Below are 1,021,701 nucleotides of genomic sequence, written 5' to 3'. Positions count from 1 at the left end.
CGAAACTTCTGAATGTTGATAATAAAGGTGTTCTATACGGGAACTTTTAAATGATAAGGCTCGGTACCCGCTGGGTAGAGACGCCAAGGATTCACTGGCCTTGCGGCCTAACCGCTGTGTTACTCTTCTGCACAGCGTTAAAGCCTCAAGGCCAGCCTTTCTCAGCAGACCTGGGTATTTTTTTGTATGGCGCCTTAGCATCACTCATAAGCAAATGCTTTTCTGGGACATTACTATAATTTTTTTAAAGGGATTCTGACGTGTTAATGACAGAGTGGCACTTACTGATTCTGCTATTATTAAAAGTAAAGCAATTGCAGGATTGTAAAAACGGAAAATGGGTAGCACACTATGTGCTCACGGAGTAGAGCTATGCACAGAATGGCCATACATAGAAGACCATTTTTATGAATGGCTTTTCATAAAAGACTTTCCAGAATATCCAACTGACCATGAGAGCCTCCCGTATTACTGTAGTTGCTTTCAGGAAATAAGGATTGACTGTTGTGATGTTAGCAGATATCAATAATGATTCCTTGTATGTACAGCTCCCTATTCCAAAGTCCTATTCTGTCAGAGAATGTTCTTTGGGAATGGCCTGGTCCCAATATTCAGTATTGTAGTCATTATTCCAGTTCACACATATTCTATCCATTTCATAAAAGAGTATTACAATGGGCAAATATTTTAATAAAGCAATTGCTTTTCTGTTTGCAGTATTTTCCTTTCTCTGTATTCTTTGGGGTGTTTTTCACATGGCACACGATTCCTGACGATTCAATGACACAGTATGAATGATGACCTCTACGATGGCTTCAGGTTTCAGCTGAATACTATCAATGCAAAAGCACAAACATGTGTCTGCTCTGCTTCTGGGGTTACACTGTGCAAAACATGTTACTGGCGCTACACAATTGCTAAGTAGTACATGCATTCATAGGATTGCTGTCTGATGGGTCGGGGATTTCAAGGGATTAAAGACCTGCTCTTCCTAAAAGGCTCTCAGCCATCCACTTATTTCTAGTGATTTCTCAGTACCAAGAGACGATTTTCCCTGCATGTCAGGGAAAATGGACAAAATGTCATTTAAAATAATATTTGAAGTGCAGCTCACCCCCACATAAATATGTGCCTACTGTAGGAATTAGCCACATTGCTACACTCGCCCTTTCAGTTAGACCAGAATTGTTCTCAGCCCCATGATTTTGGTGAAGTGATGCCAGTGGCAAGCAGCCCCACTCTAAAAATTGTCCCCATACCAGTGAGTGGAGTTTGTCTAGGTGACTCTATCCTAGTAGCTGACAGAGGGAATCAGTGTGCCTCTTCTGTACAGATAGCATTGACAGATTAGAGCCGGCCATCTTAAACAACACTTTGCCCTCACGCAATACCACCAACAATGTTGTAGCTTCAAGGACTGGGGAATGAAAATATCAGTTATGATACAGAGGCAAATATAAAGCTAATGTTGCTGGTGGATTGCTTTTAGTGCTATCTGATTGTAATGCAGGAGCGTGACCTCTGCCCACTGTGGTTGTGATGGACCTAGAGAAGAATGCATACACTGGACCCAATTCCTAAAGATATGCACTGGAGCAAGTGAAAATCTCATAAGTGCGCCTACTACCTTATATGAAATTCACAAAGCCTAAAACAGGAGAAATTCTGAGATGCCTGGAGCTTCACTGAGATGCTCATCTGCAATTGTGTGTCACAAAGATATGCTCAAGCGCAGTTTAAAGATGCTCCAGGAATCTCCAGATTTGGTCCAGTTTTAGGCTTTGTAAAGGAAGTATAAGTAGCAGGTGCAAACTAGAGATGGTTAGTGGAATCTCCTGAATTGCGCCGGCGCAAACTATGTGAATCAAGCTCTCCCGAGTTCTGCTAGGCATAGATGGACCAGGCTACCTTAAAGAGGCGCAGGAGGCATTCCATTCATGTTGTGCCTATTCCAGAGTTGTTACTGATATCACTACTGACTTAGTAGTAGTGGGCGTGAGTCGGAGATTAGAGACCACTACTCGTCTGTGTGCTCCTGTGGAGCAGTTGTCATTTTGACACATAAAAGGATAGCAGAACACACAAAGTGGCTTTGTACATAATAAAGCATTGTTCTTCTGTTCCTTTCCTCAGATGGTAAATGCACACTCAAGAGCCCACCTCTGAGTCTCTCTAAAACTCTCCTGCCCTCTAATCCACCCTCTGGACAATATGACCCACAGCAACTCTCATTCCTTTGAAGTTCAGTAGCTCGGAGTAAAGGGGAAAAGTAAAAAAATAAAAATGCAGCTGCAGATTGTAAAAAAAAAACCTGAAGGCCATTCCAACGAGAATGTGTACACACCTAAAAACACATTATTTTCAATGTTTTTTATTGATCCTGCACTCAACAAGGGGATTTCATGGGTTTACAACACACAGCGTCAGGATAGTTACCCTCCCAGCAGAGATACTATCCAGTGGTTCATCTGGTATTCTGCTTCTGTGTCTCCTTATGTAGAACACAGCTGACACACCACAGGAGACACGCCTGGTTTTGAGGCACTCCTCACAATTGTACTTTCTCCCTGATCCCAACTGGACTGCTGCCTCTAGATTCCTTCATGCACTAATGCCCCATTTCACCCTTACAAATGTCACTGCATTGGAGAATTGGTGTGAAGGAGTGTGGTCAATGGCTGGACAGCCAGCCAAGCTTACCTTTGTCTTCCTAGTGGTGGGCAGGTTGGGTTGACACTTCCCGGGGCACCTTTTCTGCCTTAAAAAACAAGGACACATGGAGGTGTGCTGAAGGAGGAGGAGAAAAACTGAGGGAAAAAGCCAAAGGCTGAAAAGTCCCACCAGGAACAAACAGGTCAGGAAAGCAAAACAGCAAAAAGATAGTCAGAGTAGCAGAAGGCCAGGAAAAAGGCAAGGTATGACTAAAGCACATAGAACATATTGTTAGTAATATCACAACCTTGTGAGACACACAAAGGAACCGTCAGCTGTCCTTCTTGTACTGGTTTCCCTACCTTTAATGCCTCGGAAAAGGTAGTATGCAACCCACCATATGTGATTGGCTTGCTGCACTGCCTGTCTATTGGAAAGTCATCTTGGCATGGAAAAGGTAGGAGGGAGAGAAGAAACTGCTAGTCCTTTCCCAATCCATGTCACGCCCATTAGACGAGCACATGCCTGAAAGAAATTTAGCAGCGGTATCCTCCAAGGAATGTGGACAGACCCCTAGAGGCCAATGCAGGCCAAACTAACAACCAGTGGAGCCCAAGGCCCATGTCACATTCACTGCGCCTCAAATAACCAATAGGTGGGTGGACATTGGGAAGGCAGAGGGCTGCAGTTGCTGCCCATTGATGTAACACTGGTTGACTACACCCATAGATGGAGGTCTTAGACAACATTGCTCCAAAAGAGGATGTCTTCATCCTGCTGCCTTCACTCTGGCTGCCAAGCCTGAAATTCCTCAGAGAAAACCTGCCAAAACCGCTGTATCCGTTTATTTCCTGTAAGGAAGGAGGGGGTCGGTTTTGCCCCCATACATTGCACGCGAAAGGGACCACCTGCTCTCACACTAGTAGAGGGACGCCTTCCTTGCCCTTCTGTGGCCTCAGGGGATAAGTCCCTGGCACACACAGAGGTGGGGCTATTGCAAGACACATTTGGACTCCATTTTGTGTACCCCCGACTCCATCTTTGGACTAGGCCGCATTCTGGTATCTTTGAAGCCTTCTCTCCCCTCGGCAGCGCCGCGCACATCGAGCACTGACAGCCCACACCTTTTTCCTCCCACACCTGTGCCTCCCAAGTCCATTTATCACAGTTGCTCTCGCGCGAATTGTTGCCAGCAAACAGTGTATTCTTTTCATCCTTCCTCTGAGATCACTGCCCTGTGTGTGACCCAGCCGAATCATGACTTGTGGCATATCTATCTCAACAAATCTGCTCCTGCACCTCTCACCCCCACTGTTGAAAAATGACTACCTGATTCAACCCTGTGCCCTCCAAAGCTATTCTTTTGATGTAGCAGAAGTGTGACCCTTCCTTGTTGACCGTGCTAGAGTCCCCTCAATAAAGCCAAACACCTGTCACAGTATATTCTGTCCTAAACTAACATGTGTCACTTCACCCCCTCCCGCTCTGATGTGCCAGACCCGACAGTTATTAATCCCGCCCCCCCACGTCACCTGGAGGAGAAGAGCCCCGCACCCTTCACCTCGGCAATGATCTGAAGCGAGATAATGTAAAAACTCGTGTACAATTTACAATTTATAGGCCTCTCTTAAATATCAAAGGTGTAGTAATGGTCATTATTTACAGTGTGTCTTGTAATAGTGTGTAGCTAAGTTAGACAGTATCAGCTACCTCTCCTGGACCAAACCCGACCTTCACCGTGCACGGACCGGCCTAGATGAATCACGTGATGTCCGACATCCCGCCAAGCCACCAACCAATCTCGTGGAGCCGGCCCCTAAAGCAACAAACTCAAACCCATTCCCTCACCAATCAAAATGTAACTTGTAGACTGTATAGATAACGTCACTGATGACGCTGTAATCCTTTAAAATGTATTGTTTTTGTATTTTTTGCCAAAGCGCTCTCAAAGAAGCAGAGTTCTCTCTATGCTGAATCTTATATAAAGACTTTGTTGCCTCTGACAACCAAACTCCTGGTGTCATTCCCTACTGGGATGTGTCCATTATTTTGAGTCTTATTGGTAATGTGGTGAGTGAGTGCCTTCACTTGGTGAACCATGGGACATGATCGAGGGTGCACCGAGAGATAACCCTGTGCCGTGCGGCGAAATCCGGGATGCCTGCCAGCAAAACCATTGCCACCTGCGGCTGGCCAGTGAGCGCGCACAAGAGAGGTTCCAGGGGTCCCGGCCATTGCAAAAACTCAACTGCTCGCAAAGGCGGGTTACGGCTTGGTTGGGGTGCAGCCCCGATTGTGGATAGACCGTGAACGGAGGCTCTGGGATCACCCCAGGCACGTGAGTATTTGTTGCGAGAACCTCAAAGGAGGGGGATTTAAATACAAGGTGATGAGTATAAGGGTAATGCTGTGGGAATAGCAAGGATTCAAAAAACCTAGGAGTCTTGTGTAATGAACAGACTCAGGAGATATTAGCACATTCTTTTTCTTGTGTGCATAACTCTTTTACAGGTCAGCCCAAAAGGGGCTCAGGGAAGGGGAGCGGGGAGAATGAGTGGGGGAGAAGAATATGACAGTGTGATCCAGGGAAGGTCGGGGGTGTAACTAGAAGGATAGCAGATTGGTGTTTGTATGTTAATTGTTGTCGAGGTTAACCGTGTCAGTATGTCTAAGAGTATATGTAAATTTGTCATGTGTTGAATTTGTTCAGATTCTGCTTTGTATACATATGCTGGAGTCGAAAAGGTGTAAGTGAAAAGTTCTTTAAACTGTGACATCATAAGTTGTTGCCCATCAAGGTGTTATAAGGTAAACAGAAGTGTTTTTTGTTTCTATTTGAAGCACAACACATACGAGAGTGTACACAAGAGTGGAAGAGGAAGTTATGAGGGGAGATACACCCTTAGCCCATATTTGCAAGCACCTCTCCCTGTACATCTAGAAAATCCAAAAGTACCTTGACCAGTGGCTCACTGAGATAAAGGGGGAGGGATCGTCCCAGGGGTGGCCAGAAGGAGGCTTGTTTGGCAAAAGAATATTAGATCTTGTGACAACCCACTTGTTGGCCAAGTACCGGGGAAAGCAACTTCAAAATAGACGAGAAGTGTTAGATTTCTGGAGGATGTTTGAAGAAACATCCCCTGTGAGTAGTGTAGGCAAGGAAGCGCCGTCTGAAATGGCACTGGCCCCAGCAGGGGGGGGGGGGAGAAGAGGATGGGGGAAAGTGATGAAAACGGGGGACGAAGAACTCACTAGGCTTTACCCACTGTTAACTAGCCCTGCTGCAGGGTACAGTGACCCATTTTATTTGCCTGCTCCAAACGCACCCTCTACTCCCGCAGTGACAGCCCTGCCTCCCTATGCCCCTAGAGGGTTGTACCGTCTTACGTGCGCCCCTCCAGTAAATATTACACGCCTAACTAATGATTTAGAAAGACAACTTGCTACCACACAAATGGAACTGACACGGTTGAGAACACTATGTGACAGGGGCCAAATGTTGCCTGGGGGAGCGGAGCCGCCATCCGTCTCAGTGGGCGGGCCAACACCATCACCACTCCCACCCAGGAACCCATCTAGCCAGCCGGAAGACTAGTGCAAAACGGGGAGTTTTTCTTCCACCTTAACAATACCACCAATACCACCATAAAAATAGTATGAGTGGGACAAGAAGACAGCCAAGCAAGTAACAGCGGCCCTGCCTACTTAAAGACAGGGAGACGGGGAGGAGGGTTCAGGAGGTTCACTGGCAAGGATGGCAGCAACATGGTCTGCAAATGGACAGGGACAATGGGCTGGTGAGGAGCAGTACAAGGAACCCCAATAGCAGGGAAGGCCTGGAAGAGGATGAGGTGTGTACATGGGACAGAGAGGGTTTGGAGGACCAGGGCCTCAGGGAGGACGCCAAGGGACATGTTGGAATTGTGGGAGATGGGGACATTTTTCAAGGGAATGCCGCGCCCAACCCATGTGATATTATCAAGGGCCCCAACTATCTGGAAATGAGCAACGATTCAGCCACCCTCATCCGGGCAGCCCTTATGGATTACCGATGGGTGGCCATGGGCAGCAGGAGCAATATTACAATCATTTTCAACAAGGGACACAACCAATCCATCAAGGGCCACCAGCACAACAACAGGGCATGCAAACACAATTAGCCCGTCAAAACACCATGGGAAACACCCACACAAATGTTTTTGCTACTACAGCAAATGGCGCATCTGCGCCGTTCCATGGAACAGCAATGATCGGGGAAAACATTTTTTATGTCCCGGTAACAAAAACCTACCCAGGCTAGGGCAGCCCACAGAGAGCACTTGGTGTCCAGTCCTTTCAACTACCCTACGTCAAGACGAGGAACCACTGGTGGGGGCAGAGATGGGAAACAAGCAGTTCATCTTCATGGTGGACTCAGGAGTGGAAAAATCATGCCTCATGGAAGGCCGGTTTCTGCTATCGGGCTAGAATTTGGAAACGCAGGGATTCTTTTGAAGGTTCCTTACAGAAAAGATTTGGATATAACGGTTGGAGGAAAAGCGGTGCAGGCACCCCTGTTATACCACAAAGACTCGCCCATAAATTTGCTAGGGAGGGACCCCCTCAGTAAACTTAATATGACCATCTCCTTTACAGAACGAGGGATAGTGTGCTCCACTACAGGGGTATGCCCACTAAGAGCAATGCTAATGATCAGTACCATGGCGTGATCATACTGATGAAGAGCTGTTCACTGACAGTGACACTGATGGGGAGATAATCATGGAAATTTGTGTACGGTGCAACATAATGATTCAACATAGAGAAGTAAATAACCCCCTCATGGCCAGTGTCAGTGCACCACCTTCAATTTTTGAGGAAGACATGAAACAAGTACTGCCAAATTTATGGACAACAGGGCTACACGATGTAGGACTCTTACAGGAAGTAACGGCCATAAAAATAAAAATAAAACCCAGTGCCATGCCACCCAGTGTAAAACAATACCCACTGTCCAGGGAAGCGGAGGAAGGTATAAAATAGACAATAAATGCACTACTACAACAAGGCATTATCGTGCCATCAAATTCACTGTGCAACATGGCTATCTATCTGATGAAAAAAGCGAAGGGCGGGGCTTGGTGGATGATACAGGACCTTAGCCCACTTAATGACATCATACAGAAGGAGTTCCCCCTAGTCCCAAATCCTGCATCCAGTTTGTGCAGTGTCCCAAAAGAGGCCACGTGCTTCACAATGGTGGAGCTGAAGAATGCTTTTTTCTCAGTGCCCCTCAACCCCAGTTCCCAATACCTAACAACATTCACCCTGGGGGGAAAAGATATGAACATTGCAGATTGCCCCACGGTTATTGCGAGAGCCCTAGAAATTTGAACAGAATTTTGCACGAAGACCTTGGCTACATTGATGTAAGGAGCGCAATAATTCAATATGTAGACAACCTTTTAGTTTGCAGTGAAAGTGAAGAGCAATGTATAGCAGATTCAATAACCTTGTTGAACTTACTAGCAACAAAGTGTACAAGGTAGACAGGGGAAAATAGCAGTACTGCCTAGCAGAAGTGTTGTACCTGGGGCAGTTAATATCTAAGGATGGTAAGAGAATAATACCAGACAGAGCAGCAGCAATACGTGCAAAAAAATTCCCCAAACTGTAAAAGAGATGCAAAAATTCCTCGGCATATGCAATTATTGCCGTGCGTGGATACTGGATTACGCAGCATACACGCGCCCCCTTCTCCAGGCACTGAAAGAGGCTCAAAAGGACGGTGCCCCCATAAAATGGTCACTGGAGATGATCACACAATTCCTTAAATTAAAAGACACCATCGCAACAGCACCCATCCTAGCGACACCAGATTATGATCAGGAGTTGTATCTGTTCTCCCACTGCAATGGCACGCTAATGACAGCAGTACTTACACAGAAAACATCACTAGGCCACAAGCCATTGGCCTATTACAGTGGCACATGGGACTCTGTAATGCAAGGGCACTTCGCGTGCGAACAAGCCCTCGCAGCAGCAGCCTTTGCAATAGAGAAAAGCACCACCATAGTAATGGCATGTTCTGTGATGCTATTTGTAGAACACTCTTTGTTTACCATACTCGAAAGATCAAAGTCCACACTCACCACGCAGAGAGCCATTGCATATTAAATAATCATCTCAAGCCCAAACATACACATTGTACGCTGTAAGACTGCAAACCCAGCCACGTTCATCACAGAACCCTAGAAGACATGCAAGTTGCACAGTAGAAGACATGCAAGTTCACGACTGCGCCACATATGAGGGGGAAGGTGACAACATTTTCAAAGCCGGCGAAAATGCGCTAGAAGGAGGCGAGGTGTACTTCGTGGATGGATCAGCGTCCATTGATTGCGAGAGAGGAGAAAAACACGTAGCGACAGCAGTGGTGAGAATAGAAGGATACGAATATGAGGTGATAGTGTAGAAATGCCTCCTTTTGCATTTTTCCACACAGGCGGCAGAATTTATAGCCCTAATTGAGGCATTACACACAGCCAAAGGATGCGCAGTGACAATTTACTCTGACTCAGCATGCGTGACAATGACGGTGCACTCTGACTTGTCACGATGGTGAAGAAGAGGATTCAGGAGAGCAGATGGATCTCCAGTACAGCATGCACAATTGGTGAATGACCTTATTGAAGCGTTGGCTGAGCCATCAGTAGTCGTTTTGGTGAAATGCCAGGCCAACACGAATAACATTGACGACCATCTCATTCTGAAATGCAGCATCGGACATGTAGTAGAATGTGTTGTAAAAACAAACACGCAAAATGACAAGGAAGAGGTGTACAACTCCACGCCAATAGTGCAAATAATAGAATTGCAGAAGAAAATAGAAGAACAGGAAATATGGGTAAAGCACTCACCCACAGACCTCCTCTGGCATCAAGAAATGACAGGAAAAGTAGTGATGCCAGTAGAATTATTGCATGTGGCCTTCCAACAGCTCCATGTCGCTGCACACGTTACCAAACAACACATAGCAGCAGATATCCAGGAGGAATGGTTTGTTCCAAACCTCCATGAACACGTTACAAAATTAACAATAGAGTGCATTACATGTCAAACATACAGTTTGAGGATGACCCTTAGGACGCTGCAGGGAACACTGCCGTGCCCAACAGGACCATTCCGAGAGTTACACATTGATTATGCCGACATGGGCAAAAGGTGCAACGGAGCAAGGTATCTCATTGTGGTGGTATGCCACTTCACGTTGGGTAGAAGAAGGACCTTGTGTACACCCAGACGCAAAATGGTGGGAAATGTGTGATGTAATAAGTTCAGACAACGGCACTCATTTTGTAAATGACCTTTTCAAGGAAGTGACATCATTGCTAGATGTGAAATACAAGCTGTGTTCCATTTATCACCTGCAGGCTAACAGCATTGGTCGAGAAGATAAACGGCCTCCTCAAGAGCAGACTCTCCAAATTGTGCCATACCCTAAAAAAGAATTGCATGTATTTCTTGCCCGTAGCACTGTTTGAACTCAGAACGCAGCCTAGTAAGGACCATCTTTTGTCCCAGCACGAGATAATGATGGGGAGGCCCATTCAAATGCCACTATCTCCAGTAAGTAGGGCATCCAATGCTCACAGAGCTGCTACAGTGCTGGGGAATGAGTTTAAAGAATATCTCACCCAACTGACACGAGCTGTGCAAAGTATAGCCAAACAAATAGTGCCCCCATTTACATGAGAAAGTGAAACAGACACAAACACCCCAGCAGCAGACAGTCCAACGCTGCACTTAATGCCCAGTGAAAGCGTATATTTGCGCAGTTTCGTGCTGAGATGGAACTCTCCAAGATTCCACGGCCCTTATGAGGTAGTGTGGGTTAAGGGCCTGAAATACTGGATACACCTCACAGACGTAAAAAAAGCACATGATAGCACAGCGCCACATGGGGGACAGCCACAAGAGCAGGAAACATGGCGGAAAGGAGGGCCCTCACTAACAACACTACAAATATAGATAGCAATAGGGAAGAAGTTAGTGCTACTAGAGCTTATAATTACAAGTGCATGTTACATTTTGTGGCCATTGTTTTCCGGTAATGTTGTTTTGTCTAGGGTTATACTGGAGCCTCACTTTTATATTGGGTGATATAAAAAAGGGGGGATGGGGTAAAACTAATACAAGATGGATCGAGCCCGATTTGGAATGGGTATAAAGTAGTATGGGCCCACAATGCCTCTACAGATATTAATCTCACCACTCTGCACAAAAACCGAACTGTCAAAACCGCAACTCTTACATACGCTGCTATGGGTTATGATGTTGATGAAGTATCGAATTACTATAATGGTGACACTCCATTTGATGTAATGGTATAATCATATGTACATATGCACACAACCAGGGGACCTACCTCAGATGGCTAGACTATGCACTTTAAGCCCCATGTCTCAACCCCACAAACGTATCCAACCTCACAGTCTTTGCAGAGTGATAGTGAACACAATGATGAAACATGGACAGACATTTTTCCTATATGATATCAAAGGGTGAAAAAGGTATATAATGGTTTAGGGGGAATAAAAGACAGAAAAGGGGGTCGAAACACAAGAGGTACGATGCATACCATGGACTGGGATTAGATGCAGTAGAAGACCCCGCCACCCTGACCAATCCAATAAATGGTATTCAGATATGAGTGGCATGGCTAAACAGGCGACCAGCAAAAGTTGTTACGTCTGCTCTTTGATACCCCATGCCTCTGGAGCACCCAAAGTTCTCATTCCCCAAGAAACGCCTTTGTCGGATGCCCGGTGTCTTGTTCATTTATCCCTTTGTAGGATTCGGAGTACATTCCAGGCACACACCATAACAGTAGAAATGCTGCAGAACGAGAAAACATGTAACAGCAAACCTCAAGGAGTACTCTGCGTGAAGGAGCCATTCTTTATCATCAGAGGGACAATGTTCGCTGAAAACAAATGGCAAGGAGAGACAATCACATGTTAAGCTGAAGCGCTGCGAGGTCTGTCGGAAGAAAAATTTCAATGGGTCAAACGAACATGCAATACAACATGGTCCCAACACATTGCCAAACTGATCTGGGTGACAGCCCTTGAAAAACCAATCAAGATACAATGAGAAATACAGTACAAACTTTGTTTTCACAGAGAAGGTAAGGTGCCCATGGGTTCAAACAAACATTGCAATAAAACGACCATCCTCCCAGACATGAAGAAAGGCACAGCAGCATTAATGGACACTTACTGGGTATGCAGCAAGCAAGCGTACCTGCACCTCCACCTCATGGAGAGGTACTTGTGCCATGTCCACGTTGCATTCAACCCTGATGGTAATCCCGGAAAGTCATGTCCAGGGGGGAAGGGTGCCAATCGAAACATCTTCAGCACCCCAGCAAGCAACTGATGAACCCCTCACATACGACATCCTGTCCAGAGATAAATTGCAGGAAAGAGTGTCCCGCAAGAGGTGATCATCAAACTATATCTCCAGTAAATCCTCAGACCTCCTGGCAGAAATTCCTGACCAATACAGGCTCTTTAACACCGCAGAAACCTTCTTCGCCTCCCTTGTGCCAAGTATCCAAATGCGAGCGAATGCCAAATGGCTGCAAATCATCCGCTGGGAGCCAATCCAGCTGGCCAACAACACAGAAGAGGGATTGAACGTGATCAAAGTGGAACTTCGAGCCCTGCAGTTGATGACCATGCAAAACCAGTACATCCTGGACCTTCTCACAGCAATGAATGGCAGTGTTTGCCAAAAAATTGGGAGTGCATGTTGTTCATTTGTACGTTCTGCCGATGTTGACAATGGAACTTTATCACACGTGATAGCTGCAGTGCACAACCTCAGTGAAAGAATGAAGAAAGAAGGAGGGATCCAACCGAGCAACTGGTTCAATGACATCTTTGAAAGGGGCCCTTCCTGGTTCGAATCTATGATGAAGATATTTGTTACACTTATAGTTTTCCTGTTACTGATATTTTGTGTTTGCCAGGTAGGGGTTCGATGTTGCGCAAAATCAATGCCTAGTTCTACAATGATGATGGTGATGATGGGCAAGCCGACAAAGGTGCAAACTATGAAGGATGAGCAAATGCAGACCGGTGAACCTAGCAACCCTAAATATTGTATGACCACAGTATATAGTAACCCAGGGGACAGGGTTTGATAGCTTGTATCATACCGCAATCAAAGAACCCCAAGAGTTGTGTAGGTGCCTTTCCCCGGCTTACTACGTGTGAGAGAAAATAAAATAACCACCCCTGTCGGGGAAGGAGGCACTGAGACCCGGCTGCAAGAGTTCAAAGGATGGTTTATTTCTCCAGCTAGGAAATAACCCAAAAAAAACCCTACCCAACATTTACATCATACTCGTATATATATCAATTAAAGTAACACTAACAAAAAAGTGCTAAATGGACCCGATTGGCCAGGCGGTGTGGTGCTGTAGGTGTGGGTTGCATCTCTTCCTTCTGGTTGGCTAAGTGGCTGACGAGATGACGGATGTCAAATATCTTGTGCTCCACGCAGGTCAGGGTCCGGTGACTGTGGTCACTACCTAAGCTAATATGTTGCATTCGAAAAACACTAAATAACAAATTATCTAAAACATTTTATGCTACTTTTCATATTTCTACACAAGTTACACATAATAATTATTGTCAGTACAATTGGGTCATTCGTGGCTTTAATTAGAGGCTTTGACCTTTATTGTGCATGTAAAAAGAATCAAACTGTGTTTCACATATCTCCTAAACTTCAAACCTATTAGTATGAGAAAAAACATATATTGTAGTAAAATGCTTAAGGTTAGTAGTGGGTGTGTTAGGTGGGTTTCGCAGCACAGGCGAGGGTCTGGCACTTGAAAGAAATACCTTACAGGGAGCGCAGGGTCAAGATTGCAATAAATTGTTCTAAATGGATGTGGGTGGCTTGCACGTTTATGGGGGCGAACGAGCAGAAAGTGCTTAGCTCCTCCTGGTTCACATGCTGGTTCTCATGCTAGCAGTGATCTAAGAGGAAGAAAATTGTATCATATTGGTTGTTGCAACTTTCTCCAGCTTATGCGTGAGAATGGGAGCGCAGAGCTTTCCTTCGCAGGGGGAGTGCAAGGGTGGGGGCCAGCCAGCTGCCTGCGCGCCTTGTGTGTGTGTGTCTCTATCCTTGGCTGCTGCGGTGGAAGGGGAGCTGAGCATTGCTGTACTATCGCAGTGAGGCATGTTTACCCAAGATGGAGTCGAAAGGGGGCACAAAAGATGGATGCCCGTGTCCTACTCAGTAGTCCCATCTATGTAGCGGTCAACCGTGGTTAACTTCACATAAGGGCAAGGGCAATCCCACTACCGGAGGCACGTGGTCCAGGCCTTATACTGAGACCCCCCACTCCCATACATTCCCCCTTTCGTTACATCTAAAGTAACAAACTACTTATCTCGTTCTTTCCGTTCTCCCTTCGGTAGCGTTCAGCTTCAGCCACAGCCTCATCCAAAGCGGGTGTACCCTTTATTGGCATCCATGCTTTGCACGCACTTCTTAAGCTGTTACCTCTTCTTGCGTATTCTTCTGGGGTGACCATTAAGTATATCCCACCATCCCCATCTAAATCTATCCAAACCTCTTTATACCACAGCAAGTCCTTTGGTTCTTTAATGGTAGTGTGATGTAGACTATCGACCACGATAGATGGCAGTCATTCTATACTGCGGTGTGGTGTATTCTCGTTTGTACTTGGGCATCTATCATGGTAGCCACTGTTGTTTGTCGGCCCACTGTTACCATCATCATCGCTGAATTAGGCATATTATTTTCACAGCATCTTAGTCCCAGTTGGCACACACAGAATATTAGGAGAAGAAAGACAATAATGGGAATGAGTATCTTCGCTGCTATGTTCACCCATGATGGTATCCAGCTGAACAGATTGTCGAACAACGTGTTGTTGTCTGCTCCACCTTCTGCTCTCATTCTTTCTCCTAAATTATGCACTGCTGTTATCACGTGTGACAGTGTCCTGTTATCAGCATCTGAAGTTGGTACGAACGTGCAACACGCCCCCCCAATTTTTTTGCAAACACCGCCGTCCATCGCCGTGATAAGATCTAAGACATATCTGTTTTGCATCGTCATCAGGCGCAGTGCACGGAGCTCTATTTTTATGATGTTGAATCCTTCTTCAGTGTCGTTAGCCAGCTGGATGAGCTCCCAGTGTGTTATCTGCAGCCATTTCGCGTTTGTCCTTGCTTGAACGCCTGGTGCTAGAAATGATGCAAAAAATGTCTCTGCAGATGAGAAAAGCTTGTACTGCTGTGGGATTTCAGCAAGGAGTTCTGTCGATTTGGACGAAATATAATTGGATCTTTTGCTGCGTGACAACTTGGTTCTCAATGTTTCTTCTGACAATAGTTCGTATGCTGGGGGCTCCGTGATTGTCTCATCGGGCGCTGTCGATGGTTCAGCCGATTGCCCTGCTGCCGATATGTCAGCCGATTGGCCTGCTGTAAACTGAACGTGGCTCTCTGGTATCACCATTAGTGCTGAGTGAAGTGTGGCTAGGGCACAAGTGCCCGTCCAGGATGCTGGGAGATGCAGGTAAGCTCGTTTGACACAGATCCAGTATATGTCCATTAATGCAGCAGTGCCTTTTTTCATATCTGGTATTATTAAAGTCTTATTGAACTGCTGTGCAGTTCCCATATTCACCTTCCCTTCTCCATGGAAGCAAAATTTGTGCGGTATTTCCCTTTGAATCTTTATGGGTCTCTCCAGGGGTGTGACCCATGTCAGCTTGGTGATATGCTGTGACCAGATGGGGATGCACGTTTCTTTTGCCCACTCGTATGTTTCGTCTGGCAGCCCTCGAAGCCCCTCAGCTTTGCATTTAATCGTTTCATCATGCCATTTGCCGTCTGCATACCTTGTCCCTTTTATGATGAAAAATGGCTCTTGGAGGCAGATTACTCCTTGTCGTCTGCTGGTGCATGTTTGTTCTTTTTCCAATTTTTCCATGGCGACTGTGTGTGCCTGAAATGTCTCTTTTATTCTACACAGCATCAGATAAATCAAACATTGGGCCTCAGACAAGGGTACTTTCTGTGGAACTAACATTTTTGGGGTTCCAGTTGCATGAGGAATAAGTGAGCACACGTAGCAACTTTCATTACTTGCTTGCTTTGCTGCAATGCTCATGTCTGAATACCATTTATTTGATTGGTCAGGGTGTCGGGGGTCCTCTATTTCATCTAACCCCAGATTGTGATAAATATCATATCTGTTTTTTCCTGCCCGCCTTTTTCTCCTCCTTCTTTTGTTTTTTAATTGGGTACCAACTCGTTGATATTGCAGCGGGAATATTCTGGACCATGCATCATCAATGTTGTTCATGGTGACATGTGTGTATTCAGTAGTGGTTTCTGGTGCCGTGTGTGTGTGTATGCTTGTATTTCTGGAGTTAGTCAACCAATAGTAACCGTCATTTACATTCCATCCAAGCTCAATTTCCTTAGCCATAGTATTACTCAACAATGGAATAGCAGTTTTGTTCACGTGTAATTGTACATAGGGTGGTGTTGCATTTATGCTATTTGATTCAACATTATAAGTGTCCTTCAAAATGGTTGTTACTCCAGTCCATATTAGTTTAGACCCTGGTTTTGTCATATTAGCCCCGCTCCCCCCTTTGTTCATTTCATTTGCCACAAATAAAACAACATTATACCAAATAAAATAAAACATCATTATTGCAAATAGTATGGCAGCATATTTTATAGCGCATTACACATTACTAAATCTACCGGCCCTAGTGGGATCTCTATTTCTATCTAACATTTCAGACTGCTCAGCCGTTTCATCGCATTGGCTCATGTTGAACCTATGTGGGCGAGACAAATTCGTTAAGTCATCATGAAAAGAAACATATTTGCATTTGTTCATTCTTTTTCATCTTTTTGCTCAATTAGGCATTTAACAATTTCTTTCCATTTATCATGTAAACAATGAAGAAAAATAGAAATAATAACACGATTCATTTGAGATTTAAAAAGAAAAAAAAGGAAAAAGAGAGAGAGAGAAAGACAGAATATATATTAAAAAAACATTTTGCTTTTTCACTATTATTTCCCTGTCTTAGTTGCAGTTTTCATCTTGTCAGACTATGTTAGCGGTGCCATCCACACAGTCTGTACATTTTGGGGGAGTGCGACACCGCGCTCCCTTATCACATCTGAGAGGTGCACCCAGTATTTCAGTCCCATCACTTTAACTGCAGTTGGGGTGCTGTACGCCACTGTGTATGGACCATGAAATCTTGGTGAATTCCACCTTCTTACAAAGCTTCTAACATAGATGTGTTCCCCTGGCATTAATGGCCCCTCCGGGCTATCTGCTGCCGGCATGGAGGTGGCTGTTGCTACATCTTCAGTAAATGGCGGAGCGATTTGTTTTGCTCTGCTGCATACTGCGTGCGTTAGTTGTGCTAGTTATTCCTTAAACTCTTCCCCCAGCACTGTGGCAGCCCTGTGTGCATCAGACACCCTCCTAACAGGAGGGAGTGGCGTGTGCATTCTTCCCCCCATCACGATTTCGTGCGCGCTTAAATGGTGACCCTTGCATGGTTGATTTCTGAGTCGGAACAGTGCTAGGGGCAGACAATATACCCAATTTTTTTTCAACATGCTGCATAATTTCGATAAATTGCTTTTGAGCAGCCCGTTGATCCTCTCCACAACTCCATTGGCCATTGGATGATAAATCGAACATAGTTTATGTTTCACCCCCAGAAAGGAGGTTACTTCTTTGAAGAGATCATTCACAAAGTGAGTGCCGTTGTCTGAACGGATCACGTCACATATTCCCCACCGCGAGAATACTTCTCGCACAAGGAACTTGGCAGCACATTTTGCATCAGGATGGGGACAGGGGCCCGCTTCCACCCACCGTGAAAAAGGGCATACCACCACAATCAAGTATCTCGCTCCATTACATCTTTCTCCCATATCGGCCTAGTCGATATGTAGTTCTCTGAATGGACCTGTAGGGTGTGGCAAAGTACCATGCAGAGTTCGTAATGTCATTCCTGAATTGTAAGTTTGGCATGTAATTCATTCAATCACAAATTTAGACAAGTATTCGTGCAGATAGGGAACAAACCAATCCTCCTGAATGTCTGAGGCGATGTGTTGTTTTGCAACGTGAACTGGGAAATGCAGTTGTTGGAATGCTACTTCTAATAATTCTATAGGCATCACTACCTTGCCTGTCGTTTCCTGTCTCCAAATGAGATATGTGGCTGATTGTTTACATCCTCGTTTGCCCCACAACTCCTGTTCTTCCGATGGGGCCCTTCTCTGGAGTTCTATCAATTGTGCTATGGGCGTGTTACTGTATGCTTCTGCTGGTGGTTCTGCTGTGGCTGTTTTCACAACGTACTCTGATGTTGGTGTCTTATTGAAGTACGAGGCTTCCTTCGCTGCTGTGTCAGCTGCCGCGTTCCCCAATGAGACAGCGCCTGTGTTATTGGTATGGGCTTGGCATTTAACCACTGCCACTACCGATGGCTCTGCTAAAGCTTCTATTAGTTCATTTAGCAACGTGGCATGTTGTACGGAGGACCCGTCTGCTCTTCTGAACCCTCTCCTTCGCCAGCGTGATAGCCCTGAGTGAACTGTGGTGGTGGCGTAAGCTGAGTCTGAATATATTGTTACGGCACAATCTTTGGCTGTGTTTAATGCACTGATTAGTGCAGTCAGTTCGGCTGCTTGTGCAGAGTAATGTGAGGGGAGGCGCTTTTGAACAATCACTTCGTATGTGTCTTCTTCCATGCGCACTACTGCCATCCCCACATGTTTCTCTCCTGTCTGTGAGTTTATGGATGCTGACCTGTCTATAAAATAGATTTCTCCTTCTGTAAGAGCATTTTCTCTTGCTTTGGGAATGTCATCGCCCTCTCCCTGATACGTGCTACAATCGTGTTCCTGTAAATCCTCAGTTGTGCATGGCTCTGTAATGAATGTGGCTGGGTTCACTGTCTTGCATCTGACCACATGTACATTTGGACTGGATATTATTATTTCATAAGCAGATGCTCTCTGTGTTGTGAGAGTAGATTTTGATCTTTCCAAGATAGCAAATAATGAGTGTTCCGCATATAGCGTCACTGAACATCCCATTACGATCGTGGCACTTTTCTCAATGGCGAAGGCCGCTGCAGCGAGGGCCGGTTCGCAAGCGAAATGTCCCTGCATTACTGGGTCTAATATTCCACTGTAGTACGCTAATGGTTTGTGGCCTAGCAATGTCTTTTGTGTCAATACTGCTGTCATCAATGTTCCATTGCTGTGTGAAAACAGGAAAAATTCCCTTTCATAATCTGGATTTGCAAGGAATGGGGCGTCTGCAATAAGGTCTTTTAATCGAAAGAATTGGGCAATTGTCTCAGGTGTCCATTTTATTGGGGCACTGTTCTTCTGTGCTTCCTTCAGTGCTTGTAGCATTGGCCGTGTGTATGCTGCATAATCGAGAATCCATGCTCGGCAATAGTTACATATGCCAAGAAATTTCTGCATGTCCTTCACTGTTTTTGGTATGATAATGTGTCGAATGGCAGCAGCTCTGTCTGGTAGTATTTTTTTTCCATCTTTAGATATTTGCTGACCGAGATATACGTCTGCAAGGCAGTATTGTAACTTTCCTTTGTCCACCTTGTATCCCTTGGCAGCCAATACGTTAAGCAGTGTTATCGAGTCTTCTCTACACTCTTCTGTTTTGCTGCAGACGAGTAAATCATCTACGTACTGTATAATGGTGCTCCCTACATCTATGTTGCCGATGTCTTCTCGTAGTACTTTGTTAAAAATGCTTGGGCTCTCGCAATACCCCTGTGGGAGTCTGCGGTGTTCAGATCTGCTGTTTCCTAATGTAAAAGCTGTGAGGTACTGTGATTCTGGTGCAAGTGGCACAGAGAAAAAGGCATTTTTCAAATCAATGACAGTGAAGCAAGTTGCCTCTTTTGGTATACTGCACAATATTAATGCCGGGTTAGGCACTAATGGGAACTCTTTTTGGATGACGTCATTGAGTGGGCGGAGGTCCTGGACCATTCTCCACGCCCCTCCTTTCGCTTTCTTAATCGGAAAAATCGCTGTGTTGCATGGGGAAGTTGATGGCACTAAGATACCTTGGCTTAGGAGTGCATTCACTGTTTCTCTAATACCATCCTCTGCTTCTTTGGATATTGGGTATTGTTTCACTCTGGGTGGGAGGGCACCTGGTTTCAGTTTTATCTTTATGGGGCTCACCTCATGCAACAATACCACATCGTGTGGCCCTGTTGTCCAAATTTCAGGTGCTACCCTGGCCATGTCTTCCTCAAATATTGTCATTGGGCCTTGATGTTAGCCATGAGTGGGTTGTGTAGTTCTCTGTATTGGATCATAATGTCACATGGTATGCTTATTTCCATTATTATTTCTCCATCCCCATCGTAATCGGTAAACAATTCTTCATCAGTTATATCTTTTAGCATTATGTTTGGCTCTATACATAGCACACTTTCCATTCGCGTCCCTGCGCGTCCAGGCCTATGACCACAATGCGTTTGTTGGAAACTTGAACTGCCTCAATGTCTATAGATATAATTGTGCCTGGCACTACATCTGTTGTTGTGATTGGGCGGAATATGAAGTCTGATGGTATTCTCCACTCTTTTTGTGTTATTTCAGGCACTACTCAGGCTAATACCTGTATTCCATAGACGAACATGTCCATGTCAATGGGGATCTTACTGCAACTTCCTTTGTAATCGTGCTTATTATCAGGAGTGCTCGTACGGCGCATACCCCTGGCGTCGAGCACACTATCCCCCTTTCAGTAAAGGCTATGGTCATGTTTAACTTACTGAGCAAGTCTCGTCCCATCAAATTGATTGGCGCGTCTTCGTAATACAATAAGGGTGCGCGCACGGTTTTTCCCCCTACTGTTACATCAAGATCTTTTGTGTAAGGAACTTTTAAAATAGCCCCAGAGAACCCATGCGTCTCCAAATTTCTTCCCGAGAGCTGAAACCGCCCTTCTGTGAGACATGATTTTTCTGCTCCAGAGTCTACCATAAAGATAAACTGCTTGTTTCCTATCTCTGCCGCCACTAGTGGTTCTTCATTTGCACTTTGTGTGGTGGATAGGACTGGACACGCAAGTGCTCCCTGTGGGCTGTCCTAGTCTTGGTATCTTTGCTGACCTGGTACTGAAAAAACGTTGTCACCCATGACCGTTACGCCATGGAATGGTGCAGGGGCACCGTTTGTGGCCGCTGCAAAAGGGTTATTATTTATGTTCCCTACTGAGTTTTGTCTTGCCATGGGCTGTAGTGCGTTTTGCTGTTGTGGCTGCTGCTGCTGTTGTGGGGCTGGCTGTCTTTGTTGCATTTGGGGGTCATAGCAGTACTGATCTTGTTGTTCCCCTCTCCCCATTGGAGTTCCACAAGGGCTACCTGGGTGTGGGCAGCCCCACCCTTGTTCATTTTTCATGGGCTGCTGCTGTTGCTGCTGAAAATACCCTGATGGTCGCATTCTACAATTTCGTGAATAATGTCCCCATCTTCCACAATTCCAACATGACCCCTGTTGTCCTCCTCTTGGTCCTTGCCCACCATACCCTCTGTTTCCCATTCTTCCATATCCTCCCCTCTGCCCACGGTACCAACCTCTTCTTTGGGCCGGCCTGTTCTGCCACTGTGATCCTTGGCATGGCTGTTCCTCTCCGTTCCACTGTCCTTGGTCCTCTCCAACCCACTGCACTGCTATCCCAATGGGTCTTCCTCCTGTGTTTTCCTCTCCTTCGTTTCCTCTGTTTGCGGTTACGCTGTCAGTAAGGCCGGCAACCTTTACTAATTTCGTCTGCACTAATTTTGCTTTGTCGGCCAGCCTCTTTTGCGTGACCTCCTTTTCTTTCTCTTTCATCCTTCTCCAATGGTGTACAATTATGCTCTGAATTTCAGGCCACCCTTTGGCTTCGATCCTAGCTATTTTGTCCAAGTCCTTCTGCACCTCTTTCGGCAACCCCTTTTTAATGATAAAATAAAATAAAGCTGTTGATTGATTCCATGCCGTACCAGTTTCGCTTCTCCATAAGTCTTGCACTCGCAAAATGAATTGCGCAGGGTCCTCGTTCTCCTCCATCGTGCACTGCATCACTGCATGTAAATCTGGAACGTCTGGAAATGCACGCCGCAATGCATCCCACACTTGTGCTCGAACATTATTGAATGGTGATCCATCGTGGCGATCACAGCTCATTGTTACTCCCGGGAACCCTGCCCTTTCCCAGATGGTGTCTGCTTGGTCCCCGATTGCTGATACTAATAAGCTTTTCACATCACCTATAGCTAACGGCACGCCTGCCGTGTTCTTCTCAAATACATGTATCCACTTACCTGCTCCTCCCGTCAGCAGGGGGAGGAGTTTTAACAGGTTGTTTTTGTCCATTTGGGCCCACGGAATATAATTTGGCCTACCTGCTCCTTTATGTATCAGTGGCATTCGTAGTTTCTGTTTCTTTCCTGTTTTGCTCGTTCTCCCTTTTTTCGTTTTACTTACCAGTATGTTTCCTGTCCTCCCTGTTCGTTGTCGTAATCTACCTTGCCATAATGGTGGTGATAGTGTGTCTGGGTAACGACAGTTTGGCAGTGGGGAACCTTCTGCGGAAGCTGCCTCTTCGTATTCATCTAAATCATCCCATACTTCTTCTATCTCTGACTCTAGCTCGTTATTATCCTCCCAGTTTTCCTTGGGTTCGCTTCCTTGTCTTTCACCTAGATCTCCACTTTGTCAACTCTCCGGTGTGTTTGGGCATATAATTCTTACTGGCTTGTTATTCAATTGGAACAGGAACTGTCCTGATTGCCACTATTGTTCTTGTCTTTGCTGTGATGACGTCCCTTGCAATGCTATAGATTGCCCTGATACCGAGGCTGCTGGGGTTGCATTGCTTACTGCCCCTATCGGAGGTGTGAGATCTGCCAGTGACAGCGGGGGTACCTCCCCCCCCCCCCTGGCAACATTCTGTCACATAGAGCTCTTAACCGCGTTATTTCCATTTGTGCGTGTGCTAGCTGGCGATTTAAATCGCCTGTTAAATGTGCTATGTCCACAGGAGGCGCACTTGTGGGGCTGTACAGGCCTCCTTTGTCATATGGTGGAGGCTCGGGGGCTGTTGCCCCACCCTGAGCAGTGGGGGTGGGTGGTATATACAGGGGTTCACTAAACCCTACTGCTGGCCTGGTCATTAAGGGATAGATTTTTGTTACTTCGTTCTCGGTTGTAGTTGTTGAGCACTCCCCTTTTGGTGTCCCGCTTACTTCTTCAGGTATTTTCTGCTTTTCTATCATTCGGCCTGGACTTACCTCTGCCGTGGGGGTAACTTCCTCAAACATTCGCCATAAATCTAATACTTCTCTTCGGTTCTGTAACTGTTTCCCTTTGTATCGTGCTAGCAAATGTGTTGATACTAGGTCCAACACTCTTTTGTCGAATGACCCTCCTTCTGGCCCATCTCCTATTATCTCAGTGATCCACTGATCGTGATACTTCTGTATCCTGTCACTATATAGTGGAAGGTGCTGGCAAATATGTGCCAGTGGCGTTACTCCCCCCATGGCAATGCTTCTTTTCCTTTCTTGTGTGTTCTGGTACCCTTGAGTCCCTTCCCACCTCTCACTTGATATGTCAGTTACAATATGTGAAAAATACGTTCTTTATCAAAGCTTGCAATTGTGGTATGTCACATTAGCTGTTCTTTCTGAGAGGTGTTACCTGGTTACCTCTTACAATTTATTTCTTTGCCTATTCTTCATTAATCAAAAAAGTTACTTGTACTGAAATACTTTAGCGTGTTCAACAAAACATGTACACAAAGCAGACCGACAAACATATAATCATGCAACATACACATGCACTGCCTGCGCGCGTTTGTTCTTTCCCTATTCCCGTTACTGTCCCGGATTTTTCTTTTTCCCTATTCTACCTACTATTTCGCATTCGCTCCCCACCTCTTTCACCTTTATTATGTCTCAAGATTTCTTACTTCCACGGAAAAAGAATATTCTAAAAACTACTCCAAATCTACTCAATATACGAGACCCCTACTATTTTTCTCTTTATCTCCATTCTGCACTTGGTTGGGACAAATACTATGCAGCGCCGCCTTCTACCCCGTACGGGCTAGGATACCACTTCTCTTCTTCTCACTTCTTACAACACCTAATGGCCATATAAAGGATAGATCAGAAAAGCCTCACCATCACTCACACAGACCCTATTCTTAACTACCTTCCCTTTGTTTGCTAATTCCCTTCTTCCCATATTTTCCCCTTACCTTCCTTTGGGGTCTTTGCAACCGGGACTCCACGTGTTCAGTCAGGTACTCTGAGGGTCACCGCTCACGACCAGACCTCGCTCAGGTCCGTCCCCCAACCAAGCCGTGGCCTGCCTTGGCGAGCAGCCTTTTCGATCGGGTATTTGTCAACCAGGAACTCTTCACCCTTTCTTCTTGGTGTGCACAGTCTGGCGACCGCGGAGGCGATGGTTTTGCTGGGGGCGCCCTGGATCTCGCTGCCGGGCGGTGCAGGCCTCGAGGCACCTCTCTAAATCACGTAACGGGGTCACCAAAAATGTAGGTGCCTTTCCCCGGCTTACTACGTGTGAGAGAAAATAAAATAACCACCCCTGTCGGGGAAGGAGGCACTGAGACCCGGCTGCAAGAGGTCAAAGGATGGTTTATTTCTCCAGCTAGGAAATAACCCAAAAAAAACCCTACCCAACATTTACATCATAGTCGTATATATATCAATTAAAGTAACTCTAACAAAAAAGTGCTGAATGGACCCGATTGGCCAGGCGGTGTGGTGCTGTAGGTGTGGGTAGCATCTCTTCCTTCTGGTTGGCTGAGTGGCTGACGAGATGACGGACGTCAAATATCTTGTGCTCCACAGAGGTCAGGGTCCGGTCACTGTGGTCAATACCTAAGCTAATATGTTGCATTCGAAAAACACTAAATAACAAATTATCTAAAACATTTTATGCTACTTTTCATATTTCTACACAAGTTACACATAATAATTATTGTCAGTACAATTGGGTCTTTTGTGGCTTTAATTAGAGGCCTTGACCTTTATTGTGCATGTAAAAAGAATCAAGCTGTGTTTCACATATCTCCTAAACTTCAAACCTATTAGTATGAGAAAAAACATATATTGTAGTAAAATGCTTAAGGTTAGTAGTGGGTGTGTTGGGTGGGTTTCGCAGCACAGGCGAGGGTCTGGCACTTGAAAGAAATACCTTACAGGGAACGCAGGGTCAAGATGGCAATAAATTGTTCTAAATGGGGGTGGGTGGCTTGCACGTTTATGGGGGCGAACGAGCAGAAAGTGCTTAGCTCATCCTGGTTCACATGCTGGTTCTCATGCTAGCAGTGATCTCAGAGGAAGAAAAATGTATGATATTGGTTGTTGCAACTTTCTCCGGCTTCTGGGTGAGAATGGGAGCGCAGAGCTTTCCTTCACAGGGGGAGTGCAAGGGTGGGGGCCAGCCAGCTGCCTGCGCGCCTTGTGTGTGTGTCTCTGTCCTTGGCTGCTGCGGTGGAAGGGGAGCTGAGCATTGCTGTACTATCACAATGAGGCCTCTTTACCCAAGATGGAGTCGAAAGGGGGCACAAAAGATGGATGCCCCGTGTCCTACTCAGTAGTCCCATCTATGTAGCGCTCAACCGTGGTTAACTTTACATAAGGGCAAGGGGCAATCCCACTACCGGAGGCACGCCTTATACTGAGGAATGTACGGCGCGAGGGGGCCCGGGGATCCCCCACTCCCATACAGTTGGAATGGCATAAAGAAGTGTGGGTGGATCTGGATGGGGATGGGGCATATACATGGCATGCACCCCTGATGAATATGCTAGAAGGGGTCAAAGCTTACGAGGTGTTTGTAGAGCATGGATGCCAATAAAAGAGGCACCTGCTTGGGATGAGGTGGTGCTGGAGGCGGAGCACTACAGGAATTCTAACAATACTAAACAGTAGTTTGTTACTTTAAATGTAACGAAAGGGGGGAATGTAAGGAAGGAGGGGGTCGGTCTTTCCCCCATACATTCTACGCGAAAGGGACCACCTGCTCTCGCATTAGTGGAGGGACGCCCTCCTTGCCCTTCTGTGGCCTCAGGGGATAGGTTGCTGGCAACACAAAGGTGGAGCTATTGCAAGACACATTTGGACTCCATTTGGTGTACCCACCACTCCATCTTTGGACTAGGCTGCAGTCTGGTATCTGTGAAGCCTTCTCTCCCCTAGGCAGTGCCATTCACAGCGAGCACTGACAGCCACCACCTTTTTCCTCCCGCGTCTGTGCCTCCCAAGTCCATTTCTCACGGCTGCTCTAGCGCGAATTGTTGCCAGCAAACAGTGTATTCTTTTCATCCTCCCTCTGAGATCACTGTCCTGTGTGTGACCGGGCCGAATCATAACTTGTGGCCCATCTATCTCGACAAACCCGCTCCTGCACCTCTCACCCCCACTGTTGGAAAAGTACTGCCTGATTGAACCCTGTACCCCTCCAAAGCTATTCTTTTGATGTAGCAGAAGTGTGACCCTTCCTTGCTGACCACCCTAGCGTACCCTCAATAAAACCAAACTCCTGTCACAGTATATTCTGTCCTAAACTAACATGTGTCACTCCACCCCCTCCTGGGCTGATGTGCCAGACCCGACAGCTATTAATCCCACCCCCCCATTTGTCACCTGGAGGGCAAGGTCCCCTGCACCCTTCACCTCACCAATGTTCTGAAGCGAGATAATGTGAATACATGTGTACAATTTATAGGCCTCTCTTAAATATCAAAGGTGTAGTAATGGTCATTATTTACTGTCGCGGGAGGATAGCTCAGCGGCAACGTACTCGCCTTGGAAGCAAGACGATACGAAGCAACACAGGTTCGATCCCCGGGTCCGCGCTTAGAAACCTCTGTGTATTTAAGCGCGTTATAAATACGCAACTAAGAAAAAAAAATGACAAGTACGCAACTAAAAAACAAAACAATTCCTGTAACAGCCCGCGGGCTGTGTGAGCGCTTTAAAAATGCAAAAATAAATAAAATAATAAAAACTGTGTGTCTTGTGATAGTGTGTAGATTAGTTAGCCAGTCACTGTAACCCTTTAAAATGTATTCTTTTTGTATTGTTTGCCAGAACACTCTCAAAGCAGCAGAGTTCTCTGGATGCTGGATCTTATATGAAGACTTTGTTGGCTCTCACAACTAATCACCTGGTCTCATTCCCTACTGGGATGTGTCCATTATTCTGAGTCTTATTGGTAATGTGCGGAGTGAGCACCTTCACAAACAGGTTTGGTTCAAAAGAACCCAAAAAAGAAAGCAAAACAGCAAAAGGATAGTCAGAATAGCAGAAGGCCAGGAAAGAGGCAAGGTATGACTAAAGCACATAAAACATATTGTTAGTAATATCAAAACCTTGTGAGACCCCAAAGCAACAGCCAGCTGTCCTTCTTGTACTGGAGTCCCTACCTTTAATGCCTCGGAAAAGGTAGTATGCAACCCACCATATGTGATTGGGTTGCTGCACTGTCTGTATATTGGATAGTCATCTTGGCATGGGGAAGGCAGGAGGGAGAGAAGAGACTTCTAGTCCTTTCCCAATCCATGTCGCGCCCACTAGATTAGCAACATGCCTGAAAGAAATTTAGCACCCGTATCCTCCCAAGGAATGTGGACGGACCCCTAGAGGCCAATGCAGGCCAACCTATATGGCCAAGCAGCATGCTGAGAAAGAAGGTGAAGCGCTGTACTAACAACCAGTGGAGCCATGGCCCATGCCACATTCACTGTGCCTCAAATAACCAAATAGGCGTGTGGACATGGGAAGGCAGAGGGCTACAGTGGCTGCCCATTGATCTAACATTGATTGACTACACCCATAGATGGAGGTCTTAGACACCATTGCTCCAAAATAGGATGTCTTCAGCCTGCTGCCTTCACTCTGGCTGCCAAGCCTGAATTCCTCAGAGAAAACCTGCCAAAACCGCTGGATCCGTTTATCTCCTCAGCCAGACAACCAAAAGTCACATTCAATTGTTTTGCTGTTGCATGGAGCATCCCAGGCATAGAACCATGGGCCCCTGCACAGTAATGTTCCACGTCCCATTTGGCAAGGGGTTGCGTCTCCCTCCTATCTACTCAATGGATTACAATGTTTGCATGCATGTACATCATCCCAGCCAGGCAAAAAGGTTCAGGCTGAGAAAAACCTATTAGTAAGTTCCACAGTGTGAGCAGGTTAAGTTTGGCGAAACAGAAGCGCATGTATCACTTGCAATTAGTTTTGACCCATAATAGATACTTCATATAGCAACACAGGATGTGCAACAAATGTATTCATGTTGTGGTTGCAGATGTTTTAGATAGGGTGGTGTATTATAGGCCCTGTTTTTAGAAATAGTACACAATGTTATATTTTGTTTGAGGTGCGAGAAGGGAGCTGAAATAGGCGCAGAGAGAAGATGGAGTCATAAAAGTGTTGTGGTAAAAGCGAGGTCAGTGGGTCGACAAGGCAAGTGTGCCACCATATTGCTGCAGAGCTTGAAGGCGCTGGGAATGGAATGTTAGATGTGGAGAGGGAAGGCAGGGATGCATCCTTTGAAGGACAAATTCATGAGAACAGGGCACCAGGATTTGTGATGCCAACAGGCCAAGTGAAAAATTTAGAGCCCTACTGGCTTCACCAAATGAGCGGTCATCCCATTTGAATAACAAGTATTTTCTTTTAATTATTTTATTTGTTTTGTTTTCCATATAAAACACAGGAAACCTTTACAAAATAAAATTCATACAAACAGATAAAACCATTTCACAGAACAAGATACAATAAAAATAGCAAAGATTAGTCCATATTCCAGCATCCTGATAAAAAGATATTAAAAAACGAGCAAAAATTCTAACAACCAAAAACGTTCCTAGAAATTATATCTCATTTACAATGTTCATTATATATTCCTGTTCTTTAAGTATATAACTAAGCTTACTTAAAAAAACTCAAACAGATTTACAACTGCATAAGAATTCCCAGAAATCTCAGACAAATACATAATCATTTCATCAAGTTCATACAGTTTTCATCATTTTGCCCTAAGACATTCAATAGCCCACATGTTTCAGATAAGAATGCAGAGTGCATATGGCAAAACAGACCCTGTAAAACTTGTGGTTCTTTAGCCAATTTTTCAGGGTCTGTTTTGCCATATGCACTCTTTTCAGCTTTACGTCCCATTCCAATGAGCTGTTCAAGGTTCTTCTAATTTTACGTTTACACCAGTTTTTCGGTTATCTCACAAGAGGATTGTATACATGTGAGTGGGGGGTTACCTTTACAATCACTGGCATATAGTTGATGGAATTCATGAGGAGTGACTTTAAGTAATCCAGAAAAAATTAGCTATTGAAAACAGTTGGATCCTTTTATTCCAAGAATGTTTATGATGCTCGTGGACAAATGTCGCGTTTCGTTTATTTACATTACCATTATGCCATTTTATTCGATTCCCTGTAGAGTTGACTTCTAGGTTTGTATTCTAGGTTTGTATTTAATTTGTCCCAATCTATTGATGGGCAAACCAATTTCAGCTCAATTTCCAAAATGTTATGATCACTGATATCGGAGTCGGTAATTGAGAACTTTTCACAGGCTCCAAATAGTTTCTGCGATAATAAAATATGGTCAATACTTAACCTCTTCACCCCATTAGACCATGTGTTGTGATCCAAGGAAGAGTCTAGTTTAGCATTTGCATGTGAAAGGCCCCATTTTATTTTTAAAAAAGTTGTACCATAAATAGCCTTGTATTAATTTTCTGGACATTCCCTTGGGGACATCTTCAATTTGTTGATTAGCATCACTATCTCGGAGCGTAATAGAACTCATATATTTAGATATGTCTAGATCATGTTTTATCTCTGCATTTAAGTCCCCTGCAATCAATACATGTAACCCTTTATATTTCACCATCATATCAATTAAACAGTCATTAATTGAGATTAAAGTTTCAATAAGATTGTGGAGTGGGTACCAATAAATGTTTATAACAAGCACAAATGCAGTGACATGGTCAATCAAAGTCTCCATAATCACAGCCATAGCACCAGTTACGATATCACAGCAGTCTACCATTTTTGTGCCCATGTTATTTTTTACTGCAATCAATAGTGCCCCAGGGGGTCTACCTCGCACACCTTTTTTTGCCAATTGATGTTTACATTCGAAACCATCTAATTGGAGAAAAGTAGTCATCCATGATTCTTGGATACAAATAACCTTGCACAGGTTGAGCTTGGCACACAGGTCCTGTGATGTAAGGAGATTTGAATGGCCTCTTGAATTCCAGGATAAAATCACCCAATCACATTGTGAGTTATTTAGGTTAAAGATTTTGTTGCAAGGATTTTATTTGCAAAATGGACTCCCTGAGAGACAGGGCCAGCCATCTCCAACCTTGTTCATCCTCTGCCTGTGCAAGTAATCTCTCATTTACAGAGCCAATACTCTCAAGTTGTAACATATTTGACTTTGATGGAACACCTTCCCCTTCCGCAACATTACCATGGCATAATCAGATGTCATATCCCATGCCATTGAACTGGTTAGCCTCTCGCAAAATAGATACAAAAATCTGTCTAGAGTGGAGGACCTATCTTACATGGTCGTATCTTGTGGGGTGGACAAAATCAACAAGCTTTATATCAGCAGAGATCTGTCTCAATGCTAGTATCTCTTTAAAAAGGGCCAAGACACAAGAATGATACAAAGATGACGGCCCTCCCACATCACATAAATTGTATAATAGGATGCTGGGAAGCTTAGGATACATTGGTTTACACCATTGCACATTTCTCAGACCGCTATCATTCATGTGATTCGGTGTACACTCAATGCTTTTCCCACGATCCACGTTTCTCCCCAGCTCCCTAGAATTGACATCAGTTAAGCCTTTTTATTATACCAATTCTGCATTCTCTGCTATGGTTGGTGGCTCTATAGTAGGAGGTTTAGGAAAAGCAAGTAAGAGTTCCAGAACAGTTGCTTTACAAGACTAACCAAGGCTTTATTATTATGCTCCCCGAAATCAGCATTATCAGTCTTTTCCTGATTCGGGGTGCACACCTTGCCCGATATTACTTGTGTTTTGTTTTTTTCAGGCAAGGATCTACTCAGTACCACATTCATCAGTTAATGGTCTTTGCTTGGTAGCATTTCATCTGTTTGGTTCCTTACAACATCAATCAACAATTTTTTTGAAGTTAAAAGTTCCCTCTCCATTATGTTTTGCGGACTGCAGGGGTGAGAGGAATGGTTTCAGGCATAGAGATTTCACTTGGGCATTTCTGACCTTGTTTTTGTGTTGATTTTCCCACAACACGATAAAATGCTGAGTGTTTAATTTCTTTGAATTCACTAACATGTTTACTCTCAAGATATACTTCAGCGAGTTTACTACATAATGGGTCATTAGAAGAGTAGTTGTTTACTTCTTGCAAACTCTTTTCCGCCATTATTATTGGTTTTATTTTTAGAACCACAGTCGGGGTTAGTAACATGAAGTTGGAGGGCTTTGCGGCTTTCTTCACCCAACTGATCTAGATCAGAAATGATCACCTCATTATCAATAATATTTTCATTTATTTTAGTACAATTGTGTTGCTTATAATTTCTCTGAGCCTTTCTTTTTTTGGCCTTTAGGTCCAGACGTTTTTGCTGCCGGGATAAAAAGCAACCCTCGGAGTTCAAATTTGTATGTGCTTCAGATACTTCTTGTTCCGATATTTAATCTCCCTCTTTTCTTTGTTCCTCCTCTAACAGGTTTGTTAAAGCCATTGGACTATCCAAATGAGCATTGACGGGTGATCTCGTCCCCACCATTTCCTGATTATGCCCCTCTTTTGCGGATATGGTTAGTGTGGATATGAATTCCGATGTCCCCTTTTCCAATTTCACAATTTTTTCTGCCAGTTTATCCACCACTAAAAAAAGCATACCCAATTCGGTTTACTAAGTAGAGAATCTGCTGCAGGCCTTGCGTTTGCTACTTGTGCATATGATTTCTTAATCAGCAACTCTCGACTTAGGTGGTGCATGATTTTTTCCTGGCTGCAGAGGTTGTGTTTGGGAACCTTGGGATCGCATAGATGTTAAGGGCTGGATGGGATCCTTCACCATTCCTTGTGCTGGAACAGCTGCCTTGCCATACATGAAACCTTCCAGTTTATTTACTTTAGTAAGTATATCATATGAGGTATGCTTCAGATCTCTTATCTCCAGATGCGTCAGCTCATGCCCCTTATCTAATAAGTTCAAGGTTCGAGTGATTACGGGGTAGGAGCATTCTAGATGATCGTTATCCAAGATAATGGGTGAGTCACTAGAGGTGGGAATGTGTGAGGTTTCATGTCTGACCACAGGCAACTTTTCCTTAAGCACAGGACTCAAACACACTTTTGGTAACTGTTCGGGCTCACGTCTTCAATTAGGGAAGCCTCAGATCTAGGACCTTTAAACAGAGGGGCAGAGGGCAATGGCTTATTTTCCTGTGTATCAAACATCCAGTGAAGTAAATCCCTGCCTTCTAATCAGCGGCTCTGATGTAGATGAACATCATAAATCCCATTTCTATTGGCAGTTCTGGAGTAGAGGGACCCTGGGAGAGCCTTGATCATTTGCCCAGCTCCACCTAAACCGCAGAAGCCATCATGGAAACATCTGAGATGGGGTGGTTAAAAGATTCAGCACTCACTTCTTTGGTTGAGGGCTGAGTGGCATTTTCTCGGTCGCTTAAGAAACTGCTTTGAATGGGCAAATCATAATCACCTATTCCTCTGGAAGGTGAGTGAAGCGCCTCCTGCCCCTCACTGTATCGGGCCTGAACTTGCACATGGGTTTGAGCATGCATTAGCGCAAACTCAGCCTCTTGGACAATCCCTTCTTCCCTCACATTTTTGTCATAAGAGCTAACCTCCTGGGTTGGTAAGCTTGCCTGAGTTTTTATTTTGGGAATGGCTCCCAAAGCCACAGAGTCATTAGTTGTTGGTAATAAGTTTGTTACTAATAGCGTTTCATTATGTGCATTATTGAGGACTTTCATTACGGGTACAGTGACGGGTATACTGACTTTCCTACTTCTAAGCTGGGTTGCCATTTACCAGCAGTTGTTATCCCAATCAGCCAATAAACTAAATCTGTTCATGATGTTTAAATACTCTTTGCGGATGATTACACACCAGCTGGGAGAAAACTTCATTCACTAGTACTTAAGACGTGAGAAGAAAAGAGAAAAATTGCAACAGAGATTTCTATATAAAACAAAAAAAGTCCCAACTTTTTTGCTTACCCTCTTTACGCCTCCGCGCCCCCGCTCACCCAAACAGCCCAACAGCCACTTGCAGTACATTTCTGATGCGTGCACGCAAGAGCGCACTCTGAGTCAATATTGTATGCCGGGATGAAGTGGGAGGAGAGGGTCTGCCAGAGGGGGCGGGCTGCCAGAAAGGCCAGGCTGCAGAGGATGAAAAGAGAAGAAAGAAATTAAAGTTTTAACATGACGCTCTCAGCATGAGTCGCAGCATGAGTCCATCAAAGAATATAAGTCCCTTCAAAAGACTCCAGACTAGTTCCAACGAATCTCAGAGGGCAAAGTAATAAATAATTACTTTCAAGTAATGTTTTTTCCACGACGTGCAGCTTCACCTTTACGATGGACAAATGGGAATAGGATCAGAACTTCAAACGAGCAGCATGCTCAGCCCAACAGCCACTTGCAGCACACTTCCAATGCGCACGCGCGATGCACGTGCTCAGAGTTAATATTGTAAGCCGGGAGGAAGTGGGAGGAGAGGGTCGGCCAGAAGGGGCGGGCTGCCAGATAGGGCAGGTTTCAAGTAATGTTGTTTCCACGACGTGCAACTTCACCTTGCCGACAGACAAATGGGCGTAGGATCAGATCTTCAAACAAGCAGCATGCTCAGCCCAACAGCCACTTGCAGCACACTTCCGATGCAATTACAAGTAGATGTATAACCAAAGCAAATAAATCCCTGGAATTCAAACTCAAGAACGGTGTCCTGGTCATGTCATTACTATGCACCTGTGATCTAATGGAGATAATGGGACATATCATGATTTGGAATAGGAGGAGCAGAGGTGATGCCAGTAAATTTAGTACAAGGTTGAGGCTGAAGTTTGTGTGTGCCACTGCGTTTGGCATAATGAGAAGGCCCACTGTCTTATCAAAGCAGAGTTGGCTTAAACAGTTTTACTTTGAACGTGCCTGGATCGGAGGGTTGCACTTCACGTGACGGTCAAGATTTATTAGTGTATCAATATACCTGTTAGCCAATCATGTACTAGGATTCAATAGTGACAATGTAATTGTAACGCTCACCTGATTCCCGTAGAGGCGCTGGTCTTGACTGGGCGTATACCGTATCTGCAAAGGTGATGTGTAACACACGGCTGGCTCTTTGGGCTGGACCTTTGTGCACTGTATGCCTGACTTGAAGGGTAAGATGTCTGCAGATAGAAAATATGGGATTAAGGAACTGGGTTATTGAATGTCTCTCTCTTCTTCCCTTTCTCTTCTCCTGTAGAACCCCAAAGGTTAACGCTCTCACCTTAGGTAAGTGAACGCCGTGCTCTCCATCTGCTTCGGGGCAGGGTGCTGTAACCAGTTTCTTCACTGGATAAGGGGAGCAGGCCTCTTGACTTCAGAGGACTGCTGTCCGTCGTTTACTGCACGAACGGTAAGTTTCGAGTAATTCTAATGTCTTTAAAGTCTTTAGTAATGATGTTTCTTGTTTTGCAGGGTTCCGGCGATGGCGGATGACGGGCTGAAGTGAGTTGAAGATGGAGCCCGTGTGATGAATAGAAGCGCCTGGAAGCACGTAAGTAAGCGCTTGTTGCCTGCTTCACGATGCGCTCTAACTGTCTTTTTATTTTGCAGGTACAAGTTCGGAGCGGCTGCAGGGTGCCGGAATACCCACTGGGCTAGATGTGGAAAGGAGTAATGGCACGTGAGTATTAAAGTTCCCCAATGTCTTTAAACGCACCTTGTTTTGTCTTTCAGATGCGGGATGCAGCGCCGAAGGCCTCCAGAGCGTGCAAAGAGTTGGTAAGCTTTTGTCTTTCAGATGCCGGAATGCAGTGTGAAGACCTCCGGAGCGCACGAAGAGTAGGTAAGCCTTTGTCTTTCAGATGCCGGAATGCAGCGCGAGGCGTTGGTGACAGCCGATGGACCAGGTAAGTGAAGAGCTGTCACTGAAGACCGTAATGCTAACCTGTTCTTTCTTGTCTTTATAGGTGTTGCTGAAGACTGGATTCAGGATGGTAAGCCTTTTTCCTTAGGCCCAGGATCAGATGCAGAAGACACGATGAGCGTTCTGCTGCAGAGGATGCAGAATAACGCAAAGCAAGATTCATCCATCGGGTGTGGTTTAAATAGCCTCCTGTAGTGCTTAGGTGTCTCCTTCCACAGCCACGCCTAGGTAAGAAAAGAGTTCCTGCTTTCCAGAAGAGTTCCAGTGTTCTGAATCTAGGGAGTGGCTCCTGCCCCACCCAACAGGAAAAGTAGTTCCAAACAGAAGAGGATCAGAGGCTCAACTGGCAGGCAAGTAAGCAGCATGGTCTGCTGCAGGTAAGTCCACCCAAGCATTATGAGCCCGGCGCTTCCAGCGCTGGGACTGGGCATATTTATGAGCCTGGTGCCACTGGCGCCAGGACTGGGTCCAAAAGGTCCCAATTGGGACTGGTTGGCACTCGGAACCTGGGTTATGGATCTGCTTCCAAGGGAGTTGGGAAAACCCTGACCTTTTGGAAGCAGAGATCATGACAGTACCCCCCCTCAAGGCCCCTCCCAAACCGGGCTTCTCCAGGGGTTTTGGCTTGTCAGGAAATGTTCGGTGAAATCTTTTGATTAGGCGAGGAGCGTGGACATATTCAGCAGGTTCCCAGGATCTCTCTTGGGGGCCGTAGCCTTTCCAGTCAATTAGGTAAAATAGTTTAGATTTGGAGATCTTGGAGTCCAGAATGCTTTTGACTTCAAACTCGAGTTCTCCATCAACTAGGATAGGTTTTGGAGATTTAGTTAGTCGGGTTTGAGGTTGCACGGGTTTTAATAGAGAGACGTGGAAGACCGGATGTATCTTCATGTGCGGGGGCAAGTCCAACTTGACCGCTACTGGGTTTACTATGGTAGTGATGGAATAGGGACCAAGGTATCTTGGGTTGAATGTGCGTGGCCCTTTTAGAGGTAGATATTTGGTGGATAACCAGACTTGATCCCCTACTTGATATTGAGGGGCTTCCTTCCGATGTTGATCTGCTCCTTTCTTGTATTGTTCTTTAGCCCTTTGAAGGTGAGAAACAGCTTCCTTAAAGGCTTGGGTGATTGTAGAATGCAGGTAGTCTACTGCTGGTGTTTCAAGATCTTGGAGGGGATCCAACTCCGAGGTTCGAGGGTGACTGCCGTACAAAAGAAAAAACGGGGTTTTCCCAGTTCCCGAATGGACAGAGTTATTGTAGGCATATTCGGCTATCCAAAGGATGTCTTTCCAAGTTTTTTCAGTTTGTTGCAGCATGCAGCGTAAATACTGTTCCAGAGTTTGATTGGTCCTCTCGGTTTGTCCGTCGGTCTGAGGGTGGTGACTGGTCGATAGTCTCACATCAATTTGAGCCGACCGACAGCAACTTCGCCAAAAATGAGAAATAAATTGACTACCTCGATCCGAAATTAGAACCGAAGGAAAACCGTGCAGTCGGACGATGTTTTCGAGAAATTCTCGGGCCAGAGTTGCTGCTGTTGGCAAGCCTTTGAGCGGAATGAAATGTGCCATCTTGGAGAATAAGTCCACGATTACTAGAATCGTATTGTATCCGGAGCATGGAGGTAGATCGGTGATGAAGTCCATAGAAAGCGTATGCCAAGGGTGAGGTGGGATGTCAATAGGGCGTAAGAGGCCTGCTGGTCTTTCCTTTTGACTCTTGTTTTGGGCGCATACTCCACAGGACATTATAAAGTCTCTGATATCTTTTTTCCAAGACGGCCACCAGAAGTAGCGCTTGATCTTTTCTGAGGTCTTGGCCATACCGGGATGTCCTTCCATTAAAGAATCGTGATAACAAGAGATTACTTTTTTCTGTAAATCTGTGCTGGGTAGGTATAATCGTTCTTGGAAATACAATAAGTTGTCCTTTACTGCAAAGTCCTTTCCCTGCAGATGCCAATTCTGTATGTCTGCTGGAGTTACAAGTTGCCTGGCCTTATCCTTAACTTCCTCTATGGATTCTGTGGCGATTACACCCAGAATTCTTTGTTCGGGAATGATTGGTACAGGTTTAGGGTTGATCAAGTGTTCTTCCACTCCCATCCGAGAAAGGGCATCAGCTTTACCGTTCTTTGTACCAGGTCGATAGGTAATTATGAAGTCAAACTCGGCAAAGAATAATGCCCAACGGAGTTGTCTAGAGGATTGGGCTTTTGCGGTTTTCAAATATTGCAGGTTTCGGTGATCCGTAATCACAGTAACGGTGTGTCGGGCCCCCAGCAGATAATGCCGCCAAGCCTTAAAGGCAGACTTGATAGCCAGAAGTTCCTTGTCAGTAATCGTGTAATTGATTTCAGGAGGCGAGAATTTGCGGGACCAAAATGCCACGGGATGCAACTGATTGGTTACCGGGTCCTTTTGTGATAGAACTGCCCCCATGGCAAGGCTTGAAGCATCAGTTTCCACGATGTAGGGGAGTTCGGGGCGAGGGTGTTTTAAGATTGGTGCAGAGATAAATTTAGTCTTCAAATCCTGGAAAGCTTGTTCCGCCTCGGTAGACCATTCAAAACGTTTGTTTTTCTTTAACAAGGCAGTGATGGGCTGGACTATTCGAGAGAATTCGGGGATAAACCTGCGGTAAAAGTTAGCGAAGCCTAACATGCTTTGCACACCTTTTACGGAGGATGGTGATGGCCATTTGAGAACTGCATCGACCTTCTTTGAATCCATACGCACTCCGCCAGGTGATAATATGAATCCCAAGAATTCAACTTCAGTCACGTTGAAAACACATTTTTCCAACTTAGCGAAAAGTTTGTGTTGACGCAATCTTTCGAGGACCATTTTCACGTGTTTCCGATGTTCAGATTCCGATGAAGAATAAACGAGGATGTCGTCAATGTAAACAACAACACACATATCTATGAGCTCTCTGAGGACATCGTTCATAAAATATTGAAAGGCGGCCGGGGCATTGCAAAGTCCGAAGGGCATGACCTGATATTCAAATAGCCCATACTTGGTGCGGAAGGCCGTCTTCCATTCATCGCCCTCTTTTACTCGTACCAAGTGGTAAGCTCCTCTAAGATCCAGCTTTGTATATATGCATGCTTTTCTGACTTGGTCCAGGAGTTCAGGGATCAAAGGTAACGGATATCTATTCTTAACGGTGATCTGGTTCAGGGAGCGATAATCTATACAAGTTCTAAGGTCTCCTTCCTTTTTTGGAACGAAGAACAAAGCTGAAGAAGCAGGGGACTTGGAAGGACGAATAAACCCATTTGCCAGGTATTGATCCAGGTATTGTCGAAGGTGAAGGTTCTCAGGCTCGGTGAGGGCATAAATTCTACTACAAGGAGGAGTAGATCCAGGTATCAGGTCTATCTGGCAGTCATAAGACCTATGAGGAGGTAGAGAGTTAGCCTGATCCTTCCGGAAAACATCTTGGTATTCTAGGTATTCGGGAGGTAACTGGGGAGTCTCTGAAGAAATTGCTGCCAGTGCAACACCAGGTGGAGGGTGACAAGTAGAGACACATTCTGGAAACTGGACCGTTCTTGCTCGCCAATCGATCAGAGGATTGTGTTTCTCTAACCAAGGTATTCCTAGAATAATCTGAAACTGAGGGGCCTTGATCACATCGAACACGATCTTCTCATGGTGTCCATCTTGACTTACTAGCGTCACCTCTTGAGTGGTATGCGTTACTGGCCCAGAGGCTATCTCCGTACCATCCACCGTAGTAATGACGTCCTTTACAGCCTTGGGACAAAGAGTTAGATTCATCCTCAAAACCATTTCATGATCCACATAATTGCCGATGGCACCGCTGTCGACGTAAACTTCAATTGCATGTAATCGATCCGGATTATCAGGGCTAATGAGGACCATAGGTATCACGAAATGCGAGGTCACGGAACTGGTTTTCACGCTCGGCAAGAGGACCTCTATTCTTGTCGTGCGAGGTCGTTTCCCTGCTCAGAGTTTGTAACTTTGGTAACTGCAGCTCCTACTGCCTTCTTGGCAGGTTTCACTGGACAGTCTCGAAGAAAGTGCCCTGAGTTTCCGCAATAGAGGCATAATTGCAACTGTTTTCTCCTTTCCCGCTCCTTTTGTGTTAGAGGACCTTTCAGACCCCCTATTTGCATGGGTTCCCCGGAGTCTACTCCTTTGGAAGGAGTTGGCGGTTTGGAAAATACTCGAGCATCAAACTTGGAACGATCGGCCTTCCTGTTCTGCAGTCTGTGATCTATTTGAACGACTAAGTCTATATAGTCCGAACAATCTTGTGGGGGATTCACTACTTGGGCTAACACATCTTTGAGCTCTCCACGTAGACCTCTATAAAACAGCGTAATCCTTTTGTCCTCAGGCCATTGAGTTTCCACTATCAGTCTGTTGAAAGACGCAATATAAGCCAAAAGGTCTTGATTACCTTGTCGCAACGAAAGAAGCTCATTGTCCAAGGCCTGCCCCTGTGAATGTCTTGTGAACAGTTTTTCCATACTGAGCTGAAAAGCTTGAAAATCATGGAGGACCGGATCATCTTGATTTACTAGAGGGATCGACCAGTCTGCCGCATTGCCACTAAGGTACGAAAGCACGAAAGCTACTTTAGCTTGATCAGTTGGAAAGGCTGCTGGCCGGCATAAGAAATGCAACCGGCACTGATTGATAAATACTGCAAACCTCTTTGGGTCACCAGAAAATCGTTCGGGCGGAGCCAGAGGTACATTCCCAGGTAGGTTGATCTGCACTGGCTTCATAGAGGATGTAGAAGGAAGATTTCCCCCAGATGCAGGTAACGGGGTCTGTCCGGCTTGTGACTGTAGCAATTGTCTAGCGAGATCATCTGTTCGCTCCTTGGAAATAATCAGTTCCCTTCTTAGAGCGTTCGTTTCCTGACGGGCTGCATGCACTTCTGCCCTTAGTTCCCCAAGTAACTGGGCTAGCTGGTCGGTATCCGAGGTTTCCATAGCGCCTGGACGGGAGTTTTGTGGTAGGCTTTGCGTTCTGTAACGCTCACCTGATTCCCGTAGAGGCGCTGGTCTTGACTGGGCGTATACCGTATCTGCAAAGGTGATGTGTAATACACGGCTGGCTCTTTGGGCTGGACCTCTGTGCACTGTATGCCTGACTTGAAGGGTAAGATGTCTGCAGATAGAAAATATGGGATTAAGGAACTGGGTTATTGAATGTCTCTCTCTTCTTCCCTTTCTCTTCTCCTGTAGAACCCCAAAGGTTAACGCTCTCACCTTAGGTAAGTGAACGCCGTGCTCTCCATCTGCCTCGGGGCAGGGTGCTGTAACCAGTTTCTTCACTGGATAAGGGGAGCAGGCCTCTTGACTTCAGAGGACTGCTGTCCGTCGTTTACTGCACGAACGGTAAGTTTCGAGTAATTCTAATGTCTTTAAAGTCTTTAGTAATGATGTTTCTTGTTTTGCAGGGTTCCGGCGATGGCGGATGACGGGCTGAAGTGAGTTGAAGATGGAGCCCGTGTGATGAATAGAAGCGCCTGGAAGCACGTAAGTAAGCGCTTGTTGCCTGCTTCACGATGCGCTCTAACTGTCTTTTTATTTTGCAGGTACAAGTTCGGAGCGGCTGCAGGGTGCCGGAATACCCACTGGGTTAGATGTGGAAAGGAGTAATGGCACGTGAGTATTAAAGTTCCCCAATGTCTTTAAACGCACCTTGTTTTGTCTTTCAGATGCGGGATGCAGCGCCGAAGGCCTCCAGAGCGTGCGAAGAGTTGGTAAGCTTTTGTCTTTCAGATGCCGGAATGCAGTGTGAAGACCTCCGGAGCGCACGAAGAGTAGGTAAGCCTTTGTCTTTCAGATGCCGGAATGCAGCGCGAGGCGTTGGTGACAGCCGATGGACCAGGTAAGTGAAGAGCTGTCGCTGAAGACCGTAATGCTAACCTGTTCTTTCTTGTCTTTATAGGTGTTGCTGAAGACTGGATTCAGGATGGTAAGCCTTTTTCCTTAGGCCCAGGATCAGATGCAGAAGACACAATGAGCGTTCTGCTGCAGAGGATGCAGAATAACGCAAAGCAAGATTCATCCATCGGGTGTGGTTTAAATAGCCTCCTGTAGTGCTTAGGTGTCTCCTTCCACAGCCACGCCTAGGTAAGAAAAGAGTTCCTGCTTTCCAGAAGAGTTCCAGTGTTCTGAATCTAGGGAGTGGCTCCTGCCCCACCCAACAGGAAAAGTAGTTCCAAACAGAAGAGGATCAGAGGCTCAACTGGCAGGCAAGTAAGCAGCATGGTCTGCTCAGGTAAGTCCACCCAAGCATTATGAGCCCGGCGCTTCCAGCGCTGGGACTGGGCATATTTATGAGCCTGGTTCCACTGGCGCCAGGACTGGGTCCAAAAGGTCCCAATTGGGACTGGTTGGCACTCGGAACCTGGGTTATGGATCTGCTTCCAAGGGAGTTGTGAAAACCCTGACCTTTTGGAAGCAGAGATCATGACAGTAATAGGCCACGTGCATAGGGGAGTGGGCTTAGATAAGTTATGACTAATCGGTCCAGGGAATATAGGGGGTAGTAGCATGTCATGTGGGTGGCAGCTAATGAGATTGATGGGATGACTTTGTAACCTACGTAGAGTAATGTGTGGTTTTTCGCTGTATAACCTGTAACTTCTTGGGACGCGGAGAACGCTGTGTCAGTTTGGTTCTACAGGACCGTCTGAGACCTTTGCATGTAATAAACCTTGTTTTTCTTTGCAAAGCGGTGCAGTGTTTATTTGGCCTTTTTGAATAATTTTTATCGTACAGGTTTTGGGTCATGTCGCTCGACAACAGTCCCTAGAAACCTCACATCAAACCCTAGTCCATAAGATTTGAAATCACTGTTATGTAATGTTATCGGAATTTGTTAAGCTCTCATGTGTCTCAAAAATTTGTTTCTTTGCACTCAGACGGGAGTTGGTTCAGAAGAGAAACATGATTTAAGAGGAAGCAAGCTGAAAAAGCCTAGTCTCCAGTGATTTATAGAACAGCTACAGATCTAATAAAGAAAGCTCATACATTAGAGCTGATAGAGGAAGAGCTGTCTCAGCTCGTGCTTCTCTCACAGCAGGGATTTTTTATAAAGCACATATCGGATTAGTGGGAGCATCTAGTTGTACAATATGAAGTCATTCATGTTGAGCAAAAAACTGGGGGCACAATCATACATATATTTATGGGAGAACCAAAGGATCTTAAGATTGACCTGATGCTTGATATGTAGCCACTGAATGGAGAAAAGAACAGGGGAAATGTGAGCATTACGGTTAGTGTGCATGAGCAAGTGGACTTCTGAACATATTGCAGTTGATGAATATTGTAGTCTGAAAGATCAAGTTTGACCGTGCTGCTATAGTCCAGTCAAGATTGAACGATAGCTTTAATCACAGTTGGCCAAGAAGAGCAAGTGAGAAAGTGAAAGAACTATTTGAGCATCCGTAGGGGGGGAAAACAAGAGGTGGTTGTTTGAGAAATCTGGATGGAGAGGGGAAAATTTCCAAGTCTTTGTCAAGTTTGACACCCACATTCCTGAGGGTAAAGACCAACTCAGCCAGCTCGAGAATGCTGAGGATGGTGTTAGTGGGGATGGTGATGGGTTATATAGGAAAGCAATGAGAAACTTGGAAGCTCAATATGAAACACAGGTGAATATTGTTTTGAAAACGTATACATTCTTTTCGAGGAATCAAGGAATTGGTAAGTCTGTGGATGCATTTGTGGCGGAGAGGGTATTGGCTTTGTGTGAATTTACTGGAATAGAGGGGGAATACATCTGTGATCAACTAATGATGCACACATCAAATCCCTAAATTCAAGAACGGTTATGGCATGCAAAAAAACTGCCATTACAGTAGGCTTTAACATTAGCTAGAGGTATGGAGCTTACAAGTAGATGTTTGAATGAGGTGAATGCAAAAAGACCCAAGGAGAGTGTAAATGTTGTAAAGGATAGTGGGGGAGTAAAGGAGTCTGTTAACGAGGAGGAGAAAATGCGTGCAGTCAAAAATTTCAACAGACCAGGGGGCAGTCAAAATGCCCAGCAGGGTATCAGAAAGGTACGTTGTCCCAGATGTGGATTTGAAAAACATGCTCTAAACCCAGCTATGAGCGGGAAGTGTAGGAAGTGTGGATATGGACATTTCGCCAGGTTTTACAAAAACAATCACACTATGTATGAGGGTGAGTCCAGTGTAAAGTGTGTGTTTGAAGAAAAAAATGACTGGGCTAACAAGATTGTACACATCATGGGGGAGGTGGGAGAGGATGAAGAGGGATAATATAACCCACCTGAGGAGATCATTGTGGTGGCTGCGTGCCCAGTGAAAGCATTGGCAGATTCAGGGTCGCCATACACTATTATTATGAGAGAAATATGAGATTTGGGTTGGCAAGAGTCACGAGTTACATTCATCTGATATATGACACAAAGTATTTGGTGGTGGGAAAATCAATATTCAAGGTTTTGTATGGTGTAATGTTGCATATGGAAACAGACATATCTATGCCAAGGTGTAGGTTGCTGAAAAGGGGGATTTCATGTTAGGATGGAACACCAAGGAAAGCTGGGATTGGAATTACACTGAGTTAAAGAAATTCAAGTAAGGATGATTGGTAAAGATGAATCCGAGACATTTCTGCAAGAGGTGGGGAGGAAGATTAACAATGTATTCCATTTAGGCATTGGAAAATGGCATGGGTATTGCCACAAGATTCAATTGGTGGAGGGTGCCAGGCTGTGTGTACATAAAATAAGGAATCTGCCATTCAGGGAGAAGGTGAGATTGGAGTTGCAGGGTGCGTGGGTGAACAGGGAGTCATTAAATCCATTCAATGCAGCAAATGGTTGTCCACTATTGTGGTTACCCAACGCCCAGAACGAAGGATTGGGCTTTGCATTGATTTAAGAGACCTTAATCACAACATATTGGTAGATAGCCCTCAGGGCCCCTCGTCATCTACTTTGACCCAAACACAGTCAAGGAAAAACAGGAGGAAGGAGAGCCGTCGGCCCTTCATGGACAGGCGGGAAAGGAGTCAGAACATGGAGGGCCTGTCTTGAGTCTCCACTCCAGCGGCAAAGGTCGTTTCCACCAAATAAGGACTAATGATGCGCTCAGCTGCTAACAGGAAGAGATGATGGTAGAAAATGTTCAGGCCGATTATAAAATGTTCTTAAGCACCTAAAAGGGCATTAGGAATGCACGCCCTCTTTCAGGGAAAGTGCCTGATGTTCACCCCACACGGGGTAGTTTTGGTTTAGAAGTATTTGTTCATTGTTTCTATTTTTGGTTTTTTGTATTTTTGGTTTTGGTGCAGCTCAACAGAAAACTGCTTAATCAACGGTCCTGGGGATGATGGGTGGCTGGCTGGGGTTAGTGGCGCCCAGGTCTAATGGGAAAATGCATGGAAATGCAGGGTAAGAGTACTAAGATGTTTGGAACAGGATGCCACAGGCCTCACATTAAGTGCTATATGGGGATAGTGGATGTGAAGGTAGTGTCCCTAAATGTTCAGGGGCTGAATTCGCCAAGGAAGAGGAAGAGTGTGCTGTTTAGACTAGTTGACCTGAAGGTAGCGTTAGCCCTGATCCAGGTGACCCACTTGTTGCAGCGAGATTGGCAGCATTTAAGATCTTGTTGGTTCCCCCACCAATACTTTGCGTCTTCCACCCAGAAAAAGGGGGGGGGGTCGCAATTCTTATAGCGGGCTCTCAACACTTTGAACGAGGTATGATACTGAGGGACCAATTGCGCAGATACATTGGGCTGAAGCTACGGGTGGCGGGCAGGGATCTGACCTTAGTTTCAATATATGGCCCTAACCAACACCAAGATCAATTTTACTCCCACCTATTCCTTTGTATAGCACACTTTCAAAAAGGAGAGCTGGTAATGGTGGGGAACTTTAATGTGGCTCTGGAGGGGAGCGTGAACAGAAAGGGCCCAATATCACCCACAGAAGTAGCTAAAGCATTAACTCTCAAAAAGGCAATAGGGATATGGGGCTAGTAGATGTATGGTGACGCTTACTCCCCCAGCAATGGGATTAAACGCACTTCTCATACGTCCACTGAAGCTACTCTAGGAGCGATTATTTCTTGGTCTCTAGTCCCCTTCTCCCTGGAATAACTTCGACCACCATAGAGGTAGATTTTGTATCTGACCATTCTCCCATAACCTTAAAGCTAGACGGATATGGGTTGGGAGTGAGGAAATCCATGGGTTGGAAGCTGAACGACTCCCTGCTGGCAGATCAAGCATTGTGCACCACCATTACTGAGAGGATAACCCAATATTTCCTGGAGAACCACATAGGGGAGGTAGCACTGTCCGGGGTGTTGGAAGCGATGAAGCCTACGCTGAGGGGGGAACTAATCATCTTGGCCTTAGCCTGGAAGAGAGTCTTCATGGCCCAGTGGGTGCAGGCTGAGGGTGCGATTAAGGATTGGAAGCCCAATATTAAATAGATGGTGCACAGAGAACATATAGGCAGTTGCAGGTAGCAAGGGCAGTATTAAAACCTTTATGGGCAGATTATATCTCCCACAAGCTGCTCAAGACGAAGCATTTCTATTATAGCACCTCAAATAAGGAGTCCCGAGTATTATCCTATAAACTGCAGGCTCAGAGGAACAGTATGACAATCGAGGAGCTGAGAGACAATCAGGCCCAACTGCATGGCGGGGAGTCAGCTAAAATTGACGTACTGACTCAATTCTATACCAAATGATATGCAGCGCCGCCTCTTCATGGCCCGGCACAGGGCATGTTTCTGTTGGATTCTCCCATTTCCCAAATATCCCACACACACAAATAGCTGTTAGAATCGGCCATAACAACGGAGGAGGTCATGTAAGCTATTAGGGCCCTCCCCAGAAACAAAGCCCCCGGACCTGATGGATTTTCGGCCCTGTTCTATAAAACATTTTCAGGTGTCCTTGCCCCCCAAATGGCCGAAGTGTTCAATTCATTTCTCGAGAGCGGGTCAATTACCCCATCAATGGGGGAATCGACGCTGGCACTAACTGCCAAGCTGGGGAATGATCCCACGCTGAGCTCCTCATACTGGCCCATAGCAGTCCTAAATTACAATGCCCGTATATTTTTTAAGATATTGGCTACACAGTTGGGGGGTGTACTCCCGGCAGTAGTAGCAACAGATCAGACGGGGTTTGTCCCAGGCCGGCAGACATTTCATAACATTTGTCGGACGGTGGATCTCATGGTCTGGGTGTGACAACACAAACAGTTGCTGGCCCTTCTTTCAATCGACGCTGAAAAAGCATTCGATGGAGTGGACTGGGGATATCTGGCCACGGTTCTCACATGGTTTGGGTTCGGCCCGCGGTTTAGCAAGTTGATATTAGCCAACTTTGTTCTCCCCTCTACCCGAATAAAGGTGAATGGGGTCCTGACGGGCCCGGTGGAACTGCGAAGGGGGACCATTGTCCCCCCTCATCTTCGCTTTGGCGATGGAGCCGTTGGCCTGTCTAGTGCGCTCCTCGAGAGGCGTTAATGAGGTGGAAGTAGTGGGATACCACCACAAGCTGATGCTTCATGCCGACAACCTGTTATTTTATATGCAGTACTCCCTAACCTCTTTGCCACACATCATCTCTTTGCTGGACAGGTTTCGGGAGATATTGGGTTTCAAGATCAATTATTCGAAATCCACAATCCTTAATGTTACGGAATCAAGGGAGGCAGTGGAGCACCTGAAATCTAGCTTTCATTTCTCTTAGGCATCACACTCAATAAAATACTTGAGAGTCTATCTCACGGTGAGCTACACCGACCTATATGCAGCAAATATCCCACCATTGTTAGCGCAAGCCAAGCAGGATTTGATACAATGGCGAGCATCTGAGATCTCATGGCTGGGTAGAATAACAGCGATAAAGATTACCCTACTGCCGAGACTGATAAACACATTCCAGAGTCTCCCAGAGCGGCACTGAAGGAACTGCAGGCGCAGGTCTTCACAATCATCTGGTAGAAAAAGTTCCCCAGGGTAGCTAGATGCACACTTATGACAGCGAGAATAGCGGGTGGATTAGCGGTGCCGGACATTGAGAGCTTTCCCTTAACGGCCCAAATTACACCAGTTCTAGAGAGTCAAGTGGATTGAGAAAACCTGAAGCATTGTGTCACGATTGAGCAGGAAGCCTTAGGTTCCCCCATACATCAATGGTGCGGGATCCCCCCAAGTGCCACGAGATCAGGTAGGAGAGGGCTGCTAACAACGAGCACTACACTTGAGTACTGGGACAAAGCCGTCCGGCAGTATGCCACTACCACCTTCCCCTCTCCCATGACAGGGATATGGGTAGCAGCGATTCCCCCCACGTTTTCCAGAGTGGGCAACTCCTCCGATGGTCTGAGGGTGGGCTACACAGACTGGGGCAATTGTTCCAGGACAATCTCCCCCTCACACTTGACCAATGCAAACAATTGTTCCAGCTAAGTGAAACGGATAGATATGGTTATGTCCAACTGAGGTACTGGACATCCCGAGATTTATTTATAGGTGACCCGCCTGTAGCAAAACTGGCATCATTATACAAGATACTGAACTTCAAGAGGTTTAAGGCCCTACTTGGGTATATGTCTAAGTGGGAGGATGATGGGGGCAGACCCATTGACGAATTGATCTGGTACAACATCCAGACAAGAGTGGACAAGGTGTCTCAGGTGGTTCACCTTAAGGAAAATGGTCTCAAAATACTGTGTAGGTGGTATCTGACCCCGGAACTGCTCCACAAAATGAACCCGTATCTCTCCCCCCCAATACTGGTGTTGTGGTTCGTCCCCTGGCTCCTTTATTCACATGTGGTGGAAGTGCCCTCAGATAGAAGGTTTCTGGGAGAAGGTGGTTGCCCAAATTAAGGAGATTTGTGGATTTGAACTAGAACATGACCCGCTGGTGATGCTATTGGGCAACAAGGATTCCCAGGGTCATTATAAGCTGAGGGCCAAGGGGTCACGTTTGCTCACTTATTTCTTCGTAGTGGCAAGACTGGTTATAGCAAAGCACTGGAAGAGTAAGGACGAGCCTGACATTGGGGAATGGTGGGCAAGGGTTTGGTATGTGGCCGCTATGAGCAAAATCGATGGGGCAATGCAGGGGTGAATGGCGCAGTACCTTGCAGATTGGTCTCCAGTAATCGAATAAGTCAGTGGGCATGATAGCCCTACAATCCATCACAAACTGCAGGACATGTCATCATTTTCGTTGTTATAGTCCGTGACAAGGAATTTAAGGCATATGTGGAGGTTGCCCAATTTCACTAAAGAAATAATGGATTGTGCCTCAGGTACATAAGGAAATAGCTGAGGATTGCTGTGCACCCTACTGCAAGTTTGGATTTTGTTTTTATCACAATATTTATTTGGTTTGGGTTGTTTCTCTTTTTTGCTTTAGATGTTGTGTTTTATTGTTCTCTTACAGTTAATAGAATCAATGCACAGCAAGGATTTCTGGAACACGCTAACTAGATTTGACTATGAGGTGGCCTGGAGTGTCGTACAGGAAATGTGACAACTATTATCAAGTTAACTGTAGGTGTAATGCATTGGTCAAGGATGTATGATGAAAATATGCTTAATAAAGTTTAAATTGCAACAACAAAAAAAAAGAATATCAGGCACATTTCAGTGCCTAAAGGAAGGGGGCTAAGTAGTTAGGAATTTGTAAGGCGTATTTCTATGGTAGAATCTCCCCGAGTCAGGCTGAAGGGCGCATTAATTTCAAGGTTTTAATCATCTCTTCTTCAGATACCTGTGAGAATGCAAAGTTGCAGGTTTGTTGGTATTCGTTCTGTGTGTGAGTGCATACCAGTGATTTGTCGCTTCAGAGAGTCCAAAAGGTTTAAGTGGACAGATGCAATGTACCCTACTGCAATCCACATTTGTAGGTGTAAACTGCTGAAGTTGCAAGTTCAGCTTCTCGAAGCTCTGATACATTTTAAACAATGGGCCTCATTCCGACCCAGGCGGTAAGTTACCGCCTGGGTCGTACCTTTACCACCATGGCGTAAACTACGTTTACGCCATGGTGGTTGGCGGACTTACCGCCCCATTCCGAGGTTGGCGGGGCGGTAAGTCCCCAATCCCCATTTACCCTTCCCCATTCCCATTTTTGCCCCATAGGGCATAATGGGAGTGGGGGAGGCGTTAATTACGCCACCGTAAATTACGGTGGCGTAATTAACAACAAGGTCCCTTAGCGCCATGGATTTTAACACCTGCTAAAAGCAGGTGTTAAATCCTCCATGGCGCTAAGGGACCTCGGAATCAGGCGGTAAGGGTCGGCGCTGTTTACGCTGCCGTAAACCCCTTACCGCCTGGGTCGGAATGAGGCCCAATTTCTTTGAGTTGTTTTCTGCAGACTCAATTTCGTTGTGATAGAATTTCTTTTTGGCTTCATACGTGTGTTGTTTGTATGCATATTGCATTGTTTCCAGGCCTCCTTGTTTTCACATGAAGGTTTTATTTCCCAGATCTGTTCTAGCCTTCTTTTATTTATTTATGTCTTAATCCAGGCAGGGGATACAAAGATTGTTTGCAATTTTTACCTCAGATTGTTTTTAATTTTAGTTGGACAACTCTGTCTAGAAGACATGTGATTTGTAAATTGTAGGTGTTGACTAGTGTTTCCGGAGGATCCAAGTCATGAGTGACCTCTATAATCTGGTTGAGACTTGTTTCAAGATCTCCTAAGGTAATTCTTTTCAGGTTTCTGCTGTTTTTTTTTTTCGCAGGGAATATATTTCAAGAGGTTTACTGGGCAAATGTACCTTAAATTCTACAAAGAAGTGGTCAGACCATGGGCATGCTCTTGTGTTTGTGATTTCCAGAGTGTTGTTTCTTGCAGAAATCCCGTCTAAAACATTCCCTCCTACATGGGTAGGCTCTGTATTGAAGATTTTGAAGTTAGTGCTATTAAGTAGTTTTTTCAAATTGCTGCCATCCTTATTTCTGGTATTGCCTAGCCAGTGATTCATGTCCACGAGTAAAATAGTGGAACTATTGGGTTTATTTAGAGGAATGAGTAGTTGTTTTAAATGTTCGTTGACATTTAGCATTGTTCTCGGTGGCCAGTGAATTAATAGATTTTTTTTCTTTAAATCTGTTTTATTGGTTTTTGCTACAGGGTGAAAACAAAGAGGAAAAAAAAACCCAAGGAAAACATTGCTTAATACTATACTTTGCTTCCCCATGAATCCCCCTCCAAGACCCTCCCTCCCAAGCATCCCTAACCCAAACTTCCAACAAAACTACAAGAACTAGAACTTGAACACAGGAAGATGTTGACCGGACCCACCCGCGTCCACGGCTGAGTCACCGAGTATGATACTTGTTTGGCAGTCAATGTTCTTCTTTGTGACTCTTGTGCAATGCAACTCGACTGTCCTGCTAAATAGTATAGTCCGAAGTGCGGGAATCACATACCTTCTTCTGCATAATCTTTGCAGAGGGTCTCCATGGTGACTCTTCGCCTGCCTTTGCCCCATATGAAGCTGCCTAATATTGTATTGAGGTCTACAAAGAACTTCCTTGGAATGAGGAATGGCACGTTGATGAAGTGGTATAGTAGCCTAGGTAGGACTATCATTTTCACCAGCAATATTCGTCCTGCAACCGACAAGGAGAGTTTCTCCCAAAATTTGATGGAGGCCTCCACACTATTTTTTGCTTTCAGCGTATTGGCCTTGTGGGTATCTTCGATGGAGTGATGTATATGTATGCCAAAGTAGCGGAATGTGCAGACATTCCACTGAAGCTCCAGGCAGGGGAGCTGTTCTTCCGTTTTTCCAGCCCAACCTGCCAGGGGAAAGAAACAGGATTTGGTCTTGCTAATGGAAATTCCTGGGAGACGTGCAAAATTATCTAGCACTCCAGGATATGTTCCTAGATCATCTTCTGGATTCTGTATGTATAGGAGAATGTCATCTGCGTACAGGGATATAACATGTGTAGTGCCATCTATCTGCAGCCGTGTGTCTTGGAATGAATCTCTCATGAAGACTGCTAGGGGTTCCAGTGCCAGGATGTATAAGAGGGGTGACAGCAGGCAGCCTTGTTTGGTGCCTCTGTTAGTCGGAAATTAATCTGAAATGTGTTTGCCGTGCGTACCCTGGCCGATGGAGTGGCATAGAGCATGCATATCCACCTCATAAATCCCTGACCCATTCTATAGTGTTCTAGTGTGGCAAACATCCATTCCCATCTGACAGAATCAAAAGCCTTGACGGCATCTAATGCTGCCACTGCACAGGTGTCAGATCTGGTGAGTGTTCTGTCTATCACTGCTTGGAGGCATCTCAAATTTGCCGTTGTGGCTCTACCAGGGACGTAGCCTGTCTGATCTGAGTGAACTAGTGTGGTGATCACCCTCTTGAGTCGGTCTGCTTGGACTGCTGTGAGAATCTTAGTGTCTTGATTTATCAGCGCTATGGGTCTATAGGATTCGCATAGCTTGCTATCTTTGCCTGGTTTTAGGATGGGTATTATCAGGGATTGTTCCATCAAATCTGGGAGAGTGCCCATTTCATATGCATCTTGCAGTACTTGCAGCAGTCTCAGGGCTAGTATATCTACATATTCTTTTTAGAATCCCGATGGCAGCCTGTCGCTGCCGGGCGTTTTTCCAGTGGGTAACGAGCTGGTGACCCCTTGTATCTCTTCTAGGGTCAGTGGGCTAACCAACAAGTCATGCTGCTCTACGGTTAGAGTTGGTAGTCCTATGTCTTCTAGAGTTTCTAGAATTCCGGATTCCTTTGTGCATGTGGTATCTTCATATAGTTTGCCATAGAAGCCCCCGAAGGCCTGATTGATTTCTGATTGAGACCGCCTCGTGTGCCCACTTCCATCTATCATTTCTGCCACTTCTTCTTTTTAGTCTAATCCTTTAATAGCCAGGCTAGTAGTCTACCTGGTTTATCCCCTTGCCCATGTATTCTTTCTGCGTATCTCTGAAAACTGAAGTCTCCCAGCTTTTCCCAGTGTTTCATACATTGTAATCTCAATCCCATGAGGGCCTCTCTGTGTTTTCTTCCCGGTTTCCATTTTTCTTTAATTTTGTGATTTCAGCTTCTATTTTTGATATTTGGTTTTCCAGGTCTTTTTGTACTCCCCCTGCCGTGGCTATCTCAGCCCCTCTTATGACCATCTTATAGGCTTCCTACACTGTGTTGATATTATCTCTGAAGTTGGCATCACGCAGTGATTCCGCTCGTAGTTTCCATGTGGGAATGGGTTTTGGACAGTCTGTGAGTGTCCATTGGACTATCAGGGGGGAGTGATCAGATAGAGTCCTGCCTTCATATGATGCACTTGCTATGTTACCCAGGTTTTCTTTCCCAGTGGGGACATAGTCTATCCTTGTGTATAATTTGTGTACACTTGAGTAATACGAATATTCCTGTTTGTTGTGATTCATCCATCTCCATACCTGTTGCAGTTCGAGGTCGTTGGCTAGCGTCTGTAAGGTTTTGACTGAGGGGGGAAGAGTTGTCCTTGCACTATCAGATCTGTATAGTACAGAATCTAGTACACAGTTGAAATCTCCTCCCCATATCCAGTGTGCACCTCTGAACGGGGACAGGATGGGGTAGAGCGAGTGGTAGAATGTGGCTCCATTCTGATTGGGTGCATAAGTGTTTATTATACAGAACTCTTTTCTGTCCATAAAGCCATGTAGGAGTATGATCCTGCCCTCAGGCTCTAAGTATTGGTACAGGATGCGATGTGGGGCACCTGGTGCAAACCATATGAGAACCCCCCTTGCATAATTAGAATACTCCAAGCCATACCCCTTCCCTTTCCATTTACTGAAGATTAGTTTCTGCTTGTCCGGCGTCAGGTGCGTTTCTTGCAACAATGCTATTTGGATATTTTTCCTGCGCAGGTAGGACATTACACTCCTTCTTTTCACATAATGATTTAAGCCAGGTACATTCCACGTGACTATTCGTATGTTTTCATCCATTGGGGTTCATCGTTTGATTTCTCAAAGATATTCGTCTTGAGTGCCTGGACATATTACAGTATATTTGTATTCTCTCACCGTTTATTCTCGTCTCGTGGATTATATGGGCAGTGGTATTGTTCTTCTCTACTGCCGCTCCACTCATGCCCTGTCTCATTTGGCCTACTTTCCAGGCATCTTTCTATGGTCGCAGGTTTTCGGTCTCTGGCCTTTGCTCAAGTGTATGGGCACTTTCCTGTGATATGGTTTCCTCCTGTGATTTCAATGTTAAAACTGAACTACAACTTTGAACTGGTTGCCCATCGGTGTGGTTCCGTAGAGGCGTCCCCACCATCTTCCCGCTGGTTCGCAGGACACCGGTGGTTGTGTACCTTGAGTACTCTTAGTCCATCTTGAACTCGGCAGGGGTTCTGTCCCCACTGGGTCGAGGGCAGTACTAGGCGGTCTAGGTGTGAATGCCTTCGCGCCTTCTTGGTTCCGAGCTGTTCCTGATCTGGGTTTAATTGGATCTGGGAACTGAGTTCCTGCTATCCATGTCCATATTTTGTGTTGTCAGTGAAATTATAAGCACAGTGGGAGGGGGATTCAAGCCGATGAGTTATTTCTCTTGCTTGGGCGTCTCTCCTGGAGCTAATCTAGGTTGTGCTCATCCATCCATGAATTCACTCCTTCTGGGGTCTCAAAAAACAGAGATTTTCCGCCATAGATTATTTTCATTTTTGCCGGATATATGAGCATATATTTGATTCCCTGGCGTTGCAGCCGTTCTTTCGTTGGTACATATTGCGCTCGCTACCTTTGCACTTGTATCGTGTAATCTGTGTATATCGGCAGGGTTGCTGAATTTCTCTGAATCACCCCTTCTAGACTTGAAAAGGTGAGTATCTTTTCCTTGTCGCGGTAATTCAAAATTTTCGCTATGATAGGTCTAGGTGGAGCTCCTGGTGGCGGTTTCTTGATGGGGGCCTGGTGGGCTCTCTCTACTGTAAACCCCTGCTGCAAGTTTCCTGGCCCTATTTCTTGGAGCAGTAGATTCTCGATATATTCTGTTGGGTCTCTCCCCTCGCTCCCCTCCGGAAGGCCAAGTAGTCTGATGTTGCTTCGGCGCGCTCTCCCTTCTGCATCTTCTGCGCGATCTTGGAGTGTTTTTAATTGGGAGGTGAGCTCTTGGACCGTGCTTTCTAGCTCTTTAGTTGTGGATGTGTTTTGCACTAATTTCGGCTCTGTCTCGCCTACCCTGCCAGCCAAATTGCAAAGGTCCTGGCGCAGGAGGCCAATATCGCATCTAATTTCTCCTATGTACGTTTCCATTGAGGCACGCCTGGCTGCAATTACCTTGTACCTTGAGTATCTTGTTTTGCTCTTCGTTTGCTGGGTTCCTGCCAAGGCGTCTTCAGGTTGCTTCTCTTGCTTCTGAGGGTCTGCGGCAGGGTCGGCCTTTCTGGCATAGCTGTCCATTATCACCTGTCTAGGTTGTGCTGGTGTTTGCTTCTGATGTGTGGGTGCTTTCTTCTTCCCCTCTGGCATTTGGGATCTGGTAACTGGCACGTTTTCGGAGCGTGCCTTGGCTGAGTTGTTGCAGCTCTTCCGTGCTCTGGGCGCCTTGAGTTATAGGCGCATGTGGCCTAAGGAGCGTAGTTTGTAAAGCGTGGATGCTGGTGTGCTGGATCATGTCACATCTCTTTCACTGTCAAATCCCTGTGAGGGCTGTCGCTGCGCTCTACCCCCGGAGGCAACCAGTTGCACCTAATAGTATCAGTGGTGGATCCCTTTCGTATTTTGGGCTGCCTCGTGCTGCTGTATAAGGAATCTACTGCAGCACTGCCTTGATGATGGAGGAGATTCCGTGGTCTCTCAGCATGGGAGCTGTGATTTTTCTGCGGCAGCCGGATTGGGCATAGGTAGCACTGTTAGAGGTTTCTGTTAGCCATATGCTGCTAGGCTATGCCCTGTGGGGCTTTTCGTTCTTCGGGTTCAGGTTTCTTTCTCTCTGTGGGGACGTACAATTGTTAGTGTCAGTCGTAATGCAGGTTGCACATCTGATGCGTTATGATTGTGCTTCAGTTACTTCAGGGAGGGAGGGGGGAGCCCAGCCACCCAACCGGGCTTATCACTGCCGAGTTGTTTGTAGCTATGGCCCTGGGTTGCTTGTCTTGTGATTATGCCTCCTCACCGTTAGATTTGCGCAGCTCCGCCGCGCTCCCCGTCTGATGTGTGTGTCAGCTATTTTATCTCGCCTCGCTTCGCCGAGGGGATTCACAATGTTCTGTGGCCGTGCCTGTGTGACAGGCCCGGGAGACCGCTGGAGCCACACGGGGCTCGCCCACACAGCCCCTCTCCCCGAGGCTTCGCCGGTCGACTTGCGGGCTCAGGGGTGAAGGGGGATACTCATTGTCAGCTTCCTCCGTTTGTGGGAGGCGCCCCGTTTGGCAGAGGGCACCCGGGGGTCCCAGTACTTCTTATCAGTGTTCCGGTCTCGCTACAATCTCCAGCCACACTTTCTGGCTACTGCCTTTCGGTGTATTCCGCACCGCCGGGCCGTATCTATCACCTTGCCACACTTGCCGGTACTCGCGCCACCTCACGCTTCGCTGCCTCGCTCTTACCGTACTCCCCTCGACCAGGGGGGGCAGTCGAGTACTGGCTGGCATCTTGCCTCTCCTCAGGTTTGGTCTGGTGAGCTGCGGCTCTCTGGGGACCCTGTCATGGTGCCCTAACAACTCGTCACCTCCAGCGCTGCTTCACGACAATTTTGCGGGCTCCTTCTCACATCTCTGCTCAAGTGCTCTTTCTTGTTGTTTGACTTTCCTTTGGGGTATTGTAGTGAAGCTGCAGCAGCTAGTCGGTCTGGTGTAGCCTCAATAGGTATTTATTTGTCGAAATATCGCCGTATTCACTGGTTGCAGGTTCAATTTGACGGATCTAGCAGGAGAGCTCAGAAAGGCACGTCTTCTCTACATGCTAGCAAGCCACGCCCCTGCTTATAAAAATTAATAGAGATTAAAGCAACAGTTGTCTTTTGGGATTAGTTTTATGTGGATGATCTCACAGTTGGCACATTTGATAGGGGATTCATGAACCCACCATGAGAGCTACACCACCTCCAGTACCCTATTCCCGATTTTTGGAGAAGAAGTTGAAGCCTGGCGGGGTAGCCAGACTTAAACTTGGGCCATAGGAATCAGTTAGCCATGTTTCGGTTTTACACATTATATCCAATTCTTTATCTAGGATGCAGTCATGTATATTTATGGGATGCTTCGCAAGTGATTGAGTATTGAGCAATGCCATTTTAATGGTATTTGGTTGCTTGGTTATAGCAATGGGCGCCATCTGTTGCTTATTACGAAAGTCATTCTTTGTTTCATTATCAATGGAGATGGGGAGGTGTGCACTAAGTTCCCCATGAGTTGAAGGAAGCAATTTTCAGGACTGAGCGTGGATGACTCCACGGCAAGGAGGTCAGTTCACCATTCTATAAGATCAGGGATCAGTTGAGTAGTTCTATAGGAGGACTGGCTAGAGGAGAGAGATTGGTTCCTCCCACATCGCTTAGGGGGGAGCTGGTCGGATGGGCACACATTGGACATCTAGGAAAAGATTGACCAAACGCAGATTGGGGCAATGTTTTTGTGGCTTGGTATGGATGACATGGTAGATGAAAAGGTGGGTACTTGCTTTCATTGCGGAGCAAGTGATGAATCTCTTAAGACCCAGAAAATGGAGATTGGGAACGTGGACATCCCAGAGCAGGCTTGGGAGGAAATGGCCATAGATTTTATGGGACCCATAGTGTATTGGGTCAAGAAAATAGATTTGCTATTGTAATGGTTGATTATGCTTCAAGGTGGTTTGAGGTGGAATTTGTCGAAAGCATTTCTACCAAATGTGTATTTGATTTCATGGAAAAGGTATTTGCAAGAGAAGGATAACCCAAGAAAGTAATCTCTGACAACAGTGTGCAATTAGTGTCTTGAGAGATGTGGGAATACTTGGAAGGAAATGGCATTGAAAATCACTGTACAGCTTTGTACAATCCTAAGGCAAATGGTTTAGTTGAACAAGCCAAAGGCGTTATTAAGGAAACTATTAAACTAGCATTTTCAAATGGCTTGGATTGGAGGAGAAGTATACAAGAGATGATGAGGGTGTTTAGAGACACGCCACATGTATTGATGGGTGTCACACCATTCGAGAAAATGAGGGGTAGGAAGATGTGCACAGAATCATATTCCGCTTTGGATGGTTATGAAAAAACAGTGTGATGATTAGCAAAGATACGTGGAAGGGAGTGGTGTGGGTGTGTGGGTGATATGGTATGGATCAAAAACCCATTTAGCTTACCAAAAGTATGTTCCTGATATTTTGAACGCATTGAAGTGGTGAGAGTGGGCACGAGGCATGTTGTCTTAAGTGATGGGAGAAGGTGAAGTAAAGACTGTGTTGCCATCATGGGCAACTTCAAATGAGGGAGAGTGTTTATATGGAAAGACACAATGACTTATCAAGAGAAATAGAAGATGTTTGATACAAAAGTAATAATGATAAAGGAAATAATTTAAGGTTGAATGAACAAACATCTGCATCAGCTTGTGGCATAGATCCTGATGGTATTCGTGATGGTTCACAGCAAGGGACACAAGAGGGGCACAAGTTGGCTGTAGAGCATGATGGCAGGGAGAGAGGTCACAAAGGCACCAATTGTCATGTGAGAAGAAGACCAATGAAATGTGATGACTATGTGACATGATTGTGTTTTCTTTTCTCTAAAATATTCCAATTAATTCCATTGTCATCCAATGTGTAATTTCCAATGTATTTATTCATATGTATTTATTTATTGTTAGATAAACATCTAGCCAAAAGGCTTTGTATAACACATAAACAAACAACATTAATACAAAAACCTAAAAACATTTACATTTCCGATATATATCATTCAATACATTTTAAAATTGCCACAATCTGCAAGTAAAATACAACAATAAAATAAATCAAATTAATATCATTTCCACTCATAAAAGTCATCCACAGATCAGAAATCTCTGACATCACAATTCCATTGTTGTAGACTTTAAAACATACGGTTCTCAATTCATTTAGACTTTCACAACACATAATAAGGTGGTATAGTGACTCAACAACATTGTCTCCACAGAGACGACAATTTCTTAAGGTGTGTGGAATTCCCATACTCTGGCTCTTTGTCTCTAGAGCTTCTGTGATATTAAATTTCATTATTAAATAGGATCGAAAGGTACCTGTACTAGGATAGGCTAGGATATATTTAGGTGGCGTATCTCGATTTAAATACTCGTCCAAGTAGCCTCCACTGAAACATTTTGATGCCAAGTTTACAATATTTTGCTCATGCCAGAGATCATACACTTTTCTCTTTAATCTCATTTTGAAGGCCAACAGTGACAGGGTACCTGGGAAACATCCCAATGACCATGTGTGATGAAGTCTTTGTATGGTACCAATTGTACCAATCAACACATTCCCTTCAAGACTAAGATACGCTTTTACATATGGGGCAAAGATTGTGTCGTTGGATAGAGTCACTGCTTTTTCATAGGACAAAACACATTGACAGATGTATGCATACCAAATGCCTTTGATGTTAAACTCTAGGTACAGGTATTGAACACTAACATTTGGAGGCAAACGTAGTAGTTTTCTTAGAAGTTTAGATTAAAAAACCACAATGCGTTTAACAAATTTATGGCCCCATATTTCCACAGCATAAAGTAGCATTGATCTAATTTTCGCCATATAGATATTAAGGACGGCAATAGCAGAGAAACTACAATTTCTGCCTATGAAAGTACTCAAGACATTCGTGGCAACAGTACAGCGGCTTTTGATTGAAGACCACTGGTCATCCCATTTCAACCTTTCATCAACAATTATACCTAGCTATTTATACGATTTCACCTGTTCCACTTTTTTATGGGCGAGGTTCCAAGAATATTTCTTCAATTAACGTTTCTTAGAGAAGACCGTAATTTTGCTTTTGTCTATGTTAATGCTCAATCCATTTTCAGAAGAGTAGGCTACCAGGGAGTCAAGCATATGCTGAAGACCTGCTGGGGTGTAATCTAGTAACAGCAGGTCGTCAGCATAGGCAAGCCACCCTATAGTTACACCATTAACCCTCGCAGGATTGGCCTTCGGTATATTAAATGCTTTCAACATATCTGATAGGTAAAGGTTGAATAGGATAGCAGCGATCATACAACCTTGCTTCACTCCACAGCTGGTAGTCATAAATGTTGAGAGTTTCCCAGCCGCATTGAGTCTAATACGGACAGAGGTTGCAGAGTGTAGCAGCATCAACATCTTTAGGAGATCTTGTAGGATCCCCCATGAATTCAGTTTTTGCCATAATCGATTTCTAAGAATGGTATCAAATGCGACAGAGAAGTCTATATATGCGCAATAGACATCAAGGTTGCGTTTTCTCCAGGCGTGCTCAATCCCAGATGTTAATAGCAGCTGATTGTGTGTGGTGCTGGATTTATCACGGAATCCGATTTGATTCACTGGGAGAATGTTAGATGTACTTATCCATTTGTTTAGTGCCTGGAGCAATACCTTGGTAAAGATCTTAGAAGATACATCAAGCATTGCCAGCATTCTAAAATTTGCCGGGTTGTCCCATGCACCTTTCTTATGTACCGTTAGTATATGGCTTGTTCGCCATGACGGGGGAATTTCACCCAACATCCCTATTTGTTTAAATAGCAGCAATAGTGCAGCTCCCCATAATTCTGGCTCTTTTTTGATGACAAGATTACAGACCCCATCTGGACCTACAGCGCATTAATTCTTGAGATTTGCAATGATCCTAATAATATCGAGCTCCGAAGCTTTACAGACCCATGTGACTTCTGGCAATGGAATACTATTTTCGAAGGATTCCACCTTACCCAATGTATCATTGATGTGGCGGGCCCATGTTTCTTCAGTGATACAGTTAATTGTTAGATCACTTTTTTTTGTTTACTAAGCAAGTGCCAAATACTTTGATTATTGTTAGACAGCGCCATCAATGCAATTTTTCTCCACAATTTAGTCTCACATTCACGTTTATGCAATTTGAGCCACTGTTTGTAATTATTTTTAAGTTGTTTAATATGGCATGCTACTTCTTGTTCAGTCACCGAGTCATATTAATATTTCACTGTCATCCGTTTCCAACATGTTTTGCTGTCAATGTTCTAAAATGCTATATATAAGAGGAAACATGTTATGCCGGCCGCACACACGATAGCATGCTAACATTCCAGTTTGGAATGCCATTGCGTGTGCACTTGTTGTGATAAGTGACAGTTGGCCGCAACTGTCATTATGGGGCTGGGCTTGCTGGTATTTGGACCCAAAAGGGGTCTTGTTATCAAATAAACCTTTACTGTTTATATCTTCGTGGTGTATGCACACTATTCGCTTTCTGGTTGATTATTATAACCTTTTTGAGCAGCTTTGGCCATGTTTGGCTCATGCGTGTGCATGAATGTAAGTAAATGAAGAACTAATGCTGTAAAAATGAACGCTGACGTGATATGCCCCAAGGCGGCAGGGCGGCCCTGTCGGCAACAGCCCGCCGCCCAAATTAATGGCCCAAGCAAAGAAGAACCTTACCTTTTCTGCGTGGCCTGGCACCGTGCAGTGCTGACCCCGAAGTCAGCTTTCAGTGTTGAAGACTGTGACATCACCAACACTGAAAATGAACTTTGGGGACAGCATTGCACAGCCTGGCGGCACTCAGCAATGGTACTTTTTTTCCTTTTAATTCTGTATAAAAGATGAATGCAGATGAGTGTGTTTGAATGTGAGTGAATGGAGAAGGAATGCTGTTTAAATGATTAATGCTGATGTGTGTTTGAATGTGAGGGTGAATGAAGAATGAATCCGAAATAATGAATGCTGAGGCATGTGTTTGAATGTGACAGTGAATGAAAAATGAATTCTGTATCTTGTCTCAAGAATGATACTGTGAGGGTGGGTGTTTGTGTTTTGTTCTGTGTGGTTGTGAATGTGGGGTTGTTATTTGTGAATACGGTTTAACGGATATGTGTTAGTTTCTTTGATCGAAGCTTTAATGACAATTATTTGACAGTGTATTACTGATTCATCTGCTGTTTATACATATGTAATATTTTCATTATTGTTGAAAATGGAAATAAAGTTAATAAAAAATAAAATAAAAAATAAAAAAATAATTCTGTATGAATGATCATTGATAAATGCGGATGAGTGTGTGCCAGCTGTGCAGAATGCTTCTTATTTAGGGTGGAACAGTGGGCAGGCATGGACGTCATTTAGGGGTCGCCCTGTGGTCGCAACTGCAACCCCTGAGGTCTCCCTTGCTACCCCTGTGGTCTCCCTTGCTACCCCTAAAGATCTTTTTTTTTACATATATTTTTTTTTAAATTGAGGTGGCCAGAAGTGGCTCTTTGGGCCAGCAGCATTTGGCTCTGTTTCCGGAGGGGCTGGTTTTCTCATAGCTATAGCTGTAAAGATAGCTCAGTGGGTTGAGCGCTTGCTGCTGCAATGTGCGTGTGATCTGCAGGTAGCAGGTTTGGCTCCTGGCAAGGTCAACTCAGCCTTTCATCCTGCTGAGGTTGATAAATGAGTACCAATACATGTTGGCTCATATTGTATGTATATTTGTTCTATATGAAGTGCTTAAGCGTAAGTGCTGTATAATAACACATCATTATCGTTTGGCCCTGGACGTCTGCTTGTATTCACAGTAATTTGGTAAATGGTCCTATACGCGCTGATATTAACGATATATATGGTGATCCATTCACACTGATATCGTAACCATATTTTCTGTAGTGTACTTAGAAACAATGTTATGTGATGCCACTTCCTGATTTGTCAAGGGGTGAAAGGTTGTGTTCCATCGCTTCCAGTGATGTCACTTCGGGGTGGGGTCAAATTACATCACGTCCTGTGATGTCATCAGATGTCAAGTGTCGGGTGATGTCACTTCCGCTACCCCTGGCATTTTGGTGAAATGACGTCCCTGAAGGCAGGAGGACTTGTTTTTATTGGTGAGGTGAATATTTGTCCAAACTGGACACACCAAGTTGGTGTGTCTCGTTTGGACAAATATTCACTGTAACATTGCATTTCCATTACTGGGCAACAAAGGGAAAGGCAGCATAATTAGGGGTCTTGCTTGTACTGGCCCACATTGTTGTGTCCAGGCTGGACATGTTGCTTTAATGTTGCATGGTATTTTTTACTGGACATCAAAGATGAAGGCAGCATAATGAGCGTTCCTACGTGGTACTGGCCCACTTTGGTGGGTCCATTCTGGGCATATTTCTTTACTGTTGTGTGGTGTATTTTACTGGCCTTCAGAGATGAAGACATCACAGTGAGTCTTCTTACTTAGTACCGGTCCACATTTGTGGGCCCAGTTATGACACATTTTCACCGTGGCCTGGCAATATATACTGGAGATCAATGGTGACGACAGCATGACGACGTTTCCTACTTGGTATCGGAACACATTGGTGTTTCAGGTCTGGACCTGATTCTTTACTGTGTCAATGCATTTTCCACAGGTTATCAAGGGGGAGGCAGCATCATAAGTGTTCCTGCATCGTACTGGCCTATACTGGGAGTTCAGTTTGGACATATTAGCTTACTGTGTCATGGCATTTGGTCCTGTTTAAAGCCAACAGGAGTATGTTCTTATACAGTAATATTGCCATATATTGGTGCAGCCTCCATGGAAATGTATAGGGACAGACAACATGAAGATGTGTTTTATACTCTCATATTTTGTGTGGAGAAGCATCATGAAAATGAGCTGTAAAATGCTCCTGTGCAATGTTGATGACTTGCATCTATTGGCCTTTTTCATGCGTTACCCCTACAAAATCCATTGGAAAATGTAATTTTACCCAATTTTTCACAGGTGTGCTGAAAATGCATGATTTTCACCCAGCATTTCAAACATATTCTTTGGTGGGAGAACTACTCTAAACTCCCCTTTCTGTATTTGGGCTACCTCAAAACGCTTGGTCGTATTGGGTATTTTGTGGATATTTGGGGCTTTGCGGTATTTTCTTACCGCCAAAATACCTTTAGCAATAATCACTCTCTGTATTCATATTGGGTCACACATAACAATAATACATTGCATTATTTCAGAATTCAGACCTATTTAGATGACGTGCGCGGTAATTTGCGTGGTTGGTTGGTATAGTGGTTGGTTTATTTGTGGCCCCAATATCCAATATCCCTTGTTTTTTATCTAGATTGTTCTTGATCACTAGAGAGACCTCAGGCCTACATTTTAGGGATACCACATTTTCAGTGTTAGTGTTGTGTGCCACCATGGGCTATTGTGGTATTTTTGTGGTAATTTCCACTACCTTATATACGGTAGGGAGCTATGTCCAGAGAGTCTCTCTTCCCGTTGACTCATGTACCTCCAACAGGCTATGCTACAAACAGTCACTCACAACTGTCCATACTGAATAGAATCATGCACACATCTGTTTTAAAATGACAATTGCACTGTTTAAAAATCTACCCACGTTTAAACCTTTTCCCATGCAAAATGAAAGAGAGAATTAATACACACTAGCTATCTGTTTTCAAATATTTTTGTATTATAGAAATTTCTTTTAAACACAGTTTAACTTTTTTTACAGAAATAAATGAAATGGTACAACATTATTTGTGATAAAATGAACAGAGAGCTGTGAGAATATATTCAATTGGTAACATTAAATATGCTGATAAGAGACTTAGACTCCCTTGAATACACTGACTGAACAGTTTCGCACACTTTCGCACAGCTCCCACTCGTTTCTATAATTACCTTATCTGTTCAGCATGAGTTTTCTTCGGCTATTCTCTTTCTGAATTTGGCTCCCTTGAAAATCAACCCCAGTGAAAACAAGCGTCTGCCGTTCTCAAACCGGGGTTATTGCCTGGAACTCTCAGCTTTTGCAGCAGGAATGCCTCAGCCAGGAAACAGGTCCTACTCCCAGCTCTGCAAGATCTCGATTGATCTCCCCCTCTCCTCAAGCTTCTCCAGCAAAACTCTAATCACAGCCTCTAGCATGATACTTGCTATGACGCTGCTCCAATCAGAATCAATCATGTCATCTCCTCCCTCACTACACAATGGCTCACTTATACAGTGGCAATTGTAACAAACTGATTTCCTGTTCCTTCGAGCTCTTTGCTTCCTGTAGTTATGTGGACAGAGCAGCAGAGAAAAAAAATTAATGTGCGTTTAAAAGTTCACTTTCAGAGTAGGCCTAATTCTGCAGTGGAGACACATTTTTATTAGTGGGTTATGTTAAATGAAGTTTTATTAGTCAGGTTAGTTATTAATAAGGTTAGTTATTAATGTTCAAATGTGTCTCTTGCAACATAGGCATTTCAGGTGAAAAATAGTGTGCATTTTGAATGTGCAGATGTGTGCTTTTAACTGTAAAAATAGATTTGCATCTTATATGTAAAAATCGTTTTTGACTGAATAGCCTGTCTTTACTTATATGTCCATGTTACTCTGGCAACACATATAGCAATGCACCACACCCATGTGGTGGTGCTGCATCAAAAAAAAATGCTACCTGTGCAGTAGTGCTGTACTCTGTGCTGTAACACGCCAAATATCCTTACATACCCTCCTTTTGTTTTTAGAACTTGGCTACGATCCAAGCCAATTCCTAAAAACAACTTGTTCTTTTTTTTCTTTTAAAATGCATGTGTATTGGGATATCTTTCTCTTCCTGATGTAGCTACTAAAATCAGTAACATTTTCATTTTTACTGATAGCACAATCAACCATCCACCCATGATTAGCACCAGGACAGCCAAACCCACTATTGAGCGTTCCCCCCAGGTTCCCCAATTAAATCTTTCCACTTCTATTATCCCCAGATTACTAATTGTAATATTGTTTTTTCTCAAATTCATTTTTATAACATGTCTTTCTTTGTGATTCAATAAATATTCCACATCCGGATATATTGGAAAAGTATCCCTTCGAAAAAAATCGATATTTTCCACTTGGCTTTCCCAAACATCATTTGTTACATGAAACAATGTTAACCCCCCAATTGACACAATTGTATCCTTTGGAACCTGTAAATAAAAAACATTATATTTCACCTGTTTAACCACGTATGTTCCATGGTTTAAATGTACTACCGTCATGTTCTTTAAACAGCTGCTGACCAACCATTTACTTCTGACCATCTTAGCCTGTGCCAGTTCTTCACTCCCCATATTGCTAATAATCACTTCACATCCTTCTGATATACTTGGGTCAGATTTCAAACCAAAAATAGCATCTGTGGCATCAGGAACAAACGGTTTACCTGGACACATATAATTTTGTTCTTTAAATTTGACACATGTTTCCAGGTTTGATATTAAATAAACTTCAGGTTCCCATGACTGAAATGCCACCACTTCTGGAGTCTTAATCTTAATAAATTTGTCCTCTTGCCAAAATCCCACGTTGTGTACCCACTTCGTTTGATAAATAAGTTCAGGGGCTACATATGGGATGCATAGCAAAAATCCGATCTCTAGTCTTTCCAAGTCCACGTATAACGGAATTGCATTACCCATTTCGAATGCAATTTTTACCTGTATTATATAAATTTCCCTCCTGGTCAATCTTTCTATCATTTGACGAATAATATCCTGCGAAACAAAATAAAAGGGGATATGTCCTTGAATCAATTGTGAAACTGCAGTTTGAACTTCTCTCATATAATTCGTTAATAGTCTATCAACAGGACTCATTATGTTCAATATTTCATTTAAAGTTCTGTCTTGCTTAAGTATTATTTTAGTCGCCCGTTGCATCACATCTGCTTGTTCATTTAGAATGATTGCAGTTTCATTTATGAATCTTACTTGTTCATCCAGTCCCCCTCTAATCCCATCTAATGTTTTTTGTATTATTTCTAGGTCAATAGTCAGTTGTTGCGCTTTAGTACTCAGTGTTCCTACCGAAATAGAATTGGCTGTTGATATTGTGGTACCTATTATGGCTCCAACTATAGAAATTACCAATGATATCGCGAGCATCACCGCACCTCTCTTTCCTCTCCTCTTCTTAATGTCTGCTGAATTCACAAATGTTTTCTCCAACTGCATTAATATATCTCTTATTGACTGCTTAGTGTCCTCTTTTCTTATTTCCAGCCACTCTTTAGTCTGTTCAATCTTAATTCCGGTATTGTTCAAATGTTTTTCAATCAAAATCTCAGGATTCAATGGTATGTAGATATTTTGGAAAATCATCCTTCTATCACTCATGATGAATCCTGGTGCCTCTTCCACCGCGATACTAGATGCTGGTCCAGGTTCAATGACAACCTGTGCTTCTGAATTCTTGAAGATCCCTCCAAATATCATCATCATTAACCATATCATCGGTATCATCTTCAATGCTGATCGCTTTGCAGCCTTGGTCTTCACCCCTCTTTGGGGCTTTCCCGGAATCCGTCCACGTGGGCTCCAGGACTCCATCGTCTCCCGTGGCCTCTGATCCCGGAACCTCCGACCAAATAATGTTAATTTTCTAAATCAAATAGAAAAGAAACAAATTAAGTATATTGCACAATACTAACTTCACCCTTTTTCCAAAAATAAAACGTGCTTGGTAAAAACATTTTTTTTTTTTTTTTGCTCCTGAAATTAAACACAAGTTAAAAAGAAAACAAGCATATATAAAACAGCATTCAATATTTAATACATTTTCTCTCTGCACACCAACCATGAGCTTCCATTATATATATATACATATTTATTTATTTATTTATTTATTCATTTATTTACTTATTTTATATTATCTATTTTTACATATATTACAGTGTTTGTGTGCCATTATAACAATCAACTTTTTAACTTCTCTGTCACTGCCTCCTGATTGTACCCATTTATTTTCTCTTTTTGTGTTCAAGGGACTTTATGTTGTATTGTGTGCATCAGTGGGTAGTAGCCCCAGGGCTTTCTGTTTCTACATGCTCAAGCCGCCTGATCTCGTGTCTGGGATGGCATGGTTTGATCTGATTTACATGGACAAACTGCTCTATCGCCGTTTCACCTTCATTTTTCAAAATTTTATAAACCACAGGAGAGACCTTATCTATAATTCGAAATGGCCCCTGCCAGGCTGCTAGAAATTTAGAATTTTTCTGTTTACTTTTTCCAAAATGAAACTTGTACACCTGATCCCCTACACTGTATTCCTTTACTGATGTCTTTTTATCATAATAAGATTTTGCACTGTCAGCAGCTCTTTCCAGATTTCTCTGCACAAAAGCAAATGCATGTTGCAAATGCCTCCTCAGTTCATCAATATATTCATGAACTGTGGATGCACTCACAAGTGTTTGCTCATGTGTTCTGTATAGTAGGTGTTGTGGTAACACCATTTTCCTACCTGTCAAGACCTCATGGGGGCTAACACCTGTTGCTTTGGCAGGAGTTGATCTGATTGCCATCAAAACCAACGGTAAACGTAAATCCCAGCTGGAACCTGCTTCTGCCACGAATTTCTTTAAAATATCCACAACAGACCTATTGCTTCATTCAATTCCACCTGAAGAGGCCGCCCGATATGCAATATGTAGTTTTCTTTTCACACCCATTATTTGCCATACCTTACACATTAGAGTACTTGTGAAATGACTTCCTCTGTCTGACTCAATTCTTTGTGGCAACCCAAACCTTGAGAACACATGGTTCACCAGCAATGTGGCTGCTGTTTGCGCACTACAATCTGGTGCAGGAATGCATTCAATCCACTTTGACATCAAACATACCACACTTAAAATATAACAGTTTCCTCTGCTCGACCTTTTTAAAGGCCCTACATAGTCTATTTGCAAATCTGACCATGGAAGAGTTAGGCCTCTTTTCATTAATGGGGCTCTATGCATTGGTGATGCAGGTTTAAATTGGGCGCATACTAGACATCCTCTAGTATATAATTCCACATCTTGGGACATATGTGGCCAGTAAGCATAGTCTTTTAGTATTTGTAATGTTTTTCTGTGAACCTCTATGGCCTGCAGTTATAGCATCATGCGCATGGTGTAGCATTAGCCCTCTGAATGAAAGGGGTACCACCCACTGTATTTGTCCTGTTATGGTCTCTCTAATCATGAGTCCATCCTGTAATCTAATTCGTGTTTTGTTCTTTAATAGCACCCTCAACTCTTCTTTTCCCATACAATCATTTTCTGTTAAAGGATTTTGTTCAGGATCTATCAAATGATTATAATATATTCCCAAAATTCGATCATTCTTTTGTGCCTCAATCAAATCTTGGTCTGGCGTGTCATGACTCCACTGTACCACTGGTTGATCTACCTCCTTTGGTGCTTTAGAACGTGTTACTGCATCAATTTGTATTTCACCCATTAAATAATCAATAGGTAGCAATTCTCCCATCACAGCCCCAATCTTAGCCAGGTGGTCTGCCTTATCATTTCCCTCCTTATCCACTCCTGGTGTTTTTAAATGCCCACAAATTTTTCTCCAGTATATTGTTAAATTATTCTCTGACACCAATTTGTCTATGGCTTGTATCATTTTTCCATGTTTAAGTGGCTTTTTGTTGTATGTAACCATGCCTCTTGCTTTCCAACCAGGCAAATACTCCACAAAGCTATTCCGTGCATAGTCAGAATCAGTCACCAGGACAATTTCACTGAACTTTTTATCAACTGCATTAGCAATTGCTTTATAAATGGCTGCCAATTCCGCCACCTGACTGCTCCTATCTCCAATCCTCATCCCTATACTGGGGACGCCTTCACATTTCAACCAAACATTTCCTATTCCTGCCACTAATTGTTTATTACTGTCATTTTCAATGTGAAAAGCACAACCATCCACATATACAGTTGGCAAATCCTTGCATGTTTTTTCATCAAAAGCTTTGTGTGGTGATTGTTCAAATTCCTGCAAACTAGTTTCCACTTCCATTTCATGTGGTATTTGTTCAGCTGCACAGTCATGTAAGTCAGCTAACCCTTGAGCAATTGGGTTCTTTTTAGTCTGTCCATATCTCACTTCTACAGGAAAACCTTGTAATGCCAGCGTCCATGAAGTGATTCTGGACTGCGCTAGATTACCTGATCTAATTCTTTTACTCTCTAAAAATTGCAAAGGTTGATGATTTGTTTCAATAATCACCTTTTCTCCCTGAACAATGGAGCGGAAATGTTGTAGCGCCCACACAGTGGTTAATAGGGCCTTTTCACATTCATTAAATTTCATTTCAACTTGGGAAAATGCCTTACTTGCATAGGCAATGGTTTTGTGATTCAAATCGTGTTTTTGTGATAACACTGCTGACATACAATGTTCAGAAAAACCTATTTCTATAAAGAAATCCCTGTCCTTTATGGGATATGCTAAACATGGTGCCTTTACAAGACATTCCTTTAATTTACCCACTGCATCAGACTGCTCTTTTTCCCATTTCCAGGGAGTATTCAGTTTAAGCAGTTTAGTCAATGGTTGAGTGATTTCTGCATAATTTTCAATGAACTTTCTGTTATAGCCTGTCATCCCTAATAAACTTTTTACTCCTTTCACATTTTTAGGATCTTTTAATCTTTGTATTGCCTCTATTTTCTTCTTTTGTGGATTTAGCCCATGTTCAGTCACTTCATGCCCTAGAAAGTTCACTTTTTTCTTGCACCATTGTGCTTTTTGCAAAGATACTTTGGCGCCTGCTTTCTGCAATTGGCCAAGCTCATGTCTTATTTCATCAAAATGGCTTTTCAGGCTTTCATTTTTTATCAGGACATTGTCCACGTAAACTATTGTTCCTCTTTCCGCTGCATCCGGCATGGCCTTTCTCAAAAATATGCCAAATTCACTCCCACTATTGATGTACCCGAACGGAGCTCTAAGCCAGGCGTATTGAGTCCTGTCAAATGTAAAGGAAAATAAATGTTGTATCTCCTCTGCCAATGGCACGCACCAATATCCAGAAGTGAGATCTAATGTGGTAAATACTTTTGAACCATGTACCTGAGCTAGGCCCTGATCAATGAATGGCAGTGGCCATCTAGATACTGGTACTCTTTTATTTAACTCTCTCATGTCTGCACATAGCCGCCATTGACCATTTGGCTTTAACACACCTAAAATAGGTGTATTGGATGTGCTATGAATGGGCCTGATAATTCCCCGCGATTCCAAATTTTTAATAATCTCTGCCAATGATTCTAAACATGCCAGCGGTAGTCTATACTGGCGTACAAACACTGGACCTCTGCTACACCCTTCTGGTAGTGTGGCCACATGTAAATCAGTTAAACCATAATCATAAGCATCTTTTGCAAATACATCCTTAAACTCCATAAATATCTCCCTCAGATTGTCCCTATCCTCATTGCTGTCACACGCATCCGCTAAGGAGATCTCCTCTTCTACCATTTTGGAAAATTCTGGAAAATCTTCTGGTAAGGGAATCTTGGCGCTTTCCTCTAACTGTGTGGCTGTGTCTTTTTGTAAAGCTGCCACTTTTAAATATTTTGGCATATCAGCTTCCACTTCAATGGGCTGATTTTCTGTTTCATTTTCATTTAAATTAAATATTATGCAATCCTCTTGATGGCAGCACACTGTCTCATTTGAATCATAAGGATACACAGAATGAATTTTAAATATTCCTTTGGGCTGAGAGTCCAGGTGTTCTGGCAACTCACCCTTGGCATCTACATACTTTTCAGGGATATTTCCAATCACCATGTTATTTAAATCTACCGTATAATGTGATTTTTGTATGGCCATTCCTAATGGGGAGTTTTCCTCTAAATGAACATCCTGACAACCTTTATTATTTACCATAATTTTTACAGATCCTTCACCAATATCTACCAATGGAATGTATTCATAATACAGGCCTTGCTGTTTTATGGATTCATTCAGGCATACAAATGCATCAGAGCCTTTCATCTGCTGTCCATTTTTGCATTTCAGTGTTATTGCAAACTGTTTTGTAAATGCAGGAATAATAGTATCTTTCCTCATTTGTAATTCGATTGCATAAGGAACCAGTTGTGCACAATGATAAGCCCTTCTTTTGTCTTCAAATTCAGGTGCCGGACCACCTAGGCGTGACCATATTTTTTGATTAAGGAAATCTAACACCATACACATTCTGTGCATGATGTCATTGCCCAAGTAAAATTCATTTTGTGCTCCACTCACTATCCATACATTATGGTAAATTGTTTTCTGCCCAATGCTAATTTTAAGCATGCATCTGCCTGCAATTCGGTTTTCAAAGTCTGGACTGTCCAACCCAGAAACATATTGGTTTTTAATCCTAAATTTCGGGATTTCGTCCCTCTCCATTATTTTTTGCAACAATTTCTCATTAATGAAACTCCTTTCATGTCCAAGCGCTAAAGTGGCTTTTATTGTTTTAAAATAGTAATTTATACCAACATGAACCCATGGTTGCTCATCTTCCATGTGTATTTCTGCCAGAGTGGTAATGTGTTTTTCTGAATCTGTTTTAGGAGCAGTATTCTGTTTGCATGTTTTCTCTTTTAAATAAAAACGTAATGTGTGCTCATCTATGGTAGTCTGCCAATTTTTCCTTGGGTCCAAGTATATTTGTACAGGTAGTTTTTCATTGTCGCTCTGCATTTTGTCTTGACACATTAATATAACAGTGACACTAGGTATGCAACTATTCTGGAGATATACCTCCACAGCATCATTTGTTTTGGCAATGGTGTGACATTCATTTATGTTGCTGTTTTGTGATTTTAGTTTCTTAGGCCTCAATGGTTTTTTGGTTAAGGACCACAGCACTCCATTCACCCCATCTATGAGAGGAGACAATCTTTTCAGGCAATCTGTCCCCATCAGAAATGGAATTTCACAAATAGATGTGATCAATACCTCTTGTTTCATTCTGTGCTTTCCTATTTTTATGTCAACCTCAGTTACACCTATGATGGGCACCTCCTCCCCATTAAAGTTATGCACTGGACCTTGATTTTCCTTCACTGTGATCTGACTCTGTGGGGGTCTCCCTTCATTGATACTCTTTACCAGCTCCTTAGACATAATTGTGGCCTGTGCGCCAGTGTCAATCATAGCAAAGGTGTGGCATTTTTCTTCTACAGTGATGGGTGCATAATATCTGTCCTCAACTTCCTCTAATACACATAAGAAGTGTGAATTCTTACTGATTTCAGGGCTCACCTTTCTCAGGCCTTCTTCACTTTTGGCTAAGCACATTGGTAAATGGAAAGACATTTTTCCCTCCTTTTTACCCATTTCTGCTCGAGAGACTTTATTCATTTCTCCATGATCAGAGGTTTTTTGGAGTGTGGCCACTGTTCGCCTATCCATCTGGGTAACATCAGAGACCACACTACAACCTTCCAACTGAGCATGTGTAACAACATCATTCAGCAATTTGTCATTTTTTAATTCTGTGCATTTGTGATCATTTAGTGTGATACCAGCCCTTTCAGCCTCTTCAAAAATATGTGGCTCAAAGAATTCTTCAGGTGATTGACTTGTACCCTCCTTTTGAGTATTCCCTTTTTCTGCCTGTGTTTGGTCATTGTTTTGCTTGCCCAGGGAAGGAGCTATAGCATCCCCACTTACTCCCTGTTCACTGGTATTCCCCATGCATGAGTCATTTTTCTTAAATCTGTCCCTTTGTTCTTTTGGAATTCCTAATGTTTCTTTTTCATTTGTGCAAATCTTTACTGTTTTATTTAGCTCTAGGTTAAACCGTACCTCTTTTTTAGAAGTATTTGCACTTTCTGTCACAAGTTCATTTACTGGCACTTTCATTTTTAATTCATTAGGCATCTCAGAGTCGTTATGCAAAATTATATCAGAGCAATCTGTCATTTTGGCACTGCAGTTATCATGAGTCACTTTTCGGAAGCCCCCCGGTCATTGCTATGGCCATCAGCCCCCTCTTTGGAAGGTTGTTTTTGCGCTGTATAGAGCTTTCCTATTTGCTCAGCTAACATTTTCACTTGGGCCTCAAGGCACTGGAACCTTTCCATCTCTCTAGAATCCTCTTTCTGTGGCCTTGGTCGATATTGGTTGTTTTCCCCCTGATTGGATCTATTCTGATACCTCTCAGGTGATTGATGTCGGTTGGAATGGTTTCTGAACTCTTGATTCATTTGTGGAGGGGAGTGGGTTGCACCCATCCTTTGATTATAGTCCCCTGGTGGGGAATCATTGTGCTGACGTGGATTGTAGTTCACGTTTTGCCTCATGTCCTGTCTCTCAGATTGTGGGTACTGGCCTTTGTTGATTTCCATTATCAGTAAATCGATCCACATATTGGGGTCTATCCTGATTACCATATATCATGGTGTTGGGATCAAATCTGCTCTGTGTCCCCAATGACTGGTAGGGACCATCATTTCTTTGATCTTGATTTTGTCTCTGGTTATTGTTCATACCTGCCATATCAGGCCGATATCCTACCCGGGGTCTGTCCCCTAAATACCTAGGGCTGATGTAGCTCTCCCTATTACTAGGATCATGTGATTGGAACATTGGTACAGGAAATGGCGATCTTTGTTGATTACCCCTTTGTTCAGGTGTCACATTATTTTTACCTTGGCTTTGAGCAGACTCAAGGGACATTTTGGCTGACCTGATTTCCATTACTGTGGCTGAGGGTTCTTTAGATTTAGGTCTAGTATCTTTCATTTTATCACTTTCTCTACCCTGACAATAGAGTACCTCATATAGTTTTGTGCTTTGATGTACAATCCATTCAAGGGACTTGTCACGGTCAAATTCACAGACCAATTGGGATATGATGTCTTTCTGTAGCCCATAGATGTATGCAGTTTTAAACTCATTGGAATTTGGGTCAAAAGATACATCAAAGCGAGAAAATGCTCTTTTTAAGTCTTGTAAAAATTGGCGAGGGGATGTATTAGGTCCAGCAGTAATTGTGTAAGCGACTTTCTTTGCCTCCTGCAATGACTGAAAAGGAGAAAAATGACACCTAATTTCTTTTTCAAACTCCACCAAGGTCATATTCTGCTGTTCATTTAATCCCCTTATGATGCTGGCCGTCGGGGCATCTAAAGTTAAATGAAAATATTGTCTGTACTGTTCCTTAGGTATATGGAGTGCTTTAAAAATGTCATGCACCGCTTCTAAGTGATCCTCAATGCAGCATTCACCTCCCTTTTTAAATGGTTTGATCAGGGCTTTAATGGATTTCATTATTTTTATGGGGCTACTTGTTGCAACGCATGGAATTGCACTATTTTGTGATTCAATCCTGTTTTCAAGTGTATGAGATTGGTGGCTGCCCCCAATGGGAGTATCAAATCCCCCAAGGGCGCTGCAACCAAGTTCAGTCACCGGCCCAGTCACTGGAGCACTAGCTCTTTGGGCAGAACTAGAATTCACCTCCACTCCATTGAATGTGGTACCCTGCCGCCTCCCCTGGGACCTGGGAATGCACATTTGCTGTTCTAAGTCCTTACACTTTTTAAGGAGTCTGTTTGCTTCATTTTGCAAATAGTTGTTTTCATCACTCACCTTATTAATCACCTCCTGCATGTCGCACACTTGCATTTGGCATTCATTGAACTCTTTATTTCTCTTGTCTCTTTCTTGAGTCATTTTAATAATTTCTTGTTCTGCACTCTGGAGATCACATTCTTTTTCACAATGTTCTTTTTGTAAAATCTGCATTTCTAAAACAACCTCATCTTTATCCTGTCTAATGTGGTCCACTAAGGCTTTTAAGTGTACCAATTCTTGCCCACTATCCTCAAATTGTTTCTTGCTTTTGGATAGCTGAGCATCAAAGTCTCTGCATTTTAATTGCATGTCTTTTTGGCATACATCCAATTCTGCTCTTAACACTTCCTGATTTTTACTTGCCCCATCTAATTCAGTCTTTAACCTGTTAATTAGCTGGGTATCATTTTCCTGCATTCGCAGGGACTTATTCAAAATAAACCATATTTTGCCGCATAGCCGTATTAAACAGTCTTTCTCTGCACTTTTATCGGCTGCATTCAATAACCTTGTAAGGCAGACCTGAATTATGCTGCCTTCTGCAAAAATATTGTCTAGTTTTTCTTTCTGCACCTCACCCTGAATGCGGTCACGCCATTCTAAGGTGCTGTTCGACGACCACGTCCCATGTGCAAACAACTTTGCCTCTAAATATTGCACTAGGTCTGAAAATGTGGTTTCCCTTTGTGACATTCTGAAATTCGTTTTTAGTGGAACACTGCTATTATAAAATGGGTTCCCCTTAATGTGCAAATGGCAGTGTGAGACACGCTTGCCACGCCCAGTAGGTACTCTATGATCACTTTCCCGGCCTGCAACGCACCATAAATATGTTGGGTATTTTGTGGATATTTGGGGCTTTGTGGTATTTTCTTACCACCAAAATACCTTTAGCAATAATCACTCTCTGTATTCATATTGGGTCACACATAACAATAATACATTGCATTATTTCAGAATTCAGACCTATTTAGATGACGTGCGCTGTAATTTGCGTGGTTGGTTGGTATAGTGGTTGGTTTATTTGTGGCCCTAATATCCAATATCCCTTGTTTTTTATCTAGATTGTTCTTGATCACTAGAGAGACCTCAGGCCTACATTTTAGGGATACCACATTTTCAGTGTTAGTGTTGTGTGCCACCATGGGCTATTGTGGTATTTTTGTGGTAATTTCCACTACCTTATATACGGTAGGGAGCTATGTCCAGAGAGTCTCTCTTCCCGTTGACTCATGTACCTCCAACAGGCTATGCTACAAACAGTCACTCACAATTGTCCATACTGAATAGAATCATGCACACATCTGTTTTAAAATGACAATTGCACTGTTTAAAAATCTACCCACTTTTAAACCTTTTCCCATGCAAAATGAAAGAGAGAAATAATACACACTAGCTATCTGTTTTCAAATATTTTTGTATTATAGAAATTTCTTTTAAACACAGTTTAACTTTTTTTACAGAAATAAATGAAATGGTACAACATTATTTGTGATAAAATGAACAGAGAGCTGTGAGAATATATTCAATTGGTAACATTAAATATGCTGATAAGAGACTTAGACTCCCTTGAATACACTGACTGAACAGTTTCGCACACTTTCGCACAGCTCCCACTCGTTTCTATAATTACCTTATCTGTTCAGCATGAGTTTTCTTCGGCTATTCTCTTTCTGAATTTGGCTCCCTTGAAAATCAACCCCAGTGAAAACAAGCGTCTGCCGTTCTCAAACCGGGGTTATTGCCTGGAACTCTCAGCTTTTGCAGCAGGAATGCCTCAGCCAGAAAACAGGTCCTTCTCCCAGCTCTGCAAGATCTCAATTGATCTCCCCCTCTCCTCAAGCTTCTCCAGCAAAACTCTAACAATTGTAACAAACTGATTTCCTGTTCCTTCGAGCTCTTTGCTTCCTGTAGTTATGTGGACAGAGCAGCAGAGAAAAAAAATTAATGTGCGTTTAAAAGTTCACTTTCAGAGTAGGCCTAATTCTGCAGTGGAGACACATTTTTATTAGTGGGTTATGTTAAATGAAGTTTTATTAGTCAGGTTAGTTATTAATAAGGTTAGTTATTCATTTTCAAATGTGTCTCTTGCAACATAGGCATTTCAGGTGAAAAATAGTGTGCATTTTGAATGTGCACATGTGTGCTTTTAACTGTAAAAATGGATTTGCATCTTATATGTAAAAATCGTTTTTGACTGAATAGCCTGTCTTTACTTATATGTCCATGTTACTCTGGCAACACATATAGTAATGCACCACACCCATGTGGTGGTGCTGCATCAAAAAAAAAATAATGCTACCTGTGCAGTAGTGCTGTACTCTGTGCTGTAACACGCCAAATATCCCTACAGTCGCTCCATCATATTCTGGGTAAACATCTACACTCCTCCATTTAAAAAATTCACCAAACTAAGTGAACACCTTTTCTTTTTACAGTAACATAATGAGGACAGATGTTCACTTTTACACACTGAGCCAAAAAAAAGAAAGACATACTTGACAGCCACTTGATATAGGGAAATTACCCTTGCGCAGGATTTTTATCATTTTTTCTTCTGCTATATACTAAGATTGAGAAACATAGTAAAGATGGCTGCCAGGTAGGTTTAGCATGATTAGAGCTCATGGGCCGAGGTAAGTGTTTTCGCTTTAAATCTTTTTCCGGGACCTATCCTCCTCCACATGTATTTCTATGTTCACAATGTTTCTGAACAATTTGTATAGCATCACTTTATTTTCTCTTTCAACCGTTGTTTGTTGGCCAAATATACGACTTTGATGTAGCCTCGTGAGAAACGCAGGTGGTACAAAACAGTATGTATGCAACACAGGGGCAGTGGTCTGCCGGACCTCAGACCCAGGCAGTCTGCACATATCACAGCTTGCCAGTATTGTTAGGATGAAACTGCAGTTAGGCAAGGCCTAAGAGTCAGTGATAAAGAAATCATTTGTGTGGGCAGTGACAGCTGTGTTTTCACATTAGAATTATGAGAAATAGTGTGATTTAAATTTCAACTGAACTATAGGGAAAGGCGTGTCTTTGAATGGTCAGCAATCTGCAGAGCTGAAACTTTCCACAGCTCAGAACTCTAACACCCTTCAGATCTGTCAATCCTCCTTAGCGCATACCTTTACCCTGTGCTTGCTTTTCTGTCTACTCAGATAGAACTCTCGTATTGCAAACAACTGCTCTGGCCTCCTGTTTCCCTATACTTTACATTAAATTGTTTTTTCAGATTTCCTGGGACCAAGAAGGGGAACAGGAGGGTACTCCCTTCTTTGACCTGATACTGCCTTTGAGGTGCAACTGGCATGTGTAGATGTTATAATAAGTTAATTTACTTCATCATAAAACATTGTGTAACTGTTTTTGCCAGGTTCACGTTTACATCACTTTAATTGCAGTCTCTCTGCTTTGTCACCAGCTGTTCCATCATATACTTTGTTTTGAAAACGAGAGTTACTGCATCTTCACTGCAAGTTTTGTACTTGGTACATCCTTCCTGAACTCCAGGCACAAACAGTGTTAATAAAGGAAATTGCACCTGTATAATCGTCATCTTTGAAAGGTCATTCCACTTCCTAAAGGGGCTCCAACTAAGCTGAGAGCAACACAGAGGTCAACACAACAACACCAGAGGCACTCATTCCATCTGCCTAAGGCTAACTGCAGAGGTGGCTGCATTGTTGGCATGGCTCCCCACTGGCTTATGTTTCTAATCTGAGCAAGGCACCCTCCATCCAGCCCTTTCCCCTCAGCCCCATGCACCACCATCAAGCGATGAACAGGAGGCCCAGGCCAGGACTCCATCTCCCAGCATGCTCTGCTCTTTCGACATAGGCTGGTGGTCCCTCCTCCCCTTCCTGCCATTGAATGCACTTCGCCACTTCCAGTAGTTGATTCCTTGCCTTGATGATTCAGACCCGGGTAACCCAGCAAAGGGCAAACAGCTAAGGGCCAACCTCCAGCTTTTCCTCCACTGTCTTTGCCTTTCAGCTATTTCTTTATGGTGTCCTGCTACTTGTTTGTGAGTACCAATTATGTATTTGCTCAGCCCTGCCATCACCATACACTGCTCTTACAATCGTTTCCTTTCCCCTTCTGCTTCTTTCTTTTTCTTTCTTTCTTTCTTTCTTTCTTTCTTTCTTTCTTTCTTTCTTTCTTTCTTTCTTTCTTTCTTTCTTTCTTTCTTTCTTTCTTTCTTTCTTTCTTTCTTTCTTTCTTTCTCCTCTGCTCACAATCATTTCAACTGTCTGCCTATCCTGGTGCAGCCCATGAGACTGTATGTAGAATGGCAGCGCTGCTCATCTGGAAAAGATAATCTCTTTCTTTCTTTTGCTCTTTCTTTTTTATTCTCTCTTATCGCTCTACTGCTCTCTCCTCCACCTCTCTCTCTCTTGCACGCACACAGACATACACAAACACACCAAGCCTACCAACTTTAACATCCCCCACCCGTGGTAGACTTGACTGGGAGGGAGAGGTGGGTTTGGCAGGAGAGGGGTGGACTTGGGGTCCTGGAAGAAGGTGAGAAGACCAAGTGTAGAATGGAAGAACTGCACATCTGGAACAGGTAAGTATCTGTCTGTTACTTTTCCTGTCTCTCAATGTTGTCGCGATTCTGTCTCTACACACACACCCACGCACACTAACAAGCACGGACCACTTTCTCCTTTTCCCCCTCTGGCAGAGTCGGCTGGGAGGGAGTGGTGGTGATGAGAGGGCGAGGGGAGTTGTTGGGGACCTGCCAGAGAATTAAAACGCCAAGTCTAGAATAGCAGAGCTGCACATCTGGAAAGTTAGGCATCTCTTTCTTTTACTCTCTCTACCCACACATGCTCTCATACAACACTCTTTCACTCATACATACATACATACATCATTCAAACAACTACTTGCATGCACCTATACATAAAGACAAACACAGCAACATAGACATGCACATTTAATAAAACAATCCACTTAATTTACCAGCTCGATTGCTCAGTGTGCACCACCACGAAAGACCGGATGGCCTGCCCGGCCTCACCGTAATGTGAACATGCTAACAGTAAAGAACTCCTCTCCAGTCAGAGAGTATACAATGTGAGCGCAATAATGAGAGGTGGTGGGCCAGACTTCCAATTCCTGCCAGATTCTCATTGTGTTGCACTATGTTTGTTGCAGAGCCTAAAGGACTGTGAGTGGAAACAAACAACATGTTGCTCAGAGCCATGCACCATAGTTCATCATGCAAATAAAGAGCTTGGGTGGACTGTGCCGCCTGCCACTCCGGCTGGGGGATGGTGCCCCCTGCTCATAGTGGCAAGTAACCACTGACAAATACAAACACACCAGCCATGCTCCGCCACACTGACGGCTTTTCCGTATTGTATGTCATGTTAGTTGCAGAGCCCACAGGTGTCTGTGTACACACAAAACAAATAGTAATGCATTGTGGTGGACACACCGCTGCTCGGAGGCAGGCAGCGCTGTGCCTCGTGAAAATAAAGCACAGAGGTAGGCTGTGCTTGCCCTTGAGGTGAGTGGGTGGCACCCGCCTTCCCATACTGGTGAGCCACAACTGACAAATATACATACACCATGATTGAGAGGGAGTGATGGTGATGGCAGGACGAGGGTTGGTCTTGGGGCCACACTAGAAGATGAGAAGAATACCAAGGATAAACTGGTAGAGGCCACTCATCTAGAAAAGATAAGTATGCCTTTGTGTCTCTCAAATCTGTCTCAGTGCCTCTCTCTCTCACACACACAACACGACTAACCACTTCCTCCTTCCCTTTCTCTGGCAGAGTCAACTGGGAGCAGCTGTAGTTATCGTGGGGTTGTGGGGGAAGGGTGCTAATGCATGTATGGAATGGCAGAGCTGCACATCTGGAAAAGTAAATTGTCTGGCATGCTGTGGCAACAATCTGAATGTGTTTGTTTCTTGACTACGTTCGAGGACATAAAATGTAGGAACAATCCCATCTGCTGTTGGCATTAATAGGGGTGCTCTCCCAAAACATGGCGCCCGCAAAGAGCAGGTAATTTAGAAATAGAAGATGGCCGTACATGACTGCCATAGCAACGAATGTACACAATTGAGGTACGAGTTGGCTTGAAGATGTAAGTTTTTGAAATGTATGCAAAATACTTATTCGTTCAGCTGGAACTGTATTACTTGGAGTTGTTTGCTTTCAGGCATGGGCCCGATTCCTATATTTTTTTTAGCCACTTGTCAGTGGCATTCAGATCCTACGAGATATACTTTTGTACACATGAATTCAGATTTTCAACACATTCGTTACTGAAAGTCATAATTCTATTAAAGACACGGAGGCGAAGGATTATGCTTTCTCTACAACTTTACTGTTCAACAGCAAAGAAACAAACATCATGAAAAAAAATACAAAACTAATAAAAACTACAATCCCCATGAAAGTTTTTGAGTTTTGTAGTCCATTCCCATTGGTCTTTCAACTGACCACGTGATATTTCAAAAACCAATCCAAATCACAACCTCAAAGAACAAAACCCCTTGTCCTCTCTCTAATCCTCCTCTTTCTTTGACTCTGTGAGGTTGCGTCCAGTACTTGTTCGAAACTCCGTCTGCCTCCTGCATCAGATCCCGGATTGTTTATATTCTCTCTCCATCCCTATATCAAAACATAAGATTCAGAAAGGTGACTATAGACCGAAGAGAAAATGGGTGGGACAATCATATACAAAAAATACATATCAAATATAACATTCCATAAAAACTATTACAAAATATTTCCTCGTAAAACAACATGTATATCACATTGAACATTAAAAAGAAAATAACAACTTAACATTCATACGATTGATAGGGTGGGATAATCCTTCGCCTCTGTGTCTTTAATAGAATTATGACTTTCAGTAACAAATGTGTTGAAAATCTGAATTCTATGTCAAGACTGGAGGCTGGGATTATGCTTGTTCAAATCTTACTCACCACTAATGATGTTGCACTTTCCATAGGTTTAAAATAAAAGGTCTTAAAAGTCGATTCATTCGACCAATCTGCAACCCTCATAATATCCTCTACTCTGGCTGCTATATTAAACGCTTTAGTAGCCATCGCTCCTCGAGAGGAGTGGGCGCCATACCTCTCAACATCAATGCCCGCTTGTACCATCACCCATCTAAGCCATCTAGCTATAGTGGCCGGTGTCACCGCTTTATATGGTCTACAAATCGCTATCAGCAGTTGAGACACTCCCGGGGGTCTAATCTCCCTCGTCATCTCCTCAAATGCCTCTAAACATCTGACTGGACACAATTTTGGTTGAGTTGGGAAAGATTCATAGGAAATGGATCCCAAACCTGTTTTTGTCCTCTTAGTTATAAGAAAAGTCACTCCATTCGGAGATATACTCTTCCTGTTAACCTCCAGCGCTCTAACATCAGAAGATCTTTTGAATGTTAAAAGACATAAGAGCATGGATAACTCCTGTAAAATATTCACCTTTGATTCGTAGGAAACGCCCCTCCTGAGGTGAGAGATCTTCAGCCTCTGGAGCGCCCTGTAATGCAGAGGCCCTGGAAATATTGCATGAATCGATGCCGCTAGACGGCCCACCAATCTCGCGATGTCCCTCAATGACATTTCTCCCCTCGCTAGAGTATGTCTCAGCTGTTTCTTGATATCGTTCACCTTGTGAATGGGTAAACTGAGAGTTCCCTGAATCGAATACACTATGAAACCCAGAAACTCTATTGACTGAACAGGTACTATACTGGACTTCTCCCAATTTATCAGGAACCCCAGACTCTCTAGTACATCTATTGTTACTTGAATCTGTTCTATTAACGTTTTCTTCTCTTGACACATCAGACATATCTTGTCTAGATAAATTATCAGCCTTATCCCTTGAGCTCTGAGATGAGATACCACAGGTTTCATCATTTTGGTGAAACACCAAGGTGCTGATGCCAGGCCGAAAGGTAGACATCGGAATTCCCATATCGTTTTCCCCCAGATGAATCTCAGGAATCTGCAGTGTTCTTCTGCTATGGGAATAGTCAGTTATGCATCTTTCAAATCTATTCTGGCTAACCAATCTCCCTGAATAAGGGTATCTCTTAACAGATGTATACCTTCTATCTTGAAGTGTCTGTATACTATGTAACTGTTTAGGCCTCTCAGATTTATGATTGGTCTCGTCTTGTGTCTCCCTTTTACTATGAACATATTGCTTATGTAACCTCCTACCTGACCTGCAGCGGGCCGTATAGCTCTTTTGTTTTCCAAACCCCGTAATTCTCTTTCCAGTAAGACCTTGCCTTCCCTGTTCATTTCTAAACACTTTGGCGGTTCTCTCTGATATGGTGTTTCTATAAAATCTATATAAAAACCTTGAGCAGTCTGAAGTACCCTGGGATCGCCCGATATGTTCAACCAATTTTGTAAAAATTGAGCAGTTCTCCCCCCTACCTCTAGGGTAATTGAAAGTGGGAATGATATTCTCACCTGGGTTATTCTGTTGACGTTCCCCTCGCCAGATTCTGCCCCTTCCCCTTCTCCTCGATGGGAAGAAAGCGATTGTCTGCGCTCTTCCTGTTCGCGCCAATTTGCTCTGTCTTGAAAGGATTCATTGAATTGGAAGCGGCCAGCCGAGCGACCCCTGCCTCTGCTGGCCCGTCCAAAAATGTGCCTCCCGAAAACTCTCTTAAGAGAGGCTTGAGCCTTATCCAAGGCTGCGTATGAATTTACAAATTTGGTGAGCTCCTTGATAAAGGAGTCCCCAAATAACTTTCCCTTCGCCAATGTGGCTGATTCCCAGGAGGCTAATTCACTTAATTTAGGGTCGATCTTTACTAACAAAGATCTCCTTCTTTCAGTGGTTATAGCATGATTAGCATTCCCCAACATGCAAATCGCCCTTTGAGCCAAACCAATGAGAATTGCCGGGTCTATCGGCTCCCCTTTTACTTTTGCTTCTTCTCCCATCTGGAGAATCTTTGTGAGGGGTCCCATCATATCAAGCATCTTATCCTGGCATGATCGCCAGGATCTATCAAGACCCTTCCTCACATCTTTTGTAAACTTGCTCATGAAAGTTATCATTTTTTCATCTATAACCGGTGTATCGGCCGCACCTTCAGGGAGGAGTGGTCTGGGGCATTCCGCCCTCATCTTGCTTCTAGCCTCACAAGTTTTACCTGGGGCTGTGCCCGTATAAGTGCGGTATCTTCTGATAGCCTGCAGGGGCGCTGTTATACCCCTGAACAGGATGCTACATTCGTTCGAACGATGCGCACTGTTTCGAGATCAAATAAGCAAATAAAGATCCTTTACTGGAGCCCCCGTCACTCGCGTAACATTCATGAAACAACTCGAACTCAGAACGGAACGAAGAGGAGAGCGCTGGAACTACGTGGTCCCGTCGCGCTCTCCCTTCGGTTGCGCAGTGCCCTCTCTGATGGCTCCGAGGAGCTGCAGCCGCCGGTGCACCAGCCCCGTCGCGGCCGCAACTCCCGAGAGGTGCCAAATCTATAGCGGATATGCTCCGCCCGAAGCAAAAACACGCGCGCGTGTCAAACCAAAAGTATTATACCGTCAATTCACACACACACAAACATTCTGATCTATAAAGAGGAAAAAGTACTTAACTCGCTGCCGAGCAGCAAAGAAAGAGGAGGAATAGAGAGAGGACAAGGGGTTTTGTTCTTTGAGGTTGTGATTTTGGATTGGTTTTTGAAATATCACGTGGTCAGTTGAAAGACCAATGGGAATGGACTACAAAACTCAAAAACTTTCATGGGGATTGTAGTTTTTATTAGTTTTGTATGTTTTTTCATGACGTGTGTTTCTTTGCTGCTGAACAGTAAAGTTGTAGAGAAAGCATAATCTGAGCCTCCGGTCTTGACATAGAATTGACTAAGACAGGAAGTATGGGAATGAGTTAGCAGGCTAACATTATCAAGACGTTGGTCTTCCAAAATATGGTGCACATAATGTTCAGGGAACTGAAAGGAAGGACGGCCTTACATGGTAGCCATGGTAACACACGAACACGTTAGAATCACGAGTCGGCGCCTCAAGTTTGATTCAGAGCCTCACGCACTGGCACAGGAGAAGAATACCATTAGGTAAGCGTCATCAAAATTTTCTATAATGAAACAGACGTTGAAAAAAAGTGTTCAGTTAGGTTAAACAGTAGGGAAGTTTAATTGTCAGTAGACCTAATACCATTTGGATGTTACCAAACTTAATTTAAAATATGGTTTGGTATATGTATAGGTGTAAGCACGTCTAAGCTAGCAAAAGTTTAGGACTAACTACAGGGGTTTATTGACGCCATTGACTATGGTTAACATTGGTGATTGAAAGACAGTGGATATATAATGTTTATTACATGAAAACTAACGTGTTGTAGAATCTGACACATACCAGTAGAGGATAAATTCAGATTCAGTGAAAGGTTCACATGAGTAATGGAGTGGGTTGTTTGCGACATAGATAATCGCGTAAGGGAGAGGAGAATGGGATGACTGGGTGTTTAAAAGACTAGGAACTATTATGTACCAGGTTTATTTCAATGAGGAAGAATAATAATTTTTTACAGGTGGGATTTAAACCGTGAATCTATGCAGTGAGCAACCTAAGAAATGAAAATGCGCTTTCATGGTAAGATGCCCATGCCTATTTATTCTATATGTTTTCTAGAAAAGAAAGTATATGAAAAAGGCTGAAGCCACTTAGGGCCTGATTCACAGAGTGTTTCCCAATGGGGTTTTGCCATTATAAAACGCTTCTGTGAATTAGGCCCTCAATGTATAATCAAAGGCCGGCAGTAATGATGTTTATTAGTCAGCATTTGGGAGAGCGCGTTTTTGAGGTGTTATACATAAATAGTGATGGGATTGTATGAATTGACAATATCTAAACATTGATCAGCCTGGAGACCAAAACCTTGGAACTGTATCATTTGAGAATGCTATTACATTCATTCTACTGTAGACTCAAGACAAGAAGGAGAGGCAAAATGCTACATATTAAGTGACAATGTTACATGTACATGTTAACGGAAAATCATATGCTTATCTTCCTTTTTGTGTGTTTTTTTTCTTTACTTTCGTTGTTCGTCATTTCTACCAAAATTCACCCTAATAAATCCTGCCCTTCACCTTCCCCTTATCTCTGTCATGCTTTAAATGTACATTGTATATTTACGGTTTTTCTTTTTGTGGAATGAAGCAATGAATGTTTGAGACCAAATAACCGCTCAGATTTGAAAAAGGCACACGGTGTGCTGAACACGTGTCATCATATGGGCTCTCCCACGGGAGGAAAACTATGTTTAAAATAATCAGTTCAATACTGAATTAAATCTGTGGCGCAGTCTTTTGGTGAGAGACCTTGTTTACTTCTTATATCGGAGGTGGGCAATTGGTCCTCGGTTTTTCTCACACACGCGACACAAGGTAGACCCTAGACTACAAGTTAAGTGGTTGCAGGGCCTCAGAAGTTGATATCGATACATCCTCATCCTCACTTAACTTAGATTCTTCTAAGACATGAAACAGAGGCTCCTTTTATTTTATTTTTAATGTTTTATTTATTTATTTAATGTGTTATAGTTTAAGCATAAACTTTACACATATGAAATAACATAATACAAAATATAAAAAGTATTGCATTATACATATCAGGATAAAAACAGAATAGACAATCACTCTATTAACAATACAAAAAGACAAGCACACAATAATAATAATAAACTTTGAATGTGATCAAATAATCAATTAATCAATCAACATATTATTCAACATCTTCGAAGTATTCAAACGAATAGGGTAAAAAATAAACATAGAGCAAACATAGAGCAAGGATGATTCCATTAAAGTTCATACGCTCGTTGCTTTGCACTTCATTAATTAACTTCGTAGGGTTCACTCAATCCTATTGGGTTAATATCAACCATCTCTTTATCCAGTTTCTGAGTTAGCTGCACAGCCAGTATCTTCCATACCCTAAATAGAGCCATGTGTAGTCCCCCATTTAATGAGTTAATGCATTGCTTCCAAATATATTCATCCTGGAGAGATTCCATGTGATGAGTATACTTGCCCAAGTGCTTCACGTGTTCCGCCCCGATTAGGGGACATTCCGCATTGGCAAGTTTAGCTGTTTCAGAGTTTGACTTATTACAACAGAGTCGACAGAATCAATCTTCTTCTCTCAATGAGAGAGAAGGACCAAGAACACTTAATATGGTCAAACGATTTATACGCAATAGCAATATAAATCTCTGTATTTCACTAGATGGACATAGCTTTAAATAAGATAGAGCTTTCCTAAATACATACAAAACATCAGGGATAAAGGAATAGCTTTTCAGCGTCCCAAGATGACTGAAGTTTTCATTCCAGTCCCATAACCCCAGATACTTTTCAAATGTGAGACTAAGGGTTCTGATGTTATCTCCCCAATCTGGAGTCCTCCCTATATCACTGAATCGGATATTCATGCCTGTGATAAAGCTAGACTTGGGTCCCAGCCTACACTCTGCTTTATGAAGGCTCTTGAGCAGTAAATTAGCGGAGCCACTTATCATTATGAGGTACATAGAGGCTCTTCATTTCCGCACCATAGCCTTAAGGGGGAGTAGGCCCAGTTCCAATCGCAGTATCGCCATTGGGACACATTGCGGCAAACCCAGTGTACACCTCCAAAATCGACCTTCCACTCGCTGTACATTTGAAGTCAACATTGACCAGACTCTCAAGGCCATAAATGTCCGCCGGGGTCAGGCATCGTGAATACAGCCGCCAGCGTGTAGCCACCCCTTCTTTTATTGAACTGGACTATTAAAGAAAATAGCTGGTTTGCTGATACAGGTCTCAATAAAGGTTTATATCCAGGATTCACATCAAATTCTACTCCCCCATATTTATAAAGAGGAGTGTAAGAAATTGCCAGGTTTAAGATAACAAGTTTAGGATGAGCTACATGCTTGGCGGTGAACAGCATAATCTGCGTCTTGTCTTTGTTGATTGTGAGACCATTGATTTCAGCATATACTCAGAGAGAATTAGCCATAAGCTGCATAGCAGTAAAGGTATGGTCTAATAAAACAAGATCATCAGCGTATGCAAGGACTGTACAATGTGCTAATCTATTTTGAGGGAACAGCCTCTAATTAGGGAAATGAACTGAGGAAGATCTGGGATGTAAAGGTTATACAGGAGCAGGCCGTCACACACCCTTGTTTCACCCTCTTAGTTTGAACTACCTGTCCATCATGCTGCCTCCGGAGTCGATTCTGAGGGAAACTGTGTTATTCATGTGCAATAATTTAAGATAGAAGACGATCCCCATCGGGCAGCCTAGAATTTCCCATTTTTGCCACAACAGTGATCTTCTGACGATGTCGATAGCCGATTTGAAGTCAAAGAATAGGGCTTAAAGAGGAGGGGCATTTTTCCCCTGAGAGTGTTCAACTAGGAAATCAAGCGACCACAGGTTATGTGCTATAGAGTAATCCAGCCACTCTGTTATCTGTCTAGTATGCTGTCTAGTATGCCCTCACATTCAATCCACCTCTGCAGCTCTAGTAGGAGAAAGGAGGCAAGTAATGTCCCTGTGCAATCAAGCATGACCAGAAGGTGGTAATTGTTCAATATCTATACAGGATCCCTTTTACGGACAGATCAGTCTGAGGAAGAGAAAGGGGGAAATCAGTGGCATTATGTTTTTGAAGAAAAGCCACCCAAGTGTGTTTGTTAATAGGATTTATCATTATCTGTTTCCTACACCCTTTAGTCCCACCCAGCAGGGTTCAGATACTCTGTGAATATCCACTACTAACGGCTGCCACCATGATTTGCCAAGCTGCATCTCTGTTCTAACAGCGCCACCAGTGCAACCAATTATGGTTTGTGTTTTTAAGGTGTCTAACTTCAGCAATATAAACCCAGAGGCAGTGCACTTGGGTTTTGGCTCTACGTAAGTCCCCACACAACTTACGTTTCATGTCTGTGAGGATTTTATCATAACTGAGGTGAGTTCTGGATTCTCTGCAGATTGAAGTCATCTTAGTGGTTGTGTGAGCACCAGAAAATGAGAAAATCCGCCTCCCGATGTCCTCCACATTCATATTGTGGAAGGCATCAAGATCACGATCGGCCAGATATGCTGCAGTATTTCTAGCCTTTTGTATGTTAATTTCGGACCATCTGATGCAGCTAGCCTTGTGATTTGTCAACAAGTCCCCCAATGCCTGCATTGTAGACTGGAGAGTCAGAGCTCTAAGCCTCAGGACAAGGGCCTCATGGTCGCTCCAACTACTGGTGCTAACACAAAGCTCCGGGACCCTGAGAGATGCCTTCCTGTTAACAAACATATAGTCCAGAGTAGCATGTGTGCTGACTTTTGTGAGCCTAGGCTAGATAGAAAATGAGTGAAACCACGAGTATTCCATGACATTACTTTCCATTCTCATTTGTTGCCCATCGCTATAGGCAGTGACTCTGCTAGCCACTTCAACATTGTTTGAATGTCTGATATCTGGACAATCTCCTTCTCAGGAAGCTGTGCCAATGCAACTAATGGAGCTCTGCCAAGTCCCTCTGCAGCTGGAAAAGCAGGATTGGCCGCATCCACCTTTGCATCTAACTCGACACCCACTGCAAAAGTTGCTCCTGGAAAGTGTGCAAAAGATGTGCTGTTTCAACACGTTCACAGTGTATTGCGAGACGTTGGGGTTGGAGCCATTCAGTGGCTCAAAGAAGTCGAAGTCTTCCGACACCAGAACATGTAGTTGGTGTACTCGCAGAAGGCGAGCTAAAAAGGCTGTGCAGGAAAGCCATTTATCCTCTAATGACCACTGACTTTTTAGGTACAATCGGGGTACAGTTAATATCAGCACAGAATTTTGGGATATTGTTGAGTTTGAGCTTGTATTGTGCTTATGTAGCGTGGAGTGTACCCCCTCTTCTATCTTATCAGTTAGTATCCAGCTGGTGAACCTTTTTGCGTACCTTTTTAGATTTTTTGCTGTTATTTCAGTAGAAGGTAATGAGGCAGTTATATCACAAGGGATTTTGCGAGAGGCTGCCTGTCTTGCCAGCCTACGTTGTTTCCTTGAATAGAAAACGGTTGAAGAATCAGTAGAGATCACATTCTCTTTGGAGATAGATACTAAGGCTGGCTCCTGATGTGCCACAGCCGGAGATAAATTACTCAACTGAACATCTTATGAAATGAGCTGAAGGTTAACCATAGTAGGCAGGAACTACAAGTTGTCATGTATCAAGTCAGACAATTTTAGTAGAATTTTCATGGAAAACTGAATGGAAGCCATAAAAGGCTGCAGTTCAGAAAATGCTGCATCGTCCAAGATTGTTGGTCCATTCTGCACAGAATTTTCAATCTGAACAGCACCTGAGGAATCAATAACCATGTTGGGAGAATGGGAGAGGTGGTTGCGGACCGTAGGCGGGATAGAACTAGTGTCCGCCCATAGCATTAACCATCAACGGTTGCCCTCTCCCAGGCAGAACTGCTTCTGTGGCTGTTATTAGGTTCTGCTGTATAGTAAGAACCCATTATTTTAACAAGTTAATCCTGTGGTCTAAATCCCTATGACTAACTAAATGTCCGCATCACAGGCAGCGGAGCGGCACATGAAATTGGGCAGTCAGAGGCCAACATCGTGAGAACAAAAAAAGCAGTAGATAGTGAATCCACCACTCCAGGAATACAGAGTATAGTATATGGAGAGTAATGACCAGACATTTTTAAACACACAAATGCTGTGAAAATGCATTAACTGAGGTTTGGACCATGTACCTACACCAAGGATAGATCCACACTATATGAGAAGAAAGGGCACGTGGCCAGGAAGCCACGGACAGCATAAACCCGGAGAAATCATCCATAATCCACCAATGTGGACACACAGGACAAGAATGCATATCAGTCCTGTTCTTTCTTTGCTGTTCTGTTGATGATTATAATGTATAGAAGTCATTGTATGTCCTGAAGAAAGCAGGAATTTACGAGATATCGCTGAAACCAGTTGACGTTTAGGAGTGATGACCTAAACCCCGAGATCCACTAGATTAAATCTGTGGACGTGGTTTAGATACATAATTAGATTTTTTTAGTACAGATAGCCATAAAGGAATTACAGCTGTCTTTGATTTTTAGAATTTACTTGATCTTATTGATCAAGGACTTAAGAGAAATAAGACACACAGACCCAAGGCGATGACAATAAAGTAGAGGATTGACCTTGATGGAGTGTGCATTTTATTAGCTGCAGGAAAGTAGTGAGCGAGGATAGGCCTTGACAGACGGAACATCATTGTAACCGTAGAGTAAGTTCATTCACTCCCAAGGGAGGGAAAGAAATAAGACACAGGGACATTTAGTTAGTCATAGCGATTTAGACCATAGGATTAGCTTGTTAAAATAATCGGTTCTGTCTATATGGTGTTAAAAAGTGTTGGGCAAAGACAGGATGATATAGTCTAAGACTCCAATCTGTATATATATACCTGCTGTATAGTAAGACATAGGTCCAGGAGGGAGTTATTGTATGTCTTCAAAATTCATTGAGTCGCGGTTCGTCCCTGTTAAGTAGTGAGCCAGAGACAGAAAGGAGTGGTAACAAATATTTATTTAATGCCAGCAGTTATCACGACGCTCAGTTAAATATGTCACTTATATTTCATAAGGCAGAATCAGTAACATAGGACTTTCTCCATGATTTTAAACGTTCTTCAATAAAGTTCGTCAAGGGCAAACCAGAGCGAGCCGGGTTTCAACTTAAATGCAGTCCATAAAGCCTTTTGGTAAAAAAAAATTCAATTTGCACCTTAATTAATATGTATGGAAAACCTCTTCGAAGCCGAACATGCTTCGTACTGGATTAGAGCGTTTTCTCTGCACGCCTTCTACTCCAGTGCTTGTTTCATAACCTTTCCCCGTCTTGCTGATGGCTCTTCAGGATGCAGTCGTTACTTGCTGGCCTCGGGCTTGGAATTACTTAAACAAACAAAAACATCCGGTGTCTGTTTTCACACTGGAATCTCCTTTTACTCAGGAGCCTTCATCCGCTGAGCATTCGGTCTGCAAACCAGGTATGGGGCACTTCGGTGTGTTTTTCGTTTCCTTCTAATATGCCCACCGATATGGGGAACTGGCCTCATACCAGTCCGAGTTCGCTCCGTCAGCCTCCTTCCACTCCTGCAAGGCGAGAGACAAGTTGAGTTGTTTTCACCTGTTTTTAACTCCCGTGGCCCTCCTCCCCAGCAATTAACATCGGGCGTTCCCAGCCATGTGTTTCTCACCCCTGAGACTAATTCTCCTCCTCCCTGCTTAACCCACGCATAGCCTGCCTTATTTTTAAATCCTGCCTGCAAGCGTTCCTCGTTATATGGAAACGTGGTTTTCCGTCTTCCCCATCTCATTTCTTTACCCCTTTTCAGGCTTTTATGTTGGACATGCATCGGCTGGGGCATTCTGTGATATGTAGATTGGGTCTTTGTTTGTTCACTCGTGTCCCTTCTATTTTTCCTAGTAGTTGGCTGATGGGGCATTCTGGGATATGTAGTTTTTCAACTTTTGACTCTCATACTTAGTATTTTGGTATCTTGTGGGACAATTGGCTTGTCCTCTTCACTGCTATTTTTCCCCGCAATGCTGGCCGCTACTGTTTCCCCATCACAGTCCCTCGCTCTTGTGTTGGAACTTCTGGCTCAGCTATTATGAAATGTGGGTATGGTGGCCTTCTGCCGGAAGGAGAGACATTGACCCGCTGTACTCCCCTTTTTGTCCTTTTGGTGTTATCCTGAGCAGTGTCCAAAATACAAGCCCCTTCTCCTTTTTTCAGGTTGTACCGTGGGTTGTTAGGCTTTGTATGCTAAATCATAAAAGGTCGAAACAAAAGAGGCAGGGGACGAGAAAGAGCTGGCCTTACAAATTAATCCAACTCTAGCCTAGCTACAATAAAGTAAACTTGGTAAGATTGCAGAAAGTAATCGCGAGTGCGCCTGCCCGGGAAGAAGGGCAGCGCTTCCGCAAAAAGAACAGGCTGTTGGCGCCAAGCTTTACGATAAGGAGGGAGTACGCCTATAAAGCAACGGGAATGGAATATCAAATGTCAGTCTTAATATGAGCTTACCAGTTGATGCTACGTGTTGCCCAAGTGCATCAGCGTAGATAGACAAATAGGGTCACTGGTCACCCCGTCCACCACGGACCACCAATTATCACTCTGCTACAGCTCTCTGCACTGTTATGGCCAATTTAAATACTGATGCAGGGAATCACTCGGCAGGCTCCACCTCTCAGCCATGACAAGTGAGGAAACACTGTGTTCGCCTTCAGCAGCACCAATGACCACTCTGCTTATGCACCTATCTTATCGAATGTTCTACAAGGAACTCCCACACCCCTTTAGTCATTCTCTTTTATTGCTGCTTTACCAAACATCCAGATAAGTAGAAACTTACCTTAATTATTTTGGCTAGTAGACATCCAATCGTACGACGAGCAACAGAGAGAAGTGCACCATGAGACTGTGTGATGATTGAGTCTCCTAAGAGACTGGATGAACGGTGTGCTATATTGAAGGGGCACATTGTCTGCATGGCCTGAGTGCTTTCCATAATTTAAAGTGACCTGTCTGGGGAACTAGGGAGACACCTTCGTTGCTCCCTTCTCTCCCATACTTCCCCTTTGTCTTCCCCTCTTCATGTGACCAGCGCAGTGAGCGCAGAGTTGTTTGCACGCGTTGCATGCATACACAGCTGCCGAACGCGCAATGCCGGTTTAGAGGAGTGGACCTGGCATTGGGGAAAAAAAAAGGAAAAAAAAAGAAATTTACCAGTGAACATTAAAGAGGGACTTTGGAAAGGTTCCCTTTAGTTTTGTTTGCTTGTAGGCCCCTTTAGTTCCCTGTGTGGCATTGGGATGTCTAGGAGTAAAGTTAAAAAGTCTACTTGCAAACCTCATTGCAGCCTGAGTCTGCTTTCTGCTCTGCAGAACATCTGGACAATTTGACCACTTTCATTTATGGTACAACCTCCTAGGCATATTAGTGCACTGTGTGAGCACATGAGGGATCACCATTAAAGAGTCTTTGGACTCGATGAACATAATTTTTGGAGAATACGTGGCTGCTGTAGTGAAACTGGGCCAAGCAGAGAACTCTGATGAGGTCATGGTGAATAGGTTTGTTGATGGGGGGATTCTCTTAGGTTACATAAAGTGGCACAGAAATGGCACCATGTACAGATCAGTCGAGGCTCTGACATTGAAATGGATTTTCAGTATAGCATGCTGAGGACTATGGCTTTTGCGGGCGTACTATTGTACCAAAACATGCTATTTGGGCTGCCTGGCAGAGGGGATGACCAATGACCACAGAAAAGCACTAAATTGTATACTATAGACTTGTTGGAGGTGGGGATGACTTATTCATTTGTTTTATTACTTATATGGTGCCACACACCCAAGGGCCTCAGGGGGCACACAAATACAAAAAAAACAAAAGACAGAGACAGATAAAGAAGAGGCTAAGAAGGCGCTACACAAGCTGACTACTCAATACCATCATTGAAAAGGTATGTCTTCATTTCTTTTTTAAAGCCTGCAGTGCAGGATTGTAGGAGGACAGGTATGTAGGAGATATTTATTGGGCAACAATGAATGCAGAGTGTGCCCCCCAATCAAAAGCGCCACACCAATATTTAAATATTTGTGGGTTCTTCACTATCACTGTTTTGACTCATTTAACACCAATCTTATCCCTCACCCATTTGCAATAGGCAAGTCAAGAATGAGTGCGGTGTGCAGAAATAATATATATTTATTATTTAGTAAGCAAAATCAATATCATACAAGAATGATCCATAGACATGCCATCTCACTCTGTTACCCGAATGCCTTTCTTTCCTAACAATTCAATGTTCACACAAATTGAAACCACCAGTTGGTTTAGGATAACAAAGATCACAGACTCTTGAACCCAGGAACATGTAAAGTTTTCCTTCTTGGTTTCTTTTCCCTGGTTACATAGACACACAGGTCTATAAAATACTTCATAAATGTGGGTCCCTGTGAGAAACCTGAAGGTGTCTCACCCACTAGTCACTGGAAATCTGTCATCCAGGTGGCCAGGACATGGCCATTTCTATGTATCCAGTTCCTGGGGGTGGACCAGTGGGGGAGGATCACCAGGATCAGGGGTCTTCGGGGAGTGGAGGTGGGACATCGAAGGGTGAGACGCAGTACAGTGCCTCAATAGGCTAGATATGTAAGTGCAGGATGAATGTAGCTGGTTGGTATGTTTGTTTAACGACAGCTGAGAGTCAAAGAAGACTCCAAGCATTTTTACATAAGGGGCCACAGTGATAGAACAACTGGCGATTGTAAATTGCTTATAGCGAGGATCTAGTCTCCTCAACCTAGGCCCTGAACCAACAATTAACAGTTCTGTCTTGCTGTCATTAAGTGCCAGTGAGTTGTGGCCCATCCATCACTGTACCAAAAAATAGATCTTATTGATGGCTGTAGAATCATGGGCTTGTTCACCAGAAAGCTCTAAGAAGACAGCCCACATCCAAGCCCTTGTCTCTGTGGCATCTAACAACTAGGCCAAACTATTTAAAATCTGAAAAGGAGCTGGCCAATCCTGCTGCAGTCTCTACCTCTCCTGTTCCCTCCCAGGCCCTCTGCATGGCCCTGGCTTCTCATTTCATCTCTAAACCCCAGGATATCCTGGCCACCCTCGTGTCCTCTCCTCCTCCTTCTATTCTCTCCTCTACCTCTGGTCCCACTGTGGCCACCTCTCCTCCCTCTTTCTCTTCCTTTGCTCTGTTCTCCACTGACAAGGTTTCTAGACAAGTCCAATCTATGGAAGTCTCATCAAAACAGGTTCTTCACTGTCCTTCCAAAACCATCAAGGACCACATTGACACCCTTGCGCCTGCCCTGACTGACTTCTGCAACAACTCCTTCGTCACTGGGGCCTTCCCTTCCTCCCTGAAGCACTCTCTTGTGCACCCTCTTCTTGAAAAACCCTCAGCTGACCCCTCCTGCCCAGCTAACTATCGCCCCATCTCCATCACTCCTTTCCTGGACAAACTCCTGGAAAAGCTGTCCATCTTCCAGCTTAATCTTCACACTGAATCTGCTGTTTGTCTCCATGACCATCAGTCTGCCTTCAGAAGCACGGGAACTGCTTTCATGAACATCCGTGAAGACCTGCTCTCTAACCTTGATTCTAATCTCCCCTCTGTCCTCATCTTACTTGATCTCTCTTCTGCCTCATGAACCATGCCATCCGGCTCAATCATCTCTGTGATAACCTGGGTATCACTGATCAGGCCTTGGCCTGGCTGACCTCCTTCATCTCTGATCAGCCCTCCTAGGTCCAATTTGGGTCCTCCCTTTCCTCTATCTCACTCTCTACCTGTGGTGTTCCCCAGGGGTCTAACCTCTCTACCTGGTTCTTCAACCAATACCTGGCACCTCTCAACCACCGCATTGGCGCTCTCTGCTCCAACCTTCAGTGCGATGCGGATGACACTCAGCTAGTTTTCAGGCTCCCCTCTGCCAACGCTTCTCCTACTCTCTGACCGTCTGTCTGCTATCCAGGAGTGGTTTGCCACCAACAATCTCTGCTTTAATGCCAGTAAGACAGAGACTCTCCTCATTGGAACACCGGTACCCTCCTTTCTTGTCACCCTCTGGCCGGCCTCCCTTGGCCCTCTTCCTGCTCCCACCTGTGAGGCTAAGAACCTCAGGGTCATCTTTGACTCCACACTGTCATTTCCTCCTCACATCTCTGACTTCGTTAAGAAGTCAAACTACCAACTGCACCTCCTCAGAGGTATTCTTCCTTTCCTCTACTTCCCCCAGAAGTTCATTGTCTCTAGAACTCTGGTTCTCTCTAGGCAGGACTACTGCAACATCCTCTTTCTAAATCTGCCTGCTTCTACTCTCCACCCTCGGCAACTCATCCAGAACAGGACTGCGCAACTTGTCTTTGGCCTTAAGCCCAGGTATCGTGTTGTGTTGGAGGGAACACCAAGGTAGGGTAGGGCTACTGGGAGTCCATGGATCCAGAATTCATGGAAGGCCCAACACCTTCCCTTCTTTGCCAAAAAGGAATGCAGGTCCAAACAAACAGCAAGTTCAAACTGTGGTTTATTATGGCCAAAAGAATCACAGGGATCTGAGCAGGGAAGAAAAGTGTCCTGCTGACATCACAGCTTGGGCCAGGTCCCAGAAAACCTATCTCATTGGGGATTGGATTTTGAGTGATAGGCCCCATATAGCTCCACTACAAAGGTTATTATCATTGGTCCTACCGTGTCTGAGGGCTGGCCTGGCTTGCCCCAATTGTCTAACTTCTACAATCTTGCGGTGTGAAAGTCTTCCCATTTGTTTAGAGCACATAGCCCCCCACTCCTAAGGTCCTGAATGGTTAGAGCTGATCCCCAGGCCTGGGATAGAATTTGTTCTCAGCTCGACATGTACCTTTTCAAGTTGAAAATATAACTTTTTCATTGACATCATAACCGTGTGGGAAATTACCACTGCCTGAGTGCCCCACTCTTATTATCCAACATGCAGGCCCTCTGTTACAATTTGTGTCAAATCATATCTGGATTTTGCAAAACCGTCCTTCGTTCCCAGCTGCCGTTCTTGGATTTCTTTCAGCTCTGCTGAACCACGCGTGATGCCACTGTGCTTTGGGCCTTTGCTGCTCTGAATTAGTCGTATTTTAAGAAGAATTAATAATGCTGTCTGTGCCAGGGTTTACTGTCGTTCAACATGGGGAATGTTATCATTCAGCACAAGTCCTTGGCTGAGAGCCTGGATTTCAAGGTGCATTCCCATTGTTTGCACTGATCCCAGTGCTACTTACTTCACTGAGAACTGTACTTGGCTGTAATTTTCCTGAAGCCATGTATGGCTTCCACAGTGTGCCATTTTATAATGCATGAATTAATTAGTTACAGCGCTGTCAGGTGGTCCAAATACTTTTGCATTTCCATAAGGTTCTTTGCATGTCAGCATCTGCAAGCTTTTAAAACAGGATCTCTTGCACTTTGCAGGATCTGCATGACGGTATTGCTACATTTAAACTGGTGACAAAATAATAAAGAAATGCAATGTATCCTTCCTCTAACCACAGAACTGCGCATCCATGTTCTTCATGTAATCATGTGTATGTGAGTGATTCAGTGTACGGATGGCACGTGTTCTTCATGTCCAACGTGGCTATGTCATGAGGCCTCTTAACGGCACTGTGCACGTCTTCTTGGCGCTTTAGTAAAGACTGTCAATTGAAGTGACTTTGACAGCATTCAGATGCTCTTCATCTACTCTGTGCAAGGTTTGCGTTGTGTTAGGTTGTAGGATTGACAGAGTGGATACCCTTCAGCTTATTTGTCACACATGGGTGCACTGGGGACTGGTGCAGAATGGTGCATGCGAGCATAGTCCTTTCTGTTTTTCTTCCAGGTCATTTGTTTGGGGGAAGCAGGGTAGATTTCGACCTCCCCTCTTCAGTCCCACCTCCGGTCGACTTGTTGACCACATCACGAAAGAACCATTCATCTTCTGTTGGTCGCCATATCTTTGTCACTCCTCCGAGGTGTCCATAATGGTTTACATGATCATCAAAGGACCAGTACATGAAAGTGCATGCTCCTTCCTTGTTGCACCAAACCCACTTCCCTTCATACTTCCTTGGATCAAGGGGATTGTCCACCTTTGTTCCTGCTGGAAACGGGTCACACATCGCTATCTTTTCCCTCTGTCTGTCTCTTTCTTTCACAATGTCATCCATCACTCCTCCTATGCTCACATCCATCAGGATTTGCATTCTGAACGCTTCTTCTGCTGTTTTCTTGCATCTCTTGCAATGTAGATCCTGATCCCACACAGTGATGCTGCTCCTAGCCCAAGTGCTCCAGTTATCACCTTCAGTCCATCAGCCAGCCCTGATGGCATCCATGACCATAGATACACCAACCAGCTCTTGTCCTTCCCTGTTCCTCGTGCTTTGTTCTCCAACTTCACATGCATCGGTGCCAACTGTGCAACTGCATCTGAGAGAGTTCTGTGTCTTTATCGATAGCGGGTATGACTGTGCAACATGAACTCCTGATCTTTGCTCAAACTCCTCCTTCCATTGCTGTAAGGAGGTCCAGAACATTCTGGAGCGCCACCAACCTTAGTGCTCAGAGCTCTTCATTTATGGTGTTGAACCCATTTACTGTCAAATGTATGGTTACCATTAACTCCCAGCAGGTTATCTGCAACCATTTGGCATTTGTGTATGTCTCTATTTCTGGTATTAGTAATGCAAAGAACATCTGTGTCCTGCTGAACTGTCTATGGTGCACTGGGACGTCATCCAGTGCTGTTTCTGATTTGCTTGAGAAGCAATTACCCCTCTGTTCACTCTTCTCAGTCCTGCCTGCTTCTCTTCTTCCTTTATTTACGCTGTTGGTGCTATATTCAGTGATCTCTTCTTCCTTCTGTTGTTTTCCATCGGCGCTCAGGAGGATAGCTTAGCGGCAACATGCTCGCCTTGGAAGCAAAACGACATGGAGCAACACAGGTTCGATCTCCGGGTCTTCGCTTAGAAACCTCTGGGTATCAAGCGCATTATAAATAACCTATCATATCATATCATCATGGGGAAGACGTCAAGCTTGACGTCTTTCTTGGGTAGCACCCACAAAGGCATGTTGATGTGCACCAAGGAACATACTCCTCCCCAATTCGGTGGCAGTTTCTCATATGCTTTAGATCCACACGCCCAATACTGGTCCACGAGTACTGCTGTTCCCGCTCCCATCGTCAGAATGATCTCAACCGTCTTGCATCCAACATTTTCATCAACTTCTTCATCGCCATTGTGCTGGTAACACAGGGCCGATGTCGTCAGGAGAATTATTGGCATTGGCCCAGATTCATTCTCCACCCAAGTCACTAACTTTGCATTCCTGTCCCAGTCCTTCATGCACATGTCATTTTCTTCTTGTACGTTGCTTACTGATGCTTTAGCTAATGTCAGTGCTTTGCTTCCCACCACTCCATCTTCCCAGCCATTGTTAGTGTATACACATCCATAGATCAATATCTGTGGTCTTTCCCAACATCCAGGTTCGATTCCTATCTCTTTTACTCTTGTCCATGGGCATGGCAGTTCTTTCAGTGTGATAGTTTTTGTTTCTCCTTTCTCTGGCCCCTCTGTTGTGCACTGCAGTCCTTCATTGAGTTGCCAGTAGTTGTTCATTCTGGGTAACGTCATGATGTAACTATCTTCATATGGGAATGTTCCCTTGGACATCCATCTTAATGTTGCTATCTTCCTTTGGAATATTCATCGCGTTTGGAACATTGAGCGATATATCAAGCATTGGGCTTTTGCTGAAGGTATTTCAGTTGCAATGAAGGTACTTGAGGCACTCAAGGCATAGGGGATTAAAGACCAGACATAACAGCTCTCCCCGGTGGTATTCCTACCAACCTTAAGCATGTGTTTATACAAAATGTTGTTGATTACCCGTACTGCGTCTGTGAGATATGTGTTTACTCCGTTCATGTCTGCATCAACACTGCTCTTACCTCTCCTTACCTTGGCAGCAGTGTCTCCCCTTCCATCTGACACAGTAGGCCTTCCTGCTCGGGTCGGGGTAGTGTTAGTAGAGGGTACTGTGGCAATACTCACCATTACAGATAATTGCCACAGGACAACTCCCATTATTTGACTGAGGATGAGTGGCCTCACCATGACGATAACAGTCCTTGTTAGCTTGCCCATAACCACTTACACATCTAGATCCTTGCAGCTGATGAGACGATAAAGTTGCCCGCCTGAAACTTGCAATAAAAGGCGTTAATCGGTTAGTACTTGTCAGTAACTTCAAGCTCCCCAAACGAAATAATCACTAACTACAAAAATAAAGCTCTCCTCTCAAACCTTTCTTATTGAGGGATCTCTCAATGTGGGCAGGACAGGGAATGCACTGTATTCAAGTTAGGGAAAAGTTCGGGTTAGGTATTCAGTGAAAGCAAGAAAGTATTGAACTGGAGTTCCCAGCCCTTCAAGATGAGGTAGCAATACCCTTGAGTTGGATCGTGGATGCAGAAATTAATCAAACATCAATAATAGAAATGACTCAGGTAGTTGGCAAAAGGATAACTGTTTTAATATCAATTATCTAAAACAGGGAGAACAACGGACATCAGCAGACGTCCCTCATCACGATCTCAATGCATTTCTTAAAAAAGCTTGTTTATATAACAATAAATTGTCATAGGTGACGTTAACCCACGTACTACTAACGTCATCCTACGTGGCAAACTACAAAAACCTAGTGGCAAGTGTGATATGGTCTAACAGGATCATCTAAGTATATAATCCATACTTGTCTAGGGCAGTGGAATAATGTGATTTGCTTCTTAATATCAGGTGGGGCAACTAAGCCCTCCCTTCAAACAAGTCACTATGAACGTCACTAAATACACAACGTTCCATTGTCTAAATATCTATAGGACTCTTGATTGTGCGGTCCCCTCTCATTGGTTGGCTTCTAACCTCCATCAGTACCTTCCCACCTACGTATAGCAGCATGCAGGCTGGGCGTCCAAGTGCTGGTGAGCTCGTTTTAACCATAGCTTCCCACCAATTAATATATCCATCCACCATCACCTTAGTGGTCTGCTGTCAATTAGGACTTTGAACTTGTCCTTGGGAGTGTTCTTTGCTCAGGAAATTCAGGGGAATGAAGGCGCGCTCTGCCCTTGCACATAGGTGTGACCATCATGCTCGTCCAACTTCTTCTCCCCACGTGACTGAAGACCACAAATTCAAGCTTCTAGTGTATTAAAATACTATTTTCTAATAGACCTCTGACGTCTTCCTTGTTTTTGTCCATGCCTTCTGAACAGGAGCTCTATTCTTTCACACGATTTGTATCCAAGGTCAGCTCACCCCAGCCTGATACGGCCTTGGCTTCTTGGCTCATCCAGCCACGCCTTTCTGAGATTCACCTGTAATTCACTTGTTTTTCTAACTGCGACATACTGGAAAAGCGGCTTTACTTCTTTTGCTCAGCTCTGCTATTGTACGTAGTGAAAACATCTATTCTTTACTCACTCCAATATATTCATATATATATATATAAATATATATATATGTTGGCGCATGCCGAAATCTATTCACTATAAAGCTAGCCTCAGGAATACTTAATCTGCTTGCGTTTCTTTGCATATGTATACGTGTAAACTGCTCGACATTTTCATCTATCTGGTTAGCATAAGCTTCTTCATCTTGATCCCAGAAGGACACTTATCTTCGATACTTTCTTGATGCCTTATAGAATTACCTATATTCTCTCGTCTCTGCATCTCTTCTATGCACGTCAGTCTTGCTTTTTGTGATGTCACCATTCATCTTCACCATTCATTTGTCCTGTTTCTTCGGGAATTTCATTCAAATGACCATCGTATTGTCTCGTATGTAGATATGGCTTCCTCAATGGGAATCTTGCTTGCCAGATTCTCCTAGCTATCAGAATTTTCACTGGTACTGCATGTGTCTCACACTCTGGCTCCCACCATAAGGGCACTATGGGCGAGGTGGTTGAGGTGGGGCTCCTTGACTCCTTCTCTACACTCCCCCCTCTGGGCGATTCATCAACCACTCTCCCATTATTCTCCACATCTCGACATCCTTGTCTGAAAAAATGCTTCTTAGGGATCCATATTTTTATGACTCCCTTCAGGCATCCAGCTGATTTCACATGCTCATCCTTGTTCCAAGTCATGAGCATGCACTGTCCACTTGGACTGCAATAGATCCATCTTCCCACATACTTCTTTGTATACAAGAATTTCGTTCCCTCAGGTGCATGGATACTGGCCTTCACAAAGTCTCGGATCTCTTCATCTGTCAGATCATGATTTTCATCCCTATAGCTTTCTTTGCTGTCTTCCTGCACTGTGTGATTATTATCTTGATCACACAGAATCCCAGCAACACTAACACGATCAGGGCTCCAAGGAACTTGAACATGTCTGCCATCCATTGTGGAACCCAAGAAAAGAGCGATCCAAACCAGCTGTCATCAGCAATGTCTTCTACTTCATCTATCATCTGGACGTGTAGTTTCGTTAGCATCTCTATAGCCTCTGTCAAGGTTCCATTTTCGTCATTGTAAGAAGGTGTGAATGTGCAACATGATTCTCTGACTTTTTCACAAATACCTCCATCCATATCTGTGTTCATGTCCAAGACGTATCTATTCTGAAGAGTCATCAGGCGTATGGCTCTCATCTTTTCTCTGATAGCATTGAATCCCTTAATAGTGGTATTGCTCCTCTGATTCCCACGAGTGTCCTCTTTTCAGAAATGCATGGGGTTCCCAATTTTCCTTGGTGGCTTGGACACCCTTGGCCCAAGTCTGTATGGTGTGCACATGAGCAAAATTCCTGAAATTCTGCTGTGTGAAAAGACTTGGGGTTACCTGTGTTTTAGGCTTTTCCCTTTGAGCCCAGGTAGGTGCACCCACACATGTAAGGTACCGTTTTCATCAGGACACCTGTGGGAACGTGGGACCATTGGCCTTGCGTTGTTAGCGGCGTGTTTCGGTGGGTGAGCGGAGTGAAATGTGCTCAGATTATGTTTTTTTTTCCACCACATTTTGGACTTTGCCGGGGGTTCTGGGTAATACATTCTGGGCCGATTTGCGCAAATTAGACCTCTGTGGATTCCCACGGGTGTCCTCTTTTCAGAAATGCATGGGGTTCCCAGTTTTCCTTGGTAGCTTGGACACCATAGGCCCAAATCTGTATGGTGTGCACATGAGCACAATTCCTGAAAATCTGCAGTGCGAAAAGACTTGGGGTTACCTGTGTTTTAGGCTTTTCTCTTTTTGCGCCCAGGTAGGTGTACCCACGCATATGAGGTACCATTTTCATCGGGACACCTATGGGAACGCGGGACAGTAGGCCATGTGTTGTTGACGATGTGTTTAAGTGGGTGAGCCAATTGAAAAGTGCGCAAATTGTGTTTTTTTCCGCAACATTTCAGACTTTGCCGGGGGTTCTGGGTAATAAATCTTGGACTGATTTGCGCAAGTCAGACCTCTGTGGATTCCCACGGGTGTCCTCTTTTCAGAAATGCATGGGGTTCCCAGTTTTCCTTGGTGGCTTGGACACCCTAGGCACAAAACTGTATGGTGTGCACCTGAGCCAAATTCCTGAAAATCTGCTGTGCAAAAAGACTTGGGGTTACCTGTGTTTTAGGCTTTCCCCTTTACGCCCCGGTAGGTGCACCCACACATGTGAGGTACCGTTTTCATTGGAACATCTCTGGGAACGCGGGATGGTAGGCCATGTCTTGTTGGCGGCGTGTTTCTGTGGGTGACCAGAGTGAAATGTGCAGAAATTGTGGTTTTTCCCCCCCAAATTTGAACGTTGCCGGGGGTTCTGGGTAATAAATTCTGGGCCGATTTGCACAAGTCAGACCTCTGTGGTTCCCACGGGTGTCCTCTTTTCAGAAATGTCTGGGGTTTCCAGTTTCCCTTGGTGGCTTGGACACGCTAGGCCCAAATCTATGTGGTGTACACATGAGCCAAATTCCTGAAAATCTGCTATGTGAAAAAACTTGGGGTTACCTGTGTTTTAGGCTTTACCCATTGCCCCAGGAAGGTGCACCCACCCATGTGAGGTACAGTTCTCATCGGGACACCTCTGGGAATGTGGGAAGGTATGACATTTGTTGTGTTTGCGTGGTTTTCACAACATTTCGACTCATTTGCTGCTGCCCTTTGTCACACAACCCTTTCATTTCCCAAATGTGACTTACATTTAGTCGCTGCTTTAGGTACTATACACTTTTGTAAACTGCACAAGTCACCATCCCTTCAAAAGGTCTGCCTGTGCTCTTTCAGAAATTATATGCTTGCCCTTCCGCACCACATTTGTTTTCCTTATTTACACATGCTAAGTACGTCTGTTCAGGCCGTAAGCATAAAACCCCTGTGTACCATCGCTCCATTTTTGGCTTGTGGTATTGCTTGTTTTGTGAAACATTACAAAAAATGTGTGATTTCCTAACTGGAAGAGTCGGGGTAATGTAGCAGAGCATTGTTTTTCTCAAAATTCATAGAAGCCATTGCCATACCAGGCCAACCATGTCCACCACATACCTTTTCTTCTGTTATTTTCCCACTTTTTCCCCAAACTATGGAATCTTTCCCTACATAGTTGTTGCCTGACCTTCGCTAATCACCCCTTCCTACACTTGAAATTTTGTCCACCGTTCAGAAATGTATGCCTTTCTGTCCTCCTATTCAGCTTTCCTACCCTTTTCTTTCATTCCCTCCACGCATGTCCTATTGGAAAAAAGGCCAAAATCGCCTACCTCTCACAAAACGGTTGATAAACATATCAAATATTTTTGTTTTTGTTTCCACTCAACCTGTTCTTGAAAGCCAGGAAAATGGGGAATTCAGCACAGCAAACCATTTGTTCCTAGCTCTTACAAGGAAAAAAAACACTGGCTTCTTTGTACATCATTTTATTGACATTTTCTGAAAAACCCCAAAATGTTCTTGCTTTTTGGTTATTTTCTATCACCCCGCCCTACAGCAAACTAGGATTCCTGTGTGCCATTACAACCGCCTACATGTGGGAAAAAAGGGGCCAAATTTGGCCAAGATATCTCTTGTAACAAAAAAGTTACAAGGGATTGAATGGTGACATACCAAAATCACCAAAAAAGGCCTTGGCACTGGGGGGGGGGACCCATGGCACTTAAGGGGTTAAGCAATATCTGTCCACCTACGCATTCATGTGTCAGGACTGTCGCCTCATGATCTCTGCTACGTATTGTCTTCCCCACATCATCTTGTCTCAATTTTGCATGCAAGTCGCTGCGCTCCTTGTGCTCGCCACTGGTAACTTCTGCTTTTGTATTTGCTTGCATCGCGTCACTAAGTGTGTCTTCGCTGCTATACGCGGGTGTTGTAAAAACAGGATTGGTATATCCTCCTGCTGCTTTGAATTCCTTTAAAGGGTAAAATACCTGACTTCCTGCTGTCGTACCTGCGTCTGCAGTTTGAGGAGGAGGAGTCGGGCTATGGGCTATTCATCTCCCGCATCGCGCTGAATCAAAATCTATTGCTTTTGGGTCGGGTCCCCTTCCTCATCCTGAAACATTTTCCATAGCTCTAATATAGCCAATCGATTACTTAACTTCTTTCCCTTATAGGCAGCATGTAAATACGTGGTCATATGTTGCTGCACACATTTGGAAAAGCTGCCATCCCTGGGCCATGGCTTTGCCATTTTGCCCTCTGTATTGTGAGTCCATTATGCGCTATACTTGCATATTTTGTCTTAATATCATGGGAGGGACCTGCAGAAATGTTGAATGGGTGCATCCCTCATGGTGACACGTTACTTGGTAATTGTCAATACTTACTTGACCTCAAATCGGGATTTTGACACGTTCAATTATCCTTTGTCAATTCATAGTTTGCATAATGAACATCACTTTTCGATCCAATTTACAAAACCAAAGCAATCAAAAGAACCATTTCAACAGCCTCTCTGGCTCACCACCATCAACAAGAGCATGCTACACACCGCGCACACTGTGACTTTACTCATGTGTTCCTTGAGGTTGGCTCAAATGGCATAGCACTTTTCGCCACTTCAAGCGACAGTTCAACAAAATGGCCTCCACCACTGTCTAAGCACCGCAAGTCCTATTCGACAAGCTCACATGTGACCAACAACCTTGTATTGTTACCAACAACCCCACATTGTATTCTGACATCACAATCCATTCAAAGAAAAACCCTGAATACTTTGATAAACATCTCCACTTTTGACAACATAGACACAATAACAAACATGATATAACGCACAGCCGTCTTCCTGCCTCACCAAGACAGAGGGTATCCCAAAAAATCCCGTAGTCCTTCTTCTAATGTATCCATGGCTTGCCACTGACATATTTAATGTCAAAAATTCAACTGCATCATCCTACTCAAACATTTTGATCAATGATAACAAATCTGCTGGTTGTTTCGTTTGTAAAAACAACAACATGGGGCGATAGATGTTTTTATTCCTTTGGTCCCTGCTCTTGTAATTCTTTACCAGGGCAACTCTGGCAGACTGAGTCCTTATCCGTGTTCAGGAGGAAAGTAAAAACATATCTTTTTTTATAATTTGTCTTTTTCGGTAAGCATACACTTGACTGATAATAATTTTGTGGGGCCAATGGTTGGTTTTTAATTAACATCTGCGCCCAGATGCAATTTTCCTTGGTCCTTTGGGTATGTACGTTATAAATGTAAAATCAAATCAAATCTAATTCTATACCACCGCATATAGGAATACACCTCAATGAGATAAATTAAGAAACCACCATCCGCGAGCTAAGTAAGCACCTTCTGCAAATATCTAGACACTGGTAACCATACATAATCATCCTTGAACCAAGCTAAACTGCCCAATTCACAGGTATTCTTTTTTTTTTTTTATATTGTTCATCCATAAACCAAGTTAACTCCCAGATCAAAAGTAACCTTTTTATAGTATTTTTGTAAAATATTTTTAATCCAAAAACTAAGCTGACTGCCAAAAGAATGGGTAACCTTCCCAAAAAAACACAAAAACACAGAAACAAAACACTAAGTGGAACTTTCCCTTCCCCTATAGTGCTGTATAGCTGAGTCTATACTTACACTCTGTGATCAGCTGAAGCCCTTCGGACAACGACTCTCCCTGAATCTGCCACTCTGCCGTCCGGTCTGCTTGGCGTCCCATGGGGAGCAGGGAGGAATTTCTCCAAAGCAGATTCTAACAGCCTTCAATTATTCCCACGTGTGGTCTTGGGGGTCGGTCCTAGCAGGTTACTGGGCAGTCCTTCAGGCATGCAGCGGGACAACGTGATTTTAATGCGGAAAGGTCTTAGCGACCATCACTCTGCTACCACTTGAAAAGGAGTGGCAGGGACACTCTTAGCAGATACCCTGATTGCCAGCAAGAGGGTACTTGGGCACCAATAAAAATCCCCACCTCAAGAATGGAAGACTCAACAATATGGCAAAGTTTACTGTCTTTATTACCAATAAAAATTACAGGGATCACACTAGAACAGCATCTCATTCCAGAAGTTCTCATCCTACAAACGTGGGTTACACCGTTTTTAAGTCTAGTGATGTCATGAAACGAGTTACGTCCAAAAAACCTACCAGGGCCTGGGGATTGGTCAGTTTAGGAAAACTATATATATAATACATAGGGGTTAGCCTGGTTATTGGATCGCAATATCTGGTTGCTCCTCCTAGCACCACCTCTAAATGTTACAATTACATAGTTGCAGGTTAACAGGGAAATTAATTGCCACTGCAACATAGTGTGCTTAACATGAAAGGTAGCAAACTATTAAACAGAACAAGATCTCTCAGCCATGGGACCTTGGACAGCTGCTAGGCTGAGTAAAACGTCTGAAGGCAATGGGAACGATCACAAAGGTGCTGTATGTTCCCAATAAGTTGTCATCTCTGATCTCCTTAGCCCTGAGAGCGTTGTGAAAAACCAGAGGGTGTTTGCCTGCCCAGAGCCCGGAAATCGCTTACTCAGGTAGCCAGGGCACGACAATTGCCTTTGGATCCAGACCCTGGGAATCGACAAGGTGGGAGGATCACCTGGGTGAGGGGTCCTCTGGGAGTGGTGGAGAGACACCTGATGGCGAGACGCGGTGTCACCCTTTCCCAATACCCCTATCCAATCCTATTTTATGGGATATTCCAATTTCCCAGAACTCCCATTTCCTACACCAACACTGTGCCGAGAAGGAGGAGATCTACGGCTGAAAGGATTACTACGCATGCAATACACTGGACATGTCCCTCTAATGGGGTCAGGCACTTGACTTTAATCACACACTCCTAATACTTATTAACTCTCCCCACATGGTTAAAAGGTGGAACACTGAGAAACACTTTGAGCAAGATGGTGCACGAGAAGGAACAGTTCCTCCAGGGCTATGGCGAACCAGGCAAAGGAGAGCAACAAACCGAGGGGTTGAACTGAAGGGACAGGAAGTCAGAGACACCCCCCACCCCCTGCCACAGCAAGAGATTGTTATTTCTGAAAAGGCCTTGTGGATTGTGCACAACAGCCCAGCTGGATGGGAGAAAGAGTCTTCCAAGTGCTACAAGGTTACGAGTCACCCATCCGGGTGAACGGTAGTGTTTAATTGAAATGCTTGCAACAAATATCCGAGGGATGAAGGATACGCGAGCGCCGATGAGCTGCGAGAGGAAGTGAAGCCATTGTTAAGAACTGTGAATACGAAACACAAAGTAGCAGAGTGGTCCGGCGAAGTGAGATTGCCCAATCGAAAGTCTCTGTGAAATGTTTTAAAGCTGCAGTGGCAGCGGGAAGCGAGAGAAAGAATGTCCATACAAAACCGCATGTAAGAAAAGTTTGAAAGACTTGATCTAGAAGCAATTCATATTAAATCAAGTCATACGTAGCAAGTACATTTTCCAAGAGGCATTGGAATTGAAGGAACATATGCAAAGTGGAAGTAAAGAAAGAAAGGAGAGTCGAAGTGGTCATGTGGAGGGGAGAGCAAAAATCATCCCAGTTTTGAAAGTCTTCGACAGTGAAATCAAAATATGAAAGAAGGTATGAGCCCGATTGAGGGGGACCTATAGTGTGGAATGTGAAGAAAGCTTGGGGGAGGGAACCCCACCAAGGAGAAATGGTTTGAGCCGGATTGAGGGGAACCTATAGTGTGGAATGTGAAGAAAGCTTGGGGAAGGGAACCCCACCAATGAGAAAAGGTTTGGGCCTGATTGAGGGGAACCTATAGTGAACTGCAACTAAATACTATACTTACCATCTTTTTGTTGACACTGTGTAGAAGCTTGAAGGGTAACCTGGACTTGGGTGATGGGAACCTGAGAAGTTCTGGCTACCTCTTGCAATGTAGATCCTGATCCCACACAGTGATGCTGCTCCTAGCCCAAGTGCTCCAGTTATCACCTTCAGTCCATCAGCCAGCCATGATGGCATCCATGACCATAGATACACCAACCAGCTCTTGTCCTTCCCTGTTCCTCGTGCTTTGTTCTCCAACTTCAGATGCATCGGTGCCAACTGTGCAACTGCATCTGAGAGAGTTCTGTGTCTTTATCGATAGCGGGTATGACTGTGCAACATGAACTCCTGATCTTTGCTCAAACTCCTCCTTCCATTGCTGTAAGGAGGTCCAGAACATGTCTATTCTGGAGCGCCACCAACCTTAGTGCTCAGAGCTCTTCATTTATGGTGTTGAACCCATTTACTGTCAAATGTATGGTTACCATTAACTCCCAGCAGGTTACCTGCAACCATTTGGCATTTGTGTATGTCTCTATTTCTGGTATTAGTAATGCAAAGAACATCTGTGTCCTGCTGAACTGTCTATGGTGCACTGGGACGTCATCCAGTAATGTTTCTGATTTGCTTGAGAAGCAATTACCCCTCTGTTCACTCTTCTCAGTCCTGCCTGCTTCTCTTCTTCCTTTATTTACGCTGTTGGTGCTATATTCAGTGATCTCTTCTTCCTTCTGTTGTTTTCCATCGGCGCTCAGGAGGATAGCTTAGCGGCAACATGCTCGCCTTGGAAGCAAAACGACATGGAGCAACACAGGTTCGATCCCCGGGTCTTCGCTTAGAAACCTCTGGGTATTAAGCGCATTATAAATAACCTATCATATCATATCATCATGGGGAAGACGTCAAGCTTGACGTCTTTCTTGGGTAGCACCCACAAAGGCATGTTGATGTGCACCAAGGAACATACTCCTCCCCAATTCGGTGGCAGTTTCTCATATGCTTTAGATCCACACGCCCAATACTGGTCCACGAGTACTGCTGTTCCCGCTCCCATCGTCAGAATGATCTCAACCGTTTTGCATCCAACATTTTCATCAACTTCTTCATCGCCATTGTGCTGGTAACACAGGGCCGATGTCGTCAGGGGAATTATTGGCATTGGCCCAGATTCATTCTCCACCCAAGTCACTAACTTTGCATTCCTGTCCCAGTCCTTCATGCACTTGTCATTTTCTTCTTGTACTTTGCTTACTGGTGCTTTAGCTAATGTCAGTGCTTTGCTTCCCACCACTCCATCTTCCCAGCCATTGTTAGTGTATACACATCCATAGATCAATATCTGTGGTCTTTCCCAACATCCAGGTTCGATTCCTATCTCTTTTACTCTTGTCCATGGGCATGGCAGTTCTTTCAGTGTGATAGTTTTTGTTTCTCCTTTCTCTGGCCCCTCTGTTATGCACTGCAGTCCTTCATTGAGTTGCCAGTAGTTGTTCATTCTGGGTAACGTCATGATGTAACTATCTTCACATGGGAATGTTCCCTTGGACATCCATCTTAATGTTGCTATCTTCATTTGGAATATTCATCGCGTTTGGAACATTGAGCGATACATCAAGCATTGGGCTTTTGCTGAAGGTATTTCAGTTGCAATGAAGGTACTTGAGGCACTCAAGGCATAGGGGATTAAAGACCAGACATAACAGCTCTCCCCGGTGGTATTCCTACCAACCTTAAGCATGTGTTTATACAAAATGTTGTTGATTACCCGTACTGCGTCTGTGAGATATGTGTTTACTCCGTTCATGTCTGCATCAACACTGCTCTTACCTCTCCTTACCTTGGCAGCAGTGTCTCCCCTTCCATCTGACACAGTAGGCCTTCCTGCTCGGGTCGGGGTAATGTTAGTAGAGGGTACTGTGGTAATACTCACCATTACAGATAATTGCCACAGGACAACTCCCATTATTTGACTGAGGATGAGTGGCCTCACCATGACGATAGCAGTCCTTGTTAGCTTGCCCATAACCACTTACACATCTAGATCCTTGCAGCTGATGAGACGATAAAGTTGCCCGCCTGAAACTTGCAATAAAAGGCGTTAATCGGTTAGTACTTGTCAGTAACTTTAAGCTCCCCAAACGAAATAATCACTAACTACAAAAATAAAGCTCTCCTCTCAAACCTTTCTTATTGAGGGATCTCTCAATGTGGGCAGGACAGGGAATGCACTGTATTCAAGTTAGGGAAAGGTTTGGGTTAGGTATTCAGTGAAAGCAAGAAAGTATTGAACTGGAGTTCCCAGCCCTTCAAGATGAGGTAGCAATACCCTTGAGTTGGATCGTGGATGCAGAAATTAATCAAACATCAATAATAGAAATGACTCAGGTAGTTGGCAAAAGGATAACTGTTTTAATATCAATTATCTAAAACAGAGAGAACAACGGACATCAGCAGACGTCCCTCATCACGATCTCAATGCATTTCTTAAAAAAACTTGTTTATATAACAATAAATTGTCATAGGTGACGTTAACCCACGTACGACTAACGTCATCCTACGTGGCAAACTACAAAAACCTAGTGGCAAGTGTGATACGGTCTAACAGGATCATCTAAGTATATAATCCATACTTGTCTAGGGCAGTGGAATAATGTGATTTGCTTCTTAATATCAGGTGGGGCAACTAAGCCCTCCCTTCAAACAAGTCACTATGAACGTCACTAAATACACAACGTTCCATTGTCTAAATATCTATAGGACTCTTGATTGTGCGGTCCCCTCTCATTGGTTGGCTTCTAACCTCCATCAGTACCTTCCCACCTACGTATAGCAGCATGCAGGCTGGGCGTCCAAGTGCTGGTGAGCTCGTTTTAACCATAGCTTCCCACCAATTAATATATCCATCCACCATCACCTCAGTGGTCTGCTGTCAATTAGGACTTTGAACTTGTCCTTGGGAGTGTTCTTTGCTCAGGAAATTCAGGGGAATGAAGGCGCGCTCTGCCCTTGCACATAGGTGTGACCATCATGCTCGTCCAACTTCTTCTCCCCACGTGACTGAAGACCACAAATTCAAGCTTCTAGTGTATTAAAATACTATTTTCTAATAGACCTCTGACGTCTTCCTTGTTTTTGTCCATGCCTTCTGAACAGGAGCTCTATTCTTTCACACGATTTGTATCCAAGGTCAGCTCACCCCAGCCTGATACGGCCTTGGCTTCTTGGCTCATCCAGCCACGCCTTTCTGAGATTCACCTGTAATTCACTTGTTTTTCTAACTGCGACATACTGGAAAAGCGGCTTTACTTCTTTTGCTCAGCTCTGCTATTGTACGTAGTGAAAACATCTATTCTTTACTCACTCCAATATATTCATATATATATATATAAATATATATATATGTTGGCGCATGCCGAAATCTATTCACTATAAAGCTAGCCTCAGGAATACTTAATCTGCTTGCGTTTCTTTGCATATGTATACGTGTAAACTGCTCGACATTTTCATCTATCTGGTTAGCATAAGCTTCTTCATCTTGATCCCAGAAGGACACTTATCTTCGATACTTTCTTGATGCCTTATAGAATTACCTATATTCTCTCGTCTCTGCATCTCTTCTATGCACGTCAGTCTTGCTTTTTGTGATGTCACCATTCATCTTCACCATTCATTTGTCCTGTTTCTTCGGGAATTTCATTCAAATGACCATCGTATTGTCTCGTATGTAGATATGGCTTCCTCAATGGGAATCTTGCTTGCCAGATTCTCCTAGCTATCAGAATTTTCACTGGTACTGCATGTGTCTCACACTCTGGCTCCCACCATAAGGGCACTATGGGCGAGGTGGTTGAGGTGGGGCTCCTTGACTCCTTCTCTACACTCCCCCCTCTGGGCGATTCATCAACCACTCTCCCATTATTCTCCACATCTCGACATCCTTGTCTGAAAAAATGCTTCTTAGGGATCCATATTTTTATGACTCCCTTCAGGCATCCAGCTGATTTCACATGCTCATCCTTGTTCCAAGTCATGAGCATGCACTGTCCACTTGGACTGCAATAGATCCATCTTCCCACATACTTCTTTGTATACAAGAATTTCGTTCCCTCAGGTGCATGGATACTGGCCTTCACAAAGTCTCGGATCTCTTCATCTGTCAGATCATGATTTTCATCCCTATAGCTTTCTTTGCTGTCTTCCTGCACTGTGTGATTATTATCTTGATCACACAGAATCCCAGCAACACTAACACGATCAGGGCTCCAAGGAACTTGAACATGTCTGCCATCCATTGTGGAACCCAAGAAAAGAGCGATCCAAACCAGCTGTCATCAGCAATGTCTTCTACTTCATCTATCATCTGGACGTGTAGTTTCGTTAGCATCTCTATAGCCTCTGTCAAGGTTCCATTTTCGTCATTGTAAGAAGGTGTGAATGTGCAACATGATTCTCTGACTTTTTCACAAATACCTCCATCCATATCTGTGTTCATGTCCAAGACGTATCTATTCTGAAGAGTCATCAGGCGTATGGCTCTCATCTTTTCTCTGATAGCATTGAATCCCTTAATAGTGGTATTGCTCCTCTGATTCCCATGAGTGTCCTCTTTTCAGAAATGCATGGGGTTCCCAATTTTCCTTGGTGGCTTGGACACCCTAGGCCCAAGTCTGTATGGTGTGCACATGAGCAAAATTCCTGAAATTCTGCTGTGTGAAACGACTTGGGGTTACCTGTGTTTTAGGCTTTTCCCTTTGAGCCCAGGTAGGTGCACCCACACATGTAAGGTACCGTTTTCATCAGGACACCTGTGGGAAAGTGGGACCATTGGCCTTGTGTTGTTGGCGGCGTGTTTCGGTGGGTGAGCGGAGTGAAATGTGCTCAGGTTATGTTTTTTTTTCCACCACATTTTGGACTTTGCCGGGGGTTCTGGGTAATACATTCTGGGCCGATTTGCGCAAATTAGACCTCTGTGGATTCCCACGGGTGTCCTCTTTTCAGAAATGCATGGGGTTCCCAGTTTTCCTCGGTAGCTTGGACACCATAGGCCCAAATCTGTATGGTGTGCACATGAGCACAATTCCTGAAAATCTGCAGTGCGAAAAGACTTGGGGTTACCAGTGTTTTAGGCTTTTCCCTTTTTGCGCCCAGGTAGGTGTACCCACGCATATGAGGTACCATTTTCATCGGGACACCTATGGGAACGCGGGACAGTAGGCCATGTGTTGTTGACGGTGTGTTTAAGTGTGTGAGCCAATTGAAAAGTGCGCAAATTGTGTTTTTTTCCGCAACATTTCAGACTTTGCCGGGGGTTCTGGGTAATAAATTCTGGGCCGATTTGCACAAGTCAGACCTCTGTGGTTCCCACGGGTGTCCTCTTTTCAGAAATGCCTGGGGTTTCCAGTTTCCCTTGGTGGCTTGGACACGCTAGGCCCAAATCTATGTGGTGTACACATGAGCCAAATTCCTGAAATTCTGCTATGCGAAAAAACTTGGGGTTACCTGTGTTTTAGGCTTTACCCATTGCCCCAGGAAGGTGCACCCACCCATGTGAGGTACAGTTTTCATCGGGACACCTCTGGGAATGTGGGAAGGTATGACATTTGTTGTGTTTGCGTGGTTTTCACAACATTTCAACTCATTTGCTGCTGCCCTTTGTCACACAACCCTTTCATTTCCCAAATGTGACTTACATTTAGTCGCTGCTTTAGGTACTATACACTTTTGTAAACTGCACAAGTCACCATCCCTTCAAAAGGTCTGCCTGTGCTCTTTCAGAAAATATATGCTTGCCCTTCCGCACCACATTTGTTTTCCTTATTTACACATGCTAAGTACGTCTGTTCAGGCCGTAAGCATAAAACCCCTGTGTACCATCGCTCCATTTCTGGCTTGTGGTATTGCTTGTTTTGTGAAACATTACAAAAAATGTGTGATTTCCTAACTGGAAGATGGAAGAGTCGGGGTAATGCAGCAGAGCATTGTTTTTCTCAAAATTCATAGAAGCCATTGCCATACCAGGCCAACCATGTCCACCACATACCTTTTCTTCTGTTATTTTCCCACTTTTTCCCCAAACTATGGAATCTTTCCCTACATAGTTGTTGCCTGACCTTCGCTAATCACCCCTTCCTACACTTGAAATTTTGTCCACCGTTCAGAAATGTATGCCTTTCTGTCCTCCCATTCAGCTTTCCTACCCTTTTCTTTCATTCCCTCCACGCATGTCCTATTGGAAAAAAGGCCAAAATCGCCTACCTCTCACAAAACGGTTGATAAACATATCAAATATTTTTGGTTTTGTTTCCACTCAACCTGTTCTTGAAAGCCAGGAAAATGGGGAATTCAGCACAGCAAACCATTTGTTCCTAGCTCTTACAAGGAAAAAAAACACTGGCTTCTTTGTACATCATTTTATTGACATTTTCTGAAAAACCCCAAAATGTTCTTGCTTTTTGGTTATTTTCTCTCACCCCGCCCTACAGCAAACTAGGATTCCTGTGTGCCATTACAACCGCCTACATGTGGGAAAAAAGGGGCCAAATTTGGCCAAGATATCTCTTGTAACAAAAAAGTTACAAGGGATTGAATGGCGACATACCAAAATCACCAAAAAAGGCCTTGGCACTGGGGGGGGGGACCCATGGCACTTAAGGGGTTAAGATATCTGTCCACCTACGCATTCATGTGTCAGGACTGTCGCCTCATGATCTGTGCTACGTATTGTCTTCCCCACATCATCTTGTCTCAATTTTGCATGCAAGTCGCTGCGCTCCTTGTGCTCGCCACTGGTAACTTCTGCTTTTGTATTTGCTTGCATCGCGTCTCTAAGTGTGTCTTCGCTGCTATACGCGGGTGTTGTAAAAACAGGATTGGTATATCCTCCTGCTGCTTTGAATTCCTTTAAAGGGTAAAATCCCTGACTTCCTGCTGTCGTACCTGCGTCTGCAGTTTGAGGAGGAGGAGTCGGGTTATGGGCTATTCATCTCCCGCATCGCGCTGAATCAAAATCTATTGCTTTTGGGTCGGGTCCCCTTCCTCATCCTGAAACATTTTCCATAGCTCTAATATAGCCAATCGATTACTTAACTTCTTTCCCTTATAGGCAGCATGTAAATACGTGGTCATATGTTGCTGCACACATTTGGAAAAGCTGCCATCCCTGGGCCATGGCGTTGCCATTTTGCCCTCTGTATTGTGAGTCCATTCTGCGCTATACTTGCATATTTTGTCTTAATATCATGGGAGGGACCTGCAGAAATGTTGAATGGGTGCATCCCTCATGGTGACACGTTACTTGGTAATTGTCAATACTTACTTGACCTCAAATCGGGATTTTGACACGTTCAATTATCCTTTGTCAATTCATAGTTTGCATAATGAAAATCACTTTTCGATCGAATTTACAAAACCAAAGCAATCAAAAGAACCATTTCAACAGCCTCTCTGGCTCACCACCATCAACAAGAGCATGCTACACACACCGCGCACACTGTGACTTTACTCATGTGTTCCTTGAGGTTGGCTCAAATGGCATAGCACTTTTCGCCACTTCAAGCAACAGTTCAACAAAATGGCCTCCACCACTGTCTAAGCACCGCAAGTCCTATTCGACAAGCTCACATGTGACCAACAACCTTGTATTGTTACCAACAATCCCACATTGTATTCTGACATCACAATCCATTCAAAGAAAAACCCTGAATACTTTGATAAACATCTCCACTTTTGACAACATAGACACAATAACAAACATGATATAACGCACAGCCGTCTTCCTGCCTCACCAAGACAGAGGGTATCCCAAAAAATCCCGTAGTCCTTCTTCTAATGTATCCATGGCTTGCCACTGACATATTTAATGTCAAAAATTCAACTGCATCATCCTACTCAAACATTTTGATCAATGATAACAAATCTGCTGGTTGTTTCGTTTGTAAAAACAACAACATGGGGCGATAGATGTTTTTATTCCTTTTGTCCCTGCTCTTGTAATTCTTTACCAGGGCAACTCTGGCAGACTGAGTCCTTATCCGTGTTCAGGAGGAAAGTAAAAACATATCTTTTTTTATAATTTGTCTTTTTCGGTAAGCATACACTTGACTGATAATAATTTTGTGGTGCCAATGGTTGGTTTTTAATTAACATCTGCGCCCAGATGCAATTTTCCTTGGTCCTTTGGGTATGTACGTTATAAATGTAAAATCAAATCAAATCCAATTCTATACCACCGCATATAGGAATACACCTCAATGAGATAAATTAAGAAACCACCATCCGCGAGCTAAGTAAGCACCTTCTGCAAATATCTAGACACAGGTAACCATACATAATCATCCTTGAACCAAGCTAAACTGCCCGATTCACAGGTATTCTTTTTTTGTTGTTTTTTTTTATATTGTTCATCCATAAACCAAGTTAATTCCCAGATCAAAAGTAACCTTTTTTATAGTATTTTTGTAAAATATTTTTAATCCAAAAACTAAGCTGACTGCCTAAAGAATGGGTAACCTTCCCAAAAAACACAAAAACACAGAAACAAAACACTAAGTGGAACTTTCCCTTCCCCTATAGTGCTGTATAGCTGAGTCTATAATTACACTCTGTGATCAGCTGAAGCCCTTCGGACAACGACTCTCTTTGAATCTGCCACTCTGCCGTCCGGTCTGCTTGGTGTCCCATGGGGAGCGGGGAGGAATTTCTCCAAAGCAGATTCTAACAGCCTTCAATTATTCCCACGTGTGGTCTTGGGGGTCGGTCCTAGCAGGTTGCTGGGCAGTCCTTCAGGCATGCAGCGGGACAAGGTGATTTTAATGCTGAAAGGTCTTAGCGACCATCACTCTGCTACCACTTGAAAAGGAGTGGCAGGGACACTCTTAGCAGATACCCTGATTGCCAGCAAGAGGGTACTTGGGCACCAATAAAAATCCCCACCTCAAGAATGGAAGACTCAACAATATGGCAAAGTTTACTGTCTTTATTCCCAATAAAAATTACAGGGATCACACTAGAACAGCATCTCATTCCAGAAGTTCTCATCCTACAAACATGGGTTACACCGTTTTAAAGTCTAGTGATGTCATGAAACGAGTTACGTCCAAAAATCCTACCAGGGCCTGGGGATTGGTCAGTTTAGGAAAACTATATATATAATACATAGGGGTTAGCCTGGTTATTGGATCGCAATATCTGGTTGCTCCTCCTAGCACCACCTCTAAATGTTACAATTACATAGTTGCAGGTTAACAGGGAAATTAATTGCCACTGCAACATAGTGTGCTTAACGTGAAAGGTAGCAAACTATTGAACAGAACAAGACCTTGTTAGGATTAGCCTTCCCTTCTATGGTTTATAAGGGAAGGAGGTGTTACCATCACTCTTCCCTTCTATGGTTTCACCTTCTGAATGCTGTATGTATGTGGTGATGTCATTTGTGGAATGTATGAGGTATCTTGGAGTGTTTGTGTATGAATGGGTTCTAACCCAGGCAGTTTATCTAAGAAAGCCTGGGTGGTGGGAGCCAGTGGGTTTCTTTCTAATGATTTCCTCCTATCTCCTTATGGACTTGATGAGACCTGATTTGTACCTGTAACTGAAGAACCTGAATAAAGCAACCATTAAGCATACCTGCAACTGTATCCTGTTTATATCACTATGACCCAGACCGGGTCATAACAATTGGCGACGAGGACTGGTCTCCAACAGGACTGGTTGGATGGACCCTGAAGGCTACAAAGGCTACAAGGCAACAGGTACCTGTGTGTGTGGTCCAGGATAAGGAGAAAGGAGATACTGCTGCGGGGGGTGCAGAGCAGGAGGGAAGCTCAAGTGAGAGACTGTACAAGGAGAGGGAACCCACTGCCCCCATGGTCCAGGAAGAGTCCCACCACCCAGGGCTGAGAAAGTGACAGTGCCTTGGTAGGCGCAAAGACAGGCACCCAGGGCTGAGAAAGTGACAGTGCCTTGGTAGGTGCAAAGACAGGCACCCAGGGCTGAGAAAGTGACAGTGCCTTGGTAGGCGCAAGGACAGGCACCCAGGGCTAAGGAAGTGTTTGTGCACTGAGCAGGGCTCAGAAGGACTGGAAGTCCCGGTAGGCACCCTGGGCGGAGTAAAGCAGGCGGCCCTAGTAAGCACCCAGCTGCAAATGGATTGTTCTTATACACTGGGAATAAAGCCTGGGCTGCAGAGGCAGTTTTTAGTTGGTAAACATAAGAGAGAGTGCTAAACTCCATCTGCCCACGGCGCCAGTGAGTGGATGTGCCCACTAGCCAGAGACAGGTTAGCAAGCTGAAGAGGTAAACAGAAGAGAGGGAGCAAGTTCCCAGCTCCCCGTGGTGTCGTAGACTGCTTGCAGCCAAGATAATGGCGCAGTTCTGTCATGGAAGCGCTTTAAAATGGTACGAGAAATGGAGGACCTCAGCAAGGAAACCTCAGCAAGCTCCGAGCGAAAGGAGATCAGTCCCGTGTTTAAGACTTTCATAAAATTAGTTGGACACAGTAAAAGCAGTTTTTTCGTCAGCTGTGTGACGGTTGGTGAGCAGAGCTCAGAGCAGCTCTGCGCTTCAGTGAGACTGATGACATCAGCGCAGCTGGTGTGGGAGCTAGCAATCGTTTGGAACTTTCTGATTGTGTGGCTTTGCGGCATTCTGCGCGAGCTGGCCTTACCAAGGAATGTTGGGCGCTTACCCGGCGATCGCTTCGAAACCATTTGAGCTGCCGTGTTTCGGCATTGATTATCAGAATAAAGCACCCATATGCGTCCCTACGTGACCAGGAAGCAAGCAAGCAGTGGACCAATCATAGCGTCCATGGGCGTTGTTCAGGAAGCAATCCTGTTGTCGTCCATTCTTAGCTACAGACGGTGACGTGTCTGTGGTTAGCGGCGCAATTAATCTGCAATGGACAACAGCTGGAGTTGTATGTGCCTCGAGGCTGTGTTCCCAGGATACAACTGAATTCAGTGAGGTACAGTTGTTGAGCGGCTGTTAAAATTGCCAACCGCTCCGTGATCAAGTGAGAGTGGCCATGTGAGATAGTTGAAATGCACATGGTTTTTCAGTCGCTATGCAGTTAGCTCGGATCGGAAGTGTTTGTTTACCTTTCCGGAATTCCAATGTAACGTTACTTATGGAATGCAAGGATGTTATTAGAGTTGCCTTGTGTGCATGACTGAGATGGATGCCTTTTAAGTTTTACAGCTCTGTAGTTTAACGTGGAATGAGTTTAACAGTTTCTGAGGCTTTGCAGCTAGGATTCGTGGCAAAGGTGGCAACGTGAACTTTTAATATGTCACCAGGAATTTTTCAGAAAAGGTTGCATTTAAACTGTTTAGTTTTAGGCATGGAGAGTTAGTTTGACATATCTCACTAACATTCATAACAATGTTGAGAATTTTGCAGTATGCAGTATGTGAGTAATGAGTTATGTTGCAATTCATGTATGTTAATCCTATGTTCCATGATCTCTCTAGTTTTTAACCATTTTGAGGATTTTACAGCTTGTAGCGTTGTTTCCTGCAATGGACAACATGGACTTATAGATTTTGACACCATAGATATAATTTCTGAGTAATGTCATAATCATGTGTTTAGTTTTGCCAAAAGTATTTTAAGGACATGTTCTTTGATGTGGAGTGTGGGTAGGGCCCTGCCCACACCCCACTATTTCCACCTGTTAGTATCAACATGTCTTTTCTTAAGTGTTGAGTGGTTATGTTGCAAAACTGTTTGAAGATGCATGGCATGCATGTAACCAGTGTGAAGTGTGTGTGTGCTGACTGGTTGTGGCTAATCTAGTGACTCTGCAGAGTCATTGTGTATGTGACTAATGGTAGTCTAGTCAAGTGGCTCAGAGGAGTCTCGATAGTGATTTGTGTGACTAGTGGTAGTCTAGTCAAGTGGCTCAGAGGAGTCTTGATAGTGATTTGTGTGACTAGTGGGACTCTGGTCAAGCGGCTCTGCGGAGTCATGATAGTGAATTGTGTGACTAGTGGTAGTCTGGTCAAGCGGCTCTGCGGAGTCATGTTAGTGATTTGTGTGACTAGTGGTAGTCTGGTCAAGCGGCTCTGTGGAGTCATGTTAGTAATTTGTGCGGCTCTGCGGAGTCATGATAGTAATTTGCGTGGCTTTGCGGGGTCATGATGGTAAATTGCGTGGCTCAGAGGAGTCAGGGTAATGATTTGTGTGGCTCAGAGGAGTCAGGATAGTGTCTTGTGCTGAGCCATGATGGTGAGTGATTGATTATTATTGTTTTTACTTGAAGTGTTGCTTCTGGAGTCATCCTGGATTTTGTTCTGGGTGGTTCTGGGAGCATGGCAACAGAACATCTTGGTAGTGGGGTTACCTGTTGTTTTTAGTAGCTATGAGGGCTCGAGGTGTCTGGCCAACACCTCAAGGAAGTATGGTGGTATGGTTGACTGGTTCCCCACTGGTTGCCTCTGTTGTGAGTGTTGCTATGAATGTTGAGTGGTTGAGGATGAGTCAGGTGAGTGTGTTTTGGTTGATTGGAGGCGCCTGTCTCTTTAGTTGCCATGAGTCTATGGTCTGGTGTGGCCTGGTTGTCCAGCTGTTATATTCTTGGTCTTTTAGAGTGACTGGCAGAGTATTTGTGCTTGAGGCCTTTTGATGGTTAGGTGTGATGACGGCTTTAGGTCATGGTGTGTTTGAGGTGTGACACTGGACTGGTTGGGATTGTAGGGGAAGGAGGTGTTAGGATTAGCCTTCCCTTCTATGGTTTATAAGGGAAGGAGGTGTTACCATCACTCTTCCCTTCTATGGTTTCACCTTCTGAATGCTGTATGTATGTGGTGATGTCATTTGTGGAATGTATGAGGTATCTTGGAGTGTTTGTGTATGAATGGGTTCTAACCCAGGCAGTTTATCTAAGAAAGCCTGGGTGGTGGGAGCCAGTGGGTTTCTTTCTAATGATTTCCTCCTATCTCCTTATGGACTTGATGAGACCTGATTTGTACCTGTAACTGAAGAACCTGAATAAAGCAACCATTAAGCATACCTGCAACTGTATCCTGTTTATATCACTATGACCCAGACCGGGTCATAACAGACCTCTCAGCCATGGGACCTTGGACAGCTGCTAGGCTGAGTAAAACGTCTGAAGGCAATGGGAACGATCACAAAGGTGCTGTATGTTCCCAATAAGTTGTCATCTCTGATCTCCTAAGCCCTGAGAGCGTTGTGAAAAACCAGAGGGTGTTTGCCTGCCCAGAGCCCGGGAATCGCTTACTCAGGTAGCCGGGGCACGACAATTGCCTTTGGATCCAGACCCTGGGAATCGACAAGTGTGGGAGGATCACCTGGGTGAGGGGTCCACTGGGAGTGGTGGAGAGACACCTGATGGCGAGACGCGGTGTCACCCTTTCCCAATACCCCTATCCAATCCTATTTTATGGGATATTCCAATTTCCCAGAACTCCCCTTTCCTACACCAACACTGTGCCGAGGAGGAGGAGGTCTACGGCTGAAAGGATTACTACGCATGCAATACACTTGACATGTCCCTCTAATGGGGTCCGGCACTTGACTTTAATCACACACTCCTAATACTTATTAACTCTCCCCACATGGTTAAAAGGTGGAACACTGAGACACACTTTGAGCAAGATGGTGCACGAGAAGGAACAGTTCCTCCAGGGCTATGGGGAACCAGGCAAAGGAGAGCAACAAACCGAGGGGTTGAACTGAAGGGACAGGAAGTCAGAGACACCCCTCACCCCCTGCCACAGCAAGAGATTGTTATTTCTGAAAAGGCCTTGTGGATTGTGCACGACAGCCCAGCTGGACGGGAGAAAGAGTCTTCCAAGTGCTACAAGGTTACGAGTCACCCATCCGGGTGAACGGTAGTGTTTAATTGAAATGCTTGCGACAAATATCCGAGGGATGAAGGATACGCGAGCGCCGATAAGCTGCGAGAGGAAGTGAAGCCATTGTTAAGAACTGTGAATATGAAACACAAAGTAGCAGAGTGGTCCGGCGAATTGAGATTGCCCAATCGAAAGTCTCTGTGAAATGTTTTAAAGCTGCAGTGGCAGCGGGAAGCGAGAGAAAGAATGTCCATACAAAACCGCATGTAAGAAAAGTTTGAAAGACTTGATCTAGGAGCAATTCATATTAAATCAAGTCATACGTAGCAAGTACATTTTCCAAGAGGCATTGGAATTGAAGGAACATATGCAAAGTGGAAGTAAAGAAAGAAAGGAGAGTCGAAGTGGTCATGTGGAGGGGAGAGCAAAAATCATCCCAGTTTTGAAAGTCTTCGACAGTGAAATCAAAATATGAAAGAAGGTATGAGCCCGATTGAGGGGGACCTATAGTGTGGAATGTGAAGAAAGCTTGGGGGAGGGAACCCCACCAAGGAGAAATGGTTTGAGCCCGATTGAGGGGAACCTATAGTGTGGAATGTGAAGAAAGCTTGGGGAAGGGAACCCCACCAATGAGAAAAGGTTTGAGCCTGATTGAGGGGAACCTATAGTGAACTGCAACTAAATACTATACTTACCATCTTTTTGTTGACACTGTGTAGAAGCTTGAAGGGTAACCTGGACTTGGGTGATGGGAACCTAAGAAGTTACACCCGTAAACATGAGACTCAGACTTTAATGGTCAAGAAGGCTCTGGAGGCAGAGCAAGCCACCAAACTGTGTTCACAAGCCAAAGTGTGTTAATTCATCAAGTGTTCCATCAAACCCTGCGTTATACAACATGAGGACAACAATTCAAACTGATTTATATTGCCATTCTGACATTTCGTTTCAACACTGATTTTTCCTTTTTTAGATACATATCCCTATGTAACATTCGTTTGTATTAGAGTGAGGGCAGGCATTAGGTTTTTGTTAGTATAGGCCTTTATTGTTTGACTAAGACTGACTAGGACTGTCACTTTATTATTTGATGGTCGAGATTACTCCCATCTTAGTTATAGGGCCAGACAGGAGGTTTTCCAACCCCCTTGAATCATCTAACAATAACATTTTTGAAACTTGCAACTCTTGTGTCAGTGTCTACTTGTGATACCATGCCTCCCTTATACATGGTGTCAGTATTGGGATACAACTCAATTGAAGCAAGTTGGGGAACCCTAAAATTTCAGAAATTCAGTGACCGAGTCTCATACCCTACTACCTCCACAAAATAATCTATTGGCTTTGATATATGCAGCAGAGTCTACCATCCCTCCAGGAAAAAGAGGAATGATTCCCACTGACTTAGTTCTAATACCCCTCCCCCTGGTTGTTATATTAGGCTGGTGCCAAAATCTTGTTTAGCCTGAATATTTGGTCTGGATGTACTTGCAGGAGTTATAGACCCAGATTTTCTTGGAGATATAAAAATACTCTTGCAAAATCATGGAGAAACCCCCTTTGAAATCCTTTATTTCCCCGTTTTAAGGAAGAGATAGAGCCTGAGGAAACTGTGAGAGATGTAACTTAGGTTTTGGGGAGGGTGATGAGAAACTCAAAATCGGAACCAAAGTGGAAGATGAACCCACCATCCTTCCAGACTTAGCTTTCACCCAACAAAATAACCCAATGCTGGCAGAGGCTTCCTTGCAAATAATTCCTGACGGAGAAGGCCGAGAAAAAAGAAATTCCTTTTTCATTCTGAAATAGGGACTACTGTATCGAAGAGAAACCTCAGGGGATGGCATAAGTAAAACCCAATTAGTAATAACCAAAACCCATCGGAAAATTGTGTTGGAAATTGCACACTCTCACTTGAAAAGGGGACACTTAGGACAATCTAAGACTCAAGCTCACATTAGTGGAAAATTCTATTGGCCGGGGACACATGCTGATATACAAAACATTGTTCAGACATGTGAAATATGTCAAAAGACCCACCTCTACCACGTAAATCTCCTGAAAGAATGGAAAGAGAACCCTTCTGCTGCTAACTCTTCCATGTTATCCTGTTTGGTACCCCAGGAGAGTGATAACCTACAACTCATTCCCCAAGAACTACCTAAAGACAAACACAAAACATGTAAATGACCTTGTCACCGCTTTCCCCGATGTATTTTGTTAAAAACCAGGGAGAGTACATGGAACTTATTACATCAGAAACCCGATAGGGAAAGTTAATTTGGTTGATCTAAAACCATACGTACTCCCAGAAGCACGAAGGAAAATAGTAATGGAGGAGGTTGAGAATATGCTGAAGGCTAATAATATCGCACTCTCTTCAAGACTGTGGTCTTTGCCTATCTTGTTGGTAACCAAACCCTACCAAACTTGAAGATTTTGCATAGATTTTAGGCAAGTGAACGCCATCTCCGACTTTGATGCATATACTATGCCATGCATTGATGACTTGATAGATACACTGTGAAATTCAGTGTTCTTGTCAACTCTAGATTTAAGTAAAGGGTATTGGCAGGTCCCTGTATACGGACCTGATAAGGAAAAAACACCCTTCTCCACACCAATAGGGCTATTCCAATTTAAAGTTCTCCCATTTGGTCTGCATGGAAGCCCAGCGACTTTTCTATGATTTATGGACAGAATACTACAACTTTATTTGGATTTATGTGGGGCCTGCATTGACAATATAGTTATCTACAGTAAAACGTGGGAGGACCACCTTTGCCATGTTTATACTATGAGAGCTCTCTGAGAGGCCGGTTTGACTGCCAACCCCAGGAACTGTAAGTTGGCTCAATCAGCCGTAAAATATCTGGACTTCTTTGTGGGGAATGGTGGTGTACAGCCTCAGCAAAAAAAAAGTGAAGACCGTCCTAGATGCCCCCACACCCAAGACCAAAAGAGATCTTAGAGCACTCTTCGGCTTGATGTTGTATTATCGCAGGTTTATCACAACATTTTCAGACAAAACATCACGGTTCACAGATAAATTACAAAATGCAGAACCCCAGAAAATTCATTGGACCAATGACGATGATGTTTGTTATAACAACGTCAAACAAACATTGGGCCTGATTAAGAGATTTGCGTTAAAAACCAAACTTTACTGGGCTGGAGGTAATACCGCGTCCAGGTAGCAATGACGCCGCTAACAGCGGCCGATTACGAGAGTGCGTGCACGCGCATTGTGGCATGCCGACACCCCTTCCGCCTCCGTCCACACCTAAATAACGGGCCCGTCAATAATGGGCCCGGCAATACCAGGCCTGTTATTACCGGAATGGGAAGTTACGTCATCGCGCCAAAATGGGAAATGACACGGTGGCCATCTTAAAAAACACAATCCACTGCAATCCTAGAAATACAGGACCTGGAGCCACACACCACCAGCCACATCTGCACCCACACCTAGGCATAAAAAAGGCGCATCCCGCCAGAGAAAGGAGAGATTCTCAGAGGATGAACTTAACATGCGGCCAACACACTGGCAGAGAATGCAGACGTGGTCTTTGCCTCAGGCCCCAAGAGAGCTGCACAGCTGAAAAAGAAAGAGGTATGGGAGCTAGTGGCCCAGAAGGTCAGTGTGGTTGGCACCACCCCCGCACCATAAAGGACGTTAAAAAACGCTGGGACGACCTGCGCCTCTGAGTGCGCAATATTTTATCTGCTAATCAGAGCAAGGGTCTGGCTACTGGCGGTGGGTCCAACTCACCCATTAAACTCACCCGCTGGGAAGAAACCTGTGCCAGCACCATTGGAATGGAGTCCATAGAGGGAGTGGGAGATATGGAACGTGGAGCGACGTCATCGGCAGATGGAGGTGAGTGTCCAAAGAAAACAGTGTAATGCAAAGTATGATGATGCTCCACCAATGTGACCTTGGCATGAGGCAATGCATGGGCCATCACACACACATGGACACATACCTGCCTAGATGCTGTCCCCAGCACTGTCACATTCACATGCATGCAGCATGCCAATGCCATACCTGAGACACACACCACAAACAGGGAAAAGGCATGTGTCACACTGCACGCAGTCCACAACACAAAGGCATGTCACACAGCATACACTGCCTCACACATGTGTGAACTTAACGTATGCCTGAATAACCCCACCATATGGCAAGCAACCTGTATGTCAAAACTGTAAGGCAGCAAGTCATCAAATGTGTACAACTGCACTAATACCATTGTATGCATGATGCATGCCCAACCATCACTGATGCCGTCCCTCTTTCGGTCCCCCACAGGCCCTGATACCGACAGTGATGCACAGGTCTCTGCTGCACAGGCCACCACTCCATCGAAGAGGGCAAAGTCCAGGGAAGAAACTAACAGGCCTTCCACGTCCAAGGGCACAGGCAAGGCACATCAGCCACCGAGGGCAAAGGCAACACAGGATGGCAGGGAACAGAGGCATCAAAGGACAGCCACTACACCAACAGCGCCAACACCTGTGGAATCCACTGAAGTTGAGCCAGTAGCAGATGTCTGCAGCTAACAGCTCGGTAGGGGAGGCAGCTGCCACAGCGCCACAGAGTGGCGATGAAGAACAATCCCAAGGTGAAGTATGTGCCCTTGAGGAGGACAACTGCTCAATGGAAGTTGGTTGCACACCCAGCCCCGCCCAAACACCCCAGTACACCCCAATAAGCACACCCGATGGCACCTCGCACATTCAGTCTGGAGGAGAGGCAGAACCAGAGGCCTGGAGCCCCACAGAGGACCAACCTGAATTGGGCCCCTTGCCACACGTACCATCCACCTCCAGAGGGGTCTGGGACGAGGAGTTCAGGATGGTACAAATGGAGGCGCGGCAGCAGGAGCTGACCAGCTTGTAAAACAATATGTCTCTGATGGTGACGTGACGAGGAAAGAGGCCCGAGAGAACACTGCGGCCATGAAAGGGGCCATAGAGCCGAGCGCCTTAAAGATCTGTGAGGAGTTGTCGGCAGTGGGGCAGGTCCTTGCCAGGATTGCGGATGCTTTGGAGGCTCAGCGTCGTGCCACGACAGTAGAGCAGGCGCCCATGGGGTCATCGTCAAGCTCCACACAGACGAGCCCCCTGCGCAGGTCTGTGCGCACCATGCAGCGCACCAACATGCCGCCCCTGGAGTCCGACATAGGACACAAGTAGCAGGGTAGGCCTGCATGTGCAGACTTATGCAGACTTGAGTGGCATAACATTGCATGCCGTGTGTGGGGGTGTTGTGGGGGGAAGGGGAGGGGGTGGGAGGAGGGGGTCTGTGGGGGAGTTGTGGGGTGAGGGGGAGGAGGTGTGGGGGGAGTTGTGGGGGGAAGGGGAAGTGGTGTGTGGGGGAGTTATGGGGGGAGGGTGGGAGGGTGTGTGTGTGAGGTGGAGGGTCTGAGCATTGTTTACTTATTTCCTGTTAAATACACCCGTTGTGTACCAAAAAAATCACATGACTGGACATTCCTTATTGTGTATGTGTGCTTTATTGGTTTACAGTGCATAGTGTCCATGTACCCCTACACCCAGTGCCCTGAGTCCCACATTCATGGCACCCTCTGCATCCATGTGTCTTAGAAATATTGGCCCATCACAGACTGGCGCACAGCACGTTTCTCCTGTGCATCGCCACCTGGATGATGTGCAACCCCATCTTCTTCATCTTCTTCATCCTCACCTGGTGGTTGCTGTTCAATGTCAGCGGGCAGAGGCATGTTCCGTCGGATGCACATGTTGTGCAGCACGACACATGCCATGATGATCTTGGCCACCTTCTCATGCCTGTACTGCCCCGCCCGACCTGCTAAGGCAGCGAAAACGTGCCTTCAACAGGCCAAAGGTCTGCTCGATCACCACACGGGTACAGGTATAGGCACGATTGCAGTCCTCTTCGTGCCTGTTCTGTGGGTTCCGGACAGGGGTGAGGAGCAATGGCTTCAAGGGATAGCCACTTTCACCTGCATGGGTGCAAAATAAGGTATGTGTAAGTCAATTCCTGAAAGACACTTGTACTTATCACACATGCCAGCAGATATTTGTTGTTCACATGCACATGTCCCTGGATGTATGCACACATTTTACCTTGCCACAATGTGTGCTGTCCCATGGTCTAATGGTGTGGGTTGTGTCGTCCAGATGATACAGGGTGTCCACTCCCTTGCTGTTGTTCCTCATTCAGCACTTATTATTACCATGGTGACATGCAGCGCTACTGTTGTGGTGGCCCAGTGACAAGCAGTGTATTCCCTTGGTGGGATTGATTTGTGCGCACTCATGGATGCTTGTCCTGTGTTCGGTTTTGCTACGGACAATTACATTGTGCATACTCATAGCATGTTGCTGGATTGTGTTACAGAGGGTGAGGTCAGATGATGTGCAGTGGACGTGTTGTGGGATTTGGCTGGTTGAAAGTCAGGCATATTGTCATTGGTGTGCAGCTTCCGTCATTACTATGGGGTTGGGTGTGATGTTAATTTTGGGATGCTTTGAGGCACAGTGTTTTTCAGTATGGAAATTGTGCAGTCACCACACCAATGACACCAGGCTGGTGTATGCATCTCTCCCTCCATTATACAGACATTCCTCTCTGATAGTAATTGCATTACCCTGGCCAGAGCCCTCATCCTGTCGCGCCTGGACTATTGCAATGCCCTCTACTTAGGATCGACTAAAGCAACCATCAAAATATTCCAAACATTACAAAATAATGCCCTTAGAGTGGCTTTAGGCATTTCCAGAAGAGACCATATCTCAGAGAGCATTCGACAGAACAACTGGCTCCCAACCAACGACAAAGTCCTCCTAAAAACCTTGTTGCTTCCCCATAAATCTCTCAACAATGCTGCCCCTATCTACTTGGCGGAGAGATTCCATAAACAGACCTCCCTGAGACCATTGAGATCAGCCAACAGAGATCGCCTCTCCATATCCAGCTTCAAACAATCCACAATCGGAGGCAACAGCTTCCCTGTGAAAGCTGACAAATTATGGAACTCCCTGCCTCCCACTTTGAGAACAGACCAATCATACCAAAACATCAGATCCAGCATCATTATGTGGCTGAAATCCAATGACCAGTAATTATAACCCCTGCCTAGGAAACAACTAGGACTGACCGGCTACCTCAAAGGTATCCACTAAATCCCATCTCTCTGCTTGTATCCCTGTACTTATCTCCGCTCACCCAATTTTATTCTGTATATATTGCTTTCTGGAAATTGCCTGTATTATCTGTATCCGTGAAGACCCTAGGAGTCTATCTAGACACTACACTTTCCATGACAAGACAAGTCAGCGCCATCTCCTCCTTTTCTGCACTGACCACTAAACTCATCTATGCCATAAAACCCTACCTCACCACTCCCAACTGCCTCTCCATCGCCAGAGCCACCATGGGAGCCAGATTAGATTATTGCAATGCCCTCTTAGCCGGCACATCAGCCAAAAATCTAAATAAACTCCAAATAGTGCAAAACAATGCGCTCCGTGCTGCTCTCCACATCCCCAAATCTGACCACGTAGCGCAGGCCCGAAGAAACGCTCACTGGCTCCCGGTCAAGGAAAGAATCAACTTCAAAATACTCACACTCACACACAAATGCATCAATCACACCACTCCATCCTACCTATCGGAAACCATAACTAGGAAATCCTCCCTTCGTCCCAAGAGGAGCCACCATGACAATCAACTCCCAATCCCTACCATAAGAAGAGCTAAAGCTGGAGGCATCAGCTTCCCACACTTAGCACCCAAACTCTGGAATAACCTCCCGAATTCCCTCAGAGCAGAATTCTCCCTCCTCTCCTTCCGCAAGTCCCTCAAAACCACGCTCTTCACATAATCCCTTCTCCACCCTCTGATGGAACTCCACCTTACCGCCTTGCCATCTATATTACTAATGTATGTAAATAAAAAATGACACTGTAATTTAATAATTGCCATGTATGCTTAACAAACGTTCCTTTTGTAACCAGTCAATCTGCTGTATATGTAACAGCGCCACGATGACCACGGGCTGAGTAGGCGCTTCAAAAAAATGCAAATAAATAAATAAATGAATAAATAATATACTCCTCTTGTATGATACGCCTGTAAATAAGTACCATCTGTATATACCCTCCTGTAATTATTGCCTTGTACGTAAATTGTATACATTTTTGTGTAACGAAGCTTTGCATATACTTGTAACTGCTGTGCCCTATTACCTCCGGCTATGATGCACATTATAAATAATAAAACAAACAAACAAACTGCCATGTGCCTGTCATGCAATTTACCAAGCAGCCAGACACGTTGTCCTGCATGTCGTGCTATGTAGCGTGGTAGCGTGGAGTTCCGCAGGACCGTTGAGTCATGAGTTGATCCGGGAAATCGGGCACAACAATGTGTGATGATTTTCTGGAGTCACATACCGTCTGTACATTGATGGAGTGATATAGCTTACGATTGCGGTACACCACTTCCATGGCATGCGGGACCACCAATTCCACATGGGTGCAGTCAAGAGCACCAATACAATTTGGCATGCCTGCCAGTGCATGGAAGCCAACTTTAGTGTCAAATATCTCCTGGGCAGTCCGTGGTAGGGATATGTAGTCGCTTGAGTGCTTCAGGAGGGCATCCAGCACTTGGTTCAGCATGCGTGAAAATAAGGGTTGCGATATGCCATGCATCTGCCCCGCTGCTCAGGCGTTAGGTTGAATGGACTGGCTCTGATGCGAGGGATTGGGCTGCCTTTGTGGTACCACTGGCTGCACTGGTGGGGCTTGCTGGGCCTGTCTCACCCTCCTTCTCCTCCTGCGTCTCCTCTGTGATGCCTGTTGTTGTTGTTGCTGGTGTAGCAATGCAAACATGTCCTCCAGCACCAATATTGCAACTGCAAGTGGAATCATTTTGGTGTGGAAAGGGGTGTGGTGTGTGGGTGTGCTCCTTTTGGGCTGGGCCAGACTCCATTGCCTCCACCTGTGCCTATTGTGTGCACCAGTGGCAGTTGGGAACACTGCACATTTCTGTTAGCGGGTGATTTGTGATGCCGGTGATGCCGACATCCCGGTATCCCTTATTACTGCCTTCATGATGCCGGTATTTGCATGTCCGCATGACTTGTGATGTCCTCCTATAAAGCGGCATCCTGGTATTGCCGGCCCGAAAGGGCCACGTGCCCACGCACATGCCGGTACGGGGGTGCACGGTCTCAGCGGTGGTGCCAGTACCGGGTTGTTGACTCGTAATAGGTCGGAGCGGTATGCAGTGCCGGTATTCCCTTGCCGGCATTGTTTTTCCATTACCGCGAATCTTGTAATGAGGCCCATTGTGTCAGAACCCCATATTGAAAGTGGCAGACTTCTCAAAAGAGTTTGTTTTACATACTGATGCCTCACTGACTGGGTTAGGACTGGGACCGGGTTAGGAGCCGTACTGTCTCAAATACATAATGGCTCAGAACATCCTATGTTATTTACCAGTCACAAACTATTTCCCAGAGCGAAAAATGACTCTGTTAGAACTAGATGCCCTTGCCATCAAATAGGTGATCCTCCATCTCAGGTGCTACCTACTGGTAAGGAAATGGACCCTTATTACTGATCATTCACCCTTAGTTTGGATAAGTCAGAGGAAACAATCTAACCCTTGAGTCATGCAATGGTTCTTGGACTTGCAACCATACTTTTTTGGGTGGAACATCGAAAGGGTAAAGACCAGGGAAACGTTAATTTCCTTTTCTGGTTCACTTGCAAAACAGATCCTTCCACATCGCGTAGGGGAAGGTTATGTGAAAAACCAGAGGGTGTTTCACTGCCCAGACCCATTGCCTTTGCATTCAGACCCCTGGGGGCGGACAAGTGTGGGAGGATCACCTGGGTGAGGGGTCCTCAGGGAGTGTGGGAGAGACACCCGATGGCGTAACACTGTATCCCCCCTTTCCCAAGGGGCCTATCCAATCCTGTTGTATGGGATATTCCAATTTTCCAGATCACCCCTTTTTTACACAAACACTGAGCCAAGGAAGAGGAGGTCTAAGGCGGAAAGGATTACCATCCATGCAATACACTGGACATGTCCCTCTAACAAGATCAGGTAGGGTGAGGCACTTAACTTTAATCACGAACACCTAATACCTATTAACTCTCCCCACATGGTTAAAAAGTGGAACACTAAGACCCACTTTGAGCAAAGCGGTGCACGAGAAGGAGCAATTCCTCCAGAGCTATGGTTAACCAGGCAAAGGAGAGCGACAACCCGAGGGGTTGAACCGAAGGGGCAGGTAGCCAGAGACCGCGTAGCGAGAGATTGTTTTTCTGAAAGGCTGTGTGGATTGCGCACGACAACCCAGCTGGAAGGGAGAAAGAGTCTTCTGCTACAGGTTAGCAGCCACCCATCCGGGTGAACGGCAATGTTGGGCAGGCGCAGAAGCAGCAGTGGTCACAACCTTGACTCCTACATCAAAGGCGCGAAAGACAGAAAGCATCTTCACACGACCAGTCAGTTGAGGGAAGCAAAGAAAGCCTGGGCTGTTTAATTGAAATGCTTGCAACAATATCCAAGGGTTGACGAAATACAAAGTAGCAGAGTGGTTCGGTGAAGTGAGATTGCCCAATCGAATGTCTCTGTGAAATGTTTTAAAGCTGCAGAGGCAGCAGGAAGTGAGAGAAAGAAAGTAACCACAAAACCGCATGAAAGAACATTTTGAAAGACTTGATTTAGGAGCAATTGATATGAAGGCAAGTCATATTGTCGGGGTGATCTCCCGGGGGCCGGCAGAGCCATCCGCGGACCTCGGGGGCTGGGGAGGCCCCAACTCTTCCTGCGTCCCAAAAGGAGTATGAGGCACACACAAGAGCAAAGTAATTACTGCTGTTTATTATAGTAACAGCAGGGATCGTTCTCCGTCCGTATGCATCCAGGGAGACGCTCTCGTTCTTAGTGGGGCTCGCAGGCCCTTTTTACCGTAGTATGATGCGCTACTCGCGTCACTTGGAAAAACCGTCACAAAACCTATCGCCACTTCGTGTTGGCTCCCAGAGTGGTAGGGTTAGTATAGATGCTCATATGGAGGACTATTAGTGGATAAGGAAGGGTCAGGTGGCACACTTGGGTTGTTCCCCAACACTTGTTACAATAAATTGGTTACACAGGGACCCTTGGTGATTGGCTAACTGAAATGGCGTCAGTGAGGAGCCCCTCGTACTCTGATTGGTTCCCTCGTGAGCCCCCATGCCTGGGACTATTGCTGTTCCCATCCCGCGAAGTACCTGGTGTTAGCAACATTGTGCAACTATGTGTTAGTGACGGACAATGGACAGGTCTTTGCTAGTGGCTGATGATCACGCCTTTCCCATCGGTCTAGGTGTCCAACTTGTTGCTTCGTTGTTACAGCATGCGTCCCAGACGTGGGACCACGGAGACTTTCTGTCTCGCTAGCTTGGCATCTTGTCAGTTTGGCTTGGTCACGTGTGTAGAGACCATAGCTGGGGCAGAATTATGAGCATTTGATTTGTTTTCCCGCCCAGAGGAGTGCTTGGCGGCGGCAGGTGTAACCTTGGTACTGAGAGCTCGGCATGTGGGTTGCAACAGTGTGGCCTTGGCGGTGGGCTCTCGCTGGAACTCGTTCTGATGTTCAGCGCATTGCTTTTTGTCTCGAGAGGGTTTTTGTCTTAGAGGCTCCAGCCTGGGGACTCTTGCTTTGCGGCATACTCGGGCCTAGTTTCTGGGAGGTGGTATATAATCCATCACATGGGTGCCGTAGGGCAACAGAGTGTCACAAGTAGCAGTGGATATATACAAATGCGTCTCTATGAGGACAGGGTAGCATGAAGCGTCTGCAAGCATATACACAAGCTCTTCAGGCATCTTGCGTTTCTGCGGTGCTGTAGGAGGCCTATACAAAAAATAACAACGATGCATGTCTGTGAGTTTGTCAGTCCGCTACGTCATAGCATTGAGTATGTTCTTCATGTAGGTTGGTGTGTGAGTGACCAGTGTGCATGGTGGTACGTGTTTTCTTGTCTGTTGGCTATGTTGTCATGGCATCTCTAACGATGTGGATACTTGTGGCTGTTGTTTTAGTCGATCTGGTCCATATCACAGGCGTCGGCTTGGCCAGGGCATGGTAGTGGACATGCTCCTCATGCATGTGGGCCACGAACACATGGTACCTTATCATCTGGTAAGGAGGTGAGCGGGTCAAACTCCTCTCGCGGGGGGTGCTTGGGCCGTGATCCTCTGGGCCAGGGTCTGGATGAGAATGGGGGAAGTGTGTTCTCCCATTTTCCCACTTCAGTCCCCCCTCTGTTCGACTTGTCGACTACAAAATTATCCGCTCTCTTGTCTCCGCGTGGTCTCCATACCTTTGTTATTCCTCCTAAGTGTCCATACTGGTTCACATGATCTTCAAATGACCAGTACATAAACACACATCCACCACCGGGTTTGCAGTAGACCCACTTTCCAACATAGCTCTTCGGGTTCCTTGGGTTTTCTACCTTCACAGACGGCGGGTGCGAGTCATTTTCTAATATTTGCTTGCGCAATCTCTCCCTTTCCTTTATTATTATATCTGTGTGTCTGTCGTCTTCTGCTGGCATTAAGGCGTGCATGCCGATCATTTCCATCATTTCATCAGTCGTCCGTGCTGTCCGAGCTCTCCACAACCTTAATCCTAAAAGGGCAGCCATACCCATTATTATGCACCCAGCTATTATTTTAAGGCCATCTGACAACCATGATGGCATCCACGACCACAAGTAGGAAAACCAGCTGCCATCTTTCTTCACTCCTTTAGCTTCTTCTTCCATCTTGGCGTGCATCTTGGCAAGTTGTGATACTGCCTCAGTAAGTGTGCGGTTGTCTGCGTCATTAGCAGGGATGAATGTGCAACATGATTTTCCAATTTTTGCACAAACTCTCCTTCCGTTGCAGTAAGGAGGTCCAGCACATATCTATTCTGTAGAGCTACCAATCGTACTGCCCTCAATTCTTCTTTTATTGCATTGAATCCGTTGACGGTGGAGTATATTGTCATCATTAGCTCCAATCTTGTTATCTGGAGCCATTCTGCATTTGCATATGCCTGCAGTCCTGGATGTATTATTGATGAGAAGAACATTGCCGCTCTGCTAAACAGTCTGTGTCCCGGTGGAATGTCACTGAGAGCTGTTTCCGATCTTCCCCACAGGTAGTTTCCCGTCAGTGGTTCTCCTTGTCTTTTCACTCTTAACAATATGTTTGTGTCGTTACTTTCTTTTCCTCCTCCATTCATCACATATCTTTTCCTCCTTTAATCCCCTTCGTCCATGTTAGGGAAGTTCCCCAAATTGACATGTTTCTGTGGTATCACTAGGGATAGTACATTTATGTGTACCATTGTGCATAGTCCATTCCAAGATGCCGGCAAGCTGCTGTATGCCTTATCTCCGCAGGCCCAATAGTGGTCCATTAAACACCGATGTACCGGCACCCTCCTTAGTTATGGTCACTATCCTTTTGCAGTTGCTGTTCCTTCCGACATGGACGTCTCTGTTGTGTTCATAACATAGTGTCGGTGCAATTAGTGGAAGTATTGATGCCGGGTCTTCGTCCTTCTCTAACCAGGTCACCAGTCCGGCTCTCTTTATCCATCCGTTGAAACACTTGTTGTTTTCTTCGTCTATTTTTGCTATATTTGGTTTTGTCAGTGTTATCATCTTGCTCCCCACAACCTCGTCTGTCCATCCTTCCTTCGTGTATACTTTCCCACATATTAGAAGCAGTTGTCTTTCCCAGCACCCCATTACTCCAGCAACTTCACTTGAGCGCCATTCACAGGGTAGGTAATTCAACGTTACTTCCTTCGTCTCTCCTTTGTCTGGGCCATCCGTCACGTACTGGAGCCCTTCTGTTAGTTGCCAGTAGTTATTGTACATGTGGAGTGTCTTGATGAAGTTATTTTCATACGGGTATGTGTCTCTCGTCTTCCACTTTATTATTGCCATTCTCCTTTTGTTTGGAACAGGGCCAGGTATATCAGGCATTCTACTGATGTTGCTGGTACTTCAGTAGCCACAAATGTTCTGGAGGCGCTCATGGCGTATGGGATCAGTGAGCACACATAGCAGTTGTCCTTAGTTGTCCCCTTACCAATTTTGGACATGTGCTGATACCACATGTTGTTTGAGACGTGTGCGGAATCTGTAAGATATGTGTCAACCCCATTATTATCAACATATGTGCTACGTTTAATCCTCCCCCCATTTAATCTTGTTCTGCTCGTACCACCTGACACCGTACCTGTTGCCGCCGTGGTAGGGGGTTCATTAGTAGGAGGTGCAGCCATGACATAAGAAGCATAGTGTGCCTGCCAGACAGCGGCAGCAACGAGACCAGTGATAAACAAAAAACCTATAATTTTTAATACAATAGCTAATATCACCGGCATTTTCCTCTTACCTTTGCTGCGGTCCTGCAGCTTATTATTTCACTATATTGATGCCCGCCTGAAAATTTCTAAAAATAAGCATTAATTTGTTAGTTTTGTTTATTCAAGCTCTCCCTATCAAGTAATCGTTTAATGCCCAAGCGAAAAGCTGTTCCCACGCGTATCTTAGTGATCTATCTCTTAAGGCTGGTAAGTGCTCGTGGAGATGTGGGAATTATTGCTCTATGGCCAGAAGGAACGTGTTGTAATAAACACGTATTTATCGCTTCTTTAAATATTTTGGTCTTTTTATAACGTATACAAATTGGTGTGACAGTGCTTCAGGTGTGTCGTCGTCTGAGGGCAGCATTTACCTTTGGGCAAAACGCAACGTTAGTTACATCACTTTCCTTTATACGTAAACAGTAATACGCGGTACCTGCATGTGTGAGACAAAAGAGAAAGAGAACATGCATGTGTCTACAATTGTGGTGCAATATAACAGTTTGTTATACAATGTCCTTTAATTAGGTAGTGGCAGGGGCGGGGTTGGCCTGGGCAGTGTTTAGTTTGCTCTGGGACCTTGTGACCATGGGGTGGGCTGTGGGCGATTGTCCATTTGAGTCCTTAGGGGTGTCTGGAGTTTGGGAGGGGACAGGGGCTGTGTCACTGTTGGCTTTTATTGCTGTTGCTGCTGCGTTGGCCCTGTCATCGATGCAAGAGCGGGTCTGATCTTTGTAGGGCTTGATGTCGTGCAGGTGAGTCCAGACCTGTTTATCCCTGAGCTTCACTGCTCTAGTAGTTACTTTCTCGACCTGATGGGGCCCAGTGAACTTTGGGCTAGTCCACTTTCTATTAAAATTGCAAAGGAGGATGTGATCCCCCTCTCTTACTGTCCACTGTGCTGCTTGCTCCTGTCCTTCAATTGTCTTGTCTTCTTGTTGGGTGGTCTTCGACCCGCCCCGCGTCCTCTCAAGCTGTTGAGTGATAAAGGTGACACTAGTAATCAAGGAAGATATATATTTGTACATTTCATCACCAAAAACAGTTTGAACAGAGTGGTAATCTGTTATGGCCCTTGATGGTGGTGTCAGTGGGAGGTGCATTTGATGTCCGGTCACCACCTCGTGGGGTGTGAGGTGGTGATCCGACCCTGGCCAGTTTCTTAACTCAAATAGGGCTAAGGGGAGACAGTAAAGCCAGCTTTTCTTGGTAGATTGCTGAATGTTAGCTTTTTCTTCTTTTAGGAGGCCGTTGAGGCATTCACAAACGCCATTCGCCTGTGGGTGGTACGCACATGCAAACTTGTGCTTGATGCCAAGGAGAGCAGTTATGTGCTGAAACATTTCATTGGCGAAGTGTGGGCCATTGTCTGACCGCAATACTTCGCACACCCCCCATCGTGGGAACACCTCCCTCACCAGGAAATTTGCTGCTCTAAAGGCGTCTGCATGGGAGCATGGACCTGCTTCGATCCACCTTGAAAATGGGCATACTACCACAATCATGTATCTGTACCCTTGACATACGTTGATCATGTCAACGTAGTCAATGTGGAGATTTAGGAAGGGTCCTTCCGGCCGGGGTACAATACCTTTGATCACTTGCAGCGTGTGACCGGCCGTAAACTGTCGGCAAGTGAGACAATAACTAATGAAGTTTGCAACATGTGAATTTAGGTCGGGACAGAACCATCCCTCCTTAATTCGTGCTGCATCACCTCTTTTCCTGTGTGTGCGGGATGATGTAGTTGGACCAGGGCTGTTTTCAATAAGGCCAGGGGCATGACTATTTTGCCTGTATTGTTTTGCCGCCATAACGCGTCTGGGGGGGGCATTGTTCATCCCCTTTTGACCCAGAGCTCTTTCTCTGCCATGGGTGCTGCTGCCTGTATCTCCATTATTTCATTCTCAGGAATATGAGTGTACCCATCCTTCATCAGCATCTGTCTTGCCCCCACTCTCCCCTTATCTTTTTCTTTTTCTGGGGGGATCCAAATCTCCCCGAAGTACGCAGCATGTTTAGCATGTGCGTCTTCTGTTTCATTACCTTTGGAAATGTGTTCATCTCCATTTGTATGGGCCTGACACTTCACCAAGGCCACTTCTTTGGGTTCTTCAATCACTTCAATTAGTTCAGCAAGCAGTAGGGCATGTTGCACTGGGGTGCCGTCTGCCCTCCTGAACCCTCTTCGCTGCCACTTAATTAACCCAGAATGTACAGTTGATGTGACATATGCACTGTCGGAATATATAGTTACTCTTTTGTCATTGCTTTCTTTTAGTGTTAAAATTAGGGCCACTAACTCTGCTGCCTGGGCAGAGTAATGTTGTGGTAGCTGGACACATTTCACTGGGACATATGTCCAATCCTCTGTTAATCTTACCACTGCTGCACCTGTTCTGCAGGCCCCATCACTTTGGCCAATTGTTGAGGACCCATCAATGTACATTTTTTCTCCCCCCTCTAGGGCGTTTTCCTCAACTTTTCTTGTGCTTGAATATGTGTCGATAGCTTGTGTGCAGTCATGAGCATAGTTGCCATCTTCTACTACCTCTGCTATGAACCTTGCCGGGTTCACGTTGCTGCACCTTACAATTGTTAACTCAGGTCTGGACAAGATAACTACGTACCCTGATGCCCTTTGAATGGTCAGTGTTGATTTCGGTTTGTTCAGAATAGCAAAAAGGGCATGCTCCACGTACAGTGTTGTTGGGCAACCCATTGTTATTGAGGATGATTTTTCCACAGCAAAAGCTGCGGCAGCCAGGCTCTGCTCACACGGGAAGTGTCCTAACATTACAGGGTCCAGGTGTCCACTGTAAAATGCTACTGGTTTGTGCCCCATGCTAGTTTTTGATGTCAGTACTGCTCTCATCACTGCTGAGCTGCAATGTGAAAAGATGAAAAACTGTGTTTCATAATTTGGGGTGGCTAGTACTGGTGCTGTGGATATGGCATGTTTAAGTTCCTGAAATGCCTCTGTCATTTCTGTGGTCCATCTCAATTTCTTTTCCCCACTCTGTGCTTCGTTTAGTGCCTCAAGTAGTGGTCCTTTGTATGAGCTGTAATCAAAAACCCAAGCCCTGCAGTAATTGCATAGGCCCAAGAACTGCTGTAGTTCTCTCACTGTCTGTGGCGGTGGTGTGTTTGTTATGGCCTGTGCCCGTTGAGGTGCAATGTTTCTTCCATTTTGTGAAATGAGCTGGCCTATGTAGAGCACTTGTTCTTGGCAGTACTGTAGTTTTTCCTTGTCTACCTTGTACCCTTTTTCTGCTAACACAGTGAGCATCTTGACAGAGTCTCTCCTGCACTTCTCTTATGTTGTGCTGCAGATGATTATGTCATCTACATATTGTTGCACTGTGCTCTCCATCTCAATGTCTCCCAAGTCCATTTGTATCACTCTGTTAAATATGGATGGGGACTCACAATATCCTTGGGGCAACCTCGTGTGTTTCCATTCTGTGTTGCGGTATGTGAAACTTGTCAAATCTTGTGAGTCAGGTTATAGCGGTATTGAGAAAAATGCATTTTTGAGGTCAATCACAGTGAATCGTGATGCCTCTGTTGGTATTCCACATAGTATAGTGGCTGGGTTAGCCACTATAGGGTATTCTGCCTCTACAATGTGGTTGAGGGGTCTTAGATCCAGTATGAAACGCCAAGACCCTCCCTTAGCCTTGCACACAGGATACACGGCAGTGTTGCATGGAGACTCTGATGGTACTAGTATACCTCTCTCTATTAGTGCAGTTATTGTTTCATATATTCCTTCATCTGCCTCTTTTGATAGTGGGTATTGCTTCACTCTCGGCAGTATGGCCCCTTTTTTCAACTTTATTTTCACACCTCCAATGCTTTTGATGCAGCCCATGTCATATGGACTGGTGGTCCATAGAGATGCAGGTACTTTCGCCAGATCGTCCTCATAAAATGGCACAACTGTAGCGGCTGGCGCTTCTAGCGCCAGTGCCATCCTCTGTGCTACCTCTCTGTATGTTACTGTTGCCCTGATGTGGATGCTCATTTGAAACACCATCTCCCCCCTCACCATTATCATCTGAGAAGAGCTCCTCATCAGATAATTGTGTTAGTCGGCACCCCTCTGCCAGAGCTATAACTGCCCTCCATGCTCTCGCTTCCCTGTCTTGGGCATGCACCACGATGTAGTCCTGTGTTGCTGCAATGCTCTCAATGCTCAGTGATATCCTTGTCCCTTCGCGTTCACTGGTTGGTGTTTCGGGTCTGAAAAGGTAGGCTGGTGGCCTCCTCCAAACCTTCCCTTCAATGCCTGGCAGCCATGCTATTGCCACGTCTGTCCCATATTGAAATAGTTCTCCGTCTATTGGTTCGGCTCTTGCTACTGTTTTGCTGCAATAGGCCTGTAATATTTGTCGTGCTGTGAGCATGCTTATGCCTGGTGTAGAGCAAATTATTCCTTTGTCAGTGAAGGAGATAGTCATGTTCAATCTGCTCATAATGTCTCTACCTAGTATGTTTACTGGTGACCTTTTTGAGTATAGCAGCGGTAGTGACATATCATGATCACCTACAGATAAGGAGATGTTATCTGTGAAAGGAACAAACCCTCGAGCCCCAGAGAATCCTTGTGTGTTCATAGCATCGCCTGACAGTTGAAACTTCCCCTCTCTTATGCATGACCTAGTGGTCCCTATGTCAACTAAGAAGGAGAATTTTTTGTCACCTATCGTCACCTGTATGCGTGGTTCCTCCGCAGGGCTAGGTGTTACTGATAGGATGGGACACATCAAGGACATCTGTGGGCTGTCCTATTGTGGGTATAGTGACTGTCCATTTCCTGTGTATGGGTATTGACCCAGTATTGTCACCCTTCCAAGCTGTGTCTGGGCTACAGGCTTGTCAGTAGACGTTTTTGCATTGTCTTGTATTTGTGCCAATTGTTGGCCAGTTTGGACCTGTTGTTGCTGCTGTACGTTTGGCTGTTGCTGCGTTTGTGCGTGTGTTTGCATGTGTGGTTGTTGCTGCTGTTGTGTTTGCAGTGTCTGCTGTTGTTGTTGTGGCATTTGTTTGTTGTGGTGGTAGTTGTTGTTGTATCCCCTGCTGTTGGTAAACCTGTTGTTCCCCCATAGGCCCTTGCTGTCCCTGCTCCCCGCAGGCTGCCTGTGCTGGTCTCATCCTACATGTGCGCGACATGTGTCCTACTATCCCACATATCCAGCATGTCGGTGGTTCCCGCGCTTGCCATTGAAGTCCCCCCATGTTGTCCTGATACCCCTGCTGTCCCTGTTGATTGTAACCTCGGAACCCTCCCCCTTGCTGGTGGGTGGGTGGGCCATATCCTCTCCCTCTCATTTGTCCGCCCCTCCCTCTATAGTTCTTTGAGTACCCGTTTCCCATTTGCATATACCCTCCCCCATTTGTTGTGTGTATGTCAAGGGAGGAAGCATTTGCTGTGTCACTACTTGTGCTTGCTGTGGTGGTGCTACTTGTTGTTGTGTCGTGTCTTGTGTCACCGTTGCCTGTGGTTGTGCGGGGGCTGTTATCAGTACTCCCTCCATGGCATATTTCGATAACTTCTTCTGGACCAATTTTGCTTCCTCGGCCTTTCTATCCTCCTCCTTTTGTTTCCTTTTCTCCTGCCACATCCTGCAATAGTGTACTATTGTCAGTTGTATTTCTGGCCATCCTTTAGCTTCCATCCCCACTAACCTCTTTAACTGTCTCTGTACTTGCTCCGGGAGCCCTTGTATTAGTATATGGTAGAAAATTGCTAGTGTTTTGTCCCACGGTTCCCGTGTTTCCAAGCGCCACTTCTCCCGAATCTCCTGTATGTATTCAACAGGATCTTCATTCTCACGCATCTTTTGTGATGTAATTGCTCCTATGTCTGAAGTGTCTGGAAATTGTACTCTCAATGCTTGCCAAAGCGCATGTCTGCAATTGGCAAATGGTGCTCCATCATGTGCTGTGTCATGTATTGTCACCCCGGGGAATCCCACCCTCTTCCATATGTAATCAGCAGCATCCCCCAGTATGGAAATTAGGAGGCCCTTCACGTCTCCCACTGCTAATGTTTGCCCCGCAGTGTGTTTTTCCATCTCATGTATCCATTTTCCAGCTCCTGCACTCAGTGATGGGAGTCTGCATTTTATATTTTCCTTGTCTGCATGCTTCCAGGAGATGTATTGTGGTCTCGTTCCTCCCCTCTCTAGTAGTGGCATTAAATTGTACCCCCTCTCCCCTCCCTTCATCCTCCTGTGTGTGGTTATGTCACTATATTCATAATTTTCCTCCATGTCTGGTGGCTCTTCAGTGCTGTCAATGTTACAGGGGTTTGCTCTTTCACTCCCTATATCCCTCCTTCCCTTTTTGTGTCCTTCTGGTCCTATCATGGGCGTGCTTGCTCTCTCTTCCTGCCTGCCTCATGGGAGGTCCCTAAGCCTGCCAACATATGAGGTGTGCGCGGGGGTTGGCGTCAGTAGGCATGGTGTTTGTGCGGGTGTGGGTGTTAGTTGGCGTGGCATTTTCCCTATTGTCTCCCTGCTCTTTGTTTCCCCTGCGTTTGGTCCTCCCCTTCTCTTGCATGCCCATGGTGACTCGCAATTAGTGCGCATTATGTATAGTTTGTCTAAACTCTCCCTACTTCCATCTCTTCCATTTATGCTTAAATCCTCCTCTTCTTCACTGCAAAACCCATCAGCTAATGTCAATCCCCACTCTGTGTGTTTTCCCCCCTACTGTCACTGTCTTTAAATCTATCAAATCTTCATCTGTGTGCTCACCTCCTTTACCCGCAGCTACCTGTGTTGATGTTGATGCCATTTCCCTATCCTGGCGTGTATATTTCCTTGCTCCATTTTCCATCCTCCTATCTCTTCCCTCCCCTTCCTTCTTCTCCACTACTTCACCACCTATTTCCTCTATTTTCCTTTTTATTTCTTCCAATACTTCTGCACTTACCTTTGCTAATATCCTCTCCTCATCCTCCTGTCTCCCTTTTATTCCCCTTCCCTTCTTAATATGCTTCTATTGCCTTCCCTTCTTCATACTTCCGCGCGCTTTCAGCTATAACCCTCTTTTTCCACATTCCCATTTCCCGATCGTTCTCTTCCCTCTCCTCCTCCTTCCTTCTCATCTCCCTTTGTTCTGTGCGTGCCATTCTTTCTGCTATTGCCCTAATGCGCTCTTCTTCCTTTTTCCATTCTTCCGCCTTCACTTTCATTCTCACCATCTCTTCCTTATGTGCTTTCTTTTCATTCTGCCTCCTTCGTGTTTCTTCCTCGGACTGCCTGAGCAAGGCGCTTCGCACGTTCCTCAATTCTGCCAACCTTTCCTCCAGTATCTCTTCCTCCTCTTGTGAGAGTCGCCCTTCTCTTTTTCCACTTACCTCTAACCCTGTCTGTGTGTTTTCCTTCTCTTCCTTATTTACCAGTTTCACTGCGTCCTCCTCTTCCTTTGTTAAGGTTCCTCTGAGCTTCAAAAGCACCTGAGCTGCTATCCACTTCTCTGGCCCTGCGTCTGCAAACCTCCCCAATGGCCTCCTGTCATCCCCCTTCCTTACCTGCGTAGTTGTCGAATCTTCCGCACCTACCTCCCCCGTCCTCTTTTGGCAATCATCCGGGGGTGCGTATGGCGGGAGGCTGTATGTGGGGTTGGAGTATCCTTCAGCAGCCGTTAATTGCTGTCTGGCCACTTCTCTAAGTTCTGTTAGTGGGTACAGCCCCCCTTCCTCATTCTTCACTACCTTAGCCACTTGCGCGCCTTCTGCCCCTTCTTGTTTGACCTTTGCTTCTGCTACCGCAAATGATCCTTCCGCCTCTGCTTCACTTTCTTCAGTGCTAGGCGTATTTTTGTTTTTCTTATCCCCGCCCCCTCCTTTCTTTCTTTCTTCCTTTACCTCATTTTCCTCCCTTATTCCCTTCTCCTATTTTACCCCCTGCACTGTGTATATACCTGTGTCCCCAGGTCTAGTTCCCTGGAACATCTTCCAGAGGTCAAAAACTTCTAAGTGGTTTGCTAATTTCTTCCCCTTATAGGTATTGTGAATGTATGTTAACAAACTATGTTGTATATACATATCAAAGCTGCCTTTGGGCGGCCACGGTACTCTTACTTTGTTTTCCATTCCTTGTGTCCACTCGATACTGTACTTAATTATTTTTTCCCTGTGTGGTGTCAATGTCGTACAGATGTGCTGAAGTGGAGTGGAATGCGCCTCCCATGTTCCTCCACCCCGCTCCTGCCCCGATCCATAGTACAGGGCCATATTACAACTTTACTTTTCCAAATGTCCACCTTTTACCTGGCCCCATAAGCTGGGACTTCGACTGTCTGCTGAAAAGGAAAGCAATCTTTTAGATGGTACAATTATTACTTATAACTACGGCCCCCTTTGGCCCTAGCACACAAACCCCCCTGTGGTGATGTGCCCTGTGCGGCGTGCCTCTGGGCTGCCCTACCTTACTCTTCCTTTTGTACTTGTCACACCTTCAACGCAACTCCTCCTCCTCCCTTCCTCTTCTTTCTCCATGTGCGGCCGCCTCTCCCCCGTGGCCCTTCCCCATTTAAGCGCTGCCGGGGTTCTCTGTGCGCGGCCGCCTCTCCTCCCTTTCCACCTCCCCTTCTGAGCGCGGCCGGTGTTCTCTGTGCGCGGCTGCCTCTCCCCCTTGCCTCCTACCCATTCGCACCCTCTATCCCCGGCCACCCTTAGATGGACGCGGGGTATATCGCGATGTCCTATACAAACCATATGGGTGACGTCACCAACTTCTACAACACACTGTAAGTACTTATAAATTTCAAAACTTCACAAATGCGCTCTTCTTCTCACACTGTTATCCCCCATTAACGCCACAGCCGTCTTCTCGCCTCGTCTGGAGCAAGGTAATCAACAATCAATTTTCTTAATATAATCGGTCTGCGCAGGCTGCGTTGCCTCACGTGTGATACGCCCCCTCTCCAGAGGAGCTTAACCAGTCAATTATCTTCCGCACTCGGTAAACTACCTAGCTACCCACTGCGGGAAAACGTCATCTACTTAACGAGCTTTAACACTCACTTAGCAGGGAACCTCATCTACTCTTTGATCAATAACGTCAACGCATAGGAAAGCCACACCTCCTTCTTACACAGGTGTCCGCGATCTCAAACCAATCCGCAATCTCTAACAATCACACGTGGGTGCCTGAAGCCCCACCCAATCCACTTTGTGACGCTGTAGGGGACGGTCCTCGTGCCTGTTCCGTTACACCTCACACCTCTATTGCTGCGGAACAGTCAAAATCGATTTCCACACTTTCATGATTCCTGCCCCTCATGTCCCCAGCCCTCCAAGATGTCAGGGTGGAGCCAGGCCACGATCACCAACATGGCCCTCAAGGGCCTCTCCATCCCTCCAAAGACCCACTTGTAGACAGATTTGGCGCTTGTGGCACCAGACTCACTCACTCCCATAGGATAACATTGGGGATTGGACTTGTAGTGCATTGATGGGGACAAGATGGATGCCCCCACATATTTCGGTTCCCAGAACTGCATGTGCAGTCTAGTCTTTTGGGTGTGGTTCAACCCAGAGACACCTGGGATACCCAGAGACTATGTAAGCCACGCCCAGGTTGAGAAACATGCTTTGCGTTTTCTGCACCTGCAGCGTGACACTCACACCGTGTTCGGATCGGTCTCCGCTCAGCTCCTGCAAGAACAAGAACACTGTTAGGAACAGCCTTACCTTGCGGCGCTTCTGTCCATCATTCATCACTCCTTCTGTTCTGCGGGCATCTTCAGCTGTGTCATTCCCATCCCGGCACGCCGCTTCCTGAGGAAAAGGGAAAAGAACAGAAAAAAGGCATTACTAAGCATTCAGCAAATCTTCGCTTATTTTTAAAGACTGTACAAGCTTCAAACGCTTACCTGAATCCCAGCTGCTCTGGGGGAACTCTGTCTCCGGAACTTCTCATCCATCTGCAAGAGGGAAAAGACACTCCAGGTTAGCGTGGAAACATCTAGAGGCGCCGCATACCGCGCTTACTCACTGCATTTCTTCTTCATAACAGGCATCCACACTGAAAACGTTGCGGCAACTAAAAGACACAGAAAAAGAACTCAGTTCAATACAAATATGAAAGGGTTGCATCGCACATCGCACTCTCACTCACCTTCAGCGCTACTCATCTCAGAAGCACGTCACCATCCCCGGACGCCGGCCATCATCTAAGGAAGGAAAGGAACCAAGTTAGAGAACTGTTCAAAAGACTCATTATACTTACCTGTCAGACTCTTGCCAGTGAAGTAACTAGGCAGAAACGAGCCCGCATCAATCAACGCGCCCCTGCGCTGAAAGCAGGACGGAGAGCACACTTTCCAAGAAAACAAGGTGAGCTGTGGATCAAAGGAAAGGGTTGGAACCTGGGGAAGAAGGGGTTCAAGCACACAGAGACAATAGGGAGTTAAACTCTACCAATCCTTTGTTTGAGGCCCAGTCTCCAGTCGAGTAGACTCCAGGAAAGGGTTCGAGGTCGTAATAGGTCAGAACAGGCTGAGTGGCGTCCTCGTGGATACCAGGTGAGCGTTACAGAATGCAAAGCCTCACATCAAAATCCACCTGGGCATCATGGAAACGTCGGAAACCGACCAGTTAGGCCACATGTTGGGGCAGCTACGTTCCGAAGTACATGCAGCCAAGAAAGAGACAAACACCCTGAGGAGAGAGCTGATAGTAGCCAAAGAACTCACTGATGATTTAAGCCGACAACTTCTCCAGTCACAAGCAGGGCATGCACCATTGCCGGGAAGCGTGCCCTCGATGCCAGCACCATCAGCCAATCCCGTTCAGATAACCCTTCCTGGGGCAGTTCCCTTGGCCCCGCCCGAACGATTTACAGGGGAACCCAAGAGGTTTGCAACGTTCATGAACCAGTGCCGCCTGCACTTCCTTTGTAGACCAGGGGCCTTTCTGAATGACCAATCACGGATCACTTTTGTGCTATCCTACCAGAGTGGTAGTGCCACGGACTGGTCTGTACCCTTTTTGGCCCAAGACGATCCTTTGCTGCATGACTTCAGGGGCTTTCAGTAGGAGATGGAAAAGCTGTTCGCCCGTCGTACTCATGGGCAGGCATTAGACAACAAACTTCTGTCCCTACGCCAAGGGAATCAAGACCTATTAACATACATAGCCACGTTCAATAGACTCGTAGTTGAAGCAGAATGGCCAGTGGAGAAGAGAACCACGTTATTTCATCGGCGGTTGCGGGGGGAGCACAAGGATGTTCTCACACAAGTAGTGAACCCCCCGAAAGACTACTCAGAATTCATTGACCTTGTTGTTCAACTGGATCATAGGTTGCAGGACCGAAGAGCAGATCAAACCAGACCGGACCCTCGCCCTATGTATATGCATTCAAAGGACAATATTGCCCGCACAACGGAAGGTTCAGGAGAACCAATGCAAATTGGGGGGGGGGTCAGATCCCCCTTGACTAAAGCAGAAAGGGATTGATTGATTGATTTATTTATTTTTAAAGCGCTTTGCATCAAAGCGCTTACAAGGGATAAAAGGAGACAGCAGCAGTTATGTCTGTACTGTGGAAGGTCAGGTCATTTCCTTAAAGAGTGCCCTGTGAAGCCACCGAGGAGGACAGTAGGGGCCACGGACAAGTAAGATACCATCAAGGAATCGGAAAACTCCCCAGCCCGGCAAGTGCAGGGGTCCACTTGTCGAGCGAAGAAAGTGAACTACAGACCTGTCATTTTGCACTATGTGTGGTCTTGATCAATCACCAACAACCATCTCGGATGCACGCAGTAAGAGCGTACATTGACAGTGGAGAGGTTGGGAATTACATCGACCAGGATCTTGCGGCAAAGATGGGGCTTCCGTTACGCCCTAAATCAACCACCGACACTGTCACCACTGTCGACAGCACGGAAATTTGGTTAACAAAGAGGGGTTTGTTCTGTCGTGTAACATTATAGGAGCGGGACTACTTTCTGATTCTAGTAGGCCCAAGTAATTTCTATTGTGTCCAGGGAAATACAAAAACACTGTAAATGTGAAAATGTACATGAAGTAGTTCAGACAGAAATAGGTATTATATACAGCTTATAAGTTTATTTTGCTGCTTGGTGCATTTAGTAAATCATGCATCCATATTGTTTATACAAGACTGTTTGTACCAAGAGCCAACAAAAATGCAAAACAAGTTTTTCATTCAGAGATACTTGGTGTGCAGGAGGTTAGAGCACAGTCTTAGCCCTGTCCACACATCATTATGATGGCCAAATTAATTGGCAGAATGCAATAAAACAAAGAACAAAGTAACCATCACCATTAGTGACAAGTGATTATCATGTGTTCAGATGCGAGACAACCCAAAACAAACACATTAAATGGGAAAATTCTTGGTTGTCTGTAGCCAGGCTGAAGGGTGACCTAACACGTGGTCGACGTCTAGATTTAGATCAAAAAGGTTTTTGGGACCAGGAGAGGTATGCAGATATTGGTCCTAAAGACGTTTCGGCTGGTAGCCTTCATCTTGGGCCTGGAATAGGTCTCCCTTGGGGGCTGCGATGCTGCAAGATTCTATGGATTATTTGTGCCAAGACAATTAGGGTGCAGAGTTGGGTGGGCTTCTGGGCGTTGGTGGCAGGCTGTGAAGGGCTTGCTGGGTATTTACTGTGCCCAAACAATGCTGGAAAGTCATAGGAAGCCGGTAAGTCGGCCAAGGTCAGCAGAAGTCTGACTTCAACTTGAAGATTGCTGAATTAGGGCCAGGTTCGTTGTCTGGTCTTTGGTATGGTTCAGAGTGGGCTGCAGTCTGGCGACTAAGTTAGCGTGGGCAGCTTGCGAGCAAAGCGACTCGTTCCCATAGGGAAGTTCTTAACAATAAGTGGAGAAGATGCCGCGCTGTGCACAGCGGTACTTGGTGCGCATGCGGAAATAGACAGCACGGAAATAGCTTCTGGTCCAGTATCCCAATGCACTGCAGCTTTAACCCTTCTGTGCCAGGATTGACACCAAGCATCTATCGTTTTAGACCTCATTAAGGCACCACAGTTCCGGTTGATTTTGGGAATGCCATGGTTGGTAGCTCACAATCTTCAAATCGATTGGCGAGCAAAAGAATTGGCCTTTCCCGAGACTTGCGCCCACACATGTTATCACCAAGAGAAACAACCAATAGACACCAGAACCTCCACGCTTGCGACTGTGGCAATCGGCACCCTACCAAGTGAATACCAGGACTTTTAAGATGTCTTTCAGAAAGAACAGGCTAATACCCTGCCACCGCATAGACCATACGATTGCCAAATCGACCTGATACCCGGCGCACAAATCCCTTGTGGGCAAATTTACACACTCACGGACCCAGAAAACCAGCACCTGAAGGCCTATCTTGACCAATACCTGGCCAACAGGTTCATCCATCCCTCGAAGTCTCCAGCAGCCAGTCCTCTATTCTTTGTACCGAAAAAGGAGGGGGACTTGAGAACGTGCATCGACTATTGCGCACTGAATCAGATTACCGTAAAAAAACGCTACCCCCTGCCACTGATCCCTGAATTGCTTGATCAAGTCAAAGATGCCCAAATCTACACAAAACTAGACCTGAGGGGGGCATATCACCTTGTTCGCGTAAAACAGGGGGACAAATGGAAAACTGCTTTTCGCACCAAATACAGCTTGTACGAATATCAAGTAATGCCCTTTGGCCTTTGCAACGCGCCTGCAGCATTTCAATACTTCATGAACGATGTCCTACGGGAATTGATTGATGTCTGTGCTCTAGTGTACATTGACGATATTCTAGTATATTCCGCATCAAAGCAGGACCATGTTAAACACGTCCGATCTGTATTGGAGAAACTCTGTCAACACCAGCTCTACGCCAAGCTCGAAAAGTGCTCATTCCACGTCTCCGAGGTGGAATTCCTGGGCTTTATTCTCAGCCCGAATGGAATCCGAATCGATGTACACAAGGTAGACGCTATCCTGAACTGGGCCAACTAGACCAAAGATGACAGCTATCTATTGTTTAAATTATAGTAGCTTTCTGTTTATTGTACAAATACAAATAATATTATACAAACTTATATGCAGTGATCATATTCATATAAAATTTAACTCCAGATACCCAACAACACATCCCTCCATACACAACTCATTCACAACTTCTTCATGCATTCATCATGTTCACAAAGGATAGAAAGAACAGAAGTGATATCTTATTCATATCACAGTGGTAGAACAAACAATTGTAAATTAGACACTCAATTATTTTACAATGAGTCCCTCTGTCTGTATTCAGAGGGTTGGAAAACTGTTGTCAACAGGTTTCGGTTGAGTTCTCTTGGCGAGGAAAACCGATCTCCTCAAAAAATGACTTAATATTCAACCTTCTTCAGGACAGGAGAGCAATCGCTGAATCCGCGTTGCCTCTTGATGGAAACAAAAGTGGGGGGTGTGTTGCAAGGGAGCCTTTGATCTAAAAAATAAATAAAAAATAAATAGAATGTCATCTCTGTGTTAATTCAAAAACCCTTCACTGGGTAAGACATACAATTGTCTGGTTTAGCTGTATAGCGACCGCTCACCTCCTCTGAGACTTTCAGGGAAAGGTGAGCCGGTGGGGTGGAGTGGATCCCTTCGTGAATGCTTCCAAGAAATGGCGCTTCACGTTGTGTTCAGTATCCTATAAAATGAAAGGATGTATATATTCAGAAAATTGTAAAGTGGTAATTACAATTAGTGGATTGGTACTCACTGTTATTTAGAGTCTTGTGGCCCAGTGTCGTGCAGGCCTATCAATAGGGGCAGATGCGTGCTTAAGACGCCTTCAGAGGAGAAAACAAAACAAACCATGTGGAACGTGCATAAACCTGTGAAATTATCAGTGTTCATACATAAAACTTTATAAATGGGAAAAATGCTTACTTATTTATTGCGTCCACTTGCTGGGTCTTGGATGCCGCTAGCTAAATGCTAGATGCCTTTAATGGATTCTATGAGGCCGTGGAATGCAGGGACTATAATACACATGCCACACAACTTAAAGAGAGGCTGGGCACTCGGGGGTATCCGAAACGTCTGGTCAGAAACAACCTAAAGAGAGTTGACAACACAAACAGAGAACTCACTCTACAAGGCAAGGATAAAAAATCCAATGAGAGACTGGTCTGTGTAACAACATTCAACCCTATAAGCAATTCAATCAGAAAAATTATCAATAAAAACTGGAACTTGGTAAAAAAAAACCCTGGTACTCTGTCGAAAAAAACAATGTTTGCATTCAAGCGCAACTGCAATCTACGACAAAAGCTGGTCCCTACTTACCGTGAGAAATCCAAAGAAACTACCATCACGAACCAATGGGGACTTCCCCCTATCATTGGACACTATAAATGTGGCAACTGCAGTGTCTGCCCCCTAACTGAGACGAAACATAGTTTCAAATACGGAGATAAGACATGATGGATGAAAAGCCATACAAACTGTCGCACAAGAAATGCCATTTATGTTATATCCTGCCCCTGTCACCTACTTTATGTGGGTAAAACCACTAGAGAAGTGAGGGTACGAATTGGAGAACACCGTTCATGTATCAGAAACCACACTCCTGACAAACCCTTGGTTGAACATTTCAACAGGTACAACCATAAAGACACAGAAATGAAGTGGTTTGTATTACAAACATTAAACACAAATACCAGAGGCGGAGACATGGCAAGTGCTCTACATCTTCTTGAACAGAAATGGATTTATACTTTGGACACGGTACAGCATGGGTTAAACATTTCGGTGGAATGGAACGCACTAAATAGCAAATAACTCCTGAGATGGTTAAAAAAAAATTACATTACCATTAAAAAAATTTAAAAAAATACATTACCCATAATGCACTTCAAACGTGAGCCACCCTTACACTGGGAAGGAGAGTTTCCCGGTCTCTAAACTGGTGACTTTTCTAAGCACTTTATTTGCTAACTATAATGAAGCAAGATAAAGTACACTCAAGCAGAAGCTGTTTCCCACTCCAACAAGGGTTTTTACCATTTCCACCTCCCTTTGTGCATTTTTAAATAAGATGCATGTTTATAAATAAGAGGCATGCGCTTTCTTTCATCACATAAATGAACATTCATTTATATGGTCAGAGGGACTCGGATGTCCACTGACTAAATGGCCTGCGCATCTCATGGACTTCAAATCCCACAATCCTAAGGAGCTGCGCTGCAACTATAGAGCGCATGATCGTGTGCCTTCCAGGCAACACTGTCAGACGAAAGCAGACGGCCATTGAGGGTGTGTTCGGGTGTGATGAGGTCCTCTCCAGTGAATGCGGTACAGGTGCTTGTGGGGGAGATGCCGTTGGGGTTGAGGAGGGATGCGTTGAATATGAGGTGGTGGGTGAAGTGAAGTGCGAAGAGTGTGGCTCATCCGGTGCGTGAATGTATGAAGTATAATTGGAGGTTTGACTACTACAGGGACCGGTGGAGGAGGAAGGGGGGCACTTTGGGGTTTCACATGTGGGAGAATGGGGTGCAGTGGGGTGTGGGTGAGTTGTTGGCTGTGACGGGCACGGATTTGATGAGATGGCCGAAGTGGATGATGGGGTCTCCAAAGGTGTGCTTGGAGTTGGTGAATGTGGTGTCGAAGAAGCAGGGTTTGCGGGGTGAGATCAAGGTTTTGGGTCAGGCGTATGTGGCAGGGAAGGAAGGATGTAAGGTGTTCACGGATGGTTCGAAAGATCCTGTGTCTGGGAGAGTGGGTATGGCATATTATCTGGAAAGCACTGGGGAGTATAAAGTGGGACGACTGACAAATGATGTGTCTATTTGTACGGCTGAGTTGGTGGCAATTGCATTGGCGATTGATAGGGTGTGCGAGTTGGGGTATGTGAAAGTGGTGGTGTTCTCAGATTCATTGAGTGGGTTGCAGGCGATTGTGGCAGGGGATGGTGATAGGAAGGATGTGATTTTGGACATCAGGAGGAAGATTGATCGGTGTGTGCGTTGGGGAATGGATTTGGAGTTGGCGTGGGTCCCCAGGCCCAGTGGCATTTTGGGTAATGAGTTGGTGGATCTGGCAGCGGGTGAAGGTATGAGGAGGGGAGCGATTGATATGAGGTTGCCTTTGAGTGTGGATGAGGTGAAGGCTGTGGTGGTGAGACGGGTCATGGATGAGTGGCAGGAGAGGTGGGGGAGTGGGGTGAAGGGCAGGTAGATGTTTGGTGTCCGTGGGAAAGTGTCGGTGAAGGTGAATGCGGGGAGTCTGGAATGGAGGAGGGGGGAGGAGGTGATGCTGAATCGGTTGAGAATAGGACATGTGGGGCTGAATGACTGTCTATATCGAGTGGGGAGGCGTGAGTCGAGGGACAGTGCAGTGTGTGGGGTGCCTGAGAATGGGGGACATTTTCTGCTTAGATGTGAAAGACATGTTGAGGAGAGAGAATTGATGAGAGTTCGGATGTCTGCGCTGGGTGTGGCTGAGCTGAGTGGGAAGGCTTTGCTGGGAGGTGACGGGCTGAGAGGCAGGAGGAGGAGCAGTCTGTTGTTGGATTTTGTGAGGCAGACGGGGCGGTGGGAGGAGTTATGAGATTGTGAGGGCAATGTGTATGAATGGTGGGGGTAGGTGCACATAATCCTATTGGATGGGGAAGCGCCGCGTGGGTCCGCCCACGTATTCAGTAAATTAGAAGAAGAAGAAGAAAGCAGATGGAGCAGACACCATGACCTTGCTGCTTTGTGAATCATTGCCTGATTTATTGCATAAATGACAAGGTAAGTAAATAAATAGAGCCACAGGGAACGGCACAATTGTGCACAGTTTCTTGAAAGCGGATATTTGATGTGCCGCTGTGTGCCTGTGTTTACTTTGGCAGAGCCACGGCTTTGATGAGGGCCCTGCATTCCACAGCCTCATAGAATCCATTAAAGGCATCTAGCATTTAGCTAGCGGCATCCAAGACCCAGCAAGTGGCCGCAATAAATAAGTACGCATTTTTCCCATTTATAAAGTTTTATGTATGAACACTGATAATTTCACAGGTTTATGCACGTTCACATGGTTTGTTTTGTTTTCTCCTCTGCAGGCGTCTTAAGCACGCATCTGTCCCTATTGATAGGCCTGCACGACGCTGGGCCACAAGACTCTTAATAACAGCCCACTAATTGTAATTACCACAGTTGGCTCCACTTAACAATTTTCTGAATATATACATCCTTTCATTTTATAGGATACTGAACACAACGTGAAGCGCCATTTCTTGGAAGCATTCACGAAGGGATCCACTCCACCCCACCGGCTCACCTTTCCCTGAAAGTCTCAGAGGAGGTGAGCGGTCGCTATACAGCAAAACCAGACAGTTGTATGTCTTACCCAGTGAAGGGTTTTTGAATTAACACAGAGATGACAATTCTATTTATTTTTTTATTTATTTTTCAGATCAAAGGCTCCCTTGCCACACACCCCCTACTTTTGTTTCCATCAAGTGGCAACGCGGATTCAGCGATTGCTCTCCTGTCCTGAAGAAGGTTGAATATTAAGTCATTTTTTGAGGAGATCGGTTTTCCTCGCCAAGAGAACTCAACCGAAACATGTTGACAACAGTTTTCCAACCCTCTGAATACAGACAGAGGGACTCATTGTAAAATAATTGAGTGTCTAATTTACAATTGTTTGTTCTACCACTGTGATATGAATAAGATATCACTTCTGTTCTATCTATCCTTTGTGAACATGATGAATGCATGAAGAAGTTGCAAATGAGTTGTGTATGGAGGGATGTGTTGTTGGGTTCCTGGAGTTAAATTTTATATGAATATGATCACTGCATATAAGTTTGTATAATATTATTTGTATTTGTACAATAAACAGAAAGCTACTATAATTTAAACAATAGATAGCTGTCATCTTTGGTCTAGTTGGCCCATTTTTCTCTATCCCACTATAGAATTGCCTGAAGGGCCATAGACTGTAATCAGGATTCCCTTATTATCTCTACACCCGCTATCCTGAACTGGCCATCCCCAAATTCATTCAAGGGGGTTCAAAGTATGCTCGGTTTTGCAAACTTCTACCGCCGGTTCATCCCAGGATTTTCGCAAATCGTGCATCCCATCACGTCATTGCTAAGGAAAAGCAACAAAAAGTTCCAGTGGACAACAGAAGCCGAGGAAGCTTTCCAGGAACTCAAAGCAAGATTCACATCTGCCCCAATCTTACGCCACCCTCGCCCTGATCTCCCATACCTGGTGGAAACAGCCACCTCAAGCATGGCTATGGGAGCCGTCCTCTCACAGAAGGACCCCGAAACGGGCCAGTTACACCCCGTTGCCTTCTGGTCGCGTAAATTCACACCCCCTGAACTCAATTACACTATCACAGACAAAGAACTCCTGGCCATTAAGTCAGCCTTTAAGGCATGGCGGCACTACCTGAAATCCAAAACCTGATGAGTCCGGAGCAATTACAAGCGTGGAGTGCACAAGGAGAACATTACATGATAGAAGATCAGTTGCCCCACTTCAGGAATCGTTTATTCTTACCAAACCAAGAACTACGAGAACAAGTCATGTCCGGTTATCATGATTCCTTGATCGAGGACCACCCCGGAATCGCTAAAACCCTAGCCAAGGTAAAATGAAATTATTGGTGGCCCACGTGGCGTAAATACATTATCCAATTCATCCTATCTTGTGGATTGTGTGCTCAAAACAAGTCATCCAAGCAGAAACCAGCTGGGCTATTACAACCATTGGAAATCCCACCAGCACCTTGGCACACGTTGTCCCTCGATTTTATTACCGACTTACCACCCAGTCAAGGGTTTAACACTATTCTTGTGGTCGTGGACCTTTTTTCAAAAATGGCACATTTCATTCCTCTTAAGGGGCTCCCAAATTCTTCCACTCTGGCAAAGGTATTTCTTGAAGGCATCGTACGGCTCCATGGGCTTCCTTCAGTTTTGGTCTCAGACCAAGGTACTCAATTCGTATCTAACTTCTGGAGAAAATGCTGCTCTATGGCCCAGATCGACATCCGGCTATCCACCAGTCACCATCCCCAAACGGATGGTCAAACTGAGAGGACAAATCAGACGCTCGAGCAGTATCTGCATTGCATGTTACACCAAGCTGAAGGAAGCTGGTTCGACCTATTATGGATAGCTAAATATGCTTATAATAATTCCCTACACACCAGCACTGGGCAGACATCCTTTTATACCATGTATGGCAGGCACCCACGTACTTCCGAGTTGGAAATTCCTACAACCCTGGAAATGCCAGCAGTCAAAACTTTGCACACAGCCATTTCTCAAACCTTTAAAAGGGCAGCTGAACACTTACTTCAAGCTAAGAATCGCCAAAAGAAGTTTGCTGATCAACACCGAGCAAAGGCCCCCAACTACCAAGTGGGAAACAAAGTCTGGCTGGCGTCTAAACACGTGTCCATTAAAGGAACCCGAACTTTCCGTCCAAGATACCTGGGTCCATTCACCGTCACCTCCGTGATAAATCCTGTGGCAGTCAGACTAGCTTTGCCGTCAAACATGCAGATTCATCCTGTGTTCCACGTGTATCTCCTTAAACCTGTTCAATCTGGGACCCGGGTAGCAACGCCACCGCAGCCAGTAGTAGTCGCCGGGGAGCCAGAATTCGAAGTCAAGGACATCCTGGATTCAAAGTACGTCAGATCCAAATTATACTACTTAGTAGACTGGAAGGGGTATGGTCCACAAGACAGGACATGGGAGCCTTGTGTGTACATCCATGCACCTCGCTTACTTAAATGATTTCATCAAAACCATCCAAACAAACCAGGACCTGACAGAAGAGCCACCTTGAGAGGGGCCTTGGGGGGCAGTGCTGTCATGATTCCTGCCCCTCATGTCCCCAGCCCTCCAAGATGTCCGGCTGGAGCCAGGCCACGATCACCTACATGGCCCTCAAGGGCCTCTCCATCCCTCCAAAGACCCACTTGGAGTCAGACTTGGCGCTTGTGGCACCAGACTCACTCACTCCCATAGGATAACATTGGGGATTGGACTTGTAGTGCATTGATAGGGACAAGATGGATGCCCCCACATATTTCGGTTCCCAGAACTGCATGTGCAGTCTAGTCTTTTGGGTGTGGTTGAGCCCAGAGACACCTGGGATACCCAGAGACTATTTAAGCCACGCCCAGGCTGAGAAACATGCTTTGCATTTTCTGCACCTGCAGCGTGACACTCACCGTGTTCGGATCGGTCTCCAGTAGGCCTGCATCTTTCTTCTGCGCTCAGCTCCTGCAAGAACAAGAACACTGTCAGGAACAGCCTTACCTTGCGGCGCTTCTGCCCATCATTCATCGCTCCTTCTGTTCTGCGGGCATCTTCGGCGGTGTCATTTCCATCCCGGCACGCCGCTTCCTGAGGAAAAGGGAAAAGAACAGAAAAAAGGCATTAGAGAGCATTCAGCAAATCTTCGCTTATTTTTAAAGACTGTACGAGCTTCAAACGCTTACCTGAATCCCAGCCGCTCTGGGCGAACTCTGTCTCCGGAACTTCTCATCCATCTGCAAGAGGGAAAAGACACTCCAGGTTAGCATGGAAACATCTAGAGGCGCCGAATACCGCGCTTACTCACCGCATTTCTTCTACATAACCGGCATCCACCCTGAAAACGTCGCGGCACCTAAAAGACACAGAAAAAGAACTCAGTTCAACACAAATTCGAAAGGGTTGCATCGCGCATCACACTCTCACTCACCTTCAGCGCTACTCATCTCAGCAGCAAGTCGCCATCCCCGGACTCCGGCCATCATCTAAGGAAGGAAAGGAACGAAGTTAGAGAACTGTTCAAAAGACTCATTATACTTACCTGTCGGACTCTTGCCTGTGAAATAACTACAGCGCAACGAGCTGCATCAATCAATGCGCCCCTGCGCTGAAAGCAGGACGGAGAGCACACTTTCCAAGAAAACAAAGTGAGCTGTGGATCAAAGGGAAGGTTTGAACCCCGGGGAAGAAGGGGTTCAAGCACACAGAGACAATAGGGACTTAAACTCTACCAATCCTGTGTTTCAGGCCCAGTCTCCAGTCGAGTAGACTCCAGGGAAGGGTTTGAGGTCGTAAGAGGTCAGAACCGGCTGAGTGACGTCCCCGTGGATACCAGGTGAACGTTACACACACACCAAGTCCTTGTGAGTCGGGGCAACTCGACCGCGGGCACCCCTCCAAAGCGGCTCGCCACTGCCACTGCCCCTCGTCTGGACCACGTCTGGATACTCGCCAACCGCGGGCGGGATACTTTTCAAGTCCGCTCCCGAGGGCCAATGTCCGGATTGCGCTGTCCGGTCTTCTTGCAGTTCCGCGAAGGGTCCTGTAGTCCTCAAAAGGGGGCAACGGCAGAGGGGGCCACGCTGCCGGGTTGCCTCATTGCAGGAGGCCTGGTAGTTATGCTCTTGGGATGGTTAGGTAGACCTCGAACAGATCTCAGCGGTGCCTCCAACTTGTCGGGGTGATCTCCCGGGGGCCGACAGAGCCTTCCGCGGACCTCTGGGGCTGGGGAGGCCCCAACTCCTCCCGCATCCCAAAAGGAGTATGAGGCACACACAAGAGCAAAGTAATTACTGCTGTTTATTATAGTAACGGCATAGATCGTTCTCCGTCCTTATGCATCCGGGGAGACGCTCTCATTCTTAGTGGGGCTTGCAGGCCCTTTTTACCGTAGTATGATGCGCTACTTGCGTCACCTGGGAAAAACCTATAGCCACTTCGGGTTGGCTCCCGGGGTTAGTATAGATGCTCATATGGAGGAATATTAGTGGATAAGGACGGGTCAGGTGGCACACTTGGGTTGTTCCCTAACACTTGTTACAATAAATTGGTTACACGGGGACCCTTGGTGATTAGCTAACTGAAATGGAGCCAGTGAGGAGCCCCTCGTACTCTGATTGGTTCCCTCGTGAGCCCCCAAGCCTGGGACCATCGCTGTTCCCATCTCGCGAGGTACCTGGTGTTGGCAACATTGTGCAACTATGTGTTAGTGACGGACAATGGACAGGTCTTTGCTAGTGGCTGATGATCACGCCTTTCGCGTCGGTGTAGGTGTCCAACTTGTCGCTTCGTTGTTGCAGCCTGTGTCCCAGACGTGGGACCCCAGAGACTTTCTGTCTCGCAAGCTTGGCAACTTGTCAGTTTGGCTTGGTCACGTGTGTAGAGACCATAGCTGGAGCAGAATTATGAGCATTTGATTGTTTTTTCGGCCCAGAGGGGCACTTGGCGGTGGCAGGTGTAACCTTGGTACTGAGAGCTCAGCATGTGGGTTGCAACAGTGTAGCCTTGGCGGTGGGCTCTCGCTGGGACTTATTCTGCATGGTCAGCACATTGCTTTTTGTCTCGAGAGGGTTTTTGTCTTAGAGGCTCCGGCCTGGGGACTCTTGCTTTGCAACTGATACTGATTTATATTGCCATGCTGACATTTCGTTTAAACACTGATTTTTCCTTTTTTAGATACATATCCCTATGTCACATTAGTTTGTATTAGAGTGAGGGCAGGCATTAGGTTTTTGTTAGTATAGGCCTTTATTGTTTGACTAAGACTGACTAGGACTGTCACTTTATTATTTGATGGTCGAGATTACTCCCATCTTAGTTATAGGGCCAGAAAGAAGTTTTTCCAACCCCTTTGAATCTAACAATAAATGTTTTGCAACTTGCAACTCTTGTGTCAGTGTCTGCTTGTGATACTATGCCTCCTTTACAGCGTACATCCAGCTTTGAACCTGTGTAGTAACTGTATCTTTCCACCTCTGGTTCGATGGGAACAGCTTTCCTCCATCTGCCTCGAATTAATAGCCACTGTACTATTCTTCCAGGTAACATGTGTGTGGACCACGAAATGGAGCTCTCCTGCTTGTAATTATAGGATTGTTAACCTATATTCATTGCAGGTGTGTTAATGCCTCGGTAAACTGGAAACTTTCTGTCTCTGCTTGTCCTTGGCTAGGATGTGCACTGTGTCTGCGCTGGAAGCTCTTTCTGCCTGCCTTTAGCTTAATCAGGATGTCAGCCTCTCCATGAATTCGAAGTCTGTCTCGTTTTCCCCATTCGATTAAATGCATCTATGGCTTTCATCTTTATTCGTATGGCCATCCATGTTAGTCGCAATTAAGCATAAGCAAATTGATTGTACGTATTCTTGGCGTCTTGCTGTTTACGCTTAACAAAGGATATATATATGTAGGTGTGTGCGTCAGTCCTCTAACTGCGTGAGTCATAAGCCTTTGTTTTGTGTCTAGCAGCAATAAACTAGGATGCCTTCGTAGCTTCATGCACGGATGCCTACATGCGTTATGTCTAATGAATCTACGTTGTGATGTCAGTAGTGACGTCATCAGCTTTTCGAGATTATAGTCAGTCAACTTGTTCTATTGATGGCAACTGTATCCCTTGCATATTGTCAGGTACAGTTTGAATGGCTGTCTGAGCGAATAACGTTTCTCACATCTGCGATACATCACCGATGGCGAAGAAGGGCCCAGCAGTGATGTACATGTCCAATTTCTCTTCCTTCAGGCTGTAAGTCGAGTGCGGGTCACGAGGGACACATTTGGATCTTCTACTTAATAACTGCCTGTAAGGCCAGAAAAAAAACATGCCATGGTACTGTAAGAAACCATCCATACCACCTGCTCTAATGTGGGCTAGTATTGATGTGAATTCTACTTTTGGTAATTTCGACCTCCGGCCCCTCAAGAAGAATAGCTCTCATTCAAAGGCTAGGATATAAAAAATCTTTTTAAAATCCAAAAGTGCTTTTTATTTTCAATTTGTCTGCTTGACCTATCTGGGAGCTCTGCTCAGAGAAAAAGTCACAGACAGCCCAAACGTAAAATGTAGCTTTATCCAGCTGTCAATAAGAAAAATCAAGACTGGCGTGATTCAATGAGTTTGTTGTGTCTCTATTTCCTTTTCTTTACATATTGTTCCATGTTTCCTTCAGGATTTCCATTTTAATGGTTGGAGGAAAAGACTTGTCTTAGGATATTTATGCATGCATATTATTAACAACCAATATATTCATTTTAGCTCAGACACTGGACTCTGCTTTGAATGAGCTGCAAGAATACCCAGTTGTTATAGCATAAAGATGTTTTTTTATTAATATCAATCAATCTCTCCGGTTTAGACAACCATCGTTAGCAACATAAACAAAAACATCTTAGGTTCATTCACCTTCTTTCAAAAATACTGTACAATGTATCATACACATCCAAAACCTGTATTTCTATTTGTAATTGAAATAGATAAAAAGTCTGGTGCTCCACCAGCTTTGCTGTCATGTATTGCCTATACATTTTACAGGTAGATCTAAGTGCATTGGTCTCAATCAATAATGAAAAGTAGGCCTCACTTGGTGTGCCTATAACGTACGTTTTGAGTTAACAATGCTCCCTGGTATTTCTCAATATGAACTCTCAAAATGCTACAAATGCTACTGTAGGGAGGCCCAAAAAAACAGAATCATATTAAAATAATCCAATGGGCTAATAAAAGTGCATGAGAAGCAAGTAAAATAGAAGTTTATTACATACAGCCTTGGCAATGAATAATCCAAAAATCATTACACATGACATCATTAAATGGCATCTTAGAAAGGAAAAAAGGATGTCACATTTCATACTCTGTTTCAAGATACATGTAAATTCCCATTTGTTGATTGGATGATAGTTGCTGTCCTGTAGCGGAATTTATATATTGCCTAGCTCTATTGGCCTATCCTATTCCCCGTGACCATGCCAATGACTTCCTCTTGACAATGACCTAATAATGGGGTTATCCCGTTGCTCCAGTTTTAATTGGACGCTAGATATGTTAACATTTTGCAACATACAACTCAGTTAATCATTGGCTGTTTAGCCTTGAGTGTTCCTGGGTGGGTTGCTTCCACCTCAATTGACAAATCATTTTGTGAGGTGTAGACAGCGTGGCAACAAAAAAAGAATACCTCATCTAGTTTTCATGGGACTCAAAAGGCTGGCACCATCTGACCGTTCACAGCCTTGTGACTATTCAACTGACAGTTAATATTGCGACTTCTCATTAGAAACAAGTTGCACCTCTTTGTACATCCCCTTCCTTTCCCATGATAGAAGTACATGACTTTATTGGGCGTTCTTCTTAGCCCTTTTTTATTTTTATTTTATTGGGTTATGGTTTACATACAACCTTATACACATTGATTGATTGATTGTTTATTTATTATGCGCTTATACATAAGTGTTTCAAAGAGCAACCATGCATGGGAGGGGAAGACATAGGGAAGACAAGACAAACGATCTTACTAGGGATGGCACATTCAGATCATGAAGGTGAACAGAAAAGGAAGTGTGTGAGGGGCTGTAGGGACCAAGTGTGCCCAGTCCCATGAGAACATGGGTTAAGTGCAGAGAGATACCACTCTCATGGGTCATAACCGAGTGCAGTAGTGCTGCGGCAACTGCAAGGCCGGCAAGTGCAGGAGACTAGCGAGGAAAGCTTAGGACCTGTGAGGCTCTGAGGGTACACCAGGCAGCCAGTCAGGGAAACTGAGCAGAAGTAGAGGAGAGAGGCGAGAGAGCAGAAAGAGGTGCTGAGCAGGGGAGAGAGCAAGAGAGAAGGAGGAGGCATAGAGGAAAGTCTTGATGAGTTTCCAGAACTTAAGGAGATCCGGCTCAGGATGGAGAGAGGCAGGGAGGCTGTTCCAGAGGGAGGCACCTGCAGTGGATAAAGATCTTCCCCCAAGTCTCTGTTTGGAGAAGCGGCTCACCCGCAGAGATTTGGAGGACGACGAGCAGAGGGCTCGTGAAGGCGAGTATTTAGGAAGAGAGCGTTGTTGTCACGGACTCAGGCAACTGGCGCGTATGGAGGAGATGGAAGTTTGGCCTCCATTAAAATGTGCCGTTACGTTTCTCCCTTAACGCACACAATGGTCTAGTTGTTTGCAACATGGCCGCCGCCGAGTTTTATTTAACATCCGTTACTTGGCGGCTCAGCGCATTGCAACGTACTGGATTTCCCTTTTGTTGCGTGCGCTCCGTGTTTATTTCTCTTGGCGCTGGTCCACCCATACTTACTTTCTCTCCTTTGCTTGTCTTCTCTCACCCTTCGTTCCTGGCTCGTTCCGCTTTGTTTTTTTGCCCTTTCCACATTGCTGCCTTTCAATTGACCTCTCCTTCCGTCTCTTGTCTCTCTCCCTCTTTCCATGTCTTTACTTTCTCTCTAGGTCCTTCTTGCTTTTCTTTCCCCTTCTTCTGATCAGAGAGGCAATTTCCCCTTGCGGTACCCTGCTGCCTTTCCTCCGGATATCGTTCATTCCTCCAGATCCCATTTGGTTAATGCTTACCAATAAGATTCCCCGAGCTCTCCGCAGTGTGCTAGTCCATCTCCTACGACGGCAGCTGGATTCCGGGCATTGCTGTCCACTCCTCACAAGACTAGCAGGTCAGTTCTTCAGTGCTTGCTACTTTAGGGTTTTTTTACGCCAGAGGCTTTTTGCCCTACAACTTTCCGGCTGTGGCGGAAGAGGAGTCACCGGAGATTCAGAGCATTTGAGTCACGGTGGCTTCCTTCCGAGGCAGACCATATCTCCATAAAAAGAAGAAGGAGGTACCTCGGCGAAGCAGAAGGAAGAAGTCGGAGTCCTCTACAACCTCAGGTGAGGAGGAAGGGGAGGAAGATCAGCTCCTTTCTTTAAGAGAGGAGGAGGATATTACTGACCAATCTGATAGCTTGCAACGCCAAATTGAAAACATGGCTACCCCACAGCAGATTCAAAAGCTGGTAGCAGTGGTTCCGGCTTTAAATCTGGAAGTCCAGGCACTTAAGATGGAAAACGCGGCTTTACAGCAGAGGGTTGCTGACAGAGAACAACAGGCTTTGGATCTTCCCCCTCTGCCCCTGGTATCAGGGAAATTTGACCGGTCTGTAAAGAAAGTAAAGGAATTCTTAGAGGCCTGTAACATCCATTTCACCTTTAGAAGAGGCGCTTTTTCCTCTGATCATGCCAAGGTTGGTTTCATGATTGCTCATATGACAGGGAACGCCTTGGCGTGGGCTATTCCAGTGGTATCCCAGTCCGAACCGGTTTTGCAAGATTACGCAGCCTTCAAAACCCTCCTACAACAGACTTTCTTAAGGACAGAAAGTGCCTATGTTGCCAGTGAAGACCTGTTACATGTGCGCCAAGGTAGGTCCGACCTGCCTACATACATTTCTTTCAACCTTTAAGAAATTAGCTGCAGAGGCTGGTTGGCAAGAACAGGCCCAATATACCATATTTCGCAGGCGTCTGAGAGAAGATTTAAAGGACCAGCTTGCAAGGATTCCTCGCCCAGACACCTTTTCCGACTTTATTACAGCCATTTGAGAATAGACTTTCACATGACAGAACGAAAGAATGAAAGGAAGAAGAACGGTGGTACTGCATCCTGTTCTGAATCCAACCCCTTACCTTCCTCACCTGCCACGTGCCCTATTAGAGACGAGCCTATGCTAATAGGAACTACTCGGGCTCCGTTAACTCCAGAAGAGAGAAAGAGAAGAAGAGAAGGGAGTCTCTGCATGTACTGTGGCGCTTCCACACACCTTCTGAGGGACTGTCCAGATGTTCCTCATAGGAGGTCAGGAAACAAACGCCCTCGATAGTTAACCGGATGGACTATCGAGGGGCGTCCTCCAGTCCCTACACAACTCTTTCTGTTACCTCTGCAAAGACGTCAGAAGATTCGCGTCTCGTGGTAGTTGCCGTTAAGATCCATTTCAGAGGGAAGGAAGTCGACACACAGGCCCTGCTGGATTGCAGAGCCGCAGGAAATTTTTTGGATACCCTATGGGCCGACGAGGTGGGTCTTAAGAGAATTGCCAAGTCAGAAGATCAAAAGGTGGGAGGAGTAGATGGGAAACCTTTGTGTTCCGGACTTATCACTCATACCACTGAAGAAGTGAAGGTCATAATTCAGCAGCATACAGAACTGATTAGGTTTGATATCATCCGTGCTGCTCACTTCCCTGTCATATTGGGTATTGGATGGCTCAGAAGACATAACCCTACCATAAACTGGACCAACAATATTTTGAGCTTTCCCTCCCGTTACTGTAAGGAGGAATGCCTACCGGAACCAAGATTTGAAACAGTAAAGAAAGTCAGTTCAACTGAAATCAGTTCCATTCATTGCATTCCTGGCTATCTGTCTGACTTTGCTGAAGTCTTCAAAGAGCAGACTCCTCTTATGGTACCTCCCCATAGACCGGATGTTTGCAGGATCGATTTGGTCCCAAAGGCTTTGGTACCTTTTGGCAGGATGTACCCTCTTTCTGTGTCAGAAAAGGAGGTACTCAGACACTACCTCGACGACAACCTCGCTAATGGGCTTATTAGACCTTCTCGGTCCCTTGCTGGAGCTTCATTGTTCTTCATACCTAAACTGGACACCAAAGAACTAAGACCTTGTATTGACTACCGGGGCCTAAATAAATTAACCATCAGAGATCGCTACCCCATGCCCATCATTTCGGATGTTTTGGAGTCAGGTCAGGGCTATAAAATATTCACCAAACTGGATCTTCGGAACGCTTATCACCTGCTTCGTATCAAGGCGGGTGATGAGTGGAAGGCTGCGTTTCGCACACCTTATGGCTTATTCGAGTATCAGGTGATGCCTTTTGGGCTGGTCAACGCTCCTTCCATTTTTCAACGATTTATGGATCGCCTGTTTTCGGATTTATTGGGTCAATCTACGGTGGTGTATTTGGATGACATTCTGTTTTTTTCCCGGACACTAGAGGAACACCAACAACATGTTAGAGAGGTGCTACGCAGACCCCAGTTACATCATCTTCTTGCCAAACCAGAAAAGTGTGCCTTTGCTCAGTCTTCTATTACCTATTTGGGGTTTATCTTATCCGACCAAGGTGTCACCATGGATCCCAGAAAGGCTGAAGCAATATTGGCGTGGTTGTCACCCACTTCAGTCAAGGAATACAAAGATTTCTCGGGTTGGCAAATTTTTATCGGAAGTTCATACCAGAATTCTCCCAACTTACACTGCCAATAACTTCTCTACTGAAGAAATCCTCTACTCCGTTTCATTGGTCTAAAGAGGCCGAAGACAGTTTTATACTTCTCAAACAACAATCTTGCTCGGCACCTATTCTAAGACAGCTCCGACCAGCAACAACCCTTTATATTGGAGACAGATGCTTCTGCGGCAGCGGTGGGTGCGGTTCTCCTTCAGCCTAATGGAGACCTTAAGCATCCCATTGCCTACTTCTCTAAGACTTTGAGCCCAAGTCAACTGAATTATTTTGTTATCGAACGTGAGCTGTTGGCCATGAAATTAGCCTGTTTCGAGTGGAGACATTTACTCCAAGGAAGTCTTCATCCTTTTGTGATACGTACTGATCATAAGAATCTACAAGTACTAAGACAACAAGAATGTTACAACACCCGCCAAGCTAGATGGGCACACTTTTTTGCCCAATTCCATTTCTGTATTACGTACATTCCTGGCTCTCAAAACCAGATTGCAGACACCTTGTCTCATCGAGTGGACTTAGACAAGAATTCCACACAAGAAAAGGAACTGATGTTTCCCCACGCAAAGATCATCTCAACAGTATCTTCCTTTTTGCAACAGGTTCAGGAGGCATCTCGTAATCTGGAGGAACCTACCTCTATCTTAAAAGATCTTCCGGTTGAAAGAAAGGACGGGTTATACTTCGTACAAGGAAGGTTGTACATTCCCTCTCGCGATCTTAGACAGAGGGCTCTCAGATGGTGCCATGACACTAAAATCGCAGGACACCGGGGAGTAAGAGGTACTCTGGAGTTACTCTGACGGTCCTTCTTTTGGCCTAACATGAGAGCTGAAACTCAAGAACATGTACAAACCTGTCTGGTTTGCCTACAAAGCAAACATCTTACACAGAAGCTGTTGGGTTTTCTTCAACAAGAGCCGATTGCACCAGGTCCTTGGAAGCATATCACAACAGATTTCATAGTGGAGTTACCCGTCTCCCAAGGTTGTTCTTGCATCATGCTAACCGTAGACTCTTTCACTAATCTAGCACACTTCTCTCCTCTGGCAAGTATTCCCACCGCCTCTGTTATGGCAGAAGTCTTTCTGAAGGATATTTTCAGACTTCATGGCCTTCCTTTGAAGATTGTATCCAATCGTGGCAGCCAATATACCTCAAGATTTTGGAAGGTCTTGTGCGAAAGATTAGGTATAGAGAGAGCACTTTCCTCTGGATTCCATCCCCAGACTAACGGACAGACTGAAAGGCTAAACAAAACCTTAGAACAGTACCTCCGATGCTTTATCAACCAACAACAGGACAATTGGGTATCATTACTCCCCACCGTGGAGTTTGCGTACAACAACTCCATACACTCTGTGCTAGGGATGAGTCCTTTTCTCTGTACCTATGGTATACATCCCCAATCTATCACAGCAATCTTTTTGCCTGAATCCAACATACCTTCTATTGAAGCCTCTCTTAGCCAGATCAAAGAGGCCCATAACACCGCAAGAAAGAGCCTTCAAGAGGCTAGTGATCGCTACAAGGAACAAGCCGATAAGCACCGAAGACAGGTATCGAAATGGGGAATAGGCACTAAGGTTATGCTTTCCACAATGTCCTTACCTCGCTGGGTCCATCCCTCTAAATTGTCCCCACGTTATATAGGTCCTTATGAGATTAGTGCAGTGATAAATCCAGTGGCCTATCGTCTTCGATTACCTAAGAACCTACGACGGATTCATCCAGTTTTCTATTCCTTTCTCTTACAGCCTTACATGCCTGGTACCAGAACGCAGCCTATTCCAAAACAGCCAGTACCTCCTAACTCTACTCCCGACGAATATGAGGTTTCTCACATCAGAGACTCAAGATATCACAAAGGGCGCTTAGAATACTTGGTACACTGGAAGGGGTAACCTGATTCTGAGGATTCCTGGGAGCCTTGGTCTAACATTCATGCCCCTCGTTTGCTGAGAAAATTTCATAGGTTTCATCCCGGCAAGCCGGGAGGATGTGGCCTTTTGAGGGGGGCATACTGTCACGGACTCAGGCAACAGGCGCGTATGAAAGAGATGGTAGTTTGGCCTCCATTAAAATGTGCGGTTACGTTTCTCCCTTAACGCATGCAACGGTCTAGTAGTTTGTAACATGGCCGCCGCCGAGTTTTATTTAACATCCGTTACTCAGCGGCTCGGCGCATTCCAACGTACTGGATTTCCCTTTTGTTGCGTGCGCTCCGTGTTTATTTCTGTAGGCGGTGGTCCGGCCATACTTACTTTCTCTCCTTTGCTTGTCCTCTCTCACCCTTCGTTCCTGGCTCGTTCCGCTTAGTTTATTTGCCCTTTCCGTATTGCTGCCTTTAAATTGACCTCTCCTTCCGTCTCATGTCTCTCTCCCTCATTCCGTGTCTGTACTTTCTCTCTAGGTCCTTCTTGCTTTTCTTTCCCCTTCTTCTGATCAGAGAGGCAATTTCCCCTTGCGGTACCCTGCTGCCTTTCCTCCGGATATCGTTCATTCCTCCAGATCCCATTTGGTTAATGCTTACCAATAAGATTCCCCGAGCTCTCCGCAGTGTGCTAGTCCATCTCCTACGACGGCAGCTGGATTCTGGGCCTTGCTGTCCACTCCTCACAAGACCAGCAGATCAGTTCTTCGATGCTTGCTACCTTAGGGGTTTTTTACGCCAGAGGCTTTTTCCCCTACAACTTTCCGGCTGCGGCGGAAGAGGAGTCACCGGAGATTCAGAGCATTTGAGTCACGGTGGCTTCCTTCCGAGGCAGACCTTATCTCCATAAAAAAAAGAAGGAGGTACCTCGGCGAAGCAGAAGGAAGAAGTCAGAGTCCTCTACAACCTCAGGTGAGGAGGAAGGGGAGGAAGATCAGCTCCTTTCTTTAAGAGAGGAGGAGGATATTACTGACCAATCTGATAGTTGTAGAGAGAGTGGGTTGAAGCTCCAGAAAGCCTTGTGGACAATGCAAAGGGTCTTGAACTTAATCCTTGCAGCCACAGGGAGCCAGTGACGGGATTTCAGCGCCAGAGAGAGATGCAGCCCCTGGGCTTGAGGCCAAGGATCAGTTTAGCGGTTCTTTTCTGGATGAGTTGAAGAACACGGAGGGTAGAGGAAGGCAGGTTGAGAAAGAGGCTCTTGCAGTAGTCCAGCCTAGAGAGGGCCAGGGCTCTGGAGACGGTGAGCCTCTGGGGGAAGGTAAGAAAAGGTAGAATACCTCTGAGAAGGTGCAGTTGGTAGCAGGACTTTTTAGAGATGTCCATGATGTGAGACAAGAAGGAGAGAGTGGAGTTGAAGATGACCCCCAGATTGTTTACCTCATTGGTAGGTGGAGGCGCATGGCCATGGGAGGGTGGCCAGAGAGAAAGAGGGAAGGCTGGAGCAGGGGTCCCAATGAGGACAATCCCTGTCTTACTGGCATTGAGGCAGAGGTCGTTTGCAGCACACCACGACTGAATTGCGGACAGCCAGCTATGAGTGAGGAAGAGGGCAGCCTGAAGGAGAGCTGCATGTCATCCGCGTAACACTGAAAGGTAGAGGTGAAGGTGGCTATCATACGGGCCAAGGGGGGCATGTAGCCATTGAAAAACCAGAGGGATAGGTTAGATCCCTAGGAGACACTGCACATAGAGAGAGTTATAGGGGAGAGGAAGGACCACAATTCCACCCGGGATGGGCGGTCAGACAGAAAGGAGGTTAGCCACGCCACGGCTTGATCAGTGATGGCCAGGGTAACAGAGATGTGCGATCAGGGTGTTGTGGTTCACTGTATCGAAGGCAGAGGAGAGGTTGAGTAGAATGAGGACAGAGGGAGAGTTAGAATCAGGATTTGAGAGCAGACCTTCACAGGTGTTCAGAAGAGTAGTTTCTGTGCCTCTGGATGCTCTAAAGCCAGACTGGTGGTCATGGAAGCAACCTACATATTCAGTGTGCAGAGAAAGCTGAGAAATAGCCAACTTCTCCAGGAGTGTGCCCAGGAAAGGAGTGATAGAGATCGGGCGATAGTTAGCCCGAATTTAAGGGTCAGCTGAAGGTTTTTTCAAGGATAGGGTACACAAGGGAGTGCTTAAGAGCAGTGGGGAAACTCCAGTGGCAAAGGAGAGGTTGCAGAAGTCGGCCAAGGCTGTTGTCCTTCATGGTTTAGGAGAGACAGGGGTCCACCTGTTTGGAGGAGGCTTTCATAGACAGGTCTTGTCTTGTGACCGCCTCAGGTGTGGCAGGGAATAGAGAAGGGAGAAGAAGGGGAGAGGTGGGGGTGGCCAAGGGCGATACGTGAGATGTTGGTGCATGAGGTAGTGAGAGAGGATAAGATATCCTATGTTTTTGAGGTGAAGTGTACAGCCAGGGCCGAGCATAGGGCCTGGGAGGGTGCAATGGTGAATGAGACTGCGGTAGGGTTGGCTAGTTCCTTGCAGACTTTGACAAGTTTGGCCGTGTTATTGGATGCTGCGGAGGTGCAGGCTTGAATAAAGGCTTGTTTCTTGGAGCAGATGCAGAGTCTATACTGCCTTTGAAAAAGGTGGAAGTCCAGTTTCTCAGAGGGTGCGCCAGAGGATTCCCATTTCCGTTCGCCTGCCCTGCACTTGCATTTATGGGCAGCCACTTCGGAGTCGTACCAAGAGTTGCACTTTTTGGTAGGCTTCAGTCGTACCCTCAAGACAGGGGCAAGAATATCAAGAGTGTTGGAAACGGAGAGGTTCAAGTTAGAGAGGGCTGTGCCAGGGAGGGAGTCGGCCACAGGAGTAGAAAGAGCAGAGTAGGTAGAGGCAAAGGCAGCTACTAACACTCTTTTCATGGGTCAGATTACCTTGTAGACAGGGGGCAGTGCCAGGCTTACCAAAGAAAGAGGAGAAGAGAGCTTCAAGTGAGAAGAGGGTGATTAGTCCAGGAGAGAGAAGTAGTAAGAGGGATAGACAGAGGAATGTCAGTTGAGATGAGAGCATCCAAGGTATGGCCAGCGGTGTGTGTTGGGCCAGAGGGTAAAATGGAAGGAGAGAGTTGCAAAGATTGTAGAATGGTCCTGAGGAATCAGGTGAGTCGAGTTGGATGTTGAGATCACCCAGTAGTAGGAGTTGAGAAGAGGAGGAAAGGAGAGAGGAGGCCAGTTTGGCCCATTCCAAAAGGAAGAGGGATGGCTGACCAGGAGGCCAATAGAAGGTGGCCAGCAGGAGTGAAGAGCTAGGAGAGAGGGAGAGCCTGTAGGCCAGGTACTGAAAGGATGAGTAGGTCTGAGTGGGTATGACTGACACAGGGATCCACTCATGGAAGATCATTGCTACTCCCACAACTGGTCTGTTTGGTCTAGGCAGAGAGAATATATTGTAGCCTTCTGGGGAAAGTGTGTCAAAACTAGTAACAGAGGTATCCTTGAACCAAGTTTAGGTGAGGGCAAGAACATCAAGATACAGGAGTTCAAGGAGGTTGCAGATGTCAGAGGAGTATTTGACAGCTGAGTGAGTGTTAAATGAATGGTTCGGTCAGAAATGTTTATTGTCCCTACCGGTCGGCCATGTGTTTTTAAGCCTAAGTCGCACGATTTTAGAAACATTTCCTATGGTCCTTACCCGAGTTTTCGTCCATTAAACGCACGTGAAAACAGGCACCAGGGTGCTGCCATTTTGTGATAATCCTATCACTTGCCCCATCGCCCTGGATGACCTGCTTTTGCGGCACTAAATCATATCCCCCGCCCCTGAGCATGACATTATCAAAACATTCATATTCACTGCTTCTCTCCGTGACGTTACTGTGCTGCGTAGGCAAACGCGCCCAGTCGTCTTCTACGCGACTTCACGCAGAACCCGGAAATCAACACAGATCAACTCACAACACAGCGCACCACAATTCGGAATATGAAACTGTACTTTAAAATGAAACAGCAATACGGTACATTTGGTGAAGTACATTTATTTGACATTAAATGTTTAGAGAATATTCAGCAATTGGCATATTAAATCGTAATGGAATTTTTTTCCTTTGCTCTCGATCCGCAAATCCTCTAAAGTTTATCGTGAATCACGCGCCGTTCCTTTATGGTACACAGGGTGTTGGTTTTCGTTAAAAGAAGCACTTTGGTTGCACGGTTAACCGCAAGGCTGTTCCATCAACTAGGCCACCTTAAAGGTTGATATGTTGCTTCTAGCTGCTAGTACTGCGTAAGGGCATATGGGCCCTTGGCGATCGTCCCATAAAATAGTCAACGTTGTGCAGTTGTTTACAAGAAGCTGCAGCTGGCAATTAAGAAATCTGTCGGCCGGGGTCTGGAATAGGTGGCAGTAGCAGTACGGTAGGATGTACCTGTTTAGAAAACATAAAAAATGAAATTAGTCTCACCAGGCGATCTTTATTACTATTATTCATTTTATTTATTACGGCCGAGCTGAAACTATTTGCTTGCGAGGATAGTGCAATGGAGTATGTTCGGCTCTAAAAGCAATGTGAAAACTGACAAAATAAATCGAGGTTAACACACAATGGGGGTCATTACAACCCAGGCGCTAATTGCGCCAACTTTACCACCATGGTGTAAACTATGTTTACACCATGGTGGATGGCGGATTTACCGCCCCATTCCAAGGTGAGTGGGGTGGTAAATCCCCATTTCCCATTTTCCCTTCCCCATTCCCATTTTTGCCCCATAGGGCATAATGGGAGTGGGGAAGGCGCTAATTACGCCACCATAAATTACGGTGGCGTAATTAGCATCATGGCAGGTTAGCGCCATGGATTTTAACGGCTGCTAAAAGCAGCCGTTAAAATCGGAATAGGCGTTAAGGGTTAACAACGGCGTTAACCCTTAACGCCTGGGTCGTAATGAGGCCCAATGTAATGATTTTTTAGCGTTGAACCACTGAGAAACGACTGTTTGTCTACATGCGTGTCGAATGGGCACATGCATGCCCATGAGCCCGGTAGAAAGACGATCCCACTAATGTTTTAATTGCTCTTCAATCATTCATTCATTCATTCATTAATTCTTCATTCCAGTATAAAAGCGTCTAAAGAGTTACTTACATTATATTTTCCATTTCCATTGTGTCTCTGCGTAATGCAGTCCGTAAATCCCACTGTGTTTGTGCCAACGATTTTTATATACTGAACTATCATGAAACTGGGTGTAGTTTCAGAATTTTCATCCTTATCGTCTCTTACGTTATTGCACTCCTCCTTCAAATGAAGTGCATTCGGATGGTCCCTGCCTCTCAAGGTCAAAAAACAATAGAACCTTATACTGCCAGTGCGAGTCGCAGGCCTCTTCAGCCCGCGAGCAAAAAATCAAAGCCGCTGACCTTCACTCTGCATGAGCATACATTCTTACTTTGCAACATCCCGTGTAAAGCCATCTGTGAGAACTTGAATTTTCGACTCCATCTTTGTACTAGGCCTCAATGTGCAAATGCGAACTGGCTTCTCTCCCATCTGCAATGCCTTGCTTGGCGCGTTCCAAGGCCCCCAATTTTGTCCTCGTTGTCCGAAGCTTTGCAGCCCTAGAGAAACATAACTATGGAGACATTGACTATTTGGGGGAAGGTCAGGGAAAGTATAAAGTACCGCAGGAGTTGAGTTGAAAGTGAGATGTATTGTTTGTTTGTTTTATTATTTGCAATGCGCAAGCCTGCCCTCAGTTAACAGTGCGCAGCATTTACATGAGATTGCAAAACTTATTTACAGCAACAAAAATATATACATACACATATTCACAAGGTCAGCAATATGAGGTGAATAGAGAAGTCAAAGATGACACCCATGTTGTTCGCCACCCAGGATGGTGAAGGGAGGGGTTAGGGTTAGCACACTTTGTATGTACACTGTACAATACAATTTTTTTTCAAAAAGACAATCAGATTACAATGTTTTAAACCGGGATTTGTACTTCTCAACTAGCTCTGCTTTGGGTGGACATGGCACAGTGGCAATGTTTGTTGGCAATGCATCAGTGCTGTGCACAGAAACGCTCAAAATTCCATGTCTGTGCTTCTCTAGTACAGTAACAATAAGGCCTTTAACAAAGTCGAACTCCATTTCCTCATATACTGGTTTCACCACCCATTTCTTACTTCTTTTTGCAAAGGCCGTAGTGTAGCGAGGCATCCCTACATTTCCCGTAGTCCTGGATTGTTCACGGCACACATTCTCGTTATGGGCCAAGACCGCTAGTAGAGTCCTATGTTTCATGCCCTGTATGCCGAAATGCAATCGGTTTGGCCAGTACTTTAGGCACATATTGTGGAACACCTCCAAACCTCCTGTGTGACAGAATTCTGTCAGTCCCCTCAAATCTCTTGATAGAGTTTTATCGAAAACAATCTTCTCAATGGCTTTGTGTGTAGGTGAAGATGGAATCAACCACTTCTTCTCCCGTGCCTCCTCTGTGGACAAAGGGCCATGTTCACATTGGTGGAAATGTTGGTTTTCTGTCCAGCGGTGAACGTTGGTACAGTGGTGCATCAGTGACCGCCATTTTATAAGTAGGATTTCCACTGACCCATCACAAGTTTTGGAGCTCCACCAAAGATGGTTGCTGATAGACTGGGACCACTGTGAAATACTTTGTGAAATACTTTCCAAACCTTTTTTTTTTCCCTGCAGCCGAGATTTTCTTATTGATTGATTTAGCAAGATGCCATACGTCAAATTGATGTTTAATATGTGGGAACTGCTCTCTCGATGCCTTGGCTATTGAAACGTGTCTGTCCGTGGCTATGAGGTTGATGTGCATTCCCCTCGATTGTAGATATTCTAATGATTTTATAAATCCTAGTTTCTCCATGACCATTGAGGATTTACATTGAGACACCTGCACGACCACCAAACTCACAATTTTCTTACTATCCATGTCCTGAAAGTGGTAGGTGCAGTACTTGGCAGAAAATCCAGGGCTGTCACACTGTCCATCGCCGGCTAGCCTGAATCGTTTGCCTTTGAATGTACTTTCTAGAGACAATTGTTCAATTTTCCAAGCATCACTAATGGCCGGAAATAGATAATCATGTTGGAATTTGTAGTACTGCGTTTTAGAAATGAAATGTAGTCCCACAAACTGAAAGAAAGACTCTAACTTTCTAAAACTGGATCCACTAAAAAGTGAGGCAGCTGCACATAGTAGATTGCCTGCTGGCAGTTTCCCCAGCATCGGCTGTGCACACCATGAGAACGTATGATGTAATGTACAGGCGGCATGTATTTTGATGTTACTGCCTTGTGTTTGACGAGTCACATGAATCAATGGCTTTCCACGTACTTCCCCTCTAATAGAATGCCCACATTTCAGCATACTTGTAATATCCATCGAACAACTGTCGAATACTATGTATTTGCCCTGTTTCATTAGACTGTCATCCTGCATCACAGTTGTTTCGGACTGCATCGTTGCGGACATATCACCAGAATTGAAACTAATATCGCTGATATCAGGTTCTGATGCGTCGGTGAATAGTGCTGCTGGCTCATTCTCTGTCATTTCAACATCTGTTACTTCAACATTGATGGGAGAACACAAAAATGTCGACAGCTTTTTGGGTGGCATTTTTTTGCTGGTGTAGATTGTGTGAATTGATCTGCGACTACTTCAGAGCTATCCTCAATACATCCAGTATCATCATCTTGTGGTGGTGCAGTCTCACTGTAGCAATGGTCCAATAAAACTTTACAGGATTCTCCGCACCCATTCAATTCATGTTCTGGCCATTGGACATGAGCCTCTCGAGTCTGAACACGCCGCGCCTCAATTAATAGTTCCTCCATAGTGTAAATGGTCTGGCAAGCAACATCTCTCATTTGCTTCACTGTCTGTGTATGTATAGTTCGTACACCCACGGGTAACTAGAGGACAGATTGGAAAAGGGATGTTCAGTTTAAACACAAGATAAAGTATAGTACAATTGACAGAAAAAAACATAATATAGTCCCCAGCACAAAACAATTTCTAAAAATATGAACTGTTTGTAACTAACCTTATTTTTGTTTCTTTTCTTTGCAACTTTCTTGACTCGAACTTCAACATCTGCACGCTGTTGCTCCGATTTGTTTCCACATGTCTTCCCTTCCTCTTGCGCTGCAACGACTATATTTCCTATAGACAGCACGGAATGCCGCTCCATCGACTCCCTGAAACATAGTACTTTCATTACTATGTATTACATTATTGAAAACATAAAACACACGTGAGGACGACCACACAGGTACATCTCAATAGCTAAACACGAATGAAACATTGTGTAGAGCAATCAAACGACAAATATTCGAGCTCTGATGATCTAGTTCGATGGAACTGTCAGTATCCATACCTCTGGCTCCGCATAGACTGCCATGAATGATTTTATTGGAGAGGGCGCCTCAGCAACTCCCTGAAACACAGTACTTGCATTAGTATGGTTTTCAAAATTGTAAACATAACACACACTTGGGGTCGACGGCACAGGTACATATAAATAGATAACCACAAATGATGCATTGTCTAAAAGAATCAATGGATATCTAAATATGATCAGATTTAATCAACTTATTTCTCCGATTTCTTTACATCTGCATCATCTAAAGGGAATGTTGTGATTGTAGTGGAAGCTCCGTCGTCTCCCTGAAACACAGTACTTGCGTTAATAGGGAAGAAATTATAGCAAATGGAATCCCGTTATATGATCATGCTCGATGGAGGAGTCAGTATCCATACCTCGTGCTGCTGAAGAATATCTATCGATGTTGTAAATGTAGTGCGCACTTCCGAAAGCTGTTGCGCCGATTCGTACACGCATGGTCCCGCTTCCACTTCCCCTGGAATTACTTGAATGTCAGGCTCCCCATCAAGTGCAGGGGTTAACACTCCATCAACTGCCTGAAACATAGTACTTGCATTAGTAAGAATTACAATATTGAAAACATAACACACACTTGGGGTCGACCGCACAGGTACATCTCAATGGCTAACCACGAATGAAACATTGTGTAGAACAATCAAACGACAAGTATTCCAGCTCTTATGATCTAGTTCGATGGAGCTGTCAGTATCCATACCTTGTGCTGCTGAAGAACATCTAGGGATGTTGTCAATGTGGTGGACGCTTCAGCATGTCCCTGAAAGACAGTACTTGCATTAGTATGGATAACACTAATTATAACTGAAAACAAACACCAGGGGACAATAACTAAGGTGTATATCAATTGGAAAGCACTAACCAAAGATTCGGTGAAATAATTACACGATACATAAAAACTTTACTTGACATGCATAAAACAAGTCTGTAGCGGAATAGCCAAGTAAGATTACCTGATACGCGCTAGAAGTGGTTGATAACTGCGAGCACGTCACGGATGTAGAATGTTCTTGCTTCAGATTCAGTGGATAGTCAAGCAGTTGTAAAGGTAAATCATTGTTTGATAATGAAATGCCAATATTAAAAATTGCCATGTAAGGCGACAGAATACTTGAGAATAATGCTATTGAAAATGCGCAATATAGCACAGTTACCTGTGCCCATAAATAGATTTTGTTTGTGGGTTATGAAATCGAAAAAGAATATATTGATCAATGTCATTATTCAAAAAGCTATAGACTCATATCAATGTCGAAAGTATTACAAGGGACACAACAACTAAAATATCAATGAATCCATTCGGCTACCTACACACTACCGCAAGGCCTAAAGCTAAATCCAGACACTTGACTCACCAGTGACGGAATGTGGACGAATAGAGTGGGAATAGCGTTTGCGAGCAATTTTCGTGTCGTTCGCCGTTTATTCTTCTTTGTTACCCAAGATGTGGAGTACATGTTCGAGGAAAAGTGCCGGCTGCAGATGCGGAATCGATCACCCCTCTTGTCCTCTAAGACTTATTGGACTCTACTTTCCAGCTCATCCAGTGGATATCCGCAATGTCTGACCCATTCTCTTATTCGATCAACAGTTTTCAGGAATACATGCATTGTAGTGCCTTCAGATTTATCATGGGTCTTCGAAGTATACAATCTTGATGAATAAAAATGTGATAAAAAGTAAATGAACCATACAATGTTCAATGCAAGGTTTGTTTTGGTCGCCGGAACTATAACAGTTCATCATGTGCGGCTTAGTATTTGCTTAAGTTGCAGAAATGTATAAATTATGTGACTAAACTCTGAACATGTGACTCGTCCCTTGGATGTTCCGTCTTGCACGAGAAGGAAACATGCTTACATTACAGACAGGACCCGCGAAGGATACAATTCGATGACAATTGACACAGATGAAAATAAAAAGATCTATTGATAGCATAACAATTGAAACTCAAGTCAATAGCAATGAGACCAATGAACACAGCACTATTTAATACTCTACTCGCAAATAGAAATTTAAAAATCACCGAAATATGACTAGGATACATGGCCTTACCTTGACCAACAAACTGTTGGATTCAGCAAGCCGAGCAGTATGTTGCAGGAGAACAGGTAGATGGCCACAGGAAGCACACTGACGAGTTTGCTCGAAGCGGTCACAGAAGTTCACGGATAGCACGACAATGAGCAGATTAGCATATATCTCAGTGGTTCTCAGGTAGCACGTTCCGGAGTTGACTTGCAAAGCACAAAGATGTTCTCATGAGACATATCAAGTGGTTTATTAAGTATTAGAAACAGGGGTGTGTTTGTAAATGAATGACGTGTGTATGTCGTGGTATTAAGTGGTTTGCCGGGGGCCTGGCGAGAGACACGGGTTCTGAGGAGGCCATGTGAGCAATGGCCCCTGGGCGTGGGATACCTTTTGAAGTGTACATGGTGTTTGGCACCTTGGCCGTTATCGCCCCTGACAGCACACGATGGCAGCGCTCATCCCCGGGTGCAAACCTCCTTTGATCGGGGTTGGGTGGATGGGCCGGTGGGCGTGCAGGCAAGGCACAGGAAGACTGCTGAATGGAGACACACTTATGTGGATTGCAGGGGGGCGGCCTGCTTCAGGGGAGGCCTGCCTGGAGACACGGGGTCTGAGGAGGCCATGTGAGCAATTGCCCCTGGGCGTGGGATACCTTTTCAAGTGTACATGCTGTTTGGCACCTTGGCCGTTTGCGCCCCTGATAGCCCCCCATGGCAGCGCGCATCCACTGGCGCGAACCACCTTTGATAGAGGGGGGTGGGATGGATGGGCCGTGGGCGTGCAGGCAAGGCACAGGAAGACTCTTGAATGGAGACACTTGATTCATTTAAAAAATCGAAACAACCGTTGTTAAAATATATGTGGTGTTTTATTTTGTTTCTTATTTTGATGGCACAAAAATACAAAACTTTACACATTGTACAGGTCAGGTTGCAGCACAGCGAGGGAAAATCCCCTGTACTGACCGCTGTCACTGGGGAAAGTTTGTTTTATGGCACAAACGGCACAGGCGGGTATTACTCTTCGAACGCGGTGTCCAAGCCTCCCGTGAAGCCACCATGTAAAGGAACGATAGGCCACCAGCCTGTACCACCTGTAAAAAAAATGATATAAATTGTTTTTAAATGACCAAGATAAGTTTATTAAACCTTTGTTGTCAATGACAATTCTTGTAATTAATGGCATTCTGCTCGGACAAATGCTATCTAGACACTGCACACTATTGAACGGCTTTCATGCGTTACAATGATATGTAGATGTAATTTTGGATATAGGAGACGACCATGAAATAGTAGTGGCTTCACAACCAGAGTATACTTACTCGTTACTTGGATTACGAGGACGAACAGTTGCACAAAGTTCGTGCATAAGCACCATCATTATCATCAACACGGACCGTGTGAGGCAGGCTGCCCTGAAGTCTGGCAGCTCGGTGATGCATTGCGGCCGTGGATTGCCTTCCGAAATGTAGGCCATGCATCCCGGGTTTTCACAGCAGCAGCAGTTCTCGTCCTCGGTTGGCATTAGCTTGCACCGATTGCATGTGCACCAGGTGGAAACACCGTCCATGCGACTAGGTCCAGGGTCTTCATCCGTTGATTTGTCCTGCCAACTGTCGTCCGAAGCCCCATCTTTTCGCATGTTTCCCTTTCCAGTAGTTCCTCCTGAGTATATTCGGGCTGGTACATGTAGGGCATTATTGTAGCCATTGTGTGGTAAACAAACTGAAATAATTTATAGCGATGGTACAGGTGTTCACACGGGCTACAAGCGGCGAAGGTAGCTGACCAGAGCACAGAAACGAGTCACAGAATACTCAAATTAACACAGAAAGAGGAATGGAATAGAAAATCTGCTGTTGTGTGTTGTGAAACGGTCTGTTTATACTTATTGAGGAAAGCAGGTCAGCCAGGGCGATGGGGCAAGTGATAGGATTATCACAAAATGGCAGCGCCCTGGTGTCTGTTTTCGCGTGCGTTTAATGAACGAAAACTCGTGTAAGGTCCATAGGAAATGTTTTTAAAATCGAGCGACTTAGGCTTAAAAACACATGGCCGACCCGTAGGGACAATAAACATTTCTGACCGAACCATTCCTTTAAGCGTGGCAATGGGGAGCAGATTCCCATCTGTGAAAGACTTACGGGGGGAGCAGGGGACACTTGTCAGCCCCATAAGTGGCAAGAGTGCTTGGGAACAGAGGTAGAAGGGGGCAGAGGAGTCAAGGCCAGCAAGGGAGCCGGGACCATAGTTGTTGAGAGTGGAGCCAGTGAGGGAGGAGTAGCAGTGGGCAAGGGTGCCCCAGATACAGTGTTAGTTGGTGGCAGGTTCGCCAAAGAAGAGGAGGCCGAAGAGGTTGTCAATATGGGGGGGTGGCAAGGAGGCTGTGGCGAGGGAAGAAGGGTGGTTAAGGAGCTGGTGCGGAAGGAGAACGGAGGTTGATAAGATGGGGGATAAGATGGGGGAGGAGCCCATCAAAGAGTAGAAGGTTCGGATGAGCACCATGTACCATGATAGCACCATTGCGGAAGACATTGATGATGACCCTGGAGATGAAGAGGACAGCAAGAAGGACCTCCCAGCAGGTGCCACCATTGATGGGAGAAGAAGAGAAAAGAGAGAGAAGAGCCATCATATGGAGAGTCCATAGGTCAGGTGAGGGAACCACAAAGAGGCTGAGAGTCTCTCTGGCAGAGACAGTGACATAAGTGTCTGCATTTGGAAGGCCTGGATTAGAGCCCAGTATGTCCTTCTTGAGTTTCTTCCTGCCTGACTTAGTAATGGATGAAGGATAAGAGATGGAGATGCTGTTTGAGAAAATAGGAGGGATAGAGAGCGCCATAGCAAACTGCAGAGAGTGAGCTACACTTAACCAAGCTGAGGAGACAGAGGCACAAGGGGAGCAGTAGGTAGGGGTGGGAAACAGGGCAAACGACTGGGACAAAAACACTGCGAGCTGGGGGAGGTAATATGCACAGTGAACATGCAGAGGAACGGGGGAGCGGGTGTGGGACTGAAGGGAATACCAGCACAGATAGACAATGGGAACTGAGGGGGGTTGAGGGAGCAGGTAACAAACTAGAGCAGTGGGTAGAGGGTGTAACCAACCCATAATCCCAACAATGAACAATGTGAACCCAATGAGAGATGATGAGGGTGAGGGAATAGATAGCAGACTAGATAGTGAACAGAGGGGGTGGACTTGTCAACATATTCTCATGGTTGTGCACACAGCTAAAAACGAATTTAAAACAGCAGCAGGACAATTAGGATGTGCACACAGCTAAATTCGACTTTAGGCAGCAGCAAGACAATCAGGATGTGCACACAGCTAAAACGCATGTAAAACAGAAGCAAGACAATCAGGATGTGCACACAGCTAATAATTAATTTAAAACAGCAGCAAGACAATCAAGATAGGCACACAGCTAAAAACGATTTTCTTTTTTAGGTCAACAGGTATATAAGCAGGATAGTACAGGGGTGTCGCAGTGGGTGTAAAAGTCCAGGCAGATGTGGGTGTTATGGTTTGGTGTTTTTCAATCCAAAGAGAGAAGAAAAGCGTCTTCTGAAGATAGTTAATAGAGATTGTCAGGAGAGGCCAGAAGTCCAGAGGATGATGCAGGCAGTATAGAAATGGCCACACTTATGTGATTGCTGAAGAGGGAATCACATAGTGAAAGAGCACCAGGATAGGGTCCCCAGTGTCCAGGTGCATGATGGGGGCCCACAACGCCCAGCCAGGAAAGTACAGGACCTTTGCTGAATGGGCCGGCTTCCGCCTCCCGGTAGCCCTGATTGGCTGTTAAGGTGGTGAGGCAGCCAATCGCAGGGGCCAGACTCACATCACAATCATGACTTCAGTGCCACAGACCAGGGTGGCATCTTGTAGAGTGGCCTCGAATAGCAGGCCAAGGCAGGATTCAGAAGGGGCACAACCTTTATAAAAGCCTTCTTAGTCACACAATGTAAAAAGTGACTAACATTGATTTGCAAAATTCGTTACCAGTTCATTTAACTATTTTAAAGGCATATCGAGCTTGCAAGGATTTATTCTTTTATAAAATCCATTATTTTGCACCAGATGATAAAGAGTTTAGTGCCTGGACAATCATCAGTGCCCAAATGGGCCTAACTCTAAGGTTTGCTGCTCTGGTGGATTGTGGGGGTGAGGGATGAGAAGAAAGGCTGGAGGGAGCTGGATCAGCTGTTGCTCCTCGGCTGGGAGATAAGAAAGAGACTTCCGCCTGGGCCTTGATGTGGGCATTTGCCTAACGGGCAGGATCCCGCCTCCCGGCGGCCCTGATTGGCTATAGGGTGGTGCGACAGCCTATCGCAGGGGCCCAGACTCGCATCACAATCTTGGCTTCAGTGCCACAGACCAGGGTGGCCATTTTGCAGAGTAGACTCGAGCTGCAGGCCATGCCAGGATTCAGAAGGAGTACAGCCTTTATAGGAGCCTTCTTAGCCACACAATGCAAAAGGTGACTAATGTTGATATGCAAAATTCGAAACCACATTGTGTTCACTCGCTGTCAAGTCAACAATAGGAACAGTACTTCTAGGCCCCGTGACTGTCACACTCCGCTCAATCCGACATGGCGAGTGTGTCTTCCTAGAAGACATTTTATCTTCGCTGATACCAAAAAGGTAGTGATTTTAGACTGCTGACCCTTGACCAATTTAGAAATAGATATACCAGGAAGGGAAGACAAAGTCACGTCATGGGTCTGACCAGTGGTCGAAGTGGGCGGGAGCGGTGGGGAGCGGTGCTCCTCTACTTCTTTTAATTCAGTTTTACAGTTCCTATACTTTTATTTGAAAAGAAACCGTTCCGGTTTGGTTTCGTTTTAAAATAAAAGTGCAGGAAGAAGTTGAAATGTTCACTTTCAGTGCACTGCACTGAGCGTTCCCCTAAACAGCAGGATCATGTGTTTTGGGGTTTGTATTGTGCGTGGGAGGGGGCGTGGTGATGGGTTTGTGGGGAGCGTTGTTGGCCAGTAGGGAACATAGTTCCACTACTTCTTTTCGTACACTTCGACCACTGGGTCCGACATCTCATGCTCATCGGGTCACATTGAATATCACCCACATTTGAATGGATATCCGTTCCCAAATCACACATCCGAGGGTGTAATATGGTGGAATTATCTCCAGGAACAGAAATAGTAATCCTAGCTAAATTGCCCCCACCATAATTTGCTACTGAATATGTATCAATTGGCATATAGAAACCTTAATCCTCACCGCTCCTCCACCCCCTCCCACAATCCCACCCCCCTACTTACCTGTCCTTCTGTCTCGCTGGTCCCTGCAACGCCAGTTCCCTTTCACTTCCGTGATCGAGAACCGGCGATGCAGGGTCCTTTTCTTTCTTTATTTTTTTTAGTCTGTCAGCTGCAGGGGTGTCTCCTGCAACCCCCGCTCACTATACTGTATAGTATAGACACCTCCGCAGCCCCTGCAGCCTTTTTTTTATGTTGGTCAGGACAGCTGCGGGGGTGTCCCCCGCAACCCTGGCTCACTATACTATAAAGTATAGTGAGTGGGGTGTTGCGGGGGACACCCCTGCAGCCTTTTATTTTTGGTCGGGTCAGCTGCAGGGTATCCCTGTATAGTATAGTGAGCGGGGTGTTGCGGGGGATACCCCGCACCACCATATAGATACTACTAAATGTCCTACGAACATTTTGTCAGTAGGACATTTAGAAGTATCTATTGTAGGTCATTTGGTGGTGTAGGTCATTTGGATTCCGTCATTTTGACCGAATCCCTTTGTTAAGACGGATTTCTGAACTCTGTCCTGGCGGCGCAGAAGTTCAGAAGGCCAACCTAATTACTTGGAACAGGGTAACCTCTGGACAAGCCAGACCAATCAGGGTAGCGATCGCGGCGGTCAAGACTAGGTCTCAAGAGGGGTGAGGGTGACTGAAAGCCTGCAATGAGCACACAAAGCAAGGACACTTACAAACTACTCCAAACAGGTGTTATATTAAAAATATATACACATTTATTCCAAGGCCTTTGCAATAATGACCATGGCGAGAAATCACAGTAAAACTCTAGTAAACCAACACATACCAAACCAATACAATATATATACAAATACAAACGAGTCTAAAGCGTTATATGCACGAAATGTGTAGTCCACCTAGAAGGGAAGGAAAACAGGCAGTGCGAAATAATGCTTAGACCCAGTCCGCCTTCAGAGGCACCTAACTAAAAGGAAGTCCGAGCCCTACGAAGAGTGGAGCCTTGTGCTCAAAAGTACCTGCACACGCTGGTGCCAACGGGCAAAAAGGGAAGTCTCTTCGAGGGAATCAGGCAGTTCAGTTTAGTGCACAAATGAAGAAGAACAGAGATCCGCGACTCAAGCGCAGCCTCCACTGTGGGCAGAAGCAGAGCGCGAGTACGGAAAGGCGTGCTGTTTTGACACAGCGGGGAAAAGCTATGGGCTCCTGCAGGAGGGCGACCAGTTCCTAGCTATGCTACTCACCGGGCCCCGATGCAAGCAGACCCAGGCTTCTCCACATCAGTTTCAGTGCTGGCAGGTTCAGGAGAGCAGGGGACGTCTCGTCGACGTGTAGATTCTGCAGCAGCAGAGTTGAGTTAAAGATGTCCCAAACGAAGTGAACCCGCACAGTTTGTTACCACAGCAGGGCAACGGAGCGGCCATGTGTATCTCAGCCAAATGTACACTACTCACTTCAGACCTGGGAACGCCAAGTGTACGAATCGTGTGAGAGTGACAAGGACTAGAAATACAACACAGCCTGGCAGCGGTTACATAGCAAGACTCCTGGGTAGGCTGGTCAGTCTGCTGGATGGCCCAGAGACACTTCCGAAGGCTTACGTGCAGGTGATGGTGAAGATGCCGAGAATAGCTGTTCCCGCTATTCCAAGGGTCGAAGTACCAGTACAGGCCTTCTGGTTCGATCGGAGGTAAAAAGGGTTTCACAAGGCGACAGCAGTGCAGAGGAGCAGAGGAGCAGTCCTTCAGCGGGTCACCAGCGATTCCTCGGTTCAGCCTCGTGGTTGCAGGATACTTGGCTCCTGTATTCCTTCGTTCGTGAGAACTCAGGAGATCGACATGGTAGTGGCGTTTCCAGCCCCCTCTTATCCACGGTTCCCTTCGCGCCAAAACGGAGGGGACCCAATGGGAGATCCGCTCATCAACACTCACACCATACGTGGACCTATCACGACCACGGTGGTCCCAGGCATTCACACCACCCTAGACTCTCTAGCACCCAGGATGTGTATTGGGACCAGACATCCCAGCCCACATCCTGGAGGCACACACAAGGCCTGTAGAAGCCCGCGAAAGCATCTGTGTTTCGCGGGAAAGTACATGCCCAAATAAGGAAGGCCCCGGGTCGGCTCGACCTGGGGAAGGTGAAGGGAGCAAGACGGTCAGCGGACAGGACAAAGGAGCCTCGTGGTCTGGCCATTTTGGGAGCCAGGCCACCATTTTGGGCTAAGCGCGAGAAACGCGCTTAAAACGCCAAAAGGAGCTCAAAACACAAGAAACGATCGCTGCCACCCTTCCCGTCCGTGATTCACTTGCACTGATCAGTTACAATCCAAAAAGAGTATCTAGGGCCTGTAGAAGGCTAGAGACCCAAGTGAGCAGTAACGTAGCTTACAGTGCCCTCTTGTGTCATGTTGCACGAAAGCCGCAACATGATAAAGAAACTACGGAAAACAGCGTTTCCCGGTACTGACTGTCTTAAGGGCATGTCAGTTTCCCCGTAAGAATGGAGCGAAAGCCCAGAGGAGTGCGGCAGAAGGCTACACTTCTCTGGCAAAGTCTAGATCATGGTGAAAACAACAGCAAAAAGTTTAGGGGTTGCCACATGGAAGGAAAATTACCCACAATTAAGAAATCTTTCCTAATACTCGCCCTTCCCAGACTATGGACAGGGGGAACTAATCTACCCCTGGATGAGTCTCTTGTTCAGGTCGGTTAAACATTCTGGACAACCCATCAGCATTGCTATGTTAGGCACCTGGCCTATGCTCAATAGTGAAGTCGAAGCCTTGAAGACTTATGGACCACCTAAGCAACTTTGGATTCTCCCCCTTCATGTTCATTAGCCACTTTAAGGGCTTATGGGTAGTTTGCACAGTGAAGTGGGTCCCATAGAGGTAGGGCCTCAGCTTCCGTAGGGCCCACACAACAGAGAAACATTCTTTCTCCACTGTGGACCATCTGAGCTCTCTGTCCTTAAGCTGGCGACTAATAAAACCAATAGGGTGTTCCTTACCCTTCTCATCTACTTGCGATAGTACAGCTCCTATCCCAGTATCAGAGGCGTCAGTTTGCACAATAAAAGGTCTTTCATAATCAGGGGCCCTGAGGACAGGGGCCTGGCACAAGGAGTCTTTTAAGCCATTGAAGGCCTTTTCACACTCGTCGGTCCAAGTTACCTTCTTGGGTTTCTTCGGAGTGGTGAGGGCAGTCAGAGGGGCAGCTATGGTGCCATAGTCTGCCACGAAGTTTCGGTACTACCCCGTGAGTCCTAAGTAGGCTCTCACTTGGGTCTGTGTAGTGGGGGTAGGCCAGTCTTGTACTGCTTCTACTTTACTGGGAAGAGGCTGTATCCTCCCTCCACCTACTTCATGTCCAAGGTAAACCACTGAGCCTTGTCCAATCTGGCATTTACTAGCCTTTATGGTCAAGTGTGCTTTCTGAAGAGCCTGGAGCACAATCCCGAGGTGTTTCACATGGTCTTCCCAGGTGGCACTGAAAACTGCTATATCGTCCAGATATGCAAGACAGAATTCGTCCAACCCATTCAACACATGATTCACAAGCTTCTGGAAAGTGGCAGGTGCATTTTTCAACCCGAACCGCATTACCCTGAATTGGTAAAGGCCGTCTGGAGTCGAAAACGCTGTCTTCTCCTTGGCATGTTCTGCTAAAGCTATTTGCCAATAGCCAGCAGTGAGGTCAAACGTGCTGAGGTACTTGGAGGCACCCAAACTATCCACCAGCTCATCTGTTCGAGGCAAGGGGTGTGCATCTGTCTTGGTGACAGCATTCAGAGCCCTGTAATCCACGCAGAACCTCATTTCAGAAGTGCCTGCCTTTGGAACCAAAACCACAGGGCTGGACCAAGGACTACTAGAGGGTTCAATCACCCCAAGGTCTAACATCTTGTTGACCACTGTCTTAATATAAGACCGTACTTTGTCTGACATCCTGTATCCCCTACTTTTGGTAGGTACACTGTCTCCTGTGTCTATGTTATGTTTGCACCAAGGTGTCAAACCAGGTGACTGTGAAAACAGGGGGGAAAACTGCCTAAGCAAACTTTTCACCTCAGCCTGCTGATCAGAAGTCAGGTGAGGGGCCACTCGGACACCCTCAAAGGAGCTATCTGAAGGACCGCTTTGGAACAGGTCGGGGAGAGGTTCAGACTCCTCTTCCTCAACATCTGAAGCCAGTAGCAGTGCTGCGATTTCGACTCTTGGGACGAAAGCCTTCAGCCTATTTACGTGAAACACTTTTGGAGCCTGTCCAGGCCTTCCAAGGTCCACTAAATAGTTAACCTCACCCATGGGCTCCACCACTGTGTAAGGGCCTGACCATTTGTCCTGTAACGCTCGAGACCTTATAGGGTTCATGATCAGGACTTGCTGACCAGGTGTAAAGTTGATGAGGGAAGCTTTCTGGTTGTACCAATGTTTCACCAGCGCTTGTCCTGCCTTCAATTTATCACTAGCCAAGCCCATCAGAAGTACCATCCGTTTTCTGAGCCCCAGCACATAATCTACTACGTTGGTAGGGGGAGTGGGCATCTCCCATCCCTCTTTGACTATGGCTAAGGGTCCCCGTACAGGATGACCGAACAGAAGTTCGAAGGGGCTGAAGCCAACATCCTCCTGTGGTACCTCTTGGTAGGCAAACAGTAAGCATGGTAAAAGAAGATCCCATTTTCTTCTCTGAGGTTCTTCCAGAGCCCCAATCATGCTCTTTAACGTTCTGTTGAAACGTTCCACCAGACCATTGGTCTGGGGGTGGTATGCAGAAGAGAACTTGTAGGTGACCCCACATTCTTTCCACATAGCCTGCATATACTTCGACATAAAGTTGCTGCCACTATCCGACACAACTTCTTTAGGGAAGCCAACCCTAGTAAATATGCCAAGTAACGCTTTTGCAACTGACTTGGCAGTTACAGTTTTCAATGGGATGGCCTCAGGATATCTGGTTGCATGGTCGACCAGCACCAGGATAAACCTATTGCCCGAGGATGTTTGCGGGTCAAGGGGACCAACGATGTCGATCCCTACCCTTTCGAATGGTATTCCCACAACTGGGAGTGGTACCAATGGAGCTTGGATTGTCGAGCCAACCTTACCAGATAACTGGCAGGAGGCACAACTCCTGCAGTGACTTTCTACTTGCACCCCCATCTTGGGCCAGTAGAAGTGCATGGATAACCTTTGCTTGGTCCTCTTAATACCAAGGTGACCAGCAAGGGGCACTTCATGCGCCAGCTGCAGGAGGAAGGGTCTTACAGCAAGGGGAACCACCAACCTCCTATGGTCTCCTTCTGTAGACTCTGTGGGCTCACTATACAGGAGTCCACCTTCCCAATAAATCCGATGCGTCCCAGGAGGTTCACCCTCAAGCTGGGAGCAGGCCTGTCTCCTTAGGCCTTCCAGAGATGGGTACTCACGTTGGCCTTTACTGAATTCGTCCCTATCAGGACCACCTTCTACTAACAAGTATTTTAGTTCAGGATGGTCGTTGGGGTCAAATACTTCAGGCATCGCCACCTCCTCGTCAGGCCCGGGCGATTGACCAACTTCCTCCACCGCAGTGGTAGGCGAGCTCGGGGGAATATTCTCTTTCCCTCGACTTGACTTGTTTACTCCTTTCGCCTTGGGTTTCCCCTTCGGCTGGGGCGGCGTATTGGTCTTGGCCAATGCTGCCCGTGCTTGAGACCGTGTGTAGGGTCTGTCGGCAGTGTCTCCTACGAGCCCTAAAGCTCTGAGATCATTACCTAACAAGACCTTTCCTGGGACGTTTCTCTGAATGCTCACTGGAATCCTGACTGCTGTACCATTTAAAGTAAGATTTACAGGTATTACTGGGAACATACGGAGTGGGCCGTCAGCCAACTTAGTGGGCATCAGAGTAGCTCTGGCAACTTCCTCTGAGTCTACCAAGGTAGAATCCACTACAGTTCGACTGCACCCACTATCCCTAAGAGCTGGAGTATCTACTCCATTGATCAGCACACTGTCTTTAAAGTAGTGCTTGGTATTATCTGGAATCCTAGCATAAGCCTCTGCGACTTTAGGCTCTCAGGAACCCAGGGAAACTAAAACTACCTCAGCTTCTATCCCGCTGGGAAATGAGTCTGAGGAGAAGGATGCTCCTGTAATCTCTTCTTCCTCGTAGGAGGAGAAGGCCAGATTAGCGGAGTGGACCCCCAAAGGTTTAACCTTACACCGGGGATCCCCCTTCACGTGGTCAGTTGCTCCACAAGCAAAACAAGATCCATTGGGTCTGCTTACATAGGGAGGCTTATTGTAACCAGAGTTCTGTTTCGGAGGCTGACCTCCACTACCCTGTGAGTTCTCTTGTGTCTTACCCTTATTTTTCTTTTGTGGCCCTTTTGAGAAGAAGATTTATCAGATTCTCCACCCTCCTTATCTTTGGACTTTTTCCCTTCCTCCTGCTTACCAGGATGAGTTTTGTCCTTATGGGACACTCGATGTGACACCCATAAGTCTGCTGCAATCGCCAGCTTCTTAGGATCTATCTCCTTCGAATCGGCCAAATGCTGCTTAAGCTCCAGGGAAGAAGATGCAAAAATGTGTTCCAGCATGACAAGATTTATCATGCCTTCAAAGGTAGAAACCTTATAACCTTCGACCCAGCCAGTCAAGTTTTTTAAGGATACGGTTACATAAGATACCCAAGTACCACCTTCTTTTTTCTTGTACTCTCGGAATCGTTTTAAATATTGGGCCGGAGTCTTTCCAAACTTTAAAATGAGAGTTTGCTTTAACATTGCGAAATCAGCTCGCTCAGCCTTCGACATTTCCATAATGGCACTACAGCCAAAATGGGGCAGTCTGCTGAGTAACCAGGCAATCTTATCAGCATTGTCAACTTCTTGAACTTCACATGCATACTCAAACGTATTCAGCCAGTCCATAATGTCATTCCTTTCCTCATACACACTGAGCAGATCTTTCGGAAACCGTGGATGAGAGGAGGCCCCAGACCCATGTCCAGGACCCTTGGACCCATTTGCAACCTGAAGCTTGGCCAGTTCCAACTGGTGATCCCTGTCTTTCTGTTTTTCTGCCTGTTCGATTTTTAGTTTGGCTATGCTGAACTCAAGCTCCTTCTGCCTAAACCGCAGCTCTTGCTTCTTGAATTCAAGCATAGCCTCCCCATCAGCACTGGCAGAGGAAACATTAGACATCTCATCCTCCCTGTCCTCGTGGTCGCGGTGGATCAGTGCAGCGGCAGAACCGTTGGTTCTACCAGTGAGAGCAGCCCCACCTCTTTCCGCACTGTCCTCAGAAGTTATAGCGTCAAGCTGCGCTTCTTGCCACGCCACGATTCTTTGGATCATATCCAATTTCGTGCCTTGAGAGGAAACACCTCTCTCCGCACACATCTTTTTCAATCTTTCTGATTTGGAAGCATTTAAAGTTAACAAGGTATTTGTTTCCATACTGTTAGATAGGACTATGGCCTTTTTAAAGTTAAACTATAACAATTCACTACGTGTCCTGGTAGGAATAACTTGAAATGCCTTAGTTCGTACGCAACACTGGATACCTTCAGTTGTATCCCACCGCTGTACACCAATTTGTTAAGACGGATTTCTGAACTCTGTCATGGCGGCGCAGAAGTTCAGAAGGCCAACCTAATTACTTGGAACAGGGTAACCTCTGGACAAGCCAGACCAATCAGGGTAGCGATCGCGGCGGTCAAGACTAGGTCTCAAGAGGGGTGAGGGTGACTGAAAGCCCGCAATGAGCACACAAAGCAAGGACACTTACAAACTACTCCAAACAGGTGTTATATTAAAAATATATACACATTTATTCCAAGGCCTTTGCAATAATGACCGTAGTGAGAAATCACAGTAAAACTCTAGTAAACCAACACATACCAAACCAATACAATATATATACAAATACAAACGAGTCTAAAGCGTTAGATGCACGAAATGTGTAGTCCACCTAGAAGGGAAGGAAAACAGGCGGTGCGAAATAATGCTTAGACCCAGTCCGCCTTCAGAGGCACCTAACTAAAAGGAAGTCCGAGCCCTACGAAGAGTGGAGCCTTGTGCTCAAAAGTACCTGCACACGCTGGTGCCTATGGGCAAAAAGGGAAGTCTCTTCGAGGGAATCAGGCAGTTCAGTTTAGTGCACAAATGAAGAAGAACAGAGATCCGCGACTCAAGCGCAGCCTCCACTGTGGGCAGAAGCAGAGCGCGAGTACGGAAAGGCGTGCGGTTTTGACACAGCGGGGAAAAGCTATGGGCTCCTGCAGGAGGGCGACCAGTTCCTAGCTATGCTACTCACCGGTCCCCGATGCAAGCAGACCCAGGCTTCTCCGCGTCAGTTTCAGTGCTGGCAGGTTCAGGAGAGCAGGGGACGTCTCGTCGTCGTGTAGATTCTGCAGCAGCAGAGTTGAGTTAAAGATGTCCCAAACGAAGTGAATCCGCACAGTTTGTTACCACAGCAGGGCAACAGAGCGGCCGTGTGTATCTCAGCCAAATGTATACTACTCACTTCAGACCTGGGAACGCCAAGTGTACGAATCGTGTGAGAGTGACAAGGACTAGAAATACAACACAACCTGGCGGCGGTTACAGAGCAAGACTCCTGGGTAGGCTGGTCAGTCTGCTGGATGGCCCAGAGACACTTCCGAAGGCTTACGTGCAGGAGATGGTGAAGATGCCGAGAATAGCTGTTCCCGCTATTCCAAGGGTCGAAGTACCAGTACAGGCCTTCTGGTTCGATCGGAGGTAAAAAGGGTTTCACAAGGTGACAGCAGTGCAGAGGAGCAGTCCTTCAGCGGGTCACCAGCGATTCCTCGGTTCAGCCTCGTGGTTGCAGGATACATGGCTCCTGTATTCCTTCATTCGTGAGACTCAGGAGATCGACATGGTAGTGGCGTTTCCAGCCCCCTTTTATCCACGGTTCCCTTCGCGCCAAAACGGAGGGGACCCAATGGGAGATCCGCTCATCAACACTCACACCATACGTGGACCTATCACGGACCACGGTGGTCCCAGGCATTCACACCACCCTAGACTCTCTGGCACCCAGGATGTGCATTGGGATCAGACATCCCAGCCCACATCCTGGAGGCACACACAAGGCCTGTAGAAGCCTGCGAAAGCATCTGTGTTTTGCGGGAAAGTACATGCCCAAATAAGGAAGGCCCCGGGTCGGCTCGACCTGGGGAAGGTGAAGGGAGCAAGACGGTCAGCGGACAGGACAAAGGAGCCTCTTGGTCTGGCCATTTTGGGAGCCAGGCCACCATTTTGGGCTAAGCGCGAGAAATGCGCTTAATACGCCAAAAGGAGCTCAAAACACAAGAAACGATCGCTGCCACCTTTCCCGTCCGTGATTCACTTGCACCGATCAGTTACAATCCAAAAAGAGTATCTAGGGCCTGTAGAAGGCTAGAGACCCAAGAGAGCAGTAACTTAGCTTACAGTGCCCTCTTGTGTCATGTTGCACGAAAGCCGCAACATGATAAAGAAACTACGGAAAACAGTGTTTCCCGGTACTGACTGTCTTAAGGGCATGTCAGTTTCCCAGTAAGAATGGAGCGAAAGCCCAGAGGAGTGCGGCAGAAGGATACACTTCTCTGGCAAAGTCTAGATCATGGTGAAAACAACAGCAAAAAGTTTAGAGGTTGCCACATGGAAGGAAAATTACCCACAATTAAGAAATCTTTCCTAACACCCTTATGTATGCTAAGATCATCTGGTCTGTTAGATAAATTAATAGATTCAAACAGAGCAGGAGATACACTAAGCCATGTGATGCACTGCAGCAAATCTGACGGGTATCTGGACTCAGACCCAAATAGGTCCGTTCGTAAACCTGAATAACACTTGGGTCCGCTACCCTTACATTATTCACACCAGAGATGACAGCTACATTAATCACAGGTGAAGCCACAAGAGAGCACACCCCAATGTTGTCACCCATTATCAGAGATTTAACATTCTTATCCTAGACACCCAACTTATCTGCATTATTTGTAACAATTTCCTTTATGTTATCCTACAGTCTAAGCATAGCCTCCAGGTACTAAAGTAAAGCGGAAACTGAGTCTGATCCAAGTAAATCATTGTTAGTTGGTAAGACCATATGACTGTGCTGGTTATTATTTGTGGGCGTCAGGAAATCCACATTTACTTATGACCTATTGTAGGAAGCTGGTCCGTTAGTGGCTAGATACGTCCTCTCATGTCATGGGAAATTCCGCCTGTTGACGGGTCACTATGGATCTGGATAATTGCAAGATTTCCATGTTTTTGCATAATTTCAGAAAGGATTCAAAAAGAATCACTCAATCCTCCAGACTCAGCGATTTTAGGTCCTTGGTTACTGTTTATATCATGTTTAGCGTTTGTTTCATCAATACCTTAATTCCTGCCCATTGTGTTTATGCTTGTAGAGGTAGAAGTGTTCAAATATTCCAGCACAGACTCCACCGCAAAAAACAATTTGGGCATATGTGGTAGTTAAATTAGTTGAAATTATCCCATTAGAAACAGAACCATTATTTTCCATGCTTGTCTCTGCTACAGGAATGGTCTGGGCAGTATGTGGTGTGGACATCAATTCCTGAGATTGCGTATGCACATTTAATATCTGCCTATCAGTCACAAATTCCACCTGTGATACACACATAGTAGCTGACAAGATGCCGTATCGGTTTCCAAATGCGTCCTTAGCGACTCACTTCTTAAAGCCACAGCCATTTCCCTGTTGCACTGCCCCCACACTTGGCTGAATGGGTAGAGAATTCACAGGAATCCCAACCCCCACAGTCACTGTGTGTTTATTAATAAAAAGCCACTTATTGTTTTCATACGTTCAACTCTATATAGAGTAGACATTATACACCAATAAATTGCAAGACACAGCAACAGCACTTCAGTCACTCGAATCCAAGTTACTAATATCTCAAATTGAAAGGATTAGCGGGACGTCCTTACTGCTAATATGGTGCAGTTCAGTTAGTCACGACGTTGTTAATGACCCAAATGAACTCTGCATAACTGAACATGGGCGAGAGTGCAGCTGTCACAGGGTCCAGTTCCAGTACGGGTGTAGGGAGCCTCTGACGTCCAGGAACTCCTTCCAGTCTCACCCGAACATCAGAACACTTTGCCCGCTTTGCTTCCGATATTTAAGTGAAAATGCTTAAAGGGACAGTGTCCCATGCAGAAAGAAGTGCTCTCAGGTCCATAGCATAAAACAAATGCTGTCAGGGAACAAGGCAACACTTTAAACCTTTGCTTTGGGAACACGGGCAAACCTAAACTGTGCGCTTATGTGTGGGTGGGAGTGAGTGGCCCTAGCTCTTATGAACATACTTGGTTTGGTGAGGTATCAAAACAGTTAATGCATTCCCTATTGTATGTTCTACATTGGTCAAACCTCTCTGTGCTTCTATGGTATTGAATATCTGTCTCTTTATATTTTGAGTTGAAATAATCATGTGGCTTGGTATTTGTAAATCGACTCCTACGTGTCTGTTTTCCCGACAGGGGGGGCAGTGTGTGCCTTTTGTCGGATCCACTGTCTTGTCCACAACTATGTACGTTACGTCGTTCTCACCGAGCTGTGGCCTTCGTCTCATTAGTTTTTAAAGCATTGGTAAGATCATTAGTTGTTATATGTTTTAGTTGTTCGAGGCTTGGGAACCTGCTGCACTCTCTACTCCCAACCAATCTGTGCTGCTTTTCGCATCTTCCCTCATGGGATCTGGTCTTGTTCTTTGTCGTTTCTGGGACAAGGTGGTATAGGATGCGTTTAATCACTGAATATGTGAATTTTTTCTGCAGCCTAGTTTTCTACTTACTGTGAAGTGCTGCTTCTAAGAATGAATGTTGTACTCATGTCCTTCACAACATCTTATCAATATAAATTTCTATGTTTCCTACTATTTCTCTAATACCTTTGGCTATTATTTTCATTCTAATGTCGTCTCATGTGTCTCCTTTTACTGCTTATAAAGGTAACCCATTTTACTGTTGTGCTATACACTCAACTACTACCTTTGCTACCGTGCACAAGTTGTACTCCCGCTGCTAAATGCCTTTAGGTGTCTGATGTAGATTTAATCATTGAGCATTCTCAGAAACCCATCTATCCCTGTGTCGGCGGCACACGAGGCCTACATGTCGTGCAAATTAACAAGGGTACTGGCCCTCTATGTGGTTCATGTTTGTATGTTAGAAAGATTACCTTAGCTTGTACTTTTTTCACGTTTGGGATGTTGAATTGCATCCCAACACTCCTTTGTGTTTCCAACTAGGAGCATTCAAAATGCTTATACTGCTGCCTTGGGTTCCTCACTAGGAACTCTAAAAAATGTTTTCCATTGAATGCTCCCTTGTGTTTCTCAATGGGAATGCTGAAAATGACAATGCTTTCCATTGAATGCCTTCCCTGACACATCTTTGAATGTTACATTTTAATTGCATTAAAGTAGCACATGCATGCCTCTAAAAATAATAATTCAAAAATAAGTAGAGTCTATTTTTTGGCTTGGCTTGCTTGCTCATACCAATGTCTTCAGATTCTATGTTGGCTGTTTCAGCTTCCTTCAGATCTGCTAAGGTTCTTCAGATCATCTGGGCATCTTTCCTCTGCTCTGCATGTCTGGTTGGATGTGGGGCGGCACCCTTTCCTTTTTCATAGGTTCTTCTGAGGCTTCTCTGCTAACCTGCTCTTATGGCCCCTTGATATACAGATTTGTGGAGCTCATCAAAAGTAATCTCCAATGCCATTTGATGAGGCTTCCACTTCCTCATCCGCCACTGACATAGTTGCCATATCTTTATCTATTGGTCATTTTTGTTTATAAAAAATGCCCCTATTTAATTGGGTCTTGTATTACCTCATCAAACTCCTGATGCTATTCCAGTGTCTTATCTCCTGTTAACTTATATGATCAAAATTCTCTCTATACTAATCGCAACATTGGGCCTCATTAGGAATGTGGCAGTAAGGCAACAGCGGCCCTGGCAGTGCTACCGACGCCGTTGTTACCATACCGCCCCATTACGAGTTCGGCTTGCAGGTGAAGCTCTACACGGCTGGTCAGACCAGGCGTGCAGAGCGGCACCCACAAGCAGAACTCGTGATTGCACCGGCTCCGTTCTAAATGGTGCCGGTGCAACCATCCTCCCCACCCCCCTTCTGCCCTATGGGGTAGAAAGGGGATGGAGAGCCCGGCCATACCGGCACCTGCGAATGGGCAATTACCGGCCCATCCAACTCGTAATGGGCCGGTAATGGCCCATTCGTGGGTACCGTTAGCGAGTTTGGCAGTAGCGGTGCCCTTATTAAGGGCACGGCTACTGCCAAACTCGTAATGAGGCCCATTGTCTTTTCTTTGTCCTTCTAGTTCTTTGGCATATGTTTCATCTTGCTTGGCCTACTTGGTCTATGAGATTAGAGAAGATACTTTTCACTATCAGGGGTTTTCCTGACTGCACATCAGGAAGATTGCTAAATAATCTTTTGGCCTTCTATTGCTAAATGGCTTTATTTGCATGCTAGGATTTTCTCCATAAATCAAACCTTAATATACCTATCTAATATTCTCAATAAGCAAGCTCTTTCTAAGACCTTTAAAAAGGTCTATGTGTGTGCATTGGATGAATAGCATTTTAGGCCTTGCATAGGCACTTCAGTAGTGTCATATGTATCTATAGTGAATGCATAGCTACTTGATGCCATGTGGCCTTGTGTTAGTGATTGAGTTGTGATATATGTATCTGTAGTGAATGCAAAAGCTTAGTACATTATTATCTATATAACCACCTTTATTGCTCTAAACTGGCTCTTGACAATCTACATGTGTGAGTATGCATTCCAGGTGTTACATGTATTTTGTACACAATTCTAATCACCCAGTGGTTTATATATATATCCCTGTTTATGGTTCATATGCTGTATATTGATGTTTCAAAATGTATGTATATCCCAGAAAGACCTGAATGCATGACGATATTCTACACACAAACATTAGGGATGCTGTATGTGCCCATAATGTCAGTAAAACATGGCATGCCACTGTATGAAAATGCCCATACTGGATGCAGTAATGTGGGCCAGTATTCCATGTAAGAATGCTAGCCATGTTGGCGTTGACCATAAAGCCAATAAAACATGCCATGGCAATGTAAGAAAATATTCATGCTGGCGTCCCCAATGCAGTACTGCAAACCCCTCTCATAAGTAAGAGCACTCGGTGAAAGGGCGAGTCGTCTCTGTTGTGCTGCTGCAATTGTGCTGTGGATTAACGATAACGGCAACATTTACGCTGTGAAAATCCTTAGAACATCTACTTGGAACACCTACTGAGATTAAGACTGCGAGGTGCGTGTGCCTTTAAGGGGGAGTCAGCTGACTCATGCAGACGCCCTTATCAAGGCCGCTTCAACGCCCTTGCGGCGTAAGCCCTGGGTGAAAGGGCGAGTCGTCTCTGTTGTGCTGCTGCAATTGTGCTGTGGATTAACGATAACGACAACATTTACGCTGTGAAAATCCTTAGAACATCTACTTGGAACACCTACTGAGATTAAGACTGCGAGGTGTGTGTGCCTTTAAGGGGGAGTCAGCTGACTCCTGCAGCCGCCCTTATCAAGGCCGCCTCAACGCCCTTGCGGCATAAGCCCTCGGTGAAAGGGCGAGTCGTCTCTGTTGTGCTGTTGTGCGTGGAGTGCGGCCAGGCCAGGGGCAGCTGGCTGCAGGGAAGTGAGTCTGATTTGGTCGCAGCCCGCACCCGTCAATCCTGCGAAAGTTGCTAGAATGAGTCGCAGAACTGAAATATCTGGGAAAAGTCCACTTAAATGGCCGAAAACCCGAGCCCAACGCAAAAACTGGACTATGTTGTCGCCTTCACGGGAAGACACAGAAGAACTGGCGCAGCTGGTTGACGTACTTGCAGATCAGGTAAGCTATCCAATAAGCACACCACCACCAAGTAGCCCGTTACAAATATATGTTTGTGACACATACGTGATGGATGACGAAAGTCCAAGTGTTACGTTGCCAAAAGGAATCCATGAAAACTCAAAGGTAAATGCTATCCCGGTGACGTCAGCCCCGGTCACTATTCACAATTCTGCCCCATGCCCACACACACTGGTGAATGGTGAGAATTTAACTATTGCTAACGTGACTCAAACAGGAGAAGTCGATTATGACATATCTTACCCTCTTTGTGAGCAAGGGTCCACTCGATCCTTCTGTCACGCTGGGTCTGTTGTAATTGGAAATACTCAAACAATGGAGGGGAAATGTGGAAATAATGGCTACTGTAGCCAACTGACTCTTACTGGTAGTCCAAGTAGTGACGAGCATGGCAAAATTGCTATCCTTGGACAACGCAAGGTCCCAGCGTTAAAGACACTAGCTTGGTCCTGCTACAAAACCTTAACAGAGATGAGTGGTATACAACAGGAAGATCCTGTTAACCAAACACAACGACAAGATCTTGGCACACAATCTATGCACGTGATACAGCCAGACCAGATCAGTCTACTATAGCACAATGGAAAGCCAAAGTGATAAAGCACATTCAAAACGGACACTCAACGACGACACTTTAGTTTACTTAGATGAGGAGGTGTTTTTACCGTATTCAAATGTTCCAAGTACAGACACATCAGTGCCAAATAAGACGACAAATGTTGACGTCCACAGGCTCTTGAAACCAGGACGTTTCAAGAGCCTGTGGACGTAATTGAAAATCGTCGCAATTCACTTGATGTAGTAAACAAACTTCTGTCTGACCTAACTCGGATTAATAAAGCACGTGCTCTGAAGTTCGACACAAACATGACGTCAACAATTACATCACAACGCAAAGGAAACTCACACTTGGACAACTCTATATGTGAAGAACGGTCGTTATTCACCACTATTCAACGAATGGCGCTTACAAAACGAAGAAGAAAAGATGTAAGCAGTACAGAAAGCCTACGATGTTCCCAAAGAAAAAAATCGAAATGGGACAGCACTGTGAAGTGGTCATCGCCCTTCGCGGAAAGATTACCAAGGAACAGCAATTTAAACATTAACCTGGACACACAAGATTCGACTTCCTCCCCTGTATCCACTGACTCTTCAGTGGACGAACCTTATTTAAAGGAACGACCTCAGGCAAAGGGTCGCAGAACTAAATTGGCCACGCGTGAAAGGCGAGTCCGAGATCACAACAGGGTTCCCCCTGTAAAAAACACCAATTGGCTAAGTGATATTCAAGCAACCATTCTATCGTCCATGGCCATTTCCTTGGCCCCCTTTACAAAGCTATATGAACATTTAAATGAAAACACTAAAGATCTCTCAACATTGGTCGCTATTTTGAATACAAAAATAGTAGCCGTGGAATCAAATTGCGACCTGACAAAAGTTGCTCAACATGACCTAGCCCTTAAGCAAGATCACATGATGACTGCAATAACGGTTCAACTAAAAAACAACATGGACAAAAAACTCCTGGCAGAAGTGGCAAGGGAGGCGTTGAGTATCTTCAAACACAAACACACTACAGAGGTAGTGACACAATCACGCTGCACAGGCAGTGCGGTTTGCCCCACTGAGCCGATGGATTTAGAGGCTTCAAGTAATTATGACATCTTAATAACCACGACGAACAAACCCATTACAGTACTTGCTACACGAGTGACAAAGATATGAATAAAACAAAGGCTACGACAATCACCTGCGAGCAAGTAGCCAAATCACTGGAAGCCCAAAGCCAGAGTACTGAATACAAAGACGCTAAATCCCAAAAGCCTACCGAAATCAGCTCGTTTGAGGAAGCACTGAGCGCTAGTAAGGCCGCGGACAATCCGGCTCTCGTAAATCCCCAGATTGCCTCAACGTCAGATGATCAACATGTGGGTAGTCAACCACTTGACGAGAGGTGTGCAAAGAAAGACACGGCAGGGGCTTCTATCCGAGCCGCTCCTACATCACTTGCTGAGCCAAGGACACTGGCTATAGATGTACCTAGCTCTGGTCAAGCAGCCACTAACTCAGACACAGAGCACCCCACTGTATTTGACATCTTTAAGAACTTCCAGGGGCAGAGACGTCAAACCCTGGCACCTTTGGCTGTCAACAAGCAGACAACAAAGAAAACAAAGAACCAATCTTCGAAAAAAACGAAACAGACCAATAACTCAAGGAAATTGTTGCGCAATTTGAAAACTGTAAACATCACTGTGAACACAAATGACTGGAATGAGCGACCGCTTGCCTCATTGCAGAAAAACAAACCTGAGAATAACGTGGAGCCAACCGAAGAGCAGGCGGCTGAGCAACCCGAACAGATAAACTTGTCAACATATGACGACGACGCACTGTCCCAGGCTATCGAACTGTTAGAGACTGCAAAGTCTAATGCAGAAATGGCAGAAGAAGAGTGTTTTTCAGATGATGGGAAGATCAAACAAGAGGAAGTGAAACCCCAAAATAATCAGCGCATCTGTACAATTACTGAAGAAGCAGACATCAGCGCTGTAATGGCAGTGGCTCATTCACCTAGATTTCTAACAATGGAGGAAAAACGAAACAGGCTACTTAAATTCAGTACTGTATTAAACGCCACGAAAACTTCGCCACTTCTCTCGTCGAATAATCTGACTAATGGAGAGCATGCTGAATGTGTAGTGATCTCAGGAAATGCTATGAAGCTGCCTCATGAGAAATTACACATTGCCAACTACTCTCCTAAATTGACACCAAGCAGGAACACGAAGAGATGTGTGGGTCCGCGAAAGAACGGGCAGAAAGTATCAGTGGATAAAAGAGAACGTTTCAGTCTTCACAAAGTGACTTTGGAAAGAATCGAAAATGTGGACAACTTGATTCTAAACCGTCACAATGTGCTGTATTTGTTCCAACTAATTCCTAGCCTAAGAACGATTCATTCTGACGATTTAAAAATCGTGGAATTTTGCGACGAAAAAAGGAACGACAAAGTAACTCTACATATGCAGTCAAAAATAATCTCCGAGATCATACTAGAAGCTAGTTCTATTTTACTATCACTGGGGTTTGACATTTATAGGACCTGTGAGCAAGGTGATGAAGAAATGCCACAACCACAGTTGACTGTCCAAAGGTCTGTGTGTAACAAATCTACTCCTGAGTAATAAATGGTAAAGATAATTGCAAAGACGCACAGATAAATACCCCTAAGATTAACGACACGGAAGAAGTACGTCTTAAGCAAGGTCGCCAAATACAAATAACAATTGATGGGTCATCTATTGCTACGGGTGGCTCGGAGGTCAATCCAAAAAAGACCAACGAGAGGAACGAATGGGCTTGGATGGCGGCTGCCTTAAGCGGTAAGTCAAATCTATAATGCCAGGTGTCCGATAAAAAAGAGTTAATTAAACTGGGATCTTGGAACACAAGAGGTTTTAGTCACCTCTTTCACACACCCTGGACACAAGACCTGGACCTGATCTGTTTACAGGAAACGTGGCTATCAGACACCCCCACCTTGCAAGACTTTGCAACTGTACTTAATCCCGCAATAAAACAAGCCAAAGGAAGACCAATGGCTGGTTTATTGATTGCGGCAAGAAAAGCGACGGGCCTGCGAATTGTCTCGGCAACAAATGTTTCACCATTCATTCAGACAGCTAAGGTTTCACTCCTAAACGGCACTAATAAAGAATCAGATGTTTTGAACATCATTAATATCTATTGGAATCATGCCATGAAAGGAACGCTACACTTCATTGATCAAATAACAACTCTAATAGACGTCCTCTTTGAAGTCACAGAAACTCCAAATCTGATCATTTGCGGAGACTTTAAACTGCTTAAAGCGTGAAGATCTGAAAGATGAAGGGAAAGTAGTAACCAATGTCTGCAAAAAAATAGCGACAAAATGGCATCAGGAAATGGAAGCTAGAAGCATGTTTATGCTGAATGGAAACGTGACAGGTGACATCCCAGCGAGCGCAACATGGAGCAGACTAAATCAACAATCTGTTTTGGACTACATGTTTGTGTCAGAGGCCCTTCACCTACGAACAACTAGGTTTGAAGTTAAACCGATGGCCTATAGTGGCCATGAGATGGTGGTAATGAATTTAAACGTACCACGTATGACACTGCCTGAGTATTGGCCATGGCCTGTATCAGTTCGCTCGTGTAGAATACGGCTTGAACTTGCAGACGCAGAGGTAAACAAAATTGTGTCCAATTTAAACTTAGCAGTCAATGAGGTCGAATACTGTCATCTACTGACCGACTTCACAGAACATAAACAAGGTCTGAAGAATAAAAAATTTAAACACAGACATAGCTTTGACTTAAAGATGCAACAGCGCAAAAGACTGATGCGTTACGATCTGCGAAACATAGTGGTCGTGGATAAAGACGCAATGGCCTTAAAGAAAAAAACAATCAAACAAACTTATAAGAACTGGTGCAAGTTTTACAAAGCAACTATGTTTCAGAATGACTCGGAGGCTATGATGATAAACCTACGGAACAAAAATTCTGCGAACTTTTGGAAAACTATAAACAACAAATTTGCTCCGCAGGTCTCTATGCAGGCAAACCTTATCCCAGAAGAAACTTGGATTTCCTTCTATACCAACATGTTTAGTGCGAATGGGCCTGTGAAAGATGATGACCACTCAGATCTAGTGATCTGGGACTTAAAGTTTGATCGCCACGACATTTTAACCACAATAAAGCGAGCTAACGGATCGAGAGCACCAGGCCCTGATGGCCTCACGAACTATACCATCAAGCGCAATCCAGAGGCTTGGTCCGACTTCTGCATGACCCTGTTCCAAAGAGTAGCTGACAAGCGCCTATCTCCAACATCGTGGAAAAGTGCCATAGTGGTGCCAATATTCAAAAAAGGCAACCGAGCCAACCCTGGGGACTATAGACCTATCGCCTTGCTAGACGTAATTGGTAAAATCTACGCGACACAACTACAACAGATGCTGGTAAGGTGGGCAGGCGAAAGCAACCATATCGATTACAGACAAGCTGGGTTTGTGAAGGGTGTCGGGTGTGGTCTAAACTTGCTAATATTGAATCTGTTTAAGATGGAAGCAATAAGACTAAACGCAAAAATACATATAGCCCTCATAGACTTTTCCCATGCTTTTGACAGCATCGATAGGGGAATTCTATGGAAAAAACTAAGAGCTTGGAATTGTCCTCAAAGTTTGGTCGAAGCAATCAAGGAATTGCACTCTAACACAAACATCAGAATACGTCTGGACCGGCAGGGGACCCTATCAAAGCCCATAAAAACCTTTAAAGGCGTTAAACAAGGTTGTCCTCTGGCCGCAATAATCTTTAATTTGTTTTTGTCCGACGTAGGAGAAGCCTTTAGTGAAATCTCCTCTTTTCCACCAAAGATGAACGGCACTCATGTAAGCTGGCTTGTATACGCGGACGATCTTATACTCTTAGACATGACTTATATCGGTCTTCAACGAAAACTGGATGCCTTGGAAATATATGTGCGTCGAAACGGACTGGTGATTAACAAGCAAAAGTGTGAGACAATAACACTCCAAAATTTAAGAACTGTGAAGAAAAATCAAAGGAAACAAAATTGGTTTATTGAAAAGACGAAGTTAAATACTGTCTGTGACACACGATATCTGGGCATGAGAATAGGTTCCAAACTAGATGATGCACCTTGGGCAGATGTAGCAAAATCAAAATGCAGACAATTAGCATGCCAAGCAGCAATCATTAATAGACAGTTTGGAAAATTTTCGTTAAAACCGACAATTGACTTCTATCGACAAAAAGCTATTCCAGCGATAATTTATGGGGCCGAAAACGCTCTAGGATGCTCCCACAAGCTCTGGAATACTCTAGAAAACATTTTTTGTGTAAGAGTGCTACACTTACCTCGTGGCACGCCAGCAGTCTGTATTAGATATGAACTGGGGCTAATATCTATCCACGCCAGGGGGAGTTGGAACATTCTATGCCTTTTTAGGAAATGCTCAGTAAATATACCTGTGCTGCAGTACGAAATATTAAAAACAAAACAGGATCTCGGTTGTACCACCTTAGTACTGTGGAAAAAGTATTGTACTGAGATACTAGAACTGTATGACATTAAGCTAGCAACGTTATTGGAAAACCCGATGCTAGCGAAGAAAAAAGTATGGAGCACGGACTGGCACCTAACATGTGAACAAAGACGGAATATCAGAACGATGGCTGATGTCCCAGGAGAGGCCAGAGCGCACGGGAATTTGCAAGCTTATTTGATGCAATTTCCTAATGCGTTAGCCAGATCTACCTATCTAAGATTTAGATTAAACTTAATGGACACTAAAGAACGCTGCTATGTATACAACTCTACTACAGAGCTATTGTGTCGCTTTTGCAAAACCGGAAACAAGACGTTGAAACATCTTACGCTTTTCTGTTCTAACTTACGCACACTAAGAACTCGCATGTTTGGTCCGGTGTTCGCAAAAGTACAGACACGGTGTGCGGATGATTGGTGGAAAGGGATGTTCGAAGGATCTAACCGTCCACTGATGTTTGCTCTAATAACATTTCTCGACGAACTGAATAAACGTCTAAAAGCAGACTTGGAAACAGCAGTCTCAGAATCCCATATTCAATGACACTCCAAGGAGGTATCACTCTCACTTTCTGCATGATGTTAACTCGCAACAGTAAAAGGACTAATCAAAGGAGATTCGTAGATATATGGAGGGGGTTCAACTCGAGGTCAGCTGTTGCTTGAGTGCCGCTTCTTTGGTCTCTCTGGTTTGTTGTTCTTTTTTTAAAGGTTTGTATAAACTGTATAAAAATAAAAAAAAAAGTAAGAGCACTCAAGTTGGCTTTGCTCATAATGCCAGTAAAACATGCCATACCACTGTAAAGCAACACCTATGGTGATGGCCCAATTGCCACTATAAGGAAGCATCGACACTTGCAATACTAATACAGGCCCCACTTACAAATAAAAGCAGTCATCAAGTTTGCATTGCCCACAGTGCCAGTAAAACATACCATGCCACTGTAAGACAACATCCATACTGGCTGCACTAATGTGGACCAATATTGCACACAAGAACATAAGTCATGTTGGCTTTGCCCATAATGCCAGTAAAGCCTGTGGTGTCACTGCACACAAATGTCCTGACAAGCTCCCCAATGGAAAAGCACTCACCATGTTGGCCTTGCCCAAATGTCAGTAAAACATGCCGTGGCACTGTATGAAAATATATATATATATATATATATATATATATATATATACTGACTGCACTAATGTGGCCAGTATTCCATGTAAGAACACTAGTCATGTTGAGTTGACTTTGCCCATAATGTTAATAAACATGCAGTTCAACTGTAAGAAAATACTCATGCTGGCTTCCCCAATGTAGTCCCCATTCGTCTCTCCCATGTAAGAGCACCAAAAGTGACTTTGCCCCATATGCCTGTAAAATATGCCATTCAACTGTGAAAAAAGGACCATACTGGCTGCACTAATGTAGGCCACTATTCCAAGTAAGAATTTTAATGTTGGTTTTACCTATAATGCCAGTAGAATACGCCATGGCACTGTAAGAATGTCCATGCCGGTTGCCCTCAATGTAGTTCCACGTACATAGGAATACTCATTAAGTTGGGTCTGCCCATAATTTCAGTAAACCTGCCATGCAACTTCAAGAAACTATCCATACTGGATGTTCAAGTGCTCCCCCAAGGCTTGCTCCCTGGCCCACATGCACAGACACACATTCATAAAAGCTTACAAATGCAGTCACAAACCACAACATGCACACTTCTCTTCCTTTCACATATGCTCCCGCAGAACATTCCCACTGCTCTTTCATTCACACACGCACACATTCACACCCATACACAACATCCACAGTTCACTCTCTTTCATACATGCACTTACAGACACAACCCAACTGATGCATGCACACATATTTACATGCATACTCTTGCATGCACGCATACACATACACAATGCATTTTGTCTTACTTGCGCCACCAGCTCTGGACTTGATGCCACGTACAAGCTGCTCTTTAGCCCTCTGGCTCCTGTGCACCATGCAGGGAGCAACCAAGGCAAAGGGGCAGGCTCTGTCCAGTTTCTGACCTGTGTAGTCAAACCTGAACAACATAATGTACCACCCTAGAAGAACACAGGGCCTGATTCACAGACATGTTTTATAATGGCGCAATCCCATTGACAAATGACATTTGAATCTGGCCCTTAATGTGCAGGGAGGAAGCACAGGAGCGCTGCTTACACACATTTGGACCTTCATTTCCACAGCCTACTTGCCCATTGGGCATGCACAATGGAGAACTGCAAAATGTGAAGGAAAGGCATGTTTCTCTGCTATTGCTGGCTCAGTACTCCGTGGCTCCTAAAAGGGTGGTACTTTTGTGCACTATATCCCTTTGTGGGCGAGCAGCCAATGCCTCAACTGCTTCTGAACTGGAGACTGCTGCTACATTCATTCAGTGCAGTCCTCCTGTTCCCTTGTTTCATCAGCTCCTTCGGTATTCCACTCTTCATCTCCATTGCATTATCATTGCACTGCCCCTAATAGTCCTTCTTCTTCTACAGTAAGTTCCTGGCTTGGTCCAATACCCATGTCTTCCGGCTCCAGTGAACTTCCCCAATGTATGTTGTGACCTTAACATGCCTTTTAATCACCATCAAGTATTCAGTAAAGCTAGATAAAGATCAGAAAGCCCAAAGGGAAGTCTCATGAAAGAGAATAAGTTCCACATAAATGTCTCTCCCAACAACGTTTTACGATCGATACTGCTTGGAGCCATCATTCGTTCTATGTCATGCAGCAACAGTAATATTTAACATTTTAAAAAATGCATTCCACAAATCAAATTTTACTACAAAATCTTGTTGTTATTAACAGAGTTTCACAAAGAAGTTTTGAAGCTCACTAATACTGGTAACGGTAAAGAGCGACCAATTCAGATTGGCGACATGGATAGATCGCCATCGTCATCTGTAATATTTGACTTTGGCTTTCCATATCTGGAGACATTTGTATGACAGGTTCAACACTTGGAAATTGAGAGAGATTTATTATTTAATGAAACATGGAGATGCACACCCTAAGACTTGGAGGACAAGTCCCTAGGCAATTTGGTTTGTGTTATACAGTTGGCTCAGGCCTAAGAATTAGTTGACATTTCTGAACTCTCTCGTTCCACACATGCAGTCAGTGAAGAAGTGCCCTCCGCTGTCTCACAAGCATTGTTTGGGAGGAATCTTCTATACTCATTTCAGGAGGGGGGGCACTGTGAGTTGATACTTTTGTCTTGTATCCTTCATGTTGAGTGAGGGTGAAAAGTGAGTGTTTGAAAAGCAGAGGCACAACATTCATGACAAATGGTTTAGGCACCAGAAATACAGTTGGCGGTTGACAATAGGGTGACAATAGACATTCTGTACGAATTTCTTATTACACTGTTTTGATTACGGTTGAAGCTCTTTTTCAATGGCATATGTGAAATGTAACACACAAAATACTGCTGGGAAATAAAGTGTATCCTTCCTTAAAAAAAACGTGAAATAAATTTCTAAGCTACAAATGTGTAGCTTTGTATCAAATCGATTGAAGATACTATTGGTCCTGTCCTAAAAGAGGAAAACTAAGCCTCAAGTGGCACGTGCTGAGTCCATTTATCACAACTAGATGATGAAGGGGTCGATCATAAGTCTGTGGTGTCATAGCATGTGTAACTTATATTTAGTGAGAATCTACAACGAACACCCATTGAGGAATATACACAAGAGAACAAAATAGTGTTTACCTAAAAGAATCAGCCAATCAGTATGCAGAAAACATATGCCATTTCTTATTTGTTTATGGCTCGGGCACATGGGGTCAGAATTAAAGTCCTGCCGTGAATGTACAGCTGACAATTTGATTAAGGTAGGTTTGGTATAGTAGAGAGGTGAAAGCACAGGGTTTCCGTGTCCCTTCCTCCATCTTCGCATTTATGTTACCAGGCAACAGGCTCATATACAGTGTCAATGAAAGAGTACTGGTGAAAACAGAAGAGTGAGTTGCATGGAGCTTATTCGGTACAGGTTTACAATGGCGAGCTTCCTCCTAGCGAAGCTTAAATAAAACTGTAATTCTCGACTTTCTCCGGATCAATGTCTTCGATCGCCGAATGGTCTTTGACATTGTACAGGGCCATATATTTGCTGTAGCTGCCTTTGCCGTAAGCCTTCTTGCCTCCAGGTCTGGCATGCGGAAATTGCTTATCAAAACGGGATTTGCCTTTCTGTGCCCCCTATTTCAGACCAGCCTTTCCTGGAAAAAGAATGACAGACATATGAAATACATTATGGGTTCAGGACGAGCGCGCGCACACACACAGTCAAAGCTTCAGTAGTTTGGCTGTTCAAAACTGGAACATGTTTTTTTAAAATGTATACGTGTTTAGAACATGTAATACATATCTTACATGTGCATTGGTCTGCCCCAATTACAAGAACATCAATACAGTAAAAAACGTGTTCGTACACAGTCAATAAAAACATGAATAGAGGCAGATTTCGTACATTGTTTTTAGGGTGCAAGGCGGATTAATTGTCTAGGGGACGCCTGCCCTCACGCAATTTACCAAATCATACTGCTCTATCTGCGCAGGCGCAATGAACGAGCAGTGTTGAACATACCATCCAACCCCCACTCACCGTTAATTACTACAACCCTGACATTGAATCTGTCTTCCAGGTGAAAAAGCATACCCTTCTAGTACAACCCTAGTAAAAAAGAAATCCACTTTTTGGATTGTTTTGGGATTGCTTCTGGCTTGTTTTCAAGCTGCAGATTTTTTTTGGATTTATTTTGGATTTTTTGGGGATTTTTTCAAGCAAGGATTTATTTGCCTTGGGTAGGAGGATTTATTTTGGAGTTTTACTGACTTGTTTCTCAGTAAAAACAATCCACTAACACTAATTGGCAGGCAGGCATTTCTAAAGGATTTATTTTGGAGTTTTACTGACTTGTTTCTCAGTAAAAATAATCCACTAACACTAATTGGCAGGCAGGCATTTCTAAAGGATTTATTTTGGAGTTTTACTGACTTGTTTCTCAGTAAAAATAATCCACTAACACTAATTGGCAGGCAGGCATTTCTAAAGGATTTATTTTGGAGTTTTACTGACTTATTTCTCAGTAAAAACAATCCACTAACACTAATTGGCAGGCAGGCATTTCTAAAGGATTTATTTTGGAGTTTTACTGACTTATTTCTCAGTAAAAACAATCCACTAACACTAATTGGCAGGCAGGCATTTCTACAGGATTTATTTTGTATTTTTTTCATCTTGTTTCTCAATAGAACCAATCCAGCAACACTACACATTTTTACTGCATTTATTTTGGATTCTTTTGCAAGCAAGGCTACATTGGAAGATTTATTTTTGATTTTTTCCAACTTGTATCTCTGTAAAAACAATCCAGTAACATAGGCACACATTTTTACTTCATTTAAATGTTGGAAAAATAATGTGAAACTGCACTTAACTAATTTCTCCAGTAAATAATGCCCAGTCGCTATCATTCAGGGTGTATCAATTTGCAGCAATGGGCAGAAGGAATGCTAACACCTCGGCCATCCCATCTCCCATTGCGCCACCTTACTCGCTGGATGGTGGCTGACTGTCTCCTGCCTGCCACCCGGTACAGCTGTACCCCTCCTCTGTGCTCCTCTGTTTACCACCCCCGGCTGTATATCTGTTCTGTTACGTTTGAAAAAAAAGAATGCACCCGCAATTACTATTTTATTTCTTTCTTTTATTTATTGGATACTTTGTAAGTCCCCTACACATAAAATGGTGTTTCAAGGCACCTCAAGACAAAATAAAGGGGGCAGGAGAGTACAAGGGAGAAAGATAACAATATTCCGGCTATGCCTTGTGACATTTGGATCATTGGCAGCAAACCATGCCTGAATAGCCTACTGTCTCTACCCCAAACAATAAATACTATGTATGGTACTCTTAAATAATTTACATTGCTTATGCAGATGTAAGTAAACCAAGCAGAAAAGAAGCAGAAAATAAATAATATGATTACCAGGTGGGGCTCATGGCCGGCACTTGCTTCTGGCAGGCACTGGGCCACGATGGGGGGTTAGGCCAGAGTTCTAGGTGAGGCTTGTGCTGGCCCGAGCTCCGCTGGGATCTCCCAGCTCTAGTCTCCCCACCTAATAAAACACTCCTTTTGGCTTTAGCTTTAAAAATGCCATATCACAGTGAGAAAACATGTCCAAACTGGATGTACAATGTAGGCCAGTCTTATAGTCAGGCCTGGCTGAAGAGGTATGGGGGCCTAATTCAACATGATGGTTGGGGGACCCTTTGCTTAGAATGCAAAACAGTCTGAGGCACCTGTGGGGTGCATACATCATAATGGAGAGAAAGAAATACAGCCTTGAGTTAATAGCTGCCGATTTTCCCATTGCACTTGCACGATGCAAATGCAACGTGCCTGAAGATCCTCTGTCTGTTCTCCCTTGTCTTCTCCCCTTAATTGCACTGGTAAAACTACAAAATCGCTGACGGGCCTATTTGCAGTGTCTCAACTGTTAAATGTATATTACACACTTACTGTGCCTCTGGAGACTATTATCGTCTCAGAATTTCAAGGTATACTAGACTGGGGACAGCAAGATCAAAATGATTTTCCCATGATAAGACACTTTAGGGAAGTGGTGAAATCAGGATTGGAGTCCAGTCTTGCAATTAAAGTACTTAACCACATATCTTCCCAGCTACAGCTTGTGGACATGTCTGGGTTTTGATGGAGATGGCTTAAAAAGTATGCAAATCACATGATAAACCACACTGACAAACATTTCCTTATAGCAATATGTGTAACACGAAAAAGAAAAAAAGCACAATTTTCGTTGCCCCACCCCATCCTCCTCCCCATTTTCACTGGAAAGCTACAAGTACCAGAAGTAATATAAGCCTAATCTCCAAGTAAAAACCACTGAACAGGTTATCATGCCATGTTCATTCTAGAGAGGAGTGCCTGCTACCTTTTTTGTATTTTTTCAAGGAACTTGGGGTTGGTCATCCTACATTACCTGAGAGGACACAGACGTGGACCCCTTGCTCACTGTGCTCAGAGAGGCACAGCTCCACCTCACTGATGGGACCCAACAACGCTGAAACATGTGTATGGGGTTCCTGTTGGTACTCTTGTTCAAAGGAGGTTTGCCTGGCATTTTGGTGCTGGACTGTCCTTGTGGGCGGGACAAAGACTGATATGCAAATGGATATTCCTCCTTTGTGAAAAGTACAGTGAGCATAAAGTGATGGCTGCGGACTCTCAAGTGGGTAAAAACCATTGAACAGTTTATTATGCCATGTTTATTCTAGAGAGGTGTGCCTGCTACCTCTTTTTGTAGCTCCATGGGGTTTGCAAATGTGCTTAGACACACAACAAAATGTATTTTGTGGTAATAATATGGTCACCTACATTTAGTCATTGTTTGACTAATAAAGAGAATTTAATTTAACTGTGCTGCTCATAACAAAATGTGTTTTAAAAAAGAGTTTCTGAGGAGAGTGGGGTTAAATTTGCTGGGTATGCACTCTGTGTTCTATGTATAGTTATGGTATTCTGTTAAATGTCTTAATTTTGACACCTAACCACAGCGTTTTAAATGAATCCTCTTTCCTGCTTATTTCGTTCAGAGTCGGCTTGTTTTGGGCTTCTTTTGCAGGGTCATTCAGCTTTTTTTTCTCGGGCCTGGCAGCGTGGGCAGCAATGGCGGCGGAAGAAGAAGATACGGTGGTGGCCGTGCTCCTTGTAGGCACGAAAAACTGGATAAATACCATACAAGAGGTAAGTGTGCTCACGTTTAGGACACCTTTATTTATGTGGATGTGTATCTGGATACAATCTGGGGCACTGCGCACTCCACGAATATCGAGGGGCATGGAGGGGAGATGCAGGAAAAAAATAATCTGACTTCAAAGTCATGCCGGAAAGGAAAGAGGCTTTGACGGGCCTGTTCTGAGGTCCGAGGGACTGCCGAGGGAGGTTTAGAGAGGAATTCAGGAGGTGAGCCCCAGAGCAGTGTGCTGATCGAGAAACAAAGTTAACCCGTCAACACAAGCAGGCGCACTCCCCATCTAGCCCAGCACAACTATGAACTAGAGATTTATGGCACAGCCGGTTCCACGTATGTCTCCTACTCCCATTTCCAGGGCAGGGGCACAAACTTGCAACTGCCGTCAAAGGAGCCAACTGTAAATATATGTCTACTGGGCAAAAGAGAATGGCAGTTCAATCTCACTGCTGTCTTTGAACGCAAAGCTTATCCTGTGTCATGCGTTACTTATTTACTTCCAACTGTTCAGCGCGCCATTAAAACCATCTAAACGCTGCGCCTGAGGGTTGAACACTAAACAGTTTGGTACCACAGTGACCGGAGCTGGATCTTTGAAGAAACTGTGCACCCCCAACTCTGCACACAAACTCACAAGCATACACCATGCACCCATACAGACCCCCACCCCCAACTCACCATACAAACTCTCAAGCACATGCTGGGCTGTGTCTGGGTACCCATCTGGCTCCCTGCGCTGGTTCCGGGTCTTGGTAATTGTCATTAGAATACGTACTGTATTAAAATGTGTAATATTAATATTTGTGCTATTATTTCAGCATACTGGGACACAGTGGATTCCTGTCAGCAGGTAGCAGTTGAGCACTGCTTGGAACTGGCCCTTCAGTGGATATAGAGGAGGCGGACAGGAGCCACAGAAAAAGTTTTCCCGATGCAAATCCCAACCCTGGTCCATCAACTGCATCAGAGGTAAGTGCCATTAGTTAACCAAAAGTTGGTTTGTGCCCTTATGAAATAAATAAATGCTTTTTCTCTATCCAAATACTATCGGTTGTAGGCTTCTGTGTCTCCACCCCAATCTCAAACCCTCCTCCCCAACATTCCTATGAAGCCATAGGGCTTCTAGACGACTGTGTCAGAGGGTGGGAAAAGGTAGCTCAAATACTGTGGCTCATGTATTAACCGGTTATTGTCCATCACTCATTATACGCCCACATGCAAACATATTGCTTTGTCCATTACTTATGACCCGTTAAGCTTCAAATGTCATAGTGGTGTCCTATGTTTTTTTTTTAGATTGTTACAAAAGCAAGCACGCACATAGTTAAATTCCCATAGGTATATGTTATCGGCATCAGTTGGCCCGGGAGCCAAATTTAGCTCCTGGTAGGCATGGTGTAAAGCTAACCAGGCTCTTCAAGGCTACAAACAGGGCTAAATAGCCCCCAGCTCCGCTCAATTTCAAACCCTGTGTATTTGTTTTGCTTGTATGGCTCCTTTACCAATGCACTGTCCATGGGGGAAACACGAGATTGGTAATTTCTTCACAATATACCAATTATGCAAAGAAATGGGAAAGAAGATAAACGGAGAGCCACTTCCTGGGGAAGTGACACTAATCTATATTAAATTCTAAGGAATTGCCATGGTTTCATCCAGATTGACAGCTTTGAGAAATGTAGTAATTGGAATTACGAAAGCATATTAGAGGGTGTACAGTGAAAATTGTCTATGCTTTATTTCTCACAGCCATGTGTCAACCAAAAAGTAGTTTGCTTGCTCTTTTCAAACTTTTTACACAAATCTTTTTTGCATTTCAGAATGTATCCATGTTAAAGCCAGGGAAATGGGCTTTCCAGTACTCTCTGCATCCAAGTGCAGAAAAGCCCTCCAAAACAAAATTGGGAACTACCGGATGAAGAAGGAGCCAAACCTTGTCTTTTCTACACAAGTGTAGTTCCGCGTTCCCTTGCTCTTTTGCCTCGTCCTGGATACTAGTGTGACTCCCTGGACTGGTTCTCTTTCCCCTCTCAACCTTGCTCCCTGGGCTGGTCCCCACCGGACTCGCTTGCTCCATAGGCTGGGCCTGTATACTCGTGTGACACCCCTGGACTGGTTCCGTGTCCCCTATCACCCTTGCTCCCTGGGCTAGACCGAACCGGACTGGTTCTGGGTCCCCTCTCACCCTTTATTTTTAAATTGTGAAGCACCCGTGTTTGGGATTGCTACAGTTGTGTTTTTGTGCTATGTACACAGTGTCCGATTGAACCTCTGCCTCTTTTTAATAAATATAGTGGGGGAAAAAAAAACGTGTCGCTTCTTTTTAAATATGGTTTATATGCCATTACATGGTCTTGACTTTCATGGCCATTTTACCTAAATGACTGTGACCTAATTAGTCATCACTATTGTTCTAAAGGCAATTCAAAATGCAACTCTCTGAAATGGGCAGCAATTAAGCCACAGTGACGCTTTTAAAGCCCAATTCAACAAGGTGCACCAAATGTGTTTTTAAGCATTTCTTTTCAGGATTATAGTAAACATTATTTTTGTTAAAACTACTAAATTTATTTCCAGCTCATAAACCGAAACAATGCCTATATTGTTAAAGGATATTTTTGGGATTGCGTTGTTGTTATGATTTGTAAAGTATTATTTGGTGACTACATTAATTGCTTTTGGATTTCAAAAGGTTTATTTGGGGATTGCATTGCATTGCTTTTGGATCTCTACGAGGGTACATTTAGCCAAAAGGAAGCCAGCTGTAATCCGTTGCTTTTGTATTTATTTAGGGATGGCGCTGCTTTTGGATTTTTATAGGATTGTTTGGGGATTGCATTGTTTTTGGATTTATGCTGGATTGTTTGAGGATTGGATTGCTTTTGGATTTTTATAGGATTGTTTGGGGATTGGATTAATTTTTGGGTTTGTAGTGTATCGTTTGGGGATTGGATTACTTTTGGATTTTTATAGGCTTGTTTGGGGAGTGGATTTTTAGTGGATTGGATTGCTTTTGGATTTTTAGTGGATTGTTTGGGGATTGGATTGTTTTTGGATTGTTTGGGGATTGGATTGTTTTTGGATTTTTAGTGGATTGTTTGGGGATTGGATTGTTTTTGGATTTTTAGTGGATTGTTTGGGGATTGGATTGTTTTTGGATTTTTAGTGGATTATTTGGGGATTGGATTGCTTGGATTGTTTTGGGATTGCATTCCACTGAGGATTGCTAATTAACATATTTCAGGGTGCATGAAGCCAAAAAGAAGCCAAAAGCAATCCACTGAGTACAATGGGAGTTTCTGGAGTTAAATAGGATTTAAAGAGGATTTAAATGTTTGGGAAAATCCAGTAGCAATCCAGATTTTTTTGGTAGGGAATCTCCCAACTGTTAACAGAACTGAGACTGCACTCTTTTTAGCATGATTATTATTGATAGAAGCACGCATTACAGCGCAACGTGCATCCAGTTCACCTCCCTGACAAGTCCTAAGCCTGTGCATATTCATTGGGAAGGTTACAGGTGCCTGGGAAGAAACTGTGCTTGGTAGAGGTATCCGGGGATCCCCATGGCATTCTCACTTGTGCCCATTATCTGTGCAAGGGACTATCACCCTCCAATGCCCCAGGCACTCCCCCATGTCTATTGTGGCATTAGTGATAACAGATCTGGAAATGAAGAGTCCATCCACCTTGTTGGCGTGTTGCAGAAGCATTAGGAAAATCATCTCAGTTCATTGTCATGGAGTTGGAAAGTGCTCGCATCGTGCGAGGATGCTACTTCCCTGCGTGCTGGCTGCGGAGGAGTCACATGGTGGTGCAGCGCGAAGTAGGGGCAGGCAGACTGAAGCACAAAATGGCCGACAGTCCTCCTATGGGCTGTTTGCATTTCTCTGCAATGCTAAAGGAACAGAATGGAATCACCATAAAGTACTAAACAAGTAAACCTGCACCAAACCCTGCGCACAAAAAATAAGCACGATCGAGTGAACGTAGTTGTGCAGGAGAGTGACTCGGGGTGAAGCCACCATATTTATACATTTAGTTGGTGTTCAGAGTCGGGTATGGGTGTCTGGAGGAGACGGTTGGAGAGCAGAGACAGAGAGCAACAGTGGAAGGTAGAAGGAGGGAGAATTATATGAGGCCATTGGAGGAGGCGTGTGAAGGAAGGTTGGAGGAGCTAGAAAAGAGGTGGAACGAGTAAGGTGGTATGCTGGATGACCGCAGGGGAGGCTTAACGCATTAAGATTGGAGGTTGGAAGGAGAACACAATGAAGGAGTGAAAGATATGAGAAAGAGGCGTTTGGAGGACCTATAAGAACATATACTAGTGTGAAGGCATAGCTCTCAACCATTTATGTTGCAAAGGCGGGCGAAAACGACCAATTTTATTTTTGGCGGGTGAGAGGCCCATTGAAATGAATGGGCGTGCAGGAGGCTTGGCGGGTGAAGCAGCTGTTTACAAGGCGGGTGACACCCGCCAAAAGCATGTGAGTTGAGAGCTATGGTGAAGGAGGAGATGAGGAGGATAAGAGAACCTGGGGTTTGGTGGCAATTAGGAGAACACCAGAGGAGTGTGGAAGGAAAGCAATAGAAGGAGAGAAAGAGGAAGTCTGGGAAAATTAGAGGAACACTGAAAGGGCGGGGAGTGGAGAAGAAGAGAAGAAAGCAGTTGCTGAAAGTAGAGGATTGGAAAAGGAACAAATAGGGTACTAGAACGACTACCCAAGAGGGAAAGGATAGGAGGCTATGAAGGGAAAGTGGAGAGCACAAGTAGAAAGGAGCAGGATGATCAGCGCTTTGCATCTTAATTATAAGGTCATGGCAAAATGTTACAGAGGAAGTGGAGGAATGTGAGGAGGAGGTAGATAAGGGGAAAAGGCGGACTACAGATGGGAGACAAGCAGAGGTAGAAGGGAACCCTGGACAGTCCTTACGAACGAGAATGTTGCGAGCAATCAAGGAAGACGATGGTGCAAAGGAGTTGGGAGACAGAGCCAGTACCGGAGAGAGGGAGGTGGCGAGAGAGCTAGACAATGTAGGCACAGCATAATAAGGTCCCTGCTAACTTGGAAGATCAAAGGTCAAAAGAACTTTCCAAAATCGTTGCCTATTTTTGGTGAAGTTAAACCCTGGCCGCAGGAGGAGAATCAAAGTGCCTAATATGTGGTGTCCACGGAACTAAGGATGAGAAGCAAACAAGAGGTGTTCTGACAACTAAGTTCCAAGAAAAAGCCAAGAAAAGAAATTGGGGGTACTTTTAAATCCCCAAGGCTGTGAGTGATTCTGTTACCCAAGAGAATAGGATAGACATCAGGACCATGAGGCCTTCCGCTGAGAAGTTATCCCATGTTCCAAAGTGAACATAGATTAAAAAACAGAGACAGACATGGGGCCTCATTACAGGGTCGGCAGTAAAACCCGCCTGTTGGCTAAGGTATACCAGAGGGACTGGGGTTCACATTATGAGCTCACTGTTTGCTCACCCAGGGCCCAACAAACCCTCCCCCAGTACACAGACTGAAGACTCAGCCAAGGGCAAGTTATAGAACTGCAGTTTATTACACAAACAGACAGGGATCATACAGGACATTGAGAATCTACCGAAATCACAGCTCCTGAGCACATGCCGGCCAATTTTATTCAGATACTGCATCACAACATGGGGCTCTTCCCCAAAAACCTACAAGGGTACATGATTGGATAGTTGGGGTGGTAGTGCCTATACACGCAACCTATAGAGGTTACTCTATTGGCCCTCACATGTCAGATGGCTTGCCTGACCCTTCCCTAAAAACTATCTTTTACATTGTTGCACGGTCGCAAGATTACCATTGGCCCTTGCATTCTGCCATCCTCCCCAGGATTTGTGTTCCCTGATTGGCTGAAGCTGATCTCCCCAGGGCTGGAAACCAGCTCTGTTCCCAATGCACCTTCTCAAGGTGATGAGAAAGACTATGGGCCTCATTACATCTTTGACGGTCCGGAAACAAGGGTGCTGTTAAGCTCATCGGACCCTCGTTTCCAGACCGGCAAATTACAAGTGTGTCTGTGTCGTTGGGAATTGCTCATCTTGCCACTGGGGGTGAATGACCATTGTCTGGCTCGGCCGAACCACCTGGTGGAGGACCGCAAAATTGAAGTCCCTGGTCTGCAATTTGTGGAGGATTTATGCTAGTATTTTGCAGGTTGCTCCTTGTCTCTGAGGCCCAGGAATGTTCTGCTCATCACTGACCTTGGCTGTGAGCCCTGGCATGCTGCTTCGTACAGCCTAATTCTGCTTTTCTTCGTCTCTCGCCCCGAGGCCTCATGTAACCTCACTACAGTTAAACTATGATTTCTATATATCTATACCATGCTATTTTTCTTATAAGTTAGTAGTATTTGGCTCTTCCAGGAACCTTATATGACCCTGTAGTTCCATAGGGTTAGTTGCAATAAGCTTCTGCAAGCTTGCTCTGCATCTTTTCTTTGCCTTGTGTTTTGCGTTTAGCGAATGAGAAAAATAATAAAGGCTTTCGACAGTATGTACATGTATCTGTCCTCTATCCACAGAACTGTGTAAGTATGTTCTTCGTGTGTGCACATATGTGTCCGTGTAACTTCGTGCATGTGTGCAAGTTTGCTTCATGACTAACATTGCTATGTTGTGGTGTCACTAAAGACGTAAGCACAATGGATGGTCGGTATTTAGTCAATCTGATCCAGTGAGGTGTTTGGATCCACGATCAGTGTTGTGACACCTGTATCCATAAAGACGTTGACTGGATAAGGTTTGAATGGTTGTCTGAGAGAATATCTGTTCACATATGTGGAGGTCACTGGCCTCCTGGGGGCTGTCCAAACAGTGAGTTGCATCTGGCGTTCTTGACTCTTCGGACTGTCATCTTCATGGGGGTGAGGGAGGGCATTCCAGGGACCCTCTCTTCACGCCGGTAGGCAGTGGTCTACCGCTGCCCCCGTAACATTGTTTCCACTGCCTGACATCCCAGTGCCATCGGGATATCATAGGTGGCAGAGGAACGGTTATTTCTCATTCCCATCGAGTCCCATAAGACTCCCTGGGAATGGGAAACCTGAAGCACTGGTAGCTTCAGTGAAAAGCCTGCCAGTATGGGCCTGAACTCCTGGCAGGTCAGGCCTCCCAGGGGTTCTGTGCCCCTACGGACAGTCTCTGTGTTTGGTGGTCCGGAAAGGGTGCTGATACGTTGCTACCGGCATCCTTATTTTCGCACCACCAAACTTGTAATGAAGTCCATAGTCTTAATACTTATTTATTTTAAGACTTCTTAAATAGGGATACTTTTATTACTAAATTATGAATTGTTGACACAAACAACTGAGCTCTTCCTCACACCTTCGATTTTGTAAGGTCCCTTGTAGCTCTTTCCCTCCTGACTCTCCCGGGAATATGGGCTCAGAGTGGTGCACTGTCACTAATTTAGGCAGCACTTTGTATACATTTTTTAAATTTTTTGTGTTGTTATTTGGTTGAGAAAAAAATCAACCTTTAACATTTTTATACAACAACCATACATAAGTGAGACATACTAAAAGTACAATCAATTACAATATTTCATCTAACAATTCATATTAAAATAAGAATTACAAAAATTAAAAAAGAAAAACAAACATTTCATCCAGCTTATCAACAGAGTCTTCCAACTAAATTGAATTCACATCTAACTTAAATTTGATCTCCACCTTAAACTTTCTTCCTGTCTTACTGCCATTAAAAACGGGATGTCTTCTCGCTTTCTTTCCCTTAACCCTGACAAAACTGAAGTAGTTTTCTTCCCCTCCAACTCCCTTCCCCCTCCCTCTCCTCCTCCTTTCATTCATTTTCCTTCCTCTAATCTTACTTTCTCCCCCTACGCTCGCAACTTAGGCAATCACTTTGACTCCTCTCTCACTTTTTCCCATCATATATCTCTCACCTCTCGTGCCTGCCGCTACCACCTCTATAATATTCGCAAAGTCCGCCCCTCTCTTACTTTCCATGCCACTAAACTTTTAATCTCCTCCCTTATCTTCTCTTGCCACTTCTACTGCTCCTCCTTACTCTTTGGTCTACCTATTTCACATCTCGCCCCCCTCAAATCTATCTACCACTCTGCAATCCATACCCTCTGTCTCCTCACCTCCCGAGACTCCATCTCAGCTTCCCTATCCTCCATTGGCTGGCTTCCATTTCACTCCAAACTTAAATTTCATTTTCTCTGCCTAGTCTTCAAATCTCTCCATGATCTTGATCCCCCTTATCTCTCTTCCCTTCTCTCTTTCTACACTCCCTCTCGCTCCCTTCATTCTGCTGACCACTTCCTCCTCACTGTTCCTCCCTCCCCTTGTGCCTCCTCCCGCTTCCGCTCCTTCCAACTCCTACCACCCCTCCACTGGAACTCTTTACCTCTCTCCATTCCTACCTTTTCCTCATTCCATATGTCCCTTAAATCGCTCCTTTTCCATTCCCGCCATGAAACCCCTCCCCCTTCTCGCTCCCCCTCTCCCACCATTTCCCTCTTCCCCTTAATTCTCTCTCTCCTCTTCCCCCTCCACCTCCATCCTCACCCCTTCACCCCATCCGTTTCCCTCCTCCTCCTCCTACCTATCCTCCCTCTTCCTCCCAGCTCTACTCCACTACTCTCCCCCTTCCCTTCTGTCTAATTACTCTACATACTGTTTTGTTGGTCTGATTCAAAATGTGTAATTTGCTTCTACTGTTACTGTTATTTTGTTATTGTTAAATGTATCCTGTTGTTGTTAAAATGTGCAGCGCTTTGGTTTAAAGCACTATACAAACTTAATAAATACAATACAATACAATACAAATACAACTTGAGTGCTTTCAGGAAACCGTAACTGCCACTACGAGTGAAGTAGTGCGTCCCACTATACATTCTGAGCAATGTGGCTCAATACACAAAAGATACACATTTTCCATATTATTTGTTAAAATAAATCGATCTCAGATCCTGGAGGTTTGTACAAGTTGATAAGTGCTTGAACATTTCGCGAGTATAAGCCTCATTACAGAATCGGCATAAGATAGGTTCCTCCGTTAACATGTCATAAGGTACCAAAATTGATTTAGTCAGGATCAAGTTCAACCGGAAATGAAGAAATAATGACCTAATAGGTGTTGGGGGAGAGGAGGTCTTTCAACCCACTCTTACCATTCCCGCATGATCGCATCCCACCTATGCTGGAGGGGTGAGACGTCCCCCTTTCATGTGATCTGCATTATTACCCTCTAATTACTAACACAAGGCAATCAAATAACCAAGCTTTGTCGCAATCCAGAGAATCCATTTTGTGACACACAAGACGCCATCTTTTGCTAGCCCCGAAAATGATCTCTAAAAGCCTGCCTCTTCCTCTGCCCTGCGCCTCACACCGCATGCCCGGGCCCCTGCCCCACTGCCTCCTGCCAGCTTACCGCAAACCCTGTTCTCAAGGAAGTTCAGCTATTCATTGTTGCAACCTTTAGTGATGTCCCAAAAAAATGAGCTCACTGCGCCGTGTGAGACCAGAACAGGCCCCTGCCTGAGTGCCCATTCATCTCCACTAACCTGCCCATGCCCCTTTCGACCCCCACCCTGCCAAGCTGTAGTTCACCAGGCCCATGCCCCTCTGCTCTTTGATATAGATATACATCTGACCTCTCATGTTGACCAAACAAGGACACCCACTAGAGCCCCGACCCCAGACACTCATATATTCTTCCTAAACCTTACACTTGTCAATTCGTATCGTGAGGCATCAGGTAGATGAACACCCCCAAGATGAGCACCAGGGTTGAGGACTTTAGATTTATGGGTACTGGGGTGCAGAGGGTAAATGCGTACCTATAACTTGTCAGTGAACTCTGAGAAGCACCCTCATTCCTGCCAGACTTTTATGATTGTTATTTGTCTCATGCTTTCAGATCCTGTCATTTTACATTAGCTAGACAGGGAGTGTATCATTTTTGCTAGCACAACCTTCAACCCACAGAGATGAGCCCAGCTGACCCACGTGCTACGGGAGTGACACTCAAGCAACAGCCAACTTTCATGGTCATCGCCTAAACATGTATAATGTACTAATGACTTAACCCATTTGTATTGCAGAATTGTGTACTTGTAACGCGTCATCAATGATGTTTTTCCACCTTATATTGTGTTGTCCTTGTAATGTTTGGCAAAGCGTTCTCCGGGTAGCAGAGGTCACTGGCTGCACAATTTATCTTATATAAAACTTTGTTCAACTTGCAATCTATCTCCTGGTCTCATTCCCTACTGGGGTGAGTCCATTATTCTGAGGTTTGGATATTGTGTCGGGGAATGGGCGCCTTCATAGGCCTATCTGGATAAGTTTCTAAAAATGGGGCTAAACTCCCCAATTTCTTGTGTTCCTCCCAAAGATGGACAAGGGAAGAATAACCATGCATAGTCTCTATAGTCGATGTCGAGTCCATTTCGTACAGTTTGGTTTTAATCGAGCTGGATAATAAATCAATCTTGTGTCGAGTTTCACATTGCTTCCAATAGGATACTACTATTGTCTTTAATAATGCATAGCCACGTATTCGCTCTCTCCACCAGCATCTTTTTTAATTCCACATATAATGACAAATCAGGAGGACAAAGGATTTTCTGAAGCAGAGAGAGAATTTTCCAATCAGCTCTGGCCTAATGAAATCAATCCCAGCCCAAACCTTATGGATGAAGCTGAGATTGAAGATAGAAGCCTTAAAACAGCTCTCCACAATAAAGCCTCAACCTTTGACAGATAACCGATTACCACCATAGGATATGTATGAATCCCATACAGTAATTTAGAGACTACCTTCTCTTCATAGTAAAACAATTTGGGCCTCAGGGTAAATTTCCCAAATTTAGAATCCATCCTCTGAAGTTGCATTGCCATAGAGCTCACCTGACTTTTAATCCAAGAACAAATCTTTGGAACACTGATCCTGGAAGAAATTAGGAATGCCAAATAAATCAGATAGCCAACTTTCTCCACTGATTCTGATCCAGAGTGCATGTATGCTCTTACTTTTTCCCAGGTCTTCAACACTGCACTATTTAAGTTTTCAAGGGGTTAACCTTTAAAGAAAGTTCAGTTGCAAATTCTGCAAAAGTATTAACTAGGCGTTGTAGGCCCAGAGGTGTACAATCAATGAGAAGGTAGTCATCTGCATACGCATGCCATACTGGACAGAGATGGCATAATTTAGGAGAGACAAAAGTAGTTGGTAGTAAGACTTTTTCCTGTATCTGCCTTTGCCTGCCTGACACCCCAATATGAGTCTACACTAGATAAATGACCAAACTGATTCAGACGGACTTGGATCTTTGAATTAGAATATAATCCCACTATCATCCACAAAAGGTTCACTGGGATACCCCAATGATACAACTTAGGTCACAACAGATTCTAATCGACTGCATCAAACGCTGCTGTTAAGTCGACTAGGCCATGTATATTGATTCATACTTCCCATTCTCAACAAGGTGCTGAATACAATTTCATAGGAGGCCATTTAATGATGTTCCGATATTTCTTCTGAAACCTGTTTGCCAAATTTCAAGTCACCCCGTATCCACAGGCCAGCGTTCGAGGTGGGACAGCAACATTGAAGCAAAAACCTGTCCGCATCCAGTCCTGCTACGGGTCTATAATTTAATGGGTCTGATCTCACACCCTTTTTGTAAATTAGAATTATATAGGCGGTAGACCAAGTATCGGGAACGACTACGTTTTACAATATTTTGAAATAAACAGGATAGGATGCTGGCCCATAATTCTGGGTTTGATTTAAATAAAACATTCAATATCCCATTGGGGGCAGGGGCTTGAGAAGAACTCAGATAATGAATAACGACAAGCGATCTCTCATAACCAAAATCCATAGAGGCAGTCTTATTTGTTTCTTGAAAATCACATAGCGAAAAAGAATCAGCTCCCTTGGATATCGCAAATAATTTCTGGAAATGTATCACTCAATCAGCTTCCATTACAGCATTTACTTGTTGATGAACTTGGGAAACATCTAAGCCATTAATCACTTGCCGAAATGCAGAGGTTTTCTTATTCCTCAAGATGAACATCATCAGTTCGGCATCATCCTGAGATCTGTTTATACGTGCGTGGTGCAGCCAATTACAATATTTCTGTAGTGCTTTCCTACACATAGACCTTTTTTCCTCCATGTTAACATCAATTAATTTTGTAATCACTAAGAATATTTCTCATTTCACCCTATCGAATAACCAGATCCTCACTATAGGCATGCAAATGCTTTAAGGCTGGATTCAAAGGTTCCTTCATCTAGTCGTGATCGCCTCCTTGATGAAAGACCCAAATTGGTCCACTGAAGCGGGGTTAAATCTCCACTCATCTGAAGACTTTTTCATTAGTTCTATAACCAATTCATTCACTTTTGCCACTTTAGCTGTATTCCACAAAACCATTGTACCAGATGGAGTAACCATTATTTTACACCCCATTAGGCAATTTCTCCAAAAATATTGTGAACAATACCTCAAGCATTGAATGGTTACTCTTCACTTCAGATAAAGCCAACTATCAGTGAAGATATAAATAATCATCTTATGAGTGGCTATTTCCATTGGACCAAGTGGGCGGTACATCCTTAATCAGAAATGAGATGTCATGTAAAGAAGCAAGTCCCAGACCGCCTAACCATTCCAACCATTGCCAACCTTGTTTATGCTTGGTACCGTGTCTTGCTATATGTTCATCGGAATAATCCGCATGATTTACATTAAGGCAATCAGAATTCAGATCACCCATGAGCATGATTTGACCTCCTTTTACATTTGCCAACCATTCATTCATCACCAAAGCCAAAGTCCCAAGTATATTTCCCAGCTCATTCATACCTGAGTGCCAGTACACATTAATAACTAGAACTTCAAGAGATATTTCAAATGTGAATTTGACGTGAAGAGCAAAATCCCCAAAGCACACATCCAAAACTCTTAATCCAGAGATATTAGGGGACGATTTCACTAAAGTCAAAAGTCCCCATATGGACGACCCAAGGTTCCTTGTTTAGCAGGCTGGCAGAACACGCCATATCAATCAAAGGAAGGAGGCATTTTTAACCATGTTTCTTGAAGATAAATGATCTTGTACCACCTACATTTGGCTCTCACTTCCAAAGTTGAAAAAAGGTAAGAGTGCCCTCGGGTGTTCCAAGACAATACTACCAGTGGGTCCTTTTTGAGGGACAGAAGAGACCCCAGGTTGGTCATTACATAGTATGCATCACATGTAACAACCACCACCAATCTTTTGTCTCTTCGGATATAAATGGAAAATAATCAAAGTCAAAAGAACATTTTTTCAATTAGTTTCCCAAATCAGGGTCCTCCCCATCTCCCCCTGAAGCTGGTCCCTCTGGGCTAGTTGAGGTCTACACATTGTCAACATTCGTATTCTCCGGGTCTGTCACTTCTAGCTCTCATTGCTTGTGTCTTGTGTGGTGATGACGTGTTGGTTGGTCTAGGAAAACAGGTCACTGTTGCTATTAGGCTTGGAAATGTGACAGGTTTGGGCTGTGTGAGAGACCATCAGTTAGGCACAGTGGGCTACTCTCTATGTTTCCGAGGCCTTCCCTGCTCCAGGGTACTGGTCTTACTTCCCAACACAGGGCTACATGTCTTACTGGATCTATCAGCAGTGTTTGATCTTTTAGTTTATAAATGCCTCCTTCTCACTTTAAAAAAAGATGTTGGGCTATGTAGCCTGGATGCTATCAACTGGGTGCAGTCTTTTCTGCCACTCCGGATGTCAAGAGTCTGCTGGAGAGATGGTGCATCTCTGCCATCAACTATTGTCTGCGGTGTCCCCCAGGGGGCCTGTATGTCCCCTCTACTCTTTATTCTTCACATCAGGCCCTTGTGTGATCTCTTAGAAGAGCTGGAGGTTTTTTTCACCAACTACGCTGATGATACTCAGCTGGTCCTTGAACTCTCGGGAGACTACGAGCTTGACACAACGAATCTGGAGCAAATCTACACTCGGATTGAATCCTGGATGAATCACAATTGGATGTGTATGAACGGGAATAAAACCGAGTTACTGATTATCAGCTCACCTCAGGACAGGTCTAAACTTGAACATAGATACTAGTCTTTTTTCGATCCATGACTGCAGTATTCCCAGTTTTCAAGAAGGATAAAACTCTAACATCCATCTCGAGCCCTCATTGAAACCTGAAGTCCATGTCAATCAAACTGTAAAAAACTGTTCGTACTACCTCTGTCTGCTGAAAAACATCTGTCCCTTCCTGTCTAAGGCCAACTGTGTTTCTATCACACAGCAATAATACTCTCTAGACCTGACTATGGTAATGCTCTATTGACAGGCGTGAAAAAAAAGGAGTCTGCAAAGGCAACAAGTACCACAAAATTATGCTGTGCGCATCATTGAAGGACACACTAGATGAGAAAATATCACCAGTAGTCGACAAGATCTACACTGGCTTCCGGTCCAAGCATGTGCCCATTTCAAGGCAGCGTTGCTTGTTCATAGATGCCTTTACAGTATTATACCAGCTTCTCTTAAGAACACGGTGTAGTCAGATGAACCAACAAGATTGTTCCGCTCATGGACACTAGCGTTAGTCAACAATCCAAGCTTTAAGCAGGTTAATGGCCTTGGGAGGTCTTTCCCGGTCACCTCAGCTAGGATTTGGAATTCTCTTCCCTCGACCAAAGACAACTAGAAGACTGCAAAAGATTTTGCAGACAGTTAAAGACCTTGCTCTTTCAATACTACTCCTCTGTTTAGACTGAGCTTCAGCTGAATTCCTGTCCCATCTCTTTGTTGTACTTTTATGTTTGTGTTCATGGTGCCCTGATGCCTGTGGGATTTCGGTGCTCTACAAATAAATAAAAACCATCCTTTGCACTCAGAATCTAGATGTAAGGGAAGAAATAAAGGGTCTAGGCAGGATGACATCAGTAGAAGAATTTCATTTAATTTGATGTAGTTTATTAACTTCTGCCTAAAATGGAAGCTGCAGTAACCCTTTTTGATACATAAAAGCCTCAAAGACTCTTAGAGAAGGACACATTGCTGAAATCAAAGAAATAACACGTCAGTGCAGAGCTGTTAACTGTAAGCCTAAGTCAAGGTTACTAAGAATTTAGGGAGGGATTTTGCCCAGAAAGCCAGGTGCAGACTCTGGCAGTAAAATGTAATGCACAATAGAATTAAATAGTAGAAAATACAATTTCAGCAGTGCTTTGCAGAACTGTTTTATAACTAGACTTGGCACGAAGTAAGGGAACAGGTAGGGAAGGACCAGAGAACTAATCAGAGTGCAGGGGGATGGTTTTCTAGTTCTTTCGGCCCTGAGCACCATGCACTGCCTCGCTTAATCTTCAAGCAACACAAAATCTTGTTAAACCTGTATTTGCAGCTATTCTGCTGGTTAGCACATGGTGATGTAATTGAAAAGAGGGGGATTTCAAGACTGTGATGCCAGAAGTTGGTGGTGTTGATTTCAGTGCCAGGAAATATGTTAGCCAGTAATATTATACCAATGTATGGGGACTACGGATATTTGCACGACCAATTTGTTTGCCCTGCCCCAAAATGTAACTAATGTATTTTATATTAATTCTGCGGTTTATCATTATAAAAGTTGCTCCAATTGGAGGCGGAGATGAGAACTTCAAGCAGTAGAACTGTTTTGAGATGCTTCTCCCAGCTGTGTGTGTTAAAAATATTCTTTGTTTCCTGCACAGTGGCTGCTTTTCCATGGAGTATATTTCATTAGATTGTATCTGAAAATGAGACTTTCTTTACAACAACATTAATTTTCAAGTACTGAGCTGATTGACTAGTGCTATAATTATTGTCAAGGACACATTCATAGGTTCTGCCATAGGGAATCACGTTGCTGTCTCTCACTGGACACCTAGGTATTAAAGAAGGATCACTTGTGATTTGAAATCGGTTTCAGGTGTAGGATTAGGGGCACACAAGGTGATAATGTCAAGTTTGTTTCCAGTCTAATAAAATGAACATACATTTTTCACAGCTCCTCCATGTCTTATTCAATGATTTCATGCAACCATCTATTCACCACTGAAAATACCATGGATTATTGTACCAATGACATGTTGATTACGTAAGTTGGTGGTGGTGTAGGTCACTGCACCACACTGCAGCTTTGCTTGAACTCTTGCAATCCAGAGATGGATGAACTCTGTAAGATGAAGGCCCTGGGGCATAGCACCACATTCTTATTGAACATCAGGCCATTGTTTAAGTCACCATGTACATTGTGAGTGTGGTAGTTCAGGGTAAGCACAGATATTTCAGCAATATTTGTTATGCAATCGTTTGTCCTAATAGTCAAATGAGGTTCTTATTACTCGCTATCCAATTCCAGATTGGCTTGTTGGGAAGGAAAACAATTAAGCCAACCTGTTTATATTTTGCTAAAAAAGACACCCACTCATGGGTTTTGCTGCAATGCCACTTTCCATGATGAGCATGGTACGTATGTCACATGGGCTAGCTGTGTTTTGGACAAGCAGTACTATTTACAAGATCTACTGATTTCAGTTGCAGGTGGCAAGATCACAGATGACTCGAAACTCAACAAGGTCAAAATGAAATATTTTATTCAGTTTAAAACAGAGCAATTCTAGTATGATGCAGGTCACAACCAAGCAAGAATGTATCCCTGAATAAAACTGTGCGAGGTACATTCCGAACAAAAATGGATGAGAGGGATACCTTGCAGGACAGTTTATAATCTACAGTTTGACCAGGGTTCAAAGTCCAAGTACTGTGGTCTACAATCAGGTGTGGTAATGGTTTGCCACCCAGACCGGATTACACACAAACTCATTTACAGTTGCCTTTGGTTCCAAAGATGAGTCGCCTGGCCATCTAGATGGCACTTGATCCTTTCCCCATTTGTCCTGGTTGGATTGTCAGGCTGTAATCTTTGGTTTTCATTCCACCAAACTAAGGCAGTTTAGAGAGTACTGAGCTAATCACTTGTGCAAGTCGATCAAGAGGTTCCCACATGCTCAGCATTCTCGGTGAGTCCTCCAGGTTTGGGTTCCTCATGTGCCTTCCAGGCTCAGTCTCTCACCAAGCCCCTTTGGTTAGAGGTCATTAATGTGGTTCGCTGGTACAGTATCTGAATGAGGCCCCCTGACTCAGTTTCTTGATAGCATACTGGGCACAGACTCTCAGCGAGCCCTCATGCTTTTGGTTTCTCAGAAGCATCCACTACACAGTTTCAACAATCAAGGATTCTGTTTTTGCCTAGGTGGGCTTATCGATCACACCAGACTATGGATTATGGCTCCCGGCTAGCCTATCACGTTTCTTTCTCTTTCTTCCTGGCTGGTTCTCCACAAGCAAATAATATTTAGTTTCCTTTGTGGGCTTGCCAGTCGCGCAATAATCCGTACTATCAGTACTGAAAAGCCTATGTATTTCTATTCCTTTCTTTCCCTCTATGCTTCTCTTAGGGACCTCTGGATTGGCTGCTGGCAATGTGAGGCACAGAGGCACTACCTCTGTTGTTTACAGTGCTGCTAAAATGAACAGAATGCACGTTTTGCTTCAAATTTAAAATACACATTACATATTACTTTCCCCTTGCCACTGCTGCCTTCTGCAGTCAAAAACAGTGCCATCATGTGGAGACAGGTGGCCATGGGCAGGGTAGAATTGATAACAGGGGTGTCGCCTGCTCAAGGCATGTTTTGCTTATGGCGTTCTATGGACTCAGCCGTAAAGAAGAAGATCCTTCTTTTAGGGGTCCAGCAGGGCGTCAGAGGTCTTGCACCTCTGGCTCTCATTGCCAGCGTTAATATCACAAACTAGATTACCTCCTGATTGATAGTAGATACTGGCCAGTGAACCGCTCAGGCTCCATGGCTGTGGGACGGGCCATTAAGATCAGCATGTCATTCTGGAGATGGCAGCAGAGGCGTGGGGCAATGAGTAGGTGAGCTTTGAAATCTCTGTATGTATGTTTGTATGCTTCCATGTATGGAAAGTGGTGTGTCTGTCAATGCGTACATGTGTGAATGCGCATGGGTGTTAGTGAGTGTATGTGCTGTGCAGTTTGTAAATTATCAGAATGTGTATGTGCCTGCGGGCCTTTGTGGAGTGTTAGGAATGATTTCTCTTTTAGAAACGTTCCCTCCAGATTTCTATGGACTCTCAAACCTTTTGCTTTTGTTTAAGAACCTGTCCTGATTTTTTACAGGGAAGTGAAGCCTTCAGCTTCACTCCCTTTGCCTTTTGCTAATTTTGTTATGGGGAAACTGATTAGTCCATGAGACTATCAGTTCTGCAAACTATGTTTCCCTTTTGTCTTTTTAACTTTTACCTTTTTGGTAACGTTTTAACAGTGCACACAGCATCTCACAATGCAGTGCAATGGGAATACATGTGTATCACCGTAGTCTTTCACACTTGGGTTTTTTGGTTACTTTTATATGCCCCTATAAACAGGTTGGTGGCAGCAAACATATTTTTACAATTTTTGCATTATTTCTAGTGTGCACATTTGCGTTTAGCGTGTATGGCCACTGAACGTGGCTAGTAAACTAAAATGCCCACGCTATGAGATTTTTGCTTCTTCTTTGCCCATATTGGTGTTTGGCCTTCCTTCTTCCTGCCTTGCCAGGAAATCCCATGTAAGGTCATGCACTTGCCCCGGAAAGCTGCAGCTTTCGTGGGCTACTAATGCCTTTGTGTGTGTCAGGTCCCATTTCACATCAATGGTGCCTGAAAGTCTAGGTGTCTGGCATGAGTGAAACCCACAGTCGTCCCTGATTGGACCACGGCTGGTTGTTTGAACGGTGCAGATCCTTACTATTGGTGGGCTTGGACTTTCTTCCAGACAAAATCTTGAATAAGAAGAGGACTTTCTGTGTAAAAGAGCAACCGACTGAAGATCTGTGGATGGCTCCCAAAGGAGCCAGAAGAAGCCCAACATCCCTTCTTGCATTTGGTCTGGTGAAGCCCTGCTGGGCTACTTGATCTGCCAAGGCCCTGAGCACTGCTTCAACCCTTACACTGGTGGGAACGAGGCATGACGCGTTTTCTAGGATCTAGCCATCCTGAGCCTTCGAAAGCTTTCCTGGTCTACCCGGTAGACTGAGCAGCTCTCGACTGGGAAAACTCGCTAGAACTGTCGGCGTTATGCATTTATTGACGGAACTTCGCCAATCGGCAGCTTGTGGTCTAAGTTCCCTTCCTGACGAATTTCACCTTGCCAGCTTCAAGGGATCCTGCTCTGGAAGGTCTTCTCCAACGCTACTGGAAGAACACCTGCCTTCGCCTGTGTGTTATGTTCATCACTGGAACTAACCTTCCCAGTGGCAGAGCCAGGTTTTGATGCCAGGCGGGAGAAGTGCTCCTCAGGGGCACCATGCCGGTCAGGTCAGAGTCTAGAGGGGTCGGGGTCACTACCATTTCCTTCTCAGCCAGCTGGAGATAAACATTGAGCAGAAGGTATAAACCACTCTCATGTGAAGAGCCGCAATGTCCCACAGGTGTTCAGTGAATGGTTATTGCTACATGTGGCTCTTGTGGGAAGTAGCGCTATCTTAGAGTTCTAAGCGTTACCTACTTTTCACAGGAAAAAGGTATAAAAAGTTACCAGGAATTCAAGTGGGTGAGTGCTCTATTGCATCCCATGAAGGTTTGCACTTTATAAATCCCATATGCTGCCGGGCTGGATGAGGGTCTCGCTCGGGCATGGGCTGCAGCCTGACACTAACTGTCCCTTGCTTTGTTTTGTGCATTTAATAAGCCAATGATAGCAGCAAGCACCGCAGAGATTGTGGATTATTTTGGGGTTCAGAGGGGAGATAGGTACATTAGAATCTGAATGCCGCACAGAAGCCCCAGTTACTCCATCAAACTGCTAGCATTTCCAGAGAATAAAAATCACAATGAATAACTAAGATAACCTTTTACTTAAAATTCTTAAATGTGTAAAGTTAATTTCCATGATATCCATTTCGTCGCCATTTTTTAAAATCACATCGACCACTGGCCTGAGGGGCAAGGCTGTGCCCTCGATGGAAAGGTCCACCCTACTTTCCAGAGGGCAGAACCTGGACTGTATTCAGGGCTGTTGTGTTGAAAAGCTGATGCGGGCAAAACATATGCACGCCGGCCGCAGATAAAAGAGCCACGGTAACAAACTTATTAGGTGTGGGCACTGATCAAAATGGTCACTTTTAAATAAATAATAATACAATGGTAAAAGAAGCACGAAGGGGAATAAGATTGTAGATTTTTGTTTTAATTTGGTTTATTTTGGCCAATAACAGTTTAAATCATTACATTTAATTTAAGGGTGTGATCAACAAGCCGGTCAGACAGCTGAGTTGGTTGAGTGCTCGCTGCTGCAATCTATGTGTGATCTGCAGGTTGCAGGTCATTATCATTAAAATGGCAAGTAGCACATTCAAGTAAAACACTGATCGGGATAAGTGAGCAGGTCTGAAGCACAGCGATTCATGGTCACAAGGCTACTAAATGAGAATAGGCAAGCGAGGGCAAATAATATGGTAAATTTAAAATATAAACATGGCATTGCAATTTACTCACTAATGTAAATAAACAATATTTGCCCAGGCTCACAGGGCTAAATAGTAACGCATCTGTCTAGATGGATTGCAGATGAGTGAAACATTTGTTGTGACTGTCTGGGAGTTGTAATGGGCTGGGAATTTGGGAGAAGAGGTAAGAGCCTGCAAAACAGCTGATAGCTTCTAGCAAGAGAGTATGGGCAGTTCTATAGAGCAGCTGGCAGCGTGTAAGAGTATAAAGAGAATGGGGAGGCTGTATACCATAAATAAATATTGCTGCTGGTGGGTGCCCTGGTTAAATGGTCGGTTTTGAAAATAATGCTAAAATGGTTGAAGGGGAATAGAGTTTTAGAGGCAATGCAGCTTGCTACCACGTTACTACATACAATACAATGATGTGGTTAATATGACAAGCAATGCATTCATGTAGAACGCAAGCACTCAGAACATCTACTGCTTGCAAGGCTGCATGCACTGTAGTCTCATAATCTGTCGATGTGGGCCCCAGAGTCCAGACACACAGACTAGGGCCCTGGTCAGTGGTGGTAGTTAGCGGTAAAACACGGAGTATTTAAATTATAGTTTTTGTAAGACGCCAACCACAGCGCCACAAGTGAAAGGGGTGCAGGGAAGAAGGCTGGGTTTCCCACACGTTTTATCCCAGTCATAGAAATAACGGCAGTTGTCCAGCGGTCGATAGCTACTGCTACAGGAACATCAGAAGGGCAGTAAGTTTGCCAAACTTGGCACAATCTCAGGGATCCCCAGGTTTATCGTCCTGGAACTGAATAATGTCCCCAGCAGTTTACAAACATCTCTGCAGCATGCAAAATCCACTGAGCTCCCTTGCCAGGTCTTCTAAGGCTCTTCCAGGCTGTACAGAATGGGGCTTCTTTTACCACATTCTGTACAGTGTGACACATTCCTACCTGTGCAGGGAACAGTTACAATAGTCGACTATTACCCAATGTAATGCTGCTCATGTCTTGACCCTCCAAAGGACAACATCCCAAGATACCCCTTTCAGCAATCAATCACGTGAAAATCCAGGTTCCTCAGATCTCTGCAGCATGTGCATTGAACCACTGAGCTACCTTACCAGAAAGAGTGTTGTGCTTCAATGGATCACTAAAATACTTTCATTCAGATGTCTTTTCAATAGAATTGTGAATGTTATAGTAGTGAGAAACGAATACACATTGCAAGTCACAAAAGTATTGTGAAGGCACCATGGAAGAGGTTTGTGCATGTCTCAGTACTGTGGTATAGGTGCATGTTGCAGGCCAGATATGGGGTCATTTGCCAGGGCTCTACAGCTTTCTCTGTACTGGTATGAGTGTGCTACTTTTACACACACACGGCTCACCTGCTCTGCTCTCTCTCCTTGCAGTCAGTCAGAGCTCACTTCGTTCTTCTCAGTGTCCGTCGGACTTGATGCAGGCAGCCTGCAGCCAGGGGCAGGGCAGGGCCCCTGTTTGCGCCACGGTACACACACACACGGCCACACCTGTTTGCGCCACGGTACACACACACACGGCCAGGCAGGCCAGCAGGTCAGGGACATGGTCTGACTGTCAGAGGGCAGCTGGCAGCACAGTGGGCAGGAAAAGCGTTGTGGTGGGTTCGGTCCGTGGATGTCTCTCACTCAGCGTGCTCACGCATGCGGACACGTAACAAACTGGTCCCAGGGGTGCTGGGGCGGGCAGGCAGCCGCTCGTTTCTGGGCTTCAGATGGATCATTTGCTACATAATAGCAAATGTGCCCTGCACGCCTGCCTGCCCTCCTGTACCGGTTCCAAATAGTCTGGGCGCATTCGTTTCTTCGTCACCCCCACCCTCCCAACTCGTCCGCTTTCATCTCTGTTGTTATCTCAACACGCAAACTGCTCCTATAAGCGACACCAGAAGAAGAGGAGCAGAACTTTTGGATTTTTTTTCTCTTCTTTCCAGCCCAACCAGCTTCTGCTGTGAACCCTTCTTGCATTTGCCACTCGCCCTTTTTCTCAAAAAAGACACATTCCAGTTGGGCTCCCAGTGTTATTTCAGAGCCGCCCATCCTCCCACTCTTAAGACCTCACTACATGTGCCAGAAGAATCATTTGCTGAAAGAAAAAAAGACGTTTTAACCGAGTGCAGGGATATCAAGATGCCCATATCAGGTGCACGTTGCTGGCTGGACTTCCCTATGCATTCTGGGATTTGTAGTGCTGCACTTTACAATAAGAACTAGGAAATGGTACAAGCAATAAAAGTAGGTCACGAATAGTCAGTTAGTACGAGCAACCTACTGGCTCTCCAACGAGGAGGAAGATAATTTCAATGCACCAAGTGAAACCTGATGTACTAAAAAGTATAAAACAGAAGATTTTCCCATTGTTCTCCAAAGTTTCGATCGGTTGAGGGGGCAACTTGAAAATCTGTCAAACATTGTGCCTGGGGTGTTCTATGGCCTAAATATTCACATGGGGATTGATTGGATGGCTATTGCTAGACTCAAAGGTTTCATGCTAAGATACCTGTGGGGTTTACCTCAAGGTACCCCTGTGCAAGCAATCAGAGTAGAGCTAGCTTTAATCTCTCCAAGGATGCAAATAATGAAAAGGAGGCTATTCCACCATCTGGGGTGCTTTGAAAGTATCCATGTTGTATGGTGCTTGCCTATCGCTTCAGAATTTCTCCATGGAATGCAAAGACTTCATAAAAACATTGGACGTGTCATTGGAATCTGTGGAGGCAATAGGAGTGTTTATGAAGGTAGTGTTGCAAAAATGAAAATGGTGGGATATAGAGCACTATTATCTGCATTTGGTAAGTAGGTGTTCACTTTCAGATCTTGTTAAAATGTGTCCTGCTTTTAAATAATTGCAGAAATATCGCAAAAGGTGCCCCAGTAAGGAGGTGGGTAGACATTTTATGTGCTTTCAATATTACTACCTACCTTGGATGGATTGGGCGCAAGAGATAAGATTCCCAGGGCACAGAGAATTTGTAGGATTTGCAAAAACGTGGTGTTTATAGAGACTCTTTGCCACTAGTATGTGGACTGTGAGAGATTGGCTCCTTTGATATAGCAGTATTTTGATTGTTTTACTAGAAATTTCAGATTAGCGACTGGAGATCTTTTGGCAACGATTATTTTATGATTTGAAAATTGCAGCAGTGATTACTTGGTATACATTTTGGAAGACCCTGGAAGCTAACTTTCTTTAAAAAGGGGGATTTATTAGTAGTGTAGGGTCTTGCTGTTGTATTCCTGGCATCTTTCTCTTCGTTGGGGCATAAAGCTTGTCTATTGTATAATTAACTGGTTTATTTTTTATGTTGACAGATGAATTGGAATTTTATGAATTGTATATGTCTTTTTCCTTTTATATGTAAATAAGCAGGTTTGTTTAAAACCATAATGCTTGCAGTTATAGCAGTGCTTGCATTGGAGGTGTACGTGTCTTTGTGTTGCGGAACAAGAAGCAGTATTTTCCCAGAGTTTGGGACTACTGGTGTCCCTCTTCTCTGATGCTTAGCACGTCGCATGTCAATTCGTAAGGGGTTGGAGAGTTCAAACCCCCTTTTCCGCGTGAAGTCGTAGCAGTTTGAGCAGGGATGCAGGTCTGACCCCGTGATGACAGCAAGTGACATGTCTGGTTGGGGATTACAATACTTTTGGTTGGATTGAAAGAAATTGCTTGATTATATCATTAGCATAATAGTTCCTTAAATCAGCATGCATGCTAAGGCTAAAAGATATCATTTAAGAAGTACTGAGCCTACCCTGTTAGATAACGAGGTTGTTCAAAATGTGAAGTCAGGGGGCGTGTCACCACACAAGGCAGTTAAATAGAATATCATGAAAAAGGACAAGTTTAGCCGCTTTCTTAAAAAAAATATTTTTATTAATAATAGATAATGTCAAAGATTACAAACAAAATTAACAAAGTTTTCAGGAAATTACATAACTTAATGCATTCAAAGTTATACAAATATAATGAGTATATTTGATGTCCGAGGTTACACTTAACTAGTTATGATTAATAAAAACTAAGATAAAATTCAGATCTTAATAATAATATTAGGGGGGAATACATGTACTAAAACAGACAAGAGACATGAGGGAAGGAAAAGGGGGAATAACTAGATAGTTTATCTGTTATACATTAGTATTCAAATATTGAATGTATGTAAATAATAAAATAACGAAGTATGGCATTCTTCTATTCGATGAGTCGAGCAAATTGAGTTGCAGCAGAGACTGTATGAAAGATTAGTAGCATTTTTTCAATTGCATGTGATATTATGGAAAGCAATGTTGATAAACAGGTTAAACAAATAAGTAGAGTCAATTTGACTAATGACCAGATTGATTATAGGGCCGATCATTAAATTAGCAAGTGTTAAAGGTTCTGTAAAGAGAAACATTGATTGCATTTGTATCCAAACTTTAGACCAAAAAGCATAAACATATGTATATTTGAAGGTTAAATGTGTAAAATCGGCATTAGGTTTGTTACATGGCCAACATGTATTAGATGCGCCGACTAAACTCTTAGCAATACGGGTAGGAGCAAGTTAACTCTGTGAAAAATAAAAAAAATAATTTGTGTGAGATTAGCAGCAGAAGATGTGGAGTGATATATCTTCCAAATTTTAGGCCATATGTCCGGGGGGGGGGGGCTGAAGATTCCAATCTGTTTACCAATATCTCATAGTAGTGAGATTAAGTAAATTGGGGGAAGGAGGGTCATTTAGGAACATATACAACTTTGCAGCTTTAATCAAGGGATTATTAATTAGAATATTTAAAAAAGGAGAAGGGGATTTATGCTTAAAAGGTAGACAGAAATTGTGTAATTGATTTGATTAATGAGGTATGAAAGGAAAGATCAGACGTAGGAATATTGTATTGTGTACTAATTATCGGAGAGGGGGTTACTATTTAATTTTGAATCAGTTGTTTAATTAATGTAATCCCTGAAATATACCATGTATGTATAGTTAAAAGGTTAGATTTGGTAGGATTTTGTTTATTAAACCACAAAAAATGCTTGATTTTATTAAAGGAATTAGTAGGAAGCTTATTCCAAACGATCTTCAAAAAGTGAAGTGATGGATAAGAAGTAATATTGGGCCAAGAAGATGTGATTAGGAAATGAGAAAGAGAAAGTGGAGAAATAAGGCTAGCTTCAATTGTGATCCAGAGAGGAGCTTTATTTAGTTTGGATTCATGGTGTTTAAAGGTAGCAAGTTCAGGAATTTGACTCCACTTAGGATTAAGAAAGTTTTAGTTTGTTAGTTGCAATGCGAGGAGTCTTGTGGTTCTAGTGACATTTTAATAGTAATGAGTCAAGTTTTTTTTAAAAAGAGGAATGAATTGAGATGGGGATCATGGAAAGCAAACATAGAACAATGGGAGCAATCATCATCTTGATCATGTCTAGGCAACCCCACCAAGATAGGAAGAGACGTAACCATCTTTCAGACATTTCAGTGACTTTTCCCAATATGTAGTTATTATTAAGATTGATAGTGGTATATATGTCTTTGGCAACTAGAAGTCCTAAGTATTTAATATGAGATGATTGCCAAGATAAACCCGATAAAGGGGTGTTGGACCTATTATAAGTGTGAGTAAGTGGAATCATTTCTGATTAATCAAAATTTAATTTGTAGCCAGAAACGATAGAATAATCATTAATAGTGGAAATTAAATGTGGTATAGAGGAAATAGGATCAGTAATACATGGAAGAGGGAAGATTGCCCCCAATTCTTGAGATTACCTCTCCATTACGAAAAACTTCCCACAGTCATGCTGGTGGCACCTACCCATAGTGAGGATATTGGACATGCCGGATTCTAGATCCCTAGTTGCCCACGCCCCTGATATTCTGGACCTGATTACGCTCAACAAACCAGAAATCCTTGCTATCACAGAAGCTTGGCTGACCTCTATATCTGGCCCGGCACCACCCATCGCAGCCCCCACCGGCTACTCCATCATACGTACAGACAGAAATTATATAAAAGATGGAGGTGCAGCCATCATCCACAAAGACAGTCTCCAGCTGTGCCTGGTCAGTTCCACTCAGCTCCCTCACTGCGAGTCACTCTCTACTGAACTTACCTGCATGCCTAACATCACCATCAACATCAACCTTATTTACCACCCACCAGGCCCACTCCTTACCTTTGAAGATGACTTAAGCCAATTGATATCTTCCAATCTCAAGCCATCCAACCAGCTCATCACTCTAGAGGACTTTAACCTTCGCTTTGGCGACCAAGAGGCTTTAACCTTAACAAAATCTACTTTAGCCCTAGGTTGCACCCAACTCATCCTCCACCATACGCACGCCCATGGACACATTCTCGACTGGGTACTGGATAATGAATGTAACATATCCGTCCTCTCTAATACCTCTTGCCCATGGGCAGACCACTGCACCATCACAAACACTATTCCCATTCCTAGCAGCAAATACAAATCTGACAAAACGACCGACTGCACCTCTTTATCCACTCACTTGGCACACAGCACCCCGAACCTCACCAGTGCTCTTGTCCCGCTGTTCAGTTCCCCTCTGCCCAATATGCAGCCATACTGGTATACCATTAAAATACTATTTTAGGGAACGCCACTGAGTCCCTTGCCCCCCTCAAAGCCTGCAAAGCAATAAATGCTAAATACCAGAACTCCTGGTGCACTATAGACCTATGTGCCCTACATGCACAAAAAAGAGCAGCCGAGACAGTGTGATTGAAAAAGCCTACCACAACAAACAAAGCCTTGCTTTCTGATATCGAATAAAAATACAAACAATGCATCCACATGGCCAAAGCCGCTAGCTACAACAATAGGATAACTAACGCCGCATCCAGCAACTGTGAACTATTCGTCATCGTGAGGAAACTAGAAACTCCCATCCTACCACCATCACCTGTAGTCAAAAATAATGCCTGTTGTGACACTCTCACTGGGAAAATTAGCCAGCTCCAAGTCAAAATGAACACTAAGTGTTCACATGTAAGAGCATTCCTGCAACTGCTCAGTCAACCAGAACCAAGCCGGGACATTCCACGCTTCCAATTTCAACCTATTTAGGTCCCCGACCTAGGAACCATTATCAAGGGTCTTAAACCATCCTGCTGTAAAGGGGACATCTGTCCAGCCTCCATTGTTGAAGACTGCACAGAGCCTTTACTCCCACTAATTGCAGCCATCACAAACTCATCCTTTGCCACCTGCTCAGTGCCCACCACCCTCAAGGAATCTTAAATCTCCCCTCTGCTGAAATAAAACACCCTTGGACCTCCCGTTCCCCACCAACTACTGGTCCATCATAACTGTCCCTTTCCTGCTGAAAATGAAAGGGTTGCCTACCTCCAGATCCGGGACTTCCTCGAATCCCACCACATCATAGGCACCCGGCAATCAGGCTTCCGCCCCGGACACGGAACTGAGACATCTTTCCTTGAATTAAAAAACCAACTGGACAGCCCTCTTGTTCCTTCTTGACTTATCATCAGCTTTCGACCTCTTCGACCACCACACACTTTACCATCATCTCACCACTTTTGCTCATTTCTACCCTGATGCCGCCAAATGGATTGCCTCCTTCCGGTCCAACAGAACAACAAGAGTCTTCACCGGCGAAGCAGCCAGCCTTACTCCATGCATCTCACCCATCTCTTACAAAATTTAGACAAAGCCCCTCTTGGACCTCATGGGCTCCCTCGGCATGTCTTACACATACTATGCAGATGACACACACATCCTCATCCACCTATCTGGTGTGACAACCCTCGCCCAAAACCCCCTCTGGCAAACCCATTGGCCAGGTGGAGTCAGGACTCGGGCCTCTAGAGCCTGGCATCCTCTTCAAAAGCCCTCATGGGGCCGGTCCTGGCGCCTATGGCGCCAGGCTCATACACCACGAACAACAATGTGCTTGGGAACTACTTTATTGTATTGTCAGCCAACATGGAGGCATCCACATCCCTAAGAACCAAGCTATGCGGTCTAGTGTTTTGGGTGTGGCAGGCCTGGAACTACTTTCCCTGGTACTACTTTACCTGGGCTATATAAACCACACCCTGACTGCAGAACATGCTTTGTGTTACTTTGCAGCTTGCAACGTGACGCTCACCGTGTCCAGCTATTCCCTCGAACCTCGGAGAAGCAGAACCTGCAAGGAGACAAAATGAACATCATTAGCAGTAGCATCTTACTTGCAGTCTTCATCTTTAAACACTCGCAGCTACTGAGAACAGCTTCCTCGAATCTGCACGTCTGCCGGACAGAACGACCTGAAAGAGGAAGATAGAGGCAACATTAAAGAAAGCTGTAGAGACATTTACAAATTACGAACTGCTCAAAAGGCTTACCTGGCTGGTCACCTCTCGGCTGGCACCACTCCGGACATTCCACTTGCGCTGAAGAACACTCCAACCTCCAAGGAAGGAAAACACAGGTTAGCAAAGGCAAGACTTTGCAGCGCTGCGCATAGCGCTTACTTACTGCATGTCAGCGCTCTTAATGCGCCATCATTTACCAGCGGGGCTCAACCAAGCCAGTTCGCTGCGCTGAAGCTCTGCATACCTAAGGGAGAAAAAAGAGACATTTTAAACAAAGAAATGCATGCAGGATACCAACAAAACTAAAGAACAGCAATAAGACCTACCTGAACAATATCAAACGGGCTGGCGTCAGTGAAGTAACTGGACCGCACACGCCCATGAAAGACAATGCGCCCCTGCAAAGAAGGCAGGAAGGAGAGCACGCCTAATTCTACAACAAGGTGAGGAGAGGACGCCAGAGGGACTGAAAGCATACGGGGGTGGAGGGAGGATACTTGCCCCAGTCGGTCAGTCTTGAACACAGTCCTCCTGTATTTTCAGGCAGAACCTTCACCGCAGACCACATCAGGGCAAAGCTGAGAAGCGTACCAGCGAGTAACCCGGCTGGGTGGCGTCCCTGTGGATACCAGGTGAGCGTAACATCTGGAAACCACTCCCAAGAGACAGCCAAGGGAAATGTCAATTACGAGAACATTCAAATTTGGATGGCTCCGCACAGCCTCTGTTTGAATGATGAAAAGACAGAATTACAGATCCTTGGCTCCCCAGCCCACCTTGCCAAACTCGACAACTACCGTTGTTACTGGACCGGCAAATTATGAGGTCTGCTTGCGGGTTCCTTTTCGCCTGCCAAGTCTGACCTGGCTGGTAGACCGGCACCCGCGGGTAGACCATGTCAGATGCACCACCACCACCACCATTCACGAATGGTGCCGGTGCATCCGACCTCCCCATTCCCATTGAGCCCCACAAAAAAAAGAGAATTCAAATTAAACATTTGTCCGAAATACTTTGCTTGTGTTTTTTAGGGTAGATGCACTCTTTTCTGGGGCATCTGATGAGATGCACGTATTTCTGGCGAAAAGTGATGCTCATGTCAGCATTTGCACGTACATAAGTAGGCATCTGACAGATGCACTAAAAACTTGCACCTGGGCATTTATCAATGTCTCTTTCTGAATTTGCCATCTCCAATGAGGTCCGTCTGTTTTTGAGAATCTGCCCCATATGTCTCCATTTTTCTTTGAGAGTGAGTAAAATCAAAACATCCACACAACAAAAAAAACCTTCAACAGGACGGAGAACCAGCTGGCTCACTCTCCACCACAGATGTCATCAAATGCTCAGTTGGAATAGAAAAATACTGCTCTTTATTTAAGCAATGGTACTCTGACCAGCAAATCTCACTGGGAGGGGGCCCAAGTTATAGGCCTGACCTGAGTACAGCCGTCTCCATGCTATTGAAGCATGTGGGAGGGTGTATTATTGCTATTAACACCTGGGTTTCTAATCGTTCTGCTGACAGCAATGTATTTGGATGAAATGACGGGTTGCGGTGAGTGCGTAACCTGTTGTTTCGTATAAATACTCACCCAACATTGGTGCAATGGAAATGGAAGGTAGTGCACCATGGTGGCGTTGAGGCTGGTGAGGCGTGGTACGGTGGTGCAGCAACACCAACAGGTAAGTGGGAGCCGGGGCGAGGCAGGAAAGCAGATGGGAAGCGGTGGGGAGTGAGAGGGAAGATTGCTGGGGGTGAGCAAAGCAGCTTGTTATGAACTCAGGCTGAGATCGTTAGATTCAGACTGGGTTTTGAACTATCTGACTGGCTGCCACACCAGCCAAGGTGCTATTTTTTTAAATATTTTTTTTATTGATATAGTTGAAACAAATCAGCTTTTCAATACAAAAATTTACATATAAAATAATCACAAATAAAATATGACATTGAGAACATTACAATACATGTAAGATTGGACAAACGAAATTCTTGATTACACAATTAGTAGAACAAAACTAACAATTGTTAAAAGTTTCAGTTGATTTAAAACATAGAAAAGATTAGAGACTTAGAAAGATGCAAAGAAAACGTTATGAAGAAAATGGACAACATTGTTCTTCAACAAGTTAGATTCACTGCATAAAGGAAATTAGAAACATTTGTAGTTCACAGCAGCATAGACCACCTCTGAACCGGATCCAGATTTCCCAAACAGCTACAGTGATTGGAGAAAAATTTCAAAAGCTCCTGAATTAGGGCTGGACAGGGTGACAGGATGTGTTCCAGGGATTCAGTAACCTTAGTGTCTAAACAGGACCGACAAGAGATTCATTCCCCGTCACAGCACTTGCGTTGGGCAAGTAGCTCACGAGTGTGTCATAAATTGAAACACATTCTTAGGATACCAGAACGTATCTTCTTACAAAGGAACTTGAGAAGATACGGTTCCATAACCCCCAAACTTTTATGTCTGAATTTTTCAGGTATAGCAGATTTATATTGAAGGCATTTAGATCTAGCCTTGATCTAGTCGTAACGATAAATTAGCTGTTTAACTTTATCGGGATTTGTCAAAAGCATGGTAAGGGAGGCATCCGCTTGTACTAAGATATTATAGATGGCGCGCAGCCAATGTTTAACAAAGTGATGTGTGGTTTTGAATATATAGTTCGACAGGAATTGCAAAACATTGTGTTCTCGGTTAGGCATCAAGCATTTTCGAAGAAGGGCACAGGCTCTCCACTGGTATTGCGCATGAAGAGAGGTTAGCCCTAGTTCGTAACGCAACCAGATCACTGGGATGCATTGTGGAAGATGAAGAATCGCTTTCCAAAATTAGCCTTCCAGCCTATCCAGGACCAATGACGGCCAGGCTGATTGAGACTCGAGGCCATTTAATATACATGGGGTGGCTTTTTGTTTCCAGTACATCAATGCTGGTTTTATGGTGAAAGCAGCATACCGGTGCATTATAAACTTGGTTTGGGAAATAGCTGAGTCTAACTTGCGCTTCACAACATCTAAATGGGCAGCAACTGAGGCACTACCATCGAAAACCATGCCCAAGTAGACATAATTCGGCACTGTCGCCAAGTTTATGTGATTAATGGTCCATCGAGGTTTGTATCTGGCCGAATTAGTAGGACTGTAAATGACAATCTGGGTTTTGGAAGTATTAACCGGCAGTTCGTTCTTCACTATGTAGCCGTTGAAGCCATCCAATAAATTTTGAAGGCCACGCAGGGTTTCTGAAATGAATACCAAATCATCGGCATACATCAGTGTCTGGATCTTACAATGGTTTATTTTGCGTGAGTCTGATGGTATTGCCTCGAAAACTTGCCGTACATCATACATGAAGTAGTTAAAAATTGCGGACGCCAAGGGGCAGCCTTGTTTTAGGCCGCGAGCAGTGGGAATGGCCATTGATAGTAACCCTTCTAGGTTTAATCTGATGTAGATTGATGATTCGCAATGCAATGATTGAATAATTTGCTGTAATGTGAAGGGGCATTTGTCTCTGGTAAGTTTAGCAAAAAGGACAGGACGGGAAATGGCATCAAAGGCCGTGTGGAGATCCACAAAAGCAAAATAGAGTGCTTGTTTTGAAGCCTGTGCTTGAAATTTAACTACATTAAGGCAGAGTATATTCATATTCATGCCCAGGCCAGCATGAAAACCTATCTGAAAGGGGTCTCTTGTATGAGAAGCTTTGGTCCAGTTGTTAAAATCTCGAAGGATAAGTTTGGAAAAAAGTTTCCCAGGCGCATCTAAAAGTGCGATGGGCCTATAATTACAAGGAAGGGTACGATCACCCTTCTTGTGACTCGGTACTATGATGGAGGTTTTCCAAGAGTTAGGGATATTACGAGAGACAATGATATGTTGGAAAAGATTGTTCTGAATTTTGGCCCACATTGAAGGATTGGATTTGAACGTAAAGTTACTAAGGCCATCAGGGCCCTTTGCTCTGGAGGGACTGATGTGCTTAATATAACCTTCAAGGATGAGTGGGGATCATTCAAGAGATCAGCTTTGCTGGCTGTCAGGTAGATGGGCCAGGTTCGAAAAAGTCGGATCCGCATATAAATTGGTACAATGCTGGATCCATTGTGCTTCAGTCACACTGAGAACTTCCATAGCACCCTGGGACTGGTGAGCACACTGACTGAATATGGCCCATGTTTCAGAAGTGTTTTTCTTCGCTATTAGTCTAAGCATGTGCTCACTATCAGCTTGCAGGATGTGTGCTCGGTGTTGCCGCATCCAGTTGCGATATCTGCATTTGGCTGATCTCAGCTGTTGGTTGCAAGTTGACTGATTTAACTTACAAATAAGCCTTTTTTTACGATGGTATTCAGCCTTTCTAGCTTAGAAGGTTGAAGGAATGTCTATGGGAGGTCTCTGTGTGACTACCATTTTTCGCAGCGTTCTTGAATGTAATTAGAAGATTGGTATACTGCGTTGGGCTATGAGAATTATTATTACAAATAACCAATTGGGACAAGGCTAATAAGTTGGTATCCGACCACCGGAAACGAGACTTAGCATTATTAACAACCAGATGGTTTAGATAAAGGGACTTGTTAGGTGGTAGATAGCTCTAGTTTATTGTAAGAACAAGCAGGTGATGGTCACTATGTACCTGGGGGATGACTTGGAAAGTTTGTATTTGTCCATTTAGATTGGAATGAGTATACATATAATCAATTGTGGTACAAGTGGATTCTCTTTGCCACGTCGGATGGGCAGGAATGTCACCTTGTATAGAGCCTTTAGTCATGTGGAAATTACGTTCCAGCATGAATGAAGACCACCGCTTAACCTTGTCAATGGTGGTTTTACCTTTTACCTTTAGGATGAAGACAATCCAAGTTGAGGTCTCCAACAATAATGGTGTCTGTAATATCCGGATTAAGGATTACAAGATCCAGGAGTCTAGTCAAGCCCTCATAAAATGCAGTGTCAGTCAGCCCAAGAGGGTTGCGATAAATGTTGATCATGCAATAATGTGCGATGGGCATGAGATTTTTACAAGCTGTATAAAGACCGGTACCGAGGCCCAGGACTGAATAGCAAATCCCATTGACATATTTACTCCCACTAAAAGGCCCGAAGAAGGTCGGCCCTTTTGGCCTGCCATAGCTGGAAGTAGTGCGACCTCATAGTTATTCCATGCAGGGGTTTGTAAAAGCCAAGTTTCTTGTAGTGCTATTATATCATTTACTGCAGGAAAACCAGAAATAGATGTCTGTAAATGTGAATGGCCCCGTGTGTTCCAACTTGCAATAGTAAAAATGGCATTCTGTTGGCGTTACTGGTGGTTATGACATGTGTGGCTGATCATGATAAACGTGTTTCTCAGTTGTTTCATACAAATTGTTGTGAGCAGTCAATTGTTTTACATCTGTTCACGCATTCATGCGCGCTGGATCTTGCGCTAATAGAAATCCCATGTTAAACAGTTGCATTTTAGATTTCCAAAAAGTATTTAGCACAGTTCCCGAGGTAATCCACATGCGCACCACCGAGCAAGTGGACTCGGAGATAAATTCAATTTGTTCGATGTCACTAGAACAAATATCTTCCGAGTTACACTAATTCTGAGAAAATGTTTACCACACTACGTCGATTAAGATCGTAGGTGCCAAAAGTACCTCCCTGACATTTTAGGATTAAAGAATGGCATTTCCGAGAGTCTAGGGCAAGAGGTTTAGTTGGCAACACAGGAGCAGCTTGAGGCTTGGTATTTGCAGTTGGGATAACCTCATTTGATGGGTGTGTAGGAATTTCCATGTGCCGGACTATGGTGGATGGGGCAGGCTGATGGGAAGAGAAGAATGGCGAGAGCCATCTGCATGCATAGAAAAGGAGCTTGGGAGAAGCCTTGGCGCAGATTGGAGGTCACTTCACGAGGCATTTCAATTGGGTTGGGAGCAGGGGGCTGGATACATGAGGCTAGGTAAGAATCCACGGCCTCACGTATTTCAATGGTTGTGAGTTCACAAGTCTTTTTTCCACTCAAGATGGTGATAGGGGTCGTAACATTGGATCGCGAGACCTGGGCCATGGAGCTTTTAACAAGATCAGACGGTCTTTGAGTAGTTGCAAGGTCTAATTAGGGCATCCAATGGAGGGTGGGCTGTAACCACAGAAGCAATGGGTATTGGGGGCACAACAGGAGCTTGAGGCCTAAAGGATGACTCCAAAGGAACTTGCTTAAGTGGTAAGGCAGTTGGATTCTCCTTTGATGGTAACACAAAATCAGCTTTCAAGGGCACTTCTAGTGCCTGCTCAGATGAGCTGGGTGTCTTTGGACTGAGGCTGGGTGGCCTGGGAGGCAAGGGTGCCGACGATGGCGGTGGGCACAAGATGGCTTCCACAGCACTATTTGGCTCAGGGCTTGGTTTTAATGTTTGAAAAAAGGTTTTCATCGTTTGTTTAGGAAGCCTCAGTGTAAAATGATTTGGATTCTTTTTGGGTGGTGGGCGAGACACCCTCGAGATCATTTTTTTTTTCTGGGGGCCGGAGGAATGGTAATGATGGTCCCCTCTTTGATGGCATTCGTGACTGGCAAAGGGAGTGGATTTAGAATGGAAGCAGGGATAGATGGGGAGGGCGGGAGACTAATCCACGACTCTTTCGGGGGAGCAGGACCGCTGGGAGCACTAGATCCAACCTCTGGAGAAATGATTTTAGCGAACACTGGAAGAGCCGGAATGGGCAGGGGGGTGGGAGACGGAGATCCGGCAGAGCCAATAGTGATGATGGATACCTCATTGGATGGAGCATCATCCAAGAACGAAGCAACATGCAGATTCGACTTGGAATGTCGGACCAGTGTGTTTAATAGGGACAGCATTTCACGGGATTGAGTGGATTGTTCTGCAATTTTAACATCAAGACCTTCATATAATTTGAATAGGCTTTGCAGATTTAAAAGCATGGCAGCTAAGGTAGCATCAAGCACAGGCGGGAGGGCAGGGACAGCCACTGCTGTATCATCCAACGTGCTAGGCAAAGGGGAAATGTGCAAATTTGGAGAGTTACAATCTTCATCGGGACACAAGGAGGAGGAAGCTTGTGTGTCCCGAGCACACGCCCTTCTAGGCGTAGGGTAAACAAAGGATATAGATGGGGAACTTGTAGAAGACGCCGAGCCTGAAGTGAGTTCTACAACACCATTAGGGCCCATCAACAAGGAGGTTGGGGACTCACATTGGCTGGCGTAAAGAGAAAGATCAGGGTCAGTGCGAGGGGAAGAGGTTTGTGACATCGCTAAAGGCTTGGCACCTTTCCTAGAAGAAGTAAGACGAGGAAGAGGTGTGCGAAGCATGGTGTTGTCTGATAGGGGGAGCGCCCAAAAATTTGAGTCAAGCTTTGGTTGGGGAGGAACTATTGGGCCGCACGGAAAGAATACTCTTGCAGCGTGTGAAGCCTCAGTGCTTATGCATGGCGGCACTGACATGATCACATTTTTCGTAAAAGCCACCGCATTGACAGAGGACAGCGTGATGGTCTTGTGAGATAAGCACGAAACACGTGCAAGTGGGGTAGTTAGCCCTTTCTGTTGGAAAGATGTAGGCATGCCTGTTCTTAGAGAGTACGCCATAAGCGTATATATAGGCACTGAAGAACACAAGGAATTACCTGTAAAGAAACTGTTGTTAGTAATACAAAACAATTTAAAAAGGGAACTTATACTTTGTCAGATAGACAGGAAATGAACAATAATTGTAAAAGAACAAAGAAAAGATGAAACCCAAAAAGAAAAAGAAAGTATGGCAATGGGCACCGCGACCGCGACCGCTGGCTACGCAGCTAAGCAGCCAAGCAGTACTTAACCAGTACTTGCCCTGAGTGTGCGCGCACGGGTGCGCGTGTATTCTCAAATATATTGCTTTCCCAGAGCCACGGACAGAAAAGAGGCGGAGCTCTAAGAAAGAAAAACAAAGAGTAGAAATCAGGAGAATGCACACGGCAAAATCCAACAAAGTCCAACAAAGTCCGAACACTGGGAGGCACTGAGCGTGCAGCAGTCAACAGTCACCTTCTTAAAGGGCACAAAGCAATCTTCAGTGGAGACCGCACGGACCAAACTGCATCCACAAACACAGAAGCACAGGGGGACTCGCAGCCAAGCAGTACTTAACCAGTACTTGCCCCGAGTTCTAGGTAGAACATGTTTTTGATATTGTTTCAAGTATGGACAGTGTTTCAGTAAATACACGCACCTCTATACACACACAAAGCAGAACGCAGCATCACTTAGAAGTGTAACTAGTTACATATTATGATACTTGGCAGAATGTGGAATTGATCACAGCCAAATACGTGTTTTGTTAATGTTTTAAGATCGGAACTGGACCATCAATTGTATACATCAATGATAATATTGCTCATTAATTAAATATCATCAGGGAGATATTTTATTTCTATTTCTGAACTAAAGGAACATTTAACTGAGTGACAATGTGTGTAACACAAGCTTTTCTTATTCTGCTTGAATAGGTAAACAAAAAAGGTAGTTGGCTTAATCTAACATCTGATGGTTCAATTGAATGCTAATTTGTAGATGTTTTCTGCACAGCCCTAGTATTAAAAGAAAATCACACATCAACTCTATAATTGCAAATACATGCCGTCTTGACAGTGGAGTACTTTATGCAACACTGCAGAATTACATTTGATACTAGATTCACAAATAAGTTAATATAAGTAACTCTGAAATACCCTTACCTAACTCCTGAGAAGAATAATCGATTCACAAAAGAAGATCCTATGAGTAACTCTAGCTTACTGCTCACTTACCCCATAATTACTCAGATTAAATTGTTGTGCATACCTGGTTACTCAAAGTAATTTCTTCGAGAATTACCCTTTAACGTGCAGTTGTGAAACTCTTTACAGTGTTCTACACAGGCAAGGACAAAAAACATTCCTTGAGTCAGCCTAATTCACAAAATAATTAGCCTGGAGCAAAGTGACTTTGCACTGCAAAAGTACACTTTGCACTGTGCGAAATGGGACTAATTTACAAAAAAAGCACCAAGTCTGTGTTAAGTAGTTAGCGCGAGCAAGAACATTATGTGGAACAAATTGACTGCCCTGGGAGCCGATTAATGGAATCAAAAGCGTCCAGAATCTTGCAGTGCATAGAAACATGATTAGCGCTTGGCACACCCACAGCACGCCTCTATGGCAAACAGAACATAGCACTATCAAAAGACTTTTGTGCCGGGCCCATGGGAAATAAGTAATCAAGCAATACTTAAAATTAATCACTATAATAATAATAAGTTTGTTTTTAGTTCAAATAATGAACTTTTACAAAAAATCTAGCATTTGGACAAACAATCAAAGTTACATTTCATTAGCTCTTGTAATTAAACAAAATGCCTCTCCATAATACAAGTGAAATTCCCTCCCACATTTTCAGTCACAGGGCTCAAGTGGGAAGAGCCCCTCCTTCAACAATCACAAGATGTGTGGAGGAGCTGAGGATTATAAACTAGGTTGCACACAGAATTAAGATAATTATAATTATGAATATTGGGAGATGAATAGTGAAGACGATTTATGATACAACTGGAAGGAGGCGGCTGGGAGAACATAGCAGAAACCTTTTGTATAACTATTCTGGGTAGGTTGAAGACAGAGGCCCTACCTGAAACAGGTGATCAGTCCATATTGGAAACTGAGTTACAGACCACCAGCTGAAAAGGAGCCCCGCTGAGGCAGCCACTCCAGATTGGGGGTCTAAGCTGTAAAATGTAAGTATAGAAAATTGGAATTATAGAAACCCCTGATCTAAATCCAAATTTCCCATCGCATTATCCATGCTAAAGTCCAAAGCACCAAAAGGGCTGGGAGTTAACAGAGATTCTAAAGTGACAAAGATACAGGGGCAATGTTAAATATGGTATCCTGTTTCTCCCATTTACATTGAGCACCAAGTGAGGTGGCATTTCCTTAAAATGCAATTGTATTGAGAGTTGCAACTTAAAACGGACTGTATTTTGTGCACTTGATCGCATATTGCTTTTGTAGAATAATGCCAAGTTAAAATATAATCCTTGGCTCTTGCCGCTACAGAATAACAAAGGCCATAGTGCAGTCGTGACACACTATTATCTAATCTGATACCCTGCAAATCTGCTGCTGGATGGGAGCCTAGTCACAAAGTATATGTTTGTGCAATAAAAATAAGCAAAGATTATTCATTCCATTCACAGAACGTTGCACAGAGTGTTAAACCCTTGAAGTCCCTTAACCTGAAAAGGCAGTTGGTAGACCCAAGTGTAATGTGACATGTTGAGGTACTTGTTACTGGAGAATATTACATCTCCAACTCAAAATCTGGAGATCGTAAGACAAATGAATTAGAATAGATGGGTAACTACACACATATTCAGAGCAGATCTCATAAACATGTAAGAATGACTTGCACCACAGATAATGAAGAGAAGGTACTCTCGTTCTCTAAATGGCGGGTGCCATATGGGAAAATAAAGGCAGTATTTTGACATATTTAGATGTGAATTTAAGAAATTAAAGGAACTACACGACCTAAGCAACCGTGAGAAACAAATTATTTTAAAATGATACAAGACATACTTAGAGGCTCTTTGAGGTGGATAATCACCCATGGCCGTTGTTAAAAACTTCCCTCACCAGGGTCGAGAATGTGGCTCTTAAGATCTTGTTTTAACGTGTTACACATGTTAGAAGTAGTTGGCCTGAGACTGTAAATGCCACGAGGGGACCATACATGTAGAGTATGCCAAAATAATTGCAAAGAAACATTATGCCATTTAATGATAGATTGTCCTAATTTAGTGAAAAAATTCCAACTGTATTTTGAGAAATGTGTTCGCCCTCCTAGTGTGGTCTGTTCAGAGGCCTTATGGTTGAGAATAATATCAGTAAGACAATGTTTCGTTATTTCTAGCGTTAATACCATTTTTGAAAGACATTGTTACAATCTTGAGTGAATTTCCTCTTGAGATGAGTGCCAGGGTTTTTCTGTCCTTTGCAAGTTTGTGAGTACCAGACTCGCCGGGTGTCTGGTTTACTTTCCTGCCAGGGCTTTCTGAGTTCATTCAACATGCAAGTGCAAATCCCAGGTTTACACTCTTCCTTCACATTTGCTCGCTTTTGTATCCTTACATTTTGGCCACTGCCCCTTCTCCGGTTCTGTTAAATGTCCCATTTCCCTTGTATGGCCTTCTGCTTGTTACTAGCGGTACGCATCATTCAGCCTGAAGCAGCCCTGAATCCCAATGCCCTTCTCTGGGCTTACCAGTTGTCTCCAGCTGCTTCACATCTCTCCGTTTCCGCTGATGTCCATCTGCTAACTGCGAGCGCATCTAGTCGGCCTGTCAGTTCCCGCTTGCATTCTGTCTCACTCAGCAGCTCCTGCTGTTCCTGTTGGAAGTGCAGCTAATTGTTTTCGGCCGGACCTCTCTAAACCCTGTCTTCTCGCTCTGGTCTGCCGCTTTGATTCCTCCTGTGTCCCAACCAGCGTTGGGAGCATCAAGTCTCTTGCTCTGCTCAGGTGTTCCTTTTTTAAATGTCCTGGTAGCAACCTCTAATGACTCAATCTCTCTTCCTCGTCTCAGTATTGTGAAAAGGGGGGGTGCATAAGTCTCAGCCTCAGTACTTGCTGTTTTGATATTATTAAAGGGAGAGGAATGTATACAAGTTCCACCACTTGTTGTCTTAGTGTTATTAAAGGGAGGGGAACATCCATATGTCGCATCACTTGGTGTCTCAGTTTTAAAGAAGGGGGGAGGATGGACATAAGTTCCAGTGTTTGTTGACATCCTCCAATGACTAGAACGTAGTGTTGGTTTACCTCTTCTAGTGAAATTAACTACTCTATCCTTCTTTCTGATTTTAGTGATAAAGGGGAAGACCATCATTTTCATTTTTTGCATATTGATCACCAGATCATTTTTGTCAACATAGTCAACATAGTCAATTAGTGCCCTGAATTTGGCTTTTGCACCTTTTATGGTCCGATCCATAATGACCAAGTCATCTGCGTGAAGTGCGCACCCCACCAGATTCTAGCCAATTTTAACCGAGCAGCCAAGTTCTGCTGTTAATGCCATGGGTAGATCTGACGAGAACAGGTTAAACAACAGGGGGGCAAACACACATCCTTGTTTTACCCCCCTGTTCGTTGTTACTTCCTCTGTCATAGTTCCCCTATCATCAAGTCTCACTTGGACATTAGTATTAGTGTGAAATCGTCTGATAATGTCCATTAGCCAGTCTGGACAGCCCAGCTCTAACAACTTGGTCTAAAGTTTAGCGTGATTCATGGAATCAAATACTGTAGAAAAGTCTACAAATATTAGATATACTGCTGGGTTGTCCTTCCCAGTGGTCCCCTTTATCCCTGAGTCCAACAATCTAATATTATGCGTGGTGCTAGACTCGGGCCTAAACGCTGTTTGTGTAGGATGCAATGCTGTTACATTTCCTGCCCATTTCTGCAATGCAACCAAGACCAGAGAGGCAAAAAGCCTTCCAGATACATCAAGTAGGGAAAGCTATCAGTAATTTGCTGGTGCTTCCCTATCACCTTTCTTATACACAGGTAACAGTATAGCACGCTGCCAATCTTTCAATACCACCCCCTCCTTACAGATTTTATTTACAGTGTCTTAAGCAACATAGCCCACTTGGTGGAGTTCACCTTCAGTACAGCATTCGGTTGGCCAATCCTTCCGCATTCTCTACCTCTCCTGTTACTTCCCAGGCCCTCTGTACGGCCCTGACTTCTCACTTCATCTCTAAAACTCAGGACATCCTGTCCACCCTCGCAGCTTCTCCTGCCTCTCCTCCCACACCCTGATCTCCCCCTGGTGCCCCAGTTACCACCCCTTCCTTCACTGCCTTTCCTCTCCTCTCCCCTGATGAGGTCTCTAGACAAGTCTGATATATGAAAATCTATTCTAAATAGGTTCTCCCCTGTTCTTCCAAAACCATCAAGGACCACATTGACACCCACGCCCCAGCCTTAGCTGACTTCTGCAAGCACTCTTTCACCACTGGCACCTTCCCCTAACCCTTGAAGCCCGCTCTTGTGCACCCTCTTCTCAAGAAGGCCTCAGCCAACCCCTTCCTTCTGGCTAATTATTGCCCAATCTCTATCACGCCTTTCCTGGGCAAACACCTGGAAAAGCTGGCCATCTCGCAGCTTGATCTTCACACTGAATCTGTTTTCTGTCTCCATGACCATCAGTCTGGTTTCAGAGCAGCCAGAAGCGCGGAAACTGCTCTCTTGAACATCCGTGAAGACCTGCTCTCTAACCTTGATGCTCATCACCCCTCTGTCCTTGTCCTACTTGATCTCTCCTCTGCCTTTGACATGGTTAACCATGCCATCCAGCTGAACCGTCTCCGTTATAATCTGGGTATCACTGATCAGGCTCTGGCCTGGTTAACTTCTTTCCTCTCTAATCGACCCTCCCATGTCCAACATGGGTCCTTCCTCTCCTATATCTCGCTCTCCACCTGCGGTGTTCCCCAGGTGTCTAACCTTTCTCACTGGTTGTTCATCCAATAAGTGGCGCCTCTCGCCCATCCCATTGCTGCTTTCTGCTCCAACTTCCAGTGCTATGCAGATGATACCCAGCTCGCTTTTAGGCTCCCCACTGCCGTCTCCTCTCCTTCTCTCATCCCTGATTGTCTCTCTGCAATCCAAGAGTGGTGCGTCACCAATGATCTCTGCCTGAATGCCAGAAAGACGGATATCCTCCTCATTGGCAAACCTGCACTCCTCTTTCCCCTCACTCTCTGGCCGGCCTCCTTTGGCCCTCCTCCTGCTGCCACCTGAAAAGCTACGAACTTTGGGATTATTTTCGACTCCACACTCTCCTTTTCTCCTCACATGTCTGACGTCTCTAAGAAGTCAAACTACCAACTGCACCTCCTCAGAGGTACTCACCCTTTCCTCTACTTCCCCCAGAAGCTCACTGTTTCTCGAGCTCTGGTTCTCTCTAGGCTTGACTACTGTAACAGTATCTTCTTAAATCTGCCTGCCTCTACTCTCCATCCTCTACAACTCACCCAGAACAGGACTGCGAGACTTGTCCTTGGCCTCAAGCCGTGGGATCATATCTCTCCAGCACTGAAATCTCTCCATTGGCTTACCAGGGCTGCAAGGATACAAATTCCTTCTGGGGTCTGGGACCAAAATATCTCCAGCTCTCTCTTCTTAAGTATATTCCTACTCAAGCCCTTCGCTCCTCCACCTCCAACTCCTTGAGTGTCAGGACCTTTTCCAAGCAACGAGTTGAGGGCAGATCTCTCTCCTTGTGTGGAACAGCCTCCTTGCCTCTCTGAAACTTGAGCAGAACACCTACGGTTTCGGAAGCAGCTCAAGACTTTCCTCTTTGCTTCTGCCTTCTCTCTTCCTCTTCCCTGCTGATCTCCTGTCTGGTTCTGCACTGGTTACCTGGCTACCCACTGAATCACGGCCCCAGGTCCCTGCCCTCGCAGTTGCACACCTGCACTGCCTCCTGGCAACCCTGCACTTGGGGCTGTATCTGCAACCCTACAGTCACCCTACCTGCACTATTGCTTGTTGTTCTGCACTTAACATAACTCTGCCAACTGCTGGCCACACTTCTAGTCTCTTGATGTTTAGATCCTATGTCCTGCACTTGCTCCTCCTCTCATTCCCTCTGCACTTTTCCCCTTTCCTGTCCCCTGCACTTGCACGATCTCAATGTCACTGGGCCTAGTAAGATCGTTGTTTTGTCCCTCCCCTTTGTTCCCCTCCGCTGCCTTGTTGCACTTGGAAACACTTGTGTATGAGCGCTATAAATAAAATATCATATAATTTGACAGACAATTGGTCCCCGCTGCACGTGATCCATTAAGGCCAACCATTGCTATATATACATTTTGCCATTCAAGGGCCATGTAGGTTTCCCTGGCTGGTCTCCTTCAGTTCGCCCATTCAACATAAACAACCCCCATTCTTTCAGGAGAGATACCCAACATGCCCCCTTTGAGTTGCCCCTCTGTTTTAAAACACAAACTGGGTGTACAGACTTATAGGATCCACATTTTTCTTGGTCCTTACAACGTGCATTCAAGTCACCGCCTACTATTGCACACCCATTGCCTAAGCATTCCTGCTCTGCATCCGTTCTCACAAGTGATGGTGGAATGTACAGGTTTACCATTAATATAGGGCAACAGGTGCTACTATTTCCGACCATTGCCTCGATGGCTAGCATTTTATCAGTCACACTTAACATTCTCAAGTCCCAGGCTTTGTCTAATTGCCACTATCAGACCCTGAATGGCTGACCACGAGGGCCTTTGGCTGGTAGCTGCTGATATATACCACATATCCTTCCAATTGTATCAGCTTGGTATATGTTAGGCAGAAACCTGTCCAGTTCCCTTAGGGACCACTGCAAAAGATTTAAGACTACAGGTGTTTGGCAGTAAACCCACTTGGTAGCAGTCTGTACCACACAGATTCACTTGGTAGCGGTGGCTGAGCAGTCAGACTTCCCTCAAGAAGAGTTAGGCAGTATATAGGGTATCCACAATAGGTACAGAGATTCAGTAACACAAGCAACCACTGACCAGAGCTTTGGTGTAAAAGTATATAATTATTTATTTAAAGACACACTTGTAAATTACACTAGCACAAAGAGGTAAGTAAATTCGGCACACAGTCACTATTATATACATACAACCCTAATTACTTATTAGACAAGTCTTAATGAGAAACACCACTTATTTTCAGACAGAGGTGAGCGCTTAACATAAGATGGCACTCTAATAAGTTATTAAAAAGGGAGGGAAAAAGGCAGAGTTATGGAAGCACACAAATTTCAATACTTTTAAAAGAACCACAGTAAGGCACGATAGGCAGAGTTCTACTGGAGAGCAAGGAAGTCAATTGCAAGGCCCACTCTTGGAGAGAGCAAGCAGAGGGGTCCAGGTTCAAACAGTGGGGTTATGCCCAAAGAGTCTTGTAGATAGTTAGCACACAAAGAATGAAATTAAAGTCAGGAAACGTTAGCTAGGTTGTCCCAGCCCAGGTTAGAAAGCCGAGGCTTTACTGTCACCCCGAACGATCTGTCGCAAGTGAAGCCAGGCGGGACACAGTACCTTAAGAGGGAAGGAAGCTCCAGCGGGGGCGGTTGTTCGTGGCAGCGGGTGCAAGTCAGTGTTTCGTCCAGAGGAAGAGGAGGTCTTGACGTGGAGGAAAGATGAAGGTTGTTGCACTGCCAGGGAAGAAACCACCCGCGGAGTCCTTCGGTTAAAAGGTACTACCCTTCTATTCGCGGTAGTGTTAAGCTGTGATATTCCGGTTGCCGGGGTGCTTGGCATGGCCAAGGCGGGCACGAGATGCTCCAGGAAGGTGAAAAGAAGGCAAAACTGGTTATCCCCACCAGTCAAAGGAAGAAGACTCTCCGGACTGGAGATCTCCTCTGTCGTCGGGAAAAGTGGTGAGACGGTTCAGCAGGGATCCACCGGTGGTGTCGTCGTTGCAGGTCGGCTCCGCTTCTCCATCCTTGGATTCTTAGGTCCTGTGGCGACTTCTGAAGTTCCAGTCCCCAAAGCCCTGCTTTTATGCAGCAAACCCCCATTCATTCAGCCTAGCTGTCAATCAAACATGCTAAGTGGCGAGCCGGCCGGCTCACCACCTGGGCCAATCACACAAGAGTGCGACTTGAGTTGCCAAGGCAACTCAGTCCAGGGTGCCTAATCCCTCTCCCACACCCCCTGTGGTACCCAGACAGAGTGGCACCACTTTTGGAGGCTTCTGTGGAGAAGCCCACCAAAAAGTGGAACAAAGGGCTTGACTTGGGTTGGAGTCACAGAAGAGAACACAAACGCCATTTTAGAATCGAGTTCTGGCAAAAAATACCAACCGAGGAATTAATATTAAATAAATAAACCGGCGGTATGTTCGAGGCTATAGGAATTAAATAATTAAAGTTGGTAGCCTCGAACAATGGGAAAATCCCATAGATATATATTCGTGGCCGAATATAAAAAGTAGTATCCACTGCCACCAGCCAAAACTCGATCAGGGGGGACGGTGACGTGCCCTCTCGAACAACAGACCCCGGGGCAATCGAATTGCCCCGACCAATACGACCACAATATGATGGTTTGTACTGGTTTCTGTTCATAATTTGGGACTAGTAAAGCCAATGGTGACTTTACATGTCCTGGGAGACAGTAGTCAGTTCCAGGGTATGGAGTCTATGTTGGGGGGTCGCTACGACCCCCCCTGGGTTACGGCACGAAGGGTGCTGTGTAACCCACATCAAAAACACACGAGACCCTATGGAGTAAAAAGACCCCATAGCCCATAGAACACATACCAAGTCAAAGGAACACCTCAAATCATGTCTAAGAGTGGGGGAAAAGAGTCTCACTCTTAGCAGGAGAAGAAAATAAACCCTAAAAATCCAGCAAAGCTGCTGGGGGACTCACTAGGCTTGGGAAATTAGCCTTTTCAGAGAATTCTCCCTAACAGTATACCACGTTTCCTGAAGAATTAGAATGTCATGTTCACAACAGAATGGCAGCGACCCAGTCTTACTCAACAGGTGTCTATGCCCCCTGGTGTTCCAATTTAGTAAATTTACAGTTCATGCACATGCCATTATGTTTTACATCATAAATCTTTTGAACCATTCCCATCCCTGGGCATCAGCTGTGCTTGTTTGTGATATATGTCCTTCCCCCACAGTCTTGTGTGGTAATCAACCTGATGTTCCTTATGCTCCCTTTACCACCTGGGAGAATAATTGGGCTGACTCATTCTCCTGTAATCGCACATGTGTTGGGGCATCCACCAAATATCCCTCTTTAAGATCAATTCTTGGTGGGCTTGTGCAAGTGCCGAAACTTCAGGTGTAACACAATGGACCCTAACGTAGCTACCACCTGCATGGGTCACTGGCTCTACAAAACTGAAGTCGGCCGATGACAGAACCCGCAGTGGGAGCACTTTGTTGCAGATTAATAGGAGGTCGGATCTGTTAGTTCTTTTTCCAGTAAAAGTCAGCACTCCTCTCGCAAATGTAAATATTTTTTCATCCAGTTGCCTGGATGATGTTCTCGGGCTGTCCCCTTCTCCTAAATCCACCCATGGTAAATTCCCACATACACATTTCTGCTGGGGTAAAATAAAATCTGAGGCTATCTCTACAGGAGCACTGCTTGCTGCTTCTAGGGGCAATGATTGGAAGATTTCCATGGCTTTGCTTATGCTGCTGCTGTGCCCAATTTGACACTGTGGCTCTCCATCATCCAATAGCCAACTAGTCAGTTTTCCGGCAGGTCTTGGTAGCCTTCTTTGCTTTCTGGTCACTTTTTTCTTGGCCTTCTTTTTAAAACCCAACTCATGGGATATGGCTGTATAGTTCAGGGGTTCGAGCACTAGTTCTTTAGGAGTTTCATTACCCACTACAACATTTTGATTAGTGGTAGATCGGGCCTTTGCCCTTTTTGCCAGTCGACGTTCTTTTCTATTCATATGTATCAAAGTTTCCAGGATTGCTGCAGCGATCAGGATTGAGGCCTCGGAGGGCTCCACCTTTGACTGTTCGAATGCAATATGGCCTTTTCACAATGTAGGAATACAATTCTCTGGGACATTCAAACCAACCCTATTCCGGGATACTTTTACCAATTATTCCATTCTGTTGTCCAACAGAGCAGTATGTTTCCTTGGCTCTGTACACCATTGAGTATTATCCCACATAGTTTCAATAGAAGCTTTACCGCAAAGTGCACCACATCCACTGCGCTTTTGTTTCCCCGAGTTTGGTTAAAGCCATTGCACCCATTTGAGATGCACAGATCCCTTTCAACTGATTCTGATACTTGATACAGATTGAGAGATATAGATAGTGGTTGATTTTCCTCATTGGGGGGCAACAAGTCACTGGATTGTTGTTGGTGAATTCCAGGGTTCTCGGACTGCGAGGTCATTACCTCAGCATCAGGCGCCTCCGTTTTGACACTTCTGGGCATTTTCTCCACTCGCATTCCAGTAGCTGCCTGCAATGTGCAGCACCTGGCCAACAGTGAACCTCCATCAATATCCCCAAAGTCACAGTCAAACGCATTAATAATACCACCAGCAGTTTCTTTCTCCAAGGGCTTTTCAACTGGTTGCTCACTTTTGCCCTGTTTGTAGTAGTCAGTTATCTTACTGGCATTCCCTGCTAGCATCATATGTTCCTTAACCCCACCCAAGCCTCCTCTTTGCAAACTTTTGTCATTATCGTTTTGCCGCTGAGCCACAGCTCGCATATTAACGTTACGGGACGACTTACCCCTCATTACACCTCTCATTGGTGTCCTCCAAGTGGCACGGGGTGGAAGAAGGAACAACGATGAATGAAGGAAGAGAGGAGTATCAACCGAGGAGTGGGAGCGAATGCCCTTCAGCACCTCAACACTCAGCTGCCACATCCAGCGCTGGTTTATAAAGGAGGTCCTCCTCAGTTAAAGAAACAGCACACTGTTTTCTCTGTGCCATTTCCAACATTCCAATGGCAAAATGCCTTCAGAAGTTTTCTGCATCTGCAAAGTCCGTCAGCACAAGTGTACAACCACAGTACACCAAAACATTCAGCTGCCACACTCTTACAATGAATCACTATTACTTCCACACCTCTCCTGCAACCGACAAGTCCTTGTCCCAGTACCCTCACTGGTCTGTGCCCCAGCCCCCTACATTAATGCAGCACCCACAAGTCTGCCGTGATCCCAGTACCTCCACTAATCTGCACCCCCAAATCTGCATCATTCTATGCCCACTCCTCTCCCACACAGTGATTGCCCCAACAATGAGCCAAATCACAATGATGCACCCCAAACACACATCACCCCAATGCCCAATCTTACTCTTTCAGTGAAATGTCTGACTGAATATCCATTGAACCTTTTTGCTTGCAGAGGTCCATAATGAATCCGCAGTCCACCTAACTGAACCGCATCTCAGTTCACTAGTTGTACGTTTTCTTCTGTTTTTTTTATTTTTTTTAAAAGGACCATTATTTTGTCTTTTTTATTTTAATAATTTTTATTATTCAAGATACAGATATTATTACATGTGTTAGCGCATTACAGACTTAGAGTAGATCTGGTAAACATAAAGAATGAACAGAGATAACTATTTTTAACAAGGCAGGGTTTAACCGTATTGAAGATATATAAAAATTTGATGCATTAAATTGAACAAGAATGGGGTAGAAATTGTAGATAGTGCTGATTAAGCCTGTATTAACATAATACATATCTGTAATGAGTAACTGATATGGAGATATGAGTAGAGAGATGGGGAGACAAAACAGGGAAACAGACAGCTAACATACCAGAAACAGAAGGGAGCGAGGTGGAGGGGGGGAAGATGGGTATAACAGATTATTGCATAAAACAAATTCTTCTATTACAGTGATAGTTAAAAACAAGCATTTTTATATAAATATAATCCTTCGTTTAGTAAAGTAAGCATAGGAATGTATATTCAGGAGCCATGAGCAGTTGCATTGAAACAGTTGAGATAACATGTGAAATAGTACCATTTAGCGTTGTTTTTAGGGATTGTATTAAGATTTTTAGCCATGCACAATTCCAATTTGTGAGTTTGACATAAAGCATTCCACCATGCTCTGGTAGAGAGCGATTGAAAGTCTTTCCAGTTTGCTGTAATACATTTTAATGCTATGCATATGAGTAGGTCGTATAATCTAGCAGAGTCCGGTGGAATATATGTTGTAATGGCTACACTTCCCAAAAATATGCTTAAAGGAGAAAACGGAACATCTACAGAGAAGATGCTTGAATACATTTCCAAATATTGTACCAAAATTTGACAATATATGAACATTCAAAGAACATATGCATATAAGTAGCAGGAGATGGCCACATGACCAACATTTAGCGTCGTAGTTCGGGTTAGTCTTCGCTAATTTAGCCGGAGTAATGAATGCTCTATGTGCAAAGAAATAGTAGTGTTGTGTAATGTTAGCTGAGACCGATACTTGTTTGATTTTAGAAAACAGGCGGAGCCATATGTGGTCCTCAAACTTATATCCTAAGTCAAGTTCCCATTTCCGACGAATAGGACAAATATTAAATGTTGAGGTTAGCATATTATATATTTTTGAGGCTCTGACCTCACCTGTCATGGTTAGCTGTAGTAGTCTAAAGGCGTCTGGAGAAAGAATCTCATAGGAGAAATGATTTAGTGCATCAAGGCAGGAGTTGATTAACTTATTGTAAAACTGAAAGTCAGTCTTGGGTATGGTGAATGTGGTAGAGAATTGTTGGAAGGAGAGAATAGAAGGACCATCTATAATGTGTTGGATGAATCGAATTCCCTTTCCAATCCATGCTTTACGATTGAGGATCTTTTTATTAATGACAATATTCTTATTATGCCATAGTAAAGGGGATAGGTATTTATTGGGGTTTTTGGTATGGGGGAAGAGAAAGGATTGTAGAGCTGAAACGGATGCTTTAATAGGTTCCGAAATGTTCTTAGAAGAATGCTTAAATATGTATATATGGTCAGTAATATCGTGTGGATGAACTATATGTTTCTCTATTGTACACCATATAGGGATATCGGCAGATTCTGGGTCTGTGAACCATTGGCGAGATTGTTTTATGAGAAATGCAGAGTGGTATAGCTTAAAGTCAGGGAATTTAACACCACCCATTTCATAAGGTGCTTTGAGTTTAGTTAGCGCAATTCTTCTGCTTTTTCCTATTCCCCAAAGAAAATTTAGTAGTATGGAATATATAGATTTGAAAAAGGAAAGGGATAGTGGAACGGAAAGAAGCTGAAGATAGTAAAGTACAATAGGGGACAGCATCATTTTAATAGTATCCAACCGCTCCCACCAGGAGAGGTAAAGAGGGGACCATTTGGATGTAAGGTCTTTCAGGGTGTCCAATAGTGTTTTAGTATTGAGCTTGATGGTTTCTTGAATTGTAGGGGCAAAACGAAGTCCTAAATATTTGATGGATCCACTACACCATTTGAGGCCAAAAGATTCAATGTCATGCTTGAGGCAATAGGGATTTAATGGCATAATTTCTGATTTTTGTCTGTTAAGTTTATATCCTGATACATGACCAAACTGAGATAGAGTGTCTAAGAGGTTAGGCATATGGAATTTAGGGTTTTTGATTAGGATAAGAATATCGTCGGCATAAGCAGCAATTTTGGTTATTGAGGTGCCTACTTGAATCCCTGGGATATTTTTGTTTAATCTTATTGATTCCAGCAACGGTTCAAGTGAGAGAATATATAATAACGGTGAGAAGGGGCAACCTTGCCGTGTGCCTCTGAGTAAGGTGAAGAATGAAGAGGTTTGTCCATTTAAATATATAGCGGATTTGGGGGCTGAATATAGAAGTTTTACCAGTGAGATAAATTTCTCACCAAATCCGTGCCATCGTAGGGATTGGAACATGAAATTCCAATCTACACGGTCGAAAGCTTTTTCCGCATCCAAAGCGATGGCAGCATATCCTTGTCTGTCTTTTTTGTCCTTGGCTACTAGACTAATGGCATTCAGTAGGAGTCTAGCATTTGAGGATATATTACGTCCTTTTACATAACCTGTTTGATCTGCTTTAATCAAATTTGGGAGGGAAGATTCAATTCTATTAGCAAGTATTTTAGCAAAAATTTTGCTTTCTATGTTGATAAGAGAAATGGGTCGATAGTTACTGGGGAGGGAAGGGTCTTTGTCAGGTTTAGGTAAAATGATAAGTAGAGCTTCTGAAAATGATCCAGAGGTGGATTTTTGCGATATAAAGTATGAAAAAAGTGTTTTGAGTTTAGGTGTCAATATTTGGGATAAATTGATGTAGAATTCAGTTGATAGTCCATCTGGGCCGGGTGCTTTGCCTTTGCCCAGGCTGTGGATGGCTTTAGTGATCTCTGAGGAGGTAATATCGCTATCAAGGTGAGAAAGGTCTGATCTGGGGTATGAAGTACGACTGATGTTTTTAAAAAAGGAATCAATTTCATCTTTTGGAATAGAACTTTCTGGAGTGTATAAATCAGCATAACATTTTCTGAAGCATTCAAGTATATTGTCAGGACGGTGATGAGATATACCTTGAGTGTCTTTGATATGTGAAATTTGAACTCTTTCTTTTTTAGTTTTTAAATATGAAGCCAGCATTTTGCCCGCTTTGTTTGAAGTTTGGTATATCTTTGTTTTATATTTGAGTATGGTTCCTGCTGCAAGTTCTGTTATTTCTTTGTTAATTTCAAAACGTAGTTTTATTACTTGTCATAAGTTTGTTGAGTTAGTGTCCGCATAATAGCTTTGTTCAGCAAGGGTGAGTTTCGAGTAAAGGTCATCTAGATGTTTTTTCCTAAGTTTTTTGTTCCTACCGGAGAGGGCCATTATGTGACCTCTCAAGGCGGCTTTGAATGCATCCCAATTATTGACAACCGAGGTATCACTATCAAGATTGTTAGCAAAGTATTGTTGAATGAAGGCTTGAACCGATTTATTAAACTGTGGATCATTTAGAAGGAAGTTATTGAGTTTCCATCTAGTAGCAGTTTTGTTGGTCTCAGCGAGGCAAAAGGAAGTAATAACCGTTACATGATCTGATATGATATTAGCGATTTTTGAGTCAATAATGGATCCAGATAGGGTTTTGGTTGCAAAAATATAATCCAATCGTGATAGTGTATTATGTGGGGGTGAATGGAAGGTATAGTCTAGTTGTATGGGGTGGGATAGTCTCCAGGTGTCAATTAATCCTGTCTCCGCTAGGCAATTAGTAAAAGATTTATGAGATTTATTTGGTATGAACATGCAGCTGGATTTTCGGTCTAAAAAAGGATCAAGGACCTGATTGACATCTCCGCACATTATCAGATTGATGAAGTTATTTTTGAGTATCATTTGTTTGATTGCGGTCCAGAAGGGGGGATCTGGTAGTGTGGGACCATAGATGTTGAGAATAGATACTTGTGTAGAGTCAATTAAAAGTTTTGCCCAGACCCATCTACCATTTGTATCTGCGGCTTGATCAAGGATTTTGCAGGGTTGTTTTTTACTAATTAGTATAGCCACTCCATTTTTCTTGGAGATGGCAGGACTGGAAATAACCTCCTTAACCCAAAGAGATTTAAGTTTCATAGATTCTTTGTTAGATAGGTGCGTTTCTTGTAGGCAAGCTACTGTTGGCTTAAATTTGTTTAAATGAGATATTACTTTGCATCTTTTGATAGGATTTTTACATCCTTTGATATTCCAGGTTATGCACTTGAAGGTCATTTAGTCAGATATATAATGATAAACATGCAACCTATGGCTGTGATACAATAATAGAATCAGGTCTTTAGTAATGTTGTTAAAAACATATATACCCAGGCAGTGATACAGAAGGATAGAACATTGAGGGTCAGGAAGGGGAGAAAGGGGTTTGATCACATTTTGGGATAATTCAGGCAATGAAATACAAAAGGTTATTGAGATCAAACAGGGCATGGGAGAAGGATTCAGGAGAAAAGAGCTATCGGGGATAGGTAACGCCAACTGGGTCGCCAAAAGGAAAAGAGCGACCATCAGTGGAAGAGGGACACCTGAACGGTACCCACCTCATATTGTTAGAGTAATTGGGTTATAACTGCATTAGGTTATTGCTAGTATAAACATACAGTATAATAAAACACCTTTATCAAGAATTGAAAACAAGACTTCAGGTTGTAGGTGATGTTGAGGTACTCGGCGGATTGGAGGTATCCATGCGATCACATTTTAGGGATTGTATGAAAAATTTCAAATCAGCTGGATCATTAAATATAGCAGTGCGACCTTCATGTGTTATCTTAAAGGAGCATGGATGGTATAAGCCTTATTGTATATTTAATTGTTTTAGAGCAGGGAGGTAGGATAGAAAAACCTTTCTTCTCTGAGCTGTGCTTCTGGCCACATCCTGCGAGATATATATCTTACTACCATGCCAGATAAGTGATTTACGCTCCCTTGCTGTTGAAACAATGAGTTGTAGTTGCGAATATTCCAATAGGTAGAGTATCATTGTTCTAGGCAGCTGACGAGATGTGGAGGAAACTGAGGGTTGACCTATTCTGTGAGCCTGTTGTATGTTGAGTTTTGTGTCCAAGGGCAAATGTAGAATAGCTGGTAAGAATTTTTGTAGGAAGGTAATAGGGTCGGATCCCTCAGATCCTTCTGTTAAACCTGAAATGCGTAGATTATTGCGCCTGCTGCGATTTTCCAAGTCTTCATTATGCCTTTGGAGGTCTTTAATAGATTTTTCCAACTGTGCTACTTTAGGGGATATATCTGCAAGCACTCCAACTCTTTTCTCTACTTCTTCCACTCTGTTATTAACACCCATCCACTTTTCGTCTAGTTGCTGTAGCTTAGTGTTGGTGTTTTCCATGAAGGGCTTAAGTGCCCTAATTTCCGCTAGGATGACTTCAATAGCAGGATCAGAAATTCCTAGTGGGGGTGGTGATTCACTTTTAGGTCTTTTCAGGTTCGTTGTGGAGGAGGTGGTGTCTTTAGTAGAGGGTGCGTTTTTTTGGTTAGCTTTATTTGTTGCCATAGTTGGAGATTAAATACAAAGTCTACTTTACAGAGACTTTATTGCTGCGTAGAGTTGTAGATGAGTTTGAATATGTCAGCTCAGTGGATGGTTTGCCTTAGTTATATTTCCTCCTTATTATAAAAAGATAGAGAGGTTTGTTGATTTGAAGGCTTGCAGGCGTTTAGCAGAAACTCTTTATGAATATAATTTAAGACAGCCCGTAGTATACAATTATTACATCCATATTGTATGTACTATGTTACTCTTTTGTAAAGAGACCAAAATGGAAACACAGAAGAACAATAAGGCGTATACTACAGAAACTTGACCATTTGAAAATATCTTGCCGGTATAAATGTGACATGAAGGAGACTAGAAGCAATCCTCCAGTGCAGTGTATATTGAGGAGAGGAGTTAGCCTGTATGGTTATGGAGGTGAGGAGGTTGGGGGCTGGGGAACAACAGTCACAGCCATGACGCTTACAAATAAGGATTGTTGAAGTAATAGTGGCAAAAAGTACAGTGTTGAGAATTTTTGTTGTGATCTGTGACAATTTTTCTGACTGACCACTTCAATTCTTATATCCTTTTCCTCCTTTCACAACCCCCTCCTCCTCCTCTCCTCACCTCTTTATATCTTTTTCACCTTGTTCCTCAGTTTTTAAGTCTCTCTGTCCTTAGCAATCGTTTTTGAAGCCTTGCAGTACTTTCTTTTTTTTCTTTATAACATGCGCCCACCAGGTGGCAGAGTCTTCTCATGAGCCTGTGATGCTGGGCCCAGACCGGCGCGTCACGTAAAGCGCGATGCCGTGCTTCTCCTCATGAGGGGCGGCGCGTCTGACTCACTGTCACGGAGTCCTCCTCTGGTGCGCGTCGCGGCTGCCAGAGAGGCTCCTCCAGCAGACCGGAACGGCTCCGAAAATCCCCTCGTTACATTTGCCGCCCCTTTGGCACTTCGCGGGATGAAGATTTTAAGAAAAAACGTAAGTCAATATTTTACCTAATGCATATTATGTATTTTAGCGAGGCGGAGCAGCGCAACTAGGCGGCTATCTCCTTCGACGCTAAACCACGCCCCCCCATTATTTTGTCTATATCATTGTACATCGTTTTACATCGATAATGTTATATTCTTTTATTCAGCACCACCATTTGCCAACTTTTGTGCCATGTGCAGCATGTGTTGGCTTGCTGGTTTATGCATGCTTTTGTGCTTCTTTGTCCATGTGCATCTTTTGTATGAACATGATCTCCAACTAAGTGTGTCCTATGGATGTCATATGTGGTTAGGGCACACTCTGAGGGTCTTATTGGTATTGACCTATTTGCTGGGGGACATGTGTGCATGCTTCATGTGAGTGTGATGTTTAGTTTCATGTCGTCATATCCAATGTACGTATGTGGACAATGGGAGATCTGGGGAGATGACATGTTTGGAGTTGCATGTGTTTCACATCTTTGTCTTTCATATCTGTTTCTTGGCTATTTCCATGCTTTGCAGTATAGGCATGTTGGTCATTAATGTACATGGTGTGCGTGGGTGTGTCAAACACATATGCTGTGGCTGGCACGGCACTTCTTTTGTACATGTGTTCATGGCTGTTGAGTCATGTTGGGGGTTGTTTGAGGTAGGCATGGTGGCATTACTTTGATTGCCCATATGGCCGTGTGGACATGTGTTTTACAAATAGGGGAGGGATGATCGCAAGGTTGGGGGTAGAAAGGTATGTTTGCCTTATGCCATTCCTTGTGCAGAGGCATTACATGTTTGCTGCCGATATATCAGTGTTGGTTGAGTATGTTTTGGATTGTGTGTCTTGTGTGGTTGCGATGTGGGGAGATGTTTGGAGATGAGAGTTATGTTTTATGATTATTTTTTGGGTCTCTTATTGAGGATGAGTACTGATTCTTTTAGGTGTCTGGCCAGATGTTCCACAGAACAGTGATGTATGAGGTATCTGTTGACAGCCCATTCGGTCGGCAGCAAAGGATTCAGCTAATGCCAGTGGCTCTTTGTGGTTTTGGCGCCTTTTTCGAAGCAACAAGAAGAAATGAATATTGCCGGATGGAATATCTTCGATTACTCGGTCCTGAACTCTTGTGAGGGGGTTTCCTGCCACTGGAGGTCCACATGGGTGTTTGCAAAGGTTCAGCTGGATTTCATCTTTGCAAGATGATGCACTTGCAATTGGTCCAGGTACCGCAGTGTATCAGGAAAGTCGCAGGATGTCGGGGAGGAAGTCATCCTTGGCGGGTCTTGCCTGTCAAGAGGAAAATTGGGTCAGCAGAGCTGCAGGGCTTCACCGGTATTTCTGCAGTTGTTGAAGGTGCTACTGACATCTATGTGCATCTTCTGCTTCTGATTCCTTGTTCTAGTGGGTGACTCTGCCTATAGTCCAAAAATCCTCAACTTATTTGCTGCAACCCATTCACTCACTCCCATGGAGCTGTAATCACCTGAGGGTTGGATCCACCCAGTTAGAACAGGTTTCAGGCAGGCACACCTACAGACAAAGGACAATGATGTTTGGGGCCCTCCCTAACTTCCTAGCTTCCCAGACACGCTGGAGCCTGGGCGGGCTTCAGGGCTAAAGCCTGTCAAAGGCCTGCCAAAACTCACAAAGGACTCAAATCTACTTGAAACAAAAGAAGAGCCCAGAAGGAACTGACAAACTAAAAATGGCTGGCAGAAGACAGGGGCCATTTTGGGAAAATGGTCACCCATGGGTGCTGTACTGCAGCTGAGAAATCAGCCTGCTAGTAACCTGCACAAAAGGTAGAAAAAGTATCCACTGCCACCAGCCATTTGAGTTAGTTAGTCACTGTAACAAAAAGATGCAGGAGTAGTGGGATAAGGAGTTACAATGTAACCCCCCCAACACCCCACATAAGGTGGTCTAATCTGGACCCACAAAGGAAAAGGTAAGTAGGATAAATGTTATCTTACTACTCTTGGGAACTGCAGTTCACACAAGATAATGTACTTAAACATTAAGAGAAGTCCAAGGGACTCCTCTGTGACACTGCACAGAGGGTGCTGGGTGCCACAAAGTAAAAAGAAGATGTCTGTATTAAACATATGGAGCCTCATTATGAGTTTGGAGGTAGCCATGGTGCTATTAGGGCCATGGCTGCCTCCAAAATCGTGTCTGGGTCCGGGGTCTGTGAATGACCTTGGAGGACCCGGTAATTCCTCATTAACGAAACCATTCCCCATTCCCATTCGAGCCCCCATAGGGCTCAATGGGAATGGGGATGGAGCTAATAACGGGCACGTTAATAACAGGCCCGTTATTAGCTCCTTGGTCCCCTTGGTCTGACCAGACGTTCTGTGCGGGTCCCACAAGGGAACCTCGTAATAGGGCGGAATGGGTTTACCAGCACCATTACCGGTGCCGGTAAACCCATTCCGCCAACCTCGTAATGAGGCCCATGGAGTTTACCAGACTCCATAAAAACAGTTAAATAAAAAGGGCAGTCAGAGAAAAAGAAAAGGGTGAGTGGTCAAAAGTTCCACTCAGTCAGGAGTTTAAAATCAGAAAAGTTCAGAGTCCAGCAAAAATGCTGGGGGTCTAACAGGTTAAAGGGAATTAGCACATAAACAGAACATTCTCCCTAACACTACCTTACTTGCGAGACCCTATACTTTATCAACACTAGACACTATACACTGCTCCACTCCACTCTGCTCATGCTCATGTTTCCTAGCTGGGATAATAGAAAGGATAAAGCCCTTAATCTTGCTACCATTTAAAAACCAAGCCATCCTAATAATACATGTACGGTTTCGTAATGATTCTTGGACCAGTGTCAAATGGTATTCGGCAAGGCTGTTTGCATATTTAAGTAGTGAAATCAATCCACTGGACATCCAGGAAAGAAATGTTGTGACATCTGATATGCACTCTGCAGAAAAACAATAAGATATTTTAAGATAACTGAAAGGCAAGGGAAGTATTCATGTGTTGGCTATAACTGGTGTTAATGGACCATGCCTAAATATGGGCCTAAAGTGAGGGGGCGCTCAATGAGGCAAAGGGACATTAATGCTAGTTTCCAGCTCACCATATTATGCTTTTAGGACAAAATGACATGGAACTTACAGACTTACTTGTTGGTGCAGTGGTGGATCCATGTTGGTGGTTCCAAGGCAATGGTACCATGGCAGCATCCAAAACCAGCATATCAATGGCAGGTGTTTGACTGTATGCAAAGGACCCAGAGAGTAGATTTCAAGAAAAAGAGCCTGTAGATGGAGCTGCCGCTAGCAAAATAGAATGCAAAAAGGAGCAGGGCAGTGGGAGACAGAATGCACCAGCAACAGCACAAAACAAAGAGGTTAGGATCAAGTAGCAAGATGAAACAAGAAGGTTATGTGCTACAACAGCACTCAGGGAAAAAAAGATGCAGCAATGCTGGAAAGATGGTGGCAAGACTGTTCTGCTACTGGTTAACACCCACTCCGAACTCATTGTTCACAATGGAGCTGCCAAACTTGAAAATGTAATAATGAACATAACTATATGACCGTAGTGGATTTATATTCCTACTAGAGATATGCAACACCAACAGTGTGTGACAAACCTTTGGAACATGGAAAGTGGTCCAAAGGTGCATCCCAAAAGCAAAAATATCCACGGGATAGCAAAAGCATCAGTGTATACCACAACATGAGCAACCGTGGGCTTGGCTATATGTACAGAATATTCAGCTGTGTGTGCACCATTGATGCATATTTCGTCCCGTCATATCATACATTGACATCAAAGTTCAGTGCACTATTGCCTGGCAAGAGTGGCCCTTCGTGTGTCTGTGATTGTATTGTATTGTGTTTCGATTGTGCAGTCAGAATATTTATGCTCTGACCTACTTTTGCCAACATGCCCGCAAAGGTGATGATTAAGTAGCCATTGACTCTCACACTCCTCATCCCCTCAATCTTTGCAGCAACCCACTACACTCATCCCAGTGCAGTGAAGGATGCATGAAAACTTTAACCTGTTTGTTCCAGCTAAATGTATGGAAACATTGCATTAGTTGAATGATCGATCTAGCAACGAAAAGAAGCAAAGGTAGGATTCTCCTATGGTTTTCCACCTCTGTGTAACCCAACAGAGACTAATTGACTGCCTCACTTCTAGTCTTTAAAACTAGCTCTTCCTAGTATAACATACGCCATTATAGAATATCTTAAAGGTCTATATAAGTCGATAATTCATAGGGTCACTTCTGTCACCCTTCTTAAATATCAGAATTACCACTGATCGCTTCCAGGAAGGAGTCGTAAGTCCCTGTGACTTATTAATGGTCATTGAAAAGGCTACATATATCATATGGAATTAGAGGTATGCATAGAATAAGAACAGTATCTAAGTACCATCGATCACACAGGCCTCTATGATGTGTCTTTGTAGAGACGTAATTGTCAACCTTATTCCATTGCAGAGTACCTGTGATGGCATAAGATTGCGTAGTAGCATAATTAGAGCACCTACTTTCAGTTTTAGCAAAGGTGACTATGTAGAACCATGCTCATTATGTTTGTTGAAATGATAGCTGCTGTTGAAGTGGGTGCACGTTGCCATTTGGACAGCAGAGGGCAACCTAACACTGATAACTTGCATCAGCTGAGTATCGTAGCTGTGTTGAAGAGGGTGCACTTTTCCATTTGCATAGCAGAAAGCAACCTAATACTGATAAATTGCATCAGCTGAGTACGGAAACATACCTAAGTATTTTATACATATAGATGCAGGTAGAAAAATGCAGATGGCAAATGAGTGCAGCTGTAGTAAATAACAGAGAAAGTAGAGGTTATAGAGCAAGCATGTAGAGATGGATGGAAGGGGGTTTATACTTCTGCTTATTGGAGTCAAGAATCAGGCATGTGAATATGCTTGTGTCTGGAAACTATAGTTTTTAATGTATTTTCTGCATAACAGTGATATTTTGAAAAGTGTACATCCCAAATTAATATGAGCAGTACTTCTCTGGGAAAAATATTGGCCAGTATATTTCTTTTCAACTCTGCAAGCAGACTTCCTAGTCCAAGGTTAAATAGCTTATATATGTAACAAATATCTTAAAGTGATTACTTCAAAGTTAACAATGTAGGGTTGTAGATACTCCTAATTGTTGTATCAACAGGGCTGGTAGTGATTTATTGGTATTTACAAACTCAGATTTAGGCTACACCAGGAATCACAATACTTACCTTATTTGAAAACAAAGATTTGTTTGCAATCCTTGCATTAATGCACCTTCAAGAGGGGGACTGCTGTAATAAGTACCTGCGTGCCCTTCACTGCTACTTAATACTTACTCTAGTATTCATCTTTCCGAAAAGTTTTCACAAAATCCAGTTTCATTCTTGCTCTCTTCCTGTCAGAACCATCCTTCTTGCAAATTGAGAGGGGCTGAGAGGCCACTCCAGGAGATCTAGGTTTGATACTCTGGAATTACCTTGCACCAAGGTGAATCCACTACTATCAACGTAATTGCCCACCTGCACCTCATCTACAACACAAAGTGTGCAAATGAAAAGAGTTTGAATTCTTGTCTGGCAAGTAAGCAGGAACATATAGATACTCACTAAAACACAGAACAGAGGTTGCTGTAGCTCGGCATAGGTCACAGGATCCTGATAAAGCAAGACTAGAATCATCCCTGACATGTCCAAGTGCTCCAATAGAAACCAAGCAAACGGCACCACAAAACTGCGCAAAAAGAAACCTATATGGGCAGCTACTACTAGTAACAGCCTGAACACCCAAGGGGGATTTGAAGAAAATTGAAACAAGCCAGAAAACTAGAAGGGAAACTGGAAATAGCAGTAATCACATAGCACTAGCAACTAACAATAACCTAGAAATTAAGCATACAATGGGGATTTAGCAGAGGGCTGTTGGCTAAATTGAGGAAGACATTGGTAGTAAAGGATACAGAACCAGCTGTGACTGGGGAGAGATAACCAGATCTGAAACCTGACAAGTGGGCTGTTTTGCCTTATGAATAGGAAAAGGCGAAACTGTCCTTTCTGTGCAGGGAAGTGAAATTGATTTGTCATGTGAATGGATTTGGAAGGCTTGGAGTTGTGCAAAGTCAAAGTGAAGCAGAGGTGCCAATTCACAAGCGACTTGTACCTCTAAATAGCTTACACTTGCACAAAATGAACATTATTCCCAAAAAAAGTGTGTCTCAAATTGATGCATGCTCATAGCACATGTGGGAAAAGAAGAAAAGGTGACAAAGGCAACATGTTCTTTCTCATGTGGACACATTATTGAGACAGAAATATACAAACTCACCAAAACATTCAAATGTTTTACTTTTTGCTTTTTAAACTTAAAAACGACTTATTTGACGATGGTGTTAAAGACTATTCTCTCAGCATTTATTTGACATATCATTCAGGCAAGCAAGGTTGCAAAGTAAATATAAACTCTAGGACTGGGAAAATCTTTTTTCTTTCCCAAATGGTGGTGAGCATTGTGAAAAAATGTGAGATATTCCAATAAAACGAACCGAGGAGTCTTTTACATTGAAATTATAGTCATCGATAGCAAAAAACATCTTTTCATTTAATTGATTTTTTTATGAAATATGTTTTTTTTAAAGAAAAATTGATTTTGCAAACAACTTTTTTTATGAATCAAATATTTGTAATAAATCAATTCAGTTTGGTCAAAAACTGATTCGTGCTTGTCACAGTATGATTTGATTTTAAATAATAGACTTGTTTTTTAAGAATCCATGTTTTGAATCGATCTGTTTGTTTTTGCAATACATCATTTTGTTTAGGCCTTTTTCCAAGGTGAAAATGTAAGGAGAAATAAACAGTGATTGGCAATTGGCCAGTGAAGCAACTTTTGAGTCAAAATGTTCTGAATTTGCTTTTGGGCAAATTCACTTAGCTCAGCCCTAGTAAAGACTGTGGGCCTCATTACGAGTTTGGAGGAAGCCATGCCCTTAAAAAGGGCATGACTGCCTCCAAACTCGGGTCCATGTCCGGTTTCCTTGAATGAGGAATTACCGGGCCATTCCAACCTTGGAGGACCCGGTAATTCCTCGTTCAATGTACCCATCCCCATTCCCATTTGAGCCCCAATAGGGCTCAATGGGAATGGGGAGGGAACTAATAACAACGGACCCGTTGTTAGCTCCCCGGTCCCCTTGCGGGACAAGCAAAGGACATCTGGTCTGACTAGAAGTCCAGAGCGTGTCCCGCAAGGGGACCTCGTAATAGGGCGAATGGGTTTAACGGCTCCGGCACCTTTACCGGCGCCATTAAACCCATTCCGCCAGGGTCCTAATGAGGCCCTGTGACTTGCAGTCTCAGTAAACTAAAAATTAGGTCTATTCAGTGTTTGAACTGATAGTCAAAAAACAGATGTCATGCCTGCCAATGGTGAAAGGAACTGCTGGAAACATGAAGGCTACCACTTCCTGTGGGGAAATATTGAGCAAGTCTTCAAGCACTGGAATGCGAAATCCAAAGGATAAACATTCATTCTGTATTCATTGTTTCGCCACCTAGACAACGACAATCAAAGTCAACTGTTCTGCTGGCTTAATTTGTTCTAATTTGTCTTCTTTAAAGCATGTCTAATTTCTTACACTCTAATATTAGACATTTTAAACCATTCACCCACCTAGGGCTTTTCCTTTCCTGACTATCTTAGATGCTCTTTTATCATCTTTCTTAGCTGACGACTTCTCAGGCTGACTCTTCTTGTCCTTTATATTCTTTCCATCTAGTACAATAGAAAATTCAAAATAATGCAGACATGTTATCTTCTAAAATCACAACAAACCAATCCAGCTATTAAGGTCCAATACAGGATGTGTGACCCGAGACGAGTGATTTTAATGCAATACATTTTCCGCAAGGCTGCCTATACGGGCACAATTCATCTGGCATCCTGTGAAGCCTTGGCAGTTGACAAACACTGTGCAGTTGTCCACCAAATGATAAGATGACATTCAAGTGAAGTAACAAACAAATCTCCATTACAAGTAAACACTGTGTGGATGTTTGTTGTCACCAGGCCTTTGCATTAAAAGTAACAGTGTTTGTAGCAGCTCTGGGTGGTAAATATTCAAAAGGATTTGCCTCAAAAAGACTCAACTCAAAAGGATTCACACAAAACACCTTTGAAAAGGCTGCCACTAGCAGAGCTACTGCATGTTCTAACCGAATATGCTTTGCTAGCATGCCTTGAAATGTGGAAAGTCCCATGTTTGGCAACTACTGTTGGCTCCCCCACACATGCATCTGTCTGCGCGACAACACATACAAGCTTGCCCACACAGATTCCTCACCACCTGATATCTTCAAATGATTTAGAACAACCCTACAAAATATTTTAATGATAAATGATAAACAGGATCGTTGTGTACAAAGCCAATAAACTAGAAAAATAACATTTTAAATAATTCAATATTTTTGTCAGACTGTTTACTATAAACAACATTTGGAAAAAGAATGTGCAACTTTAGTACATCCACACATCACAACATTTCCATATACTTATCAGTTTTTAAATATACAAAATAAAACAAAGACCAAATCTATGTGAAACAAAACAAATGAAAGAAACAAAATTGGAACGATTTAAAATCTTAAAATAATGACTTTTTCTATTTTTCATTTATACAAATAAAGTATATGCATCCCGTAGAAACACTACAAACTATCTTTTTGGGCCACTTTGGATGCACTGGAATTGGTAATTCTATTTCTGAGTCGTATTATGGACCAGGAACCAATGTTTTGGGAATAATTAATTAAGATGTATCCTCAAGATCATTTTAAATGATTAACAGTGCTTTGAAAAATAAGCAGTTTGGCAGTATGTATAAATTGCTTAAACCAATCTGAAACTATCCTACCGTGTCAGTTTTAGCAACTAAAGAGTTTATCTACAACATCAACAGTATTGTCACATGGAGTCTCTATCTCCTGTGAACGTGTATGTCTGTCTTCTGTCTTTGTGTGCCAAATAGTTCTCCTTTGGAAATGTAGATATTACTGTGTAGGAATATTTTTCTACACTTTTCCAAAGAGGTCATCCTCCACACACTCTCAGTAAACATTCTCCTTTTACTTCCCAGATCATCTTATCTTGCTCCAGTTAAGGTTAAACAAGAGAACTTTGCTAACCAAATAAATTGTATAGAATTGTATAGAAACATTCTATGTGTTTACCATTGTATTGTATAGAGCCCCTCGCATATCTCCTCACCAGACAATTTCCACATCAGCCAACAACCCTATCTGAAAAGATCAGTGTGACAGAGTGTCTTGGTGTGTTGTATGAGTAGGAGCTGTCAGTGAATTTGGAGGAGCAATCTTTTTTCCATCTCCAGTTTACGCACGCTTACACCTGCCTACTTAGCCATCCTGTAGAGCGGAGCATTTTGGCTGGCTTCTCCTAGTCGCCATTGAATACAAGGAAGCACAGTGACGTCGGGCAGTAAGTGCTGTTCTTTCTGACTATCTGGACATTTGAGCACAACGTAGCCTTGTTGGGTATTTCTGGTGGGGTTGGTGGCCGATTACATACCCTCCCCCTTTAACCTTGCTTTCTCCGACCTTGATGTCTGTGCTACTAAGTGGGTGGTGGTGGGAAGATGCCGTTTACGCACAGATATCTCTTGGTCAAGCCCGACCATAGTGGAGGGGGAGATGGATACAAGGACTGAGGTTGAGGATCTTGACGTACGTACATGCATACCCCCCACTGGGACTGGATCTTTATTCAGCGCCGTGATTGGACCCCCCATCAGGGAGGGACAGACCTTAAGTGCATTGTCTTCTATTCAATCCCTGCGTGGTGCCCGCAAAGGACTGTAAGGATAATGGAGGTTAACGAACTAGGAAAAGCAGCCAACAAAATCACGAATTATTACTCCCTGCAAACCCTGCAAGCAAGGATGTGGAAACTGACTTGTGTGTGGATTTGGTGGAAGAACTTATGGTATGAGATCCTTGCCTGGGATCTAAGTCCATTGAAATGTTGGTAAAATCCATGATTACACCAGGCTCTGATTTACTGATTGAAATATCAGCCAGTTCACCTACAATGCGTGATGCTTTGAGCTCGCTCAATAGTTTAGTAACTGGAGGCGAATTTGAAGCAAAACCTAATGACTTGGTACCGGCTCAACTTGATGAGACTCTTTTGGCCTGTTGTGAAAAGAGTTTCAGAAATGTCAATGTACAGGAGGTCATCAACTCTTTCCCAGGCCTTTTGACATCTCATTTGTCTGCAGTGATAGACGTCTACGATGAACCAGCTGAAGCCTGGGGCATCGTGGCTCAAGATCTTGAGGCTAGCAGCTCATCGGCAGCTATGTTTTCCATATTGGAAACCCTATTGATTAACATAACAAACAAATATGAGGTCACGGCTGAAAGACTGAATGTGTATGTGATAATTGTGAAAAAATGGCGCACCCTCTTAATGAGCTTTTGAAGGCCTCCTATCCAGTGATAAGTAGAGTGGCTTCAATAAGCAAAGAAGTTAACACCATTCTTAACCTTCTCCAAAATTACATCTCTAAGAATCGTGTTCTGAACAGGGGAACTTCAGGGGAGGAAACAGAAGCTCCCAGTGAAGCAGACACGACTTCATGGTATAAACGGCCCAGAAAGAGGGCTGTGAAACAGGCTTTGATGTACAAACACCTAGCAGACAAAAAAAAGAAAACCAGCAAAGCCTGCGGTGCCCACTTCAGTGCCAAAGCAGGGTCCTGCAACAGCTCTTATTAGCCCCTCCGATAGTGGATGTCCCTCAGTAAATATGGGAAAGAGGGAATCTCAGCCACTGAAACTCTCCAACTGTGCAGCTATTATATCAAAAAAGGTGGAACATCCGATGGAGGTGCTGTTAATTGTGCGGCTAGTCAGGGGTCAGCTAAAACACAGCTCAAGTGTCCCAGGGGAAAGGCCCAAGCCCACACGCTCAGGAGTGTGGGTAAAAATCAGCAAGGGTCTAGCAATTCCGTGGGCTGCGTCCCCCAGATGTCTCAAGCCCAGAGAGGGACGAAGGACACGGTATATAACTTAGAAGGACTATTTGAAACCAACTTGGGAGCAGCGTATGGAAACTCGACTTGTTCCACGACTCAAGTGTTTGTTTGTTTGTTTATTTTATTTCTATAGCGCTCCGGACCCAGGAGTATAGGGGCGCTAGTACAAGGTTACAAGTCACAGTACATGGTAATAAACAGTGATGCTAGAACAATTTAAAGAGCAGTTATATGCAGGCAGTGGGGGTGATAGCACCCAATAGTGACATAGGTGAGGCATGGACAGACAATGCAGTATATAGCTAAGTCTGACTTCAAAGTTGGCTATTTGTCAGAAGCCACCCAATGACAAGTTTCCTGAATGACTGGAAGGAATTGGATGATTTGATGCTCAGTGGCAGGGTGTTCCAGAGTTGGGGGGCGAGGTCAGTAAAGCTCGAACCTCCGGCTCTTTTAGAGTTAAATCTGGGTACTGTTAGGCATAAGGTGTTGGAGGATCTCGTGGTTCTAACGGAGGGTTTCATGGTGAGTTTGTTAGTCAGGTATGGGGGTGCTAGATTGTTGAGAGCTTTGTACGTCAGGCAGAGTGTTTTTAGGTCGATTTTATGTTGGATGGTGAGCCATCTGCATGTGGTTCTGGTGGCCGAGATGTGCTCACGTCTGAGGATATTTAGCGCTGCCCGTAGCGGAACAGTGAATAGTGGTCTTGGGGAACAGGGAGGATCCTCGCAAACTGGCATGGTCTGCTACAAACCAACATATGCCAGTAACTTTGGTGAAGGTCATGCAGTTAAAGAGGCTTTGTTGTAAGGGCAACATCTTCTTCTTGAATCGTTTGAGAGTCCTAGCCTTACTACACATTGTTTTGCCCCTCCGGTCCATTAATAGCAGAGACATCAAGATTGTGGACATGTGTGAGGATCACAACTATGCCACATCCCTCACGCACTTCTTTGATGAGAACATCTTGATGTACATCATGGAACACAGAGGTGCCCTTTAAAAGCTGGCCTATGACTGTTCTATCATCAACTTTTGGCAATGGGAAGCAACTCATGACTGAGCAGCACAGAACTACTCTCGAGGGGACGCAGGTCCAGACAGCTCTGCCCAAGAGTTTGGTACAATTGATTCAAAGGCGGCCTGCGGATGCGTGACTGGGAGTTGGGGAAGATGTTTCTCATTGGGCATGGTTGGCTTCATTGGTAGAATAGAGGGGGTCTTTCCATTTCTAACCATGGCTCTGATTCCTTCCATTTGAAGCTGAGTTGGAACACTGGGGTCATTTATTGCAGGGGGATGGCCTATTCAATTATTTGTATGGACTCCATGTGGTTTTATTCCAGGAAACCTGGTTCATGGACTCCCTGGTGGTGGATAGCTGGAACTTTATTACTCGCCAGGCGATCACGAGGCTCAGAGGACGGCCCAACAGAGGTGTCGCTTTGTGAGTTAAGAGTCCAATGGTATTGTGGACGTACCTGTGCAATCAGCAAATATTCCTGTGGCCAAGGTGGCTCCTCCTCAGAATCTCAGTTTGTTACACCCTCTGGAAATGTTGTGCAGAACTGTTTATGTCCCTCCATACATTGGGCACATTTTAGCCACCCTAAGGGAAATGGAGGTTTTGTTGGGGGCCCTGAAGTATCAAGGACCTATGTTGCTGTGTGGAGATTTTAATTCCAGAATCCCCCTGCCACTTGGGCAGGTGATGTAAACTGCCCACATTTGTTGGGGCAGTGTGGAGGCCTAATTAGGACCCACCAATGGGGGATGAGCTGGGCATGTCTGCTGACCTCCTATGGGTTTTCTGCCATTAATGGTGCATATCCTTCTGACAATTCACCAAACTTGACCAGGGTGGGAGTAGGGGGCAGGAGCATATTAGATTATATGTTTGTTGCAAATCACGCTACAATAGTGGAGTACATGTGGATCTATCAGTGTATGGCGAATTTGGGGCTACAGCCTATTTTTCCTGATGTTACAATGATAGGGTGGCTAAGTATTGATCCAGGGCTGATCCGTGTCTTATGGAACGACTCAGACCTGGACGAAGCAGCAAGGGTGGCGAAATCGACTCTGGCTCTGTTTTCAGTGGTCGCTGAGGGGTCCCTGGGGATGAAGCCCAGACAGGTTACATCCCAGTTTGAAGCCCATATGGTCACGATCCAAAGTTGTGCCAAGAGGCCTCTTCACTCGGCGAGTAGAATGGCATTGGGGATCAAGAATTCTCATCTGCATTATTACGTCTATGAAATCAGGGCAGAAATAGGCAGTTAAGGGGGGAACTACAGCAAATAGCAGCAACTGAGCCTCAATCATTGGTTCAGAGTGAGAAGGCTAAAAGGTCTAAGTTAACATACAGTAAATGGCTAAAATGGCACAAGTATATACTGGAGTGTCGAAGATGGCAGGAGATGGTGCTGGCAGCAATGAACAAGGATCACACTGCATTTTGGAAAGTTGCCAATGGCATGGAGTTAAATACCAGAGATGTAAATGGAGTACCTGAGGCTGGGTGGGTAAAATTCATCCAGTAATACCTGGGAGAAAGTGAGTTAGCCACTTCAAGCTGGCTGCAGGTGGCAAACAACTGGGCCTATGACCTGGGCCCGGATGATATTGAGGGAGTCATTAGAGCCAGTAAAGCCTTGAGTGCTCCAGACCCAGATGGGATTTGCAGTAATGTCATCAAGGCGGACCCATCTGTCTGGGCAACTGCCTTGCATCAACCTTTCAGGAGCATTGAAGCCCTGCAGTGCATACCGGCATCATGGCAAGACAGTATAATCATGCCAGTCCTAAAGAAGGGCAAGCATGAGGGCCCTAAGCATTACTGTATTCTGGCAATGCTGGATGTTTCGGATAAAATGTGTGCAAGAATCCTCTTGAAAGAACTAGAGATCTGGGAAGAAACTCTTAACATCATTCCTTTATTCCAGACGGGGTTCCGGAAATAATCGAGCATCAGCCTCAACATTCTGGCCTTAACTACCATGACCCAACAAGCATGGATGGTGAGGAAAGCCCTGGTATACATGGGGTTGATCTAAGTGCCGCGTTTGATACTGGATACTGTGGACTGCAACAGGTTCTGGTGTAAATTGCAGGGGCTAAATATTCCCCCTGGACTGCTCAGGATGATTGTCCCACTGTACTCCCGGATTAGGGTCAAGGTTAGGGTTGATCATGACAGGCGATTAATTCAACGGATACCAACTTCAAAGGACTTAAAACAAGGCTGCTCTTTGGCCCTGATGTTGTTCAACCTATACCTGGCCAATTTGGAGGTGGCTTTGCATAACCCAGCTGGGCTCTATGCCGCTCCAGTAGTTAGGTTAGGCAGATCATTTGGCTATTCTGGACCTGACACCTTGAGGGCTACTAACCTCCCTGAATAAATTAAAAAAATACACCAATGACAATTTATTGATCATTAACATCTCCAAAACCAAGATAATGGTCTTCAATCCCCCAAGGAAGAGGACAAACTTTAAACTTGTCTGGGAACTGTCAGGAACCTAGCTGCTGGAGGTAAAGTCTTATAAATACTTGGGAGTTCACTTGGACGCCAGGTTAAGTGGCATGGTCCATTTGGACCATATCAGACTGAAGTCTAGCGCCCTGCTTGGAGGGATTTGTGCCTTTGCGCAGAGGCAGGTTAAGTGGCATGGTCCATTTGGATCAGGTCAGACTGAAATTTAGCACCCTACTTGGAGGGATTTGTGCCTTTGCGCAGAGAGGTGGAGGATACTCGATTGGCGCAGTGCTACAGCTATAGCAAGATGGTACACATTTTGATCTATGGTATGGAATCGTAGGCATTAGCCAAGACTGAAACACTGGCTAAGTTGGAACAAAGAGTGATTGAGATCTTGTTGCGGCTTCCAGCCCGTACAACATTCAAGATTATCTTGCTGGAGTTTAATCTCCTGTCTATTCATTGCAAGATGGACCTTGGATGCTTACTTTTATACTGGAAGCTGAGAAATGCCCCAGAGGGATCCCTATTAAATGTTATCTTAGAGGTACACAGGTCACAAGCCTCACTTGTGCCAGTGAGCAACCTTTCTACAGTATGTGAAATATCTGAGAAATTGTTAAGGTTTGCACCAGTGAACATTGTGGACTCTCTGTGGTATTAAAATTAAACTCTGAAGCCCATTGTAGTGGAGCAAGGCCTGGAGCAGGCACTGGTCAATCTAGGCACAAGTAACCAGGCCACAGAGTTTGTGGCCTACATTCAGCAAAGGACTAGTCCCCCAATATTTTGACACAATAGTTAATGAAGCACACAAGGATAAAACCTATGCTAGATGTGGAATACATTTCCAACAGTTCTGTCATAGGGTTTGTTTTTTATAAGGACAAATCAAAGCAATTCCTTAAGGGCCAAGAATCTGTATAAAAGTAACTAAGTTGTGGTCATGAAGGTTGTGTGCAGGTTGTGTGCCATAAAATGTGCAAGGGTCCCCCAGGAATGGTCAAAAAGGTCCAAAGCAAAAGTTATGTCAGTTCTAATTAGGGCTCGACCCTGGTAAGCGGCGAGTCTTACAATAGCGTGAAATGTGGGGTATGTAGTAAGTGTTGTGAATAAAACAAACAAATCCAAGAAAGGTGCCTCTAGTGATTATTTTGCTGGTCCGTACACAAAGATTCAGATTTTGGTAATCTCCATATCAATGTTCTCGAGCAGCTAGTATAAGGTGGAGCGTCCTCTCCCGGGTCCATAAGTCTGTCTTGGAGCCAGACGGTTTCTTCCATAGTCGGAGGCACATGGGAGTTGGCCTTAGACCAAGGCCTGGACCCATAGGGAGAAAGGAGGCCACTCTTTTAGTCTTTAGAGGGCCCCTTCGATCACCACCTCCCTCATTCTGAGTCTTAGTTATAGCGTGTCCTGAATGTACATGTGCCATGGACCAAGCTAAGCTACAGCCATGTTTTTGGATGGGGCAATGAACTGCAGCCATGATTAGGGAGGTGACAGAGAATGAGTGCTGACTCAATTGATTGACACAAAACCATGAGGTCATATCATAAGGCAGCGAGTCAATTCCAACAGGCTGCGTCCAGAGCTTAGGAATGCCCAGTTATGCCCCACAACCACCCTGTTACGAGTGTGTATGTCACAAATGTAGTCTGGGCAAATGACCTGTCAACTGGAATGTGGAAGCACATGGCAGAGACTTACTGAGTCAGCTACCATTATGCGAGAGAGGCGGAGTGCGCTATGTGGGCAGACAAGTGGAACTATACAAGTCTTGAACAGTGCTGTAAAGCCATGTCCTCATAGGTCAAAGGAGGCACTGTTAGGAGGTTCCTTCTTAATGTAACTGATTAAATGTGTCATAACTGACTTTTCTGTATGAGGCTCATTGTATAAAACCCTACAAAAACCTGAGGTTTCTGAGGTCTAGTGTTACAATTTTGGGACAGAGATACTGTGCCGATTTCCCCGCCCATTTCTGCACAGCTGTATGGAAATAAACTCGTTTCTACCTATGATGCATCACATTCTATTTGGATTACTGGGTGAAAGGCTGCAGGTTCTGCCAACAGCCTCCCACCCCAAACGTGTTCTCCTCCTCGATTTCCTGCCAAAAACTTGTACCGGAGGAACATGCTCCTATTCTTTCTCTCTCGCTTTCTCTGTCGATATGCTTCACCTGCACCTCATTGATGCACCACCATGGGCCTGCTCCTCCACCCTTCTCAGACTTTTCCTTTCATCTTCTCTCATTTTCCTCTTCCTGCATTTCTATTCTCCCCAAGATCTTCCTTTTCACTTCCACATCGGGCAAATGAAAAACTTTGTTTTAAAACATTTCCTAACAGAGGAAGATGTTCTTCGCTGTTGTTGTGTGCTATTGTAAATGCATGAATTCATGTAACATGCTTCTCATTGCAATTGGCAACACACCTCAGGAACTGCAACCATATTTGTGTTAACAATATACATTATGGGCCCGATTCATGGAAAGTCATTTTGTACTGCACAAATGACTATGCGCTGACTTTGCCCGGATTTTGCACGGCAAAAACATACTTTGCACAGTTCCATAAATCAGGGTTTCTGTCGGCAGTGCAAAGTCACTTTTCAGCAGTGCAAATTCACTATGAACCGGGCAAATATTCCATGAATTGGGCCCTAAATGCATATTGCAAACTGTTCAGAGGGAAATGAACCAAAACATGCAATTGTTCGACTTCTTCACCTAAAGGGTTCTGATTTGCTATTTAAGATTGCCTTTGTGATACCTGGCAGACAAGACAAATGTGAAAACAGGACTTGATCCCTTTTTCAGTTTCCCAAATAGCGAATCTGGTTGAAAATGTGAAAAATTAGCTACTTTGATACAAAGCGAATCGAGGACTGTTTTCTGGTAGAAACGCTTTGTATTCAGCAAATTGATTCTTTTAGTATTAAATGGATTTTTTTTTATTGAAAAATCTCAAATGGATTTTTAGAACAATTGCTTCTTTTGTGATTCATATTTAAAAAAAAATGTCTTCAAAAATCTGTGTTGGTCATAATTTGATTTTTTTAAAGAATCCTTTTTTTTAAATAAAGAATCTGTTTTTGTAATGAGTCATGTGTGCTAGCATTTTAGTGAGGGTGAAATAAGGCTATTGGAAAATCGCAGTGAGGCAACTTTGGAGTAAAAATTCTCCCAAGTCACCTTTGGCCGAATTCACTTTGCTCAGCCCTAGCAGCGACTGCTGATTGCAGATAATTTCTGCTCGTTTAATGCTATCTGTTGTCTTAATTCTAACTTCTTACACACTAGAATGAGAAATTTAGAATCGCTCACCCACCTAAAGCTTTTCCTTTTCTGCCTAATTTAGATGCCATTTCCTCATCTTCCTCAGCTGGCGGCTTTTTCTGCCCACTCTGCTTTTGCTGCCCACTCTGCTTTTGCTGCCCACTCTCTTCCTCTGTATTCTTTCCAGCTAGCGAAATAGAAAAGACAAAATACCATAGTCATGTTATCTTCTAAAAGTAAAAGATACCAATCCCGCCTATATGGTGCAATGCAGGATGTTTGACCAGCTGTTAGTGATTTAAATACAATACATTTTCAACAAGTTTGCCTATCCAGTTCATAATCAGGACAACATCCTGTGAAAATAAGTCCTGGCTGCTGACAAACACTGCACCTATGACCACTAAAAGGAGGAGATGACATGCAAGGCAGGGGCAGGCATGAAAAAACCTCCATGACACCTGAGCAATGCAGTGTGGCTTTCTGTTTCCACCAGGCCGTTCAGTAAAGGTTACAGTGTTTGTGGCAGCTTTTGGGGGGGGGGGTTCATCTTCAAAGGGATTTGTCTAAAAAAATGGCGCAACTTTAAATGGATCAAACAAAACCATCTTTAAAGACCAGATGAAATGCAGCTTGTTAGCACTCCTTGAAAAGGCAGTGGCACGTTTGGCAACCACTGTTCACTCCACCCCCACAAGCATACTTTTGTCCGACAACACACACATGCTTCCGCACACGGCTTCATCACCGCCCACCAACTTAAAATGATTTAGCACATTCCAACGTCTCTAACACAACTTATAATAAAACAAACAGGATCATTTTGTACAAATAAACAAAATGACTTCTTTTTCTGTATAATGCTCGTGGTCGAAAGCCCTATACAAACATGTGCTCCGGGGCAATTCTATTATGGGGACACTATACTGGTTTCCTGAACCATTTCTGCACAACTGTATGGAAAGAAACCTGTTTCTAGCTTTGCTGTATGATGTCCCAATTTGATTATTGGGTGAAAGGCTATGGGTTCTGTCAACATCCTCCAAACCCAAACTCTCTCACCTCCTCAATGTCCAGCCACAAGCTTCTACCAATGTACAGTCATTAGACTGCATTTCCTGTGCCATCTCGAAGAGAGACCACACAGGAAACACGGGATATAGAAGACTGCAACGTGGTGGGCGGGTCTGGGGGGGAGGGGTGACGTGGCATGCACCTTGGCTATAGAAAGGTATTCAGTGAGCAGGTAAGTGGATTTTCAGATCCAGGGGTTAAGGGAAGGGCGGGAGGTGGTCTTGGAAGGGGGGTGGTTGGCAAAATTATATGATATGGCATTTATGAAGCGCCTGTACACAAGTGTTTCTAGGTGCGATAGGTCAGAAGGGTGCTGGCCTGGTTGGGGAAAGGGCAAGGAGTATATCAGGGTTTGGAGCAGGGAGGGGGTGAACAGACATGGAGGACAGGAAGAGGTGTGGGAGACGGGCAGAGGTGTTGGACATGGGACATTTGGGGGGTGAAACCAGGTGATAATGGACCAATCCTACCCGCTGGAGGCCAATCCAAAGCAGTCTAAAAAAGGTGGTCTTTTTGGAGAAGCCTCCAATGGGCAGCCTAAACATACAACAACTTGTACCTGGAGAATCTTGTCTTATTCCTTTTCACTCTTTCTCTGTCCTCATGCATCCCCTGCTGCTTTTCAGTGCTTCCCTTGGGATCGTTTATCCACCCAACTCATACTTTCCCTTGCAACATCTCTCGTTCTCCTGACCCTAGGATCTTTCTTTCCTCTTCCTCACCCTATTCTACACTTCACCACTCCACTGTGTCAGCGTTCTCTTTAATCATCTCCTCACTGTTAACCACCTTCACGTTAGGTACCCCCTCATTAGGATCTTTAAATTGAGGGATAGCTTCTTCATCCCCTCCTCCATGGTGCCTCTTATAATCTCTTCCTTAGCTTCTCACACCATCCCCTCTTCTCCTTAACTTCTCTCCACGCCTCCCCCTTTGGCACCTCTGTAACTAGAGCCAACACTGGAATTTCTTACTCCATGGGCCCTTCTCTTCCCAGCTTCCCAGTTTTCTCTATCCCCAACCTATTGTATATCTCTTGCTCCTCAGCTTCCTGAGACGACATCTCCACAGCCTAATGGTTCTTCCTCTTCCCAGCCTGCTGCGTCTCTCTCTCTCTCTTCCCAGCCTGACGGGTGTCTCTCTGTCTCTCATTGACTCCATTTTGCTGGGTCTCTCTATCTCTCTAGCCTCCTGTGCTTCCCTCTACCCAGCATCCAGGGTCTCTGTCTCCCGAACCTCTTGTACTTGACACCCTAGCTACATGGGACTCTAACTCTCCTCCTTGAGGTGTGCTACTCTCTCATGGCTCCTGGGTCTGGCACTCTCCCTAGCCCCCTGAGTCTGTTTCTCTTCCCAGCCCCCTGGGTCTCTCACTTGCCAGTCTCCCGGATTTCCCTCTCCCCAGTCCCCTCAGTCTTTCTCTCTGACCCTGCAGCCCAATGTGTCTTTCTATCCCCAGACCATTGGGATTTTGTATCCCCAGTCCCCAGCTGTAGAGAGAACATCTTAATGGTCTGGGGTAAGACTAAGCAGTCTTTCTCTCCAAGCCACCTGTGTCTTTCACGCCCCAAATCCCCTGTCTTTCCCGGCCCAAACTCCGGGGGGTTTCTCTCCCCAGGACACTGGACCTTTCTCTCCCCAGCCTAGCCTCCTGGGTCTTTCCCTCCCCAGCCTCCTGGGTCTCTCTCTTCTCAGAGGCATGGGTCTTTCTCGACTCAGCATCATGGGTCTCCCTCCCTCTAGCCCCATGGTATTTCTCTTCTCAGTGCCCTGGGTCTCTCCTCCAGCCTCTTATCTTTTTCTCTCTCCAGCCCCTGGGGATTTTGTCTGCCAAGCTCCCTGGATCTTTCTCTCCCCAGTCCCCAGTCCCCTGGGCCTTTGCCATTTTGGATGCAATATTTGCTTGAGGAGAGCCGGGTATTTAGTCACGTCAGCTTCACAGGACTGCCCCTCATACATGGCTATGCTAAAGGGACAGCAGCTTCCAAGGTGGCAACGTGATGAGCCCTTGCCTTTTGTGCATGGCAGGGGATGCTCGCCACACTGTCACCAGGACCAGCATCACCTGGCTTGTGTCGTCACCCGGAAAACATGTAACATGCTTCTCATTGCAATTTGCATTGCAGGCGTTCCCTGCTCAGGAACTGCATACATACTTGTGCCAACATGTTGAATCTTTTCCGTGGATCCCATACATTGCCATGCATATTGTACTCCATATGCATGTTACAAACCGTTGAGAGGGAAAGGACCCTAATCACATGCAAATGTTTCACTTGCAGCATTTTACACCTGAACGAGGACTTCATCTGCCAAAGTATTCACAACTGGCTCTCTGCTTCCCTTTAAGATACTGGACAGGCAAGACTGCTCCTAAACAAATGTGAAAACTAGGAAGGGATCCTTTTTTCATTTTCCAAAATAGCGAATCTGGTTGCAAATGCAAAACATGCTCTATCTTGTTACAAAGTGAATCAAAGAGTATTTTCTGGTGGACATGCTTCGTTTTCAGTACATTTATTATTTTTTGTATCAAATGGATTCTTTTTTATAAAAAATATCAAATTGATGTTTGGAACACTTGCTTATTTTGTAATTAATATTTGTAATAAATCAATTCAATTTTATCAAATATCAGTTTGATTTGGTCAGAAGAACTTTTTCTTAAAACCAATCCATTTGTTTTTTGATCAGTCATTTCTGTTAGTATTTTAGTCAAGGCGAAATAAGGTTGTTGAAAATCAGCAGTGATTGCACTTTTGATTCCCAATTCACTTTTGGGCGAATTCACTTTGTTCAGCCATAGAGGCGCCTGCTGATTGCAGCTCAACTAAAATAAAGTCTACTCAGGCGGTGAGTTGATGCAGCCAGAAAGCAGACAGTGTGGCCTGCCTGCCAACACTGCAAGGAACCTTCTAGAAATGTGGCAGCTACTGCTCTCTGTGGGGAAGAATGTCACATCCAAAGTATAAACTTGGTTTCTGCGCTCAATTCTTCGTCGCCAACAAAGCTACGATCAATAGTAACATCTAAGGTGCCTTGATGTTATCTATTTTCTTTTTTCATTCTAACTTCTTACACACTAGAATGAGGAATTCAGAATCGCTCACCCACCTAAAGCTTTTCCTTTTCTGCCTAATTTAGATGCCATTTCCTCATCTTTCTTAGCTGTCTGCTTTTGCTGCCCACTCTCCTTGTCCTCTGTATTCTTTCCAGCTAGTGAAACAGAAAAGACAAAATACTGTGGTCATTTTATCTTCTAAAAGCAAAAGATACCAATCCTGTTTTAAAGGTGCAGAGGTTAGTGATTAACATACAATACATTTTTAGCAAGTTTGCCTATCCAGTACATAAGGAACAAGTTACTTACCTGTAACTGTTGTTCTCCAGCATGGGTCTGGCATGGATTCACATGCTCATGAATATTCCCTGTCGTCAGGCTGGGAATCCTCGGTAAAGAAAAAAATCAGTATCAGTTTCGTTTCTGATCTGTCTTTCTTAGTAGTAACCAATCACTGATCTCTGGGTCATACTGCCCCCAGCCAATGACTGCCCTCTCCCTAAGACCCTCCCCTGGCAGCCATCCTCAGACTTGGTAGCACGTAAAGGGGCACTATGACCAGGTGAAGAGCCGCAGAGTGGAAGGAGGGAGGGATCGCATGTGAATCCAAGCCAGACCCATGCTGGAGAACAACAGTTACAGGTAAGAAACTTGTTCCTTCTCCAGCATGGGGTCTGGCATGGATTCACATGTTCATGAATATAGGAATACACAGCAGTACACACATGCACAACCACTGGAGGTGGCAAAAGGCTCAACATTAAGCATTAGATAAACTCAACATCAAGCAACTCTTACCTCCTCACCAGGCCCACCTTCAGGCGAACAGGTTGCGCAGCACTGCTTGGGCGACTCTGGACTCCTCCCTGGAATCCCGGTCGATGCAGTAGAATCTCGTGAAGGTGTGCGTCGACCTCCACGTAGCAGCCCTGCAAATGTCCAGCAGGGGCACACCAGACAAGAACGCCGTAGTAGCAGCGATCGCTCTGGTCGAATGGGCTCTCGGATGGCCGGGCAATGGTCGGTTGGCCAACCGATGACAATGCATGATGCAGCCGGCGAGCCATCTGGAAATGGAAGCCTTCGAGAGAGCATTCCCTTGGTTCACAGGTCCAAAGTTCACAAACAGCTGTGATGTCTTCCGAAAACTCTTCGTTCGGTCCACGTAGAACTTAAGCGCTCTAGCTACATCCAGCGAGTGCAAAGTCCTCTCGGCTGGCAATGACGGCGACGGAAAGAAAACTCGCAACACCAAGGGCTCGTTAAGATGGAAGTCCGACGGCACCTTGGGCATGAAAGAGGGGTGCGTCCTCAGCACCACCCTTGTATTGTGAAAAGTCAAGTATGGAGGCTTGCAGGATAGGGCCTGAATCTCTCCCACCCGTCGTGCGGAGGTGAGGGCCACAAGGAATGCTGTCTTCCACGACAGGAACTTCAACAGAGCCGAATGCAAGGGCTCGAATGGTGGCCCCATGAGCCTGGTCAGCACCACGTTGAGCTCCCACGCCGGGGCTGGAGCCTTCACCGGCGGGAACGATTCGAACAGTCCCTTCATAAATTCCTTCACCAGTCGATGAGACCACAAGGACGGCCGTCCTGTAGTTCTGGTGTATCGGGAGATCGCTGCCAGAGGTATTTTGATGGAAGCGTGAGCTAGCCCAGCTTTGGCCAGCGACAGTAGGTATGGTAGCACTTGAGGTGCCGTAATCCGTAGAGGGTTGATCTTCTGTGCACGGCACCAGACAGAGAAACTCTTCCACTTATGTCCGTAACACTTGAAAGTTGAGGATGCCCTGGCCTTTGCAAGAACCTCTCTGCAGTGAGCCGGGATATCGTACCCTCCAAACTCTAGTGCTGCAGGAGCCAGGCCTGCAAGTTCAGCGACTCCGGGTCATGATGAAGAATGGCGCCTCCCTCTCTGGAGAGAAGATCTGCGTCCCTCGGCAGCTTGACTGGTGGGGACGCTGAGAGGTCCAGAAGGTCCGGGAACCAGATCTGTCTTGGCCACGCCGGTGCAACGAGGATCATCCTGCACCGGGACCTCTTGAGCTGGCTGATGAGTCGAAGCAGCAGCGGCAACGGAGGAAACGCATACAGGAACAGGCCATCCCAGGGGAACGAGAAAGCGTCGCCCATGCTCCTCGGCTGGGGAAACCTGCTGGTGAACCTCTGGCACTTGGAGTTTGTCGCCGTCGTGAACAGGTCGATCTGGGGTTTGCCCCATCGTTGGAAGAGCTGATCCACTTGATCCTGGCATAGTTCCCACTCGTGGCACAAGCACAGCTCCCTGCTGAGTGAGTCGGCGATGGTGTTTTTTATTCCTGCCAGATGGAAGGGAGCCAGAAACATCCCCTGGGCGACGGCCCAGTGCCACAGATCCTGGGCCTCCTTGGATAGGGCTAGGGATCTGGTGCCTCCCTGCTTCCGGATGTAGAACAGCGTGGTGGTGTTGTCGGTGAAGATCCTCACGACCTTGCCCTTGAGGGACGGGAGGAACGACTTGAGCGCCCAGAACACGGCACAGAGCTCCAAGATGTTGATGTGGAGAGACCTCTCCTCCGGGAGCCAAAGGCCTCTTGTGTGGAGATCTCTGGTGTGCGCACCCCCTCCCTCCAGGGATGCGTCCGTCGTCCCCGTCTCCTGTTGTGCCGGGGTCTGGAAGTCTGTGCCCGCCGTGAGGTGTGCACGGGTGCCCCACCACTGAATCGCCCGACGGAAAACCTCGTTGAGCGGGATCTTGTCTTCGAAGCTACCCACCGCTTGCATCCAGCGGGCGTCGAGGAACTCCTGTAGAGGACGCATCCGTCGCCTGCACAGGCGCACTAGGTAGATGCATGAGGACATCATTCCGAGGAGGGAATTGATGGATCTCACCTCTGGCCACGTCCGTGGCTAGCAGGCGCTGCACCTTGCCTAAGATGGCCTTCGTCCTTTCCTCCGATGGAGACGCCAATGGTTCCACTGTATCGAGCTTCGCTCCCAGAAACAATGCCACCTGCGACGGAACCAGATGGGATTTCGGGTAGTTGATGGAGAAACCCAGCTCCGTGAGTAAGCGGACATCCCTCGCCATGTGCTCGACGGTGAGCCAGTCGTCCAGGTAGGGGTAGATGTGGATCCCCTGCAGGTGCAGCCGCGCCTCCACTGGTGCTAGGCACTTGGTGAACACCCTGGGTGCCGACTTCAATCCGAATGTCAGAGTTCTGAATTGGTAGTGGCGTCCTTGAACTACAAATCTGAGGAACCTTCGGTGTCCTTTTAGGATGGGGATGGATGTGGAAGTAAGCATCCTCCAAGTCCAATGACGATAGGAAGTCGCCCTCCTCCAGCTGTCCCAGCACGTGCTGGAGAGTGACCATCCTGAACTTCTGTGCCTTGATGTATTTGTTCAACCGACGTGGGTCCAGGATGGGGCGCCAACCGCCTGTCTTCTTTCTGACGAGGAAGTATCTTGAGTATACTCCAGAGCCCCGGAGCCTCTTGGGGATGAGCTTGATGGCACCTTTCTTGAGCATCGCCTTTACCTCCAACAGCAGTTGAGGGACGTGACTTTCCTTCCTGGCCATGGGAGGAATGCGGGGACACTTCTTTTGGAATTCGAGATTGTGCCCGTGGGCCAGGGCATCCAGCACCCAATGGTCGGTGGAGATGGACTCCCACACACTTACGAACTTCGCCAGCCGGCCTCCCACCAGGGTGCTTCGGTGGGGGCCCGAGGCTACGGCCGGTTCAATCTTGCTTGGAGGCGGCCTTGGCGCCTTGGCCTCCTTGGCGACAACGAGATCCTCCTTGTTTGCCGCGACCTCTGTAGGCCTCCTGGGACGAGGAGCGGGCCGCCTGGCGGTATGTAGAGGAACCACCGCCTAATCCCGTGGAGGCCCCCTGTCTGCATCCGGCGCTCCGAAAGGGCCATCATTGCTGAAGGACTCCCAGGGCTCGGGCCGTCTCTGTGTCGGCCTTGATGGCCTGCAGCGAATCATCCACCGTTTTCCCAAACAGGTTGTTGCTGTCGAACGGCATGTCCAACACCCTGGTCTGCACGTCCTGACGGAAGTCTGTCGCCTTGAGCCAGCCTCGTCGTCGAAGGCAAACACTGTTGCCTAACTGGCGAAACCTGGTGTCAGCAATGTCCGTTGCCACCGTTATGGTGTGGTCCGACGCCACCTCACCTTCCTGCAGAATCTCTAGGGCCTCCACCCTCTTGTCGTCTGGTAGGAAGTCCAGTAGGGGAGCTTTCTTGTACCATAGCTGCCTGTCGTAACGGGCCACAATCGCCAAGGCCTTGGCCGCTTTAATTGTCATCGCCGCCGACAAGATGACCCGTCGCCCCATGGCATCCAATTTCTTTCCCTCGCCGTCAGGTGGGGAAGTGGAGGTTGAAGCTGTCGCCCCCGCCGCCTTCTTCTTGGCTGCCGCTGAGATGACCGGATCCGGCGTCGGCTGAGCCCTGAGGCACAAGGGGGCGGCGTTGGGGACCCGGTACTTCTTCTCGTACCGGTCCCTCTTGGCAGGCGTAGTGGACGGGTTCTTCAGGACCGCAAGTCCCCCGTCCCAGAGATCGTCGAGTAACAGTACCGCGAGGACCGTCTTTCTCTTGGCCTCTCGCCATTGATAGAGGAAACCTTCCTTGTTCTGTTCCTCGGGGCAGAGCTGGAAGAGCTCGGATGCCCTGGCGATCATGGGGTGAAAGGTGCCAATTTCATCGGGCAGGGAAGCCCGAGGGGGTGGTGATGGAAGGTCCATCCCGTCGTCACCAACGTCGTCATCCGTCCCCGTCGTTGTGTCCGTCGCTGTGTCATCCCTGGGATCCGGAGAGAGGGGGATGAAGGCTCCACGGGCCGCAAGGGCATGAAGGGCAGAGGGGTGAACTCTCCTCTGCTTGCTCGGAGGGCTTCCCGACAGGCCCGGTTCCAGATCGTCTGCCGGGGTTCGTGGTAATCTCGTCCTGTGCATAAGGTTTGGATCGCCATCAAAATGGCCACTGAGTTGTCCTGAGGCTTGGGCAATGGCTGCGACGGGAGGGCTGGCCGCTCCTCCACTGGGGCCTCGTCGGCGCCACCGTCGCTATTTTCGACCACCTCTTCGGGATTGCTCCCGTGGGATCGTACCTTCTCAAACCTCTCGTTGAGGCTCTTCACGGCCTCCACCAGCTCCTCCTCAGAAGCTGAATCCGTGCCCGTAATGGCCACCGCCCCCCCCTCTTTTTCCACCGGGGTCTTGTCGATGGGCTGGAAAGAGGATTCCCTCCGCGGTGGCAGGGAAACTCTGGGCCCCGAGGTCACCTCCACTGGTGTAGCCTCCACAGGCTTCGCCAGGGTCGCTGCAACTCCCTCGATAGAGGCCTTAGCCGGGTGAATCAAGGCCTTCACCACCTTGGGCGCGCTTGAGGCCTTCACCTTGGGGGGAGGGTCACCGCTTCTCTCCCCCTCGGCTGAATCCTTCGAGATCGACCGGGGCCTCTCCAGAAGCTTACCCGGGTTCTCGGATTTCCTCTTCCCCGAACCAGAGCACTGGCTCGTGGTTGATGGTGCTGGGGAAGGTGCTCCCTGCCTGGCAGCCGAAGAGCCCGACCGCTCAGCGCTCCCGGAGCCCTCGGACTCACGGTGCTTGGCCTTCTGTTGGGCCCCCGTCGCCAGGGCACCCTCACAGGACTTAGAAGACCGCTCTGACCTTTTCTTCTTCTCACCTGCTGGCCCTTCTCCAGCCAGCTGGTGAGGCGGGAACGACGATCCCTCATGGTCCGTTCCGATAGGTTCTTGCAGAACACACAGTCCTTCTCCACGTGCGTCTTGTCCTCATGAAGGCAGTAGAGACATCTCAAATGCTCGTCCTCCTTGAAAACATTCTGTAACCCGCATCCAGGGCAGTTCCTGAGTTCCTGAACAGCTTGCATCCGGGCGTCGAGCTACCCTTGTCCTGGGCCGCGTCCATGGTAGGCCTCAGATCTTCTGGAATCCTCCAAGAAGCGTCACTCAATGAAAACTTCACCCTTGAGGGGCGTAGGAAATTCCGAAACGTGTCCCCGTTGATCGGAAGACAAAACAGTGGAGCGTGAGGCTCGATTTAACTGAAAAATTTGAAAAATCTCCTTGAAAAAGCACGAAAACGCAGCAAAAGCTCGAGAGCTATAGCGCGAAGACTCCCAACACATGAACGTGCAGTAAAAATCTGAGGATGGCTGTCAGGGGAGGGGCTTAGGGAGAGGGCAGTTATTGGCTGGGGGCAGTATGACCCAGAGATCAGTGATTGGTTACTACTAAGAAAGACAGATCAGAAACTAAACTGATACTGATTTTTTCTTTACCGAGGATTCCCAGCCTGACAACGGGGAATATTCATGAGCATGTGAATCCATGCCAGACCCCATGCTGGAGAATTAGCACAACATCCTGTGAAACTAAGTCCTGGCTGCTGACAAACACTGGATTGATGACCACTAAAAGGATGAGATGACATGCAAGGCAAGAGGAGTCATGAAAAATCCTCCATGACACCTGAGCAATGCGGTGTGGCTTTCTCTTTCCACCAGACCGTTCAGTAAAGATAACAGTGTTTGTGGCAGCTTTGGGAGGTTCATCTTCAAAAGGAATTGCCTCAGAAAGACGCAACTTAAAAGGATTCAAAGAAAACTATCTTTGAAAAGACTAAGATCAGCTGAAATGTAGCTTGTTCCATCTTTATCTGCTTTGCCAACCCTCCTCGAAAAGTCAAAGTCTCAGTCTTAGCAACTACGGTTCACTCCACCCCACAAGCATACTTCTGCCCAACAACACACATACGCTTGCGCACACGGCTTCAGCACCGCCTACCACCAACTTAAAATGATTTAGCACATTCCAGCATCTCTAACACAAATTATAACAAAAAATGTCTACAAAACAGAATCATTTTGTACAAACAAACAAAATGACTTCTTTTTCTGTATGATGCTCGTGCTCTAAAGCCCTATACAAACGTGCTCAGGGGCAATTCTATTATGGGGACACTGTACCAGTTTCCTGAACCATTTCTGCACAACTGTATCGAAAGAAACCTGTTTCTAGCTTTGCTGTATGATGTCCCAATTGGATTATTGGGTGAAAGGCTATGGGTTCTGTCAACAGTCTCCAAACCCAAACTCTATCGCCTCCTCAATGTCCAGCCACAAGCTTCTACCAATGTACAGTCATTAGACTGCATTTCCTGGGCCATCTTGAAGAGAGACCACCCAGTAAACAACACACATAGAAGACTGTAACGTGGCAGGGGGGGGGGAGAATTACGTGGCATGCACCTGGGCAACAACAAGATATTCAGTGAGCAGGTATGTGGATTTTCAGATCTAGAGGATTAAAGGGAGGGCTGGAGGTGGTCTTGGAAGGAGGTGGTCGGAGAAGAGGGCTGGCCTGGTTGGCGAAAGGGCGCCGGGTGTATGAGGATTTGGGGTAGGGTGGGGGCGAACAGACAGGGTGGTCAGGAAGAGGTGGGGAAGGCAGGCAGAAGTGTTGGACATGGGACCTTTAGGGGGGTAAAACCCAGTGATGACGGCCCAATCCTACCCATTGGAGGCTACTCCAAAGCGGTCTAAAAAAGGTGGTCTTTTTGGAGAAGCCTCCAATGAGCAGCCTAAACATACAACAACTTGTACCTGGAGAATCTTATCTCATTCCTTTTCACTCTTTCTCTGTCCTCATGCATCACCTGCTGCTTTTCAGTGCTTCCCCTTGGGATCTTTTTTCCACCCAACACATACTTTCCCTTACAACATCTCTCGTTCTCCTGATCCTAAGATCTTTCTTTCCTCTTCCTCACCCTATTCACCACTCCACTGTGTCAGCGTTCTCTTTAATCATCTCCTCACTGTTAACCACCTTCACTTTAGGTACCCCCTCATTAGGCATCTTTAAATTGAGGGATAGCTTCTTCATCCCCTCCTCCATGGTGCCTCTTATAATCTCTTCCTTAGCTTCTCACACCATCCCCTCTTCTCCTTAACTTCTCTCCACGCCTCCCCCTTTGGCATCTCTGTAACTAGAGCCAACACTGCAATTTCTTACTCCATGGGCCCTTCTATTCCCAGCCTCCCAGTTCTCTCTATCCCCAACCTATTGTATGTCTCTCGCTCCTCAGCTTCCTGGGACTTCTTCTCCCCAGCCTGCTAGTTCTTCCTCTATCCAGACTGCTGGGTCTCTCTTTCTCTCTTCTCAGCCCGACGGGTGTCTCTGTCTCATTTGCTAAATTTTTCTGGGTCTCTCTAGCCTCTTGTGCTTCCCTCTGCCCAGCATCCAGGGTCTCTGTCATCCCAACCTCCTGTGCCCGACATGCTAGCTTCATGGGACTCTAACCACCCCATCTTGAAGTGTCTTACTCTCCCCTGGCTCCTGGGTCTGGCACTCTCCCTAGCTTCCTGAGTCTGTCTCTCATCCCAGCCTCCAGAGTCTATCACTTGCCAGCCTCCCGGATTTCCCTCTCCCCAGCCACCTCAGTCTCTCTCTTAGACTCTGCAGCCCACTGAGTCTTTCTCTACCGAGACCATTGGTAATTTTGCATATTCAGTCCGCAGCTGGAGAGAGAAAATCCTAATCGGCTGGGGAGAGAAGACTTAGGAGTCTTTCCCTCCTTACTCCCCTGGGTGCTCCTCCCCCAGTCACCTGTGTCTTTCCCTCCCCAAACTCCTGGGGGTTTCTCTCCCCAGAACACTGGACCTTTCTCTCCCCAGCCTAGCCTCCTGGGTCTTTCCCTCCCCAGCCCCCTGGGTCTTTCTCTTCTCAGACGCATGGGTCGTTCTCGACTCAGCCTCATGGGTCTCCCTCCTCCTCACCCCATGGTATTTTTCTTCTCAGTGCTCTGGGTGTCTCCTCCAGCCTCTTATCTTTTTCTCTCCCCACCCCCTTGGGATTTTGTCTGCCAAGCTCCCTGGATCTTTCTCTCCCTAGTCCCCTGGGCCTTTCTTTCCCCATCCACCTGTGTGTTTCTCACACCAGGACCCTGGGTAGTTTTCTCTCCTTGGTCTTTCTCTCCCTAGTCTAGCCTCCTGGGTTTTGCTCTGCCCAGAACATTGGGTCTTTCTCACCTCAGCCTTTCTGGCATCTCTTCCAGCTTCATGTCTCCTATTCCTGCTCATTCTGCACTCTTCATCAGTTGCCTCCAAAGGATATCCTTCTCCAGACTCCCACAACCTTCTACCACAGCCCCTTTGTTTTATAGTGCCCTGGTCCCACCTTCCCACCTTGCTCTGGCCCAAGGAAACTTAGATGTTTCGCCATATGCAGTTGTTCGGATGATTACCTGATGGGCCCTGCCCATGGGGCTAGCTTACAGTTTTGATGTGTGACTTGGGGTTGATTAATATCTCCCCCATGGAGGTCCTCTCTTTGCTTGACACATCATGACCTGGCCATTAGGATTGGCTACCTTAGCCAACAGACTGTAGGTGTATGTGTGTGGCGACCTTGTAACGTGATTGGTTGACCGCTTGTGCTTCCTGTCTAAGTTCGGGTCCCAAACCATCTCCCTGTGATTCTGCTGTGTAAGCGGACAAAAGCTTGCTTTGCCATTTTGGATGCAATTTTTGTTTGAGGAGAGCCAGGCCTACAGTCACAGGATTGCCCCTCATACATGGTTATGCTAAAAGGACAGCAGCTTCCAAAATGGCAATGTGATGAGCCCTTGCCTTTTGTGCATGGCAGGGGATGCTCGCCACACTGCCACCAGGACCAGCATCACCTGGCTTGTGTCGTCATCCTGGAATAAATGTAACATGCTTCTCATTGCAATTGGCATGGCGGCCGTTCCCTGCTCAGGAACTGCATACATACTCGTGGCAACATGTTGAATCTTTTCCGTGGATCCCATACATTGCCATGCATATTGTACTCCATATGCATGTTACAAACCGTTGAGAGGGAAAGGACCCTAATCACATGCAAATGTTTCACTTGCAGCATTTTACACCTGAACGAGGACTTCATCTACCAAAGTATTCACAACTGGCTCTCCGCTTCCCTTTAAGATACCGGACAGGTAAGACTGCTCCTAAACAAATGTGAAAACTATGAAGGGATCCTTTTTTCATTTTCCAAAATAGCGAATCTGGTTGCAAATGCAAAACATTTTCTATCTTGTTACAAAGCGAATCAAGGAGCATTTTCTGGTGAATATTGCTTCGTTTTCAGTCCATTTATTATTTTTTGTATCAAATGCATTCTTTTTAATAAAAAATATCAAATTGATGTTTGTAACGATTGCTTATTTTGTAATTAATATTTGTAAAAAATCAATTAAATTGTATCAAAAATCTATTTGTTTTGGACACAGTTTGATTTTTTTAAAAAGAAGAACTTTTTTAAAAAGCAATCCATTTGTTTTCTGATAAATTATTTCTGTTAGTATTTTAGTCAAGGCGAAATAAGGTTGTTGAACATTGGCAGTGATGACACTTTTGAGTCCCAATTCACTTTTGGGCGAATTCACTATGTTCAGCCATAGAGGGAACTGCTGATTGCAGCTCCATTAAAATAAATGAAGTCTACCCAGTCGGCGAGTTGATGCAGCCAGAAAGCAGACAGTGTGGGCTGCCTGGCAACACTGCAAGGAACCTTCTAGAAATGTGGCAGCTACTGCTCTCTGTGGGGAAGAATGTGAACTCCAAAGTATAAACTTAGTTTCTGCGCTCAATTCTTTGTCACCAACACTGCTACGATCAATAGTAACATCTACGGTGTCTTAATGCTATCTACTTTCTTTTTTCATTCTAACTTCTTACACACTAGAATGAGGAATTCAGAATCGCTCACCCACCTAAAGCTTTTCCTTTTCTGCCTAATTTAGATGCCATTTCCTCATCTTTCTTAGCTGACGGCTTTTGCTGCCCACTCTCCTTGTCCTCTGTATTCTTTCCAGCTAGTGAAATGGAAAAGACAAAATACTGTGGTCATGTTATCTTCTAAAAGCAAAAGATACCAATCCTGTTTTAAAGGTGCAGAGGTTAGTGATTAACATACAATACATTTTCAGCAAGTTTGCCTATCCAGTACATAATTAGCACAACATCCTGTGAACTAAGTCCTGGCTGCTGACAAACACTGCATTGATGACCACTAAAAGGATGAGATGACATGCAAGGCAAGGGCAGTCATGAAAAACCCTCCATGACACCGGAGCAATGCGGTGTGGCTTTCTGTTTCCACCAGGCCGTTCAGTAAAGATAACAGTGTTTGTGCCAGCTTTGGGGGGGTTCATCTTAACAAGGATTTGCCTAAAAAAAGACGCAACTTAAAAGGAATCAAACAAAACAATCTTTAAAGACTAGATGAAATGCAGCTTGTTAGCACTCGTTGAAAAGGCAGTCACACGTTTGGCAACCACTGTTCACTCCACCCCACATACATCCTTCCGCCCGACAACACACACACGCTTGTGCACACGGCTTCAGCACCGCCCACCAACTGAAAAGGATTTAGCACATTGCAACGCCTCTAATACACATTATAACAAAACGTGTCTACAAAACCGAATCATTTTGTAGAAAGAAAACAAACGAGAACACTATCGTTTTACAGAATGAACGGCTTTTGGCTGACATATTTACTGTACACAATATTTGGAAAAAGAACATGAAACGTTAGTGGATACAAACGTCACCAAATATGCCTATCACTTTTCAAAATTAGCTATAAAAAATAAATAATATACTCTATTTGGAGCAAAAAATACCACAAAAAACGCATTGTGTGGTTTTTTGTATGCATGGAAATAAACCTATCGGTCCTTTTTATACACTAAAGTAAATGTTTTGGGGGCGTTCTGTGGAAGCAGTGCAATTATTCATTTTAGTACAAGTCCTCATGAGTGGGAGTTTGGAGCAAGAAAAATATTTGACTGGATAAGAATTAGCCTCCCAGTCATTTGAAATAATTAACAGCAGCTGGTAAAATCAACAGTGGGCGGCACTGTGTTTAACTTGCTGACCCAATCAGATCCTGCCCTACCTCCTCAGCTAAAACATCAACCAAGTGCAATGCGCCATCGTCAGTGAATGCGTATTTCCTCTCTGTGTTTGCACCCAGTGGTTTTCCTTTGGGATGTCCATATTACGGTACAGATCTAAATGTCTGCACTTTTCCAAACAGGTCATCAATGACTGAAGAATGTGTTCCTGCCCCATTTACAGAAGTACGTTACTACATCGTTCACACCCTTACTCTAGGCATATCCTCTACCGCCACACATATATGATTACTAGTCAATAGCATTTTACACACTGAATGTGAAATATAGATTATATGTTCCTAATTTGGAGAGGTTCACAACAAGTGCTGCAGAAATTCCTAGAACGGCTGAATGGGAGAACCTGCTTCCTTCAGTTTTCCCAGTACCTGAGCAGTCACTCTATATATTTTTGGACATATGACCCAAAAGAACAGGGAGAATCTCACAATCACTGGCTTCTCCAAACCATCAGATCATAACCAATTATGCTATTTTCCAGTTAACATTGTAAGGCACTGAGGGAAAACCTACCATATGGGCAGTTCCTAAGGTACAGAAGGAAGTGTACATAGTAGATGAGTGTGAAAAAAACACAACCAACCTCTCCAATCGGTTCTGAGAAAGACAAAAAAAAGTTATTAGAATGGCTAAAGAATTGACAAAAAGTGTAGTTGACTGCCTGTCGATTGTGATGATGGTTCAGGCAGCCAAGGGGGCAGAGCGCCACCATCCATGATGTGATGTTGACCTGGGAGCAGAGTGGGTAGGATCTCTGAGCCAGCCCCGCCATGCTCTGGTCAGGAGGCTGGGGCTCGCCACGTGACACCACAATATGGTGTTTGCCCTTTAAGGGACCTTGGTCAAGTGGAACCTGTGGCTCGCGCTGGTTCCTGTTCAGAGAATCTGAAAATCCATGTAAGTGCTGTAACTCCAGGGAAGTGCACCCATACTGCAATTGGGGTGTTGAGAGGGGGATTTAGCAGAAACACAGAGCTGCTGTTAAAGGCACTGTGCACAAACCAAATTGCAGTCCTGGTGAGAAGTGTAAAGGAACAGGCGAAAGAGAACAGACATATGGAGCATGTAAGAAGCTCACAGCCCCACGTACATGCATGAGATGAAATTCTAAGATGGTGGCCTGAACACTTATTTCTTTGCACCTTAGAGACATGCACAGGGGGGAGGGGCACACAATAGGTCCATCACCCTAAAGGAAACATGAGACGGATCTCAGTCCAGTTAGGCTGGGAAGGTCCACAGAAGTAGGGTTCTGGAGGGATTTTTGGCATAAACGTGTGAGTCTTTGAAGAGGAGCACATTTGATGGAGCCTGAGGGAGGGAACAGAAGAGTGAGTAGGAGGAAAGAGGCAACAACAGAGAAGAGTAGAGGGTGACCATCAAGAGGAGAGAGGAGGAAGATAAAAGTAGAGGAGAGATGGCAAACAGATTAACATCAGGAGGAAGGGGAGAGACAGAATGAATGTTCTGAATCAGGTGAATAAAAAGGGAGGTCAGTGAAAACATGAGGAGTTTGGAGGAGAAGGCATGTCAGGCCCAAGGGACCCTGAGGTGACCAAGATTAGTAGGCCAAGTACTAGCCTTAAAAGTGTGAATCTTGGAGGGCAGGAGGAAAGAGCCTGTGATGAAGCATCAAGCAGGTGCAGGTGATACAGGAGGAAAATAGTAGGCAGAGGTGAGAAGGACTTTGGCTGGTCCCCTAAAGCAGAAAGGACTTTGGGGAGGAGAGTGAGAATGGATTGGTGGGCACTAGTACCAGGAACCTAAGGTAAGGCAGGTGGCAGGATGTCCAGAACACTTTAATGAAACTAGCCTGGTCGTGTTCTGCTTAGCCATGATTCTGAGCTCTATTGAGAGATAGGCCCACATACAACATTCAGCGTTCCCCAACTAGTGATCGTCTATCTGTACCAGAGACATGGGGACGGTCTCCCACTGACACAAGAACAAGAAGAAGTCACAGGAGCAGGAAGGTCAAGAAAGAGTTCTGAGGACACTTCAATCACAATCCTGTGAGTTACCCAATGAGAAATTAAAAAATAACCTTTGTGCAGAAGGCTGAAAGGCATTTTGTTGAACAACAAGCAATCCCTTTCAAGACATTACATTTTCGTTGAAAGATTGTGATCAAATACCTTCATAAATGTTTGCATAAACTCAGGTCTGGCACTGTACCCTTTATTGAATCCACTTGGCGTCATGACAGCCCTAAGAGATAAGACCCTAATAACAGAAAATATATGTGATAATAGTCATAATAGTCAATGACTTGCTTCCTTACCTTTTCATCATTATTGAACAACTTGAAAAAAGCATAAGGAAGCATTGACATATTCTCAATGTGGGCACTCAGCAACTACCCAAATCCTGGTTTGCCTTCAAAAGCAGATGTTACATATGGAACCAGCTAGAACATACAACAACATTACCCCCATGTCCAATGAAACAAACAACACTCTGGGGCACGAATTCCACCAGAGAGCATTCACCTTATGGCAAATGTCGCATCTGAGCATTCACCAACCATTCTCATACGGTGGAAGTCGGGTTCCTCACACCATAGGAACACCGATCATTCATAAAGTGCAACAGTGATAATGTGATTTATGTCATGGCGTGCTCTTTCACTGTCCTGTGTGTAGTTGTGACCACATGACAGATCCCAAAAAGTATTATAGCGCATAAGACATGTCTGCGCAGTAAGAACACACTGGCACCTTTAGTGAATCACTACTGTGATGGAATCCATTGCCTCACTCTCTGGATATCTAGTGCGATGATTACAGGGGCTGGGTAGCTTCCATAGCTAGATAATGATGTGGCAGGGGAAAGTATGGGGAGGATTCCCTGGTCACTCTCGCTTAGTCAGAATCGCATGCAAGGGGATAGTCACAGGTGGAAGAAATACAGACCTCCTCCTCACTTTGAGGAGCCCGAAGGTCCCACTAGCCAGAATCAAAGTCCCACAGAGAAAAAACAAACACATTGAATCATAAACAGTGAGGTTTATACACAAGGTACTCTGAAAACTCACACTGTTACTGTCGCAAAAGTTACTGCAGTAGAGCATAATCCACTTAAAAGGCACAGAGCAGTTCACCCAAGCCCCACGTGCCTGAGTGTAATACACTGTTGCCAATTTGCAGTTTTCCCACAGTATTTCTACCCACAAATGATATAAATGTACCAATCAAGTGTCTTCCACTAGGGTCTTCTTTGAGGTTGACACAAAATTGCAATTTTACTAAGAGCAAGCATTCCTTTCACATTCAGAGGGTTTAGAAAGATTGTGAAAGGATTTTCAGGTATCAGGTTTAAGTGCAGGGGAAGCAGGAGAGCGGTGTACGTGCTCAATTCATTGCAGCAACAGGAACTAAGAAGTGGATTCCAAGATGACTGACTAGCCACATAAAGGCCTGATCTGGGTCCTTAGGGTCGGAGTAAGCTAAGATGAGCTTATGAAGGGGAGCCAATCACAGGCCACACAATAAGCAGAACACAGGCACAGACCCTCACAAGGAGCACAGGTCAGGGGGAAGGACCACAGCCCTATACAAACTCAATGGCTCAGTCTGACAGTGAAGGCATTTGGAGAAGGAGCCAGAGACTAGAGAATGGAGAAAAGGTTGGAGGCGAGCAAAGAAAGAACTGGAGATTGAGCAAGGCCAAGGAAACTAAAGGATTAGTCCAAGCGGGTGGGCATTGCTAGAGTGGAGTCCCGATGACCAAATCAAGCAGCCAGGAGAACTGCAGTCAGAGACAAGTAGTGGCAGAGTGGTGGCCAAAGTGAGTGAAATTATAGAGCTAGAGGGTTATGCCGAGAGGGGTACAAAAGGTGCCCAGAGTAGTGAAGGTGAAAGAGATCTAGGAACTACTGATGGGTTAAGTAGGGAGAAAGAGGGTGGTATTCAGAGTGGTGAAGATAACCAGAGGGTTGGAAAAGGTGAGAGAGTTCTAGAGGCTGGTAACTATGAAAGAAGAGAGGAGATGGATGGTGCCCGGAGAAGCAAATTCTCAGAAGGGTGAGGATGGTTAGAAAGATAACAGTAAGCAGGGGAAGATCGCTAAGGAGGGTGGTACAAGAGGAGTGAAGGAGTTGAGAGTAAGAGTAAGTACAATCATGCAGAGAGAGCTGCCTGAAGGCGAAGGGGTGAAGAAATTGGAAAAAAGGCAGTGGGAAGGACCCTATTTAAGAGGAATATTGTGCCCAAAGAGAAATAACACGTTTTTAAGAAAAGTAATTGAACTTTGGACTGCACCCAAAGGGCTAAAGAGGATGGGAAACAGAGTCGTCAGGCATTAAGGATACTGGCAGAAGGTGGTTAAGGAAAATGAAAGAGATGCAAGAGAGATATGAGGAATTGGTGAAGGAATTGATCCAAAAAACAGAAGAGTGGAGAGCAGGAGTAAGATCATGAGAGCAGGAAGGGAAATCAGTGGAAGGATTAAGGAGGGGAATAGAGGAATGGGGAAAAAGAGAAATAACCAGAAACAGGAGGGATGAGTAGAGGGAAGATGTTCAGAAGGGAAGAGTGAATAGGCTTCTGTGCCTAGAGGCAGGGACCTTGTGAACATGGGAGGGTGGTGAGGGTAGTTGGACACCCTCCCATCCAGCCATGCTTGCATCCAGGACTTTATGAATTGCCACGGCCCCCGCCTAGAGCCAACGAAACGGATGTATACGGTTTGGTTGTGGCACAATTGTTCATGTCCGAATCAACCGTGGTCAATTTGGCCGTGAAGCCAATTTTGCAGCGCCCAAATCTGCTCAAACTGAAAAACCCCACCTGCCCCCATACACTCCCACACCCACCCCCTACTTACCTTTTCGCCACCCGCTCCTCTTCTAAACCTGCGGCGTCGGATCCGTTCGAACGTGGGTCAGATCCGACGCTGCAGGGACTGCTTTTTTTTTCTTACCCTCCCCAATCTCCAAACCTATGGAATTGAGGGACACCCCTGCTACCCCCAAACGCCATCACTAAAAAACATGGGGAGCGGGGGACATCCCCACAAAACCTGCTCCCCATGTTTGGTAGTGATTACCCAAACTGATCATTTACAAATGATCGAATGCTACTGGTCGAATTTGGCCAGATTTACCATATAATCGTTTGTAAACGATCAATTCGGGTAATACCAACAATCCTTTGTCTAGAGCATTGAAGTAGATTGCTGAGGAGGATTATGATGCAAATCAGTCTGTTGTGCCTTGTGGAAGGCCTAAAAAACACAGAATTAAAAAGACCTAGTCCCAATGAAATAAGAAAAAGAAACAGGAGACGGCTCCTTCGCCCTCAAACTGCATTTTGGTCTCCGAAGTATACTGGGAACAGAGGAGTCCTGGGTATGGGGAAAACCCAAAGGCTTTGTTTCAACACTTTGTTACCTAGCCCTCTCAGGGAAGAAAGATAGGAAAGGGTTTTAGAGAAGGAATCCCAGAACATTTTCAGGCTGGTCAGAAGCCACTTTGAACTTTAAATTTTCCCTCACTTTTAATTGGTACTTTAGGCACCGGACAAATCCTGACTTTTAAATTGCACTTTATGCCGACCCTGTTTAATTTTTTTGCCCAGTCACTGTAACAGTTCCTGAACAAAACACTTTCAACTTTAGTTCTGAGTTTGTCAGGCCAGTTGATTGCAATCACATATTTGGCACTTACCTAGAGAATAAAAACAGGACTGAAGCTCTAGGGTGGACAATAATTGAAAAAGTGCAACCACAACAAAAAGGTGCTCTTGTCTCTGAAAGCAACAATGGATATTCTTGATGCAAACATATCACGTAGACCTAAATGAAGTCACTGAATGACACACTCTGGCAACATAGAACTGACAAGGTACGAACACAGTGATTACATACCATATCAGCTCACATGGGGGCAGCTGTTTACACACGCTTATCAATAGTGCCATAAGGGAATAGAACAGGCAACATTGGTAGTCAAATGTAGGGTCTATGAACATATGAGTGGAGTTAGCAGGGTGGCTTCCATGCTTTTGTACCAATTGCCAAACGCATGATGATAGCTAGGTACTGTGTGGGACATAATACAATCAGGAAACATGTAATATGTGATTTGCATGCCTGGTAAGGCACTTGACTCCATTGTGACATTTAGATAATTCATAGATACATGATTTTTCCTTGTCTTATGTCTCACACATGTTTCCATATATGTCATATATTAATGCCCCTCATTTTGGGTGGAACAAATAAGAGATTTATAGAGATATTGCTTAAATATGATACAGGGATCACAGCACGTCACCAATTCAAGTCAGTGTTACATAACACCATACCCTTGGGACCTTTACCCCAATATGGAATGGGCCTACATCACATCCTGCACAACAAAGTGGCAGAGACTAGACCACCCATCTTAGACCACCCAGACATCACCATGTAATGGATCAATTTGGTAACCAGGTCTAGAGCTATAACCGTGTCCTTCAATTGCGTGGTAACCAATACTCACATGGTAAGGGCCTGTTGCTACAACTAACACACACTATCTTCTGTATTTTGTAGCCCTAGATGGGTGAGGCCCAAGGAGTGAAATAACCACTCCCTGATGAACAGCCTGAAATGGGAATACTGCTCAAGCAAACAGCATTTTCTTTCCTACAGAGATCTGAATTTTTACAATAGGGGTGATTTTGAAAATAGCAGAAACATACACATAACTCATGGGAAGTCTCATTTTCATATAGGAAGTGAGAAGTTCATCTAGACCTCAAGTATGGAAAATGTGTAAAGAGATAGAAGACATTTCCACAGGGATACCCACCAAGATACACATGGGAACTCCAGGAATAGGAGCAGGATGATGACCCTGAAGAAACCTTTAACATGGGCATGTTTCCACCTTGCAGGTCTTTCCTGTGCAGAGTATTGGGAAATAAGGACCCCCCTATTATACCAGCCTTGGGTGGTAAGACCATACAAAGTGGCATAAATCTAGTAATTTATCTAGATTTCCATCATTCATCAACTCATGTAATGATAGTGGAAATAAATTACAATGGACACTCCTCTGGACTCCAGTAGCCATCTTGTGGAAAGCTAATAATGAGAGATACACTTGTAACCGGTCAAGTTTTAAACTGATCTGAGGGTGTCCTTATTACGATTCTGTAGGTTGCACATATTTTATTTTGACAGGACACAGGGGAACCTAATTACACAAACCACTATGTACTAGCCATATTCTCTAATGAATGGAGGAAATGAACTTGCTATCAATTCTCGTAGACCATAGAGCAGAGTCTGCAGGAACTGAAAAACAGCTCCATCTTGGTCTGGGCATTTTTTCTTACACAGGATTTGTAGTTAATACATTTTATAAATGCAGCACCCATACCAATAGGTTGTTCCACCCAACCTTTGCGCATGTTCCCAAACATGTTGCCAATGTGATTGTGGTACGGATTGTGGGTGCCATTCTTAGTTAATTTTGGCCTTTACTTCTTAGATCATCTTCTCTTGCTGTAGTCAAGGACAGTAAAAAAAAGTGACAGTGTCTCCCAAGAACTTGTACAGAAACATTTAATTGGTTTCAGCATTACATTGTATGGAGCCTCCTTGACAGTCACAACATCCACATTCACCGATACGCTGATAATACACAACTCTACCTACAAATATCATCCATGTAAGCCAAACCCCACCTCAAGGCTTGCCTCTTCCTGAGACAGACTGGATGTCAACTCTTGCATAAATCTGTATACCACCAAAACAGGCTACCTGCTACTCACAAATAACACCAACAACCCCACCTCTTGACCTGATTATCTCCCAAAAACTGTGAGAGTCCCCCCGACCCCCACTGCTGACTCCATGCCCTCTGAGAGACCATACAAGACAGCCACCTGTCCTTCAAAACACAAATAGTAAAGAGCACAAAGATAGATTGATACCATCTTTCACCCCTTTGGAAAATCAAGCCCTTCCCACCAAACAGATCCAACTGTGCTGGCCCTGGTTCTTTCTAACCTTGACAGAGGAAATACCCTGCTCATTGACCTACCTACCACTACCCAAGTCCCACGATAAGTATCCTTCATGCCACTGCCAACCTTATTGTGTCCTACATATGACTAATGGTGACATGTGCAAATTAAGTCCCACTAAACACCTCATATGAGTATCAAAAACATACAGAACATCTGGATAGTGCTTAGAATTATGAAAAACTGATAATGTAATGTTAAATGCAAGTAATAAATGGACTGACATAGTGCAAAGAAACAGCCAGATCAGCATATCAACACCTGCATATGGATTAGAAGTGAGAAAAGCACATAGAACTTAAATGTTCACTGCAATTAGTCAAAACAATAGGAGTATATCAATACCTTCATGCACCTTACAATAAGTAAAGTGCATACAGGTTATTGTTCACTGCAAGTGACAGAGGGGCAGGAACGATACAACACCTGCATAGAGATTAGAGGTGCAGGGAGGAACAGATAAATCGTTTTTTTGTCTGCAAGTTGTAGAAGGACTAGTGGATAGAAAGACAGAAACGGTCTAAACAACTACAAAGCACTTAAAGGCAAAAGGACAGAAAAAGACTGTGCGATATGTACAAAAAGAAAACACATTCAATTATGTTTGTAAAATGAGCATGTTATATTATAGAAGAATCCCACTCAGAAAAAAGCCAGAATGATATATCCCAAGCGTGTTTACATCTCAGCACATACGTGTACAAGGTCAACGCTGGGCAAACAATGCAGAGATACAAAATATATTTTTTTGTCAAGGGATCACTTAGTTAGCTAGAAACCACAAGAAATGGGGAAACACATACACTGCCAAAAGTTTGCAAGTAGACAGAAAAGCCAGTTCATCGTTCACAGATGAGCATGGAAAATGCAAACCGTAAATCAAGTATGCAGCTAATTGGAATTACTTGAGCAACTTGGCAGATCCCAATGGATGCATGCTAAAACACTATGCACTATAGTGAACATGGTTCGTGCAAAATAACCTATATTAAAAATGGGCACTCTGGGACTAATGCCCATTCTGGACCGAGGCCAGTTACACTGAACATAGCTGAAGAGTTCACTTAGCTCTTCCCCAAACAAGTTGGACACGGAAATCCCTGGCACGATATGTGAACAATAGACGGTCAGAATCGAGTAAGTACATGGTTGTTGGGATAAATGCAAGCAATGGGTTATGTAGATTAGAAGCACACCTGGCAGCAAGGATCACAGAATTCTACGCCCTTGGCAGAGAGAAGAAGCAGGCAGTTAGATCAACCCAGTGTACTGAATGAGATTGCGATGGGGATTTAACTGGTTGAGCCCAGCAGAAGAAGCTGTGAAAAGGTGATCACAGGACGAGACGTGGATTGCACTAAAGAGAACCCATGCCACGAAACTGACATGTTTTTTAAACTAGCAGAATAGGAAAAGCAGTACCAAGGGCTGCACAATATTATGAACAATTATTTTACAGAGACAACGCATGTTGATTCTGGTTTCCTTGGTTCAGTGAGACATGCAGGAGTCTCTGATAGAAAATATATACTTTTTATTTAAGCAACTGCTGAGAGCAGTACAGCTTGCATTCTTTATTTTGCATTTTTAAAGCGCTCACACAGCCCGCAGGCATCGGGGCGCTGTTACGGGAATTGTTGTTTTTTTCAGTTGCGTAATTGTTTTTATTTTTTGTCTTAGTTGCCTTTTTATAATGCGCTTAAAGACCCAGGGGTTTCTAAGTGAGGACCCGGGGATCGAACCTGTGTTGCTTCGTGTCGTCTTGCTTCCTAGGCGTGCACGTTGCCGTTAAGCTATCCTCCCGGGACAATTTTTAATGAGATAAGTTGCAAGGTACTTATTTTGTCTAAATGAAATTGCAGTGCTTACACACAGCTGTGAGCCAGTATCTTTTAGAAGCATGTTTTACAGGAAGAGTAGAGTTTTACTTTTAAACTCACAGTTTGTGGTACCTATAAAACTAATATTGTGATATGACTGAACCTAGATGCAAATAGCAGGTTGTTTGGGAAAAGCTTAAATTGAAATGCACACAATCGAGACGTAGTATTGGAATCCAGAAACCAATGCTGTTTTTTACAGAGACACAGGAAGGGTTAACATCTTTTTGTTTGGAAATTACATCAAAGCAATGATGAATGACTCAATTAAATGTTTTGGGTAGGAATTTCACACATATTGTGGCTTCGCTATAACAATGTATGTTTTTATACAGATTTTAAACATAAACCAATTAGTGATTCCGAAGATGTCTGTGCCATTGGCTGATTAAATGACTAAACTATTTGTCATAAGTAATGTACAGATATATTGTGTTCGTGGACATTGTTCAAATATGGACTAATTCATCACATACAGATCTGACTATGTAGAGAGGATAAGAACGCATCATGCAAAGAAATACATGCTTTCGATTGAAGATGAAAAAGTGATTATCCCTGACTCTTTCATTTGGCATGCCCAGCTCAAATCTGAGTTTTGCGCTTACTACTGATGAATGTTCAAGGCATAGTTGTAATAGAGTCACAAGGAGAAAAATGCCAAATAGATTCAGGTCAATAACACCAATCACCCCCCGCACCTCCATAGGGAAAGACCGCAGTAGGGGGTCTGTGAAACTATGTGTCAATTGAAGTTCTTTATAAACTGGACTACTTAACACCCACACTCATCAAAGTTCACTTGTTACTCCTACAAGAATGCACCTCCTTCAAAGACCACTACAGCATATAAAAAATGATCAGCATACACACTCCACCCTACCTGCCAGACAAGTTCATCATCTCTGGCAGTAGGTGCATCAACAGAATTTGGGAACCTGCCATGCTAGAGCAGCAGAAATGTAGAAAGGAATGACTCAGGAAACGTGCATTCTTGGTTTATGTTATTAGATTATTGAATGTGAACATCAGACTCACCCCCAATACCACTTAAATTACAAAAGAAATCAAGAGCCTCCCCTTCAAGGAAACCCTTCTTCACACCCCATAAGAAACACCCCCCAAACCCACTCAGTCCAGTATCCCTTTATATCCCGCCCCCCACAACCTACATAATCCCTTTCACCACTATTAAATGTCCCCCACTAACTAGAAAATGTTCACTATTCTCTGCTAGCCTGAATTGTATGATGTTAACACATGCTATATTGTATGGTCTGTCGCCCCAAAAGAAAGTCATGTATGCCTGGATCCCTTCTGATGTACAGCACTTGATTGCTTCCTGAAGCTATGTTTGCATTCAACATATGCGCAAAATATATATGGTAGGCCAACACCATAACCAGCTCCTTATTCTTGAATTCAGGCTCAGTTAAGTTCCCTTAGTCTTGACTTAGTTCATGGAAGTTATTGTTGATCATCTGAGAAGCTACCATTCTTCAGTAATTGGATTAGAGAAGCTCTCACCACAAAGAAGGACCTCTTGCATCTTAATGTTACTCATGCAAATGGAAAGATTCATCTTTCAGCTTCTTGCTCAATCAACTTGGAGCAAATCATTACTTTACTACATTTCTTTCAAAATATCTGGATCCGATATTTCCTGGTAGGTCCCAGAGCTTATTGGACGGATTATAAGGCTGCAGAGAGAATTTTGTGATGATTTTGTAAACCCTGATGACCTAAATCAACTCTGTATTGTGACTAGTCGTGTAATGGGATGGTTCTTGATGTGATTATTTCACCTCAACACACCACTTTTCTTTAGCATTATCTGTCATTGATTGCTCTAATAGCATTTTTATTGAAATGGGGACCACACAGCGCTAAAAAGTCAACCGATACACTTTACTATATCAAGGCACCCTTTAAAAAGATGTACGCAAAAGCTCTTACTGCTGGGCTCTCACAAATACAACTTGATCAATCTCCTTCAGATCTTTAAACATCCGAATGGAATCTTAAATGTTCCAGTCAGAACTTAGATATTCGGGATCATTTTGTTTCTTCTGATAATTACCCATCATAGTGCGTGCTGGCTCTTGTCCCTTCTGTGAGGACGCAACACAGCAATTCATGTAAATGCTTTCTCAGGATAGTCTAATTCCTGTAGTAGTTTCTTGGCCTGTTGCAAAAATGAAATTGCTGATGCCAAAATCACATATCACTCCTGCAAAACATATCTACTAGAGAGAGCCTGACAAGTCATTTATTTCCTATTAAATATTATCAGAGTTTCCATTTTATATGGGATGGTGGGCATTTGGGGGTTACTTTTCTAATTTTTTTTAATGTGTTATTATTTGATATTTTATCAACTGTATTGTGTTTCTATTACCATAGGTTTCTAGGTGCAGCAGCAATGTAATGATGCACAATCCTTTCACCTGCGGATGAGGAAAAGCTGCCACCATTGTGCTCAATGGTAAAATCATAGGTGCCACTGGATCGTATGGGTGGAGGGATCCCATTTGCGAAGAGGCAATCCGACAAGATAGGGAGATGTGTAGGAGCATGTACACTCCTGAGAGGTGCATATAGAGGTAAGTAAGTGCAGGAAAGGGCACATATATTTTACTACACAACCATTTTGTGGGCAATCAAAGACAGGAACAGCCACAAGAATGATCAAATAGAACACCAAAAAGCCAGTAAGTGAATTGGGCAAAAGATATAGGCCTGACTGTCCCCTCTGCTATCACTAAAAACACATGAATTGTCACTGTTTGCCTTATGGCTCTGTAGGACTATTGCACATTTTTCCTTTTTTGTTACAAATGTTTCTATCGCTGGCCAACATGTTTTTCCAACCAACATGAGGCTGCTTTAAAAGCGACCTGATCCCTTCTTGATTTGTTTTCAGTCAGAGTTTCCTTTTTGGTGGTTAGCGCACCAGGAGTATCCAGATGTGGCTACTCATGGTTGTTCTCTAACACTACCGTTTTCATCGGTTGACATTGGATGTCATGAGGAGGCAATCATTATTTTAAAATAGGTGTGCAGCGTCGAGAAGCATTGATGGCTGTGCATTGTGTTTCAGCAATCTACATAAATGCTCACAAAACTTTATTTTGATTGTGAATTCTTTGGGGGTATGGTTCAAAGGTGAACATGTTTTTGCATGCGTACAGTGACCGAGAGTAAATCAAATTTCTGAGTTAGGGAGAGGTCAGTATATACTTTGTTTGGAAAGCAGAAAAATATCAATTAATTGTAATGTTCAGCTCACAATTTACTGCCAAGTAACACTGACTCGACTTGTTTTTTCTTTTCTGTCTCATGTCACGGCACCCTCAGTGGAATTTATAAGGCTACATTAATGTTCACACAAAAAAGACTCAAACTCTCATAAGAACCGTATTTCAACCACACTGATCCAAATAGAAAACATTTTATTGCATCCATAAAGAAATCTAAAATAACAGTCAGATCACTCTGTCTGTTAATATGCATTTCACCTCTCACCGATGAGATTTTGTAAATGCAGCCATTTTGGAGGGTCATACCCCCTTACATACCCACACACTTTAAAGTTAAAGTGCACATTTAAATACTATGGATACAAAAACAAGTACCTTGATGCCCACAATCATCAAAATACAAGTGGCAATAAGTTTATGAAAGCTCAGTACATAAGTATCTATGCAAATGCAAATAACATATTACCAGTAATCACATACACATATATGACACAATCAGATATATTTCAATTCAATCAAAATGTTTTCTGAAATATGGATTGCTGGAAATGGTATAAGCTTGACTTGCTTAAATGACATGCAGTTTTTGTCCATCGGTGGTCATACCAGATACATTTTTCAATGCATTAAAAGGGACAATAGTCCCATTTGTTCTCATCAGTAGATGCCATAAAAATTCTAAGAGGATAGTATATAATACATGTCATAAAAATCCTCCTACTGAAATTCTCACAATTGCATCTAAGCAATTATCAGTTATTGCAACAACTCCACATAGATTAAAATGTATAAAAGCTAATTTTAAATAACTATTAATAAATTTAACATTAAAACTACTGATGAAGAAAATACATTACGTAGAACACACAAGACATTGTAAATGCCACATTTCAATAGGAAGATATAACCATCATCAATATTATTCAGTGTATACTGTACTCAATTTACCAATATCTTGACTACACATTTTTTAATAGTATTCACAAATACCACCCCTCAGCTTCTGTAAAGTTGTATCAATGACAATGAACTTCAACAGTGTGAGCTGCATACAAGTGGATAGCCATGAGATATCGATCATCACAATTTGTAATGGTATAAGTATGACCTTGAAGCCTTGATTTCACTCTCCTTTTGTGCTTGAAAGATATTGAAGTTAACTGGAAATAGCACAATATAAATGCAATATTCACTGTTACAACTGAACTATGTTTGAATAGTTACAACAGTCTTACTATGTTTGTCCTATAGCATTCTTTGTGAAGAATGAAAGGACACACAGAACAGTTGCCACATTGAAAGCATCATCTTGTTCCTTCCTCTAGCCAAAACATTGCCACCTTTCTTATATGTAGCTTCAGAATAGCCATCAAGCAGCTGGTGTTTCAGAGTATGGAGTTTATTATATGACATAAATAACGTATTATCTACTAGAGCATACATGTTCTTATAAATAGTTATCATTCTTTTGAATATCCCCAGCTTGATTGGAAAAGTCAGATGAGAAAGAAATTGTCAGAGATACTTCATTAGTTCCACATACACTTGCTTTCAACAATTCAACTCTCAAATCAAAGTCAAAGCAGACTTTGGACAGAGCCCCCTCCCTCTGGTCCTAAACCTCCATCAACATCTATGCCGTCTTTCAGAATCCTCTTCATAACCACAGTTTCTCCTTACCCTGAGCAATTTCACATAAGGGATATTGCATTCCATGTGCAATGATGGAAAATATATGTATGAAGTACAGAATTACAAGAGGTAGACTTACGAAATATCATTGTCTCTAATTGATGGTGAACTACTTTAATATTCAAAAGTAAATTTTTGGAAATATCCAAGAGTGAACTTTAAATTGATGTCATTCCTATTCAAATAGATCACTAATTGAGTGAGACGCGTAATGTTACTCTTCCATAATATAAAGACATTGTTGATATAACAAAGCCACAACAGGATGTTATTTGCCTACTGTTCACCATCACCTGCAAAGGACCATGTTTGCTCCCACCAGCCATCCACAAGCTTGGCATAAAAGGGAGCAAAGTGTGAGCATTGAAGTTGGATAAAATATGTCTGACTAAATGCAAAAAAGTTATTTTCCCCGGTTTTAACCATCTTCAAAAGAATGTTATGCTCTAAATAATTGATTTTAACGCCAAGATGCCATTAATATGTGATATCTAATTATAAAGTGATATGATATCCAAGGGCCCAAGCCACATATCATCAATCCAAGGTATACACTCAATATGGGATAAAACATACTGAAATCCTGAACATAAGCTTATAAGGCGGTACCATAAGGAAATAGCGAGTTAATAAACATAAGCGTAGAGTTCACTACACAGCTATATTCAGGAGGACAGTTTTGCTCTAGCATGAGGCTGGGATAATTCCTTGTAGATTTTTGGTAGTAGGTATATGCAAGGTGTCATCAGATACGATATGTTTAAGAATACCCCTTCATACACCATTAGAAGATTTCCAGCTACACATTTCTCAATAATTGATGTATTATTCAAATTTGCTGCAATCATGGAGTTTTGGCAAGAGGTTTATGCAAGGTGTCACCTGATAAGATATGTTCAAGATTGCCCCTTCTTTGTCACACAGAAGATTTGCAGATACCAAATACTCTATAATTGATGTAATACTCAAATTAGAGGCAATCATGTTATCATTAGTCATTTACCATAACAGGTTTGGTCAGGTAATTGTTTCATCATCCCTAACTGGTACATTTTAGTATCGATTATTACAACATTATCACCCTTACCAGATGGCTTAATAACAATTGAATTATTATAATTTAAGGAATGCATCACGATCCTCTCTGACTGCATGATATTGTTATTTCACTGAAAATACATATTATAGGATAAACACAAAAGATCCCTAATTACAAGTTGGAAAAATAGATCTAAGGGGTTACCTTTATCAAATTGAGGTGTAAAAAGAGAAGGTGCTTTCATATCACTATTCGGAGACACTGTGGTTACAAAACCTATATCTTCAGAAGAAGCTATCTGATTGTGTTCCCTAAAACATCATCCTTGTGCATCAATCCCTAAACACTATGCAATGTTTTCAAGTTGCCAATAGTCATAGTCTCAACGTGCATTGCTAAATTCTGTATAACCTCGCCACCAATTGTCTAATAAAGAAAGTATTTATGTAATTTCGATTTCATGCAATTTTTTCCACAATTTGTGTTTAAGTCTCTTCATATAAAATGTTGGTCAAAAGTAGATGGTGGCTATGTTTGACTACATTGGATGTGGTGATCTACTGTCATCTTTCTTTCAGTGTGTTGCTACGATGGTTGGTTAAGATGTTGCGGTCTGACTCATTCGTATATTTGCTGTAAAACTGTATGAATGGGCTTCATACTGCTTTGCACTTTGTGCCTTTAGCTTCAAGGTGCTAACGGTGAAATGAAATCCATGAGGGCAACTTATCTGTCAGTTTGGCCAAACAAGGTAATCCTTCAACGTGGCCTGAACCTTTGAATCTTGACTTCTAGTATCTGGCAGTAGAAGAGCTTATATGGGAAAGAGGTTATACATCGTTCTTCAAAAGGAGTAATTTCATAGTCATTGCATTTCATCCCCCTACAGTCCCAAACTCGTAGTCCCTTTCTCACTCAGTAAATAATTAATCCATCCAACCCTTACCATCTCACTCACATACAATTCTATCCATTAATTATGCACCCTCTCACTCATTCCCATACTCATCAAACACAGCCATCACTCCCTCTCACAAATCAATCCATCAGTCAGTCAATGTCCCTCTCACTCACTAACCCTTCTATCCATGATTGACCCTTTCACTTACACTCTCATCAAACCACAAATCTATCCAACAGCCTTCCCACTTACTTATCCAGCCAACCAATATTTACCCTTCCACTCACTCTTTGATTATTCTATCCCCTCAAGCATCCAACACTGACACTCTCACTCACACATGGAGAAAAAAGACCTAGACTTGTATGCCTTCGGTGTGGGCCGCACACCTCAAATTCCCACTTGGGGTTAATCAATTTCTTTCTATTTCTTAATAAGTTCCAAGACAAACTTTGGTGATTTTTCAAAAATATAGTCTTTTTTGATATTCAAAATTAGGAATTCATTCAGTTCAAAAGAGTTGTACGCTTCATTGGTTAAACTTCACCAATAAAGCTATTGCTAAATGTTGAGGCAAAATAAGAAACCCATATGGCTAATGCATTTCGGAATCTATCCTTCTTCAGAGCCAGGGTATTATTGTACTGCACACATTGTGATTATTGTATATTGCAATATCAGCGCTCAATTAGACACATCCATATGTTCAGATCAAAATTCAACAGTGCACCATGCACAAAAAAACTGATTGTGAAAATTAGACAAGCCGCCCACGAGGACAGACAAATATTCAACATAAATTGTACATTCAAGATAAAGAGAAAACAAAGAGAAAAAAGAGAAGAATTTCATCATTATGTGTATTCCTGGCATGGCATACCTGTGCTCCAACCGAGGTGTTATTCCATAGCATTTTTCATTCATGTGATCTAATTTGCACTTAAATATTTAGCTGTGTGACCCCGTGTTCAGTAAATGCAATATATCTTAACTTCGAGTGTAAACCTTAGCGTGCTATGGTGCTTATTCACGAAGTATAATCTGTGAAGATATAATGTGGCTATGCACAGAGTTATGCGCCTTATGTCAGTGACTCGATTGCCAAGTATTGCATTTCATGCGGTCTGAGCGCGTGTTGTTTTCTTAAAAAAAAACACTTCCTGACATGGAGAGAGCAATCGTGTTATGTCCTGCTTTCATTACTTTACTCTTTCAATTAGTATATCATGCGATCGTGGATCGCGTATATCTGTCCTATCTATTAATCTTAGCTGGAGTACAGCAAGCTGCATCCTGCTGTGTCTCCTACGAACAGCGTCTGATGCTCGCAGTTCGTGGCGTTGCCCTTGGCAACGTTAAGTAAACAATATGGCCGCACGTATGCTCGCGTATAGGACATGTTGGTTGTGGCAACAAGTGTTCTATACAATTGCTAGCAGATGGTTGGCATACTGCATTGTGCACTGCAAACTAATGTCAAGTGTGACTAACTTCCGTGCATTTATGTATTGGTCTGTCGGCATGTATGAAAACAAAAAAGTATGCTTATGACTTGTAAAAACACGTTATGTTAAAGGTGTTACCGTTACTGGGTATTTGCAGCATGCACATTCGTGATTGTGTGCTGTTATGCTATAGTTAATGTTGAACATAGAAACGAGTGGGTTATAAAAGTGAATGTGTATGGTTGGGTCTGGTTCTTATGTATTACCCAATACCAAGATGAGAAGTGAACAGCTAGTGTAAATATGTGATAACTGACTAATCCAAGAAGAAAAAGAAAAAACGGTGCTATGGGCAAATCTATCTAAAACTGATGTTCTAACTATAACCTGTTCTACAGGTAACAGTATCATTGGTGTTCGTCTCGAATGACTCATACAGTTTATAGAGATGAGCCTAAATACAGTATCAATAGTAAGACATAAATAGTAAACAATAACTTTTTAACAGTATCCTTTCCAGTCTTCTCCAGACTCTGATATTAGAATCAGGAAAAAACTTTTTCATGACATGGTTGACATGTGACATTGTTATTTTTTTCTTGAAATTTTGAAAATGCGACATTGCAACATTATTATTTTTTACTTTTTACATAACTCTCACTCACACACCCATCTACCCTCAACTCTTACTCTTTCTCACATGTACCATCATCCAAACACTCATCCTCTTGCTCCCGTACTCACAATCCATCCATACTTCACCTTCTAACTCACTAATCGATCCATCTCTCGCTTTCAACACTAATATATCCATGCATCCACCACTCAGCCTGTCACTCACCAATCAATTCATCTAACACTCACCGTTTCACTCCAACTCACTTATCCATCCACCACTTACCATTTCACTCACTCGTTCACCAGTCTATCCATTCATGCATCCACCACTCTCGCTCACAAATCAATTCAACACCCACCCCCTCATTCATTATTTCACTCATCAATCCATTCATCCAGCACCCTTTCACCCTCACAAATTAATGAATCAGTCACTGTTACACTCACTATCTCAATCACAAATCCCTTTATCCTGTATTCACCCTCTCACTCTCCATCACTCACCCTTACACTTACTTTCTCACTCACCAATGCATATATCCATGCATACACCTATTCATTGCTCACATATCCATAAATCCAATACTGACCTTCTCACCCACTCATCAATCATCCAACCACACATCCAAAACACACACTCTAACTCACTCACTCACAATCCACTCATCCCTTATCATCACCAGTCCATCCATGCAATAACCATCCACTCACTCTCTGTCAACAAATTGGCCAACATGCATGCACACACTCCCTCCCTCCCCCTCCCTCACCAATCCATATACCCACCCAAAAATTACCCTCTCACTCACTTCCTCATTCACTCAACTCAAAAATCCATGAATCCATGCAGCATGTATCTTCTCACTTTCCCAATCTATCCATCAAACACACAGTACCAGACCTAACAATTTTTATTCGTCACTTACAAGTTAAACATATTTCATCTGGGTGTGTTAGAATTTGTGTGCATGCAAAAAGGTGTGCTATTCCCAGTCCTTTGTTTACACACAAGAGAAAGTGACTCCTATTTGTGCCTACTACTAGGAACACTTTGCACAACCTCTAAGTCACCAATCCATATATGTCGGTCCATATTTTTATTAAAGTGTGTCACAGATTAAAACATAACATTTACACTTTCAATAAAATATATTCGAATCATCTAGAATAATAGTACTATCTGTTTCCAAAATGTCATCAATGAAATAATCAAGGCAAGGTACTTCATGCATACAAGGTATGAAAAATGTTTTAGTTTTAAACATGTACAAATCTTCCCAAAATAGTAAGTGAAGGATATCCAAACATGTAAAATATATTCTCAATCCCTCATTCAACAGTCACACTTACTAATCCATATAAGTCTCACTCTCTCACTCACTGATCCACAGAACACGCACACTCTTGCTCACTTCCTGACTCACCAATCCATCTATTCATCCCACACTCACCAATCAATCTATAGCTCAGATGCTCAGTCACTCGTACTCACTAAATTATCCATCAATCCATCCCTCAACCTCTCTCATTCACCAATCCATGCATACATCCATCAATCACCCTCTCACTCACAATCCATCCGTCGATCCACCCATCCATCCATCACCGCTTACTCTCAATCACCAATGTACCCACCACCACTAGCCCTCTCCCTCACTTTGCATAGTTTGACCTCTCAAACATATTTTAGAAATATTCATTGAATAATATCATTAGTAATATGACAGTCACACATAAAAACTAATGACGCTACCAATTGTTTAACATTGATTGTCCTCATGGATCCCAATGAGCAAACTGTTATGACTTCCCATGGTCACCGTCACGGTGCATTTTTCACTACAACCATGTCAAAGAAGATGTTTTGGTAAACAGACAAAATTCCTGATATTAATTAAATAGATGAAATCATGAACAAATAAAACTAGCAATTATGAAACACAATATTTAGCCATGGACATATTTGATGCATTATATTTGTATTTCCCTTTGATTATTTTATGTTGCTGTTAGTCTGTTTATTACAATCTGCAGTGCCCTGTCACACTTTGTGTGTGTTACGAGAAATTTTGAATTATAAAAATGGCATTACTTGAGACGAGGCATGTATCCTCTTCAGTGGTGTGCTGTAGTTTTCTTTTATTTCTAACCTGTTGCATTCTTACGCCATTAGTATTTTACAAAATAAAGGCTTTTCTCCCATATGCTTTAATTTTTCATCACTCTGATAACTGCTGTCAACTTCTGCATTTGATGTGACGTAGGCATTATGAAGGATCTGTCCATAAAAATGCTCTATACTTGGGATGCAAAAAAGGACTAGCAGGGTAATTTTGCAGCAGCTCCCTGTTTCATGGTGGAGTTTATCACAGATTCCGCTCTGAGTCTAATTCCTACTGATTCAGCTTCCCAAAGAAAGCAAAAACTCCACTTCACTATAATTCATACATATTTTACCACACAGCTTGCTAAAACACATTCTTTTCATCTATTGGTGGTTTCCCAACTATAACAAAATAGTACTTATTTCAGTAGCCTGATTTATAGGTGGAGAACAACAGACGTTACATCAGTAAATACAAAATGTGTATTGCAGCAAATATGAGTATCAAGTATTTGTATATGGTTATCAACATGAGTATTTCTTAATCAATAGCTTTGAATAAGACACTGCAAAAGAGAAAGGTGGGCCCTTACTGTGCAAATGTAAAAAATAATTACAAGACACCAAATTCATTAGGATCTATACCTTTAAATGGAACACATTCATCTTGGTGGCGATCATTCCAAGATTTCTTCTGGCAAGGCTTGCTGCAAAAATACACTGCTTTGCAACGAGCACATGGAGTGAGCTGCACGCCAACAGACCGGCCACACTGGTAGCAATACTTAAAAGCTATTTTTCTGTAAGCAAAACAAGAATTAAAATGTAATTAAATAATGTAGCATTTTGGACAAGGGTAATTAAATAATGTAGCATTTTGGACAAGGGTGTATGTATGAGGCTATTTTTTGTAATTAATATTTTGCGATTTCACAAACTTAGTAAAGGCCAGCACTGACTTAAAGGGAGACTACCATTAACAGATACAGTATTTCCTTCCGACTGATCTCTGCAAGACATGTTTATAGAATATCAGAGTTTCTGGAGCGGAAAAATAGATTCATGATAAAAACCTGCGCAAACATAAACATCCAGCAATCATGTTGAATGTGCAGAGGGATGCTCCGCCCAGTGTGCCCGGCACGATGTAACACTAGCGGATGAAGACTCAACGTCATGTCAGTGGCAGGCTGCACCTTACTCCTTCTTCTTAAGATTTTGTTGGGGCGACTTCCCTCCAACAGATTTACAATGTGACTGCTACTTGGTATTCCAGTCCACCAGTGTATATTTCCGATTTATCTGTGCTATAACTGTAATTTAAAATAATCTGATTCTTCCTATTTTGTTTATCCCTAATTGCCTCTTTCCATATATTCACCATTGTTGCAGCTTCAATTTCCAATCACTTTAAATCTTCTATAAACATTATTCTTTGATTTTCATACTCTAATCAGAATTTCAGTAGATAGTGTTGGATAGTTTCCAGTTCTCTGCACTGTCCCCATTCTCCGTTTCATGTTTGCCTATTTTATGTAAATGTTGATTCAGCCTGCTGGGAACTGAGAAGGAGATAATCTGAGAGCTACTAAATTTTGTGTCTTTTAATCAGAGTAGTGTTTTATGTTTCTCTTTCAACTTGTACTATTTTACCACTTCTTCCCTTATTTCTCACCAATCTCTCTTTCTTTATTATATTATATATTTCCCCTTCAGACAAAGGTATATTCCCTTTTTTGCAGCTATGTCTGCTATTTCATTACTCAATATCCTCAATGTCGGAATGTCTAGCTATCAGGCCCAATTCTATTTCAATCCCCTTCCTTGTCCCTTTGTTGCACCATTGAACATTGTCAAATATGATATCCTGTCTTTCACCTTTCCCTCATTTAATTGCAGTTATAGTACATAATTAGTATGAAAGTAGCATACTTGCTGCGTCCTATAACTTCTATAATAATGATGACAGAATAACAGTCACCCTTGCCATTTTACAAGCATCAAGGGTTGTAATATAGTAAACTAGCCCCAGATTACTTTATTCTGGACCCTTGGATCCTTTGTTACAAACACAGAATTTCTCTAAACTGTACTTCACATTTATTTCAATGTTCAGTCTGTCATCTTTAGTCTTTGTTGTACTGTCTGATAAACTAAGTAAAAACTTTGGGAAATCCATGTTGCCATATTAGCTAGCCTTATTAAATATTGTTTTCCATTCCCTTTATCTTGGTCAACACCAATCTTTGTGCTTCTCTTTCCATATGGAACCCAAATGTTCTGCATGTTTTCTCAATTGTTTTCCTCACACACGTCCGTTTTTTCCCCAGGCTCTCTTTTACTGTGTGTCTGTCGCTTAGAGATTGCATCTTTCTCCAGTATCTGAGATATAGCATATTTTGCCTTAACTCAAATCCACTGTCAACACTTGCATGGCATCTATAGGAGATGGTAGCATTGCTTCTGTACATATTAGTAAAGCCTCAGCCTAAGCAGTTGCGATCTGTACCCTGGGACTGTCTATCGAGAGACAATTAAAGGGCATCAAGGTAGGTCTATAATAGGCTATTTCTTGATCACAGTTCTGCACTGACAAAGGATAGTGGACAGGCCAGTCCTGAACAGCAAAAAGAGTGATGATAACCTTTTAGTATTGGTTTGTACACATGGAAAAGAAGCTGCAGGATGTAACAACTAAGACAGAAATTGTACATCGAGCCAGATAAGGATTCATTGGGATAAGGTATATTTACCATGCCTTTATGTTCATGGTCTCAAGAAAACTCTTCCATTTACCTTAACGTGCTTAAAGGAAGGCATACTTCCAATGTTGTTAATTTTAGCCTATGAAGATTTAACAATGAACATCTCACAAAGGTTGACTAAAATCTTTCTGACAAAAAGATACAATGGTTCAACCAAAAATGTAAAGAAACGAGGAAACAACTCTGGGAGGCCCCTAGAGCACCACCAAGAAATGCATGTTGATTTTAAGCAGGGAACAGCACAAGAGCCTTGGGATGAACTCTTGGAGGTGGTGAAAAATAACGATAAGGGTTTCTGGTTGCTGGTGGCCAAGAAAAAAAAATCCCATGTTTAACTTAATAATAGAGACAAATGTTCATGCATTGGAATGGGCAACACATTTTAGCAGTATAATTTCTAAAAATAATAAAGTGTGTGAGACTGTTGGATTGGGTGGGGACTTGATTCTCATCTTTTCTTATGGGAAGTAATTATGACAATAGCAGCATAAAAGCCAAATAAGTCTGCTGGCCAGACTATATACAATCAGATTTATACAAGTATAATAGAGATTTATGGGCCCCTATCATTTTAATCTTTTAAATACAACTGCACAGAGTAATAGAATCCCTGAAACCTGGCATTGTGCAATAAGGGTACACATAAATAACAAGCATTGGCAATGCCAACAGTTTTGGCTTTTGTGTAGGCCTGCGAAAGGCATTTTACAGGCACTGATGTAATGGTACTAACTAGCCATTAATGATAGCAGTTGTAAAAGGGTGCAAGTACCTGGCCATATGATAGCAGTGTCTGGCAAACACCTATCTGTAGTATTGTGTAGAACGTTCTATTCAAGAACGTGGAGAAGGAGAAGTGGACGGTTGGAGAGACAAAGGAAAGAAAGGTTCGGCAAAGGCAGCATTCATAAGCCCTTTATGTGATATCAACTTACCTTAATATAATAAAGTTCATTTTAACGTTCTCCCGTGTCCATGTACACTTTAAAAGGCATCCGCACTAATGCCTATAAACAAATCAAAACTGCTGGCTTTGCCAATGCTTGTTTTTTTGCAGGACTTCAGTAAAGGACACGCACAATGCTTACAATTCAAGTGGCTGATGGCAGACCTGCTTAGGCATTTTCTATTACAACAGGAACATTTTCATTACACCAGGAGCATATTCACAGCCCCAACAAAGCCATGAACCCTCTGAAGACTGTGTTGGACAGTCAATGGGTGGGTAAATAGCCAAACAACACCTACAAGCTTTGTTTCCCTCCTTACATGCCATCTCCCCCTAGCCGAACTCTAATGCAAGCACACAAGGAGCCATGACAGGGTCTGGTCGCCGATATAATTTAAATTGTAAACACACGTCTTGTAAAACATTTTTGAGCAGTGACGACCTGATGTCCTGTGGGTGGGGACAAGAAGGCTGCTCTTGCTGGCCTATAACAAAGATGGTGGCTCCTTGCACAAACACAAGGCACTCTTTAGAAGCTTCTGGATGATTATGGAGGCTTTATGTCCGCTAGGAAACTGAAAAAGGGCAAAGCATTTAATCCATCCAGAGTATTTATGGTTAATGGGTCCCCTTCAGAGAGTACATTTTATTTATTGTTTATTTGTAATGTGCTTATACACAAGTGTTTAAAGGCGCTACAAGGCTAGGGTGGGGGCACAGGGGAGACAAAAAGCGATCTTCCTAGGCCATGTGACATTCAGAGTGGGTAAGTGCAGTAACAAAAAAGTGCAAGGGGAATCATTTACATTACCCAGGAGCACGTTTCTCTTAATGTGGTCATTGTAGTGCACATTATGATATGCAAGCCATTAAGATGACCCAGGCTATATTAGGAATGTTCCACTTTTCCAAGCATTTAAGTATTCAACCGATGGAAACTAGGATTAAGGTCTATATAGCAAAGGCATGTGCCATTGGGCTTTATGGGGTAGAGCCTTGCACTGCAACGAATAGATACATTCTGTTGTAGTTTGTTGACTGTTCTACAGAGTGACCCAGTTTTTTCTATTAGTTCGGTATTAGGACTGGCCTACATTAAGAAACAGTACTGTAGAGCCCCCGTTTTGATGCAGCTTGCTATTTGTTTGAACCCAAAGACCACTTTATCAAAGACATCAATTACAGATATGTTTAACATGCTCTTGCTACTACATTTAGGTGGATTCATCATGGAAAAATAAACCTTGCAATAATAAATACAAGTCATTGGTTTAAGCATCTCTATTTGATAGATACAGCAAGTAGGGGGAAGGTTAAGCCATTGCTAAATTACCTGCTTTCAGTCCGAAGAGAAAATGCAGAGCTAGCAAAACCTTGTAATAGAGCTCACTAGCTAATTTGGTCCCCGGTGTCATTTGAGAGATACCTTTACTTTTGCTTATTCATTCACCATTGTGTAAATCTAGCAAATTTAAGATTCAACTTTCTCCCTTTAACCACACCAGTGGGAAAGTGGCAGGGGCTCAGGATTGAGTTGTGCACTTGCCCTTTTCTTGTAAATGATCTGGAATAATTTGCGCACTTCCTCTTCTTTTGCCCAGAGTACGCTTTACTTTGTAAGAAAATGCTAATAGCAGTCCTAAAAAATAGGTTTTTATAAATTCAAAATTGCTTTTAGGTTATTTTGATGCAGGATGAGTTTATAATTTGGGTGATTTAATGATTTTATTAATCAGGCACGTCTGAGAAAAGGCTTTTTGATTGATCCCCTGAAGATTGAACCTGATTTTATAAGATTTGATGTAAACATTTCCTTAAATTGTAGTGATATATATACAAACACAATAGTAAGTACAATGATGGAGTTTTGTATTAGTTATTATGGATTATTATTTTAGATTTGGACTACATTGTTATTACAATGTCAGTTTTAGGAATTTAAGGTGGGTTTAACATGAAATTGATGTTTGTAAGTAGTGTTTGACTTTGATGTTGTATTGATGTTGTTTTTGTTTTATGATTGTTTGCAATTACATTTGAAATTAACTATTCCATTATATTCTATAACTCACTGAGATCTGCCCTTGATAATTTAAGAAACTCATTAGCATTCAACAGTAAAGCACAATAAGTAAACTGCTATCTGCTGCCCATTCCACTCCTGTCACTACTCTTAATAGGTTGCTTCTCACTTGACATTTCGTTCAATGTCATCCATTATTTGAATGATACCACATCCTTTATCTGCTGATTTACTAACTGAATTCATTTGTCTGTCCTCTTCCACATGCATACCATCATTTCAATTTTGCTCTTTGATATTTTAAATCCCCATTTCATGGGAATTCTTTCCATTCTGTTTATAGCAACCATTAGTCACTTCAGAACACTTTGATTTCTTTGAACTTTAAAGCAGATCATCCCACCATTTCCAAAGATTCCTACTATGTGCATTTTTCAAAATGTTTACTATTAAATACTTGAGAATGTTATACAAATGTGTAAGCTTTGTATGCCTCTGAATTGGCTGTTCTATTAGGATTTTGTTTTTGGAAAGATTAAAAAAGGTGGAGAAAAAGAATATAGTGTAGTGTTCCATTCCCTATGTTAAACTCTAGTGGCAGATTATCTTGTCTGTTAACTTTGAACTTTCTTTCTTGTAAAAAATCACTGATCAACCAAAACACGTTTCCTTTAGCTTGCACAGCGTCTACATTCTACAATAATCTTTCCCTCCACACCATTCTGCAGACTTTTCCAATGACAGAGGTCTGACCATTTTTTGATTGCTTAATGCTCCTTTCACATCTGTCTGTATTCTTACAATCTGAACAATGGTAGCTCTGTTTTGTCTGAACCCGCTTTGAAAAACATTTGGCTGATTTCCCTTTTCCAGATAATATGCTAGCCTCTGTCCTTTGATTTTTCCATTATTTTGCACATTATTGCCATTAACGCTATTGGTCTGCACGTAGAGCAGTCAATTTAGTTTTTTCCCGTTTCAAAATTGAAATAATTATTGTCATCATCCATGTATCTAGCAGCCTTCCTAAATCCCCTAACCGATTTTACAAGGCTACTAACACCTTAATATTTTTTCAGAAACATTCTGAAATAGCAATGCCATATTTCATTCTCTCCTGGACATTTATGTTTTCCTTTTCTATTGCATCATCCACCCCCCTTAGAGTCAATTGTACATTAATCTCACTCTTCCATTACTTATTGTTTTGCAATCACTCTGCACGCTGTCTTTTACATTGTACCATACATTTTCTCAAGTTTTCCTAGTCGTTTTCAACACTATTTGTGGATTTGAAAAATATTCTTATTAAATCAGTATTTCTGCATCATTCCCCTTTTCCTGTAGTGACACAATTGCTTTCCCATTTTTACCTTGACCTGATATGTTTAAACTCATTCTCTTGTATGTTAGTGTCAGGAATCAGGGTTGGCAAAGGCGTGGAGTGCTTAAGTACGCCTATTGAGACATTATGAGCTGGGAAGGACGTGGAAAATACAGTTCCCAGCATCCTTTGGGCTTTTCTGTAGTTTGGCCCGTGTGCGCGTTGCCAGCTGTAGTGAATCAGGAACAGCTTAAAGGCAGGCAACGGCCACTCACAGGTGTAGCTTATTGTTGATTTAGCAGCAGGAGGCAGGGGGCCGCGTTCGGCAGCAGGAGGCAGGCGACCGCGCGTGAAGAGGAGCGATGCCAGTTAAGCACTCCTGAACTACACGGTCACGGTACGGAAGAAGCAGGAGGGGCATGAAGGTGCCGGCAGAGACACAGCACTCCGTTCTTCGTCTGGGAAGTCCCTCTGGGCTCCCCAGACCTAAGATAAGTAACGCTGCCATTTTATTGAATGCAATCAGTGGGAAAAGAAAGTGTCAGCTAAGCTTATGTTACATGCTAAACTAAGATATGTGGTGACCTTTGCAAACATTGTGTTGGGGTGACGTAGAAAGTACTGCACATGGCCAAAGACATTTCTCTAGTGCAAGGAACTATGGAAAACGCTTTTGTGTTGTATGTTGCTAACGCCGCCCGAAGGGCCATGTGTGCTGTTTAATCATTCTGGGAAGCTTCCCCTTTGTGTTTCCATCATATTGCTTGCTTATGTGTTGTTTATGTCAGAGCATGGTACAGTACACGTATTAAGGTGTGCTATTTAGGAATCAGGCAAATTTTAATAGTGCATGTGGTATTTCTGTTTGTTCTATGTTAGAGTAGGGTTTTTTCCTGGAGCTTCCTCTGTCCCATCCTCATTAGGAGATCCCTACCCTCTTTCCGGTGTTCCTAATTCCCCCATCCTATCCACAACCTCCCCCTAACCCCTCTTCCCCCATTGGCCGCCACGTGGTGACCTGTTATCTAAATCAGGCGCCTGTGCCAACCACGGTGGGAGGGTTGAGTTCATTCGGCTTCCATGGTTCGGGAGAGAGTGTTGATCTCTCTTCCTTCCAGTTAGTGTGATTGTGACATAATAAGCCAACCCCATATAGGGATACTCACAACCACCCAAGTCAAATGGACACAACACCTCCACCTTTAGCGGATGTGCTAAAGGTTTTACAGGATATTCAGTTGGAATTAGCGCATGCTAGGCAGGAAGCTACCACACTGAAAGTGCAGGTACAAGGCGTGGTAGCTCAAGGTACACCTTTAGAGGGGCCCAGTTCATCTACTACTGCGGGCACCTCCGCTAGTCGAAATCCTACAGTCATTGTTCAACCCCCGAGTAGTGTACCTTTGCCAGCACCAGAACGTTTTTAGGGGGATCCTAGAAAATACATGACCTTTCTTACTCAATGTAGACTCCATTTTTTGTGCAAACCTGCAGCATTTGAAACCATCCAAGCCAGGACCGCCTTTGCAATATCCTATTTGACAGTGGATGCAGTAGCATGGGCGATGCCTTTGGTACAGAAAGATGACCCCTTGTTATATAATTGGGATAATTTTTTAGTAGAATTTGGTAGACTGTTTGATAGAAGGGAAGTTTCATTGGCCCAAGACAAAGAGTTGTTAGGGTAAAGACAGGGATCACGAGATTGGGTTACATATGTGACACAGTTCAATAGATTAGTGATTGAAACAGAATGGCCAGCGGCAAAACAGACGGTACTGTGTCATCAAGGGCTACGGGAGGAACTGAAAGATGCCATTGCGCAAGTAGAACCGCAACCCGGTACCTGTATGGCCATGATAGATCTAGCCCTTAGGTTAGATGATAGAATGAATGAGAGAAGGGGAGACAAGAAGAAACCGGAAGCAGTCCCGTTTGTGAGATTAGATAGGAGTAGAGGAGGAAGGAGTAGTGAGGTGGAACCAATGCAGATTGGCAGTGTGAGAGGACCTTTATCAGAGGCAGAAAAGGAACAGCGGAAACTTAATAAATTGTGTTTGTATTGTGGACAGGCAGGTCATTCTATCCGTACCTGTCCTAATACTCCGCAGAGGAATATAGGAGGGGAATGAAGCAAGAAGGAGGTGGGAAAAGAGTTCGGCCGACCATAGGGGGAACTCAGGTTACAGGCCCGAAGGAAGCAAGGTTCCCCAAATTGGTGGCAAATACAGTTGGAAGTAAGACCTCTCATTTGTATATTCTGGTGACATTATGTTGGACTAAGCAGGTGGTACTGGCTATGGTGGATTCAGGTGCCACAGGTAATTTTGTGGATATTACATTGGCCCACCAGTTAGGGCTACCTTTACAAGACAAACAAAGAGTGGAAGGGGTGCAGTCAGTGGATGGTTCTCCGTTAGTGTCCGGTCCTATAAAACAACAAACGCAAAATATGAAGATGACATTTGCATCAGGTCACAGAGAAGACATTACTTTTGATTTGATAGCTGCTCCACAGTTTGGTTTGATTTTGGGAATGCCTTGGTTAGTGCAACACAATCCCAGGATTGATTGGGAAAAGCAGACAGTAGAATTTGCGAGCAGAGGTGCCAAGAACACATGGTATCGGAGGTAGGACCCGCGGGTTGGTTGGTTAATCAAGAAGGAAGGGATCAGGTGGTGGGAGCAGTGGAATCAGGAATTCCCTTGCAATACAGAGAGTTTGCAAAGGTATTTGACAAAGGTGGGGCAGAGCAACTACCGCCCCATCGACCATACGATTGTGTCATTGAATTGGAGGCGGGGTGAAGTTGCCTTGCAGTAGAATCTACGCCCTGACAGAAACAGAGAATAAACATTTAAGAATGTATCTGGATGAAATGCTAGAGAAGGGGTTCATCAGACATTCCACGTCTCTGGTCTCCTCTCCCTTTTGTACTGAAAAAAGACGGGACATTGCAAACTTGTATTGATTACCGTGCTTTAAACAAGGTAACCATTAAGAATAGGTTTCCATTGCCTCTAATTTCAGTATTACCGGATCAGGTGCGGGCGGCAAAGATTTACACTAAATTGGACCTAAAAGGGCATACCACTTGATAAGAGTACAGGAGGGGGATGAGTGTAAGACGGCATTCCGGACAAAATTTGGTTTATTCGAATATTTGGTCATGCCGCTTGGATTATGTAATGCTCCTGCGGCATTTCAATTCTTTATGCAAGAAGTTTTGAGGGATTTCATTGATGTGTTTGTCATAGTATACATTGATGATATTTTGATTTATTCAGTCTCACCAGAACAGCATGTTCAGCATGAAAGGGGAGTGCTTCAGCGGTTGCAGAAGTATCAGCTCTGTGTAAAATTGGAGAAATGTGCCTTTCACACTAGGCAAGTGGAGTTTCTGGGGTTTATACTCACTCCAGAGGGCGTAGTGATGGATGCTAAGAAAGTACAAGCCTTGACAGATTGGCCGTCTCCACAATGCATCAAGGACGTCCAATCATTTCTAGGATTTGCCAACTTCTATCGGCATTTTATTAATAATTTCTCAGCCATAGTAACGCCAATTACGTAATTGCTCAAGAAGGCAACACCATTCATTTGGGGTCCTGAAGCAGAAAAAGCGTTTCAGACATTAAAGCTTGTTTTTACCACTGCACCTGTGTTGAAACATCCAGACACAGGTTAAGCCTTCCAGGTGGAGACTGACGCTAGTAATTTGGTGGTAGGGGCTATTTTGTCACAGAAGGATAAGGAGGGAGTATGGCATCCAGTGGCATTTTAGTCTAGAAAGTTATCAGGTTGTGAACAGAATTATTCCATCACGGATAAGGAGTTGTTAGCTATTCGATCAGCTGTCTTAGAGTGGAGGCATTACCCTTTGGGGGCTAAGCATCAGGTAGTGGTGGTAACTGATCACAAGAATCTGCAATACTTTAAAATGGCTCACAAACTGAGTCCCAGACAACTCTGCTGGTCTCAGTATTTCAATGAATTTGATTTTGTGGTAACATTCAGGCCGGGAAAGAATAATGGCAAAGCGGACGCATTGTCTAGGGAGCAAAATTTGGAGAGTGTGGTGAGTGAAGTAAGAGCAATTATTCCCTCAGAGAAAGTCATTGGAGCTATTACAACAAACTTAATTGAGGAGGTCAAGAGAGCGCTTCCACCCCTGCAACTCCAGAAGTGGAAGGACAGTCATCCTGCAAGGAAGGTGCGGCAGGGGTTGCCGTACCATCAAGATCGATTATTATTACCTACTAAGGAAGTACAGGAAAAGGCCTTATACTGGAGTCATAATTCTCCATTAGCGGGACACACGGGTCAAAGGAAAATGCAAACTATGTTGGAGAAATATTTTTGGTGGTCTACATTGTGGCAGGATGTGTGCAAATATCTATTAAAATGTCAGAATTGTATGAGAAATAAAGCAGATCATGTAAAGAAAAGAGGGTTACTACAACCATTACCCACTCCTGAGAAAGTATGGACTCACATATCAATGGATTTCATTACCGATCTTCACCTGATAAGCAGTTTGACACTATTTGGGTAGTGGTGGATTTTTTGTCCAAGCAAGCACATTTCATTCCTTGTGAAGGAATACCTGGAGCAGGCAGGTTAGCAGAGTTGTTTCTTCAACATGTGGTTAGATTGCATGGTTTGCCACACAGTATTGTCTCGGACAGGGGACCTCAGTTTACTTCACGGTTTTGGCGTTTCTGTTGCATGTTGGGAATCAATTGTGCTCTATCTACTAGTTATCACCCTCAAACCGATGGCCAGACAGAACAGGTCAATCAAACACTCGAACAATACTTGAGAGGCTATTTAGGTGATGGCCGAGAGTCTTGGGTACAGGCACTCTGGTTAGCTGAATTTACATATAACAATATGCTGCACGCTTCGTTGGGTATGTCTCCCAATTAATGCTTATTTGGGTATGAGCAAAACATGATACCAGAACATTTACCTGAAGTGGAGAATCTACCAGTGTTGCAAGACCAAAAACAGTTGCTTCTCAAGATCGGACAGAAAACGCGCACAAATTTGGAACAGGCTAAGAAAGCCTATAAAAAACATGCTGACAAACACAGACAGGAGAGTCTGCATTATAAAGCAGGAGACAGGGTTTGGTTATCAACCAGAAATCTATCTATAGTGGGATCTCGTAAATTTATGCCTAGATTTATTGGACCCTATGAAATCATTGCATGTGTGTCATCAACAGCTATGAAACTGCGTTTGCCTAAGACTCTACCTATACACCCGGTATTCCATGTGTCTTTGCTTAAACCCGTAGCTCCAGGGACAACTACGAAAAGACCTCCGGCCATAGTGAAAGATGGGCAAATGGAATACGAAGTAAAAAGCATTGTGGATTCCAAAAGAAGATATCAACAACTATGGTATTTGATTCAATGGGACGGTTACGGTCCTGAGGATTGTTCTTGGGAACCAGCTAGAGATGTCCATGCTCCCAGGTTAGTTAAACAGTTTCATTTACGCAACCCGGGTAAACCGGGTCCTGGGAGGAGCCCTGGAAGAGGAGGTAATGTCAGGAATCAGGGTTGGCAATTGTGTGGAGTGCTTAATGTCAAGGGTTTTGACCCATGTTGAATCAATAGACTGGGTAGATGTGGGGATGAGCTTTTGCCGCCCATTATTCTATCCCAGAACAAACTAAATCAATAGACTGGGTGGATGTGGGGATGAGCTATCGCCGCCCACATTCACGCCAGAATAGAACTGCGCAGTTGGCACGAGACCACTCCAAAGATACAACCTTCTTGTGGGGGGTTCCACATCACCACTCTACTGTAAGGATGCCATCAAAACAATGTTAAGCAAGGGTCCTATACTTTCAAGCAAAAGACCACTCTATTGAAATGCAGTAAATCAATACAACTCAAAAATGGATGCAGTACCGACAAATTCCCCAAGGTGGCGCTAGCGGTCTAAACTCTGACAGGGAAACTGTATTTAGGAGTTGCAAGAGGGGCAGAGACTTCAAAGCTTGTTGGTTAATTGAAAATCTTAGCCACCTGCTGTTCCCAGAGGTCATGAGGCTGAGAACTCTTATCACCTCAGAGATTCCCACACCAGGAGGCAGGATATCACATGACCCTGTTGATTGATTGAGGAGAGACTTCCAGGCAGCCTGCTGGAGCCCACACAAAAGGCTCTTTCTGTTGAATGGGGTATGTTAATTTTGAGTGTTTCCTGTCAACAGCCCTCTGCCAGCAAGGAGAGACATGTGATCACTGACCCACCCAGACTTCTGGAGGCGGACCCAAACACTTGGGGAGTTGAATTGCAACAAATATATATTTTATAGAAATAGTGATAACTCATTGTAACCAAATGACAGGAATATACAACTTTGATAGTCTTAGTTTGAAAAATGCCCTCACGATTTGAGTCCAAACTCCAATTTGTACCATGTTCTGGGGCAAAACCCCGCTAATTATGAATATTGTAGACAATGTATGTAAGCTAGAGACATGGAAAGTTACTGGGATATATGTGGAAGGGAAATGTACCTTTGTATAATTTTTGATGAAAAACCAATGTTGCAAAACCCACTAAAATCGAAAATAAGTTGCCATTTTTGAATGCAAGCTCCTAGAAACGCCAGAGTCGGGACAGGGACTATCTTTAGTAAGATATGATGTGTGTACGTGATGTCAAACAACTGTGTACCTTGGAAATATGTATTTGAATCAAATATAGATTTGTGGGCAAATTGACCAGGGGAGGATCCTCTGACCCATAAACAGACCTCATCACTCTGACTCACAACCCAATTCCCCCAATCATGGGAGAGGGGAGAATTGGGCCAATGACAAGTAGAGAGGGACAGGCTCAGTTATGCCACGCACACACCCACTTCCAAAACACATAAAAAGAGACTGCTGGGACAGGTAGAGAGATGGAATTCCAATTTCTGTGGGATGCTCTGCCGGGAGACTCCAGACTTCACATCCATCAATCTTCAGAGACCAGAGATTTACTTCAGAACTTAAAGCAAGGGCTTAAACCCACAAACTGAGAACTCTTCTCAGCAGGCCTCAGCATCCTTAAAATCATTTACAAACTATTCCACAGCCGGGCTAGCTGTCTGAATTCTTTTGCCAAGAACAATTGCCAGAGACCAGACCAGAGATCCAGAGAACCACAGGCCACTGTATCCAGAGAGCTGACCCAGACCGCTGTAAGCAGAACCAGAGATCCAGATCGCTGTGAGCAGAACCGGTGCCTGATTGACCCGCCGAGCAGAGAGAACCGAAGTCCAGTCCAGTTGACCAGATCCGTGACGAGGCCAATTCATTTCAAAATTAGGAGTGAGTATCCGCCAGAACTGTGCAGACCCAATCTCTTAGTTAAAATAATCTAATCCAAACTATTTTAACCTAAGTAGAACTGCCTCCTAGTAATCCTGTCATCTGTCATTCTAAAGCTGCGAGCTGTCATCTGTCATCCTAACGCTGCCAAATGTTCCTGTCATTTTGAGTTTTACCTTAAAATCAGAAAATCTACCTTTATTAAATCGTCCGTATCTCTTGAACCGTTTGGGCTAGGAACGAAATTTAACTTTCATTTTAAAGCTGTGATTCTAGGCTTTCCAACGAACTTCCTACTCCTTATACTTTTTCCGCAATCGCGATTCACGCACTCGCAAAATTTACCGCGATTTGCGATTTTGGCTCAATTTCTCCACTTCTCAAAATAGCAGCTCCATTCTCTCCTTGATTAAAATCCGTTTGCAACCTGGTAATAACTCATAGAGCATTGCTAAAGTGAGCCTGAACTCATACCAACAAGCATCTCTCACTCACCCTGAACCTCTAGAGGGAATTAAAAGCAATTTTAGCACCTTTTCACTTCCTTGCAAAGCACATTAAAGTAATTTGTCTGTGTTTAAAACTCATCCCTGTTTTCTCTAAGCTTGCTGGGGGAACTGGAGCTGTGTATTGCATTATAAAGTGTGATTTGTTGGGATTCTTGAAGACTGTGTGCTCTCTTTCCATTTCTTGTATTGCATAGGGGGGGAGTGAATTGTCAAAAGAAAAAGTGATCATATTACCTTTTGCTAAAATCATAACAAGTTATTTCTGTACTGCATTTTATTCCACCTTGCATTTCCTTGAACCAAATAAAGCATTCTTTCCCACCATATTCTTCTGTTTCTATTCATAAGTTACCTCTTGCTGATTACTGCTCATATTCACAAGTGTAATATCCATTATCAATTTATTTATAGAAGAGTGATATATATATCTATTGTTTACATTTTCAAATAAACCTTTTAATTTGCAAAACAAACCTACTTCTTGGCTCAGTGAGGTCAGGGGGATTCTAAGAGGGGGTTGTTATACAAGGGTTGTCATCCAGAGTACTGAACTGGACATAAAAATACATCAATAAGGGTTTTCCTCAGCATCCCAGACTAGGCATTGACTTAGCTGTAGTGTTGATTGAATATCGCTTACATTAAGTACACCTATTGAGACATTATGAGCTGGGAAGGACGTGGAAACTACAGTTCCCAGCATCCTTAGGGCTTTTCTGTAGTTTGGCCCGTGTGCGCGTTGCCAGCTGTAGTGAATCAGGAACAGCTTAAAGGCAGGCAACGGCAACGTACAGGTGTGGCTTATTGTTGATTCAGCAGCAGGAGGCAGGCGGCCGCGTTCGGCAGCATGAAGCAGGCGACCGCACGTGAAGAGGACCGATGCCAGTTAAGCACTCCTGAACTACGCGGTCACAGTGCGGAAGAAGCAGGAGAGGCGTGAAGGTGCCGGCAGAGACACAGCACTCCATTCTTCGTCTGGGAAGTCCTTCGGGGCTCCCCAGACCTAAGATAAGTACTTGTGGGGGCATTGTAATACGCTAATGTCAGTAGTGATTTACAGCGGAGCAGCATTTGTCTGGGAAGTCTTGAGGGGCTCCCCAGACCTGAGATAAGTAATGCTGCCATTTTCTTGAATGCAATCAGTGGGAAAACAAAGTGTGTCGGCTAAGCTTATGTTACATGCTAAACTAAGATATGTGGTGACCTTTGCAAACATTGTGTTGTGGTGAAGACATTTCTCTAGTACAAGGAACTATGGAAAATGCTTTTGTGTTGTATGTTCCTAATGCTGCCTGTCTAATCATTCTGGGAAGCTTCCCCTTTGTGTTTCCATCATATTGCTTGCTTATGTGTTGTTTATGTCAGAGCATGGTATAGTACACGTATTAAGGTGTGCTATTTAGGAATCGGGCAAATGTTAATAGTGCAGGTGGTATTTCTGTTTGTTCTATGTTAGACAGAGTAGGGTTTTTTCCTGGAGCTTCCCCTGTCCCATCCACATTAGGAGTTCCCTACCCTCTTTCCGGTGTTCCTAATTCCCCCATCCTATCCACAACCTCTCCCTAACCCCTCTTCCCCCCATTGGCTGCCACGTGGTGACCTGTTATCTAAATCAGGCGCCTGTGCCAACCACGGTGGGAGGGTCGAGTTCATTCGGCTTCCGTGGTTCGGGAGAGAGTGTCGATCTCTCTTCCTTCCAGTTAGTGTGATTGTGACAGTTAGCTGCTTCATGGAATCCCTTAAAGAATATATGCAACCTTTTCTTTTACTTGTCCTCATTTCCTTCTATGCATGGGGCTTTCTGGTTTTACATTCCAAAAAATCCTCATATTTTAATGTTCCTTTGACCTTCCTTACCCATTTTTGATTTATTTAATTGTTTCAACAGAATCCTTAGTCCACCATGGTATTGCTACCTTATTGCTTCTTAATTTCCTTTGTGGTATTTGTTATACCCACTATTCCTGTAATTTGTTGCACAAGATTTGTGCTAAAAATATGTACATCGTCTTTGTCTAACATATTGGATATTCTGTTCCTGCATTCCTTTTGGAATTCCTCCGATACTCCCTTTTTCAATGTATTTCCCTACAGATTTCAAAATTGTCCTGTAACCCGTCTTCATCTATTTTGATTGGGATGGGAAAGTGATCACTTCCCATATTTTCTTTCGAAATAAATCTTACAATGACATTTCCCCATCAAAGGGGCTGGAACTACAGCTATGGCAAAACATGTTTCCGGCACTGTAATTAAATCAACACCCTCTCCTGTGTTCCATATACACATATATAATTCTTCAAGTATGTTTTACTATTTTCCATTTGCATCTGTTATTAGCTGCCCTATATCTGTTGAAATCTCAACAAACCAAAATTATCTGTTGACCATGTCCAGTTATTTTGCTTAATTCTTTCTTATTTATTTTATTAATTTTTTTATTAAGTGTATATGATTTATTACGAACCTTTCACAATCTACAAATTAATTTTAAAAGAACACACATAGTGAACAGAAATAGCCAAAATCATGTCCAAACAGTAATCAATTTACACTTATAAAGCTGAAATAACAATAGGCTATTTTCGCTAAATCGGAAATGAACACTGGAAACCAATCCGGCAGGTTTTTGATTGATTTTGCTTAATTTACCGACTTTGTGAGCAATCCTAAATTTCGTCATTCTTTCCAGAGTGATCTAACACTTTAAATGATTGTTCCAAGAATTTAGATGTCGCATAATTAATTCTTGGTGTTCTGAAATCATATATCAAATTCCACCATTTTTCTGAATCAGGGTCACATAGGTCTACGATGTTACTCCTGAGATATATATTTCTTGCATCTCTCAATTCTGTACAAAATAATATAAAATGGCTTAGAGATTCTTCTTTTTGCTTGCATAGTCTACATTTTGTGCATATTGGTTCCTTGCTATATCTCCCCATAGTTTTTTTATTATGTAGAACATTTATTCTGAGCCGCAGCAATAAGTCTCTTTGTTTATAATGGGGGAATTTTCTTAGATATTCAGGTGTTATGGACATCACTCCGCAGTTGTATGTGTCTTTGATGTCGCTCTTTTTGTTTCAGTTTTGAACCATTCGTAGCCAAAATCATTCTTTTGACCAAGTTTGGATTTTCTGCTAAAGTACTAGCATCAACACCCAAATCCTCAAGCATCTGAGCACACTCTTTTTTCCAGTCCTCTACTACCTTCTCTGTGAAGCTGTTGCTGTTCTCACTTAGCACTTCAAACTGTGGTGGTATGATGCTGCTTGTTGACTGTCTATAAAGCATGAGCTTATTATATATAATGTGCGCATATAAGGCTGTCAGTCCAAGTTCATGGCGGATCACAATCATTGGAGTAGCTTTTGGTATTGGTAAGATGTCTTTCCCCAATAGCCCTTCTAGGGCATTCCAGAAATCTTCTCCAATATTCATAAAAGTTTCTCCGCCGTATGTTAATGTTGGTATTACCTTGAGTCTGTAGAATGTAATTAGAGGTTGAAGAGAAAACTTACCATATCTTTTGTTAATGATGTTCGCTTGCACAGTTAGTTTTTTTATTGTGATCTTTAGCATCTTTTTCCAAGGCTCTTCATTCCTTGTCCCGCTTAGCTGTACTCCTAAGTATCTTATTTCACTGCTTAGCTTTATTTGCTTGTTCAAATTCCATTTAACACATTTGCCCCTTTTCCATCTTCTGTCGCCAAATAGCAACATTTCTGACGTTGCTGCATTTATTTCCAAATCCTTATCCAATACATATTTTTAAACCTGGGCCAAAGCTCATTGTAAGCCAATTTGAGTGTGATCTAATATGATCAGGTCATCCGCAATATAAGAGACCAACTGGACTGCCATTTATTCTTGGCGGAAAAAATCTTTTATTGTCAAGAGAGTATTGCATATCTTCAATAGAAAAGCAAAAAAAGAGTAGATGCCAGTGGACAGCCTTATTTCAGGCCTTTCGTTGTCATAATTTCCTTTGATAAATTGCCACTTTGGTCCAGTTTAATTCTTATTGATGTATTGGAATATAATTCTTTTATGGCTTTTAATAGGTCCATAGGGCACCCTTTTGCTTCTAATTTTTCCCACAGGTGTTTTCGATTTATACTATTGAATGCTTGGTGCAAGTGAATACTGGCCATACACAGTTTTTGTCTGTTTGTGAAAGCTCTTTTTTTCACCATTGCTAAAAGCAAAAGATTTAAGCTGCAACTTAATTGTTCGACAAAGCCAGATTGGCGTTTGTCATAAGCATTTGTGTCTTTGATCAATTTTTTTAGACGTGTTAGTAAAAGGGAGGCGAATATCTTTCCTACACAATCCAACAAAGCCATTGCACGATAATTTTTAGGCTCCATGCGATTCCCTTTTTTAAAAAGGGGGATGATAATGCCTGATTTCCATGATTTGGCGATTTTTCCAAGGTTGACAATCCTTTTGAAGAGCATCTTGCAGTATTTGGACCATTTTTCTGGCTCTATCTTCAACACTGCGTTAGATAAACCGTCCGGGGGCCCGTGAATTGCTTGCTTTTTTGATCAAAATCTTCATGTCTTCGTAGTCAAACTTGATGTTCCATGCTACATCAGCTTCATCTTGTTTGTTGTCTGTTGGGAGGATTTACCCTGAATCGTTGAACAATTTTGCAAAATGATTGATCCAAATAGTTTCTGAAATGGGATTTAAAAGACATGAAGCTGTTTGCTTCTCATTTAATAAGTCCCATAAGTTTCTACTGTTTGTATTTAGCAATGCTTTTGGCATGCATTCTGCATCATGTTATAGTAATAATGCTTTGTGTGACTTTTGCCAATTTTTATATTTTTGTTTTCTTTTCCGTATCAGTTCTTTTTTTGTCTTGATGATTCCACATTTTTTATGTGTATGAGTCTTTCCGCCATTGTTTTTTTTGTGCCATTATTTCTATGTCATATGTATGCATTTTCTTGAATTTCGGTTTTATCGCTTTACCTGTTTTTTCTTTAAAGCTGTCAGGCTTCAGATCTTCCTCCCCCTCCTCCTCACCCGATTCCTCGGAGGTGAACTCCCTAGGAGCAGCTTCCGTCTTCCTATGGTCCTTCTTCTTAGGAGACTTGTCTTTGGGTGTTCGAACCTTCCGTTCGTGTAAATAAGGTCTGGCAGAGAATAAGGCCACCTTGGCAGAGAAGGAACCCTGTCCTCGGGGAACCCCAGGGGGCTAGCCCTAATTCCAGGGAAAAAGCAGAAAGGCGGAAAAAACCCTGGTTTCAAGATGGGTTCAAAAGGTTCAAAAGGTTTGGTGCCGGCCTCCAAGCTCAGTGTTTCCAGAGGTGAAAGGTTCAGGTTTACAAGCATTGATGTCCAAGGAGAGACGGGATATAGTCAACTTCCAAGTACAATATCCAAAAGGTATTACTATACAGTCCTGTAGGACTTGAGGCCCAAATTTGAAATAAAGAAACAAGCAACAGAAAAGTAGTAAAACAGAGAGGAAGGAATGAAGAAGGGAGAGAAGGAGAAATAAGTAGAGGAAAGTATAAGTCAGTCTATGGAGAAAAAGAACAAGGAAACAAGGTGGAACCAGTAATATGTAAATATAAGCGTAAACTAGAAAGACAGGAAATATACTTGCCGAGCGAGTGAAAGCTCGGCAAGCATACAAGGCGGCAGGCGCTGCAGAGGAAGAAACAGAAACGTGCAGAAGGAGCTCAATATCCGCTCGTAATCCGACTGAGAAAAACTGTTACTGAAGGGAGCAGGCGTCCCTACACAGGGGGAAAAGAACAAAGAGAATAAGGTAAGTGGAGGAAGGTTGAAGGAAGGGTACCCGGCTAGACGATCAGGGTATCGCTAGCCGCAGGGGAAGGAAAAAGGCAGACGCCATGAAAATGACAAACGAGAAAGTAAATAGAACGAGCAACGTGTACACCTGAGAAGCGGAACACGGGGAAGTCAGACAGCGGATAGCGGGCCGAAGAGGGAAAACAAGGAGGAAAGAACGGTTCAAGAGGGAATCACAGAAGGGAACAGGAACGGACGATTTACACAATCCGGAGCGCTGAAGCTGGCGAAAAAACAGATACAAAGCACCGGCTTGTGGGTGGAGTCGGGATTTAAAGGGACGCCCGCCATGTTGAGTGAGGATTGGAATGCGCGCTGAGCAATTCAATGCCTCCAACGATTCCAGATCTTCCACTCACCGTTCCTGACAAAAGCTCTGTAAAGTCACATCATATTCTACAGACGTTTTTTCTTTGAACTGCCATTTTTCGAGTTGTAGTAATACAGTATCTAAATCATTAAGTTTCAGTCTCAGGCGGTTTTGGCCTGTTTCTAGTTTGACCTTTGAGTCCCACACTAGTTTTTTTCTTTGTCTTCCAGCGCGAAACGGATGCAATAATCGGATCATGATCGCTATGCACAGCTGGAATTACACTACATCTCAAAATCTTTGATAACAGGTTTTCTGGGACGAACATATAGTCTAATATTTAACTCATTTTACCATTAGACCTAGGGCCCGATTCTCATCATGGCGCAGTGAGCGTGCTAAATAGCACGAATCACTGAACCATTTCTTGACGCCCAGGCACCACTGCTATTCTGAAGTTGGCCTGTGCATCATCGCAAAGCACGACAGTGCTTTCGTTATTATCCGCCTGTTTCCATTGGAAACAGGCGGATGAAGATTCTCTGCAGCACTTTCGTTAAATAACGAGGAAATCGTTGTTTAACAAAACTGCTGCCGAGATCAAAACAAAAGCACATGCTGCCTGGAGCCCTGCAAGTTCGGAGTGACGGTTATGGTAGCCTGCCTTTTTCCTTCTTTTAATGAATTTTTCTGCATCATTGGGGCATATTATGTGGACAGCAGTGCACAGGAGTGCAAAGTGAGAAGGTGTTGGCCTTTTGTGCAGGAATAAATATGCATTGCCCATGCTGCTTGCTACAGAGCAGTGGCAAACGTTGCCTACCAGCTCTGTGCGATTTCCTTCTGTGAAGTTAGGTAAATGAGTTCTGACAGAATTATACTGTCATGATGCCTACCTCCAAAGAGCCAGGCCGGGCCCAGCAACCCCAGAGGCAGACATCATTTTCCCCAGGGAAGTCTCAGCGGGCCCAAGTCGGGGCCCTTTGGACTCAGTCCTGGCACCTTAGGCGCCAGGCTCATAGCGGACCCCAGTCCTGGCGCCTTAGGCGCCAGGCTCATAGAAGAGGATATGTGTTTAAGTGCTTGGGTGCACACTTACCTGATGCAGACCTTGCTGCTTCATCCAGGCCCTCTTGAGGCCTGAATGGGACTACTTTACCTGTAGGACTACTTCACCACCCGGGTGTGGTCGGGGAAGGATACATACCTGATTGGTGGAAGGATACATACCAGGAACTTCTTCCAAGGCTATTTAAACCCCACCCGAACAGCCACACGTGCTTCGCGTTGTTCTGCACCTAGCAGCTGGACGCTCACCGTGTCAGCTCCTGCATCCTGACTTCAGCCACGCCTGCCAGCACCCTGGAACACCTGCAAGGGGAGAAAGGAAGAGAATAGGAGAAGAAAAGCCCTTACCTGCTAAATCTGCATCCCGGAGTCATTTCTCCAACGGCCCTGAAAAGGAAGACATCATTTTAAAGGCATTTTGTTTCGATCGCTGCAGCGCTGCATTTTACTCACCTTTGCAAGGCGCTTCCATCTTCAGCAGCGATCTTCCGGATTCAGCTACGCCCCGGCGCCTAGAGGAAAAAAGGCAAGAACAAAGGTGAGAGGGAGAAAAGGAATAAGGAAAGCTCAGTTTCCTTTTAAGTCTTACCTGTTGGATTATTCCCACTGCATTTCGGGTCCTGCCGCTTCCTGGCATCTCCGGACCCCGGCCCCTATGGGGAAAAAAGACAAAGACATTGAATGAGAGAATGCAAAGACATTACCTGAGCGCTCATCCAGAACTGTTTCACTTCGGGTCGGCGCCATATCTCCGGCACTCCGAACCCCGGCCCCTAAGGGGAAAAAGACATAAGCATTAGCGCTTGCTGCAATTAGACAACGAACATTATTATTAAGCTTAAACTTTTGAACAGAACTTTTACAGCGCCTTACCTGAACAGTCAAGCTTACCTGAACTCCCATCAATCCTCAATCCAGTGAAGTAACTGGGTTTCAACGCGCCCCTGCATCAGAAGCAGGATGGAGAGCTCATCCTTCCAAACCCTAAGGTGAGGCTTCACGGGGAATCGTGGAGGAGGTTGGAAGGGAGTGGGAGGCTTGAGCATTGTTCCACAGTTGGTAATACTCCCTTTTCACGCACAGGAGGGTATCCAACGAGCCAGGGAAGCCAGAATAGAGGGGCCCTTCCTGTCCATCTTCAGAGTTCTGCGCCTTCGACGCCGCGCCTCCGTGGGAACCAGGTGAGCGTTACAGATACATTTTAAACATTTCAACATCTTTCCATGTTGTGCTGTTTGATTGAGTTGTGTATTTTAGAATGCTCCAGTGGTGCCAACAATGTGTGTTTTGTATTTACCTGTGATGTAATTGTTATGCAAAGTATTATTTTTGAAACTTGAAAAAGCATACATCTTTTTGGTCACACATGTTGGCAAGTATGGTAGCATACACACAAATAATATATCACCCACCTGTCACAAAAAACAACTGCTTCTTGTGGCACCGCTCCGAACGGCACCAATTGTGTACTGTAGTTCAGCGCCAATTTCAAGCGTTTACGAATTGGAGGAGTGCCACAAGAATAACCATGCAAAGGCAGAGTTAACAAGAGTGCCGGTTGCTAGGTCGGTTTCCAGCCCTTCCTAGCAACCGGCACTCATATTCCTAAAGTGGCGCAATCATTCGAACTTCGGAAAGATTGCGCCACTTTCAGAATAGAGTGTCATTACGGAAAATGTCATTAGCCCTTTTTACGACATTTTCGATAATTACCACCAAGTTGAGAATCGGGCCCCGAGTATCAACATGCGGGATATCCCCTTTCGTGTTTCCATTTAGTCTATGGAATCGCCTAACATCCATTTCTTCATTCCGGTTCTGTCTGAGTTCACATTTCTGCCAACCATTCCTATCTGTGTATTCAATTTTTCCTCGAAACAGTTAGCATTGAGATTGCCACAGATGATAATATCCATATGCTGATAAATCTCTCTTTTGCAAACCAAGCAATCCATGATTAAATCTATAAACTGTTCACTTTCTTTCTTTAGAGGATTCCAATATACATTTAGTATCCGTAATATCTGATGCTGCAATGATGGTATTTCTGACTCAATTTGTACTATAGTCAACTGTATGTATGTGTTTATGTTTGCAGACTCAATCACAGTCATCCCCGATCGATTTTTAATCATGGTCATTAGGCCTGCAAATGGCCTGCCACTCGGGCCACCTTTAGCTGGATTGAATAGCACAATATATCCATCCACCAAAGGCGGAGCCTTTAACCATGATTCTTGTATACATATAATTTTGAGATTGCTGATGTTTTGTTTAAAGTCATTGAAGAGCTGACAGAAGCCTCTGGTGTTCCAGCTGCCTATTCTCCACAGCTCTCCATCCGTACTCTGAGATGGCTACTTTTTTGACCTCGTTACAAGGGAGCCAGCCAACCAATTCCAATATTTGGGATCGACCTTTGGTTTTTGAATTGTAGCATGTTGCTGGTCTACATTCTGGCTACTTTTAATGGTTATTTTTATTTCATTTAGATGTTCCTTTTCATAGCTTGTTATTTGAATTTCTCTGTTTTCGTGTTCTTGGGACTGCGGTATGTTTTTTTCCGAATTTGTCCTTTCTGTTGTTATTTTGACCCAAGGCTTCTTATTTCCTTTCTGAGCATCTTCTCCATTTTTTACACTCTGTCTCTCTTCTCTTGTTTCAGGTTTTGGACGATATCCGTCATTCACATCTCCCCTAATCTTTGTGAGATTTTCGTCTTTTTCGCAGTTCCAAGTCCAGACGCCAGGGCCTTCATCTGGTACTGATCTACCAATTTTGAAACCTATAAGCCTGAAGTTTTCAGTAGCCTCTATCATGATAGAAGCAAGAATCACAGAATTGGTGACAATTTCAACCAGGTGGACTCGTGTTTCATTGGGAAAGCTTACAGTCAAAATTATCTCTGATTTTATGATCTTTAATTGTGGGATATACTGTAACATTTTTATAATAGCTGATCTGTTCAATATTAGACCAGCTGAGGTTCTTGACATTCGTTCCAGTACAACAACGGTGTTAGGTGGAGGTTTTTGCTTTGACTTGCTCCATTTTTTATTTGGTCCAGTATTTTTAACTGTTCTTCGTATTTCCTGAATAATAGGCATTGCACTGTCTGAGTCTTTTTGTCAAGAGTTGCTCGGCATTAGGCTAAGTGGCTCACTCCTTAACGGTGCCAGCATCTTCTCATTGCTTGCTTCTTTGCCTTTGAGTATGCATCGTTCTCGTTTAGTGTCAGCAATTTATCTGGAATCTCATTTTTATTTTCTATAGGCTCTAAACATACCTCTTCTGATTCATATATATTAAAGTCTACAATCTATCTTTCTTGATTTTCTTTTCCCGACGAGTTCTCAGTCTTGTAAACAGAAAGATCTAGAAATTCCTGGATACTAACGTCATATTCACTGGATTCATCGGACGATAGCTGTTGAGTCGTATTTGCCGCTGGTGGCAGGCTAGGCATTGCTCATGGATTTTTTACGCGTGGTGTGGGGCAAATTAAGTACTTGGGATAGCTTCTTTCGTTGGTATTTTAAGGTTTCTTAAGAAGCTTCTGGAACCACACATTTCTTTTGTGTCTTGTTTCCTTATATTTTTTGACTTACATGTGCTTTTTAAGCTCTTCTTTTGAGTATGGTCCAGCTTTTTTTTTGCTTCTGATTTTTGTGCAGCAGTTTGGTCACATATTGAGAATGGGTTAGTCGAGGCTCGGTCTGAAGTCTTTGCAAGTTTTTCCTGTGAAATATCGGACGCTTCACAAGCTATTTTCTGGGATCTGGGGTGTTATATCAGATTTTTCTAATGACACTTGCCCGTGCATCCAAGGTTGTCTTTCCTGACTTTCAGCAATTTGGCTAGTATTCAAGTCACTAGCAATCTCAGCGGTACTTGCTGAGTTTCTCATTTCTGAAGCTTCTGAGTCTTTCAATTGTAACGATAGATTTGAAACAATTTCGCGGATGCCTTCTAAGAAAAGACACTCATCTGATTTGGCATCCTGTAGCAGATCAATCAGCGTTTTTAGGACTACTCCATCCATTTCTTTTTCTCTACTTCACTTTTCCTTGATGGTTTCCATAACTGATTCGACATAAATCATTTTGCTGTTCATTAGAGCAATCATGGTGGATTGGTCTCGCTGATTATCATTTAGGTTCTCATACAGTTTGAGAAAACGTGCCATAGTTATGGCTACTGGTGCAGTAATGGATTCCGGTAACTCTTGAATCCATCTTTATTCAGTTTCAACTCCTTTTTGAGTGTGGGTTTTGTATCTTTTTGAGGAGGTTCCTCTGTTTCTTTTGCTCTCATTTTGGCTATATTCAGATGAGGAAGAAGTATCATCTTCAAGTGAGAATATCTCTTTGTGTGTGGTAACAGGTTTGTAATTTGTTCTTGAAGTAATCTCATATCTGTCATATGGTTTGAGCCAGCACATACAGAATCTCCTACTTCCACAGGCTGTGATGTATTTTGCAATTCTAAATCAGCAAAGCCCAGATGTGAGTCTTTATGTATCAATGCGCATATTTCTTTCGGATTCTGAGGCTCTTTCTGGGAAATTTTTAGTGCTCCTTCAGGGGGGGAATGTCATCCAAGGTCGCTTTGGAGCCCATACCCCCTTATGAGCATTTGACTCTTTCTGCTCTAGTGTATTTTTTATTTTTAATTGTTGTTTTAGCCAAATTTTGCTCAATGGATGCATCTTCTAAAACAGCTGAGTATTTATTTTTTCCAGGATAAATTGTTCCTTATAGACTTCTTTCAATTCAGCTGTATGTATATTTGCTAGCAGATCCTCGTCAGTTATCTCTGGAGTGGATTGTAATTCAGGCAGCTTGCATGGGTCTTGTAGCGTAAAGGTACATTTCCTTATGAACTTGCGTCAAATGGTAACCGTACAACGTTTGAAGTTATGAATGCAACATTTGAAGCCGATTTGCCATTAAAGTGCCATCTCAGTGTTCCGATGTCTGAGCTAGAGTGGCAGCTTTTAAAAAAATGTTTTTTCAAGTTGTGTGAGTCAAACTTCCCCGTGTCTTTAGGGCATTTGAATGTCTGTGAAGTGGCACTTTTTTCTGGTTGTGTGTCACTTTTGAGTTTTAACACATTTTCAAATGGTTTTCCTTGTGGAGTAGACGGAGGCAGACGTGAAGCGCCTGTGTCCTCTGAGGGCTCAGTGTGCAGGGGAGGTGCTTTTCCATGTGGCACAGTCAGAAGCAAACGTAAATGTAAAGCGCCTGTGTCCTCGTGGGGATCAACATCCTGGGGCGGTGCGCCTCCACATTGGGCAGTCACAGGAAGTTTGGAAGTGCCCAAGTCCACGGAGCACTCAGCATCCACAGGGTTCGGCACGCGCCTCTGAGGCAGCGAATCCCCGCCTTCCCCACACCCGTCCCCACCGCACTAGCGCAGAAGCTCGCCATCCGAAAGCGGATCTCCCAAACCCTTGCCACAGGGAACGCGGCAAGGATCCCCGCGCTCAACGGGGGCCAACCCACACAGACTCGAGGGCTCCGTTGCCCACAAAGGGCCCATGACTCCGGATACACCGTGCATGGCACCCGTCTCGCACACGCCACCAGACGGACTCAGCGGCGCACTCGGGACCGAGTCAATCGCGGTAAGACCACTTCTGAGCACACTAGGGAACCGTTGGGGGAGGCAAGGATGTCAAGAATAGGCAAAGAACAAGTAGACCACTGGCATGGGATCCGCTATTTAAGTTCAATGGAGGATTTGAATGAGACAGTTTATGTGTGAGGTCAGGGGCACGTACCTGGCTTCTGGTTCGAGAGTTTGTTACTTCAAGCTCCATTTGCTGAACTTGCTCACACATAGGGGAACACTCGGCAAACACTCTGCGACGCTCCGCATCTAGGGGTGTTTTTTTAAAGTCTGTTACTGATAGACACTGAAGACAGACTCTACAGCAAAAGGGGTTTCCAAATCAGTCCAAGTAGGCAAACAGAGGTGCTTCTTCTCCTTCCAAACACTCGGCAAACACTCTGCGCTGCTCCGCGTCTAGGAGTGTTTTTTAAAGTCTGTTACTGATAGACACTGAAGACAGACTCCACAGCAAAAGGGGTTTCCAAATCACTCCAGGCAGGCAAACAGAGGTGCTCCTTCTCCTTCCAAACAATCGGCAAACACTCCGCCACACTATTTATTTCATTAATAGGATTAGAGAAATGCAATATCTGGATTTCCACCTTTTTTGTTTTCACTATACCTAAAATGATTTCCAATTCACTTTCTTTATTCATCTTCCCATGAACTTCTGACAGAAATTGCAGATATCCCTCATTTTCTTCTTTTCTACCGATTCTTACTACTTTACATCCTGGAATTGTAAATCGTAATCTGTTAATTAGCCATGTTCCTTATATATACACAACATCAGTATAATTTCTCTATAAAATAAACATATTAAATTCCTGTAAAGTTCCAATGATACTTTGTGCATTCAATTGCAAATGTGTTCTCCCCATTTATTGTATGCCTTAGTTCTGCCCTCCTTTTTCTATTTACACTGCAACTTGTTGTATCATCCAACCTGCTATGCCCAAGTACTTCTTCCTTGCCTTCTCAGTTCAAATGTTTAGGTGTCCTGTACATTTGAGTAATTCTACTAAAAAGCTTTATTCGCTACTATTAATGCTTCATTTTTTGCCATGTCCTTCCACTTTGCTTAAGTACTTTCATATGTTCCTACTCCTATCTGCATGTGTAACATATCTACTACTTTTTCACTTCCCTCCTTAATTTGTTTGCTTTGTAAATTTCCCAACTGCTTCTGCGTAATTTATATTCTGTTCTTTCCTAATTACCAGCACCCCTGTTAGGCAGAGCTGTGATTACTTCCAAAACTTCAACAATTAGAGGATTCCTCCATCATACCCTTTTTAAAATCGTGGTCCCCTCTACATTTCTTACAACCTTTTGCAAAATTAAAACCTCCAAAATGGAATCCTCCCAACATCGTATAGGAGGTAGAACCAAGAAGCTTTCCGACAAGATAATTTATAACAAATGGAACCCTCCCTTTATCCTGCCGTTGGTTCGGTATGTAATGAAGCAATTACATTACATGCTTTCTGTTTAGTATAGGTGCAACCTCTCGATCAATGATTCGCTGCAGCTTTACCGAGTGTGTAGATCTTGTTGTAAGGGAGGATGCATGCAGTGATGCAGCCTTTAGGGGCTTCTGTCCCTCTCGGTCAATTCTGGTGTCCAACAATGAGGTCCTTGAGAGCTTTCCTGCTGCATTTATACTCGGAGGCCCTTTAATTCTTCTTTGATCTTGGGTCAGGTTTGCAAGAGGACTTGTCACATCTAATAACACTGAATTACCAGTCCTACTTGTTCTCGGTTCGTTTGGACCCAAAATGGGTTTAATTGAACTGTGGTCTGTGCCAATTAAATGGTCCCGGGCAACAGGCTGAGCTGCACGATTGTTATTACTTTTGTCTTCTAGTTTGCAAAATTCTGTGGCAGGTTGACCCGCCGTTTGATTCCTACATCCTGTAGTACTAGATTTAATTTTTGATATGGTTGGTGTTTGGGCCGGCTGCGATGACAATTCTACCTCTGACATCGAATATATCAAAATGTTTATTAATTCAAGAGCTACTGCAGCCAGGAGTAGTTCTTACATTTCCGGATGGAAGGTTTTGGCTCAATCATAACCTCAGGCTCAGCTTTGGGCAACCCTGCACAACGTTGTTTTTTAGCCTGCCAAGCCATTACAGAAGGGGAAAGACCATATGGAAATGAAGTTTGGTCTCACCCAAAAAGGGGCAGTCCAGCCCAAACTGCTAGGTCACATCCCTTCTGCACCAGACCATAAGCATCAACAGACACGTTTCAGTCGAGTGGTTATGATTTATTCAAAACCTTTCAGCCAACCCCTTTTTGTTTGTAGTGTGTCTCCCTATGTGAGAGAGGGTATGCCCAGACGTCGGTCCTTTGATCGCTGCACCATAGGGAACCAAGCTGCACCTCAATGATGAGGCCCAAAAGGCCAAAACATGTATGTGGTTGCTTGTGTTTCCGTGCAGAGGGGACACAGCCTAGCGGTTATGGCTGGGCTGCTCCCATTGGTGGCAGTACTAGACTGATTTGCATATGGCTGGACCCCTCTCGCAATGTCACAGACGGGCTAAAAAATGTGGTGTAAATGGTTGCCCAGAGCAGTGCCAGTGGTTATGATTTACAAAACCTTCCACCCATCACTTTTTTGGATACCCTTGGATTAGGACATTTTATCCTAATGCAGATGAGGAACTCCTCTTTACCCGGTCAGATAGCATAGCGAGCTAAGCGCTCACCCATGATATTTGTGCAAAGCCTGCTCTGGCAGGTTTCAATCCGAGCAGGGTCAAACCAGCCTTTCATCCTTCTGAGGTCGATAAATTTAGTACCACTATGTGGGATAATAATGTCTTTTGTTATTTCAGCGCACTGCGACCTATTGGTGTGTAGCGCTATATAAGAAATACATTATTATGCTTATTTTGCACAACCTGCTAGAAGCCTTCATCAGTTGTCCCCTTTTCAGTGCATTGCCACCAAAACCGCAGCATGGGTGCTGTCCTCCTACAGTTTCATTTAGTTGCGTGCACCAGAAATAACTACATGATGTATGGCTCGTCTATTCCACCTTACACAGAGAAACATCTGGACAATGACTTGGGAAGCAACATGCAAATGAATCCAGTCAGAAAGGACAGCTCAGCATTGTGCTCTTTTGCGTTAGCTCAGAGATCCACAGCCTGGAGCAATGACAAATACGACTATGACAACTCGCCGTGCATCGTCTTTCCTGAATACCAGTTGAACCAGTGCCAGCATTTCCAGAGCACCAGAGACTGCCTTATCTGCTAACACAACTTCACTGACTACTAGTTAAAGAAGGAATCCTGTTCAAATGAGGCTTCCTAACCTGTAAATGCCTAGCCACTGCCACAATAAAAAAATACACTCATACTCCCATGGAGTAGCTGTTCGCCACCCACAGACCTTACCTTCCACAACATTGATAGGATGCGTCAAGATGTGCTTGGTTGTCAGGCCAACACTCTGCAACCAGTTTGCCCTCTGCAGAGGTTTTTACTCACACTCTTCTAAAGTCCTTGGAAAGCCATCTATTGGAATAAATCCATCTTCCAATGGACTCCCAGGGCTTCTCTCCTCCAGATATTAACCCGGTTCACTCCCTGATGAGATGTGTGCAGTACCCGACATATATAAAGGTAAAATATAATGTGTTCTTCCACATACATGCAATGAAACCATGCCCTGAAACTGCAATTTCGCTGCATCTCTCTGACCCTACTAAAAATGTAACATATAAATAACATGTTTTCTTCCTCTGGGGTTTCCTTCTGCTCATTTCACAACATTTAAAAAAAAAAAAAGAAACTTCCACCTTTAGGCAGAGCTTATTTTCCTAACAGTTTGAGATGTTTTCTTAAATTTATAAAGCTGAGTCACGGCAAAATATTAACACAAAAGTTGATACCTGATATCATTTAATGTAACAAATGATGTAGCACCTTGAGTAATTAAGCAATTTCATAGACACTATATTTATGACAGATATTTTCATTGGGTGAGTTCATTGTGCGCATAAGCCAAAACCTGCATATTCAACTACTTATTGTTACCATTTCTGGTGGCGCTAGAGAGCCCGGCCAAGATGGCGGTCTCTCACTGAGCCCCGTTTGCCAGCTTTGAATAAATCCTGAAAAATCGCTGCTTTAAGACAGCCCGGTGCGCACAGCTGATGTGAGTGGGGAACAGAGTGTAGCCCCCCGAGCTGTGAAACTCCCAGCTCCTGTAGACCCCTGTGAAGCAGGCTTGAGCAGCAGTGGACAGGCAGAGGGGCGGGACGGAGGAGGCGAGGGCTGGGGATGCCGCCCCGGGACCAGAGTTGGACATTAGGGAAATATTTCTGGACCTCAAAGTGGGCATTGGGGGGCTGGATTCAAAGCTGAATTCGCTCTCTTCCAAGGTCAATATGCTGCAACATCGGCTGTATAAACAGAGTGACCGCCTAGATGAAGTGGAACACAGAGTATCCGGCATGGAGGATGGATCGACATCACTGGCGGCCAGGGTGTCGACCTTCGATGGTGCAGCTCAGGTCTGTGGCTGCCAAGAATGCAGGCCTGGAGGGAAGGGCCCATAGAAACAATATTTGGTTGGTTGGCATCAGAGAACGTCAGGGGCAGATTAAGATGGAGGAATTTATCGAAACTCTGTGCAGAGAAGTATTTGGAGGGTCAGAGGTTTTCTCCCGTTTGTGGTTGAAAGGGCCCACCACATACCGGCTGTGCGACCGGTACCTGGGGCGGCCCTCAGCCCCATCATTGCTCGCCTCCTGAACTACAGGAATCGGGACACGATTCTTCGTCTGGTCAGGCAGCAACGGGACCTTCAATACGACAGCGATAAGGCCAGATTTATCCAGACTTCTCAGAGGTGGTGCAGGCTTCAAGACAGTCTTTCGCAGGGGTGAAACGGTGCCTCAGAGTCTTCGGTATTCCATATTCCATGCTATTCCCTGCAAAGTTCCGTATGAGCACAATGAGAAGACACAATTCTTCTACTCCCTGGAGGCAGCAAGCTCCTTCTTGGATGAGATTGGTGGGCGTCACCCTGGAAAGCGCCTGGGAACCAGGGTCGAGCGGGCCGGGAGGACCCCTGAGGCTGGGTCTCCTGACAGATGATCCAGAAAGAGAATTGCGGAATGGTTATGCAACTGTCAATGCACCATTGACCCCTCTATTGACTAGCCCGGGCTGCCTGGAAATAGGTCTACTACCTACGGATGGCAGGGCTGACACAGGCTTGATTGGGCTCTAGCGCCCCGAGCACAGCACTGTTTATGGTCTGTGGATGTGGGGGTTGTGGGGACATTCGGGCAGGTTGGGGGTTGCCTGTGGGAGTGGAGGGGTGGGTCAGAGATGGCTTCAGGGTTAGGAGGGCCACAGGGGCTGGTTGGTGGGAGGAGGTGGGGTTGTTGGTTTTGTTATGTTTGTTAGGAGTCTGATTCTTAACCTGGTGTCTCACTATCATATCGCTCAATCGAAGGCCAGCACCTGCTCAACGGGCGGCGAGGTAATGGAATTGGGGAGGCCGTTTCTGATAACCGGGTTTCCGTGGGGAAGATGGCATTTTGGGTAGGAACATGGAACATTGGGGGGGGAATAGCCCCTTCAAGATCAGGAAGGTTGCACAGTACCTCAGAAGGCACCAGGTGCAAGTGGCCTTCATCCAAGAGATCCATCTTACTTCCTCCTCTGAACACAAATGGGGCATCCATTGGGGTTGTCACAGGTATTTTTCTTCCTATTCCTCCTATGCAAGGGGGTAGCTATCCTGATAGGCAGCTGGGTCAAGTTTCGCCTGGTCTTAACAGCGAGAGACGATGAAGGGAGGGTCCTGCTGGTATGTGGTGTCCTAGAAGCAGTGCTGGTGGCACTGGTGAACTCGTATGGCCCAAATGTGGACAATGCTAACGCCTTTGACTGGGTGATGGTGCAGCTGGCCAGGTGTCAAGGTGCCACCATCGTGTGGGGCGGGGACCTACATATCGTGATGGACCCTCTCAGGGATAGATTTGGGGTGGGCCAGGGTCCTGTGTCCAGGGTGAGCTTGCAGGTGAGGGAAATATGCAGGACGTATAATCTCATGGACGGATGGCGATGCCAGCACAGGGGTGAATGGAATTACACTTTCCACTCATGAGTTCACAAATCCAGCTCTAGGATGCACTACCTAATGGTGTCCTGTGAGGGGACACTCACGTGGGGCGATAGTTGGATACTCCCTCAAACTCTTTCAGATCATTCTCCTGTGCTTCTGGAGTGCAGGCTGGGAATGGAAGAGAGGGGGGCCCACTCTTGGCGATTCAAACCTGATGCACTGCAGGACCCAGTGTTCTGCCAGGTATTATGGGATGAGATCCAGTACTTTTTTCAGCACAATGAGGGCTTGGTCTGCTCGGCAGAGGTACTTTGGGAATGCCTTAAGTGTTACATAAGGGGTATGTGCATGGCCAAAGAAAACGGGATTCTCCAGGGTATTAGACAGGACCTTGCAGCGGGAGAGGCCCGGCTTAAACATTTGGAGGCTGAATATGCATCCGCGGCAGACCCTCGGACCTTGGCAAAGCTCTGCGAGGAGCTCGACAGGTTCAGGACAAATGCTGTTCAGGAGATCCGGTTTCTGGGTCGAGGCCATCAGATACCTCAATACGGGTAGAGGCAGAAACCAGGGGCCTTGTTGGCACGGTTATTATCGGCTGACAAGCAGCGTCCGCAGGTGGAGTGCATTACAGACCCCCAGGGTGGGCATGTGTACACAGAAGAGGGTATTGCTGCGGTATTTCAAGCGTTCTACAAGAACCTGTATGGATCCAGGTACTCGAAGGACTTGGATACCCTGCAACGTTATCTAGAAGAGGTGTAGCTGTACTGGGTGGAGTCGCAACTCTGTGAGCCTCTCAATCAGGAGGTCTCATTGAATGAGATCCTGACTATAATCAAGGAGCTCCCGAGATCAATGTCTCTGGGGCCCAACGGTCTAACCAGGGAATTTTATACAGTGTATGCCCCCATCCTGGCTCCAGTGCTCCTGCGGGTATATGAGGAATCGCTTGCTGTCGGGATACTTCCCCCCAGACTGTATGGGGCAAACAGTGGGATTTTACAGAAAAAGGGGAAACCGGACGAGGATTGCACCTCGTACCAGCAAATTTCCCTAATCAATGTAAATAACAAAATATTTGCCAAAGTACTCGCTAACCGACTGCTCCCCCTGATGCCTGGCATGGTGCTGGTGGACTGGGCTGGGTTTGTCCCCCGTAGGAACACCACATATGGCCTGTGCTGTTTCTTCAGGGTTCTTGTGGCACTAGAGCAAACATCACAAGCAGTTGCTGTTTTTCTAGACCTGAAAAGGCCTTCAACTCCATCAAGTGGCCCTTCTTATTCACGGTACTCCAAAAGCTAGGGCTCAGCTCTTATTTTATTAAACTGCTTTCTGTATTATATGTCAACCCCTTGGCAAAAATTGTTGTAGGGCGAGCAATATCCGAAAGCTTCGAAGTGGGGAGCATTCTGCCCGCTCTCTCCACTTGTATTTGCCTTTGCGTTGGAGCCTCTGGCAGCGATCCAGCGAGAGCGCCATATTCAGAGGGGGGTTAAATCTGGGCCTGCATAGATTGATTATCTATTTGTATGCAGAGGACAGGGCCCTCTTTATCAATAACCCGGCATGCAACTTGTGCCCTGTGATGCAGGGAAGGCGGACTTGATAGCTAACAGCTCCTTATCAGTAATGGCATAGTTTAATTCAGGAGCCGAGAACTTTTTTGACCAAAAGGCCACTGGGTGAAACTGGTTTGTTTCGGGATCTTTTTGAAAAAGGACGGCTCCCATTGCTAAACTGGATGCATCAGTCTCCACTATGTACGGGAGTTCAGGACGTGGGTGTCTTAGGATCGGTGCAGATGTGAATTTGGCCTTTAATTCTTGAAAGGCGCTTTCAGCTTCGTCTGTCCATACAAAGCGTTTGTTTTTTCTCAAGAGTGCTGTGATGGGATGAACAATCTGCGAAAAGTCTGGAATAAACCTGCGGTAGAAGTTGGCAAAACCAAGCATGCTCTGTACCCCTTTGACAGAGCTTGGCGAAGGCCATTTCAGAATTGCGTCCACTTTTCGTGTATCCATCCTGATTCCTCCCGGGGTTAAAATGAATCCTAGAAATTCCACTTCAGTGGTGTGGAAAACGCATTTCTCCAATTTGGCATATAGTTTGTACTGGCGTAGCTTTTCTAACACTGCTCGGACGTGCTTGATATGATCAGATTCTGATGAGGAGTATACTAAGATGTCATCAATATAAACGACGACACAAACATCGATAAATTCTCTAAGGACATCGTTCATGAAGAACTGGAAGGCTGCCGGCGCGTTGCATAATCCAAAAGGCATCACTTGGTACTCAAATAATCCATACTTCGTGCGAAAAGCAGTTTTCCACTCGTCGCCTTCTTTGACACGTACCAAATGATTCGCCCCCCGGAGGTCTAGTTTAGTATATATGCAGGCTTCTTTTACTTGGTCAAGTAATTCCGGAATTAAAGGCAACGGATACCGATTCTTAATGGTTATTTGGTTCAGTGCGCGATAGTCTATGCACGTTCTGAGGTCGCCTTCCTTTTTTGGCACGAAGAACAAAGCAGAAGATGCTGGGGATTTAGATGGGCGAATAAAACCGTTAGCAAGGTATTGGTCCAGGTATTGACGTAAATGAAGATTTTCGGGCTCCGTAAGGGCATAGATCCTGCTGCAGGGAGGTTGTGCGCCTGGTATGAGGTCTATTTGACAGTCATATGATCTGTGTGGGGGCAAGGTATTTGCCTGTTCTTTTTGGAAGACATCTTGAAACTCTAGATACTCTGTAGGTAGTTGTATGGTAGCTGGAGTTACTGAAGCCAGGACCGTGTTCTGAGATTTTCTTGGGTAACAGGTGTGCGCACATTCTGGGAAGGTAATTCTCTTCTCTCGCCAATCGATACTAGGATTATGTTTTTCCAACCAAGGTATCCCCAGTATTACTTGAAACTGCGGAGCCTTGATTAAATCAAACACCAAAGTCTCTTGGTGCCCATCCTGTACCAGCAATGTCATTTCTGTGGTGGAGTGAGTTACGGGGCCTGAGGCAATTTCCGTTCCATCAACTGTGGTAATGACATCTAGAGTGGGTTTCTGGGGGAGAGGCAGGTTCATCCTGGAAGCCAGTTCACTGTCCACGTAGTTTCCTATGGCTCCGCTATCTACGTACGCTTTTACCGCGTGCATCCGAGATGGCTGTTCCGGATCTACGAGGATCATTGGAATGCTGAAATGCGAGGTCCGAGTGTCCTTCTTCGAGCTCGGCAAGCAGACCTCTACGCTTGTCGGGCGGGATCGTTTCCCGAGTCAGAGTTTTTATCCGCAGCCCCCACCACCTTTTTTAGCGGTTTTATGGGGAAGTTCAGCAAAAAATGACCTGAATTCCCGCAATATAGGCATAGCTGCATGTGTCGCCTTCTATCTCTTTCTTTCTGAGTTAAGGGTCCTCTCACCCCTCCGATTTGCATGGGTTCTGAAGTCTCTGCCCCTTTGGGGCTGGTATGTTTTCTGACCAAGACTCTGTTTTCAAACCTGGCTTTATCGGCCTTCCTATTTTTAAGTCTATGATCAAGTTGGACCACCAAATTTATATATTCGGTACAATCTTGAGGCGGGTTCACGATCTGGGCCAAGACATCTTTGAGTTCTCCTCAAAGCCCTCGATGGAACAATGTGATTCTTTTTACTTCTGGCCATTCAGTTTCCACTATTAATCTGTTAAAGGTTGCAATGTAGGAAAGAAGATCCTGATTCCCCTGTCGTAGGGATAAGAGTTCGTTATCCAGGGCCTGACCCTGGGAGTGTCGAGCAAATAGTCTTTCCATGCTTGTTTGAAATCCCTGGAAATCCCAAAGAATGGGGTCATCTTGATTAACTAGAGGAATGGACCAGTCTGCTGCACTGCCGCCGAGGTATGACAGCACAAAGGCTACCTTGGCTTGATCATTCGGAAAGGCTGCAGGTCTGCATAAGAAGTGTAAGCGGCACTGATTCATGAATACGGCAAACCTTTTTGGGTCTCCGGTAAAACGTTCTGGTGGAGCCAATGGAACGGCCCCTGGTAAGTGTATTTGAACAGGGTTGCTCGATGACACAGGAGCTGGACCTGCCCCGAGGCCAGGCAGTGGCGTTTGCCCAGCTTGATTTTGCAATAACTGTCTGGCTAGATCATCCGTTCGCTCTTTCGAAACTATCAGCTCCCTCCTAAGGGCATTAGTTTCCTGGCGGGCGGCATGCACTTCAGCCCTTAGCTCCCCTAATAATTGGGCTAATTGATCCGTCTCTCAGGTCTCCATAATGCCCAGGTGGCTTGTTGTGGGTAGGCTTCGCGTTCTGTTACGCTCACCTGGTGTCCACGGGGGCGTTGATCTGGACCGGCCTGATGTTACTTCTTCCAGTGATACTCGGAGTGCCGAGATGACGGAGTGGTCCGGGCCACCCAGCTTGGTCTGTGTGGCTCGTATGAATACTCTTCTGTAATGCAGAAAGGGGAATTAACCACCTGAGAGGTTTAAGCTTAACCCCACCTTCTCCCCTTACTTTGGGACTCCTTTAGATTCTCACCTGATAATCTGGAAAGATGAACTCTCCATCCTGCTTCAAGTGCAGGGGCGCGTAGATGTCCAGTTGCCTCACTGGTGTGGGAAGTTGGCGAGTTGCAGACAGAGTTGACTCCGTAGAGGTAATAGTTGTAAGAGTTCAAAAAGTCTGGAATTCACTCTGTCCAATTCCCCCAGGTTGCCCTTATGGATCTGGAAAGAGTTCACGTGGCAACCAGAGATGCGCAGGTAAGTGTTTATAAAAGCTGTTCGGAATAAAGAGGGAAGCTTGCCCTAATCTGTGGTCTTTTTCCTTTTCAGGCATCCATTCGGAGGAAGATCCGTGGATTGAAGCGTTTACCGCAACCGGGTAAGTCTGTAGCGGAATGTTTCCCATATGGGCCGGGGTGCGGCGGATATGCGGAAAAGGTCGCGCCGACCCGAGATTAGGTGAGTATCCCCGGTGATCTCAGGTAAGTCTTAATATTTGCCTTTATTGCCTTAGGTAACTCTCTGTTGCTCACCATATTGTTTTTATGTCCATAGGCGATGAAGAGCGGCCGCGGACTGAAGATGAGCGTGATGGAATGCTGAAAATGGCAACAGGTGAGTTCAGCGCGGCGTTGCAGGAGGCGCGGCAAGAGCGACTAATGGATTCTTTCTTCCAGGTCCAAGTCGGGAAGATGCAGGATTCAGGGGAGTATGAATAAACTCTTGCTCTAACCTTTCCTTCTGTTTTCCTTGCAGGGTTCAAGAGCTCCGGAGTGTAGACGGGTGTGGCAGAAGACTGGAAGCTGCTGCAGGCACGGTGAGCGTTACGCTGCTACTGCAGAATAACGCGAAGCACGTGTGGCTGTCCGGGCGTGGCTTAAATAGCTTTGGAAGAAGTCCCAGGTAAGTATTCTTCCACTGCCCCACCCAGGTAAGAAAATAGTCCCTGCATTAAAATAGTCCCTCCTAAGCCTCATTTGGCTTAGGTCTTCATGCAGCATGGTCTGCATCAGGTGAGTAAGCAGCATGGTCTGCTTTAGGTAAGTTCTCATAAATTAGCCTGGCGCCTATGGCGCCAGGACTGACTTTGTTCTTATGAGCCTGGCGCCAAAGGCGCCAGGACTGCACCCAAACAACCCCTAACTGGGGCTTTTGGGCATGCTCCAAATGGCGTGATGCCTGCTTCCGGGGCTGCTGGGCCTGGTCTGGTTTCCCAGGGGCAGGCATCATGACAGGTGATGAGGTTTGGGGAATTCTCTGGTTTGAGGACCAACCACTACAAATCTGTGGTGTTCCCCCTTACAGAGGAGACAAGGAGGTTTGACAATGAATTTGGCCTTGGGTGGGAGTCTTGTGGGGTCCGCTACCTGGGGGTGCAGGTGGTTCGCATCCGGGATGACCTGTTTCGCGATAATTACGTGAGGGCAACTTTGAAAAGGGGTTTCCAAATCACTCCAGACAGGCAAACAGAGGTGCTTCTTCTCCTTCCAAACACTCGGCAAACACTCTGCGCTGCTCCGCGTCTAGGAGTGTTTTTTAAGTCTTTTACTAATGGACACTGAAGACAGACTCCACAGCAAAAGGGGTTTCCAAATCACTCCAGGCAGGCAAACAGAGGTGCTCCTTCCAAACAATCGGCAAACACTCCGCCACACTATTTATTTCATTAATAGGATTAGAGAAATGCAATATCTGGATTTCCACCTTTTTTGTTTTCACTATACCTAAAATGATTTCCAATTCACTTTCTTTATTCATCTTCCCATGAACTTCTGACAGAAATTGCAGATATCCCTCATTTTCTTCTTTTCTACTGATTCTTACTACTTTACATCCTGGAATTGTAAATCGTAATCTGTTAATTAGCCATGTTCCTTATATATACACAACATCAGTATCATTTCTCTATAAAATAAACATATTAAATTCCTGTAAAGTTCCAATGATACTTTGTGCATTCAATTGCAAATGTGTTCTCCCCATTTATTGTATGCCTTAGTTCTGCCCTCCTTTTTATATTTACACTGCAACTTGTTGTATCATCCAACCTGCTATGCCCAAGTACTTCTTCCTTGCCTTCTCAGTTCAAATGTTTAGGTGTCCTGTACATTTGAGTAATTCTACTAAAAATCATAAAAAAGCTTTATTGGCTACTATTAATGCTTCATTTTTTGCTATGTCTTTCCACTTTGCTTAAGTACTTTCATATGTTCCTACTGCTACCTGCATGTGTAACATATCTACTACTTTTTCACTTCCCTCCTTAATTTGTTTGCTTTGTAAATTTCCCAACTGCTTCTGCGTAATTTATATTCTGTTCTTTCCTAATTACCAGCACCCCTGTTAGGCAGAGCTGTGATTACTTCCAAAACTTCAACAATTAGAGGATTCCTCAATCATACCCTTTTTAAAATCGTGGTCCCCTCTACATTTCTTACAACCTTTTGCAAAATTAAAACCTCCAAAATGGAATCCTCCCAACATCGTATAGGAGGTAGAACCAAGAAGCTTTCCGACAAGATAATTCATAACAAATGGAACTCTCCCATTATCCTGCCGTTGGTTCGGTATGTAATGAAGCAATTACATTACATGCTTTCTGTTTAGTATAGGTGCAACCTCTCGATCAATGATTCGCTGCAGCTTTACCGAGTGTGTAGATCTTGTTGTATGGGAGGATGCATGTAGTGATGCAGCCTTAGGGGCTCCTGTCCCTCTCGGTCAATTCTGGTGTCCAACAATGAGGTCCTTGAGAGCTTTCCTGCTGCATTTATACTCAGAGGCCCTTTAATTCTTCTTTGATCTTGGGTCAGGTTTGCAAGAGGACTTGTCACATCTAATAACACTGAATTACCAGTCCTACTTGTTCTCGGTTCGTTTGGACCCAAAATGGGTTTAATTGAACTGTGGTGTGTGCCAATTAAATGGTCCCGGGCTACAGGCTGAGCTGCACGATTGTTATTACTTTTGTCTTCTAATCTGCAAAATTCTGTGGCAGGTTGACCCGCCGTTTGATTCCTACATCCTGTAGTACTAGATTTAATTTTTGATATGGTTGGTGTTTGGGCCAGCTGCGATGACAATTCTACCTCTGACATCGAATATATCAAAATGTTTATTAATTCAAGAGCTACTGCAGCCAGGAGTAGTTCTTCCATTTCGAGATGGAAGATTTTGGCTCAATCATAACCTCAGGCTCAGCTTTGGGCAACCCTGCACACCGTTGTTTTTTAGCCTGCCAAGCCATTACAGAAGGGGAAAGACCATATGGAAATGAAGTTTGGTCTCACCCAAAAAGGGGCAGTCCAGCCCAAACTGCTAGGTCACATCCCTTCTGCACCAGACCATAAGCATCAACAGACACGTTTCAGTCGAGTGGTTATGATTTATTCAAAACCTTTCAGCCAACCCCTTTTTGTTTGTAGTGTGTCTCCCTATGTGAGAGAGGGTATGCCCAGACGTCGGTCCTTTGATCGCTGCACCATAGGGAACCAAGCTGCACCTCAATGATGAGGCCCAAAAGGCCAAAACATGTATGTGGTTGCTTGTGTTTCCGTGCAGAGGGGACACAGCCTAGCGGTTATGGCTGGGCTGCTCCCATTGGTGGCAGTACTAGACTGATTTGCATATGGCTGGACCCCTCTCGCAATGTCACAGACGGGCTAAAAAATGTGGTGTAAATGGTTGCCCAGAGCAGTGCCAGTGGTTATGATTTACAAAACCTTCCACCCATCACTTTTTTGGATACCCTTGGATTAGGACATTTTATCCTAATGCAGATGAGGAACTCCTCTTTACCCGGTCAGATAGCATAGCGAGCTAAGCGCTCACCCATGATATTTGTGCAAAGCCTGCTCTGGCAGGTTTCAATCCGAGCAGGGTCAAACCAGCCTTTCATCCTTCTGAGGTCGATAAATTTAGTACCACTATGTGGGATAATAATGTCTTTTGTTATTTCAGCGCACTGCGACCTATTGGTGTGTAGCGCTATATAAGAAATACATTATTATGCTTATTTTGCACAACCTGCTAGAAGCCTTCATCAGTTGTCCCCTTTTCAGTGCATTGCCACCAAAACCGCAGCATGGGTGCTGTCCTCCTACAGTTTCATTTAGTTGCGTGCACCAGAAATAACTACATGATGTATGGCTCGTCTATTCCACCTTACACAGAGAAACATCTGGACAATGACTTGGGAAGCAACATGCAAATGAATGCAGTCACAAAGGACAGCTCAGCATTGTGCTCTTTTGCGTTAGCTCAGAGATCCACAGCCTGGAGCAATGACAAATACGACTATGACAACTCGCCGTGCATCGTCTTTCCTGAATACCAGTTGAACCAGTGCCAGCATTTCCAGAGCACCAGAGACTGCCTTATCTGCTAACACAACTTCACTGACTACTAGTTAAAGAAGGAATCCTGTTCAAATGAGGCTTCCTAACCTGTAAATGCCTAGCCACTGCCACAATAAAAATACACTCATACTCCCATGGAGTAGCTGTTCGCCACCCACAGACCTTACCTTCCACAACATTGATAGGATGCGTCAAGATGTGCTTGGTTGTCAGGCCAACACTCTGCAACCAGTTTGCCCTCTGCAGAGGTTTTTACTCACACTCTTCTAAAGTCCTTGGAAAGCCATCTATTGGAATAAATCCATCTTCCAATGGACTCCCAGGGCTTCTCTCCTCCAGATATTAACCCAGTTCACTCCCTGATGAGATGTGTGCAGTACCCAACATATATAAAGGTAAAATATAATTTATTCTTCCACATACATGCAATGAAACCATGCCCTGAAACTGCAATTTCACTGCATGTCTCTGACCCTACTAAAAATGTAACATATAAATAACATGTTTTCTTCCTCTGGGGTTTCCTTCTGCTCATTTCACAACATTTAAAAAAAAAAGAAACTTCCACCTTTAGGCAGAGCTTATTTTCCTAACAGTTTGAGATGTTTTCTTAAATTTATAAAGCTGAGTCACGGCAAAATATTAACACAAAAGTTGATACCTGATATCATTTAATGTAACAAATGATGTAGCACCTTGAGTAATTAAGCAATTTCATAGACAATATATTTATGACAGATATTTTCATTGGGTGAGTTCATTGTGAGCATAAGCCAAAACCTGCATATTCAACTACTTATTGTTACCATTTCTGGTGGCGCTAGAGAGCCCGGCCAAGATGGCGGTCTCTCACTGAGCCCCGTTTGCCAGCTTTGAATAAATCCTGAAAATCGCTGCTTTAAGACAGCCCGGTGCCACAGCTGATGTGAGTGGGGAACGGAGTGTAGCCCCCCGAGCTGTGAAACTCCCAGCTCCTGTAGACCCCTGTGAAGCAGGCTTGAGCAGCAGCGGACAGGCAGAGGCGCGGGACGGAGGAGGCGAGGGCTGGGGATGCCGCCCCGGGACCAGAAATGGACATTAGGGAAATATTGCTGGACCTCAAAGTGGGCATTGGGGGCCTGGATTCAAAGCTGAATTCGCTCTCTTCCAAGGTCAATATGCTGCAACATCGGCTGGATAAACAGAGTGACCGCCTAGATGAAGTGGAACACAGAGTATCAGGCATGGAGGATGGATCGACATCGCTGGCGGCCAGGGCGTCGACCTTCGATGGTGCAGCTCAGGTCTGTGGCTGTTAAGAATGCAGGCCTGGAGGGAAGGGCCCATAGAAACAATATTTGGCTGGTTGGCATCAGAGAACGTCAAGGGCAGATTAAGATGGAGGAATTTATCGAAACTCTGTGCAGAGAAGTATTTGGAGGGTCAGAGGTTTTCTCCCGTTTGTGGTTGAAAGGGCCCACCACATACCGGCTGCGCGACTGGTACCTGGGGCGGCCCTCAGCCCCATCATTGCTCGCCTTGAACTACAGGAATCGGGACACGATTCTTCGTCTGGTCAGGCAGCAATGGGACCTTCAATACGACAGCGATAAGGCCAGATTCATCCAGACCTCTCAGAGGTGGTGCAGGCTTCAAGACAGTCTTTCGCAGGGGTGAAACGGTGCCTCAGAGTCTTCAGTATTCCATATTCCATGCTATTCCCTGCAAAGTTCCGTATGAGCACAATGAGAAGACACAATTCTTCTACTCCATGGAGGCGGCAAGCTCCTTCTTGGATGAGATTGGTGGGCGTCACCCTGGAAAGCGCCTGGGAACCAGGGTCGAGCGGGCCGGGAGGACCCCTGAGACTGGGTCTCCTGACAGATGATCCAGAGAGAGAATTGCGTAATGGTTATGCAACTGTCAATGCACCATTGACCCCTCTATTGACTAGCCCGGGCTGCCTGGAAATATGTCTACTACCTACGGATGGCAGGGCTGACAGGCTTGGTTGGGCCCTAGCGCCCCGAGCTGGATGTGGGGGTGGGGGGGAAATTCGTGCAGGTTGGGGGTTGCCTGTGGGAGTGGAGGGGTGGGTCAGAGATGGCTTCAGGGTTAGGAGGGCCACAGGGGCTGGTTGGTGGGAGGAGGTGGGGTTGTTGGTTTTGTTATGTTTGTTAGGAGTCTGATTCTTAACCTGGTGTCTCACTATCATATCTCTCAATCGAAGGCCAGCACCTGCTCAACGGGCGGCGAGGTAATGGGATTGGGGAGGCTGTTTCTGATAACCGGGTTTCCGTGGGGAAGATGGCATTTTGGGTAGGAACATGGAACATTGGGAGGGGAATAGCCCCTTCAAGATCAGGAAGGTTGCACAGTACCTCAGAAGGCACCAGGTGCAAGTGGCCTTCATCCAAGAGATCCATCTTACTTCCTTTTCTGAACACAAATGGGGCATCCATTGGGGTTGTCACAGGTATTTTTCTTCCTATTCCTCCTATGCAAGGGGGTAGCTATCCTGATAGGCAGCTGGGTCAAGTTTCGCCTGGTCTTAACAGCAAGAGACGATGAAGGGAGGGTCCTGCTGGTATGTGGTGTCCTAGAAGCAGTGCTGGTGGCACTGGTGAACTCGTATGGCCCAAATGTGGACAATGCTAACGCATTTGACTGGGTGATGGTGCAGCTGGCCAGGTGTCAAGGTCCCACCATCGTGTGGGGCGGGGACCTACATATCGTGATGGACCCTCTCAGGAATAGATTTGGGGTGGGCCAGGGTCCTGTGTCCAGGGTGATCTTGCAGGTGAGGGAAATATGCAGGACGTATAATCTCGTGGACGGATGGCGATGCCAGCACAGGGATGAATGGAATTACACTTTCCACTCCTAAGTTCACAAATCCAGCTCTAGGATGCACTACCTAATGGTTTCCTGTGAGGGGACACTCACATGGGGCGATAGTTGGATACTCCCTCGAACTCTTTCAGATCATTCTCCTCTGCTTCTGGAGTGCAGACTGGGAATGGAAGAGAGGGGGGCCCACTCTTGGCGATTCAAACCTGATGCACTGCAGGACCCAGTGTTCTGCCAGGAATTATGGGATGAGATCCAGTACTTTTTTCAGCACAATGAGGGCTCGGTCTGCTCGGCAGAGGTACTTTGGGAATGCCTTAAGTGTTACATAAGGGGTGTGTGCATGGCCAAAGAAAACGGGATTCTCCAGGGTATTAGACAGGACCTTGCAGCGGGAGAGGCCCGGCTTAAACATTTGGAGGCTGAATATGCATCCGCGGCAGACCCTCAGACCCTGGCAAAGCTCTGCGAGGAGCTCGACAGGTTCAGGACAAATGTTGTTCAGGAGATCCGGTTTCTGGGTCGAGGCCATCAGATACATCAATACGGGTAGAGGCAGAAACCAGGGGCTTTGTTGGCCCGGTTATTAGCGGCTGACAAGCAGCGTCCGCAGGTGGAGTGCATTACAGACCCCCAGGGTGGGCATGTGTACACAGAAGAGGGTATTGCTGCGGTATTTCAAGCGTTCTACAAGAACCTGTATGGATCCAGGTTCTCGAAGGACTTGGATACCCTGCAACGTTATCTAGAAGAGGTGTAGCTGTACTGGGTGGAGTCGCAACTCTGTGAGCCTCTCAATCAGGAGGTCTCATTGAATGAGATCCTGACTATATTCAAGGAGCTCCAGAGATCAATGTCTCTGGGGCCCAACGGTCTAACCAGGGAATTTTATACGGTGTATGCCCCCATCCTGGATCCAGTGCTCCTGCGGGTATATGAGGAATCGCTTGCTGTCGGGATACTTCCCCCCAGACTGTATGGGGCAAACAGTGGGGTTTTACAGAAAAAGGGGAAACCGGACGAGGATTGCACTTCGTACCAGCAAATTTCCCTAATCAATGTAAATAACAAAATATTTGCCAAAGTACTCACTAACGGACTGCTCCCCCTGATGCCTGGCATGGTGCTGGTGGACTAGGCTGGGTTTGTCCCCGGTAGGAACACCACGTATGGCCTGTGCTGTTTCTTCAGGGTTCTTGTGGCACTAGAGAAAACATCACAAGCAGTTGCTGTTTTTCTAGACCCGAAAAGGCCTTCAACTCCGTCAAGTGGCCCTTCTTATTCACGGTACTCCAAAAGCTAGGGCTCAGCTCTTATTTTATTAAACTGCTTTCTGTATTATATGTCAACCCCTTGGCAAAAATTGTTGTAGGGCGAGCAATATCTGAAAGCTTCGAAGTGGGGAGCATTCTGCCCGCTCTCTCCACTTGTATTTGCCTTTGCGTTGGAGCCTCTGGCAGCGATCCAGTGAGAGCGCCATATTCAGAGGGGGGTTAAATCTGGGCCTGCATAGATTGATTATCTATTTGTATGCAGAGGACAGGGCCCTCTTTATCGATAACCCGGCATGCAACTTGTGCCCTGTGATGCAGGAGGTGCTGAGGTTTGGGGAATTCTCTGGTTTGAGGACCAACCACTACAAATCTGTGGTGTTCCCCCTTACAGAGGAGACAAGGAGGTTTGACAATGAATTTGGCCTTGGGTGGGAGTCTTGTGGGGTCCGGTACCTGGGGGTGCAGGTGGTTCGCATCTGGGATGACCTGTTTCGCGATAATTATGGGAAGGCAACTGGGAAGCTCCAGGGGCGGTGGCAAGATGGCAGACAGACACTCCCGCTCACACTACTAGGCTGCATTTCCATTGTGAAAATGATTGCGCTCCCTACATTTTTGTACCTTTTCCTTAACATTCTCCTTCGGCTGTCAGATGGCGTTTTCCAGCGTCTGTGTGTGCTCCAACTTGACTTACTTTGGGCGAGTAAACCTGCCAGGGTAGTGCATACCACATTAACACAACCAATGGCGAGGGGGAGGGGGCACGGGGCATAGCTCTACCAGATCTCGAACTGTACTATTGGGCAGCGCAGGCACACTTTCGTGGGAACTGGTATGCCAACTCACTTTGTGAGGCTGCATGTACAGGTGGAGAGAGTGCTTGCCGGCCCAGACCTGCTGCGTGCAACGATTCTCGTGACTTCCCGAATATCACCCAATACCCTGAACACTGTCAAGATTTCCTGTGTGGTTTGGAAAATGACTGCATGGAAAATTGATGTTTCTACTCTGTACTCAACCCTCCTCCCGGTACAACATGTGCCTGGGGTGGCCATAACAGGTGAGTGAGTCCATCTGCAGTGGGTGGACAAGCTTGGCATTGTGCCTTTTGTGGATCTTTTCATCGGTGGTGAGTTTCTCACCGTTCAGCAGGCAAGGGAGCAAAGGGGCGATTCGGCTTTGGATGTTTTTCTCTATTTTCAAGTACAACAAGCACTGAAGGCATTATTTCCCTTGTTTCCCATTCAACCCTCCATGTGGGAACTATTGCAGGGGGTGATCCAATCTCAGGGGCAGGGCCGCATGGTCTCACGGATATATAGTAGCATTAATTCAGACATACCATAGGAGGGGGAGGAGCTGAGGAGACGGTGGGAGAGGGCCCTAAGCAAGACCATACAAGATGAGGATTGAGAATTTGTATTGTGACAAACCCAGAAAGTGTCATTAAATTCCAAATTCAAGCTAATACACTTCAATTTCCTACATCAGGTCTATCACATCTGGCCAAGCTCCACAGGGATTTCCCTACCGCACCAGCTGAATGTGCCAGATGTGACTTTGCACCGGCGGACTTTCTCCATCTGGCCTGGAAATGTCTGCAGGTCTACGGCTTCTGATCAGGGGTACTGGAGAAAGTCTACTTGGTCAGCAATAGCTCTTTTGGGATGTACAAGGGCCCTGTGGCCGGGGATGAGGCGACTAGCGGGGCTGCTGCTTGCCGAAGCTCGTAGGAGGGTGGCCATGGCCTCTGGGAAGGCCCCCCACCCCTAGTGTACAAGGGTGGCTACAGGATGTTGCATATTGTCATGATTTGGAGACTTCTTTCATTCGAACTTTGCCACTACATGCCCGGCCGCCGGAGGTTTGGGGTCCATATGTTCAATATTTGATTACAACTGCTGACTGATACCGTTGGGTGGAATGGTGGCCAAAGCAATGTCTCATGTGTTGCTGATATGTACAATATTATGGCTTGCTCTGCCAAAGAGTGATGAAGAACTCAGTTATCATAAATTCAAGATGGTTTGAGTTTTTGTGAAGACTACCATGGGCCATTGATTCAAACTATCAGAGTACGCACCAGTCAAGTAGAAGCCAGTGTTATCACACAATATGGCACCGAAACCAACTGTTGACCTAGGCACTATTTGTCCAGCGAAGTTGAACCAGGCGCAGTTTGCAGAACAAGATCCATGAAGATTTTAAAACATGAGCATGGTTAACATCTTGTATTACTTAAAAATGCATTTGGTTGGTAAATGCCTGGATAAAAAAAAGCAAGCCAGTAAAATATAGAGAAAGGAACAAGTTACTTACCTGTAACTGTTGTTCTCCAGCATGGGTCTGGCATGGATTCACATGCTCATGAATATTCCCCGTCGTCAGGCTGGGAATCCTCGGTAAAGAAAAAATCAGTATCAGTTTCGTTTCTGATCTGTCTTTCGTAGCAGTAACCAATCACTGATCTCTGCGTCATACTGACCACAGCCAATGACTGCCCTCTACCTAAGCCCAGCCTCTGGCAGCCATCTTCAGATTTGGTAGCACGTGAAGTGGCAGAATGACCAAGTGAAGAGCCCCAGAGGGGTAGGCGGGAGGGCTCGCATGTGAATCCATGCCAGACCCATGCTGGAGAACAACAGTTACAGGTAAGTAACTTGTTCCTTCTCCAGCATGGGGTCTGGCATGGATTCACATGCTCATGAATAAAGAATACATAGCAGTACACACATGCACAACCACGGGAGGTGGCAAAGGCTCAACATTAAGCATTACATCAAACTCAACATTAAGCAATTCTTACCTCCTCACCAGGCTCACCTTAGGCGAACAGATTGCGCAGCACTGCTTGGCCGACCCTGGACTCCTCCCTGGAATCCCGATCGACGCAGTAGAATTTCGTGAAGGTGTGCGTCGACCTCCACGTAGCAGCCCTGCAGATGTCCAGCAAGGGCACACCAGATAGGAACGCCGTGGTAGCTGCGATCGCTCTGGTGGAATGGGCTCTCGGATGGCCAGGCAGCGGTCGGTTTGCCAACCGATGACAGTACATGATACAGCCGGAGAGCCATCTGGAAATGGAGGCCTTTGAGAGAGCCTTCCCCCGATTGACAGGTCCAAAGTTCACAAAAAGTTGTGACGTCTTACGAAAACACTTCGTGCGGTCCACGTAAAACTTCAATGTCTAGCCACATCCAGCGAGTGCAAAGTCCTTTCGGCCGGCGACAAAGGCGACGGGAAGAAAACAGGCAACACCAAGGGTTCGTTGAGGTGGAAGTCCGACGGCACCTTGGGCATGAAGGAGGGGTGCGTCCTGAGCACTACCCTTGCGTCGTGAAAAGTCAAGTACGGGGGCTTGCAGGAAAGGGCCTGGATCTCTCCCACTCTTCGTGCGGAGGTGATGGCCACAAGAAACGCTGTTTTCCACGACAAGAACTTCAACGGAGCCGAGTGCAGAGGCTCGAACGGGTGTCCCATGAGCTTGGTCAGCACCACGTTGAGCTCCCACGCCGGGGCCCGAGCCTTCACCGGCGGGAACGATCTGAACAGTCCCTTCATGAATTCTTTCACCAGACGATGAGATCACAAAGATGTCCGCCCCGTGGTTCTGGTGTATCGGGAGATCGCAGCAAGATGAATCTTGATGGACGCGTGCACCAGCCCAGCCTTGGCCAGCGTCAGAAGGTACGGCAGTACCTGGGGAGCCGTAATCCGTAGAGGGTTAATCTTCTGTGCGTGGCACCAGACAGAGAACCTCTTCCATTTGTGTCCATAGCATTTAAGAGTTGAGGACGCCCTGGCCTTTGCAAGAACCTCTCTGCAGTCGGCCGGTATGTCGTATCCTCCAAACTCTAACGCTGCAGGAGCCAGGCCTGCAAGTTCAGCGACTTCGGGTTGTGATGGAGGATGGCGCCTCCTTCCCTGGAGAGAAGATCCGCGTCCGCTGGCAGCTTGATTGACGGGGACGCTGACAAGTCCAGAAGGTCCGGGAACCATATCTGCCTCGGCCACGCAGGTGCGACGAGGATCATCCTGCACCGTGACCTCTTGAGCTGGTTGATGAGCTGGATCAGCAATGGCAATGGAGGGAACGCGTATAGAAACAGGCCCTCCCAGGGGAACGAGAAAGCATCGCCCATGCTCCTCGGCTGGGGAAACCTGCTGGCGAACCTCCGGCACTTGGAGTTCGTCGCCGTCACGAACAGATCGATCCGGAGAGTGCCCCACCGTCGGAAGAGGCGGTCCACTAGATCCTGTCGTAGTTCCCACTCGTGGCACGAGCGCAGCTCTCTGCTGAGCGAGTCGACGATGGTGTTTTTTATCCCTGCCAGATGAAACGGCGCCAGAAACATCCCTTGGGCGACGGCCCAATTCCACAGATCCTGCGCCTCCTTGGACAGGGCTGGGGATCTGGTACCGCCTTGCTTCCTGATGTAGAACATGGTGGTGGTGTTGTCGGTGAAGACCCTCACCACCTTGCCCTTGAGGGACGGAAGAAAGGACCTGAGGGCCCAAAACACTGCACGGAGCTCCAGGACGTTCATATGGAGGGACTTCTCCGTCGGAAGCCAAAGGTCTGTCAAGTGCAGATTTTCGGTGTGCGCTCCCCACCCTTCCAGGGAGGCATCCGTGGTCACTGTCTCCTGGTGGCTGGGGGTCTGGAAGTCCATGCCCGCCGTCAGATGCGCGCGGGTGCCCCACCACCGGATAGCTCGTCGGAAACTCTCGTTGAGTGTGATCCTCTCCTCGAAGCTGCCCATCGTCTGGATCCAGCGCGCGTCCAGGAATTCCTGCAACGGGCGCATCCGGAGCCTGCACAGACAGATGAGATAAATGCAAGAAGACATCATTCCGAGGAGGGACTTGATGGACCTCACCCTGGCCGCGTCAGCAACCAGCATCCGCTGCACCTTGCCCAAGATGGCCCTCGTCCTTTCCTCCAAAGGAGAGGCCAGAAGCGACACTGTGTCGAGCTTCGCTCCCAGAAACAGAGCGTCTTGCACGGGCACCAGGTGGGACTTGGCGTAGTTTATGGAGAATCCGAGGTCCGTGAGTAGTTGGACGGTCCTTGCCGTGTGCTCCACGGCGAGCTCCTTCGTCTTTGCTCGGATGAGCCAGTCGTCCAGGTAGGGGTAGACGTGGATCCCCTCGAGACACAGCTGCGCCGCAACCGGTGCGAGGCACTTGGTGAACACCCTGGGTGCCGACCTCAATCCGAAGGTAAGGGCTCTGAACTGGTAGTGACGCCCTTGGACTACGAACCTGAGAAACATTCGGTGTCCCTTTAGGATGGGAATATGGAAGTAGGCATCCTCCAAATCCAACGATGACAGGAAATCGCCCTCCTCCAGTTGACCCAGGACGTGTTGGAGGGTGACCATCCGGAACTTCTGTGCCTTGATGAATTTGTTCAGTCGTCGTAGGTCCAGGATGGGACGCCATCCTCCGGTCTTCTTCTTCACGAGTAAGCATCTTGATAAAACTCCGGAGCCCCGAAGCCTCTTTGGGACGAACTCGATGGCGCCCTTCTTGAGCATCGCCTTTACCTCCAAGAGAAGTTGAGGGACGTGATGTTCTTTCCTGGCCACTGGGGGGACGCGCGGGCACCTCTTTAGAAACTCGAGTGCGTGACCCTGAGCTAGGGCGTCCAGCACCCAACGGTCGGTGGAGATGGACTCCCACACGCTGACGAAGCTCGCCAGCCGGCCTCCCACCGGGGTGCTTCGGTGGGGGCCCGACCCCACGGCCGCTTCAGTCCTGCTTCGACGAGGCTTTGCCGCCTTGTCCTCCTTGGCGACGACGGTGGCGTCCCCTGTAAGCTTCCTGTGACGAGGAACGGGCTGCTTGACGGTAGGTGGAAAATCCGCCGCTGGAACCTTTGGAGGCACCCTGTTTGCCTCCGCCGCTCCGAAAGGGCGGCTGCCGTTGCTGGAGAACCCCAAGAGCCCGGGCCGTCTCCGTGTCCGCTTTGATGGCTTGAAGGGAATCGTCCACTGTTTTCCCAAACAGGTTGTTTCTGTCGAACGGCAAGTCCAAGACTCTGGTCTGCACGTCCTGACGGAAGTCAGTAGCCTTGAGCCATCCACGCCGCCTAAGGCACACGCCGTTGCCCAACTGGCGAAATCCAGTGTCAGCGATGTCCGTCGCAATCGTAATGGCGTGGTCTGACGCCACCTCTCCTTCCTGCAAGATCTCTAGGGCTTCCGCCCTCTTGTCGTCTGGTAGGAAGTCCAGCAGGGGGGCCAATTTGTACCACAACTCCTTGTCATAGCGGGCTACGATAGCCAAGGCGTTGGCCGCCTTAATCATCGTCGCTGCCGACGAGATGACTCTGCGTCCCATCGGGTCTAATTTCTTTCCCTCGCTGTCCGGCGGGGAGGTTGATGTAGAGGCCGCGCCCCCCCCGCTTCCTGGCCACCGCGGAGACGACAGAGTCCGGGGTCGGCTGTGCCCGAAGGCACAAGGGGGCCGCGTCCGGGACCCGGTACTTCTTCTCGTACCGATCCCTTCTAGCCGGCGTCGTGGATGGGTTCTTGAGGAGGGCGAGGCCCTCATCCCAAATATCGTCTAGTAGAGGTACAGCGAGGACCGTCTTCCAATTGGTCTTGTGCCGTTGATAAAGGAAACCTTCCTTCTTCTCTTCCGGGCAGAGCTGGAAAAGCTCGGATGCCCTGGCGATCATGGAGTGAAACGATCCAATCTCGTCGGGCGGGGAAGCCCGGGTGGGAGGTGACGACGGGAGATCCTCGTCGTAAACCTCGTCGTCTGTACCCGTCGCAGCCGTGTCAGTCCCCGTATCATCCCCACGTGTCGTGGACGGGGAGGAGGGCTGAACAGGGCGCGATGGCTGAAAAGGAGGTGGAGGGTGAATCCTTCTTCTCTTAGGGGGAGGGCTCCCAGAAGGGCCTGGCTCCGAGTCCCCCGTCGGGAGCGGTTCCTCCGTTGGTGGTAACGGCAGTCTCGTCCTTATCTCCGAGCATAAGGACTGTATAGCCAACAAAATGGCCGCCGAGTTGTCTTGCGGCACTGGTTGAGGGAGATCCGACGGGCGATCAGGAGCCCCGTCGGCATCCTTGACGCCCTCCTCGTCTTCCACGTCGGGGTCCCTCCCGACAGGATGGCCTTCTTCCACGCCAGAGCCGTGGCCTAAGACTTCGATCAGCTCCACGAAAGAGGACTCCCTCCGCAGTGGCAGGGAGATTCTGGGCCCCGGGGTCGCCACCACTGGTGTAGCCTCCACAGGCTGAGCCAGGGCCGCCGCGACTGTTTCTATAGAGGCCTTGGCCGGATGGATCAAGGCTTTCACCACCTTAGGTGCGCTCACCGCCTTGGGGGGAGGGTCACCACCTCGCTCCCCCTCCGATGGGGCCTTAGGGCACAACCGGGGTCTCTCCAGGAGTTTCGCCGGGTGCTCGGCCTTCCCCTTACCCGAGCCAGAGCGTTGGCTCGTGGTTGATGGCACCGGGGAGGATGCGCCCTGCCTGGCGCCCGTAGAGCCTGACCGTTCGGCGCTCCCAGTGCCAGCGGACTCGCGGTGCTTGGCCTTCTGTTGGACCCCCGTCGCCGGGGCGCCCTCAAAGGTTTTAGAAGACCGCTCGGACTTCTTCTTCTTCTCGCCTGACAGGCTCTTTCCTTCCAGCCATTTGGCGAGACGTTGATGGCGGTCCTTCATGGTCCGCTCTGACATATTGCCGCAAAACGCACAGTCCTTCTCCACGTGCGTCTTGTCCTCATGCAGGCAGTAAAGGCAAAGGGAGTGTTCGTCCTCCTTAAAGACATTCTGAAGCTGGCATCCAGGGCAGACCCTGAACAGCTTTCCGGGCGGCGAGCTTCCCTTCTCCTGGGCCATGTTCGAGATGGGCCTGAGAAACTTCTGGAGTCCTCCAAAAGCGTGGCTCGACGGAATCTTCACCCTTGAGGGGCGTAGACGAATCCGACATGGGTCCCCGTTGATCGGATGAAGAAACGGTGAAGCTTGAGGCTCTTTTGATTGAAAAAAAAGACATTTTTCTGAGAAAAAATGTGAAAATTAGCACTAACGCTTGAGAGCAATAGCACGAGGACGTGCGGTAAAAATCTGAAGATGGCTGCCAGAGGCGGGGCTTAGGTAGAGGGCAGTCAATGGCTGTGGTCAGTATGACGCAGAGATCAGTGATTGGTTACTGCTACGAAAGACAGATCAGAAACGAAACTGATACTGATTTTTTCTTTACCGAGGATTCCCAGCCTGACGACGGGGAATATTCATGAGCATGTGAATCCATGCCAGACCCCATGCTGGAGAATGATAAACACAGACCATGCTCCTCAAGACAAATATAATAGAATTAGTATTTTAAACTATATTGACTAACAAAAATGTCTAAGGCTTGAGCCAATTCTTTGTCCTCATATTTTCATAGAACAATAAAGGATACAAAACATATTTTGAACAGGATATTTCTTACCTACATATGTCTTTCATGTCAAGTGAGATCTCTTCCTGGTTTCCTGGGCTTTGAGGCAAATTATATATTCCTGAAAATAATCAAAGAAACGTTTATAACTAAACGGTATTGCGTTCTTCGTGTTTTAAGGCATGTCATGATTCCTCTCATTGGAGTGTCAGGCGCATTGGCCAATTGCCAATGGGCCAGTAGTTTATGCCTCAAAGTAAACTACTGGTCAGTCCTAAACCGCAAGGGGGTACTGTGCAGTCCTGTGTGTGTTACAGGGTAAAACTGGGTAGACTTACTGAAGAGTACTACACAACAGTGTGCAGCCAATTCTCAAAGGCCTTATGCCACAGAATGAAAGGTGCAAAGTGTTTCTATCATTCTGTCCACTGTAAGAAAAATCTGATTCAGAGATGAGAATAGCATGCAGGGGAAAGGAGAAGATGAAGGCTCAAAGGATTAGCAGCCAGTCCCTAAGAGTATATGTAAATCTCTGGCATGCTTCCAACACCTTCATACACCTTGACCATATCAAATCACAGAGTTTGGGGGCTGGGTTCAGGAAATACATGTCCAGTGACTTGCCATATGTGGGCAACCACTATAAATCCAGTAGGTTTTGTTAAGAGCCCCGTTCACCCAGGTGCTGGAGTAATGATAGTGGTTGTTATATTGCCATGCAATAAATGAGTCTTGTCACTTGTTTCTAAAGTATTAAAGTGATTTATTACACACGAAAAAAGCTGACACGTGTTTTGACCCAACCTAGGTCTTTTTGAAGGCTGTGGTAAGTTTACATAATGTGCAGTAATATTCATAGAATATCGTGAAATGGCGAGTGGTGCAGGATCCAGGTATGGTATTCCATGTTATACATTGTTACATTGAATTGTGTTGGTGACATGTTGGTGCACAATTGTGAATAGGTCAGAAATGACAAGAGATGCACAACTTCCAGGGTAAACAGAATTTTTTTTTTGTATTAGTGTCATAGTGATTGGTTTAAGTGCACAAGAAAGAGTTCCATTTCCAATAATATGGGTTAGTACATTTGCGAGTTTGGTATAACATTAATGAGGACAAGTAGTGTTACAATGTTAGGCAGCACCAGGGAGTAAGAGAGAGAGGAAGGAAGAAGGAAGATAATGTTGTTAGTTAGGTCGGGTGTGGATACCTGGTCAATTACAGCTTGGGAGAATAAAGATTGGTTCCCTTACCATGTGTTTGTGCATGATAGTGATGTTGGTGTAACTCTTGAGTAAGGGATTTTGTTTGTTAACCTGGAGGATAGAAAGTATCCTGGGTCATGTAGTGTGAGCGAAGGTGATAAGCACCAAACAAAGGGATAATGCGCAATGGACTGCCTGTCATCAGCCGCGCGCTTAGCTGGGTTCCCTGGGTGTCGGCAGGGTACCAAGTGATGATCTATAATGTCAGGAAGGTGCGTGTTTATGTGCACAGCTGAGGGGGCTGTACATTCAGCGTGTGAGGCATGGAGCAACAGTTGTGCTTGTTTACAGCGCACTGGGATCACAGGATGTGTCACAATAAGTACATGCTCCCCTCCTCTGGTGTCACATTTGGCGTTTCAATTCCGATTAAATGTATGTATTTCTTGTTGTCCATTTGGTGGTTCTCTTGCCAGTGAGCCGCCAGGGGGTATCTTGAATCCTTGGAGCTTAGGAGGCCGAGATGTTCTCTGATTCTTGTCCTGAGCTCCACATTTTCTAGGCTGACATTGCTGATTGGTTTTTCTGTTCCTCTTCTTTTCCATGAGATTTGTTTAGCAAAGAATGTTTTAAGTTTGAATTTCCTGGTATATTTAAACAGGTCAATGTGTGCTTCTGTCAGGTTCGCTGAGCATGTTGGTGCGAACGAAAGGCCTTTGTTGAGCATAGTCTCTTCAAATGGTGAAAGGTCATATTTGGAAAGATTGAGAACTAGGCTTATCAGCGCTGTTCTCTCTGTTGTAGCTGTGTTCGGGATCTTGTTAGATCTTGTTAGTCTTGATGCTCCTTTGGCTTCTAAGCTTGTGCTTCCTGCAACCACCTTTATTAAGTCTAGTCTTCCTTTTCTCGTTACTGTATATTACACAAGGGAGTCTTGGAAACATACGTTTTATGTTCTGGTTGTGGATTCCTCTTCGATATCGTTTGATCTGGTCTAAAATAGTTGAGCAGATTGTTTTGCTTGTGTTGGCTATTTGTATTCGTTCTTGAGATGACACTTTTTTGGGGGCTGCCTGAGTTTCTGTGGCAGTATCTGACTCACTGTTGACATTGGAGCTTGCAGGTGAGCTGTTTGGTGTGCTTTCTCTAGAGGAGCTTGTGTAATGGTCATCAAATTTGGGCTAAAACGTGAAAATTCTATTGACCCTATAATCTCTTTAGTCTCTGGAGAATTTCCTGCATTTTCTTAATGTTACCTCATATCGGTATGATTTGAGGATTTCATACATGTTCTTGTAGTTCTTGTCTTTTGTACTGGCAGGGGCATTAAGAGCTTCAATTTCTTGTTTAACAATGTCTATGGAAGTTATTATTCTCTGGTGTTCACGGTCTGCGTGTTCCACTAGGAGTTCAAGCACGACTTTTGAGCCTGTGACTAAGTTGTCTTCCCATTTCCCTGCACGGTCTGCATCATCTGGGTTGTTGAAGTCCAGGAAGATAATTATTCTTAGGCCTCTTGGTACATTGTCTTGTTTCATGTAAGTTTGGAGAGTGAATCTCTCCCAGAATTTATTTATTTTCTTGGTGCAGAGTTTTTCCAATTTCACAAATGTTTGGCAGCGGTTCTCTGGTGCATTAGGTCTGGATAAGGAAGGCATGATCAGTCGATCCTCTTGGTGTGAATAGTGATTTGATATAATTTCTAGATAGCAGGTATTCTGCCATGACGGTGCTACGGCTATGTGGATGATCTTACGCTGCAGTGATCTTATTCCATGGGTGAGTATTTAGCAAATGGGTTAGAGCACTAGCATATGCGGATCACTGAGCTGATCATGGTAATTAAGGTGGGTCCTTCTGCCAGTGAAAGGCTCTTTAGAGATGGTGCTCATCCGTCTCGGTGAATTGGGAGTGGGTGTTATTAAGAGCCCCGTTCACACAGGTGCTGGAGTACTGATAGTAGTTGTTATATTAGGGCACTGATATCCATAAAAGAAAAAATGCGTTCACCTATCGTTACACCTACCTGGTGTTCCTCTTCCAGATCGGCAGTAACAGACAGGACTGGACACATCAGAGCTCTCTGTGGGCTGTCCTAATCGGGATATGTACTTGTGCCTGGGAGTGGGAAAGGGCTTCCTCCCAAAACACAAGCTCCAGTGTAATGTGTGACTGTATCTTGAGGTAAAGGATTTCTATCCCATGACTGTACTGTTATGCTCACCTGGTATCCACGGGGACGCCACCGAACCCTGGTTGGATGATTTGCACTCTCGAACCCTCTCCTGGTCCCTTGGTAAGGCCTCTGGTTAAAAATGAGTCTGCAATATAGGAGAGCTGGATTCAATACCAGATTGTCTTTATGTTTTCCCACCTCCCTTGGCCTCAACTCCTTCCTCCCTCTTGGGCCTTCTCCTCACCTTAATATTGTAAAAGGTGGATTCTCTGTCCTGCTCCTCGTGGCAGGTGCGTGTAGATGTTGGGGGCGAGCAGCGATCAAGTTACTTCACTGGTGCAAGCCCCCCTGTGGGAATCCAGGCCTGCTGCGACTCCGTAGGTTTGCTGATTCACAGTCTTTATATGCGGTTCTTATGTTCATCTTAGTTCGAATAATAATGTCTTGCTTCTTTCCTTTTAGGTATGGAAAGGTATTTTGGTGTTGTCATGCAGTTTGAAGATGAGCATGGGCCGGTAGGCGAAAGCGCGGTGTGCGCAATGCTGTCCGGTGAGTAATGCGCGAAGCGCGGTACTGTTTCGCCTTTTATTTTGCTAACCTGCGTCTTTTCTCTCCTTGCAGGTTGCGATGTTCCTCGCCGAGCGCCGTAATGTTCCAGCAATGATACTGACCAGGAGATGACTACCCAGGTAAGAATTGAGTGGCTTTCTTCATTCAGGAGGAAACATGAGTAAACACTTACTAATGCTGTCTTTCTTTCTCCTCTTTCCAGTTTATGGTATTCCAGGATGCTTGCGGTGCAAGATGATGGAGTTCGTACATTCAGGTGAGTGGAACTGAAGTCAGCAAAGGATTGAAGACAGGATACTGTTCCAGGTAAGTTTCATAGTGTTCTTTCTCTCTCTGCAGGCCCTTGGTTTCAGGTAAGCTGGCATCAAAGAACTGGATACGATGAGCGTTACGCTGCCCACAGCAGAATAACGCAAAGCATGTTCTGCTGTTTGGGTGTGGTTTAAATAGTCTCAGGTAAAGTAGTCCATGTAAATAGTTCCAGGCCTGCCATACCCAAAAGACGAGACCGCATAGCTCAGTTCCTTGTAACTGAGCTATGTGTGTGCCTCCATGTTGACTGAACCCCCCCCCCCCCAAGTTAAATAGTCCAAAGTAAATAGTCCCATTCTAATGTTGGTCTTCATGATGGTAATAAGACTGGCACCAAAGGCGCCAGGACTGACTCCAAGAGAGTCTTGGATGAGGTTTTAAGGTCTTTGACCTGGCCCCAACTGGAAGGCTGACTTGCCAGTGAGGGCCAGGGGCAAGGGTCATGACAGCACGATTGCCTGTGTTTTGCCCAACTGACTGTGGCACATATGTCTGTGCAGCCTTAGGTGCTGGGTTTTGTCCTACCCATGCTTACTGCGGTTGCACAGAACATGGACCATATGGCATGGATGGGGTTATATTTGTTGTGAGGGATAATATGCGAACGTACCGGCTGGTCCATTGGGATTGGTACGAGAGTCATACAAATATGATGGCTTACTCCTACAATCCCTTGACACATGTCCCATCCTCATGCAGGACCAAAACTGGACTCCATATGGTTCTCTAGACTGACCTCCCATTTGTCTGTCGAATCTGGGCCTCATCCCTCCAAATCTGCCAAATACACCTGCTCCTCTCAACAAACCACCTCTGCCCCTTGGAAAACCTCACATTTCTCTTCTATCTGGAGCAAATCCATCCATCCAACCGTGTGCCACATTCAATTCAAATTGTACCTGCTGCCCTGGCTGTCCATGCTGCCCCTCAGTGGAACTCGTAATCATTGTCCCTTCTAACTTATTCTCAGTAGTTTCTTTTGGACTAGCTTCAGCTCTGCTTTCTGTGCCTGCTCTTTGGCCTATTTTTCTTTCTCTTGGCTCCTTTTACAAGAATGCACTATATGTGCTTGAATTTCTGGCCAACCCTTTGCCTCTGTTCCCACTACTTTGTCCAGATCATGCTGTACTTCCTTGGGTAGTCTCTGTTTTAACATGTGATAATATATGGCCATGTTTTTATCCATGCTTCCCCTGTCTCTGCTATCCATATTTTCTGAATTAACTGTATATGTGTGCCGGATCATCATCTACCTTCTTGGCCCTAGCCACAATTTATTTTATATCCAGCATATCAGGATACACAACTCATAAAGCTCTCCAGAGATCTGCCCTGCAATTATTAAAAGGTGACCCGTCACGATTATTTGTATCTATGTGTACCCCTGGATAGCCCGCTCTTCTCCAAAGTTCATCTGCTTGCTCTCCAATTAGAGTAGTGAATACAATTTTCATGACCTCAATGACGAACAGTACACTTAACACCAGCTGTTTTTTCCAATGCGTAAATCCACTTCCCTGCCCCTGTAGTGAGCGAGGGTGGCGATTTCATAAAATTATTCTGGTTCATGTGTGACCCTGGGACATAATATGCTCTTCCTAATCCCTTTTGAAGCAACGGGAACTGTGTTGCTTTTCCCTTTTTCTGAGCTTTCCTGTTTTCCCCTTACTCTTTATTACCGCCATGTTACTACCATGCCAAGTCCTAAGACCCCATGATGTACATTCTGGAACATTTTCTGCAGGTGCTGCTGCACCCCGTTCTTCATCCATTTCCTTTTCTTCCTCTTCGCATTCCTATACTAACACATTCCCTGCCCTCTCTGAGTGCACTGAATCGTAGCACATGCTACCATGGCGCACTGGTTCTCTTATTGGTGGTTTCACCTTAACAGCTTTGATAACCACCCTATCCATCTTCAAAATAGCCTGCCCCAACTTCCATTGATCCAATCATGCCTCTACTACCTGTTCGTTACCTTCTCCCTGCTCTGTTCTTTGCTGCCTTAATTTTGCCAACCTTTCCTCTGCTTGCTGTAGTGCTTCTTGTAGATTTCTCTGTGCCTGATTCTCTACCACCATCCTCAATATGTCCTCAATGCTAGCCGTAATAGGTGTTACTCTTTCTTCTTCCTCTGTTCCCAACCTGTCTGCTAACCTAGCGGCCAGAGCCGTTGCTGGCCTCCTTCTTACAACTTCTGGAATGAAGGAGGGAGATGATGGAGGGTTAAACTAGGGATTAGTATACCCCTCAGCAGGTGATAAAGGAAAACACCTGGTGAGGGAAAGGATCTCCGAGCCCCCCTGCACCTGCCCCATTTCCCAGCCTTATCCCTATGGGCCTGCCCTGCCTCCTGGAAAAACCTCAACAACTCTAGGATGTTCTGCCTTTTCTCCAACTTTGGTCCCTTAAACCTTGTAGATGAAAAGGTATACATGTTTTCCAACACCCCATTATCATACGTCTCTTCTTCAGGCCAAGATTTGGACATTCTAACCTTAGTTTCTTTTGCCCATTCTTTATGATATTTCTAAATCTTATCTTTATTTCTTGGAAGCAACTGGCACAGATGATCGAGCGCAGTCTCTTCATTCGGTTTCACTTAACCTCCTGACTCCAAGCAAAGCTCAACAACCTCTCAGACTTCACCCCCCTCTTGTACAGCACCAGAAATCTAAAAATAACAATTTTCCTGTATTCCCTTGGTTTTCTCGCAAAGTGAACTTGCATAAATAGGCATCCTCCGAAGCTCCCCAAAGCGCTGCCATTTAAAAAAAAAAACTGTACAACTGGACCACAAAACTCTGGCTGAGTGAGCAGGCAGGTCTTCAATAGCGCTTCAATCTCTGCCTGAAAACCATGCGTTTGATAAAGGATTCCTATGGAATTTTGTTATGGGTTGGGGAGACTAGTTGGTAAGGGTGAGTATTAAAACCTGACAAAATATATATAGCTTGAACTAAGTTGGGGTCGGAAAGGGGATTGTTCAGACCAAGGGGAAACTGACTTATTTTCTGAAATGGTTAGGTCCATCGTTGAAGAGAATCCGGTTTTATTGCAGGCATGAAAGCAAAGGATTCCTATGCAATACGACTTGGTTTAACACCTGCTAATACCATGCAGTTTCAAAAGGAATTGTTAGGGGTAGACGTTCAAGGTCCAAACACAGGAAAGAGGTTTACTTTACGCAAGTTGTACTAGTCCATGATACAGTTGGATTAGATGCAATGTTGCAACTAAACATTTGTTTTGTGTAGTTAGAGGAATCTGAATAAGTGTTACTTAGTGTGTAATTTTGGATACATTTTACATTTGCAATAGGTAGCAACATATTTAGCAGTAGCATGGATACTATGTTATTGTGCAATGTACACCTTGTAGCGCTTAGAGGCATATAACGGGGAGCTTCGCGCACATGAGAGAGAAGCTTGCAGAGGGGAAATCAATGTAAAGGGATGTGGTAATCTTGAAAAGCGTACCTGTGGGGAATAAAAAATGGTTTGAATTGCAGACACAGTTTAGGACACTGGGTCGTATGGGGGTTCATTGTGGATACATGGAGACATCATAGAGTGTGGTTTTGTTTACTTGTGATGTGCGTGAGCCGCAGAGTCTTATGGTTTTGCAGGAATGTTTTTTGCCTGGCTGGATGACCGAGGTCATGGAAGGGTGTAGGTAGCAAACTGCATTTGGACAGCTGGTGATAGCATCACAAAGGGCTGAAGTCAAAAACGGAATAAAAGGTCATTTAGTTAAGCTTTATAGCAAGATTGGGTTTGTAGATACAACAGGCAATCTTCCTGAGTGCACGTAGGTTGATTGTTCGATAACCAGGCAAGTCCGGTTACATGGTGGGTTGAATTGGGGGTTAGTTAATAAAACACATGTGAGGGGTGCTTAAGGGCAAAGCTTGTCCAGTGTGTTATGGGCTTTCAGGAAAATATACAGGATGTATGTTTTGAGATGGTAGTTGCAGATAAGGATGCATGAAGAAATGTAGAAAGAAATAATAATACTTTACTGCTGGTTCAAAGAAATGATTATTGTTTTTCTCCCTCCTCTTGATTTTGAAATGTTTAGGGAAAAACTGCACATCACATACTAGGTTAAAATGTCTCTGATGAATGGGATAAGTTAACTGATTAATTGTTTTTAGATATTAAAGAGAATTATGTTCATGATGTCATGAACGACACCAAAAAGAATCATGTGGTGAAAAGAATTGTGTCTTATTTATGTGTCCAATGGGGTTAGAGAATGTAGAAGGATTAGATTCCCTTGTATTAGGTTTAGCCAACGGGATTTTGTGGGATCCTTGTAACAAACTATGTTTAATTATGTAAATGGTTTCAGTGTGTATAAAAGGTGCAACTCTGTTGAATGATGAATGAAACTGTTAGTTTTCAATTTACAAGGCGGACTAACTCCTTCTGGCTGATAGCATGCAATAAACTTGCTTTTCTGACAAAGTGCATTTATTCTCTATTTTAGCTGTTTTTTCGCATTGGACTTTTAAGTCACATTCCTGAAGGCAAGTCCCTGAACGCTCACACCAGAGAGAATACAGCCCGCTAGGGAAGAAAGGCCCAAGTCGATCTTGTAAGGATAACAAGTTTTAATCTCAAACATAGATGAGCACAACAGCAAAGGACTCTGCTGCCAAGAACGTTCTGACGAAAAGTAGTACAAGCAGAATCTTATAAAGAAATACATTGTCAGTTTCAGCAACATATACAGTAGAAACCTGCACAGCCGGTTGGTGTGCACCTATAGATGATCTGCCTGGTCTGCCCGTTCCTGCATAGTCCGCACTAATCTGAAAAATTCATGGGTACTCCTTCTTCTAAAAAAAAAACATCTTTAGATCCGAGTATCCCCAACAACTGCTTATCCATTAAGGATAGAATTAATCTCAAAACAGCTTGCATTACCCATAAATGTCTTAACAATGCAGCCCCTCAATAGATGACCAATAAATGTACCTTGCACTCCTCCTCACAACCTACCAGGTCCGCCAACTCTAGATGTCTGAGAGTACCCAGGTACAAGCTAAAAAGAGCAGCGGGAAGCAGCTTTCCTGTCCTGGCGGCCCAACTATGGAACTCTGTACCTCCCACCTTAAGATCCAACCAATCCTTCCACAAATTTAGAAAAAAAAAACCTTTGTCTCTCTTCCAAAGATGACGCTATACCCTGCTAGCTGGACTCCCACATCTACACACTTGTATTATATTCTGTACTTAGTTGGTTCTACTCCTGTATGATATCCTGTATATAGCTTGCTCTCTTTTCGTGTCTAATTGCACTCACACGCATCTGTTTTTCTCTTTTCTTTCTGTTGTAATTTATTCTACGGTATCTTATAAGCTTCTCCTCTTCATTGTAATTAGCATTATCATTGTACCATAACCTTGTATTATTCGAGTTTTACCACTGTGCTGTGTTATACTACGTCTCATTACTGTAACCAAGAAAATGCATATTCCTGTACAGCGCCCAGATACGGGTGGGGTGTGCTCAACAAATAAATAAACAAACAAACATAAGAGATGCCTGGTCATTGGTTCCAGCCCTGTACGTCCGTCCGTCTGTCTGTCTGTCCGTCTTCCATCACGTGGGTGCTGCAGTGATCCTCTTCTTCTCACGTCGAAGGTCAAAGAACACATTATCTACACTCTATCACAATTTTCTTTTTCATTACACTGTTCACCTGACAGATTTTAGGGCTGGCTCAGAGGCGTTTTTGGGGCACTGTGACCTCCACACACACATCTCACTCCCTTCCACGCCATCCGGCTCCAAGGTCTCCACCCTTGTTTTGAACTATAATGTATCCCTCCCAGCACCCCACAATACAAATCACATGATTGTATTTCAAAGACATACAATGTCTGTACTCTTTGAACATACTGAACTTGCTACTTTTAGGGTTGTGGTCAGTGTGCATCTGGTGCCCTGGAATTCTGGGGTCTCAGGGCTCAGTCAGTTATATGGGCTATAACTCGTGGTCGCCTGGGGATTGGCCGGTCATGCTTTGGCCAGTGTGAGATAACATGCATACCAGGCGCCGGTCTCTGATCGTGGCCTTGTAGGGCACATTCCTCTTGAGTAGAAAACACATCTTTGCAACACTGTTAGAACAATGAATAGGCGTTGTGGCGGTTGGGGGGTAAGGGTCTGTCCTCATGGGAGCCCGGGCATGGCTGGAGATTTCCCTCATCTCGCAATTTGGGCCTAATGCATGCAATGCCGCATTTGCTACGCAGGCCTTGTCTCTTCACTACAATGACTAACATCTATGCTAAAATAGCAATGACGCTCGCACCCTGCGCTACACATTGTGGGTTGATTATATTTTAATATATTGATGAGGGGTCCTTTATAGAGGGGGTGGTCCTTTCACCTTCCCCCCCACCCCTGGCCCATCATAGTGCTTTGAATGCATCTCGCCTCACTCTAAAGCATTTTGGGGGGTGGGACTCCATATGCATAGCGTGATTTGCAGTTGGTATTTTATTTCTCGCAAAGCGGAGAGTAAAAGTGAAGAGTAAATGCAATTTTGCCTTCATTTACTCTTCACGATTAAAATCTGCTTAGTGAGTAATGGAAATTACACACAGGGGACAAGCAAGACGTAAGTGCAAGTGTTGGTGGTCCCTTGCATGCAATTAGCATATACTGTAAAAGGGGTTCCATGTGTTAAAATCACAGCAAAAATGACTGTTTACACAAATAATCATGGCAAAAAGGCAGTGGTTTTGTCACTGCAATACATATAAAGGATGCAGGGGACTCCCCCGCAACCCCCAGACCCATTATACCATTTAAGGGGAGCAGGGACACCAGCGCAACCCCCACTCCCCTTAAATGGTATAATGGGGTACACCTTTACCGGGTCAAACCACAGCATTTTTGCCACAATTTTTTGTAAAGTTGACATTTTTGCTGCGATTTTATTACTGCATACCGTAAAAGGACACTGGCTGAATGTTGTTGAATGTGCTTCTTTGATGTATGAAGCCGGATGGGTCTGGATCTATCAGGAGTCGCATCACCTGCTCTAACCTGTTAGCAATAAGCTGTGTATACATTTGTATGCCCACGTATATTAAGGTCTATATGAGGAACATTGTGGTCTTACACCTGTTTCTGAATCACTGTCATATGGGCTTCAGTCATTGAGGGGCTAGTGCAGTACCTTCTCCGAAGGAATTAAAACTCACTGCCAATGGGATGGCCAGTACATGGTTCATCATTTTGTAAAAAGCTGTGGTAAGACAATCAGGGCCCATGCTCTTTCCCACCATCAGAGACTGAATGGTCCAAAAGACTCATTTTGGTGTAATGGGAGTCTCAAGCTATTCTCATTGAAATGCTGAGATTCTAGGTAAGTCAATGGAATCCAGGTAGTACTGTAGCTGGTCCATGTCTGGGCTTTCTGAACTGTATAGAGATTGATAAAATATTTTGGAGGCCTCTAAAGTAGGCTTCTCGAAACTGCTCTCTTTTCCAAATATATTCATTATACCATGAAAAGGTTCTCTATTGCACTTTTAATCATATTTTAGCAAGGACACACCCCACCTTGTTGCCCTTCTCACAGAATCTCTGATATGCTTTTAGTAACATCTTTTCAATTACATTAATTTTTAATGCCTCCAGCTATCCGGCAATACTTTCCTAAGAAGCTGCATAGTAGGGTGCCATTTGCGTTGATCCTGTAGTTCCCCAAGTTCCTTCTCCACAGTATCTTCAGAGATCTTAAGTGGAGCGGAAACACTTACCAGAGAGCCCCTGTCAAATGCTTGTGCTTTGAGTGGACCCAGAAAACCACCAAGATAAGTCCCTTCAGGGGAGTTTGTGACCAAGAAAACTTTTGTGGAATTATATATTTCTTCCCTGGCAATAGTGTCATTCAAGACTGTATTGTCCATTCTCCAGGTTTGGGATTTAACATTGTGTTCACCATAAGCACATCTCTGCTTGCTAGGTTATTATCTGAGAATGTTCTGCACCCTTTACTGTCCTCACCAGACTAACTGAAAGGAACACATAGTCGATAGTAGAATATGACTTACAAATTTGTGAAAAATGTGAATAATCTAAATTCTGGGGGTTGCATATCTCCATGGATCCATCTTACCCAGTATTGGACAGCTCAGGTTGTTGCCTTCTGACCTCTATTTCAGAAATGTGATTTTAAGGTAGTCACATTGAGGTCTGTTCTCAAGAGCTTAGTACTTTGACTGGAGTGCATTTCACATCTCTCATTTCCTGTAGCTCCTTGGAGAGTTGAGGTAGTTTAATCTCAATGCGGCAGATCACTTTTTCGTTACTGTAAATCCTTTCACCAAGATCTGTAAACTCTTTTATTCTCCAAGATGGGTAACTACAGCAATGACCTGAGTGTGGCTATATCTGCCTTTAAATTTGTTTTCAGATCTCTCTAAAAGTGTGTCCATGAACATTTCCATTGTCAAAAAAGTGCTCCCATTTAGGAGGGACTCAACATTTAGGATCATTGTGTGCCGTTGAGGGACACAACTGAATCTGCTGCATAGCCCTCTGGACTGGTTCAAAGTAATCTCATTAGCCATTGTTTATGCGACTCAGGGGGCGTTATTCATTGTGGTAATTCAATAGTGGTGTATTTTGGTATCTCAGCAAGCACACTAAGTAGGAGCCAAAATTCACATTTATGAGCCAGTTAAGAAGATTCTTCAGTAGTCAGGAGGGGATAAGGCTTAAAGCACCCATTAGGGATGCACAGGTCACAAAGCAGCTGACACTCCCTCCACCCTCTCCACACTCCCCCTGCAGTCAGAATGGTTTCATGCATTCAAAATCACTTCACCAAGTAAGAGGTGCCTGGTTCTTCTGTCATGGTAAACACTGCCATAAGGGTCCCTGAGTTACAAGCCCATCTCCTCAGAAGAGTGCAGCAACCAGCCTGATCATTAAAGGCACACGCCCAAGTGTTGACCTTCCTTTCCAACCCACAGGGGGGAATGATGTGATAACCACACTGTGCACATTCTTTCCACTTTCTGACTTATCTGATTTGGAGGTAGCCTGGAGCTTTGCAGTTCACATTCTCAGCGCCCGGGCTGCCTTCTTAGCCCAGTAGCAGGCTTGGTGGACTGCCGCATATCTCCTGTGCTAGCAGCCACAAGGGTCTCCAACTGAGCCATCAAGCTCACAGATAGACCCAGGGCCATTGACAAACAATTTCAGGACAACACTACTAAGAATGTCAACAGCATGCTAATGGGCCAGGGCAAGGGGGTCGAGACTTGCACCTGTCACTTTGCCACCATGGCCACTCCCCCTATCAAGGGCTTTTGTATTTTATCACAGACAACAATGTTCAAATTTCAAAACCTAGCTAGCCATAAAAATATAACTAGTTGGCTTTAATGGTAAATTTGGAGATTCTGCTTTTTGACATCAAACTATTGCAATATGCCAAACCTTCATATCTTTTACCTGCTCAGATTCTAAAGAGTCTGACATATTGTCTCGGGAGGATAGCTCAGGAGCAACGTGCTCGCCTTGGAAGACACGGAGCAACACAGGTTCGATCCCCGGATCCGTGCTTAGAAACCTCTGGGTATTAAGTGCGTTATAAATAACCTATCATATCATATTCATATTGAAATATGTCAGACACAGTGATATATGGAGAAAACACTTGATTGCTTTGAGAGTTCTGGGATGGATACGAGGCTGAGGATATAAAGGATCTTTAGAAATACTTTAGAAAAAGCTTCTCAAGTACTGGGGCTATTCATTTTGTGTTCAAGGAGTACCCTCCCATCCCTATTTATCTTGTGAGCGTGTTAGTGAAAAGGGCTAACCATGTGCAAATTACTCCAACCCTACTCAAATAAAGCTGCCTGGCCAAATTACTAAGCCACATCACCTATGTACAGGTAACAACAAAATACCAGACCTGTTTCTGCCTCATTTGGGTTTCCACGTTGAGCTTGAGTTTCAGTGCACAGTAAGGAACGGCTCCAGATGTGGATGTTCCAAAGGTATTCTGGGAAAAGCGATATGATGGGATTGGCCAAGCCAATTCTTTTAAACTAAAGGAATTAATAATGTTACAGGAATTTGAGGTACATTCAATATTTTTTTGAAGTTTCTTGTATTGAGTTGCCTATATACAGTAAAGTTATGTTTCAGTTTAAAGACTATGGGGGTCATTACAAGTTGGGTGGTAAGGGATACCGTGCACCGGTAAGGGGTTTGTGACACAGAGGATGGATGACGCCCCTGCTGTGTCACAAACCCAGGAAAATTAATCAATGAGTAAAATACATGCATAATGCATTTTATGAATAGTTTTGACACACTGTGCACACCCCAGCAGGATACAAATGACCTCTGTACATATTACTGGGATTTGTAGGCACATATTTGTATTATTGCCAAAAGCATGTGAAGCATTAGAATGCATCAAACCAATCCCAAAGGTAAACATTACAAATAATGTGAGCAGTGAAAATAACAACTCTCACATTAATGAGTACCTATAAGGCTTCGCTTACCATTTATGTCCCTCTGAAACCCGAGAGTCACCCATTCTCTTTCTTTTTTCGTGGCAGCTTCACGAACCAGGTCCCCCATGTGCTCGAGCAGCTGCTTGCGGCCATTCACCGTGTCTCGCCCCCCAGCCGATAAAGCGTGGTACGGAGTGTTGGCTATTTTTTTATCCTGTACAGAAAATATTACATTTGAACGGGACCTTCATAATTGACAACATTTAAGAGACGGTAAACCCACATGCCTCAGCTCACTCGGATCTAGAGGGTGTCACCCCGCCCCCTGCATTCATGTTCCCCATATAACATAACAAAGGCTTCCCATAGACTTCAACGGGATCACTGTCCCAGCAAACATTTGTCACCCTCCTAAAAATTGTTAATGGCTCCAAAAGCTTACAACATCGCACTCTCGAGTCGCAATACGTAGAGAGTAATGTAAACCATTTTCAACTATGGAAAAAACATGTATTAAGAATAGTATTTGTGTGTGATTAAGATCTGCACTGCTTACATTAAAATAGAACCATTTACTAGTGGAGAAGCTTCCCTCTTCTGGGAGAGCAACAACAACATTTTTACCATTAACCATTCATGTCTGCGCCCGTTCTAGTAGACTAATATTCATTGGTGGGTGGGGGAGGGTGGGTTAAATCATCTTTTGAAAGTAACAGCAGAGCACAGAAGAGGTTAAACAGTGTCATCAATGCAAATGGCAGTTGTGAAAGGTATCCCTACCATTAGAATACAAAAAATGGCTAAAAAGTAATACACAGTCTTCTGTCAGGGACGTCATTTGAGGGTGGTTAGGGGGGGTCACACCTGCGACCCCTGTGGTCTCCCTTGCTACCCCTAAACATTATTTATTAAAAAAAATGTTTTTAAATTAAAGCTCCTGGGCTGTGGCCAGCGCCACGTGGCTCTTCGCTTTTGGAGTGACTGGTTTTCTTGTTCAGGCCTCTTTAAAAAAACACGGGGTTCCACAAGTGTAACACTTTGAGCAGTGACCCTAAATAAGAAAGATTAGGAATAACAAATCATTTATCTTTTAGGAATTCTATGCAATAATTGCTAGACTCATTAAAGGTTTCTTTGAGGCACACTTCAGGGAGGTGAGTCACTGATTTAGTCTGTTCTTAAAACCTCAAATTCACAATGACAAACATTTCCAAAAAGCATTTAGAGTAGGCTGAGCATCCATTTCGGACGATGTATTTTGCTTTTCGCAAGTTGCAGTTATAGCACGTTTTTTTCTGCCATTGTCTCCGTTACAATCACCACAAGACATTCCATCAAGGTGTCCTCGATCACTTGACAAAATCCTTGTGCCTAAAAGCTTATGTACAATGTAGAAATGTTTGACCAAAGCACATCACGTGGCCCTTGATTTGTGATTTGTGATTTGGCCAACTGTACACAGGTGTGGGGGTGGGGGAGGGGGAATGTGAATGTGCACTTTGTGATGAACACTTTCAGAGGCCCAGGGCCTAATTGACAATGTGTTTTTCAATGGAATGCACCCATTGAAAAACGCTTTGTGAATCACGCCCCGTGTGAATTGGGCACAACTATTGTTCATGCATCAGGTCCTTTCTTAACAATTATCTCTGTACCATGTAATAAATATTTGGCCATGGCCAAAAATAGGGCAAACTTGTTTTCTTCTATTTTTGTTGCTTTCATAATATGTCATATCTTTTCAAATGTGGTAGGTGAATGTAAGGGTAAAGCAAAACCTTGTTGCAGTTCTAATGCAAGATACAAAAAGTGCAACATAAATGTTCCCTTTAATGTAAAAAAAAAAACTTTACGAAACATGCCCAACAACAAAATGTGTGTGCAAGAGTCAAAATGGTGCATGATGATGGTGCTCTATTTTTGCACAAATGCAAAATGTACATATCCCTTCGTCTGCCTTCAAGAAACTTGGTTATTAGAAGACCCAACTGTGGATGGTTTTACTACCTTCCAAATACGTGGACAAGAAGGCTTGGTAGGTCGGTTTTATGGGGGTTTAATTACTGCTATACGGCATAACCTTGGAATAAGAGCAGACAACTGGGCTACTCATGGGACAATTTGGCTATTAAATTGAGCTTTGTTATACACCAGTCACAAAGTACAGATTCACTGCTTACTTTTGAACCTAAATTGGAATCCTAGGCAATTGACCGCATCCTCTCTTACAAACTTGCTTTTAGATATTTTTGACGAGTGGTACTCGAATGTCACAGGACATGTAATTATATTAGGCAAATTTAATTGTGTCTGTTTGGACAGTGGTTTCAGAGATTCATCGAGGTCAATCCCCACACAAGACTCAATGCAGCGTGGCAAAGTTATGAGGGATATAATACATGTATGTGACTTATCTCTTCTAAATGGTAACATTCCAAATAATATCCTAGCACATTTGACTTGACGTAATGATACATGTTACTCCATTATAGACTCCGTATTCGTCTCTAAGTCACTATGGGATAGCTGCAGAAGTTTAAAGAATAGGTGAAACAAAATGAGAGACCATTGCCTACTGCATCTTACCATAGAGATACCGATTTATTACACTGGTGCTGACAAAATATCTTTTCCTCTATGGGTAAAGCATTGAAAATCAAGTGTTGTCTGGAAACCACACATGTCTTTATTGCTAAACACCTGTTTGACCGAAATAATGGTTAAAAAGAATGAGGAATCTACAGCACTGACAAATCCCGTTATTATGAATATTGTCAGAAACGTATGGAGTAATTGCTCATTGAAAATCAAACTGTGCTTTACACGATCAATCTAGAACAAATAGAACCCATTGTTTCGATCCAGAGATACAAAACAAAAAAAAGGAACTCAGACATAGCATCCGATTGCAACATTGTGAGGATATTAACATATACGCAAACATGGTAAAACATTAAAATAAGCCTATTGAGAACTGGCTGAAATCACATACATTTCTCATATTAGAGTAAGATTCTGTGCAAATGTTAAGATCCTTGACATACAACAGTGAGGGCTAATTTTGGTCTCTGATTAACAATTCAGATGCATGACACATTACCATGCACGTTCAGTCCCCTGCTGAGGCAATATGGATCGACAATTGTAATAGTCTATATAGTAAACAGATTGCCAATAGAATGGAAAGCAATCTGAGCTTTGATGGGCTGTGGTATCCTGATTTCTCTAGAGATGATTATAAGTATCATTCAGAAGATTAATCCGACAGGGTTTCCAAGTCCCGACATGATATTGAACGCTACATTTAAGGTCAACCCAAAGTTGTAGGCTTCAATATTAGAGGAGCTGTTCAGGAACATCTCATTTTTAAAACGCAGCCAGTCCTGCCTGCAAGGTCTCCAAAATTATTCCTATTTTTTAAAAAGGGAGATTGGCTTAACCCTGCTAATTATAGGCCTATCTTCCTCTTGGACTCTTCCAGCAAAACCTTCTCTGCTCTGATCTTGAGAGAGTTGGAAAAGTGGGCTGCTGCTGCAGATGTACTTTACAGACACCAGGCAGGCTTTATGAAAAAATTAGGGAGCCCATTAACTAGCCCACAATTATAGGCCCACCTCTTGAAACGCTGATTTATGTCACTTTCATAGATGTTACAATGGCTTTTGACTGGGTTAACCGTAATTAATTGTAGTCAAAGTTAAATAATATGAGTTACCCTAGTTCCTCATTAAATGTATTGATATACCTACATTCCAGCCAGTACAATTAAGATCAGACTTCATAGGGATAGAAATTGATCACCGTATATTGAAACCAGCCACGGGATACGACAAGGTTGTGTATTAGCTCCTTTTTTATGTATCTACATCCCTGATCTTGGTCAATCTTTATTATCTATTAACACATTTCCTCCATGCCTGGGAAATCTATTTATACAAAACATAGCATATGCAGATGATATTGTTCTTTTTGACTGAACACCCATAGCTCTTCAGCGCTCTGTGCAAGCACTATCCAAATATCTAGAGAGGTTGGATCTAGAAATGAATTCTACTAAAATAAAAATATTGGTTATGAAATATATGGATAAACAATCTAGAGGGTTTAATTAGTATTTGGGAGGGTGTAAATATGAACATTGTGGGGTTTTAAGTGCTTGGGGTCTGCCAGTATCACTCAAAAGGGATACATTGAATGATTTTAAAAATTGATACCCAAATATGATATCATTTGAGGCACAGATGAACAAAGGTGACATTAAATTTGGTAGATTCTCTATGCTGCCTCTTTTAAAGATATACAAATTGAAAGTAGCACCTAGTATCATTTTTGGAGGGCAATCAAAATCTTTGAATATGAACTGAATGAAATTAGAAAGCTCTCTCTATCAACGTTGCATTTATTTACAGGAGTCCCTATTGCAGTACTTCAGCACGGAACAGGGCTTATTTCACTCCAGGCCGTATTGTACTGGAATAGTCTACAACTATTTCAGAAGATCAGTTGATCTGTTGATTCTGTCAGCTTAATGTGGAGATTTTAAAACATTGGTACACTGAATGCCATGTTCTGTCTGCTGAAAGAGAGGAACATTTAACATTTGTGTGAATTGTGTTAGGAATTTACTAACTGAGCACTTTTGGGAAATAATTTTTTTAAGGGAATTAAATGTCCCTAATAATCACGGTTCTACATTTATTATATTTGATTTTGTATGTATCTAATTCTGAGTTTATATGAACTTTGATATTGATGTTGAAGAACTTAGCTATAATCAACCTAATATAATTTTAGTTATGTATGTGAGTTTTTATTCGTTTTGTGAAAGGGTTTATGAAAAAAGACAATGTACATAAGGTGTTCTACAGCCGTTAAAGGTCTTTGGTTGGGTTGTATATTCTTTAGGACAGTTGGGTCCTAGATACATATTATTAGAACAACTATTTACTGAATCACACTTTTGGTCAGCTGTGAGCCTGATTGGGCATTCCTTTACCTGTGCTGTATCTATTAATAGCAGGACATATTTGTGCAAATAATGGTATACACATTCTGGGTGCTTTGTCTAAGTTGCTATTCCTTCTAATACCACAGACTCAAGGTGAAATGGGTAAATGTTTGTTCTTTGGTTTTAAATTGTTTGTAGTGCTCCAATGGACTTAGTGGTGTTTCTACATGCTTGTAAATATAATAAATACATCAAATTCAGCTTCTTTTATAAACCTTCAGGCCAACAGCAATGATTCATGTGGTGTGTAATTAACAGTTAGATGTGAGCTCCAACTGACTGTAGATAAGAGAGAGTGCCCCGCTGTCTTGGGATCCCTCGGAACTATGCAACATTGTATGAAACCCCTTTGTTGTTGTCTTCCTATGGCAGCGTATAGGACCGCGGACACCCAGATCATCGGCGCCAAACAGGGCACCACAAAAACTAGTTTCAATCACTAACCTATCTCTGATAATATACACAATGAGCCACCTCGTGGCCAGCTCAGCTTAGAATCCAGCTTCACATCTCAGCAACCCGCACAGAACCATCAAAGTCTCTGAGCAAACTAGTATGAATGAGAGTGCTGAAACACTAATACACCACCATGAACTAGCGACTTCTTCGGCGGACCATGTTGCCACCTAATTGATTGTCATGCCTACACAACAGTGCTACATTTCTGTGCATGTGATTGGTCATCTATTCCTTCTTAGGCTGCCACTGCTACAATTGGTTGGCAGTCTGAAATCTGAATGCTGCTAAACAGTTCCACTTGAAGGCTAACTATTGCCCTCATCTGCCCAGCACCTCTCCAAATGGCTGTCAGCCTCTGTGTACATCAACAGGTGCAGCCAGCCCTGGATTAGCTGTCCACTGCCTCCAATAGTACAGACTAGCCTTTTGCACCCGCTCCTGCACTGACACATTGCTGTCGATCCCACCAGAACCTTTCCAGCAAGGCCTAAAACATGGATACAACACAAAGTGCAAACTACGGAACCTGGGCAGCAACAAGGTATTGCCCCATCCAGTATGTCACTTCTGGGGAATGATCACCTGGCTCAGATGCATCCCTCTGACCTGGCACCACAAACAGAAAATGTCTGCAAGCACAAAGTTCCTGCAACAGACCTAGATGGTCAGCCACTGTGAAAATATCTAGCCCCACCAGCGATCTGGCAATTGAGGCCGAGCAGCAGCCTCCAAAAAAGAAAGGCACAGATATGTCCTCTCAGAACAGCAACAATGCCTTGTGAGGCCTTAAGACCCTTTGGATTCATCTCTTTCATCTGGTCAGAACTGTTTAGCCAATGGTTCCTACAGGTTTTTGAATATTTTGTAAGCCAGTAGATTTGTCCATCACTGTCCGCCATTTACAGTGATATCAAGTCTATGACAGAGCTTGTAAATTCTGTTCGCAGACAGGGGGTTCCAGCCCCGTAAAAGGAGGAAGTTAAACAGCCATATTTGTTTTAAAATCACATTTCACACTTACAATTACTGCAAACTTTAACTGTTATTTTAAAGAGGAAGAATGAATGTGCACCCATTGCTAAGACTTGAGCCCAAAAAGAAAAAATCAGTACTTAACTTTCTCATTGACAGTAGCGAAGTCTAGTGTATGACAATAGAAATGGTATCTTTCAGGAAAACAGCTAATCAGACGCTTCGCTCCTTCCACTTTCAGACAATCAAGTGGACAGTGCATTACAGATGGAGAGCGTATGAATTTTCATTCACTAATGCATCGTAGCAGGTATTGTAGGGCCACGGTCAGCGCATTTCCCAGATATGGATTATGTAACTTTTGTAACTCCACTGGTAAAGGGCCTTCTAAATGTCCAAGTGGGAAGATTGTATGATTTCTTTTACATGTCAATTTGCAAGCTGAACCTGATGTGTTATGTTTTCACAAAAGCTTAAAGGTCTGACTATTCAATCAATAATGATGCTGTGGGGCCCAGCATATGATCACTCCAAACTACTGAACATGAGCTTTCCACATACTCTCATGATAACAATGCGTAGAGTACACTGGTTTGAGTTCAGTCCTTGCAAGGAAGAAGTCCTTCAGTCTGACCCCAAAGGCATTAAATGATGGGAAGGAGGATCAATGTAGCTTGACAAGAACGCGTGATGCTTGTGGAGGTGTCAGTCCTCTGCCAATTCCTCTACCTCTGCCTATATTCGGATAGTGTTGTCTACTAGACCTTCTGGCATTACCAAACCATAGGCACTACCTGCGAGCAGGCAGCATCATACTGTTCTACTCAACTCTATAGGAAGGTTCTTGTCGTGGCTCTGTACCCCCTCTGCCCCAGATGTTCGGTGTGGAGGAGATGGAGATACAGACCATCCTATCCACATCCGTGCCACAAACTCTCTGACAACAAAGAAGGCAGCCATCTAGGCACTGTGTCATTACCCTCACCAAGTTGGCAGCTAGCACCAACGCGGAACGTTGGTACATCACGACAAAGCCATTCTATGTCACGGCCCTAACTGCAGAAAATACACCTCCTTAAGTGAGGTTATGACCGGCCAGGGAGAATGTCGCAACACACAGCTTAGTACTTTACCAGGGGCGGACGTTCTTGTTTTCCTTCTGTATCCCTCCTTTGTTTCTAGCTTCCTGCTTGCTTCCAAACTCGCTTCTTCCTCGCATCCTGGTCCCACCAGTTCCTCTTCCCTTTACTCCTCTTGCGAATTTGCCTTCTACACGAGGAATCATCCCATCCCAGAGTTGCCTCCTTCAGCAAGCACAGCCAGCCCAGCAGCGGCTGCTCTAACAGCTCCAGTGTTTTTTTGTTTTACCACTGTTTTTTTTCCCTTGGTGGCCTCCATGGGACTCACTATGCCTTCCCGAGGTTACTCGGTGGGCATCATGGGAATCATTTGATACTAGACTTATTCTCCAAACTTGCAGTGTCTGAGAAAGCAACCAATCTAAGGTGCATTACACCTAACAGTTACGAAATTGGAAAAAGCCTTTTAGGGACATTCTGTTTGCCTTGAATCCTTGACATTTTTGAAGTCATGGTCAATCCTGCAATCAAACAATAATTTTCCTTCAAAAGGAATATCCAAGGATATGCACATCAGAGGACATTCTGCGCAAGTTCAACCATTCACAGCTCTTCAGTGCAACTGCAGCTGGCTTTGACTTTGCCAACCTGCCCGCAGTGCCTATGTTACTTTATTATGTGCCTTCAAATTTCACAAACATCTGCAACAGCTGGGTTATAGTCTTTCTACTGAATTGCGATATAGTCTTTATCTCTTTCCCCCACCAAACACCCAGGTACTACTGCCACAAGGACAGATTACTGCCATCACAAGCCAGCCTATAAGGTAAAGAGCCAGAGTTGAGTGCTTTCTTCTTGACCTGATCTATTCATTTAGGGTTAAGAAAAGGCAGGAGAAAAGAAAACCCTTTCGGTCATCCTTCAACATTAGCTGCAGGCCCTACTAACAAAACTACTACTGGATGCTCCAAAAAATAGTGTAAATCGCCTAGACCCGTCCTATCCTTACTTCCTGTGGTAGAAGATGACATTTCTCAGACATATAATTGGGTCTCTTAAAGCCAAAGCAAATGGAAGAAGAAGGAGCTTGTCGCTAAAATGAATATGTACAAGATACGTCACTTTATCGTGCAATTTTACTTAACAATCCTTTGAAACCTTTAAGTGCATCATGGATGCAGTCCTCATTAATAAAGCTACATTAGATGTGTAGTATTCCAAAGGAGTATAAGGCAACCTCCTATTCAGCAGTCGCAGGAGACGATCTAAGACTTTTCCATATTTCTTGATCTGCTTATCAATATCCTGCAGCATTCACTTCAACAATGTTGGAGGCCAGATAGCTGAGATTCTGTATGGAAGTGTACTGTTAACCAGAGCAGAAGACCAGGAAGCTCCGTTATCTGGCTATTTCAGTCAATTTTCCATCTCTTTGACACCCATACTACTGACATCCAGTCATCTGTAACAGGGATCCTCTGATTCCACCATATAAAAATCATAATCAAACAGGAGCACAATCAGGGCAAGAAGCAACCCTGGTGGTTACAGTTGAGCGAGCACAAATTAAACAGTACAGTGGACTGGAACTGATTGATGAGAGCTGACATCTGGGCATACAACGAACATTAATTTTATACTACAAAATACAATGGTCAAGAGACTTAGAAACAATTGCAACTCAGGATGTTCATATATTTGATGTTTCCCAAGAATCTCATGGGCTAGGCTACGTCATATCCTTAGAGCTAAACGTATGTTAGTGAAACGTCTTTGGAGAAAACAGATCAACAGTATCTCAACACATAGCCTCCCCATGTGGCACCAGTTTGCAATTAGTAAAATAACATTTGTGCTGACCGGCAGAACTTTATTATACTGCCATTGGTCAGCACCATTGCGAAAGGAACAATAGACACCCTGCTTCCGGTGGGAAGAGAGACATTATCACGGTACCTGCTGGATAACTGCCCTTGCAAAACCTTCTGGTGGATACTCTGATGGCTGGCCTCCTCCCAGGGACATAGTAACTTACCATTAAATTGGTCCTCCCAGGGTTGCCACTCCGTTCAGCGTCCCATTCACATAACCACCTGCCGATAGGAACTTGTGGCCATGTGAACGGTTCGCTGGCTCAGGTCCACTTCCCCTCTACCCCTGAGTGCCCATAGCATTGGCTTGTTGCCCTTTCATACATCACCCAGTGTTGTTTTAGCTGATTCGGTCTGCCTGTGATGTGCAGCTTGAGCTCCGTCTCCCTCCTCGCTGGCCTGTGGTGTGTTGATCATGTGTTCAGAGCAGGTTTCCCTGGCAAGGCCCTGCCTGGGGGCATCCCTGCTAAATGTGTTTACCTGGGATTTTCCAATATCTAAGAATAACAAATGTTCGCCGGGGTGATGGCATGTAGTGCGTCCCTACATCCTGTATTTCCCCGCAAGGCTTTCTTTCATGGTGTGACTGGGGTTTGTTGGTGTACCCGTGTCTTCCTCCCAACTAGGAGGCGCCCCATCCCCTCTTGCTCACTCCGGTAGGTGGTAGGTGCGCACACCTATCTGGTGCTGTATTGCCACCTTTAAAACATATCTATCATGTCTGGTTATCCAGCACTATTGGGTCAACATTTTGCTGTATAAGAAAGATTCTAATGTAGCTGAATCAAACCATACATCTTTTTCAAGAGTTAATTCAATTACACCTTGGCCAGGCAATGGTCTACGTTTTCTATGACTCTATGCATGTAGGTGCTATGAAGATATAAATTCAGTTGCTTTTCAATATGTAAATAACCGACAAAAAAGTTCAAAAATCTTCAGCAGCAAATAGCGTATTTTGAGATGGGCCATGATAGTGTTGAATATATATGAAATCTCATTTTGTCAATTTATTTTCAGTGCCAGCTGGTACTGTAGGAATGTATGTAAAGTGTACAACCACGCGTAGATTGAATATGCATACTCTACTACCAGGGTCTGCAACCTTTGGATCGGTTGCCAGTCATAGGGTCGAAAACAAAAGGATCGAATGCCTTTTGATCGACAATCAAAGGACCAAAAAAAAGGGTCGAATTATTTTTTTTTTTATGGAGGGGTCCGGGGGGGGGGGGGAGGTTCCCCCCCAACCACCCGTTTTCTTTATTAAAAACATTTTTTACCAACACAAACAAAAAAAAATATATAAATAAATAAAAAACATTCAACCCTTTTTTTATCCTTTTGCATTCGAGCAAAATGTCATTCGATCCTTTATATTCGATCCTTTGTCTGGACACCCTTTGGATCGCCAGATGTCTTGGACTGGGACTCTCACAATCCATCACAATTGACTATGAAGGCTAGGTTTGATGGGAGCTGTAGACCAAAACATCTGGGCAGTCAAAGGTTACAGACTCCTGTGATACTACATACAACTTAGATCTTACTGCTCTATATAAAGATATATTCAATGAAAGTTAGTTACCTGGTCACTTCCTGGCTGACTTGGTTCAGATGACTGTGTACTGCACTCTGCAATCAAATCCTTTGGATCTACATTTGCCTAGTTCAGAAAGGAACTCAAGGGTGAGTGCGGGTTGATTATTAAAGAGGCCCATAGTGTACATGTCTATGATCTATGCTGTCTACTGTAAGAAATCTTAACCAGAGAACCCAACCTCACCCCCTCCCGTCACCACCAAATCCTGGCTCATGATATGGTTCTACATTAGCAGCACAAACCAGGCAGTGACAAATACTGGATTGAAAAAATACAATTAAAAGGAATTCTAGTTTTCAAACCTGCCTTTCATTCATTTAAAATATGAATCACTTCAAATTTAAAGGTTATAGAAATGTTCAATTTCAGGTTCTAGTTCCAAAATGTAGTGGAAGGGTACACCTCAGTATTTCATCTGCAACATATGAACTGCTTGAGAGCGTTTTCAATGGCTGCTTTTTAAAAGCTATCACTGCAGGCACATATTGTCAGAAAAAAACATATTAAAGGTTTTCCTCTGACAATTTCAAAATGGCTGGAAATCAGCCATTGACTTCAATGGCTGATTGTAATGGCTAGTTTACAAAAGCTGCAGTTAATGGAGGAACCACGTGGATTCATAAAGTGCATGAAATATAAAAGCTAAAGGTAATGTTGGGAGTCCAAGCCCACAAGCAGGTTTTAGACTGCTCAGAAGGCAACGTCAATAACACTTATACATGTGTCAAAAACACTAGCATCTATTCTGCGGAAACAGAATGTTTTGTTATAGGCTACCTTACGTAGGTATTGGGTGAAAAATCCAACATTCTTTCTACCAACTCACTGTTTTCATCATTCCTGCCATTTTTATTAGTTGAATCATGCAGAAGTACCACCTGTAAAGTAATGCTATAGTGCTGTCTCAATAAAAGAAGACTTGGTCTGCTGAAAAGTATACATGCTCTCATTTCAAAAGGTAGTTACATAACAGTGCCCGCTTTTCTGATGCACTGCTTCTGGTCTGCAACCAAAGAACTGCACTTTCTATGTACCACATGAGGTACCGTGTGCAATCCCAACTCATAAATAGATATTATTTAAAAAATAGGGTGTCTTCAAAATATGTTTTTCTTAATGCATTTGAGTGCTGTTAACGTCTGTGTCCTGTGCTGGCCTCTATGTGTTTCTCTGCCTGTGTGCTGCTTCTTATTAGCTCAACCAGCCATCTGCTTATTTATCTACTTGCGTGCTGATTTGCATTAGATAATCATCTCATCTATGAGCTGCTTCCCATTAGACAACCCTGCCATCTATTTGGTTCTCTACCTTCGTGCTGTTTCACATTAGACATTCCTGTGATCTGTTTGGTCCTCTACCTGTGTGCTGCTTCTCATTAGACAATCCTGTGATCTGTTCGGTCCTCTATCTGTGTGCTGCTTCTCATTAGATAATCCTGGCATCCATTTGCTTTTCTACCTTGGTGCTGTTTAGCATTAGATAATCCTCTCATCCATTTGGTGGTTCTCTGCCTGTGTGCTGCTTTGCATTAGATACTCGTGTCATCTGTTTGGTTCTCTACCTGTGTGCTGTTTCAGATGAGATAATCCTGCTCTCTATGTGTAATTCTAATTGTGTACGGCTTCCCATTGTATAATCCTGCCATCTATTCATTTTTCTACGTGTGTGCTGCTTTTCGTTAGATAAGCATGACATCTATTTGTCTTTCTACCTGTGTGCTGCTTCACACTAGACAATCCTGTGATCTCTTTGATCCTCTACCTGTTGCTGCTTTTCATTAGATAATCCTGCCATATATTTGTTTCTCTACCTGTGTGCTGTTTTGCATTAGATAATCCTGTCATCTGTTTGGTCCTCTACCTGTGTGCTGCTTCTCATTAGATAACCTTGCCATCAACTTGTTTCTCTATCTCTGTGTTGCTTCGCTTTAGATAATCCTGTCATCTATTTGGTCCTCTTCCTGTGTGCTGCTTCTCATTAGATAATCCTGCCATCCATTTGCTTTTCTACCTGTGTGCTGTTTAGCATTAGATAATCCTGCCATCCATTTGGTGGTTCTCTGCCTGTGTGCTGCTTTGCGTTAGATCATCGTATCATCTATTTGCTTATCTACCTGTGTGCTGCTTCTCATTAGATAATCCTGCCATCTGTGTGTTTCTCTACCTGCGTGCTGATTTGCATTAGATAATCATGTCATCTATTTGCTTATCTACCTGTGTGCTGCTTCTCATTAGATAATCCTGCAATCTGTTTTGTTCTCTACCAGTGTGCGGTTTCAAATGAGATAATCCTGCTCTCTATGTGTAATTATAATTGTGTACTGCTTCCCATTGTATAATCCTGCCATCTATTAATGTTTCTACTTGTGTGCTGCTTTTCCTTAGATAAGCATGACATCTATTTGTTTCTCTGCCCGTGTGCTGCTTCCCATTAGAGAATCCTGCCATCTATTTGTCTTTCTACCTGTGTGCTGCTTCACATTAGACAATCCTGTGATCTGTTTGATGCTCTACCTGTTGCTGCTTTTCATTAGATAATCCTGCCATATATTTGTTTCTCTATCGTTTCGCATTACATTATCCTGCCATCTGCGTGTTTCTCTACCCGTGTACTGTTTTGCATTAGATAATCCTGTCATCTGTTTGGTCCTCTACCTGATTGCTGCTTCTCATTAGATAACCTTGCCATCAACTTGTTTCTCTATCTGTGTGTTGCTTCGCATTAGATAATCCTGCCATCAACTTGTTTCTCTATCTGTGAGTTGCTTCGCATTAGATACTCCTGTCATCTGTTTGATGGTTCTCTGCCTGTGTGCTGTTTCGCGTTAGATAATCGTGTCATCTGTTTGGGCCTGTACCTTTGTGCTGCTTCACATTAGACAATACTGCCATCTTTTTGTTTCTCTACCGATGTGCTGCTTCACGTTAGATAATCCTGACATATTTTTGTTTCTCTACATGGGTGCTGCTTTACATTAGTGAATCCTGTCATACATTTGTTTCTCTACCTGTCTGCTGCATCACATTAGATAATACTGCCCTCTATTTACTTCTCTAGCTGTGTGCTGCTTTCCGTTAGATAATCATGCAATCTATTTGTTTCTCCACCTGTGTGCTGCTTCAAATTAGATAACCCTTTCATTTATGAGTTTCTTTACCTGTGTGCTGCTTAACATTAGATTATCCTGTCACCTATTTGTTCCCCTACCTGTGTGCTGTTTAGCATTAGATAATCCTGACATCCATTTGGTGGTTCTCTGCCTGTGTGCTGCTTCACGTTAGATAATCCTGACCTATTTTTGTTCCTCTACATGGGTGCTGCTTCACATTAGTTAATCCTGTCATACATTTGTTTCTCTACCTGTGTGCTGCATCACATGAGATAATACTGCCATCTATTGACTTCTCTAGCTGTGTACTGCCTTCGGTTAAATAATCATGCAATCTATTTGTTTCTATAATTGTGTGCTGCTTCAAATTAGATAACCATGTCATGTATGTGTTTCTTTACCTGTGTGCCGCTTCACATTAGATTATTCTGTAATATATTTCTTTCTCTACCTGTTGCTGGTTCGTATTAGACAATCCTGCCATCTTTTTGGTTCTCTGCATGTGTGCAGTTCAGCATTAGATAATCCTGCCATCCATTTGTGGCATATAGCACTACATTGAATGAGGTGGTTATTTATTAATCAGGGCGACTGCTTGTGGGAACATGTATACAAACAAGTATAAAGTTGAGTGGGGGTCTAAGTTCCAATTTGGAAGGGAGTTGGCGGAGAATGCTGGGAAGCCTCAGTTGGAGAAGAGATAGAGAAGAATGAGCAGGATGGTGAAGCTGGAGTCTACCACGTGTGTGCAACGAATGCTAATAATACTTTGTTATAATACCACCCAAGTGTGGCCTACTTTGTATACATTTAGTTCTCTTCCTGTGTGCTGAGTCACATTAGATAATTCTACCATCCATAATATGATATGATACATGATGTGGCATTTATAACGCTCCCTTACACAAGTGTTTCTAGGTGCGACAAGACAATGAGGCGGAAACAAAGGGAGGACAAAATAACGACCTTACTAGGCCTTGTGTCATTCAGATCTCTCAAGTGCGGAGAAGAGGGAAGGGGAGAAGTGCCAGAGGAGAGGTAAAGAGGGAAGTGCAGTTAACTCACAAGTTCAGCCAGCGGGTGGCTCATAAGTGCAGAGAGAAGGAACATTAGGTTTGCAGATACAGACATTTAAGTGCTGGGGAGCCCGGAAGCCGTGCGAGGGAAACTGGACCTGGAGGAGCCTGGGGACTGAGTTCAGAGGGTGACCAGGTGACCAGTGCTCGGAGCAGTCAGGTGCATCAGCAGTGGAGAGGAAGAGAGAAAGCGGAAGCGAAAAGGAAGGTCTTGAGTTGCTTCCTGAAACCAGAGGTGGTTCTGCTCAAGTTTCAGAGAGGCAGGAAGGCTGTTCCAGAGGAGGCCCCAGCCGAGGAGATAGATCTGCCCCAACTCTCCTCTTGTAGAAGTGTCTGACCCTCAGAGAGTTGGAGGTGAATGAGTGGAGAGCTCGAAAAGGAAGATGTTTTGGAAGAGAAAGTTGGATGTAGAGCAGTCACATGCCCCAGAAAGCCTTGTAGATGATACAGAGGGTCTTGAAGTTGATCCTTGCAGCCACGGGGAGCCAGTAAAGAGATTTCAGAGCTGGAGAGATATGATCCCTGGGCTTGATGCTGAGGGCAAGTCTTGCGTCCTGTTCTGGATAAATTGTAAAAGTCGAAGAGTAGAGGCAGGAAGATTTAGAAAGAGACTGTTGCAATGGTCCAGCCTAGAGGGGACCAGAGCTCTGGAGACAGCGAGCTTGTGGGGGAAAGTGAGAAAAGGAAGAATACCTCTGGGGAGGTGCAGCTGATAGTTTGACTTCTTAGAGATGTCTGAGATGTGAGTAGAGAAGGGGAGGGTGGAGTCGAAGAGGACAGCAAGGTTCTTAGCCTCACAGGAAGGACCAGGAAGATGGCGCAGAGTTGGCGACCAGAGAGAGAGAGAAAAGGAGGGAGCATGTGTCACAAAGAGGCTGTTGCAATGGTCCTGCCTAGAGGGGAACAGAGCTCTGGAGACAGTGAGCTTCTGGGGGAAAGTGAGAAAAGGAAGAATACCTCTGAAGCGGTGCAGCTGATAGTTTGACTTCTTAGAGATGTCCGAGATGTGAGTAGAGAAGGAGAGGGTGGAGTCGAAGATGACAACAAGGTTCTTAGCCTCACAGGAAGGACCAGGAAGAGGGCGCAGAGTTGGCGACCAGAGAGAGAGAAAAGGAGGGAGCATGTGTCACAATGAGGAGGATCTCAGTCTTACTGGCATTGAGGCAGAGATCATTGGCGGCACACCATTCCTGAATTGCGGCCAGGCAGTCTAGTATGAGAGAAGAAGCAGATGTGGCTGAGGGGAGCCTGAAAGAGAGCATCTGCATAACATTGAAAATTGGAGTAGAAAGTAGCGATGTGGTGGGCAAGAGGTGCCAGGTAGTGGTTGAAGAGACAGGGAGAGAGGTTAGACCCCTGGAGAACACCACACGTAGAGAGAGAGAGAAGAGAGGAAAGACCCCAGATGGACCTGAGGGGGTCAGTCAGTGAGAAAGGAGGTCAAACAGGCAGGGCCTGGTCAGTAATACCAAGGTTGTCGTGGAGATGATAAAGCAGGATGGTGAGAATCTTTGTAGATTTGGGGGGGCACCAGAGAGCCAGCTTTGCTCAGTTCCATCTACTTGTTGCTCTACCTGTGTGCTGCTTCATATTAGATAATCCTGCCATCTATTTGATTTTCTACCTGCGTGCTTCTTAGGCAATATGACCCAAGGAGGGGGCCCATTACCGGTCGGGTAATGCCCCCAGGGCCATAGTTATTGGAACCCCAGGGGCATTACCTGACCAGTAATGGCCCCGCTCTGAGGGTCATATTGCCATTAGTTCCCCCTGCACAGTGCTGCGACCGTTTCTCGACTCGAGAAGCAAAAGCAAAAAAATACGCCACCAGGGATCGAGGAGAAGGGACTACGTGTAGTCCCTTCTCCCTTTCCATGGTGGCCATTAAAATCAATATCAATGTGAAAAAAAGTAAACAAAAAAAATGGCCACCATGAAAGGGCAAAGGGACTACATGTAGTCCCTTCTCCCTTTCCATGGTGGTCAGTCGTGGAAAGAACTCGGGACGACACGGAGGTCGGAGCCTTTTCGGGCAGGTAAGACCCAGACGAGGGCCAATGAGCTTGCATTTTACAAGCTCATTGACCCTCGCTAGGTACTAATTCACATTAGATAATCCTTCAATTATGTGTTTCTCTGACTGTGGGCTGCTGCACAGAGGCGTTGCTGGGGGGGAGACTAAGGGAGCTATAGTCCCTGGTCTTTTGGTTGTAGCCCCAGATAGAATCTCAGGAGCTACAACCAAAAGGCTAGCTAGCCCCCAGTCCCGACAGTTCCAACATTAGCGTAGCCCCCGGTCTTTTCCAGACCTAGCAACACCCCTGCTGCTGCATCACATATGTCAGAAACTGTATCCTAGTGTAGCCCCATCTGTCACACTCTATTGCAGCAATCCAACTTTCTTGTATGTAGCTCTCCCAGTTCAACCCACCTGAGGCTTTTTCTCTCCTATCTGCATATGTACTAGATGCTTTCATGTATTTTACAAAGCACGTTCGATAAAGTAAATATGAATAAAATGAAGCCATAAAGAGTTGAATCCAAATGCATAATTGTACTAATTCTTTTTATTAGATCAAACATGCAAAAATTGTTACAGGACTTTAAAAGAATGCAAATAAAACAAAATAAAACTCTTGTAACTGTGCTAAAACCTATCAAACTTTACAGCTTCAATGAAGAACCCATACTAAAGCAATAGAACCCAAGGAGGGGGGCCGTACCAGTCGGGTAATGCCCATGGGGTGCCAGTTACAAGCCCGAGCGAAGCAAGGGCTTTAACATAGCCCCGGGGACATTTCCCAACTGGTAATGCCCCCCCTCTGAGGGTTCTATTACTATCAGTACCCCGGCACTGTGTCCCGTGGTACTAATAGCCTTTTTACTCGAGTTGAGAAATGGCATGTTAACCTATCTGAACTCGAGCAAAACAAGTAACAAAAATGGCCACCATATATATATCGGGGAGAAGGGACTTCATGTATCGGGGAGAAGGGACTTCCACTTCCTAGTCCCTTCTCACTTTACATTGTGGCGTGGCATGCATCAGCACGCGCCGGGAGCACTACTGTTCCTGGCGCAGCACAGGACAAGAAAGGAGAAGTTTGAGTGGGGTGGGATGGGGTGGGAGGAAGGGAGTAAAATCTGTGGGAAAGGGGGGTGGAGGACACAGGGGGCACTTACCTCGTTCCCCGGTGGGGGAGATGCCAGCCTCCAGCACTGAGGACGCTCAGAACGGTGAGATTACTGTATGGTAATGCCCTCGCACCAAGCCTCCTCATTGGCTGGGGAGACTAGGCCATGCCCCTGGCGGGTACTAATCTGTTTAAGTCTCTAGGCTAGCTCACAGTATTTCCCAGGACCCTCGCAGTCTCTTAGGCTTCTGCCTCCTCTAATTTTCTGCTTTCCTTAGTGGATCTCTCATTGGATTAATATGAATATGAAGCAGGGAACTGGTGCTGTCTCTCCCACAGACGCCAATGGAAACAATGGACAGCACAATCTCATAAATATTTGCCAACAGGGCCCAGAGTTTCCAACAGACATGGATCACCTTAGAATTTCCATTGGATGTTTGTCTATGGCAGTAACAAGCTACCAACCTTATGGCCTTAGCACTAATGCCCTCCAGCAGACTCTCTCTGCCCTCATATGCTCTGCAATTTTCTTATTTCTGAGGAAAAATGCTCGAGTGTCTCAGTAGTCACCGTTAGGTACAATAATTGTACCCCTTTACAAAAGGAGCTCAATGGATGAACCGTTAACATATCACCAAATGCAAACTCTGATTAGTTTGGCAAGAAGTTTGTTAAGGCAATTTTGTCAAGGTTGAAGTTGAATCAGAAAATTAATTTGCAACTGAACAAGCCAAATTTTGCAGTGGCCATAGAGCACAAGACTTAAAAGCGGCAATGAAATAAATGTGCACGTTGTATTTGTAGAAGATAATGGACTTTAAAGGTGCCTTTGATATGGTGGGCATCTCCACAATATGGCATGAATTGCAGCCATACAGACTAATGGTTGCTCTAACAATAGCCTTTGATGGTGTACCACACAATCATTTATGGGCTAATCCAAGGCTCTTCAACCTTTGGCTTCCCAGAGGTTTTGGACTTCATCTACCAAAAGCCCTATTCAGCATAGTCAATGGTGAGGATCATGGAAGTCATAGTCCCAAACATCTGGAGAACGCAAGTTGCAGAATGCTGCTACTCTGACAAAACTTGGAATTCCGTGAGCAATTCTATCTGCCATGATAACTATGCCTGAGTTCAGTGGGGCCTAGCAGGGGAGCTAACTTAATCTTTTTTCACCCTTTTTGAATAATATAGCAATTACCCTAGCTGATTTTGAGGCGATGCACTTAATCTGGGAGGATGGAAGCTGTAGATATTATTTGTAGACAATGAATCCATGAATACATGCTCTTTGGTGCAATAGTGGGCGTGCGAGGGACTGCTTGCGGGCGGTCATTCGTAACAAGCACTTTTTTTCGCATGTTTGTCACCATTTTCTGTGTTCCGCCCCCTTCCCAGCCTTCTGCGCAAGCCACGTCAATGCTCTGCATGGTGTCTCACGCAAGGCGCTCTACGGCTCGCAGAGACGTGCCGAGCTGCACGTACTCTACGCAAGTCCTGGAAAGTCTGCATTCAATTCCATTAATCGACTAATGGATTTTGAACGCAGTTTGGCACGCAAGTTCCCTATTTCCCATGCAAAGTAATTCCATGAATTGGGCCCTAAGCCTGTGGCCTGTAGTCGGAATAAACAAATCAAAAGCCACTTATGGTCTTATTTAAAGTTTGGCAGTATTTTAAATATTGTTATTTCATGCAGTAAGCATGTGGTAACAGAAAGTGTCAGCATGATTTAGGGTCATGTGGAGGATCAAGTGGACCCTTGCGTTATTGCCCATTTGGAAAACTGATAGGACAGCATTGGGCTTTGTAATCGCTGCATGCAGTAATTACAGTAAAAGTTTTGTGTATAAGATAGTTGCTCCACACAAAACTCTAAAATTGGTGGTGCGGTAAAAGTGGCGATAATACTTTTTTGATCGGTTATTTTACTGTGCAGCTACTAGTTGTGGCCAGTGTTTCTGCACACATATTCTTTAAAACGCACAATTCGCAACACATTTTACCACAAAACCTCACATTCGGTGCAAATCAAACAATCTGCACCAAAAGGAATGAATTGCCATTTGCGACTGTGGGACACATTTCATTGGTGCTGAGACAATTTTCTGCCCAAGTCCTCCTCTGGGGCCCAAACTGTTCCTGCAATGACATACTGTGCAGATATTTGGGGCCTTACCCAAACTACGTCTGGAGATGGCTGACAACGTACTCTGTAAGAACTTTCTCTGTGTTACGGGAAGCTCCCCAACTTGCCTAGAATTGAGTATTTTTGCCACTACCTTCGGCTCATGTTTTAGAATCTGCCTCTTTGATTAGGATCTGGAGCAGTACTGTACTTATCAGCTACAGAGAAGCACTGATTGATGTATCAAATGTTCTTAGGCTCTCGGATGGAATACATATGCTCTATAAAATAGGTATTGTATAAGCATGGACATTCTCCTTCCAGCTAGGAAACTCAGTAAAAGCTGAGGAAGAGAAAACTGAACAGGCTTTTATTTGTTTGAGTGGTTTTTAACCCACCCTCCTTGGAGCCTCTATCTTGATGTGAAGATGGTAGTTGGATTCTTGCATTACTTGGACGTCATCAAGCCACTACATGTAATAATCGAATATACCATATTCTGCATGGGAATCCTGCCAATCTGTTGCTGCAAATTATGAAACTTAGTTGGGATCCAGTGATTAGTTCTAGCTGCTCTAACTGTGGTGATATCGAAGAAGATACTATTAATCTTCTACTTGTTTGCTTGTGTATGGTAGAGCAAGGATGCCTTTCCTTAAACATTCACTATTCAACCAGGCAATATTCTCAACAGGAGAAGCAGTAATTTTATGTTGCACTACAACATCTCCTTATATTGTGTTAGGGATGCACGTTTTTTAAGTAGGGCTTAGCTAGCCAGGAACTATACTTTGAAAGTAGCACAGTGATTATTCACTTGAGATAGCACCCTATTCATGGTTGGCATCTTTTAGTCACCTTTTTTGAAAAACAGGTTTTATTGATTTGGCGATATGTGCTGCAACCTGCTAAAATATACATTTATTTAGGTATCCCATATTTGTGTGTGCCGTATGTATTCATGAAGTTGCTTGTGCTTTTCTCAGGTTGTTGTATATGTTGATGAATTATAGTTTCCTATTTGTATCACTGTTCAAGCTGATGCTTTTTAGAGTCACTCCATTGGTCATTTTCTTGTGGTAGGATGTAGCCAAGTCGACGAATGACATTTTTGTTTTATCTGCTGTTTCGAATGTTGTTGTTTTTGAGGATCTTATATGATATACACACTTGATGATGCAAGCATGTGAAGAAAGGAAGATCTTGCGAAAATCATAGCAAAGTTCAATTCAAATACTTGGCTGCAAGTCAAGAGCCCTATGTCGGACTAAAACATATTGAAACAATGGCCTGTATCATGGGTTCATGTAGGCACCCATTTTGTTTCATGTATTCATTGCTAGCATGCAAATGTGATTATCTGAAATCTATTTATTCCTTTATTTCGACCAAAGAGGATCATAAAACTCACATACAAAGAACAACATCATTAACTTAACACAAGTATAATGTGTTTCTATACAACAGGAACTATGCAATTTAAAATGTTAAAATATAAACATAAAAGGCACTATTAAGGGTCCGGTACGAATGCATCTGTCACTGCTAACGCTAAAAATGTGGATCTCTTTTTCCAAGCCTGCAACAAAAAGGTCCCAATACAATATGATAATTCACTTTCTCCCGCCAAGCAAAGACATAGGGCCATTTTAACCATTCTCACATGCAATTGTTTAAAAAGTAGTATCAACCAGTTTCTCCGGATGTTGGCATAGGCTGGACAGACAGGATAAAGTGCACAGTGCTCTCTTCTTCCTTGGGACAGAAGGGACAAATTGCTGGATTACTTGGGTTCCATATGTGCTTTAGACTACCCAAGGGTAATATACCAATACGCAATTTCATATATATTGCCTTCATTAACTTCCCCTGCACACTATCCAGATAACTTACAAAGCCCGGGGCACTTTTCCTGGATAGATAGAGGGCCAAACTCGCTGAGCATATCAGCTTTGCTCTGGACTCTCTCTCCCATCTAACTGCATTGACCTTTTTGAATAATACTTTGAAATTGGCTGGGACAGATTCAGGCTGCAGCAAGGGTGTTGCTAGGTCTGGAAAAGACCCAGGGCTATGCTAATGTCAGAACTGTCGGGACTGGGGGCTAGCTAGCCTTTTGGTTGTACCTCCTGAGATTCTATCTGGGGCTACAACCAAAAGACCAGGGGCTATAGCCCCCTTAGCCCCCCCCCCCAGCAATGCCTCTGGCGCTGCAGCCAGTAGCCTTCCATCCCCATTGCAACCAGCTACTTTCTTATGGCTCGAGCCCAGGGTAGTGTGCGCCCTCCCGGGTGAGACAAAACATCCCCAATGGCCCTTATATAGTGATCAAGATTACCATTTGACCATACTCTAGCCCATAGGGATACTGGCCTTGTTCGACAAACAAAGCCAATGCCCTGTAAAATAAAACTGGGATTGTGATTGGGCGCATTGGCCGGTTGCCCTACTAACGACATAAAAAATGTAGCATGCCTAAATTGCACATGCTCCAGAGCTCGGCCCCATAGAGGGCTGCCTGCCGTACCTGGCTCATGTCAATCTGTAGAATTACACTAACCGGGCCTGTCCCATGGGCCTGCGTAAATCTGAGTACAGCCCCACCACACTTAGTCAATTATAGGCCCGCCCGTCTTACCTGGTTAGTCCAGGCACAGTTGGCCATCACCCGGACCCCCAAGTAATCATAGCTCGTTATCTGCTCGATAATGCTCAATAATGCCACCTCTCAGACAGACTTTGAGCCCAGGGATTTTCCTGGTCTCCTTTTTGCTGAATACCATTGACTGTGTTTTCTGTATGTTTATTACAAGTCCATTTTCCTCACAAAAACTTTCAAAGGTTGTCAGTTGTCTTTGAAGACCCCTACGAGTCAGTGAGAGGAGAACAGCGTCATCCGCAAACAGGATAGGTATTGGCTCACATGCAAGGAATGGGGCATTGTTCCACTCGACCACCTCGACCACCAGGTGGTCAATAACCCTATTAATAAAAAGACAAAACAGGATGGGAGCAAGGGCACAACCCTATCTAACACCCACCTCTATTTTAATTCTTGAGGATGTTTGGTCGTCTGGTGAGTACCTAATTGTCGGCCCATTATTGATATAAAGTGAATGTATGCCTCTCAAAATACCGATTGGAAGACACTTGTTAATCAACGCATTCCACCATTTCGCTCTGGGTAAAATGTCAAAAGCGGTCTTCAAGTCCACAAAAACTGGGTATAAGTTCATTGATTTTAATTCCACATACTTGTCCAAAATCAACTGGAGCCTCAGTACTTGGTCTACAATGATGATACCACGCTGGAAGCCGGCCTGTAGATGATGCAAAGACCCAACTTCTGCGATCCATACCATGAAATGCCCAAGGACCGTTGTGGGCAAACACTTTTCCCCCTGCATCCAGGAGGGAGATATGTCAGTAGTTGGCTGGACAGCCCCCATCCCCTTTCTTGAAGATGGGGACCAAGATTGCTTGGGTCCAGGAGTAGGGCACCCTATTGACTACCAGTAAAACATTGGAGAACTTGTGAAAATATGGAATCCATATGGCCATCTCCTGTCAGTACCACTCTGCCGGGACTATATCCGGGCCTGGCGCTTTCCCCCATTTCTGCGATAATAGGGCAGCCTCAATATCACGTATGGTCAGCATGAGGGGGTAGTGTCCTCTGCCCCAGACCTTCCAGAGACTGCACCATGGTCCAGACAAGGGGCCTGGCTTACTGCCTTGTAGAGGCTGCCTAAGTGCTGAACCCAGGCTGCCTCTAGGATATATCACATTGCTTGATTCCGGCTTCTGCTCTTCCATGCTTCTAGGAGGTGCCAGAAACTTCTAGGGTTGCCAGACTTGGTGGCCCAGCAGAAGATTGTCCCAGCGTTGATCCGAGTATGCCGCCTTCTTGACCTTGAGAAGGTTGCAGCACAGGGCCCTTGCAGCGATCAGCATTGATGGGCCTGGCTCCCCCACCCTTAGCCTGCTCGATCAATGGCCCTTTTGCAGCCCGGCACACACCATCATACCATAAAGTGGTACGAAGAGCCCTTCTAGGGATGGGAGACCATGGTCGACTAATACATTTCCCTACAGCACTCATGGTTCCTTCATGCACTTGGAGGAGTTGGTCGGCGTTGCTACAAAAAAGCTCAAAAGAGGCAGAATTCTTGGATATTTACCTGGTAATTTAGATTATTGGTCTAGTAGGTGCCACTTGATGGGACACCTGGCACTAACCCTAGGCTCAGTAAGAATATTTTTATGCCCATGTGCCTCCCTCCTTGCACTAAACAGTGTACCTAGTATAGAGACTACAATGGGGTTATGATCACTTTCTGGCATCTTTAGCACACAAATATCTTGCAGGTGACACCAAGATTCCACATTCAACAGGATATAACATACTTGGGGTACATACCATAAATTGTACTTGTCGGGCAATTGCTTGGGAATCTGCCATGATATGCCCCGAGACCCAGCTGCAAGAACAATCCTGCTACTTCCTCGGCCTGTCTATAAACTATCTTTGAATGTTCCGCCACCAAGTCCACCATCTCGCATCCTCCTCATCCATGGTCCCTACCATAATGTTGAGTGGTTCAAATAGGAGATTTAGATGATCACAAATAATATTTTTTGTCGAGCCCGAGTGACTTTCCCTCCAATCAGTCACTCTTTCTTCCAAGATTGACAGTACAGAATTTCTTGTGGTGGTGTCATGTGATTGTACAAATTGATGAACAACAAGTTAGACCCATCAAGACAACCCATTTGGATTTCCATGTAATCAAGAACAATAGGAGACATACATATTGCTGAAAATATTTTTACATTAACCCACAAATTCAACCAACCACTTGGGAGCCCTTTTTCCCCTTTAAAGCTGGTACATTAAATGTTACTAAGCCCTGGATATTGTGGGCCACGACTGACCATGTCTCCTGCAGGGCTATAATGTCATAGGAGTGTGTACCAGATCCAGCAACTCTGGGTCCTCCATGCACTTCTGAATACCTGCTATATTCCATGACATCACCTGCATTGATTTCAATGGCCTAGACATAGGGGCTGGGGGTAATTGTGCAAACTTAAAATCACACCCAGAATTGTGGGACAGTATTACACCCACAGAGTGTTTACAATGTCATTGATTATACAAATTCACAGAGTTTGTGGCCCCAGATGTAGACTCTCTGGTCCTACCTACTTCATTATAGGAACATACACCTAGTCTCGGCAGACAAAGCCTCTCAAGGGGATGATCTGCAATGAAATAGCATATCAGTGAGGTATACATAGGGCAGATCTATGTGATCACTGTGCCGCCTGTAACTGCGACGGCTGTAAATGCTGATGGCAGTTACGGTGCGGCACAGTGATCATATCGATCACTGTGCCTGCTTCCCCCAACCAGCATTACCTCTCCCAACCCCCCGACCCCACTTACCTTTAGGGCGGCACACTTCTGCGTGTGCCGCCCGCACTCTGCTATCCTGCAGCATCAGCTGTTCCCACTAACGTGGGTTAGAGCTGATGCTGCAGGGTGCTTTTCTTTTTTTCTTTTTTTTCTTCTTACGTGTCCCCAGCTTTCAAAAATGGTAAGCGGGGGACACCCCTGCAACCTCCAACTTCCGTTACTGTGTCCAAGTAGAGCAGGGGACACCCCCGCAACTCCCGCTCTGCTTGGGCGCAGTAAATGTCACCTTCATTTTGTGCACCTCCAAAGTCGCAGTGACTGCGGGGGGCACACAAATGAGGGCGACATTTTGGTACGATACCCATAGGGCCCTTTGAGTTGGCTTCATCATGGGTCTTGGGTGTTTGTTTGTGACATACTATTACCTGGAAGCCCAACGTATGCAACATGTTTGAACACAGATATAATAGAATGGCCACCAGAGGTGACACCAGCTCAATTAAGATCCAGTTTGTGGTGCTAGACCATTTTGGAAGTTCGACACACAGTATGTCAGCATTGGTAACGGGCCATTTTGAAAGTTTTGTCGAAGACGTCCCGGGGGTTGTGTCTTTAGTGTGTAGAGAGTTTGCGTACTTGTCGCCGGAGTATACAGTCTCCATAGCAGGGTGTGAGTCTTGCCTGACAGGGCCGGGGATAGACGACGCAGAGCAGGAATGCTCTGCCGAGAGGTCAACGTCCTCCGAATCGGAGGCCTGTTCGTCACTTAGTCCCTCGTCACAATCAGTGGTTGTGGCAGCGGGAGAACTAGACTCGGCCTGCGACAATCCGTAGGCCGCCCACCGCTTAACACAGCGCTCCTTTAGTGTGCTTGGACGCAGGAGCTTGCAAGCCGCACAAGCCGTCTTGTCGTGATTCAGGGGCAAACACCTATTACACTTACAGTGTTTATCCTTCCATGGAAATGTGGCCTTGCAAGAAGGGCAAAACCTAAACAGAGTCCTCTCCATAGCAGAGGAAACATGTAGCAACGATGAGACCCAGGGAACAAAGAGAGAGGAAAGGGAAAGGCATTCTCGGAAAAGGAAATGTCCACTCTGACCCCACTCTCCCTACTGTGTAGGCCGGCCAGAAGGCTCGGCCACATGGTGGGCAGCGCTTACCGGAGCACTGGCCATCGAAGATCCGTGGAACCGGCTTCGGCGTAGATCAGGAAACAGCTGTCGATGGAATGGACGGTAGGATAATAATCAATAACTTTTCAAAATACGACCAAGGGTCGAAAGAATAACACTAGCAATTTCTCGAGATCCACATAAGGCGACCAGTATGCTGGGCGGAATTAAACAATCCGAGGGACCTCGACGCATGAGGGATTTTGGGTACACTACACGTCATGTAGGGATAGTGTTACAGGCACGCCCATGTCAACGTCCCCTTTCGATTCTCGAAAGACAAGATGCAACACTCTGCGGTTACCACTGGATGTCGGACTATATGCACAGCATGTGATTCTAAGCAGATTAACAAGCATCAGAAATGCTTTCATTTGCAACCATGCAAGGAGCACCTCAACCTTTTAAGAGATGTGGCTTTGAGGGCTTCACCAGCACCACTGTTACTTCTCACACTTGTACAACAGTAGATCCAAAGGAGATCTGTGCATTGTGCTCATTGCATTCTGGTATATTTCTGAAGAATGTTCTTCTGAAGAATGTTCTCCTGCAGTGGAAGCCTGCTGCCTTTCTCATATCTGAGCTATGGGAGTCTAAAAGGAGAAACTATGCATTGTCAGGCGCCGAGAAAAAGGGTACAGTGAGTGCTGCTCGCCACCCCGTCTCTTCACTCTCCTCTGTGTTTCCAGCAGTCATTGTCCACATCGTTGTGAGAAGGAGGTGCCTATATCAACACGAACACACCAACACACCGCAGAGCGGTGAGCGGAGCTGGTGAGGCGAGGTAGCGAGCCAGTCTGCAGCAGTCATTGTCCACATCGTTGTGAGAAAGAGGTGCCTATATCAACACCAACATACCGCGGAGCGGTGAGTGGAGCTGGTGAGCCGAGGTAGAGAGCCAGTCTGCAGCAGTCCGCTGCAGACGCGGAGCCAGAGCCACATGGAGCCTGAAGTGCGCCCATCAAAAGTAATGCAAAAGTCTCCTGCGCAAGGAAGAAAAGAGAGGGGCAAGGTGGAGGTGGGGTCTGCTTCAAGACCCACATCCAGGATCGTGAACAAGCTCATGGACCCGGTAAGAACTGGCCACACACCTGTGCGTAATGGAGATCTGAATTAAGCCGGAACCCACAGACACACAGACGAAAGAGAAGAAGAAGGTGCAAGCCTACCTGGGTCGTCGGTGCCGGTGTCTCCGGTGGGGGATCCGGGACTTCTAGAGATCCGGGAGGTCCTGGTCGGCCATGTTGGAGAGGACCTAGGGACCACAGGGGCCCGCGATCGAAGCCATGATCACGCCCGTGGGCTGGGCATCAGCGAGGAGACGAGGTCGCCCTCTCCCTCCCCTCTCGCGGCTGGTTGTATTCTGCCGTCCGCCGGTGAGGTGAGTGGAGTCTGTGCAACAGCTGTCGGAGGATGGCTCTCGCCGGACGACAATCGAAGTCCCAGCCACAGGGAGCGGAGAGGGGGAAGAAATGCAGCAGACGGGGCTCGGGAAGGGCCGGTCTGCGGTAAAGCCTCTTCCCTTCAGACGGGCAGTGGAATGGACGCCCCAAACTCCGTGGCAGTAGAGAAAGGTCCCGACGCCCAGGTCCAATGCGTGGAGGGGCCTCAGCGGGCAGATAAGTTGGGAGAAAACATGGGAAACTCCCCAACACGAGAGGTCGGGACTCTGCAAAAAGTAAAGAGAAAGGTTCAAAAATGGTACCGGACTTTACATCGAAAAAAGTGGAAGCCTCCCAAAATAAAATAAAAACAATGGCAATGATACATACCAACAACAGGGAGCAACACGAAAACTCACCAGGTCGGGTAAAGCCTGCAACCAGTGAGAAAAGGTCAGTTAAGGACACCAAGAACATTATACAGATTTCAGCAAGCGAGACTGACACGGAAAGTGAAAAAGAAGGTGTTTCTGATGATGGAGGCACTGATTCAGAAAGCAAAAGAGAAGGTGAACCCGAAGACTCCACCAAGGAGACAGATGGGGAACAACTAAAGACGGCATCCAGGAAAAAAAAGAAAAAAATAAACAAAACAAAAATGGAGCTCAAATCAACAAAATCAGGGGATACTAACTTCCTGAAAATGAGATCAACAAATAAACTCCCATTGATGGAGCATAAAGAAAAAAAGGAGAAATCTAAATTAAGTGAAGGTCTAAAGGTGATCAAAAGGCGGGGCACCACCCATAAAGGACTGCCAAACCCACTTCTATCGTGCCCCCTAAAGGCGTTCTTCACGCAACAATACAAAAGAAAGCTAAATACAGAGACGGAAGTAACAGACGCAGAGATGCTAGAAGTGGCACAAAGAACTCCGCCTGGTCCAAAGCAGAGGAAAACTGACATGGTCTGTACATTAAAACCAAAACCGGCTGCCGAAGAGGCCAGACCACAAGAAAATCCTAATAACAGGAATATTGAAGGAAGTAATAACCAAGAAGACTTGAGGGAGGTAGGGCAGCCGTCTACCAACCAAACAGACACAAGGAGCGATCCCCGATTCAAAGCATACAACAAGAAGATCAAAAGAACAAAGAAAGGGGCGCAGGCCAATCCAGGCGAAACAGAAGAAAGAGTGGAGGAGCAAGCGCTGGAGACATCACAGGCAGACCAAATAATGCTAGAGGCGCAACGGCGGAACCACTTGCAGGTCGAAAGAGAGCATCGTTTTGCCTGGACAAAGCCCCATTTGTCGACAGGTCAGTTAAGAACGCCACCATCGAAAAAAACAGATGAGGAAGCACGCCAGCGGGATAACCATCGAATGAACAAAATATCTTCAGGGTGTCCAATAGCAACAGATCAGGATCAAAGGTCAGCTATGGAGCGTTCAGCAATGGAATCAGCAGGGGTTTCTAGGAGAACGGATAAAACTCAATTATCCCCAAAGAACCGACAGCTAAGTGACATCGCAGCATCAATGCAGAAAGAATCCCCTAACAAGAAGCCAGACATGTTAGCAATCATGTCTGCGATGACCGTTGTACTAGCGCCGTTCTGTAAGCTCTACGAAGCCATAAAAGAGGAGATTCAAGACAACACCGCAATTCTTACGAACACGATAACAAAAATGTCACACGTGGAAAGCCACATAACGGCGGTGGAAGACCGAACAAGCAGTCACCAAAAGAATTGGGAAAGTAAAATTGAAGCCTTAGAAAGAAAGATTGAAACTATGGAACAAATAAATAGAAAACTAACAGTGCCAAAGACCTTTCTGCTACCTAAAATTCCAGACTCTCAGATACAGCTTATGGTCTAGGAAAAACCTATGTCAGCACCTGCAGCCAAGAAAAACAAAGGTCATCAACTCCTAAACAAAAAAAGGGACCTCCGAAAAATAGCACAGCGGATAGAGACAAACAAAAAGCCCAATGAAGGAAAAAAGGTGTTATTGGAACAGTCTGTAATAACACACAATATAACTGGGCCTCAAACAAGGGAGCATCAAGATAGCGTAAGCACCCCCCCCCATTAGAGAGCCACATAACAAGATCACCAAGAACAGTGGAGGACTTTATGACAAGCTCCGACTTAATGAATATATCGCAACATTGGGAAAAAAATGTCATTGAGATAAAGGAGGACGATATAAGGACAAACAGAAGTAGTGAAGATAACATCCAGAAAAAAGGTGTAAGTGATGTCGGAAAAGTAAGAACAGAAGAGGAACAACATGACAATGACCAAAGTCGCTTGCCAGTGGCAAAGAAAAGGGACCCCCAATATAAAACCCAAAGATACTCAAATGAGGAGCGTTACAAGGAGAAAATAAAAAGAACCAGAACTAGATGGAGCCCCAGACAACATCGACCATCAAGAGAGGAAGATGAAAGGAAAACGAAAACAAAAGAAGAGACACGTTTATTTAAGTTAGAACAAGTGGAATCAAAAAAAGAGTATCTAATATTAAATCGACCAACAGTATTACAGATAATAAAGAAAACGAAAACATTAAGGAAAATCAGAACTGAAGATCTCAAGTTAGTGGAACCATATCACAGCGAAAAAAGAGCTACAGCATATCTGCATGTAAAATCAGCAGGAATCAAATACATCGACCAGTCTGCATTCAAAGAAATTGAACATATGGGTTTTTCGCTTGACTGAAATAAAAAAAAGGGAAAGAAATGAGCAGGAGATCGAAAGGAAAGAAACGACAAAATATGCAATGCACTACCAATCAAAAACAGAGGACCTATACCGTTACAATCGCTGGAAGAATCCAAAGGCAGAAAAAGAAGCCCGGTGGGGGAACCAGCACACACAAAGAAATGGAAAACGTCAAAGCGAAAAAAAAATTGGAAAGAAGAAGAGGAAAATAATAGGCAAAAGATTGACTTGAAAAGAATGCATCCCGATTACGGCCATGGCTCATTTAGAAGTCGAAGAGAGGAAGATTATGAGCAGCGGACACAAATCGAGTCAGGTTCAAAAGCACAAGAGCTAAGGAATAACTGAAAGGAGTCTTACTCAGCCCAACCGAAAGGCCCATGGAAGTGGCTCACATCAACTTGGAACAAGAATAGCAGCAAATAGCAGCGACTAGGGCTGGCCGCGGCCAGCACAATGATTCTACAAGTGGAGCGGAGTGGCCCGAAAATGAAAAATATAGTCTGGGATCCTGGAATACGAGAGGCCATGCGCATCTAACGAGAGTAGGAGACGTGAATCTAGGCCTATATGACATAGTCTGTTTGCAAGAGACATGGTTGATGGACAAACCTACGCTCGACGGATTTACTGTGGAAATATCGCCAGCAGCTAAGGGCCTCTTAGGCAGACCATCGTCGGGTCTGTTAACGGCAATCAAAACAGGCTTGGGCCTAACAGAACCCAGAAAGTGGAAAGAAGCTTATGAAATGCTTGTGATTCTGACAACATGCTCACAACGTTGCGCGAAGAAGCGAGGCGGCCAACCAAACCTTCTAGCAATAATAATCTGCTATTGGAACCCGCAACGTATGTCAACAAATACCTTCTGCTCCAATATGGGAGCAACAATTGATCAGCTGTACGAAGACTTCAACAACATTGAAATCATCATATGTGGAGACTTCAATGCGAAATGCAATGAAGCATCTGAGGCGAAGTCGAGTGACGAACAACGGCCCGGTGGAACTGAAGCAACTAAGGACAGAGGAAAAGCATGGAATGAAGATATCAGATCAAGAAATATCCAAAACATAGACTCACTGTTCCCGGAGCAAAATAACATCCCAACTTGTTAACGATTTTCTTCAAAAGCAACATTAGACTACATATTCATCACGGAAGGTCTAACAACAAGTATTGAGAGTTTTAAAGTTCAAAGAACAATATACAGTGAGCAAAACCTATTGTCTTGTACTTGGCAAGGAATGAGACCGGTGAAATTGAACTATCACGTGGTCACTGAAGTAAATATCCAACAAACACGGCTCTGTTTAACAGAAGCGGACATCCAGAAAATCAAAAAAATCTTAGGACCAGAGAGTCGCTAGCAATTTGTTCAACAAAGCTGACGAAAGACCGAACTATCTGCCATTACTACTGGCATACCAAAAACCAGGGTCAGAAAAGCATCACTCAAAGCACGTGTATGACAAAGCAGTGGTTGAACAATGAAAAGTGGGGCGGAGATTGAGAAGAATGGCCAAGAAAACGAACGCCAAAGAAGATTGGATGAAATGGCAGTTAGAAGTGAAAAGGTACAACAGCTGGCGGAAACAACATAGAGCAGCACAATACCAAAACGATGCTGAAGAGATGATGACAAGATTATCAACAAAAAAATCTAGTGAATTCTGGACGCTGATAAAAACCATGACTAATACATCAAGTGCGACGCAGAGCAATGCAGTGTCGGAAGTAAAGTGGATAAACTACCTAACGACAGAATTCGACGGTCCAAAGGCAACCACACCCGTGATGGAGCGCGATCTCAACTCAACCTGGGTTGATGTATCAAACCCCGAAGACATAGAAACGACAATCAGGAAGATGAAAACATCAAGAGCTCCTGGTCCCGATGGACTGACGAACGTGGACCTCAAACAGTTTCCTAAAGAGTGGTCGGTAGTGATCGGTAAGATCTTCGCGGAATGCAGCAAAAAAAAACAGATTCCAGAGACATGGCAGAAAGCAGTCATAGTACCGGTCTACAAGAAGGGTAGTAGAGATGACCCACAGAGTTACAGGCCGATAGCGTTACTGGATATCATAGGAAAAATATACGCAACACACCTGCTCGAACACTTCAGGACCTGGGAAAGAAATGGTCGATCAAAAGACAACCTGCCAACGGGCTTCCAGAAAAATGGCAGTACAACGATTAACATCATGCTAATTAACATCCTGAAAGCCAAAGTGAAGGAAGGAGCGCCCAAGGTGTATTTGGCGTTCATGGATCTCTCGAAATCCTTCGACAAGATGGATCGAAATAAGCTGTGGTTGAAATTCCACGGCTGGAACTGCTCAACAAAAGTGCTCGATCCAATAAAAGCTCTCTACTCACAAACTAAGATACGAGTTAACCTAAATCACCAAGGCACTATATCGGAAGAGATCATGGTAAACAGGTGTGTCAAACAAGGATGCCCTCTGGCCCCGGCCCTATTTATTGCGTTCTTAGGAGATTACCTGCATCTGAAGCAAAAATTAGGGCCTTCCCGCCGAAAATTGGTAAAACCATCATCCCAAGACTCTTGTACACAGATGATGTTATCCTAATATAGCAGCCGAAAATCGGGCTGCAACGCAAACTATCTAATCTGGCGAAATACATTGACGATAACCATCTAGAGATAAACAAAGCGAAAACGAAAATTTTGGCAATCGAGAAAGCACCAAATAAACCAACCAAACAAATGACCTGGTTTCTCGACAATACCAAAATAGAAATGGTAAAAAACATCAGATATCTCGGAGTCCAAATTGACAGCTCAGGAACGGATAAGTCTATGCAAGACATGCTGTGGGATAAAGCCAAACGACTAACTTCGCAAACGAGAGCAGTCAACAACAAGTTTGGGAAGCTCTCATTAATCCCTGCAATAAACTTTTACAAGACCAAAGTTGTACCAGCCCTGGTGTATGGAATGGAAGCCTCTCTGTATATCCCACGTCCTCTCTGGAACAAACTGGAGGGGCTTGTTTGGAAAGCAGTGTTAGGCTTAGGCCTCCATGCCAGCCATCAGAGGAGAATTGGGCTTAGTGTCACTAACATCTATGGTCGACCAAAGTGCCATGTGACTCTATAGGAAAATCATCATGGCAGACACATTACCCGTATATAACATCATCAGGGAAGAAATCGAAATCGGTAAATGTGAAGCCCTAAATAAATGGCCTGAAAACAGAAAAGAAAAGCTAAGCGAAATAGCCTGCACAGAAAAGGAGCTAAAAGAAAATCCTGACAGAATTAAACAAAAAATTGAGGAGATGGACTGGATACACACGATTGAGAAAGCAGCAGAGAACAAACTCTTAACTCATCTTCCTCTGACTTTTAACAAAGTGAAAAAACCACAAAACTATTGTGCCAAATTTCCAGAAAAAAGGAAGAGAAATCTCTTCATGAAAGCCAGACTAAATCTACTGCTAACACATGAAATTATAACCATCCGGGGATTGAAGAGCAAAAATGGTTGCCGCCTATGTTAAAAGGCAGAAGTGATTGAAACTCTGAAACATCTGGTGATAGACTGTCCCAAAACCAAACAAAACAGAAGTACTTATCTCCTACCACTGATAACAAACCTGTGGATGCTACAAGAAGACGAGTTGTGGAACAGATTAATCTCAGGAGAAACCACCAAATGGACGGTGGCCATGGTTAACTTAATTGAACTAGCATTCCAGCAGATCAACCAGGGACCGATTGCATCGACTCCCCAGTCGAACTGAGACTCAACTAGTGGATTGGTTTGATGAGGGAATCTTCTGATCACCCAAGATAAACCAGAGGGACTCGACATAGGACTGGGGAGGAACCTAGAACCTAGAACTGAAGAAACTAAGTTGTTCGAACTCTTGATAAAATTCAGGACTTCCTGAATAAAATTCAATAAAAAAAATAAAAAAAAAGAGAAACAGATTTACCTGAGGCTAGCTTGAATATGTCCGCACAGGCTAGTGAGACAATGCACACCATTTCTTGCAGGCTGAAACTACTACAGCACTTTGTACTTTTGGTCCCATCTAAAGCATATGGCAGTGTATGATGCCCTTATTCTAGAGATGAGCACTACATTGAATGAATAGTACATTTGTCTGCCAGGATACAAAGTTATGTGTCTGGTGGAAGTGAAGCCTATGTCCAACACATTATTAGATGGGTTAAGAAAAAGTCTGTTTCAAAATGGTTTAAATCTATTCACTTGTTCCCAGTCCACTGGAACATCCAGGTTATGGTTGTTTGCCTTGTCTATAAGGATGTATATGGTCCTAAATGGACTGGCTCCTTCATACAGAGCAAATAATGCAGTAGTTGGCTCCTCTGCTCCAGTACCCTAGGTTTGTCAGAAGCGTATATAGTTAGAAATTATGAAGTATGGTGACATGCCACCTTAAAACCACTTCTCTGTAATAAGTTATCTGTATAATGAGGATCAAAGAGATGCACCATTGACCAATATACTAGTATGCCAAGTGAAGATGTGTGTGAAGTGGGGGATAGGGCCGTGATGAAGCCCCATGTTTGTTTATTGGGACTTCTATGTTGAGGTACCCAGAAGATCCCCTGGTCATCCTCCCAATAGATGCAGGGAGCAGTTACAGGTATAGGAGTAATCTATACCCAGGTTAAAGATCCTGCAGTCCAACTAGCCAGATCCAAAGTTCCAGAGAAGAAAAACATATTGATTCATCGGCAGTCAGCCGGTTACAGTTGGTGTAGATCCTGCATTAGAGAATGACCCACTACAAAGGCTCAGAGAGATTATTCCCAAGCCCTAGGTTCCTGTGTATGATTTAATGTTGCCAGGTAACAGTTATCTAATACCATTTACCAATGCAAATTATACAATTGTACTAGTCTATTATCTACTGGCATAGTGTTCCTTTTGAGGGTGATACAAAGTTGCTATTTTACCGAGGGCAAGCATTCCTCAAACACCGTCTAAAGATTTACCAGCATCAGGTTACACAAGCTGGAGAAGCAAGGGACCTGTATTTTTCCCGAGCAGTGCTCTGCAGTACGAAGAAAGGGGCAGCCCAAGACGATGGATGGGCCACATAAAGACTTGGTCCAGAACTTAAAAACCAGAGAAAGCTCAGGTGAACCTATGAAAATCAGCCAATCCCAGTGACTTCCCAATTTCACCATACAGTACAGCTGCAAACCCTCACAGGGAACTCAGCCCATATGTTGGGATCACAGCCCTATAATGGCTCATGGACTAATTTAGTTGGAGTGGGAATTTATAGAGAGAAGGTCGATGATTGGAGAAGGAGCAGGGGCTGGCTAGAGGAGTTCGGAGGAGTGTTGCAAGCACAGAGAATGATTTGAGGAGGTTGCAAAGAGAAAACATATTGGAGGAGATGGATCTCACTTAAAAAGAAAAATACCAAAGCCCAAAATGCTGAATTCTTTTTTTCTTTAAATCCATTTCACTGCATATATAGCAGAGATGACCCCCCGCAGCTCCCCTGTACTCTGCAATATTTATTATCAGCCCAACCCACCCCCTATATATATGCAGCGAAATGCAGCATTTTAAATTCAGTTATTTGGGCTTCAGTATTTTTAGCTGTGCAGTAATGGGGTGATACTAAGGAGACATTGTGAGACCAGAGGAGGGAAAGAGGTGGTTGCGGTGAAGATTGGTGGTAGAGAGGAGGCGTTTGATGTCAGTAAGGTGGAGTTTGGAAAACAGCAGATAGAAAATGGTAAAACTGAGTTTAAGAGCCTTACCATTACCATTACCAAAAGGACCAACTGGCAAAGATGCAACCACAAGCATGCTCGCTTATTATCTAAAGGGGCTTTGGAGATACTCTATTTAATTGAACAACGGGTTGTGATTTGATTTTTCATGTTTTAAAATCAATGTTGATTGACCTCTCAAATGTTGCATTATTACTGTCAAGTCAAGTCAATACTTTTGTTTCAGAAAATACACTATCACTGTAATACAACTCTTCACTGGAAAGTATATGACAGAGTCAATGCCTTCTTTTGAAAAAAAATCACATGCAGAACTACACATACAACCTGTCCTTACAGCATCCTTCATCTCCTTGTGCACCATGCAATTCAACTCAACCATACTTGCTTTTCCAAATTCCACGAATGTTAGACTAAACATAACACAGTCAAGACTTCAGTAACATGTTATGATCTACATTCCATGGTTCTTCCATATATTCTGCACATATCTATTCAAAAACGCGTTCTTCTAATACGTGTGTGGCACTATAAAGAAGGTCTTAGGATAGGCTGATTATCTATATGGAAGGTAAATGGGAGCAGAAGCTCAGACATCTTCTTGTGATGCCTACCTTAACCTAGCCGTATCCTTCATGATGCTCTGTGTTATGTTGGTAAAAAACACAAGCCAACAAAATGTATATGCATGTATATAGTTATGAAGTTATGTACATAGCCTCTTACAATGTTGATGCAATGTTGGGTTCTGTGACTGTACTGGATGTTTCATAACGGAACCGGGCTCATGACCACTCATGGTTCTGGGGAGAATGTTTTGGTTAGATGAGGGACCGTTGTGGTGATGGGGAAAGGCTTGGGGCTGCTGGAGCTACGTCTGAAATAAAGAATTTTATATCTTACCATGCTCAGAGGATCATTAAGTTTAATATTCTGCCCCTAGAATTTCGAACACACTGTGTTCCTCTTTGCCCTACAATTGAGTACCCTGACTCTATGTATCTTTGTTCTATGTATATTACGGTTCAATGTTAGAACAACACATTTCTTTATTCAAATGCTAACTGGTCGAAAATATTTTGCTTAAAATGTTTACTGCTAAATGCAGGGGGGTTACCCCCACACCTCCCAACCTATCCCTCACTGCCCACTTATATGTATCTAACACCAAACAACCATCTACTGAAAAAATGCGGTATAAGATTAGGTAAAAAAGTGTTGACCAATTTACATTTGATCGAAGAGGGGAGTAACGTATATTACTATGTAGAGCCCTTGGTTGCCTCCCGAAGCCAGTGTAAGGTCTGCAATATAAAAATACCACAAAGAAAAGATACATGATAGGATTATGGAGCACAATTAAATAAAAAATAGATGCTTATCTGACTTTAAATTTATTTCTAAAAAACATACTGTAATAAAAGAAATCTAGTAAAAATAACATGTTCCTTGACTGTTCATGCTCTTGCGCATCTTGAATACCACCGAAATTCTAGTATAAACATTTCAGTCAAGTTTTCAGAAATTATAGTTAAACTGAAGGATACAAGTTTTTCATTCCAGCATAGCTTTCTTCTTCATAATTGTATTGTAAGCAAATGCACGCAGTTATTTTATGCCGCTCCAACGGGTTTATGAAGACTTTCTGTGCTTTATGAATTTTGCATGAATACAACAACAATGCAGCTATTTTAAGGAATGCTATGTAAAGTATTAGCGTTTACCTGAAAGAATTTGTAGTAGCCATAATCGATTGCAGTTCCTACTACTGATTTCTCATCATTCCCAAAGGTAATTGGCATCAAGACATTTGCGCCAGCACTAACCAGTCTGTCAACCTGTAGTGAGTGAAAAATATAGCAAGAGTCATTTACAGTAATTAAGTATGCTATTGAAAATGCCATCTATCCTGCAATCTATCTCTATAAAGATAGATGCTACAATTTGAAGGGTTATTTAAGTAGCTACACACACCATTGAGAGTGCTGTTACTAAGAAGTTATGGCCCTCGGCCGAAGTTAATATGCCTGAGCCTATAAACGAAGGAAAAAACAACAATGTGAGAATGGACGAATACATCAGGTTCAGTGACAGAGCCACTTCTAAGAGGTTCTGAGAACAATGTCCAGTAACAATCATACGCTCTTTTGTCCTGGCATTAGTCGACAATACCCATGTTGATTAGTCTCGCTGGGTGTGTGGCCTATCATGGTTTTTAATGAGCCCCTACCAGGCAAGCCTGGTTATGTTACCCCTTTTCCCTGATTTACCGAAGCAACACATAGGGCCTCATCACGAGTTGGGCTGTAGTCCTGGCTGTAATACAGCCAACTGTAATAGCCCTAGCACCAACCGGCCCCGTGGTATTACCACCAGATCACGGGTTGGGCCTTAACGGTAAATCCCCATTCCTGATTAGGTCCATTGGATCCAATGGGGAATTTTACCGCCGAAAACAGGGATTTTCACCTGCAGAAAAAAGCTGGAGGTAAAACAGCCAATGCAAACCGTTACCACCGCATTTAAGGGCTACAGCACAACTCGTGATGAGGCCCATGAAGTTTATCCTTTTGTCTTGCAGTTTCTCGATGCTTTACTGAGGCAAGATGTGTAGCTTTCCCTCTTGTTTTAGGTGTTCTACTGAAGAACATTTTCTTCCTCCTGCCTAGATATTTCTCAGGTTGCAATAACAACGATCCCCCAGCCAAGGATTTCTCCAAGGAAGAAAACTTGTTTAGGTGTCAGTGGTGGCTTTGGAGGTACCACCGGTATCTGGATTAGAGCTCCCAACATGCTCCCTATTCCAACTTCTCTTTCTGAAGTCCTGGTTCATTCCAGTCTATGACACAGTCTCACAACAGTCTCTCTGCTCAAGCACTTACTCTAAGCAGGGCCTATTCTGCAGTATGGAAGATTTGGCGCATTCACCTCTGTTTCTATACCCTTCTAGAGGTGCAGCCTTATTGTTTTGGTCACTTCAGGTTCTTAATCACTATCTCATCTTCTCTCACTATAACACCACTGACACTCAAGAAGGCCATGCTGACTACTTCAACTTAAGCGGGCATATGCCTCTTTTAATAGTTAGATGTTGTCAGTAATTGCTTCAATGATTGACCTGTTTGGTGGGTCCCTTTTCCCAATAAATTCTGCATTTATGAGTGATAATTGGTCCTGCTCCTCCCAAGGAGCAATCCCCTGTGTAAGTTATTCTCATGTTTGGTGCAAGTGTCAACAAACCTATTCAGCCTTTTGCCTGGCCCCATAGCCCAAGCTCTAAAACAGCCTGTCAGCCATCTTAGGATCAGGCACAGGTATGTGGAGGTGGACAGATTCAAATTCCTTTTGGCAGTGGTTCAACGAAGTTCATTTGTTTGCTGTCATTATCTACATGCTGTGACAAAGGGACTTTATGGTCCTCATCGCATGGACGGGACGTGGAAACGTCATCCCCAGATCCCTGAAGGAACCTGCAGTGCTTAAATTTATATCCCCACGTCAAGTGACACATTCTATTTATAACTCCAAAAGTTTGTGAAATAAGTCTCCCAGAATGATCATCTTTATCAAAGGGAAAACCTGGAACAGATCCATAAGTGTAAGTCACAGATTTGGGAGAAGGAAGACGATGAGAATAACCATAAGCAGGTCTCTGAAGCATGGGAGGATGCTGGAGAATAGATCCCATGTCCAAGTTACCCAGACTCTGTAAACAAATACACTACGAAAGAATGACATCAAGCATAATCTCTCTCTCTAGCAGAAAAAAAACCCAGAAAGAATTCAGGAAACACAGTTACAGATTGAGGGGCAAAGGGATTATGGGGAGGACATTCATGGAGGGCTTAAAACCCTCTCACCTTTAATACCGCGAGAGACGAGGAGTGTAGCCCTACAATCAAACACATATAAATGGTTCAATCTCTTCCCCACACCAAAGGTAGACATGAAGGGCGAAAGGTAATGTTTCCATCAACCACGAGGGGGGAAGAGTATCCAGCCAGTAACCCCCTGTTAGATTAAATGTGAGAAACCCCTACTCTAGGCAGACTGAAGGAGAAATACTTCTCCAATCCCTCCCCCACACAAAAAGCATTCACAGCATAAACACTGACTTGCTGGACACAGGGGATTGCAAATCCGAACCAAGAGGGGAGGATCCTTCCAACAAGAGGCAGAGAACAGCGTTACAAGCCAGAACACAAGCAAACATTCACAGGAAATGGATGCAAAAAAGGTGGCAGGCTTATTTTAAGACTTCCCCCATGAAGTTAAATCTATAAAACATCCCTGCTTCTAAGCATGCCCAGATAAGTCATTTAACACTCCAGACAATTAGAGAGAAGGCATCTTGACAAGCCCCATAAATGGGAATGTTACTAGGACAACAGTGAAATGGAGGTCAAAAGTGCAAAGCTAGCCAGTGGCAGTGCAGGAGATGTGCACACCTGTTGGGGAAGGCGTTCAGGATGGTAGGGGGTGGAGAAGAACCCCAGAGGAAAGAGAAGGTGGTATCTTGTAAGACCTGGAGAAGAAAGGAGTGGGCAGACTGTAAGACCTGGCAAAAGAGGAGACTCCTCTAGGGGAGAAGAAGAAGAGTGGTGGAAAGGAGAGGTGATATTGGAGGAGCAAGGTAGAGAAGAGGCAGAGTGGAAGAGAGGAGCACCTATTCAGGCATAGTGGAGGAATAAAAAGGCAGACTGGAGAAAAGGAGAGGTAATACTGGAGAGGTAAAGGAGAGAAGAGGCGTATTGCAGTAGAGGAGAACCAATACAGGCAGAGGGGAGGACAGGGGAGAAGGTGATACCAGAGGAGAAACAAAGAGAAGAGTTGAAAAGGTGGACAGTAGGAGATGATAATGGAAGAGTGTAGTGGAGGGGAGGTGGTGAAAAGAAAGAGGAGACAAGAAGAACTACTTCAAGGAGGAGAAGGGGGTGACAAGAGAGCTCACCTCAGAAGGAGAAAAGGTAAGACGGGCACTTAATCTCCAGCTGGGAGAGATAAAAATGGAAACAGAGAAAAAGGGAACCAGGAAGGCTTTGCTGGGAGGAGAAGAAGGTGTGCTAAGCATCTTATCCCCAGAGCAAAGAGCCCGAGGAGTTTGACCTATGAACAGTCAAAGACAGTGGTCCAGATACCAAGCCCACAGTGGTCCAGAGAACAACCACAGAGGGAAAAGTGGATGTGTTGGCCAAGGAGAAGACTGAGAGAAGAAGTAGGGGCCCAGGGGAAGGAAGAGAGAGGAACGGCAGTAGATCTGGTCAAAGAGGAGACAAAGAGAGATGTGGCTGAAGATCTTGCCAACAGGACGGAGGGAACCAGGACATAAACCATAGCCATAGACAAAGCCCAGAGCAAAAAGGCTCAAATGCTGATCCAGTGCCAGATGCAGGAACAAGGTCATGCCCATGGCCAAAGGGGAACACAAGATAAGAGGGCAAAAGCCCTGATAAAGGATAAATAGAAAGCCAAAGTAGAACAAGAGGAGGCCATAAACAAGAAAAAAGAGAATGCACCCGAGAAGAGGGCAGAGAAGGTAAGGACGGAGACTTTGAACAACGAAAAAGAAAAAGCATCCCCAAAGAGTCACCCAAAGACTACCCCAGGGAGAATACAAGAATATCTAAGGAAACATGTGACAGTATCAGGGATACTTAAACCACTCCATGTATAAACATTTTTGCATCTTTTATGGTGACTTGCAACAGCGTGGAGCACAAGTAATCAGTCTCTGTCTTTTCCTTTGTTGCTGCAGGTTTTTAGTCGAGTTATGGTCTGTGGTCTACGTTGCACTTGCACAGAGCCTCTCTCTGTTCATGGACCCAAGATCAGGTACAATATCCCTCTAGTCTTTTTCATGCATAAGCTGTAGTCAAAATAGTCATTTACTGTGGCTGATTGCATTGGGGTTTGTCCTCACTATCATGGTGTCTGGCACTCTGACATTAATGGGCTCTCTCCCTCCCTACCCATGAGGCCTATCTCCCCCTAGGTGATAATGGGATCTTCCAGAAATTGGCAACTGAGGGGCAAGTTCCAGCATATACCACCCCCATGGATCGCCACACAGAGCTGTTGGCTTCATCAGGCCCTCAGTTCCCCCAATAGGTGCCTCAAAGGTGATTTTCTCATAGATCATATAGATGGTAATTCTTACTCCATTTCCATTAGCCAAAGGTTTCATTAAACATTGTATTCTGCTGTCAGCTTTGTAAATCCTATCCTCATTATGAAAGCATGTAAACAATTTCTGAGTGATTAATTTACTGCACAGAAGAGGGTGCTTATTCCCACAAATGGGCCCTCTCAAGAAATCCCATGGCCATGGAAAAGAAAAATAGGTGTCTTCTAATCCTAATCAGGAAAAGAGTTGGACAATGCAAGCCCTAAAGATATACATAGAAAGGGGTTCACCGAATCGTTACTAGGCGTTCTAGTTAGGGATGAAAAAAAGTAGAAATGTAAATTGACTAGCTGACTGCACATGTGATGAAGCCATTGAACACAGCGGATCCAGAGGAAAAGGAATTTCTTTCTGAATGGCCTTCAGCAGCAATAATAATAGTAGTAGTAGTAGTAGTAGTATTTGTAGTAGTTTATTTGTAAAGCACCGATATTCATTGTCATGGCCTTACATTGCTTTTGTTTGCATGCCCTAAGGGACCAAAGTCCAAGGTATGGGAAAATTGTCTGAAAGGTTAGAATGCAGGTGTGCATTTGGCCAAAAGGATGTTGGGTGGGATGGCCAGGCCACAGTTACCTACCCAAGTCGATCAGGCATGTGAATGGAGTCTGTGAGGTGGTCACGAGAGTGAGCGAGTGCAGGAGATTAGTTATCTGTCCAGCTAGACTGAATTGTTGTCATGGGATTTAGCTGCATTCTGATGGCAGAGATGTTGTGCCTTGTGTTTTAAACTGGTGTATGGAGGCAAATGCTTGCTGGTGGGCGGCCGTGCCTGCGCCTGTGGTCCAGAGCAGTGGTGTGTTATACGTACCCTTCAATCCCAGCTGGTTCTTCATTTTCGATGTGGCCATGGAGTCTGCTCATCAGGTCTGTTCGGACTGACATTTTACCTTGCCCTGGAGATACCCTGGGGAGGCAAACAGTGTCATGGCCTAGGTGTTATGAGGATAAGCATGAAGTGGGGATGGGTTTATCGGGATACAGATGGGAAGAGCCAGGTTTAGAGGGCCTTCCTAAAGGAGAGGTGGACCTTTAAGCCGGGGATGCTGATTGGATGAGGAATTCATAGCACATGACCTTGAAAGTGGCCTGTCAGCCCATAGGAAGCCAGTGGAGCACCCTGAGGGCAGAGGGCAGGGGTAATGTGTTCCCTGGGGGAGAGGGCAAGGAGGAGCCTAGCTGCAGAGAGTTAGACTCATTGGAGCTTTCTGAGCTGATAGGCAAGGGCACTCAGATAAAGGGAATTGGCGTAGTCTAGGCAGGAGATGATGATGGCCAAAACTGCTGGGACTCTGTGTGGGTAGGAGAGATAGGGGATGTTTCATCAGAGGATGCAGAGGTGAAAGTGACATGATCTAGATACAGCGTTGATGTGGTGAGATAGTGTTAGATCCAAATCCAAGGTGCATCCCAGGTTATTCACTGAGCTAGATGCTGCGGGCGGAAGGCTGACGGTGGATGGCCAGGGGGTGGGTTGGGGGGAAGAGTGCTGTCTTACCACAGATCCGGATTTCGGTTTTACCAGGATTAAGGAGGAGGTGTTTAGACGTCATCCAATTTCTGTGAGGCAGGAGGCAAGGTCAGGACGGGGAGGAGCCAGGATTTTGGGAATCCTGAAAATTATCTGGGTGTCATCGGCATAGTTGTAGCAAGTTAGGTCATATGAGTGGGTGGGCACAGGAAGGGGGCTTAGGCAGAGGTTGAAGAGGCGGGGGAAAGGGAGGCTCCCTTTGGGACCCTGTTGTAGACTGCGCGAGGGGTGGAAGAAGGGTCATTTGTGAACGATTGATGATGAAACAGGAGATCCATCTTAAAGCAATGTCCCTGGTGGTGTTCTTGGAGTGAATGATAGTTGTTTCTCTCTGGTTAAAAGGGTAATCCCTCAGAGGGAGTCCATATTCTTCCCATGAGGGATCCCACCCATCTCCTATGGGAGTTAGTGGTCTAGGGGATGGTATTACCTCATCTTCTCCTGTTGCTTCGAGGTTCTCCTCCTTGTTAGAGGGAATGGATGATTCTGATATAGTATCTCCATCAGGGACATTTTTTATCTTTTCCCAGATGTAGTAGGAATATTGAGCAAAGTGAATACTACAATCTTTTGGAACTGGAAGAGGGATATTCCTGTGTTATTTGGGCATCAAGAGCTCTTCTCTCTTCCCCATAATAAAGTTGACACAATCGTATTGTGATTAGAGTCAGAGTTGTTCTCTACCTCAAGTCTTTGGCCATGCAAAAAAGAAAATCTTGGTCCCAACCCCCAATCAGGTTGTTTCTCTGGGTTCTCTCCATCTCCCTTCCTACTTCAAGACTGAGATAGAGGTCCCCATAGGATTTCATGCACACAGAGTTCTACCAGCTCACGTCTCTTAATATGCATCAGATCATAAGACAAGTTTAGGATGGCAATTTTCTATCTCCTCCCCATTGGACAAGAGAGGCAATTCCTTTAACCTTCCCCCTTCTGTAGTTTCCTCTCAGAGGGATAAGATAAATAACTGAGTTGCTAAGGGTTTTAACCTTCTGCGCTAGAGAAATTATTATTTTGTCCCTACTGGGAATTAGGTATCCATGGGGAAAGAAAAGGTTACATGTATTATTCTCTACATTTTTCCTAGTGGGAAAATGGCTTGAGGTCAAGGGGAGAAACCAGACTCCTACTCGTTGGCCCCAATGGGGAAGTGGCTCTTGAGATCCTCCCATAGGATCCATTGGTAGAAAAAAAATCGATTAGCTTTTTCCTCCAGTATAAGAATCATGGAACTGGAACTGATCTTGGTTTCTTGGGTGTATAATCCATTAACGGTAGAGGTTATGTTAATCTGCTCTTTCCTAGGTGTAGAAACGGTGGGGCTAGGGATTTTTGTACTTCTGTGCGATCCCCAGTGTATATCAATCGAACACGATCCCACGTCTGACACCCTACATGAGGAGTCAGGTATAAAACTCAGACACAAGTTATCCATGTTTTTGGTTACAGATGTTTATTGAAAATAAAATGGTTGGGAAAAGGCCTCTCTGACCCTGCTCTAAGAGGAATTTCCCTACATAAACCAAAACTAAGGTCAGTCTTTGTCAGCATGTCGAAATCAAACTGTCCTTATGTCCAAAAGTTCTATTCTGACCCTCACACTCAAACTAACATTATAAAGATGAAAAGGGAAATGTCTTTAACCTTTGGAAGTTCTTGCAAAAGTGTTCATGAAAGAATAATAAGTAGTTCCAACACAACAAGTTCTCTATATCAGGAGAGCCCTCACTCCACAATGGGGTTCACTTCCCCTGGGTTTCTCTTCTTCAAAGTTTCAACACAAAAAGCTCTTGATAACAGAAGCGCTGTTGTTCCACAATGGGGTTTCCATCCCCTGGGCTTCTCATCCTTGAAGTTTCAAATCAAAAAGTTATTTGCAATTGAAGAGCTCTTGTTCCACAATGGGGTTCCTTTCTCCTCGGTTTTGCTTCCTTGTAGTTTCAACTCAAAAAGTTCTTGATAATGGAATAGCCCTTGTTCCCTTCCCCCAGGCTTCTCTTCCTCAAACACAGTTATTTGTGTATTATTTGCTCCAATATTGCACTGCCACAGGCAACGCTTCCTAGCTTTGTAATCCTTTTTGTCAGGATTTGACTTTTCTTTATATGATTAACACAGTTCTGATATTTCTGTACTTAAGAGTTCTTAACACATTTGTCACTGCCAGGTGTACTTCCCTGCCATGACTTCTGCTGTTGCACACTTGTAACTCACCTGGTATACTATCCTGCCAGGACTTTTCTGGTTCACACACTCTTGTTATTGCCTCGTAAACTCTACTGCCAGGCTTTCTTATTCTTCCACACTTGCAATTGCCTGGTATAATTTTCTGCCAGGGCTTCTCGTTTCACAAAGTTGTAACTTGCCTAGCACGGTTGCTGATACGCCCCATGGTCCCCACTGCCTTTGAGCTGACTCACCAGATCTTTCTGGCATTCTCCGGCTTGTTCACAGTCATTCGGTGAAGGTACGCCACTTGGCTTCCCTTTGTTGCTGTTTGCAGTTCGGCTTCTCATCTCCCGTGTCGTCTTTTCCACATGCCCCCCACTTGGCTCAGCTAAGCAAGGGTTTGTCAGCGGCGGTTGGAGCATGCCCACGATTCTTCCTCTGGCATCTCAACAGCTCAACCCGCTCTGCCAGCATCTCCCCTCTCCTCTGCTGGTGAGCCGCCCCGCTCCACCACGCTTGCTTCTGCTTTTCCATTCTCTGAGCCTCACGGACAGGTAAAACGTCTTCTTGCCAACATTAGCTACTTGCATCTCATTTCCATCCTTAAAATTTCTCGGTAAGGGGCATTTGTGGGGAAACACTAGAATGCTCGCTGGGTTTCTGGTTTCTCCCATTCTGCGTTATTTTTCCCCTCTTCTTCGTCCCAGTACTTGAGGAATCATGGGACAAGAAGTACATTGCTGGTATTGGGTTTCTAGAGCTTGAACAATCATTTGCAATAGTTTTAAATGATAACGTATTGCTGGATGATTCAAAATTGCACCTGGAGAAGGTGGTCTTGTAATTTCTACAAGATAACCCAAGGTTAGAGGTTTGGCTCATTTGATATGCGTTAAGGTTTTCCCTGTGCTTCAAAGCGTGAGCTGTGGATAAGTGACTATAAAACATAAGGGTCTTGGGTATGGGAAGATTATCCTCATAGGGAAATGGGGTTACCATGTCTCACCCGATGGAGCCATGAAATCCTACTGGAGGCTATCCCCTCCCATGTGATCCTCCCTTGTTTTACAGCCCCCTTCGTCAGGTTCAGTTAGTGGCTGCAATCCCCTGGCCTCATGAGAGGAGGTTATCGCTGGGAGACCAGTGATGATTCCACCGGATTCATCACAATGAACTCCATGCCCATATCTTACTCCCATCCAGGAGTAGCCAACTTATGAATATTCCGGTGGGTGCCGCTGGACAGATTTTAGGGCAGGGACATAGAAAGGGTTTTCACATTGTGAGAGATTGGTTTTCCTGGGGGATTCACAGTCCATGGAGCACCTGTGGGTCCAGTGGACCCAATCCCTTGTTCCTGTGTATGTATTTAATATTTTCTCAAGGGGTCTAAACTCTATACTGAAACCCCCAACCCATTTGGAAGCTGAGGGCACTCCCTTCAACTCGAGGTAAAGGAAGCCCAACAGTGGTCCTATTCCGAGTCCTTGCTCAAGCTGGGGTAGGGTGACAAAGCTGTCCCCCTTTTAAAACTGCCCAACTGTTTGCAATCCAACCTCACAAACCTTTTGATATCTCTTAGGCTTTAAAACATCATCCTTAATCAGGGGTGCCCACATGTTTCTAAGTGGAGAAGACAATGAGGCAAGATTCCTAGTAGTTTTGTGCATTCCCAAATGTTTCATAGAACTCCTAGCACAAGATGTCATCTGATACTACCTGGTAGTATATCTATTGAGTCCACAGCCATTCTGCCACTGTTACTGGCGTAAAGACTTGATTCCCGAGGGCCACCCATTGTTTATCATCAGTACCCCGTAAGTGGTCTACCATCACCCTCAGCTAGGAGGCCCTATAATATTCCTCAAGATTAGGCGGCCCCAGTTCTTGTACTTCCATGTGAAGTAGCAATATCTGGAACAACATCCTTACCCTCTTTCTACCCCAAAGTAATCTTAGTATCCCCCTATTCATTTCAGCGAAGGCTGAATCTGGAACCTAGATTGGCAGCATTTGAAATAAAAACAATAAACTTGGGCAAGATATACATTTTTACCTCATTCGACATACTCATTGAAGACAGGTTTTCAAATCATCACTAATCTTCGTCCATAGGGACGGGAACTTACCAGCATATAGACCCTCTAAGGAACTCGTAAGCTGAATGCCTAAATATCTTATGGATTACCTTTGGCTCTCAAACGAGAAAGACTGTATGACTGTAATGTCACCTCTGTGTCCCACCGTAGGTGGAATAAAATGGATTTCTAGTAATAGACTTCGAACCCCGTTTGACTGTCATATATCTGTATCTCACGAAGGAGCTTTATTACAGCTACTAGGGTTCCACAAAGGTGAATCAAAATATCCTCTGGGAAGAGGCCCAATTTATATTTGCTGCCCTCCATCTCAAAGAGCTATATAGAGAAATTCAGTCTAATTTCCACCACTAATGGCTCCCGCACCACACAAAATAACAGGAGAAAGCAAGCACCCCTGATGCATCCCTCTAACTAGTCCATTCATGGCAAACTAAACCCCATTTGCTACAAGCGTCATGGTAGGGTTTGAGTACAAAGCCTCTCCAGGACACACAATTCTTCCCAACCACACTCAGGCCAGCACACCCTGCATAAAGTGACACCTGCTTGCCTTCTCAGCTATTGAAGTCAGTAAGACTGGTTAAGACAAGCTCTTGCTAGTTCAAGCACAAGTTAAGGTTCTTACATAGACTATCCTCCCATTGACAGTCTGGTAAAAAGCCAAACTGATTGGCGTGAGCCAGTCAAGGTAGGAAGAAGCCGAGACAAGAAACCAGGATTTTCCACAAAATCTGAGGAACTGAGTTAAGAAGGTATATATGTGTATAAGAAGCATAATCTTTGGGATCCTTCCCTCCAGCATATTCCTTATACATGTTTTTTTTATAAGTTGGCGTTCCAATTACTTTAACAAATAATCATTTTTCAACCATGGTAATATATAAATGTTCAAAATAATTTAAAAAAAGAATTGCTCTTCGGTATACATCTTAAATGCATCTGAAACTTAATATTCTACTTTTACTATGTATATATTTGTATTACAGAGAGGAAGGAATGCCGCATTTAAGACTACACATTATTCTCACCCGGGAATGGTACTCAGCCAATCAGGTGGCTGGAAAAGCAGGAGAGAACACATTGCATACCCAGACTCTTTTCAGCCACCCGAGGACCCTCCCCTGGTGGTGCCATCTTGATTGTGGGAGGCAACAGGGTACTCCTCTCCCTGTTGCCTCCCCACCTCTCCACCCCGCAAAATAGAACACATCCTTTCTCCACCCTCTCCCTCTCCACTTAACTGCTGAACCGGAGCTGTGTTCTCCGGTCCCGGTGCTCCTACTGCTTGTGACTGGCCATGAAAATGGAAAAGGGACTTAGTCTCTTTTCCTATGCCAGCGGTCATCTTTTTTTTCTTAGGAGACTGGCGTCGCACAATACACGCAGCCCATCTCCCGAAATTATTTTTAACTATTTGCACCCTGGGCAACCACAGGGGTGCGAATAGCTATCCCCCGCACGTCGGGCTATGCTCGGGCTTGCCCAGGCTCGGTCTGGTGGGCCATTACAAGCCATGTACGCCCCCGACTCGAGGGTGATTGCTATATTTTTGGTCATAATTAAATCCAATCGTCGCCAAGGATTAGACCGCTCTTTGTCAAAGCAGCCAATTTCTTTCTCTGATCTCCAAATACTACATTCGTCACCTGTCTTCAACATCAAACATCCAGTCTACAAAAAAATGTGTGGTTTGATGTCCTGCTTCATTTAGCTTTTTGCAGAAGAGGGAGTGTTCGGGCTTCCCTGCAAAAGCCTTCACCATACAACTTGACAAAAATGGACGCCCTTATGCCACTCTTGCATACAACAAACACACCAAAACATAACAGTTTATTTGAGCACTCTCAATTCAGTATCCTGTAGAACCTGATAAAATGGAGAGGCCTGATTTGTTATCATTACACAACCATTACCCATCATTACCTATTGTTAGAGAATCATTACTCTTTGTTACAGAACCATTATTACCCATTTAGGAATTATTGTATCCTGTTTAGTTATCCATCATATATATTCTGATTAGTACTGACTTGAAACATTAGACAATCCACATAAATAGACTTCCACTTTGTATGCCTTAGCCATTTGCTTTTAGAATGACACACTGTCATATTTGAAACGACATATAGAGCTATTTAGAGACACAGTATATTTGTAGTTACACATGTAGAGACTGTTAAGTATTATGTATGCATTGTAGAGACACCATGCACATAGAGTGTGCACTTAGAATATGCATGAGTTTGCATTATGTAGTGCTTGGATTTGCAAGAGAAAGCGCACACGCTTGAAAGCATTTAGCTGGCATTATAAAGCCATTCCATTGAATGGAGACACACAGAAGCGCCACTGGGCACTGCAAAGATGTTATGGTACACTGTGAAAGTTTGGAATGCAAACAGAGATAACACGACCCTTGTCTGAGTGGAAGGCGAAGGAGGCCTTATCAGCATGGCTCTGAGCTTCGCAGAGACAGAAAAGATGGGAGGCAGCGCCATGGAGGAGGGATATATTTTGTTCTCTGAGGGAGAGAGGGATAGTGAATGACAGTGAGTGAAGAAATAGATGGATAGATGGTGTTTTGCGCAGGCAGACAGAAGGCCATGACAGAGATATGCTTTGAAATGTCACATTGACAAAGAACATGACAAGAACACGAAGTGAAAGTACATGCAAACACAGACTTTCAGGCATTTCTCATATTTAGAAATGCTGACAGAGAAAGAGATATTCTTAGTAATGTAACCATAGGGATTTGTATACGTCATGGAATAGTATAACCTGAGGTGAAGATAAGGGGAGTCCACTAGTTGTTGGAGATGGAGTTTTGGATGGAGCTGCTCTCTGAGAGATACATCGAGAGATGTTTGGATGCAGTTCTGAGATTGAGGGAGAGGTGTCTTGGTGCAGCAGAATCCGATAGCTTTGGGAGATCGAGAGCTTGGGGAAGCATTCTGATGAGGCCTTGATGAGATCGATCTGGAAGAGAGAGACCGAGGCCTGGCCCTGACACTGACTGACTGATTGCAGGAGTAGCGGGAGTGGAGAGCTTGCACAGAGAAAGAGGGGAGTATTGCTGAAAAAGACATGGGTGAATCGGGGAATTAGAACAGACTCACACAAAGAGCTTTGGGTTTGGGAAAGGAGAAATCAGACAAGGATTGTCTGAGAGAGAGTGAGTGTGAAGCATGGTGTGAAATGGAGAGGAATGCTGAAAGCTGGCACTTGCCATATGTATATTGCATTAGACACTGATAGCTTGCATTAGAAGCCTGTAAGGCTTATAATTTTTCACTGCATGGTAGATTTGCACCAGAAGTATAAAAGGTGCAAATTCGCAATAGTTTTGGTATTGTTTGCATCATGCTTTGCTATGTATGAATAAATGTATTACATTGTTATAATTGAATTGATTCTTGTGTTTTCTTTGTGTCTTATGTTTTGTGTCCATAGGAGTAAGATAGGTGTATGTTGTGAGGCGTAAAATAGGAGTAACACAGTGCACATAGGCCCTGAGATACGAAAGCAGGGGGGGGGGGCATAGTGATCCACACTCCCCTAGGAGATTGTCTAAGATTGTCTAAGACCGGTGCATGGTTGCCCAAGGGGCCCAAGGGGGGCTAGACTGTGAAAGGAATTGTTTTAGGACTAACAATTCGAGGAGCATTAGACCCCTGTAATACTTTCTGCATTGTCAAATCTCTTGAATTATATCTTTCTAAACGTCCTTCCTCTGCCCATGTCTTTTTGTCCACCCACTCCAGATTTCACCTGAACAACTCCTCTCCACTCACACCTGATACTCCTCTCACCCTCTTGGGAAAAATGTTTTGGGATCAATGATGTACACAATCTCAGTACTAGCTAACCTTTCCCAAATATAAACACAGCACTGTATACGTGCCACTGCAGTGCACATACTTGCCAAAGCTTGTCTTGACTCCTGCTAAATAATGTGCATAACTGGCCACATGAGTGAACTGTCTATCAAGAATTATTGCCACCCATCAGATCGCTCGAAATGGTCAACCCTTATGTCTAACCCTGCTACTAGTACAAGTCACACCCCACTCATAGGGCCTCATTACGACCCAGGCGGTAAGTTACCGCCTGGGCCGTGACTTTACCACCATGGCGTAAACTATGTTTACGCCATGGTGGTTGGCGGACTTACCACCCCATTCCGACCTTGGCGGGGCGGTAAGTCCCCAATCCCCATTTACCCTTCCCCATTCCCATTTTTGCCCCATAGGGCATAATGGGAGTGGGGAAGGCGTTAATTACGCCACCGTAAATTATGGTGGCGTAATTAACTCCATGGTCCCTTAGCGCCATGGATTTTAACACCTGCTAAAAGCAGGTGTTAAGTCCGCCATGGCGCTAAGGGACCTCGTACTCAGGCGGTAAGGGTCGGCGCTGTTTACGCCGCCGTAAAACCCTTACTGCCTGAGTCGTAATGAGGCCCATAGTCTCTTCTTTTCAATCCTCAAACTCCTGTCCAGCTACTGTCCATTCTACCACCTTCACCACCACCTCATTAGCAAGCACTTCCTCCTATAGACCTATGTAGTTTTCTAATTGTTACATTATTTTCAATAGCTCAGTTCAAGTCTGACCTCATGTTACATGTTAACTTACACCCACTTGCCAGTGTATTTCTTTTCTGAAATTGCAATTTCAGTGTTAGTGTAAATTAAAGAAATCTGCTTGAACTTTACAATAAACTAGCATGTACAAAGGTACCCATCATGTGTAATTCCTTTGTCTGAATCCCCAAATCTCTTATTTGGGCTCCTTTGGCTGGTGCTGCGCTTCTTTTCAATATATTTGGCTCATTTTGGGCTAATTTTCTCTCCTGTCGGACTACATGCACATTTCCTCCTCTCCAGAGCCTCCTCTTCACCGTCACTGCTACGTGCTGAAGAGTACTCCAATTGCAGTACGCCAACAGCAACGAAGGCACCAGATGACAGATAAGGCCAACCTGATTACACTTTATGACGCATCACTTGTGTTGGTGGCAAGTTAGTGCACACATTTTGTGAAACATCCGCTTACCGCTATAACAAATGAACAGTGTCCTACATCATCTACAAAATCAACGCTAGCGAAGAACAAAACCTAACCCTTACCAACTGCCTCACAGAAATAAACCATTTCTGGTACCAACAGCCTCAAACTCAACCCGGACAAAACAGAAAACATGATCGTGTCCATTGACCCATCACCACATTACATGGCCTACCGAATTGGGAAACTCACCAGAAGCATCCAAAGTGGTCCCAAATTTTGTAATTTTAATGGACAACAAACACTCGAATCGCAAGTCAACACAGTAGTAAATAAATGCTTCGTCCACTTACACACAATCAAGTGTATACCCCCCTTCTTCACATTGCCACACAGAACTCTCACAGTAATTTCTCTCATCAAGAATAGACAACGCCAACCGCATCTATCTCGAAATGCCAGAATATCTTATGAAAAAACTACACTGAATACAGAACGCAGCACCAGGACTACTCCTTAAACTCACTAAGAGAGATCACATTAAACAGGCACTGAGAATACCACATTGGCTACCCGTCGAAAAACACATTTTCTTCAAAACACTTAGAGCAATCCATGGCCAAGAAGCAGAATTCATACTGAGAAAAATGTCCATCTACAAACCAAATGAACATTAAGGTCCCTCAATGACATTCTCCTTGAACTGAAACAATACGCAAAGCGTAAATTCGGAGGGTTGGCATTCGTTCCCAAAGGTAATACGAACAATAGAAGATCCCCTAAAGTTCAGAGAATTGCTAAAAACATGGCTCTTTAACTCACCATGCTAAATAGGTAACATCATACAAGGGAAACTGCCAATACAGCACAAAAGAAACAATGAAAACCTAACGGCCCGAAACAGGGCCATCCGAAGAATAAAGGATACTATCACAAATCAGCGTAGAATAATAATAACTCAATGGATCAACCTAACCTGCAGAAAATAACTCTAACCCTACTAAAAACTCTCTAACACTTTGCTTACTTATCCTCAAGCACTGAACAAATCAGACACATACCTCTGCCGCAGGGAAAAAACTGAAACTACTGCAAACTACAGACACTCCACAACACCCAACAAAACACTAAACCATTTGCACACAAATCACCCATATACACACACGCATGCACAAAACACCACATAAATTCATCCAACTAAAAACAAATCAGCACACAGTGACTGTTTTCTTCCAAACTGAAGTTACCAACAGCACATCAAAGCTTTCTTGTGCTTTTTTCTCCCAATTCCACTAAAAAGCCCTTCTAACCCCCTTCCTTTTCAGATCTGCCAGAGCGCCCAGAGACCATGGAACCGTCAAAGGTGCATGTTATAAATCACAATAACATAATATAACACTAATATGCACACACCCCTGACATACTCCACACCCATTCCCTACAGCCACCACCACCCTCTCTCCCTGCTTAAATTTGACATTGGAGCATTGTGCTCCGATCCCGATGTTCTTTCCTGACCCCGTCACCACAGAATTAGTAAATGGACTAAGTCCCTTTTTTTTTTCCTCTGGAGAATGGGCTCACGCATTACACATGGATCTCATCTCCTGTAAAAAATAAATTAAACCATTTGCACCCCGGATCAACCCCGGGGTGCGAATATGGCTATCAGTCCCTTGTCGGAGGCTGGACATGGCCGATAACAGCCCACAGCCCTTGCCTAGACTTGGGCTGGTGGGCTGTTACCGGCCATGACCGCCCTTCTGTGCAGGGTTGATTGCTATATTCAACATTATAACTAATCACTCCATTTCTTCTCCCTTTTTGACAATTTAATGCTGGAATGGTACATACAGAGAAAAGACTCCTCAGAAATTCTTGCATGCAAGTAACTGTTCCCTGTGATAATTCTGTATTTTGAAGGCTTCACACAAAAAGACACATTTTTTGGGCCAATTTTGTGCAGCTCTCAAATGCAGAGTTATCACTTGTTTGGGAAGGGTTTCACCCTCTAATCCCCAGGGAAACTGACTCAGGCCTGCCCCCATCATCACACACTCCTGCACTAGCGTGGCTCCCTTCCCCACCTTAAACAGTTCCCCTCAACCCCCTCTGCATTTACACAAACACATGCAAAGACACTTGCACTCCGCTTTCCACTTCACAAACATTTACACACACACACGCACACGCACACGCACATCCCTTCTTCCATCTTGCAGGCACCGCAGCACCTGTCAGCCCTTGTGCACACTTGTGTGCATTCATGGGTGTCAGAGGTCGCTTTAGAAAGACCGCTGTGAGCCATCTCAGAGCGGTCTATCTAAAGCATTTTCTGGTATTTTGTTTAAAAAAAAGGTTAATTCACCTAACGCAAGAATAACATCTTCTCTGGCAAAGTTTCATCCAAATCAAATGTTTTCCTTGAGTTCCAATTCACCAATATTAATGGTTTATTTGAACTGAGTTATTGAATTCCTTGTCTCTTAGAGTTAAAGCCAGCCAACTCAATGTCAGATTTTCATTCAAAGATGAACCAAGTGAATTCAGTTTTAGCTTAGGAATAATGTATCTTTTGCCATTTGAGAGAATAACCAATGTTTGGCCCACTTGCGCGCTCGTGTCTTTTTGGAGTTTGTATGCAATAAGTGGTCTATTTATCCTTTACTGATTTGAAACAGATCTACTAAATATATTTTGTGGTCCCTGCTATTGGCTTCTAGTTGTTGGTAGTGTAATATTTGTACCCATATGTTGAATATAATCAATGCATTCTAGTATGAGTTGATAAGCAATAATGCATTTAAACAAAACATTTGCCTTAAAATGGGTAATAATACAAATCCGATAATTTACGGCGGCTACGAGATCTATATCTTTCGATGATATGTATGTGACTAAGTTGTGCAATCGAATACAGTATATTCAAAACCCTTGAACAATTCATAGGCAATAATTTGTTCCTTGAATGTGATAGATTGTGAAAGATCAAAGAAAAGGGAATACTATAACCACCTTTTCATTAGTACTTCATTCCTTAAGCCAGTTGGCAGCCACTTTCCTCATTACGTATAGTATAAGAGTGGAATACCTATACATTTGCATCCCCTACACTTTTTTCCTTATTACTTTCAATAATAATGTCTTCAGCATTCTGGACCTGATTACCCCCAACAGTCAATCCATTTTTTATGGGCAAATAATGTACTTTATCAGCAATATGTAGGGGAAGCAGAATCAGTATTCCTCCTTCAAGTCAAATCCCCATCTCCTAATAAACCAGGGGTGATTCAAGGGGTGAATATCATCAATCCTTGGAATGATGCCAGTGCTGTTGCATGGTAGGTGGCACTCTTCCTATGCCTTGGAAGATATACTCCTATTCAGACGCTCTTCCAATACCTATCATCAGGCGATTCGCTTTGCTAACACTAACTGTTATCCCAACAAAATCGAAGGTGCACTGAATAAGCCAAAGGAGCTCTTTACTCTGGTACGATCTCTGTCCACCAAGGCATATTCTTTAGCAGGTATCACCCTGTCGCAAGTACTGTGTGACTTCCTAGCTGATTTTTTTGTCACTAAGGTCAGTGATATACAAACATCAATCGCAGCCACAGGCCTGTCTAGGAGTAATACTTTTTTTTGCCCCCTCCTGTTAGTTGACCCTGAAAGATGGTCTACCTTTCTGTTGTTTACCTCATCTGACAATTATAAGGGAAACTAAGTGCCTCAAATCTACTTCCCCTTCAGACGCTATCCCTTTAGGCACTCATCAAGAGATTATAGGTCATATTGCTCCCTGGCTTTGCTTGGCAGTCAATCGGTCTCGTTCGACTGCCTTACTTCGAGCAGAACTAAAGCAATCCCGGGATATTCCACTGCTCCCTTTTCTCAGGAATCTTTTGGAACCTCTAATCTCTCCACTTCTTACATCTTTTCTTGAGGACTCATAATTCCTTGACCCTTTTCAGTCAAGGTTTCATCCTACCCGAGCCACTGAAAGTGTCCTGGTGTACCTGATTGGTGGATCAGGGAGGGATGGGTGCTCTGATTTTGTTAGATCACTCGCCAGCATTTGACACAGTGGATCACCATATTCTGCTTCACGGTCTCTCCCAGGCTGGTCTCTTTGGCCAGGTTCTTTCTTGGTTTATTTCTTTCTTGACAGACAGGACTCAGATCCTCTCTCTTGCACCATTTCTTTCCCAATCTAGCACACTTTCTCCGCCCTGTACCCTGCATTATTTAATGTCTACATTCAGCCTCTTTTGCTCCTCATCTATTCCCACTGCTCCCGCTCTTACTCCTATGCTGATGACACTCAAATCATCGTACAGCTTGACCTTGATCAGCCGGACACCGCGTCTCAGCTTAGGGGCTGTGTGGCGGCAGTGGGTAATTGGATGGGGAGCAACTGGCTGAAGCATAATGGGGACAAGACAGAGATACTGGTGGTGGGTCCCCCCCTCCTGCAGTTCTCTCGTTTCCTCACCTTCCTTTTCACTGTGGTCCTCCGCTTGGTGGCCCCCGGAGAGATTGGCCTCTGTCCCTCACCTGTCTCTTCAGTGAGGAATCCGGGCTTCATGTTCTCTGAACATCTATCAGCTGGAGCCCAATCCAGCTCGATATGTAGAACAGGCTACTTTAAGCGCAGGGTATTTTTTTTTTTAAAGTTGTTTATAGTTTGATTAACAAACTTTTACAACATACAATCGTTATGTTCAAAACATTATATACAAGCGCAGGGTATTAAGAAAAGTCTTGTCTTTCCTCCCTGCTAAACTCTGTCCTCTTGTGGTTTCTTCCCTGGTGCTGAGCCGGCTCGACTACTACAACACTCTATTTTTGGCCCAATCGGCTTACATCCTCCATCGGTTGCAGCTACTGCAAAACCTTGCAGCCCGTATTGCCACCAACACCCCTTACGGTGCGCATATCTCCCTGATTCTGGCTCACTCCATTGGCTTCCAGTTCAGAAGCAGTAATCTTCAAATCCCTCTGTATTGTTCAGCGAGCCTATCATGGAATGGGAGCAAAATTCCTGCAGGAGAATTTTAAGCACTATCAACAGGGTCGTCTTTTGAGATCATGTGATGCCTGGCTCCTGGTCATCCCTCGGTTTCGGCGGGACCGGATGGGGGGGCGCTATTTCTTTCAGTAGAAGCTGCCAATCTGTGGAAAGGTTTGCCTTTGTCATTCCGGGCAACTGCTGACCACCTTGGCTTTCGTCAAGTTTTATTTAAAACCCTTATGTCCTAGGTCCTCCTGTTGCTGATGCTCCCCTAGCGCCATGATGCCCCTGGCAAGAGTGCTCATTATAAAAACCACAAACATAACATAGCATAACATAACCTGGTGTGGTGAGACTTTCTTGTCGAAGAAGAGGATGACATCTAGGTAATGTGTTATCACTCCCTTAGGTTCCACATTATGCGCTGCATAGTCGAAAAAGTTACTGAATGTTTCAAAGGGAGTATGTCATTACAACCCAAATACTCGAATGTAAATGGTGGTGGATGTTGGACCCGGGGGAGAAACAGAGGGGAAACCCCAGTCTACTGACACAGAGCCCCCAGATTAAGGCAGGGGATAGTTACATGAATATCTACAGACTCCCTCACCCATAAAAGAGAGTAAAGCTTTCGCTAGTCAGTACTAAAATAGCCAAGCCTGTCGGCACTATTACAAGCCTAGCAGTGCTAGCTAACAAGACAAGCTTAGCCCATGAACCTCCCATTGCTCGTGAACTTCTAGTGGTCAGCAAACCAGCCATGGCTGACCACTAGAAGACCATGTGACCCTGTAACACCCAGTCAATCACAGTACAGTCCTGGATTCAGAGCAAAGGTGCAGAACCTCATTCAAGGGCCAGCCCAGCAGGAGTGTGGTTGGGCCACTAAGTAAGTCCAGTCTACAAGTCTGAGGGAGATTGGAAGAAGGAGATTGGCAATTGGTGCTGGAGAGGCAACTATAACTGGAAAGGGAAGGTGACTCAAGATTGGGGAATGCAGATGAATTTCACTGATGAGGCCCAACAAGGCTGAAATGCAAATGGATATTTCCCAAATGTGAAAGGTACAGTGAACTAAAGTGTGGATGCAGACTCTCAAGTGGGTATCTTCCCAAAGAACAGATGAATGGGTTGTGGTTGTTCTCGTAGAGGGGTGCCCATGACTAAAATTTGAAGAATTTCACAGTTGGAAGCTTGAGGAGGAGAAGGTAGGTGTAAAGAGTTTTAGAAAATGTGTGAGAGTAAAGAGGAAACAAGGAGAAAGACCAATGAAACGTCAGAGAGGAAACATCAGAGTAGCAGGAACATCACAGAAGGTGGGACAGTAGAAGAAGAGGAAGAGTTTGGAGAGTGAGGAGGAGGGAGAGAAGGCGGAAAATCACATGAGGAGGTAGGAGAGAAAAAAGAGCAGGCTGTTGGGCATTGAAAGGAGAAGGGGGAGTCAACTTATCAGTGGAGGGAGAGGATGGACACAGTTTGGAGTGTATATCAGGAGGAGGTTGGACATTTGACAAACAATGAGAGGACTCTCATATATACTTCATTGCTTCTGGACCTTTCTTTTGGACAGAACATGTCCAATACCCGAAGAGAACCCAGTATCTCAGACATACTCAGAAAACCGAAGTCTCTTGGAATATTGAACTTTCTAGTTAGAGCCCTGGCAATCCCTCCACCATCTTTGAGTTATGCTTTTTGGTATCCTCCCTGTTTTATATTGGCCCATACTGTGTCACATTACAAATACAAGTGTAATGAATCCATCTAATTTGGCATTGAATGATTGCCAATATGTGACAGGATGCGTTCCTGAAGCAAATTTCCATTTCCTTTTCTATTATAAATCTCTTTGTGGGGCGAGTAGATTTGGCGTTTCCAGATCAAATACAGCGAGTCTTCGGCTCAAGTAATGGAACATTCTTTTTTAAGACAGCAATCGAAAATTCCGGTTTTGCTTTCCCTCACCTCTTTTTATGTTTGATTTTTTATTGATTTAATGTCTTAAGATCTTTATAATCTTCCCTGTGAAACAGTGATTGGGATAACAATTCCCTTGCATTATTTCCTTTCTAATTTAGGCTTCTTCTCTTTCTGGTACAACTTCCAGCATTGTATTTTTGTACACAACACTTAATTGTTCAAGAGTGCATTCATTGTCTATGTTTTGTTTATCTCCTAAATATGTCACAAACTGTGGACATTTCTTTGTAGTCCGTTTTTCCAATAACACCTCCAGGATCATATTTAATATACCTTTATATTTGTCATTACTTGCTATGGTTTTTGCATTAACAATAACAATTCTAGTAGGTCCCATCCTGACAGATGCAGTGGCAAACGAAACGAGGGATGGGTGTGATGAATTTCTGGAACCATAGTGTCCAGCAATTAACTCTGAATTTTAGCTATTGCCTATATATACATGCCAAGGATAGACAATTCTGGTATTTTCAAGGAAGTTCTAGGATACAAAATATTCTCCCCTGTTCAAGAGGGTTTTTGGACCATTGCCTCTAGGCAAACACTGATCGTTGTTATAAGTAGAAGCGGACCAATGGAGGTAATTTAATCATATGATTCCCTTCACCTTTTAGATTTACCCTCATTTATCCTTAGTTTATCAATACATATGTAAGACTTTGAATCAACTCTCTACTCACTACGAAGATTGAATCGAGTGTGTTTCCTCTTCACTAGTGTTATCCTTTTGTAATGAGATATTATTTATATTAAAAGGGTATAACTTATCATTGACATAGACTGATTATATTTAAAGGATTTTCAAGCTTGCAGTGTGCTTATCGTTGAGCTCAAATAATTTGATTATTTAATTCAGGGTTCATTTTTTCCAGGATATGGGTGTTACCTCTCATTAACCAGACAATATTTTTTGGGCCAAAAAGTCATTGTTCTTCTCTTTTGCTGCAACCTGAGGAAAATACAGGCATGGCTTTTGTGTTTGGAATTCTGCTAATTCTTCATTTTGTTAATTGGAGCTTACATTGTGACCATGATTTAGTAGTCTACAAGATTTGATTGAAAATTGGAATGAGTTCCTGTCATATACAACGTATTACACTTTCTCCTACTGTATTCGCAATTTGAATCACTTTTTCGTTTTGAGCCATACATAGTGTTTCCCTTCATTCATGCAATCCGAGGCTTCTGGACCCAGGTCAACAGAATCAATCTATTCCTAAAGCAGAATTAGGTTCATAATCACAATTTACTGCTCAGAGGAAGAAAAGTAATCTCATTTGACGAGATTGTATTCTTCACGTCACCTTTTCTATGGTAGCAGCCAGGTAAGTGACCACGCAAAGCAAAATCTGTCCAGCCACAAAGGTGTAGCTTAAGACCAAGCAATGTGATTACTCTAACCAATTCAATTAATCACACAGCTCAGCAGGTCTTAAATGTTTTGTGTCACCATCTAGAGATCATCAGTAATCTCAAGTGCAAATAGATTGCATACATCTAATAAATACAATAATTCCAGTACAATGTTTGCACAATATCAATCAAATTACCACATACAGTTTCCCACTTGGATTCAATTATCTTCAAATTCAGACCAAGAACAAGCTCACTGGTAGGTTTGAACTCTGTCAGATCCTTAGCTTGCCCCTGATCTAACTGATCTAGCTTGCTTAGTGACAGCAATATTTCCTGGGGATAGTGGAACACTTCAAAGCTGCTGTTGCAGTGGGCCTCCACAATCTGCAGGACCCACTGCAACCCTCAGCAGCGCCATGGCAGTGTACTGTAATGCTGCATGCTCAACAGCTTCAAAACGTTGCTGCTATAGATACTACTATAGCTCTAATACTTTGGTACTCAGGTCCTTAGTATCACATGCAGACTTCAGTGAACTCTTCCTCAACGCACTGTGAGCTAAGTCCGTTCTTGTGTTCAATCAGGTGCCCAGCAAGACAGAGCTGTCATTTATGTATTTCGTGTGCACAGAAGCCAGATGTACCGAACAAGCCTTCTTCATACCTACAAACTGCACTAATAACCCTGCACTCATTTGCACATTTACTGACCTCACTGTCTCTAAGTGTTTAGCTTTGAGCCATCTGTGTTTTCCACTTATGCAACAGAGTAACAGAGTCAATCATCTCTAGAGATTTTTGTTTGTCAGAGATAAAAATGCACACCAATTTCTCCTGAAACCTCCCTCTTCAACGGCCTGCTTACAAATATGTGTCAAACGTTGGCCCCCCATGCACCAGCTATACTCCATGTTCCTTATTTTTTTAATGTAAATCTAATTATGTTAGTTTTCCCATCATTGGTGCACAACTCATTCAAGTTACAGGGCCTCATTACACGGATGGCGGTAAGGGTTTACCGGTACCGGTATTTTACCGGTACCGGTAAATCCTTACCGCCTTACTACGAGGTCCCTTTGCGGGTTGGGGAATTTAACGCCTGCTTTTTGCAAGCGTTAAAAATCCAACCCGCAAAGGGACCAGGGAGCTAATTACGGTACTGCAATTTGTGGTACCGTAATTAGCGGCTTCCCCATTCCCATAGAGCCCTATGGGGCAAAAATGGGAATGGGGAAGGGCAATGGTGGAAGGGGGAATTACCGCCCCGCCAACCTTGGAATAGGGAGGTAATTCCCCTTTCCACCAAGGTGGTGCCAGTATTTACCGGCATGAACCATGGCGCTAATAGCGCCATGGTTCACCGCCATCCGTGTAATGAGGCCCACAGTATTCCCTGATAGCGTCAAGCGGTCTTTGAAGTCCCACCTGGGTCCTGTCCATGAAAATAACGTCACCTGCATATGTTAAGTACGGGATGGGCACAGTAACTAACTTAATATTACTTCGGCACCAGCATGTAAACTTGGGGCTACTAATGAATTATCTAATGTTGAATGGAGATCCATACAAAACATTACTGTACAAAAATACAGACACGCCTTCGAGAACCAGCTTATGAATACACATCTTCAATTCAACCTTTTAAAAAATATCCTCAACTACCTAGAAATGGGCCACAAAATCGTGAATGTCAAAGCTCTGGTTCAATCCAGATTAGGCTAAAGCAGGCTGTATCAAGATCTACCAATAAAGGCTATCATTCAGATCCAACGGGTTTAGAATAGGGCAAGAAGACAATCCCTAGGCGTAAATACATATCCAGACCTTAAAATCACTACAGTGATAATATTCCTCCATTGGCTCCTGATGCTGTGTCTAGACCAGATAGCCACCGGTAAATGCGCTCTAATTAAACATCAAAAATGCATGTCACATTACAAACCACCCAGAGGTTCTCAATGAGACTTCAAGATATCCTGGTAAAGAAATCAGAAACGAAACCAAGCTGTTCTATTACCAGCTCCCCATTCCTTAGAGCAACACTTTTCTGGATCTTCAGGAGGAACCCCTCATTAAATTCTGGAAAGGCCTGCAAATAATGAAATGCTTTAGGTATGCCTTCTGCTGATGATCAACCACAACATTAAAGCTTTTTTGGGCTTACTGCGTCTCCCACATTTACCCTATCTTCATCCCCTAGCATTCCTCTGCCCACAGTGCCTAGGTCCAGAAAAGGGACACTGGTTCCGCTGTGATTGTCACATTTGATGCCATGACGGGTCCCCTCTTTCCTTCTCCAACGCTTTAATTCCAAATAACATGAACTGATTAGTCTGCAAGAAGCGCTGAACAAATCACAATAAATCATTAAACAGGGTTATACTGGTGTGTCTTCCTGTGTGGGCTTTGATTCATTTGTATATTGTTTGTCATTTTTCTTGAATGGATTGGGAAAAGTGCTTACAACAAAATATAGTGTACATCCATTCATTTTTTCAGTAAGTAGAAATTGCTTCAACTACGTCCAGTAATTAACAAGAGCTAAACTCAAAGCCAGCTGAGGACTTAGTCTCATCCTATACACCATAGAGATTCGAAGTTACACATACTCAAACTGTGTACGAATCAGACAAAAAAGATATAACGTTGACTCAGAACTCCACGATAAGTTTCCCAAACTTAAAATTGCATCATCGACATGTTCTTTGTTAGGGAGGAATTTTTTTCTGGGGTCCCAGCACCTATAAAGCACCCAACTAGTTTAACATGAATAACATGAACAATCGCCAATGCTGCTCGTTAGTCAACATTTTTACGCATGGTGCAATTGTATGTATAATAGTATCGCTTTTACGCACTGCTCAGCCAGGAGTAGTACATTGTGTGACATTCCTTTCCCACTCATTTAACTGAGCTTTCCTCTTTACATTATGAGTTAGATGGTTTTTGTCATCCTTTCGTCTACCCCTAGATCAATTGATTTTACAAAATGATAGTTTGCTACCACAAAAGTGTTTGTTCTCTGTAGCTTCCCAACACGCTCTCAAAAGAGACAGTTTACCCATAGCTTTAAAGTTGACATGTAGAGAAAACCACATGATACTTGTCATGGCGAATAGAGATGCTAAGCTTAGTTCTAAGCACACATTGGGCCTCATTATGACTTTGCCGGTCCGGAAAAAAGAGTGCCGGTAAGCTCACTGGCATCCTTGTTTCCAGCCTGGCAAATTACACGTTTGCCTGCCGGGGCCACTGCGCCAGACAGGTCTGACCCTGCCAGGCGCAGCAGCCCCGGTAGGAAGACTCTTCACGGGAAGCACTGGCACTGTTAGCAGCGGTGCCGGCGCTTCCGAGAACCCATTCCCGTGGAGTCCTATAGTACTCCACGGGAATCTGGAACAACGTTTACCGGCACCTTGCTTGCCAGTCTGATGGGAGTAATGTCCCGGTGGCACCGGCAGCCTAGGTGCCGGTAAAATGACACAAGACTGCCGGCAACCCGCCGGTAGCACCGGCAGGTTTACCGCCGGACTTGTAATAAGGCCCATAGTCTAGAAGGGTGTTCTTATTCATACCCAGGGCAAGGTGCCACAAGACTGCCTAAATACAAGAAAGACACATTTCTTCAATCTGCAGTCGTCTCTCAATCCTTCTGCTCTTATGATTGGAACTAATGAGAAACCCCTGCGTTGCTGACCGAAGTGACAGAGGGCAGACATTGCTTTAATAAACTTGACTTAACTGCTCATTTACCCTGTGCTGGGTGAAAAAACTGTTCATTTCTAAAATCTAAGTAACAGAAGCTTGAGTACCCTGATACCAGGTATAAACGGCAGTTTTTTTTTTTAACAGTTAAACAAAGTATCTTTGATTTGCCTGAGTTTTTAGTATGTGCATAACAGAAAAATCATTTAAGGCGTGGCCCAAGAGGGTGATATTGTCGGTGTATGCTGCATAATGGAAGCCACCCTTTTTGGGAGGCACGTTCCCTTAACCACACAGTGTGTCACAGACAGCGATATATGAAATAAACAACAGTGGGGCAAGCACACAGCCTTGCTTTGTCCATGATTAGAGCACAGGGCTCTGGAAAGCAAACCCTTACAGTTCAATCTGATTCTGAGGTAAGTATTGGTGTGCAGCACGATAATGAATTAAAGAGACGGGGATCTAGTCCCTAGCTGTTCAGTTTACTGCAGAGGAGATGCCTATTAACATGATCAAAGGCTGCTGTGAGATCCATAAAATCCCAATGCAAAGGAGGGTTACCAACCTTGGTTGCCTTCCTTTCTAGTGTTGATATGATAAAAAATATTATCAGTAGAAGACATGTCTGCTCTGAAACCAGTTTGTTGCAAAGGGAAACCACTGTTAGTTATGTTAACCCAATCCTTCAGCTCTTTTAAGAGCCGTGGATCAAAAACCTTGAGTCTGTCATTTCTCTGGCCTTCTCTGGAGACTTTCTTGTAGATCAAAACCAAGTCGGCTTCTGTCCATGAAGAAGGCATTTTACATTTCTCCACAGTGCATTGGGCCTCATTACAAGTTGTGCGTTATTCGGGTGGTAAATCCACCGTTATAACGGCAAACGGAATTACTGTTACGACCACTTGGTTGAGAGGAATTACTGCTGGATTACAAGTGGTGGTATGACAGTGTTAGTCCCCATTCATAGAGTGTATAGACTACATGGGGATTTTGGTGGAATTACTGCAGGTGGTAGATCTGCCGATTTTGCCGATTTTTGGTAGTAAGGCGGTGGAATTACCACAAAGTTGTAGCATGGCCGTGCGCTAATGTGCAGGTAATACAGTGGTACAGGAGTTACCACTACGTTACTGCCGTTATTTCCTGCACCGCCGTACTTGTAATGAGGCCCATTTGAAGAATATTTGGCAGATCCCATGGCCCAGGGGCTACGAATGGTTTTAAATTCGTTATGATAGCTTTAATTTGCTCTATTGTAAAAGGTTTAACCTGGTCTGTACTACTAGCTGAGCAACTAGAAGCAGGAGTTTCTCTCCCAAAAAACATTAGATTTATAAATCTCTCCTACTAGTATGAAGAAATCGGATTTATTAAAACCTCTAGAGGAATTTTAATCAAGACCGCAAAGGTTCACTGTCATATGCCTCAATGATGTATATAACATATGTTGCCATTTTACAGGTGAATGGCACTTACTGTCCTATTTTAGCCAGTTCTTGTAGAAAAATGTGTTACTTTTGAGCCCTACCAGTTTTCTCTGCAGGATTAAGTTTTGGATCCTTCAACAACTCTCCATCTACCATCATAGTTTCTGCTTCAATGTTTTTACAGTAAATATGTGGCAAAGTTGTGTTGTTTACGTAAGTACCTTTCATATGATGAAGCTAATACAATAATGGACGACAGTGAACATAACAAGGATATAATGTTGCAACTGCTACAGAAAGAGCCTCCACTGTACACAAAAACACACACTCACAAAGTGAACTTATTTTCCGGTTCTTACCAGTGCAATTCTAGCTTTCAAGGTTCTCTTCGTCTCATAGGCGTGATTGAGAGCAGCACAAAGAGCACTTCTCACGTATCTGCCCAATGGAAGATTTATTTCAACCCCGTTTGCCAAAAGTTCTTTTACAGCCTGTAAGAATAAATACGAGACAAAAACGCATGTGATTCTTTTTTAATATCAAGTAAACATTTTCAGAACACATTAGTGAAGAGGTACGAATGCAAAGAAATGCTACAAAAAACATAGTTGATCACTTAAAAGTAATGGATGTAATTGCAGGCAAATTAACAAGGGGGGTCCTGGGAGTCCCTCTGCCAGACATTAGTCCTGGTTACGAGAGACTTACCCAGAGTCTTTAGCTCACTATCTTTCACAGAGAAGAAATATCCCAAACATATCAGTCTTTGTCCTGCCCTGGGGCAGTCCAGCACCAAAATGCTAGGCAATTCTCCTCTGAACAAGAGTACCAACAGAAACCCCAGACACGTGTTTCGGTCTGGTTGGACCTCATCAGTAGGGTGGATCTGTGCCTCTCTAAGAATAGTGAGCAAGGGGTCCACGTCTGGATTCCCCTAGTAACTTAGGGTGAGATCCAAAGTTACTTGAATATGCAAATTAACAAGGGGGGTCCTGGGAGTCTGCTTTTGGGATATTTCTTCTCTGTGAAAGATAGTGAGCTAAAGACTCTGGGTAAGTCTCTCTAAACCAGGACTAATGTCTGGCAGAGGGACTCCCAGGACCCCCTTGTTAATTTGCATATTTATGTAACTTTGGGTCTCTGCCCACAATAAAGGTGAAATCTATGAACCATTAACTTTTGTGACTATTATACTGCTAATAACGTTTAATGTGTTGAATATATGAGATGAAATTCCCCCAAAAATGTCCAGGCATGGGCGCCACCTAACTGGAATATTTGTGGCAATTTAGTGCAACAGTTCAAAAGTTAAAAAGTGTTGTAAAAAGATGTTTTCGGACCAAGCACATTCATTTTGCCTTAGGCAAAAACGTGCATCGTTTAGACATGCACACAGCGAAAACCGCTGGATGGATTTTCTTTGAATGACTTTCCTGGAAACTAGAGCCCACCGATGACATCCCAGCTGACATCACAGATTACATCATGGGAAACTGACAGAGTAAAAAGGTTTCTTGGTCCGTTTTCAAAGCATATGACAAACACATTGCATAGACGTGTGTGCAGTGCATGATAACAGAAATGTAATAGATCAGTGGACCCTTGAGTGGCCAGGCAGAGCCCGGCGCAGTGCTATGGCCAGTGCTCCATGGACCCTTTATGGATGAAAAGTGGGCAGTCGGCGTGGGTTCTTTGATTGGCTGGATGGGGACTGCGGCATGTGCCCAATGTGGCCATGGCTACAAACCATGGCCATTGGCCTGACAACATACTACAGGGATTGAGTGACCACTGGCAACCGTGGCAAATTTGCGTGGATTGGCAGAACCTGATACATGGCCCGAAAGTGATACCCCAAACAAGGCGCTTGAAACACTTGTGTATAGGCGCGTTATAAATGCCTCATCATATCATATCAAAGGCTATGGCTGTCACAATGGTGCTCTCCTTTCCAGTAATGTCATTGGGCCTCATTACGACCCAGGCGGTAAGGGGTTTACGGCAGCGTTAACAGCGCCGACCCTTACCGCCTGAGTACGAGGTCCCTTAGCGCCATGGCGCTTTTAACACCTGCTTTTAGCAGGTGTTAAAATCCATGGCGCTAAGGGACCATGGAGTTAATTACGCCACCGTAATTTACGGTGGCGTAATTAATGCCTTCCCCACTCCCATTATGCCCTATGGGGCAAAAATGGGAATGGGGAAGGGTAAATGGGGATTGGGGACTTACCGCCCCGCCAAGGTCGGAATGGGGCGGTAAGTCCGCCAACCACCATGGCGTAAACGTAGTTTACGCCATGGTGGTAAAGTCACGGCCCAGGCAGTAACTTACCGCCTGGGTCGTAATGAGGCCCATTGACTGGAGAGTGGGAGGTTTAATTGCCTTGTTGGAGGCAATACATAGTGATAATAGAGCCTGCATCCGATTCAGTGAACAAGGCCAATGTACCCAGCACTTTGAAGTTAATAGTGGTGTATGCCAAGGCTGTGTATTGGCGCCAGTATTGTTTACACTTTACATTAATGGTCTGGAGAAGGCCTTATTGGACACTGAGGTTGACTATCCAAGTATTGGTATTTGCAGAATTCCAGTCCTGACATATGCGGATGATACTGTTTTGATTGCCTCACTCCACAGGCACTTCAACCGTTAATTTTGACCTATACAAAATGTATGTCTGACCTAGAATTAAAAATGAACATAATCAAATCTGCAGTCATGGCATTTGCGCCCAGGAACAATGGAGTGAAGATGGGAAACAGGCTATCCCAGTGGGCTGTAATGCCAAAGGTGACAGAATTTGCTTATTTGGGTGTGCGGTTTTCAAGGTCTCTGTCAGGCACCGCCCATGTCACGAGACAGAAAAGCTGATTCAGTCAAAGGTTGGGTGGCACCTCCCGATTTATGGGTATGTGTATGGGCAAACTGTTAGATTTGATTCTAAGTGTTTATAACACGCAGTCTCTGGCAGTGACAAATTATGGCGAAGCATTTTGAAGCATCAAAAAGTTTTCAATTCTGCAGGTGGCCGGAAATAAGTTCTTCAAATCCCTATGAGGCCTACCAAATGCTGCTGCAAATTTTGCGGTTCATGAGGAGTTGGGGGTTCGTTTTATTGAGGATGAATGGTGTTTGGCACCTCTTCTATACTGGATTTGAATTTGGTCTAATCCCAAAGTGCTTTTAACGCAATTTTTTATTAAGGGAAGATTTTAACTTAGTGGGAGCTGACCGAATTCCATGGCTTCTATATGTAAAATCCTTTAAATTAAAGTTAATGCACAGGCACTGTCACCTCCGGCGGCTTTGCTCTTCAAAGGAGAACGCCCAAATATTAAAGGCGCACATTTCTGGGAGGGTTAAGGAAATTAGAGAGTCTAGCGAATCTAGGATGAGTTTTAACAGGAAGCATGCAATTTTCAGGATCCCAGGCAAATTACAGCCATATCTTGCTTTTAGCAACTATTCTGCCGATAACCAGGGCCAGGTTCAATGCTCTAAACCTAAAAGCTAATACTGCCAAATGGCATCTGGCCATGGAAGATACTAGCTGTCCTGTTTGTCAAGCACACAGGCAAGATCTGCTTCATTTTATGTTTTTTGTCCAGTGTATAGCACAATTCAAAGGCAGATGCTTATACCGGGTCTTGGGCATTTTTCGTTGTACTCAATGTTGCCTGTGCTGTATTTTTTATTGAAGGCAGATTTGCACTTTATTGCTTAGGCATTGTTATCTTTTCTCAAGCAAGCTACTATTGTCAGGAAAATGCGCTTGTCTTAGTTTGTATTTTTGTCTTTATACTGACTATTTAAACCTCTTGTTTAATGCTTGGTGGTGGTTGCTAAAAACCTTTGCAATGTTTCTGTATTTTATGGTCTCTTTTTTTTTATTATATTGTTTGTTGTAACTTGCTCTTTGATGGCTTTTCGCTGGATAAAGATTTTTGGAAAAAAGACAAAAACATGCCACAGGGCCTCAAAAAACATAGCAGTATTACCAGTGGTTAATGAAGTAGTTTGATCGATTACAATATTTTTTATATTTTTTTATAGGGTTTTATTATATTAAACCAAATCACAATAAAAAATAAAGCGGATGTAATACTCTTTGGAACTCCCAACATGATGTCATTACCCTTCTACTGAACCATGGCTCTGGACCGCTCTACGCCACAGTGACTGAAATAGAAAATAGTCGCTATTAATACCAAACTAACCGTAGGCACGAAGGTCAGTGGCATCATGAAAAATGCCAGCTTTAAATGCTACTTACTAGAAATAATCTTACCATTGTTGGTGTAAAGGTCGACCTAGCTGGAACTCTGATTGTTCAATTGTTCAAACACCTCTTTCTCTCATTTAACTTCCTTCTATTCCTTCCAGATGTTACTTTCTTTCAGGGTCATTCCTTTCTCTGGCATCCTTTCTTTCTCCTTATGCTTTTCCAAGAACCTCCTTACAATCTCAACTTCTCCTATTACCACTTTACTCTTCCCCTCCTTCATCGTCTTCAACACTTCTTCCCCAATTACCTACTCTATTGTTGTTTCTCTTCTTAACCCCTCTTTCATTTTTGGGTTTACCCTCCTCTTAGTTCTGTTCCACACTCCTGAGGTATTTCCAACCTCCTTTCACCCTCTCTCCATGTTGTACTGCTCCACCACCTTACCTGCAGTTTTCCTCCTGCTCGCTTATCTCCTAGCTTTCTATTGATACTTTATTACTGTGCCTACATCCACTATCACCCACCCTTCCCATAGAATTTGAGATCCACTATACCTGCACAGGTCTGCCTGTGCGGTCCAGGGTTGCAGCATGATGGGTTGAACGAAGAGATTGGCTTTGCTATTTCAAACTAGTTACTCATCTTCTTATTGTTCTCTGCAGCCGTGCACAGGACAACAGTTCAAGCCCACATTAGGAGGTCTGCCATCTTGCCAGTCAGATCTCTACTGGTATCTCTCCCTGCAGCTCCTGGGCTTGTTCACCATGCACCTGGTTATGTATGGCATGCTTAACATATATCTGCTGCTTGCACCAATGTTGAATGCTACCATGTTTTGACCTTCTGGACCCCACATTCTACTTATCCCATGCAGGACCTGCCTCCAGTTTCTGTCAAGTTGAGTCCTTGGGGTTGACATGGATGACATGTGCCTTGCAAGCAGTTCCCTGCACAATGTCTCCAAAGTAGATGTGTTGCCTCTAAGTTACCGTTTCCTCTGGTAAAAGTTGTAGTATATGTGGAATTTCTTTATTGTCATCTTTGTTAGTAATAGATGTATTGCGGCACTGGTTTGAATGTAGGTCGAAAATAGGGAACTTAGTTAGAAACTTGGGGGCTATATCGTCAGCCTTACCAGTGGTTCTAGGGGTTGGTCTCATCTCGTTGTAGGGGGTCATGAAGGCCAGGGCTTAATCTGTTGATTGTAAAGTTAGAAGGTTGTTTTCAGGGGCTAAAGCAGAGGCTGCACTTTCCCCAGATTCTGCCTTACTTGTAAGGTGGAAATTGTTTTCACACCCGTCAGATGATTCCCTTCAACCCTCATAATGACCTCTGAAATTCCTTTTTCTGGGGCCCCCATCCCTCTAAGTGTTCTGTCTCTCCATGTTTTGGGGCCCCCTAGGGTTCATTAGTGGGATGATTTCCTGAAGGCTAGTGATGAAATGGGGAGCCTCTGTGCTCCTCCCACTACCGCCCCTGGGACCTGCAACACAAAGCAGCTGGTGGCATGCAGACCCCCCCATGGTCACTCCAGTTCCATCATTGAGTAGAAAATATTGAACTTGGCCACATCTACCATATTAACCCTATATCACTACAACTCATGCAGAATCAAGCTGCAGGCATGACTTCCTTCTAGCACTGAAGGCAATCCATTGACTTCGGATTCAACAAAGGGTAAGGTACGAAGGGCTCCATCACAAGGTTGGCGGTATCCCAGCGGTAAATCCGCTGGGATACTGCCAACGCAAATAGCATTACCGCAACTTGGTTGGCGCTATTAGCGCTGGATCCCGTTGCGGTAAGGCTGTAAATCCCCATTTTGTAAGAGTCCATAGGACTCTATAGGGCCTGCTGAGCGCTAGTACCGTGGTGCAATATGCGCTGCGCTAATAGCGCCAAAAATGTGGGGAAAGTGGAGAGTTTTACATCCAGCAAAAATCTAGAGGTAAACCTCCCACTTTCCACCCAAATTGGCGATTGGCGGAGCGGTAATGCTGCAGTAACAGGGCTACCACTGCATTTTTACCGCTCCGCCCAACGCCTGATGACACCCCAAGTGTCTTGCATAGCTCATTGGGCCTACTCGTCAATCATGCCCAAATATAGAGCAAAATGGAACAAACCATATATATCAGAAACAAACTGGAAGTTGGCAGAGGAAAAAAACAGAAAACTGCATGTCAGTAAAACTAATAAAAGAAAGAATTCAGCACAGCATATCAGAGGATTTTCTGCGCCATGAAATCCATCTGAAATTCAGGAGACCTCTAAAAAGGTACCAGTAAATCCAAGCGTTCCTTTTATTGAAATGTCAAGTCCCAAGATAACTTTAGGCCATGTCCTGGAACAGTAAATATCTGAACGTATACTGTAAACAACCAATACCTTACAGGCACCTGGAATGCAACAAGATGTCAAGCTGCAAAATATAACTACTATTTTTCATCCTTTTATCCTCCCTTCCCTTACATCTCTTCATTGGCTACCACTTCCCCTCGCCCCACCCAGTTTTGCTCATTGCGGCGGGCAGCAGCTATTGCATGCATTGCGATGCCTTACAGAACACCATTAATTACAGAATAGATGGGAAGTGTCTTCAGTTTCCTCAAACTATTTCCAAATACCCTAGTACTAGTAATATTGGTCGACCCTTAGGTTTCATGGTATGAACACCAGCATCGGGAGTCCACCTGTTTTCTTGTCTTCAATTTTCAAACGAAGGGGACATTTTGTTGTTCATCTCGCTGACGCCATACAGCTCCCATTCCTCTGAGGAAACCAAAAGTCTGTCTTAGGTTTTCTGCCAGATCATGAAAAATTAGGATTCAAAAGACACCCTTCCTATTGTGCTGGTGCTAATGGGGATGAGATGAGATTGGAGAGGTCATTGTTTTCTCAGTCTGATTGTCAGTGGCTTCCTTGATGCAGTGGAATGGTAGCTCGTCAATGCCTTCTTCTATGGCTGGGAATGTTTCAGTTGCATTTCTTGCCTTTGAATCGGAGTTCACCACGAGGGGCGCTGCACCCTTTAATCATTGCACCTTCTAAAAGGTCCCAGACTTTACAAAGACGTTCTACTTTCTTCTTCCTATCAAGTGTGGAAGAAATGAATTTGATTAAGTGCCCAATGCTCTGCTTCCAGTTTGACTCCTAGGCATATATGAAGTTAAAGATGCTGTGCCCAATTACAATTTCTGGAAAATGTCAAAATGGCAATTAATTGTTTGTAGAATATGTGACATGCTGCTGATTACAAATGCCAGTCAACAGGGTGTTTTTCTCAACCGAACAGAACCACATGGGAAATTTAAGTCGTTACAATGCGTGTTCTCCATTTGAGACTGAGCATTAATACTACCGAGAATGAATAAGTGCAGGAGGACGCTGAAGTGTGAAGGTATATGAACCTTTTGCAAGCAGTCTCTATAGCGCGATCAGGTAATGCATGTGTCTGTTAATTGAAAGATGGGGCTTTCGAGGCTACTCCTGGCAGAGAGCCAGGCTTACATTGTTAACGTAAAATTACAAAACTATCATAATGTTTATTTGGTTTATATATGTTCTGTTGAATTGTTGGAAAACGAACATTGTGCTTAGAAATCTTAGATTTATACTCTACCCCTACTCACAGCTGTGATTATGCCACTCACTACCCTCCCTCTTCCCAAAACCGGGACACAGGACTCAATTCCAGGACAGTCCCGTCCTAATTGGGACGGCAGGTCATGCGTACACCTTCCCAACTAGTGCAACGGCCAGTGAGGGGTGAGTGGAGGGGTTAGAAGAAAGACAACCAGGAGTGTAATAGGAAGAAAGGCGTAGAATATAAACACTTCATTTTACATAGCAACCAAATCACTTGGGGATAGCCCCCTTTCTCCAAATAAAGAACTCAAGCCCTCAGAATGGCTAGTAACAATACCCCCCTAAACTAACCCGTGTCCTTCATTGGGCATCACCCTAAACCTCTCCTTGCTTATCCCGAGCATGCCTAATGATACCCAGAAAAGATTGAGCAGCATCCTTTTGTGTAAAAGAAAACACTTTGCCCATAAAGTAAACTAACTCATTTGGTATGTTCTACCGCCCATTCCTTCCTCCCATGTTACAAATAGTATGACTTCACAGCTCCAGTCGTCGCTATCGCAGCCTTCAGGATTTCATCACAGCCCATTGATTTTTTTTTTCACACTGCAATACTGCCATTTATTGAAACCCTGCATACTGTTTTTTGCAGCTGCACTGGTATTTCAGGGTGATCTTGCAAGAGGTTTCTCATACATCCTATTGTTATGCATGGCACCAGTGGAACTAGTGAGAAGTCATAGAATGTAACAGTGCTTAATTTGTAAAAAAAATAAGTGCCAGTGCCCAAAAAATATTGGCCCCATAATGCCGGGCGCCACCCTCAGGACGGGCACAGCGCCTCCCTCAGCACGGGCGCTCCGGCCACGCCAGTTCAGTGCTAGAGCTACCTAGATCGGCCCACCACCAGCCCATCACACTACTGCTGCTCCATGTCACATGTTTGGCGCTGCAGCAACTGCTGGCACAGGCTAGTAGTAAATACGCAACTAAGACATTCTCCTCCTGTAACTGCGCCTCAATGCCCCCGGGCTGTGTGAGCGCTTTAAAAATGCAAATAAATAAAAAAGCATTCTGTTTCAGTCACTGTTGCATTGTATTTGTCTCTACCCCTTCTGCCCCATCTGACAGTCTGTTAAAGTACACCAAGTATTGTTAATCGGTTACCTCCAGGAAAAGCACCCTCCCCTCAGCTCGTTCTTCAGTCACCTCATCCAGGTGTTTTGTGTAATCAATTTACTGTCAAGCCTTTATCAGTCATCACATCTCATAAATGCATCCCCCTTCACCTTTCCGTCAAGCATGAGCATGGTGTTGTATAACTTGGAAAAAGTAATTTCTGCAAGACAATGCTGTGAAATCAACTGTCTGTGCTACTTCTGCTTTAGGGCCTCTTTCCACCTTAACACATATTAAAAAACTAAGTATGTTTTGTCACCCAATATTCAGGAGCCAGAGGAGAATGCATATTTGGATATCTCCTTCCCACTGACATGTTCTTGACATACTTCACTAAACTGCGGGGTGTAACAGACACACACCTCCCTATCTGAGGATTCCTATCCGAGGATTGCATGTGCTCTCATTCGGAGCACATGCCCGGAGCGTATTGTACCCATGTTAAGGGGCCACATCCGGTGTATAAACCACACATCAGGCTAGAAAACATGCGCTGGAATTATGTAAAAAAATGACAGCAAAAGACGGTTGAGAATTGTACACCAATAATCAACTAGTGTGCTTTTATTTATGACGACAGATTAGTGGGCACGTGCACCATGTTTATCCCCGTCTAGTTTCCATGTGTGTATCTTTAAGCCTGAAATGGCATTTCAGAAGTTCGTCTTTGCATGGGCTTTTCTCGCGAAGTACAGCCGGTTCGGTTTCAGCCCAATACGTGCACCGTTCCGGGTCCCCTCCCTGAAGCTTGTTTGTGATCTAATGCGGCCGATAACATTAAAAGGAAGAACGGAAACAACCAGGCAAAAATTCACAGTTCATGTTTCGCTTAGATGAATGCTATCCAGGGTCGGACTGGGGCATACAATTGTCTCGAGTCGGGCTCGGCACCAATGAAAAAAGTGAGCAAAGTTGCAAACGACAATGAATTCCTTTTGTGACAGACACTAGTGGGACCACGTTGCCGTCCGTGCCCCGCCCGGGTCTGGGCTTTGCCCTGCCTTGCCTCAATCACTTAGGCTACCTTCCGTGGGGCCACCACCGCCACAGCCATGCTGAGCCTGATGATGACAAAAATAGGTGTGCGGTGCAGTGGCCCCACGGAAGGTAAGATTTTATAAGAAAAAACGTATATTTGGGCGGCTGGGGCCCATCACTTAAGTGATGGGCCCCAGCCGCCACTCAAAATAAGTTATTTCTTTTAAAACCTACCTTCCGTGGGGCGGGGCCCCGGCCACCGGCCCCACGGAAGGTCAGGTTTTCAAAGAAAAAAGTAAAAAACATACTATTGAGCACAATCCACGGGCCCGGCGCACGTGGAAGAGTCATCAGACTCAGTCTGCGGCAGCCGTCAGCCCCTGGTCACAGAAATTGGCCTGGCCCTGGCACTGACTGCAGTCAGCAGCACACTGCACACAGGTTACACAGACAGAAGCCCGGGCGCGGACACCCGTGGTGGGGTCCTGACTCCTGGGCAGTCAGGACAGCACCAGGGGACCGTGCCGCCGCCCGGGCCTCAACCTGGCCCTTCCTTGCCTGATCACTTGACTGTGACAGGCTCAGGCTGCACCGCACGCAGCAACAAGTGACTTACCTGCTTTGCCGGCTGGGACTTGGTCTCCTGACGGGCCTCAGGGTGGGGGGGCTGGGTACGCACACTGGCACCCGCACAAATGAAAAAGCAGGGAGATGGGGCCCCAGGAAGCAACTAGGCCGCACCACGCAGTGCAGCAGGGCAGGCTCTCTCTCTCACAAGTCAGGACTGACGACGCCACACCTCGACACCTTCACTTCACAGTAACTCGTGAAATGAAGGTGGCACCGTGGTGCCTCCTATGGCAACAACACATCACCATGTAATTTCACTGGCTCAGAGCCAATGAAAACTGCACATTCTGTGTTACTATACAGAATGTATCAAATACTGCATAGTACCAACAGAATGGTAGTTTTCATTGGCTGTTGTTTGTAACCGTTTGTTGTTTATTGCTATTGCTGGTCCCTCCCAGGCCCAGCCAGCCATGGCCTGCAACCTGCAAGCACGAGAGAGATCGAGATCAGAATGACAAATCCCAATGATTTATAATTGAAGCAAAAAAAGAGTGCCGGTGTTGGGCACTGGCAACCACCCCCACAAATTAAGCACTGGAATGTAATGGGCCTCAGAAACCCGGGGTGACATCAGATTAGAATGTGAATGTCTTGAGATCACATCAGTTCAGAAAGGAGTGGATCCACCCTGGTGGCAGGAGAATCTATGTAGCTTCTAAACATATATATATATATATATATATATATATATATATATGGTTGTTGATCTTCAGCCGCTACATGGTTGCTTCTCAGGAGATAAATCCTCTTTAACAGACACCCCCAGTATTCTAATGTTCACTGTCCTTGATAGGTTTTCTATTTGTTCCAGCTTCCCCTCTAGCTGAATGAAGCTGCCAGATACACAGCGCTAGAAATCTCTGAAACCTGCCAGACTCTCCTTGGAAGTCTCTGCTTCCATCTCATGCGCGGCTACTCTAGTCTTGAACTGCTGCATGGACTGCTCCATATAATCGAGTGTAGCAAAGAACCCCTCCATCGTGTTCTCCATTGCCGCTAAAGGAGGTCTCAGCCACTGTCACTTTCTTAGAGGCTCCTTCATCGCTTTCATCATTTTTCTTTCACCCCTTGTATTTTTATTTTATCAGAATTTTCATTCAGTGGGGGCCCTACCCAGAAGGACTTGGAGTGCCTTACAATGTACAAAGGTTCAAGCGATGGGAAGTGAAACGGAATTTACAAAATTGTTCAGGACATTATAAGAAGATTAGGATACACTGGTGATGGCACTGAAGGTGGTGTGGTTGAATTAGGTCTGAGGACTTTGCCAGTTCAGGATCCAAGTTGATCACCATTTCCTAGTCACTGATTCTTAGCTCTGCAGGCTGAGCATGTTGTGAATAGAAATAGCTTTTTTGTAGCTGCCATTTTGTGATGCTCTCCTTTCACCCAGAGCTCAAATACCCTGCCTCAGGCCCCCTTGCAGAACAGACACTCATGCTTGCAGCTTCAATCTTGCCGGTGCTCTACTCCACTAGGGTGAGGATGAAATGCAGCACAGATATTCTGTGCTCCCTTGTTACCTCTCTGACCTTTCTGTGTTCCACCACAATGTATCCCCTCAAGGGCACCTACAGGCTGGTGAGAATAAGCAACTAAGGGAGAAGTGAAGACCACAGTCAGGGATTCTTGGAATTGCGTTCATCTTGAGGCCCAGCCGACATCACCCAAAAGCCACACAATTAAATACAGATTTTACAAAGCGTTAACTTCATAACATTACAGTGATCAAATGTACAGTCTATAAAATAAATGAGGTAGTGAGAAAGTCCTTACCGGATCATTCCCACTGGCAATTGCCATGGAGAGTGCCGAATGTCCACTCCACAAGGCATTTGGATTTGCAGAATGCTGCAAAAGCAGGTGCACTATATCCCGGGCTCGCTGAAAAAGAAGGAATATGTTACATACGAAAATAATTCACACACGCTACAAATGTCTTGCTTTACATATAACTTACATATAATTGGCACATTAGAGAATTTGCAACACAAGCAAGCTTGCGAAACATGCCTCCTTTTAAATCATCCAGTAGCACGCAAAATGTAGGTTCAGCAAAAGAACAAGTTACTTATGCATGGTAACGTACTTTCGACTGGATGTTCCTTCCACGTATTCCTCATCTCATGATATCTCCATATCCAGCTTCAGCTGCTTCGGAATTTCTTTCCAGCTGAGGGTGCTGTGCGTCGATGTTGGTCGACTTCATGTCCCTCAGAGGCCTCCATCTCGATGTCGAAGTCATCAATGGTATAAAGCGTGCAGCGACCATTGGTTTCAGTTCCGTTTTTAAAAGCATGTATTAGATAACCCACACCCAACAGTTACTTCTCCTGAAAGAGCGAAGACTGCAATCACATGAAAAATTATACTGCAAGGCAGGTTGGGAGGGGCGACGAGGACTACGTGGGAGGAACATCAAGTCGAAAGAAAGTTACCATGGGTAAGTAACTTGTTCTTCGAATGGATTGTGTCCTCCCACATATTTCTCATCTTATGATAAACTCCCAAAGCAGTGCAAGTATTCCTGGAGGAGGGAGTCAGAATTTTCAGGCTTATAATAATGTAGGAGTTCCTTCATAGGTGCACAGAATGTAGCACTGTCTTTCCAAATAAAACTTCTCAGCTTGAGGAAGAGTCCAGATTATAATGTTTGGTAAAGGTGTGTACGGACGACCATGTGGTAGCTGCACAAATATCCCTAATTGGGACACCCCTCTGTAATGCAGAGGAGGTAGCCATGCCCCTGGTTGAATGTGTTTTAAGACCCTCCGTAGGATCTTTTTCTGCTAATCTGTAGCATTTAGTTATTCCCAAAATAATCCATTTTGACAAGGTTTTTTTAAAAATTGCCATGCCCAATTTGTGGCCCGTGTAACCTAGAAAGAAAAGGTAATTGTGTCTTATTTTAGACATCCTGGAGTTGTAAAATGTTAGTGCACACCTTGGATCAAGCCTTTGTAATCACTCCTCTTCCTTTCCAGGATGAGGAGGAGGATAAAATGAAGATAGAATTATCTTCTGAGTTAAATGGAACTCAGACACAATCTTAGGCAAGAAGGTTGGTTTCACCTTAAGACTATCCTTATAGAAGATTGTATAAGGAGGCTTGCACGACAAGGCCTGAAGTTCACTCACCCTTAGGCTGATGTAATGGCCACTAAAAGGATGGTCTTTAAGGTTAATAACTTTAAAGGACAAGTGTGGATACGCTCAAAAGGAGCACATGTTAGAAATCTCAATGCTAGGTTGAAGTTCCAAATTGGGACTTGGAATGGGACATGGGGAAATGTATTTGTCAGTCCTTTTAAGAATTGCATCACAACGGGAATCTTGAAGAAAGATATCTCTTCAGAGGAGCGCTTACAAATGGAGAGCGCTGCAAGATACCCCTTGATTGTACCAACCTAGAGCACCAAGTTGGCCAGGTGTAATAAGAATGATAACACCATAGGTGTACTGCATGTAAATTGATCTTCATTCTTAACCCTACACCATCTGCAGAATGTATTCCAATGGCAGCAGTACAAGGACTTTGTTGCTGGCCATCTGGCCGAAAGCAAAATGTGTACAGGAGTGGAAACTCCCAATCCACTATGAACGTGTCTCCTAGAGCTCCTCTGAGGGGAATTTCCCTTGAGGAGTACCGTTTGCACTTCTGATTGACACCGGTCACGAACAGATCCACTTGAGGGGTTCCCCAAAGGGCGAATATCTGTTGAAGGACTTCCTGAGCTAGTTCCCACTCGTGGGAGACTGTGCACTGCCTGCTCAGAGCATCTGCCGTTGTGTTCTCCTCTCTGGCTAGGTGACCTGCCGATAGGGAGATTCCTTCTTGAATTGCCCAGAACCAGAGCTGCATTGCCTCTCTGCACCGTGGTAGTGACCCTGCACCTCCTCTCTGGTTGAGGTAGTACATGGCCACCGTGTTGCCTGTCATTATCAGGACATTCTTTCCCTGTACAGAGGGCAGAAAAGACTTCAGCGCTAGTCTAATTGCCCTCAGCTCCAACAGGTTGATACGTAGTTTGGACTCCGATGGAGACTATCGACTGCTGATTGTCAAGCCGCTGGTATGCACGCCCCACCCTGTGAGTGAGGAACTACCCCTCCAAGGTGTGCTGGTGGGGTGGTTCTGTTGCTGTCTAATAGCAGCACCAAGCGACTTTGCTGCCGCTTTAGAGGTCTGTAATTTCTCTAGGCTCTCGTCAGCCATGGTTGCCAAAAAGGTTCTCTCTTCAAAATGCTGTCCTCGCAGGCCCACCACAGGAGATCCTGAGCGACTCTGTTTGGGACTTGAAGGAGATCTGACATCCTGCTTGAGAATTGAGACCATTGAGTCCTGAGAGTCCACTGGAGAGATCTCATTCTCAGATGCGCTTCTGGCACCAGAAAAATGCAGGATGCCAGGTGGACGAGCAACCTCAGAAAGTCGAAGGCCGGGAGACGCTCGGCACTTTGAAATTTGATGACCATCTGCAGAATGTCTTGAGCCCTCACCTCTGGTGGCAAGGCTTTTCGTGAGGATACATCTAGGACTGCGCCAATGAATAGGATCTTATGGGATGGTATCATATGACACTTCTTGAAGTTGAGGGAGAAGCCCAGTCTGTGAAGGGAGTGACAGGTGGAGCTGAGATGTTCCAGGGCCTGTTTGGGAGAATGTGCCCTGATCAGCCAATCGTCCAGGTAGGGGTAGACGTGAATCCCCCCTCTCCTCAGACTCGCTGCCACCACCGACATTAACTTGGTGAAAACCTTCAGGCGGAGGTTAGCCCAAATGGCAGAACTCGAAACTGATCATGAGAACCGCCAACGGCGAACCTCAGGTACCTTCTGTGCTTGTGATAGATTGGCACATGAAAGTAAGCATCCTGAAGGTCCAAGGATACCATCCAGTCCTGAAGCTGGAGGGCCTGAAGGATCTGAGAAAGGGTAACCACCTTGAACGTGTCCTTCCTGAGGAACTTGTTCAAGTCTCTTAAGTCCAAGATGGATCTAAATCCTCTGTCCTTTTTTGGAATTAGAAAGTACGGGGAGTACCAACCCTTGTTCTTCTCCGCTACAGGTGCTAGTTCTATAGTACCTTTCTCTAGCAGGGTTAATATTTCCTGCATAAGGAGCGGATCTGGAACTTTGAAAGAGCTGTTCCACGGTGGATGACTCTGAGGCTTTTTTTAGAAAGGGAAGGCACTAACCCTCGGCAACTGTTTGCAATGTCAAGGCATCTGAAGCAATGCGTTACCATTCTTTCAGATGCAGTGACAGTCTGCCTCCCACTGGGGTCTTGTGAACTAAGACCTCAGAGAGGTTTTGAGGCGGCGTGGGCAGTGGCTGATGGTAAAGCAGCCGCTGCCTGGCCGGTTCTAGTTCCTCTTTCCCGTCCACCATGGCGAAATCTTTACTGACCTCTTTGATTGAACAATCCTCTGCCCTTCCAACTGAGGAGTAAAAGCGAAAGGACCTACACCTCCAAGGTGTGCTGGTGAGGTGGTTCTGTTGCTGTCTAATAGCAGCACCAAGTGACTTTGCTGCCGCTTTAGAGGTCTGTAATTTCTCTAGGCTCTCGTCAGCCTTTTAACCAAATAAATGTGAACCATCAAAGGGCATGTTAAGCAATCTGGACTACACATCTGGAGCAAAACCAGACTTTCTTTACCAGGCAAACCTGTGCATAACTGTAGCAGCAGCCATGGACCTGCTGATGCTGTCAGAAGTGCCAAGACCTGTCTGGAGGGATTTGCACATTGCATCTTTCCCACCCTTGACTAGATTTAAAAATCCGTCCCTTTCCTCCCCTTCGGGGATATGATCAGCCACCATTGCTACACATTCCCAAATAGTGTGAGTGAATCTGGCCAACGTGTACGTAGCATTTGCTGACTTTAGGGCAATATTTCCCGCAGAGAAAACCTTCTTGGCCAAAGGGTCGTAAAGCTTATCATCTCCGTCTGGTGGAATAGTTGGGTAAGCTTTCTGTTTAGAGGTTGATGTGGCAGCCTGTACCACTAAACTTTCAGGAGTGAGATGCTTTGTCAAGTAACTGAGGTCACTATTGGACGCCCTGTATATAGATGTCCATTTTTTATCCACTCCCGGAATCAATTCTGGCGTGTCCCGATTTGAACTCACTCTCCTTTGCAATGCCACATGAAAAGGAAGAATAGGGTCAGTCAGATCATCCTGTTCGTATATTCGTGTGGGTCTTTTCCACCCCATATACTCTACCACCCTGGATATTAACTGTCGTTAAGACCCTTCAGTGTGGTCAGTAGGGTCTGGTATCCCAAACTCTAATTCTGGTGATGTGTCTAGTCCACTTGCAATCTGCAGGGACTCCTGTACGTTTTTTAGTCTTGATTCCTCTTAGATCAAAGGCGCAGGGACCCCAGGTGTTCCATATTGGAGACCAAATGGTGGTGAATCATCTGATGAATGTTCTGCTTCCTCATAAATTGAAGAAAGTGACGCAAAAAGGTCCTTTCTTGGTAAAGGTGTATATATTTTGTCTGTGATCCTCGATGGCGGCGCTGAAATCTTTGACACAGTTGACGTTGACGGCTTCGATATCGAAGACTTGTCTGACACCTTTGGTGTTGAGGACCTTTCACGGTCCGATGAGGAGTCTTTCGACACTGATGGCATCAATGACTTATTCCTCGAGGAAGATTTGTCTCGACTCAAGGGATCCTTCGACCGCTCTCGAGGAGATTTTTCTTTGCCTTCCGGGCCCGAAGGCACACAGTGTTTGGCCTTATCTTTTTTCTTGTCGAGTTTTTCAACCTGGGCATGACTTTCACAAGTTTTTGAGGGGGTCAAGGCTGCATTCTCAAAAACTTGCATCAACTTTACTCTGAACTTCTCCCACTCAGTCGGAGAGGCCCATTTTAGTTGGGCATATAACCCGCTGGGGAGGAAATCGACGTCGAAGACGGCCACCTATGGTGCCTTTTTCTCGATTGTCGTGAAGATGACGAGTGATGATAACCACTACGTGATCTTGACCCCTTTGTCTTTTTAAGATGAGGAGAAACTTTTTTTGACAGGGTCGAAGGGGATTTTGACCTACCTGCCGCTAATTTTCCTCTTGGCTCTTTCAGGGCTTTCGCCGTCATCGATAGGCAGGCCTTAAAGTCAAAGGTAGCGTGAGAGAAACCGAGGTACCACAGACACACCCGATGGGGGGTCTGTCAGGGACATCTTAGCCCCACAATCTTGGCACTTCTTAAACCCTGATCTCGGAGTCAAAGACGCTGATGATGATGCCATTTTGAACAATATACTCAAAGATTTTCGATATGGAAGCGAAGCGTACCGTATCTGAAATGATAACTTTCGCGGAAAAACAGAACTGAAGCCAACGATTGCTGTGCATGCTTTATACCATCGATGACATTGACGTAGAGATGGAGGCCTCTTAGGGACATCGAGTCAACCGACATCAACGCACAGCTCACGCTGGAAAGAAATTCCAAAGCAGCTGAAGCTGGATTTGGAGATATCATAAAATGAGGATTACGTGGGAGGACATAATCCATTTGAAATACATTTACACCACCAACTACTGTCCTTAAATAACAAATATCAAACTACAGCATGAGTAGTTTTTTGTGTCTCATTTGATGCACACAAAATGGTTGTTCTGTTTTGATTTTTCACACTTTGGGCATGATTTACAAAAGCGTTTTACAATGGCACAATCATATTGGTAAATGCTTTGTAAATCAAGCCCTTGATGTTTTATTATTACCGTAGACCTTCTGAACGTTCTCTCAGACAGAATATTCCATAGCATATTACAATGAACATAACATAACACAAGAAGGGTATCTGGGCACTGTAAATCCAAATTAAACACTAACAGACTCATACCAGGTTTGGCGGTAGTACCTCTGGAAATACCTCCAAACTCGTTCACTGTTACTTTATGCCGCAAGCATGCTGTAACCTGGAGGTTCTGCATGAATTGGAGCCATGTGGACCCATGTGTTATTGCATAGGAGTCCATGGTATTACGACATGTGCTCATACACAACTTGGTTAATTCTGCATGCTTTATCGTTTGTGTGTAGAGGACATTTCCTCCACACAAAAGAAAATGGAAAAGAAGAGTTTCGTCCGTTCATTTGGTGGACTGGTAAAACATGCATTATTTCCAAATACAACATGTTTTGCTGTTACTACCAAATCATAATGACCCCCTAAGGGATGTTCAATGGTTATGATTTGTTTGACAATTCTGTCTGTAAACAGACCAAGCTGAACAGTTTCAGTCTCGGTCCAGGTCACCTCTCTTGGTAGACAGCAATTTGCAGTCACTCCAAGTTGGGAAGATTTCAAGTGTCCCCCACACTTCTTTCTTGGTTCTCTGTCTAGGACGACTGATCGCCTACTTGTCATCCTCAATTCTGGCAAGACCTGTTTGCCCCCTGATCTCTAAGTCCATATGCACCTGCACACTAGACCCACAGGCAGACAGGCAGTGTCGGGGATGATTAGCATATGCAAAGACCCAAAGTGGTTGGCAACACTCCTGTCTTAATGCCACATCCTCTACTTCTTTCCCGGCTAAGGGTCCTGGATTTTTCCCCCATGGCCCGAGCTTACTCTCCTTCTTGATGGGCTGATATGCGCGTGTGCCTAAGGAGAGCTCTCCTACGGCTCCTGTTCTCTGCAATACAGACTGTAACCCTGCATGCAGCTCCTCAATGCTTTGGCACCAGCTTGTACATCCACCCAGTCTAGATTCACTCTGAGCCATAGTTGGGTTCACCTTCTCTACAATCTCGTCTCCCATCTTGATGTTCTCGCTCTCCCTATCGAGTCTCTCCTCCTACTCTTTCTTTCTCGCTGGTACCTCCTCCTCCCTTCTAATGGGATCTCCATACCTTCTCCTAGGCATTGCCTCTCCGGTCCGCATGAATATCTGCTCTATAAGAAACCCTTCACCAACAAACGAGAACAATAGACCGAGAAGATGACCCCCCCACACCCACTATGTTTTATTCACCTTAATTGTACATCGCTCTGTTGCTTTCTAGCAAGGTTCTCACTATATAAATCACCTACATACATACATGATTTATTTATAAGTTGAAGGTGGTTTACTCACTGATTGAATTGTCTATGTATTGAGTGAGATAGAAATTCATGTACAAACCCAAGAGAAACTAATTTACAGTATGTAGACTGGATAAATTAGTACCAGGCAAGGGGGAGGGGGGAATTGTGGCACCCTCCCAGCCAATGAGGAGTGTTGGAACGGGGTCCTTACCACACATGGAAAGACCCCACTCCGAGCCTTCTCAGAGTGGGAGGACGTCATCTTCCCTCACCAGGAATCAGATAAGTGCGCTCGCTGTGCTCCTGTCCCCCACTTAACCTTGTGCTGTATTGCCCTCGCTGGTGCTGGGAACACATTGGCCCTCATTACGAGTTTGGCGGTATGCCGAAATCGCGTCCGGGTCCTCAGAATGAGGAATAACCGGGCCATTCTAAGTTCGGAAGGCCCGGTAATTCCTCCCTCCAAGGACCCGGACCCGGTCCTTCCCCATTCCCATTTCAGCCCCCATAGGGCTGAATGGGAATGGGAGAGGGAGCAAACAACGGGCCATTACGAGTTGGCCCGTTGTTTGCTCCCTCTTCCCCTCGCAGGACCCGGTAAGCACGCCTGGTTTGACCAGGTGCTGCTTCCTGGGTCCCGCGAGGGGTCCTCGTAATGAGGCGGTACAGGGTGAACGGCGTCGGCACCTTTTACGGCGCCGTTTACCCCGTACCGCCAGGGTCGTAATGAGGCCCATTGTGTTTCTGGCACATCTCCGCCTTGCGAATGGCCACCATGGAAAGGGAGAAGGGACTACATCTAGTTCCTTCTCCCAGTTACCTAGTGGACATTTTCATAGTTTACTTTTTGTTTCAAAACAATTTTTAATAACCGCCATGGAAAGGGAGAAGGGACTACTTGTAGTCCCTTCTCTTCGATCCATGGCAGCCATTTGTTTTGCTTTTTTCTCTCGAGTTGATAAACGATTTACACGCCGTTTCGCACCTTGAGAAAATACTACTAGCACCCCAGTACAACATGCCATTGTACTAAAAGCAGTAAAACACCATTTGGTTAAACTGCACATGCCTTGTAACTACTAACTCAATTGGACCCAGCTTGTTGGGCGTGTCCTAAAGGGACGCCACCGGACCCAAATAATACACCATGAGGCCCTGCAAACATGTACTTAAGCAATAGAACACTTAGAGGGGTGGCATTATGGGTCTGGTAATGCATCTGGGCCAACGTTAAAGCCTCGCTTCGCTCAGGCTTGTAACTGACACCCCAAGGCATTACCAGAGAGATAATGACCTCCTTGCGTTCTATTGCTTAAGTATATGTTTGCAGGGCCTCATGGTATATTATTTGGGTCCAGTGGCGTCCCTTTAGGACACGCCCAACAAGCTGGTCCAATTGAGTTAGTGTTACGCCAATCCATATTTCAAATTTTTTGTTTTGCTCTCAAAGGATTGTTTATCAACAAATCCAGATCAATATCATCTCCGGACATACTATTACAACAAGCATTCTGCCAAAAGACAAGAGAGCCTTCCCCATCCATGTTTTTTCCGGTATTAACGAGTGTGAGTATATCTGAGCTGTTTTACACTTTGTATATAGCATCAGTCTGTTCCAATCAACCACTGCACCAAGGGGCATTAAACCTAATTCGAAACGTACAATCTGCACTGGATACGATTTAGGGATAGGCAACATTGCCTTCCAGAATACACGTTCCAGCAAGTTCCAATCAATTTTAGTGTTAAGCATTTTGGTGTGCCCCCTGTATGTTAATGCTAGAACAACTTTGCCCCGATAAAATTGTAACACAGGATCAATAGAACATTTCCCATACTTTGCTTGTATTATTTTAGCTTGGGATGTAAGTGCATTGATTTTTTGTCTTAAATCGAATCTGTACTGATCATCGTTCTTTGCATCATTAATCATAATGTCCAGGTATTTATACTGCTTTGTTCTTTCAATTGTGTTCATTTCCACTGTCCATTTGAACGTTTTCTCTGTTCTTTTTTTAGGATTAAGCCATCTCATGATGTTAGATTTGCTGGCATTTATAGATAACTTATTTTCCTTTGCATAGTGGGTTATCTTATTCAATTGCCTTTGCAGGCCTATGGGAGTCTGGTCCATTATCACCAAGTCATCCGCATTGAACAGATTGGTTTGACTCCTAATTCCAGTGGATATGAGGTGGTATTATGGAATAGTGGGTGCATATCTTTTATGTAAAAATTAAACAGTGTTGCATCGAATATGCAACCCTGCTTAAGGCCTTGACTTGTCGGAATGGATTCTGAAAGTAGTCCCCCCTAAGTCAATTTAACCTGAACTGACGTATTCATGTAGAATTGTTGTAAAGCTTTCAGTATATAGTTTGGGCAACCTGCCTGTATCAGCTTTAACCATAATATTTTTCTAGAGATTGAGTCAAATGCTACTCATAAATCAATATATGCCAGGAAGATCAAATATTTCTTGGACTCAGCTTGTTTTTTTAAGACTGACAGTATTATGAGATGAATGGATGTCTCCAGACAAGCTGTAATTCCTGATTGATGTGGATCAGTCAGCTTATGTTTTCCAAGTCATTTGCTTAAATCTCTTAATATCAGGCGCGTGTACAGTTTGCCCGGTATTTCTAACAATGCAAAAGGTCGATAATTCTCTGGAAGCTTTTTGTCGCCTTTTTTAAATATCAGCACTAGGATTGATTTTTTCCATGTAGCCGGTATTTGACTAGACCTAGCGACTCTTGTGAATAATATATACAGAATGTCAGTCCATTCCATCAGATTCGCTTTTACTACTACATTTGAAAGACCATCAGGTCTGGGGGCTCATGAAGCACTCAGTCTTTTAATTAATGTCATGATATCATGACGGTCAAATTGTAGTTGTATATTATCTATCTGGGTAAATGCTTGCTCTATGTACGGGTCAGGATCACTATAGATTTCGGTAAAGTAAGCAATCCAGTTTGCTTTAGGGACTGAATTAAGTATTAATGGGTCTGTACTCTTATTCGGTACTTCGTTAAGCATTTTTCATATCGTAGCACTTGATTTATTTATTAGAGCGTTTAGCATTTGCTCATTCTGTTCTTGCTTGACCTTTATTTATATTGAACCACAACGTTCTTATATTTTTTACGCAACTGCCTCAGTTTCAATTTAATGTCATTGGGCCTCATTACACGGTAGGCTTTGTTTACCGGTACCGGTAAGGGCACCGGTACTGGTAAACCCTTACCGCCTTACTACGAGTTCCCTTTGCGGGACCCGACCTTAACGGCTGGTTTTACCAGCCGTTAAAGTAGGGTGCCGCAAAGGGACCTCGGTGCTAATTACGGTACCGCAATTTGTGGTACCGTAATTAGCGCCTTCCCCATTCCCATTATGCCCTATGGGGGCAAAAATGGGAATGGGGAAGGGCCTTGGTGAATGGGGAATTACTGCCCCCGCTCACCTTGGAGTAGGGCGGTAATTTCGCCATCCACCAAGGCGGACACGGTAAAATACCGGCGGCAACCATGGCGCTAACAGCGCCATGGTCACCGCCTACCGTGTAATGAGGCCCATTGTCCTTAGTTTAATCTTTCTTGTGTCTGTATAGTAAATTTTTTTGACACTTTGTAACATCTTGTCAAATGCGTGTTTATGTTTATGACTGATTCCAATCCCTTTTACATGCACCTCTGAGAATAACATAATAGAATGGGTGTACTTTTTGGAGCATTCCACTTTATTCTATTAAGGTCTGCCATTACTTGGATTTCCTGATTATAATACTCTTTACAGGGGGCAGAAATGCTCTTCCATACAATTTCCAATAGATTATGGTCGCTGTTGTCATTATGTATTACTTTAAAGTTAGTCACATTTGATACCACATTGTGACAGAAGCACATAATCTAGGATAGAGAAGGGCTTGCCTCTTTGCCAAGTCACTTTAGGAGGTATATCGTCCAGACATGTTCCGTTCAACATCGTTAAGTTACGAGTTTTTATTAACTTTAACCATCTGTTTGTTTTTGCACAGTCTTGTTTTCTGTCATCCTCAATACAAGATATGTTCATATCACCAGCTATCATTATCGCATAATTATCTTTGTAACTTGCTACCAAATCAAGCAGTTGTGTAACATATGTAAAGAAATCATCCTCACCAATCAATGCAGGGATCCAATATACATTCAGTATCGCAATATTTGTCTCCTTATCACAATCACTTGCTTTCCTACTAAATCGTACTAAGTTAAGGCAAGGGTGAGGGATGCCCGTGGTTCTAAGGTGCCTTTCAGTTCTTTTTTTATTGCGATAACGAGCCCAGATATTTGTCGCCCTTTGCTTTGTTTTACTGCTGGTGCCCAGGCAATAACATAATCTGGGCATACAGGTTCTTTAACCAACCACGTTTCCTGTAGGATAATTACATCATACAATGCTAGATGTTTACATTTAGTTTTGTCAAGCAGATGTGAAAATCCTCTTGTATTCCAAACAGCAAGTCTCAGAAATACAATGGCAGAGTCCTGGCTCTAATCAGTGCACATTATTTATTGACCTCTAAGAGTATTTCTTATCCAAGCTCATGATGTTTTATGCTGTCTGCTTGTAGCTTTAGCAACATCTGAATGGTCAATGTGAACACCAGGTCAGTGCTCCAACTTACCCTCTTTCGGACTTTCTCTTTTTTGTGTGCTAACTCTGTCCTCATTAAACCTGACAGTTCTATATTTATACTCAGATTCAGGTTTGTTTTGTGTTGTCCTCCTCGGCTCAGTTCTCATATCTTTCTCACACTGTTATTAGTAGGCTTTATTTCGCCAAACTGCCCCTTTCAGTCCAAATTGTTTCTCTCACTATTCGTGATGGCACCCATACTACCACAACATCAATTGTTGCTGTTTTATTATACTCGACTGCATCTATGTCTCTTGATCCTATGTTCCTTAATCTATTAATTTGTCTAAATATTGTTAATAAAGTGGTTCTGTTAGGATAGGGTTGTTCCTTTTCCTATCTTTCACTTGCACAATGATGTAATCTTGATCTTTATTCAAGTTCACATTGTGCCCTACTCTGGCAGCGCTATGAGAGCTTTTCTTTCTAGGATTAACCCTATTCTCGTCTGTACAGCAACTTGTTACCTTAACAGATGCATTCAGTTTCATCTCAGGCTGGGTGTTTATTCTAGTCATTATAACTTTGTCCAGTTCTTCCATAATCTGTGTTCATGCATACAGAATTCCCAAGGCCTCATTTTCTACCATTCTCTTTATGCTAACACCTTTGTTCTAACGTCACAGTGTCTACCATTTGTGCAGAATTAGTATTGACCTCAGGGGTGTTAGAGTTTATATTCACATTGATTTCACGCTCTGGTTCATTTTCGTCCACCCCAAGTAGCGTGGTATTTGAATATGTGGAGCAAAATCCTGTGTCTCCACTGTAGGTATCAGGTTTTGGGCATGTATCAGTATCGCACTATCTTTTGTTTTTTTCGATTATTTTTCTCGTGCAGGAGTTGAGTGCTCTGATGAATACCTTAGTATGTGATTTGGGGATTTTCATATGGTCAACTTAATTTTTTTGGCTTTTTTTTTATTCTTCATCTTATTATCTCTTTTGGATTCACTCATTAAGATCACCTTACTTGTCTTTCTTTTCCTCCTACGCATTGGGTGAAATACTTCATAGACGTCCTCATTCTCCATTTCCACAGGGCTACTTTCAACATCCTGTGAGACAATCTCTATTGCAGCAATCTGATCCTGACTATTATTTTGCATACTGCCTGTTTCCACATTCTGCAGCACACAAGATACTTCCGTCGAGAGACCACCCCCAGTTTCATCTTTTTGGGTCACAATTATCACATCACAACATTCATGCAGTAAAGCCTGTTCGAAATTCTGATCACGTAGACAGTTCAGATTCCGACTTTATATTCTATGTAGACAGGTTTTGCCATGATGATGGGCCATTGATCCGAAATGCATTGGCCTTGTCACATGTACCTTCACGATGCAAAAGATACAGATATTCATTTGCAATAAAAAAGTGACCACATTTAAAGAATATGTGTAACTATTCATTAAATTTGATGTTGTTAATGGGCTTCTTGAGGGCACAGAGTACCAAGCAACGGATCCTTAGTCTTCTGTATATAATTAAGAGGGGATTTCTGGGAGAGTACGGGAGTTAAGAATGAGTGCCTGGTGGCTTGGGGAGGGGGTGTTAAGAGAGGGTTTCTCATAGCAGGGCTAAGTAGAAGTGACTGGAGAGGTGGTGGGATGTAGAGGGAGTGTCCAAAGAGTGGGGGCTAAGAGAGCGAGAGTTTGTGAGAGCAGAAGATGGGTTAAGAGGGAGTGCCTAGTGCAGGGGGATGGAGAAGCAACACATGACATAAATGATAATATGCCCGCTGATGATCCCACATGCAGAGATGCAACACACCGCCTAGCATTGTGGATGTACACCGAAGTAGCACACAACACTTATCGACCCCATCCTAAAAGGTGATGCCAGGTATTTGCTCCTGCCACGGCTCCTGACAACATTCCGAAACCATCAGACCCAAGAGGAGCAAAGTTACAAGGTGGCACACAAAAGGACACACAACACCTTTGAGGGGGCATTTGGACTGCTGATGACCAGGGTCTGGTGTCTCCAGCGAACAGGAGGTGTCCTCATGAATGCACCTCAGAAGGTTGGCCACATCATCATTGTGTGCTGCATGCTTCACAATCTGTCCATAATGCACAATGGGTTGTATGTGAGATTACCATTTTTAAAACATTGTGTTGTAGAAATGTAATCAAAAAAATAAAGAGTGCTTAAATATTGTGCTTTAATAATAATAATGACACATTTCAAACTATTGCTTTTAAAACATCCTCGGAAATCAATGATGTCCTTAAGTAAAAGGGACAGACAAATGTCCTAAAGTGATTAACCAAGCAGTGCAACTGAAAACCATGTTGAAATGTGCAACTGCTTACATAAGCGAGATAAGCATCACGCCATTTCAGCCTGAGGCAAATCTGCTCTACGAAGTGAGATTCATGATCACAAAAGCACACCATGTGAGAGCTTTACTATCAAACACATTGGCGGAAGGGTAAAGTTCTGATCTGTTTCTGGAGTGATGGGGTTTACCGGATTTGAGCTTTTGCCGGAATGGCAAATTGTGGGCAAGTTGATGAGGCTGATTGGAAGGGTTAGGACCATTGGAGGACTATACGCAGGGCATTGTGTGCATATCCATAGATTGAAGAGATTGCACAAGGTCATATAAGTCTTCCGGGTTCAAGTATTCTTTAGTAATGCCTCCTGGTGGAGTAATCAGCATCCTTGCCGGACCTAGCAGACCATATTTTATGTCCAATTGTTTAATTGCCGGTCTTAGGTCCAGGAATCTTTTTCTTTTATCTTGCGTGGTTTTTGAAAAGTCAGGTGAGATAAAAATCTTGTTTCCTTGAAAGATGAGGGGTGAAACTTTCTTTGCAGTCAGAAGAATGTATCGAACTTGTTGATGCTGTAATAAACAAGCAATTAAGGGCCTGGGTGAGTTGTTATGGGAGACAAATTGAGGTTTAATTCTGTGAGCATGTTGAAATTCGAGAGGAGGTGTGAAGGTAAGATTTAACATTTGTGAAAGCCATTCAGTGAGGAATTTATTGGGGTAATTTAGTTCGACATCTTCTGGCACACCGTAAATTCTTATATTATCCCTCCTGTTTCTGTCTTTGAGGTCTGCTACTTCCACTTCTAAGTGCTGGATTTTGCTGTGCTTTTGTTCTAAACTTTCCATTCTGTCTTCAGTGATAGAAACACACTCCTCAACCTCTGTCAATCTGGAATTCATTGTTTTCATATCATTTTTTAATACATTTAAATTGTCCTGAATCCCCAAAGAACTAGTATCTAAAACAGAGATAAATATACGGATGGACGAGAGTTGTTGAAGTATCTTTTCCATACAGTTGGTGATGGAGGAAAAGTCTGCTGCAGTATTGCCTGAATTTTGGGTGGCCATTAGAGCTGTTACGGTAAGAATGCATACACGGTAAAGATTTTAAACCAGCAAATGAATTTATAGTGTATTACCGTCTTTCGCCACACGATGTCAGGCAGGAGAGCCCTATGAAATTAACTGAAGCCGCGGACTCACATAAACATGAAGCAGATTTATTACCTCAGAGGAGGTGGCGTAGCTATTACATTCAAAGGAATATGGCCTCGTCAGTTCACCAGACGTTCGTTGGCAAGCTACACACACAACTCAGCTTGTCAGTGCTGGGTTCCCCGCTTCAGACAGGCAATATCAGCTGTAAATTACGAGATAAAAGAAGTGCTAAAATCTCTGCCAGTGCTGTGGTGACTTACTTCATGATGAGCGAGGTCTTATGGCGCCCGCAACTAAATGTGTGTTTCTAGGCAGGAATGGCACCGGGGCACTCAGTAAGACGTCTTCATCAAGTTTCACTCCAGTATGTGAGTAGAATTGGAACTAAGATATGCTCATTTATTATTCGCTCTGTCTGTGAGCTCACCAACTACGGGGCCAATCTTGTTTAGTCACCTGTCATGCCTAAAATTGATACAGTTACAATCAGATTACTTTTCAGAACTCAGTTCAAAGGTAAGTAAAATAACTCAAAACTTTCAGAATAGTGGAACACAATTCTAGGATCAGTAAGAACTCAGAACTACATTTAGGATAACTTTAAGTTACACAAGGTGAGTTAAACTGTTACTGTTATACCAATGTTGCTTTTCAGATCAGTGAAACACAGCTAAGGTAAGCATTAACTCAGTAAACTCTTTTAGAAATGCAGTCAGCCGTTCAAGGTAAGCAAAACCTCAGATTACACTATTTAGAATGGTACACAACTATTCAAGGTGATTAAGACCCAGAAGGTGAAAGTATACACTTATTCTATTACAGAAATAAGAAAGTGAGTCCAACTATGTTACTTTTTAGAAGAGTGCAACACAATTCACAGGCAAGTTAAGTAAACATATATACTTTTTGGAAGGGCAGAACACATTCACAGTTAAGTAAGAAGATTTGTAACATTATCACATTTCAAAGATAAAGTTCCCACATCAACTCATTTGCAAGTAACACTTGTTATATTTCAAGGAAAAGGTCCAAACCTTATAAGTCCTATTCTAGGAGCGTGAGTGTTCTCAGGGGCACAGAGGGGACACTAGTGATCGAGTGGCCAAATTTAAGTCAGGATAGGCACAGAGGCAGGAAAGTCAGATTACCAGAGGATTTTTCTTCCAACAAGTAAATACAGATTTTGGAGTTAGCAGAAAGGTTCCAGGGACTTCGTAGAAGACTCCCTAGATGTGTTCCAACGTTTGGTCTGGGTGAACGGTATGGCTGAACTCCCAAACATAAATCACCGCCAAAGCTGCACAGGATTCACACAAAACATTAGGTAAATATTACCCAAGCCAACACAGTATCTCAGCAGAGAAGAAGAGCTTGGAGTCGGATGCCTTCTGGATGCAGCAACACGGGACCCAGTCTCTGGATTCTTGGTCAGTGTGACAGAAGAATGGACACTGGAAGGGAAATTGCAGCAGCAGTCCACAGAAGAGCCTCCCAACAAAGGATTCTTTACGGCTTCTATTGGATCTGTAGATTTGGCGCCCTTTTACAGGTACCAGATGAAGAAAGTTCACTGCTGATCAGATCAGATTCTCCTCTCTAATCTGCTCCAGCACTCTAGGACTCGAATCTTGCTTCTGTAAGACCATGAAGGAACCAGCAAAGTTGCAGCGACAATCGGACTTTCGGAAGACGGTGCACTGCACTCAGACTCAAGGTCCCCTGGTACTGGCAGGTTGCAGCCTAGCAAGGTCGCAGCATGTTGAGGGATGGCTAGTGTTGCAGGTCTTCTTGAGACTAGTGGGTCTCACCAGCCTCTGAGTAGGAGTCATATCCTTTGGGACCCCCTGGTCACATGAAAGGAAGAGTCAACACAGGCTCGGATTACACAGAAGGCTCTCCGGTCACTGGAAACAGTTACAGCTGCCTCTTCCTCATCTTCCTATTCGGATTCAGCTCCAGTGGTCGACTACCTCTTCAGCTTCCAGAATCGGACCTGTATACTGAAACCCAGCCAATCATTAGGCAAGCAGCATTCAAACCTGGAGGGGTGGCTGTCCTTTCAGAAAAGCCAGGCCCCCAGTTGGAACTGGTTCCAAGAAGCATTGCCAGAAGACAAAGGGCTGTGGAGTTGCAGACTCCTCCCCCATTTCCTGTCTTCACAGACACTCTGGAGTCTCGGCAGTCTACACAATGGGTTCCTGTCAAAGATAAAAATCAGACCAGGACCTCCCCCACCTAGGACAGCAGAAGAAAGACCAAGAAAGGACAAGCATACTAAAAATGACAAAAAAGAAAAAGTCACTGTTCTGGCAGAATCGTGACCCTTCTGTGCATTACTGCAGCTGGTTTGACAGCCTGCAAGTAAATATCACACAAATGTCATAAAAGTATGTCCTCTGCCACCAGCCATAATAGTAAGCTTGTCACTGTAACAGAAACGTTACAGGAGCAGTGAGAAAGGGGATACCATTGAGCTCCCCAGAACTCCACATAAGGTGGGGTGTGCTGGTCTCACAAAATAAGATGTAAAGGGGATGGAAATCCCTCTCTACCATTGGGAACAGTAGTTCACACAAGGAAAGACAGAGAAAATAAAAAGGGAAGCCCAAATGGCTACCCAGCAACACTGTACAAAAAGTGCTGTGTGCTGCAACCATAAAATGTATATGCCCAAAAAGATATTAAAAAGGATAATTTCAAAAATGCACTATGGAGAGTCTGAAGAATGACACCCAAAAAAAGAATAAAAGAAAGGGTGAGTGGGGAAAAATCTTACCACTCACTCAGGAACAAGGCGAAATAATCCACAAGTCCAGCAAAAAGTTCCGGGAGTATCACAGATGAGGAAGATTAAGCATAAAAATCAAAATCTGACCTAACACTTATGGAATCCTGGAATGATCCCAAATCCTTGGATGGAAATGAGCACCTGAATCATTCTGTTATATCTGAGCTGTGGTTGGATCGTCCCAGTAAATGTAGAAGGAAAGCGTGGGGGCGTAAGAATTTTAAAAAGCATACAAAAAGCAGGTCAACCAACAATGCAAAGACTGAGGTAAATGAAAGTAGGAATACTCAGACATCCACTCCTGATTTGGATCAGGAAATTGTAATTGAAACGGCAGAAAAATTCATAATTCAAAACAAGTGTTAACAAAAAGAAAGAGAAAGAAAACAGTGAAAAATCAAGCAAAGGGAGCAAGGAATAAGTTGGACACATGGGTGAGGAGGCCAGTGGAAATGATGGTCTTTTGGCAGTTCAGGCTGAAGAAGTTGTAACTTACCTATGTAGGGTCGAAACAGAGAGTGAAGAAATTATCTTCAGTATATATGATGAAGAGGGAAGCATAATTTACGTTCTCCCTTGCCTCGGATGGCTTAAACTGCCCGATGGGAAATAGGGCTGAAATGAGGGAGACACAGTATATTCGGGAACTTTCCAGCCCGTATGAGACTCTATGTATATCTTTGGGTGCACTATTACCATCAACAAATGGGGAGGCTTTGAATCGTTCATTTGTGTTAAATTGTGTGCATACTATTCCACAGCTATGTGTGATTACATCAAGGGATTTTGATCTAGTGACCTTATCGGAAGAACAGAATCTAGGGACAACAGATCCCACATTCCATTTGCCTCACTCCCAGTGGCATAGCACAAAATCTGGGGGCCTCACTGCGAGCCATGCTGAAGCCCCTCTACCCCAGGTTGGCAACAAATCACTGGTCGCGCAAATCTCTGGGCCGGCCTAGACTACCACACTTGTGCAATACACACAATCATGCTGCTGCAGGGGCACTCACCATACTGCACAAGGTGAAAGATATAAATATGTGCTTTAATGAATCATACAGCACACTTTCTGAAAAAAATTGGCTAACAAGCAAGAGCGTTTGCGACAGCTTTGTAGGGTAAGATCAATCCAAAAATCCAATACATGCAAGTCACCAACAGCGCGCAGGAGCATTAATGTTTTAATTCATGTAATGCTTTGCTATTAAAAATGCCATGCCGTAATGAAATCATGTCAAACTGGCTGCACAATGTAGACCAGTCTAGACACGTAATAAACATGTTACAATAAAACATGCCATGCCACATTAAGACATACTTAGACGGGTTGCACCAAAATGCCAGTCGGAGCAATAACAGTTATCATGGTTATTTTATCCGAGATGACCAGAACAATGTACAATGCCACAGTTAGAAACTGCTAGACTGGCAGCACCCAAATGCCAATTTAGACAGGTAATTACACTGCTTTATCAGAGATGCCCAGTTAAAAAAAAGTCAAGCCAAAGTACGAAATGACTAGACAAGCTGCACCAAAATGCCTGTCTAGCCACTTATAACACATCATGCCTGCTTGGCATAGACATGGATGACCATTACGATTTAGTGCACAAACCCCTCCCCACCACCCCCAACGCATCCTCTCTACCTCCCACCACCTACCCCGACCCCTAAAATCAGCTCCTCTGCCCAGAATGACCTCCAATGTCCCACTTCCTTGTCCGAGTGCTTACATATGAGGCACCGTACTGGGATGAGGAAGAGTGGAACGAGGAATAATGAAGATTACAGGTAACTAAGCCAGGCATTTCCTCCATGTCCTTCTACCTCATCCCAGTACTTGTGTATGAGGCAAACTGCCTCATACACAGTACTGGGACGATTTTGAGTAGGGCTAAGAGTAATGAAGATTACCAATAAGTAATCCAGGCATTAAACACAAGCACACACACCATTCACCATGCACTCACACACACCATTCACCATACACTCGCACACACCCAGTCACCCGTATATTTACATGTGCACCCTCTAGGGGAGGACTGGTCCAGGAGACCCCTCTCGCCTGCGTTTTCTCCCCAGGTGAGGGCTATGGCTCATTGGGCGTTCCCTCGTGCCACCCGGGCCCAGGTGGTGGAGGGCTCACCCGCTGGAGACATTGCCCACACGTATTGACTGCCACACAAATTTAGCTAGGCCCAGAAACCATTTTTTGTCTGGTAAAGATGGTGTGAGCTCAGCGCACTGTAGCGCGGCCCCCACCCTTGGAGAGTCACCTCCCTGTTGCCACAGCACCCTGGCAGATCCGCTGCGAGCACGTTCCCATGAACAAGACGGACATGAGCTAGCGCAATACGCTGACATTGTAACAGTTCACCTCCCGCAGTGTATTATCACTATCAGCATGACCCGGCCAGCAGGCCTGAACAATGAGAAGAACGGTAAAATGGTCATCTGATGGCAGACAGTCTTTATACATATGTATATATTAATGTCAAGACCACCTGCAAAGTATGCTTTCTTCCACAAAATCTCTTATATTACAAACGCCTGTAGAATGTATTAAAATGAGAGAGCATGCTCCCATGATATAAGCAATGGCGAGCTCACACTATTGCAGGTGGATGCTGATAATAAAGGAACGCTCCAGGGACCTGTTTGTTGCGTGTATCACTGGGCAACCTACCTCCCATGGTTTTGCGCCATAACTAAGCTAATGCTGCTAGAGTACACGAGAAAGCGAATGCAACTATACTATGAACTCATGTAAAGGATGCGCGAGAATGCACTTATCATGTGTGTATGTCTAAGCCCCTTATGTGCCACCACCGTCACGTACAGTGGCGGGTCGTTTTCTATGTACTCCACCGACCCAACTACTACCTCATCTACTGCGAATGTATATGCATGTAACTAAAATACTGTAGCTGCTAGAACATAATGTACAAATATGGTGCTTGGACTGGGTATAATCGAGACACATCCAGCAAAGTTTAAATGCATGTTTTAAAGTGATTTTGAATAAGTATTATAGAAAGTGTTCAAATGTTTGTGATGTCTTTACCTACATTCGGCAACACACGAGGGAGATACCTTTGTGAATGCGTACAAGGCCATTCCCCCTCCCACCCTGCGAAGGCTGCCAAGACATGAGAACAGAGGCCCGCTCTGCGCTATCCCACCTCCCCCGACCAGACTGGAGCCGCTTCAAAGATTTGTAGCCCCACTGCAGCACCCAAGGCCGCGGCCAGCCACCTGCATTATTTACAGCACAGCAGTAAACCTTTGTCTAAACTCACGCGCCCCCTCGTAAACCCCACAGCCCACTGGGCCATCTTAGACCTATGGCCCTGTGCAATCAGGACACCCAACACTGTGACAACACGCAGCGGAACATCCATAACAACTTCTAACAAGGCAGAAAGACCTGTACCGCCCGTCCCAGGCCCCGAAGCTTAGCCCCTCGACCTATGGCCCCGGTCAACAGGACACGGGTAACCAGGCCTCGATGTATTACCTCCAGACCCCTCACAAGGTGCATTCCTCCTGTGTTGCATTAACCTATAAAATAACCTGTTGGAAGATTTACTAAAGAGAATAACACTGTAACTGACTGAATGACTGCGGTGTGCATGGCCGAGGGCAAGTAAGTCAGGAAAGGCATTCATCTCTGCCACAGGCCGCATTGGCACACCAACACCGCCCGGATGAACTCAAGCCGACCTGCCAGGCCCAGCCCAACCCACGAGGCTGACCAGTGACGTCCTCCAGCCAAGACCAACCACGCCGCAGCAGCACCTATAGTTAGTCGTCGCCACCCATTCCCAATGAACTTGTGCCCCCTATAGTATGTAGGTTTTGATGACGTTTTTTGCAAATATATACGCCTGTCTTTGCTATTGTCAGACAGAGCGCTCTCGGAGTTTGCAGAGTTCTTTGCATGCCCTATTCTGATTGATAAACTCCCATTTACGCTCACCCGCACTCTGTCTTGGCCTTATTCCCATTATTGGGAGAGTCTTTCATTGTCTCTCATTGTGGGGAGGATCGTGCTGTTTGGGGACGCTTGCTTTCAGTGGTGACCCCGATAGCGTGATTTTTATTTCTTCCTAACTCCTTATCACCGTCTCCTTTTGGCACGAGAATCTCCGGTCGAAAAGGGATACGCACGGTGAGCTGGCTCCGGGAGGCTGCCCGCCAACGGCGACCGGTACACTAAGAAGTGCGCACTCAATAGAGAGGGGGTATGGGATCCCGGTTGAAAAATCCCCTTTGAGTACCGCTCGCCGGAGCCGGGGCTGACTGTTGAGCTGACGGCGACACTGCCTGGACGGACCCAGTTTCGGAGACTATCGGTTCAAGACGGGCACGTGAGTACTGAGTGCGAGCGATTCTAAAGGGAGCGGGGAAAGAAGTGCAAGACAGATAACGAGAAGGGGGGGTATGCCGATCTACTAAGGATCATCTTAAATTTTCCTTGCTTTTTCTTTGCATATGGCCATTAGGATCAAGAGGTGAATAAGAGATAAAAGTGACGGGAACCTAGCTCCGAAAGGGGGTGGAAGGCGGCACCGCATAGTGCTATCTTGACTAGTACTGGGAATATATGAAGAAGTGGAGTATAAAATAAAAGTGTTCAGCAAAAGGGGGCACTGAGAGTACATTAGTGACCGCTATTACTTTTTTCCTTTCTTTTCTTTAAGGGTAGGGGGAGAATAAAGAAATGTGATTAGCACAAACTTAGGGAGACAGTAAGAGAAGAAGAGTTCTATTAGAAGGGGGGAGAGCAGGCTAATATATATAATTGCGCATCCAGATAGTCAAATAAGACGAACAGGGACAGCCGGCTAGGGAGGAAAGGGAGGGCAGCTTGAATGGTGAATTGAGTGGTGCCAAGCGGTGTGTGCACCTCGTATGCGCTAGAAGACATTTTGATGTTGTGAATGTGTGAAGCGGTTATAAATGCGGAATAATTAAATGGTCATGGTAAGTGTGATCGGATAAAAGTTTTTTCCCTTCTAAGACAACGTCAATATAGTGAAGTGAGTGAGTACCTTTTTGATTTCCAGGCCGACATTGTCAAAATAAAGGTTGGGTTGCTCTTGTATGTGCCCCCCAAAGAGAACAGAATAGACATTGTGTACGGCCAGTTTTGTATTGTGCAGTAAGGGAGGGGGAGAGCGCAAAGGGACCCAACATTGAATGTGAAGTAAAATATAAAAAAAAAATAAAAAAAAATATATATACTGATACTACATTTACATTGTAGTTGCAAACACACGGAGACACACCAGTACTAGGAGGGCACAGAGATGGGGGCTGAGACACCCTTATCACATATTTGCAAGAATCTCCCGGGATACGTGGAGCGGATTAAAAAATATCACGACCAATGGGTGACCGAGCTAAAGGGGGAGGGGTTACCTCAGATTTGGCCCGAGGGAGGGTCATTTGATAAAAGTGTTCTGGATACGGTGGCCACATGCATTTTCCTAAAATACAAAGGAAAGCAGCTGCAAAATAGGAGGGAAATATTAGATCTTTGGAGGTTATTTGAAGAGATACCACCGCCTAAAACACCAGCATTAAACCCTGATCTCCCGTCCACCACAGACAATCCACTACTAATACAGAGAGATGTCAAAGAAGGGTCAAGTGTAGCGCCACCAGTAGAGGTAATAAGCTTGTACCCGATATTAAAGAAGCCTGTGCCCGCAGAGGGGTACAGTGACCCCACTTACATACCTCCCCCGAAAGATACTACACCCCACCGGCCCACGGCACCTCCGCCATATGAAAGCACGAGGGAGCGAGCCCAGGCAGGCACACAAAGGGTAGATATAGAGAAGCTCACAGATGATTTAGAATCAAGACTGTCGATAGCAAAAGATGAGCTCTCAAGGATAAAAGACATATGCGAACGAACAGCACTAGATGCAACTAGATCAGGGCGTACGTCCAGAGCACCAGGTGAACATAGAAAGCCCGAAGAGGGGTGGAAAAAGGGCGAGATCCTGTTCAGAATTGAGGAAGAACCAACGCGAATAATAGAAGTGGGGTCCTGAGAGGGAGATGTTGTAAACGAAGAAAGGCTTGGGGGAATTAGAGAGGAATTGCTGTGTGATATAAGGGACGAGTTAGAAGAAAGCGACAGGTTGAGTATGGCGATGGGAGGGGGAAGCGAGGGGGAGGAAGGTACATGTTCAATGAGAACCCTGGATGATGAGTGGACGGGGCGACTAAGGAACAGAGTGGGAAAAATGGCATCACTGGGAACATCAGCAGCCAAAACAGGTCCGGACGCAACGACAAAAGGAAGGCTACAGCTCCCGTTGATACACAGGGGAGGAGGGAGGCCTAACTATATCCCATGGGCACAGATGGACAAAGCCAATCTATTAAAGCTATTGCCCCCGTTGTCAGGAGGGGCAAGTAAGTGGATATATGCCTTTGAGAAACATACTGGTGGGGTACCCCTAGCCATAGGAGATGTGAAAAGTCTGCTCGTATCAGCAGTGGGTGATCAGGCTGAAAGGGTATGGGTTAAGGCCGGTTTCCCGGGAGTAACGCTAGACTGTGACCGCCATGATGGGGCCTCCTTTAATACAGTGCGTGCTAGGGTGTGGGATGCCTTACGCGACACATTCCCAGACACACCGGACTTACAGTCAGTGATGCAGTGTACAATGAATGACGGGGAGGAGGCTATGGATTACATTTTTCGGGTCCAAGAGATGTGGAGAGCAGAAACGGGCACGCCCTGGTATCAATCGACATCTTTATTTTATTTTATTATAAAGAGAGGGCTCCCAAAGGAAGTGCAGAAGGCGCTTGACAAGATAGCAGGTATTGAAGCAAAGGGATGGCCAGAAATTCAGAGCATAATAGTACACCATTGTAAACGAATCAAGGAGAGAGAGAAGGAGGTGGCGCAGAAAAGATTGGCAGACGAGGTGAAGTTAGTACAGACAAAGTTAGTGAAGGTTGCAGCAGCAGTAGCCGCGCTCCCACACAGTAGGGAGGGAGATGATGAGGAGGAGGGGCTGATAGCACTCCAAGGAAGAGTGGCAACTAATTGGGCGGGAACAGCACAACGGCAGTGGACTGGGCAGGAGCAAGGTGGAGGTCCGCAGTGGCAAGAGTGGACCCCTCGAGGGGGACGAGGTGGGTACAGGGACCGGAGAGGAGGCGGACAGGGGTACGGGGGAATGGGAGGAAATGGATGGCAGGGTCCCAGGGGCCCCCAGGGGAGTTGCTGGAACTGTGGACGATGGGGGCATTACTCCAGGGAGTGTAGAAGTATACAAAACAATGGGTTCCAAGAGGAGGAGAATTATGGTCATCCACACCCAGGGAGCCCATATGGTCTCCCAATGGGACAGCAGCAACTAAGAAACCCCGGCCAGGGTACCACGGGCCAGCAACAGGGACCCCAGTATAGGACACAGAACCACCCACAAAACAATGACAGTATGCAATACACACCAGGTAACCCTTTCGCGACAACAGCAAACGGGGCCCCCGCACCAGCACCTTACAGTGGCATGTCCGTGGTTTCAGGGAGTGTTTTTAATGAGGGAGGGGCGATGAGATACCCCGCATAGGACAGCCCACAGAGAACACTTGCGTGTCCAGTTCTATCCACCACCTACAATGCAGCAGAGGAACCATTGGTAGGGGCGCAGATAGGAGACAAGCAGTTTATATTCATGGTTGATTCGGGAGCGGAGAAATCATGTGTCAGAGAGGGCCGATTCCCGTTATCTAACAGGAAGTTAGAGACGCAGGGGTTCTCTGGGGCTGTAATTGAAGTTCCTTACACAGAAGCTTTGGATGTAACAGTGGGGGGTAAGACTGTGAAGGCACCCTTATTGTATTACGAACATTCCCCAATAAACTTGCTAGGGAGGGATCTTCTGAGTAAACTCAACATGACCATATCATTTACCGAGAGAGGAATAGTGTGTTCTACACCTGGGATATGCCCCTTGCGTGCGATGTTGGTAGTGCAAGCCTACACAACCACACAGGAAATACGAGGGCTGCCACAAAACGAGGAAATGTTTATCAAAGGGCTAAAGACTCTGGCCCTCATAATTCCCGAGCTAGGAGGCATGGACTGGAGTATTCCGGCGGAGTTCCTCTTCCGCCCCATAGTGTGTCCCAACACAGCACCAGGATCAGTGGTATCATTAGACTTGCACGCTGTACAAGTGTCAGCAAAAAGGATCGCTGTGATTGGAGTGGACGAGGAAGGGTGTGAGTGGCGCACAGTGCTGTGCACAAACGCCAACATCGCCCTACGAGAGGTAACAGATGAGGATCTCTTTTCAGACACGGAAGGGGATGGTGAGATAGTAATGGAAATAGCGATGCCCTGTGATATTTTAATACAAGCAAGGGAGACCCCCGTCCAATTGATGACAGTGGTAGGAGCACCACCGTCATTTTTTGATGACGACATGAGGCTCGTACCAAACAACTTATGGACAACAGGCCCCCATGATGTGGGACTGTTGCACGGAGTACAACCTGTGGTAATAAAACTAAAGCAAGGAGCAATTTTACCGCGAGTTAAACAGTATCCTTTGTCTCGTGAAGCTGAAGAAGGGATAAAAGAGACAATAAAAGCCCTACTAGCACAAGGGATAATAGTGCCTTCAAACTCCCCATGTAACACCTGTATTTATCCAATCAAAAAAGCGAAAGGGGGGTCTTGGAGGATGATACAGGACTTACGCCCCCTCAATGATGTAATTCAGAAGGAGTTCCCTCTAGTCCCGAACCCTGCATCAATACTATGCAGCATCCCGAAAGAGGCATCACATTTCACAGTAGTAGACTTGAAGAACGCATTTTTCTCTATACCCCTGGCTGAAGAGAGTAGATACCTTACCGCCTTCACACTGGGGGGTAAAAGATATGAACATTGCAGATTACCACAGGGATACTGCGAGAGCCCGAGCATCTTCAACCGCGTAATACATGAAGACCTAGGAAACCTATCAATTGAGAGCACCATTATTCAGTACGTAGACGATTTACTAGTATGCGCACAAAACGAAGAGAAATGCAGAACAGATTCCATAACATTACTGACTTTGCTGGCCAACAAGGGGTACAAAGTGGACAAGGGAAAGCTACAGTACTGTCTGACAGAGGTCCTGTACCTAGGACAGCTGATTTCAAAAGATGGGAAAAGAATAATACCAGACAGAGTAGAAGCCATAAGATCAGTAGGAGAACCCACAACAGTAAAAGACATGGAGAAATTCCTGGGAATGTGCAATTACTGCCGAGCATGGATATTAGATTATGCGGCATACACCAGGCCCCTATTACAAGCATTAAAGGTGGCCCAACAGGAGAACAGGAAGATGGAATGGACGGAAGAGATGAGCTCCTCTTTCCAAACATTAAAAGATTTGATTTCAAGCGCCCCAGTACTCGCAAACCCTGATTATGGACGCAAATTTTACCTATTCTCACACTGCAAAGAAACACTCATGACAGCAGTACTGGCACAAAAAACGTCCTTAGGACACAAGCCATTGGCTTACTATAGTGGTACTTTAGATGCCGTGATGCAGGGCCATTTCGCGTGTGAGCAATCACTCGCTGCAGCCGCGTTCGCGATTGAGAAAAGTGCCACAATAGTAATGGGTTGCCCGGTGACATTGTTTGTGGAACATTCATTATTTGCAATACTAGAGAGATCAAAAAGCACACTGACCACACAGCGGGCGACAGCCTACGAGATTATATTGTCCAGCGCCAACATCCATATAGTGAGATGCAAGACAGTGAACCCCGCCACATTCATTACAGAAGCGTGTACACTAGAGGACATGCAGAACCACGATTGTGCGACCTACACAGGAGAAAGAGGGGAGGACACAGTGGTGTGTGAGAACGCTCTAAGCGAGGGGGAAGTGTACTTTGTGGATGGGTCCGCATCAATTGACGTGGACACGGGAGAAAAACACGTTTGCATGGCAGTAGTGAGGTTAGAAGACGGTGAATATGAAACACTGGTACAATACCGCCTCCCATCACATTACTCCGCACAGGCAGCAGAACTGATTGCGCTCATAGAAGCACTACATGCAGCAAAGGGTTGTGCAGTGACAATATACACAGACTCAGCTTACATGACAACTACAGTACATGGAGGCCTAGCAAGATGGGGGCGTAGGGGATTTAGGCGGGCAGACGGAACACCAGTACAGCATGCAGAATTGTTGAAAGAGTTAATTGAGGCCCTGCAAAACCCTACAGCATTAGCAATAGTAAAGTGCCAAGCACATACATCCAACACAGATGTTGTGTCTTTAGGGAACGCGGCAGCGGACGCTGCCGCCAAGGAGGCTTCCTATTTTCAGAAAAATGACACAGGTGAATACATGCTTAAGCACAAGACGAACGAAGAGCCCCCAGAAGGATATAATATGATGCCCATACCACAAATAATAGAATTGCAAGAAGGAGCCAGTGCAGAGGAAAAATTAATGTGGACAAAATGAGGGTGCAGCAAGTCAGGAACAGACCTGCTGTGGCGGCAAAATAACTCGGGGAAAGTGGTAATGCCAATACAGCTATTAGAGGTTGCATTTCAACAGCTACACTTCCCTGCACATAACACCAAACAGCACATCGCAGCAGAAATACAGGAAGAATGGTTCGTGCCCTGTCTCCAGGAGCATGTGTCTCGATTGGCAATGGAATGTACAACATGCCAAATATACAATTCAGGAATGACATTACGCACTCTCCGGGGAACAATTCCTAAACCCATTGGCCCATTCAAGGAACTACACATAGATTACGCAGACATGGGGGAAAGGTGTAATGGCGCACGGTACATGATCGTGGTTGTGTGCCCATTTTCAAGGTGGGTGGAAGCAGGACCTTGCGCACGACCTGATGCCAAGAGCGCCGCCAAGTTCCTAGTAAGGGAAGTGTTCCCGCGCTGGGGAATTTGTGACGTGATTCGCTCAGACAACGGCACTCATTTTGTGAATGAGCTTTTTAAGGAAGTCACTACATTATTGGGAATAAAACATAAATTATGTTCAATCTATCATCCTCAAAGTAATGGCGTAGTGGAAAAGATGAACGGACTGTTGAAGGGCAGGTTATCAAAACTATGCTTCTCATTAAAGAAGAATTGGATTTACTGCCTACCCCTTGCGCTATTTGAATTAAGAAATCAGCCAAGCAAAGACCACCATTTGTCCCCGCACAAGATCGTGACTGGGAGACGAATGAACACGGCACACTCGCCACTGCGCGAACACTCAGACGCTCACAGAAGCGCCGCGATATTGGGAGATGAGTTCACAGATTATTTAAAGAAATTGACAAGGGCAGCGCGCGTGATATCAAAGCAACTCTCCCCACCCTTCACTAGAGAAGAGGGAAATGTAACAGGCGCTGTCACGGAGCCAGGGCAACAGCTACAGCTAATGCTAGGCGACTGGATTTATGTCAGAAGCTTTGTGCGTCGGTGGAATGCACCACGATTCCATGGCCCATACGAAGTAATATTTTGCACGCCCACGGCAGTAAAGGTCAAAGGTTTGAGGTACTGGCTGCACTTGACCGATGTACGGAAGGCATATAGCAACGTACAAGAGGAGGTAGATGAGGAGGCACAGACAACAGCAAACGATGCAACTGAGCAGAATGACTGAATATGAACTTGTGTGTATGTGCTGGTACTAAACTTGAACAAATGCACAACTGATAAAGATACAAAAAAAAAAAAAGAAATTTTTTTAACTTTTATCCTGTTGAGTGTGTATATATATATATATATATATATATATATATATTTGATGGAATGCCAAATTATAGCATGTAACACCCTTGTCTGTGAATACCCCTCCCTGTATCCCCACCCGCTTCCATTCCCCGTCACATGTATATTGGCACTGATGGTGCTAGCAAAATGTTTACATGTATGCACTCAATGCACTTTTATATCTTAAACAGGAGCTTCCATGGCATCTAACGGGCAGCCTGCAACGGATAGATTTACTAGAATTAGAGAGTGGTTAACTGAGAAATGCATATACTCGTATGAATGTGGACTATCTGCGTGCATTATATTGTTTTTTACATTGATGTTTGGTTTGGTTACATACTGGTTCATAGCGTTCATCTCTATCGAGATGAACGAGGGGGGAGGGAACAACACAACTACTGGGACCAATACAACTGCAAGTGTCAATGCCAATACAAGGGAAGGTGATTTTTTGGAATGGGACGGAACTAAACTTGTGTGGGGCTACTATACTACACCATCCAATGTTGTCATCTCACAAGATGGAGGGCCAAAGGGTAAAAGGCAAAATAACACACTGTCCCCACCTGATATGTCTAATTACAATGCTCACAGCTTAAACGACCGAAACCCCTCTGCCATATCCTGGTTGTATAACACCCCCACCAGCCAACCTGCCCCCATGGCCATAGACAATCAAAGAATAAAAGCAACACATGAAATATTATATGATGACTGGGTGAAGGGGGGCGGGAAGGGGAAAGGGGGTCTGTTTTGCCCTTCGTTCAGGAGGCTGGAAAGCGCCAAAGGAACAAGAATAACAGACGGAAGAGGGAAGCAGGGAGGAGGAAGTATGATGAGTACTATGGGCTAGGTCTAGATAAAATGGAAGACCCACGACACCCCCACCAAACAAATAAGTGGTATGCAGATATGAGTGCCACAGCTAAACAAACAACAAACGAGAGCTGTTATGTCTGCTCCCTCATTCCCCACGCATCAGGTACACCCAAAGTATTGTTACCCAAAGAGTTGCCCATCGTAGATGCCCAGTGTCTCCTTCATCTTACGTTATGCAGGATTAAGAACACCTTCCAGGCACATGAAGTGACTTTTCAAATGCTACAGAACGAGAAAACGTGCTACCCAAAACCGGCAGGGGTGGGATGTCTGAAGGAACCATTTTTTGTAATTGAAGGGACACTTTTTTCTGACAACAAGTGGAAGAACGAAGAAGTAATGTGTAAAGCTGAAGCACTGAGGGGTGTGGCACCGGTGAAGTTGCAATGGATAGAAGAAACGTGCACACCCGTATGGAAGGAACACATTTCAAAATTAACTTGGGTTACGCCCATCGAAAAGCCTTTCAAGCTGCAGAGTGAAATAGACTATGAACTATGTTTCGAAGGAGAAGGGAGAACGTCCATGGGGACGAACAAGAAGTGCAACAAAACCCTCACCATCCCAGATCTAAGAAAAGGGACTGCGGCCCTTATGGACACGTACTGGGTATGTGGCAACCAGGCATACCTACACCTCCCCCCGTCGTGGAGTGGCAGCTGCTCAATGGCCACTCTGCACTCAGCTCTAATGGTGATACCAGAAAGCCACATCGATGGAAGCAAAAGGACACAGGAACGCACGCAACAGAGTGTGGCCCAACCAACTGCAGAATCACAAATGTATGTCCTGTCTTCCGGAAGCAAGGGAGAGGTGCTAACCCGTCACAGACGAGCATCAAATTACATCTCACAGGCATCATCAGAACTATTGGCTCAGATCCCAGACAAATATCGATTATTCAGCTCAGCAGAAACGTTTTTTGCCTCACTCGTATCAAGTGTCCAAGCAAGGGCAAACGCAAAATGGCTCCAGATAACCCGTTGGGAATTGATTCAGCTGGCAAACGACACTGAAGAAGGTTTTAACATAATAAAGGTCGAACTAAGAGCCTTGCGACTGATGACCATGCAAAACAGGTATGTCCTGGACCTGTTGACGGCGATGGACGGCGGAGTTTGCCGAAAAATAGGAAGTGCCTGCTGCACTTTCGTGCCTTCTGAAGACGCAGAGAACGGCTCCCTGTCCCATGTGATCGAAGCAGTCCACAACCTAGGAGAAAAAATGAAGGTGGAAGGCGGAGCAGAAGATAGTACATGGTTCGATAACATCTTTTCCTGGGTCCCCTCATGGCTTGGAACAACTGTGAAATTTTTGATGCCAGCTGTGGTGTTCCTCCTTTTGATTTTCTGCCTGTGCCAGGTGGGTCTTCGAGTCTGTGCTAACGCAGTACCAAATGGTGCAATGATGATGGTGACAATGGGCAACTCACACGGTACAATAAAAACGATGCAAGAAGCACAAATACAAACAGGGATAGATAACACACCCAGGTACCAACTGGTGCCCATGTACCACGACAAGGATATTGTAGATAAGCTGTGGCACACCACCATCAAAGAGCCCCGCATACTAGAATGGTACGAGGAAGTTTGGGTAGATTTGGAGGGAGATGGTGGGTGTATATATCTCACGTGTACACCAGATGAATACGCCAGGAGAGGTGAGAGCTTAAGGGGGGTGTGCAGAGCATGGATGCCTATGAAAGGAACTCCTGCATGGGATGAGGCGGTTATGGACGAAGCAGAATGTAGGAGGATAGAAGAGCTAAAGAATTCGTTACTTGAGTAACGAAAGGGGGGAAATGTAGGGGAGGACTGGTCCAGGAGACCCCTCTCGCCTGCGTTTTCTCCCCAGGTGAGGGCTATGGCTCATTGGGCGTTCCCTCGTGCCACCCGGGCCCAGGTGGTGGAGGGCTCACCCGCTGGAGACATTGCCCACACGTATTGACTGCCACACAAATTTAGCTAGGCCCAGAAACCATTTTTTGTCTGGTAAAGATGGTGTGAGCTCAGCGCACTGTAGCGCGGCCCCCACCCTTGGAGAGTCACCTCCCTGTTGCCACAGCACCCTGGCAGATCCGCTCCGAGCACGTTCCCACGAACAAGACGGACATGAGCTAGCGCAATACGCTGACATTGTAACAGTTCACCTCCCGCAGTGTATTATCACTATCAGCATGACCCGGCCAGCAGGCCTGAACAATGAGAAGAACGGTAAAATGGTCATCTGATGGCAGACAGTCTTATACATATGTATATATTAATGTCAAGACCACCTGCAAAGTATGCTTTCTTCCACAAAATCTCTTATATTACAAACGCCTGTAGAATGTATTAAAATGAGAGAGCATGCTCCCATGATATAAGCAATGGCGAGCTCACACTATTGCAGGTGGATGCTGATAATAAAGGAACGCTCCAGGGACCTGTTTGTTGCGTGTATCACTGGGCAACCTACCTCCCATGGTTTTTGCGCCATAACTAAGCTAATGCTGCTAGAGTACACGAGAAAGCGAATGCAACTATACTATGAACTCATGTAAAGGATGCGCGAGAATGCACTTATCATGTGTGTATGTCTAAGCCCCTTATGTGCCACCACCGTCACGTACAGTGGCGGGTCGTTTTCTATGTACTCCACCGACCCAACTACTACCTCATCTACTGCGAATGTATATGCATGTAACTAAAATACTGTAGCTGCTAGAACATAATGTACAAATATGGTGCTCGGACTGGGTATAATCGAGACACATCCAGCAAAGTTTAAATGCATGTTTTAAAGTGATTTTGAATAAGTATTATAGAAAGTGTTCAAATGTTTGTGATGTCTTTACCTACATTCGGCAACACACGAGGGAGATACCTTTGTGAATGCGTACAAGGCCATTCCCCCTCCCACCCTGCGAAGGCTGCCAAGACATGAGAACAGAGGCCCGCTCTGCGCTATCCCACCTCCCCCGACCAGACTGGAGCCGCTTCAAAGATTTGTAGCCCCACTGCAGCACCCAAGGCCGCGGCCAGCCACCTGCATTATTTACAGCACAGCAGTAAACCTTTGTCTAAACTCACGCGCCCCCTCGTAAACCCCACAACCCACTGGGCCATCTTAGACCTATGGCCCTGTGCAATCAGGACACCCAACACTGTGACAACACGCAGCGGAACATCCATAACAACTTCTAACAAGGCAGAAAGACCTGTACCGCCCGTCCCAGGCCCCGAAGCTTAGCCCCTCGACCTATGGCCCCGGTCAACAGGACACGGGTAACCAGGCCTCGATGTATTACCTCCAGACCCCACACAAGGTGCATTCCTCCTGTGTTGCATTAACCTATAAAATAACCTGTTGGAAGATTTACTAAAGAGAATAACACTGTAACTGACTGAATGACTGCGGTGTGCATGGCCGAGGGCAAGTAAGTCAGGAAAGGCATTCATCTCTGCCACAGGCCGCATTGGCACACCAACACCGCCCGGATGAACTCAAGCCGACCTGCCAAGCCCAGCCCAACCCACGAGGCTGACCAGTGACGTCCTCCAGCCAAGACCAACCACGCCGCAGCAGCACCTATAGTTAGTCGTCGCCACCCAATCCCAATGAACTTGTGCCCCCTATAGTATGTAGGTTTTGGTGACGTTTTTTGTAAATATATACGCCTGTCTTTGCTATTGTCAGACAGAGCGCTCTCGGAGTTTGCAGAGTTCTTTGCATGCCCTATTCTGATTGATAAACTCCCATTTACGCTCACCCGCACTCTGTCTTGGCCTTATTCCCATTATTGGGAGAGTTTTTCATTGTCTCTCATTGTGGGGAGGATCGTGCTGTTTGGGGACGCTTGCTTTCAACCCTTTCACAATACACTCACACAACCACACACAAGCAGTCCCCCATACATTATGCACTCACTCATTAACACACATTACATTATACACAAACACACGTACATGCATAAACACACATTTAAACAAAATCAACTTTCGTACATGTTTGATACCACCAGGGAACAAGGACTCCAACTCCCTGCAGATCTAGGAACGCTTGTTCCCGTCATGTGCAGAGGATCTGAAGGACTCCATGTCCTGCGGTGGAGGGGAGCCCTATGACTTCAAAAAGGACGTTCCTTTTTGAAGTCACTCTGACTTCATAAAGAAATTATTTCTGTTATGGGAGAAAACTCTAATGGAAATATGTTCTTTATGAAGGCAGAGTGACTTAAAAAAGAAACTATTTTTGAAGTCTGAGGGGGCCTGCTCCCAGGACATGTGGCATCGGGCCCCCAGAACCATGCCCCCCCCCCCCGCTATGCAAGTGCTCACTTCCTGTGATAGACTCTATTATGTCTTACAACTCATCATTTTTGAAAATTAGTTCCTCATTTGAGAGAGATGCCAAGTACTTGCAATCACGACAGCAAACTGTTCAAAATAATATTAAAGTTACTTGCTCGTGGGTGGGGGTGGGGGGTGAGTTACAAGGAAGCATTGAGAGATAAATCCATTGAGGCTTATATGTTCATGATTTGGGAATGGGTGCCGGCAGTGTTGGGTGGCAGTCATAATAATTGGATATAATCACCCTCCTCTCCTGGAACACTAGAGGACATGTATATTGCACAAAAGAAAGAGAGGGTGCTGATAATATCTCTCAATATAATGTTATTGCATTGCAAGAAACTTGGTTACAAAATAACTTCTGCATGGATGGCCATAGTATAATTACCCATCCAGCTCAGAGGGAAAGTTAGGACGACTGATGGGTGGCTTAATATTGTCACCAAAGTCTCACATTTCATTAAAAGACTACTCCTGATATTAGAGTTCCCCAGCCCTTCTCCAAATTCAGACAGAATCTGACCAACTGGCTAAAAGAAAATGATAAATAATCATTCAGACTAAACACCCTCTTGACGCTCCTACCCTCTGTTTACGGACTCGCTTACTATGTGCTAGTCCACTTGGACCACCCTCCTGATGTACTGCGATCACTCTAAATCTATGCTATATAACCATGTAATTTACACTGTATATACCAATGGACTATTGTTTACTTTGCCCTGCACCTCAAGTACCTATGTAATTTCACTGCAATCTCATGTGATCATGTAATTTACACTGTATATACTGATGAACTATTGTATATTTCGTCCTTTCGTATTTCATGTACCCTGTACCCTGTAACCAAGCTGAACATATCCTTATCTGCTGCGCCCTGATGCCCCTGAGTCTGGTGCGCATTATAAATAAATAAAATAAACTTAAACTAAACTCAGTGGGACAGACAAACAAAAATGTACTATGCAGGGAAATGTTTATGGGTCTTGAAAATGATATATGTGGTAATGCATTGCAGACTAGAATGTTGATGATAACGGTTTAAGATCCACCAGGGGGAAAACAAACCGAGTCAATAATACTGTATATAACAAATGTGATTAATGAATGGCATTGGATCAATCCCAATCGAGAAATAATGCTAAGCAGCGACCAAAGGCCAGCTGTGTGGCAGGCGGCAGAATGCATAACCGTTCAGAATACGCACCTGTCACAGTACAATACCATGCTGGTGGAAATGGGGAGGAGTGGCTAGATTGTACTGCTAACTTGGGCCTAAAAATGCACAATAGCGTTTATGGGTAGGGTGAAACATGTAAGTTCTCTTGGAGTAATGGGGACAAGTGCAGCTATATTGATGATGTATTCTTGACTTTAAAAGCCTACTACTCCATAACAAATACCTAGGCGTGCCTCTCATCCAAGAAGTGATCCTGCAGCCATTACCCTTAGAGTGGATATATCGGTACATAATAATTGTAGGACATTTTCTAGGGAATTCTTGTGTAATGTCCAAGGTAATCTAATGAAATGGCACCAGAGGAATATGAAAACATTAAAAAGAGAAATTATGTTGGACCCTCTGCTTAATACTTATTAGGAGGTGTTGGATGGAAACATAAAAATGGAAAGAAAATCACAAACACTGCAATCGGTGGTCAAAGATATGATTACAACTATGGGCAATTCGAGGGCATCGAGATATATTTTATTTGACCAATATATTGCTTGGAAAAAAAGGCAGGTAACTGGTAAAAAGAAACATATGTGCTGTTGTAAGTGCAGACAAAACACGGATATAAGTAATACAGTCAGAAATAACTGCCATAAAAAGTCATTAAATAAGATACAAAGGTAGTTTATGTATAAAATGTTAGAAACCAATGATTCTAACAAATGTTGGTGCTTAATAAATTAGTATTTAACATATAGTACTAAGCATGAAATGAATCCAGTGTTGGAAACACGGTGGAAGCAGTATATTTGTTCAACTTTTTATGATCCCAACCGTTTGGAAACAAATGCAGAGAAGCATATTGTGACTAATAGTTTGAATCCCTTTGATGAGATAGATATATTCCAACGTATCACTTCCCTAAGAAACACTGGGGCACCAGGGCTGGGTGACATTACCAATACAATAATCAAAAGCAGCCCACCATTGTGAGCTCAGGTTATGAATCGACTATTCGAAAGGATATATAAGACAGGCATTATACCGGAGTCATGGAAGTTGTCACACATGATTCCAATATTTAAAAAAGGTGAAAGAACGAACTCTGTGAATTATAGATTAATAGCCATGCAAGATGTCATCAGTAACATTTTCAGTACCCTCTTATTGAGAGAAATCAACAAATGGTTAGACAAATACAAAATATTGCCCCCGGTCAAACTGGTTTAAGGGCAGGACATGGGCGTACCTACAATATTAGGATAATAAAACATCTGATTGATAAAACAAAGCGGGTTAAGGGAGAAAGACTCTTCCTGACTTTTGTGGATTACAAGACTGAATTTGATAGGGTCGATAGAGCCTTATTTTGGGTATAATTTGACTCTTGGGGAATGTCAAAACATTTATTACCCTTCATTAGACAACTATATGAAGGCACTTTTGTTAGCATTCGGCTAAATGAGGTAAGGGTGCTATCAGACCATATATATATATACTAACAATTGTTGAAATAGGGATGCAGCCTGGCACCAACATTGTTCAATCTATGTATGTCTGATTTGGATGAAATGTTAACGAAAGTCAAAAATGTTCCACCTAAATTGGGGGCAAGACATTTAAATTGGCTCGACTATGCAGCCGATTTGGTTATAACGGATGGAACACCCGTAGGTTTACAGAGAACTCTCGACTGCCTAGCCGAATATTCAAGGATGAATCACCTACAGATAAATCTAGTGAAAACTAAAATAGTGGCCATTGAAAGTGCTCTGTCTAAAAATACATTTTGTGGAAAGCTGGATGAGGAGAGAATAGAAGGGGTTAACCATTTAACCTGTTCGGGGGCAGTGCTTAGTTCAGGGACTTGTACAGGCCCATTAAGAGCATTTATACAGAAATGGTGTATACATACATTCACATGTATAAATAAATGTATTCAAAATGCTGGAGGATCATCGATTGAAGGTTTGTTAAAGTTATATCAGTCATGTATTGTACCTTGCATAACCTATGGATTGGAAGTATATAACGAAAAGGATCTAGAATGGCTGGACATCCTGGAAAGTAATCAGGCAAAGGGTTTTAGGTTTAAATAGAACTGTTCCAAACCAAGCCGTTGGGTTGGAGCTCGGCCTAACGGCCATGATGACAAATTACCGCATTAAGCGTAGTCTTCTGGAAATCAAGATGTCAAGTGGTGAGGACATTCTTGGGGAATTCACAAATTAGGAATGGCCTGAATGGTGGTACAACGGTACTACAGGATTATGTGAATAGTTACAATGCATTTCATGCTCAGATAGACTGGAACTGCTCATTAGAGGATTCCGAGAGATACATCAAATCAGGACTGAACAAGAAAGCATCAAAAGGGGACTGGTCCAGAAATATGATTTATCTATGTAATGTAATGTGGCATTTGTATAGTGCCTATGTGCCATTGGGATGGTCCCAAAGCGCTGTAGGTGAACACCCTTGGCGGACCAAAGTCCAAAGTATGAGAGATTGGTCTGAATGATTTAGACTATGTGAGTGCATGTTAGCCATACAAAGATAGGTAGGGGTGGCCAAGTCCCTGATAGCAGTCCAATCAGAACAGGCTTGTGGTTGGGTGCTGTGAAGGCGGTCGGAGAGTTTACAAGTCAAGGAGACTGATTATGTGCCCAGCTAGACTGAATATTTATCATGGGACTTAGCTGTATTCTAGTGAGAGAGATGATGTGTGATATGAGATCAGGTAGCGGGTGATTGCAGATGTGTGCAGGTGGGTGGCCGTACCTTGGGAGAGATAGGACTTTCTTCCATCGAGATGGAGTGTGATACGTACTCATGATTGGGTGCAGGTCCTGTCGTGTGGGTCTGTGGGGATCCTTTCTGTCCATGCTCATTAATTTCTTGGAGTCTCCTCATGTGTTCGGTACTTTCTCTGAGTCTCCTCATATGATTCACTGGTGCCCCCACCTACCTGTCGGTGCCAAGGTTCACAAATAAACTATGGGGAATATGCGAAAGCGCCATTTAAACGTACCATTCCAGTGCAATATGTAACTGTTACACCATGTAGAAACTTGCAGCATTTTTCACGCAGCTCAGATTGAACTGTCTGCCATCGCTGAGTATCACAGGTGCCTGGATGGGAATTAGTACACAGGAGAGGAACTGTGGGTTCTATGTGAAGGACCTTGAAACCTCCAGACACCCGTTAACTCAATGCGATTGATTATCTGCATTTTATTAATTATATTATTGTAATAGTTGCATGATATTGGATTTATTAAGACGGATCAGCTTTGGTTGTCAGTGATTGCGGCCAGATCTATTGGTTTTTTGTAACATGGCGTTCAATTAATGGAAAATAATATTCATTGAACTTTCAAATATGTAATCGGTGTGATGATGGTAGAGGACACAGCAATGAATTGCATGCTGAGCCGCATAGTTAGAGACAGTTTGTATGATATGTATAATTAAGGTATTTTATATTTTTATCATGATGATTTCACCTTTGTTATTGCTAAAGGGTTGCTATGAGCCAACTGGCACTAAATAAATAAATACAATTTAAAAAAAAACAAATGCCAACATGATGACATAGGAAATACAAATATGGACAGGGCACAGACATCCATGACTCCTGTACTGCGATGCATATGCATAAACCCACACATGTGAGAAAATGTCAGCCAGAAATGCCAAGCAGTGAACGTACAAATGGCCTGCCACATTCTATTCCCACGATACTGCACACAGCTGACACTAATAAAGAGGAGCCGATTTACACTTGATGACAGAGAAGCATACAAGTGTTCTAAGACTTGTTTTCAAAATGTGTATATTGTCCGGGTCTCTCACCCACCCCAAACACCCCTTATACATCCCTTCACTCCATCCAACTCCCCAAACAGCCCTTCGCGCACCCACAACCAATAAGTGATGTGGCTAAAGTAAAATGAAGTAATTAGTGATTGTGTTGTCTCTTACCTTTCCCTTGTAGGCCAGGAGGAGGATGAGTGAGTGATTGATCATCGTTGAGGGCTGCCAATAACAGACTCATTAGTGATGTTCAATGTGATGGAGGTTGGTAGATTGGTGGCCAACAAGGAGTGCATGAGGACCAGGGAGAGCTCCATTCCCTCCAATATGGCAGACATGAGTTGGAAGCCATTGGTGGTGCTGTCTGTACCGTCCCTCATTCCCGGTCTCTGAAATGTAATCGCACCCACCCGGCTGTCAACTCTTCTACAGAATCACAATAAATGACACCCAACATTTATTGTATGCTCTGTGATGGCATGACCTATGTCCTGCAGTCCTTGGTTGGCTAGGTCCTCCTGATTGTGTGCTCTTGTCTCCATCTCACGGAGGTGAGTGATAATGAGCAGGGGTTTGCCCTCTCTGTCGTCATCTAGTATGTCTGGGCCTCCCCCACCGGAAGCATTATGTAATGCCATGTGTCCTGCTGCCTACTCTCTCTCACATGTGTGAGTATGAATGTCATCATGGGGCAGGGAATCAGGGGACCATACAACTGTAACACCTATAACTCCATCATTGGTAGTTAATCCTTCACTGGTAGGTGTGCTAATTGAGGTGGCTTTGTCATTAATAGTCATGTCATTGGCTGGATACAGTTTGAAGGGAGGAATGGGCTGAAGGACATCCTGGCCAACACCCATATGCACATAGCGTGTCGCCAACTGATGGGATGACGTGGTTGGCTCTTCAGCTGGGCCCGTGTGTGCAGGCTTGGAGGGCTTGGTTGGCTTGTCTGCCTGTTCTGGATGAGTGACCTGTACTGTCAGCCCATGGGTCACTGGATTCTATTATTTCCTTTTGGGGGCAAGAGTGGGTGCATCCATTTTAGTGGCCTTTTGTCTGATGGGTGCAGAGGTTGCAGTGGTGCTTGCTGTACTTGGGACACTGGTGTTTGCGGATGGAGCTGTGGTCTTACCTCATCTTGATCAAGCTAGGCTCTCCCCATCACTGGTGGTGTCTTTTGCGGATACACGAGTGACATGGGTTAGTCCTTCGACATATGTTTGCAGCTATGATATAAACGGTAGTTTCAACTACTTTCCTGACTGTTCTGGGGTCCACATCTGCTACCCGTGCATGTTAGCCAAGGTATATTTTCGGCACTGGGCACATCCCTGGGTGTGACATGTAGCCTCCCGTATGTGGCCACAATAATGGATAGCAGTGTCTGGTGGTGCAATATATGGTGGCTAGGGAAATGGGTTCCTGCTTTTGGATAAGTAAGGTTTATGCAGCCCTTATAAGTGCTATATTGACGAACTTGATTTATGTTTTGGTTGGTTTACATGGAGTACGACATATATATTTGTGGCCTAAATGTGTGCTAAGGTCATTGCAGTCCTGCTATGCAGTCTTCATGTTGGCAGGGTATCCTTCAAATTTGCACTACAGGAGCATTTCACCACTGGCTTCTTGGTCTGTACATCCCTTCTCATGGCATTGATAACAGTATGTAGATAGGGTCAGTGGAGTAACTTTGCTGAAAATGTTGGGGGGGGCACCGGGGTGGGGTGGAGGGAGGACAGACGGTGGCTCTTAGGGATCGTTTCAGGCAATTTGTTTGAAAATATTTGGTTGAATGGTAGGTTTGACTGAATTCGGTCACCACCGTTAGTTCAAAGCCGAAGATACCGAACATGAAGAGCTGGGGTTGCGGGGGCGTCCACCGCTCCCCATGTTCAGTATTGTTGGCTTTGGCGGTTGCAGGGGTGTCTCTTGGTTCCTCGGCATTGGTGGCAGGGTACCCAACAAAACAAAAGAAGAAAAAGGGACCCTGCAGCATTAGATATGACCCACGTTCGATGGATGGATCTGACGCTGCAGGGTATAAGAGAGGCAGCAGATGGAGAAAAGATAAGTAGGGGGGTTTGTGGGTGTATTTGCAATTTGGAGGACATGGGTTTGGTTTTTTGTACTGAGGTAAAAACGTATTGGCAGTGAAAATGACTACGGTCCATTTTCGTCATGATTTTGTACCTCAGTCAAACAACCTAAATCCGTGAAGGATAACACTAGACTACTACACCACAAGAATCCATTCCTGACGCTCTGGTATAACTTTAAAAAAACTGGTGGCCTATCTTTAAAATTCAATTGGGCCCCCACACATCTTCACCCGGCCTGCCATGCACACAGTAACACAACATTCACAAACTTCATTCCAATAGAACATACGAACAATGCATTATTTATCATTCATTCAGAAACAAAAGTCAACACACATATGCTTGCATACACTCTCACTCACACACAAATGCACCCAGTACCTCCATTGACATACACTGTGTGAACACAACATTTAATGTACATATACAATAACACATGGAAACAGTGGCGCACCATCCATTGAGCAGACCAGACTTTATCACCCCCTGATCCCTGAAATTTTGGGCTAAGTTGACTTGACCTAGCTAAACTATAACGCCATGGCCAAAAGGAACAGATACACTGGAATGTCAGCAATTCTCTTGATTTTTCCTTTCATTCAAAGGCAGAAGCCAGCGTTAATGCAGTGCAGTGGGTGACCAAGTAGACTTGGTATCCATTTTTAAATGCCACATAACTCCAAACTTGGGTTCTGCACAGCACCTTATATGTGTATGTGCTGATAGATGTTTTCTACAAGATTCTGACTGATTAAAATTAAGGTATGTTTTCATGTGTTCAAATGGCTCCAAGCAGTGGAGTCACAAGCCAGGAGCGGCGGGGAGGGGGGGGCAAGCTGCCCCCCCGTAGCTCTTTTAAGTGCCAGACCAGGCCATTTACCATTGGGACACCTCTCCCGTTCGGCACATCAAAGAGGGCACTCAACGGCAAAGGTGTCCCACTGGCAGGACAATGTGTGCTAAGCAATTCCTGCTCAGCACGCTCATTGTCCTGGCAGCAGTACACCTTACCCGTTCCGAATGGTAGGGGTGTCCCGCTGCCAGGGCAATGTACCAAGGAGCTCCAGGCAGCAGAGGATCCTCACGTTGCTCTGTATCAAGAGGGGTACTATTAGCAGGGACTTTTGTCCCTTTAGAAATGTGAGTGAGAGTGAGTGATCAGAAGTGAGAAGGATGCATAATGTTACATGCTTTATGAAATAATGACTATGGCTTAAAAACCCAAGGGGGATTTGTTAGGCTAACATTAATCTACACAATGCTATTGTGACTTTGCATGCAGAATGGGTAGAATAAACCTAAAGCCATACTCCCATTGCTCAACATATTTGTATGACAATGTATATAGTGTGTGGTTAGTTTACTATGAAAGGCTAGTTATTATGTAATGTGGTTTGCTTCCAAGGCATTACTATAAATAATTATTTAAACACATGAAATGTAAGGCAAAACCTTAATAAATATCTATATCAACTAAACGTGGAAAGATGTGTGCGGTCGCTTAAATTGTCCAAATCCCAGTTCCACCATTTAACCAAGTGTGTGATCGTGAGCAAATAATTTAATCACATTGTGCCTTATCTGCAGCTCTGAAAGTGACTCTGATTCACTTCAAAGCTTATGTTAATGTAGCATGGTATTATAATGGAAAAGGCTAATGACTATAGAGTTGCTCCACATAGAGCTATAGTATAATTTAGATATTTTGCACCACAAAGTTATTTGTCACTTGGCTTATTTATGGCAACTTAATTTAAAGTCACTTCCATGGTGCCTCCAATATCAAAGACTGATGATGCACCTTGCAATGTCTTTTTCTATGAAGTCACTTCTGTTGGTGCAATCCATATAATAATTAGGAGGTTTGCATGCATTTTGCCTCAGAGGGCTTGGACAGACCTCTAATAGATGAATTTCCTGCACCTGGAATGAACCTGCAGTTTATTGTTGTTGTTATGAGTTACAATGCCATCTTCCGCTAATGTTACCAAAAAAGTAGATTGGGGCAGGTGTGGGCGGTTTGGGGGCACCAATGAGACCATGTAGAATTCCACACACTGCATTTTGTTGTTCCCCCCTGCCCCCCACACTCTTGCAATGCTGGATACACCCCTGCTTAGTTTGGTAAGTGAAGCAGTTTTTGGTGGCCTGTAAACTGAACCATGACACCCATTTACTAATTTGCACCAAACAGTCCTGAAAATGTGTCTGCAAAAGTCAAAATACTTTTTGCCAGTTTGGTGAAAATTATTTTTGGCGGCAGGGGGAAAAGTTATACAGGGCTCTGCGCACCCAGAGCAAAAGCTGCATAACAAAAGTTCACCATGTTTGGAAGGCATATAGCACTCAAATTCATTTCACAGAATTTGCTGAGTACGACAGTTTTGGGTCACAGGTTTTCTCAGCTTGACTCATTCCACTCTACTTGGGGAGGGTGCACCTTCCGCCAACTTCATTTGGAAATTAGGATGGTGGTGCTTTAGTAGCATCTGAAAAGTGGCAAGACTAATTTTAGAGGTGTTGCAGAGCTGTGGCTTGCCACAGAGAAAGCATCATTTGTTATTGTTAGTGTGTCTTCATACCTAAGGCCTTAATGTGTACTGTGAGCTCTGCTCACATTGTCCAAATGCGACACTTGCCCTCACTAGGGTCAGCCCGCAGTCCAGCCCCCCAACAAACATACACAAACGCAATTAAAAATTATAATGAAAACAAATTATAATAAAAAGTACCTCTGCTCTGCTTTCAAACATCACCCGGGCCACGTCTCATGTTACACCAACCTAACCTCTTCGCATTCACGCACCCCCAGACAGAAACCAGCAAGCTGAATGAGCTTCCTAGTTCCTGTCTGTGTGTCGCACGAACACAAAGCGGAAGATGATTCTCTGAGCGTCGCCCCTGGAGGTGCTGCTGCAAGCGTGGCAGCACAGGCGCCAGTCCTTGCAACACCCAGTTCAACACCCTGGCTGCTGATTTTGAGTCAGGCCAGCCAGGGTGAGGGACTGAGCCATGCAGGGCATCCCGGCTCTGAATGTGTTGCAGCGCGGCTGCCAAGCATTATGTAATGAGACAGCACAAGTCTTGCTGGGCACCTTAGCCGGGCTCTCGCTGTCCAATTACATAATTGATGATTGCGGCCCCCCTGCCCTCACTCCAAAAGATGTGGGGACAAAAAGGCATGTCAGAGAAGTTAGAGGGGGGACAAAAACCCCTGTCCCCCCCTATAATTACGCCCATAGATAGGGTCCTCACCGCCAGAAAACTTGCTGCCTGGCCTGATTTTAGCATCACCACTTCCTGTAACGCTAGTGAGGACTACTAATGTTACTTTGTTTTCATCCCACAGGTGCATTAAAGGGTTTGGAACAGTTCCTCCACGAGTTTCCATGCACTTCTCCCTGTGTTCAGAAATGATTTTGCAGGCCAGCCTGATCAGGTCATCACCTCGATTTTTTAATATCTCTTGTTGTGCTGAGGTGAGCCGACACATCCGTTACATTGTCTCGCATCCTGTCACATACCTGTGCATGGTTAGCTGTGGCTGTTTTAGGCATCAGGTGGCGAACAATCCAAGCTGCCTCCTTGGCCACTTGCTCAGCCAATACAGATAGCTCCTACTTAGAGAACTTTGTTTTCCTTTGACTTCCATCAGGACCTCGTTTTCATTTTGGGTCCTCTGCCTGGTGGCTACTGGTCATTTTTGATTGATGGTTTTCCCTGGCTGTGATATACGATGGATTCAACTCCTCTGCTGGCTGACCTCTGAGGTGTTTACTTCAACATACACAGTGTTTTTCGCTACCTGTGCTGGTATTACTGGATGCAGTGACACATTTCCGGTTTGTCCATATGCGATTTGTTTGTGTTTTTTGCATCTGGTAATTACTGCTACCAAAATTATGGAGATGAAGGCCTAATTGTTTTGTACGACTTTCTTTAGAACATGCAGTATTGATATTTACTGGACTGACTTTTCTGGCTATTAAAACACCAAACTATTAATCAGCCCCATAGCTTCTGATCTATGCCTCTTTGGTCAGCCATAAAGTTCATATATACATCGTTGAAGGAAAACGAGTGCATATCTTTTTATTTCATACTGTATGACATCAACATGTGTCTCTGCTTTCTCCAACTGTATGTTTTCTCATTAAGTTCTCATTAAAGTTATTATATGAGGTTAGCACAGGATCCAAGCCAGCACCTGGACAAGTGAGGCGATTTTTCACATTTGGTATAAGAGCTTATACTTGGTATAAGATGACAGTGCTTCTGGTTTTTAGGCTGTACATGGCAAATGATCACAGCACTGTGCATGTGAGGTTGTAGCTTGCATATCTGATCACGACTTAGGCGGTAACCCTTAAATTTGGCGGTAGTGCCAATACTGCCGGATTTAAGGGTCCGCCGAATCAGGGCTTCGGCGGATTTCGCCCCAGCTCTGAGCTGGGGGGAAATCCGCCGAAAATTTGCGCTATTACCGCCGGCGGGAAATCCGCCGGCGGTAAGAGCGTGAAAATTCCCCATTGAGCCCAATGGGGAATGGGGCATTCCCGAATGGGCTCAATGGGGAATGGGGAATTACTTTACTGCCAAACTCGTGATCCGGCGCTATTTGCGCCGGGGAGTTCGGCGGTAGGGCTATTACCGCCGGCGGTAATACCGCCGGTGGTAATGGCCAAGTCGTGATCAGGCCCTACGTCTGGCGTCTGAGGCTATACCTACCATAACACAATGGGCCTCATTACGAGTCCGGCGGTAAAACCGCCTGGTTGCCGCCGGACTCGTATTACCATTCCGCCTCCATGATTCCCGGAATTACCGGGGCATTACAACCCCGGTTTACCAGGAATCACGGAGGCGGAATGGTGTTAATCCCCATTCCCATTGAGTCCTATGGGACTCAATGGGAATGGGGATCATGGAAACACCGGCAGCATCTCGTAATGTTGCCGGTGTTTCCTCGTCCACCTGCAGGCGTGCGGTATTAAACCCGTCAGGTCAAACCTGGCGGGAACATCACCTCCCGCCTGCAGGAGTCGGGATCAGGCGGTCCGGAAACAACGGTGGCGGCGGGTTTACCGCCACCGTTATTTCCGGACCGCCTGATTTGTAATGATACCCAATGTCTATGCATATGAGGCTGTGCTTGGAATATAATGGGAGCACGGGCACCTGGCCATTGTGAGACTTAAGTTAGGATATGATGACTATACCAACCAAAGGAGGAAATACCTAGCTTGAGATAACAGTAATTGGCACTGGGAAACCAAACTGGCATTCATGTACTGTACTGCCCCTTCCCTTTTCCCCCTGAACTTTTCCCCTTCCTCCCTCCCCTGCACTTGCACGATCTAAATGTCACCTGGCATAGTAGGATCAATGTCTCTGTCTTCCCTCTGTTTCCCCTCCCTTGCCTCATCGCGCCTTGAAACACTTGTGTATAGGCGCGATATAAATGCCATATCATTTCATATCATTTGTAGGTAGTGTTCCATCATCATTATAACTCTGATGCTTGCGTCTGAGGCATATCAAGGCAGCATCTTGGTAAATATCTGGATAATAACTAAACAGCCTTGTGTGTGCTTTAATAGCATGTTTGTTAGTTTATTAAACAGACACTGGGTGTATTTTGTTTCATGAGTGCCATCACCTCCTGTGGGTTAACAGTAATGCGACAACACTTTTCGTGATCAAGCTGGAGTCAAAGAGCATGTGATGTCACTTCCCTGATGTCACTTTCCACAATATAGCTGGTGTCAAAGATCCTGGGATGTCACTTCTATGATGTCATCAGGTGTGTGATGTTACTTCTGCTATGTACGTCTCTGCAGGTTGATGTCAGGGAAGGGTCGACGAAGTTACAGAGATATGGAAAGACAAAACCAATGAGACACCACTGAGGGAGTACAGAAATCCTGAGTTAGGTCTTTCCAGGTAAAAGGAAAAGATATCGTTCCTCACACTGCTGAATGATGTTAGTTCACAAAAGAGGCAGGTTATTCAGACTGCTTTTTTGAGTCTTCTAATGTGAAAGCGGAAGACACACCTTCACAGTATGGTGCTGATCCTTTGCGAGGATTAGATGATTTCTGCTCTTGTTTCCTCTTTATATAAATGAACCCACAACATTCTCCAAAGGACTTTATCATTCCTTTGCTTTCTAAAAGATAATAATTTGAAACGTTAGAGATTGCTGGAGAGGATTGTTTCGTTAATGGTCCTAGCAAATCGTCTGTTTCTGTTAAAATGTTTTGTCATTTCCAAGTCAAGGTCTCCATACTTATACTGAATCTCTTGTTTTCATGCAGAGGCCTGTAAGAAGACGCTCTTGAACTTCTGTTCCAATTCACATTGCCATTGTGGCTATGTTAACATGATTTTGAGTTGAGCTTGACAGAGCTACAGCTAGTGGGTTGGCCTCCCGTAAACAAGAAGAAACGATTTCTTGTTTGTCAGAAGAAAGCTCTTTAATGAAGGAACCTAGATCCTGAATTTAAATGGGTATCTGTCACAAAAGCATGAGGATTACATTGACACATGTTAAAAGAACTACTGGAGTTGGCTATCTTCCCTATGTTATGTAGGAACTTCTCGACTTTATCCTATGTTGACAATTTTTCAAGAGATTAGGGTCGGTAAAAGAGACTTTTCAACATTTTTCTAAACGAAATTTAATTTATCTAGAGAGTGTCCTTGCAGTCTGGGCATTTTGCATTTAATTTCAAGTGATGTATTAGACTGAGTACAGGAATTAAGCTTCTGACAAATCTGTTGTGTTATGAATGCTAATTAACTCATTTTTAATATCAATAACAGTTCTCTCTTGGCTTTTTGCTACTGCAGAACTTATAGAAATTCAAGATTGCTCTAAAATGCCCTTGACATGCTTTATTAGATCCTAGCCGATCTATTAAAACAGACATGAAAGGACTGCATTGCTTACATCTTACTTCTTGTTCTTTTGAACCAGCCCTGTGCCTGGTCTAGAAAAGGATTAGGGTCAGGAATATCTGGCTAATTAGTTTTGTTTCCTTAGGCAGTTAATTATTCAAAGAAAACACAGATGTATTCATACCTGTTAGATTCACTATTGAATGGGGGTCTGAGGAAACGTAGTGACCGAAAGAGGATAAGGATGTGTCATACTTACAAACTCTACCAAATAAGTGGCCATACAGTCATAAACACCTCCACATCAGATGCCCCTAGGTTGGGTAGCCTGCCTCTGCCGCTCTTGGTGGACGATGCAGTCCTAATGACGCATACCCTCAGAGCATTGCAAAGGCTTATCCATGACTAAACCTCCTTTATGGATCCCTTGGATCTTGATCAATGCTCATAAATCAGCTGTAATGGCCTGTTACAAGGGGGAGGGTACTTTAAAGCTTAAGGCAAAGTTCTGTAAGGGTGTACACATTCCCAGGGTGCATAGTTTTGATTCTCTGAGGTTCAGGTTTTCCTCCATCTTTAGTCCTGAGCCTCACGTGAATAAACAAACTACAACATTTAAGTAGGTGATGGGTGGGTTAATCAGGTCCAGGGGTATGTTTAAGGCCAAACCAATCAATTTGGTGCTAAAGACATATAACGGAAAAGCAGTCTTGGTCGCCAGGTTTGGCATGGAGCAATGTTAACTCTATCCAAGTGGTGGAGAACAATTTTTGGGTCTTCCTGGTTCGGCCACCAACTTTGGTGTACATTTGGAACAAAGCTGCAAATTCATTAGTGACACAATCTCAGCACAGCCTGTTCTTCTTTGGCTTAGACTCTGGGGCAATGCCAAGGCAGCTCTGAACCAGGAGTTAATCTGATATCTGATTATTAAAGATCCAAACAGGAGAATTCCTTGGTTGAGATATGTCAAGGCAAAACTTGCAGAAGTTAAAGCAGCTTATTTGTATCTGTTATTTTAACTGTTGTTGAAATTCGAACCATGTCATTGAGGGTCCATTTGTATATTGGGGAGAAGAGAGAGCCCTATGAGTTTCTGAAACCCCAGACTAGGAGGCTTGTAGTAATCATGGCACCTAGCATGCAGATTTACCTGCTATGGGCCCAGACCCCTTCTCAGCGAATACTCATAACAAGGGCACATTTTGACTGTCTTTTTATGAGCCGTGGTGGCAGCATGGTCTAGAGACTTGGCCAATCATACTCTCTGTGTAATACGTCACAGGAGGATCTGTCCCATCTTCGATTCCTTTGCCCGGCATACAAAACATTGAGAAGGCAAATACTCAAACCATTGTCACAGGAGATGGGGTCTGTTTAGCACTGACCTGCATTGACCTATTTGCTGTGGGTGGAGTCACCCCGTGTTGGGCGAGCACTTCTGTCTTTCTTGGGGTGTGCACTGTTTACCAGGAAGCATCGAATGAAATCTTTTTGAGTGCGATCTGGATATTCGTAGTTGAGCTGTATGAATTTTATCCTGTGTGCCAACGATTTTAGATGCAATATTGTTATTTTTTTATTGTTTTTAATGGAACCTGTGGTGTGATTCCAAAATAAAGGTATGAAACGATAAAAAATGTCTCAAGATGTTGATTCTCTAGAATCAAAGACTGCTGCCTTGGTATATGAGAGTGCAAGTCAGAGTCATTCCCAATGCTTGAAGACATTAATACAATCCACATGTCAATGGTAACATTGAAAACTACTGATGTCACAGTAAATGTTTGTGCATGACTCAGAACAACCGGAAATGAGGACATCATTAAAGAATCAGCTGTAGAAATGGCTGCATGTACTGAATTATGAAATGTTATTGAAGATGTAGATAAACTTGAATTGCTCAATGTTTCAAAGCTCCTAGAATCAATGTCAGGGATAGTAGGCTCAGATACGATTTCTACATTAGATTTTGATACAGGAGTAAATATCCCATCTGAAAAGTTTAATTTTGAATTAGCCATAGACTATTTAGGTTGCCCTGGAAGGATTCACATTAATGCTTCAGAAGAAGTTTTCAACGTGATTTAGCAGCCTCAATAGGGTATGGCGCTGAAGCAAAGTTTGCATGCAAAGTTGAAGACGAGAATGCCATCCTTTCAATAGTGTCTGGTAAAGCGGAAGATTTAACCACTTTAATATTTAATGACTTTTGGGTTTCCTTTGAATTTTGCTCATAATCCTTTCGGTACCACCAGGCGTTTCGTCTGGTTTGTTCTTCTGCTTGTCATTGTGCACATCTGATGTACCAACCCCTTTGTAATGGGGAAGAATGTGCTGGTCAAGTGAGGTATTAATGACAACTCCAGCAGATTATGGCCCGCCGAGAGGCTCTACACCAGTCTTTTGTTTAAACCTTATAGTGGGGACAGTGAAGTTGCCTCTGGTGGCACTGTTACCACTGTGATGGATATGTATACAGTTTGAAGTCTATGGGTGATTCCATTCTGTCTTTACCCTGATACTTATAACACAATTTAGACAGAACTGATTGCTTATAAGGTTATTCCTGGTGGTCTAAGACTAGGAATCTATAAGACACACAGCTTTGGAGGCGAAACAAATAAAACTTATATTCGACCTCCCAAGAGTGTGCACTTACTTTTAGCAACACAGGAAAGTAGTGAGGGAGGATAGGGTCAGCCTCTTGTATGTCCCCCATCCCAGGTAGGCGTTCCACCAGCGCCCCCTAGGGATACTTTTGAGTCACTCTAAGGGACAGCAAGTTGTTATTTACGGGGGAAACCTATGTAGATATACTGACTTAGACCACCAGGAATAACCTTATAAGTAATCACCACTGTGATGGACCCAGAGTCTCGATGTGTCTTATTAGGCCCCTAAGAGAATTAACCGGAAAAAATATTTCTTGCACAGTGTAGGAAATGTCCTTACCAGTTTCACTGCTATCTTCTTGTGTCCCACAGTGCATGTTCATTGGCGAGAGACTAAGTTAAAATTGTGGGCCAGAACCAACCTAGTCAAAAGTCCCTTGTATAGTATAGAATCAGGATAATGTCGTTGAGGACCAAAGCACTAAAGGCAAAGGTTTGTCTGCCACATTTCAAATATGGGGTGGAACAGAGCGTGTGCTTCCTAAAAAACACTGTATTTATAAAAGGAGAAAAACATGAAGTACGCTAAATTATGGGAGAGACAAGGAAATAAAAAGAGGAGCTACCATAGGTAATTCTCTCCCTTTCTAGGCACTCTTTCAGAACTATCATAATACATACTCTTACCTTGTGACAGTCCTCTCTCTCAGATACCACGTGTAATGGAGTTCGTCCACCTTCTTCTGCGATAATGTTGGGTTTCAAATAGTAATTACAGAAGACTTCTGGCGCATTGTTACCTTTCAGAGGAAAACCAGCAATGGCATTTGCATTGTCACACTGTTTCAACAAAGACAAAAGCATATAGAATATTAATTTAGTAGCCATTGAAACAAATGCATTAAACATACATGAAGTATCAACATTTTAAGGTCTGACCAGAAGGCGCTCCAGCTTCTGCATCCACTGAGGTCACATTGGTGCTTCCTGAACCAGAGAGTGCAGTCCTGGGTCTACTGCTTCATTAGACTATTGCAGATTGGCTTTTCACAAGTGGAGGTAGGCTCAGGGCAGTGTATCATTTAGTTATCTATTCGTAGACAACTGGGGAGCCATTTCTACGTCAGGCAAATGGACTGGAAGCAGTGCAGCACCCTCTGTATATGCCTAGATGGATGCTGGAGCACTGGGCAGGTACGTATACTTTGTAGAGGGTGGAGGCCGGGAGGTACTCTAGCTGTAAGCATGCACAATATCAAAAGTGCTAAGGGAGAGAGGAAATGGGTATGTGTTGTCATTATTCTCTTAAGACCCTTGATATGTGGTGCTTTCCCTGGGAAGAGGCTACACATTGCACTGTGGGTTCTAGTATTGGTACAATTGGCAGGTATAAATTCTCCCCGGATGTGCAGGCATTCATGCTCTACCACTGTGATTAATTTGCATGGATAACAGCTGCAGCAAAGTGGTCCTTCATGGGCCAGAGTGACAGCAATAGTGAGTGTGCTACAGTGTAAGGGTTGGTTTGAGAGCCCACTTCCAACTCTGAAGATGAGGGCAAGGTGCACCTCGTTTGCGGGCCTTTCCAGTTGCTACTGTCCACCAGTGTATGCACTGTCATGGCAGAAGGATCAGCATAAGATTGAGAGCATGTCAACGTTCACAGTGAGGTTTATTTGAGTCACAACTAGTCATGCTAGGGTTCATTTATGTCCGCCCAAACTCCCTTAGGAGCATAAACTCTGTACCCCTTCCTTCTAGCTTGTTCAGGGGTGCTTTCCTGGTGGATAAACAGTCAATCACAGTCCCTGTGATTGATGGTCCTGCAATTATTCCTTGGCCTTCGCTGTGTCTTTCTTTGCTATTACTGAAGTTATGAAGATCTGGCATTGTTCCTCCTAGACTCCACTAGCAGGTAGTCCCACATGAAAGCTGCAGGGACCCTGGCACAATTGGGCTGGGAAATTCAGCTGATGGTTAGACCCCAAGGTTTGCCAAATCTCCTCTTCAGGTGTCATTGGGCCTTCCTCCCCAAGCAGTCCTAAGCTAGGTTCCTGGACACCTTTTCCATCAAGCTAGGAACCTTTTCAGGGCTGGAGGCCTTAGGGGTGTCCCACTTGCCGTTTTCTCCTCTGCCTCCCCATCTCCATTCTCAGTATTCACTTGCTCTACTTCCTTCTTCCTTCTTCTCCTTTCCACCTCCTGCCCCCTACTCTCTCACCCTCTCCTCCATCTGCTCTCTGGTGGACTCTATTCTCCACGTCTCTGTTCCGTCTTGTCTCCTTTCTGATGATCTTTCTTCTCTCCTCCAGCTCCTCTCACCCTCTCCTCTTCTCCACCTCCTCTCTGTACCCTCTCCCCTACCCATGCCCTCTCTGCTTTCTCTCTGTTTCTCCTACTCTCTGATATTGTGCCTCCCCTTCACACCTCGCTGCACCACCACACTCTAATCTGCACCTGCTTTTCTACACTGCAAAAACAAACACATCATCTCCACTTCATCAAGTTTCCCTTTTATAACATCACAGGATTAAGGTGAAATCAGATAATTGACTAACTCAAATCAGATGTGCAGTTGACGTGAGAGTGGCTTGTCATTGGGTACATCCCCTGTGAACTACATATTCCTAAGCTGCCCTGTACTGGTAAGTGGACCACCAAGCTTCTTTGCTAGCCGAGGTCAGAAAATATGTGCACTACCATCTTAGAATTATTCAGTGAGCATCCTGCACTTTTGCAACTTCCATTGAGGGTCACCACCTTATCTGCCCGGTATCAGTATGATGTATCCATGGTAACTCTATTCTGATTCTCATGGTTCCTCACAAGTGGAAAACAATCAGGGTCCTCGGATCCTCTTGTCAGAAGAACTAGCAGACTTGCATCTCTCTGCAAAACAGACTTATCTGACTGTACTAACCAACTTTGTCACAGCCCAGACATGTGTTCTGTGGTAAGGTGATCCATCTTCATGGGATGTCTGTGACAAGCTTTGTCTTCACCCGGCGCCAATTGTGTTGACAGCCTTATGCAGTGTGTTGACTGTTTCCTGCATCAACTTATCAATGTGCGCCTCTGCCAGTAAACCAACTGAATCACCTCAACCTCTTCCCCATTTTGTAAATCCTTTTTGGTCCGAGAGGGAAATACACCCATAATCTGAAATACAACTGTACAGAGCAAGTTACAGCTAGACTTCAATATAGCGGGTTAAACATTTTACTGAGGTTTGTAAAGGAAATATGTCTCTACCTACCAGGTATCTACATGGTTGCAAGGCACCCCCTACACTTCCCCTTAATAATCACATTTTCAGCAGATAAAAATACAAACAAAACAGTGACACGCAAACTACAATCTGTGTACAAGTCGCCAATTAATTTACTCAAGGCAGTTTTTTTTCATAAAATAATACTGCATGGGCCCTTTACTGCTGGTCCCCTGGTTGAAGAATAATTGCCGTTTTATGCAAGCAAAGCATGATTTTACCCAAGTGGTATATACCTGTATACCAGCATTACAACACACAACCGACTAAACAGAAAAGCTTCTGTCAGAGCGCTGCCAGACTCATATGTCTAGAACAGAGCCTTGCCGCTCCCAAGGATACACATGAGACATGGGAAATCCAATATGGTGGACTTGAGTCATGGTGCAGAGGACAAGCAAACCCGTGCTTCCCAATTAATGACACCTGTAGTAATGCATACATTTGACCTCAGCCACTCCCAAACCAGTAAAGTGAATCACCCCGGTGCAAACCCTCCTAGCAAGTTTGGCCAGTTTGGAGAAAGGAAAGGTGCAAGTTTAGCAATGGTTGCGGAAAGAGAAACTGGAGATGTTGAAGGAGGCAGATTGAATAGAGGAGCAGGAGGAGAAGAGCACAAGCCCTAAGGAGGAGTTGGTGGTGAAAGGATGAGCAGAGGGGGATAAGGTCAGAGCAAGACCTGAGGAGAAGGTGGTCATGGTGAAAGGAGGAGCAAAGGAATTGGCAATAAGGAACAAGTTACTTACCTGTAACTGTTGTTCTCCAGCATGGGTCTGGCATGGATTCACATGCTCATGAATATTCCCCGTCGTCAGGCTGGGAATCCTCGGTAAAGAAAAATCAGTATCAGTTTAGTTTCTGATCTGTCTTTCGTAGTAGTAACCAATCACTGATCTCTGCGTCATACTGCGTCATACTGACCACAGCCAATGACTGCCATCTCCCTAAGCCCCGCCTCTGGCAGCCATCGTCAGATTTGGTAGCACGTGAAGTGGCAGTATGACCAAGTGAAGAGCCGCAGAGGGGTAGGCAGGAGGGTTTGCATGTGAATCCATGCCAGACCCATGCTGGAGAACAACAGTTACAGGTAAGTAACTTGTTCCTTCTCCAGCATTGGGTCTGGCATGGATTCACATGCTCATGAATAAAAGAATACATAGCAGTACACACATGCACAACCACGGGAGGTGGCAACAGGCTCAACATTAAGCAATACAACAACTCAACATTAAGCATCTCTTGCCTTCTCACCAGGCTCACCTTAGGCGAACAGGTTGCGTAGCCCTGCTTGGCCGACCCTGGACTCCACCCTGGAATCCCGGTCGACGCAGTAGAATTTCGTGAAGGTGTGCGTCGACCTCCACGTAGCAGCCCTGCAGATGTCCAGCAGGGGCACACCAGGTAGGAACGCCGTGGTAGCTACGATCGCCTGGTGGAATGGGCTCTCGGACGGCCAACCGATGACAGTACATGATACAGCCGGAGAGCCATCTGGAAATGGAAGCCTTTGAGAGAGCCTTCCCCTGATTGACAGGTCCAAAGTTCACAAAAAGTTGTGACGTCTTCCGAAAACTCCTTGTGCGGTCCACGTAGAAGTTCAGTGCTCTAGCCACATCCAGCGAGTGCAAAGTCCTTTCAGCCGGCGACAAAGGCGACGGGAAGAAAACAGGCAACACCAAGGGTTCGTTGAGGTGAAAGTCCGACGGCACCTTGGGCATGAAGGAGGGGTGCGTCCTGAGCACTACCCTCGTGTCGTGAAAAGTCAAGTACGGGGGCTTGCAGGAAAGGGCCTGTATCTCTCCCACCTGTCGTGCGGAGGTGATGGCCACAAGAAACGCTGTTTTCCACGACCAGAACTTCAACGGAGCTGAGTGCAGAGGCTCGAACGGAGGTCCCATGAGCTTGGTCAGCACCACGTTGAGCTCCCACGCCGGGGCCGGAGCCTTCACCGGCGGGAACGATCTGAACAGTCCCTTCATGAATTCTTTCACCAGACGATGAGACCACAAAGACGTCCGTCCCGTGGTTCTGGTGTATCGGGAGATCGCAGCGAGATGAATCTTGATGGAAGCGTGCGCCAGTCCAGACTCGAGGAGTCGTAATCCGTAGAGGGTTAATCTTCTGTGCGTGGCACCAGACAGAGAACCTCTTCCATTTGTGTCTGTAGCATTTAAGAGTGGAGGACGCCCTGGCCTTTGCAAGAACCTCTCTGCAGTCGGCCGCTATGTCGTAACCTCCAAACTCTAACGCTGCAGGAGCCAGGCCTGCAAGTTCAGCGACTTCGGGTCGTGATGGAGGATGGCGCCTCCTTCCCTGGAGAGAACATCCGCGTCCACTGGCAGCTTGAATGCCGGGGACGCTGACAAGTCCAGAAGGTCCGGGAACCATATCTGCCTCGGCCACGCAGGTGCGACGAGGATCATCCTGCACCGTGACCTCTTGAGCTGGTTGATGAGCCGGATCAGCAACGGCAATGGGGGGAACGCGTATAGAAATAGGCCCTCCCAGGGGAACGAGAAAGCATCGCCCATGCTCCTCGGCTGGGGAAACCTGCTGGCGAACCTCCGGCACTTGGAGTTCATCGCCGTCGCGAACAAATCGATCTGGGGTGTGCCCACCGTCGGAAGAGGCGGTCCACTAGATCCTGTCGTAGTTCCCACTTGTGGCACGAGCGCAGCTCTCTGCTGAGCGAGTCGGCGATGGTGTTTTTTCTTCCTGCCAGATGAAAGGCACCAGAAACATCCCTTGGGCGACGGCCCAATGCCACAGATCCTGCGCCTCCTTGGACAGGGCTGGGGACCTGGTGCCCCCCTGCTTCCTGATGTAGAACATGGTGGTGGTGTTGTCGCTGAAGATCCTCACCACCTTGCCCTTGAGGGACGGAAGAAAGGACCTGAGGGCCCAAAACACTGCACGGAGCTCCAGGACGTTCATATGGAGGGACTTCACCGTCGGAAGCCAAAGGCCTCTCGCGTGCAGATTTTCGGTGTGCGCTCCCCACCCTTCCAGGGAGGCATCCGTGGTCACTGTCTTCTGGTGGCCCGGGGTCTGGAAGTCCATGCCCTCAGTCAGATGCGTGCGGGTGCCCCACCACCGGCTCGCTCGTCGGAAGCTCTCGTCGAGTGTGATCCTGTCCTCAAAGCTGCCCGTCGTCTGGATCCAGCGAGCGTCCAGGAACTCCTGTAACGGGCGCATCCGAAGCCTGCACAGGCGGATGAGATAAATGCAAGAAGACATAATTCCAAGGAGGGATTTGATGGATCTCACCCTGGCCGCGTCCGCAACCAGCATCCGCTGCACCTTGCCCATGATGGCTCTCGTCCTTTCCTCCGACGGAGAGGCCAGAAGCGCCACTGTGTCGAGTTTCGCTCCCAGAAACAGTGCGTCTTGCGCGGGCACCAGATGGGACTTGGCGTAGTTTATGGAGAATCCCAGGTCCGTGAGTAGTTGGACGGTCCTCGCCGTGTGCTCCGCGGCGAGCTCCCTTGTCTTTGCTCGGATGAGCCAGTCGTCCAGGTAGCGGTAGACGTGGATCCCCTCCAGGCGCAGCCGCGCCGCCAGCGGTGCGAGGCACTTGGTGAACACCCTGGGTGCCAACCTCAATCCGAAGGGAAGAGCTCTGAACTGGTAGTGACGCCCTTGGACCACGAACCTGAGAAACATTCGGTGTCCCTTTAGGATGGGGATATGGAAGTAAGCATCCTCCAAATCCAACGACGACAGGAAATCGCCCTCCTCCAGCTGACCCAGGACGTGCTGGAGGGTGACCATGCGGAACTTGTGTGCCTTGATGAATTTGTTCAGTCGTCGTAGGTCCAGGATGGGACGCCATCCTCCTGTCTTCTTCTTCACGAGGAAGTATCTTGAGTAAACTACGGAGCCCCGAAGCCTCTTTGGGACGAGCTCGATGGCACCTTTCTTGAGCATCGCCTTTACCTCCAAGAGAAGCTGAGGGACATGATGTTCCTTCCTGGCCACGGGGGGACGCGCGGGCCCTTCTTTAGAAACTCAAGCGCGTGACCCTGGGCCAGGGCGTCCAGCACCCAACGGTCGGTGGAGATGGACTCCCACACGCTGATGAAGTTAGCCAGCCGGCCTCCCACCGGGATGCTTCGGTTGGCTTTGCCGCCTTGTCCTCCCTGGCGATGACGGCGGGGTCCGCCCGACTTGCCTCGTCCCCTGTAGGCTTCCTGTGATGACGAACGGGCCGTTTGACGGTAGGTGGAATATCCGCCGCCAGAACCTTTGGAGGCACCCTGCTTGCCTCTGGCGCTCCGAAAGGGCAGCTGTCGCTGGAGAACACCAAGAGCCCGGCCCGTCTCCGTGTCCGTCTTGATGGCTTGTAGGGAATCGTCCACTGTTTTCCCAAACAGGTTGCTCCCGTCGAACGGCATGTCCAAAACTCTGGTCTGCACGTCCTGCCGGAAGTCCGTTGCCTTGAGCCATCCACGCCGTCTAAGGCACACGCCGTTGCCCAACTGGCGAAACCCAGTGTCAGCGATGTCCGTCGCTATCGTAATGGCGTGGTCCGACGCCACTTCTCCTTCCTGGAAGATCTCTAGGGCTTCCGCCCTCTTGTCGTCCGGTAGGAAGTCCAGCAGGGGGGCGATCTTGTACCACAACTCCCTGTCGTAGCGGGCTACGTTAGCCAAGGAGTTGGCAGCCTTAATCGTCGTCGCTGCCGATGAGATGACTCTGCGTCCCATCGTGTCCAATTTCTTTCCCTCGCCGTCCGGGGGGGAGGTTGATGTGGAGGCCGAAGCCCCCCCCCCCCGCTTTCTTCCTGGCCGCCGCGGGGACGACCGAGTCCGGGGTCGGCTGTGCCCGAAGGCACAAGGGGGCCGCGTCCGGGACCCGGTACTTCTTCTCGTACCGATCCCTTCTCGCAGGCGTTGTGGATGGGTTCTTGAGGAGGGCGAGACCCTCATCCCAGATATCGTCTAGTAGAGGTACAGCGAGGACAGTCTTCCTCTTGGTCTCGCGCCGTTGATAAAGGAAACCTTCCTTCTTCTCTTCCGGGCAGAGCTGGAAAAGCTTGGATGCCCTGGCGATCATGGCATGAAACGATCCAATCTCGTCGGGCGGGGAAGCCCGGGGAGGAGGTGACGACGGAAGATCCTCGTCGTAATCCTTGTTGTCTGTGCCCGTTGCGGCCGTGTCCGTCCCCGTATCATCCCCACGGGTCGTGGACGGGGAGGAGGGCTGAGCAGGGCGCGATGGTTGAAAAGGAGGTGGAGGATGAATCCTTCTACTCTTAGGAGGAGGGCTCCCAGAAGGGCCTGGCTCCGGGTCCCCCGTCGGGAGTGGTTCCTCCGTTGGTGGTAACGGCAATCTCGTCCTTGTCTCCGAGCATAAGGACTGTATAGCTAACAAAATGGCCACAGAGTTGTCCTGCGGCACTGGTTGAGGGGATTCTGACGGGCAGTCAGGAGCCTCGTCGGCACCCTCGACGTTCTCGGCGTCTCCTACGTCAGGGTCCCTCCCGACGGGCTGGTCTTCTTCCACGCCAATGCCGTGGCTTAAGACTTCGAGCAGCTCCTCTTCAGAGGTTGAGGCCGAATCCACGACGACCTCCTGCCCCCCCTTTTTCTTCTCCGTCGGAGGTTTCACGGGGGTCCTGTCGATGGGCTTGAAAGAGGACTCCCTCCGCGGTGGCAGGGAGACTCTGGGCCCCGAGGTCGCCTCCACTGGTGTAGCCTCCAACTCTGGGCCAGGGCCGCTGCGACTGTCTCGATAGAGGCCTTGGCAGGGTGGATCAAGGCTTTCACCACCTTAGGTGCGCTCACCGCCTTCTCCTTGGGGGGAGGGTCACCGCCTCGCTCCCCCTCCAATGGGGCCTTCGAGCTTGACCGGGGTCTCTCCAGGGGCTTCGCCGGGTGCTCGGCCTTCCTCTTACCCGAGCCAGAGCGTTGGCTCGTGGTTGATGGCGCCGGGGAGGATGCGCCCTGCCTGGCAACCGTAGAGCCCGACCGTTCGGCGCTCCCGGTGCCAGCGGACTCGCGGTGCTTGGCCTTCTGTTGGGCCCCCATCGCCGGGGCACCCTCAAAGGTCTTAGAAGACCGCTCGGACTTCTTCTTCTTTTTCTCGCCTGACGGGCTCTTCCCTTCCAGCCAGTTGGCGAGACGCAGATGGCGGTCCTTCATGGTCCGCTCTGACATATTGCCGCAAAACGCACAGTCCTTCTCCACGTGCGTCTCGTCCTCATGCAGGCAGTAGAGGCAAAGGGAGTGTTCGTCCTCCTTAAAGACATTCTGAAGCTGGCATCCAGGGCAGACCCTGAACAGCCTTCCGGGCGTCGAGCTTCCCTTCTCCTGGGCCATGTCCGAGATGGGCTTGAGAAACTTCTGGAGTCCTCCAAAAGCGTGGCTCGACGAAATCTTCACCCTTGAGGGACGTAGAAGAATCAGACACGGGTCCCCGTTGATCGAATAAAGAAACGGTGGAGCTTGAGGCTCTTTTGACTGAAAAAAGAGAGAATTTTCCTATGGAAAAGCGCAAAAACGCACTAAAGCTCGAGAGCAATAGCACGAGGATCCCAACACTTGAACGTGCTGTAAAAATCTGAAGATGGCTGCCAGAGGCGGGGCTTAGGGAGATGGCAGTCATTGGCTATGGTTAGTATGACGCAGAGATCAGTGATTGGTTACTACTACGAAAGCCAGATCAGAAACGAAACTGATACTGATACTGATTTTTCTTTACCGAGGATTCCCAGCCTGACGACGGGGAATATTCATGAGCATGTGAATCCATGCCAGACCCCATGCTGGAGAAGGGAGTATGAACTGAACAGAAGGTGGTGGTGAAAGGAGGAGTGGAGGAACTAGAATTGGGAGTAAGGCTTGAGGAAGAGGTGGCAACAAAAGAAGCCAAGGGTTGGCAAGGATTCTCGAGGAAAGGTAGAGGGGGACCTTCAGACCTTGAGCCTACAGTGGGTATGAGAGTGTTAGGAGGCGGTATGGAGCTTGTGGCAGACCATCAAGGAGGGGTCTGAGCCAATGCCGTTAAGATAGGCACAAGCGTATATTGAGTTGGCGAGGAATACATTCAGGGGGGCAGAAGGCCCATCTTTAAAGCCAGAGAGAGAAGGGAGTTCCCCAGGGACTAGTAAAGAGGCACCAACCTCCCCAACGCAGCCTCCATCACAGTATTAACCCTAGCTGTAGTAATCCAAGGTCTACCGATACGTTCAAACACTTTTCCATGGCTGGTCCATCCCCACAGGAGCATTAGTTCCAGATCTACTGATAGTGTTGCAAGAGAATGATGATCACTGCCTAAGAAAAGCCTAGACACCAAACATTTCAGTCATCAGCAAGTTTAACAAAATCATATAATGTAAGTGATGCTTTGGAAAATACCCTTTTCTCTAGGATTGGAAAAAGAGACTTTCTTTTTCTCATGGCTTAGTTCTATGCAAAAGACTTTTGTTTTGTTATTTTGAGTGATTGTGCATGAGAAGGAGCACCTTCTCAAGGAAAAGCTTATAGAAATACCAATTGTTTTGGTCTTTGGCCAAGGAAACGCCATTCTGATAGCTTTAATGGGACCAAAGACTGCCTCTCCTAATAGCTGGAAAGGAGGGGCCTTTAAGGGATGGTGAGGGAAGGAAAAGTGGGAAAATTCTAAGAAGTGTAGGTTGAGGACCCATGTATTTTAAGTTTCTTCTCTATCGTTCTAATAAACCTTTCTGTAAACCCCACATTGGTGGCTCAGCCTCTGATTATCCCCATGGTGCTTCATAACACTGGCCATGTGATGTTAATATTTGCTACATTAGATGGTTCCAAATGAAAATGATCCCGTAGAAACAACTTTGATGTACCAATAATGTTTTAGAAACCCAATAAGGCAAACACGTGTTTCACATAGTTTGTGCTAATATTAGTTGCACAAGGTGAGTGCTTCTTCAGGGCCTTGTCTGATATATTATTTTCAAAAGTCGTTATTCTCATCTTATGAGCAATATTCTGTTATGAATTTTTAAATCATCATTTATACGTCAGTTCGGCATGTGTGCACTGTAACGGTATATGAACCACATTCTTGAATGGCAAAAACCATTCGGTTCAGTTAATGCTACAGTTCTAAAATGTCAAATGGGCTACTCTCGAGCACTAGAGCCTTACCAGGTCCATGAGCAGCTGGGAAAACATTTACCAAGCATAAAAGCGCTTTGAAACACATTGTGTATAGGCACTATACAAATAAGCTATCAATCAATCGATCAAACAGGTATACAATTAACAAATGAGAAGTTATAAATGTGCTTTGAAAGACTATATCAGATAACCATCCAAGGCCCTGAAGAAGAGCACACATTGTGCCATTAATATTAGCACAAGCTGTGTGAAACATGTGTAGGCCAGTTTGTTTCTAAAATATTATTGCTACATCAAAGCTACTACCACAGGATACTATGGGGCGCATCATGAGTTTGGCCGAATACCTTAAAAGTGGCGGTAACGGAATTACTGCCACATTTACCGCACTGTCAAATATTAGCCGTGGTGGAATTACTGCTGGTGGAATTACTGCCAACATCTGGTGGAATTGGCCCTGGCACTGGCGGAATGACCTCCAAGAGTGAAAACGGTCTTTCTGGCATATAAGAAGTCAAAATACAGTCAAAATACCATCAAAAATGGGCGGTAATTCCACCAAAAACACAGTGCAGTTACCTCCACCGAAAAGGTGGAAGTAAATGCCTACTGGTGATGGAAAACAAGTCACAGGTGCACCCAATCCACTGTGAAAGACTACAAAAAGCCTGCACCTGACCCAAAAACACTTTTCAATACCATCAAGCCACTAGCTGTCGCAAAATGGGGCATGCAGCTGCTTCTGCTCCACATTGAGCTGCAGAGGCAGGAACAGCGACACAGGGCACAGGGTGCAGACACGAGGAGGGGGAGGAGTCACCATGCAAGGTGAGGGTTAATTCCCCGGGTCAGGACCCCACCCTAGACATTAACTGACATCCAGCTGATTACCCTGTATCAGCAGAACAGGGAGGCAATTGTAGAGCTACTCTCTCTGATCAATGACGACATACAGAACAGGATTAACATAGGAACTGCCTCGCCCCTGCTGCTGAAGCTTGTATCGGTCCTAAATGTCCTTGCAACTGGCCCCTACCAGCACACTGTGGGCATGCTGCATGGCATGTCAAAGCCCACATTTCATATGTGCTTGTGCAGGTGCTGGAAACACTCCTGCACCTTGCCTCCCAGCACATCTCCCTGCCTACCACCCAGACACAGAATAATGCCACTAGGGCACGTTGCTAAGTTGCAGCCCACATGCCCAATGTAATTGCCACTCTGAAATGCACCCCCAGGCATCCAAAAGGGTATACCGCAACAGGAAGCAGTATCACTCCATTAATGTCCAGGTCAAGTGCAATGCTGACCTCATGATCACACACTGCTGTGCCTGCTTCCCTGGTTCCACACACAATGCAATGGTCTTGCGGAACAGATAACTGCCTGCATACATGGAGAGCCACAGAGGCCAACGGACATGGATACCAGGTGAGTACAAGTACATAACTGATCTCGCAGCACAACTGAAAAGCTATATGAAAGGGGGTGCCATTACCACAACTGATCAATGCATGCCATGTCACGGCCCTGACCTGTCCTCTCACCCACACATGACAGCCACCAACCCACAGCACTATGACATGCAGGACAATGCATTATTAAGTTGGTTATGCATATTTCCCCAACAAGCAAGCAATACACACAAATAGGACTGCAGGAACCACAATGCAAGGGGACACATACTTACACGTCGAATGTGACACCTCAACACTGCACATAGACAATGCAACACTGGCAGAAAGTAATGCCATTTAATCTGGTAACAATGTATCTGAAGACATAATGGAAGGAATGCAGACACTGCAGACATGCACGAAAACGACAAATCACCCATCAGGGCGCATGCATGATAGCAATGTACAGGCCCAACACAGGCCACATGCACTCTGCAATGTCAATCAAAGGCCATGAGTGATGACTGCTGTTTGTGAACTGTATGCAAGGTGTAACACGACAATGCATATGTTCCCCCATAGTGAATGACTCTGCATCCAATAACTGGGATGGACAACCATGTTGTAGGACAATACATGGAAAATGCATCAATATGCCTTTAGAAAAGGCATCACATCCCCAATGCACTGTGACTGACACCTGTGACCTCTGCCCTTGCAGCTGACTCTGGATACCCCCAGCTACCATGGCTAATGACACCTGTGCTCAATTCACTTACGCCACAGGAGTTGGCCTACAATGAGGCACACGACAGGATGAGGCTGTGCATAGAGCAGACCTTTGGGCAACACAGGACCGGAGGGCCTGTGATGTACAGGCTAGCGAAGGTTGGACAAATAATTATTTCCTGTGCCATGCTGCACATCTGCTTCAGGCGCAATGTCCCCCTTCCTCCTGATGAAGACATGCCTCCCCCACCAGACAACGACTCAATTCCTGCAGGTGCAGTGCTGCCACACAGTGAGCGGGAGTAGAGAAGTGATGGTCGTCTGGTTTAGCAAGAAATGAATTGGCAATTATTTCTGAATACATTGATAATCACCTGCTGCTCACCTTCGTGCATAGCCATGTCTTGAATACATCACATTCACACAAGAACGTCTGTCCAAGCATTGCTTCAAGTGAATAAGTATTTATTAGTGCAATGTCAAAACATCCATCCATGAAAGGTAAATGTGTATTGTTGTTGCACCATCCGAAAACATGGTCTACATTATTGTGTGCAGCGCTTATACCTGTGTTAATGGGAAGGTGAAGCACTGATAGACCTATTAAGGATCCGAGACCTAGGACTGAATTGTGTTCTAAATTGTTTCACTAGCAATTTTTTCTTTTCACGGGAATTGTGACTTTGAACAAGGAATGTTTGTGAATATAGACATTCCTGCCTAATTGCAAGAGACAAGAGCTCCAGTTTATCTGTAGATTACACCCATAGACTAAGCATCTAAATTAATCTGCAACTATGATTCTACAGTCTGATATAATTTCCGGGTCTGTGACTCAGTGGACTAATGCATCCACTACAGGGACCAATGTATGACCTTGTGGTCATCGGTACGAATCCTGTCAGGTCCACTCAGCCTTTCATCCTTCTGAGGTCCATGAAATAAGTACCGCTGATAGTAAGAAACAATAAACTTCTGCTTAAAGCACCAAAATACATGTGTGGGGGTGAATGTGTACTTTATTCATACACTTATGTTATATATGTTATGTAATCTCCAGACATCTTTCCAGGGTCGTTAATCAGCACTAGACACGTTATTTCCTAAAAAGGAATGCAAAATCACATTCTTTATGTGTGCCTACAAGCTGCTAAGTGACTGAATGTGTGCTACCAGGCGGCAATGCCAGGCTGACCGAGGCTACAGAAAAATGAAGCTCGAGACAAAACTGAGATAAGTAGCATATGCAACATTATAGAGTAGGAGTTTGAGGAAAGAATTGCCTATCTTCCAAACTATAGCAGTACCCTCAAGTTTTGGGTTCTGTTTAGACCCACTCCAGGCACTTGGGGAGTCAGTCTGCTACACCCATGCATTCATTTTGCCATGGAGAATTGCAGCTGGCCCCAATCATAAGACAGGCAGTGACAGGAGACTGTCAGTCAAATAAGGGTTCCATGCAAATTCGTTGAAAAAAATGACTTCAAGGTAATTTACTTTGAAAGCATTACTTCGAAATTTGACTTCAACATTTTGTTTTTTCAATTGGGGGGTTTTCCCTCATGCCTCTTCTTTCCCCTCACTACCACCCCTACCCCAAACTTCTCTCACCCCCTTTTTTTTACCCCTTAACCCACAACTAAATATACATAATTCGAAGAAATTCGAAGCAATGCATTTGAAGTAAATTACTTCGAATTAATCGCATGCGTTTAAACAACGGGATACCGAAAATAGATAGAAGAAACCAGAGAGTCAGAGAATAAGGACAGTTACAAAGTGAAACTGAGAGTTATTCTAAATGACAAGTACTCTGCAACTTTAAGGCTGGACCATTTATGATATGATATGTCATTTATAACGTGCCTATACACAAGTGTTTCGAGGTGTTTCGATGGCTATAGAAATTGGCAGGGGCTCAAGGTGGATCTTGTATGCCGACTTTACTTTAAAAAGGTTGCAGGTTGATCACTCAGGACTCAACCCTGGGTCTTAAGCATTTTCCTGGGACAAAAGACACCAAGGTTTCTAGCATTTCAGATATTTGGCCAAGGTGCTAATAAAATGAATGGCTGGGGTTAGATGAGCCTGGCCTGAAATGGCCCTAAACCCATAGTTACCTCAAGCTAGCAGGCCTTTACTATCCAGTTAAATCCCAACCCGACCATTAACGTGATAGAATAGATGGGGCCGTGAAGTGCTAGGAAGAAGCACCGATATATATATATATATCTATATACATAGCAAAGCAATGTGCCCCCCAAGAAATATTCTGTACCGGATACATTGATTCCTTACTGGCCCTTGAAGACTGGGAGAAAGAGCATATCTCTCTGTTCTCCCTCAGACTAGAGACTTGGAAGATGGGCATTTTGAAAGTGGGGCATCTGGGGGTTAGCACATGTAGGCAATGGTGGTCACAAGGGAAGGCACAGTTATTGCAATTGTGACTCCAAGCAGCCACTAAATGACGTCCCTGCTTTCTCACCCTCTATTCTTGCTCTATTATTCTCTGCTCCCAACCACATGATAGATTGTTCTCAAATTCTCAGAGTGCCTACATTCTTACCAAAACACAATTCAAAATCTGAATACATCATTAAACAAAATCAAGCTTAATTCGAATAAGAATTGAGAGTGAAGTTACCCGGTCAGGCCCAAATATGTCCTCTTGGTCGTCTGCTCTGGCATCAGGATCGGCAGCTGCTTGAAGTAGCAATTCTGTTATGCTGACCCCTTCTATACCTGGAAGTGCTACTGCAATATGAAGTGGAGTTATGCTTCCGTGCTGGAAAAGACAAGGAGAAAATATATATTTTCTAATGTTTTACAAATGCTATAGTGGTTATTGTTTTCTTATACATTCTAAATATGCTTATGACATTTTTCTGGCATAATATTCCCAAAAAATAATTGTATTTATGATGGAAACTAAACAGTTCCTGACTACACCAAAATATGATCTGCAGAAAGAAAGTATTGACCTTACCACCGTACCAAATAAAAATGTGATCTTCTGTGGTGGTACATCCTGCGTCCAGAATCTGACATCCGGTGTGGGGAGGGGGGTTGAGCTGGGGTGGAGGAGGGGGTTCGCTGACAAAATGCTCACAATCAATTCAGGCTTACAGGCCCAATTATAAGTTCCAGGTGCCAAAATACCTTCTTTCTGTTTGGAGAGTATCTGTGGACTAGATTACCACATTTCTTCTATGGAGAAATTTGGATATGCGGACAGACATAGTCATAGACGATACTGTAAAGCTGAATGTAAGTGGGACGTTGATATTGCAGCAGGTCCAGATGTCGCCATCTTAAGACCTTATATAATCATATTTATTGTTCAATTCACTAAAAAACTGTTCTATAAACACAGACACCAACTGAGCTGCAGTTTAACTGTATATTGTGAAATCTGTAAAGCCGTTTTTTTAACAAATATTCATGTTTCCAGCTGGTATTTTTTACTCATGGCAGCACAAATGTCTTCTCACACCACACTATTAAGAAAATGAGCACCCGTCTCTGCCATGCAAATGATGACCAGGTTGTAGTTGCATGGAGAGATCGTATCACTTTGCCAAGTGTGAATGGAGCAATTTACAGGCGGATTGAAAAACTCCCTGCCCTACATTGCACGCTCAGAAAAATTAGGGTGGTGTTGTTACAGCTTGCAGACTCCCTAAAAATTCAAGAAACTGCATTGTTAAGCCTGTCCCCTTTTTAGTTTGGGCTATTAGATGTCGCTTGAGACACTTATATAGCCCAAACTATTGCTTTCAAATACTGATTCATGTGTACATAGGGAGAAGGGCTTGTGACAAGGGCCACACACAAATTACATTTGAGTAGGAAAACAGTTTATTTTGGTGTTGTTTGGTTATTGATCCCCTCCCATTCCCTGCCCCTAGTCATGCTTATCCCTATGACTAATCCCACACATTCCTGCCCATCTCAGGAACTATTTTAACTCTGAGCTCTCTCATGGTTGCGCCCATCTTGGATGACTGTCTCTAAAGAAGCTCTCTGGAAAAAAGCCAAGACTAGCGGCCATCTTTGAATGGGAAATATATCATGCATTTTCCAAATAAAATGATACATTTTCAGATGATTACTGCATTTTTTCCATTCATATTTTACGTTTATATGTAGAACGAATTTAAAATATATGTAAGATACCATTTCACAAGAACACTAATTTGCACTTTATATTTCATTCAAACTATCTGAAGTTCACATTTCTGTGAATTAAACTAGGGCTTTTCTTGACTGAGAAGGGCAGTTTTATTAGGTTGCTGGAGAAGTAAAAATGATGGCCTTTGCTTCAGGCTGACACTCAACTGTATTTCATTCTCAGGCTGACACTCAACTGTATTTCATTCTCACATCAGCTTCTTGAATTGCAGCCAGCCTGTGCTGATAGTGGGCAGAAGCCACCCCGGGTGTCTGAGGAAGTGCTTGTTTACCTTTCTTTGGAGCTATTTTGACTGACACTGTAGCATGGCGCTGTACAACACAGAAGGCTTTTAACCAGAATGCTCCGGCGCCGTTCTACTCTTTCCCCTGTCATTTATATGTCTACGAAAGCTGCAGATGTGCCTTTTTTAATCACAGACACCTTTTCAGCTGGAGCCAGCCACCGCAATGTCCCACAAATCATTCCTGAAAGAGGTTTGTCATGGACGCTCACTCTCATGTCCATCCAATGGACACTTTTGAATCGTGCACACTTCCTACACTGTACTGTCAAACTGGGAGCCAAAGACAACTTTATTTCGAGGCAATAAAATACATATATTACAGACTTCAAAGGGCTCCTTAGGTTTGGGAATCGGCACACATGCGCTGCACAGGTCCGCATTGATAGGGCGACTGATACCGGGGCAAAATCGCTTTACCTAATTTTTAAGAAGGCCTCAAACAGCTCAGTATCCACCTCCTCTACAGTATATAGGTGGTATTGTTGCATACAGGCCGTCCACCTTTACATAATGTGGACATGCAAGTGCATGAAACCACAGTAACTCAATTGTGCAGCGTTCTAAATAGTAGGTTGTGTCCATGTCACTTGTAATACATTTACTGACCGCTGAAGGATGAAGTGGTCCCAGAGTCGTCTGCGCCCATTAGACTGGATATATATCTACAGTATGCAACAAGTGCACTTTCCCATGCCGCTGATGAAAATCATATGCAGTGGCAGTTGGCAGTTGGCTGTGGGACGTCTTGCGTTTTCACAGGGTATGCCCCCATGAAAATTCATAATTCAATTAGCAGCATTGCTTAACAGATGGCTCCTCCGATATATTGTTTCGCCGCCGGAGTACTCCAATTCATTCAGCGGTCCTGGTTGGTTCACAATGCGGAACAAATATCAGCACCTGATACTGGTAACCAGCAGGTGGTTTTTGGTACAATGGGTCAGTAAATGTGATTACTGGCCAAGATACTGCCTTTCGTGTAATGTAGCCCATAAGGCGACATTAGTAGTCAATCAGAGTTGGGGAGGATTTGGCCTGCCTGACACGATCTGATGCATCTTTGAAATAGTGCTGCAGTATTCTGGTCGCTACCTTTATTGCTAAACTAAAAGCAACATGTTGCAGAAAATGCATACCTACCTGGCAGTTATGACTCTTCGTTTCTTGGATATACAATTCTGCAGAGCTAGCTGAATGTGTCAGGACCCGTTTCAACATGATCTTTGGGGTGGAGGGAGGCGTACAACTGGAACAACAGAGACACCTGTGGGGTACTTAAATTATGTCTCTGCATCTTCAGTTATGAAGAAGTTGTTATTAAAAAATGACACCAAGACGATTCTTGCTTACGGTTTTTTCAAGAAAATCTTTTTTTCTTTGTTTCAATTGTTTGACTTCGTTTAATTTAGTTATCAATCTGTGGTTAATGCTGTCATTTTTACTACAAAGGTTGTCACCAGCACTGGTGAGTGATCCTCATCGGTCAACTTCACGTGCATACATATACAAACAATAAGAATCCCAAACCCCCCTTAACTCTGCATGTCACATATTGTCCCGGGAGGATAGCTCAGTGGGAACGTGCTCGCCTTGGAAGCAAGACGACACGAAGCAACACACGTTCGATCACCGGGTCTGTGCTTAGAAACCTCTGGGTATTTAAGCGCGTTATAAATATGCAACTAAGACACACAAAAAAAAAATCTGTAACAGCGCCTCGATGCCCCCGGGCTGTGTGAGTGCTTTAAAGATGCAAATAAATAAATAAATAAATATATTAATTCTCTCAGTGTCATTACTTCCAACTGAGCAGGAGGGTATCTCTAACTTGACAGAGTATGGTAATGAGGTACATAATGGTAAGAATGGGAACGGGAACCATAGCATGCGTAAACCAACAAATAAATCTAGCATAGAATAGATTCTAATCAAAGGGTGAGATATTGTACAATTCCTGATGTATGTATTAGTCCTGTTTGCAATATGGTTTATACATGTGATTCCTCATAAACATCAGGATTATGTGTATCCTATTCCAGGGTTGTTGGGCCAGAACCACTTGGTTTTACTACAGAGAGTCAGTGGAAACTCTTGGATAGATTTGTTTGCTATCCAGATAAAGTGGTATCTACTTGAGTTTACTGAAGCCAAGGATTAGCATGGAGGGAGATGATGAAATAGTTCTCATGGTTATAAATGCTGTTGCTCGTAAGCAGGGGTGCGGGGGCATGACAACAGGTTTTGTAAGTTCAGCATTCTTAGGTGAAGCATCTAACATTAATCGTACTCCGTGTTCCCCCACATCGTAATCACTTGCGAGCAGGGCCGGTCTTGCACCAGATTGCACCCCAGGCGGGAAGCATCATTGGCGCTCCCCCACCCCTAACCCCTAAAAATGACTGCCAAACAAATGGTATGTTACAAATGTTGTAAATAGGCCACTTGATTAAGAACTAGATGGAAATGCAAATGCAATAGAACATGCATACATTAGACACTAGGGGACAGTCTACTCAAGCAGGCCCAGCTGAAGATGTGTGTTGGCCCATTTCAACATAATGGTTGGGGGCTTCATCCTTAGAGCAAAAACGGACTGAAGCACCCATGGGTGCATTGTGCATATATTACAATGGCAACATAAATAAGGTTAATAGCCGCTGATTATCACGAGATGGCCAACCGCCAGGGAGCTTAAACACAAAATGACCACTGAAGAGCACTAAACCCTTCTTTGTCATGTCAGCACATGGCATATGTGGAGGAACCAGTGTTAGAAGGGAATGAGGTGATAAGCAATGCCTCGTAGCAAAGCCTGATGCAGACAACAATCCACCTGAAGTTTACTAAACTTAGCTGTTTGCAATTTCTATATGCTGCAGCGTGGCCGGCTGGGTCTTCTGTATTAGCATGCTGTGTTGTTTAACATCTTGCCTGATATGCAGAGCACACTGAACACCGATTTACTGATGTTCAGACTAAGCAAAATGCTGCATATTTAATCATTTTACTACATGCACAATTTTTTTTTCATTCCATGCATGTGCTTTCTTTCTTCAAAAGATTCATAAGCAGTTTACTACTTAGCCAGTTTCATGTAATGTGGTCAGACGTTGCACTAATCGGAGGTGGAGGAGAGCGAGGCCTTGGACCGCGGCAGCCTGGCAGCATCATGAGTTCTCTCTTGCACTCGCTTTACTGACCCTGCTGCTCCTGGGGACCCCTGCCTCGGGGCCCCAAGGCCGCTTGGCGCCACATGCCCCCTGTGAACCAGAGCCATCCAGCTGTTCACCCACATCACCTTCCCCACCGAGGGCTTCATGTGTGGGGGGTGGGCAGTATGGCGGCAGCACTGCAAGTTCAGGGCGGGGGCCCCTGGATGGGACCCTCCATCTGGGACGAATTCAGAGAGTGGCAAAACAAGCACACACAGACACAACCACCTCATCAAGGTAACGGTGGGTAAGGATAATGGATATGAGTAGAGCAACACCGTCAAGCGACAGCCGTATTTTGGACAATATATTTGTTTACTAGGAGCTCAAAGGTTCTGATGTCCTGGACGAAGCAAGGCTTGTGAGACCCAGAGTTAGCCCCTAACGCGCTGCGCTCCTACCACCCCGCGTATAAAGAACCCCTTTAAGGCTGTGAACTGCCTCAACAGAATGCAATGCGTGCCAGCTCGCCTCTTCTGTGTGTTTATTTTCCTTGTTCCACACACGTGTGTGGCTTTTTCGTGGTTTGAAGAGTGACAGGACAGGAATGCGGCCCGGATGATGGCACGGTCACCCCCTCTGACATCTTGCCCTTGTTTTGAAATGTGCCACTGCCAAGCATTTTAATAATGCATATTTTGATTCGCCCTGATTAATAGCACATTGGCTGTTAATCTGTCTGTGGTGCTGGACGGCGCTCTTTCCTCCCCTTTCCTTTAGAACTCTTTGGTGGCAGCAGTGGATTCACAGCCTGTGGGACTTTCCTGCTGAGTGGGTCCTGGCTTTGTCCAAGGAATCTAAGTCACACTAACACTTCTGACCCTTGGTGTGTTTGATAGGCTCCAGAGCACAGGGTGCACGCCTTCTGTGGCCACACATGATTGCGTAAATAGTTATAGGGTAGGGAAGTTATTCACAGGCAGGTACAGGCCTCACTAGCAGGAGTGATTGCTCCAGTTCATCCCGCCAGAACAGACGTTACATCACACGTGTGGCACTGTCCGTTACTAAAAAATGACCGTGGCAGTCAAGGGTGGCTCAAGTGATAAGTGCACTGTAATATAAGTGAAGGGCCACAGAAAGCTCACTTAAACAGTGCTAAGAATAGCGGAGTGGATGTACGCATGATTCTCTGTGAAAAAAAAAGTGACGGCGGTATGGCTTAAATAATCTTCATTCGCAGACTATGAATAGAAAGTGAAAACTCCATTTAATTAATGTAGAGGCACACTCCGCTCAAAATCTCTAAAATTACAAAGATCTGTTATGCCAGGACTCACTCAGTATGTGGCACAGGTCATGACTCACGACTGAAGTTATCTTGAGGGAGTGGCAACGGCATATTTTCTAAGCAGGTATGCTGCAATATACTTTTCCACAGATGGGGCAACTATCCCAGGCAACGAGGCTGACAGCAAGAGAAATAATTGGTGCAGAGGAATGTTTTATCTGATGTCCACCTACCAGGGCCCAGGTGAGGATGCAAAAGAGCTGGCACCCCTTTTGTACTTTAGTAGGCAGCTTCTGGAGTGCAAATTAAAAGGACATGTCATCTAACACAAGAGTCACCACAATCATTTGTTCAGGCCCAGAACGATGAATTATACACTTCAATTAGGCCCTTAATCATTTGAAAATGTAACATCAAACAATAATTGCAAGAGGCGAAATTGCAAGTAGAGAAATTAGAAATTGCAAGAAACAAACTTAGACAGGAAAGGCCATATAAGCATGCATTTTAATCGATGGAGCAGATGCTTAACATAAATGTTCACAATATCTGATCCCAATACATATCAGTTCTTTTGTTCTGCTGCATTCCACTAAAACATGGCGTCTGCTCTGCTGTCAGTAAAGAGGGCATGCAGATATACATTTGGTCTTAAAGTTACTTACCAACAACACCGACCATTATGCTAATCTTGGCAGTGGGCTGGCAGCTGCTGGCACAAGGATGGCTTCTCTGGGTTTGGGCTCTTCCTGGCTGGCCTGGGCTGGGCACATGCCGCTGCCTACCTATGTCTTGCCTGCCTGGGCGGCCTCCCTTGAAATGATCCAGATTCCTCATGCGGCATGCCAACTGACACAGCGGTCACAGCAGGGCAGGCTGCCCAATCAATTAACCCCCTGTGTCAGTGCAGCGCATGTACTGTGAAGGAGTGCACATGCAGCTGGCTGGCGCCACCGAGGAAGTGAAAGCAACACTGTTGCTTTTGCTGCCCTGAGCTGAGAATGCTAGCACTAAAATTTGAAGAAGCACCACACGAAATGGAATGCAGACACTGCTTCCTGCTTCTGCTTCTTCTTGTATGCACCCACGCTCAGGCTAGTCAACATTATTATTTTACAAACTTAATTTGTGTAGATACATAGTCTCTCGGAAACTCGGACTGTTCATACTGTGCCCCCCTAGAGGCTCACAAAACTCTGTGGTCTGCGCTCGCTCTCAGACTAATCTAACATTATTTTTTCCTTAACTTAATTTTTGAATGAGACAGATACGGTCTCTCGGGCTGCTGGTGCAGCGCCCCCCTAGAAGCTCACACGTCAGGCAGCCGCCTGCACTGCCTGACACAAAGACCGGCCCTGCTTGCGAGTTGGCTGAAGGTGCATTCCCTCCTGAAGCATTCCACCATCTGCAAGACAAAATGATTGTACAGTTCCTACAACTTGTCCACTACATTTATTTGGCACCTTTTTCTAAGGATTCCTCTTTCCAGTGCAAAAAGTTGGAAGAGTATCTTGTACACCAGTATATCTATGGGCCCGGCTGCCTTCCACGTGGCTGAGATTGTTTTATGTGCTGCACACTGTACTGTGTGAATCACACTTTTGTCAGCTGCTCTACCCGCAAGCATCAGGGTGGCATCTCCACACATTCTCTCCAGCAGTTTGGTGTAGGACTGAGGCCCATTGTATAGAGCCAGATTTGGGATTAATATACCTGTTGTAATATCTTCACCTGAATCTCTCCGATTTTCAAATTGAAGGAATGATCTGTAAGTGATTTCAAACCGGCACACACCCAAGTCCAAGTCCAGCATGTAGTGCACAACTGAAACCGTTATTTTTGTATATAGGTTCAATATTCTGAACGATATACCACTCATATCACACCCTTCTCCTGAGAACCCCCCTCCCCCGGTCACACTGAACCAGGAATCAGGCTACTTTGCAAAGGTAAATATTTATTTATGTATTTAAAATTTAATCAAAGTATATTTTAATAGGTAAACAACAATCACCAATGGGGTGACAGAACACTGAATAATATCTAATACACTAGGAATAGGTAATGAGCAAAACAAATGCAACACAGAAAATAATACTTTTGTGTTGGTTTGGACAGATGGCACTATTGTTAAAGGTTCCCCCTGCAACACCCCTCAACCCCCCAATAGGCAGTTAAATAAATGTGAGGAGAGAGCAGGTATTCAGGAATAGCACAAATCAAACAGAATATCGGTCCCACTTTCCCCCTTCAAACACAAGAGAAAAACAGAATTGACTTTTCAGCTGTTAGAATGGCTTTTAAATTATCTTTGGAAAAACACCAAATGTGGCCAAAACGACTTAAATTGTTACATATTCCCATGGGAGCCACTTTGAACACTTGCACACAATCACAAGCAATGATTTAGTCCAAAGAAAACTTTTGAAATCTCAAAGTCCAAGTCGGAAACAAATCAAAGCTATTTCACACGTGTAAAAATCTTTCAGAATTGTAATTCGCGGCAAACTTTTCCTTGCACGATATTCGCGATAACGGGAGAATTGGGTTTGTTTCTATCACAAAAACTGAGGGAGTTAGAGGTTTTAGTGAGAGATTTTTGCGCGCACGATAGGCGTGAGAATGGAAAACAGAAATGCACTTTTGAAAATGAAAGATGGGTTTGCTTACACTAGAGGATGACTATGAAAAAGTGAATACCACAGAGGGATCTTACAGTCACGTGACCAGTGTAACCCGCCTACTGTGGAAACTCTACTTCTTCAGATGAGAAAAGAGTCAGCGCAAAGATAGTTCTAACAATACTGGTTCTAAATGAAAGATAGGATGGGTTTGAAATAGGGATAAGACAATGAAAATATACTATGGGCCACAGTTCTTCCTATTAATACTCACAGGATAAGATTTAAATTGGACCATCAGCTCTGGTCATTGAATTGGGTCTGGTCTAGGAAAGACAGCACATCAGGCACGGTACTGGATCAGGTAGGCCGGTCGCCGGATTGACACATGATCTGCCCTCCTAGTCTGTGGGTATTTTAATCAGCTGGATAGCGAGTTCTTCAGGCAAGCTTAGTGGTGGCAAGCCAGAGAATTTCAGGATACTGGTTCAAAAGGCCTTCTTACACCACACAGCGCTTCACTGGGTGGAGAGAATACATTTGAGGATTTGGGCCTTGCTGGAAATCAATAGTTCTCTATTGTTGGCAAGAGTCTTGGCCTCTGGATATGGAAGAATGTTAAAGCTGGATGTAGAATGCTGGATCAGAGTGCTTCGCCGGAATCAGGAAAGTGAGTGGATCTGTGTGTCCCTATGTCTTATCAGCTGTCTCTATTTATGCTTTAAAATGACATCACAAAGTGGGTTAATGGGCCGGCTTAGCTAAGCTTGCCCCTGTGAGCTGCGATAGGATCAAAACTTCATCTCCGCCTTGCAATTTGAGTGTTTGGATCAAGGCCAGATGATGTAACATTTTATGGTTTGCTTTACAGTCCTCAAGAGACCTCCCTTTAGCCACTGGTCTCAAAATCGGATTTGATACTAAATGTACATTTCTACATTGGTGACCTTTATACAAATCACACACAAAGATGCCACATTTTATGTAGCAGCTATTCCTCAAAACCCTGCAGCGGTGGGATCTTGTCTCAACTTTCTACAGAATTTTGTCCCTTTCGCTATGAACACAATTTCCAAATTTTATGCAAATTTCCACAAATGTGTGTCTTTAACATAGGGATGTGCATATACATTTTCACAATTCTAACATTAATACATTTTGCATAAAACCACATATATTGCCATTCCTGTCCAGAACATGTCACACAGTTCTACCGCCTCTTCACACGTGCAGCCAAAAATTAAATGAACAACTCTGTCCTTTTTATATTTTTCACCACTTTGCATAACAAGTTATGAGTCTTTTAAAAAGTATTCATTGTTCATTCTTAACAGCAGATGGTCGCTTGGCTCCATCCCTTTGTCTCTCCTGGGAGTCCAGTGCATCCCCCTCCTTGGGGGAAGTTCCTTCCAGGAGAGTTTACGACCACCTTCACACCTCCGCTTCCTGGGCTGAAAGGCTTGTCATTGTTCGTTCTCTTTCTTTAGACAAGAGTCTGTTCTAACCCATGATTACCACCTCCCAGTGAGTTTCTGCTGCGATGAAGGCCCTCCTCCTAGGAGAAAAACCTGCTTTTCCAGTTCTTGCAGCTCAGCCAGGCTAATTAACTTCTTAAATCTAGCCAAAATCACATGTGTTGCATCAAACATAAATACATTACTTTCTTAGCCTTAAAATCTGTGGGATCAAAAACACAGCTAAAATCTGTATTCCTTTTTGGCAACAATCCTTTTTATGTTTGCTAATCCAGCAAACTTTTAGTTTTAGCTCACTTTAAAGTTTCATCAGTAACTCATCTGACAGCTGTCATTCAGGTAGCCCAGGGTACTGTACCCAGATTTTGCCATGGGCTGTCAGTTTTCAGACAATCCATTTTGTCTGAAGAATGTTTTGCTCTTCACATTAGGACTTTGTATGTTTCACAATGCTTCATTAGATACATGAATTTTAGCACCAGGTAAGAATTTGAATGTTGAGAAGTGTTGGGTTATAGGCAAATGTCATTTTTAGGCACATTTTGGGGTTTCACTTGCAAAGTGCTGCTTCTCTCTCTGCACTCTGTTTGCTGGTCATGGAGCCCACTGGCACATTTCTGCAGGGTGTGCTCTATTCCACCGTACATGCACCATGGGTGGCAGGTTATGCATCCCTCTTTTTGTGTGCTGAAGCACACGGTTTTTGTAGGTTTTTGTAGGCATTTGTAGGTTTTTGGTGCGCACAAGGGCTTTGCCGCCATTGTTTCCGTTTCTTTCACCATAACTGGCAGGGTGATGCCACATAGCATAGCGGAGTGGGTCAATACATACCACAGATCCACCACCAAATCCCAGGAGGCCAACAAAATCTGTGGCTTCAAGTGAGACTACCACTTCTTCAGCCCCATGCACTCTTAGTGCTGAGTTTCTCCTGGTTCGATCCAGCAGAAGCACTTTCTAATTTTTTTTGATTTCGGGGAATCCCTCTTCTTCATCAGTTGCGACACTCCCAGCTTGTTTGGTCCCTAAATACCACAGCGTTCCAAGAATAAGGATGTGATCCTTAGATGCCGTAGCACCCCCAATTACACATGCTGGCATTCTTGGCCAATTTTCAATATGTCACTGGTCCCTAAATCTCTAAGAGGTCACTTAATATTTCATATTCCCAGGCAGCCAACCGAGAATCCGAGCTTCTCCTCTGTAGGTATGGATGCAAGTAAATGCCCCTCAGTGTGAACCACAATGGATATACATGTCGATCCATTTTCAATCTTTTAAGAAATGTACGCCCACATTTCAGAGCATAAGGCGGTAGAGCATAGGATCAGATGTATAGAAGAACTGCACATGTAGGGATAGCCAGTTGTTCGGATTGCATCAGCAGATTCATACTTTACAGTTACATCTGTCACCATACAGCTGTTTCCGCCTTTTCTAGCAATCTTTAAAATAAGATGTAGGAGCACCATTACATGTTCCCATCAATGTGACATTGCCAGGCCCCCTTCTGATTTAGTTAGCTTCAATCTTCGGCCAAACGTATCCTGTGAACACTGGATTGATCTCCTGATAAGTTACTGATGAAGGTTCCAGCAGTAACATCTGTGTGGTCTTTTTGATGATATTAATTCTGCCAGTAATAGAAAGGGGAAGTACATTCCATTTTGTAAATCATTCTTTACTCTCTGAATCATGGTGCGATAATTTAATGAATATAACTTTGAATAGTCATTTGCACCTGAATACCCAGACATGAAGGGTAAATTGTTGAATCTAAAATGCTGCCCACCACAGAATCCCCTCAGATATCAGAATGAGTGAACATCAATTCTGACTTTTCAATGGTCATCCTGTAGGCAATGACTTATCCATGTTCCTCCAAAATGTTTGATAGAGCTGGCAGGGTTGTTTTACAGTCAGCTAGTCAGCAATGTCCATTAAGACGTCATATTTGTTTTTTCCGTGGCCCCACTTTTTTGCCCTGCAATAGCTTGATCTTGAATGCAAATGGCTCCACAGCTAAGGTGTACAATACGGAGTATAGGGGGCAGATGAAGATCACAAAATCGGTGTCCGGCGTTCTATCCTTATTTCTTAATAGAAGAAGATATTCTTGGCTACACATGAATGTCTTTCACATGTGGGTCTACACAGTGAACAGATTTCCTGACAGTGCATTATACGTAGAGTATGGGCATAGAAACAAAGTTTGATTTAGGATGGCTGTACCCTCAAGCATGCACAAATAAATGAGCCCTAGACTCCTTAGCGGACAATGTTTGAGCATTCACAACTGAAATGCCTCCATATATGATCTCTAATGTCACACATATTTCTCTGGCTCATTTAGAATGACTTTCATGTTTTATTGTTTTTTTGATCATTCATAACTTGCGGCTAGTCATCATTATTGCTCCATTCCAATACGCTCAGTACTTATTGAGTACATTTAATTTACCAGAACATATCGGCACAATGTACTTAAAAGTGTACTGATCACATACAATGAGAACTATGGCCTCCAGGATGCAGTGTGAATGCACTTGCGGCTTCGCCATCTCTGTAATAGTGGGCCTTTACAGAACAATCACTACAGTTCCCAACAAGCTGGGCGCTCTCATGTGCAGCATTACTACAGCGTGAACTGCACACACCTCATGGCGTCGGTACGTGATGACATTCTCTAAAATGGGTGAGGGACCTGCGCATTTGCTACCATGGTACCGGATCTACGGTGAAGCAGACATGCAGATCCTTCACTACACATAACTTGGAGAGGGACTGGCAGCTGTCTTCACAAATGAAGCAGTTACATGCCACACCTTATGAAGTAGGTAAGAGGAGATACTAACACTATTATAAGTATCTTCCACACGTAGCAATACAGCGAAGAGGCAGCCGCACAGCTTTATTAGTAATACAAGCATGTGTTTCATTTCATTTGCAGGGCACCTCATCAACACTTACAGCTCAATCAGGGGATCTTGCATAACTTGAACCTTGTTCATGATAAGAAGGATAATCTTTAAGTTTAACACGGAGGGCAGATCTGGGTTATTGTAATTACACTTGACGCATCTCAGCACTGAGAGCATTTGTATATCTTGTTTTACAGGTATTCCTGTGGCTATGCACGGAATACGCTAGACAACGGAGCTACGCTCCTTGATTATTCATAATTTCTCAGAACAAATGTATAGTTAAGAGCATACTGTGCTATATAACAGTGATAAAATATATTTTATGATGATCAGCTATGTTTATGAATACAATCCTAAATCACACTTTATTATGCTTCAGGTCTTTGTGACATTAACTCAGGTCAATATCCAGAGCTCTTTCCACCTAACGGCCTCATCTTTATAGATGGCTACAGAGAATACCCCTCACTTCCCGTCCAAGTAACAGGTAGGACTTAGCAGACCACACCATGGAGTTTCTAAACGTATGACACTGAGTTTATGAGCTCAAATTATGTTACAAGGGTTCAATACTCATTGATTTGTATGATGCCATCTAATTATAGAACCCGCCCTGAAGAAGGACGTTATGTACGAAATGCAACAGCAAGGGTCTCTGCACGCAGATTATGAAAATTAAAAAGATAGCAATTTTATGGACTATGAGAACCTTTTATTTTTTCAATGTAACTGATTGTTTAATGATTGAGCACAAGTGTTAATAAGCAGTAGTTTTTACTACATTTCAGGCGTTTCCGGGTCTAGTGATTGTTTCACTAGACACTCTCTGTTTCAGGCAGGAATCCTTATATATGGTTGGGAAAATAAAAATGAATGGGAGATTTGATCGAAAATCAGCTGTACGAAAATTACTACAGCTGAAAATGATGAATAAATCCCCCATTCGGTGTCATTATGTGAACAAGGGCCACGGGGACTGCAGGGGTGTCCCTCACACCCTTGTTCACTACAATGCCTTCAGGGGATGTGGGGGTGTCCCCCGCTCACTATTAAATAAAGTTGGAAAATAAAAAAAGTGGACCCTGCAGTTCCGGCTCCCATTCACGTAAGTGAAGGGAACTGGCGGTGCAGAGGGATGTAGGAGATGGCGGTTTACAAGGAGGTGTGCTGCCAAGAGGTAGGTAAGGGGAGGGGGAAAGTGGGTTGTCAGAAATGTCAGTGAGAGGGAAAACCAAAAGTTATATTTCGGTCAAATAACATTTTATTTTTTCTCCCTCAGACATTTCACATTCGATGATTTCATGGTAATCCTTTCAGGCACCCCTGCCTGGTATCAGAATGAAGGAAGAACAGAGGGGCAAGACACCCAACAATCGAATTAGCCGATCAAATACACCCATGATTCCACTGCTCTCAATTGAGTCGAACATGCATTACCTGATGCGATCAAACACCTTTTTGGTGTTAAGAGACTAAATCTTGTCAGTGGGACCTGAGGAGGTTGTGATATAATTAAGACGACAATGTACATCGTCCACTTCCGTAGGTGAATCCGGTGTGATCTTGATGGACCAGCGTTGTAAGGACACCCTCTACCCATCGTGTCAGGCATTTATTGTGGAGACACCTTCACGGATCTCTCCAAAGCTTATGAAAGACCACTATAGTCACATCATAAAAAGAAATCAGGATGCAAGTGAGGCCCATAGACAAACTCCGATTTAGGAGGCAACATATATTCGAATTTATAGCACAAATCAATGGGGATCCCATCCTGGTCCGCCACTTTCCCTTAATGAAGGCTCTTAAAGCAGATGTGATTTCTTCAGTCAATATAGGCACGTTCAAGATGCCTAATTGTTAAGGTCAGTTCTATGGAAAGGGAGATATCTTGAACGAATTTCTGTATCTTTGTAACAGAGGCCATAGGAAGTTGGGCATATCATTCCTTGCAAACTAATTCAAACGGCTGATACCTACGTCTGCTTCTGTTTGATGAAGCAGTTTGAAGCTCTTGGTGATGTAATATCTTTTAGTTCACTCCTTAATTGACTTGGTGCTTGGTGTATTTTTGGATCCCCAAGCGTGTAACTTTGATTTCCATCTTGTTTATTTCATGTAAAATGTTGGGACTCCTTGGCTCACAGGAAACTCAATTTGCTAAACAAAGAGAGAAATACAATTCCTACGGAGGCCTTGAGTGCATCACAGCAGGTTTTTATATGAACTTCATGATTACAAGTGGATTTCCAAAACTCCTCTACGGGCTTGCAAATCCCTTCCCCAATTTCTGGACAATCTAGCATTGCAAACCTGGGGCGGTTGCTTTGGAATTTGTGGTCATTCGTGGTTAAAACTATCTGAAATGTGAGTGGGGCACAGTCAGACAATATGATCGTTAGAATGTCAGACGCTACCACCCACGGCAAGACGGACTTGCGGCAAACCACATATCCAATCTAGCATAACTACCATTGGGGCAAGAGTAATATGTGTAATCTGCCTGCAAAGTGTGAAAAGCCCTTTAGACATCAGCATATGTCAGACGTGCTTTAATATCCATTAGGATCTTTGCCACCCTGGAACCTCTGCAGGAGGCAGCTGGTTTTCTGTCCAGCCTTTCTGAGACAATTATGTTTAAATCTTCTCTCATTGGCGTGATCTTAGAAAACTTAACATCATTTTTGTTTTAACTAAGTCTGTAAAAATCCCTGATTTATCTTCCACCTGCCCCATATAAATCCACCATGGTTATGTATTGATTGGCCAGAGCCCCCATTAGTAGGAAATATTGCTCTCTTTGCAAATTAACTGAATATGTCTCGCTATCAAAATTGAGACCCCTCTCTACTTGGCATCATATGGGCCATGAAACCCTTGCCTTATAGATCAGTCTACAGAAGGCATGTTATGTCCACATGAAAGTCCTTGAGCTGATTGAGGAAGCATCCTCGCTTTAAAGTATGACCTATGCCCCTCACTTTATAGGTTATCAAGCAAGGCTCAAGTCGAGGGTGCCCACGGGTGGATGAGTCCACACATTTTTTTGAAAGGGTAGGGTGGACTCAGTGGTTCCATGTAATAATGTCCCTGCAAAAATGTCTCCAGACAAAAATGTCGCCATTTGTTGTGGAAACATTATTACATTGAACATGCAGGCGACACCCCACAACCCCCAAATTCTTTCTTTTTTTTTTTACAAGGGGAGCAGGGGACATCCCCGCAACCCGTCCCCATACATAATGTCGCCAGTGGCTTTTCCCGGCGACATTATGTATGGGGACATTATTACCTGATACCGACTCAGTCGCCCCCAGCAAAATTGGGAAACATTGAGGGCCTCATTACGACCGGGTTAAACGGCGCCGTAAAAGGCTGCGGCGCCGTTCAACCCGTTCCGCCAAATTACGAGGTCCCCTCGCGGGACACGTTAAGCACGCCTGGGAAAACCAGGCGTGCATACCGGGTCCCGCGAGGGGAAGAGGGAGCAAACAACGGGCCATCTCGTAATGACCCGTTGTTTACTCCCTCTCCCATTCAGCCCTATGGGGGCTGAAATGGGAATGGGGATGAATCGTGTCCGTGTCCTCGAGTGAGGAATTACCGGGCCATCCGAACTCGGAATGGTCCGGTAAGTCCTCATTCCGAGGACACGGATGCGGTTTTGCCGGCAGCCATGCCACCAATAGCGGCATGGCTACCGGCATACCTCGTAATGAGGCCCTGAGTGTTTTCTTTGAATTCATGAATTAGCACCAACCTCAGTGCTCGAACCACATTCTTTAGATTCTGTAACTTGATGAAAATTAACATACAACTAAAGGTGATATGTCCATTTTGGTACTGCATGTTCCAGGAAAAACATTGGTATTGGCTCTTGTAGTTTAAAACATGCACACCTTTAAAAGTTTTCAAAAACGCTATTGGAAGAAAATATTCTCTTGGTTTTTGTGTGTGTGCTGGTTTTATGAAAGGCAAATGCCATTCCTCCCGTGCCATTTGGGTGGTCATGCAAAGCCAATTCAATGAATTGTGCAGATTTCACCTTGATATGCTCATTTCTGGCGACGTTGCATCCAATTGCGTTTGTTGATGAGTCCCCCACTTCTTTTTTTAGGACTTGACCCCTGCAGTCTCTTTTTTTTAAGCAACATGTTGCCTGTATAAGGGGTGAGGTGAGGTTCACGTCTTTAGTCAGGACTGGGATGCTGAAGAGTGACTAGGGGGAAATGAATCAGAACACACTTTGCCTGGGCGTGGCGATATTGTAGTGGTGCTGAGAAACTAAGTACTATGCTGTTTGCGTTGTATGCGGGACCGGTGTGTTGCTTGGTTACCTCTGACAACATTTGCGATTGTTGCTGTCCATAGAAAAAACGTACAAGGTACATAGCTTTTGGAAAAGAAAGCAAAACAAGCGAAATGCTGGCACCACATTCTGAAAGTGCACACGAAAAGGCTTTCCTATAGTGAAAGCAAACGTCTTGTGCTTTTAGCATGACTGTTCGTATTCTGTCTTGTGTTAGATGCAGAAAAACGCCACTGTTAAGGTTCAAGGCGTTCAAGAGACTACCCCTTCCTCTCTCTCTAAGCACATTAAATCCCCGGGTCGGAGGGGGGAGGCACCACAGGCTGCAGAGTCGTACTCCATCATGTGCATTTCATGATGCGAACAACAAACAGAATTTGGAAGTGCAGTGTGTTAATCAGATCATCGTTGAAGTACCAACATTGTGACAGTTGCTTGGTGCAAACAGACCTCAGTCCTTTCTCTGTCCATTTAGCAAGTCACTCCGTGATTATTCTCTATAATTCTGTATAATTATTAGTTCACTGCTTCTCTCTCTTATTTGCAGACACTGGTGACATTAGCCTCGTGTTTGCAGGCAAGCCACTGCAAGAAGATGAGGCAACCTTTGATGAAAGTGGAATCCTACCCAAGTCATACATCATCATGGTTCCAATACATGGAGGGCCGCCTCAGACTGCTCTATAGGGCAATAGGCCCATGGCCAAACCAAAAACACTAAATGATGATGTGGGCCCATTTTTGTGGGCAAAGTGGCCCAATTTTTTGGCGAATTTGGGTCAATGTGAGGAGTTAAATCACTCTGTGGCTAGTAGTTTTGACCAGTGTTACTGATTAAATATTCATTAAAATGCACAATTTGCATCACTCTTTATCAAAAAAACTCCCCCTTGGTTACTATTCAAACAGTGTCACAAAAGGAATGAATTTGCCATTTGCAACTGTGGGCCACTTTCTCATGGGTGCCCGAGACACTTTTATGGCCAATCCGACCCTGTGACGGAGGGGGCAGATGCAAAATCCAACTTCAGCCAATGAAGCAGTGGATGGATTCACGTGTGCGATTAGGAGAAGAGCGAGTTCTGAGAATTCCGTCCCCCGAAATAATTAAATGTCTTAAAAACATTACTGCAAGAACATGCTGAAGGCTGAAATGAAAACCATGGAAAACAGATTTAAGGCTGATGACCTGGCATGTAAAATTCACACGAATACGGATAAGTGTGAATCTTAACGCCAAAGAACAGCATGGCTGCCGTAATCAATTAGATGCTTATTCATTCTTTTGGAGGAGTCCAAATGGAGCCCAAATCTGTAAACTCAGTGGTTCAAAGTGATGACGCAGTTCACTACCCCATTGAGTTCTTGAACACTTTAAATACTCGTGGTCTTCCCGAACACAAACTTCTTCTCAAAGTGGGAGCACCTGTGATATTATTGGGGAACCTAAACCCACCTAAGCTCTGTAATGGCACCAAATTGCGCGTGAAAGCTCTCCACAGAAATGTGATTCAGGCTACGTTGCTAACCGGTTCCGGCCAGGGGGAATCCGTTCATCTTATACCTTCAGAATATCCATTTGAATTCAAAAGACTTCAGTTCTCCTTAAAGGTTTGTTTTTCGCAGGACCATCAACAAATCTCAGGGGCAGACTTTAAAGGTAGCAGGGATTGACCCAAGGGAAGACTGCTTCTCGCTTCGGCAGTTTTACGTGGCCTGTTCCAGAGTGAGCTCACCTAACTCTCTGGTAATCCTAGCACCTGTAGGGAGAACCACGAATGTAGTTTACAAAGAAGTACTCAAATATCCTTTTTTTGTAGGTTGCAGAGGCCAAATAAATAATTTTCATTTCTGTGTCTGTCTCTTTGTCTGTTTGTAATTCCAACACAAAACAATTTCTGGACACACATCAATGGAACAACTATCTTTGTTTTGTAGCCTATATGCCCCTGAATAACGTCTGCAAAAAAACATAGTTTATTACGTTAAGACATCAACCTGTAAATTATGTTTCATACAGTTTCAACAAAAACTCATGTGTCTTTTAAAAACAATTGTACCAAATCCCAAAGTCCACATGAGAGAAGACGCAGGCAATAGCTAGTACGTACATACATATATACTTCAGAAGGTTCTTCAGAAAGGAGGAGGGCTTTAATGTTGGATTTAAATAGTTGGAGAGTTGAAGTTCGGAGAGGGAGTGGAAGAGCATTCCAGGGTATTCGATCATTGTAAAATGTGCCAGATACAGCTAATACATTATTAATATTGGAGAGGTTTCTTACCTTTGTGAGAAGTCGGATGTTAGTCTTTGCACCTTTTTCAAGTAGTACCTGAACTGCTTTGACATCTGCTGCTTTAATAGCAAAAAACAGAGGCGGCATGGGTACACTACAGGAGTTGGGGTCCGCGCCTCGACGTAGAAGCAATTCAATTGTGGCCCATTTTTGTCTGTACCTGAAGTCAATTATACATACAACAATTACTACTAATGCAAAGCAGGAAAAAGACATGGTGTAAAACCATTGTAGGATATTTGCAGTTCTGTCTACAGTATCAAAATAAACACTATTTTGTTTATTTAATTTGATGTGTTTGTGAATGGAACGTCTTTTTCACAACCTACCACATTACATTTGACATTTGGGGGTCATCTTACAAGGAAACGTCCATGAAATGTAAGGAATTCAGAGCACCGTCTTGAAAACAGCTTCTGCAATCAATTTAAAAAATCCTACTTAAGACTACAGCTGTAGGATTTTTCAGACTTAGAATTGACTAAGACTTCAGAAGATCAAAAATTGACCAGATCTTTAGTCTCTGTTGCTCTTTTACACGGATGAGTGAAACACATTTGATGCTGATCCTATACAAGCCACTTCCATTTAGTCACTCCCACTATTGTCAACCCGTAACCTGACTCAATCAAGACTTTTGACATGTTCATAAAAAGGAAGAACCCATTTCTAAAGATGAAAACATATATTTCTTCGACGCGATGCATGACTTTTTATGATGGAATGCATTATTTTTTTATGGTGATTTTATAATGTTAAACTACCATTTTTAATTTGCCACTCTTACTATTGGCAATGCCACTCTCACTATTGGCAATTGGCATGTAGCACAGACGAGATAATCAGAGCCATGGGACACAAGATCTAGATTAGAAATTATCTTTATTAAGGTGGCTCTCAATGAGGGTTGAATTGCGTGAAAGAAAAAGCAACTTAAACACAACTTTAATTCAATAGTGGGCTTCTTATCAAACGAGGTGAAAGGCTACTCTGCATAGGCCCCCTTTAGCCTGATTACTACTGGATAACCAGTCTTTGTTCTTAGGTTTGACAGAATGGCACTTCTCATGGAAATCAACAAACAAATGAATCTTTTGAAAAGTCACACTCCAGGCGCGGTTCTCTTCTTCCCAAATGCAACACACAAAGAAACATGAAAGCCTCTTGGGCCTAAACAAAGGAAAGTCCTCCTTCATCCATCAAAATGTTCCTGCAACTTTCTCCAGATCTCTCCCCAGTGCACTCACAGTCACTGGCTCTTTGGGTTCGGTGATGGTAGAGATGTCTATTATTCTCTGAAGGTGGATCTCCCTGTTTTCTCAAGAAATGCTTTGGTGGGTCAGTACCAATCTTCCACCCTGTGTGGCATCAACACTGGACAGTGGAGTGGATGTACCATCAGGCTTTACACCATCACTCTGAAAAGAAAGTTGCTTTGTTGGCTTGTGCCAGGAGGGAAGATGCTGTTCTATGTATTAGAGGTAGCCTCTCAATCACTTGTAAGCTTCACCCATTAGGGACCTAAGCTAACATTCCATGCACTTCTTCTGACCTTCCTCCTCGGCACCCTTTGTGCACATGAGATCACTGTTTCTCCCCTGAAGGGCTAGCTCCGCACTCCTCAAGCACCTCTGTTATGTTGTGCCTTATTCTCATACCTCCTCCCTCCAGTTTCAAACACCCCTTAGGTGTAGGTGCATTACCTCTACCTCCCTGCCAAATGGACAGATGATCCCTTTTTAATCTTTTTTCAACTTTCTCCTTAGCTTCTCCTCTTTTCCCCAACTCTTCAGCTCCTCTTTCCACCTCTTACTTAAATGCTATATTCTCACTTAACTCTTCTGTCCCACCTTTGACAACTTTCTCTGCAGTTGCTGCATGCTCTGTTCATTTTTTCTGCTCCTCCTTTTTACAACCACCTCCTCCTAAAATCTTACTTCTTCCTCCAGTCTCTCAGTTCATCCCTTCAACTCCTCTCTGCCGCATGTCACCACTGCCTCCTCTTATGCTTCACCTTCCACCTCCAGCCTCCCCACCTCCACCAGTTTATCTTTCCTCCGAACATTGCTAAAATCCCTTCTTTTCCTTCTCAATGGTCCCACATTACAGCATTCTTTTTTACCCCTTTTATAGGTCCAGTTTGTGTACCTTTAGGCTGGGCATTCATTAGGGGTGTGCAAGTGTGTATGATTATTGTGGCTACCTAGAAATTGGCTGTCCCGGCAATGCCCCTTAGATTCAGTTGTTCTCATTGTGCAAGAGTGGTTCTACAGTGTTATGTTGACCAAGCCTACAAAGCCCCAGTCCTCCATCTTGGATGGAACACTGCTGTTGTGCATGTGGCATGTGCTAGAAGCTCGGCAGGTGCCGGTGGAGAAGGACAACTGCTTCACAGATGTGTGGTCTCTCTTCTGACCCGGCTCTGCAGTGAGGCATGTTAGTTGTGGCTTATCTCCATATTTGCTATTCTGAGTAATATCAATTTTAACCCACACGGTCTGTCTTAACGAGGCTGCAGATCTCTTGACCACACACTTGTCTCAGGAAACTTTATGAACCACCTTTCTGAAAGGGCCCACATTTCTCTAGGATGCATGTGATGATTATTGCCCCTTGACCGAGACATTTGGCGGACACCACTCACCGGACCTGCATCACAGTGAGGTCAGCGACACTCTTGCCCACCTGGTCACTCTTCCCCATACACCATCAGTCAAGAAGGGGACAGTGTAACATAATCCAGAACAAATTAAACAGTTTTGACACCAAAATGGAGACAAATGTGCTGTGTTTAAGAACAATGTACTTGTATCAGTCAAGAAGAGTCAAATAGCAGAAGCATCAAGCATTATTAAAGTACAAAACTAGGACTGGGGGAACAATAAAGGGTTATACATATTGTAAACAAAAACCATGCATGTAGGAATCTGAAAAGTGATAGAAATGTAAATCATACAGACTCAAATAGAAACTTGGATAATTGGAGGAGGAGCTGATGATTCTGAGGAGGAAAATTGTAATGCCAATCTCTCCACAGACAGTAAAACCCCCATTCTGAGAATCGATGAAGAGAAAGGCCAGGTCATCTGTGTTGGGATGGTAGGGGAGATTCTCTCCAGGACCTACCCCTAGAAATAGGGTTATGCTGGTTGAAGGGAATACGTTCAGACAGTCCTGCCACTCCCACATTTGTGAATCAAGTGGCTGATTCAATCATAGAGTTATCCTTATCACTCCTATCTGTTGCTGACCCATAGTCTATGCAATGTTAGTTATGGAGAGGGTAGAGTAAAACTACAACCCACTTATCCCAGGTTTAGCTCTCTCAGGAGAGACATGGAGGTGCCGGCGCTGGTACTTCAGCAACAGGGTCAGCTAATAGTGCGACTTAAGTGGAGGCTGAATGCACAGACATTTTGCCCTGTGAGTTTCTATGGATTAAGGCTGGGATTGGAATCTTATCGAGATGCAAAAAAGGGAGGTGGAAATGCATGTCTGGGAAAGACTTAAGGCAGCTGCAGACATGGGGGACTCTAGAGCTTTCAGTAAATTAGTCAACACATGCAATAATGGGGTGGGAAAGTCTAATGGAAGTTTTCCTTCAGGGTTTACACTGTGGGGGGCCAGATTCTGGTGAGGAACACAAGACCACCAATTCAGTTTGAAAGAGACAGAAGCTGGACTTTTATTTCATCACCACAGTAAAGCTCCTATGCTGGGTCTTGTGTCAGCAGAACACTTAAGGAATTATAGGACCATATTTTGATGGATTCCAGCAGGTGGTTGATGGAGAGAAGCTCTTCCAGAAGGCTAAGAATATGGCCAAACAGTGTCAGCTTACTTATTAAATGGCCAATCAAGTTACGCTGGAATTCTTGATTGATGCAGCAATCCACGGTTTTGTGGATAACCAAAAATTAGAGAAAGTCCTTTCTGGTGATGGAAAATAACACATGCAACAGCTACCTGTACCCCCCAGGAAACAAGATCGGAACAGCAAACGGATCTGGGGCAAGGAGAAAGAAGAAAAATTAGCAGAGTGACATATATATTGATATTGATATTTTATTTGTATCACGCTCGTACACAAGTTTTTCAGAGTGCGATGAGGCAAGGGTGGGGAACAAGGGAGAAACAAAACCAATGATCTTACTAGGCCCAGTGACATTGAGAGTGCACAAGTGCAGGGGAGAGGGAAAGGGGAACGTGCATGGGTGGGGGGGGAGTAGAAAGGGCTGAGCAAAGGAATAAATAAATACATTGAATAAAAGACAACAAACAGTGGTCGTGCAGCCAGAAAGTGGCAAGTGCTAGATTTAAGGCAACAGAGAGGGTGAGTCTCATAAGTGCAGAAAAAGGGGCACAGTGGGGACTGTAGGGTTAAGGATACAGACCACAGTGCAAGGGATTTCCAGGAGGCAGTGCAGGTGGGTGGCAGGGTGAGCAGGTACCTGGGCCGAAAGTCAGAGAGTAACCAGGTGCACAATGCCGGGGCAGAACAGATCAGCAGGGGAGAGGAGGAGCAAAGGCAGAAGCAAAGAGGAAAGTCTTGAGGTGCTTCTGGAATCGGAAATGGTTCTCCTCAAGTTTCATCGAAGATGTAGTTTGATAAACTTACATTTGACCGTAACGTGAATAATGGAGCTGATGTATAGAACATGATATGTGCTTATTGTTTTCTATGTTTGATTTACATAGATGAGATGAATGTTGCTAGTGTTAAGGGTGGGGATGGTTCATTATGGCAAATAGGTCTTTCGGCCAGCGGCAGATTGTTCCCATATCTGCTGCCAGGTTCATTAACCTTCACAATTGTTGAATTAGTACTGGGCAAAGCTCAAAATGGTAGAAATGTAGTGCACATTTGTAAAATACGAGCCTTCATTACTGAGACAATCAATGGCCAGAAGATGGAAGAGCGGCTCGGCGTATCAACATTTTCAACCAGGATGCAACACAAAGGGGTGTTGGGTGCAGTAGAGGAGCACCGCTCCCAACCACTCCCGCCCACTTCAACCACTGACCGCGGGTCAGATGAGTGCAGGCAACTGCAGAAAAGACAGCCATTCATCGGCCGCACGTGTTGGATAGAAGTCGAAAGAGAAGAAGCTGGGTAGGGAGCACAAAGGAATCCCTTCAAATGTCACACATTGTATGACCATCTGACAAGATCTGCCTCTAGAATTAATCTTGGTGTGGGGTTAGGACCTGGACCAGTATGGCTTCATTGTCTGGAGGCAACCTGATTACCTCACTGACAAAACAATTAGGTGTAATCAATGGATATAGTGAGAAAGGATTGTGGAACATTTTCAGGCCTGCATGAACTATAAGCGTGGAGGTGATTAATACTGTCTTGGGTGCAAGTCATGTAAAAGAGGCTCACTATGGCTACATTTAATCAACTAATCATAGACTGTTGTTACAAGTCTTATGAAAGATCAATGTGGCAGAGGTGAGGGCCTGTTGACAGCATCTGAGGATACATTGGCCAGGATCTGGGTTGTTTCTATATTGAGGTATTGCCTGTACTTTCCTATGGCTTTGAGGTATAATGCAGTGAGATGCATGTACAGTATTATCCATATGGCATTGTGGTTAGGATGATGATGTTAGGTACCTGAGATGAGCCAGGTTGGGTCTCAAGGTTACTGTTAGTGCTTAATTTGCGGGGGTGTTTCCCAGGGCTCAGCCCTGGCACTTATTCTTGAGCAGCAGCCATTATTTTCCCAGACTCAGTTTAATACTGATGTGCTGTTTTAACAACTGTATTATAGGCTACAAAGCCATGGGATAAGACGTGCTTCCTGAGGTGCTCCTGCTGATCCTGGATTGATCTGTGCGGAAGCCCTACTATAAGCTGCCAATGAGAAACATGATTGAATATGGTGCCTTATGAAACTATACTGCAGATAAGGAGAGCGTTATGGACAGATTGCCATAAGGATGTAGAAGAAAATCACCTAGGAAGTGTTCAGCCATATGCAGATGAGTGGAAAAAGATGGCGGCTGCCACAAATAAAGAGATCTGATGCAGAGATACGGGACTTCGGTATGCCCACAACAGACAGACATGCTGAATGAAGACCAGAGCTAAAAGGTAGACACCGAAGACCAGGGGAAGGAGCGAAGCCCCTCGGTGCCATACAGCCTTCGTAGTGGGAGAAGCTGAAAGCAGAGCGAGCGGAAAGGCAATCCTGGAGAGGGCCAGTGGGTGCCAGACCCTAAGGGATCCGCCTCGTGAGAAGCGCAAATGCAGCGAATGCCCCCTCCCCGAGCGGAGCTGCAGATGAGTCGTGCGTCTGTCAAGTGATCGACGCTCAGCTCTGTACAGAGCAGGCTCACAGTGACCAGCGTATACAATGTAGCAGAGCGCCGACAGCTCTGAACTGAAAAGACACGTCGAGCCAACATGAACATTCTCACTGGGAAAGGTAATGTGGCCATAGGATTAATACAGAGCCATTTATTGCAGCTGCTGACAGAGCAGGCTATGCACACGCGGTTTGGAAGATCACTGCGTAGACCGCACAAGCTTCAACAAAGGACATAACTATACGCGAGCGGATCCACAGGGCCGCAGGTGAAGTGACTGGACTCATACAGCGAGCAACGCACCCAACGCAAATGTAACCATTAGGGATGAAGGGAGGCTTGGACTGATCCAGCACAGAGCCCACTGTATCAACCCAGCAAAGCACAGTGGGAAACAAATTAAAACTCTATGTTCAACACGGAACCCCTTGAGGACTGCAGTGCCCTGCACACATAACTGAGAGGTCAACCCTGAGGTGAATTACAGGAGGCAGACGACCCCCAACCAGTGGAGGGGTCCCCGGGAGTGCTGTTGGTTGAATAAGAGAGCGCCACTGGTAAAGGTTCAACTACAGAGCGCACATGACACGGGGCAAAAGAGCATGACCCCCTTTATCTGAGCTCCCAGCATTTGAAGCCAACACAGTCCTGAAAGTAGCAAATGGCTGCTCAGTGAGACCCACTGTGCACAATCTTCACACAACGGCCAGGACACGGCTGATATTGGTGCAAGGAAACCGGGGGGAGACATTGCGAGCGCCAGCATTGGGCCACGTACAAGGGGCGGCACTACCGGGATGGTGGCAGTGAGAGCGGGGGCTCACGGCATATGGTCAGACGTGTTAATGACCGGCGGAAGAAGGAACTAAACAAGTGAGAGATGGCATCTAAGATGCCCAAAGTCAAGGGAAAACAATCAACTCTTGACGAGTACGCTAAATTGCCACTAGCAGTGGAAGGGGCTAGACCTAAAGGACAGCGCACACAACAGGATGAAACCACAGCCCACAACAACAAACAGATACTGATGCTATAGTGGAACTAAAAGTATCTTGGGAGAGTAAGATAGGAGTCCAGGCGTAGCGAGAGATGGAGAAGTGAATCGAAACCTTTGCAGGGCCATATGAGCGGACAGATTGACTCTATGAAGGTAAGTACGGCACATATATTGACCTTGGGACTAGATTATAATTGAGCATCAGAACTGGACCCCTGATCTTTAATATATATGGACAATAGTTGGCCTGGTTTGTGGAAGGTATGTAGTGCTTACGTAGGGGAATGTATCACACACTGTAGCTTAATGCTGGAACGGAGGAGATGCATCTTTACCCCCAGTAGGTAGATTAGTTAGGCTATTAGTAGTATAGTATCCCCTTGCTGGGTTCTGAGTATAGGCTAAGCCACAGAAAGGGACTAGATGCGGGGTAGCCTGAGATCCAGGGATGGAGCTGGGCAACTGTTTGGGGAGTTGGGGCAGTTGGGGACGTGAAGGGTGGGGGGTGTTAGGGGAGTTGGGGAGGGCAGCAGTTGGGGTTGGGGAGGGAGTTGGGGAGTTTGTAGTACAGTTTGAAAGGGACAAGCTTATATCCACGTGCTGCAGCGAGGTAGTCGGTGGGCATGGAAGGCAGAGGTGGGACGGGTTATAGATGAGAGATTGGAGACCTTAAGATAGCAAGCTGGAATGTCAGGAGACTCAATAGCTATTTGAAAAGAAACAAGATAATGATGTACCTGAGGAGGCAAAAAATAGATATTGCCTTACTACAGGAAACCCAGTTTACAACAAAAAAAACAGGAGGTGATAAGGAGAAAATGGAAGGGGACCATCATTGGAGTAACGTATTCGGCATATGCCAGTGGGGTAATCACTTGGATCGGATCGCGCCACACGTACCCTTTCAGTTATTGCAGTGCAAAGTGGAGGTGGACGGGAGAATGGTGGCGATACGGGGAATGTTGAAAACAGAGAGTTGTGTATCATTAACACATATGCCGCGAACCAAGACACAGTGGCCTACTTTAAGGCCCTGTGTGGAAAAGTTAGTCCGTACCTGGGAGGTGCGGTAGTTTGTGGTGTAGACTTTAATTGCACGCTAGACCCCAGGGTGGACAGATCAGACAAAAAACTAGACAAGGCCAACCCTGCAGCAAAAATGCTGAAAACCTTGCTAGGCGACTTCCAGTTAGAAGACATATAGAGACTGCACCACCCATATGATAGACACTATTCGCATTACTCTGCCCCACAAAACCTGTATACACGATTAGACTACATGTTCGTCAACCCGGAACTTACCAGGGAGATAGCGAGTACAGAATACAAAGCAAGGGTCTTATCGGACCACTCACCCTTGATCTTAACGTGGCAACATCAGCCCCCAAGAGCCTAGATCCAACATGGCGGCTCAAAGCCGAAGCACTGAAAGATACAGAGTACAAGAAGGACCTAAGGGAGGAGATAATAGAATATTTTGAAAATAACACCGGCAACGTAGCATCGGAAAGCACCTAGTGGGAGGCATTTAAGGTAGTGGTGAGGGCGGCAGCGATATCAAAATCCAAAGGGCTCCAAAGGGACATAATAAAAGAGCTGCACAAAACAGAAAGGAAACTAGAAGCAATTATGAATAAAGGGGACACCTCACAGGAAGATGCTGAAACTATGAGTCAATTCCAACAAGAATGTAGGGGACACAGGGAGAGACTATGCAACTTAAACTACAAGAAATACATAGAAAGGCAACACGCGGGGGGAGAGAAGCTGGGAAGGCTGTTGGCATGGCTATACAAACAGGAGATGCCTAGACCAGCGATAAGAGAGATAAGGGGAGAGAGCGGTCAAATATTGGATACGCAAGAGAGCGTACATGGGGGATTCCTTAAATTCTACCAACACTACGAAAATACAGGTGGGGCTGATGAGAATGAGATGAGAGAGATATTGGAGGACATCGGGTTACCTAAACTGAGTGCTGAAGAGAAAGAGAACCTAGACGCCCCCATTACATTAGAGGAGCTAGAAATGATGGCCAGACAATTACCTACTGGCAAAGCCCCAGGAACAGATGGGCTCCCTAGTGACTTTTGTAAAACATACAGGTTGGAGGTGCTCGCCCCACTACTGGCGATGCTAAACAAGGCTTCTGAGATAGGGAATCTACCGGAATCCCTGAGCGAGGCAATAATTATCCCGCTTCTCAAACCAAATAAGCCTAGCACAGATTGTGGGTCGTACAGACTGCTATCCATGCTAAACCAGGATAGTAAAATACTCACGGCGGTGCTAGCAAACAGACTTAGACGGGTTACAGGCAAACTTATACATCATGATCAGACAGGATATGTTCCGTTTTGGAGTATAGCCGATAACCATAGACGGCTCCATCGCGTCATGGAATAGACAGAAAGAGATGCAAACGAAGTGGCAATTGTCTCACTAGATGCGGTGAAAGCCTTTGAATCAGTAAGGTGGCCCTGGCTGATGGCGGCCTTGAAGGAATATGGAATGGGACCTGGGTACTTGAGGTGGGTGAAGCTGTTGTATAGCTCGCCGCTTGCCCGAGTCAAAACGGGAGCGATCATCTCGGAGAAATGGCAGCTCAGTCGGGGCACCAGACTTGGCTGCCCATGGTCTCCGATGCTGCATATCCTCGCACTGGAACCACTAGCGATATATTTGAGGCAACAATATGAAGGGATAGGGGTCCACACTAGGGAGGAGCCGCACCTAAGGAACAAGTTACTTACCTGTAACTGTTGTTCTCCAGCATGGGTCTGGCATGGATTCACATGCTCATGAATATTCCCCGTCGTCAGGCCGGGAATCCTCGGTATAGAAAAAAATCAGTATCAGTTTCGTTTCTGATCTGATCTGTCTTTCTTAGTAGTAACCAATCACTGGTCTCTGGGTCATACTGCCCCCAACCAATGACTGCCCTCTCCCTAAGCCCCGCCTCCGGCAGCCATCCTCAAATTTGGTAGCACGTAAAATGGCAGTATGACCAAGTGAAGAGCCGCAGAGGGGTAGGCGGGAGGGTTCGCATGTGAATCCATGCCAGACCCATGCTGGAGAACAACAGTTACAGGTAAGTATCTTGTTCCTTCTCCAGCATGGGGTCTGGCATGGATTCACATGCTCATGAATAAGAGAATACATAGCAGTACACACATGCACAACCACGGGAGGTGGCAACAGGCTCAACATTAAGCAATACAACAACTCAACATTAAGCAACTCTTACCTCCTCACCAGGCTCACCTTAGGCGAACAGGTTGCGCAGCACTGCTTGGCCGACCCTGGACTCCTCCCTGGAGTCCCGATCGACGCAGTAGAATCTCGTGAAGGTGTGCGTCGACCTCCACCTCCAGATGTCCAGCAGGGGCACACCAGACAGGAACGCCGTGGTAGCAGTGATCGCTCTGGTCGAATGGGCTCTCGGACGGCCGGGCAGCTGTCGGTTTGCCAACCGGTGACAGTGCATGATGCAGCCGGAGAGCCATCTGGAAATGGAATTCTTCGAGAGAGCCTTCCCTTGATTCACAGTCCCAAAGTTCACAAACAGCTGTGACGTCTTCCGAAAACTCTTCGTGCGGTCCACGTAGAACTTCAGTGCTCTAGCTACATCCAGCGAGTGCAAAGTCCTCTCGGCCGGCGACAAAGGCGATGGGAAGAAAACTGGCAACACCTAGGGCTCGTTGAGGTGGAAGTCCGACGGCACCTTGGGCATAAAGGATGGGAGTGTCCTCAGCACCACCCTCGTGTCATGAAAAGTCAAGTATGGAGGCTTGCAAGATAGGGCCTGGATCTCTCCCACTCGTCGTGCGGAGGTGATGGCCACGAGGAAAACTGTCTTCCATGACAGGAACTTCAAAGGCGCCTAATGCATAGGCTCGAATGGGGCCCCCATGAGCTTGGTCAGCACCACATTAAGCTCCCATGCCGGGGCAGGAGCCTTAACCGGCGGGAATGATCGGAATAGTCCCTTCATGAAGACCACAATGACGTACGTCCCGTCGTCCTGGTATATTGGGAGATTGCAGCCAGATGTATTTTGATGGAGGCGTGAGCCAGTCCAGCTTTGGCCAGCGACAGTAGGTACGGCAGTACTTGAGGGGCCGTAATCCGCAGAGGGTTAATCTTCTGTGCACGGCACCAGACAGAGAACCTCTTCCATTTATGTCCGTAGCACTTGAGAGTTGAGGACGCCCTGGCCTTTGCAAGAACCTCTCTGCAGTCGGCCGGGATGTCGTACCCTCCAAACTCTAGTGCTGCAGGAGCCAGGCATGCAAGTTCAGCGACTCCGGGTTGTGGTGAAGAATGGCGCCTCCTTCTCTGGAGAGAAGGTCTGCGTCCGTCGGCAGCTTGACTGGTGGGGACGTTGACAAGTCCAGAAGGTCCGGGAACCAGATTTGTCTCGGCCACGCCGGTGCGATGAGGATCATCCTGCACCGGGACCTCTTGAGCTGGTTGATGAGCCGGAGCAGCAACGGCAGCATAAATAAATAGGCCGTCCCAGGGGAACGAGAAAGCATCGCCCATGCTCCTCGGCTGGGGGAACCTGCTGGCGAACCTCCAGCACTTGGAATTCGTCGCCGTCGCAAAGAGATCGATTTGGGGTTCGCCCCATCGTCGGAAGAGTCGATCCACTTGATCCTGGCGTAGTTCCCACTCGTGGCACGAGCGCAGCTCCTGCTGAGTGAGTCGGCGATCGTGTTTTTTATTCCTGCCAGATGAAGAGGCACCAGAAACATCCCTTGTGCGACGGCCCAATGCCACAGATCTTGGGCTTCCTTGGATAGGGCCGGGGACCTGGTTCCGCCCTGCTTCCGGATGTAGAACATCGTGGTGGTGTTGTCGGTGAAGATCTTCACCACCTAGCCCTTGAGGGACGGAAGAAAAGACCTGAGGGCCCAGAACACCCTGCGGAGCTCCAAGATGTTGATGTGGAGATACTTCTCCTCCGGGAGCCAAAGGCCTCTCGCGTGAAGATCTCCGGAGTGTGCTCCCCAACCTTCCAGGGAGGCGTCTGTCGTCACCGTCACCTGGTGAGCTGGGGTCTGGAAGTCCGTGCCCGCCGACAGATGGGAGCGGGTACCCCACCACCGGATCGCCTGATGGAACTTCTCATTGAGAGGGATCCTGTCCTCGAAGCTGCCCGTCGACTGGATCCAGCGGGCGTCGAGGAACTCCTGTAAGGGTCTCATCCGAAGGCTGCAAAGGCGCACCAGATAAATGCAGGAGGACATCATCCCGAGGAGGGACTTGATAGATCTTACCCTGGCCATGTCCATGGCCAGCAGACACTGCATTTTGCCCAGAATGGTCCTGGTCCTTTCCTCCGACGGCGAGGCAAGCCGCGCCACTGTGTCGAGCTTGGCTCCCAGAAACAGGGCGACTTGCGACAGAACCAGGTGGGTGTTAATATGTAAATGACCACGCTTCACGCTGATGCTTGTCTTTATAGAGAGGCTTTATTTCTTTAGTTCATCCAAGAGAAAGGCCCCCAGCTGTGGCTGTCCTCCTGCTCTCAATCCTCTCTCTCTCTGCTGCTAGAATGTGGAACCTTTGCTTAATCATAACAACAAAGGTTCCTTGGTAACTAGGTTACATGGCAGCAGCTGAATTGATGTGATTGTAAACTCAATGAAGTAAATGTAACCACCTCCTAACACCTCCCTTCCTTTTACCAAAATACAAGTATTTGCCTAAACTAGATAATAGATTTCATTGAACATAAGTAGTTCATTATTTACATAGTATCTGATACACCGCTATATGAAGAAATAATTAAATTGCTTTAAATACCTTGCAGTGCAGTTACAAGTTGTTGTTTACCTTTTTGCAAATTGCTATCCTCTCCTTGTTCCAGACCCCACCCCCTTTAACAAGCACCGAAGATCCCAAATCTTTAACAACTTGTTTGGGCTGTGAAAATATGGATGCACCTTTGCGCACCTTGGTGGGAAGTTTGATCTTGATCCAATCACCTTCCTCAAGACTGAATTCTCTACAAGCATTCTTCCTGTCATATTGCTCCTTGGATCTGACCCCAGATTCAAATATCTTCTCTCTCACTCCCTCCAGATCTATTCCTACGAATTTTGACCTTCCCATCCAGCCTGGACACATGTGTGAGTTAGGTTTCCTCCCTCTTAATAGTTCAAATGGGGATACACCCGTAACACTGTGTGGTGCTAGTCTATATTGGAATGTTCTCTCCATTATGGTCCTGATCCAGTCACCTCCTGTTGCTACCGCAATTCTAATTGCATCCATGAGAGTGCGGTTGAAGCGTTCTACACACCCATTGGTCTGGGGATGATATAATGAAGTGGTTACTTGTTCTATTCCATGGTTACTCAAGAACTCTCTAAATTCCTTGGAAACCAATTGGGTCCCATTATCTGATAAACACTTTCTGGGGAATCCCTCTCTCCAAAATAATTGCTCCAAACATTTAATGATGCTACTGCTGGATATGTCTCTTAGTGTAAATATTTCGGGCCACTTGGATAATAAATCTATGACAACCAGTACATAGGTGTCTCTCCCACCCTTGATATTGAAAGGCCCTAGTAAGTCTAAAGCAACCTCATCCCATGGAACTGTGGATGGCTTTCTAACAGTCATGGGTACTTTTTGAATCCTGAGACCCTTATTACCTTCAATGCAATCACAACAATTGTTGACCACTTCTTCAGTGTCTTTGTCAAGATTAGGCCACCAAAATTCTGCTCTAACCAAGCCTTTGGTTCTAGGCAGTCCCAAATGCCCAACATGAGCTAGCTCAATTATTAATTTTCTCATTTTAATAGGTACAACCATCTGATGTCCTCTATGTAAGTATCCTTTATCAATCCAGAGTTCTTCCTTAACTTTGGCAAACCCGCCTAAATCACCAATATAGTTTCTTATTCTGTTCTGCGTCACCAATGTTAAAACTCTCTGGTACAATTCATCCTCTGAACATGCATTGTCCCACTCCTCTTTCTTTACTGACTCATGAACCTGAAATATTTCAACACCTTTCTCACGAGTCAGAGGAGACTCCTCAGACACTGTTTCTCTCACTACTGATCTGGATAAGGCATCAGCAACTACGTTGGTTTCACCACTAATGTGAAGCATATCATATTGCAGGCCTTGTAGGGATGTCACCCACTTCATGATGCGTCTGGAGACTCCCTCCAGACCACCTTTGGTAAATATTCCTATTAGGGGTTTATGGTCTGTACATACTGTGAATTCTCTGCCCCACAAATATCTTTTGAACTTTTCCACTCCCCAGACACAAGCCAATGCTTCCTTTTCTACCACTGAATATCTGTTCTCAGGTCCTTTGAGAGATCTAGAGGCAAATGCTATGGTGTGTAAGCCCTCCTGATCTTCCTGCATTAGGACTCCCCCAATACCATAGTCACTTGCATCCACAAATAGTAATGAATGTCTACTTTCTTCAAACGTTTTCAAGATGGGTGCATTGACTATAGCATCTTTAATCTTACCAAACTCTTCCTCACAAGATTCATTCCACTTGAACGTAACACCTTTATGAGTCAACATCCTCATGTTCCTTGACAAATTTGCCAACCCTCTAACAAACTTGCCATAAAATTCAACCAGACCTAGAAAAGATAGTATATCTGCTTTGGATTTTGGTGCTTCCATCTTGCGAATAGCTTCTATGGCCTTTTCTTTGGGTTTGATCCCTTCACCTGTAATTTCATGACCTAGATATTCAACTTTGTCAGTTTTGAATATGCATTTCTCTAACGATACTGTAAGGCCAGCCTCTTTGAATATGTTCAACACTCTCTCTAACCTTTTATCATGTTCTGCTTCATTTTTCCCACATACTAGCACATCATCCTGGTAACACATGACACCTCTCTCTCCTCCCAGTAATCTGTACATGACGTTCTGAAATACACTAGCTGCTGAAATCAATCCAAATGGCATTCTTATACATCTGAAAAGGCCAATAGGGGTAATGAAAGCTGTGAGATCTCTCGAATCAGGGTGTAATTCTACTTGGTGATATGCAGATTTGAGGTCAATAAGAGAAAATACTTTGGAATTAGAAACCCCTGCCAATAAATCATCTATTCTGGGTAAAGGAAATTTGTCAGCCACTACATTTTTATTCAGGTGTCTAAGGTCTATGCATATCCGCAGAGATCCACTGCTCTTTCTCACTATTACAATAGGACTAACCCACTCTGAGGAATCAATTCTCTCTATCACCCCTTCACTTTCCATTTTATTCAATTCACTCTCTACATCTTTTCTCAGGGCCAAGGGAATGGTCCGTAATTTGGCAACTTTGGGAATGGCATCCCTTTTCAAACAAATTTTGTGCACAAATCCCTTCAAGCACCCTAACTTAGTGCCACTCATATGCCCTCTGGCCCCTTCCATAACAATGCTCGAGACCGATTTTCCACCGGATTTTCCACCTTCAACAGTCAAAACCTGTTCTGGGTGGCTTGCTTCAAGTCTTATCTTGAGCTCTGCCTGATCGCTCCAGGACAACAGCTCTCCACCTCTGTTGGCTACATGGATAGTCCCTAACGCCTTCCTGTCTTTGAATTGGAGCTCAGCTTCAAAGCACCCTAAAATTTCTATGGGCACATCTCCATAAGCATTTGCTCTGACTACATTCTCCCACAATGTACAACATCCAAATTTCTCCTTCCACACTTGCACACTTATCAAAGTATAATCTGCTCCACTGTCCATGAGCATTGATACTGGCACCGCTCCAACTAACACAGTTGCATATGGTTTCTTTTTCTTGACCTTCCCATCAATGGCATTGACTGAAAATATAACTTCTCTACCAGCATCATCAATTGATATAAATTCTTGATCTGCATTGACTTCATTTATTTACTTGGGGCGGTATAAAAATTCCTACAGCATCTAGCCATGTGTCCTCTGACCCCACATTCATTACATATAATGTTTGATGCATAACATTCTTTGTCAGATGCTTTGTGATATAGACTCCCACATCTGAAACACCTCCTAATTGATGCACCTCTAGGATAACCAGAGTCCCTGCCACCCCTGAATGTAACATTCTCACTGGGCGACCCTCTGGTAGATGATCCTTGTCCCCATGCTCTGGTAAAGGGACCTTGGCGACCCTCAGGTCTCCTACCCATTTGCCAAGTGCGACGCGCAGTTGCCGCACCTCTCTGCATCACTCTCGAAACCTTATGTATGGCAGCTTCATTGTCATCAGTTTTGGGCTTATCTTGAGATGTATTATCCACTTGAAGCATTTGTATACATTTGTCTGTGTGTTCTATCATTTTCGCTATCTCAATTGCTCCATCAAGAGAAGGATTTCTTTCCTTCCATAACTCCTTCCTGATGTTATCATTAGAACACTTAATCATGAGTTGGTCCCTGACATGCTCATCTCGACAATGGTCAAATCTACATTTGATGGCTAAACCTCTAAGAGCGGTTACAAATTCCTCAATACTCTCTCCAGTTTTTTGAGTTCTCGTGGCAAATTTGTACCTTTCAAGAATTATATTTTCTTCAACACAGAAGTGTTTGTCTAATTTTGCTAATGTTTTCTCATATGGACCCCCATCAGGAATGTCTGGAGGTTCTGGTAGTTTTTTGACCACTTCCTGTCCTGCGGCACCTAAACAGTGAAATAGGAGCGCCTCTTTGCGCTCATTGGAGAAATTGGGTCCAAATGCTGCCAGTGCATATTTTTGAAAACCCTCTTTCCAGTCTATCCAACGCACTCTGGGCTCACCTGGTGTAGGCAGGAAGAAAATTGGGGCTGGGACATTTGCCATGTTGTGAATTAATTAATGTCACCCCCAGGTAGGAAACCTTTCACAGCCACACTGTCACTTACTTGTACTTAAATTTTATAAGGTGTGATTTCAGGTGGAACCTGTGGTGATATTGTCAGCGCTGTCTGTGGTAGTTGCAATTTGTGATCCACAGGTCAGCCTCCTCCGTAATCCACAGGTGATCCAATCTGTGATCCACAGGTCATCCAACCTCCTCAATATTCGTGCTCAGCTCCAGTATGCTTTTATGGTTCTCTCCACTGCCAGGCACTGACTTCTTTCTTGGTGCTCCGCTCCAAAATGCGCTTTGCTGGTTTACTCCGCTCCAGGAGGATGGCCGTGTTTCTCGCCTGCTATTACACAACACATCTAGTGTAACACTCCGTCCATTTGCATTCAAACTGTAATCAATATTGCTGCAGTGTTGCTGCTGCTGGGGGCCTTTTCTCCTTGGCCCAATCCTCGTCGCCAATGTTAATATGTAAATGACCACGCTTCACGCTGATGCTTGTCTTTATAGAGAGGCTTTATTTCTTTAGTTCATCCAAGAGAAAGGCCCCCAGCTGTGGCTGTCCTCCTGCTCTCAATCCTCTCTCTCTCTGCTGCTAGAATGTGGAACCTTTGCTTAATCATAACAACAAAGGTTCCTTGGTAACTAGGTTACATGGCAGCAGCTGAATTGATGTGATTGTAAACTCAATGAAGTAAATGTAACCACCTCCTAACAGTGGGATTTTGGAAAATTGATGGAGAATCCCAGGTCCGTGAGCAGCTGGACGGTCTTCGCAGTGTGCTCCACGGCGAGCTCCCTTGTCCTTGCCCGGATGAGCCAGTCGTCCAGGTAGGGGTAGACGTGGATCCCCTGTAGGCGCAGCCGCGCCGCCACCGGTGCGAGGCACTTGGTGAACACCCTGGGTGCCGACTTCAATCCGAACGGGAGGGCCTTGAACTGGTAGTGCCGCCCTTGGACCACGAACCTGAGGAACATTCGGTGTCTTTTTAGAGTGGGGATGTGGAAGTAGGCATCCTCCCTCCAAGTCCGACGACAGGAAATCGCCCTCCTCCAGCTGTCCCAGCACATGCTGGAGGGTGACCATACGGAACTTCTGTGCCTTGATGTGCTTGTTCAGTCGTCGTAGGTCCAGGATGGGGCGCCATCCTCCTGTCTAATTTTTTACGAGGAAGAACCTTGAGTAAACTCCGGAGCCCCGAAGCCTCTTTGGGACGAGCTTGATGGCACCCTTCTTGAGCATCGCCCTTACTTCCAACAGTAGTTGAGGGATGTGATTTTCCTTCCCGGCCACGGGTGGAACGCGAGGACACTTCTTCTGAAACTCGAGGGCGTGCCCTTGGGCCAGGGCGTCCAGCACCCAACGGTCGGTGGAGATGGACTCCCACACGCTGACGAATCTCGCCAGCCAGCCTCCCACCGGTGTGCTTCGGTAGGGGCCCGACCCCACGGTCGGTTCAATCTTGTTTGGAGGCCGCCTTGCCTCCTTGACCTCCTTGTCGACAACGACGGGCACCACCTGACTTGCCGCGTCCCCTGTAGGCTTCCTGGGACGAAGATCTTGTCACTTGGCGGTAAGTGGAGTAGCCACTGCCGGATCCCTTGGAGGCACTTTGTCTGCCTCCAGAGCTCCGAAAGGACAGCCGTCGTTGTTGGAGCACTCCCAGTGCCCGGGCAGTCTCTGTGTCTGTCTTGATGGCCTGAAGGGACTCATCAACCGCCTTCCCAAACAGGTTGTTCCCGTCGAAGGGCATGTCCAAAACCTTGGTTTGTACGTCCTGGCGGAAATCCGTGGACTTGAGTCATCCTCGTCGTCTCAAGCAAACGCCATTGCCCAACTGACGGAAACAGGTGTCGGCGATGTCCGTTGCCACCGTGATGGCGTGGTCCGAAGCAATCTCCCCTTCCTGTAGGATTTCAAGGGCCTCAGCCCTTTTGGCGTCCGGAAGGAAGTCTAACAAAGGGGCGATTTTGAACCACAACTCCCTGTCGTAGCGGGCTACGATAGCCAGGGCGTTGGCCGCCTTGATAGTCGTTGCTGCGGATGAGATGATCCGTCGTCCCATCGTGTCCAACTTCCTGCCCTCGCCATCCGGCGGGGAAGTTGATGTCGAGGCCGATGCGCCCCCAGCTTTCTTCTTTGCCGCCGCCGAGACGACCGAATCCGGGGTAGGTTGTGTCCGAAGGCACAAGAGGGCAGCGTCGGGTACCCGGTACTTCTTCTGGTACCAGACCCTCTCTGCCGGCGCCGTGGCAGGGTTTTTGAGGAGGGCGAGCCCCTCATCCCAGATGGCATCAAGAAGCGGTACGGCGAGGACCGTCTTCCTTTTAGCCTCGCGCCGTTGGTAAAGGAACCCTTCTTTCTTCTTTTCTTCTGGGCACAGCTGAAAAAGCTCGGATGCCCTGGAAATCGCGGCATGAAAGGATACAATCTCGTCGGGCGGGGACGCCCGAGCAGGGGGCGACGGGGGACACGTCCCGTCGTCGCCTCCGTCGTCATCTGTACCTGTCGTAGCCGTGTCCGTGCCTGTATCATCCCCGTGGGTAGTAGACCGGGGGGAAGGCAGAGCAGGCCGCAGAGGTGGGAGAGGTGAGTAGGATGCGTCCTCCTCCTCTTATGCGGTGGACTCTCCGAAGGTCCTGGCTCCGGTTCCCCCGTCGGGTCCGGCTCAGGTACCTCCGTCGGGGGAAGGGGCAACCTTGTCCTTATCTCCGAGCATAAGGACTGAATCGCTGACAAAATGGCCACCGAGGTGTCCTGCGGCACCCGAAACGACGGGCGCAAGGGCTCTTGAGGAGCCTCGTCGGCAACACCGTCGCTCTCGTCGTTGCCCTCGTCGGGATCTCTCCCGATGGGCTGGGCCTCTTCCATGACTCCGATGAGCTCTTCTTCAGAGGTCGTGTCTGTATCCATGATGGCCACCAGCCCCTCCCCAACCTTTTCCAACGAGGACTTCGTGGGGGTCTTCTCAATGGGCCTGAAAGACGACTCCCTCCGCGGTGGCAGGGAGACTCTGGGTCCTGAGAGCGCCTCCACTGGTGTAGCCTCCACAGGCTGAGCCAGGGCCGCAGCGACATCTTCAATCGAGGTCTTAGCAGGGTGAATTAAGGCCATCGTCACCTTCTGGACGCCTGGGGCCTTCACCTTGGGGGGAGTGTCCGAGCCTCGCTCCCTCTCTGCCGGAATCTTCGAGAACGACCGGGGCCTCTCCAGAAGCTTCGCCGGGTTCTCGGACTTCCTCTTACCCGAGCCAGAGCGTTGGCTCGTGGTTCATGGTGACGGGGAGGATGCGCCCTGCCTGGCAGCCAAGGAGCCCAACCGTTCGGCACTCCCGGTGCCCGCGGGCACGCGGTGCTTAGCCTTTTGTTGGGCCCCCGTCGCCGGGGCACCCTCACAGGACTTAGAAGACCGCTCGGACTTCTTTTTCTTCTTCTCGCCTGACGGGGTCTTCCCTTCCAGCCAGTTGGCGAGACGTAGGTGGTGATCCTTCATGGTCCACTGCGACATGTTCCCACAAAACGCACAGTCCTTCTCCTTGTGCGTCTTGTCCTCATGGAGACAGTAGAGGCATAACGAATGCTCGTCCTCCTTGAAAACATTCTGAAGCTGGCATCCAGGGCAGGTCCTGAATAGCTTCCCGGGCGTCGAGCTTCCTTTCTCCTGGGCCATGTCCAGGGTAGGCCTCAGAACTTCTGGAATCCTCCAAAAGCGTAACTCGACGAAATCTTCACCCTTGAGGGGCGTAGAAAACTCCAAAACGGATCCCCGTTGATCGGATGTAGAACGGTGGAGCTAGATGCTCTATTTAACTGAAAAATGAGAAAAATCTACTGAAAAAGCGCGAAAACGCAGCAAAAGCTCGAGAGCTACAGCACGAGGACTCCCAACACTTGAACGTGCGGTAAAAATCTGAGGATGGCTGCCAGAGGCGGGGCTTAGGGAGAGGGCAGTCATTGGCTGGAGGCAGTATGACCCAGAGACCAGTGATTGGTTACTACTAAGAAAGACAGATCAGAAATGAAACTGATACTGATTTTTTTCTATACCGAGGATTCCCGGCCTGACGACAGAGAATATTCATGAGCATGTGAATCCATGCCAGACCCCATGCTGGAGAATATCACTGTATGCAGATGACATGCTGCTATATCGGAGGTATCCAGAATAAAACCTGCAATACATCCTAGAAGTAATGGAACGCTTTGCGTCATTCTCCTGCATCGCGGTTAACCCCAGGAAGTTGTGCATATTTCCCTTGAGGAGATACAAAGGAATTGCGCAAGATAACCTGCTGGTACTACAAATACCCTGGGAAACTAGAAAGTTCAGATACTTAGGGATCGATATTTTTTGTTTTGTTTTGTTTTTGGGCATTTATATAGCGCTACGAACCCTCAGGTATCTGAGCGCTGCTTATTTCTCACAGTGTGTGGTGCTCATTTATCGACCTCGGAAGGATGAAAGGCTGAGTTTGGCCCTGCTGGGATTTGAACCTGCATCAGCAGGCTCTGCACGGATGTGAAAGCGAGCACTCTACTCGCTGTGCTATCTGACCAGGAGGTAGAAGATGAACACAAAAACAAACACAACACAGAGAAAGCAATAGCTAACATTGAAAACAGCATGAAGTTCTGGGCTAAACTCCCCCTGGCTATGATGGGAAGGGTGGCATTGTTGAAAATGGTTGTATTGCCTAGGCTGCTGCATTTTTTTGCGAATATCCCATATATGTTGCCCAAACCCTTTTTTGGTAGACTACAGAGCTTATGTAGAGGTTTCATCTGGCACAATACCAGAAATAGGATTGCCTTATGGAAGTTACAAAATGCGTATGAGAGAGGGGGCATAAAATTGCCTAACTGCTAGATATACCATCTGGCCGGCAACTACAGTATGTGGCCAAGTGGCTAACTGAAGACACAACAGCTCAGTCCAGACTGCTGAGGTCTGAATGCGCACCCTTCTTTCTGAAAGAACTGATATGGCTGCCCAAATCAGAGCTAAAAAGGCAATCAAAGCTGTTAGAATTGGGGTGGAGGACATGGCGCAAGGCATGCCAGGTCATGGAGAACCCGACTCCGTGCTCCCCCCAAGTGCCGTTAGTGGCGCTGATGGGAGTGGACGAACAACTAAGAAAGAAGATATGTAGACACTGGAAACCGGTGGGCATAGCAACACTGGGAGATGGGTCAGCTAATAGTGCGACTTAAGTTTAGGCTGAATGCACAGACGTTTTGCCCTGTGAGTTTCTATGGATTAAGGATGGGATTGGAATTTTATCGAGATGCGAAAAAGGGAGGTGGAAATGCATGTCTGGGAAAGACTTAAGGCAGCTGCAGACATGGGGGACTCTAGAGCTTTCAGTAAATTAGTCAACACATGCAATAATGGGGTGGGGAGGTCTAATGGCAGTTTTTCTTCAGGGTTTACACTGTGGGGGGCCAGATTCTGTTGAGGAACACAAGACCACCAATTCAGTTTGAAAGAGACAGAAGCTGGCCTTTTATTTCATCACCACAGTAAAGCTCCTATGCTGGGGCTTGTGTCAGCAGAACACTCAAGGAATTATAGGATCATATTTTGATGGATTCCAGCAGGTGGTTGATGGAGAGAAGCTCTTCCAGAAAGCTAAGAATATGGCCAAACAGTGTCAGCTTACTTATTAAATGGCCAATCAAGTTACGCTGGAATTCTTGATTGATGCAGCAATCCACGGTTTTGTGGATAACCAAAAAGTAGAGAAAGTCCTTTCTGGTGATGGAAAATAACACATTCAACAGCTACCTGTACCCCCCAGGAAACAAGATCGGAACAGCAAATGGGTCTGGGGCAAGGAGAAAGAAGACAAATTAGCAGAGTGACATATATATTGATATTGATATTTTATTTGTATCGCGCTCGTACACAAGTTTTTCAGAGTGTGACGAGGCAAGGGTGGGGAACAAGGGAGAAACAAAACCAATGATGTTACTAGGCCCAGTGACATTGAGAGTGCACAAGTGCAGGGGAGAGGGAAAGGGGCACATGCATGGGTGGGGGGGGAGTAGAAAGGGCTGAGCAAAGGAATACATAGCAGAATAAATAAATACATTGAATAAAAGACAACAAACAGTGGTAGTGCAGCCAGAAAGTGGCAAGTGCTAGATTTAAGGCAACAGAGAGGGTGAGTCTCATAAGTGCAGAAAAAGGGGCACAGGGGGGGGCTGTAGGGTTACAGATACAGACCACAGTGCAAGGGATTGCCAGGAGGCAGTGCAGGTGGGTGGAAGGGTGAGCAGGTACCTGGGCCGAACGTCAGAGAGTAACCAGGTGCACAATGCCGGGGCAGAACAGATCAGCAGGGGAGAGGAGGAGCAAAGGCAGAAGCAAAGAGGAAAGTCTTGAGGTGCTTCTGGAACCGGAAATGGTTCTCCTCAAGTTTCATGGAAGATGTAGTTTGATAAACGTACATTTGACCATAACGTGAATAATGGAGCTGAGGTATAGAACATGATATGTGCTTATTGTTTTCTATGTTTGATTTACATAGATGAGATAAATGTTGCTAGTGTTAAGGGTGGGGATGGTTCATTATGGCAAATAGTTCTTTGGGCCAGCGGCAGATTGTTCCCATTTCTCCTGCCAGGTTCATTAACCTTCACAATTGTTGAATTAGTACTGGGCAAAGGTCAAAATGGTAGAAATGTAGTGCATATTTGTAAAATACAAGCCTTCATTACTGAGACAATCAATGACCAGAAGATGGAAGAGCGGCTCGGCGTATCAACATTTTCAACCAGGATGCAACACAAAGGGGTGTTGGGTGCAGTAGAGGAGCACCGTTCCCAACCACTCCCACCCACTGCAACCACTGACCTCGGGTCAGATGAGTGCAGGCAACTGCGGAGAAGACAGCCATTCATCGGCCGCACGTGTTGGATAGAAGTCGAAAGAGAAGAAGCTGGGTAGGGAGCACAAAGGAATCCCTTCAAATGTCACACATTGTATGGCCATCTGACAAGATCTGCCTCTAGAATTAATCTTGGTGTGGGGTTAGGATCCTACATGTCACCTGGACCAGTATGGCTTCATTGTCTGGAGGCAACATGTTTACCTCACTGACACAACAATTAGGTGTAAAAGAGGCTCACTATGGCTAAATTTAATCAACTAATCATAGACTGTTGTTACAAGTCTAATGCAAGATCAATGTGGCAGAGGTGAGGGCCTGTTGACAGCATCTGAGGATACATTGGCTGTTGTGGATCTGGGTTGTTGCTATATTGAGGTATTGCCTGTACTTTCCTATGGCTTTGAGGTATAATGCAATGAGATGCATGTACAGTATTATCCATATGGCATTGTGGTTAGGATGATGATGTTAGGTGCCTGAGATGAGCCAGTTTGGGTTTCAAGGTTACTGTTAGTGGTTAATTTGCGGGGGTGTTTGCCAGGGCTCAGCCCTGGCACTTATTCTTGAGCAGCAGCAATTATTTTCCCAGACTCAGTTTAATACGGATGTGCTGTTTTAACAACTGTATTATAGGCTACAAAGCCATGGGATAAGACATGCTTCCTGAAGTGCTCCTGCTGATCCTGGATTGATCTGTGCGGAAGCCCTACCATAAGCTGCCAATGAGAAACATGATTGAATATGGTGCCTTATGAAACTACACTGCAGATAAGGAGAGCGATATGGACAGATTGCCATAAGGATGTAGAAGAAAATAAGTGTACAGCCATATGCAGACGAGTGGAAAAAGATGGCGGCTGCCACAAACAAAGAGATCTGATGCAGAGATACGGGACTTCGGTATGCCCACGACAGACAGACATGCTGAATGAAGATCAGAGCTAAAAGGTAGACACACGAAGACCAGGGGAAGGAGCGAAGCCCCTTGGTGCCATACAGCCTTCCTAGTGGGAGAAGCTGAAAGCAGAGCGAGCGGAAAGGCAATCCTGGAGAGGGCCAGTGGGTGCCAGACCCTAAGGGATCTGCCTCGTGAGAAGTGCAAATGCAGCGAATGCCCCCTCCCCGAGTGGAGCTGCAGATGAGAGACGTGCATCTGCCAAGTGATCAAGGCTCGGCTCTGTACAGTGCAGGCTCACAGTGACCGGCGTATACATTGTAGCAGAGCGCCAACAGCTCTGAACTGAAAAGACACGTCGAGCCAACATGAACATTGTCAATGGGAAAGGTAATGTGGCCATAGGATTAATACAGAGCCCATTATTGCAGCTGCTGGCAGAGCAGGCTATGCACACGCGGTTTGGAAGTTCACTGCGTAGACCGCACAAGCTTCAACAAAGGACATAACTATACACAAGCGGATCTACAGGGCCGCAGGTGAAGTTACTGGACTCATACAGCGAGCAACGCACCCAACGCGGATGTAACCATTAGGGATGAAGGAGGGATTGGACTGATCCAGCACAGAGCCCACTGTATCAACCCAGCAAAGCACAGTGGGAAACGAATTAAAACTCTATGTTCAACACGGAACCCCTTGAGGACTACAGTGCCCTGCGCACATAACTGAGAGGTCAACCCTGAGGTGAATTACAGGAGGCAGGCGACTCCCCCCACCCTTGGAGGGGTCCCCGGGAGTGCTGTTGGTTGAATAAGAGAGCGCCACTGGTAAAGCTTCAACTACAGAGCGCACATGACACGGGGCAAAAGAGCATGACCCCCTTTGTCTGAGCCCCCAGCATTTGAAGCCAACACGGTCCTGAAAGTAGCAAATGGCTGCTCAGTGAGACCCACTGTGCACAATCTTCACACAACGGACAGGACACGGCTGATATTGGTGCAAGGAAACCGGGGGGAGACATTGCGAGCGCCAGCATTGGGCCACATACAAGGGGCGGCACTACCGGGATGGTGGCAGTGAGAGCGGGGGCTCACGGCCTATGGTCAGACGTGTTAATGACCGGCGGAGGAAGGAACTAAACAAGTGAGAGATGGCATCTAAGATGCCCAAAGTCAAGGGGAAACAATCAACCCTTGACGAGTTTGCTAAATTGCCACTAGCAGTGGAAGGGGCTAGACCTAAAGGACAGCACACACAACAGTATGAAACCACAGCCCACAACAACAAACAGATACTGATGCTATAGTGGAACTAAAAGTATCTTGGGAGAGTAAGATAGGCGCTGCTATCCTGGAATTGAAGACCTTGCTGGAGTTCAAAATGTACACAGTAAATGTCGATGTTAATCTACTACGACAAGATGTCCGAGTGCTAACCGAGCGCACAGGGAACTTGGAAAAAGAAGTGAAAGCCAACACAGGCACGTGCTCGACCAATGCCAAGGAGATCCACACACTGAAATAACAAGTGCACAACCTCGAGAGAAGAGCTGAAGAAGCAGAAAGGCGTGCACATAGAAACAATGTACGCATCGTGGGACTTCCGGAAGGCGAGGAAGGATCGGACCCGACAAATTACGTCGAGAACATGTTCTTGGGAGAGATAACCGGTGGAGTACTCAGCCAGGGATTTGCGGTGGAACGAGCGCACAGAGCACTGGCCAGGAAACCGCCACCGGGAGCCCCCCGCAGCCAATCATCGCAAAGATACTGAATTATAGAGACAGAGAGAAGGTCTTAGAACATTTTCACAAAGGGGGGACGATAAGCAGAGCATCAGCAACCATCACAGCGTACCCCAGACTACACCCTCCTGGTACAGAGGCAGTGAATGAACTATGTGGCGGTCAAAAGGAGGCTGCGGGAGGCGGACTACAGATACATGTTACTTTATCCGGCGAAGATGAAAGTGCTCCATAAAAACAAGGCCTTTTTTTCGACTCACCAGAGGATGTGACGGCATGGCTGGACGCAAGGAACTGCCCGACAGGGTCGGGAGTCCAGGCGTATCGAGAGATGGAGAAGTGAATCGAAACCTTTGCAGGGCCATATGAGCGGACAGATTGACTCTATGAAGGTAAGTACGGCACATATATTGACCTTGGGACTAGATTATAATTGAGCATCAGAACTGGACCCTTGATCTATAATATATATGGACAATAGTTGGCCTGGGTTGTGGAAGGTATGTAGTGCTTACGTAGGGGAATGTATCACAGACTGTAGCTTAATGCAGGAACGGAGGAGATGCACCTTTACCCCCAGTAGGTAGATTAGTTAGGCTATTAGTAGTATTGCATCCCCTTGGTGGGTTCTGAGTATAGGCTAAGCCACAGAAAGGGACTATAGACAGGGTAGCCTGAGATCCAGGGATGGAGCTGGGCAACTGTTTGGGGAGTTGGGACAGTTGGGAACGGGAATGGTGGTGGGTGGGATGGGAGTTGGGGAGGGCAGCAGTTGGGGTTGGGGAGGGAGTTGGGGAGTTTGTAGTACAGTTTGAAAGGGAACGAGCTTATATCCGCGTGCTGCAGCGAGGTAGTCGGTGGGCATGGAAGGCAGAGGTGGGACGGGATATAGATGAGAGATTGGAGACCTTAAGATAGCAAGCTGGAATGTCAGGGGACTCAATAGCTATTTGAAAAGAAACAAGATAATAATGTACCTGACGAGGCAAAAAATAGATATTGCCTTACCACAGGAAACCCAGCTTACAAAAGAAAAACAGGAGGTGATAAGGAGAAAATGGAAGGGGACCATCATTGGAGTAACGTATTCGTCATATGCCAGTGGGGTAATCACTTGGATCGCGCCACACGTACCCTTTCAGTTATTGCAGTGCACAGTGGAGGTGGACGGGAGAATGGTGGCGATACGGGGAATGTTGGAAAACAGAGAGTTGTGTATCATTAACACATATGCCCCGAACCAAGACACAGTGGCCTACTTTAAGGCCCTGTATGGAAAAGTTAGTCTGTACCTGGGAGGTGCTGTAGTTTGTGGTGGAGACTTTAATTGCACGCTAGACCCCAGGGTGGACAGATCAGACAAAAAACTAGACAAGGCCAAACCTTGCTAGGCGACTTCCAGTTAGAAGACATATGGAGACTACACCACCCATATGATAGACACTTCGCATTACTCTGCCCCACAAAACCTGTATACACGATTAGACTACATGTTCGTCAACCCGGAATTTACCAGGGAGATAGCGAGTACAGAATACAAAGCAAGGGTCTTATCGGACCACTCACCCTTGATCTTAACGTGGCAACATCAGCCCCCAAGAGCCTAGATCCCAACATGGCGGCTCAAAGCCGAAGCACTGAAAGATACAGAGTACAAGAAGGACCTAAGGGAGGAGATAATAGAATATTTTGAAAATAACACCGGCAGCGTAGCATCGGAAAGCACCTTGTGGGAGGCATTTAAGGTAGTGGTGAGGGGGGCAGCAATATCAAAATCTAAAGGACTCCAAAGGGACATAATAAAAGAGCTGCAAAAAACAGAAAGGAAACTAGAAGCAATTATGAATAAAGGGGACACCTCACAGGAAGATACTGAAACTATGAGTCAATTCCAACAAGAATGTAGGGGACACAGGGAGAGACTATGCAACTTAAACTACAAGAAATACATAGAAAGGCATCACGCGTGGGGAGAGAAGCTGGGAAGGCTGTTGGCATGGCTATACAAACAGGAGATGCCTAGACCAGCGATAAGAGAGATAAGGGGAGAGAGCGGTCAAATATCAGATACGTAAAAGAGCGTACATGGGGGATTCCTTAAATTCTACCAACACTACGAAGATACAGGTGGGGCTGATGAGAATGAGATGAGAGAGATATTGGAGGACATCGGGTTACCTAAACTGAGTGCTGAAGAGAAAGAGAACCTAGATGCCCCCATTAGATTAGCGGAGCTAGAAATGATGGTCAGACAATTACCTACTGGCAAAGCCCCGGGAACAGATGGGCTCACTAGGGACTTTTATAAAACATACAGGTTGAAGGTGCTTGCCCCACTACTGACGATGCTAAACAAGGCTTCTGAGATAGGGAATCTACCGGAATCCCTGAGCGAGGCAATAATTATCCCGCTTCTCAAAACAAATAAGCCTAGCACAGATTGTGGGTCGTACAGACTGCTATCCATGCTAAACCAGGATAGTAAAATACTCACGGCAGTGCTAGCAAACAGACTTAGACGGGTTATAGGCAAACTTATACATCATGATCAGACAGGATATGTTCCGTTTTGGAGTATAGCCGATAACCATAGACGGCTCCATCGCGTCATGGAATAGACAGAAAGAGATGTAAATGAAGTGGCAATTGTCTCACTAGATGCGGTGAAAGCCTTAGATTCAGTAAGGTGGCCCTGGCTGATGGCAGCCTTGAAGGAATATGGAATGGGGCCTGGGTACTTGAGGTGGGTGAAGCTGTTGTATAGCTCGCCGCTTGCCAGAGTCAAATCGGGAGCGATCATCTCGGACAAATGGCAGCTCAGTCGGGGCACCAGACTTGGCTGCCCATGGTCTCCGATGCTGTATATCCTCACACTGCAACCCCTAGCGATATATTTGAGGCAACAATATGAAGGAATAGGGGTCCATACTAGGGAGGAGCCGCACCTAATATCACTGTATGCAGATGACATGCTGCTATATCGGAGGTATCCAGAAGAAAACCTGCAATACATCCTAGAATTAATGGAACGCTTTGCGTCATTCTCCTGCATCGCAGTTAACCCCAGGAAGTTGTGCATATTTCCCTTGAGGAGATACAAAGGAATTGCGCAAGATAACCTGCCGGTACTACAAATACCCTGGGAAACTAGAAAGTTCAGATACTTAGGGATCAATATTTACCTGGAGGTAGAAGATGAACACAAACACAACACAGAGAAAGCAGTAGCTAACATTGAAAACAGCATGAAGTTCTGGGCTAAACTCCCCCTGGCTATGATGGGAAGGGTGGCATTGTTGAAAATGGTTGTATTGCCTAGGCTGCTGCATTTTTTTGCTAATATCCCATATATGTTGCCAAAACCCTTTTTTGGTAGACTACAGAGCTTATGTAGAGGTTTCATCTGGCACAATACCAAAAATAGGATTGCCTTATGGAAGTTACAAAATGCGTATGAGAGATGGGCCATAAAATTGCCTAACTGCTAGATATACCATCTGGCCGGGCAACTACAGTATGTGGCCAAGTGGCTAACTGAAGACACAACAGCTGAGTCCAGACTGCTGAAGTCTGAATGCGCACCCTTCTTTCTGAAAGAATTGATATGGATGCCCAAATCAGAGCTAAAAGGGCGATCGAAGCTGTTAGAATTGGGGTGGAAGACATGGCGCAAAGCATGCCAGGTCATGGAGAACCCGACTCCGTGCTCCCCCCAAGTGCCGTTAGTGGCGCTGATGGGATTGGACGAACTAAGAAAGACGATACGTAGACACTGGAAACCGGTGGGCATAGCAACACTGGGAGATGTGTGGCGGGATTGGGAGGGCACTGGAATTCTCAACACTAATGGAAGAATCTGGAGAACATCCTGGGCAATATATTACCTACAGTAGACTGGTAAGGCAGGTAAGAGGCTCATGGTCTGAAATATTACTAGAAGACCATCCAGACTTGGCCATAGAGACAATATATGATATCTCGGAAGGTGGGCATGAGGTATCCAGGATTTATGAACTGGTAATGTCCAGGGTGGGGAAAGAGGTGACCCAGTTGAGGAGGACGTCGGGGGACCCATGCAGGATGGGCAATGGGAAAGAGCACACAGGTACCACAAGAAGGTGTCCGAAAACACGAGATTACAACAGATTCAGCTATATGTAACCCACAGGGTGGACATGACCCCTCAAAAGATCGCCTGATTTAAGAGCACAGAAGCACAAACGTGCCCCAAATGTGGGGAAGTGAATGCGGGGATGATACACATGTTTTGGGCATGTCCGGAGATTCGGAAATTCTGGGGGGAGGTCATCCACCGCTATTCTGAGAAAGGTATTAAGTTAGACGTAGAATCAGTGTGGCAGTGCATGGTGGGAGGATTTACTAGACCACGTAAAATGAAGCATGTGTGCAAACTTAAGGACTTGGCTTACATTCTGGCCAAACGCAGAAAAGCCATGGGGTGGAAAGCGTGCCAGAGACCCAGGATAGAGGTCTGGTGGCATGACCTTCAGAAATGGGCTGAAGTGGAAACACCAGCATGGTATGAAGCGGCCCACAGGGGGCAGGATGATGAAGTGGGAACGCTGATGGCCTGGAGGCAGCTAGTGGCCACATTAACCGAGCCCACCCGGGCCAGTCCAAGCGAACATGATACCTCTGGGAGCAAGGATGGAGGGGCGCCCTTGAAGGAATATAATGAAAGGTGCAACAGAGTAAACTCGACTTAAGGGGGGTGGGGAAGGGGATAAAAAAAAACGATTACATTAACTGACAATCAGTAGTAGTCACAAAACAAGCAACAACAGTTTGCCCTGGTCACATGTCTCTGCATCCTGAGCTGGGCCATTCTAACTTATGAACATGATGACCTGCACTGGAGCGGCAGTGCTAGTTTTTAATTTCCATGAATACCAATGAGGTGGAAAGTGACAATGCCATGCACTCATGCAAGCCATGCCTGCGCACCGCTCTAGTCAGCCTGCGTTCCATTGATGCAGCTACAATTCTGTAATAACCAGCAGCAATGCCACAGCATAGTGGGTTGACAACAACAGGAAAGCCAGCAGTAGCAACTTCAGGGAAATACCAGGGAAAAGGTCATTGCCGAGGAAGAGTGCCTGTCTTGAGTATCAACCTACAAAAGAAGATTTTGCTGCTGTGTTTGACAGAAGAGTTTGTTTGAAGCTTTGCTTGCATTTATACATCAATTAACCATAAGAGGAAAGCAGGTTTGCTGTTTTCTGTGGCTAAACAGTCAATAGGTTCCTTTTGCCACCTAAAGAATCATTGCAAGATCTTGACCATGATAATGGGCCTCATTACGAGTGGGCTGTGCTGGAATCCGGTGATTCCGTGATGACGGTTACTCCACTTCCGCGACCGCAAGGTTGCGGAAATAAGGGGCGATTACGGCACTTGGGTCGCGCGCAACACACCGAGGCGGAAACGGAGTCACCGCCGTCATGTAAACACCCACGCACATGGACTTTACGCCACAGAAAACGGTGCTAAAGCCGTGTCTGACCCCGCCGACACGGAAACACCAGAAGCGGAAACACCAACACCGGAAGCGGAAACAGCATAACCACGGGAAAAAAACGGAAACAGAGAGGCGGCCATTATACAAAGCACAATCCACTGCCACCCTCAGACGCCAAAGGTTAGATTACCTCCCTGAGACTGACAACTCATCGAATGGCATCCAGGATACCAGCATGCAGACAGCAAAAGCCGCGCTTTAGTGAGGCTGAGCTCACAGTTCTGGTGGACCACATTGTTGAGCAGGCGGAAATGCTCTTTAGTGCAGACCAGCGGCGCGCTACTCAGCAATGGCGCAAGGAGGTGTGGGCGGAGGCAGCACGCAAGTGCACAGCGGTTGGTGTGACCACATGCTCTGTGAAGGACTGCCATAAGAGGTGGGATGACCTCAGGCTCCGGGTGCGCAACCTCATGACTGCACACCGCAACACAGCACTGGCACTGGTGGAGGCCCTGCATCCCCTCTCAAGTTGCAACTGTGGGATGAGCGCTGCAGCAGTGTCATGCACCTCAAAGGCATCCACGGCATAGGAGAGGCAGAGGCAGGAGTGAGCCCACCTGCACATGCTGGTAAGTGCACATAGTACAAAGCCATAAGTGTGAATGGGAGTGACCCAATGGACCCACTCACAATGCCCCCCCCCAACAGGGCAGGAGTGACCCAATGGACCCACTGACTGGCCAGATGACAAGTAACACATCCCCAAAGCATTAACCCTGGAAATGCACAAAATGTGTGCCTGACTGAAAGCAGACACACATACACCTGAGTGCATCAATAGTCACAAGTGTGTACATGCAAGTGTTCATGGATTATCATGTCGGATGCATGTGATGGACACATCTAGTAACATCACACAACTAACAGCATGCCCTCTGTATCCCCACAGTCGAGACAAGTGACAGCGACGGCCAAGAGGCAACGCAGCGGCCACCTGCACGCACCCAACTCAGCACTTCTACCCAGGAGGATGATGCTAGCTGCTCCAGCACACAAGGACCGGCTGCATCAGGCACACCGGCTACATCAGGCACACCGGCTACATCAGGCACACCAGCATACGCCACCATCCCAATGCAGGCACCCACCCTAGCCCCAGATGATGATTCGCAGCCCATCTGCACAGCTGAGGTGGCTGCATCAAGTGATGGAAGTGGCCCGGCCATGCAGGCCGAAGCAGTACAACAGGGTGAGGGGGACAACATGGATGAGGTGTCACCCATCCATGGCCTACAGTTCAGCCCCCAAGAACTGCACAGCCCCATGCGCTCCCCAACTCCCTCCATGGCTGAGCTCAGTACACGCTTGCAGCACTTTGAGCAACAACAGGCCACCCTGACGCAGCTGGTGGAAAGTCAGCTGGAGGAGGCCAGGCTGCAGCGTGAGGAGGCCATGCATCAGCGGGAGGAGGCCAGGCTGCAGCGTGAGAGCAATGCTACGTCGGTGCGGCAGCTCTCCAGGTCGATTGGACGATTTGCGGCCACCATTGTCACCCTGGCACCCCATGTCAGGGAAGGGAACAGTGTGCAATCCAGCATTGCTCAGTCAATGTTGATAGCCCAGCAGGCGTTTCAAGGGCGCTTGCCCACAGTCACACCGACAGTCACCTCAGCCAGCAGCACCCCATCCAGCTCTGCCACTGTCAGGACACGGAGGCATTCTAGTCGGGTGACTGGAGCCGCCAGCAAGGATACGGCACCGCATAGGCACACCCGCAAATAGTGGCATGTGGGGATGCCAGTCAACATGACATTTGGGGACACCATGGGTGTAGGGGGGTGGGTACGTTTGGGTGGTGGGGGAGGTCCATTAGGGGGTTAGTTGTTTGGGGCCTGGTTGGGGGTGTGTACGTTTGGGTGGTGGTTGGGCACGACTGTACAGCTTACCTACCTAATGCACTTTCTTACCTGATTTATCAAAAATACACCACCTTTGAAAAGTACCATAATGAGTGGACATCTGTCATTTCATATGCAGTACAATTAAATGGTATTTCCGGTCCTAAATTTTTATTGTCCCTATGGGTCGGCCATGTGTTTTTAAACATTAATCGGTCAATCGTAGTAAAATTTGCTATGGACCTGACCTGACCTTTCGTCCACTAAACAAACGATAAATCTCACTTTTACATAAATAGACAATTATCTCCATATTTATGGTTCTCTAGGGCTGCAAAGAACACGGACAATATACAAAGATGGAGTGTAGAATTCAAGTTCTCGGGGATGGCTTTACACAGAATGTTGCAAAGTAAGAATGTATGCACGTTCACAGTGAAGGTCAGCTGCTTCGATTTATTGCTCGCGGGCCGGAGTGGCCCACGACTCGCAGAATAAGGTTCTATTGTTTTTTTACCTTGACAGACAGGCACCGTGCCTAAAGACTTCTTTTGAAGGAGGGGTGCAATAACGTAAGAGATGATAAGGATGAAATTTCAGAAACGAGACCGATTTTCATGTTTGTTCACTATAAGAAAGATCGTTGGCACAGACGGAATGGTATTTAGGGACTGCATTACGCCTAGACAATGGAAAATGCAAATCTAATGTAAGTAACCCTTTAGATGATTTTATCCCAGAATATATTAACAATAGCGTAGCGTTAAAGGCCGGTTAAGTTGGACTTGTTCGTTCAATGTGGCATTTTGTACCGCGCACTATCAACGCCGAAGTGGTCCCCTGGCGCTCATGCGGCTCTGACCAAGGCGGAGGAGAGGGGGTGGGTTAGTGGGAATAACATAACATACTCCGTTGCACTATCCTCGCTAGCAAATAGTTTCAGGCCCAATAAATGAAATGAATAATTTTAATGAAGATCGGCTGGAGAGACTAATTCATGTTTTTAATACAGGTACATCCTTCCATACTGCCAATGCCATCTTTTCCAGACCCCGGCCGACGGGTTCTTCAGCTGCCAGGTGCAGCTCCATGTCAACAACTTCACCACCCTGACCATTTTATGGGACGATCAGCAAGGACCAATATGCCTTTACGCGGTACTAGAGGCTAGAAGCAACATACCAACCGTTACGGTGGGGTAGTGCCTCGTTGTTGGAACAGCCTTGCGATTATCAGTGCGTCCATAGTGCATCTTTTAATCATAAACCAACACCCTGTGTACCACAAAGGAACAGCACGTGACTCAAGATGAACTTTTGCGTATCGAGAGCAAAGACAAATGCGAATCTCTGAATATTCTCTAAACATTTGACGTCAAATAAATGTACTTTACCAATTGTACAATCTTGCTGTTTGCTTTTAATCCACAGTTTCATATTCCGAATTGTGGCGCGCTGTGTTGTGAGATGATCTGTGTTGTTTTACGGGTTCTGTGTGAAGTCGCGTAGAAGTCGACTGGGCGCGTTTGGCTACGCAGCCCAGTAACGTCACGGAGAGAGGCGGGGAATATGAATGCTTTGTTGATATCAGGCTCAGGGGCGGGGGATATGATTTAGTGCCGCAAAAGCAGGTCAGCCAGGGCGATGGGGCAAATGATAGGATTATCACATAATGTCGGCGCACAGCAGCCTGATTTATCGTTTTTTTAGTGGACAAAAAGTCGGGTAAGGTCCATAGGAAATTTTTCTACGATCGACAGATCCATGCCTGAAAACACATGACCGACCCGTAGGGACAATTACAATTTGGTCACGGAAATACCCTTTATTCATTTAGTGGCATCACCATATGCCCGAAATGCTGTGGATGTGCTGTCTCTCAAAAGTAAATGCGAATCAGTGCATCCCGTGCTCGGTGTCCATCTAGTGGACCCCCAGGAGGTGGTTGTGCCATCCCATCCCCATCCCCATCCCCATCTCCATCTCCATCTCCATCTCCGTCACCATCCCCATCTTCATCATCTCTGTCTGGGGGCATTGGAATGTTCCTGCGCTGGCACAGATTGTGCAGCATGGCACAAACGAGCGTAATTTTACCCGTCTTCACTGGGGTGTACAGCAGTGATCCGCCAGATCTGCTTAAACAGCGGAACCAGGCCTTCAGTAGTCCAAATGTCCTCTCAATCATGCCAAGTACAGGCATCATCAGCCATGGCGTGAGTGCATATCCGGAATCTCCTACATGGGATGTAGATGTGGGAGACATGTCAGTGTTGGTAGTATCATGTCTTCATCAGATGCAGTGCAATCTTGTGTCATCATTGTTCATTCATGCGTATGTGTCATGCAGTGTTTTCACTGATGGGTGTTAATCTTCTATGGCCATCATAGTGGGGGTTGGCAGCTGGACATTGACCAATGCATTGGTGTGCATGTGGCTTGTGAGTATGGCATTGTGCAGTGATGTGCACATATGGCAGGGTCACTCCACAGTGATGATACAGCCATCATGTGCATTGTGAGTGCTGTGTTGCATATTATGGGGGGGGGGGGGTTTGCTGTGGCTCCAGGTGTGTGTGCCAGCGGGAGTTCAGGCTGTGTGTGTCAGGTGGCAGGGTGTGTACGGCCACACTGTGGCTACGTGTCATGTGTTGCTTTGTGAAGTTTGGGTTCTGCTGTCTATTCATTGGATGGGCAGGGGGTGATGCTTGTGCAGTCACAGCAGCCCACTCACGTAGCTCATTGCCCTGGTCACACACACACACCCCACTTACACAGGTCCGGCGCATTGGCAGCTGTACTCGCCCAATAGCCATGTGCTTTGTCTAGCATAGCGTTCCATGTACCGTGGCAATGTTGAATTCCGCAGTACCATTGAGTCATGGGTTGAGCCCGGGAAACGTGCGCCTCAATGTGTAATCACTAGCGTCGCATCACATACCATCTGTGCATTCAGTCAGTGGTACTGTTTTCTATTGCGGAACACCATTTCAATTGCACGTGGTACTGTCAGCTCAATGTGGGTGCAGTCGAGTGCACCTCTGCAATTTGGCATGCCTGCTATGGCATGGAAGGCCAACTTGGTGGCAATCACCTGGGGGAGGGTACGGGGTAGGGCAATCTGTTCAAAAACATGGTGCAACAGGGCATCCAGTACCTGAACCAGGATTATTGAGAAACAGGGTTGTGATACGCCGTGCAGCTCACCGACTGTGTGTAGGTACCGGTGCCAAGAAAGTGCAGTACAGACACGACCTTCAGGAGAGGGGGGTGGCGGTGGGGGTGTCTATGTGGCTGCTGGTGTCATCCTCTATCAGGCCAGTGATGAACAGGATTGTTGGACAGTCCAGCCGGTATAATGTGTGGATCTGTCCTGGGGTGAGGTTCCAGGGTGAGGCCCTGATGTGTGGTATTGCAGGCTACCTGCGGGGTGCTGCCGGCTGGACAGTGGGGTTTGCCATGTGTACAGGGTTAGCTGGTTGCCGCCTGTGCCTCCTACGCCTCTTCCTCCTCCTCCTCTGCAACATTACTGCCATCATGTGCAGTGCTGTCTGTTGGTTGAGTAGGCCCAGTCCCAATGCTACTAGAGATGCTGCCTGCATGGTTCTGTTTTGAGTTGGGCTGGGTGTGGCACTTCTTTACGCATCCAGTGGCCTGCTGGGTCCAGCTGGGCTGATTTGGTGCACCTGTGGCCTGATTCAGGACACCAGGCACAGTTTAACGTCATGTTCACTGTGGCGGCGGTACCGTCACTGTGATCACGGTTTTACCGCCATTTTATTGACAGTGTTTCCATGTCCGCGCTAGTTGTGATGCTCGCTGTGTTTCGTATTGCCGGCAACGGAGGAGTTTCCGTGCAGGCGGAGTTTACGGGAGCTTTAACTCCGTGGCGGCGGTTGGAGGTGGTGCTATTCCGGGTTCGCAGGTCATGATTAGGCGGATGCGGAAACGGTGCCGGTATGGTTATACCGGCTGCGTTAATTCCGGACCGAAGCACTTGTAACGAGGCCCATTTGTGTTTAAAGAAGAATTTAATCTTATGTCTCATTTCAAGACATAACTAGCATGTGATAGTTTTTGCTTATTATTTATAAGTCGCATATCTGCCATAGTCAGTGTATCAACAAAGTGCCAGTGTGCTTTGCAGCTTTTAACCCCAAATATCATGATGCTGTGGGGGGCAGATGTGGGCGGTGGAAAAAATGACAAAGAACAGCCTGCCCCAATGGGTCACAGGCATGCTAGGAAATATTTGGGCACTGGCACTTTTTTTTGCAAATTAAGCACTGATTACTGTTATGGAAAAGAGGGGCTAGTGTAGGGGTTCTCTAGGTGCCCGAGATATTAGATACTTGTAAATATGTCTAGAGTCTAGCAATGACACAATTATTTTTACTGATTTAAAGAAGTATGTAGTTCATGTTCCTAATGTGTACACCATTGCTTTTGTGCAATGTTTATACTCTAATTATACTATTTGTGTTCTGATACATGGCAGGCATATGTTTAGAGACTGGGTGAAAGTTTATTCTTTGTAAAGTGAAAGTAATATCCCAATTCTTGAAAATGCATCTCTATAACATTTGGTTTGGGGATGCAGTATGGATGATTCATTTTGGTGGTTGTGTCCTTAGAATGCTAGGCAACATGATCACTGTAAGTGTTATAATGCTTACGGGGGTTGTGAAGGGCCAAAACAAACTGGTGAACAAAAGGAAGAGGTTGATTCACATTGCATGGAGTAGGGCAGATCTTGTCATCTTCCAAGAAACCCACCTCCTAACAGCAAACAAAGAATACATATCACATACAAATGACCTGACAAAGATGTTAAGCCGTTATTTGCTCAAGAGAACCATCTCCGGTTCCGGAAGTACCTCAAAACCTTCCTCTTTGCCTCCGCTTTCTCTCCCTCTCTCCCCTGCTAAAACCACTGAACCTGCACTGAATCTGCAACTGGGCCACTCACCGATCTCTGTCCTTGGCCCAGCCACTCTTTCCTGCACTGTCTCCCTGCACTGCGGGACTGTCTCTGTATCCTATATCCCCTCCTCCCGACGCTGACCTAGTAGGATTGTTGTCTGTCTCCCCTTGTTCCCCACCCCCTGCCTCGTCGCGCCTTGAAACACTTGTGTATAGGCGCGTTACAAATGCCATATCATACCATATCATATATCAAGACAAGATTAAAGATATTTGCGGTCTTACTGTGTGTGCAGTAACCAAGGATGATGAAGGTAAATTTGCCCCAGCAGAGATGACTATAAATAATGTTAGCTATGCACTTGGCGCTGTCTACGTGCCAAATGTTGCCACCAGGAACTTCTTTGACAAATGTATTGGTGCATCGTATTTGCTGGATTATACAAAAATTATTATCGGTGGTGATTTTAATTTTAAACTGTACAAGAAAATAGGCAGTTCTAGTGGTTGAAAAGGCAAGGGCGATCTGATGGGCCTAACACTGAAGAGTGCCACAGCAAGAGGGATTCCATGGGCCCCAATATTTTTGCAGAAAAAGCTGCTTGCGCCAAAGCAGAGCCCAATTGTTGGCAAGCCACAATGTAATCTGCAGGGGGAAAAGTTAAAATTAGCCCCTTGTATTTTTGAAATCAAGTAAAAAAGGAACAATTGCATCAATTAAAGAGCCAGTAAAATCTATGATCATTCCCGTCTAGTGCTGTTGTTCACCGATTTATCAGTTTTACCATCTGACATATATTTACAAGACCTAGTAAGCAAAAAGGGCAAAATATGGCTTGTAAAATATAGATAGGAAGGAAAGAAATTAAACAGTAACTTAGAGAAAGTACCAGACTTTATCCGGCTGGAAAACTACCAACTGGCTAAATTTGTTAAATTCATCTGGTCCACCCTACCTCCCAGTGGAACTTTAGCAGGGAACAAACAAAATCATGCTCACAGCTTTGAAGAAACCTGGGTGAAAAAAAGGGAACTTAGACAGAGACTGCAAAGGTTAAAGAAAATGTATCCTGACCTTGTGAGCTACAGATTGGAGGCAAAGCGAGCAAATCAAGAATGTAAGCACTGGTCAGGAAATTGTAGGATGTTACGTCTGCAACAGGACGGAGAATCGATGCCGCAGTTGGTGAATGAGAACAACTCCAGAAATTTATGGTCAATTTTCGGCCAGTTAGAATCCCATTCTAGCAGCACTCTATGTAATCTGGATTCAGAGTCCAGATGGGTTGAACATTTGTCAAAAATCTTCAAGAATCCCCAGGTAAACTGAAGAGTGTATCTTTGGACGTTCCCTGGCATTTGTCTTTCGATTAGGAGGATATTGTGGATATAATATCCAAATAAAGTGTTTCTAAGCTGCTGGCCCAAATGGCCTTATATACCAGGTCCTCTAAAGTGAGCCGGGACTTTGGTCCAGGCTACTAAATCAGCTCTTTAAAGATATACTCAATCAATGAAGGTTTCCCTCCTCATGAAAGACTGCGATAGTCATACCATTCTTCAAGTGTGCGATCGGCTACATCTGGCAAATTATCACCCGATCACCCTCCTTGACATAGACAGCAAAATGTTAATGAAACCTTTGTTGAACAAGCTCACAAAAAGGGTAGAGACTGCACAGACTCTGTCCAGTAATGAGACAGGATTTAGACAGGGCCTCTCCACTACTCTGAACAGCTTAATTTTAAACCTGACCAACAAACATACTATGGACAAGGAAGAACCCCGCTTTACGGGGCCCGAGTAGATCTATCAAAGGCTTTCACCCCGGTCGACAGAGCGCACCTCTAGAGCAAAATAAGGAGATGGGGGATCCCAGAGGCGTTGCTCGTGATGCTGGTCGAATTGTTGCAAATATATGCAGGGCTCCGCACCTCCCCCTCTTAGCCCCCTACACTCAATAATAACCTAAACCCCACACATATATTTGTGACAAAATCAGTTAAAAAAACATGATGAAATCTACTTTGAGCAAATATGCTGCTGCATAATTTCCCATTTCCCATGATTCATATTCCTAAAAAGATGTTATATGTACATCGATGAACCTGACTAATAGCATGTCCAACTAGAGAATGGAGAAAAAGTGACATCTGATCATGCTGCAGTCAAACTAGATCTAGCGGTGGGAGGTAACTCCATTAGGGGAACTTTCTATAATTCCTAGAGAGAAAGACGCAAAACTGAGCAAACTAATTACCAAAAGAACCAATCTTTTTATTTTTAACAAGATAACAGAGGCTCTGCCAGTGGATGAATAATTGGGATGGTCCTCAGTTGGCAATTATTATCTACTCAGCACATTCATGTAAAATGAGGAATGCAAAGGTTGAGTCACTTCGGAAGAAGGTGAAAGTGGCTCTGACCATTGTCACTGAGGCAAAAAGGGAAGATGATGGATTAAAGTTATCAACATAAAAGCAAAACATAGCAGCACAATCAAATACATCAACATAGAACAGCATAAAAATTAAATAGAAAACATTCTTTTGCTGATCACGTTTCGACAAAGCAGCATCAAGATAATTTACATAAAGCTAAAATCGCAACGGAATTAGAACAACTTTTTAAAAAAGGCAATTGCGTCTCTTGCACTGTTAATGTTGTTATAAACAATATAGGGTATAAAAAATGTCGACTTCCGGTCTTTATACAAGGAGTACTAAAACAAGAAATGATTTAAGAAGTCTACAATTGTTATACAATAATGACAAAAAGGTGATATTTCCTTACATCGAGATGCCATAATATCATCAGTAATGACCGATCTAACCTGAATCGCGTAAAAAGACCTCTTTTCCTAGGGCATGTTATCAAATGTAGGTACACTTCATACACCTATGTTGTTTTAAAACATAGATAGTTAATGGACATAGAACCCAAGGCATACCCACACTGAAAGTGGGATAGTGCCCACACCTCAAAAGACTCCATTAACTTGGAACAGCCCACTGAGGTTGTGGGGTGAAAAGACAGCCCCAGAGCGAAAGAGATGGAGAGTCCATGCTAGGCCCCTATTGTGAGAGTGAAGCTGGCTAATGTGGAGTTTCATCTTTATATATAAAGCTGAATGTATGCATGTGTGTATTTTTGTCCGACTATACAAATCCACACTGTTAAACCCATGTCTACCAAATTTTGCATGGATTCCTCTTTTTTCTGGGGCAGGATTATAGTATGTTTGGATGTAAAACATTTACTCTGTAGACACCCTCATTTACTGATGCTCACCCTGATACACTACAGTAGGTACTAACTAGAAGGAGGCACAATTTAGGAACGCGCTTGAAGCAAAATGTTCAATATGTTGGTTATTCCTTTACATTTTATTACTACTGTATATAGTTCGAAACTGTTTATTAAAGCATTTTTAAAGGTAATTAAAAAAAAGGATTTTTATTTTATCACACCACTCCAAATAAATGGCAAGGTTATAGTTTACTTTAAGTTCATTCATGAGAAGAGAGCACAGTCAATCTTTCTTGGACATTTTCTAAAATGTGCTGAAGCCATTAAGTGACTGAAAAATGGCACACAAAAACAAACATCACTTGGACAAGCTCCATCTGATGCAAAGCGAAAAACAATATCAAGAGCTTCTGAAACACAACAAACAGCAGAACGACTTGCTGATCAGAAGACAAGAGAAACTTTCTCCTGGGCGAATGAGATGCCAGAGCAAACTGAGGCAAGACTTGATGACAAGAGGACAAGAGAAACATCCTCCATGGAACATGAGACACCACTCGATCAGTACACTGGCAATGCTGGGTACCACAGATAGTTGAAATATAAAAGCCAGTATAAAATAGTGATTTCGACATAAGGGCTAGTGAAATGGAAAGAAATTATGTAAAACTGCAGCAGTGCACATGGAAAGGAAAGACACCTTTGAAACACTGTGCAATTGGAAGATAAAAAGGAGGAATGATGCCTGACATTTAAGAAATAAAGTCAAGTGACAGATTGGGTTCATCAGGAATAAAGACACTTCATTTCCATCATATAAAATGACAGCCTGTAAAGAGAAAGGCCTATTTTGTTTTTGTAAAAGTTAACATTGGTTTTGTATGTTATCTAAGGCCTAGCTGTGTCCATAAAATTAATAATGTATTTACCTCTGTTCTAATATACTAGAAAAGAAACAGCAGGCCTAGATATAATGCTAAAATGTTACATGTAAGCACATCTTGTCGATTTAAAGCTGTATTTTCTGAAGTATGGATACAGCTGGTGTTTTCTCCACTGAACTGAAAGGTCTGTGCCTTTGAAAGTCTGACCTCAAGACCTTTGGCTGAGGACCTCTAGGAGAAGGAGGTCTGCTTGCAGTTTAAATGCTAAGATATACAGAGAAGCAGATCAGAATTATGGTATTTGCAGATAACACAGCCAGTAAAATTGACATTAAAAGTCAAGTCTCCCCAAAAACCTGTGAAGCCCGGGGAGAAGGGCATGATTACATGGGTCAGTCAGATGTCCTGATCAGGTCATGGAAGAGAAATGCAACCTAAGAATAGGTGGGGGCTATATGAAACTGAGGGACTTGTGATACACTGCCATTGAGTAATATTGAATACATTTTTTTGACTAAAAAGTGCATCTTACAGCCCAGTGAGCTCTTCCTGGGTTCACATTAAAGGGGATCGGAAGCCCGTCTGGAACATGTAAAAATACATTTTGTTTGATGGATATGTAGAGAAGGAGCTAAGTACCCCCACCTCGCCCATATTGCCTTTATGTTGGGAACCAGAGTGTGAGACGCGTGCAGTACCAGTGAGAATACCGATACCAAGGAGAATCCTGGAAGCAAGGTTCCCATTGAGAAAACCATACTTGAATACAAGACAGTATGATGGGCATTTGAATGAAATTCCGGAAGAAGCAGAGAGAATGAATGGCAAACACGAATGGTGACGTCACACAGAGTCGAGCTGACGTACATGAAAAGGATGCAGAGACAAGAGAATGAAGGTATTCTATAAGGCATCAAGAAAGTATCAAAGATAAGTGACATCTTTGAATCAAGGTGAAGAAGCGTATGCTACAGAACTGATGAACATATAAAGTTATTTACAGGTGTACAGATGCAAAGAAACGCAAGCAGACAGAGTAATCTTGAGGCTAGCGTTATAGTGAATAGATTGTGGCACGCGTCAAAGTTTATATGTGTATATGAATGAGTAAAAGATGGATGTTTCCACTATGTGTTATAGCAGAGCTGGACTAAAGAAAGAAGGCCTATCTTCCATTGTGTCGCAGTTAAAAACAAATTGAATTACAAAGTGAATTTCAGAAAGGCAAGACTGGATGAGCACAGGAAGCCATGGTCTTATCAGGATGGGGTCAGCTGACATTGGATACAAATCGTGTGAAAGAACTGAACTCCTGTTCTGAAGACATGGACAAGAACAAAGACGACGTCAGCGGCCTATTAGAAAATAGTATTTTGAATTCACCAGAAGCTCAATTTTGTTGTCTTCAGTCACGTGGAAGGATGAAATTGGACGAACATGATGACCACACCTACGCATGGAGGCAGAGCGTGCCTTCACTCCCTTGAATTCTCCAGAGCAAAGAACACTCCCAAGGACAAGTTCAAAGTCCTAATTAACAGCAGACCACTGAGGTGATGATAGATGAGTATGCTAATTGGTGGGAAGCTATGGTTAAAGACAAGCTCACCAGCACCTGAAAGCCCAGCCCGTGTTCTGCTAACATAGTTGGAAAAGTACTGACTGAGGCTAGAGTGCCAACCAATTGTAGGGGGCCGCGTAGTTACGGGTCCTATAGTTTGTGCAACCAATGGGACGTTGTATATTTAGTAACATTCATAGTGACCAGTTTGAGGGGAGGGCTTACTTGCCCAAACTGATGTTAAGAAGCCTATCACTTTCTCTCACTTTCTTAGACTAGTATGGAATGTATACATAGATGTTCTCGTAGACCCTATCACAATTGCCACTAGGTTTTTGTAGTTTGCTACATAGGATGACGGTAGTAAATACATAGTATCAGGAAATAACTCTGCGCCAATTTGTTTTAGTAAGTTTTGTGTTTTTTTTATTGGGTCAAAATTAAATCAAACCACCCTGTATGACATGTGTTTCGGCTCAATAGAGCCTTTCTCAAATCTGGGCTACTCTGATATACTCTTAATATATCAATCACATGATTTGTCATTAAATATTTAGTTCAAGATTCAAATAAGTCAAAGATTACAACAAAGTTTTTGTATGATCAGAACATTCCCCAATAAGAGATCCCCCCAATATTATTGTATATTCCAATTTTTAGACAGAGATTAAGGATGGGTAGCGGGGAGGATTGTATAGGTCATAAGACAAAAAACATTTGTGCAAGTAAATTATACAAAGCATGAGGAAGAGAAAAAGTACGTAAACAAAGAATGAAAACAATCAGAAAAAAGAAGAATTTGATTCCGTCGAATATACAAAAAGAAACAAATAAATAAATAAAATGGAGAGAGAGAAAAATACAAGGTTACTAGCAATGATTGCAAAATATTAGAATTAACTCTATTATATTCTCGACCACATAGTGACTTACCCAGAAATTCATAATATATCCACCGATTGTGTTGCTCTGTTTTTTTCTATGGTGGTAGCATGCTTATCTACTGGGTCATTGAAACCTAGATTGAAGTCGCCTAGTAATAAAAGTTGGGTGTTAGTTTTAAGGTTGTTGGATAGTAGGGTGTGAATGTGCTCTTCGAATGTCCCAAGTGGACCACGTGGTCTGTAGATTAAATGGATGGTAAGAGTCTGGGAGTTGATTAGGGGGAGATTAGCGGTGAGGACTTCGCAGGATTGTAAGATTAGTGGAGGGGTTGGTCTCAGAGAAAGGTTTAATCTGGATATGATGGCGATGCCACCACGTCGGGTTTCATCTCGGTCCTGCCTAAGTATTGTATAACCGTCTGGGATGGATAACGTGAGAAAAGGTCCTGCAGCATCATGTAACCAGGATTCCGTTATGGCAAGGAAGTCCAAATTGTCTGCTAGTATCAGGTCAGAGATGTCTGTTGCGTGGGCAACCAAGGACCTAGCGTTTATGAGGGCTCCTTTAAGAGGGTGTGCCTCCAATATAGCTGTGGCATGGATAGGAGTAGGTGGTATGCGGTCAGCTATCTTAGGTATGTGCACAGTCTGTTGATTAGAGCTGGCATGCAGAAGAGGCGAGAGAGTGACAGGTTTGGTAGTGTTGAACTTCTTGCTAGTAGGGAGGCTGGTTTTCTTGTTTGTCGGAGGTAGTGATCTCGTGAGTGGTTCGTAGAGTTTGGTTAGTCTGGCTCGGAGTCTAAGGTTTCTGTCCTTTACGGTGCAAGGATTGCTTGCGTAAGATCTTGAGGTGGTTAGATGATAGGGTTGGCTGATGATAGGAGGGTTATTTACTGCCATTATAGTCAGGTTGGGTATGGCTTGTGCAGCACAAAGCGGTGGTAGCCAGTCATGGCATACTAGGAGGCTAGTTATAAGAGTATACTGGTAGCGCATAGGCTGTAAGTAATGGTGTGCATGTTTGGCAGAGGGTATGCTTGTCGTTGGGCACTTCAAGCGGCACACAGTAGGTAGTTCAAAATAGGCACAAGGTAAACAGTGGGCCAGTTCAGTTGGTCATAAGAGCGCTGTAGGCTAGTTGAAATGGGCATAGCTACACAGTAGGCTTGTTCAGATGGGCATACCAGCACAGTTCATATGTGCATGACACACTGTAGGCTAGTTAAGTTGGCCTAACAACACAATTCAAATTCGCATGACAGCACCATAGGCTAGTTTAAATTGGCATAACACAATTCAAGTGTGCATGCCAGAACAGTAGGCTAGTTAAAAATTGTCATAACAACGCAATTCAGATATGCATGACAGCACAGTAGGCTAGTTTAAATTGGCATAACAACGCAATTCAGATGCGCATGATAGCGTAGTAGGCTAGTTTAAATTGGCATAACAACACAATACAAGTGCACATGCCAGCACAGTAGGCTAGGCTAGTTCAGCTATGTATGGTAACAGAGTAGGCTAGTTCGAATGGGCATAACAACTTATAGTCCAATGAGCACGGCATCACAGTAGTCCTATTCAATTTAGGGCTAGGGTATACCGTAAGCTAATTCAGTGGGTGGTTGGGTGGCTAGCAGTGGGACGTTAAGCATTAATAATCCACCAGTATAGGAGCATGGTATAAGGTGGTTTATGGTGGCAATATTCATTCCGTCATAGTCAGTCTTTGTAGTATCAAAAATGGCATGACTTGTACACGGCACGTTGGAAGGATACACACAGAAGGCATGAACGTTAAAAGTTGCATGTATGACATACTCAAGTGAAGAATGCAAAGTTCCTAATTTACATTACTGGCGATAATGAGATACATTATTTAATCGTACAATAGGCACACATGTCTTGTGAAGAGAAGAGTGGCATGTGAGATCACTTGCAGGCGGCACAGAGTTCATATAGCGATATGCAAGGAAAGTAGGAGACTTTGGTTGCCGTGTGGAGTGTTAATCACTGAGATAGTAGTGATAATGTTTGGTATGCCTGGGCTTTGGAGGGCCCTTAGATGTGAAGCATGGACCGTTGCATTTAGCAACTCCGGCGGCGAGTGTGAAGGCGAGTGGGGGAAAAGTGCGAAAGTAGAGGAATTACCTTAGAGAAGTAGGTTTTGCTGGGTAGATGAAGCCAGGTCTGGGACAACCTGAGCAGGGGGTCTGGCTGACGACGTGTACGGCTGGGGACAGGCTGGAGCCATGTAGCAGCCTTGTCTCCTTGGGCCTTGCTGACGTGGGCCGGCTTACGCCTGCCGGCGTGGGATAGGTCGAGGTAGATGGCACATTAGCCAATCGGAGCCCAGCAGTATAGACTGGGCTGGGTTTAGATATAGGATGCCAAGGGCATGCGGCAAGCGGCCATATTGGAAGATGGTGCCTTCCTCATGGTAAGCAATGGAGACTCAGGTAGAAATTGTCAGTGATATAACATACGGAGAAGCTGGCTCCTGGTATCTGGTAGCTGGGGTGCTATTTAGCAAAGTGGACATCAGGGAATGCTGTTAGCCATAAAAGAATGCCGTGCAAAAAGCATTTTCGATTTTTCTGGCGCAATTGCCTATGCGCTTACCGCATCAGATGCAGGTATGGGTGACCTCTCCTAGGCTGGCCACTGCTCCTGCAGTGGTCGGATGGAGCTCCTGCTCCACAGACGGGGCTGGCTAGAATGTTTTTATCAAAGGCAGTTTTGCAGCATATGATGACATATTTGCATGCAGCATACACGGAAAAAAAGTTAAATAAACGATTAGCGAGCTCAGAGCCCTGGAAAATGTACCAGGAGGAGAGAGAAAAGCCACCTCCTGCAGATTGGATACTCAATGTAATCAAAGAGGGGTGATAGGAGCCTGCTGCTCCACCCGCCGCGCCTGAAGTAAACAGCAATAGTGAGAAAGATGATAGGTTGTACCCATTGAGGGAGCTTAAGTCAGCGACAGAGTACAGCAACCCGGCATATGAGTCTCATGTGCAAAGCAGCGACGAGGGTCCAGAGAAAAATACTGAGAGAGAGATGTAATCTCTAAGGTCTCGAGGGACAAGGAGATGCGGGACAAGGAGGGAAGTGATCGACCAAGCACATCCTAACATATAGGACAGGAAATAAAGAGATGAAGAGGAGAAAGAGATAAGACTGATGAGTTAGCGCTTATAGAGAATTAATGGATGGGTTGTCAGATTTTGCTCAAACTCGATGGTAAGAGCATCGAGAACGTAACGCAAAGGGAAGATCGAGGCGAGCAGGACAAAAAGGATAAGGAAAAGATTGAAATTGAAAGAAGATGAGATGAAAAGGAAAGATAGACAAAGACAAGAACAGTTGTATCAAGATGAACAACTGAAGAAGCAGGTAAGAGCAGTGGAGCAAAGAAAATATGACAAAAAACAGAGGGCAATCGAAGAGCGAGAAAGACAAGAAAGGAAAAGAATGGAGGAGGAGGAACAGAAATTAAGGGATAAAAGGACACAAAGATGAAAAGACGAGGAGATACGAAGGGCAAATGAGAGGAGAGATATGAAAAGAGGAAGACAGGGTAAGGGAGGAAGCAAGGATGCAAAGAGAGTTTGACGATGAACTAGAACGAAAGAGAAGGCAGAGATCACGTGACATTGATTGTATGGAAAAGGAAGTAATGGGTCCTAATCCAGTAGTGGCATGGGAGGATTTAGAAGAGTTCTTCCCAGAACACGAGCCATGCCAGGTCCGTCTAGAGCAAATCTAAACGATGAGTTTGACTCTAGAAGCATTGGGGAAGCAATTGATAAAGTCTATCATGACATGAGGACTAAGAAAGAGTTGAAAGGGAAGGGTAAAAATGATCGACTCGAGAGCACACATTTGTACGATAAACAGGGAGCCTAATGTAGGTTTGAGCAGAGAACTGTCTTTAGATAGACTGACTCTGCATAGAGATGAAGAGGAGAGAAGTCGCAAAAGCTGGGGACAGGATATGTCAGATGAGGAAAGAGAAACCTTCCGTGGGGAGGAGGGAGGTAATGCATGTGGTTCTGAAGGGTGTTTTTCGATGGATAAGGAAGTAAGATGGTCAGATCTAGACCTATCCATATCTCGGGCGTCAGAATCATTGACATGTCTAGATAAACCTAAAGGATGATCCCATAGTGAGGGGGGACTTGCCCCTTTATGTGAACAGGTTAAGGTTGCTGCCAGGAAGAAGGCGGTGTGGAAACATTGTCCCTGCTATAGATGCAAAAAAGATGCAGGAAGGGGCTTATCCACTTGTTTACATTCAGAATTTCCAGGCGCAGTGGACTTTGGAGACACACGAGGCTTGGGGGAAATCCTCACCTGTATTTTATAATATACTGTGCCAAAGGCTGCCAGACCCGGTGCAGAAGCAGCTCAAGAAATTAGTGGGCATGGAAGCAAAACTATGGTCAGAGATCCAGCTGACCATAGCGTACAATTGCAGACTGTTGCAAGAAAATAATTACAAGAAAGACGATGCTAGGAAAGGTGAAGAAGCAAAGTTAGTGCAGAAAAAACTATCCAAGTACGCCATTGAAGGAGCAATGTTGACTAGTGGAGATGGATAAGGTTCTCAGCAAGCAGCAAACATGCCGCAGGTAAACAACCAAAGGCAGTTCGACGAAGGGAATAACTGATTTGTACCATGGGGAAGGGGAGGCTTTCGAGGAAGAGGCTTCCAGAATAATCAGGGAAACTTCCAGAATAATCAAAGTGGGTTTCAAAACATGCAGAATGATATTCAAGGCATGCAGGAAGGGCAGATTAGGAGACCTCCTCCTATATGTTGGACGTGTGGTATGACAGGGCACTTTGTTCGCACATGTAGAAGTCAAGGATTCGTGCTGAATGGTCAATTTTCGAGAGGGGGGCTACAAACCAGCCCGCATATTCGCATCAGAATGGAGATGGGTTTGCTCAGAATCAGACTGTGCAGCAGACACAAGCGCCAAGAATACAGCAAGATTTACAAACACAGCAGGCAGCAATGAACCCGCCACAAGGACAGTCACAGCATTCACCCATGGAAATACAGCAAAACACAAGCACGGGATAGTTAATGACTCCTAGGATAGGGTGTGTCACTATCGATGGAGGGAATCCCTTCACAGGTACAGGGATGAGAACGTAGCCACAATAGGACAGCTCACTGGGAGACTTGATGTGTTCGATACTATCAGTGACATCCAATCCAAGTATCCTGTAACAGCGCCACGATGGCCCAAGGCCGCTGCACCCTTTATAAATTCAAATAAATAAAATGAATAAATCCTCAAGAGGAACCGAGGGTTGACATCAATATAGGAGGCAAATCCTTTTTGTTTTTAGTAGATATGGGTGCAACACGCACATGTATACGAGAGGGAACATTTTCGATGTCTGGAAATGCCATGAATACTCAAGATTTCACAGGAGCTACAAGTAGAGTTCCTTTCACTAAAGATTTACCAGTCTCTATAGGGGAGTGTGACATGTCGGTGCCATTGTTATATTTAAGGCAGAAACCTGTCAATATATTAGGTCGAGATTTAATGACCAAGTTGAACATGAAGATTTCGTTCACTGATGAAGGCATAGTGTGCTCAACACCAGGGATGCATTATTTAAACTTGAGTGAATTTATTATGGCATTTGCAGGACAAATGACCATACGCGGAGTACCATTACAACCAGAGGTTTTTCATTATGGGGTATGCATTTTGTTAACATGGCTGCCAGGCCTAGTGGGTAGGACTACGAGAGTACCTGATGAATTTGTATTCAGCCCAAAAATACCTATGGATGAAGAGTAAGGACAAGTTTTTCCTTTACAGTTGCAAGCAGCTATAGAGCGAGGAGAAATGGCTTTGCTTAATGGGAATGACCACAAAGGTAGACAATGGAGCTCAGTGATTGCCATTGGGGAAGGTTATAGATTAATTGAGGATATGTTTGGAGATCATCCATCTGATGACGAAGTGGTATTCGAGATAAGTGTTACTTATTGGGTGAGAGAAATTAAATGTGAGGTTCCTCAGAAAAAGATGTTAGCACAAAAACGATCCGAGTATTTTGATGAAGACATGGCAAAAGTGCCAGTTTCATTATGGACAACAGGCCCTTATGATGAGGCCTATTAAAGAGGGTTGGAGAAGAGAAGATTAAATTGAAACCAGGAGCAATTTTACCCCGAGCACGACAGTATCCTCTGTCTCGAGAGGCAGATGAAGGCATTTTTAAGATGATATCTGCTATGATGGAACAAGGTATCTTAGTGACGTCGGAGTCACTGTGTAATACTGTGATTTATCCTGTGAAAAAAGGGAAAGGTGAGGTCATGGCGTTTAATTCAGGATTTATACCGATTAACCAGATTGTAGAGGCCGAGTTCCCTCTAGTTCCTAATCCTGCAACAATCTTATGTAATATCCCTGTTGAAGCACAATATTTTACTGTGATTGAATTGAAAAATGTGTTTTTCTCAATCCCACTGCATAAAGACTCGCAAGATCTGACGTCATTTACTTTTAGACAGACTCGCTTGAAAAATATTTGTTTGCCCCAGGGGTACTATGAGTCCCCATTGATTTGCAGTACATGGATGACATATTAGTCTTTAGTACTTCAGAGGAAGAGCGCAGCCATGATTCTGTTCAGCTGATGATTATTCTTGCTGACAAAGGATATACAGTTGACAAAGAGAAATTGCAATATTGTCAACAAGAAGTGTTGTATATAGGCCAGTTAATTTCGTATGAAGGAAAGAAGGTTACTCCTGAAAGGGCTGAGGCTATTTTGAAAACTGTAAAGCGACACACGATAAAGCACATGCAAAGATTTTTGGGTCTGTGTAACTATGTGAGAGCATGGGTCTTTGATTACAGTTCATACATAAGACCCTTGTTGCAAGCTCTGAAGAAGGCACAGGCAACGCAAGAGAAAATTATTTGGACTGAGGAAATGGAAGAAGGGTTTAATTAATTAAAAAAGGCAATTTGCACAGCTCAAGTTTTAGGGATTCCTAATTATGCTGAGGAATTATTTTTGTTTTCTCACACGGATGACACTGTTATGACAGCAGTCCTTATGCAGAGAATCATGTTAGGGTACAAGCCCCTTGCAGATTACAGTGGGATTCTAGACCCAGTAATGAGGGGTCATTTTCCTTGTGAACAATCTTTGGCAGCTGCCGTGTTCGCCATTGAGAAGGCTGCCAGCATAGTGATGGGGTGTTCCATGATGTCATTTGTTGAACATGCATTGTTTGCCACTTTGGAAAAACCTAAGGGCACGCTGACAACTCAAAGGGCTTCTGCCTACGAGGAAGTCATATCGAATCCGGCGATTAAAATAGTTTGATGCAGAATAGTGAATCCTGCCATGTTTGTAGCTGAACCACTGGCAGAGGACGAGCATGTACATGATTGCACGAAAAATACGAGGAATTCTAGGATGAGATTCCGAAGGTAAAAGAGAATGCGTTGGCAGCTGGGGAGATTCTCTTTATTGATGGTTCTTCGAGAATCGATCAAAATGATGGAAAGAGATATACAGATGCTGCTGTGGTGAAGCACACAGCCAATGGAGAGTTTCAAGTATTGATAAGTGCACGACTACCATCTCACTTTTTGGCACAGGCTGCAGAATTAGTGGCGCTGATTGTCGCACTCGAGAATCATGCAGACCAGGAAGTAACAGTGTACAGTGACTCCGCCTATGTGACGTCAACAGTGCACGCAGGGCTAGCACGTTGGAAAAGGAAGCGCTACCTCAGAGTGAACGTCACTCCAGTACAGCATTCAGCCTTATTGGTGTAACGCTCACCTGATTCCCGCAGAGGCGCCGGTCTTGACTGGGTGAATGCCGTATCTTCAAAGTTGATGTGTAACACACGGTTGGCTCTTTGGGCTGGACCTCTGTGCACTGTATGTCTGACTCGAAGAGTAAGATGTCTGCAGATAGAAAATATGGGATTAATGAACTGGGGTTATTGGGTGCCTCTCTCCTCTTCCCTTTCTCTTCTCCTGTAGAACCCCAAAGGTTAACGCCCTCACCTTAGGTAAGTGAACGCCGAGCTCTCCATCTGCCTCGGGGCAGGGTGCCGTAACCAGTTTCTTCACTGGATAAGGGTGCAGGCCTCTTGACCTCAGAGGACTGCTGTCCGTCGTTAACTGCACGAACGGTAAGTTCTGGCCACTTCAAATGTCTTAAAAGTCTTTTGTAATGATATCTCTTGTTTTGCAGGGTTCCGGCGATGGCGGATGGCGGGCTGATGAGAGTTGAGGATCGAACCCGCGTGAGGAATAGAAGCGCCTGGAAGCACGTAAGTAAGCGCTGTAGCCTGCTTCACGATGCACACTAACTGTCCCTTTTATCTTGCAGGTACAAGTTCGGAGCTTTAGAGAAGCTGAAGGGTGCTGGAATACCCACTGGATTCGGCGTGGGAAGGAGTAATGGCACGTGAGTAATAAAGTTGCCCAATGTCTTTAAACGCACCTTCTTTTGTCTTTCAGATGCGGGATGCAGCGCCGAAGGCCTCCGGAGCGTGCAAAGAGCTGGTAAGCTTTTGTCTTTCAGATGCCGGAATGCAGTGCGAAGACCTCTGGAGCATGCGAAGAGTAGGTAAGCCTTTGTCTTTCAGATGCCGGAATGCAGCGCGAGGCGTTGGTGACAGCCGATGGACCAGGTAAGAGATGCGCTGCCACTGAAGACCGTAGTGCTAACCTGTTCTTTCTTTGTCTTTACAGGTGCTGCTGAAGACTGGATTCCAGGATGGTAAGCCTTTTTTCCCTTAGGCCCAGGATCAGAAGCAGAAGACACGATGAGCGTTCTGCTGCAGAGAATGCAGAATAACGCAAAGCAAGATTCATCCATCGGGTGTGGTTTAAATAGCCTCCTGTAGTGCTTAGGTGTCTCCTTCCACAGCCACGCCTAGGTAAGAAAAGAGTTCCTGCTTTCCAGAAGAGTTCTAGTGTTCTGAACCTAGGGAGTGGCTCCTGCCCCACCCAACAGGAAAAGTAGTCCCAAACAGAAGAGGATCAGGGGTTCAACTGGCAGGTAAGTAAGGAGCATGGTCTGCTGCAGGTAAGTCCACCCAAGCATTATGAGCCCGGCGCTTTCAGCGCTGGGACTGGGCATCTTTATGAGCCTTGTGCCACTGGCGCCAGGACAGGGTCCAAAAGGTCCCAATTGGGACTGGCTGGCACTCGGAACCGGGGTTATGGGTCTGCTTCCAAGGGAGTCGGGCAAGTCCTGATCTTTTGGAAGCAGAGATCATGACAATTGGATAGGCTTATTAACGCACTACATCATCTCCCAGTAGCCATCGCATTCATTAAATGCGCAGCTCACACTAAAAGGGCAGACTTTATTTCACATGGAAATCAAGCAGCAGATGAGGAAGCCAAACATGTTGCACGTTCAGATGTTATTATGTCGTTTGACACGACTAATATGAATGAAAGCATGGTGGTAATGATGAGTGTGTCTGAGTGTTATAATAATTTGTCCAGAACCTAATTGGTAGAGATTCAAGGGGAAGCGCCCCAATATGAGAAAGACCTGTGGAAGCGGAGAGGGTGTTCTTTAAACCCCTCTGAAGCATTGTTGCGACAAGACAGCACTGGTAAACCAGTGATGCCTGTAGCCTTATTAAGGGTGGTGTTGGAACAGCTGCACTACCCTTCACACGCAACTAGAGAGCCTCGCGGCAACTATTGCAGAGGACTGGTTCATTCTCAATTTGGTAGAACATGTTGCCTTTTATGTAGTACATTATATCATATGTCAAAGGTTTACCACTGGGCACACACTGCGCACAGTTAGGGGAGTTATTCCGAGACCTAATAGCCCCTTTCAGCATTTACACATCGACTATGTCGATATGCTGCAAGTATGCAATGGATATAGATATATGATTGTAGTGGTATTTCCTTTTTCGAGGTGGATTGAGGCTGGCCCATGTACACACCCGGACTCCACCTGTGCAGCAAAGTTTTTAGTACAACTTCTAGTACAAGAAGTATTGAGATCAGATAATGGGCCTCATTTTGTTAATGAAGTCTTTGAACAAATAAGCTTGTTGCTTAGTATAAAGCACAGGTTTTCATTGGCTTATCACCCGCAAGTGAATGGAATTTCTGAGAGACTCAGCAGCCTGCTTAAAGAAAGAATAGCTAGATAATGAGAGACCTTCACGATGTGCAAGAAGCTATTGTAGTAAAAAGTGGGCGCACATATATTTCATGTAGTCATGTTTCCTGTTCATAGTGATACTCCTTTCACTTACAGTGCGTACTGCTTACTATTTTGATGCAAAGTAAAAATTCCTGTGTATCTTCCTATGCAGAAGGAAGGTACAGATGTGGCAACTACAAGGCAGCCAAGACCTTATGTCATTGTTCCTACTCTAGAGGTACACATGAAGGTATCTACTCCTGAGATATATGTATCTTGGCTACCCTTTGGAGGGAGGTCACATGCAGAGATTATAGCAGATTCCATATGGCCAGCTTTTTCTGCTGCTAAAAGGAGGTTTCGGGACAGGAAAAGACTTCTAGATCTCTCTCCTACACAAGTAGTACATGTAAAAACAGCCAGTCCGCTGACAAATGTTTCTCAATGTCACTGGGCCTAGTAAGATCGCTGTTTTGTTCTCCCCTGTTCCCCTCCTTTGCCTTGTCGCGCTCTGAAACACTTGTGTACGAGCGCGATAGAAATAAAATAGCAATATCAATATCAATATTGTTGGCCCTGTAAGAAGAAACTATGCTGATATACTTCATGAGATGATTTTAGAGGCTCATAAGAAAAGAACAAGATCTAAGAGAAGTACTAGGGAGGATGATCATGAGCTGAATGATTACCTAGATAGTACAGCACACTTGGGGAATAACATATGGTATCAGCATATGAAAGAAGTGGGAAGGAGAACCTCAAAGGAGTAATGCTTTGTATGTGCACTCCTGCCCTATAGCATGGGGGAATCTAAGATCTTCAAAGCTATTGACATAGATGTCCAGACAGCACATTGTCTTTCACACATAGCACTCTGTCGTACAAGAGGCCAGTTCATGGGCCGAGATGCCTATCTCAAATGGGCTACTGAATGGACAGATCCAGACATAGATGATTATGTGCAAGACACAAAGACAAGAGACAGAGCGAATACCAAGAATCACGTGATCAGATATGAGAAACCTGCAGTAAAAGGAGATGTAATTAGATGGGAAGTAAACAGAAGACTTGAGAGTCCAGGAAAATCTGCAGAAAATGTTTGAAAATGGAAAAACAGAGGACAGATTCAGATCTAGGGATCAGTGCTTTCTCCAGATGGATGGGAAGAAGGACTGGTTATCTGCAGAGACTGGGTAATAATTGGATTCTATAAGAAACAGTTGACATAGTGTAAAATGGATGCAAGCCACTATGGCCAAGACTTGCTGAGCTACTGACCTGGGTCGAGGATCGAGGAGGAGCCTTTCAGATTGTACCTTTGGAGAGCGCAAAGTTGTGCTTCAGAAACAATGGTACAAGAATCGTTGGAGAGAATCAGAACTGTGGTGGAATCTTTTATGTACCAGGAATGAAGACTGGGACAACAGAGATCATGGATCACTGGTGATTCCTAAAAGTGACCTGAATCTTGACAGTTTCCCGAAAGCAGATGCTCAAATGAGGAAGAAGAGATCTGTGGAGCTGATAAGAAGAATAAAGAGAGAGAACTATTTCTCAGCAAAGTCCACAGAAGCTTTTGATGCCATTGCATATGAGCACAGACTGCTCAGCCAGACTTCGTCAGTCTTCACGTTGATCTTTCTGCCAAGAATCCAGGTTGGAGCAAATATCAAATAATAATAAAATAATAATAATAATTTAGCATTTATATAGCGCTTCGAACCCTCAGGTATCTGAGCGCTGCTTATTATTACCCACAGTGTATGGTGCTCATTTATCGACCTCTGAAGGATGAAAGGCTGAGTTTGGCTCTGCCGGGATTCGAACCTGCGTTATCAAGCTCTGCACGGATGTCAAAGCGAGTGCTATACTCGCTGTGCCACTTGACCGGCTTAAATTGCTGCAGATTACCAGATGTGAATTGCTACAGACAGTCAACACTACCATAAAGGTATTCAATGCTATCAGAGAAGATGTGAGAGCCATACGACTGATGACACTTCAGAATAGATATGTCCTGGACATGATCATGGCTAAGGATGGAGGTGCTTGTGCAAAAATTGGAGAATCATGTTGCACGTTCATACCTTCTCATGACAATGAGAATGGCACCTTGACAGAGGCCATAGACATACTAACGAAGTTGCGTGTCCAGGTGATAGATGAAGTAGAAGACATTGCTGATGATAGCTTTTTTGGGAGGATCTTGTCCTGGGTTCCACAATCAATGGCAGATATGTTCAAGTTCCTTGGAGCCCCGATAGTGATGGTATTGCTTGGATTTTGTGTGATCAGGATAATAATCACACAATGCAAGAAGACTCCAAAGAAAGCCATAGGGATGAAGATCACGATCGATGTTGAATCAGGATGGAAAGCCAAAGACCTGACAGATGAACAAATCAGAGACTTTGTGAAGGCCAGTATCAATGCACCCGAGGGAACAAAGTTCCTGTATCCAAAGAACCATAAGAAATATGTGGGATATGGATCTACTGCAGTCCAAGTGGACAGTGCATGCCCATGACATGGAACAAAGATGAGCATGTGAAATCAGCTGGATGCCTAAAGGGAGTCCAAAATATATGGATACCAAAGAAGCATTTCCTCAGACAAGGATGTCTAGATGTGAAGGACAGGGGCGAGTGGTCGATGAATCACCCAGAGGGGGGAGTGTAGAGGAGGAGCTAAGTGCCCCCACCTCAACCACCTCGCCCATATTGCCTATATGTTGGGAACCAGAGTGTGAGACACGTGCAGTACCAGTGAGAATACCGATACCAAGGAGAATCCTGGAAGCAAGGTTCCCATTGAGAAAACCATACTTCCATACGAGACAGTATGATGGCCATTTGAATGAAATTCCGGAAGAAGCAGAGAGAATGGATTGCAAAGACGAATGGTGAAGTCACTAGTAATGTAACGGTATAGATTTTTTGAAGGTATGATAACCACCTTGTGAAATGATGGTATACCGTGGTTATTGCGGTATAGCTCATGTATTTAATCACCAAACCCTGATAGTTTAAAGGGATTACTACTACACTACTGGGTGTGTGTCCTATAATATCAATTGCTTGTGCCGGATTTTGCTGTGATTTCCACAAAAGTTCTTAATTAAAGTCTGTACGTATGACTGGCAGATTTCCATACACTACTGCATTATATCATGTGCACTGGCGGCATGGGTTTGTAAGGCCTGCTTTTCGGAAGTCACATTTAGGGAGTAGAATATGCGCATTATTCATTAACTCTGAATCTATGCTGTGCTGTTATATGAAAGCAGGTTTATCATCTTATTCTGTCTTTGTTGCAAATAAGCTAGCTGCCTAAATTGCTTACTTATGGTGCTATATTCTTTTAAAATATGAGTTTTCTGTGCTGAATGTGTGACTGTAAGCAGCAGCTGCTCTTGACATCTCATCACTATGGTAAAGAGGCCATGCATCCCAGCTACAACAAAAGTAAGTATTCAGAATGAAAAAAGTAGTGCAGACAGTGGTGCAACGACCAGTGAGCAAATGGGGCTTAGTCCCCCACCCCCGAAAATGGTTGGCTAGGTTAATTTGACCTGGCTCACCAACAGGACTATTATCAGGCAGGACTGACTGAAACAGACTTTAAATGGTACCTGGGCTGCACTGTTCACAATGGCACTACATTAATAACGTAAAGCAGTTCATTGTTAGCAACTGCATTCCTATGCATACATTTTTAGGCAATTGAAATGTTGTTGGAATGTTAGCACTTGCCCATCAGGGGAGTGCTTGTAAGGGTACAACAGTCCTTAAGTGTCTGGTTTCAGACATCAAGGTGAGAGTTAAATGTTTTAGCATTGAACTTCACTCCAATCTCTGACGTTAGCGCCTCTACCAACATTTTAAGGGTCTGCCCCCAACATGAAGATTGTCTAGTGGAACCCCAGAGTGCAGGATTTGCATTAACCATGTGAGTCAGACAGGCATGCCACTTAAAAGACCACTCGGAATTGAAGTTTTCAGGCAAACAGTCATACTGTCTCATGAAGATGGCCACTGAAGTAAACATGCACAACATTTTAAATGTTGTTTGTATGTTCAATCACATACCCCCCTTCCAAAATAGGGACTTGTGCTTGTGAAGAACCAGGAACCCCAGAGAATGACTCACCGTCATTGCACCAATTTTGTCGTGCTATTTTAAATGATTTTTGGAATTAAGTCAGTTTCAATGTGTCACATCCCTCTGTTGCCTATTGGAATTGTTTAGAATTAGGTTTTGTCATAAGGTCAAAGCATTGGCCAGTAGTTTATTATGTGTCTGGTGTATTATTGGCATCATAGAGCAGGCCAGTGCTAATGACACAAGTAGTTCAGACCTCTAAAATCGTACCCATCCCATTGATCATGCAGCACCTAGGCACTTGTAAGCAGCACTGTCTATTTGGGAGAGACCTTAGTCACTGGCAAAACAGGCCAGTGATGCAAGCTATTTTAACAGTGTAATGCATGCTTATAAAGTTGATTTCATGCTCGGCTGAAGATTTCTGGGGGCCCATTTCAACATTATGGCTGAGGGCCCCCCTACTTAGAGGGGAAAACAGTCTGAGGTACCCTGCAGTGCATATATTATAATGGAATAGCCGCTGATAATCATGAGAGAGCCACGAGGGAGCTGAAACACTAAAGGCCCCCGGAAAGGCTATAAATCCTTTGTCAACAAGTGGCAGATGTGGTGGAACCAATGTTAAAAGGCAACGAGGTGATACCACTTCTTCGTATTACAGGGGAAGGGACAGCCGGAATGGCTTCAGCAAACACCCTGTAAAGAGAGTGCTGTAAAACGCACATTTAAAGCACCAGAACGAAAGAAATCTAGAAAGGAATCTATTGATGTGTTATAAACCTGCTCAGTCAGCTGATTGGCCCCCTCAAGGGTACTTTCAGCTAAAAGTCCCTGGTTGCCTTCGCTGCACTTCGGAAATGTAAAATTCTGCAGGCACTTGCCAGCTAAAGGGCTCCCACAGACCGACGTGGCAAATCATGTGCACTGGTCAAGAAGCTTTCTACAGAGTTTAAAACCTCTAACCCACCCCAAATCTCCCTTTACCTTCAGTATGTCTGCTTGAGTCCTGTAAGTCTCCCATATCTGAGACCAGTGGGGGTGCCGACTCCTCTTATGTCTGCTGTCACCAGAAAATATCCTAATCTGCTGCTGTGCTATAATATGGAAGCAGGCTATAATCACCAGGCATTGTCAGCCAGATAGGGTATAGTCCAGTCATAGTATCCACAACAGTAAGACTGCACTTGGCTTTGCCCAGTCAGTGCAGCCCAAGCAGCCAAGCCCCCAGGGGTGGCATTGCAGAGAGCTCTTGGAATGTCTGCTGCTAATTCAGGGCAAAATAGTTACATTAGGCTCACGGAGAGGGGGTTGCTGAGCAACGGGCCTCGTGGCTGCTCTCTCTCACTCGACAACGTCTACAATACTTTTGACTTGGAGAATAAAACAAAAGAAACGCATGCACACTTTAAACTTGCCGTTCCCTGAACAAACATCAGGCTTGCAGCCATCCTCTTCACATCGCGGTACCTTCTCATGACGGCCCTGAGAGCTTGCAAGAAAATGCAAATGACATAACTGGCTCTGTTATCTGATCTGTGGGTTGATTTACTGTTCAGCACGTCTGGAGGTCCTGGGATGTTTGGGTGCTGCCCATGGGAAGCATTGAGAAAAGAGCACAGTTTATGATTTCAAAATAAACTATTAGGCAAAATATCAAACATGAGGATGTGATGTTTGTTTAATCGAACATTTCACGTGAGCACTGCGTACTGCTAGTATACAACACACAAGGCTCCCATTGAAAGAAGGCCAGGTAAACTCAGCGTCTCAGCTTGGCTGTGAAAGAAGCCACACAGTTCTCACTGCATCCTTCATGTGCAAACCCATCGCAAAAGCAGGCTGGCCACCAATACGGTAAAACCCTATATACCAGGTGACGGTTATTAGGACTTCATGAAAGTGTTCATGGTATTTATACTGGTATACCTGTGTACCGTTACAACCCTAGACGTCACACAGAGTCGATCTGACGTACATGAAAAGGATGCAGCGACTGAATGAAAACATAGAATGAAGATATTCTATAAGGCATCAAGAAAGTATCAAAGATAAGTGACATCTTGGGATCAAGGTGAAAATGCTTCTGCTACAGAACTGATGAAAATATCAAGTTATTTACACGTGTTTTTAGCAAAGAAACGCAAGCAGGTGGCGTAATCTTGAGGCTAGCTTTATAGTGAATAGATTGTACCAAGCGCCAATGCATATATGTGTATATGAACGAGTAAAAGATGGATGTTTCCACTACCTATTATAGCAGAGCTGGACTAAAGAAAGAAGGCCTCTTTTCCAGTGTGTCGCAGTTAAAAACAAATTGAATTACAAAGTGAATTTCAGAGAGTCAAGGCTGGATGAGCCCAGGAAGCCACAGTCTTATCAAGATGGGGTGAGCTGACATTGGATACAAATCGTGTGAAAGAACTGAACTTCTGTTCTGAAGACATGGACAAGAACAAAGAAGACATCAGCGGTCTATTAGAAAATAGATTTTGTGGTCTTCAGTCACATGGAAGGATGAAATTTAACGAACATGACAACCACACCTACACATGAAGGCAGAGCGTGCCTTCAATCCCCTGAATTCTCCAGAGCAAACAACACTCCCAAGGACAAGTTCAAAGTCCTAATTGACAGCAGACCACTGAGCTGATGATAGATGAGTATGCTAATTGATGGGAAGCTATGGTTAAAGACGAGCTCACCAGCACCTGGAAGCCCAGCCTGCGTGCTGCTAACGTAGTTGGAAAAGTACTGACAGAGGCTAGAGTGCCAACCAATTGTAGGGGGACGCGTAGTTAAGGGTGTTATAGTTTGTGTAACCAATGGGACGTTGTATATTTAGTGACGTTCATAGTGACCAGCTTGAGGGGAGGGCTTAGTTGCCCCAACTGATGTTAAGAAGCCTATTACTTTCTCTCACTTTCTTAGACTAGTATGGAATGTATACATAGATGTTCTCGTAGACCCTATTACAATTGCCACTAGGTTTTTGTAGTTTGCCACGTAAGATGATGCTAGTAAATCCGTAGGTTGACATCACCTATGATGAATTCTTGTTATAAAAGGATGTTTTTTTAAGATGCATTGAGAGAATTTATGCTGAGACGTCCGTTGATGTCCACTGTACTCCCTGTTTTAGATAACTGATATTAAAACAGTTAGCTTTCTTTTTCTTGCCAACTACCTGAGTCATTTTGATTATTGGTGTATGAATACATTCTGCATCCCCATCCATCTCAAGGGTATTGTTACTCATCTTAAAGAGTTGCGATCATCCAGTTCAGATACAATATGAGCAATGAGAAAAATTATTATTCCGGCCTAGTCGTAATTCCGAGATAAAAGAAAGTTGTTGTGATGATAGGCTATGGTAGTAAGGTCTGAATCAGGGAGGGGCAGATTTGTGATTTATTACAGCTCAGGAGCAAATTGCCCAGGAAGGGCATGCTGAAACAAAATTAGTATTTTTCGACTCAACATAAAATATAGAACTCAAAAATATATATGTGCCAGAAATTATCTGAAAAATTGGGGTAGCTGCCATGTTGTTAGATTTTAGGACACTAAGGGCCTCATTACACGGTACGCGGTAAAATCCGGCCATTACCGGCATGGCGCTATTAACGTGTCCGGCTTGGCATGATGCCGCTAATTGCGTGGCATTACGAGTACGCGGACACGAGCACAGCGCCATGCCGGTAATGACCCTACCGCCATGCCGCAAAAGACCCCAAAAAGACCCTTTGCGGCATCGACGAAAGCGCTGATAGCACTTCCGACATGCTGCAACATGCAAATAGCGGTCGCCGCTATTAGCGGTGACCGTAAAATTGCGGAACCGGAAATAGCGTCATCGCACAGGAACGGGAAAGAGCACGGCGGCCATCTTTAAAAACACAATCCATTGCCATCCTCGGCCCCCAGGACCTGTTTCCACACCACTCCAACACCAAAGCATCCCGGATACCCTGACAATGCCAAAGGCTATCAAGAAAGGCGCGGATCGGCAGCGCAAAGAAAAATTCACCAGCGAGGAGCTAATCTTGTTAACCGAGACCCTTGCCGCAAATGCTAATGTCGTATTTGCGAATGACATGCGGCGTGAGACCCTCGTGAAGAAAAAGGCCATCTGGGCAGAGGTGGCCCATAAAGTCAGTGCGGTGGGCACCACCACCCGCACTGTCAGGGACCGCAGGAAGCGTAGGGACGATCTACGGCTCCGGGTCCGCAGCATACTGGCTGCAAATCGCAGCCTGGCCATGGCCACGGGAGGTGGTGCTGATTCTCCCATCAAACTCCGGGAGTGGGAGGAGACCTGCGCCAGCACAATTGGCGTAGAATCCATCGAGGGAGTTGGGGACATGGAGCGTGGTGCGCCCACTTCATCAGATGGAGGTGAGTGTACACATTAAACAATGCACTTTGAAGGGTGAGGGCCCCCCCCCAAATGTGAGTCCAGAATCAGCCCATGGACCCAGCCACAAACATACATGCACACAACCCTGCCCATGTGAGTGTCACACCCCAACACACACACATGCACGCACCACCACATACACGTGCAACACAGACCCATGCATGCATTACCCACCTGGCATCCCCATTACCGGATTTCCAACTAAAGAGGTCCCAATGCATAGAGCGGCATGACGTAATTATTCGGCATGAAGCAAGTTGAACCTTCACTGATGCTATTCCCTATTTCTGTCCCCCACAGGCTCACAGACAGACAGTGATGAGCAGGGCACTGTGCCACAGGCTCCCCCAGCCAAGAAAAAGGCCAGGGCACAGGAGACAGGAGACAGGGGACACCGCCACCACATCAAGGGGCACAGGGAGGAGTGAGCACCAGCAGAGGGGTAAACGCAGCAAGAGCGCCAGTTCACCAAGGCCTGAAGCCACGGCTGCTACAATTGCTGCACCCACGGCAGTGTTCCCCCCCCATCATTGGAAACAACCACGGAGGGCCCGCTCTCTGCTGCCACCAGTTCGACTGGTGAGGCAGCAGCCACCGTGCCGCTGTCTGACGTGGAGGAGACCATTGACCTGGAAACGCAAATGCAGACCCCCAGCCTCCCGCAATCCATTGAGGCAAGCTCATGGCCACCATCTCGATCAAGTAGCCATGGACAATCTGGCAACGAGACCATGGAAGGGTGCCGGAGCCTTCAGGTGTCCTCACCTGATGGCCGAGCCATGGACCAGGGCGCAGCAGCCACCCCAAGAGCTGGACGCAGTCGCCATGATCTGTCAGCCATCAGCCAGAGGCAGGTGGAAATAACAGCGCTGGTTGGCCAGCATGTGGAAGAGGCAGCCCGTCTGAGGGAGGAGGTTAGGGCCAATGCAAGCCAGACAAGAGAGGGCATGCAGGCCTGCACAAACAGGCTCTGCGAGGAGATGGCCCAACTGAGGCAAGTCCTCACCCGCATAGCGAACGCTATGGACCGACAATATCCCCCCCACCACAGGATCAACCGGGCACATCCTCCTCTGCAAGTTCACATCAGACAAGCCCCCACCGCCGCTCCTTGCGCACCATGAGGCACACGCCATCCCAACCTCCCAATGGTGGTGGTGGCCATGAGAAGTAGGGCCAGCAAGAACTAGCTGGCACATGTGCAGCAGGACACCTACGTACTACAAGCCACACATGGGATGGTTGTGGGGGGAGGAGGGAAATGGTGTTTTTGGGAGTGTTGTGGGGTGTGGGGGGAAAGGGTGTTTTTGGGAGTGTTGTGGGGGGGGGAAGGGTGTTTGCACAGTTGGGGCCATGCACTTTTTGTTCACAAATTCATCATAATACACTGTTGACAAGTTGAAACACAGGCTTGGTCTTCATCATTGTGTATGTGTACTTTATTGGGGACAGGGCCCATTGTGCGCTTCACCACATCCACCAGGGCAACAATACCCATATCCATCCAAAAGAGGTGAACCATGTCTCTCAGAATATTTGATAGATCAGATGCTGACGCACATCGTGTCCCTCCTGGCCATCGCCTCTTGCATGACCTGCAAGCCCGTTTGCTCCATCTTCATCCCAATCATCATCATCCTCATCAGGTGGTTGCATTTCGACGTCAGGGGGAAGTAGCACATTCCATCTGATACACATATTGTGCAGCATGACACATGCAATGGTTGTCTTCGGCACCTTGTCATGGCCGTACAGGAGAGCCCCACCCGACCAGCTTAGGCACCGGAACCGTGTCTTCAGAAGGCCAAATGCCTGCTCAATCACAACGCGGGTACGGTTATGTGCAAGGTTGTATTCCTCTTCATGCCTGTTCTGTGGGTTCCGTATAGGGGTAAGGAGCCACCACTAATTCTGTTTGAATTCTGATTGGCGTCCAACGATTTCCAGCATGCATGGAGACTATCAGTGTAACTGCAATGTGAGAAGGTAAGCTAGTCCCTGCAAGTGGACATGCACCATGCATGCCTCTGGCAGTATTTCCCATGTCCTGGGTGTGGACAGGTCCTAGGTGTTCCTGGGGCCAGGCGACCTTTGTACGACACTGCTAGTGTACTGCCATTATGATTCCAATGTCCCCATGCTGTGAAGCGGCACATCAGTAGTGGTGTATGGGTGTGGTTCTGTACAATGGCTACAGGTGATCCCTCTGCATGCACTCCAGGGCGCATATCTGTTGTGATGTTGTTCAACGCACATTTACATTATGCATATTGGCTGCATGTAGCAGTTTTGTGTCATATAGGGTATGGTACGATGTGCAATGTGCATGTGGATAGATGTATCATGTTTTGTGTTATGGATTGATGTCTTTGTTGTGCAGCTTACTACTTGCATGTGGTTTCGTGTCCGCTCCATTGTGGGCTGCCTTGGTGGACATTGGCGTACATCTGTATGTCATGTCCCTTTATTGTACGGACGACAGTCCATAACCAGTTGGAGTATGCATCTCTCCCCCCCAAACACACCCCACATAGCACTGCCATGTGCTTGCCCTGCTACTCACCAAATAGCCACGAACATCATCCAGCATGTCGCTCCATGTTGCGTGGTATCGTTGAGTTCCGCAGGACCATTGAATCATGGGTTGATCAGGGGTATCGGGCCCAAATGTGTTGTTATCTTGTTTGAGTCACATACCATTTTGCCATTGATGGAGTGGTAATGCTTTCTGTTTCGGTGGACTGCCTCATTGTGATGTAGGAGCACCATTTCCACATGGGTACAGTCGATGGCCCCGATGCTACTTGGGATGCCTGCCAGTGAATAGGTGCCAACTTTGTTGTTGGATATCTCTTGGGCCGTCTGTGGCAGGGATATGTGTTCACGTGTGTGCTTCAGGGGGGCATCGAGCACCTGGGTCAGCGTGCGTGAGAATACTGGTTGTGAAATGCCATGCATCTGCCCTACCGTATGCTGGTAGGTGCCTGTGGCCAGGTAGTGGAGCACAGTTACCACCTTCAGTAGAGGGGGGATGGCAGTACGGATGTCTACGAGGTTCACTATGTCATTGTGAATCATGTCCGCAATGGTGGTGATGGTATCCCGGTCCAGGCGGCACAGGGTGTGTGTCTGCTCAGGGGTTAGGTTGAATGGAATGGCTAGATTCCTGGGGATTGCTGGCTGCCTCTGTGGTATGACTCGGTGCACTGGCAGGGCTTGCTGGGCCAGTCTCGCATCCTTCTCCCCCTGCGTCTCCTCTGTGCTGCCTGTTGTTTTTGGTGCTGCAATGCAATCATGTCCTCCAGCCCATGTAATGCAGCAAGTATTGGAACCATCTTGGTGTGGGAAGGGGTGTGGTATGCTCCTTTTGTGCTGTACCAGTCTCCATTGCCTCCACCTGTGCTGTTGTGGCCACCTGTGGCAGGTGGGGACACTACTCAGCTCTCTTAACGGGTGGTTGGCGATGCCGGTATTTCCTCCATGCCGATATGGGCTTCTCTGGCCAATACTATGCCGCTATTTGCATGTCCGCATGGCTTGTAATGGCGTGCTATTAGCGCCATTCCGCTATTTCCAACCTGAGGGGTCGCGCGCCCACGGACTGGCCGCTATAAGTGGCACCGTTCTTAGCGGTGCCGCTAATAGCGGCCAGTCCGGGTCGTGATTAGCTAGGGATTTTAGCAATACCGGTAATCCCTTACCGGTATCGTTATTCCCTTAACGCCTAACGTGTAATGAGGCCCTAAAACTGTTACAAGAAATCAACATCAAGCTAAAAAGCAGATAGCAAAATTATAACAATTTCACATTATAATTTCATAAATATTGATTGATTCTCTATTTCTATAAGGTGCAGCAAGCGAAATGTAAATTTAAATTAATAATAATTTGTTCAAGACAATCACCATTTTGTTTCACAAAGCTTTAAAACACCATAAAACTCTCTCAATATATACCTTCTCATTCTGAGGAAATTCACTAAAGATTGTAACAATGTCTTTCAAAAATGCGATTAACGCTAGAGATGACAAAAATTGTCTTACTGACATTATTCCCAACCATAAGGCCTCTGAACACATCACAGTAGGAGGGTGAACATATTTCTCAAAATACAGTTGTAATTTTTCCACTAAATTGTGACAATCTATTATTAAATGGCGTAATGTTTCTTCGCAATTATTTTGGCATACTCTACATGTGTGGTCCCCTCGTGGCATTTGTAGTCTCAGGCCAAGTACTTCTAATGTGTGTAAAACATTCAAATGAGATCTGAAGAGCTACATTCTCAACCCTGGTGAGGGAAGTTTTTAACATAGGCCATGGGTGACGAAGAGCCTTTAAGTATGTCTTGCACAATTTTAAATTAATTTGTTTCTCACGGTTGCTTAGGTTGTCTAGTTCCCTTAATTTCTGAAATTCACATTTAAATATGTCAAAATACTGCTTTTATTTTCCCAATGACACCCACCATTTAGACAACAAGAGTACCTTCTCTACATTAACTGTGGTGCAGGGCATTCTTACATGTTTATGCAATCTGCTCTGAATATTTGTGTAGTTAACCATCTATTCTTATTCATTTGCCTTATGACCTCCAGATTTTGAGTTGGAGATGTAATATTCTCCAGTAACAGGTACTTCAGCATCCCACCTTACACTTGGGTCTACCAACTGCATTTTCAGGTTAAGGGACTTCAGGGGTTTAACACTCTGCACAACTTGCTATGAACAGAATGGATAATCTTTGGTTATTTGTATTGCGTGTGTCATGACTGCACTATGGCTTTTGTTATTCTGTACCAGCAAGAACCAAGGATTATATTTTGACTTGGTATTATTCTACTAAAGCAATATGCAATCAAGTGCACAACATACTGCCTGTGTTAAATTGCAACTCTCAATGCAATTGCATTTTAAGGAAATGCCACCTCACATGGTGCTCAGTTTGAATGGGAGAAACAGGACACTATATTTAACAATGCCCCTCTACCTTTGTCACTTTAGAATCTCTGTTAATTTCCAGCCCCTTTGGTAGTTTGTACTTTACCATGGATAATACTATGGCCAATTTGGATTAAGATTGGGGTTTCTATAATTTAATTTTTCTATACTTACATTTTACATGCTTCTCATTTTGGGAACACAGCTTAGACCACTAGTCTGGAGTTTCTGCCTCAGCAGTGCTCCTTTTCACCTGGCTGTCTGTAACTCAGTTTCTAATATGGACTGATCACCTCTTTCAGGAAGGGCCTCTGACTTCAACCTACCTAGAATAGTTATACAAAAAGTTTCAGCTCTGTTCTCCCAGCCACCTCATTCCAGTTGTATCCAGAAATAGTATTCACTAGTCATCTCGCAATATTCATAATAATAATTATCTTAATTCTATGTGCAACCTAGTTTATAATCATCAGCTCCTCGACACATCTGGTGACTGTGGAAGGAGGGGTCTTCCCCCTTGAGTCACATGACTGCAAATGTGGAGGGAATTTCACTTATGTTATGGAGAGGCATTTTGTTTAATTACAAACACATTTGATTTGCAAGCATTCAATATGCGGAATGTCCATTGGATTTTGAGTACTTCCAGAGATAATTATTTTTTCAAATGATCAAGTCTGTGTTTTCAAATGCACACAAAGAACTTTTTCTTCAGTTTGTAAAGAACTATGAGTCAAATAAACAATGTTTTAGGTGTAAAGATGTCACTGACAGTGCATAGGAAATGGGCTCTTTTCAATTATACTGCTATCGGAAGCCCAAAACCTGTGATTTTCAATGTAATACACTAGTGGTTTATCTTGTGACTTGCGTTTGCTTTGAAACTGGTTAAACAGGATTCAGACAGGGAAATCTTACATGAACACAATAGCAAAGTCTTAGCTCATGATCAGGGTGTTACGGCTACTTTCCTTTGGTTGGGGTTGCCAGCCTAAGTTCACTGTTGAAAGGAAAGTAATACATTTTAAAATTACAGATGTATTGTTTCTACACATAGCATCCGAATTACAGAAATATGGTGAGAAATGGAGTTATTTTTAAGCTTCTGGTTTGCAAAACTCAGAACCCAGGCTGAGTTGTTTTGGTGATAACCACCCTCCAGATGCACTCCTCTGCATGCCCTTACATACTGATCAGGCAACAGTTGAATAACTACACACATTTACGTGTGTCTTTAGAGTATGAAATCAGGACTTTTTGCACCTTTACAGGTAGACAACTCCAAATCGGTTCTCAGTATGTCGGTAGCATCAACCAGCCACTCTTTAGATTCAATTAAAAGGCCTTAGAAATGGTTGCAATTAATCTTTTGGGTACGCACACAGTTATTTGCATCTCACATTTTACATGGGCGCCCTTTTCATTTTGGCAGCACACAAGAGGCGCAATCCATTAGGGAGCATACTTTTGTGAATTGTGCCTCTTCCGCTCTTTTAGAAATATTTTTCTGTAGTCCGTTTACTCCAGGGTAATAGTCTTTCATTTCACAGTTCCCCAAAGTTCTTCAGATGTCCCACTACGGGTGACATCTGCAAGACTGATGTCTGTAAAGTTTTGAATTAATTACAACCTCAGGCATTTCTCTGGGCAACCCCCAAGATCATTGTTATTCAGCCTGCCATGCCATTGCAAAAGGGAAAAAGACTATGCAAATCAGACTGGGGCTGACCCGAAAAACCTCTGATTAGACCTGACTGGCATATACTCTTTCCCTTTTTGTAATGGCATGGTCTGGCAGGCTGAAATCGATGGTCTGGAAGTTTGACCAGAGCAATGACAGAGGTTATGATTTATTGAAAATGTTTCAGAATGCTGCAGCGAAAGTTTCAAAAGCATTTCTCTGTTTTTCTAGGAAAATGATGTGGGCCCAGCGCTGCAGTAGCCATGTGATTTTGTTTTACCGCTGGGGCCTCTAGAGCATACGGATTGGACACATGAGTGGCGTGGCCCTCCGTCTTCTTCTGTGCACATGCAATCGAATGTTCACCCTGCTGTGGCCATTGGCCAGGATCCTGTCCCGTACATGTTCCGTCTGTATGTATGGGCACTGGGTACCTTTATTGGTGCCTCATGGATAGGAGCATGTCATGCACTGTTGTCGGTCCGTTTAGAATAGTTATGGGGTGCCAGATGTTTTTATGCACAACCAGGGGCCTCCCTTCCCCCCAGAACAGTGAGACACATTGGTGCTCTGCACTGGAGAGTCTCTCCTGTCCCTGTCAGGATATTCGACCTGTGCCCGGTGTGCTCTGCTGATGTGGTTGGGAAAGGGTCGTCTTGACCCTTCCTGTGAGGTAGTACAGAGCATACCCCCGTGAAAATCAGATCATTAACCAATTGCCTTACCTCGACAAATTCTTTGTCTTAAAGGGTGAGATGATTGCCAAATGCTGTCTCCCACAATGCACGCCTGTTTCAAAGTGTTCAGTGCGAGAGGGAGAGACACACATTCCAAGTGTGCCAGCCGTGCCCTTAACCAACAAAATTAAACATAAAGTTTGCAGGGTCAGTGGAGCGACGCCATGTCATGTCCGATGCAGAGAAAGGGACTTGATAAACTGATTTTTGTAACTAGTTTCTATAGAGCTCGGCCAGGGCTTGACCGGTTTTCTCTAGCTAGCAGAGAGAGGGACTGACTGTTGGGTGGGCACGGGGAGGAGGTGCCACGTGGGGCAAGTATAGGTTGCACCATTGCTGAAAAATGTGCAAAATGCTCCTGTCCCACCTCTGTTCTAAGGGACGTCCCATGAGTATGGAGGAAAGAAGATCTGACGTCAAAGTAACATGGGCAGAGACTTTGGGGAAGTTGGAGCCATGCGCTGTGACTAGGACCTGAAATGCCTTCCACCAGTAATGTTTATGAGGGCTATGAATGCCAGAAAAATAAGCCTCAGTTTCCCTTATTAGGAGGAGTATAAAAGGCTTATTCGGCTTTCCTCTTGCAACATAAAACAAATAGCATCCTAGCATTAATCCGTTCCCTCCCAACCAACCCGCTCCACCCTCCAGGAAAGTTGCCGTTGTGCTTTTCAGACGATTCACCCCTCAATGTTGAAAACCACTCACCTCACCTAAGACAATCAGTCTCTTTTCGTCAGGACAGGGGGACTATTTTCATGTCCATGCCCCAAATGGGCGACCCAACTAATCCATTCTGGCTAAAATATGGCACCGGTGATGCATTTAAGGTGGCATCCTCTTCAGGTGAGAGGCGTTGCCCTCCATCCCTTCTGAGGTCCTCTGGTGTTGGTAACCTGGGGCTGGCCAAAAGTCCAGAGTCAGCATTCTTTAATGCAGCTTTGCCACTTATTATGGTGGCTACCAGCATTATCTGGTGCCAATACAAATTGGGGTATACTAACCAGGAGTCTGCTGAGATTTAAAGGAAAATAAATAAGCACTAGTGACAGGGGTGATTCCTATAGCAAAAAGGAAGAACCTTCAAATGTACAAAAACACTGCTTTCTTGTATTCTTTTGCCAATGAAATTCCTCCTGAACCTACCCCCTCCTGAATCTCGATCCCCTTAATTTACTGCATTTGTTTATGCCATCATCTTGTTGGATCACTTGTACCACTACTTTCGTTACACTGGGCTTCTGTGGCTGTCCACTGCGTTGAAATAGGGAGTCAGGCCCTCTGGGACCATATTAAGTTAAAACCCATCTAGATGGGTGTTCTCATCTGTTTGAACGAGAAGGCCCTGCTTTAAAATCACAATGTGTTTGAGGATGTGAGGATGTGAAACAGCAAAGATGGCATTGGAGAAAATCCTAACGTGATTTGCGTCTTTTACACTTCTGAACTCAACCATAGAATGCACACGCTGACACCATTTATTTTTTTATTTTTTTATTTACATGTTTATTAATTTTATATACAATACAACATAAATCCATAAACATTACAAGAACTAAAATCTACAACTAGGTTCATCACACTCAGGGTACCCAAAACCCTAAAAAGAGGAGATATTACAGTTTCAAAACTGGAGACAGTCTGGATACAACAAATTGACAACAATATTACAGATCTAATAATCTGCCCCAGATTTGGTCGAATAAATTCATTTGGTTGTCTCTGTAGAGGATTACCTTCTCAAATCTTGACACTTGTTTTAGATCATCCATCCATTCCGAAATAGTTGACCTTTCCTCACTTTTCCACTTCCTCAAGATGATTTTTTTGGGGGAATTAGCTTCCCTGAAAAACCAGCTTCTCTGTGAGAAAGAGAGATCTTCCACCATGTCATCTTCTCCCATAATTACAGTTGTGTAATCATAATCTTTGTGCAACAGAAGAATCTCATTCATCTTCATAGTGACCCGCCTCCAGAAAGATCTTAACTCATAACAGTCCCAAATCATATGTTCAAAAGTTACACTAGCATGCTTACACCTCCAGCAGGCATCAGAATCAAATAAATCTCTTGCATGTAGTTTTTGTGGCACCCAAAAAACTCTGTTTAAAAATTTGATTTGGCGACTCCTTTCCCCCAGATTCAAAAAGGTTAGAGCCACATTCTTGCACAGATTCCTCCATCTGCCCTCAGACATCTCCGATACAATTATTTCTGACCATTTTGATAGTAAGTCCTTATTTGGCTCTTTGTACTGGTCTAGATTTTTGTACACCTTTGAAGCGATACACCTTCAGATTTATGTTCTCTCAGCCAAACATGCCAACCCCATGCGTTCCTCCGGGATCTTGTCCACTAGAGCTTTCTTCAGCTTCCTATACTCTCCCCATTGTGCAATCTTTGAGATCTTTAACAAGAGTCAATCATTTAAAACTGTTCCATTTTCCCCCTTCAACAAGATCCTCTAGCCACTGCACACCTCGCAGTAGCCAGTTTGGCTAGAAAAGAGTCTGCCCATTCAACTTCATGTCTGGATTCAACCAGATTCAAGTAAAACCGTTGTCTGAAACATCCTTCTTGCTTTTCCTCCAGAGATCTCTACAACATGACCTTATAAATGTGGTTGATGGAAATGATTTACAGCCTGACCCATCCACCATTGACAGAATTGCTCTGGGGGAAAGTGGAGAAGATCTACTTGCCTGCGCCATTGTCCAGACATCAGTTGAATTTTCTATGGAAGGGACTAAATGTCAAGCCCCAAATGCCAAATGATAGTTTTCAAAGTCTGGAGCCCCCAGACCACTGCATTCTTGTGAAAGTTGTAGTTCCCATAGTATTAGACGTGGCTGTTTACCCTCCTCTAGGAAGGTCTGGATCAAGTTCTCCATTTTCTTCAGAAAGCACTTCTTGATCTGCAAGGGGATCATGCTTAGTACATAGTTAATTTGTGGTGTTGTCGTCATTTTAATTACATGCACTTTCCCCCATAGACTTAATCGTAGCTCATGCCATCTTCTTAAATCTGACTCCAGATTTTGGACAACGTGTGATAGATTGACCCCCATCATTTTAGACACATACATCTTTAGTCAGCCAGATCCCAAGATATCGCATCTTGTCAGGGCACCAATTGAAAGCACAATTCTTCTTGTACCCCGAAACCCTGTGAAAAATGTCTATTTGGTCAATTAGCGCTGGGATGGAAGATTCAACATTTTAGATAACCAACATCATCGGCGTAAAGCCAGACTTTTTGACAGGCTTCTCCATAATGAATACCTTTGATTGCTCTGTCTGTTCTAATCTTCACAGCAAGGCGTTCCATTGCGATGACAAACAAAATGGATGACAGAGGGCAGCCTTGTCTTGTCCTCCTTTTGAGTTCAAATTTCCCCGAGACCAGACCATTAGTGTTCACACTAGCTGTAGGAACTGAATATAATAGCCTTATCCAGTCTATCATATTTTTCCCAAATAAAAAACCTTCCAAGGCTGCCAGAAGGTATTTCCACTCTATCCAGTTGAAATCCTTTTCCACATCCAACCACACCACCACCACCTCCTTCAGATGTTCCTTGCTTTCGAACAAAGTCAACATAAATCTTCTCATATTATACGAGGCATGCCTAACTTTTACAAAACCTATCTGACTCTGATCTATTATATCCGGCAGAGAGGCCTCCATTCTCAAAGCTAAAGCTTTCACAAAGATTTTATTGTCTATGTTTAACAAGCTTATTGGCCGATAGCTACTTGTTTTGACTGGAGACTTCCCTTCTTTCACAAAAATGGACATAGATGCATGCCTTGTAGACACAGGGGGATGACCTTCAGTCAAAGATGAGTGTAACATGGCCAGCATAAGATTAAAAACCTCTTCTGGGAAGATTTTATACAGTTCAGCTGGCAAACCATCTGGACCCGGACATTTCCCTGAGTTTAAAGCACCAGCAGCAGTCCTGAGTTCCTCCACATTCAGGTCTTTTCCGAGGGAATCTTTGTATTTTGACTTTATACTTTGCAAATGGCAACCATCGACGAAATGCATCACCTCCTCTTGACTCATATGCATCTCTGAAGAGTATAGGTTGGAGTAATATTCCTTGAACGTATCATTAATTTCAACAAGTTCAAAGGTCATAACCCCATCTCGATTTTCAATAGCATTAATCGTCTTTTCATTATCCCTAACCCTTAAGCGATGAGCAAGAAGCCAATCACATTTCTCGCCCTTTTCTGAATACTTGCATCTTGTTCCTTATGTAGGACTTGAAGGCTTCCCACACAAATTCTACTTTCACTTCTCCAGTCCAATTTTGAGCCACAAAAAACCTTGCTTCTTTTACTATTATCATTGTCGTCAAGAAGTGTAACATTCATCTGCCAAGTATTGGACTTAGGTAAAGGAAAAGTAAATTTCATTTCTAAAGTGATCGGTGCATGATCAGAAACTAGAATGGTTTTAATATCTCCCCCTTTGAAAAACTGTGGGCACAAACCCGAAGTTAAGAGGTGGTCAATCCGTGTATACACTTTATGTCTGGCAGAAAAGAATGTATATTGCTTGACTAAAGGGTTTTTGCAGTCTCCACACATCTAAAAGATTCCACTCGGCCATACATTTCTTCAAGGTTTCTCTTTTCAAACTGTTCACATTGTCCAAAGTCTCCCCACTTCTGAGCAAACAGGCAGATCCTGTGCCTCGAGAGCGCTACCTATACCCAGGCGTGTCTTCAATATTCTTTGATAAAGCCAAAGGGAAAGGAGGCCTGGGGGTTTGACCTATCATGGTTTTCTGACAAGCAAGCAATCAAACATTTGTCCAGGATGCGGTTTGGCGCTTGGGAAGCTCCTGTTAAGGAGTTCCGCACTGATGCGTGGGAACAAAAGTAGCTCTGGGGCAACGTTGTCTTGGAAGCAAGACAACGCTGTGCAACACAGGTTTGAATCCCGATCCTGCTCTTAGAAATCACTATAAATGAACAATAAAATAAATAAATATAATAACTGCCTTTGTGACCTAAAAGAGGCAGAAACTGGCACACATGTGGTAGCACAAAAACAACGGTTTTATAGGAAAGAAGGTATTCAAGGTGCATCTGAGGTATGCAAAACAAATAAGTAAGTTAAAGTGCTCACACTCAAATACATGAAGGAGGAGGGCCACCTGGCTCGGCGTACCTTACCCTAAGGAAGAACACCCTGACCCTGGCGGGGGGGTGCCTATCCATGGGTTACGCGTGATGTATCGCCTACTAAAAAGATATAGAGGAGAGTGCTGTCCCTCAACCTTCTATACTGGTGGCGGTGTCTGAAGACAGACACGAGTAGTCCAACAGGGACATCTAAAAGGTGGTAGACTCCAGCAGGTTGGGCAGCGTGTAACAAAACTGTAGATTAGATCTTGAGGCTGCTAAGTCTAATGCATGGATACAACCTGCGAAACAGGTCAACTGCTTATATTCCATCCAGAATGTACAACTTTAATGATTCCCGTAGGTCACTGTGGTTGGAGTGTAAAACAGTACTGCTGGAGAAACCACTGGAGGGTGCAGTAAAACAAACCCAGCCAAAGGGCTGTAGGGCTAAAAGGTGGCTCTTATAAAAAGGTGTAGCTCACTCTGTGCAGCTGAGTGTGCTACAGTAAGCAATTTTTAGAAACTACAGTCTCTTTAGTTGGTGTAAGAGAGATCACGGGTAGGTCATGAGAGCTCTCATGACCGAAAGAGGTCGACCGGTTTCGATGGCGTGGGAGATTCAAGCCATCTTCTTCAGGACCGTGACTTGAAATGCAAACGAGTTTGCCAAATGTTCAGATAGATGCTGAACAAAGGGAGAGATGCTGGTGTCTCCTGTAGGGAGACAGAAGGGAGGGGGAGAGAGGGAGGGGCAATCAAACAATGAAAAAGAAGCACCAATGGTGTGCAAACATACAGGTGGTGCTTGTCATGCGTTGAGTAGAGCATGTCGGAGCAAAAAAACTGCAACGGTCAGAGTTTGCAGGAAAGGTGGGGGTGCCTGGACACCTGTGAAGGGTCTCAACGCCAGGAGTGAGGGAAATCGGAAACAGGGGGGGGGGGGCGGGGGGCCGTGATAGAGCGAGTCTCTACAGGTGACTGGTGAGCTGCTGCCTGGGTGGTGGGGGGCAACGAGTATGCTGGTGTGAGAAGTAGTGCACTGCAGGGCAGGAAGGCAGTGAGCCTCTGTGTGGTCCACACAGAGCCTCTAGGCCAATGTCCTTTCTGGGAGGCGAGGGATGACACTGGGTTGCCAGAAAGGACATTGGCCTAGAGGCTTTGGATAAGAGGTAGGTTCAGCCCCCTCCACTCTACTTGCACCCATTTGGGATGTCACCCCCTATTGTGGACCACACAGAGGCTCACTGCCTTCCTGCCCTGCAGTGCACTACTTCTCACACCAGCATACTCATTGCCCCCCACCACCCAGGCAGCAGCTCACCAGTCACCTGTAGAGACTCGCTCTATCACGGCCCCCCGCCCCCCCCCCCCTGTTTCCGATTTCCCTCACTCCTGGCGTTGAGACCCTTCACAGGTGTCCAGGCACCCCCACCTTTCCTGCAAACTCTGACCGTTGCAGTTTTTTTGCTCCGACATGCTCTACTCAACGCATGACAAGCACCACCTGTATGTTTGCACACCATTGGTGCTTCTTTTTCATTGTTTGATTGCCCCTCCCTCTCTCCCCCTCCCTTCTGTCTCCCTACAGGAGACACCAGCATCTCTCCCTTTGTTCAGCATCTATCTGAACATTTGGCAAACTCGTTTGCATTTCAAGTCACGGTCCTGAAGAAGATGGCTTGAATCTCCCACGCCATCGAAACCGGTCGACCTCTTTCGGTCATGAGGGCTCTCATGACCTACCTGTGATCTCTCTTACACCAACTAAAGAGACTGTATTTTCTAAAAATTGCTTACTGTAGCACACTCAACTTCACAGAGTGAGCTACACCTTTTTATAAGAGCCACCTTTTAGCCCTACAGCCCTTTGGCTGGGCTTGTTTTACTGCACCCTCCAGTGGTTTCTCCAGCAGTACTGTTTTACACTCCAACCACAGTGACCTACGGGAATCATTAAAGTTGTACATTCTGGATGGAATATAAGCAGTTGACCTGTTTCGCAGGTTGTATCCATGCATTAGACTTAGCAGCCTCAAGATCTAATCTACAGTTTTGTTGCACGCTGCCCAACCTGCTGGAGTCTACCACCTTTTAGATGTCCCTGTTGGACTACTCGTGTCTGTCTTCAGACACCGCCACCAGTATAGAAGGTTGAGGGACAGCACTCTCCTCTATATCTTTTTAGTAGGCGATACATCACGCGTAACCCAGGGATAGGCACCCCCGCCAGGGTCAGGGTGTTCTTCCTTAGGGTAAGGTACGCCGAGCCAGGTGGCCCTCCTCCTTCATGTATTTGAGTGTGAGCACTTTAACTTACTTATTTGTTTTGCATACCTCAGATGCACCTTGAATACCTTCTTTCCTATGAAACCGTTGTTTTTGTGCTACCATATGTTATTTTGTTAACGGTTAAAAGGACGAACACGGTTGTACCGTGCACTCTAGCTTCATAAGCTCTCCCTGTTGTTTCTGGATTTACTGGCACACATGTGCCATTTTTTTACCACTATTGTATTTGCCACTGTCTTCCTGATTAAGAATTATTTAGTTAAAACAGGATTTACTTGGAGCAATGACTGCCCGAGTGACTTGCTGCATAGCAAATGTGCTGGCGCTGCGGTTTGCAGCACCAATTCCCTCACTAATGCTTGAAACCTCCCAATACTTGTGTAAGGTCTGGAAAAGGAGAGAGTGATTAGCCGCCAGTGGTGTCACAGTATTTTAAACAATTAACTATTTTACTGACTTGGTTTATGGCGGTTTAGGACAAGAACAATCTTACAGTATTTTATGTGTATGTGATTACCTGTAATTGTTGTATGTATGCTTTATTGGCTGAAACTGCAAATGAAAAGATGCCGATGATACCTAAGATAATTGTAAACCCAGGGGTGTGGCTGTGGGAATAAAAAGTATACACATCAATAGAAAACAAACGTGTGTGTAACATGATGAAATTGAAAACAAATATCAAAGGGGTGCACACAAAACAAAAAGAGAGAATGCAAAATAATAAATTGACCATATCATGTGTTAACCTCTAGGCAGTTTTGCAGTTTAAAAAAGTGCTGAATATTTTTGTCTTTTAAAAAGACTTGGATAAAATAAAAGTGACAGTAGAATAATCCATTTGAACCAAGTTACACCTGCTTCAGCACCACCCAGAAACCAACACTGGAGGATCACCAGTTGAGAACCACTTGAACAAGGTATTGTGGGTATGCAAATTAGTCCATGTGCAAGCCTTTTGCTATAGAAAGCTGTCTTTGACTTACAGGGCAGTGTGACTTAATGCATAGCTTAAACAACCCAAGACAGACATTTCTCAAAGCTGTAGACAACTGCATATCTGGTTTCACCGTTATATATCACAAAATTCATAAAGAGACTGCTTTTGAATATTGTTTTGATTCAGCAAGTGAAACAAATGTATTAAATAAAGTTGCATTGAGGCTCAGCATCAGCAAGGTATGCTGCACAGGAAGCTAAGCTAGTACAAGCCCTGCATTAAGGGATCACTGACCAACAGTACAAGGGCAAACTCTGGGGCATACGATGGCTACAAGGGCTTCATTTGGGAGCGACAATCACTTCAGTACTCGGCTGAAGAGACCCCAGAAATCAAACAAGCAACAAAAGAAGGGAAACCCCTAATAGGAAAGAAGAAATTGCGACTTTTGGACAACGTTCAGCCATCAGAATAGACACACGCAATGAATTTTAGAGTGTGTGAAAGGCTTTTAGAGCAAGGAATGGGCGATGGATAGACTCTATGGGCCTCATTACAAGCATGGAGGTAATGAAAAAAGGAAGGCGGAATGGCATTACTGGCATCGCTAACGGGTCCGGGCCATTACGAGCTGACAACCCGGCAACACCGCCACCGCACGTACTGTGCCCCTTCTTACCAGCATGCGCGCGTACATGCGCCCCTTCACCGCAGAAATACCGGGATTCCGCTAACAGGAGGACATCACAAGTTAAGCGGGCATGCACTTACCGGCATCTCGAAGGCGGCAAATAGGGCCTGCACGATGGTGGCAATACAGGCATCACGGACCACCCGTAAATAGCAACCTGCAGTGTAGCTAACTGCCACAGGTGCACACAATCACCACAGGTGGAGGCAATGGAGCCTGTCCCAGTACAAAAGGAGCACACCCACACACCACACCCCTTCCTACACCAAAATGATCCCACTAGCTGTTGCAATCCTGGGGCTGGAGGACATGCCTGTACTGCTACACCAGCAACAACAACTACAGCTACAACAACAACAGGCAGCACAGAGGAGACGCAGGAGAAGTAAGGAGAGACCGGCCCAGCAAGTCCCCACCAGTGCAGCCAGTGGTACCACGTAGGCAGCCACCAATCCCTCGCATCAGAGCCAGTCCATTCAATCTAACCCCTGAGCAGATCCACACCTTGTACCGGTTGGACTAGGACACCATCACCAACATAGTGGACATGATACACGACGACGTCGTCAGCCTGCTAGAAATCTGTACTGCCATCCCCCTCTACTGAAGGTAGTGTCTGTGCTCCACTTCCTGGCCACAGGCACCTACCAGCACACAGTGGGGTAGCTGCATGGTATATCACAACCTCTCTTTTCACGCATGCCGACCGTAGTACTGGATGCCCCCCTGAAGCACGCAAGCACCCACATATCCCTACCACGGACTGCCCAGGAGCTTGCTGGCTCTAAGGTTGGCTTCCATGCACTGGCAGGCATGCCCAATTGCGTTGGTGCCCTCAACTGCACCCATGTAGAATTGGTGGTCCCTCATGCCATAGAGGCCGTGTACCGCAATCGTAAGCAATACTCTCCATCAATTTACAGATAGCAAGTGACTCCAGCAATATCATCACACATTGTTGTGCCCGATATACCGGATCCACACATGATGCCATGGTGTTGCGGAACTCCACACTACCCCGCTACATGGAGCAACATGCTGGACGACGTGCCTGGCTGCTTGGTAAGTTGCCTGACAGGCCAATGGCAGTGCAGTGGGGAGGTGAGACTGGTGGGACGCATACTCCACCTGGGCGAGATTGGGGAGGGGGACTGTTAGGAAAGATTTCGTAATTATAGGGAATTTTCCTTCCATGTGGCAACCCCTAAACTTTTTGCTATTGTTTTTAACCTTGTTCTTGACTTTGCCAGAGAAGTACAGCCTTCTGCCGCACTTCTCTGGGCTTTCGCTCCTTTCTTACAGGGAAACTGACATGCCCTTAAAACAGTCAGTACCGGGGAACGTGGTTTCCCGTAGTTTCTTTTATCGTGTCGCAGCTTTAGTGCAACACGACACAAGAGGGCACTGTAAGCTAAGTTACAGCTCTCTTGGGTCTCTAGCCTTCTACAGGCCCTAGATACTCTTTTAGGATGGTATTTGATCGGTGCAAGTCATTCAGGGACTGGAATGGTGGCAGCGATCGTTTTGTTTATTTTGAGCTCCTTTTGGCGTTCTGAGCACGTTTTTGCACTGAACCCAAAATGGTGGCCTGGCTCCCAAAATGGCCAGGCCGCGAGGCTCCTTTGTCCTGTCCACTGTCCGTCTTGCTCCCTTCACCTTCCCCAGGTCCGGCGACCTGGGGCCTTCCTTATTTGGGCATGTACTTTCCCGCGAAACGTGGTTGCTTTCGCGGGCTTCTACATGTCGTTTGCGTGCCTCCAGGGTGTGGGCTGGGATGTCTGGTCCCAATACACATCCTGGGTGCCAGAGAGTCTAGGGTGGTGTGAATGCCTGGGACCACCGTGGTCCGTGATTGGTCCACGTATGGTATGTGTTTTGATGAGCGGATCTCCCATTGGCTCCCCTCCGTTTTGGCGCGAAGGGAACCGTGGATAAGAGGGGGCTGGAAACACCACTACCATGTCGATCTCCTGAGTTCTCACGAACGAAGGAATACAGGAGCCAAGTATCCTGCAACTACGAGGCTGGACCGAGGAATCGCTGGTGACCCGCTGAAGGAATCCTCCTTTGCACTGCTGTCGTCCGGAGAGCCCCTGTCCTCCTTTGATCGAACCAGAAGGCCTGTACTGGTGCTTCGACCTTTGGAATAGCAGGAACAGCTATTCCCGGCATCTTCAACCATCTCCTGCCAAGTAAGCCTTCGGAAGCGTCTCTGGGCCATCCAGTTGACTGACCAGCTTACAAAGGAGTTTGGCTCTGCAACCGCCGCCAGGTTGTGTTGTATTGCGAGTCCTTGTCCCTCTCCCACGCTTCGTACGCTTGGCGTCCCCAGGTCTGAAGGGAGGAGGGTTCATTTGGCTCGAATACACACGGCCGCTCCGTTGTCCTGTGCGGCAACAAAACTGTGCCGGTTTCGTCGATTGGGACGTCTTTTTGCTCTACACGACTACAAAGCGTTCCCTGCTCTTCTGAACCTGCCAGCTGCTGAAACTATCGTGGAGAAGCCTGGGTCTGCTTGCTTCGGGGACCGGTGAGTAGTATATCTAGGATCTGGTCGCCCTCCTGCAGTATCCCATTGCTTTTCCCTGCTGTGTAAAAACAGCCCCCTTTTGCCGCGCTCGCGCTCTGCTTCTGCCCGCTGTGGAGGCTGCGCTTGAGTTGCGGAACCTGTTCTTCTTCTGCTGTGCACTAACGTGAACCGCCTGACTTCCTCCAAAGAGCTTCCCCTTGTGCCCGTCGGCACTGGCGTGGCAGGTACTTTGAGCACAAGGCTCCACTCTTCGCAGGGCTCGCACTTCCATCTAGTTAGGTGCCTACGAAGGCGAACTGAGTCGAAAGCATTATCGCACTGCCTGTTTTCCTTCCCTGGCAGGTGGACTACATATTCCGTGCTTTAAACGCTTGCGACTGTGTATTTGTATATATATTGTGTTGATATGGTATGTGTTGGTTTAATATTGTGATATTGTGATTTTCTCGCTACGGTCATTATTTTAAAGGCCTTAAAATAAATGTGTATCTATTTTTGATATAACAACTGTTTGGAGTAGTTTGTCAGCGCTCTTGCTTTGTGTGCTCACTGCGGGCTTTCAGTCACCCTCACCCCTCTTGAGACCTAGTCTTGACCGCCGCGATCGCTACCTTGATTGGTCTGGCTTGTCCAGAGGTTACCCTGTTCCAAGTAATTAGGTTGGCCTTCTGAACTTCTGCGCCACCAGGACAGAGTTCAGAAATCCGTCTTAACAAATTGGTGTACAGCGGTGGGATACGACTGAAGGTATCCAGTGTTGCGCTCGAACTAAGGCATTTCAGGTTATTCCAACCAGTACACGTAGTGAATTGTTATAGTATAACTTTAAAAAGGCCATAGTCCTATCAAACAGTATGGAAACAAGTACGTTGTTAACTTTAAATGCTTCCAAATCAGAAACGCTGAAAAAGATGTGTGCGGAGAGAGGTGTTTCCTCTCAAGGCACGAAATTGGAAATGATCCAAAGAATCGTGGCGTGGCAAGAAGCGCAGCTTGACGCTATTACTTCTGAGGACAGTGCGGAAGGTGGTGGGGCTGCTCTCACTGGTAGAACCGACGGTTCTGCCGCCGCACTGTTCCACCGCGACCACGAGGACAGGGAGGACGAGCTGTCTAATGTTTCCTCTGCCAGTGTTGATGGGGAGGCTATGCTTGAATTCAAGAAGCAAGAGCTGCGGCTTAGGCAGCAGGAGCTTGAATTCAGCATAGCCAAACTAAAAATCGAACAGGCAGAAAAACAAAAAGACAGGGATCACCAGTTGGAACTGGCCAAGCTTCAGGTTGCAAATGGGTCCAAGGGTCCTGGACATGGGTCTGGGGCCTCCTCTCATCCACGGTTTCCAAAAGATCTGCTCAGTGTGTATGAAGAGAGGAATGACATTATGGACTGGCTGAATGCGTTTGAGTATGCATGCGAGGTCCAGAAAGTTGACAATGCTGATAAGATTGCGTGGTTGCTCAGTAGACTGCCCCATTCTGGCTGTAGTGCCATTATGGAAATGTCGAAGGCTGAGCGGGCTGATTTCGCAATGTTAAAGCAGACTCTCATTTTAAAGTTTGGGAAGACTCCGGCCCAATATTTAAAGCGTTTTCGAGAGTATAAGAAAAAGGAAGGTGGTACTTGGGTATCTTATGTCGCTGAATCTTTGAAAAACTTAACTGGCTGGGTCGAAGGCTATAAGGTTTCTACCTTCGACGGCATGATAAATCTTGTCATGCTGGAACACATTTTTGCTTCTTCTTCCCCGGAGCTTAAGCAGCATTTGGCCGATTCGAAGGAGATAGATCCTAAGAAGCTGGCCATTGCAGCAGACTTATGGGTGTCACATCGAGTGTCCCATAAGGACAAAACTCATCCTGGTAAGCAGGAGGAGGGGAAAAAGTCCAAAGATATGGAGGGTGGGGAATCTGCTAAATCTTCTTCCCAAAAGGGCCACAAAAAGAAAAACAAGGGTAAGACACAAGAGAACTCACAGGGTAGTGGAGGTGCGCCTCCGAAACAGAACTCTGGTTACAATAAGCCTCCCTACGTAAACAGACCCAATGGGGCTTGTTTTTCTTGTGGAGCAACTGACCATGTGAAGGGGGATCCCCGTTGTAAGGTTAGACCTTTGGGGGTCCACTCCGCTAATCTGGCCTTCTCCTCCTACGAGGAAGAAGAGATTACAGGAGCATCCTTCTCCTCGGACTCATTTCCCAGCGGAATAGAGGCCGAGGTAGTTTTAGTGTCCCTGGGTTCCTGGGAGCCTAAAGTCGCAGAGGCGTATGCTAGGATTCCGGATAATACCAAGCACTACTTTAAAGACAGTGTGCTGATCAATGGAGTGGATACTCCAGCTCTTAGGGATAGTGGGTGCAGTCGAACTGTAGTGGATTCTACCTTGGTAGACTCAGAGGAAGTTGCCAGAGCTACTCTGATGCCCACTAAGTTGGCTGACGGCCCCCTCCGTATGTTTCCCGTGATCCCTGTTAATCTAACTTTAAATGGTACAGCAGTAAGGATTCCAGTGAGCATTCAGAGAAACGTCCCGGGAAAGGTCTTATTAGGTAATGATCTCAGGGCTTTAGGGCTCGTAGGAGACACTGCCGAACGACCCTACACACGGTCTCAAGCACGGGCAGCATTGGCCAAGTCCAATACGCCACCCCAGCCGAAGGGGCAACCCAAGGCGAAAGGAGTCTACAAGTCAAGACGGGGGAAAGAGAATATTCCCCCGAGCTCGCCTACCACTGCGGTGGAGGAAGTTGGTCAATCGCCCGAGCCTGACGAGGAGGTGGCGATGCCTGAAGTATTCGACCCCAACGATCATCCTGAACTAAAAGACTTGTTAGTTGAAGGAGGTCCTGATAGGGACGAATTCAGTAAAGGCCAACGTGAGTGCCCATCTCTGGAAGGCCTAAGGAGACAGGCCTGCTCCCAGCTTGAGGGTGAACCTCCTGGGAAGCATAGGATTTATTGGGAAGGTGGACTCCTGTATAGTGAGCCCACAGAGTCTACAGAAGGAGACCATAGGAGGTTGGTGGTTCCCCTTGCTGTTAGACCCTTCCTCCTGCAGTTGGCGCATGAAGTTCCCCTTGCTGGTCACCTTGGTATGAAGAGGACCAAGCAAAGGTTATCCATGCACTTCTACTGGCCCAAGATGGGGGTGCAAGTAGAAAGTCACTGCAGGAGTTGCGCCTCCTGCCAGTTGTCTGGTAAGGTTGGCGCGACAATCCAAGCTCCGTTGGTACCGCTCCCAGTTGTGGGGGTACCATTTGAAAGGGTAGGGATCTACATCGTCGGTCCCCTTGACCCGCAAACATCCTCGGGCAATAGGTTTATCCTGGTGCTGGTCGACCATGCAACCAGGTATCCTGAGGCCATCCCATTGAAAACTGTAGCTGCCAAGTCAGTTGCAAAAGCTTTACTCGGCATATTTACTAGGGTTGGCTTCCCGAAAGAAGTTGTGTCAGATCGTGGCAGCAACTTTATGTCGAAGTATATGCAGGCTATGTGGAAAGAATGTGGGGTCACCTACAAGTTCTCTTCTGCATACCACCCCCAGACCAATGGTCTGGTGGAACGTTTCAACAGAACGTTAAAGAGCATGATTGGGGCTCTGGAGGAGCCCCAGAGAAGAAAATGGGATCTTCTTTTACCATGCTTGCTGTTTGCCTACCGAGAGGTACCACAGGAGGGTGTTGGCTTCAGCCCCTTCGAACTTCTGTTTGGTCATCCCGTACGGGGACCCTTAGCCATTGTCAAGGAGGGATGGGAGATGCCCACTCCCCCTGTTACTACCAATGTAGTTGACTATGTGCTAGGGCTCAGAAAACGGATGGTACTTCTGATGGGCTTGGCTAGTGATAAATTGAAGGCAGGGCAAGCGCTGGTGAAACATTGGTACGACCAGAAAGCTTCCCTCATCAACTTTACACCTGGTCAGCAAGTCCTGATCATGAATCCTATAAGGCCTCGAGCTTTACAGGACAAATGGTCAGGCCCTTACACAGTGGTGGAGCCCCTGGGTGAGGTGAACTATTTAGTGGACCTTGGAAGGCCTGGACAGGCTCCAAAAGTGTTCCACGTGAATAGGCTGAAGGCTTTCGTCCCAAGAGTCGAAATCGCAGCACTGCTACTGGCGTCAGACGTTGAGGAAGAGGAGTCAGAACCTCTCCCCGACCTGTTCCACAGCGGTCCTTCAGATAGCTCCGTTGAGGGTGTCCGAGTGGCCCCTCACCTGACTTCTGATCAGCAGGCTGAGGTGAAAAGTTTGCTTAGGCAGTTTTCCCCCCTGTTTTCACAGTCCCCTGGTTTGACACCTTGGTGCAAACATAACATTGACACAGGAGACAGTGTACCTACCAAAAGTAGGGGATACAGGATGTCGGATAAAGTACGGTCTTATATTAAGACCGAGGTCAACAAGATGTTAGATCTTGGGGTGATTGAACCCTCTAGTAGTCCTTGGTCCAGTCCTGTGGTTCTGGTTCCAAAGGCAGGCACTTCTGAATTGAGGTTCTGCGTGGATTACAGGGCTCTGAATGCTGTCACCAAGACAGATGCCCACCCCTTGCCTCGAACAGATGAGCTGGTGGATACTTTGGGTGCCTCCAAGTACCTCAGCACGTTTGACCTCACTGCTGGCTATTGGCAAATAGCTTTAGCAGAACATGCCAGGGAGAAGACAGCATTTTCGACGCCAGACGGCCTTTACCAATTCCGGGTAATGCCGTTCGGGTTGAAGAATGCACCTGCCACTTTCCAGAGGCTTGTGAATCATGTGTTGAATGGGTTGGACGAATTCTGTCTTGCATATCTGGACGATATAGCAGTTTTCAGTGCCACCTGGGAAGACCATGTGAAACACCTCGGGATTGTGCTCCAGGCTCTTCAGAAAGCCCACTTGACCATAAAGGCTAGTAAGTGCCAGATTGGACAAGGCTCAGTGGTTTACCTTGGACATGAAGTAGGTGGAGGGAGGATACAGCCTCTACCCAGTAAAGTACAAGCAGTACAAGACTGGCCTACCCCCACTACGCAAACCCAAGTGAGAGCCTTTTTAGGACTCACGGGGTATTACCGCAATTTTGTGGCAGACTATGGTACCATAGCTGCTCCTCTGACTGCCCTCACAACTCCGAAGAAACCCAAGAAGGTAACTTGGACCGACGAGTGTGAGAAGGCCTTCAATGGCTTAAAAGACTCCTTGTGCCAGGCCCCTGTCCTAAGGGCCCCTGATTATCAAAGACCTTTTATCGTGCAGACGGATGCCTCTGACACTGGGATAGGAGCTGTACTATCACAAGTAGATGAGAAGGGTAAGGAACACCCTATCGGTTTTATTAGTCGCCAGCTTAAGGACAGAGAGCTCAGGTGGTCCACGGTAGAGAAAGAATGTTTCTCTGTTGTGTGGGCCCTAAGGAAGCTGAGGCCCTACCTCTATGGGACCCACTTCACTGTGCAGACTGACCATAAGCCGTTAAAGTGGCTAATGAACATGAAGGGGGAGAATCCAAAGTTGCTTAGGTGGTCCATAAGTCTTCAAGGCTTCGACTTCACTATTGAGCATAGGCCAGGTGTCCAACATAGCAATGCTGATGGGTTGTCCAGAATGTTTAACCGACCTGAACAAGAGACTCATCCAGGGGTGGATTAGTTCCCCCTGTCCATAGTCTGGGAGGGGCGAGTGTTAGGAAAGATTTCGTAATTATAGGGAATTTTCCTTCCATGTGGCAACCCCTAAACTTTTTGCTATTGTTTTTAACCTTGTTCTTGACTTTGCCAGAGAAGTACAGCCTTCTGCCGCACTTCTCTGGGCTTTCGCTCCTTTCTTACGGGGAAACTGACATGCCCTTAAGACAGTCAGTACCGGGGAACGTGGTTTCCCGTAGTTTCTTTTATCGTGTCGCAGCTTTAGTGCAACACGACACAAGAGGGCACTGTAAGCTAAGTTACAGCTCTCTTGGGTCTCTAGCCTTCTACAGGCCCTAGATACTCTTTTAGGATGGTATTTGATCGGTGCAAGTCATTCAGGGACTGGAATGGTGGCAGCGATCGTTTTGTTTATTTTGAGCTCCTTTTGGCGTTCTGAGCACGTTTTTGCACTGAACCCAAAATGGTGGCCTGGCTCCCAAAATGGCCAGGCCGCGAGGCTCCTTTGTCCTGTCCACTGTCCGTCTTGCTCCCTTCACCTTCCCCAGGTCCGGCGACCCGGGGCCTTCCTTATTTGGGCATGTACTTTCCCGCGAAACGTGGTTGCTTTCGCGGGCTTCTACATGTCGTTTGCGTGCCTCCAGGGTGTGGGCTGGGATGTCTGGTCCCAATACACATCCTGGGTGCCAGAGAGTCTAGGGTGGTGTGAATGCCTGGGACCACCGTGGTCCGTGATTGGTCCACGTATGGTATGTGTTTTGATGAGCGGATCTCCCATTGGCTCCCCTCCGTTTTGGCGCGAAGGGAACCGTGGATAAGAGGGGGCTGGAAACACAACTACCATGTCGATCTCCTGAGTTCTCACGAACGAAGGAATACAGGAGCCAAGTATCCTGCAACTACGAGGCTGGACCGAGGAATCACTGGTGACCCGCTGAAGGAATCCTCCTTTGCACTGCTGTCGTCCGGAGAGCCCCTGTCCTCCTTTGATCGAACCAGAAGGCCTGTACTGGTGCTTCGACCTTTGGAATAGCAGGAACAGCTATTCCCGGCATCTTCAACCATCTCCTGCCAAGTAAGCCTTCGGAAGCGTCTCTGGGCCATCCAGTTGACTGACCAGCTTACAAAGGAGTTTGGCTCTGCAACCGCCGCCAGGTTGTGTTGTATTGCGAGTCCTTGTCCCTCTCCCACGCTTCGTATGCTTGGCGTCCCCAGGTCTGAAGGGAGGAGGGTTCATTTGGCTCGAATACACACGGCCGCTCCGTTGTCCTGTGCGGCAACAAAACTGTGCCGGTTTCGTCGATTGGGACGTCTTTTTGCTCTACACGACTACAAAGCGTTCCCTGCTCTTCTGAACCTGCCAGCTGCTGAAACTATCGTGGAGAAGCCTGGGTCTGCTTGCTTCGGGGACCGGTGAGTAGTATATCTAGGATCTGGTCGCCCTCCTGCAGTATCCCATTGCTTTTCCCTGCTGTGTAAAAACAGCCCCCTTTTGCCGCGCTCGCGCTCTGCTTCTGCCCGCTGTGGAGGCTGCGCTTGAGTTGCGGAACCTGTTCTTCTTCTGCTGTGCACTAACGTGAACCGCCTGACTTCCTCCAAAGAGCTTCCCCTTGTGCCCGTCGGCACTGGCGTGGCAGGTACTTTGAGCACAAGGCTCCACTCTTCGCAGGGCTCGGACTTCCATCTAGTTAGGTGCCTACGAAGGCGAACTGAGTCGAAAGCATTATCGCACTGCCTGTTTTCCTTCCCTGGCAGGTGGACTACATATTTCGTGCTTTAAACGCTTGCGACTGTGTATTTGTATATATATTGTGTTGATATGGTATGTGTTGGTTTAATATTGTGATATTGTGATTTTCTCGCTACGGTCATTATTTTAAAGGCCTTAAAATAAATGTGTATCTATTTTTGATATAACAACTGTTTGGAGTAGTTTGTCAGCGCTCTTGCTTTGTGTGCTCACTGCGGGCTTTCAGTCACCCTCATCCCTCTTGAGACCTAGTCTTGACCGCCGCGATCGCTACCTTGATTGGTCTGGCTTGTCCAGAGGTTACCCTGTTCCAAGTAATTAGGTTGGCCTTCTGAACTTCTGCGCCACCAGGACAGAGTTCAGAAATCCGTCTTAACAGGGACGCATACTCCACCTGGGTGAGATTGGGGGGTGCATACTCCACCTGGGTGAGATTGGGGATATGCATACTCCACCTGGGTGAGAATGGGTGGTGAGTGGACAAAGCACATACAGCGAAACACTGTAGCCATGAACATCCCAACCTGAACATGACACATCAATGCCATACATAAAACCAATGGTGCACAGCGATGACAATATGCCAGACGTACAAGCAGGCCACCATGGGAATGTCAAGCAATGGATGACAGACCATGATCACACCTGTGGCAAGGCCGCTATTGGGAATGCATACAGAGTACCACACATCACCAACATGGGTGTTTAAAAATTGTTCTGCATCCACAGTACATCTGCATCAACATGCAAGTGAACGCCCTGCATCAGCTGGGCAACGCAATCCACACCAGAACATATTACTGTACACATTGCATCTAATGAACCTGCACGCATTAATCAAGGGACATGTGCATGTGAACAAATAGCTGCAGCCATGACAGTGATTACTACAGGTGTAATGCGAGAAATTGAGTCACACATACCTCATTGTGCTCCCATACAGGTGACGGTGGCTATCCCTTGAATCTGTGGCTCCTCTCCCCTTTTCGGATCCCGCAGACCAGGCACGAAAAGGAGTACAATCGGGTTCATATCCGTACGGACCTTTGGCCTGGTGAAGGCGCGTTTCCACTGCCTCAGCCTGTCTGGTGGAGCACTCCTTTACGGGCCTGAGAAGGTGGATAAGATCACCATGGTCTGTGCCATACTGCACAACATGTGCATCCAGTGGAACTTACCCCTGCCACCTGACACTGACCAGCAACCACCGGGTGAAGATGAGGATGATGAAGGATAAGAGTAGTACATCAGCCATGTGCCAATGCACATGACGGACGTGCTGTGCGCCAATCAGTGATGGACATTTTCTTTTGATGCACTGTGATGAAGAGGGTGCATCAATTCCCACTCGTTGTGCACTGGGATCGGGGGACTCTGGGCAGTGTACACTGTTTGGCATTAAATTGTGACGCACTCAATAAGCAATGTCCGGTCATGTTATTTGTTTCAAAATAATATGTAATTATCAATGAAACTATTTACATACATGAACAGCCCACCCACGATGCAACTGAGTCTACAAACCCACCCACCCCCATCCCCTACCACCGCCCTCCACCACTCATCCCTCTACCCCCCCAAACACGTCCTCCAAACACCTCCATCCCGCAACTCCCCCACACACCCATGTTCCGGCACACATTGTGAGTTCTAACAGCCTCCATCCCGCATGTCTGTCTGGCTACAGTCGGCCCCTTTTGCATGGAGGCTGTGGCTCCTCTGGCCGGCACATGGTGCTTAGCGACCTACGCACTGGGCTTGTCTGAGTTGAGCTTACAGGGGTACTGCTCGTGAATGGTGGGGGTTGTGACTCGGCAGGTGCTGCAGGACATTGTGCCATGGTGGCAGCCAAATGTGTTAGTGTCTGGGTACAACCGCAATACGTCACCTATGCAAATAACGCCACCGCTTCAACCCCTCTTCAAAGCTTTAGAGAAGATCACCCTGGAAATTTGATGGCTAATAAATAATAACTGTAGAGTAATCAGGCACTCTGATTGCTTATCGAAGTTCTTTTCAGGAAGGAGCATGACAGCCCATCAACAAGCCCAGGAACTCAAATCCAGGTGCTTAGGAGGCAAATACAGATCAGTCATAGAGGTACTTCATGGAAGAACCCACTGCTGATTTATAGGGAAAAATGCAGAGCCTGTAGTGGGGCCAGAGGACACTTTCTCACGAAAACCAAAGGCCAAGGGCAGGAAGCACTGCTATTGAAGCCAAAGCCTGTAATTAGATCTCAATTTACAAGGACAATCATGCGCTTTGCCTTTTACCTCAGAATGCTTCTCTGTTGGGAAATTGGTTACATTTAAAGGGGTAGGTATCAAGAGGTAGAGTTCCTCTGGCATCGGATGTAAGCAGCCTGAAAGACTTGACCATAGGCCTACACATTAGTAGACTCAACAAAGCATTCATTCACAGCAATTCCTTCTAGATGCTCTTTAAGATGATGTTTCTGTTAATATAACTTTACATTACATTTTAGCAAACAAATATCTAATTACCAATTTCAAGGATGACTCTAATCCAATCCCTTGTCCCTCCAATTGTTGCCCCAGAAACTCGCCCAATAAAGGTCCATGTTGGGTCCAACTTAATAACTTAGTTACAAATCTCCTGTATAATTCAGCCACGCACATACATCTTCATGACAGTATTCAAGAAGCAACACTCGAGTTCCTCGATTGATTTAAATACTGTGACAACTCTACGTCAAACGTACGTTTCCTTGCTCAAGCCTACCTACTCTGATCTCTGTCATATGCACCTACTCAAAGCGCTCCTTATGCTGGCGGCAGTAACCACATTGCAATAAGATCATTGCTGCAGTCTATTTACTGTGCTTCATAAAAGGCTATTGGAACTCTAAAGAGGCCAAACCATGCTGCCTGGCTAATTTTTGGCTGGCGAGGTCACCTGAGGACATGACACTGGTTCGCAGTCAGGAAAAGCATTCACTTCACAACCTTGTGCACATCCCAAAAATACATCCAAGGTCAATTACCAAAATACCTTCCTGGGATGGTTCAGTCTAAATCAAGACACCTGAGATTGGCCAGCCAGTAAATCCTCTTACCCGGACCGATCAGATAGAAGACATCTGGGCGGAGATCTATCCAAGTTCATCTCAGTCTGACTTCATTAAATTCAAGACAGTCTCAAAGCACACATCTTCCGCGTGATTCACGAAATAGACACTGCATGGTCTATTTTCACCCACATCTAGCTGTTTAACCAACATTGTCTCCCACTGCATCATCTCTTCTAACTGCTCATCATCATCTAATATCTACCTACCCTTGAGTAACACCTTAATGCTTTCTCATCTTTGCAAACACTCCAGGTCAAGTCCTTCATCACCAGCTTGTAACCTCAACCTGTGCGTGCAGCGGCTACTTGGCCCTCCTGGGAGAATCTGCGTGTCCCCATGTGCACTGAAGCTGCCAACAGCTGGCATGCGGTGCTTTACAGATCATAAAATAATAAAGACAAATCAATTTATATTCTGATTTGACTGAATATAAAGTATCACTGATTGCTGCTGTCGGATTAAGCGCTTAGACAAAGGTTGTTTCTCTTCTTCAGTACATGCCCGACTTGGTGGAGAAGAGCATTAATATCTAGTGACAGGTCCAGAGAAAATATGGTCTTCATAGCCATGACAATCTCTTTCCAGTAATAAGTAGAATTATCTTTATAAGGGTACATTAAAAATGCACAATTAGGAAATCATATACAAGTAAAAACAATATGACAAAGAAATAGATGCTAAAATACAACTAATGTGCGTCATTCCCATGGTGTTGCAGGGGAGAATGTAAAAGCAAAAAGGCAGGAGATGAGTGTGGTCTGCAAAGTATCAGGAATATGCAAAGATTATTTTCACTGAAGGGTGGTAGTTGCATGGAACTGCCTTCTTGCAAGAAGGTTGTTGGTGAAATCAGGACAGAACTCAGAAAGACGAGTGATGAACACAGAAAGGAAGCCTACAGTAGTATGAGAACAAAGACAGAGCTGCGTCTAAATACAGTGCAGACAGGTGCATGGGCAGCATATACAAATCTGACAGTCCTTATTCACCATTAATATATATGCATTGATGGGGGATCATTGAATGACCATAAAGTACTTACTCTGACTTCGATTGTGCCAGCTGCCTCACTGTGCCTTCCGGTTTGCTACTTTCGTCCAACGTGTTGCCATGCATTGAAAGGTTATGGCTCAAGATATCTGCACTCCATTCTAAAATGTCATCAGAAACCATGATCCCAAAGTTAAAAATGCTACAGTTCGATTCAAATAAACGTGACTCAGAACTGCTTCTGGACTCCTCATTTAAAGAATGCCTACGGCCCTCTTCTGGTACTTCTTCCACGTGCTCCTTAGCTCCAAGTTTGATACTTGTTTCAGAAACGCCTTTCTTTTTAGATTTAGAGGCAGGAGGCAAGGGTTTTCCAACTGCCATCTTGTGCAAGTCAGGAACCACACATTCAGGGTCTTCTTCAGGGTCAATGTCAAAACAGGAGCTGCTCTTTTTAAGTGGATGTTCTTGTTGTCCCTTACCCTGTTGTAAGTCCTGTTCAGCTTCAGGTGAAGCGCCTTCAACATTTTCAACCTAAACAAAAAAAGCAATACAGTTAAATGTACAATAAAGATTGCCCAATATGTCAGGAGAGGTGTGTGGCTGAGCAAGAGGGTTATCTGTTAGATACTGTGTGCTATGGTTTTTTACTCAGGTGACGATGGTCCCCTGTGAAATTTGGGCGAGTGTCTTTTCAGCAGTATCTTCGGTGCTCTACGGTATATTACAGGAGGTGTACTGGGTGTGGGTGTGGCCTGGTAGGGGCAACTGTATTTAGGGGAGTATTTAGGGTCCTGAGCCTTTTAAACTTCTCCCTTAACCTTGTGTTGCCATTTATTAAGTGCATATGGACACAAAAATGACCTTTCACACTTCACCATAAAAACAAGATAACACCAAATAATACAAAAGTTCTTCAACAATATGCATTAACGGCAACATGTAATTTCATTGATAACTTATGTCGTACATTTAGTAAATAGCATGCTTTAAAATGCCATGGCAGCCTAAATCAATTAGAGATTAATTTGGTTATTCTTCATTAAAAAAAACAGTGCAATGTTAGTATTTACATCCTATTGGACACAATAAAAGAATGGTTAAATACAATTTAGAAAGCCATCAATTTAACTTTCGCAATCTGCCAAATTTGGAGTGCAGTTGCGGTTGTACCAGAGATTCCGCAGACAATATGTCACTCCAGAACTGGCCAGATTCGATGTTACGGAAATTTGACGTAGCCCTTCTGATACAATGAACTCCGACAGATACATTGAGTCAGGACATGTTATGCTGTTTCAATAAACTTTGCGCAATATTTGCTGTTCCCTAGGTATTTTTTTCCAAGCACCAGTATTCCCCAAGACGGTAAGATGTCGAATCTTAATTGCAATATAAATCGGATAAGCTCCGGTGAGTGGGTTTTAGTTAGATAACTACAGGGACTCTCTAAAAACCCGCCTTGTTGAGAGTATGTTAGGTATTTAGGTCGTTCAACCAGGTGAGCCAAGGATTTAATTCAATGAAAATATTTGGTCTTCTTTTCAAATTCAGGTAAATAGAAATCAACTACTGTTATAAAAGATTCATTCATACCGATATCTGTAAGATGTTTTGACACTTCATCTCTTTGAACCAAATGGAACTGCTATTCTTTTGCACATGTTCCAATCCAAGTCCAAGAAAAGAGGTTTTGGTTGGGTTGCTGAATTTGATCTTGGCCCAGAACCTACAGACTGCAACCCCCAGAGGGAGAACTAAGACTGGAGACTTAGCTCCAGTCTAATCGCTTCCACAGGTACAGCACTGGGTAGTTATAGAAGTGATTGCATTATTGTACCCTCTAACACAGGTAGCCATCATGTATTTGTATTTTATCTATATTTTATTAGTATTTATATAGCGCTTTTAACAGAGCGCTGCACATATTTACACAAAACGATAGATATACATTATTTTGTGGACCATAAAACATGACTCACATGAGGGGAAGAATAGGTGGGTTAATAAACAGTAGAAAGAAGGTTGGCTTTTAGGCAGAGGCGAAAGATGTTGAGAGAGGGAGGGGAACGTACATCGAAGGGGAGGGGAGTTCGAAAGTTTGGGTGCAAGAAGGAAAAGGTGATAAAAGCAAAAAGGTGCACATGGGAGAGTGGGGGAGGTTAAGAGCTATAAGGAGAAATGTGAGCCGTTAGATAGCGGGGAGCCAAACCATTGTAATATTTAAAAACTATACAGAGAAAATGGAAAAGCAGGTGAGGGTCGTAGGGGAGAAGGGAAAGAGAGGGGAGGTGTAATAGAAGACAGAGCCTAGTAGGATGAGGTGAGAGGATGGTAGACCTAGGAGGGTGCAGAACAGTAATCGAGGTGAGAAAATAGTGGATGCAATGAGAGGTTTAGCTGTACGGAAAGTCAGAAAAGAGTGGATGCGGCAAACGCAGTGGTGGTGCAAGCGACAGATTCAGGCAGTTTGGGAGATTAGAGAAGAAGGAGTCGAAGATGACACCAAGATTACATGCAGAAAAACAAAAAGGGCAACAAGGAAGGCGGGGTATCAGGAGGAGGGACAGGGGGAGGGGAGGATGGAGGAAAGAAAAGAATCTCCTGATTTCGATGGAATTTTAGATGCAGGAAGCGAGAGGACATCCAAGATTGGACGGTATGCAGTGATAAAATCGTGGAAAAAATGTCGCCTATACAAAAAATTGCGCCAAAAATGCTGTGGTTTGACCTGGTAAAGGTGAACCCCGTTATACCATTTAAGAGGAGTGGGAGTTGCGGGGGTGTCCCCCGCTCCACTTAAATGGTATAATGGGTCCAGGGGTTGCTGGGGGATTGCGGCGGCAAAACCACAGCATTTTTGCCGCGATCTTTTGCAACCACAGCACTTTTTGCAGCGATTTGAACACATGGAACGGATTGGAGACACGATGATATGGAAGAATGAAACGAGTCTGAGAAGGAAGAGAACGAAAAGAAGGTCTGGCTCCGTGGTATTTGCAATGAGGACATATTACAAATGGCATTCATTGTATCTTTCACACAACTCGCTTTCATCGCATCTATTGATGTTATACGGGAGCATGAGTAAGGTTAGTGCTGATTGAACTCTAATTAATGTTTCAAATGCTACATGTTCCCAACTTTAATGCTTCTGATGGCTGTAGTTATGTGTAAGTTAAACATAGCTATGAGATACCAAAAAGCGAAACAGACACGTTGGAAAAGAACAGGAAGGACTGTGCGGGACACAGAGGTGGCTTAGGGAGTGTGGGGGGAAAAACATGTTGCAGGTCCTTTCGGGATGTTTGTGTTTCTTCTCTAGTTTGCCAGGTACGAGCCGTCTTCTGCAAGCTATGGGGACTTACTTTAAAATAAACAGCATCCGCTCACAATTTCCATGGAAAGCATACTTGGATACCAAAATGTTGACAAACGAATGGTGACAATCTTCGTAGAACCAAGGTATTCCCACGAGCACACAGTAGTTCTGCACGTAAAGCTCTAAATAGTATGTCTCTCACTTGAGAATGAGGGGGGCAATGTGGTGACCTGTGCAAGGAGCACACACAAAACAGGATGGGAAGGAATGGTAAAAAAGGAAATCATAGTACAGTTGGGGTCTTGGGGAGTGGTATTCCTCCAACCCAATGTTTCATTTGTTTAAGCAGCTACAGTGCAAAGACTTCGGCAGACCAAACAATTAGATCTTTTACTATGTTTATTAGGGGGAGGGGCTGTGTGCAATCATCACTTGTGCAACCGTTCTGTCTACAACCTATTTTCGCTTTTTTTAAAATTGATTTAAAGCGAGCTTGGGATGAGTAATTCGGTTTGGTTGTTAGGAAGCTGAAACTATTGCATTGGACTATATATCGGAGAAATACGGGAAGCGAGGGGAGACGCACAGCTTGTGGATGTAGTTTGGTTATTTACCCGCTCACTGCCTGTCCATGGTCATTTTAATCTCGATGGCCATAGCCGCACGGGAACAGCCCCTCCATGCCCAAAACACATCCTTGCGGTATCTCACTGAACCACCTTTATCAAACAGTAAACTCAGTGTTGTGCAGGGATTGCCAGTGTTATTTCTAAGTAGTGTCTTCTGAGAGGTAATGACTTAAATGCAGCTGTAAAAGTGTATCTGGTGTAATAAAAATGTCTTTAAAAAAGGTGTGCTTTCAGCCACTTTATTAATAAGCAGTATACGTGTCGTTTCATTTCGAAACAGTAGAAAGAAGGTGGGCTTTTAGGCAGAGGCGAAAGATGTTGCATTTGCCAGGCAGTGACATCAAATGCCCTGCCATGTACCAGCTTTTGCCTTCTTATTGCTAGGCAATTTTATTACGGCAGTGCCTATCCCATGCCTACCCACAGGCTTAAATTGTGGGCCTTGCCAATGCTTGTTTTTTTAATGATGGGCATTGTAGTGTTTTCTGAAAAGCATCCATATGTTTTAAAATAGGGCACAGACTTAGAAATTACTTTTCAAGGCTATTCATTCTGAACAGGAAATTATTGCACATATATAGCATCATCAATAGATATAGTAAAAGACCACACGGTGGTACTTTAGTCCACTGAAGAGAACTAGCCACAAAGTGTTCACGTGCTGAGGCAGCTTCCTTCTGCCTGACAATTCTGCACAGCTAAATGATCTTTTGACCCTACCAGCTGTTCAACCATGTCCATGGCCTGAACGCAGCAGCACCACCCGCAAGCCTTCGGACGATGTGCTGCAAATGGGGTGTGCTATGATATCACACGAAACCCTAAATTCCCATGCCATATCGTGGATATGTAGTCGTAGAGTTGAATTAACACTTTGGGGCGCTATGCCAGACCAACATGATGTATTCTCAATCGGTCTAATCTTAACCGTAAATCCCCAAGAATAAGAATGGGCATTACCTGGAAAATACCACGTGTATGGGAAGGGTAGGCATTGCTGTCTCAGCCAAACGTCCCATTAGTGACAATACATTTCAAGCACAATTCAGTTGCACTCTAGATAAGCCTTGGCTATTTAGCTACACTCCCATCAGACCACCGTACTGATGAAATCGTATCTTAGCAGGAAGGAAGACCTTTTTATTTTGTTATTTTTTTTTATTTGGGGGTCCCCCCACAAGCCCACCGTTTCCATGTGTTTCTAACCCCACCCCAAGCTCTGCCCACCAGCTTTAACCCCTTACCCCCATATATATATATATATTTATTTTTTAAAACCATGATTTTTCGATTTTATTGTTTCGTTAAAAAAATCCCTAGATGGAAATGTTTCCATTAAAATCACTAAATGCCGTTTGAACAGCTGCCTTTGTGTCCGGCATGGTGTGGATGGTTTGCTGTGCTTTTTGCTAATATGTCCTTTATATCAGAAGTTGTGGCGTAAATATCTGTGCCCACTGTTCAGAGACTGGGGCCAAAGAAGAGCACACGCAGCTTTTAACATGATTGTATCCCCAAATCTATACTTATGTTGAGCTCAGAACGTTCTTACTATATAACATATGCAATTTTATTGTGGAATTTTATATTCTTGTTACTAATGTATTGAGATATGTTACATTAGTGTTGCTGTGGTTTTCACTGTGCTTTTATGGGTAATCGATAAAGTTGTATCTATTATTGAGGAAACTGACAATATTTCCAAATACCCCAATTCAACATCAGGTACTTTCACCTGTAGCCCATCCATATCTGACCTGTCCCAACTCAGCAAAGTGGACATAACCCATTTGGCTCAATTCACCACGTGGCCAGAAGCCAGGATAAAGGCTTCCATAACCCCGACCATTTAATGAAGGGAAACTGCTAGCTCTACATACAGGGAGACCGTATGTCATTTCACCCTGGAATTCTGTTTATGGACCAGGTATACTGGTCCCAGAGTTTGCCTGATAACACGCCTTGGCAAAGAGACTGAGAATGGCTTTGAAAATGTAAATGGTATGATTATTTTTGGCTATGTGGTGGCTCTACGAAAAAAAAAAACTTACTCTCTATATTTTTCAAAGCCAGAACTATTGGTTTTGCTAATGTTTGTTTCTCTTGCCATAACATTGGAATTGTGTTTAACACCCTCCTCTGTTATCACAATGTTGTAGGCCCGCAGGAGCCTTGGGGCACACAGTAAGGCTAGGACACTGTTGTGGCTTAATGGAGACCACCCCCGTAAGGGGAGGGTCCTTTCATTATCTTGCCTTCGCATCACATCCGCCCAACGTTACATCACGCCTGTGCGGACGCTACAGCATTCCCTTATCAACCGCATAATGAACAACAATACAACTTAAAAATGCTCAAACTTGTTCTTCCTTTTTCTGGTGCCATCATTTCTTCTCTCCTTTCAACACCTGCGCCATCTATCCTTCAGTTTCTACTAGAAAGTTATCTAATCTAGCAGGCATCCTTCTATGGGGGTCATTCCGAGCTTGGTGCTAAGGGAACAACAATGCCGTTAAAGGAATACCGCCATTGATTACCGCTACGGGCTATTCTGACCAGCCCGACCGCTTATTAGCAGCATCGTACTTTACGATGACGTTAATAACGGTCTGGGCGCGGGCACGCGACCCACCATGCTGGCATTAGCGGAATGCCGTAAACTGGAGTAGATCACAAGTGACGCGGACATGCAAATAACGGCTTCATGAAGGCGGAAAAAGTGATTACTGGCATGCCGTAAATACTGGCATCGCCGACCTACCGTAAAATGCCCTGAGCAGTGTTCACAACTGCCACAGGTGCACACAATCAGCACAGGTGGAGGCAATGGTGTCTGGCACAGTACAAAAGAAGCACACCCACACACCACACCCCCTCCCACACCAAGATAATTCCAATAGTAGTAGCATTACTGGAGCTGGAGGACATGCTTGCATTGCCCCAACATCAACAACAACAACAGCCGCCACCACAGAGAAGGAGGGTGAGACAGGGCCAGCATGCCCAACCAGTGCAGCCACCATTACCACGCCGGCAGCCCCCAAACCCTCTCATCAGAGCCAGTCCTTTCAACCTAACCCCTGAGCAGATCCAAACCCTGTACCGTCTGGACCGGGACCCCATCACCACCATAGTGGACCTGATACACGACGACATAGTGAGCCACATTGAAATACGCACTGCCATCCCCCCACAACTGAAGGTGGTGTCTGTGCTCCACTTCCTTGCCACAGGCACCTACCAGCATATAGTGGGCCACATGCATGGCATACCACAACCCTTATTTTCCCGGATACTGACCCAAGTGCTGGATGCCCCCCTCAAGCACACAAGGGACAACATATCCCTACCACGGACTGCCCAGGAGATATTTGATACAAAAGTTGGCTTCCATGCACTGGCAGGCATGCCAAATTGTGTAGGTGCCCTCGACTGCACCCACGTGGAGTTGGTGGTCCCGCATGCCATGGAAGTGGTGTACCGCAACCGCAAGCAATAGCACTCCATCAATGTGCAGATGGTATGCGACGCCAGCAAGATGATCACACATTGTTGTACCCGATATCCCGGATCAACTCATGACTCTATGGACATGCGGAACTCCACACTACCACGCTTCATGGAGTGACATGCTGGACAATGTGCCTGGCTGCTTGGTAAATTGCATGACTGGCACATGGGATTGAACTGGGGGGAGAGATGCACACACCACCATGCTGACAATGTTGATGTGACAGCACGATGTGCACATCACCAAACACTGTGCCCCAAAGCATCACAAACAGAACATGACACCCAAATCCCATAGGAATGACGTAAGGTTGACACCTATCACAACATGACAAACAGGAAACCACCCCAACATCGCACAACACTTGCACCACTCATCATTAGCCCTCACCCTTCGTAACGCCATCCTGCACCATGCAGTGCATATGCACTATGTTGCTGTCTCCAGAATATCACCACACAGGACAAGCATCCCTGTAGTGCATCAAACTGAACCTACAAGGGAATCCACTGTCTGGCACAGGGCCTGCACACTCACAGGAGTGCTGCATGTCACCATGGGAATGATCAGCGCTGATTGCCCAATATTGCACAGACTACTGCCAACGCTCCCTCTAAGTAAATCTCACAGAACATAACACCTCACTAATTTTACATTAACACAGCTGTATGCGTACACGATGCATGTACAACAAGACGTCAGTGCACACCATGTATCATCTTGGACTGACCATCAGTTCATGGCACAGTACACATTGAGGGACTCAAAAAGGCGTCAATACATCCAGGGACATGTGCATGGGGCCAACGTAAACCTGCAGGCATGTGTGACTAATACAGCTGTCCATTATGATTCGCCTGGCATTTACCTTTAATTGCCTCTCATGCAGGTGATAGTGGCTATCCCTTGAAGCCGTGGCTCCTCACCCCTGTCTGAAATACAGAGAACAGGCACGAGGAGGACTACAATCGTTCCCATAACCGTACCCGTGTGGTCATCGAGCAGACTTTTGGCCTGTTGAAGGCACAATTTTGCTGCCTCAGCCGATCAGGTGGGGCACTCCTCTACAGGCATGAGAAGGTGGCCAAGATCATCATGTCATGTGTCATGCTGCACAATATGTGCATCCGCCGGAACGTGCCCCTGCCCCCTGACATAGAACTGCTACTACCTGGTGATGATAAAGGGGAAGAAGAAGATGTGGCTGGACATCATTGCGGTGCTGACGCACAGGAGGGACATGCTGTACGCCAGTCAGTGATTGCACAATATTACTGACACACATGGCAGCAGAGGGTGACATGATGGATGGACAGAGGGCACTGGCTGTGGGGGTAAATTTACACTATGCACTGTAAATGAATAAATGACATGCGCAATGATGAATGTCCACTCATGTCTTGTTTTTCACACAACCGGTGTATTAAATGTAACAATGTAAACATAAGTGCAAAATCCCTCAAACACCCTCCCTCCTCCCACTCCCCACACACCCTCACCCCCTCCCTCCACAACTCCCCCACACACCCTCACCCCCTCCCACTCCCTCCACAACTCCCCCACACATGTCCCATTGAGTCTCCCAAGCCTACATGAGGCTGCCCTGACGATTAATTGGCCCTCCCTGGTCCAGGAGGCGGCATGTCTTGCTGGCACAGGGTACGTGCCGACCTGCGGAGCGGGCTTGTTTGTGTAGAACTGGAAGAAGACGGTGTGGCGGCCTGCTGTGATTGTGTAGCGGGATACCCTGCCTCCTTGGCATCCGCTATGCGGCCTATCACCTGCCGGTGGGCCGAGAGCTCCCCGCAGAGGCGGCTGGTGTTGTCAGCGAATGATTTGGCCATGGAGGCAGTGTTGTTCGTGATGACCTGCCTAGTGCGTCTAAGTCCTGCCGTCACTCCTGTCTGGCCAGTCTGTTGTCCTGGACAAACTCCCGCACAAGGGCAGTAAGCAGGTCAGACTCCTGCGGCCCTGCGGGTGCACCTATGGAGGTAGTCGGCCCCTGGCTCTCCTGCCCAGCCTGCTCAGCCTCCCTAGTCGTGGAAATTGGACTGAAGTCTCCCTCCGTCTGCTCATGACCAGACTGCTCTGGGGTGGTGTGCTCTGTATCGAGGGACGATAGTTGGGGGGATGCCGGTGGAGTTGGGGTATGGACCACTTCCAAAACATCGTCCAACATGAGCACCCATATGTTGTCCTGTGTGTCCTCCACAGTCAGGGGTGCCGTGGCTGCCACCTCCCCAGCCAAACTCGACTCCTCAGAGTGTGGTGCCTTGCTTGAATCATCAGGACGGCCAATGGGTGGTGGTGGTGGTGATGATTCGCCCTCTACGGGCTTTGGTGGCACCGGTGTAATGGGTACCTGGGGTGGCTTGCCTGTTGGTACACGGCGCCCCCTGGGTTGTCCCCTCGAGGTCGAAGGGTGGTTAGTGTCCTCCCGGGACCTTTTCCGGGGTGTAGCCTGTGCCGGAGTTGCGTCCTGACCATAGCTGTCATGGTCAATGCCTGTGGGGGTCGAAGAGAGGGACGGCATGAGTGATGTTTTGATAGGCATCATACATACATTTGGACAATTGCTCATCCACACAATTGGGGGTAATAGGCATTTGTGTTTGGATGAGCACGTTCTTTGATACATGGGTGGTTTATGCAGGCATACGTCGGCGTCACTCATGTTGCCCAAGAGCAATGCTATCTGGCCTGCATACTATTTTGGCCATGCACGCTGTGTGACTCATGGCATTTACATCTTTGTGTGGTATGTGTCATGTACGATGCACCAGGCATCTGCATGTGTCTACACATGCAGGCGTCAGCCTACTTTGCTGGGAGTGTGTGTGTGTGTGTGTGTGTGTGTGGGACCATGGCTCGACTCTTTGAACTGACTTATTGGTTGACTTTCATCAGATTTACCATTGCAATGTTTACTTTGGACACTCACCTCCATCACCCGATGTTGTGGCGTCACACTCCATCTCGCCAACACCTTCGATGCCTTCCATCCCTATCATGCTGGTGCAGATGTCCTCCCATGGGGTGAGCTTGATCGGGGAACTGGGACCTCCTCCTGTTCCCATGGCCTGGCTGCGGTTCACTGAGAGGATGTTTCGTACCCTTAGTCACAGGTCGTCCCAGTGCTTGCGACATTCTTTATTCGTGCGTGGGGTGTTCCCCAGAGCACTGACCTTCTCGGCAACAAGTTCCCATGTCTCTTTCTTCTTAAGTACTGCCTCTCTCTTCATGCTATTTGAGAACACTATGGCAGCATGCTCCTGCAGTGTGTCTTCCAGCATCTGCAGCTCCGCATCATTGAACCTTTCTTTCCGCTGGCGGGCTGCTCCCTTCTTCAGGGCCTTGGGCATAGTGGTGTTAGAGGTGGATCTTTTCCCAGGGGCCCTGTGTGGTGAGGGTGGCAATGGATTGTGTTTTTAAAGATGGCTGCCATGCTCCTTCCCATTTCTGTGCAACGACGCTACTTCCCTTTCCGCTTATTAGCAGTGACGTAAATAGCGGTGACCGTTATTAGAGGTCACCGCTATTTACAGTCACTGCTAATGCCGCATTGGACAATGTCGGTAGTTGTCTCTGCGTTATGCTTGATGCCGCTAAGGGCATTTTGGGTGCCTTTAATGGCATGGTGCAAATGACCTTACCGGCATGGCGTAAAGCTCGTGCCCGCGAAGTCGGAATAGTCCTCTATTAGTGGACTGGTGACAGCCTGGACACGCTATTTACGCAATGCCGGTAAGGAACGTTACTTACCTCCAGACTCAGAATGTGGGCCTATGTTTCCTTGCCAGGTATGCATTATCTACACTTGTCTCTTCTGGTGTATGTTTGTTCCTTCCACCGTTATCTGTGAAATTTGAAGAGTCTCCCTCAGCATTGCTCCCGACAGAGTCATGCCTTGTCAGGACACCACTCGTTTGAACCAACTGCAATTGCGCGTGACCTTTTCACAGCTCCATGAGGCCATGACCATGGATCCCTTTATTCTCATTATTGTCCACAGTACCACCTCATAAGGTAGATTCAACTTCAGGTACCGTACAAGGTAGCATTATTTTCTAGTGAAGATTCCTTCCACTTCTCATCCACATTCATACCCCCATATGTACACTTTCACACCACCAAATGCAGAGATACGGATAAACAATATTTCATCTGGTCCATCCCCATCGCTGTTGGGGATGGACCAGATGAAATAATGCTACCTTGTACGGTATTTCATTATTGGATTTTATGATTTGAAATAGAATTGTATAAAATGAAATATTTTTGCTAAATAGTGTATTATTAGTTTGGTATTTCAGCCGCATTACCACTGTCTATTTTGCTTATATATATAGATGTTACTTACCTGAAGGACAGTCTGGTATACAGGTACCCTTTTTGTTAACAACCCCCAGAAGGGGTGACATGCAACACTCCTCCTTTTTCATAACCAACTTAAATGCAAAACAACAACACACTGCACACAATGATGCTAGTCTTCACACTCTCTGGGGCCCACGGTGCGATGTTCTGGGGTGGTGGTGACATAACATTTGACATCCAGGCACACCCTTTATTAACCTGGGTGGGGGATCTTACACCCCTGATACAACACCACCACTTAAAGCTGGCACCCCGCACACCTAACGCAATAATACACTATCACACACTATTCCGGCTGGCCTGGTCCAGGTCTGTAGGTCACCAGTCCGACCTCCACTGAGATCTCTTCAAGACAGTTCGGGGTTCACTGATGGGTAAGGCTGCCCCTGGGGGTATCCGGGATCACCACGGCACAGTGTCGAGACAGTGGAACACACTCATGGCTGGATGCTGGCGGCCAGATGAGAGTTCACGGCTGGCAAAGACGCCCTGGGTGTACCAGGGGACACAAAGGCCTGGTCTGTAGCTGGTGGGCACAAGTTGTGGCAGGATTCTGGTGGCAGCCCGATGATTGCAATGTCCAGGGACCGGTAAAGCCGCACTGGGAGCACCAGGGGCCACATCGACCTGGTCCTTGGCTAGCGGTAGCCAGATAACAGACAAGCACAGTTCAGGGTGGTGGGCCAGTGCGCCTCTTCTGCTTCTAAACCAGGAGTCACAGTGGCATAGGAGGGCGCAAATGCACTCATCAGAGCTGCAATCCCCCTGCACTCCTTCCTTCTTGGGGTTCACCCCCACTTGGCTCTTGAGTGTATTAAGGCCATGTATAGTAGCCGCCCAAGATGTTAGGAGGGCCACGCGCCTTTTCCTTTGCCCCACCTCTTCTCGCGGGCAACTGATGAGCCTTCATGCCCTGTTGTGGTGCCCTTATTTATTAGGCCTTCAGGGCAGATGACATCAGGAGGCAAAGGCACGGGCCAATGGGGAATGGCACCTCAATGCCTCCTTTCCGTTGCGCTAATGCTGGTAGGCGAACCATTGTATCCCCACCCAGCCCCACTGTGCGTCCCTGCGCTTTGTTTGTTCTGTTCGCCGTCTCTTTCTTTTCCCTGCCCCCATCTTCGTTTGAAGACTGGACATCCCTGCTGGGTTTGGCCCTAAGGGAGCACGAGCACTCCTGGTGGAGCCGCTAACCTCATATGGCATAGTCAATGGCAAGGGGGGGGGAAAGGTGGCACGTCCCCTGCCCACCTTGAAGATTGGATGCCCAAGCCCCTGGCCTTTCTTCAGGTAAGGTGGAAAACTTGCAGGTGGGCCTTGAATGATCTGGACAACACGGGGCAGGGTTGATTGGCCTTGATGTTCCCTTTTCTCAAGGGGATACTGGATGGCTCGCACATCTCAGGGACCATAGCCTGACATTAGCTGATTCGTTACACCATCGTGTGAGGTAGTATGCCACGCTGGTGTGGTGCGGGCTTCATTGTCCCGTTGGCTGTGCCCTTTTTGGGATGCCACGGTTTGGTAGAAGGCCACGCCCCCAGGACGGTGCGGTCATCATTGTCGATGGTTTTTTTTGTTCACCCCCGCAGCAGGCCTGGGTTCTTGATAGGCTGCTGAGGGCTTTCATTCCATTTTTTTTTCTTCCCCTTTTCCTTTTTTCATGCAGCCCAGGAGCGGGCTGCCACACATGCACACACGGCCTCCCCAACCCTGCTCCCGATGCCACTTCAGTGATCGGAACGGGCAGGGGACAGCCCGCTGTGACTACACGGCCACCGTGGAGGTGAGTAGGCCACGCTCCTTCTCCATGGCCTCTTGTTGGGGGCTGACTTTCCTCCGCGGCCGCCACCATTGTTCATCGGGCCGCCTCAGCTGTTTGGAGGTCCCCTTTCAACGCGGCCGCTCCCACCGCACACACCCGGCCACCGATCCCAGCAATGCCTGGGTCGCCTCATCCACTTCTTCTTTCAGCCACTGCCACGTTCTATCCCGTGGGCACCAGGCGGCCCATGCCACCAGAGGACACAGGGACCTGGGCCACCCGCAGAGCGGCCGACACTGCACCATGACCGAAAGACGGGCCTCCAGCAGCCTGCATACACAAAGGGTCCAGACAGCTTCGTCGCCATTGTTGTGGGGGTCTGGATTACCAGACCCCATACCCGCTCTGCATCCATGCAGGAGTGGACCAGAGGGAGCACCCTCAAGCATCCGGATCATCAGATCCTACCTTACTCTTCATGTGAACCGCGCGGGGCACCTCGCAGCCTCCACAGCTCTGAGGCACCGGAACTGCAGACCCATCAGCCCCGGTCCTGGGGGCACCCAAGCCGGGGCACCGCAATCGCCGTGGTCACACGGCAGCAACCATCAACATAGGCGGTGTTGCCCAGGGGCACCATCTTCATGCCGGGCCACGTGACGGGCCCTAGGCACGCTGCACCACACCAGCATGGTGCACAAAGACACAGGAGTCAGCTCTGGATCGACTGACGAGCCGAAAGCGGCTCGTCCCTTTTATTTACGTGGTCACATGGTTACCCCATGTGACCAGGACACCAACACTTGAATGTACAATGTCCCCCCAGAAGGGGTGACATGCAACAGTCATGTGTCGACCTTTGCACAAAGAAAGTTCCTACTGATTCGAACAATGTCCCAGGCATTATGTCAAGAGGGGACGTTAAGTCCACCTGTTCTATCTCATGGCACTGCCTGATGGCAGCATGGCAGAGAAGTGGCTGGGAGGTGTGATGTCGCTTGTTATTTTACTGTGGTGATTGAATAGATTTTGTTCCGTGAGTGGGGCAGCACATTCAACCATCCTTTGTGGTGTGTGTCAGGTGAGGGGATTACCAATGCCATAAAGGGACAAACATGCTTTGGGCCTGATTCATGGAAGTGTTTTATAATGGCGCAATCCCATATGAAAACTATGAATCAGGCCCTTTATATTTCACATCTAGTAGGAGGGAACTCGACAGGCGCAAATGAACTGCGTCATAAGCCTCGTGTATCTCAGTTTATAGCAAGGTTTTTCTGTATGTTCTGCTATTTTGCTATTTGTCCTTTGTATTATCAGCGTGTCGCTTGTACTGCTGCATTGGAGAAAACATACTTTTTTTTTTTAAACTTTATTTTCAATGTAGAGAAAGAAGACATCAATTTTAAAAAGCAATAACATATTTACAAAATTATATACAAATTCACAGAAACATCAAAAACAATAGTATCTATAGAAACGAAACCCACCCTAACCCGCAGTTCACATCTCATTGCCTACAAAATCTAATTCAATACTGTTTCAAAAATCTCCCCCATATCTTTGCAAACAAACTATTTTTGCCTTGTCTCCTATATAAATGTTCCTCCATAGCTGCCAAATCTCGCATTTCACTTAGCCACATTTCTTTTTCTAATGTAGCAACAGATTTCCAATTCCTAAGGATAATTTTCTTACCGACTGCAGCCCCTCTAAATAACATTTTTTTTTGGCACTGAGATAGGTCATCCAAGATGGAGTCATTCCCCAGAATTAACGTCTCGAAATTAAAATCAATGGTCACTTCCAGGATTTCTACACAAATTTCACAGACATCACTCCAAAACCCACGAACCTTCACACAATCCCACAGCATATATTCCATCGTACCATTATCCGGAACACATGCCCAACATTCTGGACCATCCTTTAAACCTCTCCTCCATAATTTTCCGGGGTCCAATAGACCCTATTCAGGATCTTAATTTGTCTTGTCCGTTCAGTCAAACCCAAGGAACACAGTTTGACATTCTCACACATCTTTGTCCAACTTTCCACAGCAATGTCCACACCAATTCTCCGACCCAATTCAATTTTTAGCGAATCATTGCCTTTATATTCGAGTAGAATCTGCCTGTACACCCTGCTCTCTAGTCTGCCCTCATTCATCAAAGATTTCCTTGTAAGAAATTCCAGATTCAGACTATTTTGAAAATCAATCACACCCACAGCCAACTTCAATTTCCTTTAGTCTGAAAACCTGAAACCCTCGATGCGAAATTCTCTTTGTAAATCTCTAGCGCTTTTCCATTCACCCTCAATGAAGAGGTCACCAACCCAACTAACAGAATAAAGTTTTGTCATACAGTTTGATAGAGGGATTCATCGATAGTGACGCATTCCGATCTCTACATGCATTCACACCCAACAAGACATTCATATTCTTCAGGGAATTTCTCAATGATGTAGTCAATACATCTTTCACACCTTTCGATGTGGTGGTTAACAATGCCCTAGGTGACAAAGGACCGTTAGCACTCGCCTCGGCTGCTGCCCACACACTAGGATTTATCTCCATGAAATCAACCATGAAAGCACAAGTAAAGGCTAGATGATAGGCCCTGAAGTTTGGCACTCCTAACCCGCCTTTCTCCAATGGCAACTGTAGCTTCCACAAACACAATCTTGGCGGTTTCCTGTCCCACAAAAATCCCTGTATAAGCCTGTCCAATTCTTTCCAATGAGAAGCCTCAATAATCAGTGGGATCATACCCAAGACATAGTTGAATTTAGGGGCGGACACTATCTTTAAAGCGTCAACCTTCCCCCAAAGTGAAAGATTCAGTAAACTCCAATGTTCTAAATCATTTTTGAAAGTCACCGTAATCACATTCATGTTCACTTGTACTATGTCACAGATTTTCGGAGTAATCCAGATCCCTAAATACAACAACTTTTCCGGACACCAACGAAAACCCAGATCAGTGACATACTTTTTGCTACACCCAGGGACCAGCAGCAACACTTCTGATTTGCTCCAATTTATTCTATAACCAGAAATCGACTGGAATGAAGTTATGACATCCATCAATGTTGGTAAAGATAGATGCAAGTCTCTCAAAACCAAAAGTATATCATCTGCAAACAACCATACTTTCTGTTGTATACCCCAACACGAAACACCATATATATCCAGTTCATTTCTAATAACAGCCGCCAATGGCTCAATCGCCAGAACAAATAACAAAGGAGAAAGGGGGCATCCCTGTCTCGTCCCCCTTTCCAGTCTAAAAGGGACTGAGCGAATCCCATTGGTGTTAACATCTGCTGTCGGTTCCGAATATAAGAGCTTAATCCACGATCTAAAATTCACTCCAAATCCCAATTTCTCAAGGACTAAAAATAAGAAATCCCATTCCACCCGATCAAAAGCCTTCTCTGCATCCAATGAAAAAACAGCCGCATCATTTGACTCATCCGTCGCCTTATTAATTGTATGGAATAAACGCCTGATGTTACTGGAAGTTTTTCTCCCTTTTACAAAACCAGACTGATTTTCATTAATCAATTTCGGTAAAAGATCCTCCAATCTAACGGCCAAGATCTTAGCCAAAATTTTGTTGTCCGTGTTAATGAGACTAATCGGTCGATAACTCCTAGGAAGCATCTCATCCTTTCCTTTCTTTGGAAAGACAGAAATCATAGCATGTCTAGTCGAAGTCGGTAGTAGGCCATTAGCCAAAAAGGACACAAACATATCCCTAAGTAAATTCAGGGCCGAATCCGGTAATATCTTGTAGAATTCTACCGGAAAGCCGTCTGGCCCAGGTGACTTTCCAACATTTAATTTGTGAATCGCCTTCTTAATCTCATCCAATGTCAGATCTCCTTCAAGTAATTGTGAGTCATATTCAGGAACTCTAGCAAGGTTCGCTCTCTCAAGAAAGGCAACATTCTCTGTCAACACATCAACTTCACTCTTATATAAATGCACATAATAATCACGAAAAACACTGTTAATCTCAGTTGGCAGAAATGTGATCCGTCCATCCTTATCTTGAATAGATGCAATTGACCGTTCAGATTCTCTCATCCTCAACCTATATGCTAACCATTTATCACACTTCTCACCTTTCTCAAAATACTCACATTTCAGGTTATAATATTTCTTTTCCATCCTTTCCTCAATTATACCACTTAGTTCCCTTTTTAGTTTTTTCAATTCAGTAAGATCGTCTTTGTTAAACGGGTCAGCCATGACCACCTTAGATAAATCACCAATCCTTATCTCAAGTTCCTTCTGTCTACTGTCACGTTTCTTTTTCAACCCACTTGTCAAGTTAATCAAATAACCCCTCATAGTGCATTTCAAGGCTTCCCAAATCGCCCGTGTGATTGACTGAAACAAAAAAATCAATTTCTGCCCTCAACTTCTCCACCTCCTTTTCCATTTTTAAAAACGTATTATCCATTCTCCCAGTATATTGTCTCTGAACAGGACCACCCAAGTTAATACACATCACCACGTGCACATGGTCCGTCAGCAGAATTGTGCCTATTTCACTAGATTTATGATTCTTTGTCATCAGTCCAGCTGTCAGCAACATATCCAATCTAGAGTAAACCGAATGTGCACCCGAGTAAAAACTGTACTCCCTAGCATGTAGATGTTCCAAACTCCAACAATCCTGCAAAGCATGTTTCTCCAGCAAGTTTTTAAGAGAAACATAGTGGCGATCACTATGTTTATAGTTCCCAGATACACTTCTATCCAAATCTCTATTCAAAACAGTATTGAAGTCTCCACCAAGAATGATATTTTCCTTACCCAAATCTTGAAGCGTCTGAGCCACCTTCCTAAAGAATGAGGTGGTAGTTGCTGACAATTGCCTGAAAATTGCCTAACCACATGCATATTTCTCTTAATCGTGTGGGATGGTAAACATTTCTGGGCACATTTCCCCAGATTCAGTGGTCACATTTTGTGCCCAAGGTATTCTGTCACTTCATTATTTTGATTATTTGTAAGGGCTATATTGACTAAATCTGCTTTGAATGACAAACACTAGCTCCCTATATAGACACAGCAAAATCATTCTGAAAAAGAAGCACATACTGCTTCGAGGCTGCACATATTCACTGGCATTGAGGCTGGTGGGAGTTTCAATATGATGGCCTTGCTTTTAAGGGTACAAGTAAAAGCAACCAAGCAAGATTGTCTAATACCAAGTTTGAATCAAATTGACCTAATGTTTTTTCATGAAAACTCTAAAGTGACTTTAAAGCATGTTTTATAATGGAATATATCTTCTACATTTGGCTAGAGTCTTGACACTGCTGTCCTATCTCTCAAAAAAACGTTGTTTAACTTTTTCTTGTACTGACCTCACTTTCTGCAAGGTTCCGTTCTGCAATGTTTCGCTTGAATGATTCTATTGGATAGAAGGTCACGAGGCACAGAGACAATGGTGAAAGTCCTTCATCATTCAATTTGTTCACGTCACCTCCATTGTCAAGGAGGAGGTTGATAATGTCATCATGACGGTTGACCTGAAAGAGACATTATAATAATGTAAAGATACCATCATTTACTAAAGGCAAATACACTCTGTATGGGCCTCATTAAGGTGTAAATGATAACAACGGGTGCTATTTCAAATACCACTCTTTTTACCATCAACCGTTATTCTTTGGTTGGTGTTCTGCACACTACACTACACTGCAATAAAACATTTTTTTAAAACAGAGTGAAAGAGAGGGGTGGCCAGAGGGAATTCCAGGTAGGCCTCAGATCGGAATTTCAGATCCTGGATAGGAAGAAGAAAAGGATGGCTGCAGAGGGAGGCAAAGGTCAGGAAAATGTCACAAAATGGGTATGGAAACAAGAAAAATTTGGACACCACTCTTATTTTTTTATGCTTTTAATTCACTTGTACTCAAACAAGTTACTTACTCCTGGTAACTGTCTTTTGACTAAATAATTCCTCATCTTTGATACATGTTGTCCAGCTGCAGCTGCTTCGGAATTTTGTTTTTGGCAGAGGGCGCTGTGCATCGATGGGGTCAAGTCGATGTCCCTCGAAGGCCTCCGTGCAGGAGGATGTCATTGAAGGCATATGTAGCACATGCAGCGCCCACTGGCCTCAGTTCTGTTTTTTCTCCTCCTGCAGCAGAGATACCCGTAAAACACAGGAGTGACAGTACTCAGCCTTGATGGAATAGAAGCTGTAATAGCACAGGAAATTCTACTGCGGGGTAGGATGGGCATGCAATGAGGAATACGTGAGAGGAACATCTAGTCGAAAGAACGTTATCAAGGGTAAGTAACTTGTTCTTCTATCTAATGGATTCAATAAAAAAATAAAATTGTGTCCTCCCACATATTCCTCATCTTTGACAGACTCCCAACGCAGTATTTGGTTTGGAGGAGGGTGTAAGGATATTTGGCGTGTTACAACACAGAGTACAGCACTACTGCACAGGTAGCAAACAGCACAGAGTACAGCACTACTACACAGGTAGCAAACAGCACAGAGTACAGCACTACTGCACAGGTAGCAATTTTTTTGCAGCACCACCACAAGGGTGCGGTGCATTGCTATATGTGTTACCAGATTAACAAGGAAAGACAGGCCATTCAATCAAAAACGATTTTAACATATAAGATGCAAATCTATTTTTACAGTTAAAAGCACACGTGCACATTCAAAAATGCACACTATTTTTCACCTGAAATGCCTATGGTGCGAGAGACACATTTGAAAATAATAACTAACATTACTTATAACTAACCTGACTAATGAAACTAAAGTTAACATAATCCACTAATAAAAATGTGTCTCCACTGCAGAATTAGGCCTATTCTGAAAGTGAACTTTTAAACGCACATCCATTTTTTTTTCTCTGCTGCCCTGTCCACATAATTACAGGAAGCAAAAGAGCTCGAAAGAACAGGAAATCAGTTGGTTACAAAGTATAACTATAAAAATGAGCCATTGTGTAGAGAAGGAGGAGATGGCATGATTGATTCTGATTGGAGCAGCGTCATAGCAAGTATCATGCTAGAGGGAGTGATCAGAGTTTTGCTGGGGGGAGTTTGAGGAGAGAGAAGGACAGTCAAGATTTGGCAGAGCTGGGAGAAGGACCTATTTTTTCCTGGTTGGAGCATTCCTATCTGCAAAAGCTGAGAATTCCAGGCAATGACCCCGGTTTGAGAACGGCAGGCGTTCCTTTTCACTGGGGTTAATCTTCAAGGGAGCCACATTCAGAAAGAGAACAACTGAAGAAAACTCTGAACAGATAAGGTAATTGCATAAGTGTGGGAGCTGAGTGTGTACGAGAATGTTCAGTCAGAGTAGGAAAAGAGACTCCGGTGCCTTAATCACACGTTAATGTTGCAATGTTCTGTTCTCCGCCATTTTTTTTTTCAGTGTATTACAGAAAATGCTGTTAATGTGCTGTTTTATTTATTTCTGTAAAGAGTGAGATCGTGTTTAAATGCAACTTTTATAATACAGAAAAATATTTGAAAGCAGACGGGTGGTGTGTCTTCTATTTACCAATACAGTGCTGATGATGAGGGGAGATTTTTAAACGATGCAATTGTCATTTTAAGACAGATGTGTGCATGATCATATTCAGTATGGACAGTTGAGAGTGATTGTTTGTAGCATAGCTCGTTGGAGGTACATGAGCCAACGGGAAGAGGGACTCTCTGAACATAGTTCCCTACCGTATATAAGGTAGTGGAAATTACCACAAAATTACCACATATAGCTCTCTGTCGTAAATAAGTCAGTGAGATCGCCCATGGTGGCACACTAACACTAACACTGAAAATGTGGTATTCCTAAAATGTAGGTCTGAGGTCTCTCTAGTGATTACACGAAAAATCTAAGCAAAGATAAGGGATTCTGGACATTGGGGCCACAAATAAAACAAGGGAATTATGCTCACCAAAATACCACCAACCACGCATACCAACCACGCATACCAAATATGCATGTCTGGGTGCTCAAATAATGCATGTCCACTGTATTATTGTTGCACATGGCCAAATCTGAATACAAGGAGTGATTCTTGCTAAGTTATTTTTCGGCGGTAATAAAATACCGTCAGGCCCCAAATCTCCACAAAATACCCTACATATTTATGGTGCGTTGCAGGCCTGGAAAGTGATCATAGAGTACCTACTGGGCGTGGCAAGTGTGTCTCACACTGCCATTTGCACATTAAAGGGAACCCATTTTATAATAGCAGTGTGCCACTAAAAACGAATTTCAGAATGTCACAAAGGGAAACCACATTCTCAGATCTAGTGCAATATTTAGAGGCAAAGTTGTTTGCACATGGGAATTGGTCGTCAAATAGCACGTTGGAATGGAGTGACCGCATTCAGGGTGAGGTGCAGAAAGAAAAACTAGACAATATTTTTGCAGAAGGCAGCATAATTCAGGTCTGCCTTACAAGATTATTGAATGCAGCCGATAAAAGTGCGGAGAAAGACTGTTTAATACGGCTATGCGGCAAAATATGGTTTATTTTAAACAAGTCCCTGCGAATGCAAGAGAATGATACTCAGCTAATTAACAGGTTAAAGACTGAATTAGATGGGGCAAGTAAAAATCAGGAAATGTTGAGAGCAGAATTGGATCTATGCCAAAAAGACATGCAATTAAAATGCAGAGACTTTGATACTCAGTTATCCAAAAGCAAGAAACAATTTGAAGATAGTGAGGAAGAATTGGCACACTTAAAAGCCTTAGTGGATCACATTGGGCAGGATAAAGATGAGGTTGTTTCAGAAATGCATATTTTACAAAAAGAACATTGTGAAAAAGAAGGTGATCTCCAGAGTGCAGAACAAGAAATGATTAAAATGATTCAAGAAAGAGACAAGAGAAATAAAGAGTTCAATGAATGCCAAATGCAAATGTGCGACATGCAGGAGGTGATCAATAAAATGAATGGTGAAAACAACTATTTGCAAGATGAAGCCAACAGACTCCTTAAAAAGTGTAAGGACTTAGAACAGCAAATGTGCATTCCCAGGTCCCCGGAGAGGCGGCAGGGTACCACATTCAATGGAGTGGAGGTGAATTCTAGCTCTGCCCAAAGAGCTAGTGCTCCAGTGACTGGGCCGGTGACTGAACTTGGTTGCAGCGCCCTTGGGGGATTTGATACTCCCATTGGGGGCAGCCACCAATCTCATACACCTGAAAACAGGATTGAATCACAAAATAATGCAATTCCATGCATTGCAACAAGTAGCCCCATAAAAATAATGAAATCCATTAAAGCCCTGATCAAACCATTTAAAAAGGGAGGTGAATGCTGCATTGAGGATCACTTAGAAGCGGTGCATGACATTTTTAAAGCACTTCAGATACCTAAGGAACAGTATAGACAATATTTTCATTTAACTTTAGATGCCCCGACGGCCAGCATCATAAGAGGATTAAATGAACAGCAGAATATGACATGGCTGGAGTTTGAAAAAGAAATTAGGCGTCATTTTTCTCCTTTTCAGTCATTGCAGGAGGCAAAGAAAGTCGCGTACACAATTACTGCTGGACCTAATATATCCCCTCGCCAATTTTTACAAGACTTAAAAAGAGCATTTTCTCGCTTTGATGTATCTTTTGACTCAAATTCCAATGAGTTTAAAACTGCATACTTCTATGGGCTACAGAAAGACATCATATCCCAATTGGTCAGTGAACTTGACCGTGACAAGTCCCTTGAATGGATTGTACATCAAAGCACAAAACTATATGAGGTACTCTATTGTCAGGGTAGAGAAAGTGATAAAATGAAAGATACTAGACCTAAATCTAAAGAACCCTCAGCCACAGTAATGGAAATCAGGTCAGCCAAAATGTCCCTTGAGTCTGCTCAAAGCCAAGGTAAAAATAATGTGACACCTGAACAAAGGGGTAATCAACAAAGATCGCCATTTCCTGTACCAATGTTCCAATCACATGATCCTAGTAATAGAGAGAGCTACATCAGCCCTAGGTATTTAGGGGACAGACCCCGGGTAGGATACCGGCCTGATATGGCAGGTATGAACAATAACCAGAGACAAAATCAAGATCAAAGAAATGATGGTCCCTACCAGTCATTGGGGACACAGAGCAGATTTGATCCCAGCACCATGATATATGGTAATCAGGATAGGCCCCGATATGTGGATCGATTTACTGATAATGGAAATCAACATAGGGGCCAGTACCCACAATCTGAGAGACAGGACATGAGGCAAAACGTGAACTACAGTCCACGCCAGTACAATGATTCCCCACCAGGGGACTATAATCAAAGGATGGGTGCAACCCGCTCCCCTCCACAAATGAATCAAGAGTTCAGAAACCATCCCAACCGACATCAATCACCTGAGAGGTATCAGAATAGATCCAATCAGAGGGAAAACAACCAATATCGACCTAGGCCACAGAAAGAGGATCCTAGAGAGATGGAAAGGTTCCAGTGCCTTGAGGCCCAAGTGAAAATGTTAGCTGAGCAAATAGGAAAGCTCTATACAGCGCAAAAACAACCTTCCAAAGAGGGGACTGATGGCCATAGCAATGACCGGGGGGCTTCCGAAAAGTGACTAAGTACTCATGATAACTGCAGTGCCAAAATGACAGATTGCTCTGATATAATTTTGCATAACGACTCTGAGATGCATAATGGATTAAAAATGAAAGTACCAGTAAATGAAATTGTGACAGAAAGTGCAAATACTTCTAAAAAAGAGGTACGGTTTAACTTAGAGCTAAATAAAACAGTAAAGATTTGCACAAATGAAAAAGAAACATGAGGAGTTCCAAAAGAACAAAGGAACAGATTTAAGAAAAATGACTCATGCATGGGGAATACCAGTGAATAGGGAGTAAGTGGCGATGCTATAGTTCCTTCCCTGGGCAAGCAAAACAATGACCAAACACAGACAGAAAAAGGAAATACTCACAAGGAGGGTACAAGTCAATCACCTGAAGAATTCTTTGAGCCACATATTTTTGAAGAGGCTGAAAGGGCTGGTATCACACTAAATGATCACGAATGCACAGAATTAAAAAATGACAAATTTCTGAATGATGTTGTTACACATGTTCAGTTGGAGGATTGTAATGTGGTCTCTGATGTTACCCAGATGGATGGGCGAACAGTGGCCACACTCCAAAAAACCTCTGATCATGGAGAAATGAATAAAATCTCTCGCACAGAAATGGGTAAAAAGGAGGGAAAAATGTCCTTTCATTTACCAATGTGCTTAGCCAAAAGTGAAAAAGACCTGAGAAAGGTGAGCCCTGAAATCAGTAAGAATTCACATTTCTTATGTGTATTAGAGGAAGTTGAGGACAGATATTATGCACCCATCACTGTAGAAGAAAAATGCCACACCTTTGCTATGATTGACACTGGCGCACAGGCCACAATTATGTCCAAGGAGCTGGTAAAGAGTATCAATGAAGGGAGACCTCCACAGAGTCAGATCACAGTGAAGGAAAATCAAGGCCCAGTGCATAACTTTAATGGGGAGGAGGTGCCCATCATAGGTATAACTGAGGTTGACATAAAAATAGGAAAGCACAGAATGAAACAAGAGGTATTGATCACATCTATTTGTGAAATTCCATTTCGGATGGGGACAGATTGCCTGAAAAGATTGTCTCCTCTCATAGATGGGGTGAATGGAGTGCTGTGGTCCTTAACCAAAAAACCATTGAGGCCTAAGAAACTAAAATCACAAAACAGCAATATAAATGAATGTCACACCGTTGCCAAAACAAATGATACTGTGGAGGTATATCTCCAGAATAGCTGCATACCTAGTGTCACTGTCATATTAATGTGTCAAGACAAAATACAGAGCGACAATGAAAAACTACCTGTACAAATATACTTGGACCCAAGGAAAGATTGGCAGACTGCCATAGATGAGCACACATTATGTTTTTATCTAAAAGAAAAAACGTGCAAACAGAATATTGCTCCTAAAACAGATTCAGAAAAACACATTACCACTCTGGCAGAAATACACATGGAAGATGAGCAACCATGGGTTCATGTTGGTATAAATGATTATTTTAAAACAATAAAAGCCACTTTAGCGCTTGAACATGAAAGGAGTTTCATTAATGAGAAATTGTTGCAAAAAATAATGGAAAGGGAAGAAATCCCGAGATTTAGGATTAAAAACCAATATGTTTCTGGCTTGGACAGTCCAGACTTTGAAAACCGAATTGCAGGCAGATGCATGCTTAAAATTAGCATTGGGCAGAAAACAATTTACCATAATGTATGGATAGTGAGTGGAGCACAAAATGAATTTTACATGGGAAATGACATCATGCACAGAATGTGTATGGTGTTAGATTTCCTTAATCAAAAAATATGGTCACGCCTAGGTGGTCCGGCACCTGAATTTGAAGACAAAAGAAGGGCTTATCATTGTGCACAACTGGTTCCTTATGCAATCGAATTACAAATGAGGAAAAATACTATTATTCCTGCATTTACAAAACAGTTTGCAATAACACTGAAATGCAAAAATGGACAGCAGATGAAAGGCTCTGATGCATTTGTATGCCTGAATGAATCCATAAAACAGCAAGGCCTGGATTATGAATACATTCCATTGGTAGACATTGGTGAGGGATCTGTAAAAATCATGGTAAATAATAAAGGTTGTCAGGATATTCATTTAGAGGAAAACTCCCCATTAGGAATGGCCATACAAAAATCACATTATACGCCAGATTTAAATAACATGGTGATTGGGAATATTCCTGAAAAATACGTAGATGCCAAGGGCGAGTTGCCAGAACACCTGGACTCTCAGCCCAAAGGAATATTTAAAATCCATTCTGTGTATCCTTATGATTCAAATGAGACAGTGTGCTGCCATCAGGAGGATTGCATAATATTTAATTTAAATGAAAATGAAACAGAAAATCAGCCCATTGAAGTGGAAGCTGATATGCCAAAATATTTAAAAGTGGCAGCTTTACAAAAAGACACAGCCACACAGTTAGAAGAAAGCGCCGAGATTCCCTTACCAGAAGATTTTCCAGAATTTTCCAAAATGGTAGAAGAGCAGATCTCCTTAGCGGATGCATGTGAAAGCAATGAAGAGAGGGACAATCTGAGGGAGATATTTATGGAGTTTAAGGATGTATTTGCAAAAGATGCTTATGATTGTGGTTTAACTGATTTACATGTGGCCACACTACCAGAAGGGTGTAGCAGAAACCCAGTGTTTGTACGCCAGTATAGACTACCGCTGGTATGTTTAGAATCATTGGCAGAGATTATTAAAAATTTGGAATCACGGGGAATCATCAGGCCCATTCATAGCACATCCAATACACCTATTTTAGGTGTATTGAAGCCAAATGGTCAATGGCGGCTGTGTGCAGACTTGAGAGAGTTAAATAAAAGAGTACCAATATCTAGATGGCCACTGCCATTCATTGATCAGGGCCTAGCTCAGGTACATGGTTCAAATGTATTTACCACATTAGATCTCACCTCTGGATATTGGTGCGTGCCATTGGCAGAGGAGATACAACATTTATTTTCTTTTACATTTGACAGGACTCAATATGCCTGGCTTAGAGCTCCGTTCGGGTACATCAATAGTGGGAGTGAATTTGGCATATTTCTGAGAAAGGCCATGCCGGATGCAGCGGAAAGAGGAACAATAGTTTATGTGGACGATGTCCTGATAAAAAATGAAAGCCTGAAAAGCCATTTTGATGAAATAAGACATGTACTTGGCCAATTGCAGAAAGCAGGCGCCAAAGTATCTTTGCAGAAAGCACAATGGTGCAAGAAAAAAGTGAACTTTCTAGGGCATGAAGTGACTGAACATGGGCTAAATCCACAAAAGAAGAAAATAGAGGCCATACAAAGATTAAAAGATCCTAAAAATGTGAAAGGAGTAAAACGTTTATTAGGGATGACAGGCTATAACAGAAAGTTCATTGAAAATTATGCAGAAATCACTCAACCATTGACTAAACTGCTTAAACTGAATACTCCCTGGAAATGGGAAAAAGGGCAGTCTGATGCAGTGGCTAAATTAAAGGAATGTCTTGTAAAGGCACCATGTTTAGCATACCCCATAAAAGACAGGGATTTCTTTATAGAAATAGGTTTTTCTGAACATTGTATGTCAGCAGTGTTATCACAAAAACACGATTTGAATCACAAAACCATTGCATATGCAAGTAAGGCATTTTCCCAAGTTGAAATGAAATTTAATGAATGTGAAAAGGCCCTATTAACCACTGTGTGGGCGCTACAACATTTCCGCCCCATTGTTCAGGGAGAAAAGGTAATTATTGAAACAAATCATCAACCTTTGCAATTTTTAGAGAGTAAAAGAATTAGATCAGGTAATCTAGCGCAATCCAGAATCACTTCATGGACGCTGGCATTACAAGGTTTTCCCGTAGAAGTGAGATATGGACAAAATAAAAAAAACCCAATTGCTCAAGGGTTAGCTGACTTACATGACTGTGCGGCTGAACAAATACCAAATGAAATGGAAGTAGAAACTAGTTTGCAGGAATTTGAACAATCACCACACAAAGCTTTTGATGAAAAAACATGCAAGGATTTGCCAACTGTATATGTGGATGGTTGTGCTTTTCACATTGAAAATGACAGTAATAAACAGTTAGTGGCAGGAATAGGAAATGTCTGGTTGAAATGTGAAGGTGTCCCCAGTATAGGGATGAGGATTGGAGATAGGAGCAGTCAGGTGGCGGAATTGGCAGCCATTTATAAAGCAATTGCTACTGCAGTTGATAAAAAGTTCAGTGAAATTGTCCTGGTGACTGATTCTGACTATGCACGGAATAGCTTTGTGGAGTATTTACCTGGTTGGAAAGCAAGAGGCATGGTTACATATAACAAAAAGCCACTTAAGCATGGAAAAATGATACAAGCCATAGACAAATTGGTGTCAGAGAATGAGTTAACAATATACTGGAGAAAAATTTGTGGGCATTTAAAAACACCAGGAGAGGATAAGGAGGGAAATGATAAGGCAGACCACCTGGCTAAGATTGGGGCTGTGATGGGAGAATTGCTCCCTATTGATTATTTAATGGGTGAAATACAAATTGATGCAGTCACACGTTCTAAAGCACCAAAGGAGGGAGATCAACCGGTGGTGCAGTGGAGTCATGACACGCCAGACCAAGATTTGATTGAGGCACAAAAGAATGATCAAATTTTGGGAATCTATTATAATCATTTGATAGATCCCGAACAAAATCCTTTAACAGAAAATGATTGTATGGGAAAAGAAGAGTTGAGGGTGCTATTAAAGAACAAAACACGAATTAGATTACAGGATGGACTCATGATTAGAGAGTCCATAACAGGACAAATACAGTGGGTAGTACCCCTTTCATTCAGAGGACTAATGCTACACCATGCACATGATGCCATAACCGCAGGCCATAGAGGTTCACAAAAAACATTAGAAATACTAAAAGATTATGCTTACTGGCCACATATGTCCCAAGATGTGGAATTATATACTAGAGGATGTCTAGTATGCACCCAATTTAAACTTGCTTCACCAATGCATAGAGCACCATTGATGAAAAGAGGCCTAACTCTCCCATGGTCAGATTTGCAAATAGACTATGTAGGTCCTTTAAAAAGGTCGAGCAGGGGACACCGTTATATTTTGAGTGTGGTATGTTTGATGTCGAAGTGGATTGAATGCATTCCTGCACCAGATTGTAGTGCGCAAACAGCAGCCACATTGCTGGTGAACCATGTGTTCTCAAGGTTTGGGTTGCCACAAAGAATTGAGTCAGACAGAGGAAGTCATTTCACAAGTACTCTAATGAGTAAGGTATGGCAAATACTAGGTGTGAAAAGGAAACTACATATCGCATATCGGGCGGCGTCTTCAGGTACAGTTGAAAGAAGCAATAGGTCTGTTGTGGATATTTTAAAGAAATTTGTGGCAGAAGCAGGTTCCAGCTGGGATTTGCGTTTACCATTGGTTTTGATGGCAATCAGATCGACTCCTTCCAAAGCAACAGGTGTTAGCCCCCATGAGGTCTTAACAGGTAGGAAAATGGTGTTACCACAACACCTACTATACAGAACACATGAGCAAACCCTTGTGAGTGCATCCACAGTTCATGAATATATTGATGAACTGAGGAGGCATTTGCAACATGCATTTGCTTTTGTGCAGAGAAACCTGGAAAGAGCTGCTGACAGTGCAAAATCGTATTATGATAAAAAGACATCAGTAAAGGAATACAGTGTAGGGGATCAGGTATACAAGTTTCATTTTGGAAAAAGTAAACAGAAAAATTCTAAATTTCTAGCAGCCTGGCAGGGGCCATTTCGAATTATAGATAAGGTCTCTCCTGTAGTGTATAAAATTTTGAAAAATGAAGGTGAAACAGCAATAGAGCAGTTTGTCCATGTAAATCAAATCAAACCATGCCATCCCAGACATGAGATCAGGCAGCTTGAGCATGTAGAAACAGATAAAGTCCCTTGAACACAAAAAGAGAAAATAAATGGGTGTAATCAGGAGGCAGTGACAAAGACGTTAAAAAGTTGATTGTTATGATGGCACATAAACACTGTAGTATATGTAAAAATATATAATATAAAATAAATAAATAAATGCACATATAACGGAAGCTCATGGTTGGTGTGCAGAGAGCAAATGTATTAAATATTGAATGCTGTTTATGTGTGTTTGTTTTCTTTTAACTTGTGTTTAATTTCAGAAAAAAAAACGAAATATTTTTACCAAGCATGTTTTATTTTTGGCAAAAGGGTGAAGTTAGTATTGTGCTATGTACTTAATTTGTTTATTTTCTATTTGATTTAGAAAATTAACATTATTTGGTCGGAGGTTCCGGGATCAGAGGCCACGGGAGACGATGGAGTCCTGGAGTCCCCTGGATGAAGACCAAAAGATGCCTGCCTCCAGGTGGAGGTGAAGACAAGATAACCAGAATGCTAAAAAAAGATGACTCCTATGGATCTAAGATTGCCAAGATGAAAGTGTACTCGAATGAACCAAATAACATCGCTGGTCGGGACATATCAGAGGCAGACAAGAGTGCTGACATATGGAGTTCCACGTATTTATTATTTTAATTATTTATTTTAATTTGTTATATTAATTATTTGTTTTGGTTAGTTGTTTTATTTCATTGTTTTAATTGACTTGAAAAATCTAAACTTAGAGTAATGCCACTTCCACTGAGAAGGCAAATATAGAACATTTTGTAAACTAATGAACTCAGATGAATACTGTATTGATTGCAACTTTTTCATTGATGCACATGAATATTCATTTTATTGGATTGCAATATTGTGAAAAGAAGAAAAAGAACTAATTATTTTTAGGAATTGGCTTGGATCGTAGCCAGATTCTAAAAACAAAAGGAGGGTATGTAAGGATATTTGGCGTGTTACAACACAGAGAACAGCACTACTGCACAGGTAGCAAACAGCACAGAGTACAGCACTACTACACAGGTAGCAAACAGCACAGAGTACAGCACTACTGCACAGGTAGCAATTTTTTTGCAGCACCACCACAAGGGTGCGGTGCATTGCTATATGTGTTACCAGATTAACAAGGAAAGACAGGCCATTCAATCAAAAACGATTTTAACATATAAGATGCAAATCTATTTTTACAGTTAAAAGCACACGTGCACATTCAAAAATGCACACTATTTTTCACCTGAAATGCCTATGGTGCGAGAGACACATTTGAAAATAATAACTAACATTACTTATAACTAACCTGACTAATGAAACTAAAGTTAACATAATCCACTAATAAAAATGTGTCTCCACTGCAGAATTAGGCCTATTCTGAAAGTGAACTTTTAAACGCACATCCATTTTTTTTTTCTCTGCTGCCCTGTCCACATAATTACAGGAAGCAAAAGAGCTCGAAAGAACAGGAAATCAGTTGGTTACAAAGTATTACTATAAAAATGAGCCATTGTGTAGAGAAGGAGGAGATGGCATGATTGATTCTGATTGGAGCAGCGTCATAGCAAGTATCATGCTAGAGGGAGTGATCAGAGTTTTGCTGGGGGGAGTTTGAGGAGAGAGAAGGACAGTCAAGATTTGGCAGAGCTGGGAGAAGGACCTATTTTTTCCTGGTTGGAGCATTCCTATCTGCAAAAGCTGAGAATTCCAGGCAATGACCCCGGTTTGAGAACGGCAGGCGTTCCTTTTCACTGGGGTTAATCTTCAAGGGAGCCACATTCAGAAAGAGAACAACTGAAGAAAACTCTGAACAGATAAGGTAATTACATAAGTGTGGGAGCTGAGTGTGTACGGGAATGTTCAGTCAGAGTAGGAAAAGAGACTCCGGTGCCTTAATCACACGTTAATGTTGCAATGTTCTGTTCTCCGCCATTTTTTTTTCAGTGTATTACAGACAATGCTGTTAATGTGCTGTTTTATTTATTTCTGTAAAGAGTGAGATCGTGTTTAAATGCAACTTTTATAATACAGAAAAATATTTGAAAGCAGACGGGTGGTGTGTCTTCTATTTACCAATACAGTGCTGATGATGAGGGGAGATTTTTAAACGATGCAATTGTCATTTTAAGACAGATGTGTGCATGATCATATTCAGTATGGACAGTTGAGAGTGATTGTTTGTAGCATAGCTCGTTGGAGGTACATGAGCCAACGGGAAGAGGGACTCTCTGAACATAGTTCCCTACCGTATATAAGGTAGTGGAAATTACCACAAAATTACCACATATAGCTCTCTGTCGTAAATAAGTCAGTGAGATCGCCCATGGTGGCACACTAACACTAACACTGAAAATGTGGTATTCCTAAAATGTAGGTCTGAGGTCTCTCTAGTGATTACACGAAAAATCTAAGCAAAGATAAGGGATTCTGGACATTGGGGCCACAAATAAAACAAGGGAATTATGCTCACCAAATACCACCAACCACGCATACCAACCACGCATACCAAATATGCATGTCTGGGTGCTGAAATAATGCATGTCCACTGTATTATTGTTGCACATGGCCAAATCTGAATACAAGGAGTGATTATTGCTAAGTTATTTTTCGGCGGTAATAAAATACCGTCAGGCACCAAATCTCCACAAAATACTCTACAGGGAGTATAAATGTAATTCATACATTTTCATGGACAGAGAGGAGGACTGCCTTGCCAAAAGTACCATCCTGACCAAGGAAATACTCCAGGCAATAATGCTTAGTGAACTTGTGGATGGGAGACCATGTTGCTAGTTCACAAATCTTTCTAATTGGTAGGCCCCTTTGGAGGGCCGTCGATGTAGCCATGCCCCTGGTGGAATGTGCTCTTAAACCTTGAGAAGGGTCTTTTGCTGCTAGCCTGTAACATTCTGATATTGTGAGAATTATCCATCTAGATAATGTCTGTTTGGTAACGGCCTGACTCAGCTTGTGTCCTGTGTATCTGATGAAAAGTTGGTTATCAATTCGCAATTTAGACATTCTTGAAATGTAAAAGCATAGCGCTCTGCCAAGGTCTAACCTGTGTAGCCTTTCCTCCTTCTTAGCAGGATGAGGAGGGGGATAGAAAGACGATCCTTAAAACAACCCTATCCTTGTTGAAGATGGTAAAGGGTGGCTTGGATGAAAGTGCCTGCAACTTGCTCACTCTACAGGCTGATGTCAGAGCAATCAATAGGGTGGTTTTGAAGGTTAATAATCTTAAGGGCCATGTGTGCAAAGGTTCAAAGGGTGCACACATTAGGAATTTTAAAACCAGATTAAGGTCCCAAGTTGGAACCTGGAAAGGAGAAGGCGGGAACACATTAGTGAGCCCTTTTAGAAATTGATTCACCAGTGGAATTTTGAAAAAGGAACATTTCTCTGATGAGCACTTAAAAATGGACAACGCCGCAAGGTAGCCTTTAATTGTACCATACTGGAGCCCCAGATTAGCTAAGGATAGAAGAAAGGATAATACATCCAGTGTTGTACATAGAAAAGGATCTACATTCTTTTCCTTGCACCAGTTGTAGAATGTATTCCAACGACACCAGTACAAAGATTTTGTTACTGATGAGGTCCAACCAGACCAAAACACGTGTCTGGGGTTGCTGTTGGTACTCTTGTTCAGAGGATAATTGCCTAGCATTTCGGTGCTGGACTGCCCCAGGGCAGGACAAAGACTAATATCTTTTGGATATTTCTCCTCTGTGAAAGATAGTGAGCTGAAGACTCTGGGTAAGGCTCTCGTAACCAGGACTAATGTCTGGCAGAGAGACTCCCAGGACCCCCCCTTGTTATTTGCATATTTTAAGTAACTTTGGGTCTCACCCTAAGTTACTAGGGGAATCCAGACGTGGACCCCTTGCTCACTATTCTTAGAGAGGCACAGCGCCACCCTACTGATGAGGTCCAACCAGACCGAAACACATCTCTGGGGTTGCTGTCGGAAGTCTTGTTCAGAGGGGACTGCCTAGCATTTTGGTGCTGGACTGCCCCAGGCCAAACCAAAAGACTGATATCTTTTGGATATTTCTCCTCTGTGAAAGATAGTGAGCTGAAGACTCTGGGTACGGCTCTGGGTAAGGCTCTCGCAACCAGGACTATTGTCTGGCAGAGGGACTCCCAGGACCCCCCTTGTTATTTGCGAAAGCAAAACCTCCATTACATCATCCAGAAGGTCCCAATCCTTATATCTCAACCTTTCAGAAACCAAGTGTGAAGGTTGAGTGTCTTGACTTTTGGATGGAGAACCTGACCCTCCTCTCACGAGAGAAGGATCTCTCTTTGTGGACAACACATCAGAGGACAGATGGACATGAAGATCCGGATACCATGTCCTCCTAGCCCAATGTGGGGCAATTAGGATCATGTGTTTCCTGAACCTTCTCAACCTCCTGGTCACATGAGGAGTGATGGGTCTGGATTGACCTCGGTCGTGAACAGATCTACTTGAGGGGTTGCCCAAAGGATGAAGATCTCTTGAATAATTCCCTGAGCTAGTTCCCACTCGTGGGAGACTGTACTCTGCCTGCTCAGAGCGTCCGCTGCCGTGTTCACCTCTCTGAATAGGTGAACTGCCGACAGGGAGATTCCCTGTTGAATTGCCCAGAACAAGAGCAACATTGCCTCTCTGCACAGTGGTAGTGACCCTGCACCTCCTCTCTTGTTGAGGTAGTGGATGGCCACTGTGTTGTCCGTAATTAACAGGACATTCTTTTCCCGGACAGAGGGCAGAAAGCCGGGGTGGACTGGACTATAGGGAACTCTGGAGATTTCCAGTTAGGCCTCTGCACCCTGGGCCTCTTTTGTGCGTATTTCCAAATGATCTCATAGGAAAAGTGTTGGGCTTGCAGAAAATGTGTAAGATGGGGCCACCTCAAAAATTATTTCCAGGGTCCCCTTTGGTTCCCAGTAATTATTTCCAGGGCCTCTTTTGGTTCCCAGTCCACCCCTGGCAGAAAGGCCTTCAGCACTAGTCCGATTGCCCACAGCTAGAAAAGACAGATCTGTAGTTTGGACTCCGATGAAAACCAACGACCGCTGACTGTCAGATCGTTGGCATGGGCTCCCCACCCCATGAGTGAGGCGTCCGTCACTACTTTAATCTCCGGCCATAGTTGCCAAAAAGGTTCTCACTTCAGAATATTGTCCGTGCAGGCCCACCACAGAAGATCCTGTTTGGAATCTGAAGTCGGTCCAACATCTTTCCTGAGAACTGGGACCATTAAGTTTGTATAGCCCATTGAAGGGATCTCATTCTCAGGTGGGCCTCTGGCACCAGAAAAATGCAGGATGCCATGAGGCCGAGCACCTCAATACATCGAAGGCCAGTAAAAGGTGGGCATTCTGAAATTAGGTCACCATCTGAAGAATGTCTTGAGCCCTCATCCCGGGTGGCAAGCTCTTTCCCAAGGATGTATCTAGCACAGTCCTGATGTACTGGAGCTTTTGGGAAGGTGTCATAAAGGATTTCTTGTAATTGAGGGAGAAGCCCAACCTGTGTAGAGAGTGGCAGGTGACGTCCAGGGCTTGTTCAAGAGAACACACTGTGATCAGCCAATCGTCCAGGCAGGGGTAGACATCCCCCCTCTCACGAGACTCGCTGCCATTACCGCCGTCATTTTGCGGAAAACCCTCAGGCGGAGGTCAGCCCGAATGGCACAAATCGAAATTGATAATGAGAACCGCCAAGTGTGAACCTCAGGTATTTTTTGTGCTTGAGATGGATTGGAACATGAAAATACACATTCTGAAGGTCCAGTGACACCCCATGTATTCCACCACTTTCGTCATAAACTGCTTGTAGGTATCTACCGCACTTGCTGTTTGCAAGTTGTCATACAGGTCCTTTATTCTGGACTCTTCAGAAATAAAACTCTCTGGTACATTGAGAGTACCGTACTGTAAACTAAATGGGGCTTCATCCTCCTCAGACTGCTCCTCTACTTCAAAAATTGAAGTAAGAGATTTAAAGAAATCTTTTATTAGGAAGTGGAGTATATATTTTGTCTGGATGTGTCATAATTAGCTTTGACGTCACCAAAGTCATCGATGCTTTCTTTAACAGCGCCGACATAGGAGGGGCGCTCGGCACTGATGGCACACCTGGCAAATGTGGCGCGGCTGGCATCGAAGATTTCGACATCGAGGGCTTGGCAGGCATCAAAGGCACTGCTGGCATCAAAGGTGCTGACGGTGTTGACGACCTCAACTTTTTCTTGTGTGTCGTATGGTCCTTCGACTTAACATCGGATTGAGGACTCGAAGGCTCCCGTTGCAGACCAGGCCTTTTCCCCGGGCTCGAGGGCGCACAGGATTTCGGACGAGACCTCTCCTTTCCAGCTTCTCTCAAAGGATCAGTAGGAGTATGGCTTTTTTTTCAAAAATCTTTAACATTTCAGCTCAGAAGGCCTCCCTTAGTAGGGCAAGCAACCCTCTCGGGGGAAACGTCTGACAACGACCTACGGTGCCTCCTCGATTTCTTGAATTTCTCTGAGGATGAAGAATAGTGGTGTGAGCCACTCCTTGACCTGGATAGCTTGGCCTTCTTCCTCCAAGGAAAGTCTCCTCTCGACTCGGTCGAAAGCTTCGCGGATTGGGTAGTTTTATTAGGGTTTTTATTACGTTGATTTTCCCCTTCCGTTCCCTCAAGGCTTTTCCAGTCATGGACTGGCATTGCGAACAGTCGGAGGTGTCGTGGTCCACTCTGAGGCACCACAAACGGATACGGTTCAGGTCAGTATGTGACATTTTCGACCCGCAATCCTGACATTTCTTGAAAGCAGACCTGGGAGTCGTCGGTGTCGATGATGAATACATTATTAGAGGTGTTTGTAACATAGACATCACACGATGAGGTGCGCTGAATTTCGCTCAAAGCTATCGCTGCTGCAGGAAAACAGAACTGAGGCCAACGGGCGATTCACGTGCTATATATGCCTTCGATGACATCATCCTCGACGGACGCCTTTGAGGGACATCGACTCAAAGTCATCGACGCACAGTGCCATCTGCCTAAAAATACATTCCGAAGCAGCTGAAGCTGGACAACATGTGTCAAAGATGAGAAATACTTGGGAGGACACAATCCATTCGAACACATATTCAGTTGCTAAGTCATATGAATGGCAAACCAAATTTCCCACCCTTTCTCCATCTCCTCGAGTCCTGAATGGAGGATTAGGCAATTGCCTCTAGTAATCAAAATGGGAGCAAATGTCCTTCAGTTTCCTCACAGTTCTGGGCCTTGCTCTTTCAAGGTAACTTGCTTCAGCTATATCATAGAAACAAATGTTTGACCAAAAGCAATCAGGAAGATATTGCCTCTTCCCAGCAACACCAGGGACAAAAACAAAGAGACAAAATAACTGATTGAACCGGCTTCCGGTTTGTGGCTGTCCGTGACATTTCTTTCTGTGGCCATTTTGATTTGGTGACATCACTTCCTGCAGCCATCTTGGTTCAGGGGCATCAACCTCTGTGGCCATCTTGGTTCGGTGACAACACTTCCTGCGGACCCTCTATAGTCGGCCCAAACTCCAAGTGAAGTCTACAAGAGACTCCCCTGGGTACACTTACTATGAAGAAATCACATCATCCCAGGAATCGGACAAAATAAATCGGAGAGACCAACCACTGATTGACTAGGCGAACAGGTGATGAGGCGTGTGACATCACATCTGAACTCTCTCTAGGGGCATTCAGCCCAGGTCGTCTCAGTAAAGAGTGGAACAATAAAGTGCGATTAGAAGCCATTGAACAGCCTTTTTGCTATGGGCGGATCAGTAAAGGGAGAAGACCAGCCATTGACCAGCCTCTTTGCCAAAGGCATAAAAGCAAAGGGCAAAGACCAGCCATTGACAAGCCTCTTTGCTTTTGAGCCACTGTCTTTGCCTTCCTACCTGCTGCACCTGTGAGGACCCCTGTCTTGCTAACTACTGTGCTTTCCCTAAACACTGCAGTACTCAGATATAAGGCTTTCCCTCTTGCTGCTCCTGCGGCTCCTCCTACTCACCCTCCCTACTTTACTCCAATCCTACTCCATCTCTTTCACCTACTTACAACAAACAAAGCCAACAAGCAAAACCTTCCCTAACACCAATCCACCTCATCACTCTTCCTCCAACACTCAACTTCTCTACTCTTCCTTACCACTTCAACTAAATTTTGCACTCTGGAAGGTTAATTCTTTATGCGGCAAAACTGAATTTATCACTCACTACTTTCATGCCAACTTTGTTCACCTTGATCTCTGTTCTATCACTGAAACCTGTATTTATCCATCTGACACTGCCACCCTGCCGCCCCAACACGACTCTGAACTATCCTTCAATCACTCGCCTCATCTAAATGGCAGAGGTGGAGGCGTCGGACACCTACTGCCTTCTCGCCTCAAAGCCTCATAGAACTCCAATGCCATGTCCTTTCTTACCTCTTTTGAATTCATCATCTCTATTATAGCTCTGCCTCACTCGGTTCACATCATCTCCATCTATCGCCCTCCTCATCCCACTGGACCATTCTTTTATGAACTTGAGCAACACCTTGGTTCTCTTTCCACTAGATATCATCTCATTTTCTTAGGTAACTTTAACTTTCATTCTCCAACCACTTATCAGAAATTTGATTTTCAGTCATGATGCCTTTTCCACTAACACTGCCTACTCCAGATTCCAATCGCTACTAAATGACTCCTTCTCTCAATGCCCACTGCTAACTGCCATCCCTAAGAGTCAGTGCCCTCAACCATGGGTGGCACCGTTCATACGCTCTCTCGGCACAGAAATGTGTCGGCTGCTGTGCAAATAGAGGCGTACCCACTCGCATGAGGACCTGCAACTCTACTTCTCTGCCCTGAACACTCTCAAGTCCTCTCTTGATAGAGCAAAAAGGTAATTCTACCTCAACCTCATTGACTCTCACTCCAACCAGCCTCGCCGGCTACAGAGCAGCCTAAACTCCACTCTCACAACTAATAACCTAACTGAATACTTCACTACAATAATTTCCAAAATTAGAGAATCTCTCCTTACCTTTCTCACACTCACTCCCCCACCATTGGTCTCTGCCTCTATCTCCAACTTTAGTCACAGTAATACTGAAGAAGTGCTATTTACTGATGAAGGCTAACCCCTTGTGTGCCCATCATTACCTCTTGATCATCAGCTAGTCAGGCCTATTGCCCCTTTAATGGCGTCTCACCTCACTGAAATCTTCAACCTGTCCTTCAACCTGTTATTCGACTCCACTTGCTTTCCCTCTGTTTTCAAAAAAGCCACTGTCATCCCTCACCTAAAAAAGCAAGGGGCCAACCCAAACCTAACACCTAACTTTCACCCTGTGTCTCTCCTTCCACACTTCTCTAACATGCTTGAAAGGGTTGTGGTCAACCATCTTACACATTTCTGGGACATGCACACCTTTGGGACTCCCATATAGCAGGTTTCCGCTTCTGTCACTCCATGGAAACTGGTCTCATGAATGCCTCCAACTTCATCACCTCTGCTAAGCTCTCCAACCCATCCTCTATCCTAATTCTCCTTGACCTGTCTGCTGCTTTTGACACTGTTGATCACTCTGATCTCCTTACTACTCTCTCTTCTAGGATTGAATCCTAACAGGCACTTCACCAATTTTCTGTCTCCTGCAACAACAACACCTCTCAACTCACTCTTCTAACTGTTGGTGTTCCACAAAGCTCTTCCTTCGGTCCTCCCCTTTTTACACTCTATACCTCCAATCACCTCCTTTGGTTCTTGTACCAATTCTTTGCAAACAACACACACATCTTTTTCTCTTTTCGTGCACTCTCCTCTGATCTCTCTATCCAAATGTCCAGCCGCCTCTATGCCATTAAATAATGGATGGCTTTGCACTCTCTGATTTTTAAGTCTGCCAAAACAGATGTGCTCTTCTTCCCTGCCAAATACTCTCTCCCATCTCTTCCCCTGCCTATCCAGTTCCCACCTGACACTTTGCCTACACCTCGTCTGTTCAAAACTTCAGCATCAACTATGGCCCTTCTCACACCTTTTCTACTTTCATCGACAAAACTTCAACGGTGGCTCACCTCAACCGTCTAAATATTAGGAAAATCAGGCACCTCCTTCCTTTCAACACTGCCAAGCATCTACTAAGCACTGTCTTCTATAAACTGCACTACTGTACCCCTATCCTCTTTGGTCTCCCCGAACTAAGCTTTCTGCTCTCTCGACAACATCATTAACTTCGCAACCCAGACTCTCTTTGAACTTCCTCTCCTCACACCTACTTCCTCTTAACGTCACCAGGCTGGATGGCTGACGGTGCAAAACAGGGTCAGATTTACATTTTTCCTCCTAGTTCACAAATCACTCTTCAATAAGGCACCACTGTATATATCTTCCTCTCTCCAACTCTACAAGCCTTCTCGTAATCTCTGCTTTGCCTCCTCGACTACCTTTGTGGCATCTCATCCTCCCTGTGGTCCTTTTGCTACATCATCGTAATGTAACTCGAACTCAACCCATTGTAAGAAGCTAACTGCTTCCCATCAAATCTGTTATCTATTGTACGTTCTCTGTTGTGATCAAAAGAACATTGTTTTTTACATAAATTAATACAAATAACTCTCTCTTATTTAACCCCCTTTGGAGTCTTTCAGGGTCTCTCCCTGTCACTCAAGAGTTAGTAGAATTGGGGTTTCTTTATTTTCCTGCTTCCTTGATGCTTTTCTTCGATTGTTATGGTGCTTTGGGGAGGTACAGCTTGGCTGCACCAGGTGTTGCCTCGGCCTGCTCCTCACAGAAATGCCCAGATCAGGCGGCATCCCTCATCAGCAGTGAGAAAACAAGAAGCCCTACCCCTTTGCAAAGGGTGAGTGGCTCAACCTGCTGCAGTCTACACTACAATGGTGAACTGAACCAGATTCATCTGAAGTTGAAAATGTTTTGTAGATGCTAACCTTATGTGAGAACCATCTTGGATGCTAGCCTTGGGTGAGAGCCAAATTGGATATCTGGAATCCTGTGGATTCAAAACATTATTGTGGCACAGTTAGCTGACAAAAGGATGACCTAAGAGAAGAAAATATTCCTGTGTTCAAGGAAGTGAAGCAGCGAGTATATCCTGTGAGATCGACAAAGGAGGGATGAACCACAACTTTGCATCCTTGTTAAAGTGTATTGAGCGATTTAACTTGGAGGTGTTGGGGAAGGACGGTGAATGGTCTATGGATTGCATATGGTTAAAGGGGCCTTAAAAACAAGGCCCCTGAACACTATGTGATGCAGAAAGCCACAAACTGTATTTGACTGTACATGAGGTTATCTGCTGGGTAGCAAATCGGACCGGGATGCCTCACGCAGGCTGATGCAAGTGTCACCTTCACAGCCTATGTTTTCTACCTATCTCAAGATAGTTGGATTTTCACGAGGCTTGTGCAGTCGGTAACAGAGCATTGCCTAAGTTTTAGCTCCTACCCTTCCTTCTGCTGTTTCCCATCACCCTGTCCATAAGCTGAATTAACAGCAACACCGATTGATCGTTTCGAAAGAATACATTGTCGCTTTACCACAGAAAGGTGATGCAGTGTCCCTTTTGAAGTAAAAATGTACAGTATTTTATTTGAACAGTTTCAGTCGCCTCTGTGTACAGAATAACCCATATTCTGAATACAAAAACAACAGACCAGAGTCGGCATAACCATTCCCAAACCCCACACCCTAACCCTCCCTCTAACCCATAACAATCGGTGAAATTTAGAGATACATACAGCATAACATTGTCAAGAGAACACTGTTTACAATAAAAGGCAGTGGCAATGTGGCAACTGTCGCCTTATTCGGCCCTGGAAAACCCTGTTTCAACCCTCTCTGGTACTCCAGTTATAGCCAGCGGATAGCCCAGTATCACCATACAATCAGAAATCTATGATGAATCTGTTGGATCTCCATTGCTAAGGATATAGGAATGAAAGGGGACCTAATGATCGCTCTGCCTCGTTCCACTAGGGAGGGACGCTACATACATTGATTCCCGGTTCTCGCGACGTTTCAACATATTAATCCATTCCTCCACCGCAGGAAGCCTTGCTCTCTTCCATGTTTCGGCTATTAGGGCTCTGCTGACCACTGAGGCCACTGCCAAAAGTTCCCTTTCAATTTTTTAGGGATTTTCAAAGAGTGCGAGTAACCAGGCTGTAGGAGAATCCCGTGAGCAAACCTGGATGGTTCTGCTCATTGTATCATATACTCCTCTCCAAAATGTCTGTCCACATACAGTTCCAGACCATATGAATATAGTCGGCAGGGTCTAAGGTGCACCCGGGACAGGAAGCAGTTCTCTCGGGGTAAAATGTATGCCGTTGTACAGGGGAAAGATACAACTGGTGTATGAACTTAAACTGTATGAGGCGGAACCTGGAGTTTAGAGATATCATTTGGGTCATTGTGCAGATCGTCCACCATTGGGACTCTGCCAGCAGGTCATGTAGCGCTCTGTCCCATCTGGCCATTAATTTGCCCTAGGGTGCCGAGCGGATTGACTTTATAAGCTCATGCAGTGCCGATAATGTACCAGTGAGACCGGGGGGATTCATAACGGACTGTGCGAGATGGGAAGGAGCAGACAACAGTGGGAAATCTTCCCACAGCCTCCAAAGTGTTTCCTGCAATCTACAATAAAGTAGCATAGAGACAGCATTCCAAGGGTGTCCCACTGTACAAACTTGCCATCCTGGACTATATCCCCAAGAGCATGAACCACCAGTTTTGCGAACTGTGTTCTGAATATTCCCTCAGAGGTAAGTGAGACTCAATTAACCGAATATATGGCGTAAATGGCGTGGCAATCTCCCTTCACACCTGCATTAGAGAGAGCATGGCCCCTTGCCCAGCAGGTCACATCGATGGGATGTATTTTGTCTTTGGGGATTCGTCTGGTGGAACCTCATAGCGTACCCTTCAGGTCATCCGAGTAGGCCACCACTGCCTCCAATCCGGTGTGCGGAAACTCCACAGAGGGGTCCCACCACCATATCGCGTACTGGATCTGCACCGCCAAGGAGTATATATATAGGTCAGGGTAATCCAGGCCCCCAGCAGCATATGGCTGTGTCAGAGTGCCCAGCGCAATGCATGCCTGTTTCCCTGCACATACCAACCTAATTAACAATGACCGGGCGCGTTTCCAGAACTATGAAGGGGGAATTAATGGGACATTGTTGAAAATATACAGCATTTTAGGAACCACCACCATTTTCGCCAGGGTGAGGCGTGCCGCCTGAGACAGCAGGAGCCTGGTCCAGATATCGACCTTTTGTCCCAGTTGCTCAAGGGTCGCCATTTAGTTCACCTCAAAAAGCCTGGAAGGGAAAGTTGAAACCATTATAACCAGATACTTCATACCCTCTCAACACCATCGGAACTCGGTACCGACATCCGCTGTGAGCCCCATTGGGGTTATCGGCAGTATTTCAGACTTAGACCAATTAATGCCTAAACCCGAATACTTCCCAAAGTCAGCTATTTCCTGTACTAGCGGCTGTAGAATCTGTTTAGGATCCTTGACGTACAACAGTATATCATCTGCATAAAGTGAGATCATCGAAATGTGTGAAGATATCATTATCTTACCCCTCTGTGTGAATGGAATTCCCCTATAGCACATGCCAAGGGTTCGACCACAAGGGCAAAGAGAATTGAAGATACGGGACAGCCCTGTCTCGTTCCCCTAGTGGAAATATACTATCCAAAAGCAATTGGTTCATTAGGATCGTGTCCCAAGGCGTCGTGTACAGAAAAGAGGCCCACCAAATGTACTGGAGACCTAGTTCTGATCTACGTAAGACTTTGTATATAAAAGGCCACTCGACTGAGTCGACGGCCTTTTCAGCGTCCAAGGCTGCCACCACTATGGGATTTCCACTGGTACATTATGCATCATGGTGAAGAGGCTTCACGATTATTTTGTATGGACCTGCCCGGGATAAAACCTGCTTGGTCTGGGAGAACCAGTGCACCCATGTGTGGGAGGAGTCTATCGGCAAACTGTTTGGCTAGGATTTTATTATCTTTGTTAATGAATGACAGTGGTCTGTATGATGCACAGTTGGTCGGGTCCTTGTCGGGCGCGTGACTACTGCTGTCCTAGTGTATTCGGGCAAGAGGCCCATGGATAAAGAGACTTCATACATACATCACAGCTGTGAGGCAAGGATATCCATGTATTCTTTATAGAATTCGGCAGCAATATCGTCTTGCCCAGAGCCTTGCCGTAAGGGAGATTACTGAAAACCCTACGGATTTCTGCAGTGCAAGGGGGAGAATTCATCAAATCCGCTATTGCAGTGTCTAAACATCCCAGAGCCACACGGTCTAGGTATGCTCCAATTTCCCTGGGAGAAACCAATAATTGAGAAGAATACAGTAGGCTATATTATTCCCAGGGAAATTGTATTTATCTCGTTAGAGTCCTGTGCTGGGATCCCATTCGGGTTGGCAACCTCCAATATCCCTCCCAGACTCCTGTCCTTGCGGATTGCCCATGCAAGTGTATGACTGGGTCTGCCACCTTCAGCATATTTTGTCACCAACACTGGATCTCCCAAATACCTGCCCTCCCTGTCCGCAGTTCCTTAATGTGCATGTTGCGTATCCGTAAGTAGTTTTACAACCTGTGGGTCCCCTCCCTGTGTGTGGTTTTGTTCCAATTCCTTTATTTCACTTTCCAGACGACGTAAGGTCAACCTCAAGGATTTAAGTATACCCACTCCCTGGAAATACAACATCCCCTTATGAACACCTTACAGGCCTCCCAACCCGTTCTGTAGTCAGAGACTGATTCTGTGTTAACTAAGATATATTCAAGGATATCACCCGGATACCCTCCTGGAATACTGCATCCTCCAGAGCCCATGGGCGAAACCACCAACGGGGATAGGGGGTGATGTGTCACATTGGGGATAGAGACCGTAACCAATATCAGGGAATGATCAGAAAGTGTTCTGGGTATCATTTTCAGATGTAGCGCTGCACTAGCCAATAGGACTGTCATCATGGCATAGTCTTTCCTGGAGACACAGCCGTGTGCCCCCAAGTACAATGAGAATTCCCTGTCGTTAGGATGCATATACCTCCATATGTCCACCAGGCTAAAAGAGTCAGCAAGATTATCCCAAGCTATGGCCTCCCTAGGGAGCGTTGTTTGTGTAGTTGTGGATCGATTCAAGTCCAGGGACATTGTATCAGGCTCTCCAATTCCCTCCCGATATTCCTCTTTACCTGTGTCTTCCACCGAGCTGTCGGGGACTTCGGAATCCTTCTTCTTGCGAGGTCGTCGAGGTTCCTTCACCTTCTTCTCCTTCTTTTGATGCAAATAGGGGCGAGCTCCCCCGGAATCCTCCTTGGCAGGATAGACCACCAAGCCCCGGAGGACTCCAAGGAGCAGGCTCCCAAAAGTTCAGGGAAAAAGCCAACCCAGCATAAAAAACCCTGGTAGAACGTTCAAGTGGAGGATGAGGTAATGTGTCTTCCCTTTCTTTGAGGTTTGCAGGTGATTGTACCTTAAGTACAAAGACAATAGTCCAATAGAAGTGGTTAGTTCCTTTTCCGAATATTTGAAAGAAATCTCAGCTCCAGGATAACATAGAATCCTTAGATGAACTGTGGAGTTCCAATAGCCACAAAGGTAGAAAATAAAGTAAAAGTACCAAAGCGGCAGAGAAACCAAGGAGTAAGAATGAAGACTACAAAGATAGCGGGGTTCTAAGAATAAGGAGAGCCGGTAAATAACCAAGTGTATTAGGGAACAGAAAACATAACTGAACCACGAGGCGCGCCAGATGGAAAGCAAGAGGGAAGTGAAAGAATCGTAACAGAGTAAACAGAACGGAACCACGAGGTGCGGGAGACGTAAGTAGCAGGTAAGTGAAAGAAGCGTTTACAGAGTAAACAAAACAGAACCGCGAGGCGCGGGAGACGGAAGCAGCAGGTAAGTGAAAGAAGCATGTTCAGAGTAAAGAGACCAGAACTGCAGAACGCGCAAGGTGGAAAACTGTAGGTAAAGACCAAAGCGTCGCCCGGGGAGGGTGATGCCAGAGGGCTAAGAAAGCCGAATACCAGCTTCCCCTCTAAATGAAAACTTACTGAAAAGAAAAACAGCAGAAGTTGGATAAACCGGGGAAAGTACAGGAATGATATAGCAAGAATGGCAGTAAGAATCAACAGAGCACTGAAGACAAGAATAACGGGGAAAGAAGGTTAATGCTAGCACAGCAGACACAGGAGAATAGCAAGGAAACCGGTATGGGAACCGGCTAGAGTGATACTGAAATAAAACAGATATAACGCACTCCAGTCTAGGCTCCGCCCACCCTTATAGAGGCGGCAACCATCTTAGGGGAAGTCTAGACCGGTAACCTGGATTCATGACATGTAGTTCCAATGATACCATAACTTCAAAGGCCGCTGCATGACACAATCCCCCACCCACACAACCTCATATGTAGTGAATTTATGAAGCATAGCAGCACAATTCTGAAAGAACTCTGGTGAATCGACATTTGGAGCATAAGTAGTATTCTTGATCCCAAACATACACCTGCAAGAAAAATGTACCTCCCCTCAGGATCACATATCCTGTCATGCAGATGGAACTTTAGGGACTGATGTATATAAATCGCTACTCCCCTAGATTAGGATGAGTAGGAGGACCCATATCTATGCAGCCCCCAGCCCTTCGGGAGCGGACCATCCCTCGGAAGGTGTGTCTCTTGTAGGCACATAACATTTACCCTGTGTAATTTAGCATGGTTAACCACCATACAGAATGTTTTATCATTGGTGACTTCCCTGAAATTCCAGTCAGGGGCTCACTCATTGTTGTTGTGTGAATAATGGACCAAAACTCGGCTACCCAAATAAGGGCAGGGTCACCGCCCCATATTTCTATCAGGTGGACTAACCACCCTTCCAAGCAAGTGTTTCTGCAGTGTCAAACGACAGTCACATATGCACCTTGAACAAAAAGCCATCCCCCTTACCCCCCCACCTACGCCAGAAACTCCAACCTATCAGCATACTTCCCACCCACGATAAATCCTAACTCTTAAGCAACAAGACGCAGTGACTGCGCTGACAGGGTGCTGGCTGCGGCCACAAAGTTGGGAGAACCAGCAACAACATCACAGCCTCACCTTATCGTGGCACAAATACATCCCTATTCTGGACTCAAGAAGCAGCAGAGTTCAAGGAGCAACTTTTCCCCCCCGAGACGAGGTCTAGGACCTATGGCTGGTAGCCATAGCAACAAACAACCCTACCATGAATGGGAAAAAGGAAAGAAACAAATAAGTGTGCCAAGGTCATCCGTTTGGTGCCACATGGGGATGCACAGGGTCAGGTAATTCAGAGACAACGCGATCGGCAGAGGCCGGGGTGGTATGAAACCAGGTCTTGCCGGTGTGGACTATTCGAAGTTTAGCTGGAAACAGCATGGCATAACAGATATTTTTCTTCCTGATCTTGCTTTTAACTTCCTGAAACGATTTCCTCTGTTCTTGCACCAGTGGGCTGAAGGCGGAAAGAGACTGATGATCGCGGAGCCATACTGTAATTCACCCTTTTGCCTTGCAGTTTCGAAGAAGGATGTCTCTGTCCCTAAGGTCAAGGACCCTTGCGACAAAGGGTATGTCCGGTGCCTCAGGAGGTGGTTTAGGGGTGAGGACGCAATGTGCCCTCTTAATTAGGAACATGTTGGACACCTGTGGGTGGGAGGGGGTACACCAGTACATCCATCAACAACTTCTCCACAAATGCTTCCATGTTGTCAATGTGGGTAGGCTCTGGGACCCCCACAATGCAGATGTTGTTTCTGCGTGATCTCCCTTCAAGTTCATCATTCTTGACCTCCATGCGTCTCACCGACTGTTGCAGAGTTACCACCTATCTCTGCAGGAACGATATCCTGTCCTCGTTGTTTCGGAAGTGTTGCTCCACCTCCATCACACGACCACACAGTTTGTCTATTTGGATGGCAGAAGTTTCGAATTGCAGGTTAATATATCTATTTTGGAGCCAAGGCTGTCCATGCTGTTCTTCAGAGCCAACAGAGTTTGATTCAGGGTGGAAACATTAATGGCATTAGAAGTCGAGGATGTAGCTGGCAAAGGAGAGTGCTGGCTCTGGTGTGCGAATTGGTCCAGCTTTGCATGCTTTCTGTTCCCCATCCTGTTCTGTGACATTCAGGCAATGATAAGGGTGCAATATCCCTTACGTGGACTTACTATCCTGGCCTATGAGCGGTTGACCTTGTAGTGTAGGTGAAGAATTCTTCCCTACAATATAACTTCCAATAGTACAGAAGGACTATCTTGGAAGGTGATTGCCTGAAAGATGGAAAGTCACCCCAGGAAGACAGCTAAGTGTAGATGGTATTAGCCCCAGAAGACAGCTGGCTGCAATGAAAAACACTCAATCTGTATTCACGTGGTTGCAACAAAAAGGGTATTCAAGAAGAACCAATAGTAACTCATGTGGTGATATGTCTTCCAATATGTCAGAATAAGGGGTCAACTAGCTGGGCGAGATCCTACATGTGAAAAGGTCACAATTAGAAAAGAAGAAAGAAACTAACAACTCCTTTTCTAACTTAAGCAACGATGTACAACAAGGTCTTACCCATAGAAAGTGGTGTCCTGGATCCATGGAGAACCGTGGAGAACCAAAATCCCAAAATGTCTTAGCGTGGTAGAAAGGTAAACGTTGAATCCAAGAAATGGTCCCAAGATGACAAACCTGACACCGCTGGCATGAGGACGCCTAAAAGTGCTCGTATAGCAGTCTCTAGTCCAAGCACATAAACTGATCGTAGGAAAATCCAAGAGTTTGTCGTTGCAGAGAATCGTGAAGCAAAAGGCAATCCGATAAACTTTCCAAGGTCGTCAAAGTTCCATGAAGATCTGTGTGAGCAAACGTAAGGCAAAGCAAATCCAAAAACAGAAGCAAGGTCCGATACAGGGTTTGAATCCAGGCAAAAACCAGTAGGCAACGCAGGTCGTAGAGGAATTCCGAGGTCAGTGTAACGGGATATCAACAGTAACCAAGCATGGTAACCAGGGAGCAGTACAAAGCGTTCTGTGAAAGCAGAAAATGGGTTAAAATGCATAAAAATAAACAATGAGTCAATAGACCTGAAGGCTAGAAAGAAAGTAGATTCAGAAACAACTCTTCCTGTGTTGGGCAGAGTTTATATTGTTGTCACCCGACTTGCTGTTAACGGCATGACGTCACAGGTAACGAGACCTAGGATAACGGTGCAACGGCACCCAGCGTTTCCATGGCAACCGCCAGCGCTGTCGAAAAGAAAGGGGCATAGCTAAAGGAATCTTGTGTGTTAACTTAAATGCTCTTGAAGTGTTGGAGGCTGTGAGTGGCAAACGGGGGTAGGAACGGAAATGGCCATGAACTCTACTAGTTGCAGGTATATTTCTAGCCTCTGAGATGGCACAAACTGGATTCCTAACAAAGGGGGGGTGACGATGGGAGCTGTAGGTGATATTTGGAGGCGGGGCTATCCAACCAACGCCAGCTCTGTATATATTCCAGTGCCTCCACGACTACCCCTGGACCTGGCAGCAGCGCCAGGAGGACCCCGGCAGCATGAGGGGTGTCGCCTCACAGCAGTGGCCAACCACTTGGAGCACGGAGAGGGAGCCAGTCCACCCCCTCAAAAGGAGGCAGGTGTGGGAGCCGTTAGCAAGGCAAGCCCACCTGCAGGCGAGGCCAGTCCAGGTCAGCCCACCACACCGCAGGCTGAGGTCCCCTTGTGGAGTGGGTGTATGAGGAGGGGCCCGCACCAAGCCCGTATCCGGATGCAGCACTGGGCGAAGTATAAACACGGTTGCCGGCCAAGACGTGGCCTGAACCAAGGGCATTGCAAGGGATATTGCATGCCAGGGAGCTCTGTCCCTCCCAGCCCCCCAGGCAGCAGGAACGTGTTGATAAGCTGGTGGTGGGCAAATCGGGCGGGGAGAGGAGCTGCAGAGGCAAACGCACTGAAGGTGCACTCACTCATCCCGGGAGTCAGGGGGCTGGCTCCAGTCACAGTGGTGTGCGCCGCAAGAGTCCCGATCCCCGTAGTCGAAAGCAGCACACAGTTCGCGTTACAGGGCCCAGCATGTAGATATGGTGTTCCCCGCAGGGGCACAGTCCAGCCTTGATCGGTGTCACAAGGCCTCAATATTGCTGAAAATTGCACTGGGAGGCAGCAAAAGCGGTCCAGGCAGCGTGCACCTTGTTGCCAGTTCAATACTGCTGTCAGCAACCCAGTGGAGCCACAATAAAGAGGATGTTAAAGAATATTGTATGTCACTGAAAACAAGCCGTCTCAGACAATGGCCATCTTGTAGCCATGCAACAGCGCACCCCCAACTATGTAATATTCAACCTTATTTAAAATGTGGCCCAGTGAAATGTGCAAATAGGTTTTTCATATCATCTCAATTATGTCAGTTAAACTGCTGGTATTCTTCCATACTGTATACTATTTTCATTTACCTAGCATTGCATTTTTCCATGTTTACCAAAACTATGTTTTGAACGGCATCTCCGGTATCTGCAATCATTGCCATGGGTCTGTAGTCATTCTTACATGCGCATTAAGTCTCCCATTATCTCATTTCATTGTGAATATGTTTCCTTTACTGCAGTTATTTCACACGGGTTCTTAATTGGCCATTGTATTACTGATTGTGTACATAGGTGCCCATTCCCAAGTCCACGTATGCCCCTCCTCCAGGCGTCCCCATTGGTGAGGTTTGCACTCTAACTATCCCATCTCAACTGTTGAGTCAAACGCAGGAACATTTATCAGACTACCCCTTCTTCATTCAGCAGTCATTTTGTGGACGCACTTGCTACTAAGACCCCTGGTTGTTCCAGACCCTCACCCAGTGGTGGTCCTTTAAGTAATCTGCTCCGTTTACATGAACTTCTGTTACATGCAGCACTCCTTTAGTTCCTGAAGCTAAATCCATGCTCAACAAAAAACAATAATAAAATAAACAAAAGAAAATGATCACACATATCAAATTCATAGGAAACCAGCATGAAATGGAAGGTGCAAAGAGGGTAAATCTTAGCATTGGAGGAGCAAAAAGAGTAAAATGAATGCCAAGCCGCAAATCAGCACATACAAATATTTTTTGGATCCATTCACACTTTCGCATTCATTATTTGTATCTTACAGAAGCCGCGTGGAGAGCAGTATATCCATTATCATCAGCCACATCCACGTGTGCCAGGTTATCCCGCAGAATTTCATACACATTTTGATAATCTCCTTCCGTGGATTTTGTAATCAGCCGCTCTGAATTCAGTTCTTTTGGGCCTTTAGGTCCAACATTTTCTCGAACACCATTGATTATGGAATCGACATCCCAACTGAGCAGTGGCATATGGTGCCTAGGAAGGGAAAAAAATGGATGACAGGTTTATTACACTGGATTAAGGGGTTCCTTGGGGTTGTTAACACACATATAGCAGTGTTATTAGTTAATCAAGAAAGGTCTTGCAAAGCTTTTGAAAAGGCACAAGAGCCAATGTAAAACACTGTGTGATTGTTGGAATTTATTACCATACCAAGAAATATAAAATTACAACTTTTATCCTCACCACTGCCTCCAAGGGTGAACAGTTTCCTATAGAGTGCTCAGAGTGAGTGTGACCAGTTATTCTTGTTTACAAGCTATTGGGAACTATTTATTCGTTTATATTATTTTTTCATCAGGATACAAGCTCAATGTGGCTAAATCAGAGATCCTACCAATTAATCTACATTGTACCAAACATCATATGTCACTCTCTGGCATAAATGGTGCCATGCAGGTATTAAATACCTAGGCATTCATATATCCTCCTCCACTAAAGATTATCAACAGAATACCACAACTATCCTGATGAGAGTAAAGGAGATTACTAATTCATGGTCCCCCCTTTTTTTTATCATGGTGGGTTAGGCTAGAATCTGTCAAAATGATGATTTCCCCAATTATACTTTACTTTCTATACATGCTCCCAATATCCTTTCCCACATCATTCCTCAAATCACTAGATTCCTGCATTCTCACATTTATATGGGGTAAAAAGAAACAAAGAATATCCCTATGTAAGCTTAAGAAGCCTTAAACTGGTGGCGGAGTTGGCTTCCCTGATTTAAAAAAAACATCATATGGCATTTGTGTTACGTCAAGCTCAACTGTGGTTTATACCTACTGGTTCTAACATGCCCAACTGGCTGTGTTTAGAGAGAGCAATGGTTTCCCATCATACTCTTGCAGATTGCCCTAATATTAAGGAAATAATAAATATCTTACTTGTCTTAGTATTAATCTTTCCGTCACATATCTACGAGCCTACTTATTTCAATCCATCACAAAAACGTCGCAATTTGTTTCACAATACATTTGGATGAATCCCATGATAAAGGTCAACAAAAGAATCATATGCTGGAGATCATGGCGTTCTCTAGGTATTACATTTGTTGGGCAACTCTTCCTTTAAGGTACTCCACTCACTTTTAGTGAGATGGTAATTAGATACCATTTGCCAATATCATTTATACAGCAATATTTTAGTCTGATTGATGCAATCATGGAAAATTATGATGTGCTAATAAGTAATCCTAATGTCTACCAAGTTGAAAAAATACAACACAGCCTCCATGTTTTAGAAGATATGGTTATTAAGTTCAACCAATGAAAACCTGTGGAATTGTCTAGTGGTATTGAAGCAGGACTGCTCACTAAAATACTCTCAACTATTGTGGCCATCTGTATTAAGGAATATATCTAAAGCTATAGTTTCAGCCAACCTTCTTCAAACCTTATACTTCTTTTACCATAGTGCTTTTGTCACCTCACTAATTCTCTTTAAGGGTGGAGCTACACAAAATGATAGTTGCTGGTCTTGTCTTCATGCTCAAGGCTCTCTCAAACATGTTGTTTTAGAATATACCTATGTTAAGGAATTTTGGGAAAATTTATGGAAAACTCTCAAGTGTATTTTTCTTCTGCAACAAGATACATGTCTTAGCTTTCTTTTTACTGGTAGCACAATGATTCAACCACCAATTGACAAAAAGGAACAAGTTACTTACCTGTAACTGTTGTTCTCCAGCATGGGTCTGGCATGGATTCACATGCTCATGAATGTTCCCCGTCGTCAGGCTGGGAATCCTCGGTAAAGAAAAAAAACAGTATCAGTTTCGTTTCTGATCTGTCTTTCGTAGTAGTAACCAATCACTGGTCTCTGCGTCATACTGACCACAGCCAATGACTGCCCTCTACCTAAGCACCGCCTCTGGCAGCCATCTTCAGATTTGGAAGCACGTGAAGTGGCAGGATGACCAAGTGAAGAGCCGCCGAGGGGTAGGCGGGAGGGTTCGCATGTGAATCCATGCCAGACCCATGCTGGAGAACAACAGTTACAGGTAAGTAACTTGTTCCTTCTCCAGCATGGGGTCTGGCATGGATTCACATGCTCATGAATAAAGAATACATAGCAGTACACACATGCACAACCACGGGAGGTGGCAAAGGCTCAACATTAAGCATCACATCAAACTCAACATTAAGCATCTTACATCTTACGGTACCTTGGGCATGAAGGAGGGGTGCGTCCTGAGCACTACCCTCGTGTCGTGAAAAGTCAAGTACGGGGCCTTGCAGGAAAGGGCCTGGATCTCTCCCACCCGTCGTGCGGAGGTGATGGCCACAAGAAACGCTGTTTTCCACGACAGAAACTTCAACGGGGCCGAGTGCAGAGGCTCGAATGGAGGTCCCATGAGCTTGGTCAGCACCACGTTGAGCTCCCACGCCGGGGACGGAGCCTTCACCGGCGGGAACGATCTGAACAGTCCCTTCATGAACTCTTTCACCAGACGATGAGACCACAAGGACGTCCGCCCCGTGGTTCTGGTGTATCGGGAGATGGCAGCAAGATGAATCTTGATGGATGCGTGTGCCAGTCCAGCTTTGGCCAGCGTCAGCAGGTACGGCAGTACCTGGGGAGCCGTAATCCGTAGAGGGTTAATCTTCTGTGCGTGGCACCAGACAGAGAACCTCTTCCATTTGTGTCCGTAGCATTTAAGAGTCGAGGACGCCCTGGCCTTTGCAAGAACCTCTCTGCAGTCGGCCGGTATGTCATATCCTCCAAACTCTAGCGCTGCAGGAGCCAGGCCTGCAAGTTCAGCGATTTCGGGTCGTGGTGGAGGATGGCGCCTCCTTCCCTGGAGAGAACATCCGTGTCCACCGGCAGCTTGATTGGCGGGGACGTTGACAAGTCCAGAAGGTCCGGGAACCATATCTGCCTCGGCCACGCAGGTGCGACGAGGATCATCCTGCACCGTGACCTCTTGAGCTGGTTGACGAGCCGGATTAGCAGTGGCAAAGGAGGGAACGCGTAGAGGAACAGGCCCTCCCAGGGGAACGAGAAAGCATCGCCCATGCTCCTCGCCTGGGGAAACCTGCTGGCGAACCTCCGGCACTTGGAGTTCGTCGCCGTCGCGAACAGGTCGATCTGGGGTGTGCCCCACCGTTGGAAGAGGCGATCCACTAGATCCTGCCGTACTTCCCACTCGTGGCACGAGCGCAGCTCCCTGCTGAGTGAGTCGGCGATGGTGTTTTTTATCCCTGCCAGATGAAACGGCACCAGAAACATCCTTTGGGCGATGGCCCAATGCCACAGGTCCTGCGCCTGCTTGGACAGTGCTGGGGACCTGGTTCCGCCCTGTTTCCTGATGTAAAACATGGTGGTGGTGTTGTCGGTGAAGATCCTCACCACCTGGCCCTTGAGGGACGGAAGGAAGGACCTGAGGGCCCAGAACACTGCACGGAGCTCCAGGACGTTGATATGGAGGGACTTCTCCGTCGGGAGCCAAAGGCCTCTCGCGTGCAGATTTTCGGTGTGCGCTCCCCACATTTCCAGGGAGGCATCCGTGGTCACTGTCTCCTGGTGGTTTGGGGTCTGGAAGTCCATGCCCGCCGTCAGATGCGCGCGGGTGCCCCACCACCGGACCGCTCGGCGGAAACTCTCGTCGAGTGTGATCCTCTCCTCGAAGCCGCCCGTCGTTTGGATCCAGCGCACGTCCAGGAACTCCTGCAACGGGCGCATCCGGAGCCTGCACATGGGAATGAGGTAGATGCAAGAAGACATCATTCCGAGGAGGGACTTGATGGACCTCACCTTGGCCGCGTCGGAAACCAACATCTGCTGTACCTTGCCCAGGATGGACCTCGTCCTTTCCTCGGACGGGGAGGCCAGAAGGGACACTGTGTCGAGCTTCGCTCCCAGAAACAGTGCGTTTTGCGCGGGTACCAGGTGGGACTTGGCGTAGTTCACGGAGAATCCCAGGTCCGTGAGAAGTTGGACGGTCCTTGACGTGTGCTCCACGGCGAGCTCCCTCGTCTTGGCTCGGATGAGCCAGTCGTCCAGGTAGGGGTAGACGTGGATCCCCTCGCGGCGCAGCTGCGCCGCCACCGGTGCAAGGCACTTGGTGAATACCCTGGGTGCCGACCGTAGTCCGAAGGGGAGGGCTTTGAACTGGTAGTGACGCCCTTGGACCACAAACCTGAGGAATTTTTGGTGCCCCTTTAGGATGGGAATATGGAAGTAGGCATCCTCCAAATCCAACGACGACAGGAAGTCTCCTTCCTCCAGCTGACCCAGGACGTGCTGGAGGGTGACTATCCGGAACTTCTGCGCCTTGATGAACTTGTTCAGACGTCGCAGGTCTAGGATGGGGCGCCATCCTCCCGTCTTCTTCTTCACGAGGAAGTATCTCGAGTAAACTCCGGAGCCCCAAAGCCTCTTTGGGACGAGTTCGATGGCGCCCTTCCTGAGCATCGCCCTTACCTCCAGGAGAAGCTGAGGGACGTGAAGCTCTTTCCTGGCCACGGGGGGGACGCGCGGGCACCTTCTTTGAAACTCGAGCGCGTGGCCCCGGGCTAAGGCGTCCAGCACCAAACGGTCGGTGGAGATGGACTCCCACACGCTGACGAAGCTCGCCAGCCGGCCTCCCACCGGGGTGCATCGGTGGGGGCCCGACCCCACGGCCGGTTCAATCCTGTTTCGACGAGGCTTTGCCGCCTTGACCTCCTTGCGCTCGACGGCGGGGTCCGCCAGACTTGCCTCGTCCTCTGTAGGCCTCCTGAGACGACGAGCGGGCCGCTTGACGGTAGGTGGAGAAACCGCCGCCGGAACCTTTGGAGGCGCCCTTGCCTCCGCTGCTCCGAAAGGGCGTCCGTCGTTGCTGCAGAACCCCAAGGGCTCGGGCCGTCTCAGTGTCCGCTTTAATGGCCTGAAGGGAATCGTCCACTGTTCTCCCAAACAGGTTGTTCCCATCGAACGGCATGTCCAGGACTCTGGTCTGTACGTCTTGACGGAAGTCCGTAGCCTTGAGCCATCCACGCCGCCTAAGGCACACGCCGTTGCCCAACTGGCGAAACCCAGTGTCGGCGATGTCCGTCGCAATAGTGATGGCGTGGTCCGACGCCACCTCACCTTCCTGTAGGATCTCCAGGGCATCCGCCCTCTTGTCGTCCGGTAGGAAGTCCAGCAGGGGAGCCAGTTTATACCATAGCTCCCTGTCGTAGCGGGCCACGATAGCCAAGGCGTTGGGCGCTTTAATCGTCGTCGCTGCAGACGAGATGACCCTGCGTCCCATAGCGTCCAATTTCTTTCCCTCGCCGTCCGGTGGGGAAGTCGATGTGGAGGCCGCACCCCCCCCCCGCTTTCTTCCTGGCCGCCGCGGAGACGACGGAGTCCGGGGTAGGCTGCGCCCGGAGGCACAGGGGGACCGTGTCCGGGACCCGGTACTTCTTCTCGTACCGGTCTCTTCTAGCTGGCGTCGTGGAAGGGTTCTTGAGGAGGGCGACGCCCTCATCGAAAAATGTCGTCCAGTAGAGGCACCGCGAGGACCGTCTTCCTCTTGGCCTCGCGCCGTTGATAAAGGAATCCTTCCTTTTTCTTCTCCTCAGGGCAGAGTTGGAAAAGCTCGGATGCCCTGGCGATCATGGAGTGGAACGATCCAATCTCGTCGGGCGGAGAAGCCCTGGTGGGAGGTGACGACGGTAGATCCTCGGCGTATACCTCGTCGTCCGTACCCGTCGCTGCCGTGTCAGTCCCCGTATCATCCCCTCAGGTGGACGGGGAGGAGGGCTGGACGGGGCGCGACGGCTGAAAAGGAGGTGGAGGGTGAATCCTTCTTTTCTTGGGCGGGGGAACACCAGAAGGTCCTGGTTCAGGATCCCCCGACGGGAGAGGTTCCTCCGTCGGCAACGGTAGTCTCGTCCTTACCTCTGAGCATGAGGACTGTATAGCCAACAAAATGGCCACCGAGTTGTCTTGCGGCGCTGGCAGAGGGGAATCCGACGGGCGATCAGGGGCCCCGTCGGCACCCTCGACGATGTCGTCGTCACCTGCGTCGGGATCCATCCCGACGGGCCGGTCTTCTTCCACGCCAAGGCCGTGGCTTAAGACCTCGATCAGCTCTTCCTCTGAGGTTGAAGCCGAATCTACGACGACGCCCCCCCTTTTTCTTCCCCGCCGGGGATTTCACGGGGGTCCTATCGATGGGCACAAAAGAGGACTCCCTCCGAGGTGGCAGGGAGACTCTGAGCCCCGAGGTCGCCACCACTGGTGTAGCATCCACAGGCTGAGCCAGGGCCGCCGCGACAGTATCGATAGAGGGCTTGGCCGGAGGGATTAAGGCCTTCACCACCTTAGGTGCGCTCACCGCCTTATCCTTGAGGGGGGGGACACTGCCTCGCTCCCCCTCCGATGGGGCCTTCGAGCTCGACCGGGGCCTCTCCAGGAGCTTCGCCGGGTGCTCGCCCTTCCTCTTACCCGACCCAGAGCGTTGGCTCGTGGCTGAAGGTGCCGGGGAGGGTGCGCCCGTAGAGCCCGACCGTTCGGCGCTCCCGGTGCCAGCGGACTCACGGTGCTTGGCCTTGTGTTGGACCCCCGTCGCCGGGGCGTCCTCAAAGGTCTTAGAAGACCGCTCGGATTTCTTCCTCTTCTTCTCGCCTGACGGGCTCTTCCCTTCCAGCCAGTTGGCGAGACGTTGATGGCGGTCCTTCATGGTCCGCTCCGACATATTGCCGCAAAACGCACAGTCCCACGTGCGTCTTGTCCTCATGTAAGCAGTAGAGACAAAAGGAGCTCCTTAAAGACGTTCTGCAGCTGGCATCCAGGGCAGACCCTGAACAGCTTTCCGGGCGTCGAGCTTCCCTTCTCCTGGGCCATGTCCGGGCCTGAGAAGCTTCTGGAGTCCTCCAAAAGCGTAGCTCGACGAAATCTTCACCCTTGAGGGGCGCAGACGAATCCGACACGGGTCCCCGTTGATCGGATGGAGAGTCGGTGGAGCTTGAGGCTCTTTTGACCGAAAAAACGAAGTTTTTGAGAAAAAACGTGAAAAAAATAGCACTAACGCTCGAGAGCAATAGCACGAGGATCCCAACACGTGAACGTGCGGTAAAAATCTGAAGATGGCTGCCAGATGCGGTGCTTAGGTAGAGGGCAGTCATTGGCTGTGGTCAGTATGACGCAGAGACCAGTGATTGGTTACTACTACGAAAGACAGATCAGAAACGAAACTGATACTGGTTTTTTTCTTTACCGAGGATTCCCAGCCTGACGACGGGGAATATTCATGAGCATGTGAATCCATGCCAGACCCCATGCTGGAGAATAGATGTTATTTATATGACCTTCTAATGGCAATAGCAATTCGAACCATCACCTCTAACTGGAAAGATTTTAAGCATCTACATGTCAAAATATGGTGGAACTTGTGTAATATTCATAAAATGAAAACATTTAATGCTAAGTCCTCTTCTTCACAGCTCAAACATGAACTGGAATGGCAGTCGTAAATAGACATTTTAGATAACACTACCTTGAACCAATAGAAAGGTTAATACTCTGCTATTAGTGTATATTGTTATAATACACCTTCCCTCCCTCCCTCCCTCCCTCTCGTTCATGTTTGTCCTGTGCGTCCTTGTTTGTTTAAGATACATATCTTACACAACTATGAGTTTATCTTAAATTGCATTTCATGCATTAGGTTGGCAGAGGGGAGGAGCAAGAAAGGAGCAGTGTAGTGATGCAGAGGATACTGAAGACCCTGAGTAACGGAGGGGCCAGAGGCCCTCATAAAGACCACCTCAGTAGAGGAACATGGTGGGGGGACCCTTTCATCCAGAAGCGAGAATCCAGGAGCCAACAAGTTACTTACCAACTGTAACGTTTTTTCGACTGGATGTTCCTCCCACGTATTCCTCATCTTAGATATAGTTTGCCAGCTTTGCTGCTTCTTCGGAAAAGAATTTCACCAGAGGGCGCTGTGCTCGAGGCCGCGGAGTTGTAGTGCCTCGAGGGCCGCCGTCGAATGTCGATGTCATCCGTCGTATAAAGGACTCGAGCCGCGCCCGTTGGTCTCAGTTCTGTTTTTTCGGTGTTAATGGTCGCATCAGTTGTATCAGGCATCATAGGATGTCAGGCTCTTAAGGAAGTACAAGTGCAAAAAGCATAAAAACTGTACGGAGGGGTAAATTGGGAAGGTCGATGAGGAATACGTGGGAGGAACATCCAGTGGAAAGAACGTTACAGTTGGTAAACTTGTTCTTCGAATGGATTGTGTCCTCCCACGTATTCCTCATCTTAAATAGATTACCACAGCAGTTGTAATTTGGAGGAGGGCGTACCAGAGTTTTTAATCAAGTACTGAATGAAGGACAGCTTTTGCAAAAAGGCCTCCTTGGTAAGAAGTGGAGTCTAAAGAGTAATGTTTTACAAAGGTGTGCATCGATGTCTAGGTGGCCGCCGCACAAATGTCCTGCACCAACCCCTCTGAAGAGTGTGGAAGTTGCTATGCCGCTGGTTGAAGGAGCCCTTATTCCATCTGGAGGCTCTTTCCCAGCCAAATTGTAACAATCAGATGTTCCCAGAATTATCCATCTGGATAAAGTTTGTTTGGACACTCCAAGGCCCAATTTGTGTCCAGTTTAACCGACAAACAACTGGTCAGTTTATCTAAATCTCTCTAGTCTAGAGATATAGAAGCTGAGAGTCCTTTTAGGGTGCAGCCTGTGGAACCTTTCTTCCTCTTTACTAGCATGCGGAGGAGGGTAAAAGGAAAGTAAAATAATCTTTTGTGACAGATGGAAATCTGAAACTATTTTATGTAGGAAAAAAGGTTTAACTTTCAAAATGACCTTATCCTTGTGGAAAATGGTGTGAGGAGGCTTGCAAGAGAGCACCTGCAACTCACTCACCCTGCGGGCTGATGTTAAAGCCACTAGTAAAACAGTTTTTAAAGTTAGGAGTCTTAAAGGACAAGAATGTAAAGGCTCAAAGGGGGCACACATAAGACATTTTAAAACTAAATTAAAGTCCCAGATAGAAACTTGAAAAGGTGTTGGAGGGAACACATTTGTTAGCCCTTTAAGAAATTGTACAACTAAAGGCATTTTAAAATAAGAAACATCTTCGGAGGAGCACTTGAAGATAGATAGCGCTGCGAAATATCCTTTAACAGTGCCAACTTGGAGCCCCGAGTTGGCCAGATGTAAAAGAAAAGAAATCACCATCGGAGTGCTACATTGAAAAGGGTCCCTGCACCAATTACTGAATTTCTTCCAACGACATCGGTACAAGGATTTTGTTGCTGGCCTTCTGGCCGAAACAAAATCTCCATAACGTCATCCAGAAGGTCCCAATCCTTCTACCTCAGCCTCTCATAAGCCATGTGAGGAGGCTGAGAGCTTTGACCTCTGGATAGAGAACTTGACCTTCCTTTTGCGAGAGGAGATCCTCTCTTTGTGGAAGACAAATTGGAGGGCAGATGGACATGTCCAGAAGGTCTGGGTACCACGTTCTCCTGGCCCAATCTGGTGCAATTAGGATCATGGTTTTCCTGAACTTTCTCAACCTCCTGATTACTTGAGGAATCACGGGGACTGGAGGGGATGCGTATATGAGTGGAAATACCAGTCCACTACGAACGCGTCCCCTAGAGCTCCTCCTAGGGGAAATTCCCTTGAGCAGTACTGTTCGCACTTCCGGTTGGTTTTGGTCGCAAACAGATCCACTTGAGGGGTTCCCAAAAGGGCGAAGATCTCTTGAAGGACTTCCTGACTAGTTCTCTCTTGTGGGAGACTGTGCTCTGCCTGCTCAGAGCATCTGCCACCGTGTTCTTCTCTCCGGCTAGGTGAATTGCCGATAGAGAGATTCCTTCTTCCATTGCCCAGAACCAGAGCTGCATTGCCTCTCTGTACAGCGAGTGATCCTACGCCTCCTCTTTTGTTGAGGTAGTACATAGCCACTGTGTTGTCCGTCATTATCAGGACATTCTTTCTCCGTACAGAGGGCCGAAAGGCCTTCAGCGCTAGTCTGATTGCCCGCAGCTCCAACAGGTTGATGTGTAGTTTGGACTCCGATGGAGACCAATGACCACTGATTGTCAGATCGTTGGTATGGTCTCCCCACCCTGTGAGCGAGGCGTCCGTCACTACTGTTATCTCCGGCCATGGTTGCCAAAAAGGTTCTCCCTTGATGATATTTTCCTTGTAAACCCATCATAGAAGATCTTGGGCTACTCTGGCTGGGACTTGCAGAGGATCTGACATCTATCCCGAAAACTGGGACCATTGAGTCCTGAGGGCCCATTGAAGGGATTGCATCCTCAACCTGGCCTCTGGCACCATAAAGATGCAGGATGCCATGAGGCCTAGCAACATTAGAAAATTGAAAGCCGGCAGATGTTGGGCATTTTGAAACCTTGTTACCATCTGCAGAATGTGGTGAGCTCACTCCTCGGGAGGCAAGGCTTTCCCTGAGGTTGTATCCAGGACAGCTCCGATAAATTAGAGTCTTTGGCTTGGAATCATGTGTGATTTCTTGTAATTGAGGGAGAAGTCCAGCTTGTGTAGGAAGTGACAGGTCATGGTTAAATGTTCCCGGGCTCGTTCGCGTGAACTTGCCCTGATTAGCCAATCGTCCAGGTAAGGGTAGATGTAAATCCCCCCTCTCCTGAGACTCGCTGCCACTACCGCCATCAGCTTGGTGAAAACCCTCAGGGCGGAGGTCAGCCCAAATGGCAGAAACTCAAAACTGATAGTGAGATCCGCCAACTGCAAACCTCAGGTACTTTTTGCGCTTGAGATGGATTGGCACATGAAAGTAAGCATCCTGAAGGTCCAATGATACCAGCCAGTCCTGAAGTTGAAGAGCCTGAAGGATTTGAGAAAGGGTCACCATCTTAAACTTGTCCGTCCTGAGGAATTTGTTAAAATTTCTTAAGTCCAAGATGGGTCTCAATCTGTCATGATCTCTGCTTCCAAAAGATCAGGACTTGCCCGACTCCCTTGGAAGCAGACCCATAACCCCGGTTCCGAGTGCCAGCCAGTCCCAATTGGGACCTTTTGGACCCTGTCCTGGCGCCAGTGGCACCAGGCTCATAAAGATGCCCAGTCCCAGCGCTAGAAGCGAAGGGCTCATAATGCTTGGGTGGACTTACCTGCAGCAGACCATGCTGCTTACTTACCTGCCAGTTGAACCCCTGATCCTCTTCTGTTTGGGACTACTTTTCCTGTTGGGTGGGGCAGGAGCCACTCCCTAGGTTCAGAACACTGGAACTCTTCTGGAAAGCAGGAACTCTTTTCTTAGGCGTGGCTGTGGAAGGAGAGACCTAAGCACTACAGGAGGCTATTTAAACCACACCCGATGGATGAATCTTGCTTTGCGTTATTCTGCATTCTCTGCAGCAGAACGCTCATCGTGTCTTCTGCTTCTGATCCTGGGCCTAAGGGAACAAAGGCTTACCATCCTGGAATCCAGTCTTCAGCAGCACCTGTAAAGACAAAGAAAGAACAGGTTAGCACTACGGTCTTCAGTGGCAGCGCATCTCTTACCTGGTCCATCGGCTGTCACCAACGCCTCGCGCTGCATTCCGGCATCTGAAAGACAAAGGCTTACCTACTCTTCGCATGCTCCGGAGGTCTTCGCACTGCATTCCGGCATCTGAAAGACAAGAGCTTACCAGCTCTTCGCACGCTCCGGAGGCCTTCGGCGCTGCATCCCACATCTGAAAGACAAAAGAAGGTGCGTTTAAAGACATTGCGCAACTTTATTACTCACGTGCCATTACTCCTTCCCACGACGAATCCAGTGGGTATTCCAGCACCCTTCAGCTTCTCTAAAGCTCCGAACTTGTACCTGCAAGATAAAAGGGACAGTTAGTGCGCATTGTGAAGCAGGCTACAAGCGCTTACTTACGTGCTTCCAGGCGCTTCTATTCCTCACGCGGGTTCGATCCTCAACTCTCATCAGCCCGCCATCCGCCATCGCCGGAACCCTGCAAAACAAGAGATATCATTACAAAAGACTTTTAAGACATTTGAAGTGCCCAGAACTTACCGTTCGTGCAGTTAACGACGGACAGCAGTCCTCTGAGGTCAAGAGGCCTGCACCCTTATCCAGTGAAGAAACTGGTTACGGCACCCTGCCCCGAGGCAGATGGAGAGCTCGGCGTTCACTTACCTAAGACATCTTACTCTTCGAGTCAGACATACAGTGCACAGAGGTCCAGCCCAAAGAGCCAACCGTGTGTTACACATCACCTTTGAAGATACGGCATTCACCCAGTCAAGACCGGCGCCTCTGCGGGAATCAGGTGAGCGTTACACAATCCTCTGTCCTTCTTGGGGATGAGATAATAAGGGGAGTACCAACCCTTGTTCCTCTCTGCTCCAGGTACATGTTCTATTGCACCTTTCTATAGCAGGGTTGAAATCTCCTGCACAAGGAGCGGGTCTGGAATTTTGACAGACCTGGCTCCCGGTGGGTGATCTTGAGGTCTTTGATGAAAAGGAAGGCAGTAACCATGGGTCACTATCTCTAGCGCCCAGGCATCCGACGTAATGCCCCGCCATTCGTTCAGATACCGAGTGATCCTGCCTCCCACCAGGGTTTTGTGGGTAAAGACCTCAGAGTGGCTTTGCAGCAGCTGCAGAAGCAGCTGAGGAGGAAGTAGCCGCTGCTGGGGCTGATCTAGTACCTTTTCCCTTTCCACCACGAGGGGGTCTTCTCTGCTGACCTCTTTCACTGGCCTGCCCCCTCCCTCTTCCAAAAAAGGAGTGGAAACGAAAGGGACCGTTTCTTCAGGAAGATGACCCTGCGTATGAATGGTGTTGGGGCTGTTTTATAGCAGCGGCGCTGAGTGATTTAGCTGCCGCTTTCGAGGTCTGCAGCTTCTCCAAACTCTTGTCCGCCTTGCTGCTGAACAGCCTCAAGCCTCAAAGAGCATATTGAGTAATCTGGACTGTACATCAGATGCAAAACCGGATTTCCTCTGACAAGCAAATCTGCATAGAACCGTGCTAGACGCTATGGACCTGCTCACACTATCAGTAGTGTCCAGTCCTGACTTGAGTCACTCCTCCATAGCCTCCTTTCCATCCCTTACTCACCAGGAAACCATCCAGTTCCTCACCCTCTGGGATGAATTCAGCCGCTGCGTTCAAACAGTCCCACAAGGTGTATGAAAATCTAGCTAAAGTACAAGTTACATTAGTAGATTTAAGGGCCATACTGCCCGAAGTAAAGACTTTCCTCACCCAAGCATGCTGTCATGATGCCTACCCCCGTGCATCCGGACCAGGCCCATCAGTCCCGGGAGCAGGCATCCAGATGCTTAGAAAAAGCGCAGCAGCCCTGGCTAGGGGCTATCTGGGTACAGTCCTGGCGCCGTAGGCACCAGGCTCATAGAAGGGGTCAGTCATGGCGCCATAGGCGCCAGGCTCATATGCTTACACTTACCTCATGCAGACCATGCTGCTAAGAATCCAAGCCAACGTGAAGCCTGCAGGGAACTACTTTACTTCAGGGACTATTTTCTTACTCGGGTGTGGTCTTGGGGGAACTTCTTACCTGGGACTACATTGAAGGCTATTTAAACCACGCCCGAAGAGCAGCACACGCTTCGCGTTATTCTGCATCCAGCAGCTTAACGCTCACTGTGCCTGCAAGTCAGCATCCAGCCTTCTGCCACGCCCGCCTCGAGTCTTGAGCTCGTAGAAGAAAGGGGAAGAAGGAGGAAAGATTGGAACAAGAACATTACTTCTATTCCTCACCTGATTCCGGATCCATCGGGCCTTCAAACAAGGAAAGAGACGTTAATTCGATACGCGTCGCATCGTCCGCTGTAGCGCTGCGCTATTCTCAACAGCCTTCGCAGCACCTCCACGATCCACCGCGGTCTCCATCACATCTTCGCCGAACTCCGGCACCTAAGGTAGACAAAAGAACAGCAAGGTGAGCCGAGAGAATAAACAAAGACAATCTGTTTACCACCATAGACTTACCTGATTTTACCGCCAGAGGCATTTTTCATCTCCACGGTCCGGCGCAGTCTCCATCTCATCTTCGCATAACTCCGGCACCTAAGGGGAACAAAAGAACAGCAAGGTGAGCCGAGAGAATAAACAAAGACAATCTGTTTACCACCATAGACTTACCTGATTTTACCGCCGGAGGCATTATTCATCAAGATGTCATCATTTCTCACGCCGCACCTGTAAAAGGAGGGAAAGCAACAGATTAAACACAGGTATCATTTACCGGACAGTGTTGGGTAATACAGACTCTTACCTGAACGCTACCAGCTGCCACAAGGCAATCTTCTCTTGGGTCAAGCTGCAAGATAAAAGGAATCGGACAAGAGTGAATATCAGACATTTTGAACTCTTACGAACTATATACTTACGGTTCCTCGCCAGGGACCTCAGAGTCAATATTGGTCTAGCACTCTCCCAACTCCTTCGGACCAGTGAAGTAATCCACGCAGGATGGAGAGCTCATCTTTTATAAACATAAGGTGAGACTATGAAAGGAGATATCGGAGGTGATTAGTGGGAAGAACAGTGGGGTCTTATCACTCAAATCCACGGGTGGCTAATTCCCTTTCTCCACTTTCAGGAAAATACTTCTACGGATCAAGCAGACGAAATTAGGCGGGCCAGTCCAATCGGTCATCTCTGCACTACGCGTCACGTTGGTGGAGGCCGCAGCTATCCAGTTCCGATCAACGACCCTGTGGGAGCCAGGTGAGCGTAACACATCAATCTTCTTGTCGTCCCTGTCAGGTGGCATGGAAGGGTAAGCCGATTGCCTATTTGCAGTCGCAGCTTGAATCACCAAGCTCTTAGATGAGGTATGCTTAGACAGATATTCTGGATCTGAAGATGAAGGTCTGTACTTTCCCACACATTTTTTATTGACAGCTAGTAAAGATTCTGGGTTTCCCAATTCGTCATTACACTTTTTTGCAGAGCTTTTGGAAATGAAGGTTCGGGTCCTTCTGTGGCCCTTCATCAATAATATCTGTCATGTCATCCTGGTTGTAACTCGGGGACACTGTCTTCTACCCCATTAAGTCAATGACCCATCCCATGAGGTTCCTATACCCAGGTTCTGCATGGTCTGCAGGGTCTGGTCTTTCAAATTCTATCTCAGGGGAGGTATCTAGGCCACTGGCCGACTGAAGGCAGTCATAAAGGTCAGCTATTTTGGTATTTGGGTCTATTAGTTCCTCAGGAACTTCTCTTGTTCCAAATTTAACACCAGCTGATGTAATATCCTCATCAGACGAGTGTTCCTCAAAGATAGAGGACATGTCATAACCCTTGCCCCTGGCCCTCACTGGCAAGTCAGCCTTCCAGTTAGGGCCAGGTCAAAGGCCTTAAAACCTCATCGAAGACTCTCTTGGAGTCAGTCCTGGAGCCTTTGGTGCCAGGCTCATAACCATCATGAAGACCAACATTAGAATGGGACTATTTACTTGGGACTAATTAACTTGGGGGGGGGGGTTCAGCCAACATGGAGGCACACACATAACTCAGTTACAAGGAACTGAGCTATGCGGTCTAGTCTTTTGGGTGTGGCAGGCCTGGGACTACTTTACCTGGACTACTTTTGGTGTGGCAGGCCTGGGACTATTTCACCTGGACTTCTTTATCTGAGACTATTCAAACCGCACCCAAACGGGAGAACATGCATTGCGTTCTTCTGTGGGGCAGCGTAACGCTCACCGTGTCCAGTTCTTGGATGCCAGCTTACCTGAAACCAAGGACCTGCAGAGAGAGAAACAACACTACGAAACTTACCTGGAACAGTATCCTGTCTTCAATCCATCACCGACTTCAGTTCCACTCACCTGAAGGTACGAACTCCATCATCCGGCACCTCATGCATCCTGGAATACCATAACCTGGAAAGAGGAGAAAGAAAGACAGCATTAGTAAGCGTTTACTCACGTTTCCTCCCGAATGAAGAAAGCCACACAATTCTTACCTTGGTAGTCATCTCCTGGTCCGTATCATTGCTGGAACATTACAGCGCTCGGCAAGGAACATCGCAACCTGCAAGGAGAGAAAAGACACAGGTTAGCAATATAAAAGGCGAAAAAGTACGGTGCATCGCGCATTACTCACCGGACAGCATCGCGCACACCGCGCTTTCGCCTACCGGCCCATGCTCATCTTCAAACTGCATGACAACACCAAAATACCTTTCCATACCTAAAAGGAAAGAAGCAAGACATTATTATTCGAACTAAGAGGAACATAAGAACTGCATATAAAGACTGTAAAGCAGCAAACCTACGGAGTCACAGCAGGCCTGGATTCCCACAGGGGGGGCTTGCACCAGTGAAGTAACTTGGTCGCTGCTCGCCCCCCACATCTACGCGCCCCTATCACGAGGAGCAGGACGGAGAATCCACCTTTCACAATATTAAGGTGAGGAGAGGGCCCAAGGGGGGAGGAAGGAGTTGAGGCCAAGGGAAAAGGGAATAAATAAAGACAATCTGGTATTGAATCTGGCTCTCCTATATTGCAGACCCATCTTTAACCAGAGGCCTTACCAAGGGACAGGGAGAGGGTTCGAGAGTGCAAATCATCCAACCAGGGCTGGGTGGCGTCCCTCTGGATACCAGGTGAGCGTAACAGAACGCAAAGCCTCAATAACATTATCCATCTGGGCATCATGGAGAATTCAAAGACTGCCAGTTAGTTCAGTTGTTGGGACAATTACGCGCTGAAGTACCTTCAGCCAGGCAAGAAACCAACGCTCTTAGGAAGGATCGTACTGACGGAATAAGTAGACAATTGCTCGAATCACAGGCAGGACAGCCCTCATTGCTTGGTAACATTCCGCCAGCACCTGTACCAACTTCCTCCACCAATTGAGTACTAATAACCCTTCCTGGGGCAGTTCCTTTAGCTCCACCTGAACGATTTACAGGGGACCCCAAGAAGTATCAACGTTGATGAACCAGTATCGTCTTCATTTCCTTTGCAGACCTGGGGCTTTTCCTACCGACCAAGCGCAGGTTGCTTTTGTCTTGTCATATCTGAGTGGCAGTGCTGCGGATTGGTCGGTACCATTGGTAAGTCAGGATAACCCGTTGTTACATGACTTTGGGGGTTTACAGATGGAAATGGAAAAACTCTTTGCTCGTCATACCCAAGGCCAAGCATTAGACAACAAACTTTTGTTACTCCGTCAAGGAAGTCAAGACTTGCTTACATATATAGCAACATTTAACAGACTAGTCGTTGAAGCTGGGTGGCCTGAGGAAAAAAGGACCACACTATTTCATCGGGGTCTACGAGGGGAACTAAAGGATGGCCTTGCTCAAGTGGTCAACCCACCTAAAGACTGTGGAGAATTCATCAACCTTGTGGTGCAATTAGATCACAGATTACAAGACCGAAAAGCAGAACGGATAAGGTTAGACACTAGAGTTGTGTATGTCCGGTCAAAGGATAATGTTCCACGTACATTCGAAAACATGGTAGTGTGGAATCTGATAAAATGGGGATGCCTGGTTTGTTATCATTAGAGAATCATTACTCATTGTTACCCAGTATTATCCCTTTAGGCATGATTGCATCATGTATAGCTATCCATCATTGTATCCTGTTTAGTAGTACATGAAGAAGTAGCATCATTACACTATCCATATATCAGTCTGCCACTTTGTATGCATTTGCAATTTGCTTATAGAATGACACACTGTCATGTTATGGAAATAAAACATACTAGAGAAGGAACCCTTTCAGGACATTTACTCCCTGAGCTAGTAAAAAACTCTCTACTTTAAAGAAGGGTTTAAAGAGGCAAAATACAAAAGCAAAAGTAAAGAAAGTAATCAGCTTCACCAATCTAATATCACAATATATAAATGTTATTAGTAATCATTAAAAAACAGCATAAAAAATATACAAATGCTAAAACCTAGTAACAAATAAAGTACAAGTGACACAAAGCAAAATGCTCACAATTGAATTGTAAGAGTTCATTACTAGCCTTTCCCTAGACTAGAACACAAATCCTGTTGACACCTTGGTTTGACATATACAAGAAAAGGAAATTCTTGTTCAACGAAGACCTAAATACACAAACCAATAGATCTAATCACTGGTGTTATGCCATAACACCAGTGATTAGATCTATTGGTTTGTGTATTTGGGTCTTCATTGACCACTTGCACTTTATAAACCATTTCTGATGGAGACAAAGAAGTTGTTTGTGCCGCGGTGTGCGAAGATTGTTTTGAGTTAACAGTGTACAAGTATTCATAAACATTGGCAGAGAGACAGAGATAACACAAACCCTTGTCCGAGTGGGGAAAGCGAAGGAGGCTAATCAGCATTGCTGGTGTGCCGCGGAGACAGCAAAGGTTGGGGCCATGGAGGGAGCGACATGGGAGATGGGAGAAATGCTTTTTGCATGAGGCCTATTCTCTGACAGAGAGAGGGATTTCGTGATGCCAACATAGCCTACAGTCGAGTGAATGACAGTGAATGGAGAAATAGATGGTGTTTTGCAGGCACCGCACACAGAAGGCCAAGGCAGAGATATGATGTCCAATGTCACGCTGACTGAACATGCAGTGACTAGTACACACATAACACAGACTGGCAGGCCCTGCCTGAATATAGAATGCTGAGACAGAGAAAGAGACATTCTTAGCTTAGAGAATGTAAGTAACCATAGAAATGAGTGCGTCATTGGAAGAGTATAACCAAGGGGCAGAGGGGACTAGCTGGAGTTAGTAGCTGAGGGAGATGGTGATTGATGAAGTTCGATGAGGGTGAGGTGTCTTGGTGCAACAGAACCTGATAAGGCCTTGATGAGATCGATCTGGCAGAGAGAGAGACCGAGGTCCGGCTCTGAATGACTGGCTGAATGACAAAGACAGAGCTGGAGAGGAGAGAGAGAGTGAAGTCAAATGGGAAGTATGGTTTAAACTGATTGATTAGAACAGACACTCACACAAAGAGGGTGAAGGGGAAATCAGACAGGGATTGTTTAGAGAGAAAGTGTGAAGGATTGGTGTGGATTGGTGTGGATTGCTCCTGCATGAAGGAGAGACGCTTGCATTAGACTGCATTAGAATCACAGGCTCGCATTACAGGCTTGTATTAGAGACATGAAAGGCTTATAGTTATTGCATGGTAGATTTGCACCAGAAGCATAAAAGGTGCAAATTCGATATTGGCTACAGTTTTAGCATTGTCTGCATTATGCTTTGCTGTGCATAAATAAATGTATTCCATTGTTATAATTGAATTGATTCATGTGTTTTCTTTGAGTCTTGTGTTTTGTGTCCATAGCAGTAAGATAAGTGTATGTTAGGAGTAATCTAGAAGTAGCACAGTGCACATAGGCCTGGGATACAAAAGCAGGGGGGGGGGGGGTATAGTGATCCACAACCCCTAGGAGATTGTCTAAAATAGTCTAAGACCGGTGCATGGTTGCCCAGGGGGGTAGGGATTGGTTTTCTGACTAACAGTAGAACCCATGCAAATCGGAGGTGTACGACCCCCTTTAACTAAAACTGAAAGAGACAAGAGAAGGCAACAGCAATTATGCCGTCTCGGATGCATGCTGTCGAAGCATACATAGACAGCGGAGCAGTTGGGAATTATGTAGACCAAGATCTGGAAGCAGAGATGGGGCTTCCCTTATGCTCTAAGTCGACTAGTGAAAAAGTTACAACTGTTGATGGGACAGAAATAGCTTCCGGACCAGTAACCCAATGCATAGCAGCACTAACCCTACTGTGCCAGGATGGACACCGAGAATCTATTGCATTCGATCTCATCAAAGCTCCTCAGTTTCGACTAATCTTAGGGATGCCATGGTTGGTAGCTCACAACCCTCTAATAGATTGGCATGCCAAGAAGTAGGCCTGTTCCGATGATTGTGCTAGCACCTGTTTTTACCAAGAAAAGAGGAAAACAGACTTATGTACATCTGCTACTCCCAGTACAGCGGCGATTGTATTAAGTGTGACTAGTACTCTACCAAATGAATACCAAGATTTTCAAGACGTGTTCCAGAAAGAACAAGCCAATACTCTACCACCGCACAGGCCCTACGATTGTCAGATCGATACCTGGTGCGCAAATTCCTTGTGGTCGATTCTATGCACTTACTGAACCAGAAAACCTCCATTTGAAATCTTATCCTGATCAGTACCTGGCAAATGGATTTATCAGCCCATCTAAATCACTGGCAGCAAGTCCCTTATTCTTCGTACCAAAGAAGGAAGGAGATTTGAGGACTTGCATCGACTAACGCGCATTAAACCAGATCATAGTAAAAAAACGTTATCCACTGCCCCTTATTCCTGAATTATTGGATCAAGTCAAAGACGCCCAAATCTATACCAAACTGGACCTTAGGTGGGCGTACCATCTTGTTCGAGTGAAGAAAGGAGACAAATGGAAAACCGCCTTTCGTACCAAATACGGCTTGCATGAATACCAGGTAATGCCTTTTGGACTTTGCAACGCTCCTGCTGCATTCCAGGACTTTATGAATGATGTTTTGCGGGAGTTCATCAACGTTTGCGCCCTGGTTTACATTGATGACATCTTAGTGTATTCTGCTACAAAAGAAGACCATGTCAGGCATGTCCGCTCCATCTTTATTAAACTCCGGCAACATAAACTCTATGCTAAACTTGAAAAATGCTCTTTTCATGTCACCGAAGTGGAGTTCCTCGGTTTTATCCTCACACCAAAAGGTATCAGAATGGATAGGCACAAGGTAGATGCCATTCTTAACTGGCCCTCACCAACTTCATTTAAAGGAATCCAGAGTATGTTGGGCTTTGCAAACTTTTACTGCCGATTCATTCCAGATTTTTCCCAAATAGTGCATCCAATTACATCACTATTGAGAAAAAACAATAAAAAGTTCCATTGGACCGAAGAAGCAGAGACGGCCTTTCAAGAACTTAAGAAAAAATTCACTTCTGCTCCAGTTCTACGGCATCCTTGCCCAGACCTCCCTTATATAGTTGAAACAGATGCCTCTAGCATGGCTATGGGAGCTGTTCTCTCACAAAGGGACCCAGGAACTGGCCAGTTACACCCTGTGGCCTTCTGGTCACGAAAATTCTCACCTCCGGAACTCAACTATGCTATCACAGACAAATAACTCTTGGCTATAAAATCAGCTTTCAAGGCATGGCAACACTATCTCCTTGGTGCTAGACATACTGTCACGGTCATAACTAATCATCGAAACCTGCAATACCTAAAAACAGCAAAGGCTCAATCATCCCGTCAACTGCGGTGGGCTCTTTTCTTCACTGAATATGACTATGTAATCACCTACCGGCCAGGAGTCCGAAACGGAAAGGCTGACGCCTTGTCCCGCATGGGTGTTGATGAAAAGGTATACATAACTCCAGATCCAGTAGCCATCATTCTAGAAGACAAACTCCTGGGTCATACGACAACATTGACACAGGGTGAACTCCAAAACAAGATCCAACTCTTAATGGAACCCACTTGCGCATAAGAGTGGTGTACTCAAGGAGAACATTACACCATTAAAGACCAGTTACCATATTTTAGGAACGTCTATACTTGGCAAGTAAAGATTTACAAGAGCAGGTTATTTCGGGTTATCACGACTCCATGATTGAAGGTCATCCTGGAATTGCCAAAAATCTAGCTAAAGTAAAACGAAACTATTGGTGGCCCACATGGCGTAAAGACATCATACAATTTACCCAACCTTGCGGTGTGTGTGCACAAAACCCAAAAGCAGAAACTAGCTGGTCTTCTCCAACCATTGGAAATGCCTCCGGCACCATGGAACACACTGTCCCTTGATTTCATTACAGATCTACCTCCCAGTAAAGGATTCAACATCATCTTAGTAGTTGTAGACTTGTTCTCTAAAATGGCACACTGTATTCCTTTTAAGGGTCTTCCAAATGCATCCAATTTAGCAAAAGTATTCCTGTAGGAAATTGTACAGCTACATGGCTTTCCATCGGTCTTGATCTCAGATCGAGGTAGTCAGTTTGTATCCAACTTCTGGAGGAAATGCTGTTCAATGGCCCAATTGATATTCGACTATCCACAAGTAACCATCCTCAAACAGATGGCCAAACAGAAAGAACAAACCAAACCCTCGAGCAATACTTACGTTGCATGTTACATCAAGTGGAAAGAAATTGGAAGGACTTGTTATGGGTAGCTGAGTATGCCTATAATAATTCATTACACACCAGCACTGGACAAACCACTTTCTACACTATATATGGTAGACATCCACATACTTCACAATTGGATCTCCCAACTCTTTTGGAAATGCCAATGGTTAAAACCCTACATACAACTATTTCCCAGGCCTTCAAAGAAGCAGCAGAGCATTTACTCCAAATCAAAAAGAACAGACAAAAGAAATTTGCTGACCAACATCGTAGTAAAGCCCCCGACTATCAAATTGGAGACAAGGTCTGGTTAGCATCAAAATATGTGCCCACAAAAGGGACTTGAACATTTCATCCCGATATCTGGGACCTTATTCTATTGAATCCATAATAAATCCAGTGGCAGTTAAATTAGCCCTACCACCCACTATGCAGATTCATCCTGTGTTTCACGTATCACTCCTGAAACCGGTACAACCCGGTACTCTGGTTACACCACCACCAAAATCAGTATTCGTTGACAGAGAACCAGAGTTTGAAGTAAAGGAGATCCTAGACTCAAAATACACCAGATCCAAACTATACTACTTAGTTGATTGGAAGGGATACGGCCCTCAAGACAGATCATGGGAACCTAGTGAATACCAGGACCAGGCAGAAGTGCCACCGTGAGAGGGGCCTTGGGAGGGGGAGTGCTGTCATGACCCTTGCCCCTGGCCCTCACTGGCAAGTCAGCCTTCCAGTTAGGGCCAGGTCAAAGGCCTTAAAACCACATCCAAGACTCTCTTGGAGTCAGTCCTGGCACCTTTGGCGCCAGGCTCATAACCATCATGAAGACCAACATTAGAATGGGACTATTTACTTGGGACTATTTAACTTGGGGGGGGGTTCAGCCAACATGGAGGCACACACATAGCTCAGTTACAAGGAACTGAGCTATGCAGTCTAGTCTTTTGGGTGTGGCAGGTCTGGGACTACTTTACCTGGACTACTTTGGGTATGGCAGGCCTGGGACTATTTTACCTGGACTTCTTTACCTGAGGCTATTTAAACAGCATCCAAACAGCAGAACATGTTTTGCGTTATTCTGCTGTGGGCAGCGTAACGCTCACCGTGTCCAGTTCTTTGATGACAGCTTACCTGAAATCAACGACCTGCAGAGAGAGAAAGAACACTACAAAACTTACCTGGAACAGTATCCTGTCTTCAATCCATCACCGAATTCAGTTCCACTCACCTGAAGGTACGAACTCCATCATCCGGCACCGCATGCATCCTGGAATACCATAACCTGGAAAGAGGAGAAAGAAAGACAGCATTAGTAAGCGTTTACTCACGTTTCCTCCCGAATGAAGAAAGCCACACAATTCTTACCTGGGTAGTAATCTCCTGGTCAATAACATTGCTGGAACATTACGGCGCTCAGCGAGGAACATCGCAACCTGCAAGGAGAGAAAAAGACACATGTTAGCAATATAAAAGGCGAAACAGCACTGCGCATCGCGCATTACTCACCGGACAGCATCGCGCACACCGTGCTTTTGCCTACCGGCCCATGCGCATCTTCAAACTGCATGACAACACCAAAATATCTTTCCATATCTAAAAGGAGAGAAGCAAGACATTATTATTCGAACTAAGAGGAACATAAGAACTGCATATAAAGACTGTAAAGCAGCAAACCTATGGAGTCGCAGCAGGCCTGGATTCCCACAGGAGGGGCTTACACCAGTGAAGTAACTTGGTCGCTGCTCGCCCCCCACATCTACGCGCCCCTGTCATGAGAAGCAGGACGGAGAATCCACCTTTCACAATATTAAGTTGAAGAGAGGGCTCAAGGGGGGAGGAAGGAGTTGAGGCCAGGGAGGTGGGAAAACATAAAGACAATCTGTTATTGAATCCAGCTCTCCTTTATTGCAGACCCATCTTTAACCAGAGGCCTTACCAAGGGACTGGGAGAGGGTTCGAGAGTGCAAATCATCCAACCAGGGCTGGGTGGCGTCCCCGTGGATACCAGGTGAGCGTAACAGGACATGGATCTAAAGAATTCCTGCCTGGGCTGAGGATGGAAGATTTTATCTGGTAAAGCTGGGTGGCATTGATCTAGATTCAGCCATAGGGTTTGCTGTGGGTATTGGTATTAAAGATTTCTTTGACAAAGGCGTCGAAGGCATTGATGGAATAGACGCTGGCTTAGATATATTCGAAGGAATCCTCAAGGTCATCGAGGAAGGCTTCGATGTCGTCGAGGGAGGCTTCGACACTGTAGCCGAAGGTAATGACGCCATCTTGGGTAGTGGCTTCGACGTAGTCGTCGAAGGGCACGTCGAGTCGATGTTCGACTTCAACACCATTTTTTTCTCTGTCAACCTCGATTTATGCACCAGAGTTTTTTTTTCTTTCATGAGGCGCCAGAGAATCTTCCTCGGAGGACGCCCTCGACTTATTGTCAGATTTAGCATGTTTAGTTTTAGATCTCCCTCTGCCACTCTTGGAGTGGACAGGGGCATGCTCTTCACACAACTTTTTTGATGGGGTCGGGCCGCCTTCTCAACATTTTTTAGCATTAAAGCCCTAAAGGACTCCCATTTTTTAGGGGAATCATGCTTAGAAGGACATGTGATAAATCTTTTCTCAGGCGAGGAGGAAGAAGAGGAAGAAGATCTGTGACATCGCTTCTTCGATTTTTTAGATGAAGAGGAGGAGGATTTCCTCGAGTGACTCTTCGACCTCGACCGCCTCGACTCATGTTGAGATTTACCACTCGACCTTCCTGAGTCTTTTTGTCTTTTTGAAAACGTATAGGACTCCTCGCCCACCGCTAGCTTACCTTGGCGTTCCTTAAGAGCCTTATTCGACATCGCCTGACAGGAACCACACTCATCAACCCGATGGTCAGGGCTGAGGCACCAAAGGCAGTTGCGGTGACGATCGGTAATGGACATCTTCCTTCCACACTTCAGACATTTCTTAAAACCCTTCTTGGGTGTAGTAGGAGTCGAAGATGAAGACATATTTTCAATGAACGGACTGATGCGCCGCTTCGAAACACAAAGCAGAAGCTCGGAAAAACGGAACTGAGACCAACGGGCGCAGCTCGAGTCCTTTATACGATGGATGACGTCGACATTCGACGGCGGCCCTAGAGGGACTACGACTCTGCAGCCTCGAGCACAGTGCCCTCTGGCAACATTTTTTCTAGAAGAAGCAGCAAAGCTGGCAGACTATTTCTAAGATGAGGAATACGTGGGAGGACACAATCCATTAGAAAGGGACAGGCTGAGGAGGTTATCAAATGGTTTGGGAACCCCTAAAAGGACAGCTAATTTAAGAGAAAATTTTACATTTGGTAGCTAAGACCCAGTGAGTTCAACTGGAGCAGAGAGGATACATTCAGAGTTGTAAGTGGTAGAGATCTACAATTACTTGTGAACTTTATAACATTCTTTGAAATTAGCAAAACGTTAAATAAGAGGTTTTTTTATTTGAGGTTAATTGTTTGTGTTTTTATTAAACTTGTTCTACTGAAAATGTCTGTACAGCCTTTTTGTGGGCCCCACTCAGCTAAATGACATACAGTGGTTTTAACCTTTTCTGCGTCCTGTTCCTTCATTACTTTCAAGGCAAACCACAGTGACCCTTAATGATCATTGAGGGAATTGCATTGCCTATGACAACCACAGAAACAGAGCCATTAACTTGCGTTATCGGTACATAGCCCATGCTTAAAATGGACATGGTGGAGCTGTGCAGACAAGAATAAAGCTCCATTTATGGAGCCCATTTACTCACTCAAATCATGAGGATACGAACGATGCAGGAGAGGAGCGATACCTAGAGCAGGGGGAGGCCAAAGCTGTTTGGAGCTGGAGGGAGCTTCATGGCCACTAGAAATGCCATATGTCAGTGAACAGCCAATGTGGTGCCACAACATGGTGGTGGGGCACCCACCTATTTGTGCTCTAGAGTCCGACTAGCGATGAGCTAAAAACAGGGTGTCAAGATGTGGGATGGCCGCTATATATCTGAGACTGTATTCGGGGAGAATGGTGTCAAGACGAATGATGAGCTATATATCCCACTGGGTTTACTTAGATTGGAGATCCTGAAAGGGACAGATATCCCTATTAGATATGAGATTGCTACAGCACTTTATTTGACCCATTGTGACACTTTTTGCTCAGAGAGCTCTGAGAAAAGAAAATCCTTTTTAGTTGTACAAAACTCCCTAGGAACGATAAATGCTTATATAGTACCTTTCAGGACAATAACAAAACAGTTAGTAAAAAGTGTATTTCTGATTCACATGTTGATTCGAATCCACCACACCATTTACACCCATGTGGGTAGAAAGCATCCAGAGGAATACTAGCAAAGGACTGGGTGAAACGTAATTGAAAGGTCTAGAAGCACAGGCAAAAAGGCATACCTCAATCAAGCATTTGCATAGCATTAATCACCAAATTAATGGTACTATCTCAGTGCTTAGAAAAGATAGCCCACTTAAGGTACAGGGCAGAAATCAGTAAGATCAAAAGGATCTTATATACATTTTTACGGTGAGGCATCTGTCATGTTCAGTTGTAATGTAATCCACATTGTTATGTGGAAGGCGGGTTAGGGCAGGGGTGGGACAATCAACAACCCCTGCCATGATTTGGAGTCCTTTCCCTACAGCCAGGGAGAAATCACACAGTGGCAGCTGCCTCAAGCATTGACCTCTGAGATACAGGTAACCTAGGGAAAGGCGACGTATCAGGAAATTCGTGAAGCACTTGACATATACTTTCGCACCACACACCAACCTACACTACGAGAGACATATTTTTCATAGTACTTTGCAGGAGCGAGGGAGACCATGGACAATTACGTCATCTGGCTTCACATCTGCATGAAAGTGAACAAAAGTATTCCCAGCGCGTCCGCTCCCGATGGCCACCATGGAAAGGAAAAACTGACTCTGTTGTCCCTTCGCCGGCGGCCATTTTCTCAGTCATTTTCTATTGTATTTTTTTCTATTCCGAAACGGCACAGCGTTTCGGGACAGAAAAAAATGCTTTTAGTAACCGGGTCTCGCAGATCTTGCGGGCCGGTGTGCTAATAGCAATATGCCCCAAGCAGTGGGGGCATTACAGAGGCAGCTAATGCCCCAGGGCCTTCGTTAAGGGCCCATAACTAAGGGCCCCAGGGCATTAACTGACTCGGTTATGCCCCCTCCGCTTGGGGCATATTGCTTAATTACTGATTACTACTAGTAATTACAAATACTTGGCCCCAGAAGGGGATGTCACCAAAGCATATCCAAACATTTTGAAGAGTTTTACAAAGGTAGCGGGCGCCCCTCTCTCGCAAGAACAGACATGATAACCTGTTCAGTGGTTATTAACCACTTGAGAGTTCGCAGCCACTGCTTTTACTCACTGTGCCTTTCACAGATGGGAAATATCCATTTGCATATCAGTCTTTGTCCTGCCCAGGGGCAGTCCAGCACCGAAATACAATGGCAATTCCAATCTGAACGAGAGTACCACCAGCAACCCCATACACGTGTTTCACCCTTGTTGGGGATCATCAGTGAGGTGAAGCTGATGCCTCTCTAAGTGTATGGGGTTGCTGGTGGTACTCTCGTTCAGATTGGAATTGCCATTGTATTTCGGTGCTGGACTGCCCCTGGGCAGGACAAAGACTGATATGCAAATGGATATTTCCCATCTGTGAAAGGCACAGTGAGTAAAAGCAGTGGCTGCGAACTCTCAAGTGGTTAATAACCACTGAACAGGTTATCATGTCTGTTCTTGCGAGAGAGGGGCGCCCGCTACCTTTGTAAAACTGTTTGTTAAGGAACCTGGGATTGGTAACCCTAGGTCTCCTGGGGGCAACCAGACGTGGTCTCCCTCTCACTGTGCTTAGAGAGGCATCAGCTTCACCTCACTGATGATCCCCAACAAGGGTGAAACACGTGTATGGGGTTGCTGGTGGTACTCTCGTTCAGATTGGAATTGCCATTGTATTTCGGTGCTGGACTGCCCCTGGGCAGGACAAAGACTGATATGCAAATGGATATTTCCCATCTGTGAAAGGCACAGTGAGTAAAAGCAGTGGCTGCGAACTCTCAAGTGGTTAATAACCACTGAACAGGTTATCATGTCTGTTCTTGCGAGAGAGGGGCGCCCGCTACCTTTGTAAAACTGTTTGTTAAGGAACCTGGGATTGGTAACCCTAGGTCTCCTGGGGGCAACCAGACGTGGTCTCCCTCTCACTGTGCTTAGAGAGGCATCAGCTTCACCTCACTGATGATCCCCAACAAGGGTGAAACACGTGTATGGGGTTGCTGGTGGTACTCTCGTTCAGATTGGAATTGCCATTGTATTTCGGTGCTGGACTGCCCCTGGGCAGGACAAAGACTGATATGCAAATGGATATTTCCCATCTGTGAAAGGCACAGTGAGTAAAAACAGTGGCTGCGAACTCTCAGTGGTTAATAACCACTGAACAGGTTATCATGTCTGTTCTTGCGAGAGAGGGGCGCCCGCTACCTTTGTAAAACTGTTTGTTAAGGAACCTGGGATTGGTAACCCTAGGTCTCCTGGGGGCAACCAGACGTGGTCTCCCTCTCACTGTGCTTAGAGAGGCATCAGCTTCACCTCACTGATGATCCCCAACAAGGGTGAAACACGTGTATGGGGTTGCTGGTGGTACTCTCGTTCAGATTGGAATTGCCATTGTATTTCGGTGCTGGACTGCCCCTGGGCAGGACAAAGACTGATATGCAAATGGATATTTCCCATCTGTGAAAGGCACAGTGAGTAAAAGCAGTGGCTGCGAACTCTCAAGTGGTTAATAACCACTGAACAGGTTATCATGTCTGTTCTTGCGAGAGAGGGGCGCCCGCTACCTTTGTAAAACTGTTTGTTAAGGAACCTGGGATTGGTAACCCTAGGTCTCCTGGGGGCAACCAGACGTGGTCTCCCTCTCACTGTGCTTAGAGAGGCATCAGATTCACCTCACTGATGATCCCCAACAAGGGTGAAACACGTGTATGGGGTTGCTGGTGGTACTCTCGTTCAGATTGGAATTGCCATTGTATTTCGGTGCTGGACTGCCCCTGGGCAGGACAAAGACTGATATGCAAATGGATATTTCCCATCTGTGAAAGGCACAGTGAGTAAAAGCAGTGGCTGCGAACTCTCAAGTGGTTAATAACCACTGAACAGGTTATCATGTCTGTTCTTGCGAGAGAGGGGCGCCCGCTACCTTTGTAAAACATTTTGAAGAGCCTGGGCAAACTGCGCAACTGCAAAGTGAGGCTTCACATCGATCGGGAAGTCAAGCCCGTAACCCAGCATTACAGGGGCCTCCCGATAAACATTCAAAAGCAGGTGGAGGAGGAGTTAGGACATCAACTAGACCTCCACATCATTGAGCCAACGGTGGGACCCACCCGATGGGTCTCCCCAATTATGCCAGTCCCCAAGAAATCGGCAGAAGGCTCCATCCATCTTTGCGTGAATATATACGCCACCCCTAAATGGCCATCAAGCGAGAGCGACATCAAGCCTTGAGAATAACGGACATGATCCACCTCCTCAATGGTGCAACCGTGTTCTCAAAACTCGACCTCAACAAGGGCTACCACCAGCTGAGCTAGACCATACGTCCAGATACATTACGCCCTTTGTGACTCACATAGGCTATATCGCTACAAGCGTTAGAACTTTGGCATATCCTCGGTGTGATGCTGGAAATGCATTGGAGGGACAGAGCCTCCATATCCTTGTCGTGTAGTCTGTTATCATGTGTTTTGTGATATTTTCCGCACAGGAGTTCAGGTGGGACTCCTGGCATTGCGGCTCTTCCTCCTTTTTGGTTTGGTGAACAGACCCCTTGGGATACCTCTATGGCACCCATGGGTGGGGTTACAACCCTGTACTCCTAGTGTATGTTTTTGGGCACCTGTGTGTGGCCCACATAGCAGGGTAAGGGCTGGTGGAAGCTCTGTGCTGAATTTGACAGGTGCCCCGAGTATCCTCCATTTTGGGATACCCAGGCCCCACCACTGGAATCAGTGGATTCCTGATGGGAGACAAGATGGCCCCTGTGGCCTCTTGCTTTCTATCGCATGTTACCCTGTTTGGTCAAAGTCCCGGGAAGCCCTGACTGTCCCTTCCCCTGACTGGCTGTTTGGTGGAAGTTCCATATATGGTATTCTGGTGAAGTCCAGGCCAGTCTGGCTGGAGCCTTCACAATGACTGTATGTTTTGGGTACTCCCGTGGGGTTGGACCTGGGTGAATGGAGTGTGTGATGAATACACCTTTCATGTTATGGATGTCTGGTTTCTGGTGTATGACAAAATGACTGAGACAGCCCTGTCCAAAACTGGTATGGATGAAGTGTGGAGTGCTGAATGGCTGGGAGCTTGTCTGAATTCACATTCCGTGTTGTGAATGTCTGGATAGAGAAGAATGGCCTGAATGCACTGTGAGCCTGATTGGCTGCCTGTCTGCCTGAATGCCCATCTGAATGACTGGTTGCCCGAGTGCGACCCAGCAGAATGAATGAGATACCAACAGTATAGCTGGGGACCACTCATGATGGAAATCATTCAGAAGCTGAAGTCGAAACTTGATGCTTCTCTTGAAGCCCAGCTAGAGGAAGAAGGTCCTGCGCTGCGTTCCTTCGATGCTATCCAAAAGCTGTCGTGTCTCCAAGAACTGATCCAAGAGAGGACCTGGCTGGGAGACCTTTTCCTGAGCTACGAGCGACCATCGTGCATCAGCTAATCTTCTCCAAGGCTCCCTGGAAGTCACACGCTTGAAAGGCTGCCGAACGGAGATGGGGAACGCCAAGGAATCTGGAGTGAAGCGCCCAGACATTTCAGTCCATCACCATCAACCATGATTCGGAGATAACGCTGTAACCTCATCGACCAGAGCTGCAGCGCTCCATTGCCTAGAACATTTGAATCAAGGACTCCCTTGCTCATCACTGTCGACCGCTTTTGTCCCGCCAGAGAAATTCAAGGTCGCCGATGACCGAGGAGAATCCGCCGTTGGGTTTCCCGCCACCCGAAGACCTCAAAGACGCTCATGAAGATCCGAAAGCCAGCCGTGGTCACGTCCCGATCGCCAATGCCAGACGCCGACAACCTGACGCCCTTGCTGGGCCTACAGTTCTTCATTGTCATCTCTTTGCGGCAACGAACAGTCATCAGCGAGGTGCACTCCACGCCTCATCTGTTGCAGGACATTTTCAACAGATCGCCGAGCGCCGCAAGGACCGAAGCTGCTGCGTCAACGGCAGTGTTCACCTTTTCTTCATGAAATCCCGACGTTCCGTGGCTCCTGCCTTAAAGGGAGTTTACTCAAGAAGGATCCATCAACGACTCATTGAAGAACTCTGCTAAACCAGGTACATTGGGGTAGTGGAGCATTTAGAAGGAAGCAAGACTCTGCTAAACAATATATGGACTGGGCTTGTCAGTATACTTTATTTATAGGTTGTTCAGGTGGGGGGATCCTCACACAGAACTGTGTCGGGTGATAGTGACACAGTATTCTGCCAACTGTTTAACGACTTCTTTCTGTCCTATGTCTGGTGTTGGTTCGCATTACTATTAGACTTGTATGTTATCGCAACTGTCGCCCAGTTCGTACATTTTAAAGGAGTATTGATATTGATATTTTATTTCTATTGCACTCGTACACAAGTGTTTCAGAGCGCGATAAGGCAAGGGAGGGGAACAAGGGAGAACAAAACATCAATCTTAATAGGCCTAGAGACATTGAGAACGTGCAAGTGCATGGGAGAAGGGGAGGGGAAAAGTACCTGGAAGGGGGAGATCTGATAAGGGGGTAGATCTGATAAGTGCAGGAAGAAAAAAGGGGGGACTGTATGGGTAAAGATACAGACCCCAGTGCAAGGGGTGGGCCGCAGGCAGTGCGGGAGGGTGGCAGGGTGAGCAGGTACCTGGGCCCAGAGGACAGAGGGTGGCCAGGTGCACAGTACCAAGAGAGAACAGATCAGCAGGGGAGAGGGGGAGCGAAGGCAGAAGCAAAGAGGAAGGTCTTGAGGTGCTTCCGGAACCAGAGATGGTTCTTCTCAAGTTTTAGAGTGGCAGGGAGGCTGTTCCAGAGGGAGGCCACAGCAGAAGACAGATCTCTACCCTCAGCTCATTTCTTTGAAAAACGACTGGCCATGAGTGAGATAGAGGTAGAGGAGCGAAGAGCTTGAGAGGGGAGGTATTTGCGGAGGGATAGCTGAAGGTATTTTGGACCCAGGCCCCAGAAAGCCTTGTGGACAATGCAGAAGGTTTTGAATGTAATCCTTGCATCCACTGGGAGCCAATGGAGAGATTTCAGAGCTGGAAAGATACAATCCCAGGGCTTGAGGCCAAGGACAAATCTCGCAGTCCTGTTCTGGATTAGTTGCAGAGGGCGGAGAGTAGAGGCAGGTAGATTTAAAAAAGAGGCTGTTACAATAGTCCAACCTAGAGAGAACCAGAACTTGGGAGACCATGAGCTTCTGGGGGAAGAAGAGGAAAGGCAGAGTACCTCTGAGGAGGTCCAGTAGGAAGTTTGGCTTTTTAGAGACATTAGAGATGTAGGCGGAGAAGGAAAGTGTGGAGTCAAAGATGAGCCTGAGGTTCTTAGCCTCTCAGGTGGGGGTAGGAGGAGGGCCAAGGGAGGCCGGCCAAAGAGTGAGGGAATGGATGGTAAAGGTGTGCCGATGTGGAGGATCTCCGTTTTGCTGGCATTCAGACAAAGATCATTGGCAGGCAGGCGGCACACCAATCTTGAATGGCAGTTAGGCAATCAGAGATGAGAGAGGGAGAGGAGGTGGCCGAGGGCAGCCTCAAAATGAGTTGAGTGTCATCAGCGTAGCACTGGAAATTTGAGCAGAAAATGGCAATGCAGTGGGCGAGAGTTGCCATGTATTGGTTGAAAAGCCAGGGCGATAGGTTAGACCCTTGGGGAACACCACAGGTAGAGAGGAAGATAGATCACAGGAAGGACCTAAATTGGACCTGGGAGGGTCGATCAGAGAGGAAAGATGTCAGCCAGGCCAGAGCCTGACCAGTGATACCCAGGTATCATGGAGACGGCTGAGCAGGATGCTATGGTTGACCGTGTTGAAGGCAGAAGAGAGATCGAGTAGGATGAGGACAGAGGGAATGTTAGAGACAAGGTTGGAGAGCAGACCTTCACAGATGTTCAGGAGAGCAGTTTCCGTGCTTCTGGCAGCTCTGAAGCCAGACTGGTGGTCATGGAGACAGCCAACAGAATTGGAATGAAGGTTAAGCTGAAAGATGGACAACTTTTCCAGGAGTTTGCCCAAAAAGGGAGTAATGGAAATTGGGAGATTGGTACCACAGAGATATTGTATATATTTATCATTATAGAATTGCCTGAACACAAAGTGTGTTATTGTGTGTGTATATAACTTGAACCTTATTCATATAAAGAGCTGTGTTATCACTAACATCGTGTGTGGACATTCCTTTGTGGGTGCTCGGACACTACACTCTACTTACGAACCAGCACGCATCACCTCCTGAGAGCTTAAGCCTTGATTGCTCATCCATAGCTACCCTATAGAGAATCTTGGCTGGGGTGCTCTGTGCTTCTACTCTGCCATTTAGAAGGCAGGAGTACAGAAACCCTCCCTCCAGTCTTTACACTCGGTAGCAGAGATTTTCCAGGACGAGATCCACCAAGTAATCAAACACATCCCAGGGTGTCTGAACTACAGCAACGACATCCAGGTGTTTGACAAATCAACCCAGGAACATAACGACAATCTGCACAATGTCTGCACGGCCCTAGAAGCAGCCAATGTCACACATAACAAGGATAAGTGCGAGTTTGGCAAACGAACCCTACAATTTTTTGACCACATATTTTCGGACTAGGGCATGTGTCCGGACCCCAAAAAAGTCAAAGCACTAAAAGATGCCCCCCGCCCAATGAATGTGTCAGACCTCAGGTCCTTCCTGAGGCTCGCTAGCTACTGTTCGCGCTACCTGCAAAACTTTGCGGTGGTGAGCACTCAGCTCAGAAAACTGACCAAGAACAATCAGGACTTCCTCTGGACATCAGAATGCGAGGCTGCCTTTGCAGAAATCCGTTCTCGCATCGCCTCAGCCTCAGACATGGCATACTTCAGCTCCGCCAAAGACACGGAAGTTACAGTGGATGGCAGTCTGGTGGGACTAAGCGCAATACTTGCACAATATGACCCCAAAACCCCTCACATCAAAAAGGTTGTGTGACACGCAAGCCGCAGCCTTTCTGACACTGAACAGAATTGTTTGCAGGCATTACATTTATTTGTATTCAGGAAAGCATTTACAGTGGTCACCGACCATCAAGCCCTTCTCACCTTTTATGGCAACTCTCAAGCTCGGATGCCAGAAAGGATAGAAAGATGGGGACTTCGTCTTCAGGACTACAAGTTCTCTATCCGCCACAGACCAGGCAAGGACAAGAATCCGGCTGACTATCAGTCACACCACCCCGCAGGACCCCCACTCGTGAAACATTCAATCGTGGACGCTTATCTACAGTACTACATCATTCATCAGCTAAAACCATTCCCAATAGTGTGGAAGAAGCTTCTACAAGAGTCAGCAAGCAACCCATTGCTAGCCATCCTCGCCCAGTGCATCAGCCAAGGCAAAATGAGACATGCACAGGACAGTGCCCAATGCCTGGTGGGACAGTGCAGTGTGACATGAAGGAAATGCTGCTGGTTCAGGAGGAACTCACCACCACAGAGGATCAAATAATCATGAAGGGCTGCCGAATCATTCGCCCCAAGTTGCTGCGCAACAAGTGGTTGATCTAGCCCATGAGGGACACCGAGGTGTGGTCTTGATGAAGAAGCTTTTGAGACAGAAGATCTGGTTCCCAGGATTAGACAAACAAGTTGAAGACACCTCAAAAAACGGTGCCATCTGCAGCGCAATAGCTCCAGCCCCACGCTCAAACCCACTGATGGCATCTCCACTCCCTGGTGGCGTATGGGAAGAATTGGCAGTTGACTTCCTTGGTCCCATCCGAGATGGCACGTATGCCCTACTCGTGATGGACGAGCACTCAAGGTACCCAGAGGTGCAAATAGTGCCATCTACAGCAAAAACAGTGGTCATCCCAGTCCTGGTCCACATACTCACGGCCTATGGCATTGCTCAAATGATCAAGTCATACAACAGTCCACCATTTACCAGCTTGGACTTCACAAATTTTGCCCAATAAATGGGTTTCAAGGACCGGAAAATCACACCGCTCTGGCCCCAAGCCAACGGCATGTGCGAGCGCTTCATGGGGAACCTCAAGAGAGCACTGCAAGTGGTGCAGCTGTTCCACAAGCCATTTAAACAGACAGTGTACCAGCTCAGCGCAACTACCGCCACGCACGCCACAGCACCACAGGCTCTTATTTGGCCGCATGTTAAGGCCACAGTTGCCACAAGGACCCCCGGAGGGCAGCACCATACCAGAGGATGGAGAGATCAGGACTTGCAACGCCGACAAAAAACAGAAAATGAAAATTGTGGCAGATGAGAGGAGAGGAGTATGAGAACCCAGCTTCGAAGAACGTTATAGAGTACTGGTACGCCAGACCCAGAGAAGGAAGGAACACTCCTGCTTCACACCTAACCCTCTCACAGTCACGAAGGTGAAAGGCACCATGATTTCGGCAGTGGATAAGGAAGGATGCGCAATTACAAGAAACGTGGCACACTTCAAAGAATGCTGCGGCGAAGTGAGACCCTGTGAAGCCTCGCAGGAGGAACAGAAAGACTGTGAGCACACATGGGTCAGAGTGGTTCCGATGACCTATACTGGGGAGATGAGGAAGTCTCGGGCAGGGATGTCAGAGGTGATGATGGTGAGTGGACGACAGACAGATGCCCTTTCTAAAGCACAGAACTGACATGGGTAAGCTGCCTGTGCGGGCAAAGACTCAACCCACCAGACTCATTGTGTAGATGAGCTAATGCCAGACTTACTGTTTAAAAAGGGGTTGCCATGTTCAGTTTTAATGCAGTCCACATCGTTATGTGGAAGGCGGGGTTAAGGTGGGGGTGGGACCTGGGGAAAGAAAAGTGACGGGGATAAAGGAGAAAGTTCAGTTTTTATTAAAGTTGGGAGAAGAGATCGGTCGCAATCCGTGTGGGCCTTTTTATTGATACATGTGTGCCTGGTGCCATGGCCTACCACTGTGTGAGAGTGAAAGCGCAGCTTCCAGCATAACAGTAACATCTGCCAATTTTGAAAATGGAGGGGAACATGCCAGATGATAGTAACAGGCTGAACATTTTGCATCAAAAACGCAAAAATGGCAGAAGGAATGTTCTTTTACTAAAGTTGGAGAGATGGGATCATTATAATTTGATGTAGCACTCATGCATTTTGACAGAGATAGTAAAGCACGCCTTGTCAGCAATTGAAGTTCAGGCCAAATGAGCAAAGCTTTCACCAGGATATGAAATTGATGATTATGTATGCCTTGGTGAAGGCCTATAAGCAGAACCTAGCACGAAAGGGAGTATGCACCACCAGTAATGCACTATTCCAAACAACAACCTCAGGAACCTGTGAAGGGGATGCCAGGTCAGTATGTGAAAGTAGGCATTTTATAAATACCCAGCAACAATCGGGTAACCAACCTGAAAAGAGGCCAGGGTCTGTATCAGAAATACCATGAAGAAGCTGTTCTTCAAAGCAAGCTTGTTAATGTGATTGACAGTTGTGATGATGTGCAGCCTCCCATTTCTCCTTTCCAAAGCAAAACAATCTGGTGCAGCCTGCCAGGTTACATTCTTCCAGGGGATCATCTACAGCCCCATAAATGAAGAGTTGCTTAATTTCGAATAGGATCTCCCAGGGAAATGGAGGTGACCAGAGATGGAAACCAAGCTGGATGGGGATAAGGAAATGTTGCCCTTTTGTCCTCTACCCAGAGATTAAAGTGAGCGGGAACTACTGGGTACTGTGTTCCATTGCATTTACTTTTTATTCTTCATAGCTCCACTGTATTTTACAACCATTTTCACAGTTCCGGAGCCATTGTTGCATTTTAAAGTGTACATTTAATCCTTACTTTTCAAAAACGAATTACTTCAATCTGGTTTCTGCTGAGCTGGTAAGCATTGAAGCAATGTGCAAGCTCTCCTTAAAAACATTTTTTTACAAGTATGCTGCACAGGTGCAAAGGTGCATATATATCAGAATACGCACTTATTTGGTTCTTCTTGAAAGCTGTGGCAGAAGCTTGCGGCAAAAAACGCTTATTTCTTGGACCTGTGTATCCTTCTGATTTTAATGTTTGCTTCCTTTTCATTATTTGTTGTCCAAAAGGTTTGTATGTTTTTTTCCACAAAAAACAGCTATTGTTTGACCACCTTGGGGTAATTATGCCCATATCCAAAAGCATGTACAGAGGAAGAGGGAAGTTTCTATTAAATAGTTGTGTTAGGATAAAAATGTGAGGACTTTTTCCTCATTGCCTAAATACTCGTTTTGTGGGAAGCACAGAGGTCACCCTAGGCCACTAGTATACACTTGAAGTAAGATATATGTAAAGTGGGTGGAACTGTTGTACGAAATATGAATGCCACAATAGGGTTGTCAACAAAAGAAAAATGTTAATGGCCATCTCCCCCATCATTTTCTAGAATTACGAGAATTTGTAGAGAGGCCTCACAGCAGCCACAACTATAAAAAAGGGTGTTTTGCCCATTCAAAGCACTTAGCCATCTACACGCTCCAGTCAACCTCTGAATGAACAGCTTGCTCCATGCCCCCACCCCTTCACAGTTCCACAACTTTTATGTTAGATTTCTGTCCCAGACTATGCTGACGGAACCCAGAAATCCTGAATGATGGGAGATCTGATCCCAGAGATGCAAAGAGATACAACCAGGGTAGGGCTTGAAAATAAATCTGAAACTGCTATGACAAAGGGAAAGAAGACTTTGGCTGTGGCTCCCTGGCACTCCCCTCACAAACCAGTGGTCAAGCAATATATTGTTTATGGACCTATCAGCTGGAGAAGTCAGAAACGTGGCAAAGGACAATTTGGATGACTATGGCCCAGAAGTGTCGGAGAATAGCAGGATATTATGGAAGGTAGCTTATAAATAAGTGAACGCAGGTCTGAGGCAGACTCAGGAATAAACCACGTATGCAAATTAGTAACAGACAAAGTTAAGTAGACTGGGTTGTTCCAAGTCTATGAAAAGACTGAAAAGGGAACAGATTCACTGGTTGACAATCTACGAAAGGATTGAGGGGAAAAAACATCATACTAAATTTTTTCTATTTCTATTCATTTCTAATGCGCCGGTAACTCACAAGTTTTGGGGCGCAGATACGTGGACACATGATACAAACAAAAATGAACGAGACAGGCACAAAAGGAGCGACTGGATGGTTTCAGGAAGACAGTTAATTAAAGATATGAGTCTTCACCTGCTTACGAAAACGTAAGTAATTCGCTTTTTTTCTTATATTAATGGGCAAGTTATTCCATAAACCTGCTGTAACAGTCGGAAAGGATGTACCTAGGCCTAGAATGCGTTTATGCTTAGCTACCGCAACCTTATTTTGATCTGCTGATCTTAAATTACGGGTAGGTACGTATGTGTGTATTTTTGATTTCAAGTACCCTGGTGCCTTCCCATGAATACAGCAATGTGCTTTGGTGAGGGCCTTGAATTAAATTCTATTCTCAACTTTAAGCCAGTGCAGCTCTTTCCTGGAATTGCTGATGTGGTCAAATTTAGGTATGCGCTTAATAATTCTGACTGCAGTATTCTGTATGATCTGGTAAACTTGGAAACATCTGTTGTTTGCCGCTACCATCAGGGCATTACCATAATCCAAACGAGCGCGGCGTGGCCCACTCCTTTATCCCTGCTTCCTAAAGTTAACTCGCAAGGATCCCTGCCTTCGGCAATGATGGGACCACATAACCACGCACCGTGCCGGTCCCTGCCTCCTGCATGAAACGCTGCCTCCCTGTGCTTAAGTGCTACCTGCTCCAGGATGTCACCCTAAGGTACAGTGTTGCAAGCATGGCAATCACTAGCATTGCATACCTTGCCTAACCGTATGGTGAGCACCCGGCCACCATCTGCATTATTCCCTGCTCCTGAGCGCCACATGGACTGCTGTTAATGCCTTCTACCCCCACTAGCCTATGCTGACCCAATGCTACGCACTTTCTCTGGCTGCATTGTCTTCTTACCAGCAACTGCCAGCCCATGCCTAGGCCTACCCTATCAGCCTACCCTACACTTTTCTACTTACAGCACATATCGTTCATACATCTCAGCCATCTCACCATAGCCCGTACTTAGATGGTGCTCCATGCATTTTAGCGTCATTTTATATTTGAAATTTAGTTGGTGTTCCATGCATTTTTAATATCTTGCATTTAGAAGGTGTTCCATGCATTTTTAATATCTTGCATTTAGTTTGTGTTCCATGCATTTCTAATATCTTGCATTTAGTTGGTGTTCCATGCATTTTTAATATCTTGCATTTAGAAGGTGTTCCATGTATTTTTAATATCTTGCATTTAGAAGGTGTTCCATGCATTTTTAATATCCCGCATTTAGAAGGTGTTCCATGCATTTTTAATATCCTGCATTTAGAAGGTGTTCCATGCTTTTTAGCCCTCTTGCCTCATTTGAACTTAGATGGTCTTAGTCACTGTGCAGACTCTAGATTCTTGCCACTGTGCCACCAAGATAGATCCAGGCCAAATCCATGACCACACGACCATGCTGGAAACTATGACCACTCAACCATCACACCTGGTAACAAGCCTCATCCTCACCATGGCTCTCGCCTCCATTGCCCTATGCACCCGAGAGGATAGAAATATGAGACTGAGGGCAAGACTATCCCACCTCCACGAACCCTCATCCCATAGAACCTTCAGAGGCTACATCGACTCATCCAATAAACGTACACAATACCCCAACCCTACCCACCACCTGCCTCCCACCATCCCAAAACCAACCAGACAACCCTACAAAGAAGAACCCCAACTAAAAATGTCAAACTCAATACTACCTTACCTACCAGCACTTTATCACTAATGGGGTCCCTCATTAATGCTAGGTCTATGGTAGCTCATGCCACAGAGATCTCAGACACCTTACTTAACGAGAACCTGGACATACTGGTTGTGACAGAAACCTGGCTCCACGAGGCTTCAGGCCCTGCAATCATGCTAGCAGCACCAGAGAACTACCAAATACTAAGAGCCGACAGACCCACCTCCAGAGGAGGTGGCCTTGCCATTATCCACAAATCCAACCTACCAATTAGGCTAACCACCTCCTTGCCATATCAGTCCTGTGAACTCCTGACGGCCAAACTCCAACTATCATGCAACCGAACCCTCACCATCCACGCAATCTACAGACCACCTGGACCACTAGGATCCTTCGAGGATGACCTAACCGGCATCCTGTCCAACAACACTAAAGACCACGCACAAACCCTCCTATTGGGAGACTTTAACCTCGGCTTCAATGACTGCACCGATAAACACGCCCTTGCCATAACCTTGCTATTAAAAGACCTTGGCCTGACACAAAAAGTCGATGCCCCCACACACTCCAAAGGAAGGACTCTAGATTGGATTGCTGATCTGAATTGCAACATCAGCATCACCACCACAACACCGCAATCTTGGACAGATCACCACCTAATCACATTCTCTACCACACTTGATCTTACCCATCCCAAACCTAAACTCATGGCCCCGCCACTCCCCACTAGGTGCAAAAAAGATATCACGGGAGAACTTCTTCTACCTCACCGTCTCCCCACCCTTAACCTAGACAACAACTCTGACCCCACCTTACTCGTGGAAGTCTACAATAGTACGGTATCCAAAGCACTGGACACCATTGCCCCGCTTAAAACCTGAAAAAGCAGACAACTCTCATCTGAACAACTGGTTCACACCTCAACTGAAAGAATTAAGAACTCAGAAAAGAAAGTTGCAATCAATCTGGCGCCACTCACCCACCGAGGCGAACAAAACTAAGCTTACCAATCACTCCAAACTGTATAAAAAGGAAATCATCAGCACCAAAAAGAACACCTATAATGACAGAATAGCTAAAGCCAAATCCGACACCAAGGAACTATTCTCTATCCTCCGCGAAATGGAATCACCCATACCTCAGACCGACAATACCCCCAAAGACAAATCATGGTGTACCAATATACAAAACACCCTCGCAGGTAAAATCGGCTCCCTTCAAACTAAAATTGCCAATAAAAAAGCTTCTCTACCCTCACCACCAGACCCACCCCTGGTGGCCGGGGCTTCACAATCGCCCCTCAACCCATCTAAAAGTACCCCCAAGCCTTTCATCTTCAAACAAATAACTATACCAGAGACTGAAAAAATCATACTCTCGCTAAAACCTTCCAACTGTAAAGGAGACAACTGTCCAACCCAAATTATCAAGGATGCAGCCAGAGATCTTGCCCTTTATCGCCAAGCTCATCAATGCCTCCTTCAGGTCAAACCTAGTACCCAACAACCTCAAACAATCCTGGGTACTCCCCTTGCTCAAAAAACAAACACTTGACGCTGCCATACCAACCAACTACAGACCTATAACCACCGTCCCCTTCCTATTAAAAATCATAGACAGAGTAGCCTACTTGCAAATACAGGACTACCTGGAAACCAACCATCTATTAGGAGGCAACCATCTATTAGGCTCACGCCAATCGGGCTTCTGCCCCCTTAATGGCACCGAAACAGCCCTGATAGACCTCAAGACCAAAATTGACGAGCTGAAGGACAATGGAAAATCAGCTATGCTACTCCTCCTTGACCTATCGGCGGCCTTTGACTTGGTAGATCATGCTGTCTTATGCAATCACCTCAGATCAGCCGCCCATTTCTCAAGTGACGCCATATCCTGGGTGCAATCCTTCCTTGCCAACCGTACAATGAGAGTCTTCTCCCCCCTAGCAGCCGCCGATCCCATACAAGTCTCCTGCGGCGTCCCCCAAGGATCCTGTGTATCTCCTACGATGTACAACATCTTTACCAAGCCCTTATTCGACAAGTTGGACAGACTGGGTGTTATCTACACAAATTATGCTGATGACACTCAGACCCTCATCCCCCTTTGGGGCAACTATGCCGAAGATTCCGCCTTGGTAAACAAGATATATCTCCTCATTCAGGCATGGATGGCATCCCATGGCCTCTGCCTGAATGACCAGAAAACGGAGCTGGTAATCCTTGGCACAGAGACAGCAATTTAAAAACTTGACCCCAACTATACCTCTTTTAACAACGACAACAATGTCATTAAAGTGATGCCTGCAGTCAAAACCCTTGGGGTGAATCTTGACTCAGCACTCACTTTCAAGAAGCAAATCAATACCCTAGCATCCTCCACAGCGTACACCTGTAAATTAATCCAAGCGTGCAGACTTTTCCTATCCGAGACCAGCTGCATCACACTGGCTAATACACTAATCATATCCAGATTGGACTATTGCAACGCTCTGTATGCAGGATCAAACAAATACATCCTCGTTAAACATCCCATCCAGAAATCATATATCCGCCGCTAGAAGAAACATCCACTGGTTAAAAATTAAGGACAGGATTACCCTAAAAACCCTCTCCCTCACATCCAAATGCCTCAACAACATAGCTCCTCCTTACCTGACAGAAAGAATTACCAAGAGATTGTCTAACCGTCCCACTAGAAGGGCCAGCGTAGACACCTTAATGGTGCCCAGATACAAAAAAAGTACTGCCGGCGGCTCCAGCTTTCCGGTCATAGCAGCCCAAACCTGGAACAGACTCCCTGCCAATCTCAGAACTGACCAACCCTACCCAAGCTTCAGACGCCAGGCCCTCACATGGCTACGTACTAACGACACATAACCTGACTGAACAACCTGCCCTCCTGACTATGGGCCTCATTACGACCCTGGCGCTAAGTGAAAAACGATGGCGGTAAATGGTTACCGCCATCGTTTTCCGCCAGGTCCGATCATGACCCGTGACCGTTAACTACGATGCCATTAGCGGCATCGTAGTTAACGCTGCCGCTAACTGCGCTAAGGGTGCGTGCACGCGACCGCCCACACCGTACTTAGCGCCATGGCGGAAAGGTACGCAAATGCCGACCCAAGCGGACATGCACCTAACGCCATCACCCAGCCCGTTAAGTACCTTACCGCCATGGTGCAAATAACGCCATCCCGAACCAACCGTAAAGGGCCATGTTAAGTGAATGCAGCTGCCACAGGTGCACAGAAACAGCACAGGTGAAGGCAATACAGACTCAGGGAAGTACAAAAAGAGCACACCCCACCCCTTCCCACACCCAGTCACACTCCACAATGATGCCAATACGACTAGCAATGTTGGGGCTGGAGGACCTGATAGCAATGCATGTGCTACAACAGCAACAACAACAACAGGCAGCACAGAGGAGACGCAGGAGGAGAAGGAGGGCAAGGCAGGCCCAGCAAGCCCCACCAGCACAGCCAGTGCCACCACGCAGGCAGCCCCCAATCCCACGCATCAAAGCCAATCCATTCAACCTCACTGCTGAGCAGATCCACACCCTGTACTGTTTGGACCGGGACACCATCACCGCCATCGTAGACATGACACACAACGACATCGTCAGCATGATAGAAAGTCCAACCGCCATCCCCCCCTACTGAAGGTAGTGTCTGTACTCCACTTCCTGGCCACAGGCACCTACCAGCACACAGTGGGGCACCTGCATGGCATTTCACAACCATTGTTCTCACGAACACTCATCCAAGTGCTCGATGCCCTCCTCAAGCACACAGACGACCACATCTCATTACTACGGACTGCCCAGGAGATTGCAAACACCAAAGTGGGTTTCCATGCACTAGCCGGCATACCCGGTTGCATTGGTGCCATCAACTGCACCCATGTGGAATTGGTGGTTCCACGTGCCATGGAGGTACCGTACCGCAACCGGAAACAGTTCCACTCAATCAACGTGCAAATGGTCTGTGACTCCAACAAGATCATCACACATTGTTGTGCCCGATTCCCCGGATCAACCCATGATTCTATGGTCCTGAGGAACTCCACAATACCACGCTACATGGAGCGACATGCAGGGCCAAGATCCTGGCTACTCGGTGAGTCCAATGTCATGGAAGTGGGCAGGTGAATGACGTACCGATGCATACTCCACCTGGCAGAAAGGGGGGGGGGTGTTGCATAGTCCACCTGGCAGAAAGGGGGGGGGGATGATGCATACTCCACCTGGCAGAAAGGGGGGGGGGATGATGCATACTCCACCTGGCAGAAAGGGGGGGGGGGGATGATGCATACTCCACCTGGCAGAAAGGGGGGGGGGATGATGCATACTCCACCTGGCAGATAGGGGGGGGATGATGCATACTCCACCTGGCAGAAAGGGGGGGGGGTGATGCATACTCCACCTGGCAGAAAGGGGGGGGGTGATGCATACTCCACCTGGCAGAAAGGGGGGGGGGGATGATGCATACTCCACCTGGCTGAAAGGGGGGGTGATGCATACTCCACCTGGCTGTGAGTAACACAGAGAACGGAGACAGAGGATGGGCACTCACAATGCACACAACCCCTCTGCATACATTGGGTGATGGCATGCAAAACAGGCCATGGGAGCCATGAGCATATACTGGTTGCATTGTGTGAATCAATCAGTGCATGTAGAAGTGAGCCAAAGTAACAGTTGGATGCGAGCCATGGTGGAACATCATGTTCCTGATCAGACAACATGACTGACACATACATTCTCGCCTACATACAGGTGATGCAGGCTATCCCCTGAAGAGGTGGCTCCTTACACCAGTCCGGAACCCGCAGAACCAGCACGAGGAGGACTTCAACCGTGCACATACACGTACTCGTGTGGTCATAGAGCAGACATTCGGCCTATTGAAGGCACGGTTCCGAAGCCTCAGCAGGTCTGGTGGGGCACTCCTGTATGGCCATGAGAAGGTGGCAAATATCGTCATGGCATGTGTCATGCTACACAATATGTGCGTCAGACGGAATGTGCCCCTGCCCCCTGACGCAGAACTGCAACCACCTGACGATGAGGATGAGGAGGGTGCAGATGGAGCGGCACCCCATGGAGGAGGCGATGCACAGGAGGGGCGTGCAATGCGCCAAAGTATCATCGACCACTGCTTCTAGCACACACGGCTGGTGTTTATCACATGGAGACTGCACTTGGGGCACTGTGTGTCTCTGGGACATGCACACTGTGGACTGTACACCAATAAAGCACACATACGCAATGAAAATGTCCACACATTACTTTTTTTGAAAGAAAAAAGTGTATTGAAACTATGAAATGTCGTGTCACGCCCCCTCCTACCTCCCCCCTGCACACCCCAACACACCCCCTCCCACCTCCCCCTGCACACCCCAACACACCCCCTCCCACCTCCCACCTGCACACCCCAACACACCCCCTCCCACCTCCCCCCTGCACACCCCAACACACCCCCTCCCACCTCCCCCCTGCACACCCCAACACACCCCCTCTAGGTGTCAACAGATGCCTGTGACAGTGGCCACAGGCTGTTACAAGCCCCCTCTCCCGGCCCCCGGGGCACCCCTGGCTGTGGAGCGCAGGTTACGTCCGGAACGTCGCACAGGGCTGCTCTGTGCAGAACTGGCAGTGGAGGATGTCCCTGGCTGCCCCTGTGCATGCACGTCCTGTAGGGTGTGGGTGAGCTCAGTGAGCGCACAACGCAAGCCGGCAAGTTCCGCACAGATGTCCCTGGACATGGCCTGCATGGCATCCCTCAGGGTGGCAGTGCTCTGTGCTACTTCGGCCCTTAGGGTCTCCGTGGCCTGTTCAATGGTAGACCTAGCCCCCACACATTCCGCGGCATGCTCATTCAGCATCGTGGACAGTTGATGCTGCCGTTCTGTGATGTCCTCGAGGGACTGCTGGCCCTGATGGCCCATGGCCAGTGCTGGTGGAGTGATGGAGGGGATGCTCCCCTCCTGTGGAGTGTGGACAGGGCATGGGGTGGAAGGCCACTCCTCTACCTCTGTGTGCCCCTGTGTGTGATCCTCATGGGGGCTGGCGTCTGAGAAACAGGGGGAATGTAGTAGGTCAGTGGGGCTTCTGACCTCGTGCTCCATGTCTGAGTCTGAACATGCAGCTGTTGCAGCTGTCTCACCGATGTTGCTGCTGGCCGCTGACCCTGTGCCTTCTGTGGCAGGCAATGTCGGTAGAGGTGGAGCAGCTGCTGCTGGCCTGCTGCCTACAGGGGTGCTTGCCGGTGGGACGTCCGGTATGCTTGCAGTGGGACCTGCTTGTAGTGGGGTCTGCCTCACTGCAGCTGAGGTTGAGGGTGCAGGGACGTTATTGATGGCCTTCTTGGCTCTCTTCGGTGCAGGGGTGTCCTGGTCCTCTGGGTGTGAATCTGTGCCTGTGGTGGAGCAAAGGAGGGAGGGCGTTATTGATGGGTCTGCAGACTTTGGAATGACAATGATTGACATTATTCTGGTCAGTAGATGAGGCAGATTTCAGGCAGTGCCATGCAGGTTGTCTCCTTTTAGTGTGGAATGTGGATGCAGGTATGCGGGTGCCAGCAGTGTATACAGGGTGGTGCTTGCATGTGGCTATGGGCAGTGTTGATATGTGTTGCATTTACACTCTAGGGCAACCTTGTGCTACACATGATTGGACTGCAGTGACTATGGCATGTCTTGTTTGAGGCACCTACCTTCATCGCCTGATGTCGGAGCTCCCCTTTCCATCCCTCCGACGCCTTCAATGGATTCCATGCCAATCGTGGTTGCACAGATCTCCTCCCACGGTTGGAGTTTTAGGGGGGATTCCGACCCTCCACCGGTACCCAGGGCAAGGTTGCGGTTTGCAGAGATGACGGCTCTGACCCGTATGCGTAGGTCATCTCAGCGCTTCCTGCACTGCTGTGGGGTGCGGGGTACGGTCCCCACCGCACTGACGCGCTCAGCCACCAGGGCCCAGATGGCCTTCTTCTTCCCTATCGCTGTCCTGGTCATTTCCGGGGAGAAAACGACACCTGCGTCGTCTTGCAGGGTCTCCGCAAGCATGCAGAGTTCCTCCCGGCTGAATCTCTCCTGGCGCTGGCGGTCACATGCCTTTTTCACAGCTTTAGGCATTTTCGGGTACTTGGATGGGTGGGTGATAGGTTGGGACAGGTGTCAGGGTTGGGTCTGGTGTTGTTCGGTAGGATGGCAATGGATTGTGTTTTTAAAGATGGCCGATGGGCTGTTTCCCGTTCCGGCGCGATGACGCTATTTCCGGTTCTGCTTTTTACGGCCGCCGCAAATTACGGTGGCCGCTACTTACGGTGGCTGCTACTTACGGTGGCCGCTACTTACGGTGGCGGAAGTGCACCTTGCTCGCTTTACGATGCCGGTAGGGGCCTTTTCCGCCATGGCGTTAATTGCATTACCGCCATGGCGTAATGCTCGTGCGCAATGGGTCGTAATGTGGCGCTCTTTACGCCATCGGCCCACGGCGTAAACGCTCATTACGCCATGGCGGTAATGACGGACGATTACTGCCTGGGTCGTAATGAGGCCCTATGCCTTCTATGCTCACCCGCTTGCCTCGTGCTTATCTCATCTTGCCTTAATGTTTTCACCTTACCTACATTTGTAAATATTTGTCTCAACTGTTTTTACTTATGTATCACCTTGTAACCAAGTTCTCAAGTATTCTTGTAATATCTGCGTCCTTCTACCTTCAGGTTTGGTTTTGCGCTATATCAAATAAACAAACAAACAAACAAAAACAAAATGGTTGCCTTAGCCACTGTGGCACAGTTGTCCTCTGATAGGTAAGGTCTAATGGCTTTAAGGAGACTAAGATAATAGCTACATGTTTTTTTTTAATATATTGTGACTGTGCTTCGGCACCTAATGATGCTTCCATCATCATGCCCAATGTTTTAACTTTGTCGAGAACCTTAATCTGTGTGTTTTCGATCTGAAATGAGCTATATTCAGGGGAGAGGGAATGTCTTGCCCGCTGGAGCCGGAGTCCGTTAACTTGGTCTTCTTTCTATTTAAGCACATACAGTTTGTGTCCATCCACTGTTCTATACTGGCATACATGTTAAATAGGTTATCATTATCTTTTTTGTGATCACCACAGAGTTTCATCACTAGCTGAGTGTCATCAGCGTAATTAGTAAAAAAGATATTTATCTGATCCAGTACGTGGCAGAGGAATCTAAGATATAGGTTGAACAACAGGGGGGACATGCTGGCCCCCTGTGGAACCCAGCAGAGGATTTCTCTTTCTGATGAGAATTTGTCTCCCCAGTGAACCCGTGATGTCCTATTTGTTAGGAATTACATTATCCACCCTTTAGCTGCTGATGAGCAATTGACCGTTTTACCCAGAGCAACTTCGAGGAGATCATGATCAAGAAGGTCAAATGCAGCACTAAGATCCAGTAGGATGGGAAGGCCTGCTTTCCCTTTGTCCATGATACTGAGCATCTTTGTCTGAAGATCTATCATGGCCGTCTCAGTACTATGAGCAGGTCTAAAGCCTGACTGTTGGGGATGAAGGGATTCCGATACTTCTGCATGCGCCTGTAGTAGTGATGTAGCTATCCTATCCATGATTTTTAGAAGGAAGTTACAATTGATAATGGGCCTGAGGTTGCTGGGGTCTCTGGGATCTAGGCCAATGGGGTAACAGTGGACCTTTTTATGTCCTGAGGGACTAATTGATCCCTAAAGGAAGTATTGATGATTTTAGATAATAGAGGTGCAAAGAGATCAAAGTTTTCTACAATCATTTTTGCTGGTAGGATGTTTTCAGCACAAGAAGTTGGCTTCATAGAGGCAAGAGTTTTTTCCATATCCTCTGAAGTGATGTTAGAGAAATTAAAGGTTTTGACAATGTCAATAGCCTCTTCAGGGGGTAGGTTTAAGTTTTTTGGTTTGTTTAATTGATATTTAGTGATTATATCTCTGGCTTTTTTGATTTTCAGGAAAAAAGCTTTTTGAGTATTCTCACAATCCTGTTGAGACGGAATGAAGGGAGGTGAGATGGCCTTGGGTTTCTCGATGGACTTCAGAATGCTAAATAGTTTACCTGTGGCGTTACCTGCTGATGTGATTTGATTATCATAGTACTGTTTTTTTGCCTCTGTTCTTCTTTCTTGTATCTTAACTCTATATTCTTCAATTTTTCCTTGTTCTCTACTCTTTTTTTTCCCATGCATGAATTCCTTGTAATACCGAGAAAGAAGTGGAAACACATACTAAGAACCTGAAAATGTATATTTGAAGTGAGCATTTTGTAATTCTCTGAGATCCAGGCTGAAGAATAATCAGGATAGGGAGAGATCACGTGAAGCAGATGCCACACACGAGAAGAGAAGTGAAATTCTCAATTGTGCGACTAAGACCAAGGAGAACAGAGACAGAAAAGCAAGAGCTTTGTAGGAAACACAGCGCAAAACTACACCAAAGGCAATGGGAGACAGAGGTGACTATGAACTTTTGAATCTCTGAAGAGTTCTGACTGATCTGCTGCACACTGCATTCAATACATATCTTATCAATTTTAACTTAGCAGTTGCTACTTTTATATGGGCTGGAGAGCTTCACACAATCCATGCTTACTTGTCTGCTTTAATCCATTGACATTAACGGAAATAAAGTTAACTTCCATCTCTTTATTGGCACAAATATCCCTTGCTTACCCAGTATATTCAGCAGATGGCACTTGTCTGACCAATTCCCCCGCCTTCCCACCCAACCCCTCACCTTCCTCCTTCACCCATTCTTTCCCAGCCTTCAAGTCAGATCAACTGTTTAGCAGAGTTTTGCTTACTTTGCCTTTGCTCTTTGCTTTGTTTACTCCCTTCCCAGAAGCCCCTACACCTGACCACTGTGAAGGAGTCACTTGTGTATGGAAGAGGACGGGGATCTGGAAGACTATGGACGCCAGTTGAAGCCACCCCAGTCTTATGGACCCCCTATAGTTAGTACATGAGGTTCCCACAAAACATCTCCTCCCTCCCCACACTCAGACACCAGATTAGCCCCTTTGGCACAGATCAATAAACAGGCACCAACAGTGAACACGGGCTCCAAACAGAAGGGAAGTAATACGAACTGTGAGTTCACGGTCGGATAGCACAATGTGTGCTGAAGCTGGAATGGGGATTTCCCTGCAAGCCAAAAGGACTCCGCAAACCACAAATCTGGTTCGTGAACAGGCTAAAACAAGAATCAGGCATACTGTTAAAAAGCTCCCATACCTGGACTGAGAAATTAAATGCATTATCTGACAACAAAAGCCTCCACTTGTCAAGGAGTTTGCTTGAGCGCATCTCAGGTCCATCACATTGGCCACTCTCTACAATCATTCATACCTATGTGGCTTCCATAAAAAACTGTCTTCAGGTAAATGCCCATTGCTCCTACCGACACCTCAGAAATTACCCTCTGAAACTTTGGCACCTCAGATTTACAATTGGCATTGGCTGGTTCAACATACACCCATAACAATGCAAACCACATGCCTCTCTTAACCTGTCTCACCTCTGCTTAACTTCCGGTTTGCTTCATCTTTGTCCTATTTTCCGTATAACTACACCCAGCAGTTTCTCCACTGACTATGATCTGGATACCCCTGAAGGGGACACAATACATACACTTCCAGATAAACCCCTGTTCTCTAAGAACACTGTACGGGTGATATGGTGCAGTATATACGTGTTGTATTATAACATAACATACCATAGCATAACATACAGAGTCAGAAGGATACTGCCAGTTCCCCCATCAACTTCTTCAAGTAGATCAACAGGTCAGGAAGTAGCGAAGACACGTTTGCCTGGCATTAAAATGATGGGGAATGGCCAAAAGCTGTAGGGAAATGAGTGGGGCTAGCCAGAATACATCATCTGGTGAGACTAGCAAGCCCTCCAAGGTAAACGGAGAAGGATAACTTGCAATCAGGCAGACTAGGCCAGGTGGTAAAAGGTGTTGGTCTCTTGAGCTCAGTGAAGGCCAAACTCTATAAAGGAGGTGAAAGATGCAGGCCTATCCGTTAAAGTGTGTGCAACTGGCCAGCCTCAGAGGACCCCCTTGAACACCAGGAATTGTGAAGAAGTGTGCTGGGCCACTAAAAACATCCCAGTGACTGAAAACATGGACTCATTTCTTGTTAGACTAGAAAACTCAGATTGAGGCTTGTCTGGTTGTCAGCTCAATGATAAGAACAGGAAGAGATTGAGTACCCTTTTCCACACACTGTTATATCTAAACAAAAAATAAAGAAGGTTCTGACTCTTCCCTTTTTCGTGCTCTCCATTTATGCTTGCACCACTGTGACATTACCCAACTCTTTCCCCACACACTCATAAGACCCTCCTCCTTAACATGACCACCATCGTCTTTCTTGGACGGAAGGAACAGCTCAGCCCCACCATTTAGTAACAGTACTGCCCCCATTTACTGTAAATCTACTAATGCTAATTACCTGTTCTCCTCTACATGGCCCCTCACACAATTTGTCCCATGCTCTGATCCTCACATTTGTAGAGATTGAATTATCAACCATGATAGTCCTGTGTACGTTTGAGTTGACTTTCTAGAGCAAATATTGTTGAGTAACTGTTTTCCATCCTACTTACTGGTCTTAAAATAGTCTCTGTGTATTCATGGAAGACTTTCTTTTTGAAAACATTTTCTTTTATTGTGTTTTGATCAAAACAATGATCTTTCACAAAAGCATGAGAAAATGCAATAATTTACAATAAGAATAAAATACATCACATAATCAATCAAAACATAGTTATTAAAGAAAAAAGATATATAAAAAATGTAAAATTACAGTCTTGCTAACAAATCAAAAGAAGTGAGAAACAATTTCATCCAGGATCTTTTATAATCCCCATTTCCTGCAACATTCTTAAAATGTCAGCAGATACAAATATTTGATTGTTTGTAGTCATCCGATTCCATATATCTTCTATAGATGTTTCATTACTTATTGTAAAAAAATACTCAAGGACTTTAGTTCCAATATCAACCAACATTGGGCATTCAACTAAAATATGTTTCAAGTTTTGAATAGCTCTATCAGTCTTACGGTAATCACAAATATTATCACCTAAGTTTTTAGTCTTAGACTGTATATATATAAAATCTCTTTTGTAGGTAAAAGATTTACACTAAAACGCAAAAATTGCTGTCTACGGGCCTCATTACACGGTTGGCGGTGGACCAAGGTGGTGTCCATGCCGGTAAAATACCGGCACCGCTTTGAAGGAAAGGAGAATTACCGCCCTAGTCCAAGGTTGGCGGGGCGGTAATTCCCCCTTCCCCCATTGCCCTTCCCCATTCCCATTTTTGCCCCATAGGGCTCTATGGGAATGGGGAAGGCGCTAATTACGGTGCCGCAAATTGCGGTACCGTAATTAGCACCCTGGTCCCTTTGCGGGTTGGTTTTTAACGCCTGCTAAAAAGCAGGCGTTAAAGTACCAACCCGCAAAGGGACCTCGTAGTAAGGCGGTAAGGGTTTACCGGTACCGGTGCCCTTACCGGTACTGGTTAACCCTTACCGCACTATGTGTAATGAGGCCCTAAGAGTTAAACACAGTGACTGAATGAGATACCTGGGCAAAAGACCCATAGGTTTATGTATTGGTGCAAATGCTGTATGTATTATATAGGTCAGAGTTTGGTAAATGGTATTTATCCAGTCCATAGTTTTAATGGCTTTTTTAACCCTTAACGCGTTCTCCACCAACTCTCTTAAGTCCCTGCCACAATGCTTCATCAGAGCAATAGTTAAACAATTCATGGCATTCAAGAGCGTTGACGTCTCATTAGACACAGCCTCTTGGAGAGCTTCATACAGTGAGACCTTTAAGGGAATCCAAATGTTACCAGAAAGCGTAACCACTCTCCATTGGAACCAAAATTAAAGCGAGCAGGTACCAAGCTCAAAACGCAGAAAAGCCATTGACATGAAATGGGCCCAGGACCGTTTTCCATATTCTGCCCTCAAATATTTCCCACAGTAACTCATACGCCCATAGCTCAATCTCCAGTCCATACATAATCTTCGGGATAAACTTCCCCACATAGTATTGTAACAGTGGTTTGATCGAACATGTACAAAATGTATAGTGGATCTACTTCCTTTGTAGAGCCAATTAGTTAATCTTATTGACTAATTGCCAATTAGTCAATCTTGTCTTATTATATTCGATTATTTTAATCACGACTTCCTTACTTGTACGTTTGGTGACCAAGAAACTGGATAAGTAACCTCACTTATAGCATCTACTTGGAAGCCATCCATTTGCCACTTAAACCTGATGCCCTGAGTCTTCTGTTTATTAAATAGAATTATATTGCACTTGTAATTAATGACCAAATCATTCCTTTTCATCCCGGGAGGATAGCTCAGCAGCAACGTGCTTGCCTTGGAAGCAAGCCGACATGGAGCGACACAGGTTCGATCCCCGGGTCCGCGCTTAGAAACCTCTGGGTATTAAGCGCGTTATAAATAACCTATCATATCATACGTGCTTAAGTGCCATCAATAGACTTTGGAGACCAATTTGTGTACCATCAAGAAGGGAAAGATAGTCAGCATATGCCAACCAATTCAGTACTTGCCCTCCTATTTTTGGGTATCACTACATATTATCCCCACCAAAAATATCGCCGTATATATGGTCATCTGGAACAGCACAGGCAATATTTTTTGGGGGGGGGGGATAATTTTTGGGGCTTTTGGGAGTGGGGGTGTCCCCCGCTCCTTTAAAGAAAATTCAGGGGTTGCGGGGTGTGTCCCCTCCAGGTTCCATGCCTTAATATTGCCGCAAAAATATGGTGATATTTTTGTATGGCAATATTTTTGCGGGGTTATTAACACATGGAACCCTGTTTTTGGGGATAACTGTGCTATATCCTTCAAAGCCTCCTATAAATCAGCTAAGCACAGATTAAAGCGACATGTAGCTAATATGCAGCCCTGCCGCAATCCTATAGTTGTTGCAAAATTTTTGTAAAAGTTCCAGAGGCATCCACTCTGACCCTGATCATGGTGTTTTCATGGATGTCTTCCAATATAGCCAACGGTGGCAAAGAAATATTTCATTAGAATTAGTAGACCATAGCCGATCTTTCAACACTAAAAGGATCAGACTGTTAACAGTCGTGGCCATTTCCTTCATAAACCCAGTTTGAAGTTTGGAATCAATACCACTTTCTGCAGCCCAAAGTTCCAACTTTTCTAGAACTAATGCAGCACAAATGTTACTATCAGGATCTATTAATGCTATTGGTCGGTAATTATTAGGATTTTCACGATTGCCTTTTTTATAAATCAGTATAATAGTTGAATCCTTCCAAGTATTCGGCATAGAATGATGCTTGAGAATGTCTTTAAAAAGAAATGTCAATAGAGTCGACAACAACTCTTTGTTCAATTTTAAAATTGAATTAGTTAGTCCATTAGGACCTGAGCTCTGGAAATTGAAGCCCTGGTGATAATTTGCTCAATATCCTCAATATCTCAAACTCAAGATCCCAAATCAATGTATTGCCTGGATTCACAATCAAGGCAAATCCTGTGTTTATTTCAGTCCAGTGCACGCACCAATCTGCTTCACTCACCCCTTGACTTTGATATTTAAATTGCACATTATTCATTCTAATAACAATGGTCCAAAGGTTTCTTGAGTTATTTTGACAGAAAGCATTGAGCATTATCCCACCAGCATTTTGTAATAACAATTGGCTATGTGAACGAATCAAGTCTTTATATGTTCGAACTAGAGCATGCTTCTTTTCAAGTTAATCCTCATTGCTTGAGCGATTAAATCTTAACTGCCTCAATTTAAATGGATGTATCCTCTTTCTGGCTCAAATTGCTCTATCAAACTCATGTGTATGAACGTATCTCACTGTATGCAAGTTTTCTGGTAATTCATTGCCCCATAAAAACTCCTTAAAACGTTGACAAGTGCACACCACAGCCATATCTTCTATTGTAGCCTGATGGATAAATGCTTCAATTTATTTCACCAATCTAAGACCCCCGCCTCTAAAGTTTTTAATCTTATTACCTCCACAGTTTACCTCCAGATCTCTATGACAAATTGAGAGATTATTTTCCGTAGCCAATTTGATAGACACTGCCAACATATTCTGATCACTAAACGTCACATTTCTCACCTCACAGGAGGTGCAATCAAACAAGGACCTTGAAAAGATTACATAATCAATTATGGAGGACTCAGCCCCTCTTTTCCAGGTTACTTTTTCCTCCAAATCTCCAATCACATTACCATTGGCTATGAGTAAATCCCACTCTCTTAATAGTACTTTCCACTTATTCCTATTGATACAGTTTAACCCTTTATCATTTTTGTTAGCATTCAAACATGCGTATTTAGGGTATTGTACAAAAATGTCGCCCTCATCTGTACGCCCCCGCAGTCACTGCGACTTTGGAGGAGCACAAAATTAGGATGACATTTACTGCGCCCAAGCAGAGCGGGGGTTGCGGAGGTGGCCCCCGCTTACCATTTCGGAAAGGGGGGACACGCAAGAAAAAAAAGCACCCTGCAGCTTCAGTTCTAACCCACGTTAGTGGGAAGAGCTGACGCTGCAGGGATCGCAGGGGGCGGGCGGCACACTTCTGTGTGTGCCGCTCTAAATGGGAGTGGAGTGGGGGGGTTGGGAGGAGTAATGATCACTGCGCCGCGCCGTAACTGGTGTCGGCATTTTCGGCCGTCGCAGTTACGAGGCGCAGTGATTACATAGATCCCGTATTTAGGTCACTTGCGATAATTATATGGAACATAACATGAACAAACCAAGAACCAATTTCAGCCAAAAATGGATCAATTTCTGCACCTACAGGAGTCCAATAAACATTTAAGAGAAGCACACTATGTTTGTTTCCATTTAAACATAGCTTGACAGAGATAGCTAAGATGCCGTGAGAAGTTTCTTTAAATATGATGGGGTTTTAATTTTTGAATTTCTAATGGCAACCAGCAAACAACCCACAGTGAACCCCCTCGTTGGATTTGGAGGCTGGTTGCTGAAAGACGGAAAAACCATCAACCCATCATTTCGTACAAAGCCATGTTTCTTGGACGAAAACAATATTGCTACTTTGTGAAATTTGATTTTCATTTTTCATAAAGCTATTAAAGCCTCTTGTCTTACACACCAAAAGACATAGATCAATGATTATCAAAGAGCGTTATTGATTCTCTCGTCCTTCGTCAATTCCTGCTTTATGGTCTCTAGCAACCACAACCAATTCCCTTGGGAATCTCCTAAATGGATATTACTTAATCTTTCAAGGAAAGATCTGCTCATATCCACATCCATATCATCAAGCCTTCTTGTGGCCCCTAGTTCTTTATCCCTTGCCCCATCAATACCAGGTTGGTTGTTGTGTTTGTCAAGGAGGCATCTTATTTCACTCCTCTATTGATAGATCATACAACCAAGTTTTAACAACTCATCTTTCTCATCCAGCAAAGAACGGACGACAAAGGAGGACTTCCAGTATACTTCCACCCAATCCGTTACGGTCTCATACAGAAAACAAATCTGTTCGATATCTAGAGAGGAGGTTTTCTCCAGAGCCAGAATTTCGCTAATTAATTTTAGGACGTTTGACCAATTGAGGGGCATTTTGAGATCCAAGTAGGGGTGGAGCTCAAAATATATAATCAAATCTTCTTTATTCTTTTTACTTTTAGGATCCCCTTTAGTAGCATTAATATCTGGTGCAAAACAGGAATTTCTCTCAGGGTTTGCCCTATCACCCAGTTTCTCCTTGGTGTCATTTCGCTCCATTAACGCAAATAATGTAATCAAACGCTCTCGATCATCACACTCCCACCCCACAATAGGAAAACTTTCAGGTCCATTATTATTGCTGAGTACATTCCCTTGTTTTTCATTTGCATAAGTGCACAATTTAGGGGGCAAAATGTCCAAGCTTCTATTTATTTGAGGACTAGTGCCCGAGTGCTTAGCTATCTGTTCAGTTTGGGGGAGGTGCTAGTGAGCTCGTCTAGCAATGGCGTAGTTTCCTTGAGCTCTGAAGACCGGCTTGGAAAATCCTGACAAATAGCACCTGAGGAGGCGTGCAGCTGGCGGAATTGGTGGTCGGGAAGTGGCTGCGTACACTTGTGCAGGTTTCTGACCTGGAGGATCGCTGTGTCCCTTCTGACGATAACCCCGGTGAGAGGTGGTGCTGCTGGGCCTTGTTGTGGGCAAGCAGGTCCTGGGATGGGCACATTGAACATCTGCATATTTGCCTAATCTGGGCATAGGGGCTGCCCAGTGAGGTGGTGTCTACCCCCCCCCCGAGCCACTGGGTTAAGATGCGAGTGCCTGATCATGGGCAGACGAGTAACGGAGCCTGGAAGCAGCACCCCGGTGAGGCACGAGTGAGCAACATGTGAGCAGTCCGAGACCCAGCCGAAGATGGTGGCAGGGTCGGCGTGAAAGGCGGAGGCGGCTGAGCGGTGGTTCACGGGGGTGTGTGGAGGCTGCGTGGGACCATGTGGATATTGGCGGGGGGCCCCTCCTGGTGGACGAGTGGAGAGACTTTCTGGGCATGACGGGGGGCAAAGTGAGGAGCGCCTTGCAGGTGGGCAAGGCTTGAGGCAATCCAGGGCTTGAGACAGCTCCCCAAGGTGGGTGAAGATTTGCCGCCCGCTATGACATTATTCGGATGGTGGCCCCCTGGTGGTACTAAGGAGATGGTTCTTACACTGCGGGTGGGTGGCCTGACTCAACCGGCCCAGTGACGTCTGGCCTCAGGAGTCGGAGGAGGTGGTGGCCCTGACTAGGGTTGCGGCGCTGGTCTGAACGCAGCAGCGAGGTGCCCCTCATGCTGTGGTGCTGGTGTGATGCGGGCTGGAGCCGCCTCAGGCGGTGCCGATCCTGTGGACTGCCTAGGGGGGTGCAGTGAGACACTAGAGGCCCTGTATGGGGACTAGACCCTGTGCTACTGAGGGTTTGTCTACTGAAATAGGGTCGCAGTGGGATGGTAGTGTCAGTCTGTTGTCATCCCCCATAATTTGCACCTGCCTGCTGACTTTCCTGAGCTTGGTGCTGCCGTTCCATCCTTAGCTGGTCCCCTTAACAGTAGGTGGCTGGGGCCAGTTGGGGCTGCCATGGGAAAATCAGACAAGCTGCAAAGGAAGCTCATATTTGATCGGGGCTCTCTTTCTGGGAGCCCCTGGACCCAGCCCCAGGCGGAAGGCCGGAATCCAAGGAGCCAGTCTCTGAGGGGGTTGGCCTTATGCCAGAGGTGGATATAAGGGAGATCCTGTTGGACCTCAAGGCGGGAATTGGAGGCTTGGACTCTAAGCTGGACTCGCAGCTCCTCTAGGGTCGACATGATGTAACACTTATTAGATAAACACAGCGACAGCCTGGATGCGGTGGAGTATAGGGTATCTGACCTGGGGGTAAATCATCGCTCACAGCCATGGTGATGGCCGTCGAGATGCAGATCAAATCGGTGTCCGCCAAAAATAAGCATTTGGACGGTAGGGCCTGTAGGAACAATATCCATCTGGTTGGTATACGAGAGTGCCAAGGGCAGGTCAAGATGGAGGAGTTTGTTGAAGCTGTCTGCAGAGAGGACTTGGGGGGGGGCAACACTTTCCCCCCTGTTCATAGTGGAGATGGCTCACCAGATTCTGCCGGCACAATCAATACCCAGGGTGGCCCCCCATCCCATTATAGCCTGCCATTTGAACTATAGAGATTGTGATACAATCCTTTGTTTGGCCAGGCAAAGGGGGGAGCTGCAATATGATGGAGACACATTTTTCAGCAGAGGAGTAGGCGTTAAGGAGGTCCTTTGCAGGGGTTAAATGCCACCTTTGTGATAATAATATAACATATTCTATGTTGTTCTTGATAAAGCTTTGCATTCAGCATGAGGGGAAAATGCAATTCTTCATGTGCCCGGAGGCTGCAAGCTCCTTCCTAGATGAAATTGACAGATTGCATCGTCCCAACAACATGAGCGCCTGGAATGGGGCCAGGAATCATCGCCGGGAGGGCCAGGAAGATCCTTGACCAACAGTATGAGACCCCAGAAAGGGGTCAGAGTTTGAGACTGGGAAGCCGGGAGGACCCCTGCGGCCTGGTTGTTGCCAAATATCGAACTGTAGGAAGAATGGTTTATTTGCCTAACAGCTGACTCTGTGACACTGATACCTTTGTCCGATCGTTTGGGTTGCCTTGCAAATGAGTTTGGATTACCAGCAGGCGGTTGAGCTAGCACCTGTCTGGAGGCCACTAGCGCCCCAAGTGCAGCATCGTTCATGTACCAAATTTGGGGAAGGTTGAGGTTGCCCGTGGGGGAGGCGGTGGGGGGACAAGAGGGAGGGGAAGTTTGGGGTTGGATTCGAGGACTTCAGGAGTGTGGGGGATGGGTCAGGCTAGGGAGGGGATTGTGTTGTCATGTTAATTTTGAGTCAGATTCCGGCCCAGTGATCGCCTGGCTGGTGATTAGGTATTGAATCTGCATTCATTTCTTTTGGGAGCTCAACTCTGCAAATCTGGGGTTGCTGATCGAGAATGGCCTTTCGGATAGGCACCTGGAATATTGGGGGGGGAATCTCCCCTCCAAGATCAGTAAGGTTGCTCAGTACCTCCGCAGGCACTGGGTGGAGGTGGCCTTTCTTCAGGAGACCCATCTTACTCCATCACATATGTGGGGCACGCATTGGGGTCATCACAGTATTTTTCACCAGCAAGGAGGGGTATTGATAATGATATTTTATTTCTATTGCGCTTGTACTTATAGGTAAAGGGGTTAGGTTTTGCCTGGTCTCAGTGGCGAGGAATGATGAGGGGAGGGCCTGCAGGTTTGTGGAGTTCTGGCGGGGTGAAGGTGTCTTTAGTGAACTCATACGGGCCGACTGTGGACAATGGGAATGCTTTCGACTGCGTGATGGTCCAGCTGGCCGGGTGTCAGGATGCCACTATAGTGTGGGTGGTGATTTAAATACACTAATGGACCCCCCTACTGGATAGATTGGGGGCGAGCCGGGGCTCTGTGTCCAAGGCGAGTTTACAGGTGCGGGAGATATGCAGGTCATACGATCTGGTAGATGGGTGGCAGAGACAGCACAGGGACAAACGCAATTACACCTTCCATTCTTGGGTTCATGGGACCAGCTCTCGGCTGGACTACCTTTTGGTGTCCCGTGCTGGGAGATTTGTGTGGGAGGATTGTTGGATTCTCCCCCGAACACTGGATGACCACTCGCTTGAAATTCTGGAATGCAGGGGGGGGGGACGGGGTGGGGGGCCCACTCTTGGCGATTCAAACCTGATGCAGTGCAGGACTTTGTGTTCTGCCAGGAATTGAGGAACGAGATTAAACCTATTTTGAGAACAATAAAAGAGCCCTCATTGTTCTCAAAATAGTTTTAATCCCATCCCTCAATTAAATAGTTTTAAACTCGTCCTCACAGGGTATACTCTGGGAGTGACTTAAGTGCTATATTAGAGAAGTGTGTATGGCTAAGCAGAATGGGATACTCAAGGGTATCAGGGATGACCTTGCAGCAGGGCGAGACATGGCTAAAGCAGCTGGTAGGCGACTACGCATCCATGGCGGACCCCGGGACCCTGGCTGAGATCCGGAAGGAGCTTTACGGGTTTAGGGCTGATGCTGATTGGGAGATTCGTTTCTTGGGCAGGGGCCACCAGATCCATCAGTATGGTGCAGGGCAGAAATCGGTGTCCTTGTTGGCGCGTCTGTTGGCAGGTGATAGAAGACCTCTGCAGTTGGAATGTATTAGTGGGCTCCTGGGCGACGTCCTGTACGCAGAGGTAGATACCTTGGCTGAATTCTGCACCTTCCAGGGGTGATTGTATGGGTCCAGGTATTCTCAGGATTCTGAGAGCCTGCAGCACTACTTAGAGGAGGTTGAACTGTATTGGGTGGAGCCCCATCTTCGCGAGGCTCTCAACTGTGAGATCATGTTGGCGGAGATCCTGACAGTGAATATGGAACTCCTGGGTTCTAAGTCCACAGGGCCCGATGACCTGTCTGGGGAATTTTATAAGGTGCAAGCCGCCATCCTTGCCCCCGTTCTCTTGCAGGTGTATGCAGAGTCGCTTGTTTCTGGGATGCTTTTTGCGTTGTTACTGGAGGCCAATATCATGCTGCTACACAAGAAGGGGAAGCCAGCAGAGGACTGTGCATCTTACCGACCAATTTCACTAATTAATGTCGATAATAAGATCTTCGCTAACGTGCTCGCTAATCATCTGCCGCCCTTGATGCCTGCTCTGGTGCTAGCGGACCAGGCCGGATTTATCCACGGGAGGAATACAACATCTGGGCTATGCTGATTTTTCAGGGTCTTGGCGGCTCTTGAACAGGTTTCCCAGGCTGTGGCCGTTTTTCTGGATGCGAAAAAGGCATTTGACTCTTTTGAAAGGGCCTTTTATTTTGCGGTGCTCTAAAAACGTGTGTTTGGCAATTGCTCTACATTGGTGGTGTCCCTCCTCTATGCCGGGCCGTCGGAGAGGATTCTAGTGGGGCGGGCAAGATCTGAAAACTTTGCTATGGGAAGGGGAGCACAGCAGGGCTGTACGCTCTACCCCCTCCTTTTTGTTTTGGTGATGGAGCCACTGGCTGCGATCCTTCGGGAGCAGCATATCCAGAAGGGGCTATGGCTGCGGCTGCATAGCCTGATCATCTCCCTCTATGCAGATGATGTGGCCCTTTTCCTCAGTGACACAGAGTGCACTGTAGGGCCTGTGATGCAGGAGGTTCTCAGATTTGGTGAGTTCTCCGGTCTGTGGATTAATCACAGCAAATCCTTGGTTATTCCCCTCATGGACGGGACAAGAAGGTTTGAGGATGAGTTCGGCCTCCAGTGGGAATCGTCCAGGGCCCAGTGCCTAGGGGTTGAGGTGTCACGTGATTGGGATGAGCTGTTCCTAGATATCTACGGGAGAAGGATTGGTTCTCTCCGGGATGCGGTGGCAAGATTACAAATGCTTCCACTCACACTGATGGGTCGAATCTCGATTGTTAAAATGATTATCCTTCCTAGACTCCTGTATCTCTTCCTCAATATCCCTTTGCTTTTGTCTGGCGGTTTCCATGTATGGCTGCGTGTGCTCATTCTTGGCTTGCTTTGGGCAGGGAAACCAGCAAAAGTGGCAAATTCCACATTAACACAACCAATTGCAAGGGGGGAGTGTAGAGTTGCCAGATCTGGAACGATAATTTTGGGCCTCACAGGCACATTTCCTGGCACACTGGTATGCCACCAGCGCCCTGAGGCATCACATACAGGTAAAGAGAGCGCTCACTGCCCCGGTCCTCCTGCACTCCATGATCCTCGGGCTGCCAAGACTTCGCCCACCACCCTGAACGTTGTTAAAATGACCTGTGCGGTCTGGAAGATGACTGCAGGAAGGGTGGGTGTTCATATTTTATACTCGCCCTTCCTCCTGGGGTGGCACGTGGTGGGGTTGGTTATGACTGGAGAGCAAGCTTACCTGTGGCGGGTGGATGAGTTGGACATTGTCAACTTCAGGGATTTTTTTCATTGATGATGAGTTTCTTTCCGTACAGCATGCAAGATAGAAAGGGGGGACCTCGTCTCTAGATATTTTCCTGCATTTCAGGGTGAGGCAGGCATTCAAAGCACTATTCCCCTATTTCCCAAACAAACTCTCATGTGGGCGCTATTGCAAGAGGTGATTCGGTCTCAGGGAGACAGCCGTTTGGTCTTGCGACTATACAGCTGCCTCATGGTGGATATACCGTGGGAGGGGGAGGCATCAAGGCGGCAGTGGTAAGGAGAACTGGGCAGAGGTATAGCAGATGAAGACAGGTCATATGTGCTGGACAGACTCAGAAGGTGTCCTTAAATTTTAAATTTAAGTTAATACATTTCAACTTCTAAAACCAAGTTTATCACACCCCTGCCAGGCTGCAAAGACATTTGCCTTCAGCCGCCCTTGCTGGATTCTTCATTTAGTCTGGGAATGTAGGTTGATCTCCTGCTTCTGGGCTGGAGTATTGGAGAAAATATCCTTGATTGTAGAGGAATGCCTGGAGCCCAATCCTGTGCGCATGCTCCTGGGGTGCACGAGATCCTTATCCCGGGCGATGAGGCGTTTGACAGGGCTCTTATTGGTGGTGGCTCACAAGAGAGTGGCTATGATTTGGGGGTCATCTCCCCAGTGTGCAGGGATGGATGCAGGATGTGGGTTACTGTCATGATGTTGAGACTGCTTTTATTCGTACTCTACCTCTGCATGCCTAGCTACCGGAGGTCTGGGCTCCATATGTATAATATTTGACTACAGCTGCTAATTAGATCGTTGTCATGGAATTGGACGCAGAGTTTTTGTCATGTATTTCTGATGCACACTGTGTTTTGTCGGGGTGGATCAGGGAAAGGTGGAGCGAACTTTGTACGTTTATGTTATTAACACAAAACTAAAAATAAAGTATAAAAAAAGATATCTGTTCAGTTTGTTTAGGCATATAAAAAATAATCACCCAGCGTTCTTTTCCAGCAGATTTCACCCCTTTTACTGGAGATATTTTATTGATGGCTATAATTGTTGGGCAAGCCATATCTACATCTGTAATAGTAGTTTGTTCAAGGGATAAACCCTGAGTCTCTCCTAAGGGAACACTACCAGCAGAGGGGCTGATCTTTACCATATCTTCATATTGGATGTTTCTAAGGGACTTCATATAGTTACATCTGTTCTGGTTTTTCCTTCCATTTTTTGTTTTTGTCAAAATGTGTTCCTCTTCTTCTGTTTAGATATTGCTGAAGAATCATTTTTGGGCACTTTGCTTATTTACTGAGTTCTTTCCTCCTAATCCTCATTTGCAGCCTTAGGAATAGAGGCAACAAGATTCCCTCCTTCAACATAGTCAGCCTCTACTACAGTTGGGCTTTCTCTATGATCTACTTCAATGCAATCAACTTCTACCACATGAAAGCATTCTCTATGTCCAGCTTCAACACTATCGACCTCTGCAGCGGAAAGACAAATTCTGTGTTCGACCATCAGTCTATCCTTCTGGATATCAGAGGTTAGATTCATAAAACCGCAAATGACATCTGATGTTCCCACTCTCTTATCACACCTAATTGCAATTGATTGTTTGTGATTCATTACCCAGTTCGTTAAAATATCCATCTTTATGTTCAATTCACTCAGTATTAATGTGTGAGCTTTTTCCTCATCCCTGATGTTATCGTAAAGCTCTACATAGGCACTGGGAATAGAATGTAATGCCGAAATTGATGGAGACAAGAGATTTATTTGCTCATCAACTTCTCTTAATTTGTGGTGTAGCATATTAGGGCCACTAATGTCAGGCCCTTCCGCTGAATTGCTTGATGATAAAGGTTCCACTACTTGCGACTGAGAAACTGGAGTATTCTCACAGCTAATCGATGAAAAATCTCCCTCCAAATGCTGTAGGTTATTACACAACCTGTTTTGTACTGAATCTTCCTTATCAATACCAGTGAGATCAATATCACGTACTATACAGCCTACATTACCCACCCATTTGAGGATGCTGTAATCTGTCATGTTCCCCAAGAGTTCCATTGGGCAGGCTTTTGTAGGTATTAACCGTCTAATTTCAGTACTAGAACACGCCTATGGAAAGAATTCTGTTATTCTTTCCCCTGCAATAGGGGTAGCGTTCCATTGAGCTGTAAATCTTGATGTCGTTTTTAATTTAACTACAGACTTTGAATAACTACCCCCATACAAATAAGAGGTTGTGAGTTTGTTCCCCCATGGGGGTACCATACTTTCTGCACCTTCCAAGTGCAGGCAAAACTGGGCAGGTAGAGTGGTCAAGCCCCACCAATGACCATTGGGTAATTGAGATTTATTCAAGAGAGCTCAAATGACCATGTCACACAGTCGCTCCCTTAGAGAGCAAACCTTTCCTACCCATTCACACTAATTGTTCGTGGGAGCTCAAAGGACCATGTCCCACAGTCACACCCAAAGAACAAAACCGTTCTGTTCCGTTCCAGTTCATTGTAGTTTCAGCAATACAACACTGCAAAGTTGCTGTATATTCAAGAGAGTTCAAATGACCAAGTCCCAAAGTCACTGCCTGAAAACAAAAGCCACCCCAACACGTTCACACTAATAGTTCGTAGGGGCTCAAATGACCCTGTCCCGCATACACTCCCAAGAAACAAAGTCGTTCTGTTCTGTTTCAGTCAATTAGTTTAAGCAGTTAACGAGAAGAAATAAAGCAGTACATTAGAATACCAATACCAACATGAGTTTCCAGCCCTGTAGTCCAGCCTTTCACCAAACACAGACACACTGCTCTCACACCGCGCACACTCCGCGCTTGCAATGAGTATTTGAAGTCTTGTGCTGACACTGCCCACGAAATGTATGCTTCTCCAACAAGGGTCGGCCAGAGGTTTTGCGAGAATAAACAAAAGCAGTCATCCCACTGGAAACACAGAACACCCTTCTCTCACACTGCGCACGCTCCATGCTTGCAGTGAGTATTTGAAGTCTTGTGCTGACACTGCCCACGAAATTGCTCCTCCTCCAACAAGGGTTGGGCCAGAAGTTTTGCAAGAAGAAAAGAAAGCAGTCAGACCCATAGGAAACACAGAATACAATGCTCTCAATCTTGCTGAGCACATTAAAGTTTCTTAATTTTGACATCTATTTAAAACAGCATTGATCACAGCATCTTTACTGAAGATCTGGCCTGGAAGGTATTGTGTACACTCAAAATGTCAGTGGGGTGTATCACCCCATATCTCCCTTGTAAATTGCTGAAGTACTCCAGGGTAGTAAGAGACTTCTGCCATCTACAGGGCCCTGGCATGCAAAACATAAAACAGATCCTTCAAAGGAGAAGGCAGCTTCCCATCCACCTTACCCTGTTTTCCTCCTCAGTTGGTGATAGATATCCTATTGTACGACACCACTAAGTGAGCCTGGCTCACTGGGATAAAAGTATTTGCTTCTTCTACATTCACTTTGTCATGTTTACCATTTCTTCCTTTCACTTCTGCTGTCTTTTCACTTCTTTTAAAATTCACTCCACCATTACTGGGAGAGTCACTCTAAATCTGATTCTTTTATAACCCATATTCTTCCCCCAACCCACCCTTATCCTCAACCCCAACCTTACATCTAACTGTAACCATTTATCTTGCCTTAAGCCTACCTCTCACCCTACCCTTCCCTTACATCAACCCCCTACTCCTAAACCTTTCCTTACTCTTACCCTTATATGTAACCCTAAACAAAATCCTTATGTTAACCCTGATTCTAACTCTAATCCTGACCTTTGTCCTAACCCTATCGCTAACATTAAATCTAAGGACCTCATCACGAGTTGGGAGGTATCCTGACTGAGATACTGCCCCAACTTTATTTGCGTTACCGCCCACCCGTCCGGTGGTATTACTGCTGCATCACAGGTTGGCCTGTAAATGTTATTCCCCGTTCCCTACTGGGTCCATTGGACCTAATGGGGAATTTTTGGCGCAATTACCGCACAGTAATTGCACAGAAAATTGCCATTTTGTTGGCGTATTTACCCCCAGCTCTAATATTTAAGTACAGGAGAGCAGGCCGCAAACACATTTGCACATGCCATATCGAGTCCATTCCATTGGATCGAAGAGGCACATAAAAATCAGTGTTGTAAAACTGTGCTGAAACAATTGAGAAAACAGTAACATGTAAAAATATAATCTAGGTCAAGATAATTCTTAAGAAACTGAAGGTAACTTCTTTCATGCTTGAGAAAAATTAAATATTTACCTGTGTTTGTAAATCTGTTTCTGAATTCTAACCATCAAAGGGGTTAGGTTTCTAACATTAGGAGGTTCCTCTTCTGCATCCGACGGCTGTTCATTATCTGGAAAGAACTTTGAATCACATTCTTTGCGAAAGGAGGTAGTGATTGGAAGGTGGTCAGTGTCATTGGTATATATGTGTATTTTCTCAGGTAATGTATAGCTGTCGTTTAAAAGAAGTGCCCCATATTGAAAAAATAATGAGTCGTCATCTTCCAGTTTTGGAATCCAAATTGAAGATTCCTTCAGATTGAGGGTGATTGGTTGGAGGTTGGCATCAGTCTGAGTATATTCTGGGTACTGTGAAAGTGAAATGGATCCTGGGATTTTGGTAGATAATCTAATCAGGTGATCACTGAGCCAAAAGCCTACATCCTGGCTTCCATCATGGTAAGTCTCAATTCCGGGTCCAAAGCGTTCATCGGCACGGTACAGACCCTAGGGACAGAAAATAACACAAAAGTCAGAATCATAATTTTGTTTGAGGAATTTGGTTTTTTAAGAAGGAGCAGAAAGAATATTAATTTTACATGATTTGAATCAAATGAATACAGTACCGGGTCTGTGGAAACCATCAGTATCCATCTGCATTCCCTCCCGGCCAAATGAGCCTTTCCCATGAGTCTACCTTTTTTCTTTTAGCCAGTCAACTGGGCCTCATATCCCCCTTGCCCCACGCTTCAAACACCAATGGATACCCACATATATTCCACCTCCCCCTGGGACCCACCCACACTGCTTGGCACCCACTTAATTGTGCCCCCTTGATCCCAGCTCCGCTTGCCCCCTTGATCCCAGCCCCGCTTCACGGATGCACAGTTGCTGGAAATAGAAATAGTAAAGGGACTAGTGCTCTTTGCTGTTTCAGTTGCAGCACATCTTTGTTTATACTTTATTTTAGGGTAATAGGGGCATGCGCAATGTGTGCCGGGACAATTTCCCTACGAAAATGTGACTAGCACCCAGGACAGGTGCTTGGGGTGCTAAAAGTGTTAACCCGTTGTTGGAGGACCTGCCAGGATCATACTGTTAGGCTGTTACAGGCCATGGCCTATGCCGAGAGTGAGGGTTAACACTATGTTAGTGCCTCAAGAAGCAACGCCTAAGTGGGGGTCAGGGCAGGCTCACTACTAATATCATACTAGTGTAGGGGCCAATTCACTCAATAGATCTTCAACATTTTGTATGCAGTGCTTATGTATTTCATGCAATTCCCTTTGTTATTATGGAATGAATCATTCAGATGCTGTGCTAGGCTAAGATAAAGGTCAGTTGATATTTGAATGTGAGTGGTTGATCTAATAACCACCAACAGGTACACGGCTGTAGAACATCGAAAAGCCATTATCTGCTTCACATTCGATACCATGTGAAGGACATGAGTGAAGCTGACAATTATTTGTTACAGGGCCTCCACCCACTAAGCCTCGAAGAAAAAAAAACTGCCAGGTGTCATGGTTGGAGGTGAAAAAGGGCACACAACAAACTTGGAAAATGGGGTTCAATGACTTTGTTCGCAGTGTAGAAGCAATTAGAATCATGCTTGTGAGGCTCTAGATGTCAAGATACACAACAGAATCGGATAGCCTACGTAGCTGCACTATGTATACTATGAACAGGTGGGGAATATACAAAACAGCAGTGCAGGAACATCTTATGTATATAACCCTGGTTACACCTTCTTTGGTAAGAGTGCCAATGCTTCCATTTTGGGTTCAATTCACAGCTTGGATTCAGTATTAAGGGATAGAGGCTGGAGGAACTTCTACAGGGTGTATGAGGGATTTCCCCAAAACGCAGGAGAGTTCAACTATGGCCAACAGTGTCATCTGGATGAAGGATAAGCAAAGCAAGAAAGCAAGCCAAGTATATATATATATATACACACATATATACTAAGAGGATCTAATACCTTAGTCTAAGTTTAATAAGCTGCTCTTAATACAGTAACAAGGATGGCTGCTCGCTTGGGGTATAGCTATGATTTTCTACTGTTCTTTTGTCCCCATCCTGGGTCTTTGGAGGTAAACACGGGTCAAGTATACTAGACAGAAAATGACAGGATTGCTTTTGGCCTTAGCAGATACCCAAAATGATACCAGCAGGACAAGGAGTCCCACTCCCTTAGTTGTTTTTCTCACTGGAATTATTTGCACAACCAGCCAAGGATCTCTCTCCTGAGCGTGAGCCCACCACAAGCCTTGATCTTTTTCTCCAGGTTTCCATCGCCTAGTTGGCTCAAGCCCCAGCAGCATAGTGATGCTCGGTTTCAAGTGCCGGTGGTCATAAAATCCCACCATTATCTGGGCTATAGCTCATATCATGCTGGTCACACTGTTTTTTAATTGCTTCTGGCCCTTGCCAACATCTCAGTTGAAGCCTCAGAAGGTTTCTTACACCAAATCCTCATTGCTACTTGATCTCTCTCAGGGACTGGCCTAAACGGTTCAGTCACCAGATTTTCACTCAGCTTGCTGTCTGTGCTAACACACCAACTCTCTGGAACGCTGTCCTAACTCGCTCTGCACTGGTCTCCTTCTGCCTCTTTGATCTTGTTCCCTTACGCACAACTATCTTGATAAAATTGGTGATTGGTTGGAGCCTTTCTCCATTAACACGTTGTTGCATGATTGAACAGGGCTTCATGGTCCCACCTTCCTTTAAGTTGTTTCTTCTCTCTTTGTTAATCCTCTGATATGTTGTGATTCACCCTATTCACCATGTCCCTTGATGGTTTGTGTTCTGCAGGCGAGATCTTAAATGTGCTGGTTGCCATCATAGAATCAGGTTAAGCAGTCATGGCAGACTGGTGGCTTTGCAGGCTAATTTCCTTCTCTAGCAGCAAATGCTATCTTTGGCTACTACTGTATATGCGTTCCTCGTGTGCCTCCCCCTTCGCTCCCCCATTCTAGCGGGCAACTGCTTCTTCAGGACTCCCTTTCTGCAATTGTTTCCCAACTACTCAGCTTGTCTGATGAGTAGAGAGTGCTTTTTTCTCTACAAGAGTGAGTTCACAGACAGTATAATGAAGTAATGATATGCTCACTGCGGTTACTATGCTATCTGTATTATCAGAATTGTAGAGGGCGGCTATCCATGGGGTAATTTGGCATCTGAAGGTAATACAGGGACCACTCTGTGGTTGGTACGGTTTCTTCATCTGGAGATATTTTGCATAGCCAAGAGAAAAATGAGCCTTTGTATTCAGGATGAGGTTTGGGTAATGCAGGTCTCTCCTGGGTGCAGGTGCGAACTGTACTTAACCATTGAGAAATCCATAAACAACAGTACCCAAGACTACGGTCTCCGGGATTCCCGGCATTACAGTTACCTCCATAAGGATAGTTTGAGTAGACATGTTTATCTATGTGAATGCAAGGGATCTGAACTTGCCTTCTTTGGGCCACCCAATGCAGAAGGATCAGGTTGACACGTAAAGAAGTCTGCCAACTTCCCCAATCCAACAGAGCTATCATCGGTTTATCCCCAACTCGCACTGGGACTTTGTGTCCTCCTGGATCCGGGGGGCCAACATTTCCATTATTGCCTCGTCTTCCCATTCCTACTTCTCTCCAGAACACTCCAGCCAATAATCACCCTACTTCTCCGGACCACCAGAGCACCGAATGTAGCTGGTGCCCATGGGCTCTTCCAGAAGAAGATCTGGGCAGGTTCAGGCTACATGGCCAACATTATCACAAGAATAATATTTCAGTAATGGCCTATCAGTGGTAGTCGAGACAGGTTTTCCTAACCTTTTCTGCTTGTCTTCTACTGTTTTAAAGGGAAAACCTCCCCTGAAGTTCAAAGTCGCACCGCATGACATAAGTAAGATTGAGGTTCTACCGAGGAACCAATGGAGAGTGTTCTGTAAGTGGATGCTTCCACAAGATTGGGTGTGAGAAAGTATGCCCCCGAAGGATGCTTGCGTTGTGTCCTCAAGGGATGGGTGATAAAGTGATTCCATGTTAATTCAACAAATAAATTACTTTGTGGTAATTTACTTTGTTGTACTTTGAATTTTTACTTTACATTTTTTTGGGGCGGTCCTCCCCAAATTCCCCCTTCCCCTTCACTACCACCACTACCCCAAACCACTCCACACTTCCTTTAACCCCTTAATCCACAACTACATATAATTAATTAAAAGTCATTACCAGAAAGTAAATGAATGCTAAGTAATTTACTTTGTGGAAACAACAGGATACCGATAAGGTTATCTTACTGCTTCTGATGTTATTGTGGGGGAGAAAATGAATAGACTGAGTACAAGTCTGCGATTATGACAATTAAAGTCTTTTCTCCCAACCAGTTGTTTTGAACATCTTTCATTCTAAACAAACACTGTTGTAGGATATCTCTGTGGCATCCAACAAAACAGCCAAGCTTTTCAAAGTCTGCAAGGAACTGGTCAATCCTACTGCAGTCTCTTCCTCTACCGCACCCTTCCAGGCCCTTTGCTCGGCCCTGGCTGCACCCTTCACCACCAAAACACAGGACATCCTGTCTTTTCTCTCCTCCGCACCCACTCATGCACCATCATCTCCTGGGCCCCCCTTGGCTGCCCCCACCACTCCCTTCTTCTCTCCTCCCTCTCCTCTGTTGCATCAGAGGAGGTTTCTAGACAAGTCCGGTCTATGAAAGCCTCCTCCAAACAGGTCGACCCTTGTCCCTCCAAAACCATCAAGGATAACATTGAATCGCTAGTGCCAGCCTTGGAAGTCCTCTGCAAACTCTCCTTCACCACTGGAGTCTTCCCAACTACTTTCAAGCATTCTATTGTGCACCCTCTGCTCCAAAATCCCTCTGCCGACCCTACTATTCTGGCTAACTATCACCCGATCTCCAGGCACTCCTCTCCTGGGCGAACTCCTGGAGAAGTTGGTTATCTCTCAGCTTACTCTTCACACTGAATCTGTTGGTTGTCTCCATGACCATCAGTCTGGCTTTAGAGCAACCAGAGGCAAGGAAACTGCTCTTCTGGACACCTGTGAAGACCTGCTCTCAAACCTTGACTCAAACTCTCCTCTGCTTTTGATAGAGTAAACCACAACATCCTGATCTCCCATCCGCGTGAGACCCTGCGAAATCACTGATCAAGCCCTGGCGTGGCTAGCATCCTTTCTCTCTGACCGTCCTTCCCAGGCAGAACTTGGTTCCTTTCTCTCCGCTATCACTCTCTCTACTTGTGGTGTTCCCTAGGAATCTAATCTATCCCTCTGGTTTTTCAATGTCTATATGGCCTTTTGACCCACAGGATCTCTGCCTTCACCTCAAACTTTCAGTGTTATGCGGATGACACACAGTGCTCCTCTCAGCCTTTTCTTCCTCCTTGCTCATCCCTGACTTGTCTGTCCGCAATTCAGTCCTGGTTTACTGCTAATGATCTCTGCCTTAATGCCAGTAACACAGAGCTCGCCCTCATTGGGACGCCTGCTCCCGCATTCCCACTTTCACTCTGGCCGACCTCCCTTGGTCCTTCACCCTCATCCTCTAGTAAGGCAAAAAATATGGGGGTCATCTTCGACTTTACTCTCCCCTTCTCTTCGAAATATCTTGGACATGTCCAAAAAATCCCACTAGAAGCTGCACCTCCTCCGAGGTATTCTACCTTTTCTCACCTTCCCCCAGAGGCTCACTGTCTCCAAAGCCCTGGTTCGCTCCAGAATGGATTACTGGAACAGTCTCTTTCTCAATCATCCTATCTTTACTTTTCGACCTCTTCAACTTATCCAGAACAGAACTGCAAGACTTATCCTTGGTCTTAAGCCCAGGCACCACAACTCTCCAGTGCTGAAATCCCTCCACTGGCTCCCTGTAGCTACAAGGATCAAGTGCAAGTCCCCCTGCATAGCCCCTATTATCTACAACGCTCTCTTCCTAAATACTCTCCATCCAGAGCCCTGCGCTCGGCCTCCTCCAACTCTCTGCGGGTGAGTCGTTTTCCAAACAGAGATTTGGGGGAGATCCTTATCCTCTGCAGGTGCCTCCCTCTGGAACAGCCTACCTGCTTCTTTCCGTCTTGAGCCGTATCTCCTTAGGTTCTGGAAACTCCTCAAGACATTCCGCTTCTCTTGCTCTTTCTCTCTACCTCTCCCTTGCTAATCTCCTTTCTCTTCTGTCCTGCGTCCCTCCTTCGTTCTGATCCCCAACCTGTCTTAGTCAACGGACTGGTCGCCTGATACACCTGCAGAGCCTCACAGGTCCCAGGCTCCCCCGCCAGTCCTCCACTTGCCTCTGGGCCTCCGCACACTGCCTCGCATTACTTCACTCGGAATAGGTTCCATGGGAGTGGCACCCACTCTGCACTGAACCCTGGCCCCTGCTGGACTGGGAGCATCTGCCCCCGTCTCGCACTTCTGTCTGCACACTTGCATGACCTTGAATGTACTAGGCTTAGCATGTTTGTCTGTCCTGCCCTCTGCTCACGTCCCTCCCTAGCTGCCTGCATTCATAGACGCATAGATGACCAACCCTTTTTGGTCTTCTAGTTCTTCTCCCTCCCCACCCCCGTTTCTCCCCCCACTCTTCGTTACGCACTTACACTAGTAATGCCCTGGCCTAGTATACTAATTATTGCTGTTCAGAATGTTCAAGGCCTAAGAAAGACGACGATATCTCCTTGTTCCCTTCCCGCCTTGAAGTGCTTTGAAGCACTTCACTTGTGTATAAGCGCTTTACAAATAAACAATTACAATATCTGTAGTTTGTCATTGGAGTTCTCTCAGGTTTTGACTGTAGGATTCTGGGCCATAGCCCATTAGCTCCTGGAGTCCCCATTTGATGTGGGCATAGAACATTCTGCTTTCTGGTTTAAATACTCAATGGGCTGCTTGTAGTTAGCCTATTAGTAGGAGTGTCATGTACGCTATCTGGCATACCCAGCACTATCAGCCACTCATTCACAATAGGTAAAGAAATCTGGGTGCTCTCCTGCCAAATAGCATTATAATAGAACGGGTTTATCTGGGAGAACTGCACTGGATTAGTTATAGCGGATTTTTGTTTTTATTGGGCACCATTATGGCATTTCTCTGCATTCACATGGGTATTCACCAGTAGTTACAAGAGGTTTCTAGCACCATATTTAGATTGAGCTTTTTCCTGAATTTTCTTCACTGGGTCTTAACTCTGTCAGGTTAGTCTGACCTAAGGCATCCTCAGGAAAGTCAACTCTCATGACTCACTACTGCAATCAGGGTCAGGATGATCAATTAACTTGTTTTCAACCTCTTTGCTGGGCAGGGTTAAGAAGGAAGGTTGTATACCAGGAAGCTTATTGGCGACTAAACAGGAAAAGGGGTGTTTTGGGGGTTGTCTTCCTTTTCCTGTTAAAGGCTTCTGGAAGTTCTCTGGAATCAGCAGCGTCAGAGCCTTTGGACCAGACATCTTATCCTTCTCACACAACTAATATGCAGAGGATAGACCAGAGACTGATCTATATGTCTCTCTTAAGCCAAAGGGACTAAAATTGGTTGCGCAGGGTTACTGAAGATGAGGGATTTGTGACAACGAGAAGGTAGAGTCTGCTATATAAAAATTTGAAAATTACCTTCATGGTGATTCAGGTTCTCTTAGTCCTTCCTTCACAACTGGTTGGGGAACGCCTCCAAGTGCAGGCGGGCCGGAAAAAGCTGGCTGCAAACAGCTGTCACTTTAAGAAAATTGAAGGCGTAGGCCTACGTCACGCATGCATCCCTTCATGCGCCGGGCCTACACCTTACCACTATGTCACCAACATGCCACACCCAGTTCCTGTGGTTTCGCTAATGGTGATAGAATTTAAGTATATGCTTACTATAGGGAATGGATGGGTGTTGTGAAGGAGGAGAGCCTGGACTAAGACAACCTGAATCACCATGAAGGTAATTAAAGTTAAAGTTACTCACACTAGTGACTGCTGTATTCCTAGTCCATAGTCCACCTCTCTCCATACTGTTGGCAATTCCATCTGCATGAGATGGGACCAGAGCCATTATTTCAATGTAATTCCCTAAATGTGTTTGTTTGACAAGTGTAGCCAAGCACAACCATGGTCAGAGCTCCCTCTAGGTGCCACCTACAGCATTGCACCACTTGATGAACCCAACTGATGTCTAGTTTTAGTGGGGAAGGTGAGATGACCTATGACAGAAGGGGTATAAGGGTTTAGGTATTAATTAGTCACTATGGTGATTGATTTTAACTTACTCCTACATCCCATCCTCTTTCCTCCAACAGTCTTGCGAGACAACTGAGCAAGAAAACTACAGCAGGTGGAGGACCTATTCTGATCTACACAAATGTTTTTACAAAGTTACCTGGTCTAGTCAGGCATCAGCCTTAGAGTTGGTCTCCATCAAGAGGTAGATGAGGCCTACATTGCAAACCTCTAATGACACTGTAGCCACCTTGAATCTTAGATGTTACTCAATGAGCGTGTGGAGTATAAGGAGTAGAGAACATCTGACACTTGTATTTCTACAAAATACAAGAGTCTATCCTGCGAGGTGTAGCCACTTTGGATTCTAGCTGATGCTGAGTGGCACACCCTTAAAGAACATAGAGCAGCACAGAGGAGCGGAAATCCTTGTTTCGGTCTAGATACAACATTAGCACTTTGAGGACATTCAGATTGCGCAATATCCTTTTGTGAAGCTGGATTCGGACATATGTCAGGCAGATATATTTCTGGATTGATATGAAAATCTGTAAAGACCTTATAGACAAAAGAAGGGTGGGTACAAAGGACCACCTTGCACCTATGAAAGATGGTGGAGGGCTCTAATGCTGAAAGCACCTCCAACTCACTGACCCGGCAGGCTAATGTGACTGCTACCAGAAAGGTGGTCTTTCATAACACTAGGCAGATGTCGACATGGGCATCGGCTCAGAAGGCTTGTGAGTTAAGGCAGATAAAACCACATTAAGGTCCCATGAGAGGTTGGCAGCCTGAGAGGAGGAAAATATGTTAAAGTCCCTTAAAGTGTTTCTTAACAATTGGTTTTGAAAGAGAATGGGGATGTCCTCAGAATTCCTATGAGATCCCAAAGCCAAAAGGTAGGTTCTGCATGAGTCAGCAGTGATGCCTGACTTAGTTCGAGAATAATGACAAGACCTCATCCAAACTGCTGGATAAAAGATTTACCCCAATGCTGAAGACACAAATAATAAAAATGATTAATTTGTCTTTCAATTGGGCCCTGGTGGATTTCCTTTGGGCAGCCATGGTAACTTGCAGGTATTCCAAGGAAAGACCAAAATTACCTACTCTTAGGCACTCAAGAACTAAGCTAACAAGCTCAGAGATTATGGGTACGGGTGTAGGAACTGCGCCTATCTCCGAGAGGATATTCTACCTCTGGACCAGGTAAAAGAGAAATCTGGAAGAGGCTCTTGAGTCCTGAGAACCAGTATCTTGTCAGCCGCCAAGTGAAGACTAGCATCATTCTGCAAGATTGAGTGTTCTGGAATGCTTTAATGTCCTTGTGAATCAGCAGGAATGAGGGAAGGCACAAAGGACAAGCCCATCCCAGGAGATTTCCAGAGCATCTACTAGCTTGTGTAGTCAACTACCTAGATGGAAATGAAACTAGGGACACGCAGTGTTCTGAAAAGTGAAAAAGGCATCCTCCAACGGGACCCCCACAGAGTGAACAAACCCTGACTAATAGGTGATGAAACTCCTTCTCGTTATTAGTAAAGTGCAGCCTACTCAGAGAATCAACCTCCTTGTTGGACTCCCCCGGAATGTGAACAGCCTGAATATGGAGCTCCTGAGAGATGGCCTACTGCTCCAAGTCATCTGCTAGAACAGCTAGCTGGGGGACCTGGATGTCCTTTGCTTGTTTACATGAACCTGGCTGTAGTATTGACGGTCACTATCTGACCTGATAGGCCCTTGATGTTCACAAGGAATGGCTCGAGAGCATTAAAAGTATCCTTTAGCTCAATAATCTTTATGTGTAACAAAGCACAGCTGTGGAACACACCAGTCATGACCGTGAAGATTGTTAAGGGTAGCTTCCCATCCGAGTAAGGCGTCGTCTGAGGTAATGATGCAGAAGGATACCGAGATACGTGTCCTCCGGACCCATTGCACAGAGTCAATCCTCATAACAAAAAGCGGACAGGATCTGTGGGGGAGTGATCATCTTGAATCTTTCAATGGGATGGGAAAGGTTGAACGAAAGGACCAGGGAGGTTAACAGGCTGCTTCGCCCTGTTTCAGCACCGTGAATATTCTACAATAGAAACCTGAGCCCTACTGGAAAAGAACACCTCCACTGATCTCAGGTCTAGTAACTTCTGAACTTCCTGAGAAAGCATGATGGTTTATAACTGAACTGTACAGGGAGGGTTGGAGAGAGAAGAGTGGAAGTAGCAAAACATAATCCCATCTCACAATGAGAGGATTCAAGAGTCTAATTTAATCGCTCCCCAAGCGTAAAGGTGCAGGGAAATCCTCCTCGCCACCGGCGTGGCATGGGAGAAACAACCCTGTCAATGCTTGGGCTCTGGGTCAGGAGCTGAGGATCAGGAGCCTTGGAAGAACCCACAGGGGGTCATTGCTTGCTACTTCTTGCGCTGGGAAGACAGGCAAGAACAGTCAGCCTGTCTGGCACTCCCCTCTTGAAAACGCTTGGCACCTCTGAAAGAGCTGAAATGGTACTCCCTGAGTTTTCTTGGAAATCTGAAAGGGCTTTCAAGTGCGTTTTGTGAGGACTGCCAAAGACTTGGCAGGCTGAATGCTTGTCTTCTTTGTAGGTCCCTCATCAAAAGAAGAGTTGAATAGATTGATTCAGTTGAAATGATGTCGAAACAAGAGACCATACGTCAAAGACCATTTGTCAGCAGGAGACCAAAAGAGGGTCATCAGGGCCACAAAAGAATCATGGCCTGAATCCAACATAGGAGATAGCCATTACATAGCCCCAGTGAGTGGTACCACAGTACATTCCCAGGCACAAGCAAACTCACATGTGCAAATTGTATGCTGTACAAGTACACAGCAATCACAAAGCTTGATGCACAGCTGCCCTGCATCTCACATGCATAAGACCTATTAAGACCCTGCTAGAGATGCAAGCAATTGGCAGATGGAGGAGGGGAAGGTTGAAATGTAGGAAGAGAAATAGAGTGGGGCAAAAGGGGAGGAAACTGTAGAGAAAGAGGAAACACTAGAGGAGGAGGTGAAACAGAGAGAACGAGAGAGGGAGAGAGAGGGAGCAAGAGAGAGAGAGAGAGAGAGAGAGAGAGAGAGAGAGAGAGAGAGAGAGAGAGAGAGAGAGAGAGAGAGAGAGAGAGAGAGAAAACATGTGGTGGAGGTGCATTAAAAGACAGGGCGAGGGACAGAGGAGGAAAGAGACATTACAAAGGAGAGAAATGGAAGGTCATATTGTGAGTGGGGATCGAGAGAGATAGCGAGGAGATGGAATATCTAAAGACATTGGGATGAGAGGAAGTGGGGGAGAGTCAACAAAGGAGAGAGAAAGAAAAGGAGGCAAAAGCTCAGTATGCAGCAGAGGACAGTGAACACCAGAGATGTGTGGGAACAGAATGATTTAGCATAGGGAGAGACAGAGAAACAATGCTGAACTAACAAATTGGAGGAGGGTAGAGAATACCTTAAGGATGAAAGAAAGGGAGCAAGTCTTGTGAGAAAGACCAAGTGCAAAGGTCAGATCAAGAGCCTGAGTAAAGTTGAACACAAGAACATAGGGGTTGTGAACCCTAGTAGACCCTTAAGTTGGGAGGGTGATTTTCAAAGACGAATTAGCTGGGGGGAAAGGGGAAGTACCCTGGGGTGCAGTTGTTTATACCTTGCCTGAATTCTGCTGGAGGACCAAACTGTGCTGGGAGGTGGTGCTTGGTAGCAGAGTCCAGGAAGACCTACGCGAGAGCTGATAGACCCCTGCACCAGTCAAGTAAGACACAGCCAAAGAAGAAGTGTTCGGACACTATAAAATCCCAGGGACTATTCTGACTGTTTTAATCAACTGGGAGGAGGACTTGCAATAGGTAGGCAAGGAAAGAAGTGAAACCCACAATTTGAAAGGAAGCTAAGAATGTTGTTGGGTGGAACACCCCTCAGTAGTTGCTACATGCAAACTTAACCCGTTGATGATAAGAATAAGACAAGCAGAGAAATTCAATTTGACCTTCAGTCTTCCTGTTGTTCCTTTGGCTGTAAAACATGTCTGAAAAACATTTTCTCGATCTCACTTTACAAAAACGCGATCAAACCAAAGAGGTCAGTTTTACTGAGATATGTTGCCCTGTTATGATACAACGTTTTCATACTGCAACACATCACCGCCGTAGTCATCTCAGAGCACCTAAGCTTGTCAGAAACGTGCGGCATTATGCCCATGCCAGGCTGGCAAGAGTTTCCAGACCATAGCGTATTTGGGTTGAGGGAGTGGAAGATGAGACAAAAAGGTTAAAAAAGGACGAACAAGAAAAGAAATAACTAGTAGGTGAAATGGAGAGGGTTAATGTTTGTGAAAGGCCAAGGGCATGATAATCTAACGTAACATGTGCAGAGAGTTAAGGGTAAGTTCAAAGGTGCGTGTTAATAAGAGACACACTCACTTGTGAGCAGATCTCATATACAATATTACAAGCTGTAGTGTGTTGCTGCTTGCTAGATTTGTGATGTGCTGAAGCGTGCCAGAGTTCACTGCCCAGGTATGTTTAACTCCTCTTACAAAGCCACCTCGAATGGATAGTTTGAAAATGTGTACACAGCCCTTGTTTACTAAATCATTATTTCGAGCAGATGACCAATGTCCAAGGCATCTTTAAGACTGCGTGAAAACACATATAATTACGCTTCTTTTCATACAAATAACATTTACAGAAAAGTAGCCCACACCACTTTGCAATTATCTCAACTTTAATTTCAGGTAGAACAGTCCTAAAGTTTAAGCGAATTATTTTTTTTGTTTTCCACATTTTTCCAATCAAAATAAAGTACTTTGTTTTTATATTTCTGCTTTTGGAAAGGCAAGACCAGGAAGTTGTAGAAACTTAAAAACACAATTTTACTTTCATTTCGTGAATTACCTGAAATGTTCGATTATCTAGAAATTCCATGATTCCGTAGCCCTCTTTTCGGCCCAGATAAAAGGACCCTGTAAAAGTGGAAATATCTGGCCAAGTATAAGTTCCTTTGCCATGAGGATGGTCCTTGTAGAATTCGCCCACGTATCTCTGAAATGAAAGGACAAATGGATATCCCTCAATATTTAATATATGTGCAGAAACAGATTAAGAAGTCGCATGGACATTTGAGCAACAGGAGCATGAAAAACGTCTCATTACGAAAACCAGCAGGCTGCCGCCGGACCGGTAATACCATTCCGCCTCCGAGATTGCCAGAATCACCGGGGCATTGCAACCCCGGTGACCCAGTAATTCCGGAGGAAGAATTCTGTAAATCCCCATTACCATGGAGTCCCTTAGGACTCCATGGGGATGGGGACCATGGAAACACCGGTTCCGTCTATGACAGAGCCGGTGTTTCCATGTCCGCCTGCAGGCGGGTGGTGTTACTTCCGCCAGGTCATGCTTGGCGGGAGTGACACCTCCCGCCTGCAGGACTCGGAATCAGCTGGTCCGGAAACAACGGTGGCGGCGGATTTACCGCCACTGTTGTTTCCGGACCGGCTGACTCATAATGAGGCCCAATGTTTTCCAGAAGTCCATAAAATACAACTTCTCAATATATTTGCATCTCCTGAGCATTTGAAAGCTTGAGTTAAACGTTCTAGGGCTCTACAGACCATGATTAATGCTTACGCAATATTTATGAATAATTTGGGTCTAAAAATAAACACTAAGAAATCAGCAGTAATGGCCTGTGTAGGTAGAAAACGTCCAGCTCCCATGAAACCTATGCTCTGCGTTGGGGAAATTATACCCAGAGTTAAGGTTTTTGACTACCTGGGAATTAGTTTCTCAGAAGCATTAAATGGTGGGGCCCACGTGGCCAAACAATCTGCTAAGATGAGCCAACAACTAGGAGGCATATTTAGATTTATGTCTAAGTGCAAGGGACAACCACTGGACGTGATCACTAAGATTTATGGAGTACAAACTGTAGCTACCGCTATGTACGGTGCACCCATTTGGGGTCTCTAGAATGCAGCTGAGATACAAAGGAAGGAGACCACATTTTTTAAAAACCCTGCTGGGGCTCCCGTCCAGTGCCTCTGGAATAGCAATGCACAGAGAACTGGGTGTGGAGTTCTGGGAGGACCAGTGGGCAATGGCTCCACTTTTATTTTGGGTCCGGTTATGGGCCAATGAACATGCCTCTCTTTGCCATTTCATCATTCATGCTGTGTTGGGTCGAGTTGGATGGCGAAAAATTCCCTGGCTTGCATATGTTTCGAAAAATTTGGGGGAAGTTAACCTAAGCGCTCTCTTTCCGCCCGCCACACTAATCACCAAGAGGGAGGGGGCGCTATATAAAATAGCATTGGGTGAGATTGCAGTGAGGAAAAGAATCCTCGAGGAGTATGGCCACAGATCTGGACAATTTCACACCAGTATCAGTAGACTCACAGGAATACAACCCTACTTGACCTGGAGTCCGCACAAAAAAGATAGGTGGCTGATTACGAGGGCACGGTTTGATTCCCTTCGGTTACAAGGCAACACCGACAAATGGAAAGGCTTTCCCGACTCTGCGGGTTGCCCGATCTGTGGCCACCACCTCGAGGATCTATCCCACCTACTGTTTTTCTGTGCAGGATATGCCAGCATTCGTAGAGCGACCCTGATTCCTGCCCTTAAGAAGACAGTGATACGTTCGCATAGGACAGCTCTCGTGTTTCTTTTGAGTGCCGACACGCCCTACACAGCGTGGGCACTGCTAATGTTTTTGAAGAGAGCGATGTTCTTCAGAAAGGGCTTATTAAAACTGCAAGGTGATGCTAGCTAGTACTATGAATTTTATAACAGTTTTAGCAATTGGCATTTAACGTTCATTCTGTGTTTTTTAACTGATGTTGTTAGTGTTTTTATGGGGTCATTATTTATGAAATGATATGATCAATGATTTTATTGCAGGTTATCCTCTTAGAATGTTCATGGTTCTTAATTATTTAGAAGTTCTGATGGAATTGTAATTTTATATGTGCATAACAGTGTTTTTTGTCGTTTAACGGATTTTTTTACTAATCCGAATAAACTTGTTTGACTGACTTAAACGTTTTTAAAAAAGTAGATACAAACCTATTTCCTCAAAATGTGTTCATACTGCACGAATATAACCAATTACAAAACAGCTTAATCAAGAAACATGTAAAGGACAACACTTACATTGTATGATTTGAACAATCGGAAACTGTCAATAATAACAACGCAATTATGAATGATTTGTCAGCAGTGTAAAGCAGCAGCAGCTAAAAATGATGAAAATCATTTCTTAAATCATTTTAGAAGGATGCCTTAAAAAGCAAGTGAGGGCCCTGCAGGGGATACCCTTTGATATAAGTACTTTAAAAAGATGCTGTTATGTTTCATTACCTGATTTTGTATTGCTTCTGTAAGTGATCCTACCTTTATGTCACAAACTTTACCAAAAATTATGTGTTGAAGTGCATCGCTCGCCTTCTGCATTACTGGCAAGGTCTTTAATTACAAAGATAGAAAGATTCCAACAAAAGCTCGTATGTGACGTGTGACTGTAGATATGTTCTGGGTAGAGGGGACTTCTAGTGTTAAGGGCTGGGCCTGCCAGGTGGTAAGCACACCTAGCTGCCAGGTAAGGTTATGGAACAAGAATGTCCCGGATGCGTTTGGACCGTTAAGCAGAATTGATATAGTATCCACACTTACTCCAAAGCACTCAAACAAACGAGCAAAGCTACTTGGAAGGCCCTCTACAGCTTGGTGGATCATTGGACCAGCCTGAGGAGTGTACTGGCCAACTGTGGAGGGGAGAATGTTTGGAACACTTTCCAACATGTCCTCGGACTGAGGGATTTTTAAACTAGTGGGTACAGGTAACAAACAGATCATACCTAAACAATTCCCAGGGCATACTCAGGCCTTTCAAAATCCCGGTGCGATCTAGCACACTTTAGGAACTACTTAGAAGAGTAACAGAGAGATTTAGGCTGCAATGTGTCTCTATGGCCAAATTATTCCTGTAAAGTAACAAGTCCCTCTAGTAAGTTTGTCACATGGTGCTCTACTGGATCCAGGCTATTCGCTAATGACATAGCAGTGCTTTTATTTAAAAAAAAAAAATCTCTAAGGTGCTTTAAAAGAATGTATTGGGCCCACATTTGCAAGATGACAACTGAGGCAGATTAGGTACCTATAAGGTCAATCGGTTTTTTTGGACTTTTTTTGCCCAAAAAACGAATTGAACATTTTTATTTTTTATTTGGGGTGAGTTCCCCCACAATACCCGTCCCATATTATGTACTACCTATATCCCGCCCCCTACACCCTTTAGCCCCTTACCCACACACCCATATTTTTAGATGGTTTTTTTTCGGCAAAAACCCTTCCCGAAAACAACTAATCTAAAAAATAAGCAGGCGATGTAACAATATCGTACCGTCCAATGGACATTATAAACATCCAACAAGATAATGCATGTGTGAGAAGTGGTGATAAGGGACACAGCACTCCATACTCCCTGATAGATTCGGGAGTAAGGAAGGGTTGTGTGATGGCCTGCTATTGTTTTCCTTAAATATAAATGGCCTTTATGACACTGTTATTTTTATTTTTAAATTTATATAGCACTACAAACCCTCAGGCATCTGAGCGCTGCTTATTATTACCCACGATCTGTGGTGCTCATTTATTGACCTCGAAAGGACGAAAGGATGAAAGGCTGAGTTTGCCCCTGCCGGGATTCGAACCTGCGTCGGCAGGCTCTGCACGGATGTCAAAGCGAGTTCGCTACTCGCTGTGCTATCTGACCTGATATTGGCGCAGACATCCACAGGACTGGCAACATGACTTTGCCAATTCTGGCCTATGCAGATGACACCGTGCTAATAGCATGACCTCCTAGAGCTTTACAACGCCTGATCACGAAGTGTACATGATTTATGAATCAGCTGGATTTACATGTGAACAAGGCAAAGTCTGCTATTCTGGTCTGCAACTTATATAGAACGTATGCTAAAATACACAAGATGTGTAGAACCAACTGTGTCATGCCCCAGGTGTTCGACTTTGATTCCCTAGGTATTCGTTTTTCTAATGAATTAGCAGGTGGTGGCCATATTGCCAAACAGGGTCTCAAAATGAAACAAGCCTTGGCTGGTGTTTCACGTTTTATGAATATGTGTAAATCTCCACCTTTAAATAGGATTTTGAAGTTCCACACAATGAAAACAAAAGTAGTAGTAACATATGGTGCTACTATATAGGGCTTTATGACGCCATCTCAGCTACACACAGTGTAGAATCATTTTCCTAAGAAATGTTTGGGACCGACTCCAGTCTAGCACAGAAAAAAGAGGATCCAAGACGGAACCCTCCTGTCCCCTGCACACCCTCAAATCCCGTCACTGGACGGTTAAATAATTATGCAGTGCACGCTGGTCTAGGGCTTGAGCTATTTGGAGGATTAGATGTCTCTAGAACCAGTTTTTCATTGGCTAGACCTCTGACACCGCTCTATGGCTGCTTTAACCCAATCTATTATTATTCATAATTTATCAAAAAGGGGTGCTTTGTCGATTTCACGGTTTCATCATGTTAGCCACTTTTTACTGAAAATTAATGCACACTCCCACTTCCTCTCTCCATGTAAACCAGATATGTACACAGATTTTAGCTGGCTTCTGAACTGCAATGTTTTACATAGCAAAACGACCAGGAACTATCAACACCTTTTAATCGTAGATATGTGTTATTTACAACTGACACTATCCAGAACTACCTTCTATGGAGTGACCATCTTTATGACAGATGTTTCATAACAAGGGCACGCTTTAATTGTATCCCCCTAAGAGCAATAACTGCTGTGTGGCCGAGCCTACCATCTGAACAAAATTGTGCAATGTGTTCTGCGCAGTGTGAAGATTTGTTACATGTTATTGTTTGTGCGCAACCTTTCTGCATGTAAGAACTAGAAGGATATCATTGATTTTAAGGGGAACTGGATTTTTACAGTATCGCCCAGCGTTATATTATCTACTAATAGCTGACACCCTCCTTATCGCCAAGCATTACTTTTTTTCCTTCATCTTTTCTCTTCTTCCATTGCCCTTATTTCTCCATTATCAAAAGGCTGAGAAACAGTGTAAAGTGATGCCATTTTCAAATGGGTTATGGTGAGTTTTAGGTTTTAAACCGGCGGGTCCTGATTGCTGATGTTGTTTTTGTTGGACTTTATGATGGAATTGGAAAAGGTAAACTAAATGCCTAGTAAAACAAACACGTAAAATTTACATGTTTTTTATTGTACCTTTGTTGTGTCTTTTATCAAGTTTACTGTATTGTGTGTTTTTATTATCTTCTTTCTGTTTTATAGAATCTAATATTTCGCTACAAACGTAAACGAACATGCGCACGAATATCAGGAACAAAACACACAACAGTAACATGGTCTGGCCATATTGCAGGGTATATCACAATATTTCAACCTAGAAACATCTTTACATAAACAAGTACTCTCCTGCAAAACTATACAATATGTATTCACCTTGGCTCATGTGAGCCTGCCATAATTCCTTCCACTGGAAACAAAGAGGTGTACATTTACTGTAAAGATTTAACCATTTGACATGCTTAGTATATGCAGAGCTGTATTATTAAGCTAACTCTCATATGGAAGCGGTGAGCAAAGACACTTGCAAAGTACACTTTAGCTTTTTATTTAGTTGGTGTTAAGAGATGCAGACTTAATTCCGCATTATGTTTGCGTGCCCCTGCATCAGGGGCTCTTTTTTTGTGTTTTTACAAGGATAAAAAACACTTTCTGCATTTCACTTGTATTCAATTTATGTGGACAAAGGGGGGAAACATGAATATCATCAACAAATACATAGGTAAACATTCACATAAAAATATGTACAAACACGTACAAAGCAATTACAGAGCCGTGTAAACGGTTTGCCTCGGTGGCATTAAATGTTTGAAGTTGACTGATAAGGGGAGGACCTAATTGTTGGGTCCTTCCCTTATCAGTCGACTTCAAACATTTAATGCCAAGACGATTTTGACTGCCTTTGTTTTTTAACTTTATGTTGGTTGCCCTCTCCATCAGCCCCTCCTCTGGCAGCCATCTTCAGATTTGGTAAGCAAGTAAAGTGGCAGTATGACGAAAAAGAGCCACAGAGGGGACGGAGGGAGGGTTTGCAAGTGAATCCATGCCAGACACATGCTGGAGAACAATAGTTACAGGTAAGTAACTTGTTCCTTCTCCAGTATGGGGTCTGGCAGGGATTCACATGCTCATGAATAACGAATACGAAGCAGTACAACATTACACAACCACAGGAAGTGGCAAGGATCAACAGAAGCAATCAACTCTTACCTCTGGAACAGACTCACCTCAAGCGAACAGGTTGCATAGCACTACTTGTCCGACTCTGGACCCCTCATTGGAATCCCTGTTGACGCAGTAGAACCTCGTGAAGGTATGCGTGGACCTCCACGTAGCAACCCTGCAGATGTTCAGCAGGGGTACACCACCTAGGAGTGCCGTTGTCGCAGCAATCGCTCTGGTAGAGTGGGCTCTTGGACGTCCGGGCAGCGGTCAGTTCACCAACCGATGACAGTGCATGATGCAGCCAGTGTGCCACCTTGAGATGGAAGCCTTGGACAACGCCTTCCCATGGTTCACAGGACCAAACTTCACAAACAGCTGTGAAGTCTTTTGAAAACTCTTTGTGCATGCCACGTAGAACTTCAGGGCACGAGCAACGTCCAGCAAGGGCAAGGCCCTTTCAGCCGGTGACCAAGGTTCCGGAAAAAAACGGGTAACATCAAAGGTTCGTTGAGGTGGAATTCCGACAGAACCTTAAGCATGAAAGAGGGGTGCGTCTGTAGCACTACCCTTGACTCATGGAAAGTCAGGTATGGCTGCTTGCAGGATAGAGCCTGTATCTCACCCACCCTCCTGGCCGAGGTGATGGCGACCAGGAAAGCCGTTTTCCATGAGAGAAACTTGAGAGGGGCCTGATGCATAGGCTTGAAGTGGGCCCCCATGGGCTCCGTCAGCACCATGCTGAGATCCCACGCCTAGGCAGGAGCCTTCACCGGCGGCAACCAACGAAAAAGTCCTTTGAGGAATTCCTTGACAAGTCGATGAGACTAAAGTGAAGACCTTCTTGGAGACCTGGTGTAGTGAGAGATAGCCGCCGGATGTACCTTGATCGAGGCTTGTGCCAATCCAGCCTTGGCCATGGATAGCAAATATGGTCGAATCTGCAGGGCTGTGACCCTCAGGGGGTCCAACAATTAATATGAATATCGTCAGAGCTCTAGGCTTTTTCCTGTCAGGACACCCTTTTCTTGTATGTATCGATGACTCATAGCAGGAGAGGCAACAGAGGAAATGCATACAGAAACATCCCTTCCCATGGGAAGGAGAATGCTTCCCCTATGCTCCTCGGCTGGTGGAATCTGCTGGCAAAGTTCTGTCATTTGGAGTTTGCCGCCATTGCAAACAGATCGATCTGGGGCCTTCCCTGCTTTGTGAAGATGTTGTCCACCTGGTCCTGGCAGGAGTGCAATTCCCTGCTGAGGGAATCTGCAATGGTGTTCTTGACTCCCGATAGGTGAAGAGGGACGAGGAATATTTCTTGTCCGACGGCCCAGTGCCTCAAGTCCTACGTGTCCCTGGAGAGTGCCAGGGATAGAGTGCTTCCTTGTTTCCTGATGTAGAACATTGTGGTGGTGTTGTCCGTGAAGTTCCTCACCACCTTTCCCTTCAGAGATGGAAAGAATGACTTGAGGGCCCATAACACTGCATGTAGCTCCAGGATGTTGATATGGAGATCCTTCTCCTCCGGCAGCCACAGGCCTCTGGAATGCAGACGTCCGGTGTGGGCTCCCCAGCCTTCCAGGGAAGTGTCCATGGTGACCGTTTCCTGAAATGGAGGGCTCTGAAACCCTGTGCTCTGGGCGATGTTGGAGGGGACATCCCACCACCTTATTGCACGATGGAACTCGCTGTCCAGAGTGATCTCGTCTGTAAAATTTCCGGACACTTGTACCCAGCGAGCATCCAGGAACTCCTGAAGAGGTTGCATCTGTAACCCGCAGAGCTGAATGAGGTAGATGCAGGATGACATCATGCCGAGTAATGACTTGACGGTCCACACCATGGCAGTCTTCATTGACAACAGCTGCTGCACATTCCCCTGAATGGCTGCTACCCTCTCCGCCACGTGTGACGCTAGGCAGAACACTGTCTTGGGTATGGCCCCCAGGAACAGCACATTCCGCTATGGTGTCAAGCAGGACTTTGGATAATTGATGGAGAATCCCAGATCCGTTTGTCAGTAGCGTGACGGCCGCCTCCATATGTCCGACGACCAACTCTCGCAAGCGGGCCCGGATGAACCAGTCATCGAGGTACGGGTATACGTGAATCCTTCATAGATGCAGATGGGCTGCCACCGGTGCCAGGCACTTTGTGAACACTCTGGGGGCCGACTTCAAGCCGCAGGCTAGGGCCTTGAACTGGTAGTGCTGTCCCTGCACTACGAAGCGAAGACACTTCCGGTGTTTCCTGTAAATGGGGACGTGGAAGTAGGCGTCCTCCTGGTCCAGTGACATCAAGAAATTGCCTCTTTCCAGTTGGCCGAGCACATGCTGCAACGTGATCATGCTGAATAATCTGAGACTTGAGGTGCTTGTTCAGATGTCGCAAGTCCAGAATGGGCCTCCAGCCCCCGTCTTCTTTCTTACCAAGAAGTATCTGGAATAGAATCCGGAGCCCTGGAGTCGCTGGGGAGCCTGCTCTATCGCCCCTTCTCGTAGCATAGCCTGTACCTCCTCCAAGAGCTGAGGGATGTGCTGCTCCTGACGGGCCATCAGAGGGATCCTCGGACACCTGTGTATGTCCTCGGGCGAGAGCGTCCAGCAACCATCTGTCATTGGTGATCTTTTCCCACTCGCCGATGAACCTCATCAGCCGGCTTACCACCGGGGTGTACGGGTCGGGGTGCAATGTCTTGGCCAGTTCAGGCTTGCTTCGGCACTGGCACCCTGCCCTGCTGGCGACGGTAACGCAGTCCACCTCCACCGTAGGCCTGGGAATGGACTACGTGGGCTTCTTGGGTCGTGGATCTGGAAGGCTGACGGTACGAGAAGGAGAAACCTTCATTTTCATTTTGTGGCAACCCTGGCTGACAGAAAAAAAAAGAGAAACCTTTCAAAGACTTGCCCGACTTTCCTCTGGGGGAGCAAAAGGGAGAGCGTTGCTGCTGCATAGTGCCCGGGAATAGGCTGACTCTGTATCCGCCTGTAGGGACACGTGGACGACCTTCCCGAAAAGATTATCTCAGTCAAAAGGTATGTTCAGCACATTTGTTTGGACCTCTTGGCGATAAAAGCAGACAGTTCCCCATCTGCAGGAACCACGTCGGCAACGTCCAGCACCATTGTGATGGAATGATCCGACACTATCTCTCCGTTCTGGAAGAGGATGATCACCTCCATCCTCTTGTCATCCGTGAGGAACTCCAAAATCGGACCCAGCTTGTATCACAGCTCCCTGTCGTACCTAGCTAGGATCGCCAGTGGGTTGGCCACCTTGATGGTGGACGCTGCGGTATAAATCACTTTCCTCCCCATGGCGTTCATTTTCTTATCCTCGCTGTCCGGAGAGACTGAAGACAACGAGGACGGGTTAGATGACCATTTCCTCGCGACCGCCGAAACCACCGAATCCCCCGATGGTTGCGATCACAGACACTGGTGTGCGGATTCCGGTATGTGGCACTTACTTCTCCAGCCTATCCCGCTTGGCTAGAGCCATGCAAGGGTTCTTCAAGAGGGCCAGGCCCTCCACCCACACGTTTGTTGTCCAGAAGGGGCGCCACCATGATTGTCTTCCTCTTGGCCTCAAGCCTATGGTACAGGAAACCCTCCTTCCTGGTTTCTTCAGGCACAAGCTGGACGAGCTCAGAGGCCCTGGTGACCATGGAATGGACCAACCCGCCTCATCCGGTGGGGACGCTTTGCCCGCTCTGATGATATTGTCATCGTCGTCTGTCATTGTGGCCATATCCATTCCTATACCCATGTCTGGGTCTGCTTGGGAAGAAGTGGCCCGACGCGGATGTGGAGGCTGAAATTGGGGCGTCTGATGGCACTTCCCCTTTTTCATCGGCGGTTGGTTGAGGGCCTAGGTAACCGATGGAACAGGCCCTTGTGGCATCCTCTTTTGGATCACCAAGGTGTGGAGGGTTGATAGGATGTCCAGAGATACATCCCTCGGCGGAACTGGCGTGATCGGAACCCTAGTAGAAGAGAATGGGAGCAGCATGAAAACAGCTGTGGGCGAATTCTTAGTCTACATTTTTGATATGGACAGATTGATATCTTGATAAACAAAGGCTGCAGTGTAGGATCCCTGCTACTGAGGCTTCCCAGTAGCGGGAAGCATGAAATTGTAAAAAAAAGAACAGAATCCTTATGTTGATTGGAACACTAGGCCTGCGACGTCCTCGCCGTCACCATTGCCCTCCTCTTCCACGTCCTTGTGGATAGTGTGTAGGGACTCCAGGTCCTCGTCATCCGTGGATGAAATTTCCATGGCTTGGGCCACGACCTGGGACTTATCCAGGCCCTCCTTGCCCCCCCTCTTTTTCCACCCTGATGGGTCAGAACCAGGTTTTGAGACAGTGTCCCCTTCTTCGGCGTGCCGGCAGACCTTGTCAAAGTCACCATGGCGGCCTCGCGCCTCGGAGGAAGGGATACTGCCAGCTCCATAGGGGCTACCTTATCAGGGTCAGCCTCTTTAGCTTTTGAGAGAGCAGCCACCACCAGCTCTATCGTCGATGAAGACTTATCCTGTGCTGCATGAGCCTTCTTGGGCAGCTCAGCCTTCTTCTCCTCTGTCCGTGGCTTTTCAGGCTTCTCTTGCAGTTTAGCCGGGTTGGACAACTTTTTCTTCGAGGAGGAGCTCTATTGCTGGCTGGCAATGGAGGGAAAGGGTGATATCGACCGTGCCCTGTCTGCCGTGGGACCCGCTTCTGCTGCGATTCCGGTGGACCCGGAGTTGCGGTTGTTGGGCCTCCACAAATGAGGCACCCTCACAGGACAAAAAAGACCGCTCCTCTGACCGACCGGCCTTGGGTGAGGCATGCCCCTGCTCGGAGCACGGGGCAGAGGCCTTGGCGTTCATCCATGCCGCCAGTCTACTGTGCCTGTCCTTGTTGCCTTCTTGGAGAAGCCACGGCATATCTTCCTTGTGGTCCGGATGCAGGCAGTAGAGGCATCGCAGGTGCTTGTCCTCCCCAAACACATTTTCGAAGCCCGCACTTGGTGCCCAACTTGAAGAGGGACCTTCCTTCCTTATTCTCCTCTGTCATGGTCAGAGGGCGGGAAGTAGGCCTGATGGCCTTCCGGAAACTTCGACGATCTTCGCCCTTGAGAGGAGTTGAACTTCACAGACCACAGATCCCCGCTGTCAGCAGATGGACAGAAGAGCACACTGGCTCTTTCCAACAAAAATAGAACCCTTTTTCGCAAACAACATGAGCAAACTCGAGGACTCCCAACACTGAAGTGTGAGGTAAAAATCTGAAGATGGCTGCCAGAGCAGGGGCTTAGGGAGAGGACTGTCATTGGATGGGGGCAGTATGACCCAGAGGGCGGTGATTGGTTTAGAGGAGAAATACAGATGTTAAGTGAAAGTGAAACTTTTTCTTTTTACCGAGGGGTCCCAGCCTGACTACAGGGAATATTCATGAGCATGGGGCTCCATGCCAGACCCCATGCTGGAGAAGCAGACAAATCAGAGTGGTTTAGTAGTTGCTCTCACAGAGAGGATATTCACATCAGACTCAGCAGATAGTTTTATATCCCAAACCAAGTGGGCCGAGATATAAATTATAACCCTTAGAAGGTCTGCCTTTTGCACCTGACCTTACCGCTGGCATATGAACAAAAGGAAACAGTTAAGATAAATGAGCTCAATCCACCACTTTCCTGAAACAGGATAACCTTGTGCGCCTTAACACCAGGCATTGTTCTGTGTTTACTATTTAAGCCTGTGATGTTCCACAACAAGATCTTTAAGACCAGCGAACCCACTTGGAGATGTTTTCTCCATTCTCTTTGTAGTCGATCCTTGGATTCTAAAGCATGCACATTAGAGACCACTGATGGTAAAACTTCCCTACTTTGGGCCTCCTGTCAATCGATCTCTTGCAGGCCACCAGGCAGGCAAACCTGGTGAAAAGTGAGAGAACTGGTGTGAAAATCTCAGCTCCCACAGAGCGACATTCCTTTGCCAGGCTGTTCTAGCAATATCAGAGGCTGATAATCTCTCACTTCCCTTTGAGTCTGGTCTACAGAAGAAGCGCTGGGGAAGAAAAGTGATGTCGGACAAATCCTGGCAGATATGCAATCCACACCACAACAGATCTAATGCCTTACTCTGGTGATTTAAAGTTGTAGTTACACATTCTACCCAAATACTGTTTTTATCTTGCCCTACCCAGGCATATGTTTCGCCCTCTAGAGGTCTTTCTGTCTAAGAATGGTTACACCATCAGAGAACTCCGACCCAGACATCATCCTAATTACAAAAATATCCTCGGAAGTGCCTGCTTTTCGAAAGTTTTATACAGCAGAGAGTAGCTGGTGGTGAAGGGTAGCGGATGATGGAAGCTGGTGCCCCGAAAATTAAGTTGCAAAGGTAGAAAGCCCATCGGAGACCTAGACAGTGGGAAGAGCACATGGAAGCCGGGCCGGACACTCGAGTGAGGGAGGAGGAACTCGTAATGAAGCTCGGCGCTGCAGCAGCCCGAAAGGAGGAGGAGCTGCGAGCGTCAGAGACCCGACCAAGTTGCTGGAGATCCCATTTCCCAGCGGCGGTACGAGGAACCAGAGGGGAGCCTGCGGGGAACACTTAACCAGGCAACACCATGGCGTCAGGCTGGAAGCCCTGGGCGGTCTGACTCACCTGGACATTGAAAGCGGAGGTTTCAGAAAACAAGAGGTGAGCACGGCGGGCACTCTGAGCCAAAGGGACAACATCCTGAGGGACACAACGGCCCCCTGACCCACTGATAGGAGCCTGCCTGCGGCAGGGAGAGAGACGCAGACTGTAGAAGCAGGAACGCTGAGTCCCTGGAATCCACCATCTTTAGACCCACGCACATACCCAGAGACTATAGCAGTGGGAAAAGCACCTGCCAATGCTGACAAGAACAGTGAGCCGCAAGAAAACAACCCGGTACGCAGCTTGAGAGGAGCATGAAACAGGGTTTCAGACACAAACAGAGTGGGGCTGCACGTGCAATTTGTAGGTGGCCACAATGTGAGGAGGAAACAGCAGGAGGCTAAACCAAGATTAGGGGGCTAAACCCAGAGGACACCACATTGTAAACGAAGCACAGACATTTGAGGGACGCCAGTGAAAGGTAAAGAGATAACAAAGCGACCAGGTTGTGCCCTATGGAACAGGCGGCCCCTGCTTCTTCGGCATCCGACATAACCCTGGGAAAGAACAACAGTAACAGGTATGGCCAGCGATAAGCACGACAGCACACCCCCCAACCGCTGTTGACGATATGGAGCGTCCCAAAACTGTTGGCAACGGGGGGCACTGCAGATTGTTAATAATAGGTCCCACAGGATCTGGGGTGCCTGCACTGAATTCTGATATACAAATAAGGCCAAATAACTAGCGAAAGCAAACGGGACTGGCACCCCCAGATGGACAGAGCACAATAAGTGCCTGAAAAGGGACTGCTCAAATACGGTAACATGAGAGCTCACAGAAAGATGGCATTATGTATGTGAGGCACCTGGAAAATGAGTGGGAACCCATACTGGAGACACTATACCCTTGCTGACTATCAGGAAATATAATTTACAAGGATTCCGAAAACAAGGAATATAACCTTGGGACTACACTGGCCGGTGAGGAGGTCTATTGTCCAATCATAGACAAAAACAGGTGAATAAATCAATACTCATCAAGCAGCAACAGTGACAACACCAACGTAGTAGCAACTCCAATGTAAGAGGATTGCATAGACGATCCAGATCTAGGGTGGGAAGATAACAACACCTCAGATACCCAAAGAGGAGTATTCATCTCAATAAAAATAGTGCAGCATGACGAAAGGCACAGGAAAGAAAAAAGAGCCCAATGGACTACTTTACCATCTCTCAAGCCCCTTCACCAGGGACGGCGACACAGGCTTGTGCCACCATGCCGCAGGTAACAGCTGAGAATGCTTTGAGAAGATCACTTACTGACAGCCATGCAGAGCGGATTCATGTCAATAAATGTAAAACTAGACGACATTGTCGCGACCATAGGATCCCTAAAATCCAAATTAGAAAAGTAGAATTGGCGCATCAATGAAGCAGAGACAAGGATCAGTGAGGTGGAAGACAAGGTAGGCCAACACGACGCGACATTGCCAGTTTAAAAATAGAATTTACCAAAGTAAGAGGCAAATGTGAGGATTTGGAATCACGTTCGAGGAGAAACAATGTGTGTATTGTTGGGGTACCTGAAGCGGTGTGCAAAGGCCTAATGGAACCGTTTGTCAACGCACTCATGAGAACCCTATTTGGAACAGCCTCCTTCTCAGAGCATTTCCAGGTCAAGTGTGAGCACTGCATCCTTGCCCCTCTGCCAGGAACGGGTGCCCCTCTGTGCACAATCATAGTGAAAATGTTAAATTATCGGGACAGAGACCTCATCCTGAAGTTATCCAGGGAACGAGGGACACTACGATATGAAACCGGCAACGTACACATTTATCCTGACTTTGCCGCCGGAGTGCAAGTCCAGAGGAGAACATATGACCCGGTGAAACGACTTGAGTGTGCGACGGGTTCCCTATGCTTTAATATTCCCAGCGAAACTACGAATTCAGTCTAGCGGGAGGGCACACTTTTTTGAGAATCCCACAGATGTGATGACCTACGTGTAGGCATCTATCCCAGCTACGCCAGCAGACACCGATGGAGACCAGAATCGGATCTCGAGTGTGGAAAATGGACAGGAGGACACGGGGGACTGAATGCAAGGCTTTATTGTAACCTTATGATTATGGTTTTGGTTTGTTGCAAACAAGCAGGCACAAAAAGATGGTTCATTTGAAGCTTGGGTGGAAGCACCAGAATGGCCGTCCAAGTAACGTTAACTGCCAGCAACGTGCCCCAGGGAAGTTCCATGATTACAAGAAGGGTACATCATCAAATTGGGGAAGATGGTGAGGGGGGGTGAGGTGGGGAGTTCACAAAGTTGGGAATGTGGGCTGGGGTGGGCCCCCTGATGGGCAGCAGAGGAAGGCCTGACGAGGTACAGGGAGGAGGGGGAGTTATATAAAAGTTGGCAGACAAGTAAACAGACAGGAATCGGGCTGCCTGACGGCCACTGGAACACAGGTACACTTACATATAACTGGGGAAAATGGGTGATCCAACAGTACTAATTTTATGGAATATATGAGGTGTGAAAGAGCCTGTCAAAGCTAGAAAGGTTCTGGTGTACATCGAAAGGCAATCCCCTAAAATTGTGATGCTACAAGAAACACATGCTTTGGGGCCAACCCACGATGGGTTTGCACTTAAGTGGGGATGACAAAGATATTATATCACCTATTCCTCACAGGCGAGAGAAGCACTCATATTGATACATACATAACTAAACTTTAGCTCTCATGATGAACAAATAGATCCCGAAGGGAGATATGTCGAATTTAGAGGGGAAATAGCAGGGGAAAAGAGCATGAACCCCATTACGGATCTGGCGTTAACCCTGCCGGTGCAAACGGCGGGTTGTTACCCGACCCATAAATATTTACCGGTGCCTGACTTCCCGGTGCCACCGGGAGATTACAACTCCGGCAGTCTGGAACTTCAGGTGCCGGTAAAATGTAAGTCCCCATTCCCATATGGGACTGGGTACAGGGAAGCCACCGGCACTGTTGCTAACGGTGCCAGTGCTTCTGTGACTGGTCTGCCTACCGTGGCCGCTCTGCCCGGCATGCAGACCTGTAATATGCCGGTCCGGAAACAACGGTGCCAGTGATTTTACTGGTACCCTTGTTTCCGGACCGGCAGGGTCATAATGAGGCCCCATGTTAGTAAACACATATGATCCAAACATTGATGACCCCAACTTCTATGCCCACATCTTGAAAATACTAGGAAAGACTCCAGATAGCCCTATGATATGGGGAGGATATTTTAACACAATCCTCGATATACATAAAGTCAGATCGAGCACAAGACAATGGGGGACAACAGCGGCTGCCCAGACAATTAAACAAATAATGAATACATACGGGCGGGTAGATGTTTGGACGGAGGGACACCCAGGGGAAACAGAATACACATATTACTCAACAGTCCATGATGCAATGTCTCGCATAGACTTTTGGCTAGTATCGGCAGTGTGGAGGAACAGACTACGAGGCAGCAAGATCTTGCCACGTACCCTGTCAGACCATTCCCCGGTAGAGATATCCTTAGCGCTGAACATGATTCCAAGACCCCGACCACTATGGAGGATGTCACCGGCGGCACTATCAGGCGCCACCCTGACAGCAGCCTTACAAGAAGAAATAGAAATGTTCTTTGAGACTAACAAGGGCATGGTCCCACAATACACAACGGTATGGGAAACATTTAAAGTATGGCTATGGGGCACAGAGGTATCGATCACATCAGGGATTTGTAAAAAACACCAGAAGGGAATTGGGAGAATTGGAGCGGGAACTACGTAGGCTCGAAACTGAATAAGGAACAACTGGTAGCAAGGCTCTTCTGGGTGTAATCAAAGGGAAACTATTGATGTTCCGCGAGATGGCGATCAGGAGGTACACCTCATGACGAAGCCGGTCCATGCCCGTAGATATGGGGAGGAGGGACGGGCCTAATAATACCTAGCAGAGGTGGTGCGAGGGGAGAGGGACACACACCTGATTGTAGGAATTGAAGGGGAAAAGGGTCAGTACAAAACAGAGATGGAGGAGATGAATGCGGTCTTTGAGAAATATTACAAGAAGCTGTATGCAAGGGCAGATACTAGTACTAAGGAATCAGCGAACCGGTACTTGAATGGAATGGTACTCCCAAATTTGAGCGACGAAGCCTGTGAGGCACTTGATGGACCGATGACACTGGAGGGGATAGAGGAGGCCATTGCTTCGCTGGCCTCCGGCAAATCACTGGGCCCAGATGGGCTGGTAATGGTAGTATACAGATTCCTTGCTCCACGTTTGCTAAAGGTGTGGGAAGAGTCTTTCACATGTGGTAGCCTCCCACCGTCAATGACTGAAGCTGTTATAACAGTGTGGCTGAAACGGGGCAGACCACCGAGAGGCGTATCCTCATATCGCCCATTTGTCATTGATAATGCTGATGCGAAAATACTGGCAACTGTTTTGGCAAGTAGGCTCCTCCCATCCATGCCCCTTCTAGTGCACCCCGAACAATCAGGCTTTACTCCTGTAGATCCCCCGGCCCTGAATTTACAATGCTTATTTGGGATAATTTCACAAATAGACCCTCAAGTATCCACAGTGGCAGCCTCGTTAGATGCTGAAAAAGCTTTTGACTCTTGGATTTCCTATTTGGTGTGCTAAAACCATTTGGATTGGGGAGTCACTTCAGTGTGTATGTAAAACTACTCTACACAAAACCGACGGCTAAAGTCTGTACCAAAGGGGTAATATCAGGGCCAATTCCACTGGCCAGAGGAACCCGACAGGGATGTCCCTTCTCTCCCCTCCTGTTCGTGCTAACAATAGTCTCTTGTGAGACAAATGAGAGACCAGCACAGACACATAGTGAGACATATTGCAGGACCCCCACAGATGATCTCCCTGTATGCAGATGACGCCTTATTGTATATACAGAACTCAGAGTCCAATATTAGGACGATCAAGAAAGAGGTAGCCAGGTTCACACATCACTCAGGATACAATATTAATACCACAAAATCGGAGCCGTTTCCGTTGACTGAAGGTACTATTAAGCCAAAAGAACTATGCGGTTTTCGATGGGCCCCAATTAGCTTCAAATATCTGGGTATTACGGTATACCGAACACAGAAACTGTTGTATGAATAGAATGATAAAGCACACCTCAATATATCGGCAGTAAAATTGAATATATGGTCCAGGTTCCCGATGTCACTATATGGTAGGATCTCACTTCTCAAGATGATAGGTGGTGCCCAAACTACTATTTTATTTCAACACCATCCCAAAATGGCCACACCGTAAGTTCTTTATGAAGCTCCAATCATTGGCTACAAAATTTGTGTGGGAAGGCGGATCGGCCCACATAAATTGGGAGGCATTAACCGAACCATATGACCGGGGGGACTGACTGCCCCAGATTTTGAATTATTCTACCTAGTAGCACTTGCCGAAAAACAGGAGGAAGATCCTCCTACTTCACTTGTTAGTGCAGTGCCACAAAGTAATTTCAAGCGGTACTGGTATTTGTGTTTTGGTGCATTTCAATATTTATTGATTTATTAAGTGGGTTGCCCTTTGTGAGACATGTGTTTCGGCAAATTAATGTCTTTTTCAATCAGGGTTTTAAAACAGAACATTGTTACATACATAAAAGAAACAACATTATTAAATTAGAGACAAAGGGGAGGGGGGAGAAGGTGTACATATAATAGTTATGCCATAGTAGAATTCATAAATGTATGTGCAATGTGTAATTATTCAATTGACAGTCAGGTAGAGAAAACATCACATGGTAGCAAAACAGTGGGTTAAATTGACACAGAGAAAATGGGAGGGGGAATGGGGGTGGATTGTTTAGGGAAGAGATAGAAAATTTCAAATACATGCAAGCAAAAAACGGATTAGTCATGGGTTTCTTCACTGTTTGTATGAGAGGTATATTGGTTAATGGTTAATCCTGTAAGGGAACTTAACCAGTCATAGTTGCAAATCCAATTGTCTTGGTTTAGGTAGAGTTATGCACGCATAAATATTTGGGTTTAAAATCCCACCTAAAAAGTAATCAGGAAAGGCCATTTGTATATTACAAACATAGGTGGCTGACTTGTTCACGTATAATTACAAAGTGTCCTTATGCAAACATAATACAATGGGCCTCATTAGAGGTTGGGCGGTCCGGAATTAACAGTGGCGGTAAACCCGCCGCCACTGTTAATTCCGGACCGTCCGATCCCGAGTCCTGCAGGCGGACGTGGAAACACCAGCACCATCACGAGATGGTGCCGGTGTTTCCACTTCCCCATTCCCATTGAGTCCTATGGGACTCAATGGGAATGGGGATTTACCGAATTCCGCCTCCGGAATTCCCGGGACACCAGGGCTGTAATGCCCTGGTAATTCCGGGAGTCACGGAGGCGGAATGGTAATACGAGTCCGGCGGTAACCAGGCGGTTTTACCGCCGCGGTTACCGCCGGACTCCTAATGAGGCCCAATGTCTCCTGTTTGTATTCCTTGCATTACCTTATCTGCGAACTTTTATGAATGGTTTAATCATCTTGCTTGTTTGTTTCTACCTCTGAAATATATGCATGCTACGGGCGCAATATACTTCCACTGCCCGTGCTTTATGGGTAAGTGAATAACTATATGACAACAGATCGTACATTGAGCTGCATCTCGCTAAAGTATTTTTTCTCTTTGCATGGCAGTGATCTATTACGATAGTCATCAGTGATGCGAGCATTCATGGTTTCTATCGTTTCCTGGTTGCGTGCGATCTGGAAAGCGCGCGGTGGTATCTACTAGCATTGGAATGTCATTAGGTTAAGTGAGAGGGGCTTACCAGACAAAGAACCGCTATCTCTCTCCTCGCGTCGGCTTCTGAAAGGCCGCGAACGCGCAATTTTGTTGTGTTGGCTGTTACCTGGGTAACGGTAGTCCTTTTTCCATCACCACTATATTACAAAAACGCTGGCGGCCATCTCAAAAGGTGTTGTTTTAGTATAATTACTATTGATTGTCACAGATACTCACTCTATCCCTGCACAAACTATGTGACAGAGTGAAATATTTTCATATTTACATATTAGAATTCAATACACATAAATAACAAATTTACCCGTTACTCGCCTGTGGTAATTCATGGTAAGTCTTAAAGAATTAATGGACAGACTGTGACCTAAATTATTACTGACTAATTTGCTTATAAATAGATAGAATGGTGTTATTTGTGAAATCCTTTTTCCTGGTTGCTTGAGAGGTTGATTAATTAAATAAATTATTGCAGATGATGAAAATGACGGGAGAAACTCTCCAAGGTTGGTTAAATACAAAATGCTAGGCCCAATCAAAAATATGTCTCTTGGTTAAAAAAAAATGTGAAATCATAGAATAGTGAGTGCTTGTCTAGCAGGAAGCCATCAATTCATTTGCTATTATATAGTATATGTTTCCAAGTGTCTCATAGGGGCATGTTTCACAATTTACAGAAACACCCCCATTTCATTGTCTGTGTTCAGTCCAACCTCAGTCGATATGAATCTGCAAATTGTCCGTGCTTCTTCTTGTCTCAGAGCCTTTTCTCTATTTCTTCCACGTCTTCCTCTTCCTAATTTGACTTTTTTCAGACCAACGAATCTGATGTTGCTTTTGTCATCCATTTGGTGGAAAGTCTGCCAATGTATCGCTAAGGGCAGTGTTCCATCTTGGCTGGCGATCAGTGATAGGTGTTCTCGTATTCGGATCCTGAGTTCTCGGATTGTGCTTCCAATGTATATTTTTCCACATACACAGATGATGCATATATAATGTATTTGGATTTACAGTTGATATTTTCTTTGATAGTTGCAGTTATACCATTTCTGTCACTGAATGTGTTGGTTGGCTTATGTGCATACTGACACATGGTGCATATGCCACATTTTCTAAAGCCAGGTGTTGCGTCTTGTAACCATGTTATCTGGCTGCTTTTTTCCTCTGCTGGCAGTAGAGATGGGCTAACGTTAATTTTCACTGTACGGGATCGCCTATAGGTGATCCTCGGGTGATGGTCTTTATATTTACTGATATGTTGGTCCAATTGCAATAGGTGCCAATGTTTACGTAGTATTTTCCTGATTGTTCCGTTATCACTGCAAAATGTAGTAATGAATTGCACTTTCTCTTGTTCTATTTTTAATGGTTGTGTTCACACAGTTAGGGTTTGTTCTCTTGGCATACTTTTTGCTTTTTCACATGCTGATTTAATGCATTTGGCATTATACCCTCTTTCTCGAAATCTTCTTAACAGTAGGTTGCATTCATTCTTGAAAATGTCTTCATTGCTGCATTTCCTGCGGGCTTTAATGTACTTGCCTTTAGGGATATTGCGTTTGACCGCATCTAAATGGAAACTGGTTGCCAGTACTGTGGAGTTCACTTCACTTTCTTTTTGAAAGGTCTTGGTCCACAATCTGTCTTTTTCCACATAAATTGTCAGGTCCAAAAAATGTATATTGGGTACTGCTGTGTTACCTGTAAATGTAATCCCAAAGTTGTTATTATTTGCTCTTATCATAAATCGTTCAAGGTCTTCCGATGTTCCATTCCAAATGAGAAGTACATCGTCTATGTGTCTTGCCCACATGACGACCTTATTGGTGAAGATTGAGTCTATAGATATGCATATCGTCAAGCATCCCCATAAAAAGGTTGGCTAATGCTGGGGCGTATTTTACGCCCATGGCCACCCCTATTTTTTGTCTATAAAAGGTGTCAAACATGAAGATGTTGTTGGTAAGAGTGAATAGCAACATTTCTTTGAGCATCTCCACATATTGGTAATGTGATGCTGATTCCTCCTTATGTATGTAGTCAATAGTTCGAATAGCGAGATCATGTTGAATGGACGTGTATATTGCTTTCATGTTCCAGGTTGCAAGTTAAAAACCAGATTGCCACTGTATCTTTTCTATTCGTAAAATAGTATCCATTGTATCTCTTAAATAGGCTTTAATTTTCGGAATTCTAGGTTTTAGGATTGAGTCTATATATTCTGAGATTTTCTCAGTGGCCCATCCGATGCCATTGACAATAGGTCTTCCTTCTGGTGTATCTTGAAATGCCTTGTGTATTTTTGGTAAAAAGTAGATTATTGGGGTAATAGGTTGTTTTACCCACAACAGGTTTTTTCTTCATCTGAGAGTAGACCCTTTCTGTGCCATTTGTGTATCAGTTCTTCCAGTTCAATGACTATGTCCTGTTAAGGATTGTTAGGGAGTATTTCATAACACCGTGGTGTCAGCAGGTGATTTTTTGCCATCTTTACGCATTCTGTTCTATCCATTATTACAATATTACCGCCGCCTTTGTCGGCCTCTTTGATCACTTTTTCTTTGTCATTTTTTTAAGGTAATAAGCGCTTGATGTTCCAGTGGGGAAAGATTATTCTTACTGTGTTTCTCTTTCTTCTTTGCAGCACTTAGGTTGGCTAGTTTTTGTTGATCCAGATCTTTCGTGACTGCTTTATAGAAGGCATCTATGGTGTTCTCTGGATTGAGTTGCGGTGTGAATCTTGATTTAACTTTCATTTCCTCACTTGTTAGGCCAATTGCCATGACGTCCAATTCTTGAAGTGTATGGTGAATCTGGTAGTCTTCTGATTCTTGAAGGGATCTGATTATGTGTATATTATTCAGTTCACCAGTGGTCACATCACTTCTGATAATCTCTCTTCCTTCTGTTTCTTTTCGATATGGATGTGCTACTTGTGTTGCGAGATATTTTATCAGTTTCAATTTAGTTACAAACTTAAACAAATCTATATGTACTTCTGTTGTGTCAAACTTACAGGTTGGGGCAAAGGATAGCCCTTTGTTAAGGAGTGAGATTTCGTCATTGGTTAATTTTCTTTTTGAAAGGTTAAGTATTCGGTTTGTTACTTGTTCTTTCTGGCTGCCTTTCTTGTACTTGCTCTTGTTTGTCTCTGTTGTTCCTCCGAGTTGTCGGAGCTGGCTGTACTTCCTCGTCCCCCTCCTTCCACTTCTCCTGGGGTATATATTTTCTTGGTTGTTTGTTCGGGAAGCTGAAAACGGACTTGTTTAGTGTAGTTTGCATTCTGTGTTCCTTTCTTGTAGCGTCGTATTTGATTGAGGAATCCTTCCTTACTCTGGTTTGTATTACCATCTTGATTGTCGGCTTTATCTTTTTCGACTTCAGAGTCCACATCTGAACTTTCAGATGATGTGTTTGGGGTACTGGTCCTGGATACTGGTTTGTTGAACTGATAAAATGTGTCCTGGAAGGTATAGACACTGTCATCTTGATAGAAAATATCTCAGGGATGAGAGAGACTAAGTTTTCTGATTTTAATTTCCTCCTGGTAATCTCTCAGAATGTCATGCCTTTTTTGATAGTTTCGTTCGTTGGTTGTTTCTAATGCTTGTGTGTCAGTAATTTCTTTTTTGAGACTCTCAATTAGTTCCGTGGCTCTTTTATGTTCTCTTGTCGCATGTTCCACAAGAAGTTCCAACATAGTTTTGGAGCTGTGATTTAGGTTTCTTTCCCATAGTTCTCCTAAGGCTTTGTCATCATCTTTGGTGAAATCAGGGAAGATAAGTATGCGTAAACCCCGTGGTATCTGGTCGTTGGTCAAATAGTTTTGTAAAGATATCATCTCCCAGTATTTATCTATCTCCTTCCTTGATGCTTTTTCCAATTTTACAAATTTGGATCTCAAATCTTCTTTCTTCAGATTCATGCTTTTGAATTCATGCAAGGTACTCCCTCTTGGTGAAAATAAATTTGTTGCATCTTCTGCACGATTTTTCAAGTATTCTCCCATGGTTTGTGCTTACTAGTAACACAGGCTCATTATGCAGGACTTTGGTACCGGTTGGATAACAGTCCAAGGCACTGAGCCCTGGAGTGCTACGGCATGGCTCCAACAGATCTCAAAACGGTCATCCTAGACGACCACTACACAGATTCATGCAAGTTTGACCCAGTGCAAATGACAGTGAGCACATGGCAAAGAATATTTAAACACTTGGGTATATCTGCCCCATATAGTAGCAAAATTCCCTTCTGGAACTGTCCAAGCCTGCCCCCAACATTTGATGTAGATATCCAAATATCATGGGACCTAGGGAAGGTAATGAAGCTGGGAGATCTGTACCCAGAGGGCAAATTCGTAACTGAAGAGGAATATAGGATAGAAGGGAATAGTTTCTTACCTGTAACTCCATTTCTCCAGCATTGGTATCTTTCATGGATTCACATGCTTAGAATATTCCCCGTCGTCAGGCTGGGAATCCCCGGTACATTATATAGACCCTTTCCCGTAGGAAAACTTTTTCGACGCTATGCGTCCTATCCACCTCGTTTTGTATCATGCGTGCCCGCACCGTCAGGACGTCATGATACAAATACAGGACCCGCCCCCGCGCTCCCTCAGATTTCGGCCCCCAAAGTAGTGGGGGAACCGGTTTGCATGTTCAGGGGAGGCAGGTGGGCGCATGTGAATCCATGAAAGATACCAATGCTGGAGAAATGGAGTTACAGGTAAGAAACTATTCCCTTCTCCAGCATTGGATCTTTCATGGATTCACATGCTTAGAATAGATTACATAGCAGTACCACCCCCAACAGAGGAGGCGTGCATGCAAGCCCATATACTTTCCTCGCAAAGCCCGTTCCTTATGATCGTGTATACATCAGTAATCGTTAACATAGGAAAACGAACCACATACAGTCATAAATTCCACAGGATGCAACCCCTCAGCCGGGGCTTACCTTATTGGAATAGGTGTCGAAGCACCGCCTGTCCCATCCGGGTATCTTCGGCATGTTGCTGCGACAGGCAGTAATGGCGGGTAAAGGTGTGTATAGCCGCCCAGGTAGCCGCCATGCAGATGTCCCCCAGAGGGACTCCGGCCCACAGTGCCGTCGACGATGCCGCTGCTCTAGTTGAATGAGCTCTTGGCCGTCGTAGAAGAAGCTTCCCTGCCCTTGAATGGCAGTACGAAATGGTAGATGACACCCATCTTGACAGTCCTTGCTTTGAAATGGCTTTTCCTTTAGCACCCAAACCATAGGCCACGAACAGCTGTCTCGTTTCTCTGAACGGTTGCGTACGATGAAGATAAAACTTGAGAGCCCTTTTTACATCCAATGTGTGTAGCGTGCGCTCTGCTCCCGAGCATGGCTCCGGAAAAAACGTAGGCAACACAATAGAGGAGTGTTTATGGAACACCGAAGGAGCTTTCGGTATGAACTGTGGGTTAGTGGCTAGGACTACCTTGTTCTTGAAAAATCGTAAGTATGGTGGATCTACCGTTAGAGCCTGAACTTCTGAAATACGTCGGGCTGAAGTGATGGCCACCAGGAAGGCCAATTTCCACGACAAAAACTTTAGAGACGATGATGACATCGGCTCAAAAGGAGGCTTCATAAGAGAGTTAAGACCAGATTGAGGCTCCACTCCGGCGGAAATTTCTTCTCTGGAGGGAAACTCCGAAAAAGGCCTTTGAGGAAGTGCTTAATCAGGCGGTCGCTGAACAATGGTGCCGAATGCCGTAGACGAGTAAACCTTGAAATGGCGGCCAGGTGTACTTTTATTGACGATACCGACAGGCCCTTTTTAGCTAAGAACAGCAAGTATGGAAGGAGCTGTTCCGGCTTAATCGATTGCGGAGCCAAACCTGGTTGATCCTCACACCACTGACAGAAACTTCTCCATTTGTACGCGTATGAGGCGTTTGTGGAAGGTGCTCTTGCCGCTTGCAGGATACGCCGACAGTCCTCCGGAATCGTTAGCCAACCAAATTCGGCGAAGTCAGGAGCCAGGCCGTCAACTTGAGGCTGTCCGGGTCGTGATGCCAAACGACACCCTCCTGTCGAGACAGAAGGTCGGGGGTCTTCTGGAATCTCATCGGTTCCGCCACCGCTAAGTGTAGCAGGTCTGAAAACCACACCTGTCTGGCCCAGTACGGGGCCACCAGAATTACCCGACATGGGTACCTGAGGATCCATTGCAACGTCCTCCGGACAAGGGGAAATGGAGGGAATGCGTACAGGAATTTGTTCGTCCATGGGAAGGAGAACGCATCCCCTAGTGAGCCCTGCTGAGGCCATCTGCTTGCGTACTGATGGCATTTCCTGTTGTTCTTCGTCCCGAACAAATCTATGGAAGGATGTCCCCATTTCATGAATACTTGTTGTAGCTGTTGGTCGTTCAGCACCCATTCGTGAACTTCGTTCATTTCTCTGCTGAGGGCATCGGCTTCCACATTTTGCACGCCTGGCAGGTGGAACGCCAATATTTGCATGTTGTGTTGCAGGGCCCAATGCCAGATTTTCTGTGCCTCCGTCGATAGGGACCTGGAACGTGTCCCTCCTTGTTTCCTCAAGTAGAACATCGTAGTGGTGTTGTCCGTCATGACACCCACCACCGAGTCCCTCAGTTGAGGAAGAAAAGATTTTAGAGCCCATCGCACTGCTCTCAGTTCTAGAAGGTTGATATGCAGGGAGGACTCCTGCAACGACCACTGGCCTTGTTCCTGCAACGTATCCAGATGAGCTCCCCATCCGCTCAGCGATGCATCCGTCACCACCGTCTTTTGGAACTCCGGTTCCAGTAGAGGCATTCCTTTCGTTAGATGAGTGGACACTCTCCACCAGCAGAGTGCTTGTATTAGTTGTTCGTCGACAACCAGTCTGTCGGACCAGCGACCTTGGCTCTGCGCCCAACGGTCCGCTAGAAATTCCTGGCAAGGCCTCATAAACAAACGGCAGTTGCTTATCAACGGAATGCAGGACGACATGGTCCCTAGCAGGGACATGTATTTGCGCACCGACACTTTGGTACCGCAACTCCATTCCGACGCCTTGCTTTGAAGTTTTTGAATTCTTTCGCTGGATGGTCTCACCAGGCTTGTGTGTGTATGAAACTCCGCTCCTAGAAAGACCAAGGTCCTCGAAGGCTCTACGGAGGACTTGTTGAAGTTTATTGTGAAGCCCAGTTCCCGTAAGAGGGACATTGTGGCCCTTAGACTGTTTCGTGTTTGTTCCCTGGACGAACCTCTGACCAGCCAGTCGTCTAGATATGGATAGACATGGTGACCATCCTTCCTTAAATGGGCCGCTATAGGGGCCAAGCACTTGGTGAACGTCCTGGGGGAGGACTTGAGCTCGAACGGGAGGACCTTGAACTGAAAATGCTTTCTCCCGACGACGAACCTTAAATATCTCCTGTGTCGTGGGCGTTTTGGGATGTGAAAATAGGCGTCTTGAAGGTCTAGTGACGATAGATAATCCATGGGTTGCACCGACCTGATAACCTCCTGGAGCTTTAGCATTTTAAATTTTAGGCTCTTTAGCCATTTGTTGAGTATGGGCCTCCATTTTCCATTTGGCTTCTTGACAACGAAGAATCGGGAATAAACTCCGTGTCCTTCCTGTGCCACGGGAACTCTCTCTACCGCTCCTTTCCGCAACATAAGCGCCGCCTCTTGTCGTAGGATTCGGAGGTGGGGCTGGGTTGAAAATACAGGCGGAAGACTTGGAGGCTTGTCTTTGAATTGTAGCGCATGACCCATGCGAATCGTGTCCAGAACCCATCGATCTGCGGTGATGCATTTCCATTGGTCGAAGTGATGAGAGACTCGGCCCCCCAGGACGTTCCGAATGCCGTCATTGGTTGCTGGTTTGCTTGTTCTTCGTCGACGAGGGACCCGAGCCTCGCCGCCTGGAAGCTTGATAGTCTCTGCTTCTACGTGCCGACTGGGACGCTCGTCTGAACCCTTGTGAAGAGTACGAGGGCCTGTTAAATCCACGGTCCCTAGAGGCTCCAAAGCGGGAGTTTCCAGAAGCACCCCTAAAGGGGCGAAAAGAGCGAAAGTTTCTACCCGTTTGGAGGGCGCCGAGGGACCTAGCAGTATCCGTGTCTTCCTTCATCCCCTTCAACGCTTCATCACCCTTTTCTCCAAACAGATGTTCTCCTTCACATGGCATGTCAAGGACTTTGTACTGGACTTCAGGACGGAAAGTAGTACATTTGAGCCACGCTTGTCGACGAAGTACTACACCATGGTTGATTTGTTTGAAACCGGACTCTGCTAGGTCAACTGCAATATTAATTGCGTGGTTCGAAGCCTCTTCGCCATCCCGCACCAGTAACATGGCTGCTTTCCGGTGTTCATCTGGCAGATGTTCCAGGATAGGGGCTAGTTTGTGCCACATTTCCCTATCGTATCGTGACACGATCGCTAAGGAATTGGCTGCTCTTACCGTCGTCGCGCCGACCGAGAGCACCTTTTTTCCAAAGGCGTCCTGCCTCCTAGCCTCGCTTTCTGGTGGAGTTGAACATTTTTGCTGTACCCTGGCCTTCCTAGCCGCTGCCGCCGACACCACCGAGTCGGACAGAGGTTGTGATGTAAGACATTTTGGAGTGGACTCCGGAGCTTTAAACTTTTTCTCAATCCGCCCCTTTACAGCCGGCTCCGAGAACGGATGGCGCATCGTCTTGAGACCTTCTTGCCACACGTGGTCCAGAATTGGGATGGCAAATACCGATTTCCTCCTTTGACCCATATGGTCAAAAAGGAAACACAGTCTTTCTTCTGCTCCTCAGGAATCAGGCCGAACTCAGAACACGCTTCTCCCATCATTGCATGGAAGGCTCCCACATCATCCGGAGGAGATGGCTGTGTCTGGCTCTTCGTAGACTCTATCTCTATATCCGAATTCCATGTTGGGTCCCTCGACGGTGACCGGGAAATGTCTGACCCTGAGTCACAGAGTATAGAATCGGACTCCGACAACTCACTCTCCTCCTGCGCTCGAGGACGAACATTTACCACCTGGGTGGCCGATGGGTTTTTAGTCGTCGAGCGAGCCGCACAAGTTTGCTCGTCGACAGAAGGTACAGAAAAAAGTGACGATGAAGTCCCAGGTTGAGGGATCTGCGTATCCAGCCGCTGTAGGAGCTTCTGAAGAGTATTAAGCACATCCAGAGACAAAACTGTCTGAGGGGTCAGTAACGTTGATGATAGAGGTACCATACCCCCACTCGCACTCGTCGTCGTCGCCGAGGTGGAAGGCCGTAAGCCCAAATCCGACGGCTGCAGAACCATGCCACCTTCTCCTTCCGCTGAGCAGGCCGTGTCTGGCTGCAGCAAGACTTCAGGGGGGATCGGGTCATAGAGCTCTGGCAGCCAAGCCATAGACTGAGTCTCCGTCGATGAAGGAATCCCAACCACTGCTGCCTGAACGGTAATAGGCATCGTCAATGACACCGAGGTCGACGAGCAAGTAGTCGGCGTCGAGCCCTTAGACTTCGTCGCCGATTTCGATGCCGACTTCCCAGCTGAAGCGTCTCGACTCACGGAAGACCCAGGACGGTCCCCTGAGGAGGATTTTTTTTTTCGTAAACTCTTTTTATTGATTTTACAAAATAACACACAAACCATCCCCCCCTTCTCTCCCCCCCCCCCCGGCAACAAGCTAAGTCCTTGCACCCTCCAATCCCTCTTAAACGAGATAAGAACAAAAAACAATAAAACACAGTCATCGCAAATCCAGAAGCCTCAACCGCTGCGGACACCACATCACCTTATAATCGTCATTAAAGACTTGCAGTAGTTCCTCCCAGTCTGCTGCGAATCTTTGGGCCTTATTGTCCATGGCATAGGTTGCCCATTCCAAAGCCACTATCTCCCACAGTTTTCGGAACCAATCTTGTATTCTAGGAACTTCCGAGCCTTTCCATCTCTGGGCTATTAACTGCATAGCTGCCAGAGTCGTGATGACCATCGCTTTTCCTCTTCCTCTAGGTTCACCTGCCTCTGAGACCACCCGCTCCCCCAAGAGAATGTGCGCTGGGGTCCCGCAGGCCTTCAGTCCAAATGCCAGCCCCTGTGCCTCCCTCACCTCCCCCCAGAACGGTTCGAGCTTGGGGCAGTCCCACCAAATGTGTTCCGCGGAGCCCACCATCCCACATCCCCTCCAGCAGAGGTTCGTGTTAAGACGGATTTCTGAACTCTGTCCTGGTGGCGCAGAAGTTCAGAAGGCCAACCTAATTACTTGGAACAGGGTAACCTCTGGACGAGCCAGACCAATCAAGGTAGCGATCGCGGCGGTCAAGACTAGGTCTCAAGAGGGGTGAGGGTGACTGAAAGCCCGCAATGAGCACACAAAGCAAGAGCGCTTACAAACTACTCCAAACAGTTGTTATATCAAAAATAGATACACATTTATTTTAAGGCCTTTAAAACAATGACCGTAGCGAGAAAATCACAATATCACAATATTAAACCAACACATACCATATCAATACAATATATATACAAATACACAGTCGCAAGCGTTTAAAGCACGAAATATGTAGTCCACCTGAAAGGAAAGGAAAACAGGCAGTGCGATAACGCTTTAGACTCAGTTCGCCTTCAGAGGCACCTAACTAGATGGAAGTCCGAGCCCTGCGAAGAGTGGAGCCTTGTGCTCAAAGTACCTGCCACGCCGGTGCCAACGGGCAAAAGGGGAAGCTCTTCGGAGGAAGTCAGGCAGTTCGGGTTAGTGCACAGCAGAAGGAGAACAGGTTCCGCAACTCAAGCGCAGCCTCCACAGCGGGCAGAAGCAGAGCGCGAGTACGGCCAAAAGGGTGCTGTTTTTACACAGCAGGGAAAAGCAATGGGATACTGCAGGAGGGCGACCAGATCCTAGCTAAACTACTCACCGGTCCCCGAAGCAAGCAGACCCAGGCTTCTCCACGTTAGTTTCAGCAGCTGGCAGGTTCAGAAGAGCAGGGAACGCCTCGTAGTCGTGTAGAGCAAAAAGACGTCCCAATCGACGAAACCAGCACAGTTTGTTGCCGCAGCAGGACAACGGAGCGGCCGTGTGTATTCGAGCCAAATGTACACTCCTCCCTTCAGACTTGGGAACGCCAAGTGTACGAAGCGTGGGAGAGTGACAAGGACTCGGAATACAACACAACCTGGCGGCGGTTACAGAGCAGGACTCCCTTGTAAGCTGGTCAGTCAACTGGATGGCCCAGAGACACTTCCGAAAGCTTACTTGGCAGGAGATGATGAAGTCGCCGGGAATAGCTGTTCCTGCTATTCCAAAGGTCGAAGCACCAGTACAGGCCTTCTGGTTCGATCCAAGGAGGAAAGGGGTTCACAGGACGACAGCAGTGCAAAGGAGGATTCCTTCAGCGGGTCACCAGCGATTCCTCGGTCCAGCCTCGTGGTTGCAGGATACTTGGCTCCTGTATTCCTTCGTTCGTGAGAACTCAGGAGATCGACATGGTAGTGGTGTTTCCAGCCCCCTCTTATCCACGGTTCCCTTCGCGCCAAAACGGAGGGGAGCCAATGGGAGATCCGATCATCAACACACATACCATACGTGGACCAATCACGGACCACGGTGGTCCCAAGCATTCACACCACCCTAGACTCTCTGGCACCCAGGATGTGTATTGGGACCAGACATCCCAGCCCACACCCTGGAGGCACACAAACGACATGTAGAAGCCCGCGAAAGCATCCGTGTTTCGCGGGAAAGTACATGCCCAAATAAGGAAGGCCCCGGGTCGCCCGACCTGAGGAAGGTGAAGGGAGCAAGACGATCAGTGGACAGGACAAAGGAGCCTCGTGGTCTGGCCATTTTGGGAGCCAGGCCACCATTTTGGGTTCAGTGCGAAAAACGTGCCCAGAACGCCAAAAGGAGCTCAAAATAAACAAAACGATCGCTGCCACCATTCCAAGTCCCTGAATGACTTGCACCGATCAAAATACCATCCTAAAAGAGTATCTAGGGGCTGCAGAAGGCTAGAGACCCAAGAGAGCTGTAACTTAGCTTACAGTGCCCTCTTGTGTCATGTTGCACTAAAGCCGCAACATGATAAAAGAAACTACGGGAAACAGCGGTCCCCGGTACTGACTGTCTTAAGGGCATGTCAGTTTCCCCATCAGAAAGGAGCAAAAGCCCAGAGGAGTGCGGCAGAAGGCTGCACTTCTCTGGCAAAGTCAAGAACAAGGTGTAAAACAACAGCAAAAAGTTTAGGGGTTGCCACATGGAAGGAAAATTACCTACAATTACGAAATCTTTCCTAACAGTTCGTCACATTAGGAAAAAATCTGTTCAGCCGGGTCGGGGTATAGTGCCACCTGAACATAATCTTATACCACGTCTCCTGTAATTGGGACGCTCTAGCCAGTTTGGGGATCTTCCTCCACAGTGTCCCCCAGTCCGCCCGGCTAATCCAGCGTCCCAGGGCCTCCTCCCATTCTCGCATATATGCCCATTGGGCCCCTTCCTTAGGGCCTGCCAGAGTCTTATATATGTTAGAGATAAGACCTCTCCCCCCGTCACTCGTGAGCAAGAGTTTTTCAAAGGGAGTCGGATCCCTTGTTGCAGCTTTCCTGTTCCCTGGATGAAGAACCCAATGGCGGATCTGAGCATATCTCAGCCTCTCCCTCTCTTGTACCGCAAACAGCTTCTTACAGTCGTTGAATGATAACACCTCTCCTCCAGAAAACATATCGCACAGTTTCCGACAGCCCCCTTCCTGCCAATTCACAAAGGCGCCTTTCTCCACCCCAGGGGAGAAGTCCCCGTTACCGAATATGGGAGTAAAGGGAGATGGAAATGTGGTGATCCCCTCTGATTTTGCTAGCCTATCCCATGTATCTGCCATAAGTTTGGTGATGGTGCTTTCATAAAGATGGGCCGGCCTAAGCCGTTTCGGGAGCCACAATACTTCGGCCAGGTTTCGATGTGCTACCGCCCTATCCATTCTTACCCACAATTTATCTTGCATGCCACCCTCTCCCTTCAACCATTCCCTGATAATTCGCAGCTGAGCTGCCTCATAATACCGTCTAAAATTCGGTACTGCCAGGCCCCCCTCGCTCTTCGATGCCATCAAAATTCGAATTCCCACCCTAGGTCTCTTCCCTTCCCAAATGAATTCCCTGGTTAGAGTTTCCAGCTCCTTGAAATAACTCGCCGGTACCGGCAACGGAACAGCTTGGAATAAGTACAGGAGCCTGGGGAGTGTAACCATTTTAACTGCGGCTATCCGCCCCAGCCACGAGACCCTCAAAGCTCTCCACTTTAGAAAATCCCACTTAACGGCCTTAAGAAGCGGGGGAAAATTTGCCCGAAACCATCCAGACAGGTTGGCAGTAAGTCTCACCCCTAAGTAGCGTATCCCTCCCGGGCTCCACAGAAAGTCAGAAGTCGTCCGTAGATTTTCTCGTTCCGCTGGGTCAAGTGTTAAATTCAGGATCTCGGATTTGTTAGCATTAATCTTCAGACCCGAGACCGACCCAAAAGCATCCAGAAGGGCCACACAGGCCGGCAGCGAAGTCCGCGGGGCGGTAAGCATGAGCAACATGTCGTCAGCAAAGGCTGCTACTCTGTGCTGTTCCCCTCCAAATGGAATCCCCTCGATATCCCCTGCCTCCCGGATGGCTTGGAGGAGTGGCTCCAGATAGAGAGCAAATAATATTGGGGAGAGGGGACAGACTTGTTTTGTCCCTCTCTGTAGAGAAATTGCTCTGGAGGCACTCCCGTTCACCATCACCCTAATGGAGGGAGTCTGATAATTAGCCTTGACCTTCCTCAAGAAGTCCCCCCAAACCCCATTTTCCCCATTATTCGAAAGAGGAAGGGCCACTCGACGCGGTCAAAAGCCTTCTCCGCGTCCAGAGCCACCAGGATCGCGGGGGTGAGCGTTTTATGAACCTTCTCGATTACATGAGCCACCCGACGAATGTTGTCCGCGGTTTGTCTGCCTTTGACAAACCCGGCTTGATCTGGGTGTACCAGGTCTGGGAGGATGGCATCTAGCCTATTGGCCAGTATCTTAGTGAAGATCTTAGCATCCAGATTGATCAATGCTATAGGGCGATATGATGCTAGGTCTTCCGGATTTTTATTGGGCTTTAAGAGTAGGGTGACTTTGGCCTCCTCCATGGAAGGCGTAATGCGGCCCGCGAGGCGAAATGAATTAAACAGCGAAGTGAGGATTGGGGTTAGTTGCACACTGAACAGTTTATAAAAAATGGCTGTATAACCATCTGGGCCAGGGGCCTTACCCGGTGGAAGGGCTTCTATCACTCCCCGCACTTCGTCTTCTTCAATTTCCCGATCAAGGGCTTCGCGTACCGCGCTACTTATTTTCCTCAGGTGGCTATTCCGGAGGAAGTCCTCTTGTTTCTCACCCGGGGGATATTGAGTAGCGTAGAGCGACTCGTAGAACTTAGCAAATGCTTCTTGGACCTCCCCTTGATCCGAGACCCGCTCCCCCCCTGGCAGCCTCAATGCCGTGATCGTATTCCTCGCCCTTTTGCCTCTCAGTAATCGCGCCAGCAGAGTGCCCGATTTATTGGCCTTTGCATAATATTGTTGGCACACCGACAGCATTGCCCCTTCCGCCTTCTTGGTGCGCAACAGTTCCAACTGCCCCACCGCCTTCCTATATACCCGCATTGCCCTGCGAGAGGGGGTGTCCCCTGCCGCCTTCCTAGCCACCTCCACTTCAGCTTCCAACTGTGATTCAAGTTTCTGCAGTTGTTTCACCCGATAGGCCGATATAGCTATTAGTTCCCCCCTAAGGGTGGCCTTAAAGGCATCCCACCGCATATCTTCCCCAGTATCCCCCTTCTTGTTCGTGTCGAAAAAGAGCCTAATCTTCTCTTCAATATCCTCCATGAGCACCGGATCCCTCATGATGTATGCAGGGAGTTTCCAGCCCCAAATCCCTTTCCTTTTCTGACCCACCTCCATCACTAAGGAAACTATTTTATGGTCCGCAATCCCTAACGGTCCCGTGCTGACTTCCCGGATTGCTCCAACTAATGCGGCAGAGACCCAAATGTAATCAATTCTAGATTGCGACCCATGGACTCCCGACAAAAAGGTGTGGCCCTCCTCGTCACCTCTAACCTCCCTCCAAGTGTCACGCAGCCCCAGCCTACCGACTCTTTCCTTCAAGTCCTTAGACATTACCGCTCCTCCGCCCTCCCCGCTGCCACCTGTTCTATCCTTCCCCTTGTCCCCCTGAGGAGGATTTTGACAGCGCTTGCCTCTCCGTCTTAGATGATGAGGAGGAGGAGGAGGGCTTTTTATGTGATGAGGAAGACCCAGCATGCTTTCCCGTATGCTTGTCCTTAGCGCGGTTTTCCGCCGGCCGTACCTTCTTCGATGGAGGTTCCGACTTGCTCCTGGAGGCCGTGGAGCCAACTTCCGAAGCTGGGTAGGCACCCGCTCCGTCATTAAGCCAGTCGACCAGCCTTCTTTTACGGTCCTTAAGGGTTTTTTGGGAGAAACCCTGGCATATCTCACATGTATCCGCCGTGTGGTGCGGGTGGAGACAGTAGATACAATCCATGTGGGCATCTCCTTCATAAACTTTTTTGAGGCCACATGTCGCACAAGGGCGAAATAACGCTTTTCCAGACATAATTCTCCAGAATTTTAACGTTGCCGAAGCGAAACAGAAAAAACAACCCAATTTCCAATAGCAGTAATCACGAGGATCCCACTACTTTGAAAGACGGTTGAAATCTGAGGGAGCGCGGGGGCGGGTCCTGTATTTGTATCATGACGTCCTGACGGTGCGGGCACGCATGATACAAAACGAGGTGGATAGGACGCATAGCGTCGAAAAAGTTTTCCTACAGGAAAGGGTCTATATAATGTACCGGGGATTCCCAGCCTGACGACGGGGAATATTCTAAGCATGTGAATCCATGAAAGATCCAATGCTGGAGAATTGGGAGATAACCCAGTCAAGATGTTGCAATATTATAGAATGCGAGCAGCAGTAAAGAAGAGGTGGCCATCGTTCCCCCAGGAACCAGAGCCCTGTGATTGCATAAAGGCTATATCAATGGGAGAAGATCGGAAAGGGCTGAGACTATACAGGATAATACAGAACACATGGTGCAAAGTAACCCAGAAAAGGGCAAATGGGAGAGGGACATTGCAGCGAATATAGATGAGACCAAATGGCGAAGATACTGTTGTCTGACAAAGGACGTTTCACTCAATGCCTGATTACGGCTAATACAATTCAAAGTATTAAACAGACTACATTAAACCCCAGTCAGAGTGGCACAGTTTTCCTGCAACGTCTCAGACAAATGCATGAAATGTAAGGCAGAGGAAGCAGACACAATTCATATGTTCTGGTGCTGCCCAAAAGTGACACTATTCTGGTGGGAGGTTGCAGAGGCACTTCATGTAATGACAAAGTTCCCTTCCACTCTCCTTCCCCTTAAATACCTGTTGGGAGTTATCAGAAAGGTTGACATTAAAATGTGCAGACTATTTAACATGGGATGTGTTATAGCCAAGAACTGTATAGTATTGCATTGGAAATCCAAGACGGCGCCATCATTAAATGAATGGTTGAGAGAATTAACCTATGTACATGAAAGGGAGGAGGGGTACACTGGAACAGTAAAGGCAAGTAGTAGACCAAAGGATATATGGGGGTCATTCCGGGAGTATGTGAAAGAAAAACTGAAGTAATGTGCAACACAAAACAACCAAACAACTGGAATTATAAATGTATTGGATACCTGTAAGAAAGTATATGACTGTATTAATGAGGTAGATTGAACGTCTTGTATTACATGTCTGCCCGTTACCTAAATAAAGTTAAAAAAAAAGAAAAAGAACGGTTACACCACACACATTCCGACCTCATTGGGTCCATTTATTCATTAAAGGAATGGTATCTTCTTCGCAGGAGCTGTTAATTATTTTTAGCTGAAACAGCTTCCTACTCACATAGGGGCCATATCAGACCCAGACCCTACTTCCTTCAGGCGAAGCCCACGTCCCTTCTTCTTCAGTACTCAGCTCTATATAGTATTGACACAGTGTTCGTAAGAGCCACAATAGCTGGGATTTGACCCGATATGCCCCAGGTTGGGAAGGACTCCTCGGATGTCCTTTGTACGTAATAATAATAATAATAATTAGGCATATATAGCGCTACGAACCCTGAGGTATCTGAGCGCTGCTTATTATTACCCACGGTGTGTGGTGCTCATTTATCGACCTCGGAAGGATGAAAGGCTGAGTTTGGCGCTGCCGGGATTCGAACCTGCGTTAGCAGCCTCTGCACGGATGTCAAAGCGAGCGCTCTACCCGCTGTGCCACTTGACCGGCTAACCCATGGTTGACCCATGCGCAGCTTTGTTGTTACACACTGATCCATGTCAACCTTGCGCGCAAGCCAATATCTACTTAATATGTTTTTAGAGCGTCGGATTCCAAAACCAGTGTCTGCTCAGAAATAGGGAGCCTGAGCAGTGCATTTTGAAAACTGTTATTCATCTTATTTGACTTGTTTGGGTTTTCTCCAGCTCGTTGCCCCTTTAACATCCCTTTAAGCACATCCAATTTGTTTTCCAATCTTAATAAAACCTCATGAATATTTAAGACCTGGTTTTCCATGCTTCCCAAAAGTATATAAGTGATAGGTTTCCTTCAAGTTACGTGAATGAATACAATTTCATTGGAGCTGTTGGTAAATTGGTCAAAATGCAGTCGCGTTTAGCTACCCTCCCAGGTGAGTTCCTACTTCCAGTTAAGCCCATCCTGCCTGTGTTCATGAAACACTGCAATTTCACTCATTGCATTTTCTGCCTGATATAGGATATCTTCCAAATCCTCAGGGATGATTTCCAAACTGTTCTTACTCCCAATTGAGTGCTCGATTGATTTTTCAGCTAACATCGTTTTTTCTCCGGGACCCCTAAAGCCTTTAAAAAAAACGTTTCCAGGGTGCCTGACGCATTTGATGATTTCTTCCTACTCTTTGCCCAGTTTGCCTTCCCCCCTAACTTCCCCACTTCCTCAAAGATCTGCGCCACCTTTGACCGCCTGTTTGCCCTGTTTATTACTTTCGGTTTCTTTTTTGCTGATAATCATCGATCAGTCCCCAACTCATCATAGGCTTTCCGCCTGGCCATCCCCCGGTACAAAAGTTTTAGCCTAGGCAGCAGGAATCTGAAATATAGTATTGCAAAAGTATGGAATGCTAAGGGATAACCCAATACAAAAGGGGCAAAATATTGCAAAGCTAAAAACAAAAGTACTAAGCAAAAATATAAATATCAATACACTTAATCAGTCAATTATTCGCAAAAGTGCAGCAGAATATAGGGTGGGAGAGGTTGAAGCTCAAAACAATCTAAGAGCGCAGAAGTGGTAGAGAGAGTCTACCACAGCTACTGGTAAAATGCACTTTGCACCATGTTTCAAATGTGTGAAAAGGATTAGGTAAATGAAAGATGACCAGCTTAACATATGTGTTATCCTCTGAGGATAATAAGAACCAGATCACTGTGTTTAACTGCTGAAAACTGTAAGAGTTTGCACAGTTTAGGCATTGGTTCATTTCAATGCTGTATAGGAAACAAGTCAGGCTAGTTAGTGCGCGCCACCGCCAGCATTGTGGCAAAAGGAATTCTGCGTTGCCTGAAAAGAAGAGTTCCGAGGAGAAGTCGTCAGTTGGGATTTGGCGAGGCAGTGTCTGACTGACTGGAAGAGTGAGGCTTTGGAAAATCCTCCCAGGCCTAGATCAGTCCCCTGGACCCCCACACTGAGGTTCCAGCAGTTTGCCTGCCAGCTCACCTCGAGGTAGTCCTGAAGGCTGCTCTTTGGCTCCATTACTGCAGCTACACATCTTCCACCCCCCCCCTTGAGTTGCACTGGCTGACCAGCTAATGAGTCGTTGTCGAAGCTCTGAGGAAAAGACGTCATTCTGACCACTGATATCCATTGAGTCAGCACCAGGACAACAAAATCGCACTGCCGTGAACTCCAGAAGACAGGTGAAGACCTATGACGCCAAGCTATCTGCTCCCCTGGGGAGAATGAAGCTACCCGGGGCGCCCACCTGAGGTGATCCAGGAAGAGGAGTCACCTTGGGGCATCTAGTTTGAAACAATCTCTGGCCACTGCCAGTGCTCAAGTGTACTCATCTCCTAGGAATCGACTTTACATGTTTGGCAGTCATTTGGTTAGGCAGTGGCAAGGAGGTGTAAATCCCCATTGTTGGAATCCGTAAGTCTCCTTGGGAATTTTTGGTGGAATTACCACTACTTCTGACATAGTAATTCGAATGATTTCTGGTGCCCTAATGCCCCTCACTTGGCCAGATCATACAATAACTGAACAACAACGTTCGGAAACAGCCTCCTCCACATTTCTAACCAGGAAGCTTACGTTAACTCCCAGTGTGTAGACGCAGCAAAGTTTACATATATGAGCCAGTTAGACAGTCATGTCCATGCAAAGTATTCAGCCCCTTTACCTCGCCGTTGGCCCATGTAAATTCTCCAAGACCGAGTTTCACATCGACTTCAAAATGTCCTTTGTAGGAAGAGCCGTCTGCCCACTGCTGAACGCTTCCCGTTTGCTGCACTGGGTTGGCTTTCTCTTCAGGGCATAGCGACGCTGCTTCCTCTCGCTCCATTGTCCCCTGATCATACTGCAATGAAAATGTAAAATGTGCATGAACAAAAGTGAACACAAATAAAAAACATGAAAATAGTATGTTCCATACCTCCACATGAACGCAAACCCAGAGCCAGGACTACGCACAGTTAATTGGGAACGAATAAGGAAACGTGTTTGGGACTAGTGGTGGAGTCTGCCTGCGCAGGCGCCGTCACTTACGCCAAGATGGATTAATCCTCAAAGGCCTAGAACGTGCTCATATTCAGATTCCCCTTCTCATTCTCTTTGAGCAAACACACAATGCAGTGGGCTTTCTACACATTCCACAGTGCCTTCCGCATTCACCGATGGGATGCGCTTTAAAATATTTAGAGTGACGTATGCTCTGCGTCTTTATGAACGCAAGGGGATGTTGAATGAGAGGGTCATGGGACAGCAGAACCGCTGCTGTCCCACTTGCATTTCTACACTACAAAAGTTGCCGGTTGTCGAACCTGCATATCACACACACAGTGCAGCAACGAGTGCTCAACCCAGTGAGCTATCTTACCCGCTATAGCTATCAGAAAACCAGCCACTGCAGAAACAAAGACCCACTGCAGAAACAAAGAGCCACGTGCTGCTGGCCATAGCCAAGGGGCCTCAATAAAAAAAATTTAAAAACATGTTTTTCTCTTTCTTTAGGGGTAGCAAGGGAGACCTCAGGGGTTGCAGGTGACCCATGGCGACCCCTAAATGACGTCCCTGTAAACTCCCTGTTTGCAGGGTTGGACTGGGACAAGAAATAGGCCCGGACACCTAAAAAAAGAGTGGCCCACCCCTCACCTCAAAAAAAGTGGCCCTGAAACCATCATCCGTGAATCGCCTCAGTTCACGACTTTACAGAAAATGCTACTTATGGAGGGTTAATGGTGTTTGTTGCATGTAATGTTTGTGTAAACGCTTGATCTAGATCCCATGGCCATTCTTCAGAGGACCCTCTGTTGTGATTGACATGTTAGGTGTAAATTGGGACCACTTGCACCGTTTCATTTTAAGGGAAGCAACAGAAGCCCAATGAGATTGAGACCACCAGTTCCTTTCACATAGGCCTTCGAACCACCATAAGAATATGAGCTCCCATTTATATAGTGCTCTGAGGTACCTTAGTCCATAATATGTGCGCTATATAAGTGTGCTTTTCTCACTCACTCCAGAGTTGGATGATTTCAAAACTTCAAACTGTGGGAGAAGGACTTTTTATTGCAGTAATTGTGTACATGAGCCATGTTCTGTGGGAGAGAACGGAGGGGAGTGTCTTGGATAGTAGGAGCATGGGAGATTAGGGGGGGCATGAACTGTGGAAAAGTCCTGTTTTATTGGGGGACTCTGGATCTCGCAGTGTGTGACTGGTCAAAGAAATAAATAAGACTCAACCAACCATCTCCTTGAGATCCCACGGCGCGCACTGGCAACATCACTATAGCCTATAGGTTACCTGGGTCAAGGATTACATTTCAGAGCATCCCACTGCTTGTCAGCTTCTTCCAATCTTTGTAAATAACAGATATTACCATTACCCAACTAATGGTTGTCCTGGATAGTATAGCTCAGTGGCAATACGCTTTGCTTGGAAGCAACACGACGCAGAGCAACACAGGTTTGAATCCTGGTTCGTGCTTAGAAACCTGATCAGTATTAAGCGTGTTTAAATAACCAATTAATAATAATAAAGAATTGTATCAGCTTCATAATCATGAAATTCAGAGACAGCCCTGCTGGAATGTCCACATATTATGGCAGATTGCACAAAAATCTCTGGAGAGCTACATCTTTTTGTACCTGGGTCCCTGGGATGAACCCACTTATATGACAGAGGTAAGTGTTTTCTCTTCTGCCACCACTAGGCTGCAAAGTAACTGTTCAATATGAAAAATGTAAAGCCCATTACAGCTAGTACCGCGAACATGCCACTGCTAATAGCTTGAGATCTCTGTAAACTGTCTTTTGGGTTGTACTATGTTCAAGGCAGGCATCCCTAGAAAACCCTGTGTGGTAAAGGCACTGTCTTGTCATCATTGTTTGACACCTGTATCTTGTTGTTATTCATAATGTACATAATATATGCACATTAATCAACATTAACTTTTCACTGGTGATGAAACTTGCCAGAGAAAAGGGCCACTCCCATGCCATTTGTGGGGTCTGCTTAAGACCAGAGGCGTAGACAGGGTAGGGCCTGAGCAGGCAAGGCAAGCCCCCCCCCAAAATCTGTAAATTCTCATTCAGCAGCGCTGTGTGGGAATTTAGTTTAGTTTAGTTTATTATTTATATAGCGCCGCCTGGCCTTGGGGCATCCAGGCACTTGGCATGGTTACAAAGTAGTCAAAATATTACAATGTCACTGTGGTGGGCCCAACTAAATTAGCTTCAGGCCGCTCTTACAAGACGTTCCTGGCTACGCCTCTGCTTAAGACTTCAATAAAACTGCTGCTCACTGCAAATGCATAGCTTAAATACCTTCAGTCCTGGGCAATGCTGCATGGCCGCCCAAGGCGAGGCAGGGTAACTGGTGAGGAGAGGGGCAGCCCAACCCCCACCCGTCTGCTCCTCTCCTCTTCCTAGCTGCAGAGACATGCAGTCTCTGCCACACAAAGCTGAGGAAGAGTGAGGTGTGAACAATCACCTCACCCTTCCTCCAAGCAGCAAGGTGCTAAGCACCTAAGGAAACCAACAGTCAGGCAGGGCCCAGGTTCAAAGACCTGCCCCCCCAGGGGGCCAGACAGTTGGCTACCCGGCTGAGGGCTGGAACCCAGCCCCCACTACTATGCACATCAAAGACCCAGGGCTCCCCTGTGTCTTATAAATAAGAGCAGCATGCTCTGAGAAAACACAATCTGTTTGTGGACCCTGAACGGGGACCCAAACAAACAGGAGGTTCACTGTTTACTCAGTGTCTTCCAACCTTTGCTTCTTTAGCAAACTCTTTGAAGTTCACTGCACTCGCAGTGTCTTTCTATCTCTTGAACATTGTCCTGTTCAGAACTCTTCAACCCAGGAACGAGTGGCGAAAACTGAATAAACAGAAGAGGATCCCTGGGACGTGCCATGCGGGATCAGGACTCATGCCCAGCTGATCGAGGGAAGGACAAACAAACAAAGCAGCCCAGCATTACGCGGCGGTCAATTTCAGCCTGCAGGCTAAAGTATCACGGGTCCCAAATGAAAATCTCAGGAACCCCTAACACCAGCACAAAAGCCCAAGTCACCTCACCTCCTAGCAGCCATCGAGGCGGCAGAACACTATGGTTGGGCATGGGTCAGGGAAAATATGTATGGCCTACCAAAGGAAGGGGCACCCATACCACCCAGTCAAGATGACAACACAACACCATCAAAGAGAAGGAAGGTAACAGAAGGCGCAAGAAAAGGTAATAAACTGGCAAAATTATGCGAAAACATGTTTGAATTGCAACAATTATTGCTCTAAATCAGGGGAAAACAACTACCCCCCACAGAGGGAATGGGCCCATAAACCCCAGCATACCTATAGAACCCGCCATAACGGTCACCCCCCCAATCAGCAACAATCCCAACACCGGCCCCAACAACACCACTGCCACAGGTGCCAGCAACACCAACAACAGCCACCACAATTGCGCCAACAGCAGCAACAACAGACCCAGCAGGTGCTTTAAAAGCACGGGAAACCTCCATTACAGACACTCTGGGGCAGACAGGGGCAAGCAGCAACAACCCAACAGACATAGCAATGATCTGCAATGCCCAATTAGACTTAAAAATTAAATGCTTCCAGACTGAAATACTAAATAGATACAAAAGATGCCTAGCATGGAACATTGACACCACAATCAAAGAGGCCATATGGGCCAAAGAGTTCATCGAAATCTTTTCACTTATAGAAGCCCAACGTAAAGGGAAAGATGCATTTAGGGATCCCAAAAAGATAGAGGAGAAAGCCATAGCCAGAAACGCCCAGGTAGAACAGAATTTGGACAACTGGCTGCAGGCCTTTGCCATCCTGGCAACAATATATGAAGAAAAATTCCCCAATGATGGCAGAAAAGTATGGGCATACATGGATAAAATAAGAGAAGTAAAAATCGCTCAAAGAGGGATGACCTGGCTAGCATACGATATTAGATTTAGGAGAAGCATGTCAGAGAGGCCAGCCATAGAATGGGACGAGGTCCAGAATTACTTATACATGCTGAACGCCAAGCCTCCATCAGAGGATGAGGCCCCACAAACAACCTCCAAAAATAACAAAAATGCACAGGGCCCCAGAATTAATGACAACGAAAAACACAAAAAAGGGGAACAGCCCTTTCGGAAGAATCAGCCATGGGCGGCTAAGTCTAATGCCCACATGCAGAACAAAAAATACTCTCCAAAGGCCAACATCCCATGCAGGAATTTTGGAATAAACCTGTGCACCAACCCCTCCCCACCAACCCAATTTTTAGCACCAGGCAGAACTCCCATCAACTCAAACAAACAATTTTAGAGAAGCACTCAGAAATTACCCAGACAGGGAAACCAGCGAGGCGATTTGGCAGGGTTTCACCAAGGGTTTAATCATCCCTTTCAAGGGCACAGGGTCACAGAATGTCCTGATGAACCTAAAATCAGCCTGGGACAACCCCCTGATGGTGGAGAGCAAAATCAAGAAGGAACTACTACTAGGCAGGATTGCAGGACCCTGGGACCACATGCCCCTCAAAGACTACATAATATCTCCACTAGGTTTGGTCCCCAAAAAGGAACCCGGGAAAATTAGGTTAATTCATCATCTATCCTATCCCAAAGTACAATCTCTAAACGACGGCATTCCACACACGGAATATGCAGTATCCTACAACACTTCCAAGAGGCGGTAAGACTCATACAGGAATGCGGCAGGTACGCCCTGATGGCCAAACTGGACATCGAATCTGCTTTCAGACTATTGCCAGTCCATCCGTATTCCCAGAAATGGCTAGGTTTTACTTTTAATAACAAATTCTATCTAGACAGATGCCTCCCCATGGGGTGCACAGTATCCTGCACCCTATTTGAGCAATTCAGCTCCTTTTTTCAATGGGCTTTCCAAAAACAGAGACCCGGGACCAAAATAGCACATTACCTCGATGATTTCATGGTAATGGGACCAGCAAATTCTGAGGAATGCAGCAGGGCCCTGGAAACACTAGAAGGAATGGCCTCACAGTGGGGCATACCTCTAGCAAGGGAAAAAACGACCAAACCTGCCACCAACATAATTTTCCTGGGTATCGAAATAGACTCTGCAAGGGGCTTATGTAAAATCCCGAAAAAAAAAAATAGCAGAACTCCTGGAGAAAATACAAGCCCTGATATCAAGACAAGGGCACATTAAAAGAAATTCAATCATTAGCAGGTAGCCTCAACTTTGCAGCCAGAATAATCCCTCAGGGGAAGGTATTTTCCAGAAGTCTGGAGCTAAAAATCAAAGCATACACCAAACCCCAACTACACATCCGGCTAGGCACCGAGGTGAAACAAGATCTGGAAATTTGGGGGAATTTCCTTAAAGATTTCAACGGGACCTCACTTTGGCGAACGCCATTGAAAACATGGACAAAAAGGGTCCTTTTCACTGATGCAGGCGGGAGCAAGGAGTTTGGAGCCATACTAGACTCAGAATGGGTTGCAGGACATTGGCCCAACTCATGGCAACTGGCAGGGTGGACAAAAAACATCACCCTCCTAGAAATATTTCCCATTTGGCTAACCTTACACATCTGGGGCAGGCAGCTAGCTAACACGGAACGCTTGGTCTGGTGCGACAACATGGCCGTAGTGGGCTCCTTAAACAGAAGGTCTACCAAATGCTCTCTAGTACTGAAAGTCCTACGAGCCATCACAGCAGTTACACTACAAGAAAACATTGTGGTCAAAGCAGAGCACATCTCGGGGGCGGATAATAACATTGCAGATGCTTTATCTCGCTTTCAGTGGCCAAGATTCCGGGAGCTAGCGCCACACGCCCAGGAGCAGAGGACGCCAATACCAGCAGAATGCTTGGCAATAATGGGAAAACAAGAATAACGGCATCAACGCCAGCACCAGAGAGCCTAGGCCGGGATGCCCAACAAGAACCAGGCACCTCAAACACGGGTGCCAACAACATAACGGCATCAATGCCAGTGCCAGAGAGCCCAGGCCAGGATGCCCAGCAAGAACCAGGCACCTCAAAACAGGTGCCAACAACCCACTGCCCACAGGAATCAGGAACCCTGGCCCAGGATTCCTAACAGAGATGGCAGAAAAAGCACTGGCAAGCACTACCGCAGCGCAGTACAGTAAGTGCCTACAAACAGTATTTAGAGTCACAGGTTTAAACCATGTAGAGTTAATAACTGTTAAAGTCATCGAAATATTTTTTAAATGGGCGCATGAACAGGGCTTTAAGAGAGACTGGGCAAAAAGACACATAGTTGCAATCTCAGAACTCATATTTCTCAAAAATACGGGGCGATTCAGACTCCACCCAGACTTCAACAAGCTGGTACAAATAGCAAGCCAGCTGGAAGCCATATGCTGGCATCCATACAAGATCATATTATTCAAAACAGCTTTTTTCCTGGCATACTTCGGGGCGTTCCAGGTAGGAGAACTTATCGCCTCCAGCACCAAGGCCACAAACGGCTTGGGTGTCAGGGAGGTCAGGGTTAGACAGGAGAGCGTCAGCATAGAAATCGAACAGTCAAAAACTGGGGCCAAAAGAACAATCAACATTTGTTGTATTGATGAGACAACAAGCTGCCCAGTATGTATCACCAATCTTTATTACACACAAAGGCCCAAAGTGGGGGGGAGGTTCCTAATCCACAAGGACGCTTCGGCACTAAGCCGCTACCAATTTAAAGGGGTGCTGATGACAGCAATCAGCAAAGCAGGATGGGACCCAAAGGGCTTTGGCACCCACCCCTTCAGAATAGGTGCCGCCAACTCAGCATGGCAAGGAGGCTTAGCACCTCAACAGCGAAAAAACATAGGGGGATGGAAGTCAAATTGCTACAAAAGATAGATCAGACCACAGCTAATGTAGTCATCTTTCCACATTTTGCTTTCTCTTCCCCCCTGCAGAAACGACAGGCGAAGGGAGGACCCCACTCAGATCAGCATGGATAGTCAGCGGTGTCCAGACATTTGGTCGCCTGAAAACTGGTCGAAAGACATTTGGTCGACGCAATTTGGTCGAAAACCAAATGGTTGAATTTTTTTTTTTTAATTATATATATATTTTTCGGGTTTTCGTTTAAAAAAAAAAAGGAGGTTGGGGGGGACCCCCCCAAAAAAAAAAAAAAAAAAAAAAAGGGGTGAAAATAAAAAATAAAAAAATTCGACCATTTGGTTTTCGACCAAATTGGTTTGACCATTTGTCCAGTCGACCAATTTTTTTCGACCAAATGTCTGGTAACCATAGTCAGCCACTCATTTATCTTCAGGATGGGCCGATGGGCAGAAGAGACCAAAGAAAGGCCACCCTTCAGAAACACCATTGCTTCATGGTGGGGATACAGAGGCCTAAAATGGGCCGATATCCACGAAACACTAGCAGAGCTGGTCGCAAACAGAGACCCCCCAGAATTTCTGATTATACACCTAGGGAGCAATGACCTGGTTTCCATAGGAAGGAGAACCTTACTCGAGGACATTTGCTCCTCCCTAGCAGGCATTTCTCACAACTGGAGGGGAACAGAAATATATTTCTCGGCCATCATACCCAGAAAGAAATGGCAAGGGGCAAACTGCTACAAATCAGTAGACATCTCCAGAAGAAAACTGAACAGGGGGCTAGAGAAATTTTGTACAACAAGAGAACTGGGCTTCATAAAGCACCCGGCCATTACACTGGGTGACCCGGACCTTTTTCTCAAAGACGACACTCATTTATCAAATCAGGGCATGGAACACTTCTTTTGAGAAATCACAGCAACTCTAGCCTCCAGGGGTTGTCACTAGGAGATACTTTTGGGGGAACACGGTCAGCCGTCAACCTACCCGCGTGTGGCGGCATGGGCCAGAGGGGGTAACCTCAGGACCCGGTGCCCAAAAGTATGTTACTATTATGATATGTGATTATTGTTATCTCTTTAACCATATCTGTACAATAAAAACCTACGGCCTTTTATTGCCAACACTTGACAACACTGTGTGAGCCAAATTATTCTGTGTGAGGGTAAGGGGTCGGCCAATACCAATGCATGCATATGGGTTCAGCAGTTATGGGCAATGCCGCAGGGCCGCCCAAGGCGAGGCAGGGTAACTGGTGATACCATCAGCAGGCCAGGAGAGGGGCAACCCAACACCCCCTGTCTGCTCCTCTCCTCTTCCTAGCTGCAGAGACATGCAGTCTCTGCCACACAAAGCTGAGGAAGGGTGAAGTGTGAACAATCACCTCACCTTTCCTCCAAGCACCTAAGGAAACCAACAGTCAGGCAGGGCCCAGGTTCAAAGACCTGCCCCCCCCCAGGGGGCCAGACAGTCGGCTACCCGGCCGGGGGCTGGAACCTAGACCCCACTACTATGCACATCAAAGACCCAGGGCTCCCCTGGCTCTTATCAATAAGAGCAGCATGCTCTGAGAAAACACAATCTGTTTGTGGACCATGAAGGGGACCCAAACAAACAGGAGGTTCACTGTTTACTCAGTGTCTTCCAACCTTTGCTTCTTTACCACAGAACCCTCCCACCCTACAAAATAAGGGAGAAGAACAAAGGAAAAGAGGTACAAGGCACTGTAGGGTGCCCACAACAAGTCGTGGGACATGAGAAGGCGGCACGGGCCAGAGGGGGTAACCTCAGGACCCGGTGCCCAAAAGTATGTTACTATTATGATATGTGATTATTGTTATCTCCATAACCATATCTGTACAATAAAAACATACGGCCTTTTATTGCCAACACTTGACAACATTGAGTGAGCCAAATTATTGTGGGTGAGGGTAAGGAGTCGGCCGATACCAATGCATGCATATGGATTCAGCAGTTACAGCAGCAATCTGCCGAGCACCAATGCACTGGGTTGCATCACCGGCCATCCGTGTGGCGGGAAATGCAGGCGGGTGCTCTTGATAGAGTTTAAAATTGATAATACCATCTCTGCTGAGATGGGTGAAATGTTTACGGACTTAATTTAAGAAAAGTGTCATCAAACGTTGCCAATCAGAAGCCACATGAGTGCGCATTTCAGAGGTTAACTGTAAAAACAATAGTATTGGCAAATAAAATAGAATTATCCTCAAGTGTAACGTGCCCGCTGAAAGGACTAGATAGTACACATGACAAAACAACAAGCCCAGCCATCCCCAGACTTCCAGGAACAACGAAGAGTTTGATGCAACCAGGGACGTCATTTAGGGGTCGCCAGGGGCACCAATGACGATCCCTGAGGTCTCCCTTACTACCCCTGTGGTCTCCCTTGCTACCCCTAGAAAAAGAAAAAAAAGTTTAAATTCTTTTTCTAAATGCAAGCTCCCTGGATGTGGCTCTTTGCTTCTGGAGTGGCAGGCTTTCTTGCTCAGACCTCTAAAAAAAACAGGGGTTCCACAAGTCTAACACTTTCAGCGGGGACCCTAAATAAGAAAGAATAGGAGTACCAAATAATTTGTCTTTCAGGAATTCTATACAATAATTGGTAGACTCATTAAAGGTTTATTTCAGGCACACTTCAGGGGGTGAGTCACTGATTTAGTCTGTTCTTAAACACCTCAATGCAGCCTCATCCTTCTGAGGTCGATAAATGAGTACCAACACAGGTTGGGTGTTATTGTATGTATATTTGTTCTATATAAAGAGTTTAAGCGTAAGTGCTATAATAATAACACATCATTATCATTTGGCCATGGACATCTTCTTGCATTCACAGTAATCTGATAATATGGGCCCGTACACACTGATCTTAACGATACATATGGAGATCGATTCTTGTAAGAAATGTTTACGACATTATAGTGATATCCTAACCATATTTTTTGTGGTGTACTTAGGAACAATGCTATGTGATGCCACTTCCTGTTTTGTCAAGGGATAAAAGTTTGTGTTCTATTGCTTCCTGTGAGATCACTTTGGGGTAGGGTCAAATGACATCACTTCCTGTAATGTCATCAGTGGTCAAGGGTCGTGTGAAGTCACTTCCGCTACCCCTGGCATTTTGGTGAAATAACGTCCCTGGATGCAACAGCAGCAAAAGAACTAAAGAAAAGAAGTGGCTGGTGCTGAAATTTAGTTGGAGATGGCATAACTTTGATATATAGTGGCCTGACACTGAGACAGAACTTAATGGCGACTGCAGGGTCCGAAACTATGAAGGAGACGTGCTAGCCTGGCTGTGAGCAGGTGGGGTTCGGGTATTGTGTTGAAGTAGTACGAGAAACACAAGGGTGTTTCTGTGTTAAGAAATGCAAAAGGCACTTACATTCTGAAAGCACACACCAAGCACCAGTTAGATTCCTAAATATATGCTCTCCTTGAGGTCAAATACAATATATGAAACAGACCTATTTCAAATTAGCTACGTTACTTTCAGACGTTCATGTTAACGCATATTTCCATGCCATCATATCTGAACCCTACATTTGTCAAACACAGGAAAACAATGAGGTAGCCATTTGACACATTACAAGGTGTTAAACGCATTGAAAATACATTCCAACTGCAATTTTTTGCAGATTGCCCAATTGTTTTCTGGTATTTGTAGTCTCCGGGGTAGAGGGGCGCCAGCAGGGTGCTGTGAGCAAGCGAAATGAAGGGGGTTCCTGGCACGGAGCGGGTGTTACTTGTCTGCGGGGCACCATGTGGGGGTTACGTTGCAGTTATTCCCCAGCCCCATTACAGTGAACTAAAGACGACCCAAATGGCCACCAACATTCCCCCAGAGAGGGGCTGGAGGGAACATACCGAGACAGCCTAGCATGAAACCTAGGCAATTAAATTCTGCTACCAGCGTCGGCAACCAACTCACCCGCAATGGGCGTGTCCGCCGCTTGGTAAGCAGAGGGAGGTTGTTAACAAAGGGCTGTACAAGCTGTACTGCAGTGAACAGGCCTGTTAACGTCAATGTCCTGGGAAGTCATACTGCATTCGGAGATATGGGTTACCAATTGCGGGGTAACACATCTGCCGCAAAGGACTGCGCAAAAAGGATGCGTCACCTAATATGTAACTGATGCATCATGCGGGGGGCCTTTCAGCACTAGCTGCACGTGCCATGGAAGTGCTGCCATCACTGACCAATGCCAACCACACTACAGAAAACATCAGGCCGGCCTGCGTAGTTAAACACAAAGCATGCAGCACCATCCCACTCATCATCGGAGCACCGGACCCTTCATTTTATGGCTTTATTTCACTTACTTTGCTTTGCGTGAGCATGCCGTCCCACGTGTAATGTCTTCTGCTGACTGCTGTTGTCCAGTGTGTGTCCACCTCGGCTGGGCTGCCTCAGCCTGCAGCAAGGGGTGAGCTGGGCCAGGCACATGCTGCTGTCGGCCTAATGGCTGCATTAGGCCTAATTCTATGACAAGACAGGAGGCTCATAGTATGCATTTCAATCTTTACTCTGAAACCACAGCAGCAAAGAAAAACCCTTTACAAACAAAAACGTTGTAAAGAACAGAACTAAAAAGAGTTCAATGTCAATGTAAGGGAGCTCCCCAATCCATCATGGAGGACAAGTCATGCCCTGCAGGAGACCAATGAGCAGGGACCCTTCCTTATTTAAGTCCATTACTCTAAACCCAACTCCTCTTTCTTTGCTGCTGACACCACAGCTAAGTCACTCCTTCTAGTTGTGCCTTGCATGCTAGTCAATAGAGTGCATAATATTTATACTTTATTGGGAAATTATATATATATACATGAGATGTTAGAATGTGTATAGTGGTTAACATTCAAGTTACACTCTTACTGCTTCACTTTGGTGTCACTATTTAGGTTATTGGGTTGTTAATCCTCGTGTGTCACTGAGACTGCAGTTTTGTAACGTAGGCGTGTGAATGTCGCTTTGTTTTTAAAGCAGTATTTGTTTTGTTAGGAAAGCAGCTCCGCGGTCTTCGGAGTCCCGCTTTCACCCAACCCGATGCGCGCGGCCCTGATGGAAGCTTTAGCCTTGGGCCAGGCACGGGTCAGCTTTCTAGCCCGCCCTTTCTGCTTAATGCTTAATTACACGTCCACTCGCGTCACGCAGGGTTCAGGAAACCTCTCTGGATGATTATATTTTAATATATATATATTTTTAAAAAATGTTATGAAATATTTTAATATATTTTGGGCGCATGTATGAGCATTTTATTATGAGGTAACTTTGAATGTGATTTATGATTCAGGTGACGCCTGGGAACACAAGGTGCTGTAGGCTAATGGGCTTTGCCTGCCCTTTACGGCCATGTTCATTGATTTATATTGGAGTGTAGCAAAGCCTCTGCTTCATTTAAAAAGCAGGATAGCTCAATGACGGAGCTGCATGTTTTCCATGCGGGAGGTCCTGGGTTCACTTCCCGACATTTCCAGTACATATTTATTTTAAAATTGACATTTTTAATTGGATGTTTAATAAGGATATTTTACAATATATATATATTTTAGCGCCCGCTCAGGAGCCTGATGTGCTGCAAATCTGCAGCTTTGTTTAAGAGCTGTATATAACTTAGTGATGGCCTTCTCTATAGGCGTGCCATAACCTGCTCGGTGGCAGGCTTTGCCTGCGTTCTACTGCGAGGTGCTCCCTCGTGTACTGCTGGTTCCACACCCTGCTCGAGTGAGCAGTTTGAGGTGCACTTGCTCAGTGTATTCCTCCCTTAAGGTTGGCACCTTTGTTTAGGCGCTGCATATGGCAGATGTCTTTATTTTTCCTATAAGCGTGCCATAACCTGATCGGTTTCAGGCTTTGCCTGGGTTCTACTGCGAGGTGCTCCATCGTGTACTGCTGGTTCCTACACCCTGCTAGGGTGAGCAGTTTGAGGTACACTTGCAAGGCATAAAATAAGCAGTGTCGCATAGCAATTTGCTATGCAATTCTGTAGGTTTGCTAATCAAATTGACACTTGTGATGCAAAGCTAGCTATTTAAGTTGCCATTTTCAATCAAAGCACAGCTAGCCCTGCATTCCTCTTTTGCCCTTGGTGCTCTCTTCCCCCTCTTTTCTCGGTTCACTTCTAGTGCTAATGGAGAGAAAGTGCAGCAGTAATCATCTCCTCCACTCTTAAGTGCTAAAGGCCTGCGTGGGAGTGCCAGGCAAAAATTGCATTTTTCTCTTTCTTCTAAAAATAATTCTAACCAGAAGTAATGGGGATGATAGTGTTAGTGATATTTCTTTTAAGCTAACTGTATCCTGTGTGGCTAAGGCCAGTATGTGTTAACTTTATATTTCTTTAAAAGACAGTCATGCATTTCCATTTCTAAAAATGTAAAATGTTACTTAATGCATAATTATAGTATTGATACTGTAAAACACTGCATTGTCTCCATGCATTACAGTAAATATTAGGTTAGTGTATCTAAAACTCATATTTAATTTTGTTAATGAAGATGCATAATATTGGCAAGTGTACACTTTTGAAAATGTACATGATCACACAATCAAATGCTTTTGATGGCAAGTCTAGTTCTGTAACTTACTGGTTGCTTGCATCTCTGCAATTGGTGCTCAACCCATGAGCAGATACCATACTCATTGACTTTCTATTTTATCAGCCTTTTGTATTATACGAGCTACCCTGAAAGTGAGATGACCACAAACTACAATATTACACCAAGTTTGCCCAGTTCTCTGCTTGCTAAGCCATCCACTCTGCGCAGTCTCCAACTTTCTTTCCTCTTCAATAAAAAATACATGAATCTGACTAGATGTTTACGCAAAGTAGTGATCAATAGGTCATTCAGTTGCTACATCTACAGATCTACTGCACTACTATACACTGTATTAAGCATCCAGAGGTCAATGTGCTTTATAATTATGACTGCATTATATATATTAGCTCCTGCAAGAGACAGCTGGCCAAACTGTTTTCACAGCCTTTTTATTATCATATCTATTAGTGTCCCTTAATGCAGCTAACCCTTTACATTTTACAGACTCATCCACAGCTCACAAAGTCTTTTCGTCCACTCGCATAGTCGAGTAGATTTTATGAAGGGCGAGTACCATTTGCAAGGGGTGTTTAAAACTTGTTTAACATTTACTTTGTTTGCAGCAAATGTCAAATGAAGGTTTCACTATGCATAGCTGGCCTCTGGGTGGCAGCAGTGTGCCAACCATAAAGCGGGTTTGTAGTGACATGCCCTATTTTACAGATATCACATTTGTTGTCATCCGTTGTTAGGCAGAAACCTGTGCAGTTCCCTTAGGGAACACTGCAAACGATTTAAGACTACAGGTGTTGGCAGTAAACCCACTTGGTAGCAGTCCGTACCACCCAGATTTACCTGGTAGCTGTGGCTGAGCAGTCAGACTTCTCTCAAGAAGAGTTAGGCAGTATGCAAAGTATACACAATAGGCACTCAGACACAATAATACAAGCAAACACTGACCAGAGCTTTGGTATCAAAGTATATAATTATTTATTTAAAACACACTGTTTGAAACACTCCAGCACTCTTATTGTAAAATATTCTAAACACAGTTACTATTGTATTATATACACCCCTTTTTCCTTATCAGATAAGTCACAGTAAAACACCACTTATTTTCATACAGAGGTGAGCGCTTAACTAGATGGCACTCCAATAAGTTTGTGAGAAAGGGAGGGAAAAAGACAGAATATGGAAAGGTACACCACTCTAAGGTTCAGGAACACTGTTAGCAAGGCAGAAGAGCAAAAAGTCACTGGTGAGCCAAAGTCCAAAGGCTGGGCCCACTCTTAGAGAGAGCAGAGCACAAATGCGCCCAAGATCACACAGTTACACTAGGCTTAGAAAGTCTTGCAGAGAGTTCACAAAGAGGTTAGAGAGGCTTTAAGAAAGTTTAGCCAGGGTGTCCCAGGCCAACCCAGGTCCGAAAGCCGGGGGCTAAATCTACCCCGTACAGTCGGTAGCAAGGGAAGCCGGGCGGGACACGGTACCTTAAGTGGGAAGCATCCTCCAGCGGTGGCAGTTGTTCCTGGCAGTGGGTGCAAGTTGCGTCGTCGTCCAGGGGAAGAGAAGATCTCGACTTGGAGGAAAGATGAAGGTTGTTGCACTACCAGGGAAGAAACCAGCCGCAGAGTTTTCCGCTTAAAGGTGGTACCTTCGTTCGCGGTCGTGGTAAAACGTGGTATCCTGGTTGCCGGGGTGCTTGGCATAGGCAAGGCGGCCACGAGGTACGTCGGGAAGGCGAAAAGACAGTGAAACTGGTTATCCCCACCAGTCAAAGGAAGAAGACTCTCCGGCGGGAGATCTCCTCTGTCGTTGGGAAAAGTGGTGAGACGGTCCAGCAGGGCTCCACCGGTGGTGGTGTCGTGGCAGGTCGGCTCAGCTTCTCCCTCGTCGGATTCTTAGGTCCTGTGGCGACTTCTGAAGTTCCAGTCCCCAAAGCCCTGCTTTTATGCAGAAAACCCCCATTCACTCAGCCTAGCTGTCACTCAAACATGCTAAGTGGTGAGCCGGCCGGCTCACCACTTGGGCCAATCAGGACGGAGTGCGACTTGAGTTGCCTAGGCAACTCAGTCCAGGGTGCCTAAATTCCCCTCCACCCCTCCTAAGTACCCCAGAGTGGCACCACTTTGGAGGGCTTCTGTGGAGAAGCCCGCCAAAAAGTGGAACAAAGGGCTCGACTTGGGTTGGAGTCACAGAAGAGAACACAAACGCCATTTTAGAATCAGGTTTTGGCACAAAATACCAACCAGAGAATTAATATTAATTAAATAAACCGGCGGTATGTTCGAGGCTACCGTAAATAATTAAATAAAGATAGTAGCCTAAAACAATGGGAAATCCCATAGGAAAATATTCGCGGTGAATATAAAAAGTAGCATCCACTGCCACAAGCCAAAACTCGATCAGGGGAGACGGATACGTGCCCCCTCGACTAACAGACCCTGGGGCAATTGTATTGCCCCAGCCAGTACGTCCACAATATGATGGTTTGTACTGGTTCTGTTCAGAATTTAAGACTAGTAAAGTCAATGGTGACTTTACATGCCCTGGGAGACAGTAGTCAGTCCCAGGGTATGGAGTCTATACTGGGGGGTCACTATGACACCCCTGTGTCACTGCACTGAGGGTGCTGTGTAACACACATCACAAAAACACATGAAGCCCTATGGAGTAAAAGACCCCATAGCCCATTAAACACATCTAGATTCAAAGAAACACACTCAAATCATGCCCAAGAGTGAGGGTAAAAGAGTCTCACTCTTGGCAGGAGAAAAAATAAACCCCAAAAATCCAGCAAACCTGCTGGGGGACTCACTAGGTTAGGAAATTCAGCCTAAACAGAGAATTCTCCCTAACACTCACCCCCCCCAGACTAAGGGACAGGAGGATTTAATCCACTCCTGGATGAAACTCATACCTCTAGTCGATGACATACATCCTAGAGAGTCCGTCAGCATTTTGATGGTGACACCCTGACCTGTGCTCAATGGTGAAATCAAACCCTTGCAGGCAGATTGACCATCTCAATAGTTTTGGATTTTCTCCCTTCATTTGCATTAACTATCTCAAGGGTTGGTGGTCAGTCTGAATGACAAAAGTAGAACCATACTAGTATGGCCTTAACTTCTTCAGTGCCCACACAATAGCAAAGCATTCTCTTTCGATTGTTGCCCACCTTGTCTCAGGATCCTTCAGCTTACGGCTGATGAAGCAAATGGGGTGCTCCCTACCCTTCTCATCCAGTTGGCTTAGAATTGCACCTATACCTACATTGGAAGCATCAGTTTGTACAATGAAAGTTTGGTGGTAGTCAGGAGCTCTCAATACTGGAGCTTGGCAAAGAGCTTTCTTCAGTTTTTCAAAGGCCTGATTGCACTCCTCATTCCATTTGACCTATTTAGGGAATTTTGGAGAGGAGATTACATTCAGTGGAGAAGCTATGTTCCCATAGTTCTCAATGAAATTCCTGTAATACCCAGTGAGGCCTAGGAAGGCTCTCACTTGGGTTTGAGTAGTAGGTGTTGTCCAATTTTGCACAGCTTCAATCTTGCTGAGCAAAGGCCTTATTTCTCCACCTCCTACCTCATGCCCAAGGTAGACCACCTTACTTTGACCTATCTGGCATTTACTTGCCTTGATAGTCAAATTGGCCCGGCCAAGAGCCTGCAAAACATGTCCTAGGTGGTTCACATGATCCTCCCAGGGGTGGCTGAAGACTGCAATGTCATCCAAGTATGCCATGCAGAGGTCCTCCATCCCAGCTAGAACTTGGTTCACCATCCTTTGGAATGTATCAGGTGCATTGTTTAATCCAAAAGGCATGACCTTAAACTGGTACAAGCCAACTGGGGTGGAAAATGCAGTTTTCTCCTTGGCATGGTCTGTCAAGGCTATTTGCCAATAGCCTGACGTAAGGTCAAATGTGCTGAGGTACTTGGCTGCGCCAAGTTTATCCACCAACTCATCTGTCCTTGGTAAAGGGTGGGCATCAGTCTTGGTGACTGCATTAAGAGCTCTATAGTCCACGCAGAATCTCAAGTCTTTGGATCCTGCCTTTGGTACTAACACAACTGGGCTAGACCATGGACTAGTAGAGGGTTCTATTACCCCGAGATCAAGCATCTTCTTGACCTCCCCCTTGATATGGGTTCTCACATTTTCTGACATTCGGTATCCTCTGCTTTTGACTGGCAGACAGTCACCAGTGAGTATCTCGTGCTGTCCCCAAGGGGTCAAGCCTGGTGAGAGTGAGAACAGGGGGGCAAACTGATTTAACATAGATTTGCACTCCTCTTGTTGCTCAGGTGTCAGATCTGAAGAGAGATTGGGCCTCATTACGACGCAGGCGGTCCGGAAATAACGGTGGCGGTAAACCCGCCGCCACCGTTGTTTCCGGACCACCTGAGTCTGACCCCTGCAGGCGGAAGGTGATGTTCCAGCCAGGTCTGACCTGGCTGGTTTAACACCGCCCGCCTGCAGGCGGACGAGGAAACACCGGCAGTATTACGAGATGCTGCCGGTGTTTCCATGATCCCCATTCCCATCGAGTCCCATAGGACTCGATGGGAATGGGGATTAACACCATTCCGCCTCCGTGATTCCCGGAAAACCGGGGTTGTAATGCCCCGGTAATTCCGGGAATCACGGAGGCGGAATGGTAATACGAGTCCGGCGGTAACCAGGCGGTTTTACCGCCACGGTTACCGCCGGACTCGTAATGAGGCCCATTGACTCCTTCAATTTTTTCATCTAAAGGTACACCTCTGAGGAGATCAGGGAGAGACTCACTCTCTTCTTCCTCTGCTGATGAAGCTAGAAGCAAGGCTCCTACTTCAGGTCTAGAGACGTACGCTTTCAGGCGGTTGGTGTGGAAGACTCTAGGTGCTTCCCTGGGTCTGCCCAGATCCACCAGATAGTTGACCTCTCCAAGTTTTCCCACAACTTTGAAGGGTCCCATCCATTTGTCTTGCAAGGCCCTCTGCCTTGTTGGGAGCATAACGAGAACTAGCTGGTCTTGAGTGAACTCAACCATGTTAGCCTTTTGATCATGCCAATGCTAGACCAAAGCTTGTCCAGCTTTCAGGTTATCACTAGCTTCTGCCATCATGTGTGACATTCTCCTTCGGAGACCTATCACATAGTCAGTCCCTCTGACTGGCTTGAGGGGAGGAGCACCTTCCAACCCCTCCTTAATCAGGGCCAATGGACCTCTGACCGGATGGCCATAGAGAAGTTCAAAGGGAGAATAACCTACTCCCTCCTGAGGGACTTCTCTATAAGCAAAGAGAAGACATGGCAGTAGAAGGTCCCACTTTCTTTTCAGAGGTTCCTCTAAAGCACCTATCATGCTCTTCATGGTTCTGTTAAACCTTTCTACCAACCCATTGGTTTGGGGGTGGTAGGCGGTTGAGAACTTGTAAGTAACTCCACAGGTTTTCCACATGGCTTTCATGTAGTGGGACATAAAGTTTGACCCCCTGTCGGATATTACTTCCTTAGGAAACCCAACCCTGGTAAAAATACCAAGGAGGGCCTTAGCCACAGCCGGAGCTGTAACAGTCCTCATAGGGATTGCCTCAGGGTATCTAGTAGCATGATCTACTACAACAAGAATAAACCTGTTGCCTGAGGAGGTAGGGCGATCAAGGGGACCAACAATGTCAATCCCTACCCTCTCAAATGGGACTCCCACAACTGGGAGAGGCACTAATGGTGCCACATTCTTGGAGCCAACCTTACCAGAAGTTTGGCAGGTATGGCAGCTCTTGCAAAACTTATCTACTTCGGCCCCCATTTTTGGCCAATAGAAGTAGAGTGAGAGCCTTTCCTTGGTCTTCTTGAAACTCAAGTGACCAGCCAAAGGAATCTCGTGGGCTAAGTGCAAGAACTATTGTCTGTTTTCTTGAGGTACTACAAGGCGTTTGTAGTCCCCAGGTTCAGACTCAGTTGGTTCACTGTAGAAGAGGCCATCTTCCCAGTGCAACCTATACTTCCCAGGCTCTTGCCCATCAGCCTGAGCAGCTGCCTGGTGGCGGAGACCCTCCAGAGTTGGACATTCTCTTTGTCCCTTACGGAAAGCTGCCCTGCTGGGCCCACCTTCTGCCAGTAAAGACTGCAGCTCGGGATGGTCCTCAGGATCTAGATCTCCAATAAGTTCTTGGCCTCCCACTAGCTCTTCTTCAGAGTCTAGTTCAACCATACGGGGTTGTACCTCCCTCTCAGCCTCAGCTGGAGTGCTTGCTGCTGACTTTTTCCTAGGAGTCTTGGGTTGCCCCTTTGCTCCTGATCTGGGAGTTACTGCAGTGAGTTGCTCCAGTGGTAAAGGAGTGATCTCTGTCATCATCTCCTGAGATAACCCTTGCAGGGTTTTCTCTCTTGCAGGTTTTGTGAGCTCCTGTAACCTTTTACTAGGTGGTCTGGGGGTATGTGACACAACTCCAAGAGCTTTCAGGTCATTACCCAACAGAACCCTATCTGGTACTTCACATTGTACACTGACAGGTATTTTTACAGCCATGTCATTACACTGGGTGAGAACTGGTAACTGGGGACACATCTGCACAGGCCCTCCAGCTAACTTGGTGAGGCATTTGGGTGCCTTAGCAACATCCTCTGCCTTGAAAAATGATTCATCCACCACAGTTATGCTGGCCCCAGTGTCTCTAATGGCAGGAGTCTCCTGACCATTCACTTGGACACTGTCTTTATAATACTCTTTAGTATTATCTGGGTTAGAATTATACACATCTAAGTTTTGTTGTTCCCACAACCCCAGAGAGACTAAAGAACCACTGGCTGAGACACCAATGGGTTCATCAGCCAGCGGTAGAAAGTTTCCACTTGCCATTGGGACTTCCTCTTCTGGAGCGAAGGCTAAGGAGGCAAGTTGGATCCCTGAAGGTTTACCCTTGCATCTGGGATCTCCTTTCACATGGTCAGTAGAGCCACAAACAAAGCACTTACCAAATGCCTTCTGGAATGGAGGCTTGTTCTGACCTCCCTCTGGTTTGGCACCAGAGGAGACACTATTCTGCTGTGGTTTCCCTGGTGGTTTACCCTTCTGGTTTTGTTTGTGGCCCTCTTTGGAATTTGCAGTATTAGAATTCTCTTTGGAGTCCTTTTTAGGCTGTTTCCCCTCATCCTTTTTCTGAGTTACCCCAGAATCCTTGTGAGTGGCCCTGTTGGCAACCTACAAGTCAGCAGCCTTAGCTAGTTTTCGGGAATCTAACTCCTTTGAATCAGCCAAGTGCTGTCTGAGCTCAGGAGAGCAGGCATCATAAATCGACTCCAACATAAAAAGATTCTTCATACCTTCATAAGTGTTCACTTTGTAACCCTTAATCCATCCCTTTAAGTTTTTCAACCCTTCACTCACCCAGGTAGCCCAAGGGATACCATCATGCTTCTTGAGGGTTCTAAACCTCTTAAGATACTGGGAAGGGGTCTTCCCAAATCTAGCTATCAGAGCTAGTTTCACACATTCATACTCTTTCCTATCCTCCTCCCCCAACTCCATTACCACATCAGTTGCAACAGGGGGAAGCCTAGAGAACAACCAGGCGAGTAAGACATTTCCTGTGATGTTCTGGAGCCCATGATTATATTCAAATAGAGACAACCAATCCAACACATCCAACTTAGGCTCATACATACCAACCAATTCTTTAGGCATCCGGGGTCTTTTAGGACTGGAACTTCTAGAGGAGCCAGAGAGAGAAGCATTTTCAACAGATAATTTCTTAATTTCTAGCTCATGCTTGAGCTCCATTTCCCTTAGCCTTAGTTCTTGATTCATTTCCTGATGTCTCTGTTCAGCCTGAGTATTCAGTCTCTTGAACTATAGTTCAAGTTTCATTTTCTCTAATTCAAGATATTGAGGACTAAGTGTGGGACTTGGCAAAGGCCCAGTAGGTACAGCAGGCAGACAGACAGAGGCCTAGGGGGGACAGTCACAGCAGCCTCACCCTCCTCTTCTGACTCTTCCTCAAGATTATCAACATTTTGATCAATATCAATTTCTATACTGTTATCTACATTTTCTGGCATGGAAGGTTCCTCTGAACCATCATCCAGACTTTGGTTAGCTAACAACCTTTCTATTAATTCCATTTTCTTGGCTTTAGTAAGGAGATTCTTATGCTTACATAGTACTCTTAAACAATCAGCAGTTTTTGTATCAAGGGACTCTTGACTATAAGTTTCCATAGTTGTCATAATAGAAAGATTACGTTTTCAGTGCTAAGCTTTGTGGTTAGTTGTACTAAGGTATCCTAAAGCACTCTAAAATGTATACTCAATACAAATCCCACCGCTGTACACCAGTGTTAGGCAGAAACCTGTGCAGTTCCCTTAGGGAACACTGCAAAAGATTTAAGACTACAGGTGTTGGCAGTAAACCCACTTGATAGCAGTCCGTACCACCCAGATTTACCTGGTAGCTGTGGCTGAGCAGTCAGACTTCTCTCAAGAAGAGTTAGGCAGTATGCAAAGTATACACAATATACTTTGTATTGTATACGGAGTGGACGGAGAGTGGCAGTCCTGCAGGAGAGTCTGGAAGGTCTGTTGCCCATTTCTACAGTTTTCGGTGTGGGGGAGGACCCTTACATAAACCCCTTCCATCCGCGGAGCGGACGCGGAGTGGACGGAGAGTGGCAGTCCTGCAGTCATGACTGTCAGGACTGCAAGGGCAAACAGAGAAATGCGGGAAATTGATATTAACTTGGAGCAGAGCGACCCCCCGAGAGAGGAAGAAATGGAGGAAGAAGGTAGACGCCTGAGGAGCGCCAAACCTAACCAGAAACAGCAGGGTCAAAAACAACAACAAACATTAACCTCCAAGGAACATCTTGCGGCAAACATGGGTTTGCTTCAAATGGGCTCCCCAAAACTGATGATGCAGCAAGAGCAAACGACCACCATAAAGGCGCAACCCACCAAAAGCAAAGTCTACCGGCCACCAGTGGTCTTAGAAGACTTTAAACCAGCCCAACACGGCCCCCAGCGACGACCATCCTTACCTGGAGGGGCGACTGACGTGCCGTGGGCAGAGAGCCTGGAAGTCAGGACAGCCGAGGCTTCTGCCTGCCGGAAGGATGCCCTGTCGCCACTCCGAGCCGCTCTGGTTGAGCGTGGGACGGCGAGGAGGGGCTGACGGAGAGGGAGGGCATGGCTGAGGAGGTTGGAGCCGCCGGGAGAGCGAGCCTTGGAGTGGGAGCCAGGCACGACGGTCCGGCGCAGTCCTCCATACTTCCCTCCCCCCTCGGAGCGCCGCAGGGCGCTCCCCGCCCCACGGCGGAAGCTCTCGGAGGAGGGCTGCCGGGCGTGGATGTTGCCGAGGGAGGGAGGGGAAAGGAGGAGGACGGTGCAACGGCCTCAGGAGAGGCAGAGCCAGAGGAGGTGGCGGGCCCCCCACCTGAGGAGAACGGGCAGGGGGAGCCCGATAGAGAGCTGCACACTGCAAGGGCATCACCGCCGTATCCACTAGCGGAAGCGAAAGTGAAAGTGGTGGCTCTCATTCACAAAGAGGCGGAGGAAAGTGCAGAGACCAGTCTGGTCTCAGAAAAAATCAATGAACAATGGCAATCCAACCCTAATAAAAAGAAAAGACAGAGAACAAGTTCTTTGCCCCTCAAGAAACTCAAGAGCCGTAAAATAACGAAAAATAAGATCAGTATCAGAACGAAAAAAATGCCCCAGAAGCTCGAACAGCAACAAAAAACACCAGGACAATTGATGGACAAAATAAATGAAAACGAGCCACAGAGAGGAGAAGGAGGGGCACTTAAAAATTCTATAAAGGATTATTTGTATGCAAACATAAGGCAAAAAGCAACAAAAGAGTATTCCCAGAGGGAACTTACAGATCTTTAAATACTGGAAGCTTTAAATGATTGCTTACCGGTATCAAAACTACGCAGAGTTGAGCACTATGTTAGTGATAACTTGTCATACAGTAAAAGATTGGCCTCAGAAGGCAGTAATAAGGCACAAGGACAGCCAAGTGTCAAAGAGAGGGCTGAGGGGGAATCACCGAGCTCGATGCCACCCCAAAAGAGTCCTATGAATTCACCAAGAGGCCAGTTAAATCCGGAGCCGACAAAAGACACAGAGAAGGGGGAACACAAGAGAAATGCGGAAAAAGAGTCAGAAATGGGGGCTGCCATGTCTCAGCGCAAAGGAAACCCCCATACCATTCAAGAGGAGAACCTTACTACAGTTGATACGGAAGGTCCAAAAGGCTTAACAACAGAAAATGAGGAAGGCTCCTGCAAGCTAAACCCTGCAACACCCTCACCCCCTGAGGGTACAGCCCCGAACGTAGACAACTTCATAGGAACAGACAGAGATAAAGCTCACAAAACCCCAAATAAAACGCTGGTGCCTGAAAAACCCAATCAACCAGGGCTCTCCAAAGCCCAAAGAGAGAGCACGACAATAGAAAGGCCATCCACAGCAGGCACAGACGATCTAAATCAAGAAAATCTTATGAGACCCCAAATCAATCAAAACTTGAATACGGGGGGAAATGACAACCGAAGTTCCCATATCGACAAAAATCGAAAAGGAAGAGCCTCATCAGAAACAACAAGGCCATCTCGAGGCAGCTGGACAAATCAGACAACAATGTTAACTGAATCACCTATAAGAAGAATCTCTCCACATCAACTGACCAGCCCGACGGATTCCTCAAATAAAAAAAAAAATGACTTATTGTCAATTATGTCATCAGTGAACATTGCATTGGCACCATTTATGAAGCTTTACGAAACTATTGCTGACTCCTTGAAAGACCATACAAGCATCCAAGCGATGATCCACAGCAAGGTTATCTTCCTAGAAGCATATGTCATGGCTTTGGAAGCCAGAAAATCAAGCACAGTCATAACAAACGACGAGGGCTCGTCTTCCCGACAAAAAGAGCAGTATGGAGAAAAAGAACAAAGACTGGTGAGCAAAACAACGGGGACTCAAACTATAGCTACAATAGACCTCACAACAAATAACTTACCAACAGACGGTGCAAATAAAGAGGCGAAGTTAATACCGACCGGGAGCCAACCAACAAAGAGACCACCACCTTGACAACCCACTATTGGAAACCAAACTGCAGAAGGTATTTTTCAATTTTTTACACGACCAGCAAATCAAAAGGAAATATCACTAATGAAAGCCAAAGAACCAGAGTCGAGGCAAACAAAAGACCTAGAAGTATCAGAAAAAAGAACCTCCAGCCTATCACCATCAATAATTGACCGTATTGAAAACGAAGAATTGATGAACCTGAGCCAATACCTGCCAGAAAACTCTCCTATGAGCCTAAAGGCACATAGCCCCAGCGAAGCTTTAACTTCACAATCACACAAAGAAAAAGGAAATACAGAAATCGCAGGGAGACATGAAGAAGCGACTGGAGAAAAAGCAGCAAAAAATTCTAGGGAAAACGTGAAAAACACAAAGAACAAGGACGTTAGATCAATTGAAACAGATAGACAGACAAAGCTAAAAAGGATGATGAAAGAAACAAAAAAAGAAAACGAAAGGACGAAATCGAGACCCAGAGACAATAAGACCCCAAGAAATCGGAAAAAAGAACAAAGACATAACTCCTTCAAACAGAAAGATGGTGAACGTGGTAAATCAAGAAGGAGATCAGAAGATAGATGGGACGAACAAAAACATAAAAGAAAACCATACAGAAATACATCACCAGGCAGACCTTGTTCTCAATCCAGGAACGCCCACAACAAAACCAATGCTGAAAAGCGACTCAGCCCATCACAAGATAAAGGAGAAACGATCTTTCGGTACAGATCCAGAACACAGAAATACAACTTAAAACCGAGAAAAAAAAGTGGACAAAGCTAAATGGCACATAAAGCTGACACAAGTGAAAGAAAACAGAGATGAAATAACCTTGAACCGAAATTCGGTGTTAAAACTTTTTAAACACATTCAAAAGCTGAATCAAATAAAATCAGAAGACCTGCTTGTGGTAGAGCCCAGCCATGTAAACGCAAAAGCAAAAAAGGTACTCTACGTAATATCAACAACGTTGAAAAACCTGATTCTCGAGTGTAGTGAAGAGCTGGACGAAATGGGCTATGATGTCAAAGTGCAATCAGCCACAAGCGAAGAAGATTACAAAAGGGAGGCTGAAAACAAAGGGCGTAATACGCCCAGAAGAAAGCAAGTAGGCAGACACCTAAAAAGCGCCATAGGAACAACCGGCCGTAAGAAATCTCCTGCAAAAAACAAGGAAAGAGCAAGAACCCTGGAACCTGAAGAGAAACTGAGGGAAAACCAACAAGCCTCTAAAGAAAACAAAAACTATGAAAGTTCCACAAAAACCAAAGATACAAAAAAACGTAACAATGCCAGGACAATCCCAGAAACAGCGGCCAAACTTTCAACAGAAAAAGTCCCACAAAAAAGATGTGAACCCATGAAAGGCATATGGTCCTGGTTGCCTAAAACTCTGAGGGAAAAAAAGCAAATATAGCAACCCGCGAGAGACGAGCACATTCTTCAAGATAGACATCGCTCGACCCCCCAAAAGTGCGAATTAAAAATGTGCTCGTGGAACACGAGAGGACACACCCACCTACTGTCTCCAAGTGACATGGACCTGGGGTCATATGACCTATTATGCCTCCAAGAGACCTGGCTGACCGAACCCCCTGCAATAAGGGGGTTCGAAGTCATCCTTGCACCAGCCAAACAAGGACGTCGAGGAAGACCTTCATCGGGTTTACTGATTGCGTCTAAAAAAGACTCCCGGATCAAATCAGAAGAAACATTGATCAGCAACCAATTGATTCTGATGGTCAAGGCGTCATGGACCCGACGGAATACCGACAAAAATGCCTATGAGAAAGTCACCTTAATCGTAGCAAACACCTACTGGAATCCAGCAAGCATAGAGCCTACCACCTACATAGAAAAGATTGAGGACGCGATAGACGAGGCACTAGCTGAACATCTGGTAAAATACTTCCTCATTTGTGGAGACTTGAACGCTACGTGCATGAGCTCGGACGAAAGGGAGGTGGACCAAGGACACAACTCAACAGGCAAACAACGTGGCAATCTATGGGTCAAATTGATGAATTCAAGAAACCTTCACAATTTGCACAAAGCATTCCCAGACTCAAATCGCCCGCCATCATGGGAAAGAAATTAATCAACAGGTACCATAGACTACATCTTCATCACCGAACCAATACTGGCAATAACGAAAGACTTTGAAATTACACGAGTAACAGTAAGTGACCACAACCCCCTGTCAACAACTTGGATGTCAACAAGGCCCCGGAATGATTACGCTGAGCACCAAGTCATAGTCAACACAAAGGGAAACCGCTTACATCTTACAACAGATTCCATTGTGGAAATAGAAAAAGGATTCAGCTCAATGTCAAACCATTTGGGCAAAAATAAAACAGACTATACGCCACTTCTGACGAAGTTCAAGAAGAACCGTAAAATAAAAACAAACAGTGGAAATCCCCCAAGACACACGTACGACCTAAAACTGGTGGAGAAACGCCGGGCACTGCGTAAAATACAACGCAAAGCAAAATCTTCCGGATCTCCAGGGGCTGTGAGAGCGGCGGAAGTGGAAACCAAAATCTACAAAGCTTGGGTAAAAGGTCATAGACTGTCCCTTTACCAACAAGACGCTGAAAATATCCTAAAAGCGATAAGCGGCAAAAACATAAAAGAATTTTGGAAAATCTTGAGAGTGGTTAATGAAACGCAAGAAAATACTATCATAACCGAGATTGGAGAAACTACGTGGATAAAATACTATACTACTATGTACCTGGCACCAACCACCAACTTAAAATTACAGGGCGAAATGTCTTCGGAGCCATGGGTAAACATAGATGACCCAACCCACAGGAAATCCGATTAAAGATCAGAGGCTTAAAAAACTCTCATGCCGCAGGACCCGATGGGATTACGAACATTGATTTAAAAACAAATCAAAATGAGTGGGCCAGTCTGCTAAGTAAAATCTTTGGCAGATGCTGCAGCTTGAAAACGATACCACCCTCATGGAAACAAGCAACAATGGTACCAATATTCAAGAAAGGAGACAAAAAGGACCCGACAAATTATAGACCCATTGCGCTCCTGGATGTTGTAGGTAAAGTGTTTGGCTCAATGCTTCTTGACCGCTTTAAGATCTGGGCGGAGGAATCACCTTGCAATGACCCACTCCAAACTGGATTTAAAAAAAATCTGGGCACGACAGCTAACATTCTAATGCTAAACGTGCTGAAAAACAGAGTACTGGAAGGGGGAACGAGAATTTTCGTGGCGTTCATCGACCCGACCCAAGCATTCGACCGGATTGACAGGGTCTGCCTATGGTCCAAACTTGAAGCCTGGGACTGTCCACCTTCTATACTTAACCCGATTAAGGCACTGTACACTGATACTTCAATACGCATTCGACTCGACCAAAACGGTCTCTTATCATCACCCATTCCAACAGCGCGGGGAGTGAAGCAGGGGTGCCCTTTGGCCCCGGCCTTATTTCTGGCATTTATCGGCGACATCCAAGATGAGGATCCAGAAATTCGAGCATTTCCTCCAAAAATCTGCAAAACCCCGATAACGCGATTGCTCTACGCAGACGATTTGGTCCTAATGGATCACACACCAATAGGTCTGCAGCGCCAATTGACAAAGCTCCAAGGGTATATGCAAGAAAATAAACTGGAAATAAATGCAAAGAAAACAAAATTCCTAGTATTAGAAAAATCGAGCAGGAAAACTGAAAAACTGAAACTAAAACTGGAAGGATCGCTGATCGAGCGAGTGTTCGATTTCAAACATCTAGGAGTAATCCTGGACTCCTCTTCACAAGACAAAGCTATGCAATTGGCCCTGATGACCAAAGTCAATAAATTGGCAGCTCAAGCTAGGGCCATAGATAAAAAGTTCTGGAGATTCTTGCTGATCCCAGTTCTAGAACACTACAAGAAAAAGGTGATGCCGACATTAACATATGGGGGAGACGCAATGATGAACCTACCATCATCCATCTGGACAAAAATTGAGGCAAAGTTTTGGCGAAAAGTACTTAGACTCCCAAACTCGACCGCAATAGCCTCAATTCGACGAGAGCTCAGCTTACCATCTCTTAGAAGTTTAGTCTTACAAGCGTCTCTAAGGCTGTTCAGGAAATGCCGGATGGCCGAGCCACCGTCAATATATTTTCTCATCAACCTCGAAATAGAAAGGAACACAAGCAAATCCCTTAATAAATGGAAAGAAGAAAACATCAGTTTGCTAGAACAGGTACAGGCAGATGAAGAACAACTAACAAAGTACCCAAAGAGAACCTTTACCAAAATCAAAGAACTTGACTGGATAAACACCCTGGAGACAGCAGGAAAAAATAAACTAACCTTACACCTGCCTCCAAATACGAAAAAACTCAATGAACTCCAGGAGTATATAAAGAAGTTCCCATCCAGGAAGGGGAGAGATATGCTGATGAGGGCCCGTTTAAATTTACTGCAGACAAACAAGATCTTGTCAATCAGAGGCCAGTCGGAAAATAACTGTTGTCGATTTTGTGCGACACAAGAAAAGGAAACAATCCGCCATTTGCTCCTAAAAATCTGCCTCAAACCAACATATAAGAAGCCGATATTTAAAATCAACCTTCACAGACTTCATCATAGAGGACGAAGAAATATGTTGGTCTCGTCTGATTGGAGGCGACAAAACACAATGGCAAATAGCCACTCACAAAATCTTGGAAGCCATAAACTGGCCGACAAAGGCACATTTTTAGAGAGCTGTTCTCTTTTTCTTTTCTTTTTCACGACCGCAGACAAAAGTCAGAAACCTCAAACTTTGTAAAAATCTTTTGATTAAACACAAATAAAAAAACAAAACAAAAAAAAAAAAGTATACACAATAGGCACTCAGACACAATAATACAAGCAAACACTGACCAGAGCTTTGGTATCAAAGTATATAATTATTTATTTAAAAACACACTGTTTAAAACACTCCAGCACTCTTATTGTAAAATATTCTAAACACAGTTACTATTGTATTATATACACCCCTTTTTCCTTATCAGATAAGTCACAGTAAAACACCACTTATTTTCATACAGAGGTGAGCGCTTAACTAGATGGCACTCCAATAAGTTTGTGAGAAAGGGAGGGAAAAAGACAGAATATGGAAAGGTACACCACTCTAAGTTTCAGGAACACTGTTAGCAAGGCAGAAGAGCAAAAAGTCACTGGTGAGCCAAAGTCCAAAGGCTGAGCCCACTCTTAGAGAGAGAGCAGAGCACAAATGCGCCCAAGATCACACAGTTACACTAGGCTTAGAAAGTCTTGCAGAGAGTTCACAAAGAGGTTAGAGAGGCTTTAAGAAAGTTTAGCCAGGGTGTCCCAGGCCAACCCAGGTTCGAAAGCCGGGGGCTAAATCTACCCCGTACAGTCGGTAGCAAGGGAAGCCGGGCGGGACACGGTACCTTAAGTGGGAAGGATCCTCCAGCGGTGGCAGTTGTTCCTGGTAGTGGGTGCAAGTTGCGTCGTCGTCCAGGGGAAGAGAAGATCTCGACTTGGAGGAAAGATGAAGGTCGTTGCACTACCAGGGAAGAAACCAGCCGCAGAGTTTTCCGGTTAAAGGTGGTACCTCCGTTCGCGGCCGTGGTAAAACGTGGTATCCCGGTTGCCGGGGTGCTTGGCACAGGCAAGGCGGCCACGAGGTACGTCGGGAAGGCGAAAAGACGGTGAAACTGGTTATCACCACCAGTCAAAGGAAGAAGACTCTCCGGCGGGAGATCTCCTCTGTCGTTGGGAAAAGTGGTGAGACGGTCCAGCAGGGCTCCACCGGTGGTGGTGTCGTGGAAGGTTGGCTCAGCTTCTCCCTCGTCGGATTCTTAGGTCCTGTGGCGACTTCTGAAGTTCCAGTCCCCAAAGCCCTGCTTTTATGCAGAAAACCCCCCATTCACTCAGCCTAGCTGTCACTCAAACATGTTAAGTGGTGAGTGTCACGCCGCTTCCTAGACCACGGACACACCTCCCCGCTCGCCCCTCCTTGCCTACCCATTCCCGCACTCCCCAACACTCGTGCACCGTGCCCCCCACTCACGTCGCACACATCAGGGCACGGCATGGCATGTATGGGGGAGCGGGTGTTTATCGCCCTTCACGGCGGTGGCAGATCAACTGGAAGCTCCGTCACTTCAGGAACTTGCGTCCTTTGCGGAGACCGGCGCTTCCCGGCGCTTCACGGATCACGTGACTTTGGTTGCCTAGCAGCATTGCAACGCTTTCGGGTCACGTCACACGTGACTATACGTGCGTCCCTTCCGAGGATAAAAGGAGTCGGTGAACCGAAGGCGTTGCTTCACAGCTGTTTAGTTTCGGATCACGTGACTTCTCTCTTTGTTCAAGGACCTGCTCTGATTCTGACCTCGCCTGCTCCACGGACTCCTCTTGCTTAACCCTTCAAGTACTTTTGGATTTGCCTGTTACCGACTCACGCCTGCTCCACGGACTCCTCTTGCTTAACCCTTCGAGTACTTTTGGATTTGCCTGTTACCGACTCACGCCTGCTCCACGGACTCCTCTTGCTTAACCCTTCAAGTACTTTTGGATTTGCCTGTTACCGACTCACGCCTGCTCCACGGATTCCTCTTGCTTAAGCTCTTCATTGGCTAGGACCTCGGTCCTACAAATAGGTGGTTGCCTGTTCTACCCTACAGCACGTTTCCAGCCTAAGCTAGGAGACCCACGCCTTGACCCAAGTTCTCACAGGTATTCTGGTAGCTTTGGGGTTTATGTACATGAAGGTATTCGGGCCCTGTTTCATTGCTTAACCACTGTATCTTGCTTTGCAGCGCTCAAGGGGTTCTTCCGGCTGTTCCCGCGTCCTGGCTTTCCGGGCTTCCACCTGTGGCCTTAATATTCACACTGACCAGATAACAAAATCGGTCAGGGTGTTTCTTGGGGACAGAGGGGTTGTCCATACTCTACACGACCAACGAACTTCGTAACAGTGAGCCAGCCGGCTCACCACTTGGGCCAATCAGGACGGAGTGTGACTTGAGTTGCCTAGGCAACTCAGTCCAGGGTGCCTAAATTCTCCTCCACCCCTCCTAAGTACATCAGACAGAGTGGCGCCACTTTGGAGGGCTACTGTGGAGAAGCCCGCCAAAAAGTGGAACAAAGGGCTCGACTTGGGTTGGAGTCACAGAAGAGAACACAAACGCCATTTTAGAATCAAGTTTTGGCAAAAAATACCAACCAGAGAATTAATATTAATTAAATAAACCAGCGGTATGTTCGAGGCTACCGTAATAATTAAATAAAGATAGTAGCCTAAAACAATGGGAAATCCCATAGGAAAATATTTGCGGTTGAATATAAAAAGTAGTATCCACTGCCACCAGCCAAAACTCGATCAGGGGGGACGGAGACGTGCCCCCTCGACTAACAGACCCTGGGGCAATTGTATTGCCCCAGCCAGTACGTCCACAATATGATGGTTTGTACTGGTTCTGTTCAGAATTTAAGACTAGTAAAGTCAATGGTGACTTTACATGCCCTGGGAGACAGTAGTCAGTCCCAGGGTACGGAGTCTATAGTGGGGGGTCTTTATGACACCCCTGTGTCACTGCACTGAGGGTGCTGTGTAACACACATCACAAAAACACATGAAGCCCTATGGAGTAAAAGACCCCATAGCCCATTAAACACATCTAGATTCAAAGAAACACACTCAAATCATGCCCAAGAGTGAGGGTAAAAGAGTCTCACTCTTGGCAGGAGAAAAAAATAAACCCCAAAAATCCAGCAAAGCTGCTGGGGGACTCACTAGGTTAGGAAATTCAGCCTAAACAGAGAATTCTCCCTAACATCCGTTGCTCTGGGTGGATTGCATTTCTCTTAGATTGAATAGGTAAACGAAGTTACCCGACCTGCATGTCTAGCTGAATTTTAATGAATTTGCAAGTCCTAATTGTTCTCACTCTTGTTTTATTTCAGCTGTACGCAAAAATGCTGTATTGTTGCTCATTTCATGTATGTGGTACAAATAACATATGACGACATTAACAATATTAGTACAAGATGGCTAATCAATTTTTTAAAACTAATTTATGCCTTGACTTGCTCAGTGTATTCCTCACTTAAGGTCGACAACTTTGTTTGTGCGGCAGATGGCATTGGTGGTTACCTTCACGGTCTGTGTGCTATAACCTGCTCGGTGGCAGGCTTTGCCTGTGTTCTTCTGCGAGGTGAACACCTCGTGTACTGCTGGCCCCACACCCTGCTAGGGTGAGCAGTGGAGGTGCACTTGCTCAGTGTACTCTTTCTTAAACAATATATTCAAGGGGCCTGGAGCACAGTTTCATTTTCAGAATTGTCAGTAACCCAGATAGCTCAGTAGGCTTCAGCTTCTATAAGGGGCTAGGGTTCGGAACCCTGTGGGGGCGTAACCCCACTTCCTTGGGCATATGATATTATTTTATATTATTTTTTATTATCATTAAGTACTTTAAAGAAAAGAGTGTGTGGATATGGTTGTAAACAGACCCATGTGGGTGGTTGTACTTTCCTCTTTAGCCATCTCTCCGGTGTTAACCTTCGGCTTTTAGTTAAATTCTGTCACCCTTTACGTTAGTTAGTTCCAGGACAACTCAGTCCGTTTCCTTAGGAATTTCCTTCCCCTATAACAATTGCTCCACTCAGTACCCGTGTTGATTAAGTTACAGAATTTTTCTCTGATTGAGGAGGAGAAAAATGGCACTTTCATGTCCCTATTGAGGGCTGCAGGGCTTGATTCTTTCTTTAGCGGGTGGCCTGTTTCCCTTGCTATTTGTCCCATTATGACATTCATTATACAATTTGGAAGGCAAGTTGAGCAACCATGTTCTGATTTGGATTAGTCTATGGATACACTTGCTGGTATCAGAGGGACGGGTTTCCAAATATTATCTTTCTAGCGCCCGCCCCATGGGTTGCTCCCATGGCTTGGCCTGTTTTCCGCTAATCGTCTAGCGGTGTGTCATCATTTCTCCTCTGCTCGAGGAGTACAAGCAGGGTTCTGTACCCTCAAGAGAGTTGTTTAGTTTCTTTCATTTTATATTTTGAATACAGTGCAGTGAATAGAGTGCTTGCTTTTAGATCTGTGCAGAGCCTACTGCTGCAGGTTCCTATTTTTGTAAGGTCTAAATCAGTCTTTCATCCTGTTGAGATCGATAAGTGAACACCTCACACCACATACCGTTGGTAGTAATGATGAGCAACACTCGTATACCTGCGGGTTCGTAGCACTATATAAGTGCTATTTTAGCTATGGGCAATGTGCTTAATTTGTTCCTTCCCCTGATCCCCAGAGAGGCCAGTCAGCCTTACATGCATACAGAGGCTCAGGCCTCAGTGTTTGAAGGGACACTGGACCCAGTATTTTTTTCACAACCTTTCATTTTTGAGGCATGATAATTGTCCAAAAGTCCTTTCCCCCCTCATTCCCCTTCCCGCCATCCTTGTGGGAGATTGCATCATAATATTACACCTTTTGGAGTAACACCTGATGGTTTCCGTTTTCCTTTTAAAGGAGTTCTGGCTCATGACCAGTGCAGACTCGCACTGAGCATTTCCCTTCCGTCAGTTTACTTTCCTTTGCGCCAATTTCCTGATATTTCACTAAGTTAAGCAGAGCCCCCTTCCACGGTCAGGGGTTTGGTTAGAAGTGCAAGAGTGTATTTATTTTAAGGGCGTAAAGCGGGGCTTTAGTGTGGTCCTCAGGGTAGCCTTCTTCTGGGTTGCAAGGTTTTCCTTAGATAAGTGGGGGAGGTTTTCTGCTCCTTTGGGAAGGCACAATATCCCTTGGTGGGATAGAGGGGTCTGGGAGTGCTACTCATCTTCCATCAAAGTTATTACCGCCCTCTATCACAAGGCGTTCCAACATCTCTACATTAACTATCTCAGAAGGTGTGTGTCAGTGCGATTTCCAGAGGGCTGGGATATATTTAGTTCATGACTTGGTTCTCCTAGTCACCTGCATGGCAGGTAGACCTTTTGGGTTTTCACAGGAGATTGTTTGCAATACGCTGCCAGCACAGGGTGCTGGGGGCTTCAAGGTTCTTCAGATTGGCTAAAATAGAGGTTAGTCCTCTTCTGGTGAGCAACTTCATTTTAACTGTTTAGTGATCAGTTCTGTGCAGTTTAAAGTCTTTGCTAAGACTATGGAATTTAGTGATCCTCCTTCGGTTCGTTTATGATCCTCTAGGGGATTTATCAACCATGGAGGAGGGAACAAGGTCCAAGCACCTGGCACATCTACAAAGGGGTTCAGATGTCACTATAATGGTAGCAATTGGATGTAAGATACATTTTTTCTCCTTCCCAAGTTCGGTCTCTTAGGGGCAGGTTTTTTTGTAAATATCTTCCTTTTGTCATGGTAGCAGAGTCCTTCTTCAAGAGCTCGGGAGATCTGTTGGTCTCCGTCTTGGCCGTTTGGCAGGTTTAACTTTTCAGGTGAGGCCCCTCTCTTCCATTCTGCTTCTGCCTCCTGAAGACATACCTTTCTTAGTATACACATGTATGGGGACAATTGTGGGTTAAGTCTATTGCATTTCAGCTCCGCTCAGGATAGGTCGTCCTATTACAGATTAATAAAATGACTTTTTACTCCCATTTTACCTTTTATGAAGATTTGTCTTTCCCACTTGGTTCACCAGCATAGTTATGTGAAATGTCCTGTTTCTAATATGATATCTTTCTTTAACGCATGGGATGGAACCTACAAAGCTTTCATCCTCTAAGGGGTATTTTTTATTTATCTCCAGGAGAGCTAAGTGTTATCTTCTTCTTTTGTTTGCTATCTAGGTTCCCAAAGATAGTATGAATTTAAGTGTTTTAAATGTTTGATTGGACAACAGAGGAGTTTATTACTCCGATGGGTTTTTTCCTAACCTATTAGTATAGGAAAACTTTGTTCAGTGTTTCCCCCCCTCTTTTTTAATCAGTTGGTTTTGGTGGCCTGTAAAGAACGCTAGAATTGACACATCTTCCAGTTGGTTTTTCTTGCAGTGGATTTGGCTATGCCTTATAAGACAGTTATTCGGGCAGCCTAGCCTTGGCCAATACTCTTGCGGTGAGCTGATTGATCAAATGAAACCATTTCAAACATTTTCTTCTCCTGTTATTTTATTATATTGTCACTATTGTATTGATCATGTTGTACTAATGGGATGCAAGGGTTTCAAACTTGCATAATATGAGCCTCCTGTCTTGTCATAGAATGGCTAATACCCCACACTAACGTGAGATGGGGGTTTAGATTCTATTAAAGACAAGGAGGCAAGTATTATCCCACCCACCCTTGATATGATATGGCAGTTATGACACGCATATACACAGGTGTTTCAAGAGAGAACATTCTTTGGTTTGTTGTTCTTCCCATCCACCCACCCTTCTTGCTTGTTGTTCTTACAGCTACGAGTTGAGGTTCTGATCAGGAGTGTGGCTCACAGTTTCAAGATGTGGAGTGCGTGGTACGAGAGCGTTGCTGGATTTGTCGTCGTTTATCATCTGATCTGTGCAGTGGACGTCTGGTTCAAGACAGCTACAGAAAGAGGAGTTGGGTTTAGAGTAATGGACTTATATAAGGAAGGATCCCTGCTGATTGGTCTCCTGCAGGGCATGACCTGTCCTCCATGATGGATTGGGGAGCTCCCTTACATTGACATTGAACTCTTTTTAGTTCTGTTATTTACAACTTTTTTGTTTGTAAAGTTTTTTCTTTGCTTCTGTGGTTTCAGAGTAAAGATTGAAATGCATAATACTCGCCTCCTTGTCTTTAATAGAACCTAAACCCCCATCTCACGCTAGTGTGGTGGATTAGCTATTGCAAGTTGTTGCACGTGCTTTGCTTTGCCAGAGAGCAGAGGCCTGCAGGCTGCTGCTGCTCCCTGAACCATGTCAACACTTGCCGGCCGGCCTGCTCATGCACAGGATTGGCTGGCAGCTGGCGCCCACAGCAGGAGGCGACGAGCTCTCAGCTCACTCCCTCCCAGGCACCCAGGACAATTTTTGCTCGGTAGATTCATGTACTATATCTTTTCAAAGTGCGGCTGCCTCCTGGCGCCACGCCGATGGATGGCTGGGGTCCTGGAGACACTCCCCATCACTAAACCGGCCGCTTCACTATTGTGTGTGGGCATTCATCAAAGAAAGTTAACACTTAAGTGTTAACTTTCTTTGATGAATGCCTGCTGCATTCGATCTATCCCATCTGGTGTGTGCGGCAAGCAGAGCAACTGAGCAAGAAGTAACTTAACTTAAGTTACTTTAGCACAAAAATAAAGTTATTTTGCAAAACCGGCCCTAGGACGGCTTGAAAAACTGGCCCCAGGCCATCCCAAGGCTGAATTTCATTTGGCCGGGCAGTCCGACCCTGACACACGACACCCCTGTAGGTCATGAGAGCTATTCCAGCTCATTTGATTGATGGGCACAGTGTCAGGTCAAACCTGTAATTTGAGGTGTATCAGGCCCAAGACTCTTGTATTTGTTGTACAATTATTATTAACCTCCCTTTAATGTTGGCCATGAGCTCCTCCAGTGAGGAAGGAAGGGCTAGTATTAGCCAAAAGAGAATTCAACCAGGCATGGGACAAGTATTGCGGAAAGCTCTGGGAGTTACAGTGGGACACAGTCCCCAACAGATTACTCTGATGGAGGACTGGCTGAAATGTTCCCAGGGCTTGGAAGAGCTCAAAGGGATAAGAGAGCATGGGAGAGTAAAAGGGGGAGGAAAAGAAGCCGACAGGGCAAGAGAAGCCCAGAACCCCAGGGTGTGCCACAAAAGAGGAAAGGTGGCAAGAGGAAGAGAGTGAGGACCAAAGTAAGACCTAGCAGGTTGCAAGACAGGTCATCCAGTAGTTCTAATGAGGAGGATGGTGACTGGGAGGAGGTGGTGTCAATATCATCCGCAAACAAAGAACGTCAAAAAGCACAAAAGAAAATGAAAATGAATAATGAAGAAAAGGCGGAGGGTGATGACTTTTATCCGGAGGCATTGATTCACCCTTCAATCTTCAGAATGGAAGCCGCCTAAGAAGATAGCGGATTATCTGAAGAAGCGCCTTAGGACACCAATGGCAAAGGGGGTCATAAAAAAGTTGAGGGCGGAATGCCCAAGACCACACCCTTAAGGGCATAGCTGACACTCCAGAGATCGACGATCAAACGGTCACATTCTTGGGGAGTACGTGAAGGATGTGAGAAAGGGTCTGGATAGGTCATGGCGATCTTTTCAAGACAAGATGTCTGGTATTGTGGGTCCGCTCAAGAAAATATTACAGATGGCGGAAAAGGCCTGTGAGAAAAATGAGGCAGTTGATTCAGTGGTGCTAACTGGATGGGCACAATGGGCCATTTGCATGTTGGGAAAGGCAAGCTGCGCAACTGCAACTGAAAGGAGAAGGTCACCAACCTTAGTGAGCTGGCAACATCAGAGTCAGCAACCACGGCAAAGGGGAAACTATTCGGAGATTCTTTTATAAAAGAATTAACTAAATTAGACAACTCACTGAAGAGGGTGTCAGCAGGCAAATTTTCGGAAGGGCTACCAGAGGCAGGGGCCGCTCTACCAGCCGATAACCACACAACAGGCCCTACAGTGATAGAACACAATGGAGAGAGCAAGAGGATCAAAGACAAAACCCCTTCTTTCCCTCCCGAGGTAGAAAACGGGGCAAGGGCTGGTGACAAGGAGACCGCCAACAAAGTAACACAGGTGAGAGCAAGAGAGCTCAAGCGCACAGTAAACATAGACCTCTGAGCAGTAGGTGGGAGAATAGCAAAGAATATAGACTGTTGGCACTCCATATCCAAAAATGCTTGGGTCTTGGACACAGTTCAAGGGTTTCCCATAGATTTGTACACAACCCCAAGACAGAATACACACCCAAAGAGTATTTACCTAAACGTAGAAGATCAGCAATTGCTAGAGGTAGAACTAAGAAACTTAGAGCGCAAGGCGGCCATAGTGCATGTGATGGACTCCTCGATAGGCTTTATAAGCAATGTGTTCCGCGTCAAAGAAAAGCGCAAACTGAGGCTGGTTATCAACCTGACAGGGTTGAATGATTTTGTGATTTACAGACATTTCAAAATGGAGGGGATTCACCTCTTGGACAACATTTGCATAATGTACCAGGTCAGAGACATGCTCAAAGGGAAAGCACATATTACTCTAGAACTACTTCAACTACTGGGTTTTCTGATAAACTGGGAGAAATCCAGTGTTCAACTAGCTCAATCCATGGAATTCCTAGGCTTTGTGATAGACTCGGCCCGGGGGTCTCTCAGTCTATCAATTACCAAAGTGAACGACATCAAGAAACAGATCAGACACACCCTGCTGAAGAGGGAGATGTTGTTTATGAGAGATTGCCTGGCTGGTTAGCCGGCTAGCATCATCTATTCAAGCCATATTCCTGGGGACTTTACATTACAGGGCCCTTCAACGGCTTAAGAACCAGCACCTCAAGAGGGGCGCATCTTACGAATCAAGCATCCCAATTTCCCAGGAAGCAAGGGAAGAATTAGAATGGTGGCACCAACATATGGATGCGTGGAATGGGACAGCTATATTTGGCTCATCCCCAGACCTGATTATAGAATTCAACGCCAGCAGATGGGGCTGGAGAGCCCGATGCGGAGACCTGTCAACAGGGGGGGGAAGGTGGTCGGATCAGGAGACGACATTACATATCAATTGCCTAGACTTGCTGGCAGGATCCTTTGCGGTGAGATGTTGGACGCATGAGAGGGCACAGTGTTGCATACTCCTCAAGATGGACTATGTGTCAGCGATCAAGTATATAAACAGACTGGGTGGCACAAGGTCCAGGATGTTAGCAGAGTTGGCAAAGGAGTATTGGCACCTCTGTCTTCAGAGACAGGTTTCGGTAACAGTGGAATACTTACTGGGCTGACAGAATGAGGTAGCCAATTGGAACTCCAGATTTCTCAGAGATGGCAGCGACTGGAAGCTGGATGAGAAAGTATTCCTAGACCTGATGGGGCGTTGGGGACCGTGTCAGGTCGATCTGTTTGCATCAAGGTTGAACAACCAGCTTCCTCTGTTCTTCAGTTGGAGGACGGACCTGGAGGCGGGAACTGGAGGTGGTAGCAACGGCTTCCCCCCTTCACAATGATCGCAAGGACCTTAGCTCAAGTGAGGAGGCAGAAGGCCTCTCTGATTCTGGTCACTCCGGACTGGAGGAGACAAGCGTGGTTCCCCTATCTCCTGGAGTTAACACACTACAACCCAGTGGCTCTTCCCAAGCACGAGTTCATTGTGCGGGACCCCAGCGGATGCAGCCATCCGCTAATACGGACAGTCAAACTCAACCTGATCGCCTGGGCAATTTCAGAGGATCTTGGGTTAGGACAAGCCTATCCACCGAGAATGAACTCATCATCAATGAATCATGGGCACCAGGGACCCATAGAGCTTAAATATCTGCGTGGGTGAACTAGAGTAGCTGGTGCGTGGAGAGGGAAGTACATCCCGATAGAACAGATGTGGTCCATATAGCCAATTTATTTGCCCAAATGGCAGCACCACTGAAAACGTATAGGACCATAAACACAACTCGGTCTGCGATCTCGGCAGGCCACCCGAACATTGAAGGAGTACCAGTAGGGGAACACCCTCTGATATGTAGACTGAAGAAGGGAGTGGGGATAGTGAGGCCTCCCAAGGAAAAGTACTCACAACTGTGGGGTGTAGATACAGTGTTAAAGCTATTTCTAGAAGGGCCATATAATCCAGATTTAACTAGGAAAGCACTATCTGCTAAACTTACTATGTTATTCTGTGTTCTTTCATGTTATGTTATGTTATTTTGCATTTATATAGCGCCTTATATACCATTGGTATGGTCTGAAGGCGCTGGTAGGTTGAACGCCCTTGGGAACCGAAGTTCAGGTCAGTAGAGAGAGTAGAGAGAGTCAAAGGTGCGTGTGTGCACCAGGTATGTGTGCAGCTGGTGCGGAATTCATGGGGTAGCTGCTTCTTAGCGGTAGGTGTGGTGGTTGAGAGATCAGGAGTATGTGTTCGCTCTGGCTGGAGTTATCCAGACCGAGTGTGGCAGCGTTAGGCCTGAGGGGAACGCCTAGCTGGGGGTGTGAAACCAGTCATGGGGAGTGAGCGGCAGATGTTGATATGAGAACAGTTTTACCAAATGGTGTCATAGTATCTCTGTGTTCTAGTGGAGTGGTGGTGTAAGGAGATAGTAAGCGTGGGGTGTGATATGAAGTAAAAAATCCCTGCATTCCAAAGCATATTATGTACGACACGCAATTCTGAGCAGTCAGGTCAGTTCTAAGCATTTTTGTTCATTTCAGGCGTTCAAGATTGCACTACACACTCACGCACTCTGGTTGACCTTGCGTGCTCTAGTCTATCCTTCATTCTCTAGTGAGCCCCATGCATGCTCTCAAGTATACCATACACATGCACTCCTGTCCTCCTCGCGCATGCACTTCAGTTGACCCCGCGCATGTGCTCCTGACTGCCTACGCACTCATCTGCTCTGTATACTCGTCCGCTCTGTATGCAAATCCATCCTGTACGCTCGTCCGCACAGTATGCTCATCTGATCTACACATTCATTCGGTCTGCACACTCATCTGGTCTACATACTTAACCACTTTATGTACTATTCATCCAATCTACGTAATCATTTGACCGGCATACTCGTCAGTTCTACGTACTCAGCCGTTCTACGTACTCAGCCGTTCTACGTACTCAGCCGTTCTACGTACTCAGCTGTTCTCCACACTCAGCCGCTCTCCACCCTCATCCGTCCTCCACCCTCATCCGTCCTTCACACTCATCAATACTCATTCGCTATACACACTCATCTGCCCTCCACACTCAGCCGCACCTCCACACTCAGCCGCACCTCCACACTCAGCCGCACCTCCACACTCAGCCGCACCTCCACACTCAGCCGCACCTCCACACTCAGCCGCACCTCCACACTCAGCCGCTCTCCACACTAAAAGATCTTCAGATGTTAGAGCATTAGAGATGAACAGAACATCTTTATCACCGAATGGGGTGACCACCTTCATCTCAAGAATGATTAAAACAGGGTTAAAATCTATTTCGTACACCGCTTTTCCAACTCAACCCAAATTATGTTTGGTTAGATGTTTAGCGGCATACAATGACATTATGGGGAGGTGAGACCAGCAGAGGTATCACAGTTACTCATAGCCTTATGTAACCCATAGAGAGCAGTGACGCCAGTAGCTCTGGCCAGATGGCTAAGATGGGTGATGGTACAGGCCAGTATTGACGTATGATATTATGGTGCACACTCAGTGAGGGCAGCAATGGCCACCAAGCCAGGTTGGAAAATATCATGAGATCGGTGGATCGAAGAGGCAACATTTAAGACCTTTTATTTCAAACCGATGGAGAATATGGCAAAGTTGGTTACTCCTTATTGGCTCACAAAACTGATTGACTAAACTAGATGACCAGTTTAAATCCTTCGACATTGACAGCATCACCCTTAAAGTATCCAAAGAAATGAAAACTGTGTCTACCTCGACTCTGCCCTCACGTTAACTAGACAAGTCAATGCGACGGCATCTGCGACGGCATCTGCGACGGCCTATAGTTCAAAACTCATTAATGCAGGCAGACCCTTCCTGTCAACAGACAGCTGTTTCACCTTGGCCAGAGCCCTCATATTATCCAGACTAAGACTATTGTAATGCCCTCTATGCTGGAACAAACAGTCACAACCTGAAAAAACTCCAGGTGATACAAAACAATGCCTTAAGAGCGGCCCTCAACATCCCTAGGAAAAATCACATTACCACTGCAAGACTGAATACTCATTGGCTCCCAGTGCAGGATCGAATCTCCTTCAAAACCCTATCCCTAACACAAGTGCCTTACGAATTCAGCCCCTAAATATCTAACGAACAAATTTACTAGAAACCTAACCAACAGACCTACTCGTTCTACTCAAGCACACCTTCTAACTATCCCTAGATACAAACATCAAAAAGCAGGGTGCAAAAGCTTCCCTGTGGTAGCAGCCAAACCCTGGAATACTCTGCCACTGTCATTAAGAGCCGAACCATGCTTCTGGAACTTCAGAAAATGTTTGAAAACTTGGCTTTTTGCACATGAGCGGTAATGTGCCATTACTCTCAACTACAATTACATGGCTAGCCTATAGTTCCCTGTATACCAATTGCTCTGTATTTCTTCCCTAATCCTACTTTGTACTCTTGTTCTGTAACTATGCTGTAACTGCATCCATACATTCTATTGCACTATTGTTGTAACCGTAATGCAATTTTTGCTCCTGCTGTAACCTCACTGTAATTTTCCATAACTCTGCCCAGATGCCTCAGGGTTAGGTGCGCTATATAAATGCATAAATAAATAAGCTTTGAACAAGCATAATCCGAGCACCCGGTCTTGACATAAAATTCAGATTTTCAACACATTAGTTCCAGAAAGTCATGAGTCTATTAAAGACACAGAGGCGAAGGATTATCCCACTCTTGCAATTGTGTTGATCAATGAATGTAATGTGGTACACGTTATGTATATTGGAATGATTATCGTACTGGTATTGTTATGATGTCATGACAAGATTTCCCCGCCCTCTTGGTTCAGTTTACTGAGATATGTTTTTTCATATTAGGTACCGTTGTGGATAACAAGACAGCTGGGAACTGAGAGACAGTTTTGCCTTCATCGGAGATTACGTTTACCGGTTGGGGTGCATTTTCGGATAAGCAAAAGAAAGAGGATGTTTGAAGGGAGTTACAGTGTTGTATGGGACTATACAGTTGTGGATTGGTGAAGTTGATCACTTGGTTTTTCTTAATGGACCAATAATACCTTGGACTTCCAAAGACTTTACCTACAGTGGGACTTGTACTTGTTTTGTCGTTGTCACTCTTTATTATTGGTTTGGTTAAAGCTGCTTGAGAAGTAAAGTTTAAGAGAAAGCATAATGCTTCGTATCTGTATCTTTAATGACTTTCTGGAACAAATGTGGTTAAAATCTGAATTGCTGCCTTGAGGTTTTCTTTGAGGTTCAAAATGTGTATTTTCACAACAACAAATAAGAACAAAACATTTCCTTATCTATTAACCACAAGCATAGTCAACCAAAGCAAAACACGTTAAACAGTTCATCATAAACTAAGTCCAAATATCAAATGTAAGAGAAAGAAAAGGTGTATGAAATGGAGAGAAGAAGAAGAAAAGGAAGAAAGGAAAAAGAAAGAAAACATTGAAACCAAAGACCAAACATTACATATGCAGTAAACAATGCAATAGATGGCAGGTAATTACAAGATCGTTTCATAAAATTACAGGTAAGTAATCATAAAAGTAATATTCAAAGTTAGGGATGTATCGCTACAGAATAAAAGTTCACATTCATCCACAGACCTCAAGAAAACAGCTCCAAATGTCCCAAAATGTGTCAAATTCATCTGTATTCTTGAAAATAGCTTTTTCATACATTGAAACAGTAAGAAGCTCCTCCACCCAATCATCAATATTAAAGGAATTACTTGATTTCCAGGACCTCAAAATGAATTTTTTAGCAATCATAAATGCGCGCAGCAACCAAACCTTCTTACCAAAGTCAATTTCATCCAGCAAAGAGTCATCGCCTAAAATCAGTAACGAAGCATTCATGGGGATCGCGATGTTTAAGACCAGACTTAACCTCTCACAAACCTTTTCCCAGAATTGCTTCGTTTTAGGACAGGACCAAATCAAATGACAGAGATCCTCTGGAGCACTTACACTTCCAGCACAGATTGTTATCCAACAGCTGCCTCCTGAACAGTTTCTCCGGCGTCCAATAAGCCCTAAACAACAATTTTGTTTGAGAAGCTCTGAGGCCCCAATCCAATCTCACAAGACGAGTGTTCTCACAGCACCTCCACCAACATCTGATGTTCACATCCTCTCCGAAGTCCTCAGCCCAAGTTGCTGGTAACCTCGGATCACCTTTCCGAGTAGCTTTCAAGAAACCATACATCATAGAAGCAGGGTGTGAAGCACTCAAGCATGCCGTCAGAGCCGCCCAGGCGGGGCTCTGAACAGTCAATTGTGGCACCTCAACACAGGCTGAAATAATAATCTTCAATTTTCTATAATCAGCAAACAAGCATTCTGCCATGCCATACATCTGGCCAAGCTGAGTGTATATTAACCATCTGTTTCCCTCAAACAAATCCCCAATGTATTTGATTCCAGCCACAAACCACTCCGTCCAAAACAGGACCATACCTTGATACTTCAAGGCTGGATTTTTCCATATGAAGGCGTCTGTATGTAAATAGGGATTAGCACTCAGACGGTTCGAAAGCTTACACCAGCAGGCTTGCAAGAACAAAGTAAGAACGCTGACCTTTTTTGATTTACTCCTCTGAGTAGTTAGCAGCGCTTTCGTATCCAACTGGGAAACCGCACTGCATTCCCAAGAGAAGAGGTCAAAATGTTCAGACTGTACATCGCCAGAATCAACAATTCTGCACAAGTGCCGAATGGAAAATGATAAATGGTAGTCTGAGAAATTAGGCAGGTTCATTCCCCCCAATTTCAAGGGGAGATGAAGTTTCCAAAGTGCGAGCCTCAGAGGTTTCCCATTCCAAATACAGTTCTGCATAATCCTATTGACCTCCTTAAAGATGCTTCCAGGTATCCTGATAGGGAGCATGCTCAAGAAGTAATTTATCCGAGGAGCTAGGTTCATTTTCAAACAGTTGATTTTGCCCCAAGTAGATAACTTCAAAAGACTCCACCTAACCAAATCCGATTTGAGATTCGGAAGGATCCATGCAAAATTAACGGCAGGTAGCTTCACCACGTCTGCTCCAATCCATATACCAAGATATTTCAATTTTTCAGCACACCACTTGAATTGAAATTGAGCACATGCATGTCGTTGACATAACCCATTGACTGGTAGGATCTCGGTTTTACTCCAATTAATCTTATATCCTGACACCAAAGAGAAGGAACGAATGTCTTGCATCAAATAAGAGATACCAACAGTAGGGTCTTGAAGGGCAATCAATAAATTGTCTGCATACAACCAAACCAAATTATTTCGATCATTTCCAATTACAGGCTGAAGGTGCACATCCGCCCGCAAGCGGTTCCATAGACAAAATAAACAGGAGAGGTGAAAGCGGACAGCCATGCCTTGTACCACGATGAAGTTCAAAAGGGTCAGAAATAAGACGATTCGTCAGCACACTTGCAGAAGGGTTGTTATACAGCAGCATAACCCAACGTTGGAATTCTTGCCCAAAGTTCATTTTCCCCAGGCAGGCAAACAAAAAGTCCCACTCAACACGATCAAATGCCTTTTCACTAGCTAGGGAAATGACCGCACTGACAATAGGTTTAGTATGTCCCTTCTCAATAGTCAACAGCAGCCGCCTCATGTTGTCTGGCACCGCTCTGCCAGAGACAAAACCTACTTGGTTTTCATGTATCAAAGTTGGAATGACCCTGCCCAGTCGAACAGCCAGGATCTTGGCTAATATTTTGCAGTCGCATTTTATCAGACTGATCGGTCGATAATTCTCGCACCTGGTAGCAGATCTGTCCTTCTTCCTCAACACCATAATCAATGCATACCTCATTGTAGCAGGTAGTGAACCAGATTCAAAGGCTTCATTAAAAACGTCACACAAAAGCTGTATTGCAGAATCGGGGAGGGCTTTATAAAATTCATTAGGCAGTCCATCAGCGCCGGGCAATTTACCTACAGTCAGTCTTGAAATTGCATGTTGAAAATCATCTACTTCTACCTTCCCTTCCAGGCTTGCAGCCTCATCCGCTGTAAGACGAGAGAGAACATGCGAGTCAAGGAAGTTTTCAATTTCAACATTTTCACAAGACAGTTCAGAGTTATAAAGCTTTTCATAGAAGCCACGAAATATATCGTTAACACCTTTTTGCTGTGTTTCCAATGTGTTATTAAGACTCCTGATTGCAGTAATAAAGCGATTGCTCTCTGCCACCTTCAGCCTATGTGCCAGTAATCTCCCAGCTTTTTCACCATTCTCAAAGTAATTAATCTTTTTGAACAGCGCATAATCAACCTGGCGAGAAATGAGTTTGTTCAGTTCATACTTAGTCTTCTGCAGTTCATTTTTTGTGTTCTCATCCCTGCATGCTGCAAATAAAACATCAAGGCGCTTTGCCACAGAAGAGAGTCTCTGAATTTCTCTTAGTCTCAATTTTCTCTCCTTGCCAGTCTTAGAAATCAATATCCCCCAAGCAAAGCATTTCAGCGCTTCCCAGACTGTCGAAATGCGAACATCGGGAGTCTTATTAATTTGGGTGAAGCTATCAATTTCCTCCGCCACTTACTGCCTGACTCGATCACTTTTCAGTACATAAGAATTAATTCTCCATCTCGACGATTTAATCAGAGAGTGCTGAAAGGACAAGCATAAAGAAACAGGTGCATGATCCGGATGTTAAGAAGAAATCAATCCGAGAATATGTATCATGACTTTGAGAATGGAAGCTATAATCTCTGTCTGACGGATGCTCCAGTCTCCAGATGTCAGCCAGGCCGAATTCCTTTATTAAGCTTTCCAAGGATCGTTTACATCTATTTGGAGTTCTAGTACAATCCCCATTTGATCGGTCCAATGCAGAGTCCATCACCAGATTAAAATCTCCTCCAATTATAATTGAGTCCACGTTGAAACTTTGAATCAACTGAGCCACCTCATGAAAGAACAAAGGATCATCCAAATTCGGTGCATATATGTTACACAGGAGAATGTTAACATCTTGAATTTTGACCAGAACACAAATAATCCTTCCCTCTTTGTCTCCTTTGCTTGCAATGACTGACAAAGGCAGGTTCTTTTTGACAAGAATTGAAACACCTCCCCTGCTGGATGAGTGAGTAGAAAAGTAGGTATCCCCCACCCAGCCCCTCCTTAATTTTTCAGCCTCAGGATCTTCCAAATGCGTCTCTTGGAGGAAGGCAACATCGCATGAGTTCGAACGTAGATGAGACAATATTTTGGTCCTTTTCCCCACATTATTAAGTCCGTTGACATTCCATGAGATGACATTCAGATGGCTCACCGTGTTCGTGGTCATGGCACAGTTCTCACTTTGGTTCAATATACAACGTATGTAATCACAGTGAAAGAATAGGACAGGAAGAAAGAACAGAAGAAACAAAGGATAGAAGATAGAGCATATACCCCAACAGGGCATTAAACAACTAAAAAAAAAAAGATAATCAGCGACAATAACAGCAACAGTTACACGTAGATGGCTCACTGCAGAGATGATGCAGCGGCAAAGCAACAAGCAGGCAGAACCTCACTAAAAACACTAAACTTTCAAGAAGACACCAGACGCAATCTCCCACCCCCACCCTAAATTACTTCCAAAGCATACCTTTAAACAGAACTCTACAAAACCCAAACATAACAAGGCCAAATATTCACCTACACAAACGAAATCTGGAGCAATAAATCAGGACAGGAATACCACCAGAATCCCCTTCCAGATCCATAATCAAAGTTCCAGGAGAGAAAAACCAGACACCAGCAACTGCCCCCCAAACGTTAGGTGCAGGTATCCACTGACCCCTATTACAGCATCTCAAACACGTATATGTGAGCAGTCACTCTGCAACAAGGGTCACAACATTTCTTCACACTGCCAATGGCTAATTCTAACGGAAACTAAAAGAAGAAAAAAAAAAAAATCTTAGGAGCCAGTCCACGCTCCATCAACGGCAGAATGAAAGCCCGCCACCAACGAACATTACAGCATGAAACCCCCAGAACTATCCAAAAGAACCCTCATCCACACAGTTCTAGGTAACTTTCATCATCATACACTCCACCTACACAATGGGCCATGGTACATTGAAAACACGTCTTCTCTCTTGCGTGCATTCCTGAAGGAAAAACATGAGGTGAAATTATATATATATATATATATATGTATATATATATATATATATATATATAAACAATCCGTGGACAAACTTGGAAGCCCCCCCCCCATTGGTAAAACAATGCACATAACTACACCTGTGCCATAAGAATAGTATTGTAATTGTTCCATGTAGCAAGGTGGTCTACAATAAATCATATTTTCCCTTCACATCATGAAACCGATTCGTGCATTCATGCACTGGCGTAACAGGGGCCCCATGTCCTCGGAGGGGGTCCCAGTAAAAAAAAAAAAAAAAAAAAAAAAAAAAACGTTTCTTTTGAAATTCACTCTGCATTCATAAAGAACATTTCTGTAACTGAAATCATTTCTTTATGAAGGCAGAGTGACTACAAAAAGAAACTCTTTTTGAAGTCCGAGAGCCCGCTTACCTCATGACATGGAAGACCCTAGGCTGGAGGCCTCCATGTCATGGGGTTAGGGGGAGCCCTATGCCTTCAAAAAGAAATAGTTTGTTTTTGAAGTCACTCAGCCATCATAAAGAAATTATTTTGGTTATGGTTCGGTCCTCATTCTGACCATGCCGGTCCGGAAACAACGGTGCTGGTAAGCTTACAGGCACTGTTGTTTCCGGACCGGCATATTACAGGTCTGCCTGCTGGGGCTGGCGTGCCCGACAAGTCTGACCCTGCCAGGCACAGCAGCCACGGTAGGCAGACCTATCACAGAAGCACCGGTACCGTTAAAAATGGTGCAGGTGCTTCCGTGTCCCCATTCCCGTGGAGTCTGGGGATTAACGAAATTACCGGCACCTGATTTCCCAGCCGCCGGACTTGAAATAGCACGGTGGCACCGGGAAGTCAGGCGCTAGTAATTTTTTACGGGTCCGGCGGCAACCCGCCGGTAGCACCAGCACGGTTACCGCTGGACCTGTAATGAGCCCCAATTTCTTTTTGAAGTAATAGGGCTCCCCTCAACTCCATGACGTGTGCGTGTGTGAGTCTATGGTGAAAGGGCGCACACTCAAATGTATAGCTGGCTGCCTGTGTGTGTATGGTGAAAGGGTGCACACTTAAATGTATGGGTGGCTGTGTGGGTGTGCCTGCATGGTGAAAGGGTGCACACTTAAATGTATGGATGACTGGGTGTGTATATGGTGAATGGTGTGTGTGCTTGTGTACAGGGGCACAACAAGACCTTCATTTCGTGGGGCTAACCCTTCAAATGTTGGGAGAGACGCTAACTTCACATGCGGTGGGGAGGGGGAAACGTATTCGTGTGGGCGCATCCAAATTATTTACGCATTTTAATGAGACTATTCTAGTGCAGATTCAATGTTACAAGCAGTTAACTCTCTCCTATAAGTCTCCTGTTCCCTCTCTACCCTTCCAATCACTCCCCTGGCATGCAAGTACTAAACCCACATCACGATTTCAATTGCTTAAACAATGTGGCATTTGAAGGCAGGTACTAACAGTGAAATGATTTACCTTGATAATTGATGGGTTCTTGTTAACAGCAAGAACCAGGTGCCGTTTAACATCTGTGTCCTGTTGGGACCGGCAACTGCTCTAAAGGTTAGCCAGGTTGAGTCAATATAGCCCAAAATGTCAGGGGGTAGTGCTGAAGCCCAGTCAACTCAATGGTGTTGCACTACTACTTGTGTTTAATGCCTTGCTTACTCCTAACCCTATTCTTCCTCGTCCCAGTACTTATGTATGAGGCAGTCCGTGTGTGTGAGGCACTCTGCCTCATACACAAGTACTGGGAAGAGGTAGAGGTACATGGAGGTAATGCCCCATTTAGCTACCTGTAATCTTCATCACTCCTAGTCCCACTGTTCCTGATACCAGTACTTACCTATGAGACAAGGAGCCTCACACGTAAGCTCTGGGACAAGGAAGAGGGACACAGAGGTAATTCTGGGCCAAGGAACTGATTGTGGAGGTTGGGGTAGAGGGTGGGAGGGAGAGGGAGAGGGGATGTGTGGGGGGGGCGGGATTGTGTGATAAATCATCATGGTTGTCCATGTCCAGGCTAAGCAGGCATGATATGTGGTATTAGTGGCTAGAGAGGCATTTTGATGCAGCCAGTCTAGTCATTCCTCAGTTTGGTATGACTTTATTTTAACTGGACATTTCTGATAAAGCAGTCCTGCTAACTTTAATTACCTGGCTAGATTGGCATTTGGGTGCGGCCAGTCTAGCCACTTCTTACTGCGGCATTGTATATTTTTCTGGGCATCTGTGATAAAATGATATGATGTGATTCAAGTCATTTATAACGCGCCTGTACACAAGTGTACACAAGGGAGGGATGATAGAGGGAGGACAAGACAAACGATCTCACTAGGCCTTGTGTCATTGCGAGAACGAGAAGTGCAAGGGAAAAGGGAGGGGGGGGGAAGTGCAAGTGAGAGGGGAGGGGAAAACAGGGCAGCAATGCTCTGAGTAAGTGCAGCCAGGGCAGAGCAGCTATTGGTTGGGCAAGAAGAACAAGGGACTACAGGGTTACAGTTACAGCCCCTAAGTGCATGGTAGGCCCGGAGGCAGTGCAAGGGTGACCAATCAAGAAAGAGCCTGGACTCAGACTCTGAGGGTAGCCAAGCAGCCAGTGGGTACAGCAGACAGGTAGGTCAGCAGGGGGGGAGAGAGAGAGAAAGCAGCGGAGAAGAGGAACGTTTTGAGCTACTTCCGAAACTTCAGGTGGTCCGGCTCAAGTTTGAGAGGGGCAGGGAGGACATTCCAGAGGGAGGCACCAGCAGAGGAGAGAGGTCTACCCCCACTCTCTGCCTGGAGAAATGTCTAAGCCTTAGATAGTTGGAGGTAGCTGAGCGAAGGGCTAGAGAAAGAAGGAATTTTGGAAGAGAGCATTGGATTTAGTGTGGGTACTGGCCCCAGAAAGCCTTGTGGCAATGCAAAGGTTCTTGAACTTGATCCTTGCAGCCAGTGGAGAGATTTCAGGGCTGGAGAAATACAATCCTAGGGCTTGAGGCCAAGGCTAGGTCTTGCAGTCCTGTTCTGGATTATTTGCAGATGACGGAGACTAGAGGAAGACAGATTGAGAAAGTGGCTGTTGCAGTAGTCCAGCCTAGAGACAGTGAGCTTCTGGTGGAGAGTGAGAAAGGGAAGAGTCCCTTTAAGGAGGAGCAGCTGGTAGTGGGACTTCTTGGTGATGTCCGAGATGTGAGGAGAGAAAGAGAGTGTGGTGTTGAAGATGGCACCAAGGTTTTTTGCCTCGCAGGAAGGCAAAGGAAGAGGGCCCATGGTGGTCTGCTATAGTGAGAGAGGAAACGCAGAGGCAAGGGTCCCAATGAGAAGGATCTCTGTCTTACTGTCATTAAGGCAGAGATCGTTGGAGGCGCACCAATCCTGAATCGTGGATAGACAGTCAGGAATGAGCAAGAGAGGAGAGGAGCCTAAAGGAAAGCCGAGTCATCCGCATAACACTGAAAATTAGAGGAGAAGGTAGAGATCAGGGAGGCTAAAGTGGCCAAGTAGAGGTTGAAAAACCAGCATGAGAAGATAGAGCCTTGGGGAATGCCACAGGTAGAGAGAGGTGGCAGAGAGAATGGGACCATGATGGACCTGGGAGCGGAGTGGCGGTCCAAGTGGAAGTACGTCAGTCACTCTAGGGTCTGAACCGTGATGCCCAGGTTCTCACAGAGTCGATTGATCAGGATGGCGACGTTGACCCTGTCGAAAGCAGAGGAAAGATGAAGGATGAGAACAGAAGGAATGCTGGAATCAAGGTTAGAGAGCAGCATGGGTTTTAAGGAGAGCAGTTTCCATGCCTCTGGCAGCTCTGAAGCCAGACTGATGGTCATGGAAACAACCAACAGATTCAGTGTGGAGAGTAAGCTGGGAGATGGCAAGCTTTTCCAAGAGTTTGCTCAGGAAAGGGGTGATGCAGATTGAGCGATAGTTTTCCGGGCAGGTAGGATCAGCAGACGGCTTCTTGAGGAGTGGGTGCACAAGGGAGTGCTTAAAGGGAGAGGGGAACATTGCAGTGGCGAAAGAGTGATTACAGAAATCGGCCAAGGCTAGAGCGAGGGTGTCAATATGGGCTTTGGCTCTGGAGGATCAGCGGAGCACCTGTTTGGACGACACTTTCATAGATCGGACTTGTCTAGAAACCTTGTCAGGTGTTGTCAGAGAGAAAGAGGAAAAAGGAGGAGGAGAGGTAGAGATGGCCAAAAGGGGCCGAGAGAGGAAAAGGACATAGAGGACAGGATGTCCTGAGATTTAACAGAGAAACTAGAGGCCAGAGCTGTACAGAGGGCCTGGGAGGGAACAGGAGAGGTATAGACCACAACAGGATTGACCAGTTCCTTGCAGATTTTAAAGAGTTTGGCCGTGTTGTTCGAGGCCGCGGAGACACATGCTTTAATGTGTGCTCTCTTCTTGATGAGTGTTATTGCTTTGACTGGTATTTTGCTGCAACCAGTCTAGGTATGTCTAAATGTGGCCTGGCATGCTTTACTATAATGTTATTACGTGTTTACACTGGTCTACATTCTGTAGCCAGTTGGGCATGTTTTCATTGTGGCATGGCATTCTTAATAGCAAAGCATTAATGTTCCTGTGCACTGTTGGTGACTTGCATGTATTGGATTGTGTTACCCTACAAAACAATTGCAAACACTCTGGCTTTATAGCCAATGTATCTAAGACAGTGTGCTGTATATTGCATTAAAACACATATTTATATCTTTTTCCTAGTGCAGTGTGTGGCATACCCCTTCAGCAGCACGTTCATGCGTATTGCGCAAGCGTGACAATCTAGGCCGGCCCAGAGTGTGGTGCAACCCGTGATTTGTTGCCGAGTTGGGGGCCCCCACAGCATGGCTCGCAGGGGGGCCCCCCACATTTTGTGTTACGCCACTGCATTCATGTTATCAGTAGACTTAACATTCAAGACGATACCCTCAGTGTAATCCTAGCACTGAATGACCAAAAGCAACACAACTGTCCACCTCGGCCTTGAGGTTTTCTGATGGGGATAAAAGGAAGCACACTTGGCTTCCTCTCTGAAAGCAGAAGAAGACAAAGGAGGGAATCGCTGAGGCAGTTGCACGGACACAAGTACCGTTAGGAAGATCAGATTGTAGGCAATTTACAGGAATATAACTTCAGTAGGAGCATAGTTGCGGATCAACAAACAAATTAATCAAGATTGGTTCTACCTTTCCCTTCATAAAAGTTACCCATTTGTAGCACTTTTCCACAACCTTGTAATTGTACCTATAACAGTCTCTTCTAATTGTATCCCATATTATTGTAATTGATTAATGTACCTCCTTGTTGTACAGCAGTCTGTCGCTTCTCTGCTAGGTTTGAGTTTTTTGATCAAATCTGCCACCTATGCCATCTGGAAATCTTCATTCAGGTTGCAGGATTTCCAGATGGTTACGGATATAACTCCTATGATCACTCACCATTGACTATGGTGGATAGGGTTGATGGAAGTTTACTGCAAAACATCTGGCGAGGTAAAAAATGTGAAACCCTGATCACCCACATTCAAACACAAACGGATTCCAATGTATGGGAAAAGGGTTCAAATGTGGTGGCTGGTTCACCGTTTTTTAAACCCATGTTTCACTGCAGTTAGTAGTGTTTTCCTGCTCAGCATGGCTCAGTCATATGTGGAACCAGTGGTTTAAGTGGGCCGGGACCAGCCGGGGCCCCCCGGCCCCACAACATTGGCCGGACATATTATTCCGCCACGAGGGATGAGCGATGTGCCCGCCATTTTCGAGTAAGGCAAGCTGACCGAAGTGCCAGCCAGCCACAGCTGTGGCTGGCTAGCACTTCTGTCAGTGTAACTTCCTCCTGTGAACCCTCGCGTGAGGGGTCACAGGAGGAAGTCACTGTCCTTTTGTTTGCCCCTTCCCAGGTCACTGAGGCGTCTTTGACCCGCAGTGAACCTGGGCACTCTATGCCATATTTCGATGTTTATAAAAGATGGTTTGAAAAGTACACAATTCAAGCCACCTTTTATAAAGCTTTGCTGACGGACAAAGACGCCTTGGTCGTCAAAGCTTTATAAAAGATGGATCATGAAATAAAGTACACAGACATATTTCTATGTTTAAACAAGATGGCTTGAAAAGTACGCAAACCATAAGGTATGCACAGAAATATATAAATGTAGAAATATATAAATGTTATATATTTATGTGCGTACCTTACTATGGTTTGTGTACTTTTCAAGGCATCTTTCATAAATATAGAAATTTGTAACATATTTCTATGTTTATAAAATATGGCTTGCATACTACACAAACCATAGTAAGGTATGCATACACATATATAAATGTTTACATGCATTTATATATTTGTTTGCATACCTTACTATGGTTTGTGTAATTACTTGTTTAGGCCACGTCCATCCCGCAAGCCACACCCCGAAATTAACCCACCCCCATCGATTTCTTAACCCACTTAATGCCCTTTGTGGAATGAATTAGCTCCGGTCATGTGGTTACACAATTACACAACCTCAGCATTGGAGCACCTTGGCATGGCGGTGTAGAGTTGGATGTTTTTGAAGGTTTGAAAGCATGCTCCTTGCTGGGAGATTTGTCGGTGTTTTCATCGACATATATGATATGAAAGTTCATTTATATAGTGCCTATACACAATGTGTTTCAAAGCGCTTCAATGAACTATGTCTGCATAACATAACATGGAACTTAAGTAGCTGAGAAGCACGGTCATCGAATATCATCGATACATACAGAGCGTCAAACACTGACCTGTAACTTTTCAACTCGCATCTGTGCTAGTGTTCACCACTCAAAACACGCTGGTACAATCCAGAGAAGACTTCACGAACAAAAAGGTTTAAATCCTAGAGCCCGCCATAAACTGCAAATCCATCTTCTGGACATCCCTCGATTAGAGGAATGTAGAAAACCATCAGAAAGTCTACGAATGCAATGAATGTGCTCATGCAATCACATCCGGTGGGTTAGTTCAAAGCGTCTGCGTTTCCATGGATACGGATATCCGACACTGGGCTCTGTGACATGATTGGGTAGTGTCTAGTTCCCAGCCGAGAAACGGACCATAGCAACGGCCCGCCTACTTTTTTTCACGTGACTTCCGACGTCATCATTTTGATTTTCGGGTGCGGGAAGGTTCTGGCTGCTTGTGTATGTTGCCATGTCCGCTTATAATAAGCGACTTTGGGATTGTTTTTCACCAAAAGTCCAGTGGGCGGGAGCTGCTGGGAGGAATGCTCCTGTACTTTTATTTGTGTACCGTCACCATTCCTATACTTCTGTTTTAAAAGAAACCGCTCCGGAACGGTAAATCTTTGTAAAATAAAAGTATAGAATAACGAGAAGTCAGTTGCAGGCTGCAGCAATAACTGGATCACACGCTGTGCTAGCCTTGGCACACGCCTGTGCATTGTGCAGTAGCTGATGTTCCGTAATTGCACGTGCCCTCACAGTGCTCAAGCGTGGACGGCCTAAACACCCTGTGTGTTGGGGGCAACTCCGGGTCACCGGGCAGCCCCATACTCAGGTCGGGTGGCACCCGACAGGACACACACTGGGGCGGCGATCACGTTGCGGACCCAGGGGTGGGGGTCTCCCCACCCGCTCCAGACCACCGGAGATCCACATGTGGCCGGGGGCACCCGGCTCACCGCGGCCCCAGCTCTGGGGGCACCCAGGCCGGGGTCGCCACCCCAGCCCGCCTCACATGGCTGGGTGGAACACACAAGGACGGCGTTGCCCGGCAGAGGCACCGTCCGGACGCCCGGCAGGGGCACCGTCCTCAAGCTGGGCCCAGCGCCTGCAGCGCAGCACCAGCATGGTGCACCAAGAACGTCGCTGGAGCCTCGATGGGAGTGACTGGCGAGCCGGAAGCGGCTCGCTGATTTTATTGAGCCACGTGACCCCTTACAACATCCTGGGAGCTACCATGCTCCCAGGAGGGGTTGACATGCAACACCACTCCATTTTTTAATAACAACAAAAACAAAATGTGTAGCACTGCATACTACTACTCCTAGGACCACTCTACTAATACACCCTTTATTAACCTGGGTGAGTGGTTCTAACTTATCACACAAAACACCAGTGCTAGCCACTGGCACCACACGCATCATTGTGCATGCGCAGGTATGCCCAACATCACATTGCCCAGATACTGGGCTACTTAAGACAAGGCCATGTCTGCAGGCTCCCGGTCTTCACAGGGATGACGGACAAACAGGCCACTTTACGCACCTCCCCCTTCACATGGGGGCTGCTGGCATTATGTTTGGCCATTCATATCTCCTGCAGCTCTTATTAGCGGGGTGCTGTGGATCACCCTTCCGGCGGGTGCCTGGACTCATCGTCGTATCCTGACCGAATGCCGGGCTGGTGGCTGGATGGCAGGCCAGTGCCCTTAAGTTGCTGTTCATCCCAGCCCAGGGCGCACAAGCACTCATGAGAGCTGCAACCCTCCTCCATGCCCGCTGCCCTCATTTCCCATGCTGCTGCAAGGGCCCGTTGAATGTTGGCCGGCATCACAGTTTTTATTTTTCATTCACCGCCGAGGGCCCAGTTGAAAATTAGGCCCGCCCGCGGTGTGGGCAGATCTCCCTCCTCACACAGCATCTGCCGCTCTTTTCCTCTGGAGGCATGCACCTCCCCTCCACCACCGCGGGCGACAACCTGCTCTTCCATGTCTCAGTGGGGGAGGGGCAGCCAGCCACGAGGCCGGCACAGCTCCAGTGCGAAATATTTTCTTTTTCCGCGCGGGCCCAGTTGTTGTTGGGCCCGCCTCCCATGAGGCTGCGTAAGCTGTTTGGCGGCCCCACCGTGTTTGGGTCATTCTCCACTTGGCCACACCTCCAGGCCAGCCCGGGCACCACGGCTCCAGCACAGCGCGTGTGGGTGAGGGGCAGGCAGCTCACCTCCTCATTTCGTTTTGTTGCGGCTGAGGCCACAGAGCATTCCCCCTCCCCACGGATGCCACCTTTACACTGACGCTGGAGCCTCGATGGAAGTGACTGGCGAGCAGGAAGCAGCTTGCTGCTTTTATTGTGACCCCTTACAACATCCTGGGAGCTACCATGTTCCCAGGAGGGGTTGACATGCAACACTGTGTTAGTGTTACCCTGCTTCCTCCCTTCATCTCTCAAGTGTGGCTTGCTTGATTGACTTTTTCTCCAGTGAGGCACCCCTACTAAAAGAAAAGTAAATCATTTACTCCATTCTGTGAACACCTCTTCTGACTCAATATTGTCCTACCTTTTCTTCTTTCATGGCACTTGGGTGGGTGAAAACACCCGATTTTGCATTTGGCGGGTGAAAGCCCACATCGATTCCTATGGACGTGAAGGGAGGTTGGCGGGTGAGAGAGCTGCCTAAGTGGCTAGTGATACCCGCCAAAAGCGTGTGAGTTGAGAGGTATGCTCTCCTTATAGGGGAGACCTCGGTAAACTCCTTCAGCCTCACTCCTCTCAGTAGTCCCATCCCTACATGTCGCCTGTTATCCCACCCCATCTACTCTCCCCCACTGCTTCAAAGTGCCATTATCCTTACAGCGAAACTCACAATCCCCTTTTGCACTGCTGCTTGTTGGGGGTCCCTCTGTGACCCGTTCGGCGTCCCTGTGAGCCCCCAACCCCACAGACGTAGACACACACATGTCCGTTCAGTTCCGGCTCCACGGTTGCTCTGACGCGGCCGGGAACACCCCCTTTATAATGCACGCAGCGGCATGCAACGTCACCCCGCCGCGTCTGCGTCCCTTAAGGGGGCAGCACCACACTCCTCCTTTAACATGAGGACAAACAACAATACTTTAATGGTCTCCAACAACAATATTAACACCAAACAAATATTACTACAAAACACCCCACACACCCCTTTATTCACAACCATTTTGGATCCCCATAACTAACACAGGAAGCCCACGGCCAATCATGACACCTGCCCCAGCACGTAATCGCTGAGGTAAGCGAGTTTCCCTTGCCCAGCCAACTGGGGGTACCTCCCGCTTACCTCCAGCATGGGTAGTCTATCTGGTGGCACTCCCCGGGCTGGGGATGCGGGCATGGAGGAGTAGCCTCCACCCTCATCGGGTACTTCCACTCGGTCCGGTTCGAGGGGAGGCTCAGTCCTGGGGTCCCCTAGCTTCTTGAAGAAGCTCACGTTCCTGGTGACCGCCGACCTCCCGTCCGAGGCCGTTACCATGGACCCCTTGACGGCCACCACATCGAGTTGTTCAGGTTCATAGGGGAGCAAGAGCTTTCCATGGGGATGCCTGTTCCTGATGAGCACCTCGTCTCCCGGCTCCAGTCGTTGCGGGCGGAGTCCTCTACTTGCGTTCTCTTGTTCCGTCCGCATCCGGCAATCCAGCTCCACCTGCTGGTCATCGATCACTCCGGACTCTTTCTCCCCCACCTCGGGCAGCAACCCACAGGGGCACCGCTTGAACAGGGCCTCGGCTGGTGCCACTCCTGTAGAGGCATGGGGGATGGTGCGATAGACTCGCAAGAACTGCTACAGGGCCCTCAGCAGGCACTGGCCCTGCGCAATCCGGAAAGTGTTATTCAACATCCTCTTCAGCCTCTCCGCTTCACCATTGGCTCACGGCCAGATCGGGGTGATCTTCCGATGTTGCACCCCATACCCCTCCATCAGCTCTGAGAACCGCTCGCTTTGAAACAGCGCTTCGTTGTCTGACCACAGCGTGTGGGGAAGTCTGTGGGAGGCAAACACCTCAATAGCCACCACCACATGCTCAAAGGCCACTGAGTCCACGAATTCGACCTCCGGATAGCGGGAGTATTCGTCCACGATCACCAGAAAGTGCGTGCCCAGTGTGGTGGATCCAAAGTCTACATGCACCACCTCCCATGGCTGCGTCCCCCGTAGCATTGCTTCAATCGCCAACTCTCTGCAGCGGGGACGCCGCCTGGCACCAGACACAGGCCGCAACAAAGTCGTCGACCCTCCGTTCCAACTCAGGGAACCACACCTCGAGGCTTAGCCTGGCCTTCGTCTTGGCAGCGCCTTGGTGTCCGTGGTGGGCCAAGGTGATCACGTCCTTGACCTTTGACTGTGGGACGACTATCCGGTCACCCCTCAAGAGGAGGCCGGACGCCGAGAATGATAGCTCCTCCTTCACTTTCCACAGTTGTTCGAGTCCCACCTTGGCTTCTTGTGTGCGCCCGGCCAGGGATTCCAGCACGGTCTTCCACGAGCCCTGTTGCATGACATGTTTCAGTATTTGGAAGCACTCATCCTGCGCTGCCGCCTCCAGGTCTTTAAGGGGCATGGTATTGGGGGTTGCCGCTTCCACTACCATGTGGACGTGATCATCTGCTTCCTCAGCGCACGTGTCCTGCTCCTCTCGGCCGTCCACACCGGGGTGTCTGGACAAATAGTCCTCCGCGTTATTCGCCCCAGGTCTGTACACCAAGGTGACACCATACTCGTGGAGGGCGAGCATCCATCATTCTATCCTGGCCGGTGGTTTGGACTAGGACCCCGCCAGTATGGGCAGCAGGGGTTTATGGTCCGTTACGACCGTCACCTGGCGGCCCAGGATGTAGAGACGGAAGTGCCTGCAGCCCCACAGCACTGCCAGGGGCTCCCGTTCAATCTGTGAGTATCACTGCTCGGTGTCGGACAGCGCCTTCCTGGAGTAGGCCACAGGGCGAACACCACCGCCCTGACCAATCTGTGTCAACACGGCCCCTACACCAAACGGGCTAGCATCCACGATGATTTCTGACGGAAGGGTAGGGTCAAAAAACGCCATGGTGTCTTCAGCCGTGAGGGCGCTCTTAATGTCTTTGAACGCTGCCTGTTCGAGAGGGCCCCAGTGCCAGGTCGTTTCCTTCTTCGTGAGGGCCCTCAGGGGCTCAGATCTGGACGCCAGGTTTTGAATGAATCTCCTACAGTACGTTATCATACAGAGGAAACTCCTCACATCAGACACCGACTCTGGTGGTTGGGCCTTCTTAATGTCCTGTACTTTCTGCGGATCAGGCGACACACCTCCCTCCTTGAACACAAATCCAAAGAATTCGATGGTCGGCCGTAGAAACTCACACTTCTCCCTGTGGCGCGTGCGGCCCAAAGATTGCAGTCTCTCGAAGGTCCTGACCAGCTTACGCAAATGGTCTACCTCAGTCTTGGTAAACACTAGGATGTCATCACTAATGTTTAGGACGCCATCCAGGTCAGCGAGGGCACCGCTGATGATGTTTTGAAACACCTCTGCTGCTGATGACACGCCAAAACTGAGTCTCTTGTATCGATAAAGTCCACGATGGGTGGTGAACGTGGTTATATATCTTGACTCAGGGTGTAGGATGACCTGGTGATAGCCTCAGGGGCTCAGATCTGGACGCCAGGTTTTGAATGAATCTCCTACAGTACGTTACCATACAGAGGAAACTCCTCACATCAGACACCGACTCTGGCGTTTGGGCCTTCTTAATGTCCTGCACTTTCTTCGGATCAGGTGACACACCTCCCTCCTTGAACACAAATCCAAAGAATTCGATGGTCGGCCGTAGAAACTCACACTTCTCCCTGTGGCGCGTGCGGCCCAAAGATTGCAGTCTCTCGAAGGTCCTGGCCAGCTTACGCAAATGGTCTACCTCAGTCTTGGTAAACACTAGGATGTCATCACTAATGTTAAGGACGCCATCCAGGTCAGCGAGGGCACCTCTGATGATGTTTTGAAACACCTCTGCTGCTGATGACACGCCAAAATGGAGTCTCTTGTATCAATAAAGTCCACGATGGGTGGTGAACGTGGTTATATATCTTGACTCCGGGTGTAGGATGACCTAGTGATAGCCGGCCCAGAGGTCCAACTTCAAAAAGAAGCAAGCACCTTGTACCTCCGCAATGATGTCGTCAATAGTTGGAGTCAGGTGTCTCTCCATTTTGATGGCCTTATTGGGTAGCCTCATGTCAACGCATATGCGGACAGAGTCCGGTTGTTTGGGCTTCCTTGCAACCACAATTGGCGACACCCACGGTGTCGGACGTTCCACCTTCTCAATGATATCTAAGTTCACAAGATTGTCCAGTTCCTTATCCACTTGCTTCCACCGGTGGAACGGCACCCTCCAATGTTTCAGGGCTATTGGCTGCACAGACTCATCAATATACAGCCTCACCGAGCCACCGGCCATTTGGCCAATTCCGTGGAACAAAGACGAGTACTTGTCCAACAGATCATGAATATCCTCAAGATATACCGAGTAGGCAAAACTGACAATGCCTAAGGCCTCCGCCGCAGCACAATTTAGGAGGGTGTTTGTGCTCACTGGTGTGACATAGAAGCGGGCCGTGATCTGCGAGCCATCATGCTCCACCTTGGCCACAAAAGCACCGTCCAAAGGAATGGGTTCTGACCCTCTGAAAGCAAAGATGCGGGCCTTCGGACTGACCAGCCTGGGAGGTGTGTCTATCGCGTCATAGTGTCCAAGGGCCATCACATTGACTGAGGCCCCCGTGTCCACAAGCACCGGGATTGGTGACTTGTTCACTTCCACCACATACCTCGGTTGGCGTCTTTTCTTTGACTTGAGGGCCCCCACGCTAGATACGAAAAAGATGTTCTCTTCCTCTTCTTCCGCAGGGGCACCCTCCTCGCCCTGGTCGACCTGGGCCACGTTCGGGGGGGCGATTTTGACATAGGAACCCCAACTGAACCGGGCCTCTGGGCCCCATCACTGGCAGGGCCGCCTTGCACACCCGGGAGTAGTGATCGGCGAGGCCACACCTTCTACAGGTTCTGCCCGCCGCAGGGCATTCAGCAGGGTGGGGTAAGTCATATCCACACTTCTGGCATGACACACCAGCTCTCCCGCCCCTCTCACTGGGGCCAGTTCCTGTTCTTCTGATGCCTCTGCCACCCCCCCACATGGCACATACCTCCTCCGTCTTCACCGGGCGCAATCCAGCTTCTATTCTCGACGCCCGGGCCTCTGACACTTCATGACACCGCCCCAGCTCCAGGATGCGGGCCAGTGTTGTGCCTGGTTCCCTCAGCACCTGCCGTCTTAGTTTGCTCAACGAGCAGGCCTGAATGAGCATAGTCCTGATCATGTCCTCTGAATCACCCCAGGCACATGCCAACAGCAGCCTTCTGAGGCGGCCATAGAAGGTGTCCAGCGTCTCGCCCTCCTTCTGCCGTGCTGACAGCATCACAAACCTCTCATAATCCGCATTGGCGAGAGGCAGGAAATGATCTTGAAGAGCAGTCTTTGTTGCTGCATAGGAGGCATTTGCTTGGTTGGAGGGACTCGAAGATTTCTTGCACCACAGGTCCAGCCGCATACAGCAGTGCTTGCTGTCATCATCCGCTTCCATAGTGGCCCTGAAATACATGTCCAAACGGTCCACCCACCTCTTCCACCTGGGCCCCAGGCTGGATGGCGGGCCTGAGACATCAAACTCCGGAATGGGCTGTAGCGCCGCAGGGGTCCGCATTTGCGCCATGACTGGAGGGGGCTGCTGCACAACCGGTTGTGCCACAGGTGGAGCTTGAGGTTGTTGCTGGGCCTGGGACTGCTCCACAGGCTGGGGCTGAGCTTGAAACTGTGTCTTGGCTTGAGGCTGCTGCAGGTCCACTGCCTGCCCACCGTCCTGATCATCAAGCACATTCATGGGTTAGAGTGCACACCCCAGAGTGAACTGGGGGCCGCAACTCACCCCACCAACACAGTCCAGTTCCCACCAGGGGACCTGCCTGACACCAGTCCAGACACACAGGAAACACAAAGTCCAGACCTGATGATGATGATGCTGATGATGGGTGGCAGAACTCCAGACCAACAGTGTGCCTCATACACATGCACAGCAGCTGGGTATGATGATGAAGCAGACAATGATCATGAGGGTCCTCAGCTATGATGTGCTGTGTCCCAGCATGGATGTCCCAAAAATTGAGCCAGGGAGGCATAAGGGCTAAGCAGGCCTTTGCATCTTTCCCCCTTTCCTCGCCTTCACTCGATGTATTTTGCCCAAAAATCAAAAAAATCAAAATTTGGGCATCTGTGGGCAGGTATAGCTGCCTGCTACCAGTATTTCCAAAAATTAGGCATAGATGCCACTCACGGACCCTACCGGAGCTCTGTGAGCATCCCCTGCCGTGAATCCAAAATGGCCATCTGCCGCGTGGTGTCTGCACGGCCTACGGCATGAAACGAATCTTCAAAGTAATCTGCTTTGGGAAAAAAATTGCAGGATTTTCACCGCCGGGCCCAGGCAACGCACACACCTCGTCGCCACTGTTGGGGGTCCCTCTGTGACCCGTTCGGCATCCCCGTGAGCCCCCAACCCCACAGACATAGACATACACGTGTCCGTTCAGTTCAGGCTCCCCGGTCGCTCTGACGCGGCCGGGGATCCTCCTTTATTTATAATGTCACGCCGCCGCGTGCGTCCCTTAAGGGGGCAGCACCACAATGCTTCCCACTTCTCTTACCCGCTCACCCGCAGCTTGTTCTGCATCTGGTGCCCCCATGACCTTCACACCAACGTCATCTCCCAGCCCCTGAATGCTGACACTACAGATGCTATGCACTGAAGCTTCGCACAATCTGGTTACGCTGTGTCTTCGAGCTGGCGATGCTTTTGATTCTGTTTTTTTTTAGGGAAATATTCCAAGAAAGAAACTTTTCGACTATGCTTTCCACAACATTGGTGTCCAGAAAATGCTTGTTTTTACACGTAACTGTGTGACGGAATATTTTTGTGTGTGGGTGTACTTAACTTGTTTTTCTCAAACTTACACTGCTGCTCACTGTACTGTATCAGTTCTGTGTGTGAGGGGAGATTGCTTTGCTTTTGCACCTGTGTTTTTTCTCACGTGTTTCTGGAATGTGGATGTCCAGTTGTTCCAGTTTCACATATTTGATGTAGGGTCTGGGTGCAGTTCATGCTAATGACTAGCTTAAAACATTTAAGGATTTGTGTAAAATCTGGTAAGAAGATGTATGGCTGCTGGACACTCTGCATGGTCGCACTTGCTTACTTACAGAATTTTTCTTAAGGGGGACACTGCTGGGTACTGGGGGGAGATCAGTGTGTATGTTATGGAGCAGCAGTGTGCATCATACATGCCAAGGTGTGCTCAGGCTCCAAACATTGACCTCTTTTCTAAGACAACAAACAAGTGCAACAGCAATTAAATAACAGTACTGTACTATTAAAATGATAGCACTCCTGTTAAAAGGTGCTGCTCCTGTCCCAATAACACACAGCAGTGATGCTGTGAGGTGCTGGCGCTGTCTCTTCAAAGTGCATGTTTTGCTAAATAGTGATTTTAACTTCGGATGCTTCCCACCCGGGGGTGAATCTGGTTAACTCACAATACACATAACGCATTTTCATTCCCACCACCAAGGATTTGACTAAATAAAATTGGCTTTGTTCCAGACTCACTGCAGCTTTGAAGTGCACCACATTTTTTTGCAGTGTAGTTTTTTTCCAGGTCCACACAGGGCTGGACTGGGAACTAAAAGAGGCCCTGGAAATAATTACTGTGGACCAAAAGAGGCCCTGGAAATAAAATTCAAAGTGGCCCTGTATGACACCTTTTCAGCAAACCCAATGCTTTTCCTATGAGAAAATTTGGAAATACCATAGAAAAGAGGCCCAGGGTGCAGAGGCCCACCGGGAAATCTCCAGAGTTCCCTATGGGCCAGTCCACCCCAGGGTCCACACTATTGCATGATACTGTTCAGGTTGGGGATAGTAGTGGGTTGCTTTGCATACATGCGTGTACTTGCAGATCCATTAATTCACAGGCTGTCTGTCCTGGTCCTGGGACCTGCCTGCTAACCCATCCCTTGTTACCTAGAAATTTAATGGGAAAGACAGATAACATTGTTGTGCTCCTTTGGGAAATAGCGCTCTATCCAGATACCTCTAACATGCAGTTAAGTTGAGAGCAGCGGTCATGAACTGGAAGAACTGTGACCATAGGACATGTTTCAGAAACCCCTTTTCACTGGAATACCATTTACAATACAATATGCATATGTTTCAATATTTTGGAAAATATGCTATGGTAATATAATGTGTGATATCACCCACACTTTTTTCAAAATTAACATAAACACCTAATGAACAATTGCTTTTGTAAACGGCTGTCACGTTATCCGGACAGAAAGGATTTTTCGGCACAGGCCGATATTATAGAGAACAGATTGTCGCATAGAGGGTATCCCCATCACATATTGAGACAGTCCCGCAAAAGGGCACGTCATCAACATCGCGTGGTCCTACTGTCTAAAAACATTTGTGAGGGTTTGAACAAGTCATGCATGGTCTGTGCGATGACCTACAGCACCTACCACTCGGAGATCAAGAAGGCCATTAGCAAACACTGGCATCTATTACAACTAAATAATTCGGACTTGGACCCTCCGATGTATGCATTCAAAAAGGGAAGGAACCTTAAGAATTGGCTATCCCAGGCGGACAGGTCCCAAGTCAAAAAGGCACCTAAAACCATCACTGAAATGTGGAGGATGAATAAGGTTACTGGACAATTTCCATGTGGCTATTATTGCCAATGTTTGTCGACGACTGCTACCAGCATTGTCTTTATTACCAACAAGCCCTGGAATCTCAGGGAACATACCACATGCAACTCAAAGAATGTCGTATATGCTGTGACGTACTCATGTGAAATGACTTATTTACGCAAAACTTCTAGACCTGTAAAATTCAGGATCACTGAACACTAGTCCAGGATTAGGACTCGCAATCTTTCTTCGCCTTTAGTCGCCCACTTTATAGAATTCAATCATAGTTGTGATGATCTCCGGTGGTGGGCCCTTGAACGTGTAGGAGGGCCGGACCAATACGCTGTTGCTAATAGACTTGCTACACGAGAACACTGGTGGATTTACAACACCCAGAGCCATATGATTGGGTTGAATGCCGAGGAAGAATGGCAATCGGTCTTTAATAGTGCTTTATAGGTGTTTTTGATGGCTCTACCTCCTCCTATATTCTAGATTCTACACAATCTCTCCTCTGTTTGAAAAACATCTAGTTTTGGACATGTCACAACAATATCCATTGCGATTTTGGCCCACACCAGCAGGGCACATCATAGCTAGTCAAATTATCTTTTACTTGGATTCGGTTGATACCAGCTAGTGTATATGTTTCCTATTTATTGTTTTTTTGTATTGCTTCTGGATAGCATTCAGTGCTGTACACTTTCATTATTTATTAAGATAGACACATTTCTTTGCAATTAGCTTTCTGATCTTCCACTTTACAGCAGAATTCATGCAACCATTGTAGTTACTTGATGACACCAGGGCAGGCTCTAATATGCATCAGAACTTACCTATTATAGTGACTGTCGATTTTTCGGCAAAGCCAGTGAGTAAGCCATGAACACTATGGGCGGACTGCAACCGCATCCTTTTTTGTTTTTTAGTCTATCAAGACGGCTCGATTACCACTTAGTGCCGTTTGACCCAGGCAGAGCATTCTAGCTTCTTGGCCGTGCATGTGATGCAGCACGCCCTACGTTTAGTGTGCATACTTACGTTCAGCACACTAACGCGATGTTAGGTCCGTCATTTCCTATTTCTTTTTGGACTCCATGGAAGGTAAGCGGGGAGCATGTCATTTCGTTAGTATGCGTTTTACATCAGAGTGCTTGGCACTTCAGGTTGCGCTGATGCCCGCTCCGGATGGTTGTCTTATTTTGGCAATGGCCGGCTGTTTTGTGTGCTTGCTTTGCATTTGTCCTTAAGTTGTTGCATTGCAAGCCGTGTCTATGTCAGCCCCGGGCGGGTATTTTCAATTCCCTTTTACAGAGGAATGAATGGTTAGTCAGATTGTCTGCGCTACACTCCTTAGAAGTGGATACAAACTGCTTTTCATTTTTCAGTGGTTAATTTCATCCCGCACTTTTTAATGCTAACTATTGCAAGCTTGATAGAACGGGTACTCTAGGAAATTCAAGCTGATTAGAGCAAAGTTGGCCACGAGTGTGTATTTTCTATTTATTATTAGGTAGACACACTTTAAGCTATTCATTGACCATTTACAGGAAATCTTCCTTTTGAAAATCGAATATCGCTTAGATATGTAAGCGAAATGGCATTCGTTTGAAGTTGTTATTGTTATTTTTTAGGAAACACATCTCTTCATATTCCTGTTCTGTTTTACTCCATGCAGTTGCCTTAATGGCGCAGTCCTGTGCCATAAGAAAACAACGTGGTAGTTTCTTTGGCGAGTCTTGATTATCGGTAGCGATCGCACAACTGCAGCACCGATTGCATTGTCCACAGACAAATGATGGAGGAATTCAATTTTTGGGATCTGAGAGTAACCGTGCATAGGTGAGTTGTAACGCAGTAACAGTTCAGTTCAACATACTATATCTCATCACTACTTTTGGCCCCTGATGGCCAGCATTTCACTGAATGCCTCATTGCTTTGATGTTAATAGGATCCCCGGGATTGGCAGCTTTTGGTTTCTCCTGCTTCACAATTTAGAAATGTCTATGTTGTCTACAGTCACTTAAGTAATGTGGTTGTCCTTGTTTTTTTCAGATCTAATTCATTGTGATCTATTTATGGCACGGCCCATATATATATATATTCCTGGATTCATTCACAGGACGCTGGAACCAGCCTTTTTGGGTTGATATAACGGTAAGTACCATTTCTCCCTACTTATGTCTCAAGATTTACCTGAACGTATATAATGATAGAAGTTCTGCTGCTTTGCATCCACAGATCGACATTTTTAACTTGTTTATTGATTGTTCTTGTGTTTCTTTTTTTCTTTCTCTTGATGTATTTGTTTTAGGTGTGATTATTGCCTCTAATGTGCAAGTTCTTATTGTTAGTTTTAGTATTATTGCAAAAAAGGCACAGATGAAACATCAAGGGACCATGAGCCTTAAGGGAGTGCTTCGTCCTGAAGAAGATGGGCATCAACTGCATCAATGTTAGATGTGCCTTATCATCGAAACTACTATTTACAACCAGTGCCAGGCCTATTCTATGCATTTCATTGCCTTGACACCTTAGTAGTTGACGCACAGCACCCCATGGTTAGCTTTTGCGTGTTTTTGACTGTTGCGAGATTGTACAATCTCGACTTTTCACCAAACATTTCACAGGTGACTGCCAGTTCTCCCTTTGAGTGATCCCCTTCACTCAGTCGGGGCCCCAGGCATTTCACCTGCGTATTAGCGGTACGGACCAATTCAATGCCCCCCCCTGTTTTCCGCTACTCTTTTAATAAGCACTTTATTATGATGCACTTTACTTTTGACATATCAGGTTTATATTAAATATGAGCTTACAATGATTTAATAAGTATTTTAATATTGATACAAAAAATTAAATAAATACATTTTTTACAATGAATTTTGGTCTTGTCTAGGGTTGATCTGTGGTGTGGATCTGGGGGTCCCTTTCTTTGTATTTTTTGTTGGGTGTATCTTGGTGACCAAGTACTGTTGCATTCGGCTGACATGACCTCTGTTTGAATGTTGTCACGTTATCCTACACATATATAATTCTTTAAAGGCATGGTCCAGTAAAAATGTTTATTGTCCCTACGGGTCGGCCATGTTTTTTTAAGCCTAAGTGGCTCGATTTTAGAAAACTTTCCTATGGACCTTACCCGAGTTTTCGTCCATTAAACGCACGCGAAAACAGGCACCAGGGAGCCGCCATTTTGTGATAATCCTATCACTTGCTGCATCGCCCTGGCTGACCTGCTTCTGCGGCACTAAATCAATTCCCCCGCCCCTGAGCCTGTCATCAGCAGACTCGTACCGGCCATTTCCCAACGCCAAAGCACGTCTTGTGTCAACATTCGCTGCGCTTCAGCTAATGACGTGTCGCCATGGAAATGGCAGGACGCCTCTTTCCTCAATAAGTATAAACAGACCGTTTCCCAACACAAAGCAGCAGATTTTCGATTCCATTCCTCTCTGTGTTTCTTAGAGTATTTTGTGACTCGTTTCTGTGCTCTGGTCAGCTACCTTCGCCGCTTGTAGCCCGTGTGAACACCTGTACCATCTCGGTAAATTATTTTACTCTGTTTACCACACAATGGCTACAATAATGCCCTTCATGTACGAGCCCGAGTATACCGAGGAGAAGCTACTGGAAAGGGAAGCATGCGAAAACGATGGGGATTCGGACGGCAGTTGGCAGGACGAATCAACAGATGAAGAGCCTGGGCCTAGTCGCATGGACGGCGTCTCCACCTGGTGCACATGCAATCGTTGCGAGCTAATGCCAACCGAGGAGGAGAACTGCTGCTGCCGAGAAAACTCGGGATGCCTGGCCTACATTTCGGAAGGCGAGCCACGACCACAATGCATCACCGAGCTGCCAGGCTTCAGGGTAGCCTGCCTCACATGGGCCGTGTTGAGAAGAATGATGGTGCTTATGCACGAACTTCGCGCAACTGTTCGTCCTCGTAATCCGAGTAACGAGTAAGTATACTCTGCTTGTCATGCCACTCCTATTTCATGTTCTTCTACTATATCCAAAATTATATATTCATATCATAGTAACGCATGAACGTCGTTCAATAGTGTGCATTGTCTAGATAGCATTTGTCCGTGCAGAATGCCATTAGTTACAAGAATTGTCATTGACAACAAACGTTTATTAAACTTATCTTGGTCATTTAAAAACAGTTTGTTTCATTCCTTTTCATAGGTGGTACAGGCTGGTGGTCTATCGTTCCTTTACATGGTGGCTCCACGAGAGGCTTGGACACCGCATTCGAAGAGTGATACCCGCCTGTGCCGTTCGTGCCATTAGAGAAACGTTCCCGAGTGACAGCACTCAGTACAGGGGATTTTCTCTCGCTGTGCTGCAACCTGACCTGTATAATCTTTAAAGTCTTGTATTTTTGTGTCATGAAAATAAGATACAAAATAAAACACCACATATATTTTAACAACGGTTGTTTCGATTTTTTAAATGAATCAAGTGTGTCTCCATTCAAGGATGGACGTCAGACATCTGTGCTCCGAATGGGTGAAAGTCTGGTCGCTGTGAAGCAGGGTGGTCACTATCTATCTAAGCTAACATAACATATTCTCGATAATGCATGCACTAAATGACACTTGTTCAAAGTCTTCCACTAGGTTATGTCTCTATAAAAGTCACACATATATCTATACTAAACATTACCATTGGATTGTACAGGCCTTAGGGTCTTGACCACTTTAATACACCGGTTGAAGTGTGGGTCTGTGCTCACAAGAATCTCCGGTATGTGGCATTTGTTATTGATAAGCAACGATATACTATCAAAGGCGGTTTGGCCAGTGGATGAGCGCTGGCATGGGGGGCTGTCAGGGGCACGAAAGGCCAAGGTGCCAAACTGCATGTACACTTCAAAAGGTATCCCACGCCAAGGGGCCATCGGTCACATGGTCTCCTCAGACCCTGTGTCTCCAGCCAGGCTTCCCCTTGAAGCAAGCCGCCCCCCTGCAATCCACATAAGTGTGTCTCCATTCAGCAGTCTTCCTGTGCCTTATCTGCACGCCCCAGGCCCATCCATCCGACCCCCTCTATCAAAGGCGGTTCGCACCCGGGGATGCGCGCTGTCAGGGGCCCGAAAGGCCAAGGTGCCAAACTGCATGTACACTTCAAAAGGTATCCCACGCCAAGGGGCCATCGGTCACATGGTCTCCTCAGACCCCGTGTCTCTAGCCAGGCCTCCCCTTGAAGCAGACCGCCCCCCTAATACCACGACATACATACGTCATTCATTCACAAACACACCCCTGTTTCTAATACTTTATAAACCACTTGATATGTCTCATGAGAACATCTTTGTGCTTTGCAAGTCAACTCCTGAACGTGCTACCTGGCAACCACTGAGATCTACGCTAATCTGCTTGTCGTCGTGCTATCCGTGAACTTCTGTGACCGCTTAGAGCAAACCCATCAGTGTGCTACCTGTGGCCACCCACCTATTCTCCTGCAACATACTGCTCTGCTTGCTGAATCCAACTGTTTGTTGGTCAAGGTAAGGCCATGTATCCTAGTCATATTTCGCAGATTTTTAAATTTCTATCTATTTGCGAGTAGAGTACACAATAGTGCTATGTTCATTGGTCTCATTGCTATTGACTTGAGTTTCCATTGCTATGCTATCAATCTATTTATTTTCATCTTTGTCTATTGTCATCGAATTGCATCCTTCGGGGGTCCAGTCTATAATGTAAGCATGTTTCCTTCTCGTGCAAGACAGAACATCCAAGGGACGAGTCACATGTTCAGATTTTAGTCACATCATTTATACATTTCTACAACTTATGCAAATACTTAGCCGCACATAATGAACTGGTATAGTTCCTGCGACCAAAACAAACCTTGCATTGATCATTGTATGATTCATTTACTTTTGTATCAAATCTTTATTCATGAAGATTGTATAATAATGTCGATATTTACTTTTCAGATTTATCAACAATGCCTGCCTGTTCGATTAGCGGTTGCCCTTCGAAGACCCATGCGAAATCTGAAGGCACTACAATGCATGTATTCCGGAAAACTGTTGATCGAATAAGAGAATGGGTCAGACATTGCGGATATCCACTGGATGAGCTGGAAAATAGAGTCCAACAAGTCTTACAGGACAAGAGGGGTGATCGATACCGCATCTGCAGCCGGCACTTTTCCTTGGACATGTACACAACATCTTGGGTAAAAAAGAAGAATAAACGGCGAACCACACGGAAATTGATCGAAAACGCTATTCCCACTCTATTCGTCCACATTCCGCCACCGGTGAGTCAAGTGTCCGGATTTAGCTTTAGGCCTTGCGGTAGTGTGTAGGTAGCCGAATGGATTAATTGATATTGTAGGTGTTCTATCCCTTGTAATAATTTCGATATTGATATGAGTGTATAGCTTTTTGAATAATGACATTTATCAATATATTCTTTTTCGATTTCATAACCCACAAACAAAATGTATATATATGGGAACAGGGAACTGTGCTGTATTGAGCATTTTTGAAGTATTCTGTCGCCTTACATGGCTATTTTTAATATTGGCATTTCATTATCAATCATTAATTTACCTTTACAACTTCTTGACTATCCCTTGAATCTGAAGCAAGAACATTCTACATCCTTGACGTGGTCGCAGTTATCAACCACTTTTAGCGCGTATCAGGTAATCTTACTTGCCTAATCCGCTACAGACTTGTTTTATGCATGTCAAGTAATAGTTTTATTCTATTGTGTAATTATTTTACCGAATGTTTGGTTAGTACTTTCCAATTGATATACACCTTAGTTATCGTCCACTGGTGTTTGTTTTCAGTTATAATTAGTGTTATCCATACTAATGCAAGTTCTGTCTTTCAGGGAGATGCTGAAGCGTCCGCCACATCTACAACATTTCTAGATGTTCTTCACCAGCAGGAGGTATGCATACTGACAGCTCCATCGAGCGTCATCATCAGAACTGGAATTCTTGTCGTTTGATTGTTCTACACAATGTTTCATTTGTGGTTAGCCGTTGATATGTACCTGTGCTGTCGACCCCAGGTGTGTGTTATGTTTTCACTATTGTAATCCTCACTAATACAAGTACTATGTTTCAGGCAGTTGATGGAGCGTCAACCCCTGCACTTGATGTGGAGCCTGACATTCAAGTAATTCCAGGGGAAGTGGAAGCGGGACCATGCGGGTACGAATCGGCGCAACAGCTTTCGGAAGTTCGCACTACATTTGCAACATCCATCGATATTCTTCAGCAGCACGAGGAATGGATACTGACAGCTCCATCATGCGTGATCATATAACGTGATTCAATTTGCTATACTTTCTTCCCTATTAACGCAAGTGCTGTGTTTCAGGGGGACGACAGAGCTTCCGCTACAATCACAACATCCCATTTTGATGATGCAGATGTAAAGGAATCAGAGAAATAAGTCGATGAAATCTGCATATTTATATTTTCCTTTATTGTTTTAGACAATGCATCATTTGTGGTTATCTCTTTATATGTACCTATGCCGTCGACCCCAAGTGTGTGTTATGTTTCCAATATTGAAAACCATACTAATGCAAGTACTGTGTTTCAGGGAGATGCTGATGCCTCCTCTTCAATACAATCATTTGTGGGAGTCCATGCAGAGCCAGAGGTATGGATACTGACAGCTCCATCGAAATAGTTCATCACTGGTCGAATACTTGTCGTTTGATAGTTGCACACAATCTTTAAATCGTGTTTGGCTATTGAGATGTACGTGTGTGTTCGTCCTCACATGTGTTTTATGCTAACAATATTTTGATACATAGTAATGAAAGTACTATGTTTCAGGGAGACGATGGAGCCTCATTCCGTGCTGTCTATGCGGATACAGAAAATATAGTCGTTGCAGCGCAAGAGGAAGGGAGGACATGCGGAAACGAATCGGAGCTACAGCGTGCAGATGTTGATGGTCGAGTCAAAAAAATTGCAAAGAAAAAAAAACAAAAAAAGGTTAGTTACAAACAGTTCATAACTTTAAAAAAATGTTTGTGCTGGGGACTATTTTATGTTTTTTTCCAGTCAATTGGACTGCAATTTATCATGTGTTTAAACTGAACATCCCTTTTCCAATCTCTCCTCTAGTTACCCGTGGGTTTCAGAACTATACATACACAGACAGTGAAGCGAGTGAGAGATGTTGCTTGCCAGACCATGCACACTATGGAGGAACTATTAATTAAGGCGAGGCATGTTCAGGCTCGAGACGCTCATTTCCAATGGCCAGAACATGAATTAACTGTGTTTGGAAAATACAGCAAAGTTGCATTGGACCATTGCTACAGTGCGACCGCACCACCACAAGAAGATGATATTGAATGTATTGAAGATAGCTCTGAAGTAGTTGCAGATCAATTCACACAATCTACACCCGCCAAAAATTTGCCACCCAAAAACATGTCGACATTGTTGTGTTCTCCCATCAATGTTGAAGTAATAGATGTCGAAATGACAGAGAATGAACCAGCCGCAGCATCCATAGACACATCAGAACTTGATATCAGCGATATGACTTTCCAATGTGTTGAAATCTCCGCAACGTCACAGGCCGAAACAACGTTGACGCAGGATGACAGTCTAATGAAAGAGAGCAAATACATTGTATTCGACAGTTGTTTGATGGAAATTATAAGTATGCTGAAATGTGTGCATTCCGTTAGAGGGAAGGCATGTGGGAAGCCATTGATTAATGTGACTCGTCAAATAAAAGGCAGTAACGTCAAAATAAATGCCGCCTGTAGATTAAATCATAGGTTCTCATGGTCTGCACAAACGATGCTGGGGAAAATGCCAGCAGGCAATCTACTGTGTGCAGCTGCATCACTTTTTAGTGGCTCCAGTTTTAGAAAGTTAGAGGCTTTCTTTCAGTTTGTGGGACTCCATTTCATTTCTAAATCGCTGTACTACATATACCAATGTGATTATCTGTTTCCAGCCATTAGTGATGCTTGGAAAATTGAACAATTGTCTCTAGTAAGTACATTCGAAGGGAAACGTTTCAGGCTAGCCGGCGATGGACAGTGCGACAGCCCTGGATTTTCTGCCAAGTACTGCACCTACCACTTTCAGAACATGGATAGTAAGAAAATTGTGAGTTTGGTGGTCGTGCAGGTAACACAATGTACATCCTCAGTGGCCATGGAAAAACTAGGATTTATAAAATCAGTGGAATATCTACAATCAAGGGGAATGCACATCGACCTCATAGCCACGGACAGACACGTTTCAATTGCCAAGACAATGAGAGAGCAGTTCCCGCATATTAATCATCAATTTGACGTATGGCATCTTGCTAAATCAATCAGTAAGAAAATCTTGGCTGCAGGAAAAAAAAAGGTTTTGAAAGTATTTTGCAGTGGTCCCATTCTATCACCAACCATCTTTGGTGGAGCTCAAAAACTTGTGAAGGGTCAGTGGAAATACTACTTGAAAAATGGCGGTCACTGATGCACAACGGTACCAACGTTCACCGCTGGACAGAAAATCAACATTTTCACTAATGTGAAAATGGCCCTTTGTCCCCAGAGGAGGCACGGAAGAAGAAGTGGTTGATTCCATCTTCACCGACACACAAAGCCATTGAGAAGATTGTTTTCTATCAAGAGATTTGAGAGGACTGACAGAATTCTGTCACACAGGAGATTTGGAGGTGTTCCACAATATGTGCCTAAAGTACAGGCCAAAGCGCTTGCATTTTAGCTTTCGGGGCATGAAACATCGCACTCTACTAGCAGTATTGGCACATAACAGCAATGTTGGACGTGAACAATCTAGGACTAGGGGTAAAGTAAGGATGCCTCGCTACACTAAGGTATTTTCAAAACAAAGTAAGTAATGGGTGATCAAACCAGTCTATGAAGAAATGCAGTTCGACTTTGTGAAAGGCCTTATTGTTGCTGTGTTAGAGAAACACAGATATGGAATTTTGGACGTTTCTGTGCAGAGCAGTGATCCATTGCCACCGAACATTGCAACTGTGCCATGTCCACCCGAAGCACAGCTGGTTGTGAAGTACAAATCCCGGTTTAAATAATTGCAATACGATTGTCTTTTTGTAAATAAATGTTATTGTACAGTGTACCTGTAACCCTTACCCCTACATTCACCATCATGGGTGGCGAACAAGCTGGGTGTCATCTTTGAATTCTCTCTATTCACCTCATATATGTGTATGTGTATATTTTTCTCATGTCTCATCTCATATAAATGTAAATGCTGCACACTGTTAACGGAGGGGAGGCTTGCGTATTGCAAATAATAAAACAAACAAACAAACAATAAATCTCACTTTTAACTCAACTCTTGTGGTGCTTTATACTTTCCCTGACCTTCCGCCAAAAATTAAATGTCTCCATAGTTATGATTTTTTGGGGCTGCAAAGCTCGCAGACAACGGGGACAAAATTGGGGGCCTTGGAATGCGCCAAGCGGGCCGTGGCATTTGAGAGAGAAGCCAGTTTGCATTTGCACATTGAGGCGCACTACATAGAGGGATTCTAAACTTCAAGTTCTCACAGATGCCTTTACTACGTGATGTTGCAAATAAAGAATGTGAAGGACAGCGGCTTTGATTTTCATCTCGCGCCCAGAAGAGGCCCACAAGTCGCACTGGAAGTATACGGGTCTATTGTTTTTTGACCTTGAGACAGGGACCATGCCGAAAGAACTACATTTGAAGGGGGTGCGCAATAACGTAAGAGACGATAAGGCAGAAAATTCAGAAACTAGACAGTTTCATTTTAGTTCAGTATACTGTAGGGGAGGACTGGCCGCGAGGCCCTCCTCACCTACAGTCTTCTCCCCAGGTGAGGACCATGACTCGGTGGGCGTCCCCTCATGCCACCCGGGCCCAGGTGGAGGAGGGTTCACCCGCCGGCGACATTGCCCACACATATCCTTTCGATGCATTTACCAAAATTCAGTTAGGCCTAGAAGCCATCTTGTCCAGCAGGCATGGCGTGAGTTCAGCACACTGTAACGAGGCCCCCACCTTTGGAGGGCCTTTCATGCATCTCTGCCGCCACAGCAGCCCTGGTGGATCCGCTGCGAGCGCGTTCCCATGAGAAAGTCAGATATGAGCTAAACCCGAGATGCCAACACTGTAACCTTCTCCCATTCACAATGTAATATTGCTCCTCGCATGACCCGGTCCGCAAGGCCGGGGTGACGGGGAAAGAGCTGACGCATCACTATCTGAAGAAAGTAGAAAATAATTCAAGTATTAGTATTAACGAACTACCTCTGTTTAAACAAGTCCTGTAAACTGTGAATAAACCACAAAAATGTAACGTTATATGATATCACTCCAGGTCTGTACTAGTGCTGCTATAACCACAGAGAAAGATGTTAACCAAACGTGTAACCTCTAACTGTATATGTGTTTTTTCAATAGTATGTAGAAACCTGAACTCATATATGCTTTCTTAACCACCCAAAGCGGCGAGCATCAATCTCTGTAGGCCATAACCTAGTAATGCCTTGTATAACGTTTTATGTACATACAAATACGCACACAATGTAGTGAATATAATGTTAGGTAATGAAAAGGTACTGGAACCGACTGTATTAAAGAAATGTGTAACGAAATGAAAATATATATATGTGTTTAAATGACATCAAAATAAGGCGGAACAGTATAAAAGTTCTGCATTTAAAAGTTAGCAACGCACGAGGAAAAAACCTTTGTGAGTATATGCAAGGCCATTCTCCCTCCCACCCGGCCAAGCCTGTCAGATAAGGAAGCTAAGGCCTGTGCCGCGCTTCCTCACCTCCCCCAACCAAGCTGGAGCCGCTTCAGAGAGTCAGAGGCCCCGATACCGCACCCAAGGCCACAGCCCACCACCTGGGTTATTTATAGCACGGTAATAAACCCAAGTTTTGAATCCTCTGATCTACCAGCACCCTCTCGTAAAGTCCACAACCCTCCCCCCTAGACCACCCCAAGAACGACCCCCATCACTGGGACAAGACACAGAGACCCATTTGTATAATAACTTCTAACGCGGCAGACAGGCATGTACCAGTCGTCTCAGGCCCCAAAACTCAGCCCCTCGACCTAGAATACCGGTCAATAGGACACAGGTAAATCTCACCCTAACCGACAGTCACCGGACCTCTCAAGAGGTGCATTCCTCATGCGTTGCGTTTATTGTATAAGACAAACTGCGGAGCGATTTATTGATGGACTTAGATGTCGTTTCTTGAATAACTGCAGTGTGCATGGCCTAGGGCAAACGAGTCAGGAGAGGTATTCATCTTTGTCACAGGCTGCCCCAGCATACCAACACCGCTCGGATGACCTCAAGCTGGCCTGCCAGGCCCAACCCAACCCTCGAGGCTGACCAGTGACGTCCTCACGCCAAAGACCAACCGCGCTGCAGCAACACCTATAGTTAGTCGACGCCACCCAATCCCAATTAACTTGTGCCCCCTATAGTGTGTAGGTTCTGATGACGTTCTTTGTATTAGAAATACGCCTGTCTTTGCTATTGTCAGACAGAGCGCTCTCGTAGGTTGCAGAGTTCTTTGCATGCCTTATTTTTGGATAAACTCCCACTTACGCTCACCCGCACTCTGTCTTGGCCTTATTCCCACTACGGGAGAATCCCTTATTGTCTCTCATTGCGGGGAGGATCGTGCTGAAGTTGGGGGCGCTTCCTTTCAGTGGTGACCCCGATAGCGTGATATCTCCAAATTACTTTTCCTAACTCCTTTCTAACGACCCCCTTGTGGCACGAGAATCTCCGGTCGAGAAGGGATACGCACGGTGAGCCGGCTCCGGGAGGCCGCCCGCCAACGGCGACCGGCACAATAAGAAGTGCGCACTCAATGAGAAAGGGTACGGGATCCCGATTGGAAAAAAATCCCCTTTGAGTGCCGCTCGCCGGAGCCAGGGGCTGACCGTTGAGGTACCGGTGACACCGCCTGGACGGACCCAGTTTCGGAGACTATCGGTTCAAGACGGGCACGTGAGTACTGAGTGCGAGCGATCGTAAAGGGGAAGGGAGGGGAAACGGTGAACAGGAGAACGGGGACAGGTAGAGGAGAAGAATATCGGGGGTCTACTAAAGACGGGTCTTGAAACTTTCTTTATCTTTTCTTTGCATATGGCCATTAGGAGTAAGAAATAAGTGAAGTGGTAGAAGTGACGGAAACCTAGCTCCGAAAGGGGGTGGAAGGCGGCGCCGCATAGTGCTATCTAAACTAGTACTGGGAATATATGAAGAAGTAAGAAATAAGTTATTGGTGTCTGGCAAAAGGAGACACCGGGAATATTTTTTAGTGATTGCTACTCTCTCTATTTCTTTTTTCCAATACACGGGGCAGGGGAAGAAAGCGAAAAGGGTATAAGATAAATATACTTGTAGAAGGGCTATAAAATAGGGAGCACATTTTGACGAGTGGGGGCTAAGTAGTGGCACGTACAGACGTGAACGGAGCAACTTTAGCAGAAAAATAGGGATAGCTGGCCAGGGAGGAAAGGGAGGAAATAAGAAGAAGTGTGAGTGGAATGGCATTGTGATGGGTGCGCGCACCGTGTGAGTGTTGGGGACGATCGGTTGACCGTGAGGTGGCGCCAGAGAGTGTTGACCATAACTAGTACTTGATCAGTTGTGAGCGGAATCACACGGGAGTGTATGGGAATGGAAAGGAAATGAGCTATGGTAGGTGCGAAAGGATTAGTGCAGTAAATAAACTTGGGTGATAAAATTTGAGACGTCCGCTCTTGTCTGTGCCATAAAGGTATACATACATAGATCTACACCTAACTAAACGTAAAGAAGGTGGACACGGCTGTGAGAGTGATTTAGAAGATGGGGGCTGAAACTCCCTTGTCACATATTTGTAAGAGCTTACCGGGATACGCTGAACGAATAAATAAATATCACGATCAATGGGTAACAGAATTGAAGGGGGAGGGTCTGCCCCAGATTTGGCCCGAGGGAGGGTCTTTTGACAAAAGCGTTCTTGATATGGTACGAACATGCATTAGCCTCAAGTATAAGGGGAAACAATGGCAAAATAGGAAGGAGATATTAGACCTCTGGAGATTGTTTGAGGAGGTACCCCCACCCAAAGCTCCGGCACCAAATATTGATCTACCTTCCACCACAGATAATCCATTGATGATCCCAAGAGAGGACAAGGAACAGCTAAGTACAGCACAACCAGCGGAAGTGATTAGTTTGTACCCGATATTACCTAAACCAGCCCCCGCAGCAGGATACAGTGACCCTACGTATGTGCCTCCCCCCACAACTGGTACACCACAAAGACCAACAGCCCCCCCGCCATACGAAAGCACCAGAGAGCGAGCCCAGGGAAGCACACAGAGGGTGGATATAGAGAAATTAACAAGTGACTTAGAGTCGAGGCTTACTGTGGCAAGGGATGAACTCTCAAGGATAAAAGACATATGTGAGCGTACAGCGTGTGCCCCCACACAATCAGGACGCACGTCTAGAGCGTCGAGCGAAGGTAGACAGATAGAGGAAGGATGGAAAAAGGGGGAAATACTGTTCAGGATTGAGGAGGAGCCGACACGAATAATAGAGGTAGGAGCAGTAGAAGGGAGCATTGGTGATGTATCACGAGAGAGAGGGATCAGAGAGGACTTGTTATGTGATGTCAGAGGAGGATTGGATGACAGTGATAGGTTGAGTATGGCAGTGGGAGGGGAAAGCGAGGAAGTGGACGGTACATGTTCTCTAGGAACTATAGACGACGAATGGATGGGACGACTAAGAAATAGGGTGGGGAAGATGGCGTCATTGGAATCAGCAGCGACTAAGGAAAGGGAGGGTGCAACTGCAAAAGGGAAGTTACAACTTCCATTGATACACAGAGGGGGGGGGAGACCAAACTATATACCATGGGCTCAGATGGATAAGGCCAATTTAATGAAATTATTGCCCCAGCTGTCAGGAGGGGCGAGCAAGTGGATATATGCATTTGAGAAACATACCGCCGGCATACCGTTGGCAGTAGGCGATGTGAAAAGCCTACTAGTAACCGCAGTAGGAGATCAAGCGGACAGAGTATGGGCTAAGGCTGGGTTCCCGGCCGTGACGTTAGATTATGATCGTCATGATGGAGCTTCCTTTAATACAGTACGAGCAAGGGTGTGGGACGCGCTGCGGGAGACATTCCCAGATACCCCTGATTTACAGTCAGTAATGCAATGTACAATGAACGACGGGGAGGATGCTATGGATTACATTCTCCGGGTGCAGGAGATGTGGAGAGCGGAAACGGGCACGCCCTGGCACCAATCCACATCTCTATTTTATTTCATCATTAAGAGAGGGCTCCCAAAAGAGGTGCAGAAGGCACTCGATAAGATAGCGGGCGTTGAGGCGAAGGGGTGGCCAGAGATCCAAAGTATAATAGTGCACCATTGCAAAAGGATCAAAGAAAGAGAGAGGGAAGTAGCACAGAAAAGGTTGGCAGACGAGGCAAAGTTGGTACAATCAAAACTAGTGAAGGTTGCAGCAGCGGTAGCAGGACTCCCACTCATGAGGGAGGGAGAGGAAGGAGAGGAGGGGCAAATAGCAATACAAGGGAGAATAGCAGCAAATTGGGCAGGACAAGGACAACGACAGTGGACTGAGCAGGAGCAGAACGGAGGTCCAATGTGGCAAGAGTGGGCCCCAAGAGGAGGAAGAGGTGGGTACCGGGGCCGAAGAGGAGGACAAGGGTATGGAGGAATGGGAGGTAATGGGTGGCAGGGTCCCAGAGGTCCACAGGGGAGCTGCTGGAATTGTGGGAGATGGGGGCACTACTCAAGAGAGTGCAGGAGCAGACAAAACAACGGGTTCCAGGAGACAGGACAGTACGGTCACCCCCACCCAGGAAGCCCCTACGGCCTCCCCATGGGACAATATCAACAACCAGAAAATGTAGGACAAAGAAGTAACGCACAGCTACACGGACATCAGTACAGGACACAAAACCACCCACAGAATAATGACAACATGCAATACACGCCAGGTAACACTTTCGCCACAGTAGCTAACGGAGCACCTGCTCCTGCACCTTACAGCGGAGTGTCAGTAGTTTCGGGGAACATTTTTGATCAAGGAGGGGCAATGAGACACCCCGCATAGGACAGCCCACAGAGAGCACTTGCGTGTCCAGTACTATCTACGACCCACAATGCATCAGAGGAACCATTGATAGGAGCGCAGATAGGAGACAAGCAGTTCATATTCATGGTGGATTCGGGAGCGGAGAAATCATGCATTAGAGAGGGCCGGTTCCCGTTATCTAATAGAACGTTAGAGACGCAGGGGTTCTCTGGGGCTGTAATTGAAGTTCCTTACACAGAAGCATTGGATGTGACAGTGGGGGGTAAAACAGTGAAAGCACCCTTACTGTACTATGAACACTCTCCCATTAATTTGCTGGGGAGAGATCTCTTGAGCAAACTAAACATGACAATATCATTCACGGGGAGCGGTATCGTATGTTCAACGCCAGGCATATGTCCTCTCCGCATATTAGCAGTAATACACGGCCACACAATTATGCAAGAGATCAGAGGGTTACCAAGAAACGAGGAGATGTTTGTTGAGGGCATGAGAGCATTGGCTCTCATAGTACCAGAACTAAAAAGGATGGATTGGAGGATTCCAGCCGAATTTCTCTTCCGCCCCATAGCAAGCCCCGACACTGCTCTAGGGTCAGTGGTATCGTTGGATTTACACGCAGTACACGTGTCAGCAAACAGAATATGTGTGATTGGTGTTGACATGGAAGGATGTGAGTGGCGGACAGTACTGTGTACAAATGCAAATATCCCACTGAGGGAGCTCTCGGACGAGGAGCTATTTTCAGACACTGAGACAGATGGCGAAATAGTGATGGAACTAGCAATGCCGTGTGACATTGTAATTACAGCCAGAAAAACTCAAGTTGAATTAATGGCAGTGGTAGGAGCACCACATGCATTTTTTGATGATGACATGCGGTTAGTACCCGATAACATATGGACAAATGGCCCCCATGACGTGGGGTTATTACATGAGGTTCAGCCTGTGGTAATAAAACTGAAACCGGGAGCAATTATACCCCGGGTAAAACAATATCCATTGTCACGCGAAGAAGAAGAAGGGATCAGAGAGACACTAGATGCACTGCTAGCACAAGGAATAATAGTGCCCTCAAACTCCCCATGCAACACATGTATTTACCCGATTAAAAAGGCAAAGGGAGGTTCATGGAGGATGATACAGGATTTACGCCCACTCAATGATGTGATTCAGAAGGAGTTCCCTTTAGTCCCGAACCCATCAACAATACTGTGCAACATTCCAAAAACGGCATCCCACTTCACAGTTATTGATTTAAAAAATGCATTTTTCTCGATTCCCCTAGCTGAGGAGAGCAGGTACTTAACAGCATTTACACTAGGGGGGAGGAGATTCGAACACTGCAGACTACCCCAAGGGTATTGCGAGAGCCCAAGCATATTCAACAGGGTACTACATGAAGATCTGGGGAATTTGTGCGTAGAAAGCACAGTGATTCAGTACGTTGATGATTTATTGATCTGTGCACAAACTGAGGAAGAGTGTAGAAAGGACTCAATAACACTCCTGACATTATTGGCCAATAAAGGGTACAAGGTGGACAAGGGGAAGTTACAATACTGTCTGACCGAGGTCCTATACTTGGGACAGCTAATATCAAAGGACGGCAAGCGGATCATACCCGACAGGGCACAGGCGATTAGAGCAGTTGGGGAGCCCAAAACAGTAAAAGAGATGCAGAAATTTCTGGGTATGTGCAACTATTGCCGAGCATGGATATTGGATTATGCAGCACACACGAGGCCCTTGTTACAGGCACTAAAAGAGGCACAGCAGGAAAACAAACACATAGAATGGACAGAAGAGATGAACACAGCATTTGACTCACTAAAAGAGCTGATATCAAGCGCTCCAGTACTGGCAAATCCAGACTATGGACGCGAATTCTTCTTATTTTCACACTGCAAAGGAACACTGATGACAGCAGTATTGACACAAAAGACATCGTTAGGGCACAAACCACTGGCTTACTATAGTGGCACCCTAGACGCAGTAATGCAAGGTCATTTCGCGTGCGAACAATCTCTAGCTGCAGCCGCGTTCGCGATTGAGAAAAGTGCCACGATAGTGATGGGCTGTCCTGTGACACTGTTTGTGGAACACTCACTCTTTGCAATATTAGAGCGATCAAAGAGCACATTGACGACACAACGCGCCACAGCATACGAGATAATATTGTCCAGCGCAAACATCCACATAGTAAGATGTAAAACAGTGAACCCAGCCACATTCATCACAGAGGCATGCACCGTAGAGGATATGCAAAACCACAACTGCGCTACGTTCACAGGTGACGAAGGTCAGGATCAAGTGATTTTTGAGAATGCCCTGAGCGAGGGAGAGGTGTATTTCGTGGACGGGTCAGCATCAATAGACATGGAGACAGGAGAGAAACATGTGGGTATGGCAGTTGTACGATTAGAAGAAGATGAATACGAGACACTAGTGCAACACCGCCTCCCATCACACTATTCAGCCCAAGCAGCAGAACTAATTGCGCTAATAGAAGCATTGCATGCCGCCAAGGGGTGCGCAGTGACAATATATACCGACTCAGCATACATGACAACGACAGTACACGGCGGGTTGGCACGGTGGGGGCGGAGAGGGTTCCGACGAGCAGATGGAACACCAGTTCAGCATGCAGAACTATTGAAAGAACTGATTGAGGCTCTGCAAGACCCCACGGCAGTGGCCATCGTAAAATGCCAAGCCCACACCACAAATACAGATTTTATATCTTTGGGGAACGCGGCAGCAGACGCCGCTGCCAAAGAAGCTTCGTATTTACAGAAAGGTGTAGTAGGAGAATACATGTTGCACCACACAGCACGCCAAGAGGTCCCCACAGGATACAACATGATGCCCACACAGGAAATAATAGAGCTGCAAGAGGGAGCTAGTGCAGAAGAAAAATTGCTGTGGACTAAAAGGGGATGCAGCAAATCGCCGACTGATTTGTTATGGCGACAAAAAAGTTCTGGAAAAGCGGTAATGCCAGTCACATTGTTAGAAATAGCATTTCAACAGCTACACTTTCCCGCACATAACGCAAAGCAACACATAATGGCAGAGATACAAGAAGATTGGTTTGCACCTTGCCTCCATGAACATGTCACAAGACTGGCTTTAGAATGCACGACATGTCAGATTTACAGCTCAGGCATGACATTGCGCACGCTGAGAGGAACGATACCCAAACCAAATGGCCCATTCAGAGAGCTCCACATTGATTATGTAGACATGGGAGAAAGATGTAACGGGGCTCGCTACATGATTGTGGTTGTATGTCCATTTTCGAGATGGGTGGAGGCAGGCCCCTGTGCGCGCCCTGATGCGAAGGGCGCCGCGAAGTTCCTAGTGCGGGAAGTGTTCCCGCGCTGGGGGATTTGCGAAGTTATTCGCTCAGATAACGGCACGCATTTTGTTAATGAATTATTCAAGGAAGTGACTACCCTATTGGGAATAAAGCACAAATTATGTTCAATTTATCATCCTCAAAGTAATGGCGTAGTGGAAAAAATGAACGGTCTGTTAAAAAGCAGATTGTCAAAACTGTGTTTTTCCCTTAAAAAGACCTGGATGTACTGCCTGCCTTTGGCCTTGTTCGAGTTACGAAATCAGCCAAGTAAAGACCACCACTTGTCCCCGCATGAGATCGTCACGGGAAGGAGGATGCACACAGCGCACTCACCTCTCCGTGAACGTTCTGATGCACACCGAAGCGCAGCGATATTAGGAGAGGAGTTCACAGAGTACTTGAGAAAACTGACACGGGCAGCGCGCGTAATTGCAAAGCAACTAGCCCCCCCCTCTACAAGAGAGGAGGGGAACACAACAGAAACAGAGACAATGCCTGAAAAACCATTACAACTAATGCCTGGTGACCTTATATATGTCCGAAGTTTTGTGCGAAGGTGGAATGCACCACGTTTCCATGGCCCTTATGAGGTAGTGTTTTGCACACCGACAGCAGTAAAGGTAAAGGGCCTACGATAGTGGGTGCATTTGACAGACGTACGCAGAGCTTATAACGCCGCGGAAGGTGAGGTACAGGACGAGGCACAGACAACTGCGGACAATGAAATTGTGCAGAATGGATGATGGGAATTTTGTGTGCATTAAGTGTTGAACACTGAACACGAATGGCGCACGACATGCGCACTGAAATGAACATGTGTATATACATATATATATATATATAATTTTTTTACAACTTTTGAAGGTTTTTGTGTGGTTCTTTTTGGGTTTTGGAGAAGTTTTTTTTTCTCTCTCTCTCTCTCTCTCTCTCTCTCTCTCGACTTTTCTCTTTATGTATGAAATAATGTACTGATAGTAATATTTGTAAAGTTACCTTGTCTGTGGACATACCCCCTCCCTCACCCACTCCCATACTTTACCGAAAAAAAAAATAAAAAAAAAAAAAAAAAAAAATTTTCACAACGTTCTAAATGTTTACATGCGTGTACTTAATGCACTTTTATGTCTCAAACAGGATTAACTATGGCATCGGATGGGCAGCCTGCAACTAATAGATTTGTTAGATTTAGAGAAATGTTAGTAGATAGATTAACGTATTCATACGAATGTGGTTTATCAATGTGTGTTATTGTGTTCTTCATCTCAATATTGTGCCTAATGACACATTGGGTCATAGCGTTCATCTCTACTGAGATGAACGAGGGGGGAGGGGGGAGTAACACCACCCTTGCCCCTGGCACGAATTCAATTACAAATATGAATATTAAAGAAGGTGATTTTTTGATCTGGGATGGATCCCGCCTTGTATGGGGTTACTACACTGCACCACCCACTGATGCCCCGTCACGATCAAAAGACAAAGGTATGAAAAATGACACAATGTCCCTACCTGAAATATATAACAGCCCCACTACCCTTCCCGCCCCGATACAAAACAGCGACTTGTTGTTTATCGAGGAAAATGGAAAAGTAATTACAATGACAGAACACAAGTCCCTACATGAAGAAGTGGAAAAGGGGGGAGGGAATGAGAAAGGGGGGCCTATCATTACATCTATCGGAACTATAAGGTATAGGAGGGGGGAGAGAAGTAGGCGAAGAAGAGAGACAAGCAGGAGGGGGTATGATGAGTATTATGGGTTAGGATTAGACAAGATGGAAGACCCACGACACCCCCACCAAGCAAATAAATGGTATGCAGATATGAGTACAACAGCTAAACAGACAACTAATGAAAGCTGCTATGTCTGTTCGCTCATCCCCCATGCATCAGGTACACCCAAAGTGTTGTTGCCAAGAGAATTGCCCATTGTGGATGCCCAATGTCTCCTTCATCTCACACTGTGTAGAATAAAGAACACCTTTCAAGCACACGATGTCTCTTTCAAAATAATACAGGACAACAAAACGTGCTATTCAAAAGCGTCTGGAGTGGTCTGTCCTAAAGAACCTTTCTTTGCAATACAAGGGACGCTGTTTTCAGAAAACAAATGGAAAGATGAAGAAGTACTGTGCAAAGCGGAAGCACTGAGAGGTGTCCAACCAGACAAGCTGCGATGGATGGAAAAAACGTGCTTACCAATATGGAAAGAACACATCTCTAAACTAACATGGGTAACAGCGATGGAGAAACCCTTCAAGCTACAAAGTGAAATACAAAACGAACTATGTTTCAAGGGAGAAGGAAAAGTGGCAATGGGAACGAACAAAAACTGTAACAAAACTCTCACCATCCCAGACATGAAAAAAGAAACAGCAGCACTAATGGACACATACTGGGTGTGCGGGAATCAGGCTTACTTGCACCTTCCCCAGGCATGGAGTGGCAGCTGCTCAATGGCCACTTTGCATTCGGCCCTAATGGTGATTCCAGAAAGCCACGTTGACAAAAATAAAAAGACACAAGGAAACATGAACGAGGACGAGACGTCTCCCACTGCAGAAGCGCACCTCTATGTCCTGTCCTCCGGAGGGAAAGAAGAGGAGCTATCACGGAACAAGCGAGCATCAAACTATATATCACAAGCGTCATCCAATTTATTGGCACAGATCCCAGACAGGTATCGCCTGTTCAGCTCCGTGGAAACATTTTTTGCCTCACTGGTTTCAAGTGTCCAAGCAAGAGCAAATGCAAAATGGCTTCAGATCACACGGTGGGAATTGATTCAGCTGGCCAATGACACTGAAGAAGGATTCAACATAATAAAGGTGGAATTACGAGCTCTGCGACTAATGACCATGCAGAACAGGTATGTTCTGGACCTGCTAACAGCAATCGATGGAGGTGTTTGCCGAAAAATAGGAAGTGCGTGCTGCACGTTCGTACCTTTATTCACAGTTTACAGGACTTGTTTAAACAGAGGTAGTTCGTTAATACTAATACTTGAATTATTTTCTACTTTCTTCAGATAGTGATGCGTCAGCTCTTTCCCCGTCACCCCGGCCTTGCGGACCGGGTCATGCGAGGAGCAATATTACATTGTGAATGGGAGAAGGTTACAGTGTTGGCATCTCGGGTTTAGCTCATATCTGACTTTCTCATGGGAACGCGCTCGCAGCGGATCCACCAGGGCTGCTGTGGCGGCAGAGATGCATGAAAGGCCCTCCAAAGGTGGGGGCCTCGTTACAGTGTGCTGAACTCACGCCATGCCTGCTGGACAAGATGGCTTCTAGGCCTAACTGAATTTTGGTAAATGCATCGAAAGGATATGTGTGGGCAATGTCGCCGGCGGGTGAACCCTCCTCCACCTGGGCCCGGGTGGCATGAGGGGACGCCCACCGAGTCATGGTCCTCACCTGGGGAGAAGACTGTAGGTGAGGAGGGCCTCGCGGCCAGTCCTCCCCTACAATACGAAACATCGTTGTCAAGAGCACGGTCCGTTTTACAGACTGCATTACGAAGAGACACAATGGAAATTTCAAATATAATGTGAGTAAATCTTTAGACGCTTTTATACCGGAATGAAGAATTAATGAATGGATGCATGAATAAATGAATGAATGAAGAGCTAGGAAAATCAAGGAAAACGTGTTCATAGTGGGCACATGGGCATGCAGGTCCACTGGTCGCACCGATCTCGGTCCTTGGCACAGCCACTTTTCCCTGCACTGCCTACCTGCACTACGGGACTGTCTCTGTATCCTTCAGCCCCTTCTCCCGGCATTTACCGTGCACTTGCCACCAGCTGGCCCTATTATTTATCTTGTATTCGACTAACCATGTACAGCACTTTTAACCCCCTCCCCCTTCCACATGCGCGATCTGAATAACACCTGGCCTAGTAGGATCGTTGTCTGTCTGCCCTTGTTCCCCCCCTGCCTCGTCGCGCCTTGAAACACTTGTGTATAGGCGCGTTACAAATGCCATATCATATATCATATCATTCCACACGCATGTAGACTAACTGTCGTTTATCATTGTGTGTTGGCCTCGATTTATTTCGTTACTTTTCGCATTGATTTTAGAGCCGAACATACTCAATTGAACTATCCTTGCAAGCAAATAGTTTCTGATGGGCCGTAATAAATAAAATGAGTAATATTAATGAAGATCGGCTGGCGAGACTAATTATAATTTTTTTGTTTTCATAACAGGTATTTGCTCCCCTTCTGCTACTGTCATCGGTTTGAGACACCGGCAGACGGATTCTTCGTGAGACACCTGCAGCTTCGTGTGAACAACTGGAGCACACTGACAATATTATGGGACGATCACCAAGGGCCCACATGCCCTTACGCTGTACTAGTGGCTAGAAGCAACATATCAACCTTTACGATGGACTAGTGCCTAGTTGATGGAACAGCCTTGCGGTTCACTGTGCTTCCAAAGTGCTTCTTTTAACGAAAAGCAACACCCTGTGTACCATTGCGGATACAGATAAAAGAAAATAAATGGCTTTCGGAGTTCATATGGCAATTGCTGAATATTCTCTAAACATTTAATGTCAAATAAATGTACTTTACCAAATGTACCGTGTTGCTGTTTGATTTTAGAGTACAGTTTCATATTCCGTATTGTGGCACGCTGTGTTGTGAGATGGTCTGTGTTGGTTTCCGGATTCTGTGTGGAGTCGCGTAGAAGACGACTAGGCGCGTTTGCCTACGCAGCACAGTAACGTCATGGAGAGAGGCAGGGAATATGAATGTTTTGATAATGTCAGGCTCAGGGGCGGGGGAATTGATTTAGTGCCGCAGAAGCAGGTCAGCCAGGGCGATGCGGCAAGTGATAGGATTATCACAAAATGGTGGCTCCCTGGGGCCTGTTTTCGTGTGCGTTTAATGGACGAAAACTTGGGTAAGGTCCATAGGAAACTTTTCTAAAATCGAGCCACTTAGGCTTAAAAAAACATGGCCGACCCGTAGGGACAATAAAATATTTTACTGGACCATGCCTTTAAGGATGTTTATGTGATTTTTCATGACTTACCCTAGAAATCTGTTTGTAAACTTTGTCGTTTTTACCCGATTTTTCTCACAAATTGTGCTATAAAATGCACCATTTAACCCATTATTTAAAAAAACAATTCTCAGGGGGGAGAACTCCCCAAATACCCCTCATTTCTTTAAGGCCCCCTCGCTATGATCGGTCGCTCCCACATATTCATGGCAAACATTTATTCCCAGTCCCACCTATTAAAGAAATTCACCAGCAGCCACTGGAAACACCAATTTTTTAATACAATTCTCAGTTCCACTACTATTTCCCCCACCACCCCCACTTCGACCACTGCCAAAGTCACTTATTTTTTTTTTTTCTCCAGGTCCCTTGTTGCTTGTTTTGTCTACTTATACTGTTAATTAGCCACTTATTGTTGTGCTTGTTTCCTCATAAGCACAACAATAAAAACTGTTCAGTTGCCCCGGCATCTAAGAGCAGCCCCTCCCATCAGAATGGAGCACACAAAACTGCTAATGAGGGGCCATTAGTCACTGAATGGTTTCGTGCCTGCATTCTGATGGGAGGGGAGGTGCAGTGGGATGTGTGGAGTTGAAGTGCATTGGAGGCAGCTTTGCCTCTCTGCAGGTGTGCGTGTGTCCGAGGATTGGAGGGATAACAGAAGGGTCCTGGGGAATGCCGAGAGATGGGTCTTTGGCAGCTGCAGTGTCATAGTTGGGGGCAGTGCTTTACTTGGGCTGTCTCCAAAAAGTGAAGATCAGCCGGAGCCCCGGCCCTACCACGGCCGCAACCTCCACAGGACATTTGCCCGCTGCCATAATGAAGATAGGGAGGAGCAGCTGTGGCTGGCACTTCTGCAGGAAAGGCAAACTATAACTTCCTTCAGTGACCCCGTGCAATGGCTCACCAGAGGAAGTTACAGTCCTCAGCCATGACCCGCGTGGACCTGTATTATTTATTTATGCAATGTTTGTCAGATACCTGTATCGGGCAAACATTGCAATCATAAATAAATATACAGGTATCCATAAATACATACCCCTGTTAACATTGAAACTATACCACACGATGCAGCAACCCAACTGCTTTCAGAGGGGAGCTGCAGGAGCTGTGCCGGATGTGGTTCAAATAAAAGAAAACCTTGCTTAGGGCGAATAGAAATCAGCAGCAGGTTTTAAGAATGAAGTTGCAGGTCAATCCCTCATTTAAACCAGGATTTCCCCACAGATGATCTGCTCTTTCACCATTAGCTAGAGTCATTGCTCTTGTTAAGGATTCTTGCACAGTCTGCTTAAATCACTCCTCTGCATGATCTCAGATTGCAGTGCAGACTAACATTGCTTTTGCTAGTTTAGGTGCACAGATGCCTGATATGGTTTGCCACTGTGTACATGTGCCGATCATCCTGTGTAAACATGTACTGAGCAGGGTCGGACTGGGACATACAATTGTCCTAGGCACCAATGAAAAAGTGGCCCATAGTTGTAAATGGCAATTCATTCCTTTTCTGACCCTACCTGAATAGTTCCCAAAGGGGAGGTTTTTTTTATAAAATGGGATGCAAATTGTGCATTTTAAAGAATATTTCTTCAGCAACACTGGTCAAAACTATTATCTGCATAGTGAAGTAACTCATCAAACTGGCACACATGGGTCAAAAAAGTGGCCCACTTTGACCCAAAAACTGTCCCACACCAACATTTTGTGGTTTGGCCATGGGCCTATTGCCCTATAGGAAAGTCTGACCCTGTATGTGGATGAGTGTTTGTTTTAGAAAGAGCTTTGGTGCGGTTTATTAATCTTCTGTCTTTAATTGCGGAGAGGGTGACACAGCGTGGCTGCAGCCTGCAAGGCAAAGCTGTGATTAAGGTGGCTCTCAGCCCCAACAGCCTAGGTAGACAAGTGTGCAAGCAGCTCTGAAAGACTGAGCTGGGAGGGACTCAGGCTGATGTTGAGGCCCAGATACTGAAACTATGCGCTTGATACTGAGTCCTTATTTACAGGAGCATATATTGCAGCCCATATGGCCAGTGCCATTTTTTCCCCTGTCCAAACATGCTCCAGTGGATATCTTATGTTATTTGTTGGATGTATATACTGCATCCTCTGCCATATTCATGGTCTCTTGGTGTGCCCAGTCCTCATTGTCTGCAGCCTAAGTGGGACTGGGGAATAGCATTGTCTCAGGGACCAATGGAAAAGTGGCACACCGTTGCAAATGGCAATTCATTCCTTGTGTGACGAACTGTTTGAATAGTACCAAAGGCGGGGAATGGGGGGGGGTTGATAAAATGTGATACAAATTCTGAAATTATTTTATTTTTAAATTTGATTTTATTCGTTTTCGCACAAAAAGGATACATCATTCACAACTGACAATAGGGTTGATCGTACTTACAAAAATGTACCCTCTACTTCCCCCTTCAGCCTTGTGAAATGCAGGTATAGAAATAAAGAGACAAAACAGGCATCAATTGTATCCTTTGGAACAAATTACCCTTCCCTGCCCTCCCACCACCCCAAGACAAGGTTCCATTACCTCATAAAAACTTAACAAGTAGACCTATCACGACACACGTGGTACAGTGTCTTCTCCAAACAATATTTTACCAAACCCCAAACACAGATGACTCAACTATATTAACTTCATTCATGAGGTTATCGGGCTGGCATCACACACTAATCTAATCGTACTGTTTACACCTTAGTCTGTCATTCAGGGTCCCTATGTAACACCTTGGGTGGAGTTCAGGGTGTACTCATTTGCAAAGTCACTCCATAATGTTTCATTTTGGGCTGCTCTGTCATGAAGAGCTGCGGTGACCCTTTCCATTGTATAAATGTTGGTGGCCACACCAATCCACTCCCTCTTACTGGGGAGCTGGGTTGCCTTCCATCGGACCACCAAGCAAACAAGTGCGGCAAGAAGCAGTGGGGAAACAATTCCATTGGCCCTACTCACCCGTCTTCACGTTCCTCAAGACCAAACAACATCAGGAGGGGCATGGCTGTTTGGGTGATCCCATCTACTTGTTTAATCCAGCCCAGCACTTCATTCCAATATACTTAGACCCGAGGGCAGCTCCACCACATGTGCCAATACGTTGCTCTTTCCCCACATAACCGCCAGCATAAGGGACTCGTGGCTTTGAACATTTTTGATAAAGTGTGGGGGTCATATTGCCACCTATGAAGTAACTTGATAGCATGTAGTTTATATTGTGCTGAGAACGAGACCTGTGCAGTTCCCTTACATATATTGCCCCAGACCCTCTCATCCAGTTCCCTACCAAGACCCCATTCCCATCTATGTGATAGTGGTTCTCTGCCCATTGTCTAGGAGAGCTTTATACATAAGTGAGATCATACCTTTATTTTCAGTCATCGTATCTAGCAACTTATCAAATGGGGTGAGATCTCTTTGTACTGTAGTTCGCCATGTTTCCCTAGAGAGGACACCTTTCAATCTTAGGTAGAAGAAGATCAGAATTGGATGTATCCCCAGTGCCTCTTCAAGTTCAGAGATCGAAAGAAAGGTGCCATTTCTCCATAGTTGCCCCACTCTTGCGAAACCTGCATCATACCATGATTGATACCATGCATGAACAGGTGTCTCTTCACGTACCCCCGGAGCCATATGTGACTTAGATGGGAGGGCCATGTGGTGATTACATGCATGTTGTTCCCCTCTTTTCATATGTCCCATATCGTACCGAGGATGGGATGGTCTCGTAATCTGCGTAGTAGTCACGACTTGGGGACCCATAACCATTCTGAAACAGTGGCAGGAGCCAAGTTGCAGTTATCAAGATGAACCCATTGGAGGTCCTTCCTTCCCCTCAAGTGGGGAATAAGCACCCTTAGTTGTGTTGCCTGATAGTATAGTTTTAGGTCTGGGAGACCTACCCCACCCTTCTCTTTAGGCATGATGAGCCTCTCATATGAGATTCTCTTTTTTCCCCAACCATAAGAATTTCAAGATGGCGCTCCTTACCTCCCTAAAAAATGCCTCTGGGAGTCTCAAAGGAAGCACCTGGAACAGGTAGAGGAACCGAGGGAGACAACCCATTTTGATTGCGTTGAGCCTCCCCATCCAGGATATCGTAATTTTACGCTATTTAGCTAGGTCCTCATGAAAAGGACCTAGCTAAATAGCTCATGACCTAACTGTGAGAACGTGAAGGAATTCTCCGGGGTTGGTGTTTGTAAGTGGTACAGTATGGATTTGGATCTATTGACTTTATAGCCTGATAGTGTGCCATACTCTTCTATCAGTTGCATTGCTCTCAGTAATGATGTCATGGGATTGGTTATAAGTAGCAAGAGGTCGTCGGCGTAAAGGGCCACTTTGTATTCCTTCCCGTCGACTTGGAAACCTTTCACCTGGGGATCGGCTCTGAGTGTTATTGCGAGTGGTTCAAGGGAGAGGGCGAGCAAGATTGCTGAAAGGGGGCAGCCCTGTCTAGTCCCCCTTCCCAGTTGAAACCATCTTGAGTATTCCAAGGTGACCACAACGGATGCCTGACGGGACACATATACTGCCTTAACTCCCCTTTGAAAAAGAGGGCCCAACCACACTTTTTCATAGGACTGCCTCCAAGAAATCCCATTCTACTCTACTGAATACTTTCTCAGCGTCGATGGATAGGAGTGAGGGGTCAGACGTAATTTCCTTGGTTTCATGTATTAAATGGAGGGTCTTACCAATCGTATCTGCTCCCTGCCTACCTAGAATAAACCCCACTTGGCTGTGGGTCTCCAATCTGGCCGCCAAAATACGGGTGTATATTTTCACGTCTATATTAAGAAGAGAAATAGGGTGATATGACCCACACAACTTAGGATCCTTTCCCTCTTTAGGGATCACCGATATGAGGGCCTGTGAAAATGATTCTGGAGCTACTCCCGTTTGTAAGATATCATTGAACAACTCTACCAGGAAGGGGAGAAGGGATGATAAGAAGATTTTGTAAAACCCGGCTGTATATCCGTCGTTTCCGAGCGCTTTGCCCATCGGGAGTAGCTTAATCGCACTTTTCAACTCATCTGTGGTTGTAGGGGATTCTATCCCTTGTGGTTCGTCTCAAGAGAATATGGGCATTTTTACCCCTCTCATATATTCATCGATCTCGGCCTGTCCTTGTTCCCTTTCAGATGTATATAGTTTTTCATAAGAGCCGGCGAAGGTCTCTGGGATGCCGCTGGGTGTCCCTGGTTGGGGTTACCGTTTTCCTGTATCTCCACGACCCATCTTTCAATTCTTTGGCCTCGTAATCTCGCTGCGAGGAGGGCGTCAGCTTTGTCACCCCTCTCGTAGTGTTTCTGTTTCAGGAACTGGAGTTTACACGTGATCAACCCTTCTTCTAAACAGCAAAGTTCCTCCTCTTCTGAACCACTTCTGCAACTCTTTCCACTCTATCCACCCCCCGATGTGCAGCAATATCTAGCTGTGTAATTTCGCCCTTCAATTTGTTCTCAATTAGTGTCCGCTCTCTCTTCTTCTCAGTTCCCTCCCTCATTAAGGTACCCCGCCATGTTGCCTTCCCCGCTTCCCACACCGTTCTCTTGGAAACCTCCCCTGTGTCATTTGCCTTGAAATATTCTCTAATCTCTTCTGTCATAAAGTCGCGAAACACAGGGTCTTTCCATAAGGTTTCATTGCAACGCCATTTCCTGTTCCTATGTGGTAGTGCAAGGAGTGTCATTTTAGTAGTGACCATATCGTGGTCTGACCAAGAGATCGGTATTATCTCAGAGGTTGTAGTGTCTTCACACAGGTCTGCAGAGAGGTATATGTAATCTATTCTGGTGAACATAGAGTGTGGTGCTGAGTAGAATGTGTATCCTGTTTGAGTGGGATGCGAGTGTCTCCAAATGTCACAAAGTCCATAAAGTTTGAACATCTCTATCACCTCTGCACGCCCACCGCTTACCGGCGCGGATGCCGCTGGGTTGCCGGCTAGTCTATCTAGTTCAGGGTCGTCTACCTATATGTTGAACCCCCCCCCCCAGGATGATTTGTCCTGCTGCCTCTAACATGATTTATGGGATCACCCATTGTAAATAATGGAATCGGCCAGTGTTGGGTGCATAAAGTGTTGCAAGAGTAAGGGTGGTATTACGTACCCTACCAACCAATATGATGGTTCGTCCCTCCACATCGGACCAGGTCTTAGTAATTTCGAAATTGAGTCCCTTCCTCAAATGTATCACCATTCCCGCCTTACGTAGGGAGCCTGAGCTCCAATGTTCGGAACCCACCGTTGAGTATAGGACTCAGCGTTCATCAGCTCTTATGTACTTAGTTTCCTGTAGGAAAAGTACGTCCAGATTGGCTCTCTTGAACTCCCTGGTGACCAAGGAACGTTTGGTAGGGGAGTTGAGTCCCTTCACGTTAAGTGTGCCAACCCGTAAAAATCCGGTTCTATCTGCTGTGGAGTCTGCCATTCTGGAAATCTATATTGCCTTTCCGCTCGTACCCCAAACACGCGCCATCTCTTTGTAATACATATATGTCTATGTTATAAAAGCAACTTGTCATTTTCACACCCCACCCCTCTCCTCCTTTTCCCCTTTCCCTCCCCCAAATAGCATCCGATCTGGCTGGGTTATCTTCACCCAGTCGCTACCAGACCACCAGTGAGGACCGTACACTCTTCAGTCCCATCTCAGAACACCAATGCTAACATTGAGCCCCCCCGTTCCTCCCCTACATTACCATGAGAGCATAATTTAACTTGTTTGTCGCAACCCTCCACGTGGATCCAATCCATCTGAAGCGGATATGCGTTCTGCCGGTTTGAGATACCGGTTCCTGCTAGTAGTAGATTTGTCGGCTATAATTTTAGCGATCCGTGTCTGGGGACCCGTGTGTCCTTCTGAATTTCCTGGATCCTGGTAATTTCTGTCATCTGGGTCCTTTAATCTTCCATTCCCGGTTCTCGTCTCGCCTTCCACTACGATCTGCTTCGTCCTCTTGATCACCTAGCAGGTCGGCTGTGCACTTGCGAATGTCTATTTCGGATTTCAATTTGATTTTGTTGCCCCCCCATTCAAAGGCAAGTGAAAAGGGGTAGCCCCAACGATATCACACACCCTTCTCTTTCAGCCATCTTGTAAGTGGGAGACATTTCCTCCTCATGGCGAGTGTAAGTGAGGACAAGTCTTGATAAATGGAGATAATTGCAGCATCCATAGAGATTTGTCGGACGTGCCTGGCTTTGTCGAGGACTCTGGTCTTGTCGGCGTAGTTGTGAAACCGGGCCAAGATCGTTCTCGGACCACCAGCGGCGCCCCCCGCTTTGTGAATGTGGTCAATTTTAGGTGTGTCTACTGAGTCATCTTCAAATACCAGTTTCATGTAACTTTCTCTTTAGGTCCATCTCGGACTCTCCATCCACTTCTGGCATGTCTATATTATTACGACGCTCACGATTTTCCAAGTCATCAATCTTCAAGCGAAACTCGTCTTCTCTGGGTTCGATTTCCGCAATCCTCAGGTCCATTTGAGTTCCAAGCGCGTCAAGCGAGGTCTGGTTGTTTTCCACTCCGTCCAACCTTTCTTCCAGCTTGTCGATTCTTAGTGTTATTTTGTCAATCTTTCCGCCTATATCGGCCCTCATGCTTTTCATTTCGTTTAGCAAGTTGGCTAAACGAAATGAAAAGCATGAGGGCGCCGCTGCCTCAGTTCCTGTCGCTGCCATCGTGTTGATAAACGGGGGGAACTGGGGAGCTGAGCTGCTGGGGTAAAAATCTGTATGGTGCAAGCTTTGCTTTTATGTCCATGTGGTCCCGAGTCTCGGGGTAGCTATGGAAGGAGCCCTGCGCAATTCAGTGGAATCCGTTGAAAGGCCGATGCGCACTCCGTATTCGTTGAGAGAGAAGAGGGAACACGCCCCAGTGATGGGGGCCGTATCATCCCAGTCGTATCCAGGGGGGTCTAGTCATGATCTCTGCTTCCAAAAGGTCAGGGTTTTCCCAACTCCCTTGGAAGCAGATCCATAACCCAGGTTCCGAGTGCCAACCAGTCCCAATTGGGACCTTTTGGACCGAGTCCTGGCGCCAGTGGCACCAGGCTCATAAATATGCCCAGTCCCAGCGCTGGAAGCGCCGGGCTCATAATGCTTGGGTGGACTTACCTGCAGCAGACCATGCTGCTTACTTGCCTGCCAGTTGAGCCTCTGATCCTCTTCTGTTTGGAACTACTTTTCCTGTTGGGTGGGGCAGGAGCCACTCCCTAGATTCAGAACACTGGAACTCTTCTGGAAAGCAGGAACTCTTTTCTTACGTAGGCGTGGCTGTGGAAGGAGACACCTAAGCACTACAGGAGGCTATTTAAACCACACCCGATGGATGAATCTTGCTTTGCGTTATTCTGCATCCTCTGCAGCAGAACGCTCATTGTGTCTTCTGCATCTGATCCTGGGCCTAAGGAAAAAGGCTTACCATCCTGAATCCAGTCTTCAGCAACACCTGTAAAGACAAGAAAGAACAGGTTAGCATTACGGGCTTCAGTGACAGCTCTTCACTTACCTGGTCCATCGGCTGTCACCAACGCCTCGCGCCACATTCCGGCATCTGAAAGACAAAGGCTTACCTACTCTTCGTGCGCTCCGGAGGTCTTCACACTGCATTCCGGCATCTGAAAGACAAAAGCTTACCAACTCTTCGCACGCTCCGGAGGCCTTCGGCGCTGCATCCCGCATCTGAAAGACAAAACAAGGTGCGTTTAAAGACATTGGGGAACCTTAATACTCACGTGCCATTACTCCTTTCCACATCTAACCCAGTGGGTATTCCGGCACCCTGCAGCCGCTCCGAACTTGTACCTGCAAAATAAAAAGACAGTTAGAGCGCATCGTGAAGCAGGCAACAAGCGCTTACTTACGTGCTTCCAGGCACTTCTATTCATCACACGGGCTCCATCTTCAACTCACTTCAGCCCGTCACCCGTCATCGCCGGAACCCTGCAAAACAAGAAACATCATTACTAAAGACTTTAAAGACATTAGAATTACTCGAAACTTACCGTTCGTGCAGTAAACGACGGACAGCAGTCCTCTGAAGTCAAGAGGCCTGCTCCCCTTATCCAGTGAAGAAACTGGTTACAGCACCCTGCCCCGAGGCAGATGGAGAGCACGGCGTTCACTTACCTAAGGTGAGAGCGTTAACCTTTGGGGTTCTACAGGAGAAGAGAAAGGGAAGAAGAGAGAGACATTCAATAACCCAGTTCCTTAATCCCATATTTTCTATCTGCAGACATCTTACCCTTCAAGTCAGACATACAGTGCACAGAGGTCCAGCCCAAAGAGCCAGCCGTGTGTTACACATCACCTTTGAAGATACGGTATACGCCCAGTCAAGACCGGCGCCTCTACGGGAATCAGGTGAGCGTTACAGAACGCAAAGCCTTCCACAAAACTCCCGTCCAGGCGCTATGGAAACCTCGGATACCGACCAGCTAGCCCAGTTACTTGGGGAACTAAGGGCAGAAGTGCATGCAGCCTGTCAGGAAACGAACGCTCTAAGAAGGGAACTGATTATTTCCAAGGAGCGAACAGATGATCTCGCTAGACAATTGCTACAGTCACAAGCCGGACAGACCCCGTTACCCGCATCTGGGGGAAATCTTCCTTCTACATCCTCTATGAATCCAGTGCAGATCAACCTACCTGGGAATGTACCTCTGGCTCCGCCCGAACGATTTTCTGGTGACCCAAAGAGGTTTGCAGTATTTATCAATCAGTGCCGGTTGCATTTCTTATGCCGGCCAGCAGCCTTTCCAACTGATCAAGCTAAAGTAGCTTTCGTGCTTTCGTACCTTAGTGGCAATGCGGCAGACTGGTCGATCCCTCTAGTAAATCAAGATGATCCGGTCCTCCATGATTTTCAAGCTTTTCAGCTCAGTATGGAAAAACTGTTCGCAAGACATTCACAGGGGCAGGCCTTGGACAATGAGCTTCTTTCGTTGCGACAAGGTAATCAAGACCTTTTGGCTTATATTGCGTCTTTCAACAGACTGATAGTGGAAACTCAATGGCCTGGGGACAAAAGGATTACGCTGTTTTATAGAGGTCTACGTGGAGAGCTCAAAGATGTGTTAGCCCAAGTAGTGAATCCCCCACAAGATTGTTCGGACTATATAGACTTAGTCGTTCAAATAGATCACAGACTGCAGAACAGGAAGGCCGATCGTTCCAAGTTTGATGCTCGAGTATTTTCCAAACCGCCAACTCCTTCCAAAGGAGTAGACTCCGGGGAACCCATGCAAATAGGGGGTCTGAAAGGTCCTCTAACACAAAAGGAGCGGGAAAGGAGAAAACAGTTGCAATTATGCCTCTATTGCGGAAACTCAGGGCACTTTCTTCGAGACTGTCCGGTGAAACCTGCCAAGAAGGGGAGCTCCAGTTACCAAAGTTACAAACTCTGAGCAGGGAAACGACCTCGCCCGACAAGAATAGAGGTCCTCTTGCCGAGCGTGAAAACCAGTTCCGTGACCTCGCATTTCGTGATACCTATGGTCCTCATTAGCCCTGATAATCCGGATCGATTACATGCAATTGAAGCTTACGTCGACAGCGGTGCCATCGGCAATTATGTGGATCATGAAATGGTTTTGAGGATGAATCTAACTCTTTGTCCCAAGGGTGTAAAGGACGTCATTACTACGGTGGATGGTACGGAGATAGCCTCCGGGCCAGTAACGCATACCACTCAAGAGGTGACGCTAGTAAGTCAAGATGGACACCATGAGAAGATCGTGTTCGATGTGATCAAGGCCCCTCAGTTTCAGATTATTCTAGGAATACCTTGGTTAGAGAAACACAATCCTCTGATCGATTGGCGAGCAAGAACGGTCCACTTTCCAGAATGTGTCTCTACTTGTCACCCTCCACCTGGTGTTGCACTGGCAGCAATTTCTTCAGAGACTCCCCAGTTACCTCCCGAATACCTAGAATACCAAGATGTTTTCCGGAAGGATCAGGCTAACTCTCTACCTCCTCATAGGTCTTATGACTGCCAGATAGACCTGATACCTAGATCTACTCCTCCTTGTAGTAGAATTTATGCCCTCACCGAGCCTGAGAACCTTCACCTTCGACAATACCTGGATCAATACCTGGCAAATGGGTTTATTCGTCCTTCCAAGTCCCCTGCTTCTTCAGCTTTGTTCTTCGTTCCAAAAAAGGAAGGAGACCTTAGAACTTGTATAGATTATCGCTCCCTGAACCAGATCACTGTTAAGAATAGATATCCGTTACCTTTGATCCCTGAACTCCTGGACCAAGTCAGAAAAGCATGCATATATACAAAGCTGGATCTTAGAGGAGCTTACCACTTGGTACGAGTAAAAGAGGGCGATGAATGGAAGACGGCCTTCCGCACCAAGTATGGGCTATTTGAATATCAGGTCATGCCCTTCGGACTTTGCAATGCCCCGGCCGCCTTTCAATATTTTATGAACGATGTCCTCAGAGAGCTCATAGATGTGTGTGTTGTCGTTTACATTGACGACATCCTCGTTTATTCTTCATCGGAATCTGAACATCGGAAACACGTGAAAAGGGTCCTCGAAAGATTGCGTCAACACAAACTTTTCGCTAAGTTGGAAAAATGTGTTTTCAACGTGACTGAAGTTGAATTCTTGGGATTCATATTATCACCTGGCGGAGTGCGTATGGATTCAAAGAAGGTCGATGCAGTTCTCAAATGGCCATCACCATCCTCCGTAAAAGGTGTGCAAAGCATGTTAGGCTTCGCTAACTTTTACCGCAGGTTTATCCCCGAATTCTCTCGAATAGTCCAGCCCATCACTGCCTTGTTAAAGAAAAACAAACGTTTTGAATGGTCTACCGAGGCGGAACAAGCTTTCCAGGATTTGAAGACTAAATTTATCTCTGCACCAATCTTAAAACACCCTCGCCCCGAACTCCCCTACATCGTGGAAACTGATGCTTCAAGCATTGCCATGGGGGCAGTTCTATCACAAAAGGACCCGGTAACCAATCAGTTGCATCCTGTGGCATTTTGGTCCCGCAAATTCTCGCCTCCTGAAATCAATTACACGATTACTGACAAGGAACTTCTGGCTATCAAGTCTGCCTTTAAGGCTTGGCGGCATTATCTGCTGGGGGCCCGACACACCGTTACTGTGATTACGGATCACGGAAACCTGCAATATTTGAAAACCGCAAAAGCCCAATCCTCTAGACAACTCCGTTGGGCATTATTCTTTGCCGAGTTTGACTTCATAATTACCTATCGACCTGGTACAAAGAACGGTAAAGCTGATGCCCTTTCTCGGATGGGAGTGGAAGAACACTTGATCAACCCTAAACCTGTACCAATCATTCCCGAACAAAGAATTCTGGTAATCGCCACAGAATCCATAGAGAAAGTTAAGGATAAAGCCAGGCAACTTGTAACTCCAGCAGACATACAGAATTGGCATCTGCAGGGAAAGGACTTTGCAGTAAAGGACAACTTATTGTATTTCCAAGAACGATTATACCTACCCAGCACAGATTTACAGAAAAAAGTAATCTCTTGTTATCACGATTCTTTAATGGAAGGACATCCCGGTATGGCCAAGACCTCAGAAAAGATCAAGCGCTACTTCTGGTGGCCGTCTTGGAAAAAAGATATCAGAGACTTTATAATGTCCTGTGGAGTATGCGCCCAAAACAAGAGTCAAAAGGAAAGACCAGCAGGCCTCTTACGCCCTATTGACATCCCACCTCGCCCTTGGCATACGCTTTCTATGGACTTCATCACCGATCTACCTCCATGCTCCGGATACAATACGATTCTAGTAATCGTGGACTTATTCTCCAAGATGGCGCATTTCATTCCGCTCAAAGGCTTGCCAACAGCAGCAACTCTGGCCCGAGAATTTCTCGAAAACATCGTCCGACTGCACGGTTTTCCTTCGGTTCTAATTTCGGATCGAGGTAGTCAATTTATTTCTCATTTTTGGCGAAGTTGCTGTCGGTCGGCTCAAATTGATGTGAGACTATCGACCAGTCACCACCCTCAGACCGACGGACAAACCGAGAGGACCAATCAAACTCTGGAACAGTATTTACGCTGCATGCTGCAACAAACTGAAAAAACTTGGAAAGACATCCTTTGGATAGCCGAATATGCCTACAATAACTCTGTCCATTCGGGAACTGGGAAAACCCCGTTTTTTCTTTTGTACGGCAGTCACCCTCGAACCTCGGAGTTGGATCCCCTCCAAGATCTTGAAACACCAGCAGTAGACTACCTGCATTCTACAATCACCCAAGCCTTTAAGGAAGCTGTTTCTCACCTTCAAAGGGCTAAAGAACAATACAAGAAATGAGCAGATCAACATCGGAAGGAAGCCCCTCAATATCAAGTAGGGGATCAAGTCTGGTTATCCACCAAATATCTACCTCTAAAAGGGGCACGCACATTCAACCCAAGATACCTTGGTCCCTATTCCATCACTACCATAGTAAACCCGGTAGCGGTCAAGTTGGACTTGCCCCCGCACATGAAGATACATCCTGTCTTCCACGTCTCTCTATTAAAACCCGTGCAACCTCAAACCCGACTAACTAAATCTCCAAAACCTATCCTAGTTGATGGAGAACTCGAGTTTGAAGTCAAAAGCATTCTGGACTCCAAGATCTCCAAATCTAAACTATTTTACCTAATTGACTGGAAAGGCTACGGCCCCCAAGAGAGATCCTGGGAACCTGCTGAATATGTCCACGCTCCTCGCCTAATCAAAAGATTTCACCGAACATTTCCTGACAAGCCAAAACCCCCGGAGAAGACCGGTTTGGGAGGGGCCCTGAGGGGGGGTACTGTCATGATCTCTGCTTCCAAAAGGTCAGGGTTTTCCCAACTCCCTTGGAAGCAGATCCATAACCCAGGTTCCGAGTGCCAACCAGTCCCAATTGGGACCTTTTGGACCCAGTCCTGGCGCCAGTGGCACCAGGCTTCTAAATATGCCCAGTCCCAGCGCTGGAAGCACCGGGCTCATAATGCTTGGGTGGACTTACCTGCAGCAGACCATGCTGCTTACTTGCCTGCCAGTTGAGCCTCTGATCCTCTTCTGTTTGGAACTACTTTTCCTGTTGGGTGGGGCAGGAGCCACTCCCTAGATTCAGAACACTGGAACTCTTCTGGAAAGCAGGAACTCTTTTCTTACATAGGCGTGGCTGTGGAAGGAGACACCCAAGCACTACAGGAGGCTATTTAAACCACACCCGATGGATGAAACTTGCTTTGCGTTATTCTGCATCCTCTGCAGCAGAACGCTCATCGTGTCTTCTGCATCTGATCCTGGGCCTAAGGAAAAAGGCTTACCATCCTGAATCCAGTCTTCAGCAACACCTGTAAAGACAAGAAAGAACAGGTTAGCATTACGGGCTTCAGTGACAGCTCTTCACTTACCTGGTCCATCGGCTGTCACCAACGCCTCGCGCCGCATTCCGGCATCTGAAAGACAAAGGCTTACCTACTCTTCGTGCGCTCCGGAGGTCTTCACACTGCATTCCGGCATCTGAAAGACAAAAGCTTACCAACTCTTCGCACGCTCCGGAGGCCTTCGGCGCTGCATCCCGCATCTGAAAGACAAAACAAGGTGCGTTTAAAGACATTGGGGAACCTTAATACTCACGTGCCATTACTCCTTTCCACATCTAACCCAGTGGGTATTCCGGCACCCTGCAGCCGCTCCGAACTTGTACCTGCAAAATAAAAAGACAGTTAGAGCGCATCGTGAAGCAGGCAACAAGCGCTTACTTACGTGCTTCCAGGCACTTCTATTCATCACACGGGCTCCATCTTCAACTCACTTCAGCCCGTCACCCGTCATCGCCGGAACCCTGCAAAACAAGAAACATCATTACTAAAGACTTTAAAGACATTAGAATTACTCGAAACTTACCGTTCGTGCAGTAAACGACGGACAGCAGTCCTCTGAAGTCAAGAGGCCTGCTCCCCTTATCCAGTGAAGAAACTGGTTACAGCACCCTGCCCCGAGGCAGATGGAGAGCACGGCGTTCACTTACCTAAGGTGAGAGCGTTAACCTTTGGGGTTCTACAGGAGAAGAGAAAGGGAAGAAGAGAGAGACATTCAATAACCCAGTTCCTTAATCCCATATTTTCTATCTGCAGACATCTTACCCTTCAAGTCAGACATACAGTGCACAGAGGTCCAGCCCAAAGAGCCAGCCGTGTGTTACACATCACCTTTGAAGATACGGTATACGCCCAGTCAAGACCGGCGCCTCTACGGGAATCAGGTGAGCGTTACAGTCTCAGCCGGTGGAAAGGGTCTCCTCTTTATATTAGCATGGATCAGCCACTGAGAGTCAGCCGCCAATATGTTCCACTTGACCTGTCACACTGTCAACTCATGGATAACCCTTGAGTAGTCAAGAGCCGTTGTTTGTATGCTGCGCGTCACCTGTCAGGGGTTTCCAACTGTTGGTAAGCTGTTGATTTGAGGTAAGTACTTGTTTAATTGGGCAGAGGTACAGTGCACCACTGAACAGGTCTGTTGCGAGCTGGCACCTGGCTGTACGGAGTACTAAGGTATACTTGATTGAATCAGGTTACCAGTTCGCTTCACAGTATCACGGAACTGGATGGGACACTTCCTCTGTGGTTAAGCGGGTCCACCCTACCATCCCAGGGGAAGAGGCCTCGGGCAAGAGTGGTGCGCTGTCCACCTTGTAGCCTGAGGGGACCAGAAGAGTTCCTCATGCGGGGGGAACGCCTGTAGACGGGGCCTCCTTTATCACACGTTGCACCATATGATGTTGTCTTTCTATTTCCACTTCCGTGACCGCAGTTAAATATAAAATCCCTGACCGTGGTCATGAGAGACTGTGTAAAGTTCAGGTGCACCTCCGAATAATTCCAGGAACAGTTTGTGTGCTACTGAGCACTTAGCTTCTGAGGGGGGTGGATTCTCTCTGTCTCGCTTGCTGGCGTCCACTTTATTGTTAGTTATGGGTACTAGTTCCGCCCGCCACCCGGAGGCCGCCCCCACTGTATCAACCGCTTCGGGCCGCTCCGTTGGCCAAGGGAGCGCATGTGAGGCAGTAGGGTTTAGCTATAACTAGTGCTCTGCCCGGCAACGCGGCCGTGTGGATCGTGCTGCGTGCAAGAGTCAGTCTCGATTTACAGCAGAGGCGTTATGGGCAAAGGGTGGCTGGGTCGGGACGTAGTAGGCCTTCGCTCGAGAGATGTCGCAGGGAATGAATCCTCTGGAAGCTAGCACGCTGTGAAGCACAGGTTGTGGTCCGTGTTCTTCCCAAGAAAACGTTCTACGGGGAGCAAGGGCACTATTGGTAGGACTGATCCACGTTCGATCCAGCAGGAGTTTGAATCGGTAGAAAGTCCCTAGGTCTATGAGTGTCCGGGCCAGAGTAATGTTTCAGGCAGGAGCGTTGGAAAGAAAAAATGTATCGTCATTCACCGCGGCTCGTGGAGTGGTTCCAAATGTATCTGCCGCAGGTTCGCAGGCCACCTCCAGTGGCGTATTCGGCGGGAGCGGGGCGCATCGGTATTGTGGAAGGGATGGTTCGTCGCCACCCGCTCCTGTGTTCAGGGCGCTCCTCAACGTTGCCGGCTAGTGGTACTCTGGGGCTTCTCTACCCACCACGATCTGCCAGAGTTCTCGCCTCGGATCGTAGGGCAGCCTGGTATACGTCACTGGTTTCTGATCCTAGGGCAGTCTGGTATGCGTCGTTGATCTCGCTTAGTGCAGGCCCGTCACTTCATGCGCAGCAGGCTCTGTCGAGTTGGAATCCGTCTTGTTCTCAGGAATTCCTTGTCCGATTTGAATTGGGTTTTTTCTCAGGACGGGGTCACCATTAGATATCGAATCCACATGATTTCTCCAACGGGGAGGTCTTACAGCGCGGGCTCAGTCTGCTTTTGTAGGACCTCTGAATGGAGCTCACATGGAGGAAACCACAACCGTGCACCCCCTGGTGGCCCCTCTTCCAAATTCTGCATTTTAAAGAATATATATTCAGTAAGACTGTTCAAAACTACTATCCGCATGCTGAAGTAACTGATCAAAAGAACCACGCATGCTACATACTTTTAGAGATCCGTTAAGTGATTTAGACGACAGCATTAATTTCACACATGTCAGATGACAGCATTAATTTCACACATGTCTGAACGCCCTATCACATAGTTTTTCTTTTCTTACCCTTGGTGTATGTAATGTTTTAAAGACTGGCTTGCATGCTAAACCTCTTGTTGTACCTGGAGAGCTTGTGGGGCCAGATGAGCAGCGGACCAGAGAGATGGCAGGCCAGAGGACCAGATGAGGACCAGATGAACCTGAGGACCAGAGAGGTGACAGACCAGATAAGCAGCGGACCAAAAGGTGACGGGCCAGAGGACCAGATGAGCAGAAGACCATAGAGGTGACGGGCCAGAGGACTAGAGACGTGACGGGCCAGATGACTGACAGACCAGAGATTTGATGGGCCAATCAACTGCCAAAGGAGACGAGCATCACAGAACTGAACTTGAGACCATAATTCACAATAAAATGCCCAAGGAGGTCCAGCTCACAAGAACTGAGTTTAAGACACTGATTGCCCATTAAATGACAAAGTAGTAGCAGACTGCAAGGACATAGTTGCTGAGACAGTGCCAAAAACATCAAGATTAAATAGTCTTTTTTTGTTGTTGTAACATACTTTGTCTATCTCCTTTCTGTATGTTTATAATTTAGTGAGGCGATTCTGACTGTTGTGACCTATCCGCAGCATTTTAGGTGTGTTCTTGTTTTTTTCAGTGTATTCATATGGGAGTCACCTTGTTTTGGGCTTGTTTTGAAGGGACCATCAGCTTGTTTTTTTCTTCCAACCTGGCAACACCGCGTGAGTTGTGCAAGTGCAACCGGAATGTGCGTGCCTTTGGCTTGCAGTTGCAGCGGTTAAGGTGGGCATTTTAACACCAGATGGAACCGAACTGTAACTCGGGAGGCTCTGGCTGCCAGGCTGCAAGAGCAGCGGGAATCGCTGGAAGGCTTCAGCTGCCGGTGCAAGTGCAACCGGAATCTGTGTGCTTTTGGCTTGCAGCGGTTACGGTGGGCATTTTCTTCGGGATACCTAGAACGTTTCTGCAAGACACCAGTCTGAGGCGCGGCAGGGGAAAATTACGTTTACATTTGCATTACTGTTTGCATTTTCTTCGGGATACCGTGAACGTTCCTACAAGACACCAAATTGAGATGGGGAGCGGAATATTACTTTTACTTTAAAAATCATGTTCAGCTATTCAATGTGGAAAGTATTGAGGGATAAGTAAAGGAACAGGGACAGTGGATGGTGGTGTTTAACTGATGAAAGGGGGCTAATACAGTAATTTAATGTTTGAGTGTGTTTAGGATGGGTGGTTTTAGAGGGTGTCGGCTGAGGCTATCTGCGTGTGGTTCGAGAGGCACATGGGCTTCTTGGTGTGGGTCTGCAAGGGGGAAGGGGCATCTTGCTATGTGGAGGGGGGTGGGCATTATGGTATTGGTCTAGAGGGAGGGGTGGGGCATCTTGGTGGGTTCTGACTAGTTGGATAGGGGCACGCTGGTGTGAGTCTGGCGGTATGGGGCACATTGGTGTCGGTCTGGAACAGGTATGGGGCATCTGTTGGTCTGGAGGATGGAATGGAGGGATGCAGCATCTTGGTGCGGGTCTAGGAGCATGGTGGCTTCTTGGTGTGGGTCTGAGAGTGAGGTATGATATCTTGGTGTGGGTCTGAGAGGGGGATGGGGCATATTGGTGTGGGTCTGAGGGGGGATGGGGACGTTGTGGGTGTGAAGGGAGGCATGGGACACATTGGTGTGGGTCCGGAGGGGGGGTGGGGCACATTGGTGTGCATCTGGATGGAGGGATGGGGCACATTAGTGTGCATCTAGGAGGGAGGGATGGGGGCTCAATGGTCAGGGGAGGAATGTGGGCATCTTGCTGTGTGCATGGCGGATGGGGCGTCATGGTATGGGCCTTGAGGAAGGGATGGGCACCTTGGTGGAGTCCAGATTGGAGGGGGCATCATTGATCTGGAATGGAGGGGCAGGGCATATAATGGGGGCATGTCAGGGAATTATGGAGCATGTGGGTCTGAGTGAAGGCTTGAGCACTCTGATGGGAAGGAAGGGGCATCTGGGTGTGAATGGAGGAATGGGTATGTATGTCTGGAGAGAAGGATGTTGGTCTAGGGGAGGGGTGGGAGCATGTGTGTGTTGAAGGGATGGGGTAATCTGGGTGTGGGCATAGAGAGAGGGCAGATGATGCCACCCGAGTGAGTCTGGAGGTAGAGGCGAAGCATATGGGTGTGGGTCGTGAGAGAGTGGTGGAGCAGCTTGGTGTAGTTATGGAGGGACGGTTGTTGGTGTCTATGTGTGGGTTCGGAGGGATCGATGGTGGCATGTAGGTCCAGAGGGAGGTGGCATTTGAATCTGGAACGTGTGTTTGGAAGGAGAAATGGGGCATTTGAGTGTGAATTGGGACATGTAGGGCTGGGGTATCTGCTTGTGAGTGGGGGCATGAAGGATCATTAAAAGTGAGCCGGAGGGAGAGCTGCGGGCCCGACCTCGGTTGCCTCCCAAACACGCACACCCACAGCCCGGGGTACCTGTCGCGCTACGGTCCAGCCAGCATAGTGGGCTGCGGCGCATGGGCAACCAGGTGCCCGGGAGCAGGATTCCCTTCCACCGGATGGGGATCGCAACCCAACAGATGGATGGGGACGCCTGGCAGGGTTGGGTTAACCTGCTGCGAATGTCCCCAAACACGCACCAGAGAGGGAGCCCCGCATGGTCCCTCCTCACTGAGCCGGTCGCTGCACCGGCCCGGGGCGCCCTCCTCTCTTTGACCCGCCAGCAGGCAGGCATTGGCACACCCTGGTCAGCAGGGAAGCCCCGAGTGGGGGCAGCTGGGAGCTGAGAGAAACCTGGGTGTTCTCCAGGGAAACTACCCAGGCAGACAGGGGCATGGCCTGCCAAATGGGAGCGCAGATCCATGCCGCAGCAGGCATACTCGGCGGGTGTCGAGGTTCCAGCTGCGCCCATCTATGAGCGAGCGATGACCAGGCGCAGCGGGCAACCTTTCCTCTTGCCCAGGTACCTGGAGCTCAGCCCTGTGTGGCCCCCTTAAGGTCAGACCCCGAGCCTCCAAAGGGAATAAGAGACACAAGGTGAGCGGTCGCGTAGACTTTAATTTGCTAAAGCGGCACTACTCATGAACTTGGTGCAATTCCTAAAATCTACCTACTTACCAGTGGTGGGTTAATCCGGAGCAGACTCTTTTCTCCATCAGACGCTCCTGGGTCATCTTCATCACTACATGGGAGAGAGAACAATACACCATTACGAACAATCTTCCTTGAAACAGTATTGTTACAAGAATACGGACAACAACCATTATTATAAAAACGTACCGTCAATACAGAATGGTCCCAGCCGGTCTGGACCTCCACAATTTGGACCAGTGACGCAACTAGGTCCATCCGCAGCGCCCCTGCTGAAGAAAAGCAGGACGGAGAGCTCATCCTTACATACAAACAGGTGAGCCTGCATGGGTAAACTTCAACGCACTACATTTTGGCACGAAAGGGCAGAGGGGAACTGCGACTCCACCACGCTATCCTTATTGCCTCTCACCTTATCACAGGAACAAACCCAGCCTTCCCAATCCACAGAAAGACAGCAGTTGGGGGAGAGAAGTGACCTGAGGGAGCCAGCTCCGGGGAGGGCTCCAACCGCGGCCCAACGTTACCGCAGAGACCAGATGAGCGTAACAGAACACAAAACCTCTACGAATCTCTGCCTGGGCGTTATGAATACCTCTGAGACCGACCAGTTGGCCCAATTGCTGGGGGATTTACGGACTGAAGTGCATGCCTCCAGACAAGAGACAAACTCTCTAAGAAGGGACTTAATCATTGCTCAAGAACGAACCGATGAGTTGGCAAGGCACATGCTTCAATCTCACGCAGGGCAGGTCCCGCTACCAGGAATCGTGCCAACCCCTGTGCCACCCTCACCACCAGTTCAAGCGGTACTTCCAGGGGCTGTACGGCTGGCTCCACCGGAACGGTTTACTGGCGACCCCAACAAATTTGCCACATTTATGAATCAGTGTTGCTTGCACTTTTTGTGCATTCCAGAACGATAGTTCTAGGGTGGCTTTTGTACTTTTGTATCTTGGGGGTAGTGCAGTGAAGTGGTCAATACCCTTGGTCAACCAGGATGACCCTGTGCTGCACAATTTTGGGGAATTCCAATGGGAATTGGAGAAGTTGTTTGCAAGACACACCCAAGGACAGGCCCTGGATAACAAACTGTTGTCCTTTAGAAAGGGGAATTAGGATTTATTGACATATATAGCCACTTTCAATCGCCTGATTGCACAAACCAACTGGCCTGAGGAGAAAAGGACCACATTATTTTATCGAGGATTACGTGGGGAACTAAAGGATGTGTTAGCCCAGGTGGTCAACCATCCTGAAGCCTGTGCAGAATATACCAACCTAACGTTGCAACTGGATAACAGGTTACAAGACAGAAAGATGAATCGCACCAGGGCAGAAGGGAGATCAGTCTATATGAGATCGATGGACAATCCAGACAAGACCCATGAAACCACTGAAACTATGCAAATTGGGGGATTATGCGCCCCTATAACTAAGGCGGAGAGAGAGAAACCGAGGCAGAAACAACCATTCTTATACTGTGGCAAGGCAGGACATTTTCTTCGAGATTGCCCCACTAAACCTCACAATAAAACTGTTGGTGCAACGGACCATACCGATAAGGAACAAGATACGGCTCCGGAAAACTCCAATGCCTGACAAGGGTAGGGGTCCCCTTGTCAAGCAAAAACCAAAAGGTAGTTCAGGCCTCACATCTAGTCATTCCAGTATTCATAGTTCACCACCAGTAACCATCAAAGGTACACGCTTTGGAGGCATATATAGACAGTGGAGCAGTTGGTAACTATATTGATCAGGCCCTAGCAGCACGAATAGGCCTCCCTCTTCAGCATAAACCATGGGCAGAGAACGTAACTGCAGTAGATGGCTCACAACTATCATCTGGCCAGTAACGCATCACACCGAAAAGGTTATGCTGATATGTCAGGATGGTCATTGGGAAGACATCTCATTTGATCTTATCGGGGCACCGCAGTTCCAAATGATCTTAGGAATGCCGTGGCTAGAGGCCCATAACCCCAGAATTGACTGGTAGACTCCAGTGCTGACCTTTCCGCAAGAGTACACCAAAATCTGTCATCTGCAACAATCCAAAAGCTAGGCAAAACCTCTTCTGGCCCTTGCTGGTGCCCTCCCCCCAGAATATATGGACTATCAAGATGTATTTCAGAAAGAACAGGCAAATACCCTGGCTCCTCATAGGCCCTATGACTGTCAGATCGACCTGATACCGGAGCTCAAACCCTGTGTAGCCGAATATATGCCTTGACGGAACAAGAAAATCAACACTTACGAACCTATCTAGACCAGTACCTAGCCAACGGGTTTATTCGCCCATCCAGGTCCCCTGCTTCCTCATCACTCTTCTTTGTACCCAAGAAGGAAGGTGACCTCAGAACGTGCATCGACTAAAGTGCATTGAACCAAATAACGGACAAGAACAGATACCCTCTGCCACTCATCCCAGAATTACTCAAACAGGTAAAGAGTGCTCAAATCTACACTAAACTGGACCTACGGGGCACCTATCACCTCGTACGAGTTAAAAGTGGTGACGAGTGGAAAACAGCTTTCCGGACCAAAAACGGACTCTTCGAGTATCAGGTGATGCCCTTTGGGCTATGCAATGCATCAGCGGCATTCCAGTTCTTTATGAACAATGTGCTCCATGAACTACTGGATGTCTGTGTTCTCGTTTACATTGACGATATCTTAATCTATTCGCAGTCCAAGGAAGAACATGTTGGCCACGTAAGAGCGGTGTTGAAAAAGCTCTGTCAGCACCGATTGTTTGCTAAACTTGAAAAATGCTCCTTCCATGTCACAGAGGTCGAGTTTTTGGGTTTCATGCTTACTCCACGAGGAGTTCATATGGACACATGCAAGGTTGAAGCTATTCTTCGATGGCCTTCCCCAACATCTACCAAAGGGTTACAAAGTGTACTGGGCTTTGCTAATTTTTATAGACGATTTATACCACAATTCTCACAAATCGTCCATCCGATCACGTCTCTTCTAAAAAAGAATAAGAAATTCTTTTGGTCAGCGGAGGCCGAACAGGCCTTCCAGGAATTAAAACAAGCCTTCACTTCAGCGCCTATACTTCGACACCCTCGGCCTGATCTACCTTATGTAGTGGAAACTGACGCCTCCACTATTGCCATGGGGGCAGTGTAATCACAACGAGACCCCAAGACAGGGCGGCTTCATCCTATTGCATTCTGGTCCTGCAAGTTTTCTGCACCTGAACGAAACTACGCAATAACAGACAAGGAGCTCCTGGCAATCAAAGGAGTCTTCAAGACTTGGAGACATTACCTTTTGGGAGCTAAACACACAGATACTGTTATTATGATCACCGTAATCTACAATATTTGAAAACTGCCAAGGCTCAATCCTCACGCCAACTCTGCTGGGTGTTATTGTTTGCTGGGTAAGATTTTGTAATAACCTACCGGCCTGGAGTGCGCAACGGAAAAGCTGATGCTCTATCAAGAATGGGGGAGGACCAGGACACCTTCAACCCCTCCAACCCCATAGCCATAATCCCCGAAGAGCGGATTCAACACCAGATAGCTGTCACTACCTGCTGGGAAGAACTAAATACTGACCTCCAATCTCAGATGGACCCGACCGCCCAAAAGGAGTGGTTAAGTAAGGGAGAACAATACTCCATCAGAAATAATCTGCCATACTTCCAGGAAAGATTATATGTGCAGGACAAATAATTACGTACCAAAATGATAGCAAATTACCATGAGTTGTTGCTAGAAGGACACCCAGAGATCGCCAAGACCAGGGCCAAGAGCCATAAGAACTATTGGTGGCCCTCTTGTAGGAAGGATGTCGCCCAGTTCATTACCACGTGCTGGGTCTGTGCACAAAATAAATCCCAAAAACAAAACCCTGCAGGGCTATTGAGACCACTGGAGGTGCCACAAACACTGTGGCATACATTATCCATGGACTTCATCACCGATCTGCCACCCTGCGAGGGGTTTAATACAATCCTGGTCGTGGTAGATCTGTTCTCCAAGATGGCACACTTTATCCCACTGAAGGTACTTCCTACCACAGCTACTTTGGCTACAGTATTCTTGGAACAGATTGTCCGGCTGCATGGTTTCCCATCCGTATTGGTTTCTGACAGGGGATCCCAGTTCGTTTCAGCCTTTTGGAGAAGGTGTTGTAAAAACTAGCTCAAATGGACCTTCTGCTTTCTACGAGTCACCATCCCCAAACCGATGGTCAAACGTAGAGGACGAATCAGACGCTCGAACAATATCTAAGATGCATGTTACAACGGAGGACTCCTGGAAAAATATTCTCTGGTTAAGTGAGTTCTCCTACAACAACTCGATTCATACCAGCACTGGACAGACCCTGTTTTATACGGTCGGCACCCAAGAACATCTTCTTTTGACCCCCTGGATGAGTTGGAAATGCCGGCTGTTACATCATTGCATAAAATAATTACTCAATCTCTAAAAGAAGCCAGTGAAAACTTAAGGTGAGCCAAGGAGCAGCAAAATAAATTTGCAGACCGGCACAGGAAGGAGGCTCCACCCTATCATGTCAGGGATAAAGTATGGTTGGCATCCAAAAACATTCCTTTAAAAGGACCTTATGCCTTTCAGCCATGATATTTGTGACCATATTCCATTAAGGCTGTCATAAATCCTGCGGCCATGAAATTGGATTTACCACCCAACATGCGAATCCACCCAGTTTTTCACGTCTCCCTTCTAAAGCCAGTGGAACAGGACACTCGAATTCTAACACCACCCGAACCGGAGATCATCGCCGGGGAACTTGAATATGAAGTAAAGAACATCTTGGACTCTAAGAAAATACGCTCAAAACTTTACTATCTCATTGAGTGGGAGTGCTACGTGCCTCAGGATCCTACTTGGGAGCCTGTGAAATTTGCCCATGCCCCACGACTCATCAGACAATTCCACCGGAACAACCCCACCAAACCGGGACCGGAGAGAAGACCCACCATGAGAGGGGCCTTGAGGGGGAGTGCTGTCATGGCCACTGGGCAGGAGCCCAGTGCTTCACTTCATGCATGGTCCCAATGGACCCAGTCTTGGCACCTATAGCACCAAGCTCATTTCAAAATATGCATGGCACACAGAACCACAAAGGCACGTGCAACAAGACCAGATGGGGCCTTGTTATCACAGGGAAGGCACGTGCAGAAGACAGAAGGAGCAGCTAGGTGGGGCCACAAGGCTGGGCCTAAGGGGAGTGGCGGGGGCCAGGCTATGTAAGTCGGCCCCAACTGCATACTGGAGCTTTGCTTTAGTTTGCTGAGAGCAGCATAACTATCACCGCCGTTCAGAGGACTCTTACCTGATTCAGCATATGCACCTTCAGTCTCCGGAACCCTTCAACACCTACCTGGTTGAACACGTGCATCTTAAGTCTCCAGATACCTCGACCATTTTACCTGGATTCTGCCATCTGCTTTCCACTCTACAGTCGCTGCGCATGCCTTACCTGAAGTCACACTATCGCCGGAAGCTTTGCCATCCGCTTCCCATTCTGCAGACGCTGCGCACGCCTTACCTGAGGCCACACCATCTCTGGAAACACTGTCATCTGCTCCCGACTCTGCCGCATCCGCTTTAATCTTACCTGCCTTCCGGAATCCTCTGCAGGTACCGCCCAGCATCCTTAACTGTCCCGAATCCCACCAACACAGGGCCTTCATCGGGCGAAGACTCCGCGCGGATCTTCATCTCCGGCGGCCAGAAGGAGTCGGACACCGCTCACCAGCCATCGCCGACCTGCCGAGCCTGCAAAGAGAATAAGAGACACAAGGTGAGCGGTCGCATAGACTTTAATTTGCTACAGCGGCACTACTCACGAACTTGGTGCAATTCCTAAAATCTACCTTCTTACCAGTGGTGGGTTCATCCGGAGCAGACTCTTTTCTCCATCACGCGCTCCTGGGTCATCTTCATCACTACAGGGGAGAGAGGACAATACACCATTACAAACAATCTTCCTTGAAACAGTATTGTTACAAGAATACGGACAACAACCATTATTATAAAAAGTTACAGTATTGCTCCACACTTTAGAGGACTGCGCCAAACTTTTTAATGCTGGTGAGATAAAGTATCTTTATTGTATTGCCCTTTATGGATAACACTTGTTTCGACACACCAGTGTCTTTTTCAAATCAGGGCTAATAACACAACTGAATCAACAGTGAGTATAACATTCATTTGGTTAGATTCACTGAAAAAACATGTATTTTAAAATAAAGTAACAAAGCATATTGCATGCAGAAGAATTGAAATAAAAGTAAAAGTAAAGTGAAGTAATCATGGTGTAGTGTAAACACAGAAAAAAAGGGAGGGGGAAGGGGGAGAAGGTTTAATGTAAGTACATAAGAACAATGTGGGAAAAGAGGATAAAAACAGCACATTATTAGTTATTTCAAATCACATAGGGATCATACAACCAATATATCATGGATACTGTGTAAGGTACAGATTGGGCCTTACCTATATTCCAAATTTGGTTTTACAAATTATCGGAGCAAAAACAGTCACGTGATGAATCCCCCTGTGGGAAAAGGTACCAAAAGCCCCCTGGTCAAACATCAATAAAAAGTATGTGTGATTCAAGTCCTAAGTTCTAATTTCAGGGTCAGCAAAGTAATGGCAAATCTCAAATTAAGAATCACTACTGCAATTCGATGTCCCTCTTTGTAGAATAAGGGCATAAATGGTACACAAATGGCGAGTACACATTAGAATAGGGGGGGGGCAGCGTGGAAGGCTTTGCTGGAAACCAGAAATGCTCACATGAGCATTACAATCGAGTTTCGCTTTATAGATTCGGAGCATAAATGATAGAAAAGATGTTGCAGGTATGTTTTACAAAATGCGGGCAGCGTGTATCATGGAGTGAATTGACTTTTAACATAGTTTCGCGTGTAGATTCCCTTTGTCTGAATGCAATTGAGTGGTTAGTCCTATTAGAAATCATTTCTAAAGTGCTGAGCGCCTAACGTCTATTTGTCTCGCACCCTGTGGTCCGACCATTTATTTATGTATTTATGTATTTACATATTTATGTACTGAAGCAGCTTTATAGCAAGTAGCTTGTACTGGGCTGCAATTGATATTTTGGATGGCGTTTCGCACATTTTATCCCAGGCCTGCTGATCAAATTCTCTGCCGAAAGTCTTTTTCCCATCTCTCTTTAAGGCGGGGGCTTGTAATTTGTTTCTTACTGATCAAGGCGCTGTACATGCGTGTTATTAGGCCTTTGGTTGTGTTGGTCGTGTCCAAGATTATCTCGAAGGGCATGAGCTCTCTTTGCGTTTTCGCCTTCCACTCCTTCTTAGATAACACGCCTTTCAATCTCAAATACAGAAAGATCGGAATCGGATGTAGTTGGAGAGCTTCCTCTAGTTCTGCCCCTTTCTTCCATATGTTCCACACTGTCCCCAATATTGGATGGTCGCGTAGTCGTCTTATGAGTTTCGATCTGGGAACCCAGAGCCATTCTGCGAGAGTTGCAGGGGTTAGATTGTTGTTGTCTAACTGGACCCATTGGAGGTCTCTTCTGTCGCAGAGGTGGAGGATTAGGATTCTGAGCTGTGTCGCCTGATAGTATCATTCTATATCTGGAAGGCTCACTCTTCCCAGTTCCTTTGGTAATATCAGAGTATCTCGGGTATCCTGGGTTTCTTTCCATCCCACAAAAATTGCAAAATGGCCTTCTTTACCTATTTGAAGAAGTGGTCTGGGATTGTAATGGGCAGTACCTGGAAGGGGTATAGGAAGCGTGGGAGGCTCACCATCTTAATAGCATTTAGGTGTCCTACCCAGGAGATGGTAAGTGGTTTCCATTTTACGAGGTCAGCTTTAAGGGTGTTGAGGAGTTGTGGAAAGTTTGCTTCGTACAGGTGTTCAAGGTCTCTTGTCAGTCTGATCCCCAGATATCTCAGTGTTGGGCCTCCGATAATCAGTCCAAGGTGCTCTAGATTTGTTTGCTGATCTGGGGAGGGTTTGTGGAGCGGGAAGAGAATAGATTTTGTTTTCTTTATTTTGAAACCTGAGAGTGCTCCATATTCATCTATCAGGTGAATCACTCGGGGGGATTGATGACGTTGGATTTAGCACATGGAGCAGAATGTCGTCTGCGTACAAGGCCAGTTTGTATTCTTTGCCGTTTACTTGCATCCCCTCTACGCTGGGGTCTGCTCGAAGTACTTGGGCGAGTGGTTCCACGGATAATGCGAAGAGTATTGCAGAGAGGGGGCAACCCTGTCTTGTTCTTCTGCTGAGGGGGAACCATCGAGAATATTGGGAGTTCACTACCACTGATGCTCGTGGAGTCATGTACACGGCTTTGATCCCTCGCCGGAGAGTGGCGCCTAGGCCTATTTTCGTTAGTGTAGCCTCCAGGAGGTGCCATTCGACTCTGTCGAATGCCTTTTCAGCGTCAATTGAAAATAATGCAGGCATGTTTGGCAGTTTTTTGGCCTCGTGTATGAGGTGGAGGGTCTTTTGGGTAGAATCCGCACCTTGTCTACCAAGGATGAAGCCCACTTGGTCGTTGTGGATTATCGCTGGCATGTGTGACTCAAGTCTTGCAGTGAGGACTCTCGTGTAGATTTTGGCGTCAATGTTGAGGAGGGAGATTGGGCTGTTAGGAAGCGCATTGCTTGGGATCCTTACCTTCCTTGGGTATGACCATTATTAGAGCTTCTGAGAAGGATTCGGGCGCCAGGCCAGATTGAAGGATGTTATTGAATAGGTCTACCATGAACGGTAGTAGGGCGTCTTTAAAGGTCTTGTAGAACCCTGCTGTATAGCCATCATTTCCTGGGGCCTTCCCTGCTGTAAGTCTTTTGATCGCCTCCTCGATTTCTTCACCCGTAATGGGATCGTCCATGGTTTGTGCTATATCCAGGGGGAGAGTTGGGAGGGATACGTTGTGCATATATTATGTGATCGCCTGCGGGCGGCGTCTGAAGTGAATAGCTTCTCGTAAAAGTTAGCGAAGACTTTGGGAATATTGAGAGGGCGATGGAGCCGCCCGACCTGGCTTTCACAAGTATCCTTGTCCTGTCTTGATATCTATGAAATCTGGCCCGGACCGACCTCGGGTCGCCTGGTGGGCCGCCGGCTCTGTGTATTCTCTCAATTTTGGGTTCATCGATGTTCTCATTTGCTGTATGGATTCTAATGACATCGTGTATGGTCTGCTTAAGGTCTTCTTCAGATTCCCCTTCCCATTCCGGAATCCCGAAGAACCGTAGGTTATTTCTTCTTTCTCTATTTTCTAAATCGTCTAGCTTTAGGCGAATTCCGTCCTCCCTCTTCTCTATGTTGCGTATCCTGAGGTCTAGTTGGGTTTCCAGTATATCTACGGAAGCTTGGTTGTTCTCGACGCCCTCTAGTCTTTCCTCAATGGGTCGTCTTGTCAATTTTACCTCTGAGGTTAGCTCCCATGTTGCGTATTTCACTTAGAGGGGCAGCGATATCTCCTTTGGTGGCTGCCGCTCCCATCTCCGAGGGTTCTAATGACATTGTGGTTCTTGCTTTCGGCTCAAGATGCAGCGGAGTATATGCTTATCTGGCCAACTTGCTCTTGGTGCTCATATGATGCTTGAGTGCGACGAGGCACACGCCCCAGGAATGGGGGCCCTACCCTCTGCACAGTCGTGTTATATGTTTCCTGGCGTGTTCTTCGAGACATTGCACAGAATGTTACGTGGATTGGGAGCATAGGGATGGGACGAGGCACACGCCCTGGGTCCAGGGGCCCTTCCCTCCATTCCGGTGGGCTTTGTTGATGAGCCCTATGCGTTGTCCGTGGTGCTCCAGCATCGATGCAGGCTTGTATGTCTACTCAGGTGGAGTTGCATGATACAAGTGTCTTAGCAGAGGATGGGGGCTCAAGTTAAAGTTTGGGGGGGGCCCCGGGTAGATGTTCCATTTCAGTACGTCGCTGACCCTCCTGGGCAGTTATTGGAATGGGGAAGGACCAACAGCGACACAGAGGAGGGCACACGCCCCTAAAGTGGGGGCCCAACCCTCTGCGCAGGCCTCAATACAAGCACAGGCTCCTCGTCTTGTGTGGTATGGGTACTATTGGTGTATCCAGCTGGGTTTCCGGGGGTAGTGCCAGCGCCGTTTGTTGTGGGTCCAGGACAGCTTGGAGTGAGGTGATGGTTGGGTGAACAGGGACGGGGCCTTGTGCGGGGTGCTCTCAAAGCGAGGGCGCTTCACACAAGGGCTAAGGGGAGTTTTTCTTGACTCATTTGTGGTTGCCCTCGAGGGGGAGCCGGGAGACAATGGGTCCTCTCATGGTGTGGCCAGGGGGGTGCCGTGCCCCTACTGGGGATGCCTCGTGGGGGAAAGTCACTTCCTTGCGCACCGCGCTTTCTCTAGTAAGTGGGAAGCATGGTGCAGGGTGTGTTACAGGGCGCCTGTAGTTGGGGGCAGTGCAATGGCGCGTGGAACTTGGTCGGGTGCCGGCCTAGGCTGGCGCTGGGGTTGTGGAAGAGTAGCAGGGCCACTGCAGGGGGAACGGCTCCAGCTAGGTGTCGGGGTCTTACCCTTCAGTACTGTATTTATTGAGGTCTCCTGAAGCAGGAATGCAGGCGGAGATCTACTTTCCCTGGGGGGGGGGTCGTGTGGAGGGTACTGCCACGAATGGAGGGCACTCGGCAGGGGGCCCAAGCCTGCCAGCACACCGCCCCTCTCCACGCTCCGAGCCAGCTCTCACATGAGGAGTGGAAGGCCTGCGGCGCTCACCCCCTTGGCTGGGGCCGCGCCACCCAATCGCGGGTCCCAGGTGGAGGACGCCCTGCGGGGAGAAGGAGCCCCAGGCAGCACCGGGCACCCCAACGCCGTCCGAGGGGGCGAAGGGTTCACTCACCCCTTCCGGCGGTATGGCTCCACTCTTGAGGGCGGCGGAGGGCGGCGCTGCTCCGGTGGCCGCATAGGAGGTCCGCACACCGGTCCCAGCGCCGAGTGTCCAGCGACGCGGCAAAGATTACTGGAGGGGCAGTAGGGTGGAGACTGGTGAGGGGGGAACCGCAGCGCGGCCCGCGCCCGCCGCCAGGGGATGACGGAAGGGGCTGGGCCGTAGACTGATGCGGCCTATGCTCTCGCCGCTGCAAAGTCAGCAAGGAGGGGGAGGCACAGGCCGATGGTCCTTTCTCCATGATGGACCTGCCGATTTTTGCAAAAATATCGCCCAGTTGGGGGGGACCGGGCCACACTGCCTGGGCGGCCGTTGTTGTGCACAGGGGGGGGTTGAAAGTGGGGGCTCAGGTCACTTTAGGGGCCCGTGGGTCCGGAGCTCATGCGGAGGTGCTCCTCATCCGTGCGCCCCCTGGTGGCCAATCCCTACGTGGCTTTTGAATTCACATGAGTGTGATTCCAGGCTTGCGCAGTATCTTGTGCCGCAACTTTACCACAAGGCAGCCTTGTATGACTTGTTGGCGCACCTCATACTCCATGCCAGGCACACGCCACTGACATGCGCCGTAGCTTGCTGTGAAAAGCATTGAGAGATTCCCCTTCCTTCTGTACAGCAGTCCTCATGAGGGTTCTCTCATAGTCCACGTTCACCATGGGAGCAAAGTATTTGAACAGAGCTGCTTTGGTCGCAGCAAAGGAATTATTTGTGGGCTGCAGGGTCTCAAAGATGTTGTGGACACCTGCGCCAGCCGAGTAAAGCATTATGGACTTTGTTGTCTCGTCGTCATCTTCTCCTGTGGCCTTGAAAAACATGTCCAGCCTCTTTACCCACGCGATCCCTCAGGGGCCCAACGACGACGGGGCTCCCGTAATGTCAAATCCTTGGAAAGGGGCGAGGTGCGCTGATGATCGCGGTATTCTGACAGCTGCAGGTGCCTCATTCTCCTCCATATTGGCTCACTGCAGTGGCGTTCCTATGTTGGAGCAGGCCCAGGGATCACCTGGGAGAGGGATACACAGGTGAGGTCAAATATGGGGCTGCGGCACTCCAGAAGATGCAACCCTGCCCACCATGACCTCCAGGGTAGTGGTGGTTCATCTGGGTGCACAAGCACTCCTCCAAGGAGCTGCAACCCAAAGTGGCAGTGCAAGCATTTGGTGCTGGTTGGGGGTTTACCCCTCACGGAATTCTGCTGGCACATGATGACAAGGGCCTGGGACCTGCACACGTGTGGGTGCAGCAATCCGAGCTCACGGATTGATTGATTTAACTTTTATTTTTAAGTCCCCACTGCAGAGACTGAAGCGGGGTTATGTGCCTCTCACCCCGGGTACCTCATTGTGTCAGAACAGCTGCCGTGACTCGGGCTGTGTGGCAGAGGAGGTGGAGGAGTGTGCCCCGAAGTTGCTGGGTCGTGCCAGCGAGCCAGGACTGCCATAGGCAGGAATGGTCCGCTGGCACACGTGCGTGATCACCCACCTTGTCACCAATGTGATGACCTGGTCCAGGTCAGGCTCGCAGTACTGGAAGAAGGACCCGGACACACCAGTATGTGTCTCCCCGGGTCCCCTGCTGCGACTTGCGCATGCGCTGCAGGGGCCCACCTTTATTGGTTCAACATCACGTGACTGCGTTGCGCAGTCACTTAAAATGATACACCACAACCGGCAGGCACTTCAAGCACAATGTTTGATGGTAAGGCTAGGTTAAAAGAAGCTCAAAGACTTCCCACAAGTGGGGTGTTTTTGGGCAGGCAAGGGAAGGAACTGGGGTGGAATGGCCATAGGCATGCCCTGTCAATGGGTGGGGAAATAAACCAACAACTAAAAACTTTCTGTCCCTCCTCATGCAGCATATTTCCCTATCTCCTCTAAACAACACCTATAGACTATGGGCCTCATTACGAGGAAGGCGGTAGAGGGATAACAGCGCTGTTAGAGCAGCCGGCCCCGTTATCCCTCTACTGCTTCATTACGAGGTCTGCTCATGGGTCCCGCAAAGGATGTCTGGTAAAACCAGGCATCCTTAGCGGGACCCGCTGGCAGACCAGGATGCTAACAACGGGCCCGTCGTTAACGGGCCCGTTGCTAGCATCCTCCTCATTCCCATTTGAGCCCTATGGGGGCTCAAATGGAAATGGGGATGTACCGGGTCTGGGTTCCAGGAAAGGGAATTACCGGGCCCTCCAAGGTCGGAAGGGCCCGGTAATTCCCTATTTCTGGAACCCAGACCCGGTACCCGGTATGGGGCTAGCCATGCTGCTAAAAGCGGCATGGCTACCTCCATGCTCGTAATGAGGCCATATGTGTCCTTCCTCATATTTTATTCCTCCCTATATGTACTCCAATGCAATAGTTTTGGCTTATAGGTGTCGCAAGCAGCACCTAATAGCCGCCCAAACGAATAACATGCATAAAACAGCTCCCCTACTCCAATGGCACAGACGGGCTACAAGGCTTTGTTGTGGAAGGCGACCTAGAGCACTGCCAAAGGTTATGATTAATTCAAAACCTTCCACCCATTACATTTCTGGGCTGTAATACGGTGGAAGATCTGAAATATGGATTGCAAGATTTGGTGATTCAAAATCTGGAAGATCGAGTCATTTTGCATGGGAAAGAATCGAACAAGTCACACAATGAACATACAAGAATGATTACAAAAAATGCACATTGTTGAAATTGTTGAAGGCTTTCTGGGGTCTGGGTCCAAAATACCTTCAGCTGTCCTTAAGTAAAAACCTTCCCTGCCAAGCTCTTTGCTCTTTACCTCTAACTCCCTCAGGGTCAGTCGTTTTTCAAAGAAACGAGCTTGTGGTAGATCTCTGTCTTTGGCTGGGGCCTCCCTCTGGGAGAGCCTTCCTGCCACTCTGAAACTTGAGGAGAACCATCTCCGGTTCTGGAAGCACCTCAAGACCTTCCTCTTTGCTTCTGCCTTCGCTCCTCCTCTGCCCTGCTGATTTGCTCTGTCTTGCCACTGTGCACCTGGCTTACCCTGGCCTCTGACCTTAGATTCCATGTAGCTGCTCGCCCTGCCCCCCACCCGCAGTGCCTCCTGGCAATCCCTTGCAGTGAGGTCTGTATCTGTAGCCTAAGCCATACAGTCTCCCTCCTTTTCTGCACTTATCAGACACACCACATCTGTTGTCTTACACCTAGCACTTGACATTTGCTGGCTGCATTATCACTGTTTATTGCTTTTTACATTTTTTTTATCTAATCAGCACTTTCCACCTCTCCCTCCCTCCCATGCACTTTCCCCTTTCCCCTCTCCAATGCACATGCGCATTCTCAATGTCACTGGGCCTAGTAAGTTCGTTGTTTTTGTGCTCCCTTGTTCCCCTCCCTTGCCTCGTCGCGCTCTGAGACACATGTGTAGGAGCGCAATATAAATTAAATATCAAGACATGCTCAGCAAAGAATGCACATAATTATTAATCGCCCCAGTGCCACTGTTAGGCCAAATAAAGGCACACTATACACCTGCACACAAAAAAGGTCACAATTGGCCATCGCTTTTTAAATGCACCGTTCTTATCTTTCAGCACTTGCGTGCGAAAAATAATAGGCTGATCAGTATTTTTAAGTGAACCCCCATGGAACAATTTCTTACACCAAACTTAATTAATTGTACCTAGACGTGCCCTGACTTTCACTTTCAGCCAGCATGCTGTGTGATACAGCTACACTTGGCATGCTGGTACTTGTAGGCTCATAGTCAAAATTATTGATCATTTGTGAACGCAACTGTATGTCAGCAGCAGCCTTGAAAACCGTTGATTGGCTGGTTGGGCACATATAATACTACTAATAGCACAGTATGGGCTGGCACAGGCATACCATTGGTTTCGGAGCAGGAAGTTCAGAAAAAACTCAGGGGGCCCGGGGGTGTAGTCGTACTGGGGGGTAAAGGGAATTTAATTGTGCTGGAGGGAAAACGTGCTCTGTGAAGGAGCAGAAATGTGAGCACCTAAAGAGTGCAGCTGTCTAAAACAAAATAGTATGGCAGCCTGCCTTCTCTGCCCAGTGAAAGGGTCTGTGGTGTGATGTTAATATGACATGAAGCCAAGCACTGCTGTGGCAAGAGTGCGGTCTGCCACTGCTAAGATATCTTTGACCGCTGTGATCCAACACACTGACAACTTGACTACTGCATGACTGAGTCCAGTCACTAATTAGTTTTCCCATGTGACACGGGTCTTGCAATGAAAAAACTATCACTCAAGATTATTCCCAAGACCCACTTAAACTTGTACATTTTCACGGATATTTCTGGATTGCTTTTTAAATGCATTTTTCTTATTTTTCAGTACTTGCTTGCGAAAAATAATAGGGTGGTAGATATTTGAAAGTGAACTCTTGTGGAACAATTTCTAGAACCAAACCTAATTAATTGGACCTAGAAGTCAACTGGCCGTGCAAATTACTTTAGCTATTTTAAAAAAAGATTATACTCACCTGATTCAATATATCATTTTATTTGGAAGATGCACGGTATCTTTCCCATTCAAAGATGGCTGCTAGTTTTGGCTTGTTTCAGACAGCTTCCTTAGAGACAGTCATCCAATATGGCTGCCTCCATGGAAGAGCTTCCAGCTCAAAGAGTTCAGAGCTGGACAGGAATGGGTGGGATTAGCCATAGAGATAAGCATGATTAGGTACAGGGAATGGGAGGGATCCATAACAAACAACACGAAATACACCGTGTATCCCTCCTCAAATGTCATCACCATTGAAAAGCATTACAGACCCTCATTCAAAGCCCATATTTGAATCTCTTATGTTAAAGCTCTTTTTTTAATCACAGCAGTTTCCGGTTAAATGAAGCGCTTTAAGCTCCAGTTAATAGCCCAAACTAAAAACGCCTCAAATCAAGTACAAAGATTAAGAAACTACAAATTCCTTCGAACAGTTACTGTCTTAAGTAGTTTGTTCTTGATTGGTCCTTCCTTTCCATGTGACTCTTGTGGCCAATCACTGTCCATGAACACCTACCTCTTCCCTTGACTTCTTTACATATTCCTCATTCTTTTGGTACTTCCAAATGATTTGTAACTTGCGTCCCAACCGATAAATGACAAAAGTTCAATTCTATGTCAAAACCGGAGGCTCGGATTAGGCTCAACACTGCTCTTGACTTCTCGAGCAGCTTTAAAAACAACTGTCAAAACGACAACATCAGAATAATTAGTCTTTTTGTAGTTTTAACTTCATAGAGTGTAAAAGTCCATGTGACCCTGCCATCCAATCCTGCTCCACCTGAGGCTATACCACCCCTAGCTGACTGAACCTCTTCCTCTTTCTTTGCTGCTCGAGCAGCAGCTAAGTGCATATTTCTTCATTCACATATATTACGTGTGTATGAGGCAGAGTGTGGTTAAGTACTATTCTAACGTTTGCGCGTAGATCAGGAAGCGCAGTGTACGATATCCGGAACTCTTTCCGTTCTGAAGCGGCCTACAATTTCCGGCACTTTGTTGTAGCAGTAGGGGACAGGCTCAGCGGAAGTCTGCAGCCAAGGCGCGACAGTACTCGTTCCAGCACTCGTCTATTCACCTCTGCGTGCCATATATATTTCATTCATTCTTTTTTGCCAATTTGTTCAGAAGCTGAAGTCGAAGCAGACACAAGAAGAATCTGTTCCTTGAAGCCCAGATGGAGGAGAAGTCTGCTGCTGCAACTTCTTCAAGTAATCAGAAAGCTTTTGTGTCTCCCAAGGACTGATCCAGAGAGGACCTGCAAAGGAGACCTTTCGCCCAGCTATGAGGGACCATCATGCAAAGCTGCTGCTCTTCATCGAAGTATCCTGGAATCCAGTCCTTTGTGCCTGCCGACCTTATTTTATATAAAGAAGCTGTGTTATCACCTAACATAGCGTGTGGACATTCCTTTGTGGTGGCTTTGGAGAAATACTGTAATTAATAACCTGCCTGCATCGCATCACCTTCTGAAAGCTTAAGCCTGGCTGCTTGCCATGTTTAACCAAATTGAGAGCCTTGCTGGAGTGTTCTGTGCATTTACCCTACGATATAGGGGGCAGAAGTACAGATACCCCCTCCAGTCTTTACACTGTGTAAAGTGAGGGAAAAAAAGGAAGAGGCTGGGGAAGGAGGGGCAAGATGTTTTCAATCCGGATAGACTTGTCCACCGAAGATCGGCCGAGTGGAAACCACCGGATAAGATTGCCACCTATCTGGGGAAACGTCTGTGTACCCCCTAGACAAGGAACCCTGAGGCAAGCTCAGGACCGAGTGCCTTCGGCCTCGCCTTCCCAATAAAGTGGATGAAACTCTGGAAATAGGTGAGTGGATGCCCACTTTCGTAGGGCGCCACGGGAGAGACGAGAGGCGAATCAATCAATCCTGGATGGCCTGACAGGACAAGGTGTTGGAACTGCCGGAACACTAGCAGAAATCTGGCAGATGGTGGAGGCCAATTTCACCCTGGCAGCCGAGCGCAGGAGGTCTATCCTGGCGCAGATCAATTCGAAGCTGGGGGAGATTGCCTCGACAGAAGCGGCAGGAGCTGCAAAAGGGAAGTTGTTCAGAGACACCTTCATCAAGGACATGAGTAAGTTTTCTGGGACATTTGCAGTGCTTGATAAAGAGCAACCCTCCTTAAAAAAAGTTTTCAGAAGCAGAGTTTTTGGAATGGCTGGCAGAGGCAGGGGCCGCTTGGCCAGCCGTTCCTTCGGCTACAGGGATCCTTCCAGTAGAAGCTGGGGAGAAGCAGAAGAAGGGGCTGGAGGCACGCCAACAAGCAGCAACCCGCCACCTCAGGTGAGCACAGTGCTCATGCCACATGGAAATCAATCAGGAGTGAGTGCCCCGCCAGTGGGGGGAAGGCTGGCGCAGCACGCAGACAGATGATTAGACATCACCAAAGATGCATGAGTACTGCAAGCAGTGCAATGGTTCTGTTAGAATTTTATCAGCAGCCCACTCAAGAGCAGCTGCCCAGGCACATAGTGCTCTCAGCAGAGAACCAGCGCTTGCTAGGAGGCGAGATCATGCAGCTGCAGTGAAAGGGAGTGATCGCGCTGGCAGAAAGCGGCCCCAGCAGATGGAAAACCCAATTACACCCAGTGTTAAAGCTCAGGGCGCTGAATGCCTTCCTAGTATGTCATTACTTCAAAATGGAGGGCATTCATCTCCCGCGAGACATGCTCCAGTCAGGGGATTGGCTTACATGGATAGATCTGAAAGATGCTTGCCTTCCAGTGCCCATAGTGCAGCAATTCTTATGTTTTCCGCAGTTCCTTCGGCATGGCGTAAGGTGGGAGTTCACCTGCCTCACGTTCGGACTGGCGTCAGCACCTTGGTGCTACACCAAGATAACAAATCCAGTCATGGCCAAGTTGAGAGAGCAAGGTATCCGGCTCATTATTCAACTGGACAATCAATGTGTGCCTGATGTGTCAGGATAGACAGCTGTTGCAAAAGCAAGTTGCAGACACAGTCAGCCTAATGGTGAAGCGAGTCTTCCTGATCAATTGGGACAAGTCAGATACGACCCGTCCTAATCTATGGAGTTCCTGGGCTTTGTTGTGAACTCGGTTCAAGGGACCCTCAGCCTACCTTTGGCGAAGGTCAGTGCAATCAGGTAGGAGATCAAGGCTTTTGTGTCAAGCGACCAGGTCTCGCTCAGGGAATTGGCGAGGCTAGTGGGACGCCTTGCATCGTCAGTTCAGGTGATCTTTCCCGGTCCTCTCCACTATCGGGCACTTCAACGCCTCAAGATTTAGCACCTCTGCAGGGGCCTCTCACGAACAAAGAGTCACATTTTCCTTGGAAGCGAAGACAGAACTGTCCTAATGGTATCATCGCATGGTGGCTTGGAATGGGAGAGCGATTTTCCGATCCTCCTCGGACCTAGTCATAGAATCGGATGCCAGCTGCTGGGGCTGCGGAGTCCGATGCGGGGACATGACGACCTGATGCAGGTGGTCAGAAGAGGAGCACAGTCTCAATAGCAATTGCCTTTAGTTGCTGGCAGGCTCCTTTGGGGTGAAGTGTTGGACGCAGGAGAGGGCGCAGTGCTGTGCACTGCTCAATGTGGACAATGTCTCTGCAGTCCTATACATCAATCGGTTGGGGGGGGTGAGGTCCTGGATGCTAGCAAAGCTAGCAAAAGATTTCTGCCACTTGTGCCTGCAGAACAACATCAGCGTGACAGCAGAGTATCACCCTGGGCTGCAGAACCAGGTGGCCGACTGGAATTCTAGATATCTCTGGTATTCCAGTGACTGGCAGCTGGATCCGTCATGGCTTGGAGGGTGCCAGACAGACCTGTTTGCCTCCAGGCTGAACAGGCAACTGGTGGCCCAACGACAGACACTTTCCTGCAAGCGTGGGGTCCAGGCACAGGGTATGTGTTCCTGACTTTTGCTATGATAAGCACGAACACTGGCTCAGGTTAGGAGGCAGAAAGCAAAGCTAGTGTGCGTCACTCCAGATTGGAGAGGGCAAGCCTGGTTCCCAAGCCTGCTAGAGTTGTCATGCCGGCTTCCTATTTTACTGCCTTGAGATCCGATGATACTGCGGGGCCCAGCAGGGGAGGGACATCCGCTGGTTCAGATGGACAACTTGAGCCTAGTAGCCTGGACAATTTCTAGAGAGCCTGGTCTCTCCCAAGCATTTCGGGAGAAGCTGAACAGTTTTATCTGAGAATCCTGGAACTCAGGGACCAAGAAAGCAGACAAAGTCGCCTGGGGAGATGGTGTAGCTGGTGGATGGCTAGGTACGTTCAACCCGCTCGAGCAGATGCAGTTCATGTAGTGAACTTCTTGGCTGCCTTAGCAGTGCAGAGTAAGGCATACTGGATGGTTAACGTGGCACGATCGGCTATAGCAACGGGGCACGCACGTGTGGAAGGGTCCTCAGTTGGGGAGCATCCTCTGGTGTGCAGATTGCTCAAGGCAGTAAGGCATTTAAATCCTCCAGCTCCAAAATACTCCCAACTGTGGGACGTAGACATGTCCTCAGATTTTTTCAGTCATGACCAGCGAACAAGGATTTGTTGCACAAGGCTCTGTCAGCTAAACTCGCAACTTTGCTTTGACTCATTTCATGCAAGAGGGCGTCAGACGTTGCATTGTTGGAAGTTAATAACAAATCTTCCTCGCCTTCGGGGGTGACCTTTCACGTCACCAAGAAAACAAAAACCAGATCAGGTCAGTAACATACCAGGCTTTCCCGGATCAACCAAAGCTGTTCCCAGTCAAGTGTCTGGTAGTTTACCAATTTCTGATGGCTCGCTTGTGGTCGCAGGAGCTGCCCCGGTTGCTGTTACCCTCACAGAGGCCATTTAAGGCCTTCTCTGCAGCCACTCTGGCTAGATTGGTGTGATGGTGCATGCAGCAGGCAGTCATCGATATCGAGACTTACGGAGCCCACTCGACTCGAGACGCTATAGCCTCTAAGGCATTCAGCGTAGGGGCACACTTGGAAGGTATTATGAAGGCGGCCGACTGGTCTAACAAATCCGTCTTTAAGACCTTCTACTTTAAGCCACTTGAGCAAGTGTTGAAGTTGGTTGTAAGTAAGCTTTAAACTAGCATAATCGAGCCTCCGGTCTTCACATAGAATTCCGATTTGCCCTTCTAACATAACAGAAAGTCATAATTCTATTAAAGACACAGAGGCAAAGGATTATTCTACCCAGGCAATCACGTAGATGTATGCATGGGAGCAGTATCTGTGTTACAGCACAACATCCATCATGTTGTGATTGCCTGCCCAGTATTTGGCATGCAGTCAGTGTTGGTATGTTCTGGTTTTTAATGCAGGGGCAGGGATCAAGCCGGCAGGCTTGTGAGGTAGCAGGATACATTTGTTATGAAGCGTTTACCAGTTGGGGGTACAGGTTAGAGTTGATGGTAGCAGAAGAAGGAGGAAGAGGTTCAGTCAGCCAATGGTGGCCTAGTCTCAGGTGGAGCAGGATTGTATGGCAGGGTCACATGGACGTGTACACCCTATCAAGTGAAAACTACAAAAATATTAAACCGTCCTAATCTCGGTTTTTGTAACTTTCGATATATAGGTGATGCCTGTTGGCAAAAACATTTTTCGGTCAACTTCAGTGCTCTGACATCCGATACTCTTTTGCATGAGATGAGACAAAGCAGGTGTGAGAAACCAAAGGTTGTCGCACCTACTAGTCACCGGGAATCACTCTCTCAGGTGGCCAGGGCACAGCCATTGCCTTTGGATCCAGACGCTGAGGGTGGACCAGTGCCGGAGGATCACCTGGGTGAGGGGTCTTTAGGGAGTGGGGGTGAGACAGCCGATGGTGAGATGCTATATTCCCCGCTCTCCCGTACCCATGACCCATCCCATTTTGTAGGATTTTCTCCAATGTTCCAACTCACCCCTGCACAAACATTGGGCAGAGGAAGAGGGTGACTGATAGTAAAGAGGCTAACCCTTACATATCTCATTGGAGATGTCCTGCTAATCGGGTCAGGCAAAGTCAGGCACTTGACTTTAATAACATACATCTGATCCCCATTAGCTCTCCCCATACGGATAAAAGGCAGAACATAGAGACACACTCTGAGCAAGGTGGAACACGAGAAGGGGCAGATCTTCCGGGCCAAAGGCGAACCTACTAGAGCAGAGCGACTGATCGAGGGACTAGAGCAAAGGGTAAAGAAAACCTGATGTTCTCTGCAGGAGGTCGTGAAAGCCAAATCGCAGACCAGAAGAAACCTGCATTGTGTTTCAAGGATGACAGCGACCCTCCCAGTGAACAACAGAGTTGGGGAGGCGAGACCAAGCTTGTGGTATTAACCTTGACTTGTGAATCAAAGCCACAAAGACAAGAAAGGAAAGCGCATAACCAGTGAGTTAAAGACATGAAAGGCCAGTTTGTGTCAAGGAAAGACTGAAGCCACAACAGTGTTATCTCACAAGTGAAGGTTGTGCACATGCTGATTAGAAATGAAAGAAAGCTAACCAGTGATGAACTGTGAATCCAGTGCCACAGCGCAGCAGAGTGGTCCAACAAAAGGAAGTAGTCCACTCCAAAGTCACTGCGAATTGAAATATAAAGGCCAAGAGACACTGGGTAAATAACATGGGAGTGTGAGCTGGAGAGAGAGTTGAAGTGGTCATGTGGAGGTCTATAGTAAAAGCCTCACACATTCCAAAGTCTTCGGCATCAGGAAAAGGTCTGAGCCTGACTAAGGGAGACCACAAGTGTGATTAGTTAGGGGAAGGGTACCCTTAAAGAATGTGAATGAAGCTTGGGGAAGGGAACCCCTGCAAGTGCTGTGATTGCGAGGTCCAAGCCCAACTGAGGGAGATCTATGTTGAATCAGGTACTTTATGGTGGAAAGGTCCGAGCCCAACGAGGGAGAACTACGCAAACCTTTTGCTTTTAGAGGTCCGAGCCCGATCGAGGGCGACCTGCGTGAACTTTTCTTGAACTGTGCAAGAACTTTTGAAAGATGGAATTAGTGACTTTAATGTGGAAGGCCAGGCTGGTCTCGATCCACGTTTTGAGCTGCCTTTGTTTTGAGAAACTGAGCCAGAGTGTGGCATCCTGTCTACAGGGGCCAACTTACTCCATGCTGTCCAATATGGGGAGGAGAGCTGACTCGGCAATTTTGATCCTTTATGTTATAAGACTGATTTTCCTTTGCATACACATTCCGCTTTAGACACTTTTTGTATAACAGATAGGGCAGGCATTGGGTTTTGTTAGTATAGGCCATTTTGATTTGACAGAGACTGACTAGGACTGTGTATATGATGGTAGAGACTAATACCATCATTGCTATAGGGCAAAGCAGGAGTTTTTCCAACCACATTGAAAACTTGAACAAAGGTTTTGAAATTGCACCTCTTGGGTCAGTGTCATACTTGTGATACCATGCCTCCCGTACACAGGGTAGTCAACTTTGCCCATAAAGCCATCCTGGACAAGTCTTTGTTGTCCGGCCATGCTTCAAATAACTTCAGCACCTCATCAACATCCCACAAACGAGAGTATTTTGGTGATAGGGGCTTTATGACTTTTATCCCTTTGATCAGTCTGCAAACTAGCAGATGTTCGCCTATTGGGTTACTGCTGTATCAGAATGTCATCCAATGAACAATGCATAATCAAATACTCATGGTAAGAAAACCCCAACATGGGATGTGCTGAGAAACAAATTCCAACTGTCATCTCTTAGAACGTTGTTGCACACACAATGATGCTTCTAGAACAGGAAGAATGTCATTACGCGCACACCAAAAGGAAAGAGAGTATATGGCATATGTCCCTCCTTTTACTTGGCAAGTGACAATAAAACAAAAATATAATCACAAGTGTTGCAATGGAAATACAAACTGTACATACATTTCTACAGACACATTATATTTGCCATCTCGTAGTCCATTTCCTTGATGCTCTTCTAGTACGACCACATCTGGTATGCCCCACCCGCGCATCTGCACTTTCCTCCTCCTCCTCCAATCTTTCCCAAAACCTTTCTCCTCCATCACCCATCTCCTCATCTTGTTGGTTCTCCTCTAAAATAGTGTTCTCATTCCTTTCCTGTTCCTGATATCACACAGTACTCGCACTGCCCCCATCCGGGTAGCCAATTTCACAGTTTTCAAATGTCAACTTTTCTGCCCAGAGTACAAGGCAACCCTGTCCATACTCCACAGTTTCCCATCACTCGTTACTATTTTGCTTTTTTCAACCTTGATTACTCTTAACGGATCAAAGAACCATGAACATCCGTTCGTGACTTTGAATGGTTTCGTAATGCGTATTAGATCCCCAACATACAACTGGCCTTTGCATTTCAGTCCTTTTGGGGATGGAGTTTTCTTCTACACACAGCCACTGTGGGCACATCTTTGAATACATTTTTCAACCTCTCATTTTCTCAAAAGGTGAAAAACCGTTAAGCACATGAGGTGTGTCCCTAAGCGCCTTCAACATTTCCAGCAAACACTCTTTCCATTGTAATCCATTTGCTATTGCCAGTTGAATTGTTTCTTTGATGATGCCATTCACTCTCTCACCTAAACCATTTGCTTTGGAATTGTACAATCCTGTGCGAGGATTTTCTATGTGATGACTCTCCAAATACTCACTCATTTCATTTGACACTAATTGTACCCCATTGTCCGATATAATAATCTTAGGATATCCCTCCCTTGAAAATACACTTTCTATGAATTCAATCACTCACTTAGAGGAAATTGTAGATACAACTTCAACTTCAAACCATCTTCATGCATACTCCACAATGACGATAGCAAATCTGTGTTCTGGACCCCAGACTCTGGCTTGGCTGACTTCTTTCCTCTTCGACCGACCCTCCCAGGTCCAACTTGGGTCCTTCCTCTCTGATATCTTTTTCTCTACCTGTGGTGTCCCGCAGGGATCTAACCTCTCTCCCTGGCTGTTCAACCAATACCTGGCACTCCTTGCCCACCGCATCGCCGCTCTCTGTCCCAATTTTCAGTGCTATGCGGATGATACCCAGCTCATTTTCAGGCTACCCCCAGCCTCCTCCTCTCCCTCTCTCGTCTCTGAGTGCGTGTCTGCTATCCAGGAGAGGTGTGCTGCCAATGAACTCTGCCTTAATGCCAGTAAGACTGAGATTCTACTCATCGGCACACCCACTCCCTCCTTCCCTGCAGCTCTCAGGCCGTCCTCTCTTGGCCCTCTTCCTGCTCCCACCTGCAAGGCTAAAAACCTTGGGGTCACCTTCGACTCCACGCTCTCCTTCTCTCCTCACATCTCTGATGTCTCTAAGAAGTCACACTACCAGCTGCACCTCCTCAGAGGTATTCTTCCTTCCCTCTCCTTCCCCCAGAAGCTCACTGTTGCCAGAGCCCTGGTTCTCTCCAATCTGGACTACTGTAACAGCCTCTATCTCAAACTGCCTGTCTCTACCCTCCACCCTCTGCAACTTATCCAGAACAGGACTGCAAGACTTGTCCTTGGCCTCAAGCCCAGGGACCGCATCTCTCCAGGACTGAAATCTCTGCACTGGCTCCCAGTGGCTGCAAGGATTAAGTTCCAAACCCTCTGCATTGTCCACAAGGCCTTCTGGGGCCTGGGCCTGCAATACCTTCAGCTCTCTCTTCCTAAATATCTTCCTTCTCGAGCTCTTCGCTCATCCACCTCCAACTCCCTCAGGGTCAGTCGCTTCTCCAAGCAACGAGTTGGTGGTAGATCTCTCTCGTCGGCAGGGGCCTCCCTCTGGAACAGCCTTCCTGCATCCCTTAAACTTGAGGAGAACCATATTCGGTTCCGGAAGCACCTCAAAACCTTCCTCTTTGCTTCTGCTTTCTCCCCCCCCCTCCCCTGCTGAAGTCCTAGCTGTTACTGAACTGGTTACCTGGCCACCCTTCTGATCTCCGGACCAGGCCCCGCCAGTTGCACACCTGCAATGCCTCCCCGGCAACCCTTGCACCTGGGGACTGTTTCTCTGTATCCCTACAGTCCCCCTACCAGCACTTATGTATGCACTTACCTTGCACTTGCCACCTCTCACCTTTTACCATCTTATTTATTCTACTATCCCATGTAATGCACTTTTTCCCCTCCCTTCCCCCTCACACTTTTCCCTTTCCCCCTTCCCATGCACTTGCGCGATCTGAATGACAATGGACCTAGTAAGATTGTTGTCTGTCTTCCCTTGTCCCCCCTCCCTTGCCTCGTTGCGCCTTGAAACACTTGTGTATAGGCGCGTTATAAATGCCATATCATATCATATCATAACATGCTCATAGAGCCCATGAAATCAATGCCCACATTTTCTTATGCACGTTCAGGAATTTCTACTTTACCTGGCTCTACTTTCTGGGTTTTAAGTGATTTGTCACTGCAAAAACATGAAATACATCACCCTATTTCATTCTCAACCATTGAGTCCATGTGCCTCATTAGGAGTTTGCCGGTCCGGAAATAAGGGTGCTGGTAAACTCACCAGCACCCTTGTTTCTGCATCGGCAAACTCTGAGTCTGCCTGCCAGAGCCGCTTTGCCCGACAGGTCTGACCCTGCGGGGCGCAGCGGCCACAGTAGGCAGACCAGTCGCAAAGCACCAGTACCTCCATGTCCCCACTCCCATAGAGTCCTCTAGGACTCTATGGGAATGGGGACTTACATTTTACCGATGCCTGACTTGCTGGGCCGCCCAAGTTGTATTCTCCCAGTGGCACTGGGAAGTGATGCGCTGGTAAAATATTACGGGTCTGGCGGCAACCCACCGGTAGCACAGGAAGGGTTACTGCCAGACCCGTAATGAGTTCTCATGCCTGGCGACCAAAACTTTGCTTGTAACATTTATTTAGTTAGACACTTCCCCAAATGTCCTGTATGGGCCAGTTTAACCAATTCACTGTGCAGTGATAGATGTGGAATTCGTCTCCTCTCGTTAAACCCCACTGTGAACTGCACAGCTGCTCTCTTATTTTATAAAACAGAGAATCCACCCTATCGGCTATTTACCACCCACCTTCAGTCTTCCTTATAGCATCCTTCAACGTGTTATCATTCCCAATCCCATTCAACCACGATTCCTTTGAAAATGCTTCCCGTAGTGTGTCCCCAATTTGAGCTATCCATTCACCCACCAATGTTATAATTTCCCTTCCACTCTTCATTAGGAGACAGATAAGCAATCTGCTACAGGATTACACCGTCCTGGAATAAACTGTACAACAAAATTTTAACCTTGCAAGGCAGACAACCACCTTGCAATGTTTGGGGTAGCTAACCCTGAGCCTCTGGTAGTGAACAAATGTGCCAGATGTTTGTGATCACTTCTAATAATGTATGGTATGCCCCAAACATATGTTTTAAAGTAATTTGATGCCCAGTAACATGCTAGACTCTCCCTTTCTATAGTTGAGTACGGTAATTCTACCGGGAATAAGGCGCTTGAAGCAAAATCTACAGGCACTTCCACACCTTGCCTGTACTGAAATAACACTGCACCAATTCCTCTTCAACAAGCATCTACCGTGATTGTGGTCTCATGCACTGGATCAAACTTATAGAGGGTGGATGCATTTGCTAGATCATTTTTATCTTCTTAAACGTATCCTCCTCCCTCTTGCCCCACACAAATTCCTGCCTACCCTTCAATAGAAGTGTGCACTTCGAAGACAAGTTCTCCACAAACTTTGAATAAAACTCCACAACTCCCAGAAATGACCTTAACTCATCTTTGCTCATACAGGACTTGATTTTCAAATCTTCATCCACCATTTCCGGGTGAGTTTCCAACCCCTTGTTAGTAAGAGTGTGTCCCAAAAACGTGACTTGATGAACCTTGAATTGACATATTATCTTAATAGTTAAACCAGCCTTTTCCAGTCTCCTCAATACCTCCACTACTTTTGCATCGTGTTCCAGTTCACTCTTCGCCTCAACACCAAAATGTCGTCCTGAAAACATCTGACACCCTCCAATCCTTCAAATATATCTTCCATGATTTTTTCAAATACTGATGCTGCAGATGCTAACCAAATTGCAATCTTTTTTTTGTTGTAAATTTATTTTATTAGCATTTGTCAAGGTTATAACACTATAACACAAGGTGGAACAGTACAGGGTGAGTGCCCCTTCTCAATTCAACAGACAAATCTCAGGTTTTTATTAACCCCTCCCTCCCCCCATCGCCCTCATGTTTAAATTCTAAAGTCTAACAGATCTGGGTTCCTATTGCGCACCTCCATACAAGCCCCCAACCTGGGGGGCTAAATGGATACCATAGGTGTCCTCTTATAGCATGCTGTCCTTTTCTTCTAATTCCGTGCAATGTGGGGCCGGGTCTGGTTCCCCCGTTTTCTTGACCTATCTCTTTCCTGGGGCTCCAAAGTTATTGTTGAACTGCACCCATTCGGTCTCTACAAGAGCACTGCTTCCATGGATTGCTGCAGATATCTTTTGCATAAAATATATATCCTTGGCTATAGCTGTCCATTCCTGTACGGCTGGGAGGAGCCTCCTTTTCCAATGCCTAGCCCGGCAGGCCCTTGCCGCTAGAAGCAGAAAGTGTGCCGATGGTGGTGGCGTGTCCCAGTGCTCGTCGGATTTCTCCAAGCTAAACAAGATGAGAAAAGGGTCCATCCAATATATTCCACCTCCTGCATCCCTAATCCAGCCCAGGACCTCGGTCCAGTATACTTGTACCCTGGGGCATGCCAACCACATGTGCTAGTAATCATCTCTGATTCTGCATCCGTGCCAACAGTGGGGGTCTACAGTGGGAAACATTTTAGAGAGTGATACAGGATCGTATTGCCACCGGTGTAATAGCTTTATTGCGTGTAATTTGTATTGGCAGGATATGGATGTTTTAAAAGCTCTTCTACAGAGCCTTCCACAGAGGTAATCTCCCAGTTCACAGCCCAGGTCCCTCTCCCATCTTGCCCGGAGACCTCTGGTCACCCTTCCCTGGATTCTAGTGAGGCCTTATATTTGAGGGAGATGAGGCCTCTCATGTTTGCATGCCCATCTAGGACCCTTTCCACTGGGGTTAGGTCCCTCTGAATGTATGGCCGCCATCTCTCTGACATAACTATCCCCTTTAACCTTAAGTAGAGGAGTACCAAAAATGTACCAATACCCAGTGCCTCCTCCAGTTTATGAATGCTTATGAAGGTTCCCTTATGCATCAACTGGCCTACCCTACTGAGACCAGCCTCAAACCAGGACTGGTAGTGCCTGACTTCTGGTATTTGATCCCTAACTGGCGGGGCCCAGATGTGACTCATCGGCGAGGGCCATGTAGTTGCCCCCTCTCTCTTGCCCCCCATGTCCAAGGCTTCCCACATAGTCCCTAGTATTGGTTGATCCCTAATAGGCTTCGGGAGTCTATTTCTCGGGACCCAAAGCCACTCCCCAACCGTTGCCAGGAGCAGGTGTTGGTTCTCGAGATAGACCCACTGTTTATCTGTGTCTTCCCGTAAATGGGGAGCCAGTGCCCTAAGCTGGGCTGCCCTGTGGTATATCTGCAGATCTGGGAGACCCACCCCTCCTTTCTCTTTGGGTAGTGTCAGTGTCTCGTACCCCACCCTGGGTTTCCTACCGTGCCATATGAATCTCGTGATCCGCCGCTTGGATTCTCTCAGGATTTCCTCTGGGGCCTTGATTGGTAACATCTGAAAAAGGTATAGCACCCTTGGGAGAAAGTTCATTTTAATCACATTGAGCCTTCCCATCCATGATAGGAGGCCCCTGTCCCAAGCCTCCATTTCCGAGAATAAACTATTAAAGAGGGGGGGGGGGGGTAATTGCCGTCACCCAGGTCCATGTCTGGTCTGACTATATTGATCCCAAGATATTTCACCCCCTCTGTCTGAATTCGGAGCCTGAGGTGCTCCATTTCTGCCACACTCCTAGCTGGACCGAGGGAGAAGGGGAAAATCACAGATTTGCTAACGTTCACCTTGAACCCTGGGAACCTCCCAAACTCTTTGATTACCCTCTTCACTGCTGGGATAGATTGGGTTGGGTGTTTCAAATGGAGCATAACATCGTCGGCATACAGCCCCAGTTTAAACTCTCTATCTCCAACCGTAATGCCTTTCACTTGGATGGAGGTCCTCAGGTACTCTGCGAGTACTTCCATCGTGAGTGCGAAAAGCAGGGGCGATAGGGGGCATCCCTGCCTCATCCCCTCTGCAGCCGGAAGGTCCTGGACAGTCATCTATTGACCGTGACCCTGGCTGAGGGGCTCTCATAGAGTGCCTGAATAGCCTGCTGAAGTCCCTTACCAATGCCACATTTCTGGAGCACTCCTCAGAGGAATTCCCAGTCTACCAGATCAAACACCTTTTCTGCATCAATAGCTACCAAAACCGGGTCCCCCTTCTCCGCCATCGATTCCCTCATGAGATGTAGTGTTTTACCCATGCATCGGCTTCCTGCCTGCCCCGGATGAAACCCACCTGGTCTGAGTGGATGAGTTTCGGAATAAAGCCCTCCATTATCTTGGCTAGAATTCTGGTGAAAATGTTGACGTCAATATTTAGCAGGGAGATGGGTCTGTAGGATCTACAGTCCTCTTGATCCCTATCTGCCTTGGGGACGACTGTAATCAATGCCTTCCCAAATGATGAGGGATCCCTTCCTGTGGCTATGATGTCAGGGAATAGGCCTGCCAAGAAGGCAGAAAGCCATCCTTCGAAGGTTTTATAAAAGCCTGCTGTGTATCCCTCTTCCCCTGGTGCCCACCCCAATGTCAAGCCTGCTATCGCCTTAAGCACCTCTTCCTGTATAATAGGCTCATCCAGGGCGGAGGACTCCACCAGTTGGAGCGTTGGAAGGGAGACCCCCCTCGAGGTAGGAACCCAATGCCTCCTCGTCCAAGATCCCCTCTTTCCCATATAGGCCCTCGTAAAACGTTGCAAATTCTCCCGCCACTGCCTCCGCTCCCGAACACTTATGGTCTCTGTCCCCTCTGACCCTGGTTACCCATCTCTCCACTCTCTGGCCAAGAAGCTTTGCTGCCAGGAGGGCGTCTGCTTTGTCTCCCTTTTCCTAGTATTTCTGTTTCAAATATTGGAGGTTAGACAGGACCCACCCCATTTCTATTTCTTTCAAATCCTGGCATTTCCCCTCACTATCCTTAGATTGGATTCCTTTTCCTCTTCCTCCAACCCCTCCATCCCTTCCAGAAGGTGAATCTCTCTCTGCAGGTTCCGAGATAGGAGGGCCATGATTCTCTTTTTCGCCGCACCATCCCTGATGAGGAGGCCCCTCCAGGTGGCTTTCACTGCGTCCCACACCATCCCTTTCTCTACTTCCCCTGTGTCGTTAAATTCAAAATAATCTCTAATGGCCTCTCCCATCTCTTTCTTTCTTGAAGACAGTGTCTTTCAAGAGCAGGTCGTTAAAATGCCATAGCGAGTCTCTGGTTTTCAGTCCAGATAGGGCTATGTCCGTCCCCACAATGTCGTGGTCTGACCGGCTAATCGGGCAATGTTCACAAGTGCCCACCCTGTTAATGTACTGTTGCTCCAGGAAAATGTAATCTATTCTGGTTCTGGAGCTGTGAACTGCTGAGTAGAATGTGTACCCCCTTGTCGCTGGGTTAAAATGGCAATCTTTTAAACTGAAATGCAACCATGGTTGTAATAAATGCAGTGAGGGCTTTGGATGATTCATGCAAATCTACCTGGTGGTATGCAGAGGATAAGTCCAATGAAGAATCCCATTCCACCTCCACATGGTGGAAAGCATTTCATTCACTCTGGGTAACGGATGCCTGTTGACAAGGATGTTTTTGTTTAAATCATGTAAATCCACACATAGCCTAATCCTGCCATCTGGACGTTGTGTGACCACCATTGGTGAAAGCCAAGCGCTACTCTCTATAGGTTCAATATCTCTTTGCTCACAGAGATTTCTCAGTTCCAGACTAACTTTGCTCCTTACACTGAGGGGAAGATACCTCACCTTGTATAACTTGGGAGCTGCATTTTCTACCAACTGGATCTTGCGCTCATAACCTCTTAGTCTCCCAATACCACTGCAAAAAATGTTTCCATATTTCCTAGCCATGTCATCACTGAATCTTTCTGACATTTGCCTCGCATATGCCCATATTTTTTCTCCCCCATACGCTCTGGGTATTATGTCTGTGTTGTGTAATGTATGTTTCTTTTCACCCCATATCTCTCTGTATTTGGCCTCTGAAATGATAGTATATGGTGACTCAGAATCTGCTAATACTCTTGTGACCTTACCTGCTAATACTGTGTCAATCTCTGGTTGAATATATTCTCCATCATCATCTTCTACCACCTCCCCTTATATGTGAACCACCTTGTTTGCCCATTCCTGTTCATTTTCCATCACCAAATTCACACCAGTTTCCCCGACTGTGGTATGCGTGTTATTTTTGCAAAACCTGGACAAATGCCCTACAACCCTGCACTTCCTGCACTTGCCCCTCATTGCCGGGCATTACTTAGGATTCAAATTGTGTTTTTCAAACCCACAACGAGGACAATGGGGGTCATTATGACCTTGGAGGTAACCATGCCGCAATGTGCGGCATGGTTACCCCCTTACCGGGTACCGGGTCCGGGTTCCTTAAATGAGGAATTTACTGGGCCATTCCATCCTTGGAGGACCCAGTAATTCCTCAGTCGAGGAACCCGGACCCGGTACATCCCCATTCCCAATCGAGCCCCCATAGGGCTCAATGGGAATGGGGAGAGAGCTAACAACGGGCCCGTTGTTAGCTCCCTGGTCTGCTAGCGGGACCCGCTAAGGGTACCTGGCTTTACCAGGCGCCATTTGCGGGTCCCGCGAGCAGACTCGTAATGGGGCGGTAAGGGGTTGAAGCTCCGGCACCATTACCAGTGCTGTTAACCCCTTACCGCCAACCTTGTAACGACCCTGAATGTCCCTTTCTCCAACCTTGAGGAGTATTGTAATTGTTCCCACCATACCTATTACACTTTTTTAAAGTGCAAACCTTAGATGTTTCCTCCATAACTTGTCCATCCACATCCTCACTTTTCACCAACTGAACATTTTCTTTTCCCATTTTCACACTCACTTCCATAAGACACTTACTGGTGAGTTCAATAGCCTTTGCAATAGCCAACGCCTCCTGCAAAGGAGGATTCTTTGCTTGCCAGAGCCTCTCTTTTATTAGAATTTGAAGTATACATCATGAGTTGATCTCTAATATATTCGTCCTCTGTTCCAATAAATTCACGAGGTTAGTAACCCCCCTTAAATCAGCAACAAAACTATCTACTGATTCCCCAACACCTTGTTTCCTTGAGAAAAACTTGTATCCCTCAAAAACCACATTAACTTGTTTACCATGTTGTGCTTACAATTTTCTCATGGCTTTTCCGTTCATTCCTGGCCCATCTCTACCTCCATCACCCTGCCCATCACTCACTTCCACATCTGCCAATTTTGTAATCACTCTCACAGCTTCAGCGCCAACACAACACATGAGATTTGAAAATGTCCTCTCATCTGAAAATCTTTCAAATCCTGATACAACAAAGTAAAATGTGAAGACATCTTTTCAAACCTCCCAAGAAATAGGAGGATCATCCGGAGTTGCCAAAAATGTGGTGGTGGATCTAAACTCTGCATTCTACCACCAAGTTGTGAATGCAAATATATATATATACAGTAACTGTATGATACTTCTACAACTGGAACAAAACAAAAATATAGTCCTATTCTTGATACAATGTAGCATCGACCTCCCACCACAGTGTACCCAAAAAAACATATGGAACACCTCCTTCCAAGTTTTCCAAATATAGAATGCAGTATGGATTCAGCCAGCAAATAATGCAGTACAGTTCCTGGCCAGTAGATGGTGGTGTCCTCCTTAGAATCAGGAACGTAACCCAACCGTGCAAATGTCAATCACAAACAAAATCCTTTTGTTTCCTGTAAACAACCAGATGACCACATCCGTAGGAGGGCTAATCCAAGTGTTTCTCCCATAAAATAATGCTGCTGCAAACCTTTTCCGCCTCCCTGTCTATTATGCCAGAAGCGATTATCAAATGTCTCCCGTCTGCCCCAGGGAGTGATAATCCCAAAAGTGGAGGTGTGTGGTGATCAATGAGCTCCGACGTGAGCTCCGATATACATATGCCCTAAGAGTGAAGAGCACCGAAAACACTAAGAGTGCACATACAATTGCCACTCTATCCGATGGTGAGGTGCCACAAGTGTTAAGATGACATGGGAGGTGCTGAAAGTGTACCCGAATGCAGTTAGGATGTGTCCATGGTGGAGGCAACCTTTCTCTTCTATAATGAAAGTGTATAGATCTCCCAAGCCCCGATATGAGCCCAGATTGTGAAAGTTATCCACAACTCGATCCCTCCTACCACCAGACTGCAAATCACAGCACCATGACACGTGACATGCCCTAACAGATGTAAGTGGATTTCCCGACCCCTGATATGAGCCCCAATAGGGATGATTGCCCACCACTTGATTTCACCTGCCTCTAATGTACGAGTTACTGCACACACGTATGCCAGGCCCCAAAGGTTGTACTGACAATCACTTTTCTAAAAGTCTGACATCTCCTTCACCCTCACCAAGTGGAATTGCACTGTAAGTGTGGGACCCGTAAAATCTTAACCACAATAATCACCTCACTCGTGGTGTCGCCACCATATTATCAAAGAGAGGAACAGTCCTCTCTCTATTGTCAGTTACCAAGTGGGCTGCGTCCCACGTGTCAGGAAGGGGAGGGGTTACCGCGCAGAGCGGCAGTTCGTAGTAGGTAGAAATAAAGTGAAGCGGTGTTGCACCCCAACTCCTGTGTCGGCCCCATTTCATTGAGTGAAAGAGTGTGTGACTGGGATCGTGAGGAGGTCCACCTACCGACATTACATCTGGCGACGAGGCGGACACGCACCCCGCCGTTCCCGCCACCTCAGTTCGGAGTGCTTGTGGCGCAGTTGGGATCCGCCAGAGCCGCTAGCCCACCGTCTCGTGGAAGCCCCGAGGACAGCAGGCAGGAGGGAGAAGGCTCCCCGCTACTTGGAAGAGCAGCACGAGAGCGCGAAGAGGCGCCAAAGCGTTCACCCCACGGGTGGAGCAGGAGCAGCAGCTCCCCGTGCAGCAACTCCGGGCGGGAGAAAGAGAAGGCTTTCTTCCCGCCAAAGGCAACAGCGCCGGCAGGCGCTATCCCACAACACCGCGGGTGGAGCAGTGGCTCCCCGCATCACATTACTGGGCGGTCGAGGAGCACTGGCCTCCCGCCAACGGCAACGGCTGGAGAAAATAAACCCAACAGAACCCCGGGCGGTTGAGGAGCACTGGCCTCCCGCCAACGGCAACGACTACAAGGACGGCCAAGGCAGACGTGGCCTATTCCCTCTGGGCATGCAAAGGGTAAGCACACGCGCCCATCATAAGAAGCCAATAAAAATACAAAATCGCTAGGCGCGAACTTCCCAATGCAGCGCCCCCTGGTGACAGCGAGATATCACCGCACTCGCGACCAATAAGAAAAACAAAGTTAAGCTCATGAGTGGGTCAGGAGAAAAGTCACCCACAGCCACAGTGAGTCCAGCTCGAAGGGTGTCACTGACAATCCCTGTGACACCAGCACAAGAAGAGACACCCTCCGCCCCAGTGTCCCCGAGCAGACAAGGGCACAGGAAGATGACGGACAGTCTCCTAGCACAGTTACCAGCAAATTTTGACCTCACAGAGACGGGCACCCTGGGGTCAAGATGGAGAAGATGGCTGAGAGACTTTGAAGTATGCCTGAAGGCAGCGGGACCACTAGAGGATGAACAAAAGCTAAACCTTCTAAACCATGCGGTAGGTTCCAACGTGCGAGACATCCTTGAGGAAATGCCGGAAGACAACATAGACACTTACATCAAGCTAAAGATATCGCTCAAAGAGTACTTCACACCTCACACAAACGTGGATTATGAACGGCACATATTCCACACCACCAAGCAGAACAAAGGAGAATCCATAGACGCTTTCGTCATGAGACTGAGATCAAAAATGAAGCACTGTGACTTCAACAATTACTCAAACGAGGAGGCCCTCAGATCACAAATCATAGAGGGGTGCGAAAGCCCAGACTTCCGGAAGCGACTACTACAACAGCCGAGAAGTGTAGAAGAAATCCTGCGTCTAGCGAGATCCGACGCTGCCCTCGCAGCGCAAGTGAACGGCCTGGACGACATAAAGATCACACACGGCAAGCAGGAAAGCATCAACAAGATGGAGAGTACAACGAGAACCAACACTGATCCTTTCTGCTACAGGTGTGGCCACAAATACCCGCATGAGGGAACGTGCCCTGCAATGGGACAGACATGCTCCGCATGTGATGGCGACAACCACTACAAGTCCGTATGCCTGATATTTCGCAGCAAAATGAAGGGAGCCAGTAGAAGTGGAAAACCCACAATGGAACTAGAACAGAACCAACCCACCCACCACAACAAGGCGGCACACCATTTCCAGGAACAAGGACGGCACCGTCACCACGACGAACAACCGGAAAGAAGACAAGAGAGGAGAGAATGGAGGGAGAACAAAACCACCCAGTCAAAAGCAAGAAGGCGACCCAGAAGATATGTGAGATGCCTTATAGAACAGTCACAGTCAGACAGCGTGTCAAGCGCATCCTCAGAAGAGAGATCCCGCAGACCGGAAAAACAACAAGAAGCACCGCGGAGAAAGGGATAGCTATACGCCCTGGGAAACAACACGGCCAAAGAGCACAGCCCAATGCTAAGAATGCAAATCAATCAAACAACTGCAGAATTCCTAATAGATACTGGAGCAACTGTGAATGTAATAAGTGAAGAAGTATACCAAAATATACCAAATGCTCCTCGCCTACAGCCAGCACGAGCCCTCATCTATCCCTATGGCTCAAAAACACCCCTAGCATGCAAAGGGTTCTTCATGGCATCATGTCAATACAAGGAACACAAGAAAAGCATCCCCATGCATGTGTTAGAAGCCGCCACTGAGAGCGGATGCATCTTAAGCTATCGGTCGACCATAGAGATGGGACTCATTCACATATTGTACCGCCTTATGGTGCACAAGTACCTAGATCCATCTGCAAGCATCGATCAAATATTCCCAGCACTGTTCAAAGGCCTCGGAAAACTGAAGGGAAAGCAAATTGAACTGCACATCGATCCCCACATCACTCCAGTAGCCCAGCACTACAGGGGCATCCCCATCAACATTCAACAGCAAGTTGAAAACGAATTAACTAAGCTACTAGAGGCAGACATCATTGAGCCCGCGGAAGGCCCCACACCATGGGTCTCCCCTATAGTGCCGGTACCCAAGAGAGACTCTCTGGACATCAGAATATGTTTAGACATGAGAAGACCAAATGAAGCCATCCTAAGAGAACTACATCAAGCCCCCCGAATAACGGACATGGTGCACCTCTTCAATGGAGCGACAATATTCTTGAAGCTGGACTTAAACAAAGGCTACCATCAGCTGGAGCTCAGCAAGAACTCTCGATACATAACAACGTTTGCCACCCATTTAGGGTTATTCCGCTACAAGCGACTTAGTTTTGGAGTGTCCTCAGCGGCCGAAATCTTTCAAGCAGAAATTCACAATGACATCAAGCATGTGCCCAACTGCTTGAATTACAGCGACGACATTCTGGTGTTCGGCCAGACTCAGGAACAACATGATGACACTCTAATGAGAGTCTGCATAGCCTTGGAAGAAGCCCAGCTAACACTCAACAAAGAAAAGTGTGAATTTCGCAAGAAGACGCTCAGATTCTTTGGACACATATTTTCAGAGAAGGGCATGATGCCTGACCCCGAAAAGGTTAGCGCGCTCCGTGAAGCTGAACCACCCACAACAACATCAGATCTCAGATCATTCTTGGGACTCGCAAGATATTGCACGAGATACATACGGGATTTTGCGTCCATCAGTGAATCCCTGAGAGCTCTCACCAAACTCAACACCGAATTTGTGTGGTCTCCCAAATGCCAAGAAGCATTCCAGATCATCAAAGACCGCATCTCCGACGCCCGAAACCTGGCGTACTTTGACTCCAAGAAGACAACAGAACTCGTCGTAGACGCCAGTCCCGTTGGATTAGGCGCCATTCTCACGCAACTAGACGACAAAGAAGAGGGCGGGAAACACATAGTATCGTACGCCAGTCGAAGCCTATCTAAAACCGAACAAGCCTATTCTCAAGCAGAAAAGGAAGGACTGGCGGTTGTCTGGGCCTGCTAGCACTTTCATCTCTTCTTGTATGGAAAACCTTTCATAGGCGTGATGGATCACCAGGCACTCACTTTCATCTATGGCAACCCACAAGTTAAAATGCCACCGAGAATAGCCAGTTGGGCACTTAGGCTGCAGGACTATCGATTCACCATCATACACCGGCCAGGGAAGGAACAAAATCCCGCGGATTTCCTCTCCCGGCACCCAAAGGAAAAGAGCGGACCAGAACAGTCCATCGCTGATCAATATATCAGATATGTTATTCACAGCAGCGCACCACAAGGACTTGACATGGAACAGATAACAAGAGAGTCCAACACAGACCAAGGAATACAAACCATTCTGAGGTGCCTAGAAACAGGGCGGTGGAAACACGCAAAGCAGATCCGTGAAACGATGAACGAGGATACCAAACAAGACATCACGTGCCTTTTAGCCATAAGGGAGGAACTTGCGAAGTCAGAGGAAGGACTACTACTAAAAGGGACAAAACTAGTAATACCGCGAAGCCTCCGACAGAAGGTGCTAGAGCTAGCTCATGAAGGACACAGGGCAATTGTATCTACCAAGAGGATGTTAAGGCAAAAACTTTGGTTTCCCAAACTAGATGCATCAGTGGAAGAGCTATTGCAGAACTGTCCCACCTGTGCCATTGTGAAGCCGCACACGGTCCCTGAACCACTAAGAATGACTGCACTACCAGAAGGAACATGGGAAGAGATAGCCATCGACCACTTTGGGCCCATGGAAGGGGGTGAATACATCTTGGTAGCTGTAGATGAATACTCTAGATATCCGGACCTACAGATTGTCCCATCCACCTCTGCACATCACACCATCCCGGCACTTGATCGGATGTTCGCAATATATGGCATACCAAAGGTGGTCAAGTCTGACAACGGACCACCCTTCACGGGACAAGACTTCCAAAGATTTGCAGAATACATGGGTTTCCGTCACCGTACGGTAAGACCGTTGTGGCCTCAAAGAAAATGGTACCGTGGAAAGATTTATGAGCAACATCAAGCGCACGACACTGATCGCACGACTCACGGGAGAACCGGTCGAGAAAATGCTGTACCAACTCATGCGAGATTATAGGAACACCCCACACAGCACCACGGGGAAGTCACCATCAGAGGTAATGTTCGGACGAATGATCAGAACGTGGCTACCGCACGTACCCGACAATGAGGAAAAATATGAAGAGGATGCGGAGATGAGAACAAGAGACTCCCTCATGAAGGAACACATGAAAGAAGCGGCCGACGGCAAGTGCAGAGCCAAGGAGAGTGATCTGGCGCCAGGGGACATGGTTGTGGTCCGACAACATCAACAGCGCAAAAACGCAGCTCCTTTCAATGAAGAACCACTCATCATCATTAAGAAGAAAGGATCACTCGTCACTGCAGAAGGAGACCGCCGGTCCATAACAAGAAACTCTTCTCACTTTAGGAAGATGCCTGGCATCCAGAATGCACATGACTCAAGAATATGTGACACTTTCTCCCAATGGGACGCCCCCTATGAAGGGGACAAGGAAGACTCTGGAACTGACATGGCGCCGGAAGAATGGGTGGAGCCATCTGCAAAAGTGGACTATCGACCACAACGGACAAGAAGAAAACCCCATCGTCTCATCGAAGAAATAGATTGAGAAACGCAACTGAATGTTTAGTGACGGGAGGGTGTGGTGTCGCCACCATATTATCGAAGAGAGGAACAGTCCTCTCTCTATTGTCAGTTACCAAGTGGGCTGTGTCCCACGTGTCAGGAAGGGGAGGGGTTACCGCGCAGAGCGGCAGTTCGTATTAGGTAGAAATAAAGTGAAGAGGTGTTGCACCCCAGCTCCTGTGTCGGCCCCATTTCATTGAGTGAAAGAGAGTGTGACTGGGATCGTGAGGAGGTCCACCTACCGACATTACACTCATCACCTCCATATCCCCTCACCAGTGTTGGGGTCTTCGACTTCCTTTCAGCCGTGAGACGTTTTAATTTCCACTTCCTTCACCACTGTGAACCTTTTCGTCCCTCCATCCTCATTGCTAATAAAATGCTGCATCGGAATGTCATCCAATGGATAATGGTAATCAAATACACATGGACATCAAAAGGGTTTTATTCATGGAAAGAAGACCCCAACACGGGATGTGCTAAGAGACAAATTCTAACTGTCATCTCTTGGAACGTTGGTGTGCGCACGATGATGCTTCTAGAACAGGAAGAATGTCATTGCACACACACCAAAAGGAAAGAGAGAATGCAACAGTTACCTTCCACCCTCTCATGCTCAGCAGAAATTGCTGCACATATGTATTGATTATCTGATATGCTGCTAGAAAACTCACCATGTGAATTACATCTGTTCGAACAGGATACACGTCCCTCTCCATACACCAGCTATGTCACTTTGACCAGGTGTTTTTTATAAGCTTTCTTAGTTCCCGGTGCCCAGGATTCTCCAATGAACTTCTGAGCTTCTCCCAAAAGTCCTGGCTTAGTCCAGGGTCTCTGGAAATCGCCCATGCTATTAGGTTCAGATACCCCATCTGAACTAGCAGGTGAAACTCACCTGTTGGCCCTCGGATGATTGACTCCATCTGGGGAAGTAGAAGTGTGTTGGCGTACAACATCTCTAGCAGTCCGCAAACCAGACCTGTTCTCTCCAATCCAGAGTTACCATGACTAATCTCACTTTCTGTCTCTTTACTTGCGCCAATGTTCTCAGGATCATGCTGAAAGGAAGGAATGCTTATTCTGTGGCTGGGCTCTAGACTTGGCGAAAGGCATTTGTCACTGTTGCTTCAGGATCTGGTCTCCAGCTGTAAAATCTTGGTAGTTTCCTGTTCAGTCTCGAAGCAAACAGGTCTGTCTGGCAATGTCCCAGACAGCTCATGATTTCTAAAAACACCACTTCGTCCAGCTTCCAATCGCTGGAGTCTCTCAGGTATCTTGAATTCCAGACTGCCACTTGGTTCTGAATACCCAGCAGGTGTTCCGCTGTCACATGGACTCTCCTTTGTAAGCATAAAAGCCAAAAATCCTTTGCTAGTTCGGCTAGCATCTTGGCCATGTCCTGCCCTGGCAATTGATGTACCTGACTGTGGACACATTTTCCATCTTGAGTAGTATACAACATTTGGCCCTTTCCTGGGTCCAGCATTGACCTGCAAATCACCCTGCCAATAACTCCAGGCAAATTTATGTGGAGAGCCAATTTCACATCCAACCATCTGCTTTCTGTTGTCAGCTTGCCGTACCGGTCTCCCCAGGCCCATCGGCTGGTGTCTGATTGTATAATAAGATCCGGGGACAATACAAATATCGCTTTCCAGTTTGAGGGACCTCTGTGTGTTGGTAGCACCACACAAGCTCCGTCCTCGCTTTCTGCGATAGAGGAACTCCCTGTTTTTATGACAGCCCCTTCCTGATGAGCTTTATTTTTAGCCACTGGAGTGCTCGATAATGGAGGAGGCCTGGAAATATGGGCTGAACGGAGGATGATAGTTGACCTACTAGTCTGGCTAGATCCCTCAGGGATATCACTTCCTTCATTCGGATGTTCTTGATTACTTTCTTGATTGAGTTCACCTTTCTTAGCAGTGAAAGTAGGTGACGCTGTCTCTGCACAATGGGAATCATCAGATACACGTCTCTGGGGTCCACTTGGGCCAACCAGTCTCCCTTCTAGTGGATGACCCGAAAGAGATGGATTCCTTCCATCTGGAAATGCCTGTGTACCAGAAACCCATTCAACGCTCTGTGGTTGATGATGGGTCTCACTTTGCGTTTGCCTCTCACCAGGAACATATTGCTTATGAAACATCCCAGTACATATGATGCTGGTGCAATGGCATTTCTTTAGCCATATATTCTCTATCTCTGCATGTAAAAGCTCTTCGTCTTCTCTGGTAAGTCTGATCGGCCTTGGCGGATATGCCTGTGTCGGTTCCTGAAAGAACTCCAATTGGAAACCTCCTACCATCTCAGATACCCAGGAATCTCCAGAGATCTCTCTCCACTTGTGCATGCGCAGCTCTTCTGTCCCCCCAGAGGTGGGATTCCTGCATCAGACTGAATATCTTGCGCTACTGGCATCGCGCTTATCTGTTGTATTACTTTGTTGCTTTCCATTGGACCGCCATCCTCTGCCTCGATTTCTTCCCCTTGATGGTAACAAATGGTTGAGACGACGTTCCTCCGGTTCTCTCCAACTTGCTCTGTTGGTAGAGGACTTATAGGAGGAGTACCGGCTGACCGAGCAGCCCCTGCCTCTGCCAGCCCTCCCGAAAAGGTTTCTGCCAAAAACTCTCTTCAATGAGTCCAATATGGCTAAAGAGTTGGCAAACGTAGCCAAATCTTTGATGAATGCATCACCAAATAATTTCCCCTTAGCGGCTGCTGCTGCTTCTGATGGTGCTAACTCACCTAGCTTGGGGTCAATCTTTACCAAAATGGGCCATCTTCTTTCGGTTGCCATGGTGCTATTGCCATTTCCTAACAAGCAAACTGCTCTCTGTGCCCAACATGCCAAATTATCTGGGTCTAACATCTAATTTTTCTGCTTGGTCTCTTCGGCAAGCTGCCATATTCTTATCGGTCCTACCACTTCTAACAGTTTGGCTTGCTATGATCTCCAAGATCTATCAATGCCCATCTTGACATCTTTGCCATATCTCCCCATGAACGGTCATCGATCTCCGGTGTGTTTGCCACCCTTTCAGGTACCAGTGGTCTGAGGCATTCTGCTCTCATCATGTTCCTAGTCTCCTCGTTTAGAGGGGCCAACAGTCTCTTCTTAGGTAGGCTGTTATCTTGTTTGGTGGTTTCCATTCCGAGGATCTGAGGTGAACTAAAGAATCTGGGTCAAACTCCTGCCCAAGTTCCTCGTCATCCACTGGTCTCTTCCTCTTAACCTTGTGGGTCTTAGCACTGCTGGACGACGACTCATCTGTCTAGACTGCACTTCTCTCATAAGAGTCCTCATTGCTCTGCCAGTTCTCTTCTGCAGTCGTCCGAACTTTCATGCCCATATTTACCTCATCACCTCGCCCTGTTCTTGCACCTGTACTTCCTGCGTGGCATACCCAGTGGGGTATGGGCGCTGTGTGCCCGACAGGTTTTCTTTGTTCCCCCTTTCTCTCTGTAAGCTTCTCTCTTTCTCAACTCCTGCATGCCCTGAGAGAAAGCTAATCATTCATCCACTATGCCCAGCTGTTTATCAGACCAAGGCCGACACACAATGCCTTCTGTACCACGTGACTCATCTTGGGATTTATCCTGCTACTACTTGTGTGTGTGCGTACATACAGTTCCTCCCTAGAGTTAGTATCTCTCTGGCTCATATTAGTTCATGCTTTTACTGGGTTAATAAGTGGGTAAAAGCAGTTCACCTGGGTCGGCCCGTTAATAACACTATAATTCAGACACAGCTAAGGCGGGTCTATGTGGGTAAATAATTGTATAAAGTTCTTTTTGGGACCCTGCCTGTATGACACAAAAACACTCCTGGGAGTGTGTCTGTCTGGAGTTGCTGGCAGTTTTCCTTGGGACTGAGCCCGTAATTATTAAGCTTTTGACTTAACCCATTCTGCAATTTCACAGCTGCTGGTGACCGGTAGTGCAAGCAGGTGCGGTACACTCTCTGACCAGCAGCTGGTATCTGTCCGTGCCTTTTCGCTATCCAAGTCCTTTAATACAAGTCTAATTTGCTTTCTCTGGCGAGCGCTCCGCTTGCCGTAAACCCTGGTGTGTCTACCCTCACTGCTGCCTCCAGAAAAGTAGACCAGGAGCGCTGGAACCCAGAGTGTCCCGTCGTGCCCTGAGGCGACTTCCATGGAGCTACTTCCTCCTGCCGCCAGAGCGTCCCTCACGAACGTCAGAGCCTGCAGCCCCATTGCGTCCTGCTACCCGCGGATAAGGTCCGCCACTGTGTCTGCACCTACTCTACACAAAGCAACCTGCTACCGTATACCGTCGCGCTCTGCAAATATTGAACAACACACATTCAAAATTATATATATTAAAATGCACTTATCTGCTGCCGGAACAGCAAAAAAACAGTAATATGCAAGGAAGTCAAGGGAAGATGTAGGTGTTCATGGACAGTGATTAGTTACAAGAGTCACATAAAAAGAAAGGACTAATAAAGAACAGACTACTAAAGACATAAATGTTTGAGGGAATTGTCGTTTTTTTTAATATCTGTACTTCATTTGAGAAGTTTTTTCATATGCTGCTCGAGAAGTAAAGAGTAGAGTTGATCATAATCCAAGCCTCAGGGTCTTGACATAGAATCAATAAATCAGTTTGAACAAATAAAAAAAAGCCCATTACAGAATATCTTGAATACATTTGTTTTTATTTTAATTTTCATAAAGAGGTGTTAAAAATGTAGCAAAAAATGGATTCAAGAATGTAAAAAAACTCAAGACATATTCGCGCTTGTTGATATTTTTTTCAAAATAACATTGGGTTAATTTTTTTGTTTTTTTATAAAATTTATTTTCAAAAAGTTCATAACAGAGAAACAGCATGTACATAATATAACATCATGTGATAATCATAACAAAGCCAACAGAACTATATAAACCAGAAACCCCCCCAGCCCCCAGGAGTCACAAAACAATCAATAAACTGGTCTAATATAGTAAAAGAAATTTACCCCAAATCTTGTTAAATAATGCACTTTTCTTATCTCTCCAATACAGCACCTTCTCCATATCTGCTAAAGAGTGCATCTCCGAAATCCATTCCTCAATAGTAATAGGGTTAGATGCTTTCCAATGTCTCAAAATGAGTTTCTTCCCCACCATTGCCCCTCGAAAGATCCATTTCTTCTGAGAAGTAGTCAGGTCATCCAACAAATCCTCACTACCCAACACTATAGTCTTAAAATCCATATGAACCTTCTCCTCCAAAATCTTTTCACAGATCTGGTCAAACTCAAACCACAAGCCTCTCACCCTCGAGCATTCCCACAGCATATGCTCCAAGGTGCCCACCTCATGTAAACATGCCCAACATTCAGAGCTGTCACTCATCCCTCTTTTCATCATTCTCTCAGGTGTCCAGTATGTTCTACTCAAAATCTTTATCTGACGAGACCTATCAGCAAGACTCAAAGAACACAATTTCACATTCTCACAAATACGTGTCCAATCATCCTCCGTAATATCCTCACCAATTCTCCGATTCCAATCCAATCTCAAAGCATCATTAGACCGATAGTTTGACACAATCAGTCTATAAACATAGCTAACCAGGCCACATCCACTCACTTCAGGCACCCAACCAAGCATGTCTATGTTGATTCTCTTTTCCAAATCCACCTCCCCCACCGCCCTCCTGATCTTCCGATAGTCCGTCAAACAAAAAGTAGGAATTTCAAACTTCAACCGTATTTCCCTAGCCGTCATCCAATTCAAACCATTGAACAGATCACTAATCCAATGCACCCCAGCTAGATACCAATCCTGCCAGAACAAAGTTTTCCCTTCATGCGTAATGCTCGGGTTCAGCCAAATTGAAGCACTCGGATCTCTTAATGCGTTGAAATCCAAACACTCACACAAGGCCACCCATGAGTTCCGTAAGCTCTTAGTCAGTAGTCCTTCCTCCCTTGTTCGACGTGGCTTACTGGTCAAAATGGCCCTAGGCGACAAAGGGCCTATATGGCCAGACTCAGCACATATCCAATCCACATGTTCCGATTTGAGAAAATCAAATATATTCCGCGACATAAAAGCCAGATGTATGCCTTGAAATTAGGGACCCCCAGCCCACCCTTAGACAAAGGCAATTGCAATTTGCTAATCTTCAGTCGAGGAGGTTTATTATCCCACAAAAAGTCCTGCATGAGTCTATTTAACTCATGCCAAAAATGCTTCTCAATATCTAAGGGGATCATACTCAGAACAAAATTCACTCGAGGAGTCGACACCATTTTTAAAGCATTCACCTTCCCCCAAAGGGAAAGGTGGAACAAACTCCATCTTTTCAAATCCGATTTGAAAGTAGTGCACACCATCAACATATTTTCCCTCACAAAATCAGCAACATTAGGCAAAATCCAAACTCCCAAGTACAATAGTTTTTCAGCACACTACTTGAATCCCAACCGGGTAATAAATTGTTTGTCACACAACGGCACTAATGGTAAAACCTCCGGTTTTGCCCAATTAATCTTGTATCAAGAGCACTGGTGAAAAGCTTTGAGAATGTTCATAAGGACCGGCACTGATTCACCTAGGTTCTTGAGGACCAATAACAAGTCATCAGCGTAAACCCAAATTTTTTGTAGCATCCCCCAACAATTTATGCCTTGTAAACCCACCTCATTTCTCAATGCTATAGCCAAAGGTTCAATACTCAGTACGAATAACAAAGGAGACAATGGGCAACCTTGTCTCGTCCCACGTTCTAATCCAAAAGGTGTTGACCTCTGACCATTAGTTTTGACATCATCCGTAGGCCTGGTATACAGTAGTTTAATCCAAGAACAGAACTGAATCCCAAAACCCATCTTTTCCAATACTTTAAACATAAATTGCCAGTCAACTCTATCGAATGCCTTTTCTGCATCAAGTGATAGGACAGCCGAGTCTTCAGACAACTCTTACGCCTTCGCGATAGTACTTAGCAGTGTCTGCATGTTACTGGATGTCATCCCACCTTTAACAAAACCAGATTGATTCCTATCTATCAGCGCCGGCAAAAGATTTTCCATTCGCAGAGCTAGAATCTTGGCCAGAATCTTATTGTCCACATTGATCAAACTAATTGGTCTGTAGTTGGACGCCAGTGTCTCATCCCTGTTTTTCTTCACAAAGACAGAGATAGTTGCATGTCTAGTAGAGTCTGGAAGTATACCCCTAGCCTTGGAGGTCTTATACATATCCGTCAAAAGTGTCAACGCCGAATTAGGCAACCACCTATAGAATTCGACTGGCAATCCATCAGGCCCTGGAGACCTACCAACATTCAATTTTGATATTGCTACCTTGACTTCATCCACCGAGATATCTTCCTCCTGTAAAGTAGCTTCCTCACCTAAAATTTCTGGGACCTGAACCCCTTTCTGGAAGTCTCCATTATCCGCATCAATATGGGATTCATTCTTATATAAATCCACATAAAACTTTCTGAATACTTCATTTATACCATCCGGAGTGAATGTGACCTGACCATCTGAATCAGTAATAGACAGAATCCAAGTGATTTGACCGAATGTCAAATTATCCAAAATGAAATGACCGAAAACAAAGTGTTCGAATGACCAAAAGTTCGAACACTTTTTTTTCTGTCATTTCAGGGCCGATAATTTGAAAAAACACACATTCACACACACACACACATACACACACACAACACACACCCATAACAAACCCCCACCCACACCCTCAGCACACCCCCATCCACAACCACCAACATAAACAAACCCCAATTACCTTGTCTTCACGCTGGGTTCCTGCAGCGCCAGTTCCCTTTCACTTCTGTGAAAGGGAACCAGCGCTGCTGGGTCCTTTTTTTCTTTTTAACACGGAAGGCTGCGGGGGTGTCCCCCGCAACCCCCGCTCACTATACCATAAAGTATAGTGAGCGGGGCAATGCGGGGGACACCCCCGCAGCCCCCGTTTTTTTTCCAATGCTACCACCAAAGGATCGAACTTTTGGTGTTTGATCCTTTGGTGGTAGCATTTTTAGAACAATTGGTTGTTTCGACCATTTGTTTTCGGTCAAATTGACCTAAACCAATAGACATGATCGAACGCTCAGACTCTCTCAGCCTCAATCTATACGCCAACCAGCGATCACATTTCTCCCCATGTTCAAAATAAGAGCATTTTTGATGGAAATACTTCTTATCCACCCTATTAGATATTAACTCGCTCAACTCTCTTTTCAGCCTGTTTAACTCGGGAAGCAATTCCACTCTCGTAGGATCCACCATCAGAACTCCTGACAAATCCCTAATCTTCAGTTCCAGTACATTCTGCGTATTGTCCCATTTTCTTTTCATTTTATTGTTACTTTTGTGTACATTACAGTTAATACAATAATCTCATCCAATTCTAGAGGATTGCCACAAAGGCACTACAACTACTTTCCAAAATGGATGCCAGAGAGGATTGGGAAACTTGCATTACCGCCATGTCCCTTTTCCTCATCACAGTAATTATGTTTTTTCTTCTGGAGGTATACTCCTGTCAACTGTCGATATCTTCCCAAAGCGGAGCTCCATGCATGCCAACTCTCCTGATTTTGGCAGGAGACTCATGATTTTTCTATGGAAAATGTTGCTATTTTTTTCATTTTCCTGCCTAAAGTAATCTTGAACCCCAATGCAATTCAATGGGAAAAAACGTTCTCAGTTTTAGTCAGACAAAATCTCTCTCCCAGCTGATCCGAAATGTTGGCATGTATTTGCATCCCTAGTCTCTCTTCAGGTGGGGCTGAGGTAGGGCACAAGCATACCTCTCAACTCACATGCTTTGGGGGAGTGGGAGGGGGGGGCGTGTCACCTGCCTTGTAATTAATTAATTCATCCACCAAGCCTGTTACCCGTCCTTTCATGTCAATGGGCTCTAACCTGCCCAAAATAAAATTCTCCCTTTTCACCAGCCCTGGGGAGTTAAACAGTTGAGAGGTATGCACAAGGGTTGGAGTCTACTTTGACCCCCTGCAGGGGGAGGCGGGCCAATTGAGCAAAACCTGAGTGCAAGGAACCAGGATGGCAAGTATGCTCTCTGCCTGCTGTGGGGCAACAGGGTCCTGATTGAGCACTGTACACCCGCACGGTAGGCTCCGGGGCGGATGGGGAAGCCAAGCCTCAGGCCCACAAGGTAAGCAGGTCAGGGGGTGGGACTGTCCAGAAAAAGGCGACCAAACGGTCTTCCTTGTTTACTGTGTCTCCACCTGTACTCCACCTGCACTGAAAGCTCTGGCGCTCACTCCCAGCAGCAATTGGGGCTGGGGAGGCAGTGCGCACCTGTGTGGCTACTCCTTTATTTAGGGGAGTGTTTAAAGATCGCACATTGTCATTCAGACCCCTCATTGGCTTGAAAAATATCCAACTAAAAAAATAAAATGTTCAGCTGAACAGGGTCTCTAGTTGGTTTCTTAGCATCCTTCAGGAATGGAAGTATCCCATTCATGTCCCGCTTTATGGCCAAGGTATGTCCATTGAAGGCCTTTTTTCTTGGAAGCAATTGATATTGATGATGGTTTAGTCAGGCAGTGGTGAAGGATCTGGTGTGATGTTTGATGGGACCGGCCTTCCTAGGCTTGGTGGGTGGGTTCTCGAGGGCACCAATGAATAAACACCAACACTTTCGACTGTCCCGTTTTGGTGGGCAGTCAGCTCTTATATTTACTCATCTGCGTTCTGACCCTGACACGTCAGAACGCCTCTGGGGCCTTTCCTCTGGATGCCACACCCCTCTGCAGCTTACATGATAATTTTCTCTGGCCTATGCAGTGTTATGTTACGAGTACTTTACATCAGTCATTAATGTCACATTAGCTTACAGTTAGTCGGTAGATGCCGTGCAGGAAAATCCCTCTCAGCCTTGTCGACATCAGGGGTCTCTCTCGCAGTGCATATCGTGACCCACAGCACCTCGGCGGGTGAGTTGGAGTGTCCAATGGTTCTGGCTTCTCTCGCTCGAGGGAGTTAGTGCTCAGCATCTCACCTGGCACGCTGGTGGTGGCCATGTCGCTCTCATGGTCTCCTGTGCTGCTTGATGCCTCCTGGGTGTCGGACCGGCTCTCATCTGGAAACCCAGCACAGGGGGCATCTCTTTCCACAGGGCTGGTGGCACCGTCCAGAAATGGGAGTCATTTCTTGTCACAGACTTGTGTTCTCTCAGGGCTGTCACCATTCCATGTTCTCTACGGGTGACCATTCACGGGTTGACTCGTACTGGAGGGCTAGCTTGGTTTGTGGTGCCCGGTTCTTGTCCCTGGTGCTAAGGTCATTGTGAACGGCCCATTGAGTCTAGCTTTCTCGGTTGTTTCGTGCTTGTCTTTCGTTCTCGATTCGTTCTCTGTCTGGTTCCTGGCCAGACCAATTGTGATGGACAGATAGCCCCACTTGTATCGGGCCCCAAACATTAGGGCTGCTGGGCAGACATGGCTTGAGGGGTGGGGCGTCTGCTGGTACACTCGTAGGAATCGGTATACTTCTGGAAGCCATAGTGTTTGTTGCTCCTTTGCAATACGGATCACCTTGTTTAGCAATGCCATGAAGCGTATGGGGTGATGCAGTGGTGTTGGACGTTCAGGTTTTCTAAGAAGTTGCATAGCTCTCAGCGTTTGAACGGAGGGCCGTTGTCACTTTTGACTTTGTTGGGTATGCCATGCACCGCAAACATCTTTTCCAGAGCAGTGATGATGGAGGTTGCATCGCTAGACAGGACTTGCTCTACTTCTGGCTACCTGCTAAACTCATCAATGGCGACAAGTCGGTATGCCTCATTTGCCACAGAGGAAAAGTCCAGGCTTATTGCGTCCTATTTCTGTTTGCTGCGAGAAGGACTTGTGATAGGATTCAGAGGGCTGTATCTCTGAGTGGCTTGACATGCAGCACACGTGCTTATCAAGGATGTGACCTTTGCTTGAATATTGGGTATCCACACTCTCGACTTGAAGAAAGCTTAAGTCTTGGTGATGTCTTAATGCCCTTTGTTAGCTAGGCGCCGTGCTCTCTCTTCTAGCTCTAGGGGTAGGACAATCCGATGTCCCTTCAGTATGATACCCTCTGGGGAAATTGAGAGTTCATGTCGTACTCCTGGTAAATGTTGTAATCATTCTTTTGCTGCTGTGTTTGGGATTTTTTTGCTGCTGCTAGTAGGTTCCTCCAGTCTCCGGACATGATGGATTCCTTGGCTCAATGGAGGCAAGGGTCCTGGTATTTTTTGCTGATTATTTCCTCCAATTTCATTCTTTTCAGCCAGACACACACAATTACGTTGCAGACGTGTTTGTCTGTCTTGCGTGTGTTATCTTGCTCCTCTGGTGTCGCTGACTGCGGGTCCAATCCGCTGGGTTGCTGCTGCCCGAGCAGTACACCACCTCGATGCCGAAATGTTGGAGTTGCAACATCCATCGCTCAAGTCCTGCCGGCGGGTGTGGAGCCGACTCCTTGAATATGGGCACTAAGGGTTTGTGATCTGTAAATACTGTCACGTGGTGCCCTAGTAGGTTGATGGCTAGAGCTTCCCGCTCCATGTGGGCATAGTGCTGTTCCGTGCTGGTCAGCGCACTGCTGGCAAATGCTATGGGGTGCATGTTCCCCTCTTGGTCAGGTTGGGTGAGGAATGCTCCTAGCCCCACTGGGCTGGCATCTACTAGCAGCTCCGTTTTGTGTGCAGTATCGGAGATTGCCATGGTGGTGTTGGTTAGAAGGGACGCTTTTATGCGCTGAAATGCATCTTCTTGTTCGTGCCCCCACATCCAGGGAACTTCCTTCTTCATTAGCTGTCTGAGTGGAGCTGCGATGGTGGCCAAGTCCGGTATGAAGCGGCTACACTATGAGGCCATCCCCATTAAGCTCTGTACCTCTGTTACTGTTATTGGGGTGTGTGGGCCCTGGACGTCGGCAACCTTTGCTGGGTCTGGCAAAACACCCTTGGCATTAAAGACGTAGCCGAAGAAAGACAGTTCAGCCTTGCAAAATTCACACTTTTCAGCGTGTAATGTGAGGCTGGACTACTCTAGGCCCCGCAAGACTGCTGCTATCTGTGAGTTGTGATCCTTTTCAGAGGTGCCATACACCAGGATGGCATCGATTATGTTTGTTGCATCCGGTAGGTCTTGTAACACTGTGCAAATCTCGTTTTTAAAAACTTCTGCTGCCGACATGATGCCCAAGTTCAGCTGGTGGTAGCGTTTGAGACCTAAGTGTGACAAAAAAAAATTGTTATGTACCTGGACTCCTTAGCCAATCGTACTTGGTGATAGCCAAACCGAAGGTCTAGCTTGCTGAATACCTTTGCGCCCGTTAAGTCCACAACCAACTCATAGATCGTTGGGGTGATGTGACGTTTGCGCCCAGTTGCTTGGTTCGGCAACCTCATATCGATGCATATTCTGACGGCATTCAGCTGCTTCGGTTGTTTGGTGACTACAATGGGTGAGACCTAGGGGGTGGGCCCAGACGTTTTTCTTAATGTGGAGGTCTTCTAACTTGTTGAGTTCCTCCTCAACATCTGCCCATAGGTGAAATGGGACTCTCCTATGTTGGACCGCTTTTGGTTAGATGATCGGGTCAATGTGGAGTGTCACTGTCCAGTTTTTTAAACAGCCAATGCCCTTGAGCATCTTTGGATGCTGTGCGATAATTTTGTCGACCTCCAGTTGTTACAGTTGGAGTGCAAAGTGGATGATTCTCAGTTTTTCTGATGTTCTGCAACTCAGTAGGGTCTAGACACCGGTGTCCACCATGTAGAACCTGGTTCTGCATGCCTCCCTATTGTGTACGATGTTAGCTTTAAATGACCCTTACACTACCGTGAACATAAGGTCCTTTGGGTAGCATATCATGCAGTGGATGGGAAGCAGAGTAACTCTTACACCAAATAACGCAACCAACTCAGGAAGATGAAAAAGTGTCTCTGTTTTATTATCAATTGTCTAATACATGTACTTACAACAGACATCAAAGGACGTCGTACAAGCTCTCTTGGCGCATCATGCATAAAATGACATTCATACAGTAAAAATGCATCATAGGTGACGTCATACTATGTGGTCATGATACGTTGAAGGGGAACATCTAAGTATACTTTCTATAAGGGGTTGGGTTGTAATTGGACATCTACTGTCAGGTGGACCACTCATGCCCACCCCTAGTGCAAGTCATCTTCAACAATTATTAGGTACATGGTATATCATTGGCCCTTAAACTATAAGGCCCTTCGTTATATGGCCCTCTATACTTGGTTGGCATGCTCGTGCCAGTCTGGAACATTCAGCTCACTAGCAGCACGTAAGCTCATACCCCATGTGTCAGGAGGTGGACTTCACTGTACCTCCCCACCCAATTAGCCCAACATCTCTCATCACCCATGCCTTCTGCCATGAAGATTGTTTTAGAACTTGCAAGTATCCTTGCCTCTGAGAATATATGGGAGTAAGGGCACACACTATCATAGTTCTGGAACTGCACTCCCAACTCTATTTCCATCCTTGGCTCATGTGAGAGAAGACCACAATTCGGCCAATTTTTCAGCATTTAATTGTCTCAAATGAATACAACTTGGCACTCATAGTCTTCTTTCTTTGCACCTTAACAAGGAATTATTCAGCATTTCACATTCACTGCCTTCAGGAATAGATAACCAAGTTTTGGCTGCTTCAGCCTTGACACCAGGCCAGACAGCGCTTCCAGTTTCTTCCACAATCTCAGCTACTTCTTTGCTGCGACACAACCCTCGGCTCTTCTCTCCATGGCTTTGAACTTACTAAAGTTGTGAGACCGATGTCCAGCTTCTGTATAATGGCAGCTTCTCCTGCAGTCTATTCAATATGTATAGCCAGCTTCTATGATCACGTAGTCTACTTGCGTTACTGCAGCTGTACAGTTATTGAACGATTTGCATTTTCTGCAGTGCTCCTCACACGTGCAATCTTTGTTTCGCATATGAAAGTTTACTTGATTCTTTACTTTGTCATTAGTTTCTATAAGGCCCGTACACTCTCTTCTTCAGCCAGTCTCCTGCGTGCATCATGCTCATTTCTTGTGACATCACCAGCTCCTTTTCTTGCTCTTTTCATATTTCTTCAGGGACTTCCTCCATGAGATTGTCATCTCTTTGGGAATACATCTGATAGGGTTTTCTTAGTGGATACGTTCTCTCAAAGATTCCCCACGGAATGGTCGCATCCGCTGTTGTTAAGCATGGCACAATTTCAGGCTTGCAGCATACAGGTGAGAGGACGACGGGACTTCCTGCAGAGGCATTTGGCTGCTCCTCTACACCTCTATGCATGTAGGCGGATGGTTCTGGATTGGATAGCCGGTTGGTTGTCCATTGTTTTCAGTTTATGGAGCGGAATCAGGTTCACCGTCGCCCCGGTGTGTATTGCCAGCTTGTTGGGTGTGTTGTTCATAAGTACTGTGTAGGTTGGCTGGGATTTGCATGATTTCTTCTTTGCCTTTCCATGTGACTCCACCGCGGAGATGAGATGCACTCTTTCACCTCTTCATTTACGGGATGATTCGTCCTCTGAATCCACACTTGCCTCGCTGGCGCTGCTGCTGGTGCGCATTCTTCGCTCGACTGTTCTTTCCTTGCCTTTGCGATTCATTTGTCACCCACTCCTCGGTCTGTGTTGGTCACGTGGGTGGGGGTCTGGGGTCTCTTGCTGTTGGCTGGAGCTAAGGCAGACCGAAGCGAAATCATTCAGCTTTCAGCATTTTCGACACGTGGCCCCAATGGCTGGGCAAGGTTCATCGCAGTGCCATGCACCTCCACAACATTTAAATCAGTGCTTGGGGCACAGTGTCCATGTTGGCAGGACAAGGTTCTGTCCCAGTGGTCATCCTTTGGTGTCCACAGTGGCAAAGGCAGCATAGTTTTGTTCCGCGTCGATTGGTAGGCGACTGATGTGCTGCTGCCATTGTAGCTAGTTGGCAGTCAGTTCTCTCCCTCTGGAGTCCCATTTCAAGAATGCGGACCAGGGTAATGTTTCGCTCGGATAGAATGTCTCTCCAGTGCTTCTCGGGTGATATTCCGTGAATAACTGTCTGCCTCACTGAGAATTCTTCATTGGGGAATTTGCATCCTATGAGTGGAATCCTTGAGTGGAACTCGTCGATGGATTCTGTTGGTCATGGCCTCACTAGACTCAGTTGAATGCATTCATAGTCGGGATTTAGCTGGGGGCAGAATTTCCCATTGAGCACATTTCTTGCTGTTTGGTAGTCATCCTCTGGGCCTCTATTTGGGAGCGTGTGGAAAAGCTGCAACGTGATTGTGCCTAGGTTTAGCGATACAATGGATCTCACCCATAATAATTTACCGGCGCCTGACTTCCCGGTGCCACTAGCTCATTACGAGTCTGGCGGCCGGGAAGTCCGACGCCAGTATATTTGTTAATCCCCATTCACATAGTCCTATGGGAGTGGGGGCACGGGAGCACCGGCACCGTTAGCAACCCGTGAAGAGTCTGCATACCATGGCCGCTGCACCCGGCCGTGTCAGACCTGATGGGCACAGCGGCCACGGCAGGCAGACTAGTAGTTTTCAGGTCCAGAAACAAGGGTGCCGGTGAGCTTACCAGCACCCTTGTTTCCAGACCGGCAAACTTGTAACGAGGCCCAATGCCAATGTCAATGTGAAAGGCCACGTGGATGCTTTTCTGGCCCTTGGAGTTATATGGATAGCCAAAACAGTTTGGGAGACTTCTAGTAGGTGCATAAAGATGGTTTGGACTGTACTCCTATTCTGGTGGATATGGTGGATATGCAGGAGCAGGTGGAATATTTCTGACTTGGCTTGGACTGGGTTCAGGGTACAGCTCTAGTTTGGGTATAGATTGTCAGGAGCCAAGTGCAGCAGTAGGCCTCTCTTGTCATTTCTCCAGTGTGGTGGAGGTAGGACAAGAATAATGGTATGCTCTCTGACCCCATACGGTGTCACAAGGTTCCGATGGAATGAACATTCACATGCCATGGACTGGGGCTAGGCATTGCACCAAACACCCAAACCCTTTTGATAAGATCAGAGGTTTCCCCAAGTATGGAAGGTTAAAATCTTCCTGACGTAATCAGTAATCCGGCCAACCATACAAGATGCAGGTAAAATGTGGTTCTTTTCAAAGCCTGTAAAAGGTTTTCTGAAGACAGCTTGGCAAATCTGACTGCTCAGGGTGGGGGAGGGGTTTGGCTAGGAGAGAGTTGGCGCCTCCGGTGCAATCAAACATTTAGATGTAGAGGGGAGAAAACGTAAAATGGAAATCCTGCAGATGTTCATCTTTTTGGTCCTGAAACAGGGATTGCCTTTGTCAGTTGCCTGGCAGAAAGTGTATTATTATGTACATGTCAGTCTTCCCAACCGAAAGATCCCCAAAAATGCAAAGGGAGATTGCAGACCAGTGGTAGGGCAGCTCTCACCAGACAGCAGAATTTGGCCACCTCTGCTACTGATGCACCCACACGCTCTACAACCAAGGGATATTTGACACATAGGAAGGGAGGTCTGGCCTGCAAGGAGAAGCCCAACTAGGAAGTTGTGACTTAGTTCCCCCTGAAAAAGGAGACCACAGTCAGTGTGGGACTTAACAGATGAAGTCCCACTAGGCCAGGGAGTTGCCAAAAGTTCCCTTGCTCTGAAGGAGAACGGTTCTAGGTCCTTTGAGGGGGCCCAATTCCTGCCAAGACTCATATATTTCTGGACTGAGTCTCCAGAAATGGGGAAACGTCTCCCACTGTGAGTGGGGCAGCTGCTAGTGTCATGGCTATCAGGCGAATGGTGGAGGAAGGGCAGTGCACTGTGAGGAGTCAGGAATGAAACTCAGACAGAAGTTAGCCATGTTTTTTGTTAAAGACTTTTATTGAGAAATAAAAGGGTTGGGAAAACGTCTCTCTGACCCTGCTCTAAGAGGAATTTCCATACCTAAACCAAAACTAAGGATCTGTTTCTGTCAGGATGTGAAAACCAAACTGTCCTTGTATCCAAAAGTTATATTCTGACCCTCACACAATAAATTAAAGGTGAACAAGGAAATGTCTTTAACTATTGATGCCTTTGCAAAAGGATTCATAAAGAAAAAGGTAAGTCGCTCCTACTCAACGTTTCTTCAAAGATAAAGAGTCCTTGTTCCACAGGGTGACTCCCTCCCCTGGATTCCTCTTTACCATAAACAGTTCTTCACACAACAGTTCCTTGTGCCTTGCTGGGCCCACAGTGGCACTTTCACACACAAAGATTCCTGATTCAGAATTCTATTGTCTTCCCTTGCCAGAATTTTGCTCCTGCTCATCCAGCCAGCACATCCCTAATATCTCTTCTTAGGACTTCTTGTTTTCACACAATTACAAACTGCCCAGTATATTTTTCTGCTGGCGGTTCTTGTTTTATACCCTTATGGTTTCCTGGCATACTCTCCTGCCAGTTCTTCTCATGTCCACACAATTGAGATTGCTTGGTATACTTTCCTGCCAGGGCTTGTTTTACTTCACACAGTGGTAAATGATATGATATGATATGATATGATATGATATGATATGATATGATGATATGATATGATATGGCATTTGTAACGCGCCTATACACAAGTGTTTCAAGGCACGACGAGGCAGGGAGGGGGGAACAAGGGGAAGACAGACAACGATCCTACTAGGCCAGGTGTCATTCAGACCGCGCAAGTGCAGGGGTAGGGGGAAGGGAAAAAGTGCAAGGGGAAGGGGGGGTGCAGTACAAATAAGTAGAATAGAAATAAAATAATAAATAAATAGGGCCAGCTGGAGGCAAGTGCAAGGTAAGTGCAGACAAGTGCTGGGGGTGGGGGCTGTAGTGATACAGAGACAGCCCCGCAGTGCAGGGGTTGCCAGGGAGGCAGTGCAAGTGAAGAGTGACTGGGCCCAGGACCGAGGTCGGTGAGAGTGGCCCAGTTGCAGAATCAGTGCAGTTTTGGTGAAGAATTTAGCAGGGGAGAGGGAGAGAGAAAGCAGAAGTGAAGAGGAAGGTTTTGAGGTGCTTCCGGAACCGGAGATGGTTCCAGAGGGAGGCCCCTGCCGCGGAGAGAGATATACCCCCAGCTCGTTGGTTCGAGAAGCGGCTGACCCTGAGGGAGTTGGAGACGGATGAGCGTAGGGCTCGGGAAGGAAGATATTTAGGAAGAGAGAGTTGAAGGTATTTAGGCCCCAGGCCCCAGAAGGCCTTGTGGACAATGCAGAGGGTTTTGAACTTAATCCTCGCAGCCGCTGGGAGCCAGTGTAGAGATTTCAGTCCTGGAGAGATACGGTCCCTGGGCTTGAGGCCAAGGACAAGTCTCGCAGTTCTGTTCTGGATGAGTTGCAGAGGGCGGAGAGTGGAGGCAGGCAGATTAAGATAGAGGCTGTTACAGTAGTCCAGCTTCGAGAGAACCAGGGCTCGGGAGACAGTGAGCTTCTGGGGGAAGGAGAGGAAGGGAAGAATACCTCTGAGGAGGTGCAGCTGGTAATGTGACTTCTTAGAGACGTCAGATATATGAGGAGTGAAGGAGAGTGTGGAGTCGAAGATGACCCCGCGGTTTTTTGCCTTGCAGGTAGGAGCAGGAAGAGGGCCAAGAGAGGCCGACCAGAGAGCTGCAGGGAAGGAGGGAGTGGGTGTGCCGATGAGTAGGATCTCAGTCTTACTAGCATTAAGGCAGAGGTCATTGGCAGCACACCATTCCTGGATGGCAGACAGACAGTCAGAGATGAGGGAGGGAGAGGAGGAGGCCGAGGGTAGCCTGAAAATGAGCTGGGTATCGTCCGCATAGCACTGAAAGTTGGGGCAGAGGGCGGCGATGTGGTGGGCAAAGAGTGCCAGATACTGGTTGAACAGCCAGGGAGAGAGATTAGATCCCTGGGGAACGCCACAGGTGGAGAAAAAGATGTCAGAGAGGAAGGACCCAAGTTGGACCTGGGAGGGTCGATTGGAAAGGAAAGAGGTCAGCCACGCCAGAGCCTGACCAGTGATACCCAGGTTATCACGGAGACGGTTGAGCAGGATGGCATGGTTGACAGTGTCAAAGGCAGAAGAGAGATCGAGCAGAATGAGAACACACGGAGTGTTGGAGTCGAGGTTCAAGAGCAGGTCCTCACGGATGTTCAGGAGAGCAGTTTCCGTGCTTCTGGCCGCTCTGAAGCCAGATTGATGGTCATGGAGACTATCAACAGCTTCAGCATGGAGGTTAAGCTGGGAGATGGCTAGTTTCTCCAGGAGCTTGCCCAGGAAGGGAGTGATGGAGATTGGGCGATAGTTAGCCGGACAGGAGGGGTCGGCAGAGGGTTTCTTAAGGAGAGGGTGCACAAGGGAGTGCTTGAGGGGGGATGGGAAGACTCCAGAGGCGAAGGAGTGGTTGCAAAAGTCAGCCAGGGCAGGAGCCAGGGAGTCGATGTGGTCCTTGATAGTTTTGGAGGAACCGGGGTGAATCTGTTTAGACGAGACTTTCATAGATCAGACTTGTCTGGAAACCTTGTCAGCAGAAAAAAGGGGAAAGGCAGAGAAGGAGGGAGGAGGGGTGGCTGCAGAAGGGCCAGAGGAAGAGCAGGGAAGAGAGGGGGGGAGGTGATAGGAGGAGAGTGAGGACAGGATGTCCTGAGTTTTAGAGATGAAGTGGGAGGTCAGTGCAGTGCAGAGGGCCTGGGAGGGGACAGCAGGGTTGGCAAGCTCCTTGCAGGTTTTAAAGAGTCCAGCCGAGTTGTTAGATGCCGCAGAGATGCGGGCTTGGATAAGGGCTCTCTTCTTGGTGAGAACAGAGAGACGGTATTGCCTTTGGAGCAGGCGGCAGGCCAGTTTGTCAGAGGATGAACATGAAGCACGCCATTTCCTCTCTGCCACCCTGCACTTGCGTTTTAGGGTGACGAGATCCGAATCATACCAGGAGTTACATTTGGCTTTGGGCTTCAGGTGGACTTTCATGACAGGGGCAAGGATATCAAGAGTATCAGATATAGCAGAGTGGAGCAAGGAGAGGGCTGTGTCAGGGTGGGAGTCAGCCGAAGGGGAAAGGGGGAGGGCGAGAAGGTGGCAGTGAAAGCCGCAACTGACACGCGCTTCATGGGTCGGATGACCGAGAAGGTGGGTGGCAATGATGAGGGTGGCTTTGCCTGTGGGGTAGGGAGGGTGAGGTGGGAGGATAGGAGAAAGTGATCACTCTAGGAGAGAGGAGTGGAGAGAGGGACAGAGAGGGGAAGGTCAGAAGAGATCAGAGCATCAAGAGTGTGCCCTGCAGAATGAGTAGGCCCAGACGGGAGAATAGAGAGTGAGAGAGAGTCGCAGAGGTCACGAAAGAGTCCAGTGGGGGGACAGGAGGCATCTAGGTGGATGTTGAAGTCACCAAGAAAGAGGAGTTGAGTGGTAGAGGACAGGAGTGAGGAGGAGAGGTCAGCCCACTCAGAGAGGAAGGAGGAAATTTGATCAGGTGGCCGATAGATAGTAGCCACGGTAAGGGAATGGCTAGGAGAGAGAGAGAGTCGGCAGACAAGACATTCAAAAGAGGAGTAGGTCTGCGTAGGAGTGACAGTGGCAGGAATCCACTCAGGGAAGATAAGGGCAACACCCCCCCTGCACGTTTGGGCCTGGGCACAGAGAGGATCTTGTAACCTTCAGGTAGGAGTGTGTCAAAGCTCGTGACAGAGCTGGCTGTGAACCATTTCTCAGTGAGACCGAGGACGTCAAGGTCCAGTTCCTCAAGAAGGCGACAGATATCGGAGGAATGCTTGATGGCAGAGCGAGAGTTAAGAGTGGCAAAGTGGAGAAGGTTGCCATCCTTGAAGGACTTCCGGGGAGGGGTACAGATCAGAGGTACGCCCTGCGGAGGTGTAGAAGAAGGAGGTGAAGAGGGAGTGCGAGAGGGGGCAGGGAGGGAGGGTAGAGGCAAGGTAGCCGAAGACAGGGGGGGGACAGCAGGGGAGGAAAGGAAGTTGATGAGGCGAGGGAAGCGTCTATCAAAGAGGTGAAGGTTGGCCTGAGGGCCTTGGACCAAGACGGTCCCATTAGCGTAGACATTAATGATGGCCTTACAGGAGCGGAAGGGGGCCAAGAGGACATCCCAACGGGTGCCACCATTAATGGGAGAAGAGGAAAAAGGAGAGAGCACAGAGACCATATGAAGGGTCCATAGGTCAGGTGAAGGCACGAAAAAGAGGATGTCAGTGAGAGTTTCCTTAGAGCAGGCACTAGTGTAGGTGTCAGCGATAGGGAGGCCTGGGTTGGAGACCAGGATGTCCTTTTTAAACTTTTTCCTACCAGATTTAGTGAGGAGAGCAGGATAGTCAATAGAGAAGCAGTTAGAGAAGATAGGCGAGATAGAGAGCACCATGGAGTAGGAGGGAGTGTGGGGGCGGGAAGACAGACGATACGAGAAGCACGCAGGCAGGACGTGAGCGGCAAGCCCAAGTTTACCACATTTCAGAACAGTGAATGAGTATTAGGTACAGAGGCCACCTAAGTTAGAGAATCCTGCGAGTGGAGAAAAAGCCCAAGTTTACCACATTTCAGAACAGTAAATGAGTATTAGGTACAGAGGCCACCTAAGTTAGAGAATACTGCGAGGGGAGAAAAAACCCAAGTTTACCACATTTCAGAACAGTAACTGAGTATTAGGTACAGAGGCCACCTAAGTTAGAGAATCCTGCGAGGGGAGAAAAAACCCAAGTTTACCACATTTCAGAACAGTAAATGAGTATTAGGTACAGAGGCCACCTAAGTTAGAGAATCCTGCGAGGGGAGAAAAAACCCAAGTTTACCTCAACTGTGGAACACAGTGAGGTGAAGACGCCATGCGAAGGAAGTGACCAGGTGTAGGTGGGGTGGGCCGCGCGAAGGTGGAAATGGCAAAGTACAGGCGCCTTGCATCCCCTGCGGACACCTGCAGACACACAGGGAGCCGCAACTGAAGGAGTCGCCCTTGGCCTTGGGGCCCTTAGCCGCAAGGGGCTGCCGGGCAGAGGGCTGCCCCAAAGGGTGTAGTTATAGGAAGAGGGAGGAGAGGAAGGGGAGGGGGGGTGTGGGCGGGCAGGGAGGCGGGAGGGAGAGGAGAACCAGGAAGTGGGAGGGGAAGAGAGAGCAGGCACAATAACGCGCTACGAGCGCAGATGAAACTTTTCGTTTTTTTTTTTAAACAAAAACACAATCTACTCACGGATGCCCGCTAGGGATGCCGAGGCAGGGCTTCCAGGCCTGCAGTTCCCTCGGGGCCACCGGCGACCGCTCTCCCACGCTCAGTTACACAAAGAAGCGAGCAGGGGGAGCGGGCGTCGAGTAGCCCAGAAGGGAGGCAGGCAGAAGCCAATCAGAGGGGGGGGTGGGCGGGCAGGGAGGCGGGAGGGAGAGGAGAACCAGGAAGTGGGAGGGGAGGGTGAGAGCAGGCACAACAACGCGCTACGAGCGCAGATGAAACTTTTCGTTTTTTTTTAAACAAAAACACAATCTACTCACGGATGCCCGCTAGGGATGCCGAGGCAGGACTTCCAGGCCTGCAGTTCCCTCCGGGCCACCGGCGACCGCTCTCCCACGCTCAGCTACACAAAAAAATGCCTGGTATACTCTCCTGCTAGGGCTTCTTATATTCAAGCGCTTGTAATTGCCTGTATACTCTACTGCCAGGACTTCTTATGTTCATCCACTTCCAGAATTGTACATTCACTTGATTGGATGATATATCCTTTTGATATATTATTCAATTCAGTGTTTCCTTGTATTTGCATTCCATACATTCTCCTACTGTTAATGGCCTTGATTTTAATTCAATTCCCCTTTATGCAATTAGTCTCTTTGCTTTCTCTTGTTCTTTGGTCTGTTTTACTATTATTTGCTTTTGACACGATCATCGATATGCCCCGCAGACCCCACTATCCTAGGGTTGACTCACCGACTCTGGTTGGCGTTCTCGGGCTCGTTCGCGGTCAACTGCTGAAGGTACTTCAACTGTTTTGCCTTTGTGACTGCTTTCTTTGCATTCTTTCATCTTCCGCAGCTTCCCTTCAGCACGTCAGCTTCTCTTTAGGCTCTCGCAGGTAAGGGTTTGCTTTCTGCGGTCAGCGAATGCCCAGGAGTCTTTTCCTGGCTCCCGGCATCTCTGCAGCGCATCCCCTTCTTGCAGGCTCTCCCTTCTTCCTCTGCCGTTAGATGAGCGGCTGTGCCACACCTGTTCGGGACCATGACCCTCACTGAGAGGCTAACTGTTCTCTAGCCAACAGGACATCCCTTGACATTTGGCTGCCGGTCTTTAAATCTCCGGGGCACAGGTGTTTTCAGCCAACCACTAGAGCGCTCGCTCGGCTTGAATCTTCTTTCGCTCTGCACTGCTCTTCTCCTCTTCCTCATCACATTATTCTGGTGATTCTGGGAAAAGGAGTCTTTTGTTGATGGTTGATGAAAAGAGTTTGTATAATCACTTTCAGTAGGTCTGGATGGTTAAGCAGTACTGGATGATGTATACATGGTGAAGGCATTATTGTTCTTTCCACATAGTAGATCAAAGTTGGAGGTTTGGTCTATACGTTTTGAGGAAGAGTCTGTTCTATTCTTCCAAGGGGAAGGTGCAGAGGTATGACAACAGGCCATGAGGCTATCTGGTATGTGAGGATTATCTTCAAGAGCAAATCGGGATTACCATGTATTACCCAATGAAGCCATGACATCACCTCAGATGTTGTTGTTAAGATGGATTTCTGAACTCTGACCTGGTGGGCAGATGTTCAGGAGGCCAGCCTAGTTTCTTGGAACAGGGTTACCTTCTGGACAAGCCATACCATTCAAGGTAGCTTTTCGGCGGTCAAGTCTAGTTCTCAGTAGGGGTGAGGGTGACTGAAAGACCTCAATGAGCACACAGAGTAAAGGACACTTACAAATCACTCCCAGTCAGGTGTATATATAAAACTTATATGTACATTTATTTCAAGGCCTTTGAAAGTTAACCACACAATAATATTCACAGTGATACTGATAAACCAACTCACTCTAATCAAAATACATATATACAAGACCACAGGGCCTAAAGGGTTAAATGCCCGAAATGGGTCCAGAACCTGGAAAGGGAAGGCAGCAGTTGGTGCAGATAGTCTTTAGGCAATTCGACATCAATCACAGTCCTAACTGACAGGCAGTCCAGTCCCTAAAATGCCCTATTGCTCAAATGTACTTGCAATGCTGGCACATGCAGTAGTTCAGATGGGCAAAACGGGGTCTCTTCAGGGGGCTGAAGCAGCTCAGGAAGATGGGTGAGGCGATGAAGAATAAGTTCCCACTATTCGTGGAGGGTCTCCCCAACAGGGCAGAGCAGGTTCCAAGACTTGGGAATAGTTTGCTAGTTCGCACTAGCAGTGGAAAGGAGAGGGTAAAAATGGATGGATGTGCTAGGGGCCACCGGTAAGGGTCGTCATTACTTTCTGCCCCTAGGCGCACTCCGGACCAAAATTCAGCAGTTGGAGTACACTTCGGTTGCAGGCTCAAATGCGGCAATTTCAGCGACTCTGCGGCTTTCAGCAACAAAGCTACAGCGTTGATTCCCAAATGGGACAGTGGCAATTTCTCTGCTCCTGATGGGTGGATCAGGCCAGTTTCACCGTAGCAGGCTTCAGGGGCAAGAGGGGCTCAAAAACAGCACACCTGCAAAGTTCGTCAGCACAGCTGGGCGACACGGTAACCACGTGTACTCTGGTTCGGACTCTCTCTTTTCACTCCAGACCAGGGAATGCCAAGTGTACGGAATTTGGTGTGAGAGAGCCGTGAACACAGAGTTTACGGTATACCAAGTTTCGAGGGCCTCCTCGTAATGGCAGCAGAGACAGAGCAAAGGTCCTGCACAAGCTGGTCAGCCCATTGGTTGGCCCAGGGACACTTCCAAGAAGGCTTGCTTGCAGGGTTTGATGAAGGTGCCGAGAATAGTTAGTCCCACTATTCCAATGGGTTGAAGCTTCTTCGCAGACCTTCTAGGACGATCAGATGTAGAGGCGTCCAGCGGGATGACAGCGGGCTCAGGGTGCCAAACCTTCCAGCAGTTCCTCGACTCGGCTTCTTGGTTTCAGGATACTTGGATCCTATCCTTGGTTCAGTGAGAACTCCAGAGATCGACCTGGTAGGGCTGTTTGGGGGCCTTTCTTATCCAAAGTATTCTTCGCACCAAAACGAAAGTGACCCAATGGAAGATCTGCTCACATACAGGCACACCAGACGTGGACCAATCACGGACCACGGTGGTCCCAGGTATTCACCACACTCTAGACTCTCTGGCACCCAGGATGTATATTGGACTCATACAGTCCAGCTCACATCCTGGAAACACACACACACACAAGGCATGCAGAAGCCTGTGAAAGCTTGGCGTTTCACGGTCGAATGCATGCCCAAATAAGGACCTACCCAGGTAAGAACAGGACAAAGAACCTCGTGGCATGGCCATTTTGGAGCCAGGCCACCTATTTGTGCCAAATGCAGTTAACATGGCAGGAAAGGGTTCGAATTATATGAAAAGATAAGCTGCCACCAGCCCTGTCTATGGCACATCAGCACTTCTCCTAAAAATGCCTTTGAGAGTATCCAGGGCATTTGGAAATTACTAGAAACTCCCAATGCACTGTACTGTAAGGTACTTTGTGCATTGGTAACATGTTGCAGAAAAGTTGCAACATGGACAAGCACTAAGGGAAACAAAGTCTCCCAGTACTGACTGTCTTTAAGGGCATGTCAGTTTCCCAAGCCCAGTGGAGTGCATCAGAAGGCTGGGCTCCACTGGCAAAGTCAGACTATGGTGTTCAATTCAAAGAAAAAGGTTGGGGGGTTCACAACTGGAGGGAAAATTACACATGAAATGGAAATCTTTCCTAACAGTTGTCTCCTCCCATGTGATCCTCCCTCATTTAGCTGCCTCCAGGGCTAGGATCAGGTAGTAGCTGCCGTCCCCTGGCCACACGAGAAGAGGTCACCACTGGGAGATCAGTGATAACTTCATTGGATTTATCAAAGCACCCCTAGACCAAACCTGCAGGTTTGATAGTCTGAAGTACTGTCCTTTGAAAACTGTAGGGCTATGTTGGAGGAGTCATATACCACTATTCTTTCAGAGAAGTACTATAGCTGTCCTTTTGCAGTCAAGAACTACGTTCCAGTAGGGTGTCTACTAGGCAATAGCCTCTCTGACCCAGAGATACTCACAGCAGTTACTGGAGTAGAAGCTCTGAGCAGCAAAGGAGGTAGTGCTTGTGGGCTGAAGCCCTGAGTCTTACCCTGCCATAGAGTGCAAGGGATCAGTGTCCCTAGAATCTTCCTGTCCAAGCCTGTCCCCTACTCTTGCGAGCGAGGGCCCAGTGAGGAGACTGTTGTGTTAGCACTGGGTTCAGTTATATCAAAGTTGCCTACTGGCATAGAAAAGGACCTACTGGCATAGAAAAGGAACCTGAGATTGTGGACTGGGAAGCCTCAGACCTGAAAGGCCTGGCAGACCTAAGTGAGTTGTCCTCAGGTGTAGTTCAAGGTGATGCTGACTGTTTCCGGGAACAGAAGAGATATTCCCCTCTAAACGGTCTATTGAAGCATACCATGAAGTGAGTACAGGGCAGAGGTCCTAACCGCTCCAACATCGGCAAGAGCAACAGAGTGAAAGTTCTGGCCTATAACAAAAACAGGAGGATTTCTCAGCTGAAGAGTGCGAGAGGCCGGGCTCACTGGTAAGACTATGTTCTGGCTTGAAGTCCCCAGAGGTGCCTACTGTTGTGAGAAAGGGCTCAGTGGCCACAGAGGTGACTATGGACTTGTCACCATATTCAGTGATCTCAGAGTTGCTTCTGGGCAGAGAGGAGATATCTGAGATGGCGGACAGGGAAGTTTCAGACCTGAAGCGACCAAAGCTGTGAGAGTTGTCTTCAGCTGGAGTCCCAGGTCAGGTTGGCTTCTACCAGGAACAGAGGGACTGTCCCACTCTGGGGAGTATGTTGAGGTGGACAGAGGAGCAGGTGCAGGGCCAGGTCCTGAACCACTCCAAAAAGGGGAACTGGTGCAGAGCGAACGCCCTGTCCTATTCCAAAAACAGGAACCAGTGCAAGGTGAAAACCTTGAACAGTTCTGAGACAAGGAGCTCAAGAATTCTGGGACAGAGCACTGCCAGGAGGGATCTATGTGATCACTCCGCCGGCCATAATGTCGACCAAAAAAATGACGACCACCATTACAGTTCAGTGCAGTGATCACATAGATCACTTGTTCCCTCTATTCCCCTTCCCGCCTCCCCCTACCCACTTACCTTTTCAGCAGCACACTTTGGTGTGTGCTGCCAGTTCTCCTCTATCCCTGCAACGGCAGATCTCTCACACTAATATGGGTCTGAACTGTCACTGCCGGGTCTTTTTTTTTTTAAAACACTTTTTTCTTAATGGTCCCTTGCTACAATCTAATGGAAGCGGGGGACACCCCTGCAACCCCTACTCCCATTACAGTGACCAAGAGGTGCAGGAGACACCCCCGCATCCCTGCTCCACTTGATCACAGTAATGGGAGTTGGAATTTTTGAAAATGCAGAATACGCAGTAAATGCACATTCAGCATTTTCTAGTTAGTATTTTGGGCCGATACTGCCAGGGCTTGGTTGTTCAACAAGGCCTCATGAGTTTCCTATCGGACGTGGCTCCTGATATGCCTGCTGGTCACTTAGATGTGACTGGTACATCTGACAGCTTGTCAAATCATTTTTACAATCCTCATGTGGACTTAAAAATGGAAATTGTGTGCTCAGTCCAGTCCTGCCTAGGCACTTACAGGACAGGAGAGGCACACCAGGCCCCTTTAAATCAAATAGCTGTGGTTGGGGGGGTCTTGTGAGAAGAAACGTAAGTTCTATCAGGTGGGGTACTCCCATCCACAAGATGTCATAGCTGACAGGGAACCCCATGTCATATTTGCGGCTGTGCAGACACCCAAGAAAAATCAGCAGGCCTCTGCCTGCCAAACCACTTTCCAGCCCTGGAAAGCTAGCTTAAGCAGGGCATCAATGCTAGAACTCCCAGGCAGGCACCTGTACAACTAGAATTGAAGTAGACACAGTGCATCTGAGCTTAGAAGTCTCTGATCAGCTCATTACCTACATTTGCAGGCAACTGATGGGGTTAGAAAAAACCTGGGCAATGGTGAGGAGATTCCAGAGCTTGGGCATTGAGCCATCTCTCTACAGAGAGATAAAATGGGCATGCTGCCTAAGTCTAGATCTCAAAATGCAAATGCAGATGGCAACCAGTTATTTTCTAGCTTTGAGGGTGAACCTGACCCTTTGAAGGATGGTTCTCTCCCTTTTCTGGCTGGAGGGAGTAGGAGGAATTGCCATCTGGCAAGGGTGTAGAAACCCTGGCTTTTTTATTTTATACATTAATAAAAGGATGCAGGTAATTCTATTTCTGAAAGGGAAATCCACTGATTAGATTCCCCTTTCATAAGCTGTATGCCAAAAGCATAGTGTGTACTCGTCCCCTGCTGCATCAGTATCCTGATCTGCAGCACATGCTTTACCAGTGGCACAGAGCTGGTACACAGGTCACAGGTGCCCATTTAAAAGATGCAGTGAAAACCAAGACTCTGCAAAACAGGGCATGGATTGAAGACATACTTTCCTGTACCAAAACCTTATTATTATGAGTCTACCATCCTGGTGGTAGATACATCTTTAAATATAAGCCATACCTAAGTTTGGTAAGGTAGATGGTATTCTCATAATTAGAGAAGTGTGCCCCCAGTCTAACCAATGTCTCAATATATAGGAGAATAATTGTATTATATAGTGTCATAAGGGTCCACTCTTCATTTGTCGAAACACGTCTAGACAATATCAGCAAGCAATATCAGAATAGGTCTCGATAATGTCTAATAACATTTTGCAGCCAATATCAGCAAAGGTCTCGATAATTTCTAATAATATTTTCTATGGGTCAAGAACATTGATTATCAAATACAGATGTCGAATAACAACTGCAACACTCTATTGAGGAAGTTGCTGCAATGGTTATTCAGGGTACAATTGGACCATACAAATACCTGTCACACCAATGACAGAAGATATCAAATTCCAGTGCTAAGCACTTGAAGGTGTCAGGTGCCAGTGCTAGGCATTTAGGGTCCTATTCATGTCGGCCTCCTTTCCATGTTTTGAAACTACAGTACTGACCTGGCAACAATTCAGATTGCTTGGTGTTTGGTCATCCAAAGTGCCTATGCATCAGTATTTCAAGCACAACAAAGCTAGGGAGGGGAGACAGAGGGAGGACCGGACAGACAGAATTGCTAGGCCTAGTACATTCAAGGTTGTGTAAGTGCGCAGAACAGCAAGTGCAAGGGGGGTGGAGGGGTACAAGGGTGTGCAGTCCAGCAGGGGTCTGGGTTAAGTGCAGTGTTTGTCCCTCTCATGGAGCATATTGTAGTAGTGCAGAGGCCCAGGGGCAAGTACAGGACTGGCCGGGGAGCCTGTAACCTGTGAGGCTCTGGAGGTGCACCATGCGGCCAGTCAAGATGTGTTTAATTAAAGTGCATATACATTTATAGAACCTTGATTGGACATTCCTTTATTTTGGACTGCTCTAGTTAGCTATTTGTGTTGTGGCTGAAGCACATTCAAACTCATTTTGAGGGTATAGACTTCCCTCAGCCCACATTACCACTAAAGGCATTGGAGATTTATCTCTTACCTGTGCCTGTTTCACCTTGATGATCGTGTTGGCTCTTGGATTGTAGAAGTGTGAGGGCTGAGTAGGCACTTAAGCTTCTACTCATCCTTGAACCCCTGCAGGGCAGAAGTAAATTAGCCACAGTCTGGTTATCCCACTCCTTTCCATGTACTGGGTCGATCAGTATGGACTACGCCAGTGTCTTTGAAGGATGCTATGGCGGGCTCACTATAGGAGAAATGTAGAGTGGTTTCGGGGGCTGACCCAAATGCATTCATGAATGATTATACATTGGCCGTGGCAACGCTAGAGATGGGGTTCTGTACTCAAGGCTGGAATAAAGAGATTGCCAGTGGTAAAGTTTGTATTAAATGTGGATGGGAAGCAGCTGCTGTGCTCATGGTCTCATGGATGTTCATAGAGTCCCTGCGACAAGGTACAACTTTGGTATGCCTAGTAGGTAAGTACTGAGACAAGGAACAGGGTGTGGAGGTAATGCTATAATACTTACCGGCAATGTTAATTACTACTAATCATACTCTTTGTCACCACCATGCTGACAACCCTCCTTGTCCATCCTGGGTGTGGAATGTAGCATGATCCGGCTTGGGAAAAATGTAACACTGGATTGGGGGTAAGTGGGAGGTTATGTAACTCCAGAAGAAAAAAAAGATGGTTCCTGTGAGGTTCCTTTCAGGAATGGACCTGACACCATAACACCTCTTCAATATTCGCAAAATCCACCCCTCTCTCATCTTTCAAGCTACTAAACTTCTAATCCCCTCTCTTATCTTCTCTCGCCTCTTCTACTGCTCCTCCTTACTATTTGGCCTACCTACCTCGCATCTTTCCCCCCTCACGTCTATCTACTACTCTGCTATCCGTACCCTCTGTCTCCTTACCTCCTGTGACTCTATCTCGGCTTCCCTCTCCTCCCTTGGCTGGCTTCCATTTCACTCTCAACTTAAATTTCACTTTCTCTGCCTTGTCTTCAAATCTCTCCATGTTCTTGCTCCCCCCTACCTCTCCTCCCTCCTCTTTCTACACTCCCTCCGGATCACTTCGCTCAGCTGATCATTTCCTTCTCACTGTACCTCCGTCCCCTTGTGCCCCCTCCCGTTTCCGCTCCTTCCAGCTCCTAGCTCCCCTGCACTGGAACTCCCTACCTCTCTCAATTCGTTCTATTCCTACTTTCTCCTCATTTCGTACCTCCCTTAAATCTCTCCTTCTCCACCCCTGCCTTGAAATTCCCTCCCCTTCTTGCTCCCCTCTTTTCTTTCTGCTTCCCTTGATTCCCTCCCTCCACACCTTACTGCCCCACTCTCACCCTTTCTCCTCTCTCCTCCTTCTCCTCCCCTCCTCTCCTTCTCCCTCACATTCCCACTGCTCTTCTCTCCCTATTCCCTTCAGTTTAGTTGCTCTTCTTACTGGTTTGTTGATTGATTCAAACTGTAACTTGCTTCTACCGTTGTATTGTTTATGTTTTATGTACCAAGTTGTTCAATTGTGCAGTGCTTTGGCATAAAGCGCTATATAAACAAATAAATACAAATACAAATACAATTGAAGTTATTATCTGAAGGTCTCATAAACACTTGAAACCTGCTGGACTGCTAAAATAGGATGAGGTACCCATTCATTTTGCTCATATACATTTTAATTTTAAGAACATTGGGTTCAGTGCTTCCTATAACATATTTGTATCTTTAGGTTCTGCATAAGAGCAGCATTAAATTGGACTTTAATGACATAAAAATCAATACATCCCGCATTGCCAGCAATTTGAAAGAACAGTGCGAGTTGTATATAAAAAGGCCTAAGCTGTCTAACGGATGTAGGAGAACAGCCATAAGATTACACAGGTATGTAAGCTTATACCTAAAATATGTATGTTCTTAATCATTAAGAGCAACATTAAGGAATGTAACAAATGCCTGTTATAATTTATCTGTTGACAATTAAGGGCGGTGAACAGCAAGAAGAAAGTCATCACATGATGTTGCAGGGCTGAATCATACAGCCCCTAAAAAGGAAGACAAGTACTTCATTCAAAAAGGCTGTCTACTTAAGAGGAGTTAATATGAAGGGGGAACAAATGGTAAAAGAGGGATATCCGCTCTAACCATTGCAAGAGAGTAATATTCTAAGATTGAAATGCTGTTGGAAGCATAGTGAATAACACACTGTTTATTTGAGAATATATTGGCTGGATATAAGGGTTTAGAAGAAGCAGTAGTCCCTAAAGAAGTTCTATGGATAGTTGCCAGTGAGGAGAGAACGAAACATGTTGGGCAGTTGTTGGTAAAAATGATCCATGATTGGGTCTTTAAAACATTTGTAAGTTCTGTATTGTGATAACATTTTGAAGTATATATGAATCAGGATGAATCAGGAGTAAACACGTTAACATGATAGTACATTGGATTTTATGATTGATTTTAGAATTTGTGTTGTAAGGATGTATTGGTTTTTATGTCATTAAAGTTAAATTGAATGCTGCTCTTATGCTGAACCTAAAGATACAAATGTGTTATAGGAAGCACTGAACCCAATGTTATTAAAATGTAAATTTATATGAGCAAAATGAATGGTACCTCATCCCATTTTAGCAGTCAGGCTGTGGTTCCATTCTTGAGCCACTTTGTAAATTCGTCGATATCTTTCTACAACCTACCCGCAGGAACACAGCAACATACATGAGAGACACTATGGCCACCATCAAATTATTTGAAGGACTGGCATTCGATCCAGTCCACAACCTCTTAGCAACAATGGATATACAATCTCTCTATAAGAATATCCCCCAAGAAGAGGCTATAGATATGACCAGAGTGTTCCTTACTCATGGAGCTACTCAACAAAGAGTCCCAGCTGAAGTTATCATAGACCTGATGAGCATTGCCCTTAAGGAAAATGTCTTTCAATATGAAAACCAATACTATTTACAGATACGAGGTACAGCGATGCGAGCAGCATTCACCCCCCAGTCTATATACTGTATATGGCAGCTTTCGAAGAAAAGTTTTTACTCACAGAAAGGAATCCCTATAAATCACAGATTTCTAACTGTTACAGATACATAGATGACATCATCTTTATCTGGAAAGGCACACATGAGTCTTTGAATGACTTCCTCACCTGTCTGAATGGGTGTCATACAATGATCAAATTTACTATGAAGGCAGATAAACAACAAATACATTTTCTTGATCTTGTCATCAAAGGGGAGGATGGACAGTTGAAATGTTCACTGTATAAAAGAAATACTGAAAGAAACACCACACTCTATTTTGCCAGTTTCCAGCAAAGGTCACTAAAGGATAATTTACCCTTTAGTCAATTATTATGCCTGAGACGTAACTGTACCTCTATTGAGGACTATTATGAACATGCTAGGAATTTAAGCACAAACCTGAAAGACAGATGTAATCCAAAGAAGTTAGTGTCCTACGCCCTAAAGAGAGCCAGATATGTACCAAGAGGGACACTTTTAGAACCTAAGGATAAGGGAGCGTAGGAAGAGAGACTCACTTGTGTTACGACATATAACACTAACTCCTTCCAAATCAAAAAAATGATACAGAAGTACTGGCCGATGATTAAGACATGTATACCCAACACACCTCCACCCCTCTTCGCATTCAAGCAGTCAAAGAACTTGAGGGATAAACTAGTGCATGCAAGAACTAAAAGAAAAAGGGCGACCACCTCAAATTGGGACTTTAAATTGCCCATTAAAGGGACACTTTCCATGCGGGCCATGCAAAGCTTGCCAATGCTCAACGACAACTACATCATTGATGGTCAACGAAAAAGAATTGGAACTCCGATTTCTGTCGAACTGTAAAACACCTAAAGTAGTCTACTGCATAGAATGCACTTGTGGCTTAATGAATGTAGGGCAAACTTCGAGAGCAGTCCATATACGGATAAATGCAGATAAATGAACATAGATCTAAAATCCAAAGTAAGAACATGTCCGCACCTCTCGTTTCCCACTTCATGGAAAAACAGCATAAAGCAGAGGATCTCAAGTGGTGGGTATTGGATATAGTGAAACACATACCAAACCCACAAAGGGCCCTACTAAACAAAGTGGCACACTGGATACATTGTCTCAACAGTTTGGAAATGGGCTTAAATGAAGAGTTGTCTGCATTTGGAAGAAGAGGCTGAATGAGGAAAATACTTTCACCATGATAAGGATTTCGAGGTCCCCTGAAACATATAACTACTTCAAAGCAACATAATCAGGGACTGTTATTGCTACAAGTCTAAGGCATGTTCCATCAGAATTAGAGGCCATTCTTTGCCACCCGCCATAAATAATGTAGCCACTGCTAGTTACCTCACAACAACCTCCATGCCTGACTATGTTTGCCAAATGTTTTATTGGGCTTAGTTTACTCTAGTCCTCTTAACCTTTCTGGCTACACAATAGTTACGTGATATTTACAACTGGCTTTACTAAGTTCCAGTATGATAATTTACCAAGAGGGTTCCCATATCCGATATAGGAAGCTTGCCATTACAAGATGGCTGCCTGCTTTTTCGGCCTATTGCATTTGGAACACATGATATTTCTCACATGTCCAGAAGTCCTGTGTATTCATTCAGTGACAACTTTGATGCACCACACGGAGACAGAGACAACTAAACCCACAGATTAAACAGGGAAGGCAAGTTTCATAAGATATTAGCCACCATGCTTTTTGGCACTGTACTCGTCGTACAGGAATAACCTGTGATTCCTTTTCCGCCTACAGTTGATACTTTACAGATACTTCACAGTATCGATGGTCAACAGATGCACACAGACCATTAGACGCCCAGCAACTCTGCAACCTGGGACTAGTAATCCCAGAGCAACCTCCCACAGAATCAATCCATCAGTATATTCGTCGGACAGAGGTAATTAATTGCACATCAGTCGGAGCTTAGTAATGCCTGGAACCTTTATGGCTAAAAAGTTCCAAATTTTTCCTTCCACTCTTCCATTACATGCCGTTGTCAGGTTACTCTCCCTTTCAATCGAATCTGCATGTGTGCTAATACCATCTCACTGAGCCCACGACTTCTCAACTTCTAAGCAGAGTGTACCTACGTGACCGGCAACCATATGGGGCACATGTACAACCATCCTATTGTTTGTCAAGGTCACCTTCCTATGTTGAACATGTAGACACTCCTCTTAAGCCAGAGTGCCCGCGAGACAAGCTCAACAGATACTTCATTGAAGCCTCTTCCTTCTTGTTTTGCTATAGAGCATCTTGGCATCGGCTTTATACATCCGGCACAAATCAGATACAGCTTGCTTGTGCATCACCAACCACTAGAAAAGCACACATCCATTCCTTAGATGGTAAGTGAAATTCCAAGCATACTCGTCACACTATCACTCAGACATCCAAGGTGACTTACACATCACTCACAGGTGCGCTTTCTGTTTTTCCCTCTTATCACAGTTGTTTCACTTTTACATTTGGTTTGTTAATTGGTAGCAGTTTGTATGTTTGATCACTATTGGATGATATTTTTTAAATAATTTTTAGTTCACCTAGAATCTCACTCAGTAGAGGGTGTCTTGCAACCAGACAATAGGCCAGTATATAATTAATGGATGAGGTCTAAATTAGTCCCTGTTGATGTGAGTTCTGCTTATTTGTCTTTTTCCTCAGGGGTGGGGCAAAATAATTTCATCTTGGTCCTTAGGGAGGCGGAACAACTTGGTCACCATCAGTGAAACGTATTAGCCCTTTCAGTACAGTATAGACACGCATATTTTGAATTTGAGTTTTACATAGATCCCTGAGCCGAAGCATTGTCTTTTGGGATGGTTTTCCCAATTATAGCACCTAGCAACTAGCTAGACAGAGAGGTACCCCGACATCTAATTAAGTTTGGTTGAGGTTCAGATTTCCCTCAAAGTTAGTGCTACTTTTTATCATTATCTATGTATTACTTATGTTAATTGATTAACTTTACTATACGTTAAGGTATGGCTGAATAGAATTTTTTCAGCCATCGTATTTTTTTATATAATTTTTTTGACTCTTGTTCTTTCTTTTTTTGTTAAAATTAATTACTGGTATTTGTATTAATGAAAAAGCTTGCGTCTAAACAAATGCATAATACATTTTGATGTATGGCGCAAAATGAAAAATGCCTTAACCTTGATCCATATGATTGGGACATTTCCTCGTTACAGGCTCTCGATAGATAGGTGTTAAACTCAGAGTACGCTCGTAATCTTCACACCATTGAAATAGCAGAAATTAAGTTTAGGTTAAATGATTTTCCTGTCGGTACAACCCCTTGTTTTATAATTTACACAGTTTCCCCAGTCCAGGACGGAGTAGGGTATGATCCCCATGTACAGAGACAGAGGGTTCCTGTGAGGGAGGCAGGGCCTCAAATGTAAGGACTGTGACTAGGAAAAATGGGACTAGGAGAAAGTGGAGCGGAGGAAGTGGTGTGAAGTGGTCCTTGGTGGTCCCCCCTACGTGTGTGCAGCCGTTTTTGGAGTGTTTTTTTCATTTCCCTACCGAGCCCGGAGGCGGAGCCTGTGCACTCGAACCTGTGCCTGTGGCTATAACTGCCTCAAAACAGCGCGGAGCGCGCGCAGAGAAAGTGGTGTGAAGTGGTCCTTGGTGGTCCCCCCTATGTGTGTGCAGCCGTTTTTGGAGTGTTTTTTTCATTTCCATACTGAGCCTGGAGGTGGATCCTGTGCACTCGAACCTGTGCCTGTGGCTATAACTGCCTCAAAACAGCGCGGAGCGCGCGCAGAGGAAGTGGTGTGAAGTGGTCCTTGGTGGTCCCCCCTACGTGTGTGCAGCCGTTTTTGGAGTGTTTTTTCATTTCCATGCTGAGCCTGGAGGCGGAGCCTGTGCACTCGAACCTGTGCCTGTGGCTATAACTGCCTCAAAACAGCGCGGAGCGCGCGCAGAGGAAGTGGTGTGAAGTGGTCCTTGGTGGTCCCCCCTACGTGTGTGCAGCCGTTTTTGGAGTGTTTTTTTCATTTCCATACTGAGCCTGGAGGTGGATCCTGTGCACTCGAACCTGTGCCTGTGGCTATAACTGCCTCAAAACAGCGCGGAGCGCGCGCAGAGGAAGTGGTGTGAAGTGGTCCTTGGTGGTCCCCCCTACGTGTGTGCAGCCGTTTTTGGAGTGTTTTTTTTCATTTCCATACTGAGCCTGGAGGCAGAGCCTGTGCACTCGAACCTGTGCCTGTGGTTATAACTGCCTCAAAACAGCGCAGAGCGCGCGCGGAGGAAGTGGTGTGAAGTGGTCCTTGGTGGTCACTGGTGGGACAGGGTGGGTCATGCCCCCCCTGTCCGTGAGAAAGGAGACACACACCTATTGGACCAAATCTCCATGCAACGGATTGAAGTGAAGACGCGGTAAGGACATTGAAAATTCTGCCTGTTTGCATTTCTCGTCTAAGTTAACGTAAAGCTCGAACACATATTGTGCCGAAAAACCTGCATATAGTAAATAGTTAACAGCCTTTAATATGAGGACCGGATCACTGACTAAGACCCGTGCTCAAGTAAAGCGCGGGCTCGCACAAGCAGCGTTAGGCGATACAACAAGTCTAACAACACTAGGCGAGCAAGCAAACGATATGCATGTTACAGCCGCACAGAAGGAAACAAACATACCTCATTGCGAAAACCTGACTTCGGCAGTGCGAGATACCGTAACCCACTCCCACGCACACCAGCTCGCCAGGAGTCTGAGAATCGGCTCCAGTTACACATCTCTCGTTGAACAGATAATAAGCATACCGTCAGATGATGAAGCCGATGATGATAGGGAAGAGACTTTTGCAAGCGTGTGCGAAGTGGTGGGGTTGCAGGAGGCAGATTGCGAAGAGACTCGCAAATACATCAAATTAGGCAATCCACAGAGTCGTGAGTCTGAGATAATGCGGGAAGCCACAAGGACGACGGAAGCGCAGAAAGAGGAGGCGGATTCAAAGTCCAATCAGGGAGGTGCGACAAAGCCTAATGAGCCGCTCTGCCTAGCAAAGGTACATTGCTCACAACTACATGATAGTCCTCCACAGGCGACAAAACCTAACAAAACTACAAAAAGGACAGGGGGACTTACCCCTCTCACAAAGAACCCACTAGACGTGGGACTAGCTCTCTGCAATACCCCAGAGTCTATGATGAAGGAAAATTCCACCAGCAAAACCGGTCAAAAGGGGATGCCACATGCCTATCACAAAAACTGGAAAAATTGCCACGACCCCGATCGTCTCTAAAGCTGGTGGCTTGATTAAAAGTTGCAGAGATGCACAAACCAACACTGGGAATCCATAGCGAACCGAAGATAAGAAACGATATGCACCCCTCAAAAGAGAGACCAGTGTTCGATGGCAACAGGGATCAACGTTCTCCCAGTGCCCCACCAAGAGCTATTTCAACAAACGAGGAGTCCACACAGAGACGTGAAAAATGAGAATGGAGGCTCAAAATTGAGATTCCCTCGGGATTGCTGATCAAGTACTAAGGGACCTCGCTGAGTTAAACTCGAAACTGACTCAATCAAAGCGAGCTACTATATCTATCGCAGACTGGTCACAACAAAAAGATAAGAACATCAGTGAAATATTGTCCCTTGAAACAAACACTCCATCCTTTGAGGCAAGAAACAACGAGATTCTATCATCACAAAAGAGATCCAGGGGTGAGGAAAGCCCAGAAAGAGAAACATGTGGGCTAAACAAACGCTTTAAAAGCGGAAATAAAATGAACACAATTGGAAGCATGCTGGATGCAGAGGACCGTCCTCCCAAAAGAACACAAGATGTGACGGCCGGTAGTCCCTCATCGGACTCAAACAGTAGCGACAGCTCTCCAGAGAAAAGAAATAGGCTCGCTCAAGGTCCCATCAACCGGCGACAGAGAGAACCAAGCCCTGCCCAAACTATGCCAATGCTTGTGGAGTCTATAATCGCAAAATTGAGCCCAATTCTGATGTCGGCAACTACCATAGCTGTAGCGCCATTACTAAAATTGTATGTAAATCTTTGTTTGCCCTCCTCAATTCAAAAATCGTAAAACTAGAAGCTGACTTATCGGAAATGACTGCGCAGTTTATCATGACGAGACGAGGTAATGATATCTCGCTAACAACACTAAAAGAATCCTTAAGAAATAACTTGGAAGACAAGAGACTCCTTGCGGAAGTAGCGAAACAAGCACTCCCTATTTTACAAAAAGAACGTGAACCTATTAGGAATCTTGACCCAAACCCATTGCATTAAACGGGACCGCGCTGATCCCTGGTACAAGTGGTCAGTCCTTTGTCCAAAAAAAACGATAATTCACAAACAGGAGGAATGAGAAAGCTACCTACGAAAGCCATACCTCAGAACTGTTGTTATGACAAAGAATTGATAATCAGTACAGATGACAAAAAGACCTTGGGAAAAGAGAGTGAAAAAAATGCGGTGCCATCGACACCATCTATAAATGAGTGCTGCCATCCGTCTCAACCAAGAGTAATAGAGGAGCCAACTGACGACCCAAAGGTAATAGAAAAAATGACTGCAAACCGACACCTGCTAAATGAAGTGTCTTCTGAACAGAAAACGATTGAAGACACCCGAGAGAAGAATGCAGTAAACCAAAACCAGAAGAACAAAGACAGTGAGTGGTTCGATATGTTTGAAAAAACAAAAAATCTGATGGTTCAAGCAACGACAGTCAAAGAGTCTAATGAAGATAAAACAAAACAAGGCAAATGCAAAAAAAAGTCCAAAAACTTACAGCCACACAAAAACAAAACCTCAAGAAACACTGCAAATTTTTTTAGAAACATTAAAGCTCTGAACATTACGGTAAACAACTCGGAGCAAACCGAAAGGAATAACAGCAAAGGTACAATAGAGCCGGATACAGTGGACCAAAATGATTCAACCACAAAGCAAAACAACGGGCCTAAGGAGACTATTGCCCCAATAATGTTTGATGATATTGACTCTGAAGAACTACTAAATTTATCAACTTACAGTAGTCCAACGGTTGATGAGACAAACGGTGAGAAGGCGGAGGACAGAAGGAACACATCAGACGACAAATCGAGTCATTCGAAATGTCCAGATGATAAGGACTCCTCGCAATGCCACCCACAAAAAAGTGTCCCAGAAAAAGAAGTCATTAGCTACGAAAAAAAGAGTCATCTCCTGGCCAATTTCGCCACCAAAAGTGCAGCTCAAAAAGATTCAAAAAATGTGGCTGGATCGGAAACACCAGGATTTCTAACTCTAGAGGAAAAAAGGATGAAAGTTACTCAACAATCGGAACACCCGCTGAGCTCTAACAATGGATCCCATATAAGCACAGACCCAACTAGACCCACTCAAGAAGAAAGAGCTCAAACTGCCCCAAATGAAGCAGGAAGCACGAATAAGGCAAATGCTGAGAAATTAAAAACGTCCAACAATAGGGAGCGTAAAACGCCCCCCCCAAAATAAGAAGCACCAAGCCAGCATCCATTCTATCGAATTCTAGTTGAAAAAATGGAACATAGGAAAAGAGATACTCCTCTCAACAGATATTCGATACTGCAGCTCTTCCAAACGATTCCGGTACTGAGAACGCTGAAAAGTGCGCAAATCGATCGAGTTGAAATCATTGTGGATACAAACCAGAAATTCGTGTTATTGCACATCAAAGAAAAGAAAGATGGAAGATGCTCAAGCAATAATGATGTGCGAACGCCAGTTGTTGGAAGCAGGGTTCCAAGTATATGAGGTAGACAATGCCTTAGCAAATGAGCAAGATCCCACAAATAAAGAACAATACTATCCATCAACATTGCCCAAAGTCACCAAATCTATTACAGCTGGAATGAACGGAAATTGTCACGATGGAACAAGAAATCAACAACCCTCCTAGGGAAGAGACTGAGTCCCCCCATTTACTCTCAATAGACGAAATAAAACAAAAAATAAATAAAAATAACAGTGGAGAATGGGGCAACTAAAGAGAAAAGTGCAGTCACGGACGAAGATTCCAAAAAAAACGAAAGGGATGACAAATGATTGGTCCTGGATCGCAAAATCTCTGAATGAGCCAAGTTCAAGTTAATGCCAAAAACAGAAATCCAAAACTGTGTTCGCCTCATGGAACACCAGAGGTTTTACACACTTATTGAGGTTGATCCCTGAAGCATTAACGACAAACGACGTGATATGCCTACAGGAAACATGGCTAATCAATACGCCATGTGTAGAGGGCTATGATGTTTCTGTAAATCCAGCATCACAAGGAAATAAGGGCCGTCCGACATCAGGCCAAATGATCCTCGTAAAAAGAATAGTGGGCTAAGAATTAAAACAGCGGAAATAATCTCTCCACATCTACAGATTGCTAGCCTCGAAAAAGTTGGAAAGACATCATCGGTGTCAAGTATCATTCATATAATGAACATATATTGGAACACACCTATAGGAACCCATCAGAAATTTGCAGACGAAATACTGGAGACAGTGGACAACCTTCTAACCTCGGACCAGAATGCGCGCATCATAATATGTGGAGACTTCAACATGAAGTTGACCGAAGTAGAACAGTTAAGAAATTCAGTAACACACAGAGAGAAGAGCAAATGTGATAACTGGCTTGAAGAGATGGAACGTAGAAACCTAGTAATGCTGAACGGCACAATAGAGGGTGACATTCCACCAAATGCGACCTGGCAAAGGGGGTCTCAAAAGTCAATTCTAGACTACTTCTTTGTGTCCGAAAACATACTGCACGAAATAAGGTCACTCAAAGTCTCGGAAACAAAGCAAAGTGATCACAATGTATTGTTAATGGAATGGCATAATCAACATCTGACTCAGCGGCAGAAATGGAACCACCAATTAGCCGTGGAACCTGGACACAACAGACTACGGCTAAGAAATGATGATATTCTGGCGATAATCAAGTCTCTTCGGTCGATTGATAATGATACACAAAGGGACACGATTGAATATAGTCACTTGTTTGAAATCCAAAAGATCAAAAAAAAGAGTGCACAAAATAAACCGAACTACCATAAACACCAGTATGATATTGCGGTGGAACAAAAAAAAGAGAATTATGGAAAACCCTGAGAGAAATCTGTACTTCGCATGATCTTGATGGCAAGACTCTAAAAAAGAAAGCGAAGAACAGATATAAAAATTGGCACAAAGCCCATGGTGCATCAATGGAACAAAGAGACGCAGAGATGATGCTGATCGCGCTAAACCAGAAAAACTCGAGAGGATTCTGGACAATAGTAAATGAATCCTTACATCCGGAAAAAGCAATTCTTTCGAATATGGTCACAGAAAGGGAGTGGGAAGGACACTTTACGGAGTTATTCAAGAAGGTGAAAAGCGCATGCTATCAAAACCAACAAGTTGGTCAGCCCTGGGATCTTAAGATCAATAAAGAAGACATTCGATCATGCATCAAAAGATGCAGTGCTTCAAGAGCTCCAGGACCTGACGGTCTATCCAATGCCGATCTGAAGGCGAACATCGAGGAGTGGACTGATTTCTGCGATATTCTCTTCAAGCAAATAATTAAAGAAGGACGGATCCCACTGACATGGAAATCAGGAATTATAATACCTATCTTTAAGAAGGGAGTTCCCACGAATCCTGCAAATTACAGGCCTATAGCTCTACTCGATGTGGTAGGGAAGATCTTCGCGAGTCTTCTGTTAGCTCAATTAACAACATGGATCCAGAAATCAGAGACTTACGACAAACGCCAATCCGGATTTGTAAGAGGAGTGGGCTGTAGCCTTAATACTTATTCTGAACCTATTGAAGGTGGATGCAATAAGATCAGGCAGAAAAGTGTATTTAGCCTTTATAGATATGGCGAATGCATTTGACGGGGTAGATTGCGACCTCCTATGGCTGAAACTAAAAGCAAGAGGCTGCAATGGCAGTCTAATCGCAGCGATAAGAGAATTATACTCAGGAACCCCATTAAAGTACGGCTGGACAATCTTGGAAACCTAACAAGTGCGATTCCTACGGAAAGAGGCTTGAAGCAAGGCTGCCCACTTGGCGCAACACTGTTCAACTTCTATATATCAGAGGTTGAAGAAGCCCTAAAAAGTGTGAACTCCTTTCCACCTAAGATAAATGGGCAGCAACTTAACCATATTTTATATGCTGATGACATGGTCATTCTAGTCCAGACTCCAATAGGATTGCAGCGAAAACTATCAGCGCTAAAAATTTTCATAGACGGCCTAGGTCTGGAAATCAATGCAAAAAAATCAGAAATTCTGGTTTTGGAAGATAGAAGAGGACAAAAACCGAGACAGGTTAAGGCCAGCTGGGAACTTGGACAAAATAAATTAATTAGGGTTCCTCATACAAGATATCTAGGAACACAAATTAATTCTAGTATCAACGATGAGCCCATGAAGAGGAAACTAATAAGCAGTTGCAACCAACTAACCTCAAAAGGGATCACTCTGCATCCTTTGTCCCAGTTCGAAAATTCTATCAAACCAAGGTAATCCCAATTCTAATTTATGGAGCCGAAAACATGTTTGGATG

At 45.6% G+C, this 1,021,701-nt stretch overlaps 1 protein-coding gene and 2 long non-coding RNA genes across 3 annotated transcripts; 2 read left to right on the top strand and 1 right to left on the bottom strand.

The window, feature by feature from the left end:
- Positions 1 to 209,452: 209,452 nt before the first annotated feature.
- On the bottom strand, positions 209,453 to 883,860 carry ANKMY1 (ankyrin repeat and MYND domain containing 1). Its single transcript, XM_069618246.1, has 17 exons — positions 883,637 to 883,860; positions 828,119 to 828,295; positions 788,752 to 788,898; positions 775,670 to 776,142; positions 708,407 to 708,623; positions 676,033 to 676,197; positions 657,096 to 657,577; positions 562,336 to 562,507; positions 542,445 to 542,585; positions 526,989 to 527,141; positions 474,452 to 474,559; positions 462,431 to 462,562; positions 433,316 to 433,429; positions 394,734 to 394,899; positions 379,966 to 380,035; positions 325,351 to 325,505; positions 209,453 to 210,713 (listed from the first exon to the last, which is right to left on the bottom strand). The coding sequence occupies exons 1-17, from the start codon at positions 883,655 to 883,657 to the stop codon at positions 210,694 to 210,696; spliced, it is 2,913 nt and encodes a 970-aa protein (XP_069474347.1). The 5' UTR covers positions 883,658 to 883,860; the 3' UTR covers positions 209,453 to 210,693.
- Positions 215,033 to 216,581, top strand: LOC138491619 (uncharacterized). The gene is made up of 2 exons (XR_011276052.1): positions 215,033 to 215,241; positions 216,093 to 216,581. It is a non-coding gene; the product is annotated as an uncharacterized lncRNA (long non-coding RNA).
- A 12,212-nt stretch (positions 883,861 to 896,072) lies between the features above and the next one.
- On the top strand, positions 896,073 to 897,197 carry LOC138493206 (uncharacterized). The gene is made up of 3 exons (XR_011276309.1): positions 896,073 to 896,232; positions 896,447 to 896,548; positions 896,706 to 897,197. It is a non-coding gene; the product is annotated as an uncharacterized lncRNA (long non-coding RNA).
- The last annotated feature ends 124,504 nt before the right edge of the window (positions 897,198 to 1,021,701 follow it).

This window comes from Ambystoma mexicanum, chromosome 10 (assembly GCF_040938575.1).
Source record: "Ambystoma mexicanum isolate Mex_15411 chromosome 10, UKY_AmexF1_1, whole genome shotgun sequence".
Lineage (NCBI taxonomy): Eukaryota > Metazoa > Chordata > Amphibia > Caudata > Ambystomatidae > Ambystoma > Ambystoma mexicanum.
The sequence above is the reverse complement of the archived record's forward strand: the minus strand, read 5'-3'. Positions and strand labels throughout refer to the sequence as shown.

Excerpts from the sequence above, each read along its gene's own strand:
- ANKMY1 (XM_069618246.1), bottom strand. The coding sequence starts at position 883,657 with ATGCGAGTTGAAAAGTTACAG. Across the intron at positions 828,296-883,636 it reads TGCGAGTTGAAAAGTTACAG|TATGATCAGGGGACAATGGA; the intron begins GTCAGTGTTTGA and ends TTTTCATTGCAG. Across the intron at positions 462,563-474,451 it reads TTGCCAGTGGGAATGATCCG|GCTGTAAAAGAACTTTTGGC; the intron begins GTAAGGACTTTC and ends TTATTCTTACAG.